Source organism: Hesperophylax consimilis, chromosome 18, assembly GCF_061612785.1.
Source record: "Hesperophylax consimilis isolate HC1 chromosome 18, BYU_Hcon_1.0, whole genome shotgun sequence".
Taxonomy (NCBI): Eukaryota; Metazoa; Arthropoda; class Insecta; order Trichoptera; family Limnephilidae; genus Hesperophylax; species Hesperophylax consimilis.
This window is the reverse complement of record NC_142853.1, coordinates 26,448,902-27,428,187: the sequence shown is the minus strand read 5'-3', so window position 1 is coordinate 27,428,187 and position 979,286 is coordinate 26,448,902. Positions and strand designations below refer to the sequence as shown.

Below are 979,286 nucleotides of genomic sequence, written 5' to 3'. Positions count from 1 at the left end.
ATCTATTGCTGGATGCAACGGCATCTGGCGTCTATTTTGTAAAGTATTTTTTTATGACGTGTCTGAAAGTTGTGTCGTAACAAGGTGCTACTTTAAGCGACATTAGGAAGATGGCGTTAGTAGTCTTCGAAATGCGTGAAGTTATTTTCAAATGCCGAAGAGAGATGTGAATATAAAATATTACAAATAATACTGTTTAAAGGCTCTAGACTTCTACAGTGTTTATAAAAATATGAATTACCTTTCTAAATGGCGTAAGTTTATTAACGTTATAATATTGATTTAAAACAAGTTGAACATCCAACAATAACACGAAAAAAGATTTCATAAAACATATTTTTTACGTATGCGATACAACACTTTATTATTTTTTTCGTTTTGTATGGAGTAATTTCATTCCTAATTTTTTCACAACATTTTTAAATGCGATTCCTGTTTTAATTTCACTTTGTGAATGAAGGAATGCAATTCTTGAATATGGAAACTAACCCACTTCCCGATATCCAATCGAGCTGAAACTCGGCAAAGAGACTCGTTTTCGATAACAATCCATGTTATCAACTTTTGGTGGAAATCATTTTCGGATGACATTACAGCATTTAATGTATTAAATAAATGTCAGTCATTTTGGATTTGGCTCAGTTGTTAGCTCGAGGTTCGACCCTAAATCAAACCAAAATAATATATACGGGGTATTAAGCGACGTACTCAACTTACATTAACCAGTGATTCCTGCAGAGATGTGCTTTATTTCAAATAAATCCATTTCAAATGGAAATGCAAAATGCAAAATGTTTATTTTCCATTTTGCATTTTAAATGCTTTTCTCAATGCATTTTTCATTTTTAATGCTTTTTTGCAACATTCTTCCTACTATCTCCACTCATCTTTTTTTCATAAGCCCCAAATATCAGTCGGTCCTCAACCTCGCTATGAGAGATAATTTAAATTTGTCAAGTTGCTCCCTGGTAGGAGCCCTGGCAATTGAGTGATACCATTACAAAAAATCTTGATTCAAATACTAAACATGGGGCCATGACGCAGTAATATTAAATGTTAGATAGCAGTTTCTATGTTTTTACGTTGGCAACATAAGTCCCGCGCAAATATTTTTTGGTTTCATAATTTGTAGTCGTGGTGTTTTTGGATTTACCATCATGTTTAAAAATTCTATAATTATTTTAATTGTTTGACATGAGAAACCATTTTGCATTTTCAATGCATTTTGAAAATAGGTATTTTGCATTTTGCATTTGAAATGCTTTTCTAAAAACCATTTTGCATTTTGCATTTTCAAATGGAAAAGTTTTGACCCATTTCCATTCTGCATTTCAAATGGTTTTGAGTGCCCATTTTGCACATCTCTGGATTCCAGACATTATTTGAAGTAAAAAATGTTAATAAAAATCAAAAAAGTCACCGGAGGCAAAAATATGACTTTTAATTTTTACTCCAAATAAGGTGAGGAATCTGGTTAAAGTTAGTCTTTTCAAAACTGCATATTTTTTCCGGTCTGTTTTTTTTAATCTGAAATTTAATTATTTAAATAGATTATGTATATGTACTTAGTTTATATTTAGAGAGAGATATTAATTTTTCTAACCACGTATTTTATTTGGGTTTTGATTATGAACTTATGAAATAATGTTGCTGACAACATAACTTTGAATTAGTGTAATTAAAAAAAAAATATATTATTCAATTTTTGTTTTTTGCATATAACATTACTTCGTTCGAAGTAATATTATATGTTCAGTTAGTATTTATTTACACAAACACAGTACAAGTTAACGATTTTTTTTAAATTGATTGTTGAATCGTATAGTATTGTATATTTATCTGGGATTGTTACATTTGCATATTTTATTCGATGGTTCCATCATTCAATCAATTAAATATTTGGACAGTTTTCTAGAAATTCTGGCTATTTAATTTCGTTACATAGCTTCATTTTACAGAACGACACACAATTTACTTTCCAAGTAAAATGTATGTTTAGCCTCTTTCTACTAATTTTAGAAACCGGCGTAGATTTATTTAAAAGAACGGAATATTTGAGCACATCCCACCGACCGACCCTTTGAATAAATTAGGAGTGCTTCGGGAGAACGTCGCGGCGCGTGGAAACAACGGAAAGGCCTTCGCACAACAATAAGTTTAGCATTGTTTATTTATGAAGGGCTACCGATAGCATGGTGAATGATACAGGCAGGGCCAGCCCTGAGCCAGCGGCGCCTGGCGCGAGTAAATACCTCAAGGGCGCTGTTTTAGGTAATATCCGCTCCTTGGCTCCTTTGCTCCTTTGCTCCTTGGCTCCTTGGCTCCTTGGCTCCTTGGCTCCTTGACAAGTCGGCGCCCGTAGCGTAAAAATGTGTGGAATATTTCAAGTTTATTTATTGATTCCAATCGTTGTGCCAAAAATGTGTAATTTGTATATTTTCATTCATAATTATTGATTTTAAAAACTATCCAAAACCGCGCATTCAGAAACAGTTCCAACTGGCTACAGCATCATTATGACAGAAAACGCCAATGACTGGTAAAAATGGTAACCATGTGAGACGTCAACGCCGCCGAATTCAGGAATAAAAACGTACGTGTCCTTTTGGCGGTAAATCGAAATTGGCACATTTTAAATCGTTATAGAAAAATTATTCGTCATTATTTTTTTTTCTATAATAGAAAAAAACAGTGAAAATACCCAATTGCCCTGGACACAGGATCAGCGCCGGATCTGTCATAAACACAAAATTCTAGGAAAAACGGATGCCATAATCTCACCAGCTCTTGCAAGTTTAGATTTTTTTAACACATTAAAATATAAATGTTAAGCAGAAATAATGTTTGTCTAACTATACACAAGTGTTATTTCGTGTTTTTATAATACAAAATAAATAGACTGTCAGATACTCTAAATATCGCCCTGGTTAAAATCTACTATTCCTAGTTGATTTAAATGGCTTTAGATCGGTTTGGTGGCCAGATCCGAATAGCCAAGAACTTCCAAGCCTTCCTCTTACCTTTCCCACTTCCTTGCCTTGCCATGTTCTCACTGGACAGTTCGGAGCAGTTGAGACTCTTGTGCAGTATTCACATAATATAACTAAACTTTGCAGCCAGCGCATAGTGTAGAGATACCCTAATTTCGTTGATTGAACCATTGCTAATTAAAAGATCGCAAATTTATGCTTTTTCTTACAGTTTTTTTTTCAATATTAGATAATTATATTTTTATGTAAAGCCAACAAGACGTGACTGTGAATAACTTCATAAATATCATAATTAGAGTGATAATTGGCTATCATATGTCTGTGGCTAAATGCAATAAATTCTACTGACTGATGGGGAAAATTTTAATGCTTTTTAGTGAGTTGTCATAAGAGAGCGCACTTGAATTTTATTTTTAGTTCAGCCCTGACAAAGGCTACGGACAACAAGGTAAATGATACAGGTGAAGAGAAAGGTCAATCTGCTCTGCTAGGTGTTTTACGAATAACCGTATTATAACAACAGAACTGTTGATTTACGTGTGGCAAACAATGCGTCCTTTCCCACAACTTCAAACAATCAAGAATAATAAATTTAAACCGACGTAGGTACTGCCAATCGCAATAAATTAATGCCAATTTCACTGTCAACTGCCCCTCACTGTCCCGAGCCGTTAGGACTATGGTATCCCCAATCGGGTTAGAGGGGAAAAGGAAGGGATGGTGAAGAGGAAGATTGGGCTGTATCTGATATGGTTACCAAACATTACTGATATATCTGTCTTACTTTGCAGATTTAAGTATTGGGAACTCTTTGTTAAAAAGTAAAAGGTTCTACTTATAATTGTACTTATTTACGTTACAAATAATAGGTCTGGATTTAGCTACACTGTTCATTATCCGTGGGTTGGTAATTATCCGGTTCGAGAAGCTCGTTCCCTGTCACCTATAACCTCACAAGCATCCGTTACGCTCTAGCGACATTTGACGGACTCTGGAGTAAGCTTTATGTCTAGCGCCATCTATCGCTTAAATACTCAACTTATTACCATACATCACAATTACCAAAGCCATTTCTAGCAACGTTTCAATCCTGATAGTATCTTTCACTCTGGAATATTTTCTGTTGTTTATTATTCAAATAGCATCGTCAGTTCCATCATGAATAATCTATTTAAATTGCGAAGAAAATAAGATGAGTCGCTACATTATTAAATCATATAAAAAAATCCTTTATATGATATTACATTTTAGTCCTACACCAAGCGTGAGAGCTAGAGCTTGATTGGTGTAGTATTACGTAAAATTATATATGTTGCTGTTTGTCCTTATGCCATTTATAATGTAAATGTAAAAAAAATAACTTGTATCATTAACATTGATAATATATATTTTTTTAAATATTTTTTTCCGAAATATTTTATACAAAATTTGATTTAAAAAGGGTGTTCAAACTTGGATAAAGCCTAGTAGTAACTATACAGGGTGTAACAGAACGTGCCCGAAGGATTTTAACCAGCGTTTTCTGGGCTTATAACGATTTTTTTTTTTCAAATAATAACACAAAAAATCCATCACACCCCGCTACTGGATATAACCTTTATCAATTTCCTGTGCGTATTAATACACCCTGTAATGAATATATCTGTAATGGAGGTAGGTAGAACAGTTTCCTTCTTCAGCAAACAAAAAGCACAAATGTTTATTTTATAAACCAATTGAGACGTGTATTTTCGTGATTGAAGGGACTTTAATAATTTTGAATTGAAATAATAATAGCGCAAGAGTCCCAACTACCCGAAGCCAGTGTGCTTATGGTAACCAAAACTGGGGAATGATGTGTCTGAATGGAGTGGGGATTATAAGGAGATAGTAAAGTTTAAGGTTAAGAAAACATGAATATATTAATTTCAAACTTCAGTTCTGATCAATTTTTTTGTTTGAGTAGGTACCGCGCAAGAGTTCCAACTGCTCCCAACCACCTGGAGCCAGTCAGACTATTGCATCCCCAATCGGAGTATGTTGTGAGGCTGAAGGTATTGGGGAGGGGAAAGAGATGAGGAAGAGCAAGGCTTGCATTAGTTTTAAAAAAACACAGTTCAGTTTCCGAGTGGTTCTGCATAATTAATTAATTAACATTTTTTCTACACGTGGATCGTTTTTTTGCAAATGAAAAGATATTATTTTTCTCTGTTTTGCCCGCTACGTAGGGCTAACAAAATTTGTTGAATTTTTAACTAGCCACATGACCCCAATCTGCAAAGTGTATTTTTGTTTCGCTTGCGCGTTAATTCGTTGTTTTTCTTACAAAAATAACAACGATTTCAACTAACTTATTATAAAATAATAATAATAATAATGATTTATTGTCTTATTTTCTTAGTAACATATAGAGATAATGATATCCTCACTGGGATCTCCCGTGCTGAGGATTTCGTTTACATATTATAATTTAATTATAAGAAATTAATATTACAACAAAGTAACATATGAATTTATTTTTAAACATTTATCATGTAGTAAGATAGTGTTTTTTTGTATAGTTCAGTTTAGTAGATTCGGTTTATAGTCTGTGATTGATATCAGTATATTTTCTATTTCAGATCTCCCTATATTAAGTATCCAGCTTTTTATTTCAGATTTAAATGTTATAATGTTGGTTTTTGAGTGAGAGTGGTATTTTATTGTAGAGTTTAATACTATGATATAAGAAGATTTTTTGCCCAAAAGTTGTATTAGTGGTTATTTGTTGGATAAGTTTTTGACCATAAGATCTAGTGTTTCTATTATACCTACGTGTTTGTTGTTATTTCTTGGGTTTTGTACTTATGAATGTAAATGAGTATAGTTTTAGAATATAGTTGTTTAATTGACATGATGTTAAGATTGATGAAGATTTCGTCAGTGCTATTTCTTGCAGGAACTTTCAGTATAATTTTCATTATGGCTTTTTGAGTTTTAATTAGTGGATTTAGTATATTTTTATTAGCACTGCCTCATCCGATAATAAAATCAATGTTTCAGTAACGACAATATTATTTACATTTAGTTGTGATATCGGATACCGCTACCGATAATCGTGATTAAGCAGGGCGCCAAACGAAACCAACACCAGGTAAAGCCTTAATATCCTCTCTCCTCGTTATCCCTGTGATAATAACACGGTCGATTGAGCTTCTTTTTTTCATTTATATACAGTCCATTTTAAATGCCAATGGGGCATCAAACATTTTATCCTGACGAAGAAACCATTGGAAATTAAATATCGATCGTTTTGATAAAATATTACTGTATACAACGTATTTTATTTTCATGCAATAAAATAACGCTAAAAAGGGGTAAAATTATCTGCATATAGTTGTGCTTTGATCAATTTAATAATGCCACAATTTTTCGGTTCTCTTAATAATTCTTCTCAAATTACATCGATTGCCTAATTTCTACAAAACATTATTATAGCATGCGTCCAACTCAAGCATTTTCTATCCAAAAATTGTCACTACTAACCTCCCCGGAAAAAAATCCACCCGTCGTTGTAACTTAATGTTACTATAACAAATATTTAACTTATTTTTTGGTTTATTTATTCAAACCCTATATAATGACTTTTACAATACAGTGATGATCGAATTACAAGCGTACAGTGGTAAACAGGATAATAATAGCAATAAGTTAAAGAACAATTAATGTACAGGGTTTTCCAATAAGAGGTGTTATTTTGATATCAATCGTAAAAGATCAATGGTTTCGTTGCTTGTGTGGCACGTAGCGTCGTCTTGTTGAAAGTAAGCGTTGTCCAGATCAATACCATCCAATTCCGGCCATAAAAAATCATTAATCATCTCTCGATAGCGCAATCTATTCACCGTAACTGTTGCTCCAGCCTCATTTTCGAAAAAGTAAGGTCCAATGACTCCGCTGGACCATAAAGCGCACCAAACAGTCACACGTTGAGGATAGAGAGGCTTTTCAACAATAACTCTTGGGTTTTCGACAGATTCGACAATTTTGCTTGTTGACGAAGCCACCGAGGTGGAAATGGGCCTCATCACTCAAGATGATTTGCATTTGATTCACTCAGGTGAATTTTAATAATTGCAATGCGTTGTTGAAGCGTGTACCGTTTTTTACCATTTTTATTAAAAGCGTAGTTTTTACTTGTCAAATGTCAAAAAATGACAGATACAAAAAGTAACATCTACCGAAATAGCGGGCTATTCAAAATAACACCTCTTATTGGAAAACCCTGTATAAGCAAAAACAACATTGCAAGTGATGCAGTTATTAATATAAGTGCAGTAAGACAATGTGTAATTTAAAAAATATATATACCAGTGTTAAAACAGTTGAACTACTTTATACTAGCTTTGTATAAGACCTGTCATAAGTCTAGGTATGAGGTGTCTATGATAATAGTCAGTAGTGAGTTTATTGTTACCCACAAAATTAATTATAAGCGAGTATCTAAATAACTCAGTCCTGATATTATTTTTGCAATTAAAAAGAGTTTTGGATCGACTAGTTCTTAAAGGTTTATGGAAGGTAATTAGACTTCATAAATCAGGGCTGTCTATAATACCATTAACAATTTTATAAATAAAAATCAAGTAGGAAACAAGTCTTTTATCTGAGAGTTTTAATAAGTTTAGTTCTTTCATCAAGTGATTGTAGTTTATTGTTTCAATCGGTAGACCGAGTTTTTGTTAATGAATCTTAGGAATTATTATTCCAATTTGAAAAACACAACCTTCATAGGTATCTTAGAAAACAGCCTGAAAGAGTAAACCGATTTCATTATTTTTCCGATACGTGAACCGATTTGTTCATTAATTGTTTAAGTTTATGACCATCGAATTGACGATCACCGCCATTTTGGATTATTGATATCTGAACGGTCTCCGCTAAACACATATTCTCGATCCCTTTCAGCTGTTTATCAAGTAGCGATCAGCTGAAAAGCATAACAACGTGAACCTTATGCTTGACAGCTGATCAAACGTCATACAAAATCTAAAACGGCCCAAGAATAAGCGTTTAACGGGACCAGTCAAAATAGCACAGATAATGTGATGTAATTTGAAACCCCACAACGTAAACATTTCTTTTATGTAGGAATTTTAAAAAAAAATACCGTAGATAGCTACCTGAACGCATTGTGATATGTAAAAACGTTTTCGCGTATAAAAATAGCAACTTATTCCCTCAATTCGTAAAGATCTGAATAAAATCCACCCAAGTTATTCGATGTAGAAATTATTTTTACGAATCGAACCAAAGCATATTGTATTTTTTACGATCACAGTATGTGGAGTAATGATAATTTATTCGACAAACTGGCCTCGCAGAAAAAACACGCCATATTTTTTTATAATACTTCGAAAAAATCTGGTGAACATCTGTACGTTAACGATTCCATGTTATTATTTATATTTCCAATTGTTTCATCAGTCGTTTGTGTTTCTAGTTTTCAACTCAGACTGGCAATACTTATCATAATGTATTATTTAGCAAAAGCTGAAAGAAAATCACTTATATGTTAGTTTTTTTTATTGGATAATCGCACTAGAATTTGAACTGCCTAAAGTGGGGAGAAGACTAAAGACTTTTTAATTAACATTTTGATTCTGAAAATATCATGTCGATATTGAGTTGTGCAAATATGTTGATTTTAGTATGAAATAAATCGTGCTTTCCAACACTTTTCATTTAATTCTTGTTCTTAGACGGTGTTGTAAAATAAAATGTTTATTTTATGGAGATGACAAAAAACAAATAAGTTTTTTTTAAATATGGAATAAACCCGTGCAATTAAGGCGAAGCTTAATGCTAAATCACTATTTTGATTAATCTTTATAACAAATTCGTGTACATAATGAATACCAAAAAATATGATTTAGAAAAATAAATAAAGATTAATTAAACAAATTACTCAATAAAAAATCATTTTTTCAATAGAAATGTTTGAACGCGTAAAGGAAACAACTTAAAAAATACAGTATTATAGCTAAGATCATCTGTGACAGTTTCACTTGCTGATCTTAATTTGCTTTCTTATAAAATTATTTACAAAATAAATAAAAACCAGTTTTGCGTTTGAAATCGAACGTTTCTAGACAACGTTTGTCAAGCGATTTTAATGCCTATTACCTACAATATAAGTTATACCAAGAATATACCCATTTTTGGCTTGTAGCTTCCTCTTAATGGGACACTTTGCAGTTATCAACTGCACAAATACATTTATCTTTTATGATACCGACACGCGAGTACAAAAAGAAGTACAAATATCAATTTAGAAAAACCGTTTATACACACGCGCAAAAAAAGCAAGCATCTATTACCATTTAACCACAGTACACAAAATGAATACAGAAGGCCACTTTTTACTTGGGAGTGAAATTTGTGTTATGCTTTTTTTATTGATTTTGTCTTTCGAAACATTCGTGGTTCGGCGTTTAAGGTCTTTAATTGATAGTTCCGTGTGTAAAAACGAGTGCAACCATTTTTTGTGTTCCATATGATTTCACAGCAGCTAGATACTTTAGTGGGCAATCATGGGGTGTAAATAATTACAATTTGAATAAAAATATTTTTGGTATTTTTAAAACAATAAATTTATTAATTAACGCCCTTTTTCGGGGCTTTGTACATAACTGAATTGCTTCATTAACAACATTTTATATTTATCTAAAGATAAATTGAAGATGTCCGCTGACTTGGTATGATTGTTTCGCTCCATTAGTATTCTGGGCAAAGAGGAATACATATGGTAGTTAGTCCCATAATTTCCGCACTGAAATAAATCCTGACTTCTAGTATTACGTTGTGGAATTTGGAAGCTTATCAATTCTAGCTATACCGGACTATCAACTAAATCATTTAGAATTTTATACAGATATACCAAGTCAGTGAAAATTCTTCTTTGTGACAATTTGAGAATATTCATATAATTTAACAGAGTGTTGTAGTTGAACATAATTGCTGGAATACCCATTTTAAAATTTATAAAACTCAAGAATTTGTTTTGTATTCTTTCAACAGCTTGTACATGTATGGTATAATATATTATTATAGGTAATAACAATATGTTTTAATTAAGAACAACTTTTCTTTTTAACTTATTTTGAAGGTTATACCCATCAATGTAATATATCATCGAAGAAGAAGATAATACTAATAAATCTAAACGAAGGATGAAACAGAACAAGACACAGAATAGTTGCAAGATGATATTGTTAATTCTGAATTTTAAATACGATGTCCACAAATACGATGCTTAATAAACAGGTTCAAATGGTCGAGTGGTTTAGTCCCTAAGACAAGAGATTCTGGGTTCAATTCCTTGTTGTGACCGTTATCTTTAGATTTTCTGGGTCTTGATGTTTCATGTTCCGTTTAGATTAATTATTATTTTCTTCTTAACCCTTAAATGCGTGATTTATTTATTTTTCTGGAAAAAAATAAATTTTGTAGATATTTACATGCATATGCAAGGAAATATAAAGATTTTTTTTTTGTAATTTTTAATGATATTTGATTAAAAAAAATTGTTGCAGGTTTACAACACCATGTATTTAATAAAAATTAATATGAACAATTTACGTATGAAAAAAAAATAAAAAAAACCTAAAAAAAAATCTCAAAACTAATAAGTGTACCGGAAAAATACGAGTTATTACACATAAGTATTATATTATTGTATCTACTTACCTAAAAAAATCAAAATAATAACAGCAAAACAAAACTGTAATTCTAACCTCCAACCAATTTTCGAGAATCTTCACTTTGTTAAAGAAAAAGTGACATTTGACATTCGCGAAACAAAAAAAAAGGTGATGCCACTCGATAAAATATATTACCGTGAACTTGATAATTCTAAAACGGCTTGCATTAAGTATACACCAAAGAGTTACTAATATAATGCCTATATATTATAATAAATATTCAGGATGTTCATGATATTATATTGACTCTAGACAGGCCAAGATGCCAAACAAAACGTCTGTAACCATGTGGATCTTCCGACGACCCCACGCATTCTTCTGTCATTTTTAAACTATAAAAATCCCAATTATTCAATCAATTATTGGTGGTAACTTATGTATTTGCGCAGAAATTGGTAAAATACTAAAATGATATGTCAAGTATTTAAGCTAATATAAAGAGGATAGTAATTTTGGGTACTACCTACTCCCCCACTTGGCTGCGGGATAGTTAAAAAAACAAGAATGAAATAAACCTAAATTTAACGATACATTTTAGGGTAGAAACTACGTATTTATAGTTTAAAAAATTACTCGACAATCGAGGCACCCAGATATTTTACAATAATTCAAATATGTATATAAAATAGTCGATTATCTAAAATATGTATGATTCGACACTTAACGGTTCTGATGATACTGTTAGGACGGGTTGTTTCGGAGAATTTGAACAATTCTTCAAATTTCAAAGTTAATTATCAAGTTTTGTGAAAGAGATTTTTAAATACTGTTTTTATTTCAGTTCTGTCAAGCAACTAGCCTATAATGATATAATAACAGAATTTGAATAGGACTTTCACAGAACCCGTAAATGAACGTTGAAATTTGATGAATTGTTCAAATTCTCCGAAACAACCCGTCCTAAGTATGTTAGTATTTACGATGTCAGTTAAGAACATTTAAAAAAAAATCAAATCGAGTATTATATCTTTTTTAACACAAATGTGCCAAGTCCACCAAATGAGGAAATAAAATTGAATGTAAATCGACGATTTTCCTCCATTCTTAATGCACACAAGTCACCAGTCCGTATTTACATACAAATTCTACAATTTTCAAAGAAAACAAGAGCAAAAATACACCCGCTATGATTGTTCATACTTTACAATTGCACTCCTGAACAATTCATTTCCAATATCTTGGAACCATTGTAGTCCGGATGATGGAAAAACTCGTAGTCCAATGATTAAAATAAATTATTTGAAAGACAATTCGTTGGCACCTTACCGACAACATCTAAATTCTAGTGTTTTTTTCAAAGAATCGAATCAGGCGTCTCTCACAACTTTAAGCGACCAGGAGTTCGATTATCAAATTAATTCGATTATGCTGTACACTGCTAAGTAAAGAGGGCGTGTTTTAACTCTTATTTTTTTACTAAAGATAAATCGTTTTGCAAAACTTTATTTTGAAACTCCAGACACCGCTAACTGACAGCTGACGTAAGAAAAAGTTGTTGTATTGGTATCTCTTACTACCATAGCCCTGTCCTTGTCCCTCGCACGTATACCTGTTTCTCAAGCCGGTAAAAGCTAGGGCGTCCACACTTCTTATAAAGGACGAACATTTTTTATCATAGTTAAACAACTGTTTTTTACAATTATGTTTGCGTTTAATATTTATTCATATTATTTATTTTACAGAAACCAATAAATTGCAAGAGCGGTAGATAAAATTATAAAATAATTAGTTGGCATAATAAATATATAAAATGCAAGTATGACATAAAAGGTTACACGCAGGTTTACATAGTTAGAGATTAAGAACGGGCTGTTTCACAGAATTTGAAAAATTCATCAAATTTAAAAGTTGATCTTCAAGTTCTGTGAAGGTTCTATTCATGTTCTATTTTTATATGATTATTAACCAGTTGCTTCACAAAACTTAAATGGTAACAGAACTTGGAAAGAACCTTCACAGTAGAGGTGGGCAAAATTGATTGAATTAATTCCATGAATTAATTCAATCTTGTAACACAATCGATCTTATTCTCATTTTCAAAAGGAATTGAATCTTAATTCCGTATCGTTGGCATTTTTTTCTAAACATTTTACAATTAAATTATTTCATGATAATAAGGTAATAATTAATAATTATGTGATGTGTTTCATAGAAATCTAATTAAATATTATTACGGTACTATGGCGGCGCGCCGCGAAGTTTATATGTACCATACATAAACCAATCACATATGTACTGTGCCCTGTCGCACTAAATCGCGTATCTAGTATCCCGCGTCCCGCGCCGTAATCCAAAAGACTCTTTTCATCGAGTCCCCAGTCAAGGAATTAATGAATTTATTCCGTTTTCAGTTGTGACGTCACGCGTCGTGACACAAATCCTATGTCCCATGTACCGAGTCTGTCCGGACAAGCGCTCAATCTCAATCTCAGGGAATAAGTGAAACAGGACAGAGACATAGACACTCGAGACAGAGTTCCCAATTCCCTATTCGTTATCGAGTCCCTTTCCTTACTAGTTACAGGTCCGTCCGCACCGTCTGCAAGAACGCAAGTCATTAATGTCGCAGATAGACACAACACACTTCCTAGTCAGAAGTTCCTAATTCATTGCACTATGTCAGCTGTCAATCGGTTCGTCGTTAGTTCCCGCGTGGCTAAACCTTCGATTTAGTACCTAGTCAGGTGAAAACTTTCTACTTTGGAATCTGAATCCTAATAAAAAAGTGAAAGTATCTCCTGTATTCTTCTCCTTTCCTAATGCGAAAATAATGCAATACGCTTAGAAACAAAACGATGTTTACGTTATTGTTCTTATAAGTATGTTTTTTATGTACCTGCCTACTTGTAGACGTAAAAATAGATCAGTTGACTGTCAAATTGTGGGTGATGATAACATGTAATTTGTTTTGATTTCTGTATTTTTGTACTGAATTGTATGCCACTCAATTTCAAACTTTCAATCAGTTTTTATTTGGCGCATGGATTTAAAATTACCATTGAGGTAAGTACCTGCAAACATTAAAATAAATAAATATAATACATATGTGGTTGAAGCTTATTCCAGGTGAACGGGTCGGATATACAAAAGTGGGATAATAATAATATAGTTCTTATAATTGCTTTAAGAACGTATTTCATTGCCCCTAAAATAATATATTTTTTATGTAAAGGTTATCTTAACGTACCTACATTTTGTAGTAAATATATAGATAGTTTTACGAAGAAAGATAATAATAATTTTTATTCTGGGATTCAGTTTGCCAGCAAAAATTTTCTATGCACAAAAGAAAAATCGAGTGGGACTTTTTATTTTTGGTATCGTTTAATGATGTTTTACCTTCGTTTTTTATAGGAAAAAGCAACATATTGAATAGCCAAGATGTCTTCCGGAAAAAGGATAGAACTTTAGTGTTACTTTTCTGAAGTAGATGGAGGGATGCATTGCTCCACAATTTAGAAATGGCAGTTAAAAAATAAACATCCGACTATTCCTCTCCAGGTCCAGCGCCCTGCGCCTTCCGTGGCCTTTGCGGCACCCAATTCAACGATTTTATTAGTGACTTGTAAAATTACTTTTTATTTTTGTTCGTAAAATAACATATTTATTAAAAAGTTTGTAACATGTTTATTTTGTGGAACGACATATCTTTTTTTACTAAAGTTACTCCAAAGCTCTCCTCGCTTTAAGAACTCTGTGCTATAAAGTGTAAAGCTTACAAATACAGGTTTTCTAAGTAAAGTTATAAATGTACTTCTGCAATGTACAAAATAAATCCCGATATTTGATATTTTTTGTGTGTTTATGTTTATATAAAATGTTTTTTTCAAAACGAACACATTTATGTGAATGCGAAAAAATGGTTCATTATTGCTTTCTTTAAGTTTCCTAAATGTGAGCAATCTAGGTACAAAACCAAAATGAAGTGTCGAATCAAGGAATTAAATGAATGAATTTAATGAATTAGTTCACTTGACCAGGTGAATAAGACTGAATTGATTCATTATTGTGAATGAATCTGCCCATGTCTACTTCACAGAACTTGAAGATGAACTTTGAAATTTGTTGAATTGTTCAAATTCTGTGAAACAATCCGTACTAAATAATACCTCTTTCTTAAATAAGTTGTACATTTCCTGAAAGGTAAATAATTAACGTAGTAAGTCTGCTCAGAGGCATCAGTATTGGTAAGTTAGTTCTTCATCTGGGAAGAATCAGAAGCCTGTGTTGGCGGCCTTGCGTGAAATTCTCCGCGACAGAGAATTCTATTTTAGCCAGAATGTCTTGTATTGATAATAAACCGTTCAGAAGATTATAAGCCAACAGCAGTAATGCGACATCCATCCTAGAACTAAGGCTGCAGATCCAGCATTCCCAAGATAAATGCTGTTGAAAACAGCCATGAATGACCGAACATAAACATTTTTTTTAATATTTTTAATGTTGTTAGTATCTTCGGTTCCAATTGGTATCATGTCGTCTCCTTATTAAATAAATTGCAGCATGTCCGGCATGCCCAAACTGATTAAACTTCGCGAACAAACAAAAATAGCAAGGTAAGACCAAGTGAAACTATTTAAAATAATTTTAAACTGGGTAAAGTAAAGTTAGTGTTGTAAAAGCGGTATCATAAACTTGGATGCCTAATTCGTTCCGGCATAAAGATATTTGAACCGAATACCGTTGGGTGAAAATAAAAGTAAACAAAACAATTACGATAAAAAAACACCACGGCCAAAAATCACAATAAATGTAATTAATTGAATAAATAGGCATTAGTGCTGTGGTCACCCTATATTCTGGAGTCACGCAAAACAACTATCCGTGACGCGAGTAAAGGTACGTTTACACAACACCATAACACCTGTTGTTACATTCCTTCTAAAAAAATCTTTTTACGAACAGTTCGATTCATCATTTATGATACTGCACAGTTGTAATTTTTAATGATTAATGACTTTATTATTATTTGTTTTTGAACATTTCTTTTACTGTGCACATATTGAACCATTATTTTTCCACTGCTTGCTATTTTCTCGCTTCTATTGTCCGAGAATATTTTGTTTTTTTCATCATTCTCAAGAACAAAATTTAAATGCAATGGTATTTCTGAGGCAGGGCCATCGCCATCGCATTAATTTAAACAGATAGAATATAATTTAATATCAAACCAATTTAATTAAGTATTACATCAGGAGAAGTGTGGTGTTGGATGGATAAAACATAATAATATAATTTAATAATAATTTTGTTATTGTTATGAAGCTGAAGAATGAATCAAAAAACAAATATATAAGCAATAAATAATTTTCGAAGGTTTTCGAATTGAATAGTAAGTCTTTGTAATAAAAATAAAATTACAATAGAGAAAAAAATATAACCAATTTTTTTTTAAATACTGGGTACAGATTGATTTACATACAATAGAAGGTTTAAGAGTAGTGTTGGAATACTATTTTCCGTGATCCAAAAAAATGTGTTTTGTTATCTTCTTTTTTGTTATAATTGTAACAACCATGCTGAGGATTGCAATTACATGGTTCCACATACCAGTGGTGGCTTATGACTTTTTGGTGTACTAGAAGTACTAATATTACAAAAAATGGCATTATTGATGTTGTTGTAGCTGAAAATGATTTTTTTTTTCGAAAATTCAATTATTTTTTTTAATTTTCAGGAAATTTCAGCTTGGCTGAGCGCCGCACGGATTTCCTGAAAATCTTCATACAAAAAAAAATTAAATTTTCTAAAAAAAAATAAAAAATAGTTTTCAGCTACAACAACATCAATAATGCCATTTTTGTAATATGATCACTCTAGTACACCCAAAAGTCACGAGCCGCCACTGCCCCATAATATAAAAATATAAATTATAGTTTGAAACCGCTTTATTAGGTATGCTGCAGTAGAAAAGTGTATTTTGTAGAGTTGTTATTGTTGGTATGAGTAGGTTTATTTTTTTTTTTATATATTAACTCCACACAGGAGGCCCTGAAGATAATAATTTCCCTCAGGGCCTATGTCATCTTTGGGGATGCTGTGTGGAGGGTCTTTTTGTGGAGAGGAAGGAGTGAACTTGGGTCTTGAAGAGTCCCATGTTGTAGGAGGGAGAAAACACAGAGGCCGGCAGTTCGTTCCACAGCCGAGCTGTTGAACTTAAGAACGAATCGTAGAAGCGACCCGTTCTCATGTGACAAATGTCGACCCTGTACAAATGTTGGGCGCGCGTTTGGCGTGTATCCTGACTACGCACCGGTGCCGAAGGGATCAATGACGCTAGTTCCTCAGAGCATCTTCCATTGTAATACCGATAGAACAAGGACAGCATACCTACCTGACTCCGTGTTACTTGGTGTAACTATGAGCTGGTCACTTATAGTTTCACCAAGCATATCAATGGAAGGCCTGTTCGGAAGATTGCTTCCGTTGAAGGAGACTAGATTCTCATTTGGATCCCTTTTAGACGTAATCAGACAGGATTGGGTCTTTGAAACATTAAATTCGACGAGATTATTTTTACCCCAGGAGGAAATATTCTCGAGATAACCGTCCATTCTCTGCTTCAAAGCCCTCCGAGCCGTTGGAGTTTGTGTGCCCTTTTGGGGCTTGTCAAACAAAAAGCTATCATGAACTGTACTGTCATCCGCGTAACAATGAATCGGTGCACATGTCAAAAGGTCATTGATATGCAACAAAAACAAAGTCGGAGACAGAACCGATCCCTGTGGGACGCCAGCATTTATAGAGTGTGAGGAAGAGGTGAAACCGTCAGCAACTGCCTGAATCGACCTATCCCTTAAAAAGTCAGCAATCCACGTACACAGGGATGCGGGAAGTCCGTAAGAAGGCAATTTGTTGACAAGTCCTCGGTGCCAGACCCGGTCAAAGGCCTTGGATATGTCTAGTGCGACCGTTTGGGTCTCACCGTGACGTTCCAGGCACCGCCCCCAAACATACGTCACATACGCGAGAAGATCACCGCACGAGCGGTTCCGCCGGAATCCGTATTGACGGTCGTTGATAATTTTGTTCTTCTCGAGGTATATGAGCAGTTTGTCGCTGATCACACGTTCCATCACTTTGGACAGAACTGATGTGATCGCTATGGGGCGGTATTTGGCCGGGTTGGAGCGGTCACCTTTCTTGGGAATAGGGTGAATGACCGCTTTTTTCCAACCAGAGGGCACAGTGCCACACTTCAGGGACATTTTGAAGAGCTTTGTCAAAACTGGAACTATTTCCGCAGGACACCTCTGCAATACCAGGGCAGGTATTCCATCAGGTCCACTAGCTTTGTTAACATCGAGCCCCCGTATAACGTGGAGTACCTACATCCCGATGCCGGATCCGCAGCTTTTTCATATAGAAGCCGCAGTGAGGAACCGACGGCGGAACAGCACCTCCGTCATCGAGGGTCGAGTTTTCCGCAAACATTTTCCCTAAAAGGTTAGCCTTTTCGGTGGCGGTGTTTGCTAGTGAGCCGTCAGGTCTAGTAAGAGGTGGCAAACTGGGTTTGCAAAAATTCCGACCTATTGAGCCCGCAAGCGACCAGAATGCTCTGCTGCCATGCGGGCAGGCAGCCAGCTTTTTGCTGATCTGCAGGTCGTGTTCGAATTTTGACCTATTAATGATTCTCTTGCATACTCTTTCTCTTTCTCTTTATGAGTTGCAGGAGCTCGCACTTCGAGTCTAAATAAGAGTTTAGAATTTTATTTTGATGAAATGATAATTTTTGCTTTATATTGGGATGTTAAACGTACATTATTTTGTATATTGAATTGATTTTTTGTATTTGTGAAATTTTGTTAGAGGGAGACTAAAATACTGAGTAGCATTCAATTTCGCTTCTAACTAGAGATACACATAAATTATTTATTGACTTGAATGGAATGAAAATTTTGAAAAGTTTGTGGAAAATATATGAAGCCTAGTGCTTTCATACCTTTGTTCACAATTTGGTGGATACAACTACATTCATTAACATGACTACAATACTAGCAAACGTATCCTCTTTAAAATTATTTGCTGCGTGTGTTTGTCAAAACTCATTACTTAAAGACGTAAATGTTATTTGATTTTAGATTTCAAAGATTTGCCAATAAACCGTGCATTGATAATTAATACCTGTTGTCTTATTCACATTATACTCTACTCGCCTCACCTCTTCTTTTAACATAAAAGTTTTCCACGGTAAATAATTATGAAAAATGAAGTCAATGGGGACCGGATAACTCATCAAAATGACAATTTAACACACCTTTAAAAAGTGATATAAAATCATGAAAAATTATGCAAAAAAAATTATGTTAAATATTTTTCTAATCGCTTTTAATGACTTTGTATCACTTTTTATAGGTGAGTTGAGTTATTGTGAAACCGAATTCAATATATTACATTTGTCACTGATAACAGTCACGTGTGAACGCCGCTTTTTAGGCCGATACAATGCAAGCGCCCACATAAACCATAACAACACAACGTCACTGACATCAGTTCCTGGCGGGCTATCGCGTCCCTCGAACGCATCGCTTCAGTGTTATCCATTCTTTTATTTAAGTATTATAATTATATTTATCGTTACAATAATAAAAATATTACTTGCATAAATTGCCGGTAGCAAACGCTGCAAGGTTGCTAAAACATCAACAACGATAAAATAACTGAGGCCGCATACTAAAACAACAAACTGGTAAGTGAAATATAAATATTACAGTTGATTTTCAATGGTTTTTATCAGATTTTGTGCCAATTGCCGGTTCGTGTTTACAATTTACAATAACTACAATGTGGCTCGTGTTTTTGTCGAAATGAATAAAGATACGATAAAACATATTCCTCGCCTTTCATGTCTTAGGCAGTACCTATTTAAACATGCTACGCATAAATTATAAGAGTGATTGCATATGTAACCTTACTTACGTTGAAAACCACAGTAGCAGAAATAATAGATTAGTGAATCTGGATCCAAAGGTTAGTGGTACAAATAAGAATTTTGTTTATCCCCATTTTAAAATTGTAACTATGTTTTGAAACTAGATCTTAATAGCCAGGTAATTCATCCCTAACTTTTCCATCTTCTTATTTTTGTACAATATTCTTTCGCCTAACACAATTTTCCCAATATGAAGAGTCCAGAGGCTCCGAGCGAAAGGACTTAAAAGCATAGACTAAATACGACTAGTGGCATATTGTGCAAATTATAAACAAACAACTCGTTTGATTGGTAAATATGCATTAAAGATACAACTATTTTTAGAGTAAAATATGGCCAACCTCATAACGATTTAAAAGTGGGAAAACACGAATATATTATTTGATAAACTTATGTAGATAATTTGTGATAAAAATCTTAAGATAACGCGCCGGCTGGCATTTCCACTAACATCCAATTGTGTTTATAACAAATGTTACTAACTGAAGTCTCGGGCTTTTACGCAAAGTTTTTCAAAATCAGGTGTGGACAGTAATTAGTTTATCTCGTATTTCAATCACTATTTTGATTAATCTTTTTAGCGTTACTTATTAACGAATATTGTACATTATGAATACCAAAAAATATGATTTACATAAATTGAAGGTTTTCCTATCGTTTCGCTTGAGTAGAATACAATTAAAAAATAAATTACTCAATAAATAATATAAATTTAAAATACTAAAAAAAATATTTTTTCAATTGAAATGTATGCACGTCTAAAGGAAAAACTTTTAAAAAATATATTATTATAGCTAAGATTATCTGTGACAGTTTCACTTGATTAACTTTTTTGCTTTCTTATAAAATTATTTACAAAACAAATAAATAAAAAGTTTTGTGCTTGAAATCGGACGTTTCTAGACTCCGTTTGTCAAGCGATTTTAATGCATATTACCTACGATATAAGGTATACCAAGAATAAACACATTTTTGGCTTGTAGCTTCCTCTTAAGTGTGCAAAATGTCATCTAAAGTAGTCCCAGCGAGAGCTCGTAACCACGTCATCGAAAAAGACAAGATATAAGAACGATGACGTCACGTATGATCTCTCGCTGGTACTAGTTCAGATGCCATTTTTACTCTTGTTTTACAGAATAAGAGTGCAAAATTTCATCAAAACAAAGCTACAGACAATCTTCTTTATATACAGAGCCGAGTAGGAAGTGGATAGAGTAAACTAACTTCGGGAGGTGATTCTACATGTTGGTAGAAGTAATAAGAAAAAAAATCGAAATACAACTGCTTTTTCCTGTATAAAAACTTTTTCCATTCAAGAAAAATTGTTTTTTCATCCAAACAATTCAATTTTTTAACCTGAAAACTACCAATGTTGGAATTTAGAAAAAATGTTTTTTATTTACTTGTATTATCATCCACAATCACCTTCAAGTGCACTTTACCCCGGACACTTAGTAAAATATAGACAGACAGATTAAAGAACATATTGGTACTTGGCCAATTACTCGCGCTAATTTATTTGTTTTGTATATGGCGGAAAGTAGATAATATTTTTCTTGCCATTGTTCATTATCAACCGAATAAATATTTCTAAATACTTCGCCCCACATAAACATGTCTCTACGTAAGACTACAGAGTTTTTCGGTATTCCCGACAATATTTTTCCAATCAGAAAAAGAGTGCTGTAGTCTCGTGCGTGTTTACAGTTGAGGCGAAGCTTAATGTAAAATCACTATTTTGATTAATCTTTATAACGAATTGGTGTACATTATGAATACCATAAAAACATGTTTTAGATAAATTTAAGGTTTTCCGATCGTTTCGCTTGACTAGAATACAAATAAAAATATAAATTACTCAAAAAAAAATATAAAAGTAAAATACTAAAAAAAAAAAATTTTCAATAGAAATATATGAACGTGTAGGGGAAACTACTAAAAAAATACAGTATTATAGCCAAGATTATTTGTGACAGTTTCACTTTTTTGCTTTCTTATAAAATTATTTACTAAATAAATAAAAACCAGTTTTGTGTTTGAAATCGAACGTTCCTAGACATCGTTTGTCAAGCAATTTTAATGCCTATTACCTATGATATAAGGTATACCAAGAATATACACATTTTTGGCTTGTAGCTTCGTCTTAATACACACACGGCATGCACCGCGTGCCTATTATATAACTTTTATTATTAATTTGAGTTCATTTAATGAATTCACTTGTTTAAACTCTTCACCTTTTTTATATTAACCCCACATAGGAGGCCATGCGAAAAATATTTTCTCTCAGGGCCTATGTCATATATGGAGATGCTGTGTAGATGGTCTTTTTAAGGAAAGGAAAGAGAGGGAGTTCTGGGAAAGTAAAAGGCATGAAGGGTGGGTAGGAATCTAGGGATCAGTGTGTCCAGGAGTGACGGACGAATGAATATATCACTCTCACTGCAGCGCAAGGCGATGGGTCTAGATACTAGTTGGAGAGGCCAAATGGTTTCTTAAAACCAGCCTCTCCCGATCTGACACGTCACGCAGCTGGTGGGCAGACGCATTCTGAACCTACCCCACCCGATGAACCTGGGCTCCCCTGTCAAAACACCAAACGTAGCGACTACTTAAAGTGACGTATGGCAGAGGTGTTGGTTATACAATAAATGTTTCCCGGGGCGGTGGTACCCAAACCCGCCTCACAAATTGACTCACTTGACTTATTCGAAAGTACAGGGTTTTCCAATAAGAGGTGTTATTTTGATATTCAATCGTGAAAGATCAATGGTTTCGTTGCTTGTGTGGCACGTAGCGCCGTCTTGTTCAAAGTAAACGTTGTCCAGATCAATACCATCTAATTCCAGCCATAAAAAAACATTAATCATCTCTCGATAGCGCAATTCATTCACCGTAACTGTTGCTCCAGCCTCATTTTCGAAAAAGGAAGGTCCAATGACTTCGCCGGACCATAAACCGCACCAAACAGTCACATGTTGAGGATAGAAAGGCTTTTTAACAATAATTCTTGCGTTTTCCGAGCCCCAGATGCGACAATTTTGCTTGTTGACGAAGCCACCGAAGTGAAAATGGGCCTCATCACTCAAGATGATTTATCATTTGATTCACTCAAGTGAATTTTAATAATTTCAATGCATTGTTGAAGCGTGTATTGTTCCATTTTTATTAATGGCGTAGTTTTTACGTGTCAAATGTTAAAAAATAACAGCTTTAAAAATAACATCTACCGAAATAGCGGGCTATTCAAAATAACACCTCTTATTGGAAAACCCTGTATAACAGAAATATGACTAATAACCTGGTTTCACTAGATGGAAATTTGAACATCATCGTGATTTTGAGATGAGTATCTCATCAATTACTAGATGATACTGTTTCATTGTGAAGATTAATCACGAGACTTTGAATAAAAATGAAAGATGCTGTCAAGGTTTCAAGCTCAACAAAATAAGACAAATGACTTTTTGCGTTTTGCTTACACTCCAATCATTTCTATAGTAGTCCCAGAGAGAGATCGTAGATGACTTCATCGTTTTAGTATCTTCTGTTTTTTTTCGCTCTCATATAATATGTATGAAAAGGAAGAGAATGATCGTCGATGAACTACTTAAGACCGGAGTGCTATCTCTCTGGGAGTACTATTATTCTGAAGTCTGGCAATTGTAAAAATGCAGACAACATGTACATTTGAATTATGTGAATATTGAACGCATGCCTCAAATTTTAATCTAAATCTTTTTTACAATAATTTGACGGCAAAACTTGTTAATATAAGAACAGTTTTTTGATATAATTAAGGACGGGTTATTTCACAGATTTTTAATAATTCTTCTGGTATTGGTTGTAGTAGGTCTGGTTTCTCGGGTCGAACGTACGTAATATCACGAAAAAGTTTAACTCTTGATCAGGGTTTGGTGGACATTAAAGTACCATTTTTAACTTAATCTATGCAAACGAATCAACTTGTGTTTATCAAACTTGGTAAACAAAAGTTCAAGTAAACTTGTGCAGTTAATGAATTTGTTAAACTTTATTTTGTAAACATTCTTGTTTAAATGAAATCGATAAATTTATGTACAATATCGGATCGATAGGCGTCACTACCGATGATTTTATACCGATTTCACGAGCGCGGTCGCGCTGTTGATAGGATGGCGTAACCGATATTGATAATGCAAAAAATTATAAATCGACATACGCTGGTAATACTGTAGGTATTATTTTTTTCTATTATTTGACATTCCTGTCAGACGGCAACATAAAACACTCAAAAATTGATACTAATGAAATAATAAATTTAACATACATCGGCAGTCCGCATGTACTTTTTGACACTAAACTAGTATTTAATTATTTCATGAGGTCTTTCGTCACAATCAACAACTTTTTTTTCTCCAGGCTGGAAGGGAAACAATTGATCGCGTCGTAATGAATTAATTAAGTCTATGGATCGTGTGTTCGATTTCTTTCAATTCTAAGAACTTCGTTAGTTCACCTCCATTATTTTTCACAACAAACGACAATATCCAAGAAATTGTGCATTTTGACAGCTTATCCAACACCTTGAATGGCGCGCTAAAACAGCGGCTTTTGTCTACCGACTGGCGGAATCATATTCTGGCCGTGCTCGCAAATATCGCTATGACCATAAAATACTGATTTCATCAATATCAATTGACATAGGGCTTTATCGATCGTCCTTGCTAGACCTCCTGAACCGATTACCCAAGCAAATGAATTGAGTTAAAATAATACGTTCAGCTATCGACGGTCAACCCACTTAATGTGAAAAATCAATAAATGGCGCTGCATAATTGATTTATTATCGTGTTTATTTTACTAAGCCTGATTTAAGTTTAAACCACAGATTTCTAAGAAAGAATCTAACGTCTTTTAAAAAAATCTTGTATCTAAAGTTGTTTAATGAACCCAACTCTACATTGTTATCACATTTCAAAAACGTTGTTATTTTATTTGTCGTGTCGCCTTCTGTTCCTATTTACATAACTTTATTATCATCGCCAAAAATAAACGTACGCCATTTGATTCAGCGGTGAGAAATCTTTTATATACTGTTAAAATCATCAAATATATATTGCTTCTCACTACATAAAACTTAGGACGTGTTGTTTTGGAGAATTTGAACAATTCTTCAAATTTCAAAGTTAATTTTCAAGTTCTGTTAAGGATTTTTTCAAGTTTTGTCAAGTAACTTGCATGACAGATATAATAACAGAACTTGAATGGGACTTTTACAGAACCCGAAAATGAACGTTGAAATTTGATGAAAGTTTGAGCAGAGCGTTATAAATTTTGGTTTTGAAAACTTTTAATGCTTAAGGCGATGCACAACGTTGTGTAATATTTTAAATCGAGCCGCTATCAATAACACCCCTTACGTAGATGGCGATAAGGTTTAAATTCCCGCTTAACACCATCCGCCTGTTTTGATTTATGAAAGAAAAAAACATGGCCAGAAAGTGCCTTTTATTTTAATTTGTGGATTTTCAGGCATAAATATTTTTTTTTGTTTTCCGATCATTTTATAAATAACTTAATTTTTGCTACATTATACAATAAAATTATAACCGAAAATGGGTTCGTAAGTAGGAGATTTTGAACTTTAAAGCAGTTTTAATAGACCATATACATTATTTTTTTCTGGGCTTATAAAAAGACTTATCTAAAAAATACTCGATTATTTCTAAGACTAAGATGTATTCTACTCGCAGTATTTAATTAAAACATCTGAGACATTTCTAGGCGACCAAATTTTCAAACCAAAAACACATGATTTTGCATTACTACGTAGTGCATCGCCTTAAACGCTATCTACAATAATCCAAGCAAAACACTATTCGGATGACTATTCACTAAACGGCGCCATATAAAATTAACCATATTTATATTGTTGACTGAGCGTAGCGAAGTCCTGTTGTAAATAGACCATTGCATTTAGCCTGTCTTTAAATCTGTGCTTTTCGTTTTCGTTTTCGAATATCTGCTGCATCAACATTATTATTCAAGCAATCCTACTTTGACTTAATGGGTAACTTTGACTAGGTGGTTAACGTTAACCATAGTTCAGTAAAGGTTCTTCCTTCAAATGTGAAATCCTCATATTTATTCATTCGCTCGCATTTTTGTATTATGGATCTACCTGCCTGAAAAAAGTCGAAACTTGTTCCACTATTAGAGGCGCTACTGCGTAATAATATTCCATCGAAACTTATTCCACTATTAGAGGCGTTACTGCTTACTAATATCTCGTCGAAACTTGTTCCACTATTAGAGGCGCTACTGCTTACTAATATCTCGTCGAAACTTGTTCCACTATTAGAGGCGCTACTGCGTACTAATGTCTCGTCGAAACTTGTCCCACTATTAGAGGCACTACTTAGCGTACTAATATCTCGTCGAAACTTGTTCCACTATTAGAGGCGCTACTGCGTACTAATGTCTGGTCGAAACTTGTCCCACTATTAGAGGCGCTACTTAGCGTACTAATATTCCGTCGAAACTTGTTCCACTATTAGAGGCGCTACTTAGCGTACTAATAATCCGTTCTAACTTGTTCCACTATTAAAGGCGCTACTGCGTACTAATAATCCGTCGAAACTTGTTTCACTATTAGAGGCGCTACTGCTTACTAATATCTCGTCGAAACTTGTTCCACTATTAGAGGCGCTACTGCGTACTAATGTCTCGTCGAAACTTGTTACACTATTAGAGGTGCTACTTAGCGTATTAATATCTCGTCGAAACCTGTTCCACTATTAGAGGCGCTACTGCGTACTAATGTCTCGTCGAAACTTGTTCCACTATTGGGATTCGGTAGTTTTACTTCGGGGGTTTAGGATCACAGCAGCCTATCTACAAAAACATAGTTTTAAGGTAAATGCTCAAAACACCAGTTTTTGTAGTTACGCCTCTGTGATCCTAAGCTCCCCAGTTAGAGCGTTGGGAGAGTTGGTCACGTGGAGGCAGTGGCGGCTCTTGGCTGCGTGTACTAGAGTGCTAATATTAAAAAAAATCATTATTGATGTTGTTGTAGCTGAAAACGTCTTCCTTTTTCTTTTAAAAAATCGGTTTTTGTATGAATATTTTCAGGAAAAAAATACTGAACTATCCTGAAAATCAATTTTCGATCTAAAAAATAAAATTTTCGAATAAACAACATTAATTAAGTCGATTTTTTTAAAGTTAACACTCTACAACACACTCAAAAGTCACGAACTACCACTGGTTGGAGGTAAAAAAGCCGAACCTATTTTTTCGCTTCGTGTCTCATCTAAATATAATACATCAATGGTCAAGTGTTGGTTTTGATCTATTATTAAGAGAAAATTGGTAACATAATTTTTTGGACGTGTAGTCTACCTAACCGACCACTGAAATACTACTTAAAAGATTCCGAATCAATAGCCATTGGTACCTGACCCCTGATTCCCAACACTTACACCCATAGATGTGTCAGTGTCTTGTATTCAGTGCTCACTTTGTTTAGTGTTGTTTGCTGTGTCGAATCGTCTGACCAAGCCCCCTCCACGCACCAATAGCAGAAGCCCATTAGCAAATAACTCCACAGAGCTCGCATACCATTAACTCCATCAATAATCATTATTTGATCGGATCGATACACGATTCGAACCTTTGAACCTGAAAAGTAATTCGATTCAATTTTCATTTCGCAATTTGATTTCAGGCGATACGACAAGTCAGCAAATTGAATAATTATTTTTTATTATACTAGTTTTGTTAACGAGGTGTTTTGGTAAAATTTCGTGTAACTTAATGTAGTAATTAAATTAAATCTCTGGATTAACTCAACCAACATTTTTTTTAAATAACACTCTAAAAGATACGTTAAGGCGATGCACTACGTCGTGTAATATTTTAAATTGAGCCGCTATCAATAAAAACCCTTACGTAGATGGCGATAAGGTTTAAATTCCCGCTTAACACCATCCGCCTGTTTTGATTTATGCAAGAAAAAAACATTGCCAAAAAGTGCCTTTTATTTTATTTTGTGGATGTTCAGGCACAAATATTTAAATGTTTTTCGATCATTTTATAAATAACTTAATTTTCCACATTATACAATAAAACCATAACCGAAAATGGGTTCGTAAGTAGGAGATTTTGAACTATAAAGCAGTTTTCATAGGCCTTTACGTTATTTTTTTCTGGGCTTATAAAAAGACTTATCTAAAAAATACTCGATTATTTCAAAGGCCAAGATGTATTCTACTCGCAGTATTTAATTAAAGCATCTGAAACATTTCTAGGCGACCAAATTTTCAAACAAAAAACACATGATTTTGCATTACTACGTATGGCATCGCCTTAAAGTTCTTTTTTAAATATGTCTACTTGAATTTCGATTTAGTTTTCATTAATGAATGCAAATCTTGGAAGTTGAAATTAACCCACTTTCCGATATCCGATTGAGCTGAAACTCGGGAGATAGGTTCGTTCTCGGCAATCACCCATACAGACATATAGGCAATTATGTCACTGCAGTTAATTTGCAAAAATAAAAGTCGGTCCTACCCAATCGGGGTTTGGCTCAGTTGCTAGCGCAGTTGACTCCAGTTCTGGGAGGAGGGTTAAATCCTCAGCCAAAACAAAAAAAAGTAAAATAAAAATATATGTATACATATATATTTTTTTATATTAACTCCACACAGTGGACCCTATGTCATCTTTGGGGATGCTGTGTGGAGGGTCTTTTTGTGGAGAGGAAGGAGTGAACATGGGTCTTGAAGAGTCCCATGTTGTGGAAGGAAGGAAACACAGAGGCCGTATGCCATATGCATTCAAGTTTAAAAAAAAACTTGTTTTTTCAATCTAATTACGCCCACATTATTTTAATAACCAAAACTAAGAACCAACTAACCTATTTTGTGAATCTTTTTCCATCACCCTGACGTAGTTAAGTGTCCAGTGATTTTTATTTAATGTGTTTGGTGAATGTCAACCGAATAAAATTCTAGATTATACCAGTTTTTGTACGTACAGAATTAACATCATATTCGTATCATTAATTTCTTTGCATATTTATATGATTTTACAACATACCATCACGTTATTATATCGACAAAAAACGTCAACAAAATATGCTATAATGAACTGTCATTCGTTATCAAGGGCAATAAATACATCAAATTTTACTCGCAAATGATAATAAACAACCTTTGACCAGTTTTACTGCTTAGCAGTAAAAATTATGCTTTTTCTTGATAATATTTAAACAGGTACATGCAAGTCTTTGCTAATTGCAACTATGTATTGGTTCGCTACGTTTGGTGACTTAGCAAGGTTGCCCGGGTTCATGGAGTGAGGTTTTTCTGGGTCTGATTCGGTGCGTCTGCCTACTTATTGCGTGGCGGGCCGGATCGGAAGAGACTGGTTGAGGGAGCCATTTGACGTCTCCAGCAGGACTCTCTCGACCCATCGCTTTGAACCGCAGTGTGAGGGATGAGTTCATCCTCGGATTACTTCGGAGACTCGGGTTCTCCTGTGTGGAGCTAGCGTATTTTTTTGTATACCTACATGAATACGTCTAGTTAAAAATGTATGCCTACTAAATGTATGGAATTTAAATATGTACATAAATAATGAATTATCTCAGACACTCTTGATGATGTAAAAAGTGTTATTCTTTCATTTTTCACCATTTAAAAATTTATTCGGTAAATATGCAATGAAGTGGAACACGGTTAATAAGCACATTTTATTTTTAAAATGCTTTTTATCAGTTAGATATCAACGAAGAACAACTTTTCAGTAAATTGTTTTTGAAAAATAATCCACATTAACAGCTGCATTGTTTAAAAAAACAGATAATTTGACATCTTTTCTTCACGTCATGTTTTGACATAATATAATAATATTAAAAATTTAGTTAGGCTATCCACTTATATTTATTAAACTTAACTAAGAACCAATTTTAGGTTCATTGGTTCATATGTTGGGTTAAATAAGAGAAGAAAACTAACATTAAAACTTTCACATCGAAAGCAATGGCTACCAAGTGAGCAATCGATTTTAATTTTATACAAATCGGTATCAAAAACAATAAATATGCGAATTTTTACTCGCAAATGATAATAAACAACTTTTGACCAGTTTTACTGCTTAGCAGTAAAAATTATGCCTTTTCTGAATAATATTTATATATAGGTACTTTCTTACAAGTCCTTGCAAATTGCAACTATTTAGGTCGCTCCAAGTGGCTCGCTACGTTTGGTGACTTGGCAAGGTTGCCCGGGTCCTTACGATGAGGTTTTTCTGGGTCTTGGCGGATGCGCCTGCCCACTTATTGCGTAGCGGGCCATTTAGTCAAAGACAGGTGTGCTTTACAACTTGTAATGTTGGCACCTGTCCTGTGTTTCCCTGATTTATGTATTTGTCACATAACCTATCAATTCATAACCACATTTGAACTTCATCTGAACTCGTAGCCTTGACCTCTTGCGCTCGGAATTATAACTGGTTTTGGAACATGTATTTTGTTATTGTAAGTTTCGGGTGTTTCTAAGTACTTTAAAAGTTGCCAAACACAAATATTAAAATTAATATGTAATAAATTAGATACAAATTTGCTACAAGATCTTTGGTTACTGTTTAATACTTTAGAGTGGCAACACAGCGGCTTGAATTGCATAGAAAAATCGTGATAATGACGTTAGACGTTAGACAATCATACCAATCTTTTTTTTGTATAAATAGAGTGAGCGCGTTTGACACATTTAACATGTAAATGAATGTTTTATATTTATGTTTAAATTTTTAATAAAGTTACTAAACCTAATTTGTATAAAATTAGTACATTAATATCGATGTTAATATATTTTTTTTTTTTTTTTTTTTTTTTTTTTTTTTTTTTTTTTTTTTTTTATTGAATAAATAGTTAATACATAATATCAAAAAACAAGTCCTGCTAAGCCGATTGAATTGGCTTGTCAACAGGTGCTTAAAGTTAGTTTCAAATACATTTTTTAAAGTTATAATTTACATCTTATATCTACAGAATTAACAATTTTTTCATACAATATTTCATACATATTAAAATAAATATTTTTTTTCCGATAGCCAATTTTTCACCATATATTTAACCTTATTCATAGATTTACATTGCTTTATAGTGTCAGGTAATAAATTAAATATCTTCGGTATGTTGTATTCAAACGTTCTCTGTCCGTATTTATTATTAAATTTCGGAACTATTAACCCGTCATTACGCGTGAATCTAGTACTGTATTTATGTTCTAATTTTTCTTTATACTGCGGGGTAAATATATACTGAATTATGATTTTTTGCCATAGTATAGCCTTAACAGGTAAAATTTTGGCACTCTGAAACAGCAACGGTGTATTATGTCTCTGTTTAAAAATATTAGGGACGACTAGTAATTTTACAATTGCGTTTTGTACAACTTGGACTTGTTTCAGATTGGTTATACTAGTATTTCCCCATATGGTTAATCCATATCTTATAATAGATTCTGCCATTGACATATAAATTATTTTAAGTGTTTCAATTGATAGGAAAAAATTTAATGTGTACATTCTGCCAGCAATTGATCTGAGTCTTTTACAGGTTTTTTTAATATGTTTGTCCCATTTGAAAAAGCAATCTACTGTAACACCAAGATAGACATATTCTGTAACTAATTCTAAGCTTTCACATTTACAATTAGTCGGGATATTTTTATGGATGCAATTAAAACTATGAGAAATAATATTAGGATTAAATTGAAATCTGGCATTAGGTGATCTTATATGCATAACTTTGGTTTTTTTAGCATTTATTAATAGTCCTGCATCATGTGACCATTTACAAAGTTGATTAAAGTCAATTTGCATGAGTTCAATTGCAATTTTTAGATCTTTATGTGATATGACCAATGCCGTATCATCTGCAAATACAAAATGTTTAACAAAAGAGAAAAGTTTTTTCATTATAGTTACATAAATTATATATAGTGTAGGTCCCAATATGGAACCTTGTGGAACTCCTGCAGATACATTCTTTGTTTTACTAAAAGTATTATTTATTTTGGTACATATTTTTCTATTTCTAAGATAATCTTTAAATAAATTTAACACATTTCCTCTTATTCCAATTTTTTCTAAGGTTTCTAGCAGTTTTTTAGAGTTAATTGTGTCAAAAGATTTAGAGTTATCGATAAATAACACAATAACATGTAATTTATTATTTAATTGATTATTTATGTAATTGGAAACATTTTGAACATTGTCATCGATAGTCCTTAGGATAGGGGATAGATTTTGGGTAGTTTATATTTGTATACTAAACCATTATCAAAACATATTTTAAGAGGAAGCTACAAGCCGAAAATGTGTATATTCTTGGTATACCTTATATCGTAGGTAATAGGCATTAAAATCGCTTGACCAGAAGAATCCAAGCCAAAAACTGGTTTTTATTTATTTTGTAAATAATTTTTATAAAAAAGCAAAAAAGTTAATAAAGTGAAACTGTCGCAGATAGTCTTGGCTATAATACTGTATGTTTTAAAGTTGTTTCCTTTTACGCGTTCATACATTTCTATTGAAAAATATTTCATTTAGTAGTTTGCATTTATATTTTTTATTGAGTAATTTATTTTTTATTTGTATTCTACTCAAGCGAAACGATAGGAAAACCTTCAATTTATTTAATGCATATTTTTCGGTATTCATAATATTCACCAATTCGTTATAAAGATTAATCAAAATAGTGATTTGGCACTAAGCTTCGCCTTAATGATTCAAATAATTTCAAAAACAGTTCATTATTATAATACGGATACAATTACTCACTTTATCCACATTAATCCATTCTTCTTTTATTTTGGGTTGACAAGACTCGACTCTGGTATCTAATTTACTTTATCGTGTCCAGAGACTTTTATTTTCTTTTCTAACACACTTGCTTCTACTTTCATCCGCTTAACATGTCCAAACCTAGAAACGTCCTTTTTTTCAATCTTATTCCCTTCGCATATATATTTTTAATATCTTCTACGATTCGATAAAATACGGTTTTAACACATATACACCTCAGGGATCTCATTCCTACCGTATTCAGTTTGCGTTCGTATTTAAAGTGGAAAGTATGCATGTTGTCCTCCCAACAAGGCGATTCTGAAAGTATATTCACTACGATTTATTTTCATTTACGCTATCCACAGCTCATAAATTACAAGCAAAAGGTTTTATTGTAGTTTTAAATGTATCAAGTTAATAATAACAAAACTATTTCCATTGTTGGAGATGAATCATGTTTTTTTGTATGCAAACAAACACAGTAACTTCAACAATGTATGAAAAATAGTAATTATTAGTTTCAATATAACCGCCTACTAATTTCTTCTTAACTAATTAACGACACACTACTTTGTTGTTGGAACATAATCATGTGATAGTCAAAAATAATATAATTTATTGTCATTATGGCGTATTGTCATTATGCCAGAATTAAGGATAATAAATTAACACGACACGACGTTAGTGGTCCACCACACGGTAAATAATATTGTTTTAATATCAACTAAGTTTGTATAGATTGTTTGAAGGATAACACATAAAATAAATTATTCAATTTTTGATACTTTGATAATTGTATCGGTTTGCTACATCATTTCTTTAATCTGACCCACAGACATAGGCATTAATAGACGAGAAGATAATGGCGAGGGGTAAAATCAACTGTTGAAGAACGAAGGGAGTAAGGCTGACTGTGATTCGTCAATAAATCAATCTGACAGTAAATAGGCATCTCGCATAATAATATCACCATTTACTTCTTAAAAGTAAAATCTGCTTTTGAATGAATAGACATTTTTACATGGGAGCGCAAATTACTCGCCACGTTATGAACAAATTTGCGAAGTCCAAATTCGGCAAAAAAATTCGGTTCTATTTTCAGAGTCGAATATTTCGTTTAAGTATTTAGTTAAGACACTTTTATAAATGTTCATAATTTACTTCCCAGCAACCAACCAGCTTTGTTTTCACGTCCAGACGTTTCTCGATGTGATAGTATATGTTTCTAAAACTGATCTATATTATACGATGTGAATATGCTTAAAATAAAGTAAAATAATGCTTATATATGGAATGTAATACGACAATTGGGTTTATTCTCTTTTTCACATCTATTTTTACAAGTTTTCATAGTACAAGTCAACATTTTGCCATGTTATTTCGTAAAATGAACCGATGATGCCTCGACCATAGTTCGCACAAGAATGATGACGTCACCTTTTCAAATTTCACTTGAGGCCATACGCGAGCACAGCCGGCTCCAATGGAACCGGTATGGGGAGTGGGGATAATACGCTTTTAATCACTTAGGGCAGGTCTACTAATATTCATATGTCTATGATCTGACCACTGGATTACGCAATAAATGTCAACTCGTAGATGAACTATGTACGTGTACCTATTAGGTTCTGCAACGCGTACACTTCGGAGAGGCGGTACCACGCGCCACTCCAGGCCCCCGCGCAGAAAAGTAATGTTCGAAAGTAAGTTGTTGTTTACAACGAAGTCCATTGAGAGACTTTTCAGCGCAGCGGCCTGGAGCGGCGCGTTGTACCGCCGCTCCGAAGTGTACGTGAGGCACTTATTTAACATATTTAAATATTCCCCACTACGTCACACGCCAATCATTCTACCGAAAATCTCGGTGCAAAGTCCACGAAATTCGGCCGCTTGGCAATTGGCGATTGCTGATTAGTGATTAGTGTTCCTATCCATAATATATATTTTCCTGTAGTTAAAAACAGTTTACGCCTTCCGCAGTTCAATTCGTATGAATGGAACTGCGGAATACTGAATATGATAGATTATCCATGCTAAAAGTATTCATTCAGTGCTGTATTTATCCGGTCGATCTTTGCCCCTCGACAACGGAGGTGGAATTATTTTTTCGGGTAATTTAGAATAATTAGTTCCCCTCAGGATTATCTTACTAAGATTAAGAGACTTTTTATCACGGTGGAATGCGACCTTCCGGCTAATTCGAATAGCAATTATTGATTACATTTTTAAAAAACTTATTCAAGAAGTTGTGTAGATTTGCACGTACGAGTTTATGTGCGAATTGCTATTGCATAATAAATATGTTGTTCTTCAGGGCAGATGCAGATACCCCGCTAAACAAATTGGTGAACAAAAACAATAAAACAAAAAAGACATTTATAACTGGCGCCAAATCTACAAATCTGATATTTTTATAATGAATATAGCAATTAATGCATCGTCTCGGTCAGTACTGGAATTCCGTCGAGGGGTGGGGACCCCGGCAACGGACCGATTTTTTTTGTTTTAATTAAATCCGCACAGGAGTTTTTCTCTCTCTCTCCCTCTTCTATCTTACCTATAAATACACTGTAACTCTGTTATTGATTTAATATGTTTTATACATATATCCTGAAGAGGGTTCAGGGTGAACCGAAACCTGTTGGTTTTATATATTAAAATGGTTCCATGATAACTCAACACAGTGACAATTCAACACACCTTTAAAAAGTGATATAAAGTCATTAGAAACGATGAAAAAATTTTTTTTTTAACCTAACCTAACCTACTTAACCCAGTTAATAAACTTTTTGTTTTATCACTTTCCATTACTTTATATAACTTTTTAAAGATGTGATGAATTATCATTGTGATGATTTATCCGGTCACCATTAAAATATATACAATAAAGTGGCATTAAATCAAAGTTAATTCATATTTCACTCAATAAAATTAAAATATCTTCGTTTAAGAAAACACTAAAGGATTTTGAACTAAATATTGTTGTAATACCGACTCACTGGGGTGACCGGATAACTCATCAAAATGACAACTCAACTCACCTATTTAAAGTTCTATAAAGTTATGAAAAGTGATGAAACAAAAAGTAAGTAAAAGTTTCCATGATAACTCCTCAAAATGACAATTCAACACATCTATGAAATGTGCTATAAAGTTATGATAAGTGATGAAACAAAAACCAAGTAAAATAGTGACATACTAGAAACCACTCTCTGGTTTGCTTAGACCTAGAGATTTTTTCGCCTGCGGCGCTTTTTCACGATGTTTGTCTATGGAACAATTCATATTACACTAGCTTCACCCATACCTACCTCAATCGGGGATACCATGGAGAAGGGGTAATTTGTTTTTTTTTTTCAATTATTTTAGTATTTTTAATGATCATATATCTCTAATTCACAATTAGATGGCATAACACTATCTTTCACGAACCCCTTCAAGTTTTTTTTTTAATTGTTGTTTGTTGTTTTCCTGTAAGTTTATGTATGACTTTCAAAGGGGCCTCCAAACTTCCAACGGCTCTGTTCATAATCTTGTGCAGGGCCGGGTACATGCCAGTCATACATATTTATAGTTTATTCTGACTACTTCCTTGTTCCTTTTCTGCAACCTCTATATTTTTTTAAAGTTCTATCTTGGAAGCTAGCGATGCCCCTGGCTGTAATATTGGCCACAATTATTAGTCACACCGAATAAACCAAATGACGAGTTACAACGTTTTTAACCACTTTATTATATTTATGCATTTCTTCAACTAGTTTCGGTTATATCCTAACCTTCTCCAGGTTAGAATTATAAATTACTAGTTGCTGCGAGACTTTTCTCTACTTTCTATAAATATAATATGCATGTGTTATATGTATAAACCTTCCAAAATAAATTCTCTAAATGATAGTGAAAACCTTATCAAAATCCATTGCAGTTTAAAAGAACTAAGCGCACAAACAGACGCGGATAGAGACTTTGTTTTATATTATTTAGAGATTATAAAGTGGTAGCAAACAATGTAACTTTTTATTTGACCATTTATTAAGGCGATGCACTACGTCGTGTAATATTTTGAATCGAGTCGCTATCAATAACACACCTCACGTAGATGGCGATAAGGCTTAAATTCCCGCTTCACATCATCCATCTGTTTTGATTTATGCAAGAATAAAACATGGCCAAAAAGTGCCTTTTATTTTATTTTGTGATATAACTTAATTTGCCACATTATACAATAAAACCATAACCGAAAATGGGTTCGTAAGAATCGTAAGTAGGAGATTTTGAACTTTAAAGCAGTTTTCATTGGCCTATACATTATTTTTTTCTTGGCTTAAAAAAAGACTTATCTAAAAAATACTCGATTATTTCAAAGGCCAAGATGTATTCTACTCGCAGTATTTAATTAGAGCATCTGAAACATTTCTAGGCGACCAAATTTTCAAACCAAAAACACATGATTTTGCATTACTACGTATGGCATCGTTTTAACGTATTTTTTTCAATAATTTTTAATTTAACAATTTATTTGTGAATTACTTATTTAAATCTTATGTGGGTGTGTGGGTCGGAAAATCTAATTGAATTTTACCCATTCTTGCTGATTAAAAAAACCCGAATTTCAGACGTCAAAATATGTAGTTATATCTTATCTTAAGAAGAAAATCTGTTAATCTGTGGCGGAAAACTCTCAAACGTTGAGCTCCGGCGCGGCGTCCTGATTAGTAATCGCACTGTTTTTCTGTCTGGATTTTTTAGGTCAACGCAACTTTATCAGCACACAGTATTTCTATCTTGATTAAAAAATATAACTCATTTTTAAAATAATGCAAGACAGTCGTTTGTTCAATACTGTTCAACAAGAAAGGTGTTGAACAAGAAATCTACTGACTTAAAGGCTCATGTATGGTAGTCCTAGAAAGTGGTTGAGCGTGAGGTCATCGTTCTAGTGTGAAAAGAAATGCTTACCTTGGTATAAATACGTACAGGGTTTTCCAATAAGAGGTGTTGTTTTGATATTCAAAGAAAAATGCCATTTTTTGAATGATCGAATGTTTATTTCATTATAAAGAGGAAGGTATGCCGTTAATAGTGAAAAATAACATCGGTCAAATGACCACCACGACCACGCCTACAGGACCATATCCTTTTCATGAAATTTTCCATAACCAAATCGCAAAGTGGCTGCCTTTTGTCCTCAATAGCCTCACGAATTCCATCTTTGAGGTCTTTAATCGACGCTGGGCTGTTGGCGTAGACCTTCTCTTTCACGTGGCCCCAAAGGAAGAAATCGCAAGGTGTTAAATCACCAGATCTCGGTGGCCAATTGTGATCACCTCTTCGAGAGATAACACACTCCGGAAACTTTTCCCATAAAAGATCAATGGTTTCGTTGCTTGTGTGGCACGTAGCGCCGTCTTGTTGAAAGTAAACGTTGTCCAGATCAATACCATCCAATTCCTGTCATAAAAAATCATTAATCATCTCTCGATAGCGCAATACATTCACCGTAACGGTTGCTCCAGCCTCATTTTAGAAAAAGTAAGGTCGAATGACTCCGCCGGTCCATAAACCGCACCAAACAGTCACACTTTGAGGATAGAGAGGCTTTTCAACAATAACTCTTGGGTTTTCCGAGCCCCAGATGCGACAATTTTGCTTTTTGATGAAGCCACCGAGGTGGAAATGGGCCTCATCACTCAAGATGATTTTTCGATGGAATTCCGGATCATTTTCACGCATTTCAAGGACCCAATCAGCAAAGACGCGACGTTGTTGATGATCGGTCGCCTTGAGTTCTTGTGTTAACTGAACTTTATAAGCCTTATGATACAAATCTTCATGCAAAATACGGTGTACTGACGTTTGTGGAAGGCCTTATTCCAAAGAACGACGAGGAATGGACAAACCTGGGTTTTCTTCAACACTTTCGGCTACAGCAGCAATATTCTCGGCTGTTCTTGAGCGACGTACACCGGTTTTATTCTTCACATTACTAAGTTGTCTAAGTTGACATTTTTATTAATGGCGTAGTTTCTACTTGTCAAATGTTAAAAAATGACAGCTTCAAAAGTAACATCTACCGAAATAGCGGGCTATTCAAAATAACACCTCTTATTGGAAAACCCTTTAGTACATATCCTTCTATTTCGTAGGTTGGCGCTATAAATAAAATGTCCAAAGAGCTAGAAGCTAGCAGTTCATAATGGAGTAATACCTACCCTGATGTGTGGCAGCATGGAACTGGCAGAGGAAGGATGAAATTAGACTAAATGCTGTAGAAATGAGATCACTGAGGAGCGTCTGTGGTAAAACCATTAATGATCGTGTGAGAATTGTGAAGATTCGCAAAGCTTAAGCGTAATGAGCAAGATCAAGAAAGTGTTTGGACATAAAAAGCGAATAAACAAAGCAAGAAGTTTAAGGAGAATATATGACTCGAATATGAGTGAATCAATTACTTTAGTCGGGTCATACCAAGAGTCAGAATAACAAAAAGTTTCCAAGAAACGATATGATATGAATGTGAATGAAGCAAGGAATGTGTGCCTAGATAGAGGTGTGTGGCGGTTAATCCTATTTTCCTACCCCTGTAGGGAAACTATGTGATGGTTAGTTAATAGTTAGTTGACTGATCCTTGTTTTGACTCTTCGATCACTTTGCATTTCGTCTGTCTGTGCATTTGTTTGTGTGTTCCGTGTCCAGTTAATCCTGTCAATCCAGGAGCGTTGCAACCATTGCAACCGTTGCGTGCTGTCAAGTCAGAATAATCAACATTATGCGAAGTCTACTGTTCACAGTACTAAGTACTAGATAATTATAACTCGGGTATTTCTAAACCATTCCCCCGAAGCATTTTTCGATTTTTCGAAATCGGTTTATTCTAGTTTTTTTAATAACTTTAATTTCAATATAATCCAAGAGATAGTCAATATTAAAAATAATATAAAATATCAAATTCAATGGCAAACGAGGGCGCCCGTTAATTTTGACATGTACTACGTGCTCTGTTTTGCGACACAATTGATATTAAATATTAAGATCTTAATTACGTGTCTGTTATTGAACTTCATAACAAGCTAATCTTTTATTTATCTGGCCCAGTCAATGCATTATCGTTATTTATAGATTTAATCAGACAGATAAACCACACCTCAATGCACCTATTTATGGGATTAAAAACGCCCACCGTCTACGAAAATTAAAATGAACCTTTAGACTATAAAACACCAAAATTTATTGTACAATGCGTATCATAATATTATTATGTATTGTTTAAAAGTTCCCCTTGATAAGATATATTTTTGATAACCCGAGATGGGTGTGTTAATATTATCATTAATCATTTGTTAGTGGGTAGGTACATATTTGTTTTTATAAATAAATAAACTAACTAACTATTCGTGGCACCTTTTCCGAAGGAGTAGGCAGAGGGGGTGCAAATATCAACAATAATTACATCAAAATCCTTTATTATTTTCTTAAACAGAATGTTTTTGATTTGCTTAAAATGTAAACCTTTAAAATATATCAGTTTAACTGGCTAGTAAGCCGAGTGAACAAGTACGTCAGATTCCCACGATTTCTTCTCGAGTTCAAAGCACTGCTAGCTTAGTCCTCCATCATTGCACAAGAAACATTTTCCGCTTACATGAATATGACGGTGGGACCCTATGGAAAATTTACTAGATTATTTTCCCGGTCGTGTCCTTTTATTAAAATCTGGGTCAACTATAGTTAAAAATTATCTCTATACACAGACATAGGAATTAATAGACGAGAAGATAATGGCGAGGGGTAAAATCAACTGTTGAAGAACGAAGGGAGTAAGGCTGACTGTGATTCGTCAATAAATCAATCTGACAGTAAATAGGCATCTCGCATTATAATATCACCATTTACTTCTTAAAAGTAAAATCTGCTTTTGAATGAATAGACATTTTTACATGGGAGCGCAAATTACTCGCCACGTTATGAACAAATTTGCGAAGTCCAAATTCGGCAAAAAAATTCGGTTGTATTTTCAGAGTCGAATATTTCGTTTAAGTATTTAGTTAAGACACTTCTATAAATGTTCATAATTTACTTCCCAGCAACCAACCGGCCGGCGTGGTCTAGTGGTATACGCTTTTGACTACAGATCCGAAGGTCGCGGGTTCGAACCCGGCGTGCGCAAATAAATTTTATTTGATTAATTTGTGTTATTTCACAATTAATTAATTTAAAATAATATATAGTATATTTGCGGCACGTTCCAGAGTGGAAGATACTCTCAGTATCGCCCTGGTGTAAGACCACCATTCAGAATTGAAACGTTGCTTGAAATGGCTTTAGCCGTGTTTGGTGACCAGATCTGAATAGCCAGGTACTTCCCCACCTTCCTCTTCCCCATCTCCCTCCCCTCCCCAATACCCTCAGCCTCACAACATACCCCAATTGGGGATGCCATAGTCTCACTGGCTCCAGACGGGAGCAGTTGGGACTCTTGTGCGGTATTACTGTAAAAAAAAAAAAAAAAAAAACCAGCTTTGTGTTTCGCGTCCAGACGTTTCTCGATGTGATAGTATATGTTTCTAAAACTGATCTATATTATACGATGTGAATATGCTTAAACTAAAGTAAAATAAAGCTTATATATGGAATGTAATACGACAATTGGGTTTATTCTCTTTTTCACATCTATTTTTACAAGTTTTCATAGTACGAGTCAACATTTTGCCGTGTTATATCGTAAAATGAAACGATGATGCCTCGACCATAGTTCGCACAAGAATGATGACGTCACGTTTTCAAATTTCACTTGAGGCCATACGCGAGCACAGCCGGCTCCAATGGAACCGGTATGGGGAGTGGAGATAATACGCTTTTAATCACTTAAGGCAGGTCTACTAATATTCATATGTCTATGTCTCTATAGTATTTCTAATTAGTTTATTTCTTAGGACGAGTTGTTCAACTGAACTTGAATTGGGCTTTCACAGAACCCGAAAATGAACGTTGAAATTCTATGAATTGTTCAAATTCTCTGAAACAACCCGTCCTAAGAAATAAACTAATTAGAAATTCAATAGAGATAATTTCATTTATTAATTAACTTGAATAGGTTAGGTTAATTATTATATATTAATTAACTTGAATAGGTTAGGTTAATTATTATATATTAATTAACTTGAATAGGTATAATTTTTTAATTAACTTGAATAGGACTTTCACAGAACCCGAAAATGAACGTTGAAATTTGATGAATTGTTCTAATTCTCCGCAACAACCAGTTCTTAGTAGCCTTTAAAGAAAAAATTTAAAACTTTTTCAAAATTTGTTACTAAAGTTAGTTTCGAATCCAATATTAAACATAGATATTCGATTCCTACTTTTTCAAATTTTGTCATCAGTAATTGTCAAATTTAACCCTATATTTTGCGTTTCATTGCATATTTACAATTTTTTACATTCAGTTTCAACGGGTGGCCTATTAAAAATGTGAATAGCGCACAAGTGCCCCAACTACCCGGGGCCAATAAAACTATTACAGAGGTTTTATTCTTATTTGTAATTGTTTTCGACTTGTACATTAATGGTCACGTAGACAATGGGCAAGTGTCAAATTTCATACACATGTTTCAGTAAATGTTATTATCTCGCATGATGTGTTAAAAGCTTAATAATTTGGCATTATTTATTCTGGCAATCTGAAATTCTACAAAGTGAAAATCTCACAAAAGCGGCGCTATACAAATTGTCCAATAAACAAATAAATATAATGTTTACATTTTATTGCGTACATGTACATTGATATACAACGGAAATAGATAAAATAATGTAATCTTATTAAACTTTATTTCAAACACAAGTAACTTTGTTTACGTCACTTTATTATATACAACCACTACATGTTTCATGAACGAAGTTCACCTCATCAGGAGTAAGTATACTCCGAAGTCAAAAATTAAATATAGATTACAATTGGAAAGAAGAAGTTCAGATAAGCCGCTCTGTTGCTTGTTGGAACGCAAAGGTAATTTCTTCCCTTACTTCTGGTTTGATATTTGTGTTCATCTGTTTTCATTTTGTTTTTATTTTTATTAACATAGATTACTATGTTTTTTTATATAACACTGTCGGACATCTATTACATTAAATTCCTCGAAAAGAGCGTAGCTCGAATATCTGAAAGGTTTCTTCATAGTAAAATAGATTTCTGTGCCTTCAATAACGGGTTTAATGTTGTTCTTCCTGTACCTCCCCACCAAATGCAACCGTGGGTTATGAGTTACACAGTCCGTAGTATATATTTTTATTATTTCCTGCAATTAAATAAATATGTGAATCAGTGTGCGCACTCTTTTAACTACATTAGTTATAAAGATGTCAAAAAATCTTATTACAGTGGAATATTGGAATATAAGGAAGTTGAGTCCATTTTTTTATCAATGTTCGCATTCAAACTTAAATACTGGTATTTTTTTTTAAAGTTTGTTTTCATAATTAAATTAATTCTCAAAGTTTAAATTTTATTAAGCCCGCCAAAACGAGCGGAATCCGAGCGGTAAGAGGCGGGGTGTGGGTGTGACGTCATTCAAACTGTCCAAACCACGTCGCTTAAACATTTTGTATGGAAAAAAATTTAATTCTTCAATAAGGAATTCCAGTAATTTTTTTACCAGTGTTAACCGTCTATTAGAATTGATGTTATTAAAAAAAAAGAAAATTGATTAAGATTTCATAGTTAAATTAATATTTTAAGTTAGAATATTTGCTTTTCCCGCCCAGCACGGTATTGAAGACGCTATTTGTTGACCGCCGCACAGTGGGCTGAAAATCGCCTTTCATAGACATAGAGACTTGAATTTTCAAGTGTATTTTTTTTGGCTAGAAATGAATTCTGCTGATCATTAATATGCTATAAAATTTTGTATGAAGGAATTGCGTGTACAAATGAAGAAGTCATCATTTTTTTAAGAAAAATTTGTATGGAACTGACATTAAAAATGAGGCTATCTCTGGAATCATAAGGTTGACCATTATATCCTTACATACAAATATACTACTATTTATTTGTATTTTTTTGACATACTTTGTATTGTAAAAGTGCCCATAACATTTTTTACTCCAAATGTGCTAAGGAATAGCTGGTTAAAGTTTGTCGGGTTAGTGCCGATACACCCTGTATATTATAATGAGTAGAGAATAATTATCATGTCATGCGAAATCAATAAATATACCTGCACAAAACTAGTTAGGTTATTGCGAAATGTCAGATGGGTAGAATACGCAATTATTATTATACTGTAAAAATGTATTATATTTATCGTAACGTACAAATGAACACAATTAGGTAATAATTTGATATACTTACTTGGAAGCTTTAACTTGATTTGACCCAAACAAACGTTTGGCCTATACACCTCTCTCATCTAAACCGACCATCTCTCATGTAATAGAAAGAGATGCACCATACACACAGCGGTGACCCGTTCTACGAGCAACGACACATGTGACGTCAGAATTCTTTCGACCAATCGTGGAGCGTATTCAGTTTATTGCTATTTAATGATTTTTCAAGAACGTTTAACTAATTCTAAGAATAATAATATAGAAATATATTTATATATTTAGAATCGATATTTTTTGATCTACATGAACATATTTTTTATCAGTCAAAATATTTTTCACTCAACTTCCTTATTCCAGCGCCCCGTGCGTGTCCCGTGAAGTTATACGCTTTATCTATCTTTGGTATTTTCCCCCGCATGCTCTAATCAATATAATATGTTTGTAAAAAATATGAAATTTCGTTTTACAAGACCTGCTTAAGAAGCATTTTTGGTAAAATCATCACTCCTACGGGCACAAATGCAAGACTTGGGATCGAACTTTGAGAGTCGTTTTTTCAATAACGTGGAATGAACTGAAATTTTGGAATCGTACTAAGAATCACTGTCTGAAGCGAAATCATTATTGTTCATGCAACCTGTAATTGCTGGATTATCTCTATTTTATTATATTTTGAATGCTTTAATTTTTTCTGTTTTTTATGCTTTTTGTAATCTACTTCTAATAACTGTAATTTGACTGCTATCTGAAGTCTAAAGTACAGTCGCACTCCGCAATTATTTAGTATTTTTATCAAAATGACAAGTCATGCAGACAATAATAAGTATTCAAACGTATTCACCGGTGCTGTGTTTCGTAATTTAAAAATAGCATTGTTTGTTTTTATAAGCACGCGATCACGGTTTAACGATAGGTAAATGCACTAATCATATATTTTCAGTATATTCTGAAATCTAAGAATGTCTTTAAATTATTAGTGATTCCGGTTAAAAACGGGATTGCAGGCCTTACGAATGAACCAACAGGTTTCCTGATAAACTTTTAGTAAAATATATCATCATGACGTCTGAACACGTGTTCATGAAAATCCGAATATTTAATATTTTCAAATCGACAAAACATTCAATTGATGTTTTAATTAATAAGGCCAGTAAATTTATCGGGAGGGAAAAAATCGATTTCTCTCCGTGAAATTTGTGTCTGTCAAGCAGTTGCAGTCCTTCTACCGGTATTTCAATGCAAGATGCTCCAACTGGCGTCAATGATCCCTTCGGTACCGATACATAGCCGGTAAACATGCAAAACGCGCGCCTAGCATTTATATAATAATATGGTTGAAACCAATTTGTCACATGAGATTGGGTCGTTTAGTTTATTCTCTTGTATTCAACAGCTTGGCTGTAGAATTATTTGTGTGTTTGTGTTTCCTCCCTTCTATATCGTGGGTATCTTCGAGGCCCAGATTCTCTCCTTCATTTCCTCAAAGACACTTTTCAAATCATATATAATTCGTGAACTCATTATTACGTAAATCAAATATAATTTTTCTATTCAATTAAATTTGTTTTGTCAAAAATATTATATTTTGTCAATTTCAAAGCGTATAAATAAATTTATTAATTTAGAAATATATCCATAGATGTAACAGAAGTATAAAAAAATAACCTGGCGCCGACTTGCCAAAGCGCCAAGAATAAGCGTTGATAACACCTTGCAGCATCACCCTTGAGATTTTTACAAGCGCCAGGCGACGTTTAGCTCAGAACCGGCCCTGGCAGCAACAAAGTTTGCCCATTGATGCTAAATATGATAATACAGGGTTTTCCAATAAGAGGTGTTATTTTGATATTCAATCGTAAAAGATGAATGGTTTCGTTGCTTGTGTGGCACGTAGCGCCGTCTTTTTGAAAATAAACGTTTTCCAAATCATTACCATCCAATTCCGGCCATAAAAATCATTGATCATCTCTCGATAGCGATCCATTCACCGTAACTGTTGCTCCAGCCTCATTTTCGAAAAAGTAAGGTCCAACGACTCCACCGGACCATAAACCGCACCAAACAGTCACACTTTGAGGATAGAGAGGCTTTTCAACAATAACTCTTGGGTTTTCCGAGCACCAGATGCGACAATTTTGCTTGTTGACGAAGCCACCGAGGTGGAAATGGGCCTCATCACTCAAGATGTTTTGCATTTGATTCACTAGAGTGAATTTTAATAATTTCAATGCATTGTTGAAGCGTGTATCGTTCCATTTTTATCAATGGCGTAGTTTCTTCTCATCAAATGTCAAAAAATGACAGCTTCAAAAGTAACATCTACCGAAATAGCGGGCTATTCAAAATAACACCTCTTATTGGAAAACCCTGTACATCAATGTAGATATTCGACTCGATTCTGTTCAACAACGGGACTACCATCGCCACCAGCGTGACCATTGGAAAATTAGTCCTGCAGGGGGTCTGGCACGGACGATCGATAAAGCCATATATGTCAACACGATATTGACGAAATCCTTCATCTACCTATGGTCAGAGCAAGGTTAGAATATGATCCCGACAGTCGGTAGACAAAACCTACTTTTAGCGCGGCCTCCAAGGGATAGGATAAACTGTCAATATGAATAACTTTTTGGGTACTGTCGTTCGTTATTCAAAATAACTAGATTATTAAAAAATGGAGGTGAACTAACTAAACTCCTAGAACTGAAAGAAATCATATTCACGATCCAACTAGTTAATATTTCAATTCGACATTGTCAATTTATTAGTATTTTTAACTTTTACATAGCCGGTCCGCCGTTTAGGACTGTCAATTCATATAGAAATGCGCAAGTGTTGCCAGCGGATATCGAATTCTGATTTATTGCGTTATCAATATCGTTCTGGGTACCAACAGCGCGACCGTTTTCGGAAAATCGGTATAAAATCATCAATATTTACGCCTATCGATCCGATATTGTAAAGTTATAGATTTCACTGTGAAAAAATTATTATCAAATACCTTTAATATCAATGTATCTATTCGGTAACAATGTAGGTTGGCGTAGGTACATACTTTTATCAAAAAAGTATTTCACCTTAAACTTTTGAAGTGCGGGCCTGTTTCCACCTTTGGACTAACTACAAAATAATCACTACATAATTTTGCACTACATTATGAACTAAACACGTTGGTTTTGTTTAGCTAGTATATACCTACCTGCACATACGAATTTTGGCGATTAAAACAGCATTAGCAAAAAAATGCTTCTGATGGTTTACAAAGGCAATCATAACTTTTTCACGTGATTAATGATGCCGTAAAATTAACCTTTTTATATGTTATGTGAAGAACTACACATAGACTGTTGCTATATTTTGTTCATTTATCTTCGCGGTTTTTGAATTATAAATCGACATCTTTTCAATGACATCTAAAACATATTTTGCACAAGGATTATTTTTTTTTATTCATGCATCAGCGAAAAATGGTTTCTTTTCCACCATGAAATTAATATTTATAACAAAGAATTAATCATTTTAAACCGACGTGACAACCATCGACAACTGAAAAATAACATTACATAAATATCGTGTATTTACCTAATAAATAACTTATAGGTATGGTATGCACCAAGGATATTAGAATATGATATTCTAAAATTATAAGCTTTTTTCTGTAAAGTAATTAGGACTATTGATATATTGTATTGATTTTAAGGTTTATTACTACAACCAATTTATTATGTAACACCAATATATTTTTAAAAATCTGAAACCAAACCATGCTGAAGTTCTAGGTGTAGGTACCTACTTAAAGAAAATTAATCATTCAGGTACCTACCTACCACATTATGCACCACAATGGAACTTGAACTTATTATCCAGTGACTAAATAGAATACCGTTATTCTAGATTCAATGATATCATCCTTATCCAAAGTACTACAAACACCACATATAAATAATTTTTAATAATCATTATTTGTGATAATTGTATTTTTTATCAAGAATTTCAATCTACCTACCAATATTAGTGGCAAATATGACAGGCATTTATTACTTAATCAAATTGAAGTATCACTCTGTTTTTCTAAAAGCAGTAATAATGATTGTAGGTACCTATTTACTTGGATGTAATATTCAGAGATGTGCAAAATGGGTAGCCAAAACCATTTGAAATGCACAATGGAAATGGGTCAAAACTTTTCCATTTGAAAATGCAAAATGCAAAATGGGTTTTAGAAAAGCATTTCAAATGCAAAATGCAAAATACCTATTTTCAAAATGCATTGAAAATGCAAAATGGTTTTTCAGGTCAAACAATTAAATTAATTATAGAATTTTTAAACAGTTTTGTCATTTAATAATGGACATCAATGTAGAACAAACATATTACATGATAGTAAATCAAAAAATGCCACGACTACGGATTATGAACCACAAAAAATTTGCGCGGGACAAATGTTGCCAACGTAAAAACATAGAAACTGCTATCTAACATTTAATATTACAGCGTCATGGCCCCATGTTAAGTATTTTTTGTAGTGGTATCCCTCAATTGCCAGGGCTCCTACCAGGGAGCAACTTGACAAATGTAAATTATCTCTCATAGCGAGGTTGAGGACCGACTGATATTTGGGGCTTATGAAAAAAAGATGAGTGGAGATAGTAGGAAGAATTTTGAAAAAAAGCATTTAAAATGGAAAATGCACTGAGAAAAGCATTTAAAATGCAAAATGCAAAATGGTTTTTAGAAAAGCATTTAAAATGCAAAATGGAAAATACCCATTTTACATTTTGCATTTCCATTTGAAATGGATTTATTTGAAATAAAGTACATCTCTGGACTAATATTCAATATAAACAATATAATATATTGTATAAAAACTGTTATTAAATAAATAAAACTAGCATATAATCACAACATTTACAGCGTTTTATTAATGTTGTTTTGTTGGAGTGGAGTACAGTGTGTCCAGTTATTCTTATCTTGTTCTCAGATAACGTTCCCACTTATTATTATAGCATTGCCATTTTTTTCCCTTTAATCTGAATTTCAAAGTTGACATTTACAGAAATATATCAGAAGTAAAATAATTAATGTTTTTATTTATTTTTTACTTAAATTATTCTCCCAACTGTTTGGGGCTAGTGAGACTATGGCATCACCAATTGGGGTATGTTTGGGGGAGGGGAAGGAGATGGGGTAGAGGAAGGTGGGGAAGTACCTGGCTATTCAGATCTGGTCACCAAACACGGCCAAAGTCATTTCAAGCTAGGCTTAATTTCTGAATGGTGGTCTTACACCAGGGCGATACCGAGAGTATCTTCCACTCTGGAACGTGCGGCAAGTATACTATATATTATTTTATCTGAGTAAATTGTGAAATAACGCAAATTAATCATATAAAATAGACTTGCGCATGCCGGTATTCGAACCGGTGACCTCCGGCTTGCGAATCAACCACGGAGGCAGTCAAAAGAATTATGGTATCATTTTTCATACTGAAAGTTTTAAGACAGGTCCTATTAAAAAGTTAATTCTCCTTCAGTATAAATGATTATTTTCTGAATCATTAAAATAATCTTTCTGCTTTTTATAATAAAAATATATATTATTATTTATCGCTCTTTAAATCCTTGCTTAAATATGTCACAATATCTGCATTAAACTGGTTAATTGATAAGAACAACAAGAAAAAAGCGATTTGAAGTTTTTGATACAAATACTTACAGGAAAGAGGCCTGTGTATTAATCTCTAAAATATGTACCATTATTTTACTTAATTCTTATTTATTCTTATTTATTCTCGTAATGATTGTGTTATCTAATAATTCAACGACAACTGATAACTCTAAAGATATAAGAGTATTGAACAACACATTCATTAACAAATGTATTTGTGTTCATTCTAGTTGAAGCGACTGACCTGACACCACCTCCTGCAGACTCTTAACCTGTCAGGATGTTTCAACCGGCCCGACACTCTGTAAAATCCCTTGGGAGGACAATCTGCCTTCGGCAGCTGTCTCAGAAGTGCCGCAACAATGGTGCTGCAGTGCTGACTTTAGTTAATAAGAATAAATGCAGTGCCGTGCCAAGAAGACACTTTCATCATCCGACAGAACCCAACGTAGTCTGCTCCAACTACGGAGACATCACCGTTCCTAATTGCACGATCGCGGAATATGTATGGAACGGGTTGGACAAATGGGCTGATAAAACAGCTGTGGTAAGTTTCCTATGAATGTTTATAAATTTCAAACGATATACATATTATTTATTATTATTTTATCTCAAATGATTTGATTCTGATAACGCGAACAAGGTTGACTGCTCTTGGGTACAGTGTCGTTTGTCAATAAAATAGAGAGAACCATTTCTAATTGACTGCATTTCGTCTGTCTGTAAATTTGTTTGTATGTTCCGTTTCTATTTCAAGATGGTGACTGTTTAATGGCTCAGTAAAGATTATTTTTTTAAATATGAAATCGTCGTGTTTATTTGGTCTTTCCTATTTGCATTTTTTCAAATGAAAATTGAAAATTAGCGACATAACTTTGTACATAAATGTTTCCAGTGTTGTCAATTATCACCCATACAATGCGGGCAGTTCTTTATAGGCCTTCAGTCCATCTCATCTATGAGCAATCCACGTTTATCCATCTGTTTTTAACCACCTGTAATATTCTTGCAGACATTTTATTATACCGTCCATAATATGCTGTAGCAAGCACCAAACATTGTTTGTTCCTCCTCCTGTATAATTAACATTTACATAATACATATAGATTACACGTATGCAGAAGATGTTGGTAGTTGACCGTCAATAAATATAATATATATAACGTCAATATAACTACATCATTTTGGCAATAAATTTGGGAATATTGTAGACATGCTTAAAGATTCCGTATTAGTTATAAAACGAAATCTTTTTAATCATTTTACTGAGATGTATGAATTCACAACTCCGTAGTGAATACACTTTTGTTTTTATATATATATGTTCCTTAATACATATTTAGCTTTCCGTAATCCACACTATTAATTTGAATTTACCTTAATTTAATCAAAAATCATAATTTATTGTAAACTACGTAACACAACTATATACTTGTTAACTACTTTTGTAAAAGCCCATTAGGGCGTAAATAAATAAATAAATAAATAATTAAATATTATTTTTGATACTGTATGTGCGTAGCAAAGCATATAGGTATATAATATAATGTGTTTATAATATAAAAGCTTTTGAACAGTTTTGAGTGTACAGCAAACCCCGAAATACATTCTGAAATAAATTATAAAATCCTCAATCACGCACTAACTACATTGGCAACACATATCAAGTGGGATAATTTGTATAGTCAAAAATATTTATAATACATTATTTGCTTATATAACAAGATGGGGGCTGTTGTTGGCCAAAGGGAGATAAAATGGGAGTGAACTAAGCCTATAAACATAGTATAAATAATACCTAGACAATGGAGAAGCTCAGATTAACTCATCTCACCGCCACAGAGATTATATCTAGTACTCTGACAGTATTATTGTTTAATATATTCCGTTTGCCTTGCAAATCTTTGTTTTATGAGTACCTACCTAAGCTGATTATTTTGCAAAAAATATAACCGATGGAATAGAATGTGGTTACTTAAATCATTTGTGATAAAGCGAATGACATTCAAACTGTAAATTTTATTTTTGATAAGTTCAGAATCTTCTTGTGGACTTTAAAACCTGAGACGGTTCTAACTTTATCATTGATATCTTGATTGCAATTTAGTGCAAATCATTTTGTAGAGAACTTTCTAGAGTGAATTTCATATTTTATTATTGTTCAAAGTCCCACAGACAATCTTTAAATCAAGTCAAATCTATTTTACCCACATGCAATGCCTAATCAACAAAAAGTGTAGTTTTCTTTTCTTCTTTAGCCTTTCTTTGCCTTACTTTACCTGGACAAAGTCAGGCTATTTTAGTCATTCATTTTAAAAGGTTACTCTGTTTCTGCTGCCATTGTTTTGGTGGTCTTTCTTCTGGTTTCCAGTTAACACATTTGCTGACAGTAGCTTTGTTACCATTAAAATTACATGATTGGTACATTTACACACCTTCTTCTATTCATAGCGTTTCGAGCGACTTTCGTGTATTGATTGTGCTTTTAGTAAAATTGCAAGATTCTGTGACATAGGTCACATGACTGGGAGGATTTACTGGTTAAAAATATACAGTATTTTTGTTATTGGCCATGCAATTGATATTTAATTCTATTCGCCGAAATCACTACAATACTAGTTTGATTTAAGATTTTCACGGCCAAAAGTATTTTTGTTATTTGTTTTTGGGGTGTTATGCCGTGTTGCGATAACTCCTTCTTTAGCCATCGTTTCGGACAGCATTGCAGTGTCCATAATCAGGGCAGATGTGTTATGTGTTGATGTGTGTCCGAAACGTTGGCTAAAGAAGGAGTTAGCGCAACACGGCATAACACCCCAAAAACAAATAACAACAATACTAGTTGTTTACTTTTAACTGGATTATCTTTGAAATCGTAATTTTACGAGTCACCGCATTATACAACAAAAAAATATAACCTGTTGACTATGTGAATCATTTTATCATTTTTGATAAATTGGGTGATATAATTATAAAGGAAATTTTATTTTATGATAAGTATAGAATCTCCCTATGGACTTTAGCATCATGATTTGCAAAATAAGTTACTTAGTGCTTACTAGATTAAATAATGTATTATTGATCAAAGTTCTGCAGAAGTTCTTAGAATTGTTATGGGTGATTTTTTTTCCCAGAAATGCAGTTCAATGTATTGGTGAATTGCCTAATACAAAAAAAAAAAATAATGTCATAGTGATTACCTTCACAGTACCTACCGGAATCATTACTAAAAACTAAATAGTATAATTCAGAGAATGAATATACATCAATTGTCAAATTGGTAATACGTTCAAACAAAATAATCTAACCGAAACGTCTTTATTTCTTTGAATATCCCAAATCCTTAATACAATTTGGTTTTCATATTAATGTAAACCCAATAATTATAATAAAGATAATTTTAAACAACCTCATCTATAGATTAAAGCAACATTCTTTTTTATTCTAAATTCGTATGATGTAACGGGTCACATCCATAGATTCAATGCATTTTCGGGAGACATGAAAAAATTTTACTTTAAAAAACTAACAGTAACAAAATAAAAAATAAAACAAAAAATATGCATTTATTTAAGTTAGAAGGTAGTTATTGATAAAAAAATATAAATAAAAATGGACTGCAATTCTTCATTACATGTTCAACGGAACGACGACGACAACAACAATGGTGTTTCATTTCTTTAGTACATGTGAGAGAGATGTATGGTAATGCTTATATTTTTCCTTTGGGGGAAGGAGAAATCCGTACACCGTTTGTCTCATTTTCCACAGTTCTATGCTGTAGCATTATTGTGAAAAAGAATATATATGTTTTATTACTTTTTTTGATTCGTTACCGTGCCGTACCCGTAGAAATAACAAAAGTGCCCATCTTCCATTATTCAAAGATGACATTAATTAAATTTACAGGTTTGTGGCATCACAGGGAAGGGCTATTCCTATGCACAGGCACACAAAATGTCTACAGCGTTTGCAGCCTGTTTGAGAAATAAACTGAAGTTAAAAGATGGGGACTGTATTGCCATCATGCTGCCAAACTCCCCGGAATTTCCACTGGCAGCACTGGGAGCTGTTCAAGCTGGCCTTATTGTTACAACCGTTAATCCAATCTACATGGCAGGTACAATAATATTCCTTCTCAGATGAGATTGAACTAGATGGTAGAAACAAAAAACTGAACAGGACTAAAATCGTAATCGACTAGCGGCTGAGTAGTTCAAAGCAGTGTGTTTCCACTCCATTCCTAGCGTATTCAAACCTTTACTTCATCACTGAACAAGCAACATTTTTAATTATTTTCTAAACCGCCACACTTATAATACGAACAGATTATGGAAATTACACTTCGTTTCAACTTAATTTAGAAGAAACAACCATTTTAGTTGGGGAAGTACGAAAAAAAAAAAAAAAATAGGTGAGTTATTTAAATAATTATTAGGTATGGAAAACGTTTACGCAAAACTTTAAATTAGAAAAAAAAATTGCCGAAACTGTCAAAACACGTGAAATTTTGAACTTTGATTGACAAAAATTGGAATTTTAATGCATCTTTTACCATCTCCCCACCCGATACAAATATGTAGTTGTTTTTCACACTTAAGTTGAAATGAAGTGTAAATTCCATATTCCATTCTTCCATTCCATTATTTTTGAGGAGAGGAAGGAGTGAACGGGTCTCTTTAACACCCATGTTGTAGGAGGGAAGAAACACATAGGCACGCAAATCGTTTCACAGCCGAACTGTTGAACTCAAGAACGAGTCCTAGAAGCGACCCGTTCTCATGTGACAAATGTCAACCGTGTACATATATTGGGCGCACGTTTAGCTTGTTTCTCAATTATGCACCGGTGCCGAAAGGATCAATGACGCTAGTTCCTCAGAGCATCTTCCATTGTAGAACAAAGACAGCAACTTGACTCTGACTCCGATGGAGCTGGAAAGGCTTTGCTGTCCGATAATGTTATATAAATATTGTTTACCGATCTCTTTGTAAGGGTCCCAACTATGTATAAAACATGTGATTCAAGTCTTCCCCATCTTCTTGTCTTTTGTGTGGAAGAATATTTTATCAAAAGGAAATTATATTAAACCCGTAGAACTGGTAATAAGTCTTTACACTTAAGGCACTGGAGATGTGGTAATTGTTGTTATTTTTGTAATAATGTGTGCCCAAGTGAAAACCATTTTTTATATTGTAATAAAATACATATATTTTTATGTATAAAACATCACTAAATGGCCCAACACTGACTTTAACCTCAGTTTATGGAGTATTACAAAGTCAGCTTTAATTTCAGAGAATACTTTTATAGTTGAGGTGTGGGGAGTACCAAGTTTTAATTTAAAAGTATGAATTATTTTCAAAGACATACATAGTGGCTTACAACAAAATCCATTTTCTCGATCGGTACTCTTATTTCCTCCCGTGTGAAGTGTGTTAAGTAGAAATATTTTACTTAAGTAATTGTATGGATAGTGGTTATTAAAATCGATGACAGTTCTGTGACTGAGTTGACATCGCGTTTAGGTCCCACCCAGGCGTAGTGTGTTCAATTGCTCGGCTGGCTAAGTCCTCCATCAAGCAACATTTTCTGCTTATTGTGGTGGTAGTAGTTTATTAAATATTGTTAGGTTATTCGTAACCCGGGAATGTTTGTCTTTCTTTAAAAAAAAAGAAAGAAAGAAATGACAACAAAGTTTCTTTTAACCTGTGGTTATACTAAATCTTGTATTGTGGTTATAATAAATCTTGAATTGTTGCACCAGTCAAGTTATAGTTTGGTTAGGTAAAGTTATCTAAGTTATAGTTTCAAAACTAATTATTACGTAACTTTTTATTGCAGAAGAAATAGAGCGCCAATTAGAAGATTCAAAGACAAAAGTAGTTATAACTACCGCTAAGTGCTATCAACAAGTCAGCATAGCCATCAAGAATCTCGGGAAGAACTTGCCTGTGATCATTGCCGAATGCGATCTGAAGTTGCCACACCCCGAGGGCACGATCAAGTTTGCCGAGTTTGCAGAGAACTTCGGAGAGAACACGGATTGCCTCAAGGAGGTGCGAAGACATGGAGACGACACAGTATTCCTGCCTTACTCCAGCGGAACAACTGGCCTGCCCAAAGGCGTAGAATTAACCAATAAGAATATTGTGGCAAACTGTGTTCAAATGAACTCGCATAAAATTACTATTGTTTTACCTACAACAGGTATGTTATATTCCTATTCATTATTTTACTGCTGAATCATGTTCAATTCAAAGACCTTAACCTCTGGCAGAACGATTCTTAATCTGAACCCAGAGGTTGTGGGTGTAAATCAGTGATACATAAACTATTAGAATTACTTTTTCAAACCGCACTGAGTACAAGTGTGGTATAAAGGAGTTCAGGCACACAAGCAATCACAATACATTTTTATCGGTAACACTGTTACCCATACACAGCGCGGTACCTCTAGGTAATTACCACGAAAACACAAATACGAATACTAAAAAATTATATTTCCTTCACAACAAATAACACCATTTTTTTTCTTCCTCTCAAAAGAAAAATAACTAATTTTTGTAATATCCATTCCATTTTTCAAATAGTTTCAAACTCTGTAGTGATGGTTAGGAAAGGCAGGTAGGTACTGTGGATAAAAAATATATCACAGTAGGCACCAATCATATTATTCTCATTTTAAAATCCAAACAGCACTATTTAAATGGGGAAAAATATATCTATTGATTCTGTGATTGAGATAGAAACAGTAAATCATTTACATAACAGTTAAAAATTATCATTAATAATTGCCCAAAAATTGATCACCATTTTCGACGATCTGCCAATTCTTTTAAAGTAGGTAGGTACTTTTCAGAGTGACCAATATGTAATTAACTGATACTGCTAACATTTCTTAGACCTTAATTATTAGCCAAAAACATTTTTTATGAATACATAATATGAACTTGGAGTAGATAATGAACTAATAATGATTTGTTTGTATTGTTTTCAGAAACTCACCAAGATGTCACCATCTGCGTTCTGCCTTTCTTCCACATATATGGATTAGTAGTAACTATGTTAAGTAGACTGGCATTTGGCATGAAACTGGTCACAATTCCAAAATTTGTACCAGAAACTTTCTTAAGTGCCCAGGAAAGGTACAAAGCTAGTGTACTCTTCTTAGTTCCTCCTATTGGTAAGTTTATTTTTTTTAATTATAAAACATTTAATTACTTACATTTAATACTGGCATTGAGTAATTCATTCAACCGCTGCTATCCAAATCTATCAAATGATTCAATAGTTTTCTGTACTGGCATTATAGCATAAAGCTTGTCATATTAATCCATTGGATACTAAATTATTACGTATCAATTTGTCAGAGATTAGTGAAATTCAACAGAAAGATGAGGAACACATTGTATGATCAAATTAATCAAACATTTATGTCAGTTTATGTCTGAAATAAGAGAAGAGTGCTTAAAATATAATAACATATTAATTCGATAGAAGCAAGGGGTGGTGGCTTCCCCCCCCCCCCCCCCCCGTTAATCCCCCTCCCTCCCTCCAAGAAATTAAAAATCCCAAGATTTTAGTTGCATTAACTCTTGGAATGCCGGATGTTAAGTTTTCGCCATCCAAATCTGATTCTATTTCGTAATTGCTTGTTTTTTTGCAAAATTACGTTTTCGCAAATTGTACTGTCTTACCAGATAATGTGTGCATATATTTATAAAAATAGTATATAATGTATTATAAGTAGTTTCCCCGGAAAAGCTCAGAGAAATAATTTTGCCTATCGGCAATGGCGGAACACTAGAGGTTAATTCCTCCGCTAGGGTGTTTCTAAGCACATCTCAAAGATTAGATAGTATCTGGTCCAGTTATCTATGTACAATGTAAAATTCTATGTATATTCTTCTCATGTATCTATTGTCTTTACAGTTCTCTTCATGGGATCATATTCTGAAGTTAGTTCTGTCCACCTGGACCCCATCAGAACTGTGATGTCAGGAGCCGCCCCCCTAGCCTCTACTGATGTGGACCGATTCTTAGCCAAAACTAAAGTAAGTTTCAACTTCTAACTTGCACCACATTCACCACTTTCCAAATACAGTACTCTCTCATTTATCCGCCACTCCAAAAACCGGGCAAGTGTCCAATTAGTAAAAGCGGCAGAAAGTGAAACTATGTATTACGCCACGTCTCTATTGTGGACAATGTTTCGGCGACGAGACTTTTGTTTAAAAAAAGTTTTTTTTTTTTTTAAACTTTTTTTTACTTAAAAAAATCGGATGATTTTTTTTAATTTCTGTACCTTGTGATGAAAGGCTTTAAATCACAGTGAAAGAAAAAACAGATAAACCATAGCTGCAAGAAAATATGCAAATTATTTATGAAAACGGACATGCTAACGACATCTGGCGGAGAAAGAATTGATCCAGCTTGCTTGCAGTAGATTCCTGTAATAGTTGAAATTAAATCAAGGTTCCGGGACGAGAGCAGAGATGTCGTAAAATCGTCTAGGACTAGACAGGGCTTCCCCTTTTCTAGGCCTAAAAATAAACAATGAAGGTTGTCAACCAATAGATCTAAACAAAGAGCTATAAAAATTTTGAGTAACCAATCAGTGAACGAAGGGGGGTGTGTCTACGAAAGACAAAGGATTGAACCTTGGACCCGACATTAAAAAAGATAATTAATTGCATTTCCGTTCCCACAAAAATTAGAGGTGAACGCACTATGGCATAAACACTGACGTTCAAGGCGACAAACTCCTGGAAATGTTTACAATAACCGAGACATTTAGGTGATGGCGAACCGTTGAAATCGAGTGCTTTGAAGATTTTACAAATTGAAAAACACACGCACGAAAATGCAATGGAAAATTTATAAACGTGATAGTATAAAAAGGGACGGGAAAAGCGAAGGAAAGTTACTGGCGGAATTTCAACTGTAGTGCAATTATTTATGATAGAAGGAGGGTGTCATGTTCGATAAAATTCGTACTAAAGAGAGGAGTGAGTGTTGGAAACAATGGAAATTAATCGTTATCAATTTAAGATGAAACGGACATATTGGTAAATCAATTTTGAATGAAAAATCTCGCAAAAAAAATACACTTTTAGAAAAGTGCGGCGATCGAATGGAAGGATAGTACAGGGATTTTGGACTGCTACGAAGGTTCTAGGAAAATGAAAATTGAGTATTAGAAGAAGACAGTAAAATTAAACATATATCGATAGATTAGATTCAGGAAAAGTAGACATTTTCATGATTATTAGGTTAGATATATATTAGAGTTACCCAATATTACGAAGGGTTCGAAACAAGATAAAAGGTTGGCGGTCTCATGTATATTTTGAAGGGTAAACAATCGAAATCCGAACATGATTTTTATTTACGTTAAGGTAATAAACGATTAGAAAAGCGATTAACTTTAACGTGGACCTTATGGAAGTATTTAGATTAGTCAAAAGAGATTAACATTAATAGGTTTGAAATTAAACTAAATTTACGAGTCTGGTACCAAAATTTTAAACGTAAACAGGTGTCCAGACATATAATTTATGTGAAATCTTGTAAGTGAGGGATGGAGGATGGGGCGGAGATTGGATCAGGCAATAAAAATGACAGATATCCCAGAGTCTAATTAGGTATATCTCCCATAGAAGTGTGGAAAATTATATATTAATTAATAATAGATGAAGTATGAAATTTTCCTGGAGACCACACACATCGGGAAAAGTGGAGAAAAGATGAAAGAAAGGGTAAAGAACGGAGATAAAGAATAATCCAAGTGGAGAAAAGTGATACAATTCAAATTTATCCGTGAAATAAATAAATACGACTTGGAAAATAACTAGTTAAAGAGTTATGAGAAATGACATAAGAATAAAGAAGAAAATTGTGCAAGAAAACGTCGCGGATAAAAGAAAATCCAAAAGATAAGGAAAAATTCAAATCTGCGGCATTAAGAGAGAAAGTACTGGTGAAAATGGAAAAGCTCATATAGGTGACAATAAAATTGAGTAGAATTTAGATAAATCGAAATTCTAAACTGCATAGTAGGGATTTCAACATGGATTTAGGTATTTTTCACACGAGATGCGTAAAATTGAGATGTATATATATATTATTGAGGACGGACCTATCGCAAATTGAGAAAAAAAAGGAACACAAAATCATGAGAATTTAACTACATTTTGTATGAACACAGGACAAAGGAAGCTTGGGCGATTAACACAGACTTACCCGATTCGGACCCTATCGACTTAGATTTGTGAGATAAAAACTAACTACCGCCCAGAGCCGGAAAGCAGAACATCTTATGGGAGCACATTCGATATTGATGGAAGGGGTGTTTGGATTTACGAGTTGATAGGAGATAGAATTAAGCATCAAGAGACATTCAGATACGTCTTTTGGAACCTGAGAGGGGTATAAAAGATGGAACTCATCAGTCAGGAGGGCAGTCGCGCCGAGGGTTTGAAAAGTTGTTACATGGCAGTACTACGTCTATTGGTAAAATTCTAGTGAAATAATCTAAGTGTTAAATTCTGAACAAGTACCTGGACTTAGAAAGTTTTTGTAAAAAGTCTTAAATTCAGTTTCTAAATTCTGAAAACCCCACCAGTGAAGTTTTGTTAAATCAGTTTAATTTGGTTAAACAGTGAAAATAAATATAATTTAAACTCAGTGCTTAAAAGTGTTAAGTGAAGTGCAAAAAGTGAATTGTGAATTAATTAAAAATTTAAAAATAATTATTTCATTCAAAGTGAAAACATTCAAATTAAATTTAAGAGTTTGTTATCGTTAATCTAAAGTGAACGTGATCGCGTATTGATATTTAAAATTAGATTATAATTTAACGTCAATTTGGTTAAAAAATAATAATAATAGTAATAAATACTTCATCTTAGGTTAAAAGAAACACAAAAACAAAAAAAAAGGATTCGATAATAATAAACGTTTAAATCTTTGTTCTAAAATTAACAGTTAGAAAAAAATTTAATTTATTAATAGTCGAGTAAATTAAAAGTTTGCACAATTTGGAATAAATTTTCTTATCAATTTATATAAAAAGAAATTTAGAATTAATAAATTGTTCAATTAAAATCCATCGTGCGTATAGCGACAGTGTTAAAAGTGTTTGTCGTTTTAACCGGAATTTTAATCATCAGTCTATCATTTCGAAAAAGAATTTGAAACAGCTATCATTCAAAAGCCTAAACTAGAAAGGTGTTATTAAATCAACGGGTTTTCTGAATTAGGATTTCGTTCGGAAGAAAATTTAAATATCAGCTAATTTATACGATTCAAGCGAGAATAAAATATTAAATAGGAATAAATAGTCGAAAAGATTTATTTTGAAATTAGTTGAAAAATACAATTAATTAGGTAGGATTTCTTCATCAAGGTTGTTGTGTACTACCCGACCGGAAATACCTTGACGTGGGTGAGTTTTCCTTTTATAAATAATTTCCAGGTCCCAGGAGACACAGAAGGGCTGTGAAGTGGAAGTATATCAATTGAATATTAAATTAAAACAACAAAACAAAGAATTACACATTAATATATGTATGTTGTATATTTGTATATATATTTATAAATATAAAATAATATATTGTATATAAAGAATATATATATGAGTAATGTAATTATATATATGTATTTTATTTATTAATCGAAGCATCGAAATGGTAGTGATTTTAATACCTACTCATGGACATATCTATATTATTGAAAAAGAAAATATGTATTTATTAATATTCAAGACCATGTAGAATCATATACCTTATATTTATTTATTAATATATGTACTCTTAGTTAACATATTTTGATAATCGAGATATGTGTACTTATATATGTATATTTATTCTTCAATTAAACCTAGTAAGTTTACTAAATTCGGAAAATGAAAAATAGTTTAACTTCAATAAAGGATTTAAAAATATTTTAATTAATAGTGCACAATAAAAGTTAAGAGGCACAAATGACTTCTAAGGAATTTTAAAATAAACAAATCTCACATTTGGGTTAGTGTGTCAGGAGATGTTTATATTATTTGTTTACAAAACAAAGGATCACTGGAGAATTGGGTCAACCGCATAGTTTGAAAACGACCTTGGCCATAATTAGTTAGTCACAAAGGATTTTATTAATTACCCAAAACAGCTGGGAGATGCGTGTTCTCAAATACTTATCAATCACAAACGACAATTGAGAAATCACGGGTTAGCCAGATTTATATCAAAAAATTACATGAAACATTTAAATATCATTGATTAGATAGTCGCATAGATTTTTATTAGTTATCCGAACCAGCTGGAAGCTGCGTGCGCTCAAATACCTATCAATCACAAACGACAATTGAAAAATCACGGGTTAGGAAGATTTATATCGAATAATTATACGAAACATTTGAATATTATTGATTGGGTGCTCATACAAAACCCCATCAGTTGCCTGAGATATTTGAGGGTCGAGTACTCTCTAATGTGGCAATCAACTACTTGAAACAATTGGAAAATCACGGGATAGGATGAACAAAAATTAATGTTGAACCCTGGAGGTAAAATTTAAAACAAATACAGTTCATCAATAGGAGGCAGTGGTCGCTCCTATAACAAGACCATTAACCAAATCCAATAGAGATGGCGATTCTCTTAAATAAAAACGTCAAAACCAAACAAACAAAAGCCTGGAGTTCGATAGCTCTCCAAAACAAACTATCAAATATGATCTTATTTTACTAGTATTTATTAGTATCACCTTATTAGTACGTATATATTCGGTTACCAAGCTAAGAATTGTGCAGAATTCTTTGTGCGAGATCCGAGCTTGGGATGCGAGGTAAATAGCCTTGTATTGCAAGTTATAAACCTTTCCCAAACTGTATGTATACATATATTTATTCGTATGTACTGTCTATTGGAGGATGCGGACCTGCATACAGCTTGCATTTAGGTCGGTAGACCACTCTCGCATCTTCTCTTAGACGTGGAATGAGGATTCACGACCCGTAAGTCCACACCAACCGTGAGTATATGATTGTATATAGGACGAAACCGGTTCGCCCTAAGTAAATTTTAGTCCAAGGAGGAGTCGGAATTTGGGGGTATCGAGACTCGAGGGGAAACTTGAAGGCAGTATATGATGACGTGGAAGGCTTTTTGGGACGCGATAACTTAGGTATCAATCAAAGAGCCGTGTCAAAGGATTATACGAATTTCTTGTTGACTCAAGATCATCTCGTTTACTTGATGGAGGATTGGAGCCAAATTATGCCAGCAAATGGGCTATTCCGAGTTCGTCAAATATGCAATTAATTAATTACATTAACCTACTAAATCAATCTTTACATGTACCTTATAGCAGCAGAATCATAAAGGAGTGGCGCCAGACAGACACAAGAGTTTACCAAAATCAAATTTACTAACAATTAACCATTTGAGTTATATTTAATTACTTGTCCAAATAAACATGTATAATATCTTTTATCAGCGTTCAACTACGATTTTGTTAGGGTGCAGGGAATCAGAAAATTACAATAGGAAAGTTAGCTCATTCAGAAAATTCATTTAAGTCTAGGTTTGCAATAGAAAGACTAATTCAACTTTGAACTCAACACCTCGATCAGAACCAAGAGGGTTACCACAAAAATGAAAGTAATTAAAATCCTATATCATAAATCAAAAAAATTACACAACGTTTGATGGAATTTAATTACAATATAAATACGGGTATATTTGCGTTCAAGATCGTAAATAACGTATTAATTAGTTAAGTACATATGTCTATAAAGATATATAGTACAAGAGAGCTTTAAGTAGCTTCCTGTAGATATCAAAGAAGAGGGTCCAATTTTCATGGAGGCTTATGTGTTGTAGGGGAGGAATTTTCCATCCCTGCGAACACATATGCAAAGCCTTAGAAAAAAAGAAAAAAATTTTAAATATCGGTCATAGCCAAGAGAGAAGAAAATTTTATATTGTTTTAAACAAACAAAAAGGAATTATATAAAATTACTCTCACACCCAAAAAGGCGAAACATTACAACTGGTGCCGTGACCAGGAGGTTCAGGTTTTATAAGTTTTGAGAGAAAAAAAAACAAAGTTATTGGTCAACCTATTGCAAAAACGGAGAAAATAATAATAATAAATAGGAAGAAATTAATTAAAGAGTTAACAAAAAGAAAAAAAAATTTATCAGAAAAGTGCGACATTACATAAATATACAGTAAAATTTAAAAATAATAATAGATTAACGTAAACAAACAATAAATCCAAAAAGAAAGTGTTAACGAATAAATCTTATAATACAAAAAGTGTCCTTATAAATAAAAATGTGTTAATTCAAATGACCGTGAACTTTAGAGTCAATAAAAATTCTTTTCATACGATAATATAAACAATAAGAAAGGATATGTGGGTTAATGATGTCATTCACTCGAGAGGAATGCGTTCCGTAAACAAAAACATTGTTTATGTTTTGGGTTCATCGAACAAATCGGAATGTTGATATAAAGCAAGTTTAATAAACAGACAAACCCGAAAAACATCGAACTTATTGGGACATCAAAGAACATCTAAAAATTGATAAGATAAACATCGAGATTTTAAAAGGTCGGAAACATCGTTGAATAATACGTATCACTCCGAGGAACAAAAAATTAAATAACAAACGTCGAGATTAAATAAACAATGACACAAAACGAGATAGCTGGAACAAGTATAACATAAGCATTGCATTTGGATATCGTGAAGTATTAACGTAAACAATTATTGTTTATCTTATATCCGACCAGCGGCGGGCCGTGGTACTTAACAAATTATTCACAAAGTCAGGAAAAGAAATTATTATTTCATCGCTAGACATTCGACAGAATTATTAGAAGGATAGAAAGGTTTAGAGATATTAAATTGATTAATGTTTTACAACACCCAATGTACCTTACTAGATATCATTGGTTTTGCAAAAATAATGATTACGAAAAATATAAAATTGATTAATATCAATTGATTAACAAAAAAAAATATATATATATTTTTTTGATTAACATCAATATCATTATAAAACAAAAGAAAAACAATTATTTTGAGATGTTGGGGTGTAATCTATTATGATCATGTTGTAACATAATAAATAGCGGAAATATTACACCCATATCATGTGATAGATAGATCTATAATAACAATAATATCAAAATAGAAAAGAGTAATTGTATTACATCATAGTTACTCATTAGGACCACGTGTTAGATTCAAATGGTCGCGCTACGTGCCGCCAATGTAGATACTTGTTGTCAGGATCACAAATCTCGATAGTCGACAGAGACATTAATGAGGGTGAAACATTTGATGTTTTGTTTTGTGAGGTAAGATTAATCTTACATAATATAATTTACCATATAAACGGGTAAGTTGAAATAACGTAAGATTTACTTATGATAATTTTGTTGACATTCGGGTCAGGTAGTTGACTATTAAGACATATTTTAAGACACAGAGAACTCAGTCAATGGATTCGATAAAGAATTCAAGTATAGGCCAAACAAATAAACGTTGTTTTGAAAAGACAAAGTGTTATTTGAGAATTCGAGCTTCAATCTCAAAGGAAAAAAATACAATTCAGAGTTGGCTCGAGATTTTAATGTCGTTGACGAATGTTTATGATGGGATATATATATGTGTATATATATACCTATTTCGAGGAAACATCGTGATAGGTATATGAAAAAAAAATCATGTTAGGTATTTCAAAATCATAAATGAACTTGAAAATTTACAGGAACAATCAGGTGATGAAATACAAGAAAAATCTAGAAAAACAAAAAAAAATAAGAAAAACGAGAAGGAAAATATTGTTACCAGAGAACTGCGAAATAGTTTAGTGATATTAAAAATAAAATAGATCAATAAATAAAATATAAATAAAAGTGAAAAAGTGCTCGCATGCAACAGACTGCGTTACGTAAACAAACGAAAGCAATTAAACACGATTCATTATGACGGGACAGTGAACCCACAAAATAGGACTCATATTGTTTATAAAACTAACCCTCGCGCCTTTGAGAATATAAACAAAGTAAGAAATTTACGACTTGGATTCAACGCGAAGGAATTTTAAACGTAAACCAACTTGGTCCTTCATGAACGAACGGGTGACACATTAAGATAAACAAAACGAAAAAGGATAAGATAAAAGTGATATCCAGATAAAACGAAGGATAACGTAAATAATCCTTATAGATAAGGATAAACATTGGATAAAGATAAAAGATAAATTATGATTTATCTAACGGGATAAAAGTGTTAGGATTTGCGGACACTTATTATGAAATACAAACATCGGAGCTTAAATCAAGTATAGATCAAACAAATAAGTGTTGTTTTGAAACAACAAAAGTGTTAGTTGTGATTTCAACTTTCAATTTCAAAGAAAAATTACAATTCAGACGGCACCGAGATAAGCCACTTGACAGTGAATGAAAATAAATAAAATGGTCTAGACAAATAATAAACGGAAGCGCGTAGAATTGGAATTTGCAGCAACTGATAACACGGAGCAGGGGTACTCAACAGTTTGGAATTTGAAAAAAAAAAAATTTTTCATTAAAGAAAAAAAAGATTGAAGAATAAAACGTCAAGAAACGCTTGTTGTGAAGAGGGAGGTCTTAGTCCAACCAGGTTGAGGACCACCTAAACACGCGAGTCGAGGGGCGTGTTTTTTTTTCCCAGAAAAAAAAAAGAGATTAATTTTGAGTTTATCAAAATTAGAGAAAATTCCATAAAATAAAATCTACGCGAAAAAAAAAAAAATAGAAAATACAATGTGATTCAAAGTTCAAGGTTGTTAACAATCCAAACAGAATGGAGAGAGAGATAGGGAATGATAGAGTGAGGTAGAGAAAGGAAATAACAGAATGGAAAGAGAGATAGGGAATAACAGAACGAAGGGGGGAGAAAAGCTAGACTACATTTTGAACACAATTTCGATGTCTAAAGTAGTATACAACGTTAGCCACAGCAAATTGAGTTCAGAGGGGGGAACTGTGATGAAAGGCTTTAAATCACAGTGAAAGAAAAAACAGATAAACCATAGCTGCAAGAAAATATGCAAATTATTTATGAAAACGGACATGCTAACGACATCTGGCGGAGAAAGAATTGATCCAGCTTGCTTGCAGTAGATTCCTGTAATAGTTGAAATTAAATCAAGGTTCCGGGACGAGAGCAGAGATGTCGTAAAATCGTCTAGGACTAGACAGGGCTTCCCCTTTTCTAGGCCTAAAAATAAACAATGAAGGTTGTCAACCAATAGATCTAAACAAAGAGCTATAAAAATTTTGAGTAACCAATCAGTGAACGAAGGGGGGTGTGTCTACGAAAGACAAAGGATTGAACCTTGGACCCGACATTAAAAAAGATAATTAATTGCATTTCCGTTCCCACAAAAATTAGAGGTGAACGCACTATGGCATAAACACTGACGTTCAAGGCGACAAACTCCTGGAAATGTTTACAATAACCGAGACATTTAGGTGATGGCGAACCGTTGAAATCGAGTGCTTTGAAGATTTTACAAATTGAAAAACACACGCACGAAAATGCAATGGAAAATTTATAAACGTGATAGTATAAAAAGGGACGGGAAAAGCGAAGGAAAGTTACTGGCGGAATTTCAACTGTAGTGCAATTATTTATGATAGAAGGAGGGTGTCATGTTCGATAAAATTCGTACTAAAGAGAGGAGTGAGTGTTGGAAACAATGGAAATTAATCGTTATCAATTTAAGATGAAACGGACATATTGGTAAATCAATTTTGAATGAAAAATCTCGCAAAAAAAATACACTTTTAGAAAAGTGCGGCGATCGAATGGAAGGATAGTACAGGGATTTTGGACTGCTACGAAGGTTCTAGGAAAATGAAAATTGAGTATTAGAAGAAGACAGTAAAATTAAACATATATCGATAGATTAGATTCAGGAAAAGTAGACATTTTCATGATTATTAGGTTAGATATATATTAGAGTTACCCAATATTACGAAGGGTTCGAAACAAGATAAAAGGTTGGCGGTCTCATGTATATTTTGAAGGGTAAACAATCGAAATCCGAACATGATTTTTATTTACGTTAAGGTAATAAACGATTAGAAAAGCGATTAACTTTAACGTGGACCTTATGGAAGTATTTAGATTAGTCAAAAGAGATTAACATTAATAGGTTTGAAATTAAACTAAATTTACGAGTCTGGTACCAAAATTTTAAACGTAAACAGGTGTCCAGACATATAATTTATGTGAAATCTTGTAAGTGAGGGATGGAGGATGGGGCGGAGATTGGATCAGGCAATAAAAATGACAGATATCCCAGAGTCTAATTAGGTATATCTCCCATAGAAGTGTGGAAAATTATATATTAATTAATAATAGATGAAGTATGAAATTTTCCTGGAGACCACACACATCGGGAAAAGTGGAGAAAAGATGAAAGAAAGGGTAAAGAACGGAGATAAAGAATAATCCAAGTGGAGAAAAGTGATACAATTCAAATTTATCCGTGAAATAAATAAATACGACTTGGAAAATAACTAGTTAAAGAGTTATGAGAAATGACATAAGAATAAAGAAGAAAATTGTGCAAGAAAACGTCGCGGATAAAAGAAAATCCAAAAGATAAGGAAAAATTCAAATCTGCGGCATTAAGAGAGAAAGTACTGGTGAAAATGGAAAAGCTCATATAGGTGACAATAAAATTGAGTAGAATTTAGATAAATCGAAATTCTAAACTGCATAGTAGGGATTTCAACATGGATTTAGGTATTTTTCACACGAGATGCGTAAAATTGAGATGTATATATATATTATTGAGGACGGACCTATCGCAAATTGAGAAAAAAAAAGGAACACAAAATCATGAGAATTTAACTACATTTTGTATGAACACAGGACAAAGGAAGCTTGGGCGATTAACACAGACTTACCCGATTCGGACCCTATCGACTTAGATTTGTGAGATAAAAACTAACTACCGCCCAGAGCCGGAAAGCAGAACATCTTATGGGAGCACATTCGATATTGATGGAAGGGGTGTTTGGATTTACGAGTTGATAGGAGATAGAATTAAGCATCAAGAGACATTCAGATACGTCTTTTGGAACCTGAGAGGGGTATAAAAGATGGAACTCATCAGTCAGGAGGGCAGTCGCGCCGAGGGTTTGAAAAGTTGTTACATGGCAGTACTACGTCTATTGGTAAAATTCTAGTGAAATAATCTAAGTGTTAAATTCTGAACAAGTACCTGGACTTAGAAAGTTTTTGTAAAAAGTCTTAAATTCAGTTTCTAAATTCTGAAAACCCCACCAGTGAAGTTTTGTTAAATCAGTTTAATTTGGTTAAACAGTGAAAATAAATATAATTTAAACTCAGTGCTTAAAAGTGTTAAGTGAAGTGCAAAAAGTGAATTGTGAATTAATTAAAAATTTAAAAATAATTATTTCATTCAAAGTGAAAACATTCAAATTAAATTTAAGAGTTTGTTATCGTTAATCTAAAGTGAACGTGATCGCGTATTGATATTTAAAATTAGATTATAATTTAACGTCAATTTGGTTAAAAAATAATAATAATAGTAATAAATACTTCATCTTAGGTTAAAAGAAACACAAAAACAAAAAAAAAGGATTCGATAATAATAAACGTTTAAATCTTTGTTCTAAAATTAACAGTTAGAAAAAAATTTAATTTATTAATAGTCGAGTAAATTAAAAGTTTGCACAATTTGGAATAAATTTTCTTATCAATTTATATAAAAAGAAATTTAGAATTAATAAATTGTTCAATTAAAATCCATCGTGCGTATAGCGACAGTGTTAAAAGTGTTTGTCGTTTTAACCGGAATTTTAATCATCAGTCTATCATTTCGAAAAAGAATTTGAAACAGCTATCATTCAAAAGCCTAAACTAGAAAGGTGTTATTAAATCAACGGGTTTTCTGAATTAGGATTTCGTTCGGAAGAAAATTTAAATATCAGCTAATTTATACGATTCAAGCGAGAATAAAATATTAAATAGGAATAAATAGTCGAAAAGATTTATTTTGAAATTAGTTGAAAAATACAATTAATTAGGTAGGATTTCTTCATCAAGGTTGTTGTGTACTACCCGACCGGAAATACCTTGACGTGGGTGAGTTTTCCTTTTATAAATAATTTCCAGGTCCCAGGAGACACAGAAGGGCTGTGAAGTGGAAGTATATCAATTGAATATTAAATTAAAACAACAAAACAAAGAATTACACATTAATATATGTATGTTGTATATTTGTATATATATTTATAAATATAAAATAATATATTGTATATAAAGAATATATATATGAGTAATGTAATTATATATATGTATTTTATTTATTAATCGAAGCATCGAAATGGTAGTGATTTTAATACCTACTCATGGACATATCTATATTATTGAAAAAGAAAATATGTATTTATTAATATTCAAGACCATGTAGAATCATATACCTTATATTTATTTATTAATATATGTACTCTTAGTTAACATATTTTGATAATCGAGATATGTGTACTTATATATGTATATTTATTCTTCAATTAAACCTAGTAAGTTTACTAAATTCGGAAAATGAAAAATAGTTTAACTTCAATAAAGGATTTAAAAATATTTTAATTAATAGTGCACAATAAAAGTTAAGAGGCACAAATGACTTCTAAGGAATTTTAAAATAAACAAATCTCACATTTGGGTTAGTGTGTCAGGAGATGTTTATATTATTTGTTTACAAAACAAAGGATCACTGGAGAATTGGGTCAACCGCATAGTTTGAAAACGACCTTGGCCATAATTAGTTAGTCACAAAGGATTTTATTAATTACCCAAAACAGCTGGGAGATGCGTGTTCTCAAATACTTATCAATCACAAACGACAATTGAGAAATCACGGGTTAGCCAGATTTATATCAAAAAATTACATGAAACATTTAAATATCATTGATTAGATAGTCGCATAGATTTTTATTAGTTATCCGAACCAGCTGGAAGCTGCGTGCGCTCAAATACCTATCAATCACAAACGACAATTGAAAAATCACGGGTTAGGAAGATTTATATCGAATAATTATACGAAACATTTGAATATTATTGATTGGGTGCTCATACAAAACCCCATCAGTTGCCTGAGATATTTGAGGGTCGAGTACTCTCTAATGTGGCAATCAACTACTTGAAACAATTGGAAAATCACGGGATAGGATGAACAAAAATTAATGTTGAACCCTGGAGGTAAAATTTAAAACAAATACAGTTCATCAATAGGAGGCAGTGGTCGCTCCTATAACAAGACCATTAACCAAATCCAATAGAGATGGCGATTCTCTTAAATAAAAACGTCAAAACCAAACAAACAAAAGCCTGGAGTTCGATAGCTCTCCAAAACAAACTATCAAATATGATCTTATTTTACTAGTATTTATTAGTATCACCTTATTAGTACGTATATATTCGGTTACCAAGCTAAGAATTGTGCAGAATTCTTTGTGCGAGATCCGAGCTTGGGATGCGAGGTAAATAGCCTTGTATTGCAAGTTATAAACCTTTCCCAAACTGTATGTATACATATATTTATTCGTATGTACTGTCTATTGGAGGATGCGGACCTGCATACAGCTTGCATTTAGGTCGGTAGACCACTCTCGCATCTTCTCTTAGACGTGGAATGAGGATTCACGACCCGTAAGTCCACACCAACCGTGAGTATATGATTGTATATAGGACGAAACCGGTTCGCCCTAAGTAAATTTTAGTCCAAGGAGGAGTCGGAATTTGGGGGTATCGAGACTCGAGGGGAAACTTGAAGGCAGTATATGATGACGTGGAAGGCTTTTTGGGACGCGATAACTTAGGTATCAATCAAAGAGCCGTGTCAAAGGATTATACGAATTTCTTGTTGACTCAAGATCATCTCGTTTACTTGATGGAGGATTGGAGCCAAATTATGCCAGCAAATGGGCTATTCCGAGTTCGTCAAATATGCAATTAATTAATTACATTAACCTACTAAATCAATCTTTACATGTACCTTATAGCAGCAGAATCATAAAGGAGTGGCGCCAGACAGACACAAGAGTTTACCAAAATCAAATTTACTAACAATTAACCATTTGAGTTATATTTAATTACTTGTCCAAATAAACATGTATAATATCTTTTATCAGCGTTCAACTACGATTTTGTTAGGGTGCAGGGAATCAGAAAATTACAATAGGAAAGTTAGCTCATTCAGAAAATTCATTTAAGTCTAGGTTTGCAATAGAAAGACTAATTCAACTTTGAACTCAACACCTCGATCAGAACCAAGAGGGTTACCACAAAAATGAAAGTAATTAAAATCCTATATCATAAATCAAAAAAATTACACAACGTTTGATGGAATTTAATTACAATATAAATACGGGTATATTTGCGTTCAAGATCGTAAATAACGTATTAATTAGTTAAGTACATATGTCTATAAAGATATATAGTACAAGAGAGCTTTAAGTAGCTTCCTGTAGATATCAAAGAAGAGGGTCCAATTTTCATGGAGGCTTATGTGTTGTAGGGGAGGAATTTTCCATCCCTGCGAACACATATGCAAAGCCTTAGAAAAAAAGAAAAAAATTTTAAATATCGGTCATAGCCAAGAGAGAAGAAAATTTTATATTGTTTTAAACAAACAAAAAGGAATTATATAAAATTACTCTCACACCCAAAAAGGCGAAACATTACAACCTAGATAACGTACCTGTAAGTTATGTACCTGTAACCTGTCTGTTTTGATGCAAAACCAACAGCCTATTTCAGTTTATTTTTCACCTCGTTAATTCTTGAAAATATTGCCAATGCAACCTATCGTCATGCTGGAACACAGGAAATTTGAAACCGAATTCACGGGCAAAAAAATTGACACCAACTACTGTGAATGAAATAAACGCATTCATTGCCGTCTTACTGGAAATAGGGATAAAAAAACGAGCCACCATTTTTCTTATTAGATTTTTCAATATTTTTTGTAGTTGTAAATGTGTGGTTTTTTTATTAGAAGCATAAAATAATATTCTTTATTTATTTCATTGCAAAAAGGATCATTAAAACTTGTTGATATTTGTCCAAGTTATTGCATTTTTATTTAATCCCATACTTTTTATCTAAAAACTGTAGCAATCTACGTACATACTTGCAAAATAAGCATAGCATTAAAACGGTTAATAGCTAAATTTCAATTTTTTGGCTTAAAGTTAACATCTTGTGCACCGCCGTTGCCGATAGGCACAAGAAAAACATTTATTTGAATATAAGTAGATATTCTGAGGAAATACTTATGGTAGATTATATACTACTTTTATAAATATACAAACACATTATCTGGTAACACAGTACAGTTTACAAAAACATAATTTTGCAAAAAACAAGTGAGTTATTATGAAAATAGAATGAGCTGGAGCACGACCAAAATTTAGTGTCGTCACACGAACAGTTAAATTGTCATATTTACACTTGCGAGATGACTCCATTTTGTAATCTTATATAAGATATGAATACTGGAGAATTATGGAGCTTGATTTGTAATATAGATATTAATTTCACTTTTTCATGGGCATGTTGTTCTTTATCAAATAGATCACAACGACATTTTATTTGTACATTATAAAACGATATTCAGCGTTACAATAATCAACTACTGCTGATTAAATCATTATTTTGATGATTTGTTTTGAACCTCTTTTATCAAATAAATGATTAATTGGTAAAGGTGTCATATGACTGATTGGGTCAAATATAACCTACTTTGTGGGAAAGTGACATATCTTCACCATGCTTTATAACATGTTTTTTTTTCTTGTATCATAATTTTCATTATGATACAAGTTGACTCGTACATGACGCATGACATATTTGAATGAAAAAATGTATGTAAATACTGGCAATTCTCAACCCGCGGCATTGGTACTTACAAGTGAATTTAATAAAACTATTTACTATGGCAACACCAATTTTAGTTCTTCTTTTGATTCTTACTCGAGGTACCCCTCGCTCGAATGGTTATTTGATATTGGACCGAAAAAATTACATTACTCACTTATTTATTTTATTTTATTTAGGAAACAAAGTCATTTATATATTTAGCATAAACAGCAATTATTTACAATATTAGACCAATAATGTTCCATTAATTCTAGTCGTTGATTCAATATTTGCACCAATACAATATATTTATAAATTACAAAGAAATATAAAGAATAAACACTATAAGGAATTACAAAATGTTATAAAAACAATTAAAGACAGTTAGTAGTAATACAGTTTTCGCATGATTATAATAAAAACAATAAAATAAACTAAATGATAGGATTATTTCACAAAATAAAAAAATTAAGTTATCAGTTTAGTAAGTTGCATTTTATATTCATAATGAGTTTTATCTCAACTCATTGGGAATAATGTGTTACTTACCATGTTTTTTGTAATACATTATAAATAAATATGTTTTTTTTAGATGTAGACATTGTCATTGTTTAGATGTTGTCATTTAAGGCATTGTAAGTTTTACAGATACGTCCTATTAAAGAGTTTTACGCATATTTGGCTTTACAGTGTGGTGTTCTAAATAAGTCGTTCGATCTGGTGTTGTGTTCAGGGCAACGAAATTCAATCTTTTCTAGTAGATGTGATGAATCAACAAGACTTTCCACGATTTTGTATAAGAATAGGGCATCAGAAATTTTTCTGCGTTTATATAAAGCGGTAGGGTCAAACCGATGATCACTAAAGCAATTCAATAGGTGTTTGATATGTTTTCTTAACCTTTGAAAGAAAAACTACTAGAAGCGCGCCTTTACATGGCACAGAATACAAATATTCAATCAAAAAAGATCACTGTACAGTTCAGAGTCAGAATGCAACATTATTACTGTCCGATATGCAATAACTTGAATTTTGACTTTTCAGACGAAGGTGGCCTTCATGCAGGGCTACGGCCTGACGGAGACTTCCCCCGTGGCCCTGATGCAGGAGCGAGGAAACCCCAACTACGCCTCCGTGGGCCACCCCACACCCAGCACCGACGCCAAGATCGTAAGCTTGGAGAATGAGAACAAGGTTCTTGGCCCCAATGAGGTGAGTCGGAATGCTTATCATCCAATGATCCAGTGAAAATCACTTGCACAATTGTCGACGATTCTTTGCGACAGAGCCGTACTGGCACAAACTTTTATCCTCCATATAATGAGACTAAGATGGCGGCGCTGTCTATTTTTAGCTAAGTTATTGAAGTTTGAAATTAACCCGACAGGAGCTGTCGCTCATTTGGGTGACCTTACCTCCCCGCATTGATTTTTAAAAATGTTTTCATGTGAAAAATGTGTTGTAACTTAAACGAAGCCCCATATTAATAGCTGCAAAAAAATTTACAATTGAAAATTAATATGCAAGAAATTTTTATTGTATAATATTAAACCTAGAACTTATATTTATTTTACTTACTTATGTTTATTTAAAAACTAATAAGACACCATATCTTTAAAACACACCGTTTGGTTAATACAACTGAACTTGCAGTTATTCAACGGAGTAATATATTTATGGTCTAAAACATCCACATCAGGTTTGCCACTTTGTTGAGAATTCCCCTAATAAGGAAGTTGAGTCCATTTTTTTTATTTTTTTTTATCAATGTTCGCATTCAAACTTAAATACTGGTATTTTTTTTTTTTTTTTAAAGTTTGTTTTCATAATTAAATTAATTCTCAAAGTTAAAATTTTATTAAGCCCGCCAAAACGAGCGGAATCCGAGCGGTAAGAGGCGGGGTGTGGTGTGACGTCATTCGAACTGTGAAAACCACGTCGCATAAGCATTTTGTATGGAAAAATTTGTAATTCTTCAACAATGAATTCCAGTAATTTTTTTACCAATGTTAACCGTCTATTAGAATTGATGTTATTAAAAAAAAAAGAAAATTGATTAAGATTTCATAGTTAAATTAATATTATTAATATTATATAGAATATTTGCTTTTCCCGCCCGGTACGGTACTTGTACGGTATTGCCGTCGCTACTTGTTGACGTTCCCCGTGCGAATTCAGGACAACCGCGCAGAAAAGTAAAGACCAAAAGTAAAATAACGGTTTACAGCCCAGTTCACTGTGAGACTTTTCTGGGCAGCCGGCGGCCTGAAGTGTATCACATGCTATGTGACATGTATAATAATAAAAACTTCTAAGTTATGCAATAAACAACATATTATTATAAAGCACTATACGAATATGTATCTTTAGAAATCCATTTCATATAATAATAACAACAAATACGTACATATATTTGACAAACCCAAATAAACCTTTGGCCTATACACCTCTCTCATCTAAACCGACCATCTGTCATGTAATAGAAAGAGATGCACCATAGGTGATCCGTTGTACGTACAAGTCACGACACATGTGACGTCAGAATTCTTTCGACCAATCGTGGAGCGTATACAGTCTATTGCTATTGAATGCTTTTTCAAGAACGTTTAACTAATTCTAAGAATAATAATATAGAAATATATTTATATATTTAGAATCAATATTTTTTGATCTACATGAACATATTTTTTATAAGTCAAAATATTTTTCACTCAACTTCCTTATTGCGGGGAATTTCAAAGATTTTCAAGAAATTGGTTTTCTGCGGTGAGAACCTTTCTGTGGGGATTCTGAGCATTTTTTCACTATCAAAACACATTGAAAAATAATATTTAAAATAATTGTGAGAGCGCACTATATTTCGTTTTTTTTGCAGAAAATTTTTAATAAAAGTCCATTTTTAAAGCCCGAACGAAAGAGAAAATCCGAAAATGACGAGATAATATAAAAAAATGCTAATTTCAATTCAATTTTGTTTCATTTAGGAGGTAAAGGAACTTGTGGGGAATTTGAGAATCTCTTCATCTCTTATGGGTATTTTAGAACATATGCATTTGTAACTCTGGTTCACATTCACACTTGAACTGATGAAAATATTTGAATGCAGATTTTTAAACACCGGTAAATTGTTTATCAGGTGGAAGTCATTGTAAATTGTTTATCAGGTGGAAGTCATTGATTTTTTCACTGCAATCACTTTTTGCACTTATTCAATGCGATAACATTATTGACGAGATGCTAACATTTTACTTAGTGTTCTTCGATATTAAAAGCGGATAATCTTAAGAATAAAAAACGTCTCGACTCCCATACAAAGTACAGCGCCGGTTGAAAAAAAAGTAGTCTTTTTGAGAGTGATCGTCACTGGTCGTGATGTCACTGGTCGTGATGTCACTGGTCGTGATGTCACTGGTCGTGATGTCACTGGTCGTGATGTCACTGGTCGTGATGTCACTGGTCACATTCATAGATTCAATCTGTTTTTAGGAGACCCGAAAAAATAAAACTTGCAAATTATTTTAACCGTTAAAACCAAGTATAACAATAAAAAATATGCAGGTATTTAAGTGAGAAGGTCATTGATAAACAAAAAAAATAATGGACTGCAGTGTGAGGGCACAATCCTTCAACAGAATATGAGGATTTTTTCCAAGAATTGATTGCTCAGAACTTTGTAACATCCTCTAATATAGATATTTCCATTTGTAGGTAGGAGAACTATGGCTACGAGGCCCGCAGGTGATGAAGGGCTACTACAACAACCAAGCGGCCACTGACGATATCTTCAGACCGGACGGTTGGATGAGAACTGGCGACATCGCCCACTACGATGAGAACCATGCCTTCTACATCACGGATCGCCTCAAGGAACTGATTAAGGTATTTAATCCTATCTACTAGTCCTACTTACTGCATATTACAATCTTCCTCATGCTCATACTTCTCACCCTCTATTTCTTTCAATTCACAACATTCACTAATATTACTTATATTACTAAAGACAGCAAACCAAGCATTGGCTTAAGAGAATATTATCCGGAGTGATTGATAATGGCTTAAAATGGCTTTAGCTGTGGCGTTGGTGACTAGGTCTGATTAGCCCACAGGTTCTTCACAACTCCCCTCCCCCTATTCTCTTCAGGCTCCCAACGTACTGCAATTGGCGATGAAACAGTCCCACTAACTGCGAACATTTCGAACACTTGTGCCGTGTTAACATAAAAAATAATTTTTAAATATCAGAAGTTAATGATTACATAAACCCCAATAACGAATACGAAATTTTTCCTAATTGACTATTGAGATAAGCTTTGTCGTTACTGTTGAAATTCAACAAATATATTATGTTTTTGTGGTGTTATGCCGTGTTGCGCTAACCACATCTGCCCTGATGATGGACACTGTAACGTTGTCCGAAACATTGGCTAAAGAAGGAGTTAGCTCAACACGGCATAACACCCCAAAAACAAATAAAAAAGATACTTTTGGCCGTGAAAATCTTAAATCATAAATATATTATGACTACTTTTACATGCAATAACTTATTATTCATGACAACTTAATTCTTAAAGTCAACAAATTAAATGTCAGTATTTTAATACATTAAATTGACTTTGAACCTAGTTTGGCAGTAAAGTTTTATACATTAATATGTCCTGTCACTCAAGCCGGTGTGCAATTCCAAACAAATGATAACACAGAGAGACAAAGTCCAAACATCCAAGATAAATAACACTGTTTCATAACTCTTTCGTTATCTTTTTACAGGGAAAAATAACTATATAGTAATTAGAAATTACACTTTTAAAACTGTACCATATTCTCAGCAAAGCATACCGAATAATACAGTTATAAAGATTCTGACTATGTTGATAGTTGAGTAATTTGATCATGTCATGTGTCAGTATTGCCTATCATATAAAAAACAAATTCATATACATAATTCATTAAATAATCTGATAGGAAAAAATACTGGATGCATATTATCTTTAATCAGTGGACTGCCGATGGGTCGACAGAAAACATGCGAGCATTCTAATATTATCCTTGTTAGAATAATTTGCGATGCTATTTTGACCTTAATGCTTCGAAAAATGTATTTTTTATCCTTATATTATTTATCTAGCATTTGGAAAAAAAATTACATTTTAGAAGTTAGAAAACAGATTTGATCACAAACACATTGTGTAAAAGTGGTAATTTCTCTGTATCAGTTTTTGTTACATAACATCATTCTACATTGTGCTGCTTATAGACATGAGAAAAGCGCGAGCTGAGCCATAGATTACAGAAAAGTTACGAAGCAATCACAAGCGGCGTTTCATGCCATTTGCAGTTGCTTCCTTCCTTTCCAGTAAGTTGTGGTTTAGCTGGGCAGTTCGGCTCACATGTTTATATGTACCGTTAGATGTTCAGTTCTTACATCAAACATAAGCTATAATGATAAATTTAAACAATTTTAAACTTTTTTCCACTTATTTTTTTTTTATCATTATGTACCGGTTTCAGCCTATTATAGCCATCTGCAGACTGGTACAATTATTATTCATTAAATTGTGGTTTATATAAACAACATTTAGGGGTGGGGAGGGGAGTGAGGGCTAACAGGGATGGTATACAATGACTTTTTTACAATTATTTGGATACATATTACCAGCGGGCTAATTACCTAGATGTTACCTAAAATGGGATTTTTTCCATTGATATTTGTATATGTTAGACTTTAAAAGGATACATATTTTACATTGGAGAAGGAAATAATATTGTAAAGTACTCTAAATTAAGAAGATACATATTTTCCTTTTGAACATGTCATAGATAATAATTACAATGGCAATAGGAGCGTATGCTTCTAATATACTTGGTAATGTACTAATAAGCATATACTTGGCATATGCTTCTAAATTACTTACAGGCATATACTTTGCATATGCTTCTAATATAATTAGAGCATATACTTGGCATATGCTTCTAATATAATTAGAGCATATACTTGGCATATGCTTCTAATATACTTGGTATATACTTACAAGCATATACTTGGTCCATGCTTCTAATATACATACAGGCATATAGTTGGCATATGCTTCTAATAAACTTACAAGCATATACTTGGCATATGCTCCTAATATAATTGGTAATATGATTCTAAATCACTTACAAGCATGTTCTTGGCATATGCTTCTAATATACTTACAGGCATATACTTGGCATAAGATTCTAATATACTTACAAGCATATACTTGGCATATGCTTCTAATTTACTTACAGGCATATACTTTGCATATGCTTCTTATATACATGGTAATATACTTCTAAACATATGCTTGGCTTTTGCTTCTAATATACTTGGTAACATACTTTCAAGCATATACTTGGCATATGCTTCTAATATACTTACAAGCGTATGCTTGGCTTACGCTTTTTATATACTTGGTAACATACTTTCTAGCATATACTTGGCATATGCTTCTAATTTTTTTGTTAATTACAAAAGATCTTCCTTTTTAGTTAGACGGGTTATTTCTAATGATTCTAGCCTATCTAGTTTTGGTCCGTTATTGCAGGGATGGTATGGAGTTCAAAAATGTTTCAATATATCATTTTAATGGAATTCCACCACGAATTGTCCGTATCAAAAATAGAAGTATTAAAAACAAAAGCTATGTTTTTACCATATTCAGAATGTATGTATGTATAAAGAATAATGGGCATGGGCAGTAACCTATTCTGCAGTTTCTTTTAAAACTAATGCATATATTCTAGAGGTTTGGATTACAGTAGTCTCTCAGTAATTCACCGCTCGTTTATCTGACAGTTACTAGAATCAACAGATATTTTTTCTAGTTGAAAGCACAAAATCAATCTTCGTTTCGTCTTTTTTTTGTTTGAATAATTTTACAAAAAACGTCAAGAGCAAGGTCAAAGTCAAGGTGTGACTTTAAATCAAAAATGATAGAGGCGCTGTTTTTAAGAAATACCTGTTTTAATTTTGTGCATATTTGTACCTTTGACATGAGGAATGGTATTACTCTTTAAATAAACATACAACTTTTTTATTCCCAAATATTATTATAGGAAACCATGTAGATAAGGTAAATAAATGTATGGTTAATCTGTCGTATAAATAAATAAGAAAATAAAAAACTGCTAAAACATAAACTCAACTTGGTTTAATCAGCTCTAGAAAAGAGTCTAATCAAGAATCAGATCCGCTTGACCGCACCATGTCTTTCTGGGGTCTCCTCTACTTCTTTTCCATCCGCTTTCGCCTCAGTCTTCTGAAACACCGTCTATTCGCTGTACTAACATAATATCGAAACCATCTAAGCGTCACTTTCTTAATCACCTTTATCAACATTCTGCTTACATTCGACTTACATTATGTTAGGATCAACCATTAATAATATATTATCTCACAATATCAATTACAAAAATAGCCATGCAGAAAAACTAGTGGCATTACGTACTAGAATTAATTACACGCATTACAAAGAATTAATAAAACATGAACTAATAATTACTGGTGCCGTTGAAAGGTTACCCATAGAATACAGGTGAATTCATATTGTGGGGGAAATTATAAATACGCTACACACACTTTATTAAAAAATCTGATTCATCGTAAAAAGTTTTTTGGGGCGGACGATTAGTATTGTATTCACCCATCACGTTATGTGATTATACTTCTAGATTAAGTTATAATTGAAGTAAATAACAAATTCCATTATTCTTCCAGGTCAAAGGGTACCAGGTAGCGCCGGCTGAACTTGAAGGAATCTTGAGGTCTCACAACGAACTCTCCGAAGCAGTGGTCATCGGGATTCCCCACCCGACCAGCGGTGAGATCCCCAAAGCATTCGTAGTCAAGAAGAAGAACAAATCTCCGTCGGCCGAAGATATCATGAAGTTCGTGGAAGAGAAAGTTGCCAGTTACAAAAGACTCGGAGACGTGCAGTTTATTGACGAGATTCCTAAAAATGCAGCAGGGAAGATTTTGAGGAGAGAAGTTAAAAGGTTATACACATAAATTATTATGAATAATTAGATTGCAAAAGCAGTGAATTATTGAAAAACTAAAGCTGTTCAAAATACATGCAGTTGATATGTATGTATACCTACTACAATATTTTCAATATGTATACAAAAACTAGATATTACATGTAGATATGTATTTTAGGCTTAAATAATATGTAGGCTACCCTATTTAAGTACATAGTGACGTCAGATATTAATAGTGTTATTTGCATTAAAATGGGTTGTTCCGCAGAATTTTAATAATTCATTAAATTTCAAAATTAATTTCAAGTTCTGTTTCTAAACTGAAATAATAACAGAACTTGAATAGAATTTTCACAGAACATGAAAATTAACTTTGAAATTAGATGCATTGTTCAAATACTGTGAAACAATCCGTCCTTAGTATGTCTTATCACAGCTTAACTGAATGATATTGACTATTCTAAATTATTCATTAAGGACGGGTTGTTTCAGAGAATTTGAATTAATTAGAATTCATCAAATTTAAAAATTAATTAAGAAAACAAATGTAAATGTGTAGGATTACATGAATACTTAATATTAATAGATATCCAATGTTTAGATACTTATCTGAAAATATTAGAAAAAGCACTCAGTGTTTAGTGTTTACCTCAGTAAGATATTACATTTTTGTATTTTTATAAAAAGGACTTTTACATTCTTTACCACCTCCCTACATTTGATATTACTGATATCAAATTGTTGTACTGAAATACATTACATAATTCAATTAACAAGACTTGAAGGTTTATGGCTAATTTGCAAACACTGTCAAAATTATTACAGGAATTTAAACAGAAGATAAGATAAAAATAAACAATTTAAAGAATTTATTAGGCACTTAACATTAAAAGTTGAGACTTAAGTGCAAAGTTCAACTAAAGAAGATTACATTGCGAATGTAATATTTATCATTCCCACTCTTAACACTGTTTGGTTTATGCTCCAAATAATCATATTTGTTTATCTACAGAACAGATTTTTAGGAAGAACACGAAAGAATTAGTTTTGCGCAAACGTATATCTGAATTGACCGAATTCATTGGTATACCTTGTAAATAAAACTAAGTCGAACGCATTAACCTGTTGAAGGTCAGAGCATAAAACTGAAAAATATTAGTGGAACCTAAAGTTTTATTAACCCAAACGATAATGATTTTGTTTTTCAATCATTTTTCGAAGCATTAAGGTCAAAACCGCATCGCAAATTATTCTAAAAAAGATAATATGTATTAGAATGTTCGCATGTTCTACAGAGACCCGGCATTCCACCGGTTAAGAGTAACGTTTTAGCTGTCAATATCGGCCTATCAGAAAAAGATCTAATATCCTGTGTCCCGCTTTAATGCGAGCGGGGTGTGGGAGGGAGTTCCAGACTATTGTAGTATTGTACGAGATTGTGAGCGAGCAAAAACAGTTAAATAGCAGAGCATTTAGATTCATGTTTGAATATTTGCTCGAAGCCGGTGAAATGCCCTTTTTTTTAGTTTATTAGCATTAGCGGAAACACAACATACGGCCGTAAATAAAACGATTAAACATAGGTAGAACCTTAGAACGGTTGTGGCATTCTGAAAAAGTTTAAAAGAATTTACCTAAAATCTTCTCTAGGTAAAAATATATATTTATGGGAATAAGTACATATTGATGAATTGTATAAATATGCAAGGATTTTGGTCTGGGGTGAAGGTTTAGCCTTCATCGAGAAGTGGATTGAGTATGGCTGATAGGACACGTTGTAATATTGTCTACTATACCTTCTATGTGATAATTAAGTGTTCAAAGTATTTTGTAGAAAATTATTCACATTACCTCAGGTGTAAATTCAAATTCAAATGTGTCAAAAAAGTTTTAACAGTAGATATATAAAATATCATTAACTCACATGACCAAATACCTGACATTGAGGTAAAATTAAAATTAAATAAAAAAAAACATATTTTCAAAAATATGTTGTCAGGTACCTAAATTTGCAATGTTAACATCTTAAATTGTGGTTAAAATAATGAGATAAATATGTAGTTGTGTTTGGCAGTAAATTGAAATTACTGTTCGCAAATCACTTTGAAATAATTGTGGCAAATTTTATTGTATCGTAAAGATATTAGATCCAAAATGTGTATTCATAATCGGCTTAACCACACCTCTAAGATGTCAATAGTTGTGAAAATATTATAGGTGTTAGTACTTGTGATTGTGATGTGCATAGAGAAAATGTCTAGATATTGTTATGATACTTTTTCTGATATACATATAAATTTTTTTTGTCGAGTCAGTCGTCAATTGTCTTAACTCAATAATTTTTAGAATGTGTGCAATCAAAAACATAGTTTATTATACTGACTGATGATTGTGTAACTAGGTCTATATTTGACACAAGCAAAATCCAGATTCCAAAATGAATCTCAAACTGCAGTGTCTTGTTCAGTAAAAATTCTGTAGTTAATAAGTCTATGGAGTTTTTGTTAATAAGTTCATATTTAAGCAACAATTCTTACATTGACTATTGTTATTATAATTCGCACTTGAAGTGAAATGACACTAAACTGCGCTATATAAATGCTATGTTCTTATGAATAATAATTCAATCGACAATCCTACTTGTGGACGCAGACTGCGAAAACTATTAATCATCAAGGAATTGAATTGAACCGAGAAATATTATTTAGAAAATATTTTTATTTGAAAAAAAATGGATAATTTAATTTATGAAAATTTTGCTGTTTTTGTTAAAAAAATTATTATTTAAAACATTATTTTTAATGACCATGATAACAGTTTTAATCAAAGTGGGATGTCAGAATCATAGCAAAACGTAAATGCATTTAAAAAGGTAAAAACTACCTACTCTAGAAAATTTCCTATATTTAATCTGTTTCTTATAGCCACCTTGAAATAAGATTAAAGATGTTTAATAGAGAAAGTAAATTATTTTATTCATTGAAAAAAGTGAGTACAATACGATGCAAATTTCTTCAAAAATTCTTATACATATATGATACAGCTTTACACAAGTCCAAATATTGGTTTTTCTGAGAGTTCCAAAACATCCGTGATACCGGATGATACACAAATAATTGCATGTGATACCGGCTTAAATGATTCTAACTATTATTGATTGTAATTCCAATTTTACCTGTTTATTCCGCCCCCCTAAAATAACAGAATGGCAACACTTTTTTATTATTATTATTATTACTGATAAAATATTCAGCAATTTATTAATGGATAACATCATTATCAGGGGACTATAATAATAAAAACATGAAAGATTGTTTTGGTAAATTATATACTTAATAATTAATAATAATGTTTGTAAGAACAATTCAAATTGACAAAATGTTTGTGTCGTTCAAAATATCCTGTAAAAAAATCAAAGACCAAAAACAATTATTTAGTTTGGAATATTTTCACCAAAATCAAATAATGTTACTTAATATTTCATACCACACAAAGGTTCTCAACGGTAGTAATGTGTTGTGATATTTTGAAAATATTTTTTAGTATTTAAAACATTATTATCATTTTTTGTAAATATTAAATAATAGGTTATTTTCTAATAAAACGTATTTGTTATTGAAAATAAATGTTTTATTTATTTTGACAAAATTAAAAAATAAACCTGCTTATAAAATATTTGTTTGTAATATTATAACAACTTATAAAAATACTAAACTTCCATATTCTATAATATTACATGTTTGCAGATGGGAGACTTTCTTACATCATAAAATTTTAGTACATCAGAAAGGTAAACATGGAAACTTTACTATCTTCTTCCCCTCCCCAATTACCTTATCTGCACAACATTTCACAATAATTCTTCATATTCATTTCACAATAATAATTCAATTTTTCACAAAAAAATAAAACACATTTTACAAATAGAATAGTGGATGCATGGAACAAACTTCCACAACATGTCATCGATTAAACTAATATAAACCAATTTAGAAATCGATTGGATACCTATTTGGAGAAAAAGGATCGACTTATTTTAAATTTAAAACAACTCAATTACTATTTGTTAAATTTATTTTAAAATCAGATATGAGCGCATCAGCAGAATGCTGCCTGCTCATTAAATTATAGTCGTATTTAATCCTAATGGGTCACATAATTTAAAAAGTAAGATAAATAGCTTAACAAAATCATTTTGATTAAAAAAAATGCAGAATTCAATTTTAAAAATGCAATGTATACAAGCAAACCATTTTAAAGTGGACACATTTGAATGCATTTGTTCACACTGATAGTAGTTAGGAACACCTGTCTGCAGTCCCCTCTTACCCCGCCAATGTCCAAGGGTACTGGGTGGGTAATGATTATTTTATTATTATTTTCACCTAGCATCAATAATCAAGTAGGTACTTTTAGGAGTATACCTTAAAAATTTAAACTCATTATATAAATAGTATAATTACACTTTATAATGTTTAAATTAATATGTGTGTATTTTTTACTTATTGTAAGTTAGAAATAGTTTGTTCCTTGTTTTTTTGTCCATCCAGTACCTAAACCACTACACAAGCAAGCAAGAAACAGGGTCTCTTTAAAATTATTTACCTGTATCTGCAAAAGATTTTTTATTTTTCACCTACTTGGTAGCCATTTTTATTTTTTTTATTTATTTTTATATTAACTTCACACACGAGGCCCTAAGGGAAATATTTTCCTTTAGACCTTTGTCATTTTTTGGGATGCTTTAAGGAGTGATGTTACATTACATTTGTAATGTATGATAATTTATAATAAGTTAAATTAAATGCTTCAAATAAAACAATAATTCATAATAACAATAAATTATTCTTAATAAAAATGCCTAAAACCAAATTTAATAAAAATCATTACAGAAATATGTATTTCAACAATAAATATTTTAAAAATTGCAGATAGGCACTTCAAATACAGATTTACGAAATTATAATATGATATATTTTCGCACCAATCTAATTTTTACGTATTACAGGGACAAATTTTCATGTGCTGATCAAAATAAATAACAAATTATGAATTACAAAAATACAAGATATGATTTGAGATTTTCATGCGTAAAAATATTACAGGATTTATTTTTGGGGTATTATGCAGTTTTGCGCCACCTCCTTATTTAGTCAACGATTCGGACAGCATTACAGTGGCCATCATCAGGGATTACACATCTGACCTCATGATAGACACTGTAATAGGCTAAAGAAGGAGATAGTGCAACACGGCATAATACCCCAAAAATAAATTGCTATCTATCTATCTCTAATTTCAAATTTAAAAAAATAAATCTTTTTTTTTAGTTTCGAATTACCCATTGTTTTAAATTATCAGAGTTCGAATTAACGGGTTCTACTATATTTCCTGTTCCAAAGTATATCAAAACAATTAATGAATTTGGATTTCTTGAAAATTAACCCAGATATAAATAGCTGACCTCCGCTAGGAGGGCACCGAAAGAAGACAAACCGACAGAAACTAAGAATAAAATTTTTCCTAATAAAACAATAAAAATCCCATATTAATGTACGGATTATGAATGTGCCTTTAATACTTAACACTCACTTTAATACATTATACATGGCGTGGTCTAGTGGTATACGCTTTTGACTACAGATCTGAAGGTCGCGGGTTCGAACCCGGCGTGCGCAAATAAATTTTATTTGATTAATTTGTGTTATTTCACAATTAATTCATTTAAAATAATATATAGTATATTTGCGGCACGTTCCAGAGTGGAAGATACTCTCAGTATCGCCCTGGTGTAAGACCACCATTCAGAATTGAAACGTTGCTTGAAATGGCTTTAGCCGTGTTTGGTGACCAGATCTGAATAGCCAGGTACTTCCCCACCTTCCTCTTCCCCATCTCCCTCCCCTCCCCAATACCCTCAGCCTCACAACATACCCCAATTGGGGATGCCATAGTCTCACTGGCTCCAGACGGGAGCAGTTGGGACTCTTGTGCGGTATTACTGTAAAAAAAAAAAAAAAAATCAATATTTACATATATTTGTTCTACTGTCCGGTGAGTAAGACTTTACTCTTACTGGTGACAAAGTGCCAATTTAAAATCCCGCAGCAATTACCTCTCCCTTTTAACACATGTGATGTTTATACAAGTATGAATAGGTGCAATAAACTTAAGTCAATAATAATAGATAACACTAAGAGCGGGAGCACACAGAGAGCGGTCAGGAGTTCCGAGTTCTGAGTTCCACGTTCGGCGTTCATTAGAATGTACAGATACTATAACAACAATGCACACAGCGGGCAGTCAGACCGCGGCGGTCAAAACGGAACGTCGCGTTCTAAGAGTTCTTTTCCCGCCGAGGCAGAGAACGCCAGAACGCCGCGATGTCTGAAGTTACAAACACCGAAAAGTTAATTGAATTGGTTAGGGAAAGGAGTTTATTATACGATTTAAGTGATGTAAATTATAAAAACCGCGACAAAAAAGCCGAAGCTTGGTTTGAAATTGCTACTAGTAAATTTAAATTTTAAGTAAATTTTATTGTTAGTAATTTCGCCTTTTTCTTCTCGCGTTGTGTTGATTGGGTGCACCCAATACTTCCTTTTCTTTTTAGAAGCTTCTAAGCTCCACAAGAGCAATAATTCTTCATCGAATGATGAACTTTCTAGTGACATGTTGCATATGCAAAGACCCAAACGAAACTAGAACGCGAGAATTTGAACGCCGATTGTGTGCTTTGGAACTCTTGAGTGGTCAACGATCACTAGAACGCAGAACTCTGACCGCTCTCTGTGTGCTCCCGCTCTAAATTCACCTTTGGAGTAGGTACCTTTAAATATTGTGGTTATCTGTAGAAAATAAACTACAGGTTATTTCTGAGTTCACCTTCTACACAGATTAGTTTGTGAATACATATGTAAATGAATCAAATCAATTAAAAAAACATCCTCAGAATAACTTTTTAAGTGTCAAACATATCTGAAAAACTGTGAATTCACAGTTGTTCTACAAACTTTTGACATAATAATTAAACATACAGACACCCAACTACTTTTGGTCACTTAGTAATATTTGCGAGCACAGTCAATAATTGATAAGAAATGTTCTGACAGCAGATAGACAAATTTTAACGCAGCTTCCAAAGTGTCGGATAAGCTTCGGTTAACTGTCAATATACACATCTTTTTAAATGTTGTTCGTTATGTAAAATTACTGGCTTATTATTTATCAGAGATGAACTAACGAAGCTCTTAGAATTGAAAGAAGTCATCGGTCAATTGAACCGTCCGGGTCAATGACTTTACATTGGTTCGGGCTTGGAGAAACGAAAGTTGTTAAAATATAAAATATAACAAGTTGTGGCTAAAAACTTTATCAACTAATTAACTACCTGTTTAGTGTCAAAAGTTATGCAAACTGCCAATGCACATTAAAGATGGTATTTCAATTCAACATTGTCAATTGATTTGCATTTTTAGATTAGATAGACCAGTGTTCCGCAAACTTTTTATGTTCGCGGTACACCTAACTAATCAAGAAATTTTAACGGTACACCAAAGAAAAAAAAACAAGGTAAATTTTGGATAGGATTGGCTTGGCTTATTACGAATAACGGCGAACTTTGAGGTTAAACTACGAAAACTGCATGTCATCATAATTTAAAAAAACATCCCAGGTTTCGAATGGTTTGTTTGGCAAAGCAGGGTTTGTCTAGCCAGGTTTGTGAAATTATGATTGATATTTATCACATAACAGTGACAGAATGACCGCGAACTGTCACCGAATCGGTTCGAGAAGTGAATTTTAATTTTACGCAATTGATAATTTAAATGCATCTTTTTCCGCCGCCACCAAGCCAAAAAGTTTCCTTTTATAGTAATTACGGCATATCAAAAGTTTTTTCTAAAAATTAATCGTAATAAGCGTGGCCACTCCGAACCAAAATTTACCAAAACAATATTTTATTAATATTTATTATTAAAGTCAATATAACATGAAAAGATGTTTAATGCGAAATGTGAGCCTGTTTAACTGAACACAGACGATCAAAATTTGGAACAATCGTTGATAACACTGCTCGCATCTCTTCGTCGATCGTCCTCAGGCGTTCTCTTTTTTTTTGACTTTATCGTTGTGAGAGTTAAAAACCCCAATTCGCATAAATAGGTCGTGGCAAATGGTAATAGAATTGCAATAGCTCGCTTTGACAGCAGTGGATACTCATTTTTTACGTGGAGCCAAAAATGTGCTAACTCTGTTTCAGAAAATTTTAATTTTAGTGTCCGATCAGTTTTAAGCTCCATGAATTCTTCCTGCTCGTTTATTGGTAAATGTCCAAGGGAAATGCTTTCCGAAAATGGATTTCTTACCCAGTCCATAGGTTGCAGGTTACACTTAGGAAAATATGAGTTCATTTTTTCTGCTAACAGCTCCAAGTGTTTCACTATCAAAGCCTGCACTTTTTTTTCTGAATCGGCAGCCATTACATTTGGAAACATTTCGTTACTATCATTGGTAGGGTGGCTGATCCATAGCACCAACTTAGCGCGAAAGCTTTCAATCTTGTCCGAAGACGTTAAAATGTTACAATTTCTTCCTTGCATTTTTTTGTTCAGCTCATTTAATTGAGCGAATATGTCCGCCAGATATGCAAGTTTTGCTACCCATTCTTCTTTTTTAAATTTTATGTTGAAATCTTTTAAAATCTTTTTTAATGTTATGTTGTCACGCGCATGCACCCCGATAGCTCGTGCGCAATCACGTGATAATGTAGCAATAGCACCTCACTTATGTAGTGTAGCACACGTGATAATGTAGCGTAGCGGCGTAGCACACGGCCACTTCGCAGCGATCGAGTCCCACCCATGCCACCTCCGGCCGCCGCGCCGCACAGAAAAGTATAGACCGATTTACAGAGTACTTTGTGATAAGTGACGCGGGACTCGCGGCACACTTACAAATGTCCACGGCACACTAGTGTGCCGCGGAGCACACTTTGCGGAACACTGAGATAGACGATTTCTTACTTATATTGTGTCAACATTATATGGCTATCGACAGCGCAACCATACTCGGAATATCGAAATAAAATCATTGGAAGTTAAGTCTATTGTTCAGATATTGTTAAGTTATCAATTTGATCATGCTAGACCACCTGGTACTGCACAGAACATTTGATAATTTAATGTTGATTATTACATTGGTGGAAATAAATTTATTCTTCAAATAACCTTCAGATTTCACTTCATGTATCTCATTTTCGCTTCCTGCTAGCATATATTGTAACGTTGGATGGCGCGCTTGGTTGGGAAGAAGAAAAAGAGATCACCCACAGATGAGACAGATTGACAACCTTGACAACTGATTGACTACTCAAACCAGGAAACCAGAAGACTTATGAAGAAGAAGAAAATAGAATAGCCACTTTTGGTAGAAAAATGGAATAAAGGTAATAAATAATACAGGTAAAAATTACTTAACAAAAATTCAGTAGGTAATTAATTGACAACATGGTTTTGTATTTCATATTAGGCTACTCTATACAAAAACCAATGTAAAGTGCCTTTGAGGTGATTGAATCAATAAACAGCGCTGTCTGTATACAGTTGACCAATTATCATATGTGAATAAAGTATTTCTTTCAAGAGTTTGGGAAGTAAACCTCGTCATACTACAATGAATGTTTGAGGTATTGAAGATTGAAATTACTGGAACTTGATAACGTAATCAAAGACACACATAATAATAATTTCACTAAATTAAAATAAATAATAATATATAATTAATTTTCTATATCCTGGAAGGCCTGATGCCTCACCAGCTCCTTGAACACCCCGTCGGGAATATTAATCAGCTCTCGGTAGGAGCCCCTCTCCACCACGGTGCCGTTCTGGATTACGGCTATGGTATCCGCAGCCTGGATGGTGCTGAGTCTGTGCGCAATGGTGAGGACAGTCCTGTTCTGCGAAACGCTCTTGAGGGCTTCCCTGACCAAGTGTTCTGATTGGGGGTCCAGGGCGCTGGTCGCCTCGTCCAGGATGATTATGCGAGGGTTCTGGAAGGAAACAATGCGCCATTTATGTTAAGAAAGGCATAGAGGTTGCAATGGAGCTATCAGCAGTATGCCTCTAAAAATAGTATTTGTACACATATTTAAAAAAAAATGAGAACTTGATAAAAACATGAATATTGTCATCATAAGCAAACAGGCCGATTTATCTTCTATCTTCTGTCTATGTATCTATCTATCTATCTTATGTCTATGTATCTATCTTTTGCCTATGTATCTATCTATCTATCTTCTGTCTATGTATCTATCTTCTGCCTATGTATCTATCTTTTGCCTATGTATCTATCTATCTATCTTCTGTATATGTATCTATCTTCTGCCTATGTATCTATCTATCTATCTTCTGTCTTTATATCTATATAAAATTATTTATATTAAAAAGAAGAGTGTCTGTGGGTGGCTTTGTTCTTTATACAAATCTACAGTTTTAATCCAACATTGATGAAAATTTGCACACGTGACCTTCAAAACAAGAAGAAGGTCACTGTCCCCATTATATATTTTTAAAAAACAGCCCCATTTCTTTTTCCCACACCTTAAAGCAGAATTTTTATACTTCTTGATGAAATTTTGTACACTTGACGTTCAAAGTAAAAGGAATATTAGTCTACATCTGATTTTGAAAAAGTCTGCGTAAAGCTCAGACAACAATTAAAAATTTAAATTCACAGTTTGAACTAAATATGAGGAAACATTCTCTATTTAATTCTGAACATTTCTTCATAATTAGTTTGATTTGTGATTTTGATCATATTAATTAATTTTCTACGCACCTTAATGATGGCTCTAGCGATGGCAATCCTTTGTCTCTGTCCCCCGCTCAGGGCGACTCCCCGTTCCCCGGTCTCCGTGTCGAACCCTTGGGGCAGTCCCCTGACAAACTCCTCCACTCGTGCTAGCCGGGCCGCCTCCAGCAGTTGCTGCTCGGTAGCGCTCCCAGGGTCCTCCAGTCCGTACAGGATATTGTCCTTTATGCTGGCCGAGAACAGTATAGGCTCCTGGAGAAAAAAAGTGATAAAAAACAAACAAACAAAAAATACTTCAGGATCATAGACATCCAAATTAATAGACTTGCCCTAACATGAAATCTGGGTATCATTTAGACGAGCTGGAGGCAAACCACGTGACCATATTTTTGGCACCAGGAGAGTTCGAGAATGCTTTGAATAAACTATGACATTAGTTGTACATTGACCACTGAAGAGCGGACATTGAAATAACAAAACCATGTGCAGAAAAGTAAAGTTCGCTAAAGTCAGGCAGCGGTTTGCAGAGCAGTCCATTGTGGGACTTTTCTGCGCAGCATCGGAATGTTCGTAAAAACGGTAAAGACTGATCCGCCTTCAAACCGGGTTGTTTAGCGATGCTGAATTGAGTGAGGTGGATAAATTATAAAATATTTGTAAAAGGGTCTAACTAAATAGTGTAACAATTTTTAATTTTGAAAAAAGCTTGGGTTTTTTTTTTACCCAATTTGGGATATGTAGTTGAGTTTTTTATGCAGCCAGCAATTGTAAAAAGGACTAGTAACTCATAAGCAGATTTTATTTTTGAAGACAGAATGGTGATAAAGGGTTTTCCAATAAGAGGTGTTATTTTGAATAGCCCGCTATTTCGGTAGACGTTACTTTTGAAGCTATCATTTTTTGACATTTGACAAGTAGAAACTACGCCATTAATAAAAATGGAACGATACACACTTCAACAACGCATTAAAATTATTAAAATTCACTATAAATGGTGAAAATTTGGCAGAGACGGTTCGTAAAACTCGAAAATTTTTGGGTCGTCGTGAAGCACCTTGTCAGACCGCAATACAGAAATTGGTGGAAAAATTCGAGCTGTTGGGACAACTTAGTGATGTGAAGAATAAAACCCGTGCACGTCGCTCAAGAACAGCCGAGAATATTGCTGCTGTAGCCAAAAATGTTGAAGAAAACGCAGGTTTGTCCTTTCCTCGTCGTTCTTTGGAATAAGGCATTCCACAAAAGTCATTACACCGTATTTTGCATAAAGATTTGTGTCTTAAGGCTTATAAAGTTTAGTTAACACAAGAACTCAAGGCGGCCGATCATCAACAACGTCGTGTCTTTGCTGATTGGGTCCTTGAAATGCGTGAAAATGATCCGGAATTCCATCGAAAAATCATCTTGAGTGATGAGGCCCACTTCCACCTCGGTGGCTTCGTCAACAACCAAAATTGTCGCATCTGGTGCTCGGAAAACCCAAGAGTTATTGTTGAAAAGCCTCTCTATCCTCAACGTGTGACTGTTTGGTGCGGTTTATGGTCCGGCGCAGTCATTGGACCTTATTTTTTCGAAAATTAGGTTGGAGCAACAGTTACGGTGAATGGATTGCGCTATCGAGAGATGATTAATGATTTTTTATGACCGGAATTGGGTGGTATTGATCTGGACAACGTTTACTTTCAACAAGACGGCGCTACGTGCCACACAAGCAACAAAACCATTGATTTTTTACGGGAAAAATATCAAAATAAAACCTCTTATTGGAAAACCCTGTATTATAATGCGAGTTGCATGTACATTGTCAGATTCATTTATTCACAAATCACCGAAAATGGGATGGTGACTGATGATGCACTCCGCGCAAGTTGGTTTGTTCCCCTTTCCCTGATTGGCTCGTCTATTAATTTGATGTCTTTCGAAGGTGCTATTTTAAAATCTTAAAAAATCAAAAAGTTCTCAAAAATAAGTGTAAATTTTCAAAAAAATGTTCTGTGTACACATTGGGGACTTGTAGTGTGTCAATCTACATGGTTTATATTTACACGGTTAACTTTGCAGTCAGTAGTATTACTAATGTAGATTTTTTATAAACAAAAATATCTATGATTTTATTGATAAGTTTGCCTTAATACAACTCTATTACCTCGGGTTAACCACTCAGAACATAAGAACGTCAAAAGACGTAAATATGATAATAGCGGTCAAGACATTAGAACGTCTTTTCACGTAAACGCGCGAGATTTTACAAAAATCGATTTATTTCCATCACTAGTATACGGATTGCCATGATTTAAAAAACAGAGTATCGATAATGAATAACGCTACGCGTCTGTATTCAACAATATCTATGGAACGTAGAACTGCATTATCTAAGCCGATTGAATCTGTCATCTTGTTCGTTCATAATTTATTGCGTTTCTAAATAATTTATTGAAAATATTTTAGTTTGGACGGTTAATATTTTGAGGTGACTAATAGTTTTTAATTATATTTCTTCAATATATAAAGTGTTATTTCTTTATGATACTCAGAAAAAAGTACATTTTTCACGGCTTTGAAATAACGGTTATCGATTCTTACATATTTTTGACGTTTTCATAAAATATATATTTAGAAACGCAAATATTTACTTATAACAACACAATGCAATAGTGGATTTCATAATCTTTCCAAAACATTTTTTAGAATGAGGCTACGTTTCCCAAGACGTGAGTTATGATGCTTTTAGCAAAACTCGTAAATAACACTAAAATTATCACGTTTTGACAGTTTTCAAAGGAACACATAGTATACATTCGACCGGTCAGTGGTTGAGTGGGCATAGCGCTTGGGTCTCACCCGAGCGTCGCGTGTTCGATTCCTCGGCTGGCTAAGTCCTCCATCACAACACAAGCAATATTTTCGGCTTTCTGTGGTGGTAGTAGGAGATTTTCAAACATTGTTGGGTTATTCGTAACCTGGGAATGTTTGTCTTTCTTCATTAAAATAAAAAAAATATATATATATAAATGTCTTTGTCTGAGAGGTTAAAGTGTTTTTCAATTTGGTAAAGTTTTGTAAAACTATGTTTGCAGCAGTATGTACCTGTAGGCATTGCTTTTCCATTACAATAATATCAACTTTTTTAATTCTTACCTGGCTAACTGTGCCAATATGTCTCCTCAACCACATTGGGTCCAACTCCCTGATATCCCTCCCGTCCAGTTTGACCAGCCCCTGGTCAGGTTCGTAAAGCCGTAGCAGCAACAGGGCAAGGGTGGTCTTTCCGGAACCTGAGCCGCCCACGATGGCCATCACCTTCCCCGGCTCCAGTGTCAAGGAGAGGTCCTCCAGGATAGGCTTGCCAGGTCTGGTGGGGTAGCTGAAGGTGATATTCTGGAAGGTTATCTCTCCGACTGGCGAGGTTGATGGCCATAATCCACCTCAAATAAAACGGACATACATAAATCAGTCTGCCAATTTCTCATTTTACCTCATTCCATCAACAGTAACCCGTTCCCTTTAATAAAGTTCACCAGGGTTATTATTGGATATGGCCATTTCATTTTAATAATCCGATTTTCAAAATGTTGTTACTAATAATTACAACACCTAAGATCCTGGTAAAATTTGGCCCATGGCAAAAGTGTCAATTAACAATACACAGTTAATTACTACCATAATATGTACTATCAAATATTTGTAAAGGTTATCTGCACATGAATGATATGAATATATAGACTAGAAATTAAAGGTGAGGGGTAAAATCAACTGTTGAAGAACGAAGGGGGTAAAGCTGACTGTGATTCGTCAATAAATCCATCTGACAGTATATAGGCATCTCGCATTATAATATCACCATTTAGTTCTTAAAAGTAAAATCTGCTTTTGAATGAATAGACATTTTTACATGGGAGCGCAAATTACTCGCCACGTTATGAACAAATTTGCGAAGTCCAAATTCGGCAAAAAAAAATTCTTCTATTTTCAGAGTCGAATATTTTGTTTACGTATTTAGTTAAGACACTTTTATAAGTGTTCATAATTTACTTCCCAGTAACAACGATGCGCACACTTGAGAATCGCTACATTCGACCAATGTTGGCTCGATGTGATAGTATATGTTTCTAAAACTGATTCATATTATACAACGTGAATAAGCTTAAAATGATGCTTACATATGGAATGTAATACGACAATTGGGTTTATTCTCTTTTTCACATCTATTTTTACAAGTTTTCATATCACAAGCCACTATTTTGCCGTGTTATTTCATAAAATGCCTCGACCATAGCTCGACGCTAGTTCGAACAAGAATGATGACGTCACATTCTCAAGATTCACGGGAAGCCATACGCGAGCCCAGCCGGCTCCAATGGAACCGGTATGGGGAGTGGGGAATAATACGCTTTTAATCACTTAGGGCAGGTCTACTAATATTCATATGTCTATGGTTATCTGTTATCATATCATATCATATTATGTAAATAGCAACTTTCACTAAATAGCTTCTAGATGTTTTTCAATTGTTCTTCGGTCAAATATCCAAGTTTTTATCTAAAATTGCCTACTCCATCAATTAACAATATTATTTAATTAATTAAAACCACCCCAAAATATTAAATATTCACCTCTCCAAACTTAAACGTCGAAATGATGGCTAAAAAGATATAATAACCTTACATAAATATGATTACTAAGTATTTATTTTGGTACAATATTTTTACATTTCAGAGTTATTCAGTAATGTTGGCCTCACTAGGTGGCTTACACGTGCTGAGTCCTTTACTTTATAATATAAAAATATAATAATAAATAAATTTAAAATAAAATCTTGTGTGTTTGTGAGTGATGTGTGTTTTATATTGGTTTTGTGTGTTACATGTAGGTTTTTCTTATTTTATGTTATGAAATTTTGGTAATATTGTATTTTTTGTTCTTTAACCTTTTGAACGCGTTAATTTGCTCCGTTTTATCTATACCCGTAGCGGTACATATTTTCAAATACCTATGCATGCAATTAAATGTCAAATTATAGCATTCTGGCATGATTTATTGGACTATATAGACAGAACAGATTATTCTCCACAATATGAAAACAAATCCTCGTGTGTCAACACTCTTAGATGTTTATAAAAACAAAAACATAAAATTTCATACAAAGACGTACCGTATCTTTTGAATGTGGTCCCGCCATTCACTCGGCGTCATAAATAAACCACTCTCGGTGTGTGTGTACTTAGGCCACTGTGTTTATAGACACAAGTGGGACACCATGATCACTTATCATTCTTAGTTATGAAAAGTTGTGAATGACAAACTAGTACTAACGCCATCCGTTGACAAAAATGTAAACTAAAGGACTAAAAGGCGCGAAGAGGCGCACTTGGTTATCGATCTTTTTTTATGAAATACAATTTTATTTTTGAGAAATTCTTGTAGATGTCAGCATCGTGATAGTTCTACAAATGTCCAAGTGAGCAAGAAATACATTTATGACGAAAGAGAGCGGGAATATCGGCCGTCAAAGTTGCCGTATCAACTGTTGATACAGCCGCGTGTGAGTATAGACTTTTTGCCGTAACAACAGTTGATACGGCCGCGTGCAAAGAGTTAATCCATTTTGTAATTTTGTGTCTGAATTTTTTTTTTTTTTCAATTTTATTTTCAAGTGTTAGACTGCTGAATGCTTTTATAACATGGTATTGGTAGTGTCTTTGTCCAAAGCTTGTATTTACTGTCGGAGTTTTTATGTTTTCTTTTTACGCTTATCTAACTGGTCTGTTATATTTGATAGTGATATTTTGTGTATGTTGAAATTTGTTTTTTTTTTTCAAAAATGTAGTTTAGTAGTGTTTTAACCAGAGATGTGCAAAATGGGTACCCAAAACCATTTGAAATGCAAAATGGAAATGGGTCAAAACTTTTCCATTTGAAAATGCAAAATGCAAAATGGTTTTTAGAAAAGCATTTCAAATGCAAAATGCAAAATACCTATTTTCAAAATGCATTGAAAATGCAAAATACCTATTTTCAAAATGCATTGAAAATGCAAAATGGTTTCTCAGGTCAAACAATTAAAATAATTATAGAATTTTAAACAATTTTGTCATTTAATAATGGATATCAATGTAGAACAAACATATTAATTACATGATGGTAAATCCAAAAACACCACGACTAGATATTATGAAACCACAAAAAATTTGCGCGGGACTAATGTTGCCAACGTAAAAACATTGAAACTGCTATCTAACATTTAATATTACAGCGTCATGGCCCCATGTTCAGTATTTGAATAAGTATTTTTTGTAATGGTATCACTCGATTGCCAGGGCTCCTACCAGGGAGCAACTTGACAAACGTAAATTATCTCTCATAGCGAGGTTGAGGACCGACTGATATTTGGGGCTTATGAAAAAAAGATGAGTGGAGATAGTAGGAAGAATGTTGCAAAAAAGCATTTAAAATGGAAAATGCATTGAGAAAAGCATTTAAAATGCAAAATGCAAAATGGTTTTTAGAAAAGCATTTAAAATGCAAAATGGAAAATACCCATTTTGCATTTTGCATTTCCATTTGAAATGGATTTATTTGAAATAAAGCACATCTCTGGTTTTAACGTATAATTGGCGTATACATATCTAGTATGTCACAGGTGTTGAATATTTGGTCTGTATCAGTCAGTCTATGTTTTTTTAGTATTACCTTTAAGATCGTCTTCTGTGCGATTTCTATGTAATTGATAGCTGAGTTTGTCGCTATATATATAATATATAGGTTATAGAAAGCCTCCGTGGTTGAGGGGTAAGGTTCTCGACTAGCAAAGTGGAGGTCGCGGGTTCAAATATTATTTGATTAATTTGTGTTATTTCACAATTTATTCATTTAAAATCATTTATACTATATTATATTTGCGGAAGATACTCTCAGTATCGCCCCTGGTGTAACACCAGTATTAAGAATTGAAAAGTTCTTTGAAATGGATATAGCCGTGTTTGGTGACCAGATCTGAATAGCCAGGTACATCTGCACCTGTCTCTTCCCCTCCCCACTACTCCCCACTGGCTCCAGACAGTTGGAAGCAGTTTGCGCGGCATTCACTTTTAACATGAAGGTTAGTTAGTTAGTTAGTTAAATAAATGAAGTAGCTACCTTGAATAGGCACTGCGGGAACCCTATCAATGATATCCCACAGTCGGCTAGCCGCCCCAATGCCCTTGTTCAGCTCCGAGTAGAAGCTGCTGAGGCCGCTGATGGAGATGCCGATATATGCTGCGTACAGCAGGAAGGAGGTCAGGTTCCCCACCGTGATGCTGTGGTCGGACACCATCACTCCGCCGTAGTAGAGCACGGAGATTATTATGAAGTTTCCAGTTAAGCCAGTCTAGAAGACAATACCCTCAAAGTTATCACAATTATCATAAATACTAGATCATTTAGCAATCCCACAACTATGTACACAGCCATAAATCAAAATGTGACAAAAACTCACCATTCCGTAAAATATACCTCTGGCCATGGACTCCTTGTAAGCCAAATCTAATACACTTTTTATTTTTGCAGCGTAATTGTCTACTTCTTTAAATTCTTTACTAAATGTCTTCACCGTCCTGATGTTTGAGATTTTCTCTTCAGCTACCTGAGAATATCAATACACATCATTAAAATGTTGAAAGATACATAGATTATGATAATTGAGGTGATTTTCTGTTTCAATCTTGCCGTTGAAATACTTTAAATTCAGTTGAAAGGTGGATATTACACATTATCCATTATTAAAAATTTGGTATGAAGTTACCAAAGTTAGATGATTCTGAATAATGATGAATTCTTATTAACATATATTTACCTGAGTAGCCGCAGCCAAACTGTCCTGAACCTGTGAGGTGATCTTCCTCACAAAACGTCCATAGACAATGGCAAGACACGCCACAGGAGGCACCACGGAGAGTCCCACAATGGCCAACTCCCAGGACATGTAGAACTATAAATAAAATCAGATATACTTATTTATTAAACTAATCCATCACATATACTATGTAAAAATGTATACAAAACCATTACACCCTCAAACACTTCATTCAATATTTTAAATATTTCTTAAGAGGAAGCTACAAGCCAGAAATGTGTATATTCTTGGTATACCTTATATCGTAGGTAATAGGCATTAAAATCGCTTGACAAAAGTAGTCTAGAAACGTTCGATTTCAAGCAAAAAAACTGGTTTTTATATATTTTGTAAATAATTTTATAAGAAAGCGAAAAAGTTAATCAAGTGAAACTGTCACAGATAATCTTGGTTATAATACTGTATTTTTTAAAAGTTGTTTCCTTTACGTGTTCATACATTTATATTGAAAAAAATTTTTTTTTAGTAGTTTGCATTTATATTTTTTATTGAGTAATTTATTTTTTTATTTGTATTCTACTCAAGCGAAGCGATAGGAAAACCTTCAATTTATCTAAAGCATATTTTTTGGTATTCATAATGTACACCAATTCATTATAAAGATTAATCAAAATAGTGATTTGGCATTAAGCTTCGCCTTAAATATACATAACTATTATTGCATTGGTGGTTTATTCTACCCTAGCAGAGGCTAGGGAAAATCAATTTAGTAAAACACAACACAAACAATTGTAGATAATGCTGTTCGACTTCTCTTAACACTCCCGTACCGAACGGGGGAAACACACTTACACAAACAAAGAGTTTTTTGTGATATCTAAGTTGTTTTTTCACATCACATGCTCTATAATTTAGGAAATCCCAGATTTTTTTTAAAATTAAATAAAATCTATCTAATTCCCATGGAATTGCTCTCCCCTCCCCCTCCTGATCCACATAAAAAATATTTAAATCCTTGTTGCGAACAAGCCGCGAGTGCAGACGTAAAATGTGCAAGTTCAGTTATCCTGGTTTAATCCTAGCAAATTATTTTTTAGAGGTAATGATTAGTGTAAGTTACACTTTGTATTTGGATACAGCAAAGTACTACATATAGACGTGGTTTAGTCCAAATTACAACTCCAAATTTGCTCACTTAAATTGGGAATAACAACCCGTTAATATTTCTTACCATCATCCCCGCCCCAGCCGACACCGCGAAGAGGGACCTCAATCCATCGGAGATGTTGGAGCTAAGCGTTGAGCCCACCAGCTGCGTGTCAGCTGATAGCCTATTGACCAGCTGCCCGGTGGAGACCTTGTCAAACCAACCAGCTTCTTGCTTCATTATTGAAGAGAACACGTCTTTTCTTAATGCTTGTGTCATTCGCTGTCCTGAAATATGAATGGATTTGTAAAGTTAGTGATTTAAGATAATTTAACATGCATACTTATTTCAATTGACTCAAAACATAAGTGGTAATGCAGCTAATTGAAAATAAGTTTTAAGGTTTACAGGATTCCTTGAAATCAGAATAATGGTTATAATATAGTGTCGGTTAATCCACAGGGTGACAATGAACCCTGACCTCTGACTCCCCACCATAGGAAAGAAGAGGAAATGGTTGTAATGGGGTGATTTACTTTAAAATTTGAAGATCACAAAGATGTAAACAAAAAGCATGGATCGGTATTCGGGAATGTTTTTAGTCTGAGGGAATGGATGGAGGGAAAAAAGAAACATAGCTCTTGACAATAATAATTATAAAACATTTCAATAAAATGGTTGATGAACTACACCACATAAGCACCGACTTCTAAAATGTGGCTTAGTCTTTATGATTACTTTACAGGAAAGGAATAAAAAATATTGCCTAAAAAAATCCATCCTAATTATGTATGGATTATGTTACACTAATGTATGCTAAAGAAGCAATATTAATGCACATACATAATTATAATAATTTGTCATTAAAAAAAAACTGTGAACAAATATTTAATGTGTCCTGAACAATAAATTGACAACACAGATAACACAGTACGATTGAAGGGTCCTTATCTATTGCATATTTGTCTTTACCATTCCTGGAAAAGTCATGAGGATCACCCTTCTAGTAAGTAGGTAGTTGGGTCTGTGGAATATTCTGTACTTGACTGCGTTTTTTTTTAAATTCATTTAATCTAAATGTGTTGTTTATTTACAGAGATTATATAATATATTGTCCTCCACGCTAGGAACTCTCCTGTGTTGGAGAGGACATTTCCACATCTACCCTTCATTGATTAGTTTCATTCACATATTCAACATTTATACAGTTAATACTATAATCTAACACTTGTCTGCATGACGCAATAAAATAACACAATTACCTGAAATGGACATGAGGTACACACGTCCGAAGTTGCAGACTCCACCCAGGATGAATACTCCACACAGAATAAGGCAGACCTTGTTTAGTTTGTCTTTGGCCGACGTCATGTCCGATCCACTGGTATATATGATGTCCAGCACCTTGCCCAGGGAGAAAGGGATGGCCATACTCACGGTAGAGGCTATTAGAAGTAAACCAACGGCGGCTGAAATAAAAAGGGTAAATAATCAATGATATAAATAAATAACAAACCATTATATTCAAGTACTGCTGTTAGACTTGAAGTAGAATATAATATATAAACAGTAATTCACAACTCAATTATCAGACAACTACTATTCCACAGTTATTTTGAATAGTTGAAAGCTCAAATTGAGAACTATAATTTGTTGGTATTTGTATGTTAAATTCCGTAATCCGCCGCGTGACTAGTCATAAACGACAATCGACATAAACCAAATACTGTAAGATCCTACGCAGAAAAGTTCCACACTGAACTGCGCTGCAGACCGTTACCAATATAGCAAACTTATTTTTCTGCGAATGGTTTTGCAGCTTCCCATTTATGTCGATTGCATACCGACCCGTGCGACAACGGGCTAAGTTTACAAACTGAAGTAAAGTGACACCTTAACTTTGTACTGAAAAATGATAATTTTACAGAAGATTGATAGCGCTGTTTATTTGTTTTTACAAACGTTTTAATTCTAAGCATATTTGGTATGTATGCACTACAATCCCCCGCTTTCATTAAATGAAAGGCCCTGTTTTGGGTGCAGTATTAGTGAGAGAATACTATATATATATATATATTTTTTTTTTTGTAATTATTTTTTATTTTTATACTATATATAACTATACTTTTTCACTGCCCCTTTAGAAAAAATGGGACCAGGAAAAACAAGTTAAGAATCATGCAAACACTGTTACAAAGCTTGAGACCTTGAGGAAAATCATTACTCTCAAGGCCAATGACATCTTTTTCGCAGATGAAAAATAATATACAACGATGCGGTATTGTGATACCTTCAATCATACATTCGTGAACAAATGCTTATTCCTAGAAGACAGTCAAACCTTGTTTAAGAATAAAGTCACATTAAGTTAATGGTTTAAGTAAATAATAACTAAAATACCATAATACTTACATATTAGATACCATTTCTCAGGTCTGGCTAAGGACAACAATCTTTTGACATTTGATTTGCTCAATTTTACTTTCGTTACGATAACTGCTCCATTTGCGTTAGAGGCTCCCTCCTTCGGTAAAGCCGTTTTCGTGTCGTTCTTCGTCGTATATCGTCTCCCTTTCGTCAGGTCGAGCAGTCTTCTCCTGTCATAATTTCTGTATACGGCCGAGTTGTTAATTTTACTATAGCCATTGAACAGCCTCGATCCGCAGTTGTGGCACAAGTTTACATTATAATTAAAGCACCTTAGCAGGTTTATTTTATTTCCTACGAGTAAATTACTGCTGTATTTGTATAGCACAGAGAGTGTCATTTTTGTTTGGTTTTAAAATTATAGGTTATAAAGAATGTCATAATCAGATAATCACAATCACAGGTCAGAAACGTCACTTAACACCAGGGTTACCAGGTCAAAAAAAATGAATTCCCTAGCATAATATCATTAATCACTAAATTTGCGAAAACTCCCTAGATTTCAGACTATCGCATTCTAACTAACTAACTAACTAACCATCACGCCGTTTCCCCGCAGGGGTAGGCAGAGAGGACGGACCGCCAAACAACTCGGTCTTGGCACACACTTCTTGCCTCATTCACATTCATACATCGTCTCATACATACTCTTCTATTATTCTGACTCTTGACATGGCCCGACTCTAGTATCTGATTCACTTGATCGTGCCATGTCTTCCTCGGGCGTCCCCGACTTCTGCTACCATTCGCATTTGCATCATATATCCTCCTTACACTCCTATCTTCGCTCATTCGCTCTACATGCCCAAACCATCTAAGCGTCCCTTTCTTAATCTTACTCATTACGCTTACATCAGCCTTGCACTCTTTGCGGATCTCCACATTCCTAACACGATCAAACATGGTTTTACCACACATACGCCTCAGGGATCTCATTTCAACAGCATTCAATCTACTTTCATCCTTTCTTTGCCAGTTCCATGCCTCACTTCCATACATCAAGGTAGGTACCAGCACTCCGTTGTGGACTGCTAACTTCGCTTCTTTGGACAGTTTTTTGTTAGCGCCAACGGCGTTCAGTCCTCCATTAACGGAATTACCTGCATTTACCCTTCTTTCAATATCTCTGTCAGCCTTCCCATCTCTCGTAAACATACTTCCTAAATACACAAACTCATCCACCTGCTCCAAGTATTCCTCATTCACAATTATATTGCACACTGTTTTCGTACTCTCTCTTTCAAACACCATTACTTTAGACTTACTTACATTCATCATTAACTCATTCTTCATGCATACTTCGTTCATCCTAGACACGAGAGACTGTAGATCTTCTATACTATTAGCAATCAGCACCGCATCATCAGCATACAACAGGCAACATACTTTCAAATTATTCAAATTCGCGCCCAATCCCACCTCTTTCAATTCTTGCATACAATTATCCATGTATAGATTGAATAACCACGGTGACATTACGCAGCCTTGTTTAACACCTTTTGTGATATCAAACCACCCCGTAAAACCACCGTTTACCCTAACACATGCAACGCTTCCCTCATACAGAGACGCATTCTAATAATAATAATAATAATTGGATAACTTTTATTGCGCCGTTTTGTGAAAAATCACTTGAAGGGTGATTTAATTTATTATTGTTGAGCATGCTAATATTTTCGTCTCCGGCGTCGGTGGGGAGGGGGGGGGGGGGTGGCGTGAGAAAACTTAGAAATGTTGGAAAACTACTGAAACCTCACAATTTGTCAGATTCTCATTATTTTATAAAATGTTCCTGCGAAAAATTTTTGCCGATGCCTATTCTCCCGAGATTTGATTTTAAAAACTTGCTTCATTTGATTTGCTCAATTTTACTTTCGTTACTATAACTGCTCCATTTGCGATAGAGGCTCATTCCATCAATAAAGCCATTTTCGTGTCATTCTTCGATGTATATCGTCTTCCTCTCGACAGGTCGAGCAGTCTTCTCCCGTCATAATTTCTGAATACGGCCAAGTTTTTAATTTTACCAGTTTCTCCCTAAATCTAGGGATTTCGTCCAGGACTTTACCATGAACTTGTCTGTTATATGTGCATAACTTTATTTTGTTGTCTATGCTATTTGCGTACAATACGATATACGATAGATGTCGGTAAAATGAAGAAAAATATTCGCGGTTATATTTAAACGGCACCTCTAAAAAGACCGTAAATAATAAAATAATTATGTCAGATCATTATGATTTAAATTATTGATTTGTTTATAATTTAAATATGTGTTCATTAAATATCCAGTTTCTTTTATTTATTAATTATTTTTACGCGTGACATCTGTTTCGATAATGCCTTCGGGAGGCCATACAGCTGTCACATCTAATAACTAAATTATTATATCAGCGCTTATAAATAAACTGTAATCAAATAATAAAATATTATTGAATGCTCATAAAAACTTTCAAAATGTAAAAAACCAACACCGTGAGTTTTTAGCATAACTCGAAATAACTTGTTGTTCGGGTTGTTCCTCGATCTACAATTTATTTAAACATTCGTGTTGTACTTGCCTGTGTAACAGGTGTAAGGTTATGTTTTGTTTACAAGAAAATATATGTTATTTATAAAATTTTCCTGTGTACTTGTACAAATAATGTAGATACCCTCTGATTTGGCATAGTGTAAACAATAAGCCAATGGCTATCTCGTAATATTTTCCATGTCTACATAGTATTTACATTTTGATTGCTATGGATATCTTATTCAGACATAATAAAGATGTTGGGTGTGTCCCGTGTCTTCCTTATACATAGACAAGCATTTAAAAATTCTAAATTATTTTGTAAGTGGTGTTTTTAATTAATTTTTAATTTTTTTAACGAATTTGTCATTTACAAGATAAATTTGAATTTTCATTTACAAGATAAGTACCTGAAAAATCAACGGTTACACACTCTTCTATCTTATATAAATAAAAATGTTCGTTTCTTCAAAATCTGAAATCTCCAAAGTTCTTCAATGATTGCATTGAAATTTTGAAAGAACGTTGCATTCAAATACGCGTGTGTTTTTATATACCTATATTATGTGACAGGTAAAAACATGCTTTTTTAAAAACAGCTGTTGAAGGTAAAAGCAACACGCTTTTTTCTCTATGTGCACAGACAGACTGAACAACAGCAACGCTTGGCAGGGTACAGCTAGTATGAATGTATAATAATCTTAACCTTCCAGCGGGCGCGTTGAGAAATTTCCCTTGAGCGGGCGCTTGTCGTAAATTTTACGTCATCAAGTTGTCTCAATGTAAGTGGTGTTTTCTTTATACAAACTTTAGGGAATTTCGTTAAGGATATGAAAAATCATAAAAGGCAGTACTTTAAAAAAAATATTTGACTTTCTTTAAAAAAACGAAGCAACACTCTAAACATGTTAATATTTCAAAACAAAATATTTTATCGACATATTTAGTCAGAATCAATATTCTCATTCTTACAATTGTTACAAACCACCTCAACTGAAGAATGGTTCTTGCATGTAAAGGACTGGCAACGGCAACACTTCATTGATGCTGAGGATCTTTTCTTATCCAGTGCACATAACCGACAAACACCGCATTTTGAAAAGCTTCTGTTTTATTCTTCTGTTATCGTTTCAACTGCCCTACCGTAATTCACTTTGAGAAAAGCATTTATATCTTGCGGTAAATGTTTGACATTTGATTTGACTCTAGCGTAGCTCGAAGCTGATGCTTACAACTAAGTCGCAAGAGTGGGGGAAGCGATAAGGCGCGTTTGTCGTAAATTTTACGACAGCGCGCCCGCTGGAAGGTTAAATTAATAATTATCTAAGCATTATTATCATAAAAGTTATATGGGTAAATATTCGGATTCGCTGGACACGGATTATATGAAATACTTTTAATAAAACCTGATTTACCTTAATTACTATAAGAGGAATCTGACTGCATTTGGGATATTTTTAATTTTAGCATTTTATTTTAATTACGTAAATCGAAAATTCACTTTCGTTGTATGGGAGGACAGCTGGAATGATTTCTGTTGATTACATTTTCTCTTGTTGGTATTCCTGATATGAGTGGCTAGAATTTGAACCATTTCTGAATGCAAATTCTAGTTAGGTACTGTTTTGGCCAAACTCGAAAAATAAAATATTTTTATGTTATTAAAAAACTTAAATTATTTATATTTAGGTTTTATTATAATTATTATTTTATTTAACCTTAACTATAATAACCTGACCTATAATAAAATCAGACCTAACCTAACCTAAATCCTAACCTAACCTATATCCTAAACCTAACCTTTAATAACCCAACATACCTAACCTAACCTATAATAATCCAACCTAACCTAACCTAACCTATAATAATCCAACCTAACCTAACCAATATCCTAATAATAATCCAACCTAACCTTTAATAATCGAAACTTACCTACAATAATCCCTCCTAACCTTTAATAATCCAACATAACCTAACCTTTAATATTGAAATCTAACCTAAATCCTAGTAATAAACCAACCCAACCTATAATAATCCAACCTAACCTATAATAATCCAACCTAACCTAAACTTTATCCTAACCTAACCTATAATAACCTCACCTTTTTTAATTTTTCTATTTTATAAAACATACCTAAATATCTTTATTTTATTTTTCGAGTTTGGCTAAAATAGTATCTACCTAGTATTTGCATATGGTAAAAAATCTAGTAACTCGTATCAGGAATACCAACAAAAGAAAATGTTATCAACAGAAATGCAGAAACCATTCCAGTGGTTAATTTATGATTCCAGCTGTCATCCCATCAATAGAACGAAATTGAATTTTCGATTTACGTAATTAAAAATTAAAATGCTAAAATTAAAAATATCCCAAATGCATTCAGATTCCTTTTATAGTAATTAATGTAAATCAGAAGGTTTTATTTAAAAATATTTCATATAATCCTTGTTCAGCGATTCCGAATAATTACCGTTATATATTTTAAAACTGCAGTAATTTTAATTTAATCACATAAATGAAAAGCATTAGTTGTCGGAAAGAAGATTTGTGACTTGGTATTTCTACATATAAAATTCTTTGACGCATTGTAGTAGTTGTCATAGTTGTCATAGTCCAATTGCTTGCAATGATACGCATCTGGATTCCACTTCGTAATGGTTAGTACACACGCAAAGCTCACATCAAAAGTTAATGTACAGCGCATCATCTTTTCTACCGACACACGACGCTATCAAATATTTGTACCTATGGTAGGAGAGGGGGTCAGTTGAATTCGAGAGCGGCCGAGGAACATAATTTCATCTGTCAAAGTGACAACTTTACTAAGGGAACACGGAACTTAGTTGGTAGCTCCGTAATTAAAATGACCCCCTCTCCTTTTTGCGGCGGAGAGGGGGACGCATAACTTTTCAAATATCGCGTCGGGAGCGGTTACGTAAAATAAATTCGGTTAGCGAAGTTCAGAACCACACTTATAGCGCGTTATCTTTTTACGTGTGTCGGGTCTGTATGGGATTGTATGGCGAGCGCTATTGTGCTTTATATTATCTGTTGATGTGAGCTTTGCGTGTGTACTAACCATAATACTAGACGTCAGTGTTTACTTCAGTGCCGAAATTCAGGGACTAACTACCATAAATATGTATTCGTCATTGCCCAGAATACTAATGGAGGATGATAACAGAACTATGACTAGTCAGTGGACATCTTCAATTTATCGCTAAATAAAAACAAAGATTAGGTATAACTGAAGAAATATTATTTAGAAATTACAGGTTGCACAATTAGGATTGTTTGCATTGGTGCACATATGTGTATATACTTTCAACAGTATTGTTATTTAGAAAAGTCACTGAAAAACAGCCTTTTATTTTCTTTCTTGCGCCTATTTATTGTTTTTGAATTTTTATGGTGTGTTTTTTTTTAAAGTTTTTTATGAGTCGAACAACAAGCCTAAAACATGCTATACACAAGCAATACATCTGTATGAGTAGGTTGGTACTGTGTTCATTACTGTCATCTCTGATTGCGATACCATATACCATACGCTAAGCTACACGACATTTACAACATTAAAAAATCGATATCTTTGGATAATTTACATTTTACAAATATACAATGTGCAATAAAATTTTAGTGATAGGTACTTATCATATAATTTATAATTTGTTGTTTTTCAAAACACAACCATTAGAAGACATGTCAAAATTAATAAATATCAATGATGATGACATACATAATATGTCATAGGTATCTTACCTACACACTATGTTTTATTTTTAGTAATTTTTAATTATATTTATAAAAAGAAGACCAACATTACAAGAAAACAAATTTAACAACCTGACAAACCTCCTGCTACGTCTACCGTCACTAAAAGCGGAAATTCTTGTGAGAGGATTGAACCCGCGACCCCTGGCTTTCGCACTGACTGTTGAATTCGTCTACTCTCTACTCGGTTACTAACTGGACAAAAAATATGAATAGTTTATTGATAAAATTCAGTTTGTTTCGTGTTGTTTACAAAATAGCAGTCCTCCATTGAAAGATTACGTAAAAGCTACTACTAGCGTGTCTATTTGTCTGTATTCTGATTCTTAAACGGGATCAAAGTCTCTTTGACTGCGTAGTGCGTAGGCGACCACGAGGAACCAACTTGCTACACCCACTAAAGCCAAGTTTTAGAACAGTGCCGGATCTTATCGGGAAGAACTAAAAAATAATAAGCAGATTAAGTTATTTCGGTATTTCAATGGAAGTTGCTCCGAGGTGCTAGCGTCATGAATAAATGGAAAACATAACAAACGCGCGCCCAACATTTGTCGTATGAGAACGGGTCTTTTATTATAATAATTGGGCCAGATATTGTATTGCTAATTTGAATTCATATTGGGACTTATAATTTCTAATCAATCAAATCAAATCAAAATCAAAAATTATCACAGACATATGAATATATAGACTAGAAATTAAAGATGAGGGGTAAAATCAACTGTTGAAGAACGAAGGGGGTAAAGCTGACTGTGATTCGTCAATAAATCAATCTGACAGTATATAGGCATCTCGCATTATAATATCACCATTTAGTTCTTAAAAGTAAAATCTGCTTTTGAATGAATAGACATTTTTACATGGGAGCGCAAATTACTCGCCACGTTATGAACAAATTTGCGAAGTCCAAATTCGGCAAAATAAATTTCTTCTATTTTCAGAGTCGAATATTTCGTTTACGTATTTAGTTAAGACACTTTTATAAATGTTCATAATTTACTTCCCAGCAACCAACCAGCTTTGTGTTTCGCGTCCAGACTTATCTCGATGTGATAGTATATGTTTCTACAACTGATACATATTATACGATGTGAATATGCTTAAAATAAAGTAAAATAATGCTTATATATGGAATGTAATACGACAATTGGGTTTATTCTCTTTTTCACATCTATTTTTACAAGTTTTCATACCACAAGCCACCATTTTGCCGTGTTATTTCGTAAAATGAACCGATGATGCCTCGACCATAGTTCGCACAAGAATGATGACGTCACGTTTTCTAAATTCACTTGAGGCCATACGCGAGCCCAGCCGGCTCCAATGGAACCGGTATGGGGAGTGGGGAATAATACGCTTTTAATCGCTTAGGGCAGGTCTACTAATATTCATATGTCTATGAAAATTATTTATTGTAAAATAAAAATTACAAAAGGTGTAGCTTATGGGTAGACCCCATTTCTTCCAGCTAACCACATTTATTTAATTACAATGTTTATATAATATTATTTGTTTTATTATAATAATTACAATGTTTATACAGATAAAATAACAATGTACCAATGAAAAAATAAAAAAAATACAAATATATATACCAATAAAAATAGGCGTTTCATTTACGTGAGGTATTCACTCAACGTGTAGTGACATTTATTAACAAGGAAAGTGTTTAGTAACGTGTATCTTGTATTTGTTTAATGTTATGTGGAAGGTTGTTATATACTTTAATGGCCATGTAGTATGGTCCTTTTTGGAATATTGTTTTGTTTGCTTTTGGTATTAGTAAGTTTTCTGTGAGCCTTGTAGCGTATTTATGTGTTGAGTTTTTTAGTGGGAACTTGTCTGTAGATGATCGCACTAACATGCATAACTCCATTATATATATATGTCTGTGACTGTCAGAATTTTCAGATTTTTAAACATAGGTCTACATGAATCTAAACGATCAGAGTTTGTAATTTAGGTAGTGATCTAGGTAGGTACATAATACCTTTTTTACCTACCTAGATCTATGAAACAATTGATGTTAATGTTAATTTGTACTTGTTTGTTATACAGGGTGCGGCAGAGAGGACGGACGGTTTTAAAAAAATCATAAAATAGTTAATTTTTACTCAAAAACAAATTTATTGATGGAATCAGGTTCGCGAGGAAATAGCATTTGAGACAGTCAAGTGTGGAAAATCACATCAGACATGTGGTGGCCGAAATCGTTGATGCAGTGCTGGAGGCGTTCTTGGAAGTTCGCGTAGACTCTCTCCAACATCGCTCTTTGAAATGTTCGCGGAGCTCCTCTTGGTCTTCTGTTGATCAGTTCACCACGCCTGCGAAGTGATTCAACCCAACGAAGGATGGTGTTTCGAGAGGGAACAGCTCTATTCCAATGAATGTTGAAGTGGCGACGAAACTCACGCTGTACGACGGTGACTGACTCATTACTTCGGAAGAAACAATCATAGGCGAAAACGTGGTGCTCCACCGTCCACGGCTCCATGACGACAACTGGTAAAACAATGCTAGGAACCAGTGTTGCCAATTCAGCTCCTTTAGAGCTAGATCTGGCTCTAAATCGACGTCGTCAGCTCCAAAAAAGTCATTTAGCTTCTTAGCTCGTTTTTCAGATTTTTCAGCTCTTATTCACGTGAAATAATATTAAAAAAATTATATTTGCAATAATATTCCAAAATAACGAGGAATTCCCAAAAAAAGAGATTCCCCGAACTCCTGCACAAGTAAACAGTTACTAAAAATAGCGCCGTTTACACGCACACTTCGGAGCGACCGAGTCCTGTAGTTACTTGGTAAAATATAAAGTGAGAGGAATAAAAGAAACAGGAAGGTTCTCTGAAGAAAACGAGAGAGAATTCAGAAGCAGGTGCACTCAGTTCGTTGTTTCACTGATTAAGCAACTTAAGCAAAGACTACCGGAAAATTATGAAGTTTTACGGAAAATAGATCAGTTGTCAGTTTCGAACACTTTAAAACAGCTAAAAGAAAGCATCGCACCTCTGATGAACGGAATGGGCATTTCTGCAGACATCATTGCAAAAGCCGAAGTCCAATGGTTCAAGATCTCTCTTATACCCTGGAGAAGCATATCAAGCACAGTCAAGTTTTGGGCTGAGGTTCTAAAGTATCGTGATGCCGCTGATGAAAATCCTTTCCACGAAATCAGCTCTTTCGCAGTTTCGGTACTTGCTCTGCCGTGGTCAAACGGAGAAGTGGAACGAGTTTTTAGCCAGTTAAATATAGTCAAAAATAAAACTAGAAATAGACTTGGCAATGACATGGTTAATTCGATTTTAACAATTCGATCGGGGCTCAGGCGACACAACAAATGTTGCGAGGATTATGAACTTCCCCCAGAAGTTAAAAAAAAATTGGAACAATGGCTGTATATGAAAAAAATCCTGATGAAGCTGGTCCTAGCAGTGCGATGGTACAGGAACTGGAACCGGATGACTGCTTAGATTTTTTAGAGGACTAGTCGCTGCCTAACAAAAAAAATATATAAAAAAACAATAAAAATATCCTAAAGACTTCGATATTATCAAAAATAATTGTGTTTTGAAAATTATAAAAACAAACAAGTGTATTGTTGAGTGTTTGTTATGAGTTGTTCAAAAGCAGCCAACAAGAAGGACAAAAGGTAATTTTTTTTTTTGTCAAAAATTCTGCAGTCCGCCCCCGAATTTTTCTTCTCTGAAATTTTCTAACAACCCCCCCCCCCCCATGCTTTATGTCACTTTCAAAATTTTAGTTCCTTTTTGGGTTTCGCCTAGCTCTACTTTAAAATTCGAGTTGGCAACACTGCTAGGAACTAACGAGTCAAGCGGCACCCCCCCCCCACCTCTCTCGTAGACGGAGGGGGAGAGTACTACCCATCTCAAAAACGTCCGTCCTCTCTGCCGCACCCTGTATAATGCTTATACTGCTAGTTATATATTTATACTACTCTGTTAATTTAACACATTGATTAATTGTCTATCAACATCATATTATTATATATTATTATACATATACACCATTTGGAAATTTACTATGTAATTACATCAAATGTTGTCAATAGCTGACAAACTACATGAGTAGTTTAGCAGATTTGAATGTTAATAAAAATAAAATAAAAACCGCAAGCGGCGTTTCGCGCCGTTTGCGGTTACTTCGTTCTTTTCCCATGATTCGTGGCTTGGCTCTCGGAATGTTTTTACTGTTTATACGCAGCATAACAGCGATGACAATGCATAATTAGGTTTTACGTGTTTGTAGATAGTTTGTGCAATACTTCCAAAAATCTGCTCTAAACGCCATTTGGCTCAGGGCCGGGTTGAAATGAAGGACACCCAGATTGCTGTGATGTGCCAATGATTACAAAAGATGCTTTAGTAATTTGCCTTGTCTTCATTGAAAAGCAAATAATTCCTTTCAGTAATATTCAAAATTTCGCTCAGTCCAGCGTCCAGCTTGTATACGATAAGGCGCCAAATGTTTTCTTCGTAATCAATGTACATAAGAGTGCAATAAGCAACGAATGTTAGGTGTTCGGCATTATCAACGCCTCGGCGCCTTGGCAATTCGGTACCCGGAGCGGACTGCTTCAATTGCGCCCAAATAGGGCTGGCCCTGATTTTAATATTTACTTGTGTACATACTTAGATAGTATTTTTAATTATGGTATATGAATTATTATGGATCCACTAACAAATTCAAAATAATTCTGAAGCGGCACTTTTAGATGCATACCTACCAAACCCGGACCATGTTAAAATGCAACGTTGTACTACATAGATAGGTAGTACAGCTAATCAGTGTTTCGACGTCAACAAGCATCCAGCCAATTCAATTATTTTTATTATATTTTTATTTTTAATCCAGCATGACTGGTCGCGGCACTTTCAATGTGTGTTTACAAATATCAGACTGTAAAAATAGCCACCAGGTTTGTGTTGAACATAGTACTTACCTACTCAGACAGATGTGTCGCTTTCATATACCTAGTATGTTTGCGCCCGCGTAGGGCTGGCACTGTGAGTGTGTCTTTTTTATTTAATTTTTTTAACACACGCAACACCAGGGTACAAAATTCAAACAGAAATTCTACAGTTCTTATTTTGTTTATTTATTTATAAAAATTAAATATATTTGATTTTAATTAGAATTTTCATTTTAACTAGCTGACGTGTGATGCTGTCGGTTGTTGTTAGGAGATAGAAATATATCCATCGCGGACTTTTCTATTGGCCTTTACGAAAATCAGTATCAAAGTAGAGTAAGTCTATTTTTTCATCTTGAATTTATAGGTACAAAAACTGGGGAACCTTAAGAAAATTGTACGAAAAAAGCATCGTTTAAAACACCCATTAGTTTTGAATTCAAAACATACAATATACAGGATTTTCCAATAAGAGGTGTTATTTTTAATAGCCCGCTATTTCGGTAGATGTTACTTTTGAAGCTGTCATTTTTTGACATTTGATAAGTAGAAACTACGCCATTAATAAAAATGGAACGATACACGCTTCAACAACGCATTGAAATTATTAAAATTCACTTGGTGAAAATTTGGCAGAGACGGTTCGTAAAACTCGAACATTTTTGGGTCGTCGTGAAGCACCTTGTCGGACCGCAATACCGAAATTGGTGGAAAAATTCGAGCTGTTGGGACAACTTAGTGATGTGAAGAATAAAACCCGTGCACGTCGCTCAAGAACAGCCGAGAATATTGCTGCTGTAGCCGAAAGTGTTAAAAAAAAACCAGGTTTGTCCATTCCTTGTCGTTCTTTGGAATTAGGCATTCCACAAACGTCATTACACCGTATTTTGCATGAAGATTTGTTCCTTAAGGCTGATAAAGTTCAGTTAACACAAGAACTCAAGGCGGCCGATCATCAACAACACCTCTAAAATAAAATAACACCTCCTATTGGAAAACCCTGTATAAATACGTAGCCGTTTTCTTCTTTCACGCCCAAATGTATTAATGACGCAAGTTGATTTAATTTTTAAATTTGTCCCATTTAGAAACAACATAATAAGTGACGATATTGGCGCGAATCCAATTGTGGGGTTCATTTCTTTTGCTAAATTGCTCTAGTACACAGTCCAAATAATTCAACTCGCCATAAACTATAAACATTTTATGATAAAAAACATTTTCATAACACACTTTGCACTTATTGAATTCGTATAAATTTACCATAAAAATCGGAATACAAATCATTTCTGAAGGATTTTGCAAATTGCGATCAGAGTTTGTAATATTTATTAGTAGTGTAACCTAAAATTTAAACAAAAATCACTAATAATAATGGTTCCATAATATTTCATCAAAATGAAAATTCAACACACCTTTAAAAAGTGATATAGTCATTAAAAGTGATGAAACAAAAACTAGGATTAATAGTTACCTATGTAACCCAGTTTCTGTTCATTACTTTGCATCACTTTTTGTAGGTGTGTTGAATTGTCATTTTGATAAGATAACCGGTCAGATCTGTATCGCAAATTTGGTACTTAACTAATGTTTGAAATATTTTTGGATTCTTTATTTATTTTATATACAGGATGAATGGGGAAAGTGCACAAACTTCTGAAAGTGTTTCTACATGACAGTACAAGTAAAAAACATAAAATAACTTTTTTCGAAATTTCAACGTTTTAAGTTAGTTTTCATCATTGCAACAATAACATTTGGCTGTCATCAGTTGTTTTGTTTTGCTCTATCTAAAAATAATTTTATACCATTCTTTTTTGCTTTCTGGCAAAAAAAAAAAGTGTATTGTGTTGTGCCTTGAGGTTTCTTCTCCCTCCTGATCCTCCAGGAGTCACTTTTCGCTGCTGATTTCCAGATATTTATAAACTTTTTTTACTTCTGTCATTTTCCATACTATTGTTGTAGTTGTTTACTGTTGTGAATAATGGAGGAAGATTTCCCTCCTGGACCCCCTACAAAGCCCCCAGATCCCTCTCCGGATCCCCCAGACGGGGAAAATGTAGAAATTTCTGACAGTGATTCTGTCATTTTGACTTCTACCAAAAAAAGGAAATTTACTCCTTCTTCCCCAATAAAACTTGACTCGCCTTCGACTTCACAGTCCCCACCAGCACTTTCTCAACTTCCTCCAACAAACTTTTACTCTCCTCATTCCCGTGGCCCATTCATAGTATACGCCCAAAAAACTGAGCAAGGAAAAACCATCCACCCTCTTGAATTTGGCAAATTCCTATCAAATAGCAAGAATCTTTCAATCAAGCCTGGAGGTGTAAAAGCCGAGGGTCGCTTCCGAATCTCCGTCGAATTCCTCTCAGGGTCAGCTGCCAACAGTTTCATCAAAAATATCTTCATTTCATCTAATTCAAAGTTCAAGGCATATATCCCTACTTTCAATGTCACTCGCATGGGCCTGGTCAGAGGTATCTCGACCGATCTGTCCATCGCAGAAATTCTGTCTTCACTTTCAACCCCCCAACACATTGGCAATCCCATAAAAGCCAGGAGGCTAAATTACAAGGACTCCTCTGAGGGTATAATTTCTTGGAAGCCCTTCCAATCTGTCGTTATCACCTTTGAAGGTCAATCTCTTCCCTCCCATATATATTTATTCTTCAACTCATTACCAGTTGAAATATATACTTATCCCACCACTCAATGTTTCAATTGCTGCCGTTTTGGTCATACCAAAGCTGCATGCAGATCTCAACCCAGATGTTTTAAATGTGGAGAAAACCACGCAGCTGACCAATGTCCTTCTTCCTCCTCACCTAAATGTTTTAACTGCTCGGGCTCACATACAGCTATCAACACATCTTGCCCAGAACAATCTCGCCAAAAAAATATTAAAATTTCTACGGCCTCTCAGAACTTGTTTTTTCTGCAGGCTTCTAAACTATTCCCGCCTGTCAAAAATTCATTTGCTGAGGCTTTATCCAGCAACTCCTCATCCAACCCTCTTCCCTCCACTACAACAACTTCTTCTCGTTCAACTAAATTCACATACAAAAACGCTATCTCTAAACCGGCTCCCGGATACGATCAGCAACAACACAACTCACTGCTCTTAAATCCCAATGGTTCACCTCTTTCAAATGCCACAAATGGGTGTGCAAATAATTATAATCCGTCCTCAATGAACTCTCTTAAACTTTCTGAAAAACTCTCCCAAGACAATTCTTCATTTATCCAAACTCTTATTATGCTTCTAATTGACCTTATTTCTTCTCAAACTAATCTACCGTCCAACGCTGCTACTATTATTTCCACATTAAAATCATTTATTCAAAATGACTCTTCAGGATGTCAGAATACTTCAGTGGAATAGCCGAAGTGCTATTTCTAACAAATCTGATCTCCTTAACCTATTAAATTCCAACATTATTTCTTTGGCTGCTATCTCGGAGACTTGGTTTACTCCATCCACCCACTTTCATGTGGGAGGGTATTCCTGTCTCCGCGACGACCGCCCGGAAGGTTCGGGCGGCGGTGCTGCCCTTTTTATTAAAAAATCCATATCATTTTCCCCAATAAATAATATCAAACCCCCCAATGCTGACTTCCAAATGGTTGCAGCTAAAATAAAGGACACATCCTTTATTTCAGTCTATCTTCCCCCAACAGCCCACTTCAATAAACAAACTTGGTTGCAAATTGTAAGTCAACTAAGGCCTCCTTTCTTTATATTAGGCGATTTTAATGCCCATTCCCCCGTCTGGGGTTCTGCTTTCTCCGACCGAGATGGTCGAAGTGTGATGGATTTCCTAGATCAATCCAACCTTTTCCTTTTGAATGACGGATCTCCTACTAGGATCTCACGCCCCAGCACAAACCCCAGTGCAGTGGATCTCTCGATATGTTCTACTAGTCTGGCTTCTCTCACCTCGTGGGTGGTGTCCCCCGACCCTTGCTCCAGTGATCATTTCCCGATCACCATTACTTATCAAACTTCTTTCCAATCGGACAAGTCTCATATTTTGACAAAAATTAAAACGAAACACACCAAATGGGACGAATTTAACTCTCATATGGACAAGTTCCTATTAAATTCACCCGCCACCGATATATTTTCCGTCAAAGATGATTATAATAACTTCAAATCAATGCTCATAACTGCAATAAATAAATGAAATCCTCCCCCTAAAACTAAATCTCTCAAAAAACTCCCTCCAACTCCCTGGTGGGATGAGGAATGTTCCAAAGTAGTAAGAATTCGGAAAGCTAAATCTCTTTCCTATCGTTACAATATGACTATGGAGAACTATCTTATATACAAAAACGCTGAATCCAATGCCAAAAGGGTATTGAGGTCAAAAAAAAGATCCGGGTGGTACAACTTCTGCAGTTCAGTATCTCCGAACACTCCAATTTCGGAAGTTTGGTCTATGATCCGAAGATTTCGATCCTCCTTCAGTTCACCATCTCCTCGAGCGTCTCATTCTAAATGGATCGATAAATTCTTGGAAAAAAATGCCCCCCCTTCTGTACCTAACTTAGATGAAATAACGCCCATCTATAATACTCCTATGTCTAATTATTGGCTAGACTCTCCGTTCACCTTAATTGAGCTAAAAAAATGTTTATCAACAGTCAAGGACTCATCTCCAGGCAGAGATGGTGTACCTTACAGCATAATCAAAAATAGTAATGATAATGTTCTAAACCACTTCTTAAGCATCTTAAATAAAATCTTCCAGACTGGTATAATGCCTGATGACTGGAGTTGTCAAATAATCATCCCTATTTTAAAAACAAACAAATCACCAAATTCTGGATCCAACTACAGGCCAATCGCTCTTTCATCCACCCTCAGTAAACTTTATGAAAAATTAATTAAAAACCGATTAGAATTTTTTGTCGAGAGTAAACAGCTTCTCTCTCCATCTCAATTTGGATTTAGGAAAAAAAATCCACTCAAGATAACCTTGCCATCATCAGTACTGATATTAATTTATCAATTTCTAAACAGGAAGTTTGTCTTGCCGTCTTTATAGATATAGAAGGCGCCTTTGACAATGTTTCCATCCCAATCTTGAAAAAAAAACTTCTAGGCCTTGGCCTTCCCCCCATGTTTGTCCAATCTATTATTAATTTATTTCTAGATAGAAAAATTTTCATTGAACTTCCAGATATTTCTCCTCAAAGTAGGTCTATTTGGAAGGGTTTACCACAAGGCGATGTATTGTCCCCCTTACTGTATAATATATACACATATGATATGCATGTCGCTATTCCCCCACAAGTAAAAGTTATTGAGTTCGCAGATGACATAGCTTTCTTCTAATCATCCAAAATCATCCCTCTCGCCGTCAAATATCTTAACGAAGCCATGAATGCCCTTTGCACATGGCTCACGTTAAATGGTCTTGAACTTTCAATCCGAAAGACTCAGTGTGTCACCTTCTCAAACCGCCGTAAAAACCCCCCGTTCAAATTTTATTTAAAAATTCTCCAATCCCTAACGCTTCTGAAGTAAAATTTTTGGGAGTAACATTTGATAGGAAACTTAAATGGTCTTCCCATTTTAATAATTTAGTTACTAAATGCGAAAAAAATTTAAATATCATCAGATCATTATCTGGCGTTTGGTGGGGAGCTCACCCTACTTGCATTAAGTTGCTTTATAACGCACTTATTCGAAGCCATCTTGACTATGCCTGCCCACTTTTTAGTACTGCCTCAAAAAATGTACTTGATAAATTAGACAAAATTCAATCTAAATCTTTGCGAATTATAACTGGAGCGATGCAATCATCACCCATCAATTCCCTTCAAGTAGAATGTTCTGATCCTCTTTATTTAAGGCGTCAACTATTTGCTGACAAATTTGTTCTTAAATGTTTAAATTCTAAATGTCATCAGGTCATCCCCAGCGTCTCGTTGTTCATTGACTCAACCCATTCATCTACAATCAGAGCTTCAACTAAACCTCTTCCTGACATCTGTAAAAATTTTAAGTCTCTCTCAGAGCTTCACATCATCCAAAATGATCTACTTCCCTTATACAAATTAAAATATAGTCACGTCACCCTATCCCCAACAATATTAGAAGGGATCGGAATCCTTAAAAGTCATTCCGATCTCCCGGCCCGAACTGTCAATAATATGTTCAATGACATTATTTCATCTAAATGGCCCAACTTTTCTCTTTTATTTACTGATGGATCCAAATCTCCCGACTCTCCTAACTGTGGTATAGGTATTAACGTTTACCACAATAATTCTAATGACAGAATATTTCATTCAATTTCAAATCAATTTTCAATATTTTCAGCCGAGTGCATTGCAATAATAGAATCTCTCAAATATTTAATCAAAAATAATTTTGAACATTCCCTCGTTCTCTCTGACTCTCTCAGTTCCCTCCAAAAACTTAAATCCAGTCCTCTTCTTCATCCCGATGATCACTTTGTATGCCTTATTCGAGAGATGATAGCCTCCATTCAAAGCTCTGGTAAAACTGTAACTCTGATTTGGATTCCTGGACATGTTGGTATCATGGGTAATGATATTGCGGATGCCTTGGCAAAACAAGGAGCGTCCAACCCTGTTGTTACCCTCGTAAACCACATTCCCCTATCTGACATTTTTTCCATCATCAAAGATAGATCCCGCAATGTTTGGTCGGAGTATTGGCACATTGCTAGTCAATCCAAGGGAGCCTGCTATGCCTCAATACAAAGGACTATTCCATCAAAACCGTGGTTTCAGCAATTCCCTCATTTTTCCAAAAAAGAAATTTCTTCACTCATTCGAATGAGGATCGGACATTGTTCCGTTCCTTACCATCTTTTTAAAATTCACGTTATTGACTCCCCAGATTGTACATTCTGTGGTCTAGAAGTGGGAACTTTAGATCACATATTTTTTGGTTGTCCCTCTCTAAACAAATATCCTCTCTTCTATCAAGCCTTATCTAAAATTGCCTCCCCTCCATTCAACATCTCATCTCTTCTAAGTCTGAACTCGACTCCAATTTTCATTGTAATTTTGAAATTTGCCTATTTAAATAAAATTAATATTTAAATTCACCTTTAATTTCTCAATAATTTTAAATGATGGCCAAGAACACCCTTGAAGGGTGAAAGCCAGAAATAATGGAAAAAAAAGTTAGTTTTCAAGTATAAAAGTTGAAGTGTGTAAAAAATAAAATTCTTCTACGGAAAAAATATTTTTGTATGAGAAAAAAACAAAGGAATTTCTAAAAAAGTTATTTATTTGTTGCTTTGTAAAATCACCTCCCGAAGTTTGTGCACTTTACCCAGGCCACCCTGAATTTATCAGTGTTGTGACCTAAAAAATCATAAACAATAATAATAAATTGTTTGCAGATTTGTATTTCAAATTTGCTTATTAAAAGGTTGGAAAGGTTATTGGAATATTTATTTATTTTATATATAATACTACTCAGTTAATCAGATTCAATTGATTATTCTTTGCATTCAAAATGTGGAAAAATTGATTAAATATTGTATTAAAAATTTTATCTGCTAAGGTCTTTAAACTTATGAATGTTTCGTTTGACGCAAAATAATATTATTATTTTTTCATGAATTTTATTCAAAGATTAAAAAAAATACTTAGGTATGTGCATTATGTTTTCTTAAGTAGCAATCGTTTGTAAGTATATATTATAAGAAGAATATTATCTAGTTTAAAACATGGATCTATGATATTAGAGAAATCATAGACCTAAGTGGTCGAGAGGTAAGGTCGACTAGCAATTCGGAGGTCACTGGCTAAAATCCAGCTTGCGCAAGAATATTTTATTTGATTTATTGTACTTACCTAATTAATTATTAATGATATTATTTAATTAATTAAAAATAATATTATTTAAGTATATTTGAGAGGAAGATGCTCTCAGTGTCGTCCTGATGCAAGACCACTATACAGAATTAAAAGATGGTTGAAATGGATTTAGCCATGTTTGGTGACCAGATCTGAATAGTAAGGTACTTCCCCACGTTCCTCTACCCCACAACCTTCCCCTCCCCGCTACCTTCTGCCTAATAAGATACCTCAGATGGGGATGCCTTAGAAACACTAGCTCCAGACGGTTGGGAGCAGTTGGAACTCTATGAACTCTATAATAAAAAAAGTGTAGCTAGTTTTACACATTTTTAATTACATTTATGTCCATAATATTGATGAGTATTTCATTAATTTTGTAACAATCAGGTACCTATATAATTTCTGCAGAATGATAAGTCTTGTTGCATAAATAATTGTTACTTATATTATTTTATAAGTGATACCGGACAATTGTCCCAACTGCCCGTAAAACCGATAGAGTCCCAAGAGTCTAGAGCCAGTGAGACTATGGCATCCCCAATTGGGGTATATGTGAGGCTGAAGGTAGTGGGGAGATGTGGAGGAGATGGGGAAAAGGAAGGTTGGGGAGTTTGGGGAATGTTGTTAGATTAAATGAAGTAGGGAGTGGCATAGAGGTGGTAGGAAGGCTGTGAAGTACCAAGCTATTCTTAGCTGGTCATTAAACCAGCTAAAACCATTTCCATTAATACTTTTATAACAACATGGCTTTCCTATCTACACAAATAAAAGTTGATGAAAAATTGTGTAATGATTACAGACGCATATCGCATTTTATGAAAGCTAAGAAAGTTTTTATGAACCACTGACGAGAAAATGTGTAGAAGTTTAATTTATATCGATTCGTAAGAAAATTAATTACAAATTCTAGGCAACAGAGAAGTCGAGGATCTTCTATAAAATAATTTAGATATCATACACAATCCCTTTAGAACTAATAATTAAAATAAACCTCTCATTTGTATATCCTTAGAACTTATGAAAAAATTTAAGATATATTTAATTAAATATAATTTTAATTAAATTCTCTGTTCCCTTAACAGGCAACTTTACAAATTTACAAATATTATGTTGTTAATAAAACCGCACCTTGTGTTTAGTATCTCAAACAAGATGCACTACAAATGTCCCATATAAAAACGCAAAATGTACAGCCAACGTATGTACGGTTTCATTTCGTTTGTGGGACATTTTTGTACCAGAGCCGTGGGGTGGTGAGGTGGTTGGTGTTAGGGTTGGCGCTTTGTCAAATGCCAAGCCCCAAGGTGCTGATTATACCTTACACCTAACAGTCCTAATACATCGCCATTGAGATTATTTTTCATAAAAACAGCGCTACACAAAAATACGAATCATCCGAATATTATTGATTACAGTGATCGATCACCTACCCAGGCGTCTACTGGTTTTGACAAGGGGTGCCAAAATTTTACTCGCGCCAGGCGCCGTTTGGCCGGCCCTGGTTGGTGTATTGGCACTACATTTCGTGTATGCGACATTTTTGTACCAGAGCTGTGAGGTGATGAGATGATGAGGTAGTGAGGTGGTGAGGTGGTGAGGTGGTGAGGTGGTGAGGTGGTGAGGTGGTGAGGTGGTGAGGTGGTGAGGTGGTGAGGTGGTGAAGTAAAAAAAATTCTGAACTAAATTAACCGTCCCCCCCTATACAACCAAGTACAGATTTGTACGTGGTACAATTTTAATTATAAAAATTTAGATAGATACGTAAATAATTTTATGAATTACTTGTTACAATTACTTTGTAATAGTTTAGGAATGGGCGGACTTTGTTCTTAGGTCTAAGATTCATATAATTCATAAATATTGAATTTACACATATTTAGAAAGATTATCAGAATTGGTAAAATGAAGTTTAAATCGTCCATATATTTTTGACTGTATCCGTGAAAATACCTAAAAAAATATTTTTTAATTAAAAAAAAAAAACGGTAACGCGCTCGATTTCACTTGAAATAAGATGAAATTGAGCATATCAGACATGGATTCATTCATAATACACTTCTATCATATCATCTATTTCGTTTTGAAATATCTTCGGTATTTCAATTCCAAGTACGGAATAGTTGACTTTACTTTGGACACTTATCTCTTCGGCATATGAACATTGAATATCATATTGCACCCTTATCATAATTCGGAACAGTAAAATATTTATTGTAATTTCAACCGGGACACAGGCAGTAAATCAATGATAGGACAGTTGTACCTACACCCGACTGTACTCGGTTCAAAATAACTATGTGACCTATATTGCTTCATTCTCACAACTTCCCGTGACGGTGAGACGTGGTAAACAAAAAACCAGCGATAATATGTCTACGCCCACTTTAAAAGATTATTTAATTTATTCATGAAGGTCGGCGCAGTGGTCCAGTTCAATAACCAACACATATTTCACCGCGGTTGCGGTGGTTTTATCGAACAACTAGGCGGGAAATGAAGTAACTCTACGCGTCATTGGTTTTTATTGCAATTTGGCAATGCAAACTGCAACTATTGACTTTGAAAAACATTTTTACGTATTTTTTTAATGCTGTTTTATGAATGCGTCATAATTTTTCAATTTGTTAAAACTGTGTGTTAATTTATGGCCCTTGTTTCAGAAATACCTTAATAATAATGAGTTCATTATCAATAAACAGAAAATATTATCTTACTGTCCCATCTTAAGAGGAAGCCATAAGCCAAAAATGAGTATACTCTTGGTATGCCTTATGTTGTAGGTAATAGGCATTAAAATCGCTTGTCAAACGGAGTCTAGAAACGTCCGATTTCAAGCACAAAACTGGTTTTAATTTATTTTATACATAATTGTATAAGAAAGCAAAAAAGTTAATCAAGTGAAACTGTCACAGATAATCTTAGCTATAATACTGTATTTTTTAAAGTTGTTTCCTTTGCGCGTTCATGCATTTCTAATGAAATAATGTTTTTTTAGTAGTTTACATTTATATTTTTTATTTGAGTAATTATTTTTTTATTTGTATTCTACTCAAGCGAAACGATAGAAAAACCTTCATTTTATCTAAAACATATTTTTGGTATTCATAATGTACACCAATTTGTTATAAAGATTTATCAAAATAGTGATTTAGCATTAAACTTCGCCTTAAACATATTCCCTTTCACCTTCCGTTCATCTCCCCCCCACTCTTAACTGATCCCTAGTCATGCCTCCACCCCCACTTCGACACTTAGAAATATATATATTTTTTTATTTATTTATTACTTGTAAATTATTTAACATTATAAATGATAACAATATGCAGTCTTATATATATATTTTTTTATTCGGAGATCGTGTTTATGGGAGGAGTATTTACATTTAGTTCTAATGATTTTTTAAACAATAATCAAAAACTTTTGATATAAATACAAACATAATATTAACATAGGTACACAAATGAGAAAAGTGTGTTTTTAAAGATAATTAAAATAATATATCGTCTTACAGATTAAGTAAGCGCGAGGAAATTAAGGGTACAATATATCAGGTAAACAAATTAGAAAAATAGTTTTTTAAAGACAATTAAATTAATATATAAATATTTTTTTACAAATTGAGTAAGTGTAAGAAAATTAGGGGTACAATATATCAGTATCCAATTTTAGGGACTTAATTAACTTTTTGAATTGTTCATAATTCACAGTTTCGGTTACACTAATTTTATTTTTGGACAATAATATATTGTACCATCTTACACCTAAATACGAATAGTGGTGCTGAGCCGTGGTCGTTCTAAGCATAGGAATGGCTATTGAGCCATTAGTTTTGAATCTATTGCTTATGCTATCTGAGGGGTGAATTTTATAAATAAAATATTCTTTATAAATTTGATATAAGGCGATTCTCTTATACAATTCTGTGCTAGATGGTACATTAAATTCCCGAAATATCTCTAAAGTAGGGGAGTCATATGGTTTCCTAAGGATGATTTTTATAATTATTCTTTGAATTGTAATTATGGGCTGTAAAGAAGCCTTAAAAGCCCCTCCCCACCCAATAATCCCGTACTGCAATATGGACTGAATTAATGCATAATAGACAATTTTGATAGTTTTCTTATTTAAAATATTTCGTATATTATAGAAAATATAGATAAGTTTTCTTATTCTTTCAACAGTGAGATTAATATGGTCTTTCCATTTAACATTTTTATCTATTAAGATACCAAGATATTTTATATTAGATTTATGATTTAGTTTCGCGCAGTCCGTATTACATGTACCGTTATTTACACAATTCTTAGAATGAATTGTTATGTTAATTAGGTTATTTGGCACATCTTCTTGTAGAGTGAAAGGAATACAATATGTTTTTTCTGTGTTGAGTGATAATAAGTTGCCATCGAACCAATTTTTTATAACCTTCATATCTTGATTGGCTGCATTGGTAATTTCGTTCCATGTCTTTTTTTCGATAATTATTGTAGTTTCGTCAGCAAAGGATATAAGTTTACCATTAAGTGATAATTTAAACATATGGTTAACGTAAATTATAAATAAAATTGGTCCAATAACAGTCCCTTGGGGAATTCCAAATTCTAAAGTTTCATCCACGCTTAGTGAGTTATTTAATTTTACTTTTTGGTTTCTTTGAGTTAGATAGCTTTGCAGCCAATACCTTACCTTACCAATAATACCGATATCATTTAATTTATTTATTAGTTTTGTATGGGAGATACTATCAAAAGCCTTACGTAAATCAATGAAAATGCCAAGGCATTTTTTTTATCTAATGCACGGTATATAGTTGAAGTTAGTTCTGCAATGGCATCATGAGTGCCTAGTTTCTCTCTAAATCCAAATTGGCTAGGACTAATTATTTTATTATTTTCAATATAGTACAAAAGTTGCTTTTTCACGATCTTTTCGAAAATTTTTGCAATGTTTGAGACAAGAGATATTGGTCGATAATTTGATATTTCTTCAGGGTTGCCAGATTTAAAAACAGGTGTTACGACAGATTTTTTATAAACGGAGGGGAATATTCCACTATTTAAACTAATATTTACAATGTGTGTAATTGGAATGCATAATAATTCATTATAATTTTTCAATATTTCTACTGTGACTCCATCAAACCCTGGTGCAGATGCACCTTTTAATTCACTAATAATATTTTTTATGTCATCTGTGGTTACCGGTTTGAAAATTGACAGATTATTTTGTTTAAGACAGTCCTTTTCGAAATTATCTATTTTATAATTGTCATCGATCCGTGTAGCTAAATTTTGACCGACGTTAGCGAAATATTTATTAAAGGCATTAGCACATTTTGTCGGTTCCATTAAGGCATTAATAGAATTTTTTCCGATATTCATTTTTTTAATTTGAGTTTTTTTGTTTTTTCTACTATTTAGTATATATTATGTTCACCGATTTTTTTGTAATGTTAATAGTATATTTTGGCCTGAGGAAGGAACAAACAAAGTCAAGTCGGTTAAAGCAAAGTAATATTGTTTCATTTACAAAACAAAATGATCTACATTTTTTTCTTTGTCTGATTTATCGTTGTATTTTTATAGACCACATAATTATAGTATATTGACTTCGTTATTTTTGTTTATCGATATTAATCTACTTTGTCATTAGTAAATGCCATTGCACTTTTCATTATTAATTATATTGACTTAAAAATGAGCTCTGGTGATTAAATATGTATTTAAAGATCAATATCTCTAGTCTAGCCGATAATAATATTTTGCCGTAAATTGTCATATTCATTTTAAATTCTTTATGAAGTGCCAACTGCAACCATGTAGGTAAACCAAACCAAACCATACTGTATTTAGGTAAACCAATTCTGTGTTCTTTTTCTGTGTGTATTTTTCTGTCACACTAAAAACTCGAGTCGAACGAGTTTTATCATTTCCACAGAATTCTTTCCTGCAAGTATCTAGGTCAACCCAACTATTTACAACATGTTCATGTTGTTGTTTTCATAAATATCTTATGACCCTTTCAAGTTTCCGTTGAAACCAACATTAAAATTTGTACATTCATTAAAAAAATATAATGTATTGTTTGTAATATAAAATGTAATTGATGATATTAAATAGTGTCATATAAATTGTAAGTAGGTCATATTGAATGGCAAGGTAAGTAATTAATGTAATCGCACCTGCTGTAAATTGTCTCTAATTAGAATAAAACATCAGTTTCCGCGTCTGTCTGTTTGTGCGCTTAGTTCTTCTAAACTAGGCCACGGATTTTGATGGAGTTTTCACTATCATTTAGAGAATTTCTTCCATAAGGTTTATACATATAAAGTACATGCATACTATACTTGAAATTTGAAAATATTTGAAGTATTGTGTTGGCAAACGAAAACATTTGAAAGGCATTTGAAAATATTTGAAATATTGTCTTGGCATATGAAAATATTTGTCTTGGATATGAAAATATTTGAAGTATTGTGTTGGCAAATGAAAATATTTTAAGGCATATGAAAATATTTGAAGTATTGTCTTGGCATATGAAAATATTTGTCTTGGATATGAAAATATTTGAAGTATTGTGTTGGCATATGAAAATATTTTAAGTATTGTTTTAGCATATGAAAATATTTAAGTATTGCCTTTTGTTTAAAAATATTTGAATTATTGTGTTGGTATATGAAAATAAGTAATGTCTTGGCATAAAAAAATATTTGAAGTATTGTGTTGGCAAACGAAAATATTTGAAAAGCATATGAAAATATTTGAAATATTGTCTTGACAAATGAAAATATTTCAAGTATTGTGTTGGCATATGAAAATATTTAAAGCATTGTCTTGGATATGAAAATATTTGAAGTATTGTGTTGGCAAATGAAAATATTTGTAAGGGATATGAAAATATTTGAAGTATTTTTTTTATTTATATTACACGCCCATTGTGGCTTTTACAAACATGTGATATAATTATAATAATTTAGCACTAATATAACAAAAGCTAGCATTAATATTTATTTATGAGGTATGTTATTATAGCATTCTTGTAACTACATTCGTGTAAATTGAACACATCAACAACTTCTGAGAAAACATTGTCAACTTCATGTAATCTAGGTACAAGCGAGTATATAAATGACTTAGTCCTGATAATTTTGTTGCAATTAAAAAGAATTTCAGATCGACTAGCTCTTGTAGGTATATGGAAGGTAATAAGACTCAATAAATCAGGGCTGTCTATAATACCATTAACAATTTTATAAATAAAAATCAAGTCGGAAACAAGTCTTCTATCTGGGAGTTTTAATAAGTTTAGTTCTTTCATCAAGAGATTGTAGTTTATTGTTTCAATTGATAGAACGAGTTTATAGTTGATGAATCTTAGGAATTTATGATGATTTTTTTCAATGGAGTCAGAGTGGATTTTGAAGTGAGGGGACCAGATAGAAGAATTATATTCGACTTGACTACGAACTAAAGAAGAATATATAAGATTTGAAATGTAGAAATATTACGAAAGTCTCTGCCATTTCGTAGAATGAAACCAAGCATATGTATTGGCATATGAAAATAACTCAACAATTTTCGTTTATGCGTCGTGTTGTATTAAATAATACGACATACAGCTGGGAACATGATATAAAAATATTATAATAATAATCTTAAAAGAAAGGAAAATTAATACAATCGAAAAACCTACAGTTTTGTGGCAATATCACACAAATGTACATCTTAACCCAGTCCCGGAGCCATTGAGATTATAATACTCGTAGCTTCAACTAGAGAATTTCGCAAAGAGGAAGGTTTGGAAGTAGGTACCTGACTGATATCGTCTAGTTACTAATCTTAGCTGAAGCTATTTCAAGCAGCAACGCTTAGAATCTTCTTATGAAGTTGCTTGCACTCTGCACGAAGCAGAAATACATTATTGTTTGCAAATTATTTTAAGTAATTTGCATTTATACAATGAGAAAAATTAGTATGGCTGATTTATTAAAATCATGTTAAAAACTTGATGGAAAGCCATTTTCTAGTAAAATTATAGTCTATTTATAATGTAACGGAACACGTGTTCGTGCAGCTGAGCTTTTCCTGGTAAATATAATGACGAAATGCGACAATATTAGAATTTTTATGAACACGTGTTCCGACATACTAATAACACGTTCGTGTTTTACTGATCGTTTTTTACAGGAATACGAATAAATAATTTGATCAGATTTTTAATAAATTAGCAATATTTTATACCTGTTAGTTTTCTCTGTGCATTTATATGAGTAATGAAAAATCCGTATAATCTATTTAACACAACCACCCAACAGTAAAATGATGAGTTGGGTACATTGATGTGGTATATTGTTGGGACCTTTTTCCTTATAGATTTCTATAAAAAGACCCAATAATTTTATTCAACACTCTTTGCATGACCATTTTGAGGAATCACCATCTGCCGTTCACTTTGAACAGTTTGAACCCAAGACCTTGGAGTCATAACCAAGGATCTTACTGTCCTGCCACGAAGGCCGACAACGTATTGTATTGCACTAGGCAGGTTCTATCACCAACATATTATGTATAATTCATACATGTTCCTCAGGTGTGTTATAAATATAATTACATTGATTACTCGTGGAAACTTACGAATGTAAATTAATCTATACATATAAATAAAATTGTAAATTTTCGTTTTTTCAAATTCTTTAATCTCATAAAGTTCTTCAATGAAATTTTGATATAACGTTGGATTCTCATACGCGTGTTTTTTATGTACCTATATTATATGACACCTGTGACAGGTAAATGCATGTTTTTTTTAAACAGCTGTTGAACGTAAAAGCAGCGCGCTTTTTTGTCTATCTGCACAGACATACTGAGCCACAGCAACTCGTGCCGGAGTACAGCTAATGATTTTATAAATAAAATAAGAACTGACACAGAATAAAACAAAATAAAATATGCTGAAATTTTAATATTAATCTTATCTTCTTTCCGGGACAATGTATAATAATCAGGAAATAAGTGTTGTTGTTGCAATCAGAATTCAGTCATAACATAGAATAACTAATAACATTATTATTGTTCGTGCAGTAGCTATGTTATATAGAGTAAATAGACCACTGCAAACTGCAACACACACCCGTTTGATAAGAGGGCTTGACATTGGTGAAGGAATGCGTCCATACGAATCGTACACAACACTAGTTTATTTATTAAAATACACATTGAACTTTGTCCCGTTGTCTCGCTCAGCGCTTTCATGGCAGCTGGGAACTTTAGCGTCTAGCATTCTGTGGGCAAACCAAACCCGCGCTACCGGCTGTTAGTCGTGATCCACGCTTCGTTCCAACAAAACTCCAGCTGTTGGAGTTCTCAATCGGAAACTGAAAGTGTACAACTACAAACTGTTAGTACACAAGTAGTCTGTGCAGAGCGTGTAATTAGTGTCCACACAACCGTCGCGAGTCGCGAGGCATAATTCAGTCAGAAGTCAGAATGTCGAAGCTAAATATACTACGGGCGAATCAGCTGTTGAGTCGAGCCCTCGCGAAGAACCTCAATTCCCACGCGAAATGTTTCAGTACCCTGGACATGAGAAGCAAAGCCGTGAACAGATTCGCGCGTTATAGCAAGAGTGTTGACACAGTGTTAGTGCAAAAATCTGGAATTTCTAAGTTTGCTGGACCCATCAGTGCAGATCACGTCCTTTATTCCCCTTATGGAGACGTGAAAGATCCAAATCTTACTCTGACAGACTTCATCTTCCAGAACCACGCCAAATATCCTGACCGACCAGCTATCGTAAGTCATGTTTTAATCTGTCCACTTGCTTAATGTACTTGAATTCAATATTAGAAAGTGTTGCATTGTGTTTTTAAATTGTGAAACCACCACGAGAGATTTTTAATTGTTAAAAGTAACGAATACCTTTTCGGTGCTTAAATAATAAACAATTATTGACAATCTAAATATTTTAACAACTCAATACATTGTTGCCATTCGATAATAAATACAAAATAATTTTTTTGTGTCAAAATGTAGTCATTCAAAATCATGTGTTTTTGGTTTGAAAATTTTGGACGCCTAGAAATGTTTCAGATGCTTTAATTAAATACTGTGAATAGAATGCATCTTGACCTTTGAAATAATCAAGTATTTTTTAGATAAGCCTTTTTTTAAGAAAATGTAATAAAAAGAAAAATTTTCTATGAAAACTGCTTTAAATTTCAAAATCTCCTACTTACGAACCCATTTTCGGTTATGATTTTATTGTATAATGTGGCAAATTGAGTTATTTATGATCGAAATCGAAAAAAAAAAATTTATGCTTGAACATCCTTAAAATAAAATAAAAGGCATTTTTTGGCCATGTTTTTTTCTTACATAAATCAAAACAGGCGGATGGTGTTAAGCGGTAATTTAAACCTTATCGCCATCTACGTAAGGGTTGTTATTGATAGCAGCTCAATTTAAAATATTACACGACGTAGTGCATCGCCTTAAACCGGTTTCACAAAAGTCTAGCTTACTAATATTGTGGTAATTATTTCCCTTTCGGCAGCTCTTTTAGGCACAGATTCTGTAAATTACACTTTCTTTCAACAATTACTAGAAATAACTTTTTACATGCATAAAATAGGTTATTAGTGTGGGTTAATTATGTAATTTATGCGTGCTTAGATTGAAACGAAACTTTCGCAAGTGTCATACCACACAGAAATAGCTGCAAATGTATCGTTTTATAAGGTTAAATTTTAAACTTTGATTGAATAAAAATGGTACCATAATTCATTTTTTACCATCTATCCCGACGTTAATAATCGTTTCTTGTAGTAATTATGTGAAAACGTAGTGCAAACTCCATAATATGTGCCTATTAAGGCCCCGTAGTAAGCGTTCAAAGATGGTTTGAAAGGTAGGTAAGTAAAAAAGATTGTTAGAGGGAGCGCGTTAATATTAAAAAAAAACTATATAATTTTTATAATTTTCGGAGCTTATATAGGCCTACGAAAACTGCTTTAAAGTTCGAAATCTCCTACTTACGAACCCATTTTCGGTTATGATTTTATTGTATAATGTGGCAAATTAAGTTATTTATTTATGCATATTAAAAATAAATATTTATGCCTGAACATACACAAAATAAAATAAAAGGCACTTTTGGGCCATGTTTTTTTCTTGCATAAATCAAAACAGGCGGATGGTGTTAAGCGGAAATTTAAACCTTATCGCCATCTACGTAAGGGTTGTTATTGATAGCGGCTCAATTTAAAATATTACATGACGTAGTGCATCGCCTTAAAGAGTTAACAAGAAACTTGTCATAAATCGTTAGAAATTAGGTATGCGGGGTCTTAAACGTGCGACGGCTGGGGAAATATTTATCTTTCAACGTTTTACAATGTAATGTAATTTAATAATGGCAAGACCATCGAATAATCCCACTAAATCAACAACAGACGACCATTCCTTGAAAAATTTAAATCGTGTCGATGTACCCACCTCGCACACAACGTTGGTTTTATTTGTTTTTAAACATTTCTAGTTAATCAATCGGTTATTAAAACAAACCATCAACTGTGTTTATTTGTGATACGATTCGTTTAACTGAACTCTGGAACACAGAGAACCTAATTAATTGCTACGAAAACAAATAATATTCATTTGCTGAGTGGATAAATTGGTTTGATTAGTTGGCACTTAACTCTATTAATTTATATAATTAACTAAGTTTATATCATTCTGCACAACTAATTAATAATCTCGTTTCATAAATTTCCATTGCTACTTGGACCTTTATCTAAACTCTAAACCATAAACAAATACCTTTATCCTTCGTGTCACGTTGGTACTTTGAACGAGAAAGAACATGCTTGCTCGTACATAATTAGGTACGTGTTATTTGATAATTATTAATATAAATAGTACCTACTTTTACTGTGTATAATAAATAACCATGTCGTGAAAATAACATAGATAAGTACGTGTTTTTATTGCAAATACTAATTTTTAACAGCTTCATGAAATCATAAAATCTCTATGCATTCCAATTGTACACCTTTTTATCAAAGTCGCTGATTTTTGTAATCTACACACTTCTAGGAAGGTACTTCGAAATGAATACTAGGTTTTAAGTATCTACTTCATATTTCTTTGTTTGGTTTATTAGCTTATGATAAGGTGATAAAAAGATAACAACATAACAATAACAGCAAACTAAGAATGTGAGGTCAGTGCTCGGATTTAAATGGAGCAAACAGGAACGCTGTTCCGGTTTTTTAAAATTAATCAGCCAGAACGTCCATGCTCGAGAAATATAGTATTTAAATATCACCGCCAGTACATGATGTTCAAAATAAAACTTATTGGTGACCATATGTTAAAAATAAATCTATTCAGTAACTTTTTGTGAATGGCATCAGTAATAACAACCATCTCGGTTCATTTTTGAGAATGGCATAATTAATAACAACCACCTTGGTTCACTTTTGTGAATGGCATCAGTAATAACAACCACATTGGTTCATTTTGTGAATGGCATCAGTAATAACAACCACAATGGTTTATTTTTGTGAATGGGATCTGTAATAACAACCACCTTGGTTCACTTTTGTGAATGGCATCAGTAATAACAACCACATTGGTTCATTTTGTGAATGGCATCAGTAATAACAACCACCCTGGTTTATTTTATTTCTTTATGCCATCCCTTCCCCACGTCAATAGGTGTTCAATTTAAATTCCAGAAAAAAACACGATTCCTTATACGGATAGACGATAATATCTATCGATAGATTATAAACGGTGACCGGATAACTCATCAAAATTACAATTCAACACTCATTTAAAAAGTGAACAATGTCATGAAAAGTAATGAATCAAAAACTAGGTTAAATTGGTTACGTTAGTTAGGTTTATGGGTTAGTTTTTTCGTCGCTTTTATTAACTTTATATAACTTTCTAAAGGTGTGTTGAATTGTCATTGTATTGAGTTATCATGGAACCGTTATAAACATAAACATATTTGTCTATAAACCGAACGCTCCGGTTAGCAATAGTGTACACTTCAAGCACTGATGTATTATTTTTCAAGGACACAAAATAGTAATGCATAGGAAAGCAAAATTTGCACTTGTTCTTAAACTTTAAGTGATTTATAATTTATCCTAAAACAAATAACACCACAATTAACTACTAAACTGAAATGTCATAAGATTTCAGTTGTTGATTGTGATAACAACAAAGTAACTTGTATTGTGTGTTATAACCAGTGGCGGTTTTCTCTAAAGTGCGTTTGTGCGGCGAACCCCCATTAAAAAGATGAGAAAATAAAACAAACTTGTTTTATAATAATATAAGCACATTATAGATAGCACGCTATTAAAATTTCGCCTTCAAAACCCGCGCCACCGAAAATACGATACCTATTCCAAGTTTGTGCGAGTTGAAATCCGCGCCAAACTCTTCATACAAAAGAATCTTAGCCGGTACAGACCCTGTGACGGTGACATATACAAAATTTGGTCTTTCTTTGCAAAATTAAGACAATGTGTGTGCGTCGAACACGCGTTATGATATCACGTGACCTCCGAACATTGACGAATGTAACTGACTGACCTGGAATGTGACTGACCGGCCGACGTTTGACCTTTGAACCATAGGGATGCAAGTTAAGTGTTATTTTTTTATGTTATATTATGGTATTTAACTTTGTAGTCATTTTTGTACATATTTTTGTTTTGTTGTTTCTGCATTTCTACAACCGTTTGCTTATGGCATTTGTAAATCTACTACCTATTGAAGTAGACCGATTTTGATTTCTGTTTTCGTATTTTTTTTTTAGATAAGTCGTTATATTCCTTAATTATATTTGCGAAAGTTTCGGCAAACGCCCCATTGTCGTCGCTAGTTATGCAATTTTGTGTTTTGTCTTCTCCAGTTCTCCATCTCCAGTATTCTTTCGGATTTCAAATTGAAAGCGTTTGCGTATATGTTTATTTATGCGTTTGCGTTTATTGATTGTCGCGAATATTTTGTCATAATTTTTTTATACAATGGCGGAATACAGTGTTGTCTATATAAAAAATAACGCCAATACTTATGAAAAAAGGTTGGAAATTAAAAATAAAGGGCCTCCGCGTCCTGACCTCTCATTAAAGCAGGTTTGTGCCGCGAAAAGCGAGAAATTCACTCGAGTTTTTAAACGTGAGTGGTACGCGAGGTGTACTTGGTTATTATTCTTACGAAATTATTCTTCTCGAAAAAACAATAATAATTAGCAACATACATTGAGTGCTATAAAAACATTAAACAATTTAATTCCTGTAAAACTTTTCTCATTATCTAATAATTGTGTCTAGTGTAAAGTGATTTAAAAACAATTATATGTAGGTACCCCTCCCACTAACTTTATTTAAGTTGTGTGAATGCTGCCGTATTCGACTATTTGACGAAGGACAACAGTAAGTAAATTTTAATTAGATATGTTTATCTTCTCTTGAATTTCCGAACCCCCTGTTAAAAAGACCACGAACCGCCACAGGTTATAACAATATCAAACGAGAAACCAATGTGTAATTATTGGAGTATTAAGTATCAGCTATTTTCTTGTCATTTTCGTCATCCTGTCATATTCTACCATGAAAATCGGATTATCAATGTTATTATTTACTTGTGCGGCTTCCGATGAGTGTTCATTTATCCCTGGCCTTTGGCGTACTCGCTTGGCGGCCACCGACAAATTGGTATTTACCTAGTTATTTAGACTAAGAGACATACGAAATACATGCATATTTAGCAAATTTTTATTTTTTTTTACTCTTCCGCCTCATAATACGCATAAATTATTGAAATAACACTTTCTTTCTAAAACTTAATTACATACTACAAGAAACAGCCATTTATTTACATATTAGACGGAAAAAAATACATTTAAAAGTATAATTGGAAAAAAAATTGTTTGAGTAATTTGTCTTTAGAATAAGGAATTTCAGTGAAAAATATTTTGGCTAAAAAAACATGTACTCATATAGATCAACTAACATTGAATATGAATATGTATGTTTTATTGTATATAAGCTTAGGGGTTATGAATGGTTTAGAGTAAATTTTTGAGGTTATGAATTCTAGTGTAAATTATGAAATTGTAAATTAGTAGAATGCTGCAAACTGTACAAATTATACTAACAAGTTTAAACATGGCCTTCAATAAGAAATTCCAGTAGAATATTCTTATTTTATTTTAGGAAAGCTCGCCTTCTAACTTAAATACCAATAGTTTTTTTTACAAATGTCGATTTTGTAGTTAAAATAATTTTCAATGTTTGCATTTTTCAAGGCCAGTCGTGACGTCGTAAGTAGGTCGGTTTTGTCGCCTTTTTGTCGCTTTAAGCGGCCGCTACACTACTCGCTTCGACGCTTCGACGAAGTCCTCGACGAAGTTAGCCGAAGTTCGAAGTGCGTGCCCACACACTCGTGCAACTTCGCGAGTAACTCAGTCCAACCAGTCAGTGATTGGTTTATTTATGCCGTGACGCTTCGAGTCCTGACTCGGGCGCATTTACCGACAACAATCGGAAGTCGGGCGAAGCGAAGCGAAGTTGCCCGAAGCGAAGCGAAGTTCGTGCCCACACTATCGTATTCGGTCAACTTCGATCAACTTCGCGAGTAGTGTAGCTGGGCTATAACAGTAAGGTCAATCCTACTCGGGTCGGTATGAAATCAACAAATCCCAATTTGAATATTTACATTTAAGTTATTTTGAAATAATTTGTATACTACAGTGGTAACCCGATTGCAAGTCTATGCAGCGCAACTTTGTACAAAATTGTCCGCATTCTAATGCACAGGAGCGGTTGTATGTCAGAACTCGCCGACCAATCACAGGGCGTTTATGTCGACTTGGAACTTGAAAAACCTGCTCAGGCAATTTATGCTGGTTCTGATACATTCAAATTGAAAATAAATAAATAATTTTAGAATAATGTATAATTATGTTGATATTTAGCATAAAATATATATTCTTTTTATATTAAAAGTGTTCCAAACAGTTTATCGTGACATCTAAATTCCATAGAGGGTATCGCAAGTCAACGACTCATTTATTATAAATATAAAATGTTGTTTGTCTGTTTGTCTCCTATGGACTCAAAAATTACTGGACTGATTTCGCTGAAAATTTCAAAGTTTGTTCTTATTTTTGGAGTATTTAGAGAATGGTTTTGACGGACGAAAAAGTCGGGGACACCTGGAGAAGATTTCACATTATTTCTGCACTGGAATGAGATATGGAGTCGAATAAAAATCGGTATAACGTAGTTTTTTAATAGTAACAATATGATATACAGTAGTGAAAGGTATAAAAAGTCGGGGATGCCCGAGGAAGACTTAAAGCATCATCTCGGAACTGGAATATGATACGAAGTCTATACAGTGTAGTTTTTTTTGGTAGTACCAATGTTTTATAGATAAATGAATGGTGGAAGTCGTGCACGCCCGAGAAGGACGTGGCACGATCGAGTAGAACAAAAACTTAAAAAGTAAGCATTCCAATTCTTTAGAATAATATTATCTTCACGTCAAAAATAGATTCAGTTTTCAGGTACTCTAGAATTCTCAACCTCGAAACCATTTATAAGTCCCCGAGCAATTCCGGGTACACGTCAGCTGGTATATAATAATAGTGAATATCACAAAAATAATTGAATATGTGTATGAAAAAAATATATGATTTATAGAGGGAACAATCATTGAACTAGTCGGTAGATGTAATTACTGTGTACTTGAAATTTGTACCTTAGTACAAAGTATTAATATATTCTGTTCTGTTATACAATTGGTACAACACCAATTGTGAACATCAATAATGATTTGGATGGCTGGATATCCTAAAATGTATGTATACACTCGCCAATCAAAAGAGAAAATTAGACTGAAGAGCCAAAAATTATTTTTATTTTTAACCGTTTCTATTTCTGTTATTGAAACTATTATGTAATAAAACACGCACAAGGTCACAGACATCGCTAGGGCCACAATGTGAACTCTTCTCGCGACACTACTCTGAGGAAATATTTCAAACATAGAATAAAAGACAGAACGTGGAAGAAAACTGTAAAATAATTACTAAGCATTGAAGAAGACAATATTACTAATAAATCTCAAACAGAAATAACAGAATAACAGAAACAGGAGGTTACAAACAAATTCGCTAGAACTTTGTAATCATTGAAAAAGACAGGAACCAAAAAAAATTAGAAAATTAGCTGTTACTACTGTTGACAAAAATTATGTAAAAAATTGATCACAATGGCCGAGTGCATTAAGACCTTGTCACAGTAAAGCAGAGATCCTGGGTTCGATTCCCAATTACGAACGTTACCTTATTATTTTCTGTGTCTTGTTCTTTTTCGTGTTTTGTTTAGATTTCCTTAACTTTATTTATAAAGAAAGAAAAATATTCCCAGCTTACGAATAACCTGACAATATTTGAAAATCTCCTACTACCATCACTGTAAGTGGAAAATGTTGCTTGCGTCGTGATGTAGGACTTAAATACACTACGCCTGGGCGGGACCCAGACGCGATGCCAACTCAGCCACTGACCGGTTGTATATTTTCATTGATGGGTATAACCTCTCTAATTTGTTAATAAAAAATTATAATTATATAAATTATTATGAAAATTGTTAATATATTTATTTTTGAAAGGCGTTGCTTCTAAACAAACTAACCATCACGCCGTTTCCGCAGGGCTAGGCAGATAGGAAGGTCCGTCAAACAACTCGGTCTTGGCTCATTCACATTCATACCTCGTCTCATACATACTCTGTTATTCTGACTCCTGACTTGCCCCGACTCAAGTATTTGCTTCACTTTATGGTGCCATGGCTTCCTCGGCCGTCCCCGACTTCTTATACCATTTACATTTGCGACTTATGTTCTACTTACAGCGTCCCTTTCTTAATCTTACTCACTGCGCTTTACATTATTTGTGAATCTCCATATTTCTCATAAGATAACCCAGGGTTTTACGCCTCAGGGATATAATTTATGCACCATTAAAGTCTACGTACAGCACTCATTCAATGTGTACCTAACCTATATATATTGATGAATTTCTGTTCAAATGTAACAATCACAGACATAGGAATTAATAGACGAGAAGATAATGGCGAGGGGTAAAATCAACTGTTGAAGAACGAAGGGAGTGAAGCTGACTGTGATTCGTCAATAAATCAATCTGACAGTAAATAGGCATCTCGCATTATAATATCACCATTTACTTCTTAAAAGTAAAATCTGCTTTTGAATGAATATACATTTTTACATGGGAGCGCAAATTACTCGCAAGGTTATGAACAAATTTGCGAAGTCCAAATTCGGCAAAAAAATTCGGTTCTCTTTTCAGAGTCGAATATTTCGTTTAAGTATTTAGTTAAGACACTTTTATAAATGTTCATAATTTACTTCCCAGCAACCAACCAGCTTTGTGTTTCACGTCCAGACGTTTCTCGATGTGATAGTAACAACTGATTCATATTATACGATGTGAATATGCTTAAAATAAATTAAAATAATGCTTATATATGGAATGTAATACGACAATTGGGTTTATTCTCTTTTTCACATCTATTTTTACAAGTTTTCATAGTACAAGTCAACATTTTGCCGTGTTATTTCGTAAAATGAACCGATGATGCCTCGACCATAGTTCGCACAAGAATGATGACGTCACGTTACTTTTGAAGCTGTCATTTTTTTTGACATTTGATAAGTAGAAACTACGCCATTAATGAAAATGGAACGATACACGCTTCAACAACGCATTGAAATTACTAAAATTCACTTGAGTGAATCAGATGCAAATCATCTTGAGTGATGAGGCCCATTTCCACCTCGGTGGCTTCGTCAACAAGCAAAATTGTCGCATCTGGGGCTCGGAAAACCCAAGAGTTATTGTTGAAAAGCCTCTCTATCCTCAACGTGTGACTGTTCGGTGCTGTTTATGGTCCGGCAGAGTCATTGGACCTTACTTTTTCAAAAATGAGGCTGGAGCAACAGTTACGGTGAATGGATTGCGCTATCGAGAGATGATTAATGATTTTTTATGGCTGGAATTGGATGGTATTGATTTGGACAACGTTTACTTCCAACAAGACGGCGCTACGTGCCACACAAGCAACGAAACCATTGATCTTTTACGATTGAATATCAAAATAGAACCTCTTATTGGAAAAATACTGTATTAAAAATTATAATGTTAATTCTTTATATGTTCTATTCTAGTACTCCTCCAAGTATATAATGAATGCGAAATATCGCATACATTATATTCGCGTTTTAACATTTATTTTACAGATAAAATACATTTATGAACTGATAAGATAGAACAAATAGTGAAAAAAACAACTTGCGGTAATAATATTAACCACATTGAAAAACCTAAAATTCTCTAAAATTGCTATGAAAGCTTCTGTATATTGACGTTGAAAATGGGCATATTTTTTCCTGAATCTAATCTTGTCTTTTGTTCAGCCATCTCTTCTCAAGAGTCCACAAATAATATCTCACTTTGGTTTGAGTGTGACGAGGAAAAATCTTTATCGTTGGTAGTATGACATGGTCAATTATGGTGCGATCGGTAATGACTTTAATTTTCTCATTATTTCAAATTTGATGATCAGTAGCTTGATTAAATTTAAAAAACAGGTACCTTACATGTACGAATAACGTCTATCAGTATTATCCGTGGCCGGGATCCTTTTCAGCGTCCACTCTCTTGCATAATTAGTTCAGTTTTCGGCTAACATGACAACTATATGCTTTTGTGTGGCCCTAAACTATGACGCTAGATTACTGGATACATAATATCTTTTAAATCCCGGCGAAAATAGCATGAAAACACCATTGTTTTGTGTAAATGTCTAGCACCAAAAACGCACGGCGATGCCATACGTAGTAATACAAAATCATATGTTTTTGGTTTGAAAATATGGTCGCCTAGAAATGCTTCAGGTGCTTTAATTAAATACTGCAAGTAGAATACATCTTGGCCTTACAAAAAATCGAGTATTTTTTAGATAAGTCATTTTATAAGCCCAGAAAAAAATAATTTATAAGGCCTATGAAAACTGCTTTAAAGTTCAAAATCTCCTACTTACGAACCCATTTTCGGTTATGATTTTATTGTATAATGTGGCAAATTAAGTTATTTATAAAATGATCGAAAAAAAATTTAATATTTATGCCTGAACATCCACAAAATAAAATAAAAGGCACTTTTTGGCCATGTTTTTTTCTTGCATAAGTCAACACAGGCGGATGGTGTTAAGCGGGAATTTAAACCTTATCGCCATCTACGTAAGGGTTGTTATTGATAGCGGTTCAATTTAAAATATTACTCGACTTAGTGCATCGCCTTGCGTAAACTGTCAATGATTACTCAAAATATATCGTTAATGTAAAAATTTTATGAGATGAGCCATTTGGAATATACGATTTTACCAGGATTTCTTCTAGGTATACATGTTTTCTTTGCAGAATCAGGAATCAATGGCTTCACATACTTTCAGTGGATACAGCTGACCTGTACTTAAATCCTGCTCCTTGTCATCCTTGGCAATGTACATTGAATTCCGCACAACTTACTCACAATTTCACACTTATCTAAAAAAATTCCAAAAATACCAATGAAACTTAGCAAGTCAATCGTAGTTGTCGCAAAATGAGCTCGTTTGCGTATAGTTGACAGAAAATTCAGTGAATTGGGCTTTCGAGGTGTGATTCAAGGTGCCGAATTACACCACCTTTGTACCCCGTGTTGAATGCAGTTCCTTCGCATCCAATTGCAACTAGCTCCTCGAAATAAATATCTTTTGAAGACCGCACAATGAGTCAGATTTTCCTGCAATTAATAAAATGTGGCCCATACTGTTTCTTGCAGGCTATCCTCCGAGTTTAAATTTCTATCTTACATCCATCGAAAAATATAACAAATTGATTGGAATCGATTAACCGCTTACTTAGAAGGGCAGTCCTATTCTTTTAGGCAAAATTTACTCCTGTCCACCACGCGAGATGTATCACTCTGTGAAATTGAGTCAACATCTTGTATTAGGTAACAATGGCAGTTCCTGCTTGATCCGAATATCTCTCTAAGTTCTGGCCACAACAGGGAAGTCTTTCACCTCAGCATTCTTTTTTTTTTCATGGTAACTCCAGACAGGAGCCCTAAGGAGAACAATTTCCCTCTGGGCCTACGCCATCTTTGGGAATTTGTGTGGAGTTTTTTTTTTGAGGAGGGAGTGAACATCTCTTCCAAATACAGAAACCGGCAATTGTTCTACAGCCGCGGGCTGTTGAACTCAAGACCGAGTAGGAGAAACGTTCAGCAAATTTTTGTATTTTACTTTGTATTGTTTCAACCAAATGCATATTATGATGTTAATTTTTCTAATGTTTTTGAGTCTGAAGTTTAAACTAATGAAGGAACAGCTTCAGTTAATTTTTTTTCGAACTCGTCTCATTATTTGTGTTTTCAATGTTTTTATGAAAATTCAAAGTCGTTGCGTAAATACAAAATATTAATAAATATTTATTTGATTTGAAATAAGTACATAACAGAGCACTGATGAATTTAATATTACGAAAAACACCTGGCTATTCAGACGTGGTCACTAAACACATTGTCAGATCTTACGTTGTCTCTTCTTAGCTTTCATCCTTATCTCTTTTCTATCTTCTAAGTAACATTCCTATGGGCATATTTTGAGTAAAAAATTATGTAATTTTGCTGCCCGATGACATTTTTTTATTTAAGAACAACAATATATATTTCTATCACACGTCGCCACTGATCACACTGCACCTCGCAATGCATAACGTGATACACGCTCTGTCTCATCTGCACGGTGCTGCTGGAACGAGGCGGAGTGCGCATCACGTAATACGTTGGGTTGTACCCGTAAAATGACATCTACTTTTTTTTATTTGACAGTTTATATCGACTAAAATTTTGCCATAGTTTATCGATCCTCAGAAGTATTAGAAACGTAAACATCGTAATATCGCATCGCTAGTTTCAATGACAGTACGTTTTTCTAACGCACAAATAAAAGGTAAATCTGATATTAGATGTGTTCCAATCAACTTTACCCGTGCTCCACTTTCCGACAAAATTTCACCGGAATACTGCTATGGCAAAGTAAACTGGTGTCAACCAGAACGGTTCAGTACTTACCTAGACCTACTGTGTGTTTAGTTAGGTACCTACTTGTTGAAACGAAGTATCTGGTGGTTTGTTTACATTGTAAACAAATAAAAGAATAATTTATCATGGCAACACAGATATCTTACACAAGTTGGCGGCAGTCATCTCATTAGGGCTGCTCGTATTTTTAAAGTCACGCAATAATGAATTTTATTAAAAAAAGGTGTGCCTTACATTATAAATACGTAATTGAATGTATGTATAGTGAATATCAGCAGCAAAGCCGACATAATCCGGGAATATACCCTCTAAAATTCGCAAATGAGACACTACTTATAAATACAAATTATTCAAATACTGTGTTGTTTGAATTTCACTTTTGTTTTGAATGTTGAATGAAGTGGAATCTTGGAAGCGGAAATTAAAAAACTTCACAACATCCGATCGAGCTGAAACGCGGCAAATAGACTCGTTATCGATGACAATACATTAATTCATTCATTGGTGGCAATCACGCATACACACGGAGACATATCTCTCAAATTATATGACATTATAGTAGTTAATATACGATGTAAATGTCGGTCCTACCCAATAGGGATTTGGTTAAGTTGTTAGCTCGGTTGACTCCAGTCCCTGGGGAGGAAGGTTCAATCCTCAGTCAAACCAAAAAATAATTATCTTAAAAAAAAAACTTTGGGTTTACTTTATTAAACTTAATTGGCTAATTTATCTGGTATCGCACACATTTAATTTACTTTAAAAGTGGGCCAAGTGGGCCTAATTTTTATAATGACCGGATAAATCATCAAAATTATAATTCATCACATCTTTAAAAAGTTATATAAAGTCATGGAAAGTGATGAAACAAAAACTTTATTAACTGGGTTAAGTAGGTTAGGTTAGCTTAGGTTAAAAAAAATTTCATCGTTTTTAATGACTTTATATCACTTTTTAAAAGTGTGTTGAATAGTCAATGTGTTGAGTTAGCATGGAACCATTTTTTATATATACGCCGATCAAACGTCAGAAAATAACACATTTATAGTAAGCAAATAAAAGAAATGCGTCCTTTTCGAAGGTAGGTAGTACCTATGTTATTATTGACTTTAATGTTTTAACATTTCATAATGTATTTCCGCTAAATCAAGAAAAAATAGTTTAAAAAACACATTTGTTTAAATAATGTTTATTATATAGGTAGGGGATAGATACAGATATTTAATTAATTTTGTGTTCTGAAAATGTTTTCAATGACGAAGGAATGAGCATTTCAAAACTTCTGACAATAGAACAAGTCAGGAGGTTAGTAGCTCAAAGTGATGGAAATTGACTTGAGAGTGAGAGATACTACCTAAACTACAAGACTGACCTAATAGAAGACAAATTAATGGCGCTGCGATCGTTAAAAAGGTTTTAAAGGGCAACACCAAGATGGCTCATGGGAAAATGATAGTAAGTTTAAAAAGGGAAAATGGTAGAAGACCAATTATAGTTAAATGGTACAAGATAATTTTATTGTATTTTTTATTATTTAACGCTTTCACGGCAGATAATTACTTGGTAAGGCAATTTTTTGGTTTTTGTTTCTGAAATTTGTATGTAAAATTAGCTACTTATTACGTGGACCTAATCAAGCCTCGGATGGAACTGTTCGAGATAAATTCGAAGCCGCGGGGTGAGGGGAAGATGTATGAAAAATGTCAAAACCTGCATTTGTCCCATTCCCTGTCTCATCAAATTCCTAAGAATATTCGTAAGCCATTCTAATTGCATTCACAATAATCACAATATGAAAATAAAATTAAAGCAGTGACAATAATATCACTTCGTATACAAATCATTTCAAAAGATTGTCATCCAAGATGGCTGCCAGGCAATTTCCCCTCACCCTGGATTTGGCTTTAATGCCATTCATACAAAATCGCACTAATGCTCTGTTCTTTTAGGTTCTTGATTTATTAGATATTAAATCAAAATAAACGAAGTCTAAAAATAGATCAAATTAACAAATTTTATAAAAACGTAAAAAATCGAGTTAAATGTGAAGAACAAATTTAAAGACAAAGAAAGACAAAGTGAGTAGCTTAGTGTTGCCATAGTGATGACATTTTATTGCCCAACTGTTCTTTGTGGTTTACTTATGTGTGCATTGCAGTCATTGCACTCGTACATGATTCTCTCAAGGGCAGTTTTATGTCACAATTTTTAGGACCGAGCATCCAAAAAACTTTAGCCACATAAGAAACCTACTTTTTTAATGTGAGTACCTTTCGCACAAGAATTTCAACTGACAGATACCGGAGGGAGAATCGTATACCAAATTTGGGTGTGTTGTTAAGCTAAAGAAAGTGAAAAGAGTAAAGATTGAGGTGTTTTTGCACAAAAACGGCGCTATACAAGTCATCCAAGTATTATTATTATTATATGGGAAAAGGAAAGGTTTGGAACTACTGTGCACCAACAATTTATTATTAATACTCTATATCTGTTAACACTTACACACTTATGTAAATAAAACAATAAGTATGCTCACTGGTAAATATAGAAAGGTATTTGAACTAATGACTAATAATGCATTACCTCATTAGTCATACGTCATAGCATAACTCATTTGTTGTTGATATGCCGAACGGTGACCATACATACCCCACTAATGACAAACAAACAAAAGATAATAAATATTCAGCAAGTACCTGATTCTAGAACCTTGGAATATTTTTTTTAATTGATTATGTACATTAGACATTAGAGAATCAATTTATAAAAAAGTGTTAGACAGGAAATCCCAACCGCCTCAGTAAAGGATATACGAGTTGTCAAACGCAAGTGATAATGAATGTAACGGTATTGCATTGTTCATTGAATAACGAAGCTTTGACGATAACATAATATATTATTATTTAACGAAGTGAAGTTCATATAATGGAAAAACGAAAAGTGCTATTTTAGTATTGCTAACTAACATTGCTAACTCTGGCTAAACCTTATGAGATATATCAAAATAATGTACTACGGAATTGTATATCTTTAAAAGAACTATAGAAAAGTCCGACATAGTATATATCTATCTTCTAAGGATAAACCCAAGCAACGCCAGGTACACCTTAGCTAGTTGATTATATTTATGAACAACTTTTTATTTTTAACTTATTTTGAAGATTATGCCACTATAATATCTTTAGTTATACCCATCAATGTAATGTATCATTGAATAAGAAAATAATACTAATAAATCTAAACGAAGGATGAAACAGAACAAGACACAGAAAAATAAATAGATAACGGTCACAACTAGGAATCGAACCTAGGATCTCTTGTCTTACAGGGACAGGCGTCTTAACCAACTTGACCAGCTACAAGCCAAGTGTGTATATTCTTGGTATACCTTATATCGTAGCTAATAAGCATTAAAATCGCTTGACAAACGGAGTCTAGAAACGTTCCATTTCAAGCACAAAACTTTTTTATTTATTTATTTTGTAAATAATTTTATAAGAAAGCAAAAAAGTTAATCAAGTGAAACTGTAACAGATAATCTTAGCTATAATACTGTATTTTTTAAAGTTGTTTCCTCTAGGTGTTCATACATTTCCATTGAAAAGGGGTATTTTTTAGTAATTTACATTTATATTTTTTATTTGTATTCTACTCAAGCGAAACGATAGGAAAACATTCAATTTATCTAAAGCATATATTTTAGTATTCATAATGTAGGTACACCAATTCGTTATAAAGATTAATTAAAATAGCGATTTAGAATTAAGCTTCGCCAACCGGAATATTATTGTTCTAAAAATGAAAATATGTACTTAGATATACATGGTACCTACATTGTTACGTATTAGGTATCTTAGAATTGTCTGTATCTCTTTTTGTACTATTTTATATTCAGAATTTCTATCGATTTGTAAAATATTTCTCTTTAACACTTTAAGTTTTTAAGTTCATAAAAAAAGTTATTTTTAAAGATAATATCTATCTAAAAAATCGTACGTTTTGCTCTGTTATTTAACATGTTATAGGTATGAAAAAAATCACAGTGTATCTATAAATACAACTTAAGCATTTTTCGAGAGATTTTTGATTTATTTAAAACGGTTATATGAAACTCCTCAAAATGACAATTCAACACACCTATAAAAAGTGCTATAGCGCCTAGTTTTTATTTCACCACTTTTCATAACTTTATAACACTTTTTATAGGTGTGTCGAATTCTCATTTTGAAGAGTTATCCGGTCACCATTTCAAACGAGTCGTTTTTTATTAAATATATTTTCACCATTTTCCCTTAATTATTATTGTTTTAATAATAGCGCCCTCCCTCTATCATTCGTATTTAGTGTATTTGTATATCTTATTTTCAAACCATCTTTGAACGCTTACTACGGGGCCTTAATAATTGAATCGTTTTCACTTACTTCCAAAAAATCCACCATAATAATATATTTTTTTAATGGAAGTAGGTGCAAGTGCCTTTGTATAAAGTGTGTAGGATGGCGGAGTGAGCGTTCTAAGTATGATGAATGGACAGAATGGACATGTGTGTCCTGTGTACAAGTGATGTGCCAACATTCAATCCATTCCAATGTCTGGCAATAAGATGAAATTAATTGGATGGCACGTTCGTAGTTCATCCCGCTTACTGGACTTTGCCTCTCGACCTCAGAAGCCGAACATTCTATAATTATTTAAGTGTAGCGCCAGAATTCTGGTTTCATTTCGATAAAAACAATATTTAAGTAGGTAATTTACACTCTTGGAATTGTTATCGGTTGTTGGGAATCAGAAAAGGCCGTATTCAGTCCTGAATTTTTTCCAAATATAAGCGACTTTCTCTCTGTGGATAAGTTCCAGAGGCTGAAGTCAGCTACGTACCTTTTTGTTGTTGTTGAGACTATGGCATCCTCAATTAGGATGTTGTGAGACTAAAGGTAGTAGGGGGGTGGAGACGGGGAAGAGGAAGGTGGGAAAGTACCTGGATATTCAGATCTGGTCACCAAATACGGCTAAAGCCATTTCAAGCAACGTCTCTATGTTGAATGGTGTTTTTACGCAATACTGAGAGTATCTTCTACTCTGGGACGTTCCGCAAATATACTATATAAAATTCTAAATGAATAAATTCTGAAATAAATCAAATAAAATTTACTTGCGCACGCTGGGATTAGAACCCGCGATCTTCAGATTGCTGGTCCAGAGCCTTACCCCTTGACCACGGAGGCTGTCGATGGCTAGACCTAGTATGAAAGGATAGCCATTATTAACTTTTATATCAATATTACGATATTTTTCAACTGAGTGCAAAAAAAACTTAAAATATTATATTTCTGGCATTCCAGACCTCAAGCGTCAGACTTGAAGCGTCGAGTATCATGTGTAAATATATACATAATACCCAAAATGTAAACGTCAAACTAACTACGGGTTTTGTAATTAGCCAAACACTGACTCCCGCATCAAAATGATCGGCGCTGGATCTTTTTACTCCCGATTTGAATGCGACGTAACTAAAAACATTTTGCAAATTTGGAAGATTGGGTGTTTTTTTTACTGGGTGTAAAGGGGGTGACGGGGACAATAAATCAAAGCGTTTTATATAATTCCATATTGCTCGCCATACAATCCCATACAGGCCTGTCACACCTAAAAAGATGACGTGTTATAAATGTGGGCGAGGCGACGATATGCGCCGTGATCTGCTATATTTGAAAATTTTGCGGTCAAAACAATTTACGGAGCGCCGTAATTACGCGGCTGTCATCTGTCAAAGTGCCAGATCCCATACAAAGAAATGATATTCCGCGGCAGTTCCCCAATTGATACGACCCACTCTGCTGAGGACAATTATAGCATAGTATGTCACCCCAACATGTAATACAAAATATTATGCCCACATAATATAGCGTAATGTGTCTAAGGCTTAAATCTAATGTAATTATTTTGTTAACAGTGACGTGCGCTGAATTTTGTTCTGTTTTATCAAAAAATTGAAAACAAATTTAAAAGGTGTTTTTAAAGTTCCCTGTTTTTGATTACTTTTGAATGCCTGTATTAATGAAATTAAAAGATATGTTCAATAAATATTATAAATTATTAATCATTTTCTGTATCTGCATTTAAATTACACCACATTTTGAATGCCTGTCGGGCAAGATTAATAAAATATCAGGCTTTGAGCAAATAATTTGCATAACTGTGATTAAATTTAATACGTTTCGAATGATTAAATTATATATTCACGTGTCTTAATAAAAATCGCATTTGATGTAGCCTTTTCATAATCTTAACATGTTTCTGAATAGGTTTTTTATTCCACATTCCTAAGTCCCAACAGCTCCCGAACTCTGCGGACTCGTGGGACTATAGCATCCCCAATTAGGGTATGTTGTTAGGCTGAAGGGAATGGGGAAGGGAAGGAGATGGGGAAGAGGGAGTTTGTGAAATATTTGGCTATTCAGATCTGGTCACCACATAATACTATAAATAATTAAAAGGTTTGCTAATATGGGAGAAAGTTGTGCCATTTTTGTGAGATTTCACATCAAAGGCGCTAGTCTCACCTGACATTTCAAATTACTATCTTATCTCGTTGAAAAGGTATTTGTTTACGTGTACCTAAGCGAATAAAACACCAAGGCCGCGAAAGATCAATTTGGTGTCTCAAAAAAGATCGAAGGTCCCTCGCCTCGTGCGGATTTCTGAAGTATCCGAGAAAATTATACAGCTGAGTCGAGAAAGATTATTAATGACCTTTTTAATACGCCGTCAGTGACAATAATAATAATTAAAGCACAGCTCATGAATAATTAATTACGTAATGAAATGAGCGATTATCTTTATACTTTGAATTGACAGATGTGTCCAAATTCGGCATGGAAAATAGTGCATTGACTCCAGTAAAATTCTATTTAAAATTCAATCAGCACCATGCTGATTGAAGTGGGGAACTTGGAAAAAATCAACTCGCAAATTAATCCGGCCTAAAAAATAATAAGTTTAAAAGCACGCGATCTCCCGATGACAGAAGAGAGCACAGATGTACCACTCACGTAGAAAGTAATTTGGTTTTAAATTAAGAACATTCCTTTATTAAAATCAAAGACAACACCTGTAACATTAGGTACTAATATCTAGGATTCCGATATATACAGGGTGTATCGGCACTAACCCGACAAACTTTAACCAGCTATTCCTTAGCACATTTGGAGTAAAAAATGTTATGGGCACTTTGCTGTCCGGTAGCATTTTTTTCAATTAAAAACAAAAAAATTTAAAATTTCCACACTACATCACTGTCATTGGCATTGCGTTTCGTGTTCAACAGCTGTTATAAGCAAGTATGTCAAAAAGCGTCTTCGCTCTTTCGCACACACTAAATAATAATAGTTAAAAATGAGACGAATGGTGCCGTGCCATTTCGTTGTGATTGTAAAAGTCCGCCAATATAGGTACACACGTGCATTATTCAACGGAATTCGAATAAAATATTTGCCAGATTTCAAACTTTGACAAAGGATAAAACAGTGGTGACATGTGGTGAAAATATGAATAATAATTTTTTTATTAAAAAAAAACTTTACCGGACAGCAAAGTGCACATAAGATTTTTTACTCCAAATATGCTAAGGAATAGCTGGTTAAAGTTTGTCGGGTACGTGCCGATACACCCTGTATATACGGATTATGATCCAAGCCGCGCTAAGCTCGACATTCCAACCAAGCGCAGCTTTAAATCAACCGATACATCGGGCCTATGAGCAATATTACTCCTAACATTTCCAAGACTGGCACTATCCAGGAACAATCGGAGCAGCCCGCTTCGGGCGCCCAATTGCCAAGGCTCTCATAATACCGAACACCTAACAGCCCTAACATGTCACCCTTAAGATTATTTTTCTAAAAACCGGCGATACTCGAAAATACAAATCATTAGAATATTATCGATTACAGTGATTACCTATCTAGGCGTCCACTGGGTTTGACAAAAAGCGCCAAAATTTAACTAGCGCCAGGCGCGCCGTTTGGCTCAGGGCCGAATTTGCACAATAACTTACATAATAAGATTATATTTGTAACATTTTTTAGAGAATACGTTATTTCAGCATGCTTTGAGTGCGCTAGAGTGCTAATATTTTAAAAAAAATGGCACTATTGTTGTTGTTTAGCCAGCGCACGGTGCAGCGCACCGCGAAACGGAAATCTCCTGAAAAGTTTCATATAAATAATAGAATATTAGAAGAAAAATAAACTAAAATTTGGGCAAAACAACATCAATTACGTTGTAATTTTCAATCTTACCTCTCCATCACTCTCAAATGCCACGAGCCGTCCCAGTATAATTGTTTAGTGTTACCTGTCCCTCAAATATACTCGTATTTAAGTACTTACTTACCTACTAACCTATGTAGGTGGAATGAATAGGCAACAGATTGGATAACGACGTCATGCTCCTCGGTAATGCCGAGCCCCCAAAAAGTGTATTTATAGCCGTTGCGTTTAGAATAACCAATTAAAACCTTGTAGTATAGGAATCGCCTAATAATAGAATGCTGTTTGGATAACATCTAGTGAGGCATTTACTGCGAACTAGTTCTGGGATTCGACAAAAGAAACGATAGCGGCAATCGCTCAAATACTGACTGATTCTGGACTTCAAACCTAAGGGCAAATTGATCAGTCAGAGGGGAATATTATTTATAACTTCGTATAGTAATAATAACAACTTAAATACTGTTTGTATAATATTATGAACACGGAAGACAAGCAGTAAGCATGCAAATAAATAATGATTTATGTATGAAATTTCACCGTTCAAGGCCGGTGCCGATAGCGTACCTACTTACTGAAAATGTCTAGTATATTTTTTTTAATTAAAATCCTTTTTTGTAAGAGGTACCTATTTACTAGTTTTTTCGCTAAGTACGATTTTTTGTATCCAAGAGTTCCAAGTTCGCGTTTTGAACATTCTGCATAGGAAAAGTAAGTTCGGGTAATATGAGCCATAACTCTTTCTCCGAACCGTGGCAACGTAGCTAGTGGATTATCATCGCAATTTAATAACCTTCAGCCCCAAATATCCTCAGTGTATCTTTGCGACTCGGTGACTAGGTGGAGCAGATAGTTAAGTTTTTAAGCATCAGCTTAATTGCAATACGTATTACAATTTTAACTTTAACAGTGTGTTAAGATAGCCTTAGTTAATGCTTTTGACACATCAGTTTTTATGTATTTTTATATTACTTGCGGCCAGGCCATATTACCCTCGTACTCTTTTGTTTTTACATTTTTTTAAATTCTCCTCGCATGGCTCCCACAGTACCAGATTCTTATTAAAACGCAAAAGGTATGGCCAAGAATCCACGAGAAATGCCATTGAAGATGAATTAGCAAAATGGGAGCTAAAGCTTCTAAGCAGTACAAGGTGCCTATTAAAACTCTGAGATGCTTAGCAGCGAAAAAAGAAGTTGGAATTGAATTGGTTACATGCGCGAAGTTAGGAGGACAATCGACTTTGCCCTTTGAGCTCGAGAAATAGCCTGTCAATTTATGCGTTGGCAATGGAAACAAAGATTGCAGTAAAAAATTACATCACTCATTGATTTGGTTCTACCAACCACTACCGCGTTCTCCCAGCCTTTGATTTCAACAGCAGAGAACTCTACTACCGCGTCCCCCCAGCCATCGACTACAAAAACAAAAAACTGCGTCCCTCAAGCCTTCGACTTCAACAGCAAGAAACTGCATTACTTATTTTCATATATTATGTCCAAAAACGTTCCCATGGAAAACAAGTAACCACTGCCGGAAGACTGCCCAATCTACTACCCAATTCTACCCAAGAACTTGAAAACTCGTTAAAAAAGAAGGATGAGAAATTGAATAAGGCTGAAAAGGGGAACATAATAAAATGAAAGGAAAAGGGAAAAATAAGATGACTATAACCAAGTTTACACCAAAAATGATGAGCAGACCTTCAGCATGTTCCATCTCGGAAGAATTTAGCGAACCTTCCTAGGACTGCTCAGATGAAAGCCCCGACAGACGTAATGAAAACGATGCCAAATGTTTGTTCTGTGAATGTCTTTATTCCGAGGACAAAAGAGGTGAAACGTGGATACAATGTTTGTTCCGTGAATGTCTGTATTCCGAGGACAAAAGATGTGAAACGTGGATACAATGTTTGTTCTGTGGATGTCTGTATTCTGAGGACACCAGAGATGAAACATGGATACAATGTTTGTTCTGTGAATGTCTGTATTCTGAGGACACCAGAGATGAAACATGGATACAATGTTTGTTCTGTGAATGTCTGTATTCTGAGGACACCAGAGATGAAACATGGATACAATGTTTGTTCTGTGAATGTCTGTATTCCGAGGACACCAGAGGTGAAACATGGATGCAATGTTTGTCCTGTGAATGAATGTCTGTATTCCGAAGACAATGTCTTGTAAGCTCTGGGCTCAAGAACGTACAGGAGCTGAGAAGAAAGGAAGTAATTTACGGAGTAATTGTAAAGTTATTTGAATTAATTTCAATAACGGTAGGGTAATATGGCACACTGACGAGCTATAATACCCGAACCTTTTTTTTCGATGATTTTTAGGGTTTATAAAAAACTTTTTTTTTGTTTTCTGATTATTATATTTTACTTTTATTGATACAAATTGTTGCCTAATTAGCTTGTTTACTGAAAGAATGGTAAAGTTTTTATGATATCGTAAACAATGTCTTTACCAATGAAGTACCTACCTATATGGTGTGCCATATTACCCGAACTTACTTTATTTAATTATTGCTCGGGTCCTCTGAATAGACTAAGATAACAAACCGGTGGAAGTGTATTGTGGGCGTGTCGTATGCCCGAAGTAAGGTCAATTTTATCTTACTTCCAATGTATATAATACCGAATTTCTTTCTTGAACAAATAATCAATTTCATTAGCCTGTCTGGGCCTAGAAATCAAAAAGTGTTTGTGTAAATTGACAACATCAGTTTTCTTTCAAATAAGTACAGATAACACCACAGATATTAAATTGGATAACACTTATATTGTTTTTTTCAGTATAGGAAAGAAAGAACGCAACAAAAACTAATTTTGAAAAATATATGGACGATCTTTCATTTTCCATTAGTTCTAAGTATTTGGCTTATCATAAAACAACTCTAGGTAGAAAAGGGTAATGGCGAACACCAAAGGAAAAATAGAAAAAACTGAAGAACAAATCGTAACTGGTTTTGAACCTCCTTTTTGTGGAATGGTCATTTAACGCTCTAAATAAATAAATTACGTAAATAAATATTATGAAGACAGATGTAGACTACTGAATTGTTTTCAGCATGCAGAATGAATTGAGTAGAAATTAGATCTGGGAGAAATTGGAATAGGGTAATAGCGAACACCAAAAGGAAAATCGAAAAAACTGAAGAACAAATCGTAACTGGTTTTGAACCTCCTTTTTGTAGAATGGCCATTTAAAGCTCGAAATAAATAAATTATGCAAAAAATATTATGAAGACAGATATAGACGACTGAATTGTTTTCGGCATGTAGAATGAATTGAGTAGAAATTAGATCTGTGAGGAATTCGAATAGGGTAATAGTGCACACCCAAGGAAAAATCTTAAAAACTGAAGAACAAATCGTATTAATCAAAACATATTTATGATATAACGATCTTTGGTATGTTCCCTTTGAGATTAAATAACACATAAACATTTTTTGAATAAAAAACAAAATACTTGCAGTTCGGGATTAGGTACAGGAATCTTGCACATTCAAATTAAGATATGGAGTTAATTTAATTATTCTGTATTATACATAAAATTATATATTATCTAGATAGATTTTTTGATTTTGTGTTTAGACAGCTGATTACTTACATGACTTGTTCGTGAACATTTTTTTGAGTTATTTTACATATTTTTCGGGTGGTGAGATTTCAGTAGGGGGAGTACGGATATTATCGGACCCATAGTGTTTTTCATTTGTATTTTGTTGTTATTGCTTCAATATACACGATTTATGAATTAATCATTAGTGGAAAGGACAGATCTACATGATATGCTAATTTTAAAAATCAATAACCGTCACTGTTCCCCAAAATATAGATTTTAAAATTACGAAATTTTCGTTTATTATCGGAATTCGACGGGTGTTATCGGACAAGTTATCGGTTGCTAAACATTACATTTAAAAGACTTCAAATATATCAACACAATATCTTTATTTAAAAAAAATACAATTAAGAGAAATACAAGAAAAAGGGTAACAAAGTATTTGAAAGAATTGTCTATTATCGGACATCAAAGGTGGTATCGGACACGAAAGTAAACAAAAAATATTCTTTTTTTTTTTATTAAAAAAAGGATTTTAAAAAAGTGGCAAAACCGTGTTAAAAATTTTCACAACACGTTATGATAAACTGAAAATAATAATTATTTCTGGCACAATTCACATTTGTAAAAATGCTGGTAAGATTCAAGACCTGTACAATTTTCATGGGCCCATCCGTGACAACCTTGGCATTGAATCCAGTACTCTTCGAAGCTTTCTCCACAGATTATGCAAACTTCATTTTTGTTGTAATCCTTATGTAGTTTTAGTTTATCTGCTTTCTTAAAATTGATGCTGTTAACATTATTTTCTTTGTTGTGTTTGGGCGGATTCTTTTTTGATTTACCGATTTGAAAATCGTTTTGGCGTTTACTGTTTCCTGATAGCTTTTCTTGTTTTATTTTGATTGGGAGACCCGGTACTTGTATTTTCGCTTCATTCTTTACAATTTTGGAACTCTTTGGAAGTGCACTTAAATTCAACGGTTTTACTGAACTTCTTTTTATTTTAGTTTTATCTCCAGTTTTTTTCTCCTGCCCTACTTTTATACTTAAGTCTAATCTGAGTTTTTTGGCATCGCTCTTCTTTTTCCGTTCTTCCATTTTTCGCTCTTTGGCTAATTCCTTCGCCTTAGATTCATCGCGTTTATTTTCAAGATCCCTTTTATAGAGGCTCGATGTCAAAATTTCTGAATTTGTGCAACTTTTTTTTCTGGAATTCATTCTCCGTGTAACAGCAGCATTTACAGGAGAAACTATTTTGATTAGTTCTATAAATTTGTCCTTTTCTTTTGAAGTTGATGGTTTTGGAGACGTTGGCGGGAAAGTGACCATTGATAATATTTGAGGTCTTTCATAAGAGGTAGTTATTGGAGTTGAAGCGGATTTCAAACGAAAGGTTTTCAAGATCATTGGTTCACACGCACGACATGAATTAATAATGGGGATTATTTTCAAATCAGATGATTTCCCCAACAAAAACTTGAGCTCACTTAGTGACAGATCACGCAGTGAACGGGGTTGGTATACATTTTTGACGTTCGGTATAATTATGTTTTGGGGTGGAATGATTATGAGAATTTCCACACTTAAAGAAGATTCACATCAATTCACATGGTGGTAAATGCTCTGGGGATTGTGTTTTAGTCTGTGAAACAATCTTCAGTAGCTGATTTATTTCATTCTGTGAAATACTCTTCTGTAACTGATTTGTTTCATAATCAAAGTCAGAAATATCTAAACCTTCCGATGGCAGATAGTCTATGTCTGTAAAAATATCAGGATTAAATGGTTCAATACCCGAAGCTGCGAAACCATTTATCGATATTTCCATTCGACATGTTTTGGCGAATGCAAAGTTGACTAGAGAAGCTATGTCATATTCAGATATTCTGAGGAATGGATTTTTACGCATCCACATAGTACAAGCCACATCGAACATGTTTTTGAAAGGCTTCATGAAGGTGCGGTCTAGTGGTTGTAACCTATTTGACGTGTGTGGAGGAATGCTTAGCATATGAACATGGTTTTAACGGGCAAAAATTATAACGTAATATTCCTTATGACTTCCGTGACCGTCTATTATCAATAGCACTGGATCTTGTGCTGTTGGTTTCACTATTTGCACGAATGCTTTGATCCAACTCAAAAATATACTCCCATTCATCCATCCACAGGGTTGCGCATGGAACGTGCTTCCTGCCGGTGCACCCATTTTCAAACGTTCAGCAATCTTCTCGCGGGGAAAAATGAAGTGTGGAGGGATGAAATGGTCACCAGCCGCGTTGATGCAGAAAATAAGTGTTATCGTCTTGCCTCTTTCTGCGGAAGTCATTTTCCCCACTTGCCTTTTACCCTTCGTGCTTAGAACTTGTTCTTATGCACGCAACTTATTCCCGTCTCATCAGCATTGTATATATGAGACGGAGAAAAGTTGAATTGGTTTCTCAAATGACGTAATTTTTCAAAGAATAAATGAACCTGCGGCTTATTAAATCCAACGGCCCTCGCAATACTGGTAGATTCTGGGGTGCGTAACGACAATTCTGGATGTCTCTTCAGAAATGAATAGTAGAATTCATTGCCAGCCTTTTTCTTTTCCATATTGAACCGATGAGGAATTTTCTGGGATTCAGCCAATTTAAATACAAGTTCTAAGAACTCATCTTTTGTTAACGGAATCAAGCGGTTATCCAAATCCTTTACATGATCGACTAAACAGTCTTGAAAAACTTTTGAAAATGTGGGCTTATAACCACCCACACCGACGTGCAGCTCAATTGGGAATCCATTCTTCAATTTCAACAACCTGTCAATAAGTGTACTTTTAGGGACATCATTGCCTTTGAGGTGTTTTTGCACAAAAACGGCGCTATACAAGTCATCCAAGTATTATTATTTATTATTATTATTATCAAAAAATAAGGCAGCTTCTCGAATTGTCATCTTCTTTTCACAAACATATTCCACTGCCGATTTCATATTGCAAGCCTTCCATTCACACCGAGCCCCTGCTCCAACTTTTTTTTTGAATCTCGGCATTATCTGGAGAAATGGAAGAAAAACAGAATGAATTTTTGAAAATATTTTTTTAAAATCAACAATAGCAAACCCTTTGTAGATAGTTTTCATAGTACAACATACTTTCATAATATATATGTGAAACACTTCATTTGGTGTTGGTATATTAATTTAAATAAATAAATAAAAAATAAGAATTAATTCGTGTGTCCGATATCATCCGTAACAGCCATGTCCGATATTATCCATACGACATGGAGTTAAAAAAATAACCGTCTACCTGGTATGGGATACAAATTTTAAAACAATAGATCGTCATTCGATTGCCACTGAAATGTAGTTTACCGCCTTATATACACAAAAGTAATTAATTTAATATCGTACCTTTTATTTGTCTTCGAATAAAGCTGAGGACACAATATCCGGGAGTCAAAGTTCGTTTTCTGGGCACAACACGACACAACCGGCCTTGGCGAGAGCCATGCAAACACTGGACATGAGGAATGCAATATTATGAACTAACCTGCATAACTTGCATGGAAGAGAAATAACACTTGGACAATAATATACGTTGTCCGATAATATCCGTACTCCCCCTACACATGATTCCGGTCCCCACCATCAAAGAAGTGCTTGAGCCGCCACTGAATGTTGCAAATTAACACGTGGGCTGGCTTGGCAAACTTGAAACTAATTTAATATCATAATTAGTGCATTTTATGAAATCATGTATAAAATGAACAGATCAATATTATGTCTAGATAGTGTAGGTACTTAAATACAGTAGTTATCAATCATTATTTATATAATAGTTCTCTGTTATAGTTTAAGGTCAATTCACATGAGATAAAAACGTGCACCCTTGATTCAAGAATAATTACCCACCTAAACATACGAGTAAATATTATTTGTAATGCAATTAATGTAATAAGATAACCATTGAATGAAATGAATAAACATTTAATGTCTTTGATTAAATGCAGTAAAAACTCTGGAATAAAAAACATATTTTTTTTATCATTTTACCAAATGTGATGATTGAATTTTGAACCCCAATGTCCCCAATTACAATAATAATCAATAATTAAAGGCAAATTCAAACAGTTTATACCAATTTTTAACTCTATAACTGTAAAACACTACCATATAACCATTTGAAATGCAATAAATTTTGCAAGACTAGTCTAAATGACACTGCGAACAGCGGCGGCCCGAACATAATTTTACTAAACAGTTTTTTAATATAATCTAGACTTGCAATTAATTGTCTCACAAAATTGAGATAAAATGTTCTAAGTAAGAACATTCTATGTCCAGTAAATTCTTAATTCAAATGTTTCAACAATTCATTCAAAAGCTTGTGACAAAGATAATTACAAAAAAATATGTGTATGAATGGAATAAACGATAGGACCGGGCAGCGTATTTAAGAGTTGCGTCAAATACTAACTCAAGGCTGACTAGAGTAGGGAGCCGTGGCGTCTGATGGATTTTGAGGTGTCTGGTAATTAAGTCAGTGCCATGCCATAATAGAGCAATGACAGTTTGCAAATGGCGGTGAAACATAATATATATATATATAAATAGTTATCAAAGAAACATAAAGAAGAAAAAAATTACAGAGTGTGGCATACGGCCAGCATGCTTTCTCTTTGAAAACAACTCTGTCCGGTTGATTCCATCTAGCCTCCTTCTTACATTTTATTTACTTTGTTTTTTTGTAGAGCGCAGACGGTTTACATATATTTCCCGTGAGCACTTGGCCATAGGCCCATTGTGCTATCTCCAATTTTACCTCATTCCTTTAACAGTCACCCGGTCCCTTTTATAAATTTCACCAGGGTTGTCATTGGATATGTGGCTATGTCTTCTGGTTCCACAATGTGTGTTCCCAGGTCTCATCTGTCCTCTCCAATCCCCCCTGGTTGCCTGAAGGCCCCACAAGGGATCAGAGCCTCATCTCTCCTCTCCATTCCCCTTTGGTTCCGTGAAGGCCCCACAAGGGAAGAGTTCACGGAAGTGGCCTCATCTCTCCTCTCCCCTCCTCCTTGGTTCCCCGAAGGCCCCATGGGGGAAGAGTCCACTCCCCATTGGTTCCCTGAAGGCCCCATGACGAGAGAGTCCACTCCCTCTTAGCTCCCTGAAGGCCCAATGAGGGAAGAGGCCCTAATCTCCCCTCTCCACTCCTCCTTGGTTCCCCGAAGGCCCCATGGCGGAAGAGTCCACTCCCCTTCGGTTCCCTTTATTTTATAAATAATATATTACATACTCCCGTGATAAGTGAAGTGAGAGTTTTGCACGGGGAGCTCCCACTGAGCCCCTCCTTGTGCTCGCGTTCCTTGTTGCGACCATGTCATACATGCTGACCTGGTCCCGTGGTCAGCACATCCGATACAATTTGATTCTCGCATGTTTTTGAGTTTGTGTGAATAATAAGTTAATAAGTACAGAGAGATGAAGCTAGCCGAGATTGCTAGTATCTTATTACGTTCTGTTGGGAAGTAAGAGCTTCACAGATGCACTCATAGAGGGCAGTGAATAGAGCTTGCTTGGAAGTCCACAAGATGGCAGCTAGTAGCCAGTAGTCGCCAGGACCAGTTAGAATGCTCCCAGACAAACTTGGTGTTTTCTATTTCTCATTTAACCAGCTCCTAGTTAGGTCGACTATCGAGTCATCATTGTAATATGCGAAGTATTAATAAATCCCTGATTTAACACAAAGAACCTATTATTTAAAATCTCCTTCCACGACGAGTTGGAGAACTGTTTGTGGGAACACAACACATTCCTATTTAAATTGTTAAAAAACAAAAAGATTTTAATATTTGACTACATACCATATTCAATCTTCACCAAGCATTATTTCTGTAAAAAATATTAATCAATTGTTTTTTGCAGACATGTGGAATATCAGGCAGATCCTATTCCTACGGAGTATGCCGCGCCATGATAACTCGCTGTGCCAAGGCCTTCCTCGCCGGCCTGCACCTCCAACCCGGAGACGTATTGGGTCTGGTCTTGCCAAACATTCCAGAGTTCGTTGTGGTACTTAATGGGGCCCTGGAAGCTGGGCTCACGGTGACCTTTGCAAACCCACTTTATACAGAAGGTAAGTTCCTATTTATAAACAAGGGTCAAAAGCTCATCTCAAGACTAAAAGGCCAAGTACAAAAATATATCTCTGTTTCATTGCAAATTGACACTAGATTCCCTTTTCAAAGTAGCATACAAAGAAAGATTTTGACACAAATTTAATCTTACAACAAGATAGAACTATTTTGTTTAAAATCTTATATTGACACAAGGTAAAATGGAACCAAAGACAAATGTTTATTTAATTTTATCCAAGTTGGATGTTACTAAAAGATATAAGTAAATACATTTTTTTGTAAATTTTGTATCAATATAAGGTTAAATGGAATCAATAACACATACCTACAACAAAATAGAACGGATGAAACATGAATGACAGAATGAAATTCTAGTGGACAGGTATGATAAAATGGATTGGAGCGTTTAGTAGAGCAGGTCAAAAATGACAATTTTGACCCTAAGACATGATAGAACCGGGGTGATCGGTTAAATAAAATCATGTACACACACTATAATAAATATGATGGTAATAAATGAAAACAATTTGTTGTGAAATTATTGTTTTAAAATAGCTGAAAATATACCCATTTAAATGATAATCCCCTAGAAAAATTGTATGATATTCAAATTGTGTAACATTTTTACATGAAAAGTGTGATCTATTGATATTAAATGATGTATACCTAAATACTTCATAACTATTTTTAAATACTTTTTTTAACTTTTAGGGGAAATCACACGTCAGTTTCAAGACTCAAACGTAAAATGCATTGTGACTATCGATCAGCTGATGCCATTGGCTCTAGCGGTTAAGGAAAATCTCTCAAACTACAAAGGCACAGTTTGGATTGGAGGAAAAGAGAAAGAGAAAAATGGCTAGTGATTTTTTATACCGACCTAATAATACCTATATTACTCCAAATCACTTATTATTAATTTTATGTGTTCTTAATTTGAATCTTTTAACGATATTACCTAACACATATCCTACTATATATAATTATATTCACAATAAAGACTCTTACTAGTGAAAAATGACTGCCAAAGTTTGATGAATCAATTGTAATTATTTCTCGACAATTTCAGGAGTTTTTGGTCTGGTGCCCCTGCTGATGGCTGATTACCAAGCAGATCTGCCCAAGGTTGATGTGAACCAAATAGCATTGATCCCCTACTCTAGTGGGACCACGGGTCTGCCCAAAGGAGTCATGTTAACTCACAGAAACCTTGTTATCAATATTCAGCAAATACTTGACAAAGTCTTTACACGTCCAAATCGGACATACGGTAAATCTATTTTGTAATATGTTCATTCCACAATCAATTAAATTATATAGCCTGATATTGAACAATACCTACGTTCTTTTAAACTTGTTTTCTTTTTGAAGCAACTCTTTGTTAATACTAATAATAATTAAATATTACAGAAACAGTTTCTACAGTTTTTACGGTGCCCCCGTTCTTTCACATTTATGGTTTTAATGGGATTCTGAACTACTGTATGACGATTGGACAACATGTATTAAGCATTCCAAGGTAGTTATATTTTTAAAACATTATGTAAAGTCCCCTGACAATTTATTATCACTTTTCCTTAAAATTTTCAGGCCTAAATTTTAAAACATTATCTATGGATCATGATGCCTCCCTCAAACAATGTCCTTATACTGGCTATTTTTCTTGGAGTTAAATCTTTAATCTTTCCTTTTTAAACATGTCAAAAAAATTGGTTAAAAATTGTATTTTCACTAATTCAATAAAAATTAAATAAAATCATTACTAAAACCTAAAAAAAAAAACATCAATTTGAGTAGGTACATAAATATATTCAATTACAAGTTAAACTCTGTAATTACTTTGTCTAATTCCTTTACTAGCAATCACCTGTATGCTCCACGGTGATAGAATATGAAGTGACGTCAAACAAAATGACTGCCAGAATAGTGGTGTTATATATTATAATAGCCAGCACGATAATAAAATCGCCTGTTTTGTAAGCAGTTGAGACGACACTATTACTTCTTTAATTTTTTGGTGAATAAACTAAGTAAATAAATTAAGAAAAAAGTTGGTACATTAGGTAATAAAATTTGGAGAAAAATAATGATATTTGGGGGTGGGTAAAATGAATTGTTAAGGGACAGTATATTTACCAACAACATTGTATACAAAATGAGGAATAAGCATTATAGAATAAGATGAATTCTTTTAATTTCAGATTCACTCCAGAAGAATATTTGAAATGTTTACGGAAGTACAAACCTGAAGTTCTTTTTGTTGTGCCTTCCCTACTCTCCTTGTTAGGAACCCATCCTTTGGTGAGTGCCGAGGACTTGTCTTCCATCAAGGAGATAGTCATTGGGGCGGCACCCACCACAGAAAGTACTTTGAACAAGTTCTTGGAGAAGTGTGGGAAGACACGAGACGAAATTAATTTGCAACAAGGTATTAAATATCATTAATCAGTCTATACTTGTGCTAGTCCAAAAAAGAAATACTTACTCCGATTGTTGACTTATTAAGGCTTACTCTTTATCGTGCTAATATTAGTTATTGAAAATAATATCAATTTTGTGAAACAGAAGACACAGAAATAAAAACGATTAGGTCTCACTCGTCACCTAAACCTTTTTATTTTCTCGGTCTGTTAGATAATTAATACATGTAGGTATCACTTATTTACGTAAAGAATTACCTGAGTTTTATTTTCTGTAACAATATACTCTAAACAAATTTCGAATCGCATCATGGTGTACCTTTGAAATCTGAATTGAGTATATGTAATCATTGTTTGTAGGTTTAAAAATCTGAATTTAATATATGTAATCATTGTTTGTAGGTTTTGAAATCTGAATTTAATATATGTAAACATTGTTTGTAGGTTTTAAAATCTGAATTTAATATATGTAATCATTGTTTGTAGGTTTTGAAATCTGAATTTAATATATGTAAACATTGTTTGTAGGTTTTAAAATCTGAATTTAATATATGTAATCATTGTTTGTAGGTTTTTAAATCTGAATTTAATATATGTAAACATTGTTTGTAGGTTTTAAAATCTGAATTTAATATATGTAATCATTGTTTGTAGGTTTTGAAATCAGAATTTAATTTATGTAATCATTGTTTGTAGGTTTTGGCATGACGGAAAGTTCGCCGGTTGCCACCTTAACCCCCTTCACATACCCACCCTCCAAACTGGTATCAGTTGGTCAACTGGTTCCAGGAACTGAAGCTAAAATTATCTCACTTACTGATGGGACTAACCAAGGACCCAACTCTACAGGCGAGCTCATAGTCAGAGGACCACAGGTAATTAAACTTCCAGCAAGAGATACTGGCAAATCAAATTTTAAAGTGGACATGTTTAATTGTATTTGTACACACTGATAGCATAAAAAGAAAGGTTTTAAAACAAGTTTGGAGTACCCTCTTATGGCTAAAATGATCAAAGATAATGAGTATGCAGCGACGTTTATCAATTCTGTTTAAATTTATTCTGTTTAATTGAGAAAAACCAAATGCTGTAAGACCTTACGCAGAAAAGTTTCACACTGAACTGCGCTGCAGACCGTAACCTTAATACAAGGCTTAAGTCACTAGTTTGGAGGGCCATGAAGGGTAAACGTAACGTACATTACAATCTACACGTTCATAGATGGCGTTAATTTAATGGATGGGTTGAATCACCCATACAATATTATATTTATAAGCCTCTCTTGAAAGAATTGTTGTTTTTTTTATGTATACGGACAAAACTATTTATTCATATTCATATTGCGGATGTACAGGGGCAAACAAATAATTTGTCTTGATATTAAAGCATAAATTGCAAAAGTGTATTTTCGTAAAATAACTAAATTTACGCAATGCATAGAATGTAACATATATTATGTTTACCCTTAATATAGAATTATAACCCACTGATAAAGATATCAATACAAAAACAACAACAAAAATCCTTGAGTGGTAAAAAATTGTTAAGCTTTTTCAGAAACTGACATAATTTAAATAATGCATTAATTATATAAATATTATGGTATTTCCGTCTTTAACAGCTCATGAAGGGATATTTGAACAACGAAAAGGCCACGAAGGAGACCATCGATGAGGAGGGCTGGCTGCACACTGGAGACGTGGCTTACTATGACGAGGATCACTTCTTCTTCATCGTAGACAGGACCAAAGAGCTCATCAAAGTAAAGGGCAACCAGGTAAGCTCCATCACTTTATGTCTGCTAGATAGACAATTGTCACAAAACAATCCCATTACAAAATAATAAATTGAATTTTTCTTTTTCACATTTCCAATCCTGCTGTTCTGAAACATTGTAATAATAACAGTATTGAACGATAGAAGAATTCAAATCACGCGCAAAGACAATTAGTTACGCAAACCGGCCGCAAGACGCAGCAAACTTAATGTTAAGCTAATGATTGTGCCTTTGGAAAGAATGACTGCACTGTTAAACCCGCCTTTCTTCTGAGGTAATTTGAGTAATTTGAAAGTATGTTGCCTCTTGTATGCTGATGATGCGGTGCTGATTGCTAATAGTATAGATGATCTGCAGTCTCTCGTGTCTAGGATGAACGAAGTATGCATGAAGAATGAGTTGATGATGAATGTAAGTAAGTCTAAAGTAATGGTGTTTGAAAGAGAGAGTACGAAAACAGTGTGCAATATAATTGTGAATGAGGAATAATTGGAGCAAGTGGATGAGTTTGTGAATTTAGGAAGCATGTTTACGAGAGATGGGAAGGCTGACAGAGATATTGAAAGAAGAGTAAATGCAGGTAACTCCATTAATGGAGGACTGAACGCAGTTGGCGCTAACAAAAAATTGTCCAAAGAATCGAAGTTAGCAGTCCACAATGGAGTGCTGGTACCTACCCTGATGTATGGAAGTGAGGCATGGAACTGGCAAAGAAAGGATGAAAGTAGATTGAATGCTGTTGAAATGAAATTCCTGAGGCGTATGTGTGGTAAAACCATGTATGATCGTGTGAGGAATTTGGAGATCCGCAAAGAGTGCAAGGCTGATGTAAGCGTAATGAGTAAGATCAAGAAAGGGACGCTTAGATGGTTTGGGCATGTAGAGCGAATGAGCGAAGAAAGGAGTGTAAGGAGAATATACGATGCAAAATGTGAATGGTAGCAGAAGTCGGGGACGCCCGAGGAAGACATGGCACGACCAAGTAAATCAGATACTTGAGTCGGGCCATGTCAAGAGTCAGAACAATAGAATAGTATGTATAAGATGATGTATGAATGTGAATGAGGCAAGGAGTGTGTGCCAAGACCGAGTTGTTTGGCGGTCCGTCCTCTCTGCCTACCCCTGTGGTGAAACGGCGTGATGGTTTGTTAGTTAATTAGTTTTTCTTCTGAGGTAAAGATTTATGTAGACAAATTTCAGTTAAGTTTCACTGACTTCAAGATAGCAGTAAATATATATTTTATAACACAAGGCTGCTTCCTAACAGGTGTTAATAACGTAATGGTTAATTGTGTAATGTTATAATGATCTGTTTTTTTTATTGGATTCACTGTATTTCACAGTAAATATTTTTTTAAATGACTAATAGAATAATAGCAGTTACAAAGTTGTGTCTGATAACAATAACCAAACAAAATATTTACAATAATTTTCTGTGATAAAAGCTTGGTTTTTCTGAGTCACGAATTTTTTTGTCATTGACAAAATGTAGTCCAAAGTACACATAATTATTACTCTTTGGTGTTTCAGAATTGTGTACGCAAATTTGAAATATTGCCTAATCACGAGGTTATAAAATTAATTAGGGGTAGATATTCGTCACAGTCGATGTTATTGTTTAAAATTCTATGTATAAATGATAAATCAGCTACTGCTCACCTTTGTTGCGTAAATTGAAATGAACATTCAAAGTTATTGTTGAATTTGGAGGTAAGATATTTTATAAATTTGTTTTGAATACATTCTATGCTATCGATGTACATTATACAGTGTATTGGCAAAGCATATGTGTTAATGTCACAAACAAGTACAAAAACAATGCTGCATATTATATTAGCAATACTACAAGTGTCTACTGCAGAGAACGAAAGAACCCTACCGTTATTAATTAAAATACTATGTATTTCAGAAATTCTACATCGGAGAACAGAAATATTTTGACTCTTCTACATTTTGTATAGGAACATGACTGCCAAGAGTCGAATCTATTTTAGATTTAAAAAAATGACTGAAAAACCAAGGAAATTAGACATTAATCTCAATTAATTGTTGTCACATAGTTTGTGGCTTCCTCGGATTAAAATTAAATTATTTTGAATTTAGGTTGTTTGATTTATTTCCTGTACACTAGGGCATTCAATCCCGGGAATTCATTCAGTACCGGGATTACGGTGCTAGCATTTCTCATTCCAGGGATCCTGGTGCTAGCACCGGGTATTTAAATGTTAAAATTTTTATAAAAAAATAAGAATTGTAACAAAATATTTTATTTTTTATTTATCAGATATTATACGTAGATTTGGAAACATTCATTATTAACGAAATATATATACAGTCAAACTTGGTATAACGAGTACGAGGGGACCAACTAATATAGCCGTTAATCGTTATCCAAATCGGTTTTCTAAAAGTCGTATGTACCTACCTAAATGCCTCTACTATCAACATATTCGCAAATGTGCAGTATATTTTCAAAAAATGAGCAGGTATTACCTATTAAAAAAAATAAATTTGTAAAATACACTTATATTACTCAAATTAATTATCAATGATTTTTTTTAAAGATTTTGATTTCATGCTTCTCAATTTCCTCTTGACAAATCAATCAACGCTTTTTTTTATTATTTTTTTTTTTAAAAGAAAGACAAACATTCCCGGGTTACGAATAACCTAACAATATTTGAAAATCTCCTACTACCACCACAGTAAGCTGAACATGTTGCTTGTGTTGTGATGGAGGACTTAGCCGGCCGAGGAATTGAACACACTACGCCTGAGTGGGACCCAAGCGCGATGTCAACTCGGCCACCGACCGGTCTTATAACTATCATCACCTGGCATTATAACTATCATCACCTGGTTTAAGGCTTCCAAGAAAATTTCACTGAATTGTGTATCTTTTTATCACTAGTTTGTGCATACTGAACCTAACACATATCGCTTGTAAAATCGCACTTGTCATAAATGCGGGTTGGCAAATTGTTTTGGTTTTCGGCTATAAAAATTTATTTGTCACAAACCAGTGATGCACAACCCACGGCCCCATTCTTGTGGCCCCCTTGGCTATAGAGAAAAATCTAAATGTTTGGGGTAATTCTTGAAAACCCCGGCTGAGAACACTTTTTTATAGAGTTTTGGTTAATTTAAGCTGCATTTTCTAAATGGAACTAAATTTGAAGAACCGGTTTGTATAACACAAAATTCAACAGAAACCTTTAGGCCCATTGTCCACGTAACCGCACGTCATACGCACGCTTTCGTCAATTGACGATTGCAAGACGAATGTTTGCATCTTGCGTAGAAACAATGAAATCTGTGTCCACGAAACTGCAACGTTGCGTCAGCCGCTCGTCATGCGTTCATAATGCGGTGCGCGCGGCAACATGTCACTAATCGACCGACTCGTCAGACGGACGCTTGCTTTGTATCAGTGGTCCAACAGCAGAGACTAAATTTTGGTACGTATGTTTGGTCATTCGGTAAAATGATTGAAATACAGAATCATCTTCTGATAACTCTCTGGCAGCAACAAACAATCTACAATTTATATTTCTTTCGTTGTATGGATGAATCCAGTACTTTCTTCGCCTGTTTCGTTGTCTTTTAATAAAATTGTATGCTATAATCACTTCACCATCTTCACTTGACATTTTCACAACAAAAGACGTTCTTTCTCGATGCTAGTTGAAAAAAAAAAGAGACGTTTTGTAACGTGACTGACTATTGCATGAAGCAGCGTAGACATAACAAATATGCAAAATACGCCTATGTTCATTTGTAGGTTACATGCATCCTACAAAAGACGACTGTGTGGACAGTGGGCCTTACTCTTGAATTTCGCTGTCAACCCCCTCCACCTCAACGAAAACAAAAAAAAATCCGCTTGTAAGGTCGCGACCTGTTTGAAAAATAGGCAAAGCGGCCCCTTTGCTGAAAAGGTTGTACATCACTGGCATAAATTTACCCCGTGCAGGGATGTACGTACTAATAACTACGTACCTTCAAAAACAAATTTGACTATGAGTTGTAATACAAAAGAAGATGTAAAAAGGGAACAAATCTGCGAAGCTCAAATATCGCAGATTTTATGACAATTGTGCCCAATGGATAGCAAATGGTTCACATAGCCGACAATCCTATACAGGTAGTGCCATAAAAAATATGAATCCATCCCTAACGGGATAGGAAATTGGCGCCCCTTTGTTTGTTACTACTTACTTCAAGAATAGTTCTTGAATAATTTCCAAGTACTTTTCAGACCCAGCGACTCATTAACGTATTCAGAAATTGTGTTGACAAAATTATTTGCTCGGTATATCAGGTAATCGACCTTGTTATTCCAGTCAACAATTATATGAAGATAAGCCTGAACTAAAATATGGTTTTGTAATTGCTCATTATAGCCGTGATCTCGCTATTGCCGTGATCGTTATAACCAAGTTCGACTATATACATGATATAGTAGCTGCACTAAGGAAAAAACTAAATCCAGAAAAAATAATACATACTATTAAAAAAACTCATCCAATATTTTGGGATACATATAGATTTCTTGTAGAGAAAATCTAAAATTGACAGATGAATTGCATTACAATTGTGAAGTGAGAGATCGTATTCCTATATAATCTCGATGTAATGATGTCACAAAACTAAATACTGAATGTTATTCAGATTTCAATAAAACATTCCTTACTTCTAAGAAACAGCGCAGTAAATATAACCTACCCCAAAATCTTCATGACCTGCATCCCAAGATCTCAAGAATATTGTGAAAAAAAAGATATTCCCACAGTTGAAACAAGGTCGTGAACCAACAAAAATCCCGCTATTAAGAAGCGCAGCACCTGGATTACGGTGCCGACAAAGGTCCGGGATTGCAGAGATCCCGGGAATGAAATCTTTACTGTACACTGTTAACATAAAAACATAAATAAGGTATGGAAACAGCATATGTTTTATTGTTGTATACAAACCCCCCTGATGACAGAACACCAAAGGTCATGACCATGTGAGTTCTTCAGTGGAAACATTCTAAGGGCTGAAACAAAGGTAGACAAAACTAAAGCAGGAATGGAAGGCTCGAGAGTAGAATGGATAGTAACAAAAAAGACTTGAGGAAGTCACCAAATCCCATTCTGGAATAATAAAAAGACTAATTATCAGATGTAGAAATATTTTTTTATTATTTTACAAATTGAATGACTTCCTTTTTGAACAAAGGTAGTAAAAATAATCTTAAACCAAGTACATACTCACAAACACCTCTACTTGGATTTTTACCTTCATGTATCTAGAAGTATATTTATTCCTTTGAAGGTAAAAACTCGAAACAAAGCTGTATGAGAGTAATTAGTTTGAATGCAAACTTATTCATTGCGGCATTACAAATAATTAAAGTATAGTCGTCAGTCAAAATCAATTGATAAATAATAGTAGTCGAGAAATTTATCCACACAGCAGCTAGCAGAGTCAAAGAAAAATGATATAAAGCTGTGTAAATTCGTTAAAACTTATGTACTGGAAAAAAAGTTATTTAGAATCGTTGACTTTCAAAGTTTAGTGACAATGTCACTCAAAACACCATTAGCTCCCTTATTGATTAATACTGCCATCGCTTTCCTAAACTCTAATGCAAGTGTAGGAATTTAATTTAACCTAATCATAAATCAGAAATATTATAGCATCAACCTCGCAATGGCAAAAAATTATTGTTGGACTCTATAAAAATACAAAATTTATTAAATTAATCTTGAAATACATGTAACTGCTACGCTATAATTGAACTGTGGGAAGTTGTAGTTAATGGGTTAAATCAAGAATCACCAGCAGCAGACGGGTCAGTCACAACCTCCTTGGCCGGACTCGGTGGAGTAGATTCTTCTAGCATGGCTTCGGCTGCAGGAACAATATCCACTAATTCTTTATCACTTGGCTCAGCTTCAGCTGTGGTCTCTGTAGGAATTTCTAAGACTTTCGTCGAGGTTATTTCAGTATCCGCACTGATGGCTTCAGGTGACTTCTGTTCAAGAATGATTTCTGTAACACTTGAGGTAACTTTATCTTCAGTCTCCGCACTCTCGATAGTTTCCTCAGCGGGAGTGACGACCACGGGAGTTGCTTCCACTACGTCTGCTATAGATTCAGTTATCGCCACTTGTATTTCAGGTGAGGCTTCTTTTTTAGGACTCTGTGGTGCTTCTGGAATAACTGGAGATGCAGAATCACTTTCAATAAGTTCATCATCCTTGGAATCGGTATCTTTCATTTCAATAGACCCAGAAACTTCCACAGCTGGTTCTTCTATTACTGGACTTTCTAATAATACTACAGCTGGTGCAGTTTCGATTTCAGTTTTACTTTCAGGAATAGGGGTGAATTCTTGACATTCCATCGATTCAGTGACCTTTTCTTCGGAGCTAGTATCTGGTGAAGGAGTAGATTCCATTTCTGTATTGCTGGTTACTATTTTAGTGTCATCGGCGATGTTCGAAGTGACTTCATTGAGCTCGGCGGGAGCAGATACTGGAGAATCTTCGATTTCATCTTTAGGGAGGTTTTCTTCTATGGTTTCAATGGAATTTGAAGAACTAGGGGTATCAGCTGCACTTTCCAATTTAGGTTCAGATTCTTCAGTAGTCGAAGCAACCGCTGCTTCGCTGTTTTCTGTGGATTCAACAGTTTCTTCAGGAGCTGTTTCTTTAATTGCTGCAAGAGAGGATTCCGCTGGCAGGGTACTTGCAGGCTCGTCGCTGGGTTCGGGGAGGGGATTGTTATTATTTCTGGTCCCCTGATCAGGAGATAGCGCCGCTTCTGAAAGACTGGTGGATGGTTCGGGAATATCTTCTTCGTGGTTAGTGTCAGGTACTATAGTCATCAGTTCCGAGGATGTGGGCGCCTCTTGCAGTGGGCCATTGTGAGATACGAAGGGTGCGGTGGTAGTATCAATGGAGCGGTTGGATTCGGAAGAACCAGGTTGAACAGGATACGTTTGTAATGGATCAGCGTTCTCTTTCCAACTTGACATGTCCTCCATTTCCACATCGACATTGTAATCTGAGTTACTGTCTGAGCCATTTACCATGGCCTCCGGTCCTTCTCCATTCTCTGACTCCGAACGTCGTAAGGGTCCAGGGTCGCGTGTGCTGACGACCAGAATATTTTTCTCGAACGCGCGCATGAACTTATCAATTCTAGTGTATTGTTTCCGCGGGGCTGTCAACAACTCGCATATTCTCTGAACTGTAAACGGGGCCGAAACGAAGGCGTCGATCTTTTCCAAAAGAGAATTTTTCATTGTCTCGTAATTAAACAAGTCTACATTCGGGCATTGAGGAATGTCCAAGCCAGGCGAGGTTTCAAAGAACTCGGTGATTACATTGAGGAGTTTTTCCTTGAAAAGGTTTTTTATCAAGGCCCACTGGTATACTGGGTCGCCGGTTCTGGCGACAAAGTTTAAATAATCCTCTAGTTCTCGTGGTATAACCTTAGGCCGACGTTTAGTAAAGTCCTCCAAACATTGGAACACTTCTTCAGCATTTTCCATTATAAAAATATTGTCGCACACCACAAAATCAGAACTGACGCAAACGCTAACAACCATAGACAAATTTGATGAAAGCTGAAACCAAATGCTACCAACAAAACAGTTCCAAACAATTCAACGAACGACTAGGTGCGCCTTTCGTCTCGAAGCGAAAGCAGGGTTCGCACAAAATGAACATTGTAGCGAACACATAGAAATATATTTTTTAAATAATTACTTCATTTTCACCGTGGAAAAGAGGCAAGAGCTCTGACTAATCCGATGGTTATGCTAAGTTTTATCTTGTATGTGTGTGTGTGTATATATATATATATTTTTTAAATTTTTATTAATAAAAAAATATACAAGAATTACATTACACAATAAAATACAGTTATTGATTACATAATATAATATAATATAATATAAGTATTTGATGTACCCCTATAAATAAGCACGGCTTGTGTGTATGGGGGGGGGGTGTTGTTATATTGGTTTAAATTTGATATGATTCAGTTCAACTGTTCGGAATACTTTTTAAAGTGGCTTTTGAATTCGTTTATATTTGCATTCATGTTTCTAATTTTTTCTGGTAATGAGTTAAAAAAATTAACTCTGAGATATTCATGGTTGAACTGTCCTATTGTTTTTTAACATTTAGGAGTAGAAAGTATTGACGTTTGTCTAAGATTTCTGTTATTTTTAATTGGTGCAATTTTATTTTGAATATTGTTTTTATAAATTTGTAATGTTGCATGGTAGAAGTATAATGCACTTCATTTTCTGACCTTAAATTGTTTGAATAAAAGTTCGGACGAATATGAATAGGGTTTTTTTAATATGGTTTTTGTGATACGTAAATTATTTTTGTTTGATTTTTTTATATGTACCGCCTCAGCCTATAATGCCGTATTGTATAATTGATTGACAGAAAGCGAAGTATGTAGGTAGGTTCAATGATACTTCAATACAGATTTTATAAATTTATTAGACCGAATATAAGGATTGCGGAAACGTCCGGGGTTGTAAAAGAGATTGATCTACCTACTCTGATACTATTTATAATGTTTATTTCACAACTCAGTATTGCCAGAGTCTACCTCTGTTTACACGTACTAGATTCCCAAAAAAATCCTTTCCTACAAGCATTGTCGCTGTGTCTTAGCCTAATTTTGCTTTTCCCTTAAACAGCCTACAATAGTTTTATTTTGTTACAGGTGTCACCATCTGAGCTTGAAAACATAATAATGGAAATGCCTATGATTGCTGATGCAGCCGTCGTTGGAATTCCAGATAATATAGCTGGTGAAATACCGAGAGCATTCGTAGTATTGAAAAAAGATGCAAAGGTAACAGAACAGGAGATTTGTGACTGGGTGGCAAACAAGGTTGTCAAATATAAGCATCTCGCTGGTGGAGTGGAAGTATTAGATGCCATTCCACGGAACCCTGGAGGCAAAATAATGAGAAAAGAACTCAAAGATATGGTTGGAAAATCGAAACAACAAAAAAGAAATTAATTTTTGTTTTGTCCGTATGGAAAAGGGGGAATCTTTATGTTTTAACAATAATTATACTTTAGGAAACTAGTTAAAGCAATGTACTAGAATATTTAATATTATAAAATCTATAAAATAAATCTATAAAAATTATATGTAAAAAAAATTCCGCCATTACTAAAAGTTGTAAATACCTACGTTATAATTTTCAATCTCAATCAAAATAACCGCTGTAATATCACGCCAATAAAAAGTGGTAAAAATATTTAGGGATAAAGAAAACATCAAAAATTGTGTGTAGCTTGAGGACTATCATGTACTAGTGAGAAATTTTTTTATGAAATTGACCAGCAGCAGTTGATCTGTATTTTGAATGGTTATGTGTTTATTGATGATAATCAAATGCATAAAAAATGTATACAGTGGACGCACATGCATATTTGTTGTTTTTTTAGTTATTTTTAATTGTTACGAATTTTATCTTATTCCGTGAGAATGAATGTTTTAGAACAATTTAATTTTAATAATTTATATTGCACTTGTTTTGTAAAACTCTAAGCGTGCTAGTAGACTGAGGCCGGGTGCCGGGTGGCAACCGGTCGTTTATTAGAATTTTCCCAGAGACATCACGTTTCCGCAGCATTGTTTGAATACAATTTAAAGCCGTGCAGTCTGCCAGCACCCTGATACATTCATTTACTTTAATTTTTTTATAACATTTGAACTGTTTGAACAGAATTTGGAAAATGAAACAAATTATTGCAAGTTTAAAAAAAAAAAAAATATTTAAATATTCCTTCAAACCTTAAAGAAAAGTATGATTTAATTTAGTGGTTAAACAGTGAAAAATAAAATACATTTTGTTTTATTTATCTTCCTTTATTGTCCTTTCTAAAGAAATTAGTAATTTTTAAGAAAAAATACTTTATTACCACCCAGTCGATCAGAAGTTTCAATTTCAGTTGATCAACTCTCTGTTGAAATGACACTGAAGCATATTGACTAGTGTGAACCCTCTTTCAACAAAGTTGAACAAGTTTTTAAAACAATTTTTGTTGTTCAATAAAAGTGGATCAACTAAAATTAAAACATCAGAACGTCGCATTTGATACTAAAAATCGATTGGATTAGTCGACATTTCCCTCTTTCGTGGTTATTAATTATAAGTCATCTGTGTCGAATATGAACCATGGGTTCACCAAAAGTAGGCTTGATTGAAAACCCAGAAATAGGAGACGAATATTGGTTAAAATAATCAAAATGGAAAATTCTAGAAAATTGAATAGATAAACCTTCGAATTGAAACTTTAATTTCTTAGTACAATCGATTCAAATTCTCTGAAAATTTTTTTTTGAAGATATCTATAATTTAGAATGAATATTATAAGTGGGACTATGGCATTCCAAATTTGTTTATTTTGAGGCTGAATGAAGTTCAGAGGATGGGAAGAGGAATATTGCCGGGTACCTGGTTATTAAGAGGTGGTCACTAAATTTCAAACAACGTTTGATTATGAACTCAGGGATACTTTTATACTGGGATTATCTACCACTCTGGAACATGATGCAAACCTACTGTGTATTATTTGATTTTTTTTTCGGATGTGAACCAAATTAACTAAATTAAATTTACTTGCCATGTCAGGTTTCCACTGCGACTTCTGGATCCGGAGCCAGGAAGATTATCACTTTGTTACCAAGAGTCCAACGTTGTCAAAATTCAATTAAAACATCATTCGGGTTTCAAAAAGTAAGGGAAATATATTGATACTTTGGTTGCCAAAACGTTTCGATATGTTTCAAAAATGCCCCCATGTAGCTCAAATAATGTAAACATTTTCCTACATAAATTATTTTTTATTTTTAAGACATATTGGAAAAACTTGTAGTCTATGCTTATACGGCTTCTATGCACTTCTATGGTAAGGAATTGGCAAACTGATCTGACAGTTAATTTTGTGCAAATACTGGGAAATTGGTAGAAAAACAAAATTAAAATGAATCTATTGGTTCGCTCATCTGTGTCGGCATTTCGATTTGGAATATTAAGCACACCTAAATACTATTCCACAGTAGCTCCAGTCAATAAGGAAATTGAAAAATTGGTAAAAAATTCAAAAGTCGTCGTATTTATGAAAGGAGTTCCTGAAGCTCCTAAGTGCGGATTTAGTAATGCTGTTGCCCAGATATTGAGAATGCACGGCGTAGAATATGATAGCCATGATGTTTTGCAGAACGAGAACATAAGACAAGGTATGTTTTTTTACAAATTCACACACGTAACCTCGAAATAACCAATAATTTAATAATAATTGCTGTAGTAACCTTTTTTACGAGGACGCCTTTGCATCTCTCTAAGCCAGTAAGCGCAACATAAAGCCCCTTATATGATTTGAGATTTTTACGGCCAAAATTATTATTCTGATTTATTTTTAGGATATTATGCCATGTTGCACTACCTCCTTTAGCCAACGCTTATCAGAAAATAAATACCAGCCCTTGGAGAATTGGAGGGCGCAGCACGACATCGCATATGCATTATTTTTTCTTTTCTCTTTTAATAAAAGAAAGACAAACATTCCCGGGTAACGAATAACCTGACAATATTTGAAAATCTCCTACTACCACCACAGTAAGCGGAAAATGTTGCTTGTAATCTGATGGAAGACTTAGCCAGCCGAGTCATTGAACACATTATTTTTTTTATATTAACTCCACACAGGAGGCCCTGAAGAAAATAATTTCCCTCAGGGCCTATGTTATCTTTGGGGATGCTGTGTGAAGGGTCTTTTTGTGGAGAGGAAGGAGTGAACATGGGTCTTGAAGAGTCCCATGTTGTAGGAGGGAGGAAACACAGAGGCCGGCAGTTCGTTCCACAGCCGAGCTGTTGAACTTAAGAACGAATCGTAGAAGCGACCCGTTCTCATGTGACAAATGTCAACCGTGTACAAATGTTGGGCGCCCGTTTGGCGTGTATCCCGACTACGCACCGGTGCCGAAGGGATCAATGACGCTAGTTCCTCAGAGCATCTTCCATTGTAATACCGATAGAATAAGGTTATTATGCCTGGGTGGGACTCAAACGCGATGCCAACTCAGCCACTGACTGGATGCATAAGTAAATACCTCACCACAAGCTTCAATTACACATATGCCATGATGATTTGGTATTGTAATGCTGTCCGAAACGTTAGCTGAAGAAGAAGGTAGCGCAAAATGGCATAATACCCCAAAAATAAATTAGGATAATGGAAGCCCCGTTTTTTAATGTTCACTATTTAAACGTAACTTCTAGTATTATTTTTTTATTTAAGGTGAAATTACAATAGTATTTTACAAGACAACGTTTTTATGCAAAGACAAAGGATAGTCAAAATGAAGATATAATATATCTTGACGCCACCTAGTGATAAATTAAGTATTTAACAATAAATTTCCTAAAACCATAAAGTTGGTTGTTTTCAGGTGGAAAAAAGGCTATAATTGTTGAATGAAATACTAGCATTTATTAAATTATTTGTCTGTTAAAAATAATCCGACGTAGCACTGTGATTCCGTGCACCTGACCGGCATTCAGAAGGTTCTGGTTCAATTCCCGTTGGCAGTATTTATTTTTTCTCGGAAGTTTATTTCAATTTATATTTGTGTTTCAGGCTAATAATTATTGCTTATAATAATTTGAAACCTCATTGTTTTTGCATAATAATAATCTATGTATGACTGAAATTCGTATCTTACTCATTATGTATCACATTGAATGTAATCTTCTTCTAGGTATTAAGGATTTCTCTAACTGGCCTACCATACCTCAGGTGTTTATCAACGGAGAATTTGTTGGTGGCTGCGACATTATGCTGCAGATGCACCAGTCCGGAGATCTCATTGAAGAATTAGAGAAAGTCGGCATTAAAAGCTTACTTCTCACCACGGAAGAAAAGAAAGACAAATAGATCAAATATTTTATTGAATTAAGTCTTCTGATTAATAATTTCTTTTTGAAAATTAGAAGGCTAACAGCTCACATAGATAATTTATTTCAATAGTTATTTTATTTCTTGTATGTACCATGTAATATTGTTTGTTGTTATTCATAAATAATTTTGTGAAATCATTTCTTTTGTATTTTTTATTGTCCTTGTCCGTCATCTGCGTTTTGATTTCTTTTTAGATTTTCTAATTTGAATTTTATTATTTCTTGAACGGACATTGTTGAATATTGGTTTGTGTTCAATATGTCCATACACGCTTTCCTAAAGTTAGTATTTAAACTGTAAGTTACCATAGAAGATACAGATTCAGATACGCTTCGACAATGGTTCTGGTAATGTAATCTTTCATTAGAATTATTCTTAGAGTTTTTATTTTCAAAACTCGTTTTAATATTAGGGTTGTTAGTTTTGAATGTCTGGAAAATTGCTTCTATTTCCTTTGCTGTTTCATCTGTCCTGAATTTTATGCCCATCGTTTGTTGATCGCTCAGTAAATTAATCATTCGCTTATGTTTTACTATAGAGTTTTCAATAATGGAGTATGATGTAATCTGATTGTTTTCATGATTGATGCATATTTCCAAGGGAATTGGCAATGAGTTACTAACTAATGTGTCAATACTCAAGTTATTTGGAAATTTTCCAAATGCTAAAAACAAAAATATTGAATTGGTCAAGTCAATTTATTTTTATTTCATATTTAGATGCAATGATAATATTCAATTGTACAAACCGAGAAATGAAACCTGAATAGAATTCTCCATTAATATTTTGAGCTCTTCAATGCATGTTGCTTCTTTTAGGAAATTAACAAAAATATTCAATTGCTGTGCAGTGCCCATTTTTATTGTGAAGTGTTGATTTTTGCCGCCATAATTATATGGAATATTTGTAAATATTATTCAACATTGCATAATGTTGCCAGCAGCCTGAAAAATTTAAACTGGTAAAACTTTTATTGTTTGGGTAGGTACTTGAATGGAATACAGCTTACCTTTTATATCTAATAATAAAGAGACACAAAGTGCTGTTCAGACGCATAATATTTGTCTTGATCCTCGTTGTGTTAGGGCCCGTTCCCACTTCCATTTTAAAAACGGATGCCCTAGTGGCTGTATGGAGCTGTTCACACTTGTCCGACACGATTTGAAAACGGATCCGACATTTTTTATCGGATGGATCGCCAGCGCAGCGCGTCCGTTTTCAAATCGTGTCGGAACACGCTCGCTCATAGTGTTGTATGGAGCTGTTCACACTTGTCGTCCAGTCGTTCCGGCAGAGTCCCCGCCAAACCCCGACCCCTCCCCGCTCGCTCCCAGTCACAAGGAAACAGGCACGCTGCGTGCTTGTATTTGGTTATTTTGTTAAGTAAATAAATCAAAACTACAATAATGGATAAGGAAATAAATCCCGAAAATTTAATACCACTGGTCGAAGAAAGAGTATGGTAATATTTTATCTTTATCTAAATAAAAACAAAACACTTGGTGTACACAACTTTTGTATATCAACATTTTTATTTTTTTAAGTTTACTTTTTTTAAATTTTAAAGCTTTAATGAGATGCACGGAAGAGCGTATTAGTTTAATGAACACATAATAAAAAATATTTGAGTTGTTATTGTTTTCTTACTTTAAAATATCGATAGCCTTTCTTCAGGACAAATGAACTTTCTCAATTTTGTATTTTGATATGTTAAGCTCTCTGAAACTCATTCCAGTAGATGGTTAAAGGAAGTGATAGACATTCTCTTAAGCCATTAAGCGCCCTTGAGGTGATTTCATGGTGAAAACGGCGCTATATAAATAATCCAATCATTATTATTCTAAAATAATTAAAGAACTTTAGTTCATCACTTCTCAACTCACCAATTAACACTTGGAAAATTCCTACAGAAAATCATTCGGCTATGATTGGGTGTACCCAAAATTTTCTTTTTACTTTTTTCCTTCTTTTTAATAAGTACCACATGAACAACAAGAGCTTCATTGTCGTCCATTGCGCACCATTACTGAAGAATGAGCAAATAACATGTTTTTGTTCAAATACAGTAGAACCCCGTTAATTTGAAAAAACGCGTAATTCGAAATTTTCGCAAAAAAAATTTCCGCTGAAAAATTTTTTCATACAAATTTTTTTTTAATTCGAAATTCGTTAATTCGTAATTCGAAATTTATTTTTGTCCGCGCACGAAAATTTGTTCGTGTAATTCGAAAAAATTTGATTTTTGCGAAAATAAATCATAATATTTCGTAAATCTGAATCTAAAAGTCAGCCGTGGCGGTAAAACGCCGAAAAATGTATTTTTACGTGGTTATACATTGTCCTAATTAGTATTATTATTTTGTAAATCTGAATCGATTTACACTGGAATGTCGTATTTTTTCAAATTTATTTCGAATATCCGAGTTTAAAGGGCCGAGAAAATACATTTTACGCGGATTATGTCGTAGTTTTACGAGTTTACGCCAAATATCTGCATTTAAAGGGTCGGCCGCGACGAAACTTGGCCGCGTAATTTCGATTTACGCGTAAATATATCGTATTTCATCACCGCGACGGAAATCCGCCGCGAAATTTCAATTTACGCGGAAATATATCGTATTTTTACTAACTTTACTTCGAATATCCGCGTTGAAAAAATACGGCGCGACGGAAATCGGCCGAAAAATTTCGATCCATGCCGAAATATGACATATTTTTACGAATTTACTTCAAATATCTGAACATAAAAGGTCGGCCGCGACGAAAAACTGCCGACAAAATTCGATTTATGCGGAAATATATCATATTTTTACGAATTTATTTCGAATATCTGAATTTGAAGAGCCGGCCGCGACGGAATACGACCGCGAATTCTCGTTTTACGCGGAAATATATCGTATTTTTACGAATTCAAATTCAGATATTTGAAATAAAGGGCCGGCCGCGACAGAAAATTACCGCGAAATCTCGATTTACGCGGAAATATATCGTATTTTTACGAATATCTCAATTTAAAGGGTAGACCGCGACCGAAATCGGCAGCGAAATCTCGATTTACGCGTAAATATATAGCATTTTTATGAATTTATTTCGAATATCTGAATTTGAAGAGCCGGCCGCGACGGAATACGGCCGCGAATCCTCGTTTTACGCGGAAATATATCGTATTTTTACGAATTCAAATTCAGATATTTGAAATAAAGGGCCGGCCGCGACCGAAAATTACCGCGAAATCTCGATTTACGCGGAAATATATCGTATTTTTACGAATATCTCAATTTAAAGGGTAGGCCGCGACCGAAATCGGCAGCAAAATCTCGATTTACGCGTAAATATATAGCATTTTTACGAATTTATTGCGAATATCTGAATTTAAAGGGCCGGCCGCTACGGTAATCGACCGCGAAAATAAAGAAATAATTGGTATTAATACGAATTTACAACTAAAATACCACCCGGATTTGAAGAGGCGGCCGAGAAAATCGATTTTCGGCGTATTTTTTTTTTTTTTTTTTCATAAAATTTCGAATTACGTGGGAATTCGTTAATTCGAAATTTGATTTTTGATGTCCGCTGGATTTCGAATTAACGAGGTTCTACTGTAACATGTTTTGGTTGAATCGACAATTATTTTTTTTCGTAGAGTATGGTCCGTTTTTAAAACGGAAGTGTGAACAGGGCCATTGGCCATCCGTTTTTAAAACGGGACCTGCCTCCGATTTGAAAACGGAAGTGGGAACGGGCCCTTAAAGTGTAATAGTTTGCATTACGCATTGTTTATTTAACATTTATTGCATACTAAACTAAAACGCCAAGTGTGAGTAAAATTGGTGATATTGTTGTACGTTAATGGTGTAGGTACCCATCCTCATCGCTGCTGCAGATAAATCAAGGCTGCCCTATTGGCCACATTTGTAAAAAAAAAAATTTGCTTTTCAGTAACCATTTCCAAAATGCAGTTGTCAATCCCGAAATTATTTAACAAACTTAATGATTTATTAGGAATATTTATTTAATACAATGAACAAACATCTTCAAACAGACGTAGTGTACACTAATTTTAGAAATGGCTTTTCATAGTCTCACATAAACTTTTAATTAAAAAATTAAGAACTCTTGGAATAATGGGGAATATTTTAAGATGGTTTGAAAGTTATCTGCACAAAAGAAAAATATTAGTTAAATATTCAATTTACACCAGTTTGAAATCTTCACCGGCGTTCCACAGGGGTCTCACTTGGGACCGATATTGTTTTCCTTGCTTATCAATGACATAACTACATTTTTTGATAGAGTTATGATACTCCTATTTGCTGATGATCTTTAAATTTACAAAACTATTTCTAATATCAATGACGGTTATGTATTACAATTAAATCTTGCGAGATTACAAGAATGGTGCACCCGTAATGAACTATTCCTATGAGTCTATTCCTAAATAATGAAAAAAGTCAAATGTTAACTTTTGCCCATATCAAAAATCCTATCATGCATCAATACAATATACCATCAATAACATTATTCTAAAAAGAGTCTAGCAAATTAAGGACCTTGGTATTATTTTTGACAGTAAATTATCTTTTATTCCACAAACAAGGCCATGACATGTTTGGGGTTTATTTTGAGGACGGTGAAAGACTTAAGATTAATTAATTCATTTAAATTACTTTTCACTGGGTTGGTGAGAAGCAATCTAGGGTATAATTCAACAATCTGGGCTTCATTGTATAAGATTCACCAACTAAAAATCGAGAGAGTGCAGTATAAATAAGGAATTCCAGTCGAAGATCTTAATTACAGCTTTTTAATGGACTTACTAAACTTGACCGACTTATCATCAAGGCGCACAATGACTGATTTAGTTTGTCTTTTCAAAATAGCGAATAGCAGATTGGACACCATGGATTTAACGAACTTTATTACTTATCATGTACCCACTCACAATACAAGACAAACTGCTCTCCACAAAATGTCTTTTTCTTACATCCACACTTTATCTTTATATAAATATAAAGTTCCATAAAACACCCAATAGGGCGTAATATTTAATATAAGTTTATCATTTATAAGAAATACCCGAACAATGTTTTTATGTAGCTAATATTATTATTTAGGAATATTGAGTAGGAGCGATTACATTTTTTTTTTCATTTACTTATTGCAAATTACATATTACCAACCTTCTACTAATTTATATTATTTTTATGCCATCTGTACTTTTAACACTGGTTTATTTATTTTTTCTCTTTTCTTATATTATGTACATCTAAATGGAAAATTATATGTATGAAGTATTATGTTAATTTTTTGTGTTATTTATTTTGTCATTGTTGTTTTAAAAATAAAAACCTTCTGTTGGCACTGCATTATGCACTAAAAGATGTATCATGTAAAAAGCCCATCAGGGCGTTTAAATTAAATAAATATATCTGTATACAAACTTTTGGTTCTGATCTACAAACACGTATTGGGCCTAAAAATGCTAAAAAATATGTTTGACAATGTTTGGACCTGTTAAAATGAAGTTTAAATATTTTGAATGATTCTTCTAGAGTTCTTTGCCAACCTCTCACACGAGAAAACAAAATATTTATTAACTAGTCAAATATAAGCAACAGCCAGTTATATCATGCAATTACACAATGTTAAAAGCTTTTGATTAGGTAAAACAGAAGCATAATATCACAGGTTAATAAAAAATAAAACCACTATTTCTTAGTTTATACAACTTTTTTATTTAATCACTGTACATTGGAGTTAGTATACGATTTGGGCACATTAATTCTTAAAACTAATTAGTAAAAGTTGATTAATTACAGCATACACAAGACAGTCAAAGTAAGTCCTAGTAATGTGAACCTGTTTACCTTAAATGTTTCCATTTAAACCTGACTCGCTCAACACACCACAATTAGACACTAAATCCAAATGTGACTGAAATATCTTTATAATATATTATTATAATAAATATAATCCTAGTAAAAAATAACATAATGAGTGTTGTGTGACGTAAGATTAAAACTGTACAATAAGTAAGTATATAAATAAACTGCAAATAGTTTCAACACATTTACACTGTTGAAAGATATGTTATTTTCCACAAACGCCAATAAAAGATTGTTTGAGGTGGCATTGTATATTTTATAAGTTGACATAAAATTCAAATAAATAATGACAACACATTAACAGCTATCAAAACATATTAAAATGTGCCAGACGTCGTCTCCGATTCCATCAAATAAATTCTCATAAGTAAAAATAAAATTTATACATAAAATAAATAAAAGTATAATTCAGATATCGCTGCTCATTTAGTTAAAAATTGTGAGTGTTTTTTTATATAGTTTTTGGCTCGTAGATTGCACAATTTTAGCTTTCTAATAAAATATAGTGTTTATATTATAAAGTGAGTGATATTTGATACAACTTCGTGTTGAAGTAACTTCCATATCCCTGTTTGATGGCAGCTGTTCAAGTAATCCCAGCGAGGATAATATTCTCTTCCCAATTTCCACTTCCACTGCAAACCAACCACTGATGTTTAACTGGAAACACACAAGAAACATTAACACACCCGTCACAAAAATTACACAAGATGCGACCTCTGTTGTCAACAATCAAACAACGGATCTCTTGGCATTAACAAGTCATTTATCAACCATTACATGTCGTTCAGATATAGGAGATTCAATGTAAATGGTGTTTTATTATCTTGAACCAATGATTGGTCCTGTACACACACCAAAGAAAAGATAGACCTGCTAATAAGGGAGAGGGGAACAAGACAAGTTGACCCCTCAACAAAGGTGGCGTGGGCGTGTCCCTTTCAGTGATTTGTCAATAAATGAATTCGATAGTTTACAGGCGACTCGCATCATAGAATCACTATTCAGTCTTTAAGTCAAGACACTTCAGTTAAGACACTTTTACAAATGTTAAATAATTTACTCACCGCGGTAAAAAAAACATTAAATTTGAAATATGAGAGAATGCGTTGTGCAGAAAAGTCCTACAGTGGACTGTGCTGAAAACCGTTAACTTATTTTAGCCAACTTTATTTTTCTGCGCAGGATCTGGTTTTTTCAATGTGCATTCATCGGAGGTCAAAGTATGAATGGTGTCATCGTTTATTTAAGACGTGCTTGAACCTTCTTGGTGTCAAAAAGATTGTTGTGCAGTTTGCCTCCAGCTCGTCGAAATGATATGATATGTATCCAGAGTTTTTAGGGCATGTATATGTCTTCTTTGGTCTGTGGTCCTAACACATAAAATGTGTAGGCCTATAAACGAATATGCACTAACTAAAAATGGCAAGGTTTAAAAGGAACAAATTGCCTTATTGGCACCTGTTGTTTCTTTGGCAGAATATAGCTAACATCAATTTGGATAGCTTATTCCAGACAGAAATTTGACTGCATAGTTAACAAGTGTGTTTGTTTGAGTGGTTGAAAGGGGGTAGCCTTACAGATCGCTCTCTCCGTATAGAGCGGTGCTGAACACCATGTAGTCCAGGGCTCCGGGTACGGCGCCGGGGCCGCGGTAAGGAGCCATCCTCTGCACGCAGTACTCGGCCTGGTCGGGAGGAAGCTCGCGACGGAGTTCCTCGGCTAGGATGTATGGCTACAAGAACAAGAGAAAAACATCAATAAAAATAATTTGATATTTCCAAAAATGAAGAAATCATTAGATCAAGAGTGAACATTGGTAAATCGTATATATGTAATTGTATCTCGTGATGGTCTCGAATGGCATTGTTACAGTACTGCCGCGCCAGTCATTGCATATACTGTGGCATCACACGCTTATCGGCCGGCAGCCAATATCAACATTGTGAAGACTGATATCTTCCAAAAATTCTATAGGTTCTGTCCTCAGCATGTTCTGATTAGTACAATATATTTGTGAATGTGAATTTTCATTGTAGGAGATAACCTCATTGGTTTTTTTTTCCGCAATATTCTCCGCTTCAAAATCACTACTTGTAATTTAATCTGACTTTATCAGGCTACGGAATAGCTCATTTTCCACTAACTAACTAACTTGTTGGCCATAAGTCATTGAGAAGAACATAAACTACAGGATTCTTAGATATTTCAAGTTTAAGAGCTTTATTGAGGAATGAAAATTTGTAATGACGAAGTGAAATTGTACCTTGTCTCCAGCCAGAATCCTGAAGCTGTCGATGACTTGTTCAGCGGTGTCAGTGTCAGTGGATTCTCGGGTCATGAAGTCAAGGAAGGCATCGAAGTGTACGAAACCTGCAACAAGCACCACATTTTTTAATAAAAAAAATAACAATTGCATATTTCAATGTGTATTTGTTTTGTTTAAATTTTTGGACAGATTTATCGGGTAAGTTTAAAAACACTGCATATTGTATGATTTAAAGTTGCTATTTCATCCTTCATTACTATTTATATGTTTATTTATAGATTTCACTAATTTGTTTAAAAAAAAAAAAAAAATTGTAAAGGCAATGAGATTCACAAATCCTATAGGTGATTTTTCACAGGTCTGTGCTAGTATTGAATAGTATGATGGTCTTGCCGAGGAGGTTGTTGGCAACTGACTGTTGTACCGTGTTGTTGCAAAATGACCCAATGGTCTGCCCATAGAAACAATCAAAATTGTAAAATGTTTAGCGGGTAAGTTGAATGAAGACGTGTTTGTACCTGTGGAGTTGGGGTCCACAACGACGAGGATGCGCTGGAAGTCCAGTTCTCCTTGGCGGTCCTTTCCAATTCCGTAACCCAGAGATACCAGGCAGGACTTGAATTCCTCGGGATTGAGGCGGCCTGGACACAAAATTATTAAAATATATTAGCATATCATCAAAAAATTATAAGTTAAAAAATTATATCCTCTTCATCATTCTTGGATGTATAAATGGTAGGAGGTAGGAACGTACCGGTGCGGTTCTTGTCGAAGTGGTTGAAGGAGGCCCTGAACTCGGTGAGCTGCTCCTGGGTGATGCCCTTGCTGTCTCTGGTGAGGATCTGGTTCTCCACCTCGTTGATGTTCCTGTTGATGGAGGTCAGGAGCTGTTCCCAGCCCACGCGGAGGGTCTCCATTGTGTATTGGGAATACCTGCAAAAAAATTCCATCATATAACATAGAACTATTCAGAGCTTACATACTAGCAAGCTTAGTCGAGACGACACAAGCAGCTTAAGTGCGACAACAGTTGAGTCACAACAGTGACCACCACCTTTTACCTTCCCTGAACTTTCTTTCATTAAACAGACCCTCCACACAGCATACTCAAAGATGACTTTTGCCCTAAGGCAAATGACTTGTGAAAAGTTAATGCAAAAAAATCCACAATGAGTTATGGGGCATTTGAAATATTCATTTAGTTGTCAAAATGAAGAAATGATGCTATATTGTTTGACTCACGTTTTTCAATATAACCCATTCTTACCTATTCTCGAAGATCATGCCTTCTTGAACGGCCTGGTGAATCTTCTCCAATTCTTCAATGTGTGGTTTGTAGGCGTACACTCCTTGCTCGTACTCCTTCAGCCGGTGGAGCTGATCCTCCAGGGAACCCTGACCAGAGGAAACCATTCATCAGTACTCGGATAAAATAAGATATGATAGTCTATGATGACCCAATTGGCAAAAGCTTGAATCTTTTGATTTTTGTTGACAAACTCTTTATAAAGTTGCAGGTAAACTCACATTTTGATAAAGAAATTGATTCAAATTTGATCTGCTATACTGAATATTTAGTGATGGGAACATAAAATTATTAATTACATACATAGTTAAAACACAAAATATTTTTTTTAAATTCACATCAAAAACAAAGAAAATTTAGATTTTGATATATTTATCTTCTCAGTACAAAACCTTAGGCCACTCTAATGAAGAGGACTGTGGACTCATATGACATTAATCTAGTATTGTATGAAACTTACGAAACATCAGCCATATACGATTTTAAATTTTTACAGACAAAAGTATTATTGCAATAAATTTTTGGGTTACCATGCCGTGTTGCGCTTTCTCCTTCTTTAGCCAAAGTTTCGGACAGCATTACAGTGTCCATCATCAGGGAAGTGTGACTGTAATGATGTCCGAAATGTTGCCTAAAAGAGGAAGCGCAACGTGCCTAATAACAACCATACATCATACAAAAATTAATCACAATAATTATCAGCCATGTCAATTTACTTTTAAATAAAAGACCTCTATCTAAATTCTCCATTTTTGATGTCTCTCGTTCAACCCAAAGTTAGCATGTAGTTTTTATCAGGTCATTATTAGCCCAACTAATCTGTGGGAAACATCTACTTATTTGTCTTTCCCAACAAAGGATGCCGTCTGATAATATTGTAAGTACAACTATCAACTATTTCAAAATACCCAGTGAATGATGATAGGTTCTTTAATTAATAATGACTGGTATTCTGCCCGTTCGCGGCGATAAAATTATATAATTAATTCAAAATTTAGACCCGATCCTTACTGTTCCTGTCCTGGTCTCTCACAGACCAAGCTAAATCATCCCAACCCAACGCAAATCAACTCAAAAAAGGGATACACAAATGCATTTCGCACAGTAATGGACCCTATGTATTGAGAGATGTGGGGGAATGCGAGTCGAAATTGAATGATTTGAATAACAGATTTACAAATTATTGAGAATGAATGCCTATAATAACAATAGGGACAAGCTTAGAAACTTAAAATAACTGGAAGAGTATAAAGAGATAGGTAAAAGTAGTATAAATAGTTTACTTGAAGTCCCATGCCAATGGCAGTGACGGCATCCATCTGCCTCTCGATCCAGGGTCCAACGGCGTTGGCCTTCTCGGCGAACTGTCTCCTGAGCATCTCGTTGTTCTGCTGCTTGCGGAGCTCCTGGGCCAGCGTACCGTCCCTCTGCGGCACCAGCTGCCTGACGTCGGACCACTTCTTGGTCAGGTCGTTGGCCGTCAGCGTGGTGTAGGGGTTCTCCAGTCCTCCGGGGATCTGGTGCTGCTTCACGATGGTCTCTACCTCGCGCACCAGCCCAACAATGGACTGGAAACAATAAACAACATTGATTATCATTATGAAAAGCTCATTCAAATATCATAAAGCTAAGATATATTTCTGCACAAATAGAGTTCTGACAACTTGGCAATTGACATTTCTAACAGTTTCAAGCCCTACAATACTGATGTAAAACTTCAAACTATTGCTCACAGGCAGAGATGTGCTTTATTTCAAATAAATCCATTTCAAATGGAAATGCAAAATGCAAAATGGGTATTTTCCATTTTGCATTTTAAATGCTTTTCTCAATGCATTTTCCATTTTAAATGCTTTTTTGCAACATTCTTCCTACTATCTCCACTCATCTTTTTTTCATAAGCCCCAAATATCAGTCGGTCCTCAATCTCGCTATGATAGATAATTTACATTTGTCAAGTTGCTCCCTGGTAGGAGCCCTGGCAATTGAGTGATACCATTACAAAAAATACTGAATATGGGGCCATGACGCTGTAATATTAAATGTTAGATAGCAGTTTCTTTGTTTTTACGTTGGCAACATTAGTCCCGCGCAAATTTTTTGTTGTTTCATAATATCTAGTCGTGGTGTTTTTGGATTTACCATCATGTAATATGTTTGTTCTACATTGATGTCCATTATTAAATGACAAAATTGTTTAAAATTTCTATAATTCTTTTGATTGTTTGACCTGAGAAACCATTTTGCATTTTCAATGCATTTTGAAAATAGGTATTTTGCATTTTGCATTTGAAATGCTTTTCTAAAAACCATTTTGCATTTTCATATGGAAAAGTTTTGACCCATTTCCATTTTGCATTTCAAATGGTTTTGGGTACCCATTTTGTACATCTCTGCTCACAGGTAAGAAAAATAATGTAGAAAAAAATAAAGTAAGTTTAAAAATCACAGTGGTTAAAATTCATATTTTCAACTCCCAACGGTGTTTTGTTCAGAAAGGAGATGATTCTTCATCGTATTCTATGATAATTTAATGTTTAAAATTTTTTGATTATGTAACACTGCAAGGAAGAAAATTACATCAGCATCTAAAATGTCAGAGTACCCAAAAAGATATATTTTTATACAAGGAATGAATGTGATATAAGTATAAAAACTTTTATGTATGTATTAACACTATTGGTTGTCTTTGGCAGACCATAGATTTATAGATGAACGATGTATATAAAACAAATTTATGAAGTGAAATGGGAATTATTTTGTTAAAAAATTAATTGTGAAAAGTTGTATGTAGTAATAAAAGTACCTGGTATTCCTTGTCAGCCTCTCCAAGGGTGGCCTTGAAACGGGAGTGAGCGTCCATGAGGCCGGTGATCTCCTCCATTGTATGCACGATGAACATATCCACGAGATCCTCGCGGGTTCCGTCCAGCCTGCAATTACAAATATCAGTGTTACAATTGACTGGAGCCACTATCGGGCCACTTTACAGGAGATCAATAACCTTTGGTCCAATCAGAGATGTGCAAAATGTGTACCCAAAACCATTTGAAATGCAAAATGGAAATGGGTCAAAACTTTTCCATTTGAAAATGCAAAATGCAAAATGGTTTTTAGAAAAGCATTTCAAATGCAAAATACCTATTTTCAAAATGCAAAATGGTTTCTCAGGTCAAACAATCAAAATAATTATAGAATTTTTAAACAATTTTGTCATTTAATAATGGACATCAATGTAGAACAAACATATTACATGATGGTAAATCCAAAAACACCACGACTACGGATTATGAAACCACAAAAAATTTGCGCGGGACTAATGTTGCCAACGTAAAAACATAGAAACTGCTATCTAACATTTAATATTACAGCGTCATGGCCCCAGTTCAGTATTTTTTGTAATGGTATCACCCAATTGCCAGGGCTCCTACCAGGTAGCAACTTGACAAATGTAAAGTATCTCATAGCGAGGTTGAGGACCGACTTATATTTGGGGCTTATGAAAAAAAGATGAGTGGAGATAGTAGGAAGAATGTTGCAAAAAAGCATTTAAAATGGAAAATACATTGAGAAAAGCATTTAAAATGCAAAATGGTTTTTAGAAAAGCATTTAAAATGCAAAATGGAAAATACCCATTTTGCATTTCCATTTGAAATGGATTTATTTGAAATAAAGCACATCTCTGGTGCCAATGCATTTGAGATGTAAGGAAAGGAGTTGTTTTGGTGATGGATTTGTCAGACGACCAGCAAAATTTCTTCTTTATGTCCATAAGATCTTAACCCCTAGACACTTTTGGGGAAATACTACTCCCGGCCTAACACAGACTCATAAAAGTCGTGCTATCTCGTTTTGTATTAAGGTGAGATATATGATTTAAACAGTGTTAGAAAGAGAAAACACCAAACTTTGTATTTTCATTTAAAATTTTACCATAATGCTCCTGAAAATTTAAGATGTTCATTAAATTTATTTAATTAAATTCATCAAATTTCAACGTTCATTTTCGGGTTCTGTGAAAGTCCTATTCAAGTTCTGTTATTATACAGGGTGTATCGGCACTAACCCGACAAACTTTAACCAGCTATTCCTTAGCACATTTGGAGTAAAAAATGTTATGTGCACTTTGCTGTCCGGTAACGTTTTTTTTTAATAAAAAATTAATTAAACATATTTTCACCACATGTCACCACTGTTTTATCCTTTGTCAAAATTTGAAAGCAACATCGCAACTCTCGCGTGTTGCTGCGAACGAAGCCCGTATTACATAATCCAGTACCAGAAAAGAAATATTTTATTTAACAATAATGATTATTCACATTTTTCGTATGCGAATCACTGATTGTCTTCTTGTATTGTACACATCAGTTTTATTTTTGTATCTAAATTGTTTCACCTCTGGAATGCTTTGGTTTCACCTCTTACGCGTTTCACGTATTAAATAGTCTAATTTTGAAACTAAGAAACTAATTAGTAGATTTCCTGAATTTATAATCGAAGTCCAATAATTCTGAGCACTTTTAAAAACAATTTTCCTCACTTAGGTACTTATCAATAATAATAATTGGATTATTTGAACAGCGCCGTTGTTTTTTAAATCACCGTAAGTGCTCTGTCAAAATGTTACTTGCTAGGCTATCCTACAACGTATATTTTTTAATAAATTTAGTTATTTACAACTTCGCGGAATGTGATTTATGAATATTATTGCTTATGTTAAAAGCCTTCCAGAATTACCGGAATATAACGAGCAGCTTGACACACTTAAGTTTATTTCCACTAATTTGAAGGTACAAAGAATGTATAGTTTTAAAAACAATCCCGATGAATCAAAAAACGGTTCATATAAAACTGCTGCGCAACACACTGAGACAAAGGAAAGCACTCACACAAACGTCATGACTGCATTGGATTGACCACCTGCAAATGAATGCTGCCAGATTGCTAATTTATTTAAACAATAATTATTAAATTTTATTTAAAATATCGCAATTTTTTTAAAAAATCGACAATAAATTACAACTATAATTTAAAAAAAATATTCTTAACCCCACGCTTTTTCGTAATTGATTAATTAATTCAGAATTTAAACGTTGCTTGAAATGACTAGCCGTATTTGGTGACCAGATCTGAATATCCAGGTTCAGAATTTAAACGTTGCTTGAAATGACTAGCCGTATTTGGTGACCAGATCTGAATATCCAGGTTTAGAATTTAAACGTTGCTTGAAATGACTAGCCGTATTTGGTGACCAGATCTGAATATCCAGGTTCAGAATTTAAACGTTGCTTGAAATGACTAGCCGTATTTGGTGACCAGATCTGAATATCCAGGTTTAGAATTTAAACGTTGCTTGAAATGACTAGCCGTATTTGGTGACCAGATCTGAATATCCAGGTTCAGAATTTAAACGTTGCTTGAAATGACTAGCCGTATTTGGTGACCAGATCTGAATATCCAGGTTTAGAATTTAAACGTTACTTGAAATGACTAGCCGTATTTGGTGACCAGATCTGAATATCCAGGTTCAGAATTTAAACGTTGCTTGAAATGACTAGCCGTATTTGGTGACCAGATCTGAATATCCAGGTTTAGAATTTAAACGTTGCTTGAAATGACTAGCCGTATTTGGTGACCAGATCTGAATATCCAGGTACTTCCTCACCTTCCACTCCTTCCCTTAGCCATAAAACTTACCCCAATTCAACATAAAAATTGTTTAAATTATCGGATGTAATGAAATGCATAATAATTAGACCCCAAAATACTTAATTATTCAGGGAAATAAACCCCTGAGTCATCAGTTGGAAATACCAACGACATTAAGTGAAATTAACAATGCAATAATCCTATTATTGCATTGTTTAAAATTTCACTTAATTATTAGCATTAGCAAATAATATTGGGATTAGCAAATAATAATTTACGACAATTTACTCGGAAATCAATAAAGCCAGAATAATAAAAAAAGAAAGTTATCACTTACGTCGTCTGTAAGTGGCTTTACCAAAGTTTGATAATGCCGTCAGAAGGTGAAACAGCTGTCACGCGTAATAATAATTACAACTAGCAGAACTTGTTTATAAACACACTGTTTTTATAAATTTTTTAATAAGACTGTTAAAATAAAAAAAATCTCTAAATTGAAATGGAGTTCTACAAACTAAACTTAAAATCAAATAAATTTATTGCGAAGGTTCAAAGTACTGTACTGTAATATTATATTAAATAATTTTTACGTGTTTAATTATTGTTTAAAGTCAGATTAAAGCGATTAAAAAACCCACCTGGCAATTCTTATTCGAGTTTCGTTGTTTTTACGTATTGGCGCGCTTACAAGCATCAGTCGTCTCATTTTTAACCATTAATATTTAGTGTGTAGGAAAGAGAGAAGACGCTTTTCGACACACTTGTCGAAAAACTTGTTGAATGCCGACGGGCATACTCTTCTACAGATTTTATTAAATATTGATATGTAGGTAATATTGATGTGTAAATGAATGACATTGTGAGAATTTTACCAATAAATAATAAATGAAAATGCGGACATGTAGTTTATGTTAATTTTTTTATTGGAGCATTTGTTCGAAGTGACTACCATTATTTTCGATGCAAGCGTGTAGTCTTGTTATATTTTGATTATTTAAGTTTGCAGGATTTGCTTTAATTTCTGCAGCGGCTTCCATCACTCGTTCGAGCAGTTGCTCTCTTGAGGCTATTGGCTTAGCATACACTTTTTCCTTGAGAGCCCCCCACAGGTAGTAATCCAGGGGGGTCAGGTCGGGTGATCTTGGTGGCCAAGCAATGGCCGGACTTCCACGGCCTATCCAACGACCAGGAAACTCGACATCCAAGTAGTTCCGCACGGCAATCGAATAGTGTGGTGGGGCTCCATCGTGCTGGAACCACATTCTCCGTAGTAATTCGAGGTTCACATCTTCCAGAATCTCGCCCAGTTGCACTTGTAAGAACTCCAAATACATCGGTCCATTTAGTCTGGGAGGCAACTCGATTGGACCGAGTATTTGATTTCCCAGGATTCCTGCCCACATGTTGATGGAAAATCTGTCCTGGCTCGACGACTCCCGAACAAGCTTGGGGTTTTGTTCAGCCCAATGGTGCAAGTTGTGCACATTTAGCACTCCTGTTTTAGTGAACTGTGCTTCGTCGGTAAACAATATGTTTTTCATGAAGTCTGCATCTCTTATGACATTATGCAGCATTCTTCTGCAGTACACGACTCTGGAAAAGTGGTCATTCTCCATGAGGCCTTGGCAGCGCCTATAGTGAAAAGGTTTGAGCCCGTGCTTCTTCAGAACTCTCCATACCGCCATGTGTTCCCTGTGTCCTATCATCAGAGCGACCCGACGCACGGACAGCGTGGGGTCTTCGGTAATTAAGTTCAGGATTCTCTCCTCAACTGCCACAGGAACGATGTTGTGTCCTCCGCCGGCGCCTTCAATCCGTCCGATGCCACAGTCACGCAATTGTTGATACATCTGAAACAAAACAACAAATAACAACTGCTTTTATTATTCAGCTCAGTAATAATGTCAAATAAACAATCGCGGGCTTTTTCACTCATTTTATTTTTAAAGAACACTTATTTTAGGCACATATCAGAAAACTTACGTTTTCTCTTCATTTATTTCATTTTTTTATAGTAAAATGTATAACAAAGTGTTTTAAATTATAATTTTCTTAACTAGGTACGGTTGATATCTTGGATTCACAGGGGTGAAATTGAATTCAAGTAATTTAAATAATCCCATGGTGAGAAAGGGAGTGAATTCAATTGCAGTGAATGATGCATTTATTAGAGATTAAAATTAATTAACTTTTTAAAACGCCGTTTAGTGACCACTGAACACAAATCACCTAAAGTACAATTTACATTTTTAAAGTTGGTGGCCCCTTGTTATGTTTTTAATGTTCCCAGTTTAAATTTCAAAAGCGCTTTTTGGCATTATCAATGAATGTAAATAGTTTCAATAAACAATTGATAGGGTACAAACCTGGACAAAGGTAGCATGGTGTGGGACGCGTCTTCCAGGAAACCTCATGCGATACTCCCTTACGGCTGCTCGTGAATTTCCATTGCAAAATCCATAAACAAAAACAATATCTGCTTGCTCGGCAGGTGGATAATTGAGGGGCATATTTCAACAGTAAAAACTTAGATAACAAAACAAAAACGAAACTAGAAACTTGATGACATGCGAACTCCCAAAACAGCACTGACCACTGATACGAGACGGGGTGGCGGGAACCACACGGGACTTGAGACAGAATATGTGTGAAAGAGATGACAGTAGCGCGGCGTTGCCAATTATTTTACCCCTATACTGTGGGCAGTAGCGGAGTGTGGAAATTTTATTTATTTTTTGTTTTTAAAAGAAAAAAAATGTTACCGGACAGCAAAGTGTACATAACATTTTTTACTCCAAATGTGCTAAGGAATAGCTGGTTAAAGTTTGTCGGGTTAGTGCCGATACACCCTGTATAATATAGGCTAGTTGCTTGACAGAACTGAAATAATAAAAGAAGTTGAAAAAATCTTTCACAGAACTTGAAAATTAACTTTGAAATTTGAAGAATTGTTCAAATTCTCCGAAACAACCCGTCCCTAGCATTTAAAAAATATTTTTGTCAAGGTTTGCAAATTTTATAATAAATCTTAACATATAAAAATCGCGTGTCACTGTGTTCGTACAATCTCCGAAACAGCCCAACCGATTTCAATGAAGTTTTGTGAATGTGTTTAGTTGAAATATAGGTTAGTTTTGGGCCCGATAGGTGGCGCTGTTCTCACAATCTATCTGTTTTTTCAACATTTTTATATTTTTAAATTTCTCATCTAAAATTACATGCAACCACAAATTTTAACTTCCCTACATAGAAGGCGGTCTGTGGTAGGACAACGTCTTATATTATAAAATGTATTCCAAATGGTTGAGTCAAATTCTAACTGGTAATCTTAATATATAAAAATTCAGCATGCGTATGTGCTCGCGAAACTCAAAAAGTATTCTACCGATATCGCTGAAAATTTAAAAGTTTGTTGTTATTAGTGCCAGGAGTGTTTGGAGATATTTAAATGGTATAAGAAGTCGGGGACGCCCGAGGAATACTTAACGCAATATCTCTGCACTGTAATGAGATACGGAGTAGAATTAAAGTCGATGTAATGTAGTTTTTTAACAGTAACATTGTGGTATACAGTATCGAATGGTGAAAGAAGTCAGAGGAAGTGAAGTGAAGGAGTCAAGTTTTATTTCATTTAGTTATAAAAAAATTACATTTTTATATCTAGTATTATAAACCCATCATAATTTTTTTTTACAGCATTTAGGCATAACCCACGAAAAGCTGAAAAGCTTTTAGCTTCTTTAACCTCTCAGACAAAGACATTTATTTACTATGTGTTCCTTTGAGAACTGTCAAAATGTGATAATTTTTGTGTTATTTACGAGTTTTGCTAAAAGCTTCATAACTCACGTTTTGGGAAACGTAGCCTCATTCTAAAATATGTTTTGGAAAGATTATGAAATCCACTATCGCATTGTGTTGTTATAAGTAAATATTTGCGTTTCTAAATATACATTTTATGAAAACGTCAAAAATATGTAAGAATCACTTACCATTATTTCAAAGCCGTGAAAAATGTACTTTTTTCTGAGTATCATAAAGAAATAACACTTTATATATTGAAGAAATATAATTAAAAACTATTAGTCACCTCAAAATATTGACCGTCCAAACTAAAATATTTTTAATAAATTATTTAGAAACGCAATAAATCATGAACGAACAAGATGACAGATCCAATCGGCTTAGATAATGCACCTCTACGTTCCATAGATATTCTTGAATACAGACGCGTAGCGTTATTCATTATCGATACTCTGTTTTTTAAATCATGGCAATCCGTATACTAGTGATGGAAATAAATCGATTTTTGTAAAATCTCGCGCCTTTACGTGAAAAGACGTTCTAATGTCTTGACCGCTATTATCATATTTACGTCTTTTGACGTTCTAATGTTCTGAGTGGTTAACATCGGTCCTTTAATAACTTTGTCCCAATTAAACATGTTTCGTAGTTTTGTGTAAAGTGGTAATTACAGTTTACCAGATAAAAACCATTGGTATGCGACTTTAAAACTTTGTTTTTGTTAATATTCTGAATTATTTTTTTTGTAATACTAATTAATATCTGAAAAATCTTTCATTTGATTTCAAAAACAGAATTTTATTTTGAAATACGTTTAAAAACAGTGAATCTATTTGAAATTGAATTTCAAGTGGGAATATTTGATGACATGATATTATTTTGTCGAGGTTCGAAGGGTTAATATGATAGAGGATAGTTAGCGTAGTTCTCAGTGGTATGCTGAGATACGCACAGATGCGCCTTTATTTTAGAATATTAGCAATAATTTAAAGTGGATAAGCTTATGAGGAGAGCAGTAGACTAGTGTGTCTAGGGAAGGTTTTGTATTGTACTGACCAGTTGTTGAAGGGAGCGGCGCGCTTGGCAAACTCGAGGTGCAGCACGTCGATGGTCTCCAGGATGCGCTCAGCCTCGTCCAGGGCGGTGCGGCGACGCTGGGTCAGAGCGCCCAGGCGGTCCCACTGGTCGCAGATCCTCTTGCAGCGGGCATTCACGCTGCCAGAGTCGTGGTACTCCAGGGTGCTGCAATCAATTGTAACAATCATTAGTACAAAGGATAAATTTGCGGTTAAAGCTAACGTCAATATACACAACATACAATATAATGTCCCAAGAAAGTAATACTGCTTAAACCGCCAAAAATATAATTTTACATTAAAGTTGAAAAACTTAATTAAATGAATTATCAATTTTAAACAAGTATATGGTAATAGAATCTTCATAGAAACACTGGAGGAACATGGATTGAATCAGAAACAAGTTTCCTTTGAAATGGGATACATATATAAAAGTAGTATGATTGCTAATAGTTGCGCGATTACAGCAGTAGCGTTTTCCTGTAGTACAGAAAAAAAGATATTTTAAGAATGCAATATTTTGCCCGTTTGACAAATCACAATAATAATAAGTATACCAACGTCAGATAAAATTTTAACCCCAATGAAATGTTTATAGGTGTAAAACCACAACTTAAAATAGGTTCTGTTAAACTGCTATTAAATTATTATAAAGAGCAGAAGTAATCTGGTAATATTAATATTATCTTGGGGTAGTTACTTGAGTTCCTGGGCGATGGCGGCGATTTGTTCGACGCGGTCCTGGTGGGCGGCGAGGTCGGACTCAAAGGCCTCGTGCTTCTTCTTGAGAGCCTTGACCTCGTTCAGGCGGCACTGGCGGAAGTCCTGGGACTGCAGCATGTCCTCCTTGCCTCGGGTCCATTCCTCGTGGATGTCCGCCTTGTGCTTGAACTTCTGGGCAAGATGCTCGAGACGCTCCAGTCTCATCATCTCGCTCAGCAGCCACTCCTCGAAGGACTTCTCAGAGGTCTCCAGACCCTTCCAGGCCTTGGCGATATCCTGGAAAACAACAAAAAATTAACATTAAAAATTTACTCAACCAAGCAGGCCTGAGTGTATCGGTCATAATCATGAAGTGTAGAAAAATCTAACGTATTTTGCATACGGTATAAAGGTGAATCAACTTTTAGGCCATGATAAAATAGCAGCCAATTAACAGAACCACTTAAATGTTCAGAAAACAATCTTTACCAATTACAGTTTGAATCCGTGATAATAATTAATGTGGATCGGTTTATACATGATGTTTACAAGCTCGTAGTACAACCGGGAAACTGTTGATTTTGTGCTACAGCTTTTTTTGATTTGATCTTTCGTTTTCAAGTAAATTGAGTCCGAAGTTGGAATTTTTAGGTCAAAATTGTAAAAGATCAGTAGCGATCAGTTAATTTATCAGCTGTATTAACGTGTTTTAAAATGCGTAGTCCAAGCGTAGATATGGCAACAAAAGCTTTTTTAACCCTTTCTTAAAAAAAATTGAAATACAGTAGAACCCCGTTAATTCGAACCCCGATAATTCGAAAAAACGCGTAATTCGAAATTTTCGCAAAAAAAATTTCCGCTGAAAAATTTTTTCATACAAAATTTTTTTTAATTCGAAATTCGTTAATTCGTAATTCGAAATTTATTTTTGTCCCCGCACGAAAATTTGTTCGTGTAATTCGAAAAAATTGGATTTTTGCGAAAATAAATCATAATATTTCGTAAATCTGAATCTAAAAGTCAGCCGTGGCGGTAAAACGCCGAAAAATGTATTTTTACGTGGTTATACATCGTCCTAATTAGTATTATTATTTTGTAAATCTGAATCGATTTACACTGGAATGTCGTATTTTTTTCAAATTTATTTCGAATATCCAAGTTTGAAGGGCCGAGAAAATACATTTTACGCGGATATATGTCGTAGTTTTACGAGTTTACGCCAAATATCTGCATTTAAAGGGTCGGCCGCGACGAAACTCGGCCGCGTAATTTCGATTTACGCGTAAATATATCGTATTTTTACTAACTTTACTTCGAATATCCGCGTTGAAAAAATACGGCGCGACGGAAATCGGCCGAAAAATTTCGATCCATGCCGAAATATGACATATTTTTACGAATTTACTTCAAATATCTGAACTTAAAAGGCCGGCTGCAACGAAAAACTGCCGATAAAATTCGATTTACGCGGAAATATATCATATTTTTACGAATTTACATCAAATATCTGAATTTAAAGGGTCGGCCGCGACGGAAATCGGCCGCGCATTTTCGATTTACGCGGAAATATAACGTATTTTTACGAATTCAAATTCAGATATTTGAAATAAAGGGCCGGCCGCGACAGAAAATTACCGCGAAATCTCGATTTACGCGGAAAAATATCGTATTTTTACGAATATCTCAATTTAAAGGGTAGGCCGCGACCGAAATCGGCAGCGAAATCTCGATTTACGCGTAAATATATAGCATTTTTATGAATTTCTTTCGAATATCTGAATTTGAAGAGCCGGCCGCGACGGAATACCTACGGCCGCGAATCCTCGTTTTACGCGGAAATATATCGTATGTTTACGAATTCAAATTCAGATATTTGAAATAAAGGGCCGGCCGCGACAGAAAATTATCGCGAAATCTCGATTTACGCGGAAATATATCGTATTTTTACGAATATCTCAATTTAAAGGGTAGGCCGCGACCGAAATCGGCAGCGAAATCTCGATTTACGCGTAAATATATAACATTTTTATGAATTTATTTCGAATATCTGAATTTGAAGAGCCGGCCGCGACGGAATACGGCCGCGAATCCTCGTTTTACGCGGAAATATATCGTATTTTTACGAATTCAAATTCAGATATTTGAAATAAAGGGCCGGCCGCGACAGAAAATTATCGCGAAATCTCGATTTACGCGGAAATATATCGTATTTATACGAATTCAAATTCAGATATTTTAAATAAAGGGCTGGCCGCGACAGAAAAATACCGCGAAATCTCGATTTACGCGGAAATATATCGTATTTTTACGAATTCAAATTCAGATATTTGAAATAAAGGGCCGGCCGCGACAGAAAATTACCGCGAAATCTCGATTTACGCGGAAATATATGTCGTATTTTTACGAATATCTCAATTTAAAGGGTAGGGGCGACCGAAATCGGCAGCAAAATCTCGATTTACGCGTAAATATAGAGCATTTTTTACGAATTTATTGCGAATATTTGAATTTACAGGGCCGGCCGCTACGGTAATCGACCGCGAAAATAAAGAAATAATTGGTATTAATACGAATTTACAACTAAAATACCACCCGGATTTGAAGAGGCGGCCGAGAAAATCGATTTTCGGCGTATTTTATTTTTTTTTCTTTTCATAAAATTTCGAATTACGTGGGAATTCGTTAATTCGAAATTTGATTTTTGATGTCCGCTGGATTTCGAATTAACGAGGTTCTACTGTACTCAGATATTTTTTTGGGTTTTCTATGTAATGTAGATTCCCCAGTTTTCCCCTTGTACTAGGAGTTTCCAGGCACTGTATATAATAATAATAGTATGATCGAACTGAAAGCATTTTGCCTTCCAGTGGATGTGAAAGAAATCTACACATGGTGCATGATTATAATGTTTGATGTAATATGGAGTTTAGACTAACCGAAACCATTTTGCCCTCGGTGGGCATGTAGGCGGGACGGTTGCTCAGCCTGAGCTTGGTCTGGAGGGTGTTGAAGTTAGTCTCCAGCTTGGCCTTCTGCTCCACACGTGGGGGCTTGTGCTTGCGCCTGCAATTACAATTCAAATCATAACATCATACTTCGGGAACACATTCACAACATTGCAGCAAAAGCAGAATACATACAAAGAAAAGATAATGGATAAATTAATCATTTTTAAGATAAATTACAAAACAAGGTATATTATTTTTTAGAGTATGTCCATAAATAAGAACAATGTAAGAAAACATTCAAAAAGACATGTAAATTTCATTAAATCATATTTATGAATCCACATTTCTACATGACCTTTTTGGCCAAATTTTGAAGATGAATAATTTGTTTTGAATGTCTAAACTTATTTTTGACAAAATAATTTTTGAACAATTTTTTATATTCATATTTTGCATGGAATCTGACACACCTGAGTATGCACATGAATGTAATATTTGCCTAGATAGGTACTAAAAACCTAGAGGCTGAACAAAGGCACAGACAGAGAATGCAGTCGCTGCTATATAGTTGCTGTCACAATCAAAAGTATTTATTGAAAATGTAAACTCCCTTCTGAATGCGGCTTTGGTAAAACTTTTATCTTTTGAACGATGATGGCAACTAATATGGCGTATTGTATAAACCTTGTTACTGTGATTATAAAACTTGAATTATACCTGTATGTGCGGTAGTCTTCCAGTTTCTTCTGGCATCCGGCGAGGGAATTGTCGGTCTGACGGCTTCCCAGCCAGGGCATAGTACGACGGATCCATTCCAGCAGCTGGAAATCAAAATAACTCATATTAGATAAACAGACTAGGAAAAACATACAAGGTCAAATATCTAGATAGAGCAATATAACATCCGTGTGGCCACTAAATTAGTTCAGGATAAGGCCACCTGGAGGACTCTGCTAGAAAAGAAGAAACTTATGATGGTGAAGTTATATCGCTTTGGTGTGTATTTCCAGCTACAGCAATGTAATATTCAGGTGGCTACTAAATTAGTTCAGGAACAAAGCCATCTAGAAGACTCTGCTATGAAAAAGAGAAGAAACTTATGATGGTGATGTGTATCGCTTTGGTGTGTATTTCCAGCTACAGCAATGTAATATCCAGGTGGCTGCTAAATCAGTACAGGATAAGTTAATCTGGAAGACTTCTACAAAAACGAGAAGAAACTTATGACGATGTGGTATCTCTAAAGTGAGGTTCATCGGCTAGGAATTGTAGTAAAATAGTATAGGTAGGTACTCACATCGCTGGCGAGGCGTTCATACTCCTCCATGAGGCGTTCATTTTCCTGGTTGACCTTGAGGACTTTGCAGATGCGGTTGGCAGCTGTTTCAGCCTGAAATCATTGCACAAACACAATAGTTATAAATAAATAAAAAATATATAATTTGGTGGAAAAATATTCAAAATTAGCAACACTCTATTCATTGAGAATAAATCACTTTGAAAAGCAGCAGAAAAATGTCTAAAAATATTTTTATTATCCACCCCTCGGCATTGCAATTTAATTCTCGTGATCAAAAAAACATTAAAATACTTAATATGTATAGGAATAATATAATACCCCTTATTTGTTACAAGGCAATTTGTATAACATATTAGGGGTGTTTTAAAATGATTTATGTTCAGTAAACATGGTATAAGAGTCTTTTAAAAGTAAAAAATAACTTCATTTAAAATAAGAATGAAAAATTTATTTATTAATTTTGTCAAATTCCGCAGCACGATTAATACGCAAAAAAATTTAACAGCACTTGATTTCAACTTAATTACTACAAGAAATTAGTATTTATGTGGTGGGAGATGGTAAGAAAAGATGCATTAAAGTTCCATTTTTTCTAAATCAAAGTTAAGTTTGAAGGTTAGGAAATATGCACAAATTATGAAAATAATAAAAACGAAAAACTAAAAACCTATTTTGTGCAGGTTTACTTAAACTCCCGACTTAAATAGCTCCATTTGATATTTGAAAGTTGAAATCAAGTGTTGTTTTTTTTTAAAGTACCTTTTGAAGCAGCGGTATTCAACAAGTTTAGCATTTATTTGAATACCATTATTAGTAGTATCAACTAGAATACAGCATTGTCAATATTGAACTGAATGAATGAATTTACGTATTGGTAGTAGGTATAATCAAGTACCAATACATTGACAATACCTTCATTACAGTTAGCACATAAATAGGAGCTTTAGGGGGTATTTCACTATGTTGGGCTAAATATCTGACTAGCTATCCGTTGGCTGGCTTTAAAGATCAGAATAACTTCGTTATTCAACGGCAACCGTTTCACCATTGTTTCCGAGCTTCCGGATAGATAACACTCGAAATAGTCTGGCAACATCGCAAAATGTTTGCAGTTACTCCATCTACTGCCACGGCTGTCATGCGTCACAGTCCGCACACCGCAAAGTGTGCATTTTTTTGGTTATGTTATGTTGATTATCAGGTCATTTTAGATAGATTCGTGTCGAATTAATACATTGTTTCTTATTTTGAACACAATCAAATAATTCAGGATGGATCATACAAGCATTCAAATTCATTCAACAAAATTCGACTCACTTCTCCGCTGTCAAACTCGGAATGTTTTGACGCCATCTTTGATTCGAGGAATAGCGCCTAACGTGAGGTTCGAGCACTGATTAGTCAAATCGAACTTTAACCCGAGCGTTAGCGTTATTCAGATATAGTGAAAACGAAAAAATGACTAATCCGCGGATTAGTGCTTAGTCAGAACATAATCAGAGATAGTGAAATACCCCCTTAGAAGTATATTGGTATTTATTAATTAAGGGTTAAATAAAGCTAGCATTCTGACAGGTGTTCACAAACCTTTTGGGCACCAGAAAAGCAGTGGTAATACGAGGAGACATAAGTCATGACCGCCCTCTCGTCTGGCATGGCAGTGTTCTGAAGGTCTGTGTTAAAGCAGGTCCAATTATTAGCATGCTTTAATTTTCATTTCATCAATTATAATTGTTTATTATTTTCAACCAACAACAAAGATATCTGGAGACAAAGTAATGATATGAAGTGAATAAAAACATGAATCTATTTTGACAGCTAAAAGTTTCGAAGAAACAAAGGAGTTTACTCATTTTGAAATTAAGAATAGGTTCAATTATTGCACATATAGGTAGGTACTGAACATTTTACTTATTTAGATACCTACTTCGATTTATTTTGAAGAAAAGAGCGTTTTAGTTTCAGAATATTAATATTAATTTATCTCCAGATTATTTTATCAGTATTAAAAACGCAGGGCGGGGTTATTACAAACAGAAATAAATAATATGACATGTTTTCATTATATTCTATCAGTGGGCAAGGAATATTAGATTCCAAAGTATACTGATACATAACAACATGATAGGGGGGCATTTGTAAAAAGTAAGCTGTTAAGAAATATCAAAAGGTCTTTGTAAAGGAAGCGGGTAAAACAAGGCATAGATTTCAAAACATATGGAATCAAGAATTAAAAAGAATAAAGTGTTATATAAATTTAACAAATGAATAATTAAATTAGTTTACAAAAATACACATAACCATAGATATTGGTTTTAAATTCTTTTAATTACCATAGAAATCGGTTTGCACATAGCTATTAAAATGAAATAAAGTCAAAATGATTCCATACGATTTAAAATTAAATAATTCAACTGCATATCTTAATCAGGGCTGCAAGGGAAAGAAATACAACATCAAATCATGTTAAGTTCATGCTATTGGCTTGAGTCATATGTCTGACACGTGTGTATCACCTGCTGGGCCCCCTGGAAAGCGTGATAGTAGCATGACACGTAGGTCATGATGGCACGCTCATCGGGCTTGGGTGTGTTTATCAGATCTGAAAAGGACATTAAACATTTCCTGAATATGTTGAAACATTCCCTATCCTTGTTGTTTTCAAATCCCTAAAGTATGTTGAAACATTCCCTATCCATGTTGTTTTGAAATCCCTAAAAATGTTGCAATATTCTCTACACATGGTTTGACATTCCTTATCAGGTAAATTTTTGAGGTGAGCACTATAAATAAAAAATATATATCTTTATCTTTATATCTTAGAAACGAAAGTATCTACAAGTTATCCAAATATCTTTAAAAATACTAAAAAAGTTTTTTTAATATTCTGACCAAATAGTTTAGATTTTCAATAATAATAAAAAAGTTATGCTTATTTTTAATTTAAAAAAAAAAAATGATTTGATCAGTCATTTAGCCTTTTTAGGGTCGATATAATAATCTATAAATAAAAAAATTAAAGCCTCAAAAAGAACTCATTATCACCGTTAAAATAAAAATGTATGCATTCTCTAGTAGTTCAGGGTCATTATTTTTTTTTAGTATTAGGGTATTATTAAAACGTTTGCAATGAATGCAAAACAAAACATTAAATATTTATAAACATTGTAAGCATTTGAAAATGCATTTGTTATTTGAAATCCGGACATAAATTTCTAAACATTACGTTAACTGAATTATTGCACAAAAATAAAATTCATGATAATTACAAACAAAATATTTGCTCCAACCAAATAACGGTACCAATAACTTTGCTATCTAAGCAATAGAAATGGTTGACTTGACTCATTATTGAGTTTATCTACCACATTAGCATTGGTATGAAAAAGGGATATCATTTTATCTAAAGAACTAGGCAAACAACTTCTGACTATTCAATCAATATTGAGAATCGTAAAATCAATAGACATAGCAAAATTAATAATAAACAAATGTGATATTTTCTTCCATGCTATTTACAAAGGATACAAGTCAAAAACAGCACATTCTATCCATCTAGTTTTGGACATACTGTCATAAACAGCACATTCTTTTCATCTAGTCTTGGACATACTGTCAAAAACAGCACATTCTGTTCGTCTAGTCTTGGACATACTGTCACAAAGAGCACATTTTCTATTCTATTCATCTAGACTTGGACATACTATCAAAAACTGGACATACTGTCAAAAACAGCACATTCTCTTCATCTAGTCTTGTACATACTTTCAAAAGCAGCACATTCTATTCATCTAGTCTTGGACATACTATCATCAAACATTTGCCTGCAATGCAATCTGTTACATTTTGAATATGTACATCTTTCGCTAAACTGACAACTTGGATCTAATGAAAATTTTGATCACTGACAGAGGGAAAGGCAGGAGAAACGCAGAAAGATCACCGATAAGCTAGACTAATTAAGTTTCACAAGCATCTGTGACATTGGTGTTCACGGCTATTTGTACCGTAGAGAACCACAGAATATAATATATAGCGCAGAACCGTGAGGAGTGACAGAACCTGGTTTACCAGAATAATTGGCTCATTAAAGGAACAACAAACAAGGAGGCAGAAATAAATTTGATATAAAATAAAATAAAAAAAATTGCGTTGGCAAGCAATGTGGACTGTAATATTATTCTTGGATAATTTCACACCACAGTGATGTAAGAGAAAGCATTATTATTTATAGTTGACATAAATTTGCGTGATCACTTTGTTCTGGACAAATAATACTAGAGAAAATGGGCCACCTACCACTCTGCCAAGATATCTCTGCATTTCTTAAGCCACCCACTCAACACTAAGATTTTATATCAATACTGATGATATTTGTCACTTGGCAACTTGTAGTTTGGAATTTTTGTAATGCGAGATGATATAATTTAATTTTATAAATAGAATTGTAGAAATCCTTGCAATCACTTTCACAATTATTGTGAATGGGACAAAATTTAACAAAATTGGACAACTGTACCAGTCTTCCTAAAGTATGCTACGTCTTCCTGAAAAGTCGTCAACTTCTTCTATCCACTTGCACATCATAAAATCTCCTAACGAGTCTTTCTTCTTCCATCTGCTGTACGTGTCAGAACCATTTAAACATCTCCATCACAATATTTTCATTAGGCTTCCAGCACGTCAATTACATTGACAACTTCTTATACTACTGTATTCGGTTGTCCATTTATTGTATTGCCCTTCTCAACTATTGCAAACGTAGTGTTTGGTATTTCTACGCAGGCAAACTCATAAATTAACATCTGGAATGGACGGGATGATGGACACTGTAATGTTGGTTAACCTTTTGAACGCGTTAATTTGCTCTGTTTTATCTATACCCGTACGCGGTACATATTTTCAAATACCTATGCACGCAATTAAATGTCAAATTATAGCATTCTGGCATGATTTATTGGACTATATAGACAGAACAGATTATTCTCCACAATATGAAAACAAATCCTCGTGTGTCAACACTCTTAGATGTTTATAAAAACAAAAACATAAAATTTCATACAAAGACGTATCGCATCTTTTGAATGTGGTCCCGCCATTCACTCGGCGTGTGTGTACTTAGGCCACTGCGTTGATAGACACAAGTGGGACACCATGAGCACTTATCATTTTTAGTTATGAAAATTGAACACTTAAATTTTATGTCACGTAATATAATAACAAAATTGGACTAACGCCATCCGTTGACAAAATTGTAAACTATAGCACTCGAAGGCGCAAAGAGGCTCACTTGATTATCGATGTTTTTTAATGAAATACAATTTTATTTTCGAGAAATTCTTGTAGATGTCAGCATCGTGATAGTTCTACGAATGTTATAGCGAGCGGGAAATAAATTTATGTCGAAAGACCGCTGGAATATCGGCATTCAAAGTTTCCGTATCAACAGTTGATACAGCCGCGTGTGAGTATGGACTTTTTGCCGTAACAACAGTTGATACGGCCGCGTGCAAAGAGTTAAATAAGGATGAGTTGCAACAAGGCACAATAACCCAAATATTAATCATGATAAAACTCGTCTAACTAACTCCTAGGATTCACCATTCACAATAATTTATTATAATGCAACATCTTCGCAAACCCTCTTTCAAACATACATTACCATATTGATAAACATGAAAAAACTAAATTAATATTTTGGACATACCATCAGGGTCCAACATCCTGGGGATGTCCAGGTACTTCTCAGCCACATCGAAGGCGGTGTTGAGGTTCTCCAGCGGGTTGTCCTTGGAGAGCTTGGAGTAGTCGATGAGGTCGGGCCTGTGACGGTGGATGAGGGCGCAGAAGGCCAGACCGTCCTTGAAGGACAGGTGGAAGTTCTGCACGTTGACGTTCTTGTAAGGGGCGGTCTTGCGCTGGCACCAGAGCAGCAGGCCTTCCTGGAATTTGATAAACAAATATTTGGTCAGTAATATGCCACATCATAATATCAACTGCATTATGAACTCGTTGGTAGGGCGATGAGTTTGTTGGCTTTGGGACTAGAGTGGAAGATAATCTCAATATCGTCCTGGTGCATGTTTCTTTCAGAAAGGAAGTATTGTTTGAAATTGATTTAGCTTTATTTAGAGACTATATTTTAATAGCCAGGTATCTTCCAATGTTAATCTTCCCTATTCTGCCTCCCGAACTTCCTTCAGACTCCAAGATCGAAAAAAAAATTTAATGTTCAATAATAATCAACTTTTAAAATATTGATAGAAATGAGGGTCAGTAAAATGTTACGTAAGTCTAGTTGAAAATATTCACAATACATAGAATTGCATATTAAGAAGGCTAGATGTGATAAATAGTTAAAAATATTGATCGAAAATCCTGTGTTTCGAAACGAAATATTTTATAAGTTGTTTGTGTAGTTTTGTAGCATCAATGAGAGTGGTGAATGTTACAATTCGAAATACTACAAAAAAATAGAGCAAAGTTAGGAATTCTAGTTAAAACCAGCACTCCCCAATGCCAGAAAAGTGATCAAAGTATTTTAAACTTTGGCAAGCGGCTGGCAAAATATAATTATCCTTTGGAAATATTTCTCAATGTTACAGAGATAAGATTTTCAAATATTGCTTCAGAAATATGAACTCAAAATGAGTAATATTAGTCGTCGACTTACAAAACCCACTCTCGAAATTTCTACTGGTTCTGAATACATTCTCTAAAAGTGCTTAAAGTATATTGAATATAAATAATTTTTCGCTAAATATCAAAAGAATAATGTATAATTATGTTGATATTTAGCGTAAAATATATATTCTTTTTGGTGACCAGATATCTCATCAAAATGACAGTTCAACAAACCTACAAAAAGTGATATAAAGTCATGAAAAGTGATGAAATAAAAACTAGGTTAAATAGGTTACACAGGTAACTATTTAATCTAGTTTTTGTTTCATCACTTTTAACGAATATATCACTTTTTAAAGGTGTGTTTAATTGTCATATTAATTAAATATCTTGGAACCATTATTTTTATATTCGAAGTTTTGTAAAAAGGTTTTTCATGACATCTGAAAAAATTTCAGATCGGGTATTGCAAGTTGACAACTCATGTGTAATGGGCATAAATAAGCTATCGAATTCAATAAAAAATTTAAATTTTGTAAGTAGTATGAACATATCTACTGGAATTTAATTATAAATTTTAAAACATGATTCAAAATGATCTATTTATTCTTTCGATCATTCTGTTGATATCTTCAGAATCCTCGCAGTTTTTTAATTAATATTTACTTACAGTATTGCTTATATGACTTGTGTTGTTTTAAATTTACCTTAGCTGTCATCTCTTCAACGGAGATGTCTTGGATGGCGAACCTGAGGATGATGGTCCAGATCATGCCGAGGGTCATCTTCAGGTTTCCATCAACAATCTCCTCTGCGCCAATGGAGACGAGCTTAACTCCTGGAAAAACCATTAAACACATATTGTAGAGCGAACAATGGATAAAACATTTTTTGGGAAAAGAAACAAAACAGAATGAGGTAGGAATGTACTAACTAAATAACACCAATTAATATCCAATAGAAATGGATAACAGATGAGACCTCATACTAAACAATAACTAAGCTTAATCCCTCAGGCCTCTGGCGTATTGTCCATTATATTTCTTAAAGACCCTGTCAGAAAGTCGGAGAAATTATGTGTATTTCCGCTTCGTAATAAAAACCGAATAAATGAAATATTTCTGAACGTATCCCTAAATTAAAAACTGTTTTTGAAAGGTGACGGAAACCACTTTCAAATTTTATTATTATTAATAAACATATAATTTTTGAAATATTAAATTTTTTAAATCAATCTTTAAAAATGGCTCAACTAATGTTTTTTCGTCTTAACACTGAACATAATGATAACGAAAAAAAAAAACACATATTTTACTAGACAAATATATTTTAAACATTATTTCCGCCTCACTTTTATGTTGTTTTACATAAAAATAATTATTAAAAAAAATTATTTCAAATTATGGACAGAACCTTTGGTTTTGTAGAGGTAAACATTTTAATTCTTCTGTAGTTAACTTCTTGATTTGAATATAAAGCGATTTCTAGGAAACCATAAATATGAACTGTTCCCTATAAAAGCAAATAAATTGACTCTACGGGTAATAACTGTTTGTTCGTAAAACTGAACAAATTATCCTGAGGGGTTAATTGTACTATACATGGAGGATTAGGTCAACTAAATCACAAGGGATGTCTTGAAAAAAATCGAATAATAGCGACTTTTGATTTGAAAAAAAGTAATTTATCAGTTTTGTTAAGTTAAATAAAGGCGATGCACTACGTCGTGTAATATTTTAAATTGAGCCGCTATCAATAACAACCCTTACGTAGATGGCGATAAGGTTTAAATTCCCGCTTAACACCATCCGCCTGTTTTGATTTATGCAAGAAAAAAACATGGCCAAAAAGTGCCTTTTATTTTTTTTGTGGATGTTCAGGCATAAATATTTAATTTTTTTTCGATCATTTTATAGATGACTTAATTTGCCACATTATACAATAAAATCATAACCGAAAATGGGTTTGTAAGTAGGAGATTTCGAACTTTAAAGCAGTTTTCATAGGCCTTTACATAGACATTATTTTTTTCTGGGCTTATAAAAAGACTTATCTAAAAAATACTCGCTTATTTCAAAGGCCAAAATGTATTCTACTCGCAGTATTTAATTAAAGCATCTGAAACATTTCTAGGCGACCAAATTTTCAAACCGAAAACACATGATTTTGCATTACTACGAATGGCATCGCCTTAAGTTTTGTATGAAAAAGGCCACGTAGCCATTATCTCGAGTAGAATGATTTTGTCATATAAATAGGAAAATTTCATCTAAATGTCTTGAAATAAAAAATTCATATAACATAGATAAAATACATACCTACATCGTTTTCACCTTGATATTTGTCATAAATGTGGGAAGTGTTGTTATCAGTTGATTAAAAAATGGGATATTGATTCAGGCTTTGAGTGACTAATTATGATAATATTTGGGTGGCGGAATTGGGTGACAACCTCAGTACATTTTTTGCCACAAAATTTGATTTTGATGTAATACAGTGAACAACTTAAAAGTTGTTAAAAAAGGGCTATTGTTATACTACATATATACTACAGGGTTTTCCAATAAGAGGTGTTATTTTGATATTCAATCGTAAAAGATCAATGGTTTTGTTGCTTGTGTGGCACGTAGCGCCGTCTTGTTGAAAGTAAACGTTGTCCAGATCAATACCATCCAATTCCGGCCATAAAAAATCATTAATCATCTCTCGATAGCGCAATCCATTCACCGTAACTGTTGCTCCAGCCTCATTTTCGAAAAAGTAAGGTCCAATGACTCCGCCGGACCATAAACCGCACCAAACAGTCACATGTTGATAATAGAGAGGCTTTTCAACAATAACTCTTGGGTTTTCCGAGCCCCAGATGCGACAATTTTTCTTGTTGGCGAAGCCACCGAGGTGGAAATGGGCCTCATCACTCAAGATGATTTGCATTTGATTCACTCAAGTGAATTTTAATAATTTCAATGCGTTGTTGAAGCGTGTATCGTTCCATTTTTATTAATGGCGTAGTTTCTACTTGTCAAACGTCAAAAAATGACAGCTTCCAAAGTAACATCTACCGAAATAGCGGGCTATTCAAAATAACACTCCTTATTGGAAACCCTATATAGCCCGCTATATCAATCAGTCCGTGTCCTCGCTATGTGCGACATCACTCGCTCAATTTTAAGCAGGCAAAATCGGCTGCTTAAGCCTTAGTAAGCTGCAGAATAGTTTCCTATTTAGACGCCGAGGCGCTAGCAGTAACGAATGTCAAATATGACGTTTATGTGACTAATTAACACATTGTAGTCGGGCGCTTCAAACAATAGACTCTAGCCCATAGGGGGTGTTTTTCGCGATTAGCGCATAAATATATCGCTTTCCTAAAATTGACACAATTTCTAAACCAAATAATATTATCAATTGAAATTTTCAAAGAAATCATATATGACATTTGATCATCAAAAATAAATTATAATTGCTTTGATAACATCATAATTTCACCACATTTCAAAGCTGAATATAAAAACCTGATATTAATTCAGTAAATAGCATTCAATATTCAATATTTGAAAATTCCAAGTAAAAGATAACATGTTTATTCATATCATATAGTTATATAATAAATAATAATATATATTTGCCATGCCCGCAATTTTACAATCGCTGGATGTGTGAAATCTGATAGCGTAAATTAAACAGTGTCGCCTAAGGTCGAAGGCGCACACTCAATAACTTATATGTTTAATTGCTTCTTGTCAAAAAAGAGCCTTTTGCGGTTGCCTCGCCTAATTGAAGAGCCCATTCCACTTATGAATCATAGTATTCCACGCTGATAACAAACCCGTATAATGCCGTTTCCCACCAAAAACCGACAGTCGACAAAAACGGCATTTGCCGTGTCCCGCAGTTGACCGACAGTCCGCGAAAAACGGCAAATGCCGTGTCACGACGACAAGTGCTTCCATCTCACCGAAGGTTTCGTAAATTGCCTAATTTTATCAATATGTCGTATGTTGATGTTATCATAATCAATCTAAAATAAACAACTTACAAGTGGGTTTTTTCAACACCAGGACAGTGTTGTTAGCGGTGTGTTCGTCATAATTTCATGAATAGTGCATTGACTTCACCAAAACAAATACTATTTAAAATTAGTATCCTCGCATGTAGCACCATGCTGATTAAAGTGGGGAACTTTTTTAAAAAATCACCTTGTAAATTAAACTCGCCTTAATTATTTACATTTTGAAAGCTCTTGATCTCCCAATGACAGTAGAGAGCATAGATATACTACTCACATAGACAGTAATTTGGTTTTAGATAGAAAAAAAACACATTCCTTTATTAAAATCGTAGACAATACGCATAATATTGCTGATATCTAGGCTTACGCCCTATACACGGATTATGTTCCAAGTCGCACTAAGCTCGACATTCCAACCAAGCCGAGCTTAAAATCAACTGATATACTAGACCTTAATAAGGTAATGTTTGGGTGGCGAAATTGTGTGACAGAACTGGGTGGTATATTTTGATGTCATATTATTTGATTTTGATAAAATATAGTGAAAAATTATATAGGTACAATGATATTGAAGTTGTAGCCATCAAATGGGGATTTTAGTTGTTGTGTTTACCTCTTATACTATTGGTTGCGTTTTGTGACTATTAATTCTAGACACAAAGAATTTAGGTGGGGACCTAAATACTTCAGTTATTTGGACTTTTATTAATTTCATGCCTATCGTGCTCTGAACGCGGACGTCACAACAGTTGTCAATGAAAAAATGCCGTGTACAGGGGCCTAGCATAGAAACTTCACGTGTTTAAAGAGGTAGCTAGTGGAAAACATTTGGTGCCTCCAGATTTAGATGTATAAGTTGAGGTTACCTTTGGACGCGATGTAATCAAGCGCCTTGTTGACGTTGGCGATCTTGTGGAAGCGCATCTTGCCGCGGTCGGGCTTTGGCAGTGTCTCCCCGGAGATGACCTCCAGCAGGAGCATCAACTTCAGCCCATTGCGGAAGTCGTCCTCGATGTTCTCGATGGCTGTGCCGGCCTTTCGCAGGTGGCTGTTGCACCATGCTGTGAATGTCTGCAAAAAAAAAACAACTCATTAATTTCATATACTCCTGGTAGAATTTAAAAATAAAATTACCTTGATGATTGCAAAAATTGACATAAAATCGACACATCGATAAAAATTTTAATTAAAGAAATAAACCAAATAATAAAGATTATTAATTTGATGAAAATATTGTTTTGAGCATATTTTTTACCTGAAGTAAAAATTTTTATTGAGCAATGCCATTATCATTATATCCACTGAAGATATAAATCGATAGAAGTGTGTTATGGGCATGTCTGTGTCCCCGGTTAATTTTATCTTACTTCATGTGGAACTAATGAAACATTTTCAAATGTTGAAATTCTTTCTTGAACTTAGTTTAGATTACAATCCTCTCATAGGACGAAACATCTGTTTAGTAGTTCTACGGTACATAGTACCTAAGCACCTACTGAGTTTTTGGAATGTCAAAAATACCAATGTCCCGCTTGACAACAATAAGCCTAAACATTACATGTAGAAATAAAGGATTTTTGATTAAATTTAAATGAACAATCTATTTATATGAATAAGGACAGGTTGTTTCGGAGAATTTGAACAATTCATCAAATTTCAACGTTCATTTTCAGGTTCTGTAAAAGTCCTATTCAAGTTCTGTTATTATATCATTGTAGGCTAGTTGTTTGACAAAACTGAAATAAAAACAGAACTTGAAAAAATCTTTCACAGAACTTGAAAATGAACGTTGAAATTTGATGAATTGTTCAAATTCTCCGAAACAACCCGTCCTTAGAGTGTCTGTGGCGGGAGGTGTGAATTTTATTTTTATACAAATCTACAGTTTTATTCCGAGATTGATGAAATTTTGCACACTACCTTCAAAACATCTTAATAAATAATCATATAAAAATAATTATCTTTTCTCCACTCCAGTATTTCAAGAAATCTAAACAATCCCCCCAATCATAAAAATAATATTAAAAAAAAACTTTGTTTGTCCTTCTTTCACGTCGCAAATCGACGTGATTTTTTGCATAGGGATAGTTGGGGAACTGAAAAGTAATATAGGCTATTTTTGCATAGGGATAGTTGGGGAACTGAAAAGTAATATAGGCTATTTTTCATCCCAGAAAAACATTTTATTCTCGTGTGAAAAAAAAATTCTACAGAAATTTCTCCATGCGAGCAAAAGCTAGTTCTACCAAGAAATCAATAATTCATTTTCATAACTGGGTAATAACGGATGGGAAAATGATTTTAATAGTACTCACGTCATTATAAAACAACTAAGAAAATCCTTGTCCAATGATAATATTCAATACTTAATCAAGAAAATCGAAACATTGAAAACAGAGAAAAAAAAATTATAAGACAAACTTATCAACAAAAAAACTCTTTCCACATGAATTACTAACCAATAACTAATTAATAACCCATGTCACCCGTTTTCTCTATAAATTATATAACTTATTTACTTTAACTACTTACACTTATATTACTTCTACCAAACATATAATATAACTATTTTTTTACTATCTCACTGTAATGTACTTGCTACAACACGTAATACCTATCATATTATTAATTACTTATAAATAACTACAATGATGTACGCTTCTATGGAATAGTAGTTTATATGTAAAAGCCCAACGTAAATACGATTTTAACTACTTGATTATAAAAATAAAAAATTACTTGGCGACAACCTTGAGACGAGAATAACTAGATGACAAATGATAAAATCACCGATCATCTTTATGGTCTGCTGCGAGTCTGTTATCTGTTATCATCACTTTCGCCCGAGCTGCGCGAGAAATCACAGCATCTATAGTAGCTGGACCGAAAATAGGCAACCCAGTCCGAGAGCCAATGAAAACACATCAATTTGCTGGACTACCGTTCAATCATTTTGATTGAAGAATAACTTTAAATTGTCTCCGTGGTCGCATTAGGAAGATGAGAAACAGAAGAAAGGAGGAGACGGGAGGGAGGTGGTTAGACCAGAAATTAATACAAGGAATAGAGACGGTTACAAATAGAAGTGACGTCCGGATATTTGAGAATTCTTGGACATCATATAATACAATAATAACTTACATAAATTGGACATTAAAGATACAAACTCATAAAACGAAAGCGTCATAGATGTGATAGATAAGAAATTTAATGTAATCACGACTGTGAAAACAGAAAATAGTTTTTTACAGCTGCCGAGAAAAGTATAAAACATCAGCAGTCGTTAATATTTTTATTAGAGTTATTCGCGCTTTTGTGTTCATAATAATCGTGAAATGTTAAATTTAGTTATACGTAAATTAAACTAATTGCGTAATAATATGCGAATACAGTTTAATAACATATTAAGCTATTAAATCATGTAATGTACCGTCACCAAGTTATGGCTTCATTCAGCAATGGAGAGTTTATTGTTTTTTTTAATGATTGTAAAACATTTTATCGTGGTACAAAAATCTTAGAATTTACGAGCTTCAAAAGGTTAGCAAAATACCTTCGAATTATGTTGCAGAAAATGTATCCCTGAAGAATTCACAAAATTAAGATTTATTTATTATTTACGCTGGAGGAATATTTTCCAAATGACTAATAAGTTAAGGTATTGACCTTTAAAACATAGTTGAAATTGAAGCGAAAATTGCCGAAATTTTAACAAAATACATGTATTGCTGATTTTCACGCACCCGTGAAATCTTTAATGAGGATCGGGCAGAGGGGGCAAAAAAAAAACAAATGATCACGATTCAACAGCACAATCATTTTAAAACATACAAATAACAAGTAACAAAATATTATTATTTTAACAATACTGAATATACAATTGAATATGATACTGAAATACGATCAGAACAACACAAACATACGGGTCATGTAGAAATAATGTGGTTATGTTTATTAAAGAACAAAAATACATCTCGGCAGCTGTTCGATTTTTTGCGCATGACCTCATATATGTGATGTATTGCCATTGAGATGTTTAATTGATGATTCATAATTGAAAATTGTATTTCTATCGATTTTGCTTATGGCAGCGTTTTAAATTGTAAATATTAATACGTGCGATTGATTTATTTGCGGCAAATTTGCAAAGTCACCGAGTTAACCTCCCCTTGTGCATTTTTGAATGTGAATCACAAAGATATTATCAGGGAATCAGCTTTGTTGGAATTAGCGATGTCTCTTTGTGGCAGGTTTAGGGTCAGACCCCAGCTGAACTGACGATAACACACGCAGCTGCAAACTGCAGAACTAACCTAAATAATAACAATGAATAAGCCACTGAACTGGGTGAGTAAGCAATAACAGTGGTTATTCTCGGATAAACTAGTCAAACCGTCGCGGCGCCTTTCCTTTGGAATATTATTGTTTATTGGCTGGTTAGGAGGGTCGTTGATACGTAGTGAATGATATTATTTAAGGTTTTCTTTTTATAAATTGTCTTGAAAGCTGTATAACTTCCGAAAATCGAGAGGTAAATTTGAATTCAAAATTAAACAGCCTCTGAAAAGGGGAAAGTACATTTTCGAAAAATAGAAATTGCATTGAAAATTCGATTATTTCCCAAATCGTACGCATATTTTAACGGTAAAAAATGGCTGCCTATTAAAAATAAAACTATCAGAAAAGAAAATCGTAATGTATGTACCTACATATAAATTATCCACTTGAACTTCAAATATTGCTTTCGAAACTGGCCTTGAAAATCGTAGGATACAAAATTTACTCCAGGTAAAGTAGAACAAAAATTTGTTTATTATTTTTATTAGTGTGAACCAAAACTAAATGTGCGCAACAAATCAAGCAAAATTTAACCAGTTTTGTAAAAAGACACTAAATTAATAGTCCCGTGTATCGATATTAACATTCCGCGTGGTTTTATTTAGGTCACAGCAATAACTGATAACAAAACTGGTTTAAAAAAATATTCGGCAGAAATCAATCACACTTTTGATACTCATAACTCATAACATGATCAATATATATTATAAAAGTATGTGTACAATGTGCGTGCCGCTAAAACTCAGAAACGAGTCCCGGTACGATCAAGGGAGTTACATGGTGTAGTAGCCCTCTATCGCCCATCCATGAAGAAGATTGCCGTTTTTACCTGACGGGCGTGCTTTTGAAAATATACGAGTTGGAAGTTTCGCCCTCTAGAAATTTCTAGAACATTCGAGAGTATTCGAAAGCAACCCACAACATTCCAGAACATCCCGGAACATTCTGGAATGTTGTGGAATGTTCGGGAATAGTCTGGAACGTTCCGGAACATACCAAATAATAATGAACTAAAAACGGAGTTACAGGTCGTTTCCTGATAAACTTTTAGTAAATTCGTAATCGCGACAACACATTGGTATGTCTAAATAGTATAAAACAAAGTCACTATCCGCGTCTGTCTGTTTGTGCGCTTAGTTCTTCGCTATGCAACGGAGTTTGTCGGTTTTTCACTATCATTTAGAGAATTTCTTCCGGAAGGTTTATATATAAAATACATGGATATTATATTTATTGAAAGCAGAGCAACGCCGGGGAAACACATCAGCAGAGGAAAGCATACATACAGAGGAAAGCTGAACTTATCGAGTTATAAACTATGTATACATATTTCGCTTTCGATTTCAAAGTTCACACTTAAATATAAATGGAGTTTAAATGTATCTCGAGGAAAGCATTTAAACGATTTAATTTGGCAGAACCCGAAGGAAACTTGTAGTTATTTCTAACGAATTGATATAACTTTAATAAAGTCGGACGATTATTGGCTAAATATAACGCGATATAACAGCTGACACGCTTAAGCTGGGCACGTGTTCGTCGAGTTATTTTAAAACTGCCATTTAATACTGTAGGCAAACCCTTCAACATCGTGTTTCCGTTGCTAGCCGCGAGAATATAATTCGCAGACAAATTTGGAAAACTGTAATCAAAAGCAATTAAATTGTTTTGAAGTAAACACGGCTAAAGTCTTCGCAACAATTCACGAGCCTTTTCGAAAATGTTTCACTAATTTATACGAAATTATAGCACCAAAGAAAAGAAAACAGCATTTTTTCCTAATCTTTCCTAGAGCCCATAAGTTCATAATGTGATCAATTTTGTGCTCTTGAGAGATAAGATATGAGCCATTCATTAAATCATTTTAGCCACGTAAGCTATGACATATAACAAAAACACAAACCGGTTTCGTTATATATAAGCTTTTCCGTTTGATATCTAGTTTAGTTCATACTGTCTGTAGAATTCTAGGTTTAAGCAAAACCGTATGCGATAAGAATTAATGCATCACTAAAATAGCAGATTCATTCTACATGACATCCATAAAGCGTTTTCTTTATACCGGTACCGCCGCCCCGAGAACCATTTATTGGATAACCAACACCTCTGCCATAGGTCACCCCTAGTGGTTCGCTACGTTTGGTGACTTAGCAGGGGTGCTCGGGTTCACGGGTGAGGTTTGTCTAGGTCTTGGCGGCGGATTCATTTGCCCACCTACTGCGTGGCGGGCCGGATCACTGGTTGAGGGAGACCTTTTGACCTCTCTAGCCGGACTCTCTCCAACCATCATTTTGTACTGCAGTGGGTGGGAGCCACAGATTCCTACTCACCCATCTTTTCCCTTCCCAGAACTTCTCCTCTCCTTCTTTCCTTTCCCTAAAAATGACCTCCACACTCCACACATCATCCCCAAAGATGACATAGGCCCAGAGGGAAATTATTTTCCTCATGGCCAGGAGGCCACAGTTTTTTACATTACACAGGAGTGTAATGTAAAAAAAATATATAATGATGTTATTTCACTAAGAATTGCGGATAAACATACCAAGAAGGCAGAAAGCAGAGCAGGTTAGTATGTTGTATCTGACATTCGCCGTTCACGAAGTCGTCGAGTAGATACTTTACCGTATCGCATAGAAGACAGAACCGATACCCGGCTGGCGAGAATATCCGCTAATTGCTTCATGGCACTACACTATTACAGGCACTAACATTGGTTGGTGTACAATGGGAAGACAGCAGCGCTAAATATCAACTTCTCTCGGCAATTTAACTTTCTCTCAGTCCTCAATGTCTACTGTCTCTCTGTCTGTCATATAAGGATAAAGTAATGAACTTATCAGATTCCCATTTAGAGGAAACTATTTCGCTTCCGATTTCAAAGTTCAAACATAAACATAAAACGGATTTTATTGAAATGAGGAAAACATTTAAATGATCGTAACTTTTCCTCAGTTATGGTAGCCAGCCATATGGGCCTATAAAAAATGCTTTTAATTGCAAAATTTTCTACTTTCAAACCCCTTGATAATGTAGCAAAAGTTATTTACAAAATTACCGATTTAAAAAATTATTTGTAAGAATTTCTCTCTTTCTGTTCATTCAAGCTTGGAGAGTTAACAGCCAGACTTGATTGATGATTTATGCAAAATTTCTTTTTCATTTGAACAACTCGCTGTCATCACTTACAACCATCGTGACACGGGCATTTGATAGTTGCCAGAAACAAAAACATAAACAGACATTGAATTTAAAAAAACACTATGTATTTAAAAAAAAACTATGTATTTAAAAAAACACTGTGTATTTAAAAAAGCTATGTATTTAAAAAAAAACTATGCATTTCAAAAAAAACTATGTATTTAAAAAAACACTATGAATTTAAAAAAGCTATGTATTTAAAAAAAACATCTGCTCCTGCATCCAGCTCAAAATAAGAGAGAAACCCTAGATTATTCTGAAAATAGCTGAATAGCAATAGGAGAAACAGTTTGAACTAAAGAAAATTTAAAATTTGTAAGGACCATAACACTGGCATTAGCCTATTATGGTAATTGAAAATTTAAATTTTTTTAAATATATAAAATAAAAAAAAAGAAAACTGCAATATCTTAGCCACATGATGATTTCCACAAAATAAAAGGTCACCTAACTTAGAACATGAGATTTGCTCTAGTTTTAGGAAAAAATCATTGCTCTAACTCAAGCTTAGCTTAAAGCTGTTATTAAAAACCCCTTTTCAGCATGTTTACGTAATATCGACTTCGATAGCCTTTTCTGAAATATGTATGTCAATAACCAAACATACTAATTTCGGTTGTGTGTGATGTGCGTTAGTCCTGAGTGAAATTTGGTTAAATTAAATCAAATTTGTTTGAATTTAAGGGTAATTTTCAAAATTGGAACTGATTGTATAAATAATTGAGAAAAGCGATAAAGTACCCACTAATAATATAATATTTTTTACCGAAAAATGGAACTGATTTGTCAAGAATTCAGACTATCCCGCGATTTTTCACGGTTCTGCGCTAGTAAAATACTAAACGGTGTGATGGAAAGATATCCCAGTTAGAAAGACAGATTTTGACAACAAATTTCATATCTAAATCTTAAATCATATCGCATACACACAATGAAAAAGGAAAAAGATTATGGACAGATGAGAATCATGACGTATAAATGAACAATGTTGACAAGTAAACTATCTAAATAAGAAAGTAATCAAAAATGACAAGGAACGGTTTAGTAAAATGTCTGAAAAGCCATTACATGCATTTGCTTTTATCATTTCAATGACCTTTTGTAAGAAATAGGGTAAGGATTGTACTCTATACATCGTGAGTTTATTAAAATATATCTTTCACCTTTTAAGTGCAAAGTGCAGTACTAAAGTAGCATTCAATTCTCACGCCTCAGAACGAACTGATCATTTTATAAATCGTGTGCCGAGCTTTCACAGATCTGTATCTAGCCAAGTGTTACTAGGAACCCACTCGACAGACCGTCGTTTATGGTGGGTGGCCACCTCCGCGCTGGAGCCCCAAAATGATCGATTAACCCGGTTGACAAAGGAGTGCGGTCCATCTGATTTTAACAATCTGCTGATAACAAATCGATTGCTACCTCTAATGCACGGACGAAACACAAGCACGTACACTGCGTCTCTTTTATTGGTATTCCACAAAACATTGCGCACGAGTGAATCAGCGCGAAACTTCTTCGAAAAAATTTTTTTACAGTTGTTTATTTAAAAATATATACATTATACGACAAATTATTTATCCAGTTAGAGTACACTATTTCGTAATTTTACAAAAATTCCACTGCTTCAGAAATTTCAATTTTTGTGATAGAATATCTGTTCTGCCAGTGGTATATGTATAGTCGTTTCTCTTACTCGTTCTTATGCAAAATGTCGTACAATCCCTCAATTAACCCGCCTTACAGTGCCTCCCAACCCGGTACAGATATGGGAGCTTTTGGGAGAATCTGAAGAGGAAGCTACAAGCCAAAAATGTGTATATACTTGGTATACCTTATATCGTAGGTAATAGACATTAAAATCACTTGACAAACGGAGTCTAGAAACGTTCGATTTCAAGCACAAAACGGGTTTTTATTATTTTGTAAATAATTTTATAAGAAAGCAATAAATTAATCAAGTGAAACTGTCACAGATAATCTTAGCTATAATACTGTTTTTTTAAAGTTGTTTCCTTTACGCGTTCATACATTTCTATTGAAAATTTTTTTTTTTAGTAGTTTACATTTATATTTTTTATTGAGTATTTTATTTTGTTTATTTATATTCTACTCAAGTGAAACTATAGGAAAACCTTCAATTTATCTAAAACATATTTTTTGGTATTCATAATGTACACCAATTCGTTATAAATATTAATCAAAATAGTGATTTGGCATTAGGATTCGCCTTAACACGGGATCTTTTTATTTCAAATTTGCTTCATGAAGATTAATTTTCAAATGTTTGGTCGATTAAGTTATGACAGCAAAACGTTGATAGCCTAATCAGATTTAAGTTGTTATTGTAAATAACTGACTACCCCTATGTTAGATGTCATTTCACAAATAAATCTTCCAATTCAAAGTAAACAACATTCAATAACAATAATACGTTTCCAATAATCGACTGCTTCCGTTTTCAATCAACTACCATTAGAGATGTCGAGAGTAAATCGCTACCGTATACCGCGTGTATTATTTATCTTCATTTTTAATCAATTTGAAGACATGACGAAGATTTATGTATTATCAATGTATAAACTATTGACTAGGTTGGTGATAGGTGACGCAGTGAATTTAAAAGATTATCAGTTTGATGACATAAAATGATAATCTAGTAATGTCGAAATCAATATGACTAATAATTACCATTCAAAACACTTCTGGCACTAATAAAAACAAACTTTTAAATTTTCAGCGATATCAGTTGACTACTTTTCGAGTTTTACGAGCGCAAACATATGCAGGCTGAATTTTTATGTAAACCTCTGGAAAACCGTTCGTGCACCACTGACAAGAATTTTTTCCCGCCGACAATCTGTGCATGCGCTGCTGGCATTGGAATTTCACCCTAGCTGGAATTTTTTGATATGCGATTTATACATATATGCCGTGAGAAAGTGCATAGAAATTTTTAACACAATCGCTTGCACTTAAAACACTTTAGAGTTCATTTTTGATGCCTTCAATAGGGGTCTGATGTTCCAAAGGGATAATCAATTGGCTGTTTTCATAAATTCAAATTATTGAGCTTACAGAACATTTCAATTTTGTCCACTATTCCAATGCTTTATATAACACGATAGAAATGGAATAGAGAGCTGAATATAAATGTATTTTCTAAGAAAACCAATTTAAAAAAATGCTGTGCAAATTTTAAGACGCCTGATGAGCTAGCATGTTAACGTTGCGTAGATAAATATAGTACAAAACTGAATAATTATAACCTCTTTTTGAGTATAGACATATCGATTATCTCCTTGTAAACTTTATCTTTACCTTTACTTTACCTCGGCCTACTTTGTCTCATTGTAAACTTTATATTCTTGTTGAGGGATTCATTCCACGAATTGAATAAACATTTTGTGTAATTAAATATGTGTGCGCAAAAAAACACCTCCGTAACATCTGTTGGCTAAAACATAAAACTTCTAGGCTTTGTATATATTCTGGACCGCGGCAGAATGTTTACATTATGCCATCATCAGATAACAATATAACATTCGTTATTATTAGTCATGCTAATATGGTGTATAATCTATATATACTACTAAATGACCTAAGTATATATTTTTGAGGGGTCCAAACCAAATATAGCATGGTTCTTTAGGACCCTGCATAAAACAAAGGTACCCCTGCAATCCTTAGGAACAAAAGGCCGGTATTTCAGTAGACTCAGAAATGTTAACGGTCGGCTTATCTTGTCAGGGTTCCTACCAGAGAGCAACTTGACGAACGTAAATATCTCTCAAAGCGGGCTTAAAAAGCAAATGAAATATGGGCCCTTAATAGCATGGTAGTCACCCCACCTCTCCCGGGACATCTCACCATCCCTCTTTCCAGGACCAAATTCTGCGTAAATGCTGAAACCTCCGTTGTAACATCTCCTATTTTCTCATTAATGTCGCACGTATCAGAAGAAAAATTACAACTGAGCTCTGGGCGGAAGGATAACGCATGCTTGTTACCTTTAGAAGGGCCTGCATAAAACTTAAGCCATGTTCATCTTGGAAGAAAAAAGCTCCCGGTGTCTTTCCTAGCCAATGACAACTGATGTAATGACAATTATTGTGACCATTGACGACACTTTTGAGGCTGCCATTGCATTGTCTAGAAGAAGCCGCCAGGAGATTTTATCCCCCTAATAGAACATGATAATAATAATAACTTACAGCGAAAAACACTGCAGTGCCCGACTGGACATCTCCTCTGTCCGGTAGGACATTTACAGTGTCCGACTGGACATTTCCTCTGTCCGATAGGACATTTGCAGTGTCCGACTGGACATCTCCTCTGTACGATAGGACATTTGCAGTGTCCGACTGGACATCTCCTCCGTCCGACTGGACATTTCCTCTGTCAGATAGGACATTTGCAGTATCCGGCTGGACATCTCCTCTGTACGGTAGGAAATTTACAGTGTCCGACTGGACCATAGACATATGAATATTAGTAGACCTGCCCTAAGTGATTAAAAGCGTATTATCCCCACTCCCCATACCGGTTCCATTGGAACCGGCTGTGCTGGCGTATGGCCCCAAGTGAAATTTGAAAACGTGACGTCATCATTCTTGTGCGAACTATGGTCGAGGCATCATCGGTTCATTTTACGAAATAACACGGCAAAATGTTGACTTGTACTATGAAAACTTGTAAAAATAGATGTGAAAAAGAGAATAAACCCAATTGTCGTATTACATTCCATATATAAGCATTATTTTACTTTATTTTAAGCATATTCACATCGTATAATATAGATCAGTTTTAGAAACATATTATACTATCACATCGAGAAACGTCTGGACGCGAAACACAAAGCTGGTTGGTTGCTGGGAAGTAAATTATGAACATTTATAAAAGTGTCTTAACTAAATACTTAAACGAAATATTCGACTCTGAAAATACAACCGAATTTTTTTGCCGAATTTGGACTTCGCAAATTTGTTCATAACATGGCGAGTAATTTGCGCTCCCATGTAAAAATGTCTATTCATTCAATAGCAGATTTTACTTTTAAGAAGTAAATGGTGATATTATAATGCGAGATGCCTATTTACTGTCAGATTGATTTATTGACGAATCACAGTCAGCCTTACGCCCTTCGTTCTTCAACAGTTGATTTTACCCCTCGCCATTATCTTCTCGTCTATTAATTCCTATGTCTGTGGACTGGACACTTCCTCTGTCCGATAGGACATTTGCAGTGTCCTACTGGACATTTCCTCTGTCCGACAGGGACATGCGGGCGGCACTTAATTGGGCTTCGCCCGGTTTAAATGATACTAAAACAGTTAAATATGTTTTTGGCACGAAAGTTTCCCTGACAGGACTTACTGTTTTTACTGGCGAACCTGCCGCTTGGAAATATAACTACGGCATAATTCCTTCTATGGGTTATGAAAGATTCCAGTTTTGGTCGCCGTGGGGTCGCAGGTAAATATTGTAATGGTATTTCAGTATGAAATCGGGTCTTCACGTCTTCATTTTTTGGGTCCGGTCGCCTGCAAACTGAAATGAACCTCACGGTCGGTTAAAATTGAGGGGCAGAGTGGTCGTTTTTTGCCTGCAGAACCCCGATTTAATTTTTTTCCAAGGTTATGTGGAATTTATCCGAAACATACGATTTGAATTCGACGAATCAGAGGGCCGAAAACGTCCACACGATAGTATAATAATACTATCATATACATTAGTAGGTTTGTTAGTCCGTGGTAACCGTTGAAAAAATGGACAAACTTTTCTTTTAGATTGGTTATGTTACCCGTAAGGTAAAAAGTAGAAATATACTTTATGAATAGACAGGCAGGTTATTTATTACAAAGGGTCAATTCCAATGCAGAACCGAAAGCGTGCAATCGCGTTATCCAATGTAATACCGGCTTAACGTGATCTTTGCAATTCCCTTTCATGCGGCAACAATTTTACCGGATACGAAATAACGGACGGGGAAAGCCGATCTGGTATAAATATATACCGTATACACCGGGCGTACAACGAACCTTTCCTCTCGGGAGAAATGGAATCGTGAATTAACAATAGTGGGATACGGGTAATTTTACTCCTGGCAACACCAAACTCGCAAACTGCTAGTTTAACTACCCCGTTTTGCCCGAGTTACATATTAAACTTTATTTCATATTCCCGTATATTTAATTTAAAAAAACGCTCAAAAAATGCTTGCAACAAAAGAAAATGCCACAGAATAGGGAACAAAATAAGAACTGTCTTGTGGGCGTGTTTCGTGATCCAAATATTTGTCTAATCAAGGCTAAAATTTTCAATAAAAAACTTTGTTTACGAAATTCAAATGGGATGAAGATTACGATGTTATGCGAATGTAAGTGAGACAGAGCGCTGGGCTATAAGGCTAAATGGAAAATTTGGTTCCATTCCAACGACTTTTTTGTTTTATTACATTTTGATTGATATTTTAAAGCTCCACACCTCACGATGGAAATGATGCTGAGATCTGAAAATATTTGTGTTGACTTTGAAAATGCAGACTGAAAAGCTGTGAAAATTTCATAACGCCAGAGCTCACCGTTCCAGGTATTACTGTTGTACAACAGATTTGTTGCGAAATAAATATTCGGCTCAATTAAAATTTTTTAAGAGCAAAACATGTTATTAACTATAGGGAATATGTTTTTATGACAAATTTGTTGAGCTTGATGCCGATTTCGTTGAAAGCAATGAAATGAAAGCACATTTCTTCAAACGTATCCTAAACCAGAATTATCATCAACTCTTTAGAACACAGTAAAAACTCTCAATGCTCATGCACTAGCATCCAAAAAGGAATACATTGTCCATTCAAGCCATCTTGCAAAAAGAATTAACAAGGTTTCGCCAGTACAATATCAAGAAACGAACATTAAAATGCTTCGGTTTGAAGATGCAAATTTGTTGAGCTTGATGCCAATGTCGTTGAAAGCGATGAAATGAAAGCACATTTCTCCAAACATATCCTGCACCAGAATTATAAGCATTTCTTTACAGAAACTCTTTAGAACACAGTTAAATGTTCAATGCTCAGGTACTAGCATCCAAAAAGGATTAAATTGTCCATTTGAGCCATCTTGCAAAAAGAATTAACAAGGTTTCGCCAGTACAATATCAAGAAACGAACATTAAAATACTTCGCTTTGAAGATGCAAATTTGTTGAATGCGTCTTCTTTTGTCACGTAGTATGTCATTTAGATTTAAGGTAATAAAAGAACCTTTTTACCTTGAGATTACGCAGGTCGTAAAACTGAGTGCAACCGAATAAAGAAAGGTTGGTGCATGACGAGGCACTCGAGACTAATTTGTATGTGTGACCTTTGGTTAGTACCTACAGTGAGTGTACAAAGCACAGAGGTGTAAACATAATGGTACAGAGTCGTACGTTAAGTACTAATGTAGCTCCTTTTGAAGCAAACCAAGGAAATTGGTGATAAGATGAGAGAAAAGTGTTGAAGGGATTTGATGTTGATATCAGAGCTTTATAATGTACAATATTTTATTGTTGTGTTTGATACATCACAACTCTTAGTAGAAGAAGAAGGAAGAACTACTCATCCCCATCCATTTTCAAAATTGGAACCGATTGTGTCAAGAATTCCGACAAGCGGTAAAATACTTACAATATAATATTGGAACAAAAAATTATTTTAATTCTATATTTGAAATTTAGTCTAAATTTCTTAGGGTTACATTAGACGAATAAAATTATAATCCAGGAGTTGAAAAGTAGCTAAATCTATGTGTTTGTTCAAAACATTGTATTTTCACAGAAAGTATTTGGCACCAAAGGGCCATGCAGTATCCTAGTTAGCCGTCGTTCTAAATATAAGTAGAACGCGAACACCGGTGAATCAAACGCATCAATGTGGAACACATCCCAGGAGTATTTTTCTTTGCGGCGTAACACGCCCAGAGTTACGCAACTGGCAGTACATTTAGCAGCACGAGCCAATGCTCCATTAATCACCGCCTCTGACCGCTGCTGCGTTCTGCCAGCCTGGTGCTGCGGTAGGCGATTCACCTTCTTGCACCTTTGTTTATACTACGCAAAAAAAAAGAAAAATGCGAAATGACTACCGCAAAATAGACCGCCGGGACGACGACTGACTGAAAATTAAATATTTATGTTGACATCTGCAGTTTATTTGATTTTTTTTTTCGTTTGTTGGCAAAACATTGTACATGGCATAACGTCAAGGTTACTACTAGGTAGGATTTTAAAGTCTGCAAAAGAATTCAATATCGTTAGGCCTTTCTTGCACAGGAATAGGCAAGCATCCGATACTCGAAGATTCTAGTATCTTGGCGACTACAGCCATACATCTACGGTGAGGTTTGTAAACATGTTGCCGACATTTTAAATACCTCGGTGACGCCAGTTTCCAGCTGATTTAAATCATTATCACTCATGTTGTCGGCACTTATGGCGGAGCGATTAATAAATATGATAGTCTAGCTAAAATGATAATGATCGTTACTTGGGTCAGAAATTTTGTAAAAATGGGCTTGCGATCAATGTTAGGAACAAAACAGTTGACAAAAAATTACAGCTACAGCATTTGTGGGTGAGGTTATGAAAGCTAGAAATGTAGTGGCGACGCGGGTCTCGTGATTTCAGTAGCTAAATTTGAGAACTGTACATGACGAGTTGTTTACGACGTGAATACAGAACATCAGTATCGGATATTTGCGAATTCCTGTGGAAGAAGGGCTCAGAACAGAAATTGTCTAGTGAGTCGGGTAGCGCACATAATTTGTAAACAAATATTGATGTCAATAAACGCCCGGGTTACCGGCAATAAAAAAAAAGTGTAAATTTATATCATTATAGTCTCTAAATTACTCTTCATAGACAAATTGCAGATAATTTGGCTTGGACCCATACACAGAATGTCAGAATTCCAGAAGGAAGATGTCCAATTGGCCGACCAAGGCAAAGCTGGAGAAAGCGACTCCAGAGGCTGTGTTAGGAGAGGCTGGGTCCAATATGGACTGGTTTCTAATCTTAATGAGACACAGAGTCGAATTAATGTTGATGTAATGTAGTTTTTTAAGAGTAACATTGTGTTATGCAGTAGTGAATGGCGAAAGAAGTCGGAGACGCCCGAGAAAGACATTAGCCATAGCGAAGTATTGCGGGGTCCACTAGTAAAATCATAATAACATTATTACGTTGGAAAAGGTACCTAGACGCTTCGAACAAACTTCCCGAAGATTTACACAATGCCTTTGTTCTTCGACCAGACCTAGATGTCGAAACACGTACCCTCTAGTAACCCATTGTGGTTTAACAGCCATTGTTAGGCCAGGACGTGAATTGCCAAGTAGTCGAGATAAGCCAGCTTCTTCCATCTTGTTACTCGATATCGCTTCTAGATGAACAGCCGCAGCGATGCTCTTATCCAACCAAGATCTAGATGAGATAGCAGATAGCATCGAGGTAGTCCCTCAAATGGTACAAAGAAAGTAGTTTCCATCGCCAGCTCAATGAACGAAAACGAAAAGTCTGGCCGCTGGCCACACATGTTCTAAGTTTTTATACAGTTGAGAGTGTAATATTTTGATATACTTTTTGTCGTAGCCGTGAAACAGGATGCAATGAATAAATCACTAGAAGCGAGAGGCAATCAAAATTTGAGATGAGAATGTAGGCCTGTTCTTTGTGCCCGCGGGAAGAGTGATCCGGTTTATCGACTGATCAAATTTATAGTACTTTTAAAGTGGTATCGATCGATATGATAAATGTTGATTAATAATTAATATGGGTGGAGTAATTTTGAATAAGAGAGTTTGTCTCATGCTATTAATTTAAAATCAATTGATTAAATTGTTGTTTTCTTGTTCAATGTCATCAGTTTGCCTCTCGTTGCATAGTTTCACTTCCTCTGTCGAACGTTTTCGAAGAGAATGAATCAGAACTAGCCAGAAACGATAAAATCTTGCGGTCAGCTCCGGTGAATAGGGGCAAGGCAGGAAGTTATATTTGGTTTCTTTAGAGAAAATACACTTAACACTCCGAGTACAAGCGATGACCGATGGAGTGGAACTAATATATTTTAGGTGATAATGAAATCGAGTTGCCATTTCGTAAACACGAGGATCACTTGAGAAATTACACATAACGATAAGAAAACAAGTCAAACGTAGTAGGCATCTAGAAAAATAAAGACGGGAAAACACGTTTCACTATCAATTGGTCATTCATTATCCGTAAACGGAATAAAGAAAATGTCATCAGGCCTATAAAAGGTCATCGACATTATACTATTGCTTGTTTGACAAGTTAGTGTCACATTCTGTTTGCTCTGCGGGATGTACTCTCGTTTAAACTTCCGCGATCGCAGCATCTCCCTGTGTAACTTCTGCAAATGGTTCAGATCTGATGACAAGCCATTTATAAGAACTGATACATTGTTTATTGATCCCAGATTTAATCCAGGAGCTACGCATCATTCTGTGACCCCGATAAGTATTTTGAACACGCCTCTTGAGAGAGTTTGCCAAATTCTTCAAGTTTGGCAATGAAATGTAATAATAAGACATAAAATAAGGATTTGTCACTTCGATTGGTGGAATTCATCATTACATTATACAGACGATTAATGAAATTAATGACGCAAGTATGAATAAATACAAAGTGTCGAATGTTGGAAACTAAATAGACGCAAGGCGAGATTTATATGGTTCCATTTATCACTAGGCAATACGGAGAAAGCCCTTATAAAGGCCAAAGTCGATCATCCTCAAAAATACCTTTTAAAATTGAATAAGATACTTAAAATTTAGTGATATTGTATGCGTATAACTAAAAGTATAAAGGAGGGTAATGTAATGAACATTCAGAGAATCTAACACGGCTATATCGACAACTTGAATTCGATGATCGATTTTTTGACATATATGAACTACAGAAGTGCGGTAAATATCGATATACTTAACATAAAATATTTACCTAATTTAATTTATTTTTTAACATGTTATTTCTTTCTTTCTTATATTAATCTTATGTACCTATCTTCTTATATGGCATACAGATAATTGCACTACCGCTCTGTAATGAAATGCTGAAATAAACAATTTTATTATTAAATGAAAATAATATACTTTTTTCCACAACTACCTATTTACATAAATAATATTGTCTGTGGCGGATACAAAGCGGGCGGCGTTTTATTGATTTAAAAAAAATTTAGTTTTATTCCGAGATTGATGAAATTTTGCACACTTCAAAACAAGAGTTCTGTGTCTGATTCCTGATTAATTAATGTTTATAAAAATTATCATCATGATTCAAAACCAAACGTTTCTTCGTCAGGAATCGGGAAACTATGTATACTTTGTATCCTGATGAATAAACTTTTAGTTTTGAAACATGTTGATAAAGTTTATTAAAAATAGAGGTGTAAACTTAGTTCGTTATTATCATTTAATTTTAAATGAAGCCACAAATTATTTTACAATTATTATTGAACAATATTTATTGTGGGAGTGTTGCCGAAAGTCGACTAATTACCGAGAATGTTGATAAATTGTCGTGTCAATGTTGACAATTTTAAGGCGGACACGCGAGCTCTTTCCCCACTACCCCACCGAGTCAATGTTTATACGACGGAACGAAAATACCCATGTCGTCAGCGGCGTTGAAGTTTTCCCTCAGAAATAGAATTCAGCGAGATTGAAACAATACGTTGAATTTCTGGAAATGACTAATCCCTAGCAGAATGTTGGGGAATCAGGAGAATCTATTTATGATTTATCGGATTTCATCTGCTTTGCGTTAGCGTTGGCGAGATTCGAAATCTGTTTCACGGGTAATAAAATGGAATATACTTAAGCCGAAACTAATTATCCTATTCAAACAAACGGATTCTGAGAAGTATTGGGTAAGTTAATTTATTTGGTTTCCTGTGACGCAATACGATTATGTGACAGTTGTCAATATTTGAAGAGAGCACGCCTTTTCCTTAAGGAAGTTTCAGTGAGCCCCTTATTAAGAACGTTTAAATTTTACACAAATTCTCTGAGAAGCAACATTCGTTAATGGTTGTCTATCGTCATGTAAAATTGAAAACACGTTCATTAGTAAGCCTCTTCGTGAAACATTGGTTACTTTACATACTGACTATTTTTTACATTAACTCGAGGAGGCTCCGAGGACAATAAATACTGAAAAGTAGGAGGGAGGAAACACAGAGGCCAGAAAATCGATCTCGAGAATGTGTCGTAGAAAGGAGCCGTTCTCATGTGACCAATGTCAACCTCACTAATAATAATTCAACTCGATGCTAACTTGGCACACAGTCATTGATTCTTTCACATTTGTACATCTTCCCGCACACTCTTCCGTTATTCTGATTCTCGACACGACTCGTCGTGTTATGTCTTCTTGGGACGTCCCCGACTTATCATTCTATCTACTTCCGCATCACATATTATTATTCGGACACTCGCTTCATCCGCTCTACGTGTTCAAATCATCTACGCGCCCCTTTCTAACTCTGTAGGGATCATGGATACAGGATATACAAGGTGTATCGGCAAGTACCCGACAAACTTTAACCAGCTATTCCTCAGCACATTTGGAGTAAAAAATGTTATGGGCGCTTTGCTGTCCGGTAACATTTTTTTTCCCATTAAAAACAAAAATAAATAAAAAATCCACACTCCGTCACTGTCATTTGAATTGTTTTTCGTGTTCAACAGCTGTTATTAGCAAGTGTGTCAAAAAGTGTCCTCGCTCTTTCGTACACACTAAATAATAATAGTTAAAAATGAGACGAATGGTGCCGTGCCATTTCGTTGTGATTGTAAAAGCGCGCCAACGTAGGTACGTACATTATTCAACGAAACTCGAACAAAATATTGCCAGACGGGTTTTCAAACTTTGACAAAGGATAAAACATTGGTGACATGTGGTGAAAATATGAATAGTAGGGGAGACCGAGGGGAGTTGAAACAATTTTCACATTTTGTTTCATACACCAAATACTATAGACAGAAATCGTATGATATTAGTACCAATCGATAGGACATTCTTTACACTTGCGAATGACTAACATAAAGAAATTGTAAGCGTTAAATATTGTGGTTAAAAATCGACTTAACCGTAACAAGTCAACTTGTTTCAACTCCCCTCATACCGAGGTAAGATGAAACAGGGGTCGAGGAGAGTTGAAACAAATGATTTTTGAGAAGTATTAAGGGCTGTAAAATAAAAATGATGATATAATTTAAAGGTATTTATGAAAATTAAACTTTTCAAGTACAAAACAAACTAACAGAAATAAAAATATTATGAAAATAAAAAACGTCAGTCTGAAAAGCAGTTGTGGCAAACATAAGAAAGTTCCCCACTAGTGCAAGCTTCATGAGCCCAGTTGCTGCATTCCAGACATTACACCCACTTTTCTTTGCTATTTAAATATGGCTCTAAACAACAAAGGCAAAAGGATTCTTCTTCTTCTGCACTGTCTTCGTTTCTTGACAACCTTGACCTTTTCAACTTTAGTGCCTAGTTTTGATCTTTTTGTTGTTTTTGTTTCTTTAAAGCTAGGTTTTTTCACCTTTTTCTTAGCCGTTCTAGCTGCTTCGATTGCAGCTAGTTCATCCTTTACGGGAGTGTCAGTTAAGACAGCGGATTTCACTTTGCGTCTGTTTGTTTGATTTCCTTTCCTTAGTGGAGCTTTTGGCAAGGGTCTAAGAGTTTCAGGTGAGAATGGAATTGCTGTCACAGTAACTGAAGTATCTCGTGATTTAGATGCTACAGGTATTATATCTTCAGTGGTTGAAGGCATCGTGATAGTATTAAGCATTACTTCAGATATCTCCAGATCAGGTGAATTCTTATCAGAGTTTTCTGCAGACTTGGGTACGTCTTCTGTTTCGTAGCTGATTTGAGGAGGAGTAGCCGGTAAATTGAAGATTTAAAAAACGGTTTTTTCGGGATATCCAACCGTTGGAGCAGTCGCCATTTCCTTAGCTTCATATGAAGTTTTTTACCTGTAGAGGGAGGTATCGTTCAGGTTGTAACTCGAAGCCGCGTCACGGAGACTTTTCTGTCGCAAAGTTATTTCCTCTGCTGCGAGATCATATATTTCGAGACTCGTCATACCTCTGTCAGTCTTTCTTTTATAAAAAGTAGGCATTCTGAAACAAATTAAATCAACAAAAAAAACATTTTATTTTGTGCCCGTAAAATATCTAATAAACAAATAAAATTGAAAACGAGGAGAGTTGAAACAGTCTGTTTCAACTCTCCTCAGTACGAAAAAACCTCCCATTTTTTATTTAATCCACAATCAAGAAGCAAATACAAAAAAATCAATTGTACCAAACATATGCAATAAATCGTTAGTTAATGAACTTTCGAAACACATATAACTTAAACCAAAATACAAAACGATTATCAAAATATGGGCATCGTAAAAAAACGTTAAAAACTTACTTTAGACGATTTTTGAGACACGGCACGCACAACTCCACAACCGCTCGACTCACGGCACCGAAGCGAACTTTCGAGCCAGCAGGCGGAGGTAAACGGTTGAAAAGCGACGTTGCCAATTCGCCAAAGGTTTTAAGTTCGGAGAAATTGGTACTGTTTCAACTCACCTTTGTTTCAAAACCCCTCGGTCTCCCCTAATTTTTTTATTAAAAAAAATGTTACCGGACAGCAAAGTGCCCATAACATTTTTTACTCCAAATGTGCTAAGGAATAGGTGGTTAAAGTTTGTCGGGTACGTGCCGATACACCCTGTATAGTGAGAGCCACACCACCGAAAGCTCCATCGTAACCTCTCTTTCTGTTACATGCTTAAATAAGAGAAAGAGGTAGAAGTTACAGGTATGAGCTATAAGAGGTATCTAAGCTTTTAACAGCTACAACCCACGCATAAAGGCATGAAGGAGCAAGAATTTTCTACTAGAGAGCTTACTTACATTCACCTGCAAGTATTTGAACCTGCACCACTTGTAACTTGTATTACCTGACTATTAAATACATTATTCTATTAGCCAACAAGTCAGATGGATTGCTGAGTGCTGCTTGGATTGCTAAGAGCTTGTTGCAGGAATTGCAATCACTGTATAAGGCACAAGTGCTCGCACAATTAATGAAACCGGTTCGCAGAATGGAGCCTAACGCACTTATGGACTGATGGTTTAATACTTGGTATAGAGGAAACTGAAAAAAAAAGTTTAATTACGTCAGAAAAAGACGTAAGAGATCTATATAATTAGCAGAAATCTGATTGTAAGAAGCTGTTTAAAACAAGAAATTAAAAGCCAAGTCCCTGTACGAACTAGCACTAACGAAATCTTCAAGAATCTTTAAACATGATGTCACAAGAAATAACAACTAACACATTTATTAGAAATATTAGATCTCAGGGTTAAAAACATATCTAACAAGCAAATACAACATTATACAATGGTACTAAACTCTATAAAAAAATCTTACTCTCATTAAAAACTCACAACTATATTATAACATTTAAATCTCAAATAAAAAGCTGGATATTGACATCAAATAGACTGAAACCAAAACCATTCAACTGCATTAAAAAACACCACGTATTATTTTCAAAATTATTTTAGAAAAAAATTATATATTTATAATTACTTAATACAGGGTTTTCCAACAAGATGTGTTATTTTGATATTCAATTGTAGAAGATCAATTGGTTTCGTTGCTTGTGTGGCACGTAGCGCCGTCTTGTTGAAAGTAAGCATAAAAAAATCATTAATCATCTCTCGATAGCGCAATCCATTCACTGTAACTGTTGCTCCAGCCTCATTTTCGAAAAAGTAAGGTCCAATGACTCCGCCGGACCATAAACCGCACCAAATAGTCACACGTTGAGGATAGAGAGGCTTTTCAACAATAACTCTTGGGTTTTCCGAGCTCCCGATGCGACAATTTTGCTTGTTGACGAAGCCACCGAGGTGGAAATGGGCCTCATCACTCAAGATGATTTGCATTTGATTCACTCAAGTGAATTTTAATAATTTCAATGCGTTGTTGAAGCGTGTATCGTTCCATTTTTATTAGTGGCGTAGTTTCTACTTGTCAAATGTCAAAAAATGACAGCTTCAAAAGTAACATCTACCGAAATAGCGGGCTATTCAAAATAACACCTCTTATTGGAAAACCCTGTTTTATCCATACTACAAACCCACAAACCCATACTTTAAATAATGTGGAAATGAAATTCTCTGCACGGGAGATCCCAGTGAGGATCTCTACCTGTTATATAAAAAAAAAGTATTATCATAGTAAAATTTGCACTTTTGCACAAAAAAGAACTAAGAAAAGAAGCCAAGTTATTTGTTCCAAAGATAAAATATTTATGAAACCTTGTTCATAGCCGGATAATAAATAGTAATTGCAAGTCTACAAGTTGAATTATAACAAATATAGACATATGAATTAATATTCATATGTCTGTGATAACAAATAAAACTGTACGGCAAAATTAATGGCCCATATTTACGAATAAAAAAAAACTGACTTGTTAATTGACTCGAATCTAAAGACATTGAACTAGGAATATTGACGTCAGTAAAATGAAAGAAAAAAAACACACTTTCATTTTCATTCTAGTCGTGCTATTAATAACGCAATAAATACACAAAAAGCCTTACAGCACTGCCGTCTCTATTACAAGCCGTGCTGTAGATTTGGCGGGAAGTCAAATTTCAAAGTAAAGAGGCCTATTTCCCCAAGAAGCAAAAACATCATTCCAGCTCTGATTTTAAAGGTTCTGATGAATTTAATTTAAACTGAAGGCATGGATATTTCATATTTATAAATACTTACCTATTTTACCTATGCAAATCGTTTTGATTCATATTAATGAATACATACTCACCTAAATCCTATGGGTAAAAAAATATTTTTTTTTTGTGGGAAGTAGATATTTTAGAATTTCATGGATAAATAGTAAAAGATTTTTTTGTACAAGTATATATTTTATTACATTATACACAATACAATACAATTTTTGATGGATAAATAGTAAAAGAATTTTTTGTACAAGTATATATTTTATTACATTATACACAATACAATACAATTTTTCATGGATAAATAGTAAAAGAATTTTTTGTACAAGTATATATTTTATTACATTATACACAATACAATGCAATTTTTCATGGATAAATAGTAAAAGAATTTTTTGTACAAGTATATATTTTATTACATTATACACAATACAATACAATTTTTCATGGATAAATAGGAAAATAATTTTTTGTACAAGTATATATTTTATTACATTATACATAATACAATACAATTTTTCATGGATAAATAGGAAAAGAATTTTTCGTACAAGTATATATTTTATTACATTATACATAATACAATACAATTTTTCATGGATAAATAGGAAAAGAATTTTTCGTACAAGTATATATTTTATTACATTATACATAATACAATACAATTTTTCATGGATAAATAGGGAAAGAATTTTTCGTACAAGTATATATTTTATTACATTATACATAATACAATACAATTTTTCATGGATAAATAGGAAAAGAATTTTTCGTACAAGTATATATTTTATTACATTATACATAATACAATACAATTTTTCATGGATAAATAGGGAAAGAATTTTTCGTACAAGTATATATTTTATTACATTATACATAATACAATACAATTTTTCATGGATAAATAGGAAAAGAATTTTTCGTACAAGTATATATTTTATTACACTATACACAATACAATTATTTTCAATATTTGTATTATAATATATGGATAGGAACATTGGAGGGGATCCACCATACAAATATCTGAGTCCATAAAAATAAAGAAACAAAACACAGGTTACATAAAATGTTACAAAAGTAGGCAACGTAGAATATAAATTATTAAGTAAAATAGATAAACTGCTAATATCCTTCAACTCAACAATAATATTGATAAAAAATAAAGATGAACACTAACTATAATATTAACTAATTACAATATGTTTTAAGTTTTCTTGTATTACTTTTTTTATTTGAAGAGATACGATTGTTTTGCATTTTGCTATAATTATTAAGCAAAATATTTGATAGAGTTTTCACAATCATAGTGTAAATTCTGTGATTTGTCATCCCACAAATACATTTTGAATCTAAATCTACATAAAAAGAACCAGATCTTAGGCTTAAAAATGTTAATGTTAATAATATGTCCTTTTGGTGTCCATGTTCCAAAAATTTATGATGTAACTCTTTTTCATTGACAATGAATTCAAATATGGAACATAAATGAAAATATACAAACCTTACAGACTCAGATGGGACAATCAAACCTCCTCTTTGTAAAAAATCAAAATATTTATCGTTAATTTTAGTTCCTTTGCTATCGGACACCAAATTCATACATGCGTTACAATTACTCGCTATCTTTTTTCTAACACCAAGGGCTGCATAACCACAAACATAAATCTGTGACGATTCGTCATTTTCGTATGTTTCAAGGTAATTAGATTTCAATATATGTATAAATTCAGTTACATCTATTTCTAAATTAGTTTCTTTTTCCAAAGGTGTAAGCGAGTTTTTAATATCGGTTAACGTCTCGGATATATTTTTAAACCTAAACAATTTTCTGACTCTAATTTTTTTCTCTGACTCTACAATTTGTGAATATGAAATATGGTAATTTGTACCCGATAATCTTCTATACAAACTAAATATCGTCTCCTTTTTGATGTTAATAAACTAACCTGATCTAAAAGTAGTTCTAAAGAGTTTTTAAATTCATATTCAAGACTACTGGCAGCGTCTAGTGCGGACTTTAAATAAATATGAGCTTTTAATAAATGATTATTTACAGTATTCTGACTCTTGTCTTCATAATTAACATTGTCATCTATATTAATATTATGATATCGTACCAACAAATTTTCTAATTGTGACCATAAACTCAATATCATAGTTTTGGGGAATAACCACTTCAATTCACTATGAGAAAGTTCATTTGTTCCGACAAATACTTTGATATTCAGATTATGGTCAACTACAACTTGAGAACTTAAATATAAATGTTTATCTACATTGTCAAAGTTTGTGGTGTATAAATATGTTATGTCATTTATAGTTTTTACATTCCACTCACCGAGTTTAATTTTTATTTGCATATTTCTAACAAAATCACTATAATTCACTATTGTGTCACTTTGAAAGAAAAGTTCAACTTGTTCCTCGTGTCGGTGTTTTATTTTTAACTTCCTATTTTCGGGATTCACTCTATCCAGTGCCTTTTTCTTTGTTAAATAACTTGGCAAACCTTTAAAAATACTTGGTGTAGCTCCGATGGCCAATTTTGGTTTTTTAGGGTGCGATATAATATCCTTTTTGTCAAAATGATTGATGCAAACGGCAGCGAAAGCACCTGGAATCCAATTTTTGCGAGGAATGGCCCTGATCCATGACTGTCTGCGTTCTTCCTCCGCTGGAAATTTGAAGATGGTAACAGCTCCTTCCTTCTTCAGAGAACTGGTGTAATTTGCTTTGCATCCGGGAACACAGCACTTATGAGGCATCTGAAAATAATATCCACTAATAAATATATTACGTATTTTCAAAACAAATCAAATTTCACTTTGAAAACAAATCAACAATCGAGTTGAAACGAAGTATCAATTCCAAGTGCCTACTAAAAACGTGGCGGCTTATGAATTACCCTATTATTCTCTCAGAAAGCTCTACACATGTTATTACATAGTACTATTATGAAGATTATATTATATTATGTAGATTATATTATATTATCTAGTAAATTACACCATTTCTAATGATAATCTGTACAGATCCAAAGCTAAGCGTCATCCGCCATTATGTAAGTTGTTGAAAACATTATTTACTACGTTAAAATTGTAAATATATTTAAAATTTCTTACCTTGACGATCGTATATAACCACCAACCTATTGTTTTACAAAAATGAAGTATAAATATTGCAGAAACGTGATGTAAAATGTAAAATAACTGCTTAAATCAGTTGCACACACTTTCCAGACGCCTACAAAATCCATACTGGCGCATAGAAAAAAGCTAGCACGAAGTCCGAAAAACAGGACTCTTTGAATGTCAGTTGGTTTTCTACAGCACGGCCTGTGTACAGATGGCAGTGCTTACAGTTAATTCACAAGGTTGTTAGCCATGTAGACATTAAATACGCAGAAATGACGTGATACGTGCTTATGATTTTTATTGTAGTAATCTTCATTCATGATTTTCATCGTTTTGTTGTGGATTGTAACGTAAATGAGAAAGAGGTAATTGAGACGTCATTATTAATGCGCGGTCAGATTGTTATTTCAAGAGCATGGCATGATGATTAGCATGATGACATTACTAGTTACGAGGAACTGTTTTGTCTATTTTGAGAAAAAGACTGAATAAATCAAGCAAGTCACCCTCCTTTCTTCCGGGAGTACTGAACTGAATGAATGACAGGAATCGACCCATTGACAGTTAATTATAAAATCAACCAGAATCTTCAAACTCAAAGTTAAATTAATCGTTTTTGGGTGGATGCACACGGAGATAAATGAGTGTGGCTGATTTTTGACTTCACAACCTTTCTCGTCCTATCTCCTTTTATACATTTATAATATTCTGAGCAATAAAACACAAGTTAAAATAATGGAAATTCAGAACAGAGGTATGAGGTCTACATTATGCTGTAGCAGATATACTATGATAAAAAATAATGCAACAGTGTGTGGCAACGTTTACTCTATGATAAGTATGTATATAAAAATTAAAAAATTAAATTTAAAAAATTCTCAGTATTAATAATAGTATAGACCGGTCAGTGACTGAGTTGACATCGTGTTTGGATCCCAACCAGGCGTGGTTGGCCTCGGCTGGCTAAGTCCTGCATCACAACACAACCAACATTGTCCGCTTAGGAGATTTTCAAATATTGTCAGGTTATTCGTAACCCTTGAAAGTTTGTCTTTATCTTAAAAAAAAAAGACTTTCCATGGCTATCCTACGAGAAACTGCAACGATTTTAGGCTTCCTAAGACAAATTTATCGGCAACACAAAACAATATTTATTATAAAGGTTCAAATTTATGAACTGTGAGTGTGAGTACTTCTATTGGGTGATTGAGTAACAACCGCCTATTTTTAAGTGAAATATATTTTGGATTTTTTATTAATTTGATACCACGTATTGTCCCAGAGAATTCATTTCTTTTAAACATATAATAATTATATCCATCATGATAGATACATTAAATAAAGTTTAGCACACGAAATCCGAAAGGTGAACGCTTTGTTAAGAGGAAGCTATAAGCCAAAAATGTGTATATTCTTGATATACCTTATATCGTAGGTAATAGGCATTAAAATCGCTTGACAAACAAACGGAGTCTTTCTAGAACGTTTCTACGTTCGATTTCAAGCAAAAAACTGGTTTTTATTTATTTTCTCAATAATTTTATAAGAAAGCAAAAAAGTTAATCAAGTGAAACTGCCACTGATAATCTTAGCTATAATAATGTATTTTTTTAAAGTTGTTTCCTTATGCGTTAATACATTTCTATTGAAAAAAAAGTAATTTATTTTTGTATTTGTATTCTACTCAAGCGAAGTGATAGGAAAACTTTCAATTTATCTAAAACATATTTTTTGGTATTCATAATATACACCAATTCTTTATCTTTATAAATATATAAATTAAAATAGTGATTTGGCATTAAGCTTCGCCTTAAAAGATGAAGACTAGTTTTGACTTTAAGTAGATTCGGTGGATTTTAATCAAACCATCACTTTCCAAGCGATAAAAAATTATTATATAATTATACTCGAAATATTTATGTATTTTTCAAGTGTGAAGATTTTTCAAGAGTGCAGTGCGGTACCCACTGCACCGAATGTACCCACACCCGACCACACAAGTAATGACCACGTAATCATTTCGCCTCGCACTTGACACCACACCACCTGAGTGCGGTGACCTTCTGAGATTAAAGCCGAGATCGCGGGATACGCGCGCCACTGCTTCCCAAGCAGCCAGACAGAGTTTGAATTTTTCCTGATAATATTTATCAGATTCTGTTTAATATTTATCAGATTGTTGTTTTACAAAAATCGTTTTCACCCAATATAAAATAATAACAGATGATGATAATTGAAGAATTTTGTTTTTATTATCAGCAAGTGTTTGGTGTTTATCTGCACCCAAGTCATGTCTAAAGAACGAATACAATGTCTTCCGTTGCGTAATGTAATGTTGATTGGTTACGGGTTCGATTCCCGTCGCAGCACTTAATATATTGATGTTATACGTAAAAATGAAACACTTTGTTTACACCACTTTCAATTGATAATAATCTATATTTTTCAAAGCCAAGGATAATTAAAATGAACCAAGTTAAAAATAGATCATAAGTATAGACAAATAAGTACATATGGACAAAATATAATGAAAGGTAATTAATTAATTGTTATTATAAAAATAAATTAAATTTTCATAAAATAGTGAGGGGAGAGCAATTTTTTTCAAATAAAATAACACATTTGTGTATAAATTTTATAATTTTACATAAAATAATCAAGGAATAACTAAGATGTATAAATAACAAAAAATATTATCAATAAAGTTATCAATGCGAAAATAAACATGTTGATGTGTTAATTTTTTAAATCATAATAATTTGGATTGGATTACACGGTGCCCGGTAACTAGTAGTACAAGCGGAGTAGTTCTAGAAACTAGTAGTACGAGTGATTCATGAAAATCCGAATATTTTCGCATTTCGTCATCATAAAAAATTCACTGCATTATTTGCCTTTATATTATGACAATACAGAGAATTCTCGTTGTAATAAAAAATATCATGAACACGTGTTCCGGCATCATGATAATATATTCGAAATTTACTAAAAGTTTATCAGTAATCTTGTTAATTCATTCATAAAGCCTGCAATACCGTTTTTAACCAATTACCAATAACTTAATAAAAGATTCTTAATAAATTAGCAATAGTCATTTTTCTCCGTGTAAATTATAATAAGTACACTAAGTAAATAATAAGTACATTAAGTAGATAATATTAAGTATATAAAGTAGAAAATATTAAGTAAATAAGTACATTAAATAGATAAGATTAAGTAAACAAGTACAATAAGTAGATAATATTAATTTAAATAAGTACATTAAAAATCACAATAATATTTGAATGATTTATATAGCACCTTTTTTGTGGAAAGTCACCTCAAGGGCGCTCGTAAATAATATTAAGTAAACAAGTACAATAAGTAGAAAATATTAAGTATATAAGTACATTAAGTAGATAATAGAAAGAATATGGATAATATCGAATACAGGATTTCCACTCTGATTTACGACATAAGCGACAACATGGTAATCCAAAATCACCACACTCAGCTAGTATGGAATTTTTTACCATTTTTCTTGAATACATAAGTATTTTTTACTAAGCATAACATAAAGCAACGGAGCTTTATAAGAATACCTCTAACATTCTAAAGGGTACCTTTTGGATAACGGTTTTGCTAAGCAAACCTGTCAAAATCTGAATCTGTGAAATTTACGAGAAAACCAAATAACTTTTGTTAAAAAATTTAAGATTTTTTTATATATCTCAAAATAATAATATTTGGATATTACCCATTTCAAACGTTACGTAATGCCCTTAATTGTTATAATAACACTATTTAATAAAATGTAAGTCACAGCATTACCCACGGCTTAAAATATTAAAAATAATAAGCATTCAAATTGATCGAGAAAATAACTACTATTCCATGTTACAGCTGTGTTATCGATAAAAACAGATAGATTACGATACGACTACATAAAACGGTTCGATTGGTACATATGTATACATAATTTCAGGTATCTATTTGCTTAATTGTATAAAAACAATGTTATCACTCAAAGGCGTGTAGGACAAAAAACGGTACGTAAATACCGATAAGATATATATGAACATATAGCAGGGACATGCCGTGACGTTTTTAATTGGTATCTTCATTAATTGAACACTTATCCTGGATACAATAATGAATGCGGGTTTACGGATGTCCTTTATACTTAGCCTAGGATCGTAGATTGCTCGGTTGAAAATATATGATTGTTTCTTCAATAGTTGTATATATTTTAAATATAATATATTATAGTATCTAAAACATGGATGATTTAAAAATAAACTTAGGTATACGGAAGATCATAGTGGTGTATTTTTATCAGTGATGGTATGTCTAAGATTTGGAGGATTTTGAATTTCAAAAGGAGAAAGTGAGTTTTTTAGAAAAAAAAGTAAGAAATCTGAGGGAATTTAGTATGATACATTTTGTTCAGTGGCCATCTGGGAGCTGAAGTCTTGTAAAGAAACGTAGTTTGTCTGAAATGGTTTGTGTCTGAAAATATTACAGTTGTTAAGGGGATTTCCAAAAATTTCATACACTAATTTTGTTCTCCTTAGCTATCTGACTATGGGCCGGCATATCAGTTGCATTTTAAGCTTGAGATATTTACATATGTCAAGTTACACACAACGAAATATGGAATAAAATCTCTTAACTATATTGCCTACACACTCTATAACTCTCTTCCAGATATGTATAAAAGCAGCCAGAATAATCAAAAAATTCAAAGTAAGGCTTTAAAAGAATATATTTTTAAAACATATAAAAACGAAAATACGTAATTCTTGTTGTGTTGTACTTTGTTTTGTTTCTTTCTCTCTCCTTTTTAATCGCCTGTATTTGTAATCGAACATAATCTATTTTTACCAATGTATTAGTGGGTAATTACCTTTATCTAAATTCATACCTTGGCTATGTGCTTATGTGTATATCCCTGTCTGTTTCTTCTTGTTTGTTCTACTTAACCATCCCTTTCTATTTGTGTACTGTTTCGTATGTGAAACTTATAATCTTGATATCAAAATATCAATTTAAAATTGTACCTACGACTCCCATCTATGTATTGTAAGTTCCTCTCGTCCTATAATGAGTTTTGGTTGAATCTGGGAGTTTTATTAAATCTGGGGAGTTTTGGCGAAAAATCTGGGGAAATTTATTTATTATCATTGCAACATTTCCTAAGGCGATGCGAACGCGCGTTGCTCGTTTCTTCAAGCAGTGGCAATCTGCTAATAATCAAATATGTTTGACAATGAGAAGAGGTATTTTGGTAAACGTTATGATTCCCACAAATAATCGACTACTAAGAACAAGCACGCCCTCGTTTCCCAGTTTAAGGCCCCGTAGTAAGCGTTCAAAGATGGTTTGAAAGGGAGATATGTACAAACGAATGTTAGAGGGAGCGCGCTAATAAAACAATTAAGCGAAAATGGTGAAAATATTTAATAAAACACGACACGTTTGAAATAGATCAAAAATCTCTCGACAAATTCTTTAGTTGCATTTAAAGGGTACACTGTGAATTTTTTCATGAATGTAACAAATTAAATAACAGAACAAAACGTGATTTTAATAATTTTCGAAGATTTTTTTCTATCGAGGGAATTTTAAATCATTAACTTTGAGGCATAACAAATGTATAGATTTTATCTTAAAAAATAACATTTTTTTTTATACCTTAAAAACTTAAGTTCTAAAACTAAGAATTAAACGGAAACTTGTTATAAATCGGTAGAAATTGGAAATGCGGGGGCTTGAGGAATAATCAAGTTCTACCTTTTATGATTAGATACAATAATCCTGAAGTAAATTCCCCCACATAAAATAATCATGTGCGTTGATAAACGCACGACATGAAAAAAGTTTTATTATGATCGTTACGGGATTTGAATTTACAATCTAACTTTGAAAATGATTACGCATGACTTATCTTTTTTATTTGGTATTTTTTTAGATGGTGTGTAAAATGTGTCATGTTAATTATACTATACTGAAAAGGTACTTAAGAAGAAAAAAATGATGGCGGTGCTATCGCTTGGCAACACCACGATGGGTCATAGGAAAATGAATAAAGTTTTAAAAAACTCAATGGTCCGAGTGCATATTTTTAAATACATCTCATTGAATTTCACTTCTGTTTTTGGTACATAGTAACTGAATATAAATCTTGGAAGCGGAAATTAACCCACTTCCCGACATCCGATCGAGCTGACACTCGGCAAGTAGACTCGTTATCAATGACAATTCTAAGCCCGTTTCAGCTTTTGAACAAATGTTCAGCAGAAGAGGACAATGATCATGTTGTTAAGTTGATAGAAAGATGAAACGCTCCAAGAATCGGCATTTGACGGAGACCTTTCAAAAGTAAACAAAATGACGCTGAATGACCATTTGATGACTTTGTCACACGTGAATAGCTGCGAAACAACTGGGCCTAAATTTAAACGGTTCTTCTAACAGTACTTGAATACCCTACCTACTTTGTGAAAATAATTATTTTTAAGGCGATGCACTACGTAGTAATGCAAAATCATGTGTTTTTGGTTTGAAAATTTGGTCGCCTAGAAATGTTTCAGATGCTTTAATTAAATACTGCGAGTAGAATACATCTTGGCCTTTGAAATAATCGAGTATTTTTTAGATAAGTCTTTTTATAAGCCCAGAAAAAATAATGTATAAGGCATATTAAACTCCTACTTACGAACCCATTTTCGGTTATGATTTTATTGTATAATGTGGAAAATTAAGTTATTTATAAAATGATCGGAAAAAAATAAATATTTGTGATAATCCACAAAATAAAATAAAAGGCACTTTTTGGCCATGTTTTTTTCTTGCATAAATCAAAACAGGCGGATGGTGTTAAGCGGGAATTTAAACCTTATCGCCATCTACGTAAGGGTTGTTATTGATAGCGGCTCAATTTAAAATATTACACGACGTAGTGCATCGCCTTAATTCAAGGTTACTAAACGTCGCGTCGCTACGCACCTAGAATCTTTGGGATTCTGCGGGATGAGAGATCAAACAGATTTGCCTGAATGCAGCTTAATCATTATTTCCCCACCTTGATTATACCGTAGGTTGTAGATAATCTATTTACAGAAAACTTATACAAAGTATGGCTTAGTATCATCAGTTTAATGTATACAGATTATGAGAACTTGAATGATACATTGAGAGATATTATTGCAATTAGAAACGAATAATCACTAGCTGGATGTGGGAGGGCCTTGTTACACAGGTAAATCGGATCATAAATAGGTGATTTCAATATCATCTCGATTTACAAAACGATGCTAATGTTGGAGTAGCCAAGATTTCATCTGACATAAAACAACTAAATTATCTGTTTTCGTTTGGCATCATATTTATAGAGTTAATTTTTTGTTAATGATAAACTAATAAGACAAGGTTTTATGCAAAGCACAAAGGATAACAAATTATTATAAGCAATAATTAGTCGCCTGAATTATCAATACAAATTGAAAATATCTCCCGAGTAAAAATAAATGCCGCCGACGGGAATTGAACCCTCACCTTCTGATGTCCGGTCAGATGCTCTGGACCACTGAGCCACGTCGGCTTATTTCCAACACGCCAAATAATTCAATTTGTACTAGTACTTCAATCAACAATTACTGAATAACCCTCCATTCAGCCTCCACAACATGCCCCAATTATTAGGGATGCCCCAAGCAGTTGGGGCACTTAAATAACACCATACTTTTATTTATTTTTTATTGTGAACACAGCACAAGAGTCCCAACTGCTCCCAACCGTCTGGAGCCAGTGGGGTATTTTGTAAGGCTGAAGGTAGTGGGAAGGGGGAGGAAGAGGAAGGTGGGCTGGCTATTCAGATCTGGTTATCAAACAAGGCTAAAGGCACTCGAGCAACCATTTAATTCTGAATGGTGATCCTTCACAAGGGTGATACTGATAGTACACGGAGAAAAATTCGTATTGCTAATTTATTAAAAAATCTCTTCAAATTGTTGGTGACCCGTTAGAAACGGGATTACAGGTCGTTTCCTGAAAAACTTTTAGTAATTATAAATATATCACGTTTTCAACAATTGTGAATGTGCGTATATCATATAATATTTGGCTAATTTATATAGCGCCGTTTTCGTGAGAAATCACCTCAAGGGCGCTGTTCACACGTAACACGTATTCACGCACCTGCAATTGCCTTGATAATATACTCGTATAATGAAGAATTATATTAGGCTTTTTCGTAACAATATATTAGTATTTTACTAAAAGTTTATCAGGAAACCCATTAATTCATTCGAAGGGCATGGATTACCAATATTTTGTAGAATTGCTTTATAAATTAGTAATAATTGTTTTTCTCCGTGTATTTTCCACTCTGGAGAAATTGTATTGATCTTGATGGTTTTGAAATTTTAGCTATCCAAGAAATGAACTGTCATTCTTAGTAACGAGATACTTGTATAATAACATATTGTCGATAAATTGCAATATGCATCAAATAATCAAATAAACAGTGGCTCGCACTATTCCTTCAGAAACGCGGTTATATACAAAATACAAGTCAATAATTACTGTTGCATTTGATAGCCAGTTATTGGCGTCCAGATTTATGGACATTTTCTGATGGGTTATTCACAAACCTGATTGCGACAAATCAAACGATTAATCATATGAAATGCGTAATAATTAGACGTATGAATCACAGTCTTGACGTAAATATTATTATAGTGAATTCACTATTGCAGAATTGACAGCTGCAAATGCAAAACTAACCTGGTCCAAAAATAGATCACAGGCTTATAAATTAATATTATCTGCCTGTACAGAATATAAATAAATAATAATATATGTATATTCTAACGCAACATCACGTTCATTGGCCAAATGGATTGTACATATAGTTTTGTATTAATAATCGACGAACTGGTGGATGCAATCTGTTAGTTATAATAGTACTAGTTTATCTTCTATCTACATAAATAAAAATGTAAATGTTCATTTGTTCAAAAACTAACTCCTTGTTGACTGAAAAAATTGAAAGTTATTCATCGATTGCTTTGAAATTTTGATACAACGGTGCATTCGTTTATGCGTGTGTTTCTATGGATATTTTAAAGACGTCACATATGACAGGTAAAAACAAACTTTGTTTTTGAACAGCGCTATCTGTGGTAGGTACTTAAAAGCAGTACCCGCTATTGTTTCTTTATCTGCGCAGACATACTGATCCATAGCAACGCGTGGCGGGGTACAGCTATTCTAGTAATAAGATAGATCATTATATAAATATAAGATAGATCGCTTGCCATAATGTGCCAAATTTATGGAACCTAAAAATATGGGATAGACAGTTCAATCTAGGTGGATTCATTGGCTTTAAATATGGGATAGACAGTTCAATCTAGGTGGATTCATTGGCTAAATATGGGATGGACAGTTCAATCTAGGTGAATTCATTGGCTTTAAATATGGGATAGACAGTTCAATCTAGGTGGATTCATTGGCTAAATATGGGATGGACAGTTCAATCTAGGTGGATTCATTGGCTTTAAATATGGGATAGACAGTTCAATCTAGGTGGATTCATTAGCTAAATATGGGATGGACAGGTCAATCTAGGTGGATTCATTGGCTTTAAATATGGGATAGACAGTTCAATCTAAGTGGATTCATTGGCTAAATATGGGATAGACAGTTCAATCTAGGTGGATTCATTGGCTAAATGGGATGGACAGTTCAATCTAGGTGGATTCATTGGCTTTAAATATGGGATAGACAGTTCAATCTAGGTGGATTCATTGGCTAAATATGGGATGGACAGTTCAATCTAGGTGGATTCATTGGCTTTAAATATGGGATAGACAGTTCAATCTAGGTGGATTCATTGGCTAAATATGGGATGGACAGTTCAATCTAGGTGGATTCATTGGCTAAATATGGGATGGACAGTTCAATCTAGGTGGATTCATTGGCTTTAAATATGGGATAGACAGTTCAATCTAGGTGGATTCATTGGCTTTAAATATGGGATAGACAGTTCAATCTAAGTGGATTCATTGGCTAAATATGGGATAGACAGTTCAATCTAGGTGGATTCATTGGCTAAATGGGATGGACAGTTCAATCTAGGTGGATTCATTGGCTTTAAATATGGGATAGACAGTTCAATCTAGGTGGATTCATTGGCTAAATATGGGATGGACAGTTCAATCTAGGTGGATTCATTGGCTTTAAATATGGGATAGACAGTTCAATCTAGGTGGATTCATTGGCTAAATATGGGATGGACAGTTCAATCTAGGTGGATTCATTGGCTAAATATGGGATGGACAGTTCAATCTAGGTGGATTCATTGGCTTTAAATATGGGATAGACAGTTCAATCTAGGTGGATTCATTGGCTAAATATGGGATGGACAGTTCAATCTAGGTGGATTCATTGGCTAAATATGAGATGGACAGTTCAATCTAGGTGGATCCATTGGCTTTAAATATGGGATAGACAGTTCAATCTAGGTGGATTCATTGGCTTTAAACTTTATTGGATTCCATATTAATATTTTGAGGAATGGTATCATTAAATAATATGATAAATTTATACATATGACACAAACCGCTCGAGTGGACATCCAAATATTATCATTATTAAATAAAAATGCCAATATTACTAAGTAGGTAGGTTAATAAGCTACTAAATAGTAGAATAATAATAATAGTTATTACCCAAAATAATGTTTTCTCAACAAACAATATGGCGTATTTTCAAATATTTTAACAGGTAAAAAACTCTTTATGAAAATGACGTTGCAAGCTGACAACAGTTGCGTTTAATAAAAAAAACTCAAGAGAGAAAATGTGTGCTAATTGCATGATGCCAGAGCTCACCCAGACTGTGAAATTTTGTGATATTTTTTTTATTATGATTCGAATTTATCACCCAGCCAGGAGCACTCCTGTCCTGGTGCGACCGGTAAACTGGGGCCCTTTTATAACCTGTAAAAAATTATAAACCCGCCGTCCGACGGGTCGGTAAGCAATCGACATAAACCGAGTGATGTAAGACCCTGCGTAGAAAATTACGTTCGATGTAGTAAGGTAACGGTCTGCAGCGCAGTTCGGTATAGAACTTTTCTGCGCGGGGTCTTACAGCATTTGGTTTATGTCGGTTAGAGATTTTCGCAAGAAATTTTCTATAAATTACCCTCTCTCGACGAAATTTAGATTACAGAAACAGAGTAGAGTTAGTATTGAGTAGTGTCTAGTGAGAGAGAGTGGATATGGAGCACAGTTTGCCGCCAATAAATGCCAATGCCCCAGCAACGTATAAATAACCCCCTTAAGTCTAAATCCAACCCGATGTCGTAACAACCAAAATACCACTACCCGATTTCTCCAACACCGACCAAACTGACCGACGATTTCTAAACGATAAAACTTATATTTCTAAACGAATTTCAAAAATATTCAAATGTAGAATAGAATTCTAAAATTATATGGAATAAATTTAAAGAAGACAATTTAAAAATTTCGTGGACAAAACTGATCGAGGGTAGGGCGAAAAGAACGAATTATAACTAACTAACTAACTAACTAACCATCACGCCGTTTCCCCGCAGGGGTAGGCAGAGAGGACGGACCGCCAAACAACTTGGTCTTGGCACACACTCCTTGCCTCATTTACATTCATACATCGTCTCATACATACTCTTCTATTGTTCTGACTCTTGACATGGCCCGACTCAAGTATCTGATTCACTTGGTCGTGCCATGTCTTCTTCGGGCGTCCCGACTTCTGCTACCATTCACATTTGCATCGTATATTCTCCTTACACTCCTTTCTTCGCTCATTCGCTCTACATGCCCAAACCATCTAAGCGTCCCTTATTACGCTTACATCAGCCTTGCACTCTTTGCGGATCTCCACATTCCTCACACGATCGTACATGTTTTTACCACACATACGCCTCAGGGATCTCATTTCAACAGCATTCAATCTACTTTCATCCTTTCTTTGCCAGTTCCATGCCTCACTTCCATACATCAGGGTAGGTACAAGCAGTCTATTGTGGACTGCTACTGCACTGTTTTCGTACTCTCTCTTTCAAACACCATTACTTTAGACTTACTTACATTCATCATTAACTCATTCTTTATGCATACTTCGTTCTAGACACGAGAGTCTGCAGATCATCCATACTATTAGCAATCAGCACCGCATCATCAGCATACAAGAGGCAACATACGAATTATAAAGATTTAAATATATATTTTTAATTTAGTAGACACGGGTTGTCAGTGGTGACAATATGTCGAAATGGTCGATAGGCGTGGTGGCGTCTTGGACGAAATTAGGTCGACAATCGATGGTTTTCTGGACTTGGGTGTTGCATTGGCTGTTCTGCGGTAAAAATGAAGTCGTAAATTTTAACCCCGTTTATTCTGCCGTTAAGACTGTAAACTCGGTTCTTAACCAGCTGCAGCTGCAGCACATTAACTTCAAAAAGAACAAAAACTCTTAACCTAATTTATTAGAATTCTAACTTTTTTTAGTTAATAAATACTGTAGTTTCAGGGGAATGAAGTGAATATAACGCGAATGTAAAAAAAAAAGTCGAGGATGCTCTAGGAAGACATATCACGATCAAATGAAACATATACTTAAGTACGGTCTTGTCAAGAGTTGGAATAATATAAGAGGTTATTTTATGAGGCGATAATTTAATTAAATTAAATTTGTATTATTATAAGCAATCATTGTTAGCCTGAAAAACCGATATAAATTGAAAAAATCTGCAGAGAAAAAATAAATGCCGCCGACGGGAATCGAACCCGCAGCCAATTGCCGGTCAGGTGCACTGGTCACCATGCTACGTCGGCTTATTTTTAAACCGCCAAATAATTCAATAAATATTAGTATTTTATTCAACATTTATTGCTTATTATATATTTTTCTATTATTATTTTTTCAATTTATATTAGTCTAATAATCATTGCTTATGATAATTTGCTATCCTTTGTGCTTTGCATAAAAACCTTGTCTTGTAAACATAAATTTATCTTAATTTTTTTTTTAAATTATTTTTAAAGCGTTACAAAATGTACATTTTAATACGCTTTCAAAACATATTAAAAAACAATTTAAATTATATAATGCATAAGTTTAAGTATAAAATTAACTAAAGCCAATATGGAGTGTGTCAAGTTGTGGATTGGTTAACTTTTGCTAGAAAAAGTTATTTGTTGTACTTTTATTCATAACATAAAATAGGTTAACTTAGAAGTAGTACTGGCGATTCTTATGGCAATCTTAGAACAAATTTAATTAAGATGTTTCCACCGTTCCAGATTCCGTTTAACCTCCATTGAGGACTGTGGGTGAACGGGGTAATGGACGCTTTACACAATGCTTTCTTCGTTCGGTTTCCATATTGGACGTCTTTTCATATGGATTCGGGATATTTTGGAACCGATTTTCGTACAGATAGCGGACATCATTTGACATCACCTGTGAACTGTCATTATTTTACGTAGCTGTGGAAATGTTGTACGTTTATTTTGTTTTGCATTTAAAATATTGATAAAAAAAATCCTATAATATATGTTTATTAATGATTGTGAAAGTGCATTACTATTCGGTATTGTAAATTTCGCGTGTATTTTTGACGACTGTTACAGCAAAGGCAAGGTAATGATTTCATGTAATAATGTAATCAAACTTCAACCAGCTATTCCTCAGCACATTTGGAGTAAAAAATGTTATGGGCGCTTTGCTGTCCGGTAACATTTTTTTTCCATTAAAAACAAAAAAATAAATAAAAAATCCACACTCCGTCACTGTCATTTGCATTGTATCTCGTGTTCAGCAGCTATTATTAGCAAGTGTGTCAAAAAGTGTCCTCGTTCTTTCGTACACACTAAATGATAATAGTTAAAAATGAGACGAATGGTGCCGTGCCATTTCGTTGTGATTGTAAAAGCGCGCCAACGTAGGTAAGTACGTACATTATTCAACGAAACTCGAACAAAATATTGCCAGATGGGTTTTCAAACTTTGACAAAGGATAAAAAATTGGTGACATGTGGTGAAAATATGAATATCAAATTTTTTATTAAAAAAAATGTTACCGGACAGCAAAGTGCCCATAACATTTTTTACTCCAAATGTGCCAAGTTCAACACCCGTATATGTTCTAGGTGCCATTATTTGGATGGTTTCGTACTAAATCAAAATATTAATTCTTCTCTAATGTCAACTATCAGTATGCAATCTTAAGTATGGAAATAATGATCAGTGGCTGAGTTGGCATCGCGTTTGGGTCCCACCAAAGGGTCGCGCGTTCAATTCCTCGACTGGCTAGTACTCCATCACGACAAAAGCACCATTTTCCGCTTACTGTAGTGGTAGTAGGAGATTATCGAATATTGCCAGGTTATTCGTAACCCGGGAATGTTTGTTTTTCTTTAAAAAAAAATAAAAAAAATGATCGTTTAAAGAAGAGATTGTTCACATGGGTTCCGATATAGTTTCCATATGGTATGAAAAAACAACTCGTGTAAAACACCGACAACTACGTAATTTAACAGTTTTCAAGAAAATTGGCCGTGAGAACAAAAAGCAACAATACAAATTGTTCCACTGATAATTAGCATGTCTACATTTCTCCGGTCGTGCTACCGAGATATTTAATACAACAACTTATTATTATTACACTATTCCGAAAAGCACGAACACATAAAAAATTACAGCTATAACAAATTTAATGCATGCCTAACTTTTTCATTGATGCTAACGTGATACGTGATTTGTTATTTCGAACAAAGTAAAAATAATCTGTGAAAGTATATAATGCAAAGAAAACACGCAAAAAAACTCAATTTGAACTAGGTATTAGTAAAAGCTTTTTATGGAATTTGCACAACTTTTTCTGTCCAGAATATTTCGTAGTGTAGTTTACATCATGAATTTTGGAGCTTTGAAATACCGATTTAATTGAAAGTGAAAAAAATAAGCCACGACATCAATTTTTGAACCGTTCGCTAAATGTGTAGGGGGCCGTTCAAGTATTACGTAAGCAGATTTATTACAATTATTTACCCCCTCTTCCCCCTTGTCACCAAAAGTAAGCAAAGCTCTTACCCCCCCCCCCCCCTCCCATGCTTACGTAAAAATTGGTACCTATATGCATTTTTCTGTTAATGTATTCTGTTTTTTAAGCGAGTACCTAAACGTATTAATTATTTGTGGGAATCCCCGAATGTGTATTCGGTTTTCAAACATAGACAATGTGTGGGTTGCCAATGTGTAAAAAAAAATAACTACTGCTGAGCAGTGCTGACGTAATCACTATCTCGACCCCCCCCCCCCATGTCATCAAAAATAAGCAAAGCAAAGATCTCCCTGCCCCCCTATAGTGCTTACATAATACTTGAACGGCCCCTAGGTATTGAGTTTTGAAATCTCGGGAAAAGCCGGGTACAAAAGGTAGTTTAATATTGAAATGAATAGTGCCAAGTTAATGTCAATTCCGTGGTAAAAACTTAAATTAACGTAGCATTAGAATGTAGTCTCGCAGATAAAATAATGATTGTGGTATAGCCAAGCTCAAATTTGCAAAATGACCTTTTAAAGCGTACCGCACGGTCGAACAAAAAGCCTGTAATTTCCAAAATTATAATGGTGTGTTTCTTATTTCAGTGAAGGGCATAGACCAGGGATAGTAAACAGAAACATAGGCCATACAAACAATTATCGATTACCCAACTTACGGCGAAGCACTAAGAATTAATGATAAATCATGTGTTTTTGGTTTGAAAATTTGATCGCTTAGAAATTTAAATACTGCGAGTGCTGGTACTGGGTACCCCTGCCCCGGGATCCATTTATTGGATAACCAACACTCCTGCCATAAGTCACCTCAAGTGGTTCGCAACGTTTGGTGACTTAGTAAGGCCGGGTTCATGAGGTGAGGATTGTCTGGGTCTTGGCAGCGGATGCGTTTACCCACCTACTGTGTGGCGGGTCGGATCGGGAGAGACTGGTTGAGGGAGACCTTTTGACCTCTTCAGCTGGACTTTCTCTCTTAGACACATTGACCCCAAGATTCCTACCCTTCTATTTTCCTTCCCAGAACTTTCGTCCTTTTATTTCCCTAAAAAAACCCACCACATAGCATCCCCAAAGATGACATAGGCCCTAAGGGATTTTTTTTCCTCAGGACCAAAGGCAAAAAACACATTTTGCCCTTTGAAATAATCAAGCATTTTTTGATAAAGCTTTCGATAAACCCAGAAAAAATAAAGTATTAGGCCTATAAAAACTGCTTTAAAGTTCAAAATCTCCTACTTGCGAGCACATTTTCGGTTACAGTTTTATTGTATAATGTGTCAAAATAAATTCTCTAGAAAATTATCGTAAAACATTTAAATATGTGTGCATTTGCGTCTCGTAAAAAACACTTTTTGGCGAGGTTTTTTTTGAGGCTAGTGTTGAACGTATTGAACCTTATCGCCATATACATAAGGAGTGTTGTGGTTAGAGGCCCGATCCCAAATGTCATATGACGTGGTGGAACACCTTAAATATACAAAACTATAAAGGTTACAAGTTATTAGTAGGTAGGTACTGGTTAGTTCAACCTCTTATCTATCGGATAACATTATGTTGATTACGTGGAGGTAACTATTATCATTACGTACAATTGCAGACTTCGTTATCTGTGAGATAGGCAGGTTCGAATAACCCACACACTTTTGCATTTTGTATCATCACTCATCATTTTCATCACGCATTATAAAATGGTTAAAACAACGCGCGACAATAATACATTATTATCTTACTATGATTATGTGGATATTGTGAGCCGACGTGATAAAAACAAGAAAGAATTGAATGAAAGAGATATGAAACTAATCTATAATAATATCGATAAAAACATGTGCATATTGATCAACAGAGCTAAAAACAACATTGGCAAGTCGTATTCACACATGTCCTTGAAATTCGTGAGTAGGCGCATACCATAGAATAAATAAGAACACTAGAAATGTCATGAGGGCGTGTTTCGTAAGTTTTGTGACATCCAATTGAGGCTTATTTTTCCAATACAAAACTGTGTTTACGAAATTTACTACTGCTTTATACTTTTGGGATATAGATTACAGGCAAGTGGAAGTGAAACTAGGCGCTGGGCTATTGGGCTAAATAAAACATTTGTTTCAATTTAAATTTGTATGAAAGTTTTTCTTTATTATATGTCACACATTCATAGCTGATCATGAGATTGAAATTCATCGCGTCAACGAATTAACTTCCCAAAATTGTATGATAAAACAATCCAACTGAAAATGATTGTTACAGGTATTTTTTTTTAGATTACGAAAAAAATTCTTTAACAGAAACAAGACGAGATGTACCCGTCGTTGATCGGAGATATAACTAATAAATTATGAATATGCAGATGCTTCAAATATCGCCCCGGTGAAAAAAGACTACCATTCAGAATTGACACAATCCAAATTGGAGATGTCGTAGTCCCACTGGATGGTGCAGTGGGGATTCTTGAAAGATAAAACTGTTTATTTGTTGTTGTATTTATGTATCCATTCGAGAATCTATTATTATTAATCTTTAAATATCTCATAACTTGCTAGCTCAAATAAAAACCTGGGTGTTTTTGCAGTGGTACTTCCAAACTTTCGGTGGCACAGAAAGAAATTATGTATTCCGTCCACTCTAAAGTAATGTTTTTATAAACTTAATCTAACAGATACGCTTTTTTAGCTGATTAATTGAGGCATTAAATTAGGCTTGCCAAAAATACGATCAAAGCGTTTGATGATGTTATGAAACGGGAAGTATATGAGATGAAAAGAATGATCAGCCTTGTTTGCAAACCGCCGCATAATTGATACTTCAACTCTCTTTATGTTTGATCTATAAAACATTCAATAAAGAAAAATATTTATTTTTTAATGATAAAACAATTTTAATAAGACAAGGTTTTTATGCATAGCACAAAGGATAACAAATTATTATAAGCTTTGATTACTCGACGGGTTGGGAATAAGCCGATGTAGCTCAGTGGTTCAGAGCACCCGACCGAACATCAGAAGGTGCGGGTTCAATTCCCGTCGGCAGCATTTATTTTTACTCGGGAGATATTTTCAATTTGTACGGATATTTCAGGCGAGTAAGAAAACTTACTGATAAAAAATATTTCTAATTAATTAAAAACTGGTCAAATATTCGTATTCCTGTTAAAAAAACGGGACTGCAGACATTTGAAGAATGAATTGATAAATTTCCAGTAACAAACTATCAGTAAAACATAAATGAGATTTTAGTAATACGTTTATTAAAATTAATTAACCCCGCGGAAAGATGAATTTTCTAGGCCTGCTAAAGCAAATTCGACCGTAGGTCCATCCAATAAGCCGGGCCGCGCGCCGAATATTTCTGAACACGTCTTCTTCACTTGCGTACTTGAGTATTTGCTAGGGTAAATTCGATCGTAGGTAGGACACGCCCTCTTCACGTACGTTGCAAAGATTTCGACATTAAATTATGGTATTGTGTCGTTTTAATTTTTTTTTTAAATCACTGTAAGATTATAAAATATAGTTTATATCACGAACCGTGACATAAATAATAAATACTATTATGGAACCGAAAACAAATTTCCCTGTTAACCGACCTTTGATTTCCCATAAAACACGATCCAATAAATAACTGTATTAAAAAAAAATCACAACAAAAACAGATTAAAGTCAAAAATGATTAGCTAAGATCAAATAGAGCTTATTGTCAGAAAGAAAATAAATGATTGCCAAGTCGGAACAAGTGAGTTATACCTTCCTGACTCTGCCCATCCCAGTGGGGATATACTGAGATGTAACTAATGGTAATGCTTTGAATGATTGAAATATTTAACTCTGTTATAAGTTGATGTAACTCCCACGACACCATTCAAACGTTTTTGTGTTTCGAATTTTACATCCAACATGACATAACAAATCACGACACGAAATGCGGAACACAAACACATTTATAATCCATCGGAAAAAACTCAAGTCTTTTTTAGAATTCCTATGTATTCAGTGGAAGCAATCGAAGAAACAATTAAATGGCTATTACGTGTTGAATAATTATAATGATTGTTGAACCTATTCAAGAACTGACACATAATAATAACATCCGTGTTCTATGGATAAAGAAAGATGGAAAACAACACGCTTCTGTTTTGTAATTATTTCTCCTCGAGCTCTTCGAAATCTATGCAAATTCACCATCTCAGTTCTTTTAGTGTCGAACATTGTTCCAGATAATGGATTGAAGGAACTCAATTTGTACACAAAAGAAGCGTTTCGAAATCAAACACATGGAGAGATTTCGTTAAAATGTTCTGACAAGCTGGACCAAGTCAAGAATTTTTCCGAAGGATTCAATATAAATCTTTGCATTCCTTATTACTGAAAATCCTAGTGGCTGATAGCGGTAGTTCATCAAACATCCTCCCCTTATTTAATTAAAGTGTTGAAGTATCGTTTCAACAAATGATGCTCCAGTGAATACAGCTGGATCGAATGACGGACCGATGTGAAAGAGTAGCAAATACTCTAATACTACTTTCACAGCCTTGACATTTTTCTATATGTGTAACAAAGGAAATTCTAAATCTCGTGACATTCCCACTCTCAATCAATCAAAATGACTTAGATCTTGTGTTAGTACATACTAACTTAACACTAGTAGTTCTGTGAACAGTAGACCTCACTTCCAAAAAAGTACGTTTAATTTGTAGGTAGGTACAGTATCACCAACTTGTAATCATAAATATTTTACGTATTTTTTTATTTATTTCAAAGAAAGAATCATGCAATTCGTCTGAAGAAATGAATCCATCTATCTCAGCAACAATTATTTTTTAAGCATTCTTCAGGACTATAGGTACCATAATATTATTATTCCGATTTGACAGCGAAATAAAAACCACGATCATGCGAACTGTGGCGGGATAAAAAGGTAGTATCTAACATGGCCACCATCTTGAACCGGAGCCTAACAAACAAATGTATTTCAAATAAAAATAAAACAGGACTTAGCTACGCTCTGTTAATAATTCCGTACAAATTCCGCAAAGGTACAGTCACGATAAAGTTCTTTTAATATTTTTATTCTACTCGGCGAATTGCTCCCCAGAGGAATATTATATTATTCTAAGCATGAACATTGACCTTAGGGAAATCAGGAGGTATGGAACTGACCTCAAGCTTATCAATATTCCGTCTGGAGTCTCATCAAGAATTGGCCATCAACTCCGAGACGTCTTATTACTGAACTTCATGTTTGATGAGTCACCCAAAAGCTCCTTGGCCGAGTGGTAAGCGAGTCCGTCGCTAACTCCTGGCGCGAGGTATTTGGCTCGAATCCAGCGAAGACGTTTTAACTTGATATTACGATTGTTATTGCGGAGTGTGATAAAGATAGGAAGGCGTGGGAGTATTGACCTCAGCCGTGGAGTGTTTATCGAATTCCTTGGTGTTTTTCTAACCAAATGGATAACAGAAAAAAAACTTTACTTATAACAAGATATAAAAACGTTACTCAGGTAAACTGTTTATTTCGACTACTAAAGACAAAAGATTGAAATTTGTTATAAAAAAATACCTAACTTATCGGGGCGATAATTATAAGCAGATCGCAGCAATTACCGCGGTTTTCCATTTTTTCAGAGACTTCGGTTCACAGTTTTACATGAGAATAACAAAATAAATTACGAAAATTGGACTGAATTGAATCATTCCATGATAAAATCAACGATCGATTTCCACTGATAATGAATAAACCTAGAATTACCATGCGAAATAATATTTCAATCTACCAGGACGGCGTGGAAACAAATTTGAATAATATGTCTAATATTCAAATATGCGGGATTAATGGTGACATTATTAATTGATAATTAATATTGGAAAATCATGTGTGCCCATGTTTGCAAAGTTGTCTTTTGCGCATTGAAGCTTACATAAATTAAGCAATAAAGAATTTAAAATTAAACCATAAAAAATGCAGATACTTCATACTGTACAGTAAGTAAATAAGATATTATCTGTAATTCAAAAAAAGTGCACGGAGAAATATCATTATTAGTAATTCCGGTTAAAACGGGATTGCAGGCCTTACGAATGAATTAGCAGGTTTCCTGATAAACTTTTAGCAAATTACGAATGTATTGGCATGATGTCGGAACTCGTGTTTATGAAAATCCGAATATTTTTGCATTACAACGGAAATTCTTCATATCGACATGATATATTTATTTATTAATTGGGCTTGGACTTTAACAATAAGATAATAAATTCAATTGAAAACAACAGTAAAACAGCTTAAGCATATACATAGATTATGATAACTCGTTATTTACATATGCTCTAAATGTGTCAAAATTCAAAACGAAGATCAGATTTTTTATGTCAATACCGCACAAGAGTCCCAACTGCTCAAAACCGTATGGAGCTAGTGAGACTATGCCATCCCCTATTGGGGTATGTTGTGAGGGTCAAGGGAGTGGGGAGGGGAAGGAGATGGGGGAGGGGAAGGTGGGGGAGTACCTGGATATTCAGATATGATCACCAAATATGGCTAAAGCCATTTCAAGCAAAGTTTCAATTCTAAATGGTGGTCTTACACCAGGGCGATACTGAGAGTATTTCCCACTCTGGAACGTGCCGCAAGTATACTATATATTATTTTTAATTAGTATATTGTGAAATAACACAAATTAATTAAATAATATTTACTTACCCTTCGACCACGGAAGCCGTCATTATTATCAAGGCAAATCGATAAAAAAATCTTAAATTAATGTTTTCTTAATAAGGCCTGTTAATTTATCGTCAGGGCTAAAATTGATTTCTCTCCTTGCGTATTTTAAGCTAATATAATTACAATTGAAAAAACTGGAAAACAATGATTTTCAAATGATAATATTGAACATTGAATAGTAAAAACAATTATGCATTACAAGAGGAACGAACAGATTTTAGGCTTCGTTGGTTTTGTGTGTAGAAAATTAATTAACACAACAAAAGGTGAATTACAATTAACCCAATTTTATAACACGCTGACTAAGATGTTCTTTTTACAGGTAAAAAACAAGGTCCATCGAAAGAATATGCTCGATTTAAACACTGATGGTAAATTATTTACAATGGTTAGTACTTTTACATACAGATTAAAAAAAAAGAATCTTCCTATATTGTAGTAACGTGCTATTTAATGTTATTTATAGTAACTTTATAGCATAGGAAAAAATTAACCTTTTATATGGGTAAAATGAAACTTGGTCTGTCACAGGCTTTAATGATCAAAATACTAATTTCGATTGTTGGTCTGCGTAATTCTGATTTAATAAATTCGGATTTGCTTTGAATTTAAATGTATTTTTTCATCATATTGCTATTGAATACACGAAATATACGACGAAAAAAGGGGTTATTATATAAAAAAAATTAACGTTTGAGAGAGAGAGAGAAAAAACTGAAGTAATGATTTTATAAGCCGGATCATTTGTACCCGATTGTCGCAAATTCATAGATTTATAGTGATAGTAAATCCTATTTGGTTGTTTTGATATAATTACTGTACAACTGTTGGAAGTTAAAATAAGGACCAGTTATTTCACAGAATTTGAACAAAACATCAAATTTCGATGTTCAAGTTATGTTATTATATCATTATGGGTCAGTTGCTTCACAGACCTGTAGTAATAACTAAACTCGAATAGAACTTTAACAGAACTTCTAAATTGATGAATCGTTCAAATTTTGTGAAACAACCCGCCCTAAATGCGGTGGCTAATATAAACGGTTTTTGCAAACGATGATTGAAATTAATCGTGTTTGGCGACCAGATCTGAATAGCCAGGTACTTGCCCCCCTCTCCATCCACTCCCCGATACCTTCAGCCACACAACATCCCCAAATGAGGATGCCATAGTCTAACTTCCTCCAGGCGGTTTCGAGCAATTGAAACTCATGTGCGGTAAAAAACATGTATCTATACTGAAATTATTTAAATTCCCTCCCTATTCTCAATTAGGGAGGTTTTAATTAACAGCTTGGAACATATATTTTATATATTTATTTTTCGGAATAACTTTATTGAGTAAACCTCAAATTGTAATATTTAATTATTGAAGACAATATTAGCGATTTCTAAACGAAAATCTGAAACAGAAAAATCAGAAAAGGATACGGTCACATCTAGGACTCGAACTCAGGACCCTTGTCTTGCCGGGACAGTGCTCTACCACTGAGCTAGTGGGACCCTATCCCCCTCGGTCACTTTTAACTGTATCATACTTCGAATAAGAACTACCAACATTGTCTTCATTTTTCACCGCACATTTTTATTGGCAACCATCTTTATGTGTGTATTTGAGGGGGGTAGGGTCCCATTAGCTCAGTGGTAGAGCGGTGTCCCGGCAAGACAAGGGTCCTGGGTTCGAGTCCTAGATGTGACCGTATCCTTTTCTGATTTTTCTGTTTCAGATTTTCGTTTAGAAATCGCTAATATTGTCTTCAATAATTATATATTATATACTTACACTTATTCAGATCATTTGAAATAACATACTGTTGTACACCGTCATTGGACTTTGTTATTACTTTGCAATTTTCTTAATATTAACCCTCTGTCTGCTAGACACCTACTGATGTTCTTACTTACTTAAATAAAAAAATCTAATAAATCTAATAAATTTAATAAATTTATTGAATCAATGTAAAATGGACGATGTAATACTGTGAATTGGACAACAATCTCAAACTTGTTTTTAATTTTTGGTATTTGTTTTTGAGGTGTTATGCCGTGTTGTGCTAACTCCTTCTTTAGCCAACGTTTCGGACAACATTGCAGTGTCCATCATCAGGGCAGATGTGTTATTGGCATAACCCAACCCAACACGGCATAACACCTCAAAAACAAATACCAAAAATACTTTTGGCCGTGAAAATCTTAAATCATATTTGTTTTTAATTATTGAAAACTGAATTTAATTATTAAAAGTGATGCGAATTTTCGAGGCACCCTATAGGTACCTGCAAGTAAAGTGAATAACATTAAAACAACACAATGAGCAGGACTTACAGTTAATTTATTAACATTGTACGGACGTGTTTGTTTTCATAATCAGCAATATCTTACTTTCAGCGGGAATTTGCATAAATATTTATTTTCATTGAAATATTATTGCAATTGAAGGCAAAACATACGCAATCCTCAATTCCGAAAATCCGTTAATGCGAATAATCGTTCAGAATTAAATTAAAGGCAGGTGTTAGCATGACTACGTATAAGAAAGGGACGATTAGGTTGTTAGATTTATAACAGCGGAAGGGGAAGAAAGAACACATGTCCATAATACAAATCTGCAAAAATACTAATTTCTGTGTTGGGTCTGTCCCTTAATGGAATTATGGTTCAATGATCTCAGATTTGTTTTGAATTTAAGTGCCTTTTTCAAAATTGGATCTGATTGTGTGAAGAATTCAGACACGCCATAAAGTAATCTACCAATAATATAATATTTTAAGCTTTCGAACGCCAGACCCTTTCCGAGATTGTATGAAATCCAAAATGATTCTGTTATTTTTTTTATGCACTGTCTAATGGCATAGAGGTTTAAATAAGCTAGGGCAAAATTCCAATGCCACCAGCACCCGATTGGTTTGTCGGCGGGAAAAAATTCTTGTCACTGGTGCACGAACGGTATTCCAGAGGTTAATCGTCATTTTCAAAATTCGAAGAGATGTGTCTAAATTGACAACCGATAAAGTACCTACACATAATATTATATTTTTACCAGAAAATTATTTTAGTTCTAAATTTGAAATTTATATTTCTTTTGTTGAAATTTCTTAGGGTTGAACTTGATTAGTAAAGTGATATTTCGAGATTAGGTAGTATTTATACACACTTAAAATGATAAATTGTCCGTGAAATGTCTATCTTATGACAGCTTTAGAGCGGGGTCCGTTTAATTCAGGTATAGGTCGCGCGATTCAAGTTATATATATATACAAACAACACAAAACTTAGGATTGTTTGTACTGTCAAGTGTGAACACCGGGAAAAATGTACACACTTCCAATAGGGCCAAACGTCACTGAGAAACAAATTTCTCTTGATATTTATTATTACTAGCGAGAAAGGGACAATATACTTTTATGCTACATTGGCAATCGAACCCAGAACTCACCGAATCGAAGTCAAAGTGCGTGAACCATTAAGCTAGACAGGAATTAAATGTATTCTATTGATAAAACAGTAACCTAACCTAACATTTAAAACGTGAGTTACATTATAGATGCGTGCGACAAACCACCAATAGGTAGAATGTAGGATTCGAGCCAACTATTCGCCAATTAGTTCGTACCTTCAAAACACTCCTGACCTCCGGGTAAATCATAGCTAAGAACCAACATCTCTTGAGATGAGACGAAATACCGCAGCGTCAAAGGAAACCATCTTGGTATTATTATTATTGACAGGTGTAAGTCATATTTACAGTATGAATTAGTGTTGCGGCCGTGCCTCCCACAAAGCTTTGTAGCGTGTAGGTAACAGAAAAGAAAACATTGAATAGAATATTCTAGTTACAAAACAAACTTGGCAGACACTAGAACTGTAACGTAAATATAAATAATCTCACGGTAGACGCAGCGGGGAGCAGAATAATAACTGTACTTTTCACTAGACAATATTACTACACGTTTCAAAAGCACAAAATTTACCAAAGAATTTCAAACACACAAAAGACAGATGGGTTGGCAATAATCGTGAAGTATTATTTATTGAGAATTTATAAATTAAATACACTCTCCTTAAATAAATTTAAAAACTGTATGTAGGTATAAAAAAATCATATACACGGTGTCAGAAAACTCGTAGTACAAGCGGGAAACTGGAGAATCTACACCACATGGGGAACCCAAAAAAACATAAAGTTTTTTGATTTGAGCATTTTCAAAAAAAAAAAAAACCTAAAAAATTTTTTTTCGGCTATTTTAGGGTTAAAGTTTTTTCTGGTGTTTAGGGTTGAACAACAGATGTTTTAACCCTGCAGAGCAGAAATATTTTATGATTACACCGGGTTAAATGAAGGGTGATTTCAAAATAATGCTTCAAATCCGAGTTTCTTCATTTGTTTTACTTTCAAATAGTTTTAATTAGTTGGGTACTTTGATCTTCAGTAATAATTTATAAGAATTTGATTAAAAAAAAAAAAAAATCAACTTCAAACTCGATTTACTCGATAACGAATGCTCAAATAAAAAAAATATATACTACAAAATCGACTCCAAATGTGATGTAGATTCACCAGTTTCCCGCTTGTACTACGTGTTTCCGGACAACCTGTATAACAGATGAAGAAGATTAACTCGGTGTGAGTTTCTGTTTTAAACAAATATACAGTTTCATTCAGAGATTGATGAAATTTTGCACACTTGATATTAAAAACAAAAGGAAGGTCACTGTTTACACTAGTTTTAGAAAAACCATTCCCATCTTCCTTTCCCACCACATAAAGCAGAATTTTGATATTTTTTATGAAATTTTACCACATGGAGAAAAATGAGTATTTCTAATTTATTAAGAATCTCTTCAAATTATCGGTAACCCTGTTAGAAACGGGATTGCAGGAATTCCGAATATATTATGATGATTTCGGAAATCGTGTTCACGAAAATCAAAATATTTTCGCATTTCGTCATATCATATAGTTTTATAACTATATATATAGAATAATTAAGATAGCGATGTTCTTCACATTAAATATTTAACAACTCCAGACAATAAGATACTGTACGTGCCTTTTGATACCACCCTGTGTATATGTGAATTTAGCTACTGGGCGGACAGTTCGAATACTACAGTAATAACATTAATTTATAACCTACGATGTAGTTAACTATTATTTAAATGCCCAACTTGTGTGGGAAGATGCCATACATTGTACAATGTACATACCTGATTCAACTAACTAACATCTAACGTGGACTTTCAAAGTTAGCGAACTAAGTGCTAACTGTGTCGCTTATACCTACATAGTAAGTAAGGAAATTAAATTCTAGATAAACCTATGAATATAAGTAATAACTACGCCTACGCAGTTACCAGGAATAGTGCTTCAGTACTGCGCAGGTAACTAACGCAAGAGGTAGATTACCGAGCACCAAAGCCCGATCTCTAAATCTCCACGCGAATGACTAAACCATCTTGAATGATATACAAATTATGCAGTTAAGGCTCCTGCGCCATTGCAGCGCTTGATAATGTTTTAGACACAGGGTCCCAAGAATACTAAAAAAAACTGGAACCGACTTTCAGTCTGACTTGTTAAGATTCCCTAATACGCCGCTGCAGCGTTAGTATAACTATACTAGGAATAGGGGCGTATACTGCTCGTGTTAAAATCGTCACTCATAATAATAATCATGACATATATTTTTAGACTGGCATCACTTTGTTCCAAACCTCAAATACATGGTCATTTTCGCATTTGTCGTTTTGTTGTTAACTTCACGTTTCTTCACATCACATTTGCAATGTTACTGACCGGACTGTTTTTATTTGCATCGAAATTCGATTATTCGTTCCGTATTCCCTCTGGTAAATACTAACTTTGGGTAAATAGATATTTCGATTTAAAATATCCCTCCGATATTGCTGCAAATGGGTATTACTGCTTTTTTATATTTTCATTACTCGACAGACTACTAATACGGCCGGTATACGCATCCGCAGTAATTATAAGTAACGTTTTCCACTATCCCGACCTTATACGATCGTGTATTTATACCGCGACTATGGGCAAGACGGACATTGTTCAAGCATCATTTAACACGAATTGGTGCCCATAATAATAATAAAGAATTAAAGCATTTAAACGAAAGTTACAATTATTGCAGAACGCGAAACACGAACCTATCTTTAATTGTTTTGTATTATTGTACGAGGAATTGAATTGTTGGTGGGTCGTGCATTGAAAACACCACGCAGGAAAAATGCGTTATTATCGTCAATAAAACCTTGCGATCTCATATCACACGCAATACCCAAGTAATTGCAGTTCAGATGGATTATTTATAACTGAATAAATACACTATTGCTATTAGCGCTTTTAGCTGTCATTGCGTGTTATCATATGAACACCTCTCCCGGATAACGAATCGTTGACAGCTGTGAGTTATTAATTAATTCACGCGTGCATTAAAATCGTAATAATAAATTACAGTTTGGCGGAGAAATGCTGATATGGAAAGCAACCTGAAATAATAAACCAGTTAGCAAAGTGAAACAAAAAGAACTGGAGGAAACGGTACATATATATAACATTATTATATGCCTGTATTGGTGGTACAACCTTGGAACTAACGGAGACTCGGATAGAAAAGTACGAGCGTAATGGTGTAATTCGGTTTCAGGTTGCCAAAGGCTAATTGCATTGTACAGAATGCAGGGACATTCCAACCGTGTTTGTCTACTGTCTGCACAGTGCATAATACACTCCGTCTAATCTAAACCATGTTACTTTGTTCTCTTTCACCTTTATCTTTGTTCTCTGGTTTTCACGGTCGTCGGGTTTCTTGTTGTCTTCCGAGTTATAACAGGGTTTATATTATAGATAGATTATGTATCTAGAATCTAGATTATCGATATTGATGCACGGAAGCATCAATCAAAAGAAACAGAAACGATCTAACAATATTAATAAATAGAAAAAAAACTAACACTCTCTCTATTTAAATACAATCAATTTGATATTTATGAGCAAGATTTCGTATTCAGAAACTAACGTCCAAAGAAAGTGGTCATAAATAAGACGCTAATGAAAAGCATCAACACCCGCAGCCAAAATTGTGTTGATCCAAAACGACACATCCCACAAACCCAGAATCATTAGTGTCAGATCAGAGACATTACCTGGACAGTTTAATGTATTTATACGATAACTTCCAACAAACAGCTGATAATAGATGGTACAGAAAACAGCATCTAGTCAATCGCCCGAGGGAATGTAGGCCAGAGACGGTGTAACCGACAAGATACAAGAACCATATGTTCCCAATGCAGTCAACAGTTAATCCTACAGGTGTTCTGGATATTTATAGACCTGGTTCTGGAATAGATTGGACTCCAAATGAACGTGGCCTCATTCCAGGCGGGAATGCAAGGACGGCCGAAACAAACAAACTACACAGGAAAAATCAAACCAAATGAATTCAAATGTTTTTTATTTGGATGTTGTCAGATTTCTTTCACTCCTCGATATGTAACAAGAGTGCTGGCAACTCAACGTTTACTATTTGAGCAATTTAAAGTGAAGGTATTGGAGTAAAAAAGTTTTAAAGTTTTTTTAGCTTGATTTCGATAACTAATTTGAAGGTAACTTTTGATAACTTGATTTTGGTAACTTTATAGTTTCATTTTTTTCCTTATAGCAAACGAACAAATTACGATTAAATATAAGCATCTTGATGTGAAATGAACTAAAAAAGGTATAACAAATAAACAGATACGTAGGTACTTAATTTTTTTTTAATAAAACAAATTATACATTATTAGTGCAGATACTCGTGAATAATTATCACGAGTGGGTCTGAATTTTTGACAAACGAGTTCCAATTTTGAAAATAACACAATCATTTTTTTCCCGTTAAAATATTATATTAATAGGTAGGTACTTTATCGCTTGTCTGAATTGTTTATTCCAATTTCGAAAACGACACATAAATTCAAAGCAAATTTAGGTTCATTTAACCAGAGTTATGCAGGACGCATAGACAACTTAAATTAGCATTTTTGATGAGTGTGGATAGATCAGATTTGGTAAATAATATTATTTCTACGAATAAATGCTAATATTTGTCTGATGACACCGTTTCCAAATATGTACTTGTATGTTATAACTTAAAATTTACGTAATTATTCCGTTTGCCAGGATCCGTGTTCCAACAGGGTACTAAATCTTTCATTAGCGCCAGATCTCAGACCTGATGGGACTGCAAAGTTGTAGAATGCAATGGAGTATTAACTTCACTGGGCAATGCACAGCTGTTGAAAGAAGCCGTGCACTCAGCAAATAAACAGTCCAAATGGGAAGCTATTTGAAGAAACGAGGACGAGCATTGCTGTTGCAGCACTAATAACGAGGTTATGCATCCAACAAAACGTTATATAAACTAACAGATTTTTTAGGTATATTTGTATATTTTTTTGCCTAGGTGCAGTTACCTACAACACAATAACCAAATTAAGATATGAAAATTTGCCTCAGAGGTAATTTAAAACATGCATCAACGATAAATAATAGTGAAATTTTGTCATTTTTACCGCAATCGTTTTATTTCGTCCATCAGGCAGATGACATCCTTTATGAATGTCAGCTTAGCTCACCTGAAAAAACAAGAAAATATATAATTATTGGCACAGTAAATTTTTTTATTGTGTACAAAGCATTAGGATTAAAATATGATTCTGCATCAACAGATTGGGCTAAAAATTATAGATTTTATTTGCAAGGCAAGCAGAACAAGAAGAAAAATGAGTATTGTTGATTTATTAAAATCCTGTAAAAAAACGGGATTACAGGCCGTTTCCAAATATACTTTTAGTACATTCATAATATATCGGAACATTGGTTCATTTAATATACAATGACGAAACGCGAAAAAATAGTATTTTAATGAACACGTGTTCCGACATCATCGTGTTTTACTAGAAGTTTAATAGGAAACCTATAAATTCATTCGTTAAAGGCCGGCAATCATCTTGTGATAATCAAGCATCAAAAATCGTCAGAAAATAAGAATACTGAACTGAACGAAGAATTAAAGATTAATTTTGGTACAGTTAACCGAAATAACGTTTACCTGTACTTTTGAGAGCAACGAGTATTTTCTTTGGCTGCTTCAATCAGCTCAATTTAATCTAACAATCTACGGAAGCAAATGAACCGAAGAATAATAAAACTACGGTGAATTGGTATAGCTCGATCACGCCGAATCTGAATTCATTATAATAATAAATTACATCGCAATCTCCGCTCAAAGTAAGGCGTCCTTGGGGCATTTTAAACAGGGCATCCATGTTATTAAGAGGAACGGCTGCGAGGCCTTTATCGTACAAAACTTAAATTCGTATTTGCGGCCAAAATACCCAACCAAGCTAAATAATTATCTTTTAATTCAAAAGGCATAATAACGAATATATAGTTATTGTATTTATTTATATTTTAAATTATGATATATAGGCCATTATTTCAGTTCAGAAATTTTGGGACTAACTACCATATGTATTCCTCTTTGCCCAGAATACTAATGGAGGGAAACAATTATACCAAGTCAGTGAACATCTTGAATTTTTTTCTTAAACAAATATAAAATGTTGTTAATGAAGCAAATCAGTTAGGTAAAATAAATAATGTATATTTTTTTAATATTCACATGTAACAGCCCCGAAAAAGGGCGTTAATAAAAAAATAAATAAATTAAATAATTCATATTTTCATGATTTTACAGTCAACTTTGGCATTTTTTTGAGTTAATTGATATTATTAAAAAAATAATCTTCCCCTACCTAACGTTCAAATTTAATGAAAAATAATTTTAAAAAAGCACATCGTATAAGGGGCTTTTTTTGGGGTAGAAATTTTAATTTATACACGACAAATTTAAATTTTCCACGGTCAAAATACTTTTTTTTAAATCATATTAATTTTTAGTTTATATTTCATAACATTTTTATGGTAAATAGAGCAAATTTTTTTTTTTAATAATTGACAAATTTGCCTGTAAAAATATGAAAAATGTTATACTAGAATGGCCTATATTTAATCATTTAGTGCACAACTAAATAAAGTAGCCCATATCCACACTAGATAATTATCATACCTTTGAATTTAAAAAGTATTTTTTCAGTTTGGTTGGGTATTTTGCCCTCATGTCCAAATTTAAGTTTCGTATGAAAAGGGCCGCGCGGCCTTTTTCCTTGATACACTATAATCCTGTGCTTCAGTTTCGAATTAATTCTCCATAATAATTCATGATTTTATTCGAATATTGCGTCTCAAAGAGGCACAAGAAAGTTTACTGTGAAAACCAGAATCTGTCATATTAAATTAATTAATTAATTCGCATTTGCGCCTTGATAATATTATTTTAGATTTTTAAGTAAAAATGTTTGTTAAAATTTCAAGTCGGAAAGATGGGAGGAGATTTCGTGTTGTATTAACATTCTTACATCCGATTTACATAAACAATTAACATAATGGCGTTGGTATGGTAGTCCCTGTGAGAGGTCGTACGTGACGTCATCATTGTAGTAAATGTTTTCTTTTTCGTTTTAATACAAGACGTGCGAGAAGGAAGATTTTTATGCAAGCATTTTAGCACGATCTTCGATGACATCACGTTCGACCTCTCTCTGGGACTACATTTTTATAACGTGTTATTTTGAATTATTTTTTTATTGACAGAGGTCCTGTATGAACTCGACCATTTTGTGTATCGAATTCTGTTCATTTTTTTGTACGTTTATTTATTTATTTATTTACGGACAAATAGTCCATTAACAACATATGGCTGGGTTTACACTTGTAAGTAAAATTTACGACTTTCGTAAATTTTTGATAAGTTACTCCCAGGAGCGATTACATATGCATCCAACTTATCGTAAATAATGCTCACGGAAGTTGTTTGGAAGTTTAACTTACGAACTTCTCACAGAGACCGCTACACCAGTAATTCTATTTTTCGTAAGATGGCTTCCTGACAACATGCAACAACGCGTTGCCGCCGACTTTGACAGCTGTCAGTTAGTAATATTTGATAAGGGATTAAATTTGTTTATGTACGGTTAGATCATGGATCCCCATATAATACCCATTTCCGCACACAACGGATTGCCGCTGCGATAATATGCACAATTTTGTCAAACAAAAACGTAAGGGCCCGCAGAGTGCGTTGGATTAGGAGTTGGCTTCAAAGAAAAAGTACTGATGGGGATTTCGTTCGTTTAACGGCAGAATTAATAATTGAGGAACAACGAAAATTCTTTAATTTTATCCAAATTAGAGAAACTGACTTCTAATACATATTGGAAATGGTTGGACCGCTAATTAAAAAGAATGATACTCGTTTTCGGAATGCTATTTCACCAGCTGAAAAATTAATGAGATTCCTGAGGCGTATGTGTGTAACACCATGTACGATCGTGTGAGAAATGCGGAGATCAGCAAAGAGTACAAGGCTGATGTAAGCGTAATGAGTAAGATCAAGAAAGGGACGCTTAGATGGTTTGGGCATGTAGAGCGAATGAGCAAAGAAAGGAGTGTAAGGAGAATATACGATGCAAATGTGAATGGTAGCAGAAGTCGGGGACGCCCGAGGAAGACATGGCACGACCAAGTGAATCAGATACAGATTGAGTCGGGCCATGTCAAGAGACAGAATAATAGAAGAGTACCTATGTATTAGACGATGTATGAATGTGAATGAGGCAAGAAGTGTGTGCCAAGACCGAGTTGTTTGGCGATCCGTCCTCTCAGCCTACCCCTGCGGGGAAACGGCGTGATGGTTAGTTAGTTAGAAAAAATAATGGTGACTCTTCGATTTTTGGCGTCAGGTAATGTTTTCTATGTATTCTTGTATTGCATTTTTGTATGCATTCATTGGAGATATTAATTTGTTGTGAAGTTTGATAGCTGATCCGTCAGTTCGTGAAGTCGAATACTAGAATCATTATCACACATTTACGCAGGCATTTTTTAAAGATGACATTGTGTTAATGATAAATAATGTTATGTTAGTCTCCATAGATTATTGCAGTGTATTATTTCATAAAGCTGTTCATGGCGACAAATAAACAAGTCCCGATGAGCAACGGCAGAAAGACCTGTCAGTGTTGCAGATTTCTGTTTTACCATCCCGACAGTGACATCAAAACTTACTGTAAGCGTCTCAACTTATCAATCTGTTTTGATAAGCTGTGAGAGAGCCGTAAATTCCCGCGTGAGCGATTAGACCTGTCAAAAACTTACGTAAAAAAAACTTCCGTAACTTGGTATAAATTACGGTAAGTGACTTATGGTGTCGTTTACATTGGTAAATTTGTCGTAAGTCGCTTACGTGAGCAACTTACAGGAAAAAACTTACAAGTGTAAAGGTAGCCTAAAGGTAGCCTATTAATTACACGAATAAGTTTTATAAACAGAGATGACAGTGAAAGGAGAGCATATATAAATGAGGAGCGAAGACAATAACAATGACAATAATAATATAAAAGTAAGAATGGGAGATAATAATAAGTCAAAGCATGAAGATGGTTCAAAGGGCATTAGAAATTAGACATTGCGTATTGACTGTCGAAAGTCATTTAGGCATATACCACAAAATTCAATGCTTTGACGTTTCCAAAAGTGTGTTCAGGCACGATCAATTTTTAAAGAAATTAATATGCAACAAACATTATACAATAAAACCATAGTCGATAAAGTGGTTCGCAAGTAGGAGATTTTTATCTTTAAAACAGTTTTTATAGGCCTGATATTCTATTTTATCCTGGGTTTAAAAAAAATTGTTACAATCAATTACTTGATTATTTCATTATTTTAATCATTTATTTAAAAAAAAACACATGATTTTGCATTACTTCGTAGTGTAGTGTTTCGCCTTAATCTATATAAATAAAAATTTTATTGTTCGTTTGTTCAAAATTTTAAATCTCCGATAGTTCTTAACCGATTGCTTTGAAATTTTGGCACAACGTTACATTCGAATGCGCGTATACCTATATTAGATAGATGTCACCTGTGACAGGTAAAAACAATTTTTTTTAAACAGCCCCATCTGTTGGACGTAAAAGCAAAAGCGCTATTGTTTATCTATCTGCACAGACAAATTAAGCCACAGCAACGCATGGCGGGGTACAGCTAGTAAGTAGAATAAAATGTAACTTAGACACTATTTTATAATATTTATTACCGATAATATTTTCACCATAGTGCTTTAGCCATATTGCAATAACTGGGTATTTTAAGAATCAAGGATGTGCATTCAATTTTAAGGTCAAATTGTAATTCAACTTTTTGGGCTTGACACAATATCCGTTATAGATTTATATTTGAATATATCCCACAGGGTCAACCATGAGAAGAAAAAAAACAATGGGTCCTTATTAAAATGATCTACATTATAATTTAATTTCCATGCTGTATGAAGTAATGCTGATCTAGTTTTATAATTACAAATGAATTCACAATAATATATAGAATTATTGTTTGCAGGACATTTTCATCACTAATTAATTCCTAGGTATAAAAAATCAAGCCGTAAAAAACTAAGTTTTTTTAACTGTAATACATCTATCTTTAACAATAGATCTATTCAAAAATTTGTTTTTTGTATTTCGTTTTTGTTTTGACTGATGATTGAACCTTCTTCCCCAGGTGAACTTTTTGCAAAAGTATGTCTTTCGGAGAAAACCATGGGCAAAACATACCTACTTGAATACTAAATGCACAGTCTAAAATTATAGATATTAACAAACAAACGAATAATTCAAAACACCTTTGATCCTGACCGACATGACTTTGCAAGCAAAAATAGCTGCATTGATTTAGAATTCCTGATTTAAAAAAATTCAAATTTCATAATGCTGATTCTTTCACGCGAATATTGTTACTTCAGTAAACATTTCAGCGTTATAGTCAAAATATTGTAAGGTACATCAAATAATGCCTGAACGATTTTTTACGATTCTTTAGATCAATTTTTAACTTTTTTTTATGGAAAAAAGTTTTAAATTGCTTTAATAAATCATAATGAAATTTCGAAACGAATAATTGTCACTATAGAAATAAAAACGAATTTTCATATTTCGAATTTTTGGATTTTTAATTGTTTTTTTACAGATTTCATTTCACAAACTTATATAATAATAAAGTTCAGCTTCTGTCAACCCTGTAAGTAATATGAATACAATGAAAAACCGTTCAAATTAAAAATGAACATTCCTTTCTAATAACTGTAATTAATTTATCAATAACGAGCGGAAATAAAAATATACAACGGCGAAGGTCAGTTTGTTTTATGGACCGGCTATGAACTATTATTAGAGACCATCGAGCAATGTCTTATTACATCAATGTTAGAGACTCATTCTTAATGTCAACAATATCTACACAAACGCAACACCGTAATTAAAACAAAATGTTGATTTTACTTCAATTAGATTACTATACAATGCCATAGACACGTTCAACTTTACCGGTGTAGTATATTATAAATATTGGTATAGAAACATTTCGAAACAAAGTAAATTTGCATTGCAGTATCTACAGTTTTATTCCGAGATTGATGAAATTTTGCACACATGACCCTCAAAATAAGAGGAAGGTCGCTTTCTACATAATATTTAGAAAAACCACCTTCTCCTATTTATCCATCCCTTAAAGCAGAACAAAGTTCGGGCAAGGCGAACTTCAGATAGTCAAAAATAAAGTTTTTGTTTGGCTGTATCCCGCTCTTTCTAACCTAATCTCACCTAACCCAACCCAACCCAACTGAACCCAATAAAGTGTTTGTGGGATTGCTCAAATTAATTTAAACGTAATAAGAATTCTGTTGAATTAGGGGTGTTTAAGAGGGGCATACACAATGCCATCGTGATCATAAGATTTGAATAAAAAAAACCCATAGACGCACCTTCTTAAACATAATGTATTTAAATTATTTAATATTTTAATACTTTACAATAGATATACAATTTTTACATGTTATAGGGAAAATAAAATATAATCTTTTTGCGCCATAAAGACACAAGGCTCTTGTGTTTGGTGAGAGAATTTTTGCTCAATTGTATATAGTTATGTGAGCAAAAATATTAATATTTAAAAAAATAACTAAAAGTAATAAGAAAAATATTGTTTTATTATTGTATTTTGCGTCTGTACAATCTAGCATTCTAGTACCATGATTTCACAGAACATTATACGCTGTAGACGTGTTATGTATTTATTTCTTATTCTTACATAACTAAACTCGGTAAATCTCGGTAACAATCTTTTGTATTTGTTAAGTGATAAATTAAAGATATCCAATGACTCCGTTTATAATTATTTCTAAGTATTCTGTGTTCAAACAATTATATTGAATAGCTTTATCTTTACTGATCTGACAAGCCAGGATCTCTTGCCATACCAAAAATATCCTTCCTACCGCTCCTGTCTACGTTTTTGTCGAATCGTAATATTCACGTAGCATAATCCCACAGACTCCGAGCAGTTGGGACTTTCGGGAACATGACGTATAAAGAAACTGATATATTATTGGCGGTATGTTAATGGCAGTAAAGTCGGTGATAATTTAACCGTTTTGATTTATCGCCTGACATTATTACCGCGCTGAATGCTCCAAATCTCGGTAATTTCAGATGCATTTCGCACATCGCTACGAGAGCCAAATATTTGGCATTTGAGAAATTGATTACTACCTGAAGATCTTGTGCAATGCCGACTAATGTAAATAAATAATGGTATATTGCTAATAATAATTCAATATTAAAATAGTTTTTTTAAATATGTTGGTGTTGTGTGGTAGATTTTTTCGATTTTTTATTAACCTTTTTTTTCGACTTTATGTCCGGGTTAAATCTTCCCCACAGGAAAAACTAAACCCTTCAACACACTTTTCCACAAATGATCATCTAGTCAATCTACATTATGCAAGTGCATTATACAGGGTGTATCGGCACGTACCCGACAAACTTTAACCAGCTATTCCTTAGCACATTTGGAGTAAAAAATGTTATGGGCACTTTGCTGTCCGGTAACATTTTTTTTCAATTAAAAACAAAAAAAATAAAAAATCTACACTCCGTCACTGTCATTTGAATTGTTTCTCGTGTTCAACAGCTGTTATTAGCAAGTGTGTCAAAAAGTGTCCTCGCTCTTTCGTACACACTAAATACTAAGTTAAAAATGAGACTAAAACTAAGTTAAAAATGAGACGAATGGTGCCGTGCCATTTCGTTGTGATTGTAAAAGCGCGCCAACGTAGGTACGTACGTACATTATTCAACGAAACTCGAACAAAATATTGCCAGACGGGTTTTCAAACTTTGACAAAGGATAAAACATTGGTGACATGTGGTGAAAATATGAATAGTAAATTTTTTATTAAAAAAAAATGTTACCGGACAGCAAAGTGCCCATAACATTTTTTACTCCAAATATGCTAAGGAATAGCTGGATAAAGTTTGTCGGGTACGTGCCGATACACCCTGTATAAGCATAATAAATACAAGAACAACACGTCAAATATAATATACTAATATCACTATTAGATGCTTTTTGGCGAAATGGCGTTTTTCTTTCTTGCAAATGTCGGTCTCAAAAGTGCAGCCAAGGAAATGTTGGAAGCGTTTTCAAAACCGATTTGAAGATTCCTAGTCAATGCTTTTAGTTAGTTATCTAGTTGATATTATTGTCACTGAGGTAGCGACGAATTCCCCGATCACAACCCGATCTATCCCTATCTAACATAACCTAGCAAATAACCAAGGTATTTTTGTCATACGACGGAAATAATAGGTCATACAGGCGGCACGATACACTGCGCATCAAATGTGAAATTCACATTTTTTGTTGTTCATTGAAAACGGCATTTCGAGATCGGGTTCAGAATGGTTGATACGCCACTGAATATCATAGCGAAATCGCGCACCCCTTAGTTGCGATAAGGTTGAAATTCCCGTTTAACACCAGCCTGATTTAGGCATAAAAAATCCGATAATAATCTAAAAAGCTCAATTTTCAACATTACACAATAAAACCATATTTTTTCATATGTTTATATAGACTTATTTAGCAGTTCACATCTTTGGCTATTAAATTTATACAAGCTCTAATTTACTTTTAACCCCTAAAGCCTCTGACATTTTTCAATGTACTGCCTCTTAGGAGAGCTGTCAGAAAACAGATTCCGCGGAAAATGTTTCCATATTACAATTAATTCCAGATAAATTCAGTGTTTCTGAATGAATTTCAAAATTTTCTTGAAAGCAGACGAAAGACTATTTCAGTATTACAAATCGACATATCTAATCAAAATATTAAAATTTTTAAAGGAAACATTGAAAGAGTTTTTAAATTCGCTTACCAATTGTTTTTATACTGCAAACTGTAATCCTTATTACATTAATGTCAATTAAGTTGAGAAACCTTTTTCCAAATTCTAAATGTTGTTTCATAGAATTATTTCAAAATTGTTGGGAAAGTTTTTTTTTAAATGCAAACTGATAGCGTGGTATTCTCTCTTTTTAACACTGCTTAAATCATATTTCTCACCATAATACAAAATAAGACAGCATCACAGACATAGGAATTAATAGACGAGAAGATAATGGCGAGGGGTAAAATCAACTGTTGAAGAACGAAGGGAGTGAAGCTGACTGTGATTCGTCAATAAATCAATCTGACAGTAAATAGGCATCTCGCATTATAATATCACCATTTACTTCTTAAAAGTAAAATCTGCTTTTGAATGAATAGACATTTTTACATGGGAGCGCAAATTACTCGCCACGTTATGAACAAATTTGCGAAGTCCAAATTCGGCAAAAAAATTCGGTTCTATTTTCAGAGTCGAATATTTCGTTTAAGTATTTAGTTAAGACACTTTTATAAATGTTCATAATTTACTTCCCAGCAACCAACCAGCTTTGTGTTTCGCGTCCAGACGTTTCTCGATGTGATAGTATATTATGTTTCTACAACTGATCCATATTATACGATGTGAATATGCTTAAAATAAAGTAAAATAATGCTTATATATGGAATGTAATACGACAATTGGGTTTATTCTCTTTTTCACATCTATTTTTACAAGTTTTCATAGCACAAGTCAACATTTTGCCATGTTATTTCGTAAAATGAACCGATGATGCCTCGACCATGGTTCGCACAAGAATGATGACGTCACGTTTTCAAATTTCACTTGAGGCCATACGCGAGCACAGCCGGCTCCAATGGAACCGGTATGGGGAGTGGGGATAATACGCTTTTAATCACTTAGGGCAGGTCTACTAATATGAGACAGCATACATTTTACGAGACCGTGCCAGGCTGGGATATAACATCTCCCAAAAACACAAATGTTGTTTCTTGTTTGTGAAGAATATATCCCAAAACTGCCCAAGAGGTTAACCCAAATTAATGTCATAGCCCTCATGTCTTAAGTGGAACCGCCCGGTAATGAACAATTCACTGAATAACCATCACTAAGTGCCCACTAATTAGATAAACAGGAAAGGAAAGTCACCATGTTCCAAACAATGGAGAAAAAGCATAATAATGTTAGTTGTTCTTTGTCATGTTTTTACATCGGTCATAATTATTCATCGCAAGGAATTGGATCAAAGTCGTACATTCTAATTATTCTGAATAGCAGTTCGAACCTTATGAATTCCAAACACATTTCAACATCGCTAGGATTAATAGACTCTTTTGTTAAGACCACAAATAAGCCAGTTAGCCAATGCCAAATATCTATACTTCATCTCCTTTTCTAAAGGTTCTAACCTTTAAACAAAATCAAGGTTACAACATCTCTATGGTTACAACATGTTTATTTGTCTACTTTTGTTAATTTGTGAAGGGAGAAATATGTTGAAGACAAGAAACAAATACATATTTTGAACACGATCAGATAATTGTAGGAACAAAATAATTCATCCAATTACAGCCAAGTTTGAAATCCCAGAATAATGGTCGTTTTACACGATGATTTTTTTGTCTAGTTTCCAAATGGTTCGAGATGAAAAAAAGGACGTTTTCTGTTTTGATACTGATTTTTGTACACTTTAAGATGGCTGACATTTTTTGACATTTTCTGTTGCCTGTCATTATTTTACTTTTTTACTATTTTATGTTTTTTTTTTATATATATTAACTCCACACAGGAGGCCCTGAAGAAAATAATTTCCCTCAGGGCCTATGTCATCTTTGGGGATGCTGTGTGGAGGGGAAGGAGTGAACATGTGTCTTGAAGAGTCCCATGTTGTAGGAGGGAGGAAACACAGAGGCCGGCAGTTCGTTCCACAGCCGAGCTGTTGAACTTAAGAACGAATCGTAGAAGCGACCCGTTCTCATGTGACAAATGTCAACCGTGTACAAATGTTGGGCGCGCGTTTGGCGTGTATCCCGACTACGCACCGGTGCCGAAGGGATCAATGACGCTAGTTCCTCAGAGCATCTTCCATTGTAATACCGATAGAACAAGGACAGCATACTTACCTGACGCTTGTGCTCTAAAGATTGCAGTCCATTTGTTAAGATTGGGGAATCTATCAAACGGACCGCCCGTTTTTGCACAGTCAAGGGTTTTTTTCAGGTATTTAGGGGCTCCGGACCAGAGATGGCTGCCAAATTCGACAGAAGGGCGCACTTTTATTTCGTTTTGTATTTAAAATATTGATAAAAGAAATTATAACATGTATTTATTACTGATTGTGAACGAATTGCGTTAGGTATTGCGAATTTCGGGTACATTCCGGTAGACTCTCGGGTAGATTTCTGATGATTTGGCAACGGAAAAAACAAATGACAGATGCTTTCATAACCATGGTGATGTATGATTATGTTCAAGGTGCTGCCATTTTTTATGAGTACCGTTCCAAAATATTATTTCTTCTCTAATGGCAACTTCCGTATGAAATCATAAATATAAAGCAAAGAATTGCATATGGGTCGCGATCTAGTTTCCATACCGGAATCGATATGAAAAAACGGACCGTGTAAAACACCCATAACATTGGCCCAAGGTCGGGGCAATTCGATTTTTTTTTAAACCGTCTAATGGAGGGTTTGTTTGGGGTCTGCGTAAAGACATCACAAAAAAACAAGGAAAAAACTTCAAGGACTCTACCTCAAAGCACGTAGTGATATAGACACGTGGTATAAAAGGTCCAAAAGGGACACGCTGCATAGTGGTGAGGGTCTTTGAAAAGGAGTTGATCGAGGGAACGTGTCTGTTAGAAAGTGGGTATCACGCGTAATCATAGTCTACGATGCATACCTATATATTTATACAGGGTGTATCAGCACGAACCCGAAAGATTTAAGAGCATATTTGCAGCAAAATGATCGTTTTTTCAACTAAAACACCTGGCCAATAGGTAAACCGTAGCGCATCACGCGATACGCACTCCGTCTCGTTCCAGCAGCACCGTACACACGACAAAGAGCGCGTATCACGTTATCCGTTGCGATGTGGTGTGGGGTAGTGTGATCAGGCAGGCGACGTATAGTAGAAATTTTTTTATTGTATTTAAATGAAAACAAATCATCGGACAACAAAATGACATCTACATATTTACTCCAAACATAGTTGGTGGTTAAAATCTTTGGGGAACGTGCTGATACACCCTGTATGCGGAAGGATGGGTAAATAACAATCAGGCACAGGTATTATTTTTTTATACAGGGTTTTCCATAAGAGGTGTTATTTTGATATTCAATCGTAAAAGATCAATGTTTTCGTTGATTGTGTGGCACGTAGCGCCGTTTTGTTGAAAGTAAACGTTGTCCAGATCAATACCATCCAATTCCAGCCATAACAAATCATTAATCATCTCTCGATAGCGCAATCCATTCACCGTAACTGTTGCTCCAGCCTCATTTTCGAAAAAGTAAGGTCCAATGACTCCGCCGGACCATAATCCGCACCAAACAGTCACACGTTGAGGATAGAGAGGCTTTTCAACAATAATGCTTGGATTTTCCGAGCCCCAGATGCGACAATTTTGCTGGTTGACGAAGCCACCGAGGTGAAAATGGGCCTCATCACTCAAGATGATTTGCATTTGATTCACTCAAGTGAATTTTAATAATTTCAATGCGTTGTTGAAGCGTGTATCGTTCCATTTTTATTAATGGCGTAGTTTCTACTTGTCAAATGTCAAAAAATGACAGCTTCAAAAGTAACATCTACCGAAATAGCGGGCTATTCAAAATAACACCTCTTATTGGAAAACCCTGAATGTTCCAATGTAAACGTGAAAGAATTTATTTTGGAAAACAAATACTGTTATTGAGGGAAGTGAACGTTGAAGCCTGTACGACGCGAGTATAAAATGATGAAGGGTTCTAATGACTATCCACTATGAATTATGATATACACTAATTAAAACTTAGATGTAATAAGCAATATTTAAACGAGTTTATTTCCGGAACGAAATAGTAGGGAGTTGTTGAGTTCCTGACAACAACAATAAAGTGAGGATGTCAAGCATTAAATTGACGGACGCATGTTAAAAATAAAACGTACAGTTATATAGTTAGTAGAGAATTGCAATAAGTCCATTCTTATGCAAGTGCGCAAAGGTTAAAAAACAAAGTGTGACTAATAGAATTGTCCACGATTCTTTGTTATAATGCGGAAGGTAGCGAAGTTTTACACCGAGAAAAATTACTGGTAAAAAATATTGCTAATTTATTAAAATTTTTTGTAATCCGGTTAAAAACAGGATTGCAGGCAATTAACGAATGAATTGATAGGTTTTCCGATAAAATTTTAGTAAAATGCCAATGTATTGTCTCGATGTCGGAACACGTGTTCATAAAAATCTTAACATTTTCTAATTTCATAATTATATAATATTATAAAGACAAACGCAGGTGCATGAACACGTGTTCCGATATTATTACGAATTTAATAAATGTTTATCAGGAAACGATCTGCAATCCCATTTTTAAATGGATTACCAATAATTTTAAGAGATTCTTAATAAATTAGCAATACTACTTTTTTCCATGTAACTGGCACTATGTATTCAATACCTCACCATGGCCCGAAAAGTCAGTTTGCTTAGAGAGATATTTACGTCCAGAAAACAAAGAAGATAACAGTGTTAACATTACTAAAAAATTCTGATGTACCGGCCCTATTGCCTCGCTGAAAATATTTTAAATTAATGCAATAAAAGTTTTACAAACTCGGATGAACGTTGTTTGAATTAATTGAATTACTTTATTATAACAGTTTGCAGAAACATATAGCATTACATAGGTACACAAAAAACACCTAGAAATTAAAGTATTCTGTTCTGCTTTGTATCGTACTAAAATATACCTTTTCCAGATGTAAAAAAGTGTTGTTCGATTCGAAACACGTTGATTTTTATGTACCCTCTTATCGAGTGTTTTTTACTACCGTCTTAAAAATAGGATTCAAGCTGTTAACATTGAGGCCTTTTTCGCACAAGAGTTCTCGGATCTTTGACAATGGCGCGTGGGGTGAATTTTAAACAGGCGTTTGTTATCTTTGGAACGTTACTCAGTATGTTTACAAACAATGGCTTGATATTTCTTATTGGGATGTTATTTTATAATTGTTTATAATCTGGATTCCTACTGGCTTTTAGATCCTGATGTTTAGAGTAAGAAAATGTGATTATTATTATCACTAATAAAGCATCTGGAGTTCGGTTCTTTAGTTTGAAGTCCAGTATACGAGATTCACAAGATAAAGATCGAATCAGTTCAAAAGAGACTAACTCGGGTATTATCCTATAGAATCGGACTGTTCGCACTGCTTGCCGACTAAAAGAAATGCTTAGAATATTTCAAATTAGAAAACATTATTGAATAATATTTCTTTTCAATATTATAAATAACCATGTGGAATCTTCCCCAATGGCCACAATCAAATCAATATCAATCACCGTCTACTAATAAACCCCAAAAATTTCCATATTCCTTTCCAAAGAACCAACTTTTAACCTTATTTTTCGATAGCCCCCCGAACTTTACAATATTTCTTGAATCACTTATTAACTTCACTCAAACTTTATCGTGTATCGTTGTTTTATAAACTTATTGTTGTAAAACATTATTGCACGGTTGGTATTTATTCTTTGTTATTTTTAGGTTAACCCTCTGTCTGTTGTGTACATCAATAAAATAAAAAAAGATAAAATAAAATAAAAAAATGTGCTAAAGTTGGACCCAATAAGCACTTACTCAAGAAACTTAATTCTTAACAAAATAGAGGAAGCAAACAAAATTGTCATATTCAGTATTCGAGCGTCTCAGATTTGATCTCGTTCACACATAATTATTGAGATTTCAATTATCTACAACGGATTATCAGGAATTATAATCTGTCATATATCATACAGTAAACACGTAAACAGAATTATGTTGTTTATGATAATTTACCTGTCGTTCTCTATGTTTTTGCCAAGAGTATTTGATGAGGGTTCTAATTGTAATGGCATTTTTTTGTATCTACCTCAAGAGTATTTTGAACACATTTCAAAAGCTTCGATGATTCCAGATATTATTGAAAATTTTGTTTGGCTTTTCCTAAAAAGTGGCGGTTTACTAAATCTTTATTTAGTTAAAGTAGGATGATTCCCACATTCCATACGTGACCCTTTACTTTTGTATAACGGCATGATCACAGCCCTTCTCCAATCTAAGAGTTATATTTTTGCATATCCTCCTTCTGTAAATTAAAAATTCACATTGTTAAATACGTATGCGTAAGATAACAATGATCTTTGAAACAATAACAAGCGGTTGAGTTGAAAAGTTTACTCCTTGCTTCGTAATAACATTATGTCCAGATCTTTACATTACCGTACGCATTGTGCAATGTTGAATTAAGTTATAAGAATGCGACAATCTCTTTCATACAGACTAAGATAAGTTGTCTAAACACAAGAAGTACACATTTCAAATTTAGAATCAAAACCATTTTCTGGTAAAAAAAATATTACCTTACATACATTAAAACGCTTGTCAGAATTCTTGACATGATCAGTTCCAATTTTAAAAATGACACTTAAATTCCAAATAAATCCGAGTTCATTGAACCGGAGTTACAATCACAGACATACCCACATTATAAGTGATTCTTAGCCAATATGTCGTCTACTCAATTTTAAATAATAATTAAGCCTGAAACAGACCACGCTATATTTTCGTGGCTTGGCCTACTACAGCATATGCTGAAATAAGCTAAGCCATGATGCGAATAGTGTAATGACTGTAATGTGTCGCCTACCTTACTGAATAGACAGGCTACGTGTAACATTGAGGAAAAACAAAACACGAGGCAGCACGAGGAGGGATCGGGACTACAATGGACCCAAGAGACTAAGTAGAGTAGTTTATGAACTTATTGGGCCCTCGTCAAAGCAACACGTCACCGACGTAACAACAAAAAGTTCTAATAATTACAAATATTATGCATTAAAATACAATGATGGCGTACGGTTCTTGTTGGGCGACAAAATTTCTATAATAATGAGCAGTGAAGAAGATAAAAAATAGATTAACTCAATTCAATTTGGACTGCATCTGTCTATGATGAATTGGTAGATATGTATAGATGAAATATGATATTAATTAAAACACGTGGAGGATCTACGCAACTCTGGACCACCAAAGACGACTGATTACATGCAAGATCGTGAGACGGAAGATATATTTATTATCTACTCGAGTAATAGATATTTATCATTATTTTTTGACATCACTTTCGACTATCACGTGACATATTAGTGAGAAAGCTTAGCCGTAGATTAAATAACACCAAGGTCATTTACTGTACAGAGAAATATACAGGTATTATTTATGATATACAGGGTGTTAAGAGACGTACTTACCTTAATTTAACCAGTGATTCCTGACATTTCTTGGAGTAAAAATGTTGATGAAATTTTGGTCTCCGGTGACATTTTTGTTTTGTTTTAAACAAAAAACGTAGAAAATCAGTAAGAATTGGACAGCTAGGGTCGATGTAAGGGGTCGGGATATTTTACTCGACTGAGTGACTAGTGACGACATGTGAAGGATTTAAAAAAAAAAATTGAAAAAAAAAGTCACCGGAGACTTATTAATTTACATTTTTTACTCGAAATAATGCCAAGAATCACTGGTTAATGTAAGTAAAGTACGTCCCTTAACACCCTGTATATTTATAACATATCTATAAATAATCTTTTTAATTATACTGCTCACACTAAATTCGGCAACATTGATAATCGATGATAAGGTAGGCGACAAATTATTTCAGCATATCGCATAAACACTACCAATGGGAATGTATGGCTAGTGATATGCTGAAATAGGCTAAGCCACGAAAATATAGCGCGCTTGTAACGTGGTCTGCTGTCACAGGCTTAAAAAAGAGAGAAATTTTGGATTGTGAAATCTATCATTTTATCTATTGTAAGGGAACGTATATATATATGTATGAAAAGACAGTATGAATGAGACAGCATGATTGTGCGTACGTTATAAAAGCGTTTGACTGATGTGTTAGTCTTTATTTTCGTACAATTCGAGGTTATAACGTATATCGTAGCACAAATTATATCAGTTTATCCCTTTCAGACTTGAATTAAAATTGGCAGTAATGGAACATATTTGATGCGTGATAACAACTGACACAATTATTTAAAGAAATATATAATATTTAAAAACTTTGTAGTTTTTCTTTTCAATAGTTTAGAAGTTATTTCTTCTTTATTTGAAAGGCTTCAGAGGGTGTTTTAATCTTACACTGTTTAGCAAAATACAACATTTTAAAAATACCTTACCTTAATTAAACATAGAAAAAAATACCTTCTAAACTTACATCACGAAAAAATCACATCGCAAAATATAAAAATGGCTATAGCCTGAACTGGTCACTAAAATCCAATAAAAAATAGCGCGCTAAGCCAGTTATATCAGCAATTGTAAAAAAAAAAAAATTATTCTCTCTAAATAAAAAATGTGAAATCTATGTATTTTCAAATATACAAAAGGTTTGAAAGGTTAATTATCTACTATCCATTAATAGGGAAATTACTTGGTGACCGAACTCATAATCAAAAAACGGGCAGTCACGCCAGTCACCACAAATATTAAAATGCGACCTTGAACAAATACTACTGGATGCATTGGCAATGTATTGATTCCTAGACACAAAAATCGAAAACTCATTACAACGAAAACGAAACCTTTATGGCTCGGTTTGTCTATAAGCTTCCAATGGCCAAACAGAAAGCTGCGAGACACTTTCTAAAAACCGGGTCGATAATCAAGTTTGTAAAATTTATTTCACGATTTGAGATTTCGAGGCCAACACTGTTTACATCTTGAAAATATACCAAATCGATCGAGAGTTATGACAATAATATGAACGTCTGGCTGTACATAATTTCAAGCAGGTATCTGATATCTGGTATCTGCAGTCCGCCTTTCTACGGTTGTTTGCGGTAAAAATAAAATTTAAATAATCAACCGATAGAACGGTCACTTTGATACTCGTAGATCATCATAAATTAAAATTAAATCTACGCAAGTACGTTTATAATAATAGGCAAAATAGTTTTACATGTAAAAATGTAACGTGTTCGCGTTGACCGTGGGACGATTAATTTTAAATTTAATATTATGGTTGGTAGTAGGTATTACAGAATATTGATTAGAAATGAAATCGGACTGACAGTTTTCAAAAACATTGGCATAAAACGCGTATTAGATACTTCTTCAAACAATCCTCACGATATTAATAAAATAATAGTTTAGCATTCATTCAAAGAGAGATACGATTGTATTGTTCAGGGACAAGTGCTAGACTGTCTTGATGATAGCCAATCCCCGATGTGGGGGCACCAGAAGGATCATTAATTTAAATGCTTTATAAAAAGAAACGTAACTGGTACGATTGCAGTTCCTTGATAAAAGTCAATCTACGATAGGAAAGTTCATCAAAATAAGTATCATTTATTTAAATGTGTGGTTGAGTTGTTACGATTCTCGGCTATGAATCTAAAACCCAGTTGCTTAAAATGGCTTTAGTCGTGTTTGGTGACCAGATATGAATAGCTAGGTGCTTCTCCACCTTCCTCTTTCCCTACCCACTACCTCCCACCTCACAAAATACCACAATGAACTATTTTCACAAACTAAGAATACCGTTAAAAATGTGAGAAAGACAAAGTATTTTATTTTTGTTCTGATCGTCGTACTTGAAATATCTAATTTTAATATATTCATTCATAGATATTGATTAAAGAACCATCTAAAAACGAACAATCCAAAAGGATTTCAACTGGCTACAACGTCATTATGACGTAGAAACAGCTCATGTCTGTTAAGACGTCAGTCACAGACGTTAGCTGGTGTGACGTCAAAGCCGCCAAATTCACGAACATAAACGAACGAACATGTCGTTTCGGAAGCAAATCAAAAATGACTTATTTTTAAAATTTTAAAACGACGTAGAAAATTTATTCGTAAACGTAAAAATAAAAATGCCATCACTATCGTAATTTTTTGTGATAATACCCTATTGGTGGGAGTGGCGGCTCGTGACTTTTGGGTGTACTAGAGTGCTAATGTTATAAAAAAGGCTTTTCTGATGTTGTTATAGCTGAAAACGACTGTTATTTTTTTTTTGAAAATCGATTTTTTGTATGAAGATTTTCAGGAAATTTCAGTATAGCCGTGCGCCGCACGGAATTCCTGAAAATCTTCATACAATAAATCAATTTTTTGAAAAAAAAAATCGTTTTCGGCTACAACAACATCAATAAAGCCATTTTTTGTGGTATTCTTGTTGTTCTGTAGTCTCCTGGCTCCAGACGGTTAGGAATCTTGTGCGGTACTAATATTAAAAAAAAATACATTTTTTTAATCGTTAGAGGACTGCAGATGGTCATTATCCTTTTCATCCAGCTTTTCTACGCCTAGTTAACTTGTACAATCCGCACCGACGTTTTAATAGCTCTATCTGCGGAATGACTACCTGTCTCTCTCCCTCCGTAGTCAGTACCGCATTCCTTGTCTTGAACACCTTTTGCCTACATACTTTTCCCACTTTATATAAAATTGGTGAGACGGCTTTTTGAGACGAAACAGAAACAGAGCATGTTTCATGGGGGGACTGCAGATACGAACGTGTTTGTCTCTAGAGCTATCCGCACCACAAATGGATTGTTGTTCAAAATTCAAGTCACTGGCCGGACCAGGGGGCGATCGTCATCGCGATTGGGGTCAGCAATCATTTTTATTAAATCGTTAAAAGGATGCGAGCGTATTATGAACTTGCATATCCCATCGAAGGCAAATGATTTTATAGCAATATTGTAAACATAGACTTGGAGAGAACAGGGAATTTAATTTGACAATGTTTGACCGGTTAAGAGGAAACTACAAGCCAAAAATGTGTATATTCTTGGTATAACTTATATTGTAGGTAATAATAATTATTAAAATCGCTTGACAAACGGAGTCTAGAAATGTTCGATTTCAAACACAAAACTGGTTTTTATTATTTTGTAAATAATTTTATAAGCAAAAAAGTTAATCAAGTGAAACTGTCACAGTTAATCTTAGCTAAAATACTGTATTTTTTTAAGTTGTTTCTTTTACGCGTTCATACATTTCTATTGAAAAAATTTTTTTTGGTAGTTTACATTTATATTTTTTATTTTGTATTCTCAAGCGAAACGATAGGAAAACCTTCAATTTATCTAAAGAATATATTTTGGTATTCATAATGTACACCAATTCGTTATAAAGATTAATCAAAATAGTGATTTAGCATTAAGCTTCGCCGGCGATGAACCAAGCCGTATACCAATCGAAATCGGGCCACTAACAATAACATACCTTAAGTAGATATTTTTAAAGAACTTAATTTGACAGTAAAACCATAACCTAAAAGGGATTCGCAAGTAAGGAGATTTTGAACTTTAAAGCAGTTTTAAAGGCTTGATACTTTATTTTGTTATGGACTTAAATGGATCAAAACAGTGAAATGAGAAAAAATATAGTTGTGGTTCGAGTTCGAGATTATAATATTTAAGGCGATGCACTACGTCGTGTAATATTTTAAATTGAGCCGCTTTCAATAACAACCCTTACGTAGATGGCGATAAGGTTTAAATTCCCGCTTAACACCATCAGCCTGTTTTGATTTATGCAAGAAAAAAACATGGCCAAAAAGTGCCTTTTATTTTATTTTGTGGATGTTGATACTATAAAATCATAACCGAAAATGGGTTCGTAAGTAGGAGATTTTGAACTTTAAAGTAATTTTCATAGGCCTTTACATTATTTTTTTCTGGGCTTATAAAAAGACTTATCTAAAAAATACTCGATTATTTCAAAGGCCAAGATGTGTTTGCTCGCAGTATTTAATTAAAGCATATATAATATTTCTAACCGATCAAATTTTCAAACCAAAAACACATGAATTAGCATTACTTCGTATTGCATCGCCTTAAGTGTTCAAATTAGTCCATCGTATTTCAAGTAGTGCTTAAGCTGCACATAAACACAAAATAAAAATTGCCCGTTCAATTGGCAGTTTTAATAATATCCCTGACAAAAAAGTGGAAAATGAACAAGTACAGATTTGAAGAAAAATATTTGTATCAATTGTCAATAGTTACGTCACTCTACTTCCTTGTTGCGATTGACAATAATTGGTAATGGACCGTTTACTGAGGCAATTAAAGCGATTGACAATCGAGACTTCCCATTGACGAGGGAAATGATGTGCATTTTGATTGAGTGCAAAGACGCCATAGACAAGCTTCATTGACGCAGCGGTTTGTTTGTTTACGCCCCGCGATTGAAAATCAATCGTTAGTTCAATTTCGCTATCTATACAGGATGTATCGGCACGTACCCCACAAACTTTAACCAGCTATTCCTTAGCACATTTGGAGTAAAAAATGTTATGGGCACTTTGCTGTCCGGTAACATTTTTTTTAATAAAAAATTTATTATTCATATTTTCACCACATGTCACCAATGTTTTATCCCTTGTCAAAGTTTGAAAACCCGTCTGGCAATATTTTGTTCGAGTTTCGTTGAATAATGTACGTACGTACCTACGTTGGCGCGCTTTTACAATCACAACGAAATGGCACGGCACCATTCGTCTCATTTTTAACTATTATTATTTAGTGTGTGCGAAAGAGCGAAGACGCTTTTCGACATACTTGCTTATAACAGCTGTTGAACACGAAAAGCAATGCCAATGACAGTGATGTAGTGTGGAAATTTTTATTTTTTTTGTTTTTAATTGAAAAAAAAAAGCTACCGGACAGCAAAGTGCCCATAACATTTTTTAATCCAAATGTGCTAAGGAATAGCTGGTTAAAGTTTGTCGGGTTAGTGCCGATACACCCTGTATTATTACATCGTGAAAATTCAAAGATTATTACTGTATTCGCACACTTTAGGTTATGTTTCCGCAGACGTCCACAAAGGAGTGCGAAAGTATTCAAGGGTCGATTGAAGTTCCGTCAATCGCACTTCAATGCACATTAACAATTGATATTGATCGTCGCCGGTCTGCTTAAAACAGGGAATCAGGTATCCGTCAAACACACTGATGATTCTGGTATTTTGACTATCCTGAGATTGTGAACACCCTGACGTGTATTGGTAAATTGAACTATTTAGGTCGTGGACAATTTGACGTCGAACATGATATTGATCAGTCTACCATTAAAAACTGGAGAAGATTCTGTCTGAGTGGCGTGTCGGACACATCGTGACCTGAATGTATAGCCCACCGCCGCTGCCCGGTGGCCGAGTGGTCGCGTGCCAGACCACTGCAACAGGAATAACCACTTGTCAGTTCAAAGATTGATGTCGGTCCGGTTTACAAAAACCTACCACCAACAGAGGGCGCATGCTTAAAAGGGAACCAAGAATCACTCAGACATGCTAATACGAGATGAAAGCGATCCATGACTTTCTTGCACTGGTTACAACAGACTTTGATCAATTGTTGTATGTTCGAAGTTCCATTGGTAGGATGGTTCTAGCAGAACTCGATGGCAGTCCAGCATTAGACTAATTGAATCAATTGAACTTGTTAATACGTCATCGTTCAATGCATTCGTTATCAGAGATGGGGTCAAAAGGCTTCTGTATTCATATAGATAATAATACGAAAGGTTGTGGGAATGTTACTGTCGGAAAAGATGAAACCAATTAAACTGAATTGATAATTAATAATATTATAATAAACCTTTTATTTACAGAGATTGTATAATAACTCCACGCTAGGAGTTCATCTGTGTTATGAAGGATATTTTTCAAGGATAATTGCATTAGTACAGTTATAGTGGAAGACTCTAAGATAATAATAAATGACAATTAAAAAAGCAAAACTCGATCGATGTCTGTCGAGGGTAAATTAATTCAGTAGAAGACTTTTAAACAATTTTAAAATGAAAATATAAAAGCAATATAAACAATTTCAACACAATACACAAACCACTATTTAAATGATTGTAGGTTAAGTAAATTAAACGGCTTTAGCTGTGTTTGGTGGCCAGATCTAAATAGCTAAGTACTTCACAACATCCCTCTTATTTTTTCCCCTTATTCTTCAGCCTCACAGCATAATATGTTAATTGTGGATATCATGGTTCCACTAGATCCGGATAGTTGGGAGCAGTTGGGACTCTTGTACGGCATTAACATAATAAGATAATAACGTTGGCTGTTGGTTGCATTCGGAGTAACAAGTTGTAATGGTAACACGTACATTAAATTACACACTGCAACGAACAAGACGTTAGCAATTACTATGAATAGTGGACAAGTGGGTGAAATGAAGAAATGGAAACACAGATCACAGAAGAATAATAATTATTCTTGTGATGATCCACAAAGTGGTGTCTGCAGCAAGCAGTGCCAAAAGGTGTCGTCTAACTTGTGGCAAGGCCTTTCATAACACATATGAATTATTATTCTAAACGGTTGTTAAATAAAAATAGTATTGCGCAAGCCAGGAGCACATAATAGCAGAAGAGATGATGTAGGCGCATTGAGTACTAGGTGCATTCGTAATAAATGTATGTCGTGGATTTCGGTACGCAAGTTGTATGAATAATACATGATATTCTAAAATTACTCAGGAAACATCAACTCCCACTCTACTAAGATTCTTCTGTCACAGGTTGATGAGCCAATTCCGTAAGAAATGCGAAAATAAGCAAGAAAAAAAACTTCAATAAGCATTTAAATTTAATCTTATACTATGTTGGATTCACCACTCCTGGACACACTGAAGTTTTCGTGAAGGAGCAAATGATTTTGAGCGGTGACAGAAATAATTTTCCCCAGGGCATTAATTCAGAAAGAAAATCTTCATGTAACAAAAAACATGAATGTAAGAGTTTCCAAAACACATGCATAATGTGTCTGTAAATAATATGTGAATAATAAATAAAATAAACACTAATTAACCTTCGGTTGAAGTGTTCCAAATATCCAAAACGATCACATTTTTTGATTACTATCAAATCAACGATCAGCCCCAAACATGAACTTTGGTAATTTAAACGGGTACCGTTATAAATTGATGGAAGTTTTAAAAACTCAAACCAATGAACGTTCTGTATTATTATTATTGTACACAAGTTTGTTAGAAATGCTTTCACAAGAAATACACGATAAACTCATTCAAAAGTAACAAGCAAAGTCGTGAAGTGAAATAATTATAATAACAAACGTGATAGGTAAGTACTAAACTGAATATCGATGAACAAAGAATCGAGTAAGCACTACTTAGTTGAGAATTACAACACTACTTAAACAATTGGTTAGCGGAAAAGGCAGAGTGTGAAATCTATACTACCAGGAAACCAAAAACTTGAGGGTTGAGAACGGAAGTACTTTGTACGGCTTCTGGTTTCGGTGTTTTACCTTTAAACTTTCAACTCACCGGATTTAACAAGGATTTTCATCACAAAGACTACGTATAGTATCAGTAAAAAAAGTTTAAATAATCACAAGTATCATAATAGAAAGAATGAAAATAGAAAAATTTATTTAATTATTGCTTGTAAAATAATTGTTACCCTTTGTGCTATGCATAAAAAATCTTGTCTTAAACATTAGTTTACCAAATAAATAATAATTAATATTTGACAAGTTCTAGTATCTTCACCAAAAAATGTAGACAATTTGTCTCGACGCCATCTAGTGAGAGAGTTAGCACTTACAATGCCTTTCTCATATAAAATAAAGTTGGTTGTTTCAGGTGAAAAAAATGTAACAAGCAGTAATTGTTGAATGAAACACTAGTATATATTGAATTATTTCGCGGATAAGAGATAAGCCGCCATAGCTTAGTGGTCAGAGCTGTCGATCAGAAATCGAAAGGACACGGGTTCATGTCCCGTTGGCGTCATGTATCTTTTATCAGGAGATTTTTCGATGTGGATGAGTGTTTCAGGCTAATAATTATTGCTTGTAAAATAATTGTTACCCTTTGTGCTATGCATTAAAAATCTTGTCTTAAACATTAGTTTACCAAAAAAATAATAATTAATATTTAATAAACATTTATTTTCTAAAATCTTACAACATATAAAATGATGTTCTCATTTCATGAAGCTAGAGCTTATAGTTTTAGCAGCTACAGAGAAATATATTTTCTGATGATTCAGATTAGGTCATAAGAATAATTTAAATAATGTTGCATTTATTTACAATTAGCTGAAGACTCCGGCGATGCCCGGGCTTTACGCAGAGTTTGTAAGAGAAATTGCTTGTAGACAGTGACCTTCCCCTTGTTTAGAAGGTGAAGTGTGGAAAATTTCATCATTTTCAGAATAAAACTATAGATTTTAATAAAAATCAAATGCCACAGACATTCTACGTTATATAAATGATAGATAGTTATGTGAATGCGTACGGGAAGCATGTTTTAAAAGCGATATTAGATCATATTATTACATAAACATAATGACATCGTCAGAGACATTTTGTATTTCGTTTTTGTGTACATGGGAGGCAAAGGGGCGAGACGAAAAACGTCTGGATCCAGAAGTAAATAAACGTACAATAATCCAGTTCGTATTGTATGACCACATGTCATGTCGGTTTCACGTGAGTCACCTTAAACACACACTCAGGTATCGCACGAAAAAACAAACTCATTAGACAAACATGTTCCTTTTATATTTTTATTACTTTGCGTGAAATGAAAATGATTTTTTTTTTTTACAAAAATATTAATTTACTTCAAAGTTCCTTATCAAAGTTAAATAATGCAGTCAGAAGCTAAGAATCATAACCACAGAGCAAAAAACTTTGTGTAGAATTTCAAACGGTGAGCACTGGCATCTTGAAATTTGTATAGTGTTCTGTACCTGTACGGAGAAAAATGAGTATTGCGAATCTCTTAATTAATTACAAATTTTTGGTAATCTGGTTAAAAACGGGATTACAGACCGTTTCCTGATAAATCTTTAGTAAATTCATGATATATCGGAACACGTGTTTATGCACCTGCATTTGCCTTGATAATACATAATTACGAGATGGGAAAATATTAGGATTTTCATGAAAAAGTGTTCCGAAATCGTCATTTACTAAAAGTTTATCAGGAAACCTATTAATTCATTCGTTAAGGTCTGCAATTCCGTTTTTAACCGACTTACGAATAATTTGAATAGATTCTTAATAAAATAGCAATATGCATTTTTCTGCATGCGGAATTACTAGGTCAACGCTACAATTTCCAGCTAGAAATGCCATATACTTCATGAGTTTCGAAATGAGCTTCGAAATACCTATTTTTATCAAACAATAAAGAAACCATATTGTTTCATTCCATATATTTAAAAAAAAGTGTAGGTATTATAACTCGGGCGACGCCGGGCAGTTAACAGCTTAATTTTGAAAATATGAAACTCAGAAGGTGCCCATGCCAAATTAGTGTCGGGATGTGAAATATTTACGAGAAATTTTACTCAGTCGTATTTTGAAGATATATTTTATTTAATCTTGAAGAACCCGCGAAATTTCTGAAATAACATAAGTTAGTACTCGTAGGTACCAAAACTCATAAAAATGTCACGCACTGGCAATATTAAAAATGTTGAAGCGAAAACATTATTTGAGGAAAAAAAGGTTGAATAATAATTTATTATAATAATCCGAGGTTCAACGAAACACCACTCGATGCTGAAATTGATTCCGGGTTGCGGTTTTTCGAAAAACAACGTGACAGGAGAAGTTTTTTAAGTCTGTAATTAGGTGTCGGAAACGTCAGTCAAATCATTATATATTTTTTAATCTCTAGAGAACTTATTGACAAAAATGTTATTTTCTGAAGAGAATCCGTGAGAGAAGTTGAAAAACAGTTCAATCATTATAATAAGCACCTTTCAGATATAAAGTCTTTAGGTGTGATAAAGAAATCCGACAGGAGTTACTTAGGAGTACTTCGGCAATTTGTGCACAGTTACCTAATGCTAGCGATGCAAATAACGACAGTCAGTTGTAAAATTTCATAATAGATTGGGGCTTGATATTTATTTAAAAAATTACTATGGAAAGTAAACAATTATTTCACTAGGTCGAGTTGACACCTACATCATTGTGTATATATTAAAAAACCAAGATAAAATGTACACGTCTTGTATACTCGAGCGTAACGTAACTGCCATGACCGTCTTCAAAAAGTCTCAGCGCCGATATTTAAACTGTCGTCTGAACGAATGCGTCTTTATTTTAATTAATAATCATTTTCACATGATTTGAGTTAATAACTTCACCTCTCTAACGTAGCAGTGTAAATCTAAGGTAGGTACTGTGAATAAGTAAATTCAACATTTCGTTTAGTTTAAAAAAACATTCCAAGTATGAATAATTAGAATATTTAAAATATTTATAACCATAACAGAGTAGTGAAGTAGCTGTTCAGCTGATCAAATACAACGTACTAGTAAAATTAACTTTATTTGAAAAAAATAGCTTGTTCTTACAAGAACTGAGTAACTAGGAAATCAATTCGTTCAAGGTTGTACAAAACATGCGTGTACTAGTGCAGTTTTATTTCATTTCTTGTCAGTGGGTAATTGAATCCAATAACAGCTTTCTCAGCTCATTTGTGAATCATATCGTGTTTGATTTTCTCCGACTCTAATAACTGAATATATTTCAAGACTTCAGACAGCCAATCTGACACTACATGAGAATTAAACTACTGCTATGTTGCGCGCATGTATACCGTGACCTATTCACCAACAAATCAATTTAAGCACCATGATAAATGTAAATAAGGAAATTAGCATTGTCATCAAAAGATCCGCTGAATTAAAAGCATTTTTTTATGCAGTGCCATTCGGGATACACGTGCAGATGTGTCCTTTTTATTATGACGTGCGTGATTAGACTTATTAGGAATTCTTTTCACGCTTTTCTCAGCACATAACAACACGCAAGCCCCCGTCACGTAAACGGAATTCCAAACTATTCATTCATCCCATATACAACTATTCTGTTCCGTTGTTATTGCTATTATCATTCGGCCTAAGTTCGAAAGAAACTTTACCTCTGCCTAGATAAGATCATAAGATCTGTAGAACGTGTCACACTAAACTATCCGAGTTAGAAGAAGCTAATATGAATATAGTACCGTGTTTAAAATGATGCTGGTGAAATTTGTTGAAACACAAAAATAATTATACAAATTTGATAGAAAAATGTCGTTGACTTCAAGAATGCATTGCAGAATAGCTATGCCAAGACCACCACCATTGGGTAGAGGTCTAATCCAATGGTTCCATGATAACTCGACACAGTGACAATTCAACACATTTTTAAAAAGTGATATAGTCATTAGAAACGATGAAAAAAAAAATGTTGTTGATCTAACCTCACCTAACCTACTTAACCCAGTTAATAAAGTTTTTGTTTCATAACTTTCCATGACTTTATATAACTTTTTAAAGATGTGATAAATTATCATTGTGATGATTTATCCGGTCACCAATCCAATGGCGTGCTTGCCCTAAGACCAAAGTTAGTTATAATGTATAATATTAAAAAAAATTACAATTGATTATCATTATCCGCTGATTGTTGTGGAAAACTGAATAAATGAGCATACAAATTCCTTACCAAAATCATGGAAAAATTAATTTTGAACCGAAATTTGTCACATTTTTCCATTTGCTTTTCTGTAGACAGAGATTTTCAGCCTTTGTGGACTGCACGTTGCAATTCTACGCATTTCTATTGATTTCTTAAGGATATGGTTGCGATACGGAAGGGATACAATATGGTACCATGACTGATAGACCTTGCAAAGTGACTACAGATGTCGAAAGTTGCCTTTATAAATACGAGTACGTAAGAGGAGGTGCAGGTGCATAAAAATTATTCAGGTCAATGACTTCGACTGAAAACTAATTTTCATTTTGCCGCCAAATGAATTTCAAATTGCTAATCATTAATAATATATAAATACTTTTTTTTTTTTTTTTTTACAGTAATACCGCACAAGAGTCCCAACTGCTCCCGTCTGGAGCCAGTGAGACTATGGCATCCCCAATTGGGGTATGTTGTGAGGCTGAGGGTATTGGGGAGGGGAGGGAGATGGGGAAGAGGAAGGTGGGGAAGTACCTGGCTATTCAGATCTGGTCACCAAACACGGCTAAAGCCATTTCAAGCAACGTTTCAATTCTGAATGGTGGTCTTACACCAGGGCGATACTGAGAGTATCTTCCACTCTGGAACGTGCCGCAAATATACTATTTATTATTTTAAATTAATTAATTGTGAAATAACACAAATTAATCAAATAAAATTTATTTGCGCACGCCGGGTTCGAACCCGCGACCTTCGGATCTGTAGTCAAAAGCGTATACCACTAGACCACGCCGGCCGTGGTCTAGTGTAATCATGCTGATATTATCATAACCGATTACAATCTGCTTTTCAGATTAATAAAATCTTCTAAGATAAAATGATTCATTCAACGATTTAACACCAATTAAAGATTTACAGCCTTAACACGTGGTGTAAATATTCCGCGAGTCGTAAGGTCAGAACAATGAAAAACTTGACTTATTACCACGGCGTTTGTTTGGTTAAAACGGTCTTAAGCCAGGTTCAAGGCCGGCTTTACTGCACCGAAGTTAAACGGGCGTGTTAGAATTTAATTAGTAAGACGGTAAAAATACTGTGTATTTGTCCTATCGTTTCGCTTGAGTAGAATACAAATAAAAAAAAAAAATTACTCAATAAAAAATATAAATGTATGAACGCTTAAAGGAAACAACTTTAAAAAAAATACAGTATTATAGCTAAGATTGTCTGTGACAGTTTCACTTGAATAACTTTTTTGCTTTCTTGTAAAATTATTTACAAAATAAATAAAAACCAGTTTTGTGCTTGAAATCGAACGTTTGTAGACTCCGTTTGTCAAGCGATTTTAATGCCTATTACCTACAATATAAGGTATACCAATAATATACACATTTTTGGCTCGTAGCTTCCTCTTAAGTTCAAGTGCGGTATTGGTCCACTTGAGTGGCATGTACAAAACTTCTTGAGAAGGAGATTTCAAAATAGGCGACAAAGTGATTACAGTGATCGGCCAGGCTTATTCTATTCTATTTCAGGTAAGAAAGTGAAAGAGCAATCTGGTGAATCATGAAGAATCAATAACCAACAGCATATTTGAGCGTGAGTAAGCGGAAACAGCAATGGATGCTATAAGGAAGATTTAACAGTTAGTTATCGCAAGATTACAGTCAACGGTAGCTGGAAAACGGCGACCGTTAAAATAATGCCAGAGGGGATTTAAAACATATTATTAATTATTAGGATCGGTCATCGCAAGGGAATTCTTGCATCCGGAATTGCGAGATAACTTACTCGTAATTCGGAACTATGAGATAACCCGGGCAACAGATTTACAGGAGTGATCATTATGAAGAAATGTATACGGGACAATGGTCACTTTTGTACAGTTTGCAATGTTTTCTGCGTATCTGAAATGCGCTATACACATATTATTTTTTTAATTTGCCGTTAAAACACATACTATTTCAAAATAATAAAATTTAACATCAAACTTGAAAAATGTTAAATGCAAAAACGCTAACCACATTTTTACTTAAATTTTTACACCAATCTTAAAAAATTGAGAGAACTCGATATTTCGAAAACACGTTCGTTTTGTTTGTGGAATTTATAAAAAAATGTACCTTCATTTTATCTCGTTCATATAACAAAAAAATATTTTTTGAAGTTAAACCGATTGTTACGATAGCGGCGCAAAATAAGATTTATTCAGTTTGGCTATTTTTAGATTTTTTTAATGGATTCTAGCATAAATATTTGAGACAAACTGGAAAGAATTCTTATTCTCTTTCTCGTCAAAAAAATGAAATATTTCCGCATGATAGAAAAGAAGATAAAAATAGTTTATTAAAATAAGGACGCCGGGTTATATTTGACCCTTAGACGCTGGAGGGGTTAACTAGAACAAGAGGTTGTAAATAGTGACCAGCTACCAACCCTATACAAATTTCAAGTACGACCAATAATTGAATTTGGGAGCCACCTCTGGGCTGGAGCCCCACAGTACTTGATAAACCTACTTGATTCTGTGCAAAGTCCGTCCGATTAAGGAGCTAGCATTGATCCCCGGTGCACGTGCGAAAAACTCCACGGACACGAGCGCGAACCGTTTCGGGTGTGTTGTTTTTTAAGATTAAATTTAGAATATAATATGTCAAATAAGTATGAAAAACTTAACTTTTTTGCATTCGCAATTACGCCATTAGAAGACATTACAAACCCGACCCACAATTCGCAAGTCTGATGAAAAATAATATGCAATATTTCGTCCGCCATAACGCAGGGATAACGCATAAGCATGGCGGGCGGAAAAACAGTTAAGACGAAACGTATGTTTAATTTTGTTCTTACGTATTTCCACAAATGAAAAATTGCATGTTAGGTAGAAAATAAAATAATTAGTTCCAATATCTTTATGATTTGAAATCTTCAAATCATAAAAATACAGCCTTCGTATGTTTGCTCTCGCAAAATTCGAATATAGTGTATTTTTTATTTATTAAAATGCGATTTTTTTCATGTTCCGCAAAAAGATAGCTGCGTCTTAATGAGCACGTAAAATGAGCTCTATAGACTTGCAGAAGAAGACAATATGGTCTATGGATAATAACGGCTTATCAAAAGTAGGTACTGGTACGCAAGAGTCGAATTCTAAATTCAAATAAAAATATGGAACTAAATTCGAATTCAAATAATTATACCAAGCTCTCTCATTCAAAATTTAGGCGTATTAAATCTGTCAAAGAATTTATATTTAAAAATGCAAAAATCAGTCATTTTAAATACATGTAGGATTACGAAAGATTTTTAAAATATTTATATTGAGGGATCAGTAGGATTTATAGGTCCAGTAAGGAGTTCTACCGAGCCGAATCCTCTAATATGAAAATATATGGAGTCGGTGAATTATTTTCCCATTTGATCTCTGGTGATTTGACATGTTGTTCTTGTATTTATTATTCTTATATAATGCACTTGCATAAAGTGGATTGACTAGATGATCATTTGTGGAAAAGTGTGTGGCAGGGTTTAGTTTTACCTGTGGGTAAGATTTAACCCGGACATAAAGTCTTTGATGTTTTACGTCTCTTGGTCTAATGAATCGGTGCATAAAAACACACTTGAAGGTTAAAAATAAGATATAATCCAATATAAATTTAACATCTTCAATTTAGTGCATTTTGTTTTAACAAATATTTTAAAACAATTGACGCAAACGTCTACACGCATGCGTTAATACGAGCTTCGGATAAAAATTAACGCGAAAAGGCGTCAATTAACGTGAACATCCAGCGGTAATTAATACGGCGTTCAAAGACCGGATAAACGGCTGTTGAAACAATAATTTTATTGTGTAAACCGACGGCTAATTTATTAACTGCTATGTTATTTAAATCCATACTGTTTTATGTGAATAATTCGCATAATCTTGCAAGCAAAATAGCGTAAAATGTTGCGGCAAATAATAATTACCTACATCAAAACAGTCAAATGAGAAAAAAATATCGTTGTGGTTCGAGTTCGAGATTATAATATTTAATTTAGTAAAACAATTGCTTTGTTTGCGACATGTTAGCCATGTGAAAATCTCTGGAAGATGAACGTCGCATCATTTGGTTTCGGTAAGGGATGTATTTTTATTGTTAATATGATTAATTACGTAGCTAATTTTGCTATCTTCTGAAGATGCCTTTCGATCAATGGTTCCAGCTTATTTATACGACAAATAATGTGGTCATATTCATTTTGTATAATTTTTGTTTGTAATTCCATTTTATTGTTCTGTGTGGTGGTTTTTTCTCTTCAATAAGATATTTCCCCAAAAAACGAAAATGAAGACATTTTTATGTTTACGAATAGATTTTGTATAAAAATAGGTTTGAAAATATTTTTACCTACAAGTCCCAACGACACGGTGAAATTTCTGAATGCTTCCGGTGTGAGTTAATGATGATTATTTAAAAACAAAAAATGCCGTGTTATACTCTACTAATATAATGAAATATAAAATTAAAAAATGAGGATAATTAAAACAACCTTTTCGTGAGCGTAAATTTAAATCACAAACGACCGATTTACGTTAGAATACAAATTATTTGAATATAAATTGATATTTATACCCAAATAAATGCCGTTTTTACAAGTTGTATTTTTTTTATTTTACTTATCATTATATTAACTCTGTAAGGCAAGATTATTTTTTTTAATAATTACGATAACTCGCAAAAACATCCAAATATGTCTCTAAAATCACGCAAAATTGATTTGCTTATTGGCCCATATTTCAATATTTAAAACACAATTAAATAAAATAGCATATATCCGTAATATAGAAATTTTCTAAAACTTTGGATTAAAAAAAATAAAAATTTAAATATTGTATTAAAAATGCCGCGCATTCACGTTAGGTGTTACGCTGTGGAGTAGTGGCTTTTATTGCTCTATAACCAAAGGTAGGCTGTATGTAGTTTTACAAGTTCGGGTATGAAGTATGAACTGCGAATTGAATACTTGAAAATGGCCATTATATTATCATCTTCCGCCTATCGTTGTGACTAGAGATGCAACGAATAATCATTTGGCAGAATACCGAGTATTCGGCAGCGCTCTTGACAGAAGAACCGAATATTATCGCTACTGCCAAAGATAATAGAAAGTGCGAATAAACAAACTGAAGGGATGGAGAAAAGTGCATTATTACAAATTGAGTAGATTTTTATTTGCAAAGTGCTCGTCTCGGTCATACGACAAACCCTTACAACTGGTGTTCTGCAAACGCAAAACAATATGCAAACCTAATGAAGTTTGTTAAAATTTATCTATCGTCACCTTGCAGTAGTATCTATTCATCTATAGTGTTAGACCATTTTTCGGAAGCTGGTACGTCTACGAAGAAAAACGCAATTGTCTGCTATCAGCAAACGCAGAAAACATGGTTTTTATTCACCAAATTCTGGCTCGATTGATTTTAAGTATTAAATAACGTAACATTCTCTTATTAAATAGACATTTTTTGAATGAAATGCGTTTTAATTTACATTATTAGGTATGCGGTATTCGGCCGAATAGCAGATGTTATTCGGTAGAATACAGAATATTTCAAAAAAAACTGTCCGAATATTCATTGGTAATCTCTGAATCATAATGTTTATGAACAATTTAAGTATAATTTAAAAATGTAATAATTCGTGTTTATGAACGATTATGACTTGTAAGTATAATTTAAAAAGTTAGGTTAATTGAGTATTGTAATAAGATATTACGATATTTAAAAAAAATTATATTTTAAAAAGGTTCCTATTCTATTAAATAATAATATCGATTGGAATTTTTTTTCGATAATGGCGTTTCATTCAGCACGATTAAATATAATATTTATATTAATTGTAATCATATCGAAATCATAAGAGAACGTAGCACCTAAAAACACTAAAAAATGAACTAGGAACAACAGCTTCAATAATAACTTGAAGGTCGAAAGAACGGAAATGTAAAAAAAATTGCAATGTAGGATATTATTTGTTTTCGAATTAAATGCAAACATTGGCAAAATTAAAATAAATTTCGTAAGTGGACATTTTTAAACAAATAAGCAATGTAATTAAAGTAGGTCGCGTGATGTGTCAACATACACTGTTGTTGTTGGTAATAAAATGGAAGGAATTTGTTTTGCTGCGTTAAAACTTCTATTGATTTTATAAACTGTCATAAAATTGCTTGGAGTTCACCAGTTAAATTGTCAACAGCAACTACTGTCAACAACAATTACTGTAAACAGTAACTACTTTCAACAGCAACTACTTTCAAAACGAAAAAATACTAACATTATTAACTTTGGTTCATACCTTTCTACCACAATGCAAAGTTAAATTAAATTCGTAAAAAAGGAAATTTTTTGAAAGGAGATTTTTGACGGTAAATTCATGAATATTTATAATAGTTGTTGACAGCTAAAACTATACATTTATCTAGCGAACAACTCGAAAATGTTTTAAAACTTTTGAATGTCATCCAATTCCATTCCAAATGTCACATTAAAATCAAATATTCAAATAAAAAAAATCTTTTGAAAGAGAACAGTGAAAAGTATTTTACCAGTAGATTATGTAAATTTTAAATGCGCAATAATTCTGAAAAAAACGGTTCAGAGGTTTAAACAAGGAAATTATACATCACTAGAAATATAATTATATATCTACCACCAACAACAATCATATTGTTTTAAAACAAAGCAAAATATCTACCAGAATTTTCTCTGAATTTCTCTTTTAAGGCGATGCACTACGTAGTAATGCAAAATCATGTGTTTTTGGTCTGAAAATTTGGTCGCCTAGAAATGTTTCAGAAGCTTTAAACAAATACTGCGAGTAGAATACATCTTGGCCTTTGAAATAATCGAGTATTTTTTAGATAAGTCTTTTTATAAGCCCAGAAAAAATAATGTATAAGGCATATTAAAACTGCTTTAAAGTTCAAAATCTCCTACTTATGAACCCATTTACGGTTATGATTTTATTGTATAATGCGGCAAATTAAGTTATTTATAAAATGATCGGAAAAAAATTAAATATTTATGCCTGAACATATCCACCAAATAAAATAAAAGGCACTTTTTGGCCATGTTTTTTTCTTGCATAAATCAAAACTGGCGGATGTTGTTAAGCGGGAATTTAAACCTTTTCGCCATCTACGTAAGGGGTGTTATTGATAACGGCTCGGTTTAAAATATTACACGACGTAGTGCATCGCCTTAAAAGTGTTTGATATAAATTTGGGTTAGGTAAGTTTTTAGATTTTCACGGCCAAAAGCATTTTTGTTGTTTGTTTTTGGGGTGTTATGCCGTGTTGCGCTAACTCCTTTAGCCGACGTTTCGGACAGCGTTGCAGTGTCCATCGTCAGGGCAGATCCGGTAGATCCGAAGATGAAGAAGGAGTTAGCGCAACACGGCATAACACCCCAAAAACAAACAACATAAATTTGGGTTAGTTTGAAGAAATTATTGTCACGGGCAATAAAACCACATTTTGTATGTGCGTGTGAATATACATATTTTTGTTTCATTATTTGCGCCGTGTTTTTAAACAGAACCATTAAATTAAATAATGCGCATTATTGCCGTAACGGGTTTGGTTTACAACTGAAAGTGATAATTTCGACATTAACATACATTGTATGCACGCACTATTCGAATGCACAAAAGGTAGGCGATACCGCAATGATTAGTGATTAGTAATTAGGTACACAATATACACATGGGCTTGCTGCTTAACTTAGCAACGGTTGGAGAAATGCAAGTTTCACGGTAATTGCAATAAAAGTAAAAGCGGATTAACTTGTTATGCTAAATCTATTACCATTTTCAAGAGCAATCAATTGAAGACGCGTCGCTCTTTGGAATCTGTCACGCAGAGGTGGACAACCTTGATCGTTATATAAAATATAATTAATGAATGCCTTTCGTTCGAAAATGTTGAAATAAATATCAATCCATAAAAAGAAAGTCTAGCTTTTTCTTCCTTCCAAATGCCCTTTAGTTGTGACCCTTTTTAAACAGGCAAATAATTTATTTCCACCGAGCGTATAAAAAATGGGGTCAAATTTAAAAGAAAACTGAAGATTAGATAAATAGGTACCTACTTATATTGGAGTGAAGTTTCCTTCGAAATACGAAATAAGTTAAAATTATTTACTTAACCTTTTTGGTTCGGAAAATATGCACCACTGTCTTCCAAGTAATATATATGTTTCATGTATCTGTAATATAATTATTTCAATATTTTTTGGAGTCATCCCACCATTTGAGAGTACTTACATACCTACACAAATTCAAATTCAAAAAAATATTTATTGCACAAAAATACAGAGTACAAAGGGTACAGCTTATAGGTTACATCCTATTTCTTCCAGCTAACCCAACAATTACATGTTAACAAATGTATGTAAATAAAAAATAATAAAAAAAACAGTTATTTATTTTATGTAAGGTATTCATTTAAGGTGTAGTGACATTTGTTTAAAAGAAATGTTTTTAGTGATGATTTAAATTTAAGTATGTCGGTTATTTGTTTGATGCTACGTGAAAGGTTGAAAAATACGTAAAAATAAATAATAATATTCACATAAAAATACGCAATTAAAACTTCATCAAGTCTACATCGATATATTTGGTATCTATGTCGAAAAGGTTTACAATCCCTGAACTTTTAAAGGTCAGTGTCGGCAAGAGTTGATCAATAAACAGTATAATATTATTTAGCTATATTAAAACTAGATATCATTACTAAATGTCATTCTGATTGGAAAGCTACCATTTTCCGCACAAAGCTACTCGATTTGTACATAAATCGTAGAAAGTTAAATGTCGGTCCGTCCGATTGTAAATAATGCAGTGGAAAGGAAGTCAATAGTTCATTAATGCATACTGAAATGGACCGTCAACTGTCAGACGGATCAATATTATATTCCATTACAAAATAGAGCAATAAGAAATAGATTTTCTAAAACAACTCAATTCAGATAACTCAGCCTAAGGATGGGTTGTTTTATAGAATTTGAACAATTCGTCAAAATTCATCGTTCATTTTCGGGTTCCGTGAAAGTCCTATTCAAGTTCTGTTATTATATCACTATAGGCCAGCTACTTGACAGAACTGAAATAATAACAGAACTTGAAAATTAACTTTGAAATTTGAAGAATTGATTAAATTCTCTGAAACAACCTGCTTTTAAGAGGAAGCTACAAGCCGAAAATGTCTATATTCTTGGTATACCTCATATAGTAGGTAATAGGCATTAAAATCGCTTGACAAACAGAGCCTATAAACGTTCGATTTCAAGCACAAAACATGTTTTTATTTATTTTGTAAATACTTTTATGAGAAAGCAAAAAATTTAATCAAGTGAAACTGTCACAAATAATCTTAACTATAATACGGTATTTTTTAAAGTTGTTTCCTTTATGCGTTCATACATTTCTATTGAAAAAATATTTTTTTTAGTAGTTTGCATTTATATTTTTTTATTGAGTAATTTATTTTTTTATTTGTATTCTACTCAAGCGAAGCGATATGAAAACCTTCAATTTTTCTAAAGAATATTTTTTGGGATTCATAATGTACACCAATTCGTTATAAAGATTAATCAAAATAGTGATTTGGCATTAAGATTCGCCTTAATCTGTTTTTTATGCACAAAGAAAATTCAATTGGCAATTAAAGATCTCGACGGTTATTCTATACGTTTAGACAATCCTGGAAAAACTATGAACCTAAAAGGCCCTGGACAATTATTAATTATTTATTGACAACTTTTAATTTTAATATACTTGTTTTTAGTTTTATTTATCATCAAATTTCTTTTTCTTTTTTTTTCTTCTCTAATTCTTTCTTATGTTTCTATAAAATAGTATTTTTTAGTTCTTCTAAGTTATTTTTATTATTATTACTTCATTATGATTTATACTTACATACTTATGTTACTATAAGTATTTTTTAGTTCTTTTATGTCATTGTTATTATTATTTCATGTATAACTACCACAACACGGGCATTAGCCTAGTATGGTAGTTAAAAAAATGTATAAACATGTAACTTGTAAACATTTATTAAATAATAAAAAATAAAAAAATAAAAAAAACTATTCGAGAACAATTTGAAGCAGCGGGGTGAGGAGAAAGTGTATGAAAAATGCCAAAACCTAAGCGTGTAAATTAGAAATACTATTTTTTCTCCGTGTAGGCTACACTGAATAATTGGGAACACGTGTTCCAACATCCCATTTTTAACCGGATTACTTTTAATAAAAAAATATTTGTCTGTCATCAAAATCACCCAGGCGTAGCGTGTTCAATTCCTCGCCTGGCTAGGTCCTCTATCACAACACGAGCAACATTTTCCGCTTACTGTGGTGGTAGTAGGCGATTTTCAAATATTTTCAGGTTATTCGTAACCCGGAAATGTTTGTCTTTCTGTTTAAATTATAATAACAATAAATAAAAAAATAAGTGCATTAACAATATAAAAATAAAATATTTAATATTTTACCACTTCGCATACAAATAATTTCAAAATTTTGTCACACAAGATGGCTGCCAGGCAATTTCCATTCATAATTCAATATCATTCATACAAAATCGCACTACTGCTATGTCCAAGGCTTTTCAGGTTCATGGGAAAAACGATTTGAATGCAGAATCAATACGACAAACAGAGACTGGGCTTACAACGTACGGATGCCACCGAAGTGGAGTAAGATAGGGACCCCTGGAGGTGGCTGCAAATATGTCTATCATAGAATCGATCTGTTTAACTTGTTAGGCTAGCAAATCCAATAAATATCTGTCATATATCAAGTGGTGCGTCATTCAGTTAAATCAAACCCGACCTAAAACGGGATGAGAAAGGTCATAGTCATAAACGACAATGTTTCCACAAAATTTACTGCAAAAGCAATAAGATACGTTGTTAAGCATTACATAATAAGTTGTTGCTTATTTGAGATCTATTCATTGCACTTTTCCAAGAATCTCTAGAGATAAAGTTGAACAGTCAATCATATTTTATCGTATCTCGTGAAGAGAATGTTTTCCCATCATGTCGGACGCGAGAGAGCTGCTGAACTAAAGTTGTGACTCGTTCCTCTAATTGAATTGTGCTTGTAATGGGTGAACCTTGCCCTCCTATCCTCCGTAACAATGGTGGAGCAATATCTATGAACTACAGAGAACGCTTACTAGAGAACCAAGTGTTTCTCCTTCTTGATAATAATTTTTCAAACTCCCGTCACATTATTTGATGTCCATCAATTCGCTGATGAAGCCCCATTTTAAATTTGATCGGTCCCGGTTAAAAGCCGATTCTCAGGGCGTTTCAGCTTTTGAAGACAATTGTAATCAGCTATCAAGCATAATGCTCATGTTTTCGTGCCTTTCGGCGGATTTCAATTTGATCAAAAGCTGATACTTGCCGCGAATCGGCGTGATCTAATGTCGGAAATTCAAAATGGTGCTGATCTACAAATTAACGGTCTTAAATGTGACGAGAATTTGGAACAACCCAACCTAAGGACGGGTTGTTTCGGAAAATTTCAACAATTCTTCAAATTTCAACGTTAATTTTTGGATTCTCTCGGGGGAAAAAAATCTTTCACAGAACTTTAAAATTAACTTGATGAATTGGTAAAATTTTCCGAAACAACCCGTCCTAAGTGAACGATGTAAGCGAAGCTTGTATAATATAAGAGAATGAAACAATAGAAATATTGTATTATGTATTAATTAATACAGCGAACGGAATATCATAAACAGGTAGATGTACGTAGTACGAAGCAACTACTGGTTGGGTTTATATTTCTGATGAACTTTCAAATCAAATCAAAAAATTATTTATTGTAAAATTAAAATTACAAAAGGTATAGCTTATGGGTAGACCCCATTTCTTCCAGCTAACCACATTTATTTAATTACAATGTTTATACAGATAAAATAACAATATACCAATGTAAAAATAAAAAAAAATACAAATATAATACCAATAAAAATAGGTGTTTCATTTACGTGAGGTATTCACTCAACGTGTAGTGACATTTATTAACAAGGAAAGTGTTTAGTAACGATTTGAATTTGTGTGTATCTTGTATTTGTTTAATGTTATGTGGAAGGTTGTTTCCTTCGTATTGTGTGACCCAGATGGATGGCGTTTAGTACCTAGTTCTAGTTTGCCAGAGTTTTAAATAATCCTGTCGCTGTGGGTTGAGGTGTGTTTAAAAATACATACTTATATTCAAATTGAATACAATCGTGTAATTGTGTTTAATTTTATCTTAGCGCACAATAGTCGGGTGGCACCGCCAACGCGATTCTGTCTTTTCTACGAATTGATGAGGGCTTCAATACGAGATTATGTAACCAGGAACACATCAATGCTTCCCTCCTTCGTTACGTTTATAACATTGCATACATAATGCGTACGTTTTCAGATTGTATAATACAATTATCGTTACTAACATCAACAATATTGTTTGAGTGAATGCAATAGTTAGCGATTCCTGGCAGTCCTATACAAAACTAAGCAATTGCCAAATGCAAGACAGGGCTGCTTGAAGTTAACATAGCATGTTTGAAACTAGAGCCTGAGAGATATTGAGCGGTTATTAATCACAAGAGTGAGCAGGTGAGCGTGGATGCGGAGAATAAGCAGAGACATTCGCGTGATGATCGGTGAGAAACAACGTGCCGATATTTCGAAAGCAGCGTCCGTTCTGTAACTCTACACGGGCGGGCGTGGGCGGCGGGCTAAATGCATCGGCCCGTGATTCAACATACATCGAGCTCACAGGCAAGTGTGATCAAACTTTCACCGAGCGACAGACTGCCACAGGCTGTAGGCTGCAACTAAAGAGTAACAAGATAACAGGCTGCTTCAACAAGCTGCCACAGGCTGCTTCAATAAGCTGCCAAAGGCTGCTTCAACAAGCTGCCACAGGCTGCTTCAACAAGACGCAACAGGCTGCCTCGATGAGACGCCACAGGCTTCTTCAGCAAGCTGCCAAAGGCTGCTTCAACAAGCTGCCACAGGCTGCTTCAACAAGCCGCAACAGGCTGCCTCAATGAGCCGCCACAGGCTTCTTCAACAAGCTGCCAAAGGCTGCTTCAACAAGCTGCCACACGCTGCTTCAATAAGCTGCCAAAGGCTGCTTCAACAAGCTGCCACAGGCTGCCTCAATGAGCCGCCACAGGCTCCTTCAACAAGCTGCCAAAGGCTGCTTCAACAAGCTGCCAAAGGCTGCTTCAACAAGCTGCCACACGCTTCTTCAACAAGCTGCTACACGCTGCTTCAACAAGCTGCCACAAGCTGTTGGAAGCTGCTGAAGGCTACCACAGGCTGCTGTAACAAGCTATCGTAAGCTTCCATAATCTTAAGGTTGCGACAAATTGCCACAAATTGATGTAGAAGCTACTGTAAACCGCAAGCTGCTGTGAGCTACTTACAAGCTGCAAGCAATTTCACTCCTTGTTCTCTCGGTCGGAATGGTAGTTCTTCAGAATGCCAAGGTGTTGTTTCGATAACTTTGCGAGTAGAGTATGTTTCCGATAACCATCGAATACAGCAAATTGTTATTCCTGCCTTTAGGACTAATCTGTCAATTAGGAATGCTACAAGGGATAAGTTATACCTTTTCATTCGTGCAATCTTCACCGCTGCATTAAAATCTACGTAACATAATATGCAGATGAAACTAACTACTCACAGTATACATAAAATTGTTGTTGACCCAAAATTTTTCTACCCATAAACCAAACGCATAACTTTCACTGGCCCCGCCGCTTTAATAATCCGTGCAGTTAGGTCGTAGATCGGGGAGAGTTCGGCACGTTTCCACGCCGCATCTCCCTTTGTTTATGTTACTGAGGAGGACACCAGAAGAGAATAATGAATTACAAAATATTATTTTAAGGTGCTGCAAGCAAGAAGTTGTAACTTCAAGCATTAGACATTGCTCATTATGTGTGTCGCGAGGGATGGCCGCAAGCCAAGCGCTGATTGCGCTAACCCCAAGTCTTTGAACCACCGGCCGCGATATCTGGCAGTGGGGAGGGACGGGCTGAACGGAACTTGGCCGTGATGGAGCGGATTTCTGGCGTGGCTGGCCGCAGCCAACAAACACCGGGGGGCGGGAATGAGAGCGGGTAACTGGGTCCTTCGCTCGGGGGCTGGGAAATATAGATCTCATTGAGGCTGAAGGACAAATAGACACTGACGCTGACTAAACAAACGCGATCAATTTAAAGGAAGAGAGTTCAAACTGATTGAGTTGTACAATATTTGATGTAATAAGTAGCTTATTCGAATGTAATGCTGATTCAAAGTAAGTACATAGTTATTTTTGCTCGAGTTTCAACCAAATCATTTTCCTTATTGAAAACTAGCTGAGGCATCCAGCGTTGCCCGACCTTTACGCAGAGATCAGATGTATTCAGTAGTTTTCTGCTTTTAGGGGTGGGATAAGGGGATGCGGGTGGATTTTAAAAACATCACGTAGACAATGGACTTCCTCTTGTTATGAAGGTCAAGTGTGCAAAATTTCACCAATCTCGGAACAAAACTGCAGATTTGTATTAACAACAAAGCCAGACACTATAATTTACAATTATGTAGAGGCAAATTAATGGTAACAGCAGAAGAAACCTTGGGTTAAATAGTACATTATTATTGCAGATATACAATAAAAAGTAATGAATGGAATATTGTCATTCCTGAGCTGTTAGAATTGTGAAGTGTGAGAATTCAAGAAATACCTATCATTGAACTTACTCATCGAAATGAGAATAAAACAAGCTCTGATGACGATGATAGAATGTATCTTGGTGAGGAGTCATTAAATACAATATGTCCATAAAAAGGTACGGTATGCAGTTGTAGAGAATACGGTAGTATATAGTTTGACCCCAGAGAATAATGACTGATGCAATGTTAACGATTGATCTATGACTCAATACAAGACGATGAAGGATCAGATAGGACAAATGATGCGGTAATACATTATGTCTGTGCGTTGTACTGAACCTTTCTAAAATAATATTTCTAACAAATTAGTTTGATTCAGATTTTAGCTGGTAACATTGGTGATAAGCACCTAATGAATTCATGCCAGTACAAAAAGATACGTGAACATTCCGACGTAATATCTCACGCGGTACGTAAATAAATTCGTGATCCACCTGCCGCAGAACACACCTGTTAACAGAACCAGCTTCGCAAACAAACTCTGTCCATCGTCTCCGACGGAGAGCGCCCCGTTACATAGTTTTTCGTCTCTTACGACATTAAAAACACGATTCAAAAATAATAATAATACAATAATGCGGTGATTTAGCCGAAATGCCGGGAAAATGTGTTCTGCATTCAAATTTGCTGTGGGAAGCGTCGGGACGCAGACGCCGGGTCCATTTTAGGGCATAGCCAGCGGAAACCTGACGCCTATTGCGCCGTCTCCCTCACTCTCGTCTATTTAACATCCACCCGTCCTCGTCTACGGCGTCTTTCAGCCATACAGAATGGGTAGGCTGGGAAATCTTTTAATAGTATCTCGACGGCGGACAGCGGTTCCCGGAGACGCCGCCGACCGCCGCGGCGCTCCCGACGCTGGGCGGGAAATTTTTTTCACAATGTGAATATTTCAAATTTAGAACCTAATCGCACGCGTGGGCGGGAATACCCCCGATTTTAAAAATAGAACGCGGGAAACCGGCACTGCAGAAAGTGACGGGGACCGACGAAAACTCGACTATTCGATTAACTTTCGATTATGATTGATGATGTATTGTAGATACTCGTTGGTAAAACTAAAACCGTTAGTCAGTACGACCTAGACCCATATGTAATTTAAAAAACAAGGTCGTTTTCACCGCTTCAAATGTGTATTCCTCTGCACAACTGGTTTCTTTTTTCTGAAGTAGTTTCAAAATATATATAATCAAGAACTAATAACTAGAGTCCTGCCAAGACAAACAATTTGCGGCTCATTACCGCGCATAGAACTAGACGATATTTACCGCAAAACACTATTATTTTACGAAAGACAACATTTCAAGGATGTTTTTTTTTAGATGCCTGATAAAAATAAAATATTCTTCAGCCAAGACCGAAAGTAAGAACTCATTTTAAAAGTGCTATAATTATTTATGAAAAGTACCTACGTGGGATTGACACTTAAAAATAAAGAAAGATTACTAGTTTTCTTAAATATTGAAAACTATCGTAAAACAATTTATTGTAAACGAGCGTTTTACACGAAAAGTTTTCACAATTTAGTTTGTGCAAATGGAATGTTTTCACGAAACGAAAAACACGCACTTACATTGCTTCTAGTTAGTTTTCAGTTATTGAATTGCATAATATATTTACAATATTATTATGCAACTAGAAAGGACCGTGAAAGCGTTGGAATTTTTAAAAACATTAACCTTTGGAATGCAGCCAACAACAGGAAAATACTGAAGCTGATAACACCACAATAGTCATCGGGGCAGTTAGACAGTAAACACACAGGTAATAGGTACCTACTTCAAACTTCAATGACAGCTTTTACTACGACAAAAACACGTCATGTTATGTAAAACTGCACACTTTAAACTAATAGAAACATCATTGTTGCAATTCTCTTACGTAACCAAAATTATCACTTCAAAAAATTACAAACGTTTTGTAACTTCAGGTTTTTAAGAAAATGTGAAGATTTTGTTTTCATCAATTAAAATTGCTCCCAATTTCTTGCTCACAGCTTCGAATGTACTTAATTATTTACGTAAAAACATCCTGTGCAGGGGCTTAACAATTATTTCGACATCTCTAGTATCAAATTAATTTATGGATCTCATAAACTGAATAGCACGTTATAATGTCGTTGATAGCAGGTAATCTAGTTCTTGTGGGAACAAACTTATTGTGTTGTTTTACTGCGTTATATATTCCACATTCCAATAAGTATCATTGAAATCTATATTATATACTAGTCTGTTATGATATAGCGTAATTGTTGCGGTTCCAGTGACCACAGGCAATTATTATTTCCTCATTCAATGGAGGTAATGTGATACAGGGACGGTCGGAAACGCGATTTTCTTTGAGAAAAAGCGATCGCTAAGATAGGCCGCCTTACATCACAGCGCCTAGTCGAAAGCGAAGGACAGAAATAGTTCATAACTTTTTAACATCGCATTATATCCAACGGCAGGTTATGTTACAGCAGGAGCATTACTCGCTTATGACGACATGACCCAGAAATGTCTAAAGGAATCGTCGTAAAAAATGTCAAACGTCATGATTTTGAAGGAGGTAAAAAAATCGTTCTATTTTTATAGGGTGGGTAGGTACCGCAATCATAAGTTCTGGGGAAAAGTGGGGAAGATTATTCAATATTAATTTGTTAAAAATTTAATTTAAATTTATCTACAGGATTTTGCTCAGTTTTCGTGATTTTTTTAAAACTTTGCATGAAGCGCGAATTGTAAAACATATTCTTTTTACTATATACTGAAATAATTCTGCAAGGCCTGAAATTATTTCCGATCTACGCGACAGCACAATATTATCACATAATCTATAAAAGGTTCATGGAAAATGAAAATAACAGTATATTTGGATCACTTCCAAAGGTGTCAAAGAGACAAACTTACGTTAGGTGCTCAATATAAAATCGAAATGAGTGTTTCCGATTTTTTTATATCATAAAAATAATTCTGATAGTAAAAAAACTGGGCTGACGGGGCAAACAATTTTAAGGAAGTATCGGAACGAATGCACCTTCTGCATTTCGTATAGTGCACAATAATCGCAGATGGAATGCATCTCTTGTCAATTAAGTCACCTAGTCACCCATCCACACCTTCGCGAGCTTGAAGCACTGTACTTTTGATGATTATTTTGAACAGATCGTTAATTTTATCACCGAGCTCTCAATAGATACAGGTCCTGTATTTGTCGATGTATCGAGTATTCACAATTTTGCACATCGCGACATAAACACCGGTAAACATTTCGCATTTCGCCACTAATAATGCATTTTAGCGGGCCTTCTGTCAAACGGCGCTTCAAAACAAGGATGCATTTCTGGTGCATCTGTCAGATGCTGGTATCCGCGGCAGGTATGCGTCAGGATGCGTTGCACCCGTAAGTCCGTGTAACTGACCTTTTTTTGTTGTTTTTCCCACGCCGGGTCGAGCAGTCCTTCGCGTTCCCATTCCTCCTCGGGTTCCATGTACCCGTCCCCGTAGGACCCCTGCTCCATCCCCATCATTCCGTTATCCATCATCATCACAAACTGGCACTGACCGTCGGCAAATCGCGTTTCGTTATAGGTTATGAAATCGAGAATAAACGGAAAATGTTTAAACAACCATGCTACGCGCGGAGCGACACGGCACACGGCGGCAAGCGCGCGCAAGCTGTTCGGCGCTGGGATATTGCGATGACGGTGCCCCCCTCTCTCCCGGATCACCCAATGCTGCCAACCACAGCCGTTCCCTTTAGCACACCGCTCCGAATCAATATGGCCGCATAATATAATATTTTAATGTTTATAAAATATGTGGGATATTATTCAGATGATATAAAAAACAGTTTCAAACATCGACCGACAGTCATAATAATATTTATTATAATCGATGGCTTCAAAGCTTGTTTTTTTTTTATGAATCGTACTAGAATACCACTTAGCCACATACTGTTTTTACATTGAATAAAGAATTTCTATTTGGTCATTGGCTTTTATACACGGTGTCCGGAAACTCGTAGTACAAGCGGGGAACTGGAGAATCTACACCACATGGGGAACCCAAAAAAACATAAAGTTTTTTTTTTGAGCATTTTCAAAAAAAAAAAAAAAAAAAACCAAAAAAAAATATTTTTCGGCTATTTTAGGGTTAAAGTTTTTTCTGGTGTTTAGGGTTGAATAACAGATGTTTTAACCCTGCAGAGCAGAAATATTTTATGATTACACCGGGTTAAATGAAGGGTGATTTCAAAATAATGCTTCAAATCCGAGTTTCTTCATTTGTTTTACTTTCAAATAGTTTTAATTAGTTGGGTACTTTGATCTTCAGTAATAATTTATAAGAATTTGATTAAAAAAAAAAAAAAAAAAAAAAAAAAAAAAAAAAAAAAAAATCAACTTCAAACTCGATTTACTCGATAACGAAAGCTCAAATAAAAAAAAATTATACTACAAAATCGACTCCAAATGTGATGTAGATTCACCAGTTTCCCGCTTGTACTACGAGTTTCCGGACACCCTGTATAATAATATAACAATAACATTCAATATTTTGATCTTTGAATAACGAAAAGTTAAGTTGTTGGTACCTTTTACAGAATGGCGCAATTTTCAAAATGTTAGAAATTTTTAAAAGTTCAACTAATAAAAATCCATAACATTTTGATTGTTCAGTATTACAACCAACGAAGTATGTATGATACAGCTAAACATGGGATCAATTCCTTGAGATTTTACTCATTTAGTTATTAAAATATGTATATATGTATTACCACATATTTTTGTGCATTTAACCCTGAGAAGGAAGGTAGGTACCTATACTAATGCTAGAGGTACAATTCCGAATTTATACCTCTGTCTATCATTTATGTATAAAACGCTGTATTTATAGTTTTTTTTAATAAATATTAATATAGCTGTAATATACATACTGATGGCTTTTAACGGTAAGTAGGCGTAAAAGCGCTCACGCTCGATATGGTCACATCTGACCCCCCAACAGCTAGAGGATAGAGAGTCAAATAACACAGTAGGCGTTATATTCTTGAAACGTTTAACGTTGCTGTCGGCCAAAGGAGGAACTAACAAGCAAACGAACGTAGATTTTTTCCTCAAAATTTACTGCAGAACGAGCGACGTCATCCATTGAAAAGTTGAGTATATCAAGTTGTTTAATCTGACAGTATTATTATCTTAATGACTCTACATTTAGGATTGTTGTAGACGGGAGTAGTTCCTTCTCTTATTTTTGAAAATAAGAGAAGGAGTTGAAGTTTTCAAATCGCGGTAGCGGGTTTTAATCTGGTAGTTTTATTTATTTTTTAAAAAGGTTATCCATTCACCAAGGGGAACTTATCATCACGGCTCGTCATCTCAGGGTGGGATTTGGATTGGTTGTGATCAGGGCCGGCCCTATGTGGGCGCAATTGGAGCAGTCCGCTCCAGGCACCGAATTTCTAAAGCGCTGACAATATGTATTCAACTTTACACTTCGCCCATAATATTATTTTTCATTAAAATCTCGCAAAAGACAAAAATACAAATCATCCAAATATGATTTCAGTTATCACCCACCTAGTTGTCTACACTGGTTTTGACAAGGAGCGCCATAATTTTTAAACGCGCCAGGCGTCGTTTGGCTCAGGGCTGGCCCGGGTTGTGGTTTGTGGTTCCGCAAACAAGCAGGACGCCTCCAATACTCAGACTTTTCCGCCCTGATACGCATTTCTTCTACGAAGTGTATCCACGGTCTGTTGGTGTTGGTCGGTGATTTTTTTGTAGAAGGGATGCTGACACTGGGCCGGTCCTGTGCAGGCGCAATTGGAGCAGTCCACTCCAGGCGCCGGCTTGCCAAGGTTTCAAGGAGTCAAGGAGCTGATAATAACCTAACACAGTGATCTTGAGGTTTTTACTAGCGCCAGGCGACGTTTGGCTCAAATATCCGCCTGTCAAATACAAAGACCACAGGGGAAAACAAGGAATATCAGTGAAAATCCCAAACTGATGCAACAGTGCCATGTGTCTGTGCATCTTTTTATTTGAAATTGTTTAAGCAACAACCATCGTTGTCAAAAACTATGGCGGTTTTTTGCTGTCGTTTTTTTTATGGCAGGCAATAATCATGAGCGTCCGATCACTAGTATATTGTAGTCAAGTCAATAAGTACCTACTGATGATGTTGGAAAAAAACCATTAACAATGAATGTCAGTGACAAAATACAGACTTTTAAACAAATTTATTAGTCATCCATTAAGGGTAGGCACTTACTATTTTAACATTCTTAAGATCTGGGAAGATAAAAGAAAAGTTTTAAAGTTATAAAGAGTTATTTAAATATATCTACTGTTTTAGAAATTACATTCAATAGCACCATTCCTCTTGTAACGCGATACTGTGCTAGAACATTTGTTCTGCGGTGTGGTATCTTGAAAAAGTCGTGGTGACGACTACTATTTATTTTGGTACCTATACTGCTGTCTATTTTACAAAATCATTTTGTAAAACGAAATCTGAATATTTTATCAAGGTAAATCAACAACGCCCACAGATCTCATTCCGGTCCAAGCTTTTTCCAAACATACGGACGTCCGATGTTTTAGAAATATACATATTATATTATATTTGTAGGTATGCGTATTGCGTATGACGGCAACAGAAATAAGTTATAAGTTGGCACTCGAAAATGTCTCAAATTCTTACGAACATACTAATAGAATGCCTTAAGAAATTGCCCTTGACTGCGCCGCTGCTCGCATTCTCATTTTAAACATACTGTACAGATAATCTAATAAAAGTTATTTGGTTTTCGTTTTGCGCCAAAAGTAGAACAATTTATTTATAGTATATGCAGGGTGTCCGGGGGTAAAGTGGGTGATTAAGGGGGTGATTGTCCATAATTGTAAATTGTAAATTCCAACGTTTTAAGGTTAGGTTTTTGGTTAAAAAGTTGGATCGTTTGATTATTAGTTCCTCCTTTTACAGACAGTAACTTTAAACGTTTCGAGTTTTACATTCAACGTTCTGTGTTATATGGATATAACGCCTACTGTGTTATTTGCAGAGATGTGCAAAATGGGTACCAAAACCATTTGAAATGCAAAATGGAAATGGGTCAAAACTTTTCCATTTGAAAATGCAAAATGCAAAATGGTTTTTAGAAAAGCATTTCAAATGCAAAATGCATAATACCTATTTTCAAAATGCATTGAAAATGCAAAATGGTTTCTCAGGTCAAACAATTAAAATAATTTTAGAATTAGAACAATTTTGCCATGTAATAATGGAAATCAATGTAGAACAAACATATTACATGATGGTAAATCCAAAAAAAACCACGACTACAGATTATGAAACCACAAAAAATTTGCGCGGGACTAATGTTACCAACGTAAAAACATAGAAACTGCTATCTAACATTTAACAATACAGCGTCATGGCCCCATGTTCAGTATTTTTTGTAATGGTATCACTCAATTGCCAGGGCTCCTACCAGGGAGCAACTTGACAAATGTAAATTATCTCTCATAGCGAGGTTGAGGACCGACTGATATTTGGGGCTTATGAAAAAAAGATGAGTGGAGATAGTAGGAAGAATGTTGCAAAAAAGCATTTAAAATGGAAAATGCATTGAGAAAAGCATTTAAAATGCAAAATGGTTTTTAGAAAAGCATTTAAAATGCAAAATGGAAAATACCCATTTTGCATTTTGCATTTCCATTTGAAATGGATTTATTTGAAATAAAGCACATCTCTGGTTATTTGACTCTCTATCCTCTATGTGTTAGTGGTCAGATGTGACCATATCGAGCGTGAGCGCTTTTCTGCCCACTTACCATGTTTGTATGGGTAAATAAATATTCTTCTATGGAAAAATACTTTAGTATGGAAGAAAAACCTTTTTCACTTCTACCATCATGTAGAATCACCCTCCGAAGTTAGTGCACTTTACACCCGGACACACTGGATATAAAAATCCAGCCTGCGTATGTTTGTGCTCGCAAAACTCGAAAAGTAGTCGACCGATATCGCTGAAAATTTCAAAGTTTGTTGTTATTACTGCCAGGAGTGTTCCGATATGTTTAAATGGTAGATGAAATCGGGGACGCCCGAGGAATATCTCTCCACCCTGATGAGATTCGAAGTCGAATTAAAGTCGACGTAATGTAGTTTTTTAACAGTAACATAGTTGTATATAGTAGTGAATGCTAGAAGAAGTCGGAGGTGCCCGAGAAAGACATAAGCAATAGCGAAGCATTGCAGGGGATTCACCAGTATACTATAGATTCTAAACTTAGTGCTTACATATTTTGGTTATTCACTTTTCCGAATGGGTTCTACTCACAGGGAGAAGGGAGCTTAAATATAACTATTACTTCAATTATCAGATATTGCTGCTAATTTACACACTTTGATGTGATTTGACGAAGTAAGTAGGTACATACAAAACTTCCATAATATACAACAAATATTTTAAATATGTTCAGCACAGTCATTTCGGTCGTGAGCTATATAATATATAACACGAAGAGGTAAAAATAAGACAGTAAGACGATACGACAAATTGTTTGTTTTTTGTCAAATATAAAAAAAGTGCTTACAGAAGATTATGAGCTAAATCGTGTAGTAAAGCAAGTAATAATAATACATTTATAATGTAGGTCAATGTTTTAATTATTGTATAACATCTCTATGTAATGTGCAGAAAGAATTAAATAATTACAGGCGCTAAATAATGTACATAATCAACCTGATATCTCCATTTAAAAAAATATCTACATTTTGGAATGAATTAATGACATTTATAAATAAATTAATATTATTATCAACGTAGATGAAGAAAAAGACATAATCAAATAGCCGACGATGCCCTGAAAAAAATTCTGTAATTTAGGATGAATTCTGGACGGATTGTTTCACAGAATTTGAAAATGCACAGTATAAAAAAGCTTGTACTTTCGCAGAATTTGAATGCTAAGTTCTTATAACACGACTCGTTCTAAGGTTTATATGAAACATGATATTATTCTTACAGGGAAGGTAAAAAAAAATGAACGTCCTATTTTCACTAAAATTGATCTCAAAAGAATGTCAGCTAGGCAGTAAGTAAGTACTAAAAATAATAATGTTTTGTGTTATGGCAGCACTTAAAAATTATGAAGCATGGCAACACTACAAAGATATTGCTTTTGACATTTGACAGATGTTTGATATGGATCAATATGGATGTGGTTATTTTTTGTTATGACTTTGTTGTTGATGTTTGATGTATTAAGAAGGATATTAGGAGTTCAAGTTTTGTAAAACTGCGCAAAGTACAGCACATTTATATGAATCTATGGATCAATAGTATTATTAAAGGTTAATGTCAATTTTATTAATGAAACTCGTATGTAACGTTGTAGCTAAGAAAATAACTATGTTTATCTTTTGCCGGTGTGTGGCCATATTAAGGAGTGCTTAAGTTTGTTAAATTGAATTTTGCGAAAAGAATGACGGAATAAGTTAAGGTAATCATTACCTAACTGGCTAAATATTATGATTGAGAAAAAAATTACTCGTTTTTCTCACAAAAAAAAAATTTGCGTAAAAAAAATTTTTTTTTACATTTTTACTATTAATAAAGTATAATTTTTTTTAATGATTTCTTTCACTTCAAATGCAGATATTTTATTGCAGATTTACAGGTATTTTTAATGTTAAAAATCAGTGTTTTAATCTAATGTATGTTTGTACAAATGTAGGATAGACGGAAGGGTCCTAACGCCGGCCTGACCCCCTAATATTTGCCATTTGTCTAGAAAATAAGATTTGGAAAGTTTTAGCTCAATTGGATAATGTTAACCCGTGCCTCATCCAGATTAACCGTTTGAGTGCCAAAAAATTCATACATTTGCTTGTAAAATGCCTCCAAAAAAACATTATTTTTTATGAAACTATATATTTTTTCAAAACCCCATAAATTCTTTGAATTTTCAAGGATTTCGATAAATCAAAATATGATATTGGTTTAGAATCACGCGGAGGAGGATCCCGAAGTCCAGGCGTTTCGAAAAAATGAGAATTTTCAGCAGAAAAATTGGTTCCGGGAGGTACATTTGAAAATGAGTAATTTCCGGTGTTACTCTCCATTTCTTGGTCACGATCCGAAGAATTACTGGAAATTCGCATCCTGTGGTTGGGAAACACAGGTATGACGTCACTGACATCACTATCATCGGAGCTACTCTTACTCGAACTTGAATTAGAGGAGTGGAAATCGTCACTCCCGCTGTCAGACATTTCAGAGGACGCCCTCGATATTATATTATATTTTTTCAATTAACTAAAATAAAAAAAATAATAAATGAATCTGAAATTTAAACGGTTTACTACGATCTTACAACTATTAAGATAATATTAGAATAATATTTACCAACGCTGCAGCACCACACCCGACGTACGCGCGAATCAGAACACGACTGACGCAATCGACGGAAATCGACGATCGGCAATCTTCGTTAAAACACGAATCGACGAAAGTCGACGATTGGCAATCAAACGGTTAAATATGAAAAAACGATTTTTTGCAAAAAAAATAACTTAATTTAATCACTTTTGATAAAATTTTGTTTCCTTTGAACATTATATATTATTAAACAATAGAATAAACAACATCATATTTAATAAAATAATATAATATATAATAAAACATAAAACAAACAATTTTTTCAACTTATAAATGTTTTTAGGAATTGCAAGTTAATGGTTATTATCTGGTTTATAGTTATATCCCTTAAAAGGTCGGATTTGTTACAGAAGAGCTATTGCCAAGGACCCTTTCTTCAGAGAATCCCTACCTGGAGTGTCATAAACCACACCCTTCCTTTTGTGTTCCTTGTCTGGGGTACCTGGGGTTTTTCCAATCTTTCGAAAGTGTGCGGGAGAGGTCAGAGGGCTTTAGTTAACGTTTGATTTTCAAACAGTGTACAAGTGAACATTCTGAACATTATTGAACAACGTTCTTCTAGTGAGTTTTTTCTTGTGAGGTTTGTGGAACTATGTCTTCTACAGCATTAACAAGCCATGCTCGTGCAGGTTCGAGTTCAAGGCAGAAAGAAATGGTGTATTTAATTGGCCACATGTCTCATCAAATCACTGGCAGTAAATTACCATCTAATTGTCAAGTTTTACGCAGCTTATTTTATAATATACGGCAAGTGAAATTGAACACCAGAAAAGCTACAAGACTTACAATACAGGAAGTTGTAATTTTTTGGGAGAAAGCTAAGATACCAACCAAACACTTTCAAGATTGTGTTATAAAGCTTGAAAAACTGTACGGAGAGTGGAGAAAACTACAAAAAAACGCTAACAGATCTAAAAGCATAGCTCAAAATAAAAAAGTAAAAGCTTTCAAGTCAGCCCTTGATGACCTTTTTGATATTGCTCATCAGGATGCATTAAAAAACACCGTTGAAGAAGACAAGCAGTTTTTGTTACTCCAGAGAAAAAAAGGACGTCCTGGCTGCATGGGAGGCGTTGACATGAATTTAGCAAAAGCACAACAACGAAGATAAAAAAGATATGCAGCTGAGATGGCGAGATTGGAAAAATCACAAAAAAAGTAGGTTAGTAGAGTTTTTCTCTCTTTTTTCACGTTTTCCCTATCCTTTTTCTCTTGAGATTATTTGACTTGATGCCTATTCCGTGAGTGCTTTGCTGCTTGTTACCGCTTAATGGGTTTTTTCCTTTTTTTAGAAGATGTAAATTTAATTGCACAACTGAAATCTTCAACAAGCAGCACGTCAGAAGAAGAGGAACAAGAAGAGATGGAAGTGAATTTTCCCGACACAGAGGAAGGAGAACCAGCAATAAAGAAAAAGAAGTACGCTAGAAGAAGTGTAGAGATTATTACCGAAAAATTGGCTTTATTGTTAGATAGATGTAGTATTTCAGATAGAGACGCAGTTCGAATAATATCAGTTACTGCAGAGGCGTTAGGTTTTGACTCACAGAATTTAATTGTATGTAGAAGTGTAATACGACTTCGCAGACAGAAATTACGAAAACATAGGACTGAGCTTATCAAACATAGATTCAAAAATTCCGATTTAGAAGGAGCTGCTGTGCACTGGGACGGAAAATTACTTCCAGATATTTTGAAGAAAATGTAGAAAGGGTAGCGGTTTTGATTAGTTGTGGGGATGAAGAACAGTTGATAGGAGTTCCTCAGCTTGAAAATGGTACGGGAATTACTCAGGCAAAAGCTGTATTTTCAGCAGTTGAAGAGTGGGGGGCAGTTGAGAAAATCCAGGCAATGTGTTTTGATACCATTGCGGTCAGAGGCGGATTTGCCCTTAGGCCTATGTAGGCCCGGGCCTAGGGCGGCCAGATATTAGGGGCGGCCAATCGTCACAAAAAAGTCACAGATGATAACAAGAAATTACTTCCTAAGTACCTAAATATTCTACGTACGAAATAGCGATATGCAAGAGCGTGTTCACACACAGCACACAGAGCGTATCGCAAGCGAGCTAAAGAAAAAGATAATAAACAACAGGATGTAATTAAAAAAACGCGGAAATTAGACGATTTCTTTGGAAAACCATATGTCATTGATGCGACGTTCCAAGTGGTAGTGGTGTTATGTCAACTGATGTTTCTTTAGTGTCTTCAAGTGCAGATATTTTTATCGATGTGGCAAGTGGATTACAAGAAGAAGCCAAAGATGTTCCACTAGTACCAGGAGTGCAGCCTTATCCGGACTTATTTTAAGTTTAGTTATTATATTCGAATATGTACCTTAAGTTGATTTTTATTTAAAAGAGGTGCTGATTTCTTTTATTTGTTTGGAGACTTAATAATAACTTTTTATCCAGCCCGTATCTGGCAACCCTAATTGTAACTGTGAAACACTTATATATTTTTGTATGAGAATAAACCTGAAACTAGTTAAATAAATTAAACCTAAAACTGTTTTAAATGTTTTATTCAAATCCTTGAAACCTTAGAAAGTATTACAAACTAGAAGCTATTATAGTTAACTAAATTTCTGAATCGATTTCGATAAAAGCTGTCTATAAAGTAAATTCATTATGTTGTCTATAGTCTATATCAGGGGTCTCCAAACAACGACCCGCCAATGTCATCAATCCGGCCTGCGACAATCGACAATTACACAGTAATTGAACTAGCGAATTTAGCAAGCGTATTTTTTTACATTAATTCCACACAGGAGGCTTTGAGGAAAATATTTTCCCTCACGACCTATGTCATCTTAGGTGATGCTGTGTGGAGGGTCTTTTTAAGGAAGAGAAGGATAGGAAGTTCTGAAAAGGAAAATGTATGAGGGGTGGGTAGGAATCTGGGGATTAGTGTGTCCAGGAGTGACATACGTATGAATACATCCCTCCAACTGCGGTGCAAGGCGATGGGTCAAGATAGTCCGGCTGGAAAGGTCAAAAGGCCTCCCTCACCCAGTCTCTCTCGATCCGGCCTGCCACGCAGCAGGTGGGCAGACGTATCCGCCGCCAAGACCTGGACAAATCTCACCCCATGAACCATGAATGATAATGGCAGGAAAATTAAAATGGTTTTGACCCTAGGAACTTACTGAAAAGTTTGGATACTACTGGTCAATATGATGGGTACTGAGAAAGGGGCGGCTACATGGTCTGGGGCCTAGGGCGGCCAAGACTGCAAATCCGCCTCTGATTGCGGTAAATACTGGTCGCTTCAACGGAACCTACGTTTTGTTGGAGCAATTATTAGAGAAAAATCTTCTTTATTTAGCATGTCGCCACCATATTTTAGAAATTATTCTCCAACCGGTTTTTGATTTAAAAATGGGCACAACTACTGGACCCCACTCAAATATTTTTAAAAACTTTCAGACTGGGTGGTCGAAGCTAGACAAGACAAAATACAAAACTGCTATTGAAGATAACAATATTAAGACATAAAATAGGTAATTCAGATGAAATATCAATTTTTCTTACAGAACAATTAAAAAACCAACAGCCAAGGGATGATTACAAAGAATTAATTCAACTTTCGTTAGTTGTGTTAGGACGTACTCCCCCAAAAGATACTTTTTTCAAAGTTCCTGGTGCCATTCATCACGCTAGATGGATGGCAAAGGCCATTTATTGTATCAAAATATATCTTTTCAGGGATCAATTTACATTAACAAATTTAGAAAAAAAAGCTATCACTGACATTTGTTTATTTTTAATATACATTTATGTAAAAGCGTGGTTTAACGCCCCCAAACCCACTTTGGCCCCCAACCAAGACCTACAATTTTTAAAATCTCTTGTAAAATATAGAGAAATCGATAAAGAACTTGCAGACAAAGCACTGTCTAAAATGATAAATCATCTGTGGTACCTCAATTCTTAGAAAGTCGCATTTTCTTTCTTCGATGAAAATTTATAAAAAAGTGTCAAAACAAGCATGGCTGTAAAAAGTCTACAATTAATTCCAATCGAAGAACAAACATGTGATAGGGATGTGAAAGCAAAACTCAGTCTCCATCAAGTGGATAATTTATTGGACAAAGATATCGTTTTTTTTGTTTCTCATCAAACTCTAAATTTTTTCAAAATTGATACAGAATTTTTAAATACGGATACGGATACTGATATACGGTGTGAAAATGCACATTATTCAAAAGCAAAAAAAATAGTGAACATTTTCAAGTTTGTCAATGACACAGCTGAAAGAGGGGTAAAATTATTCCAAGACTTCCATTCCTGTTTGATAAAAGACGAAGAACAACGACAGTTTCTGTTACAAATTGTATCGGAATGTCAAAAATTTTTTCCTGACTCTTCAAAAGCCACGTTATCAGTGTTCCGCAAAGCGTGTACCGCGGCACACTGGTGTACCGCGGTCATCAGTGGGTGTGCCGCGGAAAAAATCAAGGTATTGTGAAGATAATAAGAAAGCAAATGGGAGCAGATCATCAGTCACTTCTGTTCATACAGAAGTACGATGGCTTTCTCGCGGAAAAGTGCTATTTCGGATTTATGGGCTAAAAAATGAGTCCCAGACGTTTTTAGAGGCCCAGGGTTCAGATTTTGCTTCTGAGTTTAAAAAAGATGAATGGGTAGTAAAACTTGCATATCTGGCGGACATATTCGCTCATTTAAATGAGCTCAACAGAAAAATGCAAGGCAGGAATTCTTATATTTTAACGTCTTCGGACAAAATTGAAAGCTTTCACGCTAAGTTGGTATTATGGATAAATCACGTTAACTGTTATTTTCCTAAGTGTGACCTATAACCTATGGACTGGGTACGAAATCCACTATCGGATAATATTTCCCTTGGACACTTACCGATAAACAAGCAGGAAGAATTCATGGAGTTAAAAACTGATCAGACATTAAAACTAAAATTTTCCAAAGTAGAGCTAGCACATTTTTGGCTGCATATAAAAAAATTAGTATCCACTGCTTGCAAAGCATGTTGTTGAAAATATATTACCATTTGCCACAATCTACTTATACGAATTGGGATTTTCAACTCTCACTACTATTAAATCGAAAAAAAGAGAACACATGAGGACGATCAATAAAGAGATGAGAGTAGACGATTGCTTCAAATTTTGATCGCCTGTGCTGAGTTAAACAGGCTCACATTTCTCACTAAACATCTTTTTATATAAGGTAAATTGATTTCAGTAATAAATAAATATTGCGTTTTTCTTTGGTGTACCTCTAAAATTTCTTGATTTGATAGGTGTACCTTGAACAAAAAAAGTTTGCGGAACACTGATCTAAGCCATTACCACCTTAACCTGATAATTAATTGTAAATGTAAATAATAATAATAATTACTTTTTTCTTTCATAATGCTTTATTTTGTATATTTTAAATAATAAAACTTTGAACATTATTTCTTCTTGTTTTTTATTCCTTTTTGCATTTCTTTTCTCGTAAATCCATCATTTTAAATTTGGATTGTTCTGTATTTACTTTGAAAACAATTTTAACTACACCCTTTTTTATGTACCAATTGAGAAAATAAATAAAGCAAAATCTGGACAGCACATGTAATTAAATCTTGCAATATTGTTAGGTATTTTATAAAAAAAATAATTTTTTTTATAGAAAGTTAAACTTCAACCTTGATGAGGCACGGGTTAACCTTATCCAATTGAGCTGAAACTTCACCAATCTCATTTTTTAGCCAATTGGCAGCTTTTAGGGGGGTCAGCACAAAAAATTCCAACATTGATTTTTTGTAACCACCCAAATAGACGGCCTCCGTGATCTAGGGGTAAGGCTCTCGACTAGCACGCTGAAAATCGCGGGTTCCAATGCCGACGTGAACAAGTTAATTTTTGAAGACAATATTTTTCAAACAATTTTTCTCAAGCAATGCGGCATCTGCAATATCAGGTCAACTCTCCTTATAATTTAACTATGTACTTACTTTCTTGTCGACATTTTCCAACCCGTTGGAAATCTAGTTATATTACCTCGATTTTCAAAAAAGGTGATGACACAGACTTAAACTACCGTCCTAGATGCATGCAATCAGCACAAAAATTTTTGAACCCCTTTTTCCCGATTTAATTAAATCCATCAATACTAAAAGTAATAGATAAAAACCAATACGGATTCGTTACTGGAAGGTCAACTGCTACTAACCTATTACTTACTATATCTATATTACGAATCTTTTAGCAACAAAAAACAAGTTGACAATATCTATACAGACTTTTCAAAAGCTTTCGACAAAGTATCCCATTACTTATTACTCAGTAAAATGTATGAATTAGGACTGAGAGGCAAGTTAGATTGGTTCTCGAGTTACTTGTCTAAAAGAATCCTATTCGTCAAAATTAAATGCTCTAAATCAAAGTTATTTTATGCAAGTAGTGGTCTACCACAAGGAAGCCATATTGGCCCCATTCTATTCCTTATATTCATAAATTACATCATTAGTTGTTTTGACGATGTAGAATTTCTGCTTTTTGTCGATGACATCAAATTATACAAAGAAATATCCAATATTAGCGACTGCCTAATCTTACAGTCGAACATCGACAAATTACACAATTGGTGTATCGCTAACAACTTATTTCTTAACGTTGATAAATGTAAGACACTGAGATTTTGTCAAATCAAGTCCCTGTTATCATTTAACCACGCTATTGACAGCAAAATCTTGGAAAAGTCAACGAAATTGGGGATCTTGGAGTTGTGTTTGACACCCAATTAAAATTTGTAAATCACATACAACAAATAACTAATAAAGGCATGAAGACATTAGGATTTATAATCAGAACTATCAAAGACTTCGATTCTTTGGAAGTTATTAAAATCGCATATTTGTCGCTAGTACGCAGCTTGTTAGAATACAATTCAATAGTGTGGTCTCCATACTATCAAATTCGTATAAGAAATATTTAATGTGTGCAGCACGAATTTTTACTACAGTCGAACTTGGTTATAACCACAGACATATGAATATTAAGTTATAACGATCACGGCTATAGCGAGTTCACAGCTATAATGAGCAATTGCAAAACGATATTTTAGTTCAGCCTTATCTTCATATAATTGTAGACTGTTATAACGAGGTAAAATTGTCATAAAATCTGTGAAAGTCATGCGAAATTTGAGTTATCCCTTTGCACGTCTTCTTTTGTATTAAAGCTCATTGTCAATTTGGTTTTATAAACCGATAAATATGTTTATGAATGTACTGAGTTACGGGTTACACCCCGGCACGTGGTAAATTTATGCCAGTGATGCACAACTTTTTCAGCAGAGCTTTGCCTATTTTTGAAGAAATACCTGAATGATGTTTTTATGTAGTATTTTACTACATAAAAACAGGAGAATAGAAAAAACATAGATATGAAATAACATAGAAAACAGGAACATAAAACTACATACTTTAGGAGTATCGTGTAGGAGCGATTACATAGTTTTTTTTCATTTACTTCTTATTGTAAATTACTTGTATTTACTTGTAAATTACGTATTATCAACCTGTTTTATTAATTTATATTATTTTTATGCCATCTGCACTTTTAAAACTGGTTTATTTATTTTTTCTCTTTTCTTATATTATGTACATCTAAATGGAAAATTATATATTCCATGTTATGTTCATTTTTAAGTTTTGAATTGTTTATTTTATTTTATTTAACACCTAACATGAGCGCCCCTGACTGTACATTGTAAAGGCAGGGGAGCTATGTTGTCACCCGGTTGGGCAGCATTGTGAGGCGGGTTAAGATAGGGGCTGTGGGGAGAGATTTATTAATTCTTGAAGAGGCCCGGATTATTTGAAGAAGGAAAAACAGATGCCGGTAACTCGTTTTACATACGAGCCGTCTTACATAAAAATTAGTTGAAGAGGCGGCCCGTTCTCATGAAGCCAACGTCTACTGTGAACGGGTGCTCCGCTTGTGTACGTCGAGTTTCACGCACGTGCACCGGAGATCAATGCTGCTAGCTCCTTAGAACAGGCTCCATTAAAATACCTGTAGAACAGACTCAGCATGCCCACATTGCGTCATTACAGATGGCAATCGGTCTGTTAACAACGGATCGTCAATCAGACGGACTGCCCTCCTTTGCACAGAATCAAGTAGGTTTATCAAGTATTGTGGGGCTCTAGCCCAGAGGTGGCTCTTAAATTCAATTGCTGGGCGTACTTGAGATTTATATTTATTGGTTGTTAGTTTTTGTTGTTATTTTATAAATAAAAAAAACAAACCCTGTTTTGCCACTGCATTATGCAGTAAATCATGTAAAATATGTATCATATAGAAAAGCCCATCAGAGCGTATTAATTTAATGAATGATAAAATATTAGCGATTCTTAAATGAAAATTTAACAGAAAAATCAGAAAAAGATATGGTCGCCTCTAGGACTGGAACCCAGAACCCTCGCCTTGCCGGGGAATTAATTTCAGTTTCAAATTTTCTTTTAAGAATTGCTAATATTGTCTTCAATAATTAAATATTACAATTTGAGGTTTTACTAGTTAAGTTATTCCAAAAATAAATATTCAAATTATTAGATTAATTTGTGTTATTTCACAATTCGCTCACATAAAATAATAAATAGTATAGTTGCGGCACGTTCCAGAGTGGATGATACTCTCCTGGTGCAAGACCGCCATTCCGTATTGAAGCGTTGCTTAAAATGGCTTTGGCCATGTTTGGACCAGAACTGGATAGCTAGGTAATTCCCAACCTTCATCTTTTCCACCTCCTTCCCCTCCCCACTACCTACAGCCTCACAACATACCCCATAGTCTCACTGGCTCCAGTCGGTTGGGAGCATTTGAGACTCTTGTGCGGTTACGCACATCAAAAAAAATGTTTATAAAATAATGAAATGTAGAAAAAGGGACACGTTTAATATACACTTAAAAAAACTCTTCAAAGTAGTTAGATAATAATGAGAAGTACCTAAGTATTTCTGTTTCCGGGAATGGAAAAGAATGCATTTCAATATACAGTGGTACCTCGACATACGAGTTTAATTCGTTCCGCAACCTTGCTCGTATCTTAAAATACTCGTATATCGATGCAGATTTCCCCATACAAAAGAATTAGACTACCATTAATCCGTTCCAACCCCCAAAATGTCACCCCAGTTATTTTTGTTACGTGGTTTTGAATAATAAAAACGTATTTATAAATAACAAATATTTATTGTACAAAAACAAAAAAGAGAATGTAAATAAATAAATTAGATATCCTTACTGGTCTTTGCCCTTTTCGCTACATTTTTCTCGCTTTCACCTGTAGGCCGTTTAGAAAAAAACATGTCCAAGGAGGTTTGTTTCTTCCTCCCTCTCAGAATGTTCCGGAAATGAGTTAGGCAAGTGTCATTAAAAAGATCAGATGCAAGACCTGTTGCAACTTTTTCTGGGTGTTTCTTTTCCACGAACTGTGAAACTCTCTCCCACATTCCTAATATCTCCTTTATCTCACTTGTAGAAATAACCTCCTCCTCCTCTGACTCCTCGAAACCAATTTCTTGCATAACATGTGACTGTAACTCTTGTATCTCCCGCGACCTGCTAAACCGAACTCGTATCTCGAATTTCGCTCGTAACTCAAAGCAAAAAATCACTCACTCGCCGGCTCGTATCTCGAAAAACTTGTATGTTGGGGCACTCGTATATCGAGGTACCACTGTATAATTATTTCGTTAAAATTGAGGTACCTATACTTCCAGTACACTTTGGATCAATTGGATGATATTGAATTATTGAATACAATATTAGCGATTTCTAAATGAAAATCTGAAACATAAAAATCAGAAAATGATACGTTCACATCTAGGAATATGACTATCTAGGGCGATCATACATAAAGATTTAAAGTTGCCAATAAAAATGTGTGGTGAGAAAAATGAAGACAATGTTGGTAGTTCTTATTCGATGTATCATACAGTTAAATATGACCGTAGGAGATAGGGTCCCATTAGCTCAGTGGTAGAGCAGTGCCCCGGCAAGGCAAGGGTCCTGGGTTCGAGTCCTAGATGTGACCGTATCCTTTTCTGAGTTTTCTGTTTCAGATTTTCGTTTAGAAATCGCTAGTATTGTCGTCAATAATTAAATATTACAATTTTGAGGATTTACTCACTAAGTTATTCCAAAAAATAAATATATAATATTGCATTTAAGATTAAGACCAAACGTATTTTAGGTTCATATTTTGGGTTAAATAAGAGAAGAAATAAAATAAACCTTAAAACTTTCACATCAATAACAATGGCCGCTAAGTGAACAATCGATTAATTTTGGTATATCTACTGAAAAGTGGGACATGGACAGAAAGTGGATTTCAAAATTCCCTAATAATTCTAGGTTTTCTAGAGCATTTTTTACATTTTTCGCTTTATATTTTATTTGATACAATTTGGATACTATCAGTAATTTAAACATAATAATAAAACAAATTAAGAAAATCAAATTTGGTGTTGTTTATGTGTGCGATGATGTACAACGGCGTGATCCATAGGTGAATTAAAAGAGAAGATAGGTTACTGAGACAATGCGCATAGTTTCACTGAACCAGGTCCAGTGGACACACTTGAGATTTACTATGTTTAGTATTGCACATAAGTTCGTTGCTCAGACAAGCTGTCACCAGCTGCCATAAACACATCGCTCTAGGATCTTTTTTGTGATCAAAACACTTTCCTGTGCTTTTGAGAGGTCCACATATGATTCTCGATCAAAAACCAAATCCGATGGAGTTTCTTTCCATTCGCATTTACTCAAAAATGTCTTATTATTTCAATAGATACAATTATTCCCAAAGTATTTTGCTACCCAAAATAATGGTAAATTTCAAATAATATAAAGTGACAGCGAACGCAGAAACGCATAAGTGCGTGAAGGACAACCCAGTGACAGTACGTCGTATTTTACTACTCTGCTCGCTCGTTTGTTCATGGAGAAGAAGGGGAAAATGGGTTTAAAGCGGCCCACAGCGCAGCTAGCAATCTGAGCATGACGTCACGTGATTTATCCAGTTCATAAAAATGCACGTCTCTGTAACGTTATGCTCGCCTGTATTGAGGCCGCTTAAGCTAGCAGCTGGTGTTGAGATGCATGCATACTGAAACGACGGACGATCATAATAATACAGCTGTTTCACCCGTACAGACATATCCTTTGAACAGCTATCCTTTTCTAATGCGTTCTGTTCCATGCTAAGGCGTTAGCTTTAAAGGCTGAATGTAGCTGATACATCTATCACACATCTTTATTGGACATTCTTTTCTTATGCATTTCGTTATTCGCTTTGCAACTAGAAACTGGAATGCGTAATATTTTTTGTTCGATTAGTATGAACATAATGCGTCTTTGTATTTATGTCAATGACGTGATCCCTTAGGTTTATTTTTATTCTTAGTTTCTGTTCACATTTTTGCCACTGTATTTTATATTATTTTTTGTCATTACATTTATTTTATAAGTATTTTGTGTTTATATATATTTAATTTAAGTATTATTTATATTTAAGTATATACAGTGCACAAATAATTTGTAAAAACATGACGTAAAAGCCCACTAAGGCGTAATCTATCTATATACATAAATAAAAATGTAATTGTTCGTTTGTTCAAAATCCTAAATCTCCAAAAGTTCTTCACCGATTGCTTTGAAATTTTGACACAACGTTACATTTAAATACTCAAGTTTTTTTTTATATTCCTATAATATATTAGAATTGTCTAAAAAGTGTTATAATGATTATCTTAGTTTAGTAGAAAAAGAGGTTCATTATTATATGAAAAGATTGTGGAATTTTTCTAAAGCTCAGTGGAAGAATGATTGTGGTACACCAAATGTTATGTATTTCCGATAATAAGATTCCTAATGACATATCACTTAACTTGAGCCATTGCTTCATTGAAATAGATGCAATATAAAAATTTTATCAAAGGAAGCAAACACATTGTGATGTGACATTATATATCAAATGAAAAATACACTTTGTAAAACACCACTTTTATTTTGAATTAATATTAACAGCCAACCAGGTTTCGCTTAGCTCAAGCTTCATCAGGGCTTATTATATCAACTTATTATTATATCAGTTGATATAATAAGCCCTGATGAAGCTTGAGCTAAGCGAAACCTGGTTGGCTGTTAATATTAATTCAAAATAAAAGTGGTGTTTTACAAAGTGTATTTTTCATTTGATATGCAATATAAAAAGGTATAAAAGCATTAGATGCAAATAAATCTGCTGGATCGGATAATTCTCTAGTTATAAAAATGCTTCGTTTTATATGCAGAACTCCAAGTGACTTCCAGTCACTAGAATGCTTGAAAACATTGTATCTACACTTCTTTTGTAAGATGTCAGGTAGAGTATAATTCGCCTATTTGGTCCCCATTCTATAAAATACATTCCAACAATATAGAAAGGGTATGGCACAAATTTATTATATTTAATGACTTTAAGCTGAATATTTCAATCCAAAACATTAACTATGTACCCACCAGAAATTCGAGACAAACTGCTACCCATGTGCTACCCTTTTCTGTGATAATTTTATGTACCTACCAGAAGTACAAGACAAAGTGCTACCTGCAACAATTTTATGTACCACCAGAAATATGAGACACAGTGCTACCTTTTTCTGTGACAATTTTAAAACAAATTATCAGGCTCACCTAAAAACACATAAAAATCGGCTGCATATATTTAAAGATTCTGTATTAGTTATGAAACGAAATCTTCATACTTACTTCTGCGAATTGTACGAGTTTACCACTGCGTAGTGAATATACGTCTTCTTCTATATTTCTTTAATTTAATTATTATTATTTTTTAAATACATTAATATTTGTTTAAATGTAATTTAAACTGTTTAATTTTAGTCTGTCAATCTTATTTCTCATTTTAAAGAAGTGAGTTTTCTATATTATATCGAAGTTTTGTAACTTTACTTATTTTATAAATTAATATAATGTACTTGATTTACCATTGTTACAATGTACAAGAAATATACAGCTGTATTATTTACATATATATTTATTTCATGTAAAAGCCCACTAGGATGTAAATAAATAAATTAAATAGATGTCACCTGTGACAGGTAAAAATATTTTTTTTTTTTGTAAAGCAGCACCATCTGTTGTACATAAAAGCAACACATGCTATTGTTTCTCTATCTGCACAGATAGACTGAGCCACAGCAACGCATGGCAGGTTACAGCTAGTAAATAAATAAATGAATGAATAAAGTTCATAACTCTATTGGTAGTCCATTCCTTATTAGAATTCTTCAGCTCATGCTTGCCTGAAAACTTCCTATCTCCCCAAATGTTAACTAACCCGCAGCCAAGTGGGGGAGGAGGTAGTGCCCAAAATTAATATCCTCGTCATATTAGCTTTTTTTTATTAACTCCACACAGGAGGCCCTGAAGAAAATTTCCCTCAGGGCCTATGTCATCTTTGGGGATGCTGTGTGGAGGGTCTTTTTGTGGTGAGGAAGGAGTGAAGATGGGTCTTGAAGAGTCCCATGTTGTAGGAGGGAGGAAACACAGAGGCCGGCAGCTCGTTCCACAGCCGAGCTGTTGAACTTAAGAACGAATCGTAGAAGCGACCCGTTCTCATGTGACAAATGTCAACCGTGTACAAATGTTGGGCGCGCGTTTGGCGTGTATCCCGACTACGCACCGGTGCCGAAGGGATCATTGACGCTAGTTCCTCAGAGCATCTTCCATTGTAATACCGATAGAACAAGGACAGCATACCTACCTGACGCCTGTGCTCTAAAGATTGCAGTCCGTTTGTTAAGATTGGGGAATCTATCAAACGGACCGCCCGTTTCTGCACAGAGTCAAGGGTTTTTTTCAGGTATTTTGGGGCTCCGGACCAGAAATGGCTGCCAAATTCGACAGTAGGGCGCACTTGCGATTTGTACAGGGTCAGCATTTGTGTACTATTAAAGTATCTGCGGGCCCTGTACAGTACGCCCAGCTTCTGAGAGGCCAACTTTACTCTGGCTTCGATGGAGCCCCCGTACCTGAGCTGGTCACTTATAGTTACACCAAGCATATCAATGAAAGGCCTGTTCGGAAGATTGCTTCCGTTGAAGGAGACTAGATTATCATTTGGATCCCTTTTAGACGTAATCAGACAGGATTGGGTCTTTGAAACATTAAATTCGACGAGATTATTTTTACCCCAGGAGGAAATACTTATAAATAAGACGAGATAACCGTCCATTCTCTGTTTCAAAGCCCTCCGAAAAAAGCTTAAATACTTATATCATTTTAGTATTTTACGTATTCCTGCACAAATACATAAGTTACCATTTATAATTGACTGAATAATTGGGATTTCTAAAGTTTAAAAGCCCATAAGACAGGGGCGAAAATTTATGGGGTAGTCGGAAGACCCACTTGGTTACAGAAGTTTAGTTTGGCATCTTGGCCTGTCAAGAGTTAAGATGCGAAATCTTGTACTGTAAATAGATAATTAATCTGTCGTACAGCTTCTTTAAACAGTACAGCTGAGGATGTATCGTGTGTATTTTTAAGCTATTACTATAAATTTTCCACTGCCAAAGTAACTTACATTGTTTGCAGATTTTTCGGTATTGTTGATCCGGTAATGGCAAAGGTAAATGAAAGTCGGAAACCATATCTAAATAAATTTTACTGCATTTTTTGCATACATTCAATAATCATCATAAAAATGCACAGTTGTTATTTATAGCAGTGTGTGAACAGTCATTTTATCAGTTTATTTGTGCAACCGAAATAATAAACAGTTAATACAACACTTGTTAACATTTACTTTTTAAAATTTCAAATCCGTAAGATTATTTATTTTGTAGGTGAGGCTTTTAAGGAATGATGGAATAGTTATTATATTGTATTGACTTCCTCCGAAATTCCACAATGATTGCGTTATTCTTATAAAGGATTTTCAGATAAATAATTACAAACATTTAAAATCCAGTGCTGGCTTTGTATTTTAACAGATATGTATGTACATAAAAACAATTTTTTTCCAGTATTTGGGAAATGATAAATAAACTATTTCCGCTTATTATAAACAACTGACCATAGATAAAAAGACACAAACACATTGGTAGAAACGGGTTTGTTAAGGGAATGCTTAGCAGCTTGCTTTTAAAGCTTAAAGCTCATCTAAGAGTTAATGTTGAATTGCTATTGTTTCACAAATTAATCATAATATGTAACTGGGTTAAGAATACAGAGAGGTATTTTCTTTAAAAGCTCACCAAACAATAAGAAATGCCTGTATAATAATATAACATAACATAAATATTCAACACTTATATGATTATAAATATATATATTATGCGTCAATTGATGACAACTACTTAAACATGGAAATAGAAACATATTCTGTTATATAAATTTTTCAAACAAAATACAGTCATTATAGATTTCACGCTAAAGAAGAGTGAACACTTTTATTTTAACCATTTAATTAATATCCATCGTTTATTATGTATACGGATATCCACAGTTAGATAATTCTTTTGTTTATGATAGGCATATAGGTACAACAAACATTATATTACTCCGTGAATCAGCTCATTCAAACATTGTACACTTATTGATGTACTCTTTGAAGAAATTGCAAACATATTTCATGTTAAAATAAGTTAAACGTAATGTTATATTTGAAATAGATAGACATTCATTTTTATTGAGGAAAGATCATTTTTACTTGAAAGACCCAAAGGAAGCTGTCTAATATTGATTTGGCATCGTGCTAATGCCTGAATTATACCTGCCGAGTGATCGGTTGATGTGATCAGCACAGTCAGTACTCGGCCTAGTAGCGGGCGAGTGATTTAGTGAGACAGTGGATAAATGCAAGGCCCGATGACTCGGCAGAGTAAGTACCTCCTCCACCTGAATACTCAATTCCGTGCTTCACTCAATTTCCACTTGGTCACTGCGATCAGGCGAGTCAGACAGAAAGAAAAAAAAATCAAAATTATTTTTTTTTTTATATTTAAGGAGTGTGTAACGTTTGTTGTTGTAAAACTTTTTTAATTTTTCTCTTTTCCTCTATTTCGAAACCGTTTTAACAGCACTTGACAGCAAATGACTAATCTCAATGAACTAACTTGCCCACTGTTAATATGTGATCACCTGTACTCTCCAATAAGTTGCTCAGCCGAGTAACAAAGTGAATGACTCGGCCGAGCACTCGGCAGGTGTAAATCGGCCTTAAAGATAGCAACAAAAGATAAAATGATCATTCCTTTTATTTATCAAATTACCGACAGGACAGATAGCAATATTCATACTAATTAGAGTTGTCAAGACCTAACATCATCTACTGGTTTTAATTGAAGCAACTTACAAGTTTGAGTACAAAGTTAAATACTGATAGGAAAGTATTTTGTCTATGGAAAATTATAGTAAAGTTGCGTCCACACTTTTCAAAAATGACACCAATGTTTTATATCAGAGACAGATTAATAGACGGATACTTTTAACCTGAACAATAGAATTTTGGGAGCGAGAAGAGACAATTATTATCTTATATTATAAATGTACAATAATTAGGTTATAGTAATGAAAACATCCATGGGACAAAACTGAATCACATAAATATGTCAAGCACACCAGATTACATAATTTAATATATTGTTTTTATTAAAAACCTCTATTGCCTAAATATCGCCCCGTAACTTTTTCCATCACCACTTTTAAAAACATGAATCAATCATTAAACAAGATATGACTTGGATGCTTGGTAACTTTAAATATTTGATTTATTAACAGTAATTCAAGCAAACATTTATATATTCCGCCAGCTAACAGTAAGTTAGGCACAGATAAGATAAAATAGTTATTATAGTGTTGTGTGTATAATTGTTTACACTTAGTTTTTTGGAAGGCAACCACTAGGGTTGGTGGAATGCATTATAACAAGTCATTTTTCAAATAATAGCATAAGAGGTAGGGATTTACGGATGGGCACACCTATTTAGATTTTATTTTAAGTTTGAGAATATCTATTTAAACAACTTACACATCTTGTAAAACTTAATTCTGTTCACAATAATATATATGTATTCAGAAAATTTTATTTATCATTGAATCCAATTCCGACTCGAAACATTAAAAAAATTAATACATAATAAATATTTCAAATGTAAAATCAATTATTTTTCTAACTAAGCATACAAAAATAACAAATATTTCATTAACTAAATTGTGCTAAAATAAATACTTAATTAAGTATGTAATTTTTTTTTTCATAGCTTTTCAAAATGAATAACAAAAAGTGTATAAAGTAGATTGTAAAAAAATTATTAACGAAAATAAATATTGTTCTATTCCGATTTTTTATGATCTTCAAAATTTGTGGCTATTCCATTTTTTGGTAGGATACAATATAGAAAAAGTCTCAGATCGTCTGTGGATAATTCTGAACATCAAAAATGCAAAATATGAGTAATATTTTGGTATTTTATCCCACATCCTTTGTACATTTACTGAATTGACTTTTCGTCTGAAAATAATTTAATTTATTATATTTAATAATTTGTGTAATTTCCAATTAACATTAAATGAAGTAATTAACTTTGTTTGAAACGGTTTCTTAACCCATAGGCTGCCATGAGCATCTATAGGCGATTCAAAATTCTGAGTCGTTGCTGCCACGAACAATAATATATGCTTTCAAATCCGTCTCATGATATCTCGACCCTCTTCATCTACATGATGAAAAACTCAAGTTTAAACCAATCGCTGCCAAGCTTATGTTTCATTTAGACATCAGGTTTACCTTAACTTAACACACTTTGGCTGGGAAGGGTAGTTCAACCCGTTCGGTCGGTGATGCTTAACGGCGGGGAGGGTAGTTCTACCTTTTGCGCCAGCCTCATTTCAATGGCAGAAAAGATGGAATTATTCAATGTTTTTGTATGAATATTATATACCAATCTCTTTGTAAAGGTCCCAACTATATGTACATAATTGTCGAATCATAATGCAAGTCTTCTTTTTATATTTACCTTCATGCCTTTCGTTTACATCGGTATTTCAACAAAAGGATATTATATAATTTGTTATTGAAATAATTCAATTCCTGGAATGAGGGTGTTTAAGACCGTGAAACCCGATTTGAATCTCTGTATCTGTTCCGCACTCACTCAAATTCTACGTGCAAGCGAGCGAGAGATGTCGGGCGAATTTTAAGAAAGCAGGTATGGGCAAATACCGATAGGCAGACCGTAATAAACATATTACAAGGTTAATTGAGTTGCATTTCAAATAATATTCGATTTTCATTTAGCACTTTTATAGCTTGGGTATGCTGAATTACTACGTAGAATTTTTGTTAAAATATTTTCTAAGATATAGCGATTTTAAAGAAATTAAAGAAATTCGCACGGGAACTTTATTTTCGCCCGGAGACTGCGTAGCGCCAGCGAAAAAAACACTTACCTGTGTTGATACAGGTGTGGCAGCGATTGGGATAGGTATACTTTTTGCTTATGGCTTGGTTGAAACTCTTTGGTTTTATTTTATGTTTCATCGTAAGTTATCGTCTATTCATATCGTATCGTTATCGCATTGTATGTTTGTTTCGCATTGTATGTTTCATGGACAGAGCTGTATTTGCAAAATGCTAATTTTGGGATATTGACTGAAACACTTTTGAATTCTAGCAAATTCAAAAGTTGACATACTGATAAATTTGTAATTTATGACATCAAAATAGTATAAAATTTTGTATTTGAGTACAACTTACATGCCTAGAAATGTGTTTTTTTCAGACAATACAAAGTATTTGCTTATAATGACAGTTATGACCTCAAAGGTAGGTTGCGAGTCAAACAAAGTTATTACTTTTTATGAAACAAAAAATAAAAATTTACATTGTTAAAATATTTTTTTTGGCCAATGTTTATTTACCATTATGGATATGTAAAAATGTCTAAATTGGAATTGAACATCTTTCAAAAAAGTTTAAATATGAGTTAAGGCTCTGAAATAATGAACAGCATTCAAAAAGATTTTCATCATTTATCATCAAAGTTTTTAAGTATAAAAACATTGTCAACATCTTTAAAATTTCATAATTTCTATAGATTTAATAATATACTTATGGTAACATCTTAAACAGGTAAATGTGTAATATTATGGTACACTTATTAGATATTTGTGTGAAATATCATTTAAAAGTCTGACAGTTAAACAGTTTTGCTTGATGTATTTATGAAGGTGAAATGAACTGTAAGAGATTGACATCAAGCGCTTATGGTACGGTACTACTGAATATGAACACAAACAACGTGGCTCCATCCACACTCATTTGTTACATTCTCCGTACTGTATCCAATCAATCAACATTTTACCAAATGTCTATTTAATATTCTTATGTTTAAAACCGTTAAGAATCTGATTGATCTAATTGTAACAAAATAAGTTTTAATTTTTAAAATAATGCTGCTTTTTTATTAGGGAAAAGAAATAGTGGAGTTCTGAAAATACAAAAATATTTAAGGGCTATGATTTTTAAATAAACTAGATCATTCAAAAATTTGTACGAATATCACAAGAAAAGTGTCAAAATGTTGGTTTTGTAAAAGGTAAAATTATTAACCATTTAAAAGCTCCAATAAATCCTTATGTACATGGGAACAAATCATTACTAATTTATTTTTCCAAAGGCATCAATATTATTCTTTTTGTAATTTGATGTTCATGCAATCCCGGTCATACATTGGATGTATATATAGTCCTGGGTCGATCGATCATTTTACATGACTCAATGATGTTGAAGTGATACACAGAAAAATTGCCATAAAAATTTCTGCCAGCACTATATAACATAGATGTATAAACTGTGTAGACCGGGCGTCTCGAGTCTTGTTCTCGTGACACAGAAATAGAGAGAGTAAATCTGAAACGGACTTTAAATGCGATTCCTGGTTCCAGTTAACGGGGACAGGTAGGAAAGATTAGTCTGTTTGCTAATTGCTAAAATGATCTGATTTGGATCCTAGGTTCACCCATACCATCTCTACTTCTGTCGAGAGAACGAAATTCGAGATGCCCAGTCTACAATTTTCGTATATCTATGGTCTTCCACTACGCCCATCACTCTCAGCTCAATCAAATGATTGAATCTTTTTTGAAAAAGTAACCTGATCGATCATTGGCGGTTCGTGATTGAGTTAAAGTGATTGGGTAATTCACGATCGACCCAGGACTAATTGGATATTTGTTCTAGCACAAATTCTCTTGTTCTACAAGTCGTAAATGCTTAATATTACATTTTAAGTTTATAAGGAATTTATACAGTAACACCTCGCTTAATGAAGTATGTTAATAGGACGTTCTGTAAACCGTTATGGCTCGTAATTGGAAACTCCGTTATCAAAGGCTGAAATAACATAAGTAAGCTATCCTTCAGTTGCTTGTATTGTACAATAAAATGTCAGCAACGTGTAATTAAAATCTTACTAAATTAACATCAAAGGCTGCTGACAGAGCCAACTGTGAGCATTATATTTTAAAACTTTTATAAATCAGTTTTTTTTTATTTAAACGATCTACCGAATGTTCGGTCTTTCCACATCTTCTAATTTCATACTTTTCTTTCTAATTTGTTTCTCACGGTGACCTTCTGATTTCCTTAATTTTTCATTAAACGAGGCATTATTGTACTCTATTTGGGTTAAATACTTCTTGAAGCTTTCAAATGGTTTTCGATTATAGAATTTAATGTATTTTTGTATATTAATTAAAGCAATGTGGATGTAATACGTGCAGTAAATCATATTTAGTTTGTTTAACAAAAGGACACAGAATATACAACACAATAGATATTTAAAAACTGATACCGATTACCACTGAATGTCCACAATCACGGATGCGTAGCCGGGGAGGATATTAGGAAGGTTATGTTATAATATTCTTAAGGCAATTCACAAAGTGATTTAGTAAAACTACTAACCAATAATACTTACAATTAACACGGGAGGTAACTTCTATTACAGACGTAAGCAGCAAACGTAAAGGTACATATATAGTACATACTAATTTGCAAAATTAAAGTAAATTCAAAATATCTACAATGTGCAATAAAAGTATTGTCGTTAATTAGTGCTTAATAATTATTAAATTGGTGTTAAGCCTACTATTCAATAATAAAGATAAGAAAATAATAAGGACTAAAGCTATAAAAATAAATAACTATGTAGCTTGGGATAATAATTTATCGAAGAAGTGGAAATGGATTAATACCGGGGGAGCAGGTTTAAAGGAAGGAACAATAGTTCCAGTGGTAATCTAATATCTTCTTTCCTCGATTACAAAGTGAATTGAGTCAAAATAGCATATCCTTAACTAAACAGGCAAGAGAATACACGAGAACGTAATGTACGCAGGTATGAATGTTTGTTTGTTTGTTAAGCAATACAACGGTTAACATCCAACACGCTTAACATTCAGTTTTACAAATAATGTTCATCTCCAATAAGTTGTATGAACAATGTATGTGTATGTTTGTATGTATGTTTGTTGCAGTTTGTTATACAAACAACTAGATTGTCCAAATCACAATAATGTATTAGTAAATAACACAATGATTTTACGTAATATATATTCAGATTATACATACTTTAAATACATAAAATATTATAATTTTGTTTGATACATATGTATAATAAATATTTTAAATGTTGTCTTTTTTTAATTTATCAGTCACTTTTATGAAAAATATTTTCTTCAATAGAATTAGAATACACAAACGCATGCTACTAACAACCTTTATCTAGTTCGGGCCAGCCGACGCTAGGCAATAGTTGTTGTTTGTGCTAAGTTCAGGCACACTTACGGCTAACTGAGACCAGACTGAGGTCACCTTACCACCTTACTCACAACACAAGTCATACAAAGTAATCAACCAACCAAACTAGTTGCGTGAATTCAAATCATACAATCATAGTGGATTAGTTATCTACTCAAATTAAATCTAGTAAAACAATCATTATGATTGATAATAATGTTAGTGCATTTAACCAAATAAAGAAGAGAGTCCAATGAATAACAAATTAATATAAATGTGTGAGCCTTAGCAGCCGCATCCCATTGCATTAGCATTGTCCCGATGCCTGAACTATAAATTCAGGAAGTCACCAATTACCTTGATCCTTTACTCTAATCAATTATTTAAAGTCCATAATCAAAGCTCTCCCATTCAGAGAACCTGGAGTCTTGTTTCTGAAGCTTCTGTTGGCAGGCTTCCAGGTAGCTGTCCTGGATGCGGTACATCCCCGAGTTGGCCTGGAACATGAGTGTCTCCAAGATCCTCTCGTTCTTGATGGCCTTTGAGGGCAACACCACCTTGATCAGGTCCTGCGGAGATATTCTGTACAGCTTCAGGTCCCGCGCCAGTCGGTCCATCACACACCTGTACTCTAACTTGTCGTCCAGTCTAGAAGTCTTTGTGCGTATCTTGTGTCGGCACCAGCTCACCATGGCCTCAAACTTGCGCAATTCCGGGCAGTCCAGGTTTCTGCACATTATCATCTGAACCATGGACTCGGACAGGTTGAGGAACTCTGGGGTCTGGAAGAGAGCAAAGGCTCTCTGCTCTACGAAGGCTAGGATCATGTTTACCAATTCCGAGGCGGAGGTGTAACGCCAGTAATAGTTTTCCAGGGACACAAGCATTATGCAAACCTGGAATTAACAACATTAAAAGATTATTTATGTGATAATTAAAAAAAACTTTGATCTTTACAGAACCCAAAGAGGCAACCTTAGAGTACTAGTAATAAGTATCGATATTCCAACCATCCAGGGGTGGGAGTATCGACACTTGTGACACTATTGAATCTAGCACCGGTTGCAATTACATTATTTATTGTTATTTACTTGAACTACTAACTTTGTGTTTAGTAATTGATTTTTTAGGCACATTAAAATTTTATGCTATGAGAGTTAGAAATAGCTCCAGTAGTATCTTCGATACTTTCGAAGACTTTAATTAGGGCTTTATACAAAGTATTTCAAAATAAGAGCTAGACACTAATTTCCTCTCATTTTTAACGAAAAAAGTGTGTAAAATTTAACCAAGAATCAAAATTCTGCTTTAAGGGTATAATTAAAAGAATTCGTAATTTGCTTTTCATAGATGGCACTAATTTAATTATTTCGGTAAAAATCACTTTTCGCAAATTATGCTTTAAAATATTAAGATGAATTATTTGTTTACGCCTGTATATAAGCAATATGTATGTATAAAGTCAATTCTTTCAAGAAAGGCACACAAACACAATATTCGATTGAATCGCTGATAAAACATTCTATTTGTAAGCCTTTCCTGAAAGAATTGAGTTTGTATACGAACAACACTATTTATTCATATTCATGTTGCGTATGTAAAGATGCAAAGAAATAATTCATATAATTAAAAAATTAAAAAAAAAAAATACGTAATTCTTGTCGTGTTGTATTGTGTATTGTTTCTTTCTCTCTCCTTTCCTATCCCCTGTATTTGTAATCAAAAATAATATATTTTTACAAATGTATTACTGGGTAAGTAACTTCTTGTGAATTCCTACATTGGCTTTGTATCCCTGTCTGTTTCATTTTTTGTTTCTTCTTGTTTGTTCTACTTAACCTCCCTCCCTTTTTCTATTTTTGTACTGTTTTGTATGTGAACCTTACAATTATGATTATTTTTCTATTTTTGTACTCTTTTTTCCTAATAATTAAAGTGGTTTTATTAACTTTGAAATTTGAAGAATTGTTCAAATTCTCCGAAACCACCAGTAAACCACCACTAGTCTTGTAATGTTGATTGTTTCAATCAAAAAATCTGTTCAAAGAAGCGAAGCTAGCAGTCCAGAATAGAGCGCTAGTACCTACCCTGATGTATGGCAGAGAGATGTGGAACTAGCAGAGGAAAGATGAAAATAGACTGAATGCTATAGAAATGATATCCCTGAGGCGTATGTGTGGTAAAACCTTGTATGATCGTGTGAGAGATGTGGAGAACCGCAAATAATGCAAGACTGATGTAAGCGCAATGAGTAAGATTAGAAAAGGGATGCTCAGATGGTTTGGGCATATAGAGCGAATGAACGAAGAAACGAGTGTAAAGCGAATATATGACGCAAATATGAATGAAGAAGTCGGGGACGCCCGAGGAAGACATGGCACGATCAAGTAAATCACATACTGGAGTCGGGCCATGTCAAGAGTCAGAAAAATAGAAAAGTATGTATGATATGATGTATAAATGTGAATGAGGCAAGGAGTGTGTGCCAAGATAGAGTTGTTTGGCGGTCAGTCTACTCTGCCTTCCCCCAAACGGCCCAATGGTAAGTTAGTCACATTACAATTGATGATAATATAATAAATATGCAGTATAGATTTGATTGACCCTAGAAAAATGGATATAAAACTATTGTAAGAAAACAGAAGAGAAAATAAAATGTATAAATTAGTTATGTAAACGTGTTAATAATGTAGTTACCACATCGATACGCAAGAACTGCTTGGCGTGATGGAAGCAGGCCTGCAGCAGCTCGGGCAGGTCGTAGTGCTCGGCGGCGCAGATGAGGCCAGGGATAGAGGCGCAGGTCAGGGGGCAGCTGCCAGTGTGTAGGTAATCCAGTAATATCCGGAATGTATCCGGGTCAAACTCTATTATCGAAAACTGCAAAGAAAAACAAAAATCAAATTTAATATTATTTTTTAATGATTAACTAATGTTTATTAGACAAGATTTTTTATGCATACCACAAAGGACAACAAATTATTATAAGCAATAATTAGTCACTTAAAATATCCATACAAATTGCAAATATCTCCCAAGTAAAAATAAATGCCACCGACGGGAATTGAACCTGCACCTTCTGATGTCCGGTCAGGTGCTCGGAGACCACTGAGCTACGTCGGCTTATTTTCAACACACCAAATAATTCAATATGTACTTCAATCAACAATTACTGCTTATAATATATTTTTTTTTTCTCCTGTAAACAACCAATTTTATTTTGTTGGAAAGGCTTTGTTAGTGCTAAATTTCCCACTAGATGGCGTCGAGACATATTATATTTGCATTTGTTGGTGAAATATTATGGGCTACATTCCTTTCTTCAGCTCTAACTTAACCCGCCAGGTAAAGGGGAACAACCAAGTTTCGCGGAGTGCAGATGGAGCATGACCGTCTTCTTTTCTGCAATTGGTCCATAAATCAATCTGACAGTATACAGGGAACTCGCATTGTAATATCTCCATATGGTCTTCAAAAATAAAATCTGCTTACAAATTACTAGTTCTTTTTACAACAGCGTGTAAATTGCTGGCTGCATAGAAACCCCAAATCGGGTGAATAGAAGTTTGAGCTTGTTTCCAAACAATTAAGGTATATAGATAGAATCAATATTCCTTGCAAAATCAGTGTAAAATATTGTTCCTGTGCAGGAAGTAGGAAGGGGGTGCAGCGGCTGTCCCGACGAAGTCGCCTGTGACCGCCCGCCGCGCCATCGCCCGGAACATTTGGGTTACCGGCCCGCCAACTTCAAATGCTTCTTGAGTTTTTTTAACATTAACAAGCCAATTTACATGACTAATGATTATGGTAAAACCCTATTTACAGATGAAAGGTCATTTTATTGCTTTCCCTATCTTTTTCAGTATGACTTGTACAGTATCAGTAGCATTTTGAAGTTATCGCCCCAGACCTCTGCCCAGCGAGCGCTTGTAACCGACTTAAGCCCGTGGAATCTCACAGCAGACAATGAACCTGTGTAAGTGGCACATTCTTCACACGCCAATGTTGACTCTATCTATATACCTCAATGGTATAGAGAGGGGCGCTCTTGAAGAATGGTTTTTTGCAAAAGTATAAATATCATAATGAATGTTTACCTCTGTCTGCGCCAGTTTGGCTCTGTCCACCTTCTGAGCGTCTGCACAGACAGACAACCTCGGGACCGCCAGAGCAGTGCCTGCCCGCTCCCCTCCCCCCTTGTCTCGCCCATCTTTATCTGCAAAATAAAACAAATAATGTATTATAATAAAGCAAGTAAATAGCATAATATAATCAATAGTTGGCTATCACATGGCAAATATGCCCCAAAAAAGTGAGGGAATAGCGACTGTACCAGTCACATAAGTTTCAAAGCCACGAGGTGCAGCTATTGACCAACTACTATATTGATGTGTGCAGTGTTTTTCTCTTCCACGTCTGCTACCCATCTTCCCATGGCTTATCTGCTGGGTATTTTTGTATTTATAAATGTATTTATTCTTGTAAGTTATTATTTTTACATCTGGCATCGCATTCTTTGGATAAGCAAAGAAAAACCTCTGTATATTAGGCTGTTGTCCTGTGGGTTGATAAGGAAACGACATAAACCGAGTCCTGTAAGACCCTGTGCAGAAAAGTTTCACAGTGGACTGCTCTGCAAACCGTTACCTTACTTTGGCTATTTTATTTTTCTGCAGTTGATGTTAGTCACCTCATCTGTCCCTATTTTATGTAAGCATCTATCGATCAAAATGTTAAAGTGCAATTATTTATTAATGTAAATACATATCTTCAAAGATGTCACCCTTCAAAGTGTAAACTACTATGAATACTCTAATCTTTAATATATTTTTAAGATTTCAGTGTCTTAATAAGTTTGCCATTCATAGTTCCAGTGACAAAAAAATGCACAGTAACAAGGCCTCTGCAGGTTAAAGAGTTTCCAAAATAATGTATTGCCATTTTCGTCCGAGATAAAGGTGTTTAGAACGGCACAATAAAAGGCTAAATCTAAGATGGGAGACAGGAATATCTGAGTATTATGTAGGTGCATTATGATTTCATTCATTAAACCAATTTTTAAATTTAAACTTGAAAATGATCCAAAATTATTTTTATATTATATTACTGCAAATGTTAATTGCTTTTATGAGAATTCATTAATTTTGGTGAATAGAAAGCATCAAGTATTTTTTTCTTTTAGAGATTTCGGAAGTATTTGATGAGTATTGTCTCCGTTTTTGGTAAGGATAATCGCGATTGTCGCTCGTAGAGAACCACCACTGAATATGACGAAAGGCCCCATCCACTATTTATAACGGTAGATGAAACCTTACAGAAACAATATATTCTCAAAGAAAACACTTACTGGAGCAGTCCTGCGAAGAAGCCCACTTCTTCTTGTCGTCAGCGCTGAGTTGGGCTTGCTGCTTGCGAATGGACCTGCCCCAGCCGGCGGTCAGGGTGCCCAGGCGCGAGAAGGCCCTCTTCACCATGGGGGAACTGGGGACACTCTTTGGTCTGAAATTAATTCATTACATCTATGAATCGCCAGATCAAAAGTAATTTTTCGAACTCCAAACTATCCTCTATTAGACAATGTAGATACAAACTCACTAAGCTATTAAGAACGCCATAGTTGAAAGAGACCAGTGCATTAATTATTAATCAGTAATAATAATTCTGATAAAAAATCAATGGATGGGAGTGACATCTAGTGAGATTGACTTGAAACATTTCTAATATTACCATAAATTATTTTTTCTTGACCACATTGTATAGGTAGGTACAGGTACCTACTTCCATGTATTCCTACACAATGTCCCGAAACTCGTAGTACAAGCGGTAAACTGATGAATCTACATCACATTTGGAGACGATTTTGTGTTATAACTTTTTTAAATTTGAGCTTTCATTTTCGAATAAATCGAACTTAAAGTCGGATTTTTTTAGGTAATGTTAGAAAAGGTCGGTCGCTAGAGGGCTTTTAAAATGCGTCGAAGCATAGAACCGCATCCAAAAGTTTTATTCAACCCTTTAATCACAGAAAAAAATCGTAAAAAAGGTCGAAATTCTAATCGGACTGAAAAAAAAGTTTTTTGGGTTCTATTTGCGATGTAGATTCTCCAGTTTACCGCTTGTACTACGAGTTTCCCGACACCGTGTACATATATTTGAAAAATGTATAAAAATATATTATTGCTCACATTTCCAGTTTCAAAATCATAATACCCATACAGGGTGTCCGGGGATAATTCTACATGATGGTAGAAATGAAAAAGATAAATAACTTTTTTAGAAATTCCAACTTTTATTTTCTCATACTAAAATATTTTTCCACAGAAGAAAATTTATTTTCCCCTACAAACAATAATTTTTTTTAAACCTAAAAACTGCCTTAAAACGTTGGAAAATAATTTTTTTAGTGCATTTTATCCCCGGATACGGATACCCTGTATATGCATAAATCTTTTATCTATTTATATAAAAAAAAATAAAGTTTGTAGCGGGCGGGTAAACTATCTGAATCTCTATTTTTGGACAAGCTTTCAAATTGAATGAATAAGTTCTTCACCAAGAACCAGTGATATGTTTTCTTATGCGAAATACGTGTAGTGCTACCTCCTCTCCTTGTCAACATTTCAAACAGTCTTACAGTGTCCATCATCAGGGTATTTATGTAGTGCAGAGAGTGGTGTATCAGAGATAATACTGTGTCAGTCAATTCTCATTGGTGGGATTACATTTGAAATATCGGTTACTACTTGGAAACACCCTTCAAAGCCAGGTGCTTATCAAGAAGCGTCGAGGGTCAATCCATCATACCTATTAAAGTGAATAGGGTGCTCACGAAATTCAATCGCCTCTGTAATTATTAGTGGTGCTCGATAGGTTTTGGGACTTCTCAGTAGGTACTTAGGTTGAAATCAAATGGTGGGTATGTCTGGATGACCGAGTTTGCATGTTCAGAGAACCTTTTTGATATTGTCGGTTCTGTTTTGCCTATGAACCACCATGTCGGACCTCAGAACTTACACCCCGAAATCAATAGTCCTCTTTTATTGTTATTTATTTTTAAGAGTTTTCCGTTTTTCATATTTTTGACAGCGAAATTACTTTTATTTGCGAATGAATCGCTGGACAAGCTGTACGAATACTGCGTATATGTCAACCAAGAAAAAATATGACCAAAACTGTCAAAACACGTGCAATTTTTGAAATTGATTAGATTTTTTTTGGATATTCTCTTTCTCTCATGCTTTAAGAATTGATTTTTTTTTTGAAAATTTGTTTCTAAAGAAAACGATATTATAGTACATTTTCAAAAATATAATCAAGGAATGTTCAGAATCCCCACATAAAGGTTCTAACCGCAAAATAGCCAAAGCTTAAAAAATCTTAGAAATTCCCCGCAATTTGGGAAATTTTCCACGAATTGGCAACCCTGCTGACACGTCACAGACGCAAACAAAATGGCACCGCTTCAAAATAGCTGATTATGACACTGCGTGGGTGAAATCCATCCATGAAACTCCTTTGAAATTCAATTAAAAATGAATTCTTCGTACGATTTGAAATAGGGTTCACCCACGCGGCGTCACACGGAGTAAACAGACCACACTCTCAATCTAGTATCGCCACAAACAATAACCTGACTGATTCCACGTCGGGCACTTGGAGGAAGTTGCTCGTCTTAGGACGGGCCGCCTGCGGAGACAGCAGGGAGGGCACCGGGCGGGCCAGGAGCTCCGCCACTGGCACCTGCGGGGAGCCGAAACCGGTCTGGATGCCGTACAGCATCTCCTGGAACACCCTGTAGACAAATAAATCACACATTATATTAAACATCATGTCGTAATAACAGAGCGTATATTGAAATCTTAATAATTTGCCCAAAACTTTTTGTTAACCCAAATATTTTTTTATCCATTACGACAGCAGAAGTTGTAGGTAGACTTTGTAGGGTTGTAGAAAAAACTTGTGGAATTTATTTGAACTTTTAATAGTATAAATTACGCTATAAGTTAGCCAGGCTATAGTTGAAAATTATGCGACCCCTCTCCTATCTACGGCAAGAGAAGGGGTCAGAACAATTTACGGAACGCCGTAATTACGCGGTTGTCATCTGTCAAAGTGACAGATCCCATACAAAGAAATGATATTCCGCGGCAGTTCCAAAATTTATCTGACCCCCTCTCCTGAAGGAGATTATAGCGTAGTGTGTCACCCCAACACATAATATGTATAATGTATATGCCACGCCCAAATTATGCTCGAATTATATGGCGTAATGTGTCTGAGTCTTCATGAGAGGGTAGTTGTATATAATATACAAGCAAAATTATTGGACCGATTTGGCTGAAAAATTCAAACTTTGTTCTTATTAGTGTCAGGAGTGTTTAGAGAGTTATTTGGATGGTAGAAAAGTTAGGGACGCCCGAGAAAGACGTAGATTGACGATCTCATGAATCATATACTTATATGTGGTAATAAGTGGCGTGTGTAATGAACGAAGAAAGGGGTATAATGAGAATGTATGACGTCAAATTGAATGTTAGATGAATTCGGAGACGCCCGAGGAAGACGTGGTACGATCAAATGAAACAAATACTCTTTTATTTCTTTAGAAACTCATTATTTCCACCTTAAGGCGATGCCATACGTAGTAATGCAAAATCATGTGTTTTTGGTTTGAAAATTTGGTCGTCTAGAAATGTTTCAGATGCTTTAATTAAATACTGCGAGTAGAAAACATCTTGGCCTTTGAAATAATCGAGTATTTTTTAGATAAGTCTTTTTATAAGCCCAAAAAAAATAATAATGTATAGGCCTATTAAACCTGCTTTAAAGTTCAAAATCTCTTAATTACGAACCCATTTTCGGTTATGATTTTATTGTATAATGTGGCAAATTAAGTTATTTATAAAATGATCGGAAAAAAATTAAATATTTATGCCTGAACATCCACAAAATAAAACAAAAGGCACTTTTTGGCCATGTTTTTTTCTTGCATAAATCAACACAGCTGTATGGTGTTAAGCGGGAATTTAAACCTTATCGCCATCTACGTAAGGGTTGTTATTAATAGCGGCTCAGTTTAAAATATTACACGACGTAGTGCATCGCCTTAAAAATGTTTTCAGGTACACTAGAATTCACAACTTTAAAACTCTACTCCAATCCATTCACATCCCCGAACAACTAACTAAAAACGCGAAAGACGCTAAATCTCTTTTTTTTAAAACTAAAAATAAGCTATACACCGTAAGTTATAACCTTTTAACTGAGAATTACTTATGGTGACACGTTGTGCCTGCGTAGTTCTTAAACCACGAAGTGGAAAGCTTTTAAAGGTTATTTCCAATTTAAAAACATAAAATAGTACTATCCGAGCATGAAATACGTAAAACAAATCCGAGTTAATTAAATGAGAGAACAGACAGACAGAACCATAAAAGATTTTTTTATCATGATGACGTGATATAATTTCACAGCATGAAAAATGATTTCGAGGAAAGAAGGGAAAATAATTTAAATTCACGGGTTATTTAGCGCTAAGTGGACAATTTTGTGCAGTTTCCTTGCTTTTCCTTACTGTACTTACCCCCTATTCAATGGTTCTGCTATGGTGGCAGTATAATTGAGGTGTTTATAATGTAGGTAAGTACCCAAATTCTTAAGCATACATATAATTTAACTACCGAAATAACCATCCTGAAAATACACAGGTAAAATAAATTATGTGCACGTTTGATGCGCTCACTAGATTTTTTTTCCGGGAACTTAGTTTTGGGTTTCTAAACATATCCAAACCAAATCTTTTGGCTGTTGGAACATTTACCTCCCGCGAAGCCCCGCTAGTCAAAGTAAAATTGAGATTGGAAAACTGCCTTTGAGAAATATTTTCATGATTATTTACCAGAGCGTGAGGAAATGCGAGTAGACGGGATTCCAAATTGCTTTGGTTAGTAAGTACTTATGCCTTTTAATGCAGCGCACACAAAGTATGTATTCTAATACTGCTTTGGGCACTTTGCAAATATTTCTGTATATTATTAGATAGTAAATTTAGAATAATCGAAAGAAGACATATCGAAGAAGAATAGATGGGAAGAGGGAATCTTCTTCTTTCGTATGGTGGAGGGGTCAAAGAGGGACATTTAGGTCTGCGAGCCAGTCTAGGGCCTCAGGCGTCGCCATCTGGACTTCATCAATCCCGCCGGGGAATGAATGGAGCGGGCATTCGTTGACCACACGTTCGGTGGTCTGCACCGCACCACATTCACACATCGCCGACTCTTTCAGGCCCCATCTGTGCATCATGTGGGCACAGCGGCTATGGGAGCACCTTAACCTATTGATGGCGGACCAGGTTTTGCGAGGCAATGAGAACCCAGGCTGTCTGTCGGTGGGGTCCTGTATGAGGTGTGCATTTCCCACGTTGGCCGTTTGCCACTCAAGTTTCCATCTATCTTCTGGGGTGAGAGGTGATCGGAGGAGCCTCTCTCGGAAGAGGGTATGAGGGGATGGTATGATCATATCATCAGATACCATACACCATAGGTAAATGGTGTCCGTACAGAACCGGCACTGTGTCCGGAACTAGCGGTATAAGTGGTAGCCGATTTTGTGGAATAACTTTTTTGATTATGGCTTTCGTTTTCAGATAAATCGAGCACGTTGGAGTTGGAATTTTTTTAGTAATTTTTGAAAAAAGATTAAAAAATCCATATGTTTAGATCGATTTTTTTTGGTTGTCTTTGTGAAGCAGATTCACCAGTTTCCCGATTGCACCTCTAGTTTCCGGATACCGTGAATGTTTTTCTTGCCATCCAGAAGGACAGAGAGGGCAAGAAAATGATTAAAATGAGATTATAAATACAATAATACGTAAATAAACGCCGTATGTAACAAGCCAAATTTGATATTTAGGGGAATATTTTTTATGTTTTATTAATACTTTTAAATCCATTTCAATATTAGTTGCTATAGTTTTATCCCCTAAAAACCCCGGCGGATTACCCGTTAGACACAAAGGATTTATTTTTGAGAAGCCAATGCTGGATTAATCCCTTATAAAGTTTTGAAGGTTTGGAAGAACGCAGTTATAATTTATTTAAAGTTTTGCGGTTTTTGGGCCCCCACGAGGGACCACCCCTCCCAAAACCCCGTGTTGTTTATCCCACAGAGAATAACTCTTCTATAAGTTAAATATCTAAACTTATTTTCAGACGACAGTGCTTATGGGGCAGCCCGTTTCGTAATCAAAAATTTAATAAATTTATTGGTCTTAAAGCATTTTAACAGGTAAATTCCAACAAATACATTAATTTTTCATAATAATTGTTTGATTATATTCCTTTTTGGTAACCAATAGATATAATGATATTCTCACTGTGATCTCACGTTCTGAGGTTTTCGTTTACATATTATTAAAATTTAGTAGTATGGATAGTATAAAGTAATATTAAAAAGCGTTTTTTCTGAAATAATTATAAATACTTCACAATGCGTTTTTTGTTCATTAGAGGGGTTTCGGTTTCAGTCTGTATTTGGTGTCATTATGTTTTATATTTCTAACCCTGTGTTTTGTATAAACTTTTTATTTAAGATTTAAATGTTAAAATATTGTTGTTGAGTTTTGAATGAGAGTGGGATTTTGTTTTAGGGTTTAGTATCATATTATAGGGGGCGTTTTTGCCAAAATGTTGTATTTTTAGTTGCTTGTTGGATATGCTTTCGACCCTGAGATTGCAGAATACACTAACGTAATATGTTTTAGAATTTATTTATAGGTGGAACTTAGTAAACCAGAGGCAGAACAGGTATCACAATAATTGTTCCCTTGTGGTTTAAAAATGCTAGATTAATTTATTCTACTCTTGTTAAAGTGATCAGGAATTTAATTTATGAAATGAGCTTACATCCGACGAAAATACCCAAATAATGCTGCCGATATTGCATTACAGGAAAGTGATAAAAGCAGCACCAATGCGACGTTACGCTACTTCTACTGTTCGAATCGGTTGGTTATTGAAAAAACCATAACATCAAATTAAGGACGATGCGAATTGGATTCAAAGTGGTTAAAATTATGAATAAACTTGTCGAATTCTGCTGCATGCCAAGGCTCCTAAAAAAACAACACTTGGTTTTAACTTAAATATCGAATGGAGACAACTACGACAACATAGATTTTTAGGGTTTAGTTTGGGTTATTTTAATAATTTATGCGTATTTCCTAACCTGAGAACTTTAAAAAAAACTTTAATGCATTTTTTAACAATCTCCCCCCTCTCGTAGCAATTAAGTTGAAACCAAAAAGAAAGTAAAAATATTCAATCAAATAATGTTAAATATTTGCGTATTAGGCGTGCAGCTCTGGAATATATTTTTTTGAAATATTAATAAAAGGTTATATATTAATAGAGGTTATCGTTATTACCTACATTGAATACAAAATTTGATCATGATGACGCAATGAAGCCATGAAGGTAATAATAGGTAACAGCTAGCTAAACTTACAGAGCTTGGTTTTAGATTAGAAAGATACTCTGCCTTATGACAGCAATTTGGAATGAATTCCTTTATATGGCTATAAATTGAATCATTTTAAATTATGATAACTGTGATGTATGGTAAAAAGTTGGGTATTCAAGCGATAGATGGCACTAGTCAGAAAGCTTTCTCCAGAGTCTGACAGATGTCGCTAGAGTGTAGCAATTGCCTGTGGGGTATCCTTGTCAGACTTAAGGTTAAACGCAACGCTCGTTGTATTCTACGTGTTCACAGATGGCGTTAATTAATTAATTTTGTTTAAATACGTTTTTGCAAGGTATTGCTTTACAATATTAAGACAAATCATTTGTTTACGCCTTTATATACGCAATATGAATATGAATCAATAGTTTTGTTCGTTTAAAGACTTAATTCTTTCGAGAAAGGCACACAAATACAATATTTTACCGATGATTCAATCCAATATTGTATTTGTATGCCTTTCTCGATAGAATTGAGTTTTTATATGGAAAAAACTATTTATTCATATTCATATTACGTATATGAGGGCGCAAACAATTAATTTGTCTTAATACTGTAAAGCAATACCTTGCAAAAGCGTATTTAAACAAAATTAATTTATTAACGCCATCTGTGAACACGTAGAATACTACGAGCGTTGCGTTTAACCTTAAAGCTAGTAGAAACGGAGAATTACCAACCCTCGGGTAATAAACAGTGTAGACAAATCCAGACTTAATTTATTGTAACGTAAATAAACGTAATTAGAGTAAAAGAACCTTTTACTTTATCAAGAGTTCCCAACACACTAAATCTGCTAGTAAGGCAGAGATATAACAATAGGAAACTATCTGTGATAGTTCGAGTTACGTAGCATAGATGAGTCTAGTGCTAAGCTCTAGGGCTATAGTAGCTCATAGAGTTTACATAGTTCTCCAATAGATGTGTCTTGCATATGGGTACGCCCCTCCAGTTCAGAAGCGAGGTGAACCAAAGAAGGTTTCCACCAAGAGTGAATTTGAGAGGACATTTTGCAAAGGCCGTCCTACACACTCGTACAGGATTATAAGAATTTTGACTCTAAAAGTCTAGAAAAAGTGTTTTGTTTTGAATTATTTATTTCAAGAACCATTTAGAATACTATCTAGGTACACGTCACATACAGTATTTTCATCTCAGGAGAAATGTCGCCCACTAAAATTTACTATGGTTGCTTACGCCTGGCTATCTCTATATGCCATATTACCCGATATATCATCCCACACGGTAAGTCAATTAATAGATTTTCTACTTCTCATTATTTATTGCACACAGCTAGTTTATTCGCAGAGGTATTCCGATATTTATAGCACCTATTAAGTTTAAATCTATTCGTCCCACCGAGAGGTAACAAAATGCTTCTTGAAACGTCCAACTCAATTTTGTTATTTTAAAATGTTTTGCATTGGTTTTTCGCAGGAAACAATTTGTGTGAACAAATCGATTCGAGCGGCAAAAGTTTTGTTGCTTTACGCCACAAACTATCTGGGTCGCGATTCAGCTACAAAAATAATATAATGTTTTATTAATCAAATTTATGAGTTAAATAACTAGCCAAATAGTTGAACTTCAGAAGCCGGTTAAGAAAAAGAAATTTTATAAAAAAATATATTTGATTCAGTCAATTTTGTACCGGAACATTGTTTAAGGCGGAAAAATAAAACTGTCTCTTTACCTTTCTCCGTCAGCCTAACAACAATTTTCCCTAAATGGGTGTGGGCTGTTGGCATACTTCCACTATCTCCGATTAATGGGGAATTTCCACAAACTATGAATACTTTTACAAATATGTGGAAAATTTAAAGTTTACTTTTCTGATTCTGATTCTGATGATGGTACTAAAAATGTGTAATTTTAACATTTTCATTAATTATTATTAAAAATTTAAAAATATTAACAATCAAAAACCGAACATTTCGAAACGGTTCCAACTGGCTACAACGACATACGAACAACAAAAACTCTTACATGTCTGACTCCAATGTCACCGGGCGTGAATTTAACGTCGCCGAATTCACGAATAAAAATGGCAAATTTCAAATCGTTATAGAAAATTTACTCGTCAGCATAAAAATAAAATAAAAATAGCTACCGTAATTTTTTTCTAGATTAAAAAAACATTTAAAATACCCTATTAATTCAGCATCAGATTGTAATTAAAACATATTAAAACTTTGTTTTCCACTTAAAACTAGGTAAGTAGGTACAGTGTTTTTTCCCCTGGAAAATGTGAACAACTACGCAGCAGAGAAATTTGTAAAATATAATCATATTTCCCAGGAATAAGACGATATGCGGCACCACGAGTGGATTAATTATTAAATTTTATCACCTTACTACAGTAGGAACGAATTCAAATAGCCACGTTGGAAATGTGACCTCGGAGATGTTCCATCCTACCCTTCGTTCCTTCGTGACTTCCACCCCTTATGGTCTCCCCCCCACAGTGAATCGTGGCAGCGAAATCGCGCAAGAAATTAAAGTGCAACAGTTTACGAACCGTAAAACGTAAAATGTGAAAAGTGAATAAAATAGTTTATTGCGCGGGAAGTGGATAACGATTCACGACCACCGCCTTTTTAAATGACTTGTGGATACACCCACTGTAAAGTTATTCTAGTGGTAGACACTCCTAGAATCACCATGAAATACCACAATTGAACAGGCTTTAGCCGTGCGATATTTTTGGAGATTTTCACGGCCAAAACTATTATCGTGATTAATTTTCGGGTTATTAGTTATAATGTATGCCAAATATTATGCCGTGTCGCGTGTTTTCTCTTTTCCAGTGAAAGTTTCGGACAGCGTTACAGTGTTCATCATGGCAGATGTGTAGATTGTGGAAATGTGTATAGAAGTGACACCGTGTTGCATGCTTTAATCCTCTTTATGTGTGTTTCTGCGTTTAGTTTTGGTGTAGCCGTTGTAATGATGGACGTTGGGACGCTATCCGAAACGTTGGCTAAAGAATGCCCTTTCCCATTCTGTTCAGCTTCACAATATAACCCAATTCAAAAAATCTTATTAATTGTTTTATTAATATAAAAATGGTGTTGTTCAAAAACATTTAAACACTTCGGGATTTCGAACTACTGATGGTACATTTCGAACTGATTTCATTCTGGAACTGGATGGTGATTTTATTCAAAGTTTTCGGTTTTATTATAAGAAAATGTCTAAAATTAGATTTGAAAATATTAATAACACAAAAACACAAATACAAACAACGGAAAGTCAGTAGTGAAAACTTAAAAGCGAAACGATGAAGATACTTGCTATTTGCAACTAAAAAAGAAGCGTCTATTTGAGACGACTCTTTATTTGTACCGTTCGGGGATGTTTTCCTCAGAGATGATATTATTTATTAAATAGGATGATCTTCCAATTAAAATAATTTCCTTTGAGAATTATTTCTCAAGGAGTAAATTGTAAACAGAAGACGGCTATGAATGGCGATGGCTGTTATTCAAGCGAAGAACTTCCCGGCGTCGGAATGAAGGATATTTCTCTGCTTTGAACCAATGTTGATGAAAGTTTTCGTAATAAATATTCGGAAATAGGTTATGCTTGCGATAATTAGGAAAATATTTTATTTAGGTATCTACCTATGTCTAAAGGACGTAAATCAAAATGAATTAATATATTATTACTTTACCCATTACTTCATAAGAGAATTCGCTTATATAGCGAACAGCCCGGAAAGCTCTTTAATGATTGTAGGGAAGCGTCCAAGATGGCTACCACATTCACTGCACAGACGGAGCACCTATGTGAATACTCCACAAGAGTCCCAACTGCTCCCAACTATCTGAAGCCAGTGAGACGATGACATCTCCAATTGGGGTATGTTGTGAGGCTGAAGGTAACGAAATGGTATAGAAAAAGGGGGGTAAGTGCCTGGCTATTCAGATCTGGTCACCAAACACGGCTAAAGCCATTTCGAGCAACGTTTCAATTCTGAATGGTGGGCTTTTACCGGTGTGATAACGATACACTATATTAATTTTATTGAATCAATTATGAAACATCATAAATTTATTACAAAACAAAATTGCTTTCGCACGCCTGAATTTGAACCCGCAATGTCCAGATTGCTAGTCGAGAGCCTTACCCATCGACCACGGAGACAGTACTGACCATCATTGCTCTCGATGCAATTCTAGTCCAGTTTACAAATAAACACCACACAAATGTCAAACTGCTTAGTTCCCATTTTGGTTAAATGTTGCCGAAAGAAAATTCTTGGCTATATGGATCAGATCACTGAGTAGAATTTTAGCCAATTTAAGCAATATTCTTATTCTGTGTGATAATCTCTAACTAAGAGTGTCTCCAAATTCATGTGAGGCACTTCATTTATAATATATAATTATATTTATTTATTTACTGCTATTCATAATGAGATAATTTTATATATTTTTTTTCTCACTGGGATTTTCCATGTCAGGGAATATATTTTCGGTATTTTTATTTATTTTATTCAATTTACATTATAATATGATCTAAAACCTATAAAATATAGCACATGGAAAGTGCTAAAGAATTGCCAGTACATGTAACAGGTAACGAAAACCCAAAAATATCGTTTGATAGACTTTGGCCTAACGAAACAGAGCTTTGAAATTTTGTTTCTAAGTAGAATTGTTTACGAACATATTTTTATCCTAATGATTACAACCGTTTTGCTGTTTATGATACAAAGCAGATATATTTTGAAATTTACGAGAAGCAAGATGGAAACATACAAAATGCAAATGGCATTTGACGGTTCTAACCAAAACGTACAATCTGTCATTTCTAAAATGAAAGCTCATCATACGAGAATGCTTGTGCTTAAATGGAATAATATAAGGAGAAAAATGAGTATTGCTAATTTATTAAAATCCTGTTAAAACGGGATTGCAGGCCGTTTCCTAATAAACTTTTAGTCCATTCATGACATATCGGACGACGTGTTCATGCACCTGCGTTTATTCTAATATTATACAATGACGAAAGCGAAAGTATTAGATTTTTTATGAACACGCGTTTCCACATAACGATAACACACTCGTGTTTTACTGAAAGTTTATTAGGAAACATATCTATTCATTCATTAAAGGCATGGAATCCCGTTTTTAATAGGATTACGAAATATTTGAAGAGATTCTTAACAAATTAGCAATATAAAAGGATTATCCATGTATGTACCACCTACAATTTCTCGCTGAGGTCTGAAACGATTTCTGAAATTCGTAATTTGCATGCCGACTTGTATGGTACCGTGTTACTGTATTGGGGGAAAGCTAATGAACGGCGATCAGCTTTGCTTCGGAAGAGGGGAAAAACGCGGACCATAGTAATATCCGGTTGCCTGAAAGGTAAAATGTATCTCGGCAAAAGGTAAATGTAATCCAGCCAAAGGTAAAAATTTAATGTACAAGTATCCCCGTCTCTAGGTAGTAGGTACCTGCCGTCTACTGGTATATAAAGACTGGCTTGTATTAACGGAATATACAAATATGCAAATTTGGGAAAATGACGAACGTGACGAGAAAAGCGTTCTACTTTCGTGTGGAACATTAAGTACTTTCCCTCGGTGGAAAAAATGAGATTTTCCTCGTGCAATGTACCCATAAAAAATAAAATGTTTCAGTTGAGTCATACATTTTTCCATTCACATATGTAACACGTCTAAACAGTGGCGTGGCAACAAAATCAGCGCCACTTGGCAAGGTTGTAATTTGGGTCCAATGTAAAAAGGCAAGGCGGGGAAAACGGCAGTGAAACTAGGGCACTGATACTCTTACACTTCTCGTTTCCCTTCTCCACTTCCATTCACCTTATAAATATTCACAGGATTGGAAATGACATAGTCTCATTGGGGACTCTTTTGCGGGATAATATAAAAAAGTCCATCACGGAAAAACAAACTTTTTCATCTTAACCTTTCTTCAAAAATCGAGCTAACAACAATTTATAATTTTATATGAGTTTGTCTATGGAATTTAACTGATGGATATAGTATTAAATTTTCATGTTCAATAAAGGAGGGGTGGGGTACCTACACGAAGTAAGGATTCAGTATATCAATGGAGTACATTAAAGCACATAGGATTAGGATATATAGTATCCCCAACTTATTTGTCTCACAACGCGATTGCTTGATTTGAAATAAACTTTTTTTTTCTATAGAGTATAATATATATATGCGTAGTTGGTTAACTAGTCAAGTTTTTACTTATTCCTGTTGCTGCACGCTGAAAATTGTGGATATACGACAATGTTTGTATATTTTGTCGTGTTCGCCGCCAAACTCACTTGATGGATAAATAGTCGACTAAAAATGATTGGTTTTTCTTTTGCTTTCAATAGCTGTTAAACTCGGCTAATCTTTGTAAAACTGCATAAACCCAATAATGCAAAACTACAATTTTAGATTTTCGCGAATCAATTTGGTGAATTTTTTTTTACGTTTACAAAGTTAACGTGAGTTTTGCAAAGACGCATAAATATGAGCTGAAAGATGTGTATTGAGAAGTTTTATTCAGTGCATTCAATTTGCGTTGCCCCATTGCACATTGCCGCCCTTTAATGTTTCCCAGTTTCCCCCGAAGCATCCCCTAGCACCCTCTTGGCAGGGGAAGGGGAGAATTTCACCCATTTTAAGAATCACGGGTATTAACAAACCCTCCTACGTCCTAGTATGTTTACATTCACGTATATAAAATATAAAGGATTATGCATTTGTGTTGTTAAAGTTCAGTGGTAACTAGCGGGAAATACGAGATCCAACAGGTAAAGCATTGGAAGAGAATATTGTGAAATAAAGCTTTGTATGGTAAACAATGGTTTCAGGCGCTTTTCGGAAACTACTCGGTGCTCGGGGCGGGGATGTAAACAATACGCCCGGACCTGGATAACTCGGCTTTATTTCAGAGAGAGAATTTTAAATTTAGTTAGTTAATTCAAAATACGTTATCAAATAATAAATATAAATGTTTTGTCTTACAATTTAAAATTTCAATGCTTTTGTACCTACTGGACGCTCACGCCAGTGACATTGTCAGAAAATTGCCAGCTTCCTCTTGAGGGGGTACAAATGCCTTTTCCAAGGTATTGGGAAAGGATTTACAAATGAAACACGAATGTCGTCAGACAACGGACTGAATGGACCAGTTGCTTCCTTATTTATTGGGAAAAAAAATTCTAAACAAGTGGAGCAATTTCATTCCTATCTCTAAACATAATGCATGAGAGACAAATAGCCAAAATTTAATTAGTACGGTTAAATCCTATGCACGTCACGTCCGGTGATAAAAGTCTTATAAAGGATTCGTCATCGTAAAATGTGTGATAACAGAAAAATATAAATTTTCTTAATTATTTAAATGATATTTTAAGTACGATCTGATGTCCGATGCAGGTTTATTTATTTATTTATTAAGACATACACAGTACAATAAGATACAGTTAAGCACATTTTTCGTTATTACATAGTTTTAGTACCTATTACGTATGTCATATGTATAATTTCGCCTGAGATTGTTATAAAAGGAAGAAAGTGTGTGGAGAGAAATAGATGAATTGAAATCAAGAATTATAATATGCTAACGAATTGTAATTGACTGTTAATACATAGAAGTTTTGAAAAATTATGTGAAAATATTTTTTAAATATGTCATGCTAAGAAATTTAATAAATTAGTTTTGTATGTTAGAAAGGAATCATGAAAGATGTCTAAGTATAGTAATTTTTCGTAATGGGTGTAAGTTGTGATTGGGCGAGTAATTACCGAGTTGTTTGCTGCGTTGGTATTGTTGGATTCAATATGAAAAAGTGTAGTGTGCCTGGTACGCCTCGTTGGAACATTTAAACCAATGACGGATAGCAATTCGGGACTATCGATTTTATTATTTAGCAGATTATGTAGAAACAACAGGTCTGACAATGTGCGTCTTTTTTGTAAAGTTAACACATTATTTGTAGTTTAGATGGAAATGACATTACAAGCTGAAACTAGTAAATAGATATATCAATTATTTGCTAAATATCACGATTCTAGAATTCACCGCGCGTGAATATATACTGCTTCCTTCAATCATTGCAGAAATTATATTTTGAAATAATTGAGGTATTATTACAATGGAATTCTACCACGCATTTAGTTTCAATATATAGAATCAAGTATTGATAATATGAGCATTGTTTTAATTAGGAGATATAATATTTGATCTGGGTAAACCGCTGTTTGAAATATTATTACTTCAAATTGTGCGGAATTGAATATGTGCGGTAGCTTAATTAAAGCCGATTATATGAGAATGCATAATTTGGAAGTACAAATTAAATTCCTGAAATACAAACAAAGGTTCTAACAAAATAATACAACCCCTGCCTACCAATAATATAGCGATGGATTAGGTTGTTTTAGTATTTTTTTACAGTTTTAGATGCACACCAGCTGCGGCCTGGTTTTCCCTTTACCATAAAAAATGCATTTAATTTAACTGCACAAATTTTAAAAGCGCGGAGTCAATTACGGTGACAGGAATACTGACGGAGAAGTGAAAGTGAACGTAGGCTATATCGAATACAAACTTAAATATTTTTATACAGTACATCACCACAAACAAATGATAATTTTTATGAACACGTGTTCCCATATCTCCATAACATATCCTTGTTTTATCTACAGTTTGTTAGGAAATCGGACAATTCATTCGTTAAAGGCCAATAATTTAACCAGATTTTTAACAAATTAGCAATATTTTATAACAGTGAGTTTTCTCCGTATAGGTACTACCTTTTAGGTAATTAGAGAAAACGCATTACTTTATATTTGTGAATATGCTTTTATAAAAAAAAAAAAACTAATTAAGTCCAGCCAATCTTGGCTTAAGGGATTATCAGAAAAACAAACGACTAATATGTTAAAAAACATCGTCCAAAAAGTTACTGAAAATACCCTACCCAAACCTTAAAGTTGTACCAAAAAAGTCGCTGAAAACCCTCGAACAAACCTAGTTTGCTCCAACGCAGGATTTTTAGTGAGGAGGATTTATATTTGTTTTTTCTATTTACATATCAGAAAACTTGACAATATTTTAAAATTATACAGTACCTACATAATAAAAAATAAAAAATTCAAATGTACGACATTTTAATTAGTTTATTACCGGAATAAACCCAATTAAAGTTAATCTATTTATTACCATTCTCTCGATAGTGCAGGGATTTGTTTTGCTCGAGTGCTTTTCCGTGTTGATTCATTTAAGATTTTCTATAATAAATTTATGCAAAAAAACTAACACTTTCCCAAAATAAATCAACCCTTGGCATTACATTCCGGTTCTATCCCTTTTTCGGTCCATTGTCTACGTTTGTCTGAATCTATATTCGCGCAGCTTCCTCCGGGGGAAATGGGTTCGGTTCGAGAAATAAATCTGGTGCAGCCAGCCTCTATTATTGTTGCTGTATTAATCCCAGGGGAACAGCGAGCTTTTACTGGAAAATAATATAAAAAGGAGAAACATTTGAATACTTTGTATCAGAAATAAAGACAAGAAGGGAATGTTTCGATGCCTGCTCTGCACTTTGGACGAAACTACCCTAACGCGAGATTAATCAGCGCTCCGTCCCGTGTTGTTTTTTGTTTGTTTGTCAACGAATATGAGGCAAACCATCACTGTGGAAGAGATAATAGTGTGATTACTGGTAATGGACAAACGCAGACACAACACAACCAATTATATTCCAAGTAACAACTGCGCGTTATGAGAGTGAAAATAGTAGTACTCCAACTCCCTAAAATTCGCAGAATGTTTAGACGTCACAACGAGAGTATGGGACAGAAGAAAGAGATTTCGAACATGAATGTATTTTACTTAGTCCAATTTATATCTCAGTATTTATGAACTACTTAACATTTCCATCGAAATGTTTTTAACTAAATTAAAATAAGGGTTTTACAGTGTAAACCATTTGAGTAAATGTTTGACATCTGTTATATGTTTTTTTTTATAAAAAGCGCGTGTATATTTGTATTTTGTCAGTATAATAATAATACAGAAAGAGACATTGGTCTCAAGCATTGCTTGTTGAGAGTTTGATGTTAGAAAAAGGAAAAATCTGAAACAGTTTAAAATGGTAGAACAGAAAGTTACTACTCAATACTCTAATGATAAATCAAAGTGACAATAGAGGCATCTATTGACAATCTGTTTCATTATAAGTGAGCACAATCTTGATATCATGGGTTCAAACATTTTTTACCACAATATTTTTTTGTAAAGATCTAAAGGCGTTGTTAAACTCTGCGAACTTTTGAAACTTAAGAACTCGAACAAAAGTATGCTCTGATTTTTTTTACATTAACATGTGATGAAATTATGGTTTCTACATGAGTCGATTTCGAGCATTCGAGCCAATGGGAGATCAGAGAAGGCTTTTATACTTCGCTGATTTAATTTATAACCCCATTAAAATTTTGGAAGCGTCGGAAGCAAAGATATTAGAAGAACGAGATGTGCTATGCGCAGTTCGTACTGAGTGGAATTGTTTTGCCGAGTGTCGCCGGTTTTGTTCACCAATACTACTGCACACCTTCGCTTGCGCTAAGGTATCCGCACTAATACATAGAACAGATTTCTGTGCGTACACGTCCCGATACCGTTCAAAGTACCCTAATTAGGTAGTACTCCGGCTACGGTCCGGCGGCCAACATAGCATATCTCGTTCTTCTAATATCTTTGGTCGGAAGAGTGCACAGCTATTATTATTAGTATTTAAATCCTGATATGTCCCGAGGGACCGCCAAAATCTCCTGCGGTGGACCCTGAGATGATTGCCCTCTTATAACTTGAGGGCACATATTTGTAATAGCACTAGAGCATTTATTAGGTCTAGCCAGACCTTATGCAAACGACGAATACTTAATAATCAAAAAGAAAATTCGGGTTAAGCTTTAAAGAGTCTTCTTAACGAATATAAAAAACTTTAGATATACCAATCGAAAACAAACGTAGTATTAATATGATGTTTCATCCCGACCCAAATAAATTAAAAAAACAATGTATTACGAATGTATTTATAACAATAATGTTGTTGATTAATGACTCGTATATAATTGATACGATTATATACATATTTCCAACCTAGCTGGCTTAATACAGTAAGAAAGCTATGTAAGACGAGACAATACCCTAAAATAAAGTCAGGATCTTAACGACGTAAGTGAAGAAGCCGTGCACAATAATATTCGGCGCGCTGCCCTTGTGTATTGAACAGACCAACGGGTGAATTTGCAATAGTAAATATCAAAAATAAAGTGGGAATCTTAACGACATAAGTCACGAAGTCAAACAAAAACAATATTCGGCGCGCGGCCCCGCTTAATGGACGGACCTAGAATTTGCATTAGCAGGCCTAGAAAAGTGATCTTTTCGTAGGGTTTATTTTAATTATTTGTGATGAACGTATTACTAAAATCACAGATGTTTCCAAAGGAATCCCTCAGAAAGTTACTAATTCATCGTCTAGAAAAATAAAATCTGGTGCTGGTTGTATTATAGATATGATTTCGCCGGAATTAATTAAAATGTGAGCACTGAGCAAACCCTGTTATTAGAATCTTGTGTCGTCTTAAAGGAATTCAAAGTAGAAATATTTTATATCGGATATTTTGAAAGTATACTTACAATTTTATACACGGAATACATACACTGATATTAAAATTATCTCCCTTAGTTATAAACGTGGTGTAAATCTTAAGCGGCGCATAACAGTGAAGAACTTGACTTATTACCATGACGTTTGTTTGGTTAAAACGGTCTTAAACCGGGCTCAAGGCTTTACTATACCAACGTTGAACGGGCGTGAAAGAATCTAATTAGTAAGACCGTATTTGTAGATTTTTTATCAAACATAATGGCAATGCTAAGGTGAACCCAAAATAGAATATGGCTGAACGATAGTACTTCAGAAATCTTTTCACAATTTGTTCCTTGAGATCTAAAAAAACCCATCGTTTCACTTATTCCGGTACGTTTTGCGGGGAAATATTTAAAGGCCATGGAAAAATAATCCTCGGAGAAAACTCGCAATTTAGTCCTTGCAAATTGCAGACCCAGAGTGACGGCGGTGCTTAGACCTGTCGCCCTTATCAGACAGCTGTCCATAAGGGTCCAAAGGAATGGTATTAAACTTTGAATGACACAGCCCTTCGTTCTAAATCCTACCCTTTATAACGGCTAGTAACTGCAATTATTACATTTCAAAAAGCTCATCAAAAGTTTGCCTTTTGATTGTGGATGGAGTAGCCAGATATTGCTTTTTGATTTTTATGTTATTAAACACTGGCGGTGAGTTACTTTTATGAGAAAATCATTTTATAACGCCGTTTTTGATAACAAAAAAAACCTCAAGCGATGCGTTGGGAATAGATTGATTTAAACAATTTATTATAAGCAATATTTAGTCGCCTAAAATGGCAAAACAAATTGAAAATATCGCCCTTTGTGCTATGCATAAAAAAAACCAAAAAGTCAAAATATTTTCTTTTATTTCATGATCAGTCAAGTAAGTTATCAAATTATACTTGAATTTTTGACACATCAGTTCCAATTTTAAAAAGACAGTCTAAATATATATTTATTCAAAACATTATGTTGTAGGTTACTACATGCTACTTTATCGCTAGTTTGAATTCTTGATTTGGAACAATTAGTTCCAATTTTGAAAAAAGTTCATTAAACCAGAGATACAATCTCATACATATCCACAACCGAAATTAGTATTTTTGATGATATTATAACATTTTTTATTCTGAATTTTTTTGTTAGTTGAGGAAATAATGCACTTAAATAGAAATTATTGTTTTATTATATATTATTTTTTTAGGTTGATGCTTCTCATTAATCATGTAACTAGCTATATATATTTTCTTTAATAAAATGAAATCTTGATTACCCGGCTTTGCTCGGGGACTTTTGAATGGTTTGGTGTAATGTTTTTAGATCGTGATGAACTCGAACCGTCTTACTCATAATAGATAATGCGAAGGGATAGGAACAGGAGGTTAGTAGAAAACGTTACACATAATCATGCGCCTGCGTACTGCGTATACCGGCCGTAATACCGCAGTATTAGTGGCCGACAGATTTTTAAACGTTCCCAACCCCAGGATTAGGAACGTATGACTATGTTATTGACGGAGTCGCGGACTTTGTTAACAATCTGATTGATTTGAAAAATATCGATCAGTAGCGCAATGAAAGTGTAAAAAAACAGTACTACCCATCGATCGGCAGCACTATCAGAGGAATATTTTAAATCGAAATATCGATTCACCAAAGCAAAAATTTCGAAGCAGACCGGGCCAATGACATCGCAAATGTTATTGACCCGGTCATCTGTCATCTGAAGAAACGTGAAGTTAGCAACAAAACGCAAAATGAAAAAATGACCGTTTTTTTGAGGATTCGAACAAAAAGGTGCCAGCCTAAAAAAAATCTTACATTTTTTATTTATTTTTTTATTTTTTATTTTTTATTGTTTAACTTATAACATTGTTACATTGTACATAAAATTAGATAATCATAGGTAATAGTGAAAAACATAAGTTATTGAATTTCTACTCCAATGAAGAGTGCTAGCTCTTGAGCTTGGCGTAGGAGTTATTTGACAATTATTTCATGTTTATATCACTAATTAACATAAATACAGTACAATAAATATAAACTTAAAAGAGGATTGTGACGTTAATTTTGGTTGTAACATGAATTGAAGTTATAACATTTGATAGGTGATATTAATTTTTTTTAAAGATAAATTTGACCTTCTTTTTGAATAAAATAAAATCTGGTATTTTTTTCACTTCTTCGGGAAGACTATTAAAATATCTTATGCCTTTGTAAATGTAATTATTGTGCATTTGTTGTGTTGAAAATAGAGGAATTTGGATGTTAAAATTATGCCTTAAGGATGAGTTAAATTTAAGTTTTTTTATTACAGTTTCTTTATATATTTGTAATATTGCATCTTTTTTATAGAGGTCTTCAATTGTTGGTACTTCGAAAATTTTGAACAGTGATGCTGAAGAGAATGTTGGTTTTTTTTTTCAAAATTACTTTTATAATTAGTTTTTGTACCACTTTGTACATGAATATTATTACGAGTAAACATTTGACCCGAGCAGTATATGGCCCTTCTCACCGTATAGCCGAATGAAAGTCAGTGTGATGTAGTTTTTTAATAGTAACATTGTAGTATACAGTAGTGAATGGTGGAATAAGTCGGAGTTGCCAGAGAAAGAAATTATGCGGGGTCCATTAGTATTATGATAAAAATACAAGTCAGCTTTTACAAAATTAAATTAAAGAAACTTAGATATATGGCTAAATAAGCGATAAAAAGTTATATTCCGGGCCGAAGTTTCAAGGGTACAGGTGACATAAGCGTTAAGTATGTAATAAAAAAAGGAGACGCCGTCTTTACTACAATATAAATCATATTTTTATAACTTTCTTTCTCATATCAGAAGAATCAACATGTTAACGCTTAGTATTTGAAGAAAATAATATCGTTTTGGAAAACATGCCAAGACATGACGAGACAGAAGGTATGGAATAGAATTTATTTGTAGCATTAACCGCGTCAGTTAGGGGATGAAGATCTGTCAGCACTGGCAGGGGTGAGATGGATTTTTATCGGGGTTGAGAATTTTATCAATGTTCGTCGCAAAACAATCTTACATTAATGGGAAGGGAACTGTTTGGATTTCAATCGTTTCTAGTAGTTTGCACGATTCGTTTTTGAGTTCAACAGCTCGGCTGTGGACCAATTTGCCAGCCTCTTTCTTTCCTCCGTCCCACAAAACGGGTCTTTTCAAGACTCATATTCACTCCTTCCTCTCTTCAAAAAGACCCCCCCACACAGCAACCTCAAAGATATGTATAAATTTTTTTATTCTTAATTTATGTGTTTAGGTGGGTATACCATGTGCTAAAATAGCCTGATCTTTGAAGAATTAAATTCTTCGGTGTTTGATTGAAAAACAGCTAGAGATATTAATATTTATTAATAATTAGTTGACGTGTACCATGCCTTACTCGAAGACTTGTAAATTCTGGAGTATAAGCAGATCTTAAATGGTTTTAGTGTAAAGTTTTGAGGTTGTGAAATCTAGAGTAAAGAAATAATATTATTTATTTTTTAAATAATATTTTTGTATTGTAATAAGTATTTGTTAGACTTGATCGTGCCATGTATTCCTCGACCTTTTCAACCATTCACTTCCAAGTCATACATTCTCCTTACACCTGTTTCTGACTTCATCACTAACCTCTCATTTTACCCCAAATAATTATTTGATTGTATGACATTTGATGTCTTCGTTCACTTGTATGTAGCATTCACATTGTCATGTTAAAAAATACAGTATATCAACTTTAATTCGACTCCATATCTCATTCCAGTGCAGAGATAATGGGTTAAGCCTTTCTCGAGCGTCTCAGACATATTCTATCATTAAAACCAGTCTCTGATTAATACACTCTGGCATTATTAAGAATAAACTTTGAAATTTTCAGCGAAAGATTAATGTAATAGGAACGCGTACGGGACAAACAAAGATACATTAAGTTTCATGTATTTTGATTAACATTTTTGACGAGTGTGATACGATTTAGTTTCATTGTTTTTTTTTGCTAAATAAGTTACATTATTGCAAAATGTATTACGTTTATGACAAATGGTGATACAAAAATAAAGACTCGTTTACAAATTAGTGCTTCGTTCCAAGAATAAATAAAAACGGCTGTCTGGAATTAAGTTAATTAGAATAGGTACAGTTATAAATTAAATAAATATGATTCTCATGTGCGAGTCGTTTGTAGTGCCCTCAAACTCCTACAAGTCTTAAGTCCTCCAGCAGAGAGAAGAGAGGTTATATGAAACAGTCTCCCCAGCGGATAAATGGAGCGGCGGATAAATGAGTGCCACTCTCTAACTCTCTCCTCCAGGCGGGGCCGGGGGCGGAATGGAGGCTTTGATGTTGAGGTGAGATCACTTTTCTGGCTCGGAGAAATGTTGTTCGTCGCATGCCTCGGGAACATGCTCAGTTAATCGTGTCAAGGTTTCGGGAACGTTAATTTAATTCACGTGAAATGTAAAGTACGGTTTCGTGTTTGCAAGCGGCCACTGCATTCATGAATTAGGAGGAATTTTTAAAAAGACGAGGACCTCCATTTTGGTTTTGCATTCTTTGCATGAATTCGGTCACTGATTCTGAATTAATCTATTCTAGCTATTTTTCAAGTGCGAAAGACAGTGCAGTTTTGAAGAGCTAGTTAAAAAACAGAGCAATTTTCGGAAATGGTATTTATTTTATTTTATTCGGTACATCACGCCGTTTTATGCATCAAGCCCCGAAGATGACATCAGATGGATGAAGGCTATTTCTGAAGTTTTTAGCCGAATTTTGGCACATCTCGATGGTTATAGAGGCGATTCCCTCCCAAAAACCAACCTTGAGTTCTTCCAAGGTGTGAGGCTGTAAAAAAATATTTTCCTTCACGTAGCCCCACAGGAAGAAGTAGCAAATTGTAGCCGGAAGGCCCGCTAGGTGGCGACAAAAGAACGGCCACATTGTAAGGACATGGTAACAAAAACGGCACAACCCTCCCGAGACAGTGAAAACCCTCCCAGGTTCCTATCCCCACCATACGAGATGTACCGGGCCTTCAAAACTGAACTGTTTGTTTTGCTGCACCCTGAATAGCGAGGCAGATGTTTTTCTGAGATGAATATTTGGACTGTCGTGAATATAAGATGACATCTACATGGAATTTTGGGAAACATGTTTCGTCCAGTTGAACCTTCAAAATATCAACAACTACGTCTTCCCGAATTTTCAGTACGTGGAGACAGTCTGTGTTCCCGAGGTGAACCTTAAGAATGGCTTGACAAAAATGTTCAAAATGATCAAAACCTTTAGATTGCCGTAACCCAACACTTCCTTATCTTAGTTTTTAGAATGATGTTGCAAATAAGGCCTTTCCAATCTGAACCCTCAGATTGTCATAATGTATAGGTATCTTTCCAAGATGAAACTTGAGTAGACATAATATGGTGAGAGCTGTCTCATAGAGCCTTTAATATATGGAAAAATATAAAATATTTTGCCGGTCTGAACCTTCAGACAGTGGAAACAGCAGCCTTCCCAACATGCTCCTTCAGAATCGAAGAGACGCACCGTGGTCCCAATGACCTATTTAACTGTAATTTATTATCTGCTTTACGTATACTCATTTTTACGACCTGTATAATATGATATGTTTATTGAACTAAAACTAAACTTATCATTTACCAAATACAATAACTTAAGCAAAACCACTTAAAAAATGTAATATTAAAAAGAAATCTAAACTTTAAAGCAAAAAAAATAAAAGATAAAAATGTTCAAATAATTATTAAGTTGGTGTTCCAACCGTAAAATATGCTCTCTACGGGGCTAAAAGGATTAAATTATTCTTTTCTTTGGGCGTAGGGCCATAAATATGGCTATTCTGGGCCGATTGTTCTGCCCAGACACTGTTTAAATTAATCATAGTGAGAACTAGCTTTGAAATCTTACTGAAACTTTTCACCAACTTCAGATTTAGCGCGCCATACGAAAAATAGATCCTTCCGCAAGCACTGAAAAAATCATAAGGATCAAGATGGTTTTCATTTTCTCAATCCTAATACTTAGACATATGTTCGATATAAAGAAATAATAATCAAGATGAGTCGTCGAGAGGTAATGCTCTCGACTAACAGGTCAAGCAAAAGGAGGTCGTGGGCTCAAATCCGGGCGTACGCAACTAAATTTTATTTAAATAATTGGAGTTATTTCACGATTTACTAATTTAAAAATTGATATTATTTGCGCTGCATTCCGGATTGGAATATACTCCCAGTATCGACCTGATGTAAAACCACCATTCAGAATTGAAACGTTGCCTAAAATGGCTTTGCAGGCACTTCTCTACCTTCCTCTCTCCATCTCCTTTCCCTCCTAACTATCTTCAGCCTCACAAAATACTCCTAGTGGGATTGGGGACAAAAACAAAGTGGGTAAAAGTTTTCTCGGTCCAAAATAGTTGAAATTTACTTTTGGAAACAATTGGAAAAATAAAGACCGCTTACTTAATTAGGTAGTGTCTAAAATAATTCAATGTTTTGATTGAACTTATTAAAAAAACTAAAGTACATATCCCGAGGTACGCGTGTATAATTCACAAGTAATTTACTTTGACCGTGGATGCATACGATATAATGCACGGCAATTGCAAAGAGGGGCGGAGGCTTAGTTACATGGAGGCAGGAACAATCACAAAACTTCTAAAAGCCCTAGCGGGGACCGGGGTAACGATATCGAAAAAGTTTTATTGGAACTTAAGATAGCTGATATTCTATTAGCTATATTATTGAAGTGAAACTTCTTTACGCGCGTTATGCATTTTCGAGGACCGGAGTAAAACCGACTCATGACCGTCACGAAAAACCGTGATCATTTCGCTATAGGAGCCTAGCTAATATTATATACCTAGTTTAGATCGCTCTCCAAACTCAGCTTCGCGGTCTAGAGGCAGAGCGCCCGACACTCGCTATGCAGGACCCGGGTTCGAATCCCATATTTTTATAACTTTTAATTTTTTTTATCACATGCTACATATAAATATGTCAATATTATGAATCTAGTTAAACGTTCATTTGTTAACAACACGCCTATAAATAAATTTATGCTTTTTAAAAGTATAATGTACGGCATTCTGAATAATAATAATATGAAATGAAAAGAGAGAAAGAAGAATACTAAAAGTTTCACTTCCGTCGTGCGTAGGCTTGCCACACACTGTATTTTTGAAGTGAAACTTCTTTAGGCGCGTAATGAATTTTCGGGGACGGAGTAAAACCGAGTCACGATCGAAACGAAAATGCGGGTACCCCCACCACCGATTAAAGTTCATTTGATCTAGTCAAAGTTTTGAAGTAACATATAAATGCTTCTTAGCTCATCCCGACAACTGGCGTTGGTGGTGTAATGGTCAGCATAGTTGCCTTCCAAGCAGTTGATCCGAGTTCGATTCTCGGCCATCGCACATTATTTTTTTGTTTTTAACGCCTTTTTCATTCAATATCTTATTTTTTAGTAGGTCAGAACATTTTTTAAAAGAAAATAATATTGCAAAATAATAAAAACACTTATCTCACTGTGATAAAACATTACTCCGCTAGAGCGCGCTTTGCGTTATTGTGTTGGATTAAAATTATTATCTAATCCGTATATTATGATAATTGTATTACATTTATTTAATTAATTTATTTATTTTGATAATATGTAATAATTTTCAAAGTTTTGAAGTAACATATAAATGCTTCTTAGCTCATCCCGACAACTGGCGTTGGTGGTGTAATGGTCAGCATAGTTGCCTTCCAAGCAGTTGATCCGAGTTCGATTCTCGGCCATCGCACATTATTTTTTTGTTTTTAACGCCTTTTTCATTCAATATCTTATTTTTTAGTAGGTCAGAACATTTTTTAAAAGAAAATAATATTGCAAAATAATAAAAACACTTATCTCACTGTGATAAAACATTACTCCGCTAGAGCGCGCTTTGCGTTATTGTGTTGGATTAAAATTATTATCTAATCCGTATATTATGATAATTGTATTACATTTATTTAATTAATTTATTTATTTTGATAATATGTAATAATTTACAGAAAAAAAAATTAAAACTATCTCCCTCTGATAAAATATCCGTTCGCTAGAGCGCACTACGCCATCTTGTGTGGGATTCTATTTCTGTACATTGTACATTATTTTTAAAAATATATTATATTGAAGTGAAACTTCTTTAGGCGCGTAATTCGGGGACGGAGTAAAACCGAGTCAGGATCGACACGAAAATGCGGGTACCCCCACCACCGCTCACCGTTCACTGTCCCTCTCTCACCATATGCGCTTGTTGAGGTGGGGGAGCCGCTCACGAACGTTCTCTCTCTTCTCTTCTTTCCTCTCTCTCAGACACCAGCGAACTGCGCCACGCCAAGCATCAGCTGCTTGGTTAGTATACTGCGTCGTGAGTGTAATACGAGTGAAATACGTAATTGATTGTGGTTCATACGGTTTAACAAAAGAAGTTTCACTTCTGTCTTGCGTAGGCTTGACACACCCACTTTTTTTCGAAAAAATAGGTAATTTATAAAACACGGAGTTTTATAATTAAATACAATTATGTTTTGATGTTGGGGCATCATGAAATATCTTCATTAGATGAACCTTCAGAATATAGGAACAGCTATTTTCCCGAAAAAATTCTTCATACCGCACTAATATTATAAAGATAAATAAATATTTTCGTTAAGAAAATGAGGAAAATGTTTGTAGTTCTTAGTTGAAGTATGATAGAGTTAAATATGACCGAACGAATTAGGGTCGGATTAGCTCAGTGGTAGAGCAACGCCCCAGCAAGGCTAAGGTTCTGAGCTCAATAATTTGATGCGTATCTTTTGTTTGTTTCAAATTTTCGTTTAAAATTGTTTATATTGTCTTCAGTGATTAAATATTATGTTCCATAAAAATTGCAAAAAATTGACTTCAGAAAACGCTTTGATTTGAATCATTAGTAGCACGAGTAGTCCCTATATAGTTGACGATTGACAATTTGTTGATGAAGTTCCCCGAATAATCGACGATCGGCAATTTGACTACGAATTGTTTATCAAATGTTCTCATTCTCAAAAGCAATTAGGTAATATTATCAGTAACTTAACATAATAACATGTAGACATCCATCACAACACACTAAATGTTCAGTTGGCTAATTGGGGATCAATGTTTGTTAGAGAGCTAAAATAATGAACATGACGACATTAATGTCCGTAAGCAAATTAACTTCCGGGAGTTTGCTCCAAATCCGCAATACAATGCTAATTAAGCAAATTATCGCAGAATTTCAGGAGGTTTCAGGACCTTTTAAGGGAAGGGTAGTGAATACGAGAAGGGGTTGATTTAATTTCCTGATAATGATGGTCTGACTGAACTCCGATAATGATCATTAGAAATCAGATTACGCAGGTAAATTGGTTTGGATAATCATTTTAATGTGTCTAAATACAAAGTTATTTCTGACACTGGGGTAACTAATATTTTAAGAGGTCTTTCAATTTTGTTTTTTAATTTTTATAGAATAAAATTAAGGGCGTTTTTGTAAACGTTACAATTGCTACTGCCGGTGGGATGTGGGATTATGACATTCCTAATTTAGGAAAAATTCTGAGGGTAAGGAGTGTTTGACTGGGAAAAGGATAATTGGAAAGTTCCTGTCTTTTTAGATCTGCTCACGAACTTATGTTAATACCGTAACAATAGTGTTTCAATATGTGGCAGAGAAAGGATAAAAGCAGATTGAATAGAATGGAAATGAGATCCCTGAGGCATATGTGGGTTAAAACCGCGTATAATCTTGTGAAAAATGCAGAGATTCGCAAATAATTCGAGGCTGAATTAAGCATAATGAGTAAGATTAAGAAAGGGACCGAAAAGCCAAACTCTTGAGTCGGCCATGTAAAGAGTATGTATAAAACGATATATGAATATGAATGAGGCAAGGAATGTGTGCCAAGACCGAGTTGTTTGGCGGTCTGTTTTCTCTGCCTACCCCTGCGGAGGAACGACGTGATGGTTAGTTAGGTAGTTGAACTATTTATTTACTTTTATTTATTTCTATGCATACATTACAGTAAAATATGATTTAAGATTTTCACCGCCAAAAGTATTTTTGTTATTTGTTTTTGGGGTGTTATGCCGTGTTGCGCTAACTCCTTCTTTAGCCAACGTTGTCTGAAACACCCCAAAAACAAATAACATTAAGAGGTCCATAAAATAATATTTCTCTGATGGTTTTGAGCAATGTTATGTCTCCATTGGTGACCGGAAAAATCATCATAATGATAATTCATCACATCTTTAAAAAGTTATATAAAGTGATGGAAAGTCATGGAAAGTGATGAAACAAAAACTTTATTAACTGGGTTAAGTATGTTAGGTTAGGTTATAATAATATTTTTTTCATCGTTTTTAATGAGTGTATTGAATAGTCACTGTGTTGAGTTAGCATGGAACCGTCTCTATTGTTTATATTTCTATTATGATTCGATGTATATCTACAACCTCTCTCCATGGTTATAAATATTGATATGTATTGATTAATGTTTTGTTTTGTAATTTTTCGTTTTATATAATCTCTTGTTTTCATATTCCTTTCTTACAAATTTAATTTACTTATTCCTTATTATGCTGTCTCAGTAGAGGTAAAGTCATTAGGAGGAAATACGTGATTGGTTTTCTATTGGCTATATAATACTTATGTACAAACTGAAATAAATGTAAACTGTTCTACAAAAGCATTACTCGTGGGCAGTCACACTTGAATCTAGAGAAAGTGTGTATCATCTATTTCGTACGAGCAAGGTATTGAATAATATATTTAGTTGACAAATAAAAAATAAGTAACATTCATGAGAACGAACTCCATAAAAAATAAGTAACATTCATAAGAATGAACACCATAAAAATAAGTAACATTCATGAGAACGAACACCATAAAAAATAAGTAACATTCATAAAAACGAACAACATAAAAAAATAAGTAATATTCATGAGAACGAACACCATCAAAAATAAGTAACATTCATGAGAACGAACATTATCAAAAAATGATAATTTCGGTTGTCTGTCCTGCGTAACTTTGGTTCAATAATAATAAAATAATACTTGGATGACTTGTATAGCGCCGTTTTTGTGCAAAAACACCTCAAGGGCGCTGTAATGTAATGAACTCTAAAACCCAAATTTGCTTTGGTTTCAGCGTCGTTTTAATAACAGGAACTCATTACGTGAAGAATACATACAAATGATACACTACCTACCTATTTTATATTATTTGTAACACGAGTTAATTTAATTGTTTTTTTCAAAATCGGAACAGATATTACAGGTTTTAAATAAAACAGTACACTTTTTCTCCGAATTTATCGTATTTATAAATGCTAACAAAAATAAATCTTTAAAACCCTTTCGGCGGCTAGCGAATTTGTTTGCAACATTTCAGGTGTGTACGAAGAGCCCCGTCGACCGGAAAAGGAAATTGAAAAACAAAAAAGGATCCGATTTTATTGTAACAGAGAAAACCTTTTAGTCTACCAAAGGCTGCAGAAATAATACTAAATATTTTAATTTACGATAAAATAACAACGGACAGGACAACGAAGGGAGCTTAACATTGCCCAGGGCTCTAGGCCTCTAAGCAAAGCGCTTTTCAATGTAGGGCAGTGGAAAAAAAGGTGCGACCAGTTTGTGATAATATGTGCTTTCAAATATGGCTTTAGTCTACAACTGTAATTGATAGGTGAAGAGTTCGTTACAGTACGAACTCACACCCTCACGTTAATTATTTATTTTCCAGGTGACGTGGCCGTGTATTATTTCTCAAGCAATAATGTGTATTTTCGTTTTACAACACGTGCAGTCTTCGAAATTAGCACTAATTTGAAACACTTATTTATTTATTCGTAATTATTTTGCTGTAAAATAAATTCAATTATATTAATATACTAGCTGACGTTTACCCGGCGTCGCACGAGGACTTATGAATGGTTTGGGGTTAAGTTTTGAGCTTGTTAATTCTAGTGTACTGGATAAATTTTAAAAGCGGAAATACTATAATTGTATTTTTCACTTGATCGTGCCATGTTTTCTTCGGGAGCCCTCGACTTCTACAACCATTCACTTCCAAGTCACAAATTGTTCTCACACCTGTTTCTTCGTTCATAGTGTACTACAAATCGGTTCCATGATAACTCAACACAGTGACAATTAAGGTTAAACGCAACGCTCGTTGTATTCTACGTGTTCACAGATGGCGTTAATTAATTAATTTTGTTTAAATACGCTTTTGCAAGAAGGTATTGCTTTACAATATTAAGACAAATCATTTGTTTGCGCCCGTATATACGCAATATGAATATGAATCAATAGTTTTGTTCGTTTAAAGACTTAATTCTTTCGAGAAAGGCACACAAATACAATATTTTACCGATGATTCAATCCAATATTGTATTTGTATGCCTTTCTCGATAGAATTGAGTTTTTATATGGACAAAACTATTTATTAATATTCATATTGCGTATATGAGGGCGCAAACAAATAATTTGTCTTAATACTGTAAAGCAATACCTTGCAAAAGCGTATTTAAACAAAATTAATTAATTAACGCCATCTGTGAACACGTAGAATACAACGAGCGTTGCGTTTAACCTTAAACACACTTTTAAAAAGTGATATAAAGACATTAGAAACAATGAAAATATATTTTTTTTAACCTAACCTAACTAATTTACATTAATTTTCTTAACCTTTCTGCTGTCGCATTGATTTGTAATTTCCACTTTATGTTAGTGTCTACAATTACACCAAGGTATTTAACATTAGTTTTAACTGTAAGTACAGAGCAGTCAGGTTTACATAGATGTGAATTGATATTACAGTTATATGAGTGTATACATATGTTTAAATTCTCAGGGATAGCATTTTTATTGAGAGTGAAAGGAATTACAAAAGTTTATATAGGCAAGATATACAATGTGGGTACACGAACATACATAATTACCAGAGATGTGCAAAATGGGTACCCAAAACCATTTGAAATGCAAAATGGATATGGGTCAAAACTTTTCCATTTGAAAATGCAAAATGCAAAATGGCTTTTAGAAAAGCATTTCAAATGCAAAATGCAAAATACCTATTTTCAAAATGCATTGAAAATGCAAAATGGTTTCTCAGGTCAAACAAAAATAATTATAGAATTTTTAAACAATTTTGTCATTTAATAATGGACATCAATGTAGAACAAACATATAACATGATGGTAAATCCAAAAACACCACAACTACAGATTATGAAACCAAAAAAAAATTGCGCGGGACTAATGTTGCCAACGTAAAAACATAGCAATTGGCCTGGAAATCGTGGCCACATGTTCAGTATTTGAATCAGTATTTTTTGTAATGGTATCACTCAATTGCCAGGGCTCCTACCAGGGAGCAACTTGACAAATGAAAATTATCTCTGATAGCGAGGTTGAAGACCGATTGATATTTGGGGCTTATAAAAAAAAGATGAGTGGAGATAGTAGGAAGAATGTTGCAAAAAGCATTTAAAATGGAAAATGCATTGAGAAAAGCATTTAAAATGCAAAATGCAAAATGGTTTTTAGAAAAGCATTTAAAATGCAAAATGGAAAATACCCATTTTGCATTTCCATTTGAAATGGATTTATTTGAAATAAAGCACATCTCTGATAATTACATACACACATAATCTGATTGAGAAAGCACTCTAATGCTCGTGAATATTGGTCAGACATCACTCACATTGGCAACAACCCGTACCACCTTAATGGGTTCTGACTTCTGACACAAGTCCAAACACGTCAGAATTATAACTAGGATATTGTATCAACCCAATAACATCTGGAAAACTGGGATCTCTCTCCAATACCCTATTTATTGAATAATGAAAAGCATTATTATAAACAATAATTATTAGCCTTAATTGAACCCGCACCTTTTGACTGCCGGTCAGGTGCACGGAACCACTGTGCTCTTAACCGGCAATCAGCAGATGCGGGTTCAATTCCCGTCGGCAGCGTTTATTTTTTTCCGGATGATTTTTTCAATTGGTATTTGTGTTTCAGGTTAATATTTAAGGCTTGTAATAATTGGTTATCCTTTGTGCTTTGCATAAAAACCATTTTTTGTAATAACATAATTTTACCTTTATTAAAAAATAACAATGAAAATCATGTTTAGAATTCCTTCACGATGACCATAATAATGTCTTATGAATAACCGATGTCGTCAAATTATCTTTTGTTGTTTTGTCATTTTATCATCAACAACACTGTTGATGTTGTTAATGACTACCTTTTAGAAAACATTAATTTCAACTATTCAGTACGAAAGCATACTCTCAAACAAACTGTTCCACACCCTGCATTCTAAAACTAATTACAGACAACATATATTTTTCAAAAGAACGTGTACAAAATACAACAACATCTTTTCAGACGCTGGCATCTTTCATTTATCTTCAGGTCAATTTATCAAATGCATAGGTACTGGAAAAAATAAATCACAAGCTTAATAATAAATTATGACCTCTCTGCCCCTGCTGTGAGTTACAGATCTTTAATTAATTTGTTTTTCTCATTTTCTTTCTCATTATGTTGTTTTATTTCTACTATTTTGTTTGGATTTATTAAGTTCTTTACAATATTTAACACGACGTACTATTTTTTATACAACTTTCTAACCTTATTTAAACAAAAATAATTTTAATTTGTTGTAAATAGCCTTAGAAGAAATCAGAATAGTTCGTTAATTTATTTTCTTTCTACAATTTCACTATCTATATGTCGTTTTCCCTTTTATCATGTACATTTTTCACAATTTCACTATCAATATTTCCATTTTTATTGATTACATTTTCCACAGTCAATATGTCGTTTTTCCTTTTGTCATGTACATTTTCAACAATTTCACTATCAACATGCCGTTTTTCCTTTTTATCGTTTACATTTTCCATAAGTAATATCTCGTTTTTCCTTTGATCATGTATATTTTCCACAATCAATATGTCGTTTTACGTTTTTATCGTGTAAATTTTCCACATTTTCATTATCAATATGTCATCTTTACTTTTTAATATGATCATTTTCCATAATTTCTCGATCAATATGTCATTTTTCCTTTTTATCATATATATTTTCCACATTTTTGTATTTAAAATTATTTTTAGCGGAAACCTTACTGGTTGATGCAATCAAGTAATTGGTCAGAACGTTAAAGCAACAGTGTTTTCTAAAAAAAAATACCCGTAAGCTGTGTACTTAATCCCGTGCTTTCTTGCATAGTAGCGCAAAAGTATGATTGCATCAACTGTGATTTATTTCTCAATTCCAGAGAATCTAACCCGAATCGCCTGGATGATAACCCACCGGTTTAGCCGATTTGGCCGCTAATCCGTCTTCATCGATTGTAAAGTTTTAGTTACGTAGTGAAGATTATGTCGGTTGTTATTCAAATGAACGTGACGTTTTGTTATGTAAGCAACATTGTGCATTTACCATACAAAAGACCAGTCACTTAGATAGGCAGATACTATTTTTTGCTGTATTTTCGATTTAAGCTAGGGTAGGAGGTTCAGCGTTAAACCGTTCCCCTTTCGCGGGAAAACTATAAAACGCGGGAGAGCGTCCTATTTGTTGATTTAGGCGAAGCGCTCAGCTTGGCAGGGTCATTTCGGGAATAGACAATATATATACAGTGTAGCCTGGAAAAGTTCTTTCCATGGGAGTAATTTTAAATGGACGACGTGATATACTGTTTGTATACAGCGTATACAATGTTTTCAAAGTAGTGAAGAGATAATAATATTGGTTTGAAATCCGGATATTTTGAACTCTTTTATTGGAAAATGTTTAAGGCCTATTTTTGTAAATCTAGTTTTTGATAAAATAAACTATTAAAATATAAACAATGGTTTTATTATTAAACTACTTGAGTACAAGAAATCGTACGTAACACATAAAAAAGAAACAATCAACATAGAAACTCAATCATAAGAATGCTAGTAGTATTAAAGGATGTAATTATAAATTTAAAATATCTGTTTGACATTTTTCATTACATTTAATATTGTAGCGCCTTTAATAGAGATTTATTTGGCTGTTGATTGTAGGTATTAACTATTGTCAAGACAGATTTCTAGAATTAACCATTTCTACAAATTTATGAAGTTATTTTACTATAAAAACACAATTTGTTTTTTTATTACTATTTAAATTTACATAGTAAGAACATATTTCAAATAAAAGTTATGTTTTCCTTTTACAAGAGTCAAAAACTCGTGTGTAAAGGGAAAAAAATAAAAACTTAACATACATATATAAATAGAAGAAAAAAATCATAAAAACATATAAAGTGTAGAGATTTTTGTTTTTTTTTTTTTTTTTTATATAAAAATATATAAAGTAATATAGTGAGATGTCATCGTCATTCTAATTCGCTAAATTATTTAAGGTAATGAAGTTTATTTTATTTTTAAATTTATTATAGTCCGGTTCTAATCTCATCTCTGTCGTTAGTTGATTAAACCACACCACTCCAGTGTTGTGCAAAACTGGTGTGCATTAATGGAGTGCATAAGCGACACATTGTATTTTGCCTATTGCTCTCAACATGAACCATGGCATGGTGTGATTTCTTATACATATTTTGTGGATTTGAAGCAGCGTATTTTTTGTATATGTATTTTTTAGTGGTGGGACTTGAAGTCTTGGAAAAGTTGTGAGGTGTTTTTTCTTCTGATGGTTTTTTTATTAAAATTTTTATTAACAGCCTTTGAGTGATTAAAAGTGATGATTTGTAAGCTCCCCCCCATGCAACGATACAATACTGTATTATTGAATGGGCTAAAGCGTAGTAAATATTTTTAAGAATTTTTAAGTAAAGTATATTTCTTAGACTAATAAATATGTAAATGAGTTTTCTTAATCTATTTATAATATTGATTATGTGAGTTTTAAGGTAATAAAAAGTTTTTTTTTGTTTAAACTAAAAATTATATAACATTTTTTTTCTATATTTAATGTTAATAAGTATTTATCAAACCATTATTTTAACGTATTTCATTCAATGAATTCGATGGAAATATAATTGCAGTATCATCTGCATATGAAATGAGTTTTCGGCGAAATAGGTAGACTTGACCTGAAATTTGGCATTTTTGAGGCCACTTTTAGACGTATGGACACTTTTCTAGAAAAAAACACAAATTGATTTCGAAAGATCGTTATTTTATCTTGTAAAGTAAGATGTAAAATTTTGAAAAATAATATTATTTTCATATCATAATAAAGTGTTACCGTTGGACGATGCGCAGATTTGTTGCATTTTCAAAGGTGAAGTTGTATTATACAACAAATATTTCAAATCATTGAATAATAATGTATAAACAATCAATAAATTATCTATCATATGTATGTATAAGAATTTTGTTTTTATTTCAAATAAAATTACTAATAAATAAATCCGAGCACGCGTTTTGTGACGAAAATCCCTCAATTGGACTATTTATTTATGGTCTTACAAATTGGTATAGTTCAGATTTTTTTAGAAAAATAATTAACCAAGACATAATTGAAACATTAGAAATAATTTATGACCAAAAAATATATTCTTAAAGTATATAATAGTAATTAATTTCGATTCGCGTTTGTTGTTTGTGTCTTGCCCCGGCGCAAGCCGAAATTTTATCATTCCCCGCTGCGACAGGGCGGCGAGCGGACGCCTATTCCACGCCAGTCTACTTGATAACATTTTAAAGAAATTCCTCGCTTAAAAATGAGGAGGAAAATACCCTCGAAAAAAAGTTTTATTAGATAGCACAAATTACGACATCAAAAACGTACGTGGGAGATATATTTTCAGAAAAAACAAAGGTTAGTGATATATAATTATCCGTGTACATTGTTCGTACTTATATGCTACAGGGTCGTTCGAAAGAATCAGTCAGAATAAGCACATATTTTTTATAACATTTGGCGATAATTTTGTGTTGTTTAATTTCTAGGGAAAAGAATCAACTATGGACAGGAGTTTATGTCTGTTATCGTTTTTTCATGTATAAACTTATGCCAAAGTACGTGAAACTGTTTGTGATTGGTAGTTAAAAAGTGACACGAACCAAATGAATTTCGATTCGTGATGTGCGATTCAAATCATTTTTTTGTTCATAATTTCTATTTTATTGTCCAATTCACTATTACATTGGTATAATTCAACATATTTAATGTTTTTTGTGTTACTTTTTGTCAGTTTCATAATGTCATATTGTGAATTGAGCTTCTTGTTTTAGGAATAAAAAACAAGGTTATTTTTGACATACAAACCTATGATTTTTACTCGTGAACTAAATAACATTTCGAAAATTAGACGATTCAGGTAGCTCCGTTAATCATGAAAACAAATACATGAAAGCGATACAATATTATGCAATCGCATAACTACATATGTAGGTAGGTACCGTAGAAAATAGTTGGAAATAAAACCTAGTTTTAATATATAAACTACTTCAGTTGTAAGGAATAAACCCTCTTTTCAATGTCATACATATCAAATCAAGTAATACTTTGAAGATAAGTATTAGAAATAAAACTTACCGGTAATACCTTTCGGACAAACGAATAAATAAGTAAAACAAAAGATTTTTACTCACCTTTGGAAAACTCGTGTAAAATATTTAAAAAAAAAACAAATTAAACAAATATTTGAAATTTTTTTTAAATGTATATTTATATACCTACATATTTTATATCTACCATGTCAACAAACTGCATTTAGTATTTATTTATGTTTACGCACTCCGACGTATAATTTACAAATATGTATGTAACTACTTATAAGGAAGAAAGCTACAACCAAGAATTAAACAACAATAATTGTTATTTCATCGGAACCATGCTGTAGTTTTCACTGCCGCGCGAGTGTACGGCTCGCAGCGGAATGAATTCGGTATTTCTGTCTCGGTCTAAAAAAACGTCCGATCGCGAGATCGTCTTTTAACGAAATTTGAATTCTCGTCTGCTGGTTAAATCGCCTTAATGGTAATTTAAAGATATTATTAACATATAATATGAATAGAAGGGGGTCCAAAATGGTGCCTTGTGGTATTCCAAAGTCACTTGCGTTCGGTTCTGAGAGTGTTATTTATTTTTACATATGGATTTCTAGAGTTCAGGAAACTTTCTATCCATATTTTAGCATTATATCTAATTCCTATTTTGTTAAGCTTGTACAGTAATTTTTTGTGACTTATGCTGTCGAAGGCTTTTTTTAGGTCTATGAATATTGCAAGAGATTTTTTGCCTTTTTCTAGTGCTTGATGTATTTTTGTTGGTAAATCTATGATTGTGTCGTGTGTGCTTATTTTTGCGCGAAATCCAAATTTTTAGTCACTCAATATATTATTAGTTTCAATAAATTTTAGTTTTGCTTTTTTGCTACCTTTTCAAAAATTTTTGGGATATTTGATAATATTGATATAGGTCGGTAGATATTAATTTCTTTAGTATCACCCGATTTAAAAATCGGTGAAATAATAGTTTTTTTGTATATAGATGGAAAGATTCCTTTTTTAAGACTATTATTTATGATATGTGTAATAGGTTTTTTCAAAAAGTTAAGTTTTTTTTCAGAATTTCAGCGGTGATCCCATCAAAACCTGGTGCGGACTCAGTTTTTAGGTTTTGTATTAAAACAACAGTTTCTGGTTCAGTTATCGTTTCGAATGTTCTTATTTCTTTTTTTTAATGTTCTTACCGTTTTGTTTGACGAAGCTACTGGAATTCCTAATGTGGTGGTATTATCTATGTTGTTAGTTATTTCGTTTGCGAGATTTTTTCTGACATTTAAAAAAAATATATTGAAAGCATTCGCACATAGTTTTTGGTTATCAGAAACTTGTATCATATTATTGTTGATGTGAAGCTTTAAAATGTCACTTGTCTTTTTTTTTATCAATTATTTCATTTATTGTTTTCCAAAATTTTTTACCACTGTTACCTGAATTTAACACCTTTTGTTTATAGAATTCTTCTTTGGTCATTTTAGTTAGTGCCGTTAGTTTATTTCTGAAATTTTTTAAAGTGTAAAATAATTGAATTATTTAGTGAGAATTTTATCTACAAATTTATTTTTATGTTAAAAGAGGTTAACTTATATGTTCCTAAAAAGTATTCTCATGGAAGATTGCATGCACTTTTTCATGCTCCGAAAACGAGAACTTCTGCCTATAAAAACTGCCCTCATGACCTTTTATACTTACATGTATATCAAATTTACAATCTTCTCCGCGATATATTGGTGTACATCCAATTACGGAGAACATTAAAAGAATGAACTAAAATAACATATTTTACCTTCGCTATCGCTTGTTGCGACTTCGCTATACAAAAAAACAGATGCAGCGGTGTCTCAAATAATTATCTTTTCAACACTAAGAAAACCGCTGGAAATACTTAACAAGCAAAAAGCAATTTAAAACGCATTAATTAATCATTCTTTTCAATCTATTAAAACTGACATATTTCCAATAGACTATGCAAAATGAAGCATTCACTCGAAAATCGTCGGTTAAAACAGGAATATAATTATTCCCAGACATCCGTTTCGTTAAAGAAAATGACCAATGACAATGAATGAGAAAATTTGTTTTGGAATCTATTCATAGGAAAATAAGAAGAATTGAACATGAATTAAGCACACTTTTCTGTCTAATAACTTATCGACTGTGGATGGTACACCGGTGTCATCAATATAAATTTTAAAGAAATCTTTTAAAGCGATTTTAACCCTTACGTACAAAGGAACTTTATAAAGAATAAGTTCAAAATCGCTTGCGCTAAATATTAATTGAAAAAATACATTTATTTGATGTTTGCAGCATCTCTGACAGTTTTGCAATAATAATCTAAGATTTTATCGGCGTGTCACGGCCGTCATCACAGTCAACAGGTTAAAACACATTATTTCGAATGCAAATAATATAATTATATATAACTATATATACCTACTTTATTTTGTAATTTCAATTTTTTTATGTGAAACCGCACAAGAGACCTAACTGCTCATAACCGTCTGAAGTCAGTGAGAGTATGGCATTCCCAATATGAGGCTGAAGGTAGTGGGGAAAGTTGAGAAAGTACCTGGCTATTCATATCTGGTCTCCAAACATGGCCAAAGCTATTTCAAGCAACGTTTCAATTCTGAATGGTGGTTTTACACGAGGGCGATACTGAGAGTATCACTTTGGAACGTACTACGAATTGACTATTTATTTATTTATTTATTTGTTTGTACACGCCCAATTAGGGCTTTTACATATGATACAATTATAATACATTTGATATAATCAGAGAGTAGAAGAGATAAAACAATTCAAAATGTACCGAGTATAAAAATATTAAGTTAAAAACAACAAACAGAGTAAACTATAGGATGCACATTTCTATAACTTTAGATACATTGAAAATTATAAACATTACAAAGCTCAAGATAGACATACAGATTTAATAACAATGAATCTCAAAAAAATCAAGATAGACATACACATTTAATAACAATGTTTTTATAGGCTGACAGACTTTCAGTACCGTTGGTGTTCATGTTATATTTATTCCCTGCACTGTGCAGTCGGTTCATTACTGAATTTAATTCTGCTTTCGTACCTGCAATGTTACAATGGTAAGGTACCTTCTGACGAACCGTTCTACTAGGCACATGAAAGTCAATCAGCCTAAGGAGTTCAGGGGAGTCAAACATGTTATTAACAATTTTATAAAGAAAAAAGAGATCAGAACATATTCTTCTTTCTTTTAAAGTGGCATGGCCCATGACTTTCAATAGTGAGGTGTAGTTAATGTTTTCAATGGGAATACCTAATCTATAATTTATGTTTCGTAAAAATTTATGTTGGATTCGCTCGATAGATTTTTCATGAACATTGTAAAATGGATTCCAAATGGTTGAGTTAAATTCTAAATGGCTTCTGACAATGGATGAATACAATATTTTTAAAGTTTTTAAATTTTTGAAATCTTTTGATGTTCTTAATATGAAACCCAACATTTGCATCGCTTTAGTGGTTATATTGTTAATGTGGGAGATAAATGTTAATTTGGTGTCAAATATTATCCCCAGGTCTTTTATTTCGGGAACAGATACTAAGACTTGATTATTCATACAGTATGTGAAAATCAATGGGTTTTTCTTCCTATAAAATTTCATGACTTGACACTTTTTTACATTAAGGGTTAATTTATTTCGGATACACCATTCAGAAAAGCTAATGAGATTTGATTGTAATAATAAGCAGTCATTAATATTGTCAATAATTCGGTAAATTTTCATATCATCTGCGAACATCAAAGTAAATACACGTTTAAATACATTTGTAACGTCATTTATAAATATGTTGAAAAGAATGGGTCCTAGATGTGATCCCTGGGGCACGCCGCTTGTAGCTGTAAAGGTGTAGGACAGTTGATCTTTAATGCAGACAGTAAGCTCTCGATTAAACAGATAATTCTTAAACCAGGATAGTACGTTACCGGTTATGCCAATTTTCGCCAGCTTGTTAACAAGAATTTTATGGCAAACCTTATCAAACGCTTTGCTGAAATCAGTATATATAGAATCGACTTGTTGTCTATTAGCAAGTGCATTTGTTATATAATTTTCGTACAGGGATAGATTGGTTAAGGTTGATCTGTTTGAAACAAAACCATGTTGGCAAGTTGTAATGATGGATTTCACGCTGGGGTTTATCTTTAGAAGAATTAATTTTTCAAAAATCTTGGGTATTGATGATTGGATACAAATTGGACGATAATTTTCAATTGCAGATTTATCCCCGCATTTAAATATTGGAGTTAAGTAACTTTTTTTCCAAAGTTTTGGGAAATTTCCCGTTGACAGAGACTTATTAAATAATATGAACAACGGAATGGATAAGCTGTCTGCACAGTTTTTAATCAAGATGGGTGGAATTTGATCCGGCCCGGAACTTAATTTTGGTTCAAGTGTTTTAAGGTAATTTGTAATGTCGGTGATGTTAATATTAATATTTGATAATTGCAAGTTTATATCAGAATTAAATTCAGGAATTTGTTCATCTGAAATGTCAGGTTCAAACGCATCTTTAAAGAAATCGGCAAACAATTCAACAATTTCTTTTATGTTGCTAGAACTCCTTTGTTTATGATTCATAGTTCCGGGGATCCCGACTTCATTTTTTTTCATAGACTTTACGTGTTTCCAGAAATGTTTTACATCATGATTTATAGTATTTTCCACTTCCATTATATAATTTTTATAACAATTTTTAGACAAATTTTTGCAAACTTTCCTGACACTTTTAAATTTAATATAATTAGGTACAGATCTATGTTCTTTGTAGATTTTATGAGATTCTTTTTTACAATTTATCAAGTGAATTAATTCCTTAGTGAACCATATTGGATACGTTGATTCTTTATGTTGAGTAAGAGGAATATTATTTGAAATTACATTATTGAGTTGCGAGTAAAAATAGTCAGTATTGAAATCAATATCACCGTCATTTAGACTTGTCCAGTCAATGTTAGACAGTACCTCATTAACTTTATTGTAATCTGCGTTTTTAAAATTATAACAAATTCTTGAGATTTTAAGATTATCATTTCCAGTGTAGGGTATAGAAACTATAAGTGTAGGATGGTGTTTATCTATAGGGACAATGAACTCAGGAGATTCGTAAACATTTACATTATCTTCATTTGAGAATATCAAGTCGAGAATGCGATTGTTAACATTAGGTACATTATTAAATTGAGAAAGATTTAAATAAGAACACATATCCAGAATATCCCTTTCACAATCAGAAATTGGCGAGTAATTAGGATCATTAAACTTACAATTCGGTAGGTTGTAATCACCACAGACAATTATTTTGTGTGTTGGATATTTTGTTTTTACATACTCGACGTCCTCACAATGATTTTTGTATATCGACAGGTCCGAGTTGGGAGGAATATATACACTGCCAATAATAGTTTTACATGATTTTCCGCTTAATAGTACAAATATTTGCTCGACATCATAATTTTTATGTTTAATTAATTTAGAGTTAGTGCTTTTATTTACTGCTATTAAGACGCCCCCTCCTCTTGATTTGGCACTAGTATTATGACTCCGGTCCATTCGGTATATGTTGTGATTCGGTAATCCGAGCTCTGCTGAATGAATGGAAGGTTCCAACCAGGTTTCGGTGAGTACGATGACGTCTTGTGTGATGGTAGGACCTGTAACTCTGAATTTGCCGAGTTTTGATTTGATACCCCTGATATTTTGGTAGTAGATGCTGCATGATCCCAGTTTATGTTTATTAGCTGGCCTCTGTAATTTCACATCAACCACCTTCGTGCGTAATTCTAAAACATTTTGATAATTCACCATAAAGTTATTTACTGGGTTATTATTCATGTGTGAAATTAACCGTTTTTTGTAACTAGTGGAACACCATTAAGCTGCATCTCGACAATTTTAGGGCTGGAGTTCACATACTTTATTGTTAAGTTTGTTTCGCCATTTTTTTTTCTGGACTCCAGTTCTTCACGAAGCATTATCAATTGTCGCCGTTGTTGGAAAGTTTGATCATTACTGGCTTTAACACCGTCCTTTAATTTTTTATTGTTAATTAGAATCGTCCGGGCTAATTGATGATCTCAGGGTGTATCGACAAGTACCCGACAAACTTTAACCAGCTATCCCTCAGCACATTTGGAGTAAAAAATGTTATGGGCGCTTTGCTGTCCGGTAACATTTTTTTCCATTAGAAACAAAAAATCCACACTCCGTCACTGTCATTTGCATTGTTTCTCGTGTTCAACAGCTGCTATTAGCAAGTGTGTCAAAAAGTGTCCTCGCTCTTTCGTACACACTAAATAATAATAGTTAAAAATGAGACGAATGGTGCCGTGCCATTTCGTTGTGATTGTAAAAGCGCGCCAACGTAGGTACGTGCGTACATTATTCAACGAAACTCGAACAAAATATTGCCAGATGGGTTTTCAAACTTTAAAGGATAAAACATTGGTGACATGTTGTGAAAATATGAATGGTAAATTTTTTATTAAAAAAAAATGTTACCGGACAGCAAAGTGCCCATAACATTTTTTACTCCAAATGTGCTAAGGAATAGCTGGTTAAAGTTTGTCGGGTACGTGCCGATACACCCTCTATATTATTAAAAATGAGTAAATTGTGAAAGTAATCAAACAAAATTTACTTGCGTGCGTCGGGATTTGAACCCGCGATCTCCGGTTTTCTGGTTGAGAGCTTTACCCCTCGACCACAGAGGCCGTCGAGTTTATTATATGACCAGTTGAAGTCCCCGGCGTTTCACGGGCTTTAGACAGAGTTTTTGAAAAAAATAATAATATATCTATTTTAAAAGGGTGGGAATAAGGGATGTAAGGGATCGAAATTTTAAATATAAAGTCATCATCCTCTTCTTTTAAAGGTCAAGTGTGCAAAATTTCACGAAATTCAATAAATTTTTATAAATAGACAAAGTAGCGCCGCCGGCCACCGACACATTTCTTCATATAAATATATTATACCGAATAAAACATTTACATCATAAAAATGTCGAAAGGACACAAAAGGCATTAAGAATAATCGAAAAAGTAAAGGATCCTCGGAGAAACTAATTTGAAAGTCACGTTAGACGGACACCCAACCTTTTCCACTAAGGCGACTAAAGCATATCAATTTCCCTCCCAATGAGCCAGCGAAATAATGTGCGACCATTACCGGAAGTGAATTAGGGCAGGTAGTTTTATCTTTGAATATTTAACGGTAGCAGCACCTCACTTCCGGTCCGCCATGTTATTAGGCGGCCATGACAGTAGGAAGCTTGTTTCCGGAACCGGTACTGACCACTAAAAGGCGGGAACGCGGCCTTCCAAAATGGAAGTAAATGATTTTAAAGGTTTTGTGAAAATACTCTCTTAACTTTTAAACAAGAGAGTATTTTCACAAGTTAAGAGAGTATTTTCACAAAACCTTTAAATCATTTAAAGGTTTTTGTGAAATGATTTTCAAGGTTTTGTGAAAATACTCTCTTAACTTGTGAAAATACTCTCTTATTTAACAGGTTTTGTGAAAATATTCTATTAACTTTTAAATAAAAGGGAAATAGAATATATATTAAAACTCATTTTATTACGGTTACACGATAACTAAACACAGTGACAATTTAACACACTTTTAAAAAGTGATAAAGTGATTAGAAACGACGAAATTTTTTATTTTTTAAATCTAAACTAACCTAACCTAAACTAACCAACTTAACCCAATTAATAAAGTTTTTGTTTCATCACTTTCCATGACTTTATATAACTTTTTAAAGATGTGACGAATTATCATTGTGATGATTTATCCGGTCACCTTTATTACATGTAATGTTTTAAAGAAGAAATATTTTAAATTATTCATATTCCTTAGGATAGCTGGAAAAAAGAACCACTGAAGACGACACGTTAGTTAAATCAATAAATTTCTGTAATATAATTAATATTAGTATATGAGCTCACCCATAGATGTTAAAGAGATTAGTATATTAAATTAGCCATAGATAGTGTTACTTGTAGAGGATAATAGGAAATTCAATAAGGTGGCAACCTCAAGGTCGAGGTCCAGACTATTCCAACCGCCTGCTAGTTAAAACGAAACAATACCCTAAAATAAAGTCAGAATCTTAACGACGTAAGTGAAGCAGCCGTGCAAAAAACACTAGGCGCGGCTCTGGTGTATAGGACAGACGTGCGGTTGAATTTGCCCTATCAAACCTCTAAAATAAAGTGGGAATCTTAACGACATAAGTGATGAAGTCATGTAAAAAGAATATTCGGCGCGCGGCCCGGCGTAATGGATGGACCTACGGTCGACTTTGCCCCAGCAGGCCTAGAAAATCGATCTTTCCGTGGGGTTTATTTTAATTATTTCTGATGAATGTATTTCTAAAATCTCAAATGTTTCAAGAGAGATCCCTCAGAAAGTTAATAACTCATCTACCAGAAAAAATAAAATTTGGTGCTAACTGCTAATTTTATAGTTGAAAAACGTGTCAAAATGTTTTAGATAAAATATTTTAATTGTGAGGTTTTGTTTTTATTAATCTTAAATATAAATAACTTACACTCGTAGGGATCCCTCTAGAAACATTTAAGAATCCGTTCATCAAAAATGTTATTTATAAAAATATAAATAATTTTATTATTCTGAGACCAAAAAACCTAAAACTAGATACAAACCTTAGTAGTAATTTTTAATTTTTTAATTTTTTTTTTATTATTTAATAAATGTTTACAAGTTACATTTTTTGACACTTTTTTAACTACCATACTAGGCTAATGCCCGTGTTGTGGTAGTTATACATGAAATAATAATAACAATGACATAAAAGAACTAAAAAATACTATTTTATAGAAACATAAGTATGTAAGTATGAATCATACATGAAGTAATAATAAAAATGACTTAGAAGAACTAAAAAATACTATTTTATAGAAACATAAGTATGTAAGTATGAATCATACATGAAGTAATAATAAAAATGACTTAGAAGAACTAAAAAATACTATTTTATAGAAACATAAGAAAGAAGTAAAGAAAAAGAAAAAACAAATTTAATGATAAGTAAAACTAAAAACAAATATATTAAAATTAATAGTAAACTGAAAAATAAAGAAAAAGTATATGTATATTTAGAAAGATACAAATAAAAATTAAAAATATTAAACGTTAAGATTAAAATATAAAAATAATCAATATAGATTGTTTAATGCATATAATTGTTTATGTGCAAGATTATTTACCGTAGGTATTATCTATTAACACTTCAATTTTAATTTTCGTGATATGAGACAAGTTGGAAAGAAGTTTTTATATATATATTTTTTTCATTATTATGAATCTTAGTTGTAAGCCACTAATATTTATTATACAACATAGATGAGCCCTTGAGATGATTTCTCAAATATTAATGACAAAAATAGACAAATATTAATGTTTTTATTAACATTAAAATCCCAAAAACACCAAACGTATTAAAAATACGTACCTCTCTATCTATCAACAGTAATAACCTAATAACTTATTTTAATAATCTTCCTTCAAATCTAAAAAAAAAACTTAACCTTAAGCTACTATGACAGTCCATATCCGTTATAATAAAAAAAATGTAGTTTATGTTATCGATTAATCTTGGGTTTTTCTTATTTATTTTCATGTTATTATTAATTACAATGTTTTATTATTACTTAATTACATGACCTTACATAATTTCGCTAGAATTCCCTCACCAGACACAAAAGTCTTGTCTCTTTATGGAATGAAAAAAGTTATTATTATTTTCTTGGAAAACACTTTTTTTTACATTATCCCTAATTAACCTCAACTCTTTTCTCTCGACGTACCCCAATTTGAAATGTCATAGTCCCACTCACAGTTAGAAACAGTTGGGACTCTTGTGAAATATTCACATAAAAACAAGCACACAATGAGAGGACGGATACTCGGTCAAAATCATTTTGGATAACAATTTGATAATAATTGGTTTAATTTAAATATTATAGGTATTACCAAACGTAATTTAATTAATTTACAATAATGACTTTTAGATCAAGTTGTCGAATTCCCGGCGCCCCACAATATTAATATTCAAATAGCAATTTAATTACAAGAATAGCTTGCAAAGCAAAAGGGTGAACCTAAAAGATCATGCCAACACTAATGTAAAAGCCAAGTTTATATAAATACAAGAAAACAATTTTGTAAGAACGTCAAAAGTCACGGGATATTATTATAAGTGTAGTATTAATAATTATGAAATCCAGTCCATTTTTTATAAATAATAATTAATGACCTTGTAACATAAATATTATAAATTTAAAATATTCAAATGTGAATGTAGACGAAGGTAGCGAATACACACGTTCTAAGATACCCACAAGAGATGAAGTGATGTTAAAATTTCCCACAAAATCTCGTTCTTTTACCGCCAAAATGAAATGTTTTTTATTTTTTATTATCTTGTCATTTTCGGATTTTATTTTTCGTTCAGGTATTAAAAATAGACTTTTTTAAAAATTTGCTGCGAAATAAAACGAAACATTGTATGTTCTTACAATTATTGTAAATTTAGTAAGATAATCAAGAAATGCCCAGAATCTCTGCATTTTCCAACACAAGAAGTTCTCCCCGCAAAAACCCATTCATAAAACTTTAAAACAGAATCAGCGTTTGTTGATCGATAATAATATACACTTTTAAGCCACAATATTTTTCTTTACTTTTATTTTATTTTAATTTGACTTTATTCGTCATGTAAGTGAAAAAAAATGATAAATAATATTTTCTGATAAAAAATGATAATATTTTAGTAAAATTTATAATCGCTTCTCTGAATGCTTGACAGGTCATGCGTCGGTTTCAATTTTGAAAATGATGCTTAAATTCAAAAAAAATCCGAGTTCGTCGTACTAGAGTTACAATCTCAGACAGACCCATATCTGAAATTTGTATTTTTGATTATAAAATATGTAATCATGTAAGAAAATAATTGAAAAATGTATTTAATTTTCTACTAGTAATTTTAAGTGACGCCAAACACGTTTCTTATATTTTATTAATGAAAACATATTACTATCATTTTTTGTTTGTAAGATTTTTAGCAATGAGAGGTCAGAAGCGGACTTGGAGGTCTAGCACAGGCGATCGATAAAATGTCAATACGATATTGACTAAATCCGTCATCTATGGTCAGATAGCGATATTTGCGAGCACAGTCAGAATATGATTCCGACAGTCGGTAGACAAAAGTCGCATCTTTTAGCGCGGCCCTCAAGGTGTCGGATAAGCTGTCAATATGCATAACTTTTTGATTGATTCATCTTTAAAAAGTTATATAAAGTCATGTAAAGTGATGAAACAAAAACTTTATTAACTGGGTTAAGTAGGTAAGGTTAGGTTAAAAAATGATTTTTTTTCCTCGTTTCTAATGACTTTATATCACTTTTTAAAAGTGTGTTGAATTGTCTTTGTGTTGAGTTATCATGGAACCGATTTCACTCTGCTAGACAACGAAACGTAAGTATTTATTTATTTAGTCATATAACGGTAATGCACCAATATATCGTAAAAGTATAAAAAAGTCTTAAGCAGTTTTACTTCTTTGTAACATTCGCCAAAAGATAGTTCCTGAACTGTCTGTAAGTGACGTTGAAAATGTCGATGGTCAACGCAGAAACGGTAAGCTGTTGATTAATAGGCCTTGCTTTCGGAGCAAACTAAATGCATGGGACCTCCTACTAGTGTACTTAGGCACATATAAGTCAACATCTTTCAACAAAGGCGATTTAAGTATAATTCCAGAGATAAATAAGTAACTTTAAAAAATGTTTACCTAAACATAGTTTTTGGGGGGCTTCTAAGTAGTTGAGATCGAACATTCCTTTTAAGAATAAGGATATGGATAAAAGAATGGATAATATTTGCATATATTTGATAATATTTGCCGAAATTTACTACCCTTTTATTTTTACAACACCAGGACACTGTCTTATCAAAATTCCCCGATTACAAGACTTCACAGTCTCGGAAATAAATACTCTGATCTGGGAGATATATTTCATCTTAAAAATAATCAATATAAATATTGTTCATTTCAATTCTTTTATATATCGAGACACAAATAGACATCTATAATTACCGCAATATTTATATTTTTATTTTTATTTTGAATATCTATTTATGTGAGACTTCTTATCATTTTTACTAATGTAGCTTATTTTATTATATGCTTTTGTTGTAACATTTAATATTTTTTTCTTTTTTCGTTGTATTATGTTTTTATTTTTTTTAGTTTTTTTTATTAGTAAAAAAAGATACACGAATTACATAATATAACAATTACATAATATAATTACACAATATAGTAGGTTATTAATTACATAATATAAGTATTCGATGTACCCCCATAAATAAGCAGGGCTTGTGTGTATGGGGGTGTTGTTATATTTGTTTATATTTGGTACGATTCAGTTCAACTGTTCGGAATACTTTTTAAGGTGGCTTTTGAATTCGTTTATATTTGCATTCATGTTCCTAATTTTTTCTGGTAATGAGTTAAAAAATTTAACTCCGAGATATTCATGGTTGAACTGTCCTATTGTTTTTTTACATTTAGGAGTAGGAAGTATTGACGTTTGTCTAAGATTTCTGTTATTTTTAAAGGGTGCAATTTTATTTTGAATATAGTTTTTATAAATTTGTAATGTTGCATGGTAGAAGTATAATGCACTTAATTTTCTGACCTTAAATTGTTTGAATAAAAGTTCGGACGAATATGAATAGGGTTTTTTTAATATGGTTTTTATTATTAGTTTTTGTGATATGTAAATTGTTTGAGTTTGATTTTTATATGTACCGCCCCAGCCTATAATGCCGCATTGTATAATTGATTGACAGAAAGCGAAGTATGTGGTTCTAAGTAATTTTTCGTTTAAAATATCTCTTAAACATCTAAATATATATGTTAGTTTCCTTATTCTGTTGTTCAGAATATTTATATGTGGGGACCATTTTAAACGCTGGTCTATTATTATGCCTAGGTACTTAATATCGGTCTTGCTTTCTATGTTTGTGCATAACATATTGCATTTGTGGTTTTCTGTATTTTTCACAGAGTGGATAATTATGTTTATTTCTTTAGGTGTTTCTTGTTTTTTAATGAAAATGTTTCCTTTATTGTTTTAATTTTGTAGAATTTATAATAACTGTGATACTCTACTATTAAACTTTGTAGTGTGTAAAAGCCCATTAGGGCATGTAATAATAAATAAATAAATATATTTAACTATACTCTCACGCACAGATAATGCATATATCTGCACTATATACAAAACATGTAGTCGGAAGCGAAAGATGTAGTTTGTTTGATTAAAGTTTGAATGTTTTTGTGGTCTTATTGACAAGAAAATTGGAAAAATTTCTATGAAATTCAAAGAAAAATGCTTTTACCACTTTGACTTTCCTTAGAATAAGAAAATGATTCGTAACTTCGAAGCGGTAATATAATATCTCTTTTACCGCTTTGGATGATTGCTTTCCAAGTATGAAAACTGCATTGAATTTTAAATAGAGTACCTGTATAATATTGGAATAGAGAATTCAGAGAGAACGAACAGAAATGTGTTCAATTATTATGTTTACAAAAGATCAATTGTAAAAAGTACGTTCCATAAATTAGGTATTAGTAATAATAATAACATAGCATTTATATAGCGCAGATTAGTTCATTTATTCAAGTGCGCTTCACTATAACAAATTAAAAAGGGTAATTTAGTATTTATTTATTTATTTTTATTCATTTAGAATTAACGGCACAAGTGCCATTTACATACAAAGTTTTTATTTTATTTTTTTACATATACATAGTGCAGTATTAAATTTTGAAGAGAAAAATTAAAGAATTAAATTAAGTTAAAACATAACAAATAAAATAACAGTAAAGAAAGAAGCAATGACAATAGCCTGTTATGTAGTGACCTCATTAAAATAAGTGGCGTTAAAATGTGTTATTAGTGCAGCTTTATACTTTACAAGGGAAATATTAAAAGTATCTGCGATTTTAGCATAAAAGTTCCCAAGTGTGTGCAATCTATTTATAACTGAGTTATTATTGGTCATGTTCTTAAAATTATTCCTATAGTGTGCCTTACCCAATATAAACCTAGTATTATAAAACTAAATAAACAGTTAATACAAAGCGATGATAAAACTGAGAATAACAATAACAGAAGGACAGGATAAAACAAGAACATTAAAACTAAAAAATAATATAAAACTGGAGGTAGTTTGAGCTCAGAAATGAGAATCTGCACTTGAGATGCAGACATTTAAAAAAATTTACAATAAGGAGGCAACCAAAACCAAACAATTACCGGATTGTTCCGTGATCAGAACTGAAAAGACCGTTACTTACCACTTTCAAATTCCCTATCTCCTTCCCCTCCCCACTTCCCTGCCTCACAGCACAACAAAAATTGAAGGAAAACTAAACAAGTTGATTTACTTTTTCAAAAACGTGAGAAATATACTAAACATATTTGATATAAAGAATATATACCTCGCAATAGTCCATAGTGGAATACGGCATTATTGCCTGGGGCTACGCCAGTAAAAAATACATAGACACACTGTATAAAGCTCAGAAAATCTTAATAAAAGTAATACTTAAAGTACCAATACTAACGCCCACTTCAATCATGTTAAAAAAATTCCCAGTGTTGAATATTCAAAAATTATATTCAAAACAAATAATTACTTTCCTTTACAAGAACCTAAACACATTTAAAACCTCACAAATTTCTCGCAATACTAGAACACGACATGCACACCAACTACTAATACCAAAAACTAACACATCCTTTGGACAAAAACACTACAGATTCCAGGCTATAAAACTATACAATTCACTTCCAACACATTATAATACATCTTACCAAAAAACACATATGGAACTGGCTACAATCCTTTTTAATGTTTAATTTTGTTATATTTTACATTTGTTCTTGTTAAAACTATGTAAAAATCGATATTATATTTTAATTTTTATTGTTTTTCTGTGTAACTAATCTCCACTGTATTGTTTACTATTATATAACTTTACAATTGAAAAAGTCCTTCACAACACAGGTGAACTCCTAGCGTGTAGGACAATATACTATACCTTTGTCATACAAATATATTTAGGAATAAATAAAAAAAAATACACATAATATAACAAAAACAAAACACGTAAGTATTTGTAATGCCAGAACAACATTTAATTAAAACCAGTAACAAGACATCGAGATTAATTAATTATGCATGTGACGCATGTTGACAATCGGCACAGTGTTGGTAGAATTTTTTTTTTACATTATCTCCACACAGTGCGCCCTACTGTCGAATTTGGCAGCCATCTCTGGTCCGGAGCCCCTAAATACCTGAAAAAAACCCTTGACTCTGTGCAAAAACGGGTGGTCCGTTTGATAGATTCCCCAATCTTAACAAACGGACTGCAATCTTTAGAGCACAGGCGTCAGGTAGGTATGCTGTCCTTGTTCTATCGGTATTACAATGGAAGATGCTCTGAGGAACTAGCGCCATTGATCCCTTCGGCACCGGTGCGTAGTCGGGATACACGGTTGAAATTTGTCACATGAGAACGGGTCGCTTCTACGATTCGTTCTTAGGTTCAACAGCTCGGCTGTGGAACGAACTGCCGGCCTCTGTGTTTCCTCCCTCCTACAATTTGGGACGCTTCAAGACCCATGTTCACTCCTTCCTCTCCACAAAAAGACCCTCCACACAGCATCCCCAAAGATGACATAGGCCCTGAGGGAAATTATTTTCTTCAGGGCCTCCTGTGTGGAGTTAATATAAAAAAACACAGGCGGCTCCGAGGAAAATAGTTTCCCTTAGCGCCTTTGTCATATCTGGGGATGCTGTGTGGTGGGTATTTTAGTGAACATACCCATATTGTAGGAGGGAGGAAACGCAGAGGCTGGCCAATCGTTTTACAGCCGGGCTGTTGAACTCAAGAACGAGTCGTAGAAGCGACCCGTTCTCATGTGACAAATGTCAGCAGTGTACATATGTTGGCGTGTTTCCCGATTATTCACCAGCTGAAGGGATCAATGACGCTAGTTCCCCATCTTCCATAGTAATACCGGTAAAATAAGGACAGCATACCTATCTGACGCCTGTGCTTTAAAGATTGCAATCCGCTTGAAATTGGAATCTATCAAACGGACCGCCCGTTTCTGCACAGAGTAAAGGGTATTTTTCAGGTATTTTGGCGCTTCAGGCCGGAAGTGGCTACCAAATTCAACAGTAGGGCGTACTTGCGATTTGTACAAGGTTAGCTGTTGTGTACTATTAAAGTATCTGCGTGGCCTGTACAGTACATTCAGCTTCTGTGAGGAAAACATTTCAATGGCTTCGATGGAGCTGGATTGCTCCGGATTAACCGTTAACCAGTAATTAATCATTTCACCATGAATGTTTTAATAGGCATCAGACGTTCGTTGCAGTTTTTTTTTGTTTCTCATTAAAGCACTTTTTTCAGCACCATCAAATTTATGTTCTTTTTGTTTTGGTTAATTTATTAATTATATAATATTTTTAAATACTTCAAAGATTGTGTTTTATGCCCATATGTATTTGAAGGGCACTAAAATATTTAGTTTTTGTTAAAATCCACCAAGATGGCATTGACGTGTCCCTTCAAACAGTGACATTCAAATAATTCAAAATTCAAAAAAATATTTATTTTACAAAAATACAGAGTACAAAGGGTATAGCTAATAGGTTACATCCTATTTCTTCAAGCTAACCCAACAAATACACATTATATTACATAACCCAACAATTACATTAATGATTGTAATATGTATTTTTGAAATCAAAAACCTGCTACTAATTGAAACATTGGTTTCCGTTATTATTACTATAAAAAAACATAAATTTTTTTCTGATGGATTGATCTTCTAGCTACATGAAATTACCAGAGCCTTACTATTAAAAGTTAGTGCATCTTTCGATATGTGTCAAGGCAATTTTTTTAAAACTATAAATTAAAATCAATAAACGTCGCCTACATAATTATTAAGTTTTTTTCACAGTGCAGAAAACACGCTTTGTTGGAACTATTTACACGCTCTAACTATTATAAAGAGCAAATAATATGTTTTTAAAAAACCTGAAAATCGGTATACTTAAATGAAATTGAAATCATTCATGGCAATGTTTATATTTGAAATGGCGCCAGATATAAATAAATTATTAAAAAACGACGTGTATTGCAATGGCATGCGCATTCGTAGTTATGTTGGAATATTTTATTTTATTTTATACATCTCAAAGTTCTACTTTAACATATACAGGATTTTCCAATAAGAGGTGTTATTTTGAACATTATTTTGAGCCCGCTATTTCGGTAGATGTTACTTTTTAAGCTGTCATTTTTTGACATTTGACAAGTAAAAAATACGTCATTAATAAAAATGGAACGATACACGCTTCAACAACGCATTGAAATTATTAAAATTCACTTGAATGAATCAAATGCAAATCATATTGAGTGATGAGGCCCATTTCCACCTCAGTGGCTTCGTCAACAAGCAAAATTGTCGCATCTGGGGCTTGGAAAACCCAAGAGTTATTGTTGAAAAGCCTCTTTATTCTTAACGTGTGACTGTTTGGTGCGGTTTATGGTCCAGCGGAGTCATTGGACCTTACTTTTTTTAAAATGAGGCTGGAGCAACAGTTACGGTGAATGGATTGCGCTATCGAGAGATGATTAATGATTTTTTATGGCCGGAATTGGATGGTATTGATCTGGACAACGTTTACTTTCAACAAGATGGCGCTACGTGCCACGCAAGCAACGAAACAATTGATCTTATATGATTGCATATCAAAATAACACCTCTTATTGGAAAACCCTGTATTTGTATTAACTTTTGCACTAAATAATTAAAATACCTTAGTGAAAACCTATTATTGGTTAAATAATTTAACACTTACTACACCATACCCTGTAATGATTATAACTGTTGGTTTTCCAAATAAAATAAAATAAAAAAAAAATAAAATAAAAAAAAAAATAGAGACGTAACTGCTTGTAACTGTCTGGAGGTAGCGAGACAACGGCATTCTCAATTGGAGAATGCTGTGAGACTGAATGAAATGGGGAGAGGAAGGGGAGATGGGGAAGAGACAGATGGGGAAACATTGAATTAAGTGAAGTATCTAAGACCACGGAAGCTGTCAAATGTATGCGATAACACAAAATATTGCGAAACAATACATGACTTTTTTCTAAGACTGATAGTAAAATTTCTGCCGTGTAAAATAAACAATTCAAGTTCGTTAACTTTGAAAAAATAATATAACGGCAAGGGCACAGGGAAATCGATAACTTTACAATGTCGGATCGATAGGCGTAACTACCGATGATTTTAACATATGATTCCGATAGTCGGTAGACAAAAGCCGCTGCTCTTAGTGGGGCCTCCAAGGTGTCGGATAAGCTGTCGATATGCACAATTTTTTAGATAATGTTCGTTATTTAAAATAACTGGCTAATTGATAAAGGGTATTGAACTAACAAAGCACTTAAGTTGAAAGAAATTGTATAGACGATCCATGGACGATCGATTGATTCATTTCCAACTTAGGAACAAAAGTTGTAAGTCATAACTAAAGAACTCATGAACTAATTAACTAATTCTTAAGAGTGTTTATGTTTTCTGTGGCTTTTAGCGTTACTTTTTCCCAAGTCCTTTCCTTTATTATTAGTACTGTATCGTCGGCATATGAAGTAATATGTCCATGTAATGGTTGAAAGAAAATATCGTTTACGTATATTGTAAAAAGAATTGGTCCAAGCACCGTACCTTGCGGGATTCCAAAGTCTGATATTTCTTTATCACTATACCTCATAAAGATCTCATGAACTAATTAACTTCCTTTTAAGCGTCAAAAAGTATATGCGGACTGCAATATATATTAAAATTATTATTTAAATTCGACATTGTCAATTATTATTTTTTACTTTTGCGTAGCCGACAGACGTTAATTCATTTCCATTCGATTTGCATTGCGATATCGGTTGGCGTATCGACAGTTCCATGCTAGCTAAATCGCTACAAATTTGTCGGTAGTTCCGCCTATCGAATGGATATTTTAAAATTATTGGTGACCGGTTGGTGGCTGAGTTGAGATCGCGTTTAGGTCTCACCCAGGCCTAATGTTTTCAATTTATCGGCTGGCTAAGTCCTCCATCACAACACAAGCAACATTTTACGATTACTGTAGTGGTAGTAGAAGTTTTTCAAATATTGTCAGGTTATTCGTAACCAGGAAGTGTTTGTCTTTCTTTAAAAAAATACTGGAAGCACTAGAGTAATTTGACATTCCGAATCATCAAACGTCAAATATTTAAGTAAAAATATTAATAAAATGGGAATTTTTAATTGAAATAACACCAAATATTGCCAGTCTGTATTTAATTTTTGGTATTAAAAAACTAAATTGATTAGTTATTCAACTGAGTTAATTATTCAATGATATCTTTAGCCATAATACGAGATATACGAAACAAGTGTCTGAATTTCATCTCTCAAAGTTTGAACGGATTTAATTGATCGCATAAATGACGTGTCTCAATCCTAGGGGCTTCATTAATCTACTTTGGTTATTTAATACCAGTAATTAATTTTGCACAAAAAACAAAATTATTATAAAAGTCGCGTATATCAACAGTCACCAAAATTTAACTGACAGCTAATGAGATTTGGCGGGATTTATTTGTCGGAATTTTTTATCAATCGTCGACCGTGCTAGAGAATGTTGGTAAATGACCATAGATTACGAATTTAGTCAATATCGTATTGACATAGGGCTTTATCAATCGTCCGTGCAAGACCTCCTGTAATATAAGGTATAATGCAATATGCATACCTACGCATTGTAAAAAATAGCTTTAAAATAAATTAGTTTGAAGAATTGCCACTATTATCGGCGCTAGTGTCCAAAGCCAAATACCTAAATGTTTTAAAAAGTTGAGAATAAAGTAAGCATGACAGCTGTGACATCGGAATTCCAGTATGTAACATTTCAGTACCTACGTTGATTCTTCCTTAAACAGGTTTACTTCGTAGTTTTTTTTTTTTTTTTAATATGGCAATTGTTGTTTTTCAGTTAACAACAGATATGCTCATAGGAATTCTTGCTATGGACCGCAAGCCATAGATATTTGATTAAATATTATATTATCTAAACACGAACCTTATATGTTCCCGTTTGATAAAGCAGAGCAATATGCTCACGACTTACAACCACACGTATTCGCTTTGAAGCATCCAAACATGTTACTATTTTGTGAATAAATGCGAAGCCGGTGCGCGCAAAATCCAAAATCCCCTGAAATAATAATTAATCCCGCTTCAATTCTGATAATAGAGAACTGTGGGCGAGGTTAATATTGGTTTAATACGAATAATCATTAGGGAGGTAACACAGCACTGGGGTTGTTCGGGACCCTACTCAAATACTGGCTGGCCTTCTGAAGGTAACGTTAATAATGGAACCCAATTATTAGCTAATCAGCCGGCAATCAAAGCTTCGAAAGTCATTTTTCACCCGGAGGTCGCCCTTTTATTGCTATTTTCAATATGTAAAGTATTAATATTAACCATTCAGGGTAATTTATTCGCTTTTGGGAACAACTCACATAGCTTGGAAATTCATTTTTCACCTGGAGGTCGCCCTTTTATTGCCATTTTTTTAATATGTTAAGAAAATACTGGTCTAAGGCAGTCAAGTCTTAGATCAGCGACATCATCTGCAATTGGAAGGTTGAAAGAGCCTAAGCGAAATCCGAACACTAAGTTTGGTGATCGTGCATTCGGAGTATCCGGCCCTAAGGCTTGGAATCAACTTCCTATGGAATTGAGATGTATAACCAGCCCAACAGAATTTAGATCCAAACTAAAAACTCACTTTTTCAGACACTCATTTCCATAAATCCGTCATTCTATCCAAATATTTCTTTTTTTTTTTTCTTTTTTTTTATACTGTAATTGTTACATTATCTAGCGATTCCGTTCATTCAATTTTTCTATTGACTTGCCTACCAATGGACAATGGACAATATCAGCGGGAACATAACAAGTCAATCGGTTTAATTGTTGGCAGATGAATCATCTAAATGCGTTTAAGATTGACGATTGATTTTATTAATTAATTTCATTCATTTAACATATATATCCAGCTAACAATAAAAACATCCTAATATGATGGAACTTCCTTCTTCTTCTGGCGTTAGTAAGATTAGATTGTTAATATTAATTTTAGTTGTAAGTTGCTAAATATGTAAATACTCGTATATATGTCGTTAAGATAGTAGTTATAGGCCTTAGTCGTAAGTCACTAGAAGTCTTAGAGATAAGTCAGTAGTTCTAGTATTAACTATTTAAGAAATATATTTGTACAGCGCCCTTGAGGTGATTTCTCACGAAAACGGCGCTATATAAATTAGCCAAATATTATTATTATTAATTAATATTAACCTTCTAGGCTAATTTGTTCGCATTTGGAAACAACTCACATAGTTTCATATAAATCGCTTCATCTCTCTTGATATAAACGGTGTTAGAAAGAGAAAACACCACGCTATATTTTTGTTATTTGTTTTTGGGGTGTTAAGCCGTGTTGCGCTAACTCCTTCTTTAGCCAACGTTTCGGACAGCATTGCAGTGTCCATCATCAGGGCAGATGTTTTATTTACATAAATAACACTGCAATGCTGTCCGAAACGTAGGCTAAATAAGGAGTTAGCGCAACACGGCATAACACCCCAAAAACAAATAACAAAAATACTTTTGGCCGTGAAAATCTTAAATCTTACCACGCTATATATTCAATTTGAAGTTTTGTGCACTTTTATGAAACCAAAGGTTCCAATCGAAATTTGAAATAAAACATGAAACTTTTGTGATTTTTTTATAAAATATTTTTATATGAAACGACAAAAAAGTGAGGTTTGAATTACACTTCAAAGTGTGTTTTTATATATTTTTTTATCAGTAATTTTGGTTACAAGAAATGTAAGGTGAGCCATTTTTTATTTTTATTTTAGAATTCAAATTTTTAATATAATTTTATTTATTATAATAAAATTTTAGCGTATTTTATAACCTTTCAAAAGCAGTTTTTAGTTTTCGGATACGTTCGGAAATATTCCACTTTATTGGATTTTTCCGAAAAGCAGGAAGCTCTGAGATGACGATAATTTAATTGTTTGATGGAAATATACATTTGAACACAACATGAATAAATATTCCTATTGTCCCTACTTGGAATAGCACCTTTCTGGCTAACCACAGAATAATGAAAACCTCAAAATTTATATTAATTTTAAATATAATTAGTTTTCCGCTCTTCGGAATGCAAATAAAGCAGAATTAAACTGAATAGTATGCACGTGCGAGGGTCTACGGTATTCCCGAGAATTTGTATTAATTAATTAACTATATTCAGCAGCAGGTAAGCTATTATAATTTAAAGTTGGCCGCTGAATACTGTGAATGGAATTTGATATTCAATAATGGAATTCATCAGCCTTTAGTTAATTTTGATGTATGTGAAAAATAGACATGCAGGCATTTTCAGTGAGAATAGTTGGAAAAGTTAATGCTAGTTAATACCAAGGGGTCGGGTGAGTCCTGCACAATGCAATGGTAAAGCCAACCTACCCTCTATCCACCTACCACCCTTTTTGTTCGGGAATTTCATCTATAAACTTTGTGTACATGCTGACAGAAAATACGCCGTGTGAAATGAAATATTTACTTTATAAAATTTTACTGACACCGCTGACATAGATTGAATGCTGTAAACATGAGATGTCTGAGATTTACGTATGGTAAAACATGTATGATCGTGTGAGAAATTTTGAGATCCGCAAAGAATGCAAGGCTGATGTAAGCGTAATGAGTAAGATTGAAAGTAACGTTTAGATAGTTTGGGCACGCAGTGCGAATGAGCGCAAAAATGAGTTTATAGAGAATATATCACGCGAACGTGAATAATAAAAGAAGTCGGGGAAGCCCGAGGAAGACATAGCACGATCAAGTGAACCAAATTCTTTAGTCGGGCTATGTAAAGAGTCAGAATAACAGAAGAGTATATATAAGACGATGTGACTGAAATAAGAAGTGTGTGCCAAGACCGAGTTGTTTGGGGCGTGCATACCCCTGCGGGGAAACGGCGTGATAGTTAGTTAGTATATCGAACGTCATCATCATCATCAATATAACATGTACATCAAATATAACAAACACAACAAAATACCGTCATATTTACCACTGTCGAAAACTATGTAAAACCTTCCATAAAACTAATGTTGATAAACCTGCCCTACACATAGGTAACTCGTGTTTAAAAACCTGCCCTGCCGTCTCGCCTTGACGCAAGCAACCATCTTGCTCTCCAATATATCGTTTTTCTCAAGTTTATGCAAACATATTACAATAGTCGATATTCCCTGCATTTTTATGGCATTTTAAATAACTCAAACTGTAATGATTCAAATGAAATACCTCAAGTACTTTATTTGAGTCATTACAAATGACAAAGGTGAATGTGTGCCAGTGCTTATATTTTACAGTTTTTTTCTTATGCAGGCAATCACGTCCCGTACAGTTAGTTATATCATTTTTAAACATTTAATTGATCGTAGACCTGTGAAGATGAGATGAAGGATCATATTTATAATTTTAATATTTCAAAATAGTTGCACAAGTGTCCCAACTCTGCTTGAAGTCAGTGGGGCCGGGGGAACCCCCCTTTGGAGAATAGTTTGTTAGGCAGACGGAAGTCGGGAGAGGAAGAAATTGGATACTTAGAAGGTGGGAAATTTCAGATTCGGTCGCTTATAAAAGCTGCAGCGGTGACCGGATAACTCAACACTTGTCATTGTGTTGAGTTATCATGGAATTACTCTTGGGATTGAATTTATCGTTGGCCGATGTTTTTCAAGTAGAAGTTTGCACATTTTTAAAAAGATTTGTAAATAGCACTCGCTTTGATACATATGTCAACTGAGGGTTAAATGTGAGTGCATGCGATGGATTTATGTCATTCTGAACATGATAGGTACCTTATTTATAACTTTTAACAATGAAAAACATGAAAAACATCGGCCAACGATAAATTTAACCCCAAGAGAATATCAAAGTTTTATCGAAAATGAACACCAATATTTTTTACCTAGAAACAAGGTTACTCAATTAAATTACGCAAATTTTTATAAATTATAAAATATTTAAAAAATAAATTTCGAGTAGGTATCAGTCACAAATTGAATTCCAAAACGATGTTTCGAATACCTTCGTATTCGTTTTGAATTTAAAGTACTAGTATTTTTTAATGTTTTTAATTAAGTAGAGTAGATATTTAGGACTTATTCAATTATGTTTAAATAATATTCAATTTACTCGAAATATGCATGAGGTAGCAAAGTAAGCAAAAATAGAGATTACAACACTATTTTTTGACAGTTTAACTATTGATGCGTAAGATCTTTGAAAGCTAAAAACATAGATGAGTTGAACTACGCACTCCAGACTAACAGGTCCAATTAGTTTTTTTTTAAATCTGAAAACCGCACAAGAGTCCCAACTGCTCCCAACCGTCTGCAGTCACTGAGATTATGTTGCGAGGATGAAGTTAGTGGAGAAGGAAAGGGGGCGAAAGAACGGTAAAGAGGAAGGTGGGTAAGTACCTAGCTATTCAAATCTGGTCACATGTCTAAACATAGCTAAAGCTATTTCAAGCAACATTTCGATTATGAATGCTGGTCTTTCACAAGGGCGATCTTGAAAGTATCTGCCACTCTGGGACGGGTCGCAAATGAATAATATATTATTTTTAATTAATAAATTGTGAAATAACACAGAACAATTAAATTAAATTTACTTGCGCACGCTGGGATTTGAACCCGCGACGTCCTAAACCACGGAGGCAGTCAGATATCGTAGGATTATTAACATATTTTACTCCTTATGATAAAAAACTGATCTAAGGATTTAACGAAGGAATGTTATGACAACAGTGTTAAAAACTTATTAAGCATGATTGTTTCAAATTTGAACGATTTTTGTTACTCGGGGCTATGGCAAATAGAATTTGATTAGGATTTTTGTAACTCGGTGCTATGGCAAGTAGAATTTAATTAGGATTTTTGTTACTCGGTGCTATGGCAAGTAGAATTTGATTAGGATTTTTGTTACTCGGGGCTATGGCAAGCAGAATTTCCGATGAAATATTTCCATCCACCCTTCACGATAAACACACGAATGTTGTTTTAGGGCCATCCCTCGCGATGTTTGTTTTGAAGAAAATCTCCCAATACAAAGGGTGTCCGGAATTCGCATGGTTTTTTAAATTGTGATTTGATAAAAATCCACTTTAATAAATAATTGCACCGAGTGGTACAAAGGGTAGTCGGACGGACTTTTATACGGAATGCGAGGACTTGGAGTAGTTTTTACAACGATACTAAAACTTCTAATATCTACCTGAATTACACACACACATTAACAAACACACACACTCACGAACACACAAACACATACAGACACAGTGTGACAAATTAAAATGTCAGACCATCAAAACAAAACATATCTAAAGCCAACGTTTCGGTCATGATACATAATCCATCATCAGGGCAGATGCAGATCGTGGTGAAGTATGTGTTTATGTATGTAGAAGCGATATTGTGTGACAGAACTTCCCAAACAAAGAATCTCGGAACATTTTCGAGTCGGCTAAATCGGTGATCCAGACAAATCAGCGATTACCAAGAAAATTACCGAAACCGGCCTTTACTTTGGATTGTTCCTGCAGTCATGAGCAATTGAAATCCACCAAAAGCCAGTTCATTTTAATAGGGACAGCGGGGATCAGATTAATAGTTTTTGGTACAGGTAGATTACACCAAAACTAAACGCAGAAAACTAAATTAATTTCACTAATTGAAATGAAAGGCATGATCTTCCCAGGAACGAAATATGAACATGTATTAATTCTATAGGGTGAAAAAACCATTTATCAATTTCATTGTAGCAATACCGGAGCATTGTTACAACAGTGACAACCCATTTAGATTTGATTGTGCCAGCTTCTCTTCCAAACGTACGGACTTAATATAAAAAGGGTTGGAAGCAATGGCTACTTTGGAGTTCTATTAACGGTTTCTTTATTTTATACCGTTTAAATAAAAGGGAGAAAGTCTTTAATCAAAGATCTAATAAAACAATAACCTAAAAAAACCATAACATGACAATAAAAGTCTTAATAAATACAATGAATCATAAAACAAATAGGTAGAAGATGGGGAACACTAATATGGATTTTTAAAATATATTAAATAAACATAAAATAAAAAAGTATTTATACAGGGTTTTCTAATAAGAGGTGTTATTTTGAATAGCCCGCTATTTCGGTAGATGTTAGTTTTGAAGCTGTCATTTTTTGACATTTGACAAGTAGAAACTACGCCATCAATAAAAATGGAACGATACACGCTTCAACAACGCATTGAAATTATTAAAATTCACTTGAGTGAATCAGATGCAAATCATCTTGAGTGATGAGGCCCATTTACACCTCGGTGGCTTCGTCAAAAAGCAAAATTGTCGCATTTGGGGCTCGGAAAACCCAACAGTTATTGTTGAAAAGCCTTTTTATCCTCAACGTATGACTGTTTGGTGCGGTTTATGGTCCGGTGGAGTCATTGGACCTTACTTTTTTGAAAATGACGTTGGAGCAACAGTTACGGTGAATGGATTGAGCTATCGAGGGATGATTAATGATTTTTTATGGCCAAATTGAATGGTATTGATCTGGACAACGTTTACTTTCAACAAGATGGCGCTACGTGCCACACAAGCAACGAAACCATTGATCTTTTACGATTGAATATCAAAATAACACCTCTTATTGGAAAATCCTGTATATTTCGATAATACTGATGATTCTAAATATACATATTTTTTCATTTTGAAGGTAAAGGAACTTGAGGGGAATTTAAATATCTCCTCATATCTTGTGGGTATTTTAGAACATAATATGCATTGGCAACTCTGATCCGCATTCACCTTTGAAACGATGAAAATGATTTAATACGGGTTTTTAATAATCGGTAAATTGTTTATCAGGTGGGGTATTTTTGCACTTTGGTTCAATACAATAATTTTAGTGACGAGATGCTAAAATACTTCTCGACTCCCATACAAAATACAGCGCGGGGCTGGTTGAAAAAAAAGCGTAGGCTTTTTGAGACCGGTGACTAGTGACGTCACGAGTCACGTCTGTAGATTTACTGCGTTTTCGGGAGACCCGAAAAATGAAAACTTCGAAAATTATATTAAATATAAAAACTTACTATAGCAAAAAACACTATTATTTATGTTGGAAGTTTATTATTGAAAATTAAAAAAAATTAAAAAAATGTTTTTTCCACTTAATTTTAAATTTTGAACCGGTTTCAGGTTATCTGGCTAGACAAATTTAAATTTCTTTTAGACATCTACAGAAAAAAAAGTTGTTTCAATATATCATTGTAATGGCATTCCAATGCGAATTGTCAATATCAAAAATAGAAATATTTGGAGATTATCCGCCACCGTAATAGAGTACCTATCTACCATACACAATGTGTTCGGATGTATGTAACATTTATTAACTATATCCTTTCTATTTTTTATGTTAATACCGCACAAGAGTCCCAACTGCTCCTAACCGTCTTTTTGGCATTCCCGATTTGTATTTGAACGAAGTTGAATGCAAGTTTGGGGTACGTTTTGAGGCTGAAGGAGTAAGGAGAGTAGGGAAATGGAGAAGAGAAAAAGACTGTTGCATACCGAATGGAGTATGTTGTGAGATTGGAGGTACTTGTGAGGGGAAGGAGATGGAAAAGAGGAAGATTACAAAGTATCTTCCACTCTTTAAAGTGCTGCAAATATACTATATGATTTGAAATGAATAAATTGTGAAATAAAATAACTTAACCATATAAAATGTATTAATAGCCAGGATTCAAACCCGCAACCTCCGGATTACTAGTCGAGAGCCTTGCCCTTCGACCACATAGGCCGTTATTTAAACAGAGAGACATGTGGAGTATCCGCAATATCATTGGCGATTATGTGATTATGTTTTATGAGAAATAGAAAAATCCTTTTGGAAAATCTGAATTAGATATTGTTCTAAATTTTCCTAACAGTAAAGATGTCAGTACTTAATTATTACGACTACTTAACCCAAAATATATTGTTACCAGGAGAGAAAAATGTCTCGAAAGTTGGAGATGTTTGTAAGCAAAAGCGCGAAAAATATTCCTATTGCCTATGAAGACGTGACGTGTGTATTGGAAAACCACTTTAGTATGGTAATCTCGCCGCCTCCCCATCCTCTCCCTTCTTCGGTCTCGCCCGTAAACATTTCAATACGCGAATATCGCAATATATTCCCGTTTTAGAGCTGGTCGCATATGTAACACTGATGTTTCGACACACGCTTTATGTTAATACTTATACGTATGATAACCGATGTTCTAATTTGTTACAGTTAAATTAGGGTGAACTGGGTAAGTTTTAATGATTTCATTAACATGGACTGAAAAATTGCTTTAACCCCTACTGTGCGGCTGTCTACATTTGCAGTCCAGTAAAAGTATGACTACCTCGAGATGCACTGCAGCGTGCAGTCTGCAAAACAATTTTTAAATCATTTCATAACTGTCCATGAACATTCCAAAGTAATAAATAAAATTTTGTAGAAGCGTGTATGTGTCATTTAAAATATAATTTAAAAAAATAATTTAGTGTGGAGATATTTTCAAATTTTTACCACTCTCATAAGCGTTCTTTTTTTTGCACACCACTGCCACAGCATAGAAAATAAAGCAATCAATAAAAACAAACTAATTGATTGATTGCAGGTTAAAACATGCATTTTCTTTGGTGTGGAAGGGAGGAATTTTTCTATTTTTAACATTACTAATAAGATTTTTTTTATTCATTCTCACTATGAGACTTAACCTAACCTTACCGACATATTTGCTTCGGTGAAAATGATATTATTATATCATATTATTAATTTGTGAAATGATCTCAATAAAGTACAACCAATTACCATTTACTGAGGGGAAAACATAGATTGGTTAAACCAACAATAGATCATGTCATCGGTGTAACCAGTAATAAATCAATGTATGCACCTTCAAAACTTACATTTGAAATAGTATAAAAACGTCGTCTCAATGTGGACTAACCACAGTTTGAAAATGGCCTTGTAAGCCGAAACAGCTGTCACAATAATAAAAAACTAAAACACTTGCAGAACTTAATAATAATATTATCAAATTTAATCTAAATTAAATTTATAAAAAAATTAAATGGAGTTCTACGAATTAAACACAAAAACAATAAATAAAGTACAACCAATTTGATTTTGGAGCCACCTCTGAGCTCCACAACACCAATAAATCAATTGACAATCCGTTATCGAACAGACCGATTGCCACCTCTAATGAACAATGTAGGCATGCTGAGTCTGTTCTACAAGTATTTCAAAATAGTATGACCTTCACATAATCTTGGCATTTGCAAGGCTACAGCTCCTACCTTAGCCAGCCTTACAACGCAGCCTATATATATATTAAAAAGCTAGAGTTTGTTGTTGCTAACCAAAATCAGAACCTAAATCTTTAAAAACGCTGTGATATAAAAAAATGCGCAGAAAACACATTTGATTAGTGGCCATTGTAATGATTTCACCCTCGCTCAACGTTCTTACTAACGGATTACATTTTGTTACGTTTGTTTTGACTACTTCTCACGGTTTATCAACCCTTCAATCTTAACGAATTAATATGTCACGTTGTGTAATTTTTTGTTTCGACAGTGATTAATTCATTGAAGGATCCTTTTAATTGGTTGTGGTAACTTTGGTTCTTTTTAGATGAGGCGTGTTACATTCTGTATGGTTTGAAGATAAGACAATGACCGACTACCCTGATTTTAACTACCTTTTCCTACCTTGTTTGCTCGCCCAAACGTTTCCGGTTGCTGAAGTCGATAAAGTGCTAATATAATGAGACAATTAATTACAAGTACATGAAATTCGCTATACACAATTCAATTCAAGATGCACAAGATTCTAAGTTAATGATTTGACTATGGTTTGTTAGTTTTGTGAGTTATTTCTATGAGTAGGTATTTTCGGGAATAGCTAGAGACAAAACATGTGTTGCTTTCGATTGGTCTCCGTCCAAATCCCATCCATCAACGTGACCAGCTCGAGAGCAGCCAAGTTGATGGTCCAATCCCAACACCTCCAGAAATGAATTGAATATCGCTCAGCGACAGATGAAATAATGACATGTTTTGCCTCCTGCCGGAGGGTGATGAAGGTGGAATGTGGGTCCTTGGTGGTAACTGTTGATGTTGATGTTGATGATGAATGATGAAGATTCATCTTATACCGTTAGGTACAAGGGGCTGCTCCGGTCCGGTGGCATGATAGCCTGGTGTCAGGAACCATTTGGGTCACGTGGGTAGCGCGAGGTTTAGGTCGCGTCAACCTCCCCCAAATCGATGATGAGTTGAGCTTCGCCAGTATGCCGAAAATTAGGAGTCCACTCTACTAACCTCAAACATAAACGTATACTGAAGTGGTTTGCATCAGCAACGTCAGGAGTTCGGGAGTCCCGTGAACACCCCTCTGGTTTACGCTCGTAAGAATAATGATGAATTCAGCTTCAGTTTGTTCGACTTCGCCTCTGCAGTCACGCTACTCCAAATAGCTTCCGGCTCCAGTCTATACAGCTTCTCGTTCCAGTAGAGGTAGTGACACATATTTATCATATGTACAATACAGAACATACTTCAAGTCTTTCGTCCACACTCAAAATAGTCATGTGAATATTTAATTTGGATGAGGGCGTCCATCCGACATAACGAATGTTTCCTAGACGGGAGATTTTACCCCACTTCAAAGTCATGGTCATTCGCTCTATCGTTTGTTACCCTCCGTTCGCTTCAAATATCAAAGAATGGTAGAAATTGATATCCTCGACTTCCGGCGCTAAGGATCAGGGATACTGGAATCATCAGGTCGTGAATCTGAAATCATCCGATCTCCGTCAGCTCAAACGGTTTCAGTCGGAGTCAATTTCCAACCTAATTCTGGATGACTTCTCCTCCTATAGTGGGGTAAGTACTTATTGAATTTGACAGGAAGGACGTCAGAAAGCGCCGAAACAACTTCATATTCGTCACGATCCCTTCGTTCTGTCAGCGAGAAAATTCTCCCCACACGCCAGACAAGAATAGCATAGCCATTACCCGCTTCGTTCCTTCGTCTACCAGCTAACTCAAGTAGGAAAGCCCATTAGCAATTTTCGTTCCCTTCGATTTGAACTCCGTGAAAGCGTCCTCTCACCAGCTGAAAATACTCGAAACAGGGGTCCATTCAGGGTGACTATCTAAAGCTGGTCCGCCAACACCTTCGACAGAAACCGGTGCTTTTTACGGGAATAACTCAACCACACCAATAGCAGGGGAAAAAGCCGGCGCTGCTATACTAAAATAGACGTTATCTCGGTATCCAGGGTTATCGACTTTGCTAACACAAAAGTCCCTATTAGGCAAGCCAAATTACAAATTTCGTTCCCTTCGCTTTTGTCGCTTTGGTAAGATAGGACAGCCTACGGAAAATTCGTATACTTCGTCCCCGTCAAACCTATGAAAAATTAAAATCTCGCTTGATAGAATAGGAATGCCAGACAGATGCACTCTCTCGGCGACTAGCCTCGATCCGCTGCGTTATTCCGATTCAAAAATGAATTAAAAGAGTGATGTTTGAATAAGTTATATTTAATTAAATATATTTTATAAATTCCGTATAACCTAATCGTTAAATATTATTACAGGAGAATTTTTAAATCATTTTAAATTGCAGAAAAAAAATTGTCTAACTCATAAACAATGTCTATTGTCGAATGATCTAAAGCGGCTTCAGGGTAACCGCTCTTCGTCCCTTTTTTAATAGCCAAGACCCGGTCACTTCAGTGCAATAGGTGATTTATGGCCTCCCTTGCTAACAGGTCCGGACCATTGTCCCAAGTTCTTCCGTTCAAGACTTCAACATAATTACCTATAGTACTCAAGTTAAATACCCCTACTTCAAAATACAATTGGATTATTTGGTTTACATTAGGGAAATAAGTGTTAATAATTAGATTATAATAGACTTACCGATACATCTTAGTGTCAACAATCCAAATAATTATAAAAAAAACAAACACAGTCACATGCAGTAAGATACTCATGCTGTTAGAAAACCGCACCTTCTACACTAAATGATTTTAGCCGTGTTCGCGTCCCGACGATTAATTCTTGTTGACGCGCTTCCTAGTTTTTACTAACTCGACTATCTTAAAACGCTGACCGATCCTGATTATTCCTGACCGTCTCCCAGACCTTGAAACTCTGACCCCCTTGACTGTATTTCCCGCCTCCCAACGTTTTCAAACTGACTATCTTGAACCGCTTTTTCTAACCACCGACTATCGACTTCCTTCTTCCGTTCTTCAACGCTGACTGTCTTGAACCGCTTTTTCTAACCACGACTATCAACTTCCTCCTTCCGATCTTCAACGCTAACTGTCTTGAACCGCTTTTTCTAACCACGACTATCGACTTCCTCCTTCCGATCTTCAACGCTAACTGTCTTGAACCGCTTTTTCTAACCACGACTATCGACTTCCTCCTTCCGATCTTCAACGCTAACTGTCTTGAACCGCTTTTTCTAACCACGACTATCGACTTCCTCCTTCCGTTCTTCAACGCTGACTGTCTTGAACCGCTTTTTCTAACCACGACTATCGACTTCCTCCTTCCAATCTTCAACGCTAACTGTCTTTCTTCCCCCGTTCTTCAACGCTGACTGTCTTGAACCGCTTTTTCTAACCACGACTATCAACTTCCTCCTTCCGATCTTCAACGCTAACTGTCTCGACCGTCTCCCCGCGCTTTCAAATCCAGACTCCCCCTCCCCAAACCAACCCCCAAATCACCATATGCGATTTCTAATTTATGTCTCCTGAATTCTGAATGCTTTTTGTATTCAAAAGACAGAAATGCACTAAAGGAACACATCAATTTAAATCGTTTCAAAAACCAATAAATTGTTACTTCTTAAGTAAAATGTCCAATTCTTTGTTCAAAGAATTGACAAAGAAGAAACAAGACCCTTTCAGCCCAGTGGCGTGTCGGCCCACCAGAATTTTAGCTCGGCTTACAATTATCAACACGGTCTAGGATGTATTAAATATCTTTTATTTATAAGTTTTATTTTTAAATCTTCTTGCAGGATTTTAATTTAATTAGGCAAATTCCAAACTCGTCCTGTTAAAATGTTATTTACCTCGCTATTCATAATTATAATTCGTCTGAATCCTTAGCAAATTACGTAACTATATTTAACGGCGTATTTCATACTTAGAAAGCCACTTAGTAGCATTGCTCAACCTAGTTGAATTGTTTCTTATCGATCTCGCTAGGTTTTTTTTTCCTATCCACCCTACTCTGGCAAATCCATTACTACCCCACTGAATAAAATCTAAGAATTCAAACGACCATCACGGAGGTCTGCAACGATACAGTGCATGTTCCTATTTTTTTTTTCTCTACCCTAATAAATCTAAGCACTTGTTTCTAAAGCAGCTTTAAGGCCAACATCTGGTAAACTCCTACTTCGTGAAATCAACTGAAAAATTCTTTCTAACCATAATAAATCAACAATAGAAAAAACTTATCCCAGGGCGAGTCCATCACACCATGCAGGATTTTGTGGGCGTGTTTGTGTTTTCTAAATAGGGTCATTTTATTTTCTGATGAAAGTGACCGAACTTTTTCATATACGCAAATTATTTCTCGAACAGCTAATTAATTTCGTTGATCTGTATCGAACCTCGGAGAAGATAATCGGCGTCATCGGTTTCTTTCAAATCCATAGGGCATATATCACACTTCTGACTCCGACACTTCAAAGTGGGCACCTAATATAAGATTTATGTAAACAAAACAATTCTGAATTATATACATTCAATAAATATGATAAAACACGGTTTTTATGCAAAACACAAAGGATAGCGGATAAAGAATAATTATTAACCTGAAACACAAATTAATAACACCGTTTCTAAATTAATATATCTGACGTACATATTTTATAGACTTAAGGAAGTACTCAATGTTGACAAATTGAAAATGATTTATTTTTCTCTAGTGCAATCCTCAATTATGTACGGTATATTAGGATGGGGTGGCGCACTAGATACATTTATAAAACCACTACAAATAGTACAAAATCATATTATCAAGGTTATATATAATAAAAAGAGGATATTTTCGACTGATCAAGTACATTTGTACAAGGAATCTCAACTATTCAATCTCGGTAAACTATTTTTACTTTAAAGTCTGAAATATGTCTTGAAAAACCAAAACAAATTTCAAAAATATGACCCAAAATCAACTTTAGAAGAAATCATGTATTTTATACCCCACAAACCAATACCAAACTAATGCAAACTCACAGTAGCTTTATTGAACCTCGCACTTATAATCTATTAGCAAAAAAAAATTCAAGTAACAACTAAACTAGCGCAATACCAAAAAGAATTAAAGTTGTGGCTGTACAATGCAAATGTTGAAGCATTATTAATTTAATTTTTACTTTTTTCTCTTTTTCTATTTGTTTCTGTATATTTATTATTATTTTATTTTGTGTTATTTTACTTCATATATATTATCTTACAATCTTTTTTTTTACTTTGATTTATTTTTAATATGCACCTCTCGCACAATCGTTTAGACTTTAATTATAATCCTACCGTTTTCTTTATATGCTTACTGTTATTTTTAGGTACAAAAATATAATGTATACACTTATATTACTCACGCACAGGCTGCGCCTTAGTGGGTTCATTTTCTTATTATTATAAAACTGTAATGTCAAATGTATAAATTGGGAAAAAATAAAGGAAATAAAAAAATAAAAAATAAAAAAAATTGAAAAAATATTCAGAGAAAAACTGCCGCCGACGGGAATCAATTATGAAATTATTTAACGTCTTTTTTAACAAAAACGCTAGATAAAGTCTCCGGCTATACCGGGCATAACGCATTTCATAATCAGATTTAGACAGATTTTGTAGTAATTTTTCTTTTATTTTGATCGTCAAGTTTCCAAAATTTAAAAACTCTTCTTTGAGGATTAGGAAAAGAAATTGGTGAAATTTTAGAAAATAGATAGTGAGTGACCTTTCCCTTGTTATGAAGGTCGAGTGTGCAAGATTTCAACAATCTTGGAATTAAACTGAAGATTTGTATATAAAACAAAGACAGGCCGGCCGCCCGCCACATACACTATTACATATAAATAAGTAGATAAAGGAAAAGTAACATATAACTAAAATTTAAAAAAAAATTCAGATTCATTTTACCAATTCCACCAAACTTCATTATACGTTCAAACGGCTAGCAATAATATGTTCATGTCACGTCGCAGAAAACCACACAGGGTTGATTGCTGGTTCAAATCCGACTAAGGTGTAAAATATCGGGGAGGATATCCCGCAGACCGCTTTACAGATCCTGGGCTCCTGATATCGCTAATGGGTGTTTCTGCTCGAAGCTCTCCGAGGCTTTCATGCTTCCCACCGCAGATGGCGTCTCGAGACTCTCGAGGCGCCTTAAATCGAGCTTTCTGGTAAGCTCCGACTTTCCCCTCGGAATTTAAGCTTATTCCGAACGATCGAATTGAAATCGAAAAGTGGCGACGTTGATCTGATTGAAGATACGGATACTTGCCAAGTGTGCGAAGATTTATTTTGATGTGCATTTTGAACCGTTTGCGATATTCGAATATGAAATATGGAATATATGTTGAGATAAATCACATGTATAAGCTACGGTATTTTTTGACGATTTTTCGTTATTTTTCTATCATTTTTATTTTACACTCAAATGATGCATTTAAAACTGAGGAATGACAACAAAATTATTACCGATTGCAAAATATAATATTTTAAAATTTATCATTTGTAAAACTTCCGGATGAAATATTGATTATTTTAAAAATCAGCAACTACCGAGTCCAGAATTGCACTCGTACCAGTAACGCAAATTTTTAACTACTTCGAAACAATGAGGTGCGGCGTCTTTTTGACCTTCAGAAGACACGTGGACATAAAAGAGGCCTCGCCCACACTTATTTATTGAAAAATATGATATTTTTCCAAACTATTTGTTGTGACAACCCTTTCAGGTATTATTGGTTAAGGCGATGCCATAGGTAGTAATGCAAAATCATGTGTTTTTGGTTTGAAAATTTGGTCGCCTAGAAATGTTTCAGATGCTTTAATTAAATACTGCGAGTAGAATACATCTTGACCTTTGAAATAATCGAATATTTTTAGATAAGTCTTTTTATAAGCCCAGAAAAACAGAATGTAAAGGCCTATGAAAACTGCTTCAAAGTTCAAAATCTCCTACTTACGAACCCATTTTCGGTTATGATTTTACTGTATAATGTGGCAAATTAAGTTATTTATAAAATGATCGAAAAAAAAATTATGCCTGAACATCCAAAAAATAAAATAAAAAGCACTTTTTGGCCATGTTTTTTTCTTGCATAAATCAAAACAGGCGGATGGTGTTAAACGGGAATTTGAACCTTATCGCCATCTAGGTAAGGGTTGTTATTGATAGCGCGGCTCAATTTAAAATATTACACGACGTAGTGCACCGCCTTAATACTATTTTCATACCGCTTCCATTGATTCAATATTTAATAACAGTGATTTCATTACAAATGTATCGGTGTTATATACAACAATTATATTTCAACATCGTGAAAAATATTTGTTTTATAAAACACTTCCCGACGAGCTTTGTTCCACTGTTTGTGGATCAGTTTTAGCAAAGTAAATTTAATTACAAATCTCATCATTTAATCAAAACGGATTCCAGCAGTTATTTTGGTATACGAAATTCAACCACTTATTTCCTGGTATAAAATGCCAAACGCGGAACACTGCCAAAAAAATTAGCTTTATTGAGGCATTTTTCTGAAAACGTATCGACATTTATATTTGCCATGGCGGCAAGATTAACCGATTTTATAAAAAAAAGATAAATTATTATTACTAGCGATTCTAGTGAATTTCAAAAAGGGTTAAAGTTTTATGGCATACGGGATTTTGGAATATTTATGGAACGGATTCGCGAATAAATATACATACTTACCAACCTTTCACAAAAAGGGAGTTAACATTTTTTATGGACATAAAAGCTTAAATACGGCATTATTATTTGCAAAAAATTTTAACCCTCGAGCTTGCTTTTATTTACTAAGATTCTATTTAGATTTTTAAACGTAGACGAGTCAAAGGTTTTCAGTGTGTAACTTGTTAGCAAATTTCAGAATGATACTGAGCAAATAAAATAAAGGATGTTTATACACGGAATAAATTTTTAAATTTTTCAGTTTAAAAAAAATCTAGGCAACAAGCGTAAAGCGCTCAGAAATGAAATCTACAGGATGTTGGTTACGGCCTGTTGGTTGTGGGTAGTATTCCCACGGGTTTTACAAAAAAATCATAAAGGTATTTGGGTGCTGTCGGTCCGCGACTTGCGATGTTGATTGATAAGTCAGACGGTTCTTTTAAAAATGGCTTTTCAACTGAAGAAAATAACATTGAAAAAAAAACGTTAAAATCATAGAAAATTAAAATATTGTGTGTTCGGTCTTGAAATGAGAATGTGGTTTGTTCTTATCGGGATGTCATTTATCCATTTCTACCATTCTCTAACATTCACTATTATTTAGAAAGTATTAAAACTAGTAGTTTTTTTGAACAGTGGTAGAGACCTCGCAACCAAAAAAAATTGTTTACAATTTTCACCAATTTGATTAAAACCCATACCTGGGTCCTGGGTATATAAATTTTACGATTTTTTTATATTATACGTTCATTGTCATTTCAACGAACAGTATGGATTCTGAAATATTAGCCCCTTATAAAATGCATCATATAAATTAATTTTCTTCTAAAATGGAGTTCAAATAATAGAAATAAATAATTATTTAAAAATATGCCACGGCACGTTGCTGCTTTATATCCACTATCGGTTCAATCCACGTGCTGAATATGAAAAAAAAACAAGTAAACAGGCCATAAAGCTGAAATCTAATTGACTTCAATATGCGCGTGTGAAGTGATGAATATGTTAATTCATAAACCTTTATGAAAACCTCCGTGAAAACACTGGCTGAAAGGCGGGGGGCGGTTTAGTTACTCGGAGGCGGTCAAAATTTCATCCCTCGGTTAATGGCTACCACTTTACCGTTCATAACGCAAATTTGCTTATTCCACACGGGCAAATTTAACATTTTGAGTTGCCGATAAATGATTTAGGCCTGGAATCAATGTTTGCCGAGAACTGGGAGTTTGGAACAGGGTTGGTATGTAATTTCGAGTAGTTCCAAATGTTTTAAAAGGAGCAGTTCCAACGAAACCATTTCGATTTGCAAGATTTAGTTGATTTGATGAGTTTGCAATTTTCATTTTCAGTCATTGAAATCAGCAAATAAAAGCTTACAATTTATCATTTTCGAAAAGTATTCGTTATGTTATAAAAAAATTAATATCAATAAATTTTATCCGAATTCATTAGTACTTACATACAACAGCCCTGCCGAATATCCGTTCATCTTAAAGCCGTTATTATTAATATACAATATTTTCTCGAGATATTAAATAAAAAATATTTTCGTAATTTTTTGCAATGATTATGTACAAAGAGAAACATTAATGGCATAATTTTTAATTGAAAACAGAAATTTAATTGGAGCTAATACCAGAGAAGAATACGAGCAACATTAGTGAAAAACAATTAGTTAACAATTCATAAGTGAGGGATAGAAACTCTTAAATAATATCCCACTCTCATTAAAAAATTATAACATTTAAATCTAAAATTAAAAAAAAAACTGCACACAAAACATAGGGAGATCAGAAATAGAAAATATACTGACACCAAATACAGACTGAAACAGAAACCACTCAATTGCACTAAAAAACATTAAATAATATAATTCATAAAAAGAAAACATAATCGGATATCTGTATAATTATTTCATAGTATTCATACCATAAACTTAAAATATGTAAATTTAATTCTCAGCACAGGAAATCCTAGTGAGGATATCAATTTTTCTATTTGTTACAAAAGGAACTAAATAAAACATTTATTAACATTATTATATTAATTTACTGTGTTGATGTCGATGATGTCGTGAAGCAAAGAGACATTCTTGTCTGAGAGAGATCGCATGATCATGTCGGCGTATACATGAATATACGTATTGTATTTATACCAGTACCCTTCCTTCAAGTAACTTATGCAATTAGTGCAACAATAAACATTGTAACCTACACTGAACACGAATCTAATATTTTCCATAAAGTCACAACCAGAAAGTACTAAACCAAAGTACTACTTCAAACTGGAACAAGTCTACCAAAAAATGATTTTTATTTATTTATTTTATTGATAGGTACATGATTTAGAGAGTACATGTGGTTTTTTGTGATATTTTACCCTCCATGCTAGGGATAACCCTGTGTTATGGCGGATGAATTTTACAGTTTGCACACAGAGAATCTATACATCACTATAATATAAAAAAAAGAAAAATAAGAAAAATGATGTATAGCTAGTTTGGGTTGCAAGAAGAGGATGGAGAATTTAGAGAATGATAAGAAGATAAAAAATTTGAGAAATTATTAGTAAATAGATCACACTAATTAATTATACCTAAATATTATATCGATAAGTTAGGCAATAAGGATATATTATGTTTTGTTTGAAAGGTGATTAAATTGGTAGAGTGTAGAATGAATGGGTATTATAGTTGTAATGTACTCCGTGTGTAAGAATCCATTTCCTAATCAATCAATAGATATCACCACATTTACATTATGCCCTATCGGTTACGCCCTGAAGTTAAAGTTTTTCGTGAAAGCACTTAAAAAATGACATGATTAATGTTTGCATTACTGATAATTTGAATGCATGCATTCAAATTTAATAACATGCATGTAATGTAATTTGCATGTTACTTTATTTTTAAAACATATAATTCGGTATCATGTTTTTCATTAATTAGATTTGTTGTGATTTCAATGAATTCGTTTTTATTATATGAATTTTATTTTTCGAATAACATTGCTGAAAATAAACCTCACAGCTATCCTGAAAGCTTCATGAATAATTTGTAGAAATAATTAAATGTTGCGGAAGCTCCAATCAACATAGTTTCTAATTCCAGGAAAATCACTCGTTGATTGAACTGAGTGCATATTGGCAAAGCTTTTTGCAAGTATTTTATGAAAATTGAATCCAGAGACAGAAAGGCTATAGGAATTTTAAACCAATTAAATCATACAACCTTCGGTGGAAGTTTTAATATTTTATCTATTTTTTACTGTTACTAAGGTATAAGAATGTCATTAATATGCTGTGATGACAACCGATATTCATGATTTTCCAAAGTAAATAGTTTTCAGTTGGAGTATTATTACAGAAAGAATAATGCCTACTATTTTAGTACTGTTTTCTTCTTTTCAGCTGTAATAAATCAACCGGTTTTTTGTTTGACTGAGGATTGAATCTTTTTCCCCAGGGACTGCTGTGAAGTTTTAAAATGTCTTTTAAAACTTTTTTTTTCTGGTTGATTGAGGTTTCAACATTTCTCTCCAAGAACTGGAGTCAACCGTGCTGACAACTGAGCCAAATCCCAATTAGGTAGGACCAAAATTTATTTATTTCGTATATTAAATGCTGTAATGTCATCCAATTTCAGAGAAATGCGTAAATGTTTGCGTGAGTACGTGATTTCCAACAAAAGTTGATAGAATGCAATGTCATCAAATATCTGCCGAGTTTTAGCTCGATCGGATGTTAGCAAGTCAGTTGATTTCTACATCTAAGACTAGCATTCATTCATTCACTCATTACCGCGCACGGAGATTAATGTCTATTGCTAATTTATTAAAAATCTCTCCAAATTATTGGTAATTCCGGTTACGGACGAGATTGCAGGCCATACGAATCAATACACAAGTTTTCTGATAATCTTTGAGTAAATTACGAATACATTATCATGATGTCGAAAAATCCGAATGGTTTTGCATTACAACGAAAATTCTTTGTTTTGTCATAATATATTTTATCACGGCAAATGAATAAAACATTCTTATTTTGTTGTTTTATTAATGAGGCCTGTCAATTAAGTTTAAATACATCTTTAGCAGAGAAATATCAAATTCTATGCTACGAAATTATACAATGCTCCGCTAAATAAAATAAAACATTTAATGGAAATGAGTATATTTAACATTGAACAAAAGTAAAAACATCGCTGAGAGAACAAAGTTATAATCAACTTAAAAAAACATTATAAAGACGATGTAAAGACAACTTGAAACTAAATACAAAATATTAAAAAAAAACTACAGGCCGTCTTAGAACAAGAAACCGTAGTGAGGACTGTGAAAAATTTCAATATTATACTTTATACCTACTTCATGTACAAACTTTGCCATTGTAAAATTTCAATATTATACTTTATACCTACATCATGTACAAACTTAACCATTGTAAAATTTCAATATTATCCTTTATACCTACATAATGTACAAACTTTGCCATTGTAAAATTTCAATATTTTACTTTATACCTACATCATGTACAAACTTTACCATTGTAAAATTTCAATATTATCCTTTATACCTACATAATGTACAAACTTTGCCATTGTAAAATTTCAATATTTTACTTTATACCTACATCATGTACAAACTTTGCCATTGTAAGAAAATAAATTGTATCGTGAGAGAAAAAACAAATTTCTTTCCGTGCTTTCGGAAAAGTGAAATTCAAAAAGATGTACTTGAAAATGGCCGTATTTTTATGATTTTGAAAAGTTGCCTTTTATGCGGAAAGACAGCCTCAATTTCCACCTTACAAGAAAGTTCGGCTTTCTCATGTGATGAAATTATTATTGATATGAAAACGTGAGGGCGGAAGGTAATGCAAAGCTACAGCCATCGGCACATTCAATATAATAATTCTCCATAAACCCTTTTGCTGATATTGACTAGGATATCAAACTAATACTGTATCTCCGAAATAGTAGCGTGTTCTTGTGAATCGTATAACGTATGTATTTATGTTTCTCATAAGCTATAGAAATAATTGTTAGATAAAGTGCTACCTAACTTCAAAGATTAATACTTTAAGTAGATTGGTGGTTGCAACACAGCCTACGCTTACCTCCATAAGCCGATTACATATAAATGGTTCTGGGGAGGTTTTGGGTCTCTCTCCGCTACAAGTAGGAGGAAGGGTAGTTTCGCCCCGCCCTGAACACACCTACTAATTCGAGGGATAGAAATAAGACAAATACAACTCCAAATTGAAAGCTAATGTATTTTTAACTAATTGGAGTAGCTATGGTAGAACCATGTTTGGATGAGTAAAAATAGTAACTCTCAAGCATACCGTAAAAATAATTCTTTTAAATTTGGTTTTGCGCAACAGGAATTTTGATAAATAAAAGGTACAAGGAAATTTTTATATTTAATTTTTTTTACATAAGCTACACACGTGAAGCCCAGAGGAAAATAATTTCCCTAAGGGCCTATGACATATTTGAGAATGCTGTGTGGGGGTCTTTTAAGGAAAGGAAGGAGATAGAAGAAGTTTTGAGAAGGAAAAGGAATGAGGGCTCGGTAGAAATCTGTGGGTCAGCGGATCCAGGAGTGACTAGATATGACATATATAAATAATCGCCTGAAATATCCATACAAATTGAAAATATCTCCCGAGTAAAAATTAATGCCGCTGACAGGAATTGAACCCGCACCTCCTGATGTTCGGTCAGGTTGCTCTGGACCACTGAACTACGTCAGCTTATTCCCAACCCGCCAAATAATTCAATATTCACAAGTACATCAATCGAAAATTACTGCTTATTATATTTTAACACCTGTAAACAACCAAATAATTTTTTGTAAGAAAGGCTTTGATAGTGCTATATTTACCACTAGATGGCGTCGAGACATATTATATCTACATTTGTTGGTAAATTTTTTTATGTTTTATCAAATATTATTATTTTTTAATGATAAACTGATGTTTATAAGACAAGGTTATTATGCAAACTAAAAATTAAGGTTATTAATAAACATTAGTTTATCATTAAAAAATAAATATACATGTTTATTGGTTTTTTTCCATTAAAGATGTAATGTAGGTAATAAGTAAGCAGCAAAAACTTTTGGATGTTGAGCACTCAGAAAATTTGCATTGCATAAAAAGTGCATCCGCAGTTGACAAATCAAAAGATAAGAAAAAAAACATTAATGCTTAATATGAAAAAAATGTGTTCTAAATTGATGGTAAAGCGAGTAACCCATAAACAGAGCAGAGTTAGAATTGACTTAAAACCACCAAAGTTTGATATTTTAGTATTTTGGCATATTGAGGTTAATCGCTTTAAATTCTGGTAGAAAATGCCGCCAGGAAATGGCCTCCGTCAGTTTGTTGTTAGTGTAACAAGTTGTCACGCGTGGCGGTGGCGCCACCGTAGCGGAAATGTGTGATTTTCCTGCGCGAACGAGTTGCAAACTAAATTTAATAAAATTTTTAAATATAATATTTAATCTCTTACAATGTCACGACACGGAGGGATTAACAAAGAAGTTATAGCGGCCATAACATTTAATTGTGAACTTATTAATATTTCTATTTTTGAAATTGACAATTCATGGTGGAATCTGATAGTATTATTGTCCCAGCGTCTGGACGGTGTAGGCCCTCTGATTGGTCAAATTTAAATTGTCTGTTTCGGGTAACTTGAATATTAAGACACAATTCCATACTAAATTAGGATCGCCTCATAATAATACGAGATTTCTTCATAAGCATCGTTTCTGCTCATATAATTTTTGGATAATATCGAAGAAAATATGTTTTAGTAAGTTCATAATCCATTGGATTAATTACATTACAATGAAAATTCTCCACAGTTACGTGATTATGTTTGACGTTTATAAAAATTCACGCGTTTCTTCAAGATGTCCGACAGAGCGCACCTCTGGCGGTTTAAAAACGAACCAAATGCCTGGCGCGAATATTTAAATATGCAGCTAACAATACTTGACTACTTACCATTAACAAGCGTTTTATAAGAAGATTTCTTCTGGAAGCTTATCACTTTGTAATGGCATTTATCATTATTTTTTATATTTTTTTTTCTTATTAATTATATCTGATTTTATATTGGCATGTTTTCTAATTTCTAAAATTGCAAAATTATTTATTTGCGATGCTTTATATCCTGAGTGAAGTATTTTAAGACCTGAATTTTTATCGAAAGTGTGATCATTATTTAAAAGATTATTTGCAAACTCAGATTCACTATTTCCATTTATAGCCCTGCGATATTCTTTAGTTCTGACTTCAAAGTTTCTATTGGTTCTACCTTTGTAAAAGATATTACAATCATCTCAATTGAGTTTTTAAACTCCTGTTTTTTTTGTTTGAATTTTGCTATCATTATTATTAAGAATATATTTCTTCATTATTATTAGTGTAAAACGCCAGTTGAATGGTACCAGGATTGTTTATATATATATAATTTTAGAAGTATCGTTATCCACAAACAGAATTCTACGCCATTGTTTATTTCTATCTTTAGAAAGACCGTTTGAAGAGAATGTGTTTAATTTTTTTATTTAGTATTTCAACTATCAATTTATTAGAATAACCGTTATTAAATGCTATTTGTCTTATGAATATATTGTTTTATGGTTATATGCTATTTGTTTTTTTCAGGTCTTAAAATACTTCACTATAAATAATTTTGAAATTTTAGAAATGAGGAAACATATTAATATAAAAGCAGATATAATTAACAAGAATTTTTTTATAAACTCTCTTTTAAATATTTTCCCACTCAACTGGTCTTTCCCGTCTAACGATATTGTAATTCCTAATTATTATAAACCCAGCCTACTCTTACTCCTCCCCCCTCCTTCCACTTCTTCTTTCCCAATTGCAATCTATATTTAATTATTGACTTCGGTGTATACACAATAAAATTAAACATGATATTTATTTATTTATTGGACAATTTGCATAGCGCCGCTTTTGTGAGATATCACCTCAGGGGCGCTATATTGTAATAATCTACCTTTATATATAGATTTTTACTCTCCTGATGAAGGTGTATATATAATCTAGCATTAAACTTTATTAGATACAGTAACAGTTGTAGGTAAAGAATTACCACCAGTTGGAGTAAAATTAGCACCTTTTAATTAAACCGACTGCTAATGTCATCGCACAATTACCCTCCTTTTATTCATAAACACGGGTACAATTAATCAATATGTAATAATCTATTATTTAAGTCAACTTTGTTAAAACTATCTTTAATTGTGACAAACTAAACGATATTGATTCAACTTATAGACATTGACGGTTGTAACACATATTTAAGCACTGCAAGTCTCCTATGAGCTAATTATATTAGGCACGATAACAGTTAATATCAGTTGTAGACATGTAGTCAATAATAGTGTTTCATTTGAAATAATCCATCACAAATACGTAAAATTTCATTTATTCAAACAACTGTCATTCTTATTATGCGTAAATTTAGAATGTTATTATTAATTAACTCCTTCCTGTTCCGTGTTTTAACAATATATATACTCACCCTCTCTCTATGAATGTTCTAATATAAAATGGGCGAAGCCCAAGCAAGAGCCGCCCGCAGGGCCTAGCAGAAAAAAACCCGCGGAGCGGGTTTTTAACTGCTAGTTCCATTATAATATATTATAATAAAACAAATATAATTAAGATATAACAAATTACTAATTTAAAGTAATATATAAAAGGTTTTCCAATTAGAGGTGTTATTTTGAATAGCCCGCTATTTCGGTAGATGTTACTTTTGAAGCTGTCATTTTTTTGACATTTGACAAATAAAAACTACGTTATTGATAAAAATGAAACGATACACGCTTCAACAACGCATCAAAATGATTAAAATTCACTTGAGTGAATCAAATGCAAATCATCTTGAGTGATGACGCCCATTTCCACCTCGGTGGCTTCGTCAACAAGCAAAATTGTCGCATCTGGGGCTCGAAAAACCCCAGAGTTATTGTTGAAAAGCCTCTTTATTATCCTCAACGTGTGACTGTTTGGTGCGGTTTATGGTCCGGCGGAGTCATTGGACCTTACTTTTTTGAAAATGAGACTTTAGCAAAAGTTACGGTTAATGGATTGCGCTATGGAGAGATGATTAATGATTTTTTGTGGCCGGAATCGGATGGTATTGATCTGGATAATGTTTACTTTCAACAAGATGGCGCTATGTGCCACACAAGCAACGAAACCATTGATTTTTTACGATTGAATATCAAAATAACACCTCTTATTGGAAAACCCTGTGGTATATTAGTGGCATGTTTCAGAGTGGAAGATACTTTCAGTACCGCCCTTGTGTAAGACCACCATTCAAAAATGAAACGTCACTTGAAATGGCTCTGACCGTGTTTGGTGACGGGATCTGAATATCTCCTTCCCCTCCCCACTACCTTCAGCCTTACAATATACCCCAATTCGGGATGCCATAGTCTCACTGGCAACAGACGGTCAGGAGCAGTTGAGACTCTTGTGCGGTTTCAAATAAAAAAAGAGAAATTAAAGCAAAAGTTTCGGGTTATTATGCCGTGTTGCGTTTCCCCCTTCTTTAGCCAACGCTTCGGACAGCATTACAGTGTTCATAATTAGGGCTGATGTGAGTTGAGCAGAGTTTCATATTGACCCCCGGAGATAGACTATATTCATAATATCATATATTAGTTATAGTATAGTCATATACCAAAAATATAGTACTATGGGATTCATGTGTCTTATACTGATTTGTAAATGTGGAAATTCTAACTATACAATTGTAAATGTTTTCCAAAATGCCCTGGAAAGAATATCAGACTTGTGATGTGCCGAAAGAAACCATTAATCTGTTCTGAATGCAATTACTAATGTTATCCAAATTGACCCTGGTAATAAATTACATCTTTGCGATTCTTTCAAGGATAAAGAAACCATCCTGTCACTTCGAATGCAATCAAAACTGTTCTCAAAATTTGTTTTGACAGTATCACCATTCCATTGTAAGAATATTATGTACTAAATACACAATTTGGGTGTCCTGAAACGGGAATCCTTCCCAGTTAGACAGACAAAGGTTTATTTTGTTTTGTATTGTTTGTAATTTATATACATATAAAATAAATAAATATTTAAAAATAAAGTTAAAAAGTTAAATCAAAAATTTAAATTTGTGATAAAAAAGAGAAATTAAAGCAAAAGTTTCGGGTTATTATGCCATGTTCCGTTTCCCCCTTCTTTAGCCAACGTTTCGGACAGCATTACAGTGTTCATAATTAGGGCTGATGTGAGTTGAGCAGAGTTTCATATTGACCCCTCGGAGCTAGACTATATTTATAATATCATAAATTAGTTACAAAGTTACAGTTACAAAGTTAAACAAATATTTAAATTTCTGATTTTTTATATCACAGTTCCAATATCTCTGGTTAGAGATTTATTTCAAATTATTCTCGCATGACTTTCGATTTAATTTAAATAAAATATAAATGCAATGAGAAAGCTTGGCGTTCTATTTTTCTAAAATTGTTTATATCACATGTCAGACGATAAAAGTAAATAAGATAGAACGAGGTTGGTTGTCAGTTGGTGACAGATATGGCACAACGTGATTCAACGGATTTTTATGATTCGTGAAATATACAGACGTGAGAGTGGTTATGACCTCGAATTCTAAATTCCTACCGAAACATCACATACTTGCTCCGAACTAAATTTTTAAGATTGTAAGAAAATATTATTTTGAAGATAATCTTTATGCATTTGCAGAGTTGAAAAAGTAATTGTGTGAAATTTCCTGGATAGAATAAAATCGCAAAATAGGCTACCAAAATTTTATAAAAAAAACCATAAAAAAATTTAAAAAAACACACCTGGTTCTGTTATTTAACATGGTATATGTAGGTAAAAAACACATCTGATTCTGTTATTTAACATCTTATAAGTATGAAAACACCTCTGGTTCTGGTATTCAACATGTTATAGGTATAAAAACACACTTGGTTCTGTTATTTAACATGTTATACGTAGGTATAAAAACGCATATGGTTCTGTTATTTAACATCTTATAGGTATGAAAACACCTCTGGTTCTGGCATTCAACAGGTTATATGCATAAAAACATATCTGGTTCTGTTATTTAACATGTAATAGGCATAAAAACACCTCTTGTTCTGTTATTTAACATGTTATATGTATTAAAATACACCTGGTTTTGTTATGTTATATGTAGGTATAAAAACATATCTGGTTCTGTTATTTAACATGTTTTAGGTACAAAAACACATCTGGTTCTGTTATTTTATATGTATAAAAAATGCACAGTGTTTCTTTGCTAGATTTCAAACAAGGCATGCATTATTAAATATGTTCGCTTAGGCCGGTTATTTAATTATAGTTTTTTAAAATTAATATTAGCGCGCTTCATCTAAATTCGTATCTGCTTATCTCCATTTCAAATCATCTTCTTCTTCTTTTTGGACGCTTACTACAGAACCTTAAGCTTTCATAATAGCTCTACGATTATTTCTCAATTATTATTCATACTCACACTTCCGCGTTAAACAAGTTGGTTTGCCATAGTTAACTACCTTTATATAAAGTTTAATTTCACCCCTTTCAGAATAAGTTTCTGTGGTAGCTTTGGGAGTGACACATATTTCCTGTGTCGGTCTACAAACTACCGAATTCTATGTAACATGTATCGATTTCTGGAAAAGGTGTTTTCCAGTTTCCGTAGGCACTCGTTACATACTATATAATATACTCTGACCTATAATAATAACCCGTTCAATGGTTTGTTAGTTTAACGTGTCATTAACAGAGCAGACAAGGCCGACTAGAGTACATGCTTTGGCGCGCTACCACCGGCAAGTAAACTTCACTGTTTAAATAGTCTAATCCACTTTGTTTATTTAATAAGCTTGCGGTAAAACAACACACTAATCAGCAGTAACAACGAGTATAAACAATAATCGCCGTCGTTGCTAGATGGCACTGACTTGATCACGTGACGCTTCAAAATCCGTCGCGCGCCACTACTGTAGTCGCAGTCGCCTTGCAGAGCAGTAATTTTATACTGCGAAAACTGACGATGTTACACATTGGGAATGGAAAATTTGGAATAGAATTAATTTTATACTGCGAAAACTGACGATGTTACACATTGGGAATGGAAAATTTGGAATAGAATTAATTTTATACTGCGAAAACTGACGATGTTACACATTGGGAATGGAAAATTTGGAATAGAATTAATTTTATACTGCGAAAACTGACGATGTTACACATTGGGAATGGAAAATTTGGAAAAGAATTAATTTTATACTGCGAAAACTAACGATGTTACACATTGGGAATGGAAAATTTGGAATAAAATTAATTTTATACTGCGAAAACTGACGATGTTGCACATTGGGAATGGAAAATTTTCAATAAAATTAAACAGAGGTTTTGTGCGGAATGGGATGGGATGCCGACGAAACTGAAGTTGAAAAATATGTTTTTATTTTGGGATATATGGACAAAATATTTGATTTAAAAGAAAAAAAAAACAATCAAAGCAATACCGGAGCCAGTGGATATATAGCATTCCTAGTAAGAGGTCGCAAGTATGTTATTGACGATGTTACCCTTCCTTCTCATACGTCTTGTATAAAAATAAAAAAAGACAGTAAATACTAGAACGATGGAGTCATCCCCAATTGGAATATGTTGTGACGCTAAATAGATTAAAGAGAGAAATGAGTATGGGAGAGGGAGCGGAAGGGGTTGAGAAGTACCTCGCTATTCAGACGTGGTCATTTAACACGGATAAAGCTATTTCAAGCGACGTTTCAGTTTTGATTAGTGGTTTTTCACCAGGGCGATAGTGAGAGAATCTTCCATTCACTCACTATGAATAGAGATGAATGAGACAATTAGATTGTGGAGTTAAAAATCAACAGTGTTGATACTTGCAATTAAAATATAATATAATATAATGTAATAAAATATAATACTATATAATGTAATAAAATATAATACAGTATAATGTTATAAAATATAATACAAAATAATGTAATAACATATAATACAATGTATTGCAATAAAATATAATACAACATAATACAATAAAATATAACTTATTATAATAAAACATAATGTATGACAGAAAAAAAGTGGGTAAATGATTAAAAATATTAACTCATTTCAAAGATATTAATTTAGCGCTGGTTAATTACTTAAATTTAATTGAAATAGAGTTGAGCGTCTGAACTTTAACATCATATTACTTTCATAAACTAAATTAAAGCCTTCATTGTGATAAATCTTGTAAAATAGCCTAGATCCTGAAGATTTAGTCAGTAACGGTTCCTCACGGGGGACGGACATTGGAGACGATCCCCACCAGATATTCCCGAAACCTACTAAAACAAATGAAAAATTTCAAAGCTTTGTCTTCAACAAAATGAATTAATTCTTTAACTATTAAAGCAATTTACATATTCAAGCAAATTTTTAAGCTAGATATTTGAACGGTCCCTACAAGCAAACTGACGCTCGCTCCACTTTTTTTCCTGTAGCTTATAAACACACTTTGAAATTCGACCTCAACTTTCGAATGCCTATATATGCAATTTGGGAGGTGGGTTTAGGTACTGCCGCGCCGGAAACTATACATAGGATAACGTACATCTCTGCCATAGGTCACCTTAAAAAAAACCCATTTATTATGTATTACGCCAAGGTCAGATTTGTCCTTCATAGACTCTAATGGAAAATGTTGTTTGTGGCTGTTATTGTCCTACCGAAGCTTGAGGGTTTAAAATGAAGAACAACTCTTATCTTTAGACAATACAAGAACTGGGAAAAATCCAACTAATACCTTATTTAATTCCAGTGACGCAAACAAAACTAAATTAATTTAATTAAATTAAGGAATATCTTATGGAACTCTCAATAAAATTTAAGAAAACTTTATAACGAAGGATTAGTTTCACCTGAAAAGTAAATCTTACTCCCTTGATTTTTCTTTGAGCTTCTCTTCTTAGAATTTTCAATCAGAAAAGGATACAAAGAAAAATAAATGTGTATCTCGATTGCGAAAGTAACATAATATATGTAAATATCGCAATGGCCCGAGTCCATTAGGTAATGTTATTTTAGGGAAGAGACCGTTCTTAATTGCGTGGTAATGGATTCTCCGGGCATAATTATCTACTTGGCACTTATCGGGTTTCAACGCAAAACATAAAGAACAAGAAATCGAAAGCTTTATTTAATAGAGCAAGTCTTTTGAGCATATCGACACGGAATAGAAATTCCTTGAATTCACTCGGGAAAAAACAATGAATTTTTAACACGAGGAGTAGGAAGAGTTTCTTTATTTTGTTTTTTATTTTCATTTTAAACTTTTTTTTTCTATTTTTTTTCTACAAAATATGTATTCAAATTCGTCAAAATTTTTACTGTCGTGAAACGGGGATGTAATTTTGGCACTTAAGAGGGGGTTAATTAGTTCATGAGGTAATTAGTCACAACTAACAACTTTTGTTTCTCGATTCTGGAACGAATTCAATTGATCGCGCCTTAGATGAATGAATCAAGTCTATGGATAGTGTATTAGATTTATTTCAGTTCTAAGAGCTTAGTTAGCTCACCCCATTCATTAATAAGCTAGTTATTTTGCATAACGAACGACTAGTGGAAGAAGTCGGAGATGCCCGAGAAAGATACTAGCAATAGCGAAGCATTGCAGGATCCACTAATTATTGATAATACTTTACTTACATCGCATCTATGGTCTTGGTGTGTGGGACCTTTAAGTACTACACATTGTCATTTTGCTATTGGTCAAATTGACAGCCCTGGAGTTCTGACTTGGAGAGTTGCCAAACCTGAGGGAGCCAGGATCTGTGATTTGCATTGGAAGCAGTGGCCATTCTTTGATCACCAGCCCAGAGCAGCGGGCATTCCTCTTGGCTGAGGTTCGACGAACACATTCGCATTTTTGTGAGCATCAGTTTTGCATATGGCGCATTGACCATTGGATTGATGGAATCGGATGGCATCTGCCGATCCTCATTGGTTGAGAGGGACCCTTTTGGAGACCAGCAGCGAGAGGTTGTTTTGCAATGGACTACAGCAATATTTTTAGGATAAATTATGTACTGGGACAGTTGCTGTGAAGAACCGGAATCCGCTACTTCGCATAAAGAACGAACTGGTATCACACCTTCATTTTACCTATGCAAGCCCTTTGCCAGACAGATTATATAGTAGGATGCTAATTAATTTCTATTTTGTGGTAATACATTTAGGTATTCTTAAATATTTTTATTTATTTCTAAATAATAAACCCTTCCATACTTTTATCTGTTGCCACTTAATCCCACGGTAACATGACAGCCGGTTTTACGAAAAATTCAAACGTTTGTGGATTTTTTTCAGTTGATGAAAACAATGATTTGACCTGTGGTGTACTCTTTTTTTGTCTGTTCAGCAGATTTCACGGATACTTGTTTACGACGATTTTATAAAAAAATTCGTGAAAATAAATTTGTAATAAAACAGAATTTTACAAAATAAACACAATTAATCTCTAAAGTTCTTTCTTAATTGTTCACAAATTAAGATTGAGTCTATTTTTCTCTATATGTTTGAATCAACTCAAAATTAAATTAAATATCAGGATTATTTTTTCTTTTACAAAACCTTGATATAAAGTTTGGACCTTTGAATATTTGAAGAATTATGAGTGCCCGGGGCGGCATTGCCAAATCCTGCAAACGATTTTGCCCTCTAAGTAATTGGAGAGCCTATTTCATAAGGTAGTACACAATATCCCTTATAATTACTGAACAAATATATAAAGACATAGGAGTTATGATGTAAGAGATTTGCTGAGACATTTTCTCGGCAATATTTTATGTAATTTTGATCACCGTAAGAAACGTGCTTAAATTGTAATTATCTAAGAAGTCCCCTTCCTTTGTTACTCATATCTTTTAGAAATACAGCCTCATCCTCATCTCTGTCGCGAGACTTATTCATTTCATCTACTGCCAGCTCCCAGAGGAAATCTGTCATTATACTGAGATTACAGAGAAGAAAGATACAAAGCTGATTAAAATATTATAAATTCTGTTCAAAGAAACAAGCCTGACTCCGGCAGAGTGTAAAATATCATGCTTTTGTGCGTGACTTTATTTTTCTATAGAACACTTACACAAGTTGAAACTTCTCTGTGCTGAAGAAAAGTTGAAACATATATAATGTACATTCGTTAATTTTGACGGAGTACCGTTTTATGAATCGAAATAAATGAATCATTTAGTATTTATGGCACCGATGAGAAAGTTTTTGCTATCGAAGAAAACAAAACTTAGGCAAACATCGCGCAAAGATTCACCTTCGTAAATAAATTGAGTTGAGTAAAGTTCCTTCTTTGTAAAGGACAAAATTAATAAATTATAACATTGGGAACACTTTGATAATTAATTGATAAAATAAGGCTAAAATCGAGTTGTGTGCTCATAATTTATTATACGAATACCCATGACCAATTAATGTCATACAAAAAAAAAACAAAGTTTGGTGGTCGAAAGTGAATTTTAGACGTCACCGCGACGCGCGAAGTTGCAATTAACGGTATAGAAAATCTTACAGAAAGTTTTCTGAGGCTTGTAAATTATCTATATAAATAAAAATGTAAATGTTCGTTTGTTCAAAATCTTAAATCTCCGAAGGTTCGAAGGTTGCATTCGAATACGCGTGTATTTTTGTGTACATAAACATATTATTTGGATGTCACCTGTGACAGGTAAAAGCATGATTTTTTGTAACAGCGCAATCTTTTGGACGTAAATGAAAAACGCGCAATTATTTCTTTATCTGCCCAGACAGACTGAGCCACAGCAAGTCGTGGCTGGGTACAACTAGATTTAAATAAAAAAATTTAGAAATTATGATCATTTTTGATACACTATAGACGAACCCTATCGACAAAGGTTTCGGAAATAGTCTGAGGTCTCATCAAAACGTTATTTCATAATTTTGGAGAGAGATATTTCATTTTCTCCAGTGCTAAATTCTAAAAACACAAGAAGTGACGTCAAAGCTGTAGTCGGTACCACAATGTTATATGTTTCGTTTTTTCAGCCAGTTGCACTACAGTGACAGTTTTCACTATTTGAATTTTAAAATGTTGTCTATTACCTCTCAAATCCACTATTTACTTGGTTGTTTCACAGAATTTAATTAATTCATAAGATTTCAAAGTTAATTCTCAAGTTTTGTGAATATTTTATTTATTTATTTATTAATTTTTAAAAAACATGATCTTTGGCTGTCCAACTAGGAGATTACCTGTTTTAGGACAGTCAGAAATAAGCATATTTATTAAAAGCGATTCATGTTTAGTCTAGTGTATTGACTTTTACTTAGTTATATTCTATTTAAGTTCTATTTTTATTTCAGTTCTTTGAAGCAACTGGCCCTTAATGATATAATACCCAATGTACAATAAATATATGCTAAAAATATACTATTGAAACTATTCATCAATACAGAATCCTCTACAATACCGCGTATTCATCAAACAAGGTCGAATCACAATGACATAAAAAATATTCCAGGTCATAAAAACACATTCAGACAAAGAAATAATATTTATTTTTATTGAAACTCCACAACATCCTTCCCCCTGATATAAAGCGAATAGAAAATTTTAATGATCACAAATCAAGAATAAAAATCTGGCTGAAAGAGGTTGATGAAAAAATTCTGAAAAAAACATTAAAAACGACATAGAAAACTAATAATACAAAAATGAATAACTTTAGTCCACCTCAGCAAAGGTCACTCTAGTGAGGAGGACTAAGAAATACAATTTACTATACATATATTTAATATAATATTTTATATGTACAATGTTTAAATGGCCGCTATAATAATAAAAAATTAAAAACATAACTTTTACAGCACTTGGAAATTAACTTTGAAATTTGTGGAATTGTTCAAATTCTGTGCAACAACCCATCGTTAAAGTACCAGCTAACCTAATCACGCGATGCTACTAAAAGCTATATAGATAAGCCCATCTTTGCACTCTAAACCATAGAACAGGGTTTTCCAATAAGAGGTGTTATTTTGATATTCAAAGAAAAATGCCATCTTTTGATATAAATGATCAAGTGTTTATTTCATTATAAAGAGGAAGGTATGCCGTTAATAGTGAAAAATAACACCAGTCAAATGAACAGCATGACCACGCCTACTGGACCATATCCTTTTCATGAAATTTTCCATAACCAAATCGCAAAGTGGCTGCCTTATGTCATCGATAGCCTCACGAATTCCATCTTTGAGGTCTTGAATCGACGCTGGGCTGTTGGCTAGATCTTTTCTTTCACGTGGCCCCAAAGGAAGAAGTCGCAAGGTGTTAAATCACAAGATCACGATGGCCAATTGTGATCACCTCTTCGAGAGACTTTTCCCATAAAAGTTCAATGGTTTCGTTGTTTGTGTGGCACGTAGCGCCGTCTTGTTGAAAATAAACGTTGTCGAGATCAATACCATCAAATTCCGGCCATAAAAAATCATTAATCATCTCTCGATAGCTCTTTGAATATCAAAATAACACCTCTTATTGGAAAACCCTGTACAAACTGGAATACCTAAATGCGTCCAGCAGAGTCAAATATTATAAAGAAAGATTATTCTAAATGATTTTTACATGTTGATATTCATATATTAAAAACAAATCGGTACTGACCTGCTCCTGACGCCCAGTATGGCTCTGACCCCGATGAACTTGACCTTTTGCTTGGACTGGCCGACAAGGAACACCACGTCGAAGAGCGCCGCGTTGTGCAGCACGTTGGGCTCAGAGTTGAGGAAGACGCGCGTGAAGTCCTTGGCCAACTGGTCATAGTCTTCGAACTGGTCCCGCACCGAGTCCAGCAGTGGGGAAGAGGGGCGCATGTGGCCTATGGGACGCCAGGACCCTATAACAAAGATTTAAATTAGTACAACTAGTGATGGGTAAATTAACGGTATTTATTTTTGGGGAATATTCCCGAAATGGGATATATTGCGGGAATTTTCATCTAAATGGTGAAATCCCTGTGAGGTTGTCTCCTGGAACAAAATTTCATACAATACCAAAGACATCATATTAATTAGAGAATGCTGAGGTTAAGGAGAGAACTTTCAAACATTTTGGAGAATATCAAATAGTATCTACCGAAGATATACTCGTTAGCTGTCAAAATGTTGATATTTGCGGTCAGCCCATAAGCGTGTGATGTTACGGTTCATAAAATTACTTGCTATATTTTATAATTTAAAACACAAAAAAGTAAAGAAGCACATACAAGAAATAGAGATTTGCCATACCTTTAGATTAAAAAATAATATTTCAGTTTGGTGTAAGTATTTTGATCTCAAATCCAAATTACAGTTTTCTATCAAAAGCTGGCGCAGCCTCTCACTCTTAGGATGGGTTATTTCACATAATTTTATCAATTCATCAAATTTAATCGTTCATTTTAGGGTTCTGTGAAAGTCCTATTCTAGTTCTGTTACTATATCATTATGGGCTAGTTGCTTGACAGTACTGAAATAATAACAGAACTTGAAAAATACTTTTAGGGTGGGTCGTTTCAGAGAATTTGAACAGTATATCATATTTCGAAGTTGTTTTTCAATTCTGTGAAGGTTCTATTCAAGTTCTGTTATTATATCACCATTGGCGAGTTGTTTCACAAAACTTTATAAATACCAGAACTTGAATAGAATCTTCACAGAACTTGAATATAATTTTTCAAATTTGATCAATTTTTTAAATTCTGTGAAACAACCCATCCTTAATATTTTAAAAATGAATGTAATTTTTTTTATAAAAAAAAAAACTAAATTTTTTTCAGTATCTTTTAGTTAGTTAGTTTTATGTCATATATTTCTACGTAGTATGTTATTTATTGGATTATTAACACTTCCCAATGCTAATTTAATAAATAATATACCCATGAAAACACTCCCGTAAATGTTCCGAAACAATAAACAACTTCTGTATTCAAGTTATGTGTTTAAAAGCCGTGATAAATAAGGTGCTAAATAAACATTTTCTAGTGGGTACGTAGTCATTGTTCGTGTCATCTTAACTGTAAAGCTGAAAATCGGTGAGCTGAAGCAGCGACAATTCTTGAGCACCGATCCCTTCGCCATAAATCATTGTATCTTAATGCATCAGGAATATATCAATAGTTTTTACGGTCTCTATGGTTGAAAGGTAAGGCTCCCGACTAGCAATTCGAAGGTCGCGGGTTCAAATCCTGGGGTGCGCAAGTTTTATTATTTATTTTATTTTATTTTATTAATACAAGACTTAGAGGTACATATATGGTTTTTTGTGATATTTCACCCTCCATGCTAGGGATGACCCTGTGTTATGGAGGGTGAATTTTACAGTTCTTGAGAGAATAACATTAATTAAACAAGTAAGTATACATAGAAGATCTACAATCGTAATGGTTATTAAATGCAATGAAAGTATGAGATTTATTTGTTTGATTATAACAATGTAGATAATTATAATGGTGGAATGGATTACATGTATAATCAGAGTTACGCAAGTAAGGAACGTAAGCGTTGGTGTTGAGGGCAAGTGGTGTACATATGACTTGTTTTGGTTATGAGTACTGATGTGTGAGGGATTATTTTCATTTGAGGTTATAGCTATGATGTTTTTGTATTTATGGATGAACCTGGTAAAATGATATGAATTATTTGAGTAAGTGGTGCCATAGGTGTTTAAAAATGATAATCGTAGTGAGAAATTTTTACAGTATCTATACATAGTTCTGTCATAACAGAGTTCAATGACATTTTTATTGGTGTAGGTGGTGAATTTCTGGTACTTAGGATCAAATTCAATTGTATATAAATAATATTTTGGTATTGCCGGGTAATAAACAAGGTTTACATAAAGACTGTTGTAGTAGAAATATATAATCATTAAGTAATATTTAGAGAGAAAGTAAGAATTGTGGCTATAGTATGCTGTTTATGTATATTTATAGATAATGAGAGTGGTGTAATTGAAGAGGATTAAGATGTTGGCAAGACTAGGAAAAAATAAGCCTGGATAGTTTGGATTTATTAAGTTATAGTTACGTGTAATGATAGTAATGCTATTGTTAATTAAAATATGTTTTTAGTGGTTTAAAAGGTAAAGAGTGGCGGTACTTGGAAATGTGTGCATGATGACATTAAATATAGGCATACCGTGTATCGTTAGTCATATAAATTGGCGTTTCACTCGTTAAATATCTCCTCATCTATCTCATTAATTCTAGTTAATGAATTGGTGTTATTTCAATTACATTTTAGTCATTAAAAATAAAACATGGTATAATTGCGACACGTTCCAGAGTGGAAGACACCATTCAGAATTGAAACGTTGCTTGAAATAGGCTTTAGCCGCGTTTGGTGACAATAACTGAATAGCCAGATTCTCCCTCACCTTCCTCTTAAGCGTATCATTAACTCCCCACTACCTTCAGCCTCATAAAATACCCCAATTGGGGATGCCATAGTCTCACTGGCACCAGATTATGGATATATACAGGGTGTATCGGCACGTACCCGACAAACTTTAACCAGGTATTCCTTAGCACATTTGGAGTAAAAAATGTTATGGGCACTTTGCTGTCCGGTAACATTTTTTTTAATAAAAAATTTACCATTCACATTTTCACCACATGTCACCACTGTTTTATCCTTTGTCAAAGTTTGAAAACCCACCTGGAAATATTTTATTCGAGTTTTGTTGAATAATATACGTACGTTCCTACATTAGCGCGCTTTTACGATCACAACGAAATGGCATGGCACCATTCGTCTCATTTTTAGCTATTATTATTTAGTGTGGATGAAAGAGCGAACACGCTTTTTGACACACTTGCTAATAACAGCTGTTGAACACGAGAAACAATGCCAATGACAGTGACGGAGTGTGGATTTTTTTATCATTTTTGATTTTAATTGAAAAAAAATGTTACCGGACATCAAAGTGCCTATAATTTTTTTTACTCCAAATGTGCTAAGGAAAAGCTGGTTAAAGTTTGTCGGGTACGTGCTGATACACCCTGTATATATATATGAAATAAAATAAAAGTTCTATGCTATTCTAAATTGAATAAGTAATTTCCACCATCCTAAGGAGTTATTTATTTATTTATTTTAACATATACGGCACAACATGTGCCATTCACATACTAAATTACAGAGAATAGTACAGCAACATAAGGAATGCAACAATATAAATGTAAGTATAATGGTATAATCAGTAAATAGTAGTAAGGTTAAAAGTATGAAAAAAAGAGATATAAATAAAATATAAGTAGCAATCTGTAGTATAGTATTAAGTCAAAGTAAGAAATTATATGTAATAATATACAATAAAGTAGTATAAGCAAGAATGAAGTGCTTATAAAATGTCTGAAAGGCAATAAGAGTTTGTAAAAAATAAAATAAAAAAATTTAGAAAGGTATATACTATTAGAAAATGAAAAGAATAAAATATATACTATTATAATATGAAAAGGAAACAAAAGTAATAAATGGGAGAATCGCGTGTATAATAATAATGTGCGACACTGCTTGACAGTCCGATAAAGTTTTACATAGTACCTATGATGACTATGATATATAATGCACTGATATCAGCTTCTACCTATCGAGTACTAGTAGTTTTTAATCTGAAGTACATAAACATTATGATGGTATGGTATTATTCGACAATTTTTGTTTTATGAAATAATTGTTTAAACAAATAAGACAGTACGACATTCTTTTTTGATTTATTATTTAAAGATTTCTAAAAAGGGTTTGTCATATCTGGTCGGGCAGTAAAACCAGTAACTACATAATAATAACATATATATCGATTCCCCCGTTCATTAAATAAATTAATTTAATCGTTCAAACGTTAAATAGTTCAATTACAAGCAATCTGTTTCCCAATGATTTCCTGTCATTTGAGGCCGTTTCAGAATATCAGACATTATGCCAATTATTCCAGGTAATATAAAGTTCCACGTGGAAGATTCCAGAATAACGTATGATAATATGTTAAGGCATGTGAGGCAGGCTCCTTTGTCCCAACAAAGCCGAGAAACGATGCATCTGTGTGCAAACTATTCCAAGATCTCATACTGTTAATCAAGTCATCTCTGTTTTAGAGCAAACTGCAAACTAACCAGATGAGATTGGCTTGGTTATCCAAGTTGGATACCGGCAGACCTATCCTTCCTGTCATATTATACGAGAATTCCGAGACGTAAAGGATGTAGGCTGTTGTATAGTTTTGATTATGTTTCATAAAACAACAAGCATGTATGTAAGTAGCTGCCATATAGTTTGATTTTTAAACAATTGATTTGAAGGAAGAAAAAAAAAGTAATATGATAATGTGTACAATGTACATACATTAAATATACACAGTGTTAATGTGGTAGAGATTTAAAAAAAGTTAAAACATCAATATCATGTATTATATCGTTGGACAAAAATAGATCTGAAAATATCAATTGCGTTTATGAAGGGATTTTCAGCAAAAGTTTAACCAGTATCGCGTGAACAGAGAGACAAATTCAGAGAATATTTTTTCGTTTTTGTTGTTGTTGTATATTTAAGGTTAAATAACTTTGTGGGTATATATCCAATATTTTTTGATTATTCCATTAAAAATATGTCGTTAGTCTGTCTTAGAAATTAATGACTTATGTATTTGGTTTGACACGAAACTCAACTTTATCAAGCATATAGAAATAATGACCAATAAAGCTTTGAAAATGTTGGGATTAATTTTAAGGGTATTTAGTGATTTCAATAAGATCAATACTGTAAAAACATTATATGTATACCTATGTATAAGCATATACATTACATAAGATATGTAAATTTTAAAATGGGCATTCCTAGAGAATGCCTAAATGACGATAACGTACTTTGTTCATTAAATTTAATAAAACTGTCTGATCGCAGAATCATTTGTGATTTAACCTGTTTGTATAAAATCATTAATTCAATGTTTGATACCCCTGATTTATTATATGTAATCTCTTTTCATACTCCAAGCAGGTCAGTTACAAGACAGTATCTACCATATTATTGTAGCAATTCTATATCAACGTGATGCGACGGATTCAACAGCTAGGAGACAAATACTACGATGTTGTTGATATATTTAGTACATTAATTTCATTATATAAGCATACCTTATTGAAGTTTTTTTCATCTATTAGGGGAATATTTTGATAAAGCTATTTAAATTGATAGTATTTTGCACGTTAACAGTATTTTGTCGGCTGAAAGAAAAAATTATTTTGAATTTTTTATTTTTATATTTTTACCTACATACATTGTGGATCAAATTTAACAATATTTTTTATTTATATACGTGTTTTAAACAGTCATTTCCTGCACTATTTACGAGTATAATTTCTTAAATATTTTTATATATGTATGTAAAAGCCTTAATATAAATAAATAATTAAATATACTGCCTTAAAAGGTTAAATAACATTAAAAAGTTCAACCTTTTGCGTGATTGTTAACCAAATTGAATGAATTAAATAGCACCTATGTTCAGAGGCGTGCATTCCATATAGGCGCATAAGCAATGCCTAACCTACTCATATAAAAATATAAATTGACAGAAGACCACAAACGCGCTACAGCAACGACGACAAGGTGAAATATGAGGTTCTGTGCTTCCTCAATGAGTTAGTGTGACATGAGTATAAAAACAATATCAAAGCGCTTACAAAAATGCATATAACGAAATGGCGATTATGAAGAAAAATCTTCAATCTCTAAAGATGCAAAAAATATTAAAAAATACTAGTTTATTGGTATTCCTAAAAACCAGGAGACCTTACTTTTAAATATTTATTTAGTAAAATGATATGTTCACACATTTTATCTTTCAAAACAAAAAGCACTTTGAACCTTCATTCATGGGTTCACATTGAATATTTCATGGCGTTTAGGAAAAAGCGATCCGGGATTTTATCTGGATGAGACCGTATTGTAGGAGTATTCAAATTTAAATCCTGTTCCTTCATCTAGACTGAATTTAGTGTTCCTTTTATGATGGGATGAAAGTTTAACACGGATTATGGGAAGCACTCTCTCCGAGCAAACTTTCTCAAACTAAATAATGTTGTAAAAATACAAAACTCATAAATAAGGGAGGGATTTCTAAAGGGGTGCTTTATTGTCCTTAACTTTGACATAAAAAAATATCTTATGCGTTACGCCATCGTGCACGAGAAAAGAGTAGTTGACTTGCAAAACCCACTCTGGAATTTTTATAAAATCTGTAGATGTCACGAAAAACTGTTCGGAACACTTTGAATATATCTTTTATGCTAAATAACAACATACTTTTGCGTTGTTCTTTTGATATTAAGCGAAAAATATTAATAATTTATTTTATTTTAAATTTACTTTAAGCACTTTTTGTGAACGTATCAGAGCCAGCAGAAGTTTGTTGATTGTACTTTTCAAAGACCTGCAGTGTCTAACAAAATACATTTCAATTTATTAGGTCGGATCGGAAATTTAAAAAAACACCCTCAAATGTACGAAAATAACAGTTGGATGCCTGACGCACTGGGAATATTGGGGTTGCATTTTCACAAAAATTGGTTCTTTTAAATATATTTTCGATCGCCTACATCTTTTGTTAGTTCTTAAATAAGTTTGTAGATCTCTAATAAATTATGAGCCACGTCTGTTTCTATGAAAATCCACTCAAATTGGATTCTTTGTGACATTGCTAAATCAGATAATCTAGTTATCAATTCACAAGATTACTTTTTATTTCGAATAAAGGATATTCGGTTGAGGCACGGATATCCGATTGTATAATGTAATACAGATAATTGTCTTTGTAGTCCCATTGTTGTAGCAGAGATAAAAGAGACCACAAGAATATAACATTTTATAAAAGCACATGATCATGGTTAATACCATAAAAATTCCTCTTAATGGTTAAATAATAAATCACCCATCTGAATGACCACGTGTGACGTTTGACATAGGTGACGGATTGATTGGTCCAAAAACAAAAATAAATAACTAAAGAAACGGAAAGTAAAAGCCTTCACGGAGGCTGACACGGAAAAGCCACCGTTCGATTTAGGTTGATAAATAAATAAATAAGGATTGGAAAAAAATACATTTTCACTGTTTTCTCAAGAAGGAAGAAAATGAAATGCCGATTTGATTAATTATACCAATTACCTTCTGTCTAGGAAGTTTTCCGTGGACCGAATGGAAGATTGATTCTCTCCAGTCTTTGAAGAGGTAGGGGATGGGTGGTGGTGGTTGATTGGGATGGGGTATGATTAATGGGGTGATTGCGAAAGCAGGGGGGGTGTTAGTGACCCACCGAAGGGAGGTAAATAGTGAAACGATGTATCATCAAAAATAAGTGTGTCAGATCTGTTTACTTCAAAAAATAAACACTACATTCAATCTTACCGACTGTCGAAATCAATATTTTCTGAAATCGTCGGTGCACCGGCAATAGCTGGCAAACCCTAATTAAAACTCTATATTCTAAACTAAACATTTAATTCATCCTGTAATTTCTATAAATATTCAAACGAGTGAAATAGACTTTTGTTTTGGTCGATCAAAGACTCATCAAGTAACCGAAATTGTAGAAAAAATTTTAAAACAAAACATTTTTCGGATCAGCATAATGACGAAATAAAAAAATATCACATTTCAAAATATCATAATTCAAATGAGAGTTAAAAGTAACAGTAACATTTTTTTTTTAAACTCTATAAAAATTCTTATAACATATAAAAAAATAGCCTGCGTATATTTGCGCTCGTAAAACTCGGAAAGTAGTTAACCGATATCGCAATTTTTATAAAGTTTGTTCTTATTAGTGCCAGGAGCGTTTAAAGTGTTGTAGAATGATAAAGTCGGGGATGCCCGAAGAATTATTAACGCAATATCTCTGCACCGGAATTTTTTTTTTAAAAATTTTTTATCTAAAAGAAAGACAAACATTCCCAGGTTACGAATAACCCAACAATGTTTGAAAATCTCCTACTACCACCACAGAAAGCCGAAAATGTTGCTTGTGTTGTGATGGAGGACTTAGCCAGCCGAGGAATCGAATACGCGACGCTCGGGTGAGACCCAAGCGCTATGCCCACTCAACCACTGACCGGTAATGAGATACGAAGTCGAATTAAATTCGATGTAATGTAGTTTAACAGTAAAACTGTTGTATACAGTAGTGAATGGTGGAAAGTCAGAGACGCCCGAGAAAGACATTAGTAATAGCAAATAATTGCAGGGTCCCCAATGTATAAGTTAAAATATATCCCGGTACTATTATTCAACAGGCGTTTTATAAGAAATACAAATTGATGAAATATAAACTATAAATCAGGAGTTTATAAACTCAGTTGTAATTATTGCAATTGGCATAAGAGTTAAAGGTAGAACTACTGGGAGCTTTGGCATGAGAGTAAAAGGTAGAACTATTAGAATCTTTGGCATGAGAGTTAAAGTTAGAACTACTAGAAGCTTTAGCATGAGAGTTAAAGGTAGACCTACTAGGAGCTTTCTTTGGCATGAGAGAAAAAGGTAAAACTATTAGAATCTTTGGCATTAGAGTTGAAGGTAGAAGTACTAGAAGCTTTGACAGAGTTTTGATGAGAGTTATTGAAAATTGAACATACTATTGATGTAAATACAGGATTAAAAATACTTCATACAGGTTGCAAGGTACCGCAAATTAATAATTTTCTAATTTTAAAATAAGATAAAATGTCAATATCAATACAAATATAAGGAAAAAAAGTTTAAACCCTCTTTTAAATATTTTCCCACTAATCCGGTATTTCCCTTTTTATAACATTGTAATAAGGAAGTTGAGTGAAAAATATTTTGACTTATAAAAAATATGTTCATGTAGATCAAAAAATATCGATTCTAAATATATAAATATATTTCTATATTATTATTCTTAGAATTAGTTAAACGTTCTTGAAAAAGCATTCAATAGCAATAGACTGTAGACGCTCCACGATTGGTCGAAAGAATTCTGACGTCACATGTGTCGTGACTAGTACGTACAACGGAACACCTATGGTGCATCTCTTTCTATTACATGAGAGATGGTCGGTTTAGATGAGAGAGGTGTATAGGCCAAAGGTTTATTTGGGTTTGTCAAATATATGTACGTATTTGTTATTATTATTATATGAAATGGATTTCTAAAGATACATATTCGTATAGTGCTTTATAATAATATGTTGTTTATTGCATAACTTAGATGTTTTTATTATTATACATGTCACATAGCATGTGATACACTTCAGGCCGCCGGCCGCTCAGAAAAGTCTCACAGTGAACTGGTCTGTAAACCGTTATTTTACTTTTGGTCTCTACTTTTCTGCGCGGTGGTCCTGAATTCGCGCGGGGAACGTCAACAAGTAGCGACGGCAATACCGTACCGGGCGTGAAAAGCAAATATTCTAACTTAAAATATTAATTTAACTATGAAATCTTAATAAATTTTCTTTTTTTTTAATAACATCAATTATAATAGACGGTTAACATTGGTAAAAAAATTACTGGAATTCCTTGTTGAAGAATTAAAAATTTTTCCATACATAATGCTTAAGCGACGTGGTTTTCACAGTTCTAATGACGTCACACTACACCCCGCCTGTTACCGCTCGGATTCCGCTCGTTTTGGCGGGCTTAATAAAATTTAAACTTTGAGAATTAATTTAACTATGAAAACAAACTTTAAAAAAAAAAAAAAAAATACCAGTATTTAAGTTTGAATGCGAACATTGATAAAAAAAATAAAAAAATGGACTCAACTTCCTTATTCTTAATTTTAATAAACTATCCCCACTCTTACCCCTCCCATTTCCTCTACAACCCCTTTACATAGATGATCGATATTTAATTTTCAACTTGAGTGTTCATGTACTCCTAGAGTAAACTTAGTTTTTTTGTCTTTTCAATGAAATATCCATATATAAGAATTTCAAAATTAACGTAAGTAAGAAGATACAATCAAGACAGAAAATCAATATTTCTAGAAGAAAGTATAAAGCTTTATGTTTCCATAGTAACATTATGTCAATGTATTTGAAAAATAAAATTTGTTAAATTATAATAATTATAGTAATAAGTAATTTCACGTAATTATAATTACCTTCTTCAATCACTTATTGTTACAGTTTGGTCTATGCTAATATGACATATAATTTTCAGTTTGCATTGAATCCTGATAAAGGAACCATTGGCTCTGAAACATATTCTTGAAACATACTCGCTCTGAAATGGACGGATAATTGACCATTAGCTCGATTTTTTTGATTCCTGAAAAACGGTTCCATGATAACTCAACACAGTGACAATTCAACACACATTTAAAAAGTGATATAAAGTCATTAGAAACATTTAAAAAAAAAATAAACCTAACCTAACCTAACCTACATAACCCAGTTAATAAATTTTTCGTTTCATCACTTTCACATGACTTTATATAACTTTATTAGATGTGATGAATTATCATTTTGATGATTTATCCGGTCACCCTGAAAAACGTAAGAAAATTATTTAGATTACCTTCTTTCAATTTCTTCAGCTCACTACTTTGCAAATCATCAATTATCAGGCCAGTTAAGTCTTCAACTTCTGCCATTACAGGGCAATATCGACGGTATGCAAAAGGTTCATTATTATAAATTTAACAGTTAAATCCACAAAATATTTAAAGTGTGTTGTACTAAGTGAGAATTATTCCTTCCCTGCTGCATAAACCCTATGATGTTTTGGTAAATTCCGTAATCACATACGTAAATATATAAAATTATAGCTTCATGCTAGTCAGAAAGGTATCAACGGAACTTATACTAAAAGTGACAAGTGTCTCATTATATTTGTAAAGGCTGTTCTGTTCTAGACTCACAAGCATTATAGGAATTATATACATCTATAAACTACGTTCCAGGTACTATAATAACTTACAAGTTTTGTGCTACTTGTTAAAAGCTTTATAAACTTAAGTTAACATCTCCCTGCGCGTGTAGAAGGTTGTTTACTGTGCATTTCTGAGTGAAGGTGGGGACTGAAGGCTTTCTCTGAAAGCTAATGTCTTCGCATGTTGTTTTATTAAAAATGTATGCTGTTTTCTATGTAACGAAGGGAAAAGTGACACAGCATCATGTCGGGTTTTGCAGGAATATACTGAAAGGGTCGTTCATACCCGCGGCCCTTAGCCCTATAGCCTACAGGCTTTTACCCACTGTTGTTTGTTTACGGAAAATGTTATAAATTTGAAAATATTACGTAATTTAAAGAAGTTACCACGAGGAAATTTTAAATTTCAAAGCAGGAGTTACTTTTCAAAGTATTTTAATGAGCAGAATATTTGTGGAAAATTTTACGCTTCACTTTACTTTAGAGCGCTTGTTTACGCTTCCAATGAGATGTTTGATCGCAGCAAAAGTTGAGACAAACACTGTACTGACACAGATGCATTGTTGACAAACAGCATGCTTCAGACTTGTTATTTTAATGAATCAAAAAATAATAATAATTTTAAAATATTATGAAGGGAACACATTGTAAAACTTTTCGGAAAAAAGTAATTTTCGAACGTACGTTACTTGTTGTCTCTTTCTTACTATAAACAATTGACAGCCTCCGTGGTCGAGAGGTGAGACTCCCGACTAGCAATCCGGAGGTCACAAGTAAATTTTATTTGATTAATTTGTGTCATTTTTTAAATTTATATATTTAAAATAGTATATAGTATATTTGCGAAAAATTCCAGAGTGAATGATACTCTCAATATCGCTCTGGTGTGTAAAACAACCATTCAGAATCGAAACGTGGCGTGAAATGGCTTAAGCCATGTTTGGTAACCAGATCTGAATAGCCAGGTACTTCCCCACCTTCCTCTACCTCATTTCCTTCCCCTCCCCAATGCCTTCAGCCTCACAACATACCCCTATTGGGAAGCCATAGTCGGTTAGACGGTTGGGAGCAGTTGAGACCCTTGTGTGTTATTCAAATAAAAAAAAAAATCAGGCTTAAACAATAAAAAATGCCGTTTCTCGGTTACGTTTAACAAAGCCATCACTGTTCGTACGTGAATACGTATATAATTATGAACCAATTCAAACAATCGTATAGTCGCGTAAAATTTATTTGGGTCACCTGTAACTATGACATCGCCAAATTGGGTAATTTTAAGAAATACTTGGCTCTAATACTTGCTCACTAAAAATAGTTTCAACTATTTTAAGTAACGTTTGGATTATAAATAGAGGTTCGTCTATGTATGGTGGAATTCTAGAACTAGTTGGCAGTTTTGTGAAGTTTCAAAACGACCGTGGAAAATAAAATATGGAGACGCCAGTAAAAGCTTCAGTCGCAAAGTTAAGCTTACCAAAAAATCACCGTTCCAAAGACAAATTGTTAAAATGTGCATACCGGCACTGAAGTACGAGTTACTCCAAGTCCCTAGACAGTTTTCTGCTAAAGTTACCCCGGGAAGGTGCCGACTAATAACGGACGATGTTGACATTTGACTAGCTGATAATTTAAACCCGCGCATTCCCAATTTCTACCGATTTATAACAAGTTTCTCGTTAACTCGTTCTAAACAAGATATGTGTTATTTTTTAAGATTATATCTACGTTTGTCATGCCGAAACGTTAATTATTTGAAATTCTTGCTTATTAAAGTTTACTACGTGGCAATCAGAAGAATTTCATAGAATTGACGTTTCGGCATAATAAACAGTACTGATATTATCTTCAAAAAATACTTTTTTTGGACCTTAAAAACATATAGATTTGGAACTTATAAACTTCTTATAAATCAGTAGAAATGGGGTATGCGGGGGCTTAAGTAATGTTGTTGTATGAACGTTTTGGGTGATAAAGTTAGCGTTTGGACTTAAAAGTAAGAAACTACACGAGGATTTTTGAAAACATCCATTCGAATTTTGATTTTATTTTCTTGATTGAATGAATAAATGAATGAAATGGAATCCTGGAACTGAAAATTAACCCACTTCCCACTGAAAGATAGACTCGTTATCGATGACAATGCATTCTTTTGGTGGCACTCATGAACACACACGTGCATTTTTTCTGAAATAAATGACATTGTATTTAATAAATAAAAAATTACAGAAGTTAATATACGAAATAAATCGGTACTATATAATTAGAATTTGGCTAAGGTGTTAGTTTTGTTGACTAATGTCCCTGGGGAGGAGGGTTTAATCCTCAGCCAAACTATGAAAAAAAATTTGCAAAAGTTTTTAAAATTTTACAGCAGTGAAGGGCTGGTCCCTGGGGAGGAAGATTCAATCCTCAGTCAAACCAATTATATATATATACTAACGGGTTGATTTTAAAATTCTTCATCATTAAAAGAGCCCGCTAAATTGTGTACTAGAGCCTTTGACCAAATAATGACATATATCCAGGACTAGAGTAATTTTTACAATTTTATGTCCGGGTTAAATCTTCCCCATAGGAAAAACTAAACCCTTCCACACACTTTTCCACAAATGATCATCTAGTCAATCAACATTATGGAAGAGCATTATATGAGCAAAATAAATACAAAAAAATACAAGAAAAACACGTCAACTCACCAGAGATCGAATGGGAAAATAATTCACTGACTCCAGATATTTTCATATCAGAGGGTTCGGCTCTGTAGAACTTCTAACAGGGCCTATAAATCCTACTGATCCCTCAACATAAATATTTAAAAAATCTTTCGTTATCGTCCATGTATTTAAAATGACTGATTTTTGCATTTTTTATATATAAATTTTTTGATAGATCTAATACGCTTAAATTTTTAATGAGAGAGCTAGGTATAATGCCAGTAGCCGAAATAACGAATGGTAATATTTTTATAGTCTGAGAATGCCAAATTCTTTTTAACTCATTTCCTTAATCTGTGTATTTTCTTATTTTTTCATTAACAGACTTTTGAATATTAAAGGAATTTGGAATAGCGACATCAATGATATAAGTTATTTTTTTAATTTTGTCATGTAAAACTATATCGGGTCTATTATGACTAATCATTCGGTCTGTTAGTACAGTTTTATCATAATGTATTTTATAAAATTCGTTTTCTAAAAATGAATTTGGTTTCTTTTCATAATATGGTATTATATTACGGCAGTCAATCAAGTTATGTTTAATTACCAAACTTTGGTGAATTATTTTTAAAACTTGATTGTGCCTAAATGTATACTAGAACGGTGCTAATATAGAACATCCCGATATAATATGTTCTATAGTTTCCGGAAAAGCCAAACATTTTCTACATAAATCATCAATTTGATTTGTATCTTTGATTATATGCTTCCTATAATTTTTAGTATTAATGACTCTATCCTGAATTGCAAGCATAAATCCTTTTATTTCTGCGCTCAACTCTCCAATACTCAACCATTTGGTTGACGAAAATTTGTCAACATACGTTTGGTTGAGATAATTGAAGTGTTTTGCGTGTAAAATTTTATTTGGCCAGTAATCTAATAATTCCTGGTTGGGATTTATAAAAATGTTGTCATTCTCGTTGCATAAATTTAAAGGTGTAATGTTTCTATCTGCCTTGCTAATTATTTTGTGCATTTCTGAGCTATGAGCTTTCCTATGGAAAAAAGTTCTTAGCATTTCTACCTGATTATGTTTCAAAGAAGTTATTTTGACTATACCTCTTCCTCCTAAATTGCTAGGTAAATTAATTCGTTCTATAGCTGAATTTGGATGATGGCAATTAAACTTTGTAAGCGTAGTTCCAATTAATCTTTCTAATTTATCTTAATCTGTATTGGACCATTTTATTATGCCAAATGAGTACGAGGTATTGCCCAAGTATTTATTGCTTTTACAAAATTTTTAGCAGATAGATTGCATTTTAAAATTTTCCTGATCCCAGCTTGAAATTTAATCCTAATATCATTTTTAATACTAGTATATCTATTTGATTGTGGGTATCCTAAATACTTATAAACCTCATCCCTTTTCATACTAGTAATTTGGATATTTCTAAATATACCTTCGCCCCATCTACAATTTTGCCTTTCTCTTTATGGATCGTAGTTTATAGTATATATATATTTATTTATAGTAGTTTAATTCGTAGAACTCTTTTTAATTTTAGAATAATTTAAGTTATAAAAGACTCTTAACAACAATATGGAAAATGATAAAACACTAAACATAAATAACAATGACACAATCGTTGCACGTAACAAATTGTACCGAAGAGGAAATTTGGCTGTCATAAGTTCGTTACTTAAAGTTGGATTATTGCTAGAGAACAACACAGAATTGAGATTAATTAATCTTTTTCAGTACATGCGCCCCACGGGTAAGAAACTTCCATAGAAAATAGTAAGTGTAAAGTTCGTCTTTCATTCGCTCAGATGAAAATTTCTGATAATTATATTTTTATTCACTTACCGTGGAGAAGAGAAGTAGGTAGCAATTTTATTCACAAACGCAACGTCTTTACTGAATTATTTTTCTCCTCGCTTTTCAAACAAGAAAAAAGGTTGGTAGGGGTCCCCGCATTGGCTGGACATTTCTGGATTTACATAACTCACTGAAAGTTTATTGAAATCTTTACATTTTTGGATTTGGAAATACGAGTATGGTTAGATTTGATTTAGGTGGTTTTTAAAATTTAAATTCACTATGTAAAGATGCTAATTTCGGTTGTGGTTGTGTCTGTGATTGTAACTCTGGTTCAATGAACTGGAATGTATGTGTCATAATTCAATCATAATGCAATCGATTGTGTCAAGAATTTAGACATGCGATAAAGTACCTACTTATAAATACAATATTTAGATTTTGCCAAAAAATTATTTTAATTCTATATTTAAAATGTGTAATTCTTTTTATTTAAATTACTAAGGATTGATCTTGACAAACAGATTTCGTGATTTTTTTAAAGAATTTGTGTTTTTTAAGTTTTTGAGAAAATTTTATTACCAACTAACATCGTCGAGGGGCAAGGCTCTCGACTAGCAATCCGAAGGTCGCAAGTTCGAATCACGGCATGCTCAAGTAAATTGTATTTGGTGAATTTGTGTCATTTCACGATTTAGTATTTAAAAATAATACATATTATACTTGTGGTACGTTCCAGAGTGGAAGATACTCTTAGTATTATGAACAGATTAGTAAGACGCCATTCAGAATTGAAACGTTGCTTGAAATGGCTTTAGCCATGTTTGGTGACCAGATCAGAATAGCCAGGAACTTCAACACTGCCTCCTTTCCCTCACTACCAACTTCAGCCTCACAACTTACCCCAATTGGGCATGCTATAGTCTCACTGGCTCCAGATGGTTGGCGGTATTCATATAACATAACGAGATTTACTAATTCAAAAGGAAAATTTCTCATCGTCCCTCTAATTTGATAACAAAAACAAATAATTATAATTCCTGTTTTTTTTGGATATTGCTATTTACTAGCGCACAGACCCGTCAAAGATCATGGGATTTTATAATAATTGTAGGACTAGTACTCCGTATCCCGCCTTGCGTTGTTGTGGCTCAGTATGTCTGTACAGATAGAAAAACAATAGCGCCGGTTACTTTTACGTTTAACAGGTTTTAAAAAGGCATGTTTGTCTAAATATTACGCTGTTTTTCAAAAAAGTATGTTTTCGCATATCACAGGTGACATCTCTATAATTTAGGTATATAAAATGCAACCTTGTGTCAAATTCACTACTCCTGCATACATTCTGGACAAATCATTAATATTACAATAATTAAAAATACATATTTCCCAAAAACAAATTTAATGTTAATTTCCTTTACAATATAATTATGGTTTTTTGATGACAAATTAGAGAGACAACCAGAAATTAACCTTTAGAATGAACACTGTTAGAAAACGTGAAAATTACAAAATCTGTCAACAATTTTAACAAAAGAAATACACTTTTCAAAACACAAAATTAAAAATTTACTAACTAAAGTAAAATAATTTTCTGGTCATACGTAGGTACATAATTTATCGCTTGTCTGAACTGTTCACTCAATTAGTATCAATTTTGAAAACGACACTTTCAAATTCAAAATAAATTTGTGATTGAATGTGAAGAATTTCGCACAGGAATAATTTACGCAGGAATACAATTAACATTTCAAGCACAGATAACCGAAATTCGTATTTTTGATAACCTTAAATGCCCAATATTTTCGGGGAAGAAAAATCTTTTATTTCGTTAATCGAAAAGCGTAGCCATTGTTTAAAAAAAATATTCAAAAAAGAAATCGGATTGATAATTTAAAACTGATCCATACCACTAGAATTGAAACAAAAACGTCGCTTTTTGATTAAATTATATTTGATACGCCAAACTAAACATTAAAAATATCAATGTCTCAATTCAATCATACAAAGAGTTTTCGAGAATATCAAAAATTGTTATAGTGGCGATATTTCGCTGTAGTCATATAATTAATTTTTCGATGAATGGATGCTAACAATCCACAATGGAGCGCTGATACCAACCTTAATAATTTAACTGGCAAAGAAAGAATACTGTGAAAAGGAGTTTCCTGAGGAGTTTAGGGTTAAAAAAATTTGACCTACTACGAATGAAATCCGGAAATAATGCATAGCGTATGAAATCACAGCAAATGATTGAAAAAGGGACGCTTAAATGGCTTGGATATGAAACAAATGCGTTTAGTGTAAGGATAACATTAGATGACGTGAGAGTGGATGGTATATTGTAGAACAATATAGTCAGGTGCTTGACTCTGTCAGTGTAAAGCGAGACAGATGTATTGTAGTTGTATAAAAGTCCATGTTTTAGTGTCATATTCCTCTCACATCTCAGCTTGCACAATGACAACAGCGTATCTGTTTTCTTTGTACTTTGTTAACAATAAACATAGTAATCAATCTCGGATTATCAGTAATATGAATAATTCAGAATATTTTACTAATAGTGGTGTTACATATAATATTTATAACAAGGTGTGTGCGCATCACTTTACTTACATCGCATCTATGGTCTTGGTGTGTGGGACCTTTAAGTACCTACACATTGTCATTTTGCTATTGGTCAAATTGACAGCCCTGGAATTCTGACTTGGAGAGTTGCCAAACCTGGGGGAGCAAGGATCTGTGATTTGCATTGGCAGCAGTGGCCATTCTTTGATCACCGGGCCAGAGCAGCGAGCATTTCCTCTTGGCTGAGGTTCGACGAACACATTCGCCATTTTTTGTGAGCATCAGCTGTGCATATGGAGCATTGACAATTGGATTGGATGGAATCGGATGGCATCTGCCGATCCTCATTGGTTAAGAGGGACCTTTTTGGAGACCAGCAGCGTGAGGCTGTTTCGAATTGGACTAAAAGATTATTTTTTGGATAAATTATGAACTGGGAGTTGCTGTGAAGAACCGGAATCTATTAATTCGCATCAAGAACGAACTGGTATCACACCTTCATTTTACCTATGCAAGCCCTCTGCCAGACAGTTTATATAGTAGGATGCTAATTATTTTCTTTTTTATTATGTCTTTTTTGTGGTAATACATTTTTATTATTCTTAACTATTTTTTATTTCTAGATAATAAACCTATCCGTACTTTTATTTTTAACAGTGGTACAACCTACCACCATAAAATAGTGTATAACATAGGAGAAATTGGGGACAAATGGAGATCACGTGATACGACCAAATTGTGAATCAAATACTTCAGTCGGGTCATGTCAAAAGTCGGAATAATAAATAGTTTGTATGAGACGATGCATCAAATTTAATTAATTAAAAAAATGTGTGCCAACACAAAGTTGTGTTATGGGCAATTATTTCTACCTACCCATTCAGCTAAAGGTGTGATGGTTAGTTACTTATTTCGATACTAATTCAAAATTTTAGTTAAATGAGCAAAGTTTTTGAATTAAGAACGTCACCCCTTGATGTCCGTATTATTTGAAACGGGGCGACGGAAAGTTTGTTAACCTTTTCGCTTCCAACTTTTGCTTTTCTAATAATGAATAAGAGGGATGGCGGGCACTCGCAAATTGGCGGGATAACGCATTAACAATTTTCCATTTCGATATAATCTGGCAATCCTTGTATCGAAACGGAAGGAATATACAAAGTAGGACGGGGTGAATGAAAACTTTTAATTCGTTTGCGTAATTTGCTAGAGGCAAAAGAGAACCGAGGAGTATTTTTTGCTGAAAATTATTAAAATATGATTTTTTTAGCTTGATATTTCCGTCAACAAGATTTCGACCTACTTTTCAGAAAGTAAATCTCAAGATTTTTCGTGCGGAAAATTTTAAACAGATTTTTATGTTTTAGGTTACAGGCACTCAATAGAATTTCCGAAAGTGTAATTCATACCAATTTGGAAGAATGTTAGCGTCGCCAATTTAAACCATAGACCCTGTGACTTAGGAGTCAAGACCTATAGTTGTATGCGGATGTAGAATTGGTACTAGAAATTCATTCTCCAAAGTTCCGTTTAAGTTCTGTTATATATATATTATATTTAGTTAAACAATATTGCATTATAAGTCGGTTTTAATTCGCTTTTGTCTTCCATTAGAGCTAGCTGATTTAAATAGTAAAATTGTTAACTAAAAAAAGATCAATAATTTTTCTCGTTTATGTTTGTGAATATATTGTATAAAATATACCAATTTATAGCTAAAAGTTTATTAAACGAGAATAAAATGACAAATAAAAAAAATAAATAAATAATAATAATAATAAATTTATTTCACATAAAAATCATACAATAAAACATGCGGAAACTTTGACTAGCCAACTAGGAATGGATCCTGTTTTAGGCCAGTCAAATTGACAAGTTTAGTTCATATTACAATTGAGTACTTAATATAAAACAAAACCGGTAAAGTAAATATAAGCCAGATAGTAGTAATAAAAAGACAGATCACCACAGGAGTTGTAAGGTAGAAAAAATGGGAAGGGTAGTTTATAAGTTTATAATATAGTTGGATGATTAGAAAATAATCGATAGCATTGATAAATAAAGTACAGATTAATACAGAATTGACAATTGTGTTCAGAGGTGATAAATATGTGTTTTTGTATTGTATGTACTTTAAAAAATTATGTATCAGTGTTTTGACAATAATGTACATATATATTTTTTGTAATTTTTTATAATGAGATTATCTATTGATCAACATATCTTCACTTTTTACCCTCCCTAAATCAAGGAGCCAAAATATTATAATATTTAAATATTTCCCGAGTAAAAATAAATATACTTGTTGAATTCATTTATGCAAATTTTACGATAATGTGACTACAAAGTAACATGAAAAGTATTTATTGTACCTACTGACATTTATTACATGTACTTGTATATATATTATAAATCTGCATTATGTAAAATTTTACGTTCAATAAATAAATGATTTTGCAGAAGCAGAAGCGGAAGTGAGAAGTAAGCAGAACTTCCGCATTTGCAGAAGTAGAGGTCCTATCACTATCAAGGGTCAAGACAGATCAGTAAATTTGATTACATATGTCCATTGTCCAATAAAGAATTTTGATATTTGGGAATATCCGATCAATTTCACCAGAAGTGGGGAAAATCGAGCTTATTTCAATAACAAACATACCGCTTTCGGTTTATCTTCTCAGTGGTTATTGACTATAAAGTGTTTCGTTTATTTCATGATATTTATGTGTTGTTATAAAATAATCAGAAACTAAAATTCTGAAGTGCTACGAAATTCACCAGGGCGATTTTTACACGTGATGATATACAATTCAAGATAGGCAACTTTATCCAAAACTGTTTGGACAATTCAAATAATTTGATCGTAAATATGTTGAGGTCTTGCAAAACTGTTGCTGATATTTTTCAATGTTGTTTCATATTCTTTGGACGCACTGTGTAATATAATATAATACTCATTTCAGAGTTCATTGCGGAACGTGAAACATAATATGAAATGGAAATGTAAATTCCCTATGTGATAATGTAAATTTATTTTAAGATCATTCTACGGAGTAAGCAACAAAAAACAGCTAATTATAAGCATTCATTATTACTCGCCTGAAATATCCATACAAATTGAAAATATTTCCCGAGTAAAAATAAATGCCGCCGACGGGAACTGAACTCGCACCTTCTGATGTCCGGTCAGGTGCTCTGGACCACTTAGCTACGTCGGCTTATTCCCAACCCGCCAAATAATTTAATATGTACAAATACTTCAATCGACAATAACTGCTTATTATATTTTTTCACCTGTAAACAACCAAATTTATTTTTGTAGGAAAGGCTTTGTTAGTACTGAATATCCCACTAGATAGCGTCGAGATATATTATATCTACATTTGTTGGGGAAATATTTTGACTTTTGTCAAATATTAATAATATTTAACAAGAAAAAGTTTGTACACAGTAATCATAGTTATTATCGTGAATAATTTGTAGGTTACTATGCCGTGTTGTGCATACTCCATTCTTTAGCCAAGTTTCGGAAAGTATTACAGTGTCCATCATCAGGGCTGATGTAGAAATATTACGATGTGTGTGTTTATGTATTTATTTATGTTCATAATCTTAAGGCCGGTATTTCAGTATAATAATTTGTAAAATTAATATGGTTTTCGGCGATTTGTTTTGGTGTAACGGTCAACTACAAGTGATATGTGTGTGGAAGTGATACCAAGTTGCGCGCGTTAATCCCCTTAGGGCCAGTATTTCAGTAATCTTAGTTTATAATTTTTCTGGCCAAATTATAAAATTTAATACACATAACAGCGATGTATATTATATGGTTACCGGATAAAAATCATCAAAATGATAATTCATCACATCTTTAAAAAGTTATATAATGTCATGGAAAGTGATGAAACAAAAACTTTATCAACTGGGTTAAGTAGGTTAGGTTAGGTTAAGTTGGGTTAAAATTTTTTTCCTCGTTTTTAATGTCTTTATTTCACTTTTTAAAAATGTGTTGAATAGTCACTGTGTTGAGTTAGCATGGAACCGAATTATATATTTACAATATTAGTATATTGTACGATTTTCTGAAGAGATGAGTTTAAAGTTTCACTACAGATTCTTTTCGACTAAAAATTTAACGGAAAAGTATTAAGCGAAGTGCTTTTAAGTGTCTCAGCAAAATTCCACAATTTAGAAGTTTGTTTAGCGTAAGATCCGTTCCTAAACTAGCAAAAATATTGCCTGTCCACATTTATCATATTTTAATTTATAAAATAATAAATCCCTGGGAAAAAGTGTTTTTTACGCTTTAAAAAAAAAGTGATAAACACCGAAAATAATTATGTTTTTCAATTTTTGTTTTTTGTGGAAAATTTTGCAAACGATATTATGATATTCTTTGAAATGTTAAGATTAGTATTCTTTACTAAATATTTAATTTGTTAGAACTTTTTTCTTTATAATTTTATTTAATAAATTAATATCGATCACTATTTTCTTAGACAAAAGTTCACTCATTGCACCATCAATAAATATATTTTTGAATAAAATATATTTTTTACTTAATAAATGAGTCAAAATGAACACCCTATATTATTGAGATTATCACAATTTTATTACAAAAATCAAGATATCAATTAAAAAATATTGTCCATCGTTTTGCTCTAGGCTTACATTTTAATTAATTCCTACGAATTCTCACCTATAATATTCTTTTTTTTTCAGACCGATACCCAAGTAAGTTATTTATATTTAAGATTAATAAAAGCACTACCTTACTATCAAAATATTTTACGTAAAACATTTTGATAAATTTTTATAATGTGTTTTAACAATTAAATTTGCTGTAAAAATCAGATATTATTTTTCTAGACTACGAATTAGTACCTTCTGAAATTTTAATAATATGTTAATCAGAATTAATTATAATAAATCCCGTGGAAAAATCACTTTTCTAGACATGTTAGATCAAATTCAACCGTAGGTCCGTCCAACACGCCGGAAAGCGCGCCGAATATTTTTGATCACGCCTTCTCTCTTACGTCGTTTGGATTCCAACTTTATTTTATGATATTTTTTCAAATTAACAAAAGTCCTTTTGCTTTTATTTTAAACGTCAAGTTTGCAAAATGTAATCAAGTTATGCTTCAAGGGGTGGAAAAATAGAATTTGGGTGGTTTTTCGAAATCTCGCGTAGACTCCTTCCTAGTGACCTTCCTCTTAATTGGAAAGTCAAGTGTGCAAAATTTTATCAATCTGGGAATAAAACTGTAGATTTTTATAAAAATCTAATCAACGGCGTCCGTCATAGACACTCTTCTTTACGTGGAGAGTAAGTTATTGCCTACGACATCGTCGCGTGCCATGTATAAGGAGAAAACGTGAAGACCGCGGGCTTTGCAACGATGCAACATGCAAAGCGGTGGCCGTACGCTGAGTTTAATTCTCCGGTTCCCCGCCTGGGTGCTGTAGTATTCCATTAAGGGGTGGTCCACGTTTATGTAACTCACAGAATAACGGAGTAACGGATATAATGAAAGATGAGTAGATTTGTTTGAGTTTCACCCGACACCTCACTGGCTAGATATGATATCATAACAAAAGCATGCTATCTCACCCCTGCGATACGGCTTGGGGATCTGTCCGGTCTCGGCGTGGTTAGCCAGGTTGGCAACGATGTCCTCCAGCATCTGACTGCGCGTCCTCTCCTGCATGCGCGCGAACTTTGGCGCCGAGTAGCTTGCTCGTTCCCCGTTCACGATCTTGGTCAGTAACCACTCCCTGCGGACCAAAATGAATAGTTGTTTATTTATTGCCACTGCGTTTAATTCTGCCATCATGAGCCAAGAGACAGTTAGGAATTTGCTAAAGGCACATTCTGATACACGATATCTTTCGTGTTTTTCAACCTATTATAGTAAAAAATATATTTACATTTTTATTTGATTTAAAGTAAACCAAATTTTTTAATGTCCTGCGAGTTTTTAAAATTATTTTTGTGATAGCTGTTTTGGCAATTAAGGCCATTGTTATGAGACAAATTACTTACCCCTACCCAATTTTATATTACTTTGAACATCATAATGACTTTGAATAAATTAATCTATGGGATGGATAAATTAAAATACGTAAATAAGTCTTTTCAATGTAGAATAACAACAGTTTAATAACGAAATTGAATGCTGAAACAGCTGTCACAATAATTCAAACTAAATTACTTGCAAAACTTAATAATAACACGATTACATTTGATTTACTTTTAATAATAGAAAAACAGTAATTTTTATGAATGAGGTAGTCTCCTACAAAAAATTTTTTTTTATAAAATGTATCACATTTAATAGATCGTGTTGGACTTTTTGAAATTTTGGAAAACACAAATTAGTTGCATCCTTTTTATCAATGCTCACTTTCAAAGCTCATAATTTCGTATTTTTGTGATATCTAAAACTAATCTTACTGTTAAACATAAAACATTTTCATACAAACGCGCCTTTCGGAAACACGTCAAACGCGCGCCCAACACATGTACACGGTTGACATTTGTCACATGATAACGGGTCGCTTCTACGACTCTTGAGGACAACAGCTCGACTGTTGAACGATTTGCCGGCCTCTCTGTTTCCTCTCTCTTACAACATAAGTCAATTCAAGACCTATGTTCATTCTTTCCTCTCCTAAAAAAAACCCTCCATACAGCATCCACAGAGATGACATAGGCCCTGAAAGAAATTATTTTCCTCAGGACCTCCAGTGCAAAAATAAATGTAAAAAAAAGAAACAAAAAAATTGGAACTATTGGATTACTTCTAGAGTGACGAATGTCACGGTAGTAGGTGAAACTATTGAATTACTTGTAGAGTGATGAACATCATGGTAGTAGGCAGAACTATTGGATTACTTGTAGAGTGATGAACATCATGGTAGTAGGCAGAACTATTGGATTACTTGTAGAGTGATGAACATCATGGTAGTAGGCAGAACTATTGGATTACTTGTAGAGTGATGAACATCATGGTAGTAGGCAGAACTATTGGATTACTTGTAGAGTGATGAACATCATGGTAGTAGGCAGAACTATTGGATTACTTGTAGAGTGATGAACATCATGGTAGTAGGCAGAACTATTGGATTACTTGTAGAGTGATGAACATCATGGTAGTAGGCAGAACTATTGGATTACTTGTAAAACGTTTGGCTTCACGAGATACTATTGCAAAAATTTTACCAATGCTCACTTCCAAATCTTATAACTTCGTCATTTTTGGAGATATCGTCTACTAATCCTACTGTGGTTAACAAATAATTGAATATAATATTTTTTTTTACAAACAAAAACAAAACATATTATTAATTGTACATTCTGAATGCAGACAATGTTTACCTGAACATGGGTCCCTTGTCGAAGACGCTCTGCTCCCACAGGTAAGGCTTATAAGCGCCCACCTCGTCACGTGTCACCACCGACACCTCGTAGCGCGTCGGGCGTCGCTTGATGCGCGCTGACACTCGCACTAAACAATACAACACAACAGGTTCATTAATAGTGGTGGCGAAGCCAAATGTGAATATTACTACAAATCGGTTTACATTATGACCACCAAAAATTTGCGTTGGATAAATTGAAGCTTTTTCATACCGTAAAAAATAAATTGTTAATTGCTTCATAAAAATTACAATTAAATTAAATTACTAAAAAAATGTATTTTTCCATTAGAAATGTAGGAACGCGTATAAGAAACAACTTTTAAAAATCTCTCGTATAAAATTAGTCATTAAATAAATAAAAATTACTTTGCGCAGAAATCGAACATATTCAGTTTGACAAGTGATATTTATATTACCAATAATCGTGGTAATATAAGGCACACTAGGGGCGGGTTGTTTCGGAGAATCTGAACAATTCATCAAATTTCAACGTTCATTTTCAAGTTCTGTGAAAGACTTTTTCAAGTTCTGTTTTTATTTCAGTTTTGTCAAGCAACTAGCCTACAATGATATAAAAATAGAACTTGAATAAGTCTTTCACAGAACCCGAAAATGAACGTTGAAATTTGATGAATTGTTCAAATTCTCGGAAACAACCCGTCCTAAGAGTATATACATTTAACGTTTGTGTATTCCCCTAAAGAAATAATGTACATAAATGTGAAAAAACTTAAGTCTTCAGTCTAGAAGGAATGCAATTTGATAGGTATTTCATATTTTCTGTAATGCCATAAATTATTTGTACCAAACAACTGCGGCTATAGCAGCACCACGATCTCCTATGCATAATATATGGCAGAACAGACTATTATCCCAACACAGCATGGCATGGGATGGGATATAGTGCAGATAAACAACATATCTTCTTTACTGTGCTAGTTTGTTGATATCTTCAGCATAAACCTTGAAGTTTTCAAGAGACACGAAAATAACTTCTCTTAATTCAAATTTACTACTTTTGTTAACTTGTACGTTTAAATAACGCATTATTGTATAATGTTTGTCGTTGTAGAAAACCCCAAAAACAAAGTTATAATGACGCCATTGTATTGTATACAACAACGGAAACTATATCGCCATCCGGTTGTGCGATATTGTGGCGGAAGGAAGGCAATATAAGAAGAGATATCTAGATCTGGACTAAACGAGGGAGTTAATAGATCATTTCACATGTATACCGTTTTACACAAGGATAAGATAGTGATAATAAAAATAAAATATATTGTAGATATCAAAGTGTGATAAATAAATTATTATACATCGGCTACTCGACAAAATAATGTTAACTTTTGACTCTTCATAAATCAAGGAGCAAATCATTGACTAATTTACGCAGAATATTCTCGATTTCCACGCATCGGGTATGATCTTGAACAGTGGACATAAACATTAAAATTGCCTCTGAACAAACGATATCATGGTAGTAAGTGGAAATATTGGAAATATTGGAATATTTCGAGACTGACGGGTGTCATAATAGTAGGTTTTTTTATTTTTTATTTTTTTATTTTTTTTATTTTTTTTTTTATTTAAAGAAAGCAAGACAAAAAATATATATTACAGTAAATAATAAAATAAAATACAGAAAAAAACAGAAAAGTTCCAATAAACTACTTTTCAGTAGTTTGTAGTAGTAGGTGAAACTATTAGATATTTTAGAGTGAGTGTCATGGTAGTAGGTGGAACTATTGCAATACTTGGGGAGTGACGGATGCCATAGTAGTAGGTGGAACTATTGGATTACTTCAGAGTGACGGATGTCATGGTAGTAGGTGGAACTATTAGATTAATTTTAGAGTGACGGATGTCATGGTAGGTGGAACTATTGGATTACTTCGAGAGTGACGGATGTCATGGTGGTAAGTGGAACTATTGCATTACTTCTAAAGTGACGGACGTCATGGTAGAAGGTGGAACTATTGGATTACTTTGAGAGTGACAGATGACACAGAAGAAGGTGGAACCATTGGATTACTTCTAGAGTGACGGATGTCATAGTAGTATGCAGAACTATTGGATTACTTCTAGAGTCACGGATGTCATGGTAGTAGGTGGAACTAATGCAATTCTTCTATTGTGACGGATGTCATTGTAGTAGGCGGAACTATTGGATTACTTCTAGAGTAACGGACGTCATGGTAGTAGGTGGAACTATTGGATTATTTTCATAGTGACGGATGTCATGGTGGTAGGTGGAACTATAAGATTACTTCTAGAGTGACGGATGTTATGGTAGGTGGAACTATTGGATTACTTCGGGAGTGACGGATGTCATAGTAGTAGATGGAACTATTGGATTACTTCTACAGTGACGGATGTCATAGTAGTAGGTGGAACTATTGGATAACTTCTAGAGTGACGGATGTCATGGTAGTAGAGGAAACTATATGATCACTTTGAGTGTGATGGGTGTCATGGGAGTAGGTGGAACTCATGCGATTCTCGGAGAGTGACGGATGTCATAGTAGTAGGCGGAACGATTGGATTACTTATAGAGTAACGGATGTCATGGTAGTAGGTGGAACTAATGTAATTCTTGGAGAGTGACGGATGTCATGGTAGTAGGTCGAAATATTAGATTACTTCGAGAGTGACGGATGCGATAGTAGTAGGTGGAACTATTGGATTTCTTCTAGATCACGGATGTCATGGTAGTAGGTGAAACTATTGGATCACTTTTAGGGTGATGAGTGTCATAGTAGTAGGTGGAACTATTGCATTACTTCTAGAGTGACGGATGTCATGGTAGTAGGTGAAACTATTGCAATACTTCGAGAGTGACGGTTGTCATAGTAGTAGGTGGAACTATTGAATTACTTCTAGAGTGACGGTTGTCATGGTAGAAGTTGGAACTATTGGATTACTTCGAGAGTGACGGATGCCATAGTAGTAGGTGGAACTATTGGACTACTTCTAGAGAAAACAAAAGATCATAATAATAATACAAAAAAACATAATGAGATTGAAGTTTTTTTTTTAAAGAAAAAATATTTAAAAAAAATATATATATATGAATACATATTTTTTTTTATCTATGACTTCAGGATTTGGCTCCATCGCTTGTAAATAGGTCCCTGCCAGAAGTGCAGTGCTGCCATCACAAGACCGTTTTCGCTCGTGGCTAGTCGCGTTCGAAATTTAGTGATATCCGGGAGCACGCCCTTCTACAAACATCTCAGTGGCACTTCAGTACCAGGACAGCCCAAAAAGTATTCGGTAGGAATTGTTGTACTGTACTTCCATTATTTTTAGAGATGCTTTGTTGAAGTTGATCCACAGCTCCGAGGTATACAGGCTCGTGCAGTATGTGTTAAAAAGTTGCCTTTTTGCTTTTGGGCCACACTTGTTAAATCGTCGAGAAATCATATTTGCTCTGATGCACAGTGATCTTCTCTGTCGCTCAATATCCATATCATCATTGAGCTCGGCTGTTACGATGTGTCCTAAGTATTTGACCTCCGGTTTTTCAGTTATATATATATTTTTGATTGTATAATTGCCTATATCTCTTAAAATTGGACGTCACTGGGTGTTAGTGGATCCAATATTGTTTTAGCACAACTAATCTTAATTCATATAATATTGTCCATATCTGTATCCATATTAATTGTATAAAAAATGAAGTAACTTGGATAGAAATTGGTATTTTGCTAGGACTTATGGTACTCTTGACATTAGAATACTTTTAATCTACGTAAACGTAGAACGTAAATAAACATCTTTTCGAATTCAGTTGAAATAATGTGTTTGTATTCAGAAACCCATTATCAGCTTACTCGTATTGTAAACATGTTATAATAGTTTTCAAAGCACAAACTATCAAATTTAAATTAGTCATGTTAAAATATAATAGCTTTCAAACTGCAAACTGCCCAAAGCAAAGTAGTTGTTGTTTACAATTTTATAATATGATCCATTTCCGAGTGAAAATTTTCCAAAATAAATTTAATGGTCGTAACTTGATAGTATACATAGCAAGTGTAAATTTATGCTGTATTTTAAATTTAAATAAACAAATATGGTGTATCTTATGCAAAAATGTACAGGATGTCCGGGGGTAAAGTGCGCTATCTTCAGGAGGCTACTTGTTAGGCAAATATAAATTAACCTCTTTCAATATAACTGGATTAAGATGTTACAGAGATGAGGAATTATTTACCTAAAAATATTGTTCGGTGTACTTCTAAGGAGTTGAAATCGAGCATTCCTGTTAGAACAAGCATGAACATAGGAATGGATAGTATGCATATTCTCTCGTGTACAGATAACGTTAAAAACTTTATTGTACTTTTTCTATTTCTGGTTTGTTCAGAAAGGGCACAAATAATCGAGCTATATTCCAGGATAATAATTGGCGAAATAAGACTCTAATAATAAGGGCTTGCTCGAGACTCACCTTATGATTATTTCGGATGAACATATTACTAAAATATCAAATGTTTCTAGTGCGATCCCTACGGAGGTAAGTTTTTAATATTAAAGATTAATAAAAACAGGATCTTACTTTTATTTATTTTATGTAAAACGGTTTGAAAATTTTAATCAAAAGTTTTTCAACTATGAAATTAGGTTTACGCACCAGATTTTATTTTTCTAGACGATGAATTAGTAACTTCCCGAGGGATCCCTCTAGAAACATTTGTGATTTTAGCAATACGTTCGTCAGAAATAATTAAAATAAACCCCACGGAAAGATTCATTTTCTAGGCCTGCTAGGGCAAAGTCAACCGTAGGTTCTTCTGTCACGCCGGGCCGCACGGCTAATATTACTTTTACACGACTTCATCACTTATGCTGTTAAGATTCCCACTTTATTTTAGATATTTGATAGGGCGAATTCAACCGCAAGTCTGTCCTATATACCAGCGGCGCGCGTTGCATATTTTTGTGCACGGCTGCTTCACTTAGGGCGTTAAGATTCTGGCTTTATTTTAGGGTATTGTCACCAATATAAGTAATTTATCACCAATTTAATTAAAAAAAAAACTAATTTGAATGGCTAGGCTAGTTGGTTAATAGGTACTTTAAGTTACGTACAGAAAATTATTTCATGGACTTGTGTGCAATTCTCAGTCTATTGCTATACAAAAAATTCGAACCTTTTCATGGTCCGAGACAAAGTAAATAAATGTGGTAATGTAAACAACTATTGATATTTTCGTAATAAAATCTTGGTAGAGCTTTAAAGATTTATTTTATTTATTTATTTATTTTTTTACATTATATACATTTAAAGTAGACATAACAGTAATAATATAGAATAATGAGCGCATATATTTAAAATGAGTAGATACAAGTGTTATTACGTTTTGTTAGGTTGAATTTAGTTCCTAGCTAGGCAGATTGCCTGTTCTAAGGAACCAAATGTTTGTGAAATGCCAAATGTAATTTAATTTTTACTCTTTTTTTTAAAATTAAGTATACTTATATTAAGTTTTTACTAAATGTGACATTAATAGGTAAACATGTATAGTTTTAAGTGACATTATATAATAGTTATTCAGTCTTATATTAAGTTTTTACTAAAAGTGACTTTAATAGTTAAACATGTATAGTTTTAAGTGACATTATATAATAGTTTTTCAGACTCCTCCCTACCTAAGCCAATCAACCATTTCGTTATTATTGAACCCATGTAGGACATTTTGCATTTTTTATATTTAAATCTGGGGGGATTTTATTATATAAACTCGGTCCCAGATATGTATATGTCTTTTGATATTTTGCCGTATTGCTCCCTGGGACCACGAGATCTTTTCTGGTGTGACTTCTTGTACTATATTTATGATCAATTTTATTAAAATATTCTAGATTTTTGTGCACATGGATAATAATCTTTTTTATGAAGTTTTGACGAATATCAAGAACATTAAATTTTTTGTAGAGTTCATCGCTTGAGAACCTATAGGGTTTACGCATAATGACTCTAATTATGGATTTCTGGGCCTTTACAAGCGGATCTAAAATTGTTCTTCCTGACGCTCCCCAGCCAATGCAACCATACGTTAAGATGGGGTTGCACAGTCCAAAATAAATTTTTCTTAGGTCTTGTTGTTTAATTATGTTGCGTAATGCTAAGAATATGTGAATTAATTTTTTTACCCTAATTGAAAGGTTGTCAATGTGATGTTTCCAATTAAGATGATTGTCTAAAATAACACCTAGATATTTGATGTTGTTCACACATTTCAAAGCTTCACAGTTGCAGTTAAAGTCCATATTATATGAGATACAATTAGTCTTTTGAGTTTTTATTATGTATGATGTACTGGGTAATTACTAGATAATTTAAGCAATGGTTTTAGGTTATTATGTTTTATAGTTTTGTCATCAATTATTTCTGCTTGACATTCAATTTCGAATAGAATTGCGGAATTGAAATGAATCCAAAAATTAAATACTGTTTTTGAAAGCAGAATAAGTATTCTTTCAGATTATGATATTGCGAACGGACAAACGATATAAAAAATTTAGCTTACGTTTTAAAAATCAACGATGTTTTTTATTGTTAACTTGTACGAAACTAAAAAACAGATCTAATAAGACTTAAAAGGTTAAAAAAGGCTTTGTAAAGGTTATTTTCACATTACTTTTTTTATCATTTTAAATGAAAAAAAGCTAAACTTAATAAGGTGAATTGTTGGCGGTTTTCTGTTTACTATTGTACGGGAATGTCAATGGTAAACTTTTAGATGCAAAGAGAAAGCTTGATGTTTCATCTTTCAAAATCTATTTACATTATATGTGAACATAATAGGATATGAGATATGACGAGTCTTATGAGGGCATGACATTTGGTGACAGATATAGCACCACGTGATCCAAGGGGAGCTCTACAGTTGATATTTAATTTGTTCGCTTTTAAGAATAACTCATATGCTATCAAAGCAATCGTTGTATCTCACTCACTGTCATGGAGAGAAATACGATCTAAACGGTGTTAGAAAGAAAAAACACTACGCTTTATATAAATTTTTTTTTAAACCAAAAGTTTCCGAAATCGATTCGAAAAAAATTATAAAGCTTGAGAATTTTTTCTTATTTTTATAAAAGTGAGATGACAGTGACTTTTGTAATACTTCGTCTTATAAAATGTGTGTGTTGTACATACTTTTTAGTTACCAGTAATTGTAGTTACATAAAATAACAGGTTTTATTTTATTTTTATGTTGGCATTCAAAATTTATATTTTGATATAAAACAATAAAATTTGAAAGCGAATTATATCAACTTAGAAAGTTATTCAGAAATATATTTTTTAATTTGGATTTTATTGCGAAGCGGAAATACTAGGACCTTCTGTCAAAACATGGCAAAGGCCTGAGTTTAAAAAAATGGCGTTACATAAACATATAAAAATGTTAAGAAATATTATTATTATTAATCAGGGGAACAGAATGATTTATCAAAGCTCTGTAATATATTATCGAGCAAAACTAAGCCCAAAAGAACAAAGTCGAAGTGAACAATACTCATAACTATTACTTAATTTGACATTACCTTGATATATCTATAATCTTACGTGAGATATATCTGCACCACCCCCGGGAATAATATTACTCTTCTCTAATATTTATTACTATTATATCAAGTCACTGGCAGATACAACAGGTAGGCTTTTCGACATAATATGCGGAAACGGCGAGTCCAGGATTCAGGGGTTGCAGGTCACGTAAAAGTTAAGGGTGGGAGAGGGGAGGGGGTGTATTCAGGAAGTAAGGTACGGAGGTAGTTGAACAGGAAAGACGTGATCTAGTTACAGCTAATATGGTTCCTGCCAATCTGTGGAACATTTTCAAAATGGGTCAATCCATAAAATAAGGGGTTATAATTTTTTTAATTAAAGAATCGCACAAGAGTCTCAACTGATGAGATTATGCCATCCCCAATTAGGGTTTTTGTGAGGCTGAAAGAAGAAGGGGGGGACGGAGAGAAATAGAATAGAGAAAGGTAAGGAAGTACCTGATTCAGATCTTGTCACCAAACACGGCTAAAGCCACACCAAGCAATGTTTCGATTCAGTACGGTGATCTTTTACCAGGGCAATACTGAAAGTGTTTACCAATCTGGAACGTGCAAATATACTAAATATTATATTAAATTAACAGATTGTGAAATAACAGATTTTAATCAAATAAAATTCACTTGCGTACACCGGGATTCAAAACCGTGGCGTCCGGATTCGTAGCCGAGGATCATTAACAGTCAACCGCGGAAGCCATTAAACGTTAGGCTTTTTCATTCTTGATTACAAAATGTTAGTGTTTTATCTAGGCTTAGTAAACAAATACGTTACGCTACTCATAAACCAGTTTAGTTTGATTCTGATATATTTTGATAAAATCTTCAAGTTTTAGTGTCTTAACTAGGTATTAATAAACAAATACGTTATGCTACTCATAAACCAGATAATTTTTATTCTGATATATTTTTACAAATTCTCCAAACGCAAAAGAGTACTTTCTTTTAAGAACTTGGATTACTAGAAAATATATGTAGGTACTTAATGACGTACCAAGTCATTTTAAATAACAAGCTTTTAAAATCTAAAATCTAATTATGATCTGAAAGAGATTTACTTTCAATATTCAAAGGATTCTTTTTTTGATTTGGCCCCTTTGTTAGGGTCAGTAAACAAATAATCTCAAAAGTGTGATCTGTATGGATAGCAAATAAAACAAGTGTCACCAGGTTATACAAGATCAATGGATTCCGGACAGGTTAATTAAATTGTTTATCTGTTTAAAAAGAAGAGATACATTTTAAAATTGTTCATTAATAATGTTATCAGAAGTAAGGTTAAAATAAGCTCACTTTGACTACATAGACCCGCCCGCAATACACTTCAATCTGTTAATCATTGCAGTGGTTAGGTATTTGAGTATTTTTGGCGTCAACCCAGAAGTGAAGCAGAACTTGAATGAATATAAAACGTGCAACAGGCTCAGGCGTAAACTTTAAGCTATATGAAAATATCATTAAGAGGAAGCTACAAGCCAACAATGTATATATTCTTGGAATATCTCGTATTGTTGGTAATAGGCATTAAAATCGCTTGACAAACGGAGTCTAGAAACATTCGATTTCAAGCACAAAACTGGTTTTTATTTATTTTGAAAATAATTTTATAAGAAAGCAAAAAAAGTAAATCAAATGAAACTGTCACAGATAATCTTAACTATAATATCGTAAAAGTTGTTTGCTTTACGCGTTCATACATTTCTGTCGAAAAAAAATTTTTTTTTAGTAGTTTACATTTATATTTTTTATTGAGTAATTTATTTTTTTATTTGTATTCTATTCAAGTGAAATGATAGAAAAATCTTCAATTTATATAAAGCATAATTTTTGGTATTCATAATGTACATCAATTCGTTATAAAGATTAATCAAAATAGCAATTTAGCATTAAGCTACGCTTTAAAGAAGAAGATAATCTCTCAGCTTCCTATCTTAAGTAAAATTCTTGAAAAAATCGTTTACGACCAACTTTACCCGACTATCGCTACAGCAATTACACACAACCAACACAGATTCATGAAAAACCGGTCTACTACATCTAACCTGGTCCTATTTGTCAACTATTTGCACAGCAATATGGACGAAAGGGTACAGGTCGATGCTATGTACACCGATTTTTCAAAGGCCTTCGACCGCGTTATTCACTCAATTCTTTTAAATAAACTTACTCGTCTTGGAATACACGGTGACTTATTTAGATGGATTAAGTCATACATTAGTAATCGTAGTCAAGTTATCTCAATAAATGGTTTCTTATCCAAAATAATCAACGCAACCTCGGGCGTTCCTCAGGGTTCTCACCTTGGTCCGCTTTTCTTTAACATATACTTAAACGACATAGGCTCATATTTCCAACACTCAAAATTTTTAATGTTTGCAGATGATATGAAAATTTATAAAACGGTCATCTCTCTATCGGACTGTAGAGAGCTACAAAGTGACTTAGACAGGCTCTGCAACTATTGCACAGCTAATTATTTGGACCTCAATGTTTCAAAATGCCACACCATGTCCTTCACCAGAAACAAGCATATAATTAACTTTCCCTATTCACTCCGCGATGAACCCGTGATCTCAAAAAGCGAATGTAAGGACCTTGGAGTCTACGTAGACAGTAAACTTATATTTAATACGCACATTTCTTCAATCACTACCAGATCTTACAAAATGTTAGGTTTCGTACTGCGTCTGAGTAAATTATTTAAAAATCCACGTACGCTAGTAATGCTTTATTCCTCACTAGTCAGAAGTACACTGGAATATGCATCGCCTGTCTGGAATCCCAAATACACTTATAATATAGAGCGCATACAAAATAAATTCATTAAGTACCTAGGTTATAAATACAACAATAATTATATCTGCACTCTCCAATCCCTGAAATCCAGGCGAACGGTAGCTGACATGACATTTCTCCATAAAATAATACACAACGAAATAGACTGCTCAGAACTTCTATCCCAAATAAATTTTACACCCCATCTAAAAGAACTCGACACACAAACTTTTTTACACAACTAGTAATAATACAAACGCTGCAGCCAATTCCCCTATTTCTCGCATCCTTCAAACATTCAACTCAATTCAAACAAGCACAAATACCGATATATTTTTTGATTCTCTCCCTCTATTTAAGAAAAACTTTTTTAGCACACTGAATTCGCCCACACAACACATACAACCACACACAGAAACACATGCACACGTACACACACACACAAACACTCACACATACCTCTCTCCTTCCCCAGCACACTAATTTAACTTAACTTAAAAATGTGACTTAACCGTAAAATGTATAATATACCTCATATGCATATATGTCAGCGAAATGTCATTGGTACCAATTATTGTACTAACTTTTATAATTTTGTAACTATTGTCATCTATGTAATTATGTACTGTTTGTTTCTGCAATAAACAAAAATAAAATAAAATAAAATAAATAATACTAATAAATAAACGAAACATGAAATAGAAAAAGACACAGAAAAATAAATAGGTAAAGGTCTCAACTGGAAATCGAATCCAGGATCTATTGTCTTAAAAGTACAATGCCTCTAGCCACTCTAACGCATATTTAAGATTTATAAGTATTATCTCCTTCTTCAATGATATATTTCAGTGTTGGGTATAACTTCAAAAAAATATTTTTAAAAATTTATTGTGTAAATGTTTGATTTTTGGTATTTTATGGTCTACGTTCTTGTTTCATATGCATGTTTCGTTTAGAACCTTGGGAGTGAAATAAAACAACGTATCTTGATATTTTAGCAAAGGTTCCCCCCAGAGTATTCCTGCTTTAGTTCTAACGTCAACCCCCGCGGTTATACGTTTATCTCGGAAGGTGAGATTAGGTTTGGAGGGAAATGGTGTCGGAACAGGCGGAAACGGTTCGAATTTAATATCTACAAGGGTAAGGAGTACTTTCCGCAAACTCTCCTGAGATGTGATCCTATTTACATTATATACCCATACAAATCTATTATAACGTTATTTTAAAACAATATTGTTACTACTTACTCCAAAAATAATATTTGTATGTTAATGCATACCAATATCATTCATATCAATAAAATTTAAAATTTAATAGAAGATCATTTGAAATTGCGAAAAAACTACAAAAAATGGACTGTCAAGAAGAATAAAGAGTAAAATAATAGAATAAAAGTCACACTCTTATAGTAAACTAAATTAAAAAAAATGATACAAGACGTAAAAAAGATTCACATGACAAAATATCAAAATTATAATGTTTTTTTTTAACAATAATATATTTTTTGTTATAACGTTATACACTCGTATATTGTTTTATATAATTATATTTTTTTTATCACTTACGTCTTGTATGTGAGGCATAATTATCCATAGACTATAATTTATTGCGCAAATGCGATATAGATACAGCCAAAAATATGTTTCCCAAACAAGGATCTTAGTCTATTTTGTTTGTAGTTCGACCAGTTAAAGTTGACATCTATTGTATGCCCTATATAATGTGGTAAGTATATTGGTACAATTTTCTATGAATGCGTTATGTATAATTAGGACCATCTTTCTTATTTTTTTATAAATCCTGTCTGAGTGGAAGACTGTTTAGCTGGTGTAAGACCACGGAAATATAAGCCGAAATGACTTTAGACGTGTTTGGTTACCAGATCTGAGCAGACAGAAACTTCCCACGTTCCTACTCCCCATCTCCTTCTCCTCCCCACTACATTCAACCTCACAACATACCCCAATTGGGGATGCGGCAGTCTCACTGGCTCCAGAAGGTTGGGTACAGTTGGGACTCGTTTGCGGTTTCACATAAAACATAGCTAAATTAAAACATACGTATTGCGTAATTATCATTAAAAATTTTGGCCAAAACAAAAAAAAAAAGATTTTCAATACTGTTTAATAAATTTTTTAAATTTTACATTTTTATTGATCTGAAACTCATCTTATCTTTATGTTTTAGGGTTGTTCGATTTTGCTGTGAATATATTCACAAGAAATCACAAATGGCTCTGAAATATGATCTAAGCATGAAGTTGTGAAAGTTTCCACCCACCAGTGTTCGTTTGGGTATCATAAAACACCTATATCTTATAACAACCCAAATACGAAAATCCTAACATACCTTTGGGACTGGCGAACAACGAGAACTGTTTCTACGATTGATAATATAATTTGTCTTTGTCTAAAAACGGAATGCCACAATTATTCAAGATTCTCGTGTGTAACCACTTCGCGTTGTTAATCATTCATCCCCCGAGCCTCCCAAATAATTTGCTAGATTATCGTTCTTACGTACATACGTCAGCATGACAAACGTGATAGAATTTTCTAGAAATACCGTCTTCAGAGATCTGCGATTCAATATTAGATCTAACCATGGCTTCTAAAATTTATTGTACTCAAAGGTCGAATTTTTTTCTGTATAGTATACCTCACGTTGAAAAAAAGTATGTCTATAACTATCTCTTATTTAAGGTTAAACGTAACTATGCGTTCACAGACTGAGTTCATTTAATCAATATATATATATATTATAAAAGCAATTGTACAATGTACGTGCCGTGAAACTCGGAAACGTGTCCCGGTACGATCAAGGGAGTTATACGGTGTGGTAAACCTCTATCGCCCTTCCATGAAAAAGGTTCCTGTTTTTACTTGAAGGGCGTGATTTTGAAGATATAAGGGCTGAAAGTTTCGCACTCTAGAAATTTCTAGAGCAGTCCACAACATTCGAGAGTATTCGAGAGCAATCCACAAAATTTTTACTCTGATATATTGTGAAATGTTCCAGAATAGTCTGGAACGTTCGGGAACATTCAGGAACATCCCAGATCATAATGAACTAACAACGGGATTACAGGCCGTTTCCTGATAAACTTTTAGTAAATTAGTAATAATAAAATATAACTCTTTTTCGTTTACCTACCTGATATGATATATAATGACACAATGCGATTTTTTTTTTTTTAGGAACACGTGTTCCAATATCGTGACAATACATTGGTATCTCTAAATAGTATAAAACAAAGTCACTATCCACGTCTGTCTGTTTGTGCGCTTAGTTCTTCTAAACTATGCAACGGAGTTTGATAGGGTTTTCACTTTCATTTTGAGACTTTCTTCCGGAAGGTTAATACATATTTTATGTATATAATATATGGATATAATATTTATTGAAAGTAGTGAAAAGTCTAGCAACGCCGGGTACACATCAGCTAGTTATTTTAATATGTATATAATATATGGATATTATATTCATTGAAAGTAGTGAAAAGTCTAGCAACGCCGGGTACACGTCAACTAGTTATTTTAATATGTATATAATATATGGATATTATATTCATTGAAAGTAGTGAAAAGTCTAGCAACGCCGGGTACACATCAGCTAGTTATTTTAATATGTATATAATATATGGATATTATATTCATTGAAAGTAGTGAAAAGTCTAGCAACGCCGGGTACACGTCAACTAGTTATTTTAATATGTATATAATATATGGATATTATATTCATTGAAAGTAGTGAAAAGTCTAGCAACGCCGGGTACACATCAGCTAGTTATTTTAATATGTATATAATATATGGATATTATATTCATTGAAAGTAGTGAAAAGTCTAGCAACGCCGGGTACACATCAGCTAGTTATTTTAATATGTATATAATATATGGATATTATATTCATTGAAAGTAGTGAAAAGTCTAGCAACGCCGGGTACACATCAGCTAGTTATTTTAATATGTATATAATATATGGATATTATATTCATTGAAAGTAGTGAAAAGTCTAGCAACGCCGGGTACACATCAGCTAGTTATTTTAATATGTATATAATATATGGATATTATATTCATTGAAAGTAGTGAAAAGTCTAGCAACGCCGGGTACACATCAGCTAGTTATTTTAATATGTATATAATATATGGATATTATATTCATTGAAAGTAGTGAAAAGTCTAGCAACGCCGGGTACACATCAGCTAGTTATTTTAATATGTATATAATATATGGATATTATATTCATTGAAAGTAGTGAAAAGTCTAGCAACGCCGGGTACACATCAGCTAGTTATTTTAATATGTATATAATATATGGATATTATATTCATTGAAAGTAGTGAAAAGTCTAGCAACGCCGGGTACACATCAGCTAGTTATTTTAATATGTATATAATATATGGATATTATATTCATTGAAAGTAGTGAAAAGTCTAGCAACGCCGGGTACACGTCAACTAGTTATTTTAATATGTATATAATATATGGATATTATATTCATTGAAAGTAGTGAAAAGTCTAGCAACGCCGGGTACACATCAGCTAGTTATTTTAATATGTATATAATATATGGATATTATATTCATTGAAAGTAGTGAAAAGTCTAGCAACGCCGGGTACACATCAGCTAGTTATTTTAATATGTATATAATATATGGATATTATATTCATTGAAAGTAGTGAAAAGTCTAGCAACGCCGGGTACACATCAGCTAGTTATTTTAATATGTATATAATATATGGATATTATATTCATTGAAAGTAGTGAAAAGTCTAGCAACGCCGGGTACACATCAGCTAGTTATTTTAATATGTATATAATATATGGATATTATATTCATTGAAAGTAGTGAAAAGTCTAGCAACGCCGGGTACACATCAGCTAGTTATTTTAATATGTATATAATATATGGATATTATATTCATTGAAAGTAGTGAAAAGTCTAGCAACGCCGGGTACACATCAGCTAGTTATTTTAATATGTATATAATATATGGATATTATATTCATTGAAAGTAGTGAAAAGTCTAGCAACGCCGGGTACACATCAGCTAGTTATTTTAATATGTATATAATATATGGATATTATATTCATTGAAAGTAGTGAAAAGTCTAGCAACGCCGGGTACACATCAGCTAGTTATTTTAATATGTATATAATATATGGATATTATATTCATTGAAAGTAGTGAAAAGTCTAGCAACGCCGGGTACACATCAGCTAGTTATTTTAATATGTATATAATATATGGATATTATATTCATTGAAAGTAGTGAAAAGTCTAGCAACGCCGGGTACACATCAGCTAGTTATTTTTAATATGTATATAATATATGGATATTATATTCATTGAAAGTAGTGAAAAGTCTAGCAACGCCGGGTACACATCAGCTAGTTATTTTAATATGTATATAATATATGGATATTATATTCATTGAAAGTAGTGAAAAGTCTAGCAACGCCGGGTACACATCAGCTAGTTATTTTAATATGTATATAATATATGGATATTATATTCATTGAAAGTAGTGAAAAGTCTAGCAACGCCGGGTACACATCAGCTAGTTATTTTAATATGTATATAATATATGGATATTATATTCATTGAAAGTAGTGAAAAGTCTAGCAACGCCGGGTACACATCAGCTAGTTATTTTAATATGTATATAATATATGGATATTATATTCATTGAAAGTAGTGAAAAGTCTAGCAACGCCGGGTACACGTCAACTAGTTATTTTAATATGTATATAATATATGGATATTATATTCATTGAAAGTAGTGAAAAGTCTAGCAACGCCGGGTACACATCAGCTAGTTATTTTAATATGTATATAATATATGGATATTATATTCATTGAAAGTAGTGAAAAGTCTAGCAACGCCGGGTACACATCAGCTAGTTATTTTAATATGTATATAATATATGGATATTATATTCATTGAAAGTAGTGAAAAGTCTAGCAACGCCGGGTACACATCAGCTAGTTATTTTAATATGTATATAATATATGGATATTATATTCATTGAAAGTAGTGAAAAGTCTAGCAACGCCGGGTACACATCAGCTAGTTATTTTAATATGTATATAATATATGGATATTATATTCATTGAAAGTAGTGAAAAGTCTAGCAACGCCGGGTACACATCAGCTAGTTATTTTAATATGTATATAATATATGGATATTATATTCATTGAAAGTAGTGAAAAGTCTAGCAACGCCGGGTACACATCAGCTAGTTATTTTAATATGTATATAATATATGGATATTATATTCATTGAAAGTAGTGAAAAGTCTAGCAACGCCGGGTACACATCAGCTAGTTATTTTAATATGTATATAATATATGGATATTATATTCATTGAAAGTAGTGAAAAGTCTAGCAACGCCGGGTACACATCAGCTAGTTATTTTAATATGTATATAATATATGGATATTATATTCATTGAAAGTAGTGAAAAGTCTAGCAACGCCGGGTACACATCAGCTAGTTATTTTAATATGTATATAATATATGGATATTATATTCATTGAAAGTAGTGAAAAGTCTAGCAACGCCGGGTACACGTCAGCTAGTTATTTTATAAAAATACACTTTTTGCAAGTTATGCTTTAATATGTTAAGACGAATTATTTATTTACGCCTGTACGCACGCTTTGTTTTGTTTGTAATAAACTCAATTTTTCAAATAATTTTAATAAATACAATATTGGATTGAATCACAGATACAAACTACTGTATTTATATGTCTTTCTTGAGAAAATTGAGTTTTTTTTGGGACAAAACTATTTATTCATATTCATATTGCGTATGTAAGAGCGCAAACAAATAATTTGTCTTAATATTGTAGAACTTAACTGGCAGAAGGTGTATTTTCATAATATAATTAAATTAACGACATCTATAAACGCATAGATTATAACGTATGTAACATTTAACCTTAATACATCCAAACCAAAATGAACAGCTTAGAATTTGTTATTTTTTTTGCAATTTTAAAATGAAAAAAAAATAGATATTTGAGTCGGGCCACGTCAAGAGTCTAAGAGAATAATAAAAGAGTATGTGTTAAAAAAAACTGTGAACCAAACATAATATTTTTCTTAATTTCAAATAAGGAATTATACAATTTGTCCAAAGAAATGTAACTATCTTAATGAAAATTCTGTTTTAAGCATTCAGACAGTAAGTATAATAATATTGAAAAGATTAGTCGAAATTAGCAGGTTTCGGCCAATAAGTTGAAGTTAGCCATCAAGCTAGTAAGCTTTCCGGGAAGATCAATTTCTTTCAAATAAGAATACATATTAAATTGGTAAGTTCTGGTGAGTGCAGACCATTATTTAGGATTTTAAATAATAGGATTTGATCAAAAATTAGACGTCGTGTTTGGAGGGAGTTAAAATTATGAAATTTAATGGATTCGGTATAATTTGAGAAGTGTAAGTTTAGTTTATAATTTATGTGTTTAAATTTTTTTTTTTGAATTTCTTTCTATTCTTTCGATACGGGTTTGGTATAAAGGAGTCCAGATCGGTGTACAGTGTTCCAGGTGCGGGCGAATATATGAGGTGTAAAGGGAATATAGAGTGTTTATGTTGTGGAAGGGTTTTGCTATGCGAATTATAAATCCCAGCATTTTATTGGCTTTGTTAATGATGTCATCAGTATCAATATGTCGTTCAGTATTTTTTTCATTGTTAATAACTAGCTGTACGCGTTGCTGTGTCTCAGTCTGCTTGTGCAGATGGAAAAAGAAGAGCCTACGCCCAACAGATGGGGCTGTTTTTCAAAAAGCTTTTTTTTCGAAAAAATCAATATAGGTATATAAAGACACACGCGTATTCAAATGCAACTTAAGGAGATTTAAGATTTTGAACAAAAGAACATTGACATTTTTATTTATATAGATTATCATAAGAAAACATTAAAAAAATTTTAGACACCCCAATTTTAAATTCAACTTTTCAACAAAAATTATTAAATAGCTCGACCCAAATACCCTCCAATAAAAGTAAAAAAAAACAGTCTTTAAAAAAAAAATTAATGAAGAAAATTGGCAAACATTTATGAGGGAGGTATGTTGAGAAATGAGAGACTAAAAATAATGAGATAATTAATGTGTTTAATGAAATTTCAGGAATTGTTCAATAGAATCAATGAAGCGAAACCAATTCCATTATTTAAGAAGCGGGAATCCGATGCAAACAATATTATTATTTCATAGAAATTTAAATTTTCGGTGGGGAATTGTTTTAATGAGTTGAAGAATAAGTTAAACGAATCTGATAAACGACAAAGGCAATTCAATTAAAGCAGAAGAACGGTGAAGATATTACTCCAAATAATTGAGAAGATATTATAAAATTGAATGTTTTAAAAGACAGTTAAAAATAATTGGGAAAAGTTACTTGTAATAAGTACGTAATAATTAACTTTATTCTGGTGTTTATACCGCTTCATAATATATTTTTGTTAACACCATGCAGGAGGACTTGAGGGGCTTGTAAATCATCTTTGAGAATACTGTGTGCATTCTGTGCATTAGCTAGGAGCATTATTCTTTTTAATACCACTAGATACAGATAGCATTCCCACCTCCACTTTATATTGTTTAAATTTTCTACTGCGGACAGATTACTCAGAACTTCTGCAATCTACAAAACAACAAACTTCGCGTCGCTATTTTTCATTTTCTCATTTTATTATACTTTAGGATATTAATTTCAATTTAATTTTTATCACCTAGCTTGCAACAGGCGCAGCCGAGTGAGGTGGTTATAAAATTATTATTTTTTGTATGCATTTTTTGAACTTATTATCTTTTATTTTTTTAAATTTATAAAATTTTTTGTAATATTTAGGTTTATCTAGTAAATTCGGTTATTTAATAAAAAAAAATTATCCGTTACCAAGTAGGAATCTATAATCACATAGCGCGCCGAAAAATTCAGAGTTATTTATTATTTTCAAATCGGTAGTGGCTGCCAAACTCAACAATCGAGTGATTTGTACAACGTTAGTAGTTATATTATAGTAGTAGTTATATAAATATTTCAGCATAGTTGGCACTTTAATTTTGGAAGGCAGGTATGGGTACTGCCACCCCAGATACCATTCATTGAATAACATCGCCTCAGATCACCTCAAGTGGTCATTACGTTTGGTGACTTAGCAGGGGTGCCCACATTCATGGGGGGAGGTTTGTCTAGATCGGGAGAGACTGGTTGAGGGAGACCTTTCGACCTCTCAGGCAGGACTCTCCGGCAATTCATACGTCCGTCATCTCTAGACATATTGTCCTCCAGATTCCTACCCACCCCTCATAACTTGTTCCTTCCATGAAAAATACTCTTCACACAAAATCCCCAAAGATAGCCTAGGTGGCAAAGATGGCAAAGAGGTTCTACCCTTAATGATTTTTTTCCTCAGAACCTCGGAGTCTTTGATGTCACCAGAATCCAAAAACATAATGTAATGATGTATAAATAAACTGAACAAGACACAAATAAAAAAAGCGATCACTGCCGGGTTACTAATATCTTACTCGCTTCGGGGAACACGACCCACGTTACCGTTGTGTCGCTTCCTGTGCAGCTTCTGCGGGTCGTGGTGCTCGTAGGGCAACTGGGTGCTCTTGGAAAATGATCTCTGTTGGCCGGTATACACCAAGTAGAAGCCTTTGAAAGTGCGTAGGAAATGGCTTTTGAAGCAGCTGGGACTGAAGACAGTATTGTCCGCCTTAAGAAAAAACGACGCAGACGATGTAGTCACCGATGTGTCGCTTCCTCTGCAGTTTCTGCAGTTGTGGCGCTAGTAGGGCAACTGCTAGTCATGTTGAACATGATCTTTATAGAACACCAGCTGGTGTACAATGAATAGTCTTTTTAATATGGGAGGCGGATTTGGGTACAGCCACCCCGGGAATCACTTGTTGGATAACTAACACTTCTACCATAGGTCACCCTAAGTGGTTCGCTACGTTTTGTGATTTAGCAAGGGTGCCCTAGTTCATTGGGTGAGGTGTGTTCAGTATGCGCCTGCCCACCATCTGCGTAGCTACTGGGAAGTAAGAGCTTCATAGATGCACGCACAGATGGCAGTGCATAGAGCTTGGGTGTAAGTCCGCAAGATGGAGCTAGTGGCCAGTAGTCGCCAGGGCCAGTGGGAAAGCTCCCAGAGAAACTTACTGTTTCTGATTCCAATTAGCCAGCTTCTAGTTAGGTCGACTATCGAATCACCTTTATAATACGCGAAGTATTAATAAATCCCTGATTAATCTAAAAGAACCATTTTATTGATAAACTCCTTCCAAGACGAGTTGGAGACCTGTTTGTACGAACACAACAGTACCAGACCGAGAGAGGCTGGTTTTGGGAGACCCTTCGACCTCTCCAACTGGTCACTCGCCCCATCGTCTTGCGCCGCAGTCGGAGAGATATATTCATATATCCGTCACTTCTGGACAAACTGATTCCTGGATTCCTGTCCAAACCTCATATCTTTTATCTTTCCATAAAAAAAACCCTCCACACAGTATCCTGAGGTTGACATAGGGCCTGCAGTATGTTATTTTCCTAGGGTCTTATGGGTATGTATAAAAAACAACTTACCTAGAATGAAAGTGTGCAGGAAATGGCTCTTAATGCAGCTCGGGCTGAAGCCAGTGTTGTCCGCCTCAAGAAACACAACGCAGACGATGTCGTTACCGATGTGCCGCTTTCTCTGTAGCTTTTGCGGGTCGTGGCGCTCGTAGGGCAGCTGCGTGCTCACGTGGAACATGATCTCTATCGACCGCCAGCTGGTGTAAACTGAGTAGAGTCCGGTCAGGTCGTGCACGGTGTCCAGCCCGCCCTTGTACTTGTCGAAACCTGGGGATTACAAAATATTTGGTTATTGAGTTAATTAAAAACAAAAGATTTTTTTTTTGAAAGCAGGACAGAAAAAAAGCGCAAAAGCGAATTAATTTTTTTTTTTTTTTCGTCTATTTATTGAATTTCTTTTATACATTATGCATTCAAATAACTCTGTCGTTTTCTCATAAATGAAGCTTTGATACACTATGTCATAGTAAATGTAAAAGATACTAATCCGTCCTTCGAGCAAAGCTTTTTAATTAAATGAAAAATGTGTCCCACCCCACTGAGAACTGTCGAACACACAATTAAATTAATGTAAACATTTTAATGAACACTTATTTGTCAATATTAAACAATCATTATTTTTTTTTTTAACACTATCCCCACACAGGAGACCCGAAGGAAATTTCATTTTTGGGTATGCTGTGTGGTGGGTATTTTTAAGGATATGAAGTTCTGAGAAGGAAAAAAGGTATGAGGGGTGGGTAGAAATCTAGGGGTAAGTGGGTCAAGGAGTGACGGACGTTTGAATCCTTCCCTCCCGCTACAGTGCAAGGCGATGTGTCGAAAGAGACCAGCTAGGAAGGTCAAAGGGTCTCCTAAAAACGACCCGCCACGCAGTTGGTGGGCAGGCGCATCCGTCGTCAAGACCTGAACACACCTCACCCGATAACCTTCACCCCTGCTGAGTCACTAAACGCAGCCAACTACCTGGGCTGATCTATGGCAGTTATCAAATAAATTGTCCCCGGGGCAGCGGAACCCATATCCAACATCGAAATGATTTAATTAAATTACGATTTTATGCGTAAGCGCCAAATCATCGAAATTAATATTCATCGTATTGCGCCAGTGAAAAGGTTTTAATTCAGTACAGATTCGTTGTTTAAATCTCTCTTTCTAGTTACTGTCTCTTCCTTAAATTTCCCTCCTAACACAACATTTGCCAATATCAAGGGTTCAATGGTACCATTTTACTTTAAAGAAAAGAAAGAAATTGGAATTGAATAGATTGAACGTGAGCAAATAAAGCTTTTATTTCGCAGTCCAGTGAGTTTACTTTGATTTTGTAAAGAATGAAAATAAAGGCAAATTTAAGACATGTTTCAGTTATATTAATTACGCGATATTCTAGAAAAAATATACTGCAAGAAAATACCAGTTGGGTTTTAACTGGCTTTTACGAGAGGCTCATAAATCACAGATTGGTGTATGTTTCTTGTATTAAAAAAGTTTTAACAAGAAGGTATTTGTGAAAGCTTACAAAGTTGTGTAATTTGTTCAAGGAGAAAAAAAGAGTTTGGCGTGCTTACATGCTTCATTTTCAACTTGGCTGATGAAACTTTGGCCACTTCAGTGTTTTTTTGTAGCAAGCCAGTAATTATTAGCCTCTCGATGGTAGTCCATGGTTTATTACCAAGAAAAAAATCACCAAAACTTCTCAAATTGTACTAAAAAAATGTTATTTTCACTAGGCGTATTTTTTGTTTGCCTACAAGAGAAATTTATATAAGAAAATACTGTACGTAGATGGATTGTATTTTAAAATAAACCAATTTGAATTTCGATTTTGTTTTCTTGATTGATTGAATAAATTCATGATTGAATGAAATGGAATCTTGGAAGTAGAAGCTAACCCACTTCTCGACATTCGAGCGAGCTGCAACTAGGTAGATAAACTTGTAGTAAATGACAATGCAATCTATAAACTTTTCGTGGCACTCCTGTAAATACATGAGCACACTACGCATATTTCTTAAATTGGATGACATTATAAAAATTTACATCAGTAAATAAAACTCTGTACCATCCAATTAGGATTTGGATTTAGTGATAGTGGTGTTCACACTCTGTCAGTTCTTGGGAAGGAAGGTTCAACTTCAGTCAAACAAAAAAAAACAGAAATCGTGTGTGTTTTTTGATAAGTGGTAGTTTTTTTTAATATAGTAAAAAAAACTTTGTTTTTACTGATAGAATTTAAAATCTTTTTATTTTTTTATTTATCATCATCAAACGTAGGTACTAATTTTGGTTGTGGGTCTGTATGTAAGTGATTGGTTTAATAAATTCGGATTGGTTTTGAATTTAAGTCTCATTTTTGCAAATGAAAATAATGTGATAACTTGAATAACTGAACATGAACATTTTTTCAAGAAAAATGTTATTAAATACACAGTTGCTGCTGTGATTTTTTTTCTTGATCATTCTGTAGCAATTATCTTTATTCTGATGTGTTCTTTACATAAACAGCTTCATAAATCCCACAGTAAGAAATAAGTACGGAAACATAAAAAAAACATAAGCTTAAGCTTTTAAAAAGTAATCCACCATCATGTCTTAAGTCAAACGCGAAAGAATATAATGTATTTAGTTTTTTCCGAAAAAGCTTTTCTTCCGCGTCTTTTAAAAAAACACTCTTACGTCAAGAAATCACATAAATTTTCAAACATTTACACTTACGTTTTTCGCTGAAAATTGATTTGTAGTACAAAATGTTATGTAGGCTTTAAATATTAAAAAGAAACGATGTTTTCAATAATAACGGGGTATTTCGGTATTATCTACACCTCCACTCCCACTTCTTACCCTTGTTCTAAAATTAGCCTCGCTTCACATATGATAAAAATAATGTGATATATTAGGAACAAGATCGCGATACAATTTATTTGTCTCCTCATCAAGTGGTACTCGACAGAACAAGGTAGACAATCCAGCAGGGATAAAAGTGGATATTTTTAAACTTGAACGTAAGGCGTATTAAATTATTATCTGAAAAGAAGCTCTATATTTACAACGGTATTATTATTTTTTAAATAATTTCTAAGTTGGTTTGTGTAGCACTTATGTTCTTTAAAAAAATTCTACCACCCTTGTGTTCAATAATCTTATAAAATAACTTTGATATAATAAATAAATTCAAGTAATCGTGAATTAACTGAAAACACGATTATAACGATTTCCTGAACACTTCTTTGATTTTTTTAACACTAGCTCCACACAGGAGGCCACTAGGAAGGCTTAAGGCTTATATCATCCGTGGGGATGCTGTGTGAAGGGTCTTTTAAGGGAAAGGAAGGAGAGAGGGGTTAGGGAAGGAAAAAGGTATGAAGGGTTGGTAAGAAACTGGGGATCAATGTGTCCAGGGGTGACGGACGTATGAATCCATTCCTCCCACTATGGTGCAAGGCGATGGCTTGAAAAAGTTCTGCTGAAGCAGTCAAAAGGTCTTCCTCAATCAGTCTCTTCCGATTCGACTACTCACGCATTAGGTGGGCAAACACATCGCACCGTCAAGACTTGGACAAACCTCACCTCATAAATCTGGGCACCCCTGCTTTGCCACCACTTTAAACCACTTCGGGTCAACTATGGCAGGGGTGTTGATTATCCAACAAATGTGTCCTAAGGCGGCGGTACTTACCAAGTGTCTTCAGAAATTTTTCCCATGCCAAAAATAAGACCATACGCCAAATTGTTCATTCCACATTTTTAATTATTCAATAAGAGAAACACAATGTACTGAAAATTGAAATCGAAAAACGAGCAGTAACTACTAGCATTGTCTTGGTCGGATTGCTTCACAATTTTGAGAAATTCACCGATTTCAAAGCTAAAGTTCAAGTTCAGCAAAAGTTCTATTCAAATAATTTTCATCATAGGCCGGTTGTTCAACATTACATGGAGGCTAACAGAACTTGAATAGGACTTTCACAGAACTAGAATATTAACTTAAAAATTTATTGCATTGTGGTAATTGTAAAAAAAATTAAAATATTATTTTGCCTGCAGGTTGGTGTGATAGTCAGCTATGAATTTGGACTTTTTTTCGACGCATTTGAATACTGATAATAAAAAATATTAAAGTTATATAATTAAAGTTATTATTATTAATATTTTTATGTGAAATCTCACAAGAGTGCCAACCGTATGGAGCCAGTGAGACTATGGCATCAGTAATTAGGGTATATTGTGGGGCTGAAGGTAGCGGGGAGAGGAACGAGATGGGGAAGAGAAGATGAGAAAGTACCTGGCTATTCAGATCTGGTCACCAAATACGGCCAAAGCCATTTCAAGCAACGTTTCAATTCTGGATGGTAGTCTTAAACCAGGGTGACACTGAGAGTTTCTTTCACTCCGGAACGTGTCGCAAATATACATTATATTATTTTAAATATTTAAAATTTACAAATAAAATTTACTTGCGCACGCCGGGATTGTTAGTTGAGAGCCTTATCCCTCGACCACGGAGGCCGTCATTATGTAAATTATAGTGAAATCTACAAAGAAGGGTGGCAAGTTGTATGAAAAATCTAAAATTTTTGCCTCGAGTTCTGTGAAGATGTTGGATAATTTTTTTGAATATGTCTGTAATTGATATAATTTTCTATTTGAATTTATTTATTTTTTGCTGTGTTTTATTCGAAGAACTCTAATAAGAAATATTGACTTTGTCCTACGTACCTCTGAGCCTGACTTTGTCCCCCAGCACTTGCAGAAACTCCTCAAACAGCGGCGAGTTCTCGTTGTTGTCCAGTATTTCTTCCTCAGTATACTGACCCTCCTTCACGTAGATCACTCCGACCTTCAACTCTGATTTTATGAAGACCTGCAACAGGGTGAACGGAATCGTTAAAATTGTGCTCTAAAATATACTATCATAAGTACGACAGTTCGAGATACATTGCACAGATGGCTCTGGTGCTAGTAATCAACAAAGTTTAGAGACTTCTCCAACAGATGACTAGTTATTCTCATAGTTTGTGACTCCATGTTTAGAACCGACGTGAACCAGCAGTTGGTATCTAGCAATAGAGAGACATGATAATTTAGTAATAGAGAGAAAATAATAATAAACGCCAAAACTTAAACCTGCCGACAAGAACAAAGTATCAGAAACATCATAGGATATTTCAATCTGATTATTATAATATTAATCCCTGTGAGAGAAAAAGAAAGGAAATACTAGAACGATGACGTGACGTACGATCTCTTGCTGGGATTTGTAAAAATTGGGGCGAAAGTAATGTCATTTATTTATTTGAGGAACATAAACAGTCTTAGTAATACAATATACATAAGAGGATAACAAAAAAACAGACCAATTATTAATGTTCACAGATATATATTCAGAAATATAAAACTAACCTGTAAACTAGAATGTTTAATAAAAATAGAAAAAAAAACAGAATAAAGCAGCAAATATGAAAAATAATAATACGAATGTAAATTCAACAAACGATAAACCTATAATATGCCTACAATAAACAGCAATAAATAAAAGTGATAATAACTATACTTAAATAGACTTGGGTTGGAACGGGAAAGGGGAGGAGAGGGATAAGGAAAAGTTACCACGCAAGTAATATTAAAATATTAGGTACAATCAATTTAACAGTCGTGAATATGAGTTAGAATGTGATACAATGAAATTCTGTAGTGATAGTAACTAGCAGTGAATATGTCAGCACGAGTGTCTATATTTGCAAATTTATTATTATAGTAGTTACATGTCCTTTGCATAAATTCATTTTGATTGGAATTGGTATTGCATCTATCAATGTAGAAAAGGGTATTTTGTCTGCTGTATCGAATTGGCGCATAGAAATTTATTTTGTTCAGCAACTCCGGGCAGTCAACTTTAGAGTTAATAATTTTATACAAGAGCATCTGATCAGCGACAATCCTCCTGTTGAGTAGTTTCGTGATTCGAAAATGTTTCTCGATTTCGTCGTAAGAGTTGTATATGTTAAATGATTAAAATTGAGGAATTTGAGAAATCGTTCCTGAACTCTTTCTAACCTGTTAACATAAACAACATAGCGCGGATTCCAAACCGGTGAACAGTACTCCAGGTGAGAACGAACATGTGAATTGTAGAGAGTCAGATATGTCTTAGTATTTTTGAAAAATTTGCATGTTCTCAGTACAAAACCTAGAATTTTTGATGCTTTGGTGACAATGTTATCAACGTGTTTATCAAAGGTAAGTTTAGAGTCCAAGAAAACCCTGAGATCACGCACATAGTCTTTATTTGTTAAAATCGATCCAGAAATGGTGTAATCATGCAGTATTTTCACACGGTTACGTGTGAATGTGACTTTAAAACATTTAGAAATATTGATAAAAAGCTTATTTCTGAGACAGTCAGTCGATCAAGATCTGCTTGTAAACGCGCAGAACAGTCCGGGGAGCTTATAGGAAGGTATATCTTCATATCGTCAGCAAATAGTAAAATTTGAGCGTTGTGAAAACATGTCGTAATATCATTAATATAGATAGAGAAAAGCAAAGGACCCAAAATGGACCACTGAGGCACACCGGAAGTAATGATTTTCCAGACGGAGGAAAATCCACCCACTGTCACAGCCTGGGACCTGTTTGTTACGTATGAGGATAACCAACGAAGGAGATTTCCATGAATACCATGATTAGCAAGTTTTCTAAGCAGAATGTTGTGGTTTATCTTGTCTAAAGCCTTGCTATAGTCGGTATAGATTGTATCAACTTGCACACGTTTATCCATGGAGGCAGACAAGAAGTTTGTAAAAGTTATAAGAGCAACAGAGCGACCTGCAAAGAATCCATGCTGAAATTCGTTGATCGAATTCTTTACCACAGGGAATAACTGGTCATAGACTATGTTTTCGAACACCTTTGAAAAAATGCAAAGCTTGGAAATGGGTCTATAATTATCTGCTTCACACTTAGTTCCCGATTTATAAATTGGTGTGATGTAGGCTCTTTTCCATATATCTGTAAATGTACCAACCTTGATCGATATATTAAACAGTATCGATAGCGGGAGTGACAAATGATTTGCGCACTCGGTAATGAACAGTGGTGGGATACCATCCGGCCCAGCTCCCTTGCTAGAATCGAGCCGTTTTAAATATTTAGACACGAGGTCAGCATCGATAAAAACTGATCCCATCGCACAAACCTGCTTAACTACAGAGTCATCGCAGGAAATCCCCAGAGGGTCAGCCGGTTCGTAGACAGAATTAAAATAATCAGCAAATAAATCACAGACTGCCTGTTCACCCTCGGCTGTTACACCCTTAAGATTTAATACGCTAGGAATAGATGCTGATAGTTTTTTTGATTTAACATATGACCAGAATGCCTTGGAATCTTTGGCGATATTCTCTTCAGCATTATTAATAAAGTCTTCGTGACACTTCTTTGCCATTTTTTTCTGTTTGGTGCGTAGCCTTGAAAAAGTAATGTAATCGGAAGGGTTCTTGTAGGTTGTATATAGTCTGTGAAATTTCTGCTTTTCACGAATAAGTTTTATTAATGACGAGCTATACCACGGGGGGTAGGAATATTTACCAGTACGCCTAAATGGAACCTTATCAGCGATCAAATTATTAATAATATTGTCAAAATGCGATACTGCAGGATTGACGGAATCGGTAAGGTTAAGTGCGTTCCAATCTTCTTGTGCCAGGCTATCTCTTATGTCATCATAATTAGCCTTGTGGAATGAGGGCCGTTTAATTGAGTTTTCCTTTATGACCGGGAGTTCAACGAAATCAGAAGTGATAATGATGGATTTATGATGAGCATCCTCAGGAACCAACGGATCGTTCGCGGGAGCTACGCGTACCGAACAATTACAGAAAACGAGATCAAGAATTCTTCCTAATGAATTTTGAATACCATTATATTGGTGGAGGTTACAGTAATTAATATTGTCGATAAGTGTTGAGCTTATTGTAGAAGTGTAGTTGCTAGGAATCAGGTTTACCTCACCCACAGGAAGAGTACAGGTAATATCGGGTAGGTTAAAGTCTCCCATGATAAAAACTTGCCGTCTGGTTGATTCAAAAGCTTAATACCTAGATCATTCGAGAAGGCGGTGATTCGAGCATTGAAGTTGAAACTTTTTGACAGGTAGGTACAACAGAGATGAACTTTAGTGAATCCTGTTGCACGTGGGATAAGAAGAGTAACCCATATTTCCTCATCCGTAGAACACCATGAGTAATTACAAATTGCATTGAGTTCCTTTTTGACAGCCAGGAGCACACCACCACCCATAGTTACACCTTCGATACTTCTGTCGCGTCGGAATACGTTGTATCTTGAGTCAAAAAGATCACCATCTGAAATAGTATCTGTAAGCCAAGTCTCTGTTATGCCAATAACGTCATAATCACCGCTCGTAACACTACGAAGAAATGTGTCCGTTTTAGTTCTCAGTCCACGTACGTTCTGATGAAAAACACTTAACGGCAGTGACTCTTTTGTGAATAAGAGTATTCTGTCATAATGTGAATGTGTCATCATTTTCGCAAACGGCGTCAAATGTCAATGTGCTTAAGCGTTTATATTGTAGACAGATAGAGAATTAATTGACAATAAGCAATGGAGCGATACACACCTGAAGAACGCGGAATTATTGTTACTGCTTATTTGACCAATTTCCGCTCTGTTGTTTTAACGCAGGTGGGGTAAAACTAATGTCATAATGTGAATGTGCCATACTTTTTGCAAATAGCGTCAAATTTCATTGTGTATTTTCCTCTAATTTCATATTACTAATTTTATAAATATGACTTAAGTCGGTTAATAAATAAATTACCTAGCCAATGGATCCTAAGTGGAAATGCAAATATAAGGAATTGATGGCAGTAACATCATAAATAAATATGTCGTAATCAAATGTCTGTCAAAATGTTAAGAGTTACCAAAAATATAAAAATTTAACCGAACTACATATGTTATGATTTTTTAAATTCTTAGAAATGAAAACGAACTCCATTGACACGCAGAAAAACAGAAAAATGTTTATTTTTCATTATAAAAGCAAAATTCGAAGTGGATTAAAAAAATTTCCCACAAGTAAAAGTAATTTCCTAGCGGGAAGATTCCGACATCTTGCACTTTTTAGTAATTGAAATTAAAAAGTAACTTAATTACTCCAGAAATGAGAAATGCTCTAGAGAAGGCTCGCTAAGGAAGAAGTGTGGAAATGGAGAACGAGCACTGATTAAAATTTCTTTTCCAGAAACAAATTAATTTTCATGTTTAAAAATTGTTAGATGAAGCCTTAAAAATTGTTATGAAAATTAAACGACCGTCTAACTCAATTAATTGTTAATTAAACCACTGCAGTATTCCTGAAATAACATATGTATTTTTTTATTATTGTAAAATAAATTACATTTAATTATTATATAAAAATATTTCTTATGTGTATCTACACGAATTTCAAGATGTTAAAATGAAGTGCTCTATTAAAACAATTTTTACAAGTTCAAAATCAAATGAACAATTTAATTGAATCTTAAAAAATTTACATTTATAGTAAGAAGATTATCACGATTAAAACAATTTTCAAACGTTAAAACCTATTCTTGTTCTTTTCACATGTAAATATTTCTGAAAGTAATCAGCATTGAATGAAAGTTCAAAATATCAGTAGTTTATGTATTCCCACAAGATTAAACCATTCAATTCCCCCTTCAGAAGTTCCCCAATTCCACAAACCACAGCGTGTCAATGACAGTTAAAGTGACATTGACAGTCCCAGTGACAGTGACGGGGAGGTGCGACAGTCGAGTGTCACACATTACTAGAAAGGACATCCGAGATGGGGAATCAAGAAATGAACCGAAGAATGGAACTGGAACGATCAATAAATGTTTGTAAACACAACGGAAAGGCGAAATCGAATACATTGGGTAATTGAAACAAAATTTTGCTACCTATACTATTAATAATACGTCCAACGAATATATGCCTGAGTTGTTGACAAGCCAATGAAATAGTGGCAATATCAACAACTCAGGCCGTTAGATTCGCTAATGCAGCATATTGACTTTGACATTTGGTTCAATGGCGGCAAATATAATTTATTCAGTACTTAGTGGCCGTATTTTGAGATTTCTAAATTTATTATAGTCAATATTAATAAAAAATGTTCCAAAAAGTAGGTTCAGTGTGTGCAGTTTACGGGTGTAATAATTACAAACTTGAAAAACACTCAAAGTCGTTTTTCGGATGCCAAAAAACGTTGACAGCTTAGTGGTTAAATATAATTTGAGTTAGTTCTTCTTCTTCTTTCGTATGGTGGGGGGATTTGAGTTCGTTAAATCCCAGAATGTTAATGATTACGTAAAAAATGGATTATACCATAAAAAATATACCTATAAATATTGCTCTGTACATTCAACAAAGCTGTGTTAGTTGAGTAGCATTCCACGTAGCATTCTGTGTTCATGTTGAAATCGTCTGCTTATGTGATCTCTTCCCAAGCGTTTAGTGATAAAAAAGGTAAAACAAAAAATTGATTTGGAATATGATATGTAATCATCACCCCCTTTCGGAAAGTAGAACTTATTTCTGAAAAATAGCGCAATTAGTTTACATACGTTAAAGTAAAAAAATGCACTTGGGACATTGTAATTTAAACTTATTAAGTTAATTTTGTATGGGCTATCTTAGTGTAATTTAAAACCTTTTAAGCGTTCGCAGAGCCATCAATTTGTCCACTATCAAATATCAGACAATATAATCAGACTTTAATGATTTAATAAAATAATTCGTAAATTCTAGTATTTTGTAGTGAAGCGTGTAGCAGAAATTTATTTAAATGAAGTTTAAAGTTTTTTATTCAGTTAAGATATCAGTTTCATTAAAATGGCAGAAGAAACAACATTAATATTTAAAAAACTAAATGTAATTGATTTTTGAAGTTAATGTTAGTGATTTTTAAACGAATTTTATGTATTATCGCAGGATTCAACTCGAACGAAATACAATCTAGGATATATATATGTAGTATTTTCATAAAGCGAGAAAACAAAAACATAGCACAGCCAGTAAAAATGTGCTGTGAGAAAATGCAGATAATGTTGGTAGTTCTTACAGTTATATATGACTGAAGGGAATAGGGTCCCATTAGCTCAGTTGGCAGAGCACCGCCGGCGAGGCGTAGGTCCTGGGTTTAAATCCTAGATGCGACCGTATCTTTGTCTGATTTTTCTATTTAAATTATTTCGTTTAAAAATCGCTAACAATTATTAAATATTACAATTCGAGGTTTTACTGATTAAGTTATTCCAACATTGCTCAAATATTTTTTGTAAAGATGATTTTGATTTAAAAACATCAAACAAAAACGATCGTTAGATTTGTATTTTCATTTCTAAAATAAAATTAATTGGTGGCTCCCGGGATTGAATCACAGTCTCCCGCAATCCGGGGAAATTTGTAACCAACCCCTTGCAGCGAGCCCCCGCTAATCCCGAGATTATTTACTGATTGGATTTATGTATCTCGTGTTTGTTTGACGGTAAACAGATACGAATTTTTCGAAACGATCGCGTGGCGAACTTTGGAATTTCAGGACTAAATTTGATCCTACAGGATTGCTTCGACTCGGGAAAGGATAGGACCTTTCCTAGTAGGAGGGTGCTGGGTTTAAAAATTACAACCTTTGAAGATCGCAACGTGAAAATTAGCTGAAAAAGGTTCAATAAAAACCTGTTCCAGTTTACAGTTTTCAGAACTCAACTTTCGATCAAAGGACCGATTTGAAATGTGTAAAAACACCTTTGTGAAAGAAGGGTTAAAATTATTTTTGACATTCTAGTATTTAAGTACATGGAGCACTTGCCTACAGTTGAAGTATACGCTTTTAAAGCACGATGCTAGGGATATGTTGGCGTCAAAGGTAACAAGTGAGGAATATGATAAGCTATGTTTTTCAGAAAGCTTTAATCTAGGTTCTTAATGGAAGGCATGTAGGAGTGGTTCGAGAATGTTACCATTTCAGCTATTATGCTAATCTGAAATAATTAGAGTCAAAGTTCACGGGTTATTTGAAATAATTATTTTACTGCTGACTGTGTTTGTTGATAAGAATTAATTGCCAACAAACCCAAAATTCCACAATCCTCATAGTCTCCTAGAAATGAAATAGCCAGATGCCGCCTGAATAAACTATACCAACGTCAATATGACAAAATATTTGGTTGTCCACAAGGGAAAATATGCCAATAATGGGATACTCGCTATTAGCAAACCTGTTATTTTGGAACAAGTTGTTTGGGGAACCAATTATTAGGGACCCTGTTATTGGAACCGTTTGGTATCCACGTGACTAACGTCAAAGGATACAATAGGATTGGTTACGCATGAAGGCTTATTAAACAGCCTTTGGTTCCTTGTTTTGAACATTTCAAGAGCTTTTGTGTAACATAAGATATTATTTGCAAAAGAAAACCTCGGTTATTTATACAAGAAATAACAAATAAAATACATCCTACAAGCAACCCAAAATTCAACATTTGGGAAAAAAGCTTCCTATACTATGGATTTAACTCAACGAAAAAATCCCAATCTCAATCAAAACTCTCAAAAAAACATAACATTTAAATCTCAAATAAAAGCTGGATACAAAACACAGGGAAATCAGAAATAGAAAATATACTGATATCAAATATAGACGGAAACTGAAACCACTCAACTGCACAAAAACACAATGTATTTTATTGATAATTAATTCAGAAAAAAACACTGTACAATACATTTATAATTACTTCGTATTATCGATACTACGAAATTTTAGTAACATGTAAATGAAATCCTAAGCACGGGAGATCACAGTGAGGTTAAGATTATCTCTATTTGTTACAAAAAAATACAGATAATATTTATTATTATAATAATAGGTCTGTAAAGAGGGCTGTTTTGGAACAATACGGTGTTTACCCTTATAAAACTGATATCGAGCACTTTTATTCTAAATATCTGGATTATTACGATTGATCAAAGACACATTTAACATTTTACTAATTTTGATATCATCACCACGTAAGTAGTATTTAAAACAAATCGATTTATAAATTCATATTTTCCGAGTCATCATCCATCCACTTCAAAAATACTGATATCGGTTGTGTGTCTGTCTGTCTGTCACTCTAATTAAATGAATTCTAGAGTTCGGATTTGTTTTGAATTTTAATAATAAAACTTTGGGGATCTGGTGAGGAGGCACGAAATGAAAGATGTTGTGAAGGTCACTGTGTTTTATTTGAGTCAGGTTGCCGTATGTGAGAGGACTTGAGGACCGATGATGAAGACTCCGGATGCAGGGGGTGAGGTGTTGGTCAAGCGCGGGTCAGTGAGTCGACGCCGCTGCTGGTAACCGGACTCGTTGACGTATCAGGTACTGGTGAAGTGCGTGGGTCTTCCGAGTGCTCCAGTGCTGAACAGGGTAGCCGAAGGGTGCGGTGTCCCTGGTCGGCAGTTTCGCGGGAGATGGCATAGACCAGCGAGGATGCCGTGTGGTCTAGGTACGTGGATGTAGCGCTGGTCAGATGTGCTGGAACCAGGGCACTGTGATCCGGTGTAGCGCTGGCCAGGGTCGATGGGCGGGGCCAGGGCGCTGCGATTATCCCGATGTAGTCCATGATTGAACCGTGCAAAGCCGGGTGTTATCGCCCCGCGCGCAGCGGAGGGGTGCGGGTTGTCACTCGCGGAAGTCTTGCTAATTGTTGAACGACTGATGGCTGACTGACTGACGAGTTGATATCTAATAGATTTTTTTTTTCCGAGGTGCAAAGTCTCTTGTTCGCAGCTTTTTTTCTCGTTGTCTGAAGTGCGCAGGTACCTGGAGGGGGGGTTTTGTGCCCTATGTGCGGGCTGCCTTTAGGTGACTGAGTGATGTGAGATTGTTTTTATTTTTATTTTTTTATTTTTTTATTTTAAGGCGGGGGTACTATTTTTTTTGTACAGTACTAGTTGTTTTGTATTTTGGTATGTATGATTTATTTATTTATTTTTAAAAATATATTGTTTTAAGCCCGCACATTAGGGGGGGAGTAGAATGGAGATGGGGTATGGGTATTTGGAGAGGGTGTCGCTTGGTTTGGGTTTACCCAGGCTAGAGATGCTGGGGTTGGGGTTTGATGCTAGGTTGCTGAAGAAAGTTTTGGCCAGATCGACTATGTGTTTCCTAAGTGGGGGGATTTTCGTGCCTGAATTTATTATCGAGTTTCTGACAAACCATGGACCTTTGGTGTATCGTCTGAGCGTTGCATTTTGGAATTGTTCCAGACGTTTGGTGTTCCCCGTGGCCCAGATGGGGGAGGCGTAGGTAATGATAGATCTGATTTTAGCGCGGTAGATGGTGAGTTTATTGTAAAGAGAGGTTTTTGAGTTTGCATGAAGGATACTGACGAGTTCCTTTAGGCTGTCGCTTTTATAAGGTGAAGAAGCTTCTCGAACATTTTGGTTGCTATGTAGATATTGCCAAACAAAGATTAAAAAATAAAAGGACATCCAAGAAGCTTGTTTGGAAGAAAATCCGAATTTCTGAAATGACGTTCGAATCAAGTAGTGGCGTACCACTATAGAAACAAAGCTAGTAAATAAAAAACTACCTAAAATATAATATATTTTTTTATTTCTTTCAAATAAAATAAATTTCTTTAGCACCTTTAAACTAGTTAAAATAGGTACCATAATACCTATAATAAAATTAATTAATTAACTTTTTTTTTTTTTTTACTTAAATGTTATATTGTATTTCTTTTATTTAATTTTCTTAAGGTTAATCTTGGCAAGTAAAGTAGGATTTTGACAGTTTTTATGTTCTGTGCCTTTTCCATTTTCATTCATGTTATAAATATTTTCAGTTTCACAAATCCAACAATAACGAATTCACTGTGTAATATTATTATACGTGGAATTTAAAAATCATTATTTAAAAATGAACAACAAAAAAAAACCATCTCATTAAAACACATCGTTTGGTTGGTAGAACAGAATCGGCTTATTCATCACAACCAGCATACATGAGTAATATATCTATGGTCTACAGCATCCACTTCTGGAGGTCAAGCACGGATGATCGATAAAGGCCCATGTCAATACGATATTGACTAAATTCGTGATCTATGGTCAGTTAGGAATATTCCCTAGCACGGTGAACGATTGATAAGAAATTTCGACAAAAAAGCCAGTCAAATCTAAAGCGGCTTCTTGACCGTCAGTTCAATTTGGGCGACTGTATACCAATAACTTTATACCAATACCGTTATTTATGCAAAATTACTGGTTTATTAATGAACGGGGGCAGATTAACGAATCTCGTAGAATTGAAAGACGTCATTTATGCGATCAATTAAATCCATTCGAACTTGGAGAGACGAAATTCAGACAATTGTTTCATATATTTCGTATTATAGCTAAAGATCTCATGAACCAATTAACTCAATTATGAATAAAGCACTAAATAACTCAATTTTTAGTGCCAAAAAGTAAACACGGACTGTCAATGCATATTTAGGTTAGTATTTCAATTGAATATTCCGAATTCATTAATATTACTATATAATTTTATGACGTTTGACATTTCGGAATGTCAAATATTTCCAGTGTCGCCAGTCAATAACTTTACAATATCGGATCGATAGGCGGAACTACCGACGATATTGCATCGATTTACCAAGCGCGGTCGCACTATTGATACGCAGATCTATATTGGTAATGGAAATCGAAATGTTGGCAATACTGGCGTAAATCTGTGTGTTAATTAACATGAGACGGCTACGTAAAGATAAAATTACTATTTATTTTTCGGAATAACTTTATTGAGTAAAACCTCAAATTTTAATATTTAAATATTGAAGACAATATTAGTGATTTCTAAACAAAAATCTGAAACAGAAAAATCAGAAAAGGAAACGGTCACATCTGGGACTCGAACCCAGGACCCTGGGTTCGAGTCCCAGATGTGACCGTTTCCTTCTCTGATTTTTCTGTTTCAGATTTTCGTTTAGAAATCACTAATATTGTTTTCAATATTTAGATAAAATTACTATTAAATTAACAATGTCGAATTGAAATAAAAACATTAATTATATTGGCAGTCCGCGTGTACATATACATTTACAATAATTATGAAGACGTACTACTAAGGACGGGTTGTTTCGGAAAATTTGAACAATTCATCAAATTTCAACGATCATTTTCGGGTTCTGTGAAAGTCCTATTCAAGGTCTGTTATTATATCATTGTAGGCTATTTGCTTGACAAAACTGAAATAAAAACAGAACTTGAAAAAATCTTTCACAGAGCTTGAAAATGAACGTTGAAATTTGATGAATTGTTCAAATTCTCCGAAACAACCCGTCCTTAGACTATTTTTAAAGCGTGAACAAAAAGAATACCCAAAAGGGAACTTGTGGGGAATTCGAATAATAATTCTCTCTTGTGGGGTATTGCAACCCTGGTCCACACTCAAATTAGAACCGATGAAAATATTGTAATGCAGATTTTTAAATACCGATTAATTATTTATCAGGTGCAGTAATGGGTGTATTTTTGTGACGAGATGCTAATACCTAGTATTCTTCAATGTTATAAGCGGGTAATCTTGCGAATAAAAAACGTCTCGACTTCCATATAAAATACAGCGTCGGTTGAAAAAAACGTAGGATTTTTTAGATTAGTGACGTCAAGGGTCACGTCCATAGATTTGATGCTTTTTCGGGAGACCCAAAAAATTATTTTAACTTTTAAAATAAAGTATAAAAAATATATAGGTATATACGATATCATGTCATTATTGATTAAAAAAAATGAACCACAGTTTCTCCATTATTATTTTTTACGGGTCTGCGCTAGCATCGCCTAAAAGAAACAAAGCTTTAATATTTAACATTATCGATATTATTTCTTCTAAAATTTCTAAGGCATTACATTTTAAAGTTATATTCATCATAAAATGTACAATAACCTTCTTCTTGCTGCTTTATTATTAATAATCTTTGTAACACGGCATCAGGCGCCGGCATTGACAGCCTGGCGTCATCTGCCTAGGCTATATAGGGGGGCGATGGGGGGTGGGTTGAAGGGGGTGTGTAATGAAAAAAACCCCCTTTCAGGAAATTGAAATTCACTCCAGTCATGTTACGGGAGGAAATGTGTCGATGCGTCGAAGAGACGTGGCTCATCTGCGCCTCTGTCGAGCTGGGACAAGCAATATACTTTGTTTTATTGTACGTTCTAATGAATGCTGTCAGCAGAGTTTTGTAAAATGTACTTGCAAGTATCCATTTATAATATGAACTCTTTGACACACTTTGTCATAAAAATAATTAAAATTGTCGAATATACGAATGATTTATTAAAGTCACAGTATCTCTGTATTTACATGAACCCCTGAGGTGATTTTACAACTGTAAATATACCAACCATTATTATTACATTGACATTGGCCATTTTTGCTAAAATTTGTACCTCGCTTTTGTCATATCAAAAGATTTTGATTGGCTTTTTCACAATTACGTAATATGGCATATTGGAAAATGTATTAATTAAAAATATGTATTTTTAACATGCAAAATTACTTCATTTAGACAGTTACACAGACCTGTCAATCCTGCATATATTTTTAATTAATTATTACGACCAAAATGTATTTTTACCATGTCCCATTTCTACATGCAAACTGCTTCGACAGTTTGGATAGTGTTTATAATGAAGGATAAATAAAAATGAAACAAAGTGTGATTAGTAATTAATTTTATGTGTGCAAAATTATTTTCTTAAATTGCGTATTTAAAATATTTTTCGAAAATATACAGTTAAAAATTAAATTTCGACCAGCATTAAAAAAAATTACGTTTAACATTTCTGGTACAGAATCTGTTAGCCCATTCCGTGACTATATAGCTTTTATAAAACAGGGACTTTTATTTAAGAATAATTTATATAATTGAAAAATTGTGCAGTTTTATTTTGTTTCTTTGTACATAACTGAACTGTCCCATCAACAATGTTTTGTATTTATAAAGTGATAAATTGACAATGTTTGCCAAAAAATCCACATTATAACCGTCAATTAATATTCTGGGCAGTGAGAAATATATATTATGGGAGTAAGCCCCAGAAATTTTGACCTGAAAAAATCCCCACTCCTAGTAAACTGCTATTGGTGGAAACTAATATCAGTTAAAAAAGTAAAACGTTAAAGAAAATAACGATAAAAAATGATAAAAACTGTACAACGTTTGTAGAAAATGCCCATTTCCGCTTATCTACACAAGCTTTGCTTAAATAGGAACCTACTATTGTATATTGAATTATAAATGACATCAATTGCAACAATAATAAATAAAAATTGTTCAAAGGAAATTATTTTACATGCTAGCGCAGACCCGTGAAAAATCAGAAGTTATTATAATTGTGGGATTGATAAGCATGTTATGTAAAAAGACCCTCGGAAGATTAACCCCAAGAAGTTTAAGTATAATTGAAAGTGTTTTCTAATAGATACAATAATATTATGTTATTGGTAGGTACTTTATCGCCTGTCTGAATTCTTGACACATCAGTTCAAATTTTTATGTTTAGCCCATCCGATCACGGGGCAACTGAAACTTAATTGGAACTGGTTGGCAACTGCGGTTGCAAACTGGTTGTCGAGATTTTCTCACGGCTCAACTCAAGTTTACGATTTCACAAATTATGTAAGCTTGTTTAGCAATAGAATGAAGAAAAACATCATATTGCGTTAATACTGTCTGCAGAATCAAGTGATGATGAAGCTACCATTATTTATTAGTACAGCGAAGGCGGACTCTTCTAAAAATAAGATTTTGGGTTCACCCCTTTCTTGAAAGAAATATCAACTGCAGAGCATTCATTGTTTACGTAATCTGAAAGCTTTTGAGGCATGAACAAATAGCAAACTTCTTAACAACTGAAATATCTATGGGCAACTGAAATGCGTAGGCGATTTGGGAGCGACTTGTTGCGTCGTATGCGGAATGCCATTGAAATACACAGAATAGTAACTTTAGTTACAAAATGTTTTTTTTCAGTTACCCCGTGAGCGGATGGACTAACAATTAAAAATATGTTTTTGTTCAGAAATTATATCAAAAGGTAGGTAGGTTCTAATGACATAAAAATTACAAACTATTCCGAGTTCATTGAAACAGACTTATAATCACATACAGACCCCCAACCAAAATTAGTTTATACGACAGAAATACACCGAATGATGTTAATGATCGCATTTTTTGTTGCTCTCAAGGTGAACGCAAAGGTGTAAAAAGTATTGCCAGCGTAGAAACATGCATAAAATAGAATTACATTGATTCCGTATTTATAATTGCCACTAAGGTAATATACTCTAACTATCGCCACGCATTGTTTAGATTTACACAACACATGCGTAAAATGAGTCCTAAATTTCTTTAAAAGTACCCGTCAGCTAGGTAATTGGATTTTCTTTAGAAAGACACCCATACATAGGACATATGTGTATGAAAATAGCAACCTAATCAATATCACTAAGACATCAGTACATATTTTAAATTATATAAACCAGTGAAGTTTCCGCATAAATACTACTATATTAATGCATCATTTAAATAATAGAAGAAATTTGTGTATACAGCACCTCATAAGAGTCCCAACTACTCCCAATAATTACGAGGGAAGAAGACGGTGGACAAGAAACTAGCTATTGAGATCTTGAAACCAAACACGGATGAAGTTGTATTAAGCAACGCAACGTCTCGATCCTGAATAGTGCACGGAGAAAAATGATTCTTTAAAAAAAGTGAAAGCACCCTAATTTCCTATATGAACAGGTGTTCCGCCAACCTCGAAAAAAAATGCTTTTGACTGATACTTTGTTAGGAACTCTGTCAAATCATTTTTTATAGGCGTGCTGCCCCAATTTTGACAGAAAAACGAATAAGTTGACCAAATTTTTAATAAATTAACACTATTTTATATGAGTAAATTTTCTCCACCAGGTCGCACTGGATGCTTCTACCACTTCATAGATCGGATTATTTTCCGGTGTCGCATAAAAAAACGAATCGTCTTGTTTTATTACTTATTAGTTACAGTAAATTTCGCAACAAAATCTTATAAGCACAAACCTACATTATATTCATGGCATTACTGAAAAAACTTAGTTTTAGTCTTATTTCAAGGCATTTGCCCTTTTACGAGTCGCTTATTTTGAAAATCTGCTGTAAGTAGCACTTACCGTGCCTACAAAAGGAAAGAATACGGGTTTTTGTTGGATATGGGAAAGAATAACGGTATATTTAACGGTAAATTGCTACCGTTATTGCGGAAGTCACGTTGCAATCGGTATTATCGAAATAGAAAGTGTTTGTTCGCGGGATAAACTCTATTAAAAATAAACTGTTAAAACCTTTCAATTGTTTCTTTAGATTGGTCGCTGGCTCAGGTCAAGGGATGAGGGGTAACGTCCCAGTTTGTAAAATGGATTTTAAAATTTCATTAGATCATGACACCTAACTATTCAAATTACGTAAATTAAACATTAAAAAAACTAGTGTTACAAGCCTGCTTCACCCGAGTTTAAAAAAGATTTTTCATTGTTAACAGTTGAAAATATAGGACTAATAAATTATTTTATTTTACATTTGAATCAAAAGTGAATATTTAAAAAAACTGATGCTGCGACAGGGAAATATTGGCTTTTATCCAGAAAATCTAAAGCGAAATTTAATGAATAATTAAATTGAACCTGTGCCCCGTGGGCGGCATTTATTTTTACTCGGGAGATATTTTTAATATGTGTAGTGATATTTCAGGCGACTAATTATGGTTTATAATTATTTGTTATCCTTTATGCTATGCATAAAACCTTGTCTTATAAACATTAATTAATCATTAAAAAAAAAAAAAAAAAAATGTAATGTTTCTTCTCGATAAATTATTTACCTAAATAAAAAAAACAGGTAATTACACCGTAACAAATATTCTGTTATGTTAATTTATAAAAGTTTTAGATATATATAAGCTAATATTATAAAATTACATGTTTTACAATAATTTTATTTATTTTGCTTATTTAAATATTATTTTTATAATAATAACTAATTAATCACTGTTGTCTATATGTCCTTATTTGTCTATACTTGTTTTTCTATTCTCATTTTTGTTAATTTTTAAATTTTTATAATTTTAATTTTTTAAACCATCGAGATAAAGATGTACACAATTTGTTGGGGGATCAAAAAAATAGTGGCCAAAGTCACCTTTCGGAGAGGGGTGACTTTTACATGTAATTTATAAACTTATTAAATGACACGCCAATCAAAAAAAATCTAAAAAACAAATCACGCTTATATATATATGAAATACATGATAATACATATGTAGTGAACAACTGCTGACCCTGAACCAATCGCAAGTCACTTGCATTAGTAGTCACCTATGATCTGGTGCCCCAAAATAATTTGAAAATCCTGACTCAATGCTGTGCAGAAATGGGTAGCCCTTTGGAAGACTACATTTTAGATTACAGGCGTCATGTAGAAATACAATACTTGTTCTACTGGTAAGGAATAAGCATCATAGTCGGGAAACAAAACAATATATTATTTCTTATCCAAAAGTATTATAAAATCGTTGACAGCCCTGTTTTACTTAAGCCAAATTGCGATACTTGCCCAGCTATTCTAAGTAGAATTCATTTTGAAGGCAACAATAAACTCACTACTAATTACTCTTTTATAATATTTTGCTAGATTATACATGTGAAAAAATCACTTTTTTATACATATTAATATTCTGTTCAAATAAAATATTCTTGTTATTATAACATTCTAGGCTTTAATAGAATTTACTTTACATTAATTATTATTCATTATCATAAACACCTCATACCTCGATTTATGTCAGGTTTTATACAAACCTAGTATTCATTCAATATTTTTATACAAGTAGATATTTTTTTTAATTATGTATTGTTTAACTGCACTTCTATTAACAACTGTATCACTTGCAACAATATTTTTGTGTACACATTACTTGTTCTGTAATCACTCTATTGTATCACCCTATTGTAAAAGCCATTTTATAGCGTTTAAATAATTAAATAAATAAATTTTCATTATTCGTCTATCCTGGAAGAAACCATTGGTTTTGAAACATACATCAGTTGAATTTATGTTCCACATTTGAAACTATGTTCCACACTAATTGTCTCTCTCAATATCGTACTAGTGATATACTAATGATAAGATTCAAATTGTTACTTGAAAAAATGCTTTTAGTTATTTTTCCTTTCTATTCAATTTGATTCAGTATCATATTATTCACCAATTACTCTGGATGCCATAGTACCACTGCTTTTTGGCAGAAGGCGATTTACATCGGCGTGTAACATACGGCGAAATCACGGAGATGGTTGAAATTTCAGCTCAACACCAGCCTCCTATTTTTATTTTAAACGAAAAATCTCCCCAAAATGCATATTTTATTTTATTTCATGAAGTTCAGGCACAGATATTGAAATGTTTTCGCATCATAATTGAAAAAAAAACCTAATTTGCCATACTCTACAATAAAACGATATTCGAAAATGGGTTCGTTAGTAGGAGATTTTGCACTTCAAAGCTTTTTTCGGAAGCCTCATACTTTATTTTTTCTAGTCTTATACTAATAACAATAATAATAATGTTTGGATGATTTGAATAGCGCCGTTTTTGTGTAAAATCACCTCAAGGGCGCTGTAAAAATATGTAATACATTTCTACAATGATATCGTATTACTAACTATATATGGAGATAATATACAGTACAATACTTACCTGGAAGGTCACATGAGATTAACACTGTTTATTGTTTATTAGTGAAATTTAGATACGGTTCGGACGCACAGGACATAATTGAGTAAATTGACCGTTCCGGTATTTATTTTAATAATATATATTCATGTTATTTAATGAGCGTGTTTAGGAAACGAAAAGCAAATTTTTTGATGGGCGGTACTACAGTACAAGGTATTGATCACAATTCAGTTTCCTTATGTGATTCGTCCCTCGGTATAAGATTTCTTACAAATAATTAATAATTTAATTAAATTGACTAAAGCAAAGTTCAATATTTTTTCATTTTGTGCGCATCGCCTTAACGAGATAAAAATAAATCGAAAATCGTCGAGGCTCAGAAAATATTGATGAGATAAAAAAAAAACCAAAAGCAGAAAAAAATCAAAAGTTTAACTCGCAAAGTTTTCACTTGTTGCCAGGCAGAATCAACGCGCAATTGCGAAACTTACGTTGTTTGCATACCGGGTGAGCCCCCTGCACATTAACATTATAAACCGATTACCCGGCCGAGGGGAGCGCGCATTAAATCCTAGGCGAAGTGTTATTTTTTTGCGCCGCCCATCATACGTGGCTGGTTTTTTAATGCCACCTCTTTGGCAGCATTCCTCCCTGGTACGTGTTGCATTATAAATAAAGCCTACTGGGGCGGAATTCTTAAACGCGAAGTGAAACGGCCGGAAAATGGACAGCGTGAGAGTGAAGGGTACTTGAATGTAGACTGGACCCCGATTGAATAATGTAAAAAAAAACAAAAATCTTGGATGAGATAGGGAAGTTTTTGAAAAAGACGATCAGATGTATTATACTAAAAAATTTATTGCAATAATGTTAAAAAAAAACCAAGAATCTTGGAGGCGACATGGACGTTTTTCAAAAGGACGTACGTAATCAGATCGGCTGTGGAACAATTTGCCGGCCTCTGTTTTTTCTCACTCCTACAACAAGGGTTTCTTTAAAACCCATGTTCATTCCTTCCTCTCCTCAAAACGACCCTCCACAGGCCATGGCCAGATATGATATATCCCTTAAATGCATACTGTTGCAAAACTGCAACATACCGTTCAAACCACCTTTAACTCTTTGGTGTATACTTAATGCATGCCGTTTTAGAATTATCAAATGGAGGTTAGAATTACAGTTTGGTTTTGCTGTTATTATTTTGATTTTCTTAGGTAAGTAGATACAATAATACAATACTTATATGTAATAACTCGTATTTTTCCGGTACACTTATTAATTTTGAGTAAATTGTTCATATTATTTTTTATTAAATACCTACATGGTGTTGTAAATCTGCAACAATTTTTTTTTATCAAATATCATTAAAAAATTACAAAAAAAATAAATTCTTTATATTTCCTTGCATATGCATGTAAATATCTACAAAATATATTTTTTACAAGAAAAATTAATAAATCATGCATTTAAGGGTTGCTCTGAGGCAGATTATTTTCCTCTGGCCTCCTGTGTTGATTTAATAAAAAAATGTTTGTAATGATTTTACGACGTCATTGAAGTAATGCATAAAAAAATCTTTAATGGGACATGGATGTTTTTGAAAAAAAAAAACGTTTAGTTTTAAATCAATATCAACAATGATTTCAAGACAAGATCTCTATTACGAGTATCAGGAACCGACAGATCACAACAGTATTTTATGTAATAGATGTACTCCGCCCGATGAGGCTCAGTCTGTCTGTACAGATAGAGCAACAATAGCGCGTTTTGCTTTTACGTCCAACAGATGGCGCAGTTCTAAAAAAAACATGTTTTTAACTCTTTTTTGGCTCTAGACGTTTGGAAGAAGTTGCGTTTGTTTTGCGGTTTCACATAAAAAATAAGTGGCGACAGATTATTATTACTATTTCTTAATGTCTTCGGACAGCAAAATGACATACATACATTGTTTACTTAAAAAACAATCAGGAAACTCTGGTTAAAGTCCTTCGGGTACGTGCTGATATACTCTGTTTATAATATATGTTTGTACCCGAGGCCGCTAATTGGACCAAAGAAGTTCCACTGTGGTAGGCCCCAGCGAATGACACGCACTTGACACATCTCATTGTTACACTTTAAATGGAAACTGCCGGACCGAGTCCCTGTTGCCTGCTTCGAGACCTGACCCAAATAATAGGGCGATTCAAACATGGCCCAAAAAATTTTCAATTTATTGTGGATGTTACTTTCTAATGTCACGAAATGAATTTCCTGAAAGTTTAACATTCAACCCTGTAAGATCTTTTACGTCAGGTAGTAAATATTTAATATTTGCTCGTTAAAAATGGTAACACCGATATGACCTTGAGTTGTGGAGAGTTGGAATAATCAGTTCTGCACTCACAACCTTCTTAGACGGTCTCTCTGGTTTTAAGCTCGGAGGTCGGTCATGGCTGACGGATATCTTCAAGTGATTTATTTTGAATTTAAATCACTATAATTTAACTTGAAAGTGTCTTTTAATTTAGAGTCAAAGTTAAATTGTTAAGAAATCTATTCAGTGGTTTATCCTTGGTCCTGGCTGTGGTAGAACAATGCGCTGGGTAACGTAAATTTAAATCTTGTAACAAGTTTTGGATTATTCCACAATTTACTTTAGCTGAAATATATTTAATATCAGTAATCTAGCTTCCAAAACGGTTGACAAAGAGATGAAAGCTTTTCCTAGAAGCGTAAGTCATTTGCTACAGTAAAACTCTCCAAACAGGGCATTTGTACAACAGATCGTTTTATTTAGATTATTCCTGTATTTAATGTACATATCCTTTAATTTCCCAATCTCCGAGGAGCGTGGTTTTCCGAGTCGACCAACAACGAACTGAAAACACGACAAATAACTCTCCGAATGAGTTGGTAATGGAAGAAGCGTAAGCTTTTATTGGTCAGTATTTTATCATCGAAGACCAACATGTTTCGGTACCGTTTATTTATGTAACAGTAGTTAAACTTGTTGTAGTTACAGATTTGCAAGGTTTAGTTACATTTTTTGACAATTTTTTTGACAAACAAAACAAACTCATGAATATTTCGTAAATATAAAGTAAAAATCGCGAGATGTTACAATTATTGTAGGATTTGGGAAGCAGAAAGTTTTTATAAAATATTTGCCTCAGAATCACGTTGCCTATAAATAAAAATAATATTGTCAAATTTATTGATTTTATCATATTTTTTTAATAAGAGACTGCCCAATATTCCCAACTGCTCCCAACTGACTGAAGCCAGTGAGAATATGGCATCCCCGAGTGAGGCTGAAGGTAATGGGGAGGGAAAGGAGATAAGAAGGATGAATGAAAATAGGAAGAGAAAAGTACCTAGCTAGTCAGATCTGGTCACGAAACACGGCCAAAATCCTTTTAAGCAAAGTTTAAATTCTGAATGGTGGTCTTACACCAGGGCGATACTGGGAGTATCTTCCACTCTGGGATATCCCGCCAATATAATATTTATCATTTTAAGTGAATAAATTGTGAAATAACAATGTTTATGAAAAGGATGTTTATTTTCAAATCGTTTAATTACGCTGACAAAATGTTTGTAATGATTTTAAGACGTCATTGAAATAATTATAAAAAAAACAAAACTCTTGAATGGGACAGAGATGTTTTTGAAAAGGACGTTTATTTTTAAATCAGAGTAAATACGTTGATCAAAATATTTGTGTTTGGGGAGTCGATAAAGCATGGTGACATTCACCCCACTCGTAAGGCTTAGCACGCATTCCGATTAAATGCAAGTGGAATAGCTGAAAACGCCAAACCGTGTACAAACAAACAATGTGTATATTCTTGGTATACCTTATATTGCAGGTAATAGACATTCAAATCGCTCGAAAAACTGAGTCTAGAAACGTTCAATTTCAAGCACAAAACTGTTTTTTATTTATTTTGTAAATAATTTTATAGGAAAGCAACAAATTTAATCAAGTGAAACTGTCACAGATAATCTTAGCTATTATACTTTATTTTTTTGTAAAGTTGTTTCCTTTACGCATTCAAACATTTCTATTGAAACGAATTTTCGTTTAGTACTTTATATTTATATTTTTATCTGAGTCATTTATTTCTTCATTTGTATTCTATTCAAGCAAAACGATAAGGAAAACCTTCACTTTATCAAAACCATATTTTTTATTATTCATAATGTACACCAATTCGTTATAAAGATTAATGATTTAGCACTAAGCTTCGCTTTAAGGAGAACGGTTGCGCGGCCTTTAACATACAAAACTTCTATTTAGATTTGAGGCCAACATACCCAACCAAACTGAATAATTATTTTTTAACAAAGGATATATCCAATTTAATTTATGTGTTTTACAAATAAAAATATATGGGCAGTTAAATATATCGATTTTACATGAGGTAAATTTGGAATTATTTGTGACTTAATTGTCTTTTCTTACTAAAAAAATAATCTTGAAATTTTTATTATTCAAATATAATGAAATCTAAATAAAAAAGGAAATTATTAAAAAACTGTTTTTATGGGTTTAAATTTACTTTTCAAACGACCTATTTACGTTGGGACACAACTTTGTCGTTTGCAAATTTTAAATTCCGATACAAAAACGCCATTTTTACGATTTTTATTTTTATATTTCGGGGTATTTACATAGTAGGTTGGGAAAAATTATTTAATAAAAAGTATTTAATGGCCTATATTTTAAGTATTTAATGGCCTATATTTCAAGTTCTTAATGGCCTATATTTCAAGTCATTAATGGCCTATATTTAAAGTCTTTAATGGCCTTTATTTTGAACCTTTAACGGGCTATATTTTAAGTCTTTAATGGCCTATATTTCAAGTCCTTAATGGCCTGTATTTCAAGTCATTAATGGCCTATATTTAAAGTCTTTAATGGCCTTTATTTTAAATCTTTAACGGCAAATATTTATATCTTAAATGGCCTATATTTTAAGACTTTAATGGCCTTTCAGCCATTCCAAAACCGCTGCGTTTAATCGCAGTAAATTCACCCACTAGGGGTGAATTTGGTAAGAGTTCTATTTTTTCAGTTCGCCGATCCCGATAGCTTGAATATTCAAATAGTTATTATAAATCTTTACGGAATAATATACTTTCAATAGGAGAACTACCTGGTATCGAACCATACAAAGTTTTGCCCTAGTCTATGGCGCCGACATTTTCTTTACCTGAGTCATTTCCGCAGACATCGTCGCATCCGGCGATAGTTCCGACGCTGAATAAATTATGCTTTCGTAGGAACTGTGAGATTAAGATTTCTACTAATAAAGTTTTTGTGTGTGTAAACTAAACCATGAATAGAATATGAGTTATGGCTAATATCACTTTTATTTATGACTAGGACAGACCAGTTCAGTATCAATTTATAAAATAACAATTAAATTCAAATAATATCTGAGTACATTGAACCAGAGTTGCACAGAACCGTCACACAACCAAATGGGTATTTTTGATGCTGTTCGCTATATTCTATCTACTAATCCATTAAATTAAATGACTATTTTCATGGGTTCTTCAATTAAGATAGCGGGATTAGTGTTATATTTTTGTTACATTACCTAAATATCGCATAAGAGTTCCAGCAGACTGGAGCCAGCAGGTCTGTGGCATTACCAATTTAGGAAAATTGTGAATTAAAGAGCGGGGACGGAGAAAAGAAAATTGGTACCTGGCTATTCAGATTTGATAATAATAATAATAATTGGATGACTTGTATAGCGCCGTTTTTGTGCAAAATCACCTCAAGGGCGCTGTACAAACTTATAATACATTTCTAAAGTGATCTATGTTATTACTTAACTATTTATGGAGAAAATATACAGTACAATACTTACCTGGTAGGTCACTTGAGATTAACACTTAATGAACATTATCTAATTGTTTATTGGCGAAATTTAGATACAGGATTTAGGACTTAATTGAAAAATTGAATATAACTGGACTTTCTCTTAGGAATGGTATATTTAATCTAAGGGTACGACAGCTTAAAAAGGTAAGTTTTTAGTTTAGATCGTTTGATAGCTTCGATTCATCATGTCAATTTTTCAACGGGGCAGATATGAAAATATTTTTTTAGTATTTGAAAAAAAAAACAGGGATACTTTTTTTACCAGCTTTACCAAAATCTTTAACTAAACATTGTATTCAAAAAAGTTTTTTTTAGGAAGCATACAATTATGTGTGTAATCTTTTTATCAATTATGTGTGTAAATTTTGTGTAAATTTTGTGTTAATTATGGGTGTAAATATTGTGTAAATTATGTGTGTAAATATTGTGTCAAATATGTGTGTATTTTTTTGTCAATTATTTGTTTAAATATTGTGTCAATTATGTGTGTAAATATTTGTTAATCCACTTGACATTAACTATTTATATTACTCACCTCTAGCGCGATTTCAACGAACTGCTAATATACACAAAATTTTATGATCTTCAAAACCTCTCAGTCAAACCTGCATCAAAGCAAATATGTTGCAATCAATTAGCAATAATCATTTTTATCCGTGTATTATGATCGGAAAAGCACTAAGGACATTCAATGAAAAATAAATAAATAGATTTGTAAATATGTAAACAAATTAAATTCCTTTCATAAATCTTCACATTGTGTGCTTAATGAAGTTAAACATATTTTAAGCGTTGAATAGTCTACATGTTTTTTCAGAACAAAAAGGGATCAAATAGTTTATTTACCGGACAGCGATAATATATTGTATCTAGTTTGACTGTATTTGAACTCAACTTGTAAACTACCCTACCTTTATCAAAGCAGCAGCCTTTCAAACCCCGAAACGAGGCTTTTACCTCGTCATTTACTACATGAATATTGGTAGGAGTTTGTTTGAACGGAACCCGTATTCAGCACGAAACAGTACAAATTCCACCACCCGTAATATCTAATATGATGCAAGAAAATACTTATCTTCCCCAATTTATTAAAACCTTAAAAAAGGTTGTAAAAAAAAACATTAAATGTATGTTTAATTTTTGTGACTGAAGTATTAACCACCAACTATATACTTTATATTTTATTTGGTTTTACGCCCAGCTGGGGCGTTTATGTGGGTTATAAGGTCAAAATATACCTAGTAAGGTTTAGAAAATTATACATAAAGTTTTTAACAGTGATATAAAATTAAATAGACACTAGGACAATATTAAATAATATAAGACCAATCAGTAAAACAACATTACATTATCTAAATTCTAAATTGGTCGTGGGTTCAAATCCCGACGTGCAACCAATTGGAGAGGTCCAAGAGTCTCCTAAAACCAGCCTCTCCCGATCTGGCACGCCACTAAGCTGATGGGCACGCGCACCCTGAACACACCTTACACACCTTGCGGGTGTTTATAGTTTAATTTAATTCCTTAGTAAGGAGTAAACTTGAAAGTGGGTCGGTGATTTGGAATCCTCACCGGGTAAAGTTCTTAAAGTTCTCTCATGTTGGAGAGACTTCAGAAGAAATTCTTGAGACTTCTTTACATGAGGGAGTATGGCTACTACCCGTGGCTCTATCCTACTGAATTTCTTTTGAGTATGCTCGGAATGAACTGTCTACGGGTCAGGAGAGATGTGCGCATTGCTACACATTTCTTCAGACTGATTCGTGGAAGGTTTGAAAACTCAGTCATCATGGACAGCATTCATTTCTATGCTCCCGATGGTTATCTCCGTCACCGACAACATAGACTATTCTATCTCCCAGCCTGCAGGACTAACTTGTCAATGGTCATGCCGGTGGGGAAAGCAATCTTGCTGTTGAACAGAATCAATTCGAATATCGACATTTTTAGCATCAATGAAGCTGCCTTTAAAAGACAAGCTCTATTATTACTGGTGTAGTTCATATAGATACTGTTTATATTAATGTAAGAATTCTTATTACCAAATGTATTTTAAAAACGCATAAAAAAGTTAACAATGTTGTAATGTTTTTAAAATGAATAAACTGAATTGAATTACCCTATAAACTCGGGCACCCCTGATAAATCATTAAACGTAGCAAAACTTAAAAAAATTAATAAATTAAATTAAACCTAACAAACAAAACCAATCTTAACAAATGGACTGCAATCTTTAGAGCACAGGCGTCAGGTAGGTATGCTGTCCTTGTTCTATCGGTATGACAATGGAAGATGCTCTGAGGAACTAGCGTCATTGATCCCTTCGGCACCGGTGCGTAGTCGGGATACACGCCAAACGCGCGCCCATCATTTGTACACGGTTGACATTTGTCACATGAGAACGGGTCGCTTTTACGATTCGTTCTTAAGTTCAACAGCTCGGCTGTGGCCTCTGTGTTTCCTCCCTCCTACAACGTGGGACTCTTCAAGACCCATGTTCACTCCTTCCTCTCCACAAAAAGACCCTCCACACAGCATCTCCAAAGATGACATAGGCCCTGAGGGAAATTATTTTCTTCAGGGCCTCCTGTGTGGAGATAATATAAAAAAAAAAAAAAACACTTGACCTATGGCAGAGGTGTTGAGCATCCAATAAGTATCAGGTTAGTTCTAGTATAAGTTTAAGCATAAGTTCCCGGGGTGGCGGTACAGCGATATATAGCATACTTGCGGCACGATTCAGAGTGGAAGACAATCTCATTATCGACATGGTAAAAGACAACCATTAAGAATTGAATAGTTAATTGAAATGGCTTTCGCCATGTTTACCTCCCTCTTCACCATCTCCTTCCCTTCCCCACTACTTTGAGCCTCACTATATACCCCAATTGGGGATGCCGTAGTCTTACTGGCTCTATACGGTTGGGAGCAATAGAGACTCTTGTACGATATTCACATTAAAAAAAACTGGAGTTACAGATACAAAATCAAAATTTATACTTTTAATTGTTCTCTTGAGAATTAATCATACGAATGTGTTTTAAAAAAGACTAAATGGGATTTGAAGGGAAATAAAATGAATGTTATGAACTGCTGCTCTGAGCTGAAAAAGGACGAGGTTGTCTTTAAATTTAGTAAGATAAATGGTCGGAATAATATATATTTGTGAAAGGTAAAGGGGACTCATCAATTACTTAGTTTCGAGCGCAGATACAAGGAAAACCTTCCAGGATTATACAAAGTCCCTCTAAGCCTCCCACCCTTCTTCATTTCATAACATATTTATGGTTTTATCAAATATTTGTTACCCAGTACTTAATATTTTAATTCAAAAAGTTTAAAGGTTTATTTCAGGTTGTTTAAATTTAAAACATTCACAAAAGGGTGTCGTGTTATACAGTTCAAAGGCGGTTTCTTCCGCAATATATTTAGGATTTTTTCAATATAAATAATATATGTTATATCCATGTGAAGCTTATAGTATTAATCTGATGATTAATTTACTGTGTCTCTAATGAGCTCAAGGCCAGGCCAAGGGGTGGCATTTTACCATTTTATTAAAATGCAAAATCTATATGTAATATTTGACATTTTATTGATGTCAACACAATTTACAACATCCCTTTCTCCTTCTTTTGCAATGATAATAGGTATCATTATTGAAGGATGAAAGCCATATTAATTTTTAACAAAACTGTTGAACCTATTTCTAAGGTGCTGAGTGGAAATGCTGGAAAACCCGACAAAAACCGCCCGCAGGGCCTTGCTAGGCGGGCAGGCCACCGGTATATTGTTATTCGTTCAAGGTTTGTTTATTTAATGAACATTTAGGAATGCTTATAGATTGTTATTGAAAATTCTCCCAAAAATTCTTCGATGGGTAACAAAATTACGTGAATTCTTACGATTTTTCCTCGTGGAAAATGCTTCTTAGATTTTTAAATTAGTCAGAAAATTTAGAATATTTGAACGAACCAAAAACTGTTTTGCTTCCCGTATAAAATACCGTAAAGTGGGAATGCTCCGAGAATATTTATAAAAAAATTACCTGTTTTCGTGAAGAGCTCGTCATTTTTATTAAAGTTCAGTGCAAATATCTGAAATTCTTTGCAACAAAGTGAATATTATTAAAATTTAAGACCATTATTATTTTCTTTGTACTAAAATCAGCTTAAATAGGAATGTCTTTATTTTCTGAAAGTATTTAAGTATGTAAGTACTTTATTTAAGTGAAAGATAATTTATAAGAACATCCATTTTGTCAAACGAATGAAGTTTAATTTCGTATTTTTCGGAAACCATCGTGTTAAAACAATTAGCCCTTTTGAAGGCTCTGGGAGAATAATAACAACCACATCCTTACCAAAAAATGCCACATGTCAAAAACGTCAGAAACAGATTATTATCAAAAAATGTCACATGTCAAAAATGTCGGATACAGATTATTATCAAAAAATGTCATATGTCAAAAATGTCAGATACAGATTATTATCAAAAAATGTCACATGTGCAGCTACAGACCATAAATTATTATAAAAAAATGTCACATGTGCAGCTACAGACCATGGATTATTATCAAAAAATGTCACATGTGCAGCTACAGACCATAAATTATTATCAAAAAATGTCACATGTGCAGCTACAGACCATAGATTATTATAAAAAAATGTCATATGTGCAGCTACAGACCATGGATTATTATGAAAAAATGTCACATGTGCAGCTATAGACCATAAATTATTATCAAAAAATGTCACATGTGCAGCTACAGACCATAAATTATTATCGAAAAATGTCACATGTGCAGCTACAGACCATAGATTATTATCAAAAAAATTTCACATGTGTAGCTACAGACAATAGATTATTATCAAAAGTCTAAAAAGTGTTGGCGAAGTAAAAAACGTTGGAGTGACATCAATTCTTTTAACATTGTTCTGTCAGTTGCATGTCAGAATTTTGCATGTGAGTTTGTCGTGTTTTGGAGGAAGTTTTGTCGAGAATGCCCTAAAAAAATCCTTTTTTTGTTTTAAATTTTTTCTTCCTTTTTTTTCCAATTGTCTTTTGCACACTTCTCATAAAACTGAGATATATTCAGTTTGATTGAAAAGATTTTTTTTCTTCTAACTTTTAATACATTAGATACTATGTATGCATATCTAAGAGGAAATTTTCACTAAATGAGTATGTACTATTTTACAAAATAATGCTTGTAATGTTAATCTGATATTTATTTTCATCTCCATCCACAAGCAAATGCTACTAATGGAAGAGCAGTATGAAAAGATACAAAATAACTTAATTTTTATGTTTTGCACATATTTATATAAAACAACATTTTTTTTAAAGACAAACAGTCCCTGATTACGAATAGCCTGAACATATTTTAAAATCTCCTACTTCCACCATATTAAGTACAAAATGTTGCTTGTGTTGTAATGGAAGACTTAGCCGGCCGAGGAATTGAATGCACTACACCTGCGTGGGACCAACACGCGATGCTAACTCAGCCACTGACCGGTCATATAAATATATTGCATAATAAAAAAAATAGAACGGTTCAGTAAGATAAAGTCAATAATCGGTTGTCCGGTTACTCGCAACATGTTTTTTTGTCTTTCTCTTAAAAGGGAAAAAAAGTGCGTAAATAAATACGACCTCCCCGAATAATCCACAACAAAAATAAAAATTTTACAAACGATTCGGCTAAAAAATGTGTGTTATTTATAAACACGGAGAGAGGGAGGAACGAGAATGTCAAAGCATTTCACTGAAGTATCGCGTTCGGCATTTCACGGTGCAAAACTGAGAGGGTAAATATTTTCGCCTAAACCACCGCCCGCGCAGCGCTCTCATGGCGAGGTATGCCACTGTGAGTTGTGAGGCTTCGCTAAACCAATTCTAGTCGTGGAACTGATCCGACCCGGAAACAATTCCACAAGGCAACCATTGAATATATTAACCTGAATCGAATTATCGAGAACTGAAGGCACTGCGGAGTATTTTTAGCGTATTGTTTACAAATTTGAATAATAATTGTTTATTGTTTATTGCGGTATTTTAAGTAGGTACATAGTTATCTATGTCCTAATACAATCCTTATATACATATAATTATAGTAACACATTTAAAATGAATCAATCACATATTTTCGTAATTTAATTTTAAATGTTTTTTTCTGATTTTATTTCTTCTGGTAGCTCTCCAAATATCTTCAACGATCCGTACATCAATGACTTTTGACTCTGTGTTTTTTTCCTGAAGGGGAGTCTCAATTCATTTCTTTCCTCGTCTCATGTGTGTGTTTGTTCTGTAGTTTATCAATTTTTCTTAGGAATTCACTAGACGTATGGCCATTGATTATCTTGTAGATTAAAAATATGGTATTAAAGTAAATTATTTGTTTAAATGACAAGATATTTAACTCCTTCAAAATGTTCTTAATTTTTGTGTATCTATTTTTCTTCAATATGGTTATTATTGCTCTATTTTGTAGAATTGTCATTTGTTTCATTAAACCGTCGGTGGATAAGAATAGGATGCTGCTACAGTAATTTATGTGTGGTACAATAATTGCGTTGTACACATTTTTACTGGAAACTGTGTTAAGGAATCTTCTTATTCTTCCCAACAGTGAGATTTTTTTGGCAATCTTTTTAATAATTTGTTTTGTATTTTGAGCAAACAAATATTTCATTTCAAATACTTCTTTCAATACTTCACCGTCTATCAATATGTCTTTTTTGTTTGCGTTACTCGCTTTCAAATGTTCATGAATTGTGTTTTGTTTACATTCAATTTAAGTTTATTTTTCTTCAGCCATATTGATATATTATGTAGGTCTTCATTTATATGGTTCATTATGAGTACCTAATAATATAATATATCTTCAAAAGCACGTCCTTCAGGTGAAAACGGGAACCTACTATAAGAATGGGGGATAGTTATAACATCATATAACTCCCTTGATCGTCCCGGACTCGTTTCTGAGTTTTAGCGGTACGCACATTGTACACTTACTTTTATAATATATATTGATTCAAAATTTAACAATATTGACTCGGTAGTAATTCTCAGATTGATAATGAATACAATCTTAAGTAGGTATTGATTGTTACCTGGTCTAGTTTGAGGAGGTCCTTCGGCGTATCGGGCAGCTGGGCCAGGATGAACGCTGAGTTGGTGTTGACCTTATTATCCATCGAGCGCACTAATATAATATATTGATTGTTACCTGGTCCAGTTTGAGGAGCTCCTCCGGTGTGTCGGGCAGCTGGCCCAGGATGAGTGGCGGACTGATGTTGACCTCCTTGCCCAGCGAGCGCACGACCTCCTCGCGGTTATAGCGGTCTGCGAAGACGCACGAGGCCGGGATCAACCCATGCACCGTGTAGCTGATTGCCCGCACCAAGATCCTACGAAAGATCAAAGAAATACATTAGATTGTTTTGCTATTCATACATTTTAATCGAAAGATATGTAAAAAGTGAGATTCTGCAAGAGTTCAAGTATTTTCGACACAAATAATGCAAGAAATGCTGAGAAAGACAGTAGCAATAGCGAAGCATGGCGGGGCCCACTAATGTTGTATAAAAAAATATTATTCAATCAATCGGAATTATTAACCTTAGATGTTTGTACAATCGTAACCAATCGTAACGTAAGAACATACTATTGTAATTTTATGGTTTTTATAAATGATAAAATTAAGGCATGTTAGTCAAAAGATATACATTTATTTCATTTTATCGAGAAAACCAAGAGTTGCAATGTTTTATAATGTGTGGTAAAATATGTACAGTTATAAAACCAATAATAGGCTTACACTGATGTAATTTATTTATGTCATTTAAACGCCCGTAGGGCTTTTACATACAATGCTATTTTTTTAAAATAGCTTACATAATATAAAATAATATAGAGATTACATAAAATATAAGACTTAACAATGCATAGGTTAACAAAAAATAGGTAACATGAAACCTAAGAGTTTACGAAACGTAGGTAACATGGAATTTAAGTAAGTGAAATAAAAATAGATGATCTGCTAATGTCTCCCAAATCAATTGAATAAAAAAGTATGAAATTGTTGTCCTATAAACTATGTAACTTAGTTAAAAATCTCAATTAATTACGTAGTAACATAATTAAGTGAGTATAATAGAGAAACGAGTTTTTTTAGATAATAAGTAAGAACATCAGTTAGTGTAGCAAAAAGAAGGTTTCTCTTTTTTGTTTCTTTATCTAGGCATAATTTATTTTAATAACCTTCCATTAAATTTAAAAAATATCGAAAATATTCAGGAATTTCATCTTAAATCAAAAAATTACCTTAAACGATTATAAGTCCAAAATACATTCACTACTTATCTAGAAGTAATATTGTTTAAATCTTGTGTTGTTTTTAATAATTTATTTACCTTAATACTAACATGTACATTATTGAACTAGAATTCCCTCACCAAACACAAGAGCATTGTCTCTTTATGGTGAGGAAAGGCTACTTTAATTTCTATTGTTTTATATCTTGTTTATATCCTGTATACTTATTTATGTAAAAAAATATATTTTACAAATAATAAATAAATACAAATAAATTAAATATTAAGAAAATTACAAAGTAATGATAGTTGCATTAGCCAATGGGGATGGGGAGGGTTGGGAAGGGGATGAAGCCAGTCTGAGTAGAGTACGTACAATACGTATTGTGCGAATATTATTAATTGGTTTTAGGTTTGAAAATGTGAGGTGCTGTGTTAAATAATTCGAATTCATTGTATTCATTTTTAAATGTATCATGGTGAATGAGTGTGTTTTTTGAGTTAATGGTGCATTGAGAGATATTTAATATGTGGTTTTGTCTGGTTTGCCTAATGGGCACTCTTAAATTGGATTATTTCTAGTTATTCCGGGAAATCTATCGTAAGAGTAGTTAAAGTAAGTGTGTGGAATATCTACGACTTTATTTATAGTGACGAGATCCTCAAAAACGCGACTCCTTATGACTCAGATGATGACAATTGCCCCCAAAAATCAAGAAATCGCTAAAAACGATTTGGCTCATTCTCAATCTATGTGTGATGTATAGTATAAGTACTAGTTTTATTAATCTAGTAATATACGTTATATAAAGACAAGTAAGAATGTAAAATAAATTAAATAATATCTTTAAGGTTCTATGAATTGCAGACAATTTCAGACAGGTTGTCGCACAAAATAGCGTTATCGTCATTAAAGTTTACCGTGAAACTGTATGAGTAAAACAAGGCTACCTTTCTTTTGGCCAGGGGTCTCTTCTGGAGAATTGGAGCTCCCCAATAATTAAAAGTAAACATTAAACACGAAGTTTGTTAACATTATCACTGGAAGAGGATTATCCCGACCTGGTGGCGAGAGTCCAGACACACAGCGAGTTCATGCCCCCTCCTCCTACTTCAACTTCCCTCTCCAGAGTCAATATTATGGGAACGCTTATACAACTTTGGAATTAAGCCCGTATAGGTAGATTCTTGAGCCCTAAAGATATCATTATTTTAAGCCATGTACTTAATGCAATATCGCATAGAATATTTCATATATAAATTAATCTATTTGAGAAAACTGCACAGGAATCAATCTTAATCATTAATTGGCCTCTCTGTTTTTGTTATTTCACAAATAAATTCATACTCACAGTATCGCCTTAGTGAAAGACCGCTATTCAGAATTGAAAAACTTGAAATAACCTTCTTCTATCCCATCTTTTCTAACTCACCACTATCTCTAGCCTCAAAACATTCCCCAATTAGCTCAGGCCATAGTAATATAGCAGTTAGGACTCTTGTGCAATATTCACAAAATAATAAAAATAAACACACCATTCATTTTATTTATTTATTTATTTTATTTTTTATTTATTTAATACATGTTACATTATTATGAAATTTACATAGAGTAGATATAATGAATCACCATACTAGGCGGCTGCCTGTTTCATGGTGACCAATTGAGTGTAATTAATTTGTATGAAATATGAAATCTAGTGTAAACATATGAAATTAGTAACTATAGATGAAGCTAAAATTTTGGAAAAATTGTAATAAAAAGTAGAAGATAGAAATTAGAAAGGAGAAAGAAGTAAATTAGCATTAGATTGTAAAAATGTACATAATTATGTATATAATTTTTAATATGTGTGCATGCAAGCACACATGTGTATATAGCAGCAGACATACCTATATACATATAACAGCACATGTATACATACACCCATATGACGCATCCTCACGCATATAAACAATATATACACCTCTATCTGAGTACTTGGAATAGGCTACTAACACTATAACAATCACACATCAAAAAATCCCCGAGCGCTTTCCTGAAACTGTCATTTACAAATAAATGTCAAAGTTGTGAGGTTCAGGATAGTAGGGAGGGAAATATGAAGGTGGGGAAGAACCTGGCTATTCAGATCTGGTCACTAAACACGACAAAAGCCATTTCAAGCAATGTTTCAATTCGGAATGGTGATCTTACACCAGGGCAATACCGATAGTAACTTCCACTTTGGAACGTGTCGCAAATATACAATATATTATTTAAATGAGTAATAAATTATAATTTACTTGCGCACGTCAGGATTTGAACTCGCGATCTCCGGATTGCTAGTCGAGAGCCTTACCCCTCGACCACGGAGGGTGTCGTATGTAATTTTTTAAGAAACCGTTGGCGTCATGTATCTTTTATCAGGAGATTTTTCAATATGGACGAGTGTTTCAGGCTAATAATTATTGCTTGTAAAATAATTGTTACACTTTGTGAAATGAATAAAAAATCTTGTCTTAAACATTAGTTTACCAAAAAAAAAAAAAATTAATATTTGACAAGTTCTAGTATCTTCACCAAAAAATGTAGACAATTTGTCTCGACGCCATCTAGTGAGAGAGTTAGCACTTACAATGCCTTTCTCATATAAAATAAAGTTGGTTGTTTCAGGTGAAAAAATGTAACAAGCAGTAATTGTTGAATGAAACACTAGTATATATTGAATTATTTCGCGGATAAGAGATAAGCCGCTATAGCTCAGTGGTCAGAGCTGTCGACCGGAAATCGAAAGGACACGGGTTCATGTCCAGTTGGCGTCATGTGTCTGTTATCAGGAGATTTTTCAATGTGGACCAGTGGTTCAGGCTAATAATTATTGCTTGTAAAATAAGTAAAATAATATATTTTTCCAACAAATGGTTCCTGGGGCGGTATTACCAAACTCGCCTCCCAAATTTTCGCAAAAACTCTTCTTTATTCACAAAGATATCTTCTTGTATGATACTAACCCAGATATATTTAAATAAGCCTTCAAGTATTGCTTCTCAACAGTATTTGTAAACTTCCAGAAATAGAACTAGCAAACAAAGTTCTGATTTTCCGGTCTCCCTAGAAATGGTTCCTAAATCCATGGGTGATCAATCTCTTTACAATAATTCCTCTCGAGGATTCAGTCCACGAATTTATTATTAGAAGTTTAATGGTATTTCGAATATCCCGGATATAAGATAGCTGGGAATTAAATTTATTATTGGAAAGGGATTTGGCTTCAAATAAGATTATAGAATGGTAAAGAATGCAGAATAATTATTTAAATGTAAAATAATGATATATAAATCCATAAGACAACAATATACGAGGCGTATCCAGAAAGTAAGTGTACTGAGGCTCTCACGACCGAATGAATTTTATTTTCGACATGTTGGCTACATTTACATGTAGCCTGACTCTTCCCCTCCGCAACGAGACCGGTTCAAGGTCAGTACGTTGAGAAGTGTCGACGCGACAACACGTTTCGTGAAAAATGTCAATACAATCTCCCGCCAAGTGCGAAATACGCGGCGTCATCCGTTATCACGTTTGGAAGGGAAAACCTCCGTTTGAGGTTTATAATTGGTGAAAACTGCATATGGTGATAAAGCTATGAATTGTACGAGTATGTGCAAGTGGTATCTCGAGTTTAAAAATGGTTCTCACCTCTTCACCCTCCGCCAAAAAGTTCAAAACTACAATTTCAGACAAGAAAATTATGGCATCCGTGTTTTGGGACTGTCAAGGCATAATTTTGATTGAATATCTGCCTCAGGGGGAGACCATCAACTCTGCAAGATACTGTGAGACCCTAAAAAAATAGGCGATTCAAAACAAGAGGAGAGGTATGCTGACAAAGGGAGTCAGCATGCTGCACGACAATACCAGACCACACACGGCCAACGCAACGAAGGAACTGCTTGCTTCGTTTAAATGGGATGTCCTAAACCACACCGCGCATTCCCCTGACCTAGCACCTTCAGATTTTTATCTCTTTACCTCCCTGAAGCTGTACATGGGTGGAAAAAGGTTTTCAACAGATGAGGATGTAAAGGGGGAGGTGGAGAAATGGACGAAGGGGTTGGCGGGAAACTACTTCGAGGAAGGCATCAAAAAGTTGATACCCCGCTTCACCACCTGCATTGAGAGGAATGGCGACTATGTCGAAAAATAGCTTACATATGTACTTCGGTAACCATGTAATTTTTATGTTTCAATAAATAAAATTTCAACCTACAAAAATTCAGTACACTTACTTTTTGGATATGCCTCGTATATGTAAAGAAAAATATAATTTTCTTTAATTCAAGGCAATGCCGAGCTTGTCTCGTCATTGTGGCTGTGTGTGTCGTGGACTGTCACTGGCTGGATGTGCGCCACAGTACCTACACAGTCGATTCGATATTTCGTAATCTATGGTTTAAGACATAGTAAAAATAATCTATGGGTTGTGACAAGGCAGATTGATGGGAATAATTTAAATAATTGGTCATTGATATCGTGATTGTGATTAAGGAATTGACATAACAATTGATAATATTAAATGTCGTTTCTTTCCTTACAGGTAATGTTTTGTTACTGAATGCTTTTCTTTATGTAAATCTTGTTGATTAAAAACTAAACCTCTACTTTCCTTACAGAGAAACTCAATTGTGTTATAATTGACTGTGTCGTTCAAATAACAAGACAAATATCATTATATATATTAAAAAACTGTAAAAAAGGATTCCAAATTTATTATATTTTACTACCTGACGTTTACCCGACGTTGCTGGGGGTAATACTTAGGAGATAGACATAATATGAAGAAATATACATTTCTGTACACCCTTTTAAGATATACAATTCCGTAGTGCATTATTTTAAGATATCTCATAAGGTTTAGTCAGCGTTAGCCATGTCAGCGTCCGAAAAAATATTTTTAGACTTGATTACAAAACATCGACTTTTTTCTACTTTTTATAAATATAATATGCATGGATTATACAATATACATATGAACTTTTCGGATGAAATTCTCTAAATGATAGTGAAAATTCTATCAAATTCCGTTAAATATTTTAGAAAAACTAAGCACACAAACAGAGGACACAGATATCAAAGTCTGATAAAACTAAATACATAGTTTGATTGTAACAAATCTCTCATTGACAAAAAATAACAAAATTGCGAAACAGATTTCTTTCTCGAAAAATTGATATTGAAATGAACAGCGTCCATCACAAATGACAGTTTAATTAATAAGTTTTCTGATAAAAGTATAAAAAAGAAGCTTTTCTACCTGAAGTCGTTCGAGATTCGCATCGAAAAACATGAAACTTTTTAGACTTTTTAAATCCCCAATCTCTAAATAGTATAAAATAAAATCTCTATCCGCGTCTGTCTGTTTGTGATTTTTTTATTCTAAACTACAGAATGTATTATGATACTGTTTTCACTATATATAATTTTATATATAGTATATTTTCGGGCCCTTACATTGCTAACGCTGGCTAAACCTTATAAGATACATCAGAAAAATGTAAGACGGATTCGTGTATCTTAAAAAGGCCTACAGAAAATTTTGCTATGGTGTGTGTCTATCTCTTAAAGATAACCCTCAGCATAGCCGGGTATAGGTCAGCTAGTAAAAGTATAAAACAAGGTCACTGTCTGTGTGCGTTTAGTTCTTCTAAACTAGTATGTAACGGAGTTTGATAGGGTTTTAACTAACATTTAGAGAATTTCTTCCGAAAGGTTTTTATATATATAATACACGGATATTATATTTATGTAAAATATAGAAAAGTCGAGCAACGCCTGATGAGATACATCAAAATAATGAACTACGGAGTTGTACATCTTAAAAAGTCCTTCAGAAATGTCTACCTATGTGATATTTGTCAATCTTCTAAGGATAACCCCCAGTAACGCCGGATACACGTATCAGTTAGTTATGATTAAGCTCCAAAGTTTCCGAAAAAATTAAATTGCGATCTATATACTCACAAAGAACTGCATAAAATTCATCACGACTTTTGTCCTTCATACATCCTTCAAATAGATTTCCTGCTTAGCACTGACGATTCAAATATTATTCTTATTAGCTATTCCGATTACGAGCGCGAGTTCAAATGAAAAAAAATTATATTTATAAGTTCGAGGAATTAGTTATCCAATAAATTTACACTGAAATTTTAAAATATTTTCTTTTGCTTAGCAAACAATTCAGTGGAGAACTTTTTGTCGTACTCAACTGAAGTATCGTACCGGGAGTATTTATTTAAAATGTAAACCTGTCGATGGCAGTTTTACAAGCAATTTATTATTTTTATATTTTTCCTATAGTAAACAAAATGAAGATACTTTACTTTCTAACTAAATATAAGTTAAATAATAATAACGGACATAACAATAATAATTTAACACAAATGAAATTAAAAGAATTTGGCATTCTCAGACTATAAAAATATTACCATTTGTTATTTCGGCTACTGGTATTATACCTAGCTCTCTCATTCAAAATTTAGGCGTATTAGATATGTCAAAGAATTTATATATAAAAATGCAAAAATCAGTCATTTTAAATACATGCAGGATTACGAAGAATTTTCAAAATATTTGTATTGAGAGATCAGTAGGATTTATAGGTCTTATAGGTAGGTATATGAAAATATCTGAGAATTATTAAATATTGAGAATTATAATTATTAGAGTCTGTGAATTATTTTCCCATTTAATCTCTTGTCAGTTGACGTGTTGTTCTTGTATTGTTTTGTATTTATTTGTATTTATTATACTTATACTCGTATAATGCACTTGCATTATGTGGATTGACTAGATGATTATTTGTGGAAAAGTGTGTGGAAGGGTTTAGTTTTCCTGTGGGGAAGATTTAACCCGGAAATTAAGCCGGAAAAATAAAAATAGTACAGAACATCTCATCTTAACAATGACTATAATAATAATAATATTTGGATGATTTTTGATTTCCGTTTTTGTGAAAAATCACCTCAAGGGCGCTGTACATGAACATTCTGTTTGCTTAAATTTAAATTGAATAGTTTTTTCATAAATGTACTTATTGAATTTTCCGTTTTCAGGCTATCGGGAAGGAGATTATTAATATTTGAGCCCTCATGACCTGTGCTTCTCTTACCACTTTCAGCCTTTACTGTGTAAGTGTTCAATTAATTATACTGACTTGTATAGTTTTCGTGTTCTTGTGACGTTTTTATAAATGTTGTATTCGTGTGTATAAGTCCGTCACTTTATAGATTAAAAGGTATATGTTATATTCATACAATTTTCAACACCTTCAATTCTTGGTATAGTTTTTTCGTTAGGGTATCTGGGTTATAGTTGAATAGTTTTTTTTTATTTAGTTTATTCTGCATTATTTGTAATTTTTTAAGTATGTAATGGGCATTTGTCCATCATCAGATAATTTATATAATACAAAGCAAGATTTTCCACACCCACAGCGTCAAAAAAAATACCCCAATTGGGGATACCCAAAGATATTAGAAGAACGAGATATGCTATGTTGGCTGCCGGACCGTAGCCGGAGTACTACCTAATTAGGGTACTTTGAACGGTACGGGACGTGTACGCACAGAAATCTGTTCTATGTATTAGTGCGGATACCTTAGCGCAAGCGAAGGTGTGCAGTAGTATTGGTGAACAAAACCGGCGACACTCGGCAAAACAATTCCACTCAGTACGAACTGCGCATAGCACATCTCGTTCTTCTAATATCTTTGGGGATACCATAGTATCACTGGTTGGGAGAAATTGGGATTCTTGTGCGGTTTAACATATAAAAATATTTTTATTAAATAACTCGTTCTCTTAACTTTTAGGCCTGAGTTAACTTTATCAGTTTGTGTTATACAATAATACTGTGCTTTTGACAAATTCATTCATTCGGTAAAATCCAGTGATTGTTCAACAGCTAGCGGCGCGTGTCTTCCACCTCTAGTTCCGGCGTCTTAGGATCATAATTATTTTAATAATTGGCAAAAGGGAATTCCTATTCGTCAACAGATGGCGTTAAGATAAATTTAGACATCTCACGGTCAAGTTTATCTCGTTTCATCATCAAGGGGTAATTTTCAAATTAATTGGTGGATGAATAATTTCGTGAATTTCTATTATTATTTCAGGTTATAAGCACCGACCAAGGCACTTTATACATCGATGGTAAAGAGAGTTTATTGTTTGGTGGTTTTACTTTGCTCAATTTATTCATTGAAAATAAGTGTAGTCAAGACGCGAACTTTGTTGAACCTTGGTAAGTAAATGAGTCTAAGGCCCTGTTGCTTCGCTGAAATTCAAGTGTGACAAAGTCATCAAATGGCCATTCATCGCCATTTTGTTTTTTATTGACATAGATAGTATTGTAAGATTAATAAAAATAATTACCAAGCAATGATTTTTTTTTATTTAAAACATTTTGAAAATTTTATAAAATATTTTTCAACTATAAAATTAGCGGTAAACAACAGATTTTATTTTTCTAGGTGGTGAATTAGTAACATCTCTAGAACGATCAATTTTCTAGGCCTGCCAGGGCAAAATCGACTTAAGGTCCGTTCATTACGCCTGGCCGCGCGCCGAATTCAACCGTAGGTCTATCCAATACACGGGGCCGAGAGTCGCAAATTTATGTGCACGGCTTCTTCACTTACGTCGTTAAGATTTCGACTTTATTTTAGGGTATTGTCCTGGAAAGTTAGATTACAATTGATATTAAAAGCAAAATTCAACGAACAATGACGGTAGTGTTATCAAGTAAAACAAAACAAATAAATTTGCAATAAAAATAGTGTGGCATTTGCTTGTATAAGTATAAATTTTAATCAGTATTAACAGCAAGCAAACTAGCGTCTTTAAATTTAAAGCAAATAATTTACCCCGCAGCTTTGATAGTTCAGTAATAATATCCGTCGCGTCGGGTTATATTATTCGTGTGATCGTAATGAGAACAGAATCATTGTTAAGCTTTCAGAGAAGGATGCATCGGAGTATATGAGTTGCTTACACTCCACTGAATAGTGCATTGTTGCGAATGTAAATGCAGCTCTCGCTTATTTAACAGAGTAACGCTACCAATTAAAATGTTACATTGCAAGTCTGTTATTTTGTAATTTAAATCTCAATTTTAGACAATGCTTTTGCTGCTATATTAAATATATTAAAGAATAAGTAATTAATTTCAAAATTTATTGTTTTTAATTATAATTTTCAGCATGAATGAGATATGCACACCGATGGATCAAAATCAATTTCGTTGGTCTCAAAATCACCAATCTCAAGAGCTTTACAAATTTTTTATTTGACCTATAATTTATCACTTATAGCTTACAGCTGAGATTTATAACTAGTGAAATACAATTGAAAATTATAATTGGTGACTTAACTAATACCCACAAATTTATAACAATTGTGACTATCTTTTCGGAGCTAATCATATCAGAAATAAAGATATCACTTATAACTCGCAGCTAAGATTTATAAATGTTGACATACAACTAAGAATTATAACTGGTGACTTAACTGATACCTGCAAATTTATGAATATTGAGATTATCTTTTCGGAGTTTTTCAGAAACATTTTTGGAATTTTCACATACTTTCCAGCATTTTACATTTTTAACTACCATTTTTTTCTATTAACTTACGAGTAAACATCTAATATCATACTTATATTTTTTCTACTAATTTTAGTCTAATATTTTGTTTTACTAATCTGAGTCCCGTTGGCGTCATGTATCTTTTATCAGGAGATTTTTCAATGTGGATGAGTGTTTCAAGCGAATAAAAAACCTTTGGGCTATGCATAAAAAATCTTGTCTTAAACATTGGTTTACCAAAAAAGTAATAACTATAATAAGTATTTTACTAATCTATAGTTTTTTTTCTACTAATAACTTACAGCTAAGATTTATAATAATTGACTTACAACTAAGAATTATAACTAGTGAATTAAAACTAACACAAATTTATGACCATATTGTATTCTGATCGGAGTTTTTCAAAAACATTCGACTGACTTTTTTGGAATTATTCCAACAATTTAAATTGTTACCTCTTGCATATAATTTTTAATTTCACAGAATAGCGTAGTATTCTAGTTTAGTAAAAATTGTTAAAAAAACGGTAGTGAGACAGCAGATTTATAAATACACCCTTTACACTTGATATTTTAGATATTTAGTTGCAATGGTTTACGAAGAAAGTTGAATCCTTTGATTCTATTTTTATTTCTGTAAATAGGGCTTGAAACGAAAAACGTTGAATCCGTTATATAATTCCTAATAAAATAAGTTGGTAGAATAAACATATTCCACATCAAATCACCGGTAATTCCTCCTTCAAAGTTCATACACGTATCAACGAACTCATTACAATCTCGGAGATTTTTAAATGTCAACTGCTATTTTGGTAGATCACTGAGGTTATATTGGTCTTTATTTAATCTCATCCACTTTTATTTTTAGATGTTAGATTAAAATAGTTTTTCTAGTACATTTTAGATCGGGTAACGAAATTTTAATTACAATTATTTTTTAATGTCAATTTTTTTTAAATGATATAAAAAAATGGTAAACATATCACTGTGCAACTCCCAGGGTAGGGTTTAACCTCCTCCATAAGTTTTCAAAATATCGAAATATCATATATAAATATAAATATAATGCCAGAGATATATTGATCTTATATTTCTTAAAGATCTTTTTTATTTATTTATTTTACGCCTATTAAGGCTTTAAAATACACATATAAAAATACTTATGAAATTATACCTGCAAATAGTGCAGGAAATGAGTGTTTAAAACACTGGCACAATATAAATATATATACATATATATTTAAAATAGTGTTGAATTTGATCCACACAGTATGTAGGTACAAAATATAAAAATTAAAAAGAAAAACAAAATAATTTATTTCTTTCAGCCGTCAAAATTCTGTTAATGTGTTAGTCAATTTAAATAGCTTTATCAAAATATTCCCCTACTTGATGAAAAAAACTTCAATAAAGTATGCTGATATATTGAAATTGATGTACTAAATATATATTGGAGTATTTGTTTCCTAGCCGTTGAATCCGTCGCATAGGAGTGTAATATTGGGACGTTGATGTAGAATTTCTACAATAATATGGTAGGTATTGTCTTGTAACTGATAAAACAACACAGTGACAATTCAACACACCTTCAAAAAGTGATATAAAGTCATTAGAAAACTATGAAAAATAATTTAAACTGAACCTAACCTACTTAACCCAGTTAATAAAGTTTATGTTTCATCACTTTCCATGAATTTATATAACTTTTTAAAGATGTGATGAATTATCATTTTGATGATTCATCCGGTCACTAATAAATCAGGGGTATCAAACATTGAATTAATGATTTTATACAAACAGGTTATATCGGAAATGATTCAACGATCAGATTATTTTATTAAATTTAATGAACAAAGTACGTTATCCTCAAGAAAATCGGATATTTTGGGTGAATTTCCGCATCTCAATAAAATAAAAAAGTAGGATATTTGTAAACGTATCCGAAAAGTAAAAATCGTTTATGATAAGTGATATTATCACCGAGGATAAATCTGAGTTATTCTTCGGCCACGACTCACAATTACTACAATAAAAACGCTTTCAAAATTTATTAATTTTTGAAATATTCAAATTTTGAAATATAAAAAAGAGTCTTTAAAAATAGCTCACCTTACGTTTTTTCAAATAAACATAAAACTAAAATTACTGATTGCAGAAAAAATACATTGATTAGACTTTTTAAGTAATAGCATATTAAAAAAAAAAATGAAATTTTTTTCTCAAATTGCGGTTCGAGCCTTTTTTTCGTAGAAATTATTATGTGATCAATTTCTATATTTATATAAAAGCTTGGCATTTTTTCCTTTGAATATTGTTAAGCTCATATTGCTTACAATGACGGTAAGAGCTGTTCCGAAAAGCGAACAGATTGACTTACCGTGATTGCGGTTTGTTCCCAAAACCGAACAAATTAGCCTGAGGAGTTAAATAAATAAAGTATTTCTGTGGCGTTTGTGTTAAGGTGTATAAGTGCAAGCGATATAGTATGATTGCGAGATTCTATAAAAGGCGATGCATGCTAGTACAGTTTCAAAATTTTGTTACAAACAGCTCCCTAATAAATACCAGTACTTGATCACGTATATACTTTACTGAGTACTTACTACCCGGTACGCCACAATAAAGGCTGTCTAAATGTCTGTACATCAAAATTTCATGGGTTTACTTCTAGTTTAGTTAAGTAGTTGAAAGATCTAATGTTTTCTTTCAATCGGCATAGTTCAAGATAGTGATTCTAGGAATTATGTGTTCGGTGTTATACAGTTATTGTAATCTGCTACTACGAGTCATGTAAATTCTACAGTACAATGTAGACATTTGACCGCAGGCTTGTAACAGACCGGGATATATACACATAACCCCTCAGTTGTCTCCGTGATCCTCAGCGGACATGACAGGACATTCTTCACTCCTTAAAGGACCGCATATTGGGAACTCCGACACAAAGGGTTCAAGACAAAATGACGGTTCAAATGATCATAATAATTTATACTACCCTGCAGGCAGATTTTGTTGGGCTTTGCCTGATTTAGAGGCGCTGCGCGGTGGTGGTTACGACTTCGATCATATCTGCTCACTTAATCAAACTGTGTTTAGTTTATTAACTGCAAAAACTGACTGAGTCTCAAGTGAACTTAAAAAAAAACATTATTTTAATGTGAAGAATTCTTACTGTTCAGAAATAGCGAGACCACGACATGTCCTATTTAGGTATGTGAGGTTTGATAGTCATCTCTTTGAATTTCACAGTGAAGAATTTTTTTAATTATTGAAAACAATAGAAGCGATCCTAAACAAATATCTGAAACACAGAAATCAGATAAAGATACGTCACATCTAGGACTCAAACCCAGGCTCCTTGCCTTGCCGGGGCACCGCTCTACCAACTGAGCTAATGGGACCCTATCTCCTTAGGTCATATTTAACTCTATCATAATGTAGGGTAATTCGTTGTATCTATCGTTGCTGGGGGTTATCCTTAGGAGACATATACCATCGAAGACTTTTCTGTTGGCCTTTTTAACATATACAATTCCGTAGTACATTATTTTACTGTATCTCATAAGGTTTAGCCAGAGCGTTAGCAATGTAAGCGCTCGATAATATTTTTTTAGGACTCTTTGCAAAACATCGACATTTCTCTACTTTCTGTAAATTTAATATGCATGTATTATATATAAAAAACACATTAAAATTTTTCAATAATACTGTAATGAATTTCGATCATTTTCTGACAGGGTAAGCATTATTCCATCCGAAAGCTTTCGAAGTAATTTCCACAGAAATGATTTATTTTTATAGAGACAAAATAAGGACATTTATGCAACATTTTGTGAGTTATTATAAACTAGCTGTACCCCGCTACGCGTTACTGTGGCTCAGTCTGTCTGTGCAGATAGAGAAACAATAGCACGTTTTCTTTTATGTCCAACAGATGGCGCTGTTTTAAATGTTTTACCTATCACAGGTTACATCTACATAATTTAGAGGTATAAAAAACATGCATATTCGAATGCAAAGTTGTGTCAAAAATTCAAAGCAATCGGTGAAGAACATTCGGAGAATTAAGATTTTGAACAAACGAACATTTACATTTTTCTTTATAAAAGACAGATATTTTCCATGACACCAATCTAAAATGTTCTTTGCTAATCAAAATACTTCAGAAAGTCTTCTCTCTTCGTACTTGACAACTGACCATAAGTTTTCAGTACAACGGCATGCGGTTAAACGATGTAGAGTAACTATAAAATGAATTTACCCTTTTTGTTATAGTATAAAACTATTTTACCTCAACTTTCTCACAGGAAGCAAATGATTTAAATCAAGGCTGCCCAACCTTTTTAACAGTTGGGCGAAATGGACGATTTTGGATCACTGGCGGGCCACTGAATACCTGACGGTTCCTATTCCCATGGGGGGGGGGGGTTGTTAGAGAATTTCTATAAAGGAACTTCGCTGAGAAAATTTTTGTTTAAAAAGTAAGTTCAACAGGTTAGATTTTTTCGTCGCTGATTCTCGTTCTGAGTAGCCTAAATAGCGATAAATCGCCTTCGTTGGCAACACTGGTGACCGCGCGCAAGCTGCATTGTTTGTTTTACCGCGGGCCCGCGACACTTTTTCAAATTGGCGGATTGGCGGGTTTTTTGAAAATGGTTCACGCGGGCCACTTATAATTCGTTCGCGGGCCACATTGTGGCCCGCGGGCCTGGGGTTGGGCAGCCTTGATTTAAATAGTGCAATGAATGCTCTGTAGAATTTATAAACAACTAGCTGACTTTTTCCCGGCGTTGCTCGGGGTTGTGAATGAGTAAAGTTTCGAGGTTGTGAATTCTAGGATAAACACGAGTTTTCTCCACTTTCTATAAATATAATATATTAACTTTTCGGAAGAAATTCTCTAAATGATAATGAAAACCCTTTCAAAATCCGTTGCGCAGTTTAGAAGAACTAACCGCATAAACATACGCGGTTGGCGACTTTATTTTATACTATTTAGAAATTACAGTCCATTAGCAGTAGGAGTTTTAAAAAGGTTGTTAATTGAAAATTGTAAAGTTAAATTAAACTATTGGTAATTTGAGCAGCTTATTCTTGAATAGTATGCTATTAAACATAATGGAAATGTATATAACTATTGAAAAAACTTTTTTCTTGTTAAAGCTGTTCACTGTTGCAGACGTAAATTAAGCGTGTTTTTAAAGTCGGGTCTCCAGCCACCAAATGTTTTCGAAGATGTCAATGTTGGATCCACAACGTTTATTGTTTTCCATCGACCAACACAAATATTGTGGCCATGCTATTTTATATATTTTTTAAATCTCTGTTTTCGAAGAAAATTTCTGTGATGGCATTATTTATTTTTATTAAAACACAAACAATATTAATATTATTAATAAAGTGATGTAAAGCCATTTGTGTTTTAATAAAATTTAGATAAATGTTTGAAGTAATATTGTAGCTAGATATGCGACTAGATAGTGACATTTCAGTCTGTTTGCGATTTTACAAGTGAAAAGCAAAATAATAATTATAATAAATTGATGGTTTTCAACAAAATCTTGTAAATTTCGATAACCTGAATTAATTATGAAGGATACGATAAATTGTTACGTTAATAATTTGATGGGTTTGATTTTTAGCATTTTGATAGAATCAAATAGTTCTGAACGAACATAATTTAAAATATGGTTGATTTCCAATTATCACATATTTCGAATTTGAATTTGAATATGAATTCATATCAGATAAAATTAGTTAAATATATATTTTTTTTATATACATAAATTATAAAAAAAAATCACAAATGATCTTAATGTACGAGAATGAATAATTATTATGCTTTGAAAGATGAAAATGAAATAAGAACTATTTTTTTTACATTACAAAATAATTTCCCTCGTGTTATCTTTGGGGATGCTGTGCGGAGGGTTTTTTTAAGGAAAGGAACGAAAAAAATCTGGGACGGAAAAAGGTATGAGGGGTTGATAGGAATATGGGGTTCAGTGTGTCCAGGATTGACGGACGTTTGAATTCATCGTTTGCTGCAAGGCGATGGGTCAAGATAGTCCTGCGGGGGATGTAAAAAGATCTCCCTCAACCAGTCTCTCCAAACCGGCCCACCACACAGTAGGTGGGCAGACGCATTCGCCACCAAGACCTAGGCAATCCTCACCTCATGTACGCGGGCACCCCTACTAAGTCGCCAAAAGGGGCGAACCACTTTAGGTGACCTATGGTTGATGTGTCGGTTATCCAATAAATGTTTCCCGGCGCGACGGTAACCATATCCGCCTTCTAAATTGATTCTCATTCTATGAGCCTGGCCACCCCTGCTAAGTTACCAAACGTAGCGAACCACTTTGTGTGACCTTTTGCAATTAACATCTATATTATATATTTTAGGTTACATAGCCTTATAAAAAAAATCCTGGCATTCGCAGTTTGCATCAGATTTGATCTGAGTTTTGTGAACAGTTTTCAAAAGTATTTCGTTCCGTATTGGCTAACTGTACTATTTGTTTAACAATCAGTAATATTCATTATTTTGTGAACGTTGTTTTGAAAGGATATTAAATTATTAAACGAAAATTTTACTGGTATTTAACTATATAGTGTCCCTCTTTAATGGAAAATTCAAAGGATCTTTGATTTGAATGGAAATAATTTGTACACTGAAAATATAGATTAAGGTTTATTAAATAAATTTTACTGGAAAACACATTTTAACCGTATGTCAAAATAAGCATCTGCTTTGTAAGATCAAAGCCAAAAAAATGATCTAGAAAATTTTGTAGAAGTCTACATCAAAAGTAGAACGTTTCCAAAGGGATTAAATATTCTCAGCGCTTAAAAATGACATGCCATTCTCCCATTTTGTTTTCTTCGTAAACTCACAAATTCTAGAAAATAATAATGAAAAACACTTTGTAATCGCCTTTCGTATAAACAATTTCAGTCACAGTTACGGTACAGCCTCCAGATATCAGATGGGATCTTGAGGGTTGGGGGTTGGGAAATGGGGGGGTGGACACGTCGGAGATGTGTCAGAAAAAATCCTCACATAATACGAGATCACAGTCAAAGCGGGAGATAAATAAAGCCCTTTTACTGGCCCACCCAAAGATTTCTCACCAAAATAATAAAGTTATTTTATTATTCAGAATTTTTTCCGAAAGAAAAGCACATTTCATTTCATTTTTTGTACAAGCGAAGAAAATTAATTTAAATAATTCTTAAGATAGCATCATTAAAAACTATAATTTACCTACAATCTTATCAAATTTAAATTAGTAATTTTTTTATTTACTATTGGTTAGTAATAAAATAATTTGGGTTCAAATCCAGGCTAACGCAATTTCGCATTTTATTTGATAAATTTTTGTTTTGTCACAACATATTCACGTAAAATAATACGTCGTATATATCGCCCTGGTGTAAGACCACCATTTAGAAATAAAACGTTGCTTGAAACAGTTTTGGCCATGTTTTGTGACTATCTCTGAATAGCCAGGTACTTCCCCACTTTTATCTGCCCCATCTTCTTCACCTTCAGACTCACGAAATACCGTAATTGTTAGATTTTGTTGTACTTTTATATTGTTCCCTTCCGTCTCAACTTTTTAGAATTCACGTTCTTGACTCCTCAGATTGTACATTTTGTGGTCTTGAAGTGGGAACTTTAGATCACATATTTTTTGGTTGTTCCTCTCTTCAATAAAAGCTTATCCTAATAAATAACCTCCCCTTCATTCAACATCTCATCTCTTCTAGGTTTGAATCGGACTCCAATCTTACATAAAATTTTTAAATTTTCCAATTTAAAAAAATGTATATAAAAATTCTCCTTCCCTCTGTCCATAATTTGAAATGATGGATTAGAACAACACCCTTAAAGGGTGAAAACTAGAAAGATAACTAGAAAAAAAATCGTCCATTGAACTAAGGATATCCATGTGATGTAATTTATTTAGAAAGAGTGATTACGTTTCACAAATGTAATTTTATTTTGCCGTTTTTACACAAAAGATTAGGCACCCAATTGAAGCATTCATTTTTCAAGTAAAAAATGCTTTTCACGAAGGATCAACAACAGATACTCATATTACTATGTTTAAAATAACAAAAAGAAAATCGTGAAATCCGCCAGGTGATGTTGTTTTTTTAAGTTTAATATATACACAATTTGTTGTTTTTCTTTCTGAAATGTAGAACAAAGGGCTTATTATGAACTCGTTACTTGAATATTACGTAAAACGTAGAATGTAGGCACAGAGCGTAGAGAATTAGACTCTGCGCCCATTTTGAAAAAACATAACATTAAAATGAAACAATGTATGTAAGCGTGTTCACATTGTTAACTATGTAGGTGTTTTACCGATTTGAAACCTTGCGTCCAAAAAGGTAAGTTTCTTATTTAAATAATAAAAAAACAAATTTTATATAATATTATAAGTCATATATTTTATGTACATATAAAACAAACGAAACCTGACTTAGTTTAATCGAATGTATAAAGGGACATTATAAAAACACCCTTTCTTTTGTTATAAATAATTAATCAATATATATTATAAAAATGAAGTGTACAATATGCGTGTAAATTTGTAAAAAACACACTTTCTTTTGTTATAAACAATTAATCAATATATATTATAAAAAGTAAGTGTACAATATTCGTGCCATTAAACTCAGAAACGACTCGCGGTACGATCAAGGGAGCTCTCTATCCCCCATCCATGAAGAAGGTTTCCGTTTTTACCAGAAGGGGGTGCTTTGGAAGATACAAGGGCTGGAAGTTTCGCCCTCTAGAAATTTGTAAAACAGTCCAGAACATTCAAGAGCATTCCGCAACATTCCAGAACATCTCGGAACATTCTGGAATGTTGTGGAATGTTCAGGAATAGTCTTGAACGTTCGGTAACATCTTAATATATAAAAAATCAGGATGATTATGTTCGTAAAACTCGAAAAGTAGTCGACCGACATCGGTGAAAATTAAAAAGTTTGTTTTTATTAGTGCCAGGAGTGTTTAGAGATGTTTAAATGGTATAAGAAGTTGGGGATGCTCGAGGAATACTAAGTGAAACATATCTAAGTAATGAGATATGGAGTCGAATTAATATAGTTTTTTAACAGTAACATTGGGGTATAGAGTAGTGAATGGTGGAAGAAGTCAGAGGCGCCCGAGAAAGACATAAGCAATAGCGAAGCATTGCGGGGGATCCACAAGTCTCATAGTCTTATGTAAAGAAGAGTGTCTGTGGCGGGAGGTAGGACACTGATTTTTATACATATCTACAGATTTATATCAAGACTGAAGAAGTTTTGCACACTTGACCTTGAAAACAAGATTAAAGTCACTGTCTACACCTGAGTTGAAAAAACTAAAACCTGGCCAACGCCTGGGACTTCACCTAGTTTAAAATATATACAAGTTCGACAGTGGTATTTAACTGAAAAATAAAGCTAACTATATTTTGTACGGTTCCATGATAACTTAGCACAGTGAAAATTCAACACACTTTTAAAAAGTGATATAAAGTCATTATAAACGATGATTTTTTTTTTAACCTAACCTAATCTACTTAACCCAGTTAATAAAGTTTTTGTTTCATCAGTTTCCATGACTTTATATAACTTTTTAAAGATGTGATGAATTATCATTGTGATGATTTATCCGGTCACCATTTTGTACGACTCGTAAAAACTTTAATTTGCCCATTAAGGTGATATAATCCAACTTTAGCTGTAAGAATTTTATATTGAATTTACGCAAAATTAAGCCTCAGACACAAATTGGCTGCTATTCGGGCTCCAAACCTTTACACTAAAAATTAAACAGGCATTTACGTCCCTACGTTGAAGTACAAATCCATATTTTTTTCTCGAAGAAAATAATTTATCTCAGGACCTATGTCATCTTTGGAAATGCTGTGAGGAGGGTCTTTTTAAAAAAATTAAGGAAATTCAGGGAAGGAAAAAGGTATGATGAGTGGGTAGGATCTAGGAGTTGCGGACGAATGAACATACCCCTCCCGCTGCGGCACAAAGCGATGGGACGACATACCAGTTAGGACAGAGGGTATACCAAAGGGTTTTCCCAAACCAGCCTCTCCCGATCTGGCATGCCACGCAGCTGATGGGCAGGAGCATCCTGAACACACTTCACACCTGCTAAATCAGCAACCTATGGCAATGTTGGTTATCCGATAAACGGTTCCCGGAGCGGCAGTACCCAAACCCGCTTACAAAGTAGTGATGTTTGTACCAATGTAAATTTCACCAATATTGGTATCAGCTTATTCTCACTTGCGGTTTTCCATGTAACACGCCATCTGAACACGGTGCTATTAGCTTAGCACGGTATACAGGGAATATTTTCCATGTAACACGCCCTCTGAACACGGTGCTATTAGCTTAGCACGGTATACAGGGAATGTTTTCCATGTAACACGCCCTCTGAACACGGTGCTATTAGCTTAGCACGGTATACAGGGAATATTTTCCATGTAACACGCCCTCTGAACACGGTGCTATTAGCTTAGCACGGTATACAGGGAATATTTTCCATGTAACACGCCCTCTGAACACGGTGCTATTAGCTTAGCACGGTATACAGGGAATGTTTTCCATGTGACACGCCCTCTGAACACGGTGCTATTAGCTTAGCACGGTATACAGGGAATATTTTTCATGTAACACGCCCTCTGAACACGGTGCTATTAGCTTAGCACGGTATACAGGCAATATTTTCCATGTAACACACCCTCTGAACACGGTGCTATTAGCTTAGCACGGTATACAGGGAATGTTTTCCATGTAACACGCCCTCTGAACACGGTGCTATTAGCTTAGTACGGTATACAGGGAATGTTTTCCATGTAACACGCCCTCTGAACACGGTGCTATTAGCTTAGCACGGTATACAGGGAATATTTTCCATGTAACACACCCTCTGAACACGGTGCTATTAGCTTAGCACGGTATACAGGGAATGTTTTCCATGTAACACGCCCTCTGAACACGGTGCTATTAGCTTAGTACGGTATACAGGGAATGTTTTCCATGTAACACGCCCTCTGAACACGGTGCTATTAGCTTAGCACGGTATACAGGGAATATTTTCCATGTAACACGCCCTCTGAACACGGTGCTATTAGCTTAGCACGGAATACGGGAAATATTTTAATCCGGAAAAAATGTGTAAGAAATACCGACGGCTGATGTTTTTGCTAACGTTTTTGCAAAATGGCAAATTATGCCAAAAAATCACTCCAGTGGTTATTGCGGTCAATTAATGTAGGCCAGATCATATTTATGTATACTTAAATATTATCTGGCTGATGATATCATCTTCAGCGCTTAAAAAGTAGTTGGGCGTTAGAAAAAAAAAACAAGGCATAAACTAATTACGCTACTTCATTAGTCTACCTTGGCACACGCTCGCTGTTTCATTTACATTCATCACTCAATCTATGGCTGAGTGGTTACGATACTTGGCTGCAAAACCGTAGGTCGCTGGTTCAAACCCCTGCATGCGCAAGTAAATAAGTTTAATTCAAAAAAATATATTACTCTGGAAAAGCGTAAAAAATAATTTACGTTTTGTAGACCTCTCCAGGTTTACCTATTCTGACCTCTATATACTACATATTGCATTGTAAAACAGCCATTATTTTTGTTTTAAATTATTCTATGGTGTTTTGAGCCTCTATTATAAAAACAAACAAATCGGAGATCGTAATGTGTTGCTTCTGAAAGTTGTGTAGTGTTAACTGTCTGTATATTTGTTATACCATTTGACTACCATAATACGGACATGTGTGGTAGTCGAAAAGCATGTAAAAAACCTGTATCCAAATATATTTTTATGAATAAAGAAAAAAAAAATTAATGTTTGTTTGTTGTTTAAAAATGTTTCTTTTTTAATGTAATCTCTTCTTGTTAACTTAATTCGTGTTATTTTACAATTTAATAGTTAGTGGAAGATACTCTCAGTATCGCACTGGTGAAAGAGCACCATTCAGAATTGAAATTTGCATGAAATGGCTTTAACCGTGTTATAACCGGATATGAATAGCGTTGTACTTCCTCTTCCCATTTCCCATAACTTCGTGACGTACCCCAATCGGGGATGTAACTGATTATTATGCCATATTCTACTTATGTCCCCAACTTCTTATACCATTCGTCTTTGCGTCATATCTTCTATGTTGATTTACTCTATACATAAAATTATAAACCATCTAACCGTCCACTTATTTCATCTTCTTATTCTTTCCGGATCTTCGCATTCATAGGCATGTTTTTTTTACCTATTCAAATACTTAGTTGATACAAACCACTCCTTAATTTAATAAAAAAGGTTATTGTATAAATTAAGTTACTAAGCGCCCTTGAGGTAATTTTATCAAGAAAACGGCGGTATAGAAATAATCCAAACATTATTTAGCGTCAATGACACCGATCAATATCTTTTAGAACTAAGATGCCGAAGCTAAGTCGAAATAATCCACACGATTACACAAAAACGATTTAGTGAAGTTCATGCAATCATCCGTAAATGGGTTTTTACTCACCGAAAAGCAATGAAAATACATACCAAAATGTATTATCTGAAAGTTGGTATTTTGTAGAACCTCATTACAGCACTTGCGACAGCTTTTAACTTCTCTTCTCTCCCGCAAGGCCGTATTTTGTTCCGTCGCAGCAATAATGATAATGGCTCAGTTATAATGGATGTGATTAGTGAACGTCGTTCAACCAAACTTACTTTGCCTTAGTTTCGTTCCCCTACATATATTTTGGTCTGGATTCACATTTTTATCATATTATTTCAAATGATAAATTTTATAAAAACTGAAAAACAAAGTCTAAATAAACGCTTGCATGGATGTAGCATTTAGATCGCGGTATAGATTCTGATGTTACAAATTCGATTGTAGCCTTTGGTATAACTATTTCAAGATAATGAAAAAGCTGTGATGTTATTAATTAATCACTTTCACTGCAAGGGCTTCCTAATCAAGTTTGTTTTATGTTTGTAATCAAATAATAATTTTACTTATATATAGGGTTATATTCCAATAAGAGTATTATAATAAGTGTTATTTTGATATTCAAAGAAACTTTTCCCGTAAAAGATTAATGGTTTCGTTGCTTGTGTGGCACGTAGCGCCGTCTTGTTGAATGTAAACTTTGTCCAGATTAATATCATCCAATTCCGGCCATAAAAAAATCATTAATCATTTCACGATAGCGATTCATTCACCGCAAAGATATTGGAAGAACGAGATGTGCTATGAGCAGTTCATACTGTGTGGAATTGTTTTGCCCAGTGTCGCCGGTTTTGTTCACCAATACTACTGCACACCTTCGCTTACGCTAAGGTATCCGCACTAATACATAGAACAGATTTTTGTGCGTACACGTCCCGATAGTATTCAAAGTACCCTAATTAGGTAGTACTCCGCCTACGGTTCGGCGGCCAACATAGCATAACTCGTTCTTCTAATATCTTTGATTCACCGTAACTGTTGCTCCAGCCTTATTTTCGAAAAAGTAAGGTCCAATGACTACGCCAGACCATAAACCGCACTAAACAGGCTTTTCAACAATAAGTCTTGGGTTTTCCGAGCCCCAGATGCGACAATTTTGCTTATTGACGTAGCCACCTAGGTGGAAATGGGCCCCATCACTCAAGATGAGTTTTCGATGGAATTATAAAAATTAATAATAGTGAATTTTAATAATTTCAATTGTTGAAGCGTGTATCGTTCCATTTTTATTAATGGCGTAGCTTCTATTTGTCAAATGTCAAAAAATGACAGCTTCAAAAGTAACATCTACCGAAATAACGGGCTATTCAAAATAACACCTCTTATTGGAAAACCCTGTATCACAAGATGGCGATGCAAGACCAAGGCATTCCCTGTTTGTGTGTGCTGTGAGACTGAAAGTAGTAGGGAGAAGACGAGGAAGATCGGGAATAACCTGGTTATTTTAATATGGTCACCAAACATCGCTAAAGCCATTTGTCCTTAGGTCAATTTATTAAATGCAATATGGAAAAAATAAATCAAATTGTCTACCCCTGCTGTGTAAGATCTTAAATTATTTTCTCGTTTTCGTAATGTTTTGCTTTTCTTTGTATTTTACATTAGGTACTTTATGATGTAAAAACGTACTATAATGCATATACTTAGTTTAATTTTTCTCCACTTTATATTTTTCTTTATGTATAATATGAATTATTGAAGACAATATTAGCGATTTCTAAACGAAAATCTGAAACAGAAAAATCAGAAATCGCTAATAATGTCTTCAATATTTAAATATTACAATTTGAGGTTTTATTCAATAAAGTTATTCCAAAAAATAAATATAATATGAATTTTATGAGGTAACTTCATTGGTTCATGCAACCATGTTATATGTAATTATTTCAATAAAATGTTTGAAACTGTTTGTTTCCCTAATAAACTAAACCTTTCACCAGGGTGATAATGAAATAATAAACCGCTCTGTAACATTCCACAAATATAAAATTTATTATTTTAAATGAATAAATCGTGAAATAACATAAATTAATAAAATAAAATTATTAAATTTTCTTGCGCACGCAGGATTTGAACCCGCGAATTATGGTTCGTAGCTGTCACATCACTATGTTAATGCCATCACCATTATTATTGTCAAGTAGTGTCTATAGTCAATCTCTGTGTGTGTATTGTCAGCGAGCAATCTTGCATCTCTAAAATGTCTCCTGTATAACAAGTCTAAATAAAGTAATTAAACAGTGCAAAGTGTTTAATGATGATGGGAAGTAAGAGCTTCACAGATGCATGCACAGATGGCAGTGCATAGAGCTTGCGTGGATGTCCGCAAGATGGAGCCAGTGGCCAGTAGTCGCCAGGGCCAGTAGAATGCTCCCAGAGAAACTTACTGTTTCAGATTCCAATTAGCCAGCTTCTAGTTAGGTCGACTATCGAGTCACCATTATAATACGCGGAGTAATAATAAATCCATGATTAATCCAAAAGAACCAATTATTTATAAACTCCTTCCAAGACGAGTTGAAGACCTGTTTGTACGAACACAACAAATATAAAGACCAAAGATCACATGAAACAGTAGCCAAAGATCGTAACCACTCGACCACATATGCCTTTAGGATACAAAGCTTTAAGAATACTGAGAAAGATTTATAGAACAAAAAGTAAAACCAAAATACTGTAACTTAAGATGAATTTAAATAGATCAGTGTGAAAATCAAGGGATGGTGGATTGACTTAATTTAAAAAAAACATCATGGTTCATTTATTTGGCTTAGGATTCCTGCTCTGATGCTGACTGCCTCCAAGTTTAATTTGCTCCATAATATGAACATGTTTGTATGTAAATTAAAGGCAGATAAATATGCATATTTTAAATTTTTCAGATGTAAAGATATATACATAGGGATTAAAATATATTTATATACGTGAGTAATGTATAAGACTCCCAACTACTCCCAACTGCTCCCAACAGGCTAAAGTCAGTGAAGCTATGGCGTCCCCAATTGGTGTGAGGCTGAAGGTAATGGGGGAGGAAGGATATGGGAAAGAGAAATTTGGGAAACTACCTGGTTATTTATTAGATCTGGTCACCAAACACGGAACAAGCCATTTCAAGCAACATTTTGATTCTGAGGGTAGGGCGATACTGAAAAGATCTTCCACTACGGAAGGTGCCGCAAATATACAATTCGTCTGTATTATTTTAAATTAATACATAGAGAAACAAGAAAAAATCGTAAAACTGAGATAATGTTTGTTCCTACCCTACAGCCTACAGATGTATATACAGGCGAGATAATGAAGGTCCAAAACTTTTTTTTACATTATAATGATTGCCACCAGGAGCGCGAGTGATTCATTTTGAAAAATAATTACGTTACAAAGACATTAATCATTTCCTGAATTGACATTTTCAAGGTTTTCTATCATGGACAGACATTTTGGGTCTTACGAAGATGAGAAAAGAAAATAAAGAAAGCTACCACTGTCAGCCTATATCATCATCAATCTCAAATTAATAATTATTAAAAAATAAAATAAAAATGAATTCATTGGTAGATTGATTATATTAGGTAGTTTAGTCTAGCCAAACTAAGCCGCACAACGCCAAGCCACAACCAAGCCACAATCAAGCCACAATATTGTATTCGGGCCTTCCCATCAAAGAATTAGCCGTTTTAAGCCGCATCACTCTGTTTCTAATGATATTGTTATAAATTATTTCAATTTGGGAGGCGGGTATGGGTATCCCAAGATGATATAGGCCCTAAGGTGAATTATTTTCCTCAGAGCCTCCTTGTGGAACAATTGTAAAAAAAATATATTTTACTATCGTACATATATTTTTTTAAAACAACTACCCTACAAAATATACAGAAAATGTTAATAATTATTGACGCCACAAATTTGTTGTCCTTACATGTACCTTCGAAGCATTGAAGATGGATCATATTATTTCATAGCAATAACTTCGTGTTCAATTCTGATATCGAGAGAATAGACTTGGCAATGAACTAATAGCTATCGCTGATATTTTAGAATTAAATTTTGACAGATTCAAAGCTCAATTAGTTTTTTTGTTGATGTAAATAATTAGTAATCATAATTTATGAACAATATGCTCGACTAGCATGCTGGCTTAAATCCGGGCGTGGGCAAATAAATTTTATTTGATTAATTTGTGTTATTTCACGAAATTACTCATTTAAAATAATATATAGTATATTTGAGGCACGTTCCAGAGTGGAAGTTACTCTCAGTATCGTCCTGGTGTGAGACCACCATTAAGAATTGAAATGTTGCTTGAAATGGCTTTGGCTGTGTTTGGCGACCAGATCTGAATAGCCAGGTACTTTAACACCTTCTTCGTCCCATCTCCTTCCTCTCCTCACTACATTCAGCCTCATAACATACCCCAATTGGAGATACCGTAGTTTCAATGGCTCCAGACAGTTGAGACTCATATGCGGATTTCACGTAAAAAATATAGGTATATATCTTATTTAAATTAAAGTTTAATAATAACTTAGTATTTTGTATTTTATGATTCATTTTTGAAGTGAAACTTCTTTACGCGCGTTATGCATTTTCGAGGACCGGAGTAAAACCGACCGTCACGAAAAACCGTGATCATTTTGCTACAGGAGCCTATCTAATATTATATACCTACCTAGTTTAGGTCACTCTCCAAACTCAGCTTCGCAGTCTAGAGGCAGAGCGCCCGACTGTCGTCGTGAAGAACCGAGGTTCGATCCCCGCTTTAACAATTTTTTTTCTTGTTTTTGTGATTTTTTTAATACGAGGAAAAGTGATAAAATGCTCTCGTGCTGCGACTTTATCAGGCATACATATAAGAAGATATCTACATGATTTGTAATAAGGTAGTAAAAAATTACATAAATTTGTTAATTTTAACCGAGAGTATCTCGAAATGTCTAAATTCATTTAGTGAGACTCTAGATCGGCAAGTATTCACTCGAGTAATTGGCTAGAAGTAAAAGTCGGTACCTATATGATATTTTGGTCGAAATATAGCTTACAAATCGAGCCGGTAGAGTCGCTCGGTATTTTATTAATTATTTTTATTTTGAATCATTAAAATTACTAATCAAGGCCGATAACGCGACTAATTACCCTCGCAGACGTGCGTGACAAGTTTTTTTTAATAAAAAACACAGCCGTGAGTGAGTTTTTCAAAATTTAGAAATGTTTTTCAAATTCAGACTCCATACGGGTATGATAAACACGATAGATCTTTTCCAAAACGGACAAATATACGGAAATATTTTGAAAAACGACAGATATGACTTCACACTGCTGATATATCTTCGATTCGACCCTATATAAAGCGTTAACGAGACGTCATGTGATATTATTCATTTGCCGTGTTTGAAAACGAAAATTTGCGCGGGACAAGTCAATTGAGGAGTACACGTTGTATGCGCGGTTCTCGTCGCGCGAGATACCTCTCCTCGCGGTCTAGAGGCAGAGCGTTCGACACTCGTTATGCAGGACCCGGGTTCGAATCCAATATTTGAATAACTTTTAATTTTTTCTTATCACATGCTACTTATAAATATGTCAATATTGGGAATCTAGTTAAACGTTCATTTGTTAACAACACGCCTATAAATAAATTTATGCTTTTTAAAACTACAATGTACAGCATTCTGAATAATAATAATATGAAATGAAAAGAGAGAGAGAAAAATACTAAAAGTTTCACTTCCGTCGTGCGTAGGCTTGCCACACACTGAATTTTTTTCTTTAATTTATTATAGTTATGTTAAAGCCCAACAGAGCGTTAGTAAATAAATAATCAGTAACTGCATGAAAATAATTTGGTAGTAGTGTCTTATAGAACCTGTGTTGAGGTGTTGCATATTTTTGATAAAGCGTTATTTTTCCGTCATAAGTAAAAACATAGTATCCTCCTCGAGACTCTCAAGGACACCACCCACGGCGACAGTAATGTATATAAGGTTAGTAGCAGCTAAGTTGAGATAAACACCATAATATTATATAGACACAAGAAAAAACGGTACTACTTGAAGTGAACTTAACTCTTGACAGGCCAAAATGCCAAACAAAACGTCTGAAACCAAGTGAGTCTTCGACGACCCCATGCTTATGTGATTTTAAACTATAGAAATCCTAATTATTCAGTCAATTATTAATGGTTACTTAAGTAAAATACTAATTTATTCAGTCCGTGATCTGTTTTTATTTAGTTTGTGTATTGGTGAATCATCAGCAGGCTGTTTCAAAGCAGGTGGCATGCAGTTATACAGTTCAATGGAACTTTATTTATTATTATTTCGGTTTGAAATATACCAGTATTCCATGCGCCAAGCAATTACTTGCATATTTATAAAAAAGAAAAACGAATGTATTGTCGGTCAAAGATCATTTCAAACATTCTTTTGACCCTTTGCTGCAAAGCGTGTAGCTATTTGAAGATACTAACATTTCTCCTACAAACTTTGTATAAAATAGTAATGCGAAAGTAATTGCCTTGCGCAGCTGCAGTATTTCAAACGGAAAACAAACAAGAATAATATCATTGAAGAAGACTGAGAGATGTCGTGAAAAGGACTAATCATGTGATGGGAAGCCCGAATACACTATTATAGTTACAATTGTTGTCATATCCTTTATTTTGCCATTTCGACTGCATGGAGAAAAATGAGTATTGCTAAATAATTAAGAATTTTTTTCTGATAAACTTTTGCACGTTCCAAACTTTTGCTTTGAGAATGTTCCGACATCGTGATAATATATTCGTAATTTGCTAAAAGTTCATCAGGGATCCTGTTAATTCAATCGTTAAGGCCTGCAATCCTATGTTTTTCCACCGGATTAAAAAAAAAAAAAAAAGATTCTCAATACATCAGAAATACTCATTTTTCTCTGTATGATCAATTTAACTATTTATTTGCAAGCTGGGAGAGGCCCGGCGCGTTGTATGTCTTAGTCTGGATGTAGCCATTTATAAATTCATACAAAGCATTACCTACAAAGATAACTCTATAACGTTGAAGAATTTTTTTTTGTTTATCATCTTTGTGGTAAAAATATCCAGCATTTAAATGCCAGCTCTTCTATCGTTTAATTTAGATTTTTGTTATTATCATAACCTAAGAGACCTAAAATGATGTAGATACAGCTGAGAACGTTCGATTCTAATTACATTCCAGTCTTTTCAGAGAGCATTTCGTTTGTTCAAGTCTAACTGACAAACAATATAAAGGGAAAGAAAAACACGCCCGAAATAATAAAGCTAATTTGAAATAAATTTGAAAGCTGATATAACGTCCAATTAACTCGAGCCGGTAGCATGAACTTCAGAGTTTGATCTTGCGATTATTAAGGAAAATCCAAAATTAAATTATTCTGGTTGCTTTGTAGTCGCCGGCGTAATTCTAACTAAGCCCCAAAATAAACACAGGTTATTTAAATTAAACTTGAAAAAAATGGGAGATTAAAAAACGTTCAGCTCTTGTCGGAAATTTGCTAAGAAACTAAACACGCTCCACATTATAAAGTTTTGGTTATTTTAGAAATCACGAGATTAAAAAGTTGGCAGCGCGGACGTTAGTAACATTCACTCGAATACAATAAAAATTTAGTAGAAAAATAGGCATAGTTAAATTAAAGTTGTTAAGACCATTTGAATACTCAGTAGCATAGTGATAAGAGTATTCAATCTCAATCCCAGAGTAGGTATGTTGGGTAAAATCTCAGCTTACGCGCACTTCGCTTCAACCAGAAAAAGGACATGAAAATACTTTAGACGCGTCTTTTATCTACACTTTTTCTCTGATGTTCCTTTATTTTTGGCTGAATTTTCATGTCAAAATCGGTGATTTTTTACAGCTAAAGTTTGTTATATAATATAATAAAGATAATATAGGCCTCGAGGGAAAATATTTTCCTCAGGGCCTATATTATCCTGTGTCGATTTAGTGTAATATATAGAGGATAGTAACAGAAAAAGTTATTTTTAAATGTTTTCGTTCAAGGCTTCATTAGAAGTAGAAGCATATTTTAGTTTTTCCCTTTCAACACCCACATTACCTACGCTTAAATATTCTAAACCTTTGCACAAGTTTATAGCTTAGACATTAATATAGTTGTGAAAGCAAACTATTTATTGAAAATATTTCATAATGAAAGGCGGAGTTTGAAATTATACATGAGAATAATACGAGCAGAAGCAAGTGTCATGTGACGTTACTAATTGTTAGATTACTAATTAATCAATTTCCTTGAGACAGAACCTAAGGGAAAAAAAAGAAAAGTTTTAACTCTACCCACTAAAAATTAACGATTCAAGGAATTATATATATACAGGATGTCCGGGGGTAAAGGAAACTAACTTCGGAGGGTGATTCTACATTATTTTAGAAGTAGAAAAGATTCATAGATTTTATAGAAATTTCAATGTTTTAAGGTGGTTTTTAGGTTAAAAAGTTGAATTATGTGTGGGAAAATAAATATTTTTCTCCAAAGGAAAAATATTCAAGTACGGAAAAAAAAGTTGGAATTTTTACTTCTACCATCATGGAAACTTTTGTATAGCATTACAATGGGAAACACTTTATAGAAGATGTGGACGACTAAATTCGTCAATACACATTTTTACTTTGCATGTACCTACAATATCTTATAATTGTTAAGACCACACAGATCTTTAATATTCGGACATTGCTACGGACACACCTCACTAAGATGCCTAGAAATCATGAAGAATCAGTGCAAAAGAGCACTAAATAATAATTGCAAACACTGCACCAAAAGTACCTGCCAAATGCCATAACTGCATCAACAAAAAGGGTTATCACAATGAACATCCAGCCAACAGTCACTTGTGAATTTCGCAAGAAAATGCTACAAAATGCGCAAATGCGACTTCAATATGAGTGGGTTGCATTTCGCTTACTATTTTTTTTATCTCCATAAATATTAATATGTTTTTCATTGAGGAATTAGATAAAATCCTTTATATTTCGGAATATATTTGTCGCATTGTAAATAATTGTAATAACATCATATTATAATAAATTCTTAAAAATCCGGAATATATTTGAAATATTTTTGACCATTATAAATGATTGTAATAACATCATATAATAAATTCTTAATATTTCGGAATATAATTGTCCCATTATAAATGATTGTAATAACATCATATAATAAATACTTAATATTTCAGAATATTTTTGCCCATTATAAATGATTCTAATAACATCATATAATAAATTCTTAATATTTCGGAATATATTTGTCCCATTATAAATGATTGTAATAACATCATATAATAAAGTCTTAATATTTCGGAATATATTTGTCCCATTATAAATGATTGTAATAATATCAAATCATAAATTCTTAATATTTCGGAATATTTTTGTCCTATTATAAATGATTCTAATAACATCATATAATAAATTCTTAATATTTCGGAATATATTTGTCCCATTATAAATTTATTTATTCATTTATTTGTTAAGACATACACAGTACAATAAGATACAGTTAGATATTTTTAGTTATTACATAGTTGAAGTACCTATTACGTATGTTCATAAAATATCATTACGTAATTTCGCCTGAGATTGTTATAAAATGAAGGAAGTGTGTAGATAGATAATAATAAATGAATTTAAAAAAAGAATTATAATAAACTCACGAATTGTAATTGACTGTTAATACATAGGAGTTTTGAAAAATGACGTAAAAATATTTTTGAAATATGTCATGCTAAGAAATTTAATAAGTTAGTTTTGTATGTTAGAAAGGAATGAAAGATGTCTAAATGTAGTAATTTTTCGTAATGGGTGTATGTTGTGATTGCGCGAGTAATTACTGAGTTGTTTGCTGCATTGGTATTGTTGGCTTCAATATGAAATAGTGTAGTGTGCCTGGTACGCCTCGTTGGAACATTTAAACCAATGACGGATAGCAATTCGGGACTATCTATTTTATTATTTAGCAGATTATGTAGAAACAACAGGTCTGACAATGTGCGTCTTTTTTGTAAAGTTAACATATTATTTGTAGTTTTGTTGTATTTCTTGAGTAAATTTTTCGAAAATTTATTCTGTATACTTTCTACTAAATCTATGTATACCTTATATTGAGGATTCCATATTGTGGAAGCATACTCCAGTGGACTTCTGACCAATGAACAAAACAAAATTTTCAGAGTTTTAGCACTTTTGAAAACTTTGCATATTCTTAATAAGAAACCTAGCATTCTGTAGAATTTTTAAAATTTTGTAATAACATCATACAATAAATTCTTAATATTTCGGAATATTTTTGTTCCATTATAAATGATTGTAATAACATCATATAATAAATTCTTAATATTTCGGAATATTTTGGTCCATTATAAATGATTGTAATAACATCATATAATAAATTCTTAATATTTCGGAATATATTTGTCCCATTATAAATAATTGTAATAACATCATAGAATTTTTTTTTTAGTTAAATATACAATTTTGTACTTATAAGAATAAGCGAAAAGAAAAAATAATATCAAGATACCTATCATAGTTTTTTAGCCAATTTAAGATCACACAGATAAAAAATACCTAGGTAATTAATAATGTACAAATACAAATAGAGCCTCGTCTCTTTATGGTGAGGAAAAGCTATTATTATTTACCTTGATAACACTGTATAATATGTATAATTGTATATTTATTGTAAAAAACATACAAATATTAAATAAAAAAAAATAAAAAAAATAAGAATATTTTAGTTTGTAGAAGGGTTATGACATGTAGTTTTAAAAATATTCCGTAATTGTAAAAAGCATTCACTTTGTGGCTCATAAAATAATATTCGTTCATCTGACATAAGCCCCGAGTAAAAACATGAAACGTATATGAACAGATGCACTTACAATGCTAAAATTGTTGTCTGATGAAATAATTGGATTCCAGGTCCCAAAGGAATCATGATATTTATTATTATTTAACACTGCATTGATAAAACGAACATCGGACACAATGATAAATGTAAAACTAAAATATTTTTTGGTTTCGCGAATAGATTGCACAGTAACAGTCTTAAAGAAAAATATATTGTCAACGTACTGCCCTACCAATCTTAGGAAGAAACGAAACATGTAAGGTACCTTCAACTTTTGTAGTAAATTTCTTGGTGTTGAACACTGGACAGTATCTGTTGATTGAAGTTTGTGGAACCAATTATTTCAAGAAGTGTGATTTAAACTATCTTGAAATAAAACTGATGTTATCAGTCACCTCTCAACTCCTAGGCCCCAGACGGCAAAACTCTTGGAGATGTTATCTAGGAACGCGATTTTTTTTACAAAAATGATTGGAAAAGGAACGAAAATGGTACTCTAGTGAGGATCTCATTAGAATGGAAAAGGAACGGAAATGGTACTGTAGTGAGGATATCACTAGAATGGAAAAGGAACGGAAATGGTACTGTAGTGAGGATATCACTAGAATGGAAAAGGAACGGAAATGGTACTGTAGTGAGGATATCACTAGAATGGAAAAGGAACGGAAATGTTACTCTAGTGAGGATCTCATTCGAATGGAAAAGGAACGGAAATGGTACTGTAGTGAGGATATCACTAGAATGGAAAAGGAACGGAAATGTTACTCTAGTGAGGATCTCATTCGAATGGAAAAGGAACGGAAATGGTGCTGTAGTGAGGATATCACTAGAATGGAAAAGGAACGGAAATAGTACTGTAGTGAGGATATCACTAGAATGGAAAAGAAACGGAAATGGTACTGTAGTGAAGATATCACTAGAATGGAAAAGAAACGGAAATGGTACTGTAGTGAGGATATCACTAGAATGGAAAAGGAACGGAAATGGTACTGTAGTGAGGATATCACTAGAATGGAAAAGAAACAGAAGTGGCACTATTGAGAATGTCACTAGAATAGAAAAGGAACGTAAATGCTACTGTAGTGAGAATGTCACTAGAATATTGAAAAGTCCTACCTTGTTGACAGTATCCTCGTAGTTTTTTTAGGGGTCCTTTTTTAGGAAAAGAAGGAGAAGAAGTTCTGCGAAGGAAAAAAGGTATGAATGGTGGGTAGGATTCTATGGATAAGTGTGTGTAGAAGTGACGGACGTATACATATATCCCTCCCGCTGCGGCGCAAGGCGATGGGTTGAGAGACTAGTTGGAGAGATCAAATGGTAGCCCCAATCCAGCCTCTCCCGTTCTGGCATACCACGCAGCTGGTAGGCAGTTCTTTCGCATTCTGAACACACCTCACATGATGAACCCGGGTACCCCAGCTAAATCACCAAAAATAGTAAACCACTTGGTGTGACCTATGGCAGAGGTGTTGGTTATCCAATAAATGCTTCCAAACCCAAAATTCTTAAGCACAAAAAAAATCACGGCGACTTGTCTTACTTTGCACACAGCGCGGATTTGAACTTATAACTGGTTTGTCAGTTGCGCGGTAGAAAAGATGGAATATTTATTACAATACCTTCGATATTAGTAATAACTTCTTCCACTATGATTGCAATTATGTGTTGTCACTTGAAACTTCGAGGATTACTTGTATGTATGCAATGTTTTCATAAGTTGGAATTTATTTGAAAAGTGTTGTTTTTGTCAGCTCAATTCAAAACAAAGATCTGAAACTAGAGTTCAGATTTTTCTCGCGAAATTTCACCGCAGTGGTTCAAGTGATTTTATATAAAAACTGGTCTTATTTGAACGGGGAATGTGTACTCGATCTGACATCACTGTGAACTCAATCCCACCATGGAGCATTGGAAGGTAATTGAAACGATGCTTCAGAGTGGCATCAAATAGATTTCACGGGAAACTCTGGTGTTGTGGTTTAAAAAAGGCTTTCATACAGTGTTTTTCTGAAAAATGTGCTAAAAGGCAGGATTAAATTTTTTGTTTTGAATTATCTCCAACCTCTAACCTTTTTGGAAAAGACCAGGAGTGGAAAAATGGAAACTCGTGTTAGAAATGCGTAGAATTTTTTGAACACTAGATTTTTAATGGAAGGAATTTTATATTAGGAAAGAATTTTCAATGGTAATCCTCACGAGTACTCCTCGTGTTTTATAATTAAGAAGTGAAACTTTAGAAGTAGGGAATTAAAATGTTTGGTGATATTTTTTGGGATTTATACCGATATATAAATATGTACCACTGTTGCCAAATCATACAGATGTATTCCATCATAGCCAAGTTATATGGTGTTAAAGGTGGATCAACTTAGTCTAACTACTTCTTAATGGATCAACATACTACGGGAAGAGGTCAATATAGATATATTATTTAGAGATCAGCACATATATATATAGTATAAAAAAAGTCGCTATCCGTGTCTGTCTGTTTGTGCGCTTAGTTTTTCCAAACTACGTGACGGATTTAGATAGGGTATTCATTATCATTTTGAAAACCTCTTCCGGAAGGCTTATATATAATACATGAATATTATATTTATAGAAATTAGAGAAAAGTCTTTGAGTTTTGAAATTTCAAAATACTTCCCAAACAAAGTTTGGTTCATGCGAAACCAGAAGGTAATTAGAATAAAATTACTGGTTAGCGTATTCAAATTGAATTTATTGAACTAAGTTGTTAGAACGTGTTCAACTGTGTAGTAATTATTACGCGTGACAGATGTTACGCCTTCCGAAGAAATCATCAAACTGTTGCATTATAAAGCAGCATAATGCATTATCAAGCAGTTTTATATGTCTTCGGACGGCACAACAGCTGTCCGCGTATAGTAATAATTACACTAAATTGTATTACTGCGGATTGCATAGAATCATTCAAGTTCCATGAAAATTTATTTTATTGTAGAAATTAATCAATTTGTGGTTTTACATATTTAATAAAATAAAACATTTATTTTGTTTAAAACCGTGACTTTTGATTAATTTATTGACCGACCGGTTTGGTTTAGCTCAAACATCATCAGGGTGCAAATTAATGTTCAGTATATATAATATTAATTTCCACCCTCGTGATTTTTAAGCTAATCGAAAACAGTCGGTCACTAAATTTATAATATTTTATGAAAATTTATTTTTCAAAATGAGAAAAACTGACAAATATAAATCATAACAGACAAGCGATAAAGTAGGTTCCAACATTATTTTATCAATTAATAAATCTTTGTTTCAAACGTGTACTTCTTTTGTTTAAATATTTGAAAGATACTATCGATGCCGTAATTTTTCCAGCTAACCAACATTCAAAACGTAAATTTCTTATTTTGAACTAGGTAATGAACTGAGGCAAATCTGTATATTTTTAAAATCCTACAATATAATATCTGGTGGTATTCGTAGGGACATGCTAGTTATACAGGTGTATCGGCACTTACCCGACAAACTTTAACCAGCTATTCCTTAGCACATTTGGAGTAAAAAATGTTATGGGCACTTTGTTGTCCGGTAAAATTTTTTTTTCAATTAAAAACAAACAAAATAAAAATTTCCACACTACATCACTGTCATTGGCATTGCTTTTCGTGTTCAGCAGCTGTTATAAGCAAGTATGTCGGAAAGCGTCTTCGCTCTTTCGCACACACTAAATAATAATAGTTAAAAATGAGTCGAATGGTGCCGTGCCATTTCGTTGTGTTTGTAAAAGTGTGCCATTATAGGTACACACGTACGTTTTCAAACTTTGACAAAGGATAAAACAGTGGTGACATGTGGTGAAAATATGACTAGTAATTTTTTTATTAAAAACAACGTTACCGAACAGCAAAGTGGCTTTAACATTTTTTTACTCCATATATGCTCAGGAATCGCTGGTTAAAATTTGTCGGGTACGTGCCGATACACCCTGTATAAAAAAATACTTATTAAATTTTATAAAAAATATATATCTGGTATACCTGTAGGGGTAATGCAATTATGCATTGTGCAATGCAATATGACCCGTATGGGCATCACATCATAAATACAGCGAAATGCTGCAAACAGTTCTTTTGTTTTAGGTATTCTCATTTTTGTAAGCCTGACCTCTGGTTTTAAGGCCGGGTAAACAATGCGGATATCAAAGATTTAATATTCTGCAGTTTCTGTACAGGGTTCGAGTATATCTCAGGGTCTATTATTGTTCCCCAACAATGGGGTTGAAGCTTTTTGGGTGCAGGCAGGACCTTTGATATACGGCGTGAATCCTCCCTTTGTTTGCTGTGCCCCGGGTAGACTGATTGTATTTCGAGGATAATATAACTAATTCCCAAGATTAATAGAAGTGACATGGAAACAAGATGGGTACAACAGCTGTGTTACAGATGTATTTGTCCAGATGGGGCTATTGCTACTGTAGATATTGTATAATCTATATAAATAAAAATGTAAATGTTCGTTTGTCAAAAGTTCTTCACCAATTGCTTTGAAATTTTGACACAACGTTGCATGCGAATACGCGTATATTTTTATATATTACATAGTTGTCACTTGTGACCGATAAAAATATGTTTAAACAAAAAAGAAAAACAACGCAATCTGTTGGACGTAAAAGCAACATGCACTACTGTTTTTATATCTGCACAGACAGACTGAGCCACAGCAAAGCGCGGCAGGGAACAGCTAGTTACAAATCAAAAATAATGTTACAACGATAAAGCATCATTATAAATTATATTTATAAATTCGACTGTTGTGAACTCCTGCAACTTATAAACATACATACACCCACAGTAACAACACGAAAAAATACAATATTCTACAGCAGCACACATAAGCGTAACTACATTGCCCACTCTCCGATACAACGACTTCACACCATGGGAAATCATTACTAGGGTGATGTTGACATATTCAATACCAACTTGGCAAGTTTTGTGGATCATTTAAAACATTTACTTCAACAATACTCCTAAACACATCATGTAAACCTACAAATAGCTGTAATTTTCTGTTTTTGTTTCTGGTGTTTGTATGACTTGTTGCATAGCTTTTATCAAATGTAATTTTATTCTTATTTTTTATGTCTCAAAGTATCTGTCAAATTAAAATTTTACTACCAACCATGTAAAAGCCCTCTGGGCGTTAAATAAATAAATAAATAAATAAAATTACATACTTAAAAAATTACAAATAATGCAGAATAAACTAAATAAAAAACTGTTCAACTATAACCCAGATACCCCCACAAAAAAACTATACCAAGAATTGAAGGTGTTGAAAATTGTATGAATATAACATATACCTTTTAATCTAAATAAATAAAAAAATAAAAAATTATATACACATCCGTAGAAACATTCGTAACATATCCGTAGAAAAAAATTACAGTGATATACAATATACAGGCAAGTAAAACATTTAAATTGTATATTAAACATAAATTGTATGAACATGGCATATTATATAAAATATGAAAGTTTAAAGTTATATCATTTTTACTTAATGTCTAAAAAACTGAATAGTCATATTATATCGTTCTCCCTGCCTACGGTTCAAATCTTTAGATCCAGACGGGCTGATAGCAGTTGGGCCCATTAGGAACATTTTTTCATAGAACATATTCGATTGACGTCAAAAAAGGGTATACTAATGTACTATTTATTTTTTTATTTCAGTTTATTCAAAATCTAGACGTGGATAGGTAAGTAAATATAATATTGAGTCATAAATATTTGATTCAATTTGAAAAACCCGAGGCGTACATCTATAAACGGAAGATAATTATTAGACGTAGGTTCATACATTAACATACTGAAAATAAACAACCCCTTTACGAAATTGACTTTTGGGTACCTAAGGCTAATGAGAGCGCTTAACAATTTATACTTCTCCAAATCTCTCAATCCGTTCATTTTGTGATCCAGAATTGACTGAAAAGCACTAAATATCAATTATCCATTTGCCAAATACTTTAAAACTTCGTTAACTGGTATTGATTTTGGATTCGCAAATAAACGGTCCTACTATTTTGAACGCTTAATTACTCAGCGAGATGTAAGCCTACTTCAAAGGTAATATTATACAACATATTGATGTACATTATATTTGAAATTAATGAAATAATTTCATGGCAACTGCTTTATGTAGTTTTATGTACTCACGCTTAATATTTAGGCGATGCACTACGCAGTAATGCAAAATCATGTGTTTTTGGTTTGAAAAGAAAGTTTTTTGGTCGCCTAGAAATGTTTCCGATGCTTTAAATAAATACCGCGAGTATAAAACATCTTGGCCTTTGAAATAATCGAGTATTTTTTACATAAGTCTTTATATAAGCCCAGAAAAAAAAATTTATAATGCCTATGAAAACTTCCTACTTACGAACCCATTTTCGGTTATAGTTTTATTGTATAATGTGGAAAATTAAGGTATTTATAAAATGATCGGAAAAAATTTAAATATTTATGCCTGAACATCCACAAAATAAAATAAAAGGCACTTTTTGGCCATGTTTTTTTCTTGCATAAATCAAAACAGCTGGATGGTGAAGCGGGAATTTAAGTCTTATCGCCATCTACGTAAGGAGTGTTATGGATGGCGGCTCGATTCAAAATATTACACGACGTAGTGCATCGCCTTAACGAAATTCAAGAGAAATAGTAGATTCTTGTTAAAACACATATATAAAAATCACGTGATATTAAGTTACTTGTAGCTGAGTTACTTGTCCAGGTTTATTACAATCAGAGTCTTGTCATATATTTTTTAAAGCTCGTTTTCACCAGTGTGGTAACTGGACTAAACTTGTTAAGAGTTCTTCGGAAATTAACACCTGCTGCCCTAGATAAACCGTAGCCGTCATTTTGAAGATACCCCACAGAATAAGAAATCTATTGTTACAATTATTTTATTAGTAAATCGGTTTAACCGGTAATAAATCATTTTAGACGTAATACAATTAAAATTGGGAGAGGGTAAAATAGAATCATATAAACGAACACTTTTTACCGAATATGTTAACAAATCACTTTGGCCTTTACAATGCAGGTACTTCGCGATAATCCACAAGATAGTCCCTACGTTAACAAGCACTTAGGGTATGCTTAGACAAGTTTAATTTTGCTTGTGGAAACTTTACCCAAGGCCTCAGGCATCAAAGGCGATATAGATATATTGTTGATATTAATATGTCACGTAGTCCATGAAATAATATGGCAAGGACAGGCCCAAAGGTCTTTCACAAATGAGGTCAAATTCCAGAAAACGGTAATATTTTATTTAGGTATCTACATCATTTTAGTACCATGGCTAAGTATTTTGATAATATATATTAACATCGTTCATCAATAGCATGAAATTTTTTACTGATGGTAAAACAATTTTCGTATAATTATTAACTAGTGAAAAATCACGGCAGAACTATTAGAAAATTTTTGATAACAAATCCGAATTCTTAGTCAAGACACAAAGTATTACACTGAGTGCGCAGTTAAACGTGACGCTCGTTATATTTTGCATGTTCATAGATGGCGTTATTTAATTAATTTTATTAAAATACGTTTTTGCAAGGTATTGCTTTGCAATATTAAGACAAATTTATTGTTTGCGCCTGTACATATGCAATATGAATAACTAGTTTTGTTCTTTTAAAAACTCAATTCTTTCGCGAAAGGCAAACAAAAACTATATTGTACCGATTATTCAATCCAATATTGTATTCGTATGTTTTTTACAGACAAAACTGTTTATTCATATTCATACTGCAAATGAATCGCAAAAAATTGTCTTAATATTATAAAGCACCTTGCAAAAAAATGTGTGTTATCAAATAAATGAATAAACGCCATCTACGAACACGTAAAATATAACGACGTAGCGTTTAACCTTAATGATGCGGAATAGTATCAAAACCCGTAGCGTAATATAAATAAGAACGAACCTTCTGATCAGGGAACGAATCTCGAGCTTAAAAAAATCACAACGGATGAAATCAAAAACATTTTCCTCTAAAATCAAATGTATCTTCGGGGTAGGAAATTATTACAACCGATGCAATCAAAGATATCTGAAAAAAACTTATCGTACCTCTAACATACCTATCGATCTGTCTATAACTGAAAGTGATTTCCCCACAGCTCTCAAAAAAGCTATTGTTATACCAATATTTAAAACACAATTAAAAATGACATAAACAACTATCGAACAATAATTACAATTAATATTTTTTTTTAAATATTGGAGAGAATGCTAGAAAAACAACTCATATCCTACTTAGAAGATAATAAAATATTAACGGATACAAGGTATAGTTTTAAGGAGAACTTTAAGTACTGGTGATGCCATATAAAATATTACAGATATGAACATACAAAATTTGGACAGTGGAGAAAAAACATTGGTAATCTTCATAGACTTCACAGAAAGCTTTTGTTACAATAGGTCACAAAATCAAATACAACTCTAAACTTACTAAAACGTTATATGATAGAGCGTATACAGAGCGTTCAAATTAACGTTCAAATTAAAAAGCAAACTTCTCCTAATCAACCATGGAGTACATCAAGGATACTTACAAGGACCGATATTATTTCTTATATATATATATATATATCAATAATATCTGTAACCTAGTAAAGAGGCGAAAAATCATTAGTTTCGCTGACGATTCATTAATTTTATTCAAAGAAAGAGATTGTATAACTACCTACAAAGAAGCGGAACATGGTCTCCTGCAAAACTGGCTTAAAATTCTCTCACACTTAATGTCAATAAAACAAAATATCTGAAAATTTCTATAACAGCCAGAGTCAGCCGTCGGATGACTTTATTCTCAAAGTACATACATAATCAAGGTTAACCATGCCTCTGTCCCTCTACAGCACACTCTTAAAGCATAAAATATTTTTGAATTGAAAAATATGATATAATCAACATAGCTGAATATTCCACTACCCAACATAAATACTCTGAAGGCCCGGATAAAAATCATCCCATGAACCCGTCTACATTATATTTCGGAAAACTACGGGTATAGTATAAAGTATATATCTAGTTTTTAAAGCCTTCTGCGTAGTTCAAATCCGAGCTTAAGCTTTAGCCAAAACACAAAACAGAGTTACAACTAAATACTCACAGCCAAAATTTGTACGCTTGTTGATAATATTGTGTTAATTAAAACGCAGTCAAAGGGAATCATATTTTTTTTAAATAACGACTGTCTGCAAACTGTGTATATTGCATTAAATTCTTTTTTTTTTAACCAGAGCATAAAGGCTTTGATATAATCAAAAATGCCACAAGCTGGTGGGGGTAACAAAGTAATTTTCGGTGGTAAAGTTTTTATTTAAAAAAAACCCTATCGCGTTTTGTGTATCATTCAGTGACTTCATAAAGCTTCAAACAGAAAGGATAACAAAAATGACAAACACAAATTTTTATGCTTTTTTTAGTGCTACGAATGCGGGTAATACAATAGGTACTCAATTTCATATGAAATATGGTACAAGGCTTACTTTTGTCTCTTATGGAGTTAAACTAGAACATTATAACAAGCAAAATTCCAATACTGAAAGAACAAACTAAAATCAAACAAACGCTTTATACTCGTATGAGCTGAACTAATAAAATACTATAGATATTCTGTTATAAGTTTTACAAGGCAGAATTAAGGTAAGCTATTGCCCTGGTGAAATACCAACATTCAGAATTGAAATGTTGCTTGAAATGGAAATAGCCGTTGTTTAGTGACCACCAGTAACGGCTCGTGACTTTTGGGTGAATTAGAGTGCTAATATTACAAAAATTTCAATACTGAAGTTGTTGTAGCTGAAAACGATTTTTTATTTTTTTTCGAAAATCGATCTTTTGTATGAAGATTTTCAGGAAAAAACCTTCATACAAAAAAACCATTTTCCAAAAAAAAAATTGCTAATTCCACAATGATAATTACAATAGCGTATTATATAATGTAGATATTTTCAATTGTGAACTTACCAAATACAAGAGGTCCATAAAAGAATATTTCTCTGATGGTTTATGAATAATGTTATGTCTCTATTGTTTATATTTCTATTATGTTTCGATTTATATCTACAACCTCTCTCCATAGCTATATTGATAAATGTTTTGTTTTGTAATTTATCGTTTTAAATATTTTTTTGTTTTGTATAAATTTTTGAATTCATATTCCGTTCTTACAAATTTAATTCACTTATTCCTTTTTATGATGTCTCAGCAGAAGTAAAGTCACAAGGAGGAAATCCATAATTGGTTTTATTTTGGCTATATAATACTAAAGTACAAACTGAAATAAATGCAAACTGTTGATTTCCTAAAAATTAATAAATAAATAAGTAAAATATTATTACTGTTGGTTTTTCCAATAAAAAAGAAACACGGTATTACCTCTACATATATAAATACACACTTGAGCGTAATCTAAACATCTTCCCCAAGAATGAACGCTGTAACGCTTTCCGAAATTGTTTGCTAAAGATAGAAGAAGTGTTCCACGGCATAATAACTAAAAAAATGAATCATGATAAGTAGTAAATAATTCATAAAAGGCTTGAAGTAAAAAAGGGAAGAGAGTGGAAAAAATGATGCGATCAGCAGGTAAAAACACAGAAAAAACGTTGATAGTGATGTGGAATAAGGAATGTGTCAATGATAAATAAAAAAATATAAAATTGTTTAAATTATATTAAGATTTTAAAATATTTGATTTATGAGTATTTTCATCGCGCAGCTGCAGGTGTCAGATATAAACACGTGTGCGCGGAAGTATCCAGAGATGTCGCCTCGAAACAGGAAGTTGTCTTTCTCGTGGTTTCCCTGGACGGAACAATGAGCCCAGCGCCGCAGCGGGAAACTACGCCATCTCCGCCAGAATGTAAGTAACAAATAGGTCGCACCCACCGATCGCTAAATACCTAGAAGGGTTATCAACAGGGATTAAAAAGAAAACGGGAATCACCGATTCACGTTAGATTTTTAAAATAGATAAGGTTCCCTCTACCATGGAAAACGTGGAGCGTGATTTCAAATAAATCATCATAGAAGAATGTTTCCATCACCAGTTTCCTATATGCATATCTGTGAATAAAACTAGCGGACGTGAAATTCGTGATGCGGCGGTAGGAACAAGACGGCCGTCAACGGTGACCAGAGTTGTCATGATGGAGTTACGTACCGCGGTGGATATGATGGATGTACCGTTACACAAGAAAAAAAGTTTCTCAACTGTTTTTCTATTCTATGACGGCCGTCATGGTGGCACCGCTATTTGACGTTCCGCTCACAATCAACGCTAGGAAACCAACGCCATCTAATTACATAGCAAAACTGTCCACTACTGTATTCATCCTTGGTCTTAATAGTAATGCTTTATTTCAACACCTTAAAGGCTCGCCAAAAATATTTTTACGTAAGCATTTATATAATTATTAAAGTTAATGTCATGAACTATACTATTTTGGTAGATCCCATCCACTTTTGTATGCTCTGAAAGCGAGGAGTTCTGCCTGTCAGAACGCACCAATTAACAGAGCGACTCGGAAGAATAATCTCTGCATCCCACTTTGACCTCAATAGATTTTCCCTCTACACGAATAATTATAATAGAAAAGCAAAGGAAATTGAAAATCTATTCAAGAAATAATTGTGAAATTGAAAATGTTTAATCATTTTCATCCGAAGTAAGCAAAAATCGACCTTATAAACCGTACAAACCTCTTTCGTTTTATCTTTTTGTGAAAGCGCCTCTCCCCGTTATCTTTGTTCCACCCATAAATGCGAAGTCGACGACTCATATTTCTAATGGTACTTCACCAAAAAAATGGGTCAATAGAATAGTCAATATGTTCTAAATCGTTATAAAAGTCAAGCTGTAATACCAAATAAAGGGGAGCTTTGAGTGTTTCCTTGGAAATGCTTACAGATTAAAAGTGACATTTTTAAAAATATTTTTGTTAAGTTGGCTGTAGATGTTTTTGCTAAAGTAGAATGTTTTCAACAAAAAATGTAAGAACCCAATAGATTTGTAATCTGTCACTAGTTTAGAGTAAAAAACCTTTAAAAAGTATCCATTTGTGAAGGGGGACTAAAAAAAGGCTTGGAAACGAAAGAAAACAATCGGTTGAAGATTTTGTATTAATTAACGTTTTCGTATTTTTATTAAATCTTTTTTTTAATGTTGTATTATAATAATTATCCCGAAAATTAAGAAAAAACGCATCTCTTAACATATTTACACTTAAGATTGAGCAAAAAAATTTTTGATCATGTTAACATGGAATTAAAACAATCATAACGTACCTACTTACTTAGATATTCGGCATTTGATCAAAATTAACTATGAAGCTACGGGTATATTGCCTTGAACATTCTGACAATTTACATAAACATAATACATTTTTTATAATAATTTATGTATAATTCAGTCTTAGGATGGGTTGTATCACAGAATTTGAACAAATCATCAAATTTCAAAGTTGATTTTCAAGTTTTGTGAATGTTCTCTTTACATACTGTTATTATTTCAACTGTGTGAAGCTTATGGCTAATAATAATAGAATAATATAACTTGAATAGAACCTTCACAGAACTTGAAGATCAACTTTGAAATTTGATAAATTGTTCAAATTACGTGAAACAACCCGTCCTTTGGCTTTTAAGGTTTTGAACTTAACTAAATCGGCTCGTTTTTCAGTTTATGATAAGGTAGAATTCTACTCATGGCTCACAAGATAAAATCATTTTGTCTTTTTTTGAAAAATATCAAGTTATATCTTTGAATAAAACAGAATTATTTTCTAGAATCTTCCTTCTTCCATTACCAACCGCCAAGCAAGCAGGGTCCTTCCACTTACTTTTTAGCGTAGATATTCAAAATTATTATAAGATTGTTCCATTGTTAAATAAAACTCAGTACTTTTTATTGAAGAGACCTGAAAACTTCTTAAGGCTAACAAGCAATTTGTTTTGAAAAACTACTACCCTTCTCTTAGTAGAGAAATTGTTGCGAACTTGAGTATGTTCAAACTGATTTAATTTGTGAAACTTAAATATATTATTTCGTGTCATTAGAATCAACCAATGGTAAATTAAAAAAAGTAGATAAAAACAATTACTACGGTGTTAAATATTAATCAATATATATTACAAAAGTAAGTAACTCAGAAACGAGTCCCAGTACGATCAAGGTAGTTATGTATATGGTGTATTGTTATTCGTGACGAAGGTTCCCGTTTTTACCTAAAGAGCGCCTTTTAAAGATATAGGGGCTGGAAGTTTCACCCTCTAGGAATTTCTAGAATAGTCCAGAACATTTGAGAGCATTCCACAACATTCCAGAACATCCCGAAACATTCTGAAATGATCTGGAACGTTCGGGAACATCACGGTACATTCCAGATCATAATGAACTAAAAACGTGATTACAGACCATTTCCTGATAAAATATAGTAAATTCGTATTCGTGACAATACAATGTATGGTATAAAAGTAGTATAAAACAAAGTCACTATTCGCATCTGCCTATTGGTGCCCTTAATTCTTCTAAACTGCACAACAAAGTTTGCGACAGGGTTTTCATTATCATTTAGAGAATTTCTCCCGGAATACATGGATATTATATTTATTAAAAGTAGAGAAAAGTTGAGTAACGCCGGGTACAAGCCAGTTAGTTAACAATGAAATAGACCACAGAGAACTTTCGAATCTTGTTATTTTGCTCTCCTGAAAAGTTCTTGCAGACTCACAACTTGCATGAAGGTGACGATATATTTATTCACAGATGATTCATATCATTATTTATCATCAGCGAAATTTATTATTTGGAACTCATGCATGAAATTTAGCACTCCATAACGCTTAAGTTTATTATTTCAGTGGTTTAAAAATGGACAGATAAATTAATCTTCGTATTTATATAACAATTAAAACACATAATTACCGCAATAAATACTTAATTAATTGTGGATTTAATAATGTGCACATATACGCTAAATGGCTCGCATCCCTTCCAGAGAAAGCAAAACCCAAAAAGTTAAATGAAAGAGTTTCTGGCAATTACTTTCTGTTTTGCTTGCGGTTTGGTTTAAACTGTCTAAAATTATTATAATAAAATAATAAACAAAGAGACACTAACCGCAACCTTTGGGAAGTACCGACGCACGACCCTGGACCCGCCAAAGCGCGGGAGGTGCTACCCTTAAGCGGAGGGATGAGAATAATAATAATTGCTTGCGTGGAATTCCGTAATAATTGTGTCGTTGCTAAGTACGTGGTTTTGCCGAGCGTTGCTATAATTTTACGGAGACATCATTTATTGTGTGGTTTGTCAGAACAACTCCACGCGCAAACAAAGCCTTACACTGTACTTGTTCTTACAGAGAGAATGCTTGATATATTGTATGCTATGTTTCGATCGTCAGATGCTTTCACCTCATGTTATTTGGTGTATATTCCTCCTTCTTTAAGAAGGCTAAAGATGTAGTAAGCCATAAATATAATACTTTTAGAAGTGAAAATCTAAAATCGTGTCGAAATTATGCATGTCTGTGGTTTGATATCATCTAATTGCAAGTACCTACCCTGAAAATGTTAAGACAATGAAGAATATGTTAAACATAATCTGTATATTTGTAGGAGAAACATAAAACTACTCAGAGAACCATATTTACTAACAAACAAGTAAAGATAAATACATATACAATGTAATAAAAATCTTCGGTCGGCCATCTAAAAAAATACGTTTTTTCACGAGACACAAAAAACTGACATTCTGGTAAACTAAAAAATATTACATAATTTTTTTAAGATCGCGGGTTCTAAGCACGGCGAGCGCAAGTAAGTTTTATTTATGAATTTATATTATTTAACGATTTATTAATTAAAAATAATATATAGTATACTTGCGGCACATGCCAGAGTAGAAGATACTCTCAGTATCGCCCTGGGGTAAGACAATCTTCATGGCTTTAATTGGCTTTAGCCGTGTTTGGTTATCAAATCTGCAAAGCCAGGTACTCCGCATTTGTTAATTATTTCTGAAAGTCTAACTGCAGTTTTAAGTATGTTATCTTTTAATTTCTTTATTTCAATCAGAAGGTTGTTGAAATATTTTGTTCCTATACAGGTATAGATATTTTGCATTAGTTTGGTATTACATTTTGGAATTTTGATATTGTATTGATATCTTTTTGATAGGTGGATTGAAATTTTTTTGATTTTATTATCTTTAATATAATCAAAAAATTAATTTTAATAATTGCATTTTTCTACTCGAATTCTGCAAATAGCGTTTCTGTTGGATATGTGAAGGGTTTCTTGGAGATTACTTTGAGGATTAGCTTCTGGACCACTTTGATCTGGGTTAGAATCTTATTGTATGACCTCCCCCCATCCAATAATTTTGTATTAAATTAACGACTGGATTAGTGCGCAGTATACTCTTTTTAGGTTACTTCTTTTTAAAATATTTCTTAATCTTATGAATATATATACACATTTTGTGATACGCTTAACAAATTAACAAATATGTATCTTCCACATGTTTGTATATTCTATTATGCATCATGTATGTGTATTTAAACCATTTTTATTTATTTATTATAAAACACGGACTCGGCCTACGGCCTCGTGGTCGAGGGGTAATATTCTGGAGGTCACGGATTCAAATCCCGGCGTGCCTTGGTGAATTTTATTTAATGAATTATTATTTCACAATGCTGGCTGGCTAAGTCCTCCATCACAACACAAGCAACGTTTTCCGCTTACTGTGGTGGTAGTAGGAGTTTTTAAAATATTGTCAGGTTATTCGTAACCTCCAATATTATACAACTTCAAACGGTTGCGATCAGTTGCAAATCGTATGCGGTATTCAATAAATTAAATTTAAATTACTTGCCAAAATACTTAAAACAGTAATTTTCTTTTAAATTGGTTTATTAAAGCTTTATAATGTGCGATTTCTATGGTTGCACGTGCATGGTGTCCATAAGGGACAGCAAATAAGGAATAAGAAACATTATCGATTTAAAATCTCCTTTTAAACGAAATTGTAGAAAGGCCGTAATGCACACCGACCGACGATTTCACACCAATCATAAAAGGGTAATAATGATAAGGCAGGACACAAAACAGAAGGCTTTAGAAGGAGAAATACGTTATTGACGAGCTCTCAATCCAGGAGGATGGAGAGGAAACATATTATTGTTTTCTAATATATGAGTAAAAGCTGAATTTGACTTATTAGAAATTGGAAGGCAGTATGAGAATAAAAAATAACATAATGTGTGTAACAGGTAAAACGTGTGTTAAATACTAATTTAGGCTGTGATTTCATCCGTAACCCTGGTTCAATGAACTACAAAACTTGGATTTGTTTTGAATTTAAGTGTCCATTGTGGGAACCATTTCAGAAAAGTGATAAAATTGGTACAAACATTATTTTTTTTAAATGTTATACTAATATTTGTAACACAAGGTTTTATGCATAGCACAAAGGATAACAAATTATTATAAGCATTAATTACTCGCCTGAAATAAAAAAAATGTAATAAGCAGTAATTGTCGATTGAAGTACTTGTAGATATTGAATTATTTGGCTGGCTGGGAATAAACCGACGTAGCTCAGTGGTCTAGAGCACCTGACCGGACATCAGAAGGTGTGAGTTCAATTCTAGTTGCATTTCTTTCGTTTAAATTTTGGACACATGTCATTATTTTCGTGTTGAACGGTGTTCTGATATCTGATTCTCTAAAATTGACAATGTTTGTTTTTGAAAAGCAATCACCTTGAGGCACATATTTACAAAAAAATACTTTCAGCTTCACAAATCCCAAATATTATAATATAATATAACATGATTTATCACGGGTGTGCGCTAGTTTATTAATAATGTTTTAATCACTATTTCTGAGTAAAAGCATGTACCTACTTATACACGAATAATAAACTAAAATATACTAAACGCTTGGAGGCCATAATTTCATAACGTCATATATTTAAATTTATTTTCTCATCATTTTACTCTTGTTGATGTAGACGTCTCACTTGACAGGGATATTTAATTACCAGATTTCATCTCACGCCGATTACATGACATGAGCTTTAATATTTCCTATTAATTACCAGATTTCATCTCACGCCGATTACATGACATGAGCTTTAATATTTCCTATTAATTACCAGATTTCATCTCACGCCGATTACATTACATGAGCTTTAATATTTCCTATTAATTACCAGATTTCATCTCACGCCGATTACATGACATGAGCTTTAATATTTCCTATTAATTACCAGATTTCATCTCACGCCGATTACATGACATGAGCTTTAATATTTCCTATTAATTACCAGATTTCATCTCACGCCGATTACATGACATGAGCTTTAATATTTCCTATTAATTACCAGATTTCATCTCACGCCGATTACATGACATGAGCTTTAATATTTCCTTTTAATTAAATATTTAATATCACTCATCTTCAATTTTACATAATTATGTAACAGTCTAATGAAATGAAAAATGCACGTACAATATACCATGCTATAGCTTAATATACCTCGTACTTAATAAGCAGGCAAATGAAAACTTTATAAAATTCATGCATATTAAATAATATTATGTTAAATCATTAAATAGCACGTTATCAAGGCGGTTCTGGAGTTGATATTAAATTGAAAGTGTAAAATAAGCAACAGAACCAGGATATTAATTACAAATCCTAGAGAGCATTTATATAAGGATCCTAATTACAAAATACCATTCCACTAAAAATAGGAATAATAAGCACATAAGTGTAGAAATAATAAGCACACAAGTGTAGGAAAAATAAGCACACAAATGTAAAAAATAATAAGCACATAAGTGTAAGAATAATAAGCGCACTGAAGGAATGATTTAAAGAACATGAGCACTAATACAAAATTAAGGTTTTTAAGTTTATCATAGTTAAGCGCACTTGAAGTTCAATTACACTAAACTGCGCTATATAAATGCCGTATTATAATAATAATTATTAAAACGACTTTTCGACAGTGAAATATGCTCCCGATTGCAATAAAAACAAATAAAAAATAACCGACTTCAAAATATTAATTAAGATATAGATTATGGACACGGGAAGGAACCTAACCTAACCTAACCTAACCTAACCTAACCTAACCTAACCTAACCTAACCTAACCTAACCTAACCTAACCTAACCTAACCTAACCTAACCTAACCTAACCTAACCTAACCTAACCTAACCTAACCTAACCTAACAAAGATTAACGCCATATTATGTTTTTCTTCTAGATATTACTGAATAATAAATTCCTCTTGTAATATTTTAACATACTTTTTAACTATCCCGCAACCAAGTGGGGGAGTAGGTAATACCCAAAATTACTATCCTCCTAATATTAGCTTAAATACTTGATATCTCATTTTAGTATTTTACGTATTCCTGCGCAAATACATAATTTACCATTAATAATTGACTGAATAATTGGGATTTCTATAGTTTAAAAGCCTATAAGACAAAAAAATCATGGGGTCGTCGGGGGACCTACTTGGTTAAAGGCGTTTTGTTTGGCATCTTGGCCTGTCAAGCGTTAACAAAAACTTGCATGAAATTTTTTTTTTAACTCATTTATAATTCTCATACATAAACACGTACACTGTGATCTTAGACTATGGTATCCCCAATTGGATATATTGTAGGCTGAAGGTGGTGGGGAAGGGAAGGAGATGGGAAAGAGTAAGATGAGGGAGTACCTGGCTATTCAGATCTGGTCACCAAACACGACTAAAGCCATTTCAAGCAACGTTTCAATTCTGAATGGTCTTACACCAGGGCAAAACTGAGAGTATCTTCCACTCTGGAACGTGCCGCAAGCATACAAAATATTATTTTTAATTAATAAATTGTGAAATAACACAAATCAATCAAATAAAATTTACTTGTGCATGCCGAGATTTGCGGCCTTCGAATTGCTAGTCAAGAGCTTTACCCTTATACCCACGGAGGCCATCAAATAAATAAATATCTATTAAAATAATTAAAAGTAATACTAGGCATAGATTTGAATGCGAATAATTAACGAGTTATTTTATATTTCGTTCATATAAAGCGTTAATTAAACTACAAATAAGAACTTCTTATGAAAAAAAATGATCAAGAAGATGAAATTAAATAATAATATCTTTATTACAAAACCGATGTGTTCAAGACAGTTTTTTACTTACAATCTTTAACGATTGAAAATGTTTTAAATATACCCTCTAAAATTATTGGATTTTCTGGTAAATTGCGTGTTCACTCGGAACAACATTGTTTTGCAATCGAATTTAAATTGAGTTGACTGTGAATTCAAAGCTGTTTGTTTGAAATATAGAGAGGCAGGATATTAATGAGAAAGTCTTTGGAGCTTCTCAGTGATATATAGCGCAGATTTTAATATCAATTCAACTCTGAAGTTTGCGTGTGCCATTATTAACACCGAAAACGTTTTAAGAAACAGACTGTAATTATGAACGATACACGCGGATTTTATACAAAGCAAGATTTATTTGAAAGATTTGACGTTATTAATTTCAAAAGTTTGCTACACATTAATCACCCTTACTGGGAACACGGGTCTTGGGACCTAATTTGTTTCGTTATAGCAAGAATACAAAATAATAAAATCAGGACTTGGGACTAACACCTCACTGCCCAGGTGGGTTGGGGTGTATAAACTCCTTGTGCTCATTTTACTAGTTTTACCATAGAAAGAGAAAACTGGTCAGGTTGGAAACAAGTGTTCCATTTAGTCTCACACGAGCGTGATATCTCCATCCCATTTGAATTTCGTAATCGTGGTGAAATATAGTTTTGTATTGAAAATATAAGGCCCGGTTGGAAAGTAAATAAGGCAAGTCCACAAATAATTTCTTGAGTTTTGTTCAAGTTATGAGTTTTACCTACTAGCTGGTAAGGTTAGGTTAGATTAATCCTGGATAGGTTGGGTTAGGTTTTCTTAATTAAACAATTGTCACATTAAAGGAGCACTATAGCACCTTCTGTTCATTTTAGGAGCTCCATAGGCCATGATGGAAATAGTGTTGTAACTTGAGTGGCTTCAATGCCAGGACCTTAAAAATCTGTACACATTTCCTGAAGTAAGACCTCAATTTTACATAAAATCTATTTTACTTATACAACATCTATTTATACCTATAAATTGTAAATACAACAAAGGTATTCTTTTGGTTTTCAGTTTGTTACCCATTAAAAAATCAGCAAAATTCATTCGTTTTAAAAACTTTTTATACACTTTGTGGTTCGAAGTATTATTAAATTTAAAAAAACACACTTTTTTTTTAATGTATTCACCAACATTGTTCTATTTTTTATTGTTTCTCTCTCTTATCTACGAGTATTTATTACCCCTATTCTATTGCTCGAATTTACCATAGAAAATACTCAAAAATAAAGTGGGAATATTAGCGACGCAAGTGACGAAGTGGTGTAAAAAATATTAGGCTCGCGGCCCGGCGTATTGGACGGACCTACGGTCGAATTTGCTCTGGCAGACCTAGAAAGAATGTTCCTTCCGCGGGGTTTATTTCTCTTCTAATAAACGTACTACTAAAATCTCAGATGTTTCTAAACGAATACCTCTGGAAGTTACTAATTTATCCCCTAGAAAAATAAAATCTGGTGCTTACAGCTAATTTATAGTTTAAAAAGTTTCTTAAAGTACTTTAATGGTAAGGTACCGTTTTTCTTAATCTTATATACAAATAACTTAAATTCGTGGGTATCGGTCTGAAAAAAGATATTACAATAAAATAAAATTACAAATAATAAAATATGAGCCTCGGGTAAAACCCCGTTATTAGAATCTTGTGTCGCCTTAACATGAAGTAATTGTTCACTGAAGAAAAAGAAAGCACTAATAAATCTCTACGAAACATGAAACAGAACAAGACACAGAAAAAAAGATAACATTCTGAACTGGGAATCGAATAGAAGATGTCTTTCTTACCTTAAAAACGTATTTAATTACTCGAACACAAGTTTATCCGAGACAGTATCCAGGTTACAAGCCAATTCGTTAGAAATTTTTAATCATTCGAAAAGATAGCTCCTAAAAATTTGAGAAAAATTAGATGAAATTCATACTTCTGGATTTCAAATATAAGATTGACGAAAAAACGTATAATAATTAGGTCCCAATGGTCGAGTAGTTATAGAAGTTATCCAGGTAAGACAAAGATCCTGAGTTTGATTCCCAGTTAAGACCGGTATCCATTTATTTATCTGTTTCATGTTCTGTTTACATTAATTAGAGTGTATATTTATTTATTTTTAAATTAAATAAATAACTTGCAAAATTAAAAATTATAATTCTTTCTGTAAGTTGAATCCTAAATAATTGGATTGCCTACTGCACGAGGTTCGAAAATTTACACATAATATAATATAATGCCTCTTTGTAATTTAAAATATAATTATTCAGTCATGAATTTGAGTACAGGGGTGGCATACATCGACGTACCAAAAACCTACATGCATTATTTTGCAAAGTAATTAAAACAATCCTTTTAACGGTCAGTCCATTAAAAAACTCTGTTTACATTTATATTGAGAGTGACCAGATGCGACCATTGTACAAAGCTTGTTTGCTTTTTGCATCTGGTTTAATGTAGAATTTAATGCAGCCGAGCGGAGGGGATTTAATGCACCGTCCTATCGCATTTTATGTTTTGCAGTGAAAACACCGCAATTTACACAATAAAAAACAAACCGTGATAAACTATGTATATATTTATGTTTTATTTTTATTTTTACAGGTAGAACTCTGAACAGTTCGTAATACTTTAAATTGTCGAAGACAATATTAGCGATTCAAAACGAAAATTTGAAAAAGAATAATCGGAAAATCGGTTGCATCTAATATTTTTTTCAATGATTAAATATTACAATTTGACGCTTTAATCGTTAAGTTATTCCAAAAAAACTTGCATAGTTACTCCATCGACTTTTAGAAAAGTCGATAGATGTCGCATATCAAAATAAAAAAAAACAAATATGTATCCAAGACACTATCTAGATTGCATTTAGTTAAGAAAAAATCTTGCAATCAAACATATTGATAGTATTTTTTTTTTTTTTTTTTTTTTTTTTTTATTTTTTTTTTTTTTTTTTTATTTTTTTTTTTTTTTTTTTTTTTTTTTTTTTTTTTTTTTTTTTATAAATTTAATTTAGATTAAATTTGATAATATTATTATTAAGTTCTGCAAGTGTTTTAGTTTTTTATTATTGTGACAGCTGTTTCGGCTTACAAGGCCATTTTCAAACTGTGGTTAGTCCACATTGAGACGACGTTTTTATACTATTTCAAATGTAAATTTTGAAGGTGCATACATTGATTTATTACTGGTTACACCGATGACATGATCTATTGTTGGTTAAACCAATCTATGTTTTCCCCTCAGTAAATGGTAATGGGTTCTTAATTATTTACTAATGACTTTATTGCTATGAATTATTTGGGTGCATTATACTGCTTGGGTTTTGTGAAAATACTAAGAAGTGGTGAGTAAATTATTTTCCGTACTTTATTAATTAGTGTTAAATTTGGGTCATTCGTTCGTTTATTGATTTCTAATTGTTCAAGTAAATTTAATCTAATGCCCTTTTTTTCTATATGCAATGGTTTAGGACCCTTGTTGTTAAGTGGGTTATGATTATTCACCAAGAGATGTTCTGCGAATTTTGAGGATGTGTTTTTATTATTATAACATCGTATATGTTCTTGGAATCTAGTTGAGAATGCCCTCCCCGTTTGTCCGATGTAAGTGGCGTTACAATCGGCGTGGTCACATTTTAATTCATATATGCCACTGTTATTGAGTATAGGGATTTTACTTTTAGAGTTTTTAAGGCTTGTTCCTAAATTATTGTTTGTTCGAAAAGTTCGAAAAGTTCGAAAAAAAAAAAAAAAAAAAAAAAAAAAAAAAAAAACATATTGATAGTAGCTAAAAAATGAAGATAATGTTTGTAGTTCTTAGTCGAAGTGTGATATATAATTAATTATATCCTAAGAGGATTGGATCGAGTTAGTTCACTTATAAAGCGGTGGTGGCTCGTGACTTTTGGGTGCACTATAGTGCTAATATTACTAAAATTGGAATTAATGATAAATTTTAATTTGTTTTTTGTAAGAAGATTTTTTTAGGAAATTTCAATTTTTTTTCAGTTCAATTTCAGACCGATTTCGTGAGAATCTTCATACACAAAACCGACTTAAAATAAAAATAAATCATTTTCGGATAGAACAACATTAATATTGTCGAATATTTCAAAATTATCACCCTATCACAATCAAAAGTCACGAGTTACCACTGTTGTAAAGCAAAGCGCTGGCATGGCTGAGGTCCTGGGTACATTTTCTGGATGCGACCGAATCTGACCTTTCTAAATTTTCTGTTTCAAATTTTCTTTTGAGATTCGCTAATATTGTCTTCAATGAGTAACAATTTGAGGTTTTATTTAAGTTATTCTAAAAAAAGGTGTTAAGCTTATGCAAATTGGTCTAGATAAAATTATTTCACTTATTATAAAAACGTTCCTCGAAGCATTACCCCAAAATAAAGTCACAATTTTAAATACACGTGCAAAAGATTTTCTCTTCTCCCTTAGACGAGTAAATAGGGACTTTTTGGCTGCTCGGGAGTACCGCCAAGGTAGAATCATGTTTAAATACGGGCTACAAAATATTCAAATGCTCACAGGTACATTCAAGAGATTTAACGGAGAGGAATTCCAAGCCACTTCAGAAACTCCCCTGTCGCGTGTCTTCCAGTGAAATTTACATTTAAGCATAAATACAACCCGTTTACCAAAAATACAGGAGAGTGGCGACGGGGTATAAACGGTCAAATAATTTCATAGCATTGAAAGGAAATCTTTGTCAAAAGTGGGTGATTCAACACACAGTTTATATTACCTACGAAAGTACATAGATATTCGGTAGTACGAATATTCTAAACAAGTTTTGGTCGTTCTTGCAAACTCGTTTCCACGTCTTTAGTATTTCATCGAAAAACCTCACAAGATTTATTTGAAAAAGTATTAACCGCTTACAGACTACGCCCGAGTATACTTAAAAATATCTGCGAAGTATGTGGGAAAACTCCCACGCCCGTGATAACTCGGGAAAAATTTTCCTGCAGAAAAGACCTCTCCCGAATATACTCGTTTATTTGAATTACTTATTGAATTTATTTCAAGTATTATTAATTAAATACGATGAATAAAAATGAATACTATTTAACGAATTTTTTAGCCCATATTAGGCATTGTTTGCTTATTAAAATCACCCAAGTCTCCCCTTAGAATTCCGCATTTGCTGTCCCTCAACAATTCTCGCGTATATTCGGTTCTATATAAGTTCTTAGACTCGAATGACTGCAATATATTATATGTCCATGTTTTAAACATGTATCTTAACTTTAACGGCAAAAGCACTCTTTTTAGAGTGAATTGACTCATACAAATAAAATTTTCAGTATCATTTTTGGTCCCGTAATAACTTTTATGAAGGATATATATTTTCAGTAAATAAAATTGATTAATAAAAAATGTGTCTTTTTTCATTTAAATTACAAATTTTATTTTTATTTAAAATTATTACTGATGAGATTAAAAAGGTACTCGAAAACGATGCCTACTACATCATACCTAAAGCTTCATACACAAAAAAGACAAAGGGGAAACGAAATGGAAAATATTAGATAATTAATTATTTACAATAAAATATTATTTATGAACACAATAATACAGGAAACGAGCAATATTTTAAATGTTTTATTAATTGAAGATACCCTTTGTTAACACACAAAATAAAATTTTTTTCTCCATCAATCACTGCTTCCATTAAAAAATTCACTGACCCTAAAATCCCCAGAGGAAAAATTCACGATTGTTTTCTGAGAGCAATCGCGGAATTGGATACCTATAGAAACGCGAAAAAAATACAATATAAGTGTCTGCTCAGGAAATTATTTCGAAACAGAAAGTTTTTAGGAAACTCAAATAATTATCAACAGTACATTAATAATACTCTATAAAAACATACTTACATGTATATTAGATGTAAATGCGAACTTTCTCGACTTCTTGAGAAGAGAAATATAATTTGTAGGGCAGGTGCAGAGGATAAACTTCAAAGGTGTTTGTTTACGGGTACTCGCTTGGTTTGAGATAATGCCGTGGAAACGGTCTCCGGTCGTGCGTTATGTCTTACCCTGTACTGTCGTTTGATATAACGCTTAAATCATAACAATATCTTAATTAAGAAATATACCGAGATTTTTGATTTGGGAAACAGGAATAATACACGGAGATAAACGGGTATTACTAATTTATTAAGAACCTCTTCAAACTATTCATAATCCGTTTAAAAACAGGATTGCAGGCCTTTAACGAATGAATTGATAGGTTTCCTGATAAAGTTTTAGTAAAATACGAACGTATTATGATGATTTCGGAAAACGTGTTCATAAAAATCCTAATATATTCGAATTTTGTCATTAAGTACTATCAGGGAAAATGCAGGTGCATGAACACTTGTTTAGGTATACAACTATAAACTAAAAATTTAACAGGAAATGGCTTGCAATCCCGTTTCTAACCGGATTACCATTAATTTGAAGAGGTTCTTAATAAAACAGCCAAACTCATTTTTCTCCGCGTATAGTGAATCAAATTACGATTTCATATAATATTACTGTTATCACTCATGGAGACATGCTATGATCGAACCCTAATGCTAATGACTTTGTGAATTCGTAAATTCGTAAAACGTACAAACATAAGATTGCCTTCATAAAAGTGTTACAACGTAGTCCGAAAGCTCGGTGTTTTTTTAGGTTTACAAATTGAGATGGGATCGTTTTCTCATTATTGATTTATGCCCAAGGGTTGTTTCCACCCCTGCGCTACAAAGAAATAACCTGTGGCTATGCGAGTATATCCCATGTGTGTTAGGGGTGTTCATCGAACCTAACCACAAATACTACCCGCATCTACCTCCAAAACGACCCATGAATCAGTTCTATGCGAACGAACACAGACTGTCGGGGGTAGGGCTTAATATATAGTAACTGTTTCAACTTTTAAGTTACCCTGTTACGACCCTTATTATTTGCTTAGTGAGAAACCGCACGGGTGAGAAATAATGTCGATATTTACTTGTTGAAGGGGGAACCTAACTGCTATTGATTGGGAAGGAACTTCAAATATTAAAAGCATGATCAATTAGGTAATTATTGGAAACAAGTATTCTCATAAAATGCCAAATCTCGACTTCCTATTAAATTTGTTGTTTTCTTATTTGGTTTATATTACTTATTTATGAGGCCTCTACCAAGGACAGAATGAAAAAGGGTTAGAATATCTTTAAAACACCGTAATGTTGGGTATACACATACGATCATAATTTTATTAGCTCCATAAAAATAGTTGCGAAGTAATTATCACATTCGGTTGTCTGTGATGATGTAAATTTTTTCCTGCCTAATGTAATGCGTAAAATTGTTCAAGTTCAAAGAACTCTTAATTTTCAAAAGTGGAACTGATTGTGGGAACAAAGCGATATAGTAGGAAACAAGTTTTATATTGATAATTACTAGCTGTATCCCGGCACACATTGCTGTGGCGCAACAATAGCGCGTATTGCTTTTACGACTAACAGATGGCGCTGTTTTTGTTTTTAAAAACAGTCATAGGTGATATTTATATAATATAGTTATATAAAAACACATGCATATTTGAATGCAAAGCTGTGTCAAAGTTTTAAAGCAATCAGTGCAGACCTTTCGGAGATTTAAGAGTTTTAACAAACATTTACATTTTTACTTATATAGATAATTCTGTGTCTGAAATTTTTTTTTATTTTCGATATGATTTGAGATTTTAACAGCCAAAAGTATTTATTGATTTACTAATGGTTCTTTAGCCAACGTTTCGGACATAAATAGAATATGTGTATTTATTTTGTTTAAATATTTGACAGAATTAATTCTTTCAAAAATACGTACCTAATGATTTATAAAGTTTGCTAACGGTAACCATTTTAAAAGTATATTCTCTCTAATTATTTTAGTGATAAGCAATAATCGTGAGGCAAATATTTTATAAATAGTTTCAGCTTCACAAGTAATACAATTAAAATATCTCGTGATTTTTCAAGAGTTTGCGTTAGTGCTACATAAAATATGCAAATTTCGTTCGAGGAAAATTAATGTCCGAACAGTAAAAAAATATATTTTTATCCCGCTTTGTGATATCGAAAAACCAAGTTTGTTGTTCAAATTTGTCTAATGCCGCATAAAACTTACCGCAAAAGATGTTTTACGGCGAAAACGTATTTTTTAAGGCACCATATACATATATAATATCCCGTGATTTTTCAAGAGTTTGCGATAGTGTTACACAAAATAAGAAAATATTGTTCACGGGAAATTAATGTCCGAACAGTAAAAAAAAATATTTTTATCCCGCTTTGTGTTATCGGAAAACAAAGTTTGTTGTTCAATTTTGTCTAATGCCGCATAAAACTGACCGCAAAAGATTTTTTACGGCGAAAACGTATTTTTAAGGCACCGTATTCGAGTTTTTCCACTCTAAAAGATTAAAAGGCATGGAAGGATTCCTACTCATTAATGTTTGGGCTCATTTGCGTCCCGGATTCTAAAGCTGCCACGAGGCTATGTTTCCGAGTAGGACAATTTATTGATCTAGATTCTTCCCTTTTTACTAACCAAAAATACGAGACGCAGAAGATAAAATCGCTCAAAGAAAACATCTTATTACTGACTTGAATAGAAATGATCTAGGTTTAAATATTCATAATACAATACTTATGAATCTTATGTTACTGATGTTTCTTGTAAGCTTTACTAACAATCACTAACCTTCATCGTATCAAACAGACAGGATTAGTCTTTACTAACCCAGTCATAGATCTTTGAAAGTAATTACATATCCTCAAAAATTGTATATAGGTATACATTAAATATGCCGCAAGAATACTAAAACTATCCTTTCCTATTAAATCCTAATACTGAAAAAATCATACGTTAGAAGACAGACTTAAAATAAATGATTTAACTTTCTTATTTAAAATACTAAACTCTAAATTAGACTGTTTCTAACTCCTGCAACTTAAAAACTTACACATACCCAAAAACAACACGACACAATAATCTATTCTGTCGCAGCGTGCAGAAGTGCTACTACATTGCTAATTCTCCGATACAGCGGTTTCACACTACGGAAAATCAATACTTAGGTTAATCAATAATATGTTTCATGTTAACTATTGTGGATCATATAAATAACTTATTCAAACCCTATTCTTGAACCTTTGGTTGTCTCTTTGTAAACCTATCTGGGAATCAATTCTCGACAAAGGCATTCCACTCGAACAACGAGTGGTTCGACCCACTTTTGGCGTTTGGCGTATGTAATTATGTACCTTCGACAAGATTCAATAATAAGAGTGTCGACCAATGTACGTACTTTTGACGGCGATTGCGAGGATCGATATCCTGATCACTGTATTTTTAAAATGTTTGGTGATGATCTGGCTTGTAAGCCACACAGATCATCAGGGAATAAATAATTCCCTATGAAAAAATGGATTGCAAAATTCATTCTGCAGGAAACGTAACAATTCATCCAGCCACCAAATACAAAAAAACAGAGAACTCACCGAATATATCACTCGCATTGAGATTGGCAGCGATTCCTTAGTCTCCAAATTTGGCAGCGGGCGGCAATCAGCACAATAACACTTGCATTCGCACTAAACCAGCTCTCAAGAGAGTAGAATTTAGATTAAAATTGAATTAACACATTATAATTCTAAAAGTACTGTCACTTTTCTTGTGACAAAAATATTTAAAATCAGAAGATGACAATCAGGACTAGTGGTGCCCTCTCTTATCAAACAATATTATATATATTATATATATCAAACAATAACATTAATTCTATTAATTCTATAATTGACTGCTTTAAAGTACAAGAAGATCTGTATAGGCTTAATGATTATTGTATCCGCAATCGTCTCAACATGAACACTTCTAAATGTTATGTAATTACCTTCACTAGAAATAAAATTAAGTTTGACCATAATTATCATATAGCTGGCCAACTACTCAAAAAAGTTACACAAATTCGTGATCTAGGTGTTATACTTGACAGTAAACTTACATTTGAGGCTCATATTGATATGATTGTTAAGAAAGCCCTTAGAATGCTAGGATTCTTATTCCGTATTGGAAAAGAATTTAATAATATCATAACACTTAAAATATTGTATTTTTCTTATGTTCGCAGTCATCTTGAATTCGCTTCTCCCATATGGAATCCTCAATATAATATTTACATAAATCGCATTGAAGCCATCCAAAGAAAATTTGTCCATCATTTAAATTTCAAACTAAATTCAAACCTTGACGTAAACAGCTCGATGGACCTTTATGGACTTAAGTCATTAAAAACTAGAAGAGACTCCGCAGATATAATATATCTCCATAAAATTATCAATGGCTTTATTGATTGTTCTCCCCTTCTGTCTGAAATTAATTTTAGAGTCCCGAGCGTTACAACTAGAGAAAAATCACTTTTTCATCTCCATAAATGTTCTACTAATATAAGACAAAATGCGTTTATATTCAGAGCCTGTAGTATATTTAATAAGAATTTTAATGATATGGACATATTCTCAAGTAATTTAGGAACCTTTAAAAGATATGTAATAACTAACATTAAATAATTTTAAATATTCTACTTGAAGTTATCATGTTATTGCTTTGAATCTTTCCAGTTACTTACCTTCCAATTTATGTTCAATTTAGTTGTAGGTATACATTTATTATATTGTTATTATTGCTATTGTGTAGTGCTTTTATTGATTGCTGCTGTGTTGAAATTTTACAATACATTTTGTTTTGAATTTTAGTTGGTTATTAGTATATCAGTTAAATTTAAATTTTTGTAATTTAGCTGGTTATTAGTATATTAGTATATCAGTTAACTTTAAATTTTAATTTATTTGTGTTCCTAGATCTGTTATTATTTTTTATTTATTATTTACAATTTTGTATTTTTTGTAAATTTCTCAGGCCACGGGTACAGAACTAGTTTCTTGTTTTAATATTTTTTATTATTATTATAATTTTATGTGAAAATCTGTTATTGGATTTTATCTTTATTATTTAGTTTATTCTTATATATGTAAATAATCTGTTGATTTTCCCAAATAAATAAAAAAAAAAAAAAAAAAATAAAAATAAAATATAATTCGGATGAATCCAGCTGCTTAATTCATAGATGACTGTATTACATTATCACTTACATGCAGAGCAAAATCTATACAAAACTGACCAGAGATGTCTATTCTGTCCACTATTTTTAATTTTGATTTTCAAATTTTATTTCAAACTAATTTTAAGTCTACTGCTTCTTCAATGTTTGTTACTTTTATTTGATGTTGGTATGTATGTATTTTTATTTGATGTATGTATGTAATTTTATTTTGTCAAAATTATACCACATATACGTAAAAGCCCTACGGACGTAAAATATAGTATTATATCGATTTTAGAAAATTGCAATCTGCGAAATCAGACTATTTTTTTAAGCCTGAAAGACCAGACATATTTTTTCATGGGTGCCAAAAACAAAGCAAAAATCCATTAAAAAAAATTAAGCCGCTAAGCCAGAAGCCAAAGTAACGTACGAACTTCACGTCGTAATATCTGTCAAATTTCTGACAGAGAACGGCCTCTGTGTTGTTATTTATTGTTTAAATTTAGATTCACTAACTATCGTAGGAACAGAGATCGTAAAAATTAGTAAGGATATTAATTATATGGTTTCTTTGTGCGAAAACACTTCTACTATAATAAAAGATTTTCGTTTTACCTAGAAGTTAAGCTGTGTTCTGTTATAAAAAAATAATCAGTGTGGAATAAAATCTTAAAATCTTTAATCGCAGAGAGTTATTCACAGATTGCTTTGATGTTTTGATACAACGTTGCATTCGAATACGCGTGTGTTTTTATATTATATAGATGTCACCTATGATAGGTAAAAACATGCTTTTTGAACGTAAAAGCAACACGCACTATTGTTTCTCTATCTGCAAAGACAGACCGAGCCACAGTGACTTGTGGCGGGGTACAGCTAGTTATAAATAAAATCGTGGACTGGAAATTTTTATATAGTGACGTCACTAGCTTGTCACTACTTCAAATTTTCAAATCCCGGCGTTCGCAAATAAATTTAATATGATCAATTTGTGCTATTTTACATTAAGGCGATGCACTACGTCGTGTAATATTTTAAATTGAGCCGCTATCAATAACAACCCTTACGGAGATGGCTATAAGGTTTAAATTCCCGCTTAACACCATCCGCCTGTTTTGATTTATGCAAGAATAAAACATGGCCAAAAAGTGCCTTTTATTTTATTTTATGGATTTTCAGGCATAAATATTGATTTTTTCCGATCATTTTGTAAATAACTTAATTTGCCACATTATACAATAAAATCATAACCGAAAATGGGTTCGTAAGTAGGAGATTTTGAACTTTAAAGCAGTTTTCATGGACTTATAAAAATACTCGATTATTTCAAAGATGTATTCTACTCGCAGTATTTAATTAAAGCATCTGAAACATTTCTAGGCGACCAAATTTTCAAACCAAAACACAAGATTTTGCATTACTACGTATGGCATCGCCTTAAAAATAATGTATCGTATATTTGCGGCACGTTCCAGAGTAAAAGATACCCTTAGTATCGCTCTGGTGTAAAACCACCATTCAGAATTGAAACATTGCTTAGAATGGCTTTGGTAGTGTTTGGTGATTAGATCCGAATAGCCAGATACTTCCTCACATGTTGACACTTCTTCAGTTACAACATCCACTTCCTAAGCTGTTTCGTCCCAGGTGACATCTATATAAAATGTAAAAACACACGCGTATTCGAATGCAACGTTTTGTCAAAATTTCAAAGCAATCTGTGAAGATTGTGAACAAACGAAAATTTACATTTCTATTTATATATATAGATGAACAAATACTTAGACACATTGACATCGTGTAGACATCGACACTTTTGCCGATATGGTGATTCCCATTGCAATGAATTCATTTCATTACATTATATTTTTTGCCTTATTGTCTTGTTCAAAAAATAATGTATTAATCATACTAGCAAGTATAATAAATACATTATCACTGCCTACTGTACCTGAACCTACTCCCTAGTACCGTTTGCATTTCATTTATTGTTTTATTTTTTCACAGTTTTTACCGAAACTTCAAATTGTTTTGTTTTACTTAGAACGACTCTGTTTTTCGCCGTAAAGTTGTGACTATTCTGTGTGTTTCCGACTTGTACTACAGTTAAAATTGTAAGCTGTCATCTTTGCAACTTCCTCCCACCACTCAACCCCACCCCCTCAGCGCACCCTAATCCTCGTGTCCCGTTTGTTTTATCTTTATACGATAAAAGAGGACAGGTGTGTTGAACAAAACAAAAAGATAAATTATTACACACTCTTTACGCTGGAAATTCGTGACAACCTACAAAAATGATTTGAAAAAACATCAAAAACTCTTGTGTTATAATAATCCAATTCACAAGAAAAAATAATCTACGTAAATATGAAATATAGCATCTCTAAATGGTATAAAACAAAGTCACTATCCGCATCTGTCTGTTTGTGCGCTTGGTTCTTCTAGGCTACGCAACGGATTTTTTCATGGTTTTCAGTATAATTAAGAGAATTTCTCCCGGAAGGCATATATTCGTAATATATTCTCAAAATATTTTCGGGCGCTTATATTGCTTACGCTGGCTAAACCTTATTAGATGCATTAAAGTAATGTACTACGGAATTGTATACCTTTAAAAGGCCTACAGAAAAGTCCAAAATGGTGTATGTCTATCTCCTAAGGATAACCCTCAGGAACGCCAAATAGCTAAGCAATAAAGTAATATTTATTGTAAAAGCAGTTAAATCCATTTTTGAATATACGCAAGTGTAAGTGTTAATGGTTAATGGTTAATTAATTAATTAATTGTTAAGTGTTAATGGCAGAAGAAATCGGGGAAGCCTGAGGCAGATATGGCACGATCAAGCCAATAATATATTTGAGTCGGGCCAAGTCAAGAGTCAGAATAATAGAAAAATATGTATGAGACGATCTACGAATGTGCTTGAGGCAAGGAGTGTGTGCCAATACCGACTTGTTTGGCCGTCCGTCCTATCTACCTACCCCTGCGGAGAAACGGCGACATGGTTAGTTAGTGAGGTAGTTATATTGATCATTGCCACCGGCCGTTTGTGTGCTCCACTATAATGTTGTAATTATCATTTCTATTTGAAGTTATTCGTAATTCGTAATGTCATTAAAAACTATTGAAATACTATTCAAATGGTTTGCAAGTATCTACTGTTCTATTGTTGTCGATGAATACTGCTGTGTGGGGTATATTTCAGAAAATTGCAATTTCCAAGAACACAAACTATAATCTTGAGGTAGAGCTAACAATGGATATTTCTTTCTTGTCGGAATTATACGTTTCTTATAAGGTCTTATTCGCAAACAGAGCTGGTGTTGTAAAGAAATGTCGGATCAAACGTGTTTTCTCACAACCATATCAGGGTAGTTTCTTAAAGCTTTAATTCTTTACAAAGAAAAGATCTTTCTATGCAAATTTTATATAATATGGCATATAACAATGAATGCCATCTCACGAAATTCATGTGAATACCTTATAACAAACGACTGCCTTTTGTCCGACTGCGTCTGCGTTAGCCCTCAAGCTAGTACGGGGTAAAAATGGTTGAATTTGTAATATCATCCAATTACTTGAGATGTTTATATGCACGTGTTTATATCGAGAATATTTCAAGCTATTTCGTGAAGACATTGTATCTTACCAAACTTAATATTATAAACACAATAGTCGTTTTTGTTGTTTGTTTTTGGGGTGTTATGCCGTGTTGCGCTAACTCCTTCTTTAGCCGACGTTTCGGACAGCGTTGCAGTGTCCATCATCAGGGCAGATCCGGTAGATCCGAAGATGTGTCCGAAACGTCGGCTAAAGAAGGAGTTAGCGCAACACGGCATAACACCCCAAAAACAAACAACAAAAATGCTTTTGGCCGTGAGAATCTAAAAACTTACCACAATAGTCGTTATTGAGCCGATACAGGCTGATAAGGGACGTAGATTAGTTACTTTTAGGCTGGCCGCATACATACGTTTTCCGTATTCGATTTCTGAATTCGTTTTCCGTATTCGGACATCCGAATGCACGGAATCAGTAGAAAATACATTAACTTAATAAATACATTAACTGCCGCACACGTTCGTTTTAGTTCCGAACGGAACAAATTCCTTACGCACGTTCCGAATGCGAGCGGGCGCGATCGGAGAAACCGAATGGAAAAAACCTAATGACGTCATGCGGAACGCAGCTATTGCATACAGTTTGTTTGTGCCGACGCAAACGTTCGGAAATTTCTGTTCAGTAATTCAGTGTTGCCAACGGATCTTGACCTAATATCGCCGTTTCTCATACATAATAAAGTAGCCGAATTTGCTGTTAGGTGGGACATGTTTAAAATTGATGTTTTTACGTGAAAATAAAAATTTCGTGGGGGGGGGGGTGGCTAGAGAATTTCAAAAAAATAAAATTTGTCCCCAGAAAATAAAAAAATTCATGGGGGGGGGTGGCTATAGAATTTCAAGAAAATATAAAATTTGTCCCCAGAAAAATAAATTTCATGGGGGGGGGGGGGTGGCTAGAGAATTTCGGGACATGTTTAAAATTGATGTTTTTGATAGCTTAATTGGCGACCAGTCGCCTTTTAGATTTTTTCGGCGCCGATTCTCGCTCTGAGTAGCCTAAATGGCGATATATCGCCCTTGTTGGCAACACTAGTACTGACGTTCCGAATGAAGAAAAACGAACGTTTGCGCTAGTCTCACGGAATTCCGAATACGGAAAACGAATTCGGAAATCGAATACGGAAAACGTATGTATGCGGCCAGCCTTACTAGTGATTCCTGACATTATTTGGAGTCAAAAATGTTAATGAAATTTTGGTCTCCGGTGACGTTTTTGATGTTTAATTACGTTCCTTAACATCCTGTATACTGCCACGTATAAGGCTCAGACATCGAAAGCCATATAAGAAAGAATAACTCGTGAGTAAAGCTCAATCAACAAGATCGAAGTACTTGAAATGTAACTGGCTGTTATTGCTGTCATTCTGAAATAGATAGAGGAATTATTTAAAATGCATAAATGTATGCATGAACATTTTGGAGTTCATAATATACCTACTTATGCTTTGCGAAACCGGTTATCCACAATTTTGATATAATTTACACCGCAACGCTTTTAAAAAGTGTTTTTTTACATTAATTCCACAAGGAGGACCCTGAAGAAGATAACGTCTAGGGTCTATGTCATCTTTGGGGATGCTTTGCGGAGGATATAGTTAAGGGAACCAATTTGAGTTAGTTCTGGAAAGGAAAAAGGTAAGAGGGGTGGGTCGGAATCTGAGGGTTAGTGTGTTCAGGAGTGACGTATGAATCTATCCCTCCCGAGTCCAGCTGGAGAAGTCGAAGAGTCTACCTTAACTGGCCTCTTCTGATTCGACTGGTCACACAGCTGGTGCGCAGACGCATCCACCACCAAGACGTGATCAAACCTCACCCCATGAACCCGGATACCTTGGTTAAGTCACCAAATGTAGTGAGAACTTGGGTTATCCTATGGCAGGTTATCCAATGAATGGTTCCTCGGGTGGTAGTACCCATACCCGCCTCCCAAATAGAAATTATTTTACACAATATCTAAGTGTGTATTTTCAATGTAAACACAAGAATAAATTTAATTAATCTAAAAACGGAGTTCAAAGCATTTCCCAAAGAATACAAAGACGAGATAGAACACAGTGGTAATTTTATATAACGATGTTGTTTCACATCTAATAAAGATAATGAATATTGAAATGGAGTGTTTCAGGTGTTTTTGAAACGTTGTACTACACTACAATAACAGTAGAAGCCACCCTTTGTCTCAGACCAACTTGTTTGCGACGCGATGGAACAGAAAAAGTTTTTTTTCTCTTAACTGTTTGAGTCGAGAGCAAGTTTAGTTTCTTTTGATGTCTTGTATAAATGAAAGCGATACCAAACCACAAAACACTTTAAAATTCTTCAAATTTCACACTCTCGAAATGTATAAGGGTGTTTGAATGAATTCATGTTTGACAAGAGAAAAAAGTCAACGGCCCTCCACAGCTCGAAAATGATACAAATTGTATCAAATTTCAATGGAAAATTCAATACGGGTACAAATATTGAAAAAAAGATAAAGTAGTCTTATCATCTTTCAAGAGGGACTGGGATCTTATTACTGAATATCGTTTTGACGAAGATGGAGGCGAAAATAATGGAAAGAAAATATCTGCGAGTCGTGCTGGGCTCCTGAGACGAATAATGTATTATTCATGTTGTGTTTTACGGTAAATTTCTGAATTCAATGTTTTTCGTATCAATCAAAAGCGAGAACACTTAAAAGATTAAACAGATACGCAGGTGATGGATCATACCTCACATCACTTTGTATATTATTTACATGGAAAAGAAACGAATATAACCCCCGATGATATGCTGTAAAGATAAGTCTATATTGATTACGTTCGAACATTGTTTTTTTTTGCGTTTCTAAGCATTGTCAGAATAGATTATTGGTGAAGCTATTTTGCGGACATTCGTAAAAACGGTGTTTTATGCATTTTGTTTGCATATAGTAAACCTGCCCCCATGACTTTTAATATCTTATCAATCTTTTCTAGTTGTACGTAACACAATAATGTCACTTCTTGCATATCTATTTGATATCGTTATCATTGGTATTATTTTAAATAGTCAATTATATACATGTTACCTATATACTAACTTATATTATTTGTTATTGTTACTACTTGGCCCTAACTGGCCAGTTAGGGGACGTGCTTGACTTACTTTTACAAGAGATTCCTGAAAATATTTGAAGTGAAATATGCAAATGAAATTTTGGAATCCGGTGACATTTCTTGTGTTTTATTTTTATTTTAATTTTTTTTTCAAAACTGAAAAAATAAATTCTTCCACATTTTGCAACATCAAAAACGTCACCGGATTTCAAAAAATTATTTACAAATTTACTCCAAATAATGTCAGAAATCAATGGTAAAAGTATGTTTACTAATAATAATATTTTTTTCCGTTTCTCATTTACCTTTTTATGTTCTTAATTTATAGATATACACGTTTTATGGAGACAATGAAAAATAAATATATTCACTATTTATGTATTATGTTTATTGAAACGAAATATTTAACTCCCTTGGGAAATCTCTTCTTATTTTCTTTTCAGAAATACAAAAATGTTAATAATGAAGAATCGTATGTTTTAAAGTAGGTATTACGAGAACTCATATTTATAAAATACTAGCTGACGTGTATCAAAACCCCCTAGATCATAAGGTCACTCATTCAAAGCAGCCATCTTGTATGGGATTTTGAAAAAAAAAAACAATTTATTAAAACATCTTAAATGTTTTAGTTATTTTTTTTTTGAGTTTTTTATACAAGTTAGGAGAATGATTTGATTCAGTGTTCCGGCCTTGTGATCTAGGAGGTTTTGCATGTACCCGGCGTTGCCCGGAGATTTAATAATAGTTCGTTGTAAAGTTTTGACGTTGTGATTTCTAGTGTACCTGTCAACTAAGTGCATTTTAAAAGTGGAAATACAAATATCGTATTATAATATGTATTTTTAAATCTATATGGGTTGTATGGGATTGCACTAACCTCCCTACATCCTGCAATAAAAATATAGTTATAGATCCAGAGATTAACTTTTAAGGTGTTTGATTAACTATTAACTATAAACTATTCCCTAATATGAAATTGTTGGCACTAACCTGAACTGGTCTCTCGAGTTGAGCGTTTCCTGTTTGATGCTCAGTATGACTGGTCCGAGGTCCTCGTCGTTGGTGAAGTAGTTCCAGTGTTCCGTGCCGTAGAAGTAGCGCTCGTAGGTCTCCTGCTCTACGGAGGTGAGCTCGAAGCCTGCCGAGGATTCCCACTGCTGCTCGATGGAGGTCTTCTGGCGCGGAGGACTCTCATCCTCCGTGTCCTCCTCGCAGAGGTCAGAGTCTCGACGGCGACCTAAACGGGGGATGATATTGTATTGAAGGTACCGAAGATACCTACGAGTACATAGTATAATAGGACGTGCGGGATAAAGGACAAATACTATTCGATTATATATGTAACCAGCACTTGATAATTATTTATTATAAAATTCTTAAGTTCGTAAATTTTAAGCTCAGAATTCCTATTGATTACATTAATTATGTCAGTTTGATGAATCAATTGCATCTAATAACACTCTCTGACAGGTGAATTATTTCAGACCTGGTTGTGTTAAACAGAGTCATTAACAACTTAATTGATAGTCCTGCCATTGTTGCCACTATTAAATTCCATGTGCCGACTAGGAATACAAGACAAAATATAACTTTCTTTAGCAATACACACACGACCAAACTATCAGACACACTCACTGACCAATAGGATGCATGATCTGGGCAACAAGTATGGGGGTGCTATTTATTTATTGACTCCATTTATAGAATTAAGCATAATCTATACCAACACTTAGTAAATTAGTTTTAATGATTTGTCTTATATGTAGTGTTGTTGTAATTTCTTTTTTACTTTATGTTACTCTTACGTTTTACTAATATTGCTTCATATTTAGTTTTTTTTTTATTTAATTATTTCTTAATATTTTCTCATTATACTTGTACAATTTTACAATTGTGTATTTTGTACCTTCTTTACAATGGATTACAACTATTTACTGTCAGTATCTCCTGTATAATACAGATATTCTCCTATGTACACTACATCATGTATCACTTTTATGTAAAAGCCTTTTTAGGCATATATATATATATATATATATATATATATATATATATATAAATAAATAAATAAACGCCCTGTTGGGCTTTTACATATATGCGTACTTAACATAATATACTGCATAATACATAGACACATGAGTTTTTTAAAGTTTAGATAACTAAAATTAAATACAAATCTTTAAAACATCACACCGGATAAATCATCACAATAATAATTTACAATTCAAACGCATAAATTTGTTTTTGACCACTATTGTTTTATTTTTACTCTACCGGTTTCGGAAGAACCCTTCCTTCGTCAGGAGAATATTAAAAACTGATCTACTACACAAAATATTGACATATATATACAAAAATGTTAAGTGTTTGAGGGAGGGTGGACAAAGTGGTCAAAAACAAATTTATGCGTTTTTATTGTAAATTATGATGAGCCACAAAGTGAATGCTTTTTACAATTACACAATAATAATTCATCACATCTTTAAAAAGTTATATAAAGTCATGGAAAGTGATGAAACGAAAACTTTATTAACTGGGTTAAGGAGTTGAGGTTAGGTTAGGTTAGGTTAAAAAAAAATTTCATCGTTTCTAATGACAATTAAAAGTTTGTTGAATTGTCACTGTGTTGAGTTATCACGGAACCGTATGAAGTTAATATATACATAAAATGATGTCGTGCATCTATTTTTTAAACTTAATATCCGCTCAGTTAAGATTGGTGAAAGTGATCGTTCAGTTCAACTCACCCCGGTCTCTCCTGGGAGCGTCCATCTCCCTGCCGGATTCGTGCTCAGATTCACTCTCATCCCAAATAGTGTCAGTGGCGATCTTCTGCCGCGAGCATTCGATCCAGTAGCCGGGAGTAGGGATTAGGTTGTGCGGATACTCCTCGCAAAATTCATCTGGAACAAACATCGATATATATTATTGTAATATAATTTTTTTTTGCAATATATTATATTTTATTGTACTTAATATAATATTTTTTTGTAATATAATATATTTTGTGGTATTATAATATATTTTATTGTTTTTTTTAAATAAAACAAACACTTTGTATTTAACTACGAATATTTATTATTTTACACATCGACCGGTTTCGCTTAGACCAAGCTTCATCAGGATATAATTTAATTGTAATCTAATATTTTTATTGTAATATTATATTTTTTTGTAAAAATATAATATATTTTATTGTAATTTAATATTTTTTTGTAATATAATATATTTTGTGGTAAGTACTATAATATATTTTATTGTTTTATAATATATTTTATTGTAATATAATATATTTTATTGTAATATATTATGTTTTATTGTAATATTATATATTTTATTGTAATATAACATATTTTATTGTAGTATAATATATTTGATTGTAATATAATATATTTTTGAGGAGAACATTTTACGATGAGGCCTAATCGAACCATAGAATGCACCGCACTCAAAAAATATAATTCTTTTATGTAATGATAAAAAGGAAGTTGCGATTGATATTAGATTCTCTATAAATCTAATTTTATCGTTTTTCGATCGCATCGGTAATAAATATTTAAAGCTAATTATACTAATTAATTCAATATTAAATATATATTAAACAGTGGTTTCACCAAGTTTGATAATGGCTTCAAAAGGGGAAAAAACTGTCATGCATAATAATAAATATGCAGCAGAACTTGTTGTATATAAACTGTTTTTATTAATTGAATAAAATTATAGTATTGAATATATAAAAGAAAAAGAAGACACAATTTAAACAAGCCTATCTAACAAAACAAACAATTCAAACAATTTTTTATTATTAGTATTTCGTAATCTTTACTTCCAAAACGTAATTATCTCAATGCCAATTCTTTTTTCAAATTCTTTAGGCCGGTTAGGTAAAACTAAATTGAGAAAAAAAAATAAGGAAGTTGAAATAAAAAAGACGTTTACACACTTGAAAAAATAATTTTTGCTAAATCATCAAAACAGCTACCATCTTGAGCCGGAAACGGAAAGTACAAATAAATTTATTGACAGATGAAATGAAAAAGAGGAGTTATTTTTATTTTTAAAGTTTTTATATGTTAATATTTTTGGGAATAACTTAATGAGTAAAACCGCAAATGGTAATATTTAATAATTGTACACAATATTAGCAATTTTTAAGAGGAAGCTACAAGCCAAAAATGTACATATTCTTGATATACCTTATATCGTAGGTAACAGGCATTAAAATCGCTTGACAAACGGAGTCCAGAAACGTTCGATTTCAAGCAAAAAACTGGTTTTTATTTATTTTTTAAATAATTTTATAAGAAAGCAAAAAAGTTAATCAAGTGAAACTATCACAGATAATTTTAGCTATTATACTGTATTTTTTAAAAGTTGTTTCCTTTAGGCTTTCATACATTTCCTTTTTAGTAGTTTGCATTTATATTTTTATTGAGTAATTTAATTTTGTATTTGTATGCGACTAAAGCGAAGCGATTGGAAAACTTTCAATTTATCTAGAATATTTTTTGGTACTCATAATGTACACCAATTCGTTATAAAGATTAATCAAAATATTGATTTGGCACTAAGCTTCAACATGAAAATTAGAAACATAAAAATCAGCGAGGTGCCCCGGCAAGGCGAGTGTCCTGGGTTCATGTCCTAGATGTAACCGTATCATTTTATGATTTTATGTTTCAATTTTTCGTTTTGAACATCGCTAATACTGTCTTTGATTATTAGAAAATGAAAAGAGCTTCGCTACGCTTAGTCAACTTAGTTTATCTCATTTTCTCTTTAAGAGAGCTGTTAAAAAATAATAAGACAATCTTTAACGCAATATATTCACGTATTCCGCCGTTGAATATCTGTTTCGAATAAATTTCATTTTTGTTTGTATATTTTTCTAGCTCATAAATAATTCAGTTGTATCCACAGGCGCGGGGTTTGGCGGAAGGGTCAGGAGAGCAAGCCGACTACAGAAACCAGAAACCATGACACAACTCTTTTCACCGTCAACCCAAATACTCGTATTTTATATAAGATCCTAGAAAGATTCACTCGAAGGGAAAATAGCTGCCGAGGCTGAATCTATAAAGATGTATTGCCCGTAGAGGCTTTTTCGTTTCTTATTTTCCCGAAGCGTGCACAGCTTTAGAGCCTCTATAGACTGTAGTACCCCTCTAACAAGATTTAGGAATATATTTTAATGTATTTAATAGAATGAAATCATGAGATGAGAAGGTGGTTGGTAGCTACCTTTTTTTACACGTAGAAAAAGGACTTATAATAATATAATAATAACATAGCATTTATATAGCGCAGTTTTGTGTTGTTTCACTTCAAGTGCGCTTAACTATAATAAACTTAAAAATAAAATTTTCTATTGTGTTCCTTTAAAAAAAATAATAATAACATAATATGAAATAAAGAATAAACGGTTTACACAAAAGTAGAGAATAAAATTTAACAATAACAGTGCTATTTTAGTAGAGGACGACAATAAAAGACAATAACAGTGCACGAAAAATAAGAACTTTAAAATTAAAATATTATATTAAACAGGAAAACATTAAAATATTATATAATAGGTGGACATTAAACATAAAAGTACAATAAGGAGGAAACCGAAACCAAACAATTACCGGAAACTTCAAAACCTGGCTTATTATAGTATATGATCATGTATTAAGAATTCTTCTAAAAAAAACTAACTAACCATCAACGTTTACTTCTAATGATTCCCGCAGGGGTGGGCAGAGAGGACGGACCGCCAAACAACTAGGTCTTGGCACACACTTCATGCCTCATTCACATTCATACATCGTCTCATACATACTCTTCTATTATTCTGACTCTTGACATGGCCCGACTCGAGTATCTGATTCACTTGATAGTGCCATGTCTTCCTCGGGCGTCCCCGACTTCTGCTACCATTCGCATTTGCATCATAAATATATCCTCCTTACACTCCTATCTTCGCTCATTCGCTCTACATGTCCAAACGATCTAAGCGTCCCTTTCTTAATCTCAATTATTACGCTTACATCATAAAATGGATACATTTTAGCCATTGTAATATATTATATCATGTATCTTTACCATCATATATTTCAATCAATACTTATCTAATCTGGTCTACCTATAAGTTTTGCATGTACTTGTATCTCTAATTTTTTTTATCCATCTAGAGTTTCTGTTAATTGTATATTTTCTGATGTCACTGTTTATAATTTACTGTATATAGTATATTTTATACCGTTGATATTAAAATAAATCAAGGGCGATGAAGTTTGGTTTTGATTCACGGCACAAGATTGGAGTTCAGCGAATTTAGAGTTTAGTATCTAATTTCGAAATTCAAGAGTTCCTTAGAATTTGAAAGAGTGTTGAAGGCACAGTTTTCTCAAAATCAAAAACAAAAACATGTGAGTCATTTATTGTAAGTTTTTTTTATTTATTTATTTATTTAGAATTTACGGCACAAGTGCCATTTACATACAAAGTTATTATTTTATTTTTTACATGTAGGTACATAGTGCAGTATTAAATTTTGATGAGAAAACTTAAAGAATTTAATTTAATTAAAACATAACAAATAAAATAAGAGTAAAGAAAGGAGAAATGACAATAGCATGTTATGTAGTGACCTCATTAAAATAAGTGGCGTTAAAATGTGTTATTAGTGCAGCTTTATACTTTACAAGGGGAATATTAAAAGTATATGCGATTTTAGCATAAAAGTTCCCAAGTGTGTGCAATCTATTTATAATTGAGTTATATCCTGAGACTGTGGTATAATTGTCACAATAATACATACTAGAGGACCTTGATCTAATGGTAGGTACATGAAATTGAATCAACATTAATATGTCAGGGCTATCCAACTGATAATTTATAATTTTGTATAAAAATATAATATCAAAAAATTTTCTTCTATCACTTAACTTAAACAATTTCAATGAATATAATAAGAAATCATAATCAATTGTTTCTAAAAGAATTCCAAGCCTAAAATTAATAAGCCTCAAAAATTTGCGTTGGACTCTTTCTTAACATGCTCTAATAATTAATTCGTTGGCCAAATACAATTGTATGTATCATTGAAGAATAAGATAATACTGACAAATCTAAACAAAACAGAACAATACACATAACTAGGTATCGAAACTAGGATCTCTTATCTTACCGGGATAGCGTCTTAACCACTCAACCATTATTGAAATATTATAAGCACTTGCATTATTTACCTTCGACATTTGTTTCACTTCTGTAACGAAATGTGGATCTTAGTAAATCTTTGAAATTTATTACGAAATTATAAAAATAAATAATTAAACCAGAATTAGTAATTAATACTACTTTTCGGAAAAAAAGTTATTAAATCATTGCAACATCAACTAAGGTATCCATTAACACACATTTTAAAAATGAATTAAAAATATTAAATATTAAACTCTTCAAACCTTTTCTAAACTTTCAAAAAGTGGTAAAATAATGAATAAAACATTTTAAAAGTGTGAATCGTAACTCATTTTCATTGTCTAACGTTTCTGTAAAGCGTGACAAATCGGGTTGTATTTAAAAAACTTTATCTCCAGTGAAAGACAAAAATGTTAAGTACCCATCAAGACTTGTTCTTAGATTACTGTAATATAAAGCAAAAGCAGGGAACGGTTTTATTCCCAGGCAATGAATATAAAATGATGGTTACTGCGGGGCTGGATCTATTCGAAGGCTTTTAGCGATCAGTTGGGAAACTTCATTATTCTGGTGTGCATGACTACTGGAAACTGCACGAGTCTAATAACAAAATAAAGCTTTGGGTTTGAACCTCAAATGCTTTCCGCTAGTTTTACGATTCAGACACTGAACTCCGAGTCGAGATAAGTTCGAAATTTAAAGTTAAACGAAATGCGCAAATCGGATTTGGTTACAAGATATGCGAACAGGTGAAATAGAATATTACCCATAAGTTTATGGCTGGTAGTGAATTTGGAATAAATTTGTACAGCGACAGTAAAATTCGTCGATAAATTCAATGGAACTCAATTTCTTTTTATCGTTTTCTGCAAACTATAAAATTTTTTAAGTTTATGCACCTATTCATACTTAAAAACTAATTTGGTGTTATCATGAAGGTGTATTTTCTACTATTTGAAAAAAAACTTTTGTACCACCGGTTTAAAAAAAATAGGAATAGACAATATTATGAATTATATGCCTATGTCAAAACTACGCATCTTAAGTTAAATCATGAAAAAAAATTGTTCATGACCGACTCTTTGATTTATGTAAAAACACAATACTAAATTCCCAACAAAACGGCCATTTTGAACGCAGATCTGTTGAATGAATTTTGGACAATTCACCGATTTTATTCTTAATTCTATGGACAAAAAAAAAACAGGTTAACTATATCTTCATTGATTTTTATTAGTTTTTCGACAATATTGTTCTCTTAAATAAACTCGATAAAGTTGGTATAAGTGGAAATCATCACAGATAGTTCTCATCTTACATACAAAAATAGAAGTCAAGCTGTTGCCCTAAAATGTTAGTTGTCACAGATATTAACCATCCCTCAGGGGTACATCAAGGTTTCCATTTACGTCACCTGCTTTTTACATTATATTTCTATGACATCATCGCTGACGATATGAAAATATACACAGTCATAAGCTCAATATGATTGTAAAAAAATACAAGAAGATATAAAATAAAATTGAATAATATTATAATTTCTAAACACTAATAAGTGTTTTATTATTGAAGACAGTATTAGCGATTCCTAAACAAAAATTCGAAACAGAAAAATCAGAAAAAGATACGGTCACATCTAGGACTCGAACCTAGCATCCTTGCCTTGCCGGGACACACTCTACCAACTGAGCTAATGGGACCATATCTCCTGCGGTCATTGCGTTGATTTTCTATTAACATCTTAATCAATGTTCGTCATAATAGCCGTAGTGCTATTTTTATGAGGTCAGTAAACTTAAAAATCATAATAAAAATCAATAATTGACACATACAGGTACCCAGAAGCACCTATAAACTGTATGTATAATCCTTTAAAAAAAAAGTTTATTTACTTTTGCGCTCCGAAAGAAATAAATCCGAAATCTTCCGGACAGATTATTTAACCACCACGCTGTGGAGTCCAAAAGGTCATTAAATTAAGATTAATACAGATGGTCTAGCTTTTCTGCGCTATTGACGCAGAAAATTAAATAAGCAACGATAAATTTCCGCTTTAAGTTTAGCTATTCAAATGTAAGCACTGAAGACAGGGCTTTACGAAATCCTTAACGAGTTTCACAATTATGCAAAAGCTTTTGCAACGTTAACGCGATTCAACCAAATGTATTTACCATGAACTTAATTTAAATAACTGGATTAAATAGTTTAGTATATACATCCTAAGGCACGGTAAGATTGGACACACGGTAATGGAGTTAACTTGTTACTTGAAGTGCACTGCACCTCGAGGGTTAGACTTTATTAAATCTTTACTAGTCTTTATTGCTTGGCCCCGATGAGCCAGCGCAGTGCTCGTGCATGATCCTAGTTTGCCGATGAAGCGATTGCCCAAACGTGCTTTCTCGCCGATCTTGGAAGTGGATAGTTCGAGACATAGCGCAGGTAAATATTGGCAACAGCTCAACGGGACCAAAAGGTACCCGAGCAAAACAGCATGGCAAGAGTACACTTTGTCGGATCAGGGATTAAATATTATTGTACAAAAGGGGTAAATACGATTTTAAAGATCACAATGTTGTAAAGATTTCGATCACAATCACGACATTATCCAAAAATATATGTAATAAATATAAATAATAACATTTCAAACGTAATAATAATAATAAAATGTGAATATCGCACAAGACTCCCAACTGCTCCCAACCGTCAGGAGCCAGTGAGATTATAGCATCCCCAATTGAAGTATGTTGTGAGGCTGAAGGTAGTGGTGGGGAAGAAATAGATGGAGAAGCTACAAATATGGCTAAAGCCATTTTAAGCAATGTTTAAATTCCGAATGGTGCGCTTACACTAGGGCGATACTGAGAGTATCTTCCACTCTGGAAAGTGCCGAGAGTATACTATATATAAATTTAATTGTGAAATTGTGAAGTAACACAAATTAATCAAATAAAATTTACTTGCGCACGCCGGGATTTGAACCCGCGACCTTCGACTTGCTGGTCGAGAGCTTTACCCCATGTCCACGAAGGCAGTCAAAACTTAATTAATATGGAATTTAAAAAAAAAGGTTTAAGATATAATTGATGTCTGAATGGAGTCACCTCTGATTTTTTTACTACACATTGACAAACTTGCAGACCGTGTACTTATTCAACAAGAGGTTTCCTGCATTAAGAAAGGTACTTAAGAATCCGACAGAAACGGTTTTCTTTCCGACGAGGTCGCCAAAGAGAAAAGTACCAAGTGACCAGCGACATAAAATAATGTCAGTGTTCCCTGAAATATCTTCAACATTACCCTAATGACAAAACTTCCATATAACAAAGGAGCATCCCAATCTTTGGATCCCAAGGGAGATAACAAACACGAGTCTGGGTCGCTCCCAGTAAAGGTAGCCAATATCCGGAGTCATTTCAAGATAAAATCGAAGCGCTATTTCCCTTACAGTTGTCTGCTCTTTGAAGCAAAACCACAATAAACTTTAGTTTTGTAAATTAAAAAAGTTAGTTTTACAAGCTGCTTACGGCAGAAAACACTGTTTCAACCGATACTTAGTAGAAGCTCACAGGAAAATATCGGAACAATATTATTATTATTGAACAAACGGTGGTGAAAGTCAAAAAAGCCATTTCGAATATATATTATTAAAGCACTGACAATCGTAAAACCCATTCAATCGCTTGAATTTTAATGACAGAGCAAAATTATTGAGTGTTCGTATACTCCAGGGAAAAATAACACTCATTTGTAGACCATTTTTGATGTAGCGTGTGGATAGAAGTGTGAAAGGTAAGTAATTAATATATACGATAAAATTATGAACAACGTGTATTGGAATAATCAAATCCATTTAGTATAAAAGTGAACAAAACTTTACAAGACGTGTTTGGTCAATTTCGCACAAAAATTTGTACGTTGCGTTTTTGTATGTCCCACGATTTTGATTAGTTTTTTCATAGTTACGTATTGTAGAATATTGGAAAGTTATATAATTTTAAGTTGCAAATTTATTAATTTACTTCATTTGGTCAGTTAAATAAATACAACTATCGAACCTGTATATGTTTTTGACTATTTATTTACATCAATGGAAGTGTGTTTTTACCGTGTACCGTAAAAACATTCAATTTATAAATCTGATTTCGTATTTAATTTTGTGGTATTTTAAATAGCTTGATAATTTAGTTTTTGAAAGTAAACCGTTTTTACATAAAATTATTTATAACTTTATCAACGCCTTTTTAGGGGCTTTTACGTATGAACAGTAAAAAAATATTAATACAGTACATATTTACTACACATAACTAAACTGCCTAAGTAACAATCTTTTGCATTTTTAAAGTGATAAATTATAGACTGACTCGGTGTAATTATTTCCCTCCATAAGTATTATGTTTCAAATGCTTATCTTTGCTATTATATGCCAAATAAATATATTTTCTTTTCCTGATTATTCTACTACTTCATAAGGTGAGCTCCAGGAACTCACCTTATGGAGTAAGCAAGTATATATTTTATTAGGGTGAGCTGCAATTCAAGTTCATTGGGATTTGAGGTTATGTCATAGTGAGTTAAGCGAACTACTAACTAATAATGTATTGGGGTACGTATAAATAACAAACACTTATTAATTGATTTTATTAGTGTGAGCTACAATTCAACTTCATTGGGATTTGAGCTTATTTCGTAGTGAGTTGAGCGATCTCCCAACTATTAAGTGATGGCCTCCGTGATCGAGGGTAATTGGGATATGTTGTGAGGTTGAAGGTGGCGGGGAGGGGAAGGAGATAGGGAAGAGGAAGGTGGGGTAGTACCTTGCGTCTCAGATCAAGTCACCAAACACAGCTAAAGCCGTGCTCAAGCGACGGTTCGATTCTGAATGGTCGTCTTACACCAGACCGATACTGAGAATTTCTTCCACTCAGGATCGTGTCGCAATATGTATATAATATTATTTTAAATTATTGATTTATTAAATAAAACAAATCAATCAAATAAAATTTACTTGCGCACGCCGGGATTTAAACCCTCGACCTTGCTAGTCGAGATCCTTACCCCTAGACCATGGAGTCTCAACCAGCACTCGAAGGCAATTATATTACATCCTCTTCGCCTTTCGCGTGTAGCTATTATTAGCTACCAATGCCATTGACCTGTTCCTGGTATGAAAAAGACAGTGGTAATATTACCAAAAAGCACGAGTCATTAAAGTGAGTTCCAATCCAGCATAAACATTTCCAATGTACACAATTTCGTACTTATGTGACGTTAGTGCACCTTGCTTGCCAGCGAGCCGGAAGGGAGATGATAGTATATTTTGCCAGCCGTTGAGGTAACGTCCCGTGGTCGTGTTTGTGTTTGTCTGTGTGTTTGTTTGTCCCCCGTGGCAGATACGATGTTTATTCACTTTGGTGCGGGTTTCGGGACACACTCGTTAATAATTATCAAGTTTGCTACATTTCCTAGCGATGCAGGCGGGTAACAATTCACTTTAAAGATGTTAGGGCGAAATAAGATCAAATATGATATTTTAATACCAATGTTTATGTAATGAGCATTCATAATGACGAATAACATAATATGCGCACAGCAAACAAAACAAACAAACTGCCATGAATCCATCTATACGCATGGGTAAGCAGAAAAGATGAAACACCACGCGACTCACGACTCTTTCAACTACTACTTCTTGATTTATTAGTTATTAATCATCCGTTGCTTTATATAATGTAAATACTATTCTATAACTTCAACTCTTGACATGGCTCTCCTCACTGGAGACATGGCTGGTCTCGCTATGCCTTATGCGTTTCTTCCTACTTCAGCAACATAAATGATATACTCTCCAGAAACTTAATTCTCAGTCCATTTGAATCAACCCACTGAACATCTCATCCTGCAACATCTTTACTAAGCTTATTATATTTTGATCTACTCACTCGTAAGTTAAATCACTCATTAAAATCAATCCCAATCGAATCTATCCTAACGGATCTAATTTCTACCGCACTATTTATATTTTTATATTTCCTTTTCTAGTTTCATACTTTACTTCTAGACATTAGACTTATTTTACCTAATAAGCTGTAATTGTTGATTAAGGTACTAGTACATATTGACTTATTTGGCTGGTTGGAAATAAACCGACATAGCTCAGTGGTTTCAGAGCACCTGACCGGACATCAGAAGGCATGGGTTCAATTCCCGTTGGCGCATTTATTTTTACTCGGGAGATATTTTCAATTTCTATTGATATTTCAGGCGAATAATTATTGCTTATAATTATTTGTTATCCTTTATGCTATGCATAAAACCTTGTATTATAAACATTAGTTCATCATTAAAAAAGTAAACTGAGCGCTAAGGGTTTTTTAACTTATTTATAATTTTTTCTATTGAATAGATTTTAGTATTTCTGCATTTTAACTATTAAAACAGTAAAAAAAAACACGGGTGTCGAGAAGATAGAACACATACAAAAAAAATGCAAAATGTTACATGCAACCATTAAAAAAATATTGTCATCCAACTACAAAGTTTCCATTGCAAGATGATGATTGTCCTCATTGCAAAACGATATTTGTCCATTGTACTATTTAAGAATGAGCGCTGTCCACATTGTCGCACATTAAACAACCACGATTGTCCATTTTACCATTTAAAACCGATGATTGCCACTCGTTCGTTTATGGCACTCAGCATTCTAGAAAGGTAGTTTTTCAAGGCGCTGATATTTAATATTTTAGAAACATACACGGTTGCCCTGCAAACTAAGCTATCGAATGGCATTCATAATTCGAAAACAAAATTGTGACGGTCAGCGATCTTGCAGTGGACCCTTCAATGATAAAGTACTCAACATCTGGCACTTTACCTAGTACCTAATATCTTCGTTGATTGTTAAACTTTACACGGTGGCTGAAATGATAACTTTGCCCAGCGATAAAAATAACACAATGAGAAAAAATAATATAGAATAAATATCAAAACTATCACTATACATTTTGTTTAAGACACCGATAACTGGCATGGCCAAATTCACTAACTGTTTTTCTTTTCACTAACAGACAAAAACAAAATCACCTTTTTTACGAAATCTTCCGTAATATTGGATTCACTATTTAGATTACATAGATGGCGCCACTAGGTGCATTTTAAAAATTAAAAATGTCGAATTTCAACAGTTTTCACTGAAATTTTAACATTTTAATGAAATGCACGGACACAATCGTTAGTTTCAAATGGAAATAATTCGAAATAGATTTGTTTAAAACTGGGTACTTCCAAATATTTGGATATTTTAAAATAAGTTTTCGAATCTTAAGGAGTCAAACATTTTTATTGATTCTGTTGCTGTTTAAAACTAGGAAGAGATCATTTTGGTGAGTCTTTTGATATCCATATCGTAATTTATGTTTTTACGGACTCGTTTCCGTTTAATTTTGGGCTATTGAAATGTATTGTAATATGGTTTTTATTGATGTCCTGCCAGTTAATGAAGCCCTGCCAGGTTTTGGGTCCATCACCCTAGAATACTAATATCTTGTCCTGTCACAATTTTCTCCTTTGGTGATGGTTGTATCGTCGTCATCGGAGACGTCATCATGATGAATATGGCGAGGTCCGCTCACTGTAGGTTGAACACCAAACAAGCTTTATAATCAGAGCTTGGCGTTCTAACTTAGAGTGGGTGGCCCAGGTCGGTTTCTTCTTTCTTCCAGAACTTTCTTGAAGAGTCTTCTTGTCGTCAGTAGCCTTCAAAATCATCAGAAGAACTGTTAAATACTGGTTGGCTTTCATTAATCGGTTGATATTAGTAGGTTTGTATAAGTGTGATATAAGTAATCGATATTATCACTCGATTTGTCGCATTCAATTTGAAATAAGAAAAAATGATTCAATCTTCCCAATATATAAAAATTCAGCCTGCCTATGTTTGTGCATGTAAAATTCGAAGAGTAGTTCACCGATATTGGTGAAAATTTCAAAGTTTGTTCTTATTAGTGCCAAGAGTGTTTATAAATGGTAGAAAAGGTTGGAATACTTATCGCTGTACCGGAATGAGATAAGGAATCGAATTTAAGTCAATATGATGAAGTTTTTTAACAGTAACATTGTTGTATAGAGTAGTGAATGGTGGAAGAAGTCAGAGGCGCCCGAGAAAGACATAAGCAATAGCGAAGCATTGCGGGGTCTACTAGTACAAAAATATAAAGGTACCCATTCAAATATGATTTAAGATTTTCACGGCCAAAAGTATTTTTGTTATTTGTTTTTGGGGTGTTATTCCGTGTTGTAAATAACACATCTGCCCTGATGATAGACACTGCAATGCTGTCCGAAACGTTGGCTAAAGAAGGAGTTAGCGCAACACGGCATATAACCCCAAAAACAAATAACAAAAAAAGGTACCCATTGGTCAAAACCTCAATGAACTCATGCCAGAAATAATAAACAACATCCTTCACCCAACATCCCCTTCAATATAAGAAGGCTGCTCGGAAAGTTACCTCCGTTTGGCTTTAAATAGTTAAAAAAATCCCAAATAGATACAAATATTTAATTACTTATCCCCTTTTCACTATTTTCAACTTTTAAATTCAAGCGCCTGTCGTAGAGTTTCACCAATATTAGGTACATTCTTCTACATATAGCTTGGCTACCTTTAAATGTAGCCAACTTGTCACAGCATTTTGAAGATCTTCATCGACATCAAAGTGCTGGGATCCAAGTCACTTATTCATGTGAGCTAAAATAACATGGAAAACATCCCCCGTCCCGAGTTCTATGTGGAAGGAATTTGCAATTTTTAACATTTTTTTACAACTCTTTTATACTCTCATGGAGCTTTTACACTGGGTACATATTATGATTACATTTTTTTACACAAAGGTAAGTAATAAACAATGGTTTCATATAACAACCTAAAAATAAACATGGATTGTTTTACGTAAGTTCCTTAACATATAATATGTCATTGAGATGGCAATTTGATGCGCCTCAAAGAGATGTGCGTATATTTGAATGAGATCCAACTGGGAAAATCTTGCGGATTGGAAGAGAGATAAGTTCTTATGAAGATTCTAATAATAAAACGTGATGGAAATATCATAACCTAGATAACTTATTAAAATTGGTGGTGCGTTATGATTTCCCCAGCGCCGTAAATCAAAGGGGGACAAGGAAGCAATTTATACAAGTCTTCATCAAAGAATTCTGACTAAAAAAAAAGATTCATGAGATTACGAATCATACACAGAGAAAAATTACTATTACTTATTTATTAACAATCTACAATTCCGTAAAAGGGTTTGCAGGCCTTAAAAACGAATTAACAGGTTTTTTGATAAACTTTTAGTAAATTACGAATATATTATCATGAGTCGAAACACGTGTTCATAAATAAATTGTCAAGACAAATCGAAAAACGATTCTTAAATTGAGATTTTATGAATAAGGCATGATAATTTATCTGAAGGTAAAAATCGATTTCTCTCCGTGTTGACCTAGCTCGCTAGTTATTTAGTTATTTTATTTACAAATTTATAATTTTGCAAAAAAAACATGAAGGTTGTAGATATCTGTTTATCTTACTTTAGAATGTCTGAGGGTCCATCAATAAGTTTAAGGTAACTTGAAATGACACATCACGTTTGACCGGCAACAATAATAATTAGTGTCACAAGGAACATGATTACCAAAAATGACACTAATTTAGAAACTCAAACCTATCTGATGTAGCATTTAATTAATTTTCTACGGTTTTTTTTTTCATGTCTTTCTGTTTGAACGGTCACTTTTTCGGCGTAAGAAAAGGCGCATGAGCCCCCAAAATGTGTTGTTGGCAAAGAATTCTCTGGATACAATCTACGATGAATCTTTGTATTACTTATTCCTTCGATATATTTGGGGATGCTGTGCGGGGGTCTTTGCAATGAAAGGAAGGAAGGAGAGGAAGTTCAGGGAAGGAAAAAGGTATGAGGGGTGAGAAGGAATCTGGGGTTCAGTGGGTCCAAGAGTGATGGACGTATGAATCTACCTCCCACTGCGGTACAGGGCGATGGGCCAAGAAAGTCCGGCTGGAGAGGTCAAAAGGTCTGCCTCAACCATCTGGTCCGCCACGCGGTAAGTGGGCAGACGCATCAGCCACAAAGACCTAGAAAAACCCCACACCATGAACCCGGGCACCCCTATTAAGTCACCAAACGTAGCGAATAGCTTGGGGCGGAATACGGCAGCGGTGTTGGTTATCCAATAAATGGTTCCTAGAGCGGCGTTACCCTCCTAGATCTAGGTGTTTTTTTCCATACACGCATCTCAAATTGAAAAATTCGGGATGCCATGTAATTTTGTGCTGTGGGAAGGGTCTTTTTGAGAAGAGGAAGGAGTGAATATGTTCTCAAAAAGTCCTTTGTTGTAGGAGAAGAAAACACAGAGGCCGAGCTGATAAATTCAAGAACGATTCGTAGTGATCACTCGTTCTCATGTGTGATATGTCAACGGTATATAATTGTAGGCGCGCATTTGGCGTGTTTACCGACAATGAACCGGTGCCAAAAGGATTAATGACACCAGTACCTCGGAGCATCTTCAATTGAAATGTCGGTAAAACAAGTACAGCATTGGCATATGACGTCAGTGCTGTAAATATTGAGATCCGTTCGTTAAGAGAGTAGATAGGGGAAACTATAAAACTAAATCAAAGTAAGCATCTTTCATTGATTATATATTATATATTTTGTTGTATCTCTATATGGAATGTGTGGGACTGCACTAACCTTCCCACATACCAGAATAAACACCTTATTATTATTATTGAGAAGTGAAATTGTATCATTCAATTTATCAAGACTTACAAAGCGCTGGAATCTTGGTGTTCGATTCCCCCGATTTATCGGGAGAAATTTGCGTGGAGACCACGTTCTTAACAGCTAAGAAATAATTGATAAAGCTTTTGTCATAATTTTGAATAATCTGTAGATCTATTTTATCAAAACAACTTAGAGGTCCTTTGGTGTAATTCCAAAAAGAATCCGTGAAGAAAATACGATTCGAGAAGATTGCAGCGTGTTTTGATCGTTTTTGTAATAATCTAAAATTCTTCCGAAAAAAGGGTTATTAGAAATAGCTTTCAGCTTTAAAGAAGGCTTAAAATACATTTTCAACAAACAAGAAACCTTTTTGTCTTAGTTATAAATATATTGAAACCTTTTTGTGACAGATATTAAAGAGGATGGTAATAAAAGAAACCTTCATTCTGTACCTATTTTTAAGGCAAATGGTTGCGTAAGAAACATTGTCTCCTTATGAATGTTTGGAGCACTGACAAGCTGGACTTGATTGGATCAGAACGGAGGATGAGGATAGAACCCTGGTCAACAGGAAAGCATTATCCGAATAGCTGAAAAGGTTGCTTGTGAAATAATGGAGGACTTAAGCCGTAGAGGGTTGGACAAGCGACGCAAGATGGGTGCAAACCGAAGCTTTATATCACTCGGCTACTTATCGGTTTCATATTTGTCACTTGTGCTCAAAGCTTAACCACTAATTTAGATTGATATTTACTACTAATCAGTTTACATTATAAATACCAAAAATATGCATTGGATAAATAGAACCTTTTCCTATTATATCCCTTTAGTAGAATAAAAATTAAAATGTTATTATTAATTAGTTGGAATAGCTTGTTACTAGTTACTACCCCATTAAAGAGAAATCAATCAATTAGGTATTCAGGTTTTGAAGCAATGATGTATGCTACAGAGATAATATAATTATTTGTAAATAACGTGTAAGTTTGAATGTATCCCTTGATGTGGAAAAAATATTCATTAGGTACCTGAATAAAAAAATATTGTGATGGAAGTCTCAACCTGAAAATAAAGAAAGGAGATGAAATACCCTAAAAGCATCTATAAATCACGACCCTTAGAAATAAAGCAGCGAGGAAAATATTTCAGGTAGAAAATATACCTTGCTTAGAAACACCAATACTTGCACAAAAAACACGAAACATCTTTGAGGCCATAACACAGCATTGGTATTGAGATATTATAAACATGAAAAATATACTTAACAGTGCGTCAAAAAAATGTAGAAATTAAAATGTAACAATTTTTTTTATTTTTTCTGCTTTGATGAAAAATCTTTGATGATTTCTAACAATTTTTTGTTTTACAAATGTGAGGTTATGTTTGATTTTCGTATGTTACATGTTGACTGGACCAGAAAAATTAACGGTTTTTAAAAATATAACGAATAGGTTCATTTCTTCCGATAAAAAAATATAATATCCGATATTCTTAAATATTATTTTTTCTAATACTTTTTACAAACGATATAATAATCAAAGTAATGTTAATATGCATAATAGTTTGGTAATTGTATGAAATGGGAACCCACATGGGCGCTGTCTGTGCGTGAGTAATATAAGTAATACATATAAAAGTGTTGGAGAAATTATGACTGCATAGTTATTATGCAAAAATAATGTACATGCAAATGATAATGTTTCAACAATTGATAAATACCACCCACCACTTTTTGTTTAGCATATATCTACACAAATTTTAAATTTAGAGTCTTATAAAGAGAAATTAAATTTTTATAAAGCTGATTATCCCAAGATAAACGAGTTTCTCGCCAAATCAGACGGGAACTTCATTAGTAAATGTAATAATATTAATGATATAATAGAATCTTTTTACTGCATAATTAAAAAATCAATTGAACTTTACGTACCTATTACAAAATATAGGACATCTAACTACCCAAAATGGTTTAACAAAGAGCTAATTAGTACTATCCAGGCAAAAAAACTTGCACATAAAACATTCAAAATATCTCGAGCTCCAAATGACTATCTACTTTTTTCTAAATTACGCATCAGGGTGAAAAACATGTCGATCTCCTGCTACAAAGTATACCTGGAAAATATTGAGCAATCGTTACAAAATAAACCTCAAAATTTATTCAAATTCGCAAATAATCTTAATAGTAATGAATCTGGTATTCCGTCTATCATATACTACAATGGTAAAATTGCTGATACACCTCAAGGAATTACTGACTTATTTGCGGAATGCTTTGGCGAAGTATATAAAGCAAACTCATCCAATAACCAAATACCTCAATTCAAATCCAATATTTCTATTGATTTTAACGACCTTGTTATTGATGAAATCGATGTTCAGCGTAAAATTACATTATTAGATACTCAGAAATCCGCTGGCCCGGACACCATACCTGCAATTTATTTTAAAACTGTGTATCTAACTTAAAAGGTCACCCAACCAATATATATTTAATCTATCATTAGCATCTGGCCTTTTCCCACAAAAATGGAAGACCAGTTTCCTTAGTCCCATCTTTAAAAAAGGCGATAAAACGGATGCTTCTAATTACAGACCTATTTGCATACAATCAGCAATACCTAAATTGTTTGAATCCGTATTTCTATCAAAATTTATGTTGCAGGCTCGTAAAATCATTTCCCCTCACCAACATGGATTTATATCCGGTAGATCTACACTTACAAATTTAATTATATACGAAAAATATATATCAGATAATCTAAATTCAAAATTGCAAACGGATGCAGTTTACACAGATTTCAGCAGAGCGTTCGATAAAGTTTATATAAAAATCTTATTAAACAAACTAGAAGTATATGGGATAAAAGGAAATCTACTAAAATGGCTTGAAACCCATTTGACATCTAGAAAACTGTACGTTAAACTATCTAACCATATTTCACCGAAATCGAAGCTTCAAGTGGGGTGCCTCAAGGTTCTCATCTAGGTCCGATTCTTTTTTTGCTATTTATCAATGACATTGTTACAATATTTGAAGGTATCCATTTCCTATTGTTTGCTAATGACCTGAAAATTTACACTATTATAAGAAATTTAATGGACTGTCTTGTATTGCAAAAAAACTTGGATCGATTATATAACTGGTGTAACATAAATGATTTATTTTTAAACATTAACAAATGTCATTCTATAAGTTTTTCTCGAAATAAAAATCCAATACTCTTTCAATATCATATTAACAATGTGAATCTTTCTACAGTAACAATAATAAAAGATCTGGGTGTCGTTTTTGATAACAAGATGACATTCGTCCCCCACATCGATGCAATCACGAATAAAGCACTTAAATGTCTCGGATTTGTATTAAGAACGTCCAAAGATCTAATGTATACTAATACACTCAAAACATTGTACATTACACTTGTCAGAAGCATTCTTGAGTATAATTCCTCTCTCTGGTCGCCTCTATACAATGTACACTCACACAAAATTGAAAGAATACAACACAAATTTTTAAGGCATATAAATTACAAATTACCTATTCCATTAGAAAATTTAAATTATAATTATTTAATGCACTTGCATAAATTACCTGAATTATCACAGCGAAGAAAAATCTGTGTTGCTTTATTATTATTTAAAATTATCAACGGTTATTTGGACAGCCCTGAACTAGTGAATATGATAAATTATCAAGTTCCCAATAAGTATAACACTAGATTTAATGCTCCATTCAATATAGTTACTTCTCGCACTAATTGTATGTTCAACTCTTGTCTTCAGAGATTGCATCGTGTGGGAAATGAAACATGCTCTGTTGATATATTTTTTAATAAAAACATCGCTTCCTTTAAAAAGCGTATATGTATGCAGATATTAAGCAAAAATTCTGTTGAGTGTTAACAATAACAAACTAAATACTCTGTAACTATTTTCATAATACCTACTTCTTTTTGTATGTAATTTTTGTGTACCTTTTATTTTTGTCATAATAATAACAACCTTACGTACATTTATAATAGCAAAAAAAAATAAAACAAATTATATATTTTAAATTACAAGAATATTACCTACTTTTATAAATCGCTAGAAAATGTTTTACACCACTGCCAACCGGTATGCTTCGAGTATGTTTGTAATTATGTTTTGTGTAATATTGTGACAATTATAATTGCTGAATGTACTGTAGCCTGAGCCTAAATAAGTATTTGCTGGTTGAAATCCTTTATACAATATACAATTTACTTATCGTATACTAATACCTACCTGTGTTGTGCCTACTTATGTCTTTTATGCTCAGTTTATTATTTTATTTACTATGTTATACTTCTTATGATGCTATATACTTGTTGTAATGCTATATACTTGTTATAATGCTCCTGTATGATTTACCTTGCATGTAAAAGACGTCAAGGTGTGAACAAACAAATAAATAAATTTTGTCATGTATAACATTTAGCCATTCACATGTAATTTCGTAACATACCTACTAGTTTATTTATCTTTTATTGCAATGAATTAACTCTACCTTAACTTATCTATTCACCTACCTACCTTTCATATTATGTTTACTTTTATTTTTATAGTCTATCTTTTTTCATTTAAAAATGTTTCTGTATGTTATGTTATGTAAAAGCTTGTTATGTAAAAAACTTGTTATGTAAAAGCCCACCAGGCCGTTGAAATTAATTTAAATTAAATTAAATTATATTTAGTGAAATTTCGATTTTAAAACAATATAATTTTAATAAATTGCTTTTTTACAAGTTAATTAAGAAAATACAAAAAAAACTTTTCCATGCAATTATCTCGAAAAGCGTCAAAAACCACAACATATTCAAACTTTACATTTCCTTAGAATATGGTGCTGAATCATCTCCTTTCGGGAATTACAGCATGTTTTGAACATCGTTCAATATTGATGTGAAAAATATTAACTTGAACCACAGTGCTTTAAAAATAGTTTTTTTTCTCTTTTAATGATATTGGTGTTATTCCCTCCGATAGACAATGTGGCGTGGCCAGTGAGTGATTTTTTTTCCGTTGAATTTTTCGAAAGCAGTATCAATATACTATACAACTCGGCGAGCTGCGTCTAATGGTCTATGCGTTTAGTTGGTAGAATAAAAATAAAAATTAAGACAAAAACTTCAAGAACTGTACCACGTGGCTTCGAGAGGCCATCGCATATGGTATAAAAGTCAAGATGGGTCTGCGACTCGGATACTAACTACCGGCTCAGAGGTCAAATTTACACCGAAAAACTTCCAAATGCTGGTGAAGCGAATCAAGGTGAATGAGTTGTGTTGGATTTATTTTTTATCGCTATACCGGCCGAACAGTATACTGTTATAACTTTTTATGTCACTCGACTGGGCCAGAATTCTTGTGGAAAAAAGGACTTGCCGTCATTGGTACTGCAAGTGCAAACAGGATGTTTGTCTCTTTATGAAAACATATATACAACATATTGACAATGTATATTTATATATTATTTGCAAACTTGCATTTTACTATTATATGGCTTGTCCAGGCCACATTTCTAATCCAAAGGGCTAAAAGTATACAGTACAGTAAAAACCATTTAAACGATCGGAGCGGCATCATTTTGGATCTGGTCGTCCAAATATGTTTTTGCCATTTGTGTTCCAATTTAAAAGTCTCGATGTTCGTCCAAGCGATATAAATAATAATCTTCTTCATACTTGAACGAAGTTGTATTTTCTATGGCGGTCCCGATTTGAGATTTTAAGAGCTATTGTCGATAAATCCGGCTGAGTGCGCAATCGTAAGATAGTATGCAAAGGACGGAAGCTTGGAGAATTTACATGATCGGCTTACAGAATTTAGCGAATGTGTGCATTTTGGATGGTGTAATATCGACCGCAAATCAATGAAAATACTTCAAGCTTATTTGCAATATTTGGTCCCATGTTACAAAAAGTTTCACGATGTTGAATAGTCACAAAGGAACAACTGGGTAACCTATTTTTATTTACGTTAATACATAAACAACATGTTATGCCATTAACATAAGTGTAAATTGTAAATAATATAAATTACGAAATAACAAAAAAAGTTAAATAATATATCTATAATATAATAATTTGACGATGAAGCCAACCTGTAAAAACCCAAAAGCTGTTTAAAACTGTTACAAACCGTTAATAACTGTTACAAACCGATAGTATGCAAAGGACGGAAGCTTGGAGAATTTACATGATCGGCTTACAGAATTTAGCGAATGTGTGCATTTTGGATGGTGTAATATCGACCGCAAATCAATGAAAATACTTCAAGCTTATTTGCAATATTTGGTCCCATGTTACAAAAAGTTTCACGATGTTGAATAGTCACAAAGGAACAACTGGGTAACCTATTTTTATTTACGTTAATACATAAACAACATGTTATGCCATTAACATAAGTGTAAATTGTAAATAATATAAATTACGAAATAACAAAAAAAGTTAAATAATATATCTATAATATAATAATTTGACGATGAAGCCAACCTGTAAAAACCCAAAAGCTGTTTAAAACTGTTACACCGTTAATTTTAACAGTTTTAAAGGTTTGGTAGAAAAGTCAATAGTCAAACTTTCGTAAATAAATTTCGAAATTGGTTTATATTTTTGGATCGTTTTGAAAACGAAAAACTCTCTAACCTCTAACTCTAAGCATGAATAAATTTGTAAGCCTTTTAAAATTACGAATACCGCGCTAGTTGCACTACTACTTGCCTACTACGTGACACTACAGCATTTTCAATGATTGTGGTTTGTTGCGAGGCTGAAGGGAGAAGGGAGGGGAAGAAGATGTGGAAAAATAATAATATTATTTTAATAATTCAAAATAAAAGTGAAGTTTGTCATATATATGTCCAAATAAACGTGTTTTTTTAAACTCCGTACAGGTCACTATAAAAAAAACTCATCGGTAAGTGATTTTTTTTAAACTTTAGCTATGAATAATTATTATTTTTTAATATTCATAATGTCTGTTTCTAATGTTAAAAACTAAAACAGACTCTCATCTGCTTTCAAAAACAGTATTTAATTTTGTGATAAGTTAAACAAACAGCGAATATATTTGAAATTTAATACGTGGCGGGAATATTTGATGACATCATATTTTTTGTCTGGCCCCGTAAGTATTGAAAGGGTTAAGTATTTTGTCAATTTCCAATATAATTGTGTTAACATTGTTACATTTAAAAAAAGATTTCTTAATTTGAAATGTAACAATAAAGGTTAAGGGAAATAATAAGGCTAATCTAAGTCATTGATGTTATAAGTAAAACCGAATAATTTGGTAATTTAAGTTCAGTCGGTTTGTTTATCATATTATTTAACAATCAGCATTAAGGTTCCAGTTTCAGTTGTTGTTATGAATACATATCTCCAGTAGTCTAGAGAATGGGCATATTAAGCCACTCAGAAAGGGTTGCCACGTGTCCACGTGTCGGGGAGGGTTCCAGAAAGGTAGAACCTCGATTAATAAAGTAGTAGATGTACATTACAAAGATTAAAATTTTAATGTTAATGACTGTCTATTCCAAATAGCATTAATGACTCGGAATTCAAAAACCATTTACAAGAGTTTAAAAATACATTTGATATTATCTTTTAAACATTTTCCCTCGTAATAATGGACTATGCCATCTTTGGAGATGCTGTGTAGAGGATCCTTTTAAACCCACCCGACCCGACCCGCCACGTAGTAGGTGGACAGATACAACCACCGTCAAGACCTAGAGAAACCTCACCCCATGAACCCGGACACCTCTACACATCATCCACTATGAACTACGGCAGAAGTATTGGTAATCCAATAAATGGTTCCTGGGGCAGCGGTACCGATAACCGCCTCCCGAACTGAAATGTAGATATAAATAACAAAAAAAACGTAACAATTTCGATTCTTGAGCATTGATGTATTATATTGAGATGAGACATGATGCGAAAAAACAGGTTCAGCTTTTTTACCTCCAACTGACCTACAACTCTCCCAATGCTCTAACTAAAACTACCAAATTCGCAATGCAACGAGTTTCGACGAGATAGACGAGAGTAGCTTTATGTTCTTGAGTGCGTTTTGTAGGGGAATATCTGAAATATTCTTGGGCAGTATCTAATTTATTTTTTTTAATTCCTTTATTTTTCCCAATTTTTAGATTAATTACATACAATATTATATAAATCAATACGAATAATGGAAACCCACTAAGGCGCAGCCCGTGCGTGGGTAATATATTTAAGTTATTATATTATTGTACCTAGAAATAAACAAACTGTGGGCATATAAAACAAAAACAAGATTACATTTTGTCTAGGCGGTTTGTATAAACAGTGTTTAAAATTATGTATAGTGAAGTTATAAGTGTTTAGTATAAAGTGTAGTATAAAGTGTTTACTATAATACATGGTGAATATTTTATGAAAAACATAAATTGATACATATTAAATAAAAAAAAGTTTCAACTGCTGTATTGAAAAGCCATAATTTTAACTCTTTTAAATATTGAGGAAGTTTAGTAATCACTTGAATATTTTTCGGTAAAAGATTGAAAGTACGAGGTCCAATGAAACTGCAGTGTGTTTGCATTTGTTTTGTGTTCGTTTGAGGAGTATAAAATACATTATTATTTCTAATGTTGATTCTGTTTTCATTTATATTGAATTTATTTTTGTTTTTAAATATGTATTTCATAGTTGGTAAAATAAATAGTTTGCGGAGACAGAATAGTTTATATTCTTTGTATAACTTATCCGTTGAAAATGTTCTTTTCCGATTATACATAACTTTGATGATATAATTTTGAGTTATTTGTAAAGGTTTTATATGTGCATGAAGCGCACCGCCCCATCCTATTGTTCCGTATATGAGTGAAGATTGCACCAAAGAGAAATAAATAATTTTCAGTTTTTCAACATTGAGCACTTCTTTTAGTCTGTAAAATGTGTATGTAAGATATCTTAATTTACAGACGGTATTATTAATTTGTGACTGCCAATTTAATTTTGTATCAATAATAATACCTAAATATTTGATCTTTTCCAATGATAGTATTATTAGTATAATTCAGTTTTTGTTGCAAGCAATATTGTGATTATAATTTTTCACTCTAGTATTACCAGCCGAAGCTACAACAAGATGTACAAAAATTGCTGAATAATTATGAATACGAGTATGTCACTGTAACTCGCACATAAAAAAAATCATCATTTTAATTTTTGTTCTTAAAATACTTCCATATATTATGATTGATTGATTTTATGTACTGTATATATAAACACTAACACGAACAAGTAAAATATTTTTAGTTTATCATCTTTTTCTCATTTGCTTACCCAGTACTTAATTTCCATTTTATATATTTTTTTAAAATTATTTACTTTTAATATTCTTTTAAATTCTATATTTTTTTAAATTATTTTGAATTTTTCTATATTTCACACTTGATAAAATATTTCTTCAAATTATTTTAATGTAAGTACTTCAAATAATTCATGTACTTATAATATATATTCGGGTTCCTATGAATCGAAATTCTATTCTATACTACATATTTTCTTTTATACTGCATACTTTTATATTGCTTTTAAATCTTCCCTAAATAATATATAACAAAATCGTTCTCCGCGACTGTCTGTTTGTGCGCTAAGTTCTTCTAAAATACGCAATGAATTTTGATAAGGGTTTATTATATTATATAGAGTTTTCTTCCGGAAGGTTTATATACATAATACATGCATTTGTAGAAAGTAAAGAAAAGCGGATATTTTGTAATCAAGTCGTAAAAAATATTTTCAGGCTAAACCTTATGAAATACATCAAAATAATTTACTACGGAATTGTATATCTTAGAAATGCTTCATAACATCAAAACTTTACCCCAAACCATTCCCCGTCCCCGAGCAACGACGCGTACAAATCAGTTAGTTTTTCTTTATTTCATATTTAATAATATATCATTTTAAATCATTTTAATAGTAATTTATACAAAATATACCATCACAAAACAGGGATGTGCCTAACATGGTAGTTTAAAAATTCTCAATGACTGTACTAAGCAATTTAAATTTACGAATCTTTTGCGCGGTTTTATTTCGATTACTGTATAATAATGACAAGTCATTTAATAAATAAAGTTACGAAATTTTAAAATTGGAAATTCTTATGTCATTCGGCATATATTCTGGTCTAGTAATGTGTAATTTCACCTAAGAAATTCTAAAAATATAGTTGTATAGGATTCATATGTCTTATACTGATTTATAAATGTGGAAATTCTAACTATACAATTGTAAATGCTCTGGAAGGAATCTCAGACTTGTGATGTCCCGAAAGAAACCATTCATCTGTTCTGAATGCAATTACTAACGTTATCCAAATTGACCCTGGTAATAAATTACATCTTTGCGTTTCTTTCAAGGATAAAAAAACCATCCTGTCACTTCAAATGCAATCAACAATGTTCTCAAAATTGGTTTTGACAGCATCGCCATTCCATTGTAAGAATATTATGTACTAAATACACAATTTGGCTGTCCTGAAATGGGAATCCTTCCCAGTTGGACAGACAAAGGTTCATTTTGTTTGTAATTTATATATATAAATAAAATAAAATAAATGCTCTGAATAAAGATTGTTTAAAGTTTGTAGGTACCTGAACAGGCCTGCGGGGGCAGCGGGAAGATGAGGGTGGTGCTGGACTTGCGACGGGCCACCGCGCAGCCGAGCGACTGTGGCTTAAAGCTGCGCAGTTGCTGCATGAAGTCGCTGCACTCCATCAGGGCGACGTCGGCGAAGTGCAGGTCGCACAGGATGGCGTTCTTGAAGCGACGAGCGCGCTTCTAGGATCGAGGAATAAGGCACAATATCAATTAAACTGTTATAAAGAGTGTCTGCGGGTAAAATACGCTAACTTCGGGAGGTGATTTTAAATGATGTAGAAATAAAAAAAAAGATAAATAACTTTTTTTATCACACAAACACTTAATTTTTTTAACCTAAAAACTACCTAAATACGTTGGAATTTCGACAAAAATTAATAATATTTTTTTGCACTATCATTTAGAATCACCCCCCCCCGGAGTAAGCACACTTTACCCCCGGACACCTTTGTTTGCGATACAAATTATAAAATTATCCGTAACAAGCTAAATAAGAACAACGAGAGGAATACTTAAAAATGAATTGGAAACAAATATAATCATCGATCAAGTATTATTATCAAAAGAGGGCGTGTGCATTTTAAAAGTACTCCCCCATTTCTCACCTTCCATTCGAGTAATTGTTTTCGAAGAGCGATTGATAAGGGTCGATCCTGGATTGATCTTTTCAGTTCACAACATTTTTCAGCAGTACCTCTAATGGAAATTTCGTACGTCATACACGCTATTATTTTCAAATATTTTAAAACTACTTTCAGTTTCACAAAACCTACTAGTATAATATATCCCGTGATTTTAAACGTGTCTGCGCTATTTATTAATAATAATCTAGTTCAAAAGTTTTGTTACTACAATATTAAACAATGTTTTTTTAAATTATTAATCTTAATTTTTTAAAACCCGTTGCTGACGCAACTATATGCATCTCCTTCTAACAATGTTCCTGCATTCCCCCATCCAACCTTTTATCCTATTACCTGTCGCCCAGTTACCTGTCCCTGTCTGAAAGTGTGGAGTACCTGAGTCATTTACAAGAATTTATTTATACATGACCAGTTTGTTAAGAAAACCGGTACAGTGAAATGTCCCATCAGTGCGTTTAATTCGAGTCTTTTACGGAAGCATGTGCAGTAATGACCACGCATTGTCCCTCAAGTCCATAATATCGATCGAAAAGACCAACGCCCTTGAGACAGCGCCCTTGCGGTGATTTTATACAAAAAGGCGCTATACAAATCATCCAATTATTATTATTATTAATGTCACACACATTTCCAATACTAGTTGTTAATCACAGCTACCTCAAAAGATGTGCCAAAAATTGATTATAGTCCACAATGAAAATCACAAACTTATTCGCATACAATATTGCGACTACATCCGTAGTAATAATATATACTTTATCGACGGTATCTCTCGGCGGTAGATATCAGTACGTACTGATTTAGGTACTTTTCCATACGTCGTATTAGAATGCGTTTAACGGCGGTATCTTTATTAACCTATATAAGCATAGAAGTGTTTGGACGAATGGATTGTATAACATTGTTTACGATAGAATTAATCATTGGCCCAAACGGCGGATAGCATTTGCAACGAGTAAGAGGATGCTACAAGCCAAAAATGTGTATATTCTTGGTGTCCCTTATTATTGAAGGTAATGGGCATTAAAATCGCTTGACAAACAGTCTAGAAACGTTCGATTTCAAGCACAGAACTGGTTTTTATTTATTTTGTAAATAATTTTATAAAAAAGCAAAAAAGTTAATCAAGCGAAACTGTCACAGATAAGATTATCTGAGATTAGCTGTAATACAGAGTTTTTTTAAGTTGTTTCTTTTACGCGTTCATACATTTCTATTAAAAAAAAATTTTTTGTAGTTTAGATTTATATTTTTTTTTTGTTTAGATTTATATTTTTTATTGAGTAATTTATTATTTTATTTGCATTCTACCCAAGCGAAACGATAGGAAAACCTTCAATTTATCTAAAACAATTTTTTTGGTATTCATAATGTACACCAATTCCTTATAAAGATTAATCAAAATAGTGATTTAGAATTAAGCTTCGCCTTAGGCGTCTTTTTTTCACGTTGAGAAGATGGCAGAATTCGATACTTGGCATTTAACGCTAGCTGCGTTCTGCTGCACAAAAATCATGCTCAGACACAACTGGTGTGTTCCCTAGCTCTCTGGTTGGTGGAGCCGAACGAAGCTATTGGCGTGACGTAACAAGTTAGACAATCGTTTTAACGGAACAATATGTCTAATATAAATATTGCAAAAAACAGGAACGAAATACAAACTCTTCATATCATCTTTTACTCTAATATAATACGACCTCATTATTTTGAAGAGGAAATGAAATGATATCTCGTTAACGTTCATTTTATCACCCTCATCTAAATACCAACTTTATGAAATAACCGTCAAAATAATCCCGTGTATCGCTAGTATCTCTATGAAAACGTTTTTATCGCTTCGTTTTCAAGACTTCGCATATCAAAGAGCTTTGGCTTCACAATCGTTTCAAAGCAACACGCAAACAAATTATAACAAAATAAATATAGGGGCAAGGTCTTCCTGATAATGAGGCGTTGAGGGCGTTTAGTACCTTTTTAAGTAAAAATTCCAGTCATTTTCCGCCTAGCGCTTTCATTCAATTCCGTAAATGGAGAACTGTTTTTTTGATTCAGTAAACAAGATGAGGGCGGAATATTATCATATTTAAATATTAAATAAATACTTGTTTTCGTTTACCAAGCCCGAATTGAACCGATGTTTGTTATCGTTTGTGAAAATGAGTCTGGTGGGTGTTATTTGAATTTGACTTGAGGGCCTACTTAAGATTAATTATCCTGATAATAGGAATTATAATTTTTAACAGTTTAAAGAGATTCCAAATGTTCCGTCACGCCGATTTGCTTTTGATAGGCCGTGTGCTGACCAGATTTAGAACTGTACAGTTTGAAATCACACACGTCAGCTATAATCACAGAGTGCCGTGAGCCGTACAACCGCATCAAAACGTTCATCTTGTCAAAACCAATGTGTGTACTATCGCCGGTTATTTATCGGAATAATCCATTAAACGTATTTTTTATCGCAATCCAATTCAACATAACGAGTGCTACCGTACGACGATCACCGTTCCAGTGCTGACAGATGATTCTCGAGATGCAGACTTCGTTCGCCACCCGGTAAGCTGACTGTGAATTGACCTTACAAATTGTGTTATCGCATTCGCCTGTAATAAGCCATAGGCGTTATCCATGCTTTATCTGTGTGGAATAGCCCTTTAAAATACGACTATCCCAGCTCTTGTTCGTTTCTCGAACACCAAATTTTATGGTTTCAAATGGTATTTAGTTATTTTAGTTAGTCAAAAAATTAAGATCTAGTAATTGATGTCGCTTCTTTGTTAGAAATTTGTCATATAATTATATCATCGAATACAAAAAGATTTGACGTAAATATTGCGTCCTTTACAGTGACACATAACAACCATTAAGAGATATATACAAGCCAAATATGTATATATTCTCAGTGTGCTTTATAATTCCATAAATGTAGGTAATTCACAAACGGGATTGCAGGCCGTTTCCTGGTAAATAATTAGTAAATAATAATATATCGGAACACGTGTTCAGGCAACAGCGTTTGTTCTGATTATATACAATGACAAAATGCGAAAATATTAGAATTTTTATGAACATGTGTTCCACATCGCAATAACACATTCATGTTTTTCTGAAATATTTAAACTTTTAATTTTAGAAACTTATCAATTCATTCGTTAAAAGCCCGCAATCCCATTATTAACCGAATTACAAATATTTGGAAGAGATTATTAATAAATTGGAAATATTTTACGACACTCATTTTCTCCTTGTAGGCATACAAATCGCTTGGCAAACGGAGTCTAGAAACGGTTAATTTTAGAGAAAAAGTGCTTTCTATAATCATATAATTAATTTTATAAGAAAGAAAAAAAGGTAATCAAGGGAACCTTTTACCGATAATATTTGTTTTTAAATGTTGTTTCTTAAATGCGTTAATACATTTCTAATGAAAAAATAATTTTCTTAGTAGTAACGCGTATACTTTTACAATGTAATTAACAATTTTATTTTGATTCCTCAAGTAACAGTATTCGATTTTAATTAACTCAAGCAAAACGATAGGAAAATCATTAATTTATCCAATGCATATATTTTGTTTTTAGATTGAGCGATTTGCATTGAAGATTTATAGAAAATAGTTATTTCATTATTTTCCTTAAATCATCACTTAAACGATTTGCACTTAAGCGATTTGCAGTGAAGATTTATAGAAAATAGTCATTTCACTATTTTCCTTAAATCTTCACTTTAATGATTTGCACTTAAGCGATTTGCAGTGAAGATTTATCGAAAATAGTAATTTCACTATTTTCCTTAAATCTTCACTTAAAAGATTTGCAGTGAAGATTTATCGAAAATAGTAATTTCACGTTATACTTCGCCCAATTTTTGCTAAATTTTAGAATTTTCTGCAACTTACCTAAATATAAAATTTCCCTACCGTGTGGAAGAATATTGCTGGTCAAGAGACTAATTAAAGCTGGGAACGAAACATAACCCACCAAATTACAGATTAACACATCTTTTGTTGGTTGGAACTTTAACTAGGTTTCATGCACGTAAAGGAAACAATACCTTATGTGGTATTACCTGAAGCTTCTGCGAGATTAATTAACTAACATAATACCTCCATCCAATGTCGATGTATTTTGAAATTCAATATTCGAGTTTATCTTCCTGGTAAGTCTCGGTAAATCGATGTTTGTTTGTGAAATGCAAAACAAAGACGAAAATTGTATTAAAACGTAGACAACAGAACAATAAGAAATCCACAAGAGCAGATATTGGCGATATCGTTTGTGGAATATTAAGATAATTTAAATGATATGGTAAACCTAGGTGAGTATATATAAGTAGCGTAATATGGCTCAAATTTTGAATCAAGGGGCGACTTCGATCATCTGCAATAATCACTCGCTTCATAAATGATTTTTTTTCGGGAGACGTCGAATCGACGCTTCAAAAATTTGTGTTAAATTAATGGGCTTTGTAGTTATATTCAAACATATTGTCGGTTGAATTGCGAAGTTGTTTAGATATTTTCAGTGACAGAGAGAAATTTAAGTAAGTACATTTTATGAATTCCTCTATAATAATAACAGTTTTGTGTCATCAATAATCATTCGTCATTATAAACTAAATGTCTTATAAACTAAAAGGTATTGTCCATAACATCTGGGTCTGTCTTAAAAAACTCTTTTTTTTCTGGTGGCATTGAGTTAAATTTAACCCCTAATAATAATAATAACACTTTAAGTCCTTGAATATTTTGTGAATTTGCATTTACTTAGATACTCCCAAAAACCAATATTTTTTACATAGATTCACTGTTTTTAAATGCATATAATGAACGAAATACTATTTTTGAAAGCAGATAAAACATTGTTTCATATTTTAGTTTCAAATCAACAAATGCAATTAGAAATATTCAAATTTTGAAAACAAACCGATGGTTTTAATTATGTCAACTTTAAATACCAAAACAAAACTAGAAAACTCATTTAATTAGAAAAATATATTAAGATTATTGTCACTTCACTTATTTTTCGTTATGTAAAAATATTTATTTATAAATTCAAAACCTTGTCAAATATTTTTTTAAATGCTGAAGTTTGTTCAACAGAAAAATTTTGAACATGAAAATTTTCAGGAGGGCCTATGGTAATCTTTTAATTGCAAATATAAAGTGTGGTGTCCTCTTTTTCTAAAACTATTTTAATCATGTATCTCTCCGTCACGTTAATGTAGATAGAACGTATTTTATTAGTTCTTGTCAGTTTGTGCCATCAAGTACACAAAAATACCCCAAGGGTTAACATGTTACGTTTTCTGTATTAAATAATATAAATTAACGTACGCGATATTAGTTGCTGAAAATCCTTCAGTAGGTGAAATAACATTAATTTATACGTATAAAGGTATAAGTTCATAATTAAACGAATCATCCAACAAATTACCCAACAATCAACCCATACTAATATCAAGCTACTTTACAATCACGACATCCAAAAACACAATACTCGGAATAACAATAAAACAGCCAGAATATACAAAAATTCAATAAAAGGTTTTAAAATATTATTTTTTAAAGCATATAAAAACGAAAATACGTAGTTCTTGTCGTGTTGTGCTTTGCCTTGTTTTTTTCTCTCTTTTTTCTTATCCTCTATATTTGTAATCGAGCATAATCTATTTTTACCAATTTATTAGTAGGTAAGTACCTTCTTGTAAATTCTTATCTTGGATTTGTGCTTATGTGTATATCCCTGTCTGTTTCTCGTTTTGTTACTTCTTGTTTATTCTACTTGACCTCCCTTTTTATATTTTTGTACTGTTTTGTATGTGAAATTTATAATTTTGATATCAAAATACCGATGTAAAATTGTACCTATTAACTCCCACCTTTGTATTGTAAGGCCCTCTCATCCTACAAGAGTTTTGTAACTCATCGAAATTGCTCTAGTAAAAATAAAAATATTTTAAAAAATGTAAAAAATCTGGTCAAAATAAATTAAAGCAACATAGTGTTATAATTTTTAAGACATAAACTACAAAATAATTCTGTTCAAATTAGTTTATATTTTACCTACTAATTTGGAGAAATACAAGTCCTCAAACCTCCTTAAGTCCATATCTAAGGTAGATTTCATCGCAGTGAAAATTAGAATGATTAATATCAATTAGTTCTATAAGATAAATGGTGTCCAAACATTGATCAATCAGCATCATTCTAATAAGCCAGATGATGAGAGCGGCCCAAGAACATATTATCCTAATAATTGGGATGGGAAAAGTTATTGTTATTTCCAAAGCTAAGCTATAAACGCTGCCTCACGGGTTTTCGCCTAATCTCGAATGAATCGAAAGCTCACTCATTTAAGTTGGACACTAGTTTATCGTGGTTTCCACAAAGACAGATTTATGCAGTTTGAGTAAAACTGACCTCGTGGTCCAGAGGTAAGGCTCTCGAAGAATCCGGAAGTTCAAATCCCGGCGTGCTTAAGTAAATTTTATTTAATTAATTTTTGTTTTTCACAATAAATGAAAAAAATAAAATGCTCTCTTTATCTGTGATCGCAAAATTCATCCCTTACTAAATGCAATTAGATAAATACGAGTATATCAGTTTTTATTTTAATGTGCGACATCTATTGACTTTTTGCAAATAGATGATGAATATATTTATTTTTGGAATAACTTAGTGAGTAAAGTACAACTCAAATAGTAATATATTTAATTATTACAATTTGGAATTGACTAAGTTATTAAGGACGGGGATTCAAAGTTAATTTTCAGGTTCTGTTATTATTTCAGTTAATAATAATAATAATAATTGGATGACTTTTATAGCGCCGTTTTCGTGCAAAATCACCTCAAGGGCGCTGTACAAATTTAAAATACATTTCTACATTGATCTATGTTATTAATAACTATTTATGGAGATACTATACAGTACAATACTTACCCGGTAGGTCAATTGAGATTAACACTTAATTAACATTATATAATTGTTTATTAGGGAAATTTAGATACAGGATTTAGGACATAATTAGAAAATTGGATATAACTGGACTTTCTCTCAGGAATGGTATATTTAATTTAAGGGTATGACAGCTTAAAAAGGTAAGTTTTTAGTTTAGAACTGAATTCTGTTGGACTTGTTATGGATCTTAGTTCCCGAGGGAGTTTATTCAAAGCCTTCGGCCCAGATACTCTGAAAGCGCGATCACCAAACTAAGTATTTGGCTTGCGCTTAGGTTCCATCAGTCTGCCTACAGCTGATGATGTTGTTGATCTAAGAGTTGACTGCCTCAGACCAGTGTTTTCCGGGACGCATAGTTCAGAGATGTAGGGTGGGGCCATTTCATTGATGGATTTAAACACCATCCAGCACGATTTGTACTGGATTTTTTCAGGGCACTTGAGCCAGTGAAGGTTACGAAGGTGTTCTGAAATGTGCGAATATTTTGAAACCCCGGTTATGAGTCGTGCTGCTGCATTAAACACTGATTGAAGTTTGTCAATTTGATATTTTGGAAGGCTGGTATAAATGCCGTTGCAGTAATCGAGACGTGAGACTACGTAAGATTTGATAAATATTTTTGTTTCTTCTGTAGGAAGGTTTCTTCGGACAGACTTGAGTTGTCTTAGGTGAAAAAAAACGGTGCTTACAGTCCTTGTTAAAAATGTACGAGCTATTAGCTAAGTTCACCACCAGTTATTTTACAGGGTCCTGCCTAGCACCTAGCGATCAGAAGTAAAACTAGGGCCTATAGATGAAACAGATGTTTTGTTTATCTGTTTGGCTTTCTTTGACAGTGTTTTGTTTTGATAATTAGCTTGTCAGTGTGTGTTATTTGATTAGGTTATAAAAAGCCTCGCCGAGTGGATTTCTCACTTTTTCTCTCTTAAAAAATAGTAACAGTCAGTCATTATGGTCAACTGACCGTTATTAAAAGTGTTTTACCCGGGTCGGGAATATTTTTAACTCGCAACATTAAATAAAGTACAAATGCAGTTTTGTGCAACAAAAACTATGCGTCTGTTATTTTGAAGACTTCATCAAGCCCCAACAATTCTCAACAGTCCTATTTATTTGACTTTTAAACGAAAATTTTGAATCTCAATGTCAGGTAACTATCTTATAAATATTTAAATAAATATATATAAATATTTAACAGAACATGAATATAACTTTCACAGAACTTGAAAATGAACGTTGAAATTTGATGAATAGTTCTCCGAAACAACCCGTCCTAAGTAATTCCAAAAATAAAATGTATTGCGGTACGTTTAAGAGTGGAAGATACTATGAATGCAAAGTTTTTAAAAGAAATTTGTGTTTTACACAATAAACAATAATTGAAAATAACATCTAGTATACTTGCGGTACATTTCAGATTGAAATGCCCTGGTGAAAGACCACCATTCAGAACTGAAATGTTGGTTATACGTGGCTTTAGCCGGGTTTGGTCACCTAATCAGAATAGCCAGATACTTTCCGCCTTCCTCTACCGCATCTCCTTCCCTTCTCTAAAACTTTCAACCTCACAACACACCCCAATTGGGGATGCTAGAGTCTCACTGGCTCCAGACGGTCGGGAGCAGTCTGGACTCTTGTGCGATGTTCACATAAAGTATATAATTCTGCCATCGCACAAACTTTGTGTCTAAAACAACTCTCTGCCACTTGCCGGTTCTTGAAGGTTTTTTTTTTCTTTGTAATTGATATTTCGTTCTGAAAGTATAAGATAAAAGATGTGATGTTTTGGACATCCACAAAAATAAACGATAAATAATAAAATAACGTGCTCTAAAAATTTTTTGTTTAAACAACGACGGAAGATTTATTGACAGACAGGCCTTGAGTAAACAGATTCCCACGGGAAAGGAGAGACCGGAGGAGAGTCGAGTTTGGAACTTGGGTGGATTGACAGCCCCGAGAAAGGGATACAAATCAGAAGTGTTGTTTGAAATTGCAGTTAATTATTGAATTCAAATGGTATTAGAGAATATTGCGGAATATTGAATTAAAGTGAAAGATTATTGATCCGGTGTTTGTGTGAAGTGAAAGTGATTCGACTCAGTGGGAAAACAATTAATAATAATGACAATAATAATAATTGGATAATTTGTAGAGCGCCGTTTTGTAAAAACCCACCTCAGGGGCGCCAGGTGTTGTGCAATCGCGATTGTGTTATAAAGTTGTGTTGATTTAAACGTGATTTCGTATACAGTTCGAACTAGATTGCTTGTCTTAAAAACATGAAAATAATAAAAATATTGATTGCGGTTTAAAATAGAGTGAATGTACTTAAAGGCAGGAAGTGTTTAATCGGGCTAAGTTATTGATTTGGCGAGATGGCATTCTATCCACGGAGACCGAAAACCAGAGAATCAAATAGATTATTAACTGTGGGTTCGAATCCTAACAGATTAGGGAGGTACAATTTTATTTACAGGAATATTTAATTACCCTTTTATAAGCGTAGGGAGGAGGTCGAAAATTAAAGTGATTTAGCTATATAGTGTAACCAGGTAAGTTTCACACGAGGATTTGGAGGTGACTAACAGGGTGAGTTTTTTATATTATTTATTAAATTTCAGAGGACCCTTTTAATAATAGGATACAACCGAGGTACAGGAACCGAGTTTGCAACGCCTGCAACCCAAATAATCTTCCCATAAGAAGGGATACGCTAGACGCATTGTCAATCAGCTGTGAGCGAGAGACGAGTCAACGACCTTTTCATATATAGGCCGAGAGGCGCGGAGTACAGTCAGTCAAAGGGGAAGTTTTGCTAGCGTATGCCGTCCCAAATTGAAAGCGATCGGATGCAACCAGACGGAACAAAATGAAAACTTTTCTTCTGTTATTTGACTTTCTAATTTAATACTTTTCATCTATTATTTGACTTTCTAAGTTACGAATTGGGATGCACAAAAACAAATCTAAAGTCGAAAGAGGGAGATGGTAATCTCCGAAATAAAACTACCAACCGAACAACTTTTCTCAACAGGTATCTTTCGAGAGGTAGGCAGCCTCTTTAAATTAAATGCAAAAAATCAAACCAATTATCCGTTTATACCTTACCTGAGAGGATAGGTATTCAGTAGAAGTTACCCATACCTAATACACGAGGATGCTAGTGACCTCATAAAATAAATACTGGAACCAAATATTAAAATACAGACAGTCCTCATCCCAAATTTGGCATTTCGAGTAGACCTTACATATATCTCACATGATAATTGGCTGAATGGGTAGGCACACAACCTATCGTTAATAAGCAGGCAAAATGTCGACAAGATTGTCGTGTGTTATCTATGTATTGACCTAGAAAGGGATGTAAATCCCCGACGGCGTGGGAGTTACAACGTTTTCTGGAGGTGGCACGTAACTTAGGACCTTGCGTGTCACATTTTCGCGACTAGATTCGTGATAAAGGGATGTTATGGTTTTCCCCTTCTACACTCAGTAAAGTAGTTTATCCTGGAGGTGTTTGAGATTGGGGCAATTCTGAAATTGGTGAAGAGACCTGGTTTTCTTTATTCTGGCGTGAAGGTTGCCGATTTGGAACAAGGGGAGACCCGGCCGGTTGTGATATCCAGACACGCAGATATCGATCGCCTTGCTCAAATTATCATCCATCAGTTTTGTTTGGTAAGCGGAGGAGCCAATCTTAACTTGAAAAAAATTCATTTCCTTTCCTCTCCTTCCCCTCCCAAAATATATACATGGATGGCGCCGACAACTAACACCATAAATTTATCGTATGTATATCACATATATAAAATCTAACACTTTATTATATTCACATTACCCTACGATAGGTAGAATCGAGTAGCTAGGGGGGGGTGAGCAGGCGACTTAGAAGATAAGGTTTATAAAATGGTTTTGAAAAACAGCGGTAATGGATTCAACTCACTCTATCTCAAAAGAACCAAGGGATACCACACAAAACATAAATAACTAGGTTTCTAAACCGAGAAACAAAAACCCAACACAACGTTCGGTGAAGCCTTTTTATACTGAACCGTCACGTGAAATGAGTACGTTCAAGGTCGTACGTCACGTAGACAAACTAGGATGTACACACTTGAAGGGGTGTGTAATAAAGAAAAGACGGCAGGGAGGACCTTCCTACCCCGGATATATATATAACCAAAGCCTTATGGAAAAGTTACCTACGGGACTTAAGGAAAATGTATCGTAGAAAGAAGAGAAGGAAAAGTTTGAAGTAGAAAGGGCAGATCATTACATCTGATGCCGCAAACCAGGAGAGATAGATATACAAGCTGGTTTGAATTCATTACTGTTGTTGAAAAAAAAAAAAATGGATTTCATAAACCTTATTAATTCACATTAACAGCAAAAGAAATGGTACCTATCGTCAAAAATGATAACAGAGACATCGTACTTCAAAGGCAAAATAGAATAAACAGACAGACCCGGAAAACATTGAATTCATTGTGACGACAAAAAACATCTAAAATGTTCATAAACAACGAAGCCAAAGGATAAACAAACATCGAAATCGGATTAATTATAACACAAGAATAAGATAGCTGGGACAAATCTAAAATAAACATTGCATTCAGATATCGTGAAGTATATGGCATATTTTATACCGTTGATATTTGAATAAATGTAAACAATTATTGTTTATTCCAGATCTAAAAGGCAGAGAATGTTTAAGACATAAATAATAAAAGACAGACAAAACCATCGGATCACCGCCGAGGACACAAAATAAAAACAAATCAACATGAAAATAAATAACACTCGAACATAATACAAATAACGTATTGAGGTGAAACAACACTGTTTAAACAAATAACTCAGAGTTTAAAAATAAACAAGTGTGACATGACATATTGAATTTCTACCCATAGAGACACAAAAACACTTGAAAAAGCTGAGGGCGGAAAAAAACTCACCAGTAGAACAAACCGATAATCACGGGAACCAAAAAAAATAAACAGATGCTAGGTTAGAAACGAAGAACAGGGGCGCTCAACATTTTGGAAGAATTAAAATAAAATTTAAAATAAAAATAAAAAATAAATAGAGAGGTATTCGAGAAACGTAAATTACCTATAGTTATTTCTAATCCCATCGACTAACACGAGGAAGCGAGATTACCCGTTGGGCTTAGAACTAAAGGGAGGCTGTGATGTTTTGGACATCCACAAAAATAAACGATAAATAATAAAATAACGTGCTCTAAAAATTTTTTGTTTAAACAACGACGGAAGATTTATTGACAGACAGGCCTTGAGTAAACAGATTCCCACGGGAAAGGAGAGACCGGAGGAGAGTCGAGTTTGGAACTTGGGTGGATTGACAGCCCCGAGAAAGGGATACAAATCAGAAGTGTTGTTTGAAATTGCAGTTAATTATTGAATTCAAATGGTATTAGAGAATATTGCGGAATATTGAATTAAAGTGAAAGATTATTGATCCGGTGTTTGTGTGAAGTGAAAGTGATTCGACTCAGTGGGAAAACAATTAATAATAATGACAATAATAATAATTGGATAATTTGTAGAGCGCCGTTTTGTAAAAACCCACCTCAGGGGCGCCAGGTGTTGTGCAATCGCGATTGTGTTATAAAGTTGTGTTGATTTAAACGTGATTTCGTATACAGTTCGAACTAGATTGCTTGTCTTAAAAACATGAAAATAATAAAAATATTGATTGCGGTTTAAAATAGAGTGAATGTACTTAAAGGCAGGAAGTGTTTAATCGGGCTAAGTTATTGATTTGGCGAGATGGCATTCTATCCACGGAGACCGAAAACCAGAGAATCAAATAGATTATTAACTGTGGGTTCGAATCCTAACAGATTAGGGAGGTACAATTTTATTTACAGGAATATTTAATTACCCTTTTATAAGCGTAGGGAGGAGGTCGAAAATTAAAGTGATTTAGCTATATAGTGTAACCAGGTAAGTTTCACACGAGGATTTGGAGGTGACTAACAGGGTGAGTTTTTTATATTATTTATTAAATTTCAGAGGACCCTTTTAATAATAGGATACAACCGAGGTACAGGAACCGAGTTTGCAACGCCTGCAACCCAAATAATCTTCCCATAAGAAGGGATACGCTAGACGCATTGTCAATCAGCTGTGAGCGAGAGACGAGTCAACGACCTTTTCATATATAGGCCGAGAGGCGCGGAGTACAGTCAGTCAAAGGGGAAGTTTTGCTAGCGTATGCCGTCCCAAATTGAAAGCGATCGGATGCAACCAGACGGAACAAAATGAAAACTTTTCTTCTGTTATTTGACTTTCTAATTTAATACTTTTCATCTATTATTTGACTTTCTAAGTTACGAATTGGGATGCACAAAAACAAATCTAAAGTCGAAAGAGGGAGATGGTAATCTCCGAAATAAAACTACCAACCGAACAACTTTTCTCAACAGGTATCTTTCGAGAGGTAGGCAGCCTCTTTAAATTAAATGCAAAAAATCAAACCAATTATCCGTTTATACCTTACCTGAGAGGATAGGTATTCAGTAGAAGTTACCCATACCTAATACACGAGGATGCTAGTGACCTCATAAAATAAATACTGGAACCAAATATTAAAATACAGACAGTCCTCATCCCAAATTTGGCATTTCGAGTAGACCTTACATATATCTCACATGATAATTGGCTGAATGGGTAGGCACACAACCTATCGTTAATAAGCAGGCAAAATGTCGACAAGATTGTCGTGTGTTATCTATGTATTGACCTAGAAAGGGATGTAAATCCCCGACGGCGTGGGAGTTACAACGTTTTCTGGAGGTGGCACGTAACTTAGGACCTTGCGTGTCACATTTTCGCGACTAGATTCGTGATAAAGGGATGTTATGGTTTTCCCCTTCTACACTCAGTAAAGTAGTTTATCCTGGAGGTGTTTGAGATTGGGGCAATTCTGAAATTGGTGAAGAGACCTGGTTTTCTTTATTCTGGCGTGAAGGTTGCCGATTTGGAACAAGGGGAGACCCGGCCGGTTGTGATATCCAGACACGCAGATATCGATCGCCTTGCTCAAATTATCATCCATCAGTTTTGTTTGGTAAGCGGAGGAGCCAATCTTAACTTGAAAAAAATTCATTTCCTTTCCTCTCCTTCCCCTCCCAAAATATATACATGGATGGCGCCGACAACTAACACCATAAATTTATCGTATGTATATCACATATATAAAATCTAACACTTTATTATATTCACATTACCCTACGATAGGTAGAATCGAGTAGCTAGGGGGGGGTGAGCAGGCGACTTAGAAGATAAGGTTTATAAAATGGTTTTGAAAAACAGCGGTAATGGATTCAACTCACTCTATCTCAAAAGAACCAAGGGATACCACACAAAACATAAATAACTAGGTTTCTAAACCGAGAAACAAAAACCCAACACAACGTTCGGTGAAGCCTTTTTATACTGAACCGTCACGTGAAATGAGTACGTTCAAGGTCGTACGTCACGTAGACAAACTAGGATGTACACACTTGAAGGGGTGTGTAATAAAGAAAAGACGGCAGGGAGGACCTTCCTACCCCGGATATATATATAACCAAAGCCTTATGGAAAAGTTACCTACGGGACTTAAGGAAAATGTATCGTAGAAAGAAGAGAAGGAAAAGTTTGAAGTAGAAAGGGCAGATCATTACAAAGAGAGACGCGAATTACTTGGTGAAAGTTGATGAAATACTTGCGAGAACTGAGATGAACTTTGCAAACTCAGTGGCATCTTAATTTATAAAAAAAACTTTGCCTGCTTATGTTTGTGCTCGTGAAACTCGAAAAGTAGTCGACCGATATCGCTGAAAATTACAAAGTTTGTTCTTATCAGTGCCAGGAGTGTTTAAATAGTAGTTTGAATGGTAGAAAAAAGTCGGGGACGCTCGAAAAATACTTAACACAAAATCTCTGCACCGGATTGAGATACGGAATCTAATTTGAGTCGAGATAATGTAGTTTTTCAACAGTAACATTGTGGTATACAGTATCGAATGGTGAAAGAAGTCGGATACGTTCGAGAAAGATAACAATAGCGAAGCATTGCGGGGTCTACTGGTTATATATAAAAAATTACAAGTTCATTCAATAAGGGATGCATATTCTTTATAAGTTCATTCAATAAGGGATGCATATTCTTTACAAGTCCAATCAATAAGGGATGCATATTCTTTCATCAACATAAATTTATTATCTTCAAACTTTAAAAGTTTTTTTTATTTTTGTATAACCGTGAAAATTAACCTTCACGTTCCGTCTAAATGCTGAAGTTTTTTTTATATTAACTCCACACAGGAGGCCCTGAAGAAAATAATTTCCCTCAGGGCCTATGTCATCTTTGGGGATGCTGTGTGGAGAGTCTTTTTGTGGAGAGGAAGGAGTGAACATGGGTCTTGAAGAGTCCCATGTTGTAGGAGGGAGGAAACACAGAGGCCGGCAGCTCGTTCCACAGCCGAGCTGTTGAACTTAAGAACGAATCGTAGAAGCGACCCGTTCTCATGTGACAAATGTCAACCGTGTACAAATGTTGGGCGCGCGTTTGGCGTGTATTCCGACTACGCACCGGTGCCGAAGGGATCATTGACGCTAGTTCCTCAGAGCATCTTCCATTGTAATACCGATAGAACAAGGACAGCATACCTACCTGACGCCTGTGCTCTAAAGATTGCAGTCCGTTTGTTAAGATTGGGGAATCTATCAAACGGACCGCCCGTTTTTGCACAGAGTCAAGGGCTTTTTTCGGGTATTTAGGGGCTCCGGACCAGAGATGTCTGCCAAATTCGACAGTAGAGCGCACTTGCGATTTGTACAGGGTCAGCAGTTGTGTACTATTAAAGTATCTGCGGGCCCTGTACAGTACGCCCAGCTTCTGAGAGGCCAACTTTACACTGGCTTCGATAAGTTGCACGATAAGCAATCTAAATTTATTGACGAAAATGTTGTTATTAAATAATTTATTGTTTCGGTTAATATTTTTCTTGATCATTCTGCAACAATTGTCCATATTCTGATGTGTTCTTTACATAAACTCCTAAAAAAATCCTACAGTTATAAAATCCGGGTCTGCTAGATATTACTAAAAATGAACCTGCCATCAAAATACTAGTTTTGGTTGGGTGTATGAGTTTTAATCAAATTGTCATTTACAAAATTGAAACTCATTGTTAATCAAATTATCATTTACAAAATTGAAACTCATTGTTAATCAAATTGTCATTTACAAAATTGAAACTCATTGTTTATCAAAATGTCATTTACAAAATTGAAACTCATTGTTAATCAAATTGTCATTTAAAAAATTGAAACTCATTGTTAATCAAATTGTCATTTGAAAAATTGAAACTCATTGTTAATGAAATTGTCATTTAAAAAATTGAAACTCATTGTGAAACAAATTGTCATTTATAAAATTGAAACTCATTGTTAATCAAATTGTCATTTAAAAAATTGAAACTCATTGTTAATGAAATCGTCATTTAAAAAATTGAAACTCATTGTGAAACAAATTGTCATTTATAAAATTGAAACTCATTGTTAATCAAATTGTCATTTAAAAAATTGAAACTCATTGTTAAACAAATTGTCATTTACAAAATTGAAAATCACTGTTAATCAAATTGTCATTTACAAAATTGAAGATCATTGTTAATCAAATTGTCATTTACAAAATTGAAACTCATTGTATGAAGGATTCAGACACGCTAAAAAGTCGGTAGTAACCTACATTTACTATATTATTTTAACAGAAAATTTTTATACCTAATAGTCTTTTTCTAAAACGAAAATATAACACATCAATATTTATTACTAAAAACATACCCGAAATATTAACACTATTACCTATATATTAGTTGATTTCAGACAAAGCTGTAAACTCAAATATTTACCTATTCTTAAAGTATTTTTTCATTTATTTAAAATTAACGGCATGAGTGCAACAAGTATTTAAATATGCAAAGAAGAAAGAAAAGTTTTTTGTAGATAGATTTTATATAGGTATCAATAAAGAAAAAAAACAAAAAACCTGTTATACAATGACCTCGTTAAAATATACACCGCTTGAGAAGTACAGTTTAACACATCATACAGGCATATTAAAAACATCAGCTACATTAGCATAAGAGTTACCAATGGTGTGCAATCTATTTATAACAGAATTGAAGTTTGAAACCGTAGTATAATTATAACACCGGGAACCTTGATTTATTAGTAGGAATATTAGTCAGTAATGAACATCAGGTCTATTGAACCGTCATTTTTTTTTTTTCTGTAATATATGACATTTACTTGTCATTAATAGCTATGTGTGCAATGAACGCAAGAAAATTGTTCACGATTTCAAAAAGAAAAGTTAAAAGAAGGATGTGGAATATTAAAAGGAGTTTGAAGAAAACAGCTTACCTGGTTGGGTCCCGTGAGGTTTAGGCCACAGGAGTTGCAACGCAGACATTCCTCGTGGTAGTGATTGTTGTCATACAGCGGGGAAGGCTCTAAGGAACAAACATATGCATTAAGTAATGTTTCTAGAATATCGAATCTCTTTAATCTGAGACATTTTGCGAACGTATTGTTCTTTCGAATTTTAAAACTCTTATGGTGTTGCCATTTATAAAAACAAGCAAAAAAAATCTCAAAGCTTAATTTCATAAAACGTACACAGTGGTGATAAAGTTCATCAGGCATCATTTAACTTACTTTCAATGATTTTACCGTAAAAATAAAATGATATTTACTATCATTATCCAGTTTATATAAGTTCCTATCAAGGATGAAACATTTCACGATTTTTATCACATCAAATTCAAATGTCATCAAAATGAAATGGTAATGTTATCATCCAATTTTGAATTTTGGAATTATTAGAACAGCTAAATTAAATTCGTTCACCAATTCCATTTCGATAATATAGACCATAGTGATACAAGTTAGTATAATAGTTATGCAGGGATAAAACCCCCGCGTCATCCAAATAATTAATTTGGAAACAACTCAATTAAACAACCCTTAATCAAATTTAAACAATGCGATACTTTAACACTTTAGTAGGGAACTTTTACAGGGTAATAGTAATAAAAGAAAATATTTTACAACTGTGTAACTAACTAAACATCAACTGCGTTCAGTCCTCCATTAACGGAATTACCTGCATTTACCCTTCTTTCAATATCTCTGTCAGCCTTCCCATCTCTCGTAAACATACTTCCTAAATAAACAAACTCATCTACCTACTCCAAGTATTTTTCATTCACAACTATATTGCACACTGTTTTCGTACACCATTACTTTAGAATTACTTATATTCATCATTAACTCATTCTTCATGCATACTTCGTTCATCCTAGACACGAGAGACTGCAGATCATCCATACTATTAGCAATCAGTACCGCATCATCAGCATACAACAGGCAACATTCTTTCAGATTACTCAAATTCGGGCCCAATCCCACCTCTTTTAATTCTTGCATACAATTATCCATGTATAGATTGAATAACTACGGTGACATTACCTGGCCTTGTTTAACATCTTTTGTGATATCAAACCACCCCGTAAAACCACCGTTCACCCTAACACATGCAAAGCTTCCCTCATACAGAGATGCAATTGCCTGAGTCAGATTTGTATTCACTCTATACTTGAACAACACCTTCCATAGCTTTTTCCTGACGACTCGGTCGTATGCTTTTTGTAGATCTTCAAAGGCACAGAAAATTATCTGGATTTTTGCCACAAACTTCTCAGTGAGCATACGCAATGAGAAGATCTGGTCCATGCACCTCCTTCTACTCATAAAAACAACAAGTTCTTTAATATTGTTTTCAATGAATAAATAGATAGTTTGTAAATGGCTTCACTAGTTTGGTAATGCATTCGAAAGGCGAAACAGCTACCACATGTAAGAATAATTATACAAAAAAAATTTGTTAATAAATAAACCTTTATTTTTTTATTAAATTTAAAATGCGCATCAATATTCACATTTTACTGAGCAAATATCGCTACTTTGGTTGGTAGAATGCACTAGGCTTAGATGCATTTTAATCACGTAATTGTGTATTTATCTGAAAGTTATTTTTAATCAGCTTTCAAATTTTTTTGCTTCAAGCTTTTTATGCACAGAATAACTGAAAGCTGCGATCCGTATTAAACGCACCGATTGTAGAAAAACACACTAAAGCAGTAGAAAATTATTCTGGAATTCATTTTTGTGTTCCAAATATCTGAAAATATTTAAGCGAAAATCTGTTTTAGCGGTAAAAAAATTGGTTACCATATATCGGAAAATAACAAACAAGATTAAAATACGTTTTGTACCGTCCATTAAATTTAATAATCTACCACCAACCAAACGCAACAATATTAATAAAGTAGTAAGTTTAAATGTTTATTTAATCGTAAACCAAAATAGCAGTTACTAACTGCAAACTGATAAAATATCGAATAAAATATTATGCAATCATCAAATTGAATTATCATGAAATGGAATAGTCAGCATTGTTTGGCAACGAATAAACAAGGCGACCATCCAATTTAAATACCATCACAATTATATTGCAAAAATTACTATGAAGTAATAAGTGATACTTCAGTGATAATTCAGAATAAATTATTATAGAAGGAATTGACATAAAAATAACTTTATTATCTGCGGTAAAGAACGAAGACATCCTGATAAAAGGGAATAAACCTAAAACCATGTAAATGTAAATATTCTAACCCATATTTAGTTCAAACAAGGCATTACGGGTTTGGTTTTCCTAAGTACAAGATTTTTTAAAAAGAGGTGTTATTTTGAATAGCCCGCTATTTCGGTACATGTTACTTTTAAAGCTGTCATTTTTTGACATTTGACAAGTAAAAACTACTGAATTAATAAAAATGGAACGATACACGCTTCCACAACGCGTTTAAATTATTAAAATTCACTTGAGTGAATCAAATCCAAATCATCTTGAGTGATGAGGCCCATTTCAACCTCCGTGGCTTCGCCAACAAGCAAAATTGTCGCATCTGGGGCTCGGAAAACCCAAGAGTTATTGTTGAAAACCCTCTTTATCCTCAACATGTGACTGTTTGGTGCGGTTTATGGTCCGGCGGAGTCATTGGACCTTACTTTTTCGAAAATGAGGCTGGAGCAACAGTTACGGTGAATGGATTGCGCTATCGATAGATGATTAATGATTTTTATGGCCGGAATTGGATGGTATTGATCTGGACAACGTTTACTTTCAACAAGACGGCGCTACGTGCCACACAAGCAACGAAATCATTGATCTTTTACGGGAAAAGTTTCTTTGAATATCAAAATAACACCTCTTATTGGAAAACCCGTTATATTCGAAAGTATATTTTTCCAATCGTCGTGGGTTTAATTTCTCTGCTAAGTTCTCCGTATTGCACAAACCATATTTAAAATATGATTGTAGGTATGAGTTTAGTTTTCCAAATATTGTCAGTTTATTCGTAAAAGGGAAATATTTTGTCGGTGTTTTTTTAAAACATAGTATAAAGACTATAAAAGTTCAGATTCGAGTTAGTAAAAATAAAAAACTTTAACTGGGGTCCTAAATAACTGGCAACTTTGTATTTCAGCAGACTGACATGTGAAATTTCCGTCTTGAAAAAATGAGATTATTTCAGACATATTATTTTTTAATTAACTGTTACCGAATGAATATAATCATAGTTTGATAGATATAAATCATAAAAATCAATGTTTAAATCTTGCTAACAATGAATTCTCTTATTCTCTGGGAATTATTAAAATATATATTGTTGTATAAATGACAAAAAAAATGAGGTGACACTTTTCTTGCAGAATCTAAATAAAATGATTTTTTTTTTTAAATTTCGTATTCCTACAATTTTTCGACGTTTGGAGAAACAATTTGTGTGTTTTTTGAACATTTGTCATGTTTGAAATTAAAATATTTACATTTATAAATATTAAAGTATATTTCAAATACAAAAATCTGAAAGGTTATTTTATCTGGTTTCTTAAAATGGTACATATTTTTTTATGATATTAAATTTTAAAGCACAAAAACAAAACTACAAAAGTGTTTCATATCCCGATGTTTTTAATTAGTGTGGGTAATTCCCTTCTGCCGCTTTACGGCCGTAACATAAATTACGTAATTTTGCCAGAGAGTCTAGGTACCACTTGTACACTGTACGTGTGCAGAAGGTAATCATTTAGTTGCTCCGTATTTGTACTGTTTCCCCAACAGCTAAACAATGAAGCCACAACACAAATACTGAAACCACAATATCCTCAGTAATTAGTGATATCATTCTGTGATCTCCTTATCAAGCAACCGGGTAAAAGCTGTACATTCATGTAATTATTCCAGATAATCATTTTAATTTGGGTTATAGAGATACAATTCAATGTAATTCATATTATCTGCTTTGATGTCATTATGAATTTAAATATGACACATTCACAAATTTGGAAATACGATGAAGTTTAAATTTTAGATATCTACAGTGAAATGTTGTCCTTATTTGCGGTTAAGTTGACAGGAATTGGAATGAAAGTGGTATATTTTTTCCGAATAATCCTTTATTGTCAATTTAACTGCATGACGTAGATTAAATGCCATCATAATATAGACTTTTTTTAAATCCGTTAGTAGAATTCGTGGAGTTCGTAAGTTATTGACCCAGACCGCAATAAAAAAAACAAACAAATCTGGTTCTTTCATCGGTTAATACATGTTCTATATATTTTTGTATAAACCTAAAAAATTTAATGGTTCGATATGTAGGGTGCCCTCTATTAAAGTCCCAAAATTAAATTATTTTAATAAACTTAACTTGAATTGTTTTAAACAATTATTTCGGTAGACAGTTTTTTAAAATTTTTTTATTATTTTTATTTCTTTTTAGAGCAATCTCGATGAATTACAAAATTCATTGTTGGACGAGAGGAACTTACAATACATTCCAAGGTTTGTTCCGTGACTTAAGTTTGTTGGAAATTTTATGGATCTTTGTACCATAACAAATCAAAGTATAAACTCGATACAATGTCAATGTTCACGCTAGTTAGTGGGTCATAAGATAATTACGGCTTAGTTTTAGACTTTTTATCATTCTTCAAGTAATTATTTACAATTTCAGTTGAAATATGCGGTGTACCAAAATATCAATAGGTTTGAAAAAACGAATGTCCTTTGACACAGAAATTAATTTTACCAGAGTAAAAAATTAAATAAAAATGTTTAAATGTTAAACCGTACAATATTCCCAACTGCTCCCAACCGTCTGGAGTCAGTGAGACTATGATATCCACAATTGCAGTATGATATGCGGCTGAAGATAGTGGGGAGTGGAAGCAGATGGGTAAGAGGAAGGCGGGGGAGTAACTGGTTATTCAGATCTGGTCACCAAACACAGTCAAAGCCATTTCAAGCAACGTTTCAATACTGAATAGTGGTCTTACACCAGGGCGATACTGAGAGTATCATCCTCTCCGGAACGTGCCGCAAATATACTATATATTATTTTTAATGAGTAATTTGTGAAATAACACAAATAAATCAAATAAAATTTACTTGCGCACGCTAAGATTTGAACCCGTGACCCCGAGCTTGCTAGTCGAGAGACTTACCTCTTGACCATGGAGGCTTGTTTTTATTTGTAAAATACTTTGATGTGGGAGAAAATCTGGTAGCGGCAGTAAAACCGAGAATGAGATAAGTATATTTATTTATATACAAAATAGGAGGAAAAAGCACAAATTTATCAAGTTTATTTATTGTTGTTTTGGAACTGTCAAGCCACGACATTTTTTGTTGTACTATGGCGGGATTTGAATCCACTATTTCTACAGCAAATGCCAATGATTGTACTACCCTGTCAAGTTTAAATGATCCATTGCAATTTTTAACGATCACTAAAATAAATCTAAAAACACTCTCTTAAAAAGTCAAGAAATGAATATTGAAACAAAAATTTGTAATTTTTTGAGAAATTTGGATTTTTTTTTAATGAATTACATAAGATTTTTGTTTTACTTGATTGGACATTAGAGAATTAAAAAAAAAAGTATTTAATGTTGACTAGTGATATCATTCTGTGATCTCCTTATCAAGCAACCGGGTAAAAGCTGTACATTCATGTAATTATTCCAGATAATCATTTTAATTTGGGTTATAGAGATACAATTCAATGTAATTCATATTATCTGCTTTGATGTCACTATGAATTTAAATATGACACATTCACAAATTTGGAAATACGATGAAGTTTAAATTTTAGATATCTACAGTGAAATGTTGTCCTTATTTGCGGTTAAGTTGACAGGAATTGGAATGAAAGTGGTATATTTTTTCCGAATAATCCTTTATTGTCAATTTAACTGCATGACGTAGATTAAATGCCATCATAATATAGACTTTTTTTAAATCCGTTAGTAGAATTCGTGGAGTTCGTAAGTTATTGACCCAGACCGCAATAAAAAAAACAAACAAATCTGGTTCTTTCATCGGTTAATACATGTTCTATATATTTTTGTATAAACCTAAAAAATTTAATGGTTCGATATGTAGGGTGCCCTCTATTAAAGTCCCAAAATTAAATTATTTTAATAAACTTAACTTGAATTGTTTTAAACAATCCATTGCAATTTTTAACGATCACTAAAATAAATCTAAAAACACTCTCTTAAAAAGTCAAGAAATGAATATTGAAACAAAAATTTGTAATTTTTTGAGAAATTTGGAATTTTTTTTAATGAATTACATAAGATTTTTGTTTTACTTGATTGGACATTAGAGAATTAAAAAAAAAAGTATTTAATGTTGACTAGTTTCGGTAAAAGCTGAACAATAATTACAAATATTAATAACAGCTACTTTTAAACAAAAGCTTTTTAAGGGCCAGTCATTTCACGGAATTTTAACAATTTCATCTAATTTCGAAGTTCATCAGATTTGTAACGTTATAATAACAGATCCTGAATAAAACTTTCACGGAAAGTAAAAATTAACTTTGATGAGTTAACAAACATCAAAACAACCTAAATGCTATAAAAATAATGTGTAATTATAACGTAATAAAAACCCTAACCCTAAATGAAACCGCGATCGATGAATATAATAATATAGTAAAATGTTTGCCAAGTTCAAATCAACCTATTGAAAACATCACCAAGCTAAACTTGTATTCATATTCCGTTCTTTTAGAATTCGATCGATGAATATTATAATATAGTAAAATGTTCGCCAAGTTCAAATCAACCAATTAAAAACATCACCAAGCTAAACTTGTATTCATATTCCGTTGTTTAGAATTGAGTGTAGTTGAATTAAGCAGTGATGGTTTGTTGATGAATGGGGTTTATTTGGATTGGAGTGCATGTCCTATTACGTGTCACGTGACAGCCGTATCACGTGACCGCGTAGTAGAAAGTAACAACGTTACAGCGCTCGTGGGCGGGTAACTGTGACGACAATGAATAATGAAGCAGATAATACAAGTATAGGTGCTGGTGATTAATGACCAACGAGCGAATTTGCCACACAGCACGATGTCTTATCTACCATGGTGGCTACCAGGAACCTACGTGGTTTGCTGTCCGAGTGAGGAAATAAAAATAATTTAAAATCACTCAAATAAATTACTATTATTATTTTAGTATTTGAAAAATAAAGTTGTCTGACAAATGACTAAATCTTTTGAATGTATTTTGTACAAATTTCTAATTTTTTATTAGTTACATACAAACATTTTTTAATTACCTTTTCTTTTGATAGCTGCTAAAATGCAGCTTAAATCTTCCAATTTGTGATTACTACTTTTGTATTCGGCAGCGCATTATACCAAAACCTCCTAGATTACAAGTCCGGAACACTGAATCAAATCAGTCTCCTAACTTCTATCGGAACCACCAATAAATGTATTTTTATAAATTTAACCAAAACATTAAAAATAAAATAAATAAGAATAAATTGAAAAAAAAATTAAAATGAAATTTTTTTCAGAATCTCATAAAGTTAGGAGGGTACTTTGATTGAGTATCCCGGCCTTTTGATCGAGGAGGTTTTGATTATACTCGTAATATTGCATTCATTTGTATAGTAAACTATTTTGTGAATTAGCTTTGTCGTTTTTTATAGCCCCATTTAATTGCACTTTCTTGTGTGTCTGTGAATCTCCTTGTTGATTTTTTTTTTGTAAATTGCATTTTTAAATTGCACTTCATTAAAAGTAGTAATTTTGGTTGTGCGTCTGTGAATTTTAACTCGGCATCATTATCAATGAAATTGGATAAAAAAATAATGAGTGGAATTTGGGACTAGATAAAAAAATACTACTTAAAAATTGGAACTACTGATGTGTCAAGAATTCAGATTCGCCATAAAGTACCTACCTATGACATAATATTTATTCATCAGAAAATTATAAATTTTGCATTTCAAATGTGTATTAAAGTTTCATTTTCATGGTGTTGATTTTGAAAAGTATAACCAGATTTCGCGATTTTTCAAGAGTCTGCATTTTCCAGTTTATTATTTACTAACTAATTTGATTTAACACTTCGGTAATCTGTTTCTTTTAGTGTTATGGCGGGTTTCAACGCAGTATCTACTTTGCGAAGCGATTCTTGCGAGCATGTCAACCTTTACGGTCAATGCATATTTGCTTGTCCTTATATAATATATATTACCCCAACCTGATATTTTAGCAATGGAAAGAAAATTACCAATTAACTCAAGAAAGCAATACTAGAAACAGTCCTCAACCGTCTCCTACTCTACTGGAGAGCGGGCTAGTAAAGTATACAACCCTACTAAATCTGTGTTACTAGTATTCAAGTCGGACGCAGACCCTACACAAGTATTACCCGTCAGCCTAAAAGAGACGAGATTATGGAAAGTTTCTTCCAGTTATAGACAGATTGACTATATATTTATGTTAAAAGTACGATAAGTTCTTTACAAATATGTTTTATTGCAGCGGTTGTGATTAAGTCCAGCCCCAAAAATAAATTTGATTTTAGAGAAAAAATTGTGTTTTAAATTTCATCAGTCGTGATTTGTTTAAACTCGAGCTTTTTTCCCTGCTCAGGAGGTTCATTTATTTGTATTGCTTCATCACATTGTGTAGCTTGTTTTGCTAAATTCGATGTGATATTTATAAAAAAATATTGACATTTTCAAGAATATGGTTAGGATTATCATTATATTATAGTATTTTTTCTCAATTTTACAATATTTTTATTTTAATTTTTATATTCTATGTACATATTATATGGACTTCGTGGGATTGCGCTACCCTTCCCGAGATCTGAAATAATCAAGGCAAAAATACTTCGCAATCCCAGTGGCAAGCTTATTATATCAAGAGACAAAAAAATGCTGAGCTTTTAATCGTAACTTGCAACATACATACAAAATAAATCACTTTGCATATACTCTATTTAAAAGTAACTGACATGTTTCGAAACCTGACGATTTTACAAAGTGATTTATTTTATTATTTTTTTTTGGTAAACTAATGTTTTTAAGACAAGATTTTTTACGCATAGCACAAAGGGTAACAATTTAATTGATTTATTTTCTTTAAATTAAAATGATGCCATAAAAATGAATTGGCGATTATTGAAGAATAGAATACTCACACTTCTTCAAACACAGCAAACATATCATTAAAGAAGAAGATGTACTAATAAAACTAAGCGAAACATGAAACAGAAGAAGATACAGAAAAATAAAAAGAAAACGGTCTCAACTGGTAATTGAACCCAGGAACTCTGACTCTCCTGGACAACGTCTTTCGGCTACGTGAAATACGCACTTATATACGCACTTTGATTAACATAAAATATTTCAGATTAGTTTCATGGAAGATATCTATCTATACAAATAAAAATGTTCTTTTGTTCAAAATCTTAAATCTCCAAAAGTTCTTCATCGATTGCTTTGAAATTTTGAAACAACGTTCCTTTTGAATACGCGTGAGTTTTTATATGCGAGTATCTTTATTTTAAAAATGTCTCCAGTAACAGATAAAACATGCTTTTTTTAAAAAAAACAGCGCCATCTGTTGGACAGACTGAGCCACAGAAACGAGTGAAGCGGTACAGCTAGGCATAAATGTCATAATTTTGTCTCTACATAAATAAATCATTTATGTGGAAATCACTTCGAAAGCTTGCGGATGGAATATGCTTACTTACACTGTCAGAAAATGATCGAAATTCATTACAGTATTATTGAAAAATGTCATATTGAAATGTATTTTTTCATCCGGGTTTGAAGAGCAACAGAATAAGCTTAGTGGAATATATTTTTAAAATAAATAAAAAAAATCTATAATCTAACATACTTACTTCAGTTGGCTGTGCGTCCCCGTGAAATTTGGTTCAATGAACTCAAAATTGCTTAGAATTAAATTGTAACTGATTATGTGACATTTGTTGACATCTACTCTACAAAATAATATTTTTGGTAAATACGCAGCAAATGGGGGTAAGTTTAATACGCACTTAAAAAACACTCTGTAGTAGATAGATAAAAATGATAAATTGAATGTTGAAATGATGAAACTGAGCCAACGCATATATATATATATATACTTAGTAGTAATAATTTTGACGCTTTTTATGTTAGGAAAATGGCTCAGAACGTCAACATAAGAGTTAATGAACATCTTAAACGCTAAAATAATAATGCCATTTTCTGAATTTGCGAAATAATTCGTTTAATAGTCAGTACTTAAAAATTTTTCACTTTCTCCGAAACAATAAATATTGAATGACAATAAAAACTCTTTCGACGAAACCTCTGTAACTAAAATATTGCATAAAATATAATTGGAATTAAGTTTAATAATTTGGAAGCCGAATAGAACAAGACAAACTGAAAAATTGATCAGTTTCTCCGAAACAATTGATCCTTCAAAATTGTTTAGTTTCTCCGAAACAATTTGTCTTCAAAAATTGTTTAGTTTCTCCGAAACAATTGGTCCTCAAAATGTAATCACTCTATTGAAAAACGCTATAAATTTTGAAAATGGCACCAAATGTCAATTCTATTTTGACATTTGTGAAGTAAACAAACGCAGAATACAAATCGACCAGACATGAATCGGTTTATTCCGCAGAACGCGGAATAACAAGTAATACCAAAGTTTATCATAAAAAAAAAATTACAGCAAAAGAACATCGGGTGATTACTTTTGACCCATCCTGTATATTACGTTCAATATATTAAATATACTATATATTTTGAATATTATTATGTATGCACGTAATAATATATATTAATTTAACAGTTGAAAACTAAAGGAACCGAAGTTAGTTTGCAGACACCAATTTTAGGTCGATATCTGATGAATAAATAATAACATAATTTCTCGATTCACAGGTAAAACATTTCATCAAAAATGTCATACTACTTGTAGAGCAGTTGACATTTTTATGAATACAGTATATTAAGTATTTATTTATTAATGAGCTTGTTTGTCGTTGTTAAAAAACTCTTTCTCTGTGGGTAACTTTGAAGGAAAAACCATTGATTACATTCGAGTGACGAGTCAATTTCCTTCGAAATACGTATTTTATTCTGTTCTGAGCGCATGGAGTTATAAACGAATATAATAATTATTTACATTACTTTATTCTTTTAAAAAAATGTACACAACGTCAGCAGAAAATTGTGTATATATACAGATAATAGGGATATGGTTAATACGCACTTTTAATAATTAGAAAAACGACTGTATAGTGTGTATTAGTTAGATAACATTGAGATGTAGGTATGGCAGTTACCGAAAGTGAAAAATAATGCATTTTAGTAGCATAATGCATTTAATAATAATGCATTTTAGTAGTTATTTCGTGAAAAAACGAATAAATTGTTTAAATATTTTCTTCAAAGTATGTTTTGACATAAAATTTTTAAATTGATTTTTAGGTAAGTTAGTTTTTATTTTTGTTATAACTAGTTGACGTGTCCCGGCGTTGGCTTGTTTTTTCTCGACTTTCAATAAATATAATATAAGGGAAACTGATAGGTATATCTTTATTTAAAACTAGCTGACTAGTTATCCTTAGAACATAGATATATACCATCGCTGACTTTTCTGTGGGCCTTTTTAAGATATACAATTCCGTAGTACAAAATTTTGATGTATCTCATAAGGTTTAGCCAGCGTTAGCAATGTAAGTGCCCAAAAATATATTTTTATGACTTGATTATAAAACATCGGCTTTTCTCCACTTTATGTAAATATAATATGCATGTAATATATTTATAAGCCTTTAGGAAGAAATTCTTTAAATGATTGTAAAAACCCTATAAAATACTGTTGCGTAATTTTGAGGAACTAAGCGCACAAACAGACATACGCGGATAGCGACTTTATTTTATACTATTTAGAGAAGAGATTAAACCCAAACTGACAAGAACCTATTTTATAGATATAAAAAAAACTAACTTTAAAACTTTGCCAACAACAACAATATAACTGCTATCTAGTTTTGAAAAAATGTGCACGTTAAGAAGGTTCTTATTTTCTGTATATTTACCGCAAATTGTTTTACAGACAAATAAGCAGCTGTCTTTAATTATTTTATGTATTTTTTGATAATCTTAAAGAGATTTCATGTAGTAGGTATAACTAAAAGAAAACAAGTAGTGTAAATAATATTGTACATCCCCAATAATAGAAAAATCACTGAAAAAATCAAATATCTAACTTTTACGCTATTATTTAATAAAATTTATTATCATGTTTCAAAACCAATGGTTTCTTTACCAGGATACAAAGTAGTTAGTAGATAATCCTGTAAGAATCAAGTAACAGCTAAACGAACCAAGTTCAAATCAAATTATTAGCAATTTTTAAATGAAAATTTAAAACTGAATCATCAGAAAAAGATACGGTTGCATCTAGGACGCGAAACTAGGACCCTTGCCTCGCCGGGGGACGCTCTACCAACTGGGCTAGAGGGACCCTTTTCCTTCGGTCATATTCCAAACTTCGAAAAAGAACTACAAACATTATCTTCATTTTCTCACCGCAAATTTTTGGAACTTGCCGTCTAGCAGTGCCCTCACTGTTTTTGCGCTGAAATTGTCAAATTAAGCCAAATCTCGACGGTATGACAAGTAATTATGAACTTACCTTGGGGCAAACGTATTATGCTTCATTTTAGTTGAAATAATAAAGGAAAAACATGGAAAAAAACAGAAAATAGCTTGAGATAGACATTTATTAACAAATTATAAGCGGCCATGTTGATTTCAAATGATGTAATTATTTTTACAAGTTTACTATACTACCTAACCTAACCTAACCTAACCTAACCTAACCTAACCTAACCTAACCTAACCTAACCTAACCTAACCTAACCTAACCTAACCTAACCTAACCTAACCTAACCTAACCTAACCTAACCTAACCTAACCTAACCTAACCTAACCTAACCTAACCTAACCTAACCTAACCAGTGGGATATTTTGATAAATATGTCATATTTATTTTGAGTGTAAAAATGAAACGAAGTGAAATTTGTTCTAAGTGAAAGCTTTGAACTTGAGAACAATACCACGGGCACAGTTTGAGATCATCAGGAATTAGTAATTATGTCGGGAAAGTGTTAAATTTTATTGGGCACTCGTAGTCAGCGTATACCAAATTTTTATTGGCTAATATCTTTATGAATGATAGCAAGATTCATCTCGCCAATATTTTCCACAATAATTTAATACATAGGATGAGGTTATTCAAACAAATAAATAAGTAGAAATCATTCAGAGCGTACAGATATAAATCATATTCAATGCAAAGTTAAATTTAGCGATTAAGTGTGTGCTAAATGTGGAAGATTTTTTCACTTTAATTCAACTAATTTAAATCAATTATTCATTTGTCGACCAATTTCAATCTTCATCTAATCTTCAATCAATTTTTATGGGGTATCTATTTATCAATAAATACTAATCTATTAGTCATATATAAATTCATTTATCATTCAATTTTAATCAATTAGTTTAAATCAACCAATAATAAATCAATTAATTTAAATCAATATATCATTTAACAATTAATTAAAACCAATTTATCATTCAAAAATTAATTAAAATCAACAGCTAACTTAACCATTATTCATTCATCAATTAATATGAATCAACTATTAGTTGAGAAAATAATTTGAATCAATTATTCATTCATCAATTAATATGAATCAACTATTAGTTGAGAAAATAATTTGAATCAATTATTCATTTAAAAATTAATTTAAATCAATTATTCATTTATTTTGATTAAATTGAAGCATATTGAGCGTTAATATGTGATATAAAGTGTGAATATATATAAAGACATATAAGTTCTTAGTAATGGTAATGAATGTACAAACCATCTGAGAGCAGGTGCGGTTGGGTTGAATCAACAGGAGGGGTATCTTTTCCATTTCCTCTATAAGAGATTCGCCAACAATCCGCCAGGCGGTGCTATTTTAAACAAGCCCTTAAAAGCCTTCAATTCATTTCACTTTCAGTCAAATTAAATATAACATGGTACTTAAACCCACTCACCCAATAAATACTAAATAAAAAATAAACAATCCACCATTTAATTCACAATATCAACCAGTATATTAAATGTGATCAACACTTTTTTAAATGTCAGATAGAGAACGATTATTATTTTTATTGTTTATTTACTTCTATTCTTAAGAATCCTCTCACTGAATTACGAAATACACATGTAAAAATTTGTATATATTGTTTTAATTATACTATGTACAATAATTTTGCTAGAATAATTGTATGGTTTTCGCCTAAAATTAACAGGCAAAGCACAAAAAGCTTGGACCAATATTCAATAAAGATTTGGCGTTTTATTCACTAGAGATTTCGCTCGTTTCTTCTACAAACATCACAAATTCATCGATCTAAGCATTCTTGAACACAAAATTCCGAGTTTGGCTGTCAAACGTTTAGCAGATTCATCACTAGAGAAATGTTCACCTGCAACTACTTCACTTTTGTGGAAAAGCTTTTGGGATATTTTTACACATGACATCGACAGCCCCCGAGGTTCCCACGGACCGAGCTAGTCGCACATAATCACCGGAGGCTCTCGAGGAAGGGTCTATTTGAAGGTAAACAAACATGGCACGTCCTGGCTCGCAACAGATGACAGGTCCTTGCGCCTCGCCCCACGCGGCCACCAAACAAAAATGGCAACAAAAAACGCGCACTCCTTAAAATCCTGACAGATTCGACACAGCACCCCGCGACATGTCTCAGCACTCCGAAACTGACTCTAATGGTGGCAACAAGTGCGTTCAGCGGCCGAATTATTTTATTAATCTCACTAAAAACAAGCAAGAACACAGCTTGGCATCGCGATTTTCCCCCACAATGCGATCACATGTAGATTTTCTTAGCTAGAGCAGCGCACGAGGGCAGAGCGGGACATAAACATGTAGCTGTCATTTTCTACGTCCCGGTCGGTAAGTAGGATTCCTTCACTACCGACGCGGCCGGCCCGAGCGCCCCACCCTCCCGCGGTCGATATGAACCGATGTGAACGCTGATAATATTCCATTTTGGCGGTTATTTTCCGCAGCTGTTATTTTCTCACACAAGTTGAAATACTTCACGTGACGGACACGTGTTGTCCGATAAGGCGACACTTCGATATCCTGTCGTAATGTAATGTAATAACACTTGAGTGGGCGATTCATCTGTTGCGGGCAGTTCGATTTTTTTACCACTTACTGAGCACGTGACAAATTCGTAACGTGTTGCATTTCGTCAGATATATTTTAAACCACGTCAATCTATTATTAATTTAACAAAGGAATTCTTAGATTACTTTTACAATATATAAAATCGAAAATTTGTCTAACCGCACAACTGCGATAAAGAAATTATTAGCGAACATTTATGTTTACGTAGCGCCAGTATACATGCAATATTATTAGCACAAAGTATTATTAAACCTGCTTGGTTAGCACAAACGAACGTAAAAATTCTTAAAAAGCTCGTAATTTCAAGAAAATAAATTTTTAAGTTGTATTAAATTAACGTCGAACTTACAAGTTAAGTGCGTTTTTTTAATATTTTTTTGCAACTAATTAAAAGGAATTGCACGATCAAAAAACATATAAACAACTCCATTTAGGATTAAGTAATAACTTGCAGATGAAATATTAAAAAAAATCCGCTAACGAAGACTTTAATTTATAGATTCAAATTTTATTGGCGTTTGGTATGGCGCACAAATTTTGCTTTGAAGGTTGTACTGAAATTTGGTAAAATAAATTCTTTTAATTTATATAACCTTCCTCGAAATACTTCATAAAGGAGCGTTTATCCACAATTAACCCCTCAAAATTAGCCTTGAACAATATATTAGAAATCTCAGAAATTGATTGGTAGTCATAATAATCGCGATTTGATTTAAATATGTGAAATTTTTATTAAATCGATAATTTGGAGGTTAAACTATCTGGTTATAACGGAAGTTAAAATATCATATGTATATATTATTAATATTACTTTACTAACGCTCCTTTAAGGGGCTTTTACAGAAGAATAGTTAAAATGAAGTATTAATACAGTACATATTTATTGTACATAAGTAAAGTGTCTCAGTAACCATATTTTGTGTTTGTTAAATGATAAATTAAAGATGTCCACTGACTCGGATAATTATTTCCTTCCATAATTATTATGCGCAGTGAGGAATACACATGGTAGTTAGTACCAGAAATTCTGTACTGAAATTAATCCAGACTTCTAGTAAAACATAGTGGAATCCAAAGATATTAGAAGAACGAGATATGCTATGTTGGCCGCCGGACCGTAGCCGGAGTACTACCTAATTAGGGTACTTTGAACAGTATCGGGACGTGTATGCACAGAAATCTGTTCTATGTATTAGTGCGGATACCTTAGCGCAAGCGAAGGTGTGCAGTAGTATTGGTGAACAAAACCGGCGACACTCGGCAAAACAATTCCACTCAGTACGAACTGCGCATAGCACATCTCGTTCTTCTAATATCTTTGGTGGAATCAGATATCTTATCAATGCAAGCAATTCTGGGCTATCAAATTCATGATATATACATGATCACGGAATGGAACTAACGAATTCATGATATATACATGGTCACGGAATGGAATGAACTAATTCATGATATATACATGATCACGGAACGGAACTAACGAATTCATGATATATACATGGTCACGGAATGGAATGAACTAATTCATGATATATACATGATCACGGAACGGAACTAACGAATTCATGATATATACATGGTCACGGAATGGAATGAACTAATTCATGATATATACATGATCACGGAACGGAACTAACGAATTCATGATATATACATGGTCACGGAATGGAATGAACAAATTCATGATATATACATGATCACGGAACGGAACTAACGAATTCATGATATATACATGGTCACGGAATGGAATGAACTAATTCATGATATATACATGATCACGGAACGGAACTAACGAATTCATGATATACATGGTCACGGAATGGAACTAACGAATTCATGATATATACATGGTCACGGAATGGAATGAACTAATTCATGATATATACATGATCACGGAACGGAACTAACGAATTCATGATATATACATGATCACGGAACGGAACTAACGAATTCATGATATATATACATTGTCACGAAATGGAACTAACGAATTCATGATAAATACATACATGGTCACGGAATGGAACTAACGAATTCCATACCAGAATGGTTGAACGTGATTTTTTTTAAATGTTGTTCCAAATATATCTAATAATTGTACATTTTCAAAAAGTGTATTACGTAAGCTTTGAAGACACTACTAAAGTTAATCTTATACACCTAAAAGCAATTTCCAAATCAGACTTGGTTTCATTAAATGTAAAAATGGGACATTGTAAAAACATAGTACCTTTTGATTTAAATAATTAATTAAAAATATTTTCCCTTTCTATAGTTCTACTGACATTAACTGACTAAATAAAGTAAATTAATACATTTGCATGTTAAAAAAATACAACTTTCCAATATTCTATAAGACATAAATATGAAAAATCCAATCAAAATCTTGGGAAATGTCAAACACACAATTTGAAAAAAAATACTACTTTCCAATATTCTATAAGACATAACTATGAAAAATCCAATCAAAATCATTGGATATGTCAATCATCATCGAAGTTCGTCCTCTTCTTTCTCATGCATCTTCCATGAAAAATACAGAAGATACTAGAACGGTGACGTCACGTACGATCTATCGCTGGGACTAGTATACTTCTAAAAAAGTATATGTGGATATTATCATTTATGTCACGAGGTTCTACCCGAGTTTGTGCAAGAAATTTTAACGGCATTACCATTGCATTAATGGAACACACTTTGCGGCACCAATTTTTGAAGTTTCATTTTTTTTGTATTTCGTGCAAAAAAAAGTGAAGTAAATACATTATTTATTATAATTTTTATGAAAATCTTGTCCGACTGAATTAGGTGAATGTGGAACGTTTTTTTATTAAATGTGAATACCGCATTAGAGTCGCAACTGCTCCCAACCGTCTAAAGACAGTGAGACAATTGCATCCCCAGTTAAGGTATGTTGTGAGGCTGAAGTAATGGGGAGGGGAAGGAGATGGAGGGAGGAAAGTGGGAAAAAACCTGGCTATTCGGATCTGGTCATCAAACACGGCCAAATTCATTTCAAACCTGAATAGTGGTCTTACACCAGGGCGATACTGAGGGCATCTTCCACTCTGGAATGTGCCGCAAATATACTATAAATGATTTTAAATGAGTAAATTGTGAAATAACACAAATGAATCAAATAAAATTTACCCGTGCCCGCCGGGATTAGAACCCGCGACCTCTAGATTGCTAGTCGAGAGCCTTAAGCCTCGACCACAGAGCCCATCAAGATCTGGTCACCAAACATGGCTATTGCAATTTCAAGCAAAGTTTTGTATCTGAAATGTGGTCTTTAACTGTGAACATGTACCTGGCGAATAGTATCATATTGTTACAATGAAATAAAACTCTTCGGTTGAGCTTCTCTCTGCTTGAACATGAACAATTAATTTACTTTACTTTTACCTTTTCATATTTCTTCTAACATTTTTCTTTAATCCTTCGCATGACGAGATCATTTACACTGTAACTATTAACTCTTTATTCAACGTTACGAAGAGTAATAAACACAGATGAGTGCTATTCCTCGGACATGTAACAAATAGGCAACATCGCGTGCTGCGAGCAGTTACCCTCAAAACGTGATCACTTAGAGACTTTGTGGAAGCGTAACAGGTAGCAAATTTACAGATAATTTTACTTGCCTTTCCGATGAAAGAAGCCGAAACACTTATGTGTTTAAGTAAAATAAAACAAGCCATCATTGAATAAAGGATTAAGAAAACCGCAACCTTAATGTGCAATAAATGATCTTTTAAAGTGATTGTCAAGTATTTTCAGATGATTGATGTTAAGTTTTATTTTATTTATGATATAAGGTTCCTCATTTTCAAAAGTCAGTTGGCATATTTCCTTTTCCGTGTTCAATAGGAGGCAGTACTAACTTGAAACACGCACGGGTTTGTTTCTCTAATTCTCTTACTAAACTCGTGTTTAATTGTGCACTGGTTTGCAACGCAAACTACAATGCGCTTAATCAATGCGCATGGTAATTATAAACCCGTGCACGATTGAAGAACGAATTGAACCTTGAATTGAACACGAGTTTAGAAAGAGAATTACTGTAACAAACCCTTACGTGTTTCGAGGCAGTACTGTCTCCTGTTGAAAACGGAAAAGGAAATACGTAGCTAGTAGGACTTTCGCATTTTTTTTTACAGGGAACATTGTTTGGTTGGACAAAGTGGGGAGGAGAAGAAATTAGATAAGACGATATTGGGGAAGTACCTTACCATTCAAATCTGGTAATTTTATATAGCTAAAGCCATTGCAAGTACTTTTTAGATGTTATTTGGTGGTCTTTCACCGGATGTTAATAATATTTTTTACTACAAAGAGTAAAAAAGAAAGAGTAACATCTGTAGAAAATTGTTTCCCAAACCGACATAAAATCATTTCAAATAAATAATAAAAAAGAACTGAATATTTGAATGAATATAAAAAAATGTCACGACGAGCCATCAGTTTCAGAATTTTGTATTTTCATTGAAACACACTATGGATTGTGCGATTACATTATGATGTGAAAATATAATATTATTCAAACAATTTTTATCTTGATTTATTTGCTTACTGAAAAAGGACTTTATTACTGGGAGTAAAAAAAACACATTATTTTGTTTGGTTAAAGGAAGAATATACTAAACGATCTTTTGTAAAATCCCAACCTGATTAATCTAGTCAAGTCAAATATAAGATTTAATACATTTATCATTGACTCTAGCAAAACAAATTCCGCAAATTATAACAAGATCTCAAAACACTAAGATAAAATGGTACACGTAAAATTCCGCCTTGATACATGCAAAAAAATCGAGCACTTTGCGAAATGAAACCATTTTTCCATTACGCAATTTCGGTAAAAAAAACCTTCCTGAAATAATATAGGGAAATTTGCTAACGGGGAGGCGTACATTTACAATCCCCGTGAACTAAGTGAGGCGAATTATCCGCGTAATTTGGTGGCATTTACAAACTACATTTTCCGAACATTTCCATTATAGTAGGGGATTAATTATGTTGGGACTGTGCTTCGATTGAGATTTTGATGTTTTTAAATTCCTCGAGGCTATAATATATAGTTATTGTGGCGAGATTAATGAAACAATCGTTTAAAAAAAATCCAGTATTGTACTTTTGTAATCATAGATATTTCACTTCTACAATGGAATATGGAATACAATACTCCGTTCCCGATTAAACATGGTGCGACGATGGAAAACAATACTTCGTTCCTTATTAAACATGATGCAAGGATGGAATAAAATACTTCATTCCCGATTAAACATGATGCGAGGATGGAATGAAATACTTAATTTCTGATTAAACATGATGCAAGGATGGAATACAATACTTCATTTCTGATTAAACATGATGCCAGGATGGAATACTATACTTTGTTGCTGATTAAAACACACTTTTTGTGCCTACGTTCTGCGTAAAATGATTCAGATTCTAAACACTGCTTAAAATTGCTGTACATTTGTCAAATTCCGCTGCACGCAAAGACTCTATAAAACAAAACAACACGTGATTTCAACTTCTCTATCTAATGGAGACAACTATTTGTGTCAGGGGCTTAAGTAAACATGCACAAAGTTTTTAGGGTTTAGTTTGGTTTATTTTAATAATTTATGCATATTTTCCAATCTTAATTTCGAGTCAGATAAATGGAACTTTAAAGCAACTTTCACCATCTCCCACCATATAAATAGTATTTTTTGTAGTAATTATGTTGAAACTAAGTAGTATTTATATTTCGTATTGAGCGTGCAGCGGAATTTGACATGTATAAAAAAAAATTGCTTTAGCTAGGTTTATTGCACAGAACTGATAGTAAAAACGATAATAATAACTAGAATTAGGAACTTTCAAATTTTTCTCTTTCTTACATGCACCTTCCCATTCACACATCTTTCCACCTTATAGTGATTTGTTTTAGGGCTATTCACTACCTCCTTCTAAAGCCAACGTTTTGGACAGCATTGCAGTGTCCATCATCAGGGCAGATGTGTAATTTTAAAAAATTTCTAAATTTTGTGTAACTTTAAAAAATTACACATCATCCCTGATGATTGACACTGCAATGCTGTCCGAAGCATTGGCTAAAGAAGGAGGTACCCAACACGGCATAATATCCCAAAAACAAATCACTATAATACTTTTGGCCGTGAAAATCTCAAACCATCTTTTCACCTCATTAATTTCCCTACGAATACTTGGCTTACTAGTATCACATTTAAAAATTATCACCCTAGTGTGAGAGCACAATTTTAAAAAATGTTGCTTTAAATATGTCTACGTTTAGTTAAAATATAATATTATTATCTTCTTATTTCTTTCCGCCTCAAAAAGTATCCGATTGGGACCGAGACAAAAAGACGATTATTTTATTTGTAAATAAAAAACATCCCCAGCAAATTAAATTCATTTCAAAATATATTTTCCTTTGCAGGTAAACCTTCTCGGAAGGTATATTTTACAAATCAATTATTCTTTTATTTTTTGGCAAAATACAGAATACTTTTTAAAATTTTAAATGGAAGATACGTATTTGTGATTTCACAAAAGAGGGGAAATATTTTTAAGATAAAGATTTTCAATTATATTGCGATTATATGCGAGGGACAAGGAATCGCAGCCAAAGGAGAATAGACGTAAACAAAATAATACAAAAATACAGAACACATATTACGACGTTTCTTCTTACACATTAAAATGGATTTTTCAAGGGGCCATAGTTAAGGCGAAGCTTAATGCCAAATGACTATTTTGATTAATCTTTGTAACTAATTGGTGTACATTATAAATACCAAAAAGTATGTTTTACATAAATTGAAGTTTTTCATATCATTTCGCTTGAGTAGAATACAAATAAAAAAATAAATTAGTCATTAAAAATGTAAATGTAAACTAATAAAAAAAATATTATTCCAATAGAAATGTATGAACGCGTTAACGCGTAAACAATTTAAAAAATACAATATTATAGCTAAGATTATCTGTGACAGTTTCACTTAATTAAATTTTTTGCTTTCTTATAAAATAATTTACAAAATAAATAAAAACCAGTTTTGTGCTTGAAATCGAAAGTTTCTAGACTCCGTTTGTCAAGCGATTTTAATGTCTATTACCTACTATATAAGGTATACTCAGGTAAAGTAGCTTCCACTTAAATTAAAACGTGACGATCGTTATAATCTACAAGTTCGTAGATGGCGATGCTTTAATTATTTTATGAAAATATGCTTTTGCAAGTTGTGCTTTTAAATAACAAGACGAATTATTCGTTTACGTACGTTCGCAATAAGAATGTGAAGGAAGAATTTTGTCCGCTTAAAAACTCAATTCTTTCAAGAGAGGCATACAATAATAATAAATTAATTTCTTGAAAGAATTGCGTTTGTTCTCGGATACAACTATTTATTCATATTCATATTGCGTATGTATGGTTGCAAACAAATAATTCGGTTCATTATTTAAAAGATTTACTTGCAAAAAGTGTACTTGCATAAATAATTAAATTAACGCTATCTTTAAATGCGTAGATTATAATGTACGTTATGTTTAACCTTAATGAAGACAGAAAAAAGTTGTTTAAATTTCATGAGCAAGGGGGGCCACGAACATAAGTTTGAACTACTTCGGACAAACAGGCGTGCTATTTTATAGTTAAGATATTGATCCAATGTTTTGAAATTCAAATAAAACATTTATTTTGCCTTTGAGTTTTACTGAACGAATCTTATAAACAGCATTATGAAGAGAATTAAATGCTTTGAAGAGAATTTTATAGCTTAAAGAAATAGGGATTGTATAACAAAATAGAATGCCTTTCTCCTAGAAGTTCTAAGAAGTTGGAATGAATATACTGTCTTTGTTTACACTTGTATAACATGTTGTATTAACTCAAAGGAAAATAAATACCTCTGCTTTTCATTTATTTAAAATAAATATTAATTTAGTTACCACTCATTACCTGTCGTCTGAAATTCGTTGCATGCATCATTATTTTGTTAGAAAAAATAAAAAATTATTGATACCTGCGGCATTTATTTATTCTTAAATGTTTTAACTACAAACTGCTAAGTAATCACCATTCCTTTCTTTGCCACCAAAATCGTATGAAATAAATTTAGAGCGCAAATAATTTGTAAGCGGCCATCGTCATGTTTTCATGGTTTAAATATTTCCCAATCCGACTGTCGAATTTGACGACGATCATTTCAGTTTCATCAATATTAAATATTTTTTTTATTTAAAATCCCCATCTTATTCCAATAGATTTGGTATTTTTTATCTGACTAGCTTTTGGCTTTAAAACTTTTCCACGTCAACATTGAAGTTGAGGGCACCTTCGTTCCAAGAAAAGTTTCTCAAAAATTTCATTATAGATGGATTATTACCGTGAAGGTTAATTTGACAGAATATTGCTTGAATTTGCGGTAGTACCATTTTCTCTACTATTTTATGAAAATAACTGTTTCGTTTTTTTTATAACGAAAATGTCACAAACGTTACAAGTGTAAATAAAAATGAAACAAATAAATTACTCACCAGTTTGTGTGCTGGAGTCAAAAAATGTGCTGGTTGTCTCCACTGTCATAGTTCCAATGGTGCCATCAGTTATTTGTGCACAAGAGTCACGTCTTCCGCGATATCTGCCACTGTCGTCACTCTGCGAGCTCTGCCTCCTGAAATTCCTGCACCTGATCATCTCTTCCGTCGTACTTTGCCTTCGAAACCCTCTAGCGATGAGGATCTCTTCAGTTGTGGACTGCCTTCTGATGGCGGGACGGTGTTCCTGCGGTGGAGGCGGTACAGCCCTGTTGCATGGACTTGGATCCCGGCTGGAGTTACAGCTGCTTGAGTCCGGAGACCTGGGCTGCCCAGGAATGGGCGTGCGATTTCCACCCGCTATTGAATTGGACTGTCTCCTGAGACGTCCTCGCCTGTTCCGAGCCACTGGACTCAAATCTCTCTCAGTACTACGATCCGGACTCAAGTGCGTCCTTGAATCTCGTCTGCTTCGTGATGCTGAATCTGGACTCAAACTATCTCTCCTCGCTTTTCGGCCAGATTCATCAACGTCGGGACTTAATGTCGGTTGACTTCCGCGTCTTCCCCAAGTACCCGGCGGGAGGCAGCTCTCGTCGTAAGTTGTGGCTTGTCTTTGGAGTCTATTCATTTTACTAGAACGGTCGGGGCTGGCGTGTGAGCGAGAGTCTCTTCGTGTCAGTCTGTGACCACATTGCGTGGTCGAGTCTCTCCTGCTCGATAGTAATGGATGATTTCTAGTAGGGGTTGTAGCTTGAGTCGATGGAGCTGTTGGCGAAAGGGGAGGAGGTGTCACGCTCGACATTATGATGGTCGGAGGAGGCAACGCTTGGCAACTACTATCACTTGTCGCCACCTTGACGGGAGCCGTATGAACGGTTACTACAGTTATGTTTGGTGTTGTCGAAGTTTGTATTGTGAGAGATGGTCCACTACTTGGCTGAAGAGTAACTGAAGGCCCAGAAGTAGGATATAAGGAAATTGATGTTCCAGTCGAATTCATTCTTGAAGATGTTGAAGGGCCTGCTGCCGGTTGAATGTTAAATGAAGGTGGTGGCGGAGTAGGACTTAAAGCGCCATTTTGCGAAAGAGCTGGTGCAATGGAATCTAATGCTGATCGATCTCTAAAATGTTGCATATCACCCACTGTTCTGGAGTCCCGTCTTTTCTTTTGTGCCGCAACAATTTTAGGAGGTGGTGGCGTTGTTGCATTTGAATCACGCCGTCCGCTCTTATAACTATCACTGCTTCCCCTTCGGGAATCCCTCCTCCCGCTTCTGGAAGAATCTCCCGATCCTCTTCTACATTTTTCGCGTTCCTTCTCTCTGTCTTTTTCCCTTTCTCTCGGATCTTTGGCTATAATAATAGTGGTACTCTCCCTTCTCGACCATAGTTTGACAAGGTCGGACTTGAATTCGGACATTGAGGGAGTTTGTTGGGAGTCTCTCCTGGACTTGGAGGTCATGGATTTGATGCCCGAGTCGGCGCTGGACTCGCGGCGCTTCCTCAGCATAGATATGTTGGTGGTAATGGGAGCAGGGGTGGGAGGCTGCTCCGTGGTGGTCTGGCGGCCCCAGGGGAGGGAGCGGGCGAGGTCCGCGAGAGTCTCCCGGCGGCATAGGGGGGCCTTGCTGGCCTTGGCCTTGGGCCCCCCGCCCCACTCCCGCAGGATGTCGGTCAGCTGTGCAAGGGACGAACGACGTCTCCTCTGTGTGCCTATCATAAAAATAAAACAATTGTTTACTCTTGAATGTTTTTATTTACCTGAAAAAGAAAATAAATAACAAACTAATAAGGATCATAAACTTAGTGAAGCTTAAGGTGAAGGTTAGCTCAAGTCAAGTATACTTAACTAAATAAAACAGAAGGTACTTCAGAAACTGATACTTGGAAAATTGTTACAATCAAGCAAAATAAATATTTGGACGAAGTCATATAAATCTGCGAGTTAAAAAGCGAGCATCAAAAAACTCAAATGCTTCTTTGTAATCCATAAAATATTTTGCTGGAACACATTATGTATTAGTCAAAAAAGGTATACAACAATGTTCTTTACCGCAGATGAAATGTAATTTTGTATGTATAAGTATTTCAAACATGAAGACACCCCTAAACCTACACTCACAGTGTCCAAGAATAGTAATTCTTAGCTTAGTCTGAAAAGACTTGTCCCCTGTTGTCCTATCACATCTCAAACTGTATGAATTGTCATTATTACATCCTAAAAAGGTAAATGTATAATAGATTAAGGTAAGACAAGTTTAAGAGTTCATAGTTTTCTGTCCTATTTTATTTCTATTTTCTGTCAATTTTTCCCAATTTGTATTTTTTCTATTTTCTTTTAGTGTATTAGCGATAAGTACTAATTAATAGTGTGAAAAATCTTTATAATTTTGTATGCGTACAGAATTGTAAAAATTATAACAAAAAAAAAACAAGTAATAAACATCAACACAGACATAATCACTCTACGAGAAGAAAAAAAATGAATTCTGGAATGTTCAGTATCTATTTAGGATAGTTCTGAAAAATGTTCATATTATCTGTTCGAAAGAATTTTCAACCCATCATATTATACTTATCCGAAAATCATATTACGAGTATATCCATTGTGAATAAAATCATGTATACATTGTGTGACTTAATTATGAGTATTTAAAATTTTCTTGTACTAAAAGAATTCATTAAATATATATTTTTCACCTTAACCCTACACAGGAGACCTTGAGAAATATAATTTCCCTTCGAGCCCACGTCATCTTTTGGTATGCTGTGAGGAGGGTTTTTTTAAGAAAAAGAAGGAGTGAAAGATATGGGAATTTAAGAGGTGTTGAGCAGGAATCTAGAGATCAGTGTGTCTAGGAGTGACGGATATATACAAGGCGATGGGTCGTGAGACTAGTTGGAGAGGTCAAAGGGTCTCCCAAACCAGCCTCTACCGATAAGGTACGCCATGCAACTGGTGGGCAGGCGCATTCTGAACACACCACACCCGATGAACCCGGACACCCTTGCTAAATAACAAAAGATAGCGAGCCACATGGGGTGACCTGTGGTAGAGGTGTAAAAGTTATCCAATAAATAGTTACTGGGGCGGCGGTACCCATACCCGCTTCCCAAATTCTGCAAGGACTGCATAGTTCTATATGTAGGTACCTGGTCTGGGTGGGGACGAGTCCGTGGGTGGAGACACGCAGCAGACTTGGGCCGAGGAGTCCCTGCGGCCGCCCAGTCTCTGGCGCAAGGTGCTCTCCTCCAGCTGCTCGCGCACCATGTCGTCCCAGCCGTTGCCCCCCGACCACACCAGCCCTACCTGGTGGGACAGGATTGGCAGGTTGCACACGAAGCATATTGCCGTCATCGTCCTAAGAAACAAACAAACAAACAATCTAATATTAGTAACGGAAACACTTGTACGACAAAAATTGCACATTTTGAGGAGTAATGACCAATATTGGAGATTTATTTTTTACACTAACTTCGTTAGGAAGGATTGAACATTGCAGGAAGGAGAAACACAAAATCCAAACACGAAATCGAGACAATCGTACAAGCGACCCGCGTGTTTAACGCGTTTCCAGACTAAGCGTTGTTGCCGAAGAGATCGAAGTCAAAAGTTCCTCGGAATAATACATTGAAATAATGGTAGAACAAGGAGATCATTTCCACCAGCTGAGGTCTGTGCTATAAAAATTGCAATCCATGATTGTAATCAGGGGAATCTATAAATCTACACAGTCAAGTATTTTGGGGTTTCAGACCATAAATAGCAACCAAATTGAGCACTTGAGATTTTTACAGAATGAGCAGTAATGGCTAATATGGCTAATATCTGCTAAGTATCTGGGCCAAGAACCATTATTAGTATGAAACTGCGCGCGCAAAGACGATGCCACCCATTCTCCGCCGTTCAAGCTTTCCATAAACATATATATGTTTATCAACTGACCCCCATAGAAATTGTTCAAAAAGTCACAATAAAAATAATACTAAAAAACCTCCAGACTTCCCCACTGAATGCGTATTCGAAGAATTCAAAGTTCCTACATTTAAACACTTATTTATGAAAAATTCAATTATTCAAATTATAAAAGAAAAAGATAAATACTCATTCATAGCTGAAAATCGAACCAGACTTAGGACGGGTTGTTTCGGAGAATCTGAACAATTCATCAAATTTCAACGTTCATTTTCAAGTTCTGTGAAAGACTTTTTCAAGTTCTGTTTTTATTTCAGTTTTGTCAAGCAACTAGCTTACAATAATATAAAAACAAAACTTGAATAAGTCTTTCACAGAACCCGAAAATGAACGTTGAAATTTGATGAATTGTTCCAATTTTCCGAAACAACCCGTCCTTAAATATGTATTTGCATGCCCTAAACTACACTTCTTTTGCCCAGCACCATTATACCCACCAAGGAAAACATTTCTTTAATAAATTACCAGAAAAATTAGAAGCATTAATAATAAAAAACAAATATTGAACTATATAAAAAATATTTTAAGGAAATCGTTCACAAAATAACTGATTCCACTAGTTTCACTTGAAAATCTAACAAATTATCCTACTATACTCCACATAATTTTTTCTTCCTTCCAAATACAATAATTTGTAAGGATTAAATTTTGTAATTTTTTTTACTTTGTGACCTAGTTATATTATTTTTTGTCAAATGTACACTTCTCTTCCATCCACAAGCAAATGCTTTTAATGGAAGTGTAGTATAAATTAAAACAGTATGACTTGTAAATATTGTATATTTATTGTAAAAAACACAAATAATAATCAAATAAAAAAATATATGTATATATAAATAAATCAAACGGCTTAAACCAGCAAAATTTTTCTTAAGGACCACGCCCGAGTATACTCGGGCGGCCAGAATTCGGAATTCTGGCCCCGAATATGAGGATATATATTTGGAGTAAATAAAATTCATTGATAAAAAAAAACTATAAAAAAGGTGTTTTTTTTCCATTTTTAATTTTTAAATGATTACTGAAGGGGTTAAACAAATTTCGAAAGAACCCCTTCTACATCAGAAGGAAATATTTAAAATACGATATAACTCACGTCCTGCTGAATGGCGGATTCTTCTGAAAACAGTTGACAGTTGAAATAAGTTTACTTGTTTTTAACAAACAATTTGTCTCATATGACACAAATAATTAATTAAATTAAAACTGTGGGCTAAGCTTACTGTTGAGAAAATACTAATAAAATAGATAGAGAAGACTCGATCTTGCAACAGTGTAAAAATATATAGAATTAACGTTGTACGGACGAGCGTGATGATGACGTTATTGTTTGTTTTTAGGATAATAAATATTCAACTTCGTGAAATTAGGTTAAAGATATGTGACATAAGAAAATAATGAGAGAGAAGGTGATATAACGCAAAACTTTAGCTAGGAGGTTTTATATAACGTCGATTTTATTGTTATACACACTATGTAGGTACATTTAAAATATTCAAAATGAAGATGTAAAAAAAAGTTTAAAAAGGGCGAAATAAAAACAGTGGAGAAGTTACAATTATCATTAAGAAATACTAATTTCTTTGTGGGTGTGTGTGTCTGTGATGTAACTGTGTAACTGTGGTTCAATGAACTCGTATTTTCATCACATCTTGCCAAATTTTATAATTGGAACTGATGTGTGAAGAATTCAGATAAGCAATAAAATATGATAGTATTTTTTTCCTAATCATTATATTTTATAAATAGATCACTATTTTAATTCTATATTTGACATTTGTTTTTTTTTTAGTTTATTTTTCTTAAGATTAATCATGACAGACATGTCAGATTTCGTAATTTATCTATTGTCTGTTATTTTTAGCTAAAGTGTAATTTATTATCAATCTTACAATTATTATATCCTGTTATTACAAAAAATTACACAACAAAACTTGCACAAACATGCACATGCGAACATTCAAATATTCGCACATTGAAAGAATCCAGTACATATTGTGCTGGATGGTGTTTAAATCGTCAGTGAAATGGCGCCACCCTTCATGTCTGAACTATGTTACTCAAAAAATACTGGACTGAAGTAGTCTACTCTTAGATCAGCAACATTATCAGCTGTAGGCAGACTGATGGAACCTAAGCGCAAACCAAATACTAAATTTGGTGATCGCGCTTTCGGAGCATCTGGGCCGAAGGATTGGAATAAACTCCTTCCGGAACTAAGATCCATAACAAGTCCAACAGAATTCAGGTCTAAACTAAAAACTCGCCTTTTTAAGCTGTCGTACCCTGAAATTAAATATACCATTCCTGAGAGTAGCATTCTTGTATTGCATATAATACATCCTAATCACACTTTTCTTATTTGATTTACATTAATCTAAATCTGTATTTTACCGAGGGACGAATCACATTTAGGAAAGTTAATTACAATTTAATAAAATTTGCTTGTTCTTTCCAAAATACACTCATTAAAGAATATAAATATATATTACTAAAATAATTACCGGAAAGTCCAATTATGTCCAATTTTCCAATTATGTATCAAAATATCGCTAATAAACAATTAGTTAATGTTAGTTATTTGTTAATCTCAAGTGACCCACCACGTAAGTATGGTACTGTATACTATCTCCATATATAGTTTTCAATAACATAGATCATTATAGAAATGTATTATATATTTTTACAGCGCCCGTTGGATAATTTGCACACAAATGGCGCTACAAAAATCATCCAAATATAATTAAATAATATTATTATATTTATGAAACTTACAAAAATATTGACACATGGGTGAAAGGTTTCTTAGGTAATTAGGTAAATACTTAATGAAATTAAATCTTGCTGATATTTTTAAGTAGGTATAGCTTATAAACGTTCTATTTTTTCTACTTCTACTCACTACCTACTTTATAAATTATGGTTTCTTCTTTAGAAAAATCAATTCGGAATTTATATTTCTTTTGAATTATTGTTTTTAATTTTATTATCAGAAATAATTTATTGATAACATCATTCTGTCTTGGAATTCAAATATTTAACTTTACCTAATCTGTCAACAACATTGCACAGAAACATAATATCCACTCGAACGATTTTTGACATATCTTGCCAAGTTTGCAAAACGTCTTGAGCGAACGCTCGCCAGAATTTGCCATATTTATTAAACTTAAAAATTATGGGATAAGTCGTGAAATCTAGGTGGATTCATTGGCTTTAAACCGCAGTAAGCAGTTCGTATTTTTCCATATTAATATTTTTTGGAATGACTTAAATCGAATGGTTATTAAAAATTTATGTCACCTTCTTTAGAACAGGTTACATGTCCTGAGGTAGGTTATATAAAGCTTTTCATTAAATTATGTAATTTGGTACTTACATATATTGCATGAAACTGAATAATATTTTAATAAACGCTGATTTTCCGGTACTGAAACTAAAATGAAATTTTAAAATATTGCCATTACAATAAATAAATATTCAATGATAATTAATTTGAACGCTTATTCAATGACACAATTAAATAATTTTCAATCATATTATCACATCTATCAGATAACATTCGTATTACATTACACGATTCTGTATTTATTAAACTGCGCTAAAAGAATTACAAATTAATAACGAAATATTTTATCTTCGTTAGTAAATATTATGAAATTGTTTTAATACAGTCATTTGATAATAATAGTGTTCACACAAAAATTATATACACTTCGAAGGGATCTTTAATTATTTAGGTTATTATTTTTACATATTTTTTAATTTGTAAAACTTCATTTTAATTTTTGTTTAATATTATTATTCAATTTATAAAAAAACAACTTCTGTGTAATTGTTGCTAAGCTTTAGAGCTTTTTGAGGGCATTATAAAACTATCTGATGATGTCACTCAGCTGTCTGATAATGACTGTTTAATAATGCCTTCAGAAGACGAAACAGCTCACGTGTAGTAATACTTATCTTGGAAGCGGAAATTAACCTATTCCCGACGTCGTCACCAAATGCGTTGTCGATAACAATGCATTTGGTGTTAATCACGTACACACGAGGAATTCACACATTTCCTTGAAATCGGATGACATTACAGCAGTTAATATACGAAATAAATATCGGTCACACCCGATTGGAATTCGGCAAGTTTGGTAGCGTAATAGGCACCTGTCTCTGGGAAGGAATGTTCAATCCTTAGTGAAGCCAATTTTTTAAGTTTTAAAAGACATTTGAAAATAAATGTGTGGTAAAAAAACCTTCTTTTTACTTTATTTTTTTATAAATTGTATAGTAGCATTATTTTATTAAACTGTGAATATAATAATGACGCAAATGCAAATGACAACAGAAGTCGAGGAGGATGCCCAAGGAAGACATTGAAAGATCAAGTAAACCAAGTACTCGTTCGGGACATGTCAAGAGACATGTCAGACAAATTATTACACTATTTCCGAGGGGAAACGGCGTGGTGATTTGTTAGTTAGTTTGGAATGAAATATAAAAGAAAATCTTTAAATTAATTTACTTTTCTCTCCATGGCCCATAAATAATTTGGTTCTACGAATCAACCTGTTTCGTGACAGAAGGTTACAGTTAGGACGTTTGTTTGTCAGTTTGATCCTGAAAACGGATGGTACATACCCGTGCCTCAAACTTATTGTTTAAAATATTCATGGACTATATCCCACTTCTGTTCTCCACAATAAACTTTGAAATGCCAACATTGTCCAACTGCATAAACATTTCACGAAATGTAATGTTCTGTGAATGGAATTATTTATTAATGGAAACCTGAAAATAAATATTTTTGATCGATTCCAATTTACATAGTTATAATTGAAGAATACAAATATTTAAAAACGTATTTTCAATTATAATATTTATATTTTCGGGCGCTTACATTGCTTACGCAGGCTAAACCTTATAAGATACATTCTCAATAATGTACTACGAAATTTTATATTTTTAAAAGGCCAATAGAAAAGTCTGAGATGGTTTATATCTATGGTATGGTATATACAGGGTTTTCCAATAAAAGGTGTTATTTTAATATTCAATTGTAAAAGATCAATGGTTTCGTTGCTTGTGTGGCACGTAGCACCGTCTCGTTGAAAGTAGACGTTGTCCAGATCAATACCATCCAATTCCGGCCATAAAAAATCATTAATCATCTCTCGATAGCGCAATCCATTCACCGTAACTGTTGCTCCAGCCTCATTTTCGAAAAAGTAAGGTCCAATGACTCCGCCGGACCAAAAACTGCACCAAAAAGTCACACGTTCAGGATAGATAGGCTTTTCAACAATAACTCTTGTGTTTTCCGTGCCCCAGATGCGACAATTTTGCTTGTTGACGAAGCCACCGAGGTGGAAATGGGCCTCATCACTCAAGATGATTTGCATTTGATTCACTCAAGTGAATTTTAATAATTTCAATGCGTTGTTGAAGCGTGTATCGTTCCATTTTTATTAATGGCGTAGTTTTTACTTGTCAAATGTCAAAAAATGACTATAAAAGTAACATCTACCGAAATAAAAAGGCAGTATACCCGTTTGTGTATTTAAAATTAAAATTTAAACAAATAATTAAAAATTTAATCAAAAAAAAAATGGCGGGCTTTTCAAAACAACACCACTTATTGGAAAACCATGTATATCTTGAAGAAAACCCCCATTAACGCCGGGTACACGTCAGCTAGTTGTCCATAAGTAAAACACTAGAGCCAATAAAAACTTTGCAGAAGACCGTAAAAACGAGAATTTACTGATTCGTAAAACTAATTTTAAATCTTGAAGCTTATCATATGATTGTGAATATTTGTTTTTCAAAAGGTTAAAATTCTAAGAAATTTAAGGGTTAAGTACATCTACGGTATCAAAAATGATCAGCAAAAGTTACTTTGAAGACAATTTTAAATGAAACTACCGCAAATTAACATTCCTTAAAATTGTGGCATTAAGTGTTTTAACAATTTACAGTCGATATGAACATAAATTAAGTAAATTAGATCGATCAGTGGCTGAGTTTGTATCGCGTCTGGTTCCCATCTGTGGTGAGTTCAAGTCCTCCATCACGACACAGGCAACATTTTCCGCTTACTGTGATAGAAGTAGGATATTATTAAATACTGTTAGGCTTTTTGTAACCCGAGAATGTATGTCCTCACGATTACCCAACAGATTTTCAATTTGATCCCTATTTAATTTGAACCACAAAAATTTTATAAAGTGGAGTTCGGAAAATATGTTGCATTTTTGCTGTAACTACGTATCAGACAATAACCCTTTCAGAACCGAGCTTTATTGAAAAACAGTTTTTATTATTTATTGTAATCATGTGAATAAGGCTATCTTTCTCGAGAAAAGCAATACTCACAATTGTGAGTACTGAGTCTCAACAGTGCCAAAATAAGGTATCGGTATTCATTTTCATTTTCTGCGAGATCGCTTTGAACGTCCCTCTGGTCATATAATATATATTCATCCGACTAAATAATATATTTCAAGTATTTCAATATATCAAGCTAGGCTCACAATCGATAAAGTCAGGTCCCAAACCTATAGAAGCATTTGCACCATCCGAAATTAAATGTTGAACTTACCCCCACAATTGTGAGTACAGGGTCCGAAAGGGTTAGTTAAAAATTAATCCATTCAAAAAATGAACAAACGATTTTGAAAAATATAATGAATTTTAACAAAATTCCATCCATGCCGTAGTATTCGCATTTTATTTATCGTTGAACAATGGATTTTAATAATTGCCGAAAATTTCCATTACAAACTCAGTATCCAATTACCAATTTGTAAAAAACGTGAAAAAGCTGCATAGTTGATTGGGAAGGCTTCGGTCCAATTACGCGGAGCCTTCCTGCTCATTTCACATATCCGGTTTCCGGTTATCTATTGAACATGAAGCGCAGCGCTCTAATGACGGTGCTCGAGAGTTTGTTAGCTGTGGCAGGAGTGCAGAATAGCACAGAGGTAACCGAACTATGGAATTTCACAATTTCTTAGAGACAGGAATTTTTACTTCATAAATGATTTGTCAATCGTGAAATATACACCTTCTCTTAAGGTGTTGTAAAGGATGCATGTGATTTCAAAGAAATTGTTTTAATTTTACGTTTTACAAACACACATTGTTAATGTTGACAACCTACTTTATAGTAGTTTAACCCTAGATAGTTGACGTTCGTCAAAATTACGAGAATCAACTACAAATCTACTTGTCCCTTTTGAATGTTTCTACCTAGAGTATAACTGTCACTTGTCAACTAAGTGGACGCTAGACTTGTGGGAATGGCGGCTGTGTTTAGTCGGTAAGTTTTTTGTTTGTTTTTGTCACGCCTACTGACAACTCGTCATTTTGCCGAATGGTTAGTTTAGTCGCTTGGATAGTTTTAATGGTTTGGTCAAACTTGGGCAAAAATATAAATAATCAGATTGTTACTGTCGATTAATTTCTTTTCTCTTCACGATGTCAAAAGGCACTCTCGAAGTGTTCTGTCGCCGCATGCATTCAGTTGACATAGAACCTTTGCTACCGACCATGCCCTGTTGTGCAGTTCGACGTAATCGATGTGAAATTAATGGTTATCCATGTGACGTTCCCCGGGAGATAATACATTGCAAAGAAGTGCTTGTGATCTTTACCAAATGTATTATTTTATGCAAGCCAACCACCCGAGCACGGAGCCCCGCTAAATTGCACGAAAGACTTTCTGCCTTCTTTCTTTTGCAATATTCTCGCTTTTTGTGGAGCATTCAGACTTAATGGTGCTGCCACACGCAAAGCTCACATCAACAGATAATATAAAGCACAATAGCGCTCGCCATACAATACCATACAGAGCCGACACACGTAAAAAGATAACGCGCTATAAGTGTGGTTCTGAACTTCGCTAACCGAATTTATTTTACGTAACAGCTCCCGACGCGATATTTGAAAAGTTATGCGTCCCCCTCTCCGCCGTAAAAAGGAGAGGGGGTCATTTTAATTACGGAGCTACCAACTAAGTTCCGTGTTCCCTTTGACAGCCATGACATAAGCAGCCTAATAATGCATTTCTTATTTATTATGTTAGCTCATATCGTCATGTGTGCTAGTAAATTTAGAAACATAAAAAAAACTTTATTTGGCAAACATACTTAACATATATTTAAAATATAAATATAATCAATATTTGAATTTGAAGTAAACAAATTTTCGCCCTTTCAAAATTAATCATATTTTTAATCTCAGTATGTTTATATGGTAATATCATTCGGTTTTTTGATAAAGTTGGATGGCCTGATACCTACATAGAGAAGCTTCTAGTTTGTTCGTTTGTTGATTGTTTTCAATTGTTTTCCTGGGTAATCTGGTTTGCTCTCGTCAGCTCTCGTGCTCTCTTCTCGTTCCCTGCTCTGGTGTTGGTCCTTGCCGCCTTTGCCTTCGACATTTTTGGAAATCGACGTGAGCTTATTTTACAATAATTTATTATATGTCGCTTTCGTCGATCGGCGTGCGAACTGCGAATTTCCTGATTCGACGGAGAGGTTATGTCAGGTATTGTGAAAATGCGCTATTTACGCGCAGATTGTTTAAAATCTAAAAAGTTTATAAATAGCATTTATAATTATATAGTTGGCGGCATCATCATCTAAGGATGAGCTGTCCAACAGATCCAGCAATAGGCGACAAGTATCATCCATTTCGAAAACGCGCTCAAGCTGTCAGTAAGTAAAGTTGTCACTTTGACAGATGAAATTATGTTCCTCGGCCGCTCTCGAATTCAACTGACCCCCTCTCCTACCATAGGAAGAAATATTTGATAGCGTCGTGTGTCGGTAGAAAAGATGATGCGCTGTACATTAACTTTTGATGTGCGCTTTGCGTGTGGCAGCAGCTTAAATCAGAACCACAGGTATTCATAGGCCAGAGGGGAGAACGAGTTTCTTCTCTCTAATCCGTTGGTTGGAATGAGGCAATCGAGTCGGCAATTGACGTGCAATAATCCTTAACGAATCGGTTAAAGATTGTTGCATTACATAATTAAGTTTTTGATTTTTTAGTTGGGGGATCAGAGGGGGACATCTAGGTCTGCAAGCCATTCTAGAGGCCTCAGGCGTCGCCATGTGAACCTCATGGCATTCGTTGACCACATGTTTGGTGGTCTGCACCGCACCACATTTACACATCGCCGACTCTTTAAGGCCCCATCTGTGCATCATGTGGGCACAGCGGCTATGGTAGCACCTTAACCTATTGATGGCTGACCAGGTTTTGCGAGGCAATGAGAACCAACCTACCATGGTTGGCGTCCCATCCCCAGCTAGTTTCAGCTAGCTTATTCACTAAGTTAAGCCTTGTCCTAGCTTTCTATGTATGTAAAAGCCTAATGGCTGGGAGCAGTTGGGACTCTTGTATGGTATTTACATAAAGAAAATGTTAAACACGGCCAAAGCTTAAAATCCATTTCACATCATATCATGGCTAGATACAATAAACATCTTAATATACTAGGTACCTTGAATAATGGATATTCATATTAATTATTCAATAGATCAGTTCTCTGAAGCACCACAGCACAAGACGAATAATATAATTATTATTTATTTGTAAGGGTTGAATTAGCCAGAATACGGGTAGTATTGTTCCCTCACGCTCTCTACTTTACGTGGATAATAGGTGAATGGATTAGGGGAGTGTTATACATATTTTTAGTTATCTAGTTTATATATAAACCCAAATATACTAACACTGCTTTCGGAATAACCAATTAGCCTAATAACATTGGTGTATTTTGGGAAAACTTTGAAATTAATTTCTAAAACTGCTTGGCAAAATTTTATTTTTCAGAATTGTTTATTATCTGTAAAAACTTAAGTTTTTGTTTTGATGATATGTTCCACAGAGGAGAAAAAAAATCCCCGTCTTTGGGCCTAGGCAGTCTTTGGAGATGTTTTGAGGTTTTTTTTTCAAGCATAGGAAAGAAAAGAAGTTATGGGGAGGAAAAACGTATGAAGGGTGGGTAGGAATCTGGGGTTCAGTGTTTCCAGGAGTGACAAACGTAAGAATTCATCCCTCCCACTGCGGTGCAAGGCGATGGATCAAGAGAGTCCGGCTGGAAAGGTCGAAAAGTCTCCCTCAACTAGTCTTTCCCAATCCGGCCCGAAACGCAGTAAAATAATTGTTCATTTGTAGTATTGCAAATTTGTGATATACATTATTATGTGAATACCAATTCAATATGTAGGTATTAAATACATCATTATTGAGAAAGATTTTATTGACATTAAAGTTCAAACCGGACATTGAACCGAAACCGAAGTTAAAAAAATGATAAATCCTAAAATGGACCGTTTTAAGTCCCAGCAGTCGAGCAGTTCCATTATTGGTAAGGGTAAAAGGTTGAACTTTTGAATAGTAAATTACTCCCATAAACTCTGAATGGATTTGACGAATATTCCCTAAAAGTTTTACAAGTTCCATAGCTTTTCGCATAAATTTTATTATTGACCTTTATTGCTGGATCATTATAAAATTCATGCATTATCCAATAAAAGTTTTAAAACATAATATTGCTGTCAAAAATTTGAGGTGTTGATTAAATGTAAAAAGGTTGAGCTTGCAACCGATAAACGCTACAGGTGAAGGTCATAATATAATACTCGTAAACACTTTACCGGAAACTGTACTAAACTTGTGAGTTTATGGTTCTACAATAAAATGTATTTAATGACTTTCAGGGAAAGGTGAATTGCTCGGCCAATAAATGACGAAGTATAAAAGATACCTAATTCTATTGTTTTCACATCTGTCGGGCAATAATAATGATTATAGGTATTTGTCGTAAAATCGTTTTTTACTTGATTATTTACAACCAGGTAAATTTGGTAAAGAAAACGATCTTAATAAAAAAAAAATGAGTTTGATATTTTTATGACACGAATACAAACACACAGAGTTTTATATAACATAACATAATCAATATAAATATTGTTTATTTCAATTCTTTTATAGATAGAGACATAAATAGACATCTATAATTTCCGAAATATATATACATATTTTTATTTTTATTTTGAATATCTATTTATCTGAGACTTCTTATCATTTTTACTAATGTATCTTATTTTATTATATGCTTTTGTTGTAACATTTATTTTTTTTTTCTTTTTTCGTTGCATTATGTTTCCTTTATTGTTTTAATTTTGTAGAATTTATAATAACTGTGATACTCTACTATTAAACTTTGTAGTGTGTAAAAGCTCATTAGGGCGTGTAATAATAATAAATAAATAAACATGATGGCGGTTTGAACATATGATTAAACATGCGTTGGATGTCCATGCTATACATGTGTTTTAGCAATTTTGTACACTTTAAGTGTACTAAAGGTTTTCTACGTTTGGTGACTTGGCAGGGGTGCCCTGGTTTATGTGTGAGGTTTGTATGGATCTTGGCGACGGATCCGATCTTACGACTTGGCCTGCCTACTGCGTGGCGGGCCGGATCGGCAAAGATAGGATTGAGGGAGACCTTTTGACCTCTTCACCCGGAATAATCGCGTTGCACCGCAGTAGTAGGGATGGATTCATACGTCCGTCACTCCTAGACACACTGACTCCCATATTCCTATCAACCCCTCATACTTTTTTCCTTCCAAGAACTTCCTTTCCCTACAAAGATCCTCGAAAGATGATATAGACTCCTCACAGATGATATAGACTCCCCAAAGTTGATTTAGACTCCCCAAAGATGATATAGATTCCCCAAAGATGATATAGACTCCCCAAAGATGATATAGACTCCTCACAGATGATATAGACTCCCCAAAGATGATATAGACTCCTCAAAGATGATATAGACTCCTCACAGATGATATAGACTCCCCAAAGATGATATAGACTCCCCAAAGATGATATAGACTCCCCAAAGATGATATAGACTCCTCACAGATGATATAGACTCCCCAAAGATGATATAGACTCCCCAAAGATGATATAGACTCCCCAAAGATGATATAGACTCCTCACAGATGATATAGACTCCCCAAAGATGATATAGACTCCCCAAAGATGATATAGACTCCTCACAGATGATATAGACTCCCCAAAGATGATATAGACTCCCCAAAGATGATATAGACTCCTCACAGATGATATAGACTCCCCAAAGATGATATAGACTCCCCAAAGATGATATAGACTCCCCAAAGATGATATAGACTCCTCACAGATGATATAGACTCCCCAAAGATGATATAGACTCCCCAAAGATGATATAGACTCCTCACAGATGATATAGACTCCCCAAAGATGATATAGACTCCCCAAAGATGATATAGACTCCCCAAAGATGATATAGACTCCTCACAGATGATATAGACTCCCCAAAGATGATATAGACTCCCCAAAGATGATATAGATTCCCCAAAGATGATATTTTTATTTTATTTTATTTTATTTATTTTATTTGTGTACAAAATTTTTTTCAAAATTACAGATATTTTATCTAACTAATTGTAAAAATACCATTTTCACAGTGAGAATGTAGCGCCAAAAACCTTACAAACTCATTGAATTTTCCGAAGAACATGTCGAAATTTTTATCTAATATATTTAAATAGCGTATCGCTCTTCCCACGGGCGAATTCGGGTGCAGATTTGTACGACTCAATCGGCAATATAATATGTTATGGTGACGTGCCCGAGAGTGAGACTCTGGGACAAATAAATTGATTTGCGCCAGAATCTCACCGTTAGAGACGAGGCCATTGATTAATTGAAAGAAATATTTTAGTAACGCAAAACATCTACGAGTTTCTAGAGAATGGTAGTTAGTCATACCTAGAATAAATCTCGATGGAAATAAATATGGATATGTTCCATAGAGGCGTAAAAATAAAAAAAACGTAGGAATTTTTTATGAATTCTTTCAATGTTTAAAATATAGGATGCTTCAAATGGGGCCCAGATAACACAATTCGACTCCAGTACACTTAGCACCAGTGAGTTGTAAAGTAGCCTAATTGTTAGTGGGTTTTGAAATGAGCGAGAATTGCGAATGACAAAGCCCAGCAGTATAGGCTCCTCAAAGATTATATAGACTCCCCATAGATGATATAGATATTTTTCTCCTCCCTTCTGTGTGGAGCTAATGTAAAAAAGGTTAAAATAATGTATGAAACGATTTCTGAACGACAGTTAAATTTATTTTTCTATTTTATAAATGCACAAGTGAATGCTTCGCGCACAGAATATTTATATATATTTATTTTTTAATACCAACGCATCTCGGTATTTCCAAAGGAAAAAATAATATTATCATTATATGAAACTGAGTAATGCCGTCAAAAGGGCTAATCCTTCGATGGGAATCCACTATTATCGTCGCGATAATAAATTTCTTTCACTTTATTTTGCCCCTTTTAGTGCTTAATTATTTGATAGTTGCGTTGTGAAGCTTAATCTGGACGTATAATATAAATAGTAGCTAATGTGTATTATTTAACGCACGTAGAAAGTTATTTATTGACAATCGTTCTTTTCGACAGCCGTAGAGCAATATTTGGAAGTTTCATCAAACTACCAAATTTAAGCTCGTCGATAACACGTCAGCGGAATTTTCCAAAGATTTGAGGAAAGCGACAAGGTAGTTACTAAGCCTTCAGGCCTCTGGCATATTGATTGTTATATTTCTCAAAGATATTGTCAGAAAGTCTGAGAATTTAAGTGTATTACCGCTTTTTAATAAATTCTAAATAAATGGGATATTTATGAACGTATTTGAAAACTAAGCACCGTGTTTGAAAAAAGATGAAATACGCTTTCAAAATTTTATAATAAAAAATAAATTAAGTGCAAAAATATTTGAATAAAAATAAAAAAAGTTTTAAAAATGGTCACCTTTAGTTTTTTCGTAGTAACATTAAACTAAAATTACGAATTTATTAGACAGGTCTACGTGGTCGAGGGGTAAAGCTCAAATCCCGTTGGATGCAAGTAAATTTTATTGATTAATTTGTGTTATTTCACAATTATAGTATATTTGCGGCAAGTTCAAGAGTAAAAGATACTCTCAGTATCGCCCTGGTTTAAGACTATCGTGTTTGATGTACAGATCTGAATAGCCAGGTACTCCCCCACCATCCTTTTCTCCATCTCTTTCTCCTCCTCACTTCCTTCAGCCTTAATTGTGGATGCCATATTCCGATCTGCTATCGGCTAATTCAGATCTGGTTAACAAACACGACACAAAGATGTTTCAATTCTGAATGGCGGTCTAACAACAAGGCGATACTGAGAGTATCTTCCACAATAAAATTACACCAGAAATAACACAAATTTATCAAATAAAATTTACTTGCGCAAGCCGGAATTTGAACTCGCGATCTTCGGATTACAAGCCGAGGGCCTTACGAGGGAGAAGATACACTATTTTTCCAAAAGCTATCGACTTCAAACCGGACATACGATATCACTAATTCTTAAGTATTTTTATTGCATTTTTAAAATTAAAAATAGATAACCATTGCATAAGTATTTGGTAATGTTATACTAATACTGCCACTAATTATCATCCACTTTTTGTTTCGTTTAATTCTCTTTTCATCTTAACTGCTTCATTAGGTTCACTTCAAATAATATCCTTTTTTTTCTTTTCACTACATTGTTTTTTCATTTTCACTTACCTGGTACTAACCTAATATACGATACTACCGCCATTGAACCACAGTCTCAAGAAGGATCCTGTTTTTTTTTCCTTATTTATGACAGCAGAATTCACAGGTTCTCATAGTGAGGTGTTTACAAAACACTACTCCTAATCTATTACATACAGTTACTGATTATTATCATTTTATATAAATTAACTATGTAAAATATAATCATCTTTAAAGTGAAAGTAGAATGACAGCTATTTTGCCAATATTAAATTCTGTGCGTAAGGGAATGTAACCTTATACTCTAGTCTGGGTTACAAATCTCTAAATCATGTCTTATATCATTTCTATTGTTTGGCACATAACTTGAAGACGATGCTATTATTTCGTTAAACATTATTTCTCTGAAGCAGGTAACTTCGTGTTGAAAATCGAAATAACAATGGGATCGGAAAATCATCGTATCTTAGAAAGGATCTTTCAAACAATAACAATAACTTTGAGCACTCACACAGAGCGGCTCAACAAAGCCCGAAAAGACGTACTAAAGACAATTCTGAAAGTTTCAGTTAAAACTCCGACAAAACACATATATAAAGCTTTCAAGTCTTCAAAGTACAAAACCTTATTAAAAAATACTTTATTTAACAAAAAAAATTCTGAATACCCTACTGTCCAACATAAACAATAAACCACAGCACACAAAATAAACTGGTTACTTCCAGTTTCAATACATCTTTTGAACAGAGAGATATTCAATTCCATGCTACGAAACTATGTAATGCTCTAACATAAAACGAAAAAAAAATTAAAATGAATATAAACGTCTCTGGTTAGAAGTCAGGTTGAATACAATGCAACCATTTGGTGTCCTCATTTCAACTCTCATTGTTTACAAATTGAAAAAATTCAAAATAAATTTTTACGTTTTATTAATTTCAAAATTGGTATTCCTATTATTGAAATCAATTATGTCAATTTACGCAGTAAACTTAACTTTATCGAAATTATCTGAAAGGCAAAAAATATTTGATCTCCTTTTATTATATAAAATTGTTGATTCAAGGTTAGACTGCCCTGACACTATAAACTTGCTATCTTTACATATACCTCCAAAATATACTAGACGGAATATTTTATTCTACAACAATAACTTCGCTACGAATTCTGTGTTAGAAATAAATAATAGGTTGGGCAATGAACTAAGTGATGTCGCTGACACATTTAATTTAAACTTCAATATATTTAAAGCCAAATTAGTCCACCACTTTTTAAATGTAAATAATGTATGAGAAATCATTATATTTTATTTCGATTTTCTATTGTTTGTTTTATACTGTTATCAAAAATGAAAATTGTAATTTTTATGTACTTAAAAGCCCAATAGGGCGTCAATAAATAAATAAATAAATAAATAATTATTAATTATTTTTTTTTTTTTAAAAGAAAGACATTCATTCCCGGGTATCGAATAATTTGACAATATTTGAAAATCTCCTACTACCATCACAGTAAGTGGAAAATGTTTCTTGTGTTGTGATGTAGGAATTAGCCAGTTGAGGGATTGAACCAAAGATATTAGAAGAACGAGATATGCTATGTTGGCCGCCGGACCGTAGCCGGAGTACTACCTAATTAGGGTACTTTGAACGGTATCGGGACGTGTACGCACAGAAATCTGTTCTATGTATTAGTGCGGATACCTTAGCGCAAGCGAAGGTGTGCAGTAGTATTGGTGAACAAAACCGGCGACACTCGGCAAAACAATTCCACTCAGTACGAACTGCTCATAGCACATCTCGTTCTTCTAATATCTTTGGATTGAACACATTATTGTAATCAAGTAAACGCGAAACGATTTCAAAGTGAATTAAATAGTTTTATCATTGCCAGTTGTACGAATAGTTATTCATACAGTACATAAAAATACGACGACAATATCATTATGACATTGAAAATATTTGAACCGATCAATATTGTGTTATTTATTTATATAAAAATGAATGTTTCTTTGTTTGTGCTCTGTAGAATTAAAAACTACTGGACCAATTTCGCTAAGAAATCGAAGCTACGAGTATAAGTGCCAGGGGTGTTTAGAGGGTGGTTATATGGTAGAAGATGGGCCCTTGCAGTAACGGCGTACAAAATTCTTAATAATTTAATAGATAGCCCATACCTTCTGGAATGCTATAAGTTTTTCGTACCGAACAACTATAGCCAGGGACGGCACCATGATCTGCTATGTATCCCACGTGGCAGAACGGACGTACTGGCTCGGCATAGCATGACACGAGGTATGGCGCTGTTAAACAACGCCTCCAAGACTATCGATATTTTTAATAGTAGCCTTGAAGAATTCAAGAGGCATGTCAATGCCAAAAATCACTATTTATAACTTGTTATTTCTAATACTTTTTTCTTTCATTGTTTCGTATCATCTATATGTAGTTAATGTTACATGTGTATTGTAAATGGACACACAGTCTGTAATACAAACAAAAAAAAAACAAAAGATGTCGAGGATGCCCGAGGAAGACTTAACTCACTATCCCTGCACTGGAATGAGATGCAGAGTCGATATAATTTAGTTTTCTAATAGTGACAATGTGGTAGCAAATGGAAGACAAGGTTAGGGACACCCAAGGCAGATATGGCACGATCAAATGAATCAAATACTTAAGAATGGTAAAATGTTGCGTATGTGATGAAGAACGAAAGGGGTTTATGGAGAATGTTCGACGTAAAGGTGAAAGGCACAGGACGCCCAAGGTAGAAATGGAACGATCAAGTGAAACAAATTCTTTTAAAAACTAAGTTTTTTCAATTGTTACGATAATTTTATTGCGACCTTAAAGACGCACTAAATTTTCAGGTGCAATAGAATGCACAACATCAAAACTTTACTCCGAAACATTGTTAACTCAGAGCAACGGGGTACACGTCAGGACAATAAATAGAAAGCAGGAATGTAAATACGCTCTTGAATAATAAAAGAGCAGTGAAATTATTGTGTATTTATTAGAAATGGCCCGTTGCCTATTTTCTTAATACAACATGTTTTGTTTAATTTAAGTGAATGTTTATACTATTTTCATATTGCTTAATTTGTCGTATTCAAGTATTTTCATACGTTACGAGTTATTACAAATATGAATCTTGTTATCCTTGGTAATTGTATTTTGCATCCACCACTTGTGTTAGTAGTAAAATATTAACGCTAAGTGCTATGAATAGTAAATAGGGGTCAAACAACGTTTCCAATAAGTTTCGCTGATTAAACAACTCCATAACGTTTACGGATATTGTGTAATTAAGTAGTCATTGTTCCGTTTGTCTACAGCTGACTGAGAACATTAAACGTAACAAATAATATCCATCAGAAACAAATCCTTTTTAAGGACCCGTAGTAAACTTCCGAAGATGTTTTAAAATGGAGATTTGTAAATATGTAAAAAAATATAATAATTAAGGAAAAACGGTTAAAATATTTAATAAGACTTTTGGCTCGTTTGAAATATAGCAAAAATCTCTCGACAAATGCTTTAGTTTCATTTAAAGATACACTGTGAATTTCTTCATAATTTTATATACTTAGCGTAACTTTTTTGGCATAAAAAGTGTAGACATTACCTTCAAAAATAACTTTTTTTCTTGGAACTTAAAAACTTAAAAAGTTAAGGCGAAGCTTAATGCCAAATCACTATTTTGATTAATCTTTATAACTAATTGGTGTACATTATGAATACCATAAAACATGCTTTAGATAAAATGAAGGTTTTCCTATCGTTTTGCTTGAGTAGAATACAAATTTAAAAAAATTACTCATTAAAAAATATAAATGAAAACTACAAAAAAAATGCTTTTTCAATTGAAAGGTATGAACGCATAAAGGAAACAACTTTAAAAAATACAGTATTATAGCTAAGATTATCCGTGACAGTTTCACTTGATTTACCTTTTTTCTTTCTTATAAAATTATTTACAAAATAAATAAAAACCAGTTTTCTGCTTGAAATCGAAGGTTTCTAGACCTACAATATAAGGCATACAAAGAATATACACATTTTTGGCTTGTAGCTTCTTCTTAACGAGAAACTTCTTGTAAATCGGTAGAAATTGGGTATGCAGGGGATTAAACATGCACCATAGTTTTTGTTGCAGAAATAAATAATTCCACGAAATTAAATAATTGCAAAGGCCAAAGTAGAAGATACTACCAGTATCGCCTTGATGTAAGACCACCATTCAGAATTGAAAAGTTGCTTGAAATGGCTTTAACCGTGTTTGGTGACAAGATCTGAATAGCCAGGTACTCACTCCCCACCCCAATTTGGGATGCCAAGTCCCACTGGTTCCAGACGGTTGGGTGCAGTTGTGACTCTTGTGCGGTATTCACATGAAAAAGGCCTGGTATATCGGATGATTCGTGGAACATAATCCATATTCCAATATTACACGTATTGTTTCAATTGAGGAACGTGTTTCTTTTTTCTTTATAAAACCTAACTACTGTCTACGTAAGTGGTATCTGTACTGTCATCAAGAGAACGAGATCTTTCAAAATGTCAACGACATCAGTTTATTTTTAGGCTGGTTTAATTTACGAGTTATTTTGATAAAGTTCGCACTTCAATTAGCATGCTGCCATATGCGAGGATACTAATTTTAAGTAGTATTTGTTTTCTGGAGTCAGTGCACTCTACTTGAAATTATGACAAACTACCCGCTGAAAACAAACTATCCTGGCGTTGAAACTGTTAAAATCCCTATTATATAGTATATTTTTAACGACACTTGAGACAGACTCTATAAATGAAAATGAAATTTATTCCAGATTAAAATGTGATCTATGTTTCCCAATTTAAATAAAGAAGTTCCAATCTTCGATGGAAATTTTGCAAATAAATACATTATATCTAGTACTTCTGTGAACAGTGTAAACCTTGCGACCAAAAAAGTATGTAATGTGTCTTATTTTCTCATATTTTATAAATTAAAAGCGAAAATTTCTAGAAAATTTCGAAAAGTTCTAGAGTGGAAGATCGAGGTCACAGTCAAGATCGAGGCGGGAGAGAGAGGAGACCGAGACAGGAGTGGTGGTGAAGCACGCGTTCCCCGTCCAGCGGTGTGATGCTGGGCGGTGGATGAAGAAGTTACAGTCGAGTTAGAGAAAGTGATTTTCAAGATATGTTATCCTCCGCCCAGCCACGTAATGCTGGGCGTGAGGCGAAGAAAGTGCGGTGATCATACGCAGCCGGGAGGTGAAGAAAGTGCGGTGTTCAGACGCAGCCGGGAGGTGAAGAAAGTGCGGTGATCAGACGCAGCCGGGAGGTGAAGAAAGTGCGGTGATCAGACGCAGCCGGGAGGTGAAGAAAGTGCGGTGATCAGACGCAGCCGGGAGGTGAAGAAAGTGCGGTGATCAGACGCAGCCGGGAGGTGAAGAAAGTGCGGTGATCAGACGCAGCCGGGAGGCGAAAAAAGTGCGGTTACAGGACGCGGCTGGGAGGCCTGAGATGCAGAACTGCAGAAGCTGCCACCTAGGACTTCGGCCTTACTAAGGCCAATGAACAGAACCAACTCAGTGACAACAGTGTAGTAACTGTGAACAATGACAATGTGAATAGTGGAGAAGTGATCCGAACCATATGACAACTAGTTAAGATATAGATGTAAGTAGATCTAAGTATAATTTAGATTTAGTATTAACACTTGACAAACCTAATTATAATGGAGACGCATAATTAATAGATGTTTTTAATTAAATTCACCTCCCTAGTCCCCACCCAAGTAACCCGAATTGGTGAGAAGGCCGAACACACGACTGAAGAGGTAAGTATAAAAACAGCAATATATTTAAGTATGATTCTGAGCTAGCTGCAGATTATGTGTTAACGATTTTGATACAGAATGTACAAACATTATTAATTACTAGTATATCTATATCTGAGTAACGCGTACTCGGCGTTACTCTGAGATTTTTCTCTACTTTTTATAAATAAAATATACATTTTTTATATGTATAAACCTTGAAAAAATTCTCTACGTGATAGTAAAACCCTATCAAAATCCGAAATAGTTTAGAAGAATTAAGCGGACAAACAGACAGACATGGATAGCGACTCTGTTTTATACATGTAGGTACTATTTAGAGATACAGGCAGACGCAATGAAAAACGGTCTGAAAATATAGGACAACAACAATTACATTAAATTAAATCATATTTTGCAGCAAAATACTGAGCTGGGTTGTATTACAAATGTTATTTAATATTTTTTATCCGTTTCTATCCATAAATACCAGTTGTTTCACGAAAATTCATTTCTCATCGACAAAAAAAAACAATACACAACGGGCTTTGGGTAGTGGCTGAACTCGCAACTTTCAAACACATAAACATTTCCGATAAATTGAGATAAACTGTATCGAGAAATGCTTTCTAATGTGAAAATATTGCAGCCTTTACAGATATATTATTTATTATCAAGATAAACTCAAGCATACAATGATACAACGCAAATTTATCTTTCGGTGAATTACGAATAAGCTGGGTGAAATTGGCAGGATATCTTTTAATTATCCTTATACATATTATGTAGTGACACTGTGAGAAGAGTCACTTGAACTCAGCCATTATTGGAGTGGGTAAAATCCAAAATAATAGAAATTTGGTCTAGAAAATGTCATCTATTTTAGCGTTTTTCATTCACACCAACAATCAAAACTTTTTGAATCAGGCGTTTCAGTGGTTTTATGGCACAGCGATTAATTATTGTCAAATACATAGACGTAAAAATGGGAGTAAGCCCAATTAATATAATTTCTCTTGTGTAGTGACTATGCTGCTCTACTCTGGCTTCGATTTTGGAATATCGAAGGCGTGACGTAAAAAAATGTTTTTACTAATAAAAGTAATTCTCTATTGTATACTGTTAAAGTTGACTTGTACCCGGCGTTACTCGGGAACTTATAAAAGGTTTGGCGTAAAGCTTTGATGTTGTGAGGCTTTTTCACGATACACAATTCCTTGTAAATTATTTTGATGTATCTCATAAGGTTTAGCCAGCGTTATCGTAAGGGTCCAAAACATTTTTTTTTCGACTTGATTACAAAACATCAACTTTTCTCTACTTTTTAGAAATATAATATACAGGATTTTCCAATAAGAGGTGTTATTTTGATATTCAAAGAACTATGGAGAGATGATTAATGATTTTTTATGGCCGGAATTGGATGGTATTGATCTGGACGATGTTTACTTTCATCAAGACGGCGCTACGTGCCACACAAGCAACGAAACCATTGATCTTTAACGGGAAAAGTTTCCGGACCGTGTTATCTCTCGAAGAGGTGATCACAATTGGCCACCGAGATCTTGTGATTTAACACCTTGCGACTTCTTCCTTTGGGGCCGCGTGAAAGAGAAGGTCTACGCCAACAGCCCAGCGTCGATTCAAGACCTCAAAGATAGAATTCGTGAGGCCATTGAGGACATAAGGCAGCCACTTTGCGATTTGGTTATGGAAAATTTCATGAAAAGGATATGGTCCTGTAGGCGTGGTCGTGGTGGTCATTTGACTGATGTTATTTTTCACTATTAACGGCATACCTTTTTCTTTATAATGAAATAAACATTTGATCATTTATATTAAATAATGGCATTTTTTTTAATATCAAAATAACACATCTTATTGCAAAAACCCTGTGCATGTTTAATATATATAAGAGTGAAAACCCGATCTAAATCCGTTGCGTAGTTTAGAACAACTAAGCGTACAAAAAGACCGACACAAATACCGTTTTTGTTTGAAGATGCTAATCATAAAAAGGTTTCATAGCAGATCTTTATCCTTTTTTCACATTTTTAATATTTTTGTTAAATCGTAACTTCAACGGTGAACGTGCATGACCAACATTATACATTGTTTGCCACAGGAGAACAGGTCCTACTTGTTGTTCTTGTATTCAATAGTTCGGCTGTGTAATTTGCGGCCCTCTGTATTTCTTCTCTTCTAAAATATTCCTTCCTTCCTTTCTTCATAATAACTATCTACACAGCATCCCATGAAGATGATATAGTCCACAAGGGAAATGTTTTCCTTCAATACCTTCTTATTGAGACAACCGATACCTATTATTTTAATTAAAAAAACTTTTCGTTATATTTTTATATTGCATTTATTCAGTGGAATTTATCTCTGCTAAGTCAAAAGTACGCTAAGCTTTCCAATTTGTTTTTACAAGATTTTTCTGAGGCGACAAACTGGACTTGAATTGAATAATACATCAATACGTTAAAATTGATAGCCAACTTCAGGCTACCAATCAGATGCTCAGAATATTCAAATGAATCTTTCATAGCTTCTCACTGTAAAATCAAATTTTCTGGATTAGCAATTTTTTCCAATTCCTTCCTTCCCCAAAACCCCGTCGTAGAACACTCGATAAAGCAATCATAAAGCTGATAATAATTCAGGAGGGATAACTTTGCATATTTCTCATCCCAGTTCGATTCACATTTTAAAGATGGCGGGAGTTCTGCCTAGCAACAAGTAATTGGTATTCCTTGCGATACTCTCACCGGAAACATTGCGAGATAAGGGAGTCTCTAACGACTGGTACATTTTCACATAGGAACGATAAAAACAAACAGCAAAAAATACTGACGGAATATTATAAACCATCAGAACAATATGTTAGTGTTTTCGCGTAAAACGTTGAATTTACTACAGGGTTTTCCAATAAGAGGTGTTATTTTGAATAGCCCGCTATTTCGGTAGATGTTACTTTTGAAGCTGTCATTTTTGACATTTGACAAGTAAAAACTACGTTTATAATAATATAGAACGATACACACTTCAACAACGCATTGAAATTATTAAAATTCACTTGAGTGAATCAAATGCAAATCATCTTGAGTGATGAGGCCCATTACCACCTCGGTGGCTTCGTCAACAAGCAAAATTGTCGCATCTAGTGCTCGGAAAACCCAAGAGTTATTGTTGAAAAGCCTTTCTATCCTCAACGTGTGACTATTTGGTGCGGTTTATGGTCCGGCGGAGTCAGTGGATCTTACTTTTTCGAAAATGAGGCTTGAGCATCAGTTACGGTGAATGGATTGCGCTATCGAGAGATGATTAATGATTTTTTATGGCCGGAATTGGATAGTATTAATTTGGACAACGTTTATTTTCAACAAAACGGCGCTACGTGCTACACAAGCAACGAAACCATTGATCTTTTACGATTGAATATCAAAATAACACCTCTTATTGGAAAACCCTGTAGTTGGATTTTACGTAAATTTCCATTGTTCGATTGTTAACTAGCTTCACTACTAGTGTTTCAACAGTACTTTGATTGAACAACGCCGCGAGTACTTTCTTAAATATATAAAATCTTCAAAATGAGGCAGAAATTATTTTTTTTTTTTGATCATCGCAATAAATACGCGTAATTTTAAGTCCCCGCATTCCAAATTTCTACCGATTAAGAACATATTTCTCCTTTAAGTTTTTAAATTCCTAAAAAAATATATGTTATTTTTGAAGATGATATCTTTATACTACCCTGATGTATGGAAGTGAGGCATGGAACTGGCAAAGAAAGGATGAAAGTAGATTGAATGCTGTTTAAATGAGATCCCTGAGGCGTATGTGTGGTATAACCATGTTTGATCGTGTGAGGAATGTGGAGATCCGCAAATAGTGCAAGGCTGATGTAAGCGTAATGAGTAGGATCAATAAAGTGACTCTTAGATGGTTGGGGCATGTAGAGCGAATGAGTGAAGAAATGAGTGTAAGGAGAATATACGATGCAAATGTGAATGGTAGCAGAAGTCGGGGACGCCCGAGGAAGACATGGCACGACCAAGTGAATCAGATACTTGAGTCGGGCCTTGTAAAGAGTCAGAATAATAGAAGAGTATGTATGAATGTGAATGAGGCAAGGAGTGTGTGCCAAGACCGAGTTGTTTGGCGGTCCGTCCTCTCTGCCTACCCCTGCGGGGAAACGGCGTGATGGTTAGTTAGTTTTATCTTTATATTTGTAAAGTCATAACGGTAATTATATGAAATTTTCTCGATAAAAACAATCAATCATAAATTACAGTGTTCATCATCAGGGCAGATGTGTAAAGATTGTGAGGAAAACAGTGTGGCTTCACCACAATCTTTACACATCTGCCCTGATGGTAGATACTGTAATGCTGTCCGAAATGTTGAATAACGTAGCAGGTGGCGCAACACCCCTAAAATAAATGCCTATAATAATGTCTGCTTTAGCCTAATGTTAATCTTTGTAATGATGTTAATATTTTACAAAAATATCCTCTTGGTTGCTTTTCTGAAACGTGATTGATAGAAGATACATATCATTTTCAATATGGCCTAGATACTCTGCGGTATCCGATTTAATAAGCAATGTAAATGGGATATGGAATATGGAACTTAATAGCAAAAAGAGATCACGTTCCTCGCCCATCCCTAGCGATCAGTTCGCTCCATTAAATCCCTCAATGCCTTAGGACTATAATAGAGAAAAGGAATAGAGGTACATAGGCCGTTTTGGAATCGATAAATCATTCCCTTCCAGAACCCACGAGGCATTACTTATTTTTGATTTGTTACTCATTCTGAAATATTTTATTCAGGAGAAATTTTTGTACAAATTCTGCAAATTTATATCCATACTAACTTACGTGTACCTGGCGTTGCTCGGGTAATAATATTATTGTATCGTAATAAATATTTGTTTCACTTGATCGTGCCATGTATTTCTCAGGCGTCCTCGACCTGTTTAACCAATCACTTCCAAGTCACAAATTTTCCTTCCACCTCATTTTTCGTACATTACTAACGTCTCATTTTTTACCACAAATAATTATTTGATTCATGACTTCCTCAGGCATCCCCGACTGTTTCTACCATTCAATTCATATGCTATCATAAAATCCAGATTGTTACTTTTAAACTAAAGAATGTCAATTTTAGTTCGATTCCGTATCTTATTCTATTGCAGAGATAATGCGTCTTTTTCGAGCGTACCGAATTCTTATATCATTAAAACCAATCTCTTAATACTCCTGACACTAATAAGAACACACTTTGAAATTTTCAGCGAAATCGGATAAACGGTATAGGAAAGCGTATAGGACAAACAAATAAACATTCATAGATTTTATATTTATAGAAGATTTCATTTTTATAGAAGATATATTTAAGGCGAAGCTTAATGTTAAATTACTATTTTCATTAATCTTTACGAATTGATGTACATTATGAATACAAAAAAATATGTTTTAGATAAATTGAAGGTTTTTCTTTCGTTTTCCTTGAGTAGAATACAAATAAAAATATAAATTACTAAATAAAAAATATAAATATAAACTCCTAAAAAATATTTTTTTTCAATAGAAATGTATGAACGCGTAAATGAAAAAAAAAAAAAAAAAACATTATTGTAGCTAAGATTTTCAGTGACAGTTTCCCTTGATTTAATTTTTTGCTTTCTTATAAAATTCTTTACTACATAAATAAAAATAAATTTTGTGCCTCAAATCGAACGTTTCTAGAATCCGTTTGTCAAGCGTTTTTATTTTATTTAATGCCTATTATCTACATTCGTGGCAATATAAGGCATACCGAGAATTTGGATCTGTGTACAATAGATAACTTCATAAAAATATTAATTTCTATTATTTATCTGTCTAGCTCAATGAACTAGGATCTACTTAGAATTTAAGTTATTTTCAAAATTGAATCTGATTTGTGTTAAGAATTAATAAAATATTTAAACAAAAAATTATCTTAGTTGTCATTTTAAAAATTAGAACTGTTATGTTAAGAATTCAGACGAGCGAAAAAGTTCAAACATATAAATTAGTGCATTTTTTATATCATTCTGTAGTAATTCATGTTTTGTTGTGTTCTTTACAAAAACATTCAATTTCAAAAATCTTACATTATCCTGTAATAGATACATTATAAATTTATTATAACTATTGTAGAAAATCTATCACAAAACTCTTTTTAACCTATTTGCCAAGTTTCACTTTGACTTGAATTTGACCAACGGTCTTCAAATTCAAACGTTTTACAGTTAAGAAAAAATAAATAAAAATAGCTTACTACTGAAAGGAATTCAGTTTTATCCTTTGAAAAAGTAAACCTTTCACAAACATATACCATTAATAGACCGGACTATTTGCTTTAGCGAACTATTTGCCATGTGAAAAAAATCTCTTGCATGCGACCTATACCAATATAATGTTGATGTTTTTTTTGCTGTAATCAAGAGCTTTTCATTTGGAAACGTTTTAATTATTTTTCAATTTTGTTTATTTTTTATGATTGTTCTGCAACAAACCAATCACAAATGGAAACAGAGTGTGCACAATTGCAATGTTAGCTCAAGGCATTAATTACAAACATAAACGGTTTTCCATTTCCAATACATTCCTCCCTTGAATGGAAAGTACATCATTTAACGGCGGCAGTAAAATGAAATTCTTCGGACGTTGCGAGGGTCGTGTATTCATTTTATGGTCTGATTTTTATGGCTGACTTTAATGAAACTATTGTGGTTTTTATTTGAACTGAGAAATGTTATGTTTCTCACACAATGATAAGTAATATGTTTCGATATTAATACTGAATCATTTAATAAAAATTGAGAGTCTATTTCATTAAAAATTTGAGTTTAAATACACCTAACTAGAAATTAAAAATTTAAGGAATTGATGGAAAACATTTAATCGAATAAGTTTGAACAAGTAAAAGGAAAGGAGTTTTTTTTTAATTTTTATAGTGAAAATACCTCACAAGAGTCCCAACTGCTCCCGTCTGGAGCCAGTGAGACTATGGCATCCCCAATTGGGGGATGTTGTGAGGCTGAAGGTAAGTGGGGAAGGGAAAGAGGAAGGTGGGGAAGTACCTGGCTATTCAGATCTAGTCACTAAACACGGCTAAAGCCATTTGGAGTAACGTTTCAATTCTGAATGGTGGTCTTACACCAGGGCGATACTGGTAGTATCTTCCACTCTGGAACGTGCCGCAAATATACTATATATTATTTTAATTAATTAATTGTGAAATAACACAAATTAATCAAATAAAATTTATTTGCGCACGCCGGGTTCGAACCCGCGACCTTCGGAATGGCAGTCCAATGCGTTACCACTGGACTATGCCGGCCGTCAAATGAGTGTATTTAACCATCCTCTTGATAGCTTATCTATAGGATAACGTTTGTTTTTGATTTACAGTTTATTAATTTATAAAGTCCTAGTTTAATATTCGGTACTCGAACCTATGAATAGTGGTTATACAGGATGTCAGGGGGTAAAGTGCGATTCTACACGATGGTAGAAGTGAAAAGAGAAAAATAATTTTTTTCTAAATTCCAACTTTTTTTCCATGCAAAAATATTTATTTAACCACACAATTTTTTTAAGCTTAAAAACTACCTTAAACATATTTTTTTAATTGTGCTATCATATAGAATCAACCCGGAAGTTAGCGTAGTTTACCCTGTATAGTATTTGCTGCTTTACACGTTCATTAGGGCTGTATATTACGTACACAATTCTTATATATACAACTTGAAATTAACTCTAATTATTATATACTTACCCATAAGCCTTTACTGTGCACCTCACCATTACTTTAAGTTAGGCATGTATATTTTTTATAAGTATATACATATTTTTTAGCCTTCTAATATTGTATTACTTAAAACAGGATCAAATTTTGCTGTGTTATTCGCAAAATATGTTCTTCAGTTTTATATACTACACAGAAAAAACTTACAAATATGAAATATTATTTGTAAGTTTTTTCTTTTTTTTTTTTTATATTTACTCCACACAGGAGGCCCTGAAGAAAATAATTTCCCTCGGGGCCTATGTCATCTTTGGGGATGCTGTGTGGAGGGTCTTTTTTTTGAGAGGAAGGAGTGAACATGGGTCTTGAAGAGTCCCATGTTGTAGGAGGGAGGAAACACAGAGGCCGGCAGTTCGTTCCACAGCCGAGCTGTTGAATTTAAGAACGAATCGTAGAAGCGACCCGTTCTCATGTGACAAGTGTCAACTGTGTACAAATGTTGGGCGCGCGTTTGGCGTGTATCCCGACTACGCACCGGTGCCGAAGGGATCAATGACGCTAGTTCCTCAGAGCATCTTCCATTGTAATACCGATAGAACAAGGACAGCATACCTACTTGACGCCTGTGCTCTAAAGATTGCAGTCCGTTTGTTAAGATTGGGGAATCTATCAAACGGACCGCCCGTTTCTGCACAGAGTCAAGGGTTTTTTTCAGTTATTTTGGGGCTCCAGACCAGAGATGGCTGCCAAATTCGACAGTAGGGCGCACTTGCGATTTGTACAGGGTGAGCAGTTGTGTACTATTAAAGTATCTGCGGGCCCTGTACAGTACGCCCAGCTTCTGAGAGGCCAACTTTACTCTGGCTTCGATGGAGCCCCCGTACTTGAGCTGGTCACTTATAGTTACACCAAGCATATCAATGGAAGGCCTGTTCGGAAGATTGCTTCCGTTGAAGGAGACTAGATTATCATTTGGATCCCTTTTAGACGTAATCAGACAGGATTGGGTCTTTGAAACATTAAATTCGACGAGATTATTTTTACCCCAGGAGGAAATACTCTCGAGATAACCGTCCATTCTCTGCTTCAATGCCCTCCGAGCCGTTGGAGTTTGTGTGCCCTTTGGGGGCTTGTCAAACAAAAAGCTATCATGAACTGTACTGTCATCCGCGTAACAATGAATCGGTGCACATGTCAAAAGGTCATTGATGTGCAACAAAAACAAAGTCGGAGACAGAACAGATCCCTGTGGGACGCCAGCATTTATGGAGTGCGAGGAAGAGGTGAAACCGTCAGCAACCGCCTGAATCGACCTATCCCTTAAAAAGTCAGCAATCCACGTACACAGGGATGCGGGAAGTCCGTAAGAATGCAATTTGTTGACAAGTCCTCGGTGCCAGACCCGGTCAAAGGCCTTGGATATGTCTAGTGCGACCGTTTGGGTCTCACCGTGACGTTCCAGGCACCGCCCCCAAACATGCGTCACATACGCGAGAAGATCACCGCACGAGCGGTTCCGCCGGAATCCGTATTGACGGTCGTTGATAATTTTGTTCTTCTCGAGGTATGTGAGCAGTTTGTCATTTATCACACGTTCCATCACTTTGGACAGAACTGATGTGATCGCTATGGGGCGGTAGTTGGCCGGGTTGGAGCGGTCACCTTTCTTGGGAATAGGGTGAATGACCGCTTTTTTCCAACCAGAGGGCACAGTGCCACACTTCAGGGACATTTTGAAGAGCTTTGTCAAAACTGGAACTATTTCCGCAGCACACCTCTGCAATACCAGGGCAGGTATTCCATCAGGTCCACTAGCTTTGTTAACATCGAGCCCCCGTATGACGTGGAGTACATCCCGATGCCGGATCCTCAGCTTTTTCATATAGAAGCCGCAGTGAGGAACCGACGGCGGAACAGCACCCCCGTCGTCGAGGGTCGAGTTTTCCGCAAACATTTTCCCTAATAAGTTAGCCTTTTCGGTGGCGGTGTTTGCTAGTGAGCCGTCAGGTCTGGTAAGAGGTGGCAAACTGGGTTTGCAAAAATTTCGACCTATTGAGCCCGCAAGCGACCAGAATGCTCTGCTGCCATGCGGGCAGGCAGCCAGCTTTTTGCTGATCTGCAGGTCGTGTTCGAATTTTGACCTATTGATGATTCTCTTGCATTCCTTTGCCGATTTGTTGTATGCTGATCTGCTTTCGGGCGTTCGAGATGTGTTGTAGGCTCGGTAAGCCGCGTTTTTTTCGTCGGACTGCTTCGGAGCATTGTCGACTGAACCACGGCTTTGAGCCCACACCAGTTTCTTTAGTAGTCGATTGTATGAAGCCATCCATCGCCGATTTGATGACTTCACCAATCTCCTAGGCACATCTTGAAGGGTCCGAAGTCCGAAAACAAACAGCTGACCACGGAAAAGCGTTGAAATGGGCCCGCATACCGAACCAATCTGCTGACCTATAGTGCCACACTTTTCTCCTCAGCCTCTCATTGGTTGGTCTGAGGCTAACGGGGATTGATGTCGTCACTAGGCAGTAGTCAGATGATCCCAGAGGCGCTGTGACGTCAATCTTATAACCGTGTGGCACAGTAGTTAAGAATAGGTCTAACAGATTGGAGCGGTGAGTCTGGACATCAGGAACCCTTGTAGGCTCCTGAACCAATTGCTCTAATCCGTAGCAAATGGCAAAGGATTCCGCCTGTCGGCCAGCCGAGTCCGTTGGGCCTGAGAACTTCAACCATGGTTCGTTATGAACGTTGAAGTCCCCCAGAACAATAAACTCGGCCGAAGGGTAGCGGGGCAAGAGATCATCAATAGTATCGCTCAAATGTTTGAAGAGCTCGGAAGTGTCTGATTCGCTATGGTTCGGTGAGCGGTATAGACATGCGTAGAATCTTGCCGTACTGGCAAGATTGACGCGCACCCACATTACGTCGAATCTGGAGTTTTCCAGACTCAATAGTCGCACACAGTTGACGTCAGCTCGACTATAGAGGCAGACTCCTCCTTTCAGTCGGAATTTGCTTGCGAGGGTAAAGCCCGGGCAGTCCAGATAGGAGGAGTCTGGCGGCTCGGCTATCTGAGTTTCGGATAGGAAAAGAAGGTTGGGACGTTGGGACAAAAGATGGTGATGGACGGAATTTAAATTTGTGTGCAGGCCGCGAATGTTGGCAAAATTTACCAACAGTTTTGGCCCGCACCGGGGACGCCTGCTACTCGCCGCTGTAACGATGTTAAAATTGTTGTGTTGTATGTTCATGAATTTTTTTTTTTTTTTTTTTATAAGGGTAGGAGGTGAAAGGAAAGGTCTGAAAAGGAAAGGTATGAGGGGTGGGTAGGAATCTGGGGTTCAGGCTGTCCAGGAGTGATGAGCGTTTGGTTCCAGCCCACCCACTGCGGTGCTAGGCGATAGGCTGGGAAAGTCCGGCTGGAGAGGGCATCCAATGCGCCCCAAACGCTGCTGCTGGGTCCCCTCCGGTCACGAACCGGCACAACAGCAGTGGCGGGGTTTTTTCACTCGCTGATGGGGCAGCCCACCCTTAGTCGTGAGCCTGAGAGTCGGGCCCCTGTACTATCGAGCGGCCCGGACAGCGGTAACCGGTTGTAAAGGGTCTCCCTCAACCAGCATCTCCCAACCGGCCCGCCACGCAGAAGGTGGGCCGACGCACCCGCCACCAAGACCCGGGCAAACCTTAACCCATGAACCCGGGCACCCCTGCTAAGTCACCAAACGTAGCGAACCACTTGGGGTGACCTGTGGCAGAGGTGTTGGTAATCCAATAAATGGTTCCCAGGGCGGCGGTACCCATTCCCGCCTACCAAATTGAAAATTTCTGTGTAGTATATAAAACTGAAGAACATATTTTGAAAAAACTTACAAATAATATTTCGGATACAAATATGAAATATTTATATATTTATATACTTTGACTTGATTATTCTGAGCGAATGCTGGATCAGAGATAACTATATTCCTAAAAACATAAAAAACTATAATCAATACAGTACTCAGAATAACCAATTACAAAATGATGGCGTTATTATATACATAAAAAATCATATACAATACTCTATAAAGGAAATCACAATAACTCACTCAAATTGTCTTAAACTTGAAATAGAAAATAGCGTTACTGTTCTAACTATATACCGATCACCGAGCACTTCCAATATAACACCATTTTTAAACTCGCTTAATCAGTTTCTGGCATGTATTAGAGATCATGAAAATGTTCTAATTATTGGTGACCTAAATATTAATATTATAAATACAATGCATCCCCAGGCAAACGACTACATAAATTTATTAACTCTTCAAGGATTTATCCCAGCTATTACAGCCCCATACTCGTGTCTCAGAGTTATCCGCCAGTTGCATAGACCACGTCTTTGTCAAATGTAAGCTAAATATCAAATCTCTCATATATCAGTGCACTGTGACAGATCACTACGCTACTATCACCTCCATTTCTCATAAAATTCAAAAATTACCAGCATCCACTATACAACTAAAGAAAATTTCTTATGACACTCTCTTCAAACTGGTTTCCAATGAAAACTGGTCAAATTTCTACAAAATTAGCGATCCAAACTTACCGTGTGAATCTCTCATCAACATCCTACATAAGCATCTGAAAAATGCCACATCCCACACACACAACAATCAAAGTAGTCGTACAATTAAACTAAAACCTTGGATAACTACTGGTATTTTACACTGTATCCGCAAACGTGATAAACTTCATAAATATTGTAAAAATAACCCCACTGATTACGAATCTCTCTTATTTTATAAAAGATACAGAAATGCCTGTAAAAAAATAACCTGTACGGCCAGAGAAGATTATTATAGGAAACAGATAGAGGAAGCTGCGAATGATAATAAAAAAAATCTGGAACATTGTCAAAGAAATATGCTACACCGACAAAATTACCACACCCATAAATAAAATAACCATCACAAATAAAACACTAAATGCAACCGAAAATTCAGAAACAATCGCAAATCACTTCAACCAATTCTTCTCTACAATCGGATCGGATCTAGCAAATAATATTTTAAAAAGAAATAGCAAGTCTGAAAATAATCTTGCAAATACTATCTTTCTCGATAATCTGAGTTATGACCCTTTCAATCTCACACTAACAACAGAACAAGAAATCACTGAAATCATCAATTCACTCAAAAATACACACTCCACGGGAGTTGACAATATATCCACTAAACTAATTAAACACCTTAAACCAATCATTGCTAAGCCCCTTGTATACATCACAAATCTAAGTTTTCGAACTGGCCTTTTCCCAAACACTCTAAAACATTCAACAATTATTCCTATCTTTAAATCAGGGGACAGATCAATCGTCAATAACTATAGACCAATATCTCTACTGAGTCCAATCTCTAAAATAATCGAAAAAACAGTAAAACAAAGGCTCTACAAGTTTCTCGAAGAAAATAAAATCCTGTCAAAAAACCAATACGGCTTCCGCAAAGGTCTTAGTGCATCAGATGCAATTGCAGCTTTTACTAAATTAATTTCTGATAACCTCGATAAAAGTCGCAAGCCCCTCGCTGTATTCTTGGATCTGGCTAAAGCCTTTGACACTGTATCTCACCGCATACTTTTGAAAAAACTCTCACAGATAGGAATAAAAGGTGTTCCTCTTAAATGGTTTGAGAGCTATCTAACAAATAGGTCCCAGTCAACTATTATTAACTCCGCTAAAGAGTATAGAAGTACAAGTTTGCCAATCACATATGGCGTGCCCCAAGGCAGTGTGTTGGGCCCACTTCTGTTTCTAATATACATTAACTCGTTATGCAATTTGGATACTGGTGGCACTATAATATCTTTTGCCGATGATACGGATATCATATTTTCAGATGAAAATTTGAATTCAACATTTGAAAAAGCAAATCATGGTATAAATGAAATAAAACACTGGTTAGATTCCAACCTCCTCACTCTAAATATTGAGAAAACTAAATACTTACTTTTTTCCATACGCAAACCTAATCTCCCTCAAAACTATCATAAACTTACCATACATTCATGTTCACAGAACTTCAACATGGCTACATCACCTCACAAAAATTGTTCATGCGATAACCTTATAATATCAAACGAAATTAAGTACTTGGGGGTCATTATAGACAATCAACTGCGATGGGAGGCCCATATAAATTCTACAACAAAAAGGCTTCGCAAATTATGCTACATTTTCTACTCTCTCAGATCTATCCTTAACCTACAAACACTAAGATGTGTATACTTTGCACTTTTTCAATCAATTACTACATATGGTATAGTGGGATGGGGAGGTTGTGCAAAAACGATTCTTTTTTTTTTTTTTTTTTTTTTTTTTTTTTTTTTTTATTTAACAATTTTTTATAAAAGATAATGTGTCCTTACTGGGGTACCCCGTTCTAAGGTCACATTGTACATGGTTATATGTTTGAAATATTATAAGTACATATGCTAAAATACTACATAGAAAATTAAAAAACAATATTTAGAGAAAAAATAAAACATAATACAAGCTTTAGTCTTTGTTGGGTTGCAAAATTATATCTATATTCTTCCTTCCCTTATCCATAATCCATTTCTTAATGTTTCTTTTGAAGTCAGTTATTTTTTTAATGTTTTTTATTTCAAAAGGGAGGACATTAAATAATTTTATAGAATAATACTGCATATTTCTTTGTCCAAAAGTTGTTTTAGTTGTAGGTTGGTGTAACATGTGTTGTAATGTGGATCTTGTGAGTCTGTCTGAGTTTGTCTGTGTAAAGTTGTCCTGGTTTTTGAATGCGTAAATTAGTATATCTTTTGCGTATAATTGTTTTGGTGTCATTACATTCAGGGTTTTAAAAACATAGTCGGTAGGAGTTCTGATGGGGATCCTAAGTATAATTTTTAGAATTGCCTTTTGTGTTACGAGGACTGGTTTTATAGTGGAATCGCATGAGCTTCCCCATCCGATAAGACCATATTGTAGTTGAGATTGGGCTAATGCGTAGTAGATTTGAATTAATTGTTCTTTATCTAAAATGTTTCTTATTGTTTTGAAGAAATAGGTAAGTTTTTTTAATTTGTTGCTCACATTTTCTATTTGGGAGTTCCAATTTAAGTTTTGATCAATAATTATCCCAAGGTATTTTATTGTTTGAATTTCAATCAATTTTGGGCAGTTGCAAGGAATTTCATGGTTCGCGGTTAAACAATTTTTATGAATTTTTATGTTTAGGTTTGAATTGACTTTATCTGTCTGTTTGTTGTAAATTTTGAATTTAATATATTTAGTTTTTGTATCATTTAATGTTAGTGAATTTGTATCAAGCCATTGTTTTACCTGATTCATCCCTTCTTCAGCTTTTACGAATACTGTCTCCCACGACTTTCCATGGAAGAGAAGAACTGTGTCGTCTGCGAAACTAATTACTGAGCCGTGACAGTTTAGATTACATAGATCATTTATATATATCAGGAATAAAATCGGCCCTAAGACACTGCCTTGTGGAACTCCGTATTGAATTGGTATTGGTTGACTTGATTCATTTTTAATCCTGACTAGTTGTGACCTTTCTGACATATAGCTTTGAATGAGATTCAGTTCACGACCTACGATTCCAATCTTTTTGAGTTTTTCTAGAAGATATGTATGATCAATTGTATCGAAAGCTTTACATAGATCTAAAAATATTCCGATACACTTATTACCATTATCGAGACTATGTTTTATACTTTTTACAATAGAGGCGATGGCATCGGAAGTTCCCATATTTTTTCTAAAGCCGTATTGATTTTCAGATAGTATGCGGTTTTTTTCAAGATATTGAGTGAGCTGTTTCTTAATAACTTTCTCTACTATTTTTGAAAGATTATTCAATATTGTTATCGGTCTATAGTTACTTATATCCGCTTTATTTCCGGCTTTAAAGATTGGTATAACAGAACCCAATTTAAGCGATGCAGGAAAGATACCATCCTTGATACATCTGTTCACAAGGTGGAGAAGTGGTTGGATTAGTTCATCTCTAGTTGATTTAATTATTCTCATTGAAATGCCATCTGATCCGGAAGTGAGTGTTGGTTTCAATGAATCTATAATGATTTTAATGTCATCTGCCGTAACTGTATTTAATTTAAAGGTGATATTATTAGTAAGTGCGTTGTTATTCTCATTAGCAGTACGAAGAGGTTTAATGATTTTTTTAGCTAAATTAGAACCGACATTGGAGAAATATTCATTTACAAATTGGACTATTTCCCTTGGATGTTCTTTCATATTTAATTTTTGATTTGGTGTATCCAGTTCGGAAATATCACTGTTTGTATTGTTGTTAGTATATGTCATCTCCCTAATAATTTTCCAGACAAGTTTAGGGTCGTTATTACAGTCTTGAATCTGACTTTTATAATAGTTACCTCTGGCATATTTCAGAAGTTTGGAACACATATTTCTATAATGTTTATAAAGATTTAGTAATGAAAGATCAAGTGGGTTTTTTTTAGTTTTCAAGTGTAATTTGTCTCTAATTCTTATACTTTTTAGAAGTCCTTGAGTAATCCAAGGTTTTTTTATTTTACGTTTGTGTGAAGTCTGTGTTGTGAATGATTCTGAACATTTATGAATATTTGTTTGAACAATGTTTGTAAATGAGTGCCAGCAATCTTGAAAATCTTTAATTTTAAGTAATTCTCCCCAATCTTCCGATTTTAGTAAATCCTTTAATTTGTTAACATTAATTCTTTTTTTAACAAGTGTGTTTTTAATATATGTTTGTGTATTTTGAAGTTGAATGGTGAGTAGTAGTGTAAAGTGGTCAGTAATATTGGATTGGTGAACGGCGGTACAGTATGGTTTATTTGTTTTTACCATGATGTGGTCAATACAGGAGGCAGATACAGTTTGAGCGTTTTCGTTATATCCTAATCTTGTTGGTACATTAACTGCACTGATCAGTCCATGATGCAGCAAAAGTAGTTGGTAGTCATCACACTGCGGGTGTTTCTGTCCTGTATTTAGTAGATTAATATTAATGTCCCCAATTAAGTACACGTTCCGAACATCTCGTAGTAGGGTTAGCTCATCATCCAGGGAATTAAGAAAGGGAGATATGTCTCTTGTTGACGGTGATCTGTATATCCCGAATATTGAGATGTCATTATTAATGTTTATCAGTAGACAGTTTGCGTCTCTGAGTTGAATTTCCTTTACAATTCCTTGGATCTCATTTTTAAGATAAATTATCACTCCGTCATTCTGACTTTTATGTTGCGTGGAGTTATATACCTTATATTTGTCCAGATGTTTTGGTGAATATGTTTCTTTTTTTATACGACATTCTGTGAGTATGATAATGTCGATTTCCTCATCAAGTTGCTCTAGCATCACTGTCAACTCTACGAAATTTTTGTTGATGCTTCTAATATTCTGGTGGAGTATTTTTAATGTTTTTGTTTTTTTGTTTTGTATGTAGTCATTAATTTCTCGTATTGTTGAAGTTGTGATGGTTTCGGGAGAAGGGTAATCGAATTCAATCTCCGTTAATGGATCCATTTTTGGTATAAGTGTTCAATATATTATAGATGGTTATGGAATTTATTGTTTGTTTACATTATTTTATTTTCGAGGTCGTAATGATTTTTTATTTCAAAAATTGGAGAGTCTTCGGATTTTCGTGCGAGTAATTTTCCATTTTTAAACCAAATGAATTTGAATTTTTTTTCTTTTGCCCTTATTTTAGTGTTCCATAGAAGATTTTTGTAGTATGGCGTCAGGGCTTCATTTACGTAAACCTTTTTATTGACATCTGCTAAAAGAAGGGAGACATTGTTATTTTTTCTGGCATTCATCATGGTTATTTTTTTTGTGTCATCTTTGAAGGTAAATATTAGACGTGGTGGTTTTATTTCAGTAGGTTTTATATATTTGTATTGGTCCACTGTTTCTAAATTAATTCCAAAGGCTGAGCTAATTCTGTTGGCTATTTCTTGTGGTGGCTCGTTCGGCGATACTCTGAATCCGTTGATTTCTACACAAGTTTTTAATTCCCTTTGTTCAGATTCAGATATTTTCGTTTCAAGAGCAACTATTCTTTTTTCTTTGTTTTCCAAATCTTCCATTATTTTTTGGTGTTGTTTCGGAAGGTCGAGAATTTTATTTAATTTTTCATTTATGTCATCATATCTATCGCTCACAAATTGAGTTGATTTTTTTAGATCGGTTAATTCCGTCTCTAATTTTGTAAACAATTGTGATTTCAACTCACCCAGTTTACGATCAATGTATTCGGTGAGCGAGTCCATGATTTTTTGAAGTTCAATGGCGGATCTTGTTGCTGACATGATGTTTGTAATGACACAATTAAATAATTCCAATAGATTGTGGAGTAATGCACTGTAATCACACTTAGATTTAGAAATTTTGCGCCTGTCACCTGGCAAGTAGGCAATATGGCTAACTTGTCGGTCAGCCTGGAAATAAGTATATACCTAGGTACTTTGCGTGTTGACAAAAACAATGACGCTTTGATACGCTTCGAAATTTAAATGTTTGTTATTTTTATTATTTTATCGATTTGAGCACTCTTTTTTGAATTATGTGTTCAACTGAAATTCCCATGGTTTTAATTCAAAAACTGTTACTAAGGATAATATTCAAATGTAAGCCAACAAACCCATCAGAACCACTTTTTAGAAAACTCAGAATATTAGATATTCGACAATTATATGTTAAGACCATTCTCATATACATACGGAAAAATGACTTGGTGAACAAAACACAACAAAAAATTAACACCCGTTACTCGTCACACCTAAAATGTAAAATTCCCCAAACGAAAACAGCTTTCGCCCAGCGGCAGTTTTCTTATATTGCTCCCAAAATATTCAACTCGCTGAGTATTGATATAAGAAAATCAAAAACTCACAATTTGTATGTCATAAGTGTTCAAAATTGGTTATTTATAAAGGGAAGGAACTTTTTCAAGGAATGCCTGCCATCATTAAATTAAGCTCATTTTCTTTATTAGTCATTTTTGTTTTTCATTCAATTCTGTAAAGAAAAAAGTTTAATAATTAATTAATTAATCTTTATTTTCATTATTTCAACAAGTTCATTTTCATAATTTCTACTTTATTTTCATTATTTTAACAAGTAAAGTAACCTATTTATTTGCTGATTGTGTTCATTTTATCTCATTAATATCAACAGTTTAAAATACGGTTGATGTACACTTGAGCAATCTACTGAACTGGGAACCAGTAAAAGTGTCACCTATTATACACATACATTGCATGTAAGAAAAAAAAATACTTAGATTAACAAGTTATCAAATATTACATTTATATAATTATATAAACCTATGTATATAAATTTCGACTACCATAATACGGGCGTGTGTCTAGTGTGGTAGTCGAAAAGCATGTAAAAACTGTACACATTAATATTTCATGAATAAAGAAAAAAAAAAAAAAAAAAAAAAAAAAAATTATTAAATCTGGCCGAATTATTATTTTTACTGTTAAAAACGTGACTAAAGACCTATAACGAATGTTTTGACAAATTTCATAATAGACTATAAGTTAAGCACGAATATGTTATGAGGAAGTCAGAACAAGTGTTTTTCAATATAATAATACGTTCACATCTCGTCCATTACATTTATCCAGACAAGGCCTGCGTGACCACGTGTTCAGACATAACCGGAGTGACTAATAATAAATTAGAAAAGTCACGCAGACAATTTTTTAACAGTTTCCTGATAAAAAAGCAGTATAATTTTTTTTCGTGTATTATTTGCTGTTTTATGCTTTGTTATGTAAGCAAATATAATTTAATGTTGTAGTTCAGGGGTTTAAGATCTACAAAATCACAGATTTTCGAAAAACGCAAATACAGATTGGCATGCTCATATTGCTCATATGCCCAACTGCATGCCCAAATTATATGACCAACTGTTTCTCTGCAACGGCTGTATGTAATCGTACATGATTATGAATATCACTAATGAATATGATTAAAGCATAACCGAAACCAAGCTTAACTCAAAATATCAGTATTGAGATATCAGTTTCAATGATTCAAATAAATATCGGATTATTTGGCCGAATTTTCTACCTTTTGCGAGTGTTTATTTGTTTATTTTTTAATATACTTCATAATATGGATCATCTCCTTCCCCTATCTTTGCCCTTTAGCCTCGACAATATACCACAACTAGGAATGTCATAGTCTCACTTGTTCCGGTAAGCAGGTAGCAGTTAGGACTTTTATGCGTTATACAAATAGAAAAACATTTAAAAAATACTGCTTTTCAGTACCAACTCCCGAAATCGCTTCTTTCGTAGCTATCTTATCAAATCACTGAAAAGGAAAAATGACTAAGTTGTTTTTTTAAACATAGTTTAAAAAACGTCTTTTTTCAAGATATTTGCAGAACCGTCCTATTAAAAAAAACACCATTTATAAACAAACTTTGAAAATGTTTAATTAACCAGGTGTTGCAAATCCATCTTTAATCTCTCCGTCCTCACATAAATTTTCGAAAGAGAACATTTTATAGTTCCAATGATTTTGTACAGACAAGATAGTATTTTTATGTTTGTTTATTTGCGCGTTGTTGAGTATTTTTAAATTTTATTTTATGTACATAACAAGATTGAATGAGCCAGTGGAAGTATAACTACTAACTATGTACAACTAGCTCCAAAATGTAAATTCTCGTGTTCAAAACATTCAAAATCTGAAAAACAGCTTGAAAAAGTCTATCTCTGTTTAGTGACCAAATCTGAAAAGCCGGTTACTTATTCTATTCTGACACGAACTATTCCAGCTCAGGCACCAAAGCTCTACAGAAGCCAGAGTTAAGTTAGCCTCTCAGGTTACAGGGTCATCACATACTATAATAGTATAAAACTGCTGATCCTTTACAAACTGTTGAATTTGGCGGGCATTTCTGGACTAGAGCCAAAAATACCTGTATAAAACCCTTGACGGTGCTAAAACGGGTGGTCCGTTTGATATATTATCCTATCTTAATAAACGGATTTCAATCTTTAGAGCACAGGATAGGAATTTTGTCTTTGGTTTACCGGTACTTCAATGAAACGTTCTCCGAGGAACTAGCGTAACTGATCCTTTCAGCAACATCGGGAAACACGCCAAAAACGCGCCCAACATTTGAACACATTTCACATTTGTCTCGTTCATAAGTTCTACAACTGGGTTGTGGGATAATTTGCCGGTCTCTCTCGCACTCTCTTCAAAACACAGATTCAAAGGTGACATAGGCCCTGAAGGAAAGCATTAAAAAAGTCCGTCATGCTGTGCCGTATCACAAAATAAACCATTTCTCACTAATTTTTATAATCATACTCAATATTTTCGGAAATAAGATATAAAAATAGGCCTTTCTTCCACTTGTTAGATACAATTACTGCCAAGCAATTAAAAACAAATAATACTGACAGTGAACGAGTATGTACACATCGTTTATGGTAAAACAAGGATTAACCGAGTTTTTAATCTGCGGAATCCTTTCTTCGTGTCTTTTTCTCCCCACGGGCATTGTTCGCAGGGTGAGGAGTGATTAATCAACGTCAGTTCCTTCGGCCTGCGCTAAGGCTTCTTTGTAGTCCTCACAAAGGGGGGGATGAGGACCAGCTCCAGGCAAGGAATCAATGGAAGGAACAGTGTTATAACAGATTCAGCCCGTCTTAGGGGAGCTTTTCAGTTTATAAATTACGGCGGTACAAATAATAATGTTGCTCCATTACGATGTTTAATAACGTAAATGAAATATGGCGAAGATTTATCAGTTGGAAACATATCAAAGTAACAGGACAGAGATAAGTTTCAATTTTCAGAAATGTTGTTTTGTTTGAAAAGCTGTGGCAATAAAGTTTTAAAAAATGGTTGAGGCCGGATATGATTTGAGATTTTCGCGGCCAAAAGTATTTTCTTGAATATCTTTTTTGAAATGTTTCGGAGAGCGTTACATTGTTCATCATAAGGGCAGATGTGTAGATTGTGGTGAAGTGAATGCTTCATTTATATTAATAGGGACAATGTTGTTAAGCTCAATAGTTCTGGATATCCGGAATTTGACGGCTACACCATAACTAAACTACGAAACGAAATGGCCCTAAGAAGATTGAAGTGACACGCGCATCACCGCCATCTAAATATTTTCCCAGATGTTGGACGCTTTAACGTAATCAGTAACAGTGGCTAAAGAGGGAGGAAGCTAAATATGGCAAAACCACCTAAAAATGAATCACGATACTTATTTATTTTTTATTTATTAACATTCAAACCTGCTAAACTACTTATGTAGTTTGTCAGCAGGTACATAATGACAACATTTTTACAATAACATGGTACAATGGTAAAACAATATGTAGGTATGTATAATGTTGATGATAAATTAACAACAAATGACAAGTTGGTTAAATTACAGAATTGTATAAATATAAATATGTAAGAAGCAGTATAAGCCTCATATAACAAAAACAAGCACAAATGAATTTAATATGAACAAATGAATATAATCAACAAGTACTTTTATGGTTCTAATATACGAGTACATAAGGTAATACAAATTCATAACGATTTTCCATTTCCCTAGAATGTGAATTCCAATTAGGAAAACAAGGTCTTCAGTAGTGCATCAATATAAATCCTCAGTATCTAATAGCCATTTCCTTAGATTATATTTGACTTTGGCTGTAAAAACGTTTATATTTTTAATTGTCATTGGTAGTTTATTAAATATTCTGGGTACAGTAAAGTTTAGGGTTCTTTCACCGTATTTATTGATACATTTCGGGACCACCAATCCTTCATTTTGGGTGAATCTTGTATTATGTTTATAACAGATCTGAATAGCAAGGTATTCCTCCTAGTCAGTCTAAATCCCTTCCTACTAAATTCAGCCTCGCATATCCCAAATGAAGATGTCATGGTCTCACTGGTTCAGATGGTTGGAATTCATGTGCGGTACATAATAACAACATTTATACTTAATAAATATACGTGTATGTTATGCGCACTGCTAGTTTTTTTATACATCTTTTGTTGATTGGTATGTTTGATAGATTTGCCAATATATGTCTTCAGAAACATTGGTTTTGACTGATGAAAATAAATCCTGTGTTTCGAATTTTTAGATTTTTAGATGGTTAAAGACATTCAACCTCCATATTATGAATATGTGAAAATTAGTCGTCGATCGCTCTTACTCTATTTGATTAGTAGTGGAACCCGCAATTGTCTACGACTTTTTCCACCAGTCACTGATGTTACTGATAAAAAACTACATTACATCGATTTTAATTCGATTCTGTATATCATTCCAGTGCAGAGGAATTGTGTTAAGTTTTCCTTGGGCGTCCCCGACAGTTTCTACCGTTCAAACTACTCTCTATACTTTACTGGCACAAATAAAAACAAAATTTGAAATTTTTAGCGATATTAGCAGACTACTTTTCGATATTTTTATTATACATATAAACCTTCCGGGAGAAATTATCTAAAATGATAGACAAAATCCGTTGCGTAGTTTAGAAGAACTAGAGGCACAAACAGACAGACGCGGATAGCAAATTTGTTTTATACCATTCAGAGATTAGTTTTTTTTTTGTGTATTACAGACTGTGTGTCCATTTACAATATACATGTAAAATTAACTACATATAGATGATACGAAACAATGAAAGAAAAAAGAATAGAAATAACAAGTTATAAATAGTGATTTTTGGCATTGACATGCCTCTTGAATTCTTCAAGGCTACTATTAAAAATATCTATAGTCTTGGAGGCGTTGTTTAACAGCGCCATACCTCGTGTCATGCTATGCCGAGCCAGTACGTCCGTTCTGCCACGTGGGATACATAGCAGATCATGGTGCCGTCCCTGGCTGTAGTTGTTCGGTACGAACAACTTATAGCATTCCAGAAAGTATGGGCTATCTATTAAATTATTAAGAATTTTGTACGCAGTTAGTGCAAGGGCCCCACTCCTCCTCGAGTGGAGACTTTGGTAGCGCGTTTTGGCAAGCAAATCTTAAGCAAATCTTAAAGCTATATACGAGTATAAGAAGAAAAAGATTGCTCATTACAGTGATGAACTCTCCATTCCTGATTTTTTTGTTCCAAGAAAGACTGAATGAGAAAACGTTATATTTTATATCCGAATATATCTTTAATAATATCCTCGATATGCTCCTTGCTGTCTGCTTATAAACGTCAAATTCAGTGTGCTTATCTTGCTCGTTATAACTTCGTAAAGTCAGACTTAAACGTGCACAAACTGCACTAAAACTGTTCAACTTTGTTCAAACGTCCTGAATAACTTTGAATGATTATCCTTCGCTTCGAGCAAATATTACAAACAATGGAAAACTTTATTTTATATTTAATGATATTTTAACTGTATTTTCATGACATAAATATAGATTGTATATGATTGGCACTCCTAACAAAGAACTGTCGACTTTGATTAATTCGCGTTTTTTCACAATTTATTCATTAACCTTTTTTAGTGTAATGAAAAAAAAACGCTTCTAAGTGAGATGTTTCCTAAATATTCGGGAACAATATTTTAAATTGTTCCTGAATTCTTCTCGGCCGGGAGATCTGCCCGTCTTCGGCCCCTTGTGTAGTCGGAAGCCCATTTATTTTGCTCACTCACTGCCCTATATATACACGCGGTAATAATAAACGTGCTGGCGGTATCGCTGCTCTGCGGACCAAACCTACGGGTGCACTAGTTGGCGCACTACTCATTCGGTTACTGCTGAAGTACTAAATTCAGCCTCGCATATCCGAATTGGAGATGTCATGGTCTCACTGGTTCAGATGGTTGGAATTCATGTGCGGTACATAATAACAACATTTATACTTGATAAACATACGTGTATATTATGTGGAATGCTAGTTTTTTTATACATCTTTTGTTGATTGGTATGTTTGATAGATTTTCCAATAGATGTTGTCAGAAACATTGGTTTTGACTGATGAAAATAAATCCTGTGTTTCGAATTTTAAGATTTTTAAACCTATATTGGTATTTTATTTATATCTGGAAATCTAATTTCAATAAAATAAATCTTATTCATTTCTCGTATTTAATTTTTTTTTATTTTTATATTTACTCCACACAGGAGGCCCTGAAGAAAATAATTTCCCTCAGGGCCTATGTCATCTTTGGGGATGCTGTGTGGAGGGTCTTTTTGTGGACAGGAAGGAGTGAACATGGGTCTTGAAGAGTCCCATGTTGTAGGAGGGAGGAAACACAGAGGCCGGCAGTTCGTTCCACAGCCGAGCTGTTGAACTTAAGAACGAATCGTAGAAGCGACCCGTTCTCATGTGACAAGTGTCAACTGTGTACAAATGTTGGGCGCGCGTTTGGCGTGTATCCCGACTACGCACCGGTGCCGAAGGGATCAATGACGCTAGTTCCTCAGAGCATCTTCCATTGTAATACCGATAGAACAAGGACAGCATACCTACCTGACGCCTGTGCTCTAAAGATTGCAGTCCGTTTGTTAAGATTGGGGAATCTATCAAACGGACCGCCCGTTCCTGCACAGAGTCAAGGGTTTTTTTCAGGTATTTTGGGGCTCCAGACCAGAGATGGCTGCCAAATTCGACAGTAGGGCGCACTTGCGATTTGTACAGGGTGAGCAGTTGTGTACTATTAAAGTATCTGCGGGTCCTGTACAGTACGCCCAGCTTCTGAGAGGCCAACTTTACTCTGGCTTCGATGGAGCCCCCGTACCTGAGCTGGTCACTTATAGTTACACCAAGCATATCAATGGAAGGCCTGTTCGGAAGATTGCTTCCGTTGAAGGAGACTAGATTAATGTAAAGATTGATACAAATTCAGTATGTTAATATGTACAACGGACAATAATAATAACTAAAACATTGATTTATTTTATTTATCACTCTCAATACCACACAAGTAAAAGACTATCATGTAGAATCGAAACGTGGCTTGGAATGGCTGTTTTTCCTGTCTCTTCATCCTCTTAATTGATTTCGGACTCATATACCCCATTAGGATTGTCATGATACCAGTGGCTTCAAGCAATGGAGATTCTAATGCGGCGTTAACAAAACAGTATCGCCTTCCATAAAAAACATGTTCATTTCTAAAAAAATGTTTTGAATTGTTTCAAAATATCAAACGAGTACTTGTTCTAACTTAATGAAAAATAAACGCAATAAATAACAATGTGTATTTCTGTTAGCTAAAGTCCATTTGAGAGGTACCCATCCCTCTAATAACTTGCCTTAAAGGGCGCTAGTTCTTTAAACCTTATTGGCCAATAAGCCAGTGGCTCGTTAGAGGTTTGGTTGGGCCCTTGGGTATTGGGTATTATTCGACCCTTCCACGCATTCCCCTTTTTGCGACGTAGCTTTTTGCTACCCCCACAACACATGGGTGCTGAAATAACGTATTGTTTATTACGGGTTTTGAGAATGTTTTTGGCATAACTTGCGGAAACTTTTAATAGGGGTTTTTAAAATATTCTATTACTGATAACATTCGTGCATGCTTTTTTCCAATATTCTTCTAAATTTGAATATTATCGTGACATCAAGTAACAAGATTTTGATATGATATGTAATATTAAGATTTTATTATTAATTTATTTATTGTCCTTTCCAGGTGGTGTACCGCTGTACCTCTTACCGCTTACCACTGTGTTACAAAGGCAAAAATATAAAATTTGATCAGAAATATTTAGATTGAATATTTACAAATTTATTCCCAGGTTGTTTAGTAATATTTATCAACAAAATTACCTTTACACCAAAATAAAAAGATGATTGTTACGAAAATAATCGGGCCTTGTAAGGGGAGTGATAATATTATATAACATTTTAAAACCTACAATTTATTGGTTTGCTTGAAACCTATATTTTCATTTGCGAATTTTTAAAATGTCATTTACTTTTGATAGCCTTACTAATAAAAAATCATTTCATAACCATTTAACGACGTTTTTGTTACACATTGTACAAAGACTGTATAATTTCTATTTCGAATTATTACTAATAAAAAGGTCTCTAGCTGCTCTGCGAAAGACTGGAAACATTGCATTTTGGTAGTCTTGATGCTCCATTCACATGTCTTTCCGGGGAAAATGACAGTTTTGCTTTGTGAATTGTGATGTGTGATGTTTGATTCAAATCAAGTTCTTGTCAAAATTTTTATTTGAATGACCAATTTACTATTATATTAGTATAATTTAATACATTTACTATTATTTGTGTTAGTTTTCGTCAGTTTTTCATCCATTAATAATGTCATATTATTGCGGACACTTTATTTTTTAATTTAATAAAACTCTATGAAAGTAATGTTTTTAACATAAATAACTTATGCGCATATAGGTAAATATAATATAAACAACATAAAAAGTTAAGCGTTAGTTTTCTTGCGAATTCCGTACATAAAAGGACTTTGTTTTTTGAAATTTAATTCTATGAAATTTTTCGACTTTTTTATTTTAAATGTTTACGTTGAGCTTTTCATTTTTATTCATGTTCGATATTCAAATATTGCAATTTCTTAATTTTAAAATGTATTTCGAATACGAAAATCTAGAATGTCAATTTATTTGGTTTCTAAAATAGTATAGTATTTATTCAAAATATAGAAATGTTATAAGAACATTTTAAACCATTTTTTCATAGAAATTACTATTATATACCACACCATAATACGGGCGTGTGTCTAGTGTGGTAGTCGAAAAGCATGTAAAAACTGTACACATTAATATTTCATGAATAAAGAAAAAAGAAAAAAAAATATATATATATATATATATATATATATAAAACAACCCTCTTTAGCAAAAGAAGCAATGTTTATATTTTTCATTAACTATTTTATGTCAGTTTTTATTTTACGCTTCAATTAGTAAGGTTTTCACATACACGGTCGATTATCAATTGAATAAAATTTTCATCATGTTTTTTAGTAAGGCTTATTGCTTTACTCGATTTTCCGCCCTGATGAAAGCTTGGTTGTGTCCTAATTAGAAGGCTTTATACTCAAAGAAAATGGTGCTTGTTATTTTTTTATATAAAAATGTTTATCTTTTATAACGGATTAACTCTGTTTAAAGATTCTTTTTGCTAAATAAATATTTTCGGCTCCTTGAGCTTCCGGCAATCGTTTTATTTAGTGAAACAAAAGGAACTGACGTCTTGTCATTACGAAAGAACTTAAGGGCCAAAAGTCAGAAATAATTGTGCAAACGAACGACCTTCTTAATAGGATCTTTGCGTGTTGTGATACTGAAATAGTAATGAACTCGCTTTGTAAAATGAAGCACGTTATGCTTTGTGTTCAGGTTACTGCGAATTCTTTATCGAAGTACTTTTTACATTGTAGCCATATTCACAATGTTTGTGAACTTTGAATTCAAACCTTGTAACTAATGCTCATTAGTGTTTATTTTGGCTTATTTTTCGCGTATATACCAAAATAATGACGTGGAAACAAAAATTAAAATTGGGATCGTATTAGATTGATACATGAATACATGAATTCGTAGCATTTGCGATAAATTTCAAATGACTTTCAGCGATCTGCCATTTTTCAATAAGTAGCCCAAAATTTAAAAGAGCTGCATTTATATTCCTCGAAATGTTTGAAAAACCTCTTGGACCTAAATAAAATAATACAAAATCATTGAAGACAATATTAGAGACTCTCAAACAAAATTTTGAAACAGAAAAAGATTCGGTCGCATCAACTCAGCCTTATCGAGATTTTTCACGTTTTTCTAGACCTGAACGAATCTTCTTCTGATTTTATATTTCAAATTTTCGTTTGATTGGATGCGTTATTTATTAATATTTTAATTTCAAACATGAAAGTTGAAAAAAAAACACATGTTTTTATTCTTAAGCCTTAAAAAATTGTAGGGAATACAAAATTTCGAAAACAGATTTATGTATTATAAACCATTTTTTTTAAAAAGAAACCTGATACGCCAATCTCCCGAAATGCGACATTGCCAAAACTTTCGAAGTCATATAAAGACATTTATATTTAGTAAGTATATGAAAGAGAAAACCGTAACTAAAACACTGTTTTACGGTTGGGACGTGTTTTTTCATTAGTAAGGCTGTTTTATAAAAACATTCGCAGCGAACATATTAGTAAACATTTCACGTAAAGACCATGATTCTTATTGTGGATTTGATCGTAAACTGTCTGGGATTTCTCTCCCTTAGAAAGCGTGAACCACATTAAATTGCATCCTGCGCACTCGCGGCTGATTTGCGAGCAAGATGCACAAATGGATCGTTATGGGCTCTTATTGTGTTACACTGAACCAGCACTGGCTACAGATCACAATGTTGGAGGGCATTCAATGCATTGCTTCCCCAGAGACACACCTGCATGACGAGATTATCAGTATACCGATATGACCACCACCAAATCTATTCAACTGTACAAGGAAGATGAACATTGATGCATCAATCCACTGAAGTTTTGCCTCAATAAACCTTACCTATAAAATGCACCGTCTGCCGAGGTTATAGTAAAGATACTAATATTACACCACAACAGGGGCATGTGTAATTGGTGGCCTAAACATTCTTAATGACTGTGATAAACGAATTTTATTTAATTCAATTTTTACAATTTTTTAAAACATTACACTTTTTGGTCTAAGTCATTATAACCGTACCGTTTGAATAATGTATTGGCAGTACCAAAAACCTTGAAATTGCGTTATAAGACATGCTAATCTTTTGATCAACTGCATTTAAGAAGTATCACCATCTCACCATCACAATTGGTTAAAAAAATAACACGCAATTAGTATATTGGCACGTTGTAGAGTTGTAGATACTCTCAGTATCATCCTTGTAAAATAGCATAATTCAGAATCCAATCATCAGTATTTGGTGGACAGATCCGAATAGTCGTGTACTTCTCGACCTTCCCTTGTCCCATCTCTTCCCTCCCACATTCTTCAGTCTCACACAATACTCCAAACATTGTCCCACAGGATTCGGGCAACGACTGTAGCGGTATTTACATAAACGGGATAAATTTTGGAGTTAATGAAAACAGGTTGATTGACACCAATACATCACACCAATATCAATACATATTTTTTTCAAATAATAAAAGCTCTATAGCTCTGATCCAAACTTTTTTGTACATTAACCCCAAACAGGAGGCCCTGAGGTAAATAATTTACCTCAAGACCTATGTTGCCTTTAGAGATGCTGTGTAGAGGGTCTTTTTGAGCAGAGATAGGAGTGAACATTGGTTGTAAAAAGACCCATTTTGTAGGGAGGAGGAAGCACAGAGGCCGGCAAATCGTTCCACAGCCAAGCTGTTGAACTCAAGAACGGGTCACAGAATCTACCCGTTCTCATGTTACAAACCGTGATCAATGACGCTAGTTCCTCGAAGCATCTTCCATTGTAATACCGGTAGAACAGCATACCTACCTGACGCCTGTATTCTAAGGATTGCAATCTATTTGTTAAGAGAGGGGAATCTATCAAACGCACTTTGTGCTCAGAGTCATTTGCAAATTAAAAATAATACAGATTGATAAACATGCTCTATACAGCAATTTAAAGCCAGCAATATATAAAATAATACCCACCACTGGCCTTTCCATTCAAAGCTTAATTTTAGACTATAATTATAACACAACTAAAACTGAAATTATGTAAAAAATAATATATCTATCTTTTTTATTTTGGTTTTAGAACATAAAATAATCAGACCTAAATTCAAAAATCAGACATTTCACTGATTTTAAAGGCAACTTTGGCAATTTTTTGTGAGTTTATAGTAATAATTATAAAAATATTTTGCTCAACATGTTTGTGTTCCAAAGCTTGTAGGTCGTTTGTAATTTAAATTTAAGCCAGTCAAAAGCTTTTTTATTGAATATTTACATAGTAGGCAGAACAACATTTTAATAATATATAGAGAACCCACAATTAAAGGGCCTGTTTATATTATTTATGTTTTATAAATATAATAATTTATTGGCAAACCTTTTGATTACAATAAATCAGTTTAATTGGGTATATTGGCCTCAAGTCAAAAAAATAATTTTTGCATGAAAAAGGCTACGCAGCCGCTCCTCTTATAGCGATTTTATAAAGCAATATATTAAGTTGCTGATTGAATTGCAATAAAATATATGAATAATTAATGCTCGCTGCACAGATTTCCATCCTCTCTGTCTGTGAGCAGTTGTGTACTATGCCTTCTGACATAAATACACTGTTCTGACGGTACCTCTAAGGACATTAAAGTGACTAAGATGTTGGGAATTTTCTCTAAAGCTTGTACATGTTTTTATGCATTCCACTTCCGTTCTCTAAAGTTTGTACATGTTTTAATGCATTCCGCTTCCGTTCTCTAAAGTTTGTACATGTTTTTATGCATTTCGTTTCCGTTCTCAAAAGTTTGTACATGTTTTTATGCGTTCCGCTTCCGTTCTCTAAAGTTTGTACGTGTTTTTATGCATTCCGTTTCCGTTCTCTAAAGTTTGTACGTGTTTTTATGCGTTCCGCTTTCCGTTCTCTAAAGTTTGTACATGTTTTTATGCATTCCGCTTCCGTTCTCTAAAGTTTTTACATGTTTTTATGCATTCCGATTTCGTTCTCTAAACTTTGTACATGTTTTTATGCATTCCGATTCCATTCTCTAAAGTTTGTAAATGTTTTTATGCGTTCCGCTTCCGTTACTTTTATGTTCCACTTATAAGTATCCACCGGATTACTAGGAGTCCAGATTTTTTCATTGCACAAATTCTGGGACTAACTACCATAATATGTGGTCCTCATTGCTTAGAATACTAAGGTACTGTAAGGTAATTCTCATGCCGATTCGGTTTCACAATAACTCCTTAAAATGACAATTCAATACACCCTTAAAGGTGATTTCGTAGTCGTTAAAAGTGATGAAACAAAAGCTAGGTTAAATAGCTACATATGTAACCTATTTAACCTAGTTTTTTTAAATCACTTTTCAAAACTTTATAACACCCTTTATAGGTGTGTTGAATTGTCATTTTGATGAGTTATCCGGTCACCATACGAACCATATATTTTATGTAACATATTTAAACCTAATTAAAATAAGGAATAACAAATTTTTTTTTAAAGAAACGTAACTTTCTCGAATACAATTCTTTTTAATTTTTTTTCAGGTATTTAGATAGTTAGGTACCGTAATATTAAAAAAAAAAATTAATAAATAAATCCTAATAAACACTACGATTTCACATTACCAAAACTCATCTTTACTGAAACGGTCATCATTTTAAAACGGAAACGAAAATTGTAGAAAAAAATAACAGACAGACGAAATGCAAAATGGTCGAGTTAAAACAGGAGTTTGAACTAGAAGTTCCACTAAGGGTTCTAAAACGACTTAGTTATAAAGAAAACAGTCTGAGACGGAACGCTATTGAATTACGGCCTAAAATGGCGGTCAAATTATACAGAGGTCTAGTTTATTACGTTTACAAAGATTTAATCTGAGATATAAACGTCGCGACCGTTTCCCGTAAAACAAGAAAAGGCATCATTAAACGCTACGGCCTTTCTTTAAATTAATGCCAGCGACAAATAAAATATGGGTTGAATCACTTTTGCCCCGAAAATGAAAAGAATTTCTTGTCGCTACTGCGATGCTAAATTATTCGTCGTTAATATCTTATGATGGTTGTTTTTTGGGGTGTCGCCCCGCTTATTCGTGAACCTAGGTTTCGTAAGGTTTTCCAGTATCATTTATCAGGACAGATGGCTAAACTAAATACCCTATAATATTAATACCCTATGAAGAGAAGTGCTGTCCAGACACATAATATTTAAAGAGTTTAATGGTAATTTTAGCCTGATTTTTGTTTCTTGTTAATTATCGTGTAATAAACTAAATTCTTAAATTTATTAATTTCAGAACGGGTATTGCAAGAAACTGCGTCAACAATGATTATCTACTGTGTCAACTCATTTTATTAAAATTATCTGAACGTACAATAGTTAATGACCTAAAATTTTTATATAAAATCATAAATTCAATAATTGACAGTCCTGAACTATTATACTTATTTTTTTACATATACCTCGCAAACCAACATCACGGCATTATCTACCGTTCTATTGTGATAACTCCAACACAGAATCTCAATTCTATACCCTTGTTCGCCATATACAAAATTTGGGTAGTGACTATAAAGATGTTGTTGATATATTCAACACATCATTAACCAAATATAAACAAGTCATTACCCAATTTATTTCAGAAAGAAAAATATCAAATATAATATAATTTAACTATAGAAACTACGTAGCTCTACTTTATTTTACCAAAGTTTTGTAATTTTCCTAGTATTCTATTTTTCCATCTTGCATGGTGGAGTGTATAGTATCCATTTTATTTCGTTTTGACATTCTTTTTGTTTAAGGGGTTGTGTTTTATTATGTCTTCTGTTTTATTTTTGATTTTTTTTTTTTGTGTTTATTTAGATGTTCTTTATAAAAAATAACATGTAAAAGCCCAACCGGGCATGAATTTATATAAATAAATAAAACGCCAAGTGTCATAAGTAAATTTGGTGACACAGTTATTCGTTAATAATGTAGGTACCAGTCAAAAATAGACAGTTTTTGATAGTAAATCAAGTTTTGCTTCTCATATAAATCAAATAACAAACAAGGCGATGAAATGTTTGGGGTTTATTTTGAGGACGATGAAATATTTTTAATTTGTTAATTCATTAAAATTACTATTTACTGGGTTTGATTATATAATTCGACAATCTGGGAACCATTGTATTAGATTCACTAACTAAAAATCGAGAGAGTGCAGCATAAACGTCTGAGATTTATTAATTATAAATTGGGAATTCTAGTCTAAAATCTTAATAACACCCTTTTGATGGACTTACTTAACTTTACCAATTTATCATCAAGGTGCACAATGACTAATTTAGTTTGTCTTTTCAAAATAGCAAATGGCATATTAGACGCTATGGATTTAACGAACCTTATTACTTTGCGTGTACCCAGGCGTAAGAAAAGACAGACTGCTCTCTATAATTTTCAAAAGTCTGATAATAATTATTTCGAAAATTCTCCAATTCAGAGGCTACACAAACTAGGTAATAATTATAGTTCAATCAAATAGAATATTTGCAACTGATCTACAAAACACTTAATCGGGCGTAATACCTACATATTTGTTGATTACAAATTTGCTTTACAACAAACCGTTCTTATTTATTCTTATAATAATCTTAAGCTATTCTCTGTGTAATACCCAATCTGGCATTATAAAAGTTTGCCAAATATTAACATGCTTAACAATAAACATTTCATATTTATTTTACTAACATCAACTTTGTAACTAAATATTGTTTCGCTACTATTTTCATAGTACCTTAAGTACCTATCTTATACTCTTATTATATATTATTTATTGAACAACATATAATATATTATTATTTAAGATTTTCACGGCCAATACTATTCTTATTATTTGTTTTTGGGGTGTTATGCCGTGTTGCGCTAACTCCTTCTTAAGCCAACGTTTCGGACAGCATTGCAGTGTCAATCATCAGGGCAGATGTGTTATTTTAAATAAAATAAAATAACACATCTGCCCTGATGATGGTATGATTTAAATAAAATAAAATAAAATAACACATCTGCCCTGATGATGGTATGATTTAAATAAAATAAAATAAAATAACACATCTGCCCTGATGATGGACACTGCAAAGCTGTCCGAAACGTTGGCTAAAGAAGAAGTTAGCGCAACACGGCATAGCACCCCAAAAACAAATAACAAAAATGAACAACTATTATTTGAATGTGCAACAAATCTTAACGATAACTTGTATTGTACCTGCTTATATTGTCTGTACTCGGCCTATTATGTTATGTAATATACACTTATTATTGTACCTACTCCTGATCAGCTTACCCTAAACATTGTATACATGTAAAAGCCTTCATGACGTGAATAAATAAATAAATAAAATAAAATATTTACTATTCTTCCAACTTCCCATATATTCTGATAGCAACGTGCTACACTAACGCCTCCTAGCGTCAGGGTTTTGTTTCATAAATTTTATAGAATTTTATGTGATATATGTATGTTTTTTACGTTAATAAATTACAGCAAACCTTGATCACGAACGCTGTCAGAGAGTATCGAGTGCTTAAAAAAATGTTAGAACTAGTTTGGAACTCTTAGCTCACAAGTATCCAAAGGTGCTGGGTGCGTAGCGGTATGTTTATCGAATTTAGACTCGCGATTCAATTCGTCAATGTAATTTTTTATTTCACTCTCCAGCTATCCAAAACAAAGTTATAATTATATTTTTTTACCTTTCTAGTATACCACTGCATAAGCTAGAATCTCTTTAAAATGATTTACCTGTATCTGTACATATAATACTTGTTACACGAACTCCTACATAATATGACTGGTCTGCTATTCAATGATCACATTATTTACCTATAACTTTTTTAAAAACGCCAATTTTACTTATGAAAATTTAAATTCTTTGTCCCAAAATGTATTACAAGAGGCAAAAGGAAAGAAACACAGTGAAAATTTTTATTGAGTTAATTTAGTGTGTTCATAACTTTACGAAATTTTGAATTATCTGTTCAACTTAAATCGTTTTAAAGTTTAATTCAATTCATAACGAAGCAATCGCAAATGTGAAAACCTTTCAGATTCAAGTCGTTTTCCAACTTAGTTTGTCATGTAAAGCTAGATTTACGTATTTTTCTTAAATTATTTTCCCATCTGGATGTAGAAAATAATAGCAAAAACATAATTCTTATTCAACTCTTAAAGTTTTGCATAATTTAATATTAGCATGGCCCAAATGTTCTTTTTATTTTGTTCTTGACCCGTGAAAAATAAATATGGAAAAGTTAATTTTTTAAATATTCAAAAATGGTTTCCTCGTTATGTAATTTTTAACAACTACTGTCACTGAGCAATAAAATATTCATAAAAATGATCAAACGGAAATGACCCGATCATTTTTTATGTGCTCCTGGTATTTTGTTCTTGTCGGCCTTTACGTTTTGAATTTTATTATGATTTTGTATATTATGTAGGTATATTGTGACTTTAGCGTCGCTGCGGAAACACAAATTAGACTTAGACATTTTTGTGCTCCTGGCATGTTGTTTCTGTTGACAGGTTAAAGTTTATTTATTTACACCTAGCGCAGACCCATGAAAAAATAGGGATAGACTGAAAACTAGAAAAATCATTTCAAATTTTGAAAACGACAAATATAAAAATTATTGATAGGTTGATATTTTATCGCTCGTCTGAATACTCCAAACAAAAACATTCAATTTTTAAAATGATGAGACTTAAATTCAAAGCAGTGAAATAGAGAACTGGAGCTACAGATGGAGTTACAATCAAAATTACTATCTTTAATAAAAAAACAGTGATACATGTGTCAAATCAACTTTTTGTACTAACATAAATTTTGTACGATTTCAAAAGAAAATGTAAAAAAAAGGTGTTAAATCCTTATATTTATTATAATTTAATGAATAATTTCCCTTTAAGCTTATTAAAATAACAGCTTTGCAAGAGGTTTTCTGAGGCCGAAGACATATTATAAATAATTTCCTGGGAAGTAGGAATGATTAAACAAAGGCATAAAGAGGCATTTTCCGCGTGAATTATTTATAAAGGGACAAAGGACTTTTTTGTACCAATGAAAGCAAGTATTAACAGTCACAAATAAAGCTTTGAATATTTAGTCTTTGTGCGAAGCAAAATGACAAGGTTTTTTTAACGAATACACGCACTAATAATTCAATTATTATTCTCTTTATGATTCTTATTTTTTTCATACTTTCACATATGAGTGAAAAACGCCAAAGCTTCTGAATAATTTACACTACTTATAAGTAAAATAGAAAATAAAATCAGCTTTGCCGGTGGTCAACTCATTGTTATTACTAAGCTTATTATGTTATCCATGTATAAAAATAATCATTTTATGTATATAAACCCAAAATCTTACATATATAAACCAATGTTTAAGGATTAATTTTACCAGTCTGAAGATGGCTACAATAAGCTGAAAACGGCCAAGAAAAGCCTCTATCAAGAAAAAATAAGTCGATAATATTATGATAATATTTCATTAAAATAGAGTTCTACCTTCTACCTTCTACCTTATATGTAATTAAAAATGTAAATGTTCACTTGTTCAAAATCTTAAATCTCTGAAAGTTCTTCTTACAAGAATTTTTACACAACGTTGTATTGGAATACGCGTGTTTTTATATACCTATATTATATAGGTAATAAAAATGTGGCAGGTAAAACATTATTTTTTTAATAAACTGCCATCTAAACGTAAAAGTAAAACGCACTGTTGTTTCTCCATCTGCACAGACAGACTGCGGAAACGTAACATACGCGGAAAATGGTTGCTTAAGCACTGATGGAGAACTAAGGAGATGAACAGGTGCCGGAGTGGGAACCATATATCACGACTCGACCATATATGAATAGAGTTGGATGCGACTCGCGAGCCGTTGTTTTACGATCCCTGATCTTACCGATCAATTACCTATAAAACCTATGCCAAATTTATGACGCCACGAGTGACCGTAACGGAAATTTTAAACTGAAAATTCAGAAAAAGATATCGTCGCAATTAATTTATTCCAAAAAATATTCATCCTTGACTTGCAGAATAGTCAATAGATATCGCAAATTAAATTGAAAAACGGATTTATTTATCCAAGACAATATCTAGATTGCATTTAGTTAGGAAAGAATCTTGTGATCACAGATATAAATAGCAGCCAATAAAAATATGCGTTAAAATGAAGATAATGTTGATAGTTCTTAGTCGAATGATACAGTTAAATATAACCGAAGGAAATAGAGTTGGATAGCTCAGTAGTTGAGCAGCGCCCCGGCAAGGCTAAGGTCTTGGATTCAAGTCTTAGATGCGACCGTATCTTTTTCTGATTTTTCTGTTTCAATTTTTTATAGTCTTCAATAATTAAATATTACAATTTGAGGTTTTATTCATTTAGTTATTCCAAAAAATATTCACCGTGTTTAGTTTGGAGCTTAGACAAACAGACTATTCATTTATAAATGATATCGAAAATTAATTTTGAAAAATTGTTTATATTGGCTACCTTGATATCACGAGAAGAATCTCTCTGTAATATTTTACTTATTTGAAATTAAAAGTATTTTCGTATTTATTTCTCTGAGAATTTCACTTACCTATCGAATTTCATAAAGCCGTTAGCATGAAACCAAATTGCAAATTCGTGATGGTGCCTACCCACCGACGCTCTTTCAATTTCCTCTTGGCTCGTTATTTTCCGAAAAATTCAAAGGCTGGAACAATATTGAGTTTCGTTCTTAAAATCATGCTGGAATTCGTATAACGTGCAATGCATAGATATACGGAACACACGGAAACATTCGGAACATCCCGCAACATAATAAACCATTCAGGAACATGCGGAAACGCGATGGAATATCAAAATATGATCAAATCATGCATTGGGTGTCGAGGGGAATTTGAAGGCGAAGGTTACGCTTCAACTGTATTTTGAAAATATAACATATTTTTGTTTGACGTATTACATTTCGATTTATGAATCTACCCCACAAATAAACATGTGTTTGTATGGTTTTGCGATGAAACTTCTGAAGAATTAAACGTAATAATTTCGGATATCGCTGCATAGGTGCGTGATTTAAAATTGATCTGCTCGGGTGTAAACTATGTAAACTGACAAAAAAAGTTTTGAGATGTAGCATTTTGAATGTTTGGATGCATAAAAATGACGAAATTCATAAACCAATTTATGGTATTTAACATATATACATTTTCCAAATATGATAATTGCAAAAGAGAAAAAAATGGTCAGTGCAAAATAAACGGTAAGTGTATTGAAAGTGAAATTAATGTTAGTTCAAGAACGAAACAAATTTTCATCCACAATCCTTGTGTGAAACAAAAGATGCAATCGATAACATGACAAAACATGAAATTACAACATTTTTAGGTAAACCATGTCATGTGAATGTAGATACCATTAAAAAGCCTTATAAAATCTATCAAAGTTGCAGCGTGTAAAACGTGTTAATTGAAAACACTTAATATGTTTTACGTGAAACATGTTAGAAATGCACCAAAATCTTATTTCGGTCATATCTTCCTTACTCTAAGAGTTCGGGTTAATGTTTCGACAGAAAATGTGGGATCTGCCACACTGTCATCACTATCCAAATAATCCACAGAACTTAACGACGTTTGCAATCACTTTTTACATTAATTATGATGACATAGAACATGGTATGTGTCGGCCATAAGCCATCTTGCATCACTTACCATTCTTTACTTGAAACAGTATGTCGGATACCATTGATTACATATCTCAAAACGTCCGTTAAAACAGTGCAACCACTACGAGAGTGATCTCCAGCGAGAGAAGACATAAGAAAATATCGTTTACAAGAAAAAACGATTTTTGTGTCAGTTAACTTGGTCAATTGTAGATAAATTAATAGAGTAAAGATAAGTTACTGAAACAAAGCTTCCGTTTTTACTAAACTAGGACCAGTGGACATTCGTAAATACATATTATTTCAATAGCTACACGCAGAAAGATTGATTCTTGCCCTCACAATTAACAGGTCTTATTAATAAAACATTTACATAAAATAGAGTTCATAACTAAGTAGGTATGTACTAAAGTACCTACTTACAAATGTTATGATTTTCAGGACCTAAATGATAAAGATAAATAATAAATCAAAAAATTAAATAATTGATGATGAAAAAAGGACGGTGAGGAGAATGTATGAAGCGAACGTAATGATGAAAGAATTGGGGGATGCCAGAGGAAGACATGGCACATTCAAATGAACCAAATACTTGGGTCGGGCCATGTTCAAAGTCAGAATAACAGAAAAGTATGTATAAGACGATGTGCGAATGTGAAAGTGTGATAATACCGAGTTTTTTTGGCGGTCCGTCCTATCTGCCCACCCCTATGAAAAACGGCGTGATGGTTAGATAGTTTAAAAAAACTCAGTTACTGTAAATCAAATCAGCTTGCGATTACAGAATATATTAAATTCTGATACTGATTAAAAAATTCCATCAGAAATTTGTGAATTTTGTATGAATATCGTGGATTTAAATAAATAAATAATTTACAATTCTTAATAAGTCAATCTGTGCTACTCATCTGCAGTTTTATACCCTCGGAAGAAATTTTACTGCCATTTCCATTCATGCCTCACAAGTTTTCATTTAATTATACACATTTTCATAAGATTTATCAATCATTTAAAATATAACTGATAGAACCATTATATTATACTAAAGCTAGAAAGCCTAGTTTAGGGGTGAAATAATCATTACATATAATACCGCTACATATTATAAAATGCGTGTCGTTAGAAAAAAAATCGTATCATTTTGTCTATCTAAATTTACAAATGAGATTTTGTTTTAAAAGTGCCGGAGAATAGACATTTTTTTTAGAGGTTCTAGTTTTTAAAAAATGGGACAGGAGATATGTGACAGTTGCTTGACAGTGCTAAAATCAGCAATGTAAAAACATCGAGATGAACAAATTCAAAAGTGCTGACACGAAGGGGGTATAATAACAGTATATGTCAGTTTGTTGTCATAGTGATATTTTCAATGCCTATAACGCTGAGATAAAATGAGTACAGAAATGTGAATATTAATGTGCTTCAACGGAAAAAAAAATGAATTGAAATTATTACAAAACATAAGCAATTAAATTTAAAATATTGTGTTAAACAAAATAAACTTGAGAGACGACAGATGACAAGTGATAGTTTTGTGACAGTAGAAGAGTAATTGGATAAACTTTTGTCTCATTGAAAAGCTAAACTATGTGTATGTATGTAGGTAAGCATGGGAAGCGAAAGTGCAACTTTTAGAATGTTAATAACAATATCAACGTGTGCTTTCGAGACAATAAACTGTGCTGAATAAAATAAACATGACATTAAGTTCAGTGCAATAAGAAAAAACGTTTTTAAAATGACAATTCGTTTTGATAAATATACAGAATTTAAGGAATCGCTTTATATGACTTATTACTTAAAAAAACACTTTGTTGTAAATAGTTAAATAATAAAAAGAAATAGGTGAGAATTCGTGTTTCTGGAAATGGATAATAATGGATTTTAATAGTTATTTTGTTCAAATTAAAATCGATTGTCCACGAATTGATGCGAAGTTTTAAGGTTAGTTTTTTTTCTTCTCTTATTTAACTCAAAATATGAATCTGTGATCCAAAAATAAGTTCTAAGGTTATTAGTTTGGGTTTAATTAAAAAAATAATTTTAAAAAAAAGCCTTAAAACACTACTTCAATATTATGTCAAAAAAATATGGCGTGAAAAAGTCAAATTATCCGGATTTTAACTAAATAATTATTAAAATGCAATATTTTCCACTTCTGGAAACATAAATACTAGTTTTATAATAGTAAGTGCGTATTTAGCGTGTCCCTATTTTCTGTATGTTTATCGAAGTTTTCTGTGTTTAAAATGTGTATGATAAATAGTATCTGAAAAACAAATGTGACCTTCAACATGCTGGATTGAAGAAGTTTTAAAAACATGTGCTATTACAGTAGAGGCATATTGCTATACTAAAAATACGACAGATGACAAGTGACGATTGTCAATTTGAAAACAAACCATTGTGAAATAGACACAACTCAATTTTGTTTTAAACGCCGAGCTATTTGAAAAAACAAGAACAAGTGAATAAATTTGCAAATTCATCAGAGACATGGTGCTATACTAAATATACTTGAGACACGACAGATGACAAGCGACATAATATTTGTTGGTTTACAGTGTAAGAACAACTCATCTTAATATAGAAAAAACTCACTGTTTTAAATGCTGAGCTAAAATAAGGAATAAGTAAATAATTTTTAAAATGCATTAAAAACATGGTGCTATACTAAATTTACGTGACACATGACAGATGACAAGTGATAATATTGTAACAGTTGGTTGACAATCCAAGAATGAGCCTAACTTAGCTCAATGCTAAAGAACGCAAATCGAATGTGCTGAAATAGAGAATGAGTGGATAAATGCTAACACCTTTGAAATATTTAACTAAACTTTAGTGAAGTTTGAACTACAAAAATAATAGATTGCAAGTAAAAATGCAAGAGAAGAGCCATGTTATGTAACTGGCAGATAACCATCTCAATCTTTAAATTTTGAGATCTTCTGAAAGTAATAGAACTTTGGACATTGTGGACTAAATAAATTTGATAGCTTGCTGACAATGTAAGAACAAACCACATCAATAGAGCGGACACTTACTATGTCTAAATGCAGAGTTCTCCACCCCTGTCTTGAATTTACTAAAATGAAGTTTAAGTATGAGAAATATTGTGAATAGGAACAAAAACATGGTGCTTTATTTAAAATACGTGACACACAACATACATTGTAATAGTTGTTTGATAGTGCAAGAATGAAATATTTTAAAACAAGCAAAAACCTTAAGGTTTTGATTGCCGAACTACTGAGAGAACGCAGGTGAAGAACAAATGCAAATGCAGTTGGGATATTGTGCTATACTATTATACTATTGTGCTATATTGTTGATTAACAACGCAGGAAAGAGATATTTTTAAACATGCAATTCTGAACTATCGTTAAAACGTAACTGTGTACTCAATGCACACATAATACATCTTTGTGCCATGGCTAGAAAGAAGAACGAATAAATCGCATGAAAATTTGGTTGAGATATTGTTCTGTACTAAATACACGACCAATGACATTGACATGATATAATAATTGTTGATCGACAATGCGAGAATGAGCCATTTTAATGTTTTAAATGCTGAATTATCGAGGAAACCCAAGTGCGAACTCGAATGTGCTAAAATGGTGAACGATGGATAAAAATGCAAATACAGTTAAAATATTGTGCTATACTATATGTACGAAACGACAATGCGAAAATGGAGAGTGATTGAGAGTGATTGACGAGAGCTAGAGCGAGTAGGAGAACGGGCAGAAGAAGATCATGTATGAGGATATAGACCTGTAGTGCCGCAGCCGAGGCGACGGGATCTGAGCCATGGTTCATGGCGCATTGGGAGGGGAGTTCTTCGGCCGGCGACAACAACACTTATCTGAAACAGGCGGTCGGACACACTAAGGCTAGGCACAACGGGCAATGACACAGGCACAGCTTTCAACATACAAGAACATATCGGGACTTTGGAGTACATAAAGGAGCACTAGGGAACATAGGGGCATAAGGGAACAAAGGGAGTTATCGGAGGACATAAGGGAGCACTATAGAACATAGCGCAGGCACGACTGGGAACATCCGAGAACATATCGGGACTTTGGAGTATATAAAGGAGCACTAAGAACGTAGCGGTACATTAGGGAACAAAGGGGGTTATCGGAAGACATAAGAGAACACTATAGAACATAGCATAGGCACGAATGGGAACATACAAAAACATAATATGAGAACTTTGGAGTACAATAATATAAAAGCACTTGTTAATATACAGGGATATCGGTAAACATTAGGGAGAACTATGCAACATGGCACAGACACAACTGGAAAAACATGAACATTTTATTATGGGTACTTTGGAGAACATATAGGAGCACTATGAAACGTATGGAATATTGTAGGACACCAGGGAGCACTGTGGAACATACAAGAACATAAGTTGAATGCAACGAATTTTGGAGAACAAGAGGAGTACTAGGAACATGAAATAACATGGGAATATAGTTTGGTGTACTAGGTAACATAAATTAACATATGGGAATATTTATTTGGAAACAAAATTACAGGGGCTTAACTTTAAACATAATGAAAGCCCATGATTATTTTAAACAAATAGACAGATCGATCTTCAACAGATGTTATCAGAAAATGTTTAGCTTTATGTGGGTATGAGTAGCGAAATCATAAACTTACATAATTTCAACGCGATTTTCTTACTAATATTTGTTAAATTCTCGTGAATGCGAGGATTTTTGAATGGTTTAATTACTAAAAATCAATGTTTTAGAATCGATCCTTCCATTTCATAAGGAATTTAGAACCAAACACATCATACGATTAAATATTTTTTAAATATACCTTTTCGTTAATCCAACATGATCTTTTAGATAAAAATACACCTTATTAATAGTTGAATGTCTACAATTAATGATGATAATTATTCAAAGAGAAACTTCAATATTTTCTTGGTAACTCATAATTGATAATTAAATGTATTAGAGAGATTCATTACACAATACACATTCAACCTAGTTGAATGTGTAGTTAGCTTGTAATATGACACACCTTTGATGCGTGTATTTAGGGGGTTGAACAAACGTGATTAGGAAAGTACAAAATACATTATTAGCGAACATTTAGGCAAGACACATTTACAAATTGACACACACATACACAGGGAGGGGTAGTAAATGCAAAAATATTTGCAGGGTTGTCCTAATTATTTTCTTTATGCCAAAAAAATTTCTTCAAATTCGTTGTTGCTAATAACTAATGTTTCTGTTATATTCCAATGATGTAAGCATTTAGGAAAGTCTTTAAAATATTGATTTAAAATGCTTGTGACAGATTGTTTTAATAAAAGATTATCTGAGACCTAAAATAATGGAGATTTATTGAACCCTGTGGGATTTACAGGGTTGCCCAATGAACGCTATTATTCCACAATATTTTCATTTTATTCAAATTCTTATGGAGAGCCCATGATTAGAATTATTAGATTATATGTGTAGATTACACTTACGTATTGAGGAATGCGTTTTTTATTATAGAAATAAGAAAGATTTGAATAAGAGAAGAAGTTTTTTCTTAAGAAGTTTTATAAAAATATTTATTTCTGGGATGAAGAAGATCTAAAAAATACAAAAAAATCTGGGAAAAACAGCAACGACAAATTCGTTTTTGTGATTTAGTTTGCAGGGCACTTACCTAAGTGTTGGGTTATCGTTCATTGAGATCAACTGAAAACCACAAACACGTAATAAAATGTATGAAGAAATATTTAAAATAGGTGGAGATTTGCGTATAGAAAAGAGAATATTTTTTTAAATTGACATGACAATTTTTTCCAATATATTTAGTTTAAAAAAAAACCAAATGTATTTTGGGGTAACTTGCAATGAAGCGAGAGAGGAGAATACTAAAGCAATAATAGGGATAGTACATGGGGTTTTGTATGTAATTTGTAGCAAACAGTAGATAGGGGTACACGGACAAAGTATGTGTACAAAGCGATCTACATAGACATTAACTTCAATAGTAACATACAAGGAGAATACACAGAAAGCCTCGCTGAATGTAAATTCTACAATTGAGTTTTGTTGGTCAGTAAAATATACCCACTGCTGCCCCGGGGCATGCAATATTAAACACCGTATTTTGTTGACGAGGGAATTACACAAGGCACTTACTACGTACCACCTCTATTTTTATCATACAAATCTCGAGGAGCGAAAGTATCATGAATAATGAACGCATGACAAAAAAATTCAATAAAGAAATTAATTATGATTTTTTCAAATTTGCATACCGTTATAAATGAATGCGAAGTTTTTTTTTATTAAAAGTTATACTATAGCGCTGTTTTTTAATGTTGATTAATTATTTACATATTTATACAATGTGTTCTTTTAATCTAGGAATCAAACAGTTATTAAATTGTAAAATGAGTATATGAAGTTCCTTTAATTATCTATGCATAAAAACAAATTACACATAGGTAGTCTTCGATATTAGTAAACAAAACAAAATAATAAAAAAAAAACGTGTGCTTAATTAGTACATTATACATTGATTACAGAATCTATAGCAAAGCTGACATTATTTTTCATAAAAGTTGATTTTTTAATTAAATTTTGAATGAATCAGTCAAATGCCGGTTAATTTGAGTTATAATGAAATTAAATATTTATTTTTAATAACTTTTCACTCAAAATTTACTGGAAAAAAATTATGTCGAAGAAGTTTTAAATTTCAGTGTCATTATTTCATTTTTCTCGAAATTATAAAGATAGGTACCCACTTACAAACCGCGACAGAGAGTTCTTGATAAATGAGAAAATTTGCATTGTAATGGTCTTTCTGTTCCACTTAGAGCACGCTAACAATGTTTAAATATAATTTATTATCCGGGCTCCAGGTCGCTAGAAATAATAAAATAATCAACCTCAGGGATAAATGAACATTAAGAAAACGCGTGAAGCACCCTTAACACTTCTAGCTGACTTTGCTCTTATGGATAGACGAAGAATATAACACATTTCTAAATCTCACCGTTAAACGATAAATTGCTTATTACGTGGAACCCTATATCTGAGTTCACGGTTAAAATAAAACGTTTCTTTTAAATTTTAAATAATATAGTATTCAAAAAGGATTTTTCGGTTTTCGAATTAAATCTGGATTTGACCATCCGGAGACAATCAATGAAATTTTAACAAATGCAAGAATGCATTAATGAATCATAATTTGAAAGCCTGGACAACTCAGATTGAAATTCTTTATTCAAATTGCATTTAGTGAAATCCCCCGCTCCGGGGGAGGTAATACAAATCCATCAAACGACAGTTTTGTGCGATACAATCTAATTTTTTTTTTACATAACACACTCTATAATTCCGTCGAGTGGGATGGATGAAATTTAGATCCGTAACAGGAATTTTGTGCGACACGAAAATGCCAATAAAACTTAAAGGAAAGACATACCAGACTATTGTTAGACCCGCGATAATGTATGGCTCCGAATACTGGACTATGTACAACTCTTACTCTAGGCAACTCGAATCAGCAGAAATGCGAATGCTTAGATGGACGGCAGGAGTATCATTAAAAGATAAAATTAAAAGCTCACGCATTCGTGGTAGCCTGGGTGTCACTGACATAAACAGTAAGCTAGAGGAACGACAGTTAAGATGGTATGGGCACATAAGACGGAGACCACCAGACCACACTGTGAAGCAGGCAATGTCTATAGAGCTTCAAAGACAGTCATCCAGAGGTAGACCAAAGAACTCCTGGATGATCCAATGCTCCAAAATCCTACAAAGAAACGGCCTAGATGAAAGCGACACTCAGAACCGAAGAAGCTATAACCTGAGAACGAGAAGAGCCGACCCCAACAGCCTACCTAGGCAATGAGTTGGGATAGTGCTAGGAAGAAGAAGAAGAAGAAGAAGACTCTATAATTCCGTCGAAATTACTCCCACCAATCAATTTTACTTTAAAAAATAATCCTCGCTGCAAACCAGCCGTGAGTGTGGTCGTATAAGGTTCCTTTTACTGGAAAGCGCTACAAATTTTTTTATGTATTTGAGTTCCACTTGTTCTCTTTTTCCGTGTTGCATTACTCAACCCTTAGAATGCTGACCTCCTGCGACATTGTACTCCTTTGTGTGCCAGGGGTAAAATTCCAATCGCTCGCCGTATGCCGTACACTCTTTTCATAATAACTTACTTGTTTTATGCAAAATTATGTTTTTGCAAATTGTCGCGTCTTTCAAGATATTAATTGATATAAAAATGAATGTATATATCTGTCTTATTTATTTTTCCCAGGGTAGCTACTTATGTAGCTACTTTATTATGAAAAAATATAATAAAGTAAAACGAATATATTCTTTGGTTTATTTATATTAACAATCTTTACAGTTTTTCTATATAAATGAAAATGTGAAAATATTCAAAAATTTTTAGACAAATATATTATAAACATTATTATCACTTTTTTGTCGTTTTATCTAAAAATCTATATGAATAAAATTGTAAATATTCATCTTAATTAATTCACCGATTGCTTTGAAATTTTGACACAACATTACAATCGAATATGCGTGATTTATAAAACTACATATATTATAAAGATGTCACCTTTGACAGGTGAAAACATTTATTTTTGAAAAACAGCGCTTTCTGCTGGAAGTAAAAGCAACACTCGCTATTGTTTCTTTACCTGCATAGACTAACTGAGCCACAGAAACGCGTGGTGGGGTACAGGTGGTAATTAATAAAACATTCACGAAGTTTCATAATTTTTTCTCAAATTGCGGTCAGTAAGAGGCATACATTTTGATTCGTTTGTGGTTAATTTCTAGATTTGAATATGAAGCGTAGTGTTTTTTTCTTTCCAACACCGTTTAGATCATATTTCTCACCGCGATAGTAAGGGATACACAACGATTTCTATAACACCATATGAGTGCTTTTCTCAAAGAGAAAAATAGCCTCAGATGAAACGCTTACTTAGGTAATTTTTTGTGTTTAAACAGCGCCATTTATTGGACGCAAAAGCAACACCCGCTATTTTTTTCAATCTACACAGACTGACTGAGCGTCAGCAATGCGTCGTGGGGTATGGCTAGTAAATAAATATACGAGTCTTACTGGAAAGGGCAAAGGGATATTAGTAGACACTACCCACTGACCCCTCCTCCGCCCCTTTGGGTCGTACGCGATTTTTACATACATCTACGTAAAGGTTAAGGACAAGTTATCGTCAAAACGGCTTCCTTTATTTTATCGATATTTACTACACATTCCTACTGCCAAGAGCAATTAACACTAAGATAACACTTATTTTCAGAATAATGTGAGGCTGGTTGAAACATAAAACGATTGTTGGGCAGTATCTAGTACCTGGTACCACACAAGGGTCCCGACTGCTCTCAACAGTTTGGAACCAGTGATGCTAGGGCATCCCCCACTTGGATATGTTGTTAGACTGAGGACGTGGGGAGGAGAAGGAGCCAAAGCCATTTCAAGCAACGTTTCAATTCTGAATGGTAGTCTTACATCTATTGTCACGTAACGAATCGGACACGTTCAAAACTCCCGCGAATTCAAATTAGTCAGCGGTGAGTTGTTACCATTGTCGCTGTGCGCGCGCGCCTGCCTTGTGCACGGCCAAGTTGGTAAAACTGCTCTACGCTCGACACGCCGGCATTCAAATCACCAACGGCCGCCCACACTCACAATCTAGCCTTGGCCCTGTCAACATGTCTGTTTTGCTATCAACCAGGACGCCATGATTGCGCGCCTAAATTAACGGCCGCTTTGTACAAGTATTTTCGAAGCCTGTACCTAATTGCTGTGCCTACTCACCATGGAGAAATGTACGCGTAATAGCGCGTACAGTACGGAAGATAACCCTCCTTTTGTGGTTCAACATGTACGCGAAACCTACTACAAATTCATGTAAGCGGATTAACTATCTTTACCTTTTATGTGCCTTTTGTGACTTGAATTATGCCTACACACACGCTTGCCAGCCAGAACCTAAATTATCAAGAGAGATTGTTCCTAACGAAACGCTAGGAATATTTAGGATGTAAATGACCCATCTCATTTGTGTATCTGTTTGTAATTGTGCTTTGTGAATATACTATCATACCCCATTAATGCGTTTCCTTTGACGAATTCGAAGTGGTTTGTTTGGCAATCAGTTACCCGTGTAAAAGCAGTAGCTGACCTGACGCCTGATGATCATGATCTCAACCTCTACCACCTGAGCTAACGCCGATATGTACTAAGGCACCCTTTTTGCAATGGACCTCTCACAGGGAAATTGCGCCCTTTACACTGTCGCCTAACATGGGGCAAAATTTTTTTTTGTCACCCCTTCATAAGCCAACAATAGACTACCTCGTGTTCGTCAATTGAAATCCTATTCATGTTCATTATTCTTGTAACAACATGTGATTTCCTTAGCAAATGTCCACAAACCGTTTTTTTTGGCGCGCTCGCAAAAAAACTGGGTTCACAAAATGGTGGCCACGCGTGCTCACACCTTGCCGCGTATCGTGAACACTCACGACAACTACAAACAAACACAACAGAGTTGTTTTTGTTTCTCAACAAGCAATAAACATCACGAATTCGTGTGTGTTTATTTTTTTTCAACGCCCATTTCAAAACCGTAATGTCTCCTTTCACATAGCGAACATTACCAACAAATCACCTTCCTTCAACTAGTGTAAATAAAAACACGGGTTTGTTTCAACACTAATTATACATTTATTCCTAATAAATTATAGGCACAACTGTTTTTTCCTCTAGTGTGCAAATACGAGTGTTAACCTTCCAAGTGCCTTCGACGAGTGTTAACCTTCCAAGTGCCTTCGACAAGTTTTAACCTTACAACAAGTGACGTGAAAAGTGAAATTAAATTCATTCCTTTTCTTCAACATTCTCAATTTCAAATCAGTAAATCTGTGGTCAATTTTTTCTCAAAAAGTGAAAGTGACTAGTGAAACTAAAAAACACAGTTTTACAAAGCAAAGTCCTGGCCAATTTTTCTTCTCAACAAGTGAAAGTGACTAGTGAAACTAAAAAACACAGTTTTACAAAGCAAAGTCCTGGCCAAATTTTCAAAATTTCAAAACACTTCAAAAATTCCGGAACACAATCATCTTCCTTCTTCAAACATCAAGCAAACCTTCAAAATGGACTCACCCACTGTACCTACAGAAATTACATTTGGTGTAATCACCAACATTTTCCAATCAAAAAGAGAAATATTACTACAAGCTCTTCGTAAAAGGGACCTGTCGCCAACTGACAAATCAAGGAAGTCGCTTATAAATTACGCCTTGTACTTCAACAAGAAATACATCAGGAATTTACGTTTTAATTGCCCCGAACCAGTGGAAGCAAAAATAATTACACCAGTACCACCTGAGTCAAAAAACATACCAGTACCGGTCATTCCACAAAATAAAAGTTACGACCTATCATCCTGGAAAATTAAATTCAACGGTCGCACCGATGTGGAAAATTTTATTGACAGAATAGAAGAAACTGCCCAAGTCAGAGGAATTCCCATAGAGATCCTACATCGCAACTTTATCGATCTCATTGCACCCGAATTGCTCTCGTGGCATAAATCACAGAAAAAAAGGGCAGATTCTTGGCCCAAACTAAAATCAACCCTCATCAGCAGTTTTGGAGAAGAAGATCATCTACAAAAACTGCATAAAAATATCACCACACTTCATAACTCACTCGCAAAACACAAGAGCAAACACACACAATCAATTACAAGTACCATATATCAAATCAAATTTTGCAAAAAAACATGAATCTTACTTGGCACCACATATATTTAATAAGTTTGTAGCCCAAACAAAGACCTACGTCGCATCTAATAATTTGAATTGGGTATTCAAAAGATTTTTAAACTGGTTGAATGTCAAAGAAAGAAGAGAGATAAGTAATATTCTTAATATCTAAAATTATATATTTTCTTTTTTCTACTCTGTTTTTAAATTCTGATTTTCCTCTTATTTTATTATTATTATTTTTACTATAATATATATATATTTTTTTACCACTTATTTGTTTTTATGTAATTAGAAATTGTTAGTTACCAGCCTCAGAACAGACTTTGTCTAGTGAGGAGGGTAAGGAGAAAAATCATGTATGTACATAACTAATAATAAATAAACGCCCGGGTTGCCGGCACTGAAATTAAAAATTAATGCTGCATCTTGTGAAAAAACTGCGTTTGTCATACCAGGTAGAGGTATGTTCCACTTCAAAAGGTTACCATTCGGCCTCAAAAACAGCCCTGCCGAACTACAAAGGTTAATGGACAAGTTATTCGGCCCAGAATCGGATAATAACTTATTCTGTTACCTAGAAAATCTCATCATCACAACTGACACTTTCGAAAAACACATTGAAATGCTGGAAAAAGTCTTCCAACAACTCAAGCTCGCCGGTCTCACCATCAACTTGAAGAAATCAGAATTCTGCAAGTCCCGCTTGCGTTATTTAGGCTTTATTATCGACGAAAAAGGTCTGAGAACGGACCCAGCTAAAGTCGAAGCCATGGCAAATTTCCCCAGACCCAAAAACGCAAAAGAAGTCAAAGGTTTTCTAGGACTGGCCGGTTATTATAGAAGGTTCATCAAAGACTTCTGCAACATTGCAGCACCCCTCAACAAAATCACTGGTACACGCAAAGGCATCAGTAATTTCTTATGGTCTCCTGAAACCGAAAAAGCCTTCATCACTTTGAAATCTGCTCTACAAACAGCACCTGTGCTGAACTGCCCTGATTTCACACTTCCTTTCACGCTCCATACTGACGCTTCTAATGTTGGAATCGGCGGAGTACTAACTCAGGAATTTCCCGATGGAGAACACCCTGTAGCTTACTTTTCCCGAAGTTTAAACAAACACGAAAAGAACTACGGAATAACGGAAAAAGAGTTACTGGCAGTAATGGATTCTATTCACCACTTTCGAGGATACATAGACGGTAGCAAATTCATTGTAATTACTGACCACAGCAGCCTAAAATGGCTAATCTCCTTGAACAATCCATCCGGTAGACTCGCTCGTTGGTCATCACGCTTGTCTCAATACACTTTCGATGTCATACACCGCAAAGGCGCCGACAACATTGTACCTGATGCACTCTCAAGAATCGAGCTTGCTCTCCTAAACACCGAACCAACTGCTCCCATTTCTTCCACTAAGGACACCTGGTATCTAAAGATATTCAACGGTTGCATTAACTCTCCTCAACAGTTTCCCAATTTTATCATAAAAGAAGGACAATTGTACCGTAATTGCAAACCTCCTTTGTCTATTCTCGAAGACCATGCCTGGAAACTGGTTGTTCCTCCTGAAGAAAGAGAACAAATAATATTCAACAACCACAGTGCCCCGGAATCCATACACCCCGGAACCTTCAAGACATATAAGAAAATATCCTTGAAATATTATTGGCCCGGTCTTTTCAAACAAGTGCGAAATTATATTTCTAAATGCGACACTTGCAAAGCTTATAAACACAGCACTGCACCCCCTGCTGGTCTTATGGGTAAACCCAAACGCGCCGATAGACCACTGCAATCACTGTCAATGGATCTTATTGGACCTTTCCCCAGAAGTTATGCTGGACACATGCATATACTCAGTGTAGTGGACATTTTCACCAAATATTGTTGAATTTTCCCTTTAAAAAGAGCCACCGCATCTGCAGTCGTAAGCCTTTTGGAAAAACACATATTTATACCTTACGGAACCCCCCGTACAATTATTGTGGATAACGGAAAACAGTTCATCGCAACTGAATTTAAGGAGTTCCTGTCCAAATACGGCATAAAGGACATTTTTTATAATACTCTCTACACACCACAGAACAACACTGTAGAGCGTTATAACCAAAACATCAATACTGCCCTGGCTATCCTAGTTGATAAAGACCAACGCACTTGGTGTAAAAACTTGGAAAAAATTCAAGCAGCTATAAACAACACGGTAAATCTTACAACCGGTTACACCCCATTCTTCCTCAAACACGGCATGGAACAAATTGTTCACGGCTCTCTACATCGGAATATTGATTTTCCATCATCGGTCCCCTCATCTGAAGACCCTGTAGAAACATATGCTCACCGTTTAGAAGAACTCTCTGCTATCTACAGCGAAGTAACAGACGCTTTATTACTGGCCCACCAAAAAAGTGCGGACAGATACAACTTACGCAGGAAACATGTCACTTTTAATAAAGAGGATATTGTCTGGAGAAGAAATAACACATTGTCACAAGGTGCCATGTACTTCTCTGCCAAATTGGCACCCCGCTTTATCAAGGCTAAAGTACTGAAAAAAATCTCAGATTTGGTGTACACCCTGTCCGACATTTCTGGTAAACACATAGGCAACTACCACATAAAGGACATTGTCAAGGCTGGAAATACGGAAACAATAGAAACCATCACTCCTGTCCCTACGTTTGTACCCCATTGGCAGAAACAACCACTGCCATACACTACAAACTTTGCTTAAACAACTATCTATGACTTCTACTATTGATCTCACAAGCCGTCTACCATAGTGTTATTCGTTTTTTGTTGAAATCATTAGCCTTTTTAACCATAATGTTCTCGATTTTCATAAGTTAATCATCCATTATGGTTTGTTGTAAGTAAATCTTACACGACAAGGTACAATAAGTGTCAATTGTAACCTTGACTTCGGTACACTATTTCTTTGTATATAAACTTTTGTTACTATTCTTTTTCTCACGTTTCACTTTTTCTCATGTACACACCTTTTTTGAAACTGATCATTTCAGAAAAGAGACACCTCCTCAATGTCGGTTTGTATTTTTGGGTACGCGCGATACTCGAAAATGTTCTCCATTCCCTGTTCCCAACACACCAAGTTTTCTTGACATATCATTTTATTTTTTTGCTCTTGTTCTTCCTATTGTCCTTCTTATTTGTTCTAATGGGTTCCATCGTATACAAACAATGACCCTTTTGCAACATACACCCAATTGAGGTGAATGTTCTACCCCTGTAATTTGTAATCAAAATGCGTGTGTAATTCCAGTTCGGTATCGTCATTTGATTCAAGTTACACAGGTGTAACAAATATAAGTTACAATTACCATGTTAAAGTTTTTTCAGTTTTCCCAAAATTGAATGGCGCTCAACTATCCCATTTGCTCTTGTCTTTTTTCAGAATTTGATATTGACACGTCATTTCTGAAAATAGTTGTTGTAAAGAAAAACAAATTGCAATTTGTCTTCCTCATCAATAACATTGTACCATGCATAACATCTTTCGGTCACATTGAGTATGTAAAATCATAGGATCTCAACTTCCTGACCCAAATCTGTTATTTTGTCGCACTTTATTTTGTCTTGAATGACATTAATTTGCCTTGTTAAAATACACCAAGCCAGGTCACTCATATTAAGTTATCCTGTGTCTCAAGGTGCCCTCCCTTTTGTATATAAAAATGTATAACATGTAAAATTCACAACATTCGTGTTTGTGGCAATTGGTAACACCAAGCGTGTTTCCTTGCTCATTTTGTTTGGTCATTTTAAGTAGGTAAAACCCAATCAGGTCTTAAATAAACCACTACAAACCTTTATATTATAAGCAAAGAATATGTAAAGCCAAATAGGCCTCCTTTGCTATATATATATTATTTTTTTTGTCTTGTATAAAAAATTCTTGTTGACATATGTCTTGTATTATGTCATCACTTACCGTGTAAACTCAACTTTTGGTTGTGTCATCACAGTATATTGTAAGCAAAGAGTAAGTAAAACCAATAGGTCTCTTTCGCTATATTTGTGCGCTGTGTAAGTAATTACTACCATCACATCACATGTCTTGTACAATTGTATCTGCTTGTCATGTTACTTTTGTATTATGCTGGTACCAATAACTATCGACATCACCGAGTATGTTTATTGTGTATTTTGTTCATATGCCGTCTGTATTGAAATGGAAACTTCTTTATCAACTTAAACGTAAATTTGTCTTCCACCATGATACGAGAGATCGTTATAAAATCCACCATGATACGTGCGAACGTTATAAAATCCAACGCTATACGAGAAGCTCGTCATAATCACTTAATTTTTTCGCCAATGCAGCGAATAGGTAAATTGTCTCAATGTTTTGATATAAATACCTACTGTCGTACACCCTTGCAATACTAGGCTCGACCTTTTTTTCAAAATCGTTCAAATTCTTACATGATACGTGAAGACGTCATAATACTTACCGTGATTCGTGTGAACGATATAATATCAATTGGCCTTTCTTAATTAAGATTGCCACCTGTTTATACTTGAACTACCTGACGTAGATCATTTTACCCGGATATGTCTTGTCATTTTAAAAACATTTGACAATTTTGTTTAACTTGCCAAACAGCAGGAAATTTCCCTCTTGGAACAATTTAAAAAAAAAAAATAACATTGAAGCTGTGCATTCAGCAAATTTTGGTTGAACTGATGCCTGTAGACTTCTTGTAACTAAACCCAAGAACTATCTACTATCCATTGACCATGGACTAATCATCGGCTTCACTTTTGATTATGAGGTATCGTGTCGTAGGAGGTCAATCGGGACATGACACAAAAACACCTAACTCGTCGGCTGGGAAACGAATAAGAAAACTCCCAGGTTTGTGAAATTTGAACAAGGGTCTGTCATTTTCTCACAAATTTGTAGAAGATTAAATCGACCCCTAGTCTTTCATCCAATACACATGAAAGACTAGAATTGTATTATGTTGTATGTTATGTTTCATCACACCTTCTTGTAAATGTAATGAGTCGGGAAACCTGCCGTCAAATATATTTCGCTCTCTCCTGAAGATCGAATCCGGACTCTAGCCAGTTTTCAGCAGATTTCTGTACTCAAACATCTTCTTTCGTCATCACTTTCACCATGTACATATTGTTAAAAATTATTCACGGATTTGGAAATAGTACGATAAGCATTGGCTTATCGTCTGTCAAATAGGACAAACCTCATCCACGAATCTTTTTTTCTCACCCCTTCTTCCATCATCCCTTCACCCCTCAATGAAATATATTTCACTATGTTTTCTTCCTTGAAAGCCTTACGTTGTTACCGCTTTAGCGATGACATTGACCATGAAAGGTCAATTTTATTTATTTTATTTATTTATTTATTTATTTATTTATTTATTTATTTATTTATTTATTTATTTATTTATTTATTTATTTATTTATTTATCAAAAGAAAGTACTTTCAAAGAAGTTATTTTTTTGTCTCACTGCACAAACATGTTCTTGTATCAGTGGATTTGTATTCAGTACTATTGCACTGAATGGACTATACAGAGTCACCTCTTGATACGAAAACATATTTTTTTTCACATTTGTAAAATATCAACTAGTTAGGAACATCTCTATCTTTCTCTTTCTCTGGTTTCTGGCAAGCAAATCTCTTTCTTCTACCCAAGGCACATTTGTTTCTCTCCAACCATTTTTGCATCATTGGTCTACCAGGCAGGTAAACTTCAAGAATTTTGTTCTAATAATAATTCACCCCTGGACTAAAAAGAAGCCCAGCAGCCTCTCTCATCACCAGCTGAGCCCTCTTCATAGCCGCCTTCACTACCGTCACGGAGGTCCCCTCTCTTCAGCCTCGTTATATAAAAAGCACCCGACCACACTCAACTCAATCAAGTGTGAGCCGTTTGTGCAGTTGCAAACAAGTTGTCTCACAATATAATGACACTTTCCAAACAACAACCTCCGAGCATGTCAGCTCCAGGTTAGTTGTCCGTTCCTGCCAAATCAACAGTTGTCTTTTGCTCCATCAAGCACTGACACAAGCACTGTCTTGCAAATACTAAAACACGCAGACCAACCAGTCGCCGTTCATGCAGACTCACCAAATGCCGTTTGTGCATACTCACCACCAACCTCCATTTGGCACCAACCCATGTTACTCGCAGCCCTGCACGCTTTAATAACCAGTACAACCTTGCTTACTACCAGCATGGATCCACTCTGGCATCTCTACAAACCTGAAGCACCTATTTTGACCTCTGTGATAGTAGAACCCCTCCGCAACAACAAAGTTCCACACCGTGTTCTTTTCCAAGACCCTAGTGTTCATTTGAGTGTAATCTCAAAGGGTCATGTGTTAGTAAAAATAACAAGTGCTACGCAAACTCCGACCCACTACGCAAACAAACTACGCTTCGCAAATCTTAGCTTCCCGGACCAATGATAAACTTAGAGTCATTTTTTTTTCTCTCTTTCAAAATGTTACTATGTTCTGTCTTGTCTTGTCATGTCATATGTTACTGTGTTTTGTCTTGTCTTGTCATGTCATGTCATATGTCACTGTGTTTTGTCTTGTCTTGTCATGTCATATGTCACTGTGTTTTGTCTTGTCTTGTCATGTCATATGTTACTGTGTTCTGTCTTGTCTTGTCATGTCACTGTATTTTGTCTTGTCTTGTCATGTCACTATGTGTTTTATGTTTGTCATCAATTAGCTAGCACACCCAACAATCTCTCTCTCTCTCTCTCTCTCTCTCGCAAGCCAGTGGCATGTTTTAAGTAAAAGAGGATTCTTAAGCCTATTGCTTCATTGCCACGTCGCTTTTTCTCGGGCGGGCGGGGATGTGTCACGTTACGAATCGGACACGTTCAAAACTCCCGCGAATTCAAATTAGTCAGCGGTCAGTTGTTACCATTGTCGCTGTGCTCGCGCGCCTGCCTTGTGCACGGCCAAGTTGGTAAAACTGCTCTACGCTCGACACGCCGGCATTCAAATCACCAACGGCCGCCCACACTCACAATCTAGCCTTGGCCCTGTCAACATGTCTGTTTTGCTATCAACCAGGACGCCATGATTGCGCGCCTAAATTAACGGCCGCTTTGTACAAGTATTTTCGAAGCCTGTACCTAATTGCTGTGCCTACTCACCATGGAGAAATGTACGCGTAATAGCGCGTACAGTACGGAAGATAACCCTCCTTTTGTGGTTCAACATGTACACGAAACCTACTACAAATTCATGTAAGCGGATTAACTATCTTTACCTTTTATGTGCCTTTTGTGACTTGAATTATGCCTACACACACGCTTGCCAGCCAGAACCTAAATTATCAAGAGAGATTGTTCCTAACGAAACGCTAGGAATATTTAGGATGTAAATGACCCATCTCATTTGTGGATCTGTTTGTAATTGTGCTTTGTGAATATACTATCATACCCCATTAATGCGTTTCCTTTGACGAATTCGAAGTGGTTTGTTTGGCAATCAGTTCCCCGTGTAAAAGCAGTAGCTGACCTGACGCCAGATGATCATGATCTCAACCTCTACCACCTGAGCTAACGCCGATATGTACTAAGGCACCCTTTTTGCAATGGACCTCTCACAGTGAAATTGCGCCCTTTACACTATATATATATATATATAAGGTTTTCCAATAAGACGTGTTATTTTTAAGGAATTAATGATTTTTTATGGCCGGAATTGGATGGTATTGATCTGGATAACGTTTACTTTCAACAAGACAGCGCTACGTGCCACAAAAGCAACGAAACCATCGATCTTTTACGGGAAAAGTTTCCGGACCGTGTTATCTCTCGAAGAGGTGATCACAATTGGCCACCGAGATCTTGTGATTTAACGCCTTGCGACTTTTGCCACGTGAAAGAGAAGGTCTACGTCAACAGCCCAGCGTCGATTCAAGACCTCAAAGATGGAATTCGCGAGGCTATCGAGGACATAAGGCAGCCACTTTGCGATTTGGTTATGGAAAATTTCATGAAAAAGATATGGTCCTGTAGGCGTGGTCGTGGTGGTCATTTGACTGATGTTATTTTTCACTATTAACGGCATACCTTCCTCTTTATAATAAAATAAACATTCGATCATTTATATTAAAAAATGGCATTTTTATTTGAATATCAAAATAACACCTCTTTTTGGAAAACCATGTATATATAATTTTAAATGAGTAATTTGTGAAAGAATGCAAATTAATCAAATGAAATTTACTTGCGCGCGCTGGGATTTGAACCTGCTCCAGCGCTAGTTGAGAGCCTTACCTCTCAACCACGCCGTTGTTTAGAATATTACAAAGAGGTGAAAATAAATTTTCATTATTATTATTTGCCTGTGATCTTTCTAAAATGTATTTTTCTCTTGTTTAATCTAGTGAAAGAGATTACCTCTAATCCACAGATGTCATTGTATTATTTATAAATAACCATCTCAAATTTTAATTTAACATCTCTGAACAGCGGTTATATGTAATTGAAAAATAAATGAGTTCGTGTTTTCATAATAAGGTGAATTACAGATCAGCATTTCGATGAAAAGGCTGCTCCTTTGATTGAAAGCTGGAATCTGGACCAGCTAATTAAAAAGCATTGTTCAAGGAATACAAATCATGAGCTTATTTGAGGATTAAATATTTGAGTCCTACGAATTATCTGAAAAGGTTTATTGAATAGATTATTTTCGGTAAATTTTGACTGAAAAAAATCTTCACGGTTCTTTAAATCAATTTGGCTTTTAATTGCCTCGTGTTTAGTAAAATCTGAGAAAGTTTTGTTGGCCGATTTAACTTGAAAATGTTTTTTGGGAACAATTTTTTTTTTTCGAAAGAAATAGCACAAACACTTAAAACTCAACCGGTGACCGGTAACTGGAAAATTCTGCAATTAAGTAGATACCTACTACAAAGCTTTGACAAAATGGGGATAGGGCGGACATTTTGTTGGAGATGCACTTTATGCTAAGGGTTGTGAAGGGTCTGTTAAATTAACGATTTTGAACAAACGTCCTATTTCCGAGTCTAGATACTTACCCCTGTATTACAGGTTATGGAATAGAATTATTTCGGAAATAAAACCCCTTTAAGTCACACTGGAAATTCATTGGTTTCTTATAAAATAGTCTTCGAAGCAGAGATTTATGCATTTTTGAACGTTAAGATTTTCAATTAGTTATACAAATTTGTAAACATTTGTTTGTATAAAGTTTCCGCAAATATTCATTTAGTGGTTTTAAGGGTTTTACCAAACCATAGTCGATATTATTTCTATGTTTGGGCATATAATAGTTATGATTCTTCTCATTATTTTTAAAACAATCGACATGAATTTATGATTTTGTAATCACTTTATGGTACTTTCCGGTTGTTTAATTCATTCACTTGCTTGGTACATCCCTATTATAAACAAAATTTTCGTGTTTTATTTGAACACATTTTAACATAGATCTCGCATTGTTTTCGTATAAACTAAATCAAGTTATTGTCATATAACAGATTTTAGGGGCAAAGATCCTACAGTTGCCAGCCTGAGAGCGGGAATTATCAGGTTAGTTGCTGGGCCAAACGTAGTAATAACGCGCAAAAGATCCGCTACAGTTCCCCCCACCCCCGGCGACCAAGCGCCTCGTTCCTCCTTCTTACGCGCCGACCTCTGACCTAGCTGGACGTGTGCTCGTCTCAGCGCCCGCGTTCCCAAATTCGCACCGCTCGGTCGAAAAGCAATATGTACGAGAATGGCGCGCTTTGAACATCGGCAGGCTGGCACCGTTTGTTTGAAACACGGCGCTCAGCCCTACAATCAACAGGATACCCCGACAACACCACGCTGTGAGTCTCTTACGTTTCCTATTACCCTTGAATGTGTCCGCTAATAACCTAAATTCGTCCACGCTGCCTGTCGGTCTAGAGAGAGAGAGCTGTTAATTATTCCCCAGAGAGAGATTAGGGAACCCTTTGATGATAACTCCAGTTAGGATGTAACAACCTGTATTCTATTGTTATTCACCCATGTAATGTCCATTTTGCCGCTCAAATACAATGTTGATTCATAAAAACCTAACCTCTTTCATTTGGGAATAGCAGTCGTATGGGAGTGTTTTGTGTAGACGGTGGGATATGGATTCTTGAGCCTCGCGCTGACCCCGAACCCTGACTATGAGAGAGACGTCTCATGCCCCGCTCTGAGCTGGCCGAGGGAAAGTCAGGGCCCCCCAGGTCCGACGCGCGACACTGGCGACCAACATAGGGCAGAATTTTTTTTTAAACATATCCTTCCCGACTGCACAGAATTGCCTTTACGATTGTCCCCAATTTGAAAACATGTACTATGCAATTTTGTTGCCAAGCGCATTTTTGCCGCGAAAAAATAACGGTAGGAATCCTCTCGAACGAATAAAAGAGACGCGCGAAATTCCCGCCAAAATGCTGTGATAACGAAAGTTTGAACATAATGTTTTTTTCAATAACATAAATTCTGTGTTTTTTGTTTAAACAAAACAAACCCACTGTTTTAATTTCGGCATAAATTGCACCGTAATAATAACAGTCAGGATTTAGAACTGTGAAGCCAATTTTTACACCGGAAGTGATTTTTTTTAAAAAAAAAGCACAATACACCCAACGGCCCATCGAAGCTGATTTCTAAAAAGTATATCAGCTACAACCTGTAAAACACAAGTAATTCTTTATCCCGATTAATTATATAGGTACGGTGTTTGTCCATATTCTTTTTTCAGCTTTGACTGTTATAAAAGTGATTTTAAGTGAATTGTTTCAAATTAACTTCAGAAGTGCAGTGTTTTTTGCAAAGAAGTGTTTTCTCGACGCAATAATAAGAACGTGTGTTCAATCTCACGATTTAGTGCCAGTAAATGAAGCAAATATAAAATCTTTCCATCAAAAGTGTTTTTTCGCTTCTAAAGTGCGGTTTTTGTGCCTTTTTTCGTGCCTTTCCTCGAGTGCAGTGAATATAAGTGCGAATAGTGCCCACAAAAATTAAATAATGCAAATCCTAAAGTGTCCCCCTGGCCAAATTTTCTTCAAAAAGACTTAGAAAAATTTCGGAGTTTTTTTTCCTTTTTTTAAACCATTTTTAACAATGAATTCCAATCAAATGGCTACATCTTTGGACATGGGTGTCATTCCCAATGTACACAACTTATCCAAAGTACACCTACAAGCCGTCTTAAAAGACAGAGGAATATCACCACTAAACAAATCAAAGTCAGCATTGAAAGCATACGCTTTGTTATTCAACAAGAAGTTCATCAGGAAAATAAACCTATCCGTTGCAAGTGAAGACAAGGCACCCAATACCCCAGTTTTGGAAATCCCCGTTTCTAACAAAGAAACCAGGACACATGTTACAATAAAACAAGACAATGCACCCATCACGGCACAAGAAAAAACATACGATCTCACTCCTTGGAGGATCAAATATAACGGTGTTTCTGATGTACTGGATTTCATTGACCAAATCGAAGAAACGGCCTCAATTAAAAATGTTCCATTTGACGTGCTGCAGAAAAACTTTATAGAACTAATATCTCCAGAATTAATCCCGTGGCACCGAATACAAAAATCAAAATGCAAGGACTGGAATAAACTCAGATCAGCCCTGATCACTAGCTTCGGCAAATCAGAGGCCCAACACAGAATTAAATTATCGTTACTATCCATTAAACAATTAGTAAACGAAACTGTGGCAACATTCATAGAGAGGGCCGAGTCCATCAACATCAAACTTTCCCACCCTGTCTCGGAAGCCGAATTATTACCAGTTATAACTGATGGCCTCCTACAAAGATATGAAAACATTATCACCTCACAGAAAATTGTGTCGTTGGCCCATTTAAACGAAGTTTGCCTCATTTTGGAATCCCACCAAGACAGGAAAAACAACAAAACCACCACGGACAATATCACTGTACCAAGCCGTCCTTCTGGATTAAAACCAGAATTTGACAACAAAAAAGTTTGCTCCTTTTGCAAAAAAGTAGGTCACCTAGCAACCACTTGTTTCAAGCAGGCCAAATTTCTGGAAGCTAAAGAACCCAGAACCTTAAAGAGACATCGCTCCAGGGATCGTTCTCCTCCACGCGACGAACTGCGTGAAATTTTCAAAAAATCAAGAAATAACATGGAAAGGTTGCAAGACCCTCACTTTGTTAAACCTCAAGTGGATTTCTCTAAACCCCCACCGAATTTTCATGCGAGAAAACCAAAAAACTAAATAATAACCTCTCAGGTATTCATTCTGTACCAAGGTCTAAGGAATGGACTGATTGGTTATCACACATTAAATATTTTAACCAGACCTTAAATGTTTCTTCGGTTTGTTGCAAACAAGCTAAAGATGGAAGACCTTATGCCCTTTTCTCCGTTAACAATGTCCCCTTCTCTGGACTACTAGATAGTGGTGCATCTGTTAGTTGCCTTGGCAACAATGCCCACCTGCCTTTTGTTAACAACGGTTTTAAAGTTTTTTTCCAAACCTACACTCGTGACAACTGCGGACAATGCTCCCCAGACAGTCATCGGTACTCTGTCATTACCAATTAAATGTAACAATAACACAGTTACAATTAACTTTCTAATAGTACCCTCTATATCCCAGAATTTCATCCTTGGCGTTGACTTCTGGAAGGCTTTTAACGTTGCTCCACAAGTATTTAATACTCTTGGCCAAAAACCTCCGGTCGCTCAAGTTGGTGAGATTCGTACAATAATACCTCACGAAAACCTAAGCACTGACCAGGCTCTCCAATTAAAGGAAATGATCAACAAATTTGAATCAATATCTTTCGAAAAATGCGGACTGGGTTTAACTAATTTGGTAAAACACCACATCAAAACCAACGGCCCACCAATCAAGCAACGCTACTACAATTTAGCCCCCCAAAAATTGAAACTTTTAGAAAATGAACTTGATGAAATGTTGAAAATGGGAGTGGTAGTTCCCAGCAGAAGTGCTTGGACCAACCCAACCCTTTTGGTTTCAAAAAAAGACGGCTCTGCACGCTTTTGCCTCGACAGTAGACGATTGAACTCTTGCACTGAAGCCGACGCGTACCCACTGCCTTTCGTTCACGCAACTTTAGACAAATTACGCAATGCCAAATTCATTTCTTCCATTGATCTAAGCAAAGCTTTCTGGCAAATACCTTTAGATGCGGAATCCTGCGAAAAAACTGCTTTTGTTGTACCTGGTAGGGGAATGTTCCACTTTAAAAGGCTACCTTTTGGTCTAAAAAATAGCCCCGCCGAACTACAGAGGCTGATGGACAAACTATTCGGCCCTGAAGTTGACAACAACCTATTCTGCTACCTTGATGATCTCATCATCGTTAGTGACACCTTCGAAAAACACCTGTTAATGCTGGAAAAAGTTTTTCAACAACTTAAATTTGCTGGTTTAACCATCAATTTAAAGAAGTCTGAATTTTGTAAGTCTCGCCTGCGTTATTTGGGATTCATTGTCGACGAAAAAGGTCTGAGAACAGATCCTACTAAGGTGGAAGCAATGGCAAATTTCCCCCGACCCAAAAACGCGAAAGAAGTCAAAGGTTTCCTTGGACTTACAGGTTACTATAGGAGATTCATTAAAGACTTTTCCACTATTTCGGCCCCATTAAACAAAATTACTGGTATCCGTAAAGGTATCAGCAACTTTCGTTGGTCTACTGAAGCCGAAGAAGCTTTTACGACTTTAAAAAATGCTCTTCAAACAGCCCCCGTCCTGAATTGTCCTAATTTTGAACTACCTTTTACCCTCCATACGGATGCTTCTAACGTAGGGATCGGTGGAGTCCTAACTCAGGAATTCCCCGATGGCGAACACCCTGTAGCCTATTTTTCCCGCACCTTGAATAAACATGAGAAAAATTACGGAATCACCGAAAAAGAGTTACTGGCAGTATTGGATTCTGTTCACCATTTTCGCGGTTACATAGACGGTAGCAAATTTACTGTAGTCACAGACCATAGTAGTTTGAAATGGTTGATCTCTCTAAGTAATCCCTCCGGCAGACTCGCTCGCTGGGCTTCTCGTTTGTCCCAATACACTTTCGATGTCATCCACCGTAAAGGTGCGGACAATATTGTCCCAGATGCCCTGTCAAGAATTGAACTTGCCACATTAAACATCGATACAATTGCCTCTACCCCATCCACAAAAGATGAATGGTATCTTAAAATCTATGAAGGGTGCAAAAACAATCAACAAAAGTTTCCCAATTTTATTATAAAAGAAGGACAACTATATCGCAATTGTAAGGCCCCACTGTCCATCCTTGAAGATTACTCTTGGAAACTCGTTGTGCCCCTCGAAAAGAGAAAACAAGTAATCATCAACAATCATAGTGCCCCCGACTCTATACACCCAGGAACCTTCAAGACGTATAAAAAGATTTCCTTGAAGTATTACTGGCCTGGTCTTTTCAAGCAAGTTCGCAACTACATCTCCAAATGTGAAACATGTAAAGCTTACAAACATAGTACGGCACCCCCTGCCGGCCTAATGGGAAAACCCAAACGTGCTGATAGACCCCTCCAATCGTTATCTATGGACCTCGTCGGACCTTTTCCCAGGAGTTATTCTGGACACATGCATATACTCAGCATTGTGGATATCTTTACCAAATTTTGTTGGATCTTCCCCTTAAAAAGAGCCAACGCCGCCTCCATTGTCAAACTTGTGGAAAAACACATTTTCATACCCTACGGAACTCCCAAAACCGTAATAGTTGACAACGGAAAACAGTTTATAGCACAAGAATTTAAAGATTTCCTTGCTAAATACGGGATTAAAGATATTTATTATAATACCTTGTACACTCCCCAAAATAACACTGTCGAAAGGTATAACCAGACTATTAACACAGCTCTGGCCATTTTGGTTGACAAAGACCAACGTAATTGGTGTAAGAATTTAGATAAAATTCAAGCTGCCATGAATAACACTGTTAACCTAACCACTGGTTACACCTCCTTCTTTTTAAAACACGGTATGGAACAGGTGGTACATGGTTCATTGCACTGGAACACGAATTTCCCCACGTCAACCACCTCCACAAGCAATCCTGCCGTTGATTACGCTCATCGTTTGGAAGAACTTACTGCCATTTATAGTGAAGTTACTGATGCCCTATTGCTGGCCCACCAAAAAAGTGCGGACAGATATAACCTACGTAGGAAACACATCACTTTTAATGTAGGCGATGTTGTCTGGAGAAGGAATAACACCCTCTCTCAAGGAGCCCTGTACTTCTCTGCCAAGCTCAAGGCCAAGGTTGTAAGAAAAATATCGGACTTAGTTTACTACCTGTCCGACTCCTCTGGCAAACATACTGGTAATTACCATATTAAGGACATTGTAAAGTCTGGAAGTGAGGAGACAGTTGAAACTGCCCCACCACCCCAGCAACTTTAAACTAACCCATTGTGTATTATCACAAACTATTGTAAGCTTATGAAGTCTTACCATAATTAGGCGTGTAAAGTGTCAACTACATGTCAACCTATTCGTCAAAACGAGTTTAACCTACCTTTGTAAATAAATGTATATTAACATATTATGACCATGAAGTATTATTCCTGTAATAACGTTCTTTCCCTCACGACAATCGTTTTCTCCCTTTTTACGTTTTATTTTCTCACCTGTTCTGAAACTGATCATTTTAGAATAGAGACACGTTTTCGAGTTACAATCGCCGGGAAGTCGCGAACCCGCTTTTGCTTCTCAACTTCTACACTATGCAATGTTTATGTCATGTCACCCCATTTTCGTTTCATTTTGTTCCCTTCGTCGTGTTAGAAAGAACCACCCCACTTTTGTTTTTGTTCCTTGTAAAATAACGATTGGTAATCACTCATAAGAGTGCCATCCAAAAGAGTTCGGATTTTGTAAATTCCAAAGTGTTAAATACCGACCCTTTTTTTAAAAAAAAAAAACCTGTCAAGTACAGCCATTAATTCTTTCTTGTCCAATTCAACGTTACCTTGAGTATGTAAAACCCTATAGTGGTCTCAAAGGCAAGAACCAAGTAGCAATTAATCACATAATTGTCTTCTTTGTATGTATATAATTTTTTTTCATTTTTTTTTTTCAATTTTTTCCTTTCAAAAATTGATGGCGTCCTACCCAAGCTCACATTTACCAAAAATCGGATTTTGACACATCCATTTTGGGAAATTGTATTTATAAAAGAAAACCAAATGTCGGTCCTATAAAACCACATACCATAACTGGACTCGCTTCAACTAAAAGTATGTAAAACCCATTAAGGTCTTTTATTGTATGACGAGATCTCGATTTCTTTTCTCTACTGTTACGTCACGTATGTCTCGTACCTCACGTTTCAACCCTACGGGACAGGTTAGTAAAACCTTACGGTTACCCTGATCTTCAAACGCAAATAATTATATCACAACGTAAATCAACAGGACTTTGTTCGATCATCGTTGCATAATATAAACACCCAACCTTTGTCTCACCATTTAACCAAGTGTTTGCAACCCAATTGCACGCTACAATGAACAGTATGTAAAGCCATTATGGGCCTGTTCTCACCCATCGCACGATGTAAGTAGAAATACCTTCTACCATCATCTTGCACCTTGTAACACATGAAGTAACATTGAAATTGTTTATCTTCTCTATTGTTCCATCGTACGCCCCTCCAGGCTACGGAGTTAGTCAATCTAACAAATCTTTGCAAACAGTATCAAATGATACTGCTAGCTTTTGTTGAATTATATTTAAATGTAAAAATTGTCACGCGATAGGAGAGATCCTTAAAAAATCCACCACTACACGAGAAGTTCGTTACAATTACTTAATACTTATAACCATGTGTTATAATTTGGTCGTGTGACATTAATTTGCCATGAGTACCGCCCTTGTGTATAATTTGGTCGTGTGACATTAATTTGCCATGAGTACCGCCTTTGTGTATAATTTGGTCGTGTGACATTAATTTGCCATGAGTACCGCCTTTGTGTATAATTTGGTCGTGTGACATTAACTTGCCATGAGTACCGCCTTTGTGTATAATTTGGTCGTGTGACATTAACTTGCCATGAGTACCGCCTTTGTGTATAATTTGGTCGTGTGACATTAACTTGCCATGAGTACCGCCCTTGTGTATAATTTGGTCGTGTGACATTAATTTGCCATGAGTACCGCCTTTGTGTATAATTTGGTCGTGTGTCATTAACATGTCATGAGAACCGCTTTTGTGTATAATTGTGTACAACCCTGTACACGAGACGTGGAGACGTAATAATAATACTTACCGTGATTCGTGTGAACGACATAATATCGACATCGTCATCTCCTTTAAGGAACTGTTTTTTACACTCTTTGACTTCTGCCTATAATTGAGTTGTACCTTGCATATACTGCATACTTGTACACTATACGTGAAGACGTTACAATACTCACCATGAATCGTGCGAACGAAATAATATCAAACCTTTATATGTGAACTACGTAAGTATTTCACAGAAACCTCTTTGTTCAACGCCAATGCCCGTGGACTTCCTGTTTTTGCTGCTTTCCAAAAAGAAAAGAAGCCCAGGAATATCTACTATCCCAAAAGGACTAGTTTTCAGCTTCACTGTCAATTATGGGGAATAGTGCCGCAGGAGTTAATCGATGGGCACAAAACCACTAAACTCGTCGTCTGGGAAACGAATAAGAAGAATCCCAGGTTTGTGAAATTGGAACTAGGGTCTGTCTTTTCTCACAATCATGTAGAAGTTTAAAACGACCCCTAATCTTTTGCCAAATACACGCAAAAGATTAGCCTCTTTAGTACAATGTGTATTCAAATACTGTTTAAAATTAATCCACTTTATTAAAATGTAAAGAGTCAGGAAATCTGCTGGTTGAATATGTTTCACTCTCACATAGAGGTTGAATTGGAAATTAGTCCAGTCTCTAGCAAATTTCGTAACTCAATTCCCGTCCTTTTTCCTCCCCCTCCCTACCCCCATGCCCTCAGGCATATGTATGAAGTGGAAAATCTGTTGTCGACCATATTTCGCCCTCACTTCGAGTTCGAATCGGTAATTGTTCCGGTCACCAACAGGCTTCCTACCTCACCTTTCACGTATGTTGTCATTTTTTTTCTCTCCTCAACGAAACACATTCATGAATTTTGAATATGTATGATACGCACTTGGCGTATCGTCTGTCTTTTCTGACAACCTTTATTCATGAATTAGTTTCCCTGCTGTTGCCGTGACTCGTTCACGAATTTTTTGTCTTGTTCTTTGAAATCCTACGAAAATGTTACCACCTGTATGTTAACATAGGCCAAAGAAGGCCGGTTGTTTTTTCAACCAAGACAGTTTGTCATTCGGCAAACGCCAAGTCATCCTAATAAAGGATAATGTTTATGTAATCAAAACTAGTTAGGAACCTCTCTCTACCTCTCTCTCACACTCTTCGTCACTCTCCGGACCGGCAGCTAAACCTCGTTTGTTTATTTTTTCTGGACACATTTTGTTTCTCTCCAAACTTTTCTTCATTGGTCCCTAGGCAGGTAAACTTCAAGAAATTTGCTTTAATAATAATTCCCCCCGGATTTAAAAAGAAGCCCAGGCGGATGCCATCTCCGGCAGCCAAGCTGAGCCTCACCTCCTAGCAGCCTGCGCTGTGGTTACAAAGGCCCCTCGACTACTACTCGCTACACACTTGTTCCATCTTGTTCCTGAAACCACAGACAATACCACTCATATGTATGACGTTTGTCGCACCACTGCAAGCCGAGTTGTCCCACTATACTTTATGACACTCTGAACTACCTTTCGGACACGCTAGTCCCGGAGTTCAAATTTCTTGCCCTCAATGCCAATGCCAGTTATACCGTCTCTTGCTCTGTCATGCAGTGACACATACCAGGTCATGGGTGAAACATAATTACCCTTTGCCCCTCCAGTAAACAACAAACTGCGCACCTCTAAAAAGTTATCCTGAGCTACATTATGCTCCGATAACCAACACATACGATCCGTGCCCACCATAATAGCACATAGGACTCGTACTGGCATAACTACGGAACCTGGACTACTCTCTCCAATGACCACTGTAACCATAGCCGCAGCCCCGCAAACCACAGCCCCACTTCGCAAACATCAACGCCCACAACGAAGCAAAGTGTTTTTCCAAGGCCTAAGTGTACTCCTGAGTGTTATCTCAATGGGTCAGATTACAGTGATAATGTAATCTTTTAGAGTCAGTGAAACCTCGTTTCCTTCGCAACTCTTCGAAACCAAAAAAACCAACGCAACGCAAACTTAGTTTCCAGACCAATGAAACCCTAGAATCACACCTTAACATTCCGTCTTTTGTTTTTTCAATTGTATAATGTTGTCTATTGTTTTTTCAATTGCATAACCATGCCCTTTTGTCTTTCAATTGCTTAATTTTGTCTATTGTTTTTTTCAATTGCATAACCATGCCCTTTTGTCTTTCAATTGCATAATTTTGTCTTTTGTCTTTCAATTGCATAACCATGTCTATTGTTTTCTAATTGCATAATTTTACTTGTTGTTTCCACACCTGCTCTCTCCCCAAAATTATTTGCTCCAAACATGCTATGTACCCTTCCTTATTTCTCCCCACAAATATTGTTACCTAGCCTATGGCATAAGCTAGTCATTATGTTTTAGCTAGGCATCTCTCTGGCCATCCAAGTCTCTCAAACTAAGGGCAACTCTTGTTTTGTCAAAAAACCCCAAGGGAGGCACATAGAGGATCTTTTAACCCTGATGCTCCATTACCACGTCGCCCTTTTTACGAGCGCGGGGGGAGGTGTCATATAACAGATTTTAGGCGCAAAGATCCTACAGTTGCCAGCCTGAGAGCGGGAATTATCAGGTTAGTTGCTGGGCCAAACGTAGTAATAACGCGCAAAAGATCCGCTACAGTTCCCCCCACCCCCGGCGACCAAGCGCCTCGTTCCTCCTTCTTACGCGCCGACCTCTGACCTAGCTGGACGTGTGCTCGTCTCAGCGCCCGCGTTCCCAAATTCGCACCGCTCGGTCGAAAAGCAATATGTACGAGAATGGCGCGCTTTGAACATCGGCAGGCTGGCACCGTTTGTTTGAAACACGGCGCTCAGCCCTACAATCAACAGGATACCCCGACAACACCACGCTGTGAGTCTCTTACGTTTCCTATTACCCTTGAATGTGTCCGCTAATAACCTAAATTCGTCCACGCTGCCTGTCGGTCTAGAGAGAGAGAGCTGTTAATTATTCCCCAGAGAGAGATTAGGGAACCCTTTGATGATAACTCCAGTTAGGATGTAACAACCTGTATTCTATTGTTATTCACCCATGTAATGTCCATTTTGCCGCTCAAATACAATGTTGATTCATAAAAACCTAACCTCTTTCATTTGGGAATAGCAGTCGTATGGGAGTGTTTTGTGTAGACGGTGGGATATGGATTCTTGAGCCTCGCGCTGACCCCGAACCCTGACTATGAGAGAGACGTCTCATGCCCCGCTCTGAGCTGGCCGAGGGAAAGTCAGGGCCCCCCAGGTCCGACGCGCGACATTATAAAACCACATTAGGAAAATAGCTCAACATTTATTTTGTATCAAAACTTCACAACCCCAGATATAAAACTAATAATAAAGTTTAATTTTTAGACAAATAAAATATAATTCAATAACATTTGCCCGCCTCAGCACAGGACATCCCAGTGAGGAGGACTAAGAAATGAAATTACTTTAGTAATAATAATATTTGGATGAATTGTATAGCGCTATTTTTGTGCAAAATAACCTTAAGAGCTTATTTATTTAATTAGAATTTACGGCACAAGTGCCATTTATATACACAGTTTTTATTTTATTTTTTTTATATATACATAGTGCAATATTAAATTTTGATGAGAAAAATTTAAGAATTAAATGTAGTTAAAACATAACAAATAAAATAACATTAAGAAAGAAGCAGTGACAATAGCCTGTTATGTAGTGACCTCATTAAAATAAGTGACATTAAAATGTGTTATTAGTGCAGCTTTATACTTTACAAGGGGAATATTAAAAGTATCTGCGATTTTAGCATAAAAGATCGCAAGTGTGTGCAATCTATTTATAACTGAGTTATATCCTGAGAATTTGATATAATTGTAACAATAATACATACTAGAGAACCTTGATCTAATGGTAGGTACATGAAATTGAATCAACATTAATATGTCAGGTCTACCCAACTGATAATTTATAATTTTGTATAAAAATATAAGATCAAAAAAATTTCTTCTATCACTTAACTTATTTCAATGAAATGGCGTCATGTATCTTTTATCAGGAGATTTTTCAATGTGGATGAGTGTTTCAGGCTAATAATTATTCCTTGTAAAAATAATTTCTTCTATCACTTAACTTAAACAATTTCATTTAATGTAATGAGAAATCATAATCTATTGTTCCTAAAGGAATTCCAAGCCTAAAATTAATACACCTCAAAAATTTGCGTTGGACTCTTTCAATGGTATTAATGTGATTATAAAAGACAGGTGACCAAATTGTAGAGTTGTATTCTAGAATACTTCTAACGAGAGATGTGAACAGAAATTTTAGAGTGTTGATATTTTAAAATCCTTGGAAATTCTTACTATAAAACCTATCATTTTCATAGCCTTTATGGCTTATACTTAATTCACCATAATATTTTGTATTTACAATAAAGTCACAATAATTAAAACAAAATAATAAACTTCATCGATAATCTTGTCTTGGTCTTTCAGGAATTTAATTTTGACTACAATTTGCAATTTTCTCCAATCTTTTGCTATTTACATGCTTCACTGCCACTGCCACACAACGCTGTCATCCTTATTGTATAACTAATTTTATCAGAAATACAGCTTATGAATATTGAAAATTCCCCTGCGCATTCAAATCCCCATTCGCAAATATTTGCAATTAACAGATTATTTTCAATCGGAATATTTACTGTACAAACATTCATTATTATCCGTTTTGTACCAAAAAACATGACGAGGCAGGCAAAACAAATTAAAATGAAACATTTTGAAATGTTCAGGAATTAAGGGCTGACAGCCCCTGTTCGCACACTCCATCAGGCATTCCGTAATAATGGCTAGAATTAACAGAGAAATATCGGCGCAGACAAGTGTTACAGAGTAAGTGTAACTTGATTGGCAGCGTGTTAAAGTAAGCAAAAAATAACAGGTAAATAAATATTTCGTTCAACTTTATTTGCAATCAAAACGTCTGGTTAAAAATATTTAATCATCATTATTCTAAATTTATTTGATGTCTATCAAATTTTTACAAATAGCCTAATGAAACATAAAATTCACGTTCTGCTGAAGTTTTCAAGTTCTTTGAAGATGAATATAATATTAATAAATCTAAATAGAACAAGACACGGAAAATAAAATGATAGCGGTCTCAACTTGGAATCGAACTCAAGTCTTAAGGGGCAACAATCTTTATCCACTCGACCATTAGGACCTAATACGTCATATTTGTCGATCGCATATTTCAAATTCTTAATTCTTACTAATTAATAATCTTTCACATATTTTTGGCTGATATCTTTTTGAATGATCATAAAGTTCTAAAGAATTTGTCTGTAAACAAGATAATCTAGATTTTATAGTTTTACTTATATTAAATATCACTAGTTCACATTGATGTTTCCTTCAAAAGCTGTGGTCCTTTGAAATGCCAAACGAAAAAAGAAACTGAGAATGTAATTTTCATAAATATTTTTTTATTTATTGATTTAATCACACCATAAATATTACACCAATCAACTAAAAGTAAATGAGCTGCTTGTGGCCTCACATGTAAAATACCTGGGACATGTCCTTGCAGAAGACATGAAAGATATAGAAGATAAAGGAACGACAAAAAGATTAATTAATGTAGGGCATATCAGGTTCTATAACTGTGGCGAAAATGTTAGAAATGTGCTCTTTAAGACGCACTACCCTATAAACGTCGTAATTGTGGACACAAAATCCTTAAAAAAATGGAAGGTATGCTACAACAACGCACACAGGCAACTTATGTAACTACCAAGATTCTGCAGTGCATGTACGATGTCCACAGAAGGGAAGGTGCACTCATTCCTAGCATTACATCGCCACCGACTAGTTAGCTTCGGAAAAAAAATCAACAAACGTGATCGTTTTGTCTGTTTCCGAGTGATACTGTTAATGAGCGATGGATGCAGAGTGGTAACGTCCCTGATTTTATTTTACGTTATAATTAGGTCTATCTATCAAGTTTTTCTCTTATTTTTTTCGCTGTTCTTATTTTACTCTTTAAGGTTAAACGCAACGCTCGTTGTATTCTACGTGTTCACAGATGGCGTTAATTAATTAATTTTGTTTAAATACGCTTTTGCAAGGTATTGCTTTACAGTATTAAGACAAATTATTTGTTTGCGCCCTCATATACGCAAAATGAATATGAATAAATAGTTTTGTCCATATAAAAATTCAATTCTATCGAGAAAGGCATACAAATACAATATTGGATTGAATCATCGGTAAAATATTGTATTTGTGTGCCTTTCTCGATAGAATTGAGTTTTTATATGGACAAAACTATTTATTCATATTCATATTGCGTATATGAGGGCTCAAACAAATAATTTGTCTTAATACTGTAAATCAATACCTTGCAAAAGCGTATTTAGACAAAATTAATTAATTAACGCCATCTGTGAACACGTAGAATACAACGAGCGTTGCGTTTAACCTTAATGAGCGATGGGTGCAGACAAAGTGGTAACGTCCCTGATTTTATTTTACGTTATACTTAGGTATCTATCTATCAAGTTTTTTTCTTATTTTTTTCGCTGTTCTTATTTAACTCTTTAATATAATAGTTGAATATATATCGTGTAATATGGCAGACTGTGGTTACACTATCCTCCCAGTACTGCTGGAGTGAAAAAAAAAATAAAACAATTCCACTGGAAAATATTTGTGGTAGAAAAAGTTGGGGACATCTGAAGAAGACATGGCACGATCAACTAAACAAAATAATTTAGTCAGGCCTTGTCAAGAGAAAGAATATCAGATATGTAATTTTTTTATTTTTTAGCGAACCCATGCCTCCGGAGAAACAGCAGAAACAGTTAGTTAGTTTTCACAGTTATTTTAGAAATTGAAATATTTGTTTCCGTAGATGTAAACATTTTAAATATTTTTTTGCAGCCTACGTGGATTTGCGTCCTAGCAAGAATATGCTTGCTTCTAACTGCCCTAAAATGCAATCTTAGAAAGTAGGTGATGAATGCTTCTGTTGTGATCATAAAAATATTACGAAAGGAGCTTACAAAACATAATTACTCGTATTCCAGTGAAAAGTTATCCTATAGTTATCTATACCTAACCTAACTTCCAAAAAATGCGTTTCCAATTTTCTCTTATTCAAATGATTTGCAAGTGGGTACTTAAATATCCACTTACTTAATTATAAATAAACCATGAATATTTGACGTGACATTTAAAAAAAAATTAAACTATTTGTACGAAGAAATGACGCCATCTTAATAAAAATCGTGTTTTCAAACTTTAGACCGGTATGTACTATAATATTGATTATTCCGATTTTACAGTTCGTAGTAGGAACCATGATCACGCGGAATAAAAAGGTAGTATTCAATACGGCCACCATGAGAAACCGGAACCGGAACGTAATTAAGAAGAGCAATAAACTTACAAATAGTCGAATTAAAATAAGACTCACTGAAAATAAAATCTTTTGCGGAGTTGTATTCTAAAGCAAGAAATAGTTAAATTTTGTATTTAATAATAACTATCGCTTTCCTTAAAGACATATTGCAGGTAACAAACAATTATGTCAACACGTAACTGCTTGTTAGTTACTATCATTAAAATTTTAAAAATTCAATATAGGTAAGTACATACCTACAAAAAATACCCGTAGAATGCTTTTTAATTCCGTAAAAAAAGTTTTTCTTTACAAAATTAATTTAAAGACTTTCGAAATTTAAATTGATTAAATGGATGTTTGTACCGTACAAACGGTAGGCAGTAATAAAAATTAAGGGATTAAATTTTCTTTCAATTTTTTTTACGTATTTTTCAAACCAAATAAAAAACGTAAAGCCTTCAAACGAAATAAAAAGAACCCTTGGTATTATTAATGATCCCTTAGAACGTATGATCAGTGCTCGCAGCGTTCTAATTGCTTTCAGTAATCCAGCCTCTGGGCAGTTGTCTTTTAATTATTCTACTATGAAACGCGAAAGGAAAAATATATCCACATAAACCTTTTTGATTGAAGCCTTTTGATTGTGTTTTGTCAATGAAGATTTAAAAACGGTAGGATTGTAAAAAAATCTATTTTTAGATTTTGTGTGCTGGTATTGTATACGAGTACACATAGCGTGTTTTATCATATGCCAAATTGTGTTTTCACAATAAACCTTTTCATTGATTTTAGTCAGTTAGATGGAACCCAAATAAACATAATCACGGATACATACTACCGAATATGTTATATTTAGTATATGTAAAGTGTCATCCCTGTAACCAATCTATTGTTTTATTTCTGTAATATAAATAAATTTTATTAAAATATCTAACGAAATTAATACTACTTTTATTGTACTATGCCCATTGCTTTATTGAATAAAAAACTGTACATTGATATTATAATCGACGCCTAGTATAAAGAATCTCTACTTAAATTTAAAGTTTCAAGCTTAAATTATATCTGCTTGGTAATTTCACAAATTTTTGGTGTTACTTGTCAACGTGTTGAATATTTTTGTGCAAGCACGCCTTCATTCTTTGTGTTTCATCTTCCACTTTCCTCTTATATTTAGAGTCAGATATACGCTGAATCAATATTCAAAACTTAAGGCCCCGTAGTAAGCGTTCAAAGATGGTTGGAAAGAGAGATATGTAAATACGAATGTTAGAGGTAGGAGTTAATAAAAACAATTTGAAATAGAGCAATAATCTCTCGAAAAATGCTTAATTTTTTCATATCTGTAAAATATTAAATAACAGAACAAAACATGTTTTTAATAATATTCGGAGCTTACTTTGCAATATTTTTTTTCCTTCCAGGGAATTTCATATAATTGTTGTTTCAGCTTAACAAATGTATAGATATTATCTTCGTTGAAGTTTGACTAAGTTCACCCAAATTAAGTTAAAATTGATATAATTTCTGGCAAACCGGTCACTTCTATTGGCTTACCTCTTCAGTGTTGGAATCAATTGTGTCCAAAGTCAGAGAGAAGCGAGTCGTGTCAGCGGACACCATTTCACTACTTTTCCAATCTGAAACTAACGACCATGTCACACATCAAAAAAGTTTCATAAATCATTTAAAGCTCGAATCATGTTTTTAATGAATCGAGTGCTTCGTAATAGCTGTTTGCTTCAATAAAATTAAGCCAGCTTTTGCTAGAAACGTATAAAATTTAAAGCCAAACTGAAGTTGTTTGTGAGTTATAAAATGGAAAATTCCATACAACTGTAAATTACAAAAGACATTTTTAAAAAACTTAATCAGTAAACCTCAATTTATATATTTAATCATTTTTTTTCATGGTCAAATATTAAATTTTGAGGTTTTGCTAATTAAGTTAATCCGAAAAAAAAAAAAAAATAAAATAGTCATCCCAGACGTGCAAAAAAATCAATGTATGTCGGACATTAAAATAAAAAAATGATATTTTTATTCAAGAAACTATCTAGTTTGGGAAAAGTCTTGTAATCATACACAAATATAGCACAATATTGAAGAAAATGAAGATAATATTGGTAGTTCTTAGTCAAAATAAAAGTAAAGTAATTAAATATGTCCGAAGGAGATAAGGTCAAATTAGCTCAGTGGTAGAGCAGCGCCGCGGCAAGGATGAGATTCTGGGTTCAATTCATGCGATTGAATCATTTTCTGATTTTTCTGTTTCAAATTTTCGTTTGAGGGTCGCGATTATTGTTTTTAAAGAACAAAAAAATAAAATAAAAATATTTATCCATTTCATTTTTTATCCATTCATCGAGTCGGTAGTGGGGAGCCAAATTAGTTTTAATTTTGAGGATTTTACGAAAATTTTAAATTAAAAAAATTAAGTTTCGCGGAAAAGATTTTTTATATTTAAAAGCGAAGTAAATTTTAATCCGTCTTCGCCCCGGAGCATTCTTAGATTGAAATTTTGAAATGCGCAACTCGCTTTTCCAGGATAAACCTCGTTTAAGAATGTAAGGTGGTTGAAGGTTTCAACGAAAAGGTAACATTTTTAACAAGTGGCAAGCTTATTTTTTGGTTATTTATTTAACCATTAAAGAGCTTATTCTCAGTATGAGTTATAACATAATTCTACAGATTTTAATTTAACTACTTTTAATAAATGTCTGTCTGAAATGAACACGGCAATTTTTTTCCCCGGCGTATATGCGGAGTTCGCCCAGTGAAAAATTTTCAGTTTTCTTGAGAAATTACAACAATTGGATAATTAACAAAATAATAGGAGGTATTTTTAAAAATAGATACAATTGTTTTACACGAACAAAATTAATATGCGCGTATAATTTTTTTTTTATTTTAACTTTTTATTTTTTTTTATCTTGAACAACTCCCGACTAGCAAGCTGGAGGTCCGAGTTTAACTCCCGACATGCGCAAGTAAATTTGATTTTATTAACAAATGGAAATGGCTTTGGCCGTATTTGGTGACCAGATCTGAATAGCAAGGTACTACTCCCACCTTTCTCTTTCCCATTTCCTTCCCCTCCCCACTACGTTCAGCTTAACAACATACCCTAATTGGAGATGCCATAGTCTCACTGGCTCCAGACGGTTGGGAGCATTCAGGACCTTGTGCGGTTTGATGGTAAAATTATATTATATTATATTTATATATTTTTTAATCTATCTAACAGATATCAAATAAAAAATCACGTATTTTTAAGAAAATATGACCGAAGCTCTTCAAAGGGAATACGAAATTTACGTTAAATCCGAAAAAAATAATACAAAAAACAGTCTGTTTCGCACAAAGGAGGGATTAATCGATAAAAATAGAGTATTTTATAAAAGCGATGACTCGGTTTTTTATATAATTTCTTGTGAGTTTTGAAGTAGAGTCTCCGTGTTTGATTTGCTTTTGACATTTCTTTTCTCAAAGAATCATTTGATATCAGCCGAGGAGCGGTGATTAAAGCAATCCCCTCTCAACTGAGAACTCTAAGCGACACTTCATTTAACCTCCAAAGCTGCAAGGATCCAGGATTTGTGACATATTTAATTCTCATACTGTATGTTATGATAGTTATTGTTCTCAAAAACTTTCAGATATTTAATTAATCCTTCATATCCATTTTAATTCTGTCTCAAGTTTAAGAGTTATGTAGAGGGCGGGGGCGGCATGTCTTTGTTTTTTTTTTATAAACATCTGTCGATTTGTACCGACATCCTTGAAATTTAGCATAATTGACTTTAAAAGCAAAAAGGTAGGTTATTGTCTACATGATATTTCGAAAAACCATCCCGTCGCCGTTTTCCATCTCATAATGCAGAATTTTAAATTCAAAATAAGAGGAAAATGATTGTCTGATTTTGAAAAATACCTATGCTCGTGCACCGCTGAGGTCTTAAACTAGTTAATAATATCTGTTCAATTTTGCGATAGTACGTTTTTTTATTTATAAAAAGAACTCTTATCATCTCTTACGCCTACGTTCGACAAAACATGTGTGCTGTTTTCAGTAAATGAGTCAGAACCTTTTTGGCTGAAGGGCCAAATTTTAAATTTATTTTAAAAATGTTCGCGGTCCGCAGACGTAGGGTAACTAAAGCTTGACATTGTTAACTTTGCAATGGAATTTTTTTATTTAGTCGTTAAGTGTGCGGTACGCAGTCCGCCTGAAATGGACTCGCGGGCCGCCGGTTATACATAACTTTAAATCTATCTAAACATAATCTAATAATCATAATCTATCTAAAAAGAGTGTCCCGGTGTGAGATGATGAAATTTTTTTTTTAACCTGCAGTTTTAATTAGAGATTGATGAAATCTTGCACACTTAACCTTCAAAACAGATGATATTCCGAAAAACCGCCCCACTTCCTTTTCCCTCACCTTAAAGTAGAATGTTGAGACTTCCTGATGAAATTATGGTTGAAATTATGAAATTATGGCTGATTGATGCAGATATTGAAACGCTTTTACTATAAATTTATTTATCCTTTCTACAACTCACTTGCTGAAACTTCATAAATTATTGTACACAATGTTTTTCTCTTTACTTTTTATAATAACTATAAACAAAAAAAAAACTTTTTCTACTAATGTATATTATACTTTAGGTACTTGAAATATAGTAATCGTTTTATATTACCCACACTCAGGCAGTCAGTGCCTTAGTGGGTTTTCATTTCTTTTGTAAACTATTTGGTATTATATATTATGTTATTTTATACTATCTTTTAATATGTATAATATGTGTAAAGAAATGAAAATAAATAAAGTTAAAAAAAAAAAAAAAAAAAAAAAATTGTGCACTTGTTCAAAATTACTGTCAACATCTGATTTCTGAAATCAATGTCTAAACCCTGATCAATGCCGGGAACTTCAGCAAGTCTTTAATATAATATTATTTTACTACATACCGCAAAACTTTTTAATAAAATAATACTTTAGTTAAATGAAAGTTTTGTTAACACATAGTTTATGAGTTTCACGTTTTTGCTACCCTGTTAACAATATTGCGAGAATTTGCGTGGTTTCTGGTTTGCATTCAACTATTTTATATTAAATTAAATTATACCACAAACCGTCCAGTATGCTTTATAAAAGAGGATGCTCTAATTAAAATAGAATGTTATAGTAACGATGGCATAGATCGAATAACCACATGATGCATGGCGTGCAATATGTTGGGAGCCTGTATGGTGTATGCACTACCATTACATGGATCATCACGTAGTATACCGTACATTGTTGCGGCATATCATATTCAGTTCGCCTACAATTATAAACCCAATTATAAACGTTAAGCAAACACCAATTCAATAGAGCACTTACACACATGATATTTTTAACAACGAAGAGCACTCAAAATTCAAGTATTTTAACGGAGTTATTTACTGAAAGCTTTAAAAAATTCAATCTGTCTACGAAAATTCCACGTAATAAACGAGCGCTTTTTACACAGTTTGAAAGTTGTTAAATTTTGATTTTGAGTAGTGCAATAAGTGTTCAGTTGTGACATTATATTATTGGAATAAAATATAACATGATTTATCAATAAATTAAGTAGCGTCAATCAATAAAAAAACAATTAATGTACTAAAAAAGTGGGTGTGTCAAGCCTACGCAAGACAGAAGTGCAACTTCTAGTATTCCTCTCTCTCTATTTTCATTTCATCAAAAATTAAATGAATTAATTAAATGAACTACAACTATAAATGTAAATGTAAACGCAACACAAAACGCGAACACAACTTATCACAGCGGGAGCACGCTGCTAACTGATTCACTGGCCGTGGTGGGCGTGGCCGCGCAAGTGCGCTACCGGCCGACCTGCTAAACCGAACTCGTATCTCGCTCGTAACTCAAAGCAAAACGTTCGTGAGCGGCTCCCCCACCTCAACAAGCGCATATGGTGAGAGAGGGACAGTGAACGGTGAGCGGTGGTGGGGGTACCCGCATTTTCGTGTCGATCCTGACTCGGTTTTACTCCGTCCCCGAAAATCCATTACGCGCCTAAAGAAGTTTCACTTCAAAAACTAAATTGTCAAGTATATAGAGACAGGTGTGGGCAGAAAAGGAAGTAGTGTGGGGGGGGGTGAGGGGAGGGGTGAGAGGTGGAAAGGGGAGGTGCTTAGAAGATCAAAGACAAAAAATTACAATGCACATATGTTTAAGACAGGGTTATTCACAAAATTAGTTTGATTATTAATAATATTTAAATTTCTATTGACATTCTTCCTAATTTCTAATATTTCTAAAAGGTCTAACTGAAAACCACTAACATTAGTGTGTAAAATTTTAAAACCAGTATTTATGTCAATTGAATGGTTGAATTCAATTAGATGGTTAGCAAATTCCGAATAATTATTGCTATTTAGACATCTCAAATGTTCCTTAATCCTTGTTTCAAAATTTCTGCAAGTTTTACCTATGTAAAAATGGTTACAATTATTGCAATTCAATTGGTAAACTCCGGATTTATTCATTTTTAAGTCTTTGTCCTTGTTATTTAGAATATAATTTTTCAATTTATTATTCGTATAATAATCAAAAATTCAAAATTTGAAGAAGAAATTAAAATTTTTATTTATATAGATTTTTATATGAAACGGCAAAAAAAGTGACGTTATAATAATGTTTATTTTGTTCATTTGTCTAAAAAAATGTGTGGTACCCCTCCATATTCCTATTGCTAACCTATTAATTTGTTTTATGGATTTGATTTTTTCCCAATCACCACGATCATTTTTAGTCTAGTTAAAATTGTTTTTATTTTTTAATAATTTGGGAAATCAACCTAATTTGACTTTTATCGCTTTTTACATCAAAACAAAAATACAACCAATCATAGATTTCCTAATTGTGATAAAAAATGAACAAAATTACACAAACAAAAACGAAAACATAAAACTATTATAATTTTATAAGAATACAGATTGTTTAACAAATTAAATTCATAGCAAAATTATGCAAACAACAACAAAAAATTACTAATAACATGTCAGAAAAACACTAATTTATTGACTTTTTATATTTAAAGAAGCTCGCCATAGAAGATGTCTACTTTTGATATTATTTTAATTATTACGTAGTCTGTTCTAACAAGAATTTTGTTTGTTGTTTTTTTTTTGCTTTAAATATGACAGAAGAGCGTGTGGAGCGCGCAGACACATTAAACTGAATCTTTTTGGGCAACTTGAGGTATTGACGTATTTATACAGGAATAATGCAAGTAATATGATCTTAAAATAAAAGATTCGTCGAGGTGATCGACAAGCCGGTCATTGGAACACTCTAGACCTGCAGTCAGATGGATTGAGTTCAAACCTATGAAGCTGCCTGGTGACAGGCATATCTATGATTGAGGGAGTTAAAAAAACAACGATTCCTTCAGATTTGTTCAAAATGCGTTCATATTAACGTATAAATACGAACAGTAATTTTTTTTTTTTTTTTTTTTTATTTATTCTTTAATATATTTGTTAAACAATGGTATAGTATATTGTCCTCCACGCTAGGAGTTCACCTGTGTTGTGGAGGACTTTTTCAATTGTAAAGTTATATAATTCTAAAGCAATACAGTGGAGTTGGTTACACAGAGAAACATTAAAAATTAAAATATAAAATCGATTTTTCCATAGTTATAACAGTAGTTTTTCCATAGTTATTCCAAAAAAGTGAAATATAAAAAAATAAATATTAACAGGATTGTAGCCAGTTCCATATGTGTTTTTTGTATTCTGTAAGATTAGATGTTTTATATTGTGTTGGAAGTGAATTGAATAGTTTTATAGCCTGGAATCTGTAGTGTTTTTGTCCATAGGATGTGTTGGTTTTTGGTATTAGTAGTTGGTGTGCATGTCTTGTTCTGGTATTGCGAGAAGTTTGTGAAGTTTTAAATGTGTTTAGGTTCTTGTAAAGGAAAGTAAGTATTTGTTTTGAATATAGTTTTTGAATCTTCAACACTGGGAATTGTTTAAATATGGTTGAAGTGGGTGTTAGTATTGGTACTTTAAGTATAACTTTTATTAAGGTTTTCTGAGCTTTATATAGTGTGTCGATGTATTTTTTACTGGCATAGCCCCAGGCAATAATGCCGTATTCCATTATAGATTGTGCTATTGCATAAAGACATATTTTAGAAGAATAACAGACCTCCAGTAATTCCGTATGATGAACTGGACAGGTGAGTACTTGAATTTATTAGGAATACAGACAAGCATTAATCGATACCAAAATGAAAGTCCTTTGTTTTTATTTTGTTCATTTCGTTCAAATTTATGGCGAACATTTTTCAAATATTCAATCCTTTCGCGGAAATAATCGCATTTTTTGTTCTATTTCCATTTCAAACTGTTCTGCAGCGAAAAGTCGCCCAGAACAAAAGCTTTGAGAGTTTGGACAGAAGTGTGTTTTGAATTTTTATTATGGACGTGATATTTATATACCGTTGAATTGAAAAAGCTTCATTCATTCATAAAATTAATTTTATTAAATGTGCATGATGTTTATTCTAAAATGATGCGTATTCGAAAATAGTAAAATTTTCTTTTAAAATTAAAAAGAGTTCACGCAGAAAAGTATTATGCTATCCTTAATTGTTATTATTACTGAGGTATGTTATTATAGCTTTCTTGTAACTATATTCCGTACAGTTGAAAACATCTACAATTTCTACGAAACTATTGCCTTGCATGCAGTGAGTGAGTATCTAAATGACTCATATGACTTTTTGCCGGATGCAGTCTCAATATCAGCTATTTTACATCGTTTTTGGAAGTTTTCTTAGATTATTTAAAAAAATATATATCAACACTAGAACACAATATTGTCTTGTCCCAGCTTCTCGAACAGCTTCGATCGCGTAGAACAAGACAATGGAACAATACAAAAATACGACTGCAGTCCAATCGCGGAACGCTACAAAAGTGGATACACGATGACGCGCGTTACGAGCAAGTTCGCAAAAAAAATAGGTCTTTTACACCACAATGAATTGGAATTGTTGAAGGATGTGCTAAAAAAAAAAAATACGAAGTCAAAGCTCCGAGACTGCCGCGAGCCGAGATATGTACTCGTGATACGACTGTCTTTTGTCCTACTGTCTTGTACAAGCATGTTTATACGCGGATGGTAAGACAGTGTCCTACGGAGATAGCCTGCCTGTCCTCCAGATCAATTTCAGACAAAACATAACTTATTATAATACATAATCATATAATTCATAATAAACATATAATACATAACATAACATAATCCTTATTCCCTAACTTAGCGGTATAGTATGTAAATAAATAATAATTAGTCTGATCTATTTACTAATAATTTGAGTAATTCTTATAATCTTCTTATAATTCTCTAACTTCTCCATTCTCTTCTTGCAACCCTAACTAGCTTCTCATCATTTTTATTATTTTTCTTTTTCATATCATAGTAATGTATAGATTCTGTTCAAACTGTAAAATTCACCCGCCATAACACAGGGTCATCCCTAGCATGGAGGGTGAAATATCACAAAAACCATATGTACCCTCTAAGTCTTCTATTATAAAATAAATAAAATAAAATAAAATGTCGTAGTTGATTGTCCTGTCCTCCAAACGTCCGTTCATACTAGAGCGATGGGTTCGGAACTGGGACAATACAATATAGTCATGTCCTGTGGCCAGTGGCTATTTAAAGTACTTATACCTAGTATAAGTACTTAAACTGATTTTGATATTACTTGTCGTTATGTATATTTCAAATATTCCTACCTGATAAAAAATACGAAAAATAAACGATCTGACATTTTTATTAAAATCTACAACACTGACGTCAGAAGAGATAGACTTGCCCTAATATGAAATGCGGGTATCATTTCGACGAGCAGGAGACAAATCACGTGACCACGTTTTCTGTTTCATGTGTCTTGCGCATTTATATTATTATTTTCAATGCAAAATTAGACAAAAATAAATAATTGAATAATAAATATTTTATAAATTTTAAAAACTATCACAACTTTTGGAAACAATCTGGACTAAACATCAATAAAGTCGAACTTTTCAAACTTAACACAAATCAAATTTTCACAATTTTCATTTCAAAATCACAAGCCGCCACGGCTTATAACTAGTGGCTTATAAGAAAGATTAATGACGAGTGATTTACAACTAAGACTTTTAGTGACTTAAATACATATTTTTATGAAATGTCATTCATTAAAGATATAGGGATTGTTAAATTCAAAAAATAAAATTACTCCGGCCTAGTGTATACGCATTAAAATATTTAAAGTACATTTAGTAAAAAAATATTTGGGACAATTATTCATTGTTGTAAGTGTGTGGTATTTTAATATGTTTTTCTACGCATGGTTGGCCTTTGAATAACCCTAAAAAAATGGTTTAGTCAACGGTTTGGTCTTTATTATATTTATCTAGCCCATCGGAAAATATGTTCTCGTACGTGTCGAGGTTACGTGAAATGTAACTATATAATAAATACAATGTGGTTACAACCATCCTTGGGTGGATACTTTTTTGATAGATTTACGTCAATGTATATATTGATGAAAGCTTTCAATTAATATATTGTGTTCTAAAAAAACGCAAAACTCTTTATATATATATATTTTTTTATTTTTTTATTTGGTACAATATTTTTTACATTTCAAAATTTTCCAGTAATGTTGGCCTCACTGGGTGGCTTGCCCGTGCTTAGGTCTTCATTTTATAATATGAAAATATAATCTACAAAATATAATCATATAATCTCAAAATATAATACGTTTAAAGAGAAAATTATACATTTAAAATATAATCTTGTGTGTTTAAATTGGTTTTGTGTGTTACGTGTAGGTTTTGTTTTTATTTTATGCCATGACAGTTTGGTAATATTGTATTTTTTGTTCTTTAATCCATTTTGTAATTTTGTTTGTGAATTTATTTTTATTTTCCTCAATTTTCATTTCAAGTTTTACACTGTTGAATGCTTTTATAGCATGGTATTGGTAGTGGCTTTGTCCAAAGCTTGATTTACTGACGGAGTTTTTATATTTTTTTGTACGCTTGTCTAACTGGTCTGTTAGTGTTATTTTGTGTATGTTGAAATTTATTTTTTTTGTCAAAAATGTAGTTAAGTACTGTTTTAACGCATAATTTGCGTATATCCAGTATGTCACAGATGTTGAATATTTTGTCTGTATCAGTCAGTCTATGTTTTTTTAGTATTACCTTTAAGATCGTTTTCTGTGCGGTTTCTATGTATTTGTTGAGTTTGATGCTCCTCCCCGATGTAAATAAATATTGAAAAAAATACATTTTTAAATGTAACAAAGTCAAGGAATATTGGTTAGTTACGATTTTGTTTTGGTGGGAAGTTAGAAAACTGCGCAGCGGAAATAAATAATGTAAATGAATGTCCTGAGTTATGTTAAAAATATAATAACCTTTTAATTATTGTAAGAATTGCTAATGATTCAATATTTTTGGCTATACTATCAATGTCCTAAGGGATAATAGATAATTTGGAAATTAATGTTTAAAACGATCAGATTTTATAAATAACTTCGCATTTATGAAACTGCTTTACTGTCCCATTTTTCACGGGAAGGAATTTGATAAAAAAAAATCATTTTTTTCAATTGTTTCCTCGAGACAGCACATAGTGAATTAAAAAATATATTTTTTACTCACTTTTTTAAAAATAAAATCCACAAATCAAAAAACTTTGGTCATTGATATAATTATGTTCATATATACATTGGGTATAATAATTATTTTGTTAAGTAAAACTTCGCCTCTGCAGTTTGTCTCGTTTTTTCGATGGTCAACAAAAAATATTTTTTTTAAAGGGTACATGAAGAACAGTAAATTTGAATGTAAAAACACGAATCTCATAAAATTTAAATTATTATTTAATTTATTGAAAGCTTGCTTTAAGGTTAAACGTCAAATAAAAAACATGCACCAGTTAAGAAAAAAATTGTTCAAGTGTTTTTTACAATCTTATTGATTGTTTACTATTGTCACACCTTTTAATTAAGATTCGGTTTTCTTGTTGGATAAAAATTACCTCTTTCATCACAGTTCTGAGCAGGCTTAAAATTGGCATAGAAGCTTAGCCTGTAATTACCGCAAAGTTAGCAAGTTAACTCTCTTTCTCTCTTTTTCTCTCTCTCTTTCCCTCCCCTCCTCACATAGTCTCCACTACCTTAATTACACGGCTTTGGATGGTGCGATCCATGTGTGATTTTACAACAACAAACGTTTTTTTTCCTCGAATATATTCGTTTCCCAGTGTCTGAAATACTGCCATATAAAAAAATCGGAAACATAATTAGAATTAAGTTAATTACTATTATTAATATTTGAGATTGTTTAATGTGGGTGATTCAAGAAATATAATTGCTTAACTTGGTCGAATGAAATGCATCCCTCTAAAACGTAATTAACCCTTTCACACCCGCATTATTGTTTCCACATATATAAAATATGTAATGCTTGATAATACCTCAGAAATTTATTTGAAAATTTTTGTAATTTAATTTTTTTTTTTTAAATTATTCTATATATTAATTTGGATTAACATTGGGCGTCAGAGGGTCTTTTTTAAATATTAAGGTAAAATAAACATAACAAAAAAGTAATACAAATTACTGTTTCATGTCAAAAATGCACACTTACAATGTAGTGATAATCAATTTCAACTCTTGTCTTCAGAGATTGCATCGTGTGGGGAATGAAACATGCTCTGTTGATATATTTTTTAATAAAAACATCGCTTCCTTTAAAAAGCGTATATGTATGCAGATTATTAAGCAAAAATCCTGTTGATTGTTAACAATAACAAACTTAATACTCTGTAACTATTTTCATAATACCTACTTCTTTTTGTATGTAATTGTTGTGTACCTTTTATTTTTGTCATAATAATAACAAACTTACGTACATTTATAATAGCAAAAAAAAAAACTAATTATATATTTTAAATTACAAGAATATTACCTACTTTTATAAATCACTAGAAAATGTTTTACACCACTGCCAACCGGTATGCTTCGAGTATGTTTGTAATTATGTTTGGTGTAATATTGTGACAATTATAATTGCTGAATGTACTGTAGCCTGAGCCCAAATAAGTATTTGCTGGTTGAACTCCTTTATACAATATACAATTTACTTATCGTATACTAATACCTACCTGAGTTGTGCCTACTTATGTCTTTCATGCTCAGCTTATTATTTTATTTACTATGTTATATTTCTTATGATGCTATATACTTGTTATAATGCTCCTGTATGATTTACCTCGCATGTAAAAGCCGTCAAGGCGTGAACAAACAAATAAATCTCTAAGGTACAAAAAATAACATTTTAAATAAAATTCATTCAGAAATAATCTACGATAATAAATATTTAAAAATTCGCCATACTAGTCGAAAACATGTCCGTCACTACCAGTGTTAATTTGAAGGAACATTGAAATTCATTTACAATATTCTGGCAAATGACTGTGAACAGTGAATTGAACTGATGTTATTACTATAGAACACAACTTAATGCGTTAAAATATTTGTAATTCGAGTAGAAATTATTGATATCTCACCTTAAATTACGTAATCAATGACGGCAGAAATTCGATGAAACTGACAATCAGCAGATGTCAAAGTATTTATCGTGTTTGTGACGGGAATAAGGATTTCAACAGAGCGGAAAAAATAGACGCCACAGAAAAGACTACAAGCTATAAGAAAACAAAAACATGGCTTTTCTAAATCACTACCAGGACGGTAAAAAAAAATCACAAAGTTCATGATAATTTGAATTAACACTGGGGCTGAAAGGGTTAATAACTGATAGAATAATCTGATAATTTTATACAGTAATAAATTATTGAGCCAACTTATTTCCTAAAGCAGGAGTTTTTTTAGCCCAGTATAAATTCAATATAATTTAGTAGCTATTAAATCCTTCCCGAAAAGGCTTCAACTAAGATTAATTACTTGATTTAAATAAAGAAGGAGTTAACTTGTACGACTTCCGTCGCGTAATGATTTACGTATTTGATGGTAATTACGGAGGATGCGGGTTCGATTTCTGTTAAATAAAATACACAAATAAAACTGAAAAATTTCGAATACTATGTAATGTACGAGTTAATCGATCCTCCTCCACAAATAAAACATTTTTAAAGAAGAGTTTCCCGGCGTGGGATTGTTTTTTAAACGAAACTACAGTTTTTTCTGAGATTAATGAAATTTTGGACACTTAACCTTGAAAACAAGAAGAACGTTACTATTATAACGAGACTTTAAAAAACCACCCCCATGATCTTTTTCCAACCCTTATAGCAGAATCTTCATACTTGTTGAAAATTTGCTTACTTAATACTTTACTAATAAACGTATATTAAATATAAAAAATTGATAAACCGCCAGGAATGTATGGTAACAGTGGTGAAGAATTTAAAACATGTTACTTAGTAAGGGGGTTGGTGTTTAAAATAAGATGATAATTACAGTTTACATCGGTTTTAAAAAATATCTTAAGCTTGGGCAGCGCCGGAAATATAAAGTATAATGTGTGCGTTTTTTAAAACTTTTAATATTCTTCCCTGATAAAGTGTAGGTTTAAGTAAAATCTTTAAGAGAAAATATCATCAATCAATTAATTAATTCGTAAAATCAATTATTTTCAAAACCTTTTTATTACTTTTTAAAATAAATATTTCCTAACTCTTAAAAAAGAAACCACTGACCGTATCGAACAAAACTTTTGTCTGACGTAAAGTAAATTATCGGGTTCTCTACGAAACGAGAGATTTAGGAAACGCGATTCAAAACATTCGACAAACATAAATTTCTTCAACTTTTTAACTGATTTTGTTCGATTTTACACGGAGAGTGTAAGTTTGTGCACATTTGGGTCCTTCTAAAACTTTCACTATTATTTGATATATTTTTAGGGTTTTATGCCATGTTGCGCTACCTCCTTCTTTATCCAACGTTTGGACAGAATTACTATTAATTGTGGGTGGCGTGGATTTGATTTTACAACAAATTACAAATCTACAGTTTCCGAGACTGATCAAATTTTCAAAAAAAAAAGTTCTCTCTCTTCACTCAATTTCTAAAAAAACACCCAAATTGTCGTTTCCAACCCTTATATTATTATCTTTTTTCGGGAGATTTTTCAATGTGGACGAGTGTTTCAGGCTAATAATTATTGCTTATAAAAATAATTGTTACCTTTTGTGCTATGCATAAAAATTCTTGTCTTAAAAACATTAGTTTACCAAAAAAAAAAATAATAATAATAAAAACACATTCATTCACTGCGTTTCATACATTTTGAATATATTTTAACAGTCCATACAGTGAATTCGATTTATTCAACTCATCACCTAAAATAAACAAAATCCACACAAAACATCATGTCATGTTACTCCACACAGACCAGATCCACCCTTACCCTCCCTCGCACCACCCCATCCCCATTAACTTTATATTTTTTCTTTTCTTTTAAACATCAGTGAAAACATACATGAAGAAATCATACTGATATAAAATATTGATAGAAATAATCGTATTCCTGTTAAAAACGGGAAAACAGACCATTCACAAATGAATGAATTGATCTCAACAAATTATCGTTAAAACGCGAATGTTTTATGAGGATGTCGGAAAATAAAAAAAAAAGTTATTTTGCATTTCGTTATTATACATATTAAGATAAGCGCAGCTGTATGAAGATGTGTTTCGAAATATTCTGAATGTACCAATATTTTATTAGGAAATGGCCTGCCATCACATTTTTGACAGGATTTTAACAAATCAGCCTTTCTCACTTTTCTTCGTGTATTATTGGTTCAATTACAATATATATTTTACTATTCGTTAGAAAACACTGGTGGTCTTCCTTATAAAATAAATAGATATCTGGAAAATTAGTGTATATATCTGATTACAAAAAACTCAAGGGAATTCAACTAGTAAGCTACAATTTTATTTTTAATTCGGGATTGTATTATTTTTGGATCAATTATATACCACTAGTGCCACCTGTGAAGGTTAGGTTATATTGTGTATGAAAGGTTCTCGCCTCCGCTATTTATTTATTGTTAGTTCGCGTCGGCAAGAACAATTCCATTTTTGAATTTGAAGTTTGTAAATTGTCTTTTTCATATAAAAGGTTAGGTTTCATTAAAAATATCTATTGCTCAAAAACAATCAAAAGTTTCACCTTTCATAAAGAATCACTGGAACTGGCCTGTATCTTGAGTATTTTACTGTAAAAAGTGCCTAGTCATATCATGTGAAAGTGTATATTCATTGTGAATAAAATAATTAAATTTGCTTTCAACAATAACGGAGTTTAATTAAAAGGACCCTAATTTTTATCTGGGATCGAAAATAAATAGTTATGGAATAACATTAACTTACTTTTAAAAGAGTCTGTATATTCATTATATTAACATAACCATTTTTTTTTCAATGTTAAAATGTTTGAAGGAACAGAAATATAAAAAAACGTTGTTCAGTTTTGATTGGTAAAAGCGCGAAAAACATAGTTTAGTTTCGCGCTTTAAAATCCAACATCTCGATAAAATTTGAACGCCACTTCACTGATTTCATCTCGCGTTGTGGGACTAAAGCGTTTCCAACCAAAACAAAATAATGCCACGGGCTTCCCAAAAACGGGTCTATCAAGAAAACAATTTCGAAAATGACGGCGCACTGGAAGCAAGAAAATAATAATTTGTCGTCCCGGCTAAGAAAATTACTCGTTCTTTGTTGTGGGCGATGTTTTTTTGGGTGAACACATATTGAAAAAGAAATACAGGGAACGACCAAAATATCATTTGATATTTGAAGGACCTTCGGTCAAGCTTAGACCTAATTGACTTCGGAAAGATTGAACATAGTATAGAACCTTATAACCTAAAAGGTCAAAATAAATAGAAGCTTTTAAGTTGATTTATTTTGTAAATGGGATAATCCCCCTAGCAGGTCAAAAATGTTCGTGCAATTTTAATGCTAAACGTTCACTAAATTATTAGCATAAGTGGCTTTAAGTGATGACGTTACTAAATAACTTAGTTGAAAATCTTTACAACTTTCCGAAATAGTCAATATTTTGTGGTCAAAAAATTATCTCACTTGGACTGATTACAAAAATCACTGATTCGAAAATAACAACCTCTTCAGGTTGTTTGCAATCTTAAGAGGGTGTTCAAATCAATACAACTTTGCAATCTTACGAGGGTGTTCAAATCAAAATCTTCAGGGTGTTTGAAATCTTAAGAGGGTGTTCAAATCAATACAACTTTGAATAGAAATATAAACTCTGCTAACCAATCAATGAGAACAATCTTCTTTGATAGAGATTTAAAAAAAATATTTGAAAACCACACAACAGTCTCATCTGCTCCCTGATAACCGGAGTCAGTGAGGCTATTGCATTCCAAATAGGGGTACGTTATACAAGGCTGAAATATAAGGAGGGGAAGGAGATTGGGAAGAGGAAGGTCGAGAAATATTTGGCTTCCTAGACCTAGAGGAAAAAATTACAGATTGTAAAAATCGTGTCATTTATTCATCCAAATGTCATCCCTACGCGAGATCATCATCGTAGTCGAAACGAGGTAAACAGGTCATGTTTAGTAATAATCGAGAGTTCTCCATCGTAGTCGAAACATTACTAAGTACATCATGATTACTAATAACCTAGAGCACTCTTTTGTAGATGAATCATTGCTAAGAAGGTCATGCTTAGTGTTCACCATCATTCAAAAACTAGTGTTCACCATCGTAGTTGAAACATTGCTAAAGGGGTCATATTTAGTAATATTCTAAATCATAAAGTTATCAATCGATAGTTCGCCGTCATAGTTGAAACTGCTAAAATGGTCATGTTTAGTAATCATATCTGAATAACCAGACATGTAGTAATATTCCGCTTCTTCTTACGACTTTTTTCAGCAATGCTGTAGTCTGACTGGATCCGAGCTACTTTAGTAATTGCAAATTGCGACGTAAACAAACAGAAACTCACCAAAGACTGCGGTATTTAAGACGGCGCGCGGCTAGAAATAAAAATATAAAGGGAAACTACTCGTATTTTCTTACTGAACTTGTAATAGGGACACTGTTTATAATACTAGTATACTTTAATTATAGGTAGTAGCTACTCTTAAAGTTGTGGCATATAATAGTGCATATTCGTACAGTTGAAGGATATAATAGTACCTATTCGTACATTCACGTGCAGGCGCTAAAGCGCAGCATTCAGCTGAGTTCTCACTCGGTACTAAAATCACAGAACTTTGTTATTACCCCGCATAAAGACTACAATATCCACAAAAGTATAGAGCGAGTCTCTCAAATTATGACGATTCTCTGAGAGAAATCTTAATTTAATGCCAACATTCATACTCTGTTGTTGGTTCAAAGAACTGTAGGAATTGTTTTCAAAGAATTCTTTTCAAGATCGTCTTCGTATATCTAGACGATACAATTATGTCTATTTACACAGTCACTCTAACCAATTAAGTCATTCTTCTACTGCAAAATTCTTGAAGTTACTTCGGTAGAGACATTCCGAAAATCAGCACTGTTCACTTTCAATTTTTTAATGTAATAGTTTTTATACCGCCAACATAAGTTGTCAATCCATTCTGTAATATTACTTACAATTTATTTAGATGTAAACGTTATCTTACAAAATAGGTTCCACTTACGCAAGAACGTGTCAACGTGTCATTTCTTAAGACATTATAACCAGCATTTATATGAACAGTGGACCGTTGACAGCGCTCGTAGCGCGTAGCGCTCATGCGAACTTTGGCGGAGTAAAAAGCCACACAACAACACAGCTACCATCTTAACGATAAGTCACGTAACACAATTTACAGACAAAATGCAAAGCGCTCGAGTTAAAACAGGGCTAACGCTACACTACGCTCGGTTAAATATTTCCAACAACAGACTACTAAGACGACAAAGTTTGCATTGCTTCTGCATTAAAAACTCCCACTCATGCTGCTTCTTGTTTACAATTTGTAATGTTTTCATTATTTTAAAACGTCCTCCGCTACAAGTTATTTACTGAATGTGGGTAAGCAATATATTTCATTAAAAGTTAAGTCGTTATACCCGGTGCATCCAGCATTTACTAAAGCTTCCGACTGGTTGCATTTTACGACGTAGTATTCTCTTGAAAAGATTTCATCCAGCAACACTTGTGGATTCTCCATATCTCCGCTGACAGCTGCTGCTTTATGGGGCCTGACGTGAAGAGAGGACGCGATTTCCATACAAAACTTTTAAGTGCAAAGCGAAAAATCGCTGCCTTTTAAAACAAGCGATGAAACGTTGTAGGATTTATAAGCTTAGTCACAAAAAGGTCGATGAATTTATCAGCAACACTTTTATTTTGCTACATTTTGCACTATTTGTCTGTAAACAAGGCAAAAAATTTTGAAAGAAAGAAGAGAAAGGGGTAAATTGATGATACTTTCAAAATATTATCTAGACATTATAGTTGCCCTGGCATCAAAAAAATCTTCACCACCAACTAAAATATAAATTTCCGAGGACTCTCAAAAAAATACTTCTGTGTAAACACTTCCTCTCGAATAGAGTAGAGGATGCACGGAACAAAATTCCACAACATTTCATCGATTCTACTAATATAAATCAATTTTGATTCGATTGGATTCTTATTTGGAGAAACGAAAGCATTAACGTATTTTAAATTAAAAATACTCAATTACTATTAAACTGATTGTGAAATCAGATATGAGCGCATCCACAGAATGCTGCCTACACATTAAATAATAATAATATAAAGATACCGCCCAGCAGAACATATGTTCAAGCACAGAATAGTATGAAAAGAGACACGGTGCTTTTGAATGAAATTTAAAAAATAGTTTTCAAATTTTTTTACTGTATTTTTGTACTGTAATTATGCTTGGTTAATCTGTCATACAAAAAATCAAATAAAAAATCTTATGTTTATATTTATTTAAAAATGATCAACTTTACGAAGCACCGTTTGAGTCTTTGTCCAACTGAACGCTTTGTCTAACAGAGGTCGGTCAAGAAGATAGTGTCAGTCCATTTTTCATTGAGCGCCGTTTATCACCATAAGACAATTTTTAATCTGAGTTATTTTTGTGACTCAAAGCCAGTACAGGATGACAGAATCATAATAATATTTGGATGATTTGTATAGCGCCGTTTTTGTGAAAAATCACCACAATGATTTATCTTATTACTATCTATAGACTAGACAAATTGAAATAAATGACGGCCTCCGTGGTCGAGGGGTAACTTGAATAGCAAGCCGGAGTTCGCGGGTTCTAAAATAATTTTTATTTGATTAATTTGTGTTACTTAACATTTATTCATTAAAAATAATATATAGTATACTTGCGGCACGTTCCAGGGTGGAATTTAATCTAAGTATCGATCTGGTGTAGCACCACCATTCAACATTTGAAACATTGCTTGAAATGGCTTAAGCCGTGTTTGGTGACCATATCTGAATAGCCAGGTATTCCCCCTTCCTCTCCCCTATCTCTCTTCTCTCTCCATAACCTTCAGCCAATTGGGGATGCTATAGTCTCATTGATTCCAGACGGTTGGGAACAGTTGGGACTTTTGTGTGATATTCATATACAAATGACAAACTATTATCAACTTATCGCTAACATATTGTAACTAATATAAAACTATTATGTACAATACATTTGACCAACAAACGTGATGCTGTGGTACATACATTATTATTTGTACATACTCTGTACAGGCAGATAATATACAGGACCATACTTAGTGGGGTGATTTGGTAGCATTTGGTGGCAACGCATAATTTAACGAGCTGCTGATTTGAACACCCCTTGTAATCTGTTCAAATGTACTTTAGAGAGACCACTGTACAAACCATTACATTACACTAAATTTATTAGTCCTCGGGATGATCAAAGGCTCAAAATAAGCTTTTGCAGTAGAAAAGGGGAGACCGAATTCAGAAAGTTCGTTATTTGCCTCAATAACTTGCTAACTAGAAGCATGAGCATTCAAGCCAACTAAATGACAGAAATTTACATCTCTGAAAGAGTTGTATTGTCGTCTTAAGTAATGTAGAATTTATTATATTTCTAAGTGTGACTTCGTCGTTTGCATTCATTAATGTAATGATGATTTAAAACATTTTGTTACTATTATTATAATTATTATTTTCATACAACTGAAAAAAGTATATCATAATTTGTTAAAAAAGTTATAATAAATTGTTTCTGATATTCTGCTAGCACTGGAAACTAAAGCACTGGACATAGCATTAGTGCAATTTTGTAATAATGGCATTGAAGTTAAATCTATGGTGAGGGGAAATTGCCTGGCAGCCATCTTATACGACAAACTTTTGAAATGATTTGTATGCAAAGTGGTGTAGAACTATCTTTTAATTTTTGTCTTATTAATGCCACTATATAGGTCTATGATTGGTCTGGATATTTGATAAGACAAAGAACGTGATAAGTCATTTAAAAATTGAAGTAGGTTTTGGCATTTTTCATATACCTTCCGCCTCACCCCGCGGCTTTAAATTGTTCTCGAACAGGGCTTTTTAGGTTCATGTGCTAGGCGCTTGACAGTTTTTCCACTTGCACTGTCTGTCGTATGTGATAAATAATCTTTTTTCAATGTGGAATAAAGAATGACACAAGAAATGCCTGGTAGGCGTGTTTCGTGATTGAAATATTTACCAAATCCAAGTGTGTTAACGAAATTCAAATGGAATGGAGAGCTACAATGTCAAGTGAGCATAATTGAGACGGAGTTTTGGTCTGAATGGAAAATTTGGTTCAATTAAAATTAAAAAAAAATTATATTGAAGGCAGTTCTAGCGTTATACTTCAAACAATTTGTTTTAAATAACACAAAAAAATAATTAAAAAATAATAAAACTATGTTTCAAAACAACGGAAAAAAGTTATATGTGTTTGTCCATAAGTGGATAAAAGTGTTTTGCTTCCAAACATTTATTAATGTTGTAGTTTCAAAAAAAATCGGTGAAATTGATTTCTAATAAAAATTATTGAAATAAATTTTCTCTTATAAAGACCGGCAAAGTTCTCAAGAACTTTAACTTTCAAAGTGGTTTCAAAATACACCAGGAGTTAAGTCACATTCTTATAAAAGTTTATAATGGGATTTCTTCGTCAATACATCCGATAAGTATCGATACAACTCAGGGATAACGATTATCAATAACTTATCCGCCTGAAGGAAGGTTTTTTCCAAGAGTTTTGGTTGCTAATGGTGATCTCTCACCTTTGTGAAGAATTCATACAATATCTGCCAAATGATGCTAATCTTTTTTTGAGAAAGGATCATTCATGGGTCGCCTTTGTGCTGTTACGGAATATAATAGTGTGTTCTGACGGGTATAGAAATCTCACATGATCCAACTACGCATTAGTGGTATCATTAAAAAATTTAAATATAACCTGTAAATCGAATAATATTTCAATATTTTTTTTACTGGTTTGTTTTGGTTTTGTGACCACACGATCACAGTTGTTATATAATTAAATCAAACGAAGTAGCACATAATAAAACGACATAGTATGAACTAAAAAATAAATATTTTTCACTTATCAACTAATACTGCAGAAAAATCTTAAGGCCAAGCACTACAAAGATATGCAAAACCATGTGTATTTTGTTTGAAAATTTGATCGCTTAGAAATATTTTAGATGTTTTAATTTTTAATGCAGAGCATATCTTGGCCTTTGAAATAATTGAGCACTTTTTGATGTCTTTTTGCAAACCCAGAAAAAAATCATTAAGCCAATAAAAATTGATTTAAAGTTAAAAATCTTCTACTTACGAACCCCTATTCGGTTATCGTTTTATTGTATAATGTGACAAATTAATTTTACTAGAAAATGAATATAAAACATTTCAATATTTGTGTTGCAAAATAAATTAAAACACATTTTATGACAACGTTATTTTCGGACATAAATCAAAACAGGCGGCTGGTGTGGGAAGTGTTAAGTGGGAATTTAAACCTTATCGCCATTTACATAAGAAGTGTCATTGTTAGGGGAACGTTTCCAAATGTTACACGACGTGGTGAATCGCCTTAACGGTAATTTTTATGTAAACATATGTTTTGGTTTGTTCTCGCAGTTTTAAATAAATTCATGATAATTATTAATTTTTTCAATCAAAACCAAATTTTAAATGATCTTCAAGAGCAAAGGACAACATGTAAGATCGCCTTTCCCGTGTATAATTGTGGATCTAGGTGGTGTTGGTATAATACTCGTAGGTGTGTTATATTTTAATCCAAAATATTCTAGATCTCACTCTACGACCTTGGGTGACTTATTTGTACTCTTCTCACCCCCTGGATATCTCACTCTATCTGTCAAGAAAAAAAGTTCGAAAACTTTCGTTAATTATATACTTTTATAAGTAAAACACAACTTAATACCCTTTTACGGTATTTTAGCGCTTAAAATTTTTTAGATATGTCCTGCAAGAATTCTGAAATTCTTCATTAAGCTATTATTGTTTAAGATATAAAAAATCATCACATTTAGTACGAAATAATGTTATCTCAACCCCGGGCAACACCTGGTCATCATCTTTTAGTTCTTGTAGGTAGTTATAATTTTAAAATTGCGAATTTGCAGCCCATCACTCATCTGACCAGTTTTAAAATGGCACTACCCAATGGGTTTTGGATGCTTTTAAGAAAAAACAGCATACCTATGTAGACACCACCAGAGTGGTATAAGTTAGCCCTGGTGTAAGACCACCAGTCAAAATAGAAACGTTTCTTGAAATGTATTTATCCATCTTTGGTTATTAGATCTAAATAGCCAGGTACATTTAAAGATTCCTCTTCTCCCTATACTTACCTTCCTCACTTTCTTAAGGTTCAGAACATCAAACTGAACCAGTTTTAAAATGGCACTACCCAATGGGTTTTGGATGCTTTTAAGAAAAAACAGCATACCTATGTAGACACCACCAGAGTGGTATAAGTTAGCCCTGGTGTAAGACCACCAGTCAAAATAGAAACGTTTCTTGAAATGTATTTATCCATCTTTGGTTATTAGATCTAAATAGCCAGGTACATTTAAAGATTCCTCTTCTCCCTATACTTACCTTCCTCACTTTCTTAAGGTTCAGAACATCAAACTGAATTTCCACCTTCTCTCCAAGTTCAAATGCCATGGTTTCACTGACTCTGGAGAGTCAAGTCTCTTGTGCAGTAATCACATTTTTTAAATCATTAAAATTTTGAAGACGTTAAAAAAAGAGTATCCTTTGGGTAGGACATTAACACTATTACCTATTTGAAAAGCTATAAATAACGAGATCGTAGAAACAAACGGCTCCGAATTCGTGGTCATTCTCAAACGTGGTCATTTCAATCACTGGGGGAATTGGTAGACTACTAAAAGGAAACTGCCAGCTCAAGAGATACGTGCACCTGTTGAGAGTGGAAAACTTCAATGGATGCGGGAATTCTGAAGTGGATTAATATATTCCAATTCACGTATGGCACTAATGTCCCGTCCTGATGGGAACAAGACTCAGACACCTGGGAAGTCACGTTGTCGAACCACAAGAAGTAGCTGAATATCCCATGACGACCCTGTTGAACTTCATTATCAAAAGGACTGGGTATATTAAAGGAATAGGATAAAATGGGAGATATTAGGTACCAGTGGCGGATCGTGAATTTCAGTGTACTAGAGTGCTAATATCACAAAAAATTGAATAATTGATGTTGTATCCGAAAATTATTTTTTTAAATTCGACTTTCAGGAAATCCGTTAGGGCTAAACTGAAATTTTCTGAAAACCTTCATACAAAGAAATTAACTATAAAAAAAAAAAAATCATTTTCAGATACAACAACACCAATAATGTCGAATTTGACAAACTTAGCATCCTATCACACTCAAAAGTCACGAGTAGGGAATGCAATCCCGGTATACCGGGATCCCGAAATACCGAGATCCCGCAGACATTTTGCGGGACTAATCTCGGTCGAAAATTTTGCGGGATCCCGCTGGACTGGCGGGATTACAGAGAAGCTTCTACAACTGCATCGACGTCCAGTTCTTCCACATCGGCTCATTGTGAACCTCAACCATCAACAAATAAAATCACTGACCATTTTTCAAGCGAAAACAATACCGTCGAAAAGAGGGTATCACGAATGGTGTCTAAAGATGGTTTACCATTCCGAGTTTTCTGTACCTCGTCAGTTCTGTAATTCAATCAAATTAATGGTTATGAATTACGGCAAGACACTAAAAATGATGGTTATGCAAGATCTTTTAAAGCTGAAAGAGAGCAACTACAGATTTACCCTCACTTACTCTGAATTAGGTACTTCGAGTCCGGTGGATTAAAAGGCACATACCTTCAATTCACTTACAATGCGCTAATGACTATTGTGCCAACCAGCGTGGAAGCTGAACGAGCTTTTTCAGCCACTGGCTACCTTGTGTCCAATATCAGAAGCCGTTTATCAGATGACACTATTAATACTTTAACTTTATAACGAAGCTATTTCTAAAATAATGTTAAATCAAACTTATGATGCTCATTGTACAAGAATATTGTTTATCGTGTGAACGTTATTTTTTAAATTTAAGTTTCAGTTCAGTTTCAGTGCCGGCAATCCGGGCGTTTATTTTATTTTCATTCGTGTACATAGATTTCTTTTACCCATCTCACTAGACAAAGTCTGTTCCTAGGCGGGTATGTTATGTAAATTTATGTCTTATCTTATTCTTTGCCAATTTATGACCTTAACTTTACCTATGTCTAACTAAAGGTATACCTATTAATAAATCATTTAAAATGTCCCAAAGAACTTGTTTTATTATAGGTATAAATTTAAAACTCTAAAAACAAGGTTGGTAGATCGAGGTATCAGGTCTTTATTTTACGATTGATTAGATATCTAAGTCCACTCTGCTGGATCCCGCAAGTACCTGGATCCAGCGGGACTAAGATTGTTCAGTCCCGCTAGTACCTGGATTGACATTTTCTTGCGGGATTGCATTCCCTAGTCACGATCCACCACTGCCACCGCCGTGCCACTATTAGGGACAATGTGCCCATGGCCTGAGTGCTCACGGAACTATAAAAACCGCTTTGTTTAACATAGATGAATTTCAAAATTTCATCTGGATATAATAGTTGTCCTGGCATCCAAGACATCTTCACCACCAACACAAATAGAAATCTCACTAACACTGAAAAAAATTAACTTTTCATCTTTTTCATCCAATCCTTGGTGACACTTTTTTTTAATCGGAGCTGTGGATGCATTGATAAAACTTCTAAAACCTGTCATCGATGCTATAATGTAAACAAATTTAATGCTCGATTGGATTATTATTTGGAGAAAAAAAAGGATGAACTTATTCTAAAATTTAAAACAACTCTATTACTTAAATATGACCGCATATACAATGAAAACTGTGGTACTTTATGAAAAGTACTAGGTTACTGTTAAAGTAATGAGATAAAACGGAAAATTGCACAATTGACTCATAGCATAAGTGCCCACGGTCTTCGTTTTATTAAAAAAATACGTATAATCTAAAGATCGATACAATATATTATAATTACTCTTAGGATGCGACTGTCCAACATCGATTCTTAGGCAAATGAGACTGAAAGGCGAAAACTTAAGATCAAAATTAAATCATCCAGGATTAAAGGATTTGTTTATTTATTTTATTTTATTTTTTAATATGAAATTATGTCTATTTATTTATTTATTTGGAAAAACCAATAGATTTTTTACATTCTTAAATAATCAACTTATAAATAATATCTAATGAAAGGTTTACACTTAAACATAAAATTTTAGTAACAAACTAAGGGTCCAGTACCCGTGGACAAAAAATATAAAAGATTAAATAAAATAAAAATTTCCTAGAATATAGGAAAATAAATAAATTACAATATTTCAATTGCATCCTCACTCAACACCGATAATCACCAATATATGTAATATAATTACCTACAACTAAACTGAACAAATGTTTATAAAATGAATCACATGCAACTGGACAGGGTTCATTTCAACAACACGATAACTTGCAGTATGTTATTAATCATTATTTAATAATAGCTAAGGTATATTTTTTTAAATATTCCTAAACTACACAAAAATATGTCAATAACATTAATAATCTTATTGTATAGGGTACACGCTCTGAGATCAGTAGAACATTTTGGAAGATGAAAAAGTGATTTATCTCTAGTTCTAAAGCTTTGGACTAATCTAAATAAAAGAAATTAATTTCAGACAAAACGGGCGAACAATCAATAAGACCATTGATAATTTTATGGAGATATGTTATATCTGCGGAGTCTCTTCTAGTTTTTTGCCGATAAAGATGATATTGTGCAAGATCTCGTACTCTTTGTCAAAGGAAGGTAGCAGTAGCTACGACGCCTTTGTATATCCTACAAATTGACTGAGATGTTTTGTATTCCCCGTGGAATAACAGGAAATTAAGGATCATTAGTTAGAGAAGGGAAGAAAGGGTTCTGCTCCGCGTGTATAACGCAAAGTCGAACGCCCGGGAGAGAAATAAATAGCAGAAATACGTGATTAAAATACCATAACTCGAATACAAACAACACGAATTTGTATGTTTTAGGTTTACAAAATCACGCTTAGGTGACACGATTTTCAATTTATTAATTTATCCAATATTTTTGAAGTGAAACTTCTTTAGGCGCGTAATGGATTTTCGGGGACGGAGTAAAACCGAGTCAGGATCGACACGAAAATGCGGGTACCCCCACCACCGCTCACCGTTCACTGTCCCTCTCTCACCATATGCGCTTGTTGAGGTGGGGGAGCCGCTCACGAACGTTCTCTCTCTTCTCTTCTTTCCTCTCTCTCAGACACCAGCGAACTGCGCCACGCCAAGCATCAGCTGCTTGGTTAGTATACTGCGTCGTGAGTGTAATACGAGTGAAATACGTAATTGATTGTGGTTCATACGGTTTGGTACAGAATTTCAGTGTTAAAAATGAGTAGTGACGAGATAGAGGTGATGAACACATCATTGTCATTGTAATTTCTTTGTAATTTTTAATTGTAATATTGTTATTTATGTAATATTGTATACTTGTGAATAAATTGAAAATTTTTGGAACTATACATTAATCGAACGTCATTCATCTATAAGAAAATATTAGAAAAAGCAAATCCATGCTTCGTCGTTGAATTATTTAACCTCTAATTTTCAAACTAACCTAAGAGAGAAAATAGAGATGATGAAATGAAAATAGAGAGAGAGGAATACTAGAAGTTTCACTTCTGTCTTGCGTAGGCTTGACACACCCACTTTTTGAAGTGAAACTTCTTTAGGCGCGTAATGGATTTTCGGGGACGGAGTAAAACCGAGTCAGGATCGACACGAAAATGCGGGTACCCCCACCACCGCTCACCGTTCACTGTCCCCCTCTCACCATATGCGCTTGTTGAGGTGGGGGAGCCGCTCACGAACGTTCTCTCTCTTCTCTTCTTTCCTCTCTCTCAGACACCAGCGAACTGCGCCACGCCAAGCATCAGCTGCTTGGTTAGTATACTGCGTCGTGAGTGTAATACGAGTGAAATACGTAATTGATTGTGGTTCATACGGTTTGGTACAGAATTTCAGTGTTAAAAATGAGTAGTGACGAGATAGAGGTGATGAACACATCAGTGGCACAAGAGGAAATATCCTATCAAATCCATGCTTCGTCGTTGAATTATTTAACCTCTAATTTTCAAACTAAGATAAGAGAGAAAATAGAGATGATGAAATGAAAATAGAGAGAGAGGAATACTAGAAGTTTCACTTCTGTCTTGCGTAGGCTTGACACACCCACTTTTTTTTTTATATAAGCCGACAGGTTTCGGAACAACCGTTCCTTCCTCAGGGCAAAATATACTAACTTGACATTACAAAAAAAATGAGTGAACATAATATATTGTTTTTTTTTTTTCGGAATAACTTTATTGAGTAAAACCTCAAATTGTAATATTTAAATATTGAAGACAATATAAGTGATTTCCAAACGAAAATCTGAAACAGAAAAATCATAAAAGGAAACGGTCACATCTGGGACTCGAACCCAGGACCCTTGTCTTTCCGGGACAGTGCTCTACCAACTGAGCTAATGGGACCCCTTCCCCTTCCCCTCGGTCACTTTTAACTGTATCATACTTCGAATAAGAACTACTAACTAAAAAATAAAAAAATAAGATAGGTTTATCTAAAAAAAGACGCTGTCTGGATTGCATTTAGTTCGGGTTGAATCTTGCGATCATACATAAAGATAGTTGCCAATAAAAATGTGCGGTGAAAAAATGAAGACAATGTTAGTAGTTCTTATTCGAAGTTTACTTTTCATAAGTTTTGTTGTACTTGATCGTGCCATGTCTTCCTCGGGCGTTCCTGACTTTCACCATTCACTACTTATTAATATAAAAAATCTAAATTATAAAGACATTTATGTTTTAACATTAAATATTACCTGGGCATTGCCGATTTTTTTTACCGTTCACTATTGTATACCACATTGTTACTATTAAAAAAACTAGGTAATATCGAATTTTATTCGAATTTGTATCTTATTCCAGAGCAGAGATAATCCGTTAAGTCTTCCTCGGGAGTCCCCAATTTATTCTACCATTTCAACATCTATCTAAACACTCCTGACACTAATTAGAACAAACTGATATTTTCATCAAAATCGCTCCAGTATTTTTGAGTCTATAGGAAAAAAACATGGAATCATTCATTTATATATATTTTTGATATGGAATATAGATGGTGTAATTGGAAAATATTGAGTATTTGCAGCTTAAAAGATTATTATCATAGCTGAAGTGCTTTTTAACGGATTACTGAATAATTCACGTTTGTGTCTTTGAAATTACGAACTTTCATTTTTTCTTTAAGTGATGTTCGTTGAAGTATTTTTTTATTTAAGTATTGCACATGGTTCTCAGCCATTTGGACCCATTGGTGTGAGACTGAAGGTCGCGGGGAAGGTAAGGAGATAGGGTAAAGGAAGGTAGGTGAATATCTGGCTGTTCGAATCTGGTCACCAAAAACGGCTAAAGCCATTTAAAGCTACGTTTCTGAAAAGTGGTCTTTAACCAATGCGATATTGAGATCATCTCCAGCTCTGAATTTTTTCGCAAAAATACTGTGTATTATAATTGTTCAAAAACAAATATATTGTATATTATAATTGGTAAACAACAAATATACTGTATATTATATTTACTAAACTTCAAGTATACTCTATATTATTTATGTAAAATAACAAATATACTGTATATTTTAATGGTTCAATAATAAATTTACTGTATATTACAATTTCTAAATAACAAATATACTGTATATTATAATTATTAAACAACAAATATACTGTATATTACAATTGTTGAACAATTAATATTTCGTATATTAGATTTATTAAACAACTAATAAAATTTATATTATAATTGTTAAACAACAAATATTCTGTACATTATCATTGTTAAACAACAAAAATTAACCAAATAAAATTAACTTGCGCACTTTTCCAGGATATGAACCCGCTACCCCTCGATTACAGCCTTACCGTCAAAATAAGAGATAAACCAATTAACACCGCCGGTAATACTCAAAACGTACATAAATCAGTTAGGGAAAACATAAAGGAAAATTTTCGAAATTTTATTTATGAGTTTGCGACCCAAAATTGTCCTCCACGGGTAATGCGACCCACCCCGACCTAACCAACCTTAACCCCTTACAGTTTAGTTTACAGCGGGATGTCATATCTTGGTTTAATTAAATTAATTAATCAGGTACGCTCGTGGGTTTCAAAGGGTTAACTGGTCGTGGTGAAAAATTACTAGAGCACGTAGCTAAAGCCCTCGCGTCCGTTCACGTGAAAACTATATCGCACTTCGACCTGCGTGAGCGGATTACTGAAAATAATATACTGGAAATAATCTGTAATGCAATATGTTGAAAACACTGTGTTGTGAGTTAGTGATAGTGTTACGTATGGAATTTTTACCAATACATTTAAAAAAAATGGGACGTCTTCTACCGGTGCCCCTTCATATCGGAGGTTCACTATCATCACGTTAATATTTACCCTATATGCTGTAAAAATGGTAAAAGGCACAAGAAAAGAATAACCACAATGAATTAGTTTGGACGAATAGCTACAAATAACATCATACATAACGAAATGAACGAAACGCATTAGAAAGAGATATGTGTGATAAAAATATGTGTATGAGTGAAACGACTATACTATTATGAACGCCCCTTGTTTCTCTTACCTCCTAGCGACACCAGTCTGCGAGCTTAAAGAGGGCCCACTGACGGGCGAGCGTGTCCGCGGTAAGCATGGCGACACAGGCGAGCGACGAACATTTTTGTATCGACGTCATGCTCAAACTGCTCGCCGCGAACATCCTCTCCCGTAAGTGGACCGCTTTTACTCTCATTCTTGACTAATAAACGAGCAAGCAGAGTAGTAAAATACGATGTACTGTCACTAGATTGTCCTTCATACTCTTTTGCGTTTCTGCGTTCGCTGTCTTAATGTATTTATTGAAATAATATAATATTGAGTACACGCGAGTGGAAAGAAACTCTATCAGATTTGGTTTTTCTCGAGAATTATCTATTTTTACATTCAAGTTTCATCAATTTGCATGTTTTTTTTTCTTTACGTGTTGAACCAAAACCTCCTAGATCACAAGGCCAGGACATTGAATCAAATCAGCCTCATAACTTGTATGAAAACCTCCAAGTTATGTATTTTTATTTAGTTTTTCAAATTAACTAAAACATTAGAGATAGACAGTTAAATAATTCATAGTTCAACGCGGTATAATATCGTCTCTTGGAATAAGTGTGAGAACGCTCTAATGCAGGATAAATTTTAGAGTGTTTTCCAACACATAAATTAATTTAATGAATATTTTTATCAAACCTAAAATAAGCACCTTTTCCAAGACCCCATTGGTTAAATTATATTGTAAAATAGGATAAACAGAATCTTACGATAGTTCATGATGACGAACAAGATAAACTCCCCATTTATTGGCGTGTTTCCGCACTAGCAAGTCTATCACTCCTGGTTGTAGAGTTAGACTAAGGCCCAGTATATCGGTTGATTTTAATGTTGTTGAAAAGTTGAAATACGCGCTGCTTGGTATAGGACCTTGTATAGGTCGTAAGCCTAGATTTCACCATAATAAGACGAATTGTCTATGATTTTAAAAGAGGAATGTGTTTAATTTTTCTTTGTATAACCAAACTACAGCTGTCTACGTGGTGTTATATCTATGCTTTATATTATATTCGCGATATCGCGAACCATCAAAATGTCAACGACAGAAGTCTATTTGATGTTGAGTTGATTTTTGTTAAAGTTCCACACTTAAATCAGCATCGTGCTAATGTTAAATTAAACTGGATTGCTGGAGTCAGGGTACTCTTCTTGAAATTATGACTAACTAACCACTGAAAACAAACTATTTCAATATTGAATATTTAAAAATCCATTAGCAGGATATTTTAGTTTATTTATCGTTTTTTTTAGTTCATAATCTACGAATAGCAGCGAGGCTTTTAGCTTCTTTAACATATATCTGTAATTCATTAAAAATCTTAAATCCTTTAAAATAGAGATTATTTTAGGTTCCCGACAAATTTGTTTTTGGAAGTCTAAAATCTCCACAGTTTCTCGTGGGGTAGCCATGTACTCCGAAATTCAAATTAACATTCTTAAACATGTTTTTTGGGAGCATCAATTATAACATCGACGTTCCTCATCGCTCGATGAATATAATAGTCCTTACTGATTAAATGAGGGAATTTACGTTAACTCCGTTAAGATTTAAGCGTGCAATTATTTAAGTAGGCAAACGTAAAGTTTTTCATCTGACTGCTAGCGCCTCGGCGTCTAAAAAAAAACTATTGCGGATTATCGAGGCTTGAGCGGCGGGTTTAGCCCGCTTTAATTCAAGCGAGGATACGGACTGACTGATATATCGGGCCTAATTGCGAGGTGAGGCGTATTTACTATTTACCCGCCACGCTTACCTATTCACATTCACCTTCCGGCCGGGCAACCTCTGACGGCCGAGTACCAAACACCGTGGTGTTCATGCTGTTCATCATTCTTTTTTTATTTATTGTATTCTGGATTATTCTGACGTGCTGCCGTCAGGTACCAACTGATGTGTCAGGTTTTGTTTTCGCTACCGCTTTCGGTCTGTGATTTTCAAATCCTAACTGACGTTACGCGCTTCCGTATTCCGATATTCGGCAACAGTGCGATTTCATATTCTTTCACTTATCTCTTTGTTATTTATTCCTTGCAAATCCTTACACTCTTTATGTCTGCGCTTCGTTATATATTATTATATTCAGCGTTCTCTTGTCTGATTATATCTTCATTTTTTTGAGCAAAAGCTTTGATTTTTCTAGCAGTTCTTGTTCTCCTTTAAATTTCTTTTCTCTCTTTTATTTCGCATATCTTCAATAAAACAAAAAAAAATCATTTCTTTTAAGTACGTATCTTAATTATTTTGGCTAAGCTTTGCCAATATTTTTATTTAAACATTTCAAAAATAATTAATTTTACCGTGGATAGTGATTTTTCCGTGAAGTGTTTTTTTATAGAAAAACTCGATCTAACAATATGTAATTCAACCAATATACTAATTTGAGATGGCTTGCAAATTATTTTTCTCCAAGTTTTTTTTTAAGTTAAAACAATGCTTCCACTTTTGAATGCCTTAATAGGTACAAATACTAAATAGACCTTAAAGAAGAAAGAACGAGCGGCCTTTTTCATTGAACATTTTAATTTTGATTTGAGGCGAAAATACCCAACCAAACTAAATCTTAATATCTGTTAAATCAAATATCTTGGTTAGGTGGTCATTTGTGTGAAATATACATTTTTTTTTAATAAACATTGTAAAATGAAAAGATTACCTACAAAGAACACCAGATCAAAAGCAAAATTTACCAATTTAGGATCTCAAATAACCCAGTCCAAACTTCATAAATTTGTTAACATCACAAATAAGTTCCGCGTATACATTCATTGTTTGATTTGTGTACGGAAGTTTTGCTTAGAAATTGTTTAGCATCACATGGCTGAGTAGATTTGCAAAGATCTAAACTAAGTTTGATTCTGAGGTTAAGCGGCTAACTAGCCCGGACTTTGATGGTACATGGTATTTCTTATAACTTATATTTCTCAAATCATAAAGTGAATGAACAATCTAATTGATCGCCGGGATGATAAGGGATGGTAATCCTTAAATACTTGGTCAAACTTTCCTACAACCTTCACGGCGACTTTTACCAACGTTTTGCAACGTTATAATGAGTTAGTACAAATATTTTAAAATTAGGAGTGTTGTGTGATTAGATAATATGAAGTGAACAGATGCTTAAATCGTCCAAGTATCGCTGAATTGGTTATTTTATTGCAAATTTATTAAAAGTTTCATTTACAGATATAGAGTGGTATATACTCCGTATCTAACAGCTTTGGAGGTGGATTCCAGTATTTTATCATTTGTAAAAGATTACCATTCAGAATTTAAATTTTCTGATTTTATTTTTATTTATTAACATTCAAACCTGTTAAACTACGTAGTTTGTCATCACTTTATGTATTCACATGTTACGTTTTTAAAGGGTATTTATGTATGATAATTGTGGTTATAGATTAACAAATAATTAATGTATTAAATTAACAGAAATATGTAAATACCAGTTGTACCTCACCACGCGTTGCTGTGGTTCAATTTGTCTGTACAGATAGAGAAAAAATAGCGCGTGTTGCTTTCATGTCCAACAGATGGTGGAGTTTTAAAAAAAACATGTTTTCACCTGTAACAGGTGACATCTATATAATAATACACGCGTATTCGAATGCGTCGTTGTGTCAAAATTTCAAAGCAATCGGTGAAAAAATTTCGAATATTAAAGTTAATATCAGTACAAACATTATATGACAAACAAGTGCAAATGAACAGTGACATAAATAGTTTCACAGATTACATAAGGTGTTACAAAATTATAAATCGTAATGTGGATTCCAATCATCAATCCAAGAGCTTCAGCTGTTGATACCTATATAAATTATCTGTATCTAATAGCCATGTTCTTAGAATATATTTGACTTTAGCAGCATAAATGCTATTATTTTTAATTGCCATTGGTAGTTTATTAAATATTTTTGGTACAATATAATTTAGAGTTCTTTGAAATAGTATTAGCCATTTTTGATGACCAGGTATAGTATTCAGGTACTTCTTTGCTTCCCAACCTCCCTCTATTTCATCTCCTTCCCTTTTTCCTCAGCATCACAAAATACCCCAGTTTGAGAATAGTAATAAAAATAATTTAAAATTAAACAATAACTTTGTAAACATCACTTATAGGTAAATACTTAATGCCGACTGGGTTTCGCTACAACCGTAGCTTCATCAGGGCAATATCATACTAAACATCTAAAATCTAAAGTAACATGTGTTGATATCACGGTGAGTGGACAGTCTGAGCTACAGTGGAAGAGGTAGGGATAGGTTGGAGATTGAGAGGCGAGTGCTTGTTGTCAATAGGGAACAATCTGAGTATAGGACTTTTATTTAGGTTTATTTGGTTGTTGATGACTTTGCTATTGACGTTTTTGGCTTTCCTTAACTCTAGCGCCTCTAAGTTATCCAACCTAAGACCTATTCCTAAGAGCACTCGCCTCTCAATCTCCCACCTATCCCTACCTCTTCCACTGTAGCTCAGACTGTCTACTTACCGTGATATCAACACATGTTAATTTATATTTTAGATGTTTAGTATTTTACTGTCCTGATGAAGCTACGGTTATAGCGAAACCCGGTCGGCATTAAGTATTTACCTATAAGTGATGTTTACAAAGTTATTGTTTAATTTTAAATTATAATGTCACATCACAAAGTAACCGCTTCATATGAAGAAATAAAAATAATGTTTGGGTCGTTTTTATTGCCCTGCTTTTATAAGAAAATCACCTCAAGGGCGATTTACAACATAATTTATACATTTAACATATACAGTCATATATAAATCTCTAGTTGACTCCAAATAGTTTTTTCTCTTGGGTGACAATGATATATACATATATATATATAAATATATATATTTTTTAAAGTCACTATTTTTTAAACTCTAAAATCCATCTGAAAAGTTTCTCTCCAGGACTTTTCTTAACGCTACGCATCGAATAAGACTATGTGCTCATCACGTGTGTATTATTTTTATCTGACGTTGTCTTTTTTAATATTTCGCTAAACATTCAAACGCTTTTACCGGTGAAAAATCTTGGAATAGCCATGGGATTTCAAATTTAAAAAATGACACTTACATTCAAAGCATTTCCAAGTTCATGAAACTAGATTTCAAGCAGGATTTACGGTTAAAGTGTAAAGCATATAAGATTTGTAACAAAGTATGTGTGCATCACTTTACTTACATCACATCTATGGTCTTGGTGTGTGGGAGCTTTAAGTACCTACACATTATCATTTTGCTATTGGTCAAATTGACAGCCCTGGAATTCTGACTTGGAGAGTTGCCAAACCTGAGGAAGCAAGAATCTGTGATTTACATTGTAAGCAGTCGCCATTCTTTGATCACCAGCCCAGAGCAGCGGGCATTCCTCTTGGCTGAGGTTTGATGAACACATTCGCCATTTTTTGTGAGCATCAGCTTTGCATATGCAGCATTGACCATTGGATTGATGGAATCGGATGGAATCTGCCGATCCTCATTGGTTAAGAGGGACCTTTTTGGAGACCAGCAGCGTGAGGCTGTTTTGCATTGGACTACAAGACAATTTTTTTGGAGTTGCTGTGAAGAACCGGAATCTACTACTTCGCATCAAGAACGAACTGGTATCACACCTTTATTTTATCTATGCAAGCCCTTTGCCGGACAGATTATATAGTAGGATGCTAATTAATTTATTTTTATTATGTCATTCTTGTGGTAATACATTTTTAGTATTCTTAATTTTTTTTTATTTCTAGATAATAAACCCATCCTTTCTTTTATTTGTTGCCACTTAATCCCACGGTAACAATTTCTTTTACTGTCATGTTTGCTAATATTTTAACGAATATTCACGACGTCTTTAAAAGCGTATAAAATGTGTTTTTTTATGTGTCGATAAAAAAATAAAATAACGTATTTTAAGTGAAATCAGATATCTACATAGGTACCTATCTAGTTATCTATCAAGAGTCATCAATACTGATTTATTCTGGCGTTAACCAAATAGTTTCAAGCTTTCAGGATTAATAACTATTTATTTAGCTAGTTATTTGTTGCATGCATGTTAGTGTAATCTTAGTTGACGGTTAGGCGCTACTTGGTCTTGATGATAATAGTATCAGATAACAAAGCAATAAGCCCTGCTATCACCGTACCACCATCATGCTTGTTGAGCAACAGCACGCTAGACCTGTTTGTTATTGATTTCATAGATATCAAAAAGGTTAATTAAAAATACCGCACGTACCTACCTCAAAAGCCGTAAATTAGGCCACAGATATTTTGCGATGATAATAAACATAATAGTTAATAACACAAACACAATAAGTCGTTTGCATTACGAATCAATTAACTTTTTTAACACCCTCGCAATTTTTTTTTCTAAATATTATAAAAAAAATGTCGATGACACATACCTATATATACTTGTACACGGTGTCCATAAACTCGTACTACAACCCGGAAAATGTGAAATCTACGTTAAATACAAAATACAATGAATAGATAAAATTAACCCTCTATTGACCTATTTTACATATTTGATCTAATACTTCCAACTTTGGATTCAATTTTCTCGAAAACGAAAGCATAAATCAAAAAAGTTATACAACAAAATCAACTGTTATTATTTTTGAATGATAAACTAATGTTTATAAGATAAGGTTTTATGCATAGCATAAAGGATAACAAATAATTATAAGCAATAATTAATCGCCCGAAATATCAATACAAACTTAAAATATCTCCCGAGTAAAAATAAATGCCGCCAACGGGAATTGAACCCGTGCCTTCTGATGTCCGGTCAGGCGCTCTGTATCCACTGAGCTATGTCGGCTTATTGTTAACCCGCCAAATGATTCAATATGTACTAGTACTTCAATCAACAATTACTGCTTATTATATTTTCAATTTGTATTGATATTTCGGGCGATTAATAATTATTTGAAAAACAACTGTGATATAGATTCACCAGTTTCCCGCTTGTACTACGAGTTTCCGGACACCGTGTATAATGGAACAATGCCTACTAGTAGGATCATATGTTTTCTGTAGATTTTTTTCTAAATATTCCGCTTTAAATTTCGACTGGTCGGTGGCTGAGTTGACATCGCGTTTGAGTCCTACCCAGGCGTAGTGTGTTCAATTTCTCGGCTGGCTAAGTCCTCCATCACAACACAAGCAACATTTTCCGCTTACTGTGTTAGTATTAGGAGATTTTTAAATATTGTAAGGTTATTGGTAACCCAGGAATGTTTGTCTATCTTTTTAAAAATGTATAGTAAAAAAGTGTAATCATTGGATTTCCACAAAACATTTTAACACCCATAATGTTGTCGAATCATCTTCCGAAAAAAGGACTTCTTTACGTCGGTATTATGAGTAAAAATTTGGAATAACCTTATTAATGAGTCCATTAAATTTAAACGTTTAAAAATATGTTTACAAAATAAAAGTTACCCAAAATTTATATATGAACTGAAAAACTTTTCAACAAAAAAATGCTTAAATGAAACGATAGTAAAATTGAAGTAAATCTGTCATATTATTGCTTCAGGTACACCTATTAGTTTGTATCTGTTTAAATAATATGTTGACTACCAATCGAGCGATGGTGATTTACAGGTGTACGCTTTTTTAACTCCAAAATACAGAAACATGAAATGCTCACTGCTAAACCTGGATTTCACCTTTTATCTTATATTTTTAGGTTTTATAAAAAAATATATAATTAATTTTAAATCATAAAAATCACTTGCCTAAATTTAGGTAGCCATTGCTTGAGTGATGATGGCATAAATCAGTTTTAAATAACCAAGTACTCACCCACGTCCAAGGTAACTCCCAGATGAGAAAACACGATGTGTCAGACTCTCCGTAATTCCGCTCCAGTTTAGCCAACACTGTTCACTGTACGCTGTACCTAAATACACTATACACAGCGGGAATACCCGCCATGCTGATAACTTTATCACAAAGCCAGCGGGCTCGGGCCGCGGGTGGTTTTATTCTGCATCTCCGTGCGATGTAGCCACAAGCCACTATTCACTACCAAGTACCTACGCAGTTGGACATATACAGGGTTTTCCAATAAGAGGTGTTAATTTGAATAGCCCGCTATTTCGGTAGATGTTACTATTAAAGCTGTCATTTTTTGACATTTGACAAGTAGAAACTACGCCATTAATAAAAATGGAACGATACACGCTTCAACAACGCATTGAAATTAATAAAATTCACTTGAGTGAATCAAATGCAAATCATCTTGAGTGATGAGGCCCATTTCCACCTCGTTGGCTTCGTCAACAAGCAAAATTGTCGCATCTGGGGCTCGGAAAACCCAAGAGTTATTGTTGAAAAGCCTCTCTATCCTCAACGTGTTACGGTTTATGGTCCGGCGGAGTCATTGGAACTTACTTTTTCGAAAATGAGGCTGGAGCAACAGTTACGGTGAATGGGTTGCGCTATCGAGAGATTATTAATGATTTTTTTATGGCCGGAATTGGATGGTATTGATTTGGACAACGTTTACTTTCAACAAGACGGCGCTACGTGCCACACAAGCAACGAAACCATTGATCTTTTACGATTGAATATCAAAATAACACCTCTTATAGGAAAACCCTGTATAATATCAGCTATCAGTTTTACTGACTACGCTACCACAGCCTGTTGCATTTCCCAATAGGTGTTTACAGCTCGGGGCTTTGTGCATACGGCGTGTGACTGGTTGGTTTGGAACACAACTCGTGAATAGTCAACTAGCTTATGCAGATCAACTCATAGATTGTAATAAACGTTGACGGTGATTGACAAAACTCACTAAGCATAGGCGGCTCTATGGGTCCAGAAGTGGAAGATCAATCGAAAAAAAAAGAAATGTTAATACATATCGCTAATGCGTAGTGAATATTATAAAAACAATAATTTGCCGGTATCCACCTATTTTGAAGCCTTTGGTACAACATTGTTTAATTTAAGATTATTTATCCAATTATTTACGAATGAATGTTTTTTTTCTTTTAAACGATCTTTTCCTATTAAAAGTGTTTTAATAACTGACTCCAAATTCAGTCCATTGTTTCTCATTAGACTTCAAAAGTATACATTGAAAGCTAAAGTACCGATACGTTCATTTTATTGTACCTGCAAATCCACTGACAAAAATGATAACATTTATTTTTAACTTTTTTATTTTTCTCTCTTGTAACAAACTGAATATCACGTTATTTGAATACGTTTGTCAATATTTAATGAATTGTTTGCGTTTTCTTTTGATGCAATATCCACAGAATTTGATATTTTAAATTATTTCACGCAAATTCGTCAACAATGATAAACATATTAAAGTTCAAGATGGCTACCGTTTATCACACAAAAATACTAAGCTGATAGTGTTTACAACCTTTATCTGTATAGCAAAGAGAAAGAAAGGAGATAGCTTGGGAACAAAATTTAAAGTGACCAACGGTAGGTACATACAGTAGCTTCTCATTTACGTTATTTTAAAACTAAATTAATAATCGGGTAGTTTGTTTAATCCTTTTTTTAATATTAATAGTACTGCAGCATATTTTGGGAGGTCAATGACTAAATGACCCCCATAAAAAAGCCGCCACTGTCGCCAAGTACAGTGAGTGTCAGGTGTATTCGAACCCTAATTATCATCTAGATCTAGACGGATTTTGAGAATCATAAAGCTCGCATAAGAAATTAAAAAGCTCTATTTACATTTTCTATTATGTAAAATATGTTGTTAATATTTTTATGTGTGATGATTACAATTTGTGGTGAAATCCCATTATTTTTTATTATTTACGTGAAATTCATATTCTAAAATAATCAAACTTTTTCCACTAATTTATTTTTAACCGTTTTAGCCAACTTCAGACTGATAAAATTGTTCGAAACTATGGTTTATATGTACAACACCAAACACCCCTCCCCCAAATTCCCCTCCCCCAAATGCCCCTTCCCCAAATAATGTGTGTCTAAACCATAGTTTAAGGAATAATTGTACAATTATTTTCCCAATGTAATCTTGAAGGGTTTTTTGTGAGTTGAGCATGCAAGTAAAGGCGGAATATTATACATCAATACATATTTTTGTGAGTTGAGCATGCAAGTAAAGGCGGGATATTATATATCGATACATATTTTTGTGAGTTGAGCATGCAAGTAAAGGCGGGATATTATACATCAATACATATTTTTTTATGTGAATGTTTATTAAGTCCCAACTGCTCCCGACCATCTGGAGCCAGTGAGATTGATCCCTAATTTGGGTATGTTGTGACTAATAAAGGTAATTAGAAGGGAAGGAGATGTGGGTGAGAAATTTGGAGAAGTGCCTTGCTATTCAGATCTGGTCATTATTTATTATTACCTAGCATTATTATGATTATTGTTACTTAACAAAATCTTTTGTTTTAAGATGAATTAGTAGAAATAATATAATATCTCTAATTAGCCAATACATTTTGTAAAATTTACTATTATTAACGCCCCATAGTAATAAACTAACATAATAATAATTACCATTTAAAGGCCGGGTATCCGGAAAACCTCGTCAGCCGAAAGAGGCAGCCGCGCAGTTCAACCAATTAATGCAATATTAATATTTGATTGTCCTCCGCCTACTGTTTTTGACATTGGTATTATTCCTGGATCCATTGTATTGTGTTTCGAGCAATTAATTAATGGACTTGTTTGCTTTGTTAATTTGGAAATTGAATTGCAAATAATAATAACAATGCACAACCCTCAGGGTAGAGAAATACAGAATTGTTATAAATGATGCAAAGTAATATTTCAGATCTGAAAAATTCGCTTTTGCGATAAAAACGCAATTTCCGGATAAAAAACGCGAATTCACGCAATATTCTGGCATTTTAAAATAATTTTATAATATACTTTTCAATGTAGGTAATATTTTCCATTATAAATAAATGTATAATACTTTTTAATGTAGGTATTACTTTGGTTATCCATTAAAAATAAATGTAATAATATTATTTTATTGACCTAATTTTTTTTTCTTGCTTAGGCGTAAACGTAGAGAATTTAAGATTGCTAGCTACAGGACATTATTTTCCAGCCTCTCATTCCTCGTTGACCGGAGTTTCATTTAAAATCAACACGCACAAGAGCGTTGAAAAGCTTCAATAGCCATTGATTGGAATGGTGACCGGATAACTCATGAAAATTACAACTAAACACACCTATAAAAAGTGTTGTAAAGTTATGAAAAGTGATGAAACAAAAACTAGGTTAAATATGTAACCTATTTTACCTAGTTTTTGTTTCATCACTTTTAATGACTTTATATCATATATTTTAAATCTTGAGGAGTTATCATGGAACCAATTGTAAGGCAGCTAACTTCACGTAGAAAACGCCACTACCAACATTATTTTTTATATTTAATTATAAACGCCACCAAAATGACCAAAAAACATCGATTTTTCAATAAATAACACCGATTTTTTCACAAATAGTATTGCCACATTGCCAGTCAATTCATGGTAGCCTTCTATGTCTCCATACAAATAACCATTCCATCGAAACCATGGTTTCAACAATTCCCCCATTTTTGGAAAAAATGAATTCCCTCACTTATTCCAATTAAAATTGGACAATTGACATTGTTCCGTTACTTCTAACCTTTTTCAAATTCACGTGCTTGAAAACTTGATTGTACTTTATGCGGTTTAGAAGTAGAAACATTAGGTCAAATACTTTTATGTTTTCCATGTCTAAACAAATATCCTCTCTTCCATCAGATCTTATTTAAAATTGCCTCTACTCCGTTCAAAATATTCTCTCTTCTAAGTGTCAACTCGACTCCAATCCTCTACAAAATTATGACATTGTCAAAATAAATTATATTTACATAAATTAAAATCTTCTATTTCATCCATATTATTAAATGATGGTCCGAATTCCGCCAAAAATAGCGCGTAAATAATTTTAAAAAATATATCACGAAACTTTTAGGGCCTTATCAATAATGAATTAATCTTTCTGTTAGTGCGCTTACTTCTTCTAAACTATGCAAAGGATTTTCATAGGGTTTTCAATATCATTTCTGGAATTTCCCCTGAAAGGTTTATGTGTATAATAAAAGCACGCATTATGTGCGAATGCTTTCAATATTTTTTTTTCAAATGTCGTAAAAAATCTCGCAAACGAAATAACTAACAACATAGATAATACCACCACATTAGGAATTCCAGTAGCTTCATTAAATAAAATGGTAAAAACATTCGAAACGATAACCGAACAAGAAACTGTTGTTATAATACAAAACCTAAAAACTGAGTCCGCACCAGGTTTTGATGGGATAACCGTTGAAATTCTGAAAAAAAATCTTAACTTTTTGAAAAAACCTATTACACATATCATAAATAATAGTGTTAAAAAAGGAATCTTTCCATCTATTTACAAAAAAACTATTATTTCACCGATTTTTAAATCAGGTTATACTAAAGAAATTAATAACTACCGACCTATATCAGTATTATCAAATATCTCAAAAATTTTTGAAAAGGTAGCGAAAAAGCAACTGCTAAAATTTATTGAAACTAATAATATATTGAGTGACCAACAATTTGGATTTCGCGCAAAAATAAGCACACAGGACGCAATCATAGATTTAACAACAAAAATACATCAAGCACTAGACAAAGGCAAAAAATCTCTTGCAATATTCATAGACCTAAAGAAAGCCTTCGACAGCATAAGTCACAAAAAATTACTCTACAAGCTTAACAAAATAGGAATTATAGATAATGCCAAAATGTGGATAGAAAGTTTCCTGAACTCTAGAAATCAATATGTAAAAATAAATAACACTCTCAGTGAACCGAACACAAGTGACTTTGGAATACCACAAGGCACCATATTGGGCGTTTTCTATTCATATTATATGTTAATAATATTTTTAAATTACCATTAACAGGAAAACTCATTTCATATGCAGATGATACTGCAATTATATTTCAAGCGAATTCATTGAATGAACTTGAAATTATTGCTAACAATGATATCAATACGTTAAAAGAATGGTTTGATAAAAACTTATTAACATTAAATATTGAAAAAACATATTATATAATTTTTAGTATAAACAAAATAAACCCTTTTATTACATTAAATATTAAAATACATTCAAAAAAATGTATATCAAAAAAATCTACTTGCCAAAATAATGACTGTTTATCCATAGGAAATAAAAATGAAATTAAATATTTAGGTGTAATAATAGATAGTCAACTTAAGTGGAAAACTCACATAAACAATATCATAAATAGATTAAGAAAACTCATTTACATATTTATTAGTCTAAGAAATATACTTAACTTAAAAATTCTTAAAAATATTTACTACGCTCTAGCCCATTCAATAATACAGTATGGTATCGTTGCGTGGGGGGGAGCTTACAAATCATCACTTTTACCGCTGGAAATCACTCAAAGGCTGTTAATAAAAATTTTAATAAAAAAACCATCAGACTACCCAACCTTACAACTTTTCCAAGATTTTCAAGTCCCATCACTAAAAAATACATATACGAAAAATACGCTACTTCAAATCCACAAAGATCTGTATAAGAAGTCACACCATGCCATGGTTCGTGTTGAGAGCAATAGGCAAAATACAATGGGTCGCTTATGGACTCCATTAATGCATACCAGTTTTGCACAACACTATTACACGTACACTGGAGTGGTATGGTTTAATAAATTAACGACAGAGATGAGATTAGAACCGGACTTTAATAAATTTAAAAATAAAATTAACTCCACTACAATAAATAATTTAACGAATTAGAATGACGATGATATCTCACTATATTATTTTATAAATTATTGTATAAAAAAACTAAAATCTCTTCACTTTATATGTTTTTATGATTATTTTTTTCTTCTATTTACATATGTATGTTAAGTTTTTATTATTTTCCCTTTACACACGAGTTTTAGACTCTTGTAAAGGTAAACATGTTATTTTTTATTGAAATATGTTCTTACTATGTAAATTTAAACATTATACTGTATTTTATAAAATAAATAAAAATATTTAAAAAAAAATGTTATATTATTTATAAAAAGTAGAGAAAAGTCGATGCTTTGTAATAATGTCGTAAAAATATTTTTGGGCGCTTACATTGCTAACGCTTACTTAACCTTTTGAGATACATCAAAATAATGTACTACGGAATTGTATAACTTAAAAAAACCTACAGAAAAGTCCACATTGATATATGTCTATCTGATAAGGATAACTCTCAACAATGCCGAGTACACGTCAGCAAGTTTAATATAAGATTTGGCAAATACTTCCAATTATTTAAATACTTCTTACCTCGTATTAATACAAACGGAGTGTTTATGGACATAACTCACAATACATTTTAACTCAAGTGTATTGTAAGTTTTATACTGTAGGATAAATGAATGTAAGATAATATAGGATAAATGTACGTTAGATACTTTAGGAGAACGGAAACAATATATTGGTAATGCGCCATCAGTAAAATATAAATTGTTCTAGCGGCAATTTTGTTTGTGAAAAATGAATACGCAACATAAAAAAGTATTTTGTTATCACTGTATTATAATTTAAATTAAATGGATCATTTTAAAAAGGATCTTATTTTCATAATAAATTAATCAAAATATAAAATGTAATGTTGTGGTTTAATTTCTTCAAATAATAATGTTTTGTTTGTTGCTTTTAGAAAAGACGAAATGAATATCATTTCAAGGGAATTTATTACTTGGAAAAAGGTATAATAATAACAACGGTAGGAAACAAGCGAACTTTTTTACCCAAACAATAACAAATAAAGTAAATAATACACTTGTAAAAGAAATTCTTTTTCAGATAAATATTTCCTGGCAGTCCTATTAAATTGTTTGGAAAATGGATTAACTACCCATTTAATTTTCAATTATAGAACATATTTTTCTGGAAATAAATTTAAAAAAAAACATTGTTAAAAAAGTTTTTTTGTAATGACCCAATTAATTTGATAAATTTATTATCGGTGTAAAAGTGAAAACTTGTGTTATAAACTTGCAGGAGAACGTTTATAAATTACTAGCCGACGTGAACGCGGCATTGCTCGGGGTTATGGATGGTTTGGAATAAAGTTTAAGGCGATGCCATACGTAGTAATGCAAAATCATGTGTTTTTGGTTTGAAAATTTGGTCGCCTAGAAATGTTTCAGATGCTTTAATTAAATACTGCGAGTAGAAAACCTCTTAGCCATTGAAACAATCGAGTATTTTTTAGATAAATCTTTTTATAAGCCCAGAAAAAAATAATATATAATGCCTATGAAAACTGCTTTGAAGTTCAAAATCTCCTACTTACGAACTCATTTTCGGTTATGATTTTATTGTATAGTGTGGCCAATTAAGTAATTTATAAAATGATCGAAAAAAATTAAATATTTATGCCTGAACATCCACAAAATAAAATAAAAGGCACTTTTTGGCCATGTTTTTTTCTTGCATAAATCAAAACAGGCGGATGGTGTTAAGCGGGAATTTAAACCTTATCGCCATCTACGTAAGGGTTGTTATTGATAGCGGCTCAATTTAAAATATTACACGACGCAGTGCATCGCCTTAATGTTTAAAGGTTCAGATGAGGAGTAAAATTTTGTGGTTGTGGATTCTATTGTACCTGAAAACTGGATATATTTTTAAGGTTGGGATAATAATATTCTAAAGAATTGAACAGTTAACTTTTTATAATTTGTTTTTTTACTTGATCGTACCATGACTTCTACCATTTACAACTGTCAACCACATTTCTACTACAGAAAAAAATTACATAATAATGATTCTTATTCGACTCCGTATCTTATTTGACGGCCGGCATAGTCCAGTGGTAACGCATTGGACTGCCATTCCGAAGGTCGCGGGTTCGAACCCGGCGTGCGCAAATAAATTTTATTTGATTAATTTGTGTTATTTCACAATTAATTAATTAAAATAATATATAGTATATTTGCGGCACGTTCCAGAGTGGAAGATACTACCAGTATCGCCCTGGTGTAAGACCACCATTCAGAATTGAAACGTTGCTCCAAATGGCTTTAGCCGTGTTTAGTGACTAGATCTGAATAGCCAGGTACTTCCCCACCTTCCTCTTTCCCTTCCCCACTTACCTTCAGCCTCACAACATCCCCCAATTGGGAATGCCATAGTCTCACTGGCTCCAGACGGGAGCAGTTGGGACTCTTGTGAGGTATTCACTATAAAAAAAATCTTATTCCAGTGCAGAGATAATGCTAAGTCTTCTATTCAGCCAAATCGGTCAAGAAGTTTTTGAGTCTTTTAATGTATACAAATGTATATAGATACCTACTCATTACTCAAAAATATGCTTATTAATTTAAAACTGATGCATTTTTTTCAGAATAAGAAACCCTTTTTACTGATAAAAACACATCGAAATTTCCTTGGTTTGAAGTTAAAAATTAAAGACTTGGATCACTACCATTGACACAAATACTTACCTGCTATAACATCCTACCTTTTGTAAATTTACAAATCCTTAACTTTTCTATTTTTTAACCTTTTTTTCTTAATTATAATTTTGTAAGAACGGAATTATTTGTTTTATAAACTGCACTAAACAAAATAAGTATACCCACGAACTGGCGATGCCTATGTGGGATTTTTTTTGGTATATACGCATACTATTCTATTACATTTTTTATTTAATTGTATCATTTTATTTTTCTTATCTTAAAGCTACCTTTTTTTTTTTTTATAGTACCTTCTTTACCTGTGAATGAAATGCTTTTTGTAATACTATAATAATTTTAATAATGTAATACTTGATTTTTGTAATTATATTTTTATGCATGTAACAAAAGAAAATTATTAATAAAAAAAAAATAATTCAAATTTAATTTTAAAATATGAGTACCTTTCTCACAAGCCTTTTTAGATAGCATCAGAATCGTATTGAATAAATAATGTGTAGGGTCCATTTAACAAAATGTCACCGTTACTGGAACTGCCACTGCTACACAGAGTTGTCACTGTTCCGCGATTTTGACACTGGTCCTCATTACGGCAAGCAGAATTGGCAGAACCGACAGAACTGACGGATCTGGTGAATCAATTCATTCCCTACCCGTCAATACGGATTCAATTTCCGAGCTATAGACGCTAAAGCCCCAGTTACGAGGAATTGACGTATAAATGACGTGCTAGTTTTATTATTTGAATTCCTGCATCATGACAATCAAATGGGATAAACTTGTTGAATTTCGCTGCACGCTTAATACGCAAAGATATAAATATCACTTGGGGTTTCAACTTAACTACTACATGAAATAATCATTTATATCGCCGGAGATGGTAAAAAATGCATGAAAGTTTTTTTTTCTCAATCGAAGTAGGAAAGTTAGAAGCTTAGGAAATATGCATAAATTATTAAAATAACTTAAACTAACACCCTAAAAACCTATACATGTTTAGTTAAACCCCTGACTTAAATAGTTGTCAACAAGGGATATTCGAATTAAAATCTGGTGTTTTTTTTTATTTAAATATCCTTTACATGCAGCTGAATTCGACATGTTTACCCGAGTTTTACTAGTTGTACTAGTAAAGTAGTTTTGTACTAGTTTTATTATTTGAATTCCTGCATTATGACAATCAAATAGATTTCCAAAGAACGTGTATCAGAAATGGGACAGTAATATTGATTGAAAGTCACACATCTGATTGATTTATAGCATATGTTTCTAATATTAGCATTTTTGGTGAAGGGCAAAATTACCCCAATGTATCAAAAGTTTTCATTGTTAGAATGTTTTGTATGTTTTTGCTCTCTAATTGGAGCAAAGCTTACTTATGGGAATTAGCTCAAGTCCTCGGGACTTTGCTCGAGCTTTATGATGACTTTATCGGAATCACGACATTAATTTTATCTTATTTTGAACGTCAAGTCTGCCAAATTTCACCAGAAAGTATCAACATTCTGCTTTAAGGATTGGTAAAGGGGTGGTTTTTTTTAATGTCATGTTAACAGTGACCTTCCTTTGTTTTGAAGAAATAAAGATTTTTTTTCCGTGAACGTGATTTATTATTATTACATGAGTACATTTTTTGTGAGCATTTTAACCACTCGAGCGATTGGTGTCATATCCATATGTACATTTGTCATATTATTAATATGAAAACGTATGAAACTACAACTTCATAAGCTACCGTTTATTACATATCCGTAGGTTCTATAAATTTGGCTTATTACGACAAGCGATCGCTCAAAACGTTTTTTAAACTTGCCAAAAATCGCTCGAGTTTCATTTTTCCTTATAGCGCGGCTGTTAGCATTTCATTCCCTAGATATCGTATCATTGTTTATTTTATTTGATATTATTGTTAAGTACAAACTCTACACTCTTGTGTATTGTTCAGGGTTGATCAAAGCAAAACGAACTCTAAGCAGAATTCTTGCCTGAATAATATCAATAATTACAATAGCGTATTTTCCAAGGTCGATATTTTCAGTTGCAAACTTACCAAATACAAGAGGTTCATAAAAGAATATTTCTCTGATAGTTTGTGAATAATGTTTAGGTCTCTATTGTTTATATCTCTATTACGATTTCATTTATATCTACAACCTCTCTCGGTGGCTATAAACGGACGGTTTTGTTAATTTTTCGTTTTATATAATCTTTTGTTTTGTATAAATTTTTTAATTCATATACCTTTCTCACAAATTTAATTTACTTATTCCAAATTATGTTATCTCTATAGAGGTAAAGTCACATGGAGAAAATCCAAAATTGGTTTTATTTTAGCTATACAATACTTATATACAAACTGATTAAATGTAAATAGTCGATTTCCCGAAAATTAATAAGTAAATAAATAAACATGCTTTGTATACCTTGTTACATATGGCATACTGGCTTGGGGAAGCGCTACAAACACTGCAATCGACCCAATACAAAAAATTCAAAAGGCAATAATTAAAATCATCTTACAAGTACCATTCTACACAAATTCAAGCGAAATTTTCAAAACATTAGACGTCATGTCAATAAGACAACTTTATGCCAAATCTGCACTACTAAATTTCCTCCAACAGAAACTACACATTCCAATGCCAACTCAAACAACAATAAAAACAAGGTCGACAACAAACAATACCCTGAACATACCGATAACATACACCACACACGGACAAAGACACTTCCAGTATTACGCTACAAAACTTTTTAATTGTATGCCCACCACTCTGAAACTACTACTAATGGGAAATACATACACAAACATTCACAAAAAACTTATCACAGCCTGGATCAAAAAACAAGATATCCATTTTATACAAAACATTATAACACCAAACCAAACATAATCATTGATGAATGTGTATTTATCTATGTATGCATGTGTTTACTATATGTGTGTATGCATGCATATATATATGTATGTATACATGGGTGTATATATATATGTGCGTATAAATATATTTTTTTTCCTTTTTTCTTTAAATAACAATGTACAATAACCATTTAAAAAAAAATAATAATTTAAAATCTCAACTTACACTTATATAAGAAAATTTAACCAATACACATAAATACATGTACCATTAAATCAAAACCACGCAAACACCTCAGCACAGGTTCTCCTAGTGAGGTGTTCACGAAACATATAACATTACCCACCACAGTGTCACCTACTCAAACCTACCTCACACCCAGCATAAAACACCAAACTAACAACAGTTCTAAATTTATGTATTATATACAAATGTAAATATTTGGTAGACACTGTAATGTATGTATAGAAATAAATAAATAAAAAAAAATAATACATCCTAATAAACAGTCAAAACTAATTAAAGCGTTTTAATAATCTTAATATCTTCCATGTATATAAATCTTGCCGCAAAAAATAATTTTCATTGTTTTATCATTATTTTATTATCATATTATGCTCTAACAACGACAGGGAAATAAATACACACTGTGAGTACACACTATACACCGGGGATTGTATCGATCAGTTATTTAGCATATTAATTTGGCGTCGATACTTCCTTTCCAAAGAGGCTTTTAGTCGCTCAATCAATGTCAGGGAAAACGAACTCAGGGATCGAATTATTTCCCTCAGCGAGGCACTGATAAGGCTCTACCTTCCCGCTTCCTGTTTCCTACCTCCCACTTCCTGCGTGCTACTTCCTACCTGGCGGGAGGGTGATGGAGGACAGTATTGTACTTAATAACACAATACAACACCACACAATACACACATGATGGCTATTGAAGTATAAACCTATCAAGAACAAATAAAGGGACCATTTTAAAATACAAGCGAAATTAAAAGTTTAGTTTTTGAGATTACTCGAATTAAATATTGTATCTGATAGTATATTTTTTTTACTTAAAACGATTCTCATTTTATCCGTTAACTGAATAGTTTTATTATTCAGGAACAAATTTCACATTAAATTATTTTGAAGGTTAAATCCATAAATGTAGTATACCATTGAAGAAGAAAATAATACTTATAAAATAAATATTACATTGATGGGTATAACTTTCAAAATAAGATAAGGAAGAGTTGATCCTGCAGTCAATAGTAGAAGTAGTATCCCATGTAAATAAAACTCCCATATGTTTATCCTAGACACTATCTAGGTTACAAACCAATTTTATCAAAAAGTTTGTGATCATTTAAAAAAGTAGCTGCCAAAAATAAAGGAAAAATTATTTGCAAGATGATGTTGTTAATTATCAATTTGAAATTAAAGGTGGACAAATATGACGTTTAATAAATTGGTCCCAATGGTTGAGTAGTTTAAGACGCATGTCCCGGAAAGACAAGAGATCCAGGGTTCGATTTCTAGTTGTTACCGTTATATATTTTTTATTTTTCTGTGTCTTGTTCTGTTTCATGTTTCGTTTATATATTAGTAATCGTATTATCTTCTTTAATTAATAATTATTTTTCGTTTTATAATAATTTATTTTTGATTTGAAACATCTTTTGGCGCGCCTAGGGTTTAGCCTAGAGTTTAACTGACTCTCGTGACTCACCGATTCCGCTTAGCCGCCAAAACTCTGTGCGGTATATTTGCAATCTCACTAAAATTGGCAATGGATCTATCCTAAACGGGGATAATTTTTTAATTTGTAAAATATGTTTTTTTGTGTAGATTTTTATAATATTTAATGTTTTATTACCAAAAAATGATTTTAGTCTTTAGACTTGCTTACTTACATTTTCACTTCCTTCAATAAAAATCAATGGTATCTGCCAGACGTCCCGTGACTATTTTATCAGAAAAACCCTTACTTCAAATACTTATATAAATAAGGCCGTTCTTTGACAGTTATTATAGATTCATTAAACTTTACAAACAAGGTCACAAAACGCAGAAATAAAAATTGTATAGCCTTGTGTCCTTATTAAGTAATTGTTGTCAATATATATATATTTTTTTAATAAATCAATTAGAATTTCGCTTTTGTTTTCTTCAGTGAATGAATAAATGCAGTGGAATTAACCAAAACCTCATAGATCCCAAGGCCGGGACACTGAATCAAATCAGCCTCCTAACTTGTATGGGAACCTCAAAAATAATATTTTAATTATTTTTTAAAAATTAACTTCAACATTTCAAAATGTTTTAATTGATAAGAATTGAATTAATAAAAAAAAATAAAACGTAAATTTTTGCAGAATCTCATACAAGTTAGGATGCTGATTTGAATGAGTTTCATGTCCTTGTTATCTAGGAGGTTTTGAATCAACCCACTTCACTACATTTGATTGAGCTGAAACTTGACAGATAGACTTGTTGTCGGTGACAATGCATTCTGTAAACGTATGGTGGAAATATTTCTTTAAAATTGGATGATATATACTTTATTTATTCTCATTTCTTTACACATATAATACATAATAACAAATAGTATAAACAAGAAATGAAAACCCACTAAGGCACTGCCTGAGTGTGGGTAGTATAAAAACGATTACTACATTAACACACGTGGGTTCTACCCGATTGGGATTTGGCTCAGTTGTTGGCATGGTTGAATCCATCCCCTGGGGAGGAAGGTTCAATCTATAAAAATAGATGTATATAGAAATTATTTTTTTTTTTGCGGGTTGATTTTTTTTGGTCAGTTTTGTAAATTTTCGCCACCCTACCTCCATCAATCATATTGTTAAGCCGATGTCCAGTAATTATTTATTTTTAATGCATTCGTTCCATCACTTCTAATATTTGTACGCAATGAAATAAAAATTCCGTTTTTCCTTCTCGCAACAGGAATTGTCAAGTGAGGTGGGTAACGTATATGTACGATGGAAAAAAAATCTACGTCGAAGTCCCAGTAGCGAAATCCGATATATTACACGAAAAATCCATTTTTACGTGGTTTTTGTGAAACTTTTACGTTCGGAATACGTTAACTTATAATGAAGCCGGTACTTGCTATATTAACCAAGTCTTTTTTTAATACCTACGTTACACAATACTTTCAATGTTTCTTATTACAAATTAAAACCTGGACACGGAGAAACTTCTAAAATTATAATAATATAAAGTCACTCTCCGTTTCTGTCTGTTCGTGCGCTTAATTCTTCTAAACTGTGTAAAGGATTTTAATAGTGTCTTCCCTAACATTTAGAGAATTTCTTCCAGAAGGTTAATTTATAAATACACATATATATTAGGGTGTCCCAGGACATTAGGAAGAATTTTTTTTTCATGAATTTAAATATGCATACCCTCTTATTTTATTTCAGTTCATCTCAATAACTCATATAATAAATATTATTTTGATTAAAAACTGGCAACCCGTGCCGACTTAATGCCAAACATATGGTACAGAGTTAATATGGAAGGATTTTTAACTTTCATTTTTGGCGGATAAATAAAATTAAAAAATGCACAAATGTTCAAGTATGTAGTATTTTATATTTAAAAATGGTTTATTGATTAAATTTTCTCTTCAAAGTTTGTTTTTTACAGTCAGGATAAATTTTCCGGTGTTCCTGAACGCATCGCAACAAAAATTGTTTTTGTTCCTCTTCGACCGTGATTAAGCCATGCAAATCTTGTATTAACTTAACAGCTGTAAAATTCACTACCCTCAGCGACGACACCTTCTTTCTGGCTTCTTGATACGAAGCATTATTTGACCACATCGTAGGGAATTCGTTAAGAAAACTGGCATCTATTTTCAGACGATCAACAAAATATTTGCTTTTGACTGAAATGAAGTCGTAAATATTTTTCTCTGAAACAAAATTCACTAAATTATGATATGAACAAAAACCTCAATACAAAACATAATTGTAACTACTTAATAAACTTACCATACAATTTACCATCAAGATCTTCCTTCGATGGGATGTAACGTTTGTCATGGGTTGATAAATTATTTTTATTTTAGTTGTTTGATCCACAACGTCATCTAACAGCGATAAAATAGATACTTCATCGGTGAAATACCATAAATGCTTACTGAACAGAAATAAAGCTACCATTGAGATGTTTTCATCAATTTTTTCGTAAGCCTTCATCGATTTCAAAAAGCACAAGTCTCGGTAAGGTGCTTTGACTGCTATAATACATTGCAGCCATGGCTTGACATAAGATGTTACTATGAACAGGCAAATTTCTAAAAGTGCCGCCTTATCCTTACCGGTAATTTTAAATTGCGCACAAAGTAATGATATTTTCAATAAATAAAGCGCCCTTGCCATCCATCGAGCACCTGGAGACCGAATCTTAAATTTTCTCGCTCTATCTCTGCCTAAAACTATCACAGAGAGCTTGTTATGTAAATAACATAGGATTATTTTTCTTACTTTGTAGTAAGTAAGAACCTGTCAAATCTGTGATTTGTCTTGTCTATTGTTTATGCCCTGGCAATAACAGGAAGTGACTAAAATTGAAGATGGCGTCACTTTCCGGCCGACAGAGAGGAGTGTGCGCGTCCGGTCGGGGGTCAATTATTATTTCTGGGGGTCTGAGGATCTGATCGAAAGATATTTCATGGATTTGTGATTGATAACAACCTAACAACTCTCGATAGTCATCTCCAAGTATTTTTGTTGTCAGTGCAGTACGGTAATAGTCAAGCAAATCGTCGATTTCAGAAGCGGTTAGGTGCAATGTGAGATTTTCTTCGTAGCACTGAATTTTATCGGGATCAACATTTTTACAGTTATCTCGAAACTTTTTGAAGACTGGGATGTCAGGGCTTATAGTCATTAGACTGATTTTTACTTCAAACACAGCTTTTAATACCAACTATTACTATATTTGGTATATATCGACAGTTAAATTTACTTCCCGGATATTGTTGAACAAAACTTCAAGAACTTGTCCATTAGATGGCAGTTTAGAACCCGATATTTGGTGTTTTACGACTCCTATTAAAAATATACTCTTTTTAGAACTGCGTAAATCTAACAACATCTTACCTGAATGAGTGATATTCGTTTACTAACAAAAAAGCAAGTTCCTACAAGCTCATCAACACGTTTGCTCGCGGGCGTCTTAATGTATAAGTACTAAAATGTTTCGATGCAAGTCGGCACGGGTTGCAATTGTCCAAAATAAACGAAATTTTTTTTATAAGTGTTTTGTCATTATTGAAACAAAATTAGAGGGTATGCGTTCAAAAATAACTACTTTAATTTTTTTGGGACACCCTAATATATATATACCTATACCACTTTACCACTATATATATATATACGTACATATGTAAAATTTACAAATATATTATATTCATATGTACAATTTATAAATATATTTATACAAATATCTTATTATATAAATATCACGTGTCACTGTGCTAGTACAAGCTAATCTCCGATAGCACTCAACCGATCCGGATGAAATTTTTAGAATGGTTGGTTCCAGTAGAGAAATATGGCATAGTTTTGGACCCAAAATATATATTTTTTCAGATTTTTCATCCAAAAATACTTACAACCACACATTTTATCTTCCCTGTATATAGAAGGCGGTCTGTGGCAGGACAACGTGTTATATTTTAAAATATATTCCAAATGGTTGATTTAAATTCTAACTGGTTTCTAATCTTAATATATAAAAATTCAGTCTGCGTATGTTACTATTATACGTATGTAACTAGAAAAGAAGTCGAACGATATCGTAGAATATTTAAAAGTTTGTTCTTATTAGTGCCAGGAGTGTTTGGAGATGATTAAATGGTAGAATAAGTCGGGGATGCTCGAGGAATACTTAATGCTATATCTCTGCACTGTAATGAGATACGGAGTCGAATTAAAGTCAAGAATAAATATATATATGTATGCATACATATATATATATATATATATATATATATCGATTACTTTTACAATTACTTATAATTTATTTTTAAAATATTACATTAATTATCCAACTTCGCTGTAAATCAATCCAGTTTCAAAGCGATTAAAGTTTCGTCAATTTTTCTCTCTTTAGGACAACTAATTAAAGACTTAAATGTTATTATTTATTTTTAATTAATTGAATCGAATCAGTTGAACCAGAAGCCAATAAATAATGAATTAATCATCAGCAAAGTCTGAACAAATAGTGTTGATTTTTTAGAGTTTACATTTACAAAAAGATTCATAAAATTCCTATCAATGTATTTGTGTAATTAAAATCTGTATTGATATTCGTATAGCCAACACAAATATTGAATTTCGCCAAAATCCTCATTATTTTGGAACAAATGCCATCAGTCAATAGCAACATAATGCTTTCGTATTTACACGATTTATTTCAAATTTCCGAATCGAAAATTGAAGTACGACAAGACAATATTTCACCACATGTTTTATTGATTAAACTCATCAAATATTGTTTTATGAAACTGTAGAACTTGAACTAATACCTACTTTCAGACAACATCAGAGTAATTAAGCATACTAACAAAAATTAAAATGAAATTTTCCAAAGCATTCTTTATTAGGGAACAAAACATACTTCTCTTTGGTGCCAGTGTTTAAGTCACGTAGTGTCCACAGAAAAACCAAAATAACCATATATAAGACCATTGTAAGAACTGTATTGGCATATGGATGTGAGGCGCTGACACTGACAGTAAAGATGGCTGAAATGCTGGATACTTTTGAAAGAAAGGTGCTGAGAAGAATATGTGGACCGGTGAAAGAGGACGAACAGTGGCGTATCCGGCACAATAGAGAATTGTACGATATATATAAGGCCCCTAGCATCTCTGCACACATGAGACTCCTCAGGCTGAGATGGGCTGGTCATGTACAGAGAATGCCGGATACACGCGTCCCAAAAAGAATTCTGACTGGTCACCCAGGTGGAAAGAGAAAAGTGGGAAGACCCAGACTGAGGTGGGAAGATGAGGTAAGAGGGGATGCAGCACAGCTTCTCCAGGTGACAAACTGGAAGTCAGCCGCTGAGGACAGGAGGAGTTGGAGGCGACTGTTGCAGGAGGCCAAAGCTCGATATGGGCTGTAGCGCTATCGAAGAAGAAGATTCTTTATTAGGGTCTCAAAAATCTTGTTGAATGTGGGAATGTCCCTAATACAGGACTTTCCAATAAGAGGTGTTATTTTGATATTTAATCTTAAAAAATCAATGGTTTCGTTGCTTGTGTGATACGTAGCGCCGTTTTGTTGAAATTAAACGTTGTCCAAATCAATACCATCCAATTCCGGCCATAAAAAATCATTAATCATCTCTCGATAGCGCAATTCATTCACCGTAACTGTTGCTCCAGCCTCATTTAAAAAAAAAGCATGGTTCAATGACTCCGCCGGACCATAAACCACACCAAACAGTCACACGTTGAAGATAACGAAGCTTTTCAAGAATAACTTTTGGGTTTTTCGAGTCCCAGAAGCGACAATTGCTTGTTGACGAAGCCACCGAGGTGGAAATGGGCCTCATCACTCAAGATGATTTGCATTTGATTCACTCAAGTGAATTTTAATCATTTCAATGCTTTGTTGAAACGTGTATTATTCCATTTTTATTAATGACTTAGTTTTACTTGTCAAATTTCAAAAAATGACAGCTTCAAAAGTAACATCTATCGAAATAGCGGGCTATTCAAAATAACACCTCTTATTGGAAAACCCTGTATTATACCAAATTAACTGGGTAAGCGACTGACGACGGCCACCTATCACCTTATCAGAGGAATTATCAAAGATACCTGATGTACCGGTCGATTTCAACAGAGGGCGATGGAACTTGGAAAAAAATCTATTTTGCAGCTGTAGAGTGGGACAGTGTTATTATGTATTCTATATGAGGTGAAATCATCATTTTTCTATTATCTTATCCCGTTGAGTGAATTGACGAAGTTAAAAAAATAAACCTGGTAAAGCATTTTGATTTTCAATGACGAGTTCTTACTTATGATATTCCTGAGTAACGCTTCTTTTAAAGTATTCTTGATATCAATTTATCCATCGTAATAAATTGAAGGAAATATTTCCCGCATATTACGAGCACCGTAAATAAATATCTCCCTTGTAAACACCTCGCGAGATTTTCATCTCCCTTATATTAAAATCTCCATAATGGCTGACATGTGTAAGAGGAGTTGGAAGTAACTGAGATAACATTAATCTTTGTGCAAGTTTTCACCATTGTTGGGGAAAACACATTATCATTATTAAGATTTACGTAACAACTTGTTGTTAAACCAGAAAACCGTAACAGTATGTTAATGTTTAAGATTGAAATAATAGAAACACTTCACGTGAACAGATTACAGATTTACGCGTTTCAAGATTGTTTTCAATGGCATTTAACAATGTTTTACATACGGCTTGGAATATTTTACGTATTGGCTTGTTTCATGTTCTTTGTGTGTTTAAAATATTAATTTATTGTTTACACTGCATGTCCAGATTTTTTTTCTAAGACGTTTTTGCTTATAATAATTTCTAAAAGGTGGTGTTTGTTTATAATAATTTTGTGTAAGAGCCTTTATTTATTTTCATATTTTTTAATTATTTCCTCAAATTTGTTTATAATAATTTATAAGAGGTGGTGTTTGTTTATAATAATTTCTAAAAGGTGGTGTTTGTTTATAATAATTTTGTGTAAGAGCCTTTATTTATTTTCATATTTTTAATTATTTCCTCAAATTTGTTTATAATAATTTATAAGAGGTGGTGTTTGTTTATAATAATTTCTAAGAGATGTTGATTGTTTATAATAATTACTAAGAGGTGGTCTTTGTTTATAATAATTTCTAATAAGTTGTATTTTTTTATAATAATTTCCAAGAGGTGGTGTTTGTTCATAATAATTTTGTGTAAGAGCCTTTATTTATTTTCATATTTTTAATTATTTTCTCAAATGGAGTGTTTTTAAAAAGGGATACCGTTAAACACGTATAGTAAAGAATAACACAAGGAATGCCATGTGAGCGTGTTTCTTGATCACAATATTTGCCCGATCGAGGCTTAAATTTCCAGTAAAAAACTGGGCTTACAAAATTCAAAAGGGATGGAGATATACGATGTCAGGCGAGTGTAAGTTAGACAGAGCACCGGGCTATTGGGCTAAATAATACATTTGTTTTCATTAAAATTTGTAAAGAAGGCATTTCTAATGTTTTTCTTTATTCTGCGGTTAAACATGTGTGGAAAATAGTTCGAGGAATATTCACTCGAATAATTTACTAACCACAACTCACTGCGAGGAAAAATCATCGCCCACAGTAATTTAATTAATAACGAGTTATTCTAACCGAACCTGACCTAACCCAGACAACTGTTATTTTATTTATTGTAACTTGAGTAATTACTTTTTGCAAACATTGTTTTTTAGTAGCCCCTGTATGAGAAATTGTGAACTTTTCATTTACCCAATGTCAAGCCTCAAGGGCGTTTAAAGAGTAAATAAACAAAATAATTCAAATTTTCTTGTATTTTTTATACTAAATTGAACACAAAAAGTAAAAACAAACACTCAATTTCAAATAATGATATTTTTTCCTGTTTTGAGTGTTCTGAATGTACGATTCCACACGGAGAAAAATATTGCTAATTTATTAAGAATCTTTCCAAATTATTCGTAGTCCGGGTAAAAACGAGATTGCAGGCCTTTAGTGAATGAATTGGTGCTTCGTCACGATAAGTTAGACAAAATGCTAACGGAGAAGCGGCAGACATCTGGATTATCTCTATTTTAAACTTAAATTGTATTAGAACACGTGTATTATTATAAAATTAAAAAATGTCAGAATACGTGTACATAAAAATCCTAACATTTTCGCATTTCGTCATTATATATTATTAAGGCAAACGCAGGTGCATGAACACGTGTTCTTCGAATTTACTAAAAGTTTTCCAGGAAGCGGCCTGCTGTCCCGTTTTTAACCGGATTGCCTATAATCTGAAGAGATTTAAAAAAAAATCAGCAATAATATTTTTTCTCCATGTAGAAATATCCACCGTTCAACCGTGAGGAACAAACACAAACCAAACCACAAACCAAAAACGAACATTGCCATTTTTAAATCGTAATAAAAAACTAATTCGTCAATTTAAGGGCTAAGTCCAATAAAGCCTTGCAAATTTTGGGCTTAGTGTCTAATGACTTTCATAATATCAATACTATCTGCACATTATATATGTCACTAGTGAGGTGTATTTGCAGAGTATAATTCCACAGTTTGGTCTCCAAAACACGAAGTTCATTCACAGACGATTAAAAAAAATTCTAAATAAATTCTTAAAAGACGTAAATTTTAGTGTAGGTATTCCTAGAGAATGCCAAATACATATAATAGCCGCCTATTTTTTTAAAAATAAATATATTCAAATTATCGAAACGAAGAATTATATGTGACTTAGGACAAGTCAAAGATTTTTAATAATTCATCAAATTTAAAAGTTTATTTTAAAGATCTGTGAAAGTTCTATCCAAGTTTTATCCAAGTTCTAGTCATATTTCAGTATTGTGAAGCAGCTGATCTATAATGATATAGTTTTTATTTTTTATTATTTTAATATAGATCATATGGGTTACATTAATACATAAATATTTTGCAAAATATAATATTAAGGTTCATAATTGGTCATGTATACCTTATCAGAAAAGAGGAGCTCTTGTGCCTGATAAGGGAGCCACGATTCTTACATTGATTCAATGTTATAATATTATGTTATATGTAAAATATATAATATATATATATATATTTTTTTTTAATTTAAGTTTTTTTGGAAAAAAAGTTTGATTTTATTTATTTGTTCTTGTTGGTTCGTAATATAGCGCAATTCGGAAGGGAGATTATTATAGTTTTTTATGAATAGAACCTTCAAAAAACTTGAAAATTAGCTTTGAAATTTGATGAATTTGTTCAAATTCTGTGAAACAATCCGTCCATAAAGTGTTTGTTTAAAATTATTCATTCAATGTCAAATACCCCTAAATTGCTATATATCTGATTTTCCATGTCCTTTTCAGTATATAGTTTCAAGACAGTGAGAATTATATTATTGAGAAAATTTACATTGGATGTCAAGCATACCTGCTAATCTACTGCACTGTTTGTTTGTTTCTGAGTGTATTGTGAGAAATATGTAAATTAATGTTAAAGTCTTTAAACGAGCGTTAATACATAAACAAAAGAATATACCGAAAAGCTTGGTAATTTATTCGACAATAAAAAACAGTGGAAATACATTGGTTTTCGGCACTTTGAGAGGCACCGTTTTAATAATTTTGCTTCGCTGGGTATAGTTCAAATTTTGAATTCTAAAAGAAAATTAAATTGAAGTGTTCCCTAGTAATTATGTTTTTTATGGCGTCTTAAGTAATGAATAAATCATTTTCTCATCATCGCAACCTCATTACTTATGTGTACGTAGATTTTGGAAGGGAATGAACCTCCTCAAAGAAGGCCAGGAGTGTAAATATTTTATTAGATTCAGATTTATACTGGACATAACTTTTCAACAATTCTGTCCCTTAATTAAATGGAAAACTCAATTTAAAGCAGCATCACATTCTTCGTTATTTTTTTTAAATATTTAATTATTCAAGTGAAAAAAGATCAATTGGAATTTTTAATATTTTTCTATCACTAGGTAAATGAAAGAATATAGCAGTATTAGGATGGTTTGTTTCACAGAATTTGAACAATTCATCAAACGGCTTGACGGCCAACTTGACGGCCGGCATAGTCCAGTGGTAACGCATTGGACTACCATTCCGAAGGTCGCGGGTTCGAACCCGGCGTGCGCAAATAAATTTTATTTGATTAATTTGTGTTTTTTCACAATTGATTAATTAAAATAATATATAGTATATTTGCGGCACGTTCCAGAGTGGAAGATACTACCAGTATCGCCCTGGTGTAAGACCACCATTCAGAATTGAAACGTTGCTCCAAATGGCTTTAGCCGTGTTTAGTGACTAGATCTGAATAGCCAGGTACTTCCCCACCTTCCTCTTTCCCTTCCCCACTTACCTTCAGCCTCACAACATCCCCCAATTGGGGATGCCATAGTCTCACTGGCTCCAGACGGGAGCAGTTGGGACTCTTGTGAGGTATTACTATAAAAAAAAATTTAAAAAAAATCAAAGCTCAAAGCTGGTGTTCAAGTTCTGTAAAGGTTTTATTCAAGTTTTGTTATTTTGTAATTATTGGCCAGTTATTACGTAAAACTGAAATAATAACAGAACCTGAATAGAATGTTCACAGAACTTGAAAATCAATCTTGAAATTTGATAAATTATTCAAATTCTTTAAAACAACCCGTCCTTTGATTTTATTTGTAACTGGTTTTTTTCTGGTTAAACCAAATCATCACGTGAACATGGATGACGTAATAATGTTTTAGAGTCTATGCACGTGAAAAAATATATACATTAGATTATTCGTATTTCTAATTAGAATGACAATAACATTTCAGATTTCTGACAAAAAATAAGTTTTTTTGAAAATATATTTCTTTTCTCAAGTTTGCGAATTGTTGTACCAAAAAAATAAGAAAACTCTAACTTACTAACGACTTTATGAGATGTTATTATGGGTAAGCTATTTTTTTAGAATTCCATGAAACTTGACATTCAAAACTACCATTGTGATCACTGGATGTTTACTTTTCATTATCTGAAAAATAAGTACTGTAAAAGTGTTAAAATCTTGTATAGTTTTTCTTGAATATGAATTCCATTGACATTGACTCGCCCAATTGTTTTATTTAAATTCAAGATACAAAATTTACCAAACTGACTCGGAAGAATTTAAAATTTAATAAAAATCAACTCGCCCAAATGTGCTTGAATTTGAGATACCTTTTTACTAAATTTACCCAAATTACAATCCAGGGGAGGAATATTGAAACATGATAAAGTAGCGTAGCTAGAATCAGAAGAAGAGGCCGTTTTGTTACGGGTAGACATTGCCGTGAAATTAAATTAAATTTAATTTACCAACAAAATCATTATATTGTTTATTTCTTTTATGAAATATTTTCCATTTAAGTGTGTTAAGTCTGCCTAATCTGTTTGAAAATATATGTACACTTTTAAATTCGTTTTTAATGTAAAAATAAGTTTATTTTTTTAATAATATTAATTAATGTTCCCGAAATTAGTTTTTTTAATTCATTGGAAATAAAATATTATAAATAGTATTGTTATTATTTTGTAACATATTAATAGATAAATAGATAAATTTATCTATTATTATTTCGAATAGATAAATAGATAAATCATAAGAAAAAATAATCATTAGAATAAATCCTCTATGGGATATGTGGGATTGCACTAACCTCCCCACATCCCGGAATTAAGAATTTATTTATTTATTATTTATAATAATATCGATCATGTATCTGTTTGGAACTCTAGTGCAATAAACTTTAAAACTCAAATTTGCTTTCAATATGTTACATTTTCTTAATTGGAAATGACCATGTTGACGGTAAATTGATGAAGTACCTACATAAATATTTAATATGTTTAGCAGAAAATTATGAATTTCCATTTTAAAAATTGGAACTGATTCATCAAGAATTCAGATTATCCTTGATTTGTTCTAGTATTTGTATAAAAACACATTCGATCTAATCTTATGTTTTTCAATTTGTGCATTTTCAGAGATGAGAAACTAATACCTAGTTAATAATAACTGATAATAAGTAAGTCACTCTTATTTAAAAGATATGTTCTAAGGTCGTTTCGCAAAAAGGGGTTTTAAAAATTAGCGTAAATGTGAAAATTGTTATTGATAATTTCGCATTTAAATTAAAGTAGAATTTCTAGCTGTACAAAGTGATTAAAAAAATACAGTAAACAATAAAAATATATAATTATTGAAGACAATATTAGCGATTTCTAAACGAAAATCTGAAACAGAAAAACAACAACCTGGGTTCGTGTCCTAGATGTGACCGTATCCTTTTCTTATTTTTCTGTTTCAGATTTTTGTTTAGAAATCGCTAATATTGTCTTCAATAATTAAATATTACAATTTGAGGTTTTACTCAATAAAGTTATTCCGAAAAATTTTTTTTTTTAAATAAATAACAACTCCACTTTTGAAAATTATCTTCTAATAAATTAAATACTAATAAGGTAGCACCTGGAATAGCAAAAGTAAAATGATGAAATGTCCAGCGTTCTTAATATAAAGGTCCTTCGCTTGCAAATTAAAACACAACAACAACACACGGTGAGCACATCAAATATTCGCTCTATACAAATTAATAGAAAACCAGTGAATTTATATACTCAAAAGCAGCGAAAAGTATATTAAAACGTGGCTTCAATTGCCCAAAAGTGTAACTGGTCTTACATCTTTAAAAAGAGTGATTTTAAAGTGTCAAAAGTGAAAACAAAATAATAATTAAAAGTGACTCAGTGCAAATATCCGGAAGATTATTATTGCTACCTGCCTTGTCAAACTTACTGTCTCGCAGTGTATTGTAACTACATAAGTACTCATAGACATATTACATAGGTACTCGGAGTAAACCAACTTTTCAGGGGAGTGAAACCATTGCAGTTAAATAATTAAATAAAAATAATAACCTTTTTTCTACTTGCAATCCAATTTTTACCATAATGGATGTCGAATCATTTATAACAAATGTAGAAAATGCTGTGGCTGCATTTAATACCTGTTTAACGGATCCAGCAAATAAGTTCACGAAAGACCAAATAACAAAACTAACCCCAATTACAAGTCATTTCTTAATAGCTATTGGTAGATTGGCGCAAACGGTGTCTAATAAAACTGCTAGTCTAGAGGGTGAATTACGGGCTTATAAGGAAATCGGAATAAATATCCCAGCCCCACAAAACAACCTCGACATTTGCGAGGTAATTTCTGAAATTAATGAGCGTAGCGAAAGAGCTAAAAACATCATTCTTTGTAATATACCCGAAAGCACTGAAACGACTGCGGCCAACAAATTAATAGATGACAAAAACAAGGTAACGGTTTTAATCTCTGCTCTCGATGATACCGCAAACCGTGATATGCTACGTGTTTACCGCATTGGAAAACCAAGTGTTGAAAAACCAAGGTCCCTTAAAATAGAATTCAATAACTCCACAACATCCAGAACATTACTAAGTAAACGTCATCTTTTAAAAAACAACACAAGGATATACCCCGATGCTACAATTTTTCAACAAAAACATCTAAAAAATCTAAGAGAAGAACTGGGAAAACGAAAGACAAATGGCGAAAATGATATTACTATAAAATATGTAAACGGAAACCCTAAAATAGTGCAAACACCGCCAAAAAACGATGCAAACTCAAGATATACTACCAGAACGCGCGGGGACTACGCACCAAATTAAATGAACTACGTTCTACAATATCGCTACACCATTACGACGTATATGTGCTGACAGAAACTTGGCTCGACTCGGAAATAAAATCAACAGAACTCGGACTCAACAACTACAAAATTTTTCGCTGCGATAGAAACTCTAAATCCAGTTCCAAAACAAGGGGAGGCGGAGTACTAATTGCAATAAAGAAGAAATTGATGTCAAGAAAACTCAAAACAAAAAATAATACACTCGAACAACTATTTGTACAAATTGATACCACTGTAGAAAAGATAATAATTGCAACTTTATACACACCGCCACTATCTGATGCCGGAAACTATCGAAGCCACAGCGAAGACGTTGAAAATCTACTCTACAAATATCCTAACTCTAAAATTATTATTCTCGGGGATTACAACCTCCCTAACCTAAAATGGAAAACAAGTGATAGTGGTTTCATTGTTAATGAAAGTCAAAATGATCGTGCACGTGAGATTTTAGATATGACAAATTTTTTAAATCTTTTACAACATAACTTTATATACAACATAAATGATCGCTTACTAGATCTAGCAATATCAAATTATCCTAAATTGTTCATTGAGAAATGTAATGATCCTCTGTTACCTGTTGATAACCATCACCCCCCTCTTTATATTAAGTTAAATATATGTGGCGTCGAGCCGAAACCCGTTGAAAAAACTCTCAACTACAAAAAAGCAGATTTTGAATCTATAAATTCTCATCTTTCGCATGTTGACTGGTCTTTTTTGTCTGATGTTAATACTGACGATTCCTTAGAAAATCTATATTCAATATTCTCCACCACTATCAAATCATATGTACCACTATTTACTCCTAAAAAACATACATATCCAACTTACTTCTCATCAGAACTAATAGCCTCACTACAACAAAAAAAAATACTTCATAAAAAATTCAAAAAAACTCTGAAGAAAATCGACTATACAAATTTCAGTGAAAGTAGGAAAAAATGCAAAGATCTCTCTAAAATCTGTTATAAAACATATATAAATTCTATCGAGAACACAGCCTTAAACTCGAACAATCTCTGGAAATTTATTAAAAAAATAAACAACGACAGTACAGACTATCCTCCAGAAATGCACATGGACGACAAATACGCCAACAATACGCAAGACATTGTAAATCTTTTTTCTGACTTCTTTAAAAATGTTTATGATGATGAAACACTAGAAGAAAATATTCCTTCATACACATTCAAAAAAACCACACATTTAACAGACTGCTACATCACCGAAGAATCTTGCAAAAAAAAATTAAATTCCTTAGACATAAACAAGTCTGCAGGCCCGGACACCATCCCGCCAATTTTCCTAAAACAGTGCTCCTCCGTATTGTCTAAACCACTAACCATTTTATTTAACCACCTACTATCCTCTGGATATTTTCCCGTCTACTGGAAATCCAGCTATATTATTCCAATATTTAAAAAAGGTGACGAGACTGACATTTCAAACTATCGACCAATATGCATACAATCTGTATTACCCAAAATCTTTGAATCTTTAGTTTTGGAAGAAATATATCCTACACTAACAAAACTAATAAATGACAAACAACATGGCTTCATTAGAGGTAGATCAACTACAACAAATTTACTACTGTTTCAAAACTATATATTGGAGTCTTTTTCTAAAAATAAACAAGTTGACTGTATATATACTGATTTTTCGAAAGCCTTTGATAAAGTGTCTCACAAAGTACTGATCCAAAAACTTCATGCTATAGGAATCAGAGCAAATATGTTAAGCTGGTTAAGTAGCTACATATCTGGTAGAACTTTACTTGTTAAAATAAAATCTTTTTTATCTAAACCATTTTTGGCCACTAGTGGCGTACCGCAAGGTAGTCATCTTGGCCCAATTTTATTTATTGTTTTTATAAATGACATAGTCAACTGCTTTGAAAATGTCAATGTACTGCTATTCGCCGACGATATTAAATTATATAAAGAAATAACCTCATTAAACGACTGTCAAGTTCTTCAATCTAATATAGACATGCTAAATAAGTGGTGTTCACAAAACAATTTATATTTAAATGTAGAAAAATGCAAAATTTTGACCTTTTCCAGAAAAAAAACATCACAATTTTTTGGCTATTCAATAAATAAAACAAATTTAGAAAGAGTAAAGGAAATGCGAGATCTTGGCATAATAATGGATGAGAAACTAGACTTTACGGCCCACATTCAACAAACTGTGAATAAGGGTATGAAAACATTAGGTTTTATATTAAGAACAATTAAAAACTTTAAATCTTTACAAATCATAAAACTATTGTACATATCCCTTGTTAGAAGCCTGATAGAACATAACTCCATAGTTTGGTCACCCTTCTACAATGTACATATTCATAATGTTGAAAGAATTCAAAGAAAATTTCTACGCTTCGTCAATTTTAAACTTAACATCCCTTTAGAACACATAAATTACCAGTCATTATTGAATCATTTAAATATTCCGACATTAGAAAACAGAAGAAAAATAAACGACCTAACCTTTTTATTAAAATTATTGAACTCTAAATTCGATTGTTGTGAACTCCTGCATTTAATAAATCTACACATACCTACACGAACAACTAGGCAAATATCAACATTTTACATACATACATCTCATTCCAACTATAGTTTTCACTCTCCAATACAACGTTTACACAGTCTTGGTAACAAATACTTAAATAATATAAATGTATTTGACAATAATTTGAACTTGGCCAACTTTAAACGGAGTATGTGCGAACTATTTTTACATACTTTGTAAACTATTGTTATCAACTAATTTTATACCTTCTTATAAACATTATCGTTGATTTGGAGGATTTTGGCAAATTTTATATTTTTTGTCGCACTTATTTGCACTCTATCATACCTAATTTTTTAAACTCTTATATTTTATGTAACCTATATTTTGCTAAATCTGACATTTTTATATGTAATCTATATGTATTTTTTTTATATAAAATGTATAACTAAAAAAATAAAGATGTACATTATTATATGTAAAAGCCCTATGGGCGTTTAAATGAAATAAAATAAAAATAAAAAAAAATTGTCGTGTCTTCTCCAAACTTAAACTTTCTAATAAATGTGTATTATAGGTGACCTGTCAGATAAAAGCAGTGGCGGTTCGTGGTCTTTTTAACAGGGGGTTCAGAAATTCAAGAGAAGATAAACATATCTAATTAAAATTTACTTACCGTTGTCCTTCGTCAAATAGTCGAATACGGCAGCAGTCACACAACTTAAATAAAGTTAGTGGGAGGGGTACCTACATATTATTGTTTTTAAATCACTTCACTAGACACAAATATTAGATAATGAGAAAAGTTTTATAGGAATTAAATTGTTTAATGTTTTTATAGCACTCAATGTATGTTGCTAATTATTATTGTTTTTTCGAGAAGAATAATTTCGTAGAATATACATATAATAGATATTTAAAACATAAAAAAAAACAAATAAAGGTGGCACGAAATAAATTTACTAAGTCTACTTCAATAGGTAGTAGATTTGCAAATGCCATAAGCAAACGGTTGGAGAAATGCAGAAACAAGAAAACAAAAATATGTACAAAAATGACTACAAAGTTAAATACCATAATATAACATAAAAAATAACACTTGCTTCCCTAAAGGTCAAGCGTCGACCGCGAAGTTCTCGGGTTTCTTCGGTTACATTCGTCAATGTTCGGAGGTCACGTGATAACATAACGCGTGTTCGGCGCACACAATTTGTCTTACTTTTGCAAAGAAAGACCAAATTTTGTATATGTCACCGTCATAGGGATCTGTACCGGCTAAAATTCTTTTGTATGAAGAGTTTGGCGCGGATTTCAACTCGCACAAAATTTGGAATATGTATCGTATTTTTCGGTGGCGCGGGTTTTGAAGGCGAAATTTTAATAGCGTGCTATCTATAATGTGCTTATATTATTATAAAACAAGTTTGTTTTATTTTCTCATCTTTTTAATGGGGGTTCGCCGCACAAACGCACTTTAGAGAAAACCGCCACTGGATAAAAGCATGTTTACTGTATTGTTTGCCAATAATAAAATCAGATGGAGCTTAGAAAACCTTTGTTGTGGAGCACCCTCGAGGTCAATTTTTCACAAAAACGGTGCTTTTTTAACTGAACTGCTCCCAACCGTCTAGAGCCAGTGAGACTATGGCATCTTCAATGTATGTTGTGAGGCTAATGGTAGTGGGGAGGGAAAGGAGATGGTGAGAGGAAGGTTGGGAAGTACCTAAGTATCTGGTCACCAAACACGCAACGTGTCAAATCTCACTGGTGTTCTTGCACAAGGGACACAAAGTATATTCCACCCGGGAACGTGCTGTAAGCATACCTTATATTATTTAAAATGAATAAATTGTAAAATAACACAATTCATAAAATAAAACTTTCTTGAGAACGCCGGGATTTCAACCCGCCACCTTCGGATTGCTATTCGAGAGAATGCTAACCCCTCAACCATGGAGTTCATCGTAATGCACTAAGCAAATTATTATTATTACTATGAATGCGCATTTTACAATTTAATCCAGATATTTAATTTGAGTTTTATGGCAACATTGTTATTCTTTGCACAGTGTGCCAAAAAACTTAAATTTGTATTTGTAAAACCAGGCTTGAATTTATATGTAACCCAAATTGGGCCACGGGAGCCAAGTGGGTTGGTTGGTTGTGTTGGGTGGAATGGCAGGAAAGGTAAGGGGATGCTAGGGGGTGTGTATGGGCTGTTAATTCGTTACCGGAGTGAATTTTAACGATCCCAACCATCGCATCGGGGTGAGGACTGGAGGACCGCAACTTTACGGTCTCGGAATTGGAGCTTTTACCTGATTTATACATTGTTGCGTCACCACTTTAGGTGATGCCGGCATTTGGAATTATACACGGATGGTTTTTGGAGTGGAAAGATATATCAGTATCGCCTGGTTCTGTTTAGCTAGATTGTCATTCGTTATTGCGACATTACTCTCTGTTTGATAACACATATTATAGCGTGGTCAGATCTCTTCCATTTCAATGAAACTGATTGTATCGTTCAGTATTTATAATATTACTTAAAATGATTTGCTCCAGTTTGAGGATTATCTACTTTGTTCTTATTAGAATCTCGTGAAAAAACCTATTGGTAGAAACGTTAAAGAAAATATATTAAATTTATGCTCTCGCAATACAAATAAGTAAATAAACTTTCATGAAATATAATAGAGGTAGCTTGTGTTAAAAACTTCTTTAAAAAATCTTATCCGAGAGGTACCATATGAAGCGGGTAAATTTTATTAAATATATCGACATTAATATATCATGGCATTTACGGTTTTCGCGTAGAACAAACATATTTATAAATACATAAAAATCAACCCGTAATAAACATAGTTTCTTTACTGAAATATATAAATATGGTTTGACCGAGAATTGAACCTTCCTCCATTCCATTTATTTCGTATTTTCTGATGTAAATTTTATTTAATATCATCCAATTTCATAAAAAACCCATATGTGCTTGCGTATGAATGCATGAGTGACACAAATGCTAGTAAAATGCATTGTCATCGACTACGAGTCTATTTGCCGATTTTCAGCTTAATAGGTTATTAGGAAGTGGGTTAATTTTCACTTCTAGGATTCCATTTAAATCATTCATTTATTCAAGAAAACAAAATTAAAATTCATTTAGATGTATTAAAAAAAACAACAATAACTTACATGCTGAAATATACTAATTTTTTGATACCGAATGAAACGAATAAATATAAAATGTTTTTTTTCCTCCTATTATCTGATAGTATTATTGTCCCAGCGTCTGGACGATGTAGGCCCTCTGATTGGTCAAATTAAAATTGTCTGTTTCGGGTAACTTGAATATTAAGACACGATTCCATACTAAAATAGGATCGCCTCATAATAATACGAGATTTCTTCAAAAGCATCGTTTCTGCTCATATAATTTTTGGATAATATCGAAGAAAATATGTTTTAGAAAGTTCATAATCCATTGGATTAATTACATTACAATGAAAATTCTCTACAGTTACGTGATTATGTTTGACGTTTATAAAAATTCACGCGTTTCTTCAAGATGGCCGACAGAGCGCACCTCTGGCGGTTTAAAAACGAACCAAATGCCTGGCGCGAATATTTAAATATGCAGCTCACAATACTTGACTACTTACCATTAACAAGCGTTTTATAAAAAGATTTCTTCTGGAAGCATATCACTTTGTAATGGCATTTATCATTATTATTTATATTTTTTTTCTTATTAATTATATCTGATTTTATATTGGCATGTTTTCTAATTTCTAAAATTTCAAAATTATTTATTTACGATGCTTTATATCCTGAGTGAAGTATTTTAAGACCTGAATTTTTATCGAAAATGTGATCATTATTCAAAAGATTATTTTCAAACTCAGATTCACTATTTCCATTTATAGCCCTGCGATATTCTTTAGTTCTGACTTCAAAGTTTCTATTGGTTCTACCTTTGTAAAAGAAATTACAATCATCTCAATTGAGTTTTTATACTCCTGATTTTTTTGTTTGAATTTTGCTATCTTTATTATTAAGAATATATTTCTTCATTGTTATTAGTGTAAAACGCCAGTTTAATGGTACCAGGATTGTTTATATATATATAATTTTAGAAGTATCGTTATCCACAAACAGAATTCTACGCCATTGTTTATTTCTATCTTTAGAAAGACCGTTTGAAGAGAATGTGTTTAATTTTTTTATTTAGTATTTCAACTATCAATTTATTAGAATAACCGTTATTAAATGCTATTTGTCTTATGAATATATTGTTTTATGGTTATATGCTATTTGTTTTTTTCAGGTCTTAAAATACTTCACTATAAATAATTTTTAAATTTTTAAATGAGGAAACATATTAATATAAAAGCAGATATAATTAACAAGAATTTTTTTATAAACTCTCTTTTAAATATTTTCCCACTCAACTGGTCTTTCCCGTCTAACGATATTGTAATTCCTTATTATTATAAACCCAGCCTACTCTTACCCCTCCCCCCTCCTTCCACTTCTTCTTTCCCAATTGCAATATATATATTTAATTTTTGACTTCGGTGTATACACAATAAAATGTAAACATTATATTTATTTATTTATTGGACAATTTGCATAGCGCCGCTTTTGTGAGATATCACCTCAGGGGCGCTATATTGTAATAATCTACCTTTTGTAGACCGGTCAGTGGTTGAGTGGGCATAGCGCTTGGGTCTCACCCGAGCGTCGCGTGTTTGATTCCTCGGCTGGCTAAGTCCTCCATCACAACACAAGCAACATTTTCGGCTTTCTGTGGTGGTAGTAGGAGATTTTCAAACATTGTTGGGTTATTCGTAATCCGGGAATGTTTGTCATTCTTTAAAAGAAAAAAATATATATATATATAGATTTTTACTCTCCTGATGAAGGTGTATATATAATCTAGCTTTAAACTTTATTAGATACAGTAACAGTTGTAGGTAAAGAATTACCACCAGTTGGAGTAAAATTAACACCTTTTAATTAAACCGACTGCTAATGTCATCGCACAATTACCCTCCTTTTATTCATAAACACGGGTACAATTAATCAATATATAATAATCTATTATTTAAGTCAACTTTGTTAAAACTATCTTTAATTGTGACAAACTAAACGATATTGATTCAACTTATAGATATTGACGGTTGTAACACATATTCAAGCACTGCAAGTCTCCTATGAGCTAATTATATTAGGTACGATAACAGTTAATATCAGTTGTAGACATGTAGTCAATAATAGTGTTTCATTTGAAATAATCCATCACAAATACGTAAAATTTCATTTATTCAAACAACTGTCATTCTTATTATGCGTAAACTTAGCATGTTATTATTAATTAACTCCTTCCTGTTCCGTGTTTTAACAATATATATACTCACCCTCTCTCTGTGAATGTTCTAATATCTATCTATTAAATTTAACTGTTGTTAATATCACTTAAAATGGGCGAAGCCCAACCGAGAGCCGCCCGCAGGGCCTAGCAGAAAAAAACCCGCGGAGCGGGTTTTTAACTGCTAGTTATCTTTTATTGAGTTAATTTCACATCTAATAAAAATTTTATCTTTTTGTAGCTAAGGTTATTTCCCAATTTTTTAAGTCATTAATTACCTGAACTTGGCAAGAAATAGTTGATATTTCTTTATATCAATGAAATAATAAAAACCTTGGGGTTGGAATGAATTCAAAAAATAATATTTGTAACTTATTATAACATAGGACATAAGGAATAAATTAATAAATTTTTAAACTTACATCAATCGACACCTTTGAACTCCCTGGGGCCTACATGCAATGTTATCTGCAACAAACAAAACAATTATAATATATTAAAACAATCGCGCAATGTTTTAAGTGACTTATTTGACTTGCTTTAAACAGTGATTCTGAAGGTTATTTCTAAAACAAATGTAGATGCGATTTTGATCTCTGATGACCAAATTCTTCTTTTTTCCAACTAAAAACATCAAATTCAAATAAAAAAAAACATTTATAGCACAAAAATACAGAGTACAAAGGGTATAACTTATAGGTACATCCTATATCTTCCAGCTAATAAACAGTAGGTATTCGACAGAGTCGAGGTCAAAAAAATTAAAAGTAACAATAAATATCACCGGATACAAAAAATTCATGTACATTTTATACTCTTTAAAAAGGTCAGAAATCACTGGTTAAAGTAAGTCACGTACGTCTCTTAAGATCCTATATGCAATATTAAAAATAATTTATTGCCCCAAAATACAGAGTACAAAGGGTATAACTTATAGGTATATCCTATATCTTCCAGCCAATAAACAGTAGGTATTCGACAGGGTCGAGGCCATCAAAAATTAAAAGCAACGATAAATATCACCGGATACCAAAATTTCATTTACATTTTATACTCCAAATAAGGTCAGAAATCACTGGTTAAACTAAGTCATGTACGTCTCTTAAGATCCTGTATGCAATATTAAAAATAATTTCGTTAATATTTGTTATAAGTTGAGGTGTATACTCCAGTTATTTAATCCGCATAAATTACTGTTTAAGAATTCATTATATTCTTCAAATACAGGATACATAAAAAAATCGTATTTAGGAATACCGATTTTCTTCAAATCTACGATAAATACTAAAAGTATTTCATTTAAAAAATCAATCATGTATTAAAAAAATATGCCCATGACAGTGATTAAGTATATTGTGTTATTAAGCGGGGGTTTATATTAAAGAATAAAAAAAAGATATATTTATATAATACGCAAGGAGGTTGGTCGCACGTTTTCCAAATGAGACGAATATCACAAGGAATTCATATTCTAAATAACGATGGTTTCATTCATTTTATGCATTTGTTTTTCCTTACTAATTTGATACATGATCTTTCTTAAACTATATCGGAAGAATCATGTTTCTAACAAATTATGATAAGAAATAATTATTACCCTGAAAAACAAATATAAATTGAAAAAATCTTCGAAGAAAAACGGCAGTATTTATTTTTTCGCAGAAGATTTTTTCAATTTATATTTGTGTTTCAGGCTAATAATTATTGCTTATAATAATTTATTATCCTCGGTGCTTTACATAAAACCTTTTCTTGTAAACATATGTTCACCTTTAATACATATTAATCATGATTCTCATTACGGTACTCAGAAACAATATTTTAATTTATATTATTTTAAATGTCATTTCTTCTGTATTTGCAATAACATATTATATTATATGAACAATTTAATTTATCAATAGTTATACACATTTTTTGCCTGATGATCTTAGAACATGTCTGCCAAATAAATGTGACTCACCAATATCAGCTATTACTAACTAGGTGTTACTTTCTGATCTCTTGAAACTGAAACTGAAACTTATATTGTACATACCTACTGTATTAAAATAGGGGTTCAACCGTCCTAGGACGAATGCACTAGATAGAGCATGCCTTCCAAATAAACGTGACTCACCAATATCAGTTATTTCTAACTAGGTGTTACTTTCTGATTTCTTAAACTGTATCAGAAACTCATATTGTTACATACTGTAACTGTTTTCAAATAGGGGTTCAACCGTATAGGATGAATGCACTAGTTAGAGCATGCCTTCCAAATAAACGTTACTCACCAATATCAGTTATTTCTAACTAGGTGTTACTTTCTGATCTCTTAAACTGTATCTGAAACTTATATTGTTACATACTGTAACTGTATTCAAATAGAGGTTTAACCGTCGTAGGACGAATCCACTAGTTACTCCAGCAGGTTTCAACCGCAAACCTTACAACACCCGCGTTTTGTGCGGTCGGCACACGTAATGTAATTCAATCGAACTTAGTAGGTAATAAAATCGGACGATACTTCTTGCGGACTATTTACAACTGTTGATGTATCATCTTTTCTCTTTACAAAAACACTATTATCCCATAAATTCCAACGTTTAATTTTTGCTCAAATTCTCTTATCTAAAATTCTGAATAAAGTACTTTTACTTGCCTGAACTTAAACAATTTAAAAACGTAAAAATCCACATATCGTCAAGACCATCCCAACAAACTTATTTTATTTGTCTGCATGTAGAACTAAACTTTAGAAAAAATCCCCAATACTCCGTATATATGCACAGTGTAACACACAATTTCATAAAATCAACATTCTTAACAATGAAATATCGGACCAAAGTAATGCATACGATAACAAATTAATGCATGAATATAAAATATATCGACTGCATCTCCTATCCCCATCTTATATTCCTCTTCCTTTTTACTAGTTTTAAGGCAAATTAAAAAAACCTTTGTGGAACATTTATCTTTACAATCTATAAATAACAGATATTTGTTTAATACAATTCAATTTAAGAGTTGGTTTTGAGTACCGCCGCCCCGGGAACCATTTATTGGATAACCAACACCTCTGCCACAGGTCACCCCAAATTGTTCGCTACTTTGGAGATTTATGGGGGGGGATCCGGGTTCTTCGATCGTCGCGTGTACCTACCAGTGGCGGTCGGTGACTTTTTGTAGAAGGGATGCTGGACATCAAATGTTTATACTCGTACTTTCTACGTAATTGCTATCAAATATGCAAATCCAGACGCTAGCCTAAAATTATCTCCATAAATCCATTAAGCTCCATAACTCAATATTTCCAGTATCCAGAATAAGTTTTTTTCCGCAAATGGCCGAGACACAAAACTTTTTCGCATTAATGATTTAATTATACAACCACACAATTCAATATAATCATTTAGAACACGTTTGCGAAGTATCTAAGCTCAAAGCAAACTGTCAAAGCAGCGCTCGCATACACTCCAATGGATTAGTAATAGAGTATACGATTCTGTGCATTATACATATGAGCATTAAATACGGTTTTTGCACGTTGGATGCTGTTATTAATATCGTATAAAGTTGACGAAGATATTGGCTTGCGGGTCTCAGTGCATGGGCGGAAAGAACGTACGTTCTAGCATTCTTGGATACGGTTTACAGATTGCTTCCACACCACAGTGTGTTGTACGCGTTTCACAGTATTTGAGAATGTACTCGTATGTGAATTTAGTCCCGCCGTGCTGTGAGTCCAACTCTTTTTACTCCAAAATACAAGGGATGCGGATTATCCACAGCATGTATGGACGGACCGCGCTGGGTGTATACAGGATGCGCATGCCCACCAGATGCGTGGTGTGCCAGATCAGAGGATGGTTGGGGGAGACTCTTTGACCTCTTCAACTACACTCTCTACCCATCGCCTTGTGCCGCAGTGGGAGGGATATAAGTCAGTCACTCCTGCACACACTGATTTCTAAATTCCTACTCAACCCTCATACCTTTTGCCTTCCCAGAACTTCCTCTCCTCCCTTTTCTTTAAAATTACCCCCAAACAACATTCCAAAAGATGACATACGACAAGAAGGAAATTTTCAGAAAAAATGAATCCTGAGTGGGGTAAATGTAAAAAAAAAATATTATTGATTAAAAACCTATTATCTTCGTAGGTATTGCGTTATTTTTAATACAAACGCACGTTATGTGTGAAAAACAAAATACTTCCTGATTCAGTTAATCAAATATCAAAAATAACTGGCGCAAACCTTTGTTAGATCATTATCTGGACCGTAATCCGAACTGTCGTAAACATTTTGTCACCTGTCCATGAATTTCCATTATTCCAAGAACTGGGGACCACTAGCAATTACGATTGTTCAAGTGTGTGGTGTTCCACTGAGCACCAAATGAAGCACACTCTATGTAACCATGAAGTATTCTATGAAAATAGATATAAAGTAAGCCACTTAGCATTTTTTCGTCAGTTGTGATCTCGTCGTAGGGGTGAAAAATTAAAAAGGGGTAAACTTAGGAAGAGTTTTTTCACGGAATTTGAACAATTCAATAAATTTCAAAGTTGATTTTCAAGTTTTGTGAAGGTTATATTCAAGTTCTATTACTAACAAAACTTGAATAGAACCTTCACAGAACTTGAAAATCATCTTTGAAATTCGATTAATTGTTCAAATTCTGTGACAACAATAGTTATTCATAAATTTATCCTTCAGAGATGACGCTAATTTTAGGAAAACACACTTTTATGCAGTGAAAACACACACAAAGTTGTGCTTCAAAATATTAACATGCATTATTTGTTTGCGACTGTATATTCGGCATAAGTATAAATAGTTTGGTCCTTATAAAAAATTATTTCTTTCAAGAAAGGCACAATATTGTTTTATACAATATTGCATGGGTGGTTCAATCCACTTTTTTTACCACTATGTTTGCCTTTGCCACCAAAATTTTTTTTTGTATTTTTTTCATTTTTATTATCAACTGTTTTCGCATTTTTATTTACACTATCTCGGTATCACATGCCCATTCTCTTCTGTACGTGTCCAATATATTATTTCTTCATAACTTCTTGATCGTCCTCAGGTGCAACTTTTAAAACCCCCGAATACGTTTTGGAGTCACCGTCTCCGCTCCGACACGTCTTTAAAAATATGCGTGTAACTTCGAAAATAATAACCGAATTGACTTGAAATTTTCTGTGTGTGTAATTAAATAAATGTTAATTACGAAAATGAAATAAAAAATATCGTTTTCTTGAAAATTCTAAGTGTATATAACCCCTTAAGCAATTCATCCTATTATTTTGAAGCAAATTTTTAAGCGTTTTTTAAACTTTAAATAATACATGAAATTAGCGCCATCTATAAACGAGCAGTTTATTAATATTTGTCCCGGCAATGTGAGTGTCCTGAGTTCAAGTCAAAAAAGTGTTTTCTATGGATCGTATTCGTACGGCAATGTGTCACACTGTGAAAGACATACTTTATGGTAGTTTTAAAAGTTTACGGTACCAGTCTCATTTTTCATTATCATACTGAATACTAATCACAATCTGCTGAAATGGTCGATATCAAATGAATGGTAAAAACTATATCTACGATAGATGTGACTTGCGCATGTATTCTTTGTATGTTAAATGCAAAAATATTCGACAAGAGCGAAAACAAATAAAATGAGCTCTATATAAAATGCGGTCCAAATAGAAGGCGGTCTGTGGCAGGACAACGTCTGCCCGGGCCCACCAGTATAACTATAATGTACCTACCAGAAATCGGAATCCGTTATAAGGATTAGCAGAGAAGGCGTGGATTGAGGTTGGAAAGAAAAGTCAATTTAACATCATTCTCATGTAGTTTCTTGGCGGCGACAATTGCCCTACAATTTAACATCATTCTCATGTAGTTTCTTGGCGGTGACAATTGCCCTACAATTTAACATCATTCTCATGTAGTTTCTTGGCGGCGACAATTGCCCTACAATTTAACATCATTCTCATGTAGTTTCTTGGCGGCGACAATTGCCCTACAATTTAACATCATTCTCATGTAGTTTCTTGGCGGCGACAATTGCCCTACAATTAACATCATTCTCATGTGGTTTCTTGGCGGCGACAATTGCCCTACAATTTAACATCATTCTCATGTAGTTTCTTGGCGGCGACAATTGCCCTACAATTTAACATCATTCTCATGTAGTTTCTTGGCGGCGACAATTGCCGTACAATTTAACATCATTCTCATGTTGTTTCTTGGCGGCAACAATTGCCCTACTATTAACATTTATTTCGTTGTATGTGTGAACCCAAAATCTTCTTTTAGATCGTTTTTATGCTTGTAAATATAAAGAAGAACAATATTATCGTCTTCGTCGCTAGCTGGCCACGGCTTCACTTGAAAAACTGACCACTTTCAGTATAATACTGGTAGTGCCCTGCACGAAAACTAGTTTTAAAGAGTAGCATATGGGTAGGCTACTTGTTGTTGCGTCACAGACATGTAGCTTGTAAGTACCCCTGTGTACGACGGGATTAATATTTGAATCCCGATACCAAATACCTACTTCAAGTTAATCTCACCTTTTCCTTCAGCCTTGAGCTTACGATAAAATCTCAGAAGGAAAAATCTTTTCATTCTTATTAAACAAAGATGCGTCTTCATTTTATGATATTATTTATTTTCTAAAGAATGGTAAGGCGGGAGAATATCACCTTCGGATTTTATTTTTGTAAAAATTGGGATTTATAATATGAGTAACGTCAAAGATGTGTACTGTACGCCCCACACCTGTTATTTTTTATGCCTAATAATATGTCTGTTTCAGAGGTGACTTTGTCCCATTACCTAAGATGAAAAATAATATGAACACATAAAGCTAACTCAAGAAAAGTTTTTCTTTTCATCAGTGCGGATAGTTATATTTATGGATTTTGTGACAAAACCTTAGTACACCTTCGTATATTATGCATTCCTCAGTAAAACAATATTTATATGAGAAAGATCGGATTCATTTAATATGCTCACTTTTATAAAAGTGATGTACAATAGAGTTTCTGTTAGAAATCCTGTTTCATTTAATATATATATACTTTTATAAGAGTTTCTAACAATATACAATAATTCTAACAACAGAGTTTCTGTTTGAATCCTGTTTCATTTAATATATTTACTTTTATAAGAGTGATGTACAATAGAGTTTCTGTTAGAAATCCTGTTTCATTCAATATATATACTATTATAAGAGTGATGTATAATAGAGTTTCTGTTAGAAATCTTGTTTCATTTGAACATAAATATCTTATTTAAATTCAAATTACTTTTGGGCTAACGAAATAATCGAAGATCAATATAAATCAAGTACGATATGACTTGGTTTATTATGTCGTGTCGCGCTTGTTTATTCGGATAAAGCTACGGTGTCCATCGCATCGTCTGGACAGGAATAATTAGAAAGATTTTTAAGGGCATTTCATAAAAATTAAAAAAGTCCTAAATTCTCAAGCATTTAAAAATAAATACTTTTGAAAGTAGCTATAACTATGTGGTTATCCATTACAAATAATTGAAGCAATGCAGCTTTGTTTTAACCACTATATATTGATTTTGTAATAAACGCCGAACGGTTTCGGATCAACCGTTCCTTCCTCAGGTCAAATTTGTTCCGGCTTAGTATATATTTTACTCTTCAATTTGGTCACCTGTCTTCAATATCACCCGTACATCACCTGGACATGACGAAATTCCAAGCCAACTATTAAAATCGCTGAAATCTCATATAGCCTTTCCCCTTAAATTTCTAATCAATAAGAGCTTCTCTCAAGGTTGTTTCCCTAATGTATTAAAGCAAGGTATTATCACTCCAATTTTTAAAGGTGGAAAAAAAACTGAAATTACTAATTATCGACCAATTTGTGTTCTAAGTGCACTCTCAAAAATTGTTGAAGGACTACTAAGAGATCAACTAACTACTTACCTTGACTCTAGTAAAATATTATCAGCAAACCAGTTTGGTTTTCGCAAAAATTTATCAACCTCCGATGCCATCGCCAACGTTACAGACTTCATAATAAGTAATGTAGACAAAGGAAATAAATGTTTAGCAATTTTCCTAGATCTTGCAAAGGCGTTTGACACTGTGAATCATAAAATACTTTTATATAAACTTAAGAGGATAGGATTATCAGACTCAGTCCTGCAATTATTCTATAGTTATCTAACAGATCGAACGCAATGCGTTAAAATAAACAGTACCTATAGTCGTCCTCAAAAAACGGTCTCTGGCGTCCCACAAGGTAGCATTTTAGGACCCCTATTATTCTTAATATATATTAATGATCTATGCAACCTACAAATTTGTGGACAAATCACAACTTTTGCCGATGATACTATTTTGCTATTTTATGCTAAATCTTGGGATGAAGTCTGAAAAACGGCAGAAAATGGCCTTCGTATTGTTAAAAATTGGCTTGATGCTCACATACTAACCTTGAATACAGAAAAACAAAATTTTTAACATTTCGAATATCAAATAAGCTCATACCGTCGCAACAAAGCCTCAAACTGCACAGCTGCAACCCCGTAATAACCCCCATGTACTTGTCCTCCAATAAGTAGAGTTGATACTATAAAATATCTTGGTATTCAAATAGACGATCTTCTTAAATGGAATGTACATGTTGCAAACCTAACGATAAAACTGAGGAAACTCATCTATTTCTTTAAAAATTTTAGGGATATTTTAAATAAAAAACAACTGAAACAAGTTTACTGTGCTCTTGTTCAATCGTCTCTTGTCAGTTGTCAGTTGGGGTAATGCCACACATACTTGTCTGGAGCCATTAGCAAAGATTCAAAAAATAATTCTGAAGGTTATTCTAAAAGTCCCATTAAGAACAAATACTCATTTTATTTTTAAGACACTAAATGTTTCAAACCTGAAAAAATTATATTAAAAATATATCCTGCTTCATCAATTTAAAAATACCCATATGTATGAAGCACGAACAAGCACTAGAGCCTTGAGATATTCACATGTAAAATCTTTTAACATCCCAGTTTGTCAAACTTCTTATGGACAAAAAATTTTCAAATACAATGCTATTAAGCTATTCAATTCTCTACCTATTGACATAATCAAAATTTTATTTAAAAATAAAATCATTGATTACCTCCAATAAAAATATACATTGAACTATTTCATAACATACTAAAAATTGTGCCTACTCTGTATATATATATAATACGCCTTTTGGTCAAACAGAAACTTTATTAATTAATAACTAAAAATTATTATTGCTTCGCTTCCACTGTCTTCATTCATTCTTGAATTGTATAAATTAAAAAAAAAAAACAATAAATACTGATTTTATGTTATCAACAACCACTATGTAAATTGCCATCTCAACACAGGCGTTCCACACCTAGTGAGATGGGCAATACGTCACTATAAAAGTATAATAAAAATAAAAGTGTGCTTATAAATAAATAAATAAAATAATCACATTAATACCATCGAAAGAGTCCGCAAATTTTCAAGGCGTATTAATTTCAGGCTTTGAATTCCTTTAGAAACAATAGATTATGATTTTTTATTACATTAATTGAAATTGCTTAAGTTAAGTGATAGAAGAAAAAAATTTGATCTTATATCTTTGTACAAAATTATCAGTTGGATAGCACTGATATATTAATGTTGATTCAATTTCATTTACCTACCATTAGATCAAAGTCCTCTAGTATGTATTATTGTGACAATTATACCACAGTCTCAGGATATAACTCAGTTATAAATAGATTGCACACACTTGGGAACTTATACGCTAAAATCACAGATACTCAGCTGCACTAATAACACATTTTAACGCCACATATTTTAATGAGGTCACTACATTACAGGTTTATGTTATTGCTTCTTCCTTTACTGTTATTTTATTTTTTATGTTTTAATTTAATTCTTTAATTTTTTACTCATCAAAATTGAATACTGTACTATGTATGTACAAAAAGAAAATAAAAAAACTATGTATGGCACTAGTGCCGTCAATTATAAATAAATATTTTGTTCTGAGGAAAGAACGGTTGTTCCGAAACCGGTCAGTGTTTATTACAAAAATAAATATATAATGGTTTAAACAAAGTCATTATTTATTTTAAATAAGAAAAAATATCTATAAATATCTGCTTTTGCCACTTATCTTTTAATAAATGTAATATCAATTGTAACGGAGGGTTAACGAGCAAATTAAAATCAATGTCCAGTATTTTTACTATAATGTCATCTACGCGCAAAGTCGTAAAGTTTGTAATGAATGTGTGTTTATCTGACCTCACCTGTTAGGTAAGTTTGTCTTTCGGTATCTGTTTGTAAATCATAAAATTAGATAGAGCCTGGGAATTCGTAATAAATTGTACAGCACCCTTGAGGTTAGTTTTCACAACAACGGCGCATTATAAATTATTCAATTATTATTACTATTTTGTGTAGAATATGGTGAAGTGTGTGCTATGTGCGCAGAAGTGAAACCGAGTTATAAGAGATGTCGATTTACGATAAATGTTAATTTCTATTATATTATTTACTGAAGTTAGTGTTAAATCTAGAAAATTATTCGATGCTTAACTCTATATACTGCCTCCTATACTGCTTACCTCTAAAGTGAATTGGGTGTTTTTATGGAATGAATTTATAAGAAGAAGGAATTTAGTCTGTTGCCGCTTTGTTTTTGTCCAAATATTTCCACTTTTCATAAGTACACAGGGGTTAAAAGTCTTCACCGTAATAATAAAGGCAAAAATCGGACAATTTAGAAGCATTCCAAATCAGAAAATCCCTAAAATAACCAAAGTAAATAAATTGATGGTTTATCAGGTAACACACTAAAAAAATAAAACATTACATTTTAACTCCATTGCTTCATGTTTTTAATATATCCATAAAAGAGGGACATTTTCCCGAACAATTAAAAATCTCTATCATAATACCAATTCACAAATCGGGAGAAACGCACATATTAGACAACTACAGACCTATTTCCTTGGTCTCAAACCAGTAGCATTAATTGTTGACCAGTGGTCAGAGCAGTAATTGTTGAATGAAACAATAGTATATATTGAATTATTTCGCGGATAAGAGATAAGCCGCCATAGCTCAGTGGTCAGAGCTGTCGACCGGAAATCGAAGTCCCGTTGGCGTCATGTATCTTTTATCACTAGATTTTTCAATGTGGATGAGTGTTTCAGGCGAATAATTATTGCTTGTAAAATAATTATTTGAAAATGTATCAAAAATAGAATAGTGAATTACCTAGAACAAATAAAAATTCTATCCCAAAATAAATATGGCTTTAGAACAAAACTAAGCACTGAAGATGCAATATTCGATCTGATTAAAAAATTATACACATCTGTTGATCAAAATAAAAAGAGTTTAGTTATATTTTTAGACTTAAGAAAAGCTTTTGATACGGTTAATCACAATCTACTTGTAAAAAAAATTAATCAAATAGGTTTAAAAATGATACACTAAAAATTCTTTCTAGCTATCTCAAAGGCAGAAAACAAAAAAAATAGGAGATTTTTATGGTACTGAAACAGGAATAAAAAATGGAGTACCACAGGGAACTGTGCTTGGCCCAATTCTCTTTCTAATATACATAAACGATTTATGTGTTGTTATAATCCCTGGTAAAATTGTATCTTACGCTGATTATACAGTAATAATAGTGAATCAAAAATCCTTGCCTGAAACTTTTTTGAAGGCAACAAAATGTATTACATATGTCTCATCATGGCTAAAAAGTAATAGACTCTTCTGAAACTATAGTCAAACATTTTATCTAACCTTTTAAAAAATAAACCCCCCAATAACCTTAAAATTAGAATACATAATGTCAACTGTAATCGAGAAATATGCTCATCTTACTTTGAACTCGGAAAAGTTGGAAAGATCAGATATTTAGGTATTAGTATTGATACGAAATTAAATTGGCAGTCACAAATTAATAAAACCGTCTGTAAAATAAGATATCTTACATACACATTTAACAGACTAAAAGAAGTGCTCAATGTTGAAAAACTGAAAATTATTTATTTTTCTTTGGTGCGTTGATTTATAAAATATTGTATGTACTTAATGTAAAAATTGGGAAAAATAAAGGAATTAAAAAAAATAATAAAAATCTATTGTTTAGTCCGATTCTAGATATATTTCCAATTAACCGCATTATTCTTCCTGGAAATCCCGTTACCACCCTTTCCATTTTGTCCACCTCTCCCTCATACACCTAAAGGTTTTTTTGTATGTATATGTCAATATTTTGTATCGTAGATTAGTTTATAATAATCAGAATCAAAACCTCAAGGAATCTGACTTATTTTTTGATACACGCACTACTTTTAGTAGAAAAATGAAGACTGTTTTCCTACAAAGTTCAAAGTAAACAACTTAGACATACTTCGTTTAAATATATTTATATTTTTTTTAATTTCTTTTTAACATTGTTTATCTATTTATATATATATATTTTTTTGTTTTACCCTCTAAATTTTTTCAAAAATTATTTGTAAATCTTAAAAGGATATTGCGCATTTCTTTCATATCTCTATTTGTAAAATAATATTCTTATGTATATATTTTTCCCCTATTTATAAGTGAAAATATTTGAAATTGTTTTTAACTGCTGTTTAAGTTAATTCGTGAGAAATAGTTTGGATGCAGGTGAATTCTCTAGTTGATGTTTCGTATATATTTTTGTCAATTGATATCTGTATCTGTTTTTTCTCCTTAATAATAAAAAATAAAAAAATAAATAAAAAATAAAAATAAAAATATTCTCCTGATGAAGGAAGGGTTCTTTCGAAACCGGTAGAGTTTAAATAAAATTAAAGTGATCAATAACAAATTTATGCGTTTTTTATTGTAATAATTATTATCAATATAAGCCACTGCTGTATGAAAATCAAAACTACTAAAACTTTTTGTCACGTTGTGGATCCATCAGTTTTAGAGCAGCTTATATAGAAATGTTTCATTCGTTCAACACTGTTTCGTTATCTTTGGTTTGTTAGAAGACAGGGGTGTAAAAATGACGCAAAATTACATTTATATTTAAAACAATAATTATTATATTACAAGCTCAGACCAGTGAAGAATCACAAAATAGTCTGAATCATTAGTTAAAGTTTTGAAAATGACAATTAAATTCAAAGAAAATATATTACTATCCAGAAATTTTAATTTTCGATGATGATTGTTAATTTTCATGATGACAGAAATACAAGTAAATGTATTTTTTTAAGAATGAAACATTTCTCTAGTAAAGCTTTGCATGTCAAACATAGTAAGAGAGGGTTTGCGTGCTGTTTCAAAAAAATTGAATAGCGGGGTACTTCACTCGAATCTCGTGTACAATCAAATATCATAGGAATCACGAACTGTCTGGGTCAAGAACATTATCATTGGATAAACACTTTATCATAGTCAACTGTATTGGCATTGAACCCTCGCCCGGTAATTATAACGACCAACAGACACGCAATACTTACAGGTACCAGGCAGCACGCTTATCGGTGGATATTTAGTCATGGGAAGGTGTAAAACCTATAAAAATAGTGATTGAATTAGAGTTAAGAGGAACGACTGTTTGCCATTTTTTATGCAAAACTCAAAGGATTTCAGATAAATACTCAACCAATTTGATAGCAAATATCTAGTACGGACTAGTGCAATTTTATTTATTTTAGGTCATTAACCCACTAGCCCTCTAGCATGTTGTGATATTTTATAGGTCATTAACCCATCAGGCTTCTAGCATTTTGTGATATATCATAGGCCATTAACCCATCAGGCCTCTAGAATACATTGATATATATTCTAGGTCATTAACCCATTAGGTCTCTTACATGTTGTGATATTTTATAGGTCATTAGCCCATCAGCTCTCTAGCATATTGTGATATATTATAGGTCATTAACCCACTAGCCCTCTAGCATATTGTGATATTTTATAGGTCATTAACCCATCAGGCTTCTAGCATATTGTGATATATCATAGGTCATTAACCCATCAGGCCTCTAGAATACATTGATTTATATTCTAGGTCATTAACCCATTAGGTCTCTTACATGATGTGATATTTTATAGGTCATTAACCCATCAGGCCTCTACCATATTGTAATATTTTATAGGTCATTAACCCATCAGGCTTCTAGCATTTTGTGATAAATCATAGAGCATTAACCCATCAGGCCTCTAGAATACATTGATATATATTCTAGGTCATTAACCCCATTAGGTGTCTTACATGTTGTGATATTTTATAGGTCATTAACCCATCAGGCTTCTAGCATTTTGTGATATATCATAGAGCATTAACCCATCAGGCCTCTAGAATACATTGATATATATTCTAGGTCATTAACCCCATTAGGTGTCTTACATGTTGTGATATTTTATAGGTCATTAACCCATCAGGCTTCTAGTATTTTGTGATATATCATAGAGCATTAACCCATCAGGCCTCTAGAATACATTGATATATATTCTAGGTCATTAACCCCATTAGGTGTCTTACATGTTGTGATATTTTATAGGTCATTAACCCATCAGGCCTCTACCATATTGTGATATTTTATAGGTCATTAACCCATCAGGCTTCTAGCATTTTGTGATATATCATAGAGCATTAACCCATCAGGCCTCTAGAATACATTGATATATATATTCTAGGTCATTAACCCCATTAGGTGTCTTACATGTTGTGATATTTTATAGGTCATTAACCCATCAGACCTCTACCATATTGTAATATTTTATAGGTCATTAACCCATCAGGCTTCTAGCATTTTGTGATATATCATAGGTCATTAACCCATCAGGCCTCTAGAATACATTGATTTATATTCTAGGTCATTAACCCATTAGGTCTCTTACATGATGTGATATTTTATAGGTCATTAACCCATCAGGCCTCTACCATATTGTAATATTTTATAGGTCATTAACCCATCAGGCTTCTAGCATTTTGTGATATATCATAGAGCATTAACCCATCAGGCCTCTAGAATACATTGATATATATTCTAGGTCATTAACCCCATTAGGTGTCTTACATGTTGTGATATTTTATAGGTCATTAACCCATCAGGCCTCTACCATATTGTGATATTTTATAGGTCATTAACCCATCAGCTCTCTAGCATATTGTGATATATTATAGGTCATTAACACATCAGGCTTCTAGCATATTGACCAGATACTGTCAGAAGGTCGGAGAATTTGTCGTTTAGTTCATAGTTCATATGGGACAATATGAGACCATAAGAGCTGTTACGGAATGCAAACAAATTGATTTTACGGATAATACCAAGACCGTAAAAACTTTTTTTGTATTTTATAATATAATATAATCTTGTCCAATCGAATTCTTTAATGACTGTTACATAAAATAATTTAAAATACAAATAAATAAAATCGCGTATATCCGTACTAGATATAAGCTATATAAACCTTTTGTTTAAGAAATATATTTGTCAGTTTAGTTGGGTATTTTTGTTTCAATTCCAAATTTTAGCTTTGTATGAACAAGGCCACGTAGACTTTCCTTAATGGTTGGAACTCTGTTTGGAAAGTCAGATTTCGAGATTTTTACGACTTGATGATTTAATGAAAACATTTTAGCTGTGACACTAGGAGTGTAATAATAATAACTACTATGTAATAACTATTAATGAGCTCCCTGTATACTGCGGCGCTTCGACTATTTATTGCCTTTACATATTCGCATTCTTCATTGCATCACTTCTTGGATTATGCAATTTTTTGTATAAAATTTAAGGTTATATTAAGTACGGCGTTTGACGGTGGTTGAGTGGTTACGTTTCTTGGCTATGAGTCCGGAGGTCGCGGATTCAAATCCTGGCGTGCGCAAGTAATATTATTTGAATAATTGGTATTATTTCTCATTTTATTCCTTTTTATATATCAGTTATCGGAGCGGTAGAAACTTTCAGGATCATCCTGAAAAACTGCCATTCTGAATCGACACGCTGCTTGAAATGACTCAAGCCGTGTTTGGTGACCAGATTTAAAAAGCCAAATATTTTTCCATCTTTTTCTTTCCAATTTCCTTACCAGCCACACTTTCTTCAACCTCACAACGTATCCCAAAAGGAGGGGCCGTAGTATCGCTGGCTTAAGACTGTTGGGAGCAGTTGGGACTCTTGTGCGATACCCACTCACATAAAAAAATTCAAGACATTTCAAGAATACTTCAGTTGATATAAAATTTTGTTCGATTTTATCAATATGTAAGGTGGGGTAATATATTACACACTTCACACAACCAAGCTTGTGAAACCTTAATTTGATTATTTGCGTAAAGTATCATGTCAGACCTTATTGTCACGAACAGCCAGAACACGTAAACGAGAAGATTAAAATTGTTCCGGAACACCCCGAGAAATTAAATTTTGGTAATCGCTGAAAACAAATTTGTCGTAAAACATTCACGGCAATTTGGTATGAATAAGCAACAACTAAATTTAAAGGAATATGTTCTGTTTAATCTTTCATTGGAAAATGGGACTAGCGGAGTAATAGAGTAACCATATGCCAGTGAGAGAAATTGAATTCCCCTAATCCTTGATACTTTTAGGTGGCTTTCCATAATTAATGTTCAAACCTACCCTCACACGAGTAATACATTAATTTGTATATTTCCCCAGCAAGATTAAAGGCACAACTGCGAGGCCGTGAATAAACAAACAGGTGTTTCCTTTTATGTCCTTAGATTTCAGAACTCAACTCAACTCAACGAAACACGTAATATATTTTTGGCAAACGTTTTCCTTTTATTTTATTTACCGAGAAAATATGTTTATCGGTATAAGAAAAGTTAAAGGAAATAAGTAAATTATCCATAAAAAATAATAATCTTGCATTGTGCTTGCCATGAAAAGATTTTACTAGGTACTGTCTAAAATCTCAAGGTATGTTTGTTAGAATCTTTGCGGTAAAATCTTTTCTTTGTCAGTACAAAAAGAAAACTACCAGAAAAAGGCATTAGTTCAGTTAGTTCAGAAGAACTAATTTTAAATTAACTAAATATTATGTAGATTTTGTAATGACTATAATATCAGCAATTTATTGGAATAACTTTTCTTTTTAACTATCAATATACCCATGTATGTAATATATTATCAAAAAAGAAGAAGATAATACTAATAAATCTAAAATAAATATGAAACAAGATACAGAAAAATAAAAAGGTAACAGTCTCAACTAGGAATCCAACCAAGGATCATTTTTGTAGAACTCATATATCAAATTCAGAATAAACAATATAATCTTCAAGTAATTTATCCCATAATTTTGGCTGCTACCTTTATTTGAATAATTAAAAACATCTACAGAATTTTTTTGTAACCTATATAGTGTCTCGGATTAACATGTCCAATTTTTTTTTAATATGGGACTCCTATGATTTTGTTTAAAAGTGTATAAATATTTCAATTGATTTTTTTTAAAGTCATATAAAAATTCCCGGGTTACGATTAACCTGACAGTATTTGAAAATCTTTTACTACCACCACAGTAAGCGGAAAATGTTGGGGCCGAAGCGGATAGGGTCCCATTAGCTCAGTGGTAGAGCGGTGCCCCGGCAAGGCAAGAGTCCTGGGTTCGAGTCCTAGATGTGACCGTATCCTTTTCTGATGTTTCTGTTTCAAATTTTTGTTTAGAAATCGCTAATATTGTCTTCAATAATTAAATATTACAATTTGAGGTTTTACTCAATAAAGATATTCCAAAAAATAAATATTCATCATAGACTTGAAGAAAAGTCAATAGATGTCGCACATTAAAATAAAATAAAAAATAAGATAGGTTTATCTAAAAGACGCTGTCTAGATTGCATTTAGTTTGGGTTGAATCTTGCCATCATACATAAAGATAGTTGCCAATAAATAATGTGCGGTGAAAAAATTAAGAAATTGTTGGTAGTTCTTATTCGAAGTATGATACAGTTAAAAGTGACAGAAGGGGATAGGGTCCCATTAGCTCAGTGGTAGAGTGGTGTCCCGGCAAGGCAAGGGTCCTGGGTTCGATTCCTAGATGTGACCGTATCTTTTTCTGATTTTTCTGTTTCAGATTTTCGTTTAAAAATCGGAAATATTGTCTTCAATAATTAAATATCACAATTTGAGGTTTTACTCAATAAAGTCATTCCAAAAAATAAATTATATAATTGTAGTAGAATAACTTTTGATTTATTATATCATTGAAGAAAAATATAATAATACATCTAACTGAAACACGTAAATGAACAGAACAAATAAATAAAAATAGGTACGGTCTCAACTGGTAATCGAACCCAAGATCTCTGTCTTCAGGCGGGACAACGCCTCTAACGTTTCGACCATTAGTTATTATTTTGAGTTTATCAAAAATTTGAATCTCTTTTAAGCCACCAAATAAAATTAAATTATTCCGTCTTCTTTGTAATTAAGTAGGATTAGAATAAATTATAATTAAACTCATGGCTTTAATTCGAGGAACTCCCTTTGCTTCATTCCTAATTAATAAAATATTTTCCATGGTCGGAACTTCCAGGAAATGTGTCAATGTTTTTTTTGAAAAAGCCACTTTGACGGAAGAAACCAAAGTTCGAAAATTTATTATACAATGTCTACATCGCCGTCATACGTTAATGTCACGCTAAAGTTACTCGAGGGCTTGCCGAGGTTGGAGAAATATTCAAATCCTTATGGCTATACAAAGCCAACATTTAACTTGCATACCAATGTTTGAATACTGAGTGGAGAGTTTAGAGAATGGCAATTTGTTACGGAGGGTTACAAAATATTTTTTTCGTGCTTCCTGGTGTTTTTAAAAATACTAGTTTACAATCAGGTTTTGCTGGCGATTTGAATTCATGCTTTCATATATTCATTTTAATGTCTTTTATTTAATAAAATACGTAGAAACTGCATTAATTTTTCTGAAATTTTCAAAAATTTAAAAAAAAAAGTTAATGCAAATACCGCACAAGATTCCTAACTGCTTTCAAATGTCTGGGGTCGGTGAGACTATGGCAATTAATATGTGGTAAGGCTGAAGGTAGTAGAAAGGGGAAAGGGTGGGACAGAATAAGTTGAGGGAAGTACGTGGCTATTCGTTTATTCGTCAATTCAATTCTGAATTGTGATCTCTTTCACCAGTGTAATACTAAGAGTAACTTCCACTGTTGGAAACATTGGTATACATTTAGTCCGTCGGTAGATTCTGGCATCATTTTTAGTTTCTTTTTACCGCTAAGAGATATTCCAAAGCTACGAAACTCATGAGGGGAAAAACGTTGCAAACTGAAGAAAAGTATTGTTGAAATGAAAAATAATGACAGAAAAAGCAGTGCAAATTTTATGACATCAAAACTCACTATACACATTTTTTTATGATTCAGATTTTCAGCTATATAGTTTAAATTGAAATTGATGTCGAAATATGTCAATAAATTACAACAATGACGTAAAGTGTGTATTGCAAAATTGAGATTCTGGAAAAAATTCTTTCTGTCAAAGTTTTGTAGTGGAACGCAACCAGCCTCCCCCACCGGAAGATAATCGGGAACCTTTTTGTTAGTTATCGAGCTTTAAAAGTCAAATAAAACCTTGAACGAAAATAATCAGAACCTAAATATTATGCCTTGTTAAAAGTTTCAAGGGTTTTGGGAAGAAAACACATCAAAGGGTACACACGTAAGATTTTTTGAAAAAAAAAACAAATTTTGAAACCTACCTGCATTTCTGTATGTATATTTTATAAATTTTCTAGTAATTTAATGAAGAATTTAAAAAAATTGTTAGTGTTGCCTTTAAACAATGAACTAAATATCATAATATAGTATTTTGTTGACAAAAAGATACAATGAAATACTGACTCCGTTGAATACTATATTATACGTAAACAGGCCTTTTATACCCTTCAAGTTCGCGTCGTACATTCAACAGAAACGTTCACTATTATTCCATCATCTCCGACCTGCGTTCATTACAAATATGTATTATTTTGTCTATTTAGGTGCTTGAAAAGATTTGAAAGTGCGTTGGTTTACCAAGTTTTTTTTTGCCACTAATACAGACCTCCACAGTAATCATAATTATAGATCCTTTGGGACTAAATTTAGCACCTGAAAGGTTGCCTTAAACATACCCCAGGGAGTATTTACTGCAAAACAAACAAGACTTTATTTTAAGCCGTGAGAGATTGCTTCAAGAAAGTGTACGTTTCAGGTTAACTTTGCCAACATTGGGAATATTAGAACAGACATATACAACAACGATACCTTATATTCGTGGACTTACCCTATTTTAATGTAGATATTAAATAGAACAGTGTTAATGATGTTAATTGCTCGAACAAATGATATCATGATTGATAATTTTAAATCATCAAGAAAAAAAATACTACTGAGAGAGCCTATGGTACTTATATTCTTAAATTTACCTTATTCTAATTTGGAATACAAATCGAACGTTGTTAATCGCTCAAATAGATGATGTCATGGTTTATAATTTGAATTTTTTACGAAAATAATCGACTAGTGACTATGCTACGATACGTCTAGTTTTAATGATTTTAATCGCTCGAACAGATGATATCATGGCTTATCATTTCAAATCTTCTAAATAAAAAAATCGATTACTTGAATTGGCTTTGGCCGTGGTACCACAGTCTCACTGGTTCCAGACGATTGGTAGCAGTTGGGACTCTTGTGCGGTATTCACATAAAAAACCATCTTTAATTATTTTTAATAGATTATTCTGTGGATAGAAATTATCCGATTATAAAAACAATTAACTTAACTAATAGAAGTGTTTTAATTTTTACACAACTGATGAACAACCGTATGCTATTCATAAATGCTTGTTAATCAATTGTATCCTACTGAATAATTTTTTTACGAGAAACAACAATTTTTTTCTGTGATTATTATGTTTTATGACGTCCTATAATACGTTAATTTCTTTAGCCACGAACATTTAATCACTAGTGCGCTGAGGTGATGAGAATCTTATAGATCTAGGGGAAAATATATGTAACATCGAAAAGCCTTATGTAGTGTTTTTTTCATATATTCAAGGTAATGTTTTTCTCCCTCTTTTAATTACCGATTGAACTCACAATCAGATAGGCCACGAACCAAAAATGAATAGGCCACTGGTCAGAATAGATAGCAGATACTTATATTATGGCAATCATACGTGGTACCTTTGTTTTTGTTTTATTTCTATGGTTTTAATTTATTATCTAGGTTGTAATTCTCTTACCAGTGGTCGGACACAGCCATCGATTAATTATTTACAGGTTGTCGGCTTTATTTTATTGGTACGTGTCTCTAATAAATAGTTGTAGTGCTTTATACGTGTCTCATTCTTCATTATGTGGGTCATCAATTCACTTTTTATATTGTTTTTTAGTCTACACATTATGGGAACTATTTTAGTACTTGTAATTATCTTATATTTATAATTATGTATTTGTTTTTTTTTCCAAAAACAAATTACTATAATACTTTTGGCCGTGAAAATCTCAAATCATTACATTTATAATGTTTTACATGGAGGAGTTGGATGGCGGAATAATGGGCAAACGAATGTATTTGAAATTATGTATTAACTTGAGTAACAGGTGATGAAAAAGAGACATAGGACAATCAGTCAAACTATTTTATAGAACTTAGAATACAATCATAATTATTTGGCCATTATGTGGAGTTTCTTATATATTTTTAAACATATACTTTTGACTGAGCTTGGCGGAGTCATGTTTTAACTCGACCGTTTTATATTTCTGTTGTCTTTAATTTGTATGTACATTCCGTTTCCGTTTAAATATGGTGGCCGTTTTATTGGTTCAGTAAAGATTATTATTTTCAAATGTGAAATTGTCTATTATGAGCGATTTTTTTCAATTTTATTGCACCTGACTGCTTGATGGAAGTTGGAAAAAAGATTTATCATTAAGGTAGTGACTTTGCTTTGGACAATTTGAATTTTTTTAAATGTTTTCGTTTAGATGAACAGGAACTTTAAGAAATTAGAAAATGTGTAAAGAAAATTATAAATATTATCTTTAAACAGAAAACCTTTTTGAATGATCTTCTGCTAAATGTGTTTCCACTGTAACACCCCACCACTTCTTCCTCTACCTTTTCTTCCTCAACGACTTCTATATTTTTTAATGTTACATAAAATACATAATCTATAATTAAGTAGATAGTATGTACTTGCTTACAAATGCTTTCAGAGGATATCATGATTTTCATGAATTAAATAAGAGAATTTTTTTTGGACGCAAGGTCTATTGTTCTCAGAACTACTAGTGGTCACAAAACTGTAGTCTATTTATGATAAATTGATTTCTCTATTAGTATATAAATCAGCGTGGAAACCTTATATTCGACAATAACCATGTTTACTTATTCTTTATGTACTTAACGTATTTATAATTATTAAGTTATTACAGTGTCCTTAATTTAATTACTATTATTTTCTTAATAATCATCTACTTGACGTTCTTATTATTTACTTAATTTACCTATTATTGTCTACTTAATTTATTGCTAATAATTATTTTCTTATTATATTATCCCTTTAGTTTTTGATATTTTTTAACGAAAAATCATATTATATCTCCTGTCATTGTCAGTATGGTCACCCTATGATTGTGGCTGGTAAACCCACACTGTTACGGTGTGTTACTTATTTAGTCAGTAGAATGTTATTGTTGACAAAATAATGCTCCTGCAATTTTCGTTTAAATAACTGTGGTGTTTATTTTTGTAATAATTTTGTTGGATGATTTAAAAAAATATTGTATTTTTGTGTAATTATAAAGCTTCCCATCTCAACACAGGAATTTCCTAGTAAAATTAGCGGCTTATGTTTTTGTTATAGTACCCAATTTTTAAATACATAAATGTTTCAGTTGGTCCCCTATTAAAGAAAAATGCGTTTAATATTTTAATGGAGCTTTAGAAAGTAGAAGGTTGTAAAGGACGGTGAGTCCTATTTTTACATTTAATGCCCTTGGGCAGATTTTTTACAAGAGCCTCATTATTTGCCTTGCTATCCCATCTCAGCTAAGAATAAAAAAAATATACAAGCTTGAAAATATTTTAAAAGTTAATTTATATAAAGCTCCATACAATCTCAACAAATATAATAATAATTAATATCATCGTTTTTAATTTTCGTTGAGACCTTTTTTTACATTAGATCCACATGCACATACATGAGGCCCTGAGGAAAAAAAATCCCTCAGGACCTATGGAATCTTTAGGGATGCTGTGTGGGGAAATGAAGGAGAGGAAGGAGGTGAAGGAAAGGACGATCTGAGAAGGAAAAAGATATAAGAGGTGGGTAGGATTCTGGGGGTCAATGTGTCCAAGAGTAACGAATGAATCCATATTTCTCACTGCGGTGCAGGGCGATGGATTGAGAGAGACTCCGGCTGGAGAGGGCAAAAGATCTCCCTCAATACCTCACTGCAAGAACCCGGGCACCCCTGCTACACCAAATGTAGCAGACCACTGGGGGTAACCTGCTTGTTATGGCAGGGGTGTTGGTTATCCAATAAAACGTTCCTGGGGCGGCGTTACCCATACCCGCCTCTCAAATTGAGACTAAACAAAACGTTTAATAATTTGTGAAACATTTATTCGAATTTAAGCTTAAGTGCTTTACTAAAGCGACTTGGATTTATATTTTTTTCTAGGCGTTGAAAAAAACACTTGTGAAGTCTAAGAAAATCTGTGGAAGCCTTCTTCTTGAAAATTACAGTACCCAGAAAAGTACAGTGCGCATTTTATAAATCACTGACATCACATGAGATTTTAAGAGATTAATTAATAAGTTATTTATCGATTTAACTCAGCTCCCTCTTTTTTTATCTCAGCTGCACTTTACCTTCCGGACACCCTGTATTACTGTAAATGATAAAACGTGTTTTATTCTAGAATAAATAAGTCGGCAAATGAAGAAATCAATGTATTTGTTCTTCTTTCCCAAAGAAATCCAGCTTAAATTGAAAGCCGCAAAGCCGTTATTAATCTCAAGGCGAGCATTAGGCAGTCGGAGCCTGTTGAAGTATGGAGATTGTCCGCTGGGAGTTCTCTCCTCTTAAATCTGAATGCCATTCCCATCCCCTTCTCGTTCTGTTCTGTACGTCCTTGTTTCATCCTTTCCTTTCCCCCTCCTTTCATCCTTTCCAGATTTAATGGAGGAATTATACAAATACATGCTTCCCGAAATGATTTGCTTCGGGTGATTACCCTAAATGCCTGGAATTATATTCTTTTATCGTGATTTTATTTTTGAGGTATTATGCCGTGTTGTGTTACCTCCTTCTTTAGCCAACATTTTGGACAGAGTTATAGTGTTCTTCATCGTAGCAGATGTTTAAATTATGGTGACGTGTAAGACGTGTATTTTACATGTATGTAGAAGTGAAATCGTGTTGCGCGCGTGAATCCTCTTAGGACCTTACAGCATAATAATTAGTTAAATTAATGTAGTTTTCAACGTTTAGTTTTAGTGTAGCCGTCAAGGACCTAATAAAAAGAATTATTAACCTGCTGACTGTGGTGACGTCCATAACCTTAAGTAAAAATGACACACCAAAAAAATGTGGATTTTTTATTCCAAAGCTATACAACACATAAAAATAATTTTCTAAAGCAATATTTAGCGCAAGCGATCTTGAACTTATTTTACACACAGTTCTCATAGGGTTAAAAAAAGTTTTATAAATTTGTGTACCTACACCGGTATCCCACCCACAGTCAACAGTAAAGCATAGCCACGTCGTTTCTATCAATAATCAAATCAACATTTCGGTTCTAAGTGGGGATCTTTCACCAGGGCGATACTGAGAGTATCCACCACTCATAGAGAAAAAAACACACTTTTTTAATTGTACGCTTTAAGAGAAGCTCTTCAATAAAATTTTTAAAACTTTGTAATTAAAATGAATATAGTAACTTTGTTAACTGATTTTTAGTAAAATTTGAAACGATAGGTTTCGCTTTAACCAAAGCATCATCAGGATTGAATTACAAAATAATAATATAAAGTAACATTTAGAACAAAACACGTTTTAGTCTAGTTAGAAGTAAAACTTGTTGTCGAAATTATTTAAAACAGTCGTGCTAAAACAATGTTACTATTATTTGTTAATTAATGCTGTCACGCGAAGTTTGTTTTAAACGAAAAGTTTAACTTCAAATGTAACCTCAGAATCAACATATAATTTCGCTGTTTCAGTAATAGTTTACTTGGCGTGGAGTGTTTAAACAAATATATACATACCACACAGTAGTCTCAATTGCCTCCAACCGTCCTGAGCCAGTGAGACTATGGCATCCCCAACTGTGGTTATGTTGTGAGAATGAAGAGAGTTGGGTGGGGAAAGAGATGGGAAAAGGATATTGGGGGACGTACCTGAATATTCATATCTGGTGATCAAACATGGCTAAGGCCATTTCAAGTAATGTTTCAATTCTGGATGGTGGTATTTTACTAAGTCGATACTGAGATCGTCTTCTATTCTAGAACGCTATGAACTATTTTAAATTATTACTCTGTGAAATAGTAAAAATTAATGAAATAAAAAATTCGAATGATAATATTAAAATATAATTTTTTTGTTATATGTGCATAAAATCTAGTTTAATGAACTCAAAAATTGGAACTGAATCTGATCTTAAAAATTATGACAAACGATCTATCTATCACCGTCTGCAATCAGATTTTCATTTTATTTTGAACTTCAAGTGTGCAAAGTTTCATCACGAAGTATAAAAACTCCGCTTCAAGGGGTGGGAAAGGGAATGGGGGTGGTTTTTTTAAATCTAATGTAGACAGTGACCTTACTCTTGTTTTAATGGTTAAATGTGCAAAATTTTATCAATGTTCGAATAAGGCTGTAGATTCCTATAAAAAATGATGAGCGAGATATAGAATTAGTTGTGAAATACCAAAAATATATTAAATAAAGAGAGTCTAACTCTTCGACCTTTTAGGCCATAAATAAATATATTGTAGGTATATAGGCCACTATTGATTAATTATTTGGGAGGCGGGTTTCGGTACCGCAGCCCCGGTTACCATTAATTGGTTAACCAACATCTTTGCCATAGGTCTCTCCAAGGACTAACTACCCTATGTATTCCTCTTTGCCCAGAATACGAATGGAGGGAAACAATTATACCAAGTCAGTGGAAATCTTCAATTTATGTTTAAACAAATATCAAATGTTGATAATGAAGCAATTCAGTTATGTACAATAAATAATGTATATTTCTTAATATTCTCATGTAAAAACCACGAAAAAGGGCTTTAATAAATAAATACTCAGTTCTGCTGATTCTTGAAGGCTCTCTTATTCATTATAGCTGACAGGTTTCTTTGCCGATTGCCCATCGTATTTGTGGGTGTCCTGTATATCTCTTTCCTAACTATGTGCGCCCTTAAATGTGACGTGAATTCCAGCTGTCAAGAGTCCCCAGCATTATCTCAGCGAAGTGAGAAGAATGAAATGGTAATTTCAACTGTCATCAATGAATCAATGATATTCTTGAAAACCCCACACAAAAATACCTGTATAAGAGGATCTAGCACAATGAAATCGATAAATTTATGTACGCATGTACTTCTTTGATACAATAAAGGAAGAAGGTCATGAGGTCATTAGTCATAACTAACAATTCTTGATCCTCGAAGCTGAAACGGATCAATTGATCGCGTCTTGTATGAATTTATTAAGTACATGGATCGTGTTTACGATTTCTTTCAATTCTTGGAACTTAGTTAGTTCCCCTCAGTTTGTTAATAAGTCAGTTATTTTGCGTTATCCAAAAAGTCGTGCATATTGACAGCTTAACCAACACTTTGGAGTGTTGGGTAAAATTAGCGGCTTTTTTCTACCGACTGTCGGATTCATAGTCTGAACGTGCTCGCAATTATCGCCAACTAATAGGTGACGGATTTCGTCAATATCATATTGACGTAGAGCTTTATCGATCTTCGTGCTAGACCTCAAAATGTTAGTTTGCCTTCTCCAGAAATAAAGGTATCATCAAGCAAACTAATTTTGGTTGTCTGTGGTTTGCGGAGAAATGGAGTCTTAAATTTTCAAAATACAAAAGTTTCATCAGCGTTATGAAACATAAAAGAATAATGATTTTCGATATCAGGCAAGACAGAGCGCTTGTTAAATGGGCTAGAACCATAAAGTAGTATGTCAGTGGCAACATTGGTTTCTATTCAAATATACATGTTAGTCATTTCTTACGCATTTATTACTACGAAAGAGACGGGATTAGAGAGCGCGAAGAAAGAACCATAAAATAGTTTGAACAGTTGTCTAATGCCTGGAGATGATGTATTAATTACAGTTAGTATATTGACATATTATGTTCATTACAGTTAGTACTCGTATTTTAACTGTTGTGTTAATCACAGTTGGTATATTGACATATTGCGTTCATTACAGTTAGTTTATTGACATATTGTATTAATTACAGTTAGTATATTAGCATATTGTATTTATTATAGAAAGTATATTAACATATTCTGCTAATTACAGTTAGTATATTGACACGTTGCGATAATTACATTTACTATATTCATATTTTGTGTTCATTAGAGATAGTACGTTGACCCAATTCAAAGTACTAAACAAACATTACAGTTCAGGAGTTTGTTTTCGTATAAGATGAAAATCTACTTATACAGCAAACTTATTTGCTGAAAGGGCTACGCTTTAGCATACATATTGGAATAAGTTACCTTAAACTCGGAAGTTTAATAGCATTTTTTGTTGTTAATTAAACATTCGTATTCGTTATGATACCATTATTTTGATTTAAATATTTTATTTTGCTTGGAAACGACCATTTTTATTTTTGAATTATTTGATGGAGATTGCATTAAAAAAAATCTTATAAGCATTACAAAATTCCGTTTTGTTTTTTTGGCATTGAGTCACAATATTTATAGTAGAAACACCTACATTAAATTTAATGTGAAAGGAACACCTTTTTCACTATGTAACAACTAGCGCAGACCCGTGAAAAATCACGGGATATTATCATTGCAGGATTTGTGAAGCTGAAAGTGTTTAAAAAAAATGGTAGGATCATTGCATTTCAAAGGAATGAATTTACCTTTCGAAAGATAATATACTTCATTATTTCATCTAAGCATCTGTCAAACATTTAAACAAAAGAAATAACGTTTGAAAGAAACAAATATTTATCAATAAATTCATTTAGGAATCTACTTTATTGTTTGTCTGATTTGATTAATACTTTTCATTTCAAATTAAAAAAAAACTAAGGATAGGTTGTTTCACAGAATTTTAAGAAATTAATCAAATATCAAAGTTGATTTTCAATTTCAGTTAAGTTTCTATTCAAGTTCTGTTATTATATCATTATTGGCCAGTTGTTTCACAAAACTGAAATAATGACAGAACTTGAACAGAACCTTCACAGAACTTGAAAACCAACTTCGAAAATTGATGGATTACTCAAATTCTGTGTAACAACCTGTCCTAATAGTTTAATTAACTTGAATAATTTTGCGTTTCACGCAGGAATTCAATTTCAAATCATTTAATGCACCTAGGTTAGCATATATCATAAAAAGTACATATTTAACAATATTCGACAATTTATTTAACATTATTCGAATGATATTAAGCTCTGAAAATGAGAATAAATCACCAGTTTCATACATTTCCAGTTAATATACAAATAACGTAGAGATAGAAATTGACTAATAATCGGAAGTCGGCCAGAACATGGTGAAATAAGCGAAACTTTTATGGTTCGGGGCTTTTCCCGCTTTATTGGCATTTACTTACTGGCGTATTTATGTGCTGAAAATACATCCAATTTGAATATACTTACATTGACACACGTTTCATAAAATTGCCGAGTATTTTTTTTTGGTCTTAATATGGTTTACAGGGTATTAAGAGACAAACGTCACTTACTTTCTAATTGAGATATTACTTGGAGTAAAAAATATAGATGAAATATTGGTCTCCAGTGACGTTTGTCGGCTTTTTTTTTAACAAACAAAAATGTTATTTAAAAATTAAATGAAAAATGTTATTACACGTGTCGCCACTGGTAACTCAGCCGAGTAACCGCTCAACCTCCATCCCAATCCTAACTGAATTGTACAATGTTTTTAGTTAAAATATATTTATAAAAAATTAAATAACATAACTTAATTATTATGTTTATTTTTCGGAATGACTTTATTGAATAAAACCTCAAATTGTAATATTTAAATATTGAAGACAATATTAGTGATTTCTAAACGAAAATGTGAAACAGAAATATCAGAAAAGGAAACGGTCACATCTGGGACTCGAACCCAGGACCCTTGTCTTTCCGTGACAGTGCTCTACCAACTGAGCTAATGGGACCCTATTCCCCTTGGTCATTTTAAACTGTATCATACTTCGAATAAGAACTACTAACATTGTCTTCATTTTTTCGCCGCACATTTTTATTGGCAACTATCTTTTATGTATGATCGCAAGATTCAACCCGAACTAAATGCAATCCAGACAGCGTCTTTTTAGATAAACCTATCTTATATATTGTTTATCGATTTTGATCAAAATAAAGATTAGAAAGCGCAAAACAATGTCAACGTTAATATGCTACACTGTCACCTCTAGCGACCAGAGTTGTTGAAATTTCCAATATGTTACTGGAGTTAGACGTATTATTAATATTATACGGCATATATCTCAACATCATGCTGATTACCTATCACAAAAACAAATTAAACTTACTTACTTTTCAAAACTAAAGAATGAAGACATATTTTTTTCTGAATTATTTTAGAAAATTTATTTTATCGAAAAAGTCTGCGCCGAACCCATTTCTCTTTTCTAATCACCAGCAGATCTTTCCTTCAATTTGTATTCTATTTGGTCTTGTCCGAAATCAGGATTATTGCTACGATTGGTTGGCGGTGGGGTAAGAACTTGATGGAAGCTTCCCCCTCTCCACTCTCCACCCCACTTTCCCTGACCCCTCCATTTTACTTTGGTTTGGGAAATAAGCCGCTGAAGGGATGAATAACTACCCTTCACTTTTTATTAAACCTTTATTTGGTCGCCGGTAAATAATCAAATATTAAAATGATGTTTTCCGAATATTAGATACAGTCAGTCTCGGATGGAAATATTAAAACTTTCTTAATAATGATGCGAACCTTTCAAATGATAAATAAGTTATGTGATATCAAGTAAACTGAAATACTTGACTTCTTTAGGATATTATATCGGTTAGAAGTTCACAAATTCACAAATCTGTATATTATAAATTGGATGTTTTATTACTTAAAAAAAAAATCAAGCACTGTAATCGAAATCGATGAACATACCAAAAATGCAAAATATTTTGATTAGACTGATTGATTTAATTGACATAATGATAATAGTTTTGCATATACTTATAAATAGTTAGAATCGTTGAATGTTGTGTAAAATGTTTCGGCAAGGTTTTATACTGCAAATAATAATTGCTGTGTTTTATTTATAACGTTATAACGGCAACAAATTATCTTTGGAGGTAGCAAACTAGCCGTAGGTAAACTTGAAAAATGGGAGTTCCCCTGCGGTCACTAATTTTTAATAGATTTAATTAAATAATTAAAATAGAAATTATTAAAAATTATTTCAATTTTTTTAAATATATTGCTCTATGCTTTTAGATCCCTGGTATAGCGAAATATCTCCCTCGTTTATTTCGCAATTCAAGATTTCGTCAAGAACTCTCAGAGGTTAATAAATATTCAATCTCTCTTCGTGAATTAATGAAGCGAACTAGTTTTACATTATTTATTAATTTTCCATTAGGACTGAATATATCCCATAAGGGCGAATATACGATACATTATTTGTTTTCGACGAGATACTAATATATAACTACGTTGTTCATAATATTCGATTTAGCCCACGGAGCTTAATAATAAAGCTTATTTGGTACAGTATTAGCTCTAATAATATTTCTTCCTAATACCCTCGTACTTGTATGTAACAATATGCTCAGAAAAGGATTAACTTCGAATTATTTATTTGAGTTATTGTCTACGAGAAGTAATCTCATCTAAAGGTACATTAAATAGAAAAAAAAAATATTTTCGATGAATACACAAGTAATATATTGTTTGTTATTCTGATTAGGAGAATTGTAAAAACCAAAAACAAAAAATGCTTAAATATGCATAAATTTTGAATAATTTTATAATTATTATTCTCAAAGATGTTGCTTATGTGAAAAGCTACCGTAAAAATTGTAATTATTATATTTCAAGTTGTTGTTTTTTATAGGTTTTCAACCCTCTAGAAGTAGTAATTAAATTCTTGAGTAGTCTTCTTTGCCAGAACTTTCGACAAAACTATCTATATGTTTTATTGAAATTAATTTACCTATTGGAAAATGTAAATACACTTTATAAAAGGATTTTAATACGTCCTGTATATATTGTCGGTCAGTGATTTTACATCTTAATTACTCGATACCCTTTTAACTACATTTAGAATCAATACGTTTTTGTTGCGTGACTCAAAAATTTACAGTATTGAAACACCTTTTCCTCCAAAACATAACTTTGGTTAGAGGAAAAATGCTAGTTTTAAAACTTTCCTTCAATTACTTAATACTAGGTACAAATAATTAACAACTTCAGAACATATCAGAAGCTATTTCAATCAGAACCCCGTCAATAATATCAATACGTTGTCAACTGAAGAAAAAAACAGGTGTTGTGTAAAAAAGATTCTTCTTGTACAGAGGGAAATCTTTATAAATAACCTACTTTTAACGTTTGAGTAAGAATTGCCACGTTCATCATTATCAACCCTCGGGGTGCAATGTAAAAAAAGGTTTTACATTACATGCCGTGTAAATTAATTTACGGCATTTCGCAAATGTAAACCATAAAAAGGCAGATTCAGGTGGGGTATTAATTCAATCATATTATCTAGGAGTAGGAATCTCTCTTTACGATCTACTTAGCGGGACGATGATTGTGTCTGAGATTTGAGGTAGGGAGTTAGAAACCCCGCGAGGGTAAGTGAAATAAGAAAATGTAAACAATCCATCGTGTAAGATATTTTTGGGGTGATTGGTCTCCTAAATCTTCTTCCTTTTTTATTCTAAATTTCAGGCAGCCTTGCAATGTCCGTCATCTAGGGAGAAATAAACTTGCTTTTGGTAATAAAAATCTCAGATCATAATAATATGAAAATTCGATGTGGAGTTCTAAATCGCCACTCGGATGGAAACGCTACGCGTTGGTTGAAATGCGTCATGTTTAGTGACCAAATCCATTCTCAATCTTCCCTTTTTTCTCCTTATTTCCTCTTTTCTTCGTCTTCGTCTCCTTCTCTCTCTCTCTCTCTTTTCCTCCACTTTTCACATACTCACTTTCTTCAGTATCAGAATATTCGACGAAGGAAGCTAGAACGGTTTAAAAATGCTTTATTTCCACAGTCCACTCAACTGGAATTTTTTTAACAAGGTGCCCTAAAAGTCAACATTATCCCTTGGAAACCTGATAGACCAACTCATGACGAACCAGAATATTGTAATATGACTTTTCTTAGTTTTCGAGATATCGGCACTTTTATGACTTTCGTGAAAATTTCGAGTGCCAGAGTAACAAAATTCGGTATTCCAAGATTCTAATTTTTACCACGCAAACTCTGAATAGCCCTGCTGAAAACTAGTAGTTTGTACACCTTCGGAAAATAAAATAATAAGTTTTTTTTAAATTTGTTGATTCCGCATGGATTATGTAATTCAATATTCTATGATTTTTAATAACTCGCACTGTTAGCATGGTATATTTGTAACAGTAAAAGTGGAGTAGAATTAAAATAAAAATACTCATGAATCGGGGAAAAATGCATTTAATTCATTTTCAAAAATAGAATCATAGAATTTTGTGTTGTATTAATTTTGAAACAAATCTAAGGTATTGATTTTCACAAAATTCATAAAAGTGCCAATATCTTGAAAATTGAGGACTTTATTGAACATGAACCATTGATTAAATAAATAGCATTTTTTGAAATATCAAATAGATGATACTTGCAGCTCTAAATGAAAACCTGTGAGTTCGATGACTCTATTTTCTTATACGCAATTGTAATATTGACAAAGACGAAAGACTGTTACTAGACGAAATATTATTCGCGTAGTGTGCATTAAAACTGAATAACATCTTTTGCAAGCTGACGCTGAGTCACACAAACACTTGTAGAAGAAATTAAAAATACACCAATAACAAAATATGAACTTTCAAGAATTTTAAAGAGTGGACGCAACAACTCCGTTGACAACGTGATCTGTTCAATAACTAAATAAATAAGGACATTTTACTAAAGTAATATTATGATAATCTAGTCCGTCTTGAGTTGGCCTATCAGCGCTCAGAGGGATATTGTTAACATTCAGGACACCCTATATGAAGACTATAAATGAAATTTGTGAAAAAAGCTATTGCATATTCTTATTAAGGCAATGCCATACGTAGTAATGAAAAATCATGTGTTTTTGGTTTGAAAATTTGGTCGCCTACAAATGTTTCAGATGCTTTAATTAAATACTGCGAGTAGAATAATCTTGGTTTTTTAAATAGTCGAGTATATTTTAGATAGAAGTCTTTTCATAAGCCCAGAACAAAATAATGTAAATGCCTATGAAAACTTCTTTAAAGTTCAAAATTTCCCACTTACGAACCCATTTTCGGTTATGATTTTATTGTATAATGTGGCAAATTAAGTTATTTATAAAACGATCGAAAAAAAAATACATTTATGCCTGAACATCCATAAACTAAAATAAAAGGCACTTTTTAGCCATGTTTTTTTCTTGCATAAATCAAAACAGGCGGATGGTGTTAAGCGGGAATTTAAACCTTATCGCCATCTACGTAAGGGTTATCATTGATAACGGCTCAATTTAAAACATTACACGACGTAGTGCATCGCCTTTAAAATATTATTTTAAATAAAAGATTAAAAAATTAGGGGTTGTTTCTAAAGAGTTTGAATGTTAGCATATATTTTTTGGTCTGCATTCAGCAATAAACCAAATATTATAAACGTTTTTTTAATGTTTCCCACAAAAAGCCATTATCTCGAAAGCCATACAAAAATCCTTATTTCAAGCTGTTTTCTGGAGCATGTTATGTATTAGCATAAAATGGACCCTGTAGAAACGCGACCCTCAAAAGACGACTAGAGCTGGCGGTGATTACGACCAACAATGGACCATTGTTCCATGCTTGTACCAATAAGGCCGTAAAAATATGAAAGACCTAAACAAGGGGGTGGGCATTCGTTAAAATAATTGCAGAATTATTTGTACGTTCTTGCATTATTTTGAATTTATACGACAACTCTATTAAAAATCGGAACGAGAAGGAAACACAGCAATTTCAAAAATTAATACTCTTACTAAGTACGTCTATACACCGTGTTCCACGCTCATACAATGAATATTTTAAACAAAGTTTATTAAACGAACCAATTCCAATTATAACAAAAAAATTGTTATGAAATTTGTCCAGTGTAAACGTAGCTTTACTTTTGCGAGTAATGCACATGTCCGGAAAACAAAATGGCCACCCTCACATTTCAAATCTTAAAAAGAACAGTTGACCAAATGGAAAGAAATAATAATTTTAAAGGTGCGTTCATACGAACGCTTTGTAAACCACACACAAATAATAAATTTGGGTATTATAGAAGAAAAAAAAATTTTTTGACGGACCCCCCAAAGTTTAGCTGGATGAGTTTGAATACGGTGTATAAGTAAGGTTTACACATATACTTTGATATGCCTTTCTCACAATGGATACGCAGATATAACAAGTACAACGACGAAATATTAGGATTATTATGAACACGTGTACTGACATCGTAATAATACATTCCTATTTTATTGTTAAGAAACTCATCAATTCTTTCGTTCGGGGCCTGAAATTTCCCTTTTAACCCGATTACAAATAATTTGACGAGATTCTCAATAAATTAGCAATATTTAAAATTAGTAATGATTTTTTTTATGTAATGTATAAAATATTTTTGTAATGAGTTGTACGTTTATATTTTGAATATTATATGAAGTTCACATTATTTTTTTTTTGTTATTTGTTTTTGGGGTGTTATGCCGTGTTGCGCTAATAATAAAAATATTTTCGAGAAATAATAATGATTTTTGATGCCTTTAATTATCTCCAGTATTTATTAAAAAATATTTTATCAAATCGAAACGAACAAGAATGATCGCTACAATTTTTAATCGTAAATTATTTAATTATCGAAGAAAGCAAACACTTTGTGGCTTGACATTATACAAAATGAAACAAACACTTAGTTTTAAACCACTTTATTTTGAGGTATATTCGTATTTTACATATTTCAGTATCATATTTTATGGTCCTGAAGAAGATTGAGTCCAATCGAAACCGGTCGACGAATATACCTCAAAATAAAGTGGTTTAAAACTAAGTGTTTGTTTCATTTTGTAAATTATTTAATTTACAAATGAAAAAGTATTTTTTTTTAATAATTTAAGTAGCACAAAATCTGTTCTAACCTAAGTACACAAAAAATAAAAATAAAATCTCTGTCTTATCTGTCTCTGGCTATTAGTGCCATATTATTTTATGTCATTTTTGTAGATTCTCATTTTTCAAATTTAACAATATTATCTTCAACTTTTTTTTCCCATATTTTTGGATGCTATCTTTTTTGAATGATAATAAAGTTATAGTGATTTTTTTAGTAACCTAAGTACTATCTCGGATAAACCTATCCGATTTTTTTAAATTTATATTGGATAACTATTGATTTCTATTTATATTGGACACCTATTGATTTTTTAAATTTATATCGGACACCTATTGATTTTTTATTTATACATAATATACACCTCTTGATTTTATTTTATTTATATTGGAAACCTATTGATTTTTTCTAACGTTGAATGTTTAATTTGATACCAAAATTACAGTGAAATTTAAAATGAAAAAATTATTTATAAAAAATCTATCCAAATTTCTAAACGTCATAACTCTCGGTTTAATTAAAGAATTACAATCGATCAGGACAAGCAGGTAAATAAAATTTAAGCTTTACAATAAATTTATAACTTATTCATTCATGAACCGTATAAATATATTCTTCTTTGTTCTCTACTTCTTTTTTTCCGACCACAATACATAATATAATCATTTTTCTTCAACGTATATTTCTCATTCTACAGAAATGCAGTTAAATCAAGGAAAATTACACATGAAAAACCCACATATATGTTTCGTTGAATCTCATTACAATAGCAATTTTACCGGGGCAAGTAGGGATGAGTAGGCACCGGTTAGAACATAGAACCATTCCAGGGTAGGGGTGAATAGGGGAGACTGGGGCAGTCGGGAGCTGCGGGTTGGCAGTGGGGGCTACCTGTTGAACAATCTCTGCGCGCCCGAGCGTGCCTTTGTTTACTCCCGCCCTGTCTTCCCTTTGCTTGTTCGAGTTTACTATGTATATCTACTAAGACGCTTCCTTTAAAGGCTCTATGTGAAGTAGGATGACTTAAATATGTTATATTGAAATTATGTGAAAAAAAAGAGTTTTAAATTAGCACTTGGATCCATCTTTGTGTTTAATTCTGTAATACTGTATTGGCTAAATAAGGAGTTAGAGAAACACGGCATAACACCCCAAAAACAAATAGCAAAAATACTTTTGGCCGTCAAAATCTTAAATCATAGAAGATTTCTCCCTTAAACTTTCCGTTTCAGCAAACATTTTTGCTTCAACAACATTTCCGATGGTCCGTTTGATGACCAAACCTGTGCCGTTGCATAATCTGGGTGGGTTTATTTCGAAACAGAATTATTATCGTCAAACCATCTGTTGAAAGCTTACGCAACTTGAAAATGAATTACGACCCTTTTTTCGCAAAATCGCATTAAAAATATGAATAAAATATAATAATATAATACACATTCACAAAATTACATTGTAATCGGTTGGGCGGTTTTGGAGATTAGCGTGTACGAACACAGTGACATGAGATTGTTAAATAGGTACTAAGATATCAAACCTATGTACTGTTACAACAAATTTATAAGAACGGAAAAATTCGTTTTAATTTTTTTGTAGAATGTCGTCTCTTTACTACAAAAACTGAGTAAAAATATGGATGTCATTTGTTTTAAGTCACTGGATATAAATCTTAGTTGTAATTCACTAGCTATATACAAGTTTTAGATGTACCGAAGTCATTAGTTACAACAGTGGTTAAGATTTTTTTCACATTAACCTCACACTAAGATGAAAATAATTTCCCTCAGGGCCTATGTCATCTTTTGGGATGCTGTGTGAAAGATCATTAATAAGGAAAAGAGGGAGAGAAAGTTTTGGGAAGTTAAAATGTATGATGTCGGGTAGGAATCAATCTTTCCCAATGGCTGTATGAGGAAACTGATTATTTACGCACACGTAAAAGCTACATTTATTTTAAAACGATTCTAGACCCTCCAATGTCCCTGCATGCATGATTGTTAATACGAAATAATGTTTGCATACTAACATTAATAGTTACACAAAATAAGAACACATCAGAGATGTGTTCGCCCGGTGGTTTGGCATCTAAAATTAAATAATAAAGAAGGAAAACAATATTTACAAGTGGAAGTATGATTGAAACATAAAAATATACAACCCGCTTATCGAGGGCAGTTTAGACCACTATCACGGGCAGTCCCGGCAAGAATGAGCGTGGCGAGCGGCCTGGCCACAACGAACAACGGGGGGGATACTACCAAAGACCCTAGGAAATGAATTGAGCCTCAGGTCACCGGAGTCTGTCCAGGAGTGACAGACATATGAATATATCCCTCCCACTGCGGCGCAAGGCGATGGATCGAGAGACCAGTTGGAGAAGTCAAAGGGTCTCCACAAACCAGCCTCTCCGGATCTGACACGCCACGCAGCTGGCGAGCAGGCGCATCATCTCATCTCACCCGATGAACCCGGGCACCCCTGCTGAATCACCAATGTAGCGAACCACTTGGGCTGACCTATGGCAGAGGTGTTTGTTATCCAATAAATGGTTCCCAGGGCGGCGGTATCCAAAACCGCCACCCAAATTGTAGCTTATAAGTTAGTTGCTAGCTGATCAGTAGTTAATAAGTTTTAGATGCAAGTCACTACTTATAGATCATAGTTGTAGGCCATATACTAATTCTTAGTTGTAAGTTATAAGTTATAATTAATTATCGGTTAAATAACTTCAGTCTTAAATCATCCTTGAGGTGATTTTTGGCCAAAACTGCGCTATGGAAATAATCCATTTATCATTATTTTTATGAAATGACTTTATAGCTCTAGTAAAAAAATAAAACATTAAAAAAATTAAACATTATATAAAACCTTTCAGAACAACGTTTAGGGTGACAAAATTCACATTATGATATTTAACAGTTTCTGTCATATTTGCTTAGTTAACATACAAATGAAGACTATTTCAATTGGCTGGTAGAGTGGATGGGTATTTGTAAAGCCTTGAGTTTCATTTTATTACCCCAGAACGATATTGTGTAAGTAATAAACTTTTATGCAATTTCCACCATACGATATAATGGCTGTTTTTCGGTGTTAACACACTCAGAGATAACGAAATAAAATTTATTACACATATTTCTGGGAGAAAACGACTGGTTTTATGATGCATGAGATATGGCTATTATTGGGGCAATGATATTTAAGTATCCCAAGTCACATATTGAAACAGTATTGTCCGCGTACTAAATAATATATTCATATTATCTAATATATAAAGTTGATTGTGGGTTTGTGGCAAGCAAAAATGTAAGATTGCACCTAACCTTCTTCGGCTTTGCTCTCTACTTCTTTTCTACTCTCTCCGTGACCAAAAACTTGGCATCAAAGAAATATATTAAAGAGATTCTTCTCTCAGGCAAGGGCAACCTGGAAGAATCGGCAAACCAGATATTCCAGTAGTCTAGAACAAGAACCGATCCCTGGGGCAACCCATGTTGACAAAATGATAGACCAGTTGTTCGAGTAATCCGAGGTTATCTTGAACAACATTGGGGATTTAATTACCAGATTTAAGTTTAGACAGTATCATCGGCCACCGCGCATGATCGAAAGCACCAGTGATGTCTAAAAAGACCCCCAATCACATACCTATTAAGACAAACGCATTAAAGCGCATTCGAAATCGCGTGCTCCGTGGACATATCACGCACGAAGCTAAATTGTCGATCGCAGGGCGGGGAGAAAGTTTGTCGCAGTCGATGTCTTATCAATTTCTCTAAGATTTTTTCAAATACAGGCAGCAGGGTGATGTGCTTATATGCCTCATGCCTGTTTTAATTTTTTTTGTTGATAATATTTTTTTACAATTGTTTGTGACCTCACTGGGGTACCCCATTCTTAGGTAACATTGTACATGGCAATTGTTTGAATTATAAATTTTAAATTATGTCTAGTAATTTTTTGTAAGTCTTTCAACAGTTAAAAATTAATAATTGGTTTGACTGAGGATTAAATTTCACCACAGAAACTGACTAAAATGACTGAATCGTGCTCAATCACTTAAGCCAGATACTAATTAGATGGGGATAATAATATATTAACCACTGTAAATTCTCACAATGTCATCCAATTTCAGAGTTATTCATCTGTGTGCTTGTGTGTGCGTCAATGCCACCAAAAGTTGATATAATGCATTGTCATCGTCAACAAATCTATCTGGCAAGTATGAGCTCGATCGGATGTCAGGAAATTAGTTATTTTCACTTAATTTCAAGCTCTTATTTCATTCATTTATTTATCTATTAATTCATTCAAGAAAAAAGAATCCAAATTCAAGTAAATGTATTTAATATTTAAAAAAAATTATAACTCTTGCCACTTTGAAAATCTTTTTCATTTCCTCTTCAAAATTTTCATAATTATTAAACGAAATTTTATATGTTTTAATTCCTTTTCCAATCTATTCCACTAATGCCACAAAATATTAAGTACAACCATAGATTTTAACATAGCTTCCACAATTCTTCCTCAAAGTACAATCACTTCCACAGAGCATTATTTATTTCCCTCGCTTTTCCATACTTTTTACTCATACTATACACAATTTTCAGTTTAAAATATAACCCCTGCCCCAACGAACTAAGTATAAGTTTCTTTAAAAAATATGATTCTCAAAGTAAATTCTTTAAACTGGCTGGGCACAAGACCGTGCCATTTAGAAACATAATCTCCCGCGGGATGTGAGCTACTATGACTTCATAAGAAACAAATTAAAGCATTTTCTATCTCTATTTGGATAACGCTACGAAATTTTCTTGAAAATTCTGTCAGACGATACAGCGACTGCCCAAAAACTTGCAAAGGTCGTCGTTATCATGAAAAAATTGGCACGACAGAGCGAATATATTTCTGCGATAAAGGTCACATCGAATGCCTTGATAATTTAAAAGAATCCAATAATAGCAAACTAAATGTATTACGAGTACGCTCAAAATACAAATGCAATGGAAAATAGTCGATAAAACAGTTTCGATCTACTTAATCCTTCAGGCCTCGGAAGGACATTACAGGACTAAAACATCATATTCCATTATAGCCTCTTAAGGAGAAGTCTGGCTGGGACGTCAATACATTATAAAAGTATTTTTATCTTTTTTTCTATAATTTATTTATTTATATATATATGCGCCTAAAAAGGCTTTTACATAGAAGTGATACATGATGCAGTGTACTTAGGAGAATATCTGTATTATACAGGAGATATAATGATAGGCTCGGCTCGTCATCTGGTCTGGGAGACCAGATACGGAGAGGGCTTGTCAAGGTGTTGCAGCGCTACTGCATAATGATAGGCTCGGCTCGTCATCTGGTCTGGGAGACCAGATACGGAGAGGGCTTGTCAAGGTGTTGCAGCGCTACTGTCTCCCAGAATGATTGAATGTATGTTGCAGTATGAATGTGTAAGTCCGAGAATAATGTGGATCAGATTTAAAATCGGTTTGACAAGGGTGTTACTTGTTATTTGCTACGCCCCTGTTAATTCTGAAAGCGATGAAGTGAAAGATGATTTTTGGACTGGTGTGAATGTTGCAATGAGACTAAAAAATATGAACGAAAGGATTATAATGGCAGGCGATTTGAATGGGTGGGTGGGAATTAGACGTGACGGATTTGATTCGGTCTTAGGTATGTTTGGGGATAAAAGAACGAATGACAACGGGAACAGAATGCTTGAAGTATGTTTAGAGTGGAACCTGTTTGTGTCGAATACTTTCTTCGATCATAAAGGTATCCACCAATATACGTGGGAAAGAGGAAATGAGAGGTCAATTATTGATTTTGTAGTAATTGACTCTAGGTTGAGAGCTGTTACCGAGGACACAAGAGTTTTCAGAGGGGCTGAGGTCGAAACTGACCACTTTCTTGTAGTGTCGAGAGTAAACCTCTTTCGCGGTTGGCGCTCTAAAGTGAAAACGGTACCAACTCCGACAAGAGTCAAAATAGAAAAACTGCAAAACGATAATGTGAGAAGTAAGTATGTGAATTGTGCAGAGATAAGATTGAATGCGAAGGAAATGGATGGTCTAAGCATAGACGAAACATGGAACCACATAAAAGTGTGTCTTTGTGAATCTGCTAGGGAGGTTTGTGGAATAAGTACGCAAGGTAGGAAGAAAGGTGATGCATGGTGGGATGATGAGATTAAAGCACTGGTCTCAGAAAAGAAGAAAGGTTGTGTCTGATTGCGGCTGGCAGTGCTTCCAGCGAAGAGAAGTATCGAGCGAAAGAAGTATATAAGGAATGTAAAAAAAAAGTAAGAGTTGGAGTGAAAGAACGAAAGAAACGCCTGGAAGAGGAAGAATGAATGAAAATGACAAACCATTTCCAAGAAAACATTAAGTTGTTTTGGAAAGAAGTCAAAAGGTCCCGGAGTGGCCCAGAAAACGGAAGCATGAAAGTGATAAAATCAAAAGATGGAAAAATGTTGACGAATGAGGAAAAAATAAAAGAGAGATGGATGAATTATTTCGAGGAAGTCTTCGAAAGCGAAGTGAGTGACAGTGATTCCAGCGGCGAATCAGATATGAATGACGATGGAGTGAATGTTACCGAAATTAGCATGGATGAGATAGAAAGCTCGATTAAATGTATGAAGAATGGTAAGGCTGTTGGGTTTGACAATATTGCTGCTGAATATTTTAAAGTAGCCGTGTAATTCTCACATGGTTGTGCAATCTTTTTAACCAATGTTTAAAGGAAGGTTACACGCCTTTAGATTGGAGAAGGGCTGTGATCATGCCATTATACAAAGGTAAAGGGTCACGTATGGAATGTGGGAATCATAGGGCTATTAGCCTGCTTAGTTCAGTTGGCAAGCTGTATGGTAGAATTTTGATTGAAAGAGTAAGAAAGGAAACAAAGGATAAAATATGGGATGTGCAAGGTGCTTTTATGAGTGGAAGGGGGTGCATGGACCAGATCTTCTCATTGCGTATGCTCACTGAGAAGTTTCTGGCAAAAAACCAGAAACTTTTCTGTGCCTTTGTAGATTTACAAAAAGCATACGACCGAGTCGACAGGAAAAAGCTATGGAAGGTGTTGTCCAAGTATGGAGTGAATACGAATCTGACTCAGGCAATTGCGTCTCTGTATGAGGGAAGCGTTGCATGTGTTAGGGTAAACGGTGGTTTTACGGGGTGGTTTGATATCACAAAAGGTGTTAAACAAGGCTGCGTAATGTCGCCGTGGTTATTCAATCTATACATGGATAATTGTATGCAAGAATTGAAAAAGGTGGGATTGGGCGCGAATTTGAATAATTTGAAAGTATGTTGCCTGTTGTATGCTGATGATGCGGTGCTGATTGCTAATAGTATAGATGATCTACAGTCTCTCGTGTCTAGGATGAACGAAGTATGCATGAAGAATGAGTTAATGATGAATGTAAGTAAGTCTAAAGTAATGGTGTTTGAAAGAGAGAGTACGAAAACAGTGTGCAATATAATTGTGAATGGGGAATACTTGGAGCAGGTGGATGAGTTTGTGTATTTAGGAAGTATGTTTACGAGAGATGGGAAGGCTGACAGAGATATCGAAAGAAGGGTAAATGCAGGTAATTCCGTTAATGGAGGACTAAACGCCGTAGGCGCTAACAAAAAATTGTCCAAAAAAGCGAAGTTAGCAGTCCACAACGGAGTGCTGGTACCTACCTTGATGTATGGAAGTGAGGCATGGAACTGGCAAAGAAAGGATGAAAGTAGATTAAATGCTGTTGAAATGAGATCCCTGAGGCGTATGTGTGGTAAAACCATGTTTGATCGTGTGAGGAATGTGGAGATCCGCAAAGAGTGCAAGGCTGATGTAAGCGTAATGAGTAAGATTAAGAAAGGAACGCTTAGATGGTTTGGGCATGTAGAGCGAATGAGCGAAGATAGGAGTGTAAGGAGGATATATGATGCAAATGTGAATGGTAGCAGAAGTCGGGGACGCCCGAGGAAGACATGGCACGATCAAGTGAATCAGATACTCGAGTCGGGCCATGTCAAGAGTCAGAATAATAGAAGAGTTTGTATGAGACGATGTATGAATGTGAATGAGGCAAGGAGTGTGTGCCAAGACCGAGTTGTTTGGCGGTCCGTCCTCTCTGCCTACCCCTGCGGGGAAACGGCGTGATGGTTAGTTAGTTAGTTAGTTAGTTACAGGAGATACTGACAGTAAATAGATGTAATCCATTTTAAAGAAGGTACAAAATACACCATTATAAAATTGTGATTACAAGTATAATGAGAAAATATTAAGAAATAATTTTAAAAAAAAACAAAAACTAAATATGAAGCAATATTAGCAAAACGTAAGAGTAACATAAAGTAAAAATAAATTACAACAACAATACATATAAGACAAATCATTAAAACTAATTTACCAACGCTACTCCAATTTATAGGATTCGACAAAATGTTATGTGGTGTAGATTATGCTTAATTCTATATATGGAGTTAATAAATAAATTAATAGCACCCCCATACTTGTTGCCCAGATAATGCATTCTATTGGTCAGTGAGTGTGTCTGATAGTTGGTCGAGTATGTATTACAGAAGAATGTTATATTTTGTCTTGTATTCCTACTCGGCACATGTAGTTTAATAGTGGCAAGGATGGCAAGACTATCAATCAAGTTATTAATGACTCTGTGTAACACAACCAGGTCTGAAATAATTCTCCTATCAGACAGTGTTATTAGATGCAATTGATTCATCAAACTGCCATAATTAATGTAATCAATAGGAATTCCGAGCTTAAAATTTACTTACTTAAGAAATTTGTGCTGAACTATAACGCGTAGATAAGTGTTAACAATGTTAGTCATTAGAAAGTTAAATAATTAATAATTAAAAACCAGAAGGGTTAAGGGTTTTTTTCTGTGTGGCATGCATGATCTGCTTAGTGTATGTAGAGAATGTTAAATTATATAGTCGCAGAACTATTCGAGTATCTGCCTAAATTGTGTATGATAAGCTATTATTGCTACGTCTAAACAATTCTTTGTATTACTACACAAAGAATAATGCACCTACCACTCACATCGAGCCAATTGTGGCATGAAATTATTATTCAGGAGCATTGCATAGCATAGCAAATATTTCTACATTCTTCTTATTGTTCACTTATACATTATGTATTATGAACCTATAATATTATTTTATGCCGTCTGCAATTTAAAAACGGTTTAAGGTTACTGTTTTTTTTTCTTTTTAATATATTGCAAATATTTAAATGCAATTTATATCTATCATGTGTATTGTGTTCATTTTTGTTAGCCAAACATAAAAAAGTCTTATTATCTTTGTAAATCATGTAAAATATAAAACCGACTGGGCCATAGAACGCGTGGCGGGGTACAGCTAGTGGTAAAATATTTTTTTATCTCTATCTCGCTGGAAATGGAAACTTCCCTTAAATTCATTTGTACAAATTTCCTTTTGTTTAGTTCACATACATGATCAAATATTGTTTTTTTTTTTATAAAAAACAAAAATAATTTAATGTTTTAATTTTTTAATAGATTGTTATATCATAATCGCAATGTTATAGTTTTGTAACAGATTGAAATATAATATTCGAAATGTTATAATTTTGTAATAGGTGAAATATAATTATCGTAATGTTTTAATTTTGTAACAGGTTGAAATATAATAATCGCAATGTTATAATTTTGTAATAGGTGGACTATAATTATCTAATGTTTTAATTTTGTAGTAGGTCGGTTTATAATAATCGTTATTTTATATGTTTGTAATAGGTTGAAATATAATAATCGTAATTTTTTAATTTTGTAATAGGTTGGTATATAAAAATCGTAATTTTATAATTTTGTAACAGGTTGATATATAATAATAGTAATGTTATAACTCTGTAATAGGTTGATATATAATAATGCTTAAATACGTCTCGTAAAACATCAGATTTCCTAATGAAGTTTATAACATGCCATTTTTTTAGTGATGCTTTGATGATAATTGATTGAAGTTTGATTTATTAATACTCGTTTAAGTCCACGTTCATGTTCAATTGGTTTTATCAGCTTGTTTTATTATAACTAATCTAAAAAACAAGGCTAGAATCTACACGGTTTATGTCCTTTCTCCAGCTCTTATTCTTTGAGGTTTGTCTTTTTACTATTTTCGATATAACCATAAAAGCAACACCCATTTTTCTTCCGTTATCTAGTATCAAAGGCGCTTTTCAAAGGATTACCTTTACAGTAAAAGAGGAACAATAAATAATATTCCCATATTCCTGATATGATACGGGAGGCTGTATTTATGTTTCACTCTGGGGATGATAACATAAGGCTTGGATCAGAAGGTTTTATTTCCGTTTGCGCATAAAGTTTGGGAAGTAATTATTTTTAGACAGATTTTTTTACATTCCAAGTATTTATTATCCTTTTTTTATATTCCTACCCTTACCTCCAAAACCTTGTTCAAAAAGTTATTTTCAGATCATTAAAAAAAGTATGAAAACTCGCGCTATTCAGAATGTATTTTTCTAAAATGTTAATTATTGTGATTTATTCGAAAAGGAAAGAAAGGTGTGAAGGGTGGAGTTAAAGGCCGGAATGGTTTAAGTGAGAAAATTATTAAAATTATTAATGAAAGAAAACAGGTGCTTAAGGTGTGAAGTATTTTTTTTTTCTGATAACTGAAATTTTCATTACTCAACATTCTTAGACTAGTCGAAAGAGAAGAAAGTTTTTAAATCTCATATTAAAATTTAATCATTTTAGTTGACAAACTGCTTTATTGAAGTTTAACGGGATTGTAACTTGAAAACCAATAAAAAAAAAAAAAAAAAATATATATGTAATATGTACTCGTAAAAAAAAAAAAAAAAAAAAAAAAAAAAAAAAAAAAAAAAAAAAAAAAAAAAAAAAAAAAAAGCAAGATTTTTAAAATCGAAAAGACGGCGCAAAATAAATATTTAATCAAGTTCTGACATTATAACTTTTGTTCAGATTTTTCAATCTTATTTTTCTTGGTCAACGCAGCTGTTTTCAGCATGCAACACTATTGAGGTTAGAAATATCCTAACTCATGTCAAAATATAAAGAAGACAAAATTTTTGTTCTAAATTCAACCGTACTAGGAATAAAAAAAATTATAACCTTAATTAAGGAGATGCAATACGTAGTAATGCAAAATCATGTTTTTTTGGTTTGAAAATTTGGTCGCCTAGAAATGTTTCAGATGCTTTAATTAAATACTGCGAGTAGAATACATCTTGGCCTCTGAAACAATTGAGTATTTTTTACATAAATCTTTTCATAAGCCCAGAAAAAAATATTGTACAAGGCCTATGAAAACTGCTTTAAAGTTCAAAATCTACTACTTACGAACTCATTTTCGGTTAAGGTTTTATGGTATAATGTGTCAAATTAAGTTATTTATAAAATTTAAAAATATTTAAATATTTGTGCCTGAACATCCACAAAATAAAATAAAACGCACTTTTTGGCAATGTTTTTTTCTTGCATAAATCAAAACAGCTGGATGGTGTTAAGAGAGAATTTAAGCCTTATCGCCATCTACGTAAGGTGTGTTATTGATAGCAGCTCGATTAAAAATATTACACGACGTAGTGCATCGCCTTAAACTACAAATTATAATATATTGCTATTTAATGTTGAAGAGCAAACAAATATAAATAATTATTTATCTGTATTTTGTTGATAATTGCTTTGACAATTGTTCGCTAGAGATAAAAGATCTTATTATGTAGGCATAAAGAAAAAGAAGGTTAGTCAATAAAAAAATCAGAATCTTAGTATGTAAATGCCTACGTCTACATTTATTACAAAAAAACTTTCTGTAAATCTAGCTTTAGAATTATCTTAGCTCTACGCCGTATGTTATAATGAAACATGACATTCACACCAAAACACATCTTTTACCTGCCATAAAACCAATAGTATCTCTTCCTCCTGCCCCCCTGTACTCCTGTACTTCTCATTCCTCATTCCTACTCCTCACTCCTCACTCCTTGTGTAATCCCCCTTCAGTCTCCCGGTGGGAGCCGTAATACAATTTTTTACTTTGTGATCTATTTCTTTCTCTCGCATTTTGATGGCAGAAGCTTGGCAGTGTTATTGAATTTGCAAGAAAGAAATGAAAGGAATAAACTTATAAGTAGTATTACTTGAAAATGCTCTATTTATTTTAAAGAATTCGTTTACTTTATTGACACTTTATTAGGGAAGTTATTTATAAGTAGATAAGAAAAAAAATGTGTTTATTTCCTTTGTGTATTTTATTGTATAACAAATTATAATCCATTTACAATGCAATCTTTTCATTCTGACACTCTTAACAACTGGAATGATAACTATACAAAAAAAGTCTCAAGTCTTAAGAGTAATTAAATGCATTTACTGTTTAAGAAATTTTATTCAAAATCACCATTCCTCGTGGCGTGCTATTGTGTGCTAGAACATCTGTTCTTCCTTGTGGTATCTTAAACAAGACTGCGGCTGAAGTTTTTATGTAAGTCTAAGCCATAGCATTGCAAGAAGCATAAGCTGTCAATAGAATTATGAACTATATTAATACAAAATTTAAAAAAATATAATTTTTACACAAAAATACAGAATACAAAGGGTAAAACTTATAGTTTACATCCTATTTCTTCCATCTAACCCAAAAAATACATATTATATTACATAACCCAACAATTACATATTAACAAATGTTTGTAACGAAAAAATAAAAAAAACAGAGGTATTTAATTTATGTAAGGCATTCATTTAAGGGGTAGTGACATTTGTTTAAAAGAAATGTTTTTAGTGTTGATTTAAATTTAAGTATGTCGGTTATTTGTTTGATTCTACGTGGAAGGTTGTTATATACTTTAATGGCCATGTAGTGTGGTCCTTTTAGAAATAAAGTTTTGTTAGTATTGCAAACATTATCAAAGTATTGCAAGATTTGAATATCGACTGGTTTGTAGGCTAAATCTATATGTGGTGCATGAACTTAGGATATGTTACATGTGTCCGCATATCGCTATACATTTGTAAAAAAACATTGTCACCAAAAGAAATCATAGAATCCCTGTACATCTCGTCAAAACATACACTATTACCACGCGAACAGTAGTGCGCGCGGACTGGATTCGGTAGTTTCCGGTCGGTCAGCGTAGAGATCAAATTGAACTAAGGGAAGGTTAAATGGAAGAAACCATTTTTTTCACTTCGTGACTCATCTAAATGATATGGTCTGAATTCTCGAAAAATCAGTTCCAATTTTGAAAAATGGTAATTTAAATAATTATCTGTTAAAACGATTGTATTAAAGGTATACTTTATCGAATCATACAAACAAAATAAAATAAAATAGTTCGAAGCAAAAGCGAGAGTTCATTAAACAGTAGTTACAGACAGAGGGATGAACCGAAATTAGTGTTTTCTATCCTGGAATACCCTCTCAGTAACATATGAAAGGAAAGGTGGTTGAATTGGCTTTAGGCATGTTTTGTCACCTGATCTGAATATCTCCTTTAAACCCACTACCTTTCCTTTCCTTTCTTTATTGCCTTGAGCCTCACAACATTTCCTAAATCACATGGTTTCAATTTCAGTTGGGAAATTAATAAAATAAATGAAACAACTTTTCCGAAATTATTTTTTACGTATTTTAATCACATTTAAAAAAACATTATCCTCAAAAACAACATTCTGACTTTATCTTTCTTTACTGGTAAGAATAATTCAAGTAATAAAGTCGCCCTTTGTCTGCCCTTAAAGCTAAAGTAAATAAGGAAATTTTCCGGCAAACCTGTTGATTAAATATTGACTTACTGCTCAGGAGGCAGTAGCTCTTTAAGGACTTTAGAAGTTGTATGGAACTGTTAATGGGTAACTAGAAGTTAAAGGATTTTGGGTTTAAATTGCGTGAAACCTATTCATTTGGTCCACTTATCAGAACGCTTAAGGTTGATTAATTTACTAAAGTTAAATAGCCTTTTTTAGATTGGTTTACGATACGTTTGCCAAATATGTTCGTTGCATTAACTCAATCCGCGAGCCCGTAACACTAACCCTTAAATTATTACAGTAATAATTACTGAAGTAGTTTCAGTAATTATTACTAATATCAATATTTTATGACTTTATTCATTGTTCGAAAGTCATTAAATATATTTTTGAGTCAGGTTAATATTAAGTATTCTTTAGCAGTGAGTTTAACTGCGCTTTACCTTAACAGAGTGCTGAAAATATCGGTCAAGATACACGCGACAATGTTATTACCAGAAGATGAACGCAGGAAGGAACTATGTAAGAGATGTGACGTCTCGTAAAATGATTTCCAAATTCCACCGCTATAGTTTTGTGGGGGCTACGTGTCGTTTCAGGTTAACAAGCTGGTAGACCTTGCCAGTAACTTAAAATTAAATACGCAATATTTCCTACAATCCCACCCATGGTTCTTATTATGGTGAAACTACTCTACTCAAGATAATAAGAAAAATACGATTAATCTTTTGGACAAATAGATACATAATTCACAGCATCATAGCTCATGATAAAAACTAGACTTACCATGCAGTGTAAACCATGCAAATTACGTCGTTTAGTGTTTACTGCTTTAAACAGATTTTCAAACAAGTATAATAAAAAAATAAACTTTATTCCACCAGACCGGTTTCAAATATTACGTTCATAATCACCAGTTTGGTACATTTTTGCTTATAGCATTTTGCATTTTTGATTTTATTTGATATTTGTACATTTTGTGACAGGGTTGGATAGTAAATGATTTTAAATACATTTTTTGATCAGTATATTTATGTCTCATGACTCGACTTAATTTTTAAACTACCCATTTTGCTATACTATTTAAAAAATATATAAATAAGGTGAATTAAACTATTTATAGGCGAATTAAGAAATTTATTTAATGTGAAAGAATGAAATAAAGAAAAACATAGGGAATTCTGTGTGGGCGTGTTTCGTGATAAAAAGTCTGATATTTCTTTGTTAAAATTTCGTATGCAGAACTGCGTTTCATCAACATAATGAAATTTTCATTTTGATCAAATACGATGGCGATATGCTATACGAAGTGTGAGAGAAAGAGCGCATGCTTAATGGGCTAGAACCAAAAGGTACAGTAGTACTCAAGGTAGTCATTGAGTTGAGTGCGAAAAGTTGGTGAATACTGGCATTCGATTTCAGCATTTTGGCTCTTTTGTTCGCTTTTGAAAACAACTCGTATATTATGATCTCACAAAAATCATTGATAAGCAACCGTTTGCATAGTAGAAAATGATATTAACGGACATAAAAGAGTTCATGGAAAGATATATATATACATTATTTATACAGCAAAAAAGGTTTTTGCCGAAATTTCGAAAACCAATTCCTTTCATTAGGGAATTTGAAAGAAAACGGTTACTTCGATGATGGTAATAATTCCCAGAGAATGACCAAAAAGATTGGATTCATTGTTTGCGCAATGTTAACATTGTTTTCTTGGACTTATCATGCGTAAGGCATTTATATTATTAAAAAAATCAACATCAAACATGAAATTCTTGTTACATTCACGATGTTACAGTCGATAAAAAAATAATTTCAGAAAAAAACAAACTTTTTCATGGTGGGAACCGCATGTCTATAAAAATGCGACGTTTTCAGCTCTTTCGCAGCAAATTAACGATATTTTTTATTAGTAATAATTCAAAAATAAGTTTTCGCAGTCTTTATTCGCTGTGTAACTAAGACACTTTTTATCGGTGGCGAAATCAGTAAAGCTATAAAAACAGAAAACTATATACTAAAATATCATCAATCGTGAATATTCATATGTTTTTATCTATTTATTATTTTTATACGCCAATGTAGATTTTACACTGGGTAAATTGAAAAGAATACAATTTTAAGTTAAAATGGTTTACAATTAGTGAATACAAATTATCTGCCTATCTTCTGGAGTTTGAGCTAACTAGGCAACCTCTCTCCTTCCATTCAGATTCAGGCAGAATGCAGGATGAGAGACGACATCATTGTGTAAAGTTATTGCCCTATTTTGCAGCACAATTATTGTATTCCCTCAGTAATCTCTCATGATAATTCCCATGATCTTAAATAACCTTTGTTGAATTCAGGTGGTTAAGTCTCTTACGTGTATTAATTATTATTCGTTTCGCATAGTTACGCTTGACCCGTGAAGTAATTGTCTCATATTTAATTCGGTACCTATTTCGCGAAGTATTTTCCGAAGAAATGTATTGTATTTAAAGTTCGTGTTTAGGCATTAGTTGAGAGAGATTTTGGCAGTCGGGCAGCAGTTAACACTGTGGGTTGGGGTTGGATGGGGAGTGAGGGTCGGAGGCAGTGTGTTTGACAGCCAGTAATTTCACGTGATTTATTGAAAAGGTTTTAGTAAGACCACTTATATTCTAGAACAGACCCAACTGGGTGAACAGATACTCCCTAACAAATTAAATTTTATTACAAAGTGTCAAAGTTTTTAAAATATAACATTACCGAATCGTATTCTAAATAAGCATGTTTTTAATTCTACTCAAGAATTTGACATTTCATTAAATTTATTTATAGTAAATCAACTGTTTATATTGTAATGTTGTAATTGAGGAATATGTAATAAAACCATTTGAAAGTGTACACGTAATGAGGCCACACAAATAATGAAATAATCGTGTTTACTTATGATCCTGCCACATGATTTCACTAGAATTAGTATTTTCTTTGGTTTCCTTGATAACTCCTCAAAATGACAATTCTACCATAATTCTATTTTTTTCCGATTTTATGTCTAGATTAATTCTTCTTCATAGGAAAAAATAAACCCTTCTACACACTTTTCCACAAATGATCATCTAGTCAATCAACATTATGCAAGTGCATTATATAAGCAAAATAAATAAAAAAAAAACAATACAAGAACAACACGTCAACTCACCAGAGATCAAATGTCAAAATAATTCACCGACTCCAGATATTTTCATCAGAGGGTTCGGCTCGGTAGAACTCCTAACAGGGCTTATAAATCCTACTGATCCCTCAAAATAATATTTTTAAAATCTTTCGTTAATACAATTAATACAATTCTAGTTTTAAATACACCTTTTTTTAATGTGCAAAAGTTGATAAACTATAAAATTAATACTTAAAATGATGTTCGCTACTTAATTAGAAGTTCTGATATCTACCTGATAAATGGTGTAGAGGTGTAGAGAAAGAAAACAAACAAATATGCGTCGATAAATATTTTTTTTTTGCACATCTATGAAATGATTATATTATTTGGTACATAACGTCAACAATTAACTGATGTTACCTATTGTAAGAAGGAATTTATCTTGTAGAGCAATATATTATGTTGGTTTAAATCTGTTGTATCTTTACGTAGTAGGATGGTACTCAGAGGTAATGCTCGAATGTGGAAATGTTTCAATGCAAGGTAGCAATGTATGATCTGTGAAAGAAATGATGATTATACTCGTATATTTATTGGCTTTTGCCAGAACATCTCTGAAAGACAGCTTGGTCATAGTGCCTGACAATCCAATTTTATTTTAATTGGATTTACGCCCAGCTGGGTTTTTACATGGAATATTAGAACAGAATATACCTTGATTGTTTTTTAATGATAAATTAATATTTATAAGACAAAGTTTTTTTCAAAAATTATTAAGTTATTATGAACAATAATTATTCGCCTGAAATACCCATACAAATTGAAAATAAATCTGCTGACGGGAATTGAATCTGCAGCCTTCATTTTCCGTTGCCGGCCAGCTGCTGTAGACTACTAAGCTACGTCGGCTTATTTGAAACTCGCCAAATAACTAAAAATTTACTAGTATTTCATTCAACAATAATTGCTTATTACATTTTTTCACGTGTAAACAACCAACTTTATTTTTGTAGGAAAGGCTTTGTTAGCGCTGAATCTCCCACTAGATGGCGTAGAGACATAGTATATTCATATTTGTTCTAGAAATTTACCATCACAGTAAGCGGAAAATGTTGCTTGTGTCGTGATGGAGAACTTAGTCCGATGAAGAAATGAACAAATCACGCCTAGATGGGACCCAGACGCGATGCCAATTCAGCCATTGACCGGTCAAAAATATCGATTTATATAAATAGAGTATTATTTTTAATGATAAACTCATGTTTATAAGACACGGTTTTTTATTAATAGCACCAATCACAACACATAATAAGCAATAATAAATAACAATAAACTGATGTACTAAATATAAAACAATAGGAAATGTAACAGCAACATAAAATAAAATATAAACTAGAACAATGCTATACATAAGACAAATCACTAAAACTACATTACCAATAAGCTACTATAATTTATAGGATTCAACGAAGTGCTGCTATAGTTTAAGCTTTATTCTATAAACTATGTCAGTTAATAAATATATCGGTAGCACCCCAAACTTGTTAATTTTACAATGAACGGCAACTTATCTCTAAATAGTAAAAAATAAAGTCGCTATCCGCGTCTGTCTGTACGCTTAGTTCTTCTACGCAACGGATTTGGACACGATGTTCACTATCATTTTCTGAATTTCTTTCGAAAGGTTTATATAAATAAGACATGCATATTATATTTAGAGAAAGTAGAGAAAGGTTGATGTTTTGTAATCAAATCTTAAAAAATATTTTTTGGCGATTACAGTGCTAACGCTGGCTAAACCTTATGAAATACATCGAAAAAATGAAGTACGAAATTGTGTATTTTAAATAGACCTAAGTTCACGATAGTATATATCTTTTTCCTAAGGATAACCCTCGGCAACGCCGGCTACACGTCAACTAGTCATTATATAAAATATTATTATAGTTCTGAACTATTTTCTAACTAGTCTCTGACACTTTTCATTGTATTAAAACTGGCTTCAAAAATCATTATGGTAAATATGTTTTTAAACAATTCGCCTACAAATCTAAATACCTTTTCCAAAAGGTTAAACGATTTTCTTAATGTTAAGTGTAGTAACTGCTCAAAGTTAGATTAGTAATCCAATACATAACGTGAAGCCTTTTTTGTAATTGTATTTGAAACTTTTCTTCACTTTGGAAGTAACTATATTATTGGCAAACCTTCGTGATGTTCATTACACCCACGCTAATTAAACAATACAGATTCTGTTTCCAATATTCCGATAGACATCAGAAACTTTTATTGTGTGTAGCATTAAATAAATTTAGAAATCATTACAATAAAATAAACAAAGGTACCAAATAGCACAGAAGGAATGTAATAAAACATTTCAAAAAGGAATCATAAAGACCATACTGAAAGTTCCCATAAGAACGCCTTTGATTGAAATTTTTAAAAGTTTTGATATACCAAATGTACAATAAATATATTCAGAATATAATATTTAAATTATTCAAAAATACTGAAACCTCTACAATACCGCGTATTTATCTAGCAAAAATATTCCAGGTCGTAAAACCACATTCAGACGAAGAAATTATATTTGAAACTCCACAACATCATTCCCCCTGATATAAAGCGAATAGAAAATTTGAATGATTAAAAATCTGGCTGAAAGATATTAATGAAAAAACTCTGAGAAAAATATTAAACACGACATAAAAACTAATAAAACAGAAATGAATAACTTTATTTCGCCTAAGTGCATGTTACTCTAGTGAGGAGGACTAAGAAATACAATTTCATATCATATTTTGTATTTACAATGTTTTAATAGTCGCATTAATATATAAAAAATTATTACTTTCAGTGACAACGATGCGAATCTAGTGTTTTTTGTCAATAAATTTCCACATTATAATATTTATAGTTATCAATTATGAATATTACAAACTAAAGTATTTTTTGTGTTTTTTTTTTTTTTTTTAGTAAAAAAAAGATACACGAATTACATAATATAACAATTACATAATATAATTACACAAATATAGTACAGTTATTAATTACATCATATGAGTATTCTAGATCCTAGGAAATAAATTGTACAGCGCCTTTGAGGTGATTTTTCACAAAAACGGCGCTTTACAAATTATCCAATTATTATTATTATTATGTACCCCCATAAATAAGCAGGGCTTGTATGTATGGGGGTGTTGTTATATTGGTTTATATCTGGTACGATTCAGTTCAACTGTTCGGAATACTTTTTAAGGTGGCTTTTGAATTCGTTTATATTTGCATTCATGTTTCTATTTTTTTCTGGTAATGAGTTAAAAAATTTAACTATGTTAAATAACTAATAATAACCTCCTAATTGTGTTAGGAGGAAGATAGGTTTTTCAGAAAAATGTTTTTTTCCTGTGTAAGGGAAAGTATAAATAAACAAGTTTAAAATAATACAAATAAGAATAAGACGTTAAGAATTTTTATACATGACCAAACTGTTCCATTCCAGTAGCTATTATATTTTTTTCACCGAAAACAATCAGAATACATCATAGTAACCTCAGAAGCCTGCCTAAATAAATACTCAGTAGATTTCAACTACTTTCAACGTTATTTCTTCTTTAAAATTAAGCATCAAACAAGTTTTCATCAAAGTCTTATCTTACCCTTATGGATATTTCATTGCTCCGTAGCTCATGGTGGCAAGCTGAAATTTTTTGAATTGACCTAAAAACTGCTGTGGACTCTTATACTTTCTATATTTGTATGCAAACGTCAAAGCTCAACGTTCAACAATTTGTCAATTTTAATCAGTGTGACAGAACTTAAAAAAAAAACGGTAAAACTGAACGTAAAATTTAATACTACGATATTTTTGCACTTACTACAAATTATATCATGTTCAAAGATGTTAAAAAAATTTTTCTAGAAGTATTTTCAGTTCCTCCCGTAAATTGGTTTATCACCTTAAGCCGGACATCTCGTGCATTGTAATAATAGGAAACTAATGAATCTGAAAGGTTTTACTTGTCACGCTTACGATTGGCCCCACGGAGGCTTGTAGAAGGTTCTAACCATGGGATCTGCAGGAGGCTTCTTTGTACTTATAGTACTGTGCGGAGCCCCACGGAGAAGAAAGTGCTATTTTATGCTTTGTAATAAAAAGAAAACTCATGAGTTCTCATTGCCCGGGAAAGTCTTCGACTGACAATGGGGTATTGAAAATCTCTGACAATACGAATATAAAGCAGCGCAATATTTGGAGGATATTTTTTATGGATTAACTCTAGACATTTTTCTCATAACGAGTTTGGGCGGTCATTTATAAAAAGCTCTTTATTAGTATATTTTTACGAAAAGTTCCAATAATCTATTTTCAATTCGAATTTTGGCGTTTTTCGTCATAACTATCAAATACCATCGATATAGTTCGATATTTTTATTTTACCATGAAATATAAAAAAATTTCAAAATCACACATTGCCGTAAAACTCTCCCACTATCCCCCATGACTAATAAGAACATTTTTAATTTCTCCTTGGTACTTGCATGTCACATTCTATCATGACATATGCCGTGACTTTTTTCTAAAAAATAAATAGTATGTAATGAACATTATTGAAAAATTTAAGAATGTTAAACATCACTTCTTATCTGGATAAAAAATACGGTGTTAATTTTTTTAAACAAGTCAAGTCTTTCAGATTGTCATTGATCACTTGTCACCTTTTTATTATTTCTATAATACATCTAAATGTTTTCAAAACCTCATTTTATCTAAAGGAAGATTTAACAAAGGTTTCTATAGCAAAACCTTTCTCACTCAATTTAATAATTTAGTACTTCATAAAAAGTGATTAAAAAACGGACTTTGATGAAAAAAATATCTGGGTTCAAAGCAAATATTTAGTACTTCTTCCTTAGTTTTTAGTGATATACGTCGCCGTTCATGAATAAAAATGTATTCTTTCTTATCAATCCAGAAGTGGGATCAAAAAATATTATTGAATTCAAAAAATATTATTGAGTTGAGATATTTTATATTAACATCCTTAGGACGGATAAACAAAATGAAAAAAGTATATTAAATAATGGACATGAAAAAATCTACAATAATGTTATCGGTTTTCAATTTTCAAACACATTTTCCAGGAATTTTAATAAAAATTTTTAAAGTGAAACCTTTAACCTGAAATTTATGAATATGATAAAAGAGTATATCATTGTGATAACCTCTTTTCTTGGGTAGAAAATTTTTAAGAATTCATCGCTGCATGTAAAATGTATGATTTTACAATCTCTCATAGAAAGATTTTCAAAAAAGCCCCTTTATAGACTCTATAGTGATCAAAGAAAAAAAACCTTCCCGAAAATAGTAAAAATGAAGTAACTCTCTTACGAATATAACGTGATATTTTTAATAACGAAAGAATTTTTCAGCTGGTTTATTTTTCCGATCAGTAGGTAAGGGAAACAGAGCAACAAAGCGGAAAAAACAATTAATTCTACCCAGTTCCAAAAGTTTTATTTACCTTGATCAAATTGAAGAAATATTTCTTAGGATTTCTTTGTCGAAATATTTTCTAAAAGGCCCAGTTATTTCAGCCAACATTTCTGTTTTGTATCGGTCTTGAGTCTAACGTGTTGTTCACATCCCTTGGTTTTTTATCTGCTCCGTAATCAATCCACGTAGTTGGCTTAACCCACTGAAAAGATAATACGCGCTAGAAATGCTTTCCATCGAAATTTGAATGGAAACCAATATCTCAACAAGACTTAGTAGTTTTTTGAATTTATCACGCGCTTTGTCTCTCTTACACTTGCCTAACGTCGTATGATGTTTAAAATGAAAATTTTATAACAATTATGAAACACAGTTCATTATTTGAAATTTAAGCTGACTTTTGAATTACCAAACACGCCCACATCTCATTTCTTACATTATTTTTCTATGGTTTAACCCAACGTTGTAAACACTTTTAGCGGGGGTGGCGGGAAACGGCTAATCCCAAGAAACCCTTTAAAGATTCACCTATTAACCCCCAGAAATGAAAAAAAAACATTTAAAATTAAGCTATTATTTTTAATAGAGGGCTATACCTTCGAACTCAAGTACACGGAATTATGTCAAATGTTAATATTTCATTTAAAAGACCTACAGTTTGGATTTACAAATATTGGCACACAGCCTTTTCCGTATTTTAATATTATTTAAATAAGACTCGTCTTTGATTCTTTGAAATAAGATTCAGCTACTTTTGCATTCTGAAATTCCACATTAATCTTTATAAAACGTAATTACCCTTTCTTCATTTGAATAATTAGAAAAAGTGCAGTTCGAAAGTTTCATCTCTGGAAATCCAAGTCAACCTTGAGCCCATTTTCGTACATTTTGTAGGTTTTTTTGTCTACATATAATTACATAATATGAATTAGAGACACGTTGCACGAAATGGCTGTTCTGAAAAAAAAATTCTGATGTATATTGCTTGTTAAAACTTAAATATATACTACAGCATTACTCCTTTCTTTCATTGAACCGAGCAATGCCTTCTGAAAATAAATGACACAATACATAGCTTTGTGAAACGAATAATGAAAACCTTTTAGAGCCAAGTAATGTATCTATGTAAGTCCAAAAGGATGGAAAAAACAGAGAAATATTGCTGGATAAAAGCGTTGTCATTATGCAAAGATTTTAAAGCGTTTGCTTTATATATCTGGCGCTGGTTTGCTATATTTTCTGTTGAATAATGGTTTGCTAGCTCGATTGTAGAGAAGGGCTTACGATACATGATCATATTTGACATTCTGTAGATGTTAAATCAATAAAGAGAATAATTGATTTAATAATTATTGCATTGGAATATGTACATAAAAATGCTGTTTTCTCCACACTCTGGAGAAGAGTTTACTATAAATGTTCATATTGTGCATTCTGTAGATGCTTATGAATGAAGAGAATTATAGAATTAATAATTATTGCATTGGAATATGTAAATCAACATTTTTTTTTCTCCACACTCTGGAGAAAAGCTTACGATACATGTTCATATTGACTATTCTGTCGATGTTAAAGTATGAAGATAAAAAAATAATTGATTATTATTGCACTAAGTCAATGAAAAAACTCAGGTCTTTCCTGGTTTGGAATATGTATACCAATATGCTTGTTCTCTACACCCTTGTACAAATGCAATATGATCAGGTTTTAGAAGCTACATTTTAAGTAATATAAGAGTCTATGCAGTTGAAGAAATGGATTTAATCAAGATACCATATAGTAAAACTCAAATAGATGATAGGGATCACCATTATTAATAAGTAGACATCCATAAAAAGATCGCTTTCATCTTTTCCTCTCCGTGAATATTACACTTTGAGTTAGGGTCTCAGAGATCCTTTGAAATATTCCAAATCTGCGCCGGCAGATCCGATTAGCCAAGATTCACTGGGTTAAATGAAACTCGTCAAGTGATTAGATTTAGCAGGTATGCTCAGTGCTAATCGGCTAACTTTGGAGGGAGATTGCTGATCCAATGATAAAGGACATTTATTTTTATGCACAGCCTGACAGGATTTTATCAATTTTACGTTCATTTACCATTAAAAATAAACAATACTGAAAACCGAAAAACATTGACTTTCCGTGATTTAAATTGGGTCAGGTATTGATAATTATAGATAAAATTAATTTAAAACAATTTTATTTTTATCATGTTTAATTTTTGGGTTATTATGCCATGTTGCGCTTCGGCATCTGCCCTGACGATGGCCACTAATGCTGTCCGAAGCGTTGGCTAAAATCTCGAATCACTTATATTCGGCTGGTAAAATTGATATCTCACATAATATTGCGGGTCAAATAACGTAACAGGTAACATAACAGATTTTTTTTAAATAATAAGAACGGTAATTTTGATCGAGAAATGAACCCATTTTACGAACATTACACCAGACCTATTTAAAAAAAAACTATATCTTTTTTTAAATACAAAATATATATTTTTTTATTTGCATGTAAACTTAATATCGCATTTAATGAAAACATAATTTTTGCATAAAAAAAATACAAGCTAGAAAAAAAGTTTTTTCGGATTTACAAAATTATTTTCAGATTGAGTCTTATTTATAAAAAAAATTAACTCTCATTTTAAAAAAAAAATCTCTTATATAATTATATATAATGACAGTTTTTTTTTATTTTAAAAAATATTTCGCATATTTTATTTCAAAATACTTTAAAAAGTTGAAAGTTTAATAACTTGTCTGGTACTCACTTCTCAGCTTCACCGCGTCCCTTGCACGTCGGGCACTCAACGACCGACTTTCTAAAACGGCAAAAAGTAATATTTAAATTAAAACTAATATACTAATTATAAAAAATGAAGTTTCCGGCGGGAGCAATGTTGAACTAGCACCGCGCGCAGAGAACCACTCACGCGCAGATCCGAAGCAAGACTGGCGAGCGACGGTAGTGGCGCCTCTTCCCGGACCCGCCCGGCCGCGGGCGAAGGCTCGTAGCGGGTAGCCTGGCCTGTAACAGGTAGGTATCCCCCGAACTCGTACGGCCGCGGCGTAGCGTCGTAGCATCGTAGCGCCTAGCCCGCGCTCGTAGCGGCAGCCAGCTCGTGCTAGCATCTAGATCTAGGCCTAGTGTTGCTACGGTATCACTACGGTGATATATTCATCTTATTATAAGGCTTCGAATTAGATTTTTTATTATAATGACTTCCTCACCGGGAATTTCTGTGCTAAGGAATGCATTTTACATTGGTTATATTTACTGAAAAATCATGAATTCTTACTTAAATTTTCAAGATTACAAGATTTCAATAAGAAATTTAAACAACATAACTACAAATTTCAAATATTGAATTACAACCAATGAATTTAACCACGGGAGGTAACATGTTCTTTATTATACATACAAACCACGGGACACAACATGTTCTTTATTATACATACAAACCACGGGACGCAACATGTTATTTATTATACATATAAACCACGGGAGGCAAGATGTTCTTTATTATACATACAAACCACGGGAGGCAAGATGTTCTTTATTATACATACAAACCACGGGACACAACATGTTCTTTAGTATACATCCAAACCACGGGAGGCAACATGTTATTTATTATACATACAAACCATGGGACACAACATGTTAATTATTATACATACAAACCACGGGAAACAACATGTTCTTTGTTATACATACACACCACGGGACACAACATGTTATTTATTATACATACAAACCACGGGAAACAACATGTTCTTTATTATACATACAAACCACGGGACACAACATATTATGTATTATAAATACAAACCACGGGAGGCAAGATGTTCTTTATTATACATACAAACCACGGGACACAACATGTTCTTTATTATACGTACAAACCACGGAAGACAATATGTTTTTTTAAATTATTATTATTGAAACTGCTACATTATGAATCGTTATGACTTAAAAGTATCAATTAGAAAGATATAAATATAATTAAAAGTACTATTGAAACTTTTCGAAAATTTGGAACCCTCCACTGCACTGGTCTCCTCTACTAAACTACATTAAAACCAATAGTTTAATGAATAAAAATCAAGAATAAAAATCTGGCCGAAAGAAGCCAATGAAAAAACTCTGTAAAAACACTTAAAACGATAAATAAAATAGAACTAAATAACTTTAGTCCGCCTCAGCACAAGACACAAGACACCTTGTCTAAGAAAGACAATTTACTTTACATAAATTCTTTCTTACAAGTCATTTGTAAGATTTAGTAATTATGCAGAGGCAGCTTCATACTTTAAAATTGATTCACTGATTGTACGGAGGTATCATAAAGATGCACTATTCCTGTAGTTAACAATAGTTAACAGTAGTTAACAATAATATTCAATGCCCAGAGTTGCTAAATAAGATTCAATTCAATGTACCTGCGCGTTCAACACGCTCTTCTGTCCTGTTCAGGGTGGATCAATGCAAAACGAACTCTAAGCAGAATTCTCGCCTGAACACACTATGCAATAATTACAGTAGCGTATTATCCAAGGTGGATATTTTCATTTGCGAACTTACCAAATACAAGAGGTCGGTAAAAGAATATTTCTCTGATGGTTTGTGAATAATGTTATGTCTATATTGTTTATGTTTCTATTATGATTTGATGTAAATCTACAATCTCTGTCCATGGCTATAAATGTATTGATAAATTTATAATTATAAATTTTGTTTTCTATAATCTTTTTTTTTGTATTAGTTTTTGAATTCCATTCTTTTTTACGAATTTAATTTACTTATTCCTTGCTATGCTGTCTTAGTAGAGGTAAAGTCATAAGTAGGAAATCCATATATGGTTTTATTTTGGCTATATAATACTTATGTACAAACTGAAATATATGTAAACTGTCAATTTCCCGAAAATTAATAAATAAATTCACTATAATATTTTGTATGTTCAATGTTTAAATATTCGGTAAAAAAAATATTTTTACTTATGAGCAATAAAACGTATTTAAATAAAAAGTTTTTAGATAAACTTGTATGGCAAAAATGACCATAATACAAGTTTTAAAGGTTTTCTGGTCGAGGCACTTGTTGCTTTTGCTTCAGTAGGTTTTGTCCTTTTAATATCGATCAACTCTCAAACAGGAAACCTTGAGTGGAAGGACTAAAAAGAGGTTATTGAGTATTTACTTTATTTTTTGTGCCTAGAGATATTGGCGTTTTCTTGGAAATGTCTTCATTTGGAAACATTCGCTTTTGTTTTTTGTTCATTATATTCGGTTTTTACTGAAATAAACATCGAAGAATTTCATCATTTAAATGTCTTTAAAAGAGCTTTAAGTTGATTATTCTCTCTAATGTATGTGTCCAATTTCTGTTTTTGCTTCATTCATACATTTTGTACATAATATGTACTGGTACCTTTATTTTTCTTACTTCGCAATAAATGTAAAGTATAATTGGACAAAAGTCCTTTACTTGAAAGAGCGAAGCGAAGTCTTGTTTTAACTCGTCCATTTGGCATTTCATCTTTATGTATTTTTTTGTAACGTTCCAGTTCCGGTTCAAGATGGTGGCCGTTGATGGTGAAGTAAACATTATTTTTTCAAGTTCGAGATAAATGTGTTTATTAATTAATTATAGAGTTATTTAAGTACCTATTTACAAATTCTACGATTACAAGAGGAAATTTTGGTTATGATTTTAAATTAGGAAAAATAAGAAATATACTTTTTTGGATGTCTACTTTCATAAAACTGCTACTCTTTTATACATATATTTAAAAACATATATATTTGGTGGGTAGGCGACGTGGACATGATTTTAAAACAAATCTGCAGTTTTATTCCAAGGTTGATGAAATTTCACCCACTTGACCTTCAAAACAAGAGGAAGGTCACTATTTACATCAGATTTCGAAAAATTGTGCGTAAAGCCTGGATTTCGGGTATTATAAAATAGAATAAAATATGTATAATCAACATTGGATCATTGTTCTTTTAAATATAATATTATCCAAACGATTGTCCTAACCACTAATCTATCGCAGAAAATTTTAGACCATCTGTGTTTCTCAAATGAATTAAATATTAGGAATTATAAATTTCATGATTAGATCATCACAAATATTAGTTTCAACTGTGTGTCCGTGAGTGATTGTAATTATCTGGTTCAATGTTCTCGAATTTGTTTTGAATTTAAGTTTAATTTTCAAAATTGGAACTGATTGTGTCAATAATTCAGATACGTACGATAATATTTTTTTATCAGAAAATAATTTTCATTTTCATTTTCAAAATTAAAATAGATGTCACGAGAATAAAGATATCATTTTTATAACTAACATAGCTGATTAAATAAATAAATTAAAAGAGTTGTCGCTGTAAATATTTGTCTTTATCATTTTGCACCAAAATTGTCCTTGTTCTGGTTCGTTTTTACATAAGATTTCAGCTTCTCAATTCCCAAAATTATAATATCAGGTAATTTTTCACGGGTCTGCGCTGGTTCATTAATATTGTTTCGATACACATTATCGCAATTAATCGCATGACATTTAAAATTTATGTAATCACCTTAACCGCGTTTTTAAAAATACTCTCGAATTATTATAATTTTGATCTGAAAGTTGGGGGTTGGTTTATTTAAAATTGTACTAAATTATGTTGAAAAACCAAGCTTTGTATTTCTTAATACCTTAATCAAATTATTCGTAAATTGTATTAGAAACTTAATTGCTCTTCTTTAACTTAATTTCGATCAAATTCCTGTTAAAATAAGTTCTAAAATGTAACTCTAAACTACATATTATTCATCCACGCTTCAAAAAAAGGCGTTGATAAACTTAGTTTTTTTTTAATAATATATTTTCAAAGGCTTGTTTGTTGATAGTTAATACGTAACGCCCATGTTTGAGGAAAATTAAACTATCCCAGTTTCATAATGTGGGGGTGTTGAAAGAAAAATTTTACTGTTACAAGTTAAAAGAAAGCCTGCAAAATAGTAATTTTCAAAATATATTTTACTCGTAATAAAAACATTTAGATAATTCAATAAGGCATTGATAAAATACTATTATTTCAACATAAATGTTGAAAATTGTGTCAATAAAATCGAAAAAACTTCATTTCTACATACATAAATGTTTTTCAATCAATTATAACTTTTTTATTTAATAGACTGTAATAAATTCAACAGAATTTATGATTTATTGAGTAAAGTTGCCTTAAGCACTTTCGCAAACAATTATTATTTACGAAGAACTTCTCAACAGTGGGGAGCGCAAAAACTTCAAATAATGATATTTGTAAAGGGAGCATGAATTAGCATAATTTCTTCGTCAGAAAAACTGAAACTGGCAGACCTTTGGAAACCTATTTCAGGTGTTTCAGCACAAGGCTGCTTATTAAACGCTTTCTCGCCTCAAATTTCCTTTCAGGTTTCAGGAAATCGATCCTGAATGAAGGAAATTAAATATCCGATACTGCGGTGCGACTTGGACACATTCCATTCGAATAAATAATAGGTTCTTGAACACAAACTCTGTGTGGAATAGACGTTTTATACATTCAATACGCAAAATTTTGTAAGCAGCATTTTGAACTTGACACGTCTCGTTATTCACGGATCATTATGCATTTCGTTTTTCACCATTTTATGTTTGCTTCCGCGTTTTGCGAGGACACTTGCAGTAAGGAACACAATCACTAAATGTTGATTTTTGTGGTCGAATAATATTGTGGCCTACATTAGGTACTAATCAGTTGCATAAAATATTTTTTCGCTTTATTGATAAGCAGAATTGTTTTACGGATTAAAACAATTCTGCTTATCAATAAAGTTGTTGACGTGGAAAAGGTGTGTTCTTTTTAAAGAGTTGAATTTTTTTCAATGTTTCTGACTTTCATCCTTCAAGAGAGTTCTAGGCTAGGCCATCATTTCAAATTACTAAGAGAAGGAAGGAGAATTTAAATGATTATTTTATTTTAATGGGAAAATTTCTTGTTTATATAGAAGCCTGTAGTCGAGTTCAGACTAACAAGAGAGAAGATATTGGGTGGCAAGTTTAGATAAGGCTTGATAGGAGATAGGATATTTGTTTAGAAAGGGTATGTTTGAATTGGTAACATTTTCGATTCAAAGTTTCCACTTCTAGACCAATGTGAAGAGTAAAGCAAAAAGGTGAGAGGAGACGGGGCAATATCCAATAATTCTCCTTCGAATAAATGAGGATATTTATTTTTTTGGCTAAATTATATTTTACAAATGCTATTATCATATAATTTCTTGTCTAACAGTGAAGAAAAGTAACACACATAAGTTGTAAATATTTTGAATAACACGAATATAATAGTAAACTGTTCATTATATGAACAAAACACGATCTGTGAAGATATTTCAATAGACATTTAAACAGCTGTCAACCGCGGATGTGGCGCTTGAAGAATGTTTTAATGCACATGCGTGAAGTCGCAAAAAACATCGATTCCAAATTTAAGAAACAGAGTTAAAAATGTTTTTTTTTGTACCAACCCGAATCATAACTTTTACATTCGTTATATACTTATAATAAGTGATGAAATATATTTTTTTGGCTAAATTGGGGCGTTGTTGAAACCACTATTATGATGGGATAGTATTTTGTATAAAGATATGGAGTTATTGTAATGGTGAAAGATTTGTGAACTATCACTGTTTCTGCCAAAAAAACAATCTAATAAAAGATTAGTATTTTAGTTCAGGTGTCAGTGTGGAAAATAAAAAATATATACCCAGATGATTATTATGAACAGATATATATATTTATGGTCTTTGTGTACATCACAAGTGTAATGGAACGTTGGCATTACTGCTGATCAACTCTAAAAGTCAGACCAACCAAAGTCACACATCAGGCGGTAAAGATCTGTAATGGCAGTCAGAGGTATTAAATAAGTACATTTTTTTAATGAATTCAAATAAGTAAAATATAAATTTAAATAAAATATTGAATATATTAATTCGCATATGAAATTTATATAAATGAACTACATGTAACTCAAAACAAAGTAAACAAAAAGCTATTTCACGTCAAACTTAGAACATCCACAAAAAAATTATAAATATCGAAAAAAAAAACTGTTAAAATTAAGAAAATTACATGAATATAATACATGTATCCTTATATACAAAATAAATAATAAACTCACACATACAAATTCAGAACTCATTAAAAGGTCCTAAGTACACACAAGATTTACACAGCAACACGATAAGGCAAGCAATCCATTGGTTACGAGGGGGGAAACATATATAATTGCCTTACAGACAAAATTAAAAATGAAATAAATATAGGTACATTTAAAATAAAGTTCACTTTAATACACAATCAACAAAACACTGAAAGTGAATAATATTGTTATGTAATGTATTTATGTGTAATGTATTAGTTATTTCTGGTAAAATAAGCGAAACTGTAATTTTCCAATTGTACACCATTGCAATTATCTTGCATTTGAACCGTTCAATTAGTGAAAAGGTTTTAATGGTATTTGTTTTATTTCGATAATACTGTTGATAATACTCAGATCTAGAACATAATAAAACAGAATTACGGTGAATGTTTTTTTCTAAATTCAAAAAGCACAGACGAAAAATTACGAAATCTGACTTTACTTATCAAGAAAAAATAAATACTTTACCTTTAGAAAATTAAACAAATGAAATATACATTTCAAATATAGAATTAAAATAATTTTCTGGCAAACCAAAATATTGTATCGTTGATAGGCACATTCAGTACAGTTATTTCCAATTTCGAAGAACATAATAATAAATAAATATAAATATTATGTTCTTGTCATTTTTAATTTTGTTTCTTGCATATTTTTAATGTAATTTTATTTTTATTATTTCTTTCTCATGTTTCAAAACTGTCTGTCATTAAAATTGTACCACCTACACGTAAAAGCCCTCTGGGCGTTAAATAAATAAGATAAATGACAAATAAATTCACAACAAATACGAGGTCATTTAATCACAGTTACAATTGCAGACAAACCCAGAGACGAAATTACAATTTTTGATTAAAAAAAAAATCAATACTTGATCTGCTCGAGTTCCTGCGGCTTTGTAGTTCTCCACTCGAGCACTTTTCTTGTCCACCTGTTGTTATTGACTCGTACAGAATACCAAGTTTACCGAGCTTTTGAATTTTAGCCCGACGAAATGAACAATATTTGGCATAGTTGGAACGATTTTGTGATTTTAATTTTGCTGTGATAAAAATGTATTACAAACATCGCAAAATGTACCGTGTCTATTTTCTGTAAACAAATTGCACAAATGAAAAATCTCCGTTTTATAGTCTGATTTTATGAAAGGTGAAATTTTCTAGAGGAAATGTCATAAACGAGTCAAAAGGGTTGAAGGCACCCAAGAGCGTTTATAAGGGACAAATCGAGGTTATTTTATTTATTATGCTAACAAACTCCATGGTAAGGCAGTATGGTCCTAGAATTCTAGCCCGACCCTTGCAGGTTATAGTCCTGGAAAGGGTAAAAAAATTTCAATTAAAATTATTGATATGTTTAACATAAAAATATATTTATGAAAATAATTTCATTTCAATCGTGGTTATTCACACACATATTTTTATATTATTTATCTGACTCGTTTCCTGAAATTACCATACGTTTACTTTATGTTGATAGTTTATTGCTTAGTGCTAATTTTTAATTTTTTGATTGTTTTTTGTTCATCGTTTATTGAAGTTTATTTTTTATTTATTGTCTATTGTTTGTTGTTTTTGTTTATTTAAAAAAAAAATTTTCTTCAAAACCAAACATTAAAAAAAAACCTTTCACATGTCATTACTGGTAACTCAGCTGAGTCGGAGACAAACCCCTCATATCGAATCTACCTATTTAATGCCTATTGATTTTTATATTATTTATCTGACTCGTTTCCTGAAATTACTATACGTTTACTTTATGTTTATCGTTTTCCTTTTATTGTTTATTATTTATCGTTTATAGTTTATTGCTTAGTGCTGATTTTTAATTTTTTTATTGTTTTTTGTTTATCATTTATTATAGTTTATTGTTTGTTTATTGCTTGTGAATAGTTAATAGTATATGGTTTATTGTTTATTGTTTATTATTTATGATTTTTATTGCTTATTTTTGATAGTTCATTGTTTATTCTCTATTGTTTGTTGTTTTTTTTTATTTTATAATTTTATTTTCTTCAAAACCACACATTAGTTTCCTGAAATTTCCATACGTATACTTTATGTTTATCATTTTTCTTTTATCATTTATTGTTTATCGGTTATTGCTTAGTGTTGGTTTATTGCTTGTTAATAGTACATAGTTTATTATTTATTTTTATTGTTTATTGTTTGTTATTTTTGTTTTTCGCTTGTTTTTATTGTAATTTTTTAGTGATTTATTTTTTTTATTTATAATAATAATAATGATATCTTTATTAAGAAAAGTTTACACATTACAACTATACATACATATTATGGTGTAAATTGATTGGTAACTTTATAAAATTAACAGAAAAATACAAACATAATATTGTGAAAGTAAAAAGAAATTAAAAGTACAGTTGATAATATATTATTGTTTATTGTTTACTGTTTATTGTTTATTGTTTATTGTTTATTGTTTATTGTTTATTGTTTATTGTTTATTGTTTATTGTTTATTGTTTATTGTTTATTGTTTATTGTTTATTGTTTATTGTTTATTGTTTATTGTTTATCGTTTATCGTTTATCGTTTATCGTTTATTGTTTATTGTTTATTGTTTATTGTTTATTGTTTATTGTTTATTGTTTATTGTTTATTGTTTATTGTTTATTGTTTATTGCTTTTTTTATTTTTATTGTTTATTGTTTATGGTTTATTGTTTATTGTTTATTGTTTATTGTTTATTGTTTATTGTTTATTGTTTATTGTTTATTGTTTATTGTTTACTGTTTATTGTTTATTGTTTATTGTTTATTGTTTATTGATTATTGTTTATTGTTTATTGTTTACTGTTTATTGTTTATTGTTTATTGTTTATTGTTTATTGATTATTGTTTATTGTTTATTGTTTATTGTTTATTGTTTATTTTTTATTGTTTATTGTTTATTGTTTATTGTTTATTGTTTATTGTTTATTGTTTATTGTTTATTGTTTATTTTTACTGTTTTTTATTTATTTTTTATTATTTAATAAATGTTTACATGTTACATTTTTTGACGTTTTTTTAACTACCATACTAGGCTAATGCCATATATATTGTTTGATCATATGGTATATTTCACTGGAACTACAATCTTGTGTTGAAAGTAATATTTAAATAAATGCCACGAGCTTCGGTTTTCGTTTATAAGCTCTATAACATACTCCAATATATTACAGCCCAAGAACAGAGGGTTGGTAACTAATTATCACATGAGACTAAAACTCACCGCGGCTGCATAGTTTTGGTTAAGTTCTATGACAGCTAGAAATTTGATATTCTCATATATTCCAAATACACAACATAATTATTATGTACTCGAATCGAAACGGGAGCTGAGGACAAGTTGTTTCGGAGAATTTGAACAGTTCATCAAATTTCAACATTCTTTTTCGGGTTCTGTGAGAGAATGTTATTAGATCATTATAGGCAGGCCTTTACAATACTGAATAATAACAGAACTTGAAAAAAAAAACACAGAACTTTAAAATTAACTCTAAATTCTCCGAAACAACCCGTCCTTAGTGTAGACTGAGTTTAGCAAGCTTTTATTTGTATTTCGATTATTATTTTTTTTTTATATTTTCATATTATGCTTCGATTTTTATTTTCGAATTTGCTTTGCCAATTTGGGATCGGCAACATAAACTATACGTCGATGGCACAGAACTCATTCAAAACAAATTTTTAAAATTAATAACACACCCCTAAATTAAAAGTAACTTCAAATATACATTTCCAACTTAACAACAAAAGCGAGTTGATTTAACATTTACTTATAGAGTCTTAAACAATAACACCGATCGTACCGACTTCTCTCCCTAATGTATTTTAACATCCGCTTGAGACATCTAATTCGCTAATTAACTGTGCTCTTCATACTTTCAATAATAAGATCTAAATCATTTTTTGACTTACTGTTCATATTTAAAAGGAGCATCATGTCAATGATATAAACTGTTAATTGTTAACTGTTAAACTGCTCATGCAAATACAAACAAACACACACTTAAACATACACACATACCTATACACTAGACAGTCTACACACGTCACACCGTGTGTGTGAAAACCTTACTAATTGAAACGTCAAATAGAAACTGACAAGAAATAGTTCATATACAGATATTTAAGATATATGCATTGCTCCATTCACAGGGGCTAATTCATCTGTTGTGTTAACTTCAAATAATAATAATTTCTCATCGATTTACAAGGTATTTTAAATGTTCTGTATATTTCATTTCGTTTTGAAGATGTCGTCAAAACAGATTTTTTTAGAACATAAATAAAATTACTTATTCGAATTTGTATTACCTATTACTATTTGTTACCTATCAAAAATGCCTGGTAAAAGTAGGTACCTTTTAAAAATACTTAGTCCCGGTATAAAATACTTATGAGTATTTTGGAACCAGGTATTTTGGAGATCTGTCACAGGTATAAAATATCGCATGGAAATACCCGGTACTTTTACTGGGTACGATAAATACGCCTCACCTCTACGCTGGACTAGCAATCCGGAGGTCGTGGCTTCAAATCCTCAAAATAATATAATTTGATTCATTTGTATTATTTTGCAATTTAATTATTAAAAATAATATAAGTTATATTTGCGCAACATTCCAGAGTGGAAGGTACTCTCAGTATAACCCTGTAAGACCACCATTCAAAATTGAAATGGCTTTTGCCGTGTTTCGTGACCAGATCTGAATAGCCAGATACTTCCCCAAATTTTATTTACCTTTCTCCATCCTCTCCCTACTGCTTTCAGCCTCCCAACATACCCCAATCGGGGATGCCATATTCATAAAACAGCTAAAAAACATTCAAAAATTGTGAAATCGAGTCGTAAAATCTACCCGTTCTCATGTAGCTGACATCAACTATGAACAGGATTTCAGTTCTTTTCAGACGAGTTTTCAAGAAAAGTAAATTGATCATTATAGCCATCTTTTCTCGTTCTCTAATAATTAAATGAGATAATAATAGGTTTTGTTATAACTTCACAAATATACAAGATACATTTACCTGAATTTTAATATAAATTAACCAGGGTTTGTTTTCATTACATAAAAATGAGAATAAATGATTCATTTAAATGAAATAAGTTTTTTACGTGATTAACGTGCCATTATACAAATCTGAATGTTCACTGAACACAATGAGTCCCAGTTTCTTACGACATTTAAGCAAATCGTTGCGACTTATCTTCTTTGAATTAATTAATTATGAAGGTTTTGCATGACATTAGCAATATGCCCTTTTCTATACACCAAAGCGGCCCAAATGAAAAGGCGCAGGGTTCACAAAGAGATGGGAAATTTTAATCTATGGATGACTGATTCTGCTATTTTGGTTTTGAACTCATTACTCTCCACGTAGTAATTTGTTTGCTGTTATTTACGTGGTAAAATATTTTTTTCGCTGTCTGCTTCTTTCAAATAAGAATAAATAAATAGAAACCTGGCATTCAAAGTAATTTTCATCCTTGAGAAGATAACATTACGCCCACGCATACCCAATTTCTACCGATTTAAAACAAATTTCTCGTTTTAAAGTTCCAAAAAAAAAAGTAATTTTTGAAGATAGTATCCATACATTTGTTATGCTGAAACCGTAATTAAATGAAATTCCTTTGATAGTTAAAAAGTATACTCCCAATATTAATGAAAACAAGTTTTTTTCTGTTACTTTTTTTTTTTTTTGGGAAAATCAACAGATTATTTACTTATATAAGAATAAACTAAATAATAAAGATAAAATCCAATAACAGATTTTCACTTAAAATTATAATAATAATAAAGAATATTTAAAAAAAATAACTAAGGGTTCTGTACCCGTGGCCTGAGAGATTTACAAAAAATACAAAATTGTAAATAAAAAATAAAAGAAGATGTAAGAACACAATAAATAAAAATTTAAAGTTAACTGATATACCAGCTAAATAACAAAAATTTTAATTTAAATGATATACTAATAACTAATAATTTCAAAAATTTTAAGGTAACTGATATACTAATAACTAATAATTTCAAAAATTTAAAGTTAACTGATATACTAATAACCAGCTAAAATTCAAAACATAACGTATTGTTAAATTCAACACAGCAGCAATCAATAAAAGCACTACACAATAGCAATAATAACAATATAATAAATGTATACCTACAACTAAATTGAACACATGAGTATTAATTGGAAGGTAAGTAACTGGAAAGGATTCAAAGCAACAACATGATAACTTCCAGTAGAATATTATAAATTATTACTTAATATCTGTACCCGAGAAGCATACGGATGCAAATCCAAAATTTGAAGAAATGAGTTTTTCATGAAGACATGAAGTAAATTATCATGTTAATTAGTGGCAGAAAGGTGCAAGCCCTATCTTGAATATTTATGGTATTTTCAAAAATATATAAGGATGCAAAAACCATTACACCGTAGAAGCATAAAGATGTAGATTGGACTTGCATCTTTCTGCCTCTAACATTACTACGCTTTCCATGGAAGTAAACATTCGAATGTAGACTGCCATTTTGCGTCCATTTTGCGTCCTTCTGCCTCTAATTTCTATGTTTTCTGTGGAACTAAACAGAACAATCCCAGTGCTCTCATCATTATTTATTGCATTCCTGCAATAAATAATGATAAAAAAGAGTATTTCCGTGTATGAATGTATGACGAGGCTCAAGAAACAGAATTCTTCTTAAGAGACTGATGGAAACATAGGTGGTGATATTATTATTGAAGACCTGACCATGTCACTTATTTATTTATTTACTTACATTTTCCTTACCTCATCATTATACTACTGAATGGACTGTATAGGGATGGAAAACAGGGGGCAAATGAAGTAGCTTCTTGCCTCTTAAAGTGGATATACAGCGATATGGGGGATAATGTTGAATAAATAACCGTATGGTCTGACAACTGAGCAGGTCAACATAGAAATATAACAATAGCCATATCCTACGTATGGCAGGTTTAAAAAAAAATTAAAAACCTCAAGATCATTCATCTTAAATTTTTATTACGTGGTCACACTCACCTGGAAGTAGACTCTGTCCATTCAGCGATTGAAAGGGCAAAATAAAACTACCCAATTCCAAATATTTTACCGCACGACAATAAAAAATTAACGGAAACAATTCATCAGATATTGCAAAACTAATAATCAGTACATTGTACACTCAATGAACTTAGAAAATTTCAAATACTTAAATTCCCTTTAAAACTGGTTCACAATCACCTTTTGTATATCGAAAGATGAATATGAATGGTTAGGGTTTCCTAATATCAATGGTATTACTGTATAAAAATGGTTTTCAGGAAACTGAATTTAAATATTATTATATTAGAAGAAAAATGAGAAGTGTTTTGAGCGGTGACCGGATAAATCATCAAAATGATAATTTCCCATTTTTAAAAAGTTATATAAAGTCATGAAAAGTGATGGTAAAGTGAAGAACAAAATCTCTATTAACTGGGTTAAGTGGGTTAGGTTAGGTTTAATTTATTTTTTTCATCGTTTCCAATGACTTTATATCTCTTTTTAAAGGTGTGTTGAATTGTCGATTAATCATGGAACCGTTTTGAGCACCCCGAAGGTATTGCCCCAGGTAAATACTAATCCAATCGCATTAAATACACCAAATTTTGGTGTCCTACAAAAGATGTTACAGTGGGTACCAGAGCCACTGCACTTTTTTTACACTTATTTTTTTTAATCTTTTTTTCTCTGTCAGATGACGAAGATTTGGAAAATACCAATAATTTGTAATAATAATTATAATTAAATAAAAAAATATATAAATAAAAAAGATATTTATATATACCTGTTATATAGTTATTATTTTACTTCCAAATGAAATTTCAACATTGATCTATTTTATTTATATTTATATTTACCTATAAATAAAATAAAAATATCTATTTGATTTATATTTACCTAGTAAATATAAATATCTATTTTATTTATAGGGAAATATAAATATAAATAAAATAGATATTTATACTAACCTGTTATATAGTTATTATTTTACTTCCAAATGAAGTTTTCAACATCGATCCTTTTATAATATACCATGTGTCATACCAAAATATTCAATATCATTTTGAAGCAGAAGGACTCAAGTCCACAATGCTTTTTTTAAAACATTTTTTTTAGGCTTTTCATATAAAATATTTTATTTTATTTTCTCATTTTCAATACAAAATTAAAAGGATAAAAAATAAAAATCAATTATCATGAATATCCGCAGAAGTTATGAGACCAAACTTACAGAAAAAAAAGTCTTTTGGCTCTCCTGAACATTCAGCTTTTTGGACTTGCATCCAATGTTATAGTTATTGTGTTATACTTACAATGTTATAGGCATGACAAAATTCACAGTGTATCTTTAAATGCAACTAAAGCATTTGTCGAGAGATTTTTGCTATACTTCAAACGAGTCGTGTTTTATTAAATATTTTCACCATTTTAGCTTTAATATTAACGCGATCGGTCTAACATTTGTATTTACATATCTCCCTCTTGGTGACCGGATAAATCATCACAATGATAATTCATCACATCTTTAAAAAGTTATATAAAGTCATGGAAAGTGATGAAACAAAAACTTTATTAACTGGTTTAGGAAGGTTAGGTTAGGTTAAAAAAAAAATTCATCGTTTCTAATGACTTTATATCACTTTTTAAAAGTGTGTTGAATTGTCACTGTGTTGAGTTATCGTGGAACTCTCCCTCTAAAACCATTTTTGAACGCTTAGTTCAGGGTCTTAATCAATATATATATATATATATATATATATATATATATATATATCGATGGCGCCTATTTAATTATTTTACGAAAAAACACCGTTTGCAAGTTTAGCGTAAAAAAAATAAGGTGAATTATTTGTTTGCGCATTTACATGTGTGATGTGAATATGAATAAATAGTTTTTTTAAAGTATAAAAACTCAATTCCGTCAAGAAAGGCATACAAATACAATATGAAAGCCAATACAACAGTCTCCTTTTATCGGTGATTCAATCCAATATTGTATTTTTATAACCTTCTTGAAAGAATTGAGTTTTTTTGTCTGAGTTTTGATTGAGTCTGAAGGACAAGACAATTTATACATATTCATATTTCGTATGTATGGACCCAAACAAATAATCAATACTAATATTTTAAATATGATAAAATTATCAGCGTTTATGAACGCTTAGATTATAACGTACATAACGTGTACCATTAAACCACATGATTGGCTTTTGCGTCTCAATTTTGAAGGCAGATTAGTTAATAAAATTATTGATATCCAAGAATTTGTTGAAAGCATCCGCTTGCAGAACGTAATAAAATTGGCATTAGTAGATTCCAGGAATAATTGTTTTACAATTCATTCCAAATTAGTCTTGTCCTTAAAATTAAATACGAAGAATTTTTACGTACGACGTCGCTTGCACGTAAACAGATTAAAGTTTTGTTGTTTTACTTTGCACTTTTGTATAAGATTTTATGAAAATATCCATAGTTGATAAATGCTGCTAATTATTCTCCGATAACTATTAAAATATACATATTTCTATTATATTTAAACAAATAAATAGTAGGAATAAGAATTGTCGTTAGCAGTTAGGTTGAATTATTTTTTCCGTACAATAAATTCAACTTTTTTTAAATAAAAACTATTTTTAAAAGTTGTTATTTGGAAAAAGTAATTAATGTTTTTTCACTTGTACTATCATGTAGAATCACAACCCGAAGTTAGTGCACTTTACACCCGGTATATATTTTTATATATGTATATTAATATTTTTTTAATTTTTTTTTTTTTTTAATTTTATTTATTTTTTTAAATTTTATTTTTTTTTTTTTAAAAGAAAGACAAACTTTCCCGGGTTACGAATAACCTGAAAATATTTGAAAATCTCCTACTACCACCACAGTAAGCTGAAAATGTTGCTTGTGTTGTGATGGAGGACTTAGCCAGCCGAGGAATTCAATAAACTACGCCTGGGTGGGACCCAAGCGCGATGTCAACTCGGCCACCGACCGGTCAAATACACATACCGATACAACCAATCCTGGACCAACCGGGCTACCGACCTTGCCAGATGCCGATCGCATATGACCGCATTTATTTTGTATATTAACTGCTGTAATATCGTCCAATTTCAGAGAAATGCGTATACGTCCGCGAGTGCCTATGTGAATGATACCAAAAGTTGATATAATACATTGTCAATTACAACACAGCTGTAGTAAAGTGGGTTAATTTCCGCTTTCGAAAATTTGCATTATTTATTATCGAAACAAAAGTAAAATTCAAATAGAAATAAAATATTACTAGCATTCTGGCTGAAATATGTTGCCCGGGATATTAGTGGAAAGAGGGAAAAGCGTAAATTTCGGAAAAATATATATTTTAGGCATTGTAAACAATTCATTTTTCTTATAATAATTTCATAGTTACCTTGGAATAATGTCAAGGAGGGGTAGATACCTAATATCTTTTTGTGCAATATTATTTGTAGTGTAAAATTTTTAGATGTTTCTGTGTTTTAGATGGATGTAATGTATAATGCAAAACGATCATAATCGGAAGAAGAATGATAACGCAATAAAGTCTACATTGTTATGCCATGTTTTAAAATCACCTTCTACCGTCGCATTCGAGAACAAACTTTTATAATACACATATATCCGCCATCTTGTTTATGTATCTTCCACCCGGTGCGGAGGGGGCAATAACACCTAATCGACCGGGGACCGTTTTTACGGCATTCCCGCACTGTGTACTGTGCTCAGCTGTACTAACAGCGCGAATGACCTCACTCTTTACGTGTACGCGATCATCGACCATCGTGACATTTAACGACCAAACCTCGCTGTCAAAATGGAGCTGACTAATTCTTGTACTATAATGGCACTTCATTGGGGAAAAAATATTTTCTTTGATAACGTGCGCAAGTTATTCCTGCGTTTAATTTTACACGTTCAATGAACTCAAATTTGCTTCGAATTTAAGTAGTACTTTCAAAATTGGAACTTATTGTGCAAATAATAATTCAGACAAGCCTATCTACCCATAAGCAGATAATTATTTCATTTTAATCAATGAATTAATAATGCAATATTTTTAAAGTGAATTTCTTTCCTTTCAATTTTAGACAGATTTCAAGATTTTAAAGATTACTAACGGTGTCCAATAAGGTAAATTTTATCATCGTCTCTCCAATTTGATAACAACAAATAATTTAATAAAAACAATTGCATTTTTTTTAATTTTTCGAAGAAAATTCTTCTGAAAGCTTAGCATTTTGTGATGACATTATTCATTATATATATATTAAAGTGATGTAAAGAAAGTTATTTATGTTTTAATATAATAAATAATTTGAATATTGTCAAGAAAATGTACAAAATTTGTTTTATTTTATATACTTTCCTCTTCAAAAATTCTACAATTATAATATCCCGTTTTTCACAGGTATATTCGATGGTATTGTAATTCATTTATTTATTTATTAAGACATACACAGTACAATAAGACACAGTTAAGGATTTTTTCATCATTAAATAGTTTTAGTATCTATTACGCATGTCCATAAAACATCATTATGTAATTTCGTCCGAGATTGTTCTGAAAACTAATGATTTTAAGTTAAAAGCAACGAATTTATGTTTAAATTTATGTATGAGTAGGTAATAGTTATAAAAGGAAGAAAATGTATGAAGAGAATCAAATAAATTGAAATATTTGTTTAATTTTATATAATTACAAATTTACAAATTCTATAATTATAATATCCCGTTTTTTTACAGTCTCCGCTGGTATTGCATATCTTGATTGTCTACATTCATGTTTATTGTGTATAATCTCATGTTACCCTATTCAACATTTCTACTATCCAGTTCCATAATATACGTTTTTGTATTCTATTAGTGCAATGTTTTAAATTGTTTTGGAAATTTAATTGTTAAGCTTTATACCGGTATCTGATGTGTTTTTTTAGGTAATTGTAATTGGTACGCATCTCTTGTTCTAGTATAGCTAGTATTTTGTGAGGTTTTAAAGGTATTTACGTTCAGTTTATGTGGGTGCTAGTAGGGGTACTTTAAACATTTAACAGTGGTAAACATTTTTTTTCTGGCATAGCTCCAGGCAATCATTTTATATACATATAATAATAATAATAATAATAAGCCTTTTATTCTGAACTTCTGTTTGGTATATTAATATTAGAAATGTTTTTTGTTATAATATATCCCGAAGCTCAGTTTGCCTCCTGGCATAAATTGTATTATATTCAATCAGGCGTAATAAAGGTTTGTTAATTACAAAAGTTATTGTTTATTTTTATAATTATGTAACAAACTTACTTTAACTACGTTAATAAATTACTAAATTAAAAACTTCATTGTACAACTTTCTATATGTTCTGTAAAACACCCAATCTGGCGTAATAAAGGTTTGCTAAATACAAACATACTTTTCGACAAACTGTTCATGATTATTTATATTAATATTAACAAAGTTACTAAACATTGCTCTATAACTACTTTCATAGTACCTTCAGTATTTATTTTGTACTCTTATTATATCCAAATATTAAACTCATTTGTAAAATAGAACTCTATGTTGACTTGTATTGTAGCTGCTTATATTGTTCATACTCAGCTTATTATGTTATGCACTATACACTTATGATTGTATTCCTGAAGAGCTTACCTACAAGATTGTATATGTATAAAAGTGTTCAAGGCGCGAATAAAAAACTAATAAATATCGATAAATAAATAAATATTTGCAGGTCGATGTTTGTAGTCCTGATCCGTATTATGATTCCAATTCTTGAGCCCATTTCTGAGCCGACCCTTCGGACCGCCCATCATCAGATAGACAAGTGAGTGGGTAGATATATTATGTTGTATATTTCTTGATACCGTGTTATGTAAAATCTTTTCAATGCACGATAGTTTGGTTTACATTGGAGAATTTCGTACAGGTTGTCAAGAAAGTTGATTGAACCAATAAATCAACAGGAATAAAATCATTCGTGGATTATTTTTTTACGTTATCTCAACACCGGAGGCCCTGAGGACATTTATTACTTTCAGGGCCCTTGTCATCTTTGGGGATGATGTGTGGAGGTTTTTTTAGGGAAGGAAGAAGAGGAAGTTCTCGGAAGGAAAAAGGCATGAAAGGTGGAGGTTTAAAGGTCTCCCTTAGCCAGTCTTTGGCGATCTAGCCTGCAACGCGGTTAGTGAGCAGACGCATCTGCCACCAAGACCCGGACAAACCTCACCACATGAGCCAGGACACCCCTGCTAAATCACAAAACGTAGCTAATTCAAAATTCATATTCAAAATTTCAAAAAATATTTATTGCACAAAAAGAGTACAAAGGGTATAGCTTATAGGTTACATCCATTTCTTCCAGCTAACCCAACAAATACACATTATATTACATAACACAACAATTATATGTTGACAAATGTATGAAAATAAAAAATAAAAAACAGAGGTATTTAATTTATGTAAAGTATTCATTTAAGGCGTAGTGACATTTGTTTAAAAGAAATGTTTTTGGTGTTGATTTAAATTTAAGTATGTGATTTGATGCTACGTGGAAGGTTGTTATATACTTTAATGGCCATGTAGTGTGGTCCTTTTTGAAATATAGTTTTGTTTGCTTTTGGGATTAATAAGTTTTATGTGAACCTTGTAGCGTGTTTATGTGTTGAGTTTTCTTGTGGGAACTTTTCTGGAGATGATCGTACTAATAGGCATAACTCCATTATATAGGTATATGTCCGTCACTGTCAGAAGTTTGAGATTTTTAAAAAATTTTGTACATGAATCCCGGTGATCAGAGTGTGTAATTTTTCCTAGGCACCTCTTTTGGATGATAAAAACATCTTTGGCGTTTACTGAGTTTCCCCAAAAAACTATTCCGTATTTTATCATTGAGTATACGTATCCATAGTATACGGTGATTACTGACTCGATGATTAAGATATTTTCAAGGGTGCCTTTCTAGGCTAAGAAGGTAAAAGAAAAGCTACTGATTTTTGCAACAACTTTAAATACATGTTCTTTCCAATTTATATTTGCATCTAGTTGTATTCCCAGCAGTGAAAAAGTTTGGAAGGTTCGATATGATTGTTATTAAAGTTAAAATTTATGTTTATAGGTGTAACTTGTACTGGACAAAATTTTAGAAGTTCAGTTTTGTTTGTGTTAAGCAACAGATTTTGTTATAACAGCCAGTTTGCTATTGATTGACAAGTCTCGTTAACATGTTTATTAAACTCGTCAACGTCTCCAGTACATTAAAAAAATAGAGCAGTGTCATCAGCAAACATTGAACATTCTGTGCCAGCAATTATTGGAAGTTTGTTTATGTACACAAGGAAGAGGAGAGGCCGTGACATTGGTATGCCCTATGGCAGAGGTGTTACCTATACAAACCTCCCAAATCGAAACTTGAGTAATACAGAAATATGATGGTATGTGTATAAAATTCGTCTAATTATAATAGAATTCATTCGGTTCCGTTTTATTCTGTTCTCTTTGAAATATGGCATTATATCTTCTGTGACTTCCGCGTACCGTCTCACGTAGTATCTGCCGCACCATAATATACAGGTAATTAGCAAAGCCAACATAAATTGGGCATTTATTCTCAAACAAAGAGCCACGTTTGCCAGGAGGTGATCTTCCCGACCGGAGCCCGAGGCCCGAAGCGGGGGGCCTGAATTATGTATTCCGGGAATATCGCAAGTGGCGAAGGATCATTTACTCATGGAGGCGTGCGGGTCTAATGCGAGTGCTTGAGGTACTGAAACCACTGGGAAACACTAGCAGACATATATATATATATATATGTCTGTTGTCTGTTTTTTAGGTACAATATTTTTTACAATTCAAGTTTTCCAGTAATGTAGGCCTCACTGGGTAGCTTGCCCGTGCTGAGGCCTTCATTTTATAATATGAAAATATAAACTACATAATACATTTAAAGAGAAAAATTATATATTTAAAATAAAAAATACATAATACATAATAATATATTAAAAATTAAAAAATAGTACGTTGAAAATAATCTTGTGTTTTTGTGAGTGATGTGTGTTAATATTGGTTTTGTGTGTTACGTGTAGGTTTTATTTTTATTTTATGGAAATTTTGGCAATATTGTCTTTTTTGTTCTTTAATCCATTTTCTAATTTTGTGTGTGAATTTATTTTTATTTTCTTCAATTTTAATTTCAAGTTTTAAACTGTTGAAAGCTTTTATTGCATGGTATTGGTAGAGTCTTTGTCCAAAGCTTGAATTTACTGTCGGAGTTTTTATGTTTTCTTTGTACACTTGTCTAACTGGTCTGTTAGTGTTATTTTGTGTATGTTGAAATTTATTTTTTTTGTCAAAAATGTAGTTTAGTAGTGTTTTAACTTATAATTGGCGTATATCTAGTACGTCACAGCTGTTGAATATTTGGTCTGTATCAGTCAGTCTATGTTTTTTTAGTATTACCTTTAAGATCGTTTTCTGTGCGGTTTCTATGTAATTGATGCTCCTCCCCAAGCAATAATTCCATGTTCTATTATTGATTGGCAAAGTGCAAAATATATTGTTTTCAATTGTTTTATTTTATATATGTTTCTTATGTTTGGGAAAATGTGTATTGTTTTGAGAAGTTTATTTGTGATTTATTAATTATACTCTATCAAAATATCTACCTATATTACACAACAGATTACTCCTAGAAGTGTAATCTACGCCGTTTTTAAAGAGAGAACAACTGTCGCCAATTTTATATATAAATATGGTATCCGTGTAAATAAAACTCCTGGGTTTGAGTCCTAGATGTGACCGTATCTTTTTCTGATTTTTCTGTTTCAGATTTTCGTTTAAAAATCGCTAATATTGTCTTCAATAATTAAAAAATTATAAATACATTATGTGGTCTTGAGATTTTCACGGCCAAAATTATTATTGTGATTTATTTTTGGGGTGTTATGCCGTGTTACACTACCTCTTTCTGGTTTCGGATAGCATTACAGGGCACATCAGCTCTGACGATGGACGCTGTAATGCTGTCAGAAACGTCGGCTAAAGAAGGAGGTAGCGCAGCACGGCATAATACCCCAAAAAATAAGTCACTGAAATATTTATAAATAAATTACAATGTGTTTTTTAGTGCAGTTGAGTGATTTTGGTTCTGTCTGTATTCGGTGTCAGTTTATTTTCTGTTTCAGATCTCCCTATGTTTTGTATCCAGATTTTTATTTGAGATTTAAATGTTATCACATTTTTTGTGAGTTTTGAATAAGAGTGGGTTTTTGTTGTAGAGTTTAGTTTGGAAGCTTTTTTTAGAAATTTTATTTCTTGTAGTTATGAATATAAAGGATCATCGATATTAGGATCATAGATATTAGACCATCATTATTCTAAAATGGTGTTTTTTAATTGAAATGATACGATTGTTGAAAATGTTGTCAGTGCTAGCTCTCAGTCTTTCAGAGTAATTGTTTTTTCTAAAACATATTCCTGATGGTTTTGGAAAAATATTTGATTTTTAAAAAAAATATGGCGGTATGGCTTCACTTGTCGCTCGTCGGCTATTTTGTCCAACGAAAGCAACCTATACCTTGCAGATGGAGGAAAAGAATGTAACCTTGCCCCCGGAAAACAGCAGTAAAAATGCGGCAATGCGTAGAACGATTCAAAATGTAATAGTTACAATAAACTAAAATTATTACCATAAAAAGAGTTGAAATCGTATTCTAATTGAATTTATTCAGCAAAAGGAAATTATTTTTAAAGACCTTGTGAGATTATTTCTCGTACTTTCCGAACAAGTATAGTTTGAAAACTAAAATTGAGCTTATAATTATAACTATTAACTCAAGGTTCCTAATTTTCTAGTCAGTTTATTAAATAAAGTTATCGCCTTTGAGTAGCCGGAGAGTCAATTTTGCCAAACCTAATTTTGTTTTTGTCAGCAAAATTTGATAAAAGTTAAAATAATTAAAGGAATTCTAAATGTTTTTTTTTAATTCAAAGTGTTTCACGAAATATTTTAATAAATCAAACTTTAATGAAGCGAAATGAATTATTGATACATTTTAAGAACTGGAGGATTTTGACACTTAACAGAGAATATGTAATTATAAAATTTGCATTTTTAATATCATCTTTACGGAGGCATAAGATTTTAATATTTTTTGAGATCAGTATCACGAGATACAAATATTTATTATAATGAATATCACATTAGCTAATATTTTAACATCAATATAAAATTATTTTTATTCTATAGATTCTTATTTTTCTAAAACCCATTATCTAACTGCTCAATAAATAGCCTTCGCAGAAACATATAATTATAACTATAAATTTTGACTTATTTTCTAGCAACCGCAATTTTTTGCTTTCTCAATTTTGATATAAAAATATCATTGATACATGACGTATGTACTTTTTTTGAGAAGAGTTGCTAAGGTTTCTTGTACACACACTCCACATGTTAGTTCCAAAAACAGAAGTGCTGCCATCTATCATTTTCAAAGAGAACTGTTCATGTCTAAATGGACAAATTTTATGATATTTTGCACTGACGCTGTGTACTATGATTTCGTCCAGATTTTTCCATGCATACATATTTGAGGAAATTCTAGAAAAAAATTCCGATTTTAAAAAGAATTATCCAAATAGATAAACATTGAAACTATACAATTTGGCGAATATAATTATATAAAATTAAAAGTGTCGTGGTGTCCTTTCAATTTAATTAAATTATAACCTATAATTCTTTTGCACCCTTTTCGTTATATTGCACAGTTTATCTACAGTCAATATAAATCTGTTTGCAGTGAGACGAATTTTTTATACAATTTAAATGCAACTACGGGAAAAATTGTATCACAAAAATAGATTTATAGAATTTGTTGGCTTCACATACCCCAATACCCCAAATACCACGGCATAATACCCAAAAATAAATCACTATAATATTATTTTTACTGTTTTTTAAGTTTTTCATTGAAACCAATTTTTTATTTACGTTGAAACCTTTTTTTAAATAGAATTACAGTGTTTTTGAGCGCCCATATTTCTTACAACCCTTTTGGGGCATTTTTAACAATTTTCTAGAGATTTCACCTCAACTATCCTTCAGACAAAAAAGGTTTACATAGAATATCCCTTTTAGGATTAATTACTGGTACCTTTGAGTGCATTTGACCTCGGTAAGATCAATTTATCGAAGACGAATTGAACGTTTCCAAAGCGTAAAACCGTCTCTTATAATTATTAACGCGAGACAGATAAAGACGTTTTACCGGTTAACTGCCCGTATAAAAAATAATTGAGGTAATTCAGTGCTGCATTCAGCACTCATTAGTTCTTGTTTTTTTTTTAATTCTTTCGCCTATTTTTACACTATAGAAAAAAATTGATTTCCACTGTCTGTAATAAGATGTGAAATATTCGAAATTATTCACGTTCACCGAAATTTTAATTTTAAAATTGTAATTGGTTGTGGGAAAAATTTTCAGACAAGCTAGAAAGTAGGTACAAAAATCATTTTATTTTTATCAATTAACTAGCTGTACTCTGTCCAGATAGAGAAACAATAGAATTGTTTTCCAGGTGTTGTTTTTACCTGTATCTGATGTCATCTATATAATACATGTTTATAAAAATACAAGCGTATTCAAAAGCAAAGTTTTGTCAAAATTTCAAAGCAATCGGTGAAAATTTTTCGGAAATTTAAAATTTTGAACAAACGAACATTTACATTTTTATTTTTATAGATTATTATTTCCATTCTTAAAATGTATACGTATTACTTTTGTTATAATTTTTGACAGTTGATTTTTGAAATTTAGGTGTTCACTCGAAAGCCAAACTTCTGTGTCTATAGTTTGTCAACATCTGATAGTATTATTATGCTAGCGTCTGGACAATCTAGGAACTCTGATTGGTCGAATTCAAATCTTATGTTTCGGGTAAATCTCGAATAGTGGGTCTGCAGGCAAAATTCGACCCTCTGGCGGTATAAGAACGAAGCAAATGACTGGCACGAATATTTAAATATGCAGCTAACAATACGCATAGTTACGCAAAATAACTTCACCATTACGTTTGAACGTTTAATAAGAAGATTTCTTCTGAAAGCTTATTTGGTGATGGCATTATTTATTTTATTAAAACATTTATAACTTTGTTTACACCACTTAATTACATACAACTTCTACATATTTCATGAACGAGTTCACCTCATAAATTCTCTTTTAAATATTTTCGCACTCAACTGGTCTTTCCCGTCTAACGATATTGTAATTCCTAATTCTGATAAACCCCGCCCACTCTAACCCCTACCCCCTCCTTCCACTTCTTCTTTTCAAATGAAATCTATATTTCTTACTCCTGATGAGGTGAACTTCGTTCATGAAACATGTAGTGGTTGTATATAATAAAGTGATGTAAACAAAGTTATTTATGTTTTAATGAAATAAAAGTTAATAAGATTACATTATTTTATCTATTTCCGTTGTATATCAATGCATATGTACGCAATAAAATTTAAACATTATATTTATTTATTCGACAATTTGTATAGCGCCGCTTTTGTGAGATATCACCTCAGGGGCGCTATATTGTTATAATCTATTCACAATATATACTCACCCTCTCTCTGTGAATGACCTAATATCTACCTATTAAATATAACTGTTGTTAGGATCACTTAAACTGGGCGAACTCCAACCAAGTGCCGCCCACAGGGCCTACAGGAAAAAACCCGCGGGGCGGGTTTTTAAGTGCTAGCAAACCATTAATATATTACAAATAAAAATGATAATTTTTAAAATGCAATGATCCGGAGGCATATATTATATACATATTTTCAGATTCACATAATCTTAATATTATAATATCTTGTCATGTTTCACGAGCCTGCTTCTACATTAGTATTAGTGATTCTAAAGAGCTTAATTCTGGGAAAAATAATAAGAGCTACTCTTGTTATTTTTAAATATTTATTACATATGGCAAAAAGTGACGGCAAAAATGTAGCGATTTAATAATTGATCAAAAAATAATTTGCATTTTCAGTAAAGTTTTGTGGTATTTCAGAGCAAGTATCATAAATATTAGTACTAATAAAATGGCATGAAAAGGTTAAAGTATATTTTATAATTATAACTTTTCTTTCTTTAAAAAAGGAATATGATATGACTTTTATGTTTTCATTTTTATGAACACTTGTTTCAAAAAAAATATCTCTATTTTAAGGATAGCAATTGCGTTCAAAGGTACATTTTACTTAAAGTCGAGCATTTTCATCCAAGTTCACGATCTTACTTTTGTACGCTACTTCAGTTTAAATATACCGCTGCACAAGTCAATCGTTAACAAAAGTTTGAAATTAGGTAAAAAGTGTGGAAAAATCATCACTCTTACGGGAACAAATGGTAAGAATTGGGTTCGAACTTTGTTACGGGCACTTTGTTAGACTTGGGTTCGAACTCTGAGAGTCGTTTTCTCTGGCTCGATGGCGCCGAATTGACTGAAACTTTGGAATCGTCCTAAGAATAAGGTGCTGAAGCGAAAACAATATCAAAATCAGCATGAGAAAGCATTTGTGGAAAAATTGTCATTCTTTCGGGCACTATGAATGACTTGGGTTCGAACTTTCTGAGTCGTTTTCTCTGGCACTTTGGCGCCGAATAGACTGAAATTTGAGAATCGTCATTTGTTAAAAAAAAATCATTCTTACGAGCACTATGAAAGACTTGGGTTTAAACCTTGAGAGCCGTTTTCTCTGGCTCTTTGCTGCCGAATACATTGAAGATTTGGAATTGTCCTAAGAAACATGGTCTGATGCCAAATAAATATCAAAATCTGCCTGAAGTAGCATTTTTGGAAAAAATTTCATTCTTACGGGCACTTAAATCTGCAAGAAGTAGAATTTGTGAATAAAATGTCATTTTTACGGTCACTATGAAAGACTTGGGTTCGAACTTTGAGAGTCGATTTCTCTGGCTCTATGGCGCCGAAAAGCCTGTAATTTTGGAATCTTCCAAAAAAACATTGTCTGAAGCCAAATCAATATCAAAATCTGCAAGAAGTAGCATTTGTGAAAAAATTGTCATTTTTACGGGCACTATGAACGACTTGGGATCGAACTTTGAGAGTCGTTTTCGCTGGCTCTATGGCGCTGAAAGGACAAAAAATTTGGATTCGTCCAAAAAATAACGAAGTTAAGCGAAATTAATATCAAAATCTGCAAGAAGTAGCATTTGTGAAAAAAATGTTATTTTTACGGGCACTATGAACGACTTGGGATCGAACTTTGAGAGTCGTTTTCTCTGGCTCTATGGCGCTGGAAGAACTTGAATTTTGGAATCGTCATAAAAAAAGGGTGCTGAAGCGAAAACAATATCAAAATCTGCATAGGAAAGCATTTATGGAAAAATTATCATTCTTACGGGCACTATGAAAGACTTGGGTTAGAACCTTGAGAACCGTTTTCTCTGGCTCTTTGGTGCCGAATAGACTGAAGATTTGGAATTGTCCTAAGAAACATGGTCTGAAGCCAAATCAATATCAAAATCTGCCTGAAGTAGCATTTTTGGAGAAAATTTTCATTCTTACGAGCACTATGAAGGACTTGGGTTCGAACTTTCTGAGTCGTTTTCTCTGGTCTATGGCGCTGAATAGACTGAAATTTTGGAATTGTCTTTAGAAACATGGTCTGATGCTAAATCAATATCAAAATCTGCCTGAAGTAGCATTTTTGGATAAAATGTCATTCTTACGGGCACTATGAAAGACTTGGGTTCGAACATTGAGAGTCGTTTTCTATGGATCTATGGCGCTGAAAGGACTTCAATTTTGGAATCGTCCTAAGAATTAGGTGCTGAAGCGAAAACAATATCAAAATCTGATAACGAAAGCATATTTGGAAAATTTTTCATTCTTACAAGCACTATGAAGGACTTGGGTTCGAACTTTGTTAGTCGTGTTCTCTGGCTCTATGGCGCTGAAAATACTAAAATTTTGGAATCGTCCGAAGAAAAAGATGCTGAAGCGACAACAATATCAAAATCTGATAACGAAAGCATATTTGGAAAATTTTTCATTCTTACGAGCACTATGAAGGACTTGGATTCGAACTTTGATAGTCGTGTTCTCTAGCTCTATGGCGCTGAAAAGACTAAAATTTTGGAATTGTCCGAAGAATAAGATGCTGAAGCAACAACAATATCAAAATCTGCATTGGACAGCATTTGTGGATAATATCTTTCTACCGGGCACTGTGAAAGACTTGGTTTCCAACTTTGAGAGTCGTTTTCTTTGGCTCTTTGGTGCCGAATAGACTAAAAATTTGGAATTGTCCTAAGAAACATGGTCTGATGCCAAATCAATATCGAAATATGCCTGAAGTAGCATTTTTGTAAAAAAATTAATTCTTACGGGAACTATGAAAGACTTAGGTTCGAACTTTGAGGGTCGTTTTCTCTGGCTCTATGGCGCCGAATAGACTAAAATTTTAGAATCTTCCTAAAAAACATGGTCTGAAGCCAAATCAATATAAATTCTGAAATCTGAATAAAGTAGCATTTTTGAAAAATTTATCTATCTTATGGACACAATTGCAAGACTTGGGTTCGATTTTTGAGAATCCTTTTCTCTGGTTCTACGTCGCCGAAAGGTATGAAATTTTGTAATCCCACAAAAAATGATGGTCTGAAGCCAAATCAATATCAAAATATGCATAAAATGGCATTTGTGGAAAAATTATCATTCTTACGGGCGTAAGACTTGGTTTCGAAGTTCTAGAGTCGTTTTCTCTGGCTTTATGGCGCTGAACGGACTGAAATTATGGAATTTCTCTACGTATAATGTTATGAAGCAAAAACAATACCACAATCTGCATAAATTACTACTTGTCGATAAATCATCATTTTTACGGGTACAAATATAAGACATGGGTTCGAACTTTGGAGTCACATTCTCAGGCTCTATGGCGCCGACCGAAATTTGGCACAAATGCAAGGGTTTGAACGTTGACTGCCGTGTTCTCAGACTCTTAATGCCGAACGGACTGATATTTCGGAATTACACTCGAAATTCCGCTCGGAATCGAAATCAATTCTTAAATCTGCAAAATAAATATTTTCAAATAAATCTACACTTTTACGGTACTAATGAAAATGTTGGGTTGGAACGTTGACTGCCGTTTTCTCAGGGTTTTATAGCGCCAAACAGACTTCAATTTCGGTATAGTACTGAGAAATACGGTTGGCAGCGAAATCAATACAGAAATCTTTAAAAAAAATAAACGTCGATAAATCTACATTTTTTCATGCAAAAATGCAATGGTTGTGTTCGTCGTTTTCTCTTGCCCTATCAATGAAATTTAGAAATCAATACTTAAATCTCAAAAAAAATAAAAATGTAGAAAAATCTAAATTTTCCGGGCACAACTGCAATGGTTGGGTTGAATCGTTAAAGACCGTTTTCAGACCCTTTATCGCCAAACAGACTGAAATTTCGGAATTGTACTGAGAATTATAGTCGGCAGCGAAATCACTAGTAAAATTCTCAGAAAAGGAATCGTAGAAAAATATGCATTTTCACAAATGCAAGTGTAGAGTTCGAAAGTTGAATTCCGTTTTCTCAGACTCTATATATCCAAACGGATCTATATTTAAATATCGTGCTCAGAATTATAATCAACAATTAGTAGTTTTTTTATTTTTATTTTTTTTTACGGGCACATATTATGAAAGGGTTGAGTTTGAGCAAGCTCAAGCTCTATAGTGCCGATTGATTTATATCAAATTTTGGGATCGTTCTTAGAATTATGGTCTCACACAAAATTAACATTTTTACTGCCCCACCTTCAAGGTTTGGGTTCCAACGTTGTATGCCGTTTTTTCAGGCTCCGTAGAGCTCAACAGACAGACATTTTGTGATCGTACTGAGAATCATCCTCTGAAACGAAATCAAGAATAAAATATGTATAATTATCACCAAACAATTACAAAATATTTGTCAAATAGTCACCGAGGCTGTTCTTTGCGGGGAACAATAATTTCATATTAGTATATGTATACCGGAATGAAACAATTTATGGTCCTTATCTTTAGCGTCATTGTTTATTGTATAAAAAGATGGTTCAATACTCGATATATTTTTGCAAACATTGAACAGAAAAATTATAAAAATATACGCCATTCTTAGTAGCTATTATTATTAGAATTTTTTAACAAATTATTTTTTTTAATTTTGTAAGTAATGCTTTTTATTTAATATTTATTAATATTTAATTATTTTTAATTTTTACTATTTAAGATGCAATTATTTAAGATTAAATTATTTAAGGTTTAACTATTTAAGATTAAATAATTTAAGATTTAAATATAATTATTTGAGATTTAATAATTTAAGATTAAATTATTTTATATTTAATTTATAAAGGTTTCATTATTTACGATTTCTTTATTTAAGTTTTAATTATTAAGGATTTAATATTTAATTATTTAAGATTTAATTACATAAGATTTAATTAATCAACATTTTATCATGTGAGATTTAATTATCTAAGATTTAATAATTGAAGATTTAATTATGTTAGATTTAATTATTTAAGATACCATTATTTAAGATTTCAATGATAATGTCTTAAATAAAAACTAATCATTTTTTTACACAAAACCTGGCCACAACCCCTCTTCAACTAATATATTATGTTCACCCATTCTTTTCTAATGTTAAGTAAGTATTTATTTTGCACTTAGGAAGGAACATTTCTTTCGAAACCGGTTCACAAAAATATAAATTAATGTTAATTTACATAAATTTATAAATTGTCACGAGCAAATAAAAAATTGCGAAAGCTCATTTTACGGGTATTCTTAATTAACACAGTTGCTTCTGATAGTCATTGAAGATTCTTTTCAAATCTTCATTGTTCTGCAAATGTAAACATCACACAACATGATATCTCCAGCCGCCTATTATGCTCCGTTCTGTTCTGTTCTACACCGTTCTGCGCCTGCTTTGTGCCGTTATGCTCCATTCTGCTTCAATCCGTGCCAATCTGTTGCGGAGGTTTCCCTTATGGTCTCCTCGCACAAAAGATTTCCCAAACAATTATTTCAAGTCTGTTCTCTGCTAATTGAATTTCCACAATAAATGAAAACTCCATCCCACGACTCTGGGGCGCAGATAATAAGAGGGGCTTAATATTTTTGTTTATCTAAGGTACCGCGTTTCCCGGAAGATAATTTAACCAGGCTAATTTAAAAGACTGACTGATTTTAATTTGATTATTTAGTTTTTAAAAAACATATAAATTAATCGGAATGTATTTAATAATTATTATATTAAGTTCTGCAAGTATTATAGTTTTTTTTTATTATTGTGACAGTTGTTTCAGCGTTCAAGGTCATTTTCAAACTGTGGTGAGGCCACATTGAGATTTACCTAATTTTTATGATTCTATTTACCCCGCCTGATTTAATTTTTTATGATGTCTAAAATGATTTATTAGAGGTTAAACCGATTTACGGAGAAAGTAATGGTGACAATAGATTTTATATTTTGTGGGGTACTTTGAAGTCTGTTTTGCCCACATTGGAAAGGTTATTTTTTTAATAATGACGTGACTACTATAAGCTTATTTAAACTTTTGATATGGTTTAGGTCTTGGGTAAAAACAAAAACAAACTTACAGAACTTAATAATAACAGAATTAAATGGATTACTACGAACAAAATACAAAAACAACTTTTGTAGAGTTATATTATATTACAAAATACAGTGGAGATTAGTTGCACAGAGAAACAAAAAAAATAAAATATAAAATCTATTTTTACATAGTTTTAACAAGAACAAATGTGAAATATAACAAAATTAAATGTTAAAAGCTTTATAGCTAGTTCCATGTGTGCTTTCTGTATTCTGTAAGATTAGATGTTTTATATTGTGTTGGAAGTGAATTGTATAGTTTTATAGCCTGGAATCTGTAGTGTTTTTGTCCAAAGGATGTGTTGGTTTTTGGTATTAGTAGTTGGTGTGTATGTCTTGTTCTAGTATAGCGAGAAATTTGTGAAGTTTAAAATGTGTTTAGGTTCTTGTAAAGAAAAGTTAGTATTTGTTTTGAATATAAATTTTTTATCTTCAATACTGGGAATTTTTTGAATATGGTTGAAGTGGGGGTTAGTATTGGTACTTTAAGTATTACATTTATTAAGGTTTTCTGAGCTTTATACAGTGTCTATGTATTTTTTACTGGCGTAGCCCCAGGCAATAATGCCGTATTCCATTATGGATTGTGCCATTGCGAGGTATATATTCTTTATATCATATTTGTTTAGTATATTTCTCACGTTTTTGAAAAGTTAAATCAACTTATTTAGTTTTCCTTTAACCGACTCTATATGTCTGTCCCATTTTAAATAACGGTCGAAGTCTATACCAAGATATTTGATATTTTCCGTTGGTGTGATTGGAGGACAATTGCACGGGGTGCTGGCTGAGTGACAGGAATGTATTTTAAGGTAGATGTTTTTGGAGGGTTGGCCTCTCGAGTTTATGTTGAAGGTTATGAATTTAGTCTTATCTATATTAAAAGCTAATAAGTAAGAGTCAAGCCATCTTTAAGTAATATTTAGAAGAATACATAAAATTAAATAGTGTTAGTTTTTTTAGAATTGCTTGTCAGCAATTTAAAAATGTAATAGTAAGAATGATTTAAACACTATGTACATATAACCTATCTCCCTGCCTGCTTTAAACAAATTTTTCTTCTAAAATAAGAGCTTACTGTTGTTAAATGTAATGCCCCAGGTGTACACGCATCTCTCGAGGGAAGGCTACGTTGAAATTACACGCTTGGTTAGCCTCAAATCCAGAGATTACGAAAGAAAAAATATCTTCAATTTGAAAAGCAATATAATAAATTCAATGGGTTAGTAAAAAATCTTATTAACTTTCTTAAGTAGCTATCAATCGCATCAAACATGTAAAAACTCAAGAACATGCATTTGTTCACCTAGTCCAGGTGTGGCGAACCTAGGGCACGCGTGCCCGAGGTGGCACGTTTGATCATTTGGATGGCACACTAACGATTTCCAAGTTCAATTTTTTTTTTTTAATTTTTAAGTTTAAAAAATATTTTTTTTTGATTTGACCAGTTGTTTCAAAAATATCTGAACAATCGTTCATATTCTTCTTTTCTTTTCAAATGTAATAGTCATTCTGTTGATTTTTTTCAAACCAGAATTGGGTTGTTTCAACTCAAATTTAACTTACGTTACATTTGAAAATTCCATTCAATGTTCACCGCCGAAACTGACAATTTTTCCAGAGAAATCGATAGGAATATTTTTTTTACGCTTGCAACATGATTGGTTTATTTATGAGATTGAATGATTCGTTGAGTGTTTGAAAGAAGTTAGACTTTTTTTAATAAATGAGAATCTCATTGAAAAATATAATGAGTTACTAGACCTCGAATGGCTTTCAAAATTAATGTTTTTTACTGATTTGTGCTTACATTTAAATGAATTAAATATTAAATTGCAAGGCGTTAAAAAAACAATTATTGTTATGTTTGATTTAATCAAAGCATTTCAAGCTACATTACAAATTTTTGATCGTGACGTTGTATCTAACACCTTCAAATATTTCCCAAATACAAAAAAAACTTTTTGCAGAAGAAAAGCCAGATCAAATCAAATTAACACAAGAATTTTCTGTAGTTATTCAATCGATAATCAACGAGTTTGGTTTAAGATTCAAACAATTCAGGAGATTTGAAAAGATATCAAAATGTATTTTATATCCAGATACACTATCAGCAGATGACCTCAATTTGGAGATTTTCGAGTGGCTAAATCTAGAAGATTTTGAGTTCGCTATGGAAACAAAAATTCGTTGATTTGAGAAATGATTTGGAAATAATTGAAAGCGATCGATTAACGAACATAAATAATAAAAATGCAGAAGAAGAAATAATGAGAACTTTGAAAGCCATTCCAGAAATTTTTAGGGATTTAAAAAAACTAGCGAGAGCAATATTATCAATTTTTTCTTCTACATATGCTTGTGAGTCATTATTTTCAGAAATGAATTTCATAAAATGTGATTCAAGAACGAGAATGACTGATGAATCCAGTTGGTCGTGTGTGTTACTAAAAGTGACGAAATATGATCCAGATATTAAGAATTTGTCATCGAATGTACAACAGCAAAAATCTCATTGATAAATAACTAATATGTACATTTATTGATTATGACTTTATTTTTATGAAACTCTATTGTAATTTTTAAGCTTATGAATAAAATTTAAAAAAAAAAATTTTTTTATTTTATCTATTTGGTTAATTTTTTTTACAGCTTGGGCACGCCACACAATCTAGAAATAATATTTGAGGATTTTTGGCACGCGGGCCCAAAAAGGTTCGCCACACCTGACCTAGTCTATTAACATTTATTCTACTAGTAGTTTGAACAGCATGCCTTTTTTTTCTAATTTATTATTAAGATTTGTAAGTAGGTACCTATTTAATTATAGTCCGTAAATATTTTACAGTACATTTATTTTTATTTCATATGAGGAATTATTTAATTATTCCAAAGAAATATCACCACCTCAATAACAATCAAACTTTTTTCAGGCCGGTAGGTATCATAATATTGAATATTCCGCTGGTAGGAACCATGATCATACAAACTCTGGCGGGATAAAAGGGTATAATCCAAAAGAGTCTACCATATTGAACAGGAACCGGAACTTAAGAAAATTACAAACAGAAGAAATGCAAAATGGTTGAGTTAAAACAGGAAAAATATATATTTAATACATTGAGGCATTCGTCTCCCATGTAAAAATTAAGCGGACATTAAACTATAAAATGTATGCAGTAACGGAGACAGAATAAGAATTAGCACACTTATTCTCCTAGCCACACCGCTGGCTGCCCATACGGCGTCATATTTAATTAGCCCGCCATGCTCCATGTACCGTGGCGGGAGGGCGGGTTAGGGTGGAAGCAGTAGGGTAGACGCGCTAGGGGTAGAGCGGGTGGCAGGGGAGGGTAGCATCGGGCCAAGGGCGGGACACGGGGGGCTGCGGGAGCCCGGGACGCAGCCTCTATTTATAGCCCTTGCAGAACCCGGTACGCGCGTGCACCCACAGCCAACATTTCATCCAGGGAGTGCGAGTGATATAATTAGGATATTCGAACTTGATGCACGGTATACTTTATGAAATTTTAAGCGACAGGTGTTTGCCTTTTATAATATTTAACGCTGATCTAGGAGAAGGCGCTTTCATTATAATAATGTGAAATTATCCACTATACCACATTACAGATCACAGTAAGGGCAAAATTCGGTATCAGTTACCATATTAATATTTTGAGGATTGATATTACTTGATTATTGTGGTGATTATATTAAAAAAATTTATACGAGTATATACAACCAATCGCTCAAGTTGTAAATATTAAATTATAACTCTTGATTGAGTATTATTTAATTAAATAAAAAAATTAAAAATTTTAATTCTAATCGGATATTTTTACAGCACTTTTCTGATTCTAATACATAACGTTTCACTGTAAGACTTACTTGATTATACCTCGTCTACACATTTATCTGTTATACATTAATAAACCGTATAAAAATGTCCACTTTTTTGCATTAAAATTGGTTTATTTTGCATTACCATCAGTTTTTTATTTGATTTAACATTATTTTTTTTATTATCATTAGTTTTTTTGCATTCACTATTTTTTTACATCGCATTTCCCTTACAGCCACATCATGTTTGGGGATGATTTATGGAGGGTTTTTAAGGACAATACAGAGAGGAAGTTCTGGGAAAGAAAAAGATATAGGATTGGTTAGAAATCTGAGTCACTGAGTATGAGTTATGGATGTATAAATCTATATTCAACCTGTCTTTTCCTATCCTCTCACCCCATGAACTCGGGCGCCCCTGCTAAGTCAGCAAACATGACCCAGAAAAAATATCTCATTTGAAAAAAATATATATTTTGGTTGTGACATTGGTTGTAATTTCTGTTCAATGAATTCCAAAACTTGGATATACGTTGAATTTAAGTATAATTTTCAAAACTTGAACTGACTGTGGAAACAATTCAGACAAGCGTTAAAGTAGGAATCAAAATTATTTTATTTTAATATATTATTTCGGTGAATTTCTTTAATTAAATTTTTGGCGGATGTCATATTTTTCCAAGTTTACAAACAGTGTTCATTATAAAATAGACATTTTTTTGTTTTTGAAAAGTAATGATCTATGGAGTAAATATTTTTTATTATTGCTTTCAGCTTCATAATCCTACAATTATAATATCCCATGATTTTTCAGGAGTTTGCGCTAGTCAAGTAATAAATAGCAATTTTTCACCTCTGCCACAGGAAGATAAAATTTGGGAGAAAATAGCTGAAAATTGTTAAAAATCAAAAACACAACAGTGGATGTGACGGACGTACATATTTATTAGAAAACGCATCAATTTTGATAAGGAATTTTACATGCTTATGTTAAAGTATAAAATTACTGTGATTTATCACTAAGCGATTAGCCTTTGCCAACAATTTTGTCCAGTGCATGTCGATCAACATTTCAGATATTAATTTACCAGCATGTTGTTATAAATTATCAACCACGGTTGTTAAATTATGCCACAGGTTTGCGAGTAGAATCAATCATTTTAACGTAAAAACGTTTAAAAGGGCTTCCACGCTCAAGTCCAGCCAGAGTTAGCGACGAAACCTTCTTACTGTTGTTATATATCCCGTGACCCATAGGTTGTGGCGCCAAGTGGCATATATATTTTTAAAATATACCATAGTATATGTACAATATGTACATGTACCATAAGTGCACTTACGTCATCGAGCCGAGAGGGGTTACACGAGAACCTCAAAGTTCACTCTAACGCCAAAAGAATCAGTCATAACTCCGCAACGGAAAGGGTTACAAGAGTTTTTCTTACGTCGACGTGTAGGTGTTCTAAAAAGTAAGTTGAGTATAGATATTTCTCATTTCAATTCTTTTTTTGATCATAAAGTATTGGACGGTTATTGTGAATTTGATAAGAATTTGAAATAAAGCAACACGAGATAAACTTAATTGTTGATGGTTCTGATTTTGATATACGACCCAGAAATACGATAGCGTTTAAATTACGTAACAACATGGGTCTCTTCCAAAACCCATTTTCACTTCGTCCTTTCCTCAAAGAGACCCTCCACATAGCATTCTCAAAAGTCTGCTGTGTGAAATTAATCTAGAAAAGCCCTTTTAAATAACGTCTCCTCTAAGAAAATTTGTGGTATTTCACCATTGCGATACTAGAAGCTAAAGAAATAATATCTATCATAGAAAAACGTCAACATTATTTTCACCGTTCTTTCCCAATTTTTATTTTCATATTTATATATTTTTTACTGTCAGTAATAACATAATAAAAATCAGTTCAAGTTAATTCCTGCTTCAACGGAATTCAATTTCATTTGTAATTTAATAAGTGTAGTAAAAACAATTAAAAATAATAAGCCGCGCAGATCCGATGTAAATCTAAATACTTCCTGTGCCAGAGATTGAATAAGCCGGCATAGAAAGCTATTCCTTCATTTATTAGGCATTTCTGAGTTTTGATGTTCCATGAAATAGCCGCATTAAACTGAACGTGCCTTAGCAAGATGTCACAGAAGCGCTTAAAATACAATAAACTTCCTTTATATTCTTGGGAATATTTATAAAGGCTTGTGACTTTTAATATATCAAATACACAAGAATTTGTGAAGGGGGTATTTAACTCTTGTATTGACGTAACTGTATGCATTCCTTACCTGTTATACAATTACTGTCCCTGTCTGACATTATGGATTTCATACATAACTGCATGAGTGACATTGCAACAATTTATTATGAATCACCAAGCCTGTTAAGAAAACCGGTGCATTGAACATGTTAAGTGCTCTCTCAGTGCGTTTAATCCAAGTCTATTATGGAAACTTGTGCAGTGACCACCAGCATTGTCACTTAAGGCCATAATATCTATAAAGAAAACCAAGGTTAAATCAGAATCTTTTTCCAATTCTAACTGTTAACCACAGCTACCCCTGTAGTTGTGTCAACTATTGATTATAGACCACGATAAAACGAAAAATTGATTTGCAAACATTAATTGCGACTTGATAAGTACAAAAATTGAAACTTGAGTGGCAAACGGCCAACGTGGGAAATGCCCATCTCATACAGGACCCCACCGAGAGACAGCCTGGGTTCTCACTGCCTCGCAAAACCTGGTCCGCCATCAATAGGTTAAGGTGCTCCCATAGCCGCTGTGCCCACATGATGCACAGATGGGGCCTTAAAGAGTCGGCGATGTGTGAATGTGGTGCGGTGCAGACTACCGAACATGTGGTCAACGAATGCCCGCTCCATTCATTCCCCGGCGGGATTGATGAGGTCCACATGGCGACGCCTGAGGCCCTAAAATGGCTCGCAGATCTAGATGTCCCCCTCTGACCCCCCACCATACGAAAGAAGAAGAAGAAGTACAAAAATTTAGTAGATTTAGTAATAAATTTATGACTACAGTTGTGTTTTTTTTTTATAATCTTATTTAACATTTTAATTTTCTGAGCAATAAAATACAATTTAGAAAAATGTAAATAATTCAGAATAGAGATATGAGGTCTATATTGTGCTTTAGCAGATATACTAGAAAAAGAAAGCAACGCTAACTTAATCTTTTAAGTGTGAAGCAACGTTTGGTCTATAATACCCTAGTATTTATATATAAGTTAAAAATAAAATCTTACCAGATTCCATCTTTGAAGATGTTAGAATTAATAGTACAATCCACGGCTATGCCACGAGAAGCTGCAACGATTTTAGGCTTCCTAAGACAAATTTATCGGCAACACAAAACAATATTTATTATAAAGGTTTTAAAACGTTCACCCCGTAAATATTATTGAAGCTAAAAGTCTTGCAGCTTTTTGTGTATTACATCTCAATGTTATGAAGTCCAAATATAAGTATTTTTGTGGTAGTTTTATATTGTTAGTATAAACTTGGTATAAAATGTTAAGTTTTATAGCCAAATAAAATATACAATAAAAATAAATTAAATAATAACTGTTATCTCAACCATTCGATAAAAATCCTGGAGAAAGCAGGCTACAAAAATCTAAGGACGGGTCGTTTCACAGAATTTAAACAATTCATCAAATTTCAATTGTAATTTTCAAGTTCTGTATTTGTTCTACTCAATTTTTGTTAATATGTCAGTTGAGAAAAACAACGAGCCAATAATGATACAATAACATAACTTGAAATTTGATGAATTGTTAAAATTTTGTGAAACAACTGTCTTAAATCTTTGGAAAAATTCAGTTTATTTTTTATTTTATTTTAAGGATGTCGAAATAAAATGCTGGAAAAAGCAGTTTAACCGACGTCTAAGCCTCAATCATTATTGTTTCATTTTAAGGCGAGGAAACGGGTAGTAAAACAGCTACAACCCCATTTTTTTTCAGATTACAGCTAATTCCGACTTCTAGCTTCAGGAAACGATAAACTAATGGGGTGAAATTAGAGTCAGTTCTCAGCCTCACAACACACCCCGATTGAAGATGCCTCACAACATACCGTAATCGGGATGCAATTACAGTCAGTTCACGGCCTCACAACATACCCCGATTGAGGTGGCCTCAAAACATACCCTAATCGGGATGCAATTACAGTTAGGTCTCAGCCTCACAACATACCGTAATCGGGATTCAATTATAGTCAGTTCTCAGCCTCACAACATACTCCGATTGAAGATGCCTCACAACATACCCCAATCGGGATGCAATTACAGTCAGGTTTCAGCCTCACAAATACCCTAATCGGGATGCAATTTTTTTTTTTTTATAGTGAATACCTCACAAGAGTCCCAACTGCTTCCGTCTGGAGCCAGTGAGACTATGGCATCCCCAATTGGGGGATGTTGTGAGGCTGAAGGTAAGTGGGGAAGGGAAAGAGGAAGGTGGGGAAGTACCTGGCTATTCAGATCTAGTCACTAAACACGGCTAAAGCCATTTGGAGCAACGTTTCAATTCTGAATGGTGGTCTTACACCAGGGCGATACTGGTAGTATCTTCCACTCTGGAACGTGCCGCAAATATACTATATATTATTTTAATTAATTAATTGTGAAATAACACAAATTAATCAAATAAAATTTATTTGCGCACGCCGGGTTCGAACCCGCGACCTTCGGAATGGCAGTCCAATACGTTACCACTGGACTATGCCGGCCGTCAATTACAGTCAGGTCTCAGCCTCACAACATACCCCAATTGGGGATACCATAGTCTCACTGGTTCCAGATGATTGGGAGCAGTTGGGACTGTTATGCCTAAAAAAACTCTTGGAAAAATTTTATTCTGATGGTCACTACCTTTTCTATTATATTACATATTTAGTTGGCAATTGTTTATTTGTGCAAAAACGTCAACCATTGTTATTTTTTCGGTGCTTCTCAAACCACGCCCTCCTGATATATTAGCTATTAAATATTTCACCTATTTGAAAAAGGGGAAAAATTCTTCCAATATTGTCTCTTATGTCTACTGTTATGTACCTCTCTATCTCTTGTGTGACGTTTTTGGCGTGAAATTATTTTTTTTACAGCAAATTTTTCCCATTTATAAATATTTAATCGCAAATGCCAACAAGACAAATCCGGCTCTAAAAGTGACATAATGCTAAAAAAAATAATTCTTTGTGTACCATGATAAAATCGTACATTACAAGTTTTTTGTCGTGAATAATAATCATCATTCGCTTTAGTTCCCGTTTTTCGATAATTTGGAATTACAAACATAATAACTTGGTGTCTAAAAACTTCAAATTTGACTGCTTTATTTTTTTTTTAATTTTGTACGCTCCAATTGTATATTCATATCCTCAGTATTAAAAAATTACTCAATTTCAATACGGTATTGATTTAAAAGGAGAGTAATTATTTTACTTTTATTTTTAATTCAAATTCCTACATTAAAGATAAAATTCGTACATGAAAATCCGCAACTTTTGATCTGAAATAAAACCTGCCGTTACTACGCCAAGAAAAAACAATCACTACCGCTATTATATTTTGAACAATGAGTAGGTACATTATTCCCGTGTGATTGATAAACATCTCCAAAGAGCCGATCATTCATATCTTATTGCCTCTCAAGAAGAGATTAAGTTTCTCATTTCCTCGGTATCAAATAACATGGTATAATATAATGAAAACCTTATTTACACTTCTTCAATAATCGCAAATTCACTTAGTGGCGTCATTATAATGAATTATTAAAATTATTTTAACCGTATTACCTCTGGATACATTTATCGCAGCTTTTATATTGATACTCGACACCGTACATTATATTATGATGCAAAGTGAATTATTATGTCTTTTCCACCTCAAAAAATTTCTTTGTTCTTTGCTTCTCATTCACTTCGTCGGAATGCTGAATATAATCAGGATATCGTGTTCTTACTCTCTTCGGCGAATGGTGACGTTGGTATTGGTGATCCTGTACATCATTTAATTGTTAACTTAACTTATTACGCTGTCAGATAGGCGGATCATCTCTGACCTTGTACTATTAAATAAAATTATTAATAATTGCATTGACAACCCTGAAATTCCAAAAATAAAATTTTACGCACCGACCAGAAATACGAGGCAAAGTGTCACATTTTTCTGTAACAATTTTAAAACCAACTTTGAAGCTCATACACCTATAAATAGACTACATCATTTTGGCAATAAATTTGGTAATACTGTAGACATGTTTAAAGATTCCGTATTAGTTATAAAACGAAATCTTTTTAATCACTTTACTGAGATGTATGAATTCACGATTCCGTAGTGAATACACTTTTATTTTTAAATTTCTATGTTTCTTAATACCTATTTTGCTTTCCGTAATCCACACTATTCATTTTAATTTACCTTAATATAATCACAAATCATTATTCATTGTAAAGTATGTACCTAACGCGACTGTATTATTTGTTACATATTTTTGTAAAAGCTCATTAGGGCGTTAATAAATAAATAAATTCAAATTTTAAATTCCCAAAAATCAACAAAATATTGCAAAAAGAAATTTTGAAAAGATATATTTTGAAAACTACTGTTTCTACAGAGGATCTGGGCACAAATTATAACAAATTTAGTATACGTTGAAAATGAATGTTAAATGTAATCGAAAACTTGCCAAAATCTGAAGAGAGGGAAAAAAATTGTGGTTTTTTGGATTTATGACAATGTTGCCTTCGGCGCTTGAGATCGAAAACTTGGATTAATTATTGAGCCAACATCATATTCGACTCAACAAAAAAAATAAAAACTATCAGATCTGACACAAGGTCCCCCCCCCCTTCGGGCGACCAGGTTACTGGACTAATAACGCTGATATAAATTTTGACTCGCAAGATCATTGAGCTTCTAACGGGTAATTTATGAATGCGGTAAAATTTAATAATAATGCGGTAATCTTTTATGTAAATGTTCGTTTGTTCATAATCGTAAATCTCCCAAAGTTTTTCACAGATATGGCTGAAGGAATCAAATTTTGTTCTTATTAGTCTCAGAAATGTTTAGAGAGTGGTTTGATTGGTAAAAGATGTCGTGGACGCTCGAATACTACGCAATATTTCAAAATAAGTATTTTTGATTCATACCTCTATAAATATTTTTTTTTAGAAAACCTCTCAATTCATTCGATAAGGGTCTGCAGTCCCGTTTTAAGCGGATTACGAAATTTTGTAAGAGATTCTCTATAAAATGGCACAATTTTATATCATTAAGTTTTCTCCGTGCGACTTAAACAGGAAATATTTGAATTTTAAAAGTTTTTTCCACCTGCGAACAGTTCGCTTTAACTAGACTGCAAACCGCTGTGAATAAGATAAACGAATCTTTCTACGTTTCCAAGGAAATGTAACAAAATCGCTTACGTCACCGGAAGCACGAACGTGGCAATTTGGAAGGATCGATTTTGGTACACCCCCGGGGGTCAGAATTAGGGGTCGGTAGAAATTACTAAATAATATCATCGCCATTGCTCGGGCCACCTGGAATTTTTAACAAGACGTATCCGGTTCTTCTGATGTTCGCCTTACTATTTCTGAAGAACTTGAGTTTAAAAAACTAAGGAATTTGAGTGGAAAGATTAATTTGATTGCTGAAGTTTCGGAGAAGTTTCGAATAGCCAGCAGTTGCGATGTAAGAGAGGTCGATCTACGTATTACATTACTATTTATATTGTGTCGTTTATGACTCACTCTGTACTGCCAGAGTCAACCTCATTACTTATCCACAATTTCCAAGTTTTCTAGTTCATCTCGTATTGCGGAGAGATTGGTTAATTCAGAACTCTCAAGATGGATAAATAACTGTTCATAATTTAGTGACAAGCCTTCAGATTAAAAATTCCTATATAAAGGATTTTCTAAGAGCGATTTCAAAGAAAACTACAACAATGCTCATCATGTTCGCCAGCTCCAAAGTTTCCATTACTCACTAGAATCATCTTACTTACTAAAATAAATATTTGAAAATTTTATTTTTTATTGGGATATGTTATTTATTATTAGTTATTTATTATTAGATATGTTATTTATTTTTATTTATTATTCGGATATTCATGGTTTTCCAATAAGAGGTGTTATTTTGATATTCAATCGTAAAAGATCAATGGTTTCGTTGCTTGTGTGGCACGTAGCGCCGTTTTGTTGAAATAAAATGTTTTTCAGATTAATACCATCCAATTTCGTCCATAAAAAATCATTAATCATCTCTCAATAGCGCAATCCATCCACCGTAACTGTTGCTCCAGCCTCATTTTCAAAAAAGTAAGGTCCAATGACTCCGCCGGACCATAAACCGCACCAAACAGTCACACGTTGAGGATAAAGAGGCTTTTCAACAATAATTCTTGGGTTTTCCGAGCCCCAGATGCGACAATTTTGCTTGTTGACGAAGCCACCGAGGTGGAAATGGGCCTCATCACTCACGATGATTTGCATTTGATTCACTCAAGTGAATTTTAATCATTTTAATGCGATGTTGAAGCGTGTATGGTTCCATATTTATTAATGGCGTAAGTTCCTTCTTGTCAAATGTCAAAAAATGACAGCTTCAAAAGTAACATCTACCGAAATAGCGGGCTATTCAAAATACCACCTCTTATTGGAAAACCCTGTATTTTCCAGCTAAATTAGCGTTCCTCAACAATACTATTGAAAATCGGAATTATGACATTTGTCACCGAAAATGTTCTTATATCCCTGTATATAAGAACATTTTCGGGGTGATTTTCGGGTTTAATTGTGAAACCATTTAATTTTTAAAAACTTTCGATAGGAACCGAACCAACATTAGAATTATTTAAATAGCGATTGAACTTTGCATAAATAAATGCGCTAAAGTTATAAAACAAAATGTAAGCTACATAGAGACCTCTATAATATATATATACATTAACACCACACAAGAGGCCCCGAGGAAAATAATTTCCCTGGATGCTGTGTGGGGGGTATTTTTAAGAAAAGGAATGAGAAGAAGTTCTGGAAAAGAAAAAGGTATGAGGGGTGTGTAGTAATCTAATGATCAGTGTGTCCAGGATTGACGGACGAATGATATATTACAATATAAATACGATTTTATATGCAATTACTTAAAAAACTATATTGATGTTGTCTCTAAGGACCTATACATTAGTATTCATTGATTGTATGCATGCGATCTTATTATAGTAGGTAAATCATTTGGTATAATATTTTCTGACCATAATAATGAGTATTTTGGACGATTACGCAGCTGTTAAACAGTGGTGTGAAGTTTGTGACATGGGTTACTTTAAAATTGATGTGTAGGTTTCAAATTTGTTTTTATATTTCAAGCAGGTTTCATTTCTTCACGTGATATTATATATAATCTGCCTATATTATATCTTTGTGCTGTAATTGATTTATTTGAGTATGTCTATGTGATGTATATACGAGGTATGTTTCCAATGTTAACCATTTATTTATTAAATAGCTTTTAAATACAATAATATAAATATTTATTTTATTACTATTCTTTCTCAATAAATACAAAACAATACAATAACAACACGTCAACTCACCAGAGATCAAATGGGAAAATAATTCACCGACTCCAGATATTTTCATATCATAGGGTTCGGCTCGGTAGAACTCCTAACTGGACCTATAAATCCTACTGATCTAAAATTTTTATTTTTATTTATATTATGTATTAGTATTATAATTATTGAAAATTAACCTGTTGACAACTGATTTCACAGTTTAAATGTTTATAACAAACAATTAAAAAATATGAAAGTGGAGATAGGACTAGATGCAGCAGGTTCCTATTGCCTTTAACCTTATAAAACTTTATTTAGCGATGTTAGACATCATTCGTGTGTCTACAAAGTGTGATGTTCCTTATTGATCAATATTACGACAACTACTGTTTCAAATTTACCCACAGTTCGAAATATGAAAATGTATAAAGTTTCTATTTATGCAAATATCTTCCTTTAAAACTACAAATACGTCACACTGCAATTCTTACTAAGCATTTTTCTAGGTCATTCATACAAAAACTATAACTGCTACGATTAACGCAACTATATCCATCTCCTTTAACATATTTTTCTGTTCTTCTCCACGCAATTACATGTTACACAATTACCTGTTCCTGTCTGACAATCTGGAGTACCTAAATACCTTTATTTATTTATTACAAAATAATACAAGATTTCAAATTATAACAGTGTGCAAAATATTTTTTTTTTCCTAATTATTCTACAACTCCATAAGGAGCTCTCATAGAGCTCGTGTTTATGGGAGGAGTAAGTATATACAAAAAGAAAATAATGCTTAAAAGGCGGTGTGTAAACAATATTCAAAGTCTTATTAAATAACTGCAAAAGTAATTCAACTCACAAATTAACATAATATGAGTGATATTGCAATACTTTATTATACATACATCACCAGTCTATTAAGAAAACGTGTGCAGTGTACATGTTAAGTATTTCCTCAGTGCGTTTAATTCGAGTCTATTACGGAGGCTTGAGCAGTGATTACCAGCTGTTTCCCTAAAATCCATAGTATCAAGGGAATCAAAATCATTTTCCAATTTTAACTGCTAACCACAGCTACCCAAATGGTTGGTTCAAATATTGATTACAGTCCACAAAAAACTTCAAGCTACTATAAATAATTATCACTGAGCACCTCAGGAGCACATGGGTCAGTTATAAGCGTCCACAATAAAGCAGATTATTTTTTATGTAAATACCGCACAAGAGTCCCAACTGCTCCCAAACATCTGGAGTCAGTGAGACTATGGCATCCCCAATTGGGGTATGTTGTGAGGCTGAAGGTAGTGGGGAGAGGAAGGAGATGGAGAAGAGTGTGGTGGAGAAGTTTCTAGGTTTTCAGATTTGGTCGCCAAATACGGCGAAAGCCATTTCAAGCGACGTTTCAATTCTGAAAGGTGGTCTTACACAAGGGTGATTTTAAGAGTATTTTCCACTCTGGATCGTTCTGAAAATACACCTAATATAATTTAAATGATTAAATTGTGAAATAACACAAATCAATCAAACAAAATTTACTTGCGCACTGCGGGATTTGAACCCGCGACCTTCAGATCGCTAGTTGAAAGCCTTACCCCTCGACCACGGAGGCCGTCATGGTTTGAAAGGAAGATATGTTTAAATACGAATGATAGAGTGAGCTCGCTAATTAATATGAACGATTATAAATAGTAGGCGTAATCGACTGTCGTGAAAATATTGAATAAAATGCAACTCTTTACTTTCAGTAATTGGTACTTTAGGAAACAAATTAACGGCATCAAAGGAGTTTAGCAACAAGTTTAGCATTACTGGGTTGTACAAACATTCTTAAGGTATTGATCAGTAAGAGTTCTTAATTACTTGTTTTGGGGTAAACACATTACTTTTGTTAACTAAATAATTTAATGACCGTAGCCTAAAGTGAAAGTAAAGCAAATATTTCCAAATGATTGGATGATTCTAAATTGCCTACGGATCTTTCTAGTGATCTCTCTCGTTTGTTTAACTTGGTTTTAAATGAAAATTATTTTTGGTACGATAATGTCATAAATCAACAAAAAGAGGGACTACTAATGGATCCCTACCATCCCTGTAATTGTTTATATATTTATGAATGATTTGAAAATAACTGTTTTTAATTATAAATTCACTTTTATTATTAAGAATGTTTTTACTATGAAAGAGGTATTTGGAAGACATCTTCTGCATTTGGACAGGATCGGAAAGTAAGCTCAACAACTTTTAAATTGTTTTCGTAATCATATAATGTTTTACAATTAAAATGGCACTTAAAACTTTATCCATTTACATAGTAAAATCGATTTTAGTACATATCGCAAATCCACATAAAATAACATAGTAATCCAAAAGACCTCCAATCATCCTGTCTCGCAAAAACACTCCACCTTCCACTCCATGATACATCACCTTAATAATTTCCTTTCCGATCTTTCTTTAGTAAAAAAATCTCTGTAAATAAAAAAAATAAAACTTAATGAAATTTCAAAAAATAAACACAGTTCAGTCACTCATTGTTTTGTAATGTTAAGTTAGAAACATTTTGCCCTGAGGAAGGAACAGTTGTTCCAAAACCGGTCGTAATATTTAGTCGTTCAAACAAAGTTAACGATATTTCATTTATTTATATCGGATAACCTCAAAGTTATAGCTACTTTTAAAAGTATGAAAATAATATTTTTTAAGAGCTTAAAAACTTAAAGTGCTTAAGACAAGTAAGTTATATTATATTGTCAGTAGAAGTTCGGAACGCGGGGTCTTAATTCTATATTATTTTAGTAGGTTAATTTTAATATATTTCTTTAATTGAAATTTGAGGAAATTGCAAATGAATTAAGTGAATATTTAATTGTTTTCTATTAAAATAGAAAACTGAACATAAATATACAATTTCAAAATGTAAACATAAAATAGTGTATTTGCTGCAACGTATAAAGGCTTGCTAAGAGCGTAGACCCGGTCAGATCCCAGGGGCACAAAAAGCAGAAGGGATTCACCTGTAATATAATTATACCGTGAAACTGTCCCGAAACGACACCCGCGAGGCATCTTGCAGCCCCCACCTCCGCCCAGACCCATCAGCGGCTAGGGGCCACTAGGGGTGGTTGGGGGTCAGGCGGTAACTTGTCGGCGGCCAGTTAGCCTTATGGCCACAGGAGAACACTTGCACAACTTGCACGGATAAAATAAATGTCTCCGGTTCTCGGTTTGTTTCTTTTTAAAGTTTAAACAGAACGATTGGTTGGTTTGACTTTGTGAAAATCTTCACTTGTTGCTGAGCATACAATGTATGTTTTTTTTCATTAAAATTTAAATCATTGTCTATATTTTGTGGTAGTAAGAAAGTTTAATATGATTTGAGTGCTGCACACGAGTTTCAACTACATCCAACCGCCTGGAGCCAATGAGACTATGGTGACCCCGATTGGAATATGTTGTAAAGCTAAAGGTAGTGGGGAGAGGAAGAAAATGAGGAATATAAAAACCTGTCTATTCATATCTGGTTATCAACACGGCTAAAGTCAATTCAAGCAAGTTTTAGATTTTTAATTATTATTATTATTTTATTTGAATAAATTGTGAAGATTTACCAAATTAATCAATAACGCCGGGAATTGAACCCGCAACCTTCGGATTCGTAGCCAAGGATCTTAACTTAAGGAGGCTGTTGTTAACTTTTTAGCGCAAAAATGTTAAATATCGAGGGTATAGATAATTCTATGTTGTTCTTTTCTTGGGGCTTCAAATTCTGATCTTCAAATTCTGGCTCAAATAAATTTACTGGTACCAGTCTCACTCTCAACGACGTCGCCATAACCTCCATTATTGTACAGCGATCCACACCAATCTGTTCTTGAACTCACCCGTGGGGAAAGCTACGTACTTCCCAAATGTAGTTGACAAAAAAGACCGATACGTTTGTTACTGAACTTGAATCTGTGATTTGCATTGGAAGCATTCTTTGATCACCAGCCCAGAGCAGCGGGCATTCCTCTTGGCTGAGGTTCGACGAACACATTCGCCAATTTTTGTGAGCTTTTGCATATGGAGCATTGACCATTGGATTGATGTAATCGAATGACATCTGCCGATCTTGAATGGTTAAGAGGGATCCTTTGGAAGACCAGTAGCTTGAAGCTGTTTTGCAACGGACTACAGCATTATTTTTGGATAAATTATAAACTGGCACAGTTGCTGTGGAGAACCGGAATCTACTACTTCGCATCAAAAACGAACTGGTATCACACCTTCATGTTACCTGTGCAAGCCCTTTGCCAGACAGATTTAATAGTAGGATGCTAATTAATTCCTTTTTTTATTATGTCTTTTTTGTTGTAATACATTTTAGAATTCTTAAGTAATTTTTGTAATTTCTAGATAATAAACCTATCCTTACTTTTATTTTTTGCCACTTAATCCCACTGTAACACGTTTTTCATTTCCTACAACGCTCTTACATGGTTTTTGTCACTGCAAATTCCTCGGATAAATAAATAATATTTGGATAATAATTTAGTGAAAATTCACCTTAAGGACAATGTACAAAAATATAAGGTATTTCTACAATGCTCCATCTTATTACTAACTATAGATTTGTAAAACTATTATCAACAGATTGCATCCACCGGTTTGACGATCATTAATGCAAAACTATATGTACAATTATAATACAATATTTGACCAATGAACATGATACTGCATTAGAATGTACTTAAATTATTATTTATTGGTATATGAACATATTTAATTATTGTATGTCGCCTTGTTTAAACTACCAAATAATCCTTGGGCAGTATAATCAAAAAATAATACTAATTTCGGTTGTGCCTGTGCGTCTTGTGTAACTCTGGTTCAATGAAGAACTCAAATTTGCTTTGAATCTAAGTGTCATTTTTAAAATCGGAACTAATTGTACCTACCTGGGTGTTGGTTATCCAATACCTACATAAAAAAATACAGAAAATTTTGTTTATTTTGTAATATTTTGTTGAGAAATCTTGCAGTCATGAAACGTGGTTTTTACCATTATTTTCAAACTCTACAAATGTGCTTCATCTTCATAACCTTTCTTATAACCCATGTGTATAGGGATGTTATTTAGAAAACTTATAAATGATTAATAAAAAGGATTTTATTAGCCGTTAAAAACACATCGTTCTTTTAAATGGTCAATACCGCATCGAATAAATCTACACGGAGAGAGAGAAATCACTTTGCCAAAAAGGGGCAAAGGAGAGGCCTAACGTAACCCCCCTCCCCACGCGCTACACTTAAACTCTGTGTTTTAGTAGCAATTCATGTTTATCGCAGCGAGAATACGAATGCCTGCTTCTAGTAACCAAATTCTTCGGCATTAACATAAATAATTTAAGTTTAAACACTTTTATTGGTTGTAAATACTTTACCTGTAGCACTGAACATTGAAACGCACTAGGTGAACCCTTCCCTAATAACTATTTAAATTAAATAGCTGAAACCTTCCCTAATAATCTATTTAAATGAACTAGGTGAATACTTCCCCAATAAACTATTTAAATTAAATAGCTGAAACCTTCCCTAATAATCTATTTAAATGAACTAGGTGAATACTTCTCTAATAAACTATTGAAATGCACTAGCTGCACTCTTCCCTAATAAGCTATTGAAATGCACTAGGTGAACCATTCCCTAATAAGCTATTGAAATGCACTAGGTGAACCATTCCCTAATAAGCTATTGAAATGCACTAGGTGAACTTTTCTCTAGTATTGTATTGAAACAAACTAAGTGAACCCTTCCCTAATAAACTATTTAAATTAAATAGGTGAAACCTTCCCTGATAACCTATTTAAATGAACTAGGTGAACACTTCTCTGATGAACTATTAAAATTCACTAACTGAACTTTTCCTTAATAAGCTATTTAAATGAACTAGGTGAACCTTTCCCTAATAAGCTATTGAAATGAACTAGGTGAACCTTTCCCTAAGAAGTTATTGAAATTTGACACAATTAAAAAAGGCCAATCTTTTGACTTAATAATATTCACAACAAGGTTAAAATACCTCATTGTCTATGTAATATTCGCATAAAAGTTCCTAATAGACCTTATGAAAGGAATCATTAAACATTTCATATTGAGTTATTTAATAAGAATATTGTCTACTTTAATCCTGATTTTCTACCTGTGCAATCCAGATTGCATGTGACGATGAAGACAACTTTATAAATAGCCTCGTATGTTTTTTAAAACATTTGTTAAATTGATTATCTATAAGCTAATATGATGTCATGATACGCAATTTAAGTATGTGAACTAAAAATTATGTCATTGAAGAAGAAGATACTAAGAAACCTAAACTAAACATGAAACAGAACAATACACAAAAAAAAATAAAAAAAGATTAGATACATGTTTCGTTATAATATTATCTTCTTCTTAAATGATATTTAAGTTAACTAATTTTTATATATTACATTGATGAGTTAAATAATTTAAAAGAAAAAGTTGTTTCCTAAAAAAAATTTTGATTGCTTTATTATTATCAATTCTGTTATTTAGTTAGTTATCCATCTAGTAATTAGTTAAAAAAAAGTATTTAAGAGGAAGCTACAAGCCAAAATGTGTGTATTCTTGGTATGCCTTATATTGTAGATAATAAACATTAAAATCGATTGACAAACGGAGTCACAAAACTGTTTTTTATTTATTTTGTAAATAGTTTTACAATAAAGTAAAAAAGTTAATCAAGTGAAACTGTCACAGTTGTAATCTTAACTATAATACTGTATTTTTTAAGTTGTTTCCTTTACGCGTTCATACATTTCTATTGAAAAAAAAAATATTTTAGTAGTTTACATTTATATTTTTTATTGAGTAATTAATTTTTATATTTGTCTTCTACTCAAGCGAAACGATAGGAAAACCTTCAATTTATCTAAAGCATATTTTTGGTATTCATAATGTACACCAATTCGTTATAAAGATTAATGAAAATAGTGATTCAGCATTAAGCTTCGCCTTAAGCATGGCGTTAACATTTTTAATAGGTGTGTTAATATCTAAGCACAATAGCACATCCCAATGGCAATTTCTCTAATATCATAATTGATAACATTCTGTAAATGTTTCAACAATTATTTGGTAGTAAAACCTCTGCCAAAGGTCACCCCAAGTAGTTCGCTACGTTTGGTGACTTAACAGGAGTGTCCGGGTTCATAGGATAAGATTTGTTCATTTGTTAGTTGATGCGTCGGTCACCAGCATCCTTTGACCTCTCAATCAAATTCGACTTAGTACTTCTAGTGTGCCTGGGATAAGAATTCAATCGCTCGCTGCGCCGTACGCCGCACACAAGGACGGCCAAAGGAAATTACGGCGCTAAAAATAGATAAAGGCATTGTCTTCAAACTAATTATAAATACCTTTGAAACGTTCTTCACAGACAACTTCAAAATAAACCGCATGAGTTTATTTTTTTAACATGCGCGCTCAAAGTTGAGTGATTTTTCGCGACGCCACCATTGTTTAGATGCGCCCAATTCATTGACGGGAAAACTAAGCACAACATATTTTCCCTATCTTAAAAATCAGAAATTTTGAAATGCAAATTGAAGCATGAAGTTTGGGCTTTACTCTACAATTATTTGAAACATAATAGTTTTAACGTAAGATATAATATATGTTTTATGAAATAATATTTTTGTTAAAAAAATGTATTGAAATATTTTCTTTAGTTTGAGTTTTAAAAAAAGTTCTACGACATTTTCATACTAGTTCAAAAAAACATCTTATAATTAATTTCCCTTTTTGTCTTCCTGTTTTAATTCGAGCGTTTTCTTTTCAGGTAGTCTTGGAAACCCGCTCTAAAGGAAATTAAGTTTAAAATAAAAGAACAACATATTTATAATGTAAAAAAAGAAACCGTTCTACAAGTTATTTCGATTGAACAGTTTAATCGTAATTATATGTCATATTTACCTCTCTCATTAATTCAAAATACAGAAACAATTTTATATGAAATATTAAATAATAATAATAATTAGAGTTTATTCAAGAATATATGCAGGGGTAGTGCAATGCAAAATGAATGCAATGCATTCCATATTTTAAAATAACAGGCAAATAATAAGAATACACAGAAGTGAAAAACGAGTGCAACCAGCCGTTTATGGAGTATATTTGAAAGGGCTATCAGGGGAGACAACAACAACAACCACAACAACATAAACAACAACAAAAACAACAACAAAAACAAAAACATCAACAAAAACAACATTGCTCTGATGATAGTTTTATTTGATTTTTATTATTAAAAAATATAATTTTGGAATACTAAAGCACCCGACCCCAACTAATCTTAATTAGGTATTTTTGTAAAAGATTTTCTTATGTACTCTTCTCACAACCATTTCTGATCAGAATATTTCGGTCGTGTGTGCCCCGGCTGACATTATTTTCGTAATAACTTAGTTGTTTTTCGCAAAATTAGGTTTCTCTAAAGTTTAGCGTCTTACAAGATAAAGTTTTTATTTATTTATAAAATATAAGTCTGTCCTAAGTATGTCCATTCAGAGAAATGTTTTTTTTCTCTCTAAAAAAATATTTTTGACTTTTCTTATACAGGGTTTTCCAATAAAAGGTGTTATTTTGATATTCAATCGTAAAAGATCAATGGTTTCGTCGCTTGTGTGGCACGTAGCGCCGTCTTGTTGAAAGTAAACGTTATCCAGATCAATACTATCCAATTCCGACCAGAAAAAATCATTAATTATCTCTCGATAGCGCAATCCATTCACCATAACTGTTGCTCCAGCCTCATTTTCTAAAAAGTAAGGTCTAATGACTCCGCTAATGTCACACGTTGAAGATAGAGAAGCTTTTCAACAATAAATCTTGGCTTTTCTGAGCCCCAGATGCGACAATTTTGCTTGTTGACGAAGCCACCGAGGTGGAAATGGGCCTTATCACTCAAGATGATTTGCATTTGATTCACTCAAGTGAATTTTAATAATTTCAATGCGTTTTTGAAGCGTGAATCGTTCCATTTTTATTAATAACGTAGTTTCGACTTGTCAAATGTCATAAAATGACAGCTTCAAAAGTAACATTTACCGAAATAGCGGGCCATTCAAAATAACACCTCTTATTGGAAAACGCTGTATTTTCCAGCTAAATTAGCGTTAAACATAAAAAATATCATTGAAGAAGAAGACAATACTAATAAATGATTAATAAGAAGATAAACAATAATAGAACAATACAATACTTATAAATAACTTATTTAATTAGTATTACCTTCTGATATATTACATTTATGGGTATAATAAACTTCAAAAGTTATTTCTGTAAAAAAAAAATAAAAAAAAAATTATTGTACTAGGAGATTTTTTTAAGGTTCAGTTTTTTTTTATGTGAAACCGCACAAGATTCCCGACTACGCACAACCGTCTGAAGCCAGTGAGACTATGGTATCCCCAATTGGGGTATGCTATGAGGCTAAAGGCAGTGGGTAGGAGAAGGAGATGGGAAAGAGAAAAATGGAGAAGTACCTGGTTATTTAGATCACCAAACACAGCCAAATACCATAAAATCGATACAAATGTTAATATTAATAAATTAATATTACTTGGCACACTAGAGGCCAAATATTTAAATAATATTGGATTGTACTGTTATAATATATTATCTATGATCTTAGAACATTTATAAGTTTACATCCAAGTCTTAAAGGGATCAAGGTTTATAGAAAAATGGCCAACCTCGTGTTAATTATTACACGTAGGAACCAAGAGGTTCCCCAATCCAACTGGAGCTTTTACGTAGTCGTATTTATTAAACTTGTTTTATGCTTGTCTATTTACCAATTTAAAAGTCTCTCCGTCGTTTGTCTTTTATAAAGCGCTAAACTAACGTCGTAATCATTGTAAAATTGCACTTTTAAACAATCTATTTTATTCGGAGAAAAATACAGTTTTTCAATTTGTAGAGGCTGGAAAGCTGTGCCTATTGTAATAACGGTTGATCATTTGTGGCCTTAAAGAGGTGTTTGAGGAGGAGAAGCTGGAAGTTGCGGGTTAAAATGTGCGCAAGTAAAATGTATGTGAATGGTTCCGATCAATTCCGAACCTAGCCGATCGTGGCCAGGGGGCTCCACTTGCCAGCGACAGTTTTCAAAATAATTTAGACACTCACTAGAATAGGACGTCAATCCTACAACAGTACTTTTGTATTTCTTATCGTAAATTAAACAACTTGTGAGCTTGAACGAACTTAAACCCACCATTCACAATACAAAAGAATCAGATTATTAAGTTGTAATTAAAGGACATTACACTATCACTATACCATTGTAAAATGTTTGCACTTGTATAGTAAATATCTATTTTCCAGTAGTAACTTGTCATAATAAAAATACTTTCTTCCTAGGGGTATAACATGTAAACAATTTCACGACCCAGATGCAATGATAGCCATGTTTGATGGCGTCATACGAAGTAAGCTGGAGTATGCTAGTGGTGTGTGGACTCCGCACCAAACTAAGTATATTAATATGCTGGAACAAATCCAGAAAAAATTCCTCAGGTATGTCTATATGCGGATGCGTGGAACTTATCCAAGGTTCATGCACCATGTGGACTTACTTGAGGCAACAAATAGATTTAGCTTGGAAACTAGACGTCATGCAAATCTTGCAATACTTAGTTTTAACATAATCCATAACTATATTGATAGCCCGTTCCTCTTGGAATGCTATGGTTTATACGTGCCCGAAAACTTCAGCCGTAGTCATCGACACGACTTATTCAAAATACCATACGGCAGAACAGATATTCTAGCACAACATAGCATGACAAGAGGAATGGTGCCTTTGAATGAAATCTCAGAAGCACTAGATATATATAATTCTTCTTTAAATGGCCTAAAGTTTTTTTTTATATTAATTATCTTCATAGGTGTTAAGATTGTCAAATTGAGAATTGTACAGTAAGTGGATAATCTATCTGTTGTGCAATAAATAAAAAAAAATTAAAAAAATATCAAATAACATTACAAAATCTTACGGCTACCGTAAGATAAACTACCGCTAAAGATAAACTACCGTTCACCCGGTGGTTCACTACGGTTGGTGACTTTGCAGGGGTGCCAGGGATTATGGGATAAAGTTTCTTGGTAGAGGATGCATCTGCCCACCAACTGCGTGGCGGGCCGGATCGGGAGAGACTGGTTGAGGGAGAACTTTCAACTTCTTCAGCCGGACTCACTCGACCCATCGCCTTGCACTGCAGAGGGGGGAATGGTTTTGTTCGTCCATCACTCCTAGACACATTGACCCTCAGATTCCCTCATACCTTTTTCCTTTCCACAATTTCATCTCCTTTCCCTAAAAATCATCCCTAAAGATGAAATAGGCCCCGAGAGATTTTATTTTACACAGGACCTGCTGTGTGGACCTAATATGAAACAAAAACCCCGCAGTAAGTGGCAGATACATCCCACAATTCTCAATTGAAATGTTGCTCAATTTGGCTTCAGCCGATTTACTGACCAGATCTGTAAAGACAGACAATTCTCAATGCTCCCTTATCTATTCTCTTGAGATTCAAATCACACCCCAGTTTGACATACCATATTCTCACTGTCTCCAGGCAGTCGGGAAACTTTTGCGGTGTTCATGCGTATATATTAATGTGACAAATGTATTTGAATGAGTAATGCAAGGCCATCTGTTGAACTTTATAAATACGTTATTTAAGAAGTCACAACCAATCGCCAACGAAGAAAGTTTAAACCAAGTTGTAACACGCTTGGATAACTTACTTCAAGTAAAACAAAGCCACAAGTACGTGTTGGTCAAGATGTGTCGTTCATAGTAAGCGATATTTAATGACGGCCTTTAGAAAAGCGCGATACGTGATGCAACTTAAATCATTTAGAAACAAACTCAATTTTTTTACTTCTAGTATAAAAATATTCCGTACTAATCACATCGACATAAAAATTTTAACAACATTTACATAATCTAAAAAATATACATTTTATCATAATCTACATTTTGCAGATTTTGAGTAATTTACGTTTTTTATTTTTTTTATGATAAACAAATGTTTATAAGACAAGGTTTTTATGCACAGCACAGAGGATAACAAATTATTATAAGCATTTATTACTCGTCTGAAATATCTATACAAATTGAAAATATGCTGCCGACAGGAATTGAACCCGCACCTTGTGATGTCCGCTGTTTAAAAAAATAACAACCACCAACAAATGTACATTTAATATATTTCGACGCCATCTAGTGGGAAATTCAGCACTAACAAAGCCTTTCCTACAAAAATTAATTTGGTTGTTTACAGGTGAAAACATAATAAGCATTAATTGTCTATTGAAGTACTAGTAAATCTTGAATTATTTGGCGGGTTGGGAATCAGCCGACATAGCTCAGTGGTCCAGAGCACCTGACCGGACATCAAAAGATGCGGGTTCAATTCCCGTCAGCGGCATTTATTTTTACTCGGGAGATATTTTCAATTTGTATGGATATTTCAGGCGAGTAATAAATGCTTATAATAACTTACTGTTTGCCTAAAGGTGGCGGTCGAGGGGTAAGGCTCTCGTCTAGCAAGATGGAGTTTGCGGGTTCAAATCCCGCTTTATGCTTTGTGTTTTTTCACGATTCACTCAAAATAATATTTAGTATATTTTTGGAGTAGAAGATACTCTCAGTATCGCCCTGGTGTAAGACCACCATTCAGAATTGAAACGTTGCTTGATATGGCCAGGTACTTTTTCACCTTCCTGAGAAGAAAAAGATGGAATACAATCCCATATGTGTAAGTCATCCATGTATTACTATTATTATTAGTAATAGAGACTAGAATGATGGACTCGCCGAACGTCACAGCGGTGCTCCCAAGGTTTGGTATCTGTGTGAGTATATTGTGTCAGCGCTTTATTAGCAGCAGACACATACCTGGACGGATGACAAACCTCGTGCTTGTCACTGTTGGTGGACGCGGTGGACTCTCTCGCTGTAGCAGCTGGTCCAGTTTCTTCACCACCTAGGATTCTTGCTGCAGAGTCTCCATCTTCTATCTACGTGTCAACTGTTCCTGTTCCTCATTTTACTTAAGTTAACTTCACTTTATTTTTGTAATATTTATATTTTTTATAATACCTTGCATCAACTGTAAAGCGCCCCTAAGGTGATATCTCGCAAGAGTGTTAATTAATTCTCCTCTCCACCATCTTCAACCTCACAAGTTGTGAGTAGTGAACATACCCCAATTGAGAATTCCATAGTCTCACTGGCACCAGATGGTTGAGAGCAGTTTCACATAAAAACCCGCGTGTCTTTATAAAAGCCAATTCAGAGGCTTACAGAAAAGGTAATAATTATGATTCAACCGATGTTTACGGCCACACTCAGTGACCAAACTAAAAAACAATTTATTAGAATATTTTTAACTGATCCACAAAATGTATTTTTTCTCGCATGCACACTTTTTCTTTTTACAATTTTTTCAATGTTCCACAAAACAACTAATCGGGCGTAATAAATGTTTGTTGATTAGAAATTTGATTTACAACAAACCGTTCCTTTTTATTCCTATTATAATATTAAGCTATGTTCTGTATAATACCCAATTTGGTATTATAAAAGTTTTCTAAATACTAACATTCTCAACAATAAACATTTCATATTTATTTTACAAACAACAAAAAAATATTTTAAATTGTTTCTAATAAAACAGGATTCAAGTAAAATTAAATGTTTAATTTATTCGAGAGAGAACTTGACTTTATATCATGAATATATAATTTTCTTATTTAATATTTTCATTCCATTGAAATCAAATAATTGATTGTATGTACGAATTAAAAGTGAGCATTATTTAATAATCTTTCGGTAATAACGGTGTCCGGATACTGGACAATCTACATCACATTTGGAGTCGACTTTGTTGTTTAACTTTTTTTGATTTGAGCTTTGGAGTTAGTTGATTCCGAAGTCACTTTTGTCAAATTTGAAAACAATCGGTCGCTTTGACTTAATATTAGCTGTCATCTTGTATATACTCGTATTTTGAAATGGTCCAAAGTGTATCAAAAGCGTTGCAAATGTTTTTTTCAATCCAGTTGCCGAATAAAACAGAAAAACGTAGAATTAAACGAGAAATGTTCAGTTCAAAATAAAAGTTTTTTTGGGTTCTCTATGTGATGTAGATTCACTAGTTTCCTGTTTGTACTATGAGTTTGCGGACATTGTGTATATTCAACTCTTTTCAGAAAATTTAACTCAAAGGCTTTTAACAAAGCTAGAAAAGTAATTTAATACTTTGTATGTCCTTTGTTCGCAATTTTCGTTTTCGGGAATTTTCAGGGATTGGTCTCTAATTCGTCATTTAGAAGGTTTCTTTTTCCAAAGGAGATTAATATTAATGAAGATTGCCAATTAAAAAAAGCCATAGAGCACCCCTGATATAAATACCGTTGAATGAAACCAAATAACCATTTTGTTCTCGTCAACTCTCGCGTATTTAACACAATTAAGAAGATTGAAATGATTCTTCGTGACTTTACTTATTCTTTTTTTTCTAATTCATTTTATATTAAATGAAAAAATACACTTTGTAATACACCACTTCATAATTGAATTAATAACTGATAGTCAACAAGGTTTCTCTTAACATGCTTCATCAGGGTTATTATATATTAACTAATTATAATTACATACAGACACATATTACATACGTAAGAAAATCCTTTGAGAGAAAGAGACAAATAGAGAAGAAGACATCTTATTGGTGACAGAAAGAGATACAAATAGGAAAAAGAAGACAAAATACTATAGGAGGGGTAGTTAAATGGAGGGGAAAATAGTCTTAGCGGAAAACATGGGTCTATCAGTAAAATTTAGTTGATTATTAATTATGTTTTAATAATTACAATAATTGACGGCTCTCTTAATTTCCAAGGCTATTAAATTATTTAACCTAATTCCAATTCTATTTTTATGCAATATTTTATTATTATTATAATAATTTATCGCATTCCAGTTAGTAGGATGCTACTTTGAATTTATCTCGTTCCAGTTAGTAGGATTCCACTATGAATTTATCGCGTTCCAGTTAGTAGGATTCTACTTTGAATTTATCGCGTTGCAGTTAGTAGGATTCTACTTTGAATTTATCGCGTTCCAGTTAGTAGGATTCTACTTTGAATTTATCGCGTTCCATATAGGATGCTACTTTGAATTTATCGCATTCCAGTTAGTAGGATTCTACTTTGAATTTACAGCATTCCAAATAGTAGATTCCCACATTGAATTTAACGCAGTCCAGTTGGTACAATGCTACTTTGAGTTCTTTAAAATATCGGAAGAGTGGATAGTTTCCATTAAATGATTGGCCAATAAAGAAAAAGCATTATTATATTATTTTATACGATGTTTTTTTATTCTTATATTGACATTCCGAGCCGTTTCTACATTATCAAAAGCGGAACAATCATTACAATTAAGTTTATATATGTCCGAATAGCTCAGTTTGTTATCACTATCTTTCGCATTAATTAAGTATTTACCTAGATTATTATTTGTGTAATAGGTGGGTTTAATTTCAGATGGGATTTTTTTAATGCTTAAAGAAGAAAAGTTATTTGTAAAAATAATTTCACTCCATTGGGATTTGTGATTAGTGTTAATATTATCAGAGCTGAAAGACTTATTAAATAGAAATTTATTTGGTGCTATTCGTATAATTTTTTATTGAGAATATTATTAACTAGGTTGGCCTCATACCCGTTATTGCTTAGTGATGGATAAAAAATATTAGTATTCAATGGTACAGTAATCAATCGATGGTTGGAGTATATTTATTTGAATGATGGTAACAGTATAGTTAGGTTTACGATAGATTTTAAAATCAAATTTATTGTTAACGATACTTAAAGTTAGATCTAGAAAATTCAAGGTTGTGTTGGTACCTATTTCTAAATTAAATTGCATTTATTATGTAAAAAAGGAGTTTAATTGTTTATTTGTCCAAATATTATTAGTACTTACCCATTGAATATTAAATTATTTGCCTTTACAACCATTAAGATTGATGGGAGCATTTATTATTAGGAAGCCCCTATCGGTAAAGCCGGGGGCAGTTAAATGGTTGTAATAAAAACGTGGGTTTAATCCGTATTAAAGGGTCGTTTTTCTTTTACAGGCATTTCATTGCTTAAATTGCTTATCTAAAAATTACGGACCTCAGAGTTAACGCATCGTATGTAAAAAAATATCCTTACGTATTAAAAATAGTTGAGTCTCGAGAAACCTTTAACTCAAGTCTAAAAATAAGAACAATTGGTTATTTTGGATCAAAATCGCAAAGGGATTTAAATCAATATCATCATAATTGACTGCTTTCTATTCACTGATGCATGAAAACCTCATCAAGCGATTTTTACTTTTTATCCCAGTATTTTAACATAAGTTTATAATTTCGTCAATCTAGTGCTATGAGATTTGTTCGTTCATTGTCTATCTTTGAGAGAATTTATGTTTGTACTTTAACCTCACAAAGTAGGCCCTGGAGCATAATATTTCCCATCTAGTCATCTTTTGGAATGCTGTGTGGGGTTTTTTTTTAAACCCTCCGGTCTTTTGGCATATTCTGTACTGACTTGAAACTGATTTGAGGATATTTCCGCTTTGCAATAAAATCCAAATAAATGGAATATTTTTGAACGTATCCAAAAAATATTGTTTTTGCAAGGTGATAAATACGCTTCCAAATTTTATTATTATAAATAAAAAATATTATACCGGTCAGTGGCTGATGGAAACGCGTTTGGTTCCCACCCTGGCGTTGTGAGTTCAATTCCTAGGCTTGCTAAGTCCTCCATGACAACACAAGAAAAAAAATCCGCTAGCTGTCATGGTAGTAGGAGATTTTCAAATATTTTCAGGTAATTCATAACCTGTGAATGTTTTTCCTTTAAAAAAATTTAAAATGATAATATTAGAAACATTAAAAACATTATTGCAAACATATTAAAGTTTGTTAAATGTTTTCTTAAATGCATTATTTATAAACATAAATAAAATATTGCCATTTAATATGGAGAAAACAGATTTCAAAATATCCCACAGAATAGAAAATATACTGTCACAAAAATTTTCTCATCAAATCGGTTTAACCGTAATAAATCATTTTTGACATCATAAAAATTGTCATCAAATAAATAAGTCGTCTCCGCAGTTTTAAAATAGCCTTGAACGCCGAAACAGCTGTCACAATAATAAAAACTAATAATATACTTGCGGAACTTATTAATAATAAAATTATTATTATTATTCTATATTAGCACCGTCCGAGTATACATTTAGGCACAATCAAGTTTTAAAAATAATTCACCAAAGTTTGGTAATTAAACATAACTTGATTGACTGCCGTAATATAATACCATATTATGAATACAAACCAAATTCATTTTTAGAAAACGAATTTTATAAAATATATTATGATAAAACTATACTAACAGACCGAACGATTAGACATAATAGACCCGATATAGTTTTACATGACAAAATTAAAAAAATAACTTATATCATTGATGTCGCTATTCCAAATTCCTGTAATATTCAAAAATCTGTTAATGAAAAAATAAGAAAATACACAGATTTAGGAAATGAGATTAAAAGAATTTGGCATTCTCAGACTATAAAAATATTACCGTTCGTTATTTCGGCTACTGGCATTATACCTAGCTCTCTCATTAAAAATTTAGGCGTATTAGATCTATCAAAAAATTTATATATAAAGATGCAAAAGTCGGTCATTTTTAATACATGTAGGATAACGAAAGAATTTTTAAATATTTATTTTGAGGGATCAGTAGGATTTATAGGCCCTGTTAAGTAAGTTCTACCGAGCCGAACCCTCTGATATGAAAATATCTGGAGTCGGTGAATTTTTTTTCCCATTTTATCTCTGGTGAGTTGACGTGTTGTTGTTCTTGTATTTTTTTGTATTTATTTTACTTATATAATGCACTTGCATAGTGTTGATTGACTAGCTGATCATTTGTGGAAAAGTGAGTGGAAGGGTTTAGTTTTTCCTATGGGGAAGATTTAACCCGGACAACAAAATCGGAAGCATTAAAGAAAAAAAAAAAAATATTTTCATTAAATTTAAAAAAAAATAATTACAGTAACATTATTAAGAAATCGGATTGAATCATTGTTTCGTTGTATGTTTGTTATTTTTCTGACATTATCAGAAACCAACCATAAAGCAGGAATTCAAACTCCGCGCTTGATTTTGTACATGGAACGGCACGCACCTATGAAAAGTGCGGCAAATAAAAATTCAACTGTCATCGTCTAAAGACCGGAGAGAAAACTGCCATTAAGTATCATTATTAGAGATGGCAAAATTTCGTTTTAACTAAAAACGCAAAAAAATATTTATGTTTCGAAAATAGGGCATTTATAAGTTTTCTTTGCGTTTCAAGGCATTTGAAAGTGTTTCCAGTGATTTCTATTTCGCGAATTAACGCGAAAAACGTGATTTTGGCCGTATTTCAGCTAAATTATTCTATTTAGCGAAAAAGGCGCGAATTTCCCGAAAATACCGGGTATTAAAATAATATGTGAGAATTTCAAAAAATCGATATTTACATTACGATTTTTTATAATTTTGTTACTATTTTATGTGTAAATATTTAATATTTTTGTACTGTATGCTAAAATTGCTTTTTAACATTACACAAATTGTGTGAAATAAATTACGCCTATTTATGTAAATCGCAATCTGCATTTGTTGTGTTTTTGTTCGACCCGTACTTAGAGTTTCCTTCCTTATTAATTTAATATTAAAATTAATTATTTATAATCTTTCACATGGAAATGAATGCACATGAAGGTTAAACATATATTTTACCAAAAATACTGCGCTAAAAACATTCAGGAAATACATTTTTTTCTATTTTGATACAAAACGCTAAATTATACCTCAAAATGCTATAAAACGCTAAATTTCCAATTGTTAATGCTAAAAAATCTGAAAATTAATGCTAAATTTTGCCATCTCTAATCATTATTCATAGCACATGCTCGCTTGTTGATGTGAAAAATATGACTTGTGACTCATCGAACGTTCTTCCCAAGTGCAGGCCTCGCTGGACATCATACCAAAGAAACACCAACCTTGTAAGTGCAGAAATCTGGCAATCACTTTGTGTGTTAGTTGGGGTAACTCAATAGTCAATATCCTGTCAAATTACAAATCTCCTGGAACAGAGAAAAGATACAACGCCTTTCTCTGCCCCAAATTACAGTGACGCAATCACAGCATCATCACACAATCATTTTATATCTGTAATATGAATGGTTCGTCATCATCATTAACATCTTACTACCCACAATTACTTACATAAACTTCTATATTCTATCCCTGTTGATATTCTAAATATCCTTTTATTATTAAATCTGACGATATTTTTCAGTCACCCTCCTGACTTCCAAAGAGCGCCTCCTTAATGCCAAGTCAACAGACTTTATTTATCCTTCCTGTAATGCGATTATTTGTTCCCGTTCAGGTTCACTTTACTCAGAACCTTTGATCAATTTTCTCACAGAAAATAGTATTTTAAGATCTTCAGACCTCTTAGTCAACTAATAAAAATATATAAAAACGTTTTAAAAATTTGATCAATTAATTTTTTTACTAAAACGTTTTTTTAAGTTTTTGCAGAAAAAACTTTCTACTACATCCGACTCTTCTAATGGGGTCTACCCATAAGCTATACCTTTTGTAATATTTATTTTACAATAAATAATTTTTGATTTGATTTGATGGCCTCCGTGGTCAAGGGATATAGCTCTCGACTAGCAATTCGGAGCTCGGCGTGCGCAAGTAAATTTTATTTGATTAATTTGTGTTATTTCACCATTTATTAATAAAAAATAATATTCTCTATACTATATTTGCGGCACGTTCCAGGGTGGAAGATACTCTCAGTATCGCCCAGGTAAGACCATCATTCAGAATTTAAATGACTTGAAATATCTTTATCCGTGTTTTGTGACTACATCTGAATATTCAGGTATTTCCCAAACTTTCTCTTCCTCGTCTCCTATCACTGCCCATTACGTTCATCCTCTCAAAATATTTTTAATATCACCGAAAAACTTATGAAAATGCATTTCACTTTTTTTTATAGTTATTAGTCATCATTTTGATTTCTCATCCTGATTTATCCAATTTTAGTTGTAAAATTTAGTTAGCATATAAGTAGGATATGATTTGACATTTTTATTATGCCGTTTAGCGCTACTTCTACTCCTATTAACCCCAAACTGTAACTGCACTGTAATGTAATTCTTTTTGGATTGGAAAATGGTTAGTTCCATATTTAAAGGTAAACTTGTACAGCAAATAAATTAATCATATATAAAAATGAATGCTTCTTTTCTTGTCCCGTAAGCGTTCATATACCATACATGTGATTTAGCTGAACATAAATGTTTTGAGAGTGGGTGGAATGGTAAAAGAAATCGGGGACGCTCTGACTCATTACGTCTGCACTAGGGACGGAGAGTCGAAATCAAGTCGACATAATGTAGTTTTTGAGTTGGTCAGAAGAGATAAATTAAATTATTATTTGTGATGAAATGAGACATAAGTAATAAACGAATAAGGCCATAGACACATTACAATATATTATGAGCGCATGAATTGGGCGTGGCATGTAGTATTATATGTTGGGCTGACACACTACTCTATAATCTTACCCAGGAGAGGGAGTCAGATTAACAGCAGATGACATGGTTATTTTGTCTCCAAGCATTAAAGCATTGAGAAAGTTGTTAAATATATGCGAAGAATATGCCGCTGAACATAACATGGTCTACAACCCAACTAAATCTATGTTACTAGTATTAAAGTCGGGCGCAGGCCCTACAAAAGTACTACCCGTCAGCCTAAACGGCACAAACATAACTGAAAAACCGGAGGTCAAATACTTAGGACACATCGTAACAGCGGAGCTCAATGGTGATATGAATATTTAGATCACTGTGCATCAGAGAAAATATGATTTCTCGAAAATTTAATAAGTGTAGCCCAAAACAAAAAGTTGCCTATATACCTCGGAGCTGTGGACCAACTTCAACAAAGCATCTCTAAAAAGAATGGAAGTACAGTACAACGATTCCTACCGAATACTTTTTGGGCTGTCCTGGTACTGCAGTGCCACTGAGATGTTTGTAGAAGGGCGTGCTCCCGGATTCCGAGCACTAATGAAAAAACGGATCACCAGCTTTCGAACACGACTAGCCACGAGCGAAAACGGTCTTGTGATGGCAGCACTGCACTTCTGGCAGGGACCTATTTACAAACGATGGAGCCAAATCCTGATGTCATAGAAAAAAAATATATACATTTTTTTTTTTTTAATATTTTTTCTTTCTAAAAAACTTTAGTCTCATTATGTTTTTGTATTATTATTATTACTATTGTATTTTGTTTTCGTTTACTGTTTACGTATTATCTTACAATATTTGTTATATTTACTTTATATATTCTATGTATAATATGGAGCTCGTGGAACTGTACCACCCTCCCCGAGATCTGGAATAAAAAAGAAAAAAAAAGCGTAATCTGTCACCCCCTTAAAGAGGTGTAAGGAGGAAGGAGGATAAGGACAATGTGTGGTTTGGAATTGAAATTGTAGTTGTAGTTATACAGGTCGATGATGCTCGAGCAACGCACGGAACGATCAAATTTAAACAAATACTTATTACGATACAATAATACCTTAAAATTATCATCTCAAACTAGTTAACTGCTAGTATATAAATAAATAAATATTACTAAAACATTCTGTACCATTTTCAGAAAGCATCAATTTCTTAAAATATTAATTTGTGAAATATGCAATTCCGTTGATTTTGTCAGCATTCGAACCATTGAAAGGATCTTCGGAAGGAAAGTCAGATAAAATAATACTCGTAGTATTGTTGTTTGGGCGAACAATTGGCGTCAGCTCCCAGGTTAATCCGCTATATTGCTTTTCTTCGATAACCTAGAACATTGATCCAAGTAAGCTTTGTTTCATTTATAGTACCCCGCGCAATGTTATCGATGCAAGTACATCTGCAAATACAAATACATCTTGATTATTTTTTACGTCCAAAAATACAATAAAAATCGTAACCTTGTCTATTATTTGTTGTTGCGTATAATTGACTATTGGAGGGAAAAGCCAATTTCCTTAACTAACTAACTAACCATCACGCCGTTTTCCCGCAGGGGTAGGCAGAGAGGACGGATCGCCAAATAACTCGGTCTTGGCACACACTCCTTGCCTCATTCACATTCATACATCGTCTCATACTTACTCTTCTATTGTTCTGACTCCTTTACATGCCCAAACCATCTAAGCGTCCCTTTCTTGATCTTACTCACTACGCTTACATCAGCCTTGCACTCTTTGCGGATCTCCACATTCCTCACACGATCATAAATGGTTTTACCACACATACGCCTAAGGGATCTCATTTCAACAGCATTCAATCTACTTTCATCCTTTCTTTGCCAGTTCCATGCCTCACTTCCATACATCAAGGTAGGTACCAGCACTCCATTGTGGACTGCTAACTTCGCTTCTTTGGAAAAATTTTTGTTAGCGCCAACTGCGTTCAGTCCTCCATTAATGGCGTTACCTGCATTTACTCTTCTTTCAATATCTCTGTCAGCCTTCCCATCTCTCGTAAACATGCTTCCTAAATATACAAACTCATCTACCTGCTCCAAGTATTCCTCATTCACAGCTATATTGCATGATTATGTTTTCTTTAATTAAATAATATGGACGTGCCAATTCTTATTTTCTCAATATTACCTTTATTCTACGTTACAAAAAACCTTAAAAAAATAATCCAATTTTGTTATTTCAATAATATTTATACTAGTTCTGTACAGGTATAAAGTTTCACGTCCATAAAAAGATGTTTTTAATATTTAATAAATCAAAACCAAATATCCCCTCAAATTATAAGATTTGTAAGTAGGTACTTAGATGCCTACCCACTTAATTATAAACTGTGTAATATTTTATGAAACATGTTTTATTTCATATAAGAAATTAAGGATCTCAATAATAATTCATTTTTTCAAACTTCTTCAGTCAGGTAAGTACCATACATAATATTGAAGTTATTGATATCTAATTAGCCCTCTGGTCAAAGGATGGTTTGCATAAATAAAAAAGTTGATTCGGCAGATTTTTGAAACCAGAAACGTAAAGTAGAAACAAATTTACAGACAGATAAAATGGCAAACGATCGAGTTAAAATATGGCTTCGCTACGCTTAGTTAAAAAAAAACATTTTGCCCTTGAAAATCGCTGTACACTACAAACAACTGCTCTGGTTTTCCTTCCTATAAAAACTCATTGAAAACGTAGAATGAAAACTATTGACAGGGTGTAGTATTATGTACCTGAAATATTTTTATAAGCGATTTCTGGGCATATTTGGAGTAAAAAATGTAGATGCCATTTTGCTGCAAGAAAATATATTTTTTTCATCAAAAACAAAACAACAAAAAAATCTGCCACACCTCGCCACTGATTACACTGCTACACGTCTTAGCGGATCACGTGGTACGCGCACCGTCTCGCCTGTTACTATACTGCTAGAACGAGACGTGCCGCGTATCACGTGACTCGCTAGGCTGTACCCAACCAGCCAGTTGCGAAGTGTGATGATTTTTTTTGTTTTTGTTTTTAATTAAAAATATAACATCGAAACAAAATTAATATCCACATTTTTAACTCCAGACATGCTTAAGAGGTAGCTACAAGCCAAAAAAGTGTATATTCGTGGTATACCTTATATTCTAGGTAATTGCTTGTTATTAATTAATTAATCCGCTTGACAAGCGGAGTCTAGAAACGTTCGATTTCAAAGCACAACTGGTTTTTATTTATTTTGTACATAATTTTGTAAGAAAGCAAAAAAGTTAATCAAGTGAAACTGTCAGAGATAATCTGAGCTATGATATTGTATGTATTTAAAGTTGTTTCCTTTATCCGTTCATACATTTCTTTAGTAGTTTACATTTATATTTTTTATTGATTAATTCATTTTTTATTTCTATTCTACTCAAGCGAAACGATAAGAAAACCTTCAATTTATCTAAAGCACATTTTTTGGTATTCATAATGTGCACCAATTCGATATAAAGATTAATCAAAATAGTGATTTGGCATTAAGCTTCGCCTTAAGAATCGCTGATTCTTCAGGTTTGTTCTATACACCCTGTATACAAAACTTATTTTCGCATCCACCAGAATCGATAAAACCGTTCATCGTAAGTCGATTCGGGGGGCCAATCTCAAATGTAATCCGTTTGGGCTGTTTAACCTAACAATATTCAACAATGAAGTTCCCCACAATCCGCCCATTAGCCTAATTATGCGGCCAAGCAATTAGCTAGAACGTCTGAATACAATCCCTCCGTTGGTTGCAAGTTTAAACCAAACAAAAACCACCCAGAAAATATAATATACTACATTAATAAATTAATCATGTACCAGCACTAACGTGTTAATTGCATTGCAACACTTTTATTATTTTTTCAAAAATATTTTCCCTGATATTTTGAGCAATGACTCCCTAGTAAGTGTAGCCGATGGGAAAATGACATCCACAATAGGAGTTTGTTGTGAGGTTGATTGATTCGTGAAGGATGAGTAAAATGAAAATGAAGAAGTACCCGCCAATTCAGATCTGGCCAAAAAATACGGATAAAGCAAAGCAATCTTTGAATTCTAATTGGTGGTCTTTCACCAGGAAATACTGAGAGCAGGTATCTACCACTCTGGAACATGACGTTAATAGAATATATGCCAATGCAGAACCTTGAAAAATCACGAGATATTATGATAAATAACGCTTTCTTGAAAATAGAAAAAGCGCAGACCTTTAAAAACTCACGAGATATTATGATAAATAACGCTTTCTTGAAAGCAGAAGAGCGCTGACCATCCAAATATTATGATAAATAACGCTTTCTAGAAAATAAAAAAAAGCGTGGACCCTTAAATATCACTAGATATTAAAATAAATAACGCATTCAAAAAATAGAAAAAGCGCAGACCCTTGAAAAATCACGAAATCTGGTTTGTCAAGAATAATGACTTTTTCACGAATGTTCTAATTGTAGGGCAGCACCCCAAAAATTTTAACAAAGTAACTAAATACACGTTTCAAACATAGAATTAAAATAATTATAAGGTAAAAAATATTATATTACAGGTATATTCTTTATCGCTAATTTGAATTCTTAACACAGTTACACGGTTTAAATCTGTTTAACTTTTGAACATGACATTTACAAATCCGAGTTCATGTAACCAGAGTTTCAATCACTTACAGACAGACCCACAATCGAAATTAGTATGTTTTGCTTTGATAATTGTAAAATTTGTTTGCACATGCCGGTATTCGACCCCGCGACCTCTGGATTTGTACCTGAGGATGTTAACCTTTATGTGGTCGTTAAAATAAGACATCTAGAAGAGAAATAATTTTGAGTCATATTACAT

The 979,286-nt window shown here is 33.4% G+C and overlaps 7 protein-coding genes across 11 annotated transcripts; 3 read left to right on the top strand and 4 right to left on the bottom strand.

The window, feature by feature from the left end:
* The first annotated feature begins 19,209 nt into the window (after positions 1 to 19,209).
* On the top strand, positions 19,210 to 87,457 carry pdgy (acyl-CoA synthetase family member pudgy). Its single transcript, XM_089642779.1, has 9 exons — positions 19,210 to 19,400; positions 49,707 to 50,023; positions 53,386 to 53,596; positions 55,321 to 55,686; positions 56,477 to 56,662; positions 57,412 to 57,533; positions 74,485 to 74,652; positions 77,149 to 77,319; positions 81,179 to 87,457. Exons 2-9 carry the CDS (start codon positions 49,757 to 49,759, stop codon positions 81,467 to 81,469), a joined length of 1,782 nt encoding a protein of 593 aa, XP_089498905.1. The 5' UTR covers positions 19,210 to 19,400; positions 49,707 to 49,756; the 3' UTR covers positions 81,470 to 87,457.
* Positions 87,458 to 90,942: 3,485 nt separating this feature from the next.
* On the bottom strand, positions 90,943 to 104,053 carry LOC149415591 (ATP-binding cassette sub-family B member 10, mitochondrial-like). Its single transcript, XM_089642471.1, has 9 exons — positions 103,650 to 104,053; positions 102,500 to 102,706; positions 101,322 to 101,524; positions 100,091 to 100,225; positions 99,734 to 99,880; positions 99,394 to 99,625; positions 95,395 to 95,681; positions 92,284 to 92,508; positions 90,943 to 91,495 (listed from the first exon to the last, which is right to left on the bottom strand). The coding sequence occupies exons 1-9, from the start codon at positions 104,002 to 104,004 to the stop codon at positions 91,223 to 91,225; spliced, it is 2,064 nt and encodes a 687-aa protein (XP_089498597.1). The 5' UTR covers positions 104,005 to 104,053; the 3' UTR covers positions 90,943 to 91,222.
* Positions 104,054 to 131,730: 27,677 nt separating this feature from the next.
* On the top strand, positions 131,731 to 176,987 carry LOC149415589 (uncharacterized). Its single transcript, XM_089642776.1, has 9 exons — positions 131,731 to 132,523; positions 162,690 to 162,900; positions 163,613 to 163,759; positions 163,971 to 164,171; positions 164,312 to 164,420; positions 165,103 to 165,329; positions 166,018 to 166,196; positions 166,943 to 167,098; positions 175,838 to 176,987. Exons 1-9 carry the CDS (start codon positions 132,218 to 132,220, stop codon positions 176,138 to 176,140), a joined length of 1,839 nt encoding a protein of 612 aa, XP_089498902.1. The 5' UTR covers positions 131,731 to 132,217; the 3' UTR covers positions 176,141 to 176,987.
* On the bottom strand, positions 172,269 to 174,701 carry PPP4R2r (Protein phosphatase 4 regulatory subunit 2-related protein). The gene has a single exon (XM_089642777.1). The coding sequence runs from the start codon at positions 174,696 to 174,698 to the stop codon at positions 172,911 to 172,913; it is 1,788 nt and encodes a 595-aa protein (XP_089498903.1). The 5' UTR covers positions 174,699 to 174,701; the 3' UTR covers positions 172,269 to 172,910.
* A 993-nt stretch (positions 176,988 to 177,980) lies between the features above and the next one.
* On the top strand, positions 177,981 to 180,222 carry Grx5 (Glutaredoxin 5). The gene is made up of 2 exons (XM_089642470.1): positions 177,981 to 178,372; positions 179,894 to 180,222. Exons 1-2 carry the CDS (start codon positions 178,117 to 178,119, stop codon positions 180,067 to 180,069), a joined length of 432 nt encoding a protein of 143 aa, XP_089498596.1. The 5' UTR covers positions 177,981 to 178,116; the 3' UTR covers positions 180,070 to 180,222.
* Positions 180,223 to 186,210: 5,988 nt separating this feature from the next.
* On the bottom strand, positions 186,211 to 320,608 carry Actn (alpha actinin). Of its 5 annotated transcripts, none has more exons than XM_089642771.1 (18): positions 320,333 to 320,607; positions 216,536 to 216,740; positions 212,365 to 212,495; positions 210,741 to 210,975; positions 207,550 to 207,635; positions 205,031 to 205,123; positions 204,451 to 204,554; positions 203,722 to 203,848; positions 200,784 to 201,082; positions 200,064 to 200,249; positions 192,360 to 192,486; positions 190,837 to 191,121; positions 189,515 to 189,642; positions 189,002 to 189,180; positions 188,766 to 188,888; positions 188,245 to 188,351; positions 187,559 to 187,713; positions 186,211 to 186,638 (listed from the first exon to the last, which is right to left on the bottom strand). In XM_089642771.1, the coding sequence occupies exons 1-18, from the start codon at positions 320,456 to 320,458 to the stop codon at positions 186,635 to 186,637; spliced, it is 2,700 nt and encodes an 899-aa protein (XP_089498897.1). In that variant the 5' UTR covers positions 320,459 to 320,607; the 3' UTR covers positions 186,211 to 186,634. The 5 variants fall into 5 exon arrangements, with proteins under 5 accessions (XP_089498897.1, XP_089498898.1, XP_089498901.1 ...); XM_089642772.1 differs by lacking the exon at positions 207,550 to 207,635 and adding an exon at positions 206,621 to 206,706; XM_089642775.1 differs by lacking the exon at positions 186,211 to 186,638 and adding an exon at positions 206,621 to 206,704 and having other exon boundaries at positions 187,555 to 187,713; positions 207,547 to 207,635; positions 320,333 to 320,608.
* A 28,811-nt stretch (positions 320,609 to 349,419) lies between these two features.
* Positions 349,420 to 908,049, bottom strand: rsh (Rap GTPase activating protein radish). Its single transcript, XM_089642770.1, has 19 exons — positions 907,998 to 908,049; positions 847,548 to 847,593; positions 675,898 to 676,106; positions 672,742 to 674,457; positions 648,871 to 648,959; positions 630,817 to 631,003; positions 604,890 to 605,045; positions 603,133 to 603,379; positions 530,869 to 531,049; positions 499,629 to 499,773; positions 494,922 to 495,179; positions 473,892 to 474,021; positions 472,125 to 472,288; positions 448,194 to 448,425; positions 356,835 to 356,996; positions 354,552 to 354,703; positions 353,302 to 353,420; positions 351,902 to 352,084; positions 349,420 to 350,100 (listed from the first exon to the last, which is right to left on the bottom strand). Coding segments are annotated over exons 2-19 (4,845 nt in total). The 5' UTR covers positions 847,550 to 847,593; positions 907,998 to 908,049; the 3' UTR covers positions 349,420 to 349,587.
* Positions 908,050 to 979,286: the final 71,237 nt, after the last annotated feature.

What these genes read in the sequence shown, in the direction of transcription:
- Actn (XM_089642775.1), bottom strand. Translation starts at nt 320,458, where the DNA reads ATGATGATGGATAACGGAATGATGGGGATGGAGCAGGGGTCCTACGGG. An exon ending in GGGAAAAACAACAAAAAAAG is followed by an intron (nt 216,741 to 320,332) that starts GTCAGTTACACG and finishes TTTTTTTTGCAG; the next exon opens with ACATTCACAGCATGGTGCAA. An exon ending in GGCATGATCTTCGAGAATAG is followed by an intron (nt 189,181 to 189,514) that starts GTAAGAATGGGT and finishes ATTTTTTTGCAG; the next exon opens with GTATTCCCAATACACAATGG.
- Grx5 (XM_089642470.1), top strand. Translation starts at nt 178,117, where the DNA reads ATGAATCTATTGGTTCGCTCATCTGTGTCGGCATTTCGATTTGGAATA. An exon ending in GAACGAGAACATAAGACAAG is followed by an intron (nt 178,373 to 179,893) that starts GTATGTTTTTTT and finishes ATCTTCTTCTAG; the next exon opens with GTATTAAGGATTTCTCTAAC.
- pdgy (XM_089642779.1), top strand. Translation starts at nt 49,757, where the DNA reads ATGTTTCAACCGGCCCGACACTCTGTAAAATCCCTTGGGAGGACAATC. An exon ending in TATTGTTTTACCTACAACAG is followed by an intron (nt 55,687 to 56,476) that starts GTATGTTATATT and finishes TATTGTTTTCAG; the next exon opens with AAACTCACCAAGATGTCACC. An exon ending in GATTCTTAGCCAAAACTAAA is followed by an intron (nt 57,534 to 74,484) that starts GTAAGTTTCAAC and finishes TTGACTTTTCAG; the next exon opens with ACGAAGGTGGCCTTCATGCA.
- PPP4R2r (XM_089642777.1), bottom strand. Translation starts at nt 174,698, where the DNA reads ATGGTTGTTAGCGTTTGCGTCAGTTCTGATTTTGTGGTGTGCGACAAT.
- LOC149415589 (XM_089642776.1), top strand. Translation starts at nt 132,218, where the DNA reads ATGTCGAAGCTAAATATACTACGGGCGAATCAGCTGTTGAGTCGAGCC. An exon ending in AAACCCACTTTATACAGAAG is followed by an intron (nt 162,901 to 163,612) that starts GTAAGTTCCTAT and finishes TTTAACTTTTAG; the next exon opens with GGGAAATCACACGTCAGTTT. An exon ending in AAAAGAGAAAGAGAAAAATG is followed by an intron (nt 163,760 to 163,970) that starts GCTAGTGATTTT and finishes CGACAATTTCAG; the next exon opens with GAGTTTTTGGTCTGGTGCCC.
- LOC149415591 (XM_089642471.1), bottom strand. Translation starts at nt 104,004, where the DNA reads ATGACACTCTCTGTGCTATACAAATACAGCAGTAATTTACTCGTAGGA. An exon ending in GTTTGGCTGCGGCTACTCAG is followed by an intron (nt 99,881 to 100,090) that starts GTAAATATATGT and finishes TGATATTCTCAG; the next exon opens with GTAGCTGAAGAGAAAATCTC. An exon ending in GAGGTATATTTTACGGAATG is followed by an intron (nt 99,626 to 99,733) that starts GTGAGTTTTTGT and finishes ATTGTCTTCTAG; the next exon opens with ACTGGCTTAACTGGAAACTT.
- rsh (XM_089642770.1), bottom strand. An exon ending in ACCTCACGGGACCCAACCAG is followed by an intron (nt 631,004 to 648,870) that starts GTAAGCTGTTTT and finishes CCTCGATCCTAG; the next exon opens with AAGCGCGCTCGTCGCTTCAA. An exon ending in CCCCAAGCCGTATCGCAGGG is followed by an intron (nt 448,426 to 472,124) that starts GTGAGATAGCAT and finishes TCTTTGTTATAG; the next exon opens with GGTCCTGGCGTCCCATAGGC.